Source organism: Phyllobates terribilis, unplaced genomic scaffold (genome assembly GCF_046119375.1).
Source record: "Phyllobates terribilis strain yellow unplaced genomic scaffold, ASM4611937v1 Scaffold_11__3_contigs__length_659146591, whole genome shotgun sequence".
NCBI lineage: Eukaryota > Metazoa > Chordata > Amphibia > Anura > Dendrobatidae > Phyllobates > Phyllobates terribilis.
The window spans coordinates 490,988,223-492,131,173 of record NW_027362771.1 but is presented as its reverse complement, the minus strand read 5'-3'; the positions used below and the strand labels follow the sequence as shown (position 1 = coordinate 492,131,173).

General features: G+C 45.9%; 2 protein-coding genes across 10 annotated transcripts; one reads left to right on the top strand and one right to left on the bottom strand.

Annotated features, from left to right (window-relative positions):
• Positions 1 to 203,449: 203,449 nt before the first annotated feature.
• LOC141166648 (prolactin-releasing peptide receptor-like) lies at positions 203,450 to 934,645 on the bottom strand. 2 transcript variants are annotated; one of them, XM_073653548.1, is made up of 5 exons: positions 934,336 to 934,645; positions 521,995 to 522,143; positions 512,099 to 512,154; positions 400,115 to 400,990; positions 203,450 to 207,867 (listed from the first exon to the last, which is right to left on the bottom strand). In XM_073653548.1, the coding sequence occupies exons 4-5, from the start codon at positions 400,528 to 400,530 to the stop codon at positions 207,246 to 207,248; spliced, it is 1,038 nt and encodes a 345-aa protein (XP_073509649.1). In that variant the 5' UTR covers positions 400,531 to 400,990; positions 512,099 to 512,154; positions 521,995 to 522,143; positions 934,336 to 934,645; the 3' UTR covers positions 203,450 to 207,245. The 2 variants fall into 2 exon arrangements, with proteins under 2 accessions (XP_073509649.1, XP_073509648.1); XM_073653547.1 differs by lacking the exons at positions 512,099 to 512,154; positions 521,995 to 522,143; positions 934,336 to 934,645 and adding an exon at positions 511,686 to 512,032.
• Positions 934,646 to 1,121,545: 186,900 nt separating this feature from the next.
• Positions 1,121,546 to 1,131,614, top strand: LOC141166647 (uncharacterized). 8 transcript variants are annotated; one of them, XM_073653540.1, is made up of 4 exons: positions 1,123,394 to 1,123,525; positions 1,125,810 to 1,126,522; positions 1,127,123 to 1,128,129; positions 1,130,424 to 1,131,614. In XM_073653540.1, the coding sequence occupies exons 3-4, from the start codon at positions 1,127,140 to 1,127,142 to the stop codon at positions 1,130,523 to 1,130,525; spliced, it is 1,092 nt and encodes a 363-aa protein (XP_073509641.1). In that variant the 5' UTR covers positions 1,123,394 to 1,123,525; positions 1,125,810 to 1,126,522; positions 1,127,123 to 1,127,139; the 3' UTR covers positions 1,130,526 to 1,131,614. The 8 variants fall into 8 exon arrangements, with proteins under 8 accessions (XP_073509639.1, XP_073509642.1, XP_073509645.1 ...); XM_073653543.1 differs by having other exon boundaries at positions 1,127,123 to 1,128,139; XM_073653545.1 differs by lacking the exon at positions 1,130,424 to 1,131,614 and adding an exon at positions 1,129,922 to 1,130,304.
• Positions 1,131,615 to 1,142,951: the final 11,337 nt, after the last annotated feature.

The following is a 1,142,951-nucleotide window of genomic DNA, read 5'->3' as shown; positions in this document are numbered from 1 at the left end:
GGGGTACTCTGAAAACAGCCTCTCTGGGGGGTACTCTGCAAAAGAGCCTTGTTCGGGGTACTCTGAAAACAGGCTCTGTGGGCGCACTCTACATACAGGCAGTGTGATAATCTACTGGCCACTCTCTCTCTGTATACAGGCCGTGTAATATTTTGCACTTTTTTTGAGGTGCACAGAATGAGGAGAGCATCAAATAGGGGACGTGGCTGTGGTGCTGGTGGTGGTGTAGCTGCTACAGGGAGAGGACATGGTTTATCTGTACTTGCTATGCGCCCAAATGAAACACCTTCCCCTGGTGCACGCAAGCGACTGGATGTTCTGTGTAATTTCGTAGGTCTGAATACCACTGGACGAATGGTGAGGCAAGAACAAGTACAGGTGGTTTTAGATTTGATGGCTGAGTGTGCCTCCAGTTCCTTCGCTTTGTTTTCCACCCGGTCCCCTGCTGAAAGAGCCGAGTTTGCACCTGAAGGCCCATGGGCATCTGTTTTTCACCTCACCACCTAGCAAATCAGGCAAGTAGTCTGAGCCCTAAGTCATGCAGCGGGCACTGCTGCTTTTTGATGCCTCCGTTGACTGTGGGTCATCCACCTGACCCTGCCCCACAAGTGGAAGAGATTGAGTGCACTGATGCCCAACCACTTGTAATGGGATATTATTATGGTGATGTACACTATATAAGGTGTTAGAGAATAATGTGAGGACAACATAGGATATAGAATAAGGGTGATAGGTTAGCAAGTAGATACGGATTAGTTAAGGGTAGGATTAGCCCAGTAGGTGGGCACTATTGCTGATAAGATGGAGGGCACTTCCAGGTCAGAGGGAGTTCAGTGTCAGCCAGTGAAGTGTGGAGTGGGGTGGTGGGTTGCTAGGGACAGCTTGTGCCAAACGTTCAGGGCAGTGGGCGGCCAAATGGAGATCGCTGATGGACATTCCAATGACGTCTGGAGCCCAGGACTCAGGCCAGGTACCATGGATCGGGCCTGGTCTTCCGACATCACGAGGTCGGTGAACAAGGAGCTACATGAGAGGCAGCTGGTCGGACCCGGGTGCACTTGCAGAGTGGACAATGAATACCTGGGGCTGGAGAAGTCACTGGGCTTGGGGGTAGTCCAGAATCAATGTGTGGCATAACAGAAGAGGAATTGTGCTAAGGAGGAAGAAAGTCTCCATTGCTGTGCACTATCCCATCTGTACTCACCTGACGAACTTGCACTGTTTAGTAAATGTTTGACTGTTTCAAAAAACCTGGTGTTCCATGCATTGTGTGAGGCGGCTCCTGAGGATGGAGGCCTGGAGGCAGTGGAGGCTGTGGCCTGCACGTGAGTCTGATGCTCTCCACACCCTACAGCACACTAGGACTGGGACACCCATTGTCTGTAAAGTACCAGAGTGCAACCAGACAGCAGCTCGCTCGCGACTACCGCTCTGAAGCACTTTACACTCTTCTCAGAGAGGGATTCTGGCTAGTCTCTCTCTTTATTTCCAATACAATCCACTCGGGTCAGCTTCCCCCAGCTGACAGCCAGGTGTACCTAATCAGAGCATGTTCGGCTAGGATTTGACCGTAGCCTACATTCTATACTAGTAGAGACAATGGCATCTCATATTGGTTATACACAGGTATTATAAAGAGTTGTAAATGTAATAAAAGATCACCAAAGGAGATATGTCTACAGATTACTTGGCGGCAGTGTCTTCAAGTAACCTTATCCCGTTCCTTGTGCTTTTAACCTGACAGCTTCATCTACAATTGCTGTATAGTTAGAGCATTTAAAATCTTCATTTATCATCTGAGGAGCGCCCCCTAGTGTTCTTACGTTTTTGTAACTGTGATATTTGCAGTTCATCAAGTCACAGCTGTTTTTGTGATAAAAGAGTCTTACATAGACATCACCTTATGTATTGTCCTTGTAGTTTGATGATGTATTTATTACCTTTGAGTGAATTAAGTTAATTTTCTCTCTACTGTGTGCACTATTCCTTTGATTTATTATACCTGTACTGTGACATCTCTGTGGTCCTTTTAGCTGTGACATCACATATATTTATTAGCCTTGTGCTCACATAATATTGTGGACTTGCTAAACCATAAGTCAGGGTGAGCAACACGGACCAGAGGCGCTGGTGCAGCAGAACAGGACATTACATTGTGCTGTTATCTCTGGGTAACTACTTTTGTCTCTGTGACTCTAAATTATATTTCATGCCTCACTGGAGTATTATCTTCAGTGTCCTCTTGTATTATATTATATTATTCTTTATTATTGATCATAAATGCTTTAGTTGCTATTTCATACTATGAAGCACTTGCACTTTATTTATTTTTGTATAGAGCCGTATGCATGTTTGGTAATTTACTAACCTATGTTACTGAGTGTAATGTCCATCAATTGGTGTGGTTCCTACAGAAATACCCCTTTGCATATAAGCTCACCACTATATTTTCCTTAATATTAAATACTACTTGGATCACTGTATTAGGAAAAACATGCTTGCCTGTGATCCTTAACATTAAGTTATGCCTAGTATTAAAGGGGTTACCATAAAAAGCTTATAGGAAGATATTGCATGTCTATGATATAATGTAATAGCCAAATGCTAAGAGTAACATGCACTACATGGGACCAAACTCATTAGTATTATCAGGACAGATCACTGAAAAGGCATAACAAAAAAGAACTTCAAATATCCCAAGTAGTAGTAAAAATACAAAACTTTATTCAAAAGATCAGATAAAAGGAGAGGGGAGGGAATAATGAATGCACACATGCAAACAATAGGTCCATGTCAAACACAGGTGATAGTCAAGAAGCTCAGTGTATCTAGGTGTAAACATTACAACATTGCTCAAGAAATAATTGCACAACCCCACATGGCCTATTAAATGATATATGGAACATGATCAAGGTATAATAGAAAGTAGTTATGTTCCTTAATAAGATATGTATAATTACCTCGAGTAATAAGACCAAGGGGGCAGAGTTCCTGGTTTGACGTGCACCCATCCTGACGCGCGTTTTGGCAGAACCTTCGTCAGGGGCCCAAATGATGATCAAAGGCTCTGCTGAAATGCGCGTCGGATTGGTACCCTCCTGTTATTTGACCCCGGACTGCTACCTGACTACGTCTTTGTACTACGAGCCCTTCCGTTATCTGACCTCGGACCCCCTGACTACCCTGTCTTATGGTTTGCCCATGAGCAGTGACTCAGCGTCATATGCAGTACCTGTTTTTATAGTACCTGTGTTCATCGTGGCTGCCATTAACTGTACTCTAAGGTAATACCTTCTATCTAGTGTTACGGTTTGTAATCAGCCACTATGTCACAGCATTATGTAGACTGGGGAATCAATGGGTTTAAACACGGATAATGAATTGTCACCAGTGTTTCTTTAAAAAAAATTCTTTTTGCTTTTGAAATTTTAAAGGGATCAAATAAATATATATTTTTTAACTTTTTCAATTGTGATTACCTCCCGTGGGGCTCATCTCCCATCTGGCCCTATTGCCAGCAGATCCTTTCTAGCGTGCTGTGTGGCTGTGGCTGCTCTATTGTGATGTAGCCATGCCAGCATGCCCAAACATGGACCCTAACAGCTTTTGCTTTTCTTCCACAGTCCACCTCTGGTTGTGTGCTTGAGAATCCTGTTATAGATTTTGTTTCATGGGATAGAGAATTTCAAACTACTTCTCTCATTCCAAAAATCTAATTACTAGATAACAAAGGTGGTGATTTTTTTTCCCCGTTTCTCTCAATCAGCCTCTTAAATGAAAAATTGTAAATCCAATTTTGTCATCTATTTACAAACAATTGAAGTTATTTATTCTATAAATACAAATGAAGCTACCGTAAATGTAAGTCAGAATGGTTGTCTTTGCACAGTACCATATCTGCATGGGATCTATAGGTGGCAGTGTTGCTCCTTGTTCCATTCACTCACGCTATGAGAGAGCATCGTCTTGTGCATTTAATAGTAGGATAAAAAAAGATTTTTCTTTATTTTGGTTTGTTGGAAGTTTCAAGGACTCTCTTTTCTGGCAACATCTTTCAATTACCAATTGTATAAGGGGGTATATTTACTATTTATATAGCATATAAGATTGATGTGCACATGTATCATGACATTGGCATGTCAGAGTTAGGAGAGTCTACTGGGCACTGGTGCCTTCTGACCCAGCCAGCAACTTTGTGCGCTCCGAAGAGAAAGCCCTAAACCATTGTTCATAATGAGCGGCGCCTCAGACTTCACCATCGCTGCTCAGCGGCACCCAGCTCTGGCCATTTCTTGACCTGTGATATACCTTCCATATTATACTCTGGCTTTGATGTCATTCATTTGCATCATTCACTCATTCATTCATTTGCATTTTACATAAATTGCTGCACATTTGTTGCCTTTCTGCCACAGCTCACTCACAGCATCCACATAATAAATAGCAATATTATACGTGACATTACAGTGTACTGTAATGAAAGAGGCATAATACTACCGAGCAGTAACACATATTCCTAGCAGGTATAACATACAATCGTGTAGAACATGCTTAGTAATAATATAACTTAGGTAAAGAGTGATATCTACACCTTAACAGTAAGGTATTCTAATAAATATACACTCACCCTAAAAATTACAGATTACAGAACTAGGTTGGCTTCTTTAGATGTTTTTTTTTTTTGGCAAAGTCTATTTTTTTGGCTTTCTATTTTTAAGGCTGATTAATGGTTTGCACCTCGTGGTGAACTCTCTGTATTTGCTCTCATGAAGTCTTCTATTTATGGTAGACTTAGATACTAAAACACCTACCTCCTGGAGAGTGTTCTTCACTTGGGTGGATGTTATGAAGGATTCCACAATCATCAACCACTGTTGTCTTCCAGTAGATGTCCAGGTCTTTTAAAGTTCCCAAGTTCACCAGTGTCCCTTTTTTTCTTTGCAGAATCCCGGCCAGAGGAGGAAGCATGAGCGAATATACTGATTATGCAAACTGTCCCTTCCTTTCTGAAGAAGTGAAAGATAGATAATATTTTTAAACTGGTTCTAAAGCGAATGATTTATGTTTATGGATTTCAAATTTATGGAAAATTAATAAAAAAATTTTTCCTAAATTTTGTGGAACTGTATTAATCAAATATTTGGAACATGTAAAGGATTTTCAAAAGTTTACAGTTAATACTTAAAGGTGTTATCTAGGACTATATAATTTTTTTTATTATGATTGTAAGATGGCTGCCGGACATGTCCTTAACGGGAGATATGTATCGCTGAGGTTGGCAGCTTCAGTGATGTAAAACCGGGAAAGAATGCTCCCCCACACATAGTGCTGAGAGGGTTAATTGGGCGTATCAGGGACAGTTTTTACAAGCAGTCATAAGAGACAGGTGGGATTGGCTGCTCACATATCCCCTCCCCCAGGGCATGTGTATAAAATGGAGACCGAGTATCTCATTCAGTGTCTGTGGCTGGAGGTGTGGAGACCTCCAGCGTGTCTGTGCTACAGGACACTGACTGGTAGCGGGCGAACCCGCAGCACTGTTTTACTTGTTTTGTTACTTTGTGCCGGACAAGGCTATTTTTCATTTATCTGGAGAGCGCGGTTTATGAAGTCCTAATAAACCCACCTTGGACATTTGTAAAGAAACTGACTCCTGTGATTACCTTGAAAGCGGCTGAGTGAGTAGCAACCCCTTTACATGATCCAATGATTAAGAGGCAGGTAATTGCTACCTGGAGCATGACTGACGACATGATGCTGATTGACAGGCAGCAGTCACAGGCAACTATGTGTCTGTTAGTTCTTCAGCTCACAGTTAAAAAATAATGTAGTCCTGGATAACCCTTTCTCATTTTTTTTTTATCCTTTTCAGTTTGGTAAAAAACCTATTGCCAATACAGCTTGATAACATAATATTCATATGAATTCTGAGTATAATTTCTGTATTGTAAAGTGTCTGGGTAAGGCCACCGCCCCACTATCAGTATTTGGTCACTTTTTTTTCTCAGGAATGGGAGCCAAAACCAGGATTGGGTGATAAATTCAGAATTGGTGACTTGTTTCTATTATACCTTTTCTCTGATGGAGCCAAAACCTAGTGAGGAACAATACAAGAAAAGGTATAATAGAAACAAGTCACCAATTCTGAATTTATCACCCAATCCTGGTTTTGGCTCCCACTCCTGAGAAAAAATACTGACCGAATACTGATAGTGGGGCGGTGGCCTAAGGCTATGTTCATGAAAAAAACAGAATCATCTGCCATTCTGATAAATAATTTTTTGAGGTCATTTCTCATAAAGGAGGTGGATAAATAGTTTGAAAACTGAAGAAACTGCTTCTATTGCACTTGTCTGAAAGTGAATTGAAACAAACAAGATTGTTTTCATCTTTTTTTAAGCTACAATGGAGAACATTTGGGAAAATGTGCTAAATAACTAAAACAAAGAAACTTTTACTCAGGCCAAGTAAAATATACATTTGATGTTATACCTTGTTCTTTGCCATACTTCTCATTGTCTCTCTATATATATTACTAGCTATTGAACCCGTTCTACGCCCGGGTGGCGAGCATTTTTATTGGTATATGGTCTCCTATGCTGGTATGTGCTGCCCCCATCCTGGTATTTGTGCTGCCCCCCTCCTGTCCCCACCATCCTATCCTGGTATGCATGGCACCCCTCCTCCCCAATCCTGGTATGCATGGCACCCCTCCTCCCCAATCCTGGTATGCATGGTACCCCTCCTCCCCAATCCTGGTATGCATGGCACTCCTCATCCCTATTCTGGTATGCATGGCACCCCTCGCCCCCAATCCTGGTATGCATGATCCCCTCATCCCCAATCCTGGCATGCATGGTACCCCTCATCCCCAATTCTGGTATGCATGGCTCCCTCATCCCCAATCCTGGTATGCATGGCACTCCTCATCCCTATTCTGGTATGCATGATACCCCTCACCCCCCAATAATGGTATGTGTGGTATGCATGATCCCCTCATCCCCAATTCTGGTATGCTTGGTACCCCTCATCCCCAATTCTGGTATACATGGTACCCCTCATCCCCAATCCTGGTATGTATGGTACCCCTCATCACTATCCTGGTATGTATGGTACCCCTCATCCCTATTCTAGTACTGTATGTATGGTACCCCTCAGCTTGGAATGCATGGCACCCCATCCCTCATCCTGGTATGCATGGTACCCCGCATTCCTATCCTGGTATGTATGGTACTCTTCATCCCTATCTTGGTATACATGGTACCCCTCATTCCCAATCCTGGTATACATGGTCCCCTCACCCCCCAATCCTGGTATGCATTGTCCCCTCACCCCCCAATCCTGGTATGCGTGGCCCCCTCAACTCCCAATCCTGGTATGTGTGGCCCCCTCATCCCTTTCACGCTGTACACACATACAAAAAATAAACAGTTATACTCACCTTTCTTCTCTGTGCGCCAGCACTTCTGTGTCCTGTTCTGCCGGAGGCCGGGGAGGAGTGCGGCGCTGGAGCACCTTGCTGTCCGGCGCCATTTTGCTGAAGGCACACTGCAAATGTGTCTTCAGTAAAATGGCGCTGGATAGCGCTATGCGCATGCGCCAATCCAACGCCTCACTCCTGCCCCGGTCTCCGGCGAAGAGAGAGGCGCTGCGACAACGCTCCTCCCGGTCAGGTAAGTATGGCGCCGGAGATCACGGTATGCATTCAGTGTCTACTCATACCTCGATCTCCGGCGCCATACACTCCTCTTACCTGTAACGGCTGGATGCGGTCTTCTGTCTGGAGCCAGACTGCACGTCACACATGCGCAGTCTATAAAGGCTTCAGACAGACACGCTTAGCCGATTATATTATAGATACCATGCCATTTCTTTAGATAGTTATTAATGTATACTATAGATGATCTTATGAATTACCATATCTATCATTGATCTGCTGGATTTAGTATGTCATACCTATTACAATTTGTCAAAACCATGTGAGGCAGTGATGGGGATCATATACGAGGGACAGTATATATCCCCCAGAATATGTACAGAGGCCTATTAAACCCATTGGAGTGCATTGCAGTCACAGACACACCTGCGGATGCAATGCAGGAATGAAGGTGAGCATTGACCTGGTCAGGCTATCTGGCTAAGGCAGATTAGTAAAACCCGGCAGGGCCTTCATTTCTTGGGGGAGGTTACAGGAAGGCAGTGGGGCGGCCTCCTCCCTCCAACCAGGGTATTCCAGTGGCTCTTGCCACAGGTCCTTTAAAAACCCTGTATTAAGGATTAGTGTTGTTCAGTGTTGGGACCTGCTAGTAGTATAGCAGGAAAGCTCGGCGGGCCTGTGTGTAGCTGAACCCACGCCTGGGAAGGCTCTGCACCTGTCAGGCTCTAAGCGGCCAGGCACGGCCGTTGTCCATGGCAACCGTTATTTATGGACTTATGTAAACCCGGCTGTGAACCGGAGGACTTTCTATTTACCCGTAAGTTGCTGAATAAAAGCTGTTTATGTTGGACTTGCTTGGGTCACTGCCTCAGTTACTGCATGGTGTGAACACTGCCGCCTTACAGCTTGGTGGAGAATACGGGCATTGTGACTGAAGCATGCCCCACCGGCATGACCGCAATCAGGCCTGCCACCCTTCAGCCCCACCCCGTGGACAAAATGGAGGAGCTGTTAAAGCAGCTGGTACTCACCCAGCAGCAGCACCAGAATCTACAACGGCAACAGCAGGAGCAGCACCAGAATCTACAACGGCAACAGCAGGAGCAGCACCTGAGTCTCCAGCGGCAACAGCAGGAGCAGCGGCATAATCAGCTTCAACAACTACTTTACCAGCAGCAGCAAAAAACAAATGAACTGTTGCTACAATAGATTGCTGCCCTGCGGGAAACGGCCACAAGACCGATTCCGGAACGTCGAGAGGCCCGGGACAAGGTTCGCTCAGCGTTGAGGAAGATGGGACCGGAGGACGACGTGGAAGCCTTCCTGACCATCTACGAACGCACAGCAGAGCGGGAAAACCTACCAGCCGGCCAGTGGGTGGAAGTGGTGGCTCCGTTTTTGGTCGGCGATGCCCAGAAGGCCTGCTTCGACCACAGTCGGCAGGACGCCCAGGATTACGAGAGGCTCAAAAGGTGAGATCCTTGCCCGGCTGGTTGTCAATACGTACGTGAGGGCTCAGCGCGTGTTTTCATGGGCCTTTGTGGAGACCCGACCCACCCAGTCTCAGGCTTATGACCTTTTGCATCTGGTCAAGAGGTGGCCCCAGCCTGAGTGTTTGACTCTAGCCCAGATGGTAGGGAGGGTGATGGTCGACCGGCTGGTGAGGACTCTGCCGGCCGCTATCCAACGTTGGGTGAGGCAAGGGGACCCCGGCACCCTCGACCATGTGGTCAGCCTGATCGAGCGCTACTCGGCCACTCAGAACTTTATCAGGGACTCTGCCCCCTTGTGGCTGTCACGCATATCCCTGCCAACCCAGGGAGGGGGTCGCGTCCCTCTACTGAGGACAGTCAGCACCGTACCCGTGCTGAAGGGGTACCCCGGAGTGAGAGTAGCAGGAGGCCGGTTCCCTCCCAAACGGTCATGAGAACTAACAGTACCCCCACCATTAGGTGCTGGCAGTGTCATTGGCCGGGGCATGTGGTTGCTAACTGCCCCCTGACTACGGAGCCCATGGACTGCGGGTATAACCGCTGGGTGTCAATGTACGCCCAGACCGTCTGCACTGAGAGTGCCAACCCCTCGGACAGTGAACCCCAACTGTGCCAGGTACTGGTTAATGGGTACCCCACGGAGGCCCTCCTAGACTAGGGGAGGCTAGTGACTTTGGTACATGGGTCGCTGGTGGTAGGAGACAACCCCAGTGGACGGACAGTCAGGGTTGTGTGTATCCTTGGGGACCTCCGAGAGTACCCAATCGCGGAGGTAGTTTTGTCCACACCATGTGGCGACATAAAACGTGGTGGGGGTGGTAAAAACTTACCTATGGGACTGTGTTGGGAAGAGACTTGCCCCTGTTCTGGACTCTGTAGAAAAACAAAATCCACTCTCCCCCGGTAAAATTTATTACAGGCGCTGTACCCGACGAACCCGAGTCAGGGGTACCTGCCATAGGGGTGTCCAACCAAGGGACAGAGTGTGACCCCGATAGGTCTCCCCTAGAGATGCTGGCAGCAGAGGTTGAGGAGACCGCATCGATCCCCGAGCTGGAAGTGTCCCGGGGCATGTTTGAGACAGCTCAGCTACAGGATCCCACCCTGACTCGGGCGCAAAAAAGGGTGTTAGAGGTAAATGGCGTAGCTCAACAGCCCGGTGCAGATACTGTATTTCCACGCATGGTAGTCAATGGTGAGTTGCTCTATAGGGTAGACAAAATCAGGGACGAGGTCGTGGAACTGTTAGTGGTACCTCAGTCGTACCGTTGGGCGGTTCTGGAGATGGCACACACACACCTGCTGGGTGGACACTTAGGGGTTAAAAGACACAGGAACGTATCTTGCAGCGGTTCTTTTGGCCTGGGATTTACGCGGAGGTCCAAAAGTACTGCGAATCCTGCCCCGAATGTCAACTGACCACACCCACCGCCAGTTTCCGTAGCCAATTGGTACCTCTGCCAGTGATAGAGGTACCTTTTTTTTGAGCGGATTGCAATGGACTTGGTAGGACCCATTGTAAAATCCACCCGTTGGCCACCAACATATACTTGTGGTCGTCAACTATGCTATCCGGTACCCGGAGGCTATACCGCTACGCCACACCTCGGCGAAACTGATTGCACCGGAGCTGTTTGCCATGTTCTGTCGCCTTAGGCTGCCTAAGGAGATCCTGACGGATCAAGGGACCCCTTTTATGTCCAAGGTAACGTGGGAACTGTGTAAACTGCTAAAAATAAAACAATTGTGTACCACCCTCAAACCGACGAGCTAGTAGAACCCAGCAGGGCCTTTATTTCTTGGGGGAGGTTACAGGAAGGCAGTGGGGCGGCCTCCTCCCTCCAACGCGGGTTTTCCAGTGGCTCTTGCCACAAGTCCTTTAAAAACCCTGCATTAAGGATTAGTGTTGTTCAGTGTTGGGACCTGCTAGTAGCATAGCAGGAAAGCTTGGCGGGCCTGTGTGTAGCTGAACCCACGCCTGGGAAGGCTCTGCACCCGTCAGGCTCTGAGCGGATCGGGGCGGCTGTTGCCCACGGCAAACGTTATTTATTGACTTATGTAGACCCGGCTGCGAACCGGAGGACTTTCTGTTTACCCGTAAGTTTCTGAATAAAAGCTGTTTATGTTGGACTTGCTTGGGTCACTGCCTCAGTTACTGCACGGTGTGCTTATGTACAGTTCGGAAAATAAGTGATACACTTCCAATTTTGCCATTTTCTCCATCTACAAAGAATGGATACATTTGTAATTTTTATCGCAGGTACACTTTACCTGTAAGAGGCCGAATCTAAAAATAAAAACCAGAAAATCACATTGTACGATTTTTAAATAATTAAATTGCATCTTATTGCATAAAATAAGTATTTGATCACCTACCAACCAGAAAGAACTCTGGCTTTCACAGACCTGTTAGTTTTTCTTTAAGAAGCCCACCTACTCTGTACTCATTACCTGTATTAATTGTACCTGTTTGAACCTGTTACCTGCATAAAAGACACCTGTCCACACACTCAATCAATCATACTGCAACCTCTCCACCATGGCCAAGACCAAACAGCTGTCTAAGGACACCAGGGATAAAATTGTAGACCTGCACAAGGTTGGAATGGGCTAAAGGACAACAAGCAAGCAGCTTGGAGAGAAGGCAACAACTGTGGGCACACTTATTAGAAAATGGAAGAAACACAAATGTCAGTCTTCCACGGTCTGGTGCTCCATGCAAGATCTCGCCTCGTGGGGTAAGGATGATTCTGAGAAAGGTCAGGAATCAGCCCAGAACTACACGGGAGGACCTGGTCAATGTCCTCAAGAGAGCTGGGACCACAGTCCCAAACATTACCACTATTAACACACTATACCGTCATCGTTTAAAATCCTACAGTGCACGCAAGGTCCTCCTGGTCACGCCAGCACATGTCCAGGCCCATTTGAAGTTCGCCAATCACCATCTGGATGATCCAGAAGAGGCATGGGAGAAGGCCATGTGGTCAGATGAGACCAAAATAGAAGTTTTTGGTATCAACTCCACTTGCCGTGTTTGGAGGAAGAAGAGGGATGAGTACAACCCCAAGAACACCGTCCCAAATGTAAAGCATGGTGGGGGAAACATCATACTTTTGTGGTGCATTTCTGCAAAGAGGACAGGACGACTGCACCGTATTGAAAGCAAGATGGATGGGGTCATGTATCGTGAGATTTTGGCCAACAACCTCCTTCCCTCAGTAAGAGCATTGAAAATGGGTTGTGGCTGGGTCTTCCGGCATGACAATGACCCAAAACACACAGCCAGGGCAAATAAGGAGTGGCTCTGCAAGAAGCATTTCAAGGCCCTGGAGTGGCCTAGCCAGTCTCCAGACCTGAACCCAATAGAAAATCTTTGGAGGGAGCTGAAACTCAGTGTTGCCCAGCGACAGCCCCAAAACCTGAAAGATCTGTATGAAGAAGTGGGCCAAAATTCTTGCTGCAGTGTGTGCAAACTTGGTGAAGAACTGCAGGAAACATCTGACCTTTGTAATTGCAAACAAAGTTTCTGTACTAAATATTAAGTTCTGTTTTTTTATTGTATCAAATACTTATTTCATGCAATAAAATGCAAATTATTTATGTAAAAATCATACAATGTGATTTTCTAGACACAGTACGTACGATAAAAATTACAGACCTCTCCATTCTTTGTATTTGGGAAATCTTGCAAAAGCGGCAATGTATCAAATGCTTAATTTCCCCACTATACATTACTTATATAAAAAAAAATCATTGCATATTGTACTTGGCCTGAGTAAAAGTTTCTTTATTAGAGTTATTTATAATTATGGTTTTGGCTCATTTACATGTGTGACGATACAACTTAAAATCTTAATTAGCCAGACTATTAGATTTGTTAATCCAAGAGAAATACCTTATTGTGTTTTATTAGAGATTGCTGGCTGTGTTTTATTAATGTTCTGCTTGCTGGTCAGTTTATGTACACTAATTTAACTTGTAAAGTGTCCAGCATTCCACTAATCTCATTAGTATCTCAGGAGCCTCTAACCATTGTTCAAAAATCATCTAGACCCATTGTGTAAGTGTTGAAAGAAGATCTGGCAGAGCCTTCACCACAGGGTGTCTCACATGTAGACCCAGTTGATGTGGTCGACCTGAGAAAGATACCTCCACTAATGTACACTTAACTTTGGGGGAGGTGGGGAAGGGTGAACGCAGTTCTGCCATTCAGGGGGCTGAGCACGGAGAAGCAGAATGGACATGTGTTTTTGTAGCAGTCAGACTTGAAGCAGAATCAAGGAGCATCTGAAAGACTTTACAAGGAGAATGAGAGACATCATTCAGGACAGTAGACGGATTGCATGGCATTACCCAGAGAGACACAGATTTGTATTCTAAATGATTCTAGTCTAAGGGTACGGCCCTGACTGGAAAGATTCGTATTTGCTCCATTGACCATCAGGGAGACCATGGATACATTTTGGGGAGGCCGGGTTGGAACGAAGAAGTCACCTGGCCCCATGGATATGTTGTTTGAGGTTGCCAGGAGGGGCCCACCGGTCGCCTGCAACCCACGGAGGCATTCGGAGAAGCCATATTGTGACCCGCTGGTCATCTGGTCACACGAAAACTCTCGGAGAGGCCAGGTTGGGTCCCTCAGGTCTCCTGGCCTTGTACCTCGATGGACTGCTAGGTTCCTAAGCTTGCCACTACCTCCTCTCTGTGGGGGCCCGCTAGAAGCAGGGGGGGCACTGGTTGAGGTAGTTGGCACTGGAAGTCTCAAGTCGCAGCTGTTCTATCCCAGGCGGTGGGAGAATGAAGGGTGAGACTGTGTAATGTTGTACCATCTTGGGTATTTGCTGGGACTGTTCTGTGTGTTTATTGTCCACTTTGTGGTTCAATAAAGTATTGCCACGCTGTTTTACCCTCACCCTGTGTTGTCTGAGTAGTATTACGCCCACAGAAGACAACATGGGTTGTGGGTTTAGGTTTTTCTTCAAATGTGAAAAGACAATTTTTGTGAATGCTACAATACACTGATTCAAGCCACTCAGGCAGGTTCAGAATGCTATAAACCTGCAGATTAACGCCATATCTGCAGATTAACAGCATTTATTCACATGACAGGTTCCCTTTAAGTATAGAATTTGTGTCAGAACAATCAGCGAGGGATGTTGAATTATCACAGTTGTTATTGAAATTGGTTTCATTAGGCCGATCAGATTATGCAGACTTCCTTTTCAAGAAAGTCTGATAATTAGGAATTTTAGAAATCTCTTTATTTGTTTTCTCTTGCTATGGGCTAACCTGATGAGGTGGGTACTCTAAGCCGTAGGTTAGCAATGGTGTAATGGAACGGAAGGCACATGGATAAGTGAGGACCAGGACAGCAGGATATGTAGGATGGTAGACAGATAAGCGAATCAGAAAGCACTAGATTTTTATTTTTTTTTCTACAGACAGGAGCAGTAGAGGTATAAATAGTCATGGACTTGCAGTTGTCGAATGGTTAATAACAGATGTAAGCAATCAGGAAATTTGGAACATGGATTTGATTAACCACAGGATAGCAATGATGTATTGAGAAACTAGTGTCTTGCTTGCAGAGGTGCGTTACCTTGATAGCAGAGGCTAAGGTGATGATACTTGTGGCCTGACAAAGCATAACTTTGAAAGAAAAGATTGCAGCATGAAGCTTAATAATAGCAGAATCATATATGCAAACAGGAACTTGCAGCAAAAATCTGATACTGTAATAGCAGAAAAGGGGGTGTGAACAACCCACAGACGTTAGACTGTTTTACTTTTGTCAGTAGTGTTCATGGTTGCTTTATGTTTGCGGGCATTAGCACATTAGTTATTCATAAATGATGCTTAATCTTTCTTGTTGGTACTAGTACCTTATCACTTTTTGTGACTTGAGACACTATTTTGATTCTCTTCACCCAATCCCTAGAAGAAAATGTATTCTATATCATTTGGGACAATTTAGAACCACATGGTACTTAAGGGAGTCTGTCATTCCCAAAATGTAAATTAAACTACTTATACAGTTATATAGGGGACATAATCCCTATAAGAATCATACCTGCACCTTGTGGTGAACCTTCTGTATTTCTTCTCATGAAGTGTTGTGGTACACTTAGATACTGAAACACCTACTTCTTGAAGAGTGTTCTTCACTTGGTTAGATGTTGTGAAGGTTTTTTTTTTTTCACCATGGAAAGGATTCTGCGATCATCCACCACTGTTGTCTTCCGTGGACGTCCAGGCCTTTTTGAGTTCCCTAGCTCACCAGGGCGCTTTTTTTTGCAGAATGTACCTAACAGTTGATTTGGCCATTCCTAACATTTCTGCTATCCCTGATGGATTTCTTTTTTTTTTTTTCATCCTAATGATGGCCTGATTCGTTCCATTGAGAGTTCCTTTGACCGCATGTTGTGGGTTCACAGCAACAGTTTCCAAATGCAAATGCCACACCTGGAGTCAGCTACAGACATTTTACCTGCTTAATTGATGATGTATTAATGAGAGATAGCCTATTGTAAGGCGGCGGTGTTCACACCGTGCAGTAACTGAGGCCGTGACCCAAGCAAGTCCAACATAAGTTCTCTGGTTCGCAGCCGGGTTAGCACAAATCCATAAACAACGTTTGCTGGGGGCAACGGCCTCGCCGGGCTGCTCAGAGCCTGACTGGCGCAGTGCCTTCCCAGGAGTGGGTTCAACTACACACAGTCCCGCTGCGCTTTCCTGCTATGCTCCTAGCAGGTCCCAACACTGAACAACACTAACCCTTAATACAGGGTTTTTAAAGGACTTGTGGCAAGAGCCACTGGAAAACCCGATTTGGAGGGAGGAGGCCACCCTACTGCCTTCCTGTAGCCTCCTCCAAGAAATGAAGGCCCTGCCGGATTTTACTTAATTGGATGAGTACGGATTTTACTTAATCTGCCTTAGCCAGATAGCCTGACCAGGTCAATGCTCACCTTCATTCCTGCATTGCAGCCGCAGCTATGTCTGTGACTGCAATGCACTCCAATGGGTTTAAGGCTATGTGCCCACGATGCAGAAATGCATATTTTTTACGCTTCTCCCTGGCAGGAAAAACGCATGCGGTTTTTACATGCAGTTTTCCCGCCAGGTAGAAGCGTTTGTGAAGCGTCTTTGCATGCATTTCTGCTTGCGGGTTATCAAGCGCTTTTCCAAGCGATTTTAGCATCACTTGGAAAAGTGCTTGACAACTTGTTCACACTATATAAATCCATGCAAACAGACGTCACCGCAGGTCCTTCAGTCCTGCCCGCAAGCACAGGGAATGAGACCGGGGGCCGTCTTTATTTTTTATTTTATTCTTTTTTTTACAGGTACAATGGTACCCAGGTCTGGATGAGAGTCTCCTCTCCTCCAGGACTGGGTACCATCCGCACATTGAAACGCATATAATCCGTGAGTACAAATGTACTGACACGGATCATGTGCGTCTCAATGCAAGTCAATGGCGGTGATTACGCCGCGCTTCCGCAAAATTAATGGACATGCTGCGGATTTTTGAACGCAGCATAAACGATGCGGAAAAATCCGCAGCATGTGCATAGAACTTGCAGAATCCCCTTGGGGACCATGGGGGGCGGATTACCTAGCGTTTAACAAGCGTTTACGCTGCGGAAATTCCGCAGCATATACGCTTGAAAAACGCTACATGGGCACTTAGCCTAATAGGTCTCTGTACACATTCTGGGAGATATATAACGTCCCTCGTATACGATCCCAGTCACTGCCTCACACTATGTAACCCATTAAAGAGCTTTTGAGATACAGTAATTGTCCAGTACTTTTGGTCCCTTTAAAAAGAGGCTGCTACATATTAAACAGCTGTAATTCCTAAACCCTTACTCCAATTAGGATATGAATAGTCTCAAATTAAAGCTGAGAGTCTGCACCTTAAACCCATATTATATTCAAGATACTGTTATATATGTTTTGGAAACAGCTAAAAGGCCAAAACTTGTGTCACTGTCCAAATATTTCTGGACCTAACTGTGTATATAACAACCTATAAATTCCTCATATATAATAGATAATTGCTCCCCCTCCACAACATAGAAAAGTATAGATGCTCAGCAGAGCCATAAAGTGCAGGTAGTGCTAGATGTTAGAAAATCTAATTCAGTCAATGAATACCTGTGCACACAATGTAACGTATGTCTATGCCAAGGAGAGACATTAGAGGGAACCCAATGCACCTTGACGTGTGTTTCACCCTCTGGGCTTCGTCAGGAGGCGTCCTATAACTATTGTTGCCAGGGTATAAACTTTAAATTGTACTCGGAATTATATGGATAGGTAATCAAGTGGGGTGATCTTTAGTCTTTGTATTCTTTTAGTAGACTGTCCATGATGTATATAGTATTTATGTTAAAATTTGAACAAAGTAATTATTTTTATGCCACAAATATTTTTTTCCTGACTGTATATATGTTTATATTGTACATATTCTAATACAACAGAATCTTATGCACATTACCAGTTAAATTCGGAACCATGGGAGTAAGCATGCAATGTCACAAGTCCACTAGATGGTGCTATTGTACCCCATATTTGACTCCTGCCACACACAGTAGGTGACATCTGAATGAGAAATATTAAAAGATTAGTTTTTACTGCAAAACTATTCAGTTCCTTACAGATTTTCCCCATCTCACCACAGCCAATTTCATTTTTTCAGTTTTGTTTTTTCTTCCATTTTTTCCAAGAGCCATAACTTTTTTTATTGACATTTGAGGGGTTGCTTTTTGTGGGACAAGTTCTAGATTTGAATAACACCTTCACTTTTCCATACAATGTACTGGATAAAAACTCGTTTATTGGGTTATGTTTTTTATGTTCTTTTTGCCGTAAAAATGACCTGGCAACATGATTCTCCAGGCCAGTACATCATACCCAACTTGTATAGTTTATTTTGATAAGAGGTGAAAAAAATATTTGGTTTGTGTTGCTGTTTCCTGAGACCTGAAACGTTTTTTTTTTATTATTTTTCCATCACTGAAGCTGTGTTAGTGTTTGTTTTCTTTTGGGTGGCGATCTAACGTTTTCATTGTACCATTTTGATGTTTTGACTCTTTTTGTCCTATTTGTGATGGAGATGTAGCGAATAGCGATCAATAAGGGCAATTCTGATGTTTTGATTCTTTTTGCTTTAGGGCATTTACCCTTGGTGGTTAAAAAATGTAAGATTTTGATAGATCAGACTTTTGAATGAGGCGTTATCAATTATGTTTATTTTTTAATGTTTATTTTTAATGATGGATATAACAGGCGATTCCAATTTTTATGTTTTTTTAATTTGTAACACTTTTTTTAGTGATAAAAATGTGATTGTCTGATTGCTTGTTCTATATACTGCAATATCTCAGCATTGAAAGATATAGCAAAGATCGTGCCTAGGATGTTGAACCCCCAGCTGCCATTGCAACCCATTGGAAATCTGTGAGAGGTTGTCCAGTTTCTCTCTGTAGACTTGTGAATCATCATATCATAAGCTGTGAGGATTCTCCGGTGCTGGCCCGGTGGGCCGCAGTCATGTGACCTCAAGTATGTGATTTGCATACTAGACTAGACTGCTTCAGGCCTCGCTCAATAAACTTGCATTGAGTGAGGCCCCACCCATCTAGTCGGCCCGGAGTATGCAAATCATATTCTTGTCAAATGATCGTGGCCCCTGGGGTCGGCACAGGAGAATCCTCACAGTGAGCAGTGCGCGCGAGGTGAGGATTCACAAGTCAGCAGTCACATAGAGTAGAATGGAACTGATTCTCAGTTGCAGACATTTCTGCAACAAAGTCTGCAAAGTGGGAATTCACCCTAACAGTTTTTTTCAGAAGTAAATGCCATACTTTTATAGTAAGGCCACTGCCCCACTATCAGTATTCTGTCAGTATTTTTTCTCAGGAGTGGGAGTCAAAACCAGGTGAGGGACAATCAGAGAAAAGGTATAATAGAAACAAGTCACCAATTCTGCATTAATCACCCACTCCTGGTTTTGGCTCCCACTCCTGATAAAAAATATTGACAGAATACTGACCAAATACTGATAGTGGGGCCCTGGCCTAAAAGTCCTTATCCTACTCCCTGGCATCTAATCTTGTAATCCTGTAGTCCCATATAAGCATTCTAGTTTGAGAAATTTTTCCTTTTTTTTATTTTTGCAGGGGTGGACACTGACAGTGAAGGGCCCCTGCGCAGGTCTTGTGTTTGGCTACTCCATCCTTGAGGCCGCACCGGTGTAAACACACACACATTTACATGTATTTTTATATTAGGCACAATAGAATACATTATGCACGTTCTAATACATTATAAACACGCGCTTACACATTACACAAGCACAATTAGGGAGAAAAATGGAGGGCACCACAATAGCAATAATAGTAATACTATACTATGGTGTCCAACCCGTCACATACCAGACAATTGCAGTTACATCATATGAGAAAGAAAAGAAGAAGTATGTATAGACAGGGATCACCAACTTTTAATCATAAATTTTTATTGGACAAGTAACTAGACAAACAAACCCAGTTAAAAACATTTAAAAAGCGCAAGGCTTCAATATAACAAGCCCCATCACAATATTAGGTGGGCTAAACCTCAAACATAGAGTTATGATAGACACAAAATGGCACAATCCAAGAAGTTGTTATACCAATAAATATAATCCCTGCTTACAATACAGGATAAAGCAAGGAAACATGTGAAATGATACTCACATAGGTAATTACTATTCTGCTGTAGGTACAACCATAAAGAGGTGAAAAAAAAGGGGAAGAAAACCCCTTCAACCACACGCGTATCGCCACTACCAGGGTGGTTTCATCAGGGGAAAAGTAATAGTTGGGGGGGTTTTCTTCCCCTTTTTTTTCACCTCTTTATGCATTTTTACACACATCACATGCATGGCACTTTAGGTATTTTCCCTAGATAAAAGTCCTATATTTTTTTCTTGATATGGTGATGGGGCTTGTTATATTGAAGCCTTGTGCTTTTTAAATGTTTTTAACTGGGTTTGTTTGTCTAGTTACTTGTCCAATAAAAATTTATGATTAAAAGTTGGTGATCCCTGTCTATACATACTTCTTCTTTTCTTGCTCTTATGATGTAACCACATTACACAAGCATTCACACAGTACAAACGTACACAGGCATTTATGGTATACGTAAATACATATGAATATGCACAATGACATTTTTGTGAAGCACTCATCCCATGAACAGATGATTGATTATTTGTTCATTCGTAGTTGTGTAATAAAAAGCAGTGGATTCCCAAACAGTCCGGGCGTGAGCGTAACAGTTTGCTCAGGCAATGGTCCCCGTTGAGTCCCACGGCCCTTCACTCTCGGAGACATTTGAATCCTTGTTTGGCGAAGCTGAGGTCCAGGCGATTTACGCACCAGCCCAAATGGAGCTATCCGTACTTGTTCCTGTGGATCCACCACGGTACTATGGGGATCCAAAACAAAGCCATGTGTTTGTGGAGCAATGCATGCTGCATTTCAAATTCTATGCTCACTATTTTCCCACCGATCGGGTTAAAGTAGCATTTCTGATGTCCTACCTAGCGGGTGATGCCTTGAATTGGATCACCCCCCTATTGGAAGCAAGGGATCCTATCATCTCAGACCTACAGGCCTTCCTGGTGGCCTTTCTCATGGTCTTCCATGACCCTGACCCTTCTGCGAATACTTCCTCTCCCACTATCCTGGAGCAGTCTAGATGGGTGACCTGTGAAGTAAGCCCACCTGTTCCCCAGCCTGAAAAGGCAGCTACCCACGCAATATCCACGGAGGATAACAGTGTTCAGTAGACAAAGCAGAATACTTCCCTTCTAGTGTTGAGCGAGTATGTTCTGTTAACCCTTTCGCCGAGTATGCTCGGACTGAGCTCCGAGTATTTACAGCTGCTCGGTGATATGTTTGAATCGCTCCCGTGTGCATGATTTGCGACTGTTTGACAGTTTTAATACATGTGAGGAATGTCTATTTCTTACACATTCTTCACATGTAATAAAGCTGTCAAACAGTTGCAAATCATGCACACGGGAGCGATTCAAACACATCACAGAGCAGCTGTAAATACTCGGAGCTCGGCCCGAGCATACTCGGACAGAACATACTCGCTCAACACTATTCCCTTCCCAACTCTAAGAGGCAGTCTAGACAAGCAAGACGTAGAGGAAAGCCGTCACATCAGGTACTGTACTCTCAAAGACCCCCTGTTTCCCAGCCTGTAGAGGCAGCTTCCCGGGCAGAATCCATGAAGGTTGACCATGTTCGTCAGGCAAAGCAGAAGCCGGAACTCAGTCATGAAATCGGATTGGGGTATCGCTGCAGTTGTATTGGACACCCTAAAGGTCTTTGTTCTGCGAAGTTTGGGGACTCCCAAAGCCTCGGGCCAGTAGGAGAGGCTGCCCTTGGCGTTAGTGTTTCCTCTCCACAGATGACTGTGACTGTCTCCGTGGCAAGTGAAGGCCTCGAATTAACCGGACGTTTCGGGCTGAAAGCCGTGAAGAGTCTGATCCCCGTCCGACAACTCCAGAATCCGGTTTGGGCATTGTCAGGGGTAGGACGAGCCCTACTCAGAAACAGTCAAAATATGTCTGTATAAATTAAGCTCCAGATTGGAGCATTACACATGAAGAAGATCACATTCCAGGTGCTGTCTAGTTTATCCACAGGTCATCCAGAGCCGAGAGCTCTAGTGCCCGCTCAGGTCTGGAGATTCTGCATGGTGTTTCCTGGGGGACTGCTGAGGTACAAGGGGTGTCCGGTCCCCATACCTTCAGGATAGTTAGCAATGTCTTCTTCTTCACCAGATCTGCTAGTCACTGACACACTGTGCGCTGAAGTCTCCGAAGGAAGGGAAGCGGAGGCGATGTCCCCACACAGTCTCGACGATTATACCAATGATCTGTCTTCAGGTACCGCCCCGCCTCGTAGACGTGTCATCTCAGAGACCAGACTGAAGATGGTCCCGTAGCAAGGATCTTCCATCTCTAATAAGTCTGGCAATAAGTCCATCAAGGCGGTGGCTACCCCCAAGTCTCTGCACCCCTCATACCAGGCAGAGGACCCCCAGTTGTCTCTTGAATCCTCCGGGGTGCTACCTGATGTTAAAAAATGGAGAGAGACTTTCCTACAGCCTGTTCCTGGTACTTCGCCCACTTCATACAGTAAGCTTGGCAAAGTGTACGTCAAGGCAGTGGTTACCCCCGAGTCTCTGCACCCCTCCAACCCGGTTGAGGATCTCCAGTTGTCCCTTGAATCCTTTGGGGTGCTACCTGATAATAACAAATGGAGAGAGACTTTTCTATGTCCTGTTCCTAGTACTTCGTCCACTTCATCTGATGCTGAGGATGGCTCGATGGGAGGAATCATCCTAGTCACCAAGATGGTGATACCTGCCTCGTTCCCTCTAGTTGACAGAAGAGGTAGTCTTCTTGAAGAGAAGTCTTGGAAGTCCATTGAGAAGGATCGGCCTCCAACTTCTCTGCAGAAAATCCTTGTGGGCTTGAAGAAGAGGGAGTGTAAAGGGGGGGGTACTGTAACATCCCTGGCAGCATGCTGGCATGGCTTACCATCTCCCACCATGCAAGACCGCCAACTTACCTACCAATCCAGGCTGTGCACTATACTCCTCTACTTGCTGTGTGCATGTCTCTTGTCTGCTGGCTTAGGGCGGCGGTGCTGGTACTTCTTGATTCTTAAAGTTACAGTGTGCGCAGTCCTAATGCGTCCCCAGCCTATTGCTGTGAGTCACTGGATACTTAAACCTCCTCCACCCAGTGGGAGGTGCCTGAGCAACACTTTCTTACACTGTGTTCTGTGCAACAGTGAGTTGCCAGGTCCTGTCCTGAATCTAATCTGTTTCCGCCACCCTGGGGGCTGAGTACCCAGGCCCGTTACCTGTATCTGTGACTTCTAGTCTATTTCCACCACCCTGGGGCCGTAATGCCCAGGCTCGTTCCTGTATCTCGTTCCTGTGTCAGTTCCTGTCTGAACTGTGTCCTAGCCTGTTACCTGTTTGTCTCTATGTCCGATCCTTCCCATTTCCTGCAGTGTCTGAACCAGTACCTAACTCCTACTTGTTGTCTCTGTACTTCTGTTTGTGAGTTTTGTGTCCACTCGCTACTCCATACCAAGTACCTTGTGTGTATCTGGTTTTGCTTGTCCCGTTACCCTGCCTCCGTATCTACCTGCTGTGTTCTGGCTATCTTCCTGTGTTTCCCGGTCCCTGTCTGTTCCATGTGAACAGAGCCCTGTCCTGTCTGTCCGCTCATGCGGCACTGCTCTGCCCTGCTCCGCTTGCCCTCCGCACCCGCAGCTCTGCTCTGTCCTGCTCTGCTTGCCCTCTGCACCTGCGGCTCTTCTCTGCTCTGCCCTACTCCCCTTGCCCTCCGCACCTGTGGCTCTTCTCTGCTCTGCCTTTCTCCGCTTGCCCTCCGCACCTGCGGCTCTTCTCTGCTCGGCCCTGCTCCGCTTGCCCTCTGCACCTGCAGCTCTGCCCTGCTCCGTTTGCCGTCCGCACCTGCGGCTCTGCTCTGCTCTGCCCTGCTCCACTTACCCTCGGCACCTGCAGCTCTGCTCTGCTCTGCCCTGCTCTGCTTGCCCTCCGCACCTGCGGCTCTGCTCTGCCCTGCTCTGCTTTCCCTCCGCACCTGCGGTTCTGCTCTGCTCTACCCTGCTCCACTTGTCCTCCGCACCTGCGGCTCTGCTCTGCTCCGCTTGCCCTCCGCACCTGCGGCTCTGTCCTGCTCCGCTTGCCCTCCGCACCTGCAGCTCTTCTCTGCCCTGCTCTACTTGCCCTCCGCACCTGCGGTTCTGCTCTGCTCTGCCCTGCTCCGCTTGCCCTCCACACCTGCGGATCAGCTCTGCTCTGCTCCGCTTGCCCTCCGCACCTGCAGCTCTGCTCTGCCCTGCTTGCCCTCCACACCTGCGGTTCTGCTCTGCTCTGCCCTGCTCCGCTTGCCCTCCACACCTGCGGATCGACTCTGCTCTGCTTGCCCTCCGCACCTGCGGCTCTGCTCTGCTTTTTCCTACTCCGCTTCCCCTCCGCACCTACATCTCTGTTACTGTATCGCAGTCTGTTCTGGTCCCTATCCGGCCTGTTTACCTACCTGCCAGTACCCGCCTGTCTGCATACCAGCTGTACCTGCCAGTACCCACCTGTCTGCATACCAGCCGTACCTGCCAGTACCCGCCTGTCTGCATACCAGCCGTGCCTGCCAGTACTCGCCTTTCTGCATACCAGCCAAACCTGCCCGTTCCTGCATTCCCCGGTGTGGGTCAACAGCTGAGACCGGGGTCTGACCTGGAGTAGCACCTGAGCCACCTCCCACATCCCTCCTCGGACCACAGAGTCGATTAAGCCGCCGTGCATCCTTGGTCTTATCTGGCGAGGTCCCTAGTCACACCCCTCCAGGCACTCCTCGGTTCGTGGCCCAGTGGGACCAATAACCACGCTCATGCCAAACACTCCAGGCGTGAACGTAACAACTGGTACTGTACTGTGTGAGGGTGTAGCTCAGTTTTTCTCTTTATTTAGGACACTGTAGCACCGTGGCCCTATTAGCGGAAAAGCCAGATAGTGAATTAGCCGAGAGTAGTTTGTAAACCTGATTTATACTGTTTGTATTGAACTGTCATTGCCATAGCTGGAGCATATTCTGTGACACGTTTCAACTATTCCTCCTTATATTCATGTTATTAATATCATCGTTATAAAAACTGTTATTCTTATCTTCCGGCATATGTCCTCTTTTTACTTAATAAAGCCGGTGTTTTCTTTCTGTTGCCCGTACTTGAATCCTGCCTTGCAGGGTGCTGGTAGGTTAGTAATAAAATCCGTGGACAAGTGTGTCCATGGCCTGCTAGGGATAGGTAGAGGGAGCCCAGACACTAGGGAAAGGGGAAGTGGTGACCTCCTAAACTGGACTAGCGTCACCCTGTCTTCCCCTACTGTCACTATACAGCCTCCGCTGCTGTCGCCAATCACGTGCCTCGCCCTACTATCCCTGGCATAAGGCTACAACTGGGGATGGAAGGAGATGAGCACTAGTCAACCTCCGCTAGCACTCTAAAGACAAACAGGGAAAACAACACAGGGGAATTACAACTTAGCTTTAGAAGAAACTCCAACAGGGCACATGGCCTCAAGACTCCAAAGAGGATGTGATGCTACTTCAGTCAAGTTCCAAGTAGGAATGAATATAACCGGTGTCGCCCACCTGGTTTATACCCAGACTAAAGGGAGGTAATTGCTGGGTCCTAAACACAGCCTCCTATCTAGCCAGCTGTCTGCATTGCCAAACGTGGAGATCTCCTGTAAACCACTGCAGGGCGGCTGTATGTCACCTCTGATACACCCGTGACAGTACCCCCCCCCCCTACGAGTGGCCTCAGGACCGGGTTTCTCAGGAAAAGAGGTGTGAAAAGAGCGAAACAATCTGGGAGCTTTCACCTCTGACACTGAAACCCACGTCCTCTCCTCCAGACCATAGCCTTTCCAGTGCACCAAGAATTGCAGAGAACGACGTTGGAGACAAGAATCTACTATCTTCGAAATCTTGAACTCCAAATTACCATCAACCATTACTGGGGGCGGTGGTAGAGGTGAGGGCTCAAGGGGTTCTACGTACCTTTTGAGTAAGGACCTGTGGAACACATTGTGAACCTTAAGGGCCCGAGGAAGTTCAAGACGAAACGCTGCTGGGTTTATGACGGCGATAATTTTGTAGGGACCAATAAACCTAGGTCCCAGCTTCCAAGAAGGAACTTTCAACCTTATACTCTTGGTAGACAACCACACAAAGTCATTCACATTCAGGTCTGGACCTGGCAAGCATTTTCTATCAGCCATACGTTTATACCTGTCACCCATGGTATTCAAATTACACAGAACACCCTGCCACACCGAGGAGAGCGACAAAGAAAACCGTTCCTCCTCAGGAACTCCTGAAGTTCCTCCCCCACTGAAAGTATAAAACTGTGGATGATAACCTTATGCACCAAAAACCAGTGACCTGCCAGTGGATTCTTGACGATGGTTATTCTGTCAGCGGTAAGGAGGATGCCTTCAGATTTTCGGAGACAAAACACCTGAGGTATGTCTCCAAGTTCTGATTGACCCGCTCGGTCTGACCATTCGACTGAGGCAAAGGAAGGCAAAGGAAAAGGACAGCTGCACCCCCAGTCAAGAACAGAATGCCTTCCAGAACTTGGAAACAAACTGGGTCCCATGATCTGACACCACATCGGTGGGAACCCCGTGAAGCTTCACAATCTCATTTATGAACACCTAAGCAAGTGTCATAGCATTGGGAAGTGCAGGTAAAGCGACGAAGTAAACCATTTTACTGAACTTATCTACTACTACCAAAACCACCGCTTTGCCTGCAGAAACCGGTAAGTCAGTAATAAAATCCATGGACAAGTGTGTCCATGTCCTGTTGGGATAGGTAGGAGCTCAGACACCAGGGAAAGGGGAAGTGGTGACCTCCTAAACTGGACTAGCATCACCCTGTCTTCCCCTACCGTCCCTATACAGCCTCCGCAGCTGTCGCCAATCACGTGCCTTGCCCTACTATCCCTGGTGTAAGGCTACAACTGGGGATGGAAAGAGATGAGCACTAGTCAACCTCGGATAGCACTCTAAAGACAAACGGGGAAAACAAAACAGGGGAATTACAACTTAGCTTTAGAAGAAACTCCAACAGAGCACACGGCCTCAAGACTCCAAAGAGGACGTGATGCTACTTCAGCCAAGTTCCAAGTAACATAGTAGCATAGTAACATAGTTTTTAAGGTTGAAGGAAGACTAAGTCCATCTAGTTCAACCCATAGCCTAACATGTTGATCCAGAGGAAGGGAAAAAAAACCATGTGGCAAACACTAAGCTCCTCATTGGGGAAAAAAATTCCTTCTTGACTCCACATTTGGCAATCAGACTAGTTCCCTGGATCAACGTCCTATCAAGGAATCTAGGATATATAACCTGTAATATTATACTTTTCAAGAAAGGCATCCATGCCCTTCTTAAATTTTAGTAGTGAATCACTCATTACAACATCATGCGGCAAAGAGTTCCATAGTTTCACTGCTCTTACAGTAAAGAATCCACGTCTGTGATTATGATTAAACCTTCTTTCCTCCAGACGTAGAAGATGCCTCCTTGTCCCCGTCTCAGGCCTCAGAATAAAAAGATCAGTAGAAAGGTCTTTGTACTGTCCCCTCATATACTTGTACATAGTAATAAGATCACCCCTAAGCCTACGTTTTTACAAACTAAATAACCCCAAGTGTAATAACATGTCTTGGTATTGCAGACCCCCCAGTCCTCTAATAACCTTGGTTGCTCTTCTCTGCACCCGCTCTAGTTCAGCTATGTCTTTCTTATACACCGGAGACCAGAACTGTACACAGTATTCTAAGTTAGGTCGCACTAGTGACTTGTATAGAGGTAAAATTATGTTCTCCTCATGAGCATCTATGCCTCTTTTAATGCATCCTATTATTTTATTTGCCTTTGCAGCAGCTGCCTGTTTTGCCCAGTGTTTTACAATTAAGCATATAATTGTACATTTTATTTCCTCTGCCCAAGTGCATTACCTTACATTTATCCCCATTAAAGCTCATTTGCCATTTATGAGCCCAAGCTTCTAGTTTACATAGATCCTCCTGTAATATAAAATTGTCCTCCTCTGTATTGATTACCCTGCAGAGTTTAGTGTCATCTGCAAATATTGAAATACTACTCTGTATGCCCCCTACAAGGTCATTAATAAATATGTTAAAAAGAAGCGGCCCAATACTGACCCCTGTGGTTACCCCACTGTTAACTGAGACCCTGCTTGAGTGCGTTCCATTAATAACCACCCTTTGTTTCCTATCATTGAGCCAGTTCTTAACCCACATACATATATTTTCCCCTATCCCCATTGTTCTCATTTTATGTATCAACCTTTTGTGTGGAACCATATCATAATCTTTTGAAAAGTCCATATACACAACATCCACTGCATTTCCTTGGTCCAGTCCGGAACTAACATCTTCATAAAAGCTGATCAGATTAGTTTGACAGGAATGGTCCCTCGTAAACCCATGTTGATATTGGGTCATGAGGTTATCCCTCTTCAGATACTCTAGTATAGCATCTCTTAGGAAACCCTCCAGGATTTTACCCACAGTAGAGGTTAAGCTTACTGGCCTATAATTTCCAAGTTCGGTTTTTGTCCCCTTTTTGAATATTGGCACCACATTTGCTATACGCCAGTCCTGTGGTACAGACTCTGTTATTATGGAATCTTTAAAGATTAAAAATAATGGTCTATCTATGACGTTACTTAATTCCTGCAGTACTCGCGGGTGTATCCCATCCGGGCCCGGGGATTTGTCAACTTTAGTGATTTTTAGACGCCGCCGTACTTCCTGCTGGGTTAAGAAAGTGACATTTAATGGAGAATTTTTGTTTTCACTGATCATGTTTTCTGTCATGCGATTTTGTTGTGTAAATACTCTTGGAAAAAAATCATTTAGCATATTGGCTTTTTCCTCATCCTCATCCACCATTTCACCCAGATTATTTTTAAGGGGGCCAACACTATCATTTTTTAGTTTTTACTATTTATGTAGTTAAAGAATATTTTGGGATTATTTTTACTTTCTCTGGCAATGAGTCTCTCTGTCTCAATCTTTGCTACCTTGATTTGTTTTTTACAGAATTTATTTAATTTTCTGTATTTATTAAATGCCTCATCACTACCTACTTGCTTTAGTTCTCTAAATGCTTTCTTTTTGTCACTTATTGCGCCCCTTACAGCTCTATTTAGCCATAGTGGTTTCCTGCTATTTCTAGCATGTTTATTCCTATAGGGTATATATTGTGCACAGGTCCTATTCAGGATGCTAATAAATGTCTCCCATTTGCTTTGTGTAGTTTTATGTCTCAGGATATTGTCCCAGTTTATTGCACTAAGATCATCTCTCAACCTTTGGAAACTTGCCTTCCTGAAGTTTAGTGTCCTTGTAACCCCTCTACTACACATCTTATTAAAGGATACATGAAAACTTAATATTTTGCGATCACTATTACCCAAGTGACCCCCAACTCGTATATTTGATATGCAGTCTGGCCTGTTGGTTAATATTAGGTCTAGCAGTGCCCCCCTTTTTGTTGGGTCCTGAACCAGTTGTGAAAGGTAATTGTCTCTCATAGTTGTCAAAAACCTATTACTTTTGCTTGAACTACATGTTTCTGTTCCCCAATGTATTTCAGGGTAGTTAAAGTCTCTCATAATAATGACTTCTCCTTGAGTCGCTGCTTCATCTAATTGCTTTATGAGGATATTCTCCGATGCTTCCATTATTTTTGGAGACTTATAACAAACCCCTATCAGTAATTTATTATTTTTTCCCCCTCCCCTTCTCTCCACCCACAGGAACTGTACACTTTCATTAGATTCACATATATTCTCCATCAAGATGGGTTTTAAGGATGATTTTACATATAAACACCCCCCCCTTCGCTTGTTTGTACTGTCATTTATGAACAGACTATAGCCCTGTAAATTATCTGCCTAGTCATGGCTCTCGTCCAGCCATGTATCAGATAGCCCCACCATGTCATAATTATTTTCCAACAATATTAATTCTAATTCCTCCATTTTGTTAGTGAGGCTTCTGGCAATAGTGTACATGCATTTTATGTATCCCTCTGTACCTTTATTCCTTCTTGCTATATTGACTGTTCTAACCCCACCCCCATTTTCTTTATTTGTGCCAAGGTCACTATCTGCTCTATCTTCCCCACCTATAAATGAATGCTCCCCCCCCAATCCCTAGTTTAAACACTCTTCCAACCTTCTAGCCATTTTCTCCCCAAGCACAGCTGCACCCTCCCCATTGAGGTGCAGCCCGTCCCTACCGAAGAACCTGTAGCCAACTGAGAAGTCGGCCCAGTTCTCCAGGAACCCAAACCCCTCCTTCCTACACCAATTCCTGAGCCACTTATTTATCTCCCTAATCTCCCGTTGCCTCTCTGACGTGGCACGTGGTACAGGCAGTATTTCAGAGAATACCACCTTGGAGGTCCTTGCTTTAAGCTTGCCGCCTAATTCCCTGAAATCATCTTTAAGGACCTTCCACCTACCTCTAACTTTGTCATTTGTGCCAATGTGTACCATGACCACCCTTTTGCCCCATTCAAAATAAATCAATTAAAAAAAGATAAAAATACACATTTGGTATCGTCGCGATCAGAAACTCCCGATCTATTAATATGTAAAAAGAATTAATCCGATTGGTAAAATGGTAAAAAATCAAAACGCCAGAATTACGTTTTTTTGGTTGTCACAACATTGCAAAAAAAATGCAATAATGGGCGATCAAAACATTGTATCTATACCCAAATGGTTTCACTAAAAATATCAGCTTGTCACGCAAAAAATAAGCCCTCACCCGGCCCCAGATCACGAAAAATGGAGACGCTACGGGTCTCAGAAAATGGCAGCATTATTTTTTTTTTCAAATTTTTGATTTTTTTTTCACCACTTAAATAAAAAAGAACCTATACATGTTTGGTATCTACGAACTCAGAATGACCTGTACAATTATAATGGAAGGTCAATTTTAGCATTTAGTGAACATGGTAAAAAAGACAAAAAAAACAGTTGTGGAATTGCACTTTTTTTGTAATTTCACCGTACTTGGATTTTTTTTTCCTGTTTTCCAGTACAGTGTATGGTAAAATCAATGGTGTCGTTCAAAAGTACAACTCGTCCCGCAAGAAGGTATTCCTTACATGGCCAAAAATGGAAAAATAAAAAAGTTATGGTTCTGGGAAGAAGGGGAGCAAAAAACAAAAACACAAGAACCCAAGGTGGTGAATGGGTTAAGCAATTTTGTAGTAGAAAAAAATCACTTGACTTTTATATTACCCTTAAAGGGGTTTTCCCATGAACAAAGTACATTTTAATCAATAGATCTTGGACTAACAATAAGTTTCACAATTGGATGTCTTTAAATAAAATGTTCCTGTGCTGAGATAATCTTATACATGTGCTCCTGCTGTGTACTGTGTAATGGCTGTGTCTGACCGTACAGGAACATGGTCTGATCATATCACAGCTACTGGGCAGGGGAGGAAGCAAAAGAGTATAAAGACAGGACAGCAGGGGATCACAGCTGATTCTTTCTGTGAGGTAAAACATTTCACTGCCTGTTTGAAAACAACAGAAAATGTTTTGCCTCTCACAAAGAGTCAGCTGTAATCCCGTGCTGTCCTGTCTGTATACTCTTTTGCTTCCCCCCCTGCCCAGGAGCTGTGATATGATCAGACCATGTTCCTGCAGTCAGACACAGACACAGCCATTGTCAGACATTTAATTGTTTACAATGAAAAAATCTAAATGTAATACATGCAAATATTGCTGTAGTTTATCCATCTGTACATACTGAAAAAAGTGCGTTCTTATAATTGGTCTTCATTCTATAAGCAGCACTTGATTATTTATTATTGTGTTTATTAGGATTTGTTAGCTTAGTTAATATTCAGAATCTTTTATTAGTTTTGCTTGCTGGCTGCCTCTAATAGTAATGATCTGAGGACCCCTGAATACTCTGGAGCACTTCTCAGCTGCACAAGCTAACACACTGTGCTTGTTTTTCTGTTTCTGGAAAAGAAATGGCAAAAGACAAACTGCAGGATTCCAGACAGAACTTCTGTGCTGCCCTGATGACTACAGCTCTTTATGGTGAGAGCGGCAGGACACACAAGTGCGGCTGAGAGATGTATGAAATGTATATAAACAAGCACAGCCTGGTATAAAGGACTAAGCATCCTCAGGGAAGATTACTTCTTGTACCAATCCTTCAGCCTTATATGAAATGTACCCTCTTCTGCAGAAGTACGCTACGTTCTCTGCTAACTGTGCTGCATTGTCATTATATCTGATACTTTCTGTAACGGGTCTGGGAGGCGAAACCTCTGAGCAACTTATACAAGGGGGTGGTCCTTGTAAGGAAGCGGGTGGCGACCAGGGAAGACAGGCAGGCAGGCAGTCACAGCAGGTGACCGGGACAGTCTCTGGGTAAACGGGCAGGAGGTCACGGCAAGTGACCGTGACAGTCTCTGGGTAAACGGGCAGGAGGTCACAGCAAGTGACCGGGACAGTCTCTGGGTAAACGGGCAGGAGGTCACGGCAAGTGACTGGGGCAGTCTCTGGGTAAACGGGCAGGAGGTCACAGCAAGTGACCGGGACAGTCTCTGGGTAAACGGGCAGGAGGTCACAGCAAGTGACCGGGACAGTCTCTGGGTAAACGGGCAGGTACGACCTGTGACGGCTGAGCCTCCAGGTAGGCTAGCAGGCAGATGGCAGATGAGTGCTCCCAGGTGAGCAGGCGAGAGTCTCAGGATAAGCAGGTGGTCACAGCATGTGACGGCGGAGCCTCCAGGTAGGCTAACAGGCAGGTAGCAGATGAGCGCTCCCAGGTGAGCGGGCAAGAGTCTCTGGACTGGCAGGTGGTCACGGCACGTGACGGCGGAGCCTTCAGGTAGGCTAACAGGCAGGTAGCAGATGAGCGCTCCCAGGTGAGCGGGCAAGAGTCTCTGGACTGGCAGGTGGTCACAGCACGTGACGGCGGAGCCTCCAGGTAGGCTAACAGGCAGGTAGCAGATGAGCGCTCCCAGGTGAGCAGGCAAGAGTCTCTGTACTGGCAGGTGGTCACAGCACGTGACGGCGGAGCCTCCAGGTAGGCTAGCAGACAGGTAGCAGGTGAGCGCTCCCAGGTGAGCGGGCAAGCTGGTCCATAGACAAACTGACAGGTGTCGGAAGGCAGACCGTCGGACCTCAGGCTAGCAAGCAGGAAAGCGGATGACAGGCAGGAATCAGGCAGCAAACTGGCAGGCAACTGGCAGGCGACTGGCAGGCAACAGGCAGGTAACAGGCAGGTAACAGGCAGGTAACAGGCAACGGGACCTGAGGGCTGAAGCAGAGTAGTGAACAGTGCAACAACATTGCTCGGGCCCCTCCATTTTGGAGGAGGTGCCTTATATATGGAGGGATCCTCCGGCCATTGGCCGAGGACTCCTTAGGGCGACGCGCGCGGCCCCTTTAAGAGAGGGGGAGCGCGCGCGCGCGCGCCCTAAGCACAGTGACCGGGGGAGAGCGGGCGCTGCAAGCAGAGCGGGAGGAAGCCGCCGGGCACGGAGCAGAGAGGTGAGGGGAACAGCGTCCCTGCCTAGCAGGAGGCAGGGACGCCGACGCTACAGTACCCCCCCCCTTTAGCCCCCCCCTTTTTTAGGCCAGACAGAAATTTAGCAAGGATGAGAGGGGCATGGATGTTCTCCCGGGGCTCCCATGTTCTCTCCTCAGGACCAAACCCCCTCCAATCCACTAGAAAAAAGGTCTTTCCTCTTACCCTTTTGGTGGCCAGAATGTTCTCTACCTCAAACTCGTCTTCAGCAGAAACCGGAGCAGGAGGCGAACCTGTAGACTTGGAAAAGGAGTTAAGTACCACGGGTTTGAGAAGAGATACATGGAAGGAGTTAGGGATCCGTAAGTTGGCCGGGAGTTTCAATTTATAGGCCACCGGGTTGATCTGTTTGATAACCTCCAGTGGGCCGATGAACCGAGGCCCTAACTTATAGGAAGGAATCTTGAGCCGGACATATTTGGATGAGAGCCAGACTTTATCTCCGGGACGAAATTGTGGGGAATCCAGGCGTTTTTTGTCGGCGTTTCGGGTACTCTCCCAAATGGAGGAAAATTTGCTAACGAGAGATTCCGCGGCCGGGTTGTCCACAGAAGTGGAGACAGGAAAAGGGATCCGAGGATGCTGACCGAAGACTACAAAAAACGGGGATTTAGAAGAAGATTCGCTCTCGTGATTGTTGTAAGAGAACTCGGCCCATGGTAGGAGATCCACCCAGTCTGAATGGTGGGCATTAACGAAGTGCCGGAGGTAACTGGTCAAATTCTGATTGATCCGCTCCACTTGACCATTGGACTGTGGGTGGTAAGCGGAGGAGAAGTCCAGGGTGACGTCGAGCAGTTTACATCTGGCTCTCCAGAAGCGTGAGGTGAACTGAACCCCACGATCCGACATGATGTGGAGAGGCAGACCATGGAGACGGAAGATGTGGCGGATAAAGTCTTTAGCTAGCTCGGGAGCAGACGGGAGGCCTGGCAGGGGAATAAAATGAGCCATTTTGGAAAAGCGGTCAGCGACCACCCAAATGACCGTACAACCGGCAGAGACGGGGAGATCTGTTATGAAGTCCATAGCTATATGTTGCCACGGGGCAGCAGGCACAGGCAGAGGAAGAAGGCGGCCGGCAGGCAGGTGTCTCGGAACTTTGTTGCGGGCGCAGGACACACAGGCAGAAACAAAGTCAATTACATCCTTGTGCAGGGTAGGCCACCAGTAGTGCCGGGTAATAAGCTGGAGGGTCTTTTTCTGACCAGCGTGCCCAGCTAGCTTAGACGAGTGACCCCAGTGTAGAATCTTCTCCCGATCGGACTCCGTTACGAACGTCTTACCGGGAGGGAGACGATTTAGGCCCACGGGGGCTACCTGCATTACTCTGGCGGGATCGATGATGTGTTTAGGCTCCTCCTCAAGATCAGACACCAGAAAGGATCGGGACAGGGCGTCAGCTTTGATGTTTTTGTCAGCCGGACGAAAATGAAGAATGAAATCAAAGCGGGCAAAAAACAAAGACCACCGGGCTTGGCGCGGGTTAAGTCTCTGGGCGCTCTGGAGATATGCCAAGTTCTTGTGGTCAGTGTAAATTATTACCGGGTGGAGAGCCCCCTCGAGCAGGTAACGCCACTCCTCCAGTGCCATCTTAATGGCCAACAATTCTCGGTCTACTATAGAATAATTGCGCTCAGAAGAGGAGAAAAGTTTGGAGAAAAAGCCGCAGGTTACCTTTCTTCCGGAAGAAGATTTTTGGGTAAGTACCGCCCCAGCTCCGGAGGAGGAGGCGTCAACTTCTAGGAAGAATTGTTTGTTGCCGTCCGGACGATGCAGCACCGAGGCGGAGAGGAAGGCCTGTTTTAAGGAAAGAAATGCCTCCTCTGCTTCGGGCGGCCATTCTCTGGGGTTCGTACCTTTACGGGTGAGAGCAGAGATAGGGGCGGTCCGGGAAGAGAAGTGCGGTATGAACAGGCGGTAATAGTTGGCGAAGCCCAGGAACCGCTGAATAGCCTTCAACCCCTCTGGTCGGGGCCACTTCTGGATGGCAGACAGTTTCTCAGGATCCATTTGTAGACCTGTCTGAGAGATTATGTAGCCCAGAAATGGAAGAGAGGTCTGCTCAAAGATGCACTTCTCATATTTAGCGTAGAGGTGGTTCTGCCTGAGCCTGAGCAGGACCTGACGAACGTCCCTCCGGTGAGTAGGAAGATCCAGAGAGAAGACCAAGATATCGTCCAGGTACACCACCACGCAGGAGTAGAGAAGATCACGGAAGATGTCATTGACCAACTCTTGAAAGACGGCAGGAGCGTTACAGAGACCGAAGGGCATCACAAGGTACTCATAGTGGCCGTCCCGGGTATTGAATGCCGTCTTCCACTCATCCCCCTGACGGATACGGACCAGGTTATACGCCCCACGGAGATCCAGTTTGGTGAAGATTGTAGCCCCCCTCAGACGGTCAAATAATTCAGGAATAAGCGGAAGGGGGTATTTATTCTTCACAGTAATCTGGTTAAGGCCTCTATAGTCTATACATGGACGGAGTGAGCCGTCCTTCTTTTTGACAAAGAAGAAGCCTGCTCCCGCCGGGGAGGTAGATTTCCGGATAAATCCCCGGGCCAGGTTCTCCTCAATATATTCAGACATGGACCGGGTTTCAGCAGCGGACAAAGGGTAGATTCGCCCACGGGGAGGAGTAGAGCTGGGCATCAGGTCGATTGGGCAGTCGTATGGTCTATGAGGAGGTAAAGTCTCTGCCTCTTTTTTATTGAAGACATCCGCATAAGACCAATAGGGAACCGGAAGACCGGGCAGATTGGCTGGGGTAGGAGAAGGACGGGCAGGACGAACGGGAACTAGACAAGTCTTATGGCAGTCCTGTCCCCAGCGAAGGACCTCTCCGGTCTGCCAGTCAAGCACGGGTGCATGTTTCTGGAGCCAAGGCAGGCCAAGCAATAGTGCGTGAGAGAGTCCAGGCAGAACATGAAAGGAGATGCTCTCAGAATGCAGCATTCCCACCTGTAGAGTCAGAGATTCGGTGATGAGTTGGATGGGATGTGGTAAGAGACCCCCATCCACGGCGGCGACAGATAAAGGTACGGCCAGAGGTTTGGTGGGAATGTGGTATTTTTCTACCAGGGATTGAGAGATGAGATTTCCAGCAGCTCCAGAGTCAAGTTGAGCCAGTTCAAAATAGCGGTTCTCTCCGCAGAAGATAGAAACAGACAGCATCAGGGATGGAGAGGGTTTACTTTTGTCTAGGGTGACCTCTCTGAGCGATCCTAGACACAGGCGTTTCCCGACCTCTCAGGGCAGGAATGGATCCGGTGCTCCTTACTGCCACAGTAGAAACAGCTCCCCTCGGCACGACGTAAGTCTTGACGGGTCTTGACCATCTTGGTCTGGTCGACCTGCATAGGCTCAGGTGAGTGTGCCTGGGAAGTAACAGAGGGAGTGACTGGTCTCTGGAAGGTAGGGACTAGACGTGGAATCCTCCTCTCACGGGTGACCTCCCTAGCGCGCTCCTGGAACCGGATGTCAATCCGGGTGGCAAGTGAAATCAAGTCGTCGAGAGTGGTAGGAATGTCCCGACCGGCGAGTTCATCTTTAATACGGCCGGACAGACCCTCCCAGAAGACAGACACCAGGGCGTCGTTATCCCAGGCCAGCTCCGATGCAAGGGTACGGAACCGTATGGCATATTGTCCCACGGTGAGACTCCCTTGACGGAGGCATAGCAGAGATGAGGCGGATGAGGTCTTCCGTCCGGGTTCGTCGAAGACCTTCCGGAAGGCCGTGAGAAAGGCTGGCAGGTCGGACACCAGAGGGTCTCCTCTCTCCCATAGAGGATTTAGCCAAGCCAGTGCCTCTCCCGTGAGATGGGACATGATGAAGGCTACTTTGGCCCGGTCGGAATTAAACTGGTGGGACTGGTGTTCAAAGTGCAGGGTGCACTGGTTAATGAAGCCCCGAGCTTGAGCGGAGTCGCCTCTGAAGCGAGGAGGTGCAGAAAGCCGGATTCCAGAGCAGGATACTATGGTATTGGTGGGCAGCGGAGCAGCCGGGCTGCGAGTCATGACACTAGCGGTGGTTGCTGGTGGGGCAGTCAAAGTGTCCAGGCGAGTATTGACATTCCGCAGGTGACCCAGGATGGACTCCTGTTGGAACCTCTGTCGGGACAGTTCATGACAAAGGTCCGAGAGCGAGGGAGCTTGGGTGCCACCGGGTTCCATGGCCCGAGCAAACTGTAACGGGTCTGGGAGGCGGAACCTCTGAGCAACTTATACAAGGGGGTGGTCCTTGTAAGGAAGCGGGTGGCGACCAGGGAAGACAGGCAGGCAGTCACAGCAGGTGACCGGGACAGTCTCTGGGTAAACGGGCAGGAGGTCACGGCAAGTGACCGGGACAGACTCTGGGTAAACGGGCAGGAGGTCACAGCAAGTGACCGGGACAGTCCCTGGGTAAACGGGCAGGAGGTCACGGCAAGTGACTGGGGCAGTCTCTGGGTAAACGGGCAGGAGGTCACAGCAAGTGACCGGGACAGTCTCTGGGTAAACGGGCAGGAGGTCACAGCAAGTAACCGGGACAGTCTCTGGGTAAACGGGCAGGTACGACCTGTGACGGCTGAGCCTCCAGGTAGGCTAGCAGGCAGATGGCAGATGAGTGCTCCCAGGTGAGCAGGCGAGAGTCTCAGGATAAGCAGGTGGTCACAGCATGTGACGGCGGAGCCTCCAGGTAGGCTAACAGGCAGGTAGCAGATGAGCGCTCCCAGGTGAGCGGGCAAGAGTCTCTGGACTGGCAGGTGGTCACGGCACGTGACGCGGAGCCTCCAGGTAGGCTAACAGGCAGGTAGCAGGTGAGCGCTCCCAGGTGAGCAGGCAAGAGTCTCTGGACTGGCAGGTGGTCACAGCACATGACGGCGGAGCCTCCAGGTAGGCTAGCAGACAGGTAGCAGGTGAGCGCTCCCAGGTGAGCGTGCAAGCTGGTCCATAGACAGACTGACAGGTGTCGGATGGCAGACCGTCGGACCTCAGGCTAGCAAGCAGGAAAGCGGATGACAGGCAGGAATCAGGCAGCAAACTGGCAGGCAACTGGCAGGCGACTGGCAGGTAACAGGCAGGTAACAGGCAACGGGACCTGAGGGCTGAAGCAGAGTAGTGAACAGTGCAACAACATTGCTCGGGCCCCTCCATTTTGGAGGAGGTGCCTTATATATGGAGAGATCCTCCGGCCATTGGCCGAGGACTCCTTAGGGCGACGCGCGCGGCCCCTTTAAGAGAGGGGGAGCGCGCGCGCCCTAAGCACAGTGACCGGGGGAGAGCGGGCGCTGCAAGCAGAGCGGGAGGAAGCCGCCGGGCACGGAGCAGAGAGGTGAGGGGAACAGCGTCCCTGCCTAGCAGGAGGCAGGGACGCCGACGCTACACTTTCCAGTTGTTAATCACACTTTCTGACAGCAAAAAAAAGTCACATCTGAGTTGACTTCTAATAATAATGCTGAATAGGTTCTACACATGAATGGCAAGTAGCATCATCCATTGGGGTCTCCGAACAGTGGAAGCTTTGAGCAGAAGCAATGCTATTGGGGCTCCAACAATGGATTGGAAAATTCTTTTAAAGGGAATCTGATCTGTCAGCAGGTTTTGGTATGTAATCTGAGAGCAGCATGTGTCACTTACTGAGCTGCTTCCTGTCACTTTGATAGAATCTCTGTTTTCTCTGCTGCAGATCTAGCAGTGCTCTGAATGCTGAGTTTTGTACAACCCTGCTGCCTACACCCCTGATCTGTGTACACTGTACATTGATAAAAAAAAAATGCTAATCAGGAGCAGGATTACACAGCGCAGTTGACTAGGAGACATGAGACACCTAGTCCTGTACTGATAATCTCCTGCTGATAAAACACTGCTTTTTTTGAAACACCAACAGACCACCTCATAAGTGACAGCCCCGACATCAGGCTGCCCTTGGATTACATGGTAAATACATGCTGACGGATTCCCTTTAAATACTTGGGTACTGGATGCTTCTTAACTTTCCGATTTTCGGTTGTGAACTTTCTCTGACTTTAAACACTGGGTGTACTAATAATCTAAAGGTGAGGGAAATGCTCAGAGTGAGCTTTATAGGTCATGTGAAAAGTGACTATGACTTTATCTTCAAATCAGCTATCAGGGACCAAATGTATACAGTTATTTGTTTTTTTAGAAAAATGTCGTTTATTACTCAGTTATTTTTATGATATGTATATATATCTTTACAACCATCGATTCCTAAAATGTTTCTATGTAATTACTATGCATATAGAAAATGTGGTTTTGTTTGTACAGCTCTTATGCAGACCAATGCGTCCTCGGTTCCACACTACAAACAATCTGTAGACTGATTCTGAAATTACCGTCTTCCATGTACCCTGTACTTCTGCCTAACTTACAGTACATTTGGAATATTAGCAAGAAGTGAGTGAGCTGGACAGGAGCGTACACAGGAATCATGGGGCCCCATAGCAGAAGTTCTAATTGCACGCCCCCAAAAAACTTTTTAATTATTATTAAATTATTGTCGGGATCACAGAAGAGCAAATCTCACAACTTTCCAGCCTTTACATAGTAATTCGCCTCCCGCTGAAGTCCTAGATTCCTCTTCCATTGCCCCTATAAAGTAATATATAAACAAAAGTGGTGGAGGCGGAGCCTGCCGTGTGCTGCAAGAGTTGTGCTGTGTGTGGAGAGAGCTCCTGGGAAGGGAGGAGAGCCAGGCGGAGGTGACCGAGCGGACCGGGAGGACCAGTAGGAGGCGACCGGAGGGACGAGCGCAAGAGAGCGCTGTGGCAGCGTGCAGTGCCGGCCAGTGGAGGGTGACAGGTGGTGGTGACCAGGAGGTGATCAGGAGGACCGGTAAGAGGCGACCGGAGGGACAAGCGCGCTGTGATAGCGTGCAGCGTCCCTAGAGGAGGTGAGTGAGGGGCAGGAGGCCGCGATAAGTGGCCCTACTGAACCCAAGTGTGTACTGTACTGTATTGTATTTGTATCTGTATTGTAATTGTATTGTATTTCCTAGTCCATATTTAATTGATTACCCCCCGTCCATATTTAATTGATCACCCCCGTCCATATTTGAATTGATTCCCCTGAACACCCCCGTCCATATTTAACTGATCCCTCTGACCACATTAAATTGACCCCCCCGTCCTCATTTAATTGATCCCCGACCACCCCCCGTCCATATTAAAGTGATCCCCCTGACCACATTTAAATGATTGACCCCCCCAGCCCATAATTGATTGATCCCCCTTGTCCTATTTAATAGATTCCCCTTGTCCACTTTTACTCATCCCCAGTCCCTATCTATTTGCCTTATCCCCCACCATATTTAATTAACCCCTGTCCATAATTAATTGATTGATTCCCCAGACCACAATTAATTATTTCCCCAGTCCATATTTATTGATATTATTGATACTTATTGATCCCCAGTCCTTAGTTAATTGACCCACCGTCCATACCTATTTATTTGCTTTACCCCCATCCTATTTAATTATTGTCCATAATTAATTGATTGATTCCCTAGTCCACAATTAATTATTTCCCCAGTCCATACTTATTGATCCCAGTCCATAGTTAATTGACACACCGTCCATACTTAATTAATCCACCTGACCCACTCAGCTGATCCCCCGTCCATACTTAATTGATACTTAATTGATCCCCCGTCCATACTTAACTGATCCCGTGCCAATATCTAATCGATACACTTGCACATCCCTAATTGATCCCCATCCATACACCTATATATAAATAATTGTGTTTTGTACTTGTACATATATACTGACTGTATCCCCATATTTAGAATGACGTCCATGTTGGCCGGAGCCGTGCAGTGTACATCTTGCGCAATGTATGCATTCCCTGAGCTACCGCTCAGGGATCCATACTGCTGCGAGAGATGTGAGCATATCGTGCACTTGGAAGCCCAAATCCTGGATCTAAGTGCTCAGATAGCGGTACTGAGGAGCATCGACAACATGGAACGGAGTTTGCTGCTCACCGAGCAGACACTCAATGGGTCAACACTGGGGGTGGAGCTTAGTGGGGAAGCGCAGGCTGAACAGGCAGGGAGCTGGGTAACAGTTAGAAGGGATAGAGGGAAGAAGTATAGGAAGGCTGGTTCAGAACCGGCATTATTGGAGCACGACAGATCCTCTGACCGCCGGGGGAGTATATGCTCCAGTAATGAGGGGGAGGGGGGAAGTGTAGGGCAGGCTAGACAGGTCCTGGTAGTGGGTGACTCTATTATAAGGGGGACAGACAGGGCAATCTGTCACAAAGACCGGGATCGCCGAACGGTGTGCTGCCTCCCTGGCGCTCGAGTCCGGCACATCGCGGATCGGGTTGACAGGTTACTGGGTGGGGCTGGCGAAGACCCAGCGGTCATGGTCCACATTGGCACCAATGACAAAGTGAGTGGTAGATGGAGGGTCCTTAAAAATGATTTCAGGGATCTAGGTAGGAAGCTTAGGGCAAGGACCTCCAAGGTAGTTTTCTCAGAAATACTACCAATCCCGCGAGCCACACAGGAGCGCCAACGGGAGGTTAGGGAGGTGAATAAGTGGCTAAAGAGTTGGTGCAAGGCAGAAGGGTTTGGGTTCATGGAGAACTGGGCCGACTTCGCTGTCGGCTACAGGCTCTACCGTAGGGACGGGCTGCACCTCAATGGGGAGGGTGCAGCGGTGCTGGGGAAGAAGATGGCTAATAGGTTGGAGGAGTTTTTAAACTAGAGACGGGGGGGGAACCAAGGAAATAGGTGGGATGTGAGGCAAGCAAAGGGGAAGGGGAGAAGTGAATATAATGAGGGTGGAGAGGGGGGTGGGGATAGTATAGTTAGATCGTTAGAGAAGAATAGGATGCTAAATAACCCCAAAGTTTTATCTTGCATGCTGACCAACGCAAGAAGCCTGACCAATAAGGCGGATGAGCTGCGGGCGCTTATATCGGAGGAGAGGTATGACATCGTAGGTATAACAGAGACTTGGCTAGACGATAGCTACGACTGGGCGGTAAATTTAACAGATTATAGTTTATTTAGAAGGGACCGGAAACAGGGGAAGGGCGGAGGAGTCTGCTTATATGTAAGATCACGTCTAAAGCCCAGACTAAGGGAAGATATAGGAGAGGGAGAAGAGGGGGTCGAGTCCATGTGGGTAGAGATAGAGGGGGCAAAAAATAATAATAAAATATTACTGGGGGTCTGCTATAAGCCACCTAATATAACAGAGGAGAATGAGAAACTGCTATTAGGACAAATAGACAAAGTAGCAAAACATAATGAGGTGATTGTAATGGGGGACTTCAACTACCCGGATATTGACTGGGAAACAGAAACCTGTAGATCGCAGAAAGGAAAAAGGTTCTTGACAAATATCAAGGATAATTATCTCTCCCAACTAGTGCAGGAACCAACGAGCGGGAAGGCCGTGTTGGACTTAATATTGACTAATAGGCCTGATAGAATAACTGAGGTACAGATAGGGGGGTACCTAGGTAATAGCGATCATAATATTATCAATTTCAAAATGCCCTTCAGTAGGGTTATCAATAAGGGAACAACAAAAACATTAAACTTTAGGAGGGCGAAGTTTGATCAGCTGAAAGAAAACCTTCAACTTATAGACTGGGACAAAGTTCTTAATCAAGGAAATACGAATAGTAAATGGGAAACCTTCAAAAGAATTCTGAATACTCAGTGCGAGAGGTATATACCGTATGGGAATAAAAGGGCCAGAAATAAGAGGAAACCAATATGGTTGAACAAGAACGTAAAAGGGGCGTTAAATAGCAAAAAAGAGGCATTCAAGAGATTAAAACAGGAAAACAGTAAGGAGGCACTAATGTGTTACAAGGAAAAAACGAGAACCTGCAAAAAACAAATAAAAATAGCAAAGGAGGAAACAGAGAGACGTATTGCTAGGGAAAGTAGATCAAATCCCAAACTGTTCTTTACGTATATAAATAGTAAAAGGATTAAATCGAATAATATTGGACCGATAAAAAGTGATGAAGGCAAAATCATAGAGAAAGATGAGGATAAAGCTAATCTATTAAATACATTTTTTTTCGTCAACTTTCACAAAGGAAAAAGAACTAACAGGCGAAATGAGAAGTGACAAACTTAATCCTCCACTAAGTATGACAAATCTAACCCAAGCTGGGGTACAGAAACGCCTCAGTAACATTAAAATAAACAAATCACCAGGACCTGATGGCATACACCCACGGGTACTAAGGGAACTAAGTAATGTGATAGACAGACCGTTATATCTTATATTTAAGGACTCTGTTGAGACTGGGTCTGTACCACTTGATTGGCGACAGGCGAATGTAGTGCCAATATTCAAAAAGGGAGCAAAAAGTAACACCGGAAACTATCGGCCGGTGAGTCTGACGTCCGTTGTGGGCAAAATTTTTGAAGGCTTTATTAATGAGGCAATCATGGAGCATCTTGATGCTAATAATCTATTAACCCCGAACCAACATGGATTCATGAGGAATCGCTCCTGCCAAACAAACCTGATTGACTTCTACGAGGAGGTTAGCTCTCGAGTAGATCAGGGGGAACCAGTGGATGTCGTGTATCTCGACTTCTCAAAAGCGTTCGATAGCGTGCCACATAATAGGTTGGTATACAAAATGAGAATGATGGGGCTGGGGGAAAATGTCTGCAAGTGGGTAGCTAACTGGCTAAAGGATAGAAGGCAGAGGGTGGTTATAAATGGAATATACTCAGATTGGGTAAGCGTCACTAGTGGGGTACCACAGGGGTCTGTACTAGGCCCAATGTTATTTAATATCTTTATTAACGACATAGTCAACGGGATAAATAGTAAAAAATCAATATTTGCAGATGACACAAAGTTATGTAAAACAATTAATACAAAAGAGGACAGTGCAGACCTACAGAGGGATTTGGATAAGCTGGGTAGGTGGAGCATTAAATGGCAAATGAGGTTTAACGAGGAGAAATGTAAGGTCATACATATGGGAAGGAAAAATGGAAGTCACCAGTACTCACTGAATGGGAAATCATTGGGGAATTCAGAGATGGAGAAGGACTTGGGCATCTTGATTGATAGCAAACTAAATTGGAGTGCCCAAAGTCAGGCGGCTGCTGTAAGGGCAAACAGGGTAATGGGATGTATCAGAAGAGGTATAGCTGCAAAGGATGAGAACATTGTTCTTCCACTGTACAAAGCACTGGTCTGACCACACTTGGAATACTGTGCTCAGTTATGGGCCCCAATATATAGAAAGGATATAAATGAGCTTGAAAAGGTACAAAGGAGGGCAACAAAATTAATAAGGGGAATGGAGGGACTGCAATACCCAGAGAGGTTGGCAAAACTAGGACTATTCAGCCTGGAAAAGAGAAGGTTGAGGGGGGACATAATAAATGTGTACAAATATGTTAGGGGACAGTATAGAGACCTTGCCCGCGATTTGTTCAAAAGGAGGGATATTACGGTAACAAGAGGGCATTCACTAAGACTGGAAGAGAAAAGGTTTCAGCACCAGCATAGGAAGGGGTTCTTTACGGTAAGAGCAGTGACAATATGGAATTCACTGAGTGAGGAGACGGTAATGTCGGATTCACTAAACCAGTTCAAGCGGGGACTGGATGCTTTTCTAGATACCAGGCAGATTTCTGCATATACTTAAAAATAGAATAAAATAGTAGGTTGATACAGGGATTTATTCTGACTGCTGGTTTCAGAGTCGGGAGGGAATTTTTCCTCAGGTGAAGATTGGCTAAATCATTTGGGGTTTTTGCCCTCCTCTGGATCAACTTTAGCAATTACAGAACTAACAGGTCGAACTTGATGGACGCAAGTCTTTATTTGGCTTTACTAACTATGTAACTATGTAAAGTGCCCCCAAACACAGTATGATATCCCCATGGAGAACTGCTTCACATGCACAGTATAATGATCCTACTGTACCCACCTCAACTCGCGAGGAAAAGTATGATGACCCCAGCACAGTATGATCCCCCAATTGTGACCCCCACACAGCTCTCCATGCACTATAATGGGCCTACAAACAGTATAATGGCCCTCAAACAGTATGATGGACCCACATAAATCTTCACACTGTATATTTGCTTGCATACAGTATAATGGACCCCCATATATTATAATCGCCCCACATAGCCTTTCATATGTATGTCACCTGACAAATGGTAAGGTTTTAATATTAGAGTTCGGACTGTCCCATAAGGGTTACCGTGACGTGGTGGGATGGCTTTTACATTATTTTGATCAAAATTATGTTAACTAAATACCCTTTATTATTTATCATTATTTTTGCACTGTGCGATTTATCCATTTACTTCCAGTTATTTGGGTATTTTGCTTGTTTTTGGTTTTTCTCTGTCTAGTGGCCTTGTGTGAACATGCATTTACATTTTGCATGCACATCAATTTACGTTTCAGTTCAGACTTCCAGGTTTTTTCATAGCCTTTCATATAGTATAATGCACCCACCATAATCCTCCATATAGTATAATGCACTCCCCATGGTCCTCCTTATAATAAAATGCTCTCCACATGGTCATCCATACCATATAATGCACACTCCACTGTCTCCATACAATATAATGCAACCCTCATGGTCGTCCATACAAAATAATGCACACCCAATGGTCCTCCATACAATATAATGCATCCCCAAGGTTTTCCATACAGTATAATGCACCCCCATGGTCCTCCACACAGTATAATGCACCCCATGGGTCAATACTGGGGGTGGAGCATAGAGGGGAAGTGCAGGCTGAACAGGCAGGGAGCTGGATAACAGTTAGGAGGGATAGAGGGAAGAAGTATAGGAAGGCTGGTTCAGAACCGGCATTATTGGAGCACGACAGATCCTCTGACCGCCGGGGCAGTGTATGCTCCAGTAATGAGGGGGAGGGGGGAAATGTAGGGCAGGCAAGACAGGTTCTGGTAGTGGGTGACTCTATTATTAGGGGGACAGACAGGGCAATCTGTCACAAAGACCGGGATCGCCGAACGGTGTGCTGCCTCCCTGGCGCTCGAGTCCAGCACATCGCGGATCGGGTTGACAGGTTACTGGGTGGGGCTGGCGAAGACCCAGCGGTCATGGTCCACATCGGAACCAATGACAAAGTGAGTGGTAGATGGACGGTCCTTAAAAATGATTTCAGGGACCTAGGTAGGAAGCTTAGGGCAAGGACCTCCATGGTAGTTTTCTCAGAAATACTACCAATCCCGCGAGCCACACAGGAGCGCCAACGGGAAGTTAGGGAGGTGAATAAGTGGCTAAAGAGTTGGTGCAAGGCAGAAGGGTTTGGGTTCATGGAGAACTGGGCCGACTTCGCGGTCGGCTACAGGCTCTACCGTAGGGACGGGCTGCACCTCAATGGGGAGGGTGCAGCGGTGCTGGGGAAGAAGATGGCTAATAGGTTGGATGAGTTTTTAAACTAGAGACGGGGGGGGAAACCAAGGAAATAGGTGGGATGTGAGGCAAGCAAGGGGGAAGGGGAGAAGTGAATATAATGAGGGTGGAGAGGGGGGTTGGGATAGTACAGTTAGATCGTTAGAGAAGAATAGGATGCTAAATAACCCCAAAGTTTTATCTTGCATGCTGACCAACGCAAGAAGCCTGACCAATAAGGCGGATGAGCTGCAGGCGCTTATATCGGAGGAGAGGTATGACATCGTAGGTATAACAGAGACTTGGCTAGACGATAGCTACGACTGGGCGGTAAATTTATTAGATTATAGTTTATTTAGAAGGGACCGGAAACAGGGGAAAGGCGGAGGAGTCTGCTTATATGTAAAGTCATGTCTAAAACCCAGACTAAGGGAAGATATAGGAGAGGGAGAAGAGGGGGTCGAGTCCATGTGGGTAGAGATAGAGGGGGCAAAAAATAATAATAAAATATTACTGGGGGTCTGCTATAAGCCACCAAATATAACAGAGGAGAATGAGAATCTGCTATTAGGACAAATAGATAAAGTAGCAAAACATAATGAAGTGATTGTAATGGGGGATTTCAACTACCCGGATATTGACTGGGAAACAGAAACCTGTAGATCTCAGAAAGGAAAAAGGTTCTTGACAAATATTAAGGATAATTATCTCTCCCAACTAGTGCAGGAACCAACGAGAGGGAAGGCCGTGTTGGACTTAATATTGACTAATAGGCCTGATAGAATAACTGAGGTACAGATACGGGGGCACCTAGGTAATAGCGATCAGAATATTATCGACTTCAAAATGCCCTTCAGTAGGGTTATCAATAAGGGAACAACAAAAACATTAAACTTTAGGAGGGCGAAGTTTGATCAGCTGATAGAAAACCTTCAACTTATTGACTGGGACAAAGTACTTAATCAATGGAATACGAATAGTAAATGGGAAACCTTCAAAAGAATTCTGAATACTCAGTGCGAGAGGTATATACCGTATGGGAATAAAAGGGCCAGAAATAAGAGGAAACCAATATGGTTGAACAAGAACGTAAAAGGGGCGTTAAATAGCAAAAAAGAGGCATTCAAGAGATTAAAACAGGAAAACAGCAAGGAGGCACTAATGTGTTACAAGGAAAAAACGAGAACCTGTAAAAAACAAATAAAAATAGCAAAGGAGGAAACAGAGAGACGTATTGCTAGGGAAAGTAGATCAAATCCCAAACTGTTCTTTACGTATATAAATAGTAAAAGGATTAAATCGGATAATATTGGACTGATAAAAAGTGAGGAAGGCAAAATCATAGAGAAAGATGAGGATAAAGCTAATCTATTAAATAATTTTTTTTTCGACAACTTTCACAAAGGAAATAGAACTAACAGGAGAAATGAGAAGTGACAAACTTAATCCTCCACTAAGAATGACAAATCTAACCCAAGTTGAGGTACAGAAACGCCTCAGTAACATTAAAATAAACAAATCACCAGGACCTGATGGCATACACCCACGGGTACTAAGGGAACTAAGTAATGTGATAGACAGACCGTTATATCTTATATTTAAGGACTCTGTTGAGACTGGGTCTGTGCCACTTGATTGGCGACAGGCGAATGTAGTGGCAATATTCAAAAAGGGAGCAAAAAGTAACACCGGAAACTATCGGCCGGTGAGTCTGACGTCCGTTGTGGGCAAAATTTTTGAAAGCTTCATTAAAGAGGCAATTACGGAGCATCTTGATGCTAATAATCTTTTAATCCCGAACCAACATGGATTCATGAGGAATCGCTCCTGCCAAACAAACCTGATTGACTTCTACGAGGAGGTTAGCTCTCGAGTAGATCAGGGGGAACCAGTGGATGTCGTGTATCTCGACTTCTCAAAAGCGTTCGATAGCGTGCCACATAATAGGTTGGTATGCAAAATGAGAATGATGGGGCTGGGGGAAAATGTCTGCAAGTGGGTAGCTAACTGGCTAAAGGATAGAAGGCAGAGGGTGGTTATAAATGGAATATACTCAGATTGGGTAAGCGTCACTAGTGGGGTACCACAGGGGTCTGTACTAGGCCCAATGTTATTTAATATCTTTATTAACGACATAGTCAACGGGATAAATAGTAAAATATCAATATTTGCAGATGACACAAAGTTATGTAAAACAATTAATACAAAAGAGGACAGTGCAGACCTACAGAGGGATTTGGATAAGCTGGGTAGGTGGAGCATTAAATGGCAAATGAGGTTTAACGAGGAGAAATGTAAGGTCATACATATGGGAAGGAAAAATGGAAGTCACCAGTACTCACTGAATGGGAAATCATTGGGGAATTCAGAGATGGAGAAGGACTTGGGCATCTTGATTGATAGCAAACTAAATTGGAGTGCCCAGAGTCAGGCCGCTGCTGTAAGGGCAAACAGGGTAATGGGATGTATCAGAAGAGGTATAGCTGCAAAGGATGAGAACATTGTTCTTCCACTGTACAAAGCACTGGTCAGACCACACTTGGAATACTGTGCTCAGTTATGGGCCCCAATATATAGAAAGGATATAAATGAGCTTGAAAAGGTACAAAGGAGGGCAACAAAATTAATAAAGGGAATGGAGGGACTGCAATACCCAGAGAGGTTGGCAAAACTAGGACTATTCAGCCTGGAAAAGAGAAGGTTGAGGGGGGACATAATAAATGTGTACAAATATGTTAGGGGACAGTATAGAGATCTTGCCCGGGATTTGTTCAAAAGGAGGGATATTACGGTAACAAGAGGGCACTCACTAAGACTGGAAGAGAAAAGGTTTCAGCACCAGCATAGAAAGGGGTTCTTTACGGTAAGAGCAGTGAGAATATGGAATTCACTGAGTGAGGAGACGGTAATGTCGGATTCACTACACCAGTTCAAGCGGGGACTGGATGCATTTCTAGATACCAGGCAGATTTCAGCATATACTTAAAAATAAAATAAAATAGTAGGTTGATACAGGGATTTATTCTGACTGCTGGTTTCAGAGTCGGGAGGGAATTTTTCCTCAGGTGAAGATTGGCTAAATCATTTGGGGTTTTTGCCCTCCTCTGGATCAACTTTAGCAATTACAGAACTAACAGGTCGAACTTGATGGACGCAAGTCTTTATTCAGCTTTCCAAACTATGTTACTATGTTACTATATAATGCACCCCCATGGTCCTCCACACAATGTAATGCACTCCCCCCATGGTCCTCCACAAAATATAATGCAACCCCCATGGTCATCAATACAATATAATGCGCCCCCCCACGGTCCTCCATACAGTATAATGCAGCCCCCATACTGTATTGTACCCACCGGTCACTGATTTTTAAAAAATAAATACAGTACTCATCTCTCCTGGTTCCACCTGATGCTCCAATCTCCTCGGCATACGGTGTGAAGCAGCAGGCGCCCTGTAATGACGTCAGACGCAGAGGAAGAATGATGGGGTTGGAAGCGTCTGCTGACGCTCCCTCCTCCATCATCATTGCTCGCACTGGGTCCCCCTCCGTCCGTAAGCTCGAGCAATGATGATGGAGGAGGGAGCGTCAGCAGACTTTTCCACCCCCATCATTTTGTGCGGGTGGCCGGGCAGTGCGGTTGCTGACAGGCAAAGGAAGGGCCCGGTGTGGGTCCCCCCGGCTTGCGAACCCGGTACGCCACAGCTGGACAGCTTAACAGCGAAAGCAAATGCGACAGAGTATAAAACCATGAATAAATAGAGTATAAAGATATAGCTATAGTAGGTGAAGAGGTATTAGTTGAACCTGGGTACTGCTATTCGGGAGGACGTAGAAGACAACACATCAGTATGATGTACAGTAAATCACAAATAGGGCTCGCTCACACGAGCGATGATTCTCTCTTTTGAGAGAATCGGATCGATTATGGTAATGACACTTAGTACTCTGATCAGAGTTTGAGCAGAGTGTTAGTTTACTGTGAATTTCTCCATCTTCTCCATTGTCTGTGTAAATCGGACTGCACTCTGATGACATCTAAATGCAGTCCGATATTTTACATGCACCCAAAGACTTGAATGGGTGTGCGTGATCCACTTTGTGGAGCCACTTGCAGCATGCTGCGATTGTTCTCTCATGCCGAATCTGCATGAGAAAAAAATTGCAGATCTGCACTGCCCCATAGTATAACATTGGCCCGAGTGCTGTCCGATAAAATGCTTGGACTGGAGAACAACAAAGTTGCTGGAATCTTATTTTGTGGGTGGGAGAGTCGTTCAGATTTCTATTGTGCAAGAGGTAGTTTTCTCCTTTTTTGTATGCTGTTGGTACATAATAACACGTGCTACTTGTCTTCATCTGTGCGTGGTTCTGGTGGCAACATCATATTTGTGCTATTATTAATCAAGCAGCAACAATTAATGAGTCTGAAGAAAGTTCCTTTTTATGTACAGTACAGACCAAAAGTTTGGACACACCTTCTCATTTAAAGATTTTTCTGTATTTTCATGACTTTGAAAATTGTACATTCACACTGAAGGCATCAAAACTATGAATTAACACATGTGGAATTATATACTTAACAAAAAAGTGTGAAACAAAAGAAAATATGTCTTATATTCTAGGTTCTTCAAAGTAGCCACCTTTTGCTTTGATGACTGCTTTGCACACTCTTGGCATTCTCTTGATGAGCTTCAGGATGGAGGAGGAGGTGTGATGGTGTGGGGGTGCTTTGCTGGTGACACTGTTGGGGATTTATTTATTCAAAATTGAAGGCATACTGAACCAGCATGGCTACCACAGCATCTTGCAGCGGCATGCTATTCCATCCGGTTTGCGTTAAGGTGGACCATCATTTATTTTTCAACAGGACAATGACCCCAATCACACCTCCAGGCTGTGTAAGGGCTATTTGACCAAGAGGGAGAGTGATGGGGTGCTACGCCAGATGACCTGGCCTCCACAGTCACCAGACCTGAACCCAATCGAGATGGTTTGGGGTGAGCTGGACCGCAGAGTGAAGGCAAAAGGGCCAACAAGTGCTAAGCATCTCTGGGAACTCCTTCAAGATTGTTGGAAGACCATTTCCGGTGACTACCTCTTGAAGCTCATCAAGAGAATGCCAAGAGTGTGCAAAGCAGTCATCAAAGCAAAAGGTGGCTACTTTGAAGAACCAAGAATATAAGACATATTTTCAGTTGTTTCACACTTTTTTGTTAAGTATATAATTCCACATGTGTTAATTCATAGTTTTGATGCCTTCAGTGTGAATGTACAATTTTCAAGGTCATGAAAATACAGAAAAATCTTTAAATGAGAAGGTGTGACCAAACTTTTGGTCTGTACTGTATGTAAAACCAGGGGCGGACACAGACTGTAGTGGGCCCCTGTGCAAGAAATTTTTGGGGGCCCCCCCCCCTGCGCTTCATAAGGCAACAAAGTTATGTAAACATAACCCCCCCATGTGCAGCTCTCATCCCCCCCATGTGCAGCTCACCCCCCCGATGCATCTCTCATCCCCCCCCGTGCATCTCTCATCCCCCCCCGTGCATCTCTCACCCCCCCCATGTGCATCTCTCACCCCCCCATGTGCGTCTCTCACCCCCCCATGTGCATCTCTCACCCCCCCATGTGCATCTCTCATCCCCCCCATGTGCATCTCTCATCCCCCCCATGTGCATCTCTCATCCCCCCCATGTGCATCTCTCATCCCCCCCATGTGCATCTCTCATCCCCCCCATGTGCATCTCTCATCCCCCCCATGTGCATCTCTCATCCCCCCTCATGTGCATCTCTCATCCCCCCCACTCCTAGTTAATTAATTGTATTTAAGAAAAATAAAACTTGTTATACTTACCCCCATGCGATCCCTGCAGAATCCTGGCGCTCGTCCACGTCGCTGCCACCAGGCTCTCCTGACGTTCGGCCATGTGACGGTGCCACATACATAGCCAACAGCTTTTGTTTTGGCCAAAAGATTTTTAAAGCTGCCACTACGATAAGGTAGACTCTTCTGGCCGGGCCCTACTCTAACCTATTAAAATTTTCTTAAAATATCCAATACTCTTTTTAGATATATTTTTATTTAGTTTTCTTTAAGGGAATGTGTCATATACATTTTTTTTTTAAATGACCAATAATACCACATACAGGGAATACCGCCACACCATGACCAGACCACATATTACCACAACATAGTGACCGAATAATACCACACAGAAGGGAGAAAAACTGCCACACCATGACCAGACCACATATTACCACCACATTACTAATATTACCACCACATTACTAATATTACCATAAGTGTCATTATACACAGGAGCTCTATACATGGTATGTATAATGTAAGTGTCCAGGTAATCTAGTGATCACCAGTGACATTATACACAGGAGCTCTGTATATAGTGTCAGTGTACAGGTAATACAGTGATCACCAGTGACATTATACACAGGAGCTCTGTATATAGTGTACAGGTAATACAGGGATCACCAGTGACATTATACACAGGAGCTCTGTATATAGTGTACAGGTAATACATGGATCACCAGTGACATTATACACAGGAGCTCTGTATATATTGTCAGTGTACAGGTAATACAGTGATCACCAGTGACATTATACACAGGAGCTCTGTATATAGTGTCAGTGTACAGGTAATACAGTGATCACCAGTGACATTATACACAGGAGCTCTGTATATAGTGTACAGGTAATACAGGGATCACCAGTGACATTATACACAGGAGCTCTGTATATAGTGTACAGGTAATACAGGGATCACCAGTGACATTATACACAGGAGCTCTGTATATATTGTCAGTGTACAGGTAATACAGTGATCACCAGTGACATTATACACAGGAGCTCTGTATATAGTGTCAGTGTACAGGTAATACAGTGATCACCAGTGACATTATACACAGGAGCTCTGTATATAGTGTACAGGTAATACAGGGATCACCAGTGACATTATACACAGGAGCTCTGTATATAGTGTACAGGTAATACATGGATCACCAGTGACATTATACACAGGAGCTCTGTATATATTGTCAGTGTACAGGTAATACAGTGATCACCAGTGACATTATACACAGGAGCTCTGTATATAGTGTCAGTGTACAGGTAATACAGTGATCACCAGTGACATTATACACAGGAGCTCTGTATATAGTGTACAGGTAATACAGGGATCACCAGTGACATTATACACAGGAGCTCTGTATATAGTGTACAGGTAATACAGGGATCACCAGTGACATTATACACAGGAGCTCTGTATATATTGTCAGTGTACAGGTAATACAGTGATCACCAGTGACATTATACACAGGAGCTCTGTATATAGTGTCAGTGTACAGGTAATACAGTGATCACCAGTGACATTATACACAGGAGCTCTGTATATAGTGTCAGTGTACAGGTAATACAGTGATCACCAGTGACATTATACACAGGAGCCCGGTACATAGTATATAGTGTAAGTGTACATGTAATGCACTGACTCACTGGTGACGTCTCTAGGTGAAGTCCTTCAGCTACGCTTTCCTCCTTCATCCAGCACAGACCGCCATCACGTCTTCCAGCCAGGACTCGTCTCTGCATAAAATAACACAGTTATCTAGAGCACATTCCCCAACTTCTACATTACGCAGCTGAATACAGACGTGCATCCACCATCAATATATGGTTAGTTATTATGCAACCTACCATTCCAAATATAAATTGTAATCCACCAAGGTGCCCCCATTAACTGTAAATAGGCACTTAATATATAATTTAATTAGAACCTCTACTCTATACTTCCTGCTCCCCGCATTCATTATTTACATGCACCCCCTGCCCCAATTCATTATATCATGTCCGTGCTCTCCCCACCCCATCGTCATTTATCATTTACTCTCCCCCACCCCACATTCATTATGTGCAGCTCATTATCCCCCTACTCCTAATTCCCCCATGTGCAGCTCATTTTCTCCCAATTCCCCCATGTGCAGCTCTCACCCCCCCATGAGCAGCTCTCACCACCCCCCCATGTGCCCCTCTCTCATCCCCCTCCCCCACATGTGCCCCTCTCTCATCCCCCTCCCCCACATGTGCCCCTCTCTCATCCCCCTCCCCCACATGTGCCCCTCTCTCATCCCCCCCATGTGCATCTCTCATCCCCCCCATGTGCATCTCTCATCCCCCCCATGTGCATCTCTCACCCCCCCCACATGTGCACATCTCTCATCCCCCGCCATGTGCATCTCTTATCTCCCCCCCATGTGCATCTCTTATCTCCCCCCATGTGCATCTCTTATCTCCCCCCCATGTGCATCTCTTATCTCCCCCCCATGTGCATCTCTTATCCCCCCCCACATGTGCACCTCTCTCATTCCCCCCACCCCATGTGCATCTTTTATCATCTCCCCCCCTCCCCCCACGTGCACCTCTCTCATCCCCCTCCCCCCACGTGCACCTCTCTCATCCCCCTCCCCCCACATGTGCACCTCTCTCATCCCCCCCACCCCATGTGCATCTTTTATCATCTCCCCCCACCCCATGTGCATCTTTTATCATCCCCCCCCATGTGCATCTCTTATCTCACACACACACACACACACACACACACACACACACACACACACACACACCTCCCATTCCCCCCACTCCTAGTAAATTGTATTTTGAAAAAAACAAAACTTGTTATACTTACCCCCATGCGATCCCTGCAGAATCCTGGCGCTCGTCCAAATCGCTGACACTAGGTTCTCCTGACTTCCGGCCATGTGACGGCGCCGTCACATGACCGGAAATCAGGGGAATCATGAAGGCGCTGCCGCAGGAGCGCAGCGCAGCGCTGAGATGTCCCGGACCCGGCGCTTAGCATGGGGCCGGGGGCCCCATGAGGAGAGAGACTCACAAGAGGGGGCCCCTACCGGCTGGGCCCCACACTGGAGTCAGGGCAGATATGCCCTGATGGCGGCCCTGCTGGAGGCTGGAGGGGCCCCCTCTCCCTCGGGGCCCCCGTTCAATGAACCGGCTGCACGGGCGGTAGTTCCGCCCCTGTGTAAAACACTTCTATCTGACAGATACACAATATTACACTTTTTTTTTCTTTTCTTAATTGACTCTTCTGGTCTCAAGAGATAAAAGATAAAATTCAAAGAATTTATAAAGCAAAGATAATATAAGCCAAATATGTTCTCTTAACAGCTTTGATGTTGATATCTTGTGCCCTGGGAGAATGTACAGCTGAGAATTTTCTGTAAAGTTTCAACAAATTTGATGTCTTTGCAGTAACTTTAATTCCTACGAGGTAGCCATTGATTTTTTATTAGTTGTAGAGTATGGAATGGGGAAGTTGGTTCTGGGTATGATAAATGAAAGGTAAGTATGAGCACTGATCTTATTATATTCCCTTAAAGGGGTCGTCCTGTCAAAAGTGATAAGTCTGCTGTAACTCTGTCTGACTGCAGACTTATGATTCCCCCCAGCACACGCACGGTGCTCTGCGGGCATTCTCTGGTTTCAGACCCGTTAACGGAGGGTATGTATGAGTTATACACTTGTATTTAGCGAGGCCTCGCCTACTGGCCATCTGTGTCACTAGACGGGCTGTGACCTCGCTCTATACAAGTGTATGGAGTGAGACGGCACCGACTGGCCGGGAGTATGTATAATTCATACATACCCTCCGTTACCAGGTCTGAAACCGGCGAATCCCCACAGTGCACAGTGCGTGCGCTGGGGGGATTCATAAGTCTGCAGTCACACAAACGGATTGCAGACTTATCACTTTTGACTGGACAACATCTTTAAAATACCGTTCCGGTTTGGTCTTAAAGAAGAAATATTTGCCTTGAGATAGAAATTGTTTAATACCTGTTGTGACAAAGTCACTGGCAAAGTACTGGAGGGGGAGGTATGTTTCACTGAGGCTATTAGCTTCAGTGATTTGAAACCCAGAAATTTTGCTCCAGCACACTAAGTGTTGAGAGGGGTTAAGCATCCATTTTAAGGGATGGGTTTTTGAGAACAACCATAGAGTGGGTGGGAGGTTGTTCTCTATATCTCCATCCCAAGGTGTGGTCTGGGGTTTAAATAGACAGCCTGCTGAGGCATTCAGTGTTCAGTGTATCTGGAGAGGCTAGCTCCAGAGAGAGGAGCTTGTGTTTTTGCTAACCTGAGCTGTGTGTTTTTGCTAACCCTGAGCGGCTGGCCGCCGACAGATGTAAGTACTGTGCTATACATTTTCTTTTACTTTGCTGTTATGCCAGAAGGGCCGTGTTTATTTTGATGAACTTTGTATTGGTTTATGCTGCACTTTAATAAACCAATAAGAAATTTAAAGAGACAGCGTTCCTGTGTCTACCTCCGTGTACAGCCAAGTGAGCCAATCTACTACACTGTCTATTATATAGTAAAGTCAAGGCTTATAAGCTTTTTTATATGTTTAACGGGGATGTATGGTATAGGTGATTTTGGGTTGAATGTTCATGATATTTGAAGTTCAAAAGATGTGTCTACTCAGTGATATCTGATGTAGTAAAACCAACTGGAGATGTGGACCCACTACCTCACTTAAAGATTTGATTTGGGTGCTAAGTCATGGACTGGAGTCTAAGGGATTGTGCTTTCTCTACCTTTAATCTTCCCACAGGATGTATGAACTTTCCAACCGATATTTCCTAGGTCACTAAATCTGCAATAAATGATCTGAAAACAGAAGGATGCTCCCAATACCCAGTACCAGGTCAGCAGCCAGGAATAGAAGTCAGATGGATGAAGAAGAGTTGAGGTCAGCACATTCATTTGTAAGCGGGGGTCAAGCATATGTCAAGACATGCAGCAGACAGAAGAATGTGCTCAAGAAAGATGAGCTGAGTTGTAACTAACACTAAACAGCAGGAACAAACCAACACCGACGCAGTCTGGGACCAAATCGGCTTTATTGGTCAAGCACAGAAATACTGTGGGATAAATCTGTAAAAAGCCCGGTGCACATTGGCATTAGGCAGATTTAAAAGCAATTGGTGCACCCTGGCCTTTTAAGAGATTGTGAACTGGACCATATATGAACCACATGTAGAGCAGAGTAAAGCAGGTGAGAGTAGGACACCTAGAGCGGTGAGCCGGCAAGTTGGTAAAGGACTCTGGTTGTAATATTTGGTTGATCACAGTGCACCAAGTAAACCATCCATCGTAACAACCATGATAAGTATCGCTCTATTTAACCTGCCTTCTCACTATGCTCTTCTCAATGTATACTCTCCATATTTCTGCACTTCTTCCCATCTCTAAATCCACTGATTACTACCCTAACTGTGTTTTACATTCTGCCAATGATCTATGAACTGATGTGTAAAGGCAGCCTGTTAGGTGATTCATGCTGCGTAAACCATGGGCAGCATGAATTGCGACTTCATGATTGCAGACAGGTATATTATTCTCTTATTTGTTTCTGATTTCAGAGAAAATATACTTTGAAGATCTGGCAGGTGACTATAGACAGAGACCAGACTAGTCCGGCTCTGCCCTTGGCTTCTTCAAGTGCTGCTGCATCTGATTGGACGGCCTCTCCCTACGTACATGCAAGGGAGAAACCTGTCTAAGACTACATGGCTACGTATAAGTTAATTGTCAACATGAGGATAAATCCATTTATATTACATATCCAGCATTAGGGCAATAACACTAACGGTGCTAGAACAGACCACGATGTCTAGACCAGCTGCAGGTCTCCTCACCTAAACTCAACTCCCTCATCGGTATACATGAAGCTGTTGGATTTGGGTCAGGAAACTCATTGCAGGTTTGGACGTTGTGGTCTGTACTTGTACTGTGAATGTCAGACTTGTCACATCAGCCTTAGGGCAGGTGCAGATGGCTGTAGGCTGTCTCATCCGAGAGAATAGGGCTGATTATGCAAATGACACTCTGATCAAACTCTGCTCAGAGTGTGTCACGCAAGGTGTGGGAAAGACAGTGCAACACAAAGGGAAGAGGGAAAGGAAGCCCAGACTCTAGGGTAAGGGAGGAGTGGAGTCCTCCCGGCTGATAAAATATCACCCTGTCTCCCCTAACGTCCCTATATTGGCTCTTCACCAATCGCCGCATGTGTTCCTCAACCTGCCTTTCCATGGCATTTGGCGAAGGCTAGGGAAGGGAGGAGATGCCCACTGACACTAAAGACAACAAGGGGGGACAAACAAAAGGGAATTGCTTAGCTTTAGACGACTCCAGACAACTGCGCACACGTCCTCAACACCAGAGAGGAAGAAGTACTGCTCTTGCTCAATCCTTCACAAGGAGTAATGAATATTGCCGGCACCTCCCTCTGGAACACAACAGCTATTTATACACCCAGGCCAGGGTGTTAATTAGCCAGAGGAAGGTAGCCGCTGGGTCCTAGAAACAGCCTCTAAGAAGGTGTCTGTAATGCCAAAAGTAGAGATCTCCTGCAACCAACTGCAGGGAGACTGTCTGTCACTTCTGACACACCCGTGAAAGTACCCTCCCCTCTATGAGTGGCCACTGGACACTCAGGACCGGATTTCTCAGGATAAGAGGTATGGAATGAGCGAACCAACCAGCCAGCGTTCACTTCTGCCTTTCCAGTGCACCAAGTATTGAAGAGAACGACGTTGGAGAGGAGAATCTACAGTCCTCGAAATATAGAACTCCAGGTTACCATCAACCATTACTGGGGGCGGTGGCCGAGGTGAGGGTCAAGAGGTTGTGCGACGCCTCTTCTCGGAAAAAGCCCTTTATTTTACCCTGGGTGATGGGGGACTCGGAGTCGGGTCCTGTGATGGAGAGATGGAGTGCAGCCGTGGCCCGGACCCGACCCGTGCTCAGGGCCATCACATTAAAAAGGATGGTGTGGGCTTGTCCAGGTTGAGTGGCTGATTAACGACTACGCCACCTGTGGCACCTGGTGAAGGCCGCCGCAGTCTGCTGAGGCATGGTGTTATGGCGGCCAAAGTTATTACTACTCCCCACAGGCGGAGCAGGGCCTCAGGGCAGAAGGACAGGATGGAAGGGGTAGTAGTAGAGGAGAATGGGCGCCGCGTTGTGCGGTGTAGCTCAGAATAAACAGTCCGGAGGCCATAGGGGTGAACTTCCAAGGCTTTACTCACTTTAGAGATGGCAGAAGGAAGGCGAATCTCTGCTCCCCGACGGGTCCTGCGGTCACCAGGGACGGGGGTCCGACAACCTCCGAGTAAGTCCAGTGTTCAACCGGGACCCTACACAAGAGTGTTCCTGAACTTCAGACCGAATCCTTTCCTGTCCGTGTGTGTGCAAATAGGCCGGGACTCCCTCTGAGCTCCTCTCAGAATAAGGGCACAGGTGGCAGCTCCGCTCCATCCGATACCCGGTGGGATCCTCTGGGCCTACCGGGCTATCCCAACCAGGACATAGAGTAGCAAGGTCGGGTGTCGGGGGCCGGTACCCCTCTTGCAGCCGGACTCCCTCTGAATATATCAGCATGGCGAGGACAGGTGGCGTACACCACTCCGTCTGCATCCTGCCTGGGATCCATTTGCTGTGGAGCCACACTCTTAAGCTCGGGGCCTTCTTGATCCTGGTCATTGGCCGGGTTGAGACATTCCCCGTCTGCAACCTGCCTCTCGTCCCAAGGCCGGGGTACGAGGGCTGCGTCTCCCTCCCCTGCAGGTCCACACAGGATCCACGCTCAGGGTGGGAGGACACAGTAACACACAGTAATTTAACAGCACAAAGACCAAGAACCAAGATGGCTTTTTATTAAATATGAAATTTAAAGTGTAACTAACTTGTAAGTCCTCCACCCTCACCCACTAACTGGTTCCCCTAACTCTTGGTTCCCCAGTCTCCCTGTAACCAGGGGAGCAGCACCTAGTGCATACTAGCTCCCTCTGGTGGAGAAATGTGGTGCTGGATGCAAAGGCTGGGTCACGACTATCACACTGTTCTTACCTCAGAGGAGGAACACTACACTCCATTAAAGAAGTGCAGCATCCCTGTGGCAGTCGAAACCTCAGGGACGCCACAGTTGCACATACTTTTTGAGTAAGGATCTGTGGAACATGTTGTGGACCTTAAGTGCCTGAGGAAGTTCAAGATGAAACGCTGTTGGGTTAATCATGGCGGTTATTTTATAGGGACCAATAAACCTAGGTCCCAGCTTCCAATATGGAACTTTCAATCTTATATTCTTGTTAGATGATCACACAAAGTCATTCATATTCAGGTCCAGACCTGGCAAGCGTTTTCTGTCAGCCATACGTTTATACCTGTCTCCCATGATCTTTAAAGTACTCAGAACACCCTGCCATACCAAGGAGAGTGACAAAGCAAACCGTTCCTCCTCAGGAACTCCTGAAGCTCCTCCCCAACTCCTGAAGCTCCTCCCCCACTAAAGGTACCAAACTGTGGGTGATAACCGTATGCACCGAAGAATGATGACCTGCCAGTGGATTCTTAACGATGATTATTAATGGCAAATTCTGCCAGCGGTAAGTAGGATGCCCAATCCTCCTGATTTTCTGAGACAAAACACCTGAGGTAGGTCTCCAAATTCTGATTGACACGCTTGGGCTGTCCATTCGACTGAGGGTAGAAGGCAGAGGAAAAGGACACCTGCACCCCCAGTTGAGAACAGAATGCTTTCCAGAACTTGGAAACAAACTGGGTCCCCTGATCTGACACCACATCGGAGGGAACCCTCTGAAGCTTCACAATCTCATTTATGAACACCTGAGCAAGTGTTTTGGCATTTGGAAGTGCAGGTAATGCGACAAAGTGAACCATTTTACTGAACCTATCTACAACCACCAAAACCACCGTTTTGCCTGCAGAAACCGGTAGGTCAGTAATAAAGTCCATAGACTAATGTATCCATGGCCTACTAGGGATCGGTAGCAGAAGAAGAGTACCAGACGGATGGGTATGCGAAACCTTAGAACGCGTGCACATCCTCAACACCAGAGAGGAAGAAGTACTGCTCCTGCTCAAGCCTTCACAAGGAGTAATGAATATCGCCAACACCACCCTCTGGAACACAGCAGATATTTATACACCCAGGCCAGGGGGTTAATTAGCCAGAGGTAGGTAGCTGCTGGTTCCTAGTGACAGCCTCTAAGAAGGCGTCTGTAATGCCAAATGTAGAGATCTCCTGCAACTAACTGCAGGGCAACTGTCTGTCACTTCTGTCTCACCCGTGCTAGAGTGAGCATAGTGTGATCTGATTTTCTCGGATGAGGAAAAGATGGAGAAAAAATGTCTCCATCTTCTCCATTGTGTCAGTGCATAGAAATCGAACTGCAGTCAGATATCAACCGAGTGCAATCTGATGATTTCCACGGACTCATTGACTTGCATATCAGATCAAACTCGGGCATGCAGCAATTTTTTTTCCTCAGACAAACTCTGTCCGAAGAAAAAATTGGACATGGGCACTACCCCATAGACTAACATTGGTCCGGGTGCGATCCCATGTTTTGTCAGATCGTACTTTGGCCGATAATATGGTCGTCTGCACGAGTCCATAGTATTACATTTGTCACATAATGATGTATTATTCTAAGGTATTCTTTAAAAACATGCCACTAAAAAATCTAGAGGCATTTAATTTTTAATTAAATCAACAGATTCAAGTCCCATCTGTTCATGGTGTATGTTATCAGTGGTTCACTGAAAAACAACAGCTGTGAGGTAACTCTTATTAACCAACTCATCCATTTTCATTTACCAGAACAGTGCTATTGACTGTCTGCTGCCATTCAGGTCACCTTGACCCACTCCCAGAGGGCCCTGAATCGATAGTGAGATATGAGTGGAAAAGTCTGTGAGGTACTTGGAGGGAGTTGTAAAACATTTTCTGTTCATTTGGGGCTTTAAATAACCAGCAGAACATGAATATCTTCTTCCAAGCTCTTTCAATAAAGATATTCACTGCTACATGTCATGCTACTCCAGCTGATACTTATCTGACTGGTACATTGTCTGCTGCAGCCTGTGAAATCAACACATGAGCTCTACTCTTCAAAGAAGATGAAAACATTTTCTGTTTGCCATTGATCTATAAAAATACTACTCAAATAGGTTGTAAAGTTTTAAGAAATAATGTAGGTTTGATGGATGAAAAAAGAGAGAGAAGCGCCCCCTGTGTGAATCGGCAAACGCATAGGACAAGGTCCAAGTAAGTATTTCTCACCTTCACTTGCTGTGCTGGACAGGTACAGCACTGCTATAGGGCACAAAATGGAGAATTCTCCTGATCAGCTGCCACATTGACCGTCAGCTTCCCACTCTCACCAGGCCGGAGCTGCACCGCTGTACAGAATAGGCACACTCTTGGAGGAGGCGTATGACGGATGGCTTCCCCGATCAGCTGCCGCACCAACCTCCGACTCCACACCTTCCTGGGCAGAAGCTGGTGATACAATTCAGGAGGAAAAAGGAAAATGAAGGGGCGGATATGTTCCGGAAGCTGCAATGGAGACCAGCCTATTCACAAAATGAGACATTTAATGACACTACGCGTTTCAGGGACGGTCCATCCCCTTCATCAGGTGTATACAAATTAGAGACACTCACAGCCTTTTTATAGCTGTGACATAGACAGTAATTTAAAAAACATGTTATACATTATAGGCTGTGAGTGTCTCTACTTTGTATGCACCTGATGAAGGGGACGGACTGTGCCTGAAACGCGTAGTGCCATTAAACATCTCATCTTGTGAATAGGCTGGTCTTCTTGATCGCAGTGCCCGGAACATAGCTGCCCAATTTTTTTTCTTTTTTCCCCAATGGGTTTGGACAGATTGTAAAATAAATATGGTGAAAGAAATGAAAGACGAGTTAAGCCGCATTTCACTTGATAAATATGCCTCTGTGTTTCTCCAATGGTTATGAACACACTTGAAAAGGCCATCTGATAACTTATTTAAACCTTGCACACAATCTTCCTAATAAGCAATATGGACATAAATGGAACAACCCTAGTTGAGGCCCAAAGAATGAACCAGAGTGCGCTCCCATGTAACTATGTATTGCACGGTTGGCCAATTTGAATAGGCACTGTGTAATACTAATACTTTTACAAATGAGCAGCGACAAAGAGCTTCTCCCACATCTTGCTGGTATATTACGTTACCTCTCTATTTAGACCATACATAGAGTTTGTCTATAGTCTATAACCTATTACCTATCCCAGCTTCAGCGCCGGGCCTTGCTCCCTTCTCCTATAGCCGGCTCTCTCTTTACTAGTGCATGGTATTCTACTCTGGTAATATGGCAAACACCCATAGCATCATCATCACCCTAGCCTTTTATGGCTAGCTCAGGCAGATGTCAGCTTTCTGAGTATTAATAAAACATTTCTCTCAACTACCGTATATTTATCAGGAATTTTTTCACCTTCCACATACTGTAGCTCAGCTCCAGCCAGGTGTCTATGTATTTCCTGCTGTTCCTGACTTCCATTCAACTTCCATCATTAATTTACAAGGTCAATCTAGCTTCTGTAGGTGTAATTCGCTCCAATTATTCAACAATAAAGGTAACACATCTCTGCTGAAAGTGTATGATTGCATAAATCTTTAATATTAAACATATGCCTGCTTGAAGTTCCTGACTGAAGACCTCTTTGCTATTAATCATATGCTTCCTGCAAGTTCATGACTGCATATGTCTCAGCTTTTAACCAGTTTCCTGCTGCAAGTTCCAAAATTGCCTATGCATCTACTGTTCCTGTATTTTTATGCACACCTGACTCTGCTTCATCTGGTACTTTCTGTTCCACTTCTCTGTCTGCCATCCTGAATACCGTGCTGTCCTGGTCCCTGTTGATCCATGTGCTGTCCATGGAGACCTACTCAGCTCTTTGCTGCTCACCTTGACCTATGGCTTAGAAAATCCACATCACCAAGTGAGCCCTTGACATATCCATGGTGACATATAGTTATGCAAACAAGCTATATATATACACAATATGTGTGCTGAGGGCGAAACGCGCGTTGAGGCATCCCCTTCCACGGAACTCTTTTTATTTCCAGCGTTACCGCATATTTTATGTAAAGCACCTTTCATTGTCTCTATGGGCGCTTACTATTCCAGGTAGACACTATGTCTTGGATTGTTCACTATTATAGCCCCTGATTGATTTATTTTGTTGGTGCTTGTCTTTGCCTTTTCCCTTTTTTTCCCTCCCCCTATATCTGTTTTATTATTCATTCCAAACATGTATGATATAGAGATGTGTGGGGAGGTCTTTTTTGAGGTACGCTGGACACTCCTGACCATATACACCTGATCATCCATGCTGAGATTCTATCTATTTATGTATTTATTGTGTGCTATTTAAGTGTCTATTTACTAGGCGATATTTATCGAGAACAAACAATTACTTAATAAACTTATATATATTTTGCTGTTACCTTTATGTCCCTTATCTCTCCTCCTATATTAATCATGTATTTGGGGCTGGTATGTACATGCTGATGCTGGCATGGTTCTGGCTTATCAGCAAAAAAATCTTTGTTTTGCTTGTTGCAAATTATAGGGCTGACATGTTTATGATATACACAAAATAGTAGGAGATTTTCAGTTAAGATTATTAATTGAGATTGTTAAAGTAGTGTTTAAGGAGCTTCACCTTAACACCCCTTACCAATGTTATTGGTCTGACTATATACATATGTTCACAACTGTCGCTCTGAAATTGTCTGTAGGTATTTCAATGTTCTAGTGTTGCAATATTGACTACTGTCACTAGAGGTGGCTTGTTGAGGCTGAAACCAGAGCAATACAGTGGGGAAAAAAAGTATGTAGTCAGCCACCACTTGTGCAAGTTCTCCCACTTGAAAATATGAGAGAAGCCTGTAACTGACATCATAGGTAGATCTCAACTATGAGAGACAAAACGAGAACACAAATCCTGAAAATCCCATTGTCTGATTTGGATAGAATTTTTTTTCAAATTTTGGTGGAAAATAAGTATTTGGTCAATTACAAACATGCAAGATTTCTGGCTCTCACAGACCTGTAACTTCTTCTTTAAGAGGCTCCTCTGTCCTCCACTCATTACCTGTAGTACTGGCTCCTCTGTCCTCCACTCATTACCTGTAGTACTGGCACCTGTTTGAACTTGTTATCAGTATAAAAGACACGTGTCCGCAACCTCAAACAGTCACACTCCAAACTCCACTATGGTGAAGACCAGGGGTCCTCAAAGTACGGCCCACGGGCCACATGCGGCCCGCGGAGGATTTTTATCCGGCCCGCCGGGCTGTGGGCTGAGGAGAGCGGTGTCAGCGCCCGCCCTTCTCCCCCGCTTGCTCAGGGCCCCGGCAGCCGGATACTTACCTCTCCCCGTGCCTCTGCAGATCTGCTGTCTTCCTGCTGTGCGCTCCCTGTGACGTCTCAGGTCAGAGGGTGTGGTGACGTCTTTCCACCGCGCCCTCCCCTGAGCCATCACAGGCAGCGCAGAGCGGGAAGATGCCGGCGACGCTGGAGTCCGGACCCGAGCAGCGGCAGCAGGTGAGAAGTGAGGTGAATATATATATTTTTTTAATGTATGGAGGCATGGGGCATAATATTAGGGGTGACATCCTGCATGGGGCATAATATGGGGGGGTTTACATCCTGCATGGGGCATTATGTGGGGGAGTGACATGCTGCATGGGGCATTATATGGGGGGGTGACATCCTGCATGGGGCATTATTTGGGGGGGTGACATGCTGCATGGGGCTTTATATGGGGGAGTGACATGCTGCATGGGGCATTATATGGGGGGGTGACATCCTGAATGGGGCATTATATGGGGGGGTGACATCCTGAATGGGGCATTATAACGACAGGGGAGTGATATCCTGCATGGGGCATTATATGGGGGGGTGACATCCTGAATGGGGCATTATATGGGGGGGTGACATCCTGAATGGGGCATTATAACGACAGGGGAGTGATATCCTGCATGGGGCATTATATGGGGGGGTGACATCCTGAATGGGGCATTATATGGGGGGGTGACATGCTGCATGGGGCATTATATGGGGGGGTGACATCCATCATGGGGCATTATATAAAGGGGTGACATCCTGAATGGGGCATTATAAAGACAGGGGAGTGATATCCTGCATGGGGCATTATATGGGGAGGTGACATCCAGCATGGGGCATTATATGGGGGGGTGACATCCTGAATGGGGCATTATATGGGGGGGTGACATGCTGCATGGGGCATTATATGGCGGGGTGACATCCTGAATGGGGCATTATATGGGGGGGGTGACATCCTGAATGGGGCATTATAACGACAGGGGAGTGATATCCTGCATGGGGCATTATATGGGGGGGTGACATCCAGCATGGGGCATTATATGGGGGGGTGACATGCTGAATGGGGCATTATATGGGGGATGACATCCAGCATGGGGCATTATATGGGGGGGTGACATCCTGAATGGGGCATTATAAAGACAGGGAAGTGATATCCTGCATGGGGCATTATATGGGGGGGTGACATCCAGCATGGGGCATTATATGGGGGGGTGACATCCTGAATGGGGCATTATATGGGGGGGTGACATGCTGCATGGGGAATTATATGGGGGGTGACATCCAGCATGGGGCATTATATGGGGGGGTGACATCCTGAATGGGGCATTATAAAGACAGAGGAGTGATATCCTGCATGGGGCATTATATGGGGGGGTGACATCCAGCATGGGGCATTATATGGGGGGGTGACATCCTGAATGGGGCATTATATGGGGGGGTGACATGCTGCATGGGGCATTATATGGGGGGGTGACATGCTGCATGGGGCATTATATGGGGGGTGACATCCAGCATGGGGCATTATATGGGGGGTGACATCCTGAATGGGGCATTATAAAGACAGGGGAGTAATATCCTGCTTGGGGCATTATATGGGGGGGTGACATCCTGCATGGGGCATTATATGGGGGTGACATCCTGCATGGGGCATTATAAAGACAGGGGAGTGATATCTTGCATGGGGCATTATATGGTGGGAGAAAGGGACATCCTGCATGGGGCATTATATGGGGGGGTGACATCCTGAATCGGGCATTATAAAGACAGGGGAGTGATATCCTGCATGGGGCATTATATGGGGAGTGACATCCTGCATGGGGCATTATATGGGGGATGACATCCTGCATGGGGCATTATAAAGACAGGGGAGTGATATCTTGCATGGGGCATTATATGGTGGGAGAAAGGGACATCCTGCATGGGGCATTATATGGGGGGGTGACATCCAGCATGGGGCATTATATAGGGGGGTGACATCCTGAATGGGGCATTATATGGGGGGGTGACATGCTGCATGGGGCATTATATGGGGGGGTGACATCCTGAATGTGGCATTATATGGGGCGGTGACATCCTGAATGGGGCATTATAATGACAGGGGAGTGATATCCTGCATGGGGCATTATATGGGGGGGTGACATCCTGAATGGGGCATTATATGGGGGGGTGACAAGGCTGCATGGGGCATTTTATGGGGGGTGACATCCAGCATGGGACATTATATGGGGGGGTGACATCCTGAATGGGGCATTATAAAGACAGGGGAGTGATATCCTGCATGGGGCATTATATGGGGGGTGACATCCTGCATGGGGCATTATATGGGGGTGATATCCTGCATGGGGCATTATAAAGACAGGGAAGTGATATCTTGCATGGGGCATTATATGGTGGGAGAAAGGGACATCCTGCATGGGGCATTATATGGAGGGGTGACATCCTGAATGGGGCATTATAAAGACAGGGGAGTGATATCCTGCATGGGGCATTATATGGGGGGGTGACATCCAGCATGGGGCATTATATGGGGGGGGGGTGACATCCTGAATGGGACATTATATGGGGGGGTGACATGCTGCATGGGGCATTATATGGGGGGTGACATCCAGCATGGGGCATTATATGGGGGGGTGATATCCTGAATGGGGCATTATAAAGACAGGGGAGTGATATCCTGCATGGGGCATTATATGGGGGGGGTGACATCCTGAATGGGGCATTATATGGGGGGGTGACATGCTGCATGGGGCATTATATGGGGGGTGAAATCCAGCATGGGGCATTATATGGGGGGGGGGGTGACATCCTGAATGGGGCATTATAAAGACAGGGGAGTGATATCCTGCATGGGGCATTATATGGGGGGGGGTGACATCCTGCTTGGGGCATTATATGGGGGGGTGACATCCTGCATGGGGCATTATAAAGACAGGGGAGTGATATCTTGCATGGGGCATTATATGGTGGGAGAAAGGGACATCCTGCATGGGGCATTATATGGGGGGGTGACATCCTGAATGGGGCATTATAAAGACAGGGGAGTGATATCCTGCATGGGGCATTATAAGGGGGAACAGCCTTCATAGGGCATTATAAGGGGGAAACAGCCTGCCTATTGAGGACCTATGCTGCCTATTGGGGACATTTACCTGCCTATTGAGGACCTATGCTGCCTATTGGGGACATTTACCTCCCCATTGAGAACCTATGCTGCCTATTGGGGACATTTACCTGCCTTTTGGGGACATTTACCTGCCTATTGGGGACATTTACCTGCCTATTGGGGACCTATGCTGCCTATTGGGGACATTTACCTGCCCATTGAGGACCTATGCTGCCTATTGGGGACATTTACCTGCCTATTGGGGACATTTACATGCATATTGGGGATATTTCCCTGCCTATTGGGGACCTATGCTGCCTATTGAAATACCGGTTGATTTAACTTTACTTGTTCTTCATTTTAAATACTGTATTTGTTCCTGTATTGTTTTTCTTACTTCAAAATAAGATATGTGCAGTGTGCATAGGAATTTGTACATAGTTTTTTTAAAAAAAAAAATTATATTCCAGCCCTACAATGGTCTGAGGGACAGTGAACTGGCCCCCTGTTTAAAAAGTTTGAGGACCCCTGGTGAAGACCAAAGAGCCGTCGAAGGACACCAGAAACAAAATTGTAGCCCTGCACCAGGCTGGGAAGACTGAATCTGCAATAGGCAAACAGATTGGTGTGAAGAAATCAACTGTGGGAGCAATAATTAGAAAATGGAAGACATACAAGACCACTGATAATTTACCTCGATCTGGGTCTCCACACAAGATCTCACACCGTGGGGTCAAAATGATCTCAAGAATGGTGAGCAAAAATCCCAGAACCACATGGGGGGACCTAGTGAATGACCTGCAGAGAGCTGGGACCAACGTTACACAGGCTACCATCAGTAACACACTACGCCGCTAGGGATTCAGATCCTTCAGTGCCAGACATGTCCCCCTGCTTAAGCCATTACATGTCCGGGCCCGTCTGAAGTTTGCTAGAGAGCATTTGGATGATCCAGAAGAGTATTGGGAGAATTTCATATGGTCATATGAAACCAAAGTAGAACTGTTTGGTAGAAACACAACTCATCCTGTTTGGAGGAGAAAGAATGTTGAGTTGCATCCAAAGAACACCATACCTACTGTGAAGCATGGGGGTGGCAACATCATGCTTTGGGGCTGTTTCTCTGCCAAGGGACCAGGACGACTGATCCGTGTACATGAAAGACTGAATGGGGCCATGTATAGTGAGATTTTGAGTGCAAACCTCCTTCCATCAGCAAGGCAGCAGAGGATGAAATGTGGCTGGGTCTTTCAGCATGACAAGGATACCAAGCACACCGCCATGGCAACGAAGTAGTGGCTTCGTAAGAAGCATTTCAAGGTCCTGCAGTGGCCTAGCCAGTCTCCCGATCTAAACCCTATAGAAAACCTTTGGAGGGAGTTGAAAGTCCGTGTTGCCCAGCGAAAGCCCCAAAATATCACTGCTCTAGACGAGATCTGCATGGAGGAATAGGCCAACATACCAGCAACAGTGTGGGGCAAAAAGATGACATCTGTTATGATAGCAGGTTGCTTTCAGCAAACATAGGGTTAGCTGACATAGCGAACAGCTTCTGGTATAGGATAGTTGGCGGAGAGTGCCATTTAGTCCTTTGGAGGTGGATTATTAGAGTGGCTCTATGTTCTGTGTGACTATTGCTGTAGAGTGTTGCTGTGAGTGAGCTCTCAGTCTTGCTCTAGTTGTGCAAGAGATTTCAGCTAGGAGGTAGACACCATAGTTTTGTTAATTGAAATCGGCAACCCTAGGAAGACTATGTATGGTGGGACCTGTGTGGTACATCAGACTGGGAGGAGTTAGTGACCAATGTGCAGTGGGAAGTTTTTTACCTTGAGGCATGTGAGGTGACATGATTGGTCAGTTAAGAAGGGCTTATGGTAATAAAGCGAAGTGCATGGGGAACAGAATTTCGTCTGAAAGAATTGTGTTTAGTGTTATACATTAGGAGCTCAAATAAACTATGTCAAAGAAGCACTTCCTCCCATTAAAATTTTTATCCTCTTGATATATTGCAATCATCATATTATATAGCACTGTGTACTTTCAATTGCTCATTTTGCCCTTCTACACAAATACTTTTTCTGCTTTTCATTAGGTCTATGACATCATGTGATTAAAAACTGACTAGCTGAATACTTCTAGACTCTATGTAGAAACAGGAGGTCAATTTTCCCTGTTCCACTGCAAAGTCCCTGGCAGGGGGAGGAGGAAGCAGCTGGGTCAGAAGTTGAAGAGGGGAATCATTTATGTAGGGAGAAGAGACTTCCTGTTTCTACATAGAGCAGAGAAAAGAGAAGAATTAACTGAGTAGAAAGGCAAAATGAGCAATTGTAAGTACACAGTGCTATATAATATAATGATTGCAATATATTAAGAGGATAATAACTTTAATCAGTGACAGAATATATGAAAGTAACACTGTAGTTGAATTGTTGGGGTTCCAAAGTTCATTTTGTGAATATGTAAAGGGGTTGATCTACTAAAGAAAACCCTCTTTTTTGTCATATGTAAGTTAATGCATTTATTTTCAATTTCACAAAAATGGAGTTGCTTTTTAAGTGATTGTGTCATCAAGTTAAGTGGGTAAAAGTGCAGAAGTGCTTGTAAAAGCAAGCAACTTTGCAATTTTCCCCTTATTTAAAATCCTTTCTGCTCTTTAGAATGGAAGGATTTTAAAACCTACATTATACTGCTCATTGCTAAGGTTGTTGACCACCTCTGCAGTGTATCAGTGGGCATTTTGGTAAGCTAGGACAGGAGTGCTCTCTAGCAAGCTCTTTGGTTTAGAGCTTGCAAGCGCTGCTGTGATTTCGGATAGATTTCTTGATCCAGTCAGCTTCAGTGCTTTTGTGCTCTTCTCATGCTCTAGAAGATGGCCTCTGTTTGCCGCATTGGAGAACACAAAGTTTGGACCAGCGTTGTGACCATGCCCCTGGTCTGAACTTTCAATCTTCAGTAGCGTACTAAACCCCAGCAAGCAGGATGCTGAGAGTCTAGGGAGTAGTACGCTCCTCAAGACAGAAGATGAGCAAACCCTTTTAAGTCAGACAACTACTTTAAATTTCAATTGCCAGCCTAACTGTGCCACCTCAATTGTACTGTAACCACCAAGCTTGGTGCACCAAGTGCGATTTGCAATCACTAAACATTATAGACCATTTATTGAGAATTGTAACGACTGTGCATATTGTTCCTTCTTGAAATAAAATGTACCACTGTTATGTGAAGAAAGGAAAAATCAAATTTACTGTTCTAATACTATGGTCTGGAATAAGTTCTTTAATGGGAATCCCACCACAAAAGCCAACCTTCTAGTAATGGAACTGCTTTGATGCCATGTTGACCAATATCGGTCGGATGTGCTGTAAATTTCCTCCGTGTGGTCACCTTTCCATTTCTGATAGCAAGTGACAAGGATCTGATCTTAAGATAGATGAGGGTCCCAGTGGTTCTAAACATTAAAGAACGTGTATGGCATGTCCTATCGGTATGGCATAAATGTTGCAGATGAGAGAATCTCTTTAAGCTTTTTTACACAACTTATGATATTTCTTCTTGTTAAATAAAGGCACTGCCCTGTGATGATATTCATTAGGAGCAGTTACAAGTCCAATTGATCTCTCCTTCATCTAGAAGTGTACCATTCTGGCCATTAGTCTCTTCTGCAAGTTACAATTTGCCTACATTGAATAGCTGCTCCGGCTAGGCTGTGACAGGCTGATTATTATTATCTCAACATAACCCATCAAATGTCTGTTTGACTTATGTTACATCAATGTGTCTCTATTGCTGAGTTATTTCACCAACAATATTATAAAAATTCCCGCCTAACGTTGAAATTATAATGACAAGAAGGAAATGATTATACTAGGAAGCTTTCAAACTGAATTTTACATATAATGCCCGGAATTCTTGCAACAACCTTGAATTACTCAGATTACACTGATCCTGGATTACGATTACGTCTTCTTCATCTTTCATCCCTTGCAGCTATATTACAAATTCTGTAGACTATCACTTCAAATTTGTAAACTTTATGCTAAAACACAGTCCTATCAATGCAATAGAAATCTTACAATACGTGGCACAGCGTCTCATCACTATGGTACATTTTGTTCACACACTGGATGCAGGAAATTTTTCAGTAATGTTCTTGCAGCTCTACATGGAACCTTTATTGCCCCCCACCATCTTTCCACTACTCTATCCCTCTCCAATTTTTAATCAGTACCTAATCCCTGCAGTGTAGCCCAATTTGATGTGTCATTTTGCAGAACATAAAGTTTAATGCACCTTACACCATAAACTAATTAAACTTATCCAGTCAAGAAGGTGGATTTTGTTTTTATTCATCTTTCCTGCTCCCATCACCATACACTCCCTCCTCATTCCTCTTCGGCTGCGGTCTCTTTGCTCCTCTGCATGTCAGGTTGCCAGAGCAGCCCTGCGTGCTTCTGTAATGTCATTTTATTAGGTTACTAAACCTAACTCAGTATTCAGACAGTTGGGGTCCTGCTGCTACATTGTGCTAGATTTCTCCTCCTCCACTCTGTAACATTGTGATTCTACTCCGCTACATCTCGGTTTCACTCTGTTACATCATTGTGCTGACTCTGCTACATCATGGTTCCAATTCTGGTACATTGCTATTCCAACATTGCTACTCACTCCGCATACAGCCTTGCTACATCAGTCATTGCTTTTCCAGCTCTGCTACAGCAGTCATCACTGGGACAGCTCTGCTGCAATAGTCATCACTATTCTAGCTCTGCTACACTAAATTTGCTTTCTCCTCCAGCTACACCAACCTGTTACATATTTGAAGCCACTTTACCCCCACTCAGCCATTCACTTGCAACAGGATCCTACTCTCTATTTGCATTAAAATTACACATATGGACCAGGGACCTAGAGGATCAACCTCACAAGGTGTTGCATAACAGCTGTCAAGTAAAGTCAAGCTTTCTTCACATGCCCCATTTGGCTGGATTCGTGCTTCTAAAGACAGGGCTTTGCCTCTCCCCAAGATTATTAAGGACACTTATGGAGACTGCAGGAGCCGAATTTCAAGACAGCTTTGGTATCTCTTGCATCTAATTGGAAGAGAACTTGTCTGGATGCTAATACTGCAAAAACTAGTGTTAGCACAGCAATAAAAATCAAGCTTTAAACCCACATGCAAATTAGCCTGGAATTGCATTTCCAGACAATTTGGTATGCAGTAGAAAAGAGCTGATCTGACCAGGGGCGTACATAGAAATCACAAGGCCCTATAGCAGAAGTTCTAATTGCCCCCCCCCCCCCCCAAAAAAAAATTAAAATTAAAATTAAATAATTGTTGGGGTCACAGAATGGCATACAAGTATCTCACAATATACAGATTTGCTACCATTAATAACAACACACTTAAATTCTCAAAGAAATGGGACATTTGGTCAACTAAATTTCCTCGTACTTCTTATATCATTGGTAAACCATAATATGTGTATCGCACTTACTGCTTATTCAATGTGTATAATCTCAAACTGTTAATTTGATATTACGTTGCTATCACTGTTACTAGTTCATGTTGATATAGACATTTTTCTTGTTCTCTTCTTCTTTATTTGACGAATCAATCTCTTCCCCTTTCCCTTGTTTATCCCAATTCCGCTTGGCCCTTTCCCTTCTTCCTGTTCTTTCCCTCAGCTCTTTGCCCATTTTATCCCTGATTATCCCTTTTCAACCACTTCAATTATGCTACTGTTTGCTATTTTCCCTGTTAATGTGTTTGTTAAAAATAAAAAAACTATTGTAAAACAAGTATCTCACAATTTTTCAGCCTTTACATAGTAATTTTCCTCCTGCTGTAGTCCTAGATCCCTCTTTCATTGCCGTCATAAAGTCTGATGCCAACAAAAGTGTCCCCCAAACACAGTATGATACCCCCATGGTGAATTCCTCCACATGTGCAGTTTAATGACCCAACTGTACCCCAATATCACAACCAAAGAGGAAAAGGATAGCCTTGGAGGAATGTATATACTAATAATGAACCAAATAGGAAAACCCATATAATTATCCCTCTCTTAAACAGGCTATAAAATTTAACTTTTAATCTTTATATTAAAATGTGAATGTAGAGGGTATTAAAATATTATCCCTAATCAGCCAAAATGCTAAACAGACTAAAATCTATGATGTTCTGATGGTACCGTGGGGTGTCATCCTAGAGCTAAATGGGATAAATAAATGTCAGCACATGTCCCCCCAACATGTTTCACCGCACTAGCGTTGTCATCATGTTAGTGTCCCATCCCCTGATGACGCCGCTAGTGCGGTTTCCATTTTACTGCATCAGCGTGAAAGCAAATTACAAAAAAAATCTGCATTTTGGCTAATGCAGATTTTTGTAATATTTGAGTAGAATTCATTTCCACTAGAATATATTCGCTCTTCTATGATACATAGCTTAAAAGCTTGATTTCTCACGGCTGGCACATAGAATTACTACAAAACAGGTATCATTTTCTGATGTGTCCTTTAATCTTATCTTCAAGAACATTCAGAATGTGTATGACCCTTCTAGCTTTTGTACTACTTCATAACAAGGCTGAGGATCGGTGTGTCTGCATTATATGAACGTTCTTCCGCCTGTCAGACCAAGTCTGGATCTTCATTCCCACCTTGATCTGGCTTCATATATTGTCATGACAACACTCAATAGTATTTTACTAACTGGGTCTTTTTATGTCATTTTTGATTCTCACTTCGTGAAGAAGCCAAGGGCTCAGCGGTAATTGCCCTATTTTTTTCTTTCCATTACCTGCTATAAATCACATGTCTGTTGGTTATTCCTCTCCATTTCAGTGTACCTGTGTGAGCTGTTCTAGTATGGAAAACATTAACCTAACGTGTAAAGTTTAGAAAACATTCCTAAATATTTAGCCTTTACATTGTCACTCAACTAGGAAATCGAAGGGATGTAACACTGGACCTATAGATCTAAGTGAGGTACAAGTGACCGTGAATAATTTAGTATTTCCCAATAACGTGGGTCAAATTGAAAGGCAACTTATGGCCACATTAAAGTTGTAAATCGGAGGATGATCCTAATGCATACCTCTGATGTTTGCAAAAGCAAAAGAAGAGCCTTGCCTACAAGTTCTCCATTGCTGTCTTTTATCGTAAGTTAGATACAGGCAGTCCTCAGGTTACAAACTAGATGCATTCTGTAGGTTTTGTCATAACCCAAATATGTATGTAAGTTGGAACAGAGCTGAGAAAAGAAAAATTATACTCACCTCACTGCTGATCGCTATGGCCTCCATGCTGCTCTCTGCCCTCCATCTGGTCCTCTTCTTTCCACCATCGTGCCGCATATCCAGTCTCTTCCATTCAAACCAGGTCTTCCTGCCTCGTCGAGGCCTTGGAGGCTACTGAGCATCATAAGGTCATGATCTTATCACGTGCAGTGTCCTCTGGGGCCTTGATGTGGCTGGAAGTCTTGTAGATGTGGCAAACGACGGCAGAAAGAAGATGACCAGACAGCCAGCTACGGGGTAGCCTGAGAGGTGAGTACAATTTTTTTTAACCAATACTCTCCTCTCTGGCTGCCCCGCTGCTCATTGTCTCGTTCTATTCTTCCTGTTGTCAGGAGTGCTGCATTTCTGGTCTCTTCACTGTAGGCCAGGACATTCACCCACGTCCAGGCCTAAGCTTACTGTGCATCACAAGGTGTAAGAGATGACGTAACCTTATGGCAACCAGTGAGCTCTAGCCTGCACGCAGCCTGATGGCCTGGCCTGAAGATGTGGAGCTCAGTGGCATAAACAAGTGCACTAGACGGTGAGTTCAGGGGTGAGGTGAGTATTAGTTCATAGCTAGGTGTCATACGAAAGTTAGATGTTTGTAAGCTTGGGACTGCCTGTACGCTACAAAATTGTTAAAGGGATCCTGCTATCAGAATTTATTCACTACACCGCAATAACAGTTCGGGGCTATAACGACATTTCAAAATATATCCATGTATAATATTGGTAATAAAGTATATCTTGGAAAGATGTTTTAACATTCACTGTATGCAAAATACTTGTGAAATGTCCACTGGGAGTTTCTTTAGCTGGAAGTGTACTGTGATCTTAGCTGCAAGACCTCCAATCTAGAGTAAGCTTAATTGTCATGTGTCTTGTGTGATGTATTTATCCATCATGAAGCGAGTGAGCCTGTATAGAGCAGGCTCAGGAGCTGAGCCCACTCCACATGATGTAGGTGTTGGCTGTGTTGTACAGCCAGCATCTGCCTACAACTGCAGCGATTAGAATGATCCCTGATTCCTTTTGTTTAAGCATGTAAATGCTGCCTTAAATCTCTAATAACAGCATTTAATTTGTGCAATCCTGCTGGGACATCCATTCAGGTACTCATAGGCCTCCCTGTGAAGTAATTGTAGGGTGCTGATGGGTTGCCAAGGAGCCAGGGTGCTCATGTGAAGCCTAGCCAAAGGCTATTCTTGATACAAGACTATGCTTTTTACTCTATTTACTATATACTACAATATTGAAGTGCTGCATCAGAAAATTGCAGGTTCAAGTCACTTGGAGGGGCTAAAAAAATGTAAAAACATTTAAAAATTAAAAAACAAGTCAACATTTAAATCTAACTCCATCTACCTCAATATCAGAAAGGTGTTGTAACATACCTGGCGGCGTCCTTGCATAGTGGTCCATCTCCCACTGTGCAAGAGCGCGCACTTGATCTCCTGTCCAGAATGTCTCTCTGGCTTCCCTCCATGCTGTCTGTTTGTGTCTGTTTCTGCTGCTTAAGGGCGGCGCCCGATCACTTCCTGCTTTTTTGTACCTGCTGTGGGTCACACCTCTTGTGCGTCCTCAGCCTATTGCTGTCTGTCACCTGGTATATAGCTCAGCTGCGCCCATCTATCCCTGCCTGAGCATAGTGTTTCTTTCAGTGTGTGCTTGCACTCTGAAGGTGCCAGGTCCCGTTCTGTGTTCTCTTTTCTGCCTATCCTGGAGGCTGTATTTCCAGGTCTGTCTGAACACGCTCCTAGCCTGTTCCTCCTGCCTTCTAGGGGCCGATTACCTAGACCTGTTCCTGTATCTTGTCTGACCTGTCTGAACACGCTCCTAGCCTGTTCCTCCTGCCTTCTAGGGGCCGATTACCTAGACCTGTTCCTGTATCTTGTCTGACCTGTCTGAACACGCTCCTAGCCTGTTCCTCTCGCCTTCTAGGGGCTGATTTCCTAGACCCGCTTCTGTATCTTGTCTGTCCTGTCTGTACACGCTCCTTGCCTGTTCGTCCTGCCTCTCTGGGGGCCGTATTCCCAGACCCGCTCCTGTATCCCGCTGCAGTGTCGGTCTCCTCCGTACACTCAGTTCCAGTCTGAACTCTCTCCTATCCTTTACCTGTTTTGCCTCTATGTCCGTTCCCTTCCTTTTTCTGCAGAGTCTGAACTCGTACCTAACTCCTGCTTGTTGTCTCTGTACTCCCGTTTGTGAGTTTGTGGTCCACTCGCTACTTCACTGCAAGTACCCTGTGGGTGTCTGGCTCTGCCTTTCCCTTCCTGTCTGTTCCGTGTGAACAGAGCCCTGTCCCCCCTACTCAGCCTAGCCTGCTCTGACTCCTTTGCTCACCGCTCCGGCGGTTCTAGCCTGCTCTGACTCCTTTGCTCACCGCTCCGGCGGTTCTAGCCTGCTCTTACTCCTTTGCTCACCGCTCCGGCGGTTCTAGTCTGCTCTGACTCCTTTGCTTACCGCTCCGGCGGTTCTAGCCTGCTCTGACTCCTTGCTCACTGCTCCGGCAGTCCTGTCCTGCCCTGCTTCTGCCCACTGCTCCGGCAGTCCTGTCCTGCCCTGCTTCTGCCCGCTGCTCCAGCAGTCCTGTCCTGCCCTGCTTCTGCCCGCTGCTCCGGCAGTCCTGTCCTGCCCTGCTTCTGCCCGCTGCTCCGGCAGTCCTGTCCTGCCCTGCTTCTGCCCGCTGCTCCGGCAGTCCTGTCCTGCCCTGCTTCTGCCCGCTGCTCCGGCAGTCCTGTCCTGCCCTGCTTCTGCCCGCTGCTCCGGCAGTCCTGTCCTGCCCTGCTTGTGCCCGCTGCTCCGGCAGTCCTGTCCTGCCCTGCTTGTGCCCGCTGCTCCGGCAGTCCTGTCCTGCCCTGCTTGTGCTCGCTGCTCCGGCAGTCCTGTCCTGCCCTGCTTGTGCTCGCTGCTCCGGCAGTCCTGTCCTGCCCTGCTTGTGCTCGCTGCTCCTGCAGCCCCGTCCTGCTCTGTTCTTGCCCACCGCTTCGGGCGTTCCCTCTCTGCTGTGGTTGTCTACCGCATCTGCGGTTCTGTGACCCAGTCTGTACTGGGTCTTAACCTTTCTGTGCTCCAGCCCGTCCTTTCGGCCAGTACCTCCCTGCCTGCATACTCGCCTGTATCCACCCATCTGCATACCTGCCGTGTTTGCCTATACCCTCCAGTCTGTGCGCCAGCCTAACCAGCCTGATCCAGTAATCCCTGTGTGGGTCAACCCCCGTGTCCGGAGTTTGACCTGGAGTAGCACCTGGTCCCTCTGCCCGGTTTCTCCCTGGTGCACTGGCGTCGTATGCCGTCGTGCCATCTTGGTCGGATCGGCCAGATACTTAGTCACGCCCCTCCAGGCACTCTCCGGTTCATGGTCCAGTGGAATCACTACAATCACACGCACACGCCGCTCAGCCCGGGCGTGTGCATAACAGCATGCTCAGGCCATGGTTCCCGTTGAGCCCCACGGCCTTCGCTCTCTGAGAAGTTTTCCAGCGAATACATGCATTAAAATAAATAAATAAATATTTTTTTTTCCCTTAGCTGAGTTCCAGGCGAATTACGCACCGTCCAGATGGATCTATCAGCTCTCGTTCCTGCGGATCCGCCACGTTACTATGGGGATCCAAGACAGTGTCGTGCATTTGTGGAGCAATGCATGCTACACTTTAAGGCCTACCCTCTCTATTTTCCTTCCGATTGGGCTAAAGTGGCCTTTATGATTGACTACCTAGCGGGTGATGCCTTGAAATGGGTCACCCCCCTATGGGAAGCATGGGATCCTGTCGTCCTTGACCTGCAGGCCTTCCTGGTGGCCTTTCGTATGGTCTTCGAGGACCCTAACCCTGAAGCCCCTGCTGAAGCTTCACTTCCCAATATCCCGGAGCAGCCCCGACGGGTAATGTGTGTGGGTAGCGCAATAGTCCTCCAGCCCAATGAGACTACTGCCCACCCAGAATCCTCACAGGGTGACTACGCTTTCCGGAATACTTCTCCCAACCTCAAGAGGCAGTCCAGACGTGCTAGACATAGAGGCAAGCCGTCACGCCAGGGTCTGTCCTCCCTGAGACCTCCTGACCCCAACCTTGAAGTCCCTACTGAAGCTTCATCTCCCTGTATCCCGGAGAAGCCCCAATGGGTAATGTGCGTGGGTAGTGCACCAGTTCTCCTGCCCGAAGAGACTTCTGCCCATCCAGACTCCACACAGGAGAACTTCCTGCACCCGGCATCAGATGCTTCACCCACTTTAACCGGTGTGCATGTCCAAGGATGCTCCAAAGCTGTGGTTACCTCAGAGTCTGTGCACCTCTACTACCTGGTGGAGGACCCCCTGTTGCCTCCTGAATCCTCCGGGATACCACTCGATGACAAATGGAGAGAGACTTCTCTACACCCGGTACTCGATACTTTGTCCGCTTCGTCCTGTGAGCCTGACAATGGGTACCCCAAAGTGGTAGTTACCCCCGAGTCTCTACACCCCTCCGACCAGGCGGAGGACCTCCAGTTGTCTCCCGAACCCTTCGGGGTGCTACCTGGTAGCGAAAGGACAGAGACTCTCCTATACTCTGTACCTGATACCTCGCTCGCTTCGTCCAGTGAGTCCAACCTAGTGTACTCCGAAGCAGAGGTTACTCCCGAGTCTCTACACCCCTCCGACCAGGCGGAGGACCTCCTGTTGTCTCCAGAACCCTTCTGGGTGCCACCTGGTGGTGAATGGACAGAGACTCTCCTATATCCTAGATCTGATACCTCGCTTGCTTCGTCCAGTGAGTCCGACCTAGTGTACTCTGAAGCAGAGGTTACCCGTGAGTCTCTACACCCCTCTGACCAGGCGGAGGACCGCCAGTTGTCTCCAGAACCCTTCGGGGTGCCACCTGGTGGTGAATGGACAGAGACTTTCCTATACTCGGTACCCGATACCTCGCCTGCTTCGTCCAGTGAGTCCGACCTAGTGTACTCTGAAGCAGATGTTTTCTCTGAGCCTCTGCACTCTTCTGACCCGGCGGAGGACCTCCAGTTGTTTCCTGAATCCTCCGGGGTACCACCAGATAACAAAGAGACAGTGACTTTTCCTCATTATGTACCTGATAACCCGTCTATTTCTTCCTGTGAGCTTGACAAGATGTACCTCGAAGCAGAGATTACCCCCAAGTCTCTGTCCCCCTCCAACCCGGTGAAGGACTTCCAGTTGTCTCCTGTACCCTCTGGGGTGCCACCTGAAAATATGTGGAGAGAGACTATCTTGTGTGCTGTTCCTGGTACTCCACCCGTTTCGTCTGTTGCTGAGGATGGCTGGATAGGAGGTAGCATCCTAGCTAACCAGATGAGATCAGTTTTTCCTGTGGACAGTGGAAGTGATCTCCTTGAAGTGAACGACTGGTCCTCGAATTCCCTGCGGAAGATTCTGGCAGGCCTGAAGAAGAGGGGGCGTAAGGGGGGGGGTACTGTAACATACCTGGCGGCGTCCTTGCATAGTGGTCCATCTCCCACTGTGCAAGAGTGCGCACTTGATCTCCTGTCCAGAATGTCTCTCTGGCTTCCCTCCATGCTGTCTGTTTGTGTCTGTTTCTGCTGCTTAAGGGCGGCGCCCGATCACTTCCTGCTTTTTTGTACCTGCTGTGGGTCACACCTCTTGTGCGTCCTCAGCCTATTGCTGTCTGTCACCTGGTATATAGCTCAGCTGCGCCCATCTATCCCCGCCTGAGCATAGTGTTTCTTTCAGTGTGTGCTTGCACTCTGAAGGTGCCAGGTCCCGTTCTGTGTTCTCTTTTCTGCCTATCCTGGAGGCTGTATTTCCAGGTCTGTCTGAACATGCTCCTAGCCTGTTCCTCCTGCCTTCTAGGGGCCGATTACCTAGACCTGTTCCTGTATCTTGTCTGACCTGTCTGAACACGCTCCTAGCCTGTTCCTCCTGCCTTCTAGGGGCCGATTACCTAGACCTGTTCCTGTATCTTGTCTGACCTGTCTGAACACGCTCCTAGCCTGTTCCTCTCGCCTTCTAGGGGCTGATTTCCTAGACCCGCTTCTGTATCTTGTCTGTCCTGTCTGTACACGCTCCTTGCCTGTTCGTCCTGCCTCTCTGGGGGCCGTATTCCCAGACCCGCTCCTGTATCCCGCTGCAGTGTCGGTCTCCTCCGTACACTCAGTTCCAGTCTGAACTCTCTCCTATCCTTTACCTGTTTTGCCTCTATGTCCGTTCCCTTCCTTTTTCTGCAGAGTCTGAACTCGTACCTAACTCCTGCTTGTTGTCTCTGTACTCCCGTTTGTGAGTTTGTGGTCCACTCGCTACTTCACTGCAAGTACCCTGTGGGTGTCTGGCTCTGCCTTTCCCTTCCTGTCTGTTCCGTGTGAACAGAGCCCTGTCCCCCCTACTCAGCCTAGCCTGCTCTGACTCCTTTGCTCACCGCTCCGGCGGTTCTAGCCTGCCCTGACTCCTTTGCTCACCGCTCCGGCGGTTCTAGCCTGCTCTTACTCCTTTGCTCACCGCTCCGGCGGTTCTAGTCTGCTCTGACTCCTTTGCTTACCGCTCCGGCGGTTCTAGCCTGCTCTGACTCCTTGCTCACTGCTCCGGCAGTCCTGTCCTGCCCTGCTTCTGCCCACTGCTCCGGCAGTCCTGTCCTGCCCTGCTTCTGCCCGCTGCTCCGGCAGTCCTGTCCTGCCCTGCTTCTGCCCGCTGCTCCGGCAGTCCTGTCCTGCCCTGCTTCTGCCCGCTGCTCCGGCAGTCCTGTCCTGCCCTGCTTCTGCCCGCTGCTCCGGCAGTCCTGTCCTGCCCTGCTTCTGCCCGCTGCTCCGGCAGTCCTGTCCTGCCCTGCTTGTGCCCGCTGCTCCGGCAGTCCTGTCCTGCCCTGCTTGTGCCCGCTGCTCCGGCAGTCCTGTCCTGCCCTGCTTGTGCTCACTGCTCCGGCAGTCCTGTCCTGCCCTGCTTGTGCTCGCTGCTCCGGCAGTCCTGTCCTGCCCTGCTTGTGCTCGCTGCTCCTGCAGCCCCGTCCTGCTCTGTTCTTGCCCACCGCTTCGGGCGTTCCCTCTCTGCTGTGGTTGTCTACCGCATCTGCGGTTCTGTGACCCAGTCTGTACTGGGTCTTAACCTTTCTGTGCTCCAGCCCGTCCTTTCGGCCAGTACCTCCCTGCCTGCATACTCGCCTGTATCCACCCATCTGCATACCTGCCGTGTTTGCCTATACCCTCCAGTCTGTGCGCCAGCCTAACCAGCCTGATCCAGTAATCCCTGTGTGGGTCAACCCCCGTGTCCGGAGTTTGACCTGGAGTAGCACCTGGTCCCTCTGCCCGGTTTCTCCCTGGTGCACTGGCGTCGTATGCCGTCGTGCCATCTTGGTCGGATCGGCCAGATACTTAGTCACGCCCCTCCAGGCACTCTCCAGTTCATGGTCCAGTGGAATCACTACAATCACACGCACACGCCGCTCAGCCCGGGCGTGTGCATAACAGGTGTCTCCTGATTCTAATTTTTAAAGAGCAGGAGGTGCATCCCTCGTATTGAATCCGGCAACTGGTGCCTATAGCTAAATAAACCACATATTTTGTGTTTCAGTTTTTGTATTGCTTTGTGTTGTATTTAATTTTAGTAGCAGAAGGTTAAAATGATTGAGGAACTAACATCACTTGACAGCATTTTACATTGCAAGTGGCCGCACTTGTAAGAGCCATAACAGCCTGTATAATGCAGCCATGTTGGAAGAGTTTTTTTTAGAATCTGTAAATAAGCTTGGTGATAATAGCTGGCCAATGTCACGGGTGTGTCAGGTGTGACAGACAGTCGTTCTGGATCCAACTGTAGAAGGTCATTGCGCTTGGCTCTGCAGGCACCTTCTGAATCTTTTCATCTCTGTAGTGTAGTGATATCCTTCTCCCTCTAGGACCTAGCAGTGACCTCCACCTTCTGCTGCTAATTGACACACCCTTGCTGGATGTTTAAATATCTTCAGTCTCTTGCCGGTGATAGCTCTATTTTCCTCAGTCCCGGCTTGAAGTACTAGTAGTCGGCTATTGTCTTCTTGGAGTTCCCTTGGAGGAGAGTTGGCGTGATCTCTCTGGTGTCTTCTCAAGTTAAGTGTTTCCCTTGTCTGCTTACCTTTTTGTCTTTAGTTGCAGTGGTGGCTGACTAGTGCTCACCCCGTCCCCTCCCTATCTAGGGTCTATTGCTAGGGGCAGTCAGGGATAAGGTTTCCTGCTCGGCGATAGGTGAGGAACCTATTTAGGGATGTTAGGGGAGCCAGGGTGTTGTCAGATCTGCCTAGGGGTCTCCACTCCCCCTTTCCCTAGTGTTTGGGCTTCCTCCCCCTCTTCCTGTTGTGCACTTAGTCTTCCCCTCACCTTGCATGACGTACACATATGTAAAAAAACAAAAAAAAACAAACAAACTGACACGTTTTTTTTTGTATGTGTTTTTTGGTGTGTTTTTTTCTTCCTCTTCCTTGGTTCATGGATCCCTTTTCCATGCTGGCAGAGTAGCTGCGGAGGATGTCACTAGAGGTTCAGTAGCAACGACAGCGGCTGCAGATTACTATTGTTGGGGACTCTGCGGGTAGGCCGGTCCAGCCTTGAACCCAAAGTTTCCCTCCTGGACTGGTTTTCGGGAGGTAGGGACAAGTTTTTTGTATTCAAGGAAGCATGTAAATTGTATTTCAAACTTCGACCTTACTCCTCTGGAGATGAGGAGCAATGAGTGGGGATTGTGATCTCACTGTTGCAAGAAGATCCTCAATCCTGGGCTTTTTCTTTGCCACAGGGTTCTATTTGTCTCCAGTCAGTAGAAGGATTCTTTGGGGCTTTAGCGCTCATCTATGATGATTCTGACAGAATTTCCTTGGCTGAATCCAGGCTGCGCCGCCTTCAGCAGGGGAAACGGTCAGTGGAGACTTACAGCTCTGAATTCCATAGGTGGGCAACTGATACCAAATGTAATGATCCGGCTCTTAGAAGCCAATTTTGTCAGGGCCTTACAGAAAGGTTGAAAGATGCTTTGGCAGTGTTAGAAACTCCGGAATCCTTGGAGGCTGCCATGTCCATTGGCTATACGTGTTGATAGACGCCTTCGGGATAGGTGGGTAAGACCACCTTCTCCTGAGCCCTCTTTCTGGGGACTCGATTAACCCTTGGGAGTCTGGAGTTAGATGATCAAGGGGTATGTTTGTCTTCAACCTGCAGTTCTCAGTTTGTCCTGACGGCAGAGGTGGTGCTAGAGAGCAGGACTGAGAAAATTTCAGTGTTTGTAGACCATGGAGCTGGAGTCAGCATGTTGATGCTGAGTTTACGAGAACTCATGGGCTTGCTTGCTGTACTTTAGTTAAGCCCATTCCTATTTATGCCATCGACACAGCTTGCAAAGAAAGCTTTGACTCAGATTGTACATAGTATAAGACTGGGGGTGGGGTCTTTTCATTATGAGGTAATTCCTTGTTATGTTCTGGAGGGTCTTCCTACTCCAATAATACTGGGTTTACCCTGTTTGGTGAAACATAATCCGATAGTGGATTGGAAATCTAGAGAGATTGTTGGGTGGGGAGATTACTACCATGAGAGCTGCTTAAACATTTCCCTTTCTGCAGTCTCTACGGCGACCTTACCTGTGTTTTTGTCTGGTTTTGAGGATGTATTTTCTGAGAAGGGGTGTCAGGATTTGCCTCCTCATCATGTATATGACTGTCCTATTAACCTGACCCCCGGAGCTAAACTACCAAAGTCCAGACTGTACACAATCTTTCTGGCCCTGAGAGACAAGCCATGAAAGATTTTATTGCTGAGAGTCTGGAGGAGAGATATATCAGACCCTCATTTTTGCCCGTGGCGGCAGGGTTCTTCTTCGTTAAGAAGAAAGATGGCGGTCTCCTTCCTTGTTTAGATTTCCAGAAATTGAATCAAATTACCATCCTAGATCCATACCGTCTTCCTCTGATTCCAGATTTATTCAACCAGGTTGTGGAAGCTAAGGTGTTCTCCAAGTTAGATTTAAGAGGGGCCTACAACCTGGTTAGAATCAGAGAAGGGGATGAATGGAAAACAGCATTCAATACCCCTGAGGGACATTTCGAGAGTCTCATTATGCCTTTCGGTCTGACCAATGCACCTGCAGTGTTTCAGCATTTCATAAATTAGATTTTTCATAATTTGGTGGGCAAGTTTGTGGTGGTCTATCTGGATGATATTTTGGTTTACTCGCCTGATTTTGAGACACATCGGGGGCATGTTAAACAGATATTAAGGGATAACAAACTATATGCCAAACTAGAGGAATGTGTTTTTCGCCATTCAGGAGGTGCATTTTTTGGGGTACCTGTTGTCATCTTCGGGTTTTTGGATGGATCCCGAGAAGGTCCGTGCTGTACTTGATTGGGACCGTCCCGAGAACCTGAAGGCATTACAGCACTTTCTGGGTTTTACTAATTTTTACCTGAAATGTATTCTAAATTATTCGGTAATTGTAGAAGTTGATGCGTCGGAGGTGGGGGTTGGGGCTGTGTTGTCTCAGGGTCCGTCCCCTGGTAAATGGCGTCCATGCTCTTTCTTTTCCAAAAAATTATCTTCGGCTGAGAGAATTTATTACATGGGTAATGGAGAGCTTTTGGCGGTTAAATTGGCCTCCGAAGAAAGGCGACATTGGTTGGAGAGGGCAGTCCATCCTATTACTGTTATCATGGACCATAAGAACCTGTTATATCTTCAGTCTGCTAAATGTCTCAACCTTAGGCAAGCTAGGTGGTCCCTGTATTTTACTAGGTTTAATTTTGTTGTCACTTTCCGTCCAGGGGTTAAAAACATCAAGGCTGATGCTTGGACCCTGAGCTTCCCTGGTGGCGGTGACTATGAGAACCCTGCCCCTATTTTGCAGAAGGGGGTAGTCATTTCGGTGTTTTACCCTGACCTGGAGGGTGAGGTGTTGGAGGCTCAGGGGGACGCCCCTGGCACCTGCCCTTTGGGGAGATTATTTGTACCATCTAATTTGCTCCGTAAAGTAATTAGGGAACATCATAACTCGGTGCTTGTGGGTCATCCAGGCGGTAAGGCAACCACGGACCTCCTTTCTGGTCATTTTTGGTGGCCGGGGTTGCATCGGGATGTGGTTGAACAGGTGTCTGCTTGCAGTATTTGTGCACATTCTAAAGTATCGCATACCCGTCTGTCTGGTCCTCTTCTTCCACTGCCTATTCCTAGCAGGCCACGGACACACTTGTCCATGGATTTTATTACTGACTTACCGATATCTGCAGACAAAACTGTGGTTCTGGTGGTTGTAGATAGGTTCAGTAAACTGGTTCACTTCATTGCAATACTGGCACTTCCGAATGCCCAGACTCTTGCTCAGGTATTTATAAATGAGATCGTGAAGCTTCAAGGGGTTCCCTCCGATGTGGTGTCAGATAGGACACAGATTATGTCTAAGTTCTGGAAAGCTTTCTGCACTCCACTGGGGGAGCAGCTGTCCTTTTCCTCTGCCTTCCATCATCAGCTGAATGGACAGTCCGAGTGCATTAATCAGAATTTAGAGACTTACCTCAGGTGTTTTGTCTCCGAAAAGGAAAACCAGGAGGATTGGGCATCTTACTTACCGTTGGCTGAGTTTGCTATTAATAATCATTGCCAAGAATCTACCGGCAGGTCACTGTTCTTTGGTGCATACGGTTTCCATCCACAGTTTGGTACTTTTAGTGGGGAGGGGCTTCGGGAGTACCTGAGGAGAAACGTTTTGCTTCATTGCTCTATTCTATGTGGCGGGAGGTTCAGAGTAATTTGAAGATCATGGGAGAGGGGTACAAATGTATGACTGACAGGAGACGCTCGCCAGGTCCGGTACTAAGAGTGAATGACTTTGTGTGGTTGTCTACCAGGAACATCAAGTTGAAAATTCCTTCCTGGAAGCTGTGACCTTGGTTTATTGTCCCCTATAAAATAACCACCGTCATTAACCCTGCAGTGTTTCATCTTCAGTTACCTAGGGCTCTTAAAAACCACAATGTGTTCCACAGGTCTCTGCTCAAGAAATATATAGAACCTCTTTAGTCCTCTCCCCTGCCGCCGCCCCCAATCATGGTTGATGGTAATTTGGAGTTCCAAATTTCGAGGATTGTTGATTCCCGTCTCCAGCGTTGTTCCCTACAGTACTTGCTGCACTGGAAGGGTTATTGTCCAGAGGGAAGGATGTGGGTTTCAGCATCAGAGGTGAATGCCCCTAGGCTGGTTCGTTCGTTCCATGCCTTTCATCCTGAGAAACATGGTCCTAAGTGTCTGTAGGCCACTTGTAGAAGGAGAGTATTGTCACGGGTGTGTCAGGTGTGACAGACAGTCATTCTGCATCAAACTGTAGAAGGTCATTGCACTTGGCTCTGCAGGTACCTTCTGAATCTTTTCATCTCTGTAGTGTGGTGATATTCTTCTCTCTCTAGGACTAGCAGTGACCTCCACCTTCTGTTGCTAATTGACACACCCTTGCTGGATGGTTAAATACCTTCAGTCTCTCCAGAGAGTCGCCGGTGATACCTCTATTTTCCTAAGTCCAGGCCTGAAGTACTAGTAGTTGGCTAGTGTCTTCTTGGAGTTTCCTTGGAGGATAGTTGATGTGATCTCTCTGGTGTCTTCTTAAGCTAAGTGTTTCCCTTGTCTGTTTGCCTTTTTGTCTTTAGTTGCAGTAGGGGCTGACTAGTGCTCTCCCCATCCACTCCCGATCTAGGGCTTATCGCTAGAGGCAGTTAGGAATTAGGTTTCCTGCACTGCGATAGGTGCGGAACCTATTTAGGGACATTAGGGGAGCCAGGGTGTTGTCAGATCTGCCTCGGGGTCTCCACTCCCCCTTTCCCTATTGTTTGGGCTTCCTCCCCCTCTTTCCATTTCAATCCTCATAGAATCATAGAATCATAGAATGGTAGAGTTGGAAGGGACCTCCTGGGTCATCTGGTCCAACACCCTGCTCAAAGTAGGATTTACTAAATCATCTCAGACAGATGTCTGTCCAGTCTCTCTTTGAAGACGTCCATTGAAGGAGAACTCACCACCTCTCGTGGCAGCCTGTTCCACTCATTGATCACCCTAACTGTCAAAAAGTTTTTTCTAATATCTAATCTGTGTCTCCTCCCATTCAGTTTCATCCCATTGCTTCTAGTCTTTCCTTGTGCAAATGAGAATAAAGATGATCCCTCTACAATGTGACAGCCCTTGAGATATTTGTAGACAGCTATTAAGTCTCCTCTCAGTCTTCTTTTTTGCAAGCTAAACATTCCCAAATCCTGTAACCGTTCCTCATAGGATATGGTTTGCAGACCGGTCACCATTCTGCTCTTCTCTGAACTTGCTCCAGTTTGTCAATGTATTTTTTAAAATGTGGTGCCCAAAACTGGACACAGTATTCCAGATGAGGTCTGACCAAAGAGGAGTAAAGTGCTATAATGACTTCACGTGATCTAGACTGTATGCTTCTGTTAATACATCCCAGAATTGTATTTGCCTTTTTTTGCTGCTGCATCACACTGTTGACTCATGTTCAGTCTATGATCTATTAGTATACCTAAGTCTTTTTCACATGTGCTGTTGCTTAGCTCTATTCCTCCCATTCTGTATATGCTTTTTTCATTTTTATTGCCCAGATGTAGTACTTTGCATTTTTCCCTGTTAAAAACCATTCTGTTAGTTGCTGCCGACTGCTCCAGTTTATTTAAGTATTTTTGAATCCTCTCTCTCTCTTTTCTAGTGTTAGCTATCCCTCCTAGCTTTGTGTCATCAGCAAATTTAATCAGTTTACCCTCAATTCCTTCATCTAAATCACTGATAAAGATGTTGAACAATACATGACCCAGGACAGAGCCCTGTGGTACCCTACTTGAGACATTCATCCAACTGGATGTGAAGCCATTTACGACCACTCTTTGAGTCCGATCAATAAACCAGTTATGAATCCACCTAACAGTTGCCTTGTCCATTCCATACTTGGTCATTTTTTCAATAAGGATGGTGTGAGACTCTTTGTCAAATGCTTTGCTGAAGTCAAGATATACTATATCTACAGCATTTCCCTGATCCACCCAGTCAGTGATTCTGTAATTGAAGGAAATTAAGTTAGTTAATCCTGCTATTAAGACAGTTACCCCTACATAATAAATCCAAAAATTAAATAATAGTTTGATGGGTGTCATAAGTACATTTCAGATTTGAATTATTATTGCTGAAATAATGAAGACGGTCCGGCATGGTCGCCATCCCAGACAAACACATGATAGGTAAGTCATCTGTATAATGACGGTACCAGACTGTGGAGTGAATAAAGGGATTGATAGCCATAAAGATAAATTTAGATGACCACAATGCAACATTTTGTGTAGAGAAATAAGCTCCCATTGATACGCTTGTAAATTTGAAAAAAAAATCAACCTTTCTTCAAACATAAAAAATGATGTTGTAGTAGCTAAAACACCACTTGTTGTAGGTAGTTAATTAAGTCCTGGGTGTATGAACGATATAATTCCAATCAACAATATAAAGCCAAGATATTGTGGTTGTATGGGATGATTATACACAGGGATACAATATCAGCTCTAATTGAAGTACACTGGTCACACCACACAATCCGATCTAGTTCCTGTACTACCTGTTTAATACCTTGTAAATAACCTGGAAGATGGGTTAATAGTGGTTGCAACAGTCTATCCACTCAGGAGAAAAGGTTTTGTGTAGGTAACCTGGCAGCTGTTGGATGAAACAGGTGAGGAAAAGCTTCCTTGTGGATTTTTAATAGAGAGAGAAAATCAGGGATTATAGGACATTCGGCTAGTACAGTGGGGAAAATAAGTATTTGATGCACTGCCGATTTTGCAAGTTTTTCCCACCTACAAAGAATGGAGAGGTGTGTAATTTTTATCGTAAGTACACTTCACCTGTGAGAGACAGAATCTTAAAAAAACAGAAAATCACATTGTATGATTTTTACATAATTAGTTTGCATTTTATTGCATGAAATAAGTATTTGATACAATAGAAAAACAGAACTTAATATTTGAACATAAGGCTGTGTGCCCACGTAGCATTTTTCAAGCGTTTATGCTGCGTAATTTCCGCAGCGGAAACGCTTGTAAAACGCTTGGTAACCCGCACCCCATGGTCCCCAAGGGGATTCCGCATGTTCTATGCACATGCTGCGGATTTTTCCGCAGCGTTTATGCTGCGTACAAAAATCCGCAGCATGTAATTTAATTTTGCGGAAGCGCAGCGGAACTCCCGCCATTGACTTGCATTGAGACGCATAGAAACCGCGACTGTACATTTTTACAAGCGGCTTCTATGCGTCTCTATGTGCAGATGGTACCCAGTTCTGGAGGAGAGAAGACTCTCATCCAGACCTGGGTACCATTGTACCTGTAAAAAAAGAATAAAATAACAAATAAAGTTTATACTCACCTGTCTTCTCTCTGAATGCCAGCAGTGCTGAAGGACCTTCGGTGACGTCACAGTCATGTGACCGCAGGCCCTTCACCGCTCTGTCTCGCGATATGCCGGCAGCCGGGAACCAGCCAGGAAGCAGCGCTGCAGCCACGCCGGGGCCTCGGGGGTGAGTATAGCTTTATTTGTTTTAATTTTTACGGTTCACACTGTATAAATCCATGCTGTTTGCATGGATTTATACAGTGTGACCTAGTTGTCAAGCACTTTCCAAGTGATGCTATCGCCTGGAAAGTGCTTGTCAATCTGCATGCGGAAACGCATGTGAACCCGCATGTGGATCCGCATGTATTCTGCAGGAAAACCGCATGCACAATCTGCATGCGTTTTTTTCTGCCAGGGAGATGCAGAAATGCTGCAGAAATTTTCTGCTTCATTTCTGCATTGTGGGCACATAGCCTAAAGGCTTGTCTCAGCTTTGCCAGAAAACATCTTGATGATCGCCAAGACTTTTGGGAGAAAACTCTGTGGATCTGTGGACTGACAATACAAAAGTTGAACTTTTTGGTGTATGTCCCATTACATCTGGCGTAGAAGTAACACAGCATTTCAGAAAAGGAACATGATTCCAGCAGTAAAATATGATGGTGGTAGTGTGATGGTCTGGGGCTGTTTTGCTGCTTCAACACCTGGAAGACTTGCTTTGGTAAATGGAAACATGAATTCTGTTGTTTTCCAAAAAATCCTGAAGAAGAATGTCCAGCCATCTGTTCGTCACCTCAAGCTAAAGCAAATTTGGGTTATGCAACTGGAAATTGATCCAAAACACACCAACTAGTCCACCTCTGAGTGGCTTAAGATAAACAAATTTAAGACTTTGGAGTGGCCTAGTCAAAGTCCTGGCCATAATTCGATTGAGAGGCTGTGGCATGACCTCAAAAAGGCTGTTCATGCTTGGAAATCCTCCAATGTGACTGAATTACAACAATTTTGCAAAGATGAGTGGGCCAAAATTCCTCCAGAGCATTGTAAAAGACTCATTGCCAGTTATCGCAAACACTTGATTGCAGTTGTTGCTGCTTAGGGTGGCCCAGCCAGTTATTAGGTTTAGGGGGCAATCACTTTTTCACACAGGGCCCTGTAGGTTTGGATTTTGTTTTCCTTTAAAAATAAAGACCTTCATTTAGAAACTGCATTTTGTGTTTACTTGTGTTATCTTTGTTTAATATTTAAACTTGATTTGTGATCTGAAACATTTAAATGTGAAAAACATGCAAAAGAATAAGAAATCAGGAAGGGGGCAAACACTTTTTCCCGCCACTGTATATACCAGGATGGGGCCCAGGATAAGGGACATATATACCAGGATAGCCTGCATTTCATTAGAAATATGTTTTTAATCTGTCAAAATAAATTCAAGATTTTATCAATTATCGGATGCTGGCTTGGGTTTCCCATATTTCATTGCCTAGCAAGTAGCCATGAGACCAACCAGGTACAGGTGAGCAAAATACCTTCTATGCCTCCATGAAGGTGCGGTATGTGACAAATGGTTTCAAGAAAGTTAAAAAGAGAATCCCTCTCTGGCTAGCTAGTAGTTAGCTTGACCCTTTGACCAAGATAACATTTACCATCCTTATATCAATGTATAATGCCAAGGTATCAAATAATCCCAAAAAAGTATGAGGTGAAGATGTGGGAACCTGTTTTACTTGGAAACCATTGGAAAGTTATTCATAAAGTATACAATATAGAGTTTTATTAGTTACTTCACATAGATATCTGCAGTTGCCATTTCTCATGACTTGTCGTACAGTCTTACCTGACGCTCCTTTCTTATACAGGAAATATGATGGGCTGACATGAGGATATAATGGGATGAATGCATTCGTTCTCATGAATACAGGTTCAGAACATTATGTAACTTCCTGCAGCGTGGAGAAAGCTGGTGATCTTCAAGATTGTGTCACATATAAATAAGATGTGTGGGAGGTGAATGTGTGATATATTATTCTTCACACTCCTTTACACTTTTCTGTTTTCTAGCTCGCCATTGTTATCAACTTCATAAGCATCCCATATTTAATCAGTAGAACCGAGTTCACTGACCTCCGTATGTTAACTAGATGACGTCTCACATTGAGTTATAGGAGGTTATGGGTCATTAAAGGGGAAGGTTTTGCACTCTCAATAACAGAATTATTTATACTTTTTATCAGCCTGGAGAATTATAAGATAGGAGAAAAGTTCTCTATTTAAAGCATTTGCTTTTCTGCAGTCAGTGTCAAAAATAATTTAATGTTAGCAGAGTTTAATTTGGCCTTTCTATTCTTGAGTGCTACTAGAGGTTTATATCTCAAGATAAACCCTCTTAATTTTCTTGAAGACATAAAAGCTTGTCTTCTTTCTAGACTTAGATATTGATACACTCTACCTCCTTATGAGGGTTTTGAATTTAGATAGATATTGTAACGCCATTTTCAAGTTTCCTTGTTTCTCCTATAGGAGGGCGGAAAATACTCGCCATCCTCTTACAAAAATTACAGCACCACTCCAGTGTTTTTATTTTTAATTTCAACGCTGAAGTGGTGCTACTAATTAGTGTTGAGCCACCCCCGTAGTGTTCGAGTTCGGTTCGGTTCGTCGAACACCCGTGTGTTCGCCGAACTGTTCGTCGAACTGTTCGTCGAACACCTTCGAACACCGTTAAAATCAATGGCAGGCAAACAAAAACACATAGAAACACATAGAAAACACCTTCAAAGGTGTCCAAAAGCTGACAAACTGCTCTGAAGACACAACTAACACATGGAAAAGTGACAAGTACATATAGTCATGCGAAAAGAAAAGAGGTGGAGGAGTAAAAGGAGGGGGAGACACAGATATAGGCATGTCATGCCCTTCTAAAATCCAAAAAGTGAGAAGCCGACACGTTCAGTCCGCTCCTGCCCGTGCCACCTCCGTGTCGCCGGGTTTGTGCCAGAGCCGCGGTGAACCCTGACGGCCAGCCCCCCTCTCCCAATACTGGTGCCTGTCCGCTGGTGGGTCGAGTGAGCCCCCCTGTGATGGAGGCAGCTCTAAGCTTTTAATTTAAATTGTCTCTCTAATTTGAATGAATACACTTTAAATCCATTTACAAGGATCTATTGGAGGGCAAGTCTCATGCCAGCAGCCGCGTAATTCCAGCTCCAGTAGCGTCCACTAAAGCTGCTGCAGTTAAAAAGCTTTTATAAGGATCGAGCTCGGCTGTCCACCGCAAGGCATCCTACTGCCAGTCCCAGCCCCTATGCCTTGGGGTGCCTCCTGATGCTCTTCACTGAGTATCCCGTGGTCCCGAAGCATTTCCTTTGAAAAAATTAAGTGTCAAAACTACAGGTGGTGTAGCTTGCTTAACAGCCAGGATAATCCGCTGACTAGCAGACACTGCTACTAGGCACAAAGTATTTCCTGGGCTAGATGCAGTTAAAAATTTGTAATTAGATACTCTCGTTGGATGCTGAGAAAGCATTCCATAGAGTCTCCTGGCACGCCATATATGATTCTCTTAAAAAGCTTGGGGTAGGGGTCTAGGGGACCCTTTTATAGCCAAAATCACGGCCCTGTATCGCAATACGTCACCTAGGCTGAAGATAAATGGAACTGTAGCACCCTGAGGGCTCGGTTGCTACAGACGTATTGCACCTCACCCAGAGGTGTGATATCTCACTCTCAGGTAAGGATGGAGTGTGGATCAGGACCCGACACCTGCATGCATTACACCACATTGCCGTGGGGCAGGGCGACCAATATGCCCCTGAGATGGGCACGACAGTCCCTGTCCCTGGCTGGAGTGGGGGGAGGGAACACTGAGGAAGGGGAACCCTGTAGTGCAGGAGCAGGGAGGAAGCAGTTCCTGGGTGCATTGAGAAGGGAGTATAAAAGGTGGGCACCATCTTAGTTCAGTGCAGAGAAGTCTGAGCAGAAGTGGCAGGGAGCAGGGGCTCTGCATGAGCTCTGCTCCGGAGGCGGGCCTAGTAACAGAGGCCCAGGCCTGGAAGAGGGAGAAGGAAGGAAGAGGAGCGGAGAAGGCTCCAGGAACTAGGAATGAAGGGATCCCAGGGGTGCGGATGGGCGAGTCGCCACCGCACGCCCGAATCCACCTGCGTGGAGGGGTCAGGCCAAAGGGGGAGACCGGTCCCCGAAACTAGTGGAGGCAGGAAACGACCCTCAGCTAGAAACCGGAGGCTGTGACATTTTATGTGGCGCAGCCCCTCGCTACACCCGCTAGGAAGGCACCACATAGGGTCAGGGCAACTGGCGCCAAGTTTACCAAGAGGAGGCCCGAGGCAGCCGGACAGAAGGGTTGGTAAGAAAGGCCAGACAAAGGACACACAAAGGGGGTCCTGTGAAGCGCTCCAAAGTTATCTGGGAGTTGTCTGAGCCCCTCACCTGGTGAGCACAGTACGACGTGGGCAGCCGTTACCTGCAGACGTGGTCTGGATAATAAGAACTGTGAGTAAAGGCCCTGGACTGCATCACTGACTCCGTGTCGTTACTGCTGCTGCCCTGCACCATCACCCCCATCCTCCGCATACACTGCCTTGAGGCTATACTCCTCCCGTGGGGAGTTATGCTACGCTCTGCTGCACCCACAACACCAGCCTCAGCGGTCTGCCCTGGAGCGGCGGTTCACTCTGACCGCAATCCACGGGTGGCGTAGTCGGACATTTAAACATCAAAACCACATAAATAGTTCCGCCACTGGTTTGACCGCCCTGAGCCACGGAAGCGGCTCGCCGCCACGGAGACTACAACCACCAGCATCCACCAAAAAGGGTCCGGCTCCGGGTGTCCCAAGGCCCAGGGGGCGCGTCAGAACATTTTCATCACCTTTCACAATCACCAATGGGACAAGGCAGGGATGTTCTCTGTCCCCTCTCTTATACATCCTAGTGACGGAGCACCTGCTCTCATCAATTCGCCATAACCCCAATATTAGGTGGATTGAGGTGGGAGGCACCGAGTACAAGTGCTCTCTATTTGCTGATGATGTCCTAGTATATATCACTCAATCACATATATCCATCCATGCTGTTATGGCTGAAATAGATCACTTTGTTACATGGTCAAATTTTAAAATCAATGCAGCGAAGTCTGAGGCCCTCGATGTCTCCCTCCCCAAATCCATATAGGATTCCATCCAGTCCAACTTTCCCTTTGCCTGGCCCTCACAGGTATCAAATACTTAGGAATTCCTATTCATAGAGACCTCTCCCATCTATGTTATCTTAATTTTGGGCCCTTTATTGAACAACTCCATACAGACCACGGTTGGCAAGTTAGAACTGTAAGATTCACTACGTGAACCACTGGTGTTTTGTGGAAAAGCACATGTACACTGTGTTCCAAATTATTATGCAAAAAGTGTTTAGGAGTGATAAGGGAAGAATTTGTTTGTTTGGCAGTTAAACTCATTGATGGTGATGTGTGTCAGGGCTCTTTATATCACTGTAAGCAATTGCAGACACCTGTGCTAATTAGTTTGGCAGGTGTGTCCAATGAAAGGCAAGACTACTTAAGAAGGCTGTCTCACATTATTAAGCAGCCTACATTTTCTGCCAAAATGGGAAAGAAAAAGGATGTGTCGGCTGCTGAGAAGCAACAAATTGTGGAGTGTTTAGGTCAAGGCATGACTACAATCAACATTGTGCGATGATCAGGATGAAGTGTCTTGGCAATCAAGAAGTATGTAGCTGATTCACAGTACATACGTGTGCGTGCTGATAAGGGCAAATTGAGGACTCTTTCCTACAAGCAATTACGTCAGGTTAAAAGAGCAGCGGCAAAAAAGCCTTGTCATAGCAGCAGACAAGTTTTTGAAGCTGCTGGTGCCTCCAACGTCCCCCGAACAACAAGATGCAGGGTCCTTCAGAGGTTTGCAGCTGTGCATACGCCATCCTGTCGACCTCCTCTATCCACTTCGCACAAGCAGAAACGGCTCCAGTGGGCCAAACATTACATGAAGACTGATTTCAAAACTGTTTTGTTCACGGATGAGTGCCGTGCAGCGCTCGATGGTCCAGATGGATGGAGTGGAGGATGGCTGGTTGATGGACACCCCACGCAAACACGGCTACAGCGCCAACAAGGAGGAGGTGGAGTAATGTTTTGGGCTGGAATCATGGGGAGAGAGATTGTCGGCCCCTTTAGGATCCCTGAAGGCGCTAAAGATGAACTCCATAATGTATGTGGATTTTCTCAAACAGCACTTCCTGCCGTGGTTCAAGAAGAAGAACCGTGTATTTCACAGCAAGATCATTTGTTTGCATGATAATGCACCATCTCATGCTGCACATAAAACATCTGCATCTCTGGCTGATATGGGCATAAAAGGGGAGAAACTTATGGTGTGACCCCCATGCTTCCCTGACCTCTACCCCATTCAGAACCTCTGGAGCATCATCAAAAGGAGTGTCTATGATGGCGGGAGGCAGTTCACATCTAAGCAACAGCTCTGGGAGGGTATTCTGTCCTCATGCAAAACAATTGAAGCAGAAACCATCCAAAACCTGACAAATTCAATGGACGAGAGAGTTCAGAAGCTCCTTTCGAACAAGGGGTCCTATTTGAAAATGTAACATCACCTAGAATAAAGTTTTGAGTTGAAAACTGTTTGATTTCAGTTTCTAATAACCTGCTAATGCTTATAATTTCAAAAATGACCATTTTTTTGGTCTTTATTAAAATGAAAAGGTTGATCGAAAAGTTTGGCGGATCTAAGAGTGTGGCAACCCAGTAGTCATGATTACTTTGAATTCTGACAATATGAGGGTTATGTTGCAGGTAGTGCAGCAAGAAGGCACTTATGTGTCTTGCGCATCTCGGAGCCCCAAAATTATTTTCCGGGCTAGATGCAGCTAAAAATTATTATTAATTTTAAATCTGGTGGAGCTTAGTATAGATGGCCTAATAGGATCAGTGCTGCACACTGGTACAAAGCCCAAATTATTTTCCAGCCAAGATACAGATAAACACGATTAGTAATTTGAAAGCTTAAAACGGTTGGTAGGGTGATTTTAACCAATCATCCATCTTTTACTCTCCCCAGGATGACACAGGGGTAAAAAAGTCGTTTCGGATCCATGATTTGTTCATCTTTATGAACGTGAGTCTGTCTACATTATCAGTGGAGAGCCGCGTGCGCTTATCTGTCAGCACACCACCAGCAGCGCTGAACACACGTTCAGACAGAACGCTGGGTGCGGGGCATGACAAGATCTCCAAGGCGTAAGTGGCTAGCTCCGGCCATTTATCCAGATTGGAAGCCCAAAAAGAGCAAGGGTCCAGTGACACAGTCATGGCTTCAATGTTTACTTGGAGATACTCCTGTACCATCGTCTCTAGGCGTTGACTATGTGTTAGACTTCTTGTCTCCTGTGGCCTTGCAAAGGATGGGCTAAAAAAGTGGTGAAATGATTGCGCAAAATTGATGTTACCAGCAGATACTGTGGTTCTGTTATGGTTTGAGTGCTGAACACTTGACGGTCCCACGGTTGGCAAGTTGGAACTGTGAGATTCACTACGTGCACCACTGGTGTTTTGTGGAAAAGCACATGTAAGATTCTGCAACAGTCTCTGCTGATACTCCTGCATGCGTGCATCCCTTTCTATGGCAGGAATAATTTCTGCAAATTTACTTTTGTACCGGGGATCTAACAGTGTGGCAACCCAGTAGTCAGGATTATTTCTAATTCTCCCAATTCGAGGGTCATGTTGCAGGTAGTGCAGCAAGAAGGCACTCATGTGTGTTGCGCATCCAGGAGCACCAAGTCCCTGTTGTGTTGGTGGCGAGGTAACAATCATGCTTCCTTCCTCTGTCCTCTCCCCCCAACCTCGCACAACAGAAATGTGGTCAAGGTCTCCCTCATCTGATGAGTCTTCCATCAGTTCGTCCTCCACTTCTTCCTGGGCTCCTGCACCTTCCTCACTAGTTTGGCTGCTACCATGTGCCCTGGTAAAACCATCTCCCCCACCCTCACATGCCTGCCGCCTTGGTGCTGCCGACCGTCTGGACCTTGCAGATGTTAGCCCTTCCGCATACAACTCCTCCTCCTCTACTTCCTCCACCTCCTCTTGTGCCACCACCTGACTCCGAATTCTGTTTAACATGTGCTCCAGCATGTAAATCACCGGAATAGTCATGCTGATAATGGCATAGTCAGCACTAAACATCTTCGTCGCCATTTCAAAACTGTGCAGAAGGGTGCATAGGTCCCTGATCTGAGACCACTCCTCCAGCGTGATTTGCCCCACGTCTGGATCTCGTTGGCCCAGGCTATATGTCAGAACGTATTGCACCAGGGCTTGTCGGTGCTGCCACAGTCGCTGCAACATGTGCAGAGTTGAATTCCACCGGGTAGGCACATCGCATTTTAGCCGGTGAAGTGGCAGGCCCAACGACTTCTGTAGAGATGTAAGTCGCTGAGCTGCGGGATGCGAACGGCGGAAGTGAGCACACAGCGACCGTGCCCTCTGCAGAAGGCCATCTAGTCTGGGATAGTGGGCTAAAAATTGCTGGACAACCAGGTTCAACACGTGAGCCATACAAGGCACGTGTGTGACATTGCCCCGGCGAAGGGCCGCACCCAGGTTTGCAGCATTGTCGCACACGGCCTTCCCTGGTTTCAGGTCCAGTGGAGACAACCATTCATGAAATTGGTTCTCCAGAGCTGACCACAACTCCTCAGCTGTGTGACTCACATTTCCCAGACATTTCAAAGTAAAAACCGCCTGATGACGTTGAGCCCTACTGCCAGCATAGTAAGGAGGTGTGCAGGATCCCTTCTGCGCAGTTAGAAAGCTTGTGGCATGACCAGACAGGCTTTGGGTGCAGGTGGAAGACCGAGAGGAGGTTGAGGAGGCAGAAGCAGTGGAGGAACTTTGACATAAAGAGGATTGACGCACAACTCGTGGGGACGGCAAGACTTGGACAGCAGCCCCTTGTCCTGCTGTCACCATAGTTACCCAGTGGCCAGTCAGCGACATGTAACGCCCCTGTCCATGCCTACTCGTCCAAGTGTCTGTGGTGAAATGCACCCTGTCACACACAGAGTTTCTCAAAGAAGCGGTGATGTTGTGTGCGACATGCTGGTGGAGCGCAGGCACACCTTTCTTTGAGAAGTAGTGCCGACTGGGCATCTGGTACTGGGGCACTGCGACGGACATAAGGTCTCGAAAATCCTCTGTGTCCACCAGGCGGAAAGGCAGCATTTCTGTAGCCAAGAGCTTGCAGATGGTGAAATTCAACCTCTTAGCTTTCTCATGGCTAGGAGGAAATGGTCTTTTACTTGTCCACATCTGAGGGACCGAGGGCTGGCTATTGTGCTTAGACGGGGTTGATAAGGGTGTCCCCGGCAAACTGCCGGTCTGTGAGGAAGATGCAGGCGGACATGTTAGGTTGCCTTGATCCAAAGGTGGTGCTATCGATGTCGGACAGCGCTCAACACCAGCTGGTGTTACCACCTCCATAGAAAATGATGACCTGCCAATCACGCTGGCTGTTGCGGGTAAAGAGGTGGCAGGTCTGCGCCCCAAAACAGGTGTGACTGCTGTCCCCCCAGTCACAGAGGATGAAGAGGCCACGGATGCACAAGATATGGCAGACGGTGGTTGGCCCGGCCGGCTAGGCCGCATTGTAGCACACTGAGCTTCCCACTGCAACTTATGCTTCATGTCCATGTGCCGGTTCATGCATGAAGTACTCAAACTATGTATTTTTTGGCCTCTACTTAGCTTTTGCTGACAAATGTTACAGATAACACGAGTTGGGTCATCTTTATCGATCTGAAAAAATGCCCAGGCTATGCAAGGCTTAGCACCCATGCGACCTGAAGAGCCACCACGACTTGTGGTGAGAGGCAGAGTTGTGTTTGAGGATGCAGTTGTTGACGTGCTTCCAGTACTACGTCTCTGTCCAGGAAGGCGCAACCTGACCTCGTCGTCACTAGCATCTTCCTCCACCTCCTCTGCTGACCTCATCTCTTGGCTGACTGTGGGTTGACAGTAAGTGGGATCTCCAACCTCATCATCATCACCCTGTGCGTTATCACACCCGTCGTCCTCAGAGCCAACCTGTTCCTGCCCTGACAAAAAACTAAAGTTGTCGCTCCAATCAGGTATTTGAGTCTCATCATCGTCTTCCTCATTGTCTCCACCAACAGGAGTTACAGTTTGGGAATGAGGGTCTACATTATGGTCAGAACCTTCTGCGTCTGGTCCTGGATCCGACTCATAAAGATTCTGGGCATTAGTGCAGATCATTTCCTCGTCTGGATTCACAGAAGCGCTGGAGTCGACCTCTGATTCCCAGGCTATAGTATGAGTAAACAGCTCTGCAGACTCAACCATCTGTTCTACCTCATACTCAGACGGGCAGCTGGAGATTTGGGAGCTGTGAGGAAGCAAGTGCGATTGGGGTGACACCTTTGAGGACTGGAGTATTTGTGATGTTGAAGTTGATGTGGAGGAGAGCCCACTTAAAGGAGCACTTGATATCCGTTGAAGCACCTGCTGTTTTTGTGCCTCATCTGGAATTTGTAGCGATTGGCGTGGCCGTAAGAAAGGGATCTTATCACATTGTCCGCTAAAAGAAGTAGACATTTTAGTTTGGCTGGAAGATGGTCTTTCTTCTGCAGATGTTACTGTTGCTTTAACACCTACCCCACGGACACAACCTTTTTTCCCCTTCCCAACACGCCTATTCCCCTTTCCACCAGCAGCAGGCCTTTTTCCACTCATTTTGGTGGTTAACTAATTCACAACTCTGGAGTTGTTTGCACAAAAAAACAATGGATGGGAACCGAGCAGAGCTGAGTGGCCAAACTGTGGTATTAGGCCAAAACTATTGGCTGGGTTAGATGCAGAAAAAAATTATATTCAATTTGCAACCTGATGGAGGTCAGTATAGATGGACTAATAGAACAAGTCCCACACACAGCTAGAAGCCCAAATATTTTTTCAGAGGTAGATGCAGAAAAAAAAAAATTCAGTTTGCAACCTGATGGAGGTCAGTATAGATGGACTAATAGAGAAAGTCCCACACACTGCTAGAAGGCCAAATATTTTTTCAGAGCTAGATGCAGCCAAAAAATTATTTTGAATTTGCAACCTGATGGAGGTCAGTATAGGTGGACTAATAGAACAAGTCCCACACACTGCTAGAAGGCCAAATATTTTTTCAGAGCTAGATGCAGACAAAAAATTATTTTGAATTTGCAACCTGATGGAGGTCAGTATAGGTGGACTAATAGAACAAGTCCCACACACTGCTAGAAGGCCAAATATTTTTTCAGAGCTAGATGCAGAAAAAAATTATATTCAGTTTGCAACCTGATGGAGGTCAGTATAGATGGACTAATAGAGAAAGTCCCACACACTGCTAGAAGGCCAAATATTTTTTCAGAGCTAGATGCAGAAAAAAATTATATTTAGTTTGCAACCTGATGGAGGTCAGTATAGATGGACTAATAGAGAAAGTCCCACACTGCTAGAAGGCCAAATATTTTTTCAGAGCTAGATGCAGAAAAAAATTATATTCAGTTTGCAACCTGATGGGGGTCTGTATAGATGGATTAATAGAACAAGTCCCACACACAGCTAGAAGCCCAATATTTTTTCAGAGGTAGATGCAGAAAAAAATATATTCAGTTTGCAACCTGATGGAGGTCAGTATAGATGGACTAATACAACAAGTCCCACACACAGCTAGAAGTCCAATATTTTTTCAGAGCTAGATGCAGAAAAAAATTATATTCAATTTGCAACCTGATGGAGGTCAGTATAGATGGAGTAATAGAACAAGTCCCACACACAGCTAGAAGCCCAAATATTTTTTCAGAGATAGATGCAGATAAAAATTATTTTTAATTTGCAACCTGATGGAGGTCAGTATAGATGGACTAATAGAGAAAGTCCCACACACTGCTAGAAGGCCAAATATTTTTTCAGAGCTAGATGCAGAAAAAAATTATATTCAGTTTGCAACCTGCTGGAGGTCTGTATAGATGGATTAATAGAACAAGTCCCACACACAGCTAGAAGCCCAATATTTTTTCAGAGGTAGATGCAGAAAAAATATATTCAGTTTGCAACCTGATGGAGGTCAGTATAGATGGACTAATACAACAAGTCCCACACACAGCTAGAAGCCCAATATTTTTTCAGAGCTAGATGCAGAAAAAAATTATATTCAATTTGCAACCTGATGGAGGTCAGTATAGATGGAGTAATAGAACAAGTCCCACACACAGCTAGAAGCCCAAATATTTTTTCAGAGCTAGATGCAGATAAAAATTATTTTTAATTTGCAACCTGATGGAGGTCAGTATAGATGGACTAATAGAGAAAGTCCCACACACTGCTAGAAGGCCAAATATTTTTTCAGAGCTAGATGCAGAAAAAAATTATATTCAGTTTGCAACCTGATGGAGGTCTGTATAGATGGATTAATAGAACAAGTCCCACACACAGCTAGAAGCCCAATATTTTTTCAGAGGTAGATGCAGAAAAAAATATATTCAGTTTGCAACCTGATGGAGGTCAGTATAGATGGACTAATACAACAAGTCCCACACACAGCTAGAAGCCCAATATTTTTTCATAGCTAGATGCAGAAAAAAATTATATTCAATTTGCAACCTGATGGAGGTCAGTATAGATGGAGTAATAGAACAAGTCCCACACACAGCTAGAAGCCCAAATATTTTTTCAGAGCTAGATGCAGATAAAAATTATTTTTAATTTGCAACCTGATGGAGGTCAGTATAGATGGACTAATAGAGAAAGTCCCACACACTGCTAGAAGGCCAAATATTTTTTCAGAGCTAGATGCAGAAAAAAATTATATTCAGTTTGCAACCTGATGGAGGTCAGTATAGATGGACTAATAGAGAAAGTCCCACACACTGCTAGAAGGCCAAATATTTTTTCAGAGCTAGATGCAGAAAAAAATTATATTCAGTTTGCAACCTGATGGAGGTCAGTATAGATGGATTAATAGAACAAGTCCTACACCCAGCTAGAAGCCCAATATTTTTTCAGAGGTAGATGCAGAAAAAAATATATTCAGTTTGCAACCTGATGGAGGTCAGTATAGATGGAGTAATAGAACAAGTCCTACACACAGCTAGAAGCCCAAATATTTTTTCAGAGGTAGATGCAGATAAAAATTATTTTTAATTTGCAACCTGATGGAGGTCAGTATAGATGGACTAATAGAGAAAGTCCCACACACTTGTAGAAGGCCAAATATTTTTTCAGAGCTAGATGCAGAAAAAAATTATATTCAGTTTGCAACCTGATGGAGGTCTGTATAGATGGATTAATAGAACAAGTCCCACACACAGCTAGAAGCCCAATAGTTTTTCAGAGGTAGATGCAGAAAAAAATATATTCAGTTTGCAACCTGATGGAGGTCAGTATAGATGGACTAATACAACAAGTCCCACACACAGCTAGAAGCCCAATATTTTTTCAGAGCTAGATGCAGAAAAAAATTATATTCAATTTGCAACCTGATGGAGGTCAGTATAGATGGAGTAATAGAACAAGTCCCACACACAGCTGGAAGCCCAAATATTTTTTCAGAGGTAGATGCAGAAAAAAATTATTTTCAGTTTGCAACCTGATGGAGGTCTGTATAGATGGATTAATAGAACAAGTCCCACACACAGCTACAAGCCCAATATTTTTTCAGAGGTAGATGCAGAAAAAAATATATTCAGTTTGCAACCTGATGGAGGTCAGTATAGATGGACTAATAGAGAAAGTCCCACACACTGCTAGAAGGCCAAATATTTTTTCAGAGCTAGATGCAGAAAAAAATTATATTCAATTTGCAACCTGATGGAGGTCAGTATAGATGGACTAATAGAATGATGCTATGCCCAAAAGATTTTACTTCACTAGGTGCAGTAAAAAAATTGGTATTCTATACACAGGTGGTATATCTTGCAACACAGATAGGCTACTCCACTGACTAACACACTCTGCAATAGGCCAAAAAGGATTAGCTTTGCTAGATTCAGCCAAATGCTGTGAAAAAAACTTGCACAGCACTGGCACAGACCTGCCTGGCAAAAACTGATAGGAACTGATGTAACCTAGTCCTGAAAAGGACTGCAATTACAATTAGTCTTTACTCCCAACCTATCTATTTAAGAGCACAGACCTGCCTGATAAAAGTCGTAGGAAATGCTGTAACCTAGTCCTTAAAAGGACTGCAATCACAACTATTCCCTACTCCCAAGCTATCTGTAGATTTGTGCAAAAATTGGCTTGAAATTAACAAGGTATAGCGCACACAGCAACAGCGGTGCCGTCTAACACGCAGCTGCAGCAGTGAGAAAATGGTGGCGACGGGGAAAATGGCTTGGTCTTATAGGGCAAGGACATGTGACATACACTGCCAATGACACATGCCCTTGCTTGTGTGAAAAAAAGCACTTCGCTCCGTGTGTGCGCTGCTGATAGGCTGACAGATTGCACCTCCCCACTGCAAATGCGGGAAAGAGAAAAAAAAATGGAGATCTTCATTATTCCTGCAGAGATCCATCCCCTGCCCCTCCCCCCACCCCGCTGTACACTCAAACTGCGTATTAACATTAATTTTCATCATTACTGAGAAAAAATCCAGTTATGATTTTGGTGCACGAACAGTTATCGAACATAACCTCTAACAGCCAAATTTTTCTCAAATCGTTCGTGTTCGCCGAACGCCCAAAACAGCTCGAATTTGAGATTGGCGAACAGTTCGAGTAGAACAACGCTCATCTCTACTACTAATCTATGTTCTCTGAGCCCAGTCTTATACTTAACAACATCTCTCTTAAAGGGGTTTTCCCACGAACAAAAGTTCATTTTAATCAATATATCTTGGAATAATAATCATTTCCACAATTGGATGTGTTTAAATAAAATGTTCCTGTGCTGAGATAATCTTATAAATGTGCCCCTGCTGTGTACTGTGTAATGGCTGTGTCTGACCATGCAAGAACATGGTCTGATCATACCACAGCTCCTGGGCAGGGGAGGACGCAAAAGAAATTATACAAATATTACAGCAGGGGATCACAGCTGATTCTTTCTTTGAAGTAAAACATTGTTTAAAAACAGTCAGGGAAATGTTTTACCTCACAGAAGGAATCAGCTGCGATCCCGTGCTGTAATGTCTGTATACTCTTTTGTTCCCCTTCTGCCCAGGAGATGTGGTATGATCAGACCATGTTCCTGTACGGTCAGACACAGCCATTACACAGTACACAGCAGGGGCACATTTCTAACATTATCTCAGCACAGGAACATTTTATTTAAATACATCCAATTGTGGAAGTTATTGTCATTCCAAAATTTATTGATTAAAATGAACTTTCGTTCGAGGGAAAACCCCTTTAAGCTCTTCCCGGCACCAGTCTTGTCCTCATCTGCCATCTTGCAACCACAACTTCTAACTGATTGGAAGTCAGAGGTAACGGTCACAAGATCTCAGTGTGAGGGCTCGCTCACACGAGCATATAAATCGGACAAGTGCAATCCGATTTCAAGTCAGATTGCACTCAGAACAATGTTATACTATGGGGCAGTGCAGATCTGAGATTTTTTTCTTATGCCGAATCAGCCTGAGGAAAAAATTACAGCATGCTGCGTGTGCATGCGAGAATTGGATTCATATAAGTCTATGGGTGCATGTGAAACATCGGACTGCACTCGGATGTCATTTGAGCTCAAACTCTGACAGAGTTTGAGATGAGTGAGATTTGCATAACCGGTCTGATGTTCTCGCATGGAAGAATCGACGACTGTGTGACCCCGGCCTATGTCTAAAAGAGCAAGGCTCTCATAGACTTACATTGAGTTGTGACTTTTGGATCGCTCCAACAAACACTGGAGCAATCTAGCAGGTCACAAACTGCTGAAGACTGACAGGAGTGGCATCGGAAAGAGCGGTGGCTAGTGAGTATACACTAGGTGCAAGGAACCACTTCAGCACTGCAATAAAATAACCCGATGGTGTGGTGCTTTAAGGACCTGAAGCACCTGTCCCCCACTGCTATTTTCCTGACCGTCAAGAACTGTCATATACTTGGCTGATGCCATTGGTTACCCTGTTGTGGTGGAGATACTGACTAATTATTATGCTAATGCCATGTATTTCTGCTACGCCTTATCCAATCTTATACAGTTATATGAAAAAGTTTGGGCACCCCTATTAATCCTAAGCTTAATGTTTTATAAAAATTGGTGTTTTTGCAACAGCTATTTCAGTTTGATATATGTAATAACTGTTGGACACAGTAATGTTTCTGCCTTGAAATGAGGTTTATTGTACTAACAGAAAATGTTCAATCTGCATTCAAACAAAATTTGACAGGTGCATAAGTATGGGCACCACACCAGAAAAGTGACATTAATATTTAGTAGATCCTCCTTTTGCAAAAATAACAGCCTCTAGTCGCTTCCTGTAGCTTTTAATGAGTTCCTGGATCCTGGATGAAGGTATTTTTGACCATTCCTCTTTACAAAACAATTCCAGTTCAGTTAAGTTTGATGGTCGCCGAGCATGGACAGCCCTCTTCAAATGATCCCACAGATGTTCAATGATATTCAGGTCTGGGGACTGGGATGGCCATTCCAGAACATTGTAATTGTTCCTCTGCACGAATGTCTGAGTAGATTTGGAGCGGTGGCGAAGGTCAATCTACTACATATTAACATAGTAACGGAGGTTGAATAAAGACCTAGGTCCATCAAGTTCAACCTTTCTCCCCCAGTTGTACTCCCTACACTAACACTACACTAACTTACTGGGACTTGGCCTCACAAATGTATGATTACCATTTTTATTATTACTACACTAATACAATTAAAATTGAACTCGTTTATAATTTTTTAAATTAGTTTCATATTTTGTATTACTCTTGTGATTCTAATAATGGTATTACTAAAATCCCTATGCCTAAATCTGTTGATCCAGAAGAAGACAAAAACCCCAGGACACATTCAGCCAATTTGCGTCATGGGGAAGAATTCCTTCTTGACCCCCAGAAAAGGCGATCAGTCCTAGAACCCTGGAGCACACCTAATTATATTACTAGTTATGTAATTATTACCGTACTAAATGTACTACTATAGATGTAACATTTTGTAACATTTTGTCTAATTTAACTGTAACCCACAATGTTATTAGTATTGAGGAAATCATCCAGCCCTTTTTTGAAAGTTGTTATACTGTAGTGTTGGCCATCACTACCTCTTGTGGTAGGAAATTCCACAGTCTGACTGCTCTAACTGTGAAGAACCCTTTCCTATTAAACTGCCGGAATCGCCTTTCTTCCACCTGTAATGAGTGCCCCTTGGTCCTTAGTATGGTCTTTGGAAGAAATAAGCCATGTGCTAGTCCTTTGAACCGAACACACATATCTATTATACATATAAATGAGATTTCCTCTGAGGCATTGTTTTTCTAAGCTAAACAAACTCAACTTTTCCAACCTCTCATCATATGAGAGGCCTTCCGTCCCTTGTAATAATCTAGTTGCCCACCATTGAACTGACTCTAACTTCTGAATATCCTTTTTAAAATGTGGAGCCCAAAACTGGTTCCCATATTCTAGACGTGGCTTCACCAGTGATTTATAAAGGGGCAACAGTACGATGGGATTGCGGGATTTTATTTCTCTTTTTATACATCCTACTCACCTGACAAAGGCTCCGGCTCGGAGCTGAAAACCGGTTTGTGTCTGAAAAATCTTCTAATAAAGGTATTACTTCTTACAACTCCTACTGACCCTTTTTTCTATTATATTGACATGTGGACAATTGGGACATTCTGACAAAAGGAAGGAGACTTGTGGAGCCCAGCAGAGGGTTTCTATGTCTTAGTAACTAGTAGTCGGGGTAAGTAGAATTTGCCATCTTTGGTGAGCTACCACAGAGAGTACCATTATTCCTCAGAGGATGGGTGAGAATTACCACTACAGAGGTGTCAGAGAGACTTATTTCTGGGCACGAAGAATGCATCTGCCAAATAGGTGAACATTAGTCTCTCACCCAACGGTGTCTGTATGCCGATTCCTGTGAGTGAGTGAAGAGGTTTCACCACCACATGTGACTGTGAGGAGACTGATGCCAGTGTTAGGGAATGATAAAATTTAACTGTGTGACTAGGCCCCAAAAGTATACAAGATTGCCAGACATGCTGCAACAGGGCTTTGCTGTCAAGATAGGTGACCAAGATAGCAGTCTAACATACAATTAAAAGCTGTTTAAAAAGTCAGTGTAGTGTAAATCATAATTATCTACATATTGCCAAAGGCAAATAATCCCTAACTAAAGACTATAAAATATAACTTTTATTTTAATTTTTAATAGGAATTTTAGTGCAAGTTTAAAATTACAAAGAATAGTAGGTATTTTTATTTTTTTTTAATGAAGGCTTACCGTATTTTACAAATAACCATGGCAATGAGGAAGTGATATGGCATAAAATGCAAATTTTTATTCAGAAATAGTATAAAATCAAATAAAACAGAAGGGTGCTGAAAAAGAGAATACAAGAGGAGGGACGCAAACCATTTGGTATACATGCGATCCAGGTAAGGCAGAATCTAAGCATGCGAATAAGTTCATCATTTATTACCCTAAATATTATCCAGATCTGCCAGTCACCAGTCATTGGTCCTTAATAAATAATGGTATATGAGAAGTAACGTTCTGATCAGCAATGTAATGTTACTTATCATATGCCATTATTTATTAATAATATACCTATATTCTCATATACCATTATTTTTACGCTTTCCTGTAGAGTGTAAGTTCTTATGGTCATTGGGATTCGCTCTCTTTCTCGCTTGCAAAATGTCAATTCTTATGGTCAGTGAGGTTCACTCTCTCTCCTATGTGTTTCTTCTTCAACACCCCTTAAAGCCGCCTCCATGGGCAGGGTGTTTGGTAGTTCTCACCTCAATATGGCGCAGTGCCTCCACCCAAATCTTGCTGGGAGCTGTAGTGGGATGCAGGAGGGTCTTCCTGTATTGCTAGGGGTCGACTCTGAAAACCCCTGTCCACACTCCGTATACACTCGCAGGAGATGAGGTTGGAACAATTACCAGGTTTATTTATAAAGTAGGTAAGTGGTGAATATAGTAATGGGAATAGCAAGTAACAATAAAAGAAATAGTTTTACACAATCTACAAGTACAAATACAATATAGGGCTTTGCAGTTAATCTGAATATTAGGGATTTCATTTCCCTTTTAAATCACAAAAAGCACACTCCAAAACTAATATTGATTAAACTATAAATGTCAGCAGCAATGAAAACAACACAGTTCAATGTTGGGGCCCAGTTGCCGCGGGTGATGACGCTCTTGCAGAGTCTGTTGGTGCACGTCATGCCATAGGAACAAGATTCCCTCCACATCTGGTCCTATTATAATTCCAAGTGTATTGAACCACACGTCCCAGCAGTGCTCCCTTATAGATAGCTCTTATATAATTGTCCCCAGTCTGACTACAAATCCTAGTAAGTTACTCACTCCTTGATGTGGCGGTTCCAGCCTGGATCTTCAGGATTCAGCTGCCTAGGGATGCATGGCAAAGTTCTTCTCCTTGATGGGATGCCAGGAGGAGGTGAGCAACCCCCGGGCAACCTGGCTGGCCAGTAGTTTGGGTGCAGCTACAAGTCTCCCTGCCCTCTCACATGGAGTTGCAGAACTATCAGTCCGCACACTGTTCTCTCCGTATGGATCATTCCTCTCAGTAATGGCTGACTGCCCTCATGTTCTCTGGTACTGTCTCCTCCTCCCTTCTTCTCCAGCCTGCTCAGCTAATCAGTCCTGTCCTCTGATGCCACTCCTCCTCTTCCAGGTTGCCAAGGCAATGCAGCTAAGTAGGGACTAATGTCTCTTACTGCGAAACACTGTCTGCTCCTATCAGACTCAGTCTCTGTACACCTGTCTCCCCTCACAGGGGTTACACATTCAAGCAATTACAAGCTTTCCAGTATAGAAATTTGTGCTAATTTATTTGCTGCAAATCAAATTTGTGGGGAAAATTTGGGTAAATTGGCGAATTTGAATTTCAAAAGATCCGTTCATCTCTAGTTCTTATAGTGTAAGACCTGCATAAAACAGAATGTACTCAAATGGTGCTGTGCTGCTATGGATGAATGAGTCAGAAGGCCACATACCCTCAGAATTACTTTTAATTCAGCATATTCTGCTGTAAATGGCAGAAATGAGCATTGTGCTAATGGTTTGAATGTTTATAGAGATGCACTGTAATTATCCATTTATGACATATAATAAAGTAAGAGCACTAATAGCCGGAGACCGCAGCAGATGGGAAAGCTTTATTACATGTTTAGCAATGTATTCAGCTTGGAAGTGGAACAGTCTTGCTGATGTTCAAAATGATAGCCGATGTTGGACATGAATCACCTGCTAATTAAAAGATAAAATCAGTTTTAACATGTCTCTGTGTTTTTTACATGCTAGCCCCTGGTTTTGCCCTCTGTGACTTGTATGCAGTTTCATGTATTCTGGTAAGTAAGCACCCAATCTGTTGTCTTTGACCAACTCGGATGAAATATCTGATACCCTGCTGAACTTGAGCATTAAAATTCCTTGCATGGCTTGTATAATCAGGTTCCAGCTGAAGACGAAATTTGGTCTAGTGCCTAATATTGTGCTGGATGGTTTGTATTACCGCAGTAATAAAATTCTATGTACTGAACAGATGTAAGGTCGACTTGAGATAGTAGATCTCAAAATTGCTGTAACGCATAACTCGTGGTGATGAGGATGAGCTTTTGCGAAGTGTGTCGTGTAGTGATGAGCGAACGTGCTCGTTTAACGCTTTAACCGAGCATGCTCGGGTGCTTTTCGAGTATCTTTGGCGTGCTCGTATATTATGTTCGAATCAGTGCGTCTGCATGATTTATGGCTGTTAGACAGCTTTAACACATGCAGGGATTGCTTGTTTGTTAGGGAATCTGTACATGTGTTGAAGCTGTCAAACAGCTATAAATCATGCAGACGCAGGGACTCGAACACAATATACGAGCACGCCGAAGATACTCGGAGAGCACCCGAGCATGCTAGGTTAAAGGGTTAAACGAGCACACTCGCTCATCACTTGTGTCCTGTGCTTGTGTGTCACCCTGGCCTGGATGCCACAAATGTTTAATAAAGCTGTGTCTGAGAGCAAGGGGGAGGTTCCCTGGTTAGGGACCATTAGCTTGCAGCACCTCCTGTCCCAGGCCAGTAGGGGGAGCAGGCTGCCCCTAAAAAAGCTGGAACTGGGGCCAATGTTAGAGAGAACTGGACGACCTGTCTCTGAAGTGAGAGGCGTCCCAGAGAAGGGAGAGTCAGTTCAGCTGTAGCTGAGGAGGTCGTGTGGCAGTAGAGGAGCCACGAGCCAGGGACGGAAGGCGAGGTGAGCCTGTCCTGGCTGAGAGAGAAACTGATCTACCGGACTTTGGTGTCCGAGGCTGTTAGGATTCCAAGTCCTACAGCAAATAACCAGCCCGCAGGGGATTGTATGTCCCTTGGCCTAAGAAGCCCGGAGGTTCCGCCACAGCAGAAGGGACCAGCAAAGCTGCACCAGGCCAAGAGTAGAAAGGGACCCAAGTTGCAAGCCATACGGGCGAGAAGACACTGCGAGCTCAGGAACGTGGGCTGTTACACCACGAGGAGGGAAATAGGCAGAAAGAGCACAGAGAGCAAGGTAGGCCTTCACCCTCACCCTGACTAGGAGGGCTTCCCACTTGTTCTCAGACATCCAGGCCCCCTCCTAGCCGGGACTGTTTTTGGGTCGTCTCACCTGTTCCAATAAAGACCCTGAACTGTTCAAGAGACCTCCGTTTCCTGGCTATTGCGATCGGAATAATCCCCTCCATCATCCACTTACACTGCCCTGGGGCTACACTCCTCCCGTGGGGAGTTATACTACTCAGTGCTGCACACTTACATCTGCCCCAGCGGTCTGCACTGCAGCGGCGGTTATCCCTGACCGCGATCCACGGGTGGCATAGTCGGAACTTCCCATACATATATCAAAAGACGGTTCCCCTTTAAGGCTGACACCCTGAGCACGGGGCCGGGTCGCCACTACCACTCCCCATCCGCATCCAGAGGCCCGGCCCTGAGTACGCCACGGCCCAGGGGGCGAGTCACTTGTGCAATGTGTGCATTGCTGTGCTTGTCAGTGTTTCTGGGATGTGTTTGCGGCAATTTTCTTTTGCATGTACTGTGTTGTTCATATGTGTGTACAACATGTTTTTGTTATTTGACGTGTTATTTAAGGGCAGGGGGGACATACATTATTTTTGCACAGGGACGCTTTGATCTTTGTGTTGGCCTCTGATCAGTTGCCCTTTATACAATAAGTATATTCACAATCCATAATTTTAAAAAGAAGCTGTCACCAGGTTTTCCCAATATAAAGTACAATGACCAGTCCACCTTGAAGGCCTCTTTTACAGTATTCTAGTAAGTTGTATGTAAATCCCCAATACACAAATTACTTTTATTATACCCTCATACGATGCTGTTTGGTCACTAAAGGTATCAATTTAATCTGTATATCAGCCATGTCTTCAAAACTGGCAGATGTGACGCAGTGCCATCAGCTCAGAACTGGCTGCGGGACTCAGTTACACCATTTACTGTTTGGAATAGTCTGGCCAAAAGTAGTCTTCATGGAACAATTGTGGCCAAAACCACACCTTAGACATGCAAACAAGACCAAGTAACTCAATTATGCACGGAACCATAGTAACTGGGTGCAGAAAAATGACAGCAAGTGTTCTGGAGTCAAAATTTCAAATATTTGACTGTAACAAAAGGCAGTTTTGTTTGCCGAAGGGCTGGCAAGCAGTGCAATTATAAGAGTCTGCAAGCAACAATGAAGCCTGTACTATCTGACGCTTAAGGCTATGTGCACACGATGCAGTTTTAATGCGTTTCCGCTGCGGTTTTTCCACCACGGAAATGCATTAAAACTGCTTGTTAATACAGGTGCATCTCACTAAATTAGAATATCATCAAAAAGTTAATTTATTTCAGTTCTTCAATACAAAAAGTGAAACTCATATATTATATAGAGTCATTACAAACAGAGTGACCTATTTCAAGTGTTTATTTCTGTTAATGTTGATGATTATGGATTACAGCCAATGAAAACACAATAATCATTATCTCAGTAAATTACAATAATTAACCAAAAATACCTGCAAAGGCTTCCTAAGCATTTAAAAAGGTCCCTTAGTCTGTTTCAATAGGCTCCACAATCACGGAGAAGACTGCTGACTTGACAGATGTCCAGAAGGCAGTCATTGACACACTCCACAAGGTCCTAAAGTTGCAATTTTCAATGGGAAATCAAGGTCCCAAAGTCTGGAAGAAGAGTGGAGAGGCACACAATCCAATCTGCTTGAGGTCTAGTGTGAAGTATCCACAATCAGTGATGGTTTGGGGAGCTATGTCATCTGCTGGTGTAGGTCCACTGTGTTTTATCAAGACCAAAGTCAGCGCACCCGTCTACCAGGAAATTTTGGAGCACTTCATGCTTCCCCCTGCCGACAAGCTTTTTGGAAATTGAAATTTCATTCTCCAGCAGGACTTGGCACCTGTCCACACTGCAAAAAGTACCAATACCTGGTTTAAAAACAACAGTATCACTCTGCTTGATTGGCCAGCAAACTCGCCTGTCAAGAGGAAGATGAGAGACACCAGACCCAACAATGCAGACGAGCTGAAGGCTGGTATCAAAGCAACCTGGGCTTCCATAACACCTCAGCAGTGCCACAGGCTGATCGCCTCCATGCCACGCCGCATTGATGCAGTAATTGATGCAAAAGGAGCCTCGACCAAGTATTGAGGTCATTTACTGAACATACATTTCAGTAGGCCAACATTTCGGATTTTAAAAACATTTTTCAAGCTGTTATAAAGTATTCTAATTTACTGAGATAATGACTTTTGTGTTTTCATTGGCTGTAAGCCATAATCATCAACATTAACAGAAATAAACACTTGAAATAGATCACTCTGTTTGTAATGACTCTATATAATATATAAGTTTCACTTTTTGTATTGAAGAATTTAAATAAATTACCTTTTTCATGATAATTCTAATTTAGTGAGATGCACCTGTAGGTCTGCCATGTATAGCAGTGCTAATCCAGATGTGCTGTGCACATGATGCGGAAATTTCTGCTCCAGATTCGCATTGCGGCTAAAACCGCAGCAGGATAATTTATTGCACGATTCCGTGCAAATTTCGCGCCCATTGATTTGCATTGAATCGCAGCAAACTGACATGTATAATATCTATACATGCGGATTTGCTGCGTTTCAATGAAAATCAATAGGCGCGAAATCATGCTGGATTCGCGCTGCGGGTGGTACCCGGGTCGGGAGATGAGGCTGCTACTCCTCTCATCCGACCACTGCTCTGGCTGATAACAGCAAGAGCAGCGTGGATGGGAGGAGCAGCAGTCTGCTCTTCCCAGCCTGCGTGCCCGCGGTAGTAAAAAGAGAAAAGAAAAAGTAAAAATAAAAAAAAAACCTGTATACTCACCTGTCCAGTGGCCCCCGGTGTCCTCCTGGTCCCCGGTGGCGATCCGATGTTCCCGGCGGCCAGCTCGCTCCCAGCAGTGTACTTCGCTGCCAGGACCTTTGCTGACGTCACCGATCACCTGATGGTCATGTGACCATCAGCTGATCGGTGACGTCAGCAATCACCTGATGGTCACGTGACCATGAGCTGATCAGTGCCGATGCAATCAGCTGATGGTCACGTGATCATCAGTTGATCGCTGACGCTGGCAATCAGTTGATCACGTGACCATCAGCTGATTGCTGACGCCGGTAATCAGCTGATCGGTCTCATGACAGATCAGCTGATGCTCACCCTGGGAACATTCGCAAGAATGTTCATACGGTAGTTAGCTCACCGGGGCTCATCAGCTGATCTTCAGCTGATGAACCCCAGTGACCTCCTGCAACCTGTATACTGACAGGGGGTGATTTTACACCCCTGTCAGTATACAGTGCTGTATTCTACACCTGTGACATCAGTGATTTCTGATGTCACAGCAGTAGAAGTCACCTGGATCGTCACACTCAGCGGTGATCGTGGACTGCGTTGTTGACGGCGGACAGGTGAGGGATATGGTTGTTTGTTATTTTACATTTTTTTCAGAAGATCGAGGGCTTCGCAGAGGCGTGCAATAATTAAAAAAAAAAAAACGTGTGTTTTTTATTTCATTAAAATACTTTATTCTGGCCGTGATTTTATTGAAAAACTGCCGGCTACTTTACTACGCGGTTAGTAATGGGGGCATCTTATAGACGCCCTCCATTACTAATCTGGGCTTCACGTCAGCCGCAAATACAAGGCTGCCATAAACCCCAACCCCATTACCCCACTACCACCGCTACAGGGCAGTGGGAAGAGTGCCATTTTTGGGACTGTTGAAGGGTGATATTAATAGCCGTGGAGGGTGATAGTTTTCATGGCCCCTTCCCTGGCTATAAATATCAGCCCCCAGCCGTCTAGTTTAGCCTTTGCTGGTTAGATTTTATAGGGGGACCCCACGTCAATTTTTTTCTGGAGTCCCCCTGTAATCTAGCCAGTAAAGGCTAAACAAACAGCTGTGGGCTGATATTAATACCCAGGGAACATTGTTGGCTATTGGACACTTCTGCGGCTACTAATATCCGCCCCCAGCGGCCGGCTTTCCCTCTGTTGGTTATAAAAATGACCCAGGAGCACACGCAATTTTTTTTAAAAATTTTAGGCTCTGTGCCCATAATTCAAACATAGCACCGCTTCGGCTGCAAATTTTTACTGCGTCCAAAACGCTGCATTCTATTGAACGCATGGTTCTATTCTCTGAACCATACGGATTTACCACATTCAATTCATTCTAGTGGTCAAATTTCTGTTGTGGAGACTAGCGACTCCTCAAGAGAATTTGACATGCTGCGGTCATGAAAGAAGCGCCGCATGTCAGTGTCCATGAGTGATTCTCAGTCTCTGATGCACGCATAGTGGACGTGTGATTTTTAGAGATCTCATCCACTATAACGTAACATCTGGATGCTGCGGGTTTCACGCTGCATAAACACGCAGCGTCAAACCTTACCGTGGCCACGTACCCAAACTCACCCGCAGCGTCTCAATTTCTGTACCAGACATGCTAGTCTCTGCTGCCGATTTTGACTGATTGAAGTGTCATTATATGTGGTGGATTCACATGTACCAACAACAAAAGTGCGGCATTAGAACACCGCGCTTTGGACGTAACATAAATATGTTGTGTCCAAAGCGCTGCTGAGTGCTGATCGGGGGGACATAGTGGCTAACGAACCAGCTGTGAGATGTTATTTAATGGCCAGAGACCTTGTTTGCCTGATGGCACCTTCTCAGGCTAAAATTAACAGCTCACAGCAGTCGGATAAATTACATGAATAGAAATGCTAATGAAGATTGGGTGAATGGGACTAGCTGACACCCAGCTCTTTTGTTTGGTGATGTCAAGGAGTCAATCAGATCTTTCCATGGCCAAACTTTAATTATCGTAAATAAACACCCAGACATAATGTAAACACTTTATTTAAAATTCAAAAGACCCATTCTTTAATCAAATAAATGAACCAATATACTCACCCCAGTTCTTATGGTAATCCAAGGGCTTAAGCAATGTCCTACCAAATAACTTTATTTACCTCCAAAAAGAATTCATTGTTGTACAAAAACGCTTAAAAAATCGCATGTAAAAACGTGTCAAAAACGCATGTAAATCCGCATGCATCTTTTTCTGCCAGGGAGAGGCAAAAACGCTCAGGAAATTTCTGTGTGCACATACCCTAAAGAAGAACAAGGACTCCTGGAAGTAATAATATGGCTAACTGATCTCAACATCATTGAGTCTGTGTGGAATTGTATGAAGAGACAGAAGCATTTATGCAAGCATACATCCACAGAAGATCTGTGATTAGTTCTCCAAGATGTTTAGAGCAACCTCCCTGCCGAGTGCCTTCAAAAACTGTGTGCAAGTGTACCTAGAAGAACTGATGCTTTGATGATGTTTTGAAAGCAAAGAGCGGTCACACCAAATATTGAGTTGATTTAGATTTCTTTTTTATTCATTCACTTTGCGTTTTATTAATTGATAAAAATAAACTATTAACACTTTTATTTTTTAAAGCAATCTCACTTTTCAGAATTTCTTCAACAGTTACCTAAAACTTTTGCACAGTTACAAATATATGCATACAGTGGGGAAAATAAGTAATTGATATACTGCCGATTTTGCAAGTTTTCCCACCTACAAAGAATGGAGAGGTCTGTAATTTTTATCGTAGGTAGACTTCAACTGAAAGAGACGGAATCTAAAAATAAAAAACAAAAAATCACATTGTATGAGTTTTACACAATTAATTTGCATTTTATTGCATGTAATAAGTATTTGATACAATAGAAAAACAGAACTTAATATTTGGTACAGAAATCTTTGTTTGCAATTAAAGAGGTCAGACGTTTCCTGTAGTTACTGACCAAGTTTGCACGCACTGCAGCAGGGATTTTGGCCCACTTCTCCTGATCTTTCACATTTCGGGGCTGTCTCTGGGGAACTATAACATCCCTGGCGGCGTGCTGGCATGGCTTACCATCTCCCACCATGTAAGACCGCCAACTTACCTACCAGTCTAGGCTGCGCACTGTGCTCCTTTGCATGCTGTGTGCATGTCTCCTGTCTGCTGGCTTAGGGCGGCGGTGCTGTTACTTCTTGATTCTTAAAGTTACAGTGTGCGCAGTCTTAATGCGTCCCCAGCCTATTGCTGTGAGTCACTGGATACTTAAACCCCCTCCACCCAGTAGGAGGTGCCTGAGCAACACATTCTTTCAGTGTGTGCTGTGCAACTGAGTTGCCAGTTCCTGTCCTGATTCTTGTCTGTTTCCGCCACCCTGGGGGCTGAGTACCCAGGCCCGTTACCTGTATCTGTGACTTCTAGTCTATTTCCGCCACCCTGGGGGCTGTATGCCCAGGCTCGTTCCTGTATCTCGTTCCTGTTTGAACTGTGTCCTAGCCCATTACCTGTTTGTCTCTATGTCCGATCCTTCTCTTTTCCTGCAGTGTCTGAACCAGTACCTAACTCCTACTTGTTGTCTCTATACTTCTGTTTGTGAGTTTTGTGTCCACTTGCTACTTCATAGCAAGTACCTTGTGTGTATCTGGTTCTGCTTGTCCCGTTTCCCTGCCTTAGTATCTACCTTCTGTGTTCTAGCTATCTTCCTGTGTGAACAGAGCCCTGTCTTGTCTGTCCGCACCTGCGGCTTTGCTCTGCTCTGCCCCGCTCTGCTTGCCCTCCGCACCTGCAGCTTTGCTCTGCTCTGCCCCGCTCCGCTTGCCCTCCACACCTGCGGCCTCGCTCTGCTCTGTCCCACTCCGCTTGCCCTCCGCACCTGCGGCTCTGTTCCTTCATCCCAGTCTGTACTGGTCCCTATCCAGCCTGTTTACCTACCTGCCAGTACCCGCTGGTCTGCATACCAGCCGTGCCAGCCAGTACCCGCCTGTCTGCATACCAGTCGTGACACCCAGTACCCGCCTGTCTGCATGCCAGCCGTGCCTGCCAGTACCTGCCTGTCTTCATACCAGCCAAACCTGCCCATTCCTGCATTTCCCGGTGTGGGTCAACAGCTGTGACCGGGGTCTGACTTGGAGTAGCACCTGGGCCACCTCCCACATCTCTCCTCGGACCACAGAGTCGATTAAGCCCCCGTGCATCCGTGGTCGGATCTGGCGAGGCCCCTAGTCACGCCCCTCCAGGCACTCCTCAGTTCATGGTCCAGTGGGACCACTAACCGCGCTCACTCCAAACAGTCCGGGCGTGAGCGTAACAGTTAGCTCAGGCCATGGTCCCCGTTGAGTCCCACGGTCCTTCGCTCTCGGAGACATTTGAATCCTTGTCTGGCAAATACATGCACCAAGAATTTTTTTTTTCTTAAGCTGAGGTCCAGGCGATTTACGCACCAGCCCAAATGGAGCTATCAGCACTTGTACCTGCCGATCCACCATGGTACTATGGGGATCCAAAACAAAGCCGTACGTTTGTGGAGTAATGCATGCTGCATTTCAAATTCTATGCTCACTATTTTCCCACCAATCGGGTTAAAGTAGCATTTCTGATGTCCTACCTAGCGGGTGATGCCTTGAATTGGATCACCCCCCTATGGGAAACAAGGGATCCTATTGTCTCTGACCTGCAGGCCTTCCTGGTGGCCTTTGTAATGGTCTTTGATGACCCTAACCCTGAATCTTCTGCTAAAGCTTCCCTTCCCAATATCCGGGAGCAGTCCAGATGGGTGATGCGTGTAGGTAGCCCACTGTAGCATCGGCAACTCTGCCCCCTGCTAGGCAGAGACGCCGTCCCTCTCACCTTCCTGTTCCTGGCGCGGCGTCCTCCAGCGCTCCTTCCCTCGCTGCTGCCGGCGCGCGCTCCTTCCCGGGCACTGTGCTTAGGGCGCGCGCTTCCCCTCTCTTACAGGGACGGCGCGCGCCGTTCTAAGGAGTCCCTGGCCAATAGCCGGAGGACCTTCCATATATAAGGCACCTCCTCCAAAATGGAGGTGCCCGAGCAAAGATTTTGCAAAGCATACTCACCTCTGCTTCAGTCCTCATGTCCCGTTGCCAGCCTGACTACCAGTCCAGTCTGCCTGCTTGTCTGCTCTTCAGCCCAACAGTCGGTCTCAAGCATCCACCAGTCTGTCTATGGGCAAGTCCACCTACGGACCAGGAAGCACCTGCCAGTTACCTGCCTGCTACCTGCCGTACTTGCTAGCCCACTCACCTGCTACCCGCCTGCTAGCCTACCTGGAGGCTCTGCTGTCACTTGCCGTGACCACCTACCTGCCAGCCAAGAGACTCTTACCTACTCTGCCGTCACTTTCCGTGACCACCTGCCTGCCAGCCAAGAAACTCTTACCTGCTCTGCCGTCACTTGCCGTGACCACCTGCCTGCCTGCCAAGAGACTCTTACCCGTTCTGCCGTCACTTGCAGTGACCACCCGCCTGCTCACCCAGAGACTGCTACCCTCCTGTTGTGTCCACCCGCTACACTGGTCAGTCCCCGCTATCTGACCCGTGGGAGCCACCTGCTCAAATACAAGGTCGTCCCCAGACTAACACCTGCCCCTCGGGGTCCCTCCTTGTTCCAAGGCACAGAGGTTCCACCACCCGGCCCCGTTACACCCACAAGTTCCCCAGCCTGAAGAGGCTGCTGCCCACGCAGAATCCACAAAGGATGACAATGCTCCACAGAATTCTTCTCTTCCCAACCTCAAGAGGCAGTCCAGATGAGCAAGGCGTAGAGCTAAACTGTCACGTCAGGTTCTGTCCTCCCAAAGACCTCCGGTTCCCCAGCCTGTAGAGGCAGCTACCTGCACAGAATCCATGAAGGTTGACCATGTTCGTCAGGCAAAGCAGAGGCCGGAACTCAGTCATAAGATCGGATTGCGGACCCACTGCGGTTGTTTGGGACACCCTGACGATCCTTGTCGAGTGAAAGTTGGAGAGTCCCAAGACATTAGGCCTGTAGGAGAGGCTGTCCTTGGCGTTAGTGTTTCCTCTCCACAGATGACCGTAACTGTCTCCGTTGCAAGAGAAGGCCTCGGATTAACCGGATGTTTCGGGCTGAAAGCCGTGAAGAGTCGGTGTCTGATCCCCGTCCAACAACTCCAGAATCCGGTTTGGGCATTGTCAGGGGTAGGACGAGCCCTACTTAGAAACAGTCAAAATATGTCTGTACAAATTAAGCTCCAGATTGGAGCATTACACATGAAGAAGTTCACATTCCAGGTGCTGTCTGGTTTACCCACTGGTCGTCCAGAGCCGAGAGCTCCAGTGCCCGCTCAGCTCTGGAGATCCTGCATGGTGTTTCCTGGGGGACTGCTGAGGTACAAGTGGTGTCCAGTCCCCATACCTTCAGGACAGTCAGCAATATCTTCTTCTTCACCAGATCTGCTAGTCGCTGACTTGCTGTGTGCTGAAGTCTCTGAAGGAAGGGAAGTGGAGGCGATGTCCCCACACAGTCTCGACGATTATACCAATGATCTGGCTTCAGGTACCACCCCGCCTCGTAGACGCATCATCTCAGAGACCAGACTGAAGATGTTCCCGAAGCAAGAATCTTCCTTCTCTATTAAGTCTGGCAATAAGTTCGTCAAGGCGGTGGCTACCCCCAAGTCTCTGCACCCCTCCAACCAGGTAGAGGACCTCCTGCTGTCTCTTGAATCCTCCGGGGTGCTACCTGATGTTAAAAAATGGAGACTTTCCTACACCCTGTACCTGGTACTTCACCCACTTCATCCAGTAAGCTTGGCAAAATGTACGTCAAGGCGGTGGTTACCCCCGAGTCTCTGCACCCCTCCAACCCATTGGAGGATCTCCAGTTGTCCCGTGAATCCTTTGTGGTGCTACCCGATATTAACAAATGGAGAGAGACTTTCTTGTATCTTGTTACTGGTACTTCGTCCACTTCATCTGATGCCGAGGATGGCTCGATGGGAGGAAGCATCCTAGTCACCAAGATGGTGAGACCAGTCTCGTTCCCTCTAGTGGACAGAAGAGGTAGTCTTCTTGAAGAGAATTCTTGGGAGTCCATTGAGAAGGATCGGCCTCCAACTTCTCTGCAGAAAATCCTTGCAATCTTGAAGAAGAGGGGGCGTAAAGGGGGGTATTATAACATCCCTAGTGGCTTGCTGGCATGGTTTAACATCTCCCACCATGCAAGACCGCCAACTTACCTACCAGTCTAGGCTGCGCACTGTGCTCCTTTGCATGATGCTGTGTGCATGTCTCCTGTCTGCTGGCTTAGGGCAGCGGCGCTGTTACTTCCTGATTCTTAAAGTTACAGTGTGCGCAGTCTTAATGCGTCCCCAGCCTATTGCTGTGAGTCACTGGATACTTAAACCCCCTCCACCCAGTAGGAGGTGCCTGAGCAACACATTTCAGTGTGTGCTGTGCAACTGAGTTGCCAGGTCCTGTACTGATTCTTGTCTGTTTCCGCCACCCTGGGGGCTGAGTACCCAGGCCCGTTACCTGTATCTGTGACTTCTAGTCTATTTCTGCCACCCTGGGGGCTGTATGCCCAGGCTCGTTCCTGAATCTCGTTACTGTCTGAACTGTGTCCTAGCACATTACCTGTTTGTCTCTATGTCCGATCCTTCCCTTTTCCTGCAGTGTCTGAACCAGTACCTAACTCCTACTTGTTGTCTCTATACTTCTGTTTGTGAGTTTTGTGTCCACTCACTACTTCATAGCAAGTACCTTGTGTGTATCTGGTTCTGCTTGTCCCGTTTCCCTGCCTTAGTATCTACCTCCTGTGTTCTAGCTATCTTCCTGTGCTTCCCTGTCTGTTCCGTGTGAACAGAGCCCTGTCTTGTCTGTCCGCACCTGCGGCTTTGCTCTGCTCTGCCCCGCTCAGCTTGCCCTCCGCACCTGTGGCTTTGCTCTGCCCTGCCCCGCTCCGCTTGCACTCCGCACCTGCGGCTTTGCTCTGCTCTGCCCCGCTCCGCTTGCCCTCCGCACCTGCTGCTTTGCTCTGCTCTGCCCCGCTCCGCTTGCCCTCCGCACCTGTGGCTTTGCTCTGCTCTGCCCCGCTCCGCTTGCCCTCCGCACCTGCGGCTTTGCTCTGCTCTGACCCGCTCCGCTTGCCCTCCGCACCTGCGGCTTTGCTCTGCTCTGCCCCGCTCCGCTTGCCCTCCGCACCTGCGGCTCTGTTCTGCTCTGCCCCGCCCCGCTTGCCCTCCGCACCTGCGGCTCTGGTCCTTTATCCCAGTCTGTACTGGTCCTTATTCAGCCTGTTTACCTACCTGCCAGTACCCGCCGGTCTGCATACCAGCCGTGCCAGCCAGTACCCGCCTGTCTGCATACCAGCCGTGCCAGCCAGTACCCGCCTGTCTGCATGCCAGCCATGCCTGCCAGTACCCGCCTGTCTGCATACCAGCCAAACCTGCCCGTTCCTGCATTCCCTGGTGTAGATCAACAGCTGTGACTGGGGTCTGACCTGGAGTAGCACCTGGGCCACCTCCCACGTCCCTCCCGGACCACGGAGTCGATTAAGCCGCCGTGCATCTGTGGTCAGATCTGGCGAGGCCCCTAGTCACACCCCTCCAGGCACTCCTCGGTTCATGGTCCAGTGGGACCACTAACCGCGCTCACGCCAAACAGTCCGGGCGTGAGCGTAACAGGAACATTGAGTTTCAGCTCCATTCAAAGATTTTCTATTGAGTTCAGGTCTGAAGACTGCCTTGGCCACTCCAGGACATTGAAATGCTTCTTACGGAGCCACTCTTTAGTTGCCCTGGCTGTGTTTTTCGCTTCATTGTCATGCTGGAAGACCCAGCCAAAACCCATCTTCAATGCTCTTACTGAGGGAAGGAGGTTGTTGACCAAAACGATGCAGTCATCCTGTCCCCTTTGCAGAAAAGCACCACCAAAGTATGATGTTTCCCCCTCCATGCTTCACTGTTGGAACGGTGTTCTTGAGGTTGTACTCAACTTTCTTCTTCCTCCAAACACGGCAAGTGGAGTCGATACCAAAATGTTCTATTTTGGTCTCATCTGACCACATGACCTTCTCCCATGCCTCCTCTGAATCATCCAGATGGTCATTGGCAAACTTCACCTTGCATGCCCTCCAGGATTTTAATCCATGACTGTGCGTGTTTCTAACGGTAATGTTTGAGACTGTAGTCCCAGCTCTCTTCAGGTCATTGACCAGGTCCTCCTGTGTAGTTCTGATTCCTGACCTTTCTCAGAATCATCCTTACCCCACGAGGCGAGATCTTGTGAAGTATGGACTGTCTCTCCATGGTGATAACGATATTTTTATCTATGTAGGACCTCCTCCTCCCTTAAGCATTATATATTTCCGCCTAAACCATTTTAACAGATACAGAATCCACTTTGTATAGGAATGCCACTTCATATAGGAATGTGTCCAGGAATGTGTCCACGCATGATGGCGACAAGACAACACCAGAGCCAGATGAACTGCTTCATTGTTGCTCCTAATATGGGCAAAGTAAATTAAAAACAGAAATGAGGTATCTACGCTGGTCTAGGTGATTAAAGATGAACTGTGACCAAAATAATTTAAAATATAAATATTTATTGATTAATAGTAAAAAAGGTCTGAAAAATTAAAACTGGTATTATTTCAGGTATGATCAATGGGGGTAACTGGCCTCCTAGGAGCACTATAAGAGCACAGTAAAGGATAAAAATAGATTGGTGATAATCTTGCTTGGAGTAGGCTCCAGGGAATGACAGAGATAATGACTGGAACTAAATGATAGGAACCTAGGAGGGAAGGAGAGGGAAAGGGTTAAAATAGGCCTGTAGTCTGGGAGTAAAGTAGCCTAATTAAAATGAGGAGAGAGAAAAATATATATATATATATATAATTACCTAGTGGGGTATAGATGTAGATGTGGCGTTTAGTAAAACTACGAATTTTTCAGACCTTTTTTACTATTAACCAATAAATATTTATATTTTATATTTTAAATTATTTTGGTCACAGTTCATCTTTAATCACCTAGACCAGCGCAGATACCTCATTTCTGTTTTTAATTTACTTAGGCAGCCTTTTTGGTTCACTGCAAGTATCAGCTGCAGGTCGAAGGAAAGAGTCCACTAGCGCCCCCTACCAATACTTTATCCTAATATGGGCAAAGGACTGAACTCTGGGTTGTGATTGGGTGATGGGAACTAGGAAGGAATGCCTGTAAACCTATATAACCTGCCTATGCAATACAAGGGTTAGGGATTTCCACGGAGATTTTAGATTCTGTCTCTCACAGTTGAAATGTACGTACAATAAAAATTACAAACCTCTTCATTCTTTGTAGGTGGGAAAACTTACAAAATCGGCAGTGTATCAAATACTTATTTTCCCCACTGTATATATTGTAATGCAGCGGCTTGCTGCATTGCTAAAATGTCCAGGGGGTGTGTTCTGGCTGACCATTTACCTCCCCCTCAGGTGACTGATCACCTGACTGTGACATCATCATAGGTCCTGTGTGCACAAAAGAATATATAAATCCTGGTGGTTTTTGAAATAGTGAGAGAGAGGCCTGGAAGGCAAGAGGCTGCATCCCTGTGTCTAGGATACCAGTAGCCTTGGAAGGCAAGAGGCCCGGTGAGGCAAGAGGCCTGGTGAGGCCTAGTGAGGCAAGAAGCCTGGTCCCTGTGTCTGGGACTCCACTAGCCTGGAAGGCAGAGGCTGGATCCCTGTGTCTGAGATACCAGTAGCCTTGGAAGGCACGTGGCCTGGAGACTACGTCTGGGAGCCTTAAAGCCATATATGTGTGTGTATGTGTTTGTAAGTTTGTAATATGTTTATATGTGCAAGTATATATGTGTGCAATGTGTGTAATATGTGGAACAAAAAGATTTTTTTTCCCTTTAGCTTATTTAATGACTCCCTCTTTAAACCTGGCTTACAAGTAAGCTGCCTGGGTGTAATCTTTGATTCTGCTCAGTCCAAAAAGCACAAGTCCGGACCTTACCACTTTCTGGTGCCTTTAACCCAAAACATTTCCAACAGCAGTCCTTTCATCAACCCCGAGTCAACAAAAACATTATCCTAAGCTCCTTCCTAGATCACTTCAACATCCTCCTCTGTGGCCTTCCATCAAACGCTTTGACCTAATTTCCTGATACCTCCCCACACAGAATCTCAGATCATCCTGTCGCAGAGTGCATCTTCTTACAGTCACCACTGTACTTACGAGCGCTTCAGTCAGCAAGATATCTTGAGTAAACAGTATTCACTTCATACTGGTTAAACATGAGATACAATTCTGTGTCACACAGTCTGTGTGCTGCTGACATAACACATTCAGGAAAGAAAGAAAACACAGGAAGTAAAAAACAACCAACAATTGAGAGCTTTTCTCCCACCATAACAGCAAGCATATAACTTTACACACTATCGCCATCTGCTGTCTGGTTAGTATAAAGTCCTCCTTTCACTTATAATAAGTTCTAATCTGTTGTATATGCTAACACCCTTTCTCAGCAGTAAGGACTTATTCAATCAAACCCAACTTTTTTATTAGTCTCTGGTGTTTATCAGCATTCAACGCCTTCGTGAAGATGTCTGCTGTCATTTCTTCAGTAGGACAATACTCTAACTTCAAGACTCCTTGTTCCTGATGATCTCTCAAGAAATGATATTTCACATCAATATGCTTGGTTCTTGGATTGACTCTTTCCATCTGAGCAAGAACAAGACATCCTTGATTGTCCTCTTTCAGTTTTGTTGGTTCCAACTGTGGTTGTCCTAATTCTGTCAACAATTGTCTTAACCACAGTACTTCTTGACTTGCATGTGCTGCGGCAACATATTCTGCTTCTGTTGAAGACAGTGTCACAATTGACTGTTTCTTACTTGTCCAACTTATAGGTCCACCTGAGAGAAAAAAAATATGTCCACTGGTAGATATTCTGTCAGTTGGATCTCCAGACCAATCTACATCAACATATCCTGTTAAAATGCAATTATCACTTGTGGGTAATTTCAGCTTCAGCTAGTTCCTTTCAAATAACGCATTACTCTCTTCACGGCATTCCAATCAGCTTTATTTGGTTTTGATACCTTTCTACTCAGGATTCCTACTGCTGCTGCGATATCTGGTCTTGTAACGGTCGCTAGATACAATAGTTTTCCTATTGCTGTTCTGTATTCTTCATTATTTGGTAGCATATTTTTTTCACTGTTCATCTCTTTGAGATAATTAGTTTCCATTGGAGACTTTACTGTTTTTGCATCCTTTAATCCAAATTTTTCTGTTATGTCTTGAATCATGTGATTTTGATTCAGTAGGAAACTTCCGTCTTCTTCTTCTCTTTCTACTTGTATTCCAAGGTACTGTTTCACATTTCCCAAGTCTTTGATTTCGAAATGTTGCTTCAGGATTTTTAGAATGTTTTCTTTATCCCTTTCTTGTTTAAAACAAATCAAAATGTCGTCTACATATATGAGTACATAAATCCATCTATTAATAAGCCTTTTGTGTACAAGCATGGATCAGCTTTGCTTCTTTGACATTTTTCATTTGTAAGTACTTCCGTGATTTTGTCATTCCACGCTTTAGCTGCTTGCTTTAAACCATATATGCTTTTCTGTAGTTTGCAAACTTTGTTTGGATTTCTTTCATCTTTGAATCCTGGAGGTTGTTCCATGTAAATGTCTTCTGTTAAATCTCCATTCAAAAAAGCTGTCTTTACATCCAGATGTCTCAGTTCCATCTGTTTCATTGATGCAACTGTAAGTAAAGTTCTTATTGTAGTGTGTTTGACAACTGGAGCAAATGTCTCATCATAGTCTTCTCCATATTTTTGAGAATACCCTTTAGCTACGAGTCTTGCTCGGTATCTTTCAGCTGTGCCATTTACATCCTATGGCTTTTCTTCCTTCTGGCAAATCTGTTAGTGTCCATGTATTTGAATCATGCATGCATTTAATTTCTGTTTCTGTTACTTCTATCCATTTATTAGCTTCTTCTTCAGGAAGTTTAAACATGTCTTCTCAAGAGGTAGGCTCATAGATTTTTCTTATGCTTGTCTTGTATGAGAGACGTTTTGGTGGTTTTCCTTTGTTCTCTCTCATTGAACGTCTTGGTTCTGTGTCTGTTTGTAGTTGTGATTCTTCACTTTCAGGATTTTGTTCTTCATTGATTTCTACTTCTTTCTCATCAGATATTTCTTCAGTTATGTCACTATTGTTTTTCTCATTTTTTGTTTCAACTGAAATCATAATGTCTTCATTTAAATCTTCAATGAATGTCATACTGTTACTCACCGTAACTCTGTCTGTTTTGGGATCTAGGATTCTATATCCTTTGCAATTTTCACTATATCCAACGAATATTCCTTCCATGGATCTGTTTTGAAGTTTGAAACATTTTTCTGTTGGAATGAATATAAAAACTTTACATCCAAAAACTTTTAAATGATTGACACTTGGTTTCATACCTTGCCACAGTTCATATGGAGTTTTCGTCAGTTTTCTGGAAAAAAGTCGGTTCTGTAAATATGTAGCTGTCATTGCTGCCTCACCCCAATATTCTCTGGTAGTTTGGAATCCGTCAGCATACATCTTATCATTTCTGTTAGAGTTCTGTTTTTCCTTTCTGCTACTCCATTTTGTTCAGGTGTGTATGGAACAGTTTTCTGGTGTTCTATTCCATTTTGTCTTAAGTAGTCTTCTATTCTGTGACCTGTAAATTCACCTCCATTATCACTTCTGATGACAATTGGCTTCCTTTGAAATTTGTTACTTGATCTTGTTACATAGTCTACAAGTTTATCAAAAACTTCACTTTTGTTCTTAAGTAAGTATGTGACTGTGTATCTTGAGTAGTCATCTATAAAAGTCAACATGTATCTATTGCCTCCTGATGTAGTCACTTTCATGGGTCCACATACGTCAGTATGCACCAAATCAAGTGGTGTTTCGCTTTTCATCTCACTTTCTTTTGGAATAGATATCCTTGTGGCTTTGGATTTTATACAACATTCACATCTTACGGTAATTGAGCAATCTGATATCTTTAAATATTTTGTCAATTCTTTTCTCTGTAGTTCCCTTATACTGTCAGGGTGTCTATGTCCTAGACGTCTATTCCACATGTGAATACAGTTTTTGTGATCATGTGTACATACCTTCATCTGTTTCTTTGGTGTGTCAAAATGATATAATTGTTCATCTGCCTTGACTTTGGTGATCACCTTGTTTCCTGCAATAATTGCACACTCATTGTCTTTGAATTTTACTGTAAGTCCTTTTGCTGTTAAACGTTTCACAGATAATAATCCGCCTTCCAATTTTGGAACATACAACACATCCTGTACAAGTATCTTTGAATCTTGTCCAAACTTGTTTGAACAATTTAGCATACCTTGTCCGATACCTTCTGTGGTTATTTTGCTTCCATCTGCAAGATAAATGGCTTCTTTCTTATCTAAATCAAGATCAGTAAAGAAATTCTTGTCACTTGTCATATGACTCGTTGCTCCTTAATCAATAAACCAACCAAGTGATGATTTCTTGTCTGTTACTTTAAATGTGCCATTCCAATTATTCTCACATGAATCGGAAATTGTGTTTTTTACTTTCTGTACATGCTTTTTATGTTGTAATTTTTGTTGTTCTGCTTTCCATATGGTACAGTCTTTCTTTAAATGACCTTTTTTTCTTACATCTGAAGCATTCTCTTGTCTCTTTATTATAGGGTTTTTTAAATTCTGTAGCTTTAAGAGCGTTTTCACTGTCCTTTTGAGTAGAAGAATCATTTCTTTGTTCTTTTCTTCTCTGATATTCATCTATTAGTCTTGTTTTCACAAAATCTAATGTAATGTCAGTTTCTGGTCTCATCTCAAGGGCATTTATCAAGGCTGTATACGAATCTGGTAAACTGCACAATAATATAGTTGCTACATGACTTTCTTTATTGTCTTCACCAATAGATCTTAGCTGTGATATCACTTCCATCATTGAGAATATGTGCTTCTGCATGTCGTCATTTGCACTCAATCTCATACTGTAAAGCTTTCTTAATAAAAATAACTTGTGATTCAAGCTAGGTCTTTCATACAGTTTTCTTAATTCTTCCCACATTCCTTTAGCTGTTTCTTCATTTCTTATATGTATTAATTGAGCATCATCCACTAATAAGCTAATGGTGGCTCCCGCTTGTCTATTCTTCTTATCCCATGTCTGATTATCTTGATCTGGTCTTTCTGTAACAATTACTTCCCATAAATCATCCTTAGATACCAACATCTCTACTTTGAATTTCCATAACTGATAATTTTCACTATTCAGTTTAGCTACTGTGAATTTCAGTTCTTTGTTACTCATCATCTTTATATAGTCTTACTTGTTTAGAGAGTTGTACTGAAGACATTCTCCTGTTTTTCTTGCTGATAGTTCCTGTATGTCCTGCTTATGTTGAATTCTCTGTAATTATATCCAGCTCCTGGGATCATGAATTCCTCTGTCACTCTGTATCTGGATTTATTTCCTTCTGTTTACAGAGCTTATCTGTGTGCTCCGTTATCTGGGGTTATAAACCAGGATCCTCTTGTAGTGCGGGCCTGTAGTGTCTGGGCTTTAGTGTCTGGGTTCTGGCCTGGGCCCATAACCTGTCGCAGATTGCATCTTCTTACAGTCACCACTGTAATTACGAGAGCTTCAATCAGCAAGATATCTTGAGTAGTGTTGAGCGATACCTTCCGATATCAGGAAATATCGTATCGGATTGGATCGGGCCGATACCCAAAAAGTATCGGATATCGCCGATTCCGATACCGGAAACCAATGCAAGTCAATGGGACACAAATATCGGAATGAAAATAAACCCTTTCTTTCCTTGTAGGTTAATTCTACATGAAGTAAAACAACTAAGAATAATGTAGAATGACATGAAAAGCCGGCAATTCATCAGCGGCATACACCGGTACCCGACAATTTACAACAGAAAGAATAGAGCTTCACACATAGATTAGATAGATAGAAACATGTCAGTCACATATATATGAAGTACAGTGACAGTGTTGCTTACTGTACTTGTCATTTAGTGTAAAGGATTTATTAAAAAAAATATTAGTGTTTTCGTGCACCGTCTCTTTAAAAAAGCCGGCCGGCAATTCAGCAGCGGTACCCGACAATTTATAACAGACAGAATAGAGCTTCACACATAGATTAGATAGATAGAAACATGTCAGTCACATATATAAGAAGTACAGTGACAGTGTTGCTTACAGAACTTGTCATTTAGTGTAAAGGATTTATTAAAAAAAATATTAGTGTTTTCGTGCACCATCTCTTTAAAAAAGCCGGCCGGCAATTCAGCATCTGTACCCGACAATTTATAACAGACAGAATAGAGAATCACACATAGATTAGATAGATAGAAACATGTCAGTCACATATATATGAAGTACAGTGACAGTGTTGCTTACTGTACTTGTCATTTAGTGTAAAGGATTTATTAAAAAAAATATTAGTGTTTTCGTGCACCGTCTCTTTAAAAAAGCCGGCCGGCAATTCAGCATCTGTACCCGACAATTTATAACAGACAGAATAGAGAATCACACATAGATTAGATAGATAGAAACATGTCAGTCACATATATATGAAGTACAGTGACAGTGTTGCTTACTGTACTTGTCATTTAGTGTAAAGGATTTATTAAAAAAAATATTAGTGTTTTCGTGCACCGTCTCTTTAAAAAAGCCGGCCGGCAATTCAGCAGCGGTACCCGACAATTTATAACAGACAGAATAGAGAATCACACATAGATTAGATAGATAGAAACATGTCAGTCACATATATATGAAGTACAGTGACAGTGTTGCTTACTGTACTTGTCATTTAGTGTAAAGGATTTATTAAAAAAAATATTAGTGTTTTCGTGCACCGTCTCTTTAAAAAAGCCGGCCGGCAATTCAGCAGCGGTACCCGACAATTTATAACAGAAAGAATAGAGCTTCACACATAGATTAGATAGATAGAAACATGTCAGTCACATATATATGAAGTACAGTGACAGTGTTGCTTACTGTACTTGTCATTTAGTGTAAAGGATTTATTTAAAAAAATAATAGTGTTTTCATGCACCGTCTCTTTAAGAAAGCCGGCCAGCAATTCAGCAGCGGTACCCGACAATTTAGAATAGAAGGAATAGAGAATCACACATAGATTAGATAGATAGAAACATGTCAGTCACATATATATGAAGTACAGTGACAGTGTTGATTACTGTACTTGTCATTTAGTGTTAAAATAAAAGATTTATTTAAAAAAAAATTGGCGTGGGGTTCCCCTTAATTTTAGGCTCTAGCGGAGGTTAAGCAGACAGCTGGGGCAAATGTTTGAAGCCTGGGAAGGGGGTAATACCCACGGAGCTTCCCAGGCTACTAATATCAGCCCCCAGCTGAATACCTAGCCTTTACTAGCTATTAAAATGGGGGAATCCCCCCAAAAAAATAACGTGGGGTCCCCCCTAATTTAATAGCTAGCACAGGCTAGGCAGACAGCTGGGGGCTGATATTAATAGCCCAGGAAGGGTGCCATGAATATTGGCCCCCTCCCAGGCTAGAAACACCAGCCGTCAGCCGCCCCAGAAATGGCGCATCCATAGGATGCGCCAATTCTGGCACTTAGCCTCGCTCTTCCACGCTGCCCTGGTGCGGTGGCAGGGGGTAATAGGGTTGGGGTTGATGTCAGCTTATAATGCCAGCTGACATCAAGCCCAGGTTAGTAATGGAGAGGCGTCTATAAGACACCCCCATTACTAACCCCATAGTCAAAGTTAAAAGAAAACACAAACACCCAGAGTAAAGTCCTTTAATTGAAATAAAGACACAATCCTTTATTGTTCTAAATTAAACCATACTTACCATCACGCCCATTCCAGCTGAAGCCAACGATCTCCTGCAATAAAAGAAAAATAATAAAGCAACCTCATCCTTACCTTTCGATGGTTCCCAGGACAGCTCCAGTTCTGCTACATCGAGATGACAGGCTGGACCGCAGCAGAACGCTGCCATCCAGCCTGTCATCCTGCAGACACTGAGAAGCGCAGGCATGCTTGCGCTCCTCAGTGTCTCTCTGTGACGTCATCCAGATGAGCCGAGTTCATGTCCAATGAACTCAGCTCACCTCATGCACGTCACTGACAGCGTGGGAAAATTCTCCTGCACTCAGCGCTTCAGCGTGAGAATTCTCCCACGCTGTCAGTGACATACATGAGGTGAGGTCATGTCCAATGAACTCAGCTCACCTCATGCACGTCACTGACAGCGTGGGAAAATTCTCACGCTGAAGTGCTGAGTGCAGGAGAATTTTCCCACGCTGTCAGTGACGTACATGAGGTGAGCTGAGTTCATTGGACATGACCTCGGCTCATCTGGATGCCGTCACAGCCAGACACTGAGGAGTGGAAGTATGCCTGCGCTTCTCAGTGTCTGTGGGATGACAGGCTGGATGGCAGCGTTCTGCTGCGGTGCAGCCTGTCATCTCGATGTAGCAGAGCTGAAGCTGTCGTGGGAGCCATGGAAAGGTAAGGATGATGTTGCTTTATTATTTTACTTTTATTGCAGGAGATCGTTGGCTTCAGCTGGAATGGGCGTGGTGGTAAGTATGGTTTAATTTAGAACAATAAAGAATTGTGTGTTTATTTCAATTAAAGGACTTTTTTCTGGGTGTTGTGTTTTTTTAAATACTTTACTAGAAATTCATGGTGGTCATGTCTAATATTGGCGTGACCCCATGAATTTTGGGCTTAGGGCCAGCTGATAATGCCAAGCTGGCCTTAACCCCTTTATTACCCAGTGAGCCACCGCACCAGGGCCCTGGATGAGTTGGGTACAGCGCCAGAAGATGGCGCTTCTATGAACGCGCCATTTTCTGGGGTGGCTGCGGACTGCAATTTGCAGCGGGGGTGGCCCAGAAAGCTTGGGTCTCCCTGCGCTGCGGATTCCAGCCCCCAGCTGCCTAGTTGTATCTGGCTGGGCACAAAAATAGGGCGAAGCCCCACGCATTTTTTTTTTAAAATTATTTCATGAAATTCATGGAATAATTAAGAAAAAAAGGGCTTCCCTATATTGTTGTGTCCAACCAGGTACAAATAGGCAGCTGGTGGTTGGGGGCAGCCCATTCCTGCCTGCTGTACCTGGCTGGACACAAATATAGTGCGAAGCCCCACGTCAATTTTTTTTTAAATAAATCCTTTATTTTAACACTAAATGACATTTGAGGAGTTAATAAAGATGCAGTCCCTAAATTATTATTTATTTTTTAATTAATTTTTCCCAAAACTTTTGACGTGGGCTTCGCCATATTTTTGTATGCCAGCCAGGTACAGCATCCAGCTTCTATGAACGCGCCATTTTCCGTGGTGGCTGCGGACTGCAATTTTCAGCGGGGGGGGGGGGGCAGAAAGCTTGGGCCTCCCTGCGCTGCAGATTCCATCCCCCAGCTGCCTAGTTGTACCTGGCTGGACACAAAAATAGGGAGAAGCTTCACGTATTTTTTTTTTTTAATTATTTCATGAAATTCATGAAATAATTAAGAAAAAAAGGGCTTCCCTATATTGTTGTGTCCAACCAGGTACAAATAGGCAGCTGGTGGTTGGGGGCAGCCCGTTCCTGCCTGCTGTACCTGGCTGGACACAAATATAGTGCGAAGCCCCACGTCAATTTTTTTTAAATCATTTCAGGAAATTCATGAAATAATTAAAAAAAATTAATGTGGGGCTTCGCCCTATATTTGTGTCCAGTCAGGTACAGCAGGCAGGAACGGGCTGCCCCCAACCACCAGCTGCCTATTTGTACCTAGCCGGACACAACAATATAGGGAAGCCCTTTTTTTCTTAATTATTCCATGAATTTCATGAATTTAAAAAAAAAAAACGTGGAGCTTCGCCCTATTTTTGTGTCCAGCCAGGTACAACTAGGCAGCTGGGGGCTGGAATCTGCAGCGCAGGGAGGCCCAAGCTTTCTGGGCCCCACCCGCTGCAAATTGCAGGCCGCAGCCGCCCCGGAAAATGGCGCGTTCATAGAAGCGCCATCTTCTGGCGCTGTACCCAACTCATCCAGGGCCCTGGTGCGGTGGCTCACTGGGTAATAAAGGGGTTAAGGCCAGCTTGGCATTATCAGCTGGCCCTAAGCCCGAAATTCATGGGGTCACGCCAATATTAGACATGACCACCATGAATTTCTAGTAAAGTATTTAAAAAAAACACAAACACCCAGAAAAAAGTCCTTTAATTGAAATAAACACACAATTCTTTATTGTTCTAAATTAAACCATACTTACCATCACGCCCATTCCAGCTGAAGCCAACGATCTCCTGCAATAAAAGAAAAATAATAAAGCAACCTCATCCTTACCTTTCCATGGCTCCCACGACGGCTCCAGCTCTGCTACATCGAGATGACAGGCTGGACCGCAGCAGAACGCTGCCATCCAACCTGTCATCCCGCAGACACTGAGAAGCGCAGGCATACTTCCACTCCTCAGTGTCTGGCTGTGACGGCATCCAGATGAGCCGACAATGAACTCGGCTCACCTCATGTACGTCACTGACAGCGTGGGAGAATTCTCCTGCACTCAGCGCTTCAGCGTGAGAATTTTCCCACGCTGTCAGTGACGTGCATGAGGTGAGGTCATGTCCAATGAACTCGGCGCACCTCATGCACGTCACTGACAGCGTGGGAGAATTCTCACGCTGAAGCGCTGAGTGCAGGAGAATTTTCCCACGCTGTCAGTGACGTGCATGAGGTGAGCTGAGTTCATTGGACATGACCTCGGCTCATCTGGATGATGTCACAGAGAGACACTGAGGAGCGCAAGCATGCCTGCGCTTCTCAGTGTCCGCGGGATGACAGGCTGGATGGCAGCGTTCTGCTGCGGTCCAGCCTGTCATCTCGATGTAGCAGAGCTGAAGCTGTCCTGGGAACCATGGAAAGGTAAGGATGAGGTTGCTTTATTATTTTTCTTTTATTGCAGGAGATTGTTGGCTTCAGCTGGAATGGGCGTGATGGTAAGTATGGTTTAATTTAGAACAATAAAGAATTGTGTCTTTATTTCAATTAAAGGACTTTTTTCTGGGTGTTTGTGTTTTTTTTAAATACTTTACTAGAAATTCATGGCGGTCATGTCTAATATTGGCGTGACCCCATGAATTTCGGGCTTAGGGCCAGCTGATAATGCCAAGCTGGCCTTAACCCCTTTATTACCCAGTGAGCCACCGCACCAGGGCCCTGGATGAGTTGGGTACAGCGCCAGAAGATGGCGCTTCTATGAACGCGCCATTTTCCGGGGTGGCTGCGGACTGCAATTTGCAGCGGGTGGGGCCCAGAAAGCTTGGGTCTCCCTGCGCTGCAGATTCCAGCCCCCAGCTGCCTAGTTGTACCTGGCTGGACACAAAAATAGGGCGAAGCGCCACACATTTTTTTTTTTAATTATTTCATGAAATTCATGGAATAATTAAGAAAAAAAGGGCTTCCCTATATTGTTGTGTCCGGCTAGGTACAAATAGGCAGCTGGTGGTTGGGGGCAGCCCGTTCCTGCCTGCTGTACCTGGCTGGACACAAATATAGGGCGAAGCCCCACATAATTTTTTTTTAATTATTTCATGAATTTCCTGAAATAATTAAAAAAAAATTGACGTGGGGCTTCACACTATATTTGTGTCCAGCCAGGTACAGCAGGCAGGAACGGGCTGCCCCCAACCACCAGCTGCCTATTTGTACCTGGCCAGACACAACAATATAGGGAAGCCCTTTTTTTCTTAATTATTCCATGAATTTCATGAAATAATTAAAAAAAAAAAAACGTGGAGCTTCTCCCTATTTTTGTGTCCAGCCAGGTACAACTAGGCAGCTGGGGGATGGAATCTGCAGCGCAGGGAGGCCCAAGCTTTCTGCCCCCCCCCCCCCCTGCTGAAAATTGCAGTCCGCGGCCGCCCCGGAAAATGGCGCGTTCATAGAAGCTGGATGCTGTACCTGGCTGGCATACAAAAATATGGCGAAGCCCACGTCAAAAGTTTTGGGAAAAATTTATTAAAAAATAAATAATAATTTAGGGACTGCATCTTTATTAAGTCCTCAAATGTCATTTAGTGTTAAAATAAAGGATTTATTTAAAAAAAAAATGGCGTGGGATCCCCCATAATTTTAGTCTCTAGCGGAGGTTAAGCAGACGGCTGGGGCAGATGTTTGAAGCCTGGGAAGGGGGTAAAACCCACGGAGCTTCCCAGGCTACTAATATCAGCCCCCAGCTGAATACCTAGCCTTTACTAGCTATTAAAATGGGGGACCCCCCCAAAAAAAATGACGTGGGGTCCCCCCTATTTTAATAGCTAGCAAAGGCTAGGCAGACAGCTGGGGGCTGATATTAATAGCTCAGGAAGGGTGCCATAAATATTGGCCCCCTCCCAGGCTAGAAACACCAGCCGTCAGCCGCCCCAGAAATGGCGCATCCATAGGATGCGCCAATTCTGGCACTTAGCCTCGCTCTTCCACGCTGCCCTGGTGCGGTGGCAGGGGGTAATAGTGGTGGGGTTCATGTCAGCGCCAGCTGCCATGAAGCCCAGGTTAGTAATGATGGCCGTCTATATGACACCCCCATTACTAACCTACAAAGTGTTAAAAAGAAAAAACACACTACACCCAGAAAAAAATAATTTATTTGAAATAAAACACCATTTTATTTAATTCTTAGTTTACTAAAAAAAAAATAGTTACCTGTCCACGTTCCTGCGCTGATCTCCCATGCACAGCTGTCACATCTGGAGAAGGTGACAGCTGTGCATGGCTGCTGTAAGCTCACGCTGCCGGGAACACGTCCGCTCCCGGCAGCGGGAGCCACTGACTGAGGTCACCGGAGTGCATTCAGGCAGCGCAGCTCCGGAGACCTCCTTTACGGCAGTGCTGTACCGTGGGAATTTCTCACGATACAGCAGTGCCGTAAAGGAGCTAACCGGAGCAGCGCTGCCTGAACTCCGGTGAACCCTTACGGCCCCGTCATTCTAGCGGCGGCAGCGGTTCAGAGCGGTCACATTCTATGTGGCTGCTCTGAACTGGAGATCTTCGTGGGACACTCGTGGACTGCTACGGAGGGGTAAGGATAAGGTTGTGGTTTATTATTTTATATTTTATTACAGGAGATCGATGGCTTCGGGGAATTAGGTGTCTTGGTGAGTATAGGTGTAGTTTTTTATTTTTTACTTTATTTTAGGTGGCGATCGGCGGGGACAGGTAATGTATGAACTAATTTCTTTTAGGTAACCACTGGCCACCAATGACGTGTATTTAACATTTATTGGGGACACAGTAGGGCAATTTATATAGCAGGATCAGGCTGATGGGAACTACTGCTCCCATCGAGCTGATCCTGCTGGCAGGAGTGGACGGGGGACAGACATAGGCCGATGGGAGTAGTAGTGTCACATCGGCCTATGTCTGCCTGCACGCACAGACACCCCGCACACACACCCGCACACACACACCCCGCACACACACACACCCCGCACACACACACACCCCGCACACACACCCCGCACACACTAATCATGACGGGTCTGGGAGGAGTGGCTGACCTGTGCGGCCGTGGGAAAGTTCATGTGAGTTCATGCAGTCAAGCATGAACTCACATGAACCCTCTGAGGGCACCGCGGCTACTTCAAATGAACAGCTGATCGGCATCACCTGATACCTCAGCTGTTCATTTGAAATAACCGGCGGGAAAGCGCAGCACAGAACGGGAAAGCCGGCGGTGAAGTCTTTTCACTGCCGGCTTCCCCGCCTGGGTCCTTCGCTCCTTGGTGCTGCGCTCCCCGCCCGGTCCTAATTTACGATTGGGATTGGAGGTGGCGAGGGGAGCGGAGGATCGGGGTGGGAGGCTGCGGGGAAGCAGTATGGGGCTGCGTGATTGTTTAAAAGCCGGCGGCTTTTTACCGCGCGCCGGCTTTTAAACAATCAGGAGAATTCTCCCACGCTGGGATGGCATTCTGATGACAAGCTGGATCGCAGCTGAGCGCTGCCATCCAGCTTGTCATCCTTCACAGACACTGCAGAGCGCAGGCATTATGGGAACTTCCGATTCCGGTATTCGATATTATAAAAGTATCGGAATTAAGTATCGGAATTCCGATACAGTGAATATCGGCCGATACCCGATATTTCAGTATCGGAATGCTCAACACTAATCTTGAGTAAACAGTATTTACTTCATACTGGTTAAACATGAGATACAATTCAGTGTCACACAGTCCGTGTGCTGCTGACATAACACATTGAGGAAACAAAGAAAACACAGGAAGTAAAAAGCAACCAACAATTGAGAGCTTTTCTCCCACCATAACAGCAAGCATATAACTTTACACACTATCGCCATCTGCTGTCTGGTTAGTATAAAGTCCTCCTTTCACTTATAATAAGCTCTAATCTGTTGTATATGCCAACACATCATTAGATTTGCATCTTTTCTCTGCTCTTCTATGTTTTTCATACTACCATCTCCAAGATTTTTTCTCAGCATCCCGTATACCAGTGTTTCCCAGACTCCAGCCCTCATGGGCCCCCTAACAGATCATGTTTTCAGGATTTTCTTAGTATTGCATAAATTCTGGAATTATTATCAAAGCATCAGATATTCCCACAGGCTCTCTCAGCTGTACAATACTAAGGAAATCCTGAAAACATGATCAATTGGGGGTACATGAGAGCTGGAGTTTGGGAAAACCTACTCTTTTCAATGAAATTCATTTCTTCAGCACATCAGATTGTCTTATGCGATTTGAAGCCTGCAAACTCAACCTGAAAACTCATCTCTTCAAGAAAGCCTACAACTTGCAATAACCCACTGCCACCTAATTACCACATGAGCTATTACAACTTCTTATCCTACTGTCTCCTTCCACAATACCCAGTATATGGTAATCCCGTGAGGGCAGAGTACTCTCCCCCTGTACCAACCTGTCACTGTTAGTTTATTAATAGTACCGGTACGTACAGCACCTTGGAGTTAATGGCACTTTAAAATAAATAGTAATAATGTTTTGTCTACCCCATGCCAAACATCTGTAAAGGAGCTGATGTTCAACATACCACTGCTTGCCTTTAAAGATAACCTGGAAGCCAATACATGATGTGGTTTTTAAGTATGTTTTTCTCTGAAATGCAGCAGTGTTTCAGGCTATGTGCCCACGATCAGGAATAGCAGCATTTTGGATGCAGCGTATTTTCGCTGTGTCCAAAAAGCTGTGTTCTACATTACAAGCGCAGAGGATGGGATTTATAGAAATTCAGTTCCCACTGTGCTTCTTTTTAACACTACGTAAACTGATCTGCAGATTTCCAAGCCGCAGCATGTCAATTTCTGTAGCAGAGACGCTTAGTCTCCTATGCGTATTTTCCCCAATAGACTGTCATTACATACGGTAAATCCACACCGTTCCAAAACACATGGGTTTTAAAGTGTGTAATGTAGAACACAGCATTTTGGATGCAGCAAAAGTATGCTGCGTCCAAAACCCTACTATTCCTGATCGTGTGCATGCAGTCTTAGAGTCAAACATACCTGACTGAGATAATATAGCCGGTGCCTGATATATGCTGCCCATGGTTTAGGCAGTATGTATCTGCTGTCAAGTTTACTCTAAAGTGATGCTTATATCCAAGGGTTCCCTAACAGGGTTTCAGGGATTGCCAGGGTTCCAACATTGTAAACACAGTTCCAGGGATCACAGTTCCAACTTGGTAAACTCCACCATATTTTCCATTTTTTTTGGAAAATTGAATATTGTATGCAGTACGTCACAGGAGTATATACAAAGAAAAGCATAGGAGTTGGGACTGTTGCTTCAAAAAAGGATTTTGCTACTACTATAGTTAATAATACCCTAGAGTTTTCTATGACTTCTCCACCTTTTGAAACCATTTGCTAAAATGGTGGGTCCATGTAGAAATGATTTTGAGCAAGCAGTCGTATCTGTAATTGAATGCATTAGATGCTATTTGACTTTGAGTAGTCACTATGCGTGTTTCTTTAAAAGCTGAATTTTAAGACATTTATTAAATATCCTGAGTGCGAGTACTTGAAGGATGCTGCGGCAATAGCGGAAAGGGGTTTTATTGCTGAGAATGATTCAGCTTTTCTAGATTGCTGGACAAGTATGCTGAACACTTGCAACACAATGACAAGCATGGACTGATCAGAGAGCCCTGGCTTATAACAATGTGCTACATGATACAAAACACTCATCATATTTTGAAACAACTTCACAATTATAGAGAGTTCTTATATTTCTTAAACACAATGCACTATGTGTCCATGACAAATAAAACACTAGTCTTCTTGTTCCACGTTGCTGTAGTTTTGCAGATGAAATGTTGCCACATACACTCTAGACATGGAGAGCTGCTTCATTGCTGTCAGTATACAGTGCTCTGATATTAGCATTTTATTCTTTTTAGTAGCTGCAATAGAACAGACACCATCTTTATCTCCCAAAAGGTTTCTCAAGCTTAGACCGGGTTCACACGAGAATATTTTTTTTCATCCAGAAAAATGGGTGGTTTTCATCTGTCTTGTCATCAGTCTGCCATCCATATGCCATCCGTGTGTTATCTGTATGTCCACTTTTTACATCTGTATGGAACTTGTTTTTACACATCAACTTTTAAATACAACTTATAAGACCAAATAAGGTTTCCTTAATAATAAGGTTTCCTTTAATAGTTGCAATATATTAGTAAAAAACTGATGCAATATGGATGATCTTTATAGGATCCGTTATTGTTTTTGTGCACTCGTAGTCTTGAAAAATAGAAGAAACTAGTGCACTCTGCAATTTTTCTAACATGTAGACTTGGTTCGAGTGAACAAAAACTCTCATCTGAATAACCTTATTCAATAATATTGGTCCGATTTTACAACGGACAGTACACTTATGTAAAATATGCTCGTCTGATCAAGGTCTTAATCAGCGAGAATCCTATTGAATTTATAGACTCTTGTCTCCAGCCGAATGGCCTCTATGATATGGTTTAGTCTTCCTTTTAGCTGTATCCCTGTGCTTTTAATGTTCATTGTCTTGTACACTGTGTAATGTGTTGCTACTTGAGTTTTTTAGGTCGCATGCTCAGCCTATTAATGTGCTTTGGTTTGCATTTATGTTTAAATATACAATACATTATTTATATTCTCTTTATCCCCTTATTTTCTCTTTCATATTTCTCTCTCCCAACTCTTTAGCTCCTTTCACTCAACAGCATACCCTTCCATTATCCATCTTTCACTCACTCCTTTTCCCATCCATAATTTTCTTAGATATCTCCACTGTTTTAGCCATGCCCTCCCCTTACATTGTGCCCTTTCCTTCCCCTACACTCACTCTCTTTTTGCAATCTGTTATGGGGCTCAACTTGTGAGTTGGATCCTCTAAGCCCAGGTCTGGGTGGGCACACGGATCCTGGGCATTAAAGGGGTATTCCCATCTCCAAGATCTTATCCCAATATGTAGTAGGAGTAATAATAATAATATTAGCAAATACCTCCAATTAGAAATGTAGTATAGTATTTTTGATTCGCTCTGTTTCTTTCCTCATGTGCAGGCATAGCAGTACCTTAGGTATCCATGGCTACGACCACTAGCAACTAGCTAACTAACTGTCACTAATCAGTGGTATATCACTCGGATCTGGTTCCTTCACTCGGATCTGGTCTCTCCGCTCCTTTTGCTTAGTCACTTGGCAGCTATAAGACAACTCCGCTGACTCACACATCTGTCCTATTACAGGTCCTGGCGTTGACTCCTCCTATTCCACCACCCTCCTGAGCCTTTTATAATTTTTAACTGCGCCACAGCTACCACCCGACCTGATGTCACCTCCAACCACTTCCCCTCAGGAACCATGTATGTCGTCTTAAAGTTCTTGCTGATGCGGCTCTCGCTACTTTCTTTCGTCCAACAACATTTAACCAATAGATGGCGGCGCTTGCTTGCAGATACTCCACCAGGCCTCACACTGTGGGAATCTCTCTTTTTGTCCACCTACTTACACTGCAAATAACACAACACTGTTATAAGATGTAAATGAATAACACTGCCCGTACTCTGATCCCTTTAGAATTTGAATGCCAACCTCATCAGGGAAGTAAAGCAGAGGAGATGGTCACTAAGTTTGGAAACTCCAAACAAAGAAGAACCTCTGTTTCACAGTCATCCAAAAGTAGCAGAAATCTTCCTGTCTTGTCTAGCCATTTATTGTTTAACCGGTTCAGGACCGCCCACTGTACATAAACGTCGGCGCTGCCTGGGCTCTGTGCAGCGCCGACGTTTAAAAACGGTGGGTGGTCCCGCAGCGCTCAGGACCCCCAGGGTCCTGCTAGCGCTGCGGTACCGGTTCAGAGCGATAGCTCTGACATGTGGCATCATGGGGACCTGATTGGATCAGGTCCCCATGATGTTAACCTGTTCCTATCTTCTAGATGCCGCGATCCATAGCGATCGCGGCATTTTAAAGATAGGGACAGCCGGTGGTCGGCGATCGGGACCCCCCACATACCTGTCAGCGGCGGGGATCCCGGTGCTGTGACCTCTGACATCATCGAGACCTGATTGGCTCAGGTCTCGATGATGTCAGCGTCACACCAGCCAATCAGAGAGATCACCAGGGAAGTTTGTTTTAGCAACAAACTTTCCCGGGCGATCTGCCTGATAAATGCAGTTTCTCCTCCGATCTCAGTGAGAGAGCAGAGGAGAAACAGTGTGACAAGAGCTGTCAGCCTTGCCACTGTGAAAGTAAAAAAAAAAAAAAATAAAAAATAAAGTAAGAGTTAGGGTTAGTGAGTCTGTCAGATCAGTCAGTCCTGTCAGATCAGTCCAGTCAGATCTGTCAGTCCTGTCAGATCTGTCAGTCAGATCTGTCAGTCCTGTCAGATCTGTCAGTCAGTCAGTCCTGTCAGATCTGTCAGTCAGTCCTGTCAGATCTGTCAGTCAGTCAGTCCTGTCAGATCTGTCAGTCAGTCCTGTCAGATCTGTCAGTCAGTCAGTCCTGTCAGATCTGTCAGTCAGTCAGTCCTGTCAGATCTGTCAGTCAGTCAGTCCTGTCAGATCTGTCAGTCAGTCAGTCCTGTCAGATCTGTCAGTCAGTCAGTCCTGTCAGTCAGTCAGTCCTGTCAGATCTGTCAGTCCTGTCAGATCTGTCAGTCAGTCAGTCCTGTCAGATCTGTCAGTCAGTCAGATCTGTCAGTCAGTCAGATCTGTCAGTCAGTCAGTCCTGTCAGATCTGTCAGTAAGTCAGTCCTGTCAGATCAGTCAGTCAGTCCTGTCACATCAGTCTGTCAGTCCTGTCAGATCAGTCCGGTCAGTCCAGTCCGGTCCCGTCCTTTCAGTCCGGTCCGTTCAGTCCAGTCAAAAAATATAAAAATAAAATGGCCCGTCAGACTTATACCGCAGAGGAGGTGTATGCCCTGCTGTGTTCTGACACTGATGACAGCGCAATCTCAGATGGAGATGTGGATTTTGAGGGCTTTAGTAGCGGCGACACTGAGAGCCCAGAAATGAGCAGTGATTCTGTTCCATCCTCAAGCCCAAGGACCAGTACAGCAATAGGGGCAAATAGCGCTACTGGAGAAACGTCTCCAAATTAGGGAACACTGCCCAGTACAAGCGCTGTCCCTGCTACTAGTGAATTGGCGCACCCCAGTGTACAAGGGGCGTTGCCACATGATCTAGCATTTCCCAGATGGGAGGCTTCAGATTCGGCTGCTCCATTCAGCCCTGATTTCAACGCCATTCCTGGTATAAATGTGGAGGTGGAAGATTTTGGACCAATTCATTTTTTTAATTTGTTTTTTACAGACAGCTTGCTAGAGCATATTGTCGTGCAAACAAATTTATACGCGTCCCAATTCATAAGCCAGAATCCCCGATCTTACTATGCTAGGGCAAATTTATGGACACCAACTAATGTCCCGGAAATAAAAAAATTTTTAGGACTTACATTTGCCATGGGGCTTGTTAAAAAACCGAGCATTCGATCCTACTGGTCCAACCACCCTGTTCAAGCCACCCCTATGTTTTCAGTCATTCTGCCTAGGACCCGTTATGAAATGCTCATGCGGTTTTGGCATTTTAACGACAATAGTCAATGCCTGCCCAGAAATGCCCCAGAACATGACAGGTTATATAAAATTAGACCCATCATTGAAAATTTGTCAGAAAAATTCTTAAGCCTCTACACCCCAACATAAAATATTTCTATAGACGAGTCCCTTGTAAAATTCAAAGGAAGACTGCACCTCAAGCAATTTATCCCATCTAAAAGGGCAAGGTTTGGAATAAAGCTCTATAAAATGTGCGAAAGTTCAACCGGATACACATCCGCTTTTCGCATATATGAGGGGAAAGATAGCCAACTAAACCCACCAGGATGCCCTACTTATCTGGGGACATCTGGAAAAATTGTTTGGGAGCTGATAAGTCCATTTTTTCAAAAAGGCTACAGTCTATATGTGGACAATTATTACACCAGCATACCCCTATTTAAAAGTCTGGTTGAACACAACATCGGGGCTTGTGGGACCATCCGTAAAAACCGTCAGGGGTTTCCACAACCATTGGTCAACCAAAAGTTTCAAAAGGGGCAGTCAGGGGCTGTACGCAACGGAGAGCTGCTTGCCCTGAAATATAGGGATAAGAGGGATATTTTTGTCCTCAGCTCGATCCACACAGATGCCACAAGGGCCACTGTAGAACTAGGATCCACCACTCCGAAGCAAAAACCTGTGTCAGTCATTGACTACAACAAACACATAGGGGGTGTGGACCTTGCAGACCAGGTTCTACAGCCATACCAGGTATCAAGAAAGTCCTATACCTGGTATAAAAAGTTGGCTATTTATTTGTTTCAGGTGGCCACATACAATTCTTTTGTGTTGTACAAAAAAGCAGGAAATTCAGATCCTTTTCTTGATTATCAAGAAAAGGTAATTGAAAATCTTGTCTTTCAAAGTGTTAGCCCCGCTCATCCATTAGAATCTGAGGATGTGAAAAGACTCACTGAGCGACATTTTATTGCACTTATTCCAGCAACGGAAACAAGAAGGAACCCCCAGAAAAGATGTCGTGTATGTACTAAGAGAGGAATGAGGCGTGATACCCGCTACTATTGCCCACAATGCCCATCATTGCCAGCCTTATGCGTCACTGACTGCTTTAAAATCTTCCACACAGAACCACATTTTTAAACTGTAAAAATGTATCCCAATTTGTCATTCAAACATTTGGTTCATTTAGTGAATGACACATTCGAGTAGAGCTCACTTAATTTCCAGGGGGGGTTCTCCAGAATCTAAACCTTCCATTGCGTGCTTGTTTCTGGAAATCATCCATTGAGTTAAAATGGTCACTAAACCCATAGATGAATTCCCAGAGGGGTTTCATTTCCAAAATGGGGTCACTTCAGGGGGGATTCTTTAGCTCTGGTACTCTGAAAAGTGCCAGAACAGCATAATCCCCCCTGAAGTGACCCCATTATAGAAATGACACCTCTGTGGGAATTCATCTATGGGTTTAGTGACCATTTACCTATCTACTTATTTTCCCACCACTAGATTAATTTATACAGAGGAGTAGATTGTAAAGTTCGGTCACTTGTTGTGGGTTTCCTCTGTTTAGGCACCTCAGGGGCTCTCCAAATGCAACATGGCGTCCGCTATCCATTCCAGTCAAATTTCCATTCCAAAAGTCAAATGGCGCTCCTTACCTTCCAAGCCATGCCGTGCGCCCAAACAGTGGCTTTGCACCACATATGGGGTATCAGCGTGCTCAGGAGAAATTGCACAACACATTTTGGGGTCCATTTTTTCTGGCTGCCCTTGTGAAAATTAAAAATTTGAGGCTAAAGTAGCAGTTTTGTGTTAAAAATGTGTTTTTTTATTTTCACACTTCAACATTATAAAATTCTGTGAAGCCCCTGGGGGCTCAAGGTGCTCACCACACATCTAGATAAGTTCCTTGAGGGGTCTAGTTTCCAAAATGGGGTCACTTGTTGGGGGTTTCCTCTGTTTAGGCACCTCAGGGGCTCTCCAAATGCAACATGGCGTCCGCTATCCATTCCAGTCAAATTTCCATTCCAAAAGTCAAATGGCGCTCCTTACCTTCCAAGCCATGCCGTGCGCCCAAACAGTGGCTTTGCACCACATATGGGGTATCAGCGTGCTCAGGAGAAATTGCACAACACATTTTGGGGTCCATTTTTTCTGGCTGCCCTTGTGAAAATTAAAAATTTGAGGCTAAAGTAGCAGTTTTGTGTTAAAAATGTGTTTTTTTATTTTCACACTTCAACATTATAAAATTCTGTGAAGCCCCTGGGGGTTCAAGGTGCTCACCACACATCTAGATAAGTTCCTTGAGGGGTCTAGTTTCCAAAATGGGGTCACTTGTTGGGGGTTTCCTCTGTTTAGGCACCTCAGGGGCTCTCCAAATGCAACATGGCGTCCGCTATCCATTCCAGTCAAATTTCCATTCCAAAAGTCAAATGGCGCTCCTTACCTTCCAAGCCATGCCGTGCGCCCAAACAGTGGCTTTGCACCACATATGGGGTATCAGCGTGCTCAGGAGAAATTGCACAACACATTTTGGGGTCCATTTTTTCTGGCTGCCCTTGTGAAAATTAAAAATTTGAGGCTAAAGTAGCAGTTTTGTGTTAAAAATGTGTTTTTTTATTTTCACACTTCAACATTATAAAATTCTGTGAAGCCCCTGGGGGCTCAAGGTGCTCACCACACATCTAGATAAGTTCCTTGAGGGGTCTAGTTTCCAAAATGGGGTCACTTGTTGGGGGTTTCCTCTGTTTAGGCACCTCAGGGGCTCTCCAAATGCAACATGGCGTCCGCTATCCATTCCAGTCAAATTTCCATTCCAAAAGTCAAATGGCGCTCCTTACCTTCCAAGCCATGCCGTGCGCCCAAACAGTGGCTTTGCACCACATATGGGGTATCAGCGTGCTCAGGAGAAATTGCACAACACATTTTGGGGTCCATTTTTTCTGGCTGCCCTTGTGAAAATTTAAAATTTGAGGCTAAAGTACCAGTTTTGTGTTAAAAATGTGTTTTTTTATTTTCACACTTCAACATTATAAAATTCTGTGAAGCCCCTGGGGGTTCAAGGTGCTCACCACACATCTAGATAAGTTCCTTGAGGGGTCTAGTTTCCAAAATGGGGTCACTTGTTGGGGGTTTCCTCTGTTTAGGCACCTCAGGGGCTCTCCAAATGCAACATGGCGTCCGCTATCCATTCCAGTCAAATTTCCATTCCAAAAGTCAAATGGCGCTCCTTACCTTCCAAGCCATGCCGTGCGCCCAAACAGTGGCTTTGCACCACATATGGGGTATCAGCGTGCTCAGGAGAAATTGCACAACACATTTTGGGGTCCATTTTTTCTGGCTGCCCTTGTGAAAATTTAAAATTTGAGGCTAAAGTAGCAGTTTTGTGTTAAAAATGTGTTTTTTTATTTTCACACTTCAACATTATAAAATTCTGTGAAGCCCCTGGGGGTTCAAGGTGCTCACCACACATCTAGATAAGTTCCTTGAGGGGTCTAGTTTCCAAAATGGGGTCACTTGTTGGGGGTTTCCTCTGTTTAGGCACCTCAGGGGCTCTCCAAATGCAACATGGCGTCCGCTATCCATTCCAGTCAAATTTCCATTCCAAAAGTCAAATGGCGCTCCTTACCTTCCAAGCCATGCCGTGCGCCCAAACAGTGGCTTTGCACCACATATGGGGTATCAGCGTGCTCAGGAGAAATTGCACAACACATTTTGGGGTCCATTTTTTCTGGCTGCCCTTGTGAAAATTAAAAATTTGAGGTTAAAGTAGCAGTTTTGTGTTAAAAATGTGTTTTTTTATTTTCACACTTCAACATTATAAAATTCTGTGAAGCCCCTGGGGGTTCAAGGTGCTCACCACACATCTAGATAAGTTCCTTGAGGGGTCTAGTTTCCAAAATGGGGTCACTTGTTGGGGGTTTCCTCTGTTTAGGCACCTCAGGGGCTCTCCAAATGCAACATGGCGTCCGCTATCCATTCCAGTCAAATTTCCATTCCAAAAGTCAAATGGCGCTCCTTACCTTCCAAGCCATGCCGTGCGCCCAAACAGTGGCTTTGCACCACATATGGGGTATCAGCGTGCTCAGGAGAAATTGCACAACACATTTTGGGGTCCATTTTTTCTGGCTGCCCTTGTGAAAATTTAAAATTTGAGGCTAAAGTAGCAGTTTTGTGTTAAAAATGTGTTTTTTTATTTTCACACTTCAACATTATAAAATTCTGTGAAGCCCCTGGGGGTTCAAGGTGCTCACCACACATCTAGATAAGTTCCTTGAGGGGTCTAGTTTCCAAAATGGGGTCACTTGTTGGGGGTTTCCTCTGTTTAGGCACCTCAGGGGCTCTCCAAATGCAACATGGCGTCCGCTATCCATTCCAGTCAAATTTCCATTCCAAAAGTCAAATGGCGCTCCTTACCTTCCAAGCCATGCCGTGCGCCCAAACAGTGGCTTTGCACCACATATGGGGTATCAGCGTGCTCAGGAGAAATTGCACAACACATTTTGGGGTCCATTTTTTCTGGCTGCCCTTGTGAAAATTAAAAATTTGAGGTTAAAGTAGCAGTTTTGTGTTAAAAATTTGTTTTTTTATTTTCACACTTCAACATTATAAAATTCTGTGAAGCCCCTGGGGGTTCAAGGTGCTCACCACACATCTAGATAAGTTCCTTGAGGGGTCTAGTTTCCAAAATGGGGTCACTTGTTGGGGGTTTCCTCTGTTTAGGCACCTCAGGGGCTCTCCAAATGCAACATGGCGTCCGCTATCCATTCCAGTCAAATTTCCATTCCAAAAGTCAAATGGCGCTCCTTACCTTCCAAGCCATGCCGTGCGCCCAAACAGTGGCTTTGCACCACATATGGGGTATCAGCGTGCTCAGGAGAAATTGCACAACACATTTTGGGGTCCATTTTTTCTGGCTGCCCTTGTGAAAATTAAAAATTTGAGGCTAAAGTAGCAGTTTTGTGTTAAAAATGTGTTTTTTTATTTTCACACTTCAACATTATAAAATTCTGTGAAGCCCCTGGGGGCTCAAGGTGCTCACCACACATCTAGATAAGTTCCTTGAGGGGTCTAGTTTCCAAAATGGGGTCACTTGTTGGGGGTTTCCTCTGTTTAGGCACCTCAGGGGCTCTCCAAATGCAACATGGCGTCCGCTATCCATTCCAGTCAAATTTCCATTCCAAAAGTCAAATGGCGCTCCTTACCTTCCAAGCCATGCCGTGCGCCCAAACAGTGGCTTTGCACCACATATGGGGTATCAGCGTGCTCAGGAGAAATTGCACAACACATTTTGGGGTCCATTTTTTCTGGCTGCCCTTGTGAAAATTAAAAATTTGAGGCTAAAGTAGCAGTTTTGTGTTAAAAATGTGTTTTTTTATTTTCACACTTCAACATTATAAAATTCTGTGATGCCCCTGGGGGTTCAAGGTGCTCACCACACATCTAGATAAGTTCCTTGAGGGGTCTAGTTTCCAAAATGGGGTCACTTGTTGGGGGTTTCCTCTGTTTAGGCACCTCAGGGGCTCTCCAAATGCAACATGGCGTCCGCTATCCATTCCAGTCAAATTTCCATTCCAAAAGTCAAATGGCGCTCCTTACCTTCCAAGCCATGCCGTGCGCCCAAACAGTGGCTTTGCACCACATATGGGGTATCAGCGTGCTCAGGAGAAATTGCACAACACATTTTGGGGTCCATTTTTTCTGGCTGCCCTTGTGAAAATTTAAAATTTGAGGCTAAAGTAGCAGTTTTGTGTTAAAAATGTGTTTTTTTATTTTCACACTTCAACATTATAAAATTCTGTGAAGCCCCTGGGGGCTCAAGGTGCTCACCACACATCTAGATAAGTTCCTTGAGGGGTCTAGTTTCCAAAATGGGGTCACTTGTTGGGGGTTTCCTCTGTTTAGGCACCTCAGGGGCTCTCCAAATGCAACATGGCGTCCGCTATCCATTCCAGTCAAATTTCCATTCCAAAAGTCAAATGGCGCTCCTTACCTTCCAAGCCATGCCGTGCGCCCAAACAGTGGCTTTGCACCACATATGGGGTATCAGCGTGCTCAGGAGAAATTGCACAACACATTTTGGGGTCCATTTTTTCTGGCTGCCCTTGTGAAAATTTAAAATTTGAGGCTAAAGTAGCAGTTTTGTGTTAAAAATGTGTTTTTTTATTTTCACACTTCAACATTATAAAATTCTGTGAAGCCCCTGGGGGTTCAAGGTGCTCACCACACATCTAGATAAGTTCCTTGAGGGGTCTAGTTTCCAAAATGGGGTCACTTGTTGGGGGTTTCCTCTGTTTAGGCACCTCAGGGGCTCTCCAAATGCAACATGGCGTCCGCTATCCATTCCAGTCAAATTTCCATTCCAAAAGTCAAATGGCGCTCCTTACCTTCCAAGCCATGCCGTGCGCCCAAACAGTGGCTTTGCACCACATATGGGGTATCAGCGTGCTCAGGAGAAATTGCACAACACATTTTGGGGTCCATTTTTTCTGGCTGCCCTTGTGAAAATTAAAAATTTGAGGTTAAAGTAGCAGTTTTGTGTTAAAAATGTGTTTTTTTATTTTCACACTTCAACATTATAAAATTCTGTGAAGCCCCTGGGGGTTCAAGGTGCTCACCACACATCTAGATAAGTTCCTTGAGGGGTCTAGTTTCCAAAATGGGGTCACTTGTTGGGGGTTTCCTCTGTTTAGGCACCTCAGGGGCTCTCCAAATGCAACATGGCGTCCGCTATCCATTCCAGTCAAATTTCCATTCCAAAAGTCAAATGGCGCTCCTTACCTTCCAAGCCATGCCGTGCGCCCAAACAGTGGCTTTGCACCACATATGGGGTATCAGCGTGCTCAGGAGAAATTGCACAACACATTTTGGGGTCCATTTTTTCTGGCTGCCCTTGTGAAAATTAAAAATTTGAGGCTAAAGTAGCAGTTTTGTGTTAAAAATGTGTTTTTTTATTTTCACACTTCAACATTATAAAATTCTGTGAAGCCCCTGGGGGTTCAAGGTGCTCACCACACATCTAGATAAGTTCCTTGAGGGGTCTAGTTTCCAAAATGGGGTCACTTGTTGGGGGTTTCCTCTGTTTAGGCACCTCAGGGGCTCTCCAAATGCAACATGGCGTCCGCTATCCATTCCAGTCAAATTTCCATTCCAAAAGTCAAATGGCGCTCCTTACCTTCCAAGCCATGCCGTGCGCCCAAACAGTGGCTTTGCACCACATATGGGGTATCAGCGTGCTCAGGAGAAATTGCACAACACATTTTGGGGTCCATTTTTTCTGGCTGCCCTTGTGAAAATTAAAAATTTGAGGCTAAAGTAGCAGTTTTGTGTTAAAAATGTGTTTTTTTATTTTCACACTTCAACATTATAAAATTCTGTGAAGCCCCTGGGGGTTCAAGGTGCTCACCACACATCTAGATAAGTTCCTTGAGGGGTCTAGTTTCCAAAATGGGGTCACTTGTTGGGGGTTTCCTCTGTTTAGGCACCTCAGGGGCTCTCCAAATGCAACATGGCGTCCGCTATCCATTCCAGTCAAATTTCCATTCCAAAAGTCAAATGGCGCTCCTTACCTTCCAAGCCATGCCGTGCGCCCAAACAGTGGCTTTGCACCACATATGGGGTATCAGCGTGCTCAGGAGAAATTGCACAACACATTTTGGGGTCCATTTTTTCTGGCTGCCCTTGTGAAAATTAAAAATTTGAGGCTAAAGTAGCAGTTTTGTGTTAAAAATGTGTTTTTTTATTTTCACACTTCAACATTATAAAATTCTGTGAAGCCCCTGGGGGTTCAAGGTGCTCACCACACATCTAGATAAGTTCCTTGAGGGGTCTAGTTTCCAAAATGGGGTCACTTGTTGGGGGTTTCCTCTGTTTAGGCACCTCAGGGGCTCTCCAAATGCAACATGGCGTCCGCTATCCATTCCAGTCAAATTTCCATTCCAAAAGTCAAATGGCGCTCCTTACCTTCCAAGCCATGCCGTGCGCCCAAACAGTGGCTTTGCACCACATATGGGGTATCAGCGTGCTCAGGAGAAATTGCACAACACATTTTGGGGTCCATTTTTTCTGGCTGCCCTTGTGAAAATTTAAAATTTGAGGCTAAAGTAGCAGTTTTGTGTTAAAAATGTGTTTTTTTATTTTCACACTTCAACATTATAAAATTCTGTGAAGCCCCTGGGGGTTCAAGGTGCTCACCACACATCTAGATAAGTTCCTTGAGGGGTCTAGTTTCCAAAATGGGGTCACTTGTTGGGGGTTTCCTCTGTTTAGGCACCTCAGGGGCTCTCCAAATGCAACATGGCGTCCGCTATCCATTCCAGTCAAATTTCCATTCCAAAAGTCAAATGGCGCTCCTTACCTTCCAAGCCATGCCGTGCGCCCAAACAGTGGCTTTGCACCACATATGGGGTATCAGCGTGCTCAGGAGAAATTGCACAACACATTTTGGGGTCCATTTTTTCTGGCTGCCCTTGTGAAAATTAAAAATTTGAGGCTAAAGTAGCAGTTTTGTGTTAAAAATGTGTTTTTTTATTTTCACACTTCAACATTATAAAATTTTGTGAAGCCCCTGGGGGTTCAAGGTGCTCACCACACATCTAGATAAGTTCCTTGAGGGGTCTAGTTTCCAAAATGGGGTCATTTGTTGGGGGTTTCCTCTGTTTAGGCACCTCAGGGGCTCTCCAAATGCAACATGGCGTCTGCTATCCATTCCAGTCAAATTTCCATTCCAAAAGTCAAATGGCGCTCCTTACCTTCCAAGCCATGCCGTGCGCCCAAACAGTGGCTTTGCACCACATATGGGGTATCAGCGTGCTCAGGAGAAATTGCACAACACATTTTGGGGTCCATTTTTTCTGGCTGCCCTTGTGAAAATTTAAAATTTGAGGCTAAAGTAGCAGTTTTGTGCTAAAAATGTGTTTTTTTATTTTCACACTTCAACATTATAAAATTCTGTGAAGCCCCTGGGGGTTCAAGGTGCTCACCACACATCTAGATAAGTTCCTTGAGGGGTCTAGTTTCCAAAATGGGGTCACTTGTTGGGGGTTTCCTCTGTTTAGACACCTCTGGGGCTCTCCAAATGCAACATGGCGTCCGCTATCCATTCCAGTCAAATTTCCATTCCAAAAGTCAAATGGCGCTCCTTACCTTCCAAGCCATGCCGTGCACCCAAACAGTGGCTTTGCACCACATATGGGGTATCAGCGTGCTCAGGAGAAATTACACAACACATTTTGGGGTCCATTTTTTCTGGCTGCCCTTGTGAAAATTAAAAATTTGAGGTTAAAGTAGCAGTTTTGTGAAAAAAAGTTAAATGTTCATTGTTTTCTTCCACATTTCAAAAATTCCTGTGAAGCACCTGAAGGGTTAATAAACTTCTTGAATGTGGTTTTGAGCACCTTGAGGGGTGCAGTTTTTAGAATGGTATCACTTTTGGGTATTTTCTGTCATAAAGGCTCCTCAAAGTCACTTCAAATAAGATGTGGTCCCTAAAAAAAATGTTTTTGTAAATTTTGTTGTAAAAATGAGAAATCGCTGGTCAACTTTTAACCCTTATAGCTTCCTAACAAAAAAAAAATTTGGTTCCAAAATTGTGCTGATGTGAAGTAGACATGTGGGCAATGTTATTTATTAACTATTTTGTGTGATATATCTCTCTGATTAAAGGGCATGAAAATTCAAAGTTTGAAAATTGCAAAATTTTCAAAATTTTCGCCAAATTTCCAATTTTTTCACAATCAAACGCAAGTGATATCAAAGAAATTTTACCACTATCATGAAGTACAATATGTCACAAAAAAACTATCTCAAAATCAGGGGGATCCGTTGAAGCGTTCCAGAGTAATTACCTCATAAAGTGACAGTGGTCAGAATTGAAAAAATTGGCCCGGTCACGAAGGCAAAAACAGGCTCTGGCGCGAAGTGGTTAAAAACTGTTCAATAAATTAGCACATTTCCCGAAATTCACTTAAATGAATATTATTTGTAGCTATAAATCATTTTTGCTATTGGGTTTCATTCAAAAATTTGCACCTTTTCCCTTCTGTAGCCTCCATGTTGCACTCTCTATTCCTGGCTGCAGAATGAGTTAACTGAGAATCAGTCAGACAGCTTATGGGGAGTTTGAAACTCTTTCATCTGTCTTTTTCTGATCTCCTTCAGCTGATTTATGACCACAGACCATGTCAAAGTTAAATGTGCAGAGAAACAAAGAGCCTTTTAAAACAAAACAACATTTTTAATGAAATTGAATTGCAAAAAATGATTTATACCTGGAAATACATGTATTGAAGTAAAAAGAAAATTGTCCCCAAAAGTAAACAACCCCTCTAAAAGTAATAAGGATTCACAAAATATGCCCCTTCTGGAACCCACCCATTAAGGCAGTGTCTTATCATACATATGAGAATGTACATACAGGCAGCCAAACATAAAATAATACCTCCCAACTTTGAAGAATAGAAAGAGTGACAAATCATGTGGAGGCAAATTTTGACCACACCCCATGATGTATTATCTGGAGCGCAGGGGGGACCATCCAGTACTGCGGGCATAGGGCGGATCCTCTTCTTTCTGTCACACGGTCGATGGTGTCTAGAAGTGTTCACAGACATGACGGTAAATAACATACTCAGGTCATACAGCATTATAGAGAGGTAGATAGCAACGGATCAGAAAACAGTCACATATGGGGCGTGATGACAGCATGTGTAACAGAGCCTAACCTGTTATCCAGACTGACACAGATAGAGCTTGATTTACTCTCCCCCACTGAAGTGGTGTTCTCCAGCAGACCCCATGTTTCAGTTTTCCCTGACCTTTATAGTGTTGTAGGCTCTGTGTGCCCATTTCCCTTATGGGAGACCCATCTCCAGGCCCGTCCTCCTCCTGCTTCCAACAACATTAAGTTTCGGTAGGCTGAGTTGCTGAACAGGGCATTCCAGCTACCTGTGACGAACAAAAAGTGCTCCATACAGTATAATGGGCCCTACAGAATCTTCCATACAGTATAACGGGGGCCTTGCATTGCCTTCCATCCAGTGTAATGGCCCCACATAGTCCTCCATACAGTAGAAATGGGCCCAAAATAGTCCTCCATACAGTGTAATGGCCCCACATAGTCCTCCATACAGTAGAAATGGGCCCCAAATAGTCCTCCATACAGTATGATGGCCCCACATAGTGCTCCATACAGTATAATGGGTCCCATATAGTGCGCCATACAGTATAATGATCTCACATAGTGTTCCATACAGTATAATGACCCCCACATAGTGCTCCATACAGTATGATGCGCCCCTCATAGTGTTCCATACAGTATAATGGCAATGATAGAGATTGTGGGTTTGATGTCTTGGGAAACCAGAGGAAAAGAGAATTGTTTATTTAATTAATTGTAAGTATGTGCAGAACAGAGACATGCCAGCCCTGCCCCCGAGGAGCTACATCATTTGTGTGAAGATATCACACAGAGTGAGTGGAAGTTGGGACACAGCCCTGACCAGTCGGGACTGACCCCTCAAATCGGGACAGTCCTGCTGAATCCGGATGATTAGGAGCTGTGAGACAGTGATATTGAAGATGAAATGACTGAGTTAGATAATGGTCCAGAGAACCTACAAGTGACAAGTTAAACAAGAGAGAAGGGAGGGGGGTTCATTCTAGGCATTTCCTTGCTAAAGTTTCTATAATAGCAGTTTTAAAGATTCCCCATAGTTATGGAGTGACCACCAAAAACATGACATTTTAGCTAACTGACAATCCCTCTAAAGCAGCTGTCATAGAGGTCCCCCCAGTAAGACTTGCCATCATAGAAAGAGCTGGTGCTCCAGTGCATCTTTTGTTCAGCCAGTAAACTAAGGGACATAATGAAAGAAACTCATCCTTGACAAAACCCATATGGTTTTGCTTAGCACCTAAAATTTGTATGCGCCCGCCACAACCCAAACTAGACAGACCTGACTGTAGTACTTAAAACACTTTGTGGCACGATCCATGTATGAGGTTATCCAGGGACCAATGGACCGACAACAGCCATGTTTGCAGCAGCATACATGACTGGGTTGACTACTAGCAACAATGAGACTGTGATTGCAGCCCAATTATTTGAAGCATCCCTTGAACCACTGTTGAGGGAGGGCAGCAATGACCCTTCACAGTTGACCAAGTGAGTGTAAAATTATTATGTTACAAGGTTGATTGCAATCAGGAAACCTGACGGAGACAAAGCTCTGTATGGGAGGATTCGAGAATCTCTAACCCCGTTTATTTCTACTTAGCATTATATATTGTTTTGAGTATATCAATGGCCAATCACCTACAGCCATACTACAGGCTTGAACCAATGTTAGTACAATTATTATGGAAACACACATATGGTCATATTATTGTTAGTTCAGTGCATGATGGAAAGTTACAAGGTTACACATCCCGGCTCAGACTAGTTAGATAACAGGAGCAGGGTGTCTCATAGAATGTTCTTGAGAGAAAAAGTTCTTGTGAGAAAATTGCATGTGAAGCAGGATAAAAGAATGAAAGAATGTATATACAGTGGTGGCCAAAAGTATTGGCACCCCTGCAATTCTGTGAGATAATACTCAGTTTCTTCCTGAAAATGATTGCAATCACAAATTCTTTGGTATTATTATCTTCATTTAATTTGTCTTCAATGAAAAAACACAAAAATAATTGTCCTAAAGCCAAATTGGATACAATTCCACACCAAACCTAAAAAAGGGGGTGGACAAAAGTATTGGCACTGTTTGAAAAATCATGTGATGCTTCTCTAATTCGTGTAATTAACAGCACCTGTAACTTACCTGTGGCACCTAACAGGTGTTGGCAATAACTAAATCACACTTGCAGCCAGTTAACATGGATTAAAGTTGACTCAACCTCTGTCCTGTGTCCTTGTGTGTACCACATTGAGCATGGAGAAAAGAAAGAAGACCAAAGAACTGTCTGAGGACTTGAGAAACCAAATTGTGAGGAAGCATGAGCAATCTCAAGGCTACAAGTCCATCTCCAAAGACCTGAATGTTCCTGTGTCTTCCGTGCGCAGTGTCATCAAGAAGTTTAAAGCCCATGGCACTGTGGCTAACCTCCCTAGATGTGGATGGAAAAGAAAAATTGATGAAAGATTTCAACGCAAGATTGTGCGGATGGTGGATAAAGAACCTCGACTAACATCCAAACAAGTTCAAGCTGCCCTGCACTTCAGACGTGAGGTTGGTCGGGGCAAGCGGGTAAAGATCATCATTCCATTGTCGTCCAGGTCCCCAATGCTGGATACAACTGGGAGGTCTGTGTATAGTAGCACTGGATGTTGGTTGACAGCGTTCTCCTTGCTCTCTGATGACTGGCAGGTTTTCCTCATGCAAATTGGGATACAATAAAAGACTAGTTTTAGTAAGACATATATTAACAAAATGCAAACAGCAATATGCAACACTCCTTGTAATATTCCAGCAATCCCTTTAAACCAATTAGCAGGATTTAAAAAGGAGAACGTATCAGACCACCAACTGTCTTTGGTCAATTCTTTATGTGTAACATACCTGGCGGCGTCTTTGCATAGTGGTCCATCTCCCACTGTGCAAGAGAGCGCACTTGATCTCCAGTCCAGTCTGCTAGCCTGGCTTCCCTCCATGCTGTCTGCTTGCCTCTGTTTCTGCTGCTTATGTTAGAACTCTCCTGTTAGGTTTTTTTCTATCTTGCTGGTCACATGACCTTTTTTGCCTATTTAGTCCTGCTCCGCCCTCCTGGCCTTGCTGGACTTCATTGTAATTTCTACTCTTAAGCTAGCCTGGTGCTTAGTTACCTTTCTCAGTCAGTTTAGCTAGGTCTTCGGACCTTTATGTTCTATGTTGTGTGTTTGTCTTTTACTGCTACAATTTCTGCTAGGAGGTGTCCAACTTTATCCCAGTCCCTAGTTCTTGTAGGGATCCCTCCCTTGCATCTATAGGTCTTCGTACAGACTAGCCGAGGACTTTAGCGGGTCTGATCGCAGGATCAGGTTCCCCGTTACATCGTAGGGATCTAGCTTAGTTCTATTGTAGGGACAGATCTCCTTTCTTTCCTTAGTGCTTGTAGCAGATCATAACAGTAAGTCCAGCCCAAAAATATCTCTAAGGAAAGACTTCTAGTTTCCATCATGGTGTCGGTTCAGGATTTGGCTCAACGTCTGCAGGGACTCTCTCTGGAGGTGGCCGAGCTCCAACAACACGTGAGTAGCTGTTCTGGAGCACATTTTGTGGAGCCAAAGGTACGTTTGCCTGATTTATTTTTTGGTGATCAACACAATTTTTTTTCCTTTAAAAATGCTTGTTTGCTGTATTTTCGTTTGAGACCCAGATCCTCTGGTGATGAATCACAGCGCATAGGGTTCATAATGTCACTTTTGCGCAAAGAACCTCAGGGATGGGCCTTTTCTCTCCAACCTAGTGATCCATGCTTTAGATCAGTGGATAGTTTTTTTTCTGCTTTGGGATTGTTGTATGATGATCCTGATCGTGTCTCATCAGCTGAGACTGAATTGAGACGTTTGAGACAGGGATCAGGTAATGTGGAAAAATGTTCTCACTTCTGTCGGTGGTCTGCCCAGGTGGGGTGGAACGATTCAGCTTTGAAAAGTTTGTTTCTTGTGGGGCTAGGTGAAAGGGTTAAGGATTTGCTGATTGCTTATCCCACACCTGAAAACTTGCAGGAGGCAATGCAATTAGCTATACGGGTGGACAGGAGACTGCGTGCAAGGGTTAATGAGAGTAAATCCTCTGCCATGTCAGCTCCGAGTCTTGAGAGGGTCTGTACTGACATTGAAGAGCCGATGGAGATTGGGGCGATGGCACCGCACTCCCAGGAAAAAGACCGCAGGTCTTCTGAAGGTTTGTGCTTTTATTGCGGGAAATCTGACCATTTTATTAAGAACTGTGTGCTTCGTATGAACAAAGAAAAAAAAAGGTCAGTTACGTCCGTATAGCCTGTTTAAATACTAAGGGTGTATTTCTTTCTGCTACTACTGCTGCTGATGAAGAATTAATTGAATTCCGGGTTTTTTTTTTTATTGTGGTTCTACTCTGAATGTGATTGATGGGGGATTCTTGGAAAAACTTAAATTAAAACCCAAACCTTTGTCATCCCCTATTGCTGTGGTTTCTGTCGATGGCTCTCCCTTGAAGAGTGTTGCTCACAAGGTCTGTGAATTTCCCCTCACTATTAATGGTGTTCACCAAGAGAATTTGGATTTGGTAGTATTAAATAATTTGCCTTCTCCAGTAGTTTTGGGGTTGCCCTGGTTAAAACTGCACAATCCTGTACTGGATTGGTCTACCAATGAAATTAAGTCCTGGAGCCCTAAGTGTTATGACAAGTGTTGTAATGGACGTATTGCTGCGGTGGAAAAAGGGGAATTACCTGTACCTATTCAGGATTTTTGGAGAGTTTTTTCTGAAGAGGAGTCACAAATTTTGCCTCCCCATAGAGACTATGATTGTACCATTGAATTTGTCCCTGGAGCGACTCTTCCTAAAAGTCGTTTATTTAATCTTACTATTCCTGAGAAAAAGGCTTTGGAGGAATACATACAGACAAGCTTGGCCGCCGGTCACATTAGGCCTTCCAAGTCTCCTGTGGCTGTTGGATTTTTTTTTGTTACTAAAAAGGACGGCGGTTTACGTCCTTGTCTGGATTTTCGTGAGATTAGTAAAATTACTGTACGCAATCCTTACCCACTGCCATTGATTCCTGATTTGTTTAACCAGTTAGTGGGGGCCAAGTGGTTCTCTAAAATTGATCTCCGGGTGCTTACAATTTGTTGCGCATGAAGGAGGGTGATGAATGGAAGACTGCTTTTAACACTCCTGTGGGTCATTTTGAGAATCTGGTTATGCCTTTTGGTCTTACCAATGCGCCAGCATTTTTTCAGAATCTTATTAGTGACATCCTTAGACCTTTGATCGGCAAAAATGTGGTTGTGTATTTGGATGACATTTTGATTTATTCACCGGATCTGGAGTCTCATTGGCGGAGCGTACGTGAGGTATTACAGTTATTAATTGACAATTCGCTTTTTGCTAAGCTGGAGAAATGTGAGTTTGCTGTACAGAGAATTAGTTTTTTGGGCTACATTATCTCCAGCGAGGGCTTTGAGATGGACCCGGTGAAAGTTGAAGCTATGCAGGAATGGCCTAGGCCTATTAGTTTGAAATCGATACAGAGGTTTTTGGGTTTCGCCAATTATTACAGAAAATTCATTAAAAATGTTTCTATTATTGTCAAACCACTGACCGATCTCACCAAGAAAGGTGCTAATGCGGTTCAGTGGACTACTGAGGCCATTGAAGCTTTTGTGTTTCTAAAGGAGAGGTTCAGCTCTGCTCCCATCCTTATGCAGCCTGATGTGACTAAGCCGTTTTTGGTTGAGGTTGATGCTTCTTCGGTAGGGGTCGGTGCGGTGTTGTCTCAGAAAAACAAGGATGGAGTACATCCCTGTGCTTTTTTTTCAAAAAAATTTTCTGAGACTGAACTTAATTACGATATTGGTAATCGGGAATTGCTGGCTATTAAACTCGCATTTGAACACTGGCGTCATCTCTTGGAAGGTGCTGGATTTCCCATTCAGGTTTTCACTGATCATAAAAATCTGATCTATCTTGGTGCTGCCAAGCGCTTTAATGCCCGTCAGGCTAGGTAGGCACTTTTTTTCTCGCGGTTTAATTTTTCCGTTACTTACATCCCGGGTACCAAGAATGTTAAAGCTGATGCTTTGTCTCACAGCTTTTCTCCCATGGTCGGTGCTGAGGAGGAGGAGAGCATTTTACAAGAAGGTGTTGTGCTTGCTGCTTTGGACTCCGTTTTGGAAGATGAGATTCTTAAAGCACAGGAGATTGCCCCATCTAACACTCCCCATGTGAGGTTGTTTGTGCCTAGGACCTTTAGGAGAGATTTGTTTGTCGAGTGTCATGAGTCTCGGTTGGCAGGTCATCCAGGAATTTCTGAGACCAAGAGACTTGTGGGTCGCAGTTTTTGGTGGCCTGGATGGCAGAAGGAAGTCATTAAGTGGATGCGTCAATGTACGGTGTGTGCTAGATCTAAGTCTTCACATACTCCTGCAGCGGGGTTGCTTTGCCCTCTGGAGGTTCCTAGTGCACCTTGGACACATCGGCTATGGACTTTATTACTGACCCTCTGAGGGTTTCACGGTCATCTGGGTGGTCGTGGACCGCTTTAGAAAGATGTGTCACTTGGTTCCTTTCATCAAACTGCCCTGCGCTAAGACACTCGCTAAGGCTTTTGTCAAGGAAATTGTCAGACTCCATGGCGTTCCTACTGACATTGTTTCGGACAGGGGACCTCAGTTCGTGGCTCGTTTTTGGTGTGCTTTTTGTGACAGGTTGGGAGTTCATTTTTCGTTTTAACCCGGATATCATCCTGAGTCTAATGGCCAGGCAGAAAGGAAGAATCAGGATGTTGAGCAGTTCTTGTGTTGTTTTGTGGCAGACAATTAGGAGGGGTAGTCTGAGTTTCTGCCACTTGCTGAGTTTGCTCTTAACAACCATACATCCTCCTCTGCTGGTTGTTCGCCTTTTTTTTGTTGTTCTGGGAGACATACGTCTTTTGGGTCATTCTCCAAATTGGTATCGGCTGTGCCTGAGGAGGACAGTTTTTCCGGTGATTTGGAGAGAGTTGGACGGATGTGCGTGGTAATCTTCAAGAGGCTAACAAAAAATCTAAGAGGTACTTTGATAGGAAACGGCAAGAGGTTTTGTTTGCTATAGGTGACATGGTTTGGTTGTCCTCTAAGAATCTGCGGTTGAGGATTCCTTCTAAAAAATTGGGTCCCAAGTTTGTAGGGCCCTTTAAGGTGCTTCAGGTAGTTAACCAATCTGCTGTTAGGTTGGAGGTTCCTACCTCCTGGAAGATTAATCCGGTGTTTCATGTTTCTCTGTTGAAAAGAGCTTATGTGTCGGATGGAGACGCCTCTGCCACTGTTCCTTCGGTGGTGGAGGACAGGGAATACGAAATTTCCTGCATCCTAAATTCTAGACTCTATAGAGGGAGTTTGCAGTATTTCGTCGCTTGGAAGGGTTTCGGACCCGAGGATAACTCATGGGTGAGGGCGGATGATGTTTCTGCTTCCAGATTTGTCAGAGCGTTTCACAAGTGGTTTCCTGATAAGCCTGGGCCTAGGGGATCCGGAGGATCCTCATAGAAGAGGGGGTACTGTTAGAACTCTCCTGTTAGGTTTTTCTATCTTGCTGGTCACATGACCTTTTTTGCCTATTTAGTCCTGCTCCGCCCTCCTGGCCTTGCTGGACTTCATTGTAATTTCTACTCTTAAGCTAGCCTGGTGCTTAGTTACCTTTCTCAGTCAGTTTAGCTAGGTCTTCGGACCTTTATGTTCTATGTTGTGTGTTTGTCTTTTACTGCTACAATTTCTGCTAGAAGGTGTCCAACTTTATCCCAGTCCCTAGTTCTTGTAGGGATCCCTCCCTTGCATCTATAGGTCTTCGTACAGACTAGCCGAGGACTTTAGCGGGTCTGATCGCAGGATCAGGTTCCCCGTTATATCGTAGGGATCTAGCTTAGTTCTATTGTAGGGACAGATCTCCTTTCTTTCCTTAGTGCTTGTAGCAGATCATAACAGCTTAAGGGCGGCGCCCGATCACTTCCTGCTTCTTGTAGCTGCGGCGGACACACCCCTAATGCGCCATCAGCCTATTGCTGTCTGTCACCTGGTATTTAACCCAGCTCCTCCCTGGAATCCATGCCTGAGCATTGTGTTCTGTCAGTTGGCTTCCTGTCACTGATGTGCCAGGTCCTGTCTATGCTTCCTGCCTTGCGGTATCAGTTCCCGTGTCTGAACTGTGTCCTGTCTGAACTATCTTCTAGCCTGTTGTCTTCTGCCTATCCTGGAGGCTGTATTTCCAGGCCAGTGTGAACACGCTCCTAGCCTGTTCTTTCCGCCTTCTAGGGGCTGCATACCTAGACCCGTCCCTGTATCTTGCCTGTTCCTGTCTGAACACGCTCCTAGCCTTTTCGTTCCGCCTTCTAGGGGCCGCATACCTAGACCCACTCCTGTATCTTGCTGCTGTGTCTGTTCTTGTCTGAATACTCTCCTAGCCTGTTACCTGTTTTTCTCTATGACCGTACCTTCCCTTTTCCTGCAGGATCTGATCCCGTACCTAACTCCTACTCGTTGTCCCTGTACTCCCGTTTGTGAGTTTAGAGTCCACTCGCTACTTCATTGCAAGTATCCTGTGTGTACCTGGTTCTGCCTTTCCCTTCCAGTCTGTTCCGTGTGAACAGAGCCCTGTTCCGCTCTGCTTTGCTCACCGCTCCTGAGGTTTCCGCTCTGCTCTGACCCTTCGCTCGCTGCTCCGGCAGTCTCGCTCTGCTCTGACCCTTTGCTCGCTGCTTCGGCAGTCTCGCTCTGCTCTGACCCTTTGCTCGCTGCTCCAGCAGTCTCGCTCTGCTCTGACCCTTTGCTCGCTGCTCCGGCAGTCTCGTTCTGCTCTGACCCTTTGCTCGCTGCTCCGGCAGTCTCGCTCTGCTCTGACCCTTTGCTCGCTGCTCCGGCAGTCTCGCTCTGCTCTGACACTTTGCTCGCTGCTCCGGCAGTCTGGCTCTGCTCTGACCCTTTGCTCGCTGCTCCAGCAGTCTCGCTCTGCTCTGACCCTTTGCTCGCTGCTCCGGCAGTCTCGCTCTGCTCTGACCCTTTGCTCGCTGCTCCGGCAGTCTCACTCTGCTCTGACCCTTTGCTCGCTGCTCCGGCAGTCTCGCTCTGCTCTGACCCTTTGCTCGCTGCTTCGGCAGTCTCGTCCTGCTCCTCTCTCGCTCACCGCTCCAGGCGGCCTTGTCCTGCTCTTCTCTCGCTCACCGCTCCAGGCGGTCTCGTCTTGTTCTGCTCTTGCTCGCCGCTCTGGGCGACCTCACTCTGCTGTTTGTCCACCGCATCTGCGGTTCTGTTCCTGAGTCCCAGTCTGTACTGGGTCCTATCCACTCGGTGGTCCAACCTGTCGTACCTGCCAGTACCTCCCTGCCTGCATACCAGTCGTGCTTTCCAGCATCCGCCAGTTTGCATACCAGCCGTGTCTGCCTATACCCAGCAGTCTGTGTGCCAGCCTAACCTGCCTGTTCCTGTATTCCCCCGTGTGGGTCAACAGCCGTGTCCGTGGTCTGTCCTGGAGTAGCACCTGGTCCCTCTGCTCGGTTCCTCTTTGGTGCACTGGCGTCGTATGCCGTCGTGCGACCCTGGTCGGATCGGGTGGATACTTAGTTACGCCCCTCCAGGCATTCACTCTCCGGCTCGGTCCAGTGGAATCACTACATATACACGCACACGCCACTCAGCCCGGGCGTGTGCATTACATTATGTTTGTTATATTCTTTCCTGAGTTTCCTAATGTCTTCCATTTTAGTCTTTAACCGTATGGTAGAGTCAGGGTCAATATAGTGACAACAGGCTGGGCCTATAACCTGACACATCCCTCCTTGAGCTGCCGTCAAATAGTCCAGCACTAAAGTATGTTGATTAGCTACTATAATAAGTTGATTCTGCACCGCAATAGTAGTATGAATTACTTCCAATACGCTCCAAATCTGGTCATCTAAGTTGTCAGTGACTTCCATTAATTTGTCCCACTTTTGTGTTACCATAGGATAGAGGAAGACGGTACTGGCTATCTTATTGGGTATACTCATTTGTACTAAATTAGGTCTTCCTGATGGGCGTGGGGTGTTGTCCTTGGCACGTTTATAGATGGTATGAAGAGGGATGGCTCTCAAATCTACTTTACTATGGGGAATAAGATAAGTGGCTGGAGTTAGCCGGGCCAACGTACAAGTCCCCCCTACTCCGACTGGGAGCCATTTGTACGCATTATTCCCATAGACCCAATATGTGGCTGATGGCAGATCCCATAAAGCAGAGTGCTGTAATACTAATTTATGTACCAAATCTATTAAAACGGTGTTATTTGATAACATACACCATGAAGGCATTTGTCCCAGGGGGATACAATATCCAACAACCGGATTGCCACATGTTGGATCACTAGACTTATATTCAGAAAATTCATTGCAAGGGATGTTACCAGATATTTTATAACATGTGTCATTGGTACCTTTTATAAACAGATTTGCATGTACCCATGAGTGATTATGAATGTATCTTTCCAACAATGACGGTTTAAAAGAATCTGCCGTACTAGAGGTAGCATTAAAACTAATTTGTAGACCTTCAGTTGGTATGAAGCCTAAATTAGTCAAGGAGGACTTGTTTCTGGGCACCCACTTGTTTCCGTTATGGTCAAGAAATTGTAGGTGTTTACTAGTGGCAGTAAGATTTCCTTGCCACAAGGGGAGATCCACCCACCCAACTACTGGTATACCTACAGTGGTGTTCCATAATCTACTAAACTTAGTAGCGTTATTAGCAAGGGCATCGCTACAATTGGGCCAGTTTAGTAATTCTTCCAGAGTGACTGGGACCGCCAGAAAAGGCATACTAGCGGCTGAAACTGGTGAGTGAGTACATATCCAAAAGTCACTGATCTGGTTGTTCTCTAATTGACTCAAGTCTTGTACCAAAATCTGGTGGTGAGTAATGAACTTGTTATTAAAAGGGTCAGTACTCTGCTGTAGGCTATTCCAGGTATTGACTAGTCTAACCATACATATTATCATAAAACATCTCAGGATGGTTGACGTTTGCAGTGTGAAGCATGGATCCATGTTGACTTCCCTTCAAGTTTTACTGCTGTTGGGGATGTAAGGAGCACTTGGTATGGTCCGTCATACAATGGTTCTAGTCCGTGTTTTTGAACATGCCTCTTCACATACACACAATCTCCGGGCTTGAGGGTATGACAACCTTCTGCATCAGCTGGATCTGGAATAGAAGATGATACTAACGCATGGGTGTTAGTTAAGGCTTTGGCAAGCTGAGTCACATACTGCACAACATGATCTGTTTCTTCTGATAATTGTTGTGGGGTAAATCGATCTATAGCTGGTTGTGACCCAAATAGTATCTCATAGGGTGACAGTTTATGTTTCCCTTTGGGGGTGGTGCGTATGTGATATAGTGCAATGGGAAGGATCTCAGGCCACTGGGCCGTAGTCTCCTGCATCATTTTGGTCAATTGCCTTTTCAGTGTGCCATTCAATCTCTCTACCTTGCCACTTGACTGTGGATGGTAAGGAGTATGTAACGCCACTGTTGATTCAATCATGGTAAGTATTTCTTGATATACGGATGAGGAAAAAGCTGGTCCTTGATCACTTTTGATAACTTCTGGGACTCCATACCGGCAAACAACTTCAGAGACCAACTTCTTGGCGGTAGTCTTGGCAGTCATGTTTGGAATGGCGAATGCTTCTGGCCAGCTGGAAAACATATTCACTACCACTAAGCAGTATTCATATCGTCCTGCTTTAGAGAGAGTGATATGATCAACTTGCAATCGTTGAAACGGATACTCTGGTTTAGCAAGGTGTTTTGTCGGTACATTCTGTAATCTGCCTGGGTTGCAGGCTTGGCATATTGTGCAACCTTTGTTCGGTGCGCTCAACACGGTGGAAAATCCTGGGGCCCAATAGAGTTTCTGTACCAGTAGCAAAGCTTGATTCTTCCCTCGATGCACCGGTCCATGGGCCCAGGCTGCGACGGCCGGATATAGAAGTCGAGCCAAACAATACAGTTGTTCCTTTTTCCATAGCCCATCTATCAATTTAGCACCCGCCTCCTTCCATGACTGGCATTCTTCTTTAGAGACTTTTTGCTGTGTGGAGCGTAGCTTTGTGATTGGAGGGACCGGTTGATACTCTTCTGCAGGTTGATCCTGGGTTGGCATGGAATTTAGCTGTTTGGTCTGCTGCCGCGTAACAGCCATGGACATGGATGTCGGAAGAAGAGTCGCTTGCTTAGCATGGAGATCAGCAAGTGCATTACCTCTTGCTTCTGGGGCATCTTGTCGGGTATGAGCTTTCACCTTTACAACAGCCAACTGTCTTGGTAGTTGTACCGCTTCCATCAATTGTCTGACGCTTTTTAGCATTTTTCACAGGAGAACCTGCAGTCGTGACAAAGCCTCTCTTTGCCCAGATCTCCCCAAAGTCGTGTGCAATCCCGAAGGCGTATCTCGAGTCAGTAAATATATTCACACGTTTTCCTTCGGATTGTTGACAAGCAGCAATCAGAGCTTTGAGCTATGCTCCCTGTGCTGACATACTGGGAGATAAGGCTGCAGCCTCTACCAATGTATCTTCAGTTGTGACAGCATATCCAGTATGAAACCTGCCAGAGGTGTCAGCATATCTGGATCCATCCGTATATAACGTAAGTTCTGGATCATCCAAGGGTACTTCCCCCACTAAAACAAGTGAAGTTGACTCCGCAGTAATTTGTTCCAGACAGTCATGTGGTGGAGCCTCTTTCCCCTCTCCTTCAGGTGCTGGTAGCAGGGTGGCCGGGTTGATGGTGGTGCACCAATGTAATTTCACATTTTCTGGCAAAATCAACGAACACTGCAGCCGCAGGTGTCTCTGTGTGGACAGATGTTTAAGTTGCTGTAAAGCCAAAACAGCCGCAATATCGTGTGGAGCATAAAAGTGAGTCTCATGTCCAAGGATGATGTCCGCCATCTTCTCAAGTAACTGCTATGTGGCGTGAACCGCTCGTAGACAGCTGGGGGAGGCCCTAGCTACCGGGTCCAAATGCGCTGAGTAATAACCGACTGCGCCCTGCTTTGTACAGTGTTTCTGCGTGAGTACCCCGGCTGCATGCCCTCCTGTCTCGGAGACATACAAATGGAAAGGTTGAGCATAATCCAGGTTTCCATGGGCAGGGGCTGTCATTATCCTTGATTTTAATTGCTCAAAGGCTTGTTGCAGCTGTTCTTGGTGGTCCATGTTGTTTACATCAGCCAGAGTGTCTTCTTTTAGTGCATCATATAAGGGTTGCATCAGACATGAGGCGTCTGGGATCCATTATCTGCAATATGTACATAGTCTGAGGAACCTTTGCAGCTTTATGGGATCTTTTGGGAATGGTAGAAGTTAGATGGCCGTCTTTCTTTCTTCTGTGAGATGTCTGGCACCCTGTCTTAGGCAGTGGCCTAAGAAAACCACTTGACCGAGGCAAAACTGAAGTTTCGAGGCTGAGACTTGACAATACAGTTTTGCTAGATGCTTGAAGAGGCTAACACTGGCTCTGATGGACATTTGCTCCTTGGGGGCACACAAGAGAAGATCATCCACGTATTGTAATAGTACTACCTCAGAGTTGTCCAGCTGCCAAGGCAGCAGACAGCTAGACATGTTCTTTGCAAACTGATTAGGGCTATTCTGCGCTCCCTGCGGCATCTCCGTCCAAGTCAATTGCCTGCCCTGATATGTAAATGTAAACAGAAACTGACAGTCTTTGTGTAGTGGAATGCTGAAAAAGGCGTTTGCTAGATCAATTACTGTAAACCAGGCTGCGGTAGTTGGTATTTGTGAGAGAAGTGTATGTGGGTTAGGCACCACAGGAGTTTCCAAGACTGTCGCTGCATTTACTGCCCTCAAATCCTGCATCAATCGGTAAGCGGGCGGCTGCCCCGATTGGGATTTTTTCTTTACGGGGAACAACGGCGTATTGCACGGGGAGATGCAGGGGATTAGTGCCTCTTTCTCTAACAAGGTCTGAATTTGCTGGTGTAGACCTTGCTCTTGTGCATGTGTGAGCGGATACTGGTGAACCTTGGGAAAGGGCGCTCCGGACTTGAGGTACACCTGTATTGGTTCTACCAGCAATCTCGCAATGTCGTCTGGGCCTTGTGACCTGGGTACATCTAGGGGATCATATTTTGGTCCCACCGCATGTATAACATACTGACATGATAGCTGTCCGGCTCTTGTAGACATCACCTCTCCTTCTCTTAACGGACCATAGTCACGGCTGTGATCGTTGGATGCAATTTGTATTGTAGGTCCCCCAATACGACATATTTCTGCAGCTAGCCCTCCCCATGCTGTAGTTTTGCATTTGCTGCATTTGCACTGATCCCACCTTGCTGTTGGGGTATACTCCCCATGCCTATTCTCAGTATAGTGGAAAATTCTGAAGGACCATTCAGTAAAACAGACGCCACCTCCTGGTACTCGTGTCCATGTTCTATTTCCCCAGTTCGGGAGAGGGTGAATAGGGTAGAGTTTGGAGAACCCTGGGTCTCCCCGAATGGAGTGTGTACCATGGCGGGAGCAGGTGGGAGCAATGGTTTATAATACCCGCCGTCAGCGTTAAGTAATGGGAAGGCTGGTGCTGCAGCACCGGGTCTGCGTGCTCCACAATTATAGCACGTCTCGCGCCATCCCGGATTAGTGACCCAACACACATTACAGAGCCAGCCATCTGGGTTATATGGTGGTGGCTGGCCACCAGTGGGAAGTGCAGGGTATTTAATCTCCTTAGGTATAAATTGCTCAGTTTCCGGATTCAGGGGCTGGGGTACGGCTATATTTGTGGGGGTAGGGGATGCTTCTTTAGGGGCTTCAGATTCGATTTGTGGACACATAAGTTGGGAAGGGGAATCTACTTCCTCCTCTACCTTTTCCCCATCAGCTTCATTTTGTAGCACAAAACAGCCAGTCTTTGTTACAGCGCTAGATAATTTTCCCTTCTTGACATAAAGATAATTGGAATAGCCAGGCTTCATCTCCTTCTCTATTTCAACATATCCTTCATCACAAATCTCATGTGCAACTTTCCTAAACTTTTCAGCGTCTTCCAACAATCTACAGTCAACTAGTCTACCCCTTTTCTGCCGGATTCCTTTGTCCCACAATGTAGGCTGAAGTCTCCCCTCCACGGGAAAGTTTAGCACCTTAAACACTTTTGGTGCGTTCTTAAATGATCTCTTCCCTTCTCGACTGACCATGATAGTCATCACATCCTCTCCCTCCTGAGGGGGAGACACTTTCTTTCTGCTCCACGGAAACATTGATTAATCACTACAGCCTTCCAACTGACAAAGATCCTTGATTTGTGCACAGTACGAGTTCGGCCGGCCTCAGCTGCTGTTCCACTGACTCACCCCTCCCGTCGGGGGAGTCACGTACGGCACTAGGTGAAAGGAGGAGAGCTCTCATCTGCAGCTCTCCGGACACTCGATATACAGTACTTATATCTGTGTGCGTGTCCTACCCAATCTTCGATCACCTGCCGCGACTGAAACTAATAGTGTTCAGTCTCCTAAGAATCTTTGTCAGAAGTTAAGGAAGATTCATACAATATTCACTTGTCAATCTGAGGTGGTATTGTTTTAAAAGTTATCAATATCAGACCCCTAATGGGACTACACCCCTATAGTCTCACCTCTGACTATATCCAACCAGAACGTCCGGAGATACTGCAAACAACCACGCACCACATGGAAACCAAGCCAAACGGTCAGTATCACTAGTAAAGAACTCGTGCACTTACCGTGGCTTTTGTGGGGGATGATCAATCCCAATTCCAGTGGGGGAGGCCAAAAGCAAGTCTCTCTTTGTGGACGTCCAGGGGTGGTGGGGTTGATTACAATCAGGAAACCAGATGGAGACAAAGCTCTGTATGGGAGGATTCGAGAATCTCTAACCCCATTTATTTCTACTTAGCATTATATATTGTTTTGAGTATATCAATAGCCAATCACCTACAGCCATACTACAGGCTTGAACCAATGTTAGTACAATTATTATGGAAACACACATATGATCATATTATCGTTAGTTCGGTGCATGATGGAAAGTTACAAGGTTACACATCCCGGCTCAGACTAGTTAGATAACAGGAGCAGGGTGTCTCACAGAATGTTCTTGAGAGAAAAAGTTCTTGTGAGAAAATTGCATGTGAAGCAGGATAAAAGAATGAAAGAATGTATATAGTAATAATAACATGATTTTAGGAGCAAGCTCCAAAAATGGAGTAGCTATAGCATGAATATCAATATGTCCTTCTCAGGATAAGACCCATGTGACCCACTGTTTAGTTTTTCATAAATGAGTGAGCAGAGGAGCAGCATGAAAAGGATTACAAAGTGACCTAGCCTCTATACTACTCATATTAGGTACCCAAGTGCCTGTGGTCAACTCAGATGGCAATGTAAATTTGCTTACAGAAGCAGACCAGCTTCCTGTAAAGACAGAGGCTGGATTTTGTAATGGACTAGTTGGTTGAACCACTTGCCATGATCCGAGGAAAGCCAGTAGGATGCACGGCGGTTGTCGATACCGCAATCCGAGGAGAGATGAAGGAGGCGGAACCAGGTGCTACACCAAAACTGACCTCATGAGGATGGCAGCTGACCTCCAAGGGACAGGAGACAGGAACGATCAGGAATGGTAGACTTGGCAAGCACAGGCGGACATGGCTGATAGACAGGCAGGTGGGCAGGCATGGCTGATAGGCAGGCGGGCAAGGCTGATAGGCAGGGGGTATGGCTGATAGACAGGCAGGCTGGCAAGGCTGATAGACAGGCAGGTATACTGGATATGAACACTGGGACCTGAGAACTAGCAAGCGTGTTAGTAACAGACATACAATGTTGCTCAGGCACCTCCATACTAGAGGAGGTGCCTTAAATAGTAAGTGTTCTACAGCTATTGGCTGGGGACACTTAAGGAGGATGTGCCGCGGCCCCTCTGGGAGAGCGTGCACACCCTAAGCACAGTGCCAAGGGATCGGTGTGCCATGTGCGCACCCCAGGCAGCTGCCGACCCGAAGAGGGAAGACGTATGGGACGGAGGTCGCAGCAGTAAGTGAGCTGGCGTTTCTGCCGGGGGAGGGAGGCAGAAGGCAGAGATGCAGGCACTACATATTTCTTCTCAATGATATGTAAGGATGGTGGACTGTACTGCAGTGTTCCTACCCCTGAAGAAACCAATCACGTCATGTGTATTATGTAATGTGTATTATGTCATACATCTTTGTATATATTGTGTTATGTGAAATGTGTTGTAATGTATAATGTAAGATAAGTAATGTACAGTGTAGGGCACAGTGTATAAGATAGGTACCATAGGGATAGATAGTTGACTGTAGCATAGGTAATGACTAGTGTTGAGCGAGCACTAAAATGCTCAGGTGCTCGAAGCTCGGGCCGAGCTCACTGTGATGCTCGCGTGCTCGACCCGAGCAACGAGCCCAATGTTAGTCTATGGGAGACCCGAGCATTTTACAACCTTATCTGTCCATGTGCTGTGTGACATATGCATACAGTGCTGAAAAGACATGTGAACAGCATGGGGAAGACCCCTTGAAGCATCTCTGACACCCAGGTCACTGCCTAAAAGTGTGCCCATCAGAAGTGATCCTTGCCGCATCAGAAGATGCAGACTTGCAACTATCCTCGTGCAAGTTCTTGTCCCAGGGCAGTGTTCAATTGCACATCCCCCATTCCTTGCAATGCAAGCGCAAGTATGCAACCTGCCACCCACCCCCAGGTTGCAATACCATACTGCTTGCTTGCTTGCACTTGAAATTGGGCCTTTTAGGCATATGGAGACGGAATCTGGCCACCACGTCATGACTGCGTTGGCGGCCTGGTATCCATACTCAGTCCCCAGCCGCCTGGCGGCCGGGTGTCCACGCTTGGTCCCCAGCCGCCAGGGGGCGGCCGGGTGTCCATACTCGGTCCCCAGCCTCCCCTATTTGTCCCGGTAACCTTCCCCACACTTTTCTTAGCCTGGCCTGCTTTAGGTCAGCATTGGACGAGCCCACCAGACAACCAGACTCCTCCGGTGGGCCCAGGCTTCTCCATCAGGGGAGTTGAGAGTGCCAAGGTGAGGAGCCTGATGATGATGATAGAAGTTAGCATCTGCTTTGTTTTCTTGGAATGCAAGCGTAAGTGTGCAGCCTGTCACCCACCTACCCCCAGGCTGCAATACCATACTGCTAGCTTGCTTGCACTTGAAATGAGGCCTTTTAGGCTTGTGGAGGCAGACGCCGGCCACCATGTCATGGCTGCGTCGGTGGCCTGGTATCCATACTCAGTCTCCAGCCACCCAGCGGCCGGGTGTCCATACTCGGTCCCCAGCCGCCCCATGGCCGGATGCCCACACACGGTCCCCAGCCGCCTGGGGGCGGCCGGGTGTCCATAAACGGTCCCCAGCCGCCCCTATTTGTCCCGGTGCGCCTTATACACAAGCGCGCATACCAAAACATTACCTGTGCCCTCCCCAGTACATTTAGTGGGAAGGACAGCCTAACCACAAACACGTGGACAAGTGAATGTGGCCAGGGATGGTCCATCTCACTGACGCCTTCACACTGGGTTAATATTGTGGAATCCGGGACACAGTTGGACACTGGAATGCAACACGTCCTCCAGACATAGAGGATTGCGGGTCCTGGGTCAATCAGGCTTCAACACAAAGTTCAGAAGGTAGACAGCAGCAGTGGTCAGCCTCCTACACAACGAGTAAATTATTTATGATCATGAGGCCATCCATCTCCTTAGCTTTCTGTTTCTTGGAATGCAAGCGCATGTATGTAGTAGCGGCTAGGCCTGAGGTGGTCAGCGTTTTGGCGCATATCCTACCTCCTCCGAGGATTGCTAGATGTTTTCCTGCTATTATCCCAGTTCTATGACTCCCGTTAAAACAAAACTTCAGGTGATGAATCATGGATGAGGTGGTGGCTAAGGAGAAAGAGAAGGAGGAACAGGCACCATTCACATCAATATCAGGCCAGTCAACCACACATGTCTTGTAGGATATGTTTCTGTACCAAAAGGAGCGGTTCGGCTACACAGTTATAGGGCATACAGTGAGTGCAATGCCTACCAAAAATTTCGAAGCACTCCAATGCCCCTTGGAAGTGACATGGAGGTCAGAGGGCCTTAACTAAACTGTTTTTTCCATTTATAGCAACTGGGTCTCCTGTACACTGTTGGCCTAAGCAGTGATTGGAAGGCTTTCCAAAAATTATGAGGAACTGCAATGTCCCTTGAAACAGACGTGGATTACACCGTACTAAAAACCTTCTACCCATTATTGGTGAGTGGGTCTACCTTAGTGTTCGCCTATGCACTGAAAAGAAAAAGCTGACTAAAATTAGAAGGAAATGCAATGCCCGTTGGAAGAGTCGTGGAGGTTAGAGGTAATTAAAAACAACATTTCAATGCCCCTTGGAAGAGCTGTGGAGTTCAGAGTGGTTTAACAAGACGGTTTTAATGCCCCTTGGAAGAGACGTGGAGGTCACAGTAGCTTAACAAGACCGTTTTAATGCCCCTTGGAAGAGTGGTGGAGGTCGCAGTGGAATAAAAAGACAATATCAATGCCCCTTGTAAGAGTGGTGGAGGTCGCAGTGGAATAAAACAACAATATCAATGCCCCTTGGAAGAGTGGTGGAGGTCGCAGTGGAATAAAAAGACAATATCAATTCCCCGTGGAAGAGACGTGGAGGTCACAGTAGCTTAACAAGACGGTTTTAATGCTCCTTGGAAGAGTGGTGGAGGTCGCAGTGGAATAAAAAGACAATATCAATGCCCCTTGGAAGAGTGGTGGAGGTCGCAGTGGAATAAAAAGACAATATCAATGCCCCGTGGAAGAGACGTGGAGGTCACAGTAGCTTAACTTGATGGTTTTAATGCCCCTTGGAAGAGTGGTGGAGGTCGCAGTGAAATAAAAAGACAATATCAATGCCCTTGGAAGTGTGGTGGAGGTCGCAGTGGAATAAAAAGACAATATCAATGCCCCGTGGAAGAGACGTGGAGGTCACAGTAGCTTAACAAGACGGTTTTAATGCTCCTTGGAAGAGTGGTGGAGGTCGCAGTGGAATAAAAAGACAATATCAATGCCCCTTGGAAGAGTGGTGGAGGTCGCAGTGGAATAAAAAGACAATATCAATGCCGCGTGGAAGAGACGTGGAGGTCACTGTAGCTTAACAAGACGGTTTTTATGCCCCTTGGAAGAGTGGTGGAGGTCGCAGTGGAATAAAAAGACAATATCAATGCCCCTTGGAAGAGTGGTGGAGGTCGCAGTGGAATAAAAAGACAATATCAATGCCCCATGGAAGAGACGTGGAGGTCACAGTAGCTTAACAAAACGATTTTAATGCCCCTCACAAGAGCCATGCAGTACAGCATATTAAAAACATTATTTCCATTATTGGGGAGTGGGTCTCCCATAGTCTTTGCCTATGCCTTCCAAGCAAAAGCTGCCAAAAATTAGGACGGAGGAACTTGCAATGCCCCGTACAAAAGCCATGCAGTACAGCATATTAAAAACATTATTCCCATTATGGGGGAGTGGGTCTCCCATAGTCTTTGCCTAAACCTTCCAAGCAAAAGCTGCCAAAAATTAGGACGGAGGAACTTGCAATGCTGGCAACACGGACCACGGTCACCCTGGTGGTGTAGTGGTGGTGGAGGCTCAGGATAAGGAGAAGAGCAAAAAACAGCCGAAATGAGGAAGCGTATACCCATGTGTGAGTGTGAAGCGGTGCATGGGATTACACCTCCCGAAACAACACAGTGGATTTGGATTTATGTTACTCTGCTGTCATTTGGTGGTGATGAGAAGTCTGGCCCAATCCAGCCCTTGTTCATTTTGATAAAGGTCAGCTTGTCAGCATTGTCAGTTGACAGGCGAGTGCGCTTATCAGTTCTAATTCCCCCAGTGGCACTAAAAACACGCTCCGATAGCACGCTAGTGGCAGGGCAGGCCAGGACCTCCAAAGCGTACAGAGCGAGTTCATTCCAAGTGTCCAGCTTGGATACCCAATAATTAAAAGGCACAGAGGAATCACGGAGGACACTGGTACGGTCGGCAAGGTACTCACTCACCATCTTTTGAAACTTTCCACTCCTTGTGAGAGTACCCCGCGCCTCAGGGCCTGTAAGCTGGGCGGGTCTCAGAAAACTGTCCCAGAACGTTGACAGTGTTCCCCTGCTTCTGCTGGATAGGAGTTGCATCTCTCTCGCCTGTACGCCTTGGTTGGTCAACGAACTGTGACCTCTGCCGCTAGCGTGTTCAGATGGGAATTATTTTAACAGTTCTGCAGCAAGGTCCTTCTGGTACTGCCCCATTTTTGTAGACCTCTCCACCTCAGGAATAAGAGAGTGAAAGTTGTCCTTGTAGCGGGGGTCTAAAAGTGTCACCAACCAGTAAAGACTGTCACCCAACATTTTGACAACGCGAGGGTCACGGTTAAGGCAGCGTAACATAAAGTCAGCCATGCGTGCCAGACTGGCAACGGGAAGACTTCCGTGTCCTCACCAAGATGACGACTGACCATGCTCTCCTCCTCCTCCTCCTCCTCCCCCCTGTCCTCAGGCCACCCACGCTGAACCGACGGTATGACAGTTGTACAGGTTCTACCATCTACAGTGCATGTTACCAGCTCCTGTTCTTACTCCTCCTCCTCTTCCTCTCCCTCATTGTCCCCTAATGCACGTTGGGATGAGATGAGGCTGGGCTGTGTGTAATCACCCGCTACGGCTTCTTGATCCATCTCATCATACTCTGGCTGCAATGCCTCCTCTTTAATTCTCTGCAGAGAGCGTTGCAAAAGACAGACAAGTGGGATGCTGACGCTAATGATGGCATCATCGCCACTCACCATCTTGGTGGACTCCTCAAAGTTTGTCAGGATGGTACATATGTCAGACATCCAGGTCCACTCCTGAGGTCTTATGTGTGGAGTCTGACCTGAATATCGACGGCCTTGTTGCAGCTGGTACTCCACAACTGCTCTCTTCTGCTCACAAATACTTTGCAACATGTGGAGGGTAGAGTTCCAACGTGTGGGAACATCACACACCAGTCGGTGTGCCGGAAGCTGCAAACGCTGGTGCAACACAGCAAAGGCGGCGGAAGCTGTATCCGACTTCCGAAAGTGAGCTGACAGGCGGCGTACTTTGACGAGCAGATCTGGCAACTCAGGGTACGATTTAAGAAACCAATGAAACCACGAGGTTAAGCACATGAGCCAGGCATGGTACGTGTGTGATCTCGCCTCGCCTCAGAGCCGCCACCAGGTTACGGCCATTGTCACACACTACCATGCCTGGATGTAGGTTCAGCGGTCTCAGCCACAGATCTGCCTGCTCTTTCACAGCTGTCCACAACTCACAAGTAGTGTGAGGTTTATCACCTAAGCTTATGAGTTTCAGCACAGCCTGTTGCCGTTGGCTGAGGCAGTACTGCAGTGCTTCCAGCTTGTAACTGATGTGGTGATATCTGAGATGGAGGCTGAACATGAGGAGGAGGAGGAGGATGATGCGCAGGAACTGTACACTGTGGGGGCAACTCTGACTAACATAGGGCCCGCAATCCTCGGTGTGGGGAGGATGTGTTCCATCCCAAGGTCCGACTGGATCCCGGCTTCCACTATGTTTACCCAGTGTGCCGTCAGGGAGATGTACCGTCCCTGGCCACAAGCACTTGTCCAAGTGTCCGTTGTCAGGTGGACTCTCCCAGTAACTGCGTTGTTGAGGGCACGGCAGATGTTTTGGGACACGTGCTTGTGTAGTGCGGGGATGGCACACCGGGCAAAATAGTGTCGGCTGGGGACCGAGTACCGAGGGACGGCCACCGCCATAAGGTTGTGGAAGGATTCCATCTCCACCAGCCTAAAAGGCAGCATTTCCAACGCAAGCAGTCGTGAAATGTGCAAATTTAGGAATGTGGCCTGTGGGGCGTTGGCTGCGAATTTGCGCTTTCGTTCAAAGTTCTGGGATATGGACAATTGAACGCTGCATTGGGACGTGGACGTTGATGCTGTTTCTTGAGAAACTGCCATAACAAGTGAAGACTGAGAGGAGGGGGCATCTTTGCATGCAGTATGGACAAGGGATTGCCTTGCACGCACAACAGGGGGTTCTCTTACACGCACAACAGCGGAAGAAGCAGTGGTGACCCTCGCTGACACTTGTCGTGGACCCTGGGGTTCGCCCCACAAATGGCCTTTTTGGGGTTATCAGCAGAGTCTTTAAAAAATTCCAGACTCTGGAAGACCTACCGGTTGTACTGGCAACGTCCCTCGTGTTGGTGTTGCGAGGAACGGTTGCCCGCCTTCTGTCTGCGGTCACCACACTGCTTCTTTCTGCCTGTTGGGGTACCCTACCTCCCTCCCCCTTTGTGCTGCTGGCCTTGCTCTGCATGTCCTCCTGCCACGTTGGGTCAGTTACTAGATCATCAACCACCTCCTCCTCTTCCACTTCCGCACCATGGTCCTCCTCCTCACTTTGTGGCAATTGTGTCTCGTCATCGTCCACCTCTTGTGACAAATTGCCAGCGTCGCTTTCCTGTGGCCGTGGCTGTTCAAATATTTGGCCATCACTACATGGGATCTCCTCTTCCACCACTTCAAGTGGAGCAGGCGAGGGGCCCAAATATGGAAATGGACCAGTGAACAGCTCTTCAGAGTGTCCAACTGTGGGATCAATTGCTGTCTGACGACACTCGGCATGGTGGGAGGAAGGAGCATCAGGGTGAGGAGGAGTATGCAGTCGAGAATCACGGCTACTAACACTTGACCGTGTGGAAGACAGACCGGAGGTGGTGGTGCCCAGGTGACTGGAAGTATTATCTGCTATCCAATTAATAACCTGTTCACACTGATCAGTTCGCAATAGTGGTCTTGTTGTTGTGTGCTTCCCTAGTAATTCGGTCAAGAACTGGGAGCGAGAAGATGTGGCTGTTGGTTGTGGCACATTTTCACCTTGGCCACGGCCCTGTCCTCTGCACGCACCATCACCAGAACGTCCAGTTCCACGTCCATTGCCACGCACCTTGCCCATTGTAAATGAAGTAAAATAGCTTACACTCGCACTATCATTGGCAAAAGGGTAATAAAAAGGAGATTAGAACCGTGGAAGAGGAAAACCACAGTTCTATTTCTCTGGCCTACACCAGAATCTTTTAAACAGATATATTTGTGTCTGACCAGTCAGCGAGACACTGAAAATGCTTTTTTTTAAGGAAAAAAGACAAAAAAGTGGATAATACAGAGATTTGAACCGTGGAACTGCAAAACCACAGTTATAATTTCCTGGTGTATACCAGACTCGTTAAAATAGATATATTTGTGTCTGAACAGTCAGCGACACACTCAAACTGTTTTTTTTATTGAAAAAAGGCAAGCAGGTTGATAACACCCAGATTTGAACCCTGGAAGGGGAAAAACACAGTTCTATTTCTCTGGCCTACACCAGACTCTTTTAAACAGATATATTTGTGTCTGAACACTCACAGACACACTCAATTTTTTTTTTGGGGGGGAAAAAATACCAAAAGGTTAATAAGGCGCGTATTTGTACAGTCTGACTGAGGAAAAACAAAACAAAACAGGATTTAGATGAAAAAAAAAGGATTTTTCCTGGCCCCTGAGACCTGGGGATAAGTCTAGTAATTTGACCAGCAGGAGCACACAGGACTGTAATGCAGTGTTTGTTGGTATAACCACTGCGTCTCCTATACAGCCTGCCTGCCTGCCTGATATCTGGGATGGATATTAGTCCTGAGACTGTTTGTTTGATTTTGCAGGCTTTAGAGACCCTACACTACCTATTTCGCAGTATAAATCTCTCCCTAGCTCAGCAGCACTCTCCCTACACTGTCTGATCCGGAGCGACTGTGTCCAAGATGGCGGTGCCCGGCTTTAAATACTCGAGGTGATGCTGTGCGGCCAGCCAATCACTGTAATGCCCACAAACAACATGGCTGCGGCATTACAGTGACTGGTTGACAATCCCTGCATGTTCATTGGCTCTATAAAGAGTGTCAAACATGCAAGGCGGAGACCCCAGCTCCCACCCGAGTAACCCGGAAATGCTCGGTGCTCGCCGAACATCCCGAGTAGTGAGATGCTCGGGCGAGTACCGAGCAGTGTCGAGCATGCTCGCTCAACACTAGTAATGACATTAGGGTAAGATAGAGGTAATGTTTTGGAATAGCCCATAGTGGGAGGGGCTTAGTAGTAGGATACTTAAGGACAGTGATAGCAAAATCCTAAAGAAGAGGTGACTGATTAGTCACAGTGGCCTTCCGGAGGAGCCATCCATGGAAAGGATGCCGAGTCACAAAGCCCCAAGCTTGCAATACTGAAGGTAATGGGCCTAAACAGGACTTAGTTCGTGGACTGGTCTGTGTTCTGAGTGGGAGATCAAGGGCACCAGATAGGACACGGAATCGCTGAGTGAGTAGACAGACTTGCTGATCAGGACTGTGGCATTCAGGTTGGGTTGATGAAACAGTGTTTCTGCAGAGTCCTGGAGTAGACTACAGGGAAAGGATACAGTGTGAGGGAGAATGCTCTATGCCTTACAGGAAATGACCATAAGACTTTGTGACTGCTATCCCTTCTATATATACTTTGTCAAGTTATCTTTCAGTAAAGACTCTATGTTTGAACGATGGTCTCCTTTATTGAACTGTGGAACCTATGGTCCTTGCTAGTCCACACCACTGGCTACATGCATCCTGTGTAGGGGGTCAGCCCCTGCCAAGAACTGAATTACACAGTGACTTTAAGAGACAATGCTCCCCTCTGATTTGTGTCCACTTGGACTAGTCCTTTTCCCCTGAAGCTTCCTGTGTGTTAGTTTGAGCAATAAGCAGGAAGGGTCAGGTCCAGAAGTGGAGACAGAATGAGACTCGTACCTGGGTCTGGGAGAACAGACCAATAAGGGTGTCTGAATATTGAGAGACTGTTAAATGAATTAGCGGTTTTAAGGGAGAAGATAGTGCCCGGTTATGGCAGGATCGGCTTGCAGGACCATGTGAGAAGGAAAGAGTCACATGACACATCCGAGGTGGTTTTCCCAACGCACCTGTAACTTGGAGAGAGAAAGCAATGCCGTGGTACCAGTGACCCCTTAGTATTGAAAGTGAGATGATACCCAGAAGAAGATGGAAGCGTTAACCTGAAGGAAGAGTACAACACATCAAATTCGGCTCCACTACATCAGGACCAAGCAGAAGCTAGCAGACTTTCTTCTCACCGCTGCAGAACTGTGAGTGTGACACTGGTGTACAACTGCGTTAGGGTATAGAGTAGATTTCTCTAGTTAGGGCGCTGTAGCAGCGCGGCCCGATTATCAAACGCCAGGTAGAAATTTAGAAGAGAGTAGTCTGCAGAAATTGTTTATACTGTTTGCATTGTTCTTTGCGTTGCAATTGCTAGAGTGGAGATTGTGTGGCATGTTCCAGCTATCTCTCCTTGTATCTGTTATTGCTGTTATCATTATAATAACTTTTAAAATTCTCTGTCTTTTAATAAAGCTGGTGTTTTGTTTCTGCCCAGCGATGTCATTTTGTCACGGCTTCAGCTGCACGGGCATGAGGCCCTCACAGCACGCCAGGACATAAAGGAGACGAATGCCTCGCTCCGCGGCTACCGCCCCTCTCTGCGCTACAGATATAGTGCATTGTAATTTATTGGGATGAAAATTTCTCAGCAAATTATCCCCTTTCTGACATATGTGGTAATAGTATGTCCTTGTGCCTTGGCCCTATTGGGCTAGGGATGTATTATTACTGCATACTATGATCGCGCCCGCTCACAAGTGGTGCGGGGTGATCGCCGCCGGGTGTCAGCTGATTGTCACAGCTGACATCCGGTGCTATGTGCAGGGAGCGGTCCCCCGAAATGCCCCGGCGTCCAGCGATGTCTGAGCCGGGTCCCGGTGGTTGTCATGGTGACTTGGATGTCATCATGAAAACATCCTGAGCACCAGACAGCAAGAAGTTACTTTGATCATGCGCAGTGGTCGATCAAAGTAACTTCTTCCTCTGCAGCATTGACAGCCTGTGTAGCATAGGGATGGTGCTGCATCCCTATGCTATACAGGCGATCAGACTGAAAAAACTGAAAGTCCCATACTGGGACAAAGTATAGAAGTTTCAAAGTGTCAGAAAGTGAAAAAAAAATTAAAATTGTAAAAATAAAAAATGAAAATATAATCCAAAAAAATAAAAATATATTGTACCCATAAATAAATATTATTATGAAAAAACAAACAAACAAAACAATAAAAGGACACATATGTGGTACAACCTGACCTATAAAACTGTCCCACTGGTTAACCCCTTTAGTGAGCACGGTAATCATCATTCCTCCAAACAAAAATTGGAATAAAACGAGATCAAAAAGACGAATGTAAATAAAAATGGTACCGCTTAAAACGTTATCTTGTCCCGCAAAAAACAAGTTATAGCTCTCAGAATAAGGAGATGCAAAAAAATTATTTTTTCTATAAAATAGTTTTCATTGTGTAAAAGTGCCAAAACATAAAAAAACAATATAAATGTGATACCGCTGTAAAAGTACTGACCCGAAGAATAAAGCTGCCTTATAAATTTTACCACACGTGGAACGGCATAAAAAAAAAAATTCTGGAATTGTTGGTTTTTGTTTATCCTGCCTCCCAAAAATCAGAATAGAAAGCGATCAAGAAGTGTCACGTGCCCGAAAATGGTACCAATAAAAACATCAACTTGTCCCGCAAAAAACAAGCCATCACATGACTCTGTCGGATGAAATATGGAAAAATTATAGCTCTCAAAATATGGCTTGTCTTTGCAAAAAAAAATCGCCTTTTAGTGTGTGACACCTGTCAATGATAACAAAAATATGATTCTGTAATCGCACCGACCCGACGAATAAAGTCGTCTAATCACTTTTACCACACAAGGAACGGCGTAAAAAATAAACTCTAGGGTTAGGGTTGTGCTAGGGTTAGGGTTAGGGATGTGCTAGGATTAGGATTAGGGTTGTGCTAGGGTTAGGGTTGTGCTAGGGTTAGGGTTGGGCTAGCGTTAGGGTTGTGCTAGGGTTAGGCTTGGGCTAGGGTTAGGGTTGGGCTAGGGTTGGGGTTAGGGTTGGACTAGGGTTAGGGTTGGACTAGGGTTGTGGTTGGGGTTGGGATTTTTTCAAAAGAAAAGAAAAAAATGACGACGATATGGCGACTAGTGTTGAGCGCAAGTGCTCGCTATTTGAGTTTGCATCGGGTGCTCGGGTATGCACCGAGTATCGCGGGTGCTCAAGTGACATGCTCGAGTCTCTGCCCCATATGTTTTGCAGCTGTTATACAGCCAAAAATACCTCACAGGGATTGCCTGCCATGCACGAGCGATCCCCGCATGTTTTTTTTGGGGTGTCTAATAACTGTGAAACATGCGGGTGGGGACTTGAGCATCCGCGATACTTGGTGCATACCCAAGTACCCGATGCAAACTCAAGTAGCGAGCACATGTGCTCAAGACTAATGATAACTTATTCAATATGATGACATAATGTTATCAAATTCTGTGTCGTACCTCTCGATTCAAAATGTTCACTATACCCCTTGATCAAATCCTTGAGGGGTGTAGTTTCCAAAATGGTGTCACTTGTGGGTGGTTTCCACTGTTTAGGTGCATCAGGGGCTCTCCAAACGCAACATAGCGTCCGCTAATTATTCAAGCAAATTTTACATTCAAAAAGTCAAATGGCGCTCCTTCCCTTCCGAACCCTGCCGTGCGCCCAAAAAGTGGTTTTCCCCCACATATGGGGTATCGGCTTACTCAGGAGAAGTTGCAAAACAAAATGCACAGTGCAATTTCTCCAGTTACCCTTCTGAAGATGCAAAATTGGAGGCTGAAAAACATTTTTGCTGGAAAAATATGAAAATTTTATTTTTACGGCTCAATGTTATAAATTTCTGTGAAGCACCTAGGGGTTCAAGGTGCTCACCACACATCTAAATAAGTACCCTGAGGGGTCTAGTTTCCAAAATGGTGTCACTTGTGGGGGGTTTCCACTGTTTAGGTGCATCAGGGGCTCTCCATACGCTTCCAAACCCTGCCGTGCGCCCAAACAGTGGTTTTCCCCCACATATGGGGTATCAGCATGCTCAGGAGGATTTGAACAACAAATTTTGTGGTCCATTTTTTCCTGATAGCCTTGCAAAAGTAAAAAAATTGGGGTCTAAAGTAACATTTTTGTGAAAAAAGTTAAATGCTAATTTTTTTCTTCCATATTCTAAAAATTCCTGTGAAGCACCTGAAGGGTCAATAAACTTCTTACGTAGTTTTGAGCACCTTGAGGGGTGAAGTTTTTAGAATGGTGTCACTTTGGGGTATTTTCTGTCATAGAGGCCCCTCAAAGTCACTTCAAATGTGATGTGGTCCCTAAAAAAATGGTTTTGCAAATTTTGTTGGAAAAATGAGAAATCGCTGGTCAACTTTTAACCCTTATAATTTCCTAACAAAAAAAATTTTGGTTCCAAAATACTGCTGATGTAAAGTAGACATGCGGGAAATGTTATTTATTAACTATTTTGTGACATATCTCTCGGATTTAAGGGCATGAAAATTCAAAGTTTGAAAATTGCAAAATTTTCAAAATTTTCACCAAATATCCGATTTTTTCACAAATAAATGCTAGTGATATCGAAGAAATTTTACCACTATCATGAACCACAATATGTCACGAAAAAACAGTCTCTGAATCGGTGGGATCCGTTGAAGCGTTCCAGACTTATTACCTCATAAAATTACAGTGGTCAGAATTGTAAAAATTGGCCTGGTTATTAACGTGCAAACCACCCTGGGGGGTAAAGGGGTTAAATTGTCACATTGCTTGCACTCCAGAAGGTATGCAATTTGAAACTCCCCAGAAATGTGTAAAGAAATTTGAGATTTTTCACTCAATTGTCTGCCTCATAGTTCCTCCTGATTTTTGGCACTCTTGGCAATCTTGTTAGACGCAGTAGCAGAATGTGCTAGAGACTTGCTAATCAGACTTAGGACCACTGACAATATTTTTGCTGGTAGCAATCTGAATTGAGATGATACTATGGGAATATATGTTTTGTCTTCTCCTTGCTGTATAGGATGTAACCCAGAATGCCTTCTCCTTTGAAGTTCTTTCAGGTCTGTGGTCATCCGCATCGGCAATTGAACACAGATCTCAGGAGAAGGAGGTACCACTCAGACTCATTCGGGGTACCCAAAAGAGATATGCTCATGCCTGTCCAGTGGCTCCCATGACTTTATTTCCTTACCTTGCTGCTATTTCACATGGTATAATGAATGTCTCAAATTGAGGAATGATTGAATTAATAAAGTGTTATTGGTATGCTCCTAGCTTCACCTCAGTTGCAACTAACAAATATCAGTCCTATCTCATATGTTGAAACTTGTAAAATCTTAAATCACATGAGTATGTGTGTTTGGATGTCTTTTCAGGGTGGGTAAAAGATAGAGAAGTACAACGCAAACCACTGCAAAAGTTACTGCCTGAAAATAATTTCTCCATCTTCTCCATTGTGTCATTCCGTGGAAATCGGACTGCATTCAGATGTCATCCGGGTGCAGTCCGATGGTTTCCACGCACTCACTGACTTGCATGGCCGAATGAGATTCATATATTGGATGCAAATCGTGCATGCAGTGATTTTTTTCCGCGGACTGGCTCTGACCAAGGAAAAAAATAGACATGTGCACAGCCACATAGCATAACATTGGTCCGAGTGCACTCTGAAGTTTGGTCAGATCGCCCTCGGACCAAAAATACGCTTGTCAGCACCTGACCTGAGAGACATAAACATGTCTGACGTGTGTGTGTAGCCATATGCCAAACGTTGCTGTTCACGGCCTTCTTTCAGCAGGGTTTCACTTAAGCTATGTTGAAACGCTTGTTTATTTTATCTAATACAGTAATACTCTTTTTATTAGAAATTTTACAAGATAAAGATGCTAGTTTATAGATACCTGGCTTATTGCATGCAGCTGATTTTTGAGTTGTGTTCCAACATCCGGTGTCAAAGTAATTGTAAAGGTACAGATGAATTTCCAGATATGTGTTGCACTATAATCACCTACTAGAATTAGGTGAGACTGTTTTCATCACTTTGGCAACATGTCCTTTAGAATGTCATTAATAATACTATAGGTACATCCTATGCACAGAGATAGTAACCTAGAATAGTTTCATAGTTCTAAGGTTGAAGGTAAACTTAAGTCCATCGAGTTTCACATATAACTTAACATGTTGATCCAGAGAAAGGCAAAAAGTAGTGATGAGCGAGCATGCTCGCTACTGCTCGGTGCTCGCTCACTGCTCGAGATGCTCGGCGCTCGCTGAGTATTTCCGGGTTGCTCGGGTGGGAACTCGGGTCCCCTTCCTGCATGTTTGGCGCTCTTTAGAGAGCCAATGAACATGCAGGGATTGCCTGCCATGCACTGTAATGTCGTAGCCATGTTGGTTGTGGGCATTACAGTGATTGGCTGGCCGCACAGCGTCATCAGGTCTATATCAGACCTGGCACCGCCATGCTCGTCACAGTCACTCTGGATCAGACAGTGTAGGGAGAGCTGCTGCTGTGTCAGGGAGAGATTTGATTGTGTATTAGGTAGTGTAGGGAGAAAAAACGTACATTACACATATCCATCTTAACATACAGTCCTTCTGAGGACTAAACCATCTGCAGAGATATCAGGCAGGCAGGGTGTATAGCAGGCAGTGTATATAGCAGACTGCAGTGCATATAGCACAAGAGGCTCCATTCCAATTCTGCCTTCTGCTGCTGTTACATATTTCTAGACAAAGGCCCAGGTCTCAGGGGCCAGGAATACTTTTCTTTGGATCTTAATCCTCATTATTTGCTTAAAAAGCAATCCAGAGAACACCGTTTTTTCTGCGCCATTTGCTTGTTGGCACTGCAGAATACAGCCAGGTCCTTTCCATATTAGAGCGCTAGAAATACAGCTATTTTAAACCGTGTTTTCTCCGTCAAACGGATCACATACACGTTGTCAGAAAATACTGCCATTTCTGGCCTCCATTAAAAATTTCCTTTAGTGTGTAATTGAAGCAATTCACTGCAGTTTGCTGTTCATTGGTCAGCCGTTGGACTCACTGCATACCCTATAACTGTATAGCAGACTCTATCCTTTCTAATGGAAACATGTCGTACTTGTTACTGTGGCCCTGCTCTGTGTGTCTTTAAATTCTTAGTGGGGTTTTTCCTAAAATTGGTCAGCCGTTGGACTCACTGCATACCCTATAACTGTATAGCAGACCCTCTCCTTTCTAATGGGATCATGTTGTACCTTGTTACTGTGGCCCTGCTCCGTGTGTCTTTAAATTCTTAGTGGGGTTTTTCCCAAATTTTGGCAGCCCTTGCAGTCACAGCATGGGCATTAGCACTATAGGAGACCCGCTTCTTTATAATGGGAACATTTTTTTTACTGAGACCCTCCTCTATGTCTCTTCAAAGGGGTATTGGGTTGCGTCCAAATTTTTGGCAGCCCTTGCAGTCACTGGATACGCAATAACAGTATAGAAGACCCATTTGTTAATAATGGGAACAACAAAGCAGAGCCGGCTGATGGCTCTCTAACATTACCTTTTAAGAATAGTAAGGGCCGTCTGATGTCCCTGTAAAAATAGGCTTTATGACTTTCAGAGTCCCTCCATCATAAATAAAAAAGGATGTGTCTGATGATGTGTCACACACCACATTGCCAGATAAGGTTGTAAAATGTTAAAATGACATTTCCCGGTGAATGCATTTGTCTTAAAAAATAACGTAAAAAACCCCAAAACAATAGGATCTTTCTTTAGTATAAAAAAACAGTGTCACCAATTTAACCTCAATGTAATCACATTGTTCAGCTCATGCACCTCCTCCTCCATCTCCGAAATGATCACATCAGTCACAAGCTGACAGCACTGCTGCACTGCCTTGGCCAAGCGGCAACAGGCTGTGCTGAAGATAACATGCTTAATTGACAAACCGCCCAGCGCTGAAGAGTTGTTGAAAGCTGTAACACAGCAGCCTGATCTATGGCTCTCACCGCTGAACATACAGCCAGGCATGGTCGTGTGTGACAATGGGCGGAACCTGGTGACGGAGAAATGACAGCCGGGGTAGATACGGTTTCCCTCTATGCCAGTCCTTTCACCGAGCTAAAGAATATGGCTGTGGTGAAATACAACTCCCACTGAGAGGCTGTTAGAGGTTGAAAAACATTGTGCCCACCAGAGGATTTGATTCTGAGGGCTAACCTTTCTCACCCGCTCAAGAGCCCCATAGCAGCTGCAAAGTTAGCGCTATCATGAACTCTCCTGAGGTAGAAGCCAAGGCACACCAGAGTATTCTCTGGTGGGACCGTCCAACCCTGCTGAGAAGCAGCCCTGGCTAAGAAAAGTGTGTGGGAAGGTTCCCGGACACTCTATGGCTGCTTTTTTACTGAGGAGGAAACACACGCAAACATGGGGAGAACATACAAAGTCCTTGCAGATGTTGTCCTTGCTGGGATTTGAACCCAGGATCCCAGCGCTGCAAGGCTTCAGTGCTAACCACTGATCCAATGTGCTGCCATTTACCCTCTAATATCTAACAGGCTGGAGAAACTTGCACCTGCTGCCACTCTATCTTCAGCTTCTTTGTGAGAAAATGTATTTGGGCAGCCACTCAGTCTACCAATTAAAATTCCTGAGAAGGAAATTGGGGATGGCTTGCTACTGGTACTGGGGGCAGTGCTAATACCATGCTGTCATACCATAGTTTGCTGGAAATATTCCAGGCTGGTAGGAGGCAAGCAAATTCCCACAGAAAAGTACCAGCAGTAATGTTCAGGCCACATTTCAAGTGCAAGCAGCTATAGAGGACTTCCTGGGAGAAATGTCACTCAGGGTAGATACGGTTTCCCTCTATGCCAGTCCTTTCACCAAGGTAAATACAACTCTCAGCCAAAAAAGTTGTGGACTGGCTCCATACCGTCCTTGGCCACATTCACCTGTCCACGTGTTTGTGGTTAGGCGGTCCTTTCCAGTAAGTGCATTGTGGAGGGCACGGGTAATGTTGTCGGACCTGTGCTTGTGGAAGGCGGAGGCGATACCGGAAAATATAGTGGCGGCTGGGGACTGAGTATGGACACCCGGCCGCCGCTGGCATGAGGTTGTGAAAAGCTTCCGCCTCCACGAGCATAAAAGGCCATATTTCAAATGCAAAGAGCTGCCCAGAAATCTGGCAGTTTAGTGTTGCGGCCTGTGGGTGGGTGGCTGGCTGCATACTTGCACTTGCATTCCAAGTAACAGAAAACTAAGCAGATGGTGGCCTCTATCATCATCATAGCCTCACCTTGGCAGTATGAACTCTCCTGAAGGAGAAGCCAGGGCCCGCTGGAGGAGTCTCCGGTTCTCTGGTGAGCCCGTCCAACCCTGCCGAAAAGCAGCCCTGGCTAAGAAAAGTGTGGTGGAAGGTTCCTGGACACTCTATGGCTGCTTTTTTAATGGGGATCGGCCATGCTTATGCATGTTATTTCTCAAAACGCATTACAGATCAGGCCATTGTCCAACTCTGTATTCAAGAAATTAAGTGCGCAAAGAAAGATGTGTGTGTGTGTCAAAGCACCACTGACAAGTGCGAGTTGATGTTGGACTGGCTGCCATTGCTTCTGCAACAAGCTCAATTACAGGACTTCCTGGGAGAAATGACACGCAGGGTAGATATGGTTTCCCTCTTTGCCAATCCTTTCACCGAGCTAAATACAACTCTTAGCAAAAAAAGTTGTGGACTGGCTCCGTACCGTCCCTAGCCACATTCACCTGTCCACGTGTTTGTGGTTAGGCGGTCCTTCCCAGTAAGTGCACTGGGGAGGGCACAGGTAATGTTGTGGGACCCGTGCTTGTGGAAGGCGGAGGCGATACCGGGAAATATAGTGACGGCTGGGGACCGAGTATGAACACTCGGCCGCTGCCGTCATGAGGTTGTGAAAAGCTTCCACCTCCACGAGCCTAAAAGGCCACATTTCAAGTGCAAGCAGCTGTCAAAAATTTGGCAGTATAGTGTTTCAGCCTGTGGGTGGGTGGGTGGCTGCCTGCATACTTGCACTTGCATTCCAAGGAATGGGGTAGGTACAACTGAAAACTGCAGTGGGACAAGGACGTGGACAGTGATTGTTGCAAGTCTGCAACGACAGGTGCATGGCGGGAGGCATCTTCGCATGCGCCAAGGATCACTTATGATGGGCACACTTTTAGGCAGTGACCTGGGAGTCAGAGATGCTTCCAGAGGTCTTCCCCATGCTGTTCCCATGTCTTTTCAGCATTGTATGCATGTGTCTGATGATGTGTCACACACCACATGGCCAGATAAGGTTGTAAAATGTTAAAATGACATTTGCTGGTGAATGCGTTTGTCTTGGTTGAAAGCAATTCAAAAGTGCAAAAAAGGATCAAAAACGCTACGTGTGAACATAGCCCAAGTTGTGGAGGAGTATTTTTGTTTTTGGTTATTTATTTTGCCTTATATACAAGTCATTACCCTGGAAAGGATGTTACTTAACATATTTCCCAGGAAAATCCATTTTGGTTTCGTTTTTGTATGTTTTATTGTGAGTCTGTAAAAGTGGTGTAATACTCTGACCACGTTGCTGACAGCAGTGATCTGGGAGTCAGAGATGCTTCCAGGGGTCTTCCCCATGCTGTTCCCATGTCATTTGAGCACTGACCCCTTCGATTTGGGCAATTTTTAGGCCCTCTGCAGACCGCCGGGGGGGGGCCGCCTGAAAAATGCTCGAGTTTCCCATAGACTTACATTGGGCTCGTTGCTCGGGTCGAGCACCCGAGTATTCCAATTTGCTCGACCCGAGCAACGAGTACCCGAGCATCTAAGTTTTCGCTCATTACTTGCAAAAAGCCAATAGGGCAGACACTAATAGCTCCATATTAGGGGAAAAATTCCTTCCCAACTCCATTAGACTGGTTACCTGGATGATCGCCCCATCACAAAATCTAATGTCCATCCTGTAATATTATATTTATCAACTAAAGCATTCAGAGCCTTCATGAATTTTAGTAGTGAATCAACCATTACAACATCATGCAGGAAAGAGTTCCATAGTCTCACTGCTCTTACAGTAAAGAATCCGCGTCTGTGATTATGATTAAATCTTCTTTCCTCTAGACGTAGACAATGCCCCCTTGTCCTCGTCGCAGGCCAAGGTATAAAAAAATCATTAGGTCTTTGTTCTGTCCCCTTATATATTTGTACATTGTATACGATTGCCAAGCATTAGTTTTTCCAAACTGAATAACCCCAAATTTAATAATCTATCTTGGTATTGTAGTCCACCCATTCCTTTAACCCCTTCACTACACAACAATTTTCTGTTTTTTCATTTTCGTTTTTTCCTCCTCTACTTCCAAGAGCCATATCTTTTTTTATTTTTCTGGCCATAAAGCCATAAGAGGACTTGTTTTTTGTGGGACAAGTTGTACTTTTGAAAATAGTGTACTGAAAAACATATAGTGTACCAAATAACGGGAAAAAATTCCAAGTGCATCGAAATTGTAAAAAAAATGCAATTCCACATTTTTTTTTTTTTTTTATATTATTTACCTTGTTCACTCTATTGTAAAAGTGACCTTACAAAATGATTCACCATGTGAGTATGAGTACACAGATACCAAACATGTATAGTTTTTTTTTATTTAGGTAGTGCAAAAAAATTCGGAAATCTGTAAAAAAAAATTTTTTTGTTTTTGTCACCATTTTTTGAGATCTGTAACACCTCCATTTTTCAGGATTTGGGGCTGTGGGATGGCTTATTTTTTTGCGCCCTGAGCTGACGTTTTTATTTATACCATTTGGGGGTAGATACGATGTTTTGATTGCCTTTTATTGCTTTTTTTGCAAGGAGGGCAAAAAAACCCTTAATTCTGCCTTTTTGATTGTTTTCTTATTACGCTTCAGCATTGCTATGTATAGTAGAAATCAAGGTCTCCTATGAATGCCGGCCAGAGCTGGCGTTCATAGGAGTATCATAATGACAGGCATGGGGGTCTTCTGCAGACCCCTGGCTGTCATGACAACCCATCGGTGCACCGGGATCACGTGACAGGGGCGCCAATAGGCGGGATTTGTGACGCGCTTCCATCAGGCGAGTGATAATTCCGTTGTCAGTGATTGACCTCAGGATTTAACTGGTTAACAGCTGTGGGTGAAGCTCCGCTCCATCTGATGCTGTTAAAGGCAATAGATACTGATTAAATCAGCCATCAAGTGTGAGGTAAGATGTGGGCTCGGTGTTCAAGCCCACATCAAAGGCAGGGACACTACCTTTGACCTACATGTACATCAAAGTAGTGAAGGGGTTAATAACCTTGGCTTTTCATCTCTGCACCCTGTCTAATTCAGCTATGTCTTTCTTATACACTGGAGACCAAAAATGTACACAGTATTTTAAGTGTGGTCGCACTAGTGACTTGTATATTGGCAAAATATGTTCTCATCATGTGCATCTATGCCTCTTTTAATTAATCATTTTATTTGCCTTGACAGCAGCTGCCTGACACTGATCACTAAAGAGATTAAAAGTCTTTTTCAGTGACTGTTTTACCCAGTGTTTTATAATTTAGTACATAATTAAACATTTTATTTCCTTTGCCCAAGTGCATTACCTTACATTTATCCACAATAAATTTCAATTGCTATTTCTCAGCTCAAGCCTCCAGCTTACATAAATCCTTCTGTAATATTAAATTATCCACCTCTGTGTTGATTACCCTGAAAAGTTTAGTATAATGGGCAAATACTGTAATTCTACTCTGTATGCACCCTTCAAGATCATTAATAAATATGTTAAAAAGAAGAGGGTCCAATACTGACCCCTGTGGCACCCCACTGTTAAAGGGAATCTGTCACCAGGTGTTTGCTACCCCATCTGAGAGCAGCATAATGCATAGACAGAAACCCTGATGCCAGAGATGTATCACTTTTTGGGCTTATTGCTTGTATTTTGATAAAATCTTTGTTTTCACTGCTGATCTACCAGTTATTTGAATGTGAAACTCTATAACCCGCCCCACCATGGATTGGCAGCTTTCTGCCCATGTACAGTGTACACAGAAAGCTGCCAATCTGTGGTGTGGGCGGGGTTATTCTGAGCTCATGAATATGCTTGACTACCTGGCAGCAGGCCAAGTAGCCTTTAATCTCCTACTGATTAAACAGTAATTTTATCAAAGCTACATGATGACACATCACTGGAATCAGGATCTCTGTCTCTACATTGTGCTGCACTCACATTAGGTGGCAAAAACCTGGTGACAGATTCCCTTTAACTGTGACCCAATCCGAGTATGTTCTATTAATAACCACCCTTTCTTTCCTATCACTGAGCTAATTGTTAACTCAGTTACACATATTTTCCCTTAGTTCCATTTTTCTCATTTTATGTACCAACCATCCCATCTCAATATGTAGTAGGTGTAATAATAATAATAATAGCAAATACCAGAAATTAGAAATGTAGTATAGCTTTTCTGATTTGCTCTGTCTCTTTTTTCATGTGCAGACATTGCAGGACCTTAGGATAACTAAGGTCCTGCAATGTCTGCACATGAGGAAAGAGACATAGTGAATCAGAAACACTATACTACATTTCTAATTGGAGGTATTTGCTAATATTGTTATTATTACACCTACTACATACTGGGATGGCATCTTGGAGATGGGAATACCCCTTTAAGTAAATACTAAAAAGAAAAGGAGTTTAGCAGATTGGCCTTTCCCTCATCCTGTTCCCCCTTTTCACCCAGACTATTTTTGAGGGGGGCGACACTATCATTTTTCAGTTTCTTACTGTTTATATAGTTGAAGAATATTTTTGAATTATTTTTACTTTCTGATCCTATAGCCGGAGAATTGATTTATTCCTGCAGATAGCAACAAAAGTTTCTCTACCTCATTATATAAATCAATCTCTGATTCTGTCTGTAAATCTGTATTCCCTTAGTGGCCACCGAGCCTGTTAATTCTATAAGTAATTGCATTTGTGTGGGTTAGACTAGTACAGATACATACAGTATTTTTACAGAGTTGATTAGCAGGTGATTTTTTGGCATTGTAGGGTGGTGTGTGTGTTGGTGAGGGATGAATGTGGTATTGATATCTCAGATAGCTCTGACTTTCTGGCAGGGCATCTCAAAAAGGTAAAAGAGCTCCACCTAAACTGGGTGAATGGGACTCATTTCTAGGGATCGGATACATAGGAGCTTGTTTAGGTGAGTTCTTTGACTCATTCCTTAAACCAATTGTTGAAATTCTTGTTTATGACTCAGTTTTTGTATTGTCATGTGTGTTTGCAATCAACGCTCGTAGAAGCTGCTATTGATTATTATTGATTTGTAATTGATACAAGTTTTTATGTGTCTATGAGTTGCCAATAATGCTTAGCTTACATACTGTAATAATTATGTCCGTAATTGGTATATACTGTATGTATTCTGCATCACACAATTCTATGTTCAAGTGTGCAAAATCTTTTAAAAAACAAAGATTTACCACCGAGACCTCTAGTCTATAACTGAAGGACAAATGATGATGAATGGTATGTTGATCTTTTGGGCACAAAAATGATCCTTGAAATTTTGGAAATTACATTTTCTCCTGATTTAGATCACCTGGGAAGACCAGAACTTTGCTAGGAAATACAGATTTCCATATCATTAGAAACACCCGTGTCCTGCATTTTCTTCTATAGTCTTGTACACCCAGGCACAGATTTTTCAAGGGAGATGTAAGAAACTAAGGAGGAGAAAAAAAGTGGAGATTTGCAAAGAAAAGTATATTAGCGGTTTAATAAAATGAGAGGGAATTGGTTAATGTCAAGAAAGGAGGGGGGGTGAGTTGGCACTACCCATTAAAGGGAATCTGTCAGCAGGTTTTCGCTATCTCATTTGAGAGCAGCATGATGTAGGGACAGAGACCCTGAATCCAACCATGTATCAATTAGTTTACTGGGTGCAGCTGTTCTGACATAATTAGAGTTTTTAAATTTAGCAAATGCAGCAGAGCTGAGAAAGCTAACCCTGCCCACACCAGGCTCTGTATGTACATTGTCTATAGACACTGAGCTGCTTATCATAGAAGGGGTTGTGGTCAGATCAGCATGCACCCGCTGCTGTAGTCTGGATAATGATAATCACCAGGTGATAAAACCTTCTGTGTAAGTAAACAACAGCATACAACTTGATATTTCACACATCATTGAATTCAGTGTTTTAACCCCTACCTCATTCTGTCCTCAGATTATGTTAAGGATATATATGTATATATGTTGGTTATATGTATATATAACTTCATACCTACATATGTATTAAGAATTGCAGATATCCAAAATGGCTTTTACATGTTGTATCACACTATACCAGTCTCGGTCCAAAGTCTATATGCTATGTGACATGACCAGATGGGAAATTCATATACTTCTGCTTTCACGGACAAATTAATCTGTTTTATCTGGGATTTGCTAATAGATTTAATTACTTGGATACGAATAACATGACAAGAAAGATAATAAAGATGCTGGCCACACTGATTGAACCTTGAACTAAACAAGCAATACTTGTAACATCCCACTATAATCATGATCACAAGGCATATTGGAAACCCCCTGAATCATTGCTATATAAGTTTGTGTAATATGCGCAATAAACATAATTCATGTTTGACTCCATCTGGTAGTCATCTGTTTAATTGCCAGTCTGAACATACAACTTATATCTAATTTAGCAGCAGACAATTAAGAGGATCACACACCCATCGAATGTGCACTAACAATTACATAGCAAAAACCAATATTACAGATTCTCTTTAAGCAATTAGAAGACAAAGCCAAGCAGCACTGCTGACAGCCACAGCTGAAGCAACCTGCCCATCTGACTTTGATTGGAGTACCTTTAGTTAGTGGTCTGATATCTTTTTCTAATGGCTATTTATTGCTGTATCCAGTGGTGAGGAATTATTGGGAGGCCCTTATTGTGGTAGTTATGGTCTACCAAAGGTATGGGAATGCAGCGGCCGTAAGGGCCTAGGGTTCTCAGTAGCCTGGTCAGCAGTCTTCCAGGGAGGTCACAGGCCCAGCTCCGTTGCCCTGGCCAAGCAGATGAAGGGAGTATTTACAGGGGAGTCGTAGTCTTTATGTGACGCCACCTGTGGTGCTTGGTCAGGGATGACCAGCGCTGCATGTAGACCCTGGGGGATAGATGGTATAGCAGCTGGGATGAAACACTTCCCACTGGTGAAGCGGGCCCCCAGGGATTGAGAAAGCTTATATGAAGGATGGCGGCGGGGGAAACAGAGTGCAGAGAGCAGGGCGGCAGCAGTGATGATCGTCGAGGTGGTAGCACAGCTGCGGGGAGGTGCAGAAGAAGAAGACAGACACAAGGAATGCAGTCCGGTTACCTTTACTGCAGAAAAAGCTGTTTAGCCTGGGGCACTGGTCATTAGGTCCAGGAGGGTCCGGTCAGCCTGGAAGCAATCGGAGTCCACCCTGTCAGGTGAATTTGGAGGCCTGCCTGCTGTGCTTCTCCGTTGCAGGCCCCGCTGCCTGTGAGCTATCATGCGGTCCCTTTTCTTCACTCCTGCCCTAAGTTCCGTACTAGCAGGTGGTGCGTACCTATAACGGATATTGCCGTCTTGGGGGCAGGTCCGGGCTCTAGTTATACCGCTGTGCTGCCGGGCCTCTGCTTGTGGCCAGGAAACTTGCAATCTCCTGTCCCCCAGATTTGGTTGCTGGGACGTGCAATGCCCGTACAACCCAGGACTCTGGCATCCTCTGCTCCGCTGCCTGGGGTGAGCTCTTCACTTGCTCTGCTCCCCAGAACTTTCTTCTTCTCCCTCTGCTGCTTTCTCCCCCTCTGCCTTCCTTCTCACACTCACTGACTAACTCCTCTCCCCAGCCGGAAAAGGCAGCTCCCCAAAATAGGGTGTAGAGCTCCCCCTTCAGGTCAGGGATCAGAACCTGTGTGTGCATGTGGGGTTTACCTGACGTGTCGAGCTCCTCCTGCTTTCAAGCATAATATCACCTCCGGTGAAGGAGGCAACACTACTGTGGCAACCGGCCCATGGGGCTCCACTGTAACACTCACGCTTACTTTGAATTAAGGTTGGTGTCATTCTATTAAACAAGTTATAAAGCAATCACAGGTTGTAGAATTGTGATATGTGTTCATGTTCTCATCATTATTTATCACATTGTCAATTCAATGTTCTCTTTAGGTTCATCATCTAAAACCAAAATACTGTTCCCTCTACTACTAATACTATTACTCCTGCTAATAATACTACAAATAACACTACCTACTGCTTTGCACAGTTATAGCCAAAAGGATGGCTGTAATACTTTTCAGTGGGATTACTAGTCAGTTCATAAAAAATGACCTCATGATCACTACTTTATTAATCTCAGAGAATGCACATGCCTCTATCTATCTATCTATCTATCTATCTATCTATCTATCTATCTATCTATCTATCTATCTATCTATCTATCTATCTATCTATCTATCTATCTATCACATCTGGTGCACTTGTATACGCTCAAGTGCATGTTCATGCTTTCTTATTAAATATGGATGCCAGTATTTTACTCCCTTTCTTGCATTCCTACAGGTACCTCATCTATTCTGATCAGTAATTACACGCTTAGCAGTAATCCACCCCTATAACATCTGCTACTTTGGCTCAATGTTACTTAAATACGGCATTTTTTCCCACAGGGAAACATCATCTCTTTATGTTGTAGGACAAACTACTTCTAATATAACTGTAAAATCTGTCAAATCCATTTAGATACAATTTGATGTCATTTAAAATGGGGACATGCGATGGATTTCAGTTGGCGATGTCAATTATGATCGTTACGTGGAAGTGGAGGCAAGGTCAGATGTGATTATGAACAAAAAAAGGAAGCTGACAGGTTTCAGGTGAAGCATTACTTGTTAATGGGTTTTGTGAGCTCTTTTACAGATAGTGATAATGTCTAAGCTTAGAGCTTTTAATTCATTGCTGGTGCAGCCGTTTATCTCCAGCTTGAATAGTCAATGTTATCTGGCAGCTCACACGGTCCTGGCATGTGGACTTTATTTCCTACACGCTTTGTCATTCCCTTATATAAACCATGTAGTGGACCCAAAAGAGTCAATAATGTGGAAGTAAACCATGCAACTGCAATGGGATCCATAAATGAGGGCTTCAGTTCTTCAGAGGAACTGCAAGGTAAGCAAATAAATTGGATAGTGAAGAACCAGGCAAAAGTTCTTGCCTCTCTTTTCTCCTACGATAGAGTTGGAAGAAGGAAGGATATCATTTTTTGGAAACTCCTGTACTAGTATGGACAGTATTTTTGTCTTAGGGATTTTTGCTCATCATTATAAACCTGGTTGTTGGGAATGTAGGATGTCTTAATTTGTCTCTGATCATGTTTCCTTCACTTAAACATTTTTCTTTAAGTCTCAGAGTTCACCATTTCACACAATTGGTAGGTTTATTTCCAAAAAAAGGAGTTTCACATTATTGTACACTTTGCATAAATTATGAAGGATGTTATAATTATTTCTGTTCAAATTAATCTTCTCATTCCCATAGGTACATAAAATATTACTTTTATGGATTACTTTCATCAAAAAGAATCTAAAGCAAATTGAGATTTTGAAATAAAGTTATAGACAGAATGATAAAGAACAGAAGACTGAAGAACATAATTAATTCAAGAGCTCTTTATTGAGGTGAGGATCAACCACAAGCTAATAGAAGATTAATGGTCTTTTTACATGTGAAGATCAATTTATAAAAATGAGCTAAAACTGATGATGTAAGTAGTTGTAACTCTTGAAAGACATGCACTTACAAGTAATAATTGTTTGATTTTTTGCAATTTTGATATGGCCTCTCTTTCCTCCTTTCCTTCTATTTCCTCCACTAATGAGTTTGAAGATGTCTTTTTACAGGCCGGACCACCACTGAGACAAACAAACAAGTAAATTACACTAATGACACTAATTAGGAACCTCTGTTCCGTCTGATGATTTGTTTTACACAATGATAGCCCTTGTAAGGGCTTCTGTTTTTGAAGCTTTTGCTTATAATGTCTTAAAATTGAAAGCATAATGTACAGTACTGTGCAAAAGTTTTAGGCAAGTGTGTAAAAAATGCTGCAAAGTAAGAATTGTTTCAAAAATAGAAGTGTTAATAATGCAAATCGAATGAACAAAAGACCTCATCTGGAATACTGTGTACAGTTTTGGGCACCACATTTTAAAAAAGACATCGACAAACTGGAGCAAGTTCAGAGAAGAGCGACCAGAATGGTGACTGGTCTGCAAACCATGTCCTATGAGGAACGGTTGCAGGATTTGGGAATGTTTAGCTTGCAAAAAAGAAGACTGAGAGGAGACTTAATAGCTGTCTACAAATATGTCAAGGGCTGTCACATTGTAGAAGGATCATCTTTATTCTCATTTGCACAAGGAAAGACTAGAAGCAATGGGATGAAACTAAATGGGAGGAGACACAGATTAGATATTAGAAAAAACTTTTTGACAGTTAGGGTGATTAATGAGTGGAACAGGCTGCCACGAGAGGTGGTGAGTTCCCCTTCAATGGACGTCTTCAAACAGAGGCTGGACAGACATCTGTCTGAGATGATCTAGTGAATCCTGCTTTGAGCAGGGGGTTGGACCAGATGACCCAGGAGGTCCCTTCCAACTCTACCATTCTATGATTCTATGATTCTATGGTATCTAAATGAAGTCAATATTTTGTGTGACCATCATTTGCCTTGAAAAAAGGCATCAAAGCATCAATTCCCCTAGGTACGGTACTCTTGCCACATTTTTTACAGGACCTTGGCAGGGGGATTGTTCCAAACATATAGGAGAACTGACCGAAAATCTTCTGTGTATGTAGACTTGTGCAAATCCTTCTGTTATTTCATGTAATCCGAGACAGACTTAATAATGTTGAGATCAGGCATTTGTAAGAGCCATATCATCACTTCCAGGACTCCTTTTTATTGGCTACATGTTTGGAGGTCATTGTCCTGCTGCAGATATGCAGGGCCAGTTAGATGCCTCCTAGATAGAATTGCATTATCAATAAGTATCTGCCTGTATTTCTCAGCATTGAGAACACCAAGAAGTATGTTGAGGACCGTAGACACAGTAATTTGCCAAGAGAACTTAATACAGCAGATGAAAAACACATCATGATTATTTCCTTTGAAATTGGAAGTTGTCCAATGGTGCCATCAGCTAAAACCATCTATTGTTCATAATGGAAGAATTGTGTCCAAAAACCATGCCTTGGACATGGAAACAAAATTAAGCTACTCAACTATGGATGATAACATAGGAGCTGGGGTGGAGAAAAATGGCAACAAGTGCTCTTGACTGATGAGTCAAAATGTGAAATATTTGTCTGTAAGAGGAAGGCAGTTTGTTTGCGAAAGGCTGGAGAACAATAATGAATGTCTTGGAGGCAACAGTGAAGCATGGTGGAGGTTCCTTGCAAGGTTGAGGCGGCAGGTCAGCAAATGGTGTTGGATATTTGGTAAGGATTAATAATGTCCTCAATGTTGAGAAATGGAGTCACATAGTTATCCACCATGCAATAACATCAGGGAGGAATCTGATTGGCTCCTAATTTATTCTGCAGTAGGACAGGAACTCCAAACAAACAGCCAATGTCATTAAGAATAGTGATGAGCGAATGTGCTCAGTTAACCCTTTCACTAAGCATGCTCAGGTGGTGCCCAAGTATTTTCGGCGTGCTCGACAACTATGTTCGAGCCATCGCAGCTGCATGTGTCGAGGCTGTTAGACAGCTGCGACACATGCAGGGATTGGCTGTTTGTTAGGCAATCCCTGCATGTGTCGCAGCTGCCTAACAGTCGCGACACATGCAGCAGCGGCAGCTCGAACATAGTTGTCGAGCACACCAAAAATACTTGGGCACCACCTGAGCATGCTCGGTGAAAGGGTTCACCGAGCACGCTTGCTCATCACTAATTAAGAACTATCTTCAGTTTAAAGATGAACAAGGTAGTTGAAGTGATGATATGGCCCCCAAAGCCTGATGTCAACATCATCGAGTCTGTCTGGCATTACATGAAGAGACAGAAGGACTTGCATAAGCGACATCTACAGAAGATCTGTGGTTAGTTCTCCAAGATGTTTGGAACTGCCTCCCTGCCTTCAAATCTGTGTGCAAGTGTACCTAGAAGAATTGATGCTTTGATGCTGTTTTGAAGGCAAAGGGTGGTCACACCAAATATTGATTTGATTTAGATTTCTCTTTTGTTCATTAAATTTGCAGTTTGACCATGGATAAAAATAACCTATTAACACTTCTATTTTTTAAAGCATTCTTACTTTGCTACAGTTTTACATACCTGCCTAAAAACTTTTGCACAGTACGGTATATTGTAGATTTTAATAGGAATACTGCATTTTTGTCTTTTTATATTTAGCAAAGTAGGAACAGAAAAGCAAATTATATATTTTGAACCACCAAAAAATAATGGTATGATGACTCAGTGGTGCATTTTCCATCTGAGAGATTCCATTGAAATGAAAGTTTCCTCGTGATCTCTTAGAATAGCTTTGTACTGAGTATAATGTTAGAGCCCAAAGTAAACTAAATTGCCATTGTAACCTGCAAAGGAATAGCCACTATAAAAATGCTTGAAATTGATGGAGTATTCTGAGACTGCAGTGAATCATTCCCCTTCAGGCCATTGTTACACTTTTCAATTTTGTTCAGTATTTTGCATCAGTATTTGCAAGCCAAAGAAGAGAAAAACTACAATGGAAAGATAAAAGTGCAGGTTAGTAGGAGGCCCTGGTGACGAAGGGCAAGAAGTATATTTTACATTTGGTATCAATACTTATAATATAGATTTGCTCTCAGATTCCCCAGTCTCTAAATATCCCTTTATTCAATAGATAAGAGCACATAGAAAATGGCAAAATCATTTTAACTATCCGATGCATTTAGACATAGTGAGTGCACTTCTATGTCTCTCATTCTTAGCTTCTTAACCACCTTTGTACTTGTCCAAAAAGTCATCAACACATTCAGCATTGTGCAGATAAAAGTCTCCTGGATAAAGATTCTCAGTGAATAAGGGTAAATTAGATTTCAGGGAATTTATGGAAAAGAACATTTTTAAAGATTGTGTTATCTCTGATGTCTTTTTGCAAGTAAAATGTGAAAGAAAGTTGTCATTTGAAAGAGGCTGTCCACTACTTTATAGGCCATCATTGTCTGATCATTGGGGGTGTGACGCCCGACATCACCGCGGATCAGTTGTTCCTGGTGGCGGCAGTGGCTGGAGCTGATCAGTTACATAGCTGCATAACGCAGCTCCATAAACAGAATAGTGGCCGTAGCTGGGTACTGCACATCCGTCCTCTTTTGATTTGAATAGGAGGCGGATGTGCCATACCCAGCCGCGACCACTATATAGTTGACGGAGCTGCATTGTCCAGCTTTGTTACTGACACCAGGAACAGCTTATCGGCGGGGTCACCAGGTGTCGTACCCCTACTGACCAGACATTGATGACTTATCCTAAGGAACTCCCATCAATGTTAAAGTAGTGGACAACCTACTGAAGGGAACATATTATAGTGCTCACATTATTTTTTTTTAGGTGGCATGGTAGTGGATTCACTTATATTAAGCAAAGTAGATGTATCCACCCAGGATACAAGAGACATTACTGCAGACAATGTCTCTTGTAATGTTTTTTTATTACACTACATGCTTTTAAGTGGGTATCTCACTGTCGGTTATGTGATTCAAAATGTTTCTACACTGTTTTCTTCTGGTGACTTTCCTTCTGATCCACCCTTATTTAGAGCTCTAGGTTCAGATGGATTATCACCAATAATCCTCTGAAGGAGAAAATGTAACAGCTTGGTGATGACTTCCCAAATCCAGATCCCTTCTAGTCTGCAGCTGTTAGGACAGTTTGTATAATAGAGGACAATCAATTTAAGTAAGTAGCACTATGTGAGTGGAATGCAGATACAGTGGTAAGTTCTGATGCTCCCTTGCGAAAGCAAGGAAGCCTCCACGCGAAACGCGCGTCGGGAAGCTCACCAACCCATCCCCAAATAGCCTGTCTGCTTTATCTAGGGGTAAGTAGTGCATATATACCAACCCTATTCTTCTGGCAGAATATCATTTTTCCTATGCACTACTGCACTTTCTTGGAGTTGGAGACATATTTAGTGGTCTAGGTGTCACATGTGTACTGCCTTACCTAATGGCTCACATTTCGTGACTGACTGCATATCTCTCCCACCCACATGGTACTAACCCCGTCCCTTATTGGTCCCAACTTATATACCTCACTAGAGCATTTGTTAGTACATTAACCATTAGGGTGATACTATTAAGTGGCTTGCTTTTTTGGGGGGAGGCCCATTTTTCCTTTCAAACATCCTTTTTATCCATTTGTATTTGTGATGTCCTTGTATGTATTTGACTTTTTGCATTGAATAAAATCGTTATATATTTATACCAAAACTCCTTCTTTCTCCTGTATTACAGTGGTAAGTACTGATGCTTTGTAATTCCAGGAATATAGCTTTGTGAATCCAGGAAACACTGGTTTGGTGATAGCAAGTCTTCATCAATTTCCATATCGGTTTCTTCTAGGGACTTCTGGTTATCTCTCAGGTCAAAGAGATGGAGATTCCACCAAGTGGCAAAGTATGAAAGAGTATGACCTGTGGACAAGATTAGTGTTTCTCAATGCCAGTCCTCAAAGTACCCTCAATTAGTTACAATCTGAGTATCTATTGTAGAGAAAGAAGTCCTGTGCAATTTTACAGAATATACCTGTGGAGGTTTTTGCAGACTAGCGTTGAGATACACAACTAGAAAACCATATTTCTTTAAGGTTGAAAACTACAATTTCGGTATGACTCACCCACACAACAAATCCTTGGATTGTTCTCATTTTCTATAAAATTAGACTGCTTTCGATTACATCATTTAATTTATCAAAAATTATGCTAAATTGATAACAAAAATGAAATATTAACTTCTTAAATTTTATTTTTGTTTTCTGATTATTAAAGAAATGTATTTTCCATTTTTTGACTCTTATATTCATTTATCAGGAATGGATATATAATTGGTTTACATTTACAGCAAGAAAAGCAATAGATCGAATGTTTCAGATGAGAGTTTGTTTAACGAATTAACTTTTAACACAATCAAGCTCAGGAAAGTTTGCAGTGCAGCATCTTTGTACAAGTTTACCAGGCAGCAATATGTCTACAATAAGGATCAGCCCTTAGGATGTAAGTAATATTCACTTAGAAGGCACATTATTATCAATGTTATTCTCCTGTATTCTGAAGTGTTTTCTATAATAATAACAGCGCTGTTCCTTGGTGAATGGTTCACTGTAGTTGAAGGGGAACTGACCAGCCACAACGGTCCAATATACCAAAATCACACCATTACTGGAGTTAATTGTTGTCATATGTAGAGAAATCCAACTACTCCCCAGTAATTTATCTATGATTTTTAAAGAACTACAAGCCTCCTCTGTCAAAATTGGAGAAGTATCCAAAGTTTCGGTGGCTGTCTATTTGGAGATGTTGCCAAAGAACCACAGAACACTTGTTTTCTATTTATGGATCATGGCATGCCTATCGGAAAAGCATTTAGTGACTTCAAGAACATAGAAAAGACATAAGAACATAGCCTGATGGTTTACTTTAAGTTGGGCTTTAAAGCCTTAGGTTGTTTCCACCAGGAACCATTGGTTAGGCAACTTTTAGAGCTTCACACAGTTGTTGGTTGGGATAATTTTACGCTTAAAGGTGAACATCTTCTTTAGCTCACTGCGAAATCGGTCATGGAGCCAGGCATATAAGAATGGGTTGCAGCAAGAGGAACTCATGGCAAACCAATGACAGAGAAGCTGAATGAGAAGGAAATAGTGCTTGTTGATGAGATTGATGTCAATGTCCCGGATAATATTGAAAACATGGATAGGAAGCCAACATATTCCAAAAGCTGTTACCACCAAAACAATGAGCCTGAATATCTTCCTCTTGCGGAGTCTATCAAACTCTGCTTGGCTTTGTGTGGGGTGGCCCGGGACCACTCTATTCTTCAGCTTAACCGTGATACAAAAATAGGATAATGACACTGCAGACAAAGGGAGGATGTAGGTGATGATCAGAGTGCTGTAGGCGTAGGCCAACCTTTCTGTCTCTTTATCAAGCCAAAATTCCTCACAGATAGTAAAGCCTTGTTGTTGAAACTCTATATGATAAGTATGAGCAATAGCAGGTCCAACCAAAGCGAAGGACAGGAGCCAGATCCCTCCCAGCACGTAGACACATGTGGTGACAGTTATTCTTTTCTTCAAAGGATGTACAGTTGCATAGTACCTTGTGAGAGACAGAAAAAGGACAAATAATTAGAGCTTCTCGTAACTGCTGTCAAATTGCAATTAGTTGGGTTTTCAAACATCTCTCAACATTAATTACTTCTTACAGTAATCTGGATAGTTACGCTGTAGCTTTGTGCCATTTGGCATAAAAGTCATTTTATGTCTAATTAATGTGTTATTCTAATGAGTCTCAGAATGAGGATTATTTTGTATTGTGGGTGAAAACTTCACAAACCTTCTAAGGGCTGGGATATTGTGATATTTTTATAAGTACATTGATAACAGCTTTTTGCTGTGGCTCATGGATGGGGTTTTGAGTTCTGGAATACACACTATGATTTCATTATGCCTTAATAAGACAATTGCTTTAATGGCAGAAGAATATATCTTATCATTGCAATAACCCATAATTCAGTCAAGATGGTGTCAACAGTGTGAACTGCAATATCATGCATGTCATGCCGTAAGGGACTTGTTCGCTCTAGTAAATATTCCCATTTAGGCTATGTTCACACACGTTGGGTTTTTCAGCGTTTTTTGCTGCAGATTTTTATGCAAATTTTCAGCTGCGTTTTGCAGTTCCAGCAAAGTCTATGAGAAACCAGAATTCTCTGTTCACACATCTTGTTTTTTTTTGTTGTGCATTTTGTGCCTTGGTTGGGTTTTTGTAAAATAGAGCATGTCACCTTCAGTGTTTTTTCAGCATTTTTTCACCCATAGGAAGTAATGGGTTTTTTCACAGAATTTTATGTACATGCATGAATAGAGACAGAAGGACAGTGAAAAAATGCACAAACAACGCATCAAAAAACGCAGCAAAACCTGCATTTTTGACACTGCTGATTTCCTGCCAGAGTTCAGTTTTGCTGCAGATTTGTGACATAAAAAAAACCAACATGTGTGAACATAGCCTTAGCCTGCTGCCTGTGCCTCCAGTTTGAGAGATGCCTTTACATTTCAGAGAAATAAAGTGTATGACAAGAGCTACATGGCGACTTTGGCTGCGACAGCTGTTACGTGACTGAAGCTCACTCAGTGCTGTTGGCCATCGTGATGCTATAGAAGAGAATGGGGTCGTATTGTTCTAAAAACAATACAGTGACCGTGACATGCAAGTGGCTAAAAATCTGGCTTAGTTGGACTTGTTGCAACTTGCTTGATGAGGCTGTGGTAGTGTAAGTGTCACAACGCGACTTCATTCACTTCTATAACTCCATGATGTAGCAGCAACACTGAGCAAACTTTAATTGCAGTCCAAGTCGCTGTGTAACCCAGTAGCCTAACTCTGACAACCTTGCCATCTTCTACCTTCTCAGCTTTAAATTCTGCCTAGTAGGGGCATTGGTTTATCTGCTTTTCTGTGGTGGCTAGAAAATGTTTGGTACATTGCATGAAATTTAAAGGGAAACTGTCACCATTTTTTTGCCTTATAAACCCTGCCCATCACCTTTAAAATCATGGAGATGGGGTTCCTACAACCTCTTTATATCCTCAGGGGTGCCCCTGCATATCTCTGAAAAAGTGCTTTATTCATATCCCTCGCTGCATGCAAATTGTGTGGTCCGATCCGATATGCAAATCCAGATTGCCCTAAGTGTGCCCCGGTCTCTTTAAACGCCGCCTCTTCTATCTGGATGGAATGGATATCATCTCCTTCTTCATCCACACTGTGCTCAAAGTCTTGCTTCGGCTACGCTTGTACATCACCAGCTCCCTGGATGTTCAGTAGGGCAGAGTGAGGCGCACCTGTGCAGGTCTCTGGTTCCTCTGTACAGGTGTGAGACTTCGATCACTGTGTGGATGATGTAGGAGATGTCATCCACTTCCTTCCGGATAGAAGAGGAGGCGTTTCAAGGAACCGAGGTGGCGCTGAGCTTGATCTGCATTCACTCATCGAACCGGTCCGAACAATTTGCATGCAGTGCGGGACATGAATAAAACACTTTTTGGAGGTATGAAGGGGCACCTCTGAGGGCATAAAGGGGTTGTAGGAACTCCATGTATATGATTTTAAAGGTGATAAGGCAAGACAACTGGTGACAGGTTCCATTTAAGCCCAGTTTAAAGCAAGCTTGGAGGAACCCCAAACAGACAACATATAAACTCAGTGTAGAAATTGACTTTGGTCAGACCCAAACCCAGGACCCCACTGCTGCAATCGAGAGTGCTGACGAGTGAGCTACTGCTATCCACAGACACTACACACTCTCATCTCTCAACACGGAATTGTGCACTGTTGTGGTTCATAGATAATTGTAATGTGATATTGCTGCTTGCTAATTATGAACTTGATCAGATTTTGACATGTAAAGTTACAAGAAAAGTAAGTAATTACCTTTGGAATGACTCATATTTCTACATTGATTACTGATAAATTGTGTTTTCATCGTTAGCTAAGTCACATTTATAGACCAACACAAAATAACTTAACTAGTAACACACAAACAGTTGTACTGTAATATCTTTTATTAGGCACAGTGAGTAGTGTTGACCCACCCCCGTAGTGTTCGAGTTCGTCGAACACCTTCGAACACCGTTAAAACCAATGGCAGGCATACAAAAACACATAGAAACACATAGAAAACACCTTCAAAGGTGTCCAAAAGCTGACAAACTGCTCAGAAGACGTAACTAACACATGGAAAAGTGACAAGTACATATAGTCATGCGATAAGAAAAGAGGTGGAGGAGTAAAAGGAGGTGGAGACACAGATATAGGCATGTCATGCCCTTCTAAAATCCAAAAAGTGAGAAGCCGACACGGCCAGTCCGCTCCTGCCCGTGCCACCTCCGTGTCGCCGGGTTTGTGCCAGAGCCGCGGTGAACCCTGACGGCCAGCCCCCCTCTCCCAATACTGGTGCCTGTTCGCTGGTGGGTCGAGCGAGCCCCCCTGTGGTGGAGGCAGCTCTAAGCTTTTTAATTTAAATTGTCTCTCTAATTTGAATGAATACACTTTAAATCCATTTACAAGGATCTATTGGAGGGCAAGTCTCATGCCAGCAGCTGCGTAATTCCAGCTCCAGTAGCGTCCACTAAAGCTGCTGCAGTTAAAAAGCTTTTATAAGGATCGAGCTCGGCTGTCCACCGCAAGGCATCCTACTGCCAGTCCCAGCCCCTATGCCTTGGGGTGCCTCCTGATGCTCTTCACTGAGTATCCCGTGGTCCCGAAGCATTTCCTTTGAAAAAATTAAGTGTCCAAACTACAGGTGGTGTAGCTTGCTTAACAGCCGGGATAATCCGCTGACTAGCAGACACTGCTACTAGGCACAAAGTATTTCCTGGGCTAGATGCAGTTAAAAATTTGTAATTAGATACTCTCGTTGGATGCTGAGAAAGCATTCCATAGAGTCTCCTGGCACGTCATATATTATTCTCTTAAAAAGTTTGGGGTAGGGGTCTAGGGGACCCTTTTATAGCCAAAATCACGGCCCTGTATCGCAATACGTCACCTAGGCTGAAGATAAATGGAACTGTAGCACCCTGAGGGCTCGGTTGCTACAGAGGTATTGCACCTCACCCAGAGGTGTGATATCTCACTCTCAGGTAAGGATGGAGTGTGGATCAGGACCCGACACCTGCATGCATTACACCACATTGCCGTGGGGCAGGGCGACCAATATGCCCCTGAGATGGGCACGACAGTCCCTGTCCCTGGCTGGAGTGGGGGGAGGGAACACTGAGGAAGGGGAACCCTGTAGTGCAGGAGCAGGGAGGAAGCAGTTCCTGGATGCATTGAGAAGGGAGTATAAAAGGTGGGCACCATCTTAGTTCAGTGCAGAGAAGTCTGAGCAGAAGTGACAGGGAGCAGGGGCTCTGCATGAGCTCTGCTCCGGAGGTGGGCCTAGTAACAGAGGCCCAGGCCTGGAAGAGGGAGAAGGAAGGAAGAGGAGCGGAGAAGGCTCCAGGAACGAGGAACGAAGGGATCCCAGGGGTGCGGACGGGCAAGTCGCCACCGCACGCCCGAATCCTCCTGCGTGGAGGGGTCAGGCCAAAGGGGGAGACCGGTCCCCGAAACTAGTGGAGGCGGGAAACGACCCTCAGCTAGAAACCGGAGGCTGTGACATTTTATGTGGCGCAGCCCCTCGCTACACCCGCTAGGAAGGCACCACATAGGGTCAGGGAAACTGGCGCCAAGTTTACCAAGAGGAGGCCCGAGGCAGCCGGACAGAAGGGTTGGTAAGAAAGGCCAGACAAAGAACACACAAAGGGGGTCCTGAAGCGCTCCAAAGTTATCTGGGAGTTGTCTGAGCCCCTCACCTGGTGAGCACAGTACGACGTGGGCAGCCGTTACCTGCAGACGTGGTCTGAATAATAAGAACTGTGAGTAAAGGCCCTGAACTGCATCACTGACTCCGTGTCGTTACTGCTGCTGCCCTGCACCATCACCCCCATCCTCCGCATACACTGCCCTGAGGCTATACTCCTCCCGTGGGGAGTTATGCTACGCTCTGCTGCACCCACAACACCAGCCTCAGCGGTCTGCCCTGCAGCGGCGGTTCACTCTGACCGCAATCCACGGGTGGCGTAGTCGGACATTTAAACATCAAAACCACATAAATAGTTCCGCCACTGGTTTGACCGCCCTGAGCCACGGAACCGGGTTGCCGCCATGGAGACTACAACTACCAGCATCCACCAAAAAGGGTCCGGCTCCGGGTGTCCCAAGGCCCAGGGGGCGCGTCAGAACATTTTCATCACCTTTCGTAATCACCAATGGGACAAGGCAGGGATGTCCTCTGTCCCCTCTCTTATACATCCTAGTGACCGAGCACCTGCTCTCATCAATTCGCCATAACCCCAATATTAGGTGGATTGAGGTGGGAGGCACCGAGTACAAGTGCTCTGTATTTGCTGATGATGTCCTAGTATATATCACTCAATCACATATATCCAGCCCTGCTGTTATGGCTGAAATAGATCACTTTGTTACATGGTCAAATTTTAAAATCAATGCAGCGAAGTCTGAGGCCCTCGATGTCTCCCTCCCCAAATCCATACAGGATTCTATCCAGTCCAACTTTCCCTTTGCCTGGCCCTCACAGGGTATCAAATACTTAGGAATTCCTATTCATAGAGACCTCTCCCATCTATGTTATCTTAATTTTGGGCCCTTTATTGAACAACTCCATACAGACCACGGTTGGCAAGTTAGAACTGTAAGATTCACTACGTGAACCACTGGTGTTTTGTGGAAAAGCACATGTACACTGTGTTCCAAATTATTATGCAAAAAGTGTTTAGGAGTGATAAGGGAAGAATTTGTTTGTTTGTCAGTTAAACTCATTGATGGTGATGTGTGTCAGGGCTCTTTATATCACTGTAAGCAATTGCAGACACCTGTGCTAATTAGTTTGGCAGGTGTGTCCAATGAAAGGCAAGACTACTTAAGAAGGCTGTCCCACATTATTAAGCAGCCTACATTTTCTGCCAAAATGGGAAAGAAAAAGGATGTGTCGGCTGCTGAGAAGCAACAAATTGTGGAGTGTTTAGGTCAAGGCATGACTACAATCAACGTTGTGCGATGATCAGGATGAAGTGTCTTGGCAATCAAGAAGTATGTAGCTGATTCACAGTACACACGTGTGCGTGCTGATAAGGGCAAATTGAGGACTCTTTCCTACAGGCAATTACGTCAGGTTAAAAGAGCAGCGGCAAAAAAGCCTTGTCATAGCAGCAGACAAGTTTTTGAAGCTGCTGTTGCCTCTAACGTCCCCCGAACAACAAGATGCAGGGTCCTTCAGAGGTTTGCAGCTGTGCATACGCCATCCTGTCGACCTCCTCTATCCACTTCACACAAGCAGAAACGGCTCCAGTGGGCCAAACATTACATGAAGACTGATTTCAAAACTGTTTTGTTCACGGATGAGTGCCGTGCAATGCTCGATGGTCCAGATGGATGGAGTGGAGGATGGCTGGTTGATGGACACCCCACGCAAACACGGCTACAGCGCCAACAAGGAGGAGGTGGAGTAATGTTTTGGGCTGGAATCATGGGGAGAGAGATTGTTGGCCCCTTTAGGATCCCTGAAGAGGTAAAGATGAACTCCATAATGTATGTGGAGTTTCTCAAACAGCACTTCCTGCCATGGTTCAAGAAGAAGAACCGTGTATTCCACAGCAAGATCATTTTTATGCATGATAATGCACCGTCTCATGCTGCACATAACACATCTGCATCTCTGGCTGATATGGGCATAAAAGGGGACAAACTTATGGTGTGACCCCCATGCTCCCCTGACCTCTACCCCATTCAGAACCTCTGGAGCATCATCAAAAGGAGTGTCTATGATGGCGGGAGGCAGTTCACATTTAAGCAACAGCTCTGGGAGGGTATTCTGTCCTCATGCAAAACAATTGAAGCAGAAACCATCCAAAACCTGACAAATTCAATGGACGAGAGAGTTCAGAAGCTCCTTTCGAACAAGGGGTCCTATGTGCAAATGTAACATCACCTAGAATAAAGTTTTGAGTTGAAAACTGTTTGATTTCAGTTTCTAATAACCTGCTAATGCTTATAATTTCAAAAATGACCATTTTTTTGGTCTTTATTAAAATGAAAAGGTTGATCGAAGAGTGTGGGGGATCTAAGAGTGTGGCAACCCAGTAGTCAGGATTACTTCGAATTCTGACAATCTGAGGGTCATGTTGCAGGTAGTGCAGCAAGAAGGCACTTATGTGTCTTGCGCATCTCGGAGCCCCAAAATTATTTTCCGGGCTAGATGCAGCTAAAAATTATTATTAATTTTAAATCTGGTGGAGCTTAGTATAGATAGCCTAATAGAATCAGTACTGCACACTGCTACAAAGCCCAAATTATTTTCCAGCCAAGATACAGATAAACATGATTAGTAATTTTAAATCCGGTGGAGCTTAGTATAGATGGCCTAATAGAATCAGTACTGCACACTGCTACAAAGCCCAAATAATTTTCCAGCCAAGATACAGATAAACATGATTAGTAATTTGAAAGCTTAAAATGGTTGGTGAGGTGATTTTAACCAATCATCAAGCTTTTACTCTCCCCAGGATGACACAGGGGTAGAAAAGTCGTTTCGGATCCATGATTTGTTCATCTTTATAAACGTGAGTCTGTCGACATTATCAGTGGAGAGCCGTGTGCGCTTATCTGTCAGCACACCACCAGCAGCGCTGAACACACGTTCAGACAGAACGCTGGCTGCGGGGCATGACAAGATCTCCAAGGCGTAAGTGGCTAGCTCCGGCCATTTATCCAGATTGGAAGCCCAAAAAGAGCAACTGTCCAGTGACACAGTCATGGCTTCAATGTTTACTTGGAGATACTCCTGTACCATCGTCTCTAGGCGTTGACTATGTGTCAGACTTCTTGTCTCCTGTGGCCTTGCAAAGGATGGGCTAAAAAAGTGGTGAAATGATTGCGCAAAATTGATGTTACCAGCAGATACTGTGTTTCTGTTACGGTTTGAGTGCTGAACACTCGACGGTCCCACGGTTGGCAAGTTGGAACTGTGAGATTCAGTACGTGCACCACTGGTGTTTTGTGGAAAAGCACATGTAAGATTCTGCAACAGTCTCTGCTGATACTCCTGCATGCGTGCATCCCTTTCTATGGCAGGAATAATTTGTGAAAATTTACTTTTGTACCGGGGATCTAACAGTGTGGCAACCCAGTAGTCAGGATTATTTCTAATTCTCACAATTCGAGGGTCATGTTGCAGGTAGTGCAGCAAGAAGGCACTCATGTGTGTTGCGCATCCAGGAGCACCAAGTCCCTGTTGTGTTGGTGGCGAGGTAACAATCATGCTTCCTTCTTCTGTCCTCTCCCCCCAACCTCGCACAACAGAAATGTGATCAAGGTCTCCCTCATCTGATGAGTCTTCCATCAGTTCGTCCTCCACTTCTTCCTGGGCTCCTGCACCTTCCTCACTAGTTTGGCTGCTACCATGCGCCCTGGTAAAACCATCTCCCTCACCCTCACATGCCTGCCGCCTTGGTGCTGCCGACCGTCTGGACCTTGCAGATGTTAGCTCTTCCGCATACAACTCCTCCTCCTCTACTTCCTCCACCTCCTCTTGTGCCACCACCTGACTCCGAATTCTGTTTAACATGTGCTCGAGCATGTAAATCACTGGAATAGTCATGCTGATAATGGCATCGTCAGCACTAAACATCTTCGTCGCCATTTCAAAACTGTGCAGAAGGGTGCATAGGTCCCTGATCTGAGACCACTCCTCCAGCGTGATTTACCCCACCTCTGGATCTCGTTGGCCCAGGCTATACGTCAGAACGTATTGCACCAGGGCTTGGCGGTGCTGCCACAGTCACTGCAACATGTGCAGAGTTGAATTCCACCGGGTAGGCACATCGCATTTTAGCCGGTGAAGTGGCAGGCCCAACGACTTCTGTAGAGATGTAAGTCGCTGAGCTGCGGGATGCGAACGGCGGAAGTGAGCACACAGCGACCGTGCCCTCTGCAGAAGGCCATCTAGTCCGGGATAGTGGGCTAAAAATTGCTGGACAACCAGGTTCAACACGTCAGCCATACAAGGCACGTGTATGACATTGCCCCGGCGAAGGGCCACACCCAGGTTTGCAGTATCGTCGCACACGGCCTTCCCTGGTTTCAGGTCCAGTGGAGACAACCATTCATGAAATTGGTTCTCCAGAGCTGACCACAACTCCTCAGCTGTGTGACTCACATTTCCCAGACATTTCAAAGTAAAAACCGCCTGATGACGTTGAGCCCTACTGCCAGCATAGTAAGGAGGTGTGCAGGATCCCTTCTGCGCAGTTAGAAAGCTTGTGGCATGACCAGACAGGCTTTGGGTGCAGGTGGAGGACCGAGAGGAGGTTGAGGAGGCTGAAGCAGTGGAGGAACTTTGAGATAAAGAGGATTGACGCACAACTCGTGGGGACGGCAAGACTTGGACAGCAGCCCCTTGTCCTGCTGTCACCATAGTTACCCAGTGCCCAGTCAGCGACATGTAACGCCCCTGTCCATGCCTACTCGTCCAAGTGTCTGTGGTGAAATGCACCCTGTCACACACAGAGTTTCTCAAAGAAGCGGTGATGTTGTGTGCGACATGCTGGTAGAGCGCAGGCACACCTTTCTTTGAGAAGTAGTGCCGACTGGGCATCTGGTACTGGGGCACTGCGACGGACATAAGGTCTCAAAAATCCTCTGTGTCCACCAGGCGGAAAGGCAGCATTTCTGTAGCCAAGAGCTTGTGACGCGCCCCCTGGGCCAGTGCTGTTAGGGATACCCGGAGCCGGATCAGATGGGGGTTGTAGTCTCCGAGTGGCTGTGACCCGGTCCGTGCCCAGGGTGTCAAACTCAGTGTGTGGCAGTCCTTATAGATGTTACTAGATGTTCTTTTATGTCGACTACGCCACCCGTTGATTTGCGGTCAAAAGGCCGCCGCTGCAGCAGGGTCCGCTGAGGCTGTTGGTATGTGTGCAGCTTTGGTAGTATAACCCCCAACGGGAGGGGTATAGCCTCAGGGGGTCAGCCGTGGAGGATGGTGGTTGTGAAGGTGCAGCAAAGAGACTCAGAGGCATAAAATGCAGTTCCAGGGTTTTACTTACTGGTGTTGCTCGGGTCACTGTGTACAGCAGTGACCACCCGAGCCGTGCTGCGTCCACCAGGTCCTGGACTCGGTCAACTCCCAGGCAACTCCGGAGTGTGGTCCTGAGCTCCTTTCTGACTCTCCCTTCTTCTGGCCGTTCCCACCAGGGATCCACCTAAGTCCGGCTCCCTCGGGCCTCTTGTTGGTAAACCCTTGTCTCTGGGTTCCCTGACCCTATTCTTGGTCTGCCTTCCGGGTGGATTTAGTGGGTGGTCGTGGCAGATCCTGCCCACGACCTCCGGTCTCTGGCTGAGGATTAGTGCTGTAGCCTCCACCAGCTTGGGATCCGGTACCCTGTTGCCGACCCTTCACCCTATTAGCTCTCTTATGGGCTCTTGGGGTCCCCTCTTCCTGCGCCTCTGGGTCCCTCTTCCTTCTCCTCTGCTCTGCTTCTCAGGCTCTCAGACAGACTGTCTGACTGACTGACTGTGGCTGACTGACTGACTGACCCTGATCTAAGATGGTGCCCACCTTATATACTCCCTCTATGTGTGAGCTCAGGTGACCAGCACCCAATGAGCTCCTAGCTTTACCCAGGCTGCTCCCCCTATCTGCCCCTACACTACTGGGATGTTCCACCCCCCTCCCACTCCAGCCAGGAACAGACACTGTCGTACCTGCACATTTATTAAGTGGGAGTACCGTCGGTCTGTCCCCCGGAAATGGGATGTGTGTAGTGCATGCAGCCTACTAGCTCAGTTCCACACTCCATCCTTACCCGGGAGTGGAATACCACACCTCTGGGTTGAGGTGCAATACCCCTGTAGCAGCCGAATCCTCAGGGTGCTACATTCCCCCCTGGTAAATCACAGCACGTCCTCGGGCTGTAAAAGAATAAACATCCAAAAACATACAAATTTTTTTTTTTCCATAAACATCAACATATAAAACATCATATATATTATCATCAGTAATAAACTTTTCATATAAAACTTTTCATAAATAACATTCTTGCTTCTGGTTCCTCCGGTCACTGTGCAACTTGTGACCGGGTAAAGTGCGACAGTCTCTCTTGGAAGAAAACAGTTTCCTATAAAACCGGTAGAGGGCGCCTTAGGAAGCGCAACTATATACAAATGGGATATGGCCGCTCTCAGTCCTCGACCAGTGGGATTAAGGACGGCTGTTCACAGTCCTCAGCCTGTTAAGGGATGGGGACACACGGGTACAGTTCACTCTTTTGTCCCAATGGGGAACATATTTTAAGCAGCAACAGTTTTTTTTGGTACCCCTACGGGCAACTATATACAGTCTCTTCTCTACCGTACTCAACGACGGCGTCCTCCTGCTCTTTCTTTGGATTCAGTTTCTGTTTCAGACCCGTCCGGGTCCTCTTGCTCCTCCTCACACCACAGCTCCTCCTCCGTCAGGCGATGCACATGGAGGGCGTAGGGTCCTTTGGCACACTTGTGCCGGGTGAAGGTGACCTCGTCCCCTAGATACAGGTCACGACCTCTGTGTCCCTCCGGCAGATGGCTTTCTACGTCTCTGCGGGTCACAAAGACGTCGCCGGGGGTATGATGGTCTCTAATGAAGCCCCACCCATGCTGCAGGTTGAACTTAATCACAGTCCCGATGGTGCGGGGACCATGAGCTGCACGGGGGTTCCTCCGGGTCCGGCTCTTCTGTTCAGCGCTCTGTATTTGCAGCCGCTGCTCACGGACCCGCCTCTCTCTCCTTTCCCTGTCAAAGACTTCCAACTGCTGGCGGCAGCACTCCGCACGCTCAGCTGCGGCTGCCCTTGTTTCCTGAGTGAACCCCATGAGGTCTCCTCCGATGGGGTCCCACTCGAACTGCGCTTCTTCCAGCGGGAGCGGGGTCATCTTGACAGGCGCCGGAGGCGGTATCAGGGGCTCATCCAGAGGCCGTTCCCTCCGGAGTCGGGGATTGACGAACTCCGGAGGCCACACAAAGGGCTGCCCATCCGGGCACGTATGCTGGGCGAACAGGTCTTCACCCAGGTGCGGCGCTCTAGAGGTTGAGGGCGCTGTGGTGGTAGCGGCGCCCAGGTTTACCAGGCCTTGCGACCAGGCTTGGGGCACCCTGAATGTGAAGGGCACCGTGAAGACGGCGGCGCCCGGGTGTTCCTGGCCTTTCGACCAGGCCGGCGGCTCGGCAGAGGTGGAGGGCGCTGTTGGTACTGCGGCGCCCGGGGGCACTCGGCCTTGCGACCAGGCCGGTGGCTTCTCCTGCTTGGCCGCGCTCTGGATTGAGGCACGTGACATAGCAGGGGGCGTGGCCGCGGCTCCGGCCGCTTGAGGCCTAGCTTGGAGCGATGACGCAGCGGCTACGGGAACGGTGAGTGGGGCTTCGGGCTCTGCGACGGGGAGCTGGGGCAGGTTTACGGCTTTTGGGAACGGGATGCTGTCGTCCCCATTACCTGCCTTCATCTCTTCGGCTCCCTCCGCGGCGCCGTCTCCGGCCGTCGTCCCTCCTTCGCCGTCCTCAGAGGTGGACTTGCTCCCCGCTGCGGGTGGCATGCTTCGCTGGCGGGCTCCGGCTTGCTGGGCCATCTCTCGAGTCCACTCCGCCAGTGTTTCCTGCTGCACCCGGGCCATCCTCCGTGCTAGGCCCTCCAGCACGGTCTGTGCACGCTCCCGATCTCCGGGGAGCTGCGCCAGGATCTCCAGCAGGCCTTCTGGAGTGGCGACCTGCAACAGGCTCCTGACCACTGGGTTGGTGCTGCCTGCCTCTCCCTCCATCTCCGGGTGTGTTCTCTCTGGACTCTCCTCCAGACTTCTTGTCTCCGGGTGCGCTCTCTCCAGACTGCTCCAGGCGACACCCATCTTTGTTCTCTTGTTCTGTCTCCGCCCACATTGAGGGTGGTCCCGGGGCAACTTAGTGATTGTCAGTTCCAGGGGCAGTTCTCTTACGCTGATGGACACTTCCAGCATCACAGTCTCTGTTGGTGGGCGCGGTTTCCGCTTTTGGCGCCATTCTTCAACCTGGCCCACGATGGGAGGTGGCCTCTTGCCACCCTCTGGCACGCCCAAAATGGCGTCCGCTCTTCCAAGGCGGGAAATCCTTGGAAATGGCGGGAATCGTCTCCCAGTGGCGGGAAACTCCATGGATGGCGGGAAAAAGCTGCAAATGGCGGACAATCGGCGGGAAACGACCTGTGATGGGGTCCGTTGGCGGGGACCCTCCGGAACCGGCGGGAGACTTCTTTTTGAGGTAACGATGAACTTTTCTTCAGGCACGCAGTACCCGGTTGTTGCGGGCACGTTATCCTGCCGACTACACCAAAGTTGACGCGCCCCCTGGGCCAGTGCTGTTAGGGATACCCGGAGCCGGATCAGATGGGGGTTGTAGTCTCCGAGTGGCTGTGACCCGGTCCGTGCCCAGGGTGTCAAACTCAGTGTGTGGCAGTCCTTATAGATGTTACTAGATGTTCTTTTATGTCGACTACGCCACCCGTTGATTTGCGGTCAAAAGGCCGCCGCTGCAGCAGGGTCCGCTGAGGCTGTTGGTATGTGTGCAGCTTTGGTAGTATAACCTCCAACGGGAGGGGTATAGCCTCAGGGGGTCAGCCGTGGAGGATGGTGGTTGTGAAGGTGCAGCAAAGAGACTCAGAGGCATAAAATGCATTTCCAGGGTTTTACTTACTGGTGTTGCTCGGGTCACTGTGTACAGCAGTGAACACCCGAGCCGTGCTGCGTCCACCAGGTCCTGGACTCGGTCAACTCCCAGGCAACTCCGGAGTGTGGTCCTGAGCTCCTTTCTGACTCTCCCTTCTTCTGGCCGTTCCCACCAGGGATCCACCTAAGTCCGGCTCCCTCGGGCCTCTTGTTGGTAAACCCTTGTCTCTGGGTTCCCTGACCCTATTCTTGGTCTGCCTTCCGGGTGGATTTAGTGGGTGGTCATGGCAGATCCTGCCCACGACCTCCGGTCTCTGGCTGAGGATTAGTGCTGTAGCCTCCACCAGCTTGGGATCCGGTACCCTGTTGCCGACCCTTCACCCTATTAGCTCTCTTATGGGCTCTTGGGGTCCCCTCTTCCTGCGCCTCTGGGTCCCTCTTCCTTCTCCTCTGCTCTGCTTCTCAGGCTCTCAGACAGACTGTCTGACTGACTGACTGTGGCTGACTGACTGACTGACCCTGATCTAAGATGGTGCCCACCTTATATACTCCCTCTATGTGTGAGCTCAGGTGACCAGCACCCAATGAGCTCCTAGCTTTACCCAGGCTGCTCCCCCTATCTGCCCCTACACTACTGGGATGTTCCACCCCCCTCCCACTCCAGCCAGGAACAGACACTGTCGTACCTGCACATTTATTAAGTGGGAGTACCGTCGGTCTGTCCCCCGGAAATGGGATGTGTGTAGTGCATGCAGCCTACTAGCTCAGTTCCACACTCCATCCTTACCCGGGAGTGGAATACCACACCTCTGGGTTGAGGTGCAATACCCCTGTAGCAGCCGAATCCTCAGGGTGCTACACTTGCAGATGGTGAAATTCAACCTCTTAGCTTTCTCATGGCTAGGAGGAAATGGTCTTTTACTTGTCCACATCTGAGGGACCGAGGGCTGGCTATTGTGCTTAGACGGGGTTGATAAGGGTGTCCCCGGCAAACTGCCGGTCTGTGAGGAAGATGCAGGCGGACATGTTAGATTGCCTTGATCCAAAGGTGGTGCTATCGATGTCGGACAGCGCTCAACACCAGCTGGTGATACCACCTCCAAAGAAAATGATGACCTGCCAATCACGCTGGCTGTTGCGGGTAAAGAGGTGGCAGGTCTGCGCCCCAAAACAGGTGTGACCGCTGTCTCCCCAGTCACAGAGGATGAAGAGGCCGCGGATGCACAAGATATGGCAGATGGTGGTTGGCCCGGCCGGCTAGGCCGCATTGTAGCACAGTGAGCTTCCCACTGCAACTTATGCATCATGTCCATGTGCCGGTTCATGCATGAAGCACTCAAACTATGTATTTTTTGGCCTCTACTTAGCTTTTGCTGATAAATGTTACAGATAACACGAGTTGGGTCATCTTTATCGATCTGAAAAAATGCCCAGGCTATGCAAGGCTTAGCACCCATGCGACCTGAAGAGCCACCACGACTTGTGGTGAGAGGCAGAGTTGTGTTTGAGGATGCAGTTGTTGACGTGCTTCCAGTACTACGTCTCTGTCCAGGAAGGCGCAACCTGACCTCGTCGTCACTAGCATTCTCCTCCACCTCCTCTGCTGACCTCATCTCTTGGCTGACTGTGGGTTGACAGTAAGTGGGATCTCCAACCTCATCATCATCACCCTGTGCGTTATCACACCCGTCGTCCTCAGAGCCAACCTGTTCCTGCCCTGACAAAAAACTAAAGTTGTCGCTCCAATCAGGTATTTGAGTCTCATCATCGTCTTCCTCATTGTCTCCACCAACAGGAGTTACAGTTTGGGAACGAGGGTCTACATTATGGTCAGAACCTTCAGCGTCTGGTCCTGGATCCGACTCATAAAGATTCTGGGCATCAGTGCAGATCATTTCCTCATCTGGATTCACAGAAGCGCTGGAGCCGACCTCTGATTCCCAGGCTATAGTATGAGTAAACAGCTCTGTAGACTCAACCATCTGTTCTACCTCATACTCAGACGGGCAGCTGGAGATTTGGGAGCTGTGAGGAAGCAAGCGCGATTGGGGTGACACCTTTGAGGACTGGAGTATTTGTGATGTTGAAGTTGATGTGGAGGAGAGCCCACTTAAAGGAACACTTGATATCCATTGAAGCACCTGCTGTTTTTGTGCCTCATCTGGAATTTGTAGCGATTGGCGTGGCCGTAAGAAAGGGATATTATCACATTGTCCGCTAAAAGAAGTAGACATTTTAGTTTGGCTGAAAGATGGTCTTTCTTCTGCAGATGTTACTGTTGCTTTAACACCTACCCCACGGACACAACCTTTTTTCCCCTTCCCAACACGCCTATTCCCCTTTCCACCAGCAGCAGGCCTTTTTCCATATATTTTGGTGGTTAACTAATTCACAACTCTGGAGTTGTTTGCACAAAAAAACAATGGATGGGAACCGAGCAGAGCTGAGTGGCCAAACTGTGGTATTAGGCCAAAACTATTGGCTGGGTTAGATGCAGAAAAATATTATATTCAATTTGCAACCTGATGGAGGTCAGTATAGATGGACTAATAGAACAAGTCCCACACACAGCTAGAAGCCCAAATATTTTTTCAGAGGTAGATGCAGAAAAAAATTATATTCAGTTTGCAACCTGATGGAGGTCAGTATAGATGGACTAATAGAACAAGTCCCACACACTGCTAGAAGGCCAAATATTTTTTCAGAGCTAGATGCAGAAAAATATTATATTCAATTTGCAACCTGATGGAGGTCAGTATAGATGGACTAATAGACAAAGTCCCACACACTGCTAGAAGCCCAAATATTTTTTCAGAGCTAGATGCAGAAAAAAATTATATTCAATTTGCAACCTGATGGAGGTCAGTATAGATGGACTAATAGAACAAGTCCCACACACAGCTAGAAGCCCAAATATTTTTTCAGAGGTAGATGCAGAAAAAAATTATATTCAGTTTGCAACCTGATGTAGGTCAGTATAGATGGACTAATAGAACAAGTCCCACACACTGCTAGAAGGCCAAATATTTTTTCAGAGCTAGATGCAGACAAAAAATTATTTTGAATTTGCAACCTGATGGAGGTCAGTATAGATGGATTAATAGACCAAGTCCCACACACTGCTAGAAGCCCAAATATTTTTTCAAAGGTAGATGCAGAAAAAAATTATATTCAGTTTGCAACCTGATGGAGGTCAGTATAGATGGACTAGTAGAACAAGTCCCACACACTGCTAGAAGGACAAATAATTTTACAGAGCTAGATGCAGATAAAAATTATTTTTAATTTGCAACCTGATGGAAGTCAGCATAGATGGACTAGTAGAACAAGTCCCACACACTGCTAGAAGGACAAATATTTTTTCAGAGCTAGATGCAGAAAAAAAATTATTTTGAATTTGCAACCTGATGGAGGTCAGTATAGATGGACTAGTAGAACAAGTCCCACACACTGCTAGAAGGACAAATATTTTTTCAGAGCTAGATGCAGAAAAAAATTATATTCAATTTGCAACCTGATGGAGGTCAGTATAGATGGACTAATAGAACAAGTCCCACACACTGCTAGAAGGCCAAATATTTTTTCAGAGCTAGATGCAGCTAAAAATTATTTTTAATTTGCAACCTGATGGAGGTCAGTATAGATGGACTAATAGAACAAGTCCCACACACTGCTAGAAGCCCAAATATTTTTTCAGAGCTAGATGCAGATAAAAATTATTTTTAATTTGCAACCTGATGGAGGACAGTATAGGTGGACTAATAGAACAAGTCCCACACACTGCTAGAAGGCCAAATATTTTTTCAGAGCTAGATGCAGACAAAAAATATTTTTAATTTGCAACCTGATGGAGGCCAGTATAGATGGACTAATAGACCAAGTCCCACACACTGCTAGAAGGCCATATATTTTTTCAGAGCTAGATGCAGGCAAAAAATTATTTTGAATTTGCAACCTGATGGAGGTCAGTATAGATGGACTAGTAGAACAAGTCCCACACACTGCTAGAAGGACAAATATTTTTTGAGAGCTAGATGCAGAAAAAAATTATATTCAATTTGCAACCTGATGTAGGTCAGTATAGATGGACTAATAGACCAAGTCCCACACACTGCTAGAAGCCCAAATATTTTTTCAGAGCTAGATGCAGAAAAAAATTATATTCAATTTGCAACCTGATGGGGGTCAGTATAGATGGACTAATAGAACAAGTCCCACACACAGTTAGAAGCCCAAATATTTTTTCAGAGGTAGATGCAGAAAAAAATTATATTCAGTTTGCAACCTGATGTAGGTCAGTATAGATGGACTAATAGAACAAGTCCCACACACTGCTAGAAGGCCAAATATTTTTTCAGAGCTAGATGCAGACAAAAAATTATTTTGAATTTGCAACCTGATGGAGGTCAGTATAGATTGACTAATAGAACAAGTCCCACACACTGCTAGAAGCCCAAATATTTTTTCAGAGCTAGATGCAGACAAAAAATTATTTTGAATTTGCAACCTGATGGAGGTCAGAATAGATGGACTAGTAGAACAAGTCCCACACACTGCTAGAAGGACAAATATTTTTTGAGAGCTAGATGCAGAAAAAAATTATATTCAATTTGCAACCTGATGTAGGTCAGTATAGATGGACTAATAGACCAAGTCCCACACACTGCTAGAAGCCCAAATATTTTTTCAGAGGTAGATGCAGAAAAAAATTATATTCAGTTTGCAACCTGATGTAGGTCAGTATAGATGGACTAATAGAACAAGTCCCACACACTGCTAGAAGGCCAAATATTTTTTCAGAGCTAGATGCAGACAAAAAATTATTTTGAATTTGCAACCTGATGGAGGTCAGTATAGATGGATTAATAGACCAAGTCCCACACACTGCTAGAAGCCCAAATATTTTTTCAAAGGTAGATGCAGAAAAAAATTATATTCAGTTTGCAACCTGATGGAGGTCAGTATAGATGGACTAGTAGAACAAGTCCCACACACTGCTAGAAGGACAAATAATTTTACAGAGCTAGATGCAGATAAAAATTATTTTTAATTTGCAACCTGATGGAAGTCAGCATAGATGGACTAGTAGAACAAGTCCCACACACTGCTAGAAGGACAAATATTTTTTCAGAGCTAGATGCAGAAAAAAAATTATTTTGAATTTGCAACCTGATGGAGGTCAGTATAGATGGACTAGTAGAACAAGTCCCACACACTGCTAGAAGGACAAATATTTTTTCAGAGCTAGATGCAGAAAAAAATTATATTCAATTTGCAACCTGATGGAGGTCAGTATAGATGGACTAATAGAACAAGTCCCACACACTGCTAGAAGGCCAAATATTTTTTCAGAGCTAGATGCAGCTAAAAATTATTTTTAATTTGCAACCTGATGGAGGTCAGTATAGATGGACTAATAGAACAAGTCCCACACACTGCTAGAAGCCCAAATATTTTTTCAGAGCTAGATGCAGATAAAAATTATTTTTAATTTGCAACCTGATGGAGGACAGTATAGGTGGACTAATAGAACAAGTCCCACACACTGCTAGAAGGCCAAATATTTTTTCAGAGCTAGATGCAGACAAAAAATATTTTTAATTTGCAACCTGATGGAGGCCAGTATAGATGGACTAATAGACCAAGTCCCACACACTGCTAGAAGGCCATATATTTTTTCAGAGCTAGATGCAGGCAAAAAATTATTTTGAATTTGCAACCTGATGGAGGTCAGTATAGATGGACTAGTAGAACAAGTCCCACACACTGCTAGAAGGACAAATATTTTTTGAGAGCTAGATGCAGAAAAAAATTATATTCAATTTGCAACCTGATGTAGGTCAGTATAGATGGACTAATAGACCAAGTCCCACACACTGCTAGAAGCCCAAATATTTTTTCAGAGCTAGATGCAGAAAAAAATTATATTCAATTTGCAACCTGATGGGGGTCAGTATAGATGGACTAATAGAACAAGTCCCACACACAGTTAGAAGCCCAAATATTTTTTCAGAGGTAGATGCAGAAAAAAATTATATTCAGTTTGCAACCTGATGTAGGTCAGTATAGATGGACTAATAGAACAAGTCCCACACACTGCTAGAAGGCCAAATATTTTTTCAGAGCTAGATGCAGACAAAAAATTATTTTGAATTTGCAACCTGATGGAGGTCAGTATAGATTGACTAATAGAACAAGTCCCACACACTGCTAGAAGCCCAAATATTTTTTCAGAGCTAGATGCAGACAAAAAATTATTTTGAATTTGCAACCTGATGGAGGTCAGAATAGATGGACTAGTAGAACAAGTCCCACACACTGCTAGAAGGACAAATATTTTTTGAGAGCTAGATGCAGAAAAAAATTATATTCAATTTGCAACCTGATGTAGGTCAGTATAGATGGACTAATAGACCAAGTCCCACACACTGCTAGAAGCCCAAATATTTTTTCAGAGCTAGATGCAGAAAAAAATTATATTCAATTTGCAACCTGATGGAGGTCAGTATAGATGGACTAATAGAACAAGTCCCACACACAGCTAGAAGCCCAAATATTTTTTCAGAGGTAGATGCAGAAAAAAATTATATTCAGTTTGCAACCTGATGTAGGTCAGTATAGATGGACTAATAGAACAAGTCCCACACACTGCTAGAAGACCAAATATTTTTTCAGAGCTAGATGCAGCCAAAAAATTATTTTGAATTTGCAACCTGATGGAGGTCAGTATAGATGGACTAATAGAACAAGTCCCACACACTGCTAGAAGCCCAAATATTTTTTCAGAGGTAGATGCAGAAAAAAATTATATTCAGTTTGCAACCTGATGGAGGTCAGTATAGATGGACTAATAGAACAAGTCCCACACACTGCTAGAAGGACAAATATTTTTTCAGAGCTAGATGCAGAAAAAAAATTATTTTGAATTTGCAACCTCATGGAGGTCAGTATAGATGGACTAGTAGAACAAGTCCCACACACTGCTAGAAGGACAAATATTTTTTCAGAGCTAGATGCAGAAATAAAATTATTTTGAATTTGCAACCTGATGGAGGTCAGTATAAATGGACTAGTAGAACAAGTCCCACACACTGCTAGAAGGCCAAATATTTTTTCAGAGCTAGATGCAGACAAAAAATTATTTTTAATTTGCAACCTGATGGAGGTCAGTATAGATGGACTAATAGAACAAGTCCCACACACTGCTAGAAGGCCAAATATTGTTTCAGAGCTAGATGCAGATAAAAATTATTTTTAATTTGCAACCTGATGGAGGTCAGTATAGATGGACTAATAGAACAAGTCCCACACACTGCTAGAAGCCCAAATATTTTTTCAGAGCTAGATGCAGATAAAAATGATTTTTAATTTGCAACCTGATGTAGGTCAGTATAGATGGACTAATAGAACAAGTCCCACACACTGCTAGAAGCCCAAATATTTTTTCAGAGGTAGATGCAGAAAAAAATTATATTCAGTTTGCATCCTGATGGAGGTCAGTATAGATGGACTAAGAGAACAAGTCCCACACACTGCTAGAAGGACAAATATTTTTTCAGAGCTAGATGCAGATAAAAATGATTTTTAATTTGCAACCTGATGGAGGTCAGTATAGATGGACTAGTAGAACAAGTCCCACACACTGCTAGAAGGCCAAATATTTTTTCAGAGCTAGATGCAGAAAAAAAATTATTTTGAATTTGCAACCTGATGGAGTTCAGTATAGATGGACTAGTAGAACAAGTCCCACACACTGCTAGAAGGACAAATATTTTTTCAGAGCTAGATGCAGAAAAAAAATTATTTTGAATTTGCAACCTGATGGAGGTCAGTATAAATGGACTAGTAGAACAAGTCCCACACACTGCTAGAAGGCCAAATATTTTTTCAGAGCTAGATGCAGACAAAAAATTATTTTTAATTTGCAACCTGATGGAGGTCAGTATATATGGACTAATAGAACAAGTCCCACACACTGCTAGAAGGCCAAATATTTTTTCAGAGCTAGATGCAGATAAAAATTATATTTAATTTTCAACCTGATGGAGGTCAGTATAGATGGGCTAATAGAACAAGTCCCACACACTGCTAGAAGCCCAAATATTTTTTCAGAGCTAGATGCAGATAAAAATTATTTTTAATTTGCAACCTGATGTAGGTCAGTATAGATGGACTAATAGAACAAGTCCCACACACTGCTAGAAGGCCAAATATTTTTTCAGAGCTAGATGCAGACAAAAAATATTTTTAATTTGCAACCTGATGGAGGTCAGTATAGATGGACTAATAGAACAAGTCCCACACACTGCTGGAAGGCCAAATATTTTTTCAGAGCTAGATGCAGACAAAAAATTATTTTGAATTTGCAACCTGATGGAGGCCAGTATAGATGGACTAATAGACCAAGTCCCACACACTGCTAGAAGCCCAAATATTTTTTCAGAGCTAGATGCAGAAAAAAATTATATTCAATTTGCAACCTGATGGAGGTCAGTATAGATGGACTAATAGACCAAGTCCCACACACTGCTAGAAGCCCAAATATTTTTTCAGAGCTAGATGCAGAAAAAAATTATATTCAATTTGCAACCTGATGGAGGTAAGTATAGATGGACTAATAGAACAAGTCCCACACACAGCTAGAAGCCCAAATATTTTTTCAGAGGTAGATGCAGAAAAAAATTATATTCAGTTTGCAACCTGATGTAGGTCAGTATAGATGGACTAATAGAACAAGTCCCACACACAGCTAGAAGCCCAAATATTTTTTCAGAGGTAGATGCAGAAAAAAATTATATTCAGTTTGTAACCTGATGGAGGTCAGTATAGATGGACTAGTAGAACAAGTCCCACACACTGCTAGAAGGACAAATATTTTTTCAGAGCTAGATGCAGATAAAAATTATTTTTAATTTGCAACCTGATGGAGGTCAGTATAGATGGACTAATAGAACAAGTCCCACACACTGCTAGAAGGCCAAATATTTTTTCAGAGCTAGATGCAGAAAAAAAATTATTTTGAATTTGCAACCTGATGGAGGTCAGTATAGATGGACTAGTAGAACAAGTCCCACACACTGCTAGAAGGACAAATATTTTTTCAGAGCTAGATGCAGAAAAAAAATTATTTTGAATTTGCAACCTGATGGAGGTCAGTATAGATGGACTAATAGAACAAGTCCCACACACTGGTAGAAGGCCAAATATTTTTTCAGAGCTAGATGCAGACAAAAAAATATTTTTAATTTGCAACCTGATGGAGGTCAGTATAGATGGACTAATAGAACAAGTCCCACACACTGCTAGAAGGACAAATATTTTTTGAGAGCTAGATGCAGAAAAAAATTATATTCAATTTGCAACCTTATGGAGGTCAGTATAGATGGACTAATAGAATGATGCTATGCCCAAAAGTTTTTACTTCACTAGGTGCAGTAAAAAAATTGGTATTCTAGACACAGGTGGTGTATCTTGCAACACAGATAGGCTACTCCACTGACTAACACACTCTGCAATAGGCCAAAAAGGATTAGCTTTGCTAGATTTAGCCAAATGCTGTGAAAAAAACTTGCACAGCTCTGGCACAGACCTGCCTGTTAAAACTGATAGGAACTGATGTAACTTAGTCCTGAAAAGGACTGCAATTACAATTATTCTTTACTCCCACAACCTATCTATTTAAGAGCACAGTCCTGCCTGATAAAAGTCGTAGGAAATGCTGTAACCTAGTCCTTAAAAGGACTGCAATCACAACTATTCCCTACTCCCAAGCTATCTGTAGATTTGTGCGAAAATTGGCTTGAAATTAACAAGGTATAGCTCACACAGCAACAGCGGTGCCGTCTAACACGCAGCTGCAGCAGTGAGATAATGGTGGCGACGGGGAAAATGGCTTGGTCTTATAGGGCAAGGACATGTGACATACACTGCCAATGACACATGCCCTTGCTTGTGTGAAAAAAGCACTTCGCTCCGTGTGTGAGCTGCTGATAGGCTGACAGATTGCACCTCCCCACTGTAAATGCGGCAAAGAGAAAAAAAAATGGAGATCTTCATTATTCCTGCAGAGATCCATCCCCTGCCCCTTCCCCCACCCCGCTGTACACTCAAACTGCGTATTAACATTAATTTTCATCATTACGGAGAAAAAATCCAGTTATGATTTTGGTGCACGAACAGTTATCGAACATAACCTCGAACAGCCGAATTTTTCTCAAATTGTTCGTGTTCGCCGAACGGCTCGAACACCGCCCAAAACAGCTCGAATTTGAGATTGGCGAACAGTTCGAGTCGAACAACGCTCATCTCTAACAGTGAGCAATGCAAGGAGAAATGGAAGACAACCTCTAATTAGTTTTTACTGGAGAGCTAATTCGCAAAAGGTGATTTAATTAAGAAGATAAGAATCAACTGACAAATCTGTTTTGTCAAGAAAGATTGGGTAGTGTGAACCGTGCCTAAATCAAAAGAATTTACAGAAAATCCCAGAAAATGTATTATAGCGATGCATAAGGCTGAGAAAGGCTACAAAAGCATTAGTAAATGCTTGTAATATATGAGAAGACAAATTTTGTACTAATGGAGAAAATTTATGCTTTTAGGGTATGTGCCCACGATGCAGAATTGAAGCAGAAAATTTCTGCAGCGTTTCTGCATGTTCTTGGCAGTAAAAACGCTTGCGGATTTTACACGCGTTTTTGACGCGTTTTTACATGCGGATTTGACTTGCGTTTTTCAAATGCATTGGGACCTCAAATCCGCATGCAGAAACGCACAAATAATGGACATGCTGCGGATTTTTCCGCAAGGAAAATCCTCTGCGGAAAATTCCGCAAGCATGGCCACAGAACATGCAGATTTTCATTGGGCATCATGGGGCACGGATTACCAAGCGTTTTGCAAGCGTTTACGCTGCGGAAAATCCGCATCAAAAACGCTTGAAAAACGCATAGTGGGCACACAGCCTTATTTTGTGGAGGTCCTGTTAAAGTTTTTTTTCATTTTTTTTCAGGAGTGTCCTCCCCAGCCACCCAATTTCCTGGTTGCCAAGGGATAACTGACAATTTGCGTCAGAGGTACAGTATTATCATGCCACTAGGTTGAATTTTGCGCTCCCTCATGTTGCAGAGGCACACATACAGTAGCTTTGCCGCTACAGCACAGGGGCACTGAGGTTGGCTGGATCCAGCGATCTGACCTGCTTCACATTACAGGCTCTAAAGCATAAAGCATGCAAATGGTGTGTGCTCCTTGCCGTGGTAACAGACCACTCTGAGACTACAAAGGTGGCCGGTAAACTAAGCACTGAGCACTAAATTATAGAATTAAAAATCCCTCAGATTTTGTGAATGAAAAGGATTTTGAAAAGAACTCCTGAAAGAGGTAAGAAAAAAGTGTGAGAGCAAAGCAACACCTACTGTAAACTAACACTATACAAGAATGATCTTTAGAGTAAGGTCACACAACCGTTTTCTTCCTGGTTTTGGCTTATGAATACTGATGTAAAATACTGACCAAATACTGAACGTGTGAACTTGGCCTAAAGCATAATTTACGTCTGGATAATTAAGATTAAATGCTGTGTCATCACATTGCTCCCCCATCTTAATTAACCAGATGTGATAGGATTCTAATAATCCTTCTCCACTTATTGGAGACAGTCCATCAGCATGTCTTTAAGCACAGACACTAATGTAAGAGGTCTCACCTTCATGAGAACAAAATATTGTATCATCTAGTTTCCTCAGAGCATATTCTATGTCTTCCTTGTGAGTAAAGTCCACAAGTAATTGACTAGAACCGACTCGTATCCATTGCGTTTACACATGGCATCCTACACATCCCGTGGTTCATGGATTAAATCCGATGAAGTGTCGGTGGCCTGCTCTTCAATTCGTTGAAGTTGGCACAGCTCCTGTAGTTTAAGTTTCATGTTGCGGTTATACATCCACCGTGGTCCTCTTTTCAAGGCAGATATGGTGGGGTTGGACATGGTAGCGTCCGAAACCTTCTGTGTATGGCTCACCTATGGTCTGCTGGGTCTGTCTATATGCCTCCCTGGTTGTGAAGCCCTTGGACGATGTCTGCAAACACCAGTCCCCTGCAGCTCCCCTGGATTCGCTGAGCTGAGTAGAATACCATCACTACCACCGAAATGTGAAGACATGGGGGTCTCTCATTGGCATAATACTACTCAGACAACACAGAGTGAGGGTAAAACAGTGTGGCAATACTTTATTGAACCAACAGACAATAAACATATAGAACAGTCCCAGAAAATACCGAAGATGGTGCAAAATTACACAGTCTCACCCTTCTGCAGCGACTTTGAGGGATTAGAGCAACTGCGACATTGGGGCTTCCAGGGCCAACTACCCCCACCACTGGCAATCTGATTTTGGCACGGCACCCACAGAGAGGAGGTAATGACAAGCTTAGGAAGCTGACAGTCCATTGTGGTGCATGGCCAGGAGACCCGAGGGTTCCAACCTGGCTTCTCTGAACATATCCATGGAACTAGGTGACCGGATGGTCCCAACCTGGCTTTTTCCAAGCATATCCATGGGACCAGGTGACCGGAGGGTCGCAATCCTGCCTTCCCCAAACGTCTTCATAGGGTCAGTGATGGTCAATGGAGCACATCTGTATTCCTCCAGCCAGGATGTGGTTCATTAAGCTGGCATCCTGTAGAATCCAAATTCCGGGTCGATGGCAAGTTTCCCAACATGAACTTACAGCCTGATAGACACTTGTAAGGCTGTATAATATCTATCAGAAGCTAAAAAAGGCTACTTCGGACAAACTTGGTGCTAGTCACTCCGTTTGGCAGTTTCCAGAGTAACCTTGGCCTTCACCCTTTAACCCTGGTACAAGGATCTGGTCTTACAGCAAAGTCCACTGGATTGCTTCCATTGGTCGGAAGAGCGAACAAGAGGCAAGAGAAGTCAAAGTAGCCAAGTCAGAATTAGAAGGGCAGAAAGGGTTCAAAATCAACAGGCAAAGAGTGGTCAAGAAACAGACCACGGTCATACAACAAGCTGGGAACCCATCTGAAAGACTGGGCTTTACGGTCCATTTATGCTCATCTGTATATGTCTGTATATGGTCCCAGATCAAAATAAATTTTGTTAGTAATCAATGCTAGGTAAACCAAAGGGGTTCACTTACTTTTTCTTGCAACTCAACGTGAAACACTGGAGTACAACACATTGCAGGAATTGATCATTCATTGCCTAAATAACATTATGTGAATTGCTCTTTTAGCTTTGTAAAAATACAAGTTTAAAATAAATTGTCACTTACAACATATCTATTTGGGAATATTTTTGGTGGAACACATGACACAATGAAGCAGTATTGATAAATCGAAACAGCTTACTATAGTATCATAATATTGGATATGTTGTCTTTTTATAAAACTTGTAAAAAGACCCCAGTATCGTAAAGACTCTTGAATTGTACTCAAGTATTTCCCATCCTGAGTTTTCTGCCATTTACAGTTGCAAAAAAGAGTAAGCAAACCCTTTGGCATTACATATATTTCTGCACTCTATTGTATTGCATTGTACTGAGTTGTAAGAAGAAAACATACCCTATATTATATGTTAATAGCACAGGTGTAGACGACCGTATATTCTCTCATCTGAGAGAATCCGTCTGATTATGTAAATCCCACTCCTATAAAATGCTAATCAAAGTTTGATTCGAGTGTCAGCAAAATGTGATCCAATTCTGTCGAATGAGGAGAAGATGGAGAAAAAAAATTCTCCATCTTCTCTATTTTGTCAGTCCGTGAAAATCGGACTGCACTCAGATATCATCCAAGTGCAGTCTGATGCTTTCTACGCATTCATTGACTTGCATGGCTGAGTGAGATCTGAATATCTGATCAAACTCAGGCATGCAGTGATTTTTGAAAAATCTGACTTGTGCACGGGAGAATTTTATATTCTGTCTCAGTTTCATTCCCACATTAAGTTATGAATAAGAAGTATCACTTCGAAACGCGTCAACCAGGACTTAGAGTATTTCTCTTGGGACTTTCTCTTCGGATGATACATTTATCCACTTGATGATGTGTATATACCCTTGAGCTATGATTTTACTGATGGAATACTAATGGAATACAATTTTTCATTTTATCTGAAGTGCTGGCTCAATTCCCCTCTTTTACTGGACTTTATTCTATCATGTGTTCCTCCAGATATATACCCAAAGTGGTATAAATAAGACACAATTTATTTTGAACCAGGATTTTTACAAGGTTAAAAAAGCAATTTATATAATGATATTTAGGCCCTGATTCATCAATACTGGCATGTTGTATACGACTTGTCTTGATGAATCGTGCACTGGAGTCAGATGTGCCAAATTCATTAAGAGGCGGTCACCTCTTATGGTAGTTGATCATAGATTGGAATACATGTCTATAGGAATTTATGCCACTTATTTTAAGTCTATATGATGATTTTGTTGGCCGTGCTCACACATGCCCCATCCCGAAAAAGTTTCACTCACTTATCAAAAAGCTGACAGAGCTGACCTGGACTGACAAAAAATAACAAAAGCAGCAACATTTTTGTGCAACTATGAGTTTTGCAAAAATTTTGTGAAGGCTCATGTACAGTGGTGGCCAAAAGTATTGGCACCCCTGCAATTCTGTCAGATAATACTCAGTTTCTTCCTGAAAATGATTGCAATCACAAATTCTTTGGTATTATTATCTTCATTTAATTTGTCTTCAATGAAAAAACACAAAAAGAATTGTCCTAAAGCCAAATTGGATACAATTCCACACCAAACCTAAAAAAGTGGGTGGACAAAAGTATTGGCACTGTTTGAAAAATCATGTGATGCTTCTCTAATTCGTGTAATTAACAGCACCTGTAACTTACCTGTGGCACCTAACAGGTGTTGGCAATAACTAAATCACACTTGCAGCCAGTTAACATGGATTAAAGTTGACTCAACCTCTGTCCTGTGTCCTTGTGTGTACCACATTGAGCATGGAGAAAAGAAAGAAGACCAAAGAACTGTCTGAGGACTTGAGAAACCAAATTGTGAGGAAGCATGAGCAATTTCAAGGCTACAAGTCCATCTCCAAAGACCTGAATGTTCCTGTGTCTTCCGTGCGCAGTGTCATCAAGAAGTTTAAAGCCCATGGCACTGTGGCTAACCTCCCTAGATGTGGACGGAAAAGAAAAATTGACGAGAGATTTCAACGCAAGATTGTGCGGATGGTGGATAAAGAACCTCGTCTAACATCCAAACAAATTCAAGCTGCCCTGCAGTCCGAGGGTACAACAGTGTCAACCCGTACTATCTGTCGGCGTCTGAATGAAATGGGACTGTATGGTAGGATACCCAGGAAGACCCCACTTCTTATCCCGAGACATAAAAAAGCCAGGCTGGAGTTTGCCAAAACTTACCTGAGAAAGCCTAAAACGTTTTGGAACAATGTTCTCTGGTCAGATGAGACAAAAGTAGAGCTTTTTGGCAAAAAGCATCAACATAGAGTGTACAGGAAAAAAAAAGAGGCATTCAAAGAAAAGAACACGGTCCCTACAGTCAAACATGGCGGAGGTTCCCTGATGTTTTGGGGTTGCTTTGCTGCCTCTGGCACTGGACTGCTTGACCGTGTGCATGGCATTATGAAGTCTGAAGACTACCAACAAATTTTGCAGCATAATGTAGGGCCCAGTGTGAGAAAGCTGGGTCTCCCTCAGAGGTCATGGGTCTTCCAGCAGGACAATGGCCCAAAACACACTTCCAAAAGCACTATAAAATGGTTTGAGAGAAAGCACTGGAGACTTCTAAGGTGGCCAGCAATGAGTCCAGACCTGAATCCCATAGAACACCTGTGGAGAGATCTCAAAATGGCAGTTTGGAGAAGGCACCCTTCAAATATCAGGGACCTGGAGCAGTTTGCCAAAGAAGAATGGTCTACAATTCCAGCAGAGCATTGTAAGAAACTCATTGATGGTTACCGGAAGCGGTTGTTCGCAGTTATTTTGGCTAAAGGTTGTGCAACCAAGTATTAGGCTGAGGGTGCCAATACTTTTGTCTGGCCCATTTTTGGAGTTTTGTGCGAAATGATTAATGATTTGATTTTTGCTTCATTCTCTTTTGTGTTTTTTCCTTGCAAGCAAATTAAATGAAGATAATAATACCAAAGAATTTGTGATTGCAATCATTTTCAGGAAGAAACTGAGTATTATCTGACAGAATTGCAGGGGTGCCAATACTTTTGGCCACCACTGTAGTTTTATTCCAGAACACTGCCAAAAACTGCTTGATGAATCGGGGAATTAGAGTACATTCTGACGTTTGAGTAGAAGAGTACAAGTTAGAGGCCTTAGGGTCCAAGTTGTAGAGTTACTAAGAACTGGAAACATTCAGCTCTTAAAGCAATAAAAAAGAAATCACGAGCTAAAACTGATTATGACTTTGTGCACATTTTTGTTTTATGGCTATGTCACGAGTTAAAGTCAGGAGTTTTTCCCAAAGAATATCTCAAATGAAAGCCTCTGACTTAAACGAAACCATCTAGAGACTTTTGTAAGTGGTTTCACTATGGGAGAAAAAGAGACTCCTGACAATACATATAGTTATAACAACTTGATAAAGGGACACCAGGATCAGACTTCCCCAACTACTTACTCCTCTAGTTGTCCAGTTTTGATACAATTAACTCCAAATCTCCAGCAGAAGACAACCCTGTTTGAAGATGTAACTAGAGTCTATTTTATATTCACGAATAACTTTTTTCTTATGGTTGATATATTGTTCCTGTGTCTGCCAACAATCAAGATGGAGGGTTGTGGATTGCGCACTACAAAGTCTGGATGGAGATCATTTCGGAGCTACACAGACTCAAGTCAGTGGAGCCCTCCAATATTGATGTCATCAGCCTCAGCTCAATGTGTATGACGGCCTCTGGACTGTCCTCTAACAGATGATGTTGGAGTGATATCGATCTGGACATTGGAATTCCAGCAGCAGATCATTTTATTCTCTTGGAGATATGCCACTGTCCTAGGAGCCTGGCAGTGACTTTTTCATACAGCATGGAAGTGCTCTGGCAAGCCTAGTCCGAGGAGATTATGGGTTTATGCACTTAGTTGAGTTGATTGCACGGCTGTCTAGAATGCAGAGATTGTATGGAAATGCAATTTGGCCATGTGCATCGGCCTAATCTGAGGTTAAAACATTAACATTTATTTCCATTCTAGGGGGAAACAAGTAACATTAATCTGTTGGGTTCTTTTCAGCAGCATAAAAATTTTGTACAAAATCCCTGACTCAGCCGTTCCTTGCAGGACAGTAGCTCTCTTTTATATAATCTTCTTAATTCAATAATGCTGGCACGGTAGGGCAAAATGGAGCTGTTATAAATTAATAACACCTTGCTTTAATGTCAGTCCAGAATCAGTGTAATTACAATTTAGAAACCCACAGAATTCACTCCAAGCAAAATTTGTTTCTGACTGTGTCGACTTGTCGCATTGAAAGGACATTACTCAAGAAGGATGGGGGCCACTATCACCGTCATTATACTGAGCATGAGTCCCCTGTGAGAAAAGCAATTTACAAATTTCTGTTGTTCATTCTTCTCGCCCATTGAATGTGGATGCTGTGGTTGAATATGATTACATTTATCCAAAGCTGGCCATAGTGCTTTGTGTTGAAAGCACCCGATGAATGATTATATTTTCCAGTAGCATAAAATGGCTTCTAGGAAACAATCAGACTTCATAATTTTAGTTACCAGGCTACTAAAAGCTCTATGACATGACACAAGGCAAGTGGAAATATGTAGCTCTCGTCCCTGACACTCTCTCATCACTAAAACATGCACAGCGACATGAAAGACCCGTCCTCGCGTTCAGTATGATCAGATAGAGATACTATGTCTGCTGTCTCATTGTACAGATATTTGTAATAAGAAGCAGAATAAACATCACCATCAGACAAGGGCAAAAACAAGGACGTATTCATGTGATCCTCACTTAGTTGTATCATCATCTAAGACTAGGTGCAGGCGACCGTGTATTCTCTCATCTTAGAGAATCGGGACGATTATGCACAGTGTGATCCGATTCTACCGGATGAGGAGAAGATGGAAAAAAGTTTTTCCATCTTTTCCATTCTATCAGTCAAATCGGACTGCATTCAGATGTCATCGGAGTGCAGTCCGATGGTTTCCACGGAACTCATTGACTTACATGGCAGAGTGCGATCCAAATATCAGATCAAACTTGGGCATGCTGCGATTTTTTTTCCTTGGACAGACTCTGTCCGAGGAAAAAATCAGACGTACACGGCCCCATAGAATAACATTGGTCCGAGTGCGATCCGACAAAACATAAGATCGCACTGATAATACGGTCATGTGCACGAGGCCTAAGGCTGGAATCAGACGAATGAATGCAAGATCGTCTGTTTTACGTCCAGAAAAAAATGACGATTCTTCATCTGCATTGTTATTCGTGTGTCCATTTTTCACATCCATATGCAATTTGCATGTCCATTTTTTTGTCCACCCCTATGGCATCCATTCTTTACATCAACAATTTAATAAACAATAAGGAACAAATACAGTTTTCCATCTTTAGAATTGAAAATGTATCTGTAAAAAAAACATGACGTACGGTTGGTAGCCTGTATGTGATACGTTTTTTTCTGAACTCACTGACCTATAATGGGCGACTCTGATCCAGAATCTGGATCAAAGTAGTGCACACTGAACTTCTTTACATGCAGCCCATCGGTCCTTGGGTAAAAACGTTTGTCCATGTGAACTACCATATTGACTTGCACAGGTCTGCGTGGTGTCCGTATGCTATCAGTTTTGCATAAGGACCATAAATGGATATTTAATACATCTGTGTGAACTGTGAACCAACACTTAGGTCTGGGTGAGATGAGTGTATGAAAAATCTTCTGATTTTCATCCTGAAAACCTGGACTATTTTCATTCGTATTGTCATCCGTGTGCCACTAGTGTGTCTGCATTTTACATCTGTGTGACATCCGTGTGGCATCTGTATTTATACTGTTAGGTCCATATATATTTGGACAGAGACAACATTTTTCTAATTTTGGTTCTAGACATTACCACAATGAATTTTAAACAAAACAATTCAGATGCAGTTGAAGTTCAGACTTTCAGCTTTCATTTGAGGGTATTCACATTAAAATTGGATGAAGGGTTTAGGAGTTTCACCTCCTTAACATGTGCCACCATGTTTTTAAAGGGACCAAAAGTAATTGGACAGATTAAATAATTGTAAATAAAATGTTCATTTCTAGTACTTGGTTGAAAACCCTTTGTTGGCAATGACTGCCTGAAGTCTTGAACTCATGGACACCACCAGACGCTGTGTTTCCTCCTTTTTGATGCTCTGCCAGGCCTTCACTGTGGTGGTTTTCAGTTGCTGTTTGTTTGTGGGCCTTTCTGTCTGAAGTTTAGTCTTTAACAAGTGAAATGCATGCTCAATTGGGTTGAGATCAGGTGACTGACTTGGCCATTCAAGAATATTCCACTTCTTTGCTTTAATAAACTCCTGGGTTGCTTTGGCTTTATGTTTTGGGTCATTGTCCACCTGTAGTATGAAACGACGACCAATCAGTTTGGCTGCATTTGGCTGGATCTGAGCACACAGTATGGCTCTGAAGACATCAGAATTCATTCGGCTGCTTCTGTCCTGTGTCACATCATCAATAAACACTAGTGATCCAGTGCCACTGGCAGCCATGCATGCCCAAGCCATCACACTGCCTCTGCCGTGTTTTACAGATGATGTGGTATGCTTTGGATCATGAGCTGTACCACGCCTTTGCCATACTTTTCTCTTTCCATCATTCTGGTAGAGGTTGATCTTGGTTTCATCTGTCCAAAGAATGTTCTTCCAGAACTGTGCTGGCTTTTTTAGATGTTTTTTAGCAAAGTCCAGTCTAGCCTTTTTATTCTTGATGCTTATGACCGTGCAGTGAACCCTCTGTATTTACTTTCATGCAGTCTTCTCTTTATGGTAGATTTGGATATTGATACGCCTACCTCCTGGAGAGTGTTGTTCACTTGGTTGGCTGTTGTGAAGCGGTTTCTCTTCACCATGGAGATTATTCTGCGATCATCCACCACTGGACGCCCAGGTCTTTTTGCATTGATGAGTTCACCAGTGCTTTCCTTCTTTCTCAGGATGTACCAAACTGTAGATTTTGCCACTCCTAATATTGTAGCAATTCCTCGGATGGGTTTTTTCTGTTTTTGCAGCTTAAGGATGGCTTGTTTCACCTGCATGAAGAGCTCCTTTGACCGCATGTTTACTTCAAACTAAAACCTTCCAAATGCAAGCACCAACCTCAAATCAACTCCAGGCCTTTTATCTGCTTAATTGAGAATGGCATAACGAAGGGATTGCCCACGCCTGTCCATGAAATAGCCTTGGAGTCAATTGTCCAATTACTTTTGGTCCCTTTAAAAACAGGGTGGCACATGTTAAGGAGCTGAAACTCCTAAACCCTTCATCCAATTTTAATGTGGATACCCTTAAATGAAAGCTGAAAGTCTGAACTTCAATTGCATCTGAATTGTTTTGTTTAAAATTCATTGTGGTAATGTCTAGAACCAAAATTAGAAAAATGTTGTCTCTGTCCAAATATATATGGACCTAACTGTATATCGAGATTTTAAAATGTTCATAATCAAATAAAGTTTCCTATATTAATAATGGCAATATATGCATAAAAATGAGATGTTACATGGATGATCTGTATGGGATCTGATTTTTTTGCGCACCCATAGACTTGAATCTCTCATCTAAATGAGCCCTAAAATAAAGTTAATAATTCAATAACCATAAAATATCTTGTCCTACACCCTTATCTCTCTTTCTTCATACGGAGGATCAGCTGTTAATGACTTCTGACAGAAATAGTGAGTTATCATATTGACAACTGTAGCATTTCCTATGTGGATATTGACTGGCAGCAAAACTCCTTGAGGGCAGCTAGAAGTTTTACTAATAGCTAGATTTCCATTTTTCATGTAGAGTAACACTTTAAAGAGTAACTACTTTCAGAAAACTTTTTACATATGTTCAGTTGATGGATGGTTCAGGTGCAGAGACCTACAGTATGGTGATGGCCAAGCACAACTGTATCCCGAGTCAACAGATAAACTTAATGGAAAGTCTATAAGTCTGTTTCCAGTATCAGAGAAGAGCAGAAATCGCCCAAGTGCTCCTTTCCTTTTTTTATATCGATCATTGGTGGTCTCAGCACTTGGATCGCCAATGATCAGAACTTTTGACTTATTCCTTTGATACATCAAAACTTTTCTGAAAGTGAAGTTCCATCTCAATTGCTCCTCCATATGGTCATATTACAGTTCCATTTTGTACTAACACATTAATAACGTCCAATGAAACCTTTTATTTCAGCCAAAAAAGCATCAATAGTAATGTTCTCTGGCATGTTCCTGGCACATCAAGTGATCAAGTGATCCACAGTGGTATTTACTGTATCCAGCAATTCTAATCCTTGCAAATGTGCGTGCTTCATTAATTAGTGAATGTCATATGTGATGTGAAGAAACGTAGGGGACGTATGATAATTGCCTTGCAATTGATTTCCTTTTTGTAGTTGTCATCTAAGGCTGGTTCAAACTTCTCTGGAGACTCTTGCTGACCTTTTAGCTAAATGTCTTGACCAGCTTCAACAGCACAATGACTGCAAGCAATCGATTTCTATGACTCTCAATGAGACTTCTGCACCTATCCACCGGTATTTTGGCTCACTCCTCGTGAAGAGTAGAGCAACCTATATGACCTGTAATAGATGCATACATTTTTTAAGGTGAGAGTATGCACGGTTTTACTTGGGACACACAAACAAGAACTGGGAGGTCAATACACAATAAGCAAACTCGAACACTTCACACAACTCCATCTGCTTTCTGCTCAACATGGTCCTTCCAGGAGAAGTCTGCTATTACTCCAACACAGTCAATGAAATGGAGACCCATGTGTGTAATAAAAGGTTACCCGGCTTCATCTAGGGCTTAAGCTACAATTTGCAAAAAAATTGGTCTTACCACACCCAGGTAAAAGTGGATTGTGCCTCATGTCCATTAGTCCAGACGCATGACTAATAGTTTTTGACGTGGCGCAGAGCCCCATACAACAGCATACAGTGGTGGGCAAAAGTATTGGCACCCCTGCAATTTTTTTTTTTTTTTTTTTTTTTTTTTAGTTTTTAAGGTTGAAGGAAGACTAAGTCCATCTAGTTCAACCCATAGCCTAACATGTTGATCCAGAGGAAGGCAAAAAAAAACCATGTGGCAAACACTAAGCTCCACATTGGGGAAAAAAATCCTTCCCGACTCCATACGACAATCAGACTAGTTCCTTGGATCAACGCCCTATCAAGGAATCTAGTATATATAACCTGTAATATTATACTTTTCAAGAAAGGCATCCATGCCCTTCTTAAATTTTAACAGTGAATCACTCATTACAGCATCATGCGGCAGAGAGTTCCATAGTCTCACTGCTCTTACAGTAAAGAATCCGCGTCTGTGATTATGATTAAACCTTCTTTCCTCCTGACGTAGAAGATGCCCCCTTGTCCCCGTCTCAGGCCTCAGAGTAAAAAGATCAGTAGACAGGTCTTTGTACTGTCCCCTCATATACTTGTACATAGTAATAAGATCGCCCCTAAGCCTTCTTTTTTCCACACTAAATAACCCCAAGTGTAATAAACTGACTTGGTATTGCAGACCCCCCAGTCCTCTAATAACCTTGGTCGCTCTTCTCTGCATCCGCTCTAGTTTAGCTATGTCTTTCTTATACACCAGAGACCAGAACTGTACACAGTATTCTAAGTGTGGTCGCACTAGTGACTTGTATAGAGGTAAAATTATGTTCTCCTCATGAGCATCTATGCCTCTTTTAATGCATCCCATTATTTTATTTGCCTTTGCAGCAGCTGCCTGACACTGGCCACTAAACGTGAGCTTGTCGTCCACCAATACACCCAGGTCTTTTTCAGTTACTGTTTTGCCCAGTGTTTTACAATTAAGCATATAATTAAACATTTTATTTCCTCCGCCCAAGTGCATTACCTTACATTTATCCCCATTAAAGCTCATTTGCCATTTATCAGCCCAAGCTTCTAGTTTACATAGATCCTCCTGTAATATAAAATGGTCCTCCTCTGTATTCATTACCCTGCAGAGTTTAGTGTCATCTGCAAATATTGAAATATTACACTGTATGCCCTCTACAAGGTCATTAATAAATATGTTAAAAAGAAGGGGGCCCAATACTGACCCCTGTGGTACCCCATTGTTAACTGAGACCCAGTCTGAGTGCATTCCATTAATAACCACCCTTTGTTTCCTATCACTGAGCCAATTCTTAACCCACATACATATATTTTCCCCTATCCCCATTGTTCTCATTTTATGTATTAACCTTTTGTGTGGAACCGTATCAAAAGCTTTTGAAAAGTCCATATACACAACATCCGCTGCATTTCCTTGGTCCAGTCCCGAACTTACCTCTTCATAAAAGCTGATCAGATTAGTTTGACAGGAACGGTCCCTCGTAAACCCATGTTGATATTGGGTCATGAGGTTATTCTTCTTCAGATACTCTAGTATAGCATCTCTTAGGAAACCCTCCAGGATTTTACCCACAGTAGAGGCTAAGCTTACTGGCCTATAATTTCCAAGTTCGGTTTTTGTCCCCTTTTTGAATATTGGCACCACATTTGCTATACGCCAGTCCTGTGGTACAGACCCTGTTATTATGGAATCTTTAAAGATTAAAAACAATGGTCTATCTATGATGTTACTTAATTCCTGCAGTACTCGCGGGTGTATCCCATCCGGGCCCAGGGATTTGTCAACTTTAGTGATTTTTAGACGCCGCCGTACTTCCTGCTGGGTTAAGCAAGTGACATTTAATGGAGAATTTTTGTTATCACTAATCATGTTTTCTGTCATGCAATTTTCTTGTGTAAATACGGTTGAAAAAAAATCATTTAGCATATTAGCTTTTTCCTCATCCTCATCCTCCATTTCACCCAGACTATTTTTAAGGGGGCCAACACTATCATTTTTTAGTTTTTTACTATTTATGTAGTTAAAGAATATTTTGGGGTTATTTTTACTTTCTCTGGCAATGATTCTCTCTGCCTCAATCTTTGCTGCCTTGATTTGTTTTTTACATAATTTATTTAATTTTCTATATTTATTTAATGCCTCATCACTACCTACTTGCCTTAGTTCTCTAAATGCTTTCTTTTTGTCACTTATTGCGCCCCTTACAGCTCTATTTAGCCATAGTGGTTTCCTCCTATTTCTAGCATGTTTTTTCCCATAGGGTATATATTGTGCACAGGTACTATTCAGGATGTTAATAAATGTCTCCAATTTGCTTTGTGTAGCTTTATGTCTCAGGATATCGTCCCAGTTTATTGCACTAAGATCATCTCTCAACCGTTGGAAATTAGCCTTCCTGAAGTTTAGTGTCCTTGTAACCCCTCTACTACACATCTTATGAAAGGTTACATGAAAACGTATTATTTTGTGATCACTATTACCCAAGTGACCCTCAACTCGCATATTTGATATGCGGTCTGGCCTATTGGTTAATATTAAGTCTAGCAGTGCCCCCCTTCTTGTTGGGTCCTGAACCAGTTGTGAAAGGTAATTGTCTCTCATAGTTGTCAAAAACCTATTACCTTTGCTTGAACTACATGTTTCTGTCCCCCAATGTATTTCAGGGTAGTTGAAGTCTCCCATAATAATGACTTCTCCTTGAGTCGCTGCTTCATCTATTTGCTTTACGAGGATATTCTCCGCTACTTCCATTATTTTTGGAGACTTATAACAAACCCCTATCTGTAATTTATTATTTTTTCCCCCTCCCCTTATGTCCACCCACAGGGACTCTACATTTTCATTAGATTCACATACATCCTCCCGCAAGACAGGTTTTAAGGATGATTTTACATATAAACACACCCCCCCCCCCTCGCTTGTTTGTATGGTCATTTCTGAACAGACTATAGCCCTGTAAATTAACTGCCCAGTCATGGCTCTCGTCCAGCCACGTCTCAGATATCCCTACCATGTCATAATTATTTTCCAACAAAATTAATTCTAATTGCTCCATTTTGTTGGTGAGGCTTCTGGCATTAGTGTACATGCATTTTATGTATCTCTCTGTACCTCTATTCCTTCTTACTTTATTGACTGTTCTAACCCCACCCCCAATTTCTTTATTTGTGCCCAGGTCACTATCTGCACTATCTTCCCCACCTATAAAATGAATACCTTCCCCCCAAATCCCTAGTTTAAACACTCCTCCAACCTTCTAGCCATTTTCTCCCCCAGCACAGCTGCACCCTCCCCATTAAGGTGCAGCCGGTCCCTAGCGTAGAGTCTGTAGCCAACTGAGAAGTTGGCCCAGTTCTCCAGGAACCCAAATCCCTCCTTCCTACACCAGTTCTTGAGACACTTATTTATCTCCCTAATCTCCCGTTGCCTCTCTGGCGTGGCACGTGGTACCGGTAGCATTTCAGAGAATACCACCTTGGAGGTCCTTGCTTTCAGCTTGCAGCCTAATTCCCTGAAATCATCTTTAACCCCTTAACAACATTTGCCGTACTAATACGCGTCTGTGTCCTGGGACTTAAGAGCCAGACTCGTATTAGTACGTCATGGCGATCGCGCGCGCACACAGGCTGTGCGGGCGCGATCGCCGCCGGGTGTCAGCTGATTGTCACAGCTGACACCCGGTACTATGTGCAGGGAGCGGTCCTGCACCGCTCCCAGCACATTAACCCCCGCGATGCTGCGATCAAAGTCGATCGAAGTCGATCGCGGCATTGCGGGGGCAAGGGGAGGTGATCGCCGATACTCACCTCCTCTTCCGGCTTCCAATGCAGTCTGCAAAGGCTTCCCGGGTGTTGCCATGACGACCCGATGTCGTCATGACAACATCTGGGTCACCAGACAGCAGGAAGATTGCTTGGACATGCGCAGTGCATCTCCAAGCAATCTTCACACTGTGCATTTCTGACAACTTGCATGGCATAGGGATGGTGCTGCATTCCTGTGCCATGCAGGCGATCAGAGACAAAAAAGTGAAAGTCCCAGAGTGGGACAAAGTAATAAAGTGTATAAACTGTGTGAAAGTGGAAAAAAAAAAAAAAAAAAATTTGCAAAAATATAAAAAAAAAATAAAAAAAATAATCCACCAAAAATAAAAATATAATGTACCCATCAATAAATATTATTATAAAAAAAAAACAAAAAAAAACAATAAAAGTACACATATTTGGTATCGCCGCGTCCGGAACAACCTGACCTATAAAACTGTCCCACTAGTTAACCCCTTCAGTGAACACGGTAAAAAAAAAAGCAAAAAAACGAAGCAAAAAACAATGCTTTATCACCATACCGCCAAACAAAAAGTGGAATAACACGCGATCAAAAAGACGCATATAAATGAAAATGATACCGCTGAAAACTTCATCTCGTCCCGCAATTAACAAGCCGCGATACAGCTCCATCAGCCGAAAAATAAAAAAGTTATAGCTCTCAGAATAAAGCGATGCTAAAAAATATTTTTTTCTATAAAATAGCTTTTATTGTATATAAGCGCCAAAACATAGAAAAATGATACAAATGTGGTACCACTGTAAACGTACTGACCCGAAGAATAAAGCTACCTCATCAATTTTACCACACGCGGAACAGAATTAAAAAAAAAAAACAATTCCTGAATTGTTGGTTTTTGTTTATTCTGCCTCCCAAAAATCGGAATAGAAAGCGATCAAAAAATGTCACGTGCCTGAAAATGGCACCAATAACAACGTCAAGTCATCCCGCAAAAAACGAGCCATCACATGACTGTCTGCCAAAATCTGGAAAAATTATAGCTCTCAAAATATGGCGATGCAAAAAATAGATTTTACAAAAAATGCGTCTTTTAGTGTATGACAGCTGTCAGTCATAAAAACCCCATATGATTCTGGCATTGCTGTAATCACACCGACCCGAAGAATAAAGTCGTCTAATCACTTATACCGCACAAGGAACAGCGTCAAAAATAAACTCTTGGGTTAGGATTGGGCTAGGGTTAGGGCTGGGTTTGGGGCTAGGGCTGTGCTGGGGCTAGGGTTGTGCTGGGGCTAGGGTTGTGCTGGGGCTAGGGTTGTGCTGGGGCTAGAGTTGTGCTGGGGCTAGAGTTGTGCTAGGGCTAGGGTTGTGCTAGGGTTAGGGCTGGGGTTGGGATTTTTTTCAAAAGTAAGAAAAAAAGATGACGATATGGCGACTAGTGTTGAGAGCAAGTGCTCGCTACTTGAGTTTGCATCGGGTGCTCTGGTATGCATTGAGTATCGTGGGTATTTGAGTGACATGCTCGAGTCTCTGCCCCATATGCTTCGTGGCCAAAAAACTTTACGGGGATTGCCTGCCATGCACGAGCGATCCCCGCATGTTTTTTTGGGTGTCTAATAACCGTGAAACATGCGGAGCAGGGACTCGAGCATGTCACTCGAGCACACGCTGTACATGGTGCATACCTGAGTATCCGATGCAAACTCAAGTAACGAGCACTTGCGCTCAAGAATAATGACAACTTATTCAATATGATGACCTAATGTAAACAAATTCTGTGCCGTACCTCTGGGTTCAAAATATTAATAAAATCCTTGAGGGGTATAGTTTCCAAAATGGGGACACTTGTGGGGGAGCTCCACTGTTTAGGCACATCACTGGCTCTCCAAACGCGACATGGTGTCCGCTAACAAATTGAATGGAAAATCGGCTCAAATTGTTAGCGGACGCCATGTTGCGTTTGGAGAGCCCCTGTGTGCCCAAACATTGGAGCTCCCCCACAAGTGACCACATTTTGGAAACTAGACCCCCCAAGGCACCTATCTAGATGCATAGTGAGCACTTGGAACCCCCAGGTGCTTCACAAATTGATTCGTAAAAATGAAAAAGTGAAAAAAAAAACATTTTTTAATTTTTATGAATCAATTTGTGAAGCACTTGGGGTTCCAAGTGCTCACTATGCATCTAGATAGGTGCCTTGGGGGGTCTAGTTTCCAAAATGGGGTCACTTGTGGGGGAGCTCCAATGTTTGGGCACACAGGAACTCTCCAAATGCAACATGATATCCGCTAACAAATTGAATGGAAAATCAGCTCAAATTGTTAGCGGACACCACATTGGGTTTGGAGAGCCCCTCTGTGCCCAAACTTTGGAGCTCCCCCACAAGTGACCCCATTTTGGAAACTAGACCCCCCAAGGCACCTTTCTAGATGCATAGTGAGCACTTGGAACCCCCAGGTGCTTCACAAATTGATTCGTAAAAATGAAAAAGTGTTTTTTTTTTCACTTTTTCATTTTTACAAATCAATTTGTGAAGCACCTGGGGGTTCCAAGTGCTCACTATGCATCTAGAAAGGTGCCTTGGGGGGTCTAGTTTCCAAAATGGGGTCACTTGTGGGGGAGCTCCAAAGTTTGGGCACAGAGGGGCTCTCCAAACGCAACGTGGTGTCCGCTAACAATTTGAGCCGATTTTCCATTCAATTTGTTAGCGGATATCATGTTGCATTTGGAGAGTCCCTGTGTGCCCAAAAATTGGAGCTCCCCCACAAGTGACCCCATTTTGGAAACTAGACCCCCCAAGGCACCTATCTAGATGCATAGTGAGCACTTGGAACCCCTAGGTGCTTCACAAATTGATTCGTAAAAATGAAAAAGTGTTTTTTTTTTCACTTTTTCATTTTTACGAATCAATTTGTGAAGCACCTTGGGGTTCCAAGTGCTCACTATGCATCTAGAAAGGTGCCTTGGGGGGTCTAGTTTCCAAAATGGGGTCACTTGTGGGGGAGCTCCAAAGTTTGGGCACACAGGGGCTCTCCAAACACAACATGGCGTCCGCTAATTATTCAAGCAAATTTTACAATCAAAAAGTCAAATGGCGCTCCTTCCCTTCCGAGCCCTGCCGTGCGCCCAAACAGTGTTTTTTCCCCAAATATTGGGTATCTGCGTGCCCAGGGGAAATTGCACAACAAATTTTGGGGTCCATTTTTTCTTGTTACCCCTGTGAAAATAAAAAAAATTGGGTCTAAAGTAACATTTTTGTGAAAAAAGTTAAATGTTCATTTTTTTCTTCCACATTCAAAAAATTCCTGTGAAGCACCTGAAGGGTTAATAAAGTTCTTGAATGTGGTTTTGAGCACCTTGAGGGGTGCAGTTTTTAGAATGGTGTCACTTTTGGGTATTTTCTGTCATAAAGACCTCTCCAAGTGACTTCAAATGTGATGTGGTCCCTAAAAAAATGGTTTTGTAAATTTTGTTGGAAAAATGAGAAATCGCTGGTCAACTTTTAACCCTTATAGCTCCCTAACAAAAAAAAATTTTGGTTCCAAAATTGTGCTGATGTAAAGTAGACATGTGGGAAATGTTATTTATTAACTCTTTTGTGTGACATATCGCTCTGATTTCAGGGCTTAAAAATTCAAATTTTGAAAATTGCAAAATTTCCAAAATTTTCGCCAAATTTCCGTTTTTTTCACAAATAAATGCAAGTGATATCGAAGAAATGTTTCCACAATCATGAAGTACAATATGTCACGAAAAAAATATCTCAGAATCAGGGGGATCCGTTGAAGCGTTCCAGAGTAATTACCTCATAAAGTGACAGTGGTCAGAATTGTAAAAATTGGCCCGGTCATTAACGTGCAAACCACCCGCGGGGCTTAAGGGGTTAAGGACCTTCCACCTACCTTTAACTTTGTCATTTGTGCCAATGTGCACCATGATCGCTGGATCCTCATTAGCCCCTCCCAGTAATCAGTCAACCCGATCAGCGATGTGCCGGACTCGAGCACCAGGTAGGCAGCACACTGTTCGACGATCCCTGTCTTTGTGACAGATTGCCCTATCTGTTCCCCTAATAATTGAGTTCCCCACTACCAGCACCTGCCTAGCCTGCCCTACTCTCCTATTTCCCTCTTTACTGCAGCTGACACTCCTCCGGCTTTCAGGGGACATGCCTTGCTGTAGCAGTGCTACCCCTGTACCGTCACTCCCCTCATCTGCCAACTTTGCAAACTTATTGGGGTGTGCCAGATCAGGACTAGCCTCCCTGGCACTCTTCCCTCTACCCCCCCTTCTAACTGTCACCCAACTAACGGCCTCACTGTCCTGCAGCTCCCGACTACCACCCTCCCCCACATCTACTCCAGTGAGCTGCTGCTCAGTGAGCAGCAGACTCCTTTCCATGTTGTCAATGGATCTCAGTGTTACCAGCTGCTCATTTAGATCCAGTATCTGGGCTTCCAAACGCACAACGTGCACAAATCTCGCGCAGCAGTAAGCAATCTCGACCGGCTGTTCCAGGATTGCATACATGCGGCAAGATGTACACTGGATAGCATTGTCAATAATGGAGCTCATTTCCTAATGGGGATTGCAATAGACAGAATGTTAAGTAAAAAGAAAAGTAAAGAATTAATGAAATACACACAGCAATTCAGTCCAAAGTCCTCCCTTCCAAACTCCCTGAATCCAAAGTCACTGAAAAACAAGTCACACACTTACTTTCGTTCGCACTTACTCTCTGGTCACACTCAAATCGTTCACACTCGCAAACTAAGAGATTTAAAGAGTTTTTTTTTTTTTCTTCCCCTTTTCCAGCAATGCACCCTTCACCTAAATGCACTTCCAAAGGACTGGATGCCCAACCAGCTGCCCCTTATAAATCCTTAATTATGACCCCTTCCCCTTAATTAACCCCTTGTGAGTAAAGCTACACCTCAGGATTTTAGTGCAATGTAGTTAACCCTTAAATACACAGGTAGTAAACTAAGAAACTAAAACTGTAGTGAGAAAATTAGTTTTATTGGGCTTTTTAAAACCTAACAGGTAGAAAAGCACTCAGCAGGTCACAATGCAGCCACTCACCGCAATTCACACAGGTATTTTCTGCAGGATTCCCAAATACCTCTTCACTGAAAAACAAGTCACACACTTACTTTCGTTCACACTTACGCTCCGGTCACACTCAGCTCGTTCACACTCACAAACTAAGAGATTTAAAGAGATTTTTTTTTTTTCTTCCCCTTTTCCAGCAATGCACCCTTCACCTCCATGCACTTCCATTATCAATTCCATTGTCAGATAATACTCAGTTTCTTCCTGAAAATGATTGCAATCACAAATTCTTTGGTCTTATTATCTTCATTTAATTTGCTTGCAAGGAAAAACACAAAGGAGAATGAAGCAAAAATCAAATCATTGATCAGTTCACACAAAACTCCAAAAATGGGCCAGACAAAAGTATTGCCACCCTCAGCCTAATACTTGGTTGCACAACCTTTAGCCAAAATAACTGCGAACAACCGCTTCCGGTAACCATCAATGAGTTTCTTACAATGCTCTGCTGGAATTGTAGACCATTCTTCTTTGGCAAACTGCTGCAGGTCCCTGATATTTGAAGGGTGCCTTCTCCAAACTGCCATTTTGAGATCTCTCCACAGGTGTTCTATGGGATTCAGGTCTGGACTCATTGCTGGCCACCTTAGAAGTCTCCAGTGCTTTCTCTCAAACTATTTTATAGTGCTTTTGGAAGTGTGTTTTGGGTCATTGTCCTGCTGGAAGACCCATGACCTCTGAGGGAGACCCAGCTTTCTCACACTGGGCCCTACATTATGCTGAAAAATTTGTTGGTAGTGTTCAGACTTCATAATGCCATGCACACGGTCAAGCAGTCCAGTGCCAGAGGCAGCAAAGCAACCCGAAAACATCAGGGAACCTCCGCCATGTTTGACTGTAGGGACCGTGTTCTTTTCTTTGAATGCCTCTTTTTTTTCCTGTACACTCTATGCTGATGCTTTTTCCCAAAAAGCTCTACTTTTGTCTCATCTGACCAGAGAACATTCTTCCAAAATGTTTTAGGCTTTCTCAGGTAAGTTTTGGCAAACTCCAGCCTGGCTTTTTTATGTCTCGGGATAAGAAGTGGGGTCTTCCTGGGTATCCTACCATACAGTCCCTTTTCATTCAGACGCCGACGGATGGTACGGGTTGACACTGTTGTACCCTCGGACTGCAGGGCAGCTTGGACTTGTTTGGATGTTAGTCGAGGTTCTTTATCCACCATCCGCACAATCTTGCGTTGAAATCTCTCGTCAATTTTTCTTTTCCGTCCACATCTAGGGAGGTTAGCCACAGTGCCATGGGCTTTAAACTTCTTGATGACACTGCGCACGGAAGACACAGGAACATTCAGGTCTTTGGAGATGGACTTGTAGCCTTGAGATTGCTCATGCTTCCTCACAATTTGGTTTCTCAAGTCCTCAGACAGTTCTTTGGTCTTTCTTTTCTCCATGCTCAATGCGGTACACACAAGGACACAGGACAGAGGTTGAGTCAACTTTAATCCATGTTAACTGGCTGCAAGTGTGATTTAGTTATTGCCAACACCTGTTGGTGCCACAGGTAATTTACAGGTGCTGTTAATTACACGAATTAGAGAAGCATCACATGATTTTTCAAACAGTGCCAATACTTTTGTCCACCCCCTTTTTTAGGTTTGGTGTGGAATTATATCCAATTTGGCTTTAGGACAATTCTATTTGTGTTTTTTCATTGAAGACAAATTAAATGAAGATGATAATACCAAAGAATTTGTGATTGCAATCATTTTCAGGAAGAAACTGAGTATTATCTGACAGAATTGCAGGGGTGCCAATACTTTTGGCCACCACTGTATACCGTGTTTCTCCAAAAAAAGACAAGGTCTTATATTATTTGTTGCTCTGAAATATCGAAATATCTTTTTTTTTCCATGAACATCAATCCAAATTCATTCTTGAACCAAGAAAAAAATCAACAATTATTCAAATATCATGTCATCACACACACACTGCACACACATGTATATACACACACTGCACATATGGTACATACCAGCCTGTCTCCTCTTTAGTTTCCGTGATGTCACCAAAGGTCCGATCGCAGTTTTAATCTCAAAATAGAAGTGCTGAGGGCCCCTAAGAGAATGTGGGTCCTGAGAAATTACTCAGTTCCCCTCCTCTTCACCCTAATGCCAGCCCTGCATACCAGCCTGTCTCATCTTTAGTTCCTCTAGACTCCTGCAGTTAAAAGATTTTACAGGGTTTGTATATACAGTATAAATATATATTCAGACCGGTATGGCTTTAACTGTGAAGAAGAAAAGCTTTCTCAAACCAGAGCTTTAACGACTAGGTATCATTTCACTTACGGCTCATTCACATGTCATTTTTTTCATGTCTGGGAAAAACTGACATCATTTCATCAGTGATTTTGGTCAGACTTTCATCAGAGTTTATTAGAGTTAAGTCCGAGTTTCATCAGTTTTTCTCTTGTGTGAAAAAAAAGTTTCTCTATCTTTTCCTATTTATCAGTTTGTGAAAAACGGTCAGCACACGGAAGGCATCTGAGTATTGGCTAATTTCTTCACGGACACATAGACTTTCATTGCCGAGTGTGATCTGACACTCGGATCAATCTTGGACATGTATGATTTTGCACTGACCATTCGGTTCACAAAAAATCATGAACATGTGAATAGTCCCATAGACTGTCATAGGTACAAGTGCTATCTGTGAAAAATACGGATAGCACTAATACACAAAAAATGAATGTGTGAATGAGCCCTTATCACTTTATCTAAATCCACTGGTCAAGGCCAAGAAGCTTGTGGGCACCACATGGACCCTTCCACCCAGGACTCATGACCTACATTCTTATTTTTGGCACAGAATATGGACCCCAGTTGCACATTGATAAACAAAGATAAGATTATAAATATCTTTATTTATTGTATATTTCTGATGTAAATTAGATTTTTATATGGGTCCCTGTCTGCATCTCTGATTATAAAGTTGCAGAACTTTTCATTATAAAGTGACTAATGTCATAGTCCTGGATCAGTTTTATTATTTATGTCAGGTTAGTGCCGAGTTTGCTGGCACCATATAAAAGCCTGCTCATAAAATCAGTAATACAGATTTGTTTACCGGTTATTAATAATTCTGGAATAATAACTTTATTAATTAGCATGGTTGAGGCCACGAAGGCTACATAATATCCACTAATGAATGATGGATGGCACAGTGAGCTGTGGCTTTCTGGATAGCGGCAGGCGGCATAGATTGACAGCTGGAGAAGTAATACTTATAGACATGTAACACTATTTAAAAGCAAAATCATGAGTAAATATTACATTGGAGTCCAGAAATATTTTGGCCGCTAACTTAATTTTCATCATTTCTTCTATGCAAACAAGTAAAATGTGATTCTAACAAAGCAATAAAAAAGCTTTCAGCTTCAGTTCAAGTGTGTTAAGACAAATATTAAAGTATCCCCTTCCTGATATGGCCAATTTCCATTTTTTGCATTTTCGCTTTTTCCCTCCCCTTCTTCCCAACGACATAACTTTTTTTTATTTTGTTATCCACTGTAAGGCGGCGGTGTTCACACCGTGCAGTAACTGAGGCAGTGACCCAAGCAAGTCCAACATAAACAGCTTTTATTTCAGCAACTCACGGGTTAACAGAAAGTCCTCCGGTTTGCAGCCGGGTTACCAGAAAGTCCATACACAATGGTTGCCGGGGACAACGGCCACACCGGGCCGCTCAGAGCCTGACAGGTGCAGAGCCTTCCCAGGCAGTGGTTCAGCCTTCCTCAATACTGCTGAGGTTTCCTGTGCAATCAGTTTTGCCGAGGTGTGGCCTAGTGCTATAGCTTCCGGGTACCGAGTGGCATAGTCGACGACTACCAGTATATGTTGGTGTCCACGGGCGGATTTTACAATGAGTCCAACCAAGTCCATTGCAATCCGTTCAAAAGGTACCTCTATCGCCGGCAGGGGTACCAATGGGCTACGGAAACTTGCAGTGGGTGTGGTCAACTGACATTCAGGGCAGGATTTGCAGTACCTTTTGACCTCTGCGTAAACCCCAGGCCAAAAGAACCGCTGCAAGATACGTTCTAGCGTCTTTTTTACCCCTAAGTGTCCACCCAGCAGGTGTGAGTGTGCCATCTCGAGAATCGCCCGACGGTATGACTGAGGTGCCACTAACTGATCCACAACCTCGTCCCTGATCTTATTTATCCTATAGAGCAACTCACTGTTGATTACCATGCGTGGAAATACAGTATCGGCACCGGTCTGTTGAGCTACGCCATTTACCTCTAACACCCTTTCCCGCGCCTGAGCCAGGGTGGGATCCTGTAGCTGAGCCGTCCCAAACGTGGCCCGGGACACTTCCAGCTCGGGGATCGATGGGATCTCCTCGACCTCTCCTGCCAGCACCTCTAAGGGAAACCTATCGGGGTCACACTCTGTCCCTAAGTTGGACACCCCTACGGCAGGTTCCCCTGACTCCGGTTCATCGGGTACAACGCCTGTAATACATTTTACCGGGGGGAGAGTGGATTTTGTTTTTCCACAGAGTCCAGAACAGGGGCAAGTCTCTTCCCAACACAGTCCCATAGAGAAGAGTTTTTACTACCCCTACCACATGTTTTATTTCTCCACACGGCATGGACAGGACTACCTCCTCAGTTGGGTACTCTCGGAGGTCCCCATGGATACACACAACCCCAACGGGCCGTTCACCGGGGTTGTCTCCTGCCACCAACGACCCATGTACCAAAGTCACAAGGCTCCCTGAGTCCAGGAGGGCCTCCGTGGGGTACCCATTAACCAGTACCTGGCATAATTGGAGTTCACTGTCCCGGGAGTCGGCGCTCGCCGTGCAGACGGTCTGGGCATTCATTGAGACCCGGCGACTATATCCACAGTCCATGGGTTCCGTAGTCAGGGTCAATTAGCAATCACATGTCCCGGCCGCTGACACCGCCAGCACCTAAGGGTGAAGGTACTGTTAGGTCTTATGGCAGTTTGGGAGGGAATCAGTCTCCTGCCGCTCTCACTCCGGCGTTCCCCTTCAGCACGGGCACGGTGCTGACTGTCCCCAGCAGAGGGACGCGACCCCTTTCCCGACTCCTGGGTTGGCAGGGATCGGCGTGACAGCCGAGAGGGGGCGGAGTCTCGAATGAAGTCCTGAGTAGCCGAGTAGCGCTCGACCAAACTGACCACCTGGTCGAGGGTGCCGGGGTCCCCTTGCCCCACCCAACGTTGGATAGCGACTGGCAGAGTCCTCACCAGCCGATCAACCACCACTCTCTCCACTATCTGGGCTGGGGACAAAGTCTCAGGTTGGAGCCACCTCTTTACCAGCTGCAGGAGGTCATAAGCCTGAGACCGGGCAGGTCAGGTCTCCACATAGGCCCATGAAAACACACGCTGAGCCCTCACGTATGTATTGACCCCCAGCCGGGCAGGGATCTCACCTTTGAGCCTCTGGTAGTCCCGGGCGTCCTCCTGACTGAGGTCGAAACAGGCCTTATGGGCATCGCCAATCAAAAACGGAGCCACAACTTCCGCCCACTGGTCAGCTGGTAGGTTTTCCTGCTCTGCTGTGCGTTCGTAGATGGTAAGGAAGGCTTCCACGTCGTCCTCCGGTCCCATCTTCCTCAACGCTGATCGAACCTTGTCCCGGGCGTCTCGACGTTCCAGGGCTGATGCCGTCGGTGTCTCCCGCAGGGCAGCAATTTGTTGCATCATCAGTTCATTTGTTTTTTGCTGCTGCCGTTGGAGATCCTGGTACTTCTCCTGCTGTTGCCGCTGAGACTGCATCTGTTGCTGCTGGGTGAGTACCAGCTGCTTAAACAGCTCCTCCATTTTGTCCATGGGGTGGAACTGGAAGGTGGCAGGCCGAATTGTGGTCATGCAGCTGCCGGTGGGGTATGCCTCAGTCACACTGCCCGCATTCTCCACCAAACTGTAAGGCGGCGGTGTTCACACCGTGCAGTAACTGAGGCAGTGACCCAAGCAAGTCCAACATAAACAGCTTTTATTTCAGCAACTCACGGGTTAACAGAAAGTCCTCCGGTTCGCAGCAGGGTTACCCGAAAGTCCATACACAATGGTTGCCGGGGACAACGGCCACACCGGGCCGCTCAGAGCCTGACAGGTGCAGAGCCTTCCCAGGCGTGGGTTCAGCCTTCCTCAATACTGCTGAGGTTTCCTGCTGTGCTCCCAGCAGGTTGCAACATAGAACAACACTAATCCTTAATGCAGGGTTTTAAAGGACCTGTGGCAAGAGCCACTGGAAAACCCGGGTTGGAGGGAGGAGGCCGCCCCACTGCCTCCTGTGACCTCCTACAAGAAATGAAGGCCCTGCAGGGTTTTACTAATCTGCCTTAGCCAGGTAGTCTGACCAGGTCAATGCTCACCTTCGTTCCTGCATTGCAGCCGCAGCTGTGTGTGTGACTGCAATGCACTCCAATGGATTTAATAGGTCTCTGTACACATTCTGGGGGATATATAACGTCCCTCGTATACGATCCCGGTCACTGCCTCACACCACATAGACATATAAGGGCTGTTTTTTGCGGAATGAGTTGTGCTTGTGAATGACCACATAGTGAACTAGAAAATGGAAAAAAATTCCAAGCGCGGTGAAATTGCAAAACAAAAAAAGTTAATTCTGACATTGTTTTCTAGGGATTTCTGTTACAGTGTACATTGTTTAGAAAAAAAAATTACCTGACAATATGATTCTCCTTGTTGATTATATATGTACTATGATTATGGTGATACCAAACTTATCCAGTTTTTTTCTTAATTTATTGGTGATATAAAATAATTTTGTGAAAAAAAAAAAAAATTGGGGGCATTATGTTGCCATTTTCCAAGATCTGTAATATTTACATTTATTGGTTGATGGAACTTTGTGAAGGCATAGTTTTTGCAGGACGAGACAATGGTTTTATTGATACAACTTTGCGATATATATGTGACATTTTGATCGGTTCTCACAGAATTATTGCAACGACTAAAAAACCCATAATTTTGGCCTTTTGAATTTTTTTCTGTTTATGACGTTTACCAATTGGGTTCATTAACTTATATTTTGATAGATTAGACTGTTCCCACATATGTGTGTTTTTAATTTTTTTTAATATCTTTATATTTTATTTTTCATTTTCTTTAATTTTTTTAAAATTAATTTTTAATAGCAGCTTATGCATGATGCCATTTGAGGCCATAGGTGCCCAGGATGCCAGGCCAAGGTTACCAACCTTTGCAGAAGCAAAGGTACTTTTTTACCAAAGGATCGCAACATCTAACCAAGACTGGAACAGTTTAGACATGGTATTGGTATCAATTCCATAGTCTACAATCAAGGGACGTCTTAAAGGGAATCAGATGTCACTAGATTTGTGCTACTTTATCTGAGGGCAGCATGATGTAGGGGCAAATACCCTGATTCCAGCAATGATTTTTTTTTTTTACCAAGTTCACTAAATACTAAAACTGTCCAGCCATTATGATTCCCCAGGTCATTACGAGTTCGTAGATACCAAACACGTATAAGTTCTATTTTATTTCAAGCGCACCTGTCAGCGGGATTGTGCTCAGTAAACTACATACACTGTCAGGTGGGCGACATTACACTGATTAAAATGATACCTTGGTTGATGAAATCTTTCCTGTGGTTCTTGTGTAATCTTCACTTTCAGTTTGGAGATAATGATATGCTCGTGCTCCGGGGGCGGCCTGTGGGGGGCGCTCTATCTGGTGCTCTGCTTACATATTTATCTGTATGCTCTTATGACAGCTCACTGATCGTTCACTGACCTGCCTTCTATTTTACCTAGCCCCACACTGCTAGATGCATTATGTAAAATAGGAGGCAGGTCAGTGAAGATACAGTGAGCTGTCATAAGAGCATACAGATAAATATGTAAGCAGAGCACCAGATAGAGCGCCCCCACAGGCTGCCCCGAAGCAAGAGCATATCATTACCTCAAAACTGAAAGTGAAGAGTACACAAGAATCACAGGATGGATTTCATCTACCAAGGTATCATTTTAATCTGTGTAATGTAGCCCACCAGACAGTGTATGTAGTTTACTGAGCACAATCCTGCTGACAGGTGTGCTTTAAGTGGTGAAAAAAAAATCCAAAGTTTGTTAAAAAAATTGCGCCATTTTCCAAGACCCGTAGTGTCTCCATTTTTCGGGATCTGGGGCCGGGTGAGTGCTTATTTTATGCTCGCCGAGCTGACGTTTTATTGACACCATTTTGGTATATATCCGATGTTTTGATCGCCCATTATTGCATTTTATTGCAATGTTGCGGTGATCAAAAAAACGTAATTCTGTCGTTTTGAATTTTTTTCTTGTTACGCCATTTACCGATCGGATTAATTATTTTTATATATTGATAGATTGGGCGATTCTTAATGTGGCGATATCAAATATGTGTATATTTGATTTTTTTAAATTTTTTATTTTGAATAGGGCTAAAGAGGGGCTAAATATTTTTAAAAACTTTTTTTTACACTTTTTTCATGCTTCAACAGTCTCTATGGGAGACTACAAGCTGCAATTACCTGATCGCCTCTGCTACACACAGGCGATGGGTTTTCTTTTATGGTCTTCATTTTGCAGTTACAGTTATCTTGCAACATTATTCTTCAGGTTAGTATGATTACAGAGATATCAAACTTCTACATTTATTTTATTATTTAAGTGGGGGAAAAAAAACAAGAAGTTTGAATAAAATTTTGGTTTGTGTTGCCATTTTCCTAAACACTTAACTATTTTATTCTGTCAATGATAGAGCTGACTGATGGCTTTTCTTTTGTGTCACAAGATGACATTTTTGGTAACATTCTGCGGTACATATGTGATTTTGATCACTTTTCATTGCATTTTTCGTGCTTTGACCAGAAAATGGAAATTTTGGATTTTGTTTTTTTTTTTCTTTATGGCATATACTCATATACTTATTTATATGTTAAATAATGTTATATTTTATAGTTATGGCTTTTACATATGCAACAACAATGAATATGCTTATCTTTATTTCTTCATTTTTAAATGGGGGAAAAAAGAGTTGATTAGAATTTTTATGTTTTTTTTTTCAATAATTTAAAGACTGTTTTTATTGTATTTTTTAGTGAAAAGCAAATTCTCCTATACATTCCAACCTGAAGCCAAATGTGTCAGGGAAGTGTACAAGTAGGAGTCCCAGTAGTAGGGTGTCTTATTTCAATATGACCCCCACCGCTTTAGTCTATCACTGTACAGTCGTACAGTCCCCTGATGAGTAGTGTTGAGCGATACCTTCCGATATCAGGAAATATCGTATCGGATTGGATCGGACGGATACTCAAAAAGTATCGGATATCGCCAATTCCGATACCGGAAACCAATGCAAGTCAATGGGACACTAATATCGGAATGAAAATAAACCCTTTCTTTCCTTGTAGGTTAATTCTACATGAAGTAAAACAACTAAGAATAATGTAGAATGTATTATGCGAAAAGCCGGCAATTCATCAGCGCATACACCGGTACCCGACAATTTATAACAGAAAGAATAGAGCTTCACACATAGATTAGATAGATAGAAACATGACAGTCACATATATATGAAGTACAGTGACAGTGTTGCTTACTGTACTTGTCATTTAGTGTAAAGGATTTATTAAAAAAAATAATAGTGTTTTCATGCACCGTCTCTTTAAAAAAGCCGTCCGGGAATTCAGCAGCGGTACCCGACAATTTATAACAGACAGAATAGAGCTTCACACATAGATTAGATAGATAGAAACATGTCAGTCACATATATATGAAGTACAGTGACAGTGTTGCTTACTGTACTTGTCATTTAGTGTTAAAATAAAGGATTTATTTAAAAAAAAATTGGCGTGGGGTTCCCCTTAATTTTAGTCTCTAGCGGAGGTTAAGCAGACGGCTGGGGCAGATGTTTGAAGCCTGGGAAGGGGGTAATACCCACGGAGCTTCCCAGGCTACTAATATGAGCCCCCAGCTGAATACCTAGCCTTTACTAGCTATTAAAATGGGGGACCCCCCCAAAAAAATGACGTGGGGTCCCCCCTAATTTAATAGCTAGCAAAGGCTAGGCAGACAGCTGGGGGCTGATATTAATAGCCCAGGAAGGGAGCCATGAATATTGGCCCCCTCCCAGGCTAGAAACACCAGCCGTCAGCCGCCTCAGAAATGGCGCATCCATAGGATGCGCCAATTCTGGCACTTAGCCTCGCTCTTCCCACTGCCCTGTAGCGGTGGCAGTGGGGTAATAGGGCTGGGGTTGATGTCAGCTTATAATGCCAGCTGACATCAAGCCCAGGTTAGTAATGGAGAGGCGTCTATAAGACACCCCCATTACTAACCCCATAGTCAAAGTTAAAAAAAAACACAAACACCCAGAATAAACTCCTTTAATTGAAATAAAGACACAATTCTTTATTGTTCTAAATTAAACCATACTTACCATCACACCCATTCCAGCTGAAGCCAACGATCTCCTGCAATAAAAGTAAAATAATAAAACAACCTCATCCTTACCTTTCCATGGTTCCCACGATGGCTCCAGCTCTGCTACATCGAGATGACAGGCTGGACCGCAGCAGAACGCTGCCATCCAGCCTGTCATCCCGCAGACACTGAGAAGCGCAGGCATGCTTGCGCTCCTCAGTGTCTCTCTGTGACGGCATCCAGATGAGCCGACAATGAACTCGGCTCCCCTCATGCACGTCACTGACAGCGTGGGAGAATTCTCCTGCACTCAGCGATTCAGCGTGAGAATTTTCCCACGCTGTCAGTGACGTGCATGAGGTGAGGTCATGTCCAATGAACTCATCTCACCTCATGCACGTCACTGACAGCGTGGGAGAATTCTCACGCTGAAGCGCTGAGTGCAGGAGAATTTTCCCACGCTGTCAGTGACGTGCATGATGTGAGCTGAGTTCATTGGACATGACCTCGGCTCATCTTTATGCCGTCACAGAGAGACACTGAGGAGCGCAAGCATGCCTGCGCTTCTCAGTGTCTGCGGGATGACAGGCTGGATGGCAGCGTTCTGCTGCGGTCCAACCTGTCATCTCGATGTAGCAGAGCTGAAGCTGTCGTGGGAACCATGGGAAGGTAAGGATGAGGTTGGTTTATTATTTTTCTTTTATTGCAGGAGATCGTTGGCTTCAGCTGGAATGGACGTGATGGTAAGTATAGTTTAATTTAGAACAATAAAGAATTGTGTCTTTATTTCAATTAAAGGACTTTATTCTGGGTGTTGTGTTTTTTTTAAATACTTTACTAGAAATTCATGGTGGTCATGTCTAATATTGGCGTGACCCCATGAATTTCGGGCTTAGGGCCAGCTGATAATGCCAAGCTGGCCCTAACCCCTTTATTACCCAGTGAGCCACCGCACCAGGGCCCTGGATGAGTTGGGTACAGCGCCAGAAGATGGCGCTTCTATGAACGCTCCATTTTCCGGGGCGGCTGCGGACTGCAATTTGCAGCGGGTGGGGCCCAGAAAGCTTGGGTCTCCCTGCGCTGCAGATTCCAGCCCCCAGCTGCCTAGTTGTACTTGGCTGGACACAAAAATAGGGAGAAGCCCCACGTATTTTTTTTTTTAATTATTTCATGAAATTCATGAAATAATTAAGAAAAAAGGGCTTCCCTATATTGTTGTGTCCGGCCAGGTACAAATAGTCAGCTGGTGGTTGGGGGCAGCCCGTTCCTGCCTGCTGTACCTGGCTGGACACAAATATAGTGCGAAGCCCCACGTCAATTTTTTTTTAATTATTTCAGGAAATTCATGAAATAATTAAAAAAAAATTGATGTGGGGCTTCGCCCTATATTTGTGTCCAGTCAGGTACAGCAGGCAGGAACGGGCTGCCCCCAACCACCAGCTGCCTATTTGTACCTGGCCGGACACAACAATATAGAGAAGGCCTTTTTTTCTTAATTATTTCATGAATTTCCTGAAATAATTTAAAAAAAATTGACGTGGGGCTTCGCACTATATTTGTGTCCAGCCAGGTACAGCAGGCAGGAACGGGCTGCCCCCAACCACCAGCTGACTATTTGTACCTGGCCGGACACAACAATATAGGGAAGCCCTTTTTTCTTAATTATTTCATGAATTTCATGAAATAATTTAAAAAAAAAGTACGTGGGGCTTCTCCCTATTTTTGTGTCCAGCCAGGTACAACTAGGCAGCTGGGGGATGGAATCTGCAGCGCAGGGAGACCCAAGCTTTCTGGGCCCCCCCCCGCTGCAAATTGCAGTCCGCAGCCACCCCGGAAAATGGCGCGTTCATAGAAGCTGGATGCTGTACCTGGCTGGCATACAAAAATATGGCAAAGCCCACGTCAAAATTTTTGGGAAAAATTAATTAAAAAATAAATAATAATTTAGGGACTGCATCTTTATTAACTCCTCAAATGTCATTTAGTGTTAAAATAAAGGATTTATTTAAAAAAAAAATTGGCGTGGGATCCCCCATAATTTTAGTCTCTAGCGGAGGTTAAGCAGACGGCTGGGGCAGATGTTTGAAGCCTTGGAAGGGGGTAATACCCACGGAGCTTCCCAGACTACTAATATCAGCCCCCAGCTGAATACCTAGCCTTTACTAGCTATTAAAATGGGGGACCCCCCAAAAAAATGACGTGGGGTCCCCCCTATTTTAATAGCTAGCAAAGGCTAGGCAGACAGCTGGGGGCTGATATTAATAGCCCAGGAAGGGTGCCATGAATATTGGCCCCCTCCCAGGCTAGAAACACCAGCCGTCAGCCGCCCCAGAAATGGCGCATCCATAGGATGCGCCAACTCTGGCACTTAGCCTCGCTCTTCCACGCTGCCCTGGTGCGGTGGCAGGGGGTAATAGGGCTGGGGTTCATGTCAGCGCCAGCTGCCATGAAGCCCAGATTAGTAATGATGGGCGTCTATAAGACACCCCCATTACTAACCTACAAAGTGTTAAAAAGAAAAAACACACACTACACCCAGAAAAAAATAATTTATTTGAAATAAAACACACCATTTTATTTAATTCTTAGTTTACTAAAAAAAAATAGTTACCTGTCCACGTTCCTGCGCTGATCTCCCATGCACAGCTGTCACATCTGGAGATGGTGACAGCTGTGCATGGCTGCTGTAAGCTCACACTGCCGGGAACACGTCCGCTCCCGGCAGCGGGAGCCACTGACTGAGGTCACCGGAGTGCATTCAGTCAGCGCAGCTCCAGAGACCTCCTTTACGGCACTGCTGTACCGTGGGAATTTCTCACGATACAGCAGGGCCGTAAAGGAGCTGACCGGAGCAGCGCTGCCTGAACTCCAGCGAACCCGCTTATGCAATGACGGGGCTGCTTTACGGCCCCGTCATTCTAGCGGCGGCAGCGGTTCAGAGCGGTCACATTCTATGTGGCTGCTCTAAACTGGAGATCTTCGTGGGACACTCGTGGACTACTACGGAGGGGTAAGGATAAGGTTGTGGTTTATTATTTTACATTTTATTACAGGAGATCGATGGCTTCGGGGAATTAGGTGTCTAGGTGAGTATAGGTGTCGTTTTTTATTTTTTACTTTATTTTAGGTGGCGATCGGCGGGGACAGGTAATGTATAAACTAATTTATTGTAGGCAACCACTGGCCACCAATGACATATATTTAAAATTTATTGGGGACACAGTAGGGCAATTTAAATAGCAGGATCAGGCTGATGGGAACTACTGCTCCCATCGAGCTGATCCTGCTGGCACGAGTGGACGGGGGACAGACATAGGCCGATGGGAGTAGTAGTGTCACATCGGCCTATGTCTGCCTGCACGCACACACCCGCAGACATCGCACAGACACCGCACACACCCGCAGACATCGCACAGACACCGCGCACACCCGCAGACATCGCACAGACACCCCGCACACACCAATCATGACGGGCTGATGGTCTGGGGGGTGTGGCTGACCTGTGCGACCGTGGGAAAGTTCATGTGAGTTCATGCAATGCAGTCAAGCATGAACTCACATGAACCCTCCGAGGGCACCGTGGCGACTTCAAATGAACAGCTGATCGGCATCACCTGATACCTCAGCTGTTCATTTGAAATAACCGGCGGGAAAGCGCAGCACAGAACGGGAAAGCTGGCGGTGAAGTCTTTTCACCGCCGGCTTCCCCGCCCGGGTCCTTCGCTCCCCGCTCCTTGGTGCTGCGCTCCCCGCCCGGTCCTAACTTACGATCAGGATGGGAGGTGGCGGGGGGAGCGGAGGATTGGGGTGGGAGGCTGCGGGGAAGCAGTATGGGGCTGTGTGATTGTTTAAAAGCCGGCGGCTTTTTACCGCCCGCCGGCTTTTAAACGATCAGGAGAATTCTCCCACGCTGGGATGGCATTCTGATGACAGGCTGGATCTCAGCTGAGCGCTGCCACCCAGCTTGTCATCGTTCAGAGACACTGCAGAGCGCAGGCATTATGGGAACTTCCGATTCCGGTATTCGATATTGTAAAAGTATCGGAATTAAGTATCGGAATTCCGATACCGCGAATATCGGCCGATACCCGATATTTCAGTATCGGAATGCTCAACACTACTGATGAGTCTTCATAATAAAAGACAAAACACAGAGGGAGAATTTATAAAATGGCAGTGACACACTTGGGTACTACCCTTGTTAGGGTGGGAGCTACTACGCAAGGCATGACAAGGCTAGTAGAGTAAAACTAAGGACCACTTAACTATTTAATCTTTGCCCCAAAGAAGCTATCCTGACCATCTTCGTCCTTAATGATCAGAGGACGTGGTGACATCTAACCTTGTTATATAAGCACTGGCAACTTTGGGCACTTTCCATGTTATAGTGGGATTTGATACTGGACTATGACTGACACATTCTGATCTTCTAAGTTTTCACAACTGGAATGTAACTTCAGGTCCCCAAAGAGCTTCTCACTGGATTACGTCACAAACTTTTTATCATGTTGAGGTTTTTTTTTTATAAGACATGTCATCTTTTAAAATCTTCAATTAAAATCCATGTTTTTAATACAAATCTCTTCTTGCTTTAGTGATAATTTGTCAATTTGAGAATTCTGACACCTCTTTGATACTAGAGAGATGTAATTTATCTTGTTCATTAACCTAGCTGTAAAATATAGCCAGAACCTGCCCTGTATGGAGCAGGCTCAGGCCCTGAACCTGCTACATACACTCGTACCATGACATAATAATACATTGTGCGGGATAGTCTCCCAGGACTTACCTGCATACAACCTCCGATCCTTACATGATCTCCTTCTCTACTTCCCTCTTATCTCCTCTTCCCACAATCGCATACAAGATTTGTCCCTCCCCTACTCTGGAACTCTCTACCCCAACATATCAGACTCTCGCCTACCATTGAAACCTTCAAAAGGCACCTGAAGACCCACCTCTTCCGACAAACCTACAACCTGCAGTAACCACCGCTCCACCATACCGCTGCACGACCAGCTCTACCCTCACCTACTGTATCCTCACCCGTCCCTTGTAGACTGTGAGCCCTCGCGGGCAGGGTCCTCTCTCCTCCTGGACCAGTCGCTGACTCATTTTTGTTCAAATTACTGTACTTGTTGTTTGCTATGTATACTGCCTTTTCACATTTAAAGCGCCATGGAATTAATGGCGCTATAATAATAAATAATAATAATAAGAAATAGAGTTAATGAGCTTGCTCTCATCAGTGTAAAGGCCATTTATAAGGGAGGGGGAGGAGGTGATTTGTGGCATCACCTATTGTGAATAGTGGATCCTTTGTTATCTTCTGTATATTAAGGTGCTACCATTCATTGGAATCCTGTCTGTGACGATAATAAAACTGCAGAAACGTTTTCTGTAGAGTGGAAGAATTGTGAGTCTGAGGTCTAAGGACCAGTGTGAAAATTGCAAGATGCCCGATTTTTTTATTTTAAATATAAATAGTAATATAAAAAATTAAGAAAAACATTATCAAAAATATTTTAGAATATACTGAGCATAAAATCCTGATTTAAATAACAGGATATTTTCTGATGAAGCGTTCCCTTAAAGCAAAAGACTTTGCCAAGGGCAGAAAGAAGTGGAGTGGCCAAATGTAATCAGTGCTACTGGTTGGAGATAGGGGATATACATCCTTAGTTTCAGTTTTATAGAACTTACAGTATTAGGAATCCAATATTCCATTTTCTGTCATTTATCAGGATTCTGTTATTTTGAAAGGCTGAAAATAGTGCAGACATCTAATCTCACAGCTAGAAGCAAATCATCAGAACTGTTACCTCTCAATAAATCATCCTTGAAATGGATAAAATTAGATCTGATCAAATACTTGGGTGAAGTTTGCCAATAATTACTAGTCCAGAAACACTCTTCAATATAGTGGAATAACATTCTCCTGTTCGAGCCTGTTTTTTTTTAAAGTGTTCATGTAAGATGTTTCTTACCAGTGGTGAGTCCAGATATAGCTTGAGACAACTCATTAGTCAAGCGCATTCCATCTCCGCCCAACCAGTCTGATTGACAGCTGCAGCATGTACTGAGCAGCTTGCACTGTGCTTGGGTACTGTTCTTGAATTGGTCAAATGAGCAGGACTGGCCAATCCAAAAGCTCAAGAATTGTCTCAAACTGCCCATACACAGTATGCATCAGGTAGTCCGAGAAGTGCTATGGCCATTATAAGAGGGGACCCGAAAATGACAGGTCTATGGCTGAAGAACATGTATTAAAGGGAATCTGTCACCCCCTGGGCGATATCAGACCTCTACTATGGCCATGCAGGGTATAGAAGAGTAAATCTATACTTACCTGTATGGCCCATAGCAGAGGTCTGATTGCAGAGAAAAGCGCTTTAATCAATTATTTTTTCCACAGGCTTGGCGTCTGGGGGACGCCAAGTAATCCTTGGCTATGTGCTTATTATTCCCCCAAATTCCCACCTCTCTGCTTAATTACAATATCCCCCCTCCTCTGCACATCACAGGGCCCTATGGCGTGCACTGTGGTCCCTGACTTCCCGGGCCTGCGCAAAGCACCGCTCACATAGAGCGCACTTTGCTTCATCCCCGCCCTGTCTCTCCCTGCTCCGCGCCGCAGGTTTCTATTGCGCAGGCGCTGGGGGGTCACTGTCACTTTTCGGCGCCTGCGCAATAGAAACCTGTGGCGCAGGGCATAGGTAGACGGGGCCGGGATGAAGCAAAGCGCGCTCTATGTGCTTATTATTCCCCTAAATTCCCGCCTCTCTGCTTAATTATCATATCTCCCTCTCCCCTGCACGTCACACGGCCCTGTGACGTGCACTGTGCTCCCTGACCTCCGGGCATGCGCAAAGCACGTGAGGTGCAGGTGAGGAGGGGATATGATAATTAAGCAGAGAGGCGGGGATTTAGGGGAATAATAAGCACAAAGGCGGGGATTGCTTGGCGTCCCCCAGACGCCAAGCCTGTAGATAAAAGAATTGATTAAAGTGCTTTTCTCTGCAATCACACCTCTACTATGGGTCATACAGGTATGTATAGATTTACTTTTCTATATGCTGTATGGCCATAGTAGAGGTGTGATATCGCCCAGGGGGTGACAGATTCCCTTTAAAGGGGTTATCCACTACTAGGACAACCCCTTCTCGATATGAACGTTTTCCCCTGTGAAAATAAAAACACCTACATTCACCTCCTGTGCCGGCGCCGTTGCGGTGGTGTCGGCACTAGCATCCCGACGCTCATATGCGGTTGTTATGACACGTGAGCCCTGTGCCCAATGATTGCTGGTGTCCCCGTCTACGGATGTATAAGTAATCAAATGGGTGTGAGCATCCAGCCGCTGCTCTCACTTCCTTCGAAGGCGGGGACAATGACCCCAGCGCTGACAGGGTGCAGGGCTCACATGTCATAACAATCGCACATGAGACCCGGGAACGTGAGTGCTGAAACAGCTGGAAGGGCGCTTGCACGGGAAGGGAGTATAAGTGTTTTTATTTTCACGGGGCAAACATTTAAAGTGAGAAGGGGTTGTCCTAGTAGACGACAACCCCTTTAATTTTCGCTTCTGAACTGAGGGGTTGATTTAAGGCCTCAGTTTCTAATTGGGTACACCTTGTCGCAGTGGGATGGCGTTTATGCTTTTTTTGAACAAACTAATGATAATTATGTTCCCTATGTTATTTGCAAGCACTGTTGCTCTTTACTTATTTACTTACTGCAGGTTATTTGCTCATTTTGTTCTTATCTTAGGTTTTGTCTGTTAAATTGCCACATATACCAATATATATTCAGGCTCATTTCTTTGGTTTTGCTTTAGATTTTTGTACTTTGTGTAAACAGGAGTCTAGCTCCCCCTTTTTGGTATGGGCATTTTATTTATATAGCTTTCTACTGGCAGGTGTCTGAACAGTCACTTCTGGGTCCTACTCTGCCTCTGGTTAATTTGATGTCTGTTGACACATAGTGATGTGGAATACAAGAGTTAGTGAGTTAGGGACTGTCCTGATTGGGTACATCTTGTCGCACTGGTATGGCTTTTACGCTTTTTTGATCAAACTAGGTACCCTATGTTATTTACATTTACTATTACTATTTACTTATATACTTAATTCAGGGCATTTTCTCATTTTGTTTTTATCTTAGTTTTTGTCTGTTAAATGGCCACAGTGTGAATGAGTACCTACATTGCATTTATTCCTAAGAAATTTTCAGGCTCATTTCTATGGTTTCATCTTAATATATTATTGTAAACATATACAGTGGCATGTAATAGTTTGGGCACCTCTGGTCAAAATTACTGTTATTATGAACAGTTAAGTAAGTTGAAGATGAAATGATCTCTAAAAGGCCTAAAGTTAAAGACACATTTCCTTTGTATTTTAGGCAAAATATATATATTTTCACCTTTTACATTTTAAAAATTACAAAAAGGAAACTGGGCCAATGCAAAAGTTTGGGCACCTTTGGAGATTTGTGTGCTCAGATAACTTTGAACAAGGTTTTATATCTAAAAACCTGTTAAGATTATGGCTTGTTCACTATCATTGTCGGGAAAGGCCAGGTGATGCAAATTTCCCAGCTTTATAAATACCCAGCCTCTTTGTGCTGAAAAACAGCAGCCATGGGTTCTTCTAAGATGCTGTCTAGCACTCTGAAAATGAAAATGGTGGATGCTCACAAAGCAGGAGAAGACTATAAGAAGATAGCAAAGCATTTTCAAGTTGCCCTTTCCTCAGTTCGAAATGTAGTTAAGAAATGGCAGTTAACAGGAACAGTAGAGGTCAAAATAAGATCTGGAAGACCAAGCAGCAAACCCTTCAGTGAGAGTTGCTCTTAGGATTGCTAGAGAGGCGAATTAGAACCCCCACTTGACTGAAAAAGCCTTCAGAAAGATTTAGCAGACTCTGGAGTTGTGGTACATTGTTGTACTGTTCAGAGACACCTGCACAGATATGGTCTTCTTGGAAGAGTCTTCAGAAGAAAACCTCTTCTGCATACTCACAATAAAATTCAGTGTCAGAAGTATGCAAAAGAACATCTAAAAAAGCCTGATGCATTTTGAAAACAAGTCCTGTGGTTAAAATAGAACTCTTTGGCCATAATGATCAAAGATATGTGTGGATAAAAAAGGGCACAGAATTTTGGGAAAAGAACATCTCGCCAACCATTACGCATGGGGGTGGATAAATCATGCTTTGGGGTTATGTTGCAGCCAATGGCATGTGAAACATTTTATGGATAGAGGGAAGAATGTATTCAATGAAATCTCAACAAATTTTTGATGCAAACAAAACATCATCTGTAAAAAAGCTGAAGTTGAAAAGAGGATGGCTTCTACAAATGGATAATGACCCTAAACACACGTCAAAATCCACAATAGACTACCTCAAAAAGCACAAGCTGAAGGTTTTACAATGGCCCTCACAGTCCTCTGATCTGAACATTTTTGAAAATCTGTGGCTAGACCTCAAAAGAGCAGTGCATGCAAGAAGACCCAGGAATGTCACAGAACGGGAAGAATTTTCCAAGATTGAATGGATGAAAATCCCTCAAACAAGATTTGAAAGACTCTTGGCTGGCTACAAAAAGCGTTTACAAGCTGTGATACTTTCAAAAGGGGGTGCTACTAGGTACTAAACATGCAGGGTGCCAAAACTTTTGCATCTGCCCATTTTCCTTTTTGTAATTTTTAAATTATATAAGATGAAAATATATATATATTTTTTTCCTAAAATACAAAGGAAATGTGTCATCTTTAACTTTAGGCCTTTAAGAGATCATTTCATCTTCAACTTGCTTAACTGTTCACAATAACAGTAATTTTGACCAGGGGTGCTCAAACTTTTACATGCCACTGTATGTATATTTTTTCACAAGTTGTTTCAGCCTTTTATTAATAATACATTCTTTCAACACTAAAATGTAAATTTATCTAAAAGACTAAGCTGATAATGAAGGTTTTAATTGCCTGGCATGTGAAAATGAAATCCAACTCACTGTGAAACCTCCATGTGATCCCAAGAGTACATATCAAATGAGGGAGTAAAATTCCTGAGTGTGAAAGGATGAGATGTAAAAGAGGTTAATGAGGAGATTCAAGCTGGTTGACCTCTTTTTTTCAGAAAAACTTGTATGACTCCTCATTCATTAACTTAAAGATCTGGTCTAAAATGAAAAGTCTGCAGTCACTCTGTAAGACAGCAGACTTTTGAATCCCCCCAGTGCAGGCATTGAGCGCTTCGAGGATTCACCACTTTCTCAGCCAGGAACAGAGGTGATGTATGTGATATGCATAATCCCGGGCAGAAGCCGTCTAGTAGGTGAGGCCTCACTCCATGCAAGTGTATTGAGCGAGGCCACGCCCACTAGGCAGCCGTGCCCACTAGACGACCGCGCCATCGCTCCATACACTTGTATGGAGCGAGGCCTCACCTACTAGACGGCTTCTGCCCGGGATTATGCATATCACATACATCACCTCTGTTCCTGGCTGAGAAAGTGGTGAATCCTCGAAGCGCTCAATGCCTGCACTGGGGGGATTCAAAAGTCTGCTGTCTTACAGAGTGAGTGCAGATTTTTCATTTTAGACCGGACAATTCCTTTAAGCAAATAAATATTGGACCATGTACGGTATTGGGAAATGTCTTGTCAGATAATTTTTAGGTTGTTTTTGATATTTGAAGCCTATTGAAGAGAGCAGATTGATTTCATGACGTGAGCAGAAAATTCATTGGAGTCCTCAAACTAAACACTTCTGCGCTTACTTGGAAGCTGCTATGAGTTCAGCTATCCTTTATCATCCAGTCAAGTAACACCTATTACATTCTTATATAAATGACTCACAGCAATTGAGGGTCTATTTCCAGTACCTAGTATTGAATAGCAGATGAATATGACGCGCCCCCTGGGCCGTGGGGTACTCGGCAGCAGAACCTCTGGTTGCTGGGGGATATCACGGTGGCGGGCCCGGTCCGTGACCCTGGGCGGTCAGTAAAAAGGGCAATAGTTTATAGGGGATTTGGGAAAGTGTTTGTGACGCCACCTGTGGAATGCGGCTAAGGGGTGCCGCCGCTGCGGAGCAGTCCTCTGGAGCTGGTGTTACAGCAGCAGGGATGGTGTGGCTCTCCACAGGTAGAGCTAGCTCCAGGGCAGCGTGGGGTGTAATGGATGGTGGTGCAGGGGAGAGATGGCAGGACCGTCCCGTAGGAAAGACGGACACTCACACAGGGGTAAGCTTCAGTACCTTTTCTGGTGATGTTGCAGGCACGGTCCAGGGTACTCCAGGTGAAGGGCACACTTTTGGACTCTCCCCAGTAAGCGGGTATAGAGCCTCCTGATCCGTGGCTTTCCTCGCTAAGCTTCTGACCTGCCTGGAGCTAGGCCTAGCTTGGTTACTGTCTCTCTTTGCACCTGCTGACCTGGTGGTAGGGCCTTCTCTTTGGAGATCACTCTCCTTGGATGCTGGGACCTCCGTGACTCCTAGCCCTGGAACTGTAATCAGAGTTTGGTGAACCTGGGACCAGTAGTACTCCAGGGGTTCCGGTGGTTCCTACTGGGTATAAGGAGTCCCTGTAGGCGCGGACCCGGTGTCCGGTATATATATCGGGGTGAGCCTGGTATGCTCCTCTGCCCCCTCGCTACTTCTTCCTTCTCCTCTCGCTTTCGACCCACTCAAGGCCCTCACTAGGCTTTCACACGTGCTTTAGGCCTTGGCTCGCCTAAGCACAGCCGCCAGCGTGCTGCTCTCTGAGCGTCAGCACGCTCTCTGCTCACTCTCAGCTCTGTCCCTCTCTGTCCCTAAGCAGGAACTAATCTGATCTAAACTGAGCTGCCTGCCTCCACCCTCCCTTTATATATTCCTATCAGGGCTCCCTCTGGTGGTCTGAGGTGGTAGGGTGGAGGTGTGTGAATGTGTGAGGGCCTCTTGTGGAAAAGTCCATCCATGCACCCTTCTGGGTTCTGTGGCACCAATGTGCAGCAGGGCGCCACAAATACATATTGCACCTTGCATACAGATGTGAATGCCAGGTTTACCATGACCCTATTAGAGGTCTGATGATAATACAATGAACGCAGTTGACAGTATAGCTAATATTAGTCTGCTATATCTATAGTGATGTAGAACCAACATCTTTTTGACTATTCCAGGATGCTAACTCAGTACCACTACACATTGACTCTAAGATTAATAAGATGTCCTATTATATTAGGCTTTGTTCACACTAGCAGCATGGCTTCTAGTTATAGTTGCTATTCCTGCTCCTTCACTCATGTGCGCTGGCTGTATTACCCAGTTGCTACCCTGCTGTTACCCTGCTGTAATGTTAGCAACTCTGATCAAGAATATTTAAATTCATAGAAGCTGCAGTCATTCGTGACCACAGCATTTAAGTGGTCAGACAGTGGGAGGCATGTCCATTTGTCATCCCATTGGCGCCACCATGATCCGATATAGGGTGTACCGCTGGGCTACAATAGCAATGGGGCCTAACAATGATCTCTAGGTTTTCCATAGAGGAAAGCCTATCATGGCCTGCTAAAGACTTCTATAATGTTGATGCAATATTAGGCGGTTCACATATCTTTCATGGCTTCATTCTGGAGGCCTGTGAAGGTTTTTGTCCCTTTGAACAAAACATATAACACAGCTTCCATCGCTAGTCTTGACAATGACCAAACAGTCAGCATTAAAGATCCACGGATCCTAGTGTGATGCTTGTATCCATCATCATGATAGATCCATCACACTTGCCTCCCATTCATTAATTAGACTGCATGACAATATTAAGATTCAGATTGGTAAATATTTGGACAATATTAATAAATTCAATCTGTAAAATAATAGTTTAAGATGCTCTGTAGAAGTTCATAGTTCAGGTAAACAAGAGGCCAGATTGGAACTTCAGCATTGTTTGGCTGGGTGAGAGGCGTCAGACCGGTATCCAAGGGGTAACATTTCTCCTTGCACAGAGTGACTTCCTCTCTGAAGAGATAATTTGCATATTTCCCAGAGAAGCATTGCGGCTTTAAAAGTCTTCTCACCGTGACATGCTTAACATGTCACTCTGGATACCGATCTGACGCCTCTCACTCAGCCAAACCAGAACTCACACTTTGCACTGACAAGATCCAGTACCCTGAAACACAGTGTCTGCAAATTGAGTTTCTGGTTCTCGCTTATATCCTAAGTCATGTGATAAGGCTCGTTAAAGGGTCACTATTGACTTTCAGGATTGCTACTTCCTGTAGGTGGCACTAGAGTTCTGCACCTGTGAATTGAGAATTTTGAGAATGAAAGATCAGTCCTGGGAGAGAAAGAAGCAGATTTCTCTAATAAAATATATTACAAAGTTGCTTATTATCATCTGTATAAATGATTTATGAAATAAAAATGAAAACAAAGGTTACTCTTTAAGGTGTTAATGGCAGAATTCTGCTGTAAAACACTTTAAAAAGTCATAACATTTTTTGCGAAACACAGAAGTTGCCCCCCAAAATTGCAACTTTTGATGTTTTATCGTCAGTTCTATTAAGCTTTGCCAAAATTGGTTTAGCATGGGCAGGACGGGGCATAGCTATGTCCACCAGTCTAATTCATGAAAAGTTACTCCATTCTAATGGCGCAACTTACACCAGAATTGTACTTCAGTCAGTGAGGCGCACGACACTTGTAAGATTCAACTAGTTCATTAAGTGGCACGCGCTTCTTAATAAATTATTGCATCTTACTCCACTATGTCCTTTCATTAAGACAGATGTGTACAACGCCAGTCTTAAAGAATTGCCCCCATAGATTTATGGGATTAGATTCAATAGATTCAATATAACTTCTTTTTCATTTATCTAAATCTCTACTATTTTGGGCTGAGTAGTCCAGTATATGGTGCTATCACTAATTAATAGTTATCTCTACATACTGCATTTACTAATACACACAGAAAAGTATAACCACAAAACGGCAGAGGCAAAAATTCAATTAAAATATCAATCTTTATTAAAGGATAGACAATAAAATGAATACACACTAGGAGGCGACAAACCACAGGAGGAGGTAGAAATATACATAAATTTGAAATTATTTTATCAATAGAGAGTAATAAATTCATATGGGGCTAATTGCTGTAATAAAGCGCAAAGTGCGATAAAAAAAGAAGGAATTCATTCAATAATCATATAATAGGAATGTCCCTATATAACATGAACTATGCACTAAAAAGTGTAGATCAATATCACACAGGCTAGCCATACAATTTGGAGTGTCACCTCTCAATCACCCATATGCTCAGGCCATATATAGTATTACAGCATGTAAACCGGCAACATATACATTGAACTGAAGGCAGACGCTGAAACGCGCAGGGACGTTTGGTGATGCCGGTTTATATACTATTTAATGATTTCCTTTTTTTTTTCTAGTTATCGCACTTTGCACTTTATTACAGCAATTAGCCCCATGTGAATTTATTACTCTCTATTTATATAATAATCTCAAATTTATGTATATTTCTACCTCCTCCTGCGGTTTGTTGCCTCCTGATGTGTATTCATTTTATTGTCCATCCTTTAATAAAGATTGATGTTTTAATTGAATTATAGCCTCTACCATTTTGTGGTTATATTTTTCTGTGTGTTTTGTGATATATTGTCTACAAGTATGGCCACACTCAGTTATTGCCAATATGGGGAGCTAAATAGATATAGGTATCACTTGATGAAACATATGATAGTAAATTTTTGAATTGACTTATGCGAACCAATAGTAGCTGATTCTTGGTATTATACTACATTTACAGTATACAGGAAAGGCTATCAATTACAGATAAGACGCCCAGTGGATTCTTAGCCCAAAAATGAGCAAAGATTTTGATTAATGAAATAATAGTTCTATTAAATCCTTCCGACAAAAATACTGTTAATGTAAATTTTCTTAGCCACTGCTGATTGGAATGTGTTTTTTTACTTTTACATATCCCCTTTAACATTTTATACTGTTTTATATATGTAATATTTGAGAACTTCTCCAGAAAGAGTATAAAAAAACTTTTTCTCCAACTGCATGAAGATTAGTGACAGCCACAAGCCATTTATAAGCTGCTGACAGCTGACGCTGGTGTTTAAATTACCTTTGTACAGGGCAATCAATATATTTATGTCATTGCTGAGAAAACATCTACTAGTGGTGGCAGAGCTGGCTGACTGAAGCAGATCAATAGACAGAACTCTGTGAGCCCAATGTTCCAGACATGAGAACAAGACAAATAGCATCCTGCTAATTTAAAAAGTACAGTAACCTATGGAAACTAATCAACTTTTATTGACCAAGTGCAGGCAGGGCCGGCCTTTGGGGCGTGCCAGCTGTGCAACTGCACAGGGCGCCTCAAACTTGAGAGTGAAGGGGGGCGCTGCGCTGGCTCCCTCCCCGTCGGTATTTTTCTTATGGAAGAGCAGAGAGGGAGCGCCCAGCGTTTCTTCTGTGCTCAGGCGCCGGCGCCCCCTCTCTGCTCTGAAATGTCCGGCCGGGACCCGGGCGCGCTGCACTCTCTCCTCCTCACACACAGGGGCGGAACTACCGCCCGTGCAGCCGGTTCATTGAACGGGGGCCCCGAGGGAGAGGGGGCCCCTTCAGCCTCCAGCAGGGCCGCCATCAGGGCATGACTGCCCTGACTCCAGTATGGGGCCCGGCCGGTAGGGGCCCCCTTGGGGGCCCCCCTCTTGTGTGTCTCTCTCCTCATGGGGCCCCCGGCCCCATGCTAAGCGCCGGGGCCGGAACATCTCTGTCATGATTTCTCTGACTTCCGGTCATGTGACGGCACCGTCACATGACCGGAAGTCAGGAGAACCTGGTGTCATCGATTTGGACGAGGATTCTGCAGGGATCGCATGGGGGTAAGTATAACAAGTTTTTTTTTTTTTTTAAATACAATTTACTAGGAGTGGGGGGAATGGGAGGTGCACATGTGGGGGAGGGGAATGAGAGAGGTGCACATGTGGGGGAGGGGGATGAGAGAGGTGCACATGTGGGGGAGGGGGATGAGAGGTGTGCACATGTGGGGGAGGGGGATGAGAGAGGTGCACATGTGGGGGAGGGGGATGAGAGAGGTGCACATGTGGGGGAGGGGGATGAGAGATGTGCACATGGGGGGGATGAGAGAGGTGCACATGTGGGGGAGGGGGATGAGAGAGGTGCACATGTGGGGGAGGGGGATGAGAGAGGTGCACATGTGGGGGAGTGGGATGAGAGAGGTGCACATGTGGGGGAGGGGGATGAGAGAGGGGCACATGTGGGGGAGGGGGATGAGAGATGTGCACATGGGGGGGTGAGAGCTGCACATGGGGGAATTGGGAGAAAATGAGCTGCACATGGGGGAATTGGGAGTAGGGGGATAATGAGCTGCACATAATGAATGTGGGGTGGGGGACAGTAAATGATGATGGGGTGGGGAGAGCAGGACATGATATAATGAATTGGGGCAGGGGGTGCATGTAAATAATGAATGCGGGGAGCAGGAAGTATAGAGTAGGGGGCGTTGCGGATGCAGGAGTGTAACTGGTAACAAATTGGCGGAAAGAGTAGAGGTTCTAATTAAATTATATATTAAGTGCCTATTTACAGTTAATGGGGGCACCGTGGTGGATTACAATTTATATTTGGAATGGTAGGTTGTATAATAACTAACCATATATTGATGGTGGATACACGTCTGTATTCAGCTGCGTAATGTAGAAGTTGGGGAATGTGCTCTAGATAACTGTGTTATTTTATGCAGAGACGAGTCCTGGCTGGAAGACGTAATGGCGGTCTGTGCTGGATGAAGGAGAAAAGCGTAGCTGAAGGACTTCACCTAGAGACGTCACCAGTGAGTCAGTGTATTACATGTACACTTACACTATATACTATGTACCGGGCTCCTGTGTATAATGTCACTGGTGATCACTGTATTACCTGTACACTGACACTATATACAGAGCTCCTGTGTATAATGTCACTGATGATCACTGTATTACCTGTACACTGACACTATATACAGAGCTCCTGTGTATAATGTCACTGGTGATCACTAGATTACCTGGACACTTACATTATACATACCATGTATAGAGCTCCCGTGCATAATGACACTTATGGTAATATTAGTAATGTGGTGGTAATATTAGTAATGTGGTGGTAATATGTGGTCTGGTCATGGTGTGGCAGTTTTTCCCCCTTCTGTGTGGTATTATTCGGTCACTATGTTGTGGTAATATGTGGTCTGGTCATGGTGTGGCAGTATTCCCTGTATGTGGTATTATTGGTCATTTTTAAAAAAAAATGTATATGACACATTCCCTTAAAGAAAACTAAATAAAAATATATCTAAAAAGAGTATTGGATATTTTAAGAAAATTTTAATAGGTTAGAGTAGGGCCCTGCCAGAAGAGTCTACCTTATCGTGGTGGCGGCTTTAAAACTTTTCAACTTTTGTTGCTTGTTATTACTTGATCATTTGATTAATAAAAAATGCACTTGTTGTTTTCACCTACATGAGTTTAATTTTTTTTCTTTGGGGGGGGGCGCCAAGAGGGATTTCGCACAGGGCGCCATATACCCTAAGGCCGGCCCTGAGTGCAGGTTGCGTTGGCCATACACGCGACTATCCTGCTGCTCAACCCAAGAAGCAAAGAAATGGATCACTCTTCAATTTTTTCATGCACATGGATAGACTTATACGCTTATACCAGCACAATGATTGACCAGGTGTTTAACTCTCCATATAAAACAATGCATGTGCCATTGACCTTGGGATTTTGAAAGATGATACATAAAACATATTCCGACCCTATGTATCAACATATTCTATTCATGGGGCATTTATTCTTGAGCTTACACAATTTTGCTGCAAAGACGTCCTGTTGGAAATGTCAATTGGATTGTAAGAGGATTGAAAATGGATTTGCCACCCTCTTACAAATGTAATCGACTGTTACATTGTGAACCCTCATTGCTACCTCTTGACTTAGTTACAACTGTGTAAATTCCATGTTGATGTTATGATATATCATATATAATGCAATGCTTATGCTATGAAATATAAACAGTATATACTGTATATGCGACAACTGTGTGACAGGTCCAGTAGAGCATCACATGAGTGATGCAAGAGATTGATGTTATGTGCTACTATTTTTTTTGCAGGAGAAATATGTCAAACGTGCCCAGACATTAAGAATTTGAGCTGTAAGAGTAAAGTCTGAAAAGATGAATACAGGGCATAAAGAGTTAAAACACAGATTTGCCTGTGTGAAGTGTTTGGGAGTGTGGGGTTAGCATGAGGATGTCTGCCCATGCCCCCTTGATGTTTGTACAGTGTATTGCCTGAGCTCAGAGAAGGATTGCAGACAGAAGCAGGCAGATGCAAGAAGCCCAAATTGCAATCCAGCAAATAAAAGGGTGAGCAACATACACCTATTGGTGTACTACCCAGGGGGACTAATTTGGGCTGCATAGGGAGAACGTATAGGGAGTGCCATCCTGCACTGCAGAGGTTGTAGTTCTCTCCGGGAGGAAGAGATAGGCCCTCCTAAAACAGAGCCACCATTTTAGAGAAAGTGAGAAGATGACTACCATGAAAAGGTACAAAGAAGCTTATTCCCTTAAGTGAGCAATGTATTCACTGACAGGGTGAAGTTAGCCACCATAAGAGTGAAAATTAGACACAGCAGAGGGGAGCATAGAGGTTTATTTCAGACTGTGGGGATTGCCACACAAGGAGTGTCTGAAGTCTGATTGTGAAAAGAATTACCACTTCAGAGAGGACCAGAAAAGTATCTGCGTTTGAGGAACTGTGCTGTGGTAAGTGAGTAGGCTGCAATTATTCAAGTTGACAAACAAGTTACTGTAGGGTACTGCTGTCAAGCGAGATAGCTGAGAAGGGGCTGTCATTAGCACTGTGAATCTGTGGCTGCGCTGCAGGAAGGAAACAAAGAAATTGTGTCTATGTCAAGGAAGTTCTGCTGAAGTGTTTGCCAGCAGATTGTCACAACTACAGGCAAAGTGTTGCCAGTGTAAGCTCATTGCTGTAAACAAACTTTCCACCTTCGATCAAGCCATTTTTTGTAGAGAAGTTATAATTAGTGTTGAGCATTCCGATACTGAAATATCGGGTATCGGCCGATATTCGCGGTATCGGAATTCCGATACTTAATTCCGATACTTTTACAATATCGAATACCGGAATTGGAAGTTCCCATAATGCCTGCACTCTGCAGTGTCTCTGAAGTATGACAAGCTGGATGGCAGCGCTCAGCTGAGATCCAGCCTGTCATCAGAATGCCATCCCAGCGTGGGAGAATTCTCCTGATCGTTTAAAAGCCGGCGGGCGGTAAAAAGCCGCCGGCTTTTAAACAATCACACAGCCCCATACTGCTTCCCCGCAGCCTCCCACCCCGATCCTCCGCTCCCCTCGCCACCTCCCATCCCGATCGTAAGTTAGGACCGGGCGGGGAGCGCAGCACCAAGGAGCGGGGAGCGAAGGACCCGGGTGGGGAAGCCGGCAGTGAAAAGACTTCACCGCCGGCTTTCCCGTTCTGTGCTGCACTTTCCCGCCGGTTATTTCAAATGAACAGCTGAGGTATCAGGTGATGCTGATCAGCTGTTCATTTGAAGTTGCCACGGTGCCCTCAGAGGGTTCACGTGAGTTCATGCTTGACTGCATTGCATGAACTCACATGAACTTTCCCACGGCCGCACAGGTCAGCCTCACCTCCCAGACGATCAGCCCGTCATGATTAGTGTGTGTGGGTGTCTGTGCGTGTGTCTGCGGGTGTGTGCGATGTCTGCGGGTGTGTGCGGTGTCTGTGCGATGTGTGCGAGTGTGTGCGTGCAGGCAGACATAGGCCGATGTGACACTACTACTCCCATCGGCCTATGTCTGTCCCCCGTCCACTCGTGCCAGCAGGATCAGCTCGATGGGAGCAGTAGTTCCCATCAGCCTGATCCTGCTACTTAAATTGCCCTACTGTGTCCCCAATAAATTTTAAATACATGTCATTGGTGGCCAGTGGTTGCCTACAATAAATTAGTTCATACATTACCTGTCCCCGCCGATCGCCACCTAAAATAAAAAACTACACCTATACTCACCTAGACACCTAATTCCCCGAAGCCATCGATCTCCTGTAATAAAATATAAAATAATAAACCACAACCTTATCCTTACCCCTCCGTAGTAGTCCACGAGTGTCCCACGAAGATCTCCAGTTTAGAGCAGCCACATAGAATGTGACCGCTCTGAACCGCTGCCGCCGCTAGAATGATGGGGCCGTAAAGCAGCCCCGTCATTGCATAAGCGGGTTCGCCGGAGTTCAGGCAGCGCTGCACCGGTTAGCTCCTTTACAGCCCTGCTGTATCGTGAGAAATTCCCACGGTACAGCAGTGCCGTAAAGGAGGTCTCCGGAGCTGCGCTGCCTGAATGCACTCCGGTGACCTCAGTCAGTAGCTCCCGCTGCCGGGAGCGGACGTGTTCCCGGCAGCGTGAGCTTACAGCAGCCATGCACAGCTGTCACCATCTCCAGATGTGACAGCTGTGCATGGGAGATCAGCGCAGGAACGTGGACAGGTAACTATTTTTTTTTAGTAAACTAAGAATTAAATAAAATTGTGTGTTTTATTTCAAATAAATTATTTTTTTCTGGGTGTAGTGTGTTTTTTCTTTTTAACACTTTGTAGGTTAGTAATGGGGGTGTCTTATAGACGCCCATCATTACTAATCTGGGCTTCATGGCAGCTGGCGCTGACATGAACCCCAACCCTATTACCCCCTGCCACCGCACCAGGGCAGCGTGGAAGAGCGAGGCTAAGTGCCAGAGTGGGCGCATCCTATGGATGCGCCATTTCTGGGGTGGCTGACGGCTGGTGTTTCTAGCCTGGGAGGGGGCCAATATTCATGGCACCTTTCCTGGGCTATTAATATCAGCCCCCAGCTGTCTGCCTAGCCTTTGCTAGCTATTAAATTAGGGGGGACCCCACGTCATTTTTTTGAGGGGGTCCCCCATTTTAATAGCTAGTAAAGGCTAGGTATTCAGCTGGGGGCTCATATTAGTAGCCCGGGAAGCTCCGTGGGTATTACCCCCTTCCCAGGCTTCAAACATCTGCCCCAGCCGTCGGCTTAACCTCCGCTAGAGACTAAAATTAAGGGGAACCCCACGCCAATTTTTTTTAAAATAAATCCTTTATTTTAGCACTAAATGACAAGTACAGTAATCAACACTGTCACTGTACTTCATATATATGTGACTGACATGTTTCTATCTATCTAATCTATGTATGATTCTCTATTCCTTCTATTCTAAATTGTCGGGTACAGATGCTGAATTGCCGGCCGGCTTTTTTAAAGAGACGGTGCATGAAAACACTATTATATTTTTAAATAAATCCTTTACACTAAATGACAAGTACAGTAAGCAACACTGTCACTGTACTTCATATATATGTGACTGACATGTTTCTATCTATCTAATCTATGTGTGAAGCTCTATTCTGTCTGTTATAAATTGTCGGGTACCGCTGCTGAATTGCCGGCCGGCTTTTTTAAAGAGACGGTGCATGAAAACACAATTATTTTTTTAAATAAATCCTTTACACTAAATGACAAGTACAGTAAGCAACACTGTCACTGTACTTCATATATATGTGACTGACATGTTTCTATCTATCTAATCTATGTGTGAAGCTCTATTATTTCTGTTGTAAATTGTCGGGTACCGGTGTATGCCGCTGATGAATTGCCGGCTTTTCGCGTAATACATTCTACATTATACTTAGTTGTTTTACTTCATGTAGAATTAACCTACAAGGAAAGAAAAGGTTTATTTTCATTCCGATATTTGTGTCCCATTGACTTGCATTGGTTTCCGGTATCGGAATCGGCGATATCCGATACTTTTTGGGTATCGGTCCGATCCAATCCGATACGATATTTCCTGATATCGGAAGGTATCGCTCAACACTAGTTATAATTATCAAGTTCATTGCCTCCTAGTGATTGACATTTACTTGGACTGTTGCTGGTGTCCATCTATATTATCTTCATCATCCCCGAACGGAGGAACTCAATGAATGCCAACCAGAGCCAGTATATCCATGCTATTCAAAGGGGCCTCCAGACACAGTCGGTAGCACATCTTACAAAATCTTTGCTCGTTAATTTTGTTACTATTTTATGTGGTCTGTTGGAGTGTATAGGAGCCATTTGGTAAAGAGCAGATGGAAGTGTTCTTATAGGAAGACATTTAGGTGTAGACAGTTACATCTAAAACAGTATCTGTCATGTTTATTTTTTTCAAACATCAATAGCACATGTGAAAATAAGAAACTTTGTAAGGTATTAGTGATGAGCGAGCACTAAAATGCTCGGGTACTCGTTGTTCGAGTTGAGCAAATTGGAATGCTCGAGTGCTCGGTCTGAGTAATGAGCCCAATGTAAGTCTATGGGAAACTCGAGCATTTTTCCTCCGGCTCCCCCTGGCAGTCTGTATAGGGCCTAAAAATTGCCCAAATTGATGGGAACAGTGCTCAAATGACATGGGAACAGCATGGGGAAGACCCCTGGAAGCATTTCTGACTCCCAGGTCACTGCTGTCAACAACGTTGTCAGAGGTATTATGCCACTTTTATGGACTCAGAATAAAACATGCAAAAACAAAACCAAAATGGATTTTCCTGGGAAATATGTTAAAGAACATCTTTTCCAGGGTAATGACTTGTATATAAGGCACAATAAATAACCAAAAGCAAAAATGCTCCTCCTTACCTTGGGCTATGTTCACATTTAGCGTTTTTGGACTTTTGCATTGCTTTCAACCAAGACAAATGCATTCACTGGGAAATGTCATTTTAACATTTTACAACCTTATCTGTCCATGTGTTGTGTGAGACATCATCAGACACATCCTGCTTAATTTATGATGGAGGGACTCTGAAAGGCACAAAGCTTATTTTTATATGGCCAAGAGGCGGCCCATACTATTCTTAAAAGGCCAGCAGTCAGCCCTCGCTATTGGTAGAGAGCCATCAGCCGGATATGCTTTATTGTTCCCATTATTAACGAGTGGGTCCCCTATACTGTTATTGTGCATGCAGTGACTGCAGGGGCTGCCAAAAATTTAGAGGAACTCCAATGCCCCTTGCAAGAGACGTAGTGGTCAGAGAGCCTCCTAAAAACAATGCTCCCATTATTAGGAAGTGGGTCTCCCATAGTGTTTGCCTATGCAGTGAAGCAACGCCTGCCAAAAATTTAAAGGAACTCCAATGCCTCTTCCAAAAGATGTAAAGGTCAGAGAGCCTCCTAAAAACAATGTTCCCATTATTAGGAAGTGGGTCTCCCATAGTGTTTGCCTATGCAGTGAAGCAACGGCTGCCAAAAATTTGGAGGAACTCCAATGCCCCTTGCAAGAGACATAGATATGTTGATATGGTACATATGGTGGTGATATGGTGTTGGAGGATGCGGAGAAGGAGGAGGACAAGAGCAAATAGACAAAATCAGGAAGCGTATACCCATGTCTGGGTGTGAAGACAGAGGTTCATGGGAATAGAGTTAGACACTGTATTTGAGGTTATGTTACGCTGCTATCATTCGGTGGTGTTGAGAAGCCTGGCCCAATCCAGCCCTTGTTCATTTTTATAAGAGTAAGCCTGTCAGCATTTTCAGTTGACAGATGGATGCGCCTATCAGTTATAATTCCACCGGCGGCACTAAAAACCCGCTCTGACAAAATGCAAGCGGCAGGGCAGGCCAGGACCTCCAAGGCATAGAGAGCCAGTTCATGCCACGTGTCCAGCTTGGATACACAATAATTATAAGGCACAGAGGAATCACAGAGGATATTGGTACGGTCGGCAAGGTACTCCCTCACCATCTTCCGAAACTTTGCAGTCCTTGTGAGAGTGTGATGGAAGGGTCTGAGAAAACTGTCCCAGAATTTTGACAGTGTTCCCCTGCCTCTGCAGGATTGCATTTGTGGCCCTCTCACCTGTACTCTTTGGTTGTCCAACGAACTGTGACCTTTGCCGCCAGCATTTTCAGATGGGATTTTTTTTAAAATTCCGCAATAAGGGCCTTCTCGTACTGCACTATTTTATTAGGCATGTCTTGCAAGGGAATAAGAGACAGAAAGTTCTCCCTGTAGCATGAGTCTACAAGCGTCATCAACCAGTAATGACTGTCACCCAAAATTTGGACGACGCGAGGGTCACGGGAAAGGCAGTGTAACATAAACTCAGCCATGTGTGCCAGACTGCAAAGAGGCAAGACTTCCGTGTCCTCACCAAGAGGACGACTGACCATGCTCTCCTCCTCATCCTCCTCCTCTTCCTCCTCCTCCCTGTCCTCAGGCCATCCACGCTGAACAGACGGTATGACAGTTGTGCAGGTAGTACCGTATATAATTCAGGAAACTAGCTCCTGTTCTTCCTCCTCCTCTTCCTCATTCTCACCCAATCCATGTTGGGATGAGATGAGACTGGTCTGTGTGTAATCACCCTGTATGGTTCCTTGCTCCATCTCATCGTGTTCCGCCTGCAATGCATCCTCTTTAATTGAGAGCAGAGAACATTTCAGAAGACAGAGAAGTGGGATGGTGATGCTAATTATGGCATCATCGCTGCTCACCATCTTGGTGGAGTTCTCAAAGTTTTGGAGGATGGTACAGATGTCTGACATCCATGTCCACTCCTGAGGTTTTATGTGTGGAGTCTGACCTGAATACCGACGGCCTTGTTGATGCAGGTAGTCAACAACTGCCCTCTTCTGCTCACAAATCCTTCCCAACATCTGCAATGTAGAGTTCCAATGCATAACCTCAGAACCGCCACCAGATTCCGGCCATTGTCACACACAACCATACCTGGCTGTAGGGTCAGCGGTGTGAGCCACAGATCTGCCTGCTCTTTCAGAGCTGTCCACAACTCTTCAGCATTGTGTGGTTTGTCACCTAAGCATATTAGCTTCAGCACATCCTATTACTGCTTGGCCGAGGCTCTGTAGAATGTCCCTGATTGACCCAGTGTAACGGGTCTGGGAGTTGGAACCTCTGAGCTACTATACAAAGGGGCAGTCCTTGTAAGGAAGCGGGTGGCTCCCTGGGAAGGCGGGCAGGTAGACACGGCAAGTGACAGGAACAGTCTCTGGGTAGAAGGGCAGGTGGACGCGGCAAGTGACGGGGAAAGTCTCTTGAAAGGCGGGTGGTCACGGCAAGTGACAGCAGGGTAAGAGTCTCTAGACAGGTAGATGGTCACGGCAAGTGACCGCAAAGCCTCCAGGTAGGTTAGCAGGCGGGTAGCAGGTGAGCGCTCCCAGGTGAGCGGGTAAGAGTCTCTTGGCTGGCTGGCAGGTGGTCATGGCAAGTGACGGCAGAGCCTCCAGGTAGGCTAGCTGGCGGGTAGCAGGTGAGCGCTCCCAGGTGAGCGGGTAAGAGTCTCTCGGCTGGCTGGCAGGTGGTCTCAGGCAGGTATCAGGCAGGTATCAGGGAGGTGCTTCCTGACCCGCAGGCGGACTGGTCCATAGACAGACTGGTGGATGCTGGTAGACAGACTGTCGGACCGCAGGGAATGCAAGCAGGTAGACAGAGCTGGAAAACAGACTGGCAACGGGACATGAGGGCTGAAGCAGAGGTGAAAGGCTTTGCAGCAACTTTGCTCGGGCACCTCCATTTTGGGGGAGGTGCCTTATATATGGGAGCTCCACCGGCAATTGGCCGGGGACTCCTTAGGACAGCGCGCGCGGCCCCTTTAAAAGAGAGGGAGCGCGCGCGCCCTAAGCACAGTGCCCGGGAAGCAGGGAGCGCTGCCAGCAGCGCGGGAAGAGGACGCCAAGGACGGAGCAGGGAGGTGAGGGGAACGGCGTCTCTGCCTAGCAGGAGGCAGGGACGCCGACGCTACAGTACCCCCCCCTTTAGGCCCCCCCTTTTTTAGGACGGAGAGAAATTTATCAAGGATGAGCCGGGCATGGATGTTCTCCCGGGGTTCCCACGTTCTCTTCTCAGGACCAAACCCCTTCCAATCCAATAGAAAAAAGGTCTTTCCTCTTACCCTTTTGGTGGCCAGAATGCTCTCTACCTCAAACTCGTCTTCAGCGCAAACCGGAGCAGGAGGCGTGCCTGTAGACTTGGAAAAAGAGTTAAGTACCACAGGTTTGAGGAGAGATACATGGAAGGAGTTAGGGATCCGCAAGTTGGCCGGGAGTTTCAATTTATAGGCCACCGGGTTGATTTGTTTGATAACTTCCAGTAGGCCGATGAACCGAGGCCCTAACTTGTAGGAAGGAATCTTGAGCCTGACATATTTGGACGAGAGCCAGACTTTATCTCCAGGACGGAATTGGGGCGGATCCAGACGTCTTTTGTCAGCCTGTTTCTTCATCCGCTCGGAGGACAGAAGAAGTGCGGATCTGGTACTTTCCCAAATAGAGAAGAATTTGCTAACAAGAGATTCCATGGCCGGATTATCCACCGAGGCGGAGACGGGAAACGGGATCCGAGGATGTTGACCGAGGAAGACTCGCTCTCGTGATTATTATAGGAAAATTCGGCCCACGGTAAAAGATCCACCCAGTCAGAATGGTGGGCATTAATAAAGTGCCGGAGGTAACTGGTTAAAATTTGGTTGATTCGCTCTACTTGACCATTGGACTGTGGGTGATAAGCAGAGGAGAAGTCCAAGGTGACCCCCAGCAGTTTACACATGGCTCTCCAGAAGCGAGAGGTGAACTGAACTCCTCGGTCGGATACGATGTGGAGAGGGAGACCATGAAGACGGAAAATATGATGGATAAAGTCTTTAGCCAATTCAGATGCAGACGGAAGACCCGGCAGGGGAATGAAGTGAGCCATCTTAGAGAAGCGGTCAGCGACCACCCAAATGACAACCAGCAGAGACAGGGAGATCCGTTATAAAGTCCATGGCTATATGCTGCCACGGGGCAGCAGGTATGGGAAGAGGCAGAAGGCGGCCGGCTGGCAGATGTCTAGGAACCTTGTTGCGGGCACAGGACCCACAGGCTGAGACAAAGTCTATTACATCCTTGTGCAGGGTAGGCCACCAGTAATGCTGGGTAATAAGCAGGAGGGTCTTTTTCTGGCCAGCATGGCCAGCCAGCTTAGACGAATGTCCCCAGTGTAGGACTTTCTCACGATCAGGTACTGTTACGAACGTCTTACCGGGTGGAAGACGATTTAGATCCACGGGAGCCACCAGCATTACCTTGGCGGGGTCAATGATGTGCTTTGGCTCCTCCTCTAGATCGGAGAACAAAAAGGATTGGGACAAGGCATCAGCTTTGATATTTTTGTCTGCCGGGCGAAAATGAAGAATGAAATCAAAGCGGGCGAAGAACAAGGACCACCGGGCTTGGCGCGGGTTAAGTCTTTGGGCACTCTGGAGATAAGCCAAGTTTTTGTGATCCGTGTAGATAATTACCGGGTGAAGAGCCCCCTCGAGCAGGTAACGCCACTCCTCCAGTGCCAACTTAATGGCTAACAATTCTCGGTCTCCTATAGAATAATTGCGCTCAGATGAGGAGAAGAGTTTGGAGAAGAAGCCGCAGGTTACCATTCTTCCGGATGACGACTTTTGGGTGAGCACCGCTCCGGCTCTGGAGGAGGAAGCGTCTACTTCTAAGAAGAATTGTTTGTTGCTGTCCGGACGGTGCAGCACAGGAGCGGAGGAGAAAGCTCGTTTCAAAGACAGGAAGGCCTCCTCTGCCTCGGGCGTCCATTCTTTTGGATTAGCGCCCTTAAGGGTGAGCGCAGAGATAGGGGCATTCCGGGAAGAGAAGTGCGGAATGAAGAGGCGGTAGTAGTTGGCGAAGCCCAGGAACCGCTGGATAGCCTTCAACCCCTCCGGTCGGGGCCACTTCTGGATGGCAGAAAGTTTCTCAGGATCCATTCGTAGACAGGTCTGAGAGATGATGTAGCCCAGAAATGGAAGCGAGGTCTGCTCAAAGAGGCACTTCTCAAATTTTGCGTAGAGGTGGTTTTGCCTGAACCTGAGCAGGACCTGACAAACGTCCCTCCGGTGTGTAGGGAGATCCGGAGAGAAGACCAAGATGTCGTCCAGGTATACCACCACGCAGGAGTAGAGAAGGTCACGGAAGATATCATTGACCAACTCTTGAAAGACGGCGGGAGCAATACAGAGACCGAAGGGCATTACGAGGTATTCATAGTGGCCGTCCCGGGTGTTGAATGCCGTCGTCCATTCAGCCACCTGACGGATACGAACCAGGTTATAGGCCCCACGGAGATCCAGCTTGGTGAAGATTCGAGCACCCCTCAGACGGTCAAATAATTCAGGAATGAGCGGAAGGGGGTATTTATTCTTCACCGTGATCTGGTTAAGGCCTCTATAGTCTATGCAGGGACGGAGTGAGCCGTCCTTCTTTTTAACGAAGAAGTAGCCTGCTCCCGCCGGGGAGGTAGATTTCCGGATAAATCCCCGGGCCAGGTTCTCCTCGATATATTCAGACATGGACCGGGTCTCAGCAGCGGACAAACGGTAGATTTGCCCTCGGGGCGGAGTAGCGCCAGGTACCAAGTCGATAGGGCAATCGTATGGTCTATGAGGAGGTAATGTCTCTGCTTCCTTTTTATTAAAGACATCAGCATAAGACCAATAGGGTACTGGCAGGCCGGGTAGATTGGCTGGGGGAGGAGAAGGACGGGCAGGACGAACGGGAACTAAACAAGTCTTATGGCAGTCCTGTCCCCAGCGAAGGACTTCTCCGGTCTGCCAATCAAGCACGGGTGCATGTCTCTGGAGCCAAGGTAGGCCAAGCAAAAGAGCATGAGAGAGTCCAGGTAGAACATGGAAGAAGATGCTCTCAGAGTGCAGCATTCCCACCTGCAGAGTTATGGGTTCGGTGATAAGTTGAATGGGATGCGGTAAGAGACCCCCGTCCACGGAGGCGACAGATAAGAATTCGGCCAGAGGTTTGGTGGGAATGCGGTATTTCTCTACCAAGAACTGGGAAATGAGATTTCCGGCAGCTCCAGAATCAAGTTGAGCTAGTTCAAAGTAACGGTTCTCCCCGCAGATGATAGAGACTGACAGCATCAGAGATGGAGAGGGTTTATTCTTGTCTAGGACAACCTCTCTGAGCGATCCTAGACACAGGCGTTTCCCGACCTCTCTGGGCAGGAACGGATCCGGTACTCCTTACTGCCACAGTAGAAGCAGCTCCCCTCGGCACGGCGTGACTCTTGACGGGTTTTGACCATCTTGGTCTGGTCGACCTGCATTGGCTCAGGTGAGTGCGCCTGGGGAGTAACAGAGGAAGTGACGGGATTCTGGAAGGTAGGAGCAAGGCGAGGAAACCTCCTCTCACGGGTGACCTCTTTGGTATGCTCCTGGAACCGCATGTCAATCCGGTTGGCAAGTGTTATTAAGTCGTCGAGAGTGGTAGGAATGTCCCGACCGGCAAGTTCATCTTTATCCGGCCGGATAGACCCTCCCAGAAGACAGACACCAGGGCGTGGTTATCCCAGGCAAGCTCCGAAGCAAGGGTATGAAACCGTATGGCATATTGGCCCACGGTGAGACTCCCTTGACGGAGGCGTAGCAGAGATGAGGCGGAAGAGGTCTTTCGTCCTGGTTTGTTGAAGACTTTCCGGAAGGCCGCGAGAAAGGCTGGCAGGTTGGACACCAGGGGGTCTCCTCTCTCCCATAGAGGATTTAGCCAAGCCAGCGCCTCCCCAGTGAGATGGGACATGATGAAGGCCACTTTGGCTTGGTCGGTGGAAAACTGGTGTGACAAAAGTTCGAAGTGCAGGGTGCACTGGTTAATGAAGCCCCGTGCCTGACCGGGATCTCCACCAAAACGAGGCGGGGCGGAAAGGCGGGGACCGGGAAGGGATGCCATGGTATTGATGGGGTAGTAGTTGTGCGAGTAGAAGCAGCTCCCGACGAGGCAGTCAGTGTGTCCAGGCGGGAGTGAACACTACGCAGGTGGCCCAAGATGGAGTCCTGTTGGGACCTCTGACGGGAAAGTTCATGACATAGGTCCGAGAGCGAGGGAGCTTGGGTGCCACCGGGTTCCATGGCCCGAGCAAACTGTAACGGGTCTGGGAGGTGGAACCTCTGAGCTACTATACAAAGGGGCAGTCCTTGTAAGGAAGCGGGTTTCTCCCAGGGAAGGCGGGTAGGTAGACACGGCAAGTGACAGGAACAGTCTCTGGGTAGAAGGGCAGGTGGACGCGGCAAGTGACGGGGAAAGTCTCTTGACAGGCGGGTGGTCACGACAAGTGACAGCAGGGTAAGAGTCTCTAGACAGGCAGGTGGTCACGGCAAGTGGAGGCAGAGCCTCCAGGTAGGCTAGCTGGCGGGTAGCAGGTGAGCGCTCCTAGGTGAGCGGGTAAGAGTCTCTCGGCTGGCTGGCAGGTGGTCTCAGGCAGGTATCAGGCAGGTGCTTCCTGATCCGCAGGCGGACTGGTCCATAGACAGACTGGCGGATGCTGGTAGACAGACTGTCGGACCGCAGGGAATGCAAGCAGGTAGACAGAGCTGGAAAACAGACTGGCAACAGGACCTGAGGGCTGAAGCAGAGGTGAAAGGCTTTGCAACAAGTTTGCTCGGGCACCTCCATTTTGGGGGAGGTGCCTTATATATGGGAGCTCCACCGGCAATTGGCCGGGGACTCCTTAGGACGGCGCGCGCGGCCCCTTTAAGAGAGAGGGAGCGTGCGCGCGCCCTAAGCACAGTGCCCAGGAAGCAGCGAGCGCTGCCAGCAGCGCGGGAAGAGGACGCCGAGGACGGAGCAGGGAGGTGAGGGGAACAGCGTCTCTGCCTAGCAGGAGGCAGGGACGCCGACGCTACACCCAGGGCACGCAATCCTCAGCATCGGGAGAACGTGTTCCATCTTAAGGTCCGACTGGGTCCCAGCTTCCAATATGTTAACCCAGTGTGTCGTCAGCGAGATGTACCGTCCCTGCCCACAAGCACTTGTCCACGTATCCTTGGTTAGGTGAACTTTCCAAGTAACTGCATTGTTAAGAGGACATGGCTAATGTTATGGGACACGTGCTTGTGTAATGCGGGGATGGCACACCGGGAGAAATAGAGGCGACTGGGGACTGAGTACCAAGGGACGGCCGCCGCCATCAGGTTGCAGAAAGTGTGAATTTAGTAGTGTGGCCTGTGGGGCTTTAGCTGCGTATTTACGCTTGCATTTCAAGGACTGGGGTAGTGACAACTGAACACTGTGCTGGGACAAGGACGTGCTTGCTGATGGTGCTAGTTGAGAGTGTTCAACGACAGGTGCAGGGTGGGAGGCATCTTGACATGCGCCATGGACAGGGGATTGGTGTGCATGCACAACAGCGGAATAAGCAGTGGTGTCACCCGCAGACACTGTTGCTGAACCGTGGGGTTCGGCCCATTTAGTCGGGTGCTTTGATGCCATGTGCCTGATCATGCTGGTGGTGGTCAGGCTGGTCGTTTTGCCACCCCTGCTGATGCTGGCCTGGCAGGTGTTGCAAATAGCCTTTGTGGGGTTATCGGCAGAGTCTTTAAAAAATAACCAGACTCGGGAAGACCTAACAGTTGTAGTGGCAACTTCCATCGTGTTGATGTTACGGGGAGTGGTTGCCCGCCTTCTATCTGTGGCCACCACACAGCTTGTTCTTGCCTGTTGTGGTGCTATGCCTCGCTTTCCCTGGCATAGCACCTTCGTGTGACCGTGGCTGCTCAAATATTTGGATATCGCTACATGCAATCTCCTCTTGCCCAGCTTCAAGTGGACTGTGCGAGAGGCCCGAATCTATAAATGGAAAAGTGAACCATCTCTTCGGAGTGTCCAAGTGTGGGATCAGTTGTCTCCGGGTACTTGGCATGGTGGGAGGAAGGAGGATCAGGGTGAGGAATATGCAGTCCAGACTCACAACTACTGAGACTTGACCGTGTGGAAGACAGGGTGGTGGTGGTGGTGGCTAAGTGACTGGAAGCATTATCTGCTGTCCAAACAATAACCTTTTCACACTGTTCTGTGTTCAATAGTGGTGTTTTGCCCCTACTAATTGGGACAGGAAGGTTGAGCGACAAGATGTGGGTGTTCGTTGTGGCACAATTTCAGCTTGCCCACGGTCTTGGCCTCATCCTCTGAATACACCATCACCATTACGTCCACATCCCCATCCTTTGCCACGTGCCTTGCCCATTTTAATTGGAGGACAATATTTTCCACATTCACTACAAATGGCTGGATTTGAACCGCAGTTATATGTGATATGTGTAACGGAAAACCACAGTTTTAAATAGCTGGCCTGTAGGTTACTATTTTTCACAGCGACCTGGTGTCAATAAATTCACTAACACACTGCAACAAAATTTAAATGGAGGCCAGAAATGGCTGAATTTGGAGCGAACTTGTGTGTGATACATGTGACGGAAAACCACAGTTTTAAATAGCTGGCCTGTAGGTTCCTTTTTTTTTACAGCGACCTGGTGTCAATAACTTCACTAACACACTGCAACAAAATTGAAATGGAGGCCAGAAATGCCTGAATTTGGAGCAAACTTGTATGTGATACGTGTGACGGAAAACCACAGTTTTAAAGAGCTGGCCTGTAGTTTACTATTTTTCACAGCGATCTGGTGTCAATAACTTCACTAACACACTGCAACAAAATTTAAATGGAGGCCAATATTTTCCACATTCACTACAAATTTCTGGATTTTTATCGCTGTAATATGGAAAGGACTTGGCTGTATTCTGCAGTGGCAACAAGCAAATGGAGCAGAAAAATGGCGTTCTCTGGATTGCTTTTTAATCAAATAATCAGGATTAAGATAAAAAAAAAATTATCCCTGGCCCCTGATACCCGGGGCTATTTCTAGAAATATCTAACAGCAACAGCAGACAGAACTGGAATGGAGGCTCTTGTGCTGTATGAACTGCAGTCTGCCACATACACTGTCTACCTGCCTAGCTCTGATATATATATATATATATATATATATATATATATATATTATATATACACTGCTCAAAAAAATAAAGGGAACACTTACTTAAACAAAAAGGAGTGGTTCTGCAGGTGGGGACCACAGACCACATCTCAGTACCATTGCTTTCTGGCTGATGTTTTGGTCACTTTTGAATGTTGGTTGAGCTTTCACACTCGTGGTAGCATGAGACGGACTTTCACAGAAGTTGCTCAGGTAGTGCAGATCATCCAGAATGGCACATCAATGCGAGCTGTGGCAAGAAGGTTTGCTGTGTCTGTCAGCGTAGTGTCCAGAGGCTGGAGGCGCTACAAGAGACAGGCCAGTACACGAGGAGACTTGGAGGGGGCCATAGGAGGGAAACAACTGGGCAGCAGGACCGCTACCTCCTCCTTTGTGCTAGGAGGAACAAGAGGAGCACTGCCAGAGTCCTGCAAAATGACCTCCAGCAGGCCACAAATGTGCATGTGTCTGCACAAACGGTTAGAAACTGACTCCATGACGGTGGTATGAGGGCTCAACGTCCACAGATGGGGGTTGCACTCACAGCCCAACACCGTGCAGGACGCTTGGCATTTGCCACAGAACACCAGGATTGGCAAAGTCGCCACTGGCGCCCTGTGCTCTTCACAGATGAAAGCAGGTTTACAGTGAGCACATGTGACAGACGTGACAGAGTCTGGAGACACCATGGAGAGCGATCTGCTACCTGCAACATCCTTTAGCATGGCCGCACAGCCCTCCATGTGCTCGCCACAGGTAGCCTGAATGCCATTAGGTACCAAGATGAGATGCTCAGACCCCTTGTGAGACCATATGCTGGTGCGGTTGGCCCTGGGTTCCTCCTAATGCAGGACCTCATGTGGCTGGAGTGTGTCAGCAGTTCCTGCAAGATGAAGGCATTGAAGCTATGGACTGGCCCATCCGTTCCCCAGACCTGAATCCGATTGAGCACATCTGGGACATCATGTCTCGCTCCATCCACCAACGTCACTTTGCACCACAGACTGTCCAGGAGTTGGTGGATGCTTTAGTCCAGATCTGGGAGGAGATCCCACTGGAGACTATCCGCAACCTCATCAGGAGCATGCCCAGGCGTTGTAGGGAGGTCAAACAGGCACGTGGAGGCCACACACAGTACTGAGCCTCATTTTGACTTGTTTTAAGGACATTACAACAAAGTTGGATCAACCTGTAGTGTGTTTTTCCACTTTAATTTTGGGGGTGACTCCAAATCCAGGCCTCCATTGGTTAATAAATTTGATTTCCATTGATGATTTTTGTGTGATTTTGTTGTCAGCACATTCAACTTTGTACAGAACAAAGTATTCAATGAGAATATTTCATTCATTCAGATCTAGGATGTGTTATTTGAGTGTTCCTTTTATTTTTTTGAGCAGTGTATATAGTTGAATACCTAGATTAACAGGACGTTCAATGGACCCTCTTGCTATATGCACTGCAGTCTGCCACATACACTGCCTGCCTGCCTAACTCCTGCTGTCACCACTGAATAGATGCAGTTGGATTAGTCCTCAGAAGGACTGTTAGTTCAGATGGATATATATAGATGTTGTGGTATACCTACTCTAACTAATAAAGAAGCAAGTCTCTCCCTGACTGAGCAGCAGCTCTCCCTACACTACCTGATTCTGAGGTAGACTGTGACGAGCATGGCAGCGCCAGGTCTTATATAGACCTGATGACGCTGTGCAGCCAGCCAATCACTGTAATGCCACAACCAACATGGCTACAGCATTACAGTGTGTGGCAGGCAATCCCTGCATGTTCTTTTGCTCTCTAAAGAGCGCCAAACATGTAAGGAGGGGACCTGAGCTCCCACCCGAGCATCCAGGAAATACTCGCAGAGCGCCGAGCAGCTTGAGCAGTGAGATGCTTGGACAAGCACCGAGCAGTAGCGAGCACGTTTTCTCATCACTATAAGGTATCTTATTAGAGAAATTCACTTCTTTCTCGTCCTGAACTGATCTTTCATTCTCAATATTTTCAATTCATGGGTAAAATCTGTTTTCAGTAAACAAACTTTCCCGTTACCAAGATAAGAGATGGCAGGTATTGCTCATTAGAAATTAGAGAATTTAAGTCATATTGAATTCTTCTCAAATTCTGCTCAAAAGAATCGTCAAAATGCTAATTTTTGTAATTTGGTTCCAAGTGTTTTCAGCAAAATGGTGGCCGACTGGATTCTATGCTGCAGAACAGTATAAGACCATCAAAAGTTGAAATATAAAAAAAACTTATACTCACCTTAGTGCTCACCTCTCCAGCTCCCACCGCTTCTCACAGTTTCCCGTCTAGTCCTTTTGCGACAAGAAGCGGACTGGAGGCAGTAAGGAGCAGAGCTGCTGGAGAGTTGAGCTGTTAAAGTGAGTATAATGATTTTTGTTATTAATTAAATATTACATGTATTATGCTCTGAGGTCTGGAGAGACCCCAAAGCATAATAAGGGACATTTAATTTGTGGAGAATAATTTCTTTGCAATTCTAATTTCCCAGGTAAATCTGTGCGATTTGGTGAATTTGAATATTGCAGATCTGCTCATTTCTAGTGCTCATTCTTTGGGGATCTTGCAGTAGACCTTGCAGTCACAGACCGCTCCTCCCGGCGATTCTGCTCCTTTATTTGAGCTTATATCAGCACAGCAGCTCTTCCTCTTCTGGGCTGCTCTGTTGACAGGGCGTGACTTCCAACATCATGCTCATTGACAGCTGCTATCCCAAAGGAGCTGGCTGTAAATCAGCATGACATTTTCAGTAACACTCCATCGACAGAGCAAAGCAGAAAAGAAGCTGCTGATCTGTTGATTGTAGCATCAGCGTCTCTGCCTCCTGATAGGCAGAGACACCGTCCCCCTTACCGCCACGCTCCTGGCCCGGCGTCTTCCGGCTCTCCTGCTGCTGCCGATGCGCGCAGCTTCCCGGGCATTGTGCTTAGGACACGCTCGCGCTCCCTCCCTCTTAAAGGGGCCGTGCGCGCCATCCTAAGGAGTCCCCGGCCAATGGCCAGAGGACTTCTCATATAAAAGGCACCTCCTCCAAAATGGAGGTGCCCGTGCAAGGTTGTAGCTCTGTGTACTTACTCTGCTTCAGCCCTCAGGTCCCGCTGCCAGCCTGACTACCAGTCCAGCCCGCCAGCCTCACTACCAGTCCAGCCCACCAGCCTGACTACCAGTGCAGCTCGCCAGCCTGACTACCAGTCCAGACCTCCACCCTGACTACCAGTGTAGCCCGCCAGCCTGACTACCAGTCCAGACCACCACCCTGACTACCAGTCCAGCCCGCCAGCCTGACTACCTGTCCAGCCCACCAGCCTGACTACCAGTCTGCCTGCCTGACTACCAGTCCGCCAGCCTGACTACCAGTCCAGTCCGCCAGCCTGACTACCAGTTCAGCCCGTCAGTCCGAGTTGATACCTAGTTATGCCCCTCTGGTCCCTCCCTGCACCGCAGCACAGAAGTTCCACCACCTGGATCCATAACATTGATGTAACGTCACTGGAAATCGTAGAATCGCAGGAGCGGTCTGTGACTGCTCGGAGTCAGCAGAGATTGGTGCCAGGCACAATAGGCACGAAGTTAGCAACTACCTGCCTTTAAGTTCTTAGGTCCATTAGGAAAAATAAAATAGTCCCATATAACCCTTTAAAGGGAACCGGTCAGCAGATTTTTGCTTCCGATGTAGACATAAACCCTGAATCCATTGATGTATCTCTTAATTTACTGAGTGCAGCCATTCTGAAACAATTTTCGATTAAGCAATGCAGCAGAGCTGAGAAAGCTAACCCCGCCCACACCAGGCTCTATATATACAATGTCTATAGATAGTGAGCTGCTTATAATAGAAGGGGCGGAGTTGGACTTGGGCTAACACCTGTTGTTGTGTCCAGCAATGATAAGCCCCAGGTGCTAAAACAGTAATTGCAAGCAAACAACAGGACAGAGCTTGATAAGAGAGGCATCACTGAAATCTGTGTTTTAACCTCTACACCATGCTGTCTTCAGCTAACATAGCAAAAACCTGCTGACCGATTCCCTTTAAACCCTTTAAAGGATAGGCCATCAGTAACATAATACTAGATGAGAGGGAACATGCCTATAACATTATATCTGTAGTGTGATGCCTTCACAAAAATCAATGTACACATTGCATTCATATATACTGTCGCATGGATGTTGATGATACATAAAGCACATCCTCTATGCAGCCACAGTGATCCAAGAAGCCAATCCCAAGGGCCTATTTTGAATGCATATAATTTAGTAAAGTTATAACAAACTGGTCTTGTATGTAGGCTTAACTCATTTCTTATTTTTCTGTGAATGTACTATCTCCTCTCTACTATAACATAATCATTCTCTTGCTGCATACTATTGAGAGATTAATGACAAAAGTTATACAACAAATTGTAAAGATAAAAAAGAAATAAAAATTCATGTTAACAATCATGGCACAATATGCCCGGTACTGCACATTTTATTTTTGGAATTTCTTTACAGCATTCAAAGAAAGACATGGTCGTTATAGCTACAAATCTGATTTGTTGTTATGGAAACTTATATTGTGGGAATAAAACACATGGCTGCGGAAGCTGAAATTAATGTCTGAAGCTGGCACTGCCTTCAGTAAGTTCCAAGAGCCGACGCTTCAGTTCCCGTGATATCTTGTGTTTCTCACTGTAAATTGAAATCAATACTTTATCCTTTCATATCACAGATGATGATTACATAATATCCCCATATAATTTCCATCTTATATCAGAGCACCATTCTGTATCCTCAGCCAACAGCCAGGGGGCTACATAGATTGAATTTTGTTATGGAGGATCCAGTACATTCATACATTAGAAAGTCAATTCCTTTCAATAAGAACTGTTTAATGCTTCTATTTCTCTCTGTGGAGGCGCTGTACATGCTCGATGTTCACATAGCTTTCTCTCCAACGTGCAGTGGCTGCAACGCGGCTTATGTCTGAACCGCGGCAAATTGGAATTTTGGCATATGTGCTGACTGGGCCATTGACAGTAATGATGCAGATGGAGTCATTATGTGCTCTGTCATACAGCATTTTTGTCTCTATACACCTAGTTGAGGCTGGCAGCAAGATGTAATTGTTTTGCCAAGTATTTAAAGGGCTTGGATATGGCTTTAAAGGAGATTAATTTTTATTATAATTAAATGATTGCAGAAAATAGGAAATGGTGTGATATTGTGTACACTTCTGCATAATATAAATCACAAAGGTAAAGTACTTACAGCGCACACTATACAGGAAAATCTTCTCCAGGAGCAACATACATCATCTGTCTGAGAAACATCAGCCGTGAGAAGCAAAACAGCGAAGGCAGAGAAAAGTCCTGGGGTGAATCCACACTGCGACGTCAGGGCATCCCCTTTTAGTCCACAGGTCAACAGGGTCCTGTCTTAGCTGAAAACTTCACTAGCTTATATCTTGTTTGAAAACACATGCTTGCGTAACCAAATGTTACACAAATTCTGACAGGTTCTATTTGTTCGATATAGTATCTTTCTTCTGAGTGGCCAGCTCTTCAGATGTCAATTAACACCAAACAAATATATCAAATATATGGCCGGAGATGAAACATGCCAAAGGCTCCTGGTACCAGATGTTTTACCTTTCTATAAACACAGCATATTCTCACCAAATATTGCTAACGAATATAAACATGCATCGTTCTCACTAAACATTGATAAAAGAGCTATGTGGTACTGGGTGATGCTATAAACTAAACATTGATAATAGAGCTATGCGGTCCAGGTGTTGGGAAAATTACAGAAAGTACAAGGCTAACAAGCTGAACTGTTACTGTGAAATATCTTAAAGGGTTCTTTAAAAACTGGCTACCAATATGGATCCCTGATGGCCATTAATATCTTAGCACTACAGTAGTCTACTACATGTTGGAACCGCCTCCAACAGGCATACATGAATGAAAATGATGTATTTCAGTGCACTTTCTTACTCTGTCGGCATTATTATAGTTAATGCTGCTGTCAGTACATACACCTGAATGCCGTTCTTTAGGGGTACAGACTTAAAGAGGTTGTCTGGTCTTAAGCTACAAGTCTGAAGTCACTCTGGTGCCGGCATGACAGCAAATATGCGATTTGCATACATGTCGACTAGACTGTATCTAATGTTACTCAATGCAAGTGTATTGAGCGAGGCCGGATACAGTCTGGTTGGAATGCGGCTGAAAGTAAGCAAATCGCATAACCACCCTGTCCTGGATTTACAAGTTTGCAATCACATAGAGTGACTGCAGACTTGTAGCTTAAGGCCACGGCCCCACTATCAGCATTCGGTCAGTGTTCGGTCAGTATTTTTCTCAGGAGTGGGAGCCAAAACCAGGTGAGGAACAATCAGAGAAAAGGTACAATAGAAACAAGTCACCAATTCTGCATTTATCATCCACTCCTGGTTTTGGCTCCCACTCCTGAGAAAAAATACTGACCAAATACTGACCGAATACTGATCAAATAATGATAGTGGGGCCGTGTCCTAAGACCGGACAACCCCTTTAAGCCTTGATGGAGCCACCGAACATAAGGTAAAACATGATGTAAAAATTGCTTAACACTTGCTTTTGAGTTCCTCCAATGACCATTTTGCAGAAGCTTTTTAACTATATTTTTATTTTATCCTCAAAAGTGTAATATTACAATTTTCACTTTACTTGTAGGGTAATATTATATGATAGTTAAATCTGTTTTCGGTGCTACATTGGTTATATCTTACATAAACTTTTTATAAAAATATTTTTATAATATAAATTAATATTTATAACAATATAATTTAGGATCAGTTCATCTTCAACCCAAGGGGTGATTGCTCATTTGTGCATTATGACTGTGATCAAAGACTGACCAAAAGAAGTCTGTAGACCTGGAGATGTTTTTACATCTTGAACACACAGCCAATTTTCATTTTTTTTCTTTTTGTCATTCCTACTTTCTTAGATCCTTGATCTGATTACTTTTCTTTCAACATATCCATATGAATGCTTGTTTTTGTTTTTTTGCGGGACATGTTTTATTTTTCAATTGAACCATTTAATTTGCCATATGTATATTAAAAATGTAAAAATAAAACAATTGTTTGTGGAATGAAAAAATATCAAATTTTCCATTATTTTTATAATTATTCTTTTTGTTAGGTTCATCAAGTGGAAGAAATGGCAAGTTAAAGGAGTTGTCTCGTGTTCAAGAATGGCTAAATTATAAAGTGTTTGTAAAAACAGGCAACTTTACAATTTATTTCTTACATATCCTCTCCATGCTCAAGAATAGTGGAATTCTATGTTATAATTTACAGCTTATTGCTTAGGTTACAGGCCACCTCTCGTGCACTTACAAGCTCTATTCTATAGGGCTTGCAAGCGCTGCTCTGAATATTGAGCAGGATTTCTGCATCTGCCCAGCTTCAGTGTCCCTGATTTGCAGAGGCAAAGCTGACTTTGCCAACAGCATTGACAAGTTAAGGCCGGCAGGCTTTTGCCAGACTGGAGTGTCAATATTTAAGAGTGCACCTCCCTAGGCAAGCAGGAAGCCAGGAGGAAGAGGAGCCGTATACTCCTCAAGAACAAACATTAAAAAAACCTAACACTTACTAAATGTACTTATTTTGACTACACAAAAATATATATTTTTTAATGTTTGCTAATATACAAAATGAAAAAAATATTAAAAAAATAAATTGCTTTTTTGTCACCTTATTGTGAATTCCATAACTTATTTTTATGATGACTTTTTTGTATATTTTTAGCATTTATACAACTTTTGGATCAAGGTGACTGCAAAGCAGCAAATCTGGCAATTTTATTTGTTATATTTTTTATATAAATCATGTGATATTTTATAGTTCAGATTGTTATTGTTACACACCTGTCCAGGATCCAGGCTTTGCTCCCCTCACTCCGCTGATCTCATGTTGTGATCCACGTCGGGCTTTGCAGGTGGACCAGCTTGCTCCCATGTGATTGTCTGCCTGGGCCTATATAAAGCCTACCAAGACAAACACCTGTGTTTTGGTATTACGATTTTTAGTGTTCTTTAGTCTTGTCTGCCTGAGACCTCCAATCCCTCTGCTACCTGCTTCCCAGTCTCCTGTTTGCCTGCAGCCTCCAGTACCTCTGCTACCTGCTTCCCGGTCTCCTGTCTGCCTTCAGCCTCCTGTACCTCTGCTACCTGTTTCCTGGTCTCCTGTCTGCCTGCAGCCTCCTGTACCTCTGCTACCTGCTTCCCGGTCTCCTGTCTGCCTGCAGCTCCCGTACCTCTGCTACCTGCTTCCCGGTCTCCTTTCTGCCTGCAGCCTCCAGTACCTCTGCTACCTTCTTCCCTGTCTCCTGTCTGCCTGCAGCCTCCTGTACCTCTGCTACTTGCTTCTCGGTCTCCTGTTTGCCTGCAGCCTCCAGTACCTCTGCTACCTGCTTCCCGGTCTCCTGTCTGCCTTCAGCCTCCCACACCTCTGCTACCTGCTTACCGGTCTCCTGTCTGCCTGCAGCCTCCAGTACCTCTGCTACCTTCTTCCCTGTCTCCTATCTGCCTGCAACCTCCTGTACTTCTGCTACCTGCTTCCCAGTCTCCTGTTTACCTGCAGCCTCCAGTACCTCTGCAATCTGCTTCCTGGTCTCCTGTTTGCCTGCTGCCTCCAGTACCTCTGCTACCTGCTTCCCGGTCTCCTGTCTGCCTGCAGCCTCCAGTACCTCTGCTACCTGCTTCATGGTCTCCTTTCTGCCTGCAGCCTCCTATACCTCTACTACCTGCTTCCCAGTCTCCTGTCTGCCTGCAGCCTCCAGTACCTCTGCTACCTGTTTCCCAATCTCCTGTCTGCCTGTGGCCTCCAGTGCTTCTACAACCTATTTCCCATGTGCCTAATTTACCTGCTGCACCAATGCCCATGGCCCATGTGCCCACCTGGACCTTGGGCTTGGATGATCCACCTCACCTGGTGAGCCAGAACAGTTAAGGATGCGTAGTAGTGGTGGAGGTGATAGTCTGCCCCTGATATTAGAAAGGGTTAAAATCACGTTCCCGAAGTTAGAACCCACTGCGGCTGCAGTTTGGCCTAAGTAGGGTTAACTGTGACAGCCAGCCCAGTAGAGGGAGGAGGAACTCAATTCTAGTGTCTAGTGCAGGAAGTGAGCACAGTCAGTAGTGTGCAGTACTGCAGAAAGTTAGCAGGCTCTGCAAGGGCTGCTAGCGCAGACGTGGGCCTAGTGTCCCGGACAGTGTCTCACCAGAGAATCCCTCCACAAGAGTAACCTTAGCCGGCCTGTAAACTTCGAGGAAGTCATTGGGGGCCTGGGGGCTTATTCTGTCTGCGAGGATGCAGAAGAAGTCAGGACTCAAGCTCAGGGAGGTGAAGTGAATTGGGATCCTGATATACTGTCATTGGTGAGGAAGAGTCTCTAGGGCTAGAGAATACAGCTACAGAGATGCTTCACCTAGATCGGGAACCAGGGCTGAAGTTGTATCCGGTACCTGTGGGAAAGATGACAACCCGTTGGGCCTTATCCTTTATACCTGTCTGTAAATACTATAAATACTGCTAGTTACCAAGTAAAGTTCTGTTTTTTTTATGAACTCTGTGTCCTCTGAATTGATTGCTACCCTGGTTCCAGTAGAGGAATTCCTGGAGTCAGAAGAGGCTGGCTGGCCAGAAGTAACAGGGGAACACCACATACACAGCAGCACACCAGAGCGACAACACACTTTGTAGGGTGCCAAAGAGAGCAGGGGCTACAGCTCGCCCACGACTACCTCATTTCGGCACCTTACAGATGTGATCATATTAAATATGTTTATTTTTTATTGTTTCGATTATATTTAACAAACAGAAAAAGATGAGTAGTTAAAGGGTAAGCTATCACGAACTTTAGCATCACTAAACTGATTACATTGCTTGGTAGGCTTAAAAAGACAGACTTAAAAATACCTTCTTGGCAGCAAATAGATTTTCTATCCTTTAAGTATAGGAAGCATATCATCTTCTACATACCACAGACTACTCATCATTTCATAAAGATAAAATATTGGTTTATCATAGTTTATCAGTAGATTTGATAATTATTCAGTACACATACATACAGAAGATTGTTCTATGTTTGTAACTTTCAGGAAATATGAAGTTTGAATAAAGCAATGACTAGGCACCGATGGCTCAGATCCCCTGCTGCATGTGTGAATTGGATCATCATATTACAGGATATACTTTTTACTGTCTGCAGCTGTTTCTGTTCATTAGAAGCATTTTATAGTAACACAATATATTAACTTTCTTCTCGGGAGGTCTTTGATTGATGTTGTGGTTCATTTGTGTCGTAAATTATTACCTGGTCTGCCGTATCTGAAATAAATGGTTTCACACTTGTAATTTTTCCTACAGAAGACATTTTATTTAATACTTTAATGCAGGTACTATTATGCTTCTAGTCAAGTGGCTAGAACTTTTTTCATTTTATATTAATAAAACGAGCTTTGGGTTTTTACAATTTATGTTGTGCCACCTTTTCATACATAATTTGTAAACTCATTAATTTTTTTTCAATATTAGCATTTTGAAAATCAAAATATTTCTATTCTTTTTATAATGAATTGAATATTTAATAAAAATGGAATTAATTTCATGTGATTGCAGAGACCAATAAATGCAAGTATGACAAAGTTAGACGTTCATGAATGACAATTTTACCCATAATAACTCAATCCTCAATTTTTACTCTAAAGCTTTGAAAAAAAAATCAACTAATTTTTGTGCAAAACTTTAAAAAAAGTGCACAAGGGGGTGGAGTTTGTTGAGTGTTTTCGTACACCTTTAAATGTATAGTTTACAGTGTGTCTTAGTGGTAAAGTAGTTCCTAACTGAGGGGTGGCAAAAGGAATAAAAGAGGCAAAAGAGGTACATACTAGAGAAGATTAAGATCAGCTTTACTCATGAACAGGCAATTAGCTTAGTGGTTACAGAGTTTTACAAGAATCAACAAGCTTGATGGTTTGATCAATATCACAAAAGTCAATGGTTTGGTATCAACAAAGGTAGACAGTTGGTAATGGTGGACTGGCACTTGCAAGACTTTACAGGCTGCAACAATTTACGCATCTTGCACTTTTAATACAGCACAACATGCTCTCTTCGTTTGTATCTCAAGCCCTCTCTTTATAACCTCTCACTGAAAGCAATGCACTGCTATAACTTGTGCACTCCGGCGGCTTTCTTACACAGTTACAGCAGATCAGTCCCTCCCCTTTTTGGCGGATACACTCTAGCCTTCACTAAAATGAATAATCCTTATTTGCTCCCTTCTGTGGTGGCAATCTACATCCTCTCTTTCAGCAGAATTACACTGACAGCAGTGCGGGATGGAGCTTTTCTGTTGCTCTTCTGTTGCTCTCTCTAAGCCCTTGGGCTAGCGCACCGGATATAGCAAGTAATACTCACCCCTACTTGTTAGCTAACTAAAATGTAGACACTTTCTGCTGAGAATCACAAGTTTTCCTCCTTCTGCCAGGCAGGGCCTTTTAATGGACTTTGTATCACAATCAGGAATGTGCTTATGGCACTGACCCCACGCCAACCTCTGACACAACTTTGTTATCAATAACACATCTGTTGTAACTCAATTGCAGCACCCACATATAAATGACAGCAATAAGCAGAAACATATACATGGCTGTGAGTACCTAACTGGAATAGCAAAATACTACCTGGAAATAGCCTGCTGCTGGTTGTATGCTGCAGGCATAATAATAAAACTCAATATAGCACATGGCTTGGGTTTATGGTAACTCATAATAGTTACCTGCAAAGGGCAAAAGATATATTAGTCCTTGGAATTTCAATTCACTGGGGTTTAGGTGGCAGCAGTCCTTAAATGGTTGTTCTTGACTTGTCCTTAGGGGTGTACTGCTCCCATGCCTTCCAGCTTCCAGTTGATGGGCGTGGGAGTGACCTCAACTGTGTACTCTGCGAAACTACAAGCAGAGGCAGTTTTGCAAGTGATCTGCCTTGCAACAGAGCAGAGCTTGTAAGCTCTAAAGCAAATATCTAGTAAGTGCTGTGCTTCTCACCTAGGAAACTGGGCAGCACTCACAGACTGCTTACAATAGGTGGTTGGTAACCTAATCACCGAGCCGTAAACAATAAAAGGGAAACTGTTCTGTTGACTAAAGCTATTGACCTACAGACATAAGGTTAATCTGCAGGCAAATAGCATTAGAAAAGTGCCTAGTCGAGGGTTCAAGGAGAAAATGACCTTTATTTCTATCAGGAGCTGACAGTTTCCATTCATACAGGGGTGTCGGCGCGGCTCACGGCATTAGTGCAGAGGCGGCTGTCAATCCAAATGCAGTGGCTTGCTTACAGCTGTCATTCACAGTGTTGTGAATGGCAACTGGAGCTGCATTGGCCTGTATGACTGAAAGTCGGCGGTTCCCGGGAGGAATGAAGTTCGTCTTCTCCTGACGTGACATATTCCCATTAAACTCTTAAAATTACATGAAAAGTCTTTAAGGTTTTTAGAACAGAGAGGATTTTTAATGTCAAGTAAATTATAAAATTGCTTGTTTTTATAAGCAAATTTTCTCTTCAGAGAGGAAGAGAACTAGAACTCTTGTGCCACCTATTAAGTTACTCCTTGTTTTTATAAGCACTTTGTAACTTTACCCATTTATGAAGATGAGACTAGTACTACCTCCTTAACTTTGTAATATGTGGTGGTCCCATTTTCCACCCTCTTACAGGTGTATTGGTGGTCAAATTACATTAGCCGATAAACAGAAGGCAAAAGGTTTTCTATTAGACACTGCTATTCATCACAAGAACATGTTGAATTTTTGACAGTCTGTTATTTGTACCTGCTTCTAACTCAAATTCATCTATTAATTGACCTAAGAGTTCCTGTTTATCTACTGCTGTGTGTCAATGAATGTTCATTTTGTAGGTAGAAGCATCCATAGATTTATACAATACCAAGGCTAGCCAACAGGAAAAGTGCACTGCCGTGATTTCGGGGACAGGCTGTATTATATTTTGTAAATTATTGCGTCTATTCTTCTAAACACTTAATACATTTTTAAGGAGCATAATCATAATTATAAGCCCCTTTGACTAATCAAACAAAATTGCTGACATTATTTTTGCTTTATTATGAATAGACAGTACTTGCACAGCTTTGCATTTACCAGGATATCTTAATTGAATTACACATCTTATCTATTCAATCCACAATAAATAGGAGCCGGTGACCAAGATCAGCCCAAAAAAAATGACCTATTTATAATACAAAGAACATAGACATATACGGTAATAGGCCTATAATTATACTTCATTTGGTTGTTTATAGAGGGATCTAAGCCTATTAATGTGACACTGTAGAAGACCATGAATTTTGGTTCATTTTAATGGGTGAAGTGAAGGAATAAGTGATGGCTAATTTGCTGATTGACTATATTTGAAATGTAATGTGCAACTATCTCCCATGTGTGACAGTAATGGTGCATTATGACCTGCTTATTTCAGCAGATCAATGCACCTTAACGAGCGTTGATTGGCTATACACAAGTCGATCAGAGCTTGTTTACTGAACTGTTTACACAAGCCAACAAACAATGATGGGGGTGGAACGATAGGTAATGTTAATAATAATAATATAATAATAATCTTTTTATTTATATAGCGCCAACATATTCTGCAGCACTTTACAATTCAGACAATTTACAGACATTATCGGCACTGTCCCCAATGCGGCTCACAATCTAGATTCCCTATCTATGTATGTTTTAGGAGTGTGGGAAGAAACCGGAGAACCCAGAGGAAACCCACGCAAACACGGGGACAACTTACAAACTCGTTCACTTCACTTGCTATTGGAGGAGTTGTTATAAGAAAGCACAGTCCAAGTAATGCTTCACTGATGGAGGGACCTTCACGAGTTGGCTCCCTGTGGTGCTACACTAGTAGTATGGAGTTACTCACGGTTTGGGATGCTACAGTTCCCTATGGCAGAGGGTAGGGTGGACAAAGTATGTGGCGTGGATGTCACGTAGCACTGGTTCTGTCAGGAAGCGCATAGAAAAACCAGTATGTAGGAGAGCACTTGTTCAGTATTATCTCTCCCGACTGTATGAAGTTTCACCCCTTCGTGGAGGCAACTATGTGAACAAAGATCCCTCTCTTTTCTTTGAGCTGGACATTACAATCATGTATTTCTCCATGGCTGGGTGTCCATTACCTGCGTCTCAGTCCTTCTTAACCCTTATCCTTACATCACTTGGCAAATGGTAAGGTTTTAATACTAGAGGTTAGGACCATCCCGAATAAGGTCACTGTAACCTGGTGGGATGGCTTTAACATTTTTTTTATCAAAATTAACTAAGCACCCTATATTATTTTCATGCACTATTGATATTTATTTATATACTGCTGTGTATTTGCTTATTATGTTTTTATCTTGGGTTTTGTTTTTTTATGTGAACAAAGATGTCCTCCCAGCATGGACTGGAATAGAGATCCTATGAGCAGTGGTGCTTCCTTCCTCTCCCAGGTAAAGACTAGACAGGAGTTGACAGGTTTGTACCAGCTTACATGAAGTGTGTCAGCACTGAGGTAGGAGGCTCCTCCCAAGTGTATCTATGGTAGCTTCTAGTAAGAAGATTGAAAACCTAACTTTCGAGCAGATACATCAGCCAGCTGATGTCACCAAAATACACACGATGCCCATTTATCAGTTCTCAGTGTACGCAAATTTCAACACTCAATGTATTATATATCTCCTAACTCACAGTGCCCAAAGTAATTCTGGCACACTGGAACAGATCTACTACCACATGACAACTGTTTCACACTAGAGCAGTAGAATGGGTACCGAGATACCACACAATCACCTGATGAATGAGCGATTTTCTTGTTCATCAGGTGATTGTTGGCATGTTTACATGGACAGTAAGTTGGAATAAGCGTTCTTATAAATGCTCGCTCACCAATTATAAGTACGACTAAATGTGCCATAGACAAAACCATGTTATTATTGAGAAGGTATAGCACTAAAGTAGTAGATGGGTGAATGTTGTACTTTTTCGGTACATACACATTATCTGCTTTGGATTTTGATGTGGACCTGCCACAAATTTTAATTTGCATTTGCTGGTGATTAGAGATTAGTGAACATATTCGGTAAACGTTCGTTTTTTTTCAAATTCGGCACTAACATTGCTCATTCGAATTCGTGTTCGGGTTACAGAGCCTTTTGCTAAAAAAAGCAACATCCCTGGTTTCGCACGCAGGGGCTGTGATCGGCGGTAACATCGTTCTGGATCAGGTGTCAGCATGATCCCGCAGCTGTGACAGTGACCTGCGGTAAAAAGCTTACCGCAGGTCATAGGCGCCGGCTGATGGGACTACTACCCTCAACAGACCGTGCCTGCTGTCATTGTAAATAGCGAGCGCAGGCGCCAAAGAGATTAGCGCAGAGGGAAGGCCTACAACTTCACCTGGCGAGGTGGATTTCCAACTTGCTTCCTAGCCACCCGGACCTCTACTACCAGCTAGTACCCGTGCTCCGGTCTGCTTAACAAACCGCAAGTAAAGATAAGAGGAAACCACCATTAAGCTGTGGACTGGTCATTATCTGCACCATCACCTGCACTACACCGCACCAACAACATCTACCTCATAGCATCACTATATCCTGCCCTGGAGCTAAGCTCTGCCTGTGGAGAGCTGAACCAACTCTGCTGCATCACCATCAGCTCCAGAGGATCTGCACCTCAGCGGCGGCCCCATATAGCCGCATACCACAGGTGGCTTCATGAACATTATCTCTATAAAAACTTTATTCCCCTTTTAGTTTTTCCCTTCTATTGACTGCTCCAGGTCACGTACCGGGTCACTGCCACTGTGACATCCCCCAGCATCGACCGGCCCGGCTACCGAGTACCCCACGGCCCAGGGGGAGCGTCAAACTTGGCGTCACGAACAGGATTCACGAAGCCCGGTATAACCGGGTACTGTGTGCCATAGACTTTGCTGAACTATGTCATCACGTCATTTGCCGTCAGCCAAGGGGAAGCAGGAGGCCCCGATCCGGAACCACCGGGTAAGAGATCCCTCTCGCCTGCAGGGCAGCATACTGGTACGTCAGCAGAAACCGAGGACCTGGTTGAGGTTCACTAGGGGGGAGGAAGATGCCCAACCTGGGAGAGGATTCAGCCGCTTGCGCGGCCGCAGCCACTGTAATGCCGTTATCAATGCCATATATACCAGGGGCGGCGTGGTTGCCTCAGTACTCAGGGGAGTCGCACACCCTCAGCGACTTTGGGGAGAGACTGCACAGTTTGTTCCAAGTGTACCCCCGTCTGAGGAGCAGAAAGTCAGCATTTTTATAGGCCAGCCAATCGGTGCAGCCCAGAGGGAGGTGAAGTCCTGGCCGGGCAGGGACAAAAGCACTGTTAAGGAAATACTGGCCCAGTTGAAGGATACCTTTGACACCCGCACAGCAGCAGAAATTAAAATGAAGTTCTAAGGGTGCAAACAAAGGGTGCAGGACAGTGTGCGGGACTATGCTCTAAACCTGCAAGAGGCTCTGCGGGCCATTAAACAGGTAGACCCCGACAGTGTGCGAGACGAAGACAGATTGCTAACTGAGCAGTTTATTGAGGGGCTCCTGTCTAATGCTCACCGGACACAGCTGCGCATTATGGCTCTGCAAAACCCTGATCTGGACTTTGTGCACTTTAAAGACCAGGCCATCCGGGTGCTGCGAGAATCAACCCCAAGTGGCACTGCATCCCTCCAACGCCCAGCTATCACATACCACAAGGAGGTGGCGTCCTTTTCCCCGGCACCTGTGGAGGCTGACGTGCAGACCCTAGATAATGACCCCTCTGCAGACCTACGCCTTCAGGTCCAGGAGCTGATCAAAAGTGTGGCTACGCTGACCAAAACCGTGCAGGCCATGCAAGTGTCTCCAAAGGAAAAAATCCAGCTGGCTTCCAGTCCAGATGACGTCCCGTGGCGACGGCAAAGAAGAATTCCACCGACCAGAGGGAGGAACAGTGATCGCTACGACCAGGACAGACAACCCATCTGCCGCCGCTGTCAAAAGGCGGGGCACTTCGCAAGATTCTGTAATTTAAACGAGCAACCCCTGGGGCAGAGAGCCAACCCCCAGGAGTAAGACGACCAAGCCCACAAAGCTGGCGAGACAAGTACGTGGGAGGACGACCAGTCCTACAGGTCGTGCTTGATGGCATCCCGATGAACGCATTGCTGGACACTGGTTCCCAGGTGACAACGATGCCATATATCTTTTTCAAATGATACTGGACTGATTCAGACATTACCCGCAGTCCAGATGAACATCTTAACATCTATGCCAGCAATGGTCAGCCCTTGCCTCAGGTGGGGTATAAAGAGGTGACCATAAAAGTTGGCCAAGTAGAATTTCCATCACAAGGAATGATTATTGTTGATATTGATCGCCGAGAAAGTCATCCTATGATAACTATAGGCACCAATGTGATAGAGAATTGTCTTGGGGAAATTATTGTTTTGTTGCAACAGGTCGCAGAGACTGCCAGTTCCAGTCAGCAGCGAGTTCTGCAGAAGGAGATCAGAGCCCTGATGCAAAGTCAACAGGTAGAGCTGTCTGGAGGAGAAGTCAGCAGTGTTAGAATCAGTGATCCATTCCCCATTGCAATGCCCCCTAGGAGTGAAATGTTAATATGGTGTCGGGCAGCAATAGGTCTCAGGGGTCAAGATTATCAGGCCCTGGTAGTACCCGTGTACTCTGATAGTAGGCCCACCATCTTGACGGTCAGGGGTGTAGTCGATGTCCGTAAGTGGAGAGTACCGATACGCATCCTGAATTGTGGGGAGAAAGAGGTCCATTTACCCCAGCATGCCACCCTTGGTAAGCTGTTCACTGTCAGTAACAATGCAATAAAGGCAGTTTAACCCTTGCCTCCGTCCAAACCGGCGGAAGATAATGGCTCCAAGGGGCAGATGGAGGATTGGTGTCATAAGCTACAAGTAGGCACTGACTCCACCCATTTGCACCAAAAGCATGGGGTGTACCTGTGTCACCCTGGCCTGGATGCCACAAGTGTAATTAAAGCTGTGTCTGAGAGCAAGGGGGAGGTTCTCTAGTCAGGGGAACATTAGCATGCAATGCCTCCTGTCTCAGGCCAGTAGGGGGAGCAGGCTGCCCCTATAAAAGCTGGTGCTGGGGGCAGGGTTAGGGAGAAACCAGATGACCTGTCTCAGGACTGAGACGTGTCTCAGCAGAGCAGGGACAAAGAGTTGCACTGCACCTAAGAGGAAGTGTGGCAGGAGGAGAGCCACAAGCCAGAGACAAGAGGCGGAGAGAGCCTGTCTTGGCAGATAAGAAACTGACTTTACCAGACTTTGGTGTCTGAGGCTGGGAGGATTCTACATCCTCCAGCAGATAACCAGTTCGCAAGGGACTGTATATTCCTTGGCCTAAGAAGCCTGGAGGCCCTGCCACAACCGAAGGGACCAGTAAAGCCATACAAGGCTGGGAGCAGAAAGGAACCCACGTCGCAGGCCATACAGGTGAGAATACACGGAAAGCTCGGAAACGTGGGCTGTTACCCTATAACGAGGAGATAGCCAGAAGGAGCGCAGAAAGCACGGTAGGCCTACACCCTCACCCTGACCAGGGCCAATTTCCCCGTTGCTCTCAGACATCCAGGTCCCCTCCTAGCTGGGACCGTTTGTGGGTCAATTTACCTGTTCTAGTAAAGACCCTGGACTGCAACCTGTTGTCTGCGTGCTCCTTGCTCCTCCAGCACTATCAGCACTGTGACTCTCACTACCATCACTCCCACCATCCATTATACTGCCCTGGGGCCGCACTCTTCCCGTGGGGAGTCATACTACCCTAGCTGCACACCTCATCAGCCCCAGCGGTCTGCATGCAGCGGCGGTTACTAATAACCGCAATCCACGGGTGGCGTAGTCGGACATAATCATCAGCACATAACGGACTACCACTGGCCTGACCACCCTGAGCCACGGAACCGGGTTGCCACTACTACTCCCATCGTTCCCCTACTGCCCGGATCCGAGTGCCCCACGGCCCAGGGGGCGAGACAGCTTTGGCGTAGTCGGCAGGATTTCGTGCCCGCAACCACCGGGTACTGTGTGCCTGAAAAAGACTTTCGTAACTTACCTGTGGCAAAGTTTCCCGCCGTCCGGAGTCGTTTCCCGCCATCCGGAGCCGATTCCCGCCATCAGACGCCATCTTGGACCGTTTCCCGCCGTCTTCTGCCGTCTTCCCGCCATCTGCAGCTGTTTCCCGCCATCGGACGCCATCTCCAGGACGCCGCGCGGGAAGAAGAGGGGCGTGGACGTCAAAACCGCGCGAGATCCGAAGCTCCGCCCCACGCACCGACGCTGCGCAAGGTCCTGGAAGGGAGAGAGAGCGACGCTGACGTCATCAGGACGCGACGCCAGGTCCTCGTCCATAGCAGCAGCAGCGGAGCCGCGGCCTACAGAAGAGGATCGTCGGAAGGTAGGCCATGCTTAACTAGGGGGGAGGAAGTTGTCGGATACAGAGGCGCCCACTACCACCAACGCAGCTGCAGCAGCGGTGATGCCCTTTTCCCTGCCCTACATCCCTGGAGCGGCCTGGCTGCCCAAGTACTCAGGGGAGCCCCATGCCCTAACAGACTTTAAGGAAAGGCTGTACAGTTTGTTCCAGGTTTACCCCCTGACAGAGGAACAGAAGGTCAGCATACTAACAGGGCAGTTAACTGGCGCAGCCCAAAGGGAGGTAAAATCATGGCCCACTGAGGAGAAAAGGACTGTGAAGGGTATTCTGGCCCGGCTGCGGGGTACCTTTGACACACGTACCTCCGCTGAGATTAAAATGAGGTTCTATGGATGTAAGCAGCGGGCACAGGACAGCATTAGAGACTATGCCCTAAATCTGCAGGAAGCCTTGAGGGCTATTCAACAAACTGACCCTGGCAGCGTGCAGGAAACGGATAAGCTGCTAACAGAACAATTCATAGAAGGTCTGCTGTCCAGCGCCCACAGGGCCCAGCTGCGCCTCATGTTCTTTCAGAACCCCGACCTGACCTTTGCCCAATTTAAGGACAGGGCCATAAGGGTGCTCCGTGAATCTGCAACCAGTGGCGCTATAAACCCCCGGCGCCCTGCTCTCACCTACCACCAGGAGGCGGCGCCCTCCTCTATGGACCCCGTGGGGGCTGATGCACAGGCCCTGAACCAAGCCCCGTCGAAAGACCTGCACCACCAAGTCCAGGAGCTGACCAGGAGCGTCGCGGCGTTGACCAGGACCGTCCAGGCGTTGCAAGTGGACCCGTCAAGACCCATCGAGCGTCGACAGAGGAGGATCCCGTCGTTCCGAGGGAGGCCCACAGACCGCTACGCAGAGGATGGACAGCCCATTTGCCGTCGATGCAACCAGCCCGGACACATTTCCAGGTACTGTAATTTAAACGGGTCCAACCTGGGGCAGAGGGCCAACCCCCAGGCATAAGATCACCAGGCCCTTATAATTGGCATGATAAATACGTTGGGGGGCGCCCGGTTTTACCCGTGGGGCTGGACGGTATCCCCATGAGCGCCTTGCTGGATACTGGGTCACAAGTAACCACTATCCCTTATGTACTTTTTAAGCAGTATTGGACTGATGCTGATATCACACGGTATCCAGACAGTAACTTGAGCATCATCGCCAGTAATGGCTTACCCGTGCCGCAGATGGGGTTCAAGGAGATGACCATTAAAATTGGTAAAGTTGAACTGCCGGCACAGGGAGTGATTATTGTGGACATTGACCGTCGTGAAAGTCACCCTAAAATAACTGTGGGTACTAACGTAATTGAAAATTGTCTTTCAGAGGTAATTGTAATCTTACAACAGATGGCGGTGAATGCTAGTTCCAGCCAACAGAGAGTCCTCAACAAGGAGATAAAAGCCCTGATGAGACGGCAGCAGGTAGAACTGTCTGGTGGTGAGATCGGTAGCGTAAGACTGAGTGACCCATTCCCCATTTCCATGCCTCCCAAAAGTGAAATGATGATCTGGTGTCGGACTGCAATCGGGTTGAGAGGTAGAGACTACCAAGCCATGGTAGAACCCGTGTACTCAGACAGCAGGCCCACCATTTTGACAGCCCGGGGGGTGGTTGATGTCTGTCATGGGAGGGTGCCTGTCCGCATCCTCAACATTGGGGAGAGGGAAGTACACTTACCCAGGTACGCTACACTTGCCAAACTGTTTGTTGTCGAACACAAAGCTATCAGGGCCGTGGAACCCTTGCCTCCATCTCCACAGGCGGAGGGTAATGGCTTCCAGAAACAAAAGGAGGACTGATGCCAGAAACTCCATGTGGGTGCTGACTCCACTCCCCTGCACCAAAAACAAGGAGTCTACCGGGTGGTACAGGAGTACGAGAGAGTCTTTAGTAAGCACCCGCTAGACTTTGGCAGAGTAAAAAGGATAGAACACCACATCCCCACAGGGAGCCACCCACCGATAAAAGAAAGACACCGACCTGTACCCCCTGCACATTATCAGAACGCAAAGGGCATGCTAAGAGAGATGAAGGAAGCTGGGGTCATTAGAGACAGCTTTAGCCCCTGGGCAGCCCCCTTGGTTCTGGTCAAAAAGAAAGACGGCACCATGAGAATGTGTGTAGACTATAGACAAATCAACCGTATCACCCACAAAGACGCATATCCGCTGCCTAGAATAGAGGAGTCTTTAGCTGCACTAAAATCTGCTAACTTCTTTTCTACTTTGGACCTTACTAGCGGGTACTGGCAGGTTCCTGTGGCAGAGGCTGACAAGGAGAAGACCGCCTTCACCACCCCGATGGGACTGAGCGAATTCAACTGTATGCCTTTCGGGCTCTGCAACGCACCAAGGACCTTCCAGCGGCTGATGGAATGCTGTCTAGGGCACCGAAACTCCGAGACGGTCCTCCTTTACCTGGACGACGTGATCGTCTATTCGAAGACCAACGAGGACCATCTCAAGCACCTGGCCGAGGTGTTCGAAGCCCTGGCAGGCTATGGCCTGAAGGTGAAACCATCGAAGTGTCACCTGCTGAAACCAAAGGTCCAGTACCTAGGACACGTGGTAAGCGCGGAAGGAGTGGCCCCCGACCCTGACAAGGTCACGGCAATCAAGAGCTGGCCAAGCCCCTCGAACATTAAAGAGGTGAGACAGTTTCTCGGGTTGGTAGGCTACTACTGTAGGTTCATCCCCGGGTTCACTAAGATGGCAGCTCCTATGCAGGACCTCCTGATCGGACAGTCCAAGTCCCGAAGTCAAAAGCCACCTTTCAAGTGGGATAAACCGGAAGAGGAGTCCTTCCGCCAGATAAAGATGGCCCTCACAGGGGACGAGATCCTGGCCTACCCTGATTATGGCCAGCCTTTCATTCTCCACACAGATGCCAGTAATGTGGGACTGGGAGCCGTACTGTCCCAAAACCAACAGGGCAGAGAACGGGTGATCGCATACGCCAGCCGGAAGCTGAGGCCCACCGAGAGGAACCCGGAGAATTACAGCTCCTTCAAGCTTGAATTCTTGGCGGTGGTATGGGCTGTGACGGAACGCTTCAAGCATTACCTGGCCTCCGCGAAGTTCACCGTGTACACGGACAACAACCCGTTGACACACCTGGACAATGCAAGACTGGGTGCCCTAGAACAGCGGTGGATGGCCCGTCTCTCCAACTATGACTTCGTGATCAAGTACCGGGCAGGCAAAACCAATGCCAACGCGGACGCCCTATCGAGAATGCCTCATTTACCTGAAGGTGACGAAGACCCAGAAGAGCTGGAGGAGGTAGAACTCCCCGCGTTTCACCGGTATGGAGCCGCTCAATACTCCCACCACGTGAAGGAGGAGGATTTAACAACCGTGATGATCAATCCCCTACCTCACCACAGCTGGGCCGAGACCCAAGATAGTGACCCTGCCATCCGCCTGGTGAAAGATCTGCTGACCCAGGAAGATGCCCGCATAGATCCAGATGCTCCAGAGGAAGCCAAGCAGCTATGGAAAGAGAAGAGCAAGCTGTTCCTCTACGAAGGCAAGTTGTGCAGAAGGATTGTCAACCACCGGACGCACGAGCTGACCTGGCAAGTCGTGGTCCCAAGACGGGATGCAGCCATGGTCCTGGGGGCTTACCATGACAGAGCGGGACACTTCGGTTGGAAGAAACTGGAGTTCCTGCTAAGAGGAAGGTTCTTTTGGGTCGGCATGAGAGGAGCTGTAGAAAAGTGGTGCAGAGATTGTGGCCCTTGTCACCTGAGGAGGAAGGACCGCACCAGCCAGAAGACACCCTTGAGGCCCATCGTCACCACGCAGCCTCTTGAGCTGGTAGCTCTAGACCACGTCAAGTTGGCTCCAAGCCAGTCAGGGTACATCTACGCCCTGACAATCGTGGACCACTATTCCCGTTTTCTCGTGGTGGTCCCGGTAAAAGACTTGACAGCCCAAACAGCGGCCAGAGCCTTCCAGCAATATTTCTGCCGTTCACACGGGTATCCGGAACAGGTCCTGACAGACCAGGGTCCAGCGTTTGAGGCTGAAATCTTCCAGGAGTTCTGCAACCTCTATGACTGTAAGAAGATTCGTACAACGCCTTACCACCCCCAAACCAACGGGATGTGTGAGAAGATGAACAATATAGTCATTGATCTCCTGAAGACGTTGCCCCTGGAGGAACGCAGCCTGTGGCCAGAAAAACTGCCGGACCTGATAGACCTATACAACAATATCCCGGTGAATGCTACAAATTGCACCCCGGCTTACCTGATGCGAGCTAGACCAGGTAAGCTGCCCGTAGACCTGGAGATGGGAGTCCTAATACCTGAGGACACCTCCCCGGATGCGGACTGGGATACGGAAAGGCAACTGCAGTACAAGAAGGTACAGGAGAGTGTGGAGAAGAGCCTGGCCCAGGTGAGAGAGAAGCAAGAAAGACTCTTCAATCAACACGCCCCTGCTGGTCCCCTAGAACCTGGTGAGCAAGTCCTAAAGCGAAAAAGAAGGCTACATAAGTTGGACGACCAGTGGGAAAGGGAACCCTACACCGTACTGCAGTCTGACCATGACAACCCAAAGGTGTGCGTAATCACCAAGGACGGAGGAGAAACCACTAGTGTCGTCTCCAGAGACCACCTCAAAAGGTGCCCCGAGCAACTCCGTAGTGCAGAAGAGGATCAGAGTGACCTTGAACCCGCAGAGGACAAGGAAGAAATGATCAGCACCGTTCTCGGAGAGTTCCCTCAGTCCTGGACTCGCATAAATGATGCCATAGTGGTACCTGTCCTGCATTTCCTGCAACCGGCACAGCAACAACCAACACCAGAGCCGGAAGGTGAAGAGGAGCAAGCGGTTCCAGAGGCAGAAGAGCCTGTACCAGCAGCCCAGGAGAGTCAACCCTCTGCTGACAGTGAGTCTGCCATGCCTGCGGTAAGCCAAAGAACCCGCAGACAGCTGCCTGCCCTACCTGTACACCCAGCTGGTAGCTGTACCCCTAACGTTAGTGGGGAAAGCCAAGTTGGTCCACCACCAGACAGTGGGCTACGTAGGTCAACCAGGAGCACAAAGGGACAGATACCCGCTCGCTGGAGAATATAGAGTGTACTAAAATTGTAAATAACCCTGTTGCAAAATGTTGACATGTTTGCCAAGTTACCTGCATGTCTATTAATAGTGTGTTTCAGTTTCTTGCAGCTACCGTAAGGACTCACAGGTTATGGACTTTTTATAACCGGGACCTTGTATGGACTGCGTTCGGAGCTTAACCCAGGAATGAACTAAGACTGTGAAGGACTTGGGGTAGGACAGTTAAGGCTCCCCGTTGTGTTGGTGATATGGACACCCGGTCACAGGCCACACTGTGACCTTAAGAACTCAATTTGTGCGTCGTCTGTCTATTAATGTTTTATTGTTATGCATATTGTCTTTGTTTACTGTTTAGTCCCGGAGTACTAAATTTCACTAGGGGGGAATGTGTCACCCTGGCCTGGATGCCACAAGTGTAATTAAAGCTGTGTCTGAGAGCAAGGGGGAGGTTCTCTAGTCAGGGGAACATTAGCATGCAGTGCCTCCTGTCTCAGGCCAGTAGGGGGAGCAGGCTGCCCCTATAAAAGCTTGTGCTGGGAGCAGGGTTAGGGAGAAACCAGATGACCTGTCTCAGGACTGAGACGTGTCTCAGCAGAGCAGGGACAGAGAGTTGCACTGCACCTAAGAGGAAGTGTGGCAGGAGGAGAGCCACAAGCCAGAGACAAGAGGCGAAGAGCGCCTGTCTTGGCAGATAAGAGACTGACTTTACCAGACTTTGGTGTCTGAGGCTGGGAGGATTCTACATCCTCCAGCAGATAACCAGTTCGCAAGGGACTGTATATTCCTTGGCCTATGAGGCCTGGAGGCCCTGCCACAACCGAAGGGACCAGTAAAGCCGTACAAGGCTGGGAGCAGAAAGGAACCCACGCCGCAGGCCATACAGGCGAGAATACACGGAAAGCTCGGAAACGTGGGCTGTTACCCTATAACGAGGAGATAGCAGAAGGAGCGCAGAAAGCACGGTAGGCCTACACCCTCACCCTGACCAGGGCCAATTTCCCCGTTGCTCTCAGACATCCAGGTCCCCTCCTAGCTGGGACCGTTTTTGGCTCAATTTACCTGTTCTAGTAAAGACCCTGGACTGCAACCTGTTGTCTGCGTGCTCCTTGCTCCTCCAGCACTATCAGCACTGTGACTCTCACTACCATCACTCCCACCATCCATTATACTGCCCTGGGGCCGCACTCTTCCCGTGGGGAGTCATACTACCCTAGCTGCACACCTCATCAGCCCCAGCGGTCTGCATGCAGCGGCGGTTCCTAATAACCGCAATCCACGGGTGGCGTAGTCGAACATAATCATCAGCACATAACGGACTACCACTGGCCTGACCACCCTGAGCCACGGAACTGGGTTGCCACTACTACTCCCATCGTTCCCCTACTGCCCGGATCCGAGTGCCCCACGGCCCAGGGGGCGAGACATACCGGGTGGTCCAAGAATATGAGCGAGTTTTTTGCAAATACCCACTAGACATTGGGTAGGTAAAAGGGGTCCAACATCATATCCCCACAGGAGATCATCCGCCCTTTAAAGAGAGGTACCGGCCTGTACCCCCAGCTCACTATCAATGTGCCAAAGGAATGTTACGGGAGATGAAGGAGGCTGGGGTGATCAGAGATAGTTGTAGCCCCTCCATTAGTCCTCGTTAGAAAGAAAGATTGTGCAAAGAGGATGTGTGTTGATTATAGGCAGATTAACCGCATTACACATAAGGACGCCTACCCATTACTCAGAATTGAGGAATCATTAGCTGCACTATGATCCGCTAACTATTTCTCCACTTTGGATCTCACCAGTGGGCATTGGCAGTTTCCTGTGGCAGAGGCGGACAGAGAGAAAACCGCATTTACAACACCAATGGGCCTCAGCGAGTTTAACTGCTTGCCATTCGGGCTCTGCAACGCCCCAGGAACTTTCCAGCGGTTAATGAAGTGTTGCCTAGGACACAAAAACTTTGAAACCATTCTGCTGTACCTAGATGATGTAATTGTCTACTCAAAGACATACGAAGACCACCTGGAGCACCTGGCCGAGGTGTTCGAAGCCCTATCTGGTTATGGCCTGAAAGTAAAGCAGTCCAAGTGCCACCTGTTGAAGCTCAAGACCCTCCACTATCAAGGAAGTGCGGCTACTACAGGAGATTCATCAAGGGTTTCACCAAGATAGCGGCACCCATGCAGGACCTCCTAGTGGGCCAGTCCAAGAAGGCCAAGAACCCGAATCCTCCGTTCAAGTGGAGTAAAACAGAAGAAGAATCTTTCACTTGACTGAGACTGAAAGTGGCTCTTACGGGAAATGAAGTCCTGGCCTACCCCAACTATGGCCAACCCTTTGTACTCTATACGCATGCCAGCAACGTGGGATTGGGAGTGTTGCTGTCCCAGGTACAGCAGGGCAGAGAGAGAGTGCTTGCCTACGCCAGCAGGAAGCTCTGTCTTACGGAAAGGAACCCCGACAACTATAGTTCCTTTAAGTTGGAGTTTTTACCCATAGTCTGGGCTGTAACAGAGCTCTTCAAACACTACCTCGCCTCCTCCAGATTTACAGTCTTCATTGATAATAACCCGCAGACGCACCTGGAGACTGCAAAGCTTGGTGCCCTAGAACAACGATGGATGGCTCGACTGTCCAACTACGAGTTTACCATCAAGTATCGGGCGGGGCATAAAAACACTAATGCTGATGCGCTGTCCAGGATGCCCAAGTTGCCAGATGGGGGAGAAGACCCGGAAGAGCTGGAGGAGATAGAGATACCCGCTTTCCATCATCACAGGGTGACCCAGTGCTCCCACTGTGTGAGGAACAAGCGCACTGCCAACAGGGAGGCCATGTTTAACCCATTGCCCCACCATGGATGGGCAGAGATGCAGGATAGCGACCCAGCTGTCCACCAAGTAAAGGAGTTGCTGACACAAGCTGACTCGCACCCTGGTCCCGATGCTCCACAGGAGACCCAACAATTGTGGAAGGAGAAGGGTAAGCTGTTCATCTATGAGGGAAAGCTATGTCGAAGAAGCATCAACTCCCGGACACACAAACTGGTCTGGCAAGTGGTAGTCCCAAGGCGGGATGCGCCAATGGTCTTAGAAGCGTACCACGATGGAGCAGGACACTTCGGGAGGAAGAAGTTGGAAGCCCTGCTACGTGAGCGATTCTACTGGGCTGGCATGAGGAAAGCGATCGAGAGATGGTGTCGAGAATGTGGTCCATGCAACCTGAGACGGAAAGACTGTGATAGCCAGAGGGCTCCCCTGCAGCCCATAATCACCAAACAACCACTTGAACTGGTAGCCTTGGACCACGTGAAGCTAGCCCCAAGTCGGTCAGGCTATGTATATGCTCTCAACATAGTAGACCACTACTCCGGAGATGTGACTGTGCTATCTGGCAGCTGGTGATAAAATGACATGGGCGTGATCGCTCCCGTAGAGTATCGCAATGAGCTGCCATGAGAAAGTTCATCAACTGAGAGTTCGTGTGACCTCACTTACTGCACTGTCATGTGAGAAAATTCCCACACAGCAATGCTGCTGTAAGTGAAGTCAAGGGAGCTCTCAGCTAATGAACTCCAGTGACCTCTCTCCCGGAAGCTCAGCTCTGTACGCTGACAGCAGTGATTACACTCCTGTGTCAGTGTATAGCAGGCTGTCTTGTAGAGCAGTCACATCAGTGACTGTTGATGTGACTGTCCTACAAATGTTCGCCGTGGGACACTCGGGATTATGTCATCACAGCAGACAGGTGAGGGATATGGTTGTTTCTTATTTTTGGTTTCTTACAGGAGACGAGGGCATCGGGAATTAGGAGTTAGGTGAGTATACATTGTTTTTTATTTTTAAATAAATTATTAATACCATGTGGACTTTTATTTCAAAAAGGGATTTTTACATGCCATGTGTTTATTTCAAACCTTGACTATAGGGTTAGTAATGGGGACATCTTATAGATGCCTCTCCATTGCTAACCTGGGCTTCATGTCAGCGACCAATACAATGCTGACATGAACCCCACTTGCCATCGCACCAGGGCAAGTGGGAAGATCGGAGGCTAAGTGCCAGAATTGGCGCATCATATGGGGCCGCTGAGGGCTGATATTATTTGCCTCGGAGGGGGCGAGGATCCAAGGATCCACATTAACATCAGCTCACAGATGTCTGTTTAGCCTTTGCTAGTTAGATTTTATAGGGGGACTCTACGTCAATTTTTTCTGGGGTCCCCCTGTAATCTAGCCAGTAAAGGCTAAGGAAACAGCTGTGGGCTGTTATTAATAGCCAGGGAAAATCTTTGGCTACTGGCTCCTTCCCAGGCTAGTAATATCAGCAAACAGTGGTCATATTTCCCTCTGCTGGTTATGAAAATGAAGCAGGAGCAAGTCTCCGCTGCAGATTTTGACTGATTGAAAAGTCATTACATGCGGTGGATCCGCATGTACTGACAAAACAAGTGCGGCATTGGAACGTAGTTCTTTGGACGCAGTGAAAATACTCACCCCGGGTCCGACGATAATCCAAGGGTTAAAGCGATGTCCCACGTTTCTTTTTTTAAATATATTTATTTAGCTCCAAAAACCATTCATTGCTGTACAAAAACGCATGCAAAAAATGCACGTAAAAGCACACCAAAAATGCATTTTTTCTGCAGCAAAGTGAATGAGAAACGTGAAGTGTCATGCGCACTTTGAGTATTTTTTGACTTGCAGATTTGGTGCAGAGTATAATCATCAGCATGTCAATTCTCTGTGCGTTTTTTGCCGCATGTAATGACATTTCAATAGGTCAAAATCTGCAGTGGAGACTGACGTCTTTGCTACAGAAATTGACATGCTGCGGGTGAGTTTATGAAGTTTCAAAAACAAGCACAATGCGCATGAGATTTCTTATAAATGAAATAAAATGAAGAATTAAATTAAAAAAATGGCATGGACTCCAGCGTCATTTTCATAATCAGCAGAGGGAATGCCAACTGCTGGGGCTAATATTACTAGCCAGGGAAGCGGCCATTAGCCAAAGATATTCACTGGCTATTAATACCAGCCCACAGCTGTTTGCTTAGTCTTTACTGGCTAGAATACAGGGGGACCCCAGAAAAAAAATTATGTAGGGTCACCCTATAAAATCTAACCAGGAAAGGCTAAACAGACATCTGTGAGCTGATATTAATAGCCAGGGAAGGGGCCATGGATCCTGGCCTCCTCCGAGGCTAATAATCTCAGCCCTCAGTGGCCCCAGACATGGCACATCCATAAGGTGCGCCAAATCTGGCACTTAGCCTCACTCTTCCCACTTGCCCTAGTGCAGTGGCAAGTGGGGTAATATGGTTGGGGCTCATGTCAGCCTTGTATTGATGGCTGACATGAAGTCCAGGTTAGTAATGGAGAGGAGTCAATAAGACGCCCCCATTACTAACCCCATAGTAAAATTTGAGAAATAAAGACACTGCCAGAAAAAATCCTTTATTTGAAATAACGAAACTTTTTTTATTATTACTTCTTAATTTACAAAAAAAATACTTACCTAACACTTAATCTGCTGAAGCTCTCGTCGCCTGTAACAAACCAAAAATAAAAAACCCATATCCCTCATCTGTCCGACACGATGACAATCCAGAGTTTCCCACGACGATCTGGGTCACCGCTAGAGCAGTCACATCAGCAGTCACTGATGTGACTGTACTAGAGGACAGCAGGCTATACACTGACACAGGAGTGTAATCACTTCTGTGTCAGTGTATAGGCTGAGCTGCTGGCAGAGAAGTCATCGGAGTACAATCAGCTGATGCGCTCCGGTGACCTCACTTACGGCAGCACTGCTGCGTGAGAATTTTGTCACGCAGCAGTGCTGCCTTCAGTGAGGTCACACAAGCTCTCAGCTGAAGAATTTGTGTAACCTCTATGCTGGCAGCTCCTTGCGATACACTGTGGGAGCGATGACGCTCCTGTCAGTGTATCGCGGCTGCTAAATAGAGCGGTCACATTTCACAATGTGGCCTTTCTATTCATGAGATCGACGTGGGAAACTCGATGTTAATGGACTCCTGTAACTTTATTACAGGAGACGAGGGCATCGGGGATTAGGTATTAAGGTGAGTATATGTTTTTTTTAATTTTTTTCAGGGGACGAGGGCATTGGGGACAATGTGTAGGTGAGTATAATGTGTTTATTATTTTTATTTAAATAATTATTTATTAATTTTAACTTTTTTTTACTTTCATTTTCACTGCACTAGCACAGCTGATGAGAGACTACTGCTCCCATCCAGCAGCACCTGCGCTCGCTATTTACAATAACAGCAGGCACTGGCTGACGGGGGTAGTAGTCCCATCAGCCGGCACCTATGACCCACGGTAAACTTTTACTGTCACAGCTGCGGGATCATGCTGACACCTGATCCCGCAGTGGTGTGACCCGCGGTAACGATGTTACCACCGATCACAGCCATTGTTTCCCACGCTGTCACGCAGATGACAGCGTGGGAAACTACTGATGTTCGGGGCCCCGTTTGGGTTTGTGTTCGGGCTCGGGTGCCTGAACATGAACATTTTTTTGATGTTCGGGTTTAGCGGCCGAACCCGAACATCAAAAGGTTCGCTCATCTCTACTGATGATTTCACCCTATGTACTGAAAAGGGTGAAATTCGCAGTTAAAATCTACTGTATAAATTGAGATGCTGAGAATATGAAATCTGCACCCATTTAATTTCTATTTTCCATTTGGAAAATATCTCATCCACTTTGCTGTTATATGATAGCTGATTTTCTGATTTGCAAATTTGGACAGAAAATACACAAGGTGTGAACATGCCTTTATAATTTTGAAAAGTGAACCTGTTCAAATCTTTTTTCAGTATCTCCCCAATGAGATGTATTACTGTTGCATGTCTTATATGAAATGTGATGGTAGAACTGGGCTTAGCTTTCTGGTGTGTACTTTGTGAATGCAATATTCAGGTTTCAGTGTGATAACCATCTAGTACAGCACTCCAAAATCCATATTTGGGACCCAATAATATATGCCACAAGGAAGAGCCACTATTCAAGACAAGCAGTCGAAATCTTGGGGCCCCTCCTGCAAATTATTTCCTAATACCTTTGAAATGAACTACCAACAATTGTAATACACCAATTAAATTGTATTAAACAGTACAAAATCATATTAATCAAACTTGCTACTACTTACCTCTCCTCAACTCCCACTCCTCATCCTGGCCAATCACTCAGTTGTCATGCCTAATCACTTAGATGTCCCTCATATTCTCAAATATACCTGACAACAGCCGAAACATCATTTCATTACCGCTTGCAGTAATGTTCACATCTGAGCTCTGTTGCTCCTGCTGCCTTCCAATGTCAATCGGCGGGGCCAGCATACTGATTGTAATTTTCTTTCATTATTATTTTTAATCAGTTGTGCGGGTCACCCAAAAGATGCAGGGACCATTGGCCGGTCCCTACTATGCCTGATTGGTACTCCAGCACTGAAGCTCCTGCTCTAGTGGATCTAACATGGCTATATATTATATGGGTGACTATTTCTTTGCGTTACCACTGCACAGGAAACACAGTATGTGCTTGGCCACGCCATTACAACTGATCAATGGGGTGGGAAAAGCTGGACCCACGGCAATCAGTTGATCATCACATCAGCTTTTTGAAAAGCAATTGTCTTCCTGAGACAACCCTATTAAGCTAAAAGTTTGGGTTGGTGTTAGATTTCATAAAGCAAGAATTTAACCCTTTAACCTCCAAGCCTGTTTTCACCTTTATGACCAGGCTAAATTTTACAATTCTGTCCAGTGTCATTTTATGTGGTAATAACTCTGGAACTCTTCAACGGATCACACTGATTCTGAGATTGTTTTTTCATGATGGTGTTAAAATTTTCTTGATATGACTTGTGTTTATTTGTGAAAAAAATGGGAAATTTGGTGAAAATTTTGAAAATTTCACAATTTTTATACTTTTAATATTTATGTCCTTAAACCAAAGAGTTATGTCACACAAAATAGTTAATAAATAACATTTCCCACATGCCTACTTTACATCAGCACAATTTTTGAAACATAATTTTTTTGTTAGGAAGTTAGAAGAGTTAAAAGTTGATCAGCAATTTCTCATTTTTTTAACAACATTTCCAAAACATTTTTTAGGGACCACATCACATTTCCGTGACATTGAGGGGCCCATATGACAGAAAATACCCAAAAGTGGCACCATTCAACACCCCTCAAAGTACTCAAAATCACATTCAAGAAGTTTATTAACCCTTCAAGTGTTTCACAGGAATTAATGAAATGTAGAAGGAAAAAATTAACATTTAACTTTTTTTCACAAACATTTTAATTTAGACCCAAATTTTTTCATTTTCACAAGGGTAACAGGAGAAAATGGACCCCACAATACGTTGTGCAATTTATCCTTAGTACGTTGATACCTCATATGTGGGGGAGACTATTATTTGGGTGCACGGCAGGGCTCGGAAGGGAAGGAGCGCCATTAGACTTTTAGAGCTGGAATAATGAGCAGACACCATATCGTGTTTGGAGATCCCCGATAACCCTAATCAGTTGAAACTCCCCACAAGTGGCTCCATTTTGGAAACTAGACCCCTAAATGAATGTATCTAGATGTGTAGTGAGCACCTTAAACCCCCGGATGCTTCACAGAAGTTTATAACATAGAGCCATGAAAATCAAAAAATCAAAATTTTCCCACAAAAATGTTTTTAGCCCCAATTTTTTTACTTTCACAAGGGTAACAGGAGAAAATGGACCCCAAAATACATTTTTAAATTTTTGGAATGGTCTGCGGATGTCATGTTGCGTTTGGAGAGCCCCAGATGTGCCTAAACAGTGGAAACGCCCCACAAGTGACCCCATTTTGGAAACTAGTCCTCCAAAGGAACTTATATAGATATGTGGTGAGCACCGTGAATCCACAGGTACTTCACAGAATTTTTATGTTGATCTGTGAAAATGAAAAAAATATATTTTTCCTGCAAAAATGTTGTTTTAACCCCAAATTTTCTCTTTTTCACAAGGATAGCAGGAGAAAATAGAGCCCAAAATTTGTTGTGCAATTTCTCCTGAGTATACCAATACCCCATATGTGGTCTAAAACTACTTTTGAGGCACAGTGCAAAGCTCAGAAGGGAAGAAGTGCCATATGGCAATTCAGATTTTGCTGGATTGGTTTGAGGTTGCCATGTCACATTGGCAGAGCCCCTGAGGTGCAAGAACAGCAGAAACGCCCATATCTGACCTCATTTTACAAAGTACACCACCCAATTAATTAATATAGGTGTGCAGTAATCATATTGACACCACGTGTGCCTCACAGAATTTTATACCATTGGGTGATGAAGAAAGAATAATTACATTTTTACCACTAAAATGTTGTTTTAGCCCCAAGTTTTTAATTTTTTGAAGGGATAATAGGAAAAAATGGACCTCAGTTTGTTGGAAAAATTACTCTTGAGTGCGCGAATTCCCTCCATGTAATCAGGAAATACTTCTGAGGCACAGTGCAAAGCTCAGAAGGCAAGGAGCACCATATTGTAATGCAAAGTTTACTGTTATGGTTTGCTGGTGCCATGACTAACTGGGAGAGCCCCTGAGGTGCCAGAACAGCAGAACCCCCATTTTACAAACTACACCACTCAATGAATTCATCTATGGGTGCAGCGATCATATTGACACCACAGGTGTGTCACAGCATTTTATGCCATTGGGCAGTGAAGAAAAAATAATTACATTTTTACCACCAAAATTTTATTTTAGCCCCAAATTTTACATTTTCACACTGGGAAATGGGTAAAAATGGAACCACACTTTGTCCCTCAATTTCTGCAGAATGTAGAAATACCCTATATGTGGCTGTACAGTACTGCTTAGCTATACGGCGAGACTCGGGAGGGACGGAGCGCTATTTGCCTCCTGGAGCCCAGATTTTCCTAGAACAGTTTGCGGACTCCATATACAGAGCCCTTAAGTGCTAGAAGAGCAGAATCCCCCTTTAAATGAGCCCATTTTGGAAATTATGCCCCTTTGTGAATTTAACTACAGGTGTAGTGAAGATTTTGACTCCATGGGTGTTTTCCAGAAACAAGCAGCAGTGGATGTTGTGGAGTGAAAATTGCAAACTGCCATTGTAGTGCCCAGTACATTATAGTCATCAGTACGTTGTAGTGCCCAGATCATGCTTCTGGAGACATGCACCCGTAAATTAGGCGAGCTCTCATCGCTACAGAAATGCCAAATATGTGGATGCTTAATGTGGTTTAGGCACACTGGGGCTCAGAAGGGGGGGGGATTTGAATTTGGGAGCACAAAATTTACTGAACTTCTTTTGGGGGGAGAGGAGCCATTTCGCCTTTCCAGAGGCTTTGTACTACCAGTAACGTAGAAGCCCCCTGTATTTCCATTAACTGATGACAGACCTGAGTGGGAACTTTTTTTGTGGATTGATTTGAAGCTTTTGTTGGGAACACTTTACATAACATTTGGGGTCACATTTATCTGGAGCTCTATGCTGAGCACTTACTTTGAGGTTTCCATCTAAATCTTCAGAGGGACGTGATTCAGATGAAATCCCTGAGGGATCCATTCACTATAATGAGGCACCAGAGTTACTCTGGTCTCCGTCTCGCCTCTGTTCAGCGGTGTACTTCTTTTCGGAAGTGCACAAAACTGTGGCAGACCGCGCTTTTATGCACGCCTAAAAAGACAGACACCGCTGGATCACACATCAGACAGAGTCCACAGTGTCTCCATCTGCCTCATTACAGGGAAACTTCCACCCAGGGTTCCGTCTGAATCATGTATTTCAGAGATTTACACGGAGACCCCGGTGTAAGCACTCAGTATAGAGGGTAGGATAAATGTGTGCAGAGCCATGCTGCGATCTCTGGGAGGCAGAATGGACAAATCAACAGCAGGTGAAGAATCGGTTTTATTTATTTTTACGCCATTCCTTGTGAGGTATAAGTGATTAGACAACTTAATTCTTCTGGTCGGTGCAATTACAGTGATACTAGATTTATATCATTTGTTTCTGTTTGGCTGCTGTTACACACTAAAAGACACTTTTTATTGTAAAAACAAGTTTATGCATTGCCATATTTTGTGAGCTAGAATTTTCCTATATTTCTGCTGACATAGTCATGTTAGGGCTTCTTTTTTGCGGGATGAGTTGACGTTTGTACTGGTACCATTTTTGGGCACATGACATTTTTTGATCGCTTTCTATTCTGATTTTTGTGAAGCAGAATGAACAAAAAACAGCAATTCAGGAATTGTTCTTTCACTTTTTTTTTAATGTCGCGCCACGTGTTGTAAAATTGATGAGACAACTTTATTCTTTGGGTCAATATGATTACAGCGATACCACATTTATATCATTTTTTTAGGTTTTGATGCGTTTACACAAAAAAAAATACTTTATAGAAAAAATAATTATTTTTTCATCGCTTTATTCTGAGAGCTATAGCTTTTTTTAATTTTTTGCTTATGGAGCTGTATGGCGGCTTTTCAGATATATCATTTTTATTTATATTTGTATTTTTGATCGCATTTTATTTTACTTTTTGTTTGGCGGTATGATGATGAAGCATTGTTATTTGCTTAGTTTTTTTCTTTTTTATGGTGCTCACTGAACGGGTTCACTGGTGGGACAGCTTTATAGGTCAGGTTGTTCCGGACGCGGTGATACCAAATAGGTGTACTTTTTTTGTTTGTTTGTTTTTTTAACATATTTTTACAACTTTTGTTTTAGTTTTACTTTTTTATTTAGTCCCTATATGGCACTTTCACTTTTTTCACGCTGATCACTTATAAAGCATAGCAATGCACGAGCATTGCTATGCTTTATAAACTGGCAGTGCTGCACTGACATACAAGCTTGATACACCATGCTCTGAGCATGATGTAACAAGCTTGCTAGCTCTTGTGACCCAGATGTCATGACGACACCAGGTCACCATGGCAACAATTGCAAAATTGCCTGGACGTATTCATATGGCCAAGGTCGGTAAGTACCTACCAACTTGGATGTATGGCTATGTCCAAGGTCAAGAACGAGTTAATATCTTTTTTTTACAAGACTTAATGTTTACCAAATGAAGAGAGGCTCATCTATATTCTTTTATGGAAAGTTACATTAATTAGTCTTTAATTTAATTTTATGCATGAATAATTTTAAACTCTTTTCTTGCATTTATTTTAAGCAATCCCCAAAGTCATTCTTATTCAAGAGCTTTTTTTAGCATGCACAATGAACAGTTGGACCTTGGCCCTCTTAATATGCTTGTCTCCTGTGCCAGGTACCTGTACATTACGAGAAATATAAATTTGCAATAAATATTCTTTGTCCTTAGCTAAGCAGGAAATGTTTTATTTTTACTTTTTATTTTTCCTTAAGCTTTTTAGAGGACAAAATATGATTGAACAACGGAAAATGATGTGCCTTTTATAGTCGAGATTCCATTCACATTAGAGGACATCTATTAAAATACAGTACAATGCAAATACCACTTTATACTCTCAGCATTTATAATAAAAATATATATATCAATCTCAAAATGGATTTGCTCTTGGACAATGAGATTTTATTAGTTACCGATTTGGAACATTCAGATATCAACGTTATGACAAAGTTATTAAAGATCAAAGTATAATACTTTGCAAAAGTTTTATAAAAGCATTCTGATTTTGCAGCATTTTTCCTCACCTGCCTAAAACTTTTTCACAGGATTGTATATAGATAATTATATTGTTTCTAACTAACTGTAAAAGTAATTTGATTTGTGGTTTGCAAAAACACTTTCCCAGCACTATTTCCCATACTTCTGAAGCATCAGAGAGTGAGCTAATATCATTTTTTTCAGTGTCCATGTCCTGCAGTTATGACATCTTGCGAATACCTTTCACCTAGGTGGTCAGTACCTGGGCTATCACAAATCAGAGGTTCTCAGCGGAGCACAGTTTGCACGGCAGCATCGTTTTCCTTCTCAAGAGTCATTGGGGAAGCACTGTAGAAGACCTCTCTTTCTCCTGTACTATGTAAGCCCTTATGGTCAGCGGGGTCCACTCTCTCTTCTGTAGAGTGTAAGTGCTTATGATCAGTGGGGTCCTCTCTCTATCTTGTAGCGTGTGAGCTCTTATGGTCAGCATGGTCCTGTCTCTCCTTTAGAGAGTAAGCTCCTATGGTCAGCGTGGTCCTCTCACTCCTGTAGAGTGTGAGCTCTTATGGTCAGCGGGGCCCTCTCTCTCCTGTAGAGTATAAGCTCTTATAGTCAGCAGGGTCCTCTCTCTCTCCTGTAGAGTGTAAGCTCTTCTGGTCAGTGGGGTCCTCTCTCTCCAGTAGAGTGTACGCTCTTATGGTCAGCGGGGTCCTCTCTCTCCTGTATAGTGTAAGCTCTTATGATCAGCTGGGTCCTCTCTCTTCTGTATAGTGTAAGCTCTTATGGTCAGCGGGGTCCTCTTTCTATTGTATAGTGTAAGCTCTTATGATCAGCGGGGTCCTCTCTCTCCTGTAGAGTGTTAGCTCTTATGATCAGCGAGTTTGTCGCTCTCCTGTAGAGTGTAAGCTCTTATGATAAGCGAGGTCCTCTCTCTCCTGTAGAGTGTAAGCTCTTATGGTCAGCGAGGTCCTCTCTCTCCTGTAGAGTGTCAGCTCTTATGGTCAACGGGGTCCTCTCTTTCTCCTTTATAATGTAAGCTCTTATGATCAGCAGGGTCCCCTCTTTCCTGTATAGTGTAAGCTCTTATGGTCAGCGGGGTCCTCTCTCTCCTGTAGAGTGTTAGCTCTTATGATCAGCGAGGTCCTCTCTCTCCTGTAGAGTGTAAGTTCTTATGGTCAGTGGGGTCCTCTCTCTATCCTGTAGAGTGTAAGCCCTTATGGTCAGCGGGGTCCTCTTGCTCCTGTACAGTGTAAGCACTTATGGTCAGCGGGGCCCTCTCCAGTAGAGTGTACGCTCTTATGGTCAGTGGGGTCCTCTCTCTCCTGTACAGTATAAGCTCTTATAGTCAGCGGAGTCCTCTCTCTCCTGTAGAGTGTAAGCTCTTATGGTCAGCGGGGTCCTCTCTCTCCTGTAGAGTGTAAGCTCTTATGGTCAGTGGGGTCTTCTCTCTCCTGTATAGTGTAAGTTCTTATGGTCAGCTGGGTCCTCTTTCTCCTGTAGAGTGTAAGTTCTTATGGTCAGTGGGGTCCTCTCTCTCTCCTGTAGAGTGTAAGCTCTTATGGTCAGCGGGGCCCTCTCTCTCCTGTAGAGTGTAAGTTCTTATGGTCAGTGGGATCCTCTCTCTCTCCTGTATAGTGTAAGTTCTTATGGTCAGCTGGGTCCTCTTTCTCCTGTATAGTGTAAGTTCTTATGGTCAGCTGGGTCCTCTTTCTCCTGTAGAGTGTAAGTTCTTATGGTCAGCAAGGTCCTCTCTTTCCTGTAGAGTTTAAGCTCTTGTGGTCAGTGGGGTCCTCTTTCTCTCTTTCTTCTGTAGTGTGTAAGCTCTTATAGTCAGTGAGGCATCACTAACAAGCTTTTTTCATTAAAATCGATGGCAGTATAATGATTTTATAACTTTATATACACTTTGGCCTACCTGCTCGTATTCAGTCATAGGGGTGTGATTCTTTCATTCAGTCATGGGCAGCCCCGGATTCAGTCACTGCTGCGCCGCCCATGTATTTAAATATTGCTCCCGGCAAGGTTGTGTCTAGATCGGAGGTGATTTTTGTGCTCCTCACTTTAGCCTCCGATCTACACGCTTCACTGCTAAGGAGACTAGATCGGCATTGCTGGAGTGAGGGTCTTAGTAATCCCCTCCGATGTAGACAGTTCAGCACTGACACCACTAGATCGGAGTTGATTCCAGGATCCTCATATTCACTGCTGTCTAGTCGCCTCTTCTGGCATTTTAATGTTTTTCTTATGCTTTTTTATGCAATGGCTCATGTTTTTGTGGCACCCCAGGGGTCTGGTTACCACAGTAATAGAAATATTGCGTCTGAGAGCAGGTGGGAGGTTTCTCTGGTCAGAAGCCCTAAGCATGCAACACCGCCCGCCCAGACCTGGGAGGGGAGGAATCTGCCCTTATAAACTGGGTCTGGGGCGGGATTAGGGAAGAGAGTCCCAGACAGAGAGGACTCTGGATGACAGCAGACACAGGGAAAGGAAGAACCAGGAGCTCTGTAGGAGCAGGAGTGAGTGCCAGGGGCTGGAAGCCAGATAGCTCGCCCTGGCTGGAGACACTAATACCGGACACGGAGTCCGAAGCTGTGGGGACATCCAGGTCCAGCAGCAGAATCCAACCGGCAGGGGATTCCAGGTCCTCTGGCCATAGAAGCCCGGTGGCACGGTCACAAGCAAGGGACCAGCACCGCCGTCGTGGAGCGGAGGCAAACAGAAGGCCCCTGTTGCGTCGGCGTCCCTGCCTCCTGCTAGGCAGGGACGCTGTTCCCCTCACCTCTCCGCTCCGTGCCCGGCGTCTTCCTCCCGCTCTGCTAGCAGCGCGCGCTCCTTCCCGGCCATAGTGCTTAGGGCGCGCGCGCGCTCCCCCTCTCTTAAAGGGGCCGCGCGCGCCGTCCTAAGGAGTCCCCGGCCAATGGCCGGAGGACTTCACCATATATAAGGCACCTCCTCCAAGATGGAGGTGCCCGAGCAATGTTGTAGCACAGTTCATCACTCTGCTTCAGCCCTCAGGTCCCGTTTCCAGTTACCTGCCAGTTACCTGCCAGTTTCCTGCCAGTTTCCTGTCTGATACCTGCCTGTCTCGTGTCAACCTGCTTCTATTCCTGCGGTCCGACAGTCTGCCTACCAGCCCTGCCAGTCTGTCTATGGATCCGTCTGCCCGCTCACCTGGGAGCGCACATCTGCTGCCTGCCTGCTAGCCTACCTGGAGGCTCCGCTGTCACGTGCTGTGACCACCAGCCTGTCCAGTGACTCTTGCCCGCTCACCTGGGAGCGCTCATCTGCTACCTGCCTGTTAGCCTACCTGGAGGCCCTGCCGTCACGTGCTGTGACCACCTGCCTGTCCAGAGACTCTTGCCCGCTCACCTGGGAGCGTCCACCTGCTACCAGCCTGCTTGCCTACCTGGAGGCTCTGCCGTCACTTGCCGTGATCACCCGCCTGTCAAGAGACTGTCCCGGTCATTTGTCGTGACCACCTGCCCGTTTACCCAGAGACTGTCCCGGTCACTTGCCGTGACCACCTACCCGTTTACCCAGAGACTGTCCCGGTCACTTGCCGTGACCACCTGCCCGTTTACCCAGAGACTGTCCCTGTCACCTGCTGTGACTACCTGCCCGTCTTCCCTGGGCACCACCCGCTTCCTTACAAGGGCCGCCCCCTTGTATAGTTGCTCAGAGGTTCCGCCTCCCAGACCCGTTACAGCCCCAAGTCACCGGCCATACGGGTGAGCACCACACGGTATACTCAGGGACGTGGGCTACTTCTACCCGCATACAGCAAGGTAGCCAGGAAAGAGTGCAGATAGTCGGGGAGGCCTACAACTCCACCTGGCCAGGGGAGATCCTACTTGCTCACAAACTGACCAGGCACCTACTGCTAGCCAGTACTCCCGGGAGGGTCTGCCTTATAACACCAGTAAAGACCCTGAACTGCACTGCACGGACTCTGAGTTATTCCTGCTGCGTTCGTGCACCATCACTCCCATCATTCACACTAACTGCCCTGAGGCTGTACTCCTCCCGTGGGGAGTCATCCCATTCTTAGCTGCACACATAACACCGGCCTCAGCGGTCTGCCTTGCAGCGGCGGTCCCCACTGACCGCAATCCACGGGTGGCGTAGTCGGACTATTATCTCACTAATAAGACTGCCTCTGATTTGACCACCCTGGGCACGGACCGGGTCAGTGCCACGGAGACTACAACCCCCAGCGATCCGGCTCCGGGTATTCCCTGCACAACACAGGCCCAGTCGGCAGGATTCAGACCAACCCGCCACCAACAGGTATTGCGTGCCTGAAAAAAGACTTTTGCACTTACCTGGGAGAAGTTTCCCGCCGTCCTGAGTTGTTTCCCGCCATCGGACGCCATCTTGGGTCGTTTCCCGCCATCTTCTGCCGTCTTCCCGCCATCCGCAGCCGCTTCCCGCCATCGGACGCCATCTTCAGGACGCCGCGCAGGAAGAAGAGGGGCGTGGACGCCTAAAGCGCGCGAGATCCGAAGCTCCGCCCCACGCTCCGACGCTGCGTAAGGTCCTGGAAGGGAGGAAGAGCGACGCTGACGTCACAGGAGCGCGACGCAAGGTCCTCAACCCCGACGATCGACTGCGAAGCCGCGGCCTATGGAAGAAGAGCATCGCAAGGTAGGCCACGGTCCACTAGGGGGGAAGGAGGATGTCGGACACCGAGGGGAGCTCCACCGCCACACCGGCCGCCAGCGCAACCGCTACTGCGGTCATGCCATTCACCATGCCCTATATCCCGGGGGCAACCTGGCTACCTCAGTACTCAGGGGAGGCACATACCCTAAGTGACTTTAGGGAAAGACTGGATAGCCTCTTCCAGGTATACCCCCTCACGGAAGAGCAAAAAGTGAGCATCCTGGTGGCCCAGTTAATCGGGGCAGCCCAAAGGGAGGTAAAGTCCTGGCCACCTAGGAAGAAGAGGACTGTCAGAGAAATACTAGCCCGGCTGAAAGACACATTTGATACCCGAACCTCAGCCGAAATAAAGCTCAGATTTTACGGGTGCAAACAACGGGCACATGAAAGTATAAGAGACTATGCTCTAAACCTACAAGAGGCCCTGAGAGCCATTAAGCAGGCAGACCCTGACAGCGTGGGGAATGAAGACAAGCTGTTGACCGAACAATTTATTGAGGGTCTACTGTGCAATGCCCACCGAACCCAGTTGCGGGCAATGGCCTTACAGGACCCTGACCTGGACTTTGCACAGTTCAAGGACAGAGCCATCCCGGTGCTCCGAGAACCGGCACCAGGTGGCACTGTGACCCACAGGCGCCCTGCTATCACTTATCACCAGGACGCGGCGCCCTTGTCTGCAGGGCCTGTGGGAGCTGATGCACAGGCTTTGAACAACAACCCAGCTACAGACCTGCACCATCAGGTCCAAGAGCTGACTAAGAGCGTTGCCGCGCTAACCAGAACTGTGCAGTCTTTACAGGTCTCTTCTCCAGGAAAGATCCAGCTGGCATCTGGACCGGAGGACGTCCCGTGGCGCCGACTGAGGAGGACCCCACCGGCCAGAGGAAGACCCAGCGACAGATACAACGAGGACGGACGACCCATCTGCCGTCGCTGCAATCAACCCGGACATATGGCAAGGTACTGTCATTTAAACGGGCACAACCTGGGGTAGAGGGCCAACCCCCAGGCATAAGATCATCAGGCCCATCGAACTGGCGTGATAAATACGTAGGGGGATGTCCGGTCTTGCCTGTGGTACTGGATGGCATTCCTATGAGTGCCCTACTAGACACTGGGTCACAGGTGACTACCATCCCGTACGTGCTCTTCAAGCGGTACTGGAATGACTCGGACATAACCCGCTACCCAGATGATGACCTGAGTATTATCGCCAGCAATGGTCAGCCCGTGCCACAGATAGGATTTAAAGAGGCAACCTTCATGGTCGGTAAGGTTGAACTGCCGGCACAAGGACTGATCATTGTGGACATTGACCGTCGCGAGAGTCACCCAAAAATAACCCTAGGTACTAACGTAATCGAAAACTGTCTTGCAGAGGTGATTCTTATTTTGCAACAGGTTGCCAAGAACTCCAGTTCCAGCCAGCAGCGTGTCCTCCAAAAAGAGATCCGGGCACTGATGAAAGGCAACAGGTGGAGCTATCTGGTGGTGAGATTGGTAGCGTAAGAATGTGTGACCCGTTCCCTATTGCCATGCCCCCGAAAAGTGAGATGATGATTTGGTGCCAGGCAGCTATTGGTCTAAGAGGTAGAGACTACCAAGCAATGGTAGAACCCGTCTACTCAGACAGTAGGCCCACCATTTTGACAGCACGGGGGGTGGTCGATGTACGCCATGGGAGGGTGCCCGTCCGCATCATAAATATCGGGGAGAGAGAAGTATACCTGCCTCGTATGCCACGCTAGCCAGATTGTTCACCATCAACCAGAACTCTGTACAGGCCGTGGAACCCTTGCCTCCATCTCAACCAGAGGAAGGTAACGGCTCTAAGAAACCAATGGAGGACAGGTGTCAGCAGCTGCATTTGGGTACTGACTCCACTCCCTCACACCAAAAACAGGGAGTCTATCGGGTGGTTCAAGAGTACGAGAGAGTGTTTAGTAAACACCCGCTGGACTTCGGGCGAGTAAAGGGGGTAGAACATCACATCCCCATGGGAGACCATCCTCCCATAAAGGAGAGATACCGACTCGTACCCCCTGCACACTATCAACACGCCAAGGGGATGCTAAAAGACATGAAGGAGGCTGGGGTAATTAGGGACAGCTGTAGCCCCTGGGCAGCTCCACTAGTCCTAGTGAAAAAGAAAGACAACACCATGAGAATATGTGTAGACTACAGGAAGGACAACCGTATCACACACAAAGATGCGTACCCGTTACCAAGGATAGAAGAGTCCTTAGCTGCATTAAAATCTGCTAACTTCTTCTCTACTTTGGATCTCACTAGCGGGTACTGGCAGGTTCCTGTAGCAGAGGCGGACCGGGAGAAGACCGCATTCACCACCCCGATGGGACTCAGCGAATTTAACTGTATGCCGTTCGGGCTCTGCAACGCACCAGGAACCTTCCAACGGTTGATGTACTGCTGTCTGGGACACCGGAACTTCGAGACTGTCCTATTATACCTGGACGATGTCATCGTCTATTCCAAGACCTATGAGGACCATCTGGAACACCTGGCAGAAGTGTTTGAAGCCCTGGCAAACTATGGCCTAAAGGTAAAACCCTCAAAGTGTCATCTACTGAAGCCAAAGGTACAGTACCTGGGACACGTGGTGAGTGCTGACTGAGTAGCCCCCGACCCTGACAAGATCACCGTGATTAAGGACTGGCCAAGAACTTCCAGCATAAAGGAAGTGCGGCAGTTCCTCGGGTTGGTAGGCTACTACCGAAGATTCATTCTCGGTTTTACCAAGAAGGCAGCTCCTATGCAGGACCTCCTGATAGGCCAGTCCAGGAAGGCCAAAAACCAGAAGCCACCCTTCAGATGGGAAAAGCTGGAAGAGGAGTCATTCCGCCAGCTGAAGTCAGCCCTCACGGGGGATGAAATCCTGGCGTACCCTGATTACAGCCAGCCCTTTATCCTCCACATGGACGCAAGCAACATCGGGCTAGGAGCCATACTGTCCCAGATCCAGCAGGGGAGAGAACGGGTAATTGCTTACGCCAGCCGAAAACTGCGACGCACAGAAAGAAACCCTGAGAATTGCAGCTCGTTCAGGCTGGAGTTCCTGGCAGTGGTGTGGGCGGTGGCCGAACGTTTTAAGCATTACCTTGCCTCTTCCAGGTTCACCGTGTACACGGACAACAACCCGTTGACACACCTGGACACTGCAAGACTGGGTGCCCTGGAGCAGAGATGGATGGCCCGCCTGTCCAATTATGAGTTCACGATCAAATACCGGGCAGGACGCTCCAATACCAACGCGGACGCCCTGTCCAGGATGCCAAACCTACCGGACGGAGGGGAAGATCCAGAAGAACTGGAAGAGGTCGAGCTCCCTGCGTTCCACCGTTATGGGATTACCCAGTATTCCCACCGTGTGAGGGGCCAGTGATCCGCTACGTTCAACCCTTTACCCCACTACAACTGGGCGGAGACGCAAGACAGTGACCCCGCAGTCCGTCTGGTGAAGGAGATGCTGACCCAGGCTGACGCCCGCCTGGATCCAGAGGCTCTGGAAGAGACCAAGCAACTGTGGACGGAGAAAAGCAGACTGTTTCTCTACAAGGAGAAGTTGTGCCGCAGAATGGTCAATTCCCGGACACATGAACTGATCTGGCAGGTTGTGGTACCGAGACGGGACGCAGCTATGGTGCTGGAGGCTTACCACAATGGGGCAGGGCACTTCGGATGGAAGAAGCTGGAGTTCCTGCTGCGTGAACGGTTCTACTGAATAGGCATGAGAGGAGCCATTGAGAGATGGTGTAGAGACTGTGGCCCGTGCAATCTAAGAAGAAGGGACCGTGCCAGCCAGAGGACTCCCCTGCAGCCCATCCTCACCAGGCAGCCGCTGGAACTGGTCGCTCTGGACCATGTTAAACTGGCTCCAAGCAGAAGCGGGTATGTCTACGCCCTAACCATCGTGGATCACTACTCCCGGTTCCTGGTGGTGGTCCCTGTCAAAGACTTGACGGCTCAGACAGCAGCCAGAGCCTTCCAGCTGCACTTCTGCCGCCAACACGGGTACCCGGACCAAGTGCTGACGGACCAAGGACCAGCCTTCGAAGCAGAGGTCTTCCAGGAGTTCTGCAACCTGTATGGCTGCAAGAAGATAAGAACAACGCCCTATCACCCCCAAACCAATGGACTCTGCGAGAAGATGAACCAGGTGGTGATAGATCTGCTAAAAACATTGCCCCTGGAAGAACACAGTCTGTGGCCTGAGAAACTGCCCGATCTGGTGGACCTGTATAACCACATCCCGGTAGGTTCCACCAACTGTACCCCGGCTTACCTAATGTGAGCAAGACCTGGTAAGCTGCCTGTTGACCTGGATATGGGAGTCCTGACACCCGAGGACACCTCGCCAGAGGCAGACTGGGATACAGAATGGCAGCAGCAGTACCGGAAAGTACAGGAGAGTGTCGAGCGAAGTCTCTGTCAATCAAGAGAAAGGCAGGAGAGGACTTATAACCAACATGCTCCCGCTGTTCCCCTGGTACCTGGAGAGCAAGTCTTGAAAAGAAAAAGGCATCTCCATAACTTGGATGACCAGTGGGAAAAGGACCCGTACACCGTACTGCCCTCAAGCCACAATAATCCAAAGGTGTACGTCATCAGCAAGGATGGAGGAGAGACCACAGCCACTGTCTCCAGAGACCACCTGAAAAAGTGCCCCGAGAAGTTGCAAAGCACGGATGAAGATCAGGAAGACCCTCAACCCATAGAGGAAAAGGAGGAAATGATCAGCACCGTACTCGGAGACTTTCCCCGGTCCTGGACACAAGTAAACAATGCTATCGTGGTGCCCGTCCTCACCTTTCTCCAGCCAGCCCCTCAAGTGCCTACAGAAGACCAGTAGAGCTGGAAGAGCAGCCGGCCCAGGAGGCAGAAGAGTCCACACCAGCAGCGCAGGAGGATCAACCCTCTGCTAGTAGTGAGCCTGCCGTGCCCCTAGTGAGCCAAAGAGTACGCAGACAGCTGCCCAGCTTACCCATAACACCTCCTACACCCTGTAGTGCAGGACCAGTTAGTGAGCTCCGTAGGTCCACTAGAGTCACTAGAGGTCAGATGCCCGCTCGCTGGAGAATATAAAGTGATGCACTGTAAATGTACCTGTTTCTTGAAAATGTTGATGGTTTTTGTTGTTCCCTGTTATTAATTATGTTTCTCAGTTACCCTGCAGGGTTCTTTGGACTAACAGGTTATGGACGCTGGATAACCGGAACAATTTTGTAGATAGTTGCACATTGTGCCTCTTGCGAAGACGGCCGCGGAAGAGAAAACCTGTCTGGCGTGGCCTCCTTGCGGTCCAAAGTAACTAGCTTCAGCCTTGCAGCCACGCCCAAGGCCAACGCAAGGGGTTTTCTTTGGACAGGTCCCCTACCTCGCTTAAGACTTCACCTTGGGTGACATGGACGCCCTCTTATTTCACAAACTTCACCTTGGGTGATATGGACACCCGGTTACGGAAACTCCGTGACCACAAAATGTACTTTTTCATGTTGACTTGTTATTGTTATACCCTGCATTTATGTTTCTTTAAAAATGTGTTTAGTCCCGGAGTACTAAAATTTTACTAGGGGGGGAATGTGGCACCCCAGGGGTCTGGTTACCACAGTAATAGAAATATTACGTCTGAGAGCAGGTGGGAGGTTTCTCTGGTCAGGAGCCCTAAGCATGCAACACCGCCCGCCCAGACCTGGGAGGGGAGGAATCTGCCCTTATAAACTGGGTCTGGGGCGGGATTAGGGAAGAGAGTCCCAGACAGAGACGCAGTCTGGTCTGGAGGACAGCAGACACAGGGAAAGGAAGAACCAGGAGCTCTGTAGGAGCAGGAGTGAGTGCCAGGGGCTGGAAGCCAGATAGCTCGCCCTGGCTGGAGACACTAATACCGGACACGGAGTCCGAAGCTGTGGGGACATCCAGGTCCAGCAGCAGAATCCAACCGGCAGGGGATTCCAGATCCTCTGGCCATAGAAGCCCGGAGGCACGGTCACAAGCAAGGGACCAGCACCGCCGTCGTGGAGCGGAGGCAAACAGAAGGCCCCAAGTCACCGGCCATACGGGTGAGCACCACACGGTATACTCAGGGACGTGGGCTACTTCTACCCGCATACAGCAAGGTAGCCAGGAAAGAGTGCAGATAGTCGGGGAGGCCTACAACTCCACCTGGCCAGGGGAGATCCTACTTGCACACAGACTGACCAGGCACCTACTGCTAGCCAGTACTCCTGGGAGGGTCTGCCTTATAACACCAGTAAAGACCCTGAACTGCACTGCACGGACTCTGAGTTATTCCTGCTGCGTTCGTGCACCATCACTCCCATCATTCACACTAACTGCCCTGAGGCTGTACTCCTCCCGTGGGGAGTCATCCCATTCTTAGCTGCACACGTAACACCGGCCTCAGCGGTCTGCCTTGCAGCGGCGGTCCCCACTGACCGCAATCCACAGGTGGCGTAGTCGGACTATTATCTCACTAATAAGACTGCCTCTGATTTGACCACCCTGGGCACGGACCGGGTCAGCGCCACGGAGACTACAACCCCCAGAAATCCGGCTCCGGGTATTCCCTGCACAACACAGGCCCAGGGGGTGCGTCATTTTTAATGGAGCAAACATCACAAGTCAAAAATGATTTTTTACACTGTTATATAATTTATGTATTTTTACACTGTTATATATTTTATGGATTTGGGCAAAATTCTTTTTTTCTTGATTAATGGGACTTACATTTTTATTGTCGCTTTATGTAATATAAAATCTTCCTCTTATCGCTGATTGTTCAGTTTTGCAGAATGTGACTCTTCCTATTTGTCCACAGTAATGTCCGCAGCACCGACATTGTGAAGAGTGGGTGGATCTCCGCCAGGAGAGGTGTAAAAGAGCGACCCCGACAGTCACCATAGCGTACAACACAGAAGTGACAAATTATTACAGGAATGTCTAAGGTCACTGGAGAATACTGCTGTTATCATTTACGCCACTTTTGTGCTATACATTCTGATGATTCTGTCGGCTGCTCCGTTACTGTCACCACCCTCCCCGCAAGTCTCCACTGTGAAGCAGTGTCCGGGATCGTATACGAGGGACGATATATCTCCCCCAGAATGTGTACACAGACCTATTAAATCCATTGGAGTGCATTGCAGTCACAAACTCACCTGTGCCTGCAATGCAGGAATGAAGGTGAGCATTGACCTGGTCAGGCTATCCGGCTAAGGCAGATTAAGTAAAACCCGGCAGGGTCTTCATTTCTTGGAGGAGATTACAGGAAGGCAGTGGGGCGGCCTCCTCCCTCCAACCCGGGTTTTCCAGTGGCTCTTGCCACAGGTCCTTTAACCGGTTCCCGACCGCCCACTGTACATAAACGTTGGCGCTGCCTGGGCTCTGTGCAGCGCCGACGTTTAAAAACGGTGGGTGGTCCCGCAGCGCTCAGGACCCCCAGGGTCCTGCAAGCGCTGCGGTTCCGGTGCAGAGCGATAGCTCTGTCATGTGGCATCATGGGGACCCCATGATGTTAACCTGTTCCTATCTTCTAGATGCCGCGATCCATAGCGATCGCGGCATTTAAAAGATAGTGACAGCCGGTGGCCGGTGTTCGGGACCCCCACATACCTTAGCAGCGAGGGGAGCCCGGTGCTGTGACCTCTGACATCATCAAGACCTGATTGGCTCAGGTTTCGATTATGTCAGCGTCACACCAGCCAATCAGAGAGATCACTAGGGAAGTTTGTTTTAGCAACAAACTTTCCCGGGCGATCTGCCTGATAAATACACTGTTTCTCCTCGGATCTCAGTGAGAGAGCAGAGGAGAAACAGTGTGACAAGAGCTGTCAGCCTTGCCACTGTGAAAGTGAAAAAAAAAAAAGAAAGAAAATAAGAGTTAGGTTAGGGTTAGTCAGTCCTGTCAGGTCAGTCAGTCCTGTCAGGTCAGTCAGTCCTGTCAGATCAGCCAATCCTGTCAGTCAGTCCTGTCAGATCATTCAGTCCTGTCAGTCAGTCAGTCCTGTCAGATCAGTCAGTCCTGTCAGTCAGTCAGTCCTGTCAGATCAGTCAGTCCTGTCAGTCAGTCAGTCCTGTCAGATTAGTCAGTCCTGTCAGTCAGTCAGTCCTGTCAGATAAGTCAGTCCTGTCAGTCAGTCCTGTCAGATCAGTCAGTCCTGTCAGGTCAGTCAGTCCTGTCAGATCAGTCAGTCCTGTCAGTCAGTCAGTCCTGTCAGGTCAGTCAGTCCTGTAAGTCCAGTCAGTCCGGTCAGTCCAGTCCAGTCAGTCCGGTCAGTCCAGTCCGGTCAGTCCAGTCTGGTCAGTCCAGTCCGGTCCGTTCAGTCCAGTCAAAAAATATAAAAACAAATAAAATAGCCCGTCAGACTTATACCGCAGAGGAGGTGTATGCCCTGCTATGTTCTGACAGTGATGACAGTGCAATGTCAGATGGAGATGTGGATTTTGAGGGCTTTAGCAGCGGCGACACTGAGAGCTCAGAAATGAGCAGTGATTCTGGTCCATCCTCAAGCCCAAGGACCAGTACAACAATAGGGGCAAATAGCGCTACTGGAGAAACGTCTCCAAATCAGGGAACATTGCCCAGTACAAGCGCTGTCCCTGCTACTAGTGAATTGGTGCACGCCAGTGTACAAGGGGCTTTGCCACATGATCTAGCATTTCCCAGATGGGGGGCTTCGGATTCGGCTGCTCCATTCAGCCCTGATTTCAACGCCATTCCTGGTATAAATGTGGAGGTGGAAGATTTTGGACCAATTCATTTTTTAAATTTGTTTTTTACAGACAGCTTGCTAGAGCATATTGTCGTGCAAACAAATTTATACGCATCCCAGTTCATAAGCCAGAATCCCCGATGTTACTATGCTAGGGCAAATTTATGGACACCAACTAATGTCCCGGAAATAAAAAAAATTTTGGGACTTACATTTGCCATGGGGCTTGTTAAAAAACCGAGCATTCGATCCTACTGGTCCAACCACCCTGTTCAAGCCATCCCTATGTTTTCAGTCATTCTTACTAGGACCCGTTATGAAATGCTCATGCGGTTTTGGCATTTTAACGACAATAGTCAATGCCTGCCCAGAAATGCCCCAGAACATGACAGGTTATATAAAATTAGACCCATCATTGAAAATTTGTCAGAAAAATTCTTAAGGCTCTACACCCCAACACAAAATATTTCTATAGATGAGTCCCTTGTAAAATTCAAAGGAAGACTGCACCTCAAGCAATTTATCCCATCTAAAAGGGCAAGGTTTGGAATAAAGATCTATAAAATGTGCGAAAGTTCAACCGGATACACATCCGCTTTTCGCATATATGAGGGGAGAGATAGCCAACTAAACCCACCAGGATGCCCTACTTATCTGGGGACATCTGGAAAAATTGTTTGGGAGCTGATAAGTCCATTTTTTCAAAAAGGCTACAATCTATATGTGGACAATTATTACACCAGCATACCCCTATTTAAAAGTCTGGTTGAACACAACATCGGGGCTTGTGGGACCATCCGTAAAAACCGTCAGGGGTTTCCACAACCATTGGTCAACCAAAAGTTTCAAAAGGGGCAGTTAGGAGCTGTACGCAACGGAGAGCTGCTTGCCCTGAAATATAGGGATAAGAGGGATATTTTTGTCCTCAGCTCGATCCACACAGATGCTACAAGGGCCACTGTGGAACTAGGATCCACCACTCCGAAGCAAAAACCTGTGTCAGTCATTAACTACAACAAACACATGGGGGGTGTGGACCTTGCAGACCAGGTTCTACAGCCATAACAGGTATCAAGAAAGTCCTATACCTGGTATAAAAAGTTGGTTATTTATTTGTTTCAGGTGTCCACATACAATTCTTTTGTGATGTACAAAAAAGCAGGAAATTCAGATCCTTTTCTTGATTATCAAGAAAAGGTAATTGAAAATCTTGTTTTTCAAAGTGTTAGCCCCGCTCATCCATTGGAATCTGAGGATGTGAAAAGACTCACTGAGCGACATTTTATTGCACTTATTCCAGCAACGGAAACGAGAAGGAACCCCCAGAAAAGATGTCGTGTATGTACTAAGAGAGGAATGAGGCGTGATACCCGCTGCTATTGCCCACAATTCCCATCATTGCCAGCCTTATGCGTCACTGACTGCTTTAAAATCTTCCACACAGAACCACGTTTTTAAACTGTAAAAATATTTCTCATTTTGTCATTCAAACATTTGGTTCATTTAGTGAATGACACATTCGAGTAGAGCTCATTTAATTTCCAGGGGTGGGGGGGTTCTCCAGAATCGAAACCTTCCATTGCATGCTTGTTTCTGGAAATCATCCATTGAGTTAAAATGGTCACTAAACCCATAGATGAATTCCCAGAGGGGTGTCATTTCCAAAATGGGGTCACTTCAGGGGGGATTCTTTAGTTCTGGTACTTAGCGCCTCTGAAAAGTGCCAGAACAGCAGAATCCCCCCTGAAGTGACCCCATTTTGGAAATGACACCTCTCTGGGAATTCATCTATGGGTTTAGTGACCATTTACCGATCTACTTATTTTCCCACCACTAGATTAATTTATACAGAGGAGTAGATTGTAAAATTCGGTCACTTGTTGGGGGTTTCCTCTGTTTAGGCACCTCAGGGGCTCTCCAAATGCAACAAGGCGTCCGCTATCGATTCCAGCCAAATTTCCATTCCAAAAGTCAAATGGCGCTCCTTACCTTCCAAGCCATGCCGTGCACCCAAACAGTGGCATTGCACCACATATGGGGTATCAGCGTGCTCAGGAGAAATTGCACAACACATTTTGGGGTCCATTTTTTCTGGCTGCCCTTGTAAAAATTAAAACTTTGAGGCTAAAGTAGCAGTTTTGTGAAAAAAAGTTAAATGTTCATTGTTTTCTTCCACATTCCAAAAATTCCCGTGAAGCACCTGAAGGGTTAATAAACTTCTTGAATGTGGTTTTGAGCACCTTGAGGGGTGCAGTTTTTAGAATGGTATCACTTTAAGGTATTTTCTGTCATAAAGGCCCGTCAAAGTCACTTCAAATAAGATGTGGTCCCTAAAAAAATGTTTTTGTAAATTTTGTTGTAAAAATGAGAAATCGCTGGTCAATTTTTAACCCTTATAGCTTCCTAACAATAAAAAATGTTGGTTCCAAAATTGTGCTGATGTAAAGTAGACATGTGGGAAATGTTATTTAATAACTATTTTGTGTGACATATCTCTATGATTTAATGGCATGAAAATTAAAAGTTTGAAAATTGCAAAATTTTCAAAATTTTCACCAAATTTAAGATTTTTTCACAAATAAACGCAAGTGATATCGAAGAAATTTTACCACTATCATGAAGTACAATATGTCACGAAAAAACAATCTCAGAATCAGGGGAATCCGTTGAAGCGTTCCAGGGTAATTACTTCATAAAGTGACAGTGGTCAGAATTGAAAAAATTGGCCCTGTCACGAAGGCAAAAACAGGCTCTGGTGCGAAGTGGTTAAAAACCTTGCATTAAGGATTAGCGTTGTTCAGTGTTGGGACCTGCTAGTAGTATAGCAGGAAAGCTCGGCGGGCCTGTGTGTAGCTGAACCCACGCCTGGGAAGGCTCTGCACCTGTCAGGCTCTGAGCGGCCCGACGCGCCCGTTGCCCACGGACTTATTTTAACCCGGCTGCGAACCGGAGGACTTTCTGTTTACCCATAAGTTGCTGAATAAAAGCTGCTTATGTTGGACTTGCTTGGGTCACTGCCTCAGTTACTGCACGGTGTGAACACGGCCGCCTTATACCACCCAATCTTAATTTTAAGCTGATTTTTTGAGGACCTCACTCCAGCATCTCCATTCTAGTCACCTTGGTACTAGAGTGGAGGCTACGGCCAGGTCCTCAAAAAATCACCTCCGCTCTACTCACCTCACTAGTGAGCCACCTACAGTAGAGGCTGAAATGAGGTCCTCAAATAATCATCTCCAGTCTAGACGGCTCCTTATAGAAGTGGCTAGAATGCAGTTACTGCAGTGCGGGGGATACGAGGCCCCGGAATAAATGAGATTACAGGTGGTTTGTTTTATTGAATAGTAATAACGTCATTATATATATATATATATATATATATATATGCAGTATATAGATATTATAAATTATCGATGGAGAACTGTAATAATTTATGCCTCTTTTGTGCTGAACATGCTGAGGATTCTGTCGGCTGCTCTGTCACTGGCTGAGACTTGTGGACATACAGGAAAATTTGAATTCTATCAAAACTGAACAATCAGAGCTATGTGTAATTTTTAATATTACAGAAAGCGATAATAAAAAAACTCACTTTATTAAGTAAAAAAAAAATTCACAAGTGGCCGAGCTTTCTCCCTCTCACCCTTCATTAAAGGGGATATCCGTTCATGTCATTCAGCTGCCTCTGCTGACGTCACGTCGACAGAGCGGAGGCCTCTTTTCCGCTCCACTGTGTTGACAGGGCGAGATTGACGACGTCATTCTGATTGACAGCTGGATTCCCACTGTCTAACTGGGGGAGAAGGCTGTCAATCAGAATGAGTCGGACATCACGCTCTGACCCGTCAGCAGAGGCAGCTGAATCCCCGACAAGAACAGTCTGTGACTGCCCTGTGCCGGGGAAGAACGCCGCCGGGCACAACAGGCAGGTAAGTAGCAATTACCTGCCTGTTAGTGCTTAGGCACATTTTTTGTTTTTCATAAAGTCCCGGATATCCCCTTTAACCCCTTCATGACCTGAGCATCTTCAGTTTTTGCGTTTTCGTTTTTTGCTCCCCTTCTTCCCAGAGCCATAGCCTTTTTATTTTTCTGTCAATATGTCCATGTGAGGGCTTATTTTTTGTGGGACGAGTTGTACTTTTAAATGCCATCACTGGTTTTACATATCGTGTACTAGAAAATGGGAAAAAAATCCAAGTGCGGTGAAATTGCAAAAAAAATGCAATTAAACAGTTGTTTTTTTTTACCACGTTCACTGAATGCTAAAACTGACCTGCCATTATTATTCTCCAGGTTATTATGAGTTTGTAGACACCAAACATGTATAGGTTCTTTTTTATTTAAGTGGTGAAAAAAAATTCAATATGCAAATTGCCTCTTCAGAGAAAAAGAGGACTTGTACTCTATAGCGCCACCTATTGGAAGTAGCAATCCTACAAGTCACAATCAACCCTTGAACGAGTCGTGCAATATGACTTAGGATAAAAGCCAAATCAGAATCTCAATTTGCAGACACGGTGTTTTGGGCTGTTGGCCCTCATCAGTGCAAAGTATGAGAACTGATTTGTGTAGGTGAGAGGATCTGGACTGAGGTCTAAGGGGTAGCGTTTCTCCTTATGGAGAGTGACACACCAGCTCTGGCACATCAAGGTAAGGAGGCTTATTCACCATGCAATGCTCCTCTGGGAAATGTAATATGTCACTCTCCATAAGGAGAAACGCTACCCCTTAGAAAAAAAATTCCAAAGTTTACTAAAAAAAAAAAGACGTCATTTTCAGAGACCTGTAGCGACTCCATTTTTCGGGATCTGGGGCCGGGTGAGGGCTTATTTTTTGCGCGCCGGACTGAAGTTTTTATTGATACCATTTTGGGGTAGATCCGATGTTTTGATCGCCTGTTATTGCATTTTATTGCAATGTTATGGCGACCAAAAAAACGTAATTCTGGCTTTTGGAATTTTTTTTTCGTTACGCAATTTACCGATCAGATTAATTATTTTTTATTTTGATAGATCGGGCGATTCTGAACGCGGCAATACCAAATATGTGTATGTGGGGTTTATTTTTTATTATTTTATTTTGAATGGGGCAAAAGGGGGGTGATTTAAACTTTTATATTTTTTTGATTTTTTAAATATTTTTAAAAACATTTATTTTAAAGTTTTTGCTTGCTTCTATAGTCTCCATAGGAGACTAGAAGCAGCAACTGTCTGATCGCCTCTGCTACATAGAGACGATGAGCAGATCTCCTCTATGTAGCAGAAATGCTCCTGTGCTATGGGCGCCGACCACTAGGTGGCGCTCATAGCAATCTTTACATGACACCCACAGGGGTCTGCTGCAGACCCCGGGTTGTCATGCCCATGCAACGGTTACCTGCGATCACGTGACGGGGTCACTGATGGGCGGGGTAAGTGACGCTCTTCCGGCGCAGCGCTGTTAAATGCCGCTGTCAGAGATTGACAGCGGCATTTAACTAGTTTACAGCCATGGATGGCTCGCGATTCCACCCGCATCTGTTACGGGCACATGCCAGCTGTATAAATCAGCTGAATTGTGCCCGGTTAAGTGCGGGCTCAGGGCCAGAGCCGACTTGAACAGGGGGTGCCGACGTGGTGCATACTATTATGTACCACGTCGGAAAGGGGTTAATGAAGGGTGAGAGGGAGAAAGCTCGGCCACCTTGTGAATTTTTTTTTAATTAATAAAGTGAGTTTTTTTTATTATCGCTTTCTGTAATATAAAAAATTACACATAGCTCTGATTGTTCAGTTTTGATAGAATTCAAATTTTCCTGTATGTCCACAAGTCTCAGCCAGTGACAGAGCAGCCGACAGAATCCTCAGCATGTTCAGCACAAAAGTGACATAAATTATAACAGTTCTTCAGTGACCTTAGACATTCCTGTAATAATTTGTCACTTCTGTGTTGTACACTATGGTGACTGTCGGGGGCGCTCTTTTACGCCTCTCCCCGCGGAGCACCGCCCACTCTTCACAATGTCCGTGCTGCTGAAAGGACTGTGGACAAATGGGAAGAGTCACATTCTGGCAAAACTGAACAATCAGCGATAAGGGGAATTTTTTATATTACATAAAGCAACAATAAAAATGTAAGTTTCATTAATCGGGAAAAAAAATAATTTTGCCCAAATCCATAAATTATATAACAGTGTAAAAAAAATCCTTTTTGACTTGTGATGTTTGCGCCATTAAAAACATGAGCAATTGCATAAAATAACATTAAGGCTATGTGCCCACGATGCAGAAATGCTCCGGATTTTTCCTGAGCGTCTCTGCATCTCCCTGGCAAAAAAAACGCATGCGGATTGTACATGCGGATTGTACATGCGTTTTTTCAGCCAGGAACAAGCGTTTGTCATGTCACGCGTTTTGCACATGTGATTTCGCATGCGGGTTGTCAAGCACTTTCCAAACGATTTTAGCATCACTTGGAAAGTGCTTGACAGCTTGGTCACACTATATAGATCCATGCAACCGTCATGGATTTTATATAATGTGACCAAGTTAGTTCAAAAAAAGAATAAAAATGGTAAATCAAAAAAAACATTATACTCACCTTCCGATGGCCCCCGGTCCCCTTCTCCGGTCTCCCTGGTAGCTTGCGATGGTGTAAAAGGATCTTTCATGACGTCATTTAGTCATTTGACAGGTCACGCTACCGCCGATGTCAGCGGTTGTGTGACTTGTCACATGACTAAATGACGTCATGGAAGGTCCTTTTAGACCATCTAGAGCTGCCGGGAAGCCAGGACGCATCACTAAGGAGACTGGGGACCATCAGAAGGTAAGTATAATGTTATTTTTTTATTTAAATTCTTTTTCTTTTTACAGGTTCTATGGTACCCGGGTCTGGATGAGAGTCTCCTCTTCTCCAGACCCGGGTACCATCCGCACATTGAATCGCTTAATATCCGCATGTGCACATGTAGTCATTCGGATATTATGCGATTCAATGCAAATCAATGGCGGCAAAAACGACGCGCTTACACAAAATAATTGGTAGTGCTGCGGATTTTTTCCGCAATGATAATCCGCAGCGGAAATTTCTGGGGAACATAGCAGACCTTCTTCCAAGTGTTTTTAAGCGCTTCTGCGGCGGAATTGCAGCTGCGGAAACTCTTAAAAAACGCATAGTTGGCACACAGCCTAAAAAGCCAGAAGAGGTGACTAGACAGCAGCGAATATCGGGATCCTGGAATCTACTCTGATCTAGTGGTGTCAGTGCTGAACTGTCTACATTGTAGCCAATTACTGAGACCCTCACTCCAGCAACTCCGATCTAGTCTCCTCAGCAGTGAAGCGTGTAGATCGGAGTGGCTAAAGTGAGGAGCACAAAAATCACCTCCGATCTAGACGCAACCTTGCCGGGAGCAGTATTCAAATACATGGGCAGCAGTGACTGAATCCGGGGCTGCCCATCACTGAATAGCAGGATCACACCCCTATGACTGAATACAGGAGGTAGGACAAAGTGTATATAAATATATAAAATCATTATTCCACCACCGATTTTAATGAAAAAAGCTTGCACATTGCATCACTAACAACGCTATGGGGGCAGTGTACATAGCAACTAGAACCTGACTGGTTCCCTTTAAAGAAATCTATTTTAGCATGTAGTATTTCGAAATCTGGTGACAAATTCTCTTTAAAGGAGTTGACTGGCCTTATGATGTTGATGATTTATCCTTAGGTCACCTGTTTCCAAAGATTTTATTTATTTCTTGGCTTTCCTCTGGGCTGAAAATGAGATATACCAGGTAGGATTTTTTAAACTTCCTATGTAACTTTGGAGAAATGCTGTTAGAAATATAGTTTAATATACAATAAAATGTATCTAAAAGTTATAGTTTAATGTTGGAGTTTAAAAATAAAATGGAGTTTTTATCACATTATGTCATAGACTTAACGGAAAAGAGAAGAATTACCTGAGACAAAATGAGCAATTGTAAGTACACCGTGCTATATAATATGATGACTGCAATTTGTTAAGAGGATAACAATTTGGATGGGAGTGATTCTTTGATGCAAAGTTAAGAAACTTTCTAGACAGTCATTATTTGTTTTTAAGTCTCCTGCTGTAGAGTTTCTAATAGGCTAGGTTCACATGCTGCTTCTTTTTTTCCATTAAAATGATGGCCTCCTAAATGGAAAGCATATGGATCCCATTGTAGTGAATGTAGTAGATGGAACTGTAGTGGGTCTGTCTGGCACCATTAGTATCCATGATATGAAGATTGCAATTTTTGCAAAAGTTCCTATAATAAAACCATAATGCCAAACTCTAGTGTGAACCTAGTGTAAAGCTATGTTCACACATCATGGTTTTTGATTTTGATTTTCAGCTGTGTTTTGCAGTACCAGCAAAGTCTATGAGATTCCAGAATTCTTAGTTCACACATCATGTTTTTTTTTTTTTTTCTTCAGGATTTTGTGCTTTGCATAGTTTGTTGAAAGATAGATCATGTCACTTCTTTCTGAGTTTTTTCAGTGTTTTCTCACCCTTTGGAAGTAATGGGTGATGAAAAAAATGCTAAAAAAATCACACCAAAAATGCAGGTGTCAAGTTTTCAGCGTTTTTTTGTGCAGGAACCAGAATGAGATTTTTTTTCTCACTGAACTTTATGTACACGCATATAAGAGACAAAAGGACAGTGAAAAAAACGCACCTAAAAAAAAGCAAAAATGTAAGAAAACAGCAGCAAAAATCCTGAACAACCTCCTGGCAAGAGATCAGGTTTTGCTGCAGAAAATCAACGGACAAAAAACCAAGATGTGTGGACATAGCCTAACTCATTTATCAACTGAGTGACCTGCAAAAATGTTACCATTCCACAAGAACGCGAGGTACTGGTTCTGATGGTTCTCTTTGCTCTCCTCATCCTTTTACTCAGATATAACAGCAGGTAGGGGAAGGGACTTGTACATAGATCTCCACAGAGTAGAGATTAGAAAGCGGCAATAGTCTAATGGAGGGAAAGGAAACAGGCTATAGACAAGGAAAGCAAATGAATAAAAAATAAGTGCAGGATAGAGGCTGTGCTGATACATAAGCTAATTAATAGAGCATCATTATGGAAACATAAAGACCTCACATCTAAAGTTCATTACAAAGTGAAACGAACAAGAGAAAAATCTGAAACTCAGATCAGTCTGCAAATGAAGGATTGCAGACTCAAAGTTAGTACAATGTTATTTACTAAAGGTAATTTTTCCATGCCAAAGGTGTTCATAGTCTCTAAAGGAGATCTGTCACCAGGTTTTTGCTACCCCATCTGAGAGCAGCATGATGTAGTGACAGAGCTCATAATTCCAGTAATATTCCACTTACTGGGCTGCTGGCTGCAGTTTTGCTAAAGTTATAATTTTATCTACTGAAAATCTACCAGTTCTCTGAATGCTGAGCTCTGTGTAGCCCCGCCCACACCACTGATTGGCAGCTTTCTGTGTACACTGTGCAGAGGCAGAAAGCTGCCAATCAGTAGTGGGGGCGGAGTTATACAGAGCTCATAAATATGGAGGGCTACATGGCAGCAGGTTTACTAATCCTATAGTGATGATCTCCTGATAAAACATTGAGTTTTTCACAACTACAGCAAGCAGCTCAGTAAGTGACACATCTCAAGAATCAGGGTCTCTGTATCTAGAATATGCTGCTTTCAGAATAGATTGCAAAAACCTGATAACAGATTCCCTTTAAGACTCCATTGGGTTGCATTCTAGTGCCCCTGTCTCCTTAATCATAGAATCATAGAATCATAGAATGGTAGAGTTGGAAGGGACCTCCTGGGTCATCTGGTCCAACCCCCTGCTCAAAGCAGGATTCACTAGATCATCTCAGACAGATGTCTGTCCAGCCTCTGTTTGAAGACGTCCATTGAAGGGGAGCTCACCACCTCTCGTGGCAGCCTGTTCCACTCATTAATCACCCTAACTGTCAAAAAGTTTTTTCTAATATCTAATCTGTGTCTCCTCCCATTTAGTTTCATCCCATTGCTTCTAGTCTTTCCTTGTGCAAATGAGAATAAAGATGATCCTTCTACAATGTGACAGCCCTTGACATATTTGTAGACAGCTATTAAGTCTCCTCTCAGTCTTCTTTTTTGCAAGCTAAACATTCCCAAATCCTGCAACCGTTCCTCATAGGACATGGTTTGCAGACCAGTCACCATTCTGGTCGCTCTTCTCTGAACTTGCTCCAGTTTGTCTATGTCTTTTTTAAAATGTGGTGCCCAAAACTGTACACAGTATTCCAGATGAGGTCTGACCAAAGAGGAGTAAAGACCGATAATGACTTCACGTGATCTAGACTGTATGCTTCTGTTAATACATCCCAGAATTGTATTTGCCTTTTTTGCTGCTGCATCACACTGTTGACTCATGTTCAGTCTATGATCTATTAGTATACCTAAGTCTTTTTCACATGTACTGTTGCTTAGCTCTATTCCTCCCATTCTGTATATGCTTTTTTCATTTTTATTGCCCAGATGTAGTACTTTGCATTTTTCCCTGTTAAAAACCATTCTGTTGGTTGCTGCCCACTGCTCCAGTTTATTTAGGTCTTTTTGAATCCTCTCTCTCTCTTCTCTAGTATTAGCTATCCCTCCTAGCTTTGTGTCATCAGCAAATTTAATCAGTTTACCCTCAATTCCTTCATCTAAATCATTGATAAAGATGTTGAACAATACAGGTCCCAGGACGGAGCCCTGTGGTACCCCACTTGAGACATTCATCCAGCTGGATGTGAAGCCATTTACAACCACCCTTTGAGTCCGATCACTAAGCCAGTTATGAATCCACCTAACAGTTGCCTGGTCCATTGCATACTTGGTCATTTTTTCAATAAGGATGGTGTGAGATACTTTGTCAAATGCTTTGCTGAAGTCAAGATATACTATATCTACAGCATTTCCCTGATCCACCCAGTCAGTGATTCTGTCATAGAAGGAAATTAAGTTAGTCTGACATGACTTGTTAGTTACAAACCCATGCTGACTCTGGTTAATCACTTCATTCTTATCCATGTACTTACATACATGTTGTTTAATAATTTGTTCAAAGATCTTTCCTGGTATAGAAGTCAGACTCACCGGCCTATAGTTCCCTGGGTCCACCTTCTTCCCCTTTTTGAAGATAGGAACAACATTTGCTCTTCTCCAGTCTTCTGGGACTTCTCCTGTTCTCCAAGAATTTTCAAAGATTATGGAGAGTGGTTCTACAATTTCTTCTACGATCTCCTTCAGTACTCTGGGGTGTAATTCATCTGGACCTGGAGACTTGAACTCATTTATGTTAGCTAAATATTCCCTCACAATCTTTCTGTTTACAGATAACTTGGATTCCTCTATTCCTTTAAAAGGACAGTGAAGATCAGTTGATGTTACATTTTCTTTCTGAGAGAAAACAGATGCAAAATAGGAATTAAAAAGTTCGGCCTTCTCAACATCCTCTCTTACCATTTCTCCATTTTCATCCTGTAAAAATCCTATAGCATCTTTGACTTTTCTTTTACTTTTGACATACCCCCAAAATCCTTTTTTATTGCTTTTGACATCTCTTGCAAGCCTTAATTCATTGTCAGCTTTAGCTAACCTGATACGTGCCCTACAGGATCTGCAGACTGCATTATAATCTTCTTTAGATATGCCTCCCTCTTTCCATTTAATAAACATTTCTTTCTTTCTTTTTAGCATGTGTTTAAGTTCTGTGTTCATCCATCCTGGTTTCCTTAAATGCTTCCCATTCTTCCTACTTTTCGGGATTGTTAACGATTGTGCTTTGAGAATCTCATTTTTAAAAATTTCCCATCCTTTCTGGACATTTTTGTCCTTAAGGACATTCAGCCATTGGATCCCTCCTATTCTCTTTCTGAGTCTCTTAAAATCTGCCTTTCTAAAATCTAACCTTGAAGTTTGAGTCTTCACATGTCTTCCTCCTCTAGTTATCCAAAATTCTATAATAGCATGATCACTGCCTCCTAGGGTCCCAGCCACCTTTACCTCCTCAACCATTTCCTCCCTGTTTATAAGGATTAGATCCAAAGTAGCAGATCCCCTTGTTTTCTCCCCTACCTTTTGGAAGATAAAGTTGTCAGCAAGAGAGGATAAGAATTTGCTTGACCTGTTAGTTTTACTTGAGAGAGATTCCCAACAAATGTCTGGATAGTTGAAATCTCCCATGACTAGTGTTGAGCATTCCGATACTGAAATATCGGGTATCGGCCGATATTCGCGGTATCGGAATTCCGATACTTAATTCCGATACTATTGCAATATCGTATACCGGAATCGGAAGTTCCCATAATGCAATGAGACATTTTCATTTTATTCAGCCAATGAGGATCCTAAGAAGTGTGGGCACATCCTGTTAGGCATGTAGGCATCTTAACTAATGGCATGGCTGTGATTGGCTGCTGAAATGATGTCATGATGCACTATAAAAGCCACCGCCGCCATTTTGAGCTCACTCTGCTGTGAATTCAGTTAGGGATAGGACGCTGTTGTTCTGAGGGACAGTTTTAGCTACCTATTTGCTCTATACTGCTTTACCCAAGCTACTTTCTAAATCACTGTGCCTTGCAGTGCTAGTGCACAGTTCCCTGTGCTGTTCACCGCTATCTGCAAGGTCTGTGTGTGTGAGTGCAGCTCACCCTGTAGTGTGTGCTTCAGCCAAGTCTGGTTGTAGTGCACTCAGTGTGTGTCACTGCCTCATACATTGTCCTTTTTTGCCAATTCATAATTTTTCCTGATATCTCCTATTAGTGTGGTGGTTCCATCTGTATTCAGCTAAATTGGTTCCAAACACACTATATAGGAGTAGATAGAGAAATTTTTTTCCGTCTTGCAGCACTAGTGCACAGTGCTCTGCATCTGTACTGTTCACCGCTGTCTGCAAGGTCTGGTGTGTGAGTGCAGCTCACCCTGTAGTGTGTGCTTCAACCCCGTCTGGTTGTAGTGCACTCAGTGTGTGTCACTGCCTCATACATTGTCCTTTATTGCCAATTCATAATTTTTCCTGATATCTCCTATTAGTGTGGTGGTTCCATCTGTATTCAGCTAAATTGGTTCCAAACACACTATATAGGAGTAGATAGAGAAATTTTTTTCCGTCTTGCAGCACTAGTGCACAGTGCTCTGCATCTGTACTGTTCACCGCTGTCTGCAAGGTCTGGTGTGTGAGTGCAGCTCACCCTGTAGTGTGTGCTTCAACCCCGTCTGGTTGTAGTGCACTCAGTGTGTGTCACTGCCTCATACATTGTCCTTTATTGCCAATTCATAATTTTTCCTGATATCTCCTATTAGTGTGGTGGTTCCATCTGTATTCAGCTAAATTGGTTCCAAACACACTATATAGGAGTAGATAGAGAATTTTTTTTCCGTCTTGCAGCACTAGTGCACAGTGCTCTGCATCTGTACTGTTCACCGCTGTCTGCAAGGTCTGGTGTGTGAGTGCAGCTCACCCTGTAGTGTGTGCTTCAACCCCGTCTGGTTGTAGTGCACTCAGTGTGTGTCACTGCCTCATACATTGTCCTTTATTGCCAATTCATAATTTTTCCTGATATCTCCTATTAGTGTGGTGGTTCCATCCATATTCAGCTAAATTGATTCCAAACACACTATATAGGAGTAGATAGAGGAGCCTTTCTGCAGCATTGGGCCCTGCAGCCCCAGCCAGATTAGTATTAGCCTATTTTTTGCAGCCTCATCTATTGCATTGTAGGTTACCTTCCTACATTGTAATAGCTACAAAAAGTTTGTGATACTATCGTTATTACATCTTTAGGCACATCCAGTGTCTTTTTGTGACAAAAAAAACCTAAATAAAGTTCACCAAACACTCCACTTTACAGTTGTGTAGGCCACATTAGCTCATATTAAAGTCTAGTCCACACTTTATAAAATTAGTGTTTCTTATACCTGTTAGCAGCTGTTCAGGAATAAGCACACTAAGCCCTTAGTACTTTTCTGCCTATCTTTATCAGTCTACCAAGATGAAGAAGGCAGGGAGTAAGGCATGTGGTCGTGGTCGTGGGCGTGGGCGTGGAGTTTCTGCAGGGAGAGGACGTGAGGATTCTGTGCCTGCAGGGAGAGGACGTGGGGATTCTGTGCCTGCTGCGGGCACCAGTGACTCAGCATCCCCCAGTTTTACCAGGGAACAGTCCTTTATGCGCAGCTTTGTAGGAGCTAGCCGTACCCCACTGCTGCGCGAGGACCAAATTGAAGCCGTTGTCGGATGGATGGCAGCTAACGCATCGACTTCAATTAGTTCCAGATCCTCTCAGGTCCTGAGCACTGAAGAGCACCCATCTGTCTCTTCACCACCTGCCAAATTGCCCAGGCAGTCAGAGAGCCCTGGACAGGAGCCATCTCTACTTCTGTTCTCTGAATCTCTTGGCTTGGAAAGAGGGGGCCAGCCAAGCAGAATTCGAGAATTTGAAGAAGAGGTAGTATGCAGTGATGCGCAACCGTTTTGTCTCTCTGAATCTGAAGAGGCGGGTGGGCCAGTGCCTATGGTCAGCAGCACACCTCAGTACGCATCTGATGATGAGACTCAGGTGCCACTTTCTGGTGCGTACTGTGCTGTCGAGACTACCCAGGAGAAGCAGTTGTTTGAAGAGGGTGGTGTAGATGATGAGGTCCTTGACCCATCATGGCGTGAGGGACAGGAAGGTGGTGGGAGCAGCTCTGAGGAAGAGATTCCCCGAACGGCCCAAAAAGGAGGGAGAGGGAGGGGGCAGACTTGGTTGCCTGTAGCCTCCACTTCGGCACCCATTAGGAGCATGGCTCTTCCAAAATCCAAAGCGGGCGCTCCCAAGACTTGCAGTGCCTGGTCCTTTTTTGACACAGTTGCAGATGACATTTGCTTTGTCAAATGCAAGCTGTGTAATCAGAAGGTGAAAAGAGGGAAAAGTGTCAGCAACCTCAATACCACAAATATGTGGAAACATGTGCGGACCAAGCACGTGGTGGAGTTACACAAACACACTGAAGACCTAGGCCAACCTACAGCGCCACCTACCACCTCTTCAGCTCGTGTTGTAGCCTCTTCCTCCAGCTCACACACAGCTGGTTCGGCTTCCTCACAGGATCGCCATGGAAGAATCTCTGGCACTGTTGTACAGAGACACAGTGTAATTCCACCCACAGCACCACTTTCCCAGTCATCCTCACACTCCCAGGCCAGTCTACAGCCATCGTTAGCACAGGCATGGGAGAAAAGGCGCCCATACTCGGCAAACCACCCCCGAGCACAGGCTCTGAATGCTGGCATTGCTAAACTACTGGCCCTTGAAATGCTATCATTCAGGCTGGTGGAGACTGACACATTCCGTAACTTTATGGCATTGGCAGTCCCACAATACAACGTGCCCAGCCGCTTTTATTTCAGCAGGCAAGCCGTCCCTGCCCTGCAACATCATGTGGAGGGAAAAATTAAACATGCGCTACAAAACGCCGTCAGTAGCAAGGTCCACCTGACCACTGATGCGTGGACCAGTAAGCATGGACAGGGACGATACCTTTCCCTCACTGCCCATTGGGTAAATGTTGTGGAGCCGGGTACAGATCTTGAGAGTGGCGCTGTACGTGTTCTGCCAACTCCAAGGATTGCAGGAATCCAGTCTGTACACATTGACTCCTCCTCATACTCCAGTTCCTCTGAATCAGCGCTGCAGGAGCCGTCACGGTCTACCTCCACATCGACCCGTGAACGGTTACCTGTTATGATGACCGATATGAGCACAGCCGTGGCCAAACGTCAACAGGCCGTATTAAAATTAATTTCTTTGGGGAATCGAAGCCACACAGCGCAGGAGCTCTGGAATGCCATCAAGCAGCAGAGTGACGTGTGGTTTGTGCCAGCGAATCTCCAGCCAGGCATGGTAGTGTGTGACAATGGCCGAAATCTGGTGGCAGCTCTGGGCCTAGGCAACCTCACTCACATCCCATGTCTGGCACATGTGCTCAACTTGGTCGTGCAGAGTTTTTTGAGGGACTATCCGGATCTTGATGCACTGCTTCACAAGGTCCGCATAGAGTGCGCTCACTTGCGGCGTTCCAGCAATGCAAGATCACGCATTGCAGCTCTGCAGCGCCGATTATGTCTTCCGGAACATCGCATCATATGTGACCTACCCACCAGGTGGAATTCAACGTTACATATGTTGGAGAGGTTGTGTGAGCAGCAGGCAGCAGTAATGGAGTACCAGCTGCAGCAGGCGCAAACAAGTCGCAGTGCGCGCCGTTCACACTTCACCACCACTGAGTGGGCCTCTATGAAGGACATTTGCCACGTTTTGCGTGCCTTCGATTATTCCACGCGGATGGCGAGTGCAGATGATGCACTAGTCAGCATGACTATCCCCCTTATCTGCCTGCTTGAAAAAACACTGCAAGCACTAAGGGACGAGGTTTTGGAAGAGGTGGAGGATGAGGAGTCACAAATGCCATCTGCTTCTCTACAGTCTGCGCAACGTGGTTCCTCACAAAGGCCTAGGCAGGGGACACTTTGTGAGGAGGATGAGGAGGAGTCAATGGATGAGGAAGACATCTGTCCAGAGGAGGGAGGTACACAATGCTCTAGTAGTCAGTATCTAGAGCGAGGGTGGGGTGATGCAGAGCAGGCAGAGATCACGCCTCAAGCAGGGGACAGCGTTTCTTGGCCAGTTGGCAGTCTGCAGCACATGGTTGATTTCATGCTGCAGTGCCTCAGAAACGACCGCCGCATCGCCCACATTCTCAACACGGCTGATTATTGGGTGTCCACCCTCCTAGATCCTCGCTACCGGGACAACTTACAAAGCCTCATAACACCATTGAACCGGGAGCGTAAAATGCGGGAGTACCAAGACGCACTGGTGCATTCCATCATGTTCTCCATTCCAACCGAGAGCAGTGCTGCTAGTGCTTTACAAAGCAGCTCAGTGCGTCGAGGCAGTGGAGGAAGCTCTGCACAAAGAGGGAGCAGAAGCAGCGCCTCAGCACAAGGCAAGACCAGTATGGCCGAAATGTGGCAAAGTTTTGTGTCCCCGCCGCCACAAATGTCTACACCATCACAGACAGCTCCAGTCAGCAGGAGGCAACGTTTCCGTCAGATGGTGACAGACTACATGTCTTGCCCTCTTAGTGTACTCCCAGACGGCTCTTCTCCCTTCAAGTTTTGGGTCTGTAAGCTGGATACATGGCCAGAGCTCAGTCAGTATGCACTGGAGGTGCTAGCTTGCCCTGCTGCTAGTGTATTATCGGAACGCGTCTTTAGTGCCGCAGGTGGTGTACTAACAGACCGTCGCATGCGACTATCCTCCGATAACGTTGACCGGCTTACTTTTCTCAAAATGAACAAGGCCTGGATCTCTCATGAATTTGCCAGTCCTCTTCCAGAATAAATAATTGGTTGGCAACAGTATCCAGGTCTCCTGTTCTGTTCATGTTTCTACCACCTGAACTGTAATCCCTGAGCTCCAACACCGCCAGTTGGCGCTCGGAAGTGCCGTCTGCACAGTCAACACTTGCTGCCGTGTTATTGGGGTTCAGTAACGTCAGCTGTTCTCCTGCTGTGCGGACGGTAATTTCTCCTGATTTGTCCACATCCACTGTACTACACATTTTAAAGTTGCTCCAATTACTCCTCTGGCTCCTCTGTTTTCATTCTTATCCCTGGGCTCCAGCACCGCCAGTTGGCGCTCGGAAGTGCTGTCTGCACAGTCAACACTTGCTACCATGTTATTGGGGTTCAGTAACGTCAGCTGTTCCCCTGCTGTGCGGACGGCAATTTCTCCTGCTCTGTCCACATTCTCACTACTACAGATTTTAAAGTTGCTCCAATTACACCTCTGGCTCCTCTGTTTTCAGTATTATCCCTGAGCTCCAACACCGCCAGTTGGCGCACGGAAGTGCCGTCTGCACAGTCAACACTTGCTGCCGTGTTATTGGGGTTCAGTAACGTCAGCTGTTCTCCTGCTGTGCGGACGGCAATTTCTCCTGCTTTGTCCAAATCCACTGTACTACACATTTTAAAGTTGCTCGAATTACACCTCTGGCTCCTCTGTTTTCATTCTTATCCCTGGGCTCCAGCACCGCCAGTTGGCGCTCGGAAGTGCCGTCTGCACAGTCAACACTTGCTGCCGTGTTATTGGGGTTCAGTAACGTCAGCTGTTCTCCTGCTGTGCGGACGGCAATTTCTCCTGATTTGTCCACATCCACTGTACTACACATTTTAAAGTTGCTCCAATTACTCCTCTGGCTCCTCTGTTTTCATTCTTATCCCTGGGCTCCAGCACCGCCAGTTGGCGCTCGGAAGTGCTGTCTGCACAGTCAACACTTGCTACCATGTTATTGGGGTTCAGTAACGTCAGCTGTTCCCCTGCTGTGCGGACGGCAATTTCTCCTGCTCTGTCCACATTCTCACTACTACAGATTTTAAAGTTGCTCCAATTACACCTCTGGCTCCTCTGTTTTCAGTATTATCCCTGAGCTCCAACACCGCCAGTTGGCGCACGGAAGTGCCGTCTGCACAGTCAACACTTGCTGCCGTGTTATTGGGGTTCAGTAACGTCAGCTGTTCTCCTGCTGTGCGGACGGCAATTTCTCCTGATTTGTCCACATCCACTGTACTACACATTTTAAAGTTGCTCCAATTACTCCTCTGGCTCCTCTGTTTTCATTCTTATCCCTGGGCTCCAGCACCGCCAGTTGGCGCTCGGAAGTGCTGTCTGCACAGTCAACACTTGCTACCATGTTATTGGGGTTCAGTAACGTCAGCTGTTCCCCTGCTGTGCGGACGGCAATTTCTCCTGCTCTGTCCACATTCTCACTACTACAGATTTTAAAGTTGCTCCAATTACACCTCTGGCTCCTCTGTTTTCAGTATTATCCCTGAGCTCCAACACCGCCAGTTGGCGCACGGAAGTGCCGTCTGCACAGTCAACACTTGCTGCCGTGTTATTGGGGTTCAGTAACGTCAGCTGTTCTCCTGCTGTGCGGACGGCAATTTCTCCTGCTTTGTCCAAATCCACTGTACTACACATTTTAAAGTTGCTCGAATTACACCTCTGGCTCCTCTGTTTTCATTCTTATCCCTGGGCTCCAGCACCGCCAGTTGGCGCTCGGAAGTGCCGTCTGCACAGTCAACACTTGCTGCCGTGTTATTGGGGTTCAGTAACGTCAGCTGTTCTCCTGCTGTGCGGACGGCAATTTCTCCTGATTTGTCCACATCCACTGTACTACACATTTTAAAGTTGCTCCAATTACTCCTCTGGCTCCTCTGTTTTCATTCTTATCCCTGGGCTCCAGCACCGCCAGTTGGCGCTCGGAAGTGCTGTCTGCACAGTCAACACTTGCTACCATGTTATTGGGGTTCAGTAACGTCAGCTGTTCCCCTGCTGTGCGGACGGCAATTTCTCCTGCTCTGTCCACATTCTCACTACTACAGATTTTAAAGTTGCTCCAATTACACCTCTGGCTCCTCTGTTTTCAGTATTATCCCTGAGCTCCAACACCGCCAGTTGGCGCACGGAAGTGCCGTCTGCACAGTCAACACTTGCTGCCGTGTTATTGGGGTTCAGTAACGTCAGCTGTTCTCCTGCTGTGCGGACGGCAATTTCTCCTGCTTTGTCCAAATCCACTGTACTACACATTTTAAAGTTGCTCGAATTACACCTCTGGCTCCTCTGTTTTCATTCTTATCCCTGGGCTCCAGCACCGCCAGTTGGCGCTCGGAAGTGCCGTCTGCACAGTCAACACTTGCTGCCGTGTTATTGGGGTTCAGTAACGTCAGCTGTTCTCCTGCTGTGCGGACGGCAATTTCTCCTGCTTTGTCCACATCCACTGTACTACACATTTTAAAGTTGCTCGAATTACACCTCTGGCTCCTCTGTTTTCATTCTTATCCCTGGGCTCCAGCACCGCCAGTTGGCGCTCGGAAGTGCCGTCTGCACAGTCAACACTTGCTACCATGTTATTGGGGTTCAGTAACGTCAGCTGTTCCCCTGCTGTGTTCACGGCAATTTCTCCTGCTCTGTCCATATTCACTGTGCTACTTATTTAAAACTTGCTCCAATTACACCTCTGGCTCCTCCGTTTTTAGTATTTACCCTGGGCTCCAACACCGCCAGTTGGCGCTCGGAAGTGCTGTCTGCACAGTCAACACTTGCTGCCGTGTTATTGGGGTTCAGTAACGTCAGCTGTTCCCCTGCTGTGCGGACGGCAATTTCTCCTGCTCTGTCCACATTCTCACTACTACAGATTTTAAAGTTGCTCGAATTACACCTCTGGCTCCTCTGTTTTCATTCTTATCCCTGGGCTCCAGCACCGCCAGTTGGCGCTCGGAAGTGCTGTCTGCACAGTCAACACTTGCTACCATGTTATTGGGGTTCAGTAACGTCAGCTGTTCCCCTGCTGTGCGGACGGCAATTTCTCCTGCTCTGTCCACATTCTCACTACTACAGATTTTAAAGTTGCTCCAATTACACCTCTGGCTCCTCTGTTTTCATTCTTATCCCTGGGCTCCAGCACCGCCAGTTGGCGCTCGGAAGTGCCGTCTGCACAGTCAACACTTGCTGCGGTGTTATTGGGGTTCGGTAACGTCAGCTGTTCCCCTGCTGTGTTCACGGCAATTTCTCCTGCTCTGTCCATATTCACTGTGCTACTTATTTAAAACTTGCTCCAATTACACCTCTGGCTCCTCCGTTTTTAGTATTTACCCTGGGCTCCAACACCGCCAGTTGGCGCTCGGAAGTGCTGTCTGCACAGTCAACACTTGCTGCCGTGTTATTGGGGTTCAGTAACGTCAGCTGTTCCCCTGCTGTGCGGACGGCAATTTCTCCTGCTCTGTCCACATTCTCACTACTACAGATTTTAAAGTTGCTCGAATTACACCTATGGCTCCTCTGTTTTCATTCTTATCCCTGGGCTCCAGCACCGCCAGTTGGCGCTCGGAAGTGCTGTCTGCACAGTCAACACTTGCTACCATGTTATTGGGGTTCAGTAACGTCAGCTGTTCCCCTGCTGTGCGGACGGCAATTTCTCCTGCTCTGTCCACATTCTCACTACTACAGATTTTAAAGTTGCTCCAATTACACCTCTGGCTCCTCTGTTTTCATTCTTATCCCTGGGCTCCAGCACCGCCAGTTGGCGCTCGGAAGTGCCGTCTGCACAGTCAACACTTGCTGCGGTGTTATTGGGGTTCGGTAACGTCAGCTGTTCCCCTGCTGTGTTCACGGCAATTTCTCCTGCTCTGTCCATATTCACTGTGCTACTTATTTAAAACTTGCTCCAATTACACCTCTGGCTCCTCCGTTTTTAGTATTTACCCTGGGCTCCAATACCGCTAGTTGCTGCTCAGAAGTGCCGTCTGCACAGTCAACGCTTGCTCCAGTGTTATTGGGATTCAGTAACGTCAGCTGATCCCCAGCTGTGTGTCCGGCAAATTCTCCTGCTTTGTCCACATCCACTGTAGTACGGATTTAAAACCTCCTCCAAATACACCTCTGGCTCTTCTGTTTTTAGTATTTACCCTGGGCTCCAGCACCGCCAGCTGGTTCTCGGCAGTTCCATTGGCTCTTGTACCTTCTGCTACCCATCCGGGTTCCAGTACCGTCAGCTGGTTCTCGGCAGTGTCTTTGGCACGGGTACTCCCTCCTGCCCAGCCTGGTTCCAGCACGCCAGCTGTTTCCGGGTAGTGTCAACGTCACTTTGCCTCCAATGCGTTGTCCTGTCGTGTTGCGGTCGGGTTAGCCGACTCTATGGTGCCTGCAGTTTAGGTGACTCCTATGTGGGCTGCGGGATCTGGCAATGAAGGCTGGTTCCATAGTGCCAATAGGACAAGCACCCTCTGTAGGACTGTGGGTTTTGGTAACTGCGGCCGGCTCGCGGCCTTGAACTTTTTTTTTACATGGGTACCTTCTGCTACCCATCCGGGTTCCAGTACCGTCAGCTGGTTCTCGGCAGTGCCTTTGGATTAGGTGCCTCCTTCTCGGTATCCAAGTTCCACCAACGTCTGCTGGTCCTTGGTAGTGCTTTCTGGCACAGGTACCTCCTGCTTAGTAACCGAGTTCCAGTAACATCAGCTGGTCCTCGGTAGTTCCATTGGCTCTTGTACCTTCTGCTACCCATCCGGGTTCCAGTACCGTCAGCTGGTCCTCGGTAGTTCCATTTGCTCTTGTATCTTCTGCTACCCATCCGGGTTCCAGTACCGTCAGCTGGTCCTCGGCAGTGTCTTTGGCACGGGTACTCCCTCCTGCCCAGCCTGGTTCCAGCACGCCAGCTGTTTCCGGGTAGTGTCAACGTCACTTTGCCTCCAATGCGTTGTCCTGTCGTGTTGCGGTCGGGTTAGCCGACTCTATGGTGCCTGCAGTTTAGGTGACTCCTATGTGGGCTGCGGGATCTGGCAATGAAGGCTGGTTCCATAGTGCCAATAGGACAAGCACCCTCTGTAGGACTGTGGGTTTTGGTAACTGCGGCCGGCTCGCGGCCTTGAACTTTTTTTTTACATGGGTACCTTCTGCTACCCATCCGGGTTCCAGTACCGTCAGCTGGTTCTCGGCAGTGCCTTTGGATTAGGTGCCTCCTTCTCGGTATCCAAGTTCCACCAACGTCTGCTGGTCCTTGGTAGTGCTTTCTGGCACAGGTACCTCCTGCTTAGTAACCGAGTTCCAGTAACATCAGCTGGTCCTCGGTAGTTCCATTGGCTCTTGTACCTTCTGCTACCCATCCGGGTTCCAGTACCGTCAGCTGGTCCTCGGTAGTTCCATTTGCTCTTGTATCTTCTGCTACCCATCCGGGTTCCAGTACCGTCAGCTGGTCCTCGGCAGTGTCTTTGGCACGGGTACTCCCTCCTGCCCAGCCTGGTTCCAGCACGCCAGCTGTTTCCGGGTAGTGTCAACGTCACTTTGCCTCCAATGCGTTGTCCTGTCGTGTTGCGGTCGGGTTAGCCGACTCTATGGTGCCTGCAGTTTAGGTGACTCCTATGTGGGCTGCGGGATCTGGCAATGAAGGCTGGTTCCATAGTGCCAATAGGACAAGCACCCTCTGTAGGACTGTGGGTTTTGGTAACTGCGGCCGGCTCGCGGCCTTGAACTTTTTTTTTACATGGGTACCTTCTGCTACCCATCCGGGTTCCAGTACCGTCAGCTGGTTCTCGGCAGTGCCTTTGGATTAGGTGCCTCCTTCTCGGTATCCAAGTTCCACCAACGTCTGCTGGTCCTTGGTAGTGCTTTCTGGCACAGGTACCTCCTGCTTAGTAACCGAGTTCCAGTAACATCAGCTGGTCCTCGGTAGTTCCATTGGCTCTTGTACCTTCTGCTACCCATCCGGGTTCCAGTAACATCAGCTGGTCCTCGGTAGTTCCATTGGCTCTTGTACCTTCTGCTACCCATCCGGGTTCCAGTACCGTCAGCTGGTTCTCGGCAGTGCCTTTGGATTAGGTGCCTCCTTCTCGGTATCCAAGTTCCACCAACGTCTGCTGGTCCTTGGTAGTGCTTTCTGGCACAGGTACCTCCTGCTTAGTAACCGAGTTCCAGTAACATCAGCTGGTCCTCGGTAGTTCCATTGGCTCTTGTACCTTCTGCTATCCATCCGGGTTCCAGTACCGTCAGCTGGTCCTCGGTAGTTCCTCAGCTTTCTTGTACCTTCTGCTACATTTCCAAGTTCAAGCTTTTTGAAATGGTTCTTGGTAATCACTCTGGATCTCCCTGACGAGGACCCTGAAGACGAGGACCCTGAAGACCAACCCTAAGAAGACGAGGACCCCGAAGACAATGACCCTGAAGACGAGGACCCTGAAGACCACCCCGAAGAAGACGAGGACCCTGAAGACCACCCCGAAGAAGACGAGGACCCTGAAGACCACCCCGAAGAAGACGAGGACCCCGAAGACGAGGACCCAGAAGACCAACCCGAAGAAGACGAGGACCCCGAAGACGAGGACCCCCGAAGACGACGACCCTGAAGACCACCCCGAAGAAGACCAAGAAGATGACCCTGAAGAAGTTGACCAAGAAGACAAAGAAGAGAAGACAAGCACCAAGATACAGAAAAACAAGAGACAGAAAACCAAGAAGCAGAAATACAAGAAGCTGCAGAACAAAAAGCGGAAGAACATTAAGCATAAGACTAAAAATCAGAGCAAAAGATAATATCTAAATTATAAGCAGAAGATGACTAAGCAGTGTATGGGGGTGAGTCCGTTCCTCCTCGTGGTGCCCCTGGAAAAGACCTGCTGCTGCAGGCCAAACTGAACGCGGACAAATCCTGTTGTAAATCTTTTGTGACGGGCAGAACGAAAGGTGTAATGTCCAACCTTTTATAGATAACAACTACAGGAATGCCTGTCACAAATAAGAATATGATGAAGAAGAAGAATATGAAGAAGATGAAGAAGTAGAATATGAAGAATGTAAAAAAAAGAATAATACGAAGAAGGTGAAGAAGAAGAAGGTGAAGAAGAAGTGGATGAAAAAGATGCTGAGGATGATGAAGGAGAAAGTGTGGGAGAAGTAAAAAAGAAGGTGAAGAGCATGGAAGTAGTGAAACATAAATATCTGACAAAATATAAAAATACTTAACATAGTTAATATTTCCGTAACTCAGAACATAATAAAAAAATATTAATTCCTGCTATTCCATTTGACTGGGCTAAACCTCTATGCCTTTATTGTCTCCCCCACCTCCCCCAATACATTCTACATTATTCTTAGTTGTTTTCCTTCATGTAGAAATAACCTACAAGGAAAGAAAGGGTTTATTTTAATTCCGATATTTATGTCCCATTGACTTGCATTGGTTTCCGGTATCGGAATCGGCGATATCCGATACTTTTTCGGTATCGGTCCGATCCAATCCGATCCGATATTTCCCGATATCGGAAGGTATCGCTCAACACTACCCATGACCACTACGTCATATTTTTTGGAGAACTTGGTCATTTGATACATAAAGAGTTCATCCATATCTTCAGCTTGCCCAGGTGGCCTGTAGTAAATGCCTACAATGGTGTCCTTTCCGTTGTTCTCTCCTTGTATTCTTACCCAAACAGTTTCCACAGAACTCCCAGTCTCTGAAGCTTCAATCTCTGTGCAATCTCTTCTAACATACAATGCAACACCTCCTCCTCGTTTATCAAGTCTGTTTCTTGCAAATAAGTTGTATCTTTTAGCCTTTTATTCCAATCATGTGTATCGTCCCACCAAGTTTCAGTGATTCTTCTCAGATTATAACCCAGCTATCCCTCCTCTTTCTCTTTTGCTTGTCAGTCAGTGTGTGTAACCACACTTTGCAAGAAATTTTCACAACTACACACCAAAAAGGGCAAAAAATAGCTCAGTGGTGATGCACTGAGCAGTAAGGTTCATTAATTTTACTCATTCATATAGCGCTATTAATTCCACAGCGCTTTACTTAGCTATCAACTATTATTATTATTTTTTTTTAGAAATTAATAGAGGTAATTAAAGATAACCCCCATACACTTTTAACAAAAAGTGTCAACTCGGGTGGATAGAGGACAAAAACTTGTGACATCCATACTCTGAATGATACTGGCAAATTTGCAGCCAAATTTACATTTGAAATCTTTCCATTTCCATGGTATTATTCTGTAATTTTCTATTTATTTTATGATTTACGTCGCTTGGAACGTATTACACAGCTGGAGGTTTAGAGCAGTAGTGAGTGATAATTATTGTGATCTTACAATGCAATGCGTAAGAGGCCACTACTTACAATTGCCGCAATTTCGTCAAGTGTCTATGATTCGCAACTCAGCAGAGGGCATATTTTTGACTTTTATTTTCGATAGTTTGTGATAAAGGCAAAAAACTAAATGTATGTGATTTACAGTGTTGAGTCCCCTGACTCACAGCGAAACATCTTCTCTCTGGCTCATTTTTCATTTTATAGTTAATGTTTCTCTCCTTCTCACCTTAGAATAGCCCTTGTATAATGACTGTAATTTTCAAGAAAAACCTTCAACAGGAAATAAGGATTACGAAGACAACTTTGCCCTCTATCATAAAAAAGTAGCTCCTAGATCAAAAAGTCACTCATGATCTGGTAAACCTTGATGTTAAGCCACTATGCTCCTGCTGGCTTCAGCAAAAAACTTATAAAACTGCCTCCTTGTAGGTTCAGGCTTCATTGTGGGTATCATTAATATTTTTCTAAAATCTTCAATCATACAGTATGTAAAAACTGTGCAAAAATATAGGACTATTATGTGGACACCAAACATCTAAAAAAAGGAATAAAAAAAGAAAAGATACAGTAAAGGCAACCTTCATGCTTATGAAAGAAATAGCACACTAAAAGATGTCATCACTGAAAGGGAATAGGTGTAAATGCAACAGTATAGTGTCCAAGAATCCTTTATGGGCCTTTAACTTACACAGAGCTCAGAAGGTATCAAGAATCATCCATACACAAGTGCGAGAAAATCCAAATAATCTTTATTAATACTTTTTATTAATAATTTCTCCACATGTTCCTTCCCCTATTGCTCGATAGTTCACACAATTCAAGCTTAACACAACGTAGATTTCATACTGAAACAGTATGATTCCTGCCCTAGATTCTCTGTTTCATTATCTTTTGTAAGATTGGCTGTATTTATTAGACTTTACATTGTGTTCTGGCATCTGATACCTGAATACAGGACCTATTTCATTATATGTTCCAAGTCTGATGTCTGTAGCCTACAGCGGTGACTATTTGATCTGTGTTTTGCAGATCTTACATACACCACTTGCATCATTACAATGGAGTCTCAATTCACCTCAATTTAATATTTAAATATATTTAAAAATTATACCTATGCCTAATTTCCCATCATCACATTATATTTATAGGGTTGGTGATTCATAAAGCCAGGAGTCAATAAGCAAAACAAGACTGTAAAAAAAAACCCAATAAACAACTTGATCATTTAGGCCCCGTGCACATGTTGTGTGACGCTCGCAAGCCCTGCCCTGGGAAAAGATGGGGGATACTCGGAGCCGGGTCAGATGTTGAGGGGGATGCAGCCGTGGCCTAGACCCGTTCCGTGCCCAGGGCCGTCACATTAAAAATGATGTTAGGGCTTTCCGGGTTGAGTGGTAATTTGTCGACTATGCCACCTGTGGTGTCTGGTGATGCGCCACCAGCGCCGCTACAGTCCGCTGAGGCCCGGTGTCATGGCGGCTAGAGTTCTCGCTGCTCCCCACAGGCGGAACGCGGCCTCAGGGCAGGCAAGACAGGATAGAGGGGGGTTAGTAGTGCCGGGAGTACGGGCACCGCGTCGCGTGGTATGGCGCATAATGAACAGTCCGGAGGCCATAGGGATGAACTTCCAAGGCTTTACTTACAGTTCTCTCAAGCAGCGCAAGGCTTCTCCCTGCTCCTCGCGGAGTCCTGCGGCCACCAGGGACGGGGGTCCGACTATCTCCGAGGAAGTCCAGTGTGAGGTAGCATCCCTACACCAGAGTGTTCCTGCACTACAGACTTTACCCTTTCCTGTTTGTGGGTGTGTAGATAGGCCGGGTCTCCCTCTGAACTCCTCTCAGGTGTAGGGCTCGGGTGGCAATTCCTCTCCATCCGAAGCCCGGCGGGATCCTCAGGGCCTAACCGGGCTTTCCCGTCCTGGACGTAGAGTATGAGGTCGGGTGTCGGGGGCCGGTACCCCTCTTGCAGCCGGAATCCCTCTGAATAGATCAGGTAGGCGAGGACAGGTGGCGTGCTCCGCTCCGTCTGCATCCTCCCCGGGACCCATTTGCTAGGGAGCCACACTTTAAAGCTCCCGAGCCTTCTTGATCCTGGTCCTTGGCCGGGTTGATACATTCCTTGTCTGCAACCTTCCTCTCGTCCCATAGATCGGGGTACGAGGGCTGTGTCCCATACCGGTGCAGGCCCACACAGGATCTGCGCTCCCGGAGGGAAGTCACATTACACACAGTAGTTTAGACCGCTTGACAGCCCAAGAACCAGAGGACTGGACTCTGCTCTAGGCAGACAGGAACCACCAGAAGACCAAGATCAAAGATGGCATACTACTAAATATGAAATTAGAAGTGTCACTAACTAACTGTTCCTCCACCCACACCCACTAACTGGTTCCTACCACTTTGTGTTCCCCAGTCTCCCTGTAACCAGGGGAGCAGCACTAGTGCATACTAGCTCCCTCTGGTGGAATGTGGTGTTGGATGCAAAAGGCTAGGTCACTACCATCACACCGGCCTTACCTCTGAGGAGGAACACCACAGTCCATTAAAGAAGTGCAGCATTCTTGTGGCGGTCGAACCCTCAGGGGCGCCACATTCCCCCCTGGTAAAACACAGCACGTCTGCGGGCTGCAAAGGAAGTAACACCCAGGAAAATTTCTTTTTATATAACAAGTAAAACTATCATCCCTTTATGGGAGGCACATTTCTTGTAACGTTGCATAACAGTTATAAGAGTACAAAAGTGCAAAGTATAAAATTATAAAAGTATAAAGATATAAAAGTGAAAAATTAAAATTAAGACAAGAAACTTTTTGATCAAGGCAGCGGACTGGTTAAAGGTGACGAGGGTCAGTTCAGTAGCAAGAGGGACCTGCCCTAAACCGTCTATGTGGGCCCTGGGGTGGCTGCAGGGCATGAAGATCCGGAGCTGGACCCCCACACAAGCCACTCCAGACAGGTTTTGCTTCTGAGGTCTGAGGTAGAAAGAAGACACGGTTTTGTATAAAACCAATAGCGAGCACCTAAATAGATGCATAACTATTTACAATGCAGTCCACCGCCTGCCATAGTCCACAGGGACCAAAGTCTCTATATAAAGGAAAAGCACAAAAATAGCAGCAATTGTTTGAACCTGAAACAACAACAACAGCAGCCGGGGGCTGCTCTAGACTTAGGGGCTCACGTGGAGGGAAAGGCTCATTCCTCCCGACAGAGGCTAGCCGGTCACCTGAGGCTGAGGGAGGGGTGGCGTCACTCCCAGACACTTTGCGGACGTCCAGGGCGTACCACCCACGCTCCCCCTGGTGGCGAGTGAAAGTCACAGTATCGCCCGGGAAGAGGTTCCGGCCGGGGTGTCCCTTCTTAAGGCGCGGCTCGACGTCCCATCTGCTGACGAACACATAGTCCTGGAGCATGGGACTCCGGATAAACCCCCACCCCGCCTCATGGTGAAAACGCACAACCTGGCCTTCATACCGGGGACTGGGATGGGTGGCCTCCTCCTGTCGCGCCCGAGTCTTTGCAGCCTTGGTCCTGACTTCGAGGCGCTTGCAGCGTTGCTCCCGCCGACGTTGTTCCCGTGCTAGCTGGAAGATTTGATTGCTGCACCAATGGCTCCTCCTTCGCGCTTCCACTCGGGTCTCCCGCGGGAAGCCCATTAGGTCGCCCCCCTGGTTTTCCCAGGCCCACTCCTCGGCCTCGGGCCAGGTCACCGCTGGTGCAGGTAGCGGGGCGAGGACGGGTTGCTGCAAGTCCTCGGAAGATGCGGACCAGTCCGGGTTGGAGCCGGTAGCCTCCTCCGCAGCTCCAGGCACCTCCGTTTCCGAGCTTGGGCGGCACCGCAGGTCCCCACCGACGGCAGCCGATTGCAGCTCAGGAGCTAGCGCTTGCTCCCAGGTGACCGCGTGGGGGGCTATGTACTCCGCCATGAGGTCCAGGATAGTCTCTGTTGGCTGTGCAGCCGGGGCAGGGGTTGCAGACTCACCCGCCGCTAGGTCACTCTCGACTTCGACCTCCGGGTCGACTGGTCCTGGAACCTCCACTCTTTGGCGGCAGTCTCGGATACGTTGCAGCATCTCCGCTTTCCACGCTGCCATTGCCGCCTCCTGGGCCTCCTTCTGCCTCCTAGCACGTCCCGGAGCCTCCATGTGGAGAAACTCAATATCTCCCGGAGTCAATACGCTGCCGCCTTGCTCTCTTCCGGGTGAAGGGCCTGAACCGGGTTCAGTGGTCGCGTGGTCTTGCTCCCCGGAGACATCCATGTCTGCCTCCGTTGACTGCCAAGCTCCGACTGACATGGCCGCACCTTGTTGCTTTTCTTCTTCTTCCTCCTCTTTCGGGGCGGTTCCTGGGCGGGATGCTGACAAGCCCGCCTTCTTTCAGCCCATCCAGTTTGACGGGCATTATCCCGTGGACAGTCTCTGATGGAAGGGGCAGTCCACATTTTTGGTGCCAAGGGGGAGCCCAGCCCACGATGGGAGGTGTACAAAGACAGTCTTTTCACAGCATCATGACGCCTGTTCTTCTTGAGCGGGTGCCATTTTAAGTGTAAAACAACAGTCCAAGGTGTAAGGCACACAGTACCCGATAGCAATGGGCACTTTTCCCCGCGCAGGTTCGAATCCTGCCGACTACGCCAGTGATGTGACGCTCGCAAGCCCTGCCCTGGGAAAAGATGGGGGATACTCGGAGCCGGGTCAGATGTTGAGGGGGATGCAGCCGTGGCCTAGACCCGTTCCGTGGCCAGGGCCGTCACATTAAAAATGATGTTAGGGCTTTCCGGGTTGAGTGGTAATTTGTCGACTACGCCACCTGTGGTGTCTGGTGATGCGCCACCAGCGCCGCTACAGTCCGCTGAGGCCCGGTGTCATGGCTGCTAGAGTTCTCGCTGCTCCCCACAGGCGGAGCGCGGCCTCAGGGCAGGCAAGACAGGATAGAGGGGGGTTAGTAGTGCCGGGAGTACGGGCACCGCGTCGCGTGGTATGGCGCATAATGAACAGTCCGGAGGCCATAGGGATGAACTTCCAAAGCTTTACTCACAGTTCTCTCAAGAAGCGCAAGGCTTCTCCCTGCTCCTCGCGGAGTCCTGCGGCCACCAGGGACGGGGGTCCGACTACCTCCGAGGAAGTCCAGTGTGAGGTAGCATCCCTACACCAGAGTGTTCCTGCACTACAGACTTTACCCTTTCCCGTCTGTGCGTGTGTAGATAGGCCGGGTCTCCCTCTGAGCTCCTCTCAGGTGTAGGTCTCGGGTGGCAATTCCTCTCCATCCGAAGCCCGGCGGGATCCTCAGAGCCTAACCGGGCTTTCCCGTCCTGGACGTAGAGTGCGAGGTCGGGTGTCGGGGGCTGGTACCCCTCTTGCAGCCGGAATCCCTCTGAATAGATCAGGTAGGCGAGGACAGGTGGCGTGCTCCGCTCCGTCTGCATCCTCCCCGGGACCCATTTGCTAGGGAGCCACACTCTAAAGCTCCCGGGCCTTCTTGATCCTGGTCCTTGGCCGGGTTGAGACATTCCTTGTCTGCAACCTTCCTCTCGTCCCATAGATCGGGGTACGAGGGCTGTGTCCCATACCGGTGCAGGCCCACACAGGATCTGCGCTCCCGGAGGGAAGTCACATTACACACAGTAGTTTAGACCGCTTGACAGCCCAAGAACCAGAGGCCTGGACTCTGCTCTAGGCAGACAGGAACCACCAGAAGACCAAGATCAAAGATGGCATACTACTAAATATGAAATTAGAAGTGTCACTAACTAACTGTTCCTCCACCCACACCCACTAACTGGTTCCTACCACTTTGTGTTCCCCAGTCTCCCTGTAACCAGGGGAGCAGCACTAGTGCATACTAGCTCCCTCTGGTGGAATGTGGTGTTGGATGCAAAAGGCTAGGTCACTACCATTACACCGGCCTTACCTCAGAGGAGGAACACCACAGTCCATTAAAGAAGTGCAGCATTCTTGTGGCGGTCGAACCCTCAGGGGCGCCACATTCCCCCCTGGTAAAACACAGCACGTCTGCGGGCTGCAAAGGAAGTAACACCCAGGAAAATTTCTTTTTAAATAACAAGTAAAACTATCATCCCTTTATGGGAGGCACATTTCTTGTAACGTTGCATAACAGTTATAAGAGTACAAAAGTGCAAAGTATAAAATTATAAAAGTATAAAGATATAAAAGTGCAAAATTAAAATTAAGACAAGAGACTTTTTGATCAAGGCAGCGGACTGGTTAAAGGTGACGAGGGTCAGTTCAGTAGCAAGAGGGACCTGCCCTAAACCGTCTACATGGGCCCTGGGGTGGCTGCAGGGCATGAAGATCCGGAGCTGGACCCCCACACAAGCCACTCCAGACAGGTTTTGCTTCTGAGGTCTGAGGTAGAAAGAAGACACGGTTTTGTATAAAACCAATAGCGAGCACCTAAATAGATGCATAACTATTTACAATGCAGTCCACCGCCTGCCATAGTCCACAGGGACCAAAGTCTCTATATAAAGGAAAAACACAAAAATAGCAGCAATTGTTTGAACCTGAAACAACAACAACAGCAGCCGGGGGCTGCTCTAGACTTGGGGCTCACGTGGAGGGAAAGGCTCATTCCTCCCGACAGAGGCTAGCCGGTCACCTGAGGCTGAGGGCGGGGTGGCGTCACTCCCAGACACTTTGCGGACGTCCAGGGCGTACCACCCACGCTGCCCCTGGTGGCGAGTGAAAGTCACAGTATCGCCCGGGAAGAGGCTCCGGCCGGGGTGTCCCTTCTTAAGGCGCGGCTCGACGTCCCGTCTGCTGACGAACACATAGTCCTGGAGCATGGGACTCCGGATAAACCCCACCCCGCCTCATGGTGAAAACGCACAACCTGGCCTTCATACCGGGGACTGGGATGGGTGGCCTCCTCCTGTCGCGCCCGAGTCTTTGCAGCCTTGGTCCTGACTTCGAGGCGCTCGCAGCGTTGCTCCCGCCGACGTTGTTCCCGTGCTAGCTGGAAGATTTGATTGCTGCACCAATGGCTCCTCCTTCGCGCTTCCACTCGGGTCTCCCGCGGGAAGCCCATTAGGTCGCCCCCCTGGTTTTCCCAGGCTCACTCCTCGGCCTCGGGCCAGGTCACCGCTGGTGCAGGTAGTGGGGCGAGGACGGGTTGCTGCAAGTCCTCGGAAGATGCGGACCAGTCCGGGTTGGAGCCGGTAGCCTCCTCCGCAGCTCCAGGCACCTCCGTTTCCGAGCTTGGGCGGCACCGCAGGTCCCCACCGACGGCAGCCGATGGCAGCTCAGGAGCTAGCGCTTGCTCCCAGGTGACTGCGTGGGGGGCCATGTACTCCGCCATGAGGTCCAGGGTAGTCTCTGTTGGCTGTGCAGCCGGGGCAGGGGTTGCAGACTCACCCGCCGCTAGGTCACTCTCGACTTCGACCTCCGGGTCGACAGGTCCTGGAACCTCCACTCCTTGGCGGCAGTCTCGGATACGTTGCAGCATCTCCGCTTTCCACGCTGCCATTGCCGCCTCCTGGGCCTCCTTCTGCCTCCTAGCACGTCCCGGAGCCTCCATGTGGAGAAACTCAATATCTCCCGGAGTCAATACGCTGCTGCCTTGCTCTCTTCTGGGTGAAGGGCCTGAACCGGGTTCAGTGGTCGCGTGGTCTTGCTCCCCGGAGACATCCATGTCTGCCTCCATTGACTGCTAAGCTCCGACTGACATGGCCGCACCTTGTTGCTTTTCTTCTTCTTCCTCCTCTTTCGGGGCGGTTCCTGGGCGGGATGCTGACAAGCCCGCCTTCTTTCAGCCCATCCAGTTTGACGGGCATTATCCCGCGGACAGTCTCTGATGGAAGGGGCAGTCCACATTTTTGGTGCCAATGGGGAGCCCAGCCCACGATGGGAGGTGTACAAAGACAGTCTTTTCACAGCATCATGACGCCTGTTCTTCTTGGGCGGGTGCCATTTTAAGTGTAAAACAACAGTCCAAGGTGTAAGGCACACAGTACCCGATAGCAATGGGCACTTTTCCCCGCGCAGGTTCGAATCCTGCCGACTACGCCAGTGATGTGACGCTCGCAAGCCCTGCCCTGGGAAAAGATGGGGGATACTCGGAGCCGGGTCAGATGTTGAGGGGGATGCAGCCGTGGCCTAGACCCGTTCCGTGGGCAGGGCCGTCACATTAAAAATGATGTTAGGGTTTTCCGGGTTGAGTGGTAATTTGTCGACTACGCCACCTGTGGTGTCTGGTGATGCGCCACCGGCGCCGCTACAGTCCGCTGAGGCCCGGTGTCATGGCTGCTAGAGTTCTCGCTGCTCCCCACAGGCGGAGCGCGGCCTCAGGGCAGGCAAGACTGGATAGAGGGGGGTTAGTAGTGCCGGGAGTACGGGCACTGCTTCGCGTGGTATGGCGCATAATGAACAGTCCGGAGGCCATAGGGATGAACTTCCAAGGCTTTACTCACAGTTCTCTCAAGCAGCGCAAGGCTTCTCCCTGCTCCTCGCGGAGTCCTGTGGCCACCAGGGACGGGGGTCCGACTACCTCCGAGGAAGTCCAGTGTGAGGTAGCATCCCTACACCAGAGTGTTCCTGCACTACAGACTTTACCCTTTCCCGTCTGTGCGTGTGTAGATAGGCCGGGTCTCCCTCTGAGCTCCTCTCAGGTGTAGGGCTCGGGTGGCAATTCCTCTCCATCCGAAGCCCGGCGGGATCCTCAGGGCCTAACCGGGCTTTCCCGTCCTGGACGTAGAGTGCGAGGTCGGGTGTCGGGGGCCGGTACCCCTCTTCCAGCCGGAATCCCTCTGAATAGATCAGGTAGGCGAGGACAGGTGGCGTGCTCCGCTCCGTCTGCATCCTCCCCGGGACCCATTTGCTAGGGAGCCACACTCTAAAGCTCCCGGGCCTTCTTGATCCTGGTCCTTGGCCGGGTTGAGACATTCCTTGTCTGCAACCTTCCTCTCGTCCCATAGATCGGGGTACGAGGGCTGTGTCCCATACCGGTGCAGGCCCACACAGGATCTGCGCTCCCGGAGGGAAGTCACATTACACACAGTAGTTTAGACCGCTTGACAGCCCAAGAACCAGAGGACTGGACTCTGCTCTAGGCAGACAGGAACCACCAGAAGACCAAGATCAAAGATGGCATACTACTAAATATGAAATTAGAAGTGTCACTAACTAACTGTTCCTCCACCCACACCCACTAACTGGTTCCTACCACTTTGTGTTCCCCAGTCTCCCTGTAACCAGGGGAGCAGCACTAGTGCATACTAGCTCCCTCTGGTGGAATGTGGTGTTGGATGCAAAAGGCTAGGTCACTACCATCACACCGGCCTTACCTCAGAGGAGGAACACCACAGTCCATTAAAGAAGTGCAGCATTCTTGTGGCGGTCGAACCCTCAGGGGCGCCACATTCCCCGCTGGTAAAACACAGCACGTCTGCGGGCTGCAAAGGAAGTAACACCCAGGAAAATTTCTTTTTATATAACAAGTAAAACTATCATCCCTTTATGGGAGGCACATTTCTTGTAACGTTGCATAACAGTTATAAGAGTACAAAAGTGCAAAGTATAAAATTATAAAAGTATAAAGATATAAAAGTGCAAAATTAAAATTAAGACAAGAGACTTTTTGATCAAGGCAGCGGACTGGTTAAAGGTGACGAGGGTCAGTTCAGTAGCAAGAGGGACCTGCCCTAAACCGTCTACATGGGCCCTGGGGTGGCTGCAGGGCATGAAGATCCGGAGCTGGACCCCCACACAAGCCACTCCAGACAGGTTTTGCTTCTGAGGTCTGAGGTAGAAAGAAGACACGGTTTTGTATAAAACCAATAGCGAGCACCTAAATAGATGCATAACTATTTACAATGCAGTCCACCGCCTGCCATAGTCCACAGGGATCAAAGTCTCTATATAAAGGAAAAACACAAAAATAGCAGCAATTGTTTGAACCTGAAACAACAACAACAGCAGCCGGGGGCTGCTCTAGACTTGGGGCTCATGTAGAGGGAAAGGCTCATTCCTCCCGACAGAGGCTAGCCGGTCACCTGAGGCTGAGGGCGGGGTGGCGTCACTCCCAGACACTTTGCGGACGTCCAGGGCGTACCACCCACGCTCCCCCTGGTGGCAAGTGAAAGTCACAGTATCGCCCGGGAAGAGGTTCCGGCCGGGGTGTCCCTTCTTAAGGCGCGGCTCGACGTCCCGTCTGCTGATGAACACATAGTCCTGGAGCATGGGACTCCGGATAAACCCCACCCCGCCTCATGGTGAAAACGCACAACCTGGCCTTCATACCGGGGACTGGGATGGGTGGCCTCCTCCTGTCGCGCCCGAGTCTTTACAGCCTTGGTCCTGACTTCGAGGCGCTCGCAGCGTTGCTCCCGCCGATGTTGTTCCCGTGCTAGCTGGAAGATTTGATTGCTGCACCAATGGCTCCTCCTTCGCGCTTCCACTCGGGTCTCCCGCGGGAAGCCCATTAGGTCGCCCCCCTGGTTTTCCCAGGCCCAGTCCTCGGCCTCGGGCCAGGTCACCGCTGGTGCAGGTAGCGGGGCGAGGACGGGTTGCTGCAAGTCCTCGGAAGATGCGGACCAGTCCGGGTTGGATCCGGTAGCCTCCTCCGCAGCTCCAGGCACCTCCGTTTCCGAGCTTGGGCGGCACCGCAGGTCCCCACCGACGGCAGCCGATTGCAGCTCAGGAGCTAGCGCTTGCTCCCAGGTGACCGCGTGGGGGGCTATGTACTCTGCCATGAGGTCCAGGATAGTCTCTGTTGGCTGTGCAGCCGGGGCAGGGGTTGCAGACTCACCCGCCGCTAGGTCACTCTCGACTTCGACCTCCGGGTCGACTGGTCCTGGAACCTCTACTCCTTGGTGGCAGTCTCGGATACGTTGCAGCATCTCCGCTTTCCACGCTGCCATTGCCGCCTCCTGGGCCTCCTTCTGCCTCCTAGCACGTCCCGGAGCCTCCATGTGGAGAAACTCAATATCTCCCGGAGTCAATACGCTGCCGCCTTGCTCTCTTCCGGGTGAAGGGCCTGAACCGGGTTCAGTGGTCGCGTGGTCTTGCTCCCCGGAGACATCCATGTCTGCCTCCGTTGACTGCCAAGCTCCGACTGACATGGCCGCACCTTGTTGCTTTTCTTCTTCTTCCTCCTCTTTCGGGGCGGTTCCTGGGCGGGATGCTGACAAGCCCGCCTTCTTTCAGCCCATCCAGTTTGACGGGCATTACCCCACGGACAGTCTCTGATGGAAGGGGCAGTCCACATTTTTGGTGCCAAGGGGGAGCCCAGCCCACGATGGGAGGTGTACAAAGACAGTCTTTTCACAGCATCATGACGCCTGTTCTTCTTGGGCGGGTGCCATTTTAAGTGTAAAACAACAGTCCAAGGTGTAAGGCACACAGTACCCGATAGCAATGGGCACTTTTCCCCGCGCAGGTTCGAATCCTGCCGACTACGCCAGTGATGTGACGCTCGCAAGCCCTGCCCTGGGAAAAGATGGGGGATACTCGGAGCCGGGTCAGATGTTGAGGGGGATGCAGCCGTGGCCTAGACCCGTTTCGTGGGCAGGGCCGTCACATTAAAAATGATGTTAGGGCTTTCCGGGTTGAGTGGTAATCTGTCGACTACGCCACCTGTGGTGTCTGGTGATGCGCCATCAGCGCCGCTACAGTCCGCTGAGGCCCGGTGTCATGGCTGCTAGAGTTCTCGCTGCTCCCCACAGGCGGAGCGCGGCCTCAGGGCAGGCAAGACAGGATAGAGGGGGGTTAGTAGTGCCGGGAGTACGGGCACCGCGTCGTGTGGTATGGCGCATAATGAACAGTCCGGAGGCCATAGGGATGAACTTCCAAGGCTTTACTCACAGTTCTCTCAAGCAGCGCAAGGCTTCTCCCTGCTCCTCGCGGAGTCCTGCGGCCACCAGGGACGGGGGTCCGACTACCTCCGAGGAAGTCCAGTGTGAGGTAGCATCCCTACACCAGAGTGTTCCTGCACTACAGACTTTACCCTTTCCCGTCTGTGCGTGTGTAGATAGGCCGGGTCTCCCTCTGAGCTCCTCTCAGGTGTAGGGCTCGGGTGGCAATTCCTCTCCATCCGAAGCCCGGCGGGATCCTCAGGGCCTAACCGGGCTTTCCCGTCCTGGACGTAGAGTGCGAGGTCGGGTGTCGGGGGCCGGTACCCCTCTTGCAGCCGGAATCCCTCTGAATAGATCAGGTAGGCGAGGACAGGTGGCGTGCTCCGCTCCGTCTGCATCCTCCCCGGGACCCATTTGCTAGGGAGCCACACTCTAAAGCTCCCGGGCCTTCTTGATCCTGGTCCTTGGCCGGGTTGAGACATTCCTTGTCTGCAACCTTCCTCTCGTCCCATAGATCGGGGTACGAGGGCTGTGTCCCATACCGGTGCAGGCCCACACAGGATCTGCGCTCCCGGAGGGAAGTCACATTACACACAGTAGTTTAGACCGCTTGACAGCCCAAGAACCAGAGGACTGGACTCTGCTCTAGGCAGACAGGAACCACCAGAAGACCAAGATCAAAGATGGCATACTACTAAATATGAAATTAGAAGTGTCACTAACTAACTGTTCCTCCACCCACACCCACTAACTGGTTCCTACCACTTTGTGTTCCCCAGTCTCCCTGTAACCAGGGGAGCAGCACTAGTGCATACTAGCTCCCTCTGGTGGAATGTGGTGTTGGATGCAAAAGGCTAGGTCACTACCATCACACCGGCCTTACCTCAGAGGAGGAACACCACACTCCATTAAAGAAGTGCAGCATTCCTGTGGCGGTCGAACCCTCAGGGGCGCCACATTTGCGTATTTGGTCAGTATTTTACATCAGGATTTGTAAGCCAAAACCAGGAGTGGAACAGTAAGAGGAAAAGTAAACGCATCACCACTTCTGTAGTTATCACCCACTCCTGATTTTATCTACAAATGTGTAAAATACTGACCAAATACTGAACGTGTGAATGTAGCCTTAGGCCACGGCCTCACTATCAGGATTTGGTCAGTATTCGGTCAGTATTTTTTCTCAGGAGTGGGAGCCAAAACCAGGAGTGGGTGATAAAGGCAGAATTGGTGACTTGTTTCTATTATACCTTTTCTCTGATTGTTCCTCACTTGGTTTTGGCTCCCACTCCTGAGAAAAAATACTGACCGAATACTGACCAAATACTGATAGTGGGGCGGCCGTGGCTTTCGGGTGAGGATGTCAATACATTTACTTACAATGTACTGATATAAAGACTCACCTTGAGAACTTGTGCTGTGGACACAACACCAATGAAGGCGTTTTGGGGCTGCAAAGACAAAGGAAGTCACTGCCAGTGTCCTAGAACCGTACTTGGGTGTACCAAACCTCACTGGGGAATGAGTGGTGCTTCTGTGTGATGGGAGGACTCTCGATTTGGTGCTCATGACCAGTTGATGATCTTACCTGTGATGTTACGCACAAGTCGCGGTCCATTTGATTTTCTGGTGCTCAACATTGGGCTTTGCAAGTAGCCCGGCGTGATCCATGTGCTGTATTTCCAAGGCCTATATAAAGGCTCCCCAGAGACAGACACACCTGTGTCTTGGTATTTCTCTAAGACTTGTAGTAACTCTCTTAGTTTGCTGTGCAATTTCAGTCCTCATTGAGCAGGACGTCTCCTGCTTGTCTGCGGTTTCCAGTAACCTTGCTACCTACCCGCCTGCGGTTTCCAGTATTGCTGCCTACCTGCCTGCGGTTTCCAGTGTTGTTACCTACTTGTCTATGGTTTACAGTAACCTTGCTACCTGTCTGTGGAGAACTTCACCTACTTCCCTGAGGTTTCCATTATTGCTATTCACCTGCTTGCGGTTTCCAGTATCGCTACATACTTGCCTGCGGTTTCCAGTATCGCTACCTATTTTTCTACAGTTTTCAGGATGTCTTCCTGGCAATCTATGGCTTCCAGTTCCAGTTACCTATCTGCCTGCGGTTTCCAGTATCAATACCTTCTGCCTGCGGCTTACAGGATGTCCTGGCTGTCTGAGACTTCCAAGGTCTTAGACTTTATCACTCCGGAGTTTTGTTTGCTACCTGTCCCTGGTCTTCCAGGACATCTTCTATGTGCCCACCTGCGGTTTTCAGGACGTCTTCCTGGCTGTGTGCAGCTGCCATAGTATTAGACTTTCTTGTCACTCCGGAGTTTTGTCTTCTACCTGTCTGCGTCCCCATGATGCCTCCTGTTTGCCTACATTCTTCAAAAACTCTATCTGCCCGAAGATTTCAGTATCACTGCAATCTGTCTGTGGTATCCAGGACTTTATTAAACTTTTAGTTTTCATTCTACGTGTCCGTGTTCTTCGTGCTCCATCAGCTGCACCTATGCCCGTGGCCCGTGTGTCCACCCGGACCTTGGGCTTAAAGGATCTACCTCACCGTGTGAGCTGCTGTACGTAACTGTTGATATCTCAATGAAGAACTTGCATGGTCTTCTGAGCCAAATTGAGTGTCTTCCCATGACACAGAAGCTCCACTCATTCCCCAGTGAGGTTGGCACACCAGACTGATGTTCTAGGTCACTGGCTGAGATTTCCTTTGGCTTTGCACCCCCAACATGCCTTCATTTTTTTCTTAATTATATCAGATTTCTGGCTCCTTTTCTACAGATCATTACTTTTTATATGACTTTTTTTTTACAGATGCACTGTGCAATGTATTCTAACAGAGTCTATGAAAGAAATGCTGAGTGATGGTACAATTTATTCCATCTTTGCGAAGTATTATTGCGATCTCGTTTAAAAAAGCAGAACATCTAATCTGATGAGAGGGCCTGGAAAATCCAAGTTATCTAGAAAAGAAACGTATTCATCAGAACAGTTACCCATGGAAGGATAGGGGCCATTTCTACAAATATGTAAATGGCCTATGCAAAAATTACTGTCAGCTACTGGATTGTTATCTATAAGGACATGATGACCTCTCAGGCTTGAGCATAAAAGGTTTAATCTCCAGTTTCTTTTAAGAACTATGAATCTGTAGAAAAACCTGCCGAAGAAACTGGTTCCGGTAGATGCACTTAATCACTTTGGGTGAGGTTAAGATGCTTTCTTGAGGCAAAGTAACATAAATGCTTATATGAAAATGACTTGAATGTTTATCCATTCTCCTCATTACATGAGGCTAGGAAGGAGTTTCTGTACAAAATATTGAGAAGACTTTGCTGGCAGAATAAACTTGTGATTACAAATGATTATGCTCTGTAACATCCACCTATATTGTACATGTGCTGATTACCTATTATATGTCAGTAAGTTCACCGTAGAAAAACGGACTATTACTCAGTGTAACTGGACTAGCATGATCTCTATGAGATTTTCAACATTCAACTCAAAATGACGGGCAGATATTTTCTATTTTTGCCTCTCCACTTTAAGCATCCATAACTTTTATTTTTTCACTGGTGTGGCTGTAGAATACTTTATGCTTTTTGTAAAAATTTTTTATATATAAATATATTTTATATAATTTGTCCCCAAGAGATAATAAAATATATCTGGGGAACATATTTTGTTTAATTTATTATTAAATTTTTCCACTGTGACTGGGGCATCCCTAGTTATAGGGAAAACAGCTCCCTGTTAGGCTAAGTGCCCACGATGCAGAAATGCTGCGGATTTTTCCTGGGCGTTTCTGCATCTCCCTGGCAGAAAAAACGCATGCGGATTGTACATGCGTATTTTCTGCCAGGTAGAAGCATTTTGAACATGCGATTTCGCATGCGGGTTGTCAAGCGCTTTTCCAAGCGAGTTTAGCATCACTTGGAAAAGTGCTTGACAACTTGGTCACACTATATAAATCCATGCAACCGGCTGGATTTATAGTGTGACCAAGTCAATAGTAAAAAAAAGAATAAAAATGGTGAAAAATAAAAAAACCCATTATACTCACCTTCCGATGGCCCCCGGTCTCCTTCTCCGGTGCGTCCGGTGTCTTCAGCGGCTCACGGTGGTGTAAAAGGACCTTCCATGACGTCATTTAGTCATATGACATGTCACGCAACCGCCGACGTCAATAGTCGCGTGACCTGTCACATGACTAAATGACATCATGGAATGTCCTTTTACCAGCGCGAGCAGCTGAAGAGCCAGCAGCACCACCGAGAGCAGACAGGGGGCCATCAGAAGGTAAGTATATGTTTATTTTTTATTTTCATTCTTTTTTAACTACAGGTACTATGGTACCCGGGTCTGGAGGAGAGTCTCCTCTTCTCCAGACCCGGGTACCATCCGTGCATTGAATCGCATAATATCCGCATGGGTACGAGTAGTCATGAGGATGTTATGCTGTCAGTGCAAGTGAATGGCGGCTAAAACGCCACGATTTCGCAAAATTAATGGACGTGCTGCGGATTTTTCCGCAATGATAATCCGCAGCAGAAATTTCCGCAGCATGTGCACAGCAAATGCGGATTATCATTGGGGACCATTGCAGACCTATTACCAAGCGTTTTTTAAGCATTTCCGCGGTGGAAATTACACTGCGGAAACGCTTAAAAAACGCATACTGTGCACGCAGCTTTATAGCTAACCTAATTTTTCTATTCCAGTAGATGCCTGCAAATCATAAGATTGCCAGGTCCAGTGTGGTGCTGATGCTTTTTGCCCTACATAGCACTCATTAAGTACTAGATAGTCAGAAAAATAGAATATATGAGTGGAGGTAAATCGCTTATGTCTTCTTCTCAGGGTCCCCAGTTATATCTTAATAGGATGCCTACAGGCTAAAGCTTGTAGGCCATTACTAAATTACATTAAAGAAGAAAGAAAATAAAAGTGTAATGCATCATAGTCAAGAATTCACGGGTTTGAAGGGACTAGGGGTAAACGTTAGTGAAAACAATATAACAGCAAAGGGCTTTTGAAGATTTCATAACGCTAAGAAATGACACTAAACTGTGGATGCAGAAGTCAACAAGAGCAAATCCAAGACAGAAAAGAACATGGCTCGGTTCTCATTTGTATTGAGACCTTCCATTAAAAGCTTCTATCAGCTATCCTGATATTGTTATTAGCAATATCTTAACTCTTAAAAGATAGTGATGAGCGAGTATGCCTCATTAACCCTTTCGGCAAGCATGCTCAGGTGCTCGCCGAGTATTTTGGCGTGCTCGGCATTTCATTCATTGTCGCCGCACCTGCAAGTGTCATGTCTGTTAGACAGCTGTGACACATGCAGAGATAGCCTGCTCACCAAAATACTCAGCAAGCACCTGAGCATGCTCGCTGAATGGATTAATGAGGCATACTCGCTCATCACTAATAAAAGGTTCTTTTTTAAATGCTATGAACACTTTTGACATGCAAAACAAAATAATTTTACATATTAGTGTTTTCTGTTTATTAAAAAGACTTCAGTCTGCATTCTTTGTGATTACATTTATCCGTAGCCCCTCATTACCCTAATATACAGTTTGCAGCCTGCTTCTAATTTAAGACTTTTCTCTCGTAGACATGTTCCTCTCATTAATCTTCAATTCCATTGAAGTCGTCTTCATGTCATCCATTTGGTATTCATGCTTCCCTAGGCACTTTAAGTGGTCTTGCCCCCACAGTGTCTCTTTCACGCAAATCCCCTCTGTAACCTACCTGAAAAAGTGCTAAATATATGCTAAAAACAGTGAACTGATACAATGCAATGTAAAGTTGACTTGGTGTTCCTATGTTCAGTCGTTTGAGTTTTTTTAACCGCTGCAGGTTTCCTAAGACATGAAGAGGCTAAAAGAAGTGACTGCTCCATTACACCAGCGGCTTCCATTCCATACTAGTTTATAAAAAAAAAAAAAAGAAAAAAAATCAACAAAAACTGAAGACTAAAAGATGTCAGAAAAGATGACCAAAAAGAAAATGCTTCAGGACAAAATGACAACTGTAATAAGAAGCAGCGGCTGACAGCAATGACGACTGTGTCCTGAATAGTGTTCTCTCTGAAAAACTCCAGGGATTCGCAGACATCTAAAAGAAGTTGTATGCACATACCCTGACAGTGCCCATAACCTTCAGATAGTAGTTAAAACTCCCATACACATTAGACTAAATTTGGCCAAACTTGCTGATATGAACAGGTTCAGCTGACAGTCCAATGTGTGTGGGTGGCTCTGATTTTGGACTGTAGAGTGTTTTGTTCTCTAAGTGATCAGCTGTTGCCAGTGATGTCTAACAGCTGCTCTCATAGAGGACACAGGAATGCTTGGCGATCCTGTGTATGGGAGAGCCAGGCGAGATACATTAGCTACCGGTGAAACAATCGGACAGCTGTCTATAGTGTATAGGGGGCTTTAGTCAATGTCTTGTTCAGCTGACAGACATTCAGACAGCTATATTTTTAGTCCAGCACACTCATCTTATAATATTTTAGTATCAAGTCTGATAAATTAAAGATTACATAATCTACATATCTACATCACCAGAACCACCGCCAGTACAGTAAATCACCAGAACCATCGGGAATAGAGTAAAATATCACCAGAACCACCTTCAGTGCAGTAAAATATCACCACAACCACCATCAGAACAGTAATACATCACTAAAACCACAGTCAATACAGTAATACATTACCAGAACCACCATCTGTACATTAATACACTGTCAAGCTTAGTACAACAATAAATTGCAGTGTCAGGTCTGCTCCATATACAATTGTATCGCATTAACCTACAACTCCCGATATGTCTTTAAGAATGGTAAGGAGATGCTTAAAGTTGTTGTTACCAGCCATCATCAGACTGCAGACCATACATGAACCACAGTACTGCTTAGTCCTAGGCAGGAGCTTTATTAAACATTTAAAGAGTAACTTAACTTTTGGAAGATATCTTATATGTTTTAGGTCCATTAATTCTCAGCAGACTGGTGTGAGTCTCAAGTTGCCTCGGTATGGAGAAGAGGCATCATGGGCTGGGACCTGAGACCCCCACCTATTGTTCAAAAGAACTCTTAGAAGTGCACAGCTCAGGAGGCAGGACTAGGGTTTTTTACTCAGTTGATCCACTCTGCATGTGACGCACCCAGGGGGATACGGGGGTTACTCGGTACCCGGGCCTTGACCTTCTGTGGGATGTCACGGCAGTCGTCTCCTGGGCCCGTACCCTGGGGTCACTCTTTAAAAGGGGTTTTGTTAACAGTTTTGTTTCGTGACGCCACCTGTGGCTCCTGGTAATGGGTACCGGCGCTGCTGCAGACCTCCGGGGGTGATGGGATGGCAGCTGGGATGTTTCTGCTCCCCACAGGTGGAGCGGGCCCCCAGGGCAGGGTTGATGAAAGGAATGCAGGTGAGAGGTGGCCCAGCCAGGCCAGGGAAGAATAACAGACACGCACACAGGGGGTTCGCTTCAGTACCTTTACTGGTGCAGACAGCAGGTACAGTCCAGGGTACTTGATAGGAAGGGTGCACTTCTGAACTCTCCCCAGTGAGCGGGTATAAGACCACCTGATCTGTTTCTTCCTCTCTCTCTGAAGCTTCTGACCAGCCTGAAACTAGGCCTAGCTTCTGTACTCTTTCACTCTCCTCACCTGCATGCTTGGTGGTAAGAACTTTCTTCTGGCTACCACTATCCCTGGATGCTGGGGCCTTCGTGGTTCTTAGTTCTTTAAATGATTGTAGCTACAGGTTGACCGGGGGATTAGAATCCTCCTGGTATACCGGTTATTCCTATTGGGCGAAGAGGACCCCGGTGTCTGGCTTGTGTTCTGTGGTGAGCCTAAGATGCTCCTCTGGCCCCATAACTCCTCTCACTCTTCTCCTTGCCTCCGGCCCCACTCTAGGCCCCCAGGGCTTCAGCACGTGCTTTAGGCCCTGGCTGGCCCTCAGCACAGCAGCTCACATGCTGCTTCTTCACTGATCTCAGTCCAGCACACCTACCCTACCTAACTCCACCCTCCAGTATATATATCCCTAACAGGGCTCCCTCTGCTGGTATGAGGTGGAAGGGTGGAGGTGTCTGTTATGTAGTGAGGGCCTCTTGTGGAGAAGTCCGTCCATGCACCCTTTTGGGTCCTGTGGTACCTGTGGTACCAGGGTGCCACACATGCTCTCCTCTCTCATGAGCTGCAGTCATCTAGGAGGTCTTTGTTTAGAGACTGGTAGGGGACTCAGAACTGGGTGACCCATTGATATGCTCAGAATGGTCTTAAAACATATCCCAAAAGTTTAGATACTCTTTAAAGCTGATATCTCAAATTTGAAAGTTTTTCCTTATCCACGGGATCAGGAATAACTTTCCGATCACTGGGGATCCAACCACTGTGGCTCCCAATGATCCTGAGAACCAGGGATCTGAAGAACCCAGGTTGAATGGAGCAGAGGTATACACAATACTGCTCCATTCATTCTAATGGAAACGCCAAACATTAGCCGAGCGCTGCGCTCAGTAATCTCCAGCACTCCCTTTAAGAATGAATGGAGTGGCAGTGTGGATGATTGACCTTTGCTCCAGTTCTCGGAAACGCTGGGGGTCCGACCACCTGCAGATAGGGGATAACTTTCCAACCTGAAAAAAACCCTTTAAGGAGCATTAAAGGGGTTGTCCTGTCTAAAACTACAAATCTGTAGTCACTCTATGTGACTGCAGAGTTGTGAATCCTCCCAGCGCACGCACTGCTCACTGTGAGGATTTTCCGCTGTCAGTGCAGGAAACGGTGGTCATATAACTGCAAGTGTGCAATATGCATGCTCCTGGCCACAATTAGACTAGATGGATGCGGCCTTGCTCGATTGTGGCTGGAAATATGCAAATCCCACATCAGTGTCAGGAAACAAGCACAAAAATTCAAAGTTGTTTTACACAGCACTTTCTCTTACCAAAGGACCTCTATCGATTATATTATAGGAATGGCTTTAATATGAAAATAGGAGGGTGTAACAGTACACCAAGGCAAAGGCCACGCCAAGGGTACACAGAAGCACCCTCATTTGCATATGAAAAATAAAATATTACGGTAAGTGAAAACTGTATATGCCGGGGCTATGTCCCCTTTATAAATGTGTATGTACTGTAGATTAATTGGTATTTTGAGGGTGAAAGATTCTTTTTATATATCAACGTTCTCAGCAACACACTGTCCTGTATACACATGTGCTGCTCAGAACAATGCTTTTCTATGTGCACAAGACGATCATGTTAACGATCGTTCTGTGCACATGAAAGTAAGGCCACATCCTGTCTACACAGGCTATTAAGCGACTGCTGATCGTCTTCTTATAGCCGATCAGCGGTCGTTTAAAGGCTGCAACTGGCCAATGTAAATGCATCTGAGATGCATTTACATAAGGCTAATAACATGGCCTTAGATCTAAGTACCAAACTCAATGATGACTTTTCACATCCACAGTTTGTCTTTGTAGACTTCCCTTTCTTCTGGTTTTCTGCAGCTCATTCCAACCCGGTGCCTTTAAAAATAACAGTATCATTATAATGTTCCTGAATAAAAATAAACACCCTCACAGTGCCCTAAATAAGCCCTACGCTGTGCCCCTAAATAAATTATTGACCCTCACTGTGCTCCTTGTACAAAAATTGACCCCACACTGTCTAATATATCCACCACACATCCTCACTTATGAACTATGATCTCCACAATATCCCCACTCTATGCAGCCCCCTCTTCACTGTCCCCTTTATGTTGTCCCCACTTCACACTGAGTCCCCCATGCTACCCATTCTCATTACTGAGCCCCCGATTGTCCATACTGAGCTCCCCCATGCAACCCATTCTCCATTTCAAACCCCCTATTCTCCATACCGAGCTCCTCCATGCTATGCCTATAGTTCATACCGAGCCCCTATGCTAGCCTAGTTTCCATACCAAACCCCATATGCCTCCCCTTCTCAATACCGAGTCCCCCCATGCTACCCCATACTCTATACCGAGCCACTCCCATGCGACTCCATTTTCCTTACCTAGCCCCTCATGACACCCCTTATCCATACCGAATTCCTCTCATGCTTTCCCATTCTCCATACCGAGCCCCTCCCATGCTTCCCCATTCTCCATACTGAGTCTCTCCCATGATACCCCATTCTCTTTACTGAGCCCCACCATGTTCTCCATACCAAGATCACCATGTTAACCATACAGAGCACCTCATATTCTCCATACCGAGTCCCCCCATGTTCTCCATAGAGAGCCTACCCCCAGGTTCTTCATATCGAGCCCCACCATATTTTCTTTACCAGGTGCCCCCCAATGTTCTCAATACCGAGCTCCCCCATGTTTTTCATACAAAGACCCCTCATGTTCTCCATACTGGGTTCCCCCCATATTCTTCATACAGAATACCAATGTTCTCTATCCTGAGTTCTCCCCCATGTTCTCCATATCGAGCTCCTCTCATACTCTTAATACAGAGTCCTCATGTTCTCCATACAAAGCCCCCTAGGTTCTCCCCGTGTCCCCCCATGTTCTCCATACCAAGCCCCCCCAATTTCTCTATATAGAACCCCCCTCATGTTCTCCATACCAGGTCCTCCCATGTTCTCCATACTGGGTCCCCCCATGTTCTCCATACAGTGCCACCCCATGTTCTCCATACCGAGCTCCCACCATATTCTCCACACTGAGCCCCCCTCATGTGCTCAATACCGAGCTTCCCCCCAGGCTGAACCCTCCTCCCTCCTGTATCTTGTGAGTTCTTACCTGCTCCAGGCTCCGGTTTGTCCTTCTCCTCGGTGCTCTGCATTGATGTCAGCATCATGTGCACACTGCCGCACGTCGGGTCAGGGAGCTGATTGGAGCTCCACTGATCCTGGAAGTGCGGCACACAGAGGTTCATTTGTATTTGCATCTTAAAGACGCAAATACAAATGAATACAGCGCTCCCCCTCCCTGGTCCAGAAAGACGTCAGTTTTCTTATAGAATCTGGAGGAGGGAAATTAAAAAAAAATAAAAGAGAAATTTTAAATCTTGACTGAGGCGTCGCCCCATGCAACCACCCGCTCTAGGCACTGGACCTCCGATGCCTTAGTGGCAAATACGGGTCAGTCTATTGGCAAGACCATAGTAAAAGCATTCTGTGCTCTTCAGCATTACTACTTGAGGTAAACTTGTCGCCAAGCTCATCCTAGTTTCGCCGTGCTAAAAGTCAACAGCTAGTTCGTATGATGCGTGTGTGAGAATGGACTCTCCCGTGTTGCTCTGGGGCTGAAAAGTGCTTGTTTGGCTGAGATGGCTTACTGGGAGAAGACACTTGAAGATGTTTTGTGCCCACTAGTTGGTGGTCCATGCTGGAGAGGCCACAGGTCAGCATGTCAGTGCTCTACAGATGAAGGTATTGGTGCCCAAGAACCCTTAGACCCTACAAGAGGATGTGACATCTATGGATTGTGTTCCATAAGATGCTGCTTGTGCTTGGAATGAAGTGTGGTGTGGGAATTCTAAATATCGACCATAGTGGCAGGCACAAAGTTAAGAATGGTGGTTTGTTAAGTGGCATACCTCGTGATGACAAATAGGCTTAGTGGCACAGGAAGTTTTACATTTTATGCTATTCAAGTACTGCACAAATAAAGGTTTATCTTTACACTGTGGGTCAGTATGATCATGGTGATACTAAATTTATAGTTTTATTTATTTAGTATTTTTGTACAGAAAATGCCGTGCTTAAAGAGAGTTCTGAGAGTCATATCAATGGAGCTGTATGAGGGCTCATATTCTACATAAGAAGATGTAGTTTTTAGTGGTACTATTCTCTGTGATATACCACAGTTTGATCACCTTTTATTACACTTTTTGTCAGGTAGAATATACAAAAGAAACAGCAATTCTAGCTTAGCTTATTTTCTTCATTTTGTTAACACTGTTCACTATACAATTTAATTAACGTGTTAACTATATTCTGCAGATTGATACAATGACAATACCCAATGTCTAGAGTTTTGTATGTTTTTCTACTTTTACACAAAAAAATAATTAAAAACATTTTTTTTGAGGGGTTAGGGTTATTCTACAATATTCTGAGACCTATAGCTTTTTAATTTTCTGTAGACATAGTTTTGCGAGGGCTTATTTTTTGAGGGACAAGCTTTAGTCTTCAGTGGTTCCATTTTTGGTTACCAAAGATTTTTTGATCACTTTTATTTAACTTTTTGTAAGGCTGGATGAGCAAATCAAATATTTGTATCATATTGTTTTTCTTACAGCATTGATGATACAAAGAAAATTATATAATTTTACATAGTATGGGTCAATATGACTACAGTGAAACTAAGGATATATCTTTTTTCTTACATTTTACTTCTTTTTAAAAAAACAAAACTTTTTTTAATAAAAACATTTCTTTTCTGAGTCGTAACTTTTTATTTTGTTACAGAGATCTATCAGGGATTTTGTTCCCGTAGTAAGTTGTAGTATTTATTAGTGCCACTTTGCGCGATGTACAACATTTTGGTCACTTTTTATTTCATTTTTTTGTGAGGCGGGATTCTGACATTGTTTTTCCCTCTAATTTTTTTACTGTGTTTAAATAATGATATAATGTTATAGTACACGTTGATACAGATGCAGCAGTGCCAAATATATGACATATTTAAGGTACATTCATTTTTTTCTTGTATTAAACATTTTTGTTTTACTGGGAAAACTGAGATTTTGGAAAAGGTGTTTTTACTTTTTTTATTTAGAGTTAAAAACATTTTTTAAAAATGTTTTATTAGTTCCCCAGGGAACATGAATATACAGTATGTACAGGAAATGTACCTTGTGATCAGCATGATGTAAATATCTGACATGGAGCACAAAATGACATGTGTTCATGAAGGATGTATATTATCAAAAATCATTAAGGGGTTAGAAGAGAGTAATAATGGGCATAGTGGGGTGGGAGAAAAACTATACTTACCTACCAGACCCAAGCTTCTCCTATGAAATATGTATTGTGTGCTCTGATGGTCACCTGGCTTCCTTTTCTGGATCAGTCGAAATATAACTGCCACTGATTGGTAGCAGTGGACACTTGACGCTTCTGCCAGAAGAGAAAGCCAGGAGACTGGCAGGGGACATATTGCAGAATACTTACGTGCGCCTGGGGACGAGTAGGTAAATATATATTTTTCTTTTGAATGTTAGACCGCCCAGGGTCCATTAATAATCTCTTTTAAAGCACCATTCCAGCGTTTTTTTTAATTGCAGCACTGGAGTGGTGCTACTAATTTAAGTTCCCGGTCCCAATTCTCTACGTCTTTGTCTTTTATCAGCGCCACTCCCAATCTCCGCAAGTTTGTGCTGGATTGCTCCTGTGTTTACTGGATGATTGGGAGGTCACTTTTCAATGAAAGTCTATGAGAGCCTTTTTCTGGCTCTCATAGACTTGCATTAAGAGCTTGTGACCGTTATCTCTGACTTCCGGTCAGTCAGAAGTTCCAGTTACAAGACGGCAGCGCAGGATCGGAGCAGTGCCGGGAAGAGCTGAAGACTGTGGGTGGTAAGTATAATATAAGGTGAAGGGATCTTACAGTACATTAGAAGCATAAAAAAACTTGCTGGAGTGGTGCTTTAAAGTAGTGGACCACCCCTTTCAATTTCACCAATTAATACATTAACCAGAATATGAGTTGAACATTTTCCTTTGGGGCCTCAAAGGGGTCTCATAAAGACATCTACTGTGTTTATAGAGTATATGGAAGTCATAGAATTTCTGGCTAAGGAGTGGCTTATGTTCTTGTCTACCCAACTCATCTATAAATCACATGGACGGCTCTCTATTTAAATGGTCACGTTGTAATGCTACATGAGTGACAAGTTTTCCCCAACTAATTGCCCGAGTGAGAGAAGCCGGACCATTGGCTTCATATTGAAGATGGGTTGTATTAGTGAATCTATCCATTTGATTCAAGTTCTCTTCTACATTATTACACTTCTATTATTATGATATATTATTACATCTTTGTATTGATTTCCCATTTATACAGAACTGTGTATCTAAATATCAAGCAAAGAAATCAAAATGGTGCCTATCCTAGTTAGGTTATTGGGTCACTACCAGCTCAGCATTAAGTGAAAACTTCAAACAGCCAAGCTTCTCATCATGTAACGTTTGTCTGTGGTTGAAGTCATCAAGAATTCAAGATGATCGTCAATCATAAATTGAGCAAAATGTCTCTTTGACTGCAGCTTGTCTGTCTAATGGTTCTTTACCCAAAGGCTGACATCAGGTTATAGACAATATTGAGACTGAATATAAATGTTGGGACATGACATCTGCATGACAAATGGAAATAATCAACTGCTTCTCTACTTAATTATATACAGTCACTTTTCATTCAGCCATATTCATAAAGTACTGACTATACTTGAAGCCATAACATTGCATAAAAAGAGTCAATTAAGATAATTCAACACAATTGATTTTCTAAATATTCTCCATTTTAGTTTGCATGACCATTGCATTGCCATAAAAGTCAGTATAAATCTCAGTTGACTCCAGAGGTTACGTAAGATTGAATTTGTATTCAATATAAATATGAATGAGAAAAAAAGGCACAAGGTAAAAAAAACAAGAGTAGATTATAAAAAGGGCAATTTTTTTCACCGTCCTGTTTCCTCAACCAGATCCCAGACAAGGCACCATGGTTTGAAAAGTGGTTGAGTTCCCCCAACAATTTTAAAGATTTCATACATGCCAGGCATGCAGCCTTTACTATTTTCTCCCTGTAGCTCTGATGCCCCATTTGCCTTTACTGGAAGAAATCTGATGGTGAGCATTCCATGCATTGTTCTAAGGCCTCTTCACATTGCGTTCCTGTCCACGTTCAGTGGTGCCATCTTGGCTTGAGTCTGAAGACCCGCAAAATGGGATTCGGGGTGTATGCGCCTATGGGGTCGCAGACTATAATGGTGCTGACAGAGTCAATGTGTGCTCTGTCGTGCATCTTTTTTGAGTGTATACGCCTACTGGAGGTGGACACTCAGATGTAGGGGGTTTGGACGTAAGCACTGATGGCATCAGTAAACGTAGGCAAGAACGCAATGTGAAAGCACCCTAAGGAGAAGTGGTGGACAGAAGATACTGGTGGCCAGGGAAACATTGGAAGCATATGGCTTGGCTTTCATGTTGTGGACCCAGTGTGGATTTTATGCACGTAAAATACGCAGCACTTTACAATACGAGCAAAAGTCGAAGCACCACTCCAGCGTTTTTTTTATTGCATCGCTGGAGTGGTGCTTTAAATGTAAGTCCCCTACCACCTGTCACTCACTTTCCAGTGTTTTCGCCGCTGCTGCCATCGGTCTCCGGCGAAAAGTGACCTGTCTGCATCTCCAGTGTTTCATAGAGCATCATGGAGGTCACGTGTCAATAAAAGTTTATGTAAGCCTTATTCTGGCTCTCATAGACTTGTATTGAGAGTTTGTGATGTAGCTTCTGACTTACGGCCAGTCAGAATCTACCATCACAGGATGGCGCCGCGGGACCGGAGTGGCGGCAAAAAACTGTGAAGATGCCGGAGGGTGAGCATATGACCAGGGGTAGACAGCTTACATTTAAGGCACCACTCCAGCACTGAAAAAAAGAAACCGTTGGAGTGGTGCTTTAACTTAAATCTCACCTCATGTTGCATATTTTGCAGAGCAGAATCCATGTGAAAATTGACTTTTGTTTTTTAAATCCGCCTGCCTCTGGTCTAAGACTAACAGGTCATTGCTGAAATTTAAAACAGAGGAGGCAGGTCATATATAGAGACTGGAGGCAGGCGGTGGGGCTGAGGGATCACAGACAGGGAGGAGAAGCCCCAGTGCACAGTCCGGCCTCTGTGCATCGAAATCTAATTAGCATAAAACTTCAAATCGAAATTAATGAAGAACCACAAAAGTGGATGTCTTCACCAAAGGTATCAATGTAATCAGTATTACAGCGCCATTACAATCATGTCTTTACTTTAATTTACAAAATTGTGCAGACAGGTTCTCTTTAAGATCTGCAAAATATTTGTATATATAGTAAAATGTCTTGTTAAAATATCTTGCGATGCAGATTTCTATTTTCTTTTTGTTTCTCAGTAAAATATATTTGAACTAAGCAGTCAGGAAAATATAAGAACCAGATACAATAAATTGAGCGCACATAGGTCATTTATGTTGCTAAAGAAATCATCATTGTGAAACTTTCTGAGGTAGTAATTACATGACATTAAATTTATCTGACATTTCAAACTAATGCTTAAAACAGATTAGGAAGAGACGGAAGGGTTTGTTACCTGTCCACAGCAATGGCTGTCAAGGTGAAGACGGAGACGTACACTGTTACTGGCTGTATCAGGAACACAAAGTAACACATAAACTTGCCAAAAACCCAGCCTTGGGAGTTGAAGGCATAAGCAAGAGTGAAGGGCACACATGTGGCACACATAAGCATGTCTGAAAAAGCAAGATTTCCAATGAAGAAATTGGTGACATTGTGCATTTTCTTTGTTCTCCAGATAACATACAGAAGCAGGTAATTCCCAAATATTCCAATCAGTACTACTAAAGTGTAGCATGGTATGATGAGTGGCTTGTAGGACTGTATGAGTTGGACACCAGTAAACTCTGAGCTGGAGTTGGAGCTGTTGAGTTTTCCCCAATAAATTGTAAGATTGGCAGGTCCATAACTCCTGCTACTGGTGCTTTCCATATCTGCAGACAGTTTCTATAGTAAATCCATATCACCGTTTCACAGCATATTTAGATAGATCAATTATTTAGGGTAATTCCACATTTGATCATGTTGACTCTTTAGTATTGACTATACTGGTCTCAATCACAGTATTCTTCAGATTCCACAATGCCTTTATAAGTCAGTCAAGTGACAGCTAAATATGCCCTAAATCCTTGGCACTTGCATGGTAAGACACCAATATTATTTCACTTAACTATAGTATGGAGGGTTTCTTCCAAACATTATAGATTTAAAAAAGGAAGTTTACAGAATACGTTTTTAGAACATGCAAAGATTTGTGAAGAATGTTAGCCCTACGAGATAGTAAAAGACCACTTCAGTTGTTCCTTGATAGGTTTCCTTCACAGAATATTCATTGTATTCCTTCACAGAACTGAATTCAGTCCTTATGTTTGTCTTGACATCATTTCCAAATCTAAAAAGGACATAAAGAAAATGAAATATTTTAGGAATTAGCAACAGTAACAAGATTTGCATTTAAACATTATGCAGCATCCAGATGTATGTTCAAGGCAAAACATCTACTGAGATAGTATGCAAAAAACTTAAATTTTCTTATAAGATGAACCAATTTACATGCTGTTTATTGCTTGAAAGAGAACAATGACCCCTTCAGTGTTAGGTCTACCTGTCGCGAGGCTGTTATCTGGCAACCCGGTAGCAGGGGCTCCTACCCTTTCCCTAACACTAGGGGCATCCTATCTATCCCTGTTCCCCAGGTTACTTCTGATGGTGAAGATGCTGGGGCCACATTCCTTGCTGTTCTCCTGAATCAGACTTTATCTGTCCCCTTCCCCACCCAGGGAAATTGGGAGGAATAGTGTTTGTAAATACTTCCTTAAATTTTTTAAGACAGATTGTGATCTGAACAAAAAGCCAGATTTATTTTTGAAAAACACATATAACACAAAAACCTCATTAAACAATAGGTCATATTCTGATAATATATTCCCTCTAACAGGATTGTGCTGTCTATCACACAGGTCCTCATCACTTGCAAGAAAATGTTTAGGGATTTCTTGACCTTTTCCAAGGGTTAAAATGCAGAAGAAAAATCACTTGTCTTTGATTTACTGACCAATAATTGACATTTCTATCTCTGTGTTTACATGTCGTATTGATTTGATGTAAGATTTCATTAGATATATATAACACAGATGAACATGGGCTGGATCAATTCTGGATGATTAGATATTGTGTGATTCTTTCAATACAAAAATCTTTTGTATTCCTCAATCTGGGGTCACGTCCAGTTCTTGAAGAAAATACTCATTAATTCAGGGAAGTATAGATTTTTAAAACCTGCAAATTCACTTTTAACTAATTCTCCCATCACTGCTATTGGTAAACTAAGCACAGTCTATTCTCCCACAAGGACAAGGATTGCTGTCTGATTTCCCTGTAGGCTTGTGTAGAAGAGTAATGAGCAGCAAAAAAGATCTAAGAAAAGTTAATGACATTTCAGAGAAAATGCTTTAATGTTGTGCATCCATGTAAGATCAGAGCAGCTCCAACATTGTACCTAATTGGATGAATAGGTAGATTAAAAGATAAAATTAGATGAGTCTTGAGTAAATGGGAAGATATGGAAGGGGGTCAACAAATTTTATACTTCATAACCATAACAATTTTTAATTTTTTTTTCTTAAAATAAAATTCTTTACAATATGTTAATCAGATCTAGCCATATACTTTAGATAATAGCTATCACTCGCTCAGTCAACAGCTTTTGCTCCAACCCCATTCATGCTATACACATGCATGTGCTCTGTATGGAGAGAGGAGAGTAAGACTCTGCCATGCACCCCTGGTGAAAGAATAATTCCACCCAAAAACAGAAAAACCGAGCATGTTTAAACCATAATTACCAACTTTTATGAATTGTTGTCGGGGAGAATCACGCCTTTTAGTTAAGACATACTTTCTTTTTGTAAACTACATCCCCTTTAAAGGCCATATCCATTCTCACCCTCTTCCTGCCCTATGAATGTATGTCTTTTTGCTTGGTGCTATGGTGAATGAAACATCTTTGAAAAGTTAACTTCTTGGAAGTTTGTGTGAGAAGGAGACTTGCAAACTCTATTGCGTTTGGGAGGTCTTCCCTTTTTCTGGGAGCCTCTTCGATGTTCCCAGGAGAGTTGGTAAGTATGGTTCAACTCCACTATGCCTAAACCTTCTTTTCCCCGCAACTAAGCTCAGACACATTAGATAGTCATCTGGTCCTTGTGAACTCAGCAGGTTCGGCTCACTCAAGATCAAGATTTAGCACAGAATGGCTACTGCATTCCCTGCTTTTGCTTTTATACAGGCAATGATTGTCCCTCCTGTTTGGCTGTGCTATGCCATGTGATGCGATAGCTGCAAGGTATTAAGAAGATGCCTGGCCGAGGTCATATGGCTAATGCAATCTTCTGCAATGTGTAAAATGGAGCTTACCATTTTAGCAATTCGCGCAAAGCAAATCGCAAACTGTTAAAATTCGCCTGGTTTAGCGAATTCCTAAAAATTATACTCATGAATTTGCTCATATCTATTATTTACCCTTTCTTTTTTTCCCACTTACTATTTAATAAGATTGTTCTTTCTCACAGTACAGAGTTTAGAACATTTTTTACAGGAAAAAAACATAGAAGTTTAAGGTCGGGAAAACACATTGTCTCTTTTCGTACACTGTTGGTGAAAATGTTAATTATGTTGTTGACAAGCTTTATCTGAGGTTTTATATCTCTCTGTTGCCATGTTTACAAGATAATATTATTGTCACTGTCATTTTTTAATGTGTGCAGAGGTGATGATTTCCCTTTCAATGCTGGTACAGATACTTGTCTATTAGATGGGTAAAAATGTGCCTGGGAAAAACACCAAAGACACCTTGTTGCTTTAGACTACTATCAAGAGTCTTTTGCTAAGAAGGGGCCTGGTGTGAGTTCCAGAAAGTAGGGCTTGTTGATAAATGTCTATTCAAGGAGGAGGATTTTGGCAAACTTTAGGAGTTTGAGTAAGAGCTGGACATATAAGTAAATCTGACCCTTGTATCAATTGAGAGGCAGAGATTGCACTTGAAAGTTTTGAAGAACAGCTTTGGAGTGAGATGCTCCTTGCATTAGAAGTTTAGGGTAGGTGAGGAAAGGATTTTCCTCAATGCTGATGTGAGGCTGGTAGGTGAAAAACAGAGTCTCCCAACATCACGTTGAGTGGAGTCAAGAGAGATATGATTAAAAAATTGTTCTGAAGATCAGAATAGAAATGCAGAAAACCCACAACATACGTAAAGGAAAAAGGCACCACTGCACAGCTCACCCATGTTATACTCTTCCAGCCAAATATTGTGCCTCTCTATGACCAAAAAATAAAATACCAGTGATTCTGTCCACTGTCTTTAAGATCAACTCCTCCTTGTATCTGAAACTGAATCTGTCAACAACTAAACTTCTTGCATTTACTCCCTCTGACCCATCTAAAGTTGAATTTGCCATTATCATGTGTGGTTCTACATACTGTAACTCCCAAGCAGCATGCTTGCTGTCTTAGGGTTATATTTCATTCAGGTCTTACTCACTCGCTCATGTCGCATGTGCATCTAAAACACGTCTAGAATTTGACCTTTCCTTCTCTTTGACAGCAAAAACTCTTACTGTTGCTCTTATTAATATTCATCTGGACTATTGCAAATCTCTATTAATCGGTCTTTTTATTAAACTCTCCCATCTCCAATTTATCCTGAATACAGCAGCCAGGATCATATATTTCTGTCCAACCGCTACACTGATGCTAACACTCTGTGCCAGTCTTTGCACTGGTTGCCCATCTGCTACACAGTCCAATATAAGCTTAGAGTTGAGAGTCCTCAGTGGTTGAAAGTACTCAGGTTTCTTCATCAGGCATAGTATAACACAAAATCTGAAGAGTCACATATTTATACACAGCAAGACACAGAAATAATGCAATAGATGAGACAAGTGACGTAAAGCAGAAATATTACTATAGGAGAGGGATAAACAGTTGCGGCCGTAAATATTGGAATAGTTCGTAGATAAGGAGTGTGAAAGTTTTATTATCCTGTGATTGAGGTCTGGTCCAGGGTTGTGATGACCCCACAAGTCTGAGGAGCACATTCCTTAGTTGATGTAGAATGACATAAATCCATGCGACACATTCATTCCTGCCCTGAAGGTGTCAAAGGTCATCATGAGTTTGAGTTTATATTCCCAAACTTTTCTATCTCTCTGAGATTTGAAATTACCTTTTAATACCAGTAATTTCATATCCATAATCCTGTGATCAGGGAAACAAAATTGTTTGGCCACAGGTAGAACTATTATTTTTTATTGTGTGGCGATGAGAATTAATCCTTGTTCTAAGTTTTTGCCCTGTCTCCCCTACATACAGACCCCCAGCTGGACATTTGGTACATATAATTAAGTACACCACATTAGATGTGATGCAGCTGAAAGTACCTGGGATCTTGTAGACCTGATGTAAGTTGGGTATCTTCATCTTGTCTGTGGTTATTATAAATTGACAGGTTTTAAATTTTTTTCTGGTTGCAGGGAAAGGTTCCTGTAGCTGGTGGAGATGACAGGGAGCTTCTGACAATGTTGCCTCTTAGATTTGGGGGTTGCCTGAAACACAGAAGTGAGGGGTCTGGAAATATGGATTGTAATCGGGCATCTTTTTGCAGTAAAGGTTGTAGTTTCCATGCAGCTCCACTTAGCACCTCCAGATTTAGATTGTAGGTGGCTACTAGAGACACCCGGTTTCTTTCTTGTTTGGTTTTGTAATGTAGGTGGTGATTCCTTGATATTGTGGTGGCTCTTATAATCTGGTTCTCAATTGTTCTTGGATGGTAACCCTGATTCAAAAAGGTCTTTCTGAGGCCACCAAGGTGTTTGTCTCTATAGAGTTGGAACATATTCGATTATATCTGATGACTTGGCTGTAGACAATAGAGTTTTTTGTGTGTTTTTGATGGAAACTGTCCCATTTAAGGTATGTTGGACAGTCGATTGGCTTCCATTACAGGGATGTCTATTTCATTGACATTCATTTATTTATGAACTGTTTATCCCTCTCCTATAGTAATACTTCTGCTTAACGTCACTTGTCTCATCTATTGTATTATTTCTGTGTCTTTTGTGTATAAATATGTGACTCTTCAGATTTTGTGGTATACTATGCCTGATGAAGAAACCTGAGTAGTTTTGAAAACTTGCAATTTGTTACCATCTTTTCACTTAGCTATTAAAAGGTATCAACCTTTGAGGACTCTCAAATCTAAATATTTTTCTATCTACTGGCTAGCACGGTACAAAGATATATATTTTCCCTGTATTAATATAAAATTATCACTCTTACTCACAAAGCTCTCCACAGTTCTGCACTGCCCTGTAACTCCTCCCTCATCTTTGTCTACCAGCCTATCCATTCTCTCCGTTCCACTAACGACCTAAGATCAATCTTATATACCTAGAATCTGAACCTCCCACTTCTGTCTTCTCTTGTTCTGCACCAGTTTTCTGGAATGCACTACCAGAGACAATCTGGTTAATTCCCAGTATCCACTGTTATGTTCTGCTACCAAAGCTAAGGAAAGAGAGGAGATCTGTCCCTACTATAGGACTCAGCTGAATCCCTACGATGTAACAGGGAACCTGATCCTGCGATCAGACCTGCTAAAGTCCTAATCTAGTCTGTACGGAGACCTATAGATGTGGGGAGGGAATCCCTACAAGTACTAAGGACTGGGAGGAATATGGGACACCTCCTAACAGAAATAGTAGCAGACAGACGAACAAACAAAATAGATAGAACATAGAGGTCCGTAGACCAAGCAAACTAACAGAGCTAGATACAGAGCACAGGCTAGCTAGAAAGTAGATATACAATGAAGTCCAGCAAAGCCAGAAGGGCGGAGCAGGATTAAATAGGCCAACAAGGTCATGTGACCAGCAAAGGAAAAAAAACCTAACAGCAAGGTTCTAACATCCACAGTATCCACATATTTAGACTATGAGCTCACCTCACTAATCTAACTAACTATTCCCTGTTCTCCCTTCAATTTATTCAATAGCACTTTGTATCTGTACTTATACAGAATGCCCTTATTTATTATATTGATGGCAGGACCCTACACAACAAGTACTGCAGACCAATGTTATTCAGTGAGGCCATGCAGATGTCCGATTTTTTTCCTTGGACCTAGTGGTTAGAGGAAAAAAAATTCAACATGCACAATTTGCCTCTGAATCAGATTGCATTGACTATTCAAGTCTTATGGATCCATGAAAAAAATGGGACAACAGTCGGATGATATCCAAGAGCGGTGCGATTTTCATGAACTGCCAGAATGGAGAAGATGGAGAATTTTTTTTTTATTCTCATTATCTGAGAAAAACGGATCCTACTCTGATCATAATCGTGTCAAACTCTGATCAGTGTCTGATTAGCATAATCGGACCATTTTTCTAGGATGGAGAACATACAGTCATGTGACCCTAGCCTAATAGAAAGTTCAATATGACTGAATACACCATGATTCACTCCTTTTCCACTTCTGATGAACAGCAGCACTATCTGCTCAGGGAAAGCTTTTCCTACACAATCTTTTGCCATCCAAATCATGTGATTTGATTCTGCACCAAGAAATGCTGACTGCCTCCGGCCTACAGAGAAACAGTCACAAAGGAGTTGAAAACTCAAGACATTGAAATTCAAGCATTTGAAACATCTAAACAGCACTATCAGACATGTCCATGGTGGCATCATAGTCCCAGAAGGAGAATAATAAATATTGTTATATATGAAAGAATTATTCAGGTATAGAATAGAAAAATAAGCCAAGGGGAAATATCTTCTATTCTATATATTCTAAAAGAAAGGTGGAGGAGAGGTAATTCTTCAATAAGATCCACCAGAAACAAAGAATAAAGAATGTGTGCATTATAGATAGCATTATCACAGTTTTAGGGTTAATTCACATATCATTTTTTTTCTTGTACGAGGAAAACTCAGTCAGAGTTTCATTAGAGTTTTTTTTTATCAGAGTTTAGTTCAAGTTTGATCTGAGTTTTATCAGGGGCATTACCAGTGTGAGACCAGGAGAGCAGCCTGTCAGTCATTACATGTCTCACTCTAGTAACGCCCCCTTTTATTTAACGTAGGTTATAGAGGCAGATTCTCAGGGAGATCAGTGTCCGGTCCATAGATCTTAACAGCTCATTGACATTAATAAGAAAAACAGGGATTTCTCAGGAGCAAGACATCGGATCACAGATATCAAGGAATCATTTTATTGCAGCTTCCTATGATTTACTTGCCCATCTAGTCGGCTTAGGAGGCTGATCCTACTGACAAATTACATTTAAAAATCATTCCAGTGAGGGACTTGAATACATTTGCACTGAATTTTTTGCAACTTTTTCAAAAATCACAGTTGATTAATTAGATGAAAACATCGGGAAATCCCAACCTCCACCATAGTGGGGAATGTAAGAAAAAATAGGAGAGCACATTTAAAATAGACTTTAAAAAAGGCAGGAACTACAAGAACACTTAGACACAAAATACCAAAAACTAGACAAAAGCAATAATGAATCAGGGCCTTAAACTATTTCAACTTAGAAAATGATATCTATGTCAGCTATGAGCAGGTTTAGATTTCTAAAATAACTTTGTGAACAATCTATTATCAAATACACCTTGCATCAAATTGTATAATTTATTTTTACATTTTAGAAGCCAATGTGTGAAGTGGATGGGAAAAAAGAGCTGAATTATATAGGAAAGTTTGTTCTTATTTCAATTTTTTTAAATTCATTCCTTTTTTTACCTTCGAAAACTGCATAAAAAAATCTCCATCAAAGCGGCACATGTCAAGCATAATGGATCACAACTTCCTACCAAAATATATTTAATTGACCTAGCTAAATTTAATTAGCTGTAATTAGCAGTATTAACTAATATTAATGAACCTAATAAAATCCCTATAAGATCACACTCAACAATACCAGAACAAAATGTTTACCAAAATATGTACATGACAGTATATCTTAACAGCTTATGTTAACGGCTCTACTTAGCCTTATTAGATATAATTAGATAAAATTACCAGCTTTCATTATTGCTAATTTAATTAAATCCCTTCCTACCTTTCAATAATGACTCATTCAGAGATCATTGATTTTTCTCATACACAATAATCAGTCCGAGATTCATCAGTGTTATTGATCAGAGAGTCATCGGCATTTGGTCAGTGTCAGTTTTTACCATTAGATTGTGCAGAGTATCATCAGTTTTTCGCGGATAAAAAAAAAAAACCTATGGAGGTTTCTCAAGTTCCTCCTACAAACAGTCCATAAAAATGGACAGCACATGCAGTGCTGTCCAATTTTTTGACGGACCCATAGATATGCATTAGCAAATTTGATCCCACACTAGGATCAAAATCCGACAAGACTCCGTTCTCTTGTGTGGACTTGTGGCACCCCAGGGGTCTGGTTTCCACAGTAACAGCAATGTTATGTCTGAGAGCAGGTGGGAGGTCTCTTGGTCAGGAATCCCATGCATGCCACACCTCCTGCCCAGTCCTGGGAGGGGAAGGACTTCCCCTATATAAACCTGGGGCTGAGGCAGGGTTAGTGAGTAGAGAAGAAGTAGAGACAGAGAAAAGAAGCAAATATAGGAACAGAACATCAGGAGCTCTGTGGGAGCAGTGTTACAAGGAGTCAGGGGCTGGCAGCTGCAAAGCTCGCCCTGACTGAGAAGATTTCTTACCGGACCCGGAGTCCGAGGCTGTGGGGACTAACACCTACCCAGCAGCAGAATCCGTCAGGCAGGGGATTCCAGGTCCTCTGGCCAAGAAACCCGAAGGCACGGTCACACGCATGGGACCAGCACCGCCGTCGTGGAGCGGAAGCTACTAGAAGGCCCCGAGTCACCGGCCATACGGGTGAGCACCACACGGCACACTCAGGGACGTGGGCTACTTTTACCCGCCTCTAGCAAGGTAGCCAGAAGAGTACAGTTAGGTTGGGAGGCCTACAACTCCGCCTGGCCAGGGGAGATCCCATCTGCTCAAGGACTGACCAGGCCCCAATCGCTAGCCAGTACTCCGGGAGGGTCTATCTTTGTCACCAGTAAAGACCCTGAACTACACCGCATCGTCTCTGAGTGATTCCTGCTACCCCCATCGTCCACGTCGGCTGCCCTGAGGCCATACCCCTCCCGTTGGGGGTTATACTATCACGCTGCACAATCCTACCACCGGCCTCAGCGGTCTGCCCTGCAGCGGCAGCTCCATAGCTGCATTCAACGGGTGGCGTAGTCGTCCAACATCTACCGCTAATACAGCGCCACTTAGTCTGACTCCCTGGGCACGGACCGGGTCACCGCCACGAGACTACTACCCTCAACAGATCCGGCTCCGGGTAAGCTCCCGCGTGCGCAACGCTGCGCGACACAGGCCCAGGGGTGCGTCAACTTTTGGCGTAGTCGGCAGGATCTCGAGGATCTCGTGCCCGCAACCACCAGGTACTGCGTGCCTGAAAAAGACTGTTCAAACTTACCAGTGGTGAAGATTCCCGCCATCCGGCGCCATCTTCTACATTCTTCCCGCCATCCGCGAAGTTTTCCCGCCATCCGGCGCCATCTTCGGCCTTCTTCCCGCCATCCGTGGAGGTTTCCCGCCATTGGACGCCATCTTGAGGACGCCGCGTGGGAAGAAGAGGGGCGTGGACTCCGAAAGCGCGCGAGAACTGAAGCCCCGCCTCACGTCCGGACGTTGCGTAAGGTCCTGGAAGGAGCCCAGCAGACGCCGACGTCACAGGAGCGCGACGGAAGGTCCTCAACCCTGACGATCCACTGCGGAGCCGTGGCCTACGGAAGAGGATCATCGCAAGGTAGGCCACGGTCCACTAGGGGGGAGAAGGATGTCTGATACAGAGGAGAGCTTCACCGCTTCAACCCCCGCCAGCGCCACCGCTGTTGCAGTCATGCCTTTCACCATGCCCTATATCCCGGGAGCGGCCTGGCTACCCCAGTACTCAGGGGAGTCACATACCCTGCATGACTTTAGAGAAAAGCTGGATAGCCTCTTCCAGGTGTACCCCCTTACAGAAGAGCAAAAAGTGAGCATCCTGGTGGCCCAATTAACCGGGGCAGCCCAAAGGGAGGTAAAGTCCTGGCCACCTGGGGGGAGGACTGTCGCAGGGATACTGGCCCGGCTGAGGGACACCTTTGATACCCGCACCTCAGCCGAGATCAAGCTCAGATTCTACGGGTGCAAACAGCGGGCACATGGGACTATGCATTAAACCTGCAAGAAGCCCTGGAAGCCATTAAGCAGACCGACCCTGACGGCGTGGGAGACGAGGACAGGCTGTTGACTGAACAATTTATAGAGGGTTTATATTGCAATGCCCACCGAACCCAGTTGCGGGCAATGGCCTTACAGGACCCTCATCTGGGATTTGCACAGTTCAAGGACAGAGCCATCCGGGTGCTCCGAGAACCGGCACCAGGTGGCGTTGTGACCCACAGACGCCCCACTACTACTTACCACCAGGAGGCAGCGCCCTTGTCGGCAGGGCCTGTGGGAGCTGATGCGCAGGCTTTGAGCAATGACCCGGCTCCAGACCTGCACCATCAGGTCCAAGAGCTAGCTAAAAGCGTTGCTGCGCTAACCCGAACTGTGCAGTCTTTACAGGTTTCTACTCCAGGGAAGATCCAGCTGGCATCCGGACCGGAGGACATCCCGTGGCGTCGACCAAGGAGGACCCCACCGGCCAGAGGAAGACCCAGCGACCGATACAACGAGGACGGACGACCCATCTGCCGCCGCTGTAATCAACCCGGACATATGGCAAGGTACTGTCCTTTAAACTGGCACAACCTAGGGTAGAGGGCCAACCCCTAGGAAAAAGATCATCAGGCCCATCGAACTGGCACGACAAATATGTGGGAGGACGTCCAGTCTTGCCTGTGGTACTGGATGGCATTCCTATGAGTGCCCTACTGGACACCGGGTCACAGGTCACCACCATCCCGTACGTGCTCTTCAAGCAGTACTGGAATGACTCGGATATTACCCGCTACCCTGACGACGACTTGAGTATCATCGCCAGCAATGGTCAGCCCGTGCCACAGATCGGATTTAAAGAGGTGACCATTAAAATTGGTAGAGTTGAACTGGCAGCACAGGGACTGATCATTGTAGACATTGACAAACACGAGAGTCACCCAAAGATAACTCTAGGAACTAATGTAATTGAAAATTGTCTTGCAGAGGTGATTTTCCTTTTACAGCAGGTTGCCAAGAACGCCAGCTCCGGCGAGCAGCGACTGCTCCAAAAAGAGATCCGGGCACTGATGCGACGGCAACAGGTGGAACTCTCCGGCGGTGAGATTGGTAGCGTGAGAATGTGTGACCCTTTCCCTATTGCCATGCCCCCAAAAAGTGAAATGATGATTTGGTGCCGGGCAGCTATTGGTCTGAGAGGTAGAGATTACCAGGCAATGGTAGAACCAGTTTACTCAGACAGTAGGCCCACCATCTTGACAGCACGGGGGGTGGTTAATGTACGCCATGGGAGGGTGCCCGTTCGCATAATCAATATCGGGAAGAGGGAAGTGTACCTGCCCCGGTATGCCACGCTAGCCAAATTATATACCATTAACCAAAATGCTATACAATCTGTGGAACCCTTGCCTCCATCTCACCCGGAGGAAGGTAACGGCTCTAAGAAAACAATGGAGGACTGGTGTCAGCAACTACATTTGGGTACTGACTCCACTCCCTCACACCAGAAACAGGGAGTCTATCGGGTGGTTCAAGAGTACGAGAGAGTGTTTAGTAAACACCCGTTAGACTTCGGGCGAGTCAAGGGGGTAGAACACCACATCCCCACGGGAGACCATCCTCCCATAAAAGAGAGGTATCGACCCGTACCCCCTGCACACTACCAACACGCCAAGGGGATGCTTAGAGACATGAAGGAGGCTGGGGTGATCAGGGATAGCTGTAGCCCCTGGGCAGCTCCACTAGTCTTAGTCAAAAAGAAAGACAACACCATGAGGATGTGTTTAGATTACCGGAAAATCAACCGTATCACACACAAGGATGCGTACCCCTTACCAAGGATAGAGGAGTCTTTGGCTGCTTTAAGATCTGCTAACTTCTTCTCTACCTTGGATCTCACTAGTGGGTACTGGCAGGTTCCTGTAGCAGAGGCGGACCGGGAGAAGACCACATTCACCACCCCGATGGGACTTAGCGAGTTTACCTGTATGCCGTTCGGACTCTGCAACGCACCAGGAACCTTCCAACGATTAATGGAGTGCTGTCTGGGCCACAGAAACTTCGAGACGGTCCTGTTGTACCTGGACGATGTCATCGTATATTCTAAGACTTATGAGGACCACCTGAAACACCTGGCGGAAGTGTTCGAAGCTCTGGCAAGCTACGGCCTAAAGGTGAAACCCTCCAAGTGTCACCTCCTGAAACCAAAGGTGCAGTACCTGGGACACGTGGTGAGCGCTGACGGAGTGGCTCCCGACCCTGATAAGATCACCGCAATTAAGGAATGGCCAAGTCCCTCCAGTGTAAAGGAAGTGCGGCAGTTCCTCGGGTTGGTAGGCTACTACCGCAGGTTCATCCCCGGTTTCACCAAAAAGGCAGCTCCTATGCAGGACCTCCTGATAGGCCAGTCCCGGAAGGCCAAGAACCAGAAGCCGCCCTTCAGATGGGAGAAGTTGGAAGAAGAGTCCTTCCGCCAGCTGAAGATGGCCCTCACGGGGGATGAAATCCTGGCGTACCCGGATTACAGCCAGCCCTTTATCCTCTACACCGACGCAAGTAACATCGGGCTAGGAGCCGTGCTGTCCCAGATCCAGCAGGGGAAAGAGCGAGTAATCGCTTACGCCAGCCGAAAACTGCGACCCACCGAAAGAAACCCTGAGAATTACAGCTCATTTAAGCTAGAGTTCCTGGCAGTGGTGTGGGCAGTCACCGAACGCTTTAAGCACTACCTCGCTTCTTCCCGGTTCGTCGTGTACACGGATAACAACCCGTTGACACACCTGGACACGGCAAGACTCGGTGCCCTAGAGCAGAGATGGATGGCCCGCCTGTCCAACTACGAGTTCACCATCAAATACCGGGCAGGACGCTCCAATACCAACGCGGACGCCCTGTCCAGGATGCCAAACCTACCGGACGTAGGAGAAGATCCAGAGGGACTGGAAGAAGTCAAACTCCCCGCGTTCCACCGTCATGGGACTATCCAGTATTCCCATCGGGTAAGGAGTAAGCAAGGCGCTACGCTTAACCCCTTACCTCACTACAACTGGGCGGAAACGCAAGACAGTGACCCTGCCGTCCGGCTGGTGAAGGAGATGCTGACTCGGCCAGAGGCTCGCCTTGACCCAGACGCTCCGGAGGAAGCCAAGCAACTGTGGGCAGAAAAGAGTAGACTGTTCCTTTACAAGGGGAAGTTGTGCCGCAGGATGGTTAACTCCCGGACGCATGAACTAATCTGGCAAGTAGTGGTGCCACGACGAGACGCAGCCATGGTGATGGAGGCATACCACGATGGAGCTGGGCATTTCGGATGGAAGAAGCTGGAGTTTCTGCTGCGCGGGCGGTTCCATTGGGTAGGCATGAGGGGAACCATCGAGAGGTGGTGCAGAGACTGTGGCCCGTGCAACCTGAGGAGGAAGGACCGTGCCAGCCAGAAGACTCCCCTGCAGTCCATCGTCACCCGGCAGCCGTTGGAACTGGTAGCCTTGGATCATGTAAAACTGACCCCAAGCAGAAGTGGCTACGTCTACGCGTTAACCATCGTGGATCATTACTCCCGCTTCTTGGTTGTCGTCCCCGTCAAGGACTTAACGGCTCAAACAGCAGCTAGAGCCTTCCAGCAGCACTTCTGCCGTCCACACGGGTACCCGGACCAAGTGCTGACGGACCAGGGACCTGCCTTTGAAGCGGAGGTCTTCCAGGAATTCTGCAATCTGTATGGCTGCCGGAAGATAAGGACGACACCCTATCATCCGCAAACTAATGGACTTTGTGAGAAAATGAACCAGGTGGTAATGGATCTTCTGAAAACGTTGCCCCTGGAAGAACGCAGTCTGTGGCCTGAGAAGCTGCCCGATCTGGTGGACCTATACAACCACATCCCGGTAGGTTCCACCAACTGTACCCCGGCTTACCTAATGAGGGCGAGACCTGGTAAGTTACCTGTTGACCTGGAAATGGGAGTCCTGACACCCGAGGACACTTCACCAGAAGCAGACTGGGACACAGAGAGGCAGCAGCAGTACCGGAAAGTACAGGAGAGCGTGGAGCGAAGTCTCTGTCAGGCTAGGGAGAGACAAGAGAAAACTTACAACCAGTATGCTCCCGCTGTTCCCCTGGTGCCCGGAGAGCAGGTCTTGAAGAGGAAAAGACGGCTCCACAAGTTGGACGACCAGTGGGAGAAGGACCCGTACACCGTACTGCGCTCAAGCCACGAGAACCCGAAGGTCGGTACCATCAGTAAAGACGAAGGGGAGACCCCAGCCATTGTATCCCGGGATCACCTGAAGAAGTGTCCTGAACAGCTACGGAACCCTGAAGAGGAACAAGAAGACCATTGACCCGTAGAGGAAAGGGAAGATATGGTTAGTACTGTGCTCGGAGACTTCCCTCGGTCTTGGACTCAAGTCAATGGTGCAGTTGTGGTACCCGTACTCACCTTCCTCCAACCAGCATCCCAAGCACCTACGGAGCAACAGGTAGAGCTGGAAGAACAGCCGGTCCAGGAGGCAGAAGACCCCACACCAGCAGATCAGGAGGATCAACCCTCTGCTTGCAGTGAGCCTGCCATATCCCTAGTGAGCCAAAGGGCCCATAGACAGCTGCCCAGTTTACCCTTGACAGCTCCTACACCCTGTAGTTCAGGGCCAGACAGTCAGCTCCGTAGGTCCACTAGGGCCACTAGAGGCCAGTTACCCGCACGTTGGAGGATTTGAAGTGTATAAATTGTTTTATTTGTGGTTACCTGTTTTTCTTGTTGCTTGTGTATAATTATGTGTTTCTAGTTGTTTATAGGAGTCTTTGGTGGATTTACCGGGAATCCTGTGTACATAGTTGGAGCGTAACCCAGGACGGACTAAAGACTGTTAAGGACTCGGGGCAGGACAGACCCCTACCTGGTTACGTCTCCCTGTTTTGGTGAAATGGACACCTTGCTTTCTTCAAAGACTGCACCCGGTTACGGACATGCCGTGACCACCTTTATGTGTTTCTTTATTGTATTGTTATTGTTATATCTTGTTATGTTTTTCTAAAATATGTTTAGTCCCGAAGTACTAAATTTCACTAGGGGGGAATGTGGCACCCCAGGGGTCTGGTTTCCACAGTAACAGCAATGTTATGTCTGAGAGCAGGTGGGAGGTCTCTTGGTCAGGAATCCTATGCATGCCACACCTCCTGCCCAGTCCTGGGAGGGGAAGGACTTCCCCTATATAAACCTGGGGCTGAGGCAGGGTTAGTGAGTAGAGAAGAAGTAGAGACAGAGAAAAGAAGCAAATATAGGAACAGAACATCAGGAGCTCTGTGGGAGCAGTGTTACAAGGAGTCAGGGGCTGGCAGCTGCAAAGCTCGCCCTGACTGAGAAGATTTCTTACCGGACCCGGAGTCCGAGGCTGTGGGGACTAACTCCTACCCAGCAGCAGAATCCGTCAGGCAGGGGATTCCAGGTCCTCTGGCCAAGAAACCCGAAGGCACGGTCACACGCATGGGACCAGCACCGCCGTCGTGGAGCGGAAGCTACGAGAAGGCCCCGAGTCACCGGCCATACGGGTGAGCACCACACGGCACACTCAGGGACGTGGGCTACTTTTACCCGCCTCTAGCAAGGTAGCCAGAAGAGTACAGTTAGGTTGGGAGGCCTACAACTCCGCCTGGCCAGGGGAGATCCCATCTGCTCAAGGACTGACCAGGCCCCAATCGCTAGCCAGTACTCCGGTAGGGTCTATCTTTGTCACCAGTAAAGACCCTGAACTACACCGCATCGTCTCTGAGTGATTCCTGCTACCCCCATCGTCCACGTCGGCTTCCCTGAGGCCATACCCCTCCCGTTGGGGGTTATACTATCACGCTGCAGAATCCTACCACCGGCCTCAGCGGTCTGCCCTGCAGCGGCAGCTCCATAGCTGCATTCAACGGGTGGCGTAGTCGTCCAACATCTACCGCTAATACAGCGCCACTTAGTCTGACTCCCTGGGCACGGACCGGGTCACCGCCACGAGACTACTACCCTCAACAGATCCGGCTCCGGGTAAGCTCCCGCGTGCGCAACGCTGCGCGACACAGGCCCAGGGGTGCGTCAGACTCATCAGTCTGCAAAAAAAACCCACGAACATGTGAACAATTCAATAGACAATAATAGGCACAAGATCTATAACACTGATATACGGTGATTTTGGTGCCAACAATGTTTGAACAGTTTTATATTAAGATTATGGTGCTGATTAAGAAAATGACTTCTGTTTTGCCAGATTGGCTCTAGTTTCTGAGATAATTAATTATAAAAATAAAATAATTAATAAAATAAATAATTAATAATTTATTAATAAATTATTTTAAATTAATAAAATAAAATAATTATCTCAGAATTAATTAATTAATTACAGTAGAATTCTGGCTTCAAAAAGTCGTCTTTATAGCATTGTAGGCCTACAAATTGAATACAAAATAATTATATGGGATATTTCATTACCTAAGACACTGTTAAAGAGTCAAAAGACCGACCAAAAGACCATTTGTTATCACATACAAGCAGTGTCGGACTGGGGTGTCTCGGGATCACAGGAGGAATTGATCCTCAGGGCCCACCCTACAGTTATATGCAAATACCTGTTAGCTGTTATCCTTGTTAGGCTGTGTGCCCACGATGCCTTTTTATTGCGTTTCTGCAACGTTTTTGCAGCTGCGGAAACGCATTAAAAACGCATTAAAAACGCATGGTAGAAGGTCTGCCATGTTCCCCAATGATAATCCGCATGTGCTGTGCACATGCTGCGGAAATTTCCGCTGCGGATTATCATTGCGGAAAAAAACGCAGCACTACCAATTATTTTGCGGAAGTGCAGCGTCTTCGCCGCCATTGACTTGCATTAGATCGCATGGATTACGTATCACTGTATATGTAGATGCGTAATCCAAGCGTTCTAATGTGCGGATGGTACCCGGGTGTAGATGAGAGGAGAGCCTCATCCACACCCAGGTACCATTAAAAGAATAATTAAAATAAAAAATAAATGTATATTTACCTTCTGGCGGCCCGCGCAGCGCTCCTCCTTGCTTCCCGGCACTTTGCAGTGGATTGAAGGACCTGCGCTGACGTCAGAGTCATGTGACGGGTCACGGGACGCTGACGTCGGCAGGTCTTTTCAATTCACTGCTGCCGGCAGCCGGGACCGAGTGAAACAAGCCAGCGCGGGCAATCGGAGGGTAAGTATATATTTATTTTTTTATTTTTACCACTCTCTCGGGTCACACTCGATGCTGTTTGCATGGATTTATATAGTGTGACCTAGTTGTCACAAGCACTTTCCAAGTGATGCTAATCGCTTGGAAAGCGCTTGTAAATCCACATGCGGAAATGGCAGTGAATAACGCTCCATTTCTGCATGTCCCTGGCAGGAAAACGCATGTACAATCCGCATGCATTTTTTCTGCCAGGGAGATGCAGAAACAAACGCTCAGGAAAAAATCCTGAGCATTTTTGCATCGTGGGCACATAGCCTTATAGTGGAGCGTCGACTGTAAATCACAGGCGGCTCCTGCACATCTTCTGTGCACATGCTATAACTGGGATGTAGAATTATGGTAGATTACATTAAAGGGTTCTTTGGTTAAAACAAGTTATCACGGATCCATGCGCTCCACATGATAGGTGATCACTTATTGATCGTTTGGGTCCAAACATTTGAAAACGCACCTATTGGAAGAATGGGGAAGTTTTATCCCTGTCAGGACACTTATCCTCATTTTAAAATGCAGCAGCAGGTGGGACGTCTGACCGCAGCTCCACTCATTCTCTTTGGGGCTTCCAGAAAAAATCAAGAACAGCCACTGAGGGAATGAATGGATCAGTGGTCAAGTCGCACATGCGCTCCAGTCTAATGGGGATAAAAGCTCCATATTCTACCAATCGGTGCGGGTCCCAAAAGTCAGACCCCCACTAATCAATAATTTATAATCTCCCTCCACCTTCTCCATCACCATTGCTCTCCCTCATCTTCCCCACCTCCTCCATCACCATTGCTCTCCCTCATCTCCCCCCACCTCCTCCATCACCATTGCTCTCCCTCATCTCCCCCTTTGCTCAAACACTCATATTTAAGTCACATACTGTCCATTTCCTTGTGATCCTCCTTGAGATGGTTCTGCTCCTTCATTGGAGTCCAGCTGTGTTTAATTAAACTGATAGGACTTAACTTGGAAAGGCACACACCTGTCTGTATAAGACCTCACAGCTCACAGTGCATGTCAGACCAAATGAGAATCATGAGCTCAAAGGAACTGCCCAAAGAGCTCAGAGACAGAATTGTAGCAAGGCACAGATCTGGTCAAGGTTACAAAATAATTTTTGCATTACTCAAGGTTCCTAAGAGCACAGTGGCCTCCATAATCCTTAAATGGAAGAAGTTTGGGACCACCAGAAGTCTTCCTAGACCTGGCCGTCCAGCCAAACTGAGCAATCGTGGGAGAAGAGCCTTGGTGAGAGAGGTAAAGAAGAACCCCAAGATCACTGTGGCTGAGCTCCAGAGATGCAGTAGGGAGATGAGAGAAAGTTCCACAAAGTCAATTATCACTGCAGCCCTCCACCAGTCAGGCCTTTATGGCAGAGTGGCGCAATGGAAGCCTCTCCTCAGTGCAAGATATATGAAAGCCAGCATAGAGTTTGCTGAAAAACACATGAAGGACTCCCAGACTATGAGAAATAAGATTCTCTGGTGATAATTCTAAGCGGTATGTGTGGAGAAAACCAGGCACTGCTGATGCCAAATACAATCCCAACAGTGAAACATGGTGGTGGCAGCATCATGCTATGGGGGTGTTTTTCAGCTGCAGGGACAGGACGACTGGTTGAAATTGAAGGAAACATGAATGCGGCCAAGTACAGAGATATCCTGGATGAAAACCTCTTCCAGAGTGCTCTGGACCTCAGACTTGGCCGAGGGTTCACCTTCCAACAAGACAATGACCCTAAGCACACAGCTAAAATAACAAAGGAGTGGCTTCAGAATAACTCTGTGACCATTCTTGACTGGCCCAGCCAGAGCCCTGACCTAAACCCAATTGAGCATCTCTGGAGAGACCTGAAAATGGCTATCCACCAACGTTCACCATCCAACCTGATGGAACTGGAGAGGATCTGCAAGGAAGAATGGCAGAGGATCCCCAAATTCAGGTGTGAAAAACTTGTTGCATCATTCCCAAGAAAACTCATGGCTGTACTAGCTCAAAAGGGTGCTTCTACTCAATACTGAGCAAAGGGTCTGAATACTTATGACCATGTGATATTTCAGTTTTTCTTTTTTAATAAATTTGCAAAACTTTCTACATTTCTGTTTTTTTTCAGTCAAGATGGGGTGCAGAGTGCACTTTATTGAGAAAAAAAATGAACTTTTTAGAATTTACCAAATGGCAGCAATGAAACAAAGAGTGAAAAATTTAAAGGGGTCTGAATACTTTCCGTACCCACTGCACAAGATCTATCCGTGAAAACCACAGATCACAATTGTATGAGAAAAACTGATGTCTGAATGTATCCTTAGGCTGCATTCACACGTTGCAGCCGTGATGTGTCTTTTTTTGCATTGCAAAACTATAACAAAGATTCTGACAAAACATGATGCGGTTGATCCCAAAAAAAAATTCACCGCTGCCATAACATGTGAACTCAGCGTAACGGTCTATTTTTTTTATTTTTATTGATTAAAGATTTTCAGTACAAGCAAATGAAATCATGTAAAAAAAACATCAACTGGAGTGCAATATGTGCAATAACATAACAGAGATGGCAAATTATACAGCAACTTATAGTCTTGTTCTTATACATATACTGAACATTTTGTAAATGCACATATACAAAGGATAGATGATAACTTATGGATTGCTGGTGGACTGACCACTGAGACCCACAGCAATCCTGAGAATGGTGGTGCTTTGGATCCCGGTTCTGCAGAGCTCCATCTTGAATGTAGCAAAGGTGCGAATGCTCGACTTTCGCTTCACTCATTGTCTATGGTACTGCAGTAGTGGGGACCACCAGATAGATGGGGCAAGGAGTAAGTAATTCTTATTTCTTTATTTTACAACATTTCCTACTCAGTCGTGATGTGACCAAGCACTATAGTCATTTCACATTGGAACAGACATCCAAATCCAATGCCACTACCACTCCGCCACCTTGCTTTACAATGTTGAGTGTCATTTATTAGGAGATCCCTAATGTGGTGATGGGAGCCTAATGACCCTCATGACTTTTGAGCCTTGATGCAACTGTGAGCCCTGCAACCCCTATAGTTATGACTAGTGATAAGCGAACGCGCTCGCCACTACTCGGTACTCGCCTGAGCATCATGGTGCTTGACAAGCTCGGCGAGTATTTCCGGGTTGCTCGGGCGGGAACTCAGGTCCCCTCCCTGCATGTTTGGCGCTCTTTAGAGAGCCAATGAACATGCAGGGATTGCCTGCCATGCACTGTAATGCCGTAGCCATGTTGGTTGTGGGCATTACAGTGATTGGCTGGCCGCGTAGCGTCATCAGGTCTATATCAGACCTGGCGCCATGCTCGACACAGTCACTCTGGATCAGACAGTGTAGGGAGAGCTGCTGCTGTGTCAGGGAGAGATTTGCTTGTGTATTAGGTAGCGCAGGGAGAAAAACCGTACATTACACATATCCATCTTAACAAACAGTCCTTTTGAGCACTAACTAATCCATCTGCAGAGATATCAGGCAGGCAGTGTATATAGGCAGGCAGGCAGGGTATATAGCAGACTGCAGTGCACATAGCACAAGAGGCTCCATTCCAGTCCTGCCTTCTGCTGCTGTTAGATATTTCTATACAAAGGCCCAGGTCTCGGGCCAGGAATAATTTTTTTTGCATCTTAATCCTCATTATTTGCTTAAAAAGCAATCCAGAGAACACGTTTTTTCTGCGCCATTTACTTGTTGGCACTGCAGAATACAGCCAGGTCCTTTCCATATTACAGCGCTAAAAATCCATCTATTTAAAACTGTGTTTTCTCTGTCACAAAGATCACATATACGTTGTCAGAAAATGTTGCCATTTCTGGCCTCCATTAAAAAAATTTTTCAGTGTGTCAGCAAAGTTTTTGACACTGGTTTGCTGTTCAAAACAGTTACCTACAGGCCAGGTATTTAAAACTGTGTTTTCTCCGTCATACGGATTACATATACGTTTTTAAAAAATACTGCCATTTCTGGCCTCCATTAACAATTTCTTTCAGTGTGTCAGTGAAGCAATTCACAGCAGTTTGCTGGTCAAACTACTTACCTACAAGCCAGGTATTTAAAACTCTGTTTTCTCCGTCACACGGATCACATATAAATTCACTCAGTAATAAACTCAGTCATTTGTAATGAGCATGGAAGATACTGTCCTCCATTTAAAATGGGCAAGGCACGTGGCAAGGGACGGGGAACTAGACATGATGGTAATGGTGCATGCAGAGGCCGAGGACAAGGCCATGAGCAAGCCGAAATTGTGCCACAACGAACACCCACATCTTCTCCCCCGACCTTCCTGTCCCAATTTCTAGGGGACCGCAGCATACCACTATTGAACCCAGAGCAGTGTCAAAAGGTTGTTGGTTGGATAGCAGATAATTCTTTCAGTCACTTAGCCACCACCACCACCCTGTCTTCAACACGGTCAAGTCTCAGTAGCCGTGAGTCTGGACCGCATATTCCTCACCCTGATACTCCTTCCTCCCACCATGCCGAGTATCCAGAGACAACTGATCCCACACTTGGACACTCTGAAGAGCTGTTCACTTTCCATTTATAGATTCGGGCCTCTCACCCGGTCCACTTGAAGCGGGGCAAGAGGAGATCGCATGTAGCGATGCCCAAATATTTGAGCAGCAACGGTCACACGAAGGCGACGGTGGGAAGGTGTCACAAGAGGTGGACGATGATGAGACACAATTGCCAGAATGTCAGGAGGAGGACCAGAGTGCGGAAGTGGAAGACAAGGTGGTGGATGATATAGTAACTGACCCAACCTGGCAGGAGGACATGCAGAGCGAGGACAGCAGCACACAGGGGGAGGAAGGCAGAGCACCCCAACAGGCAGGAAGAAGCAGTGTGGTGGCCGCAGACAGAAGGCAGGCAACCGTTCCCCGTAACACCAACACGAAGGAAGTTGCCAGTACAACGGTTAGGTCTTCCCGAGTCTGGTTGTTTTTTAAAGACTCTGCCGATAACCCCAAAAAGGCCATTTGCAACACCTGCCAGGCCAGCATCAGCAGGGGTGGCAAAACGACCAGCCTGACCACCACCAGCATGATCAGGAACATGGCAGCAAAGCACCCGACTTTGTGGGCCGAACCCCAAGGTCCAGGAACAGTGTCTGCGGGTGGCACCATTGCTTCTTCCGCTGTTGTGCATGCAAGCCAATCTCATGTCCATGGTGCATGCGAAGATGCCTCCTGCCCTGCACCTGTCATTGCACACTCTCAAGTAGCAGCATTAGGAAGCATGTCCATGTCCTAGTCCCAGCGCAGAGTTCAGTTGTCCATACCCCAGTCCTTGGAACGCAAGCGCAAATATGCAGCCAACGCCCCACAGGCCACACTACTAAATTCTCACATTTCACGACTGCTTGAGCTCGAAATGTTGCCTTTTAGGCTCGTGGAGATGGAAGCTTTCCCCAACCTGATGGCGGCGGCCGTCCCTCGGCACTCGGTCCCCAGCCACCACTATTTCTCCCGGTGTTCCATCCCCGCATTACACAAGCACATGTCCCAAAACATTAGCCGTGCTCTCAACAAAGCAGTTACCGGTAAAGTCCACCTAACCACGGACACGTGGACAAGTGCTTGTGGGCAGGGACGGTACATCTCGCTGACGGCACACTGGGTTATCATAGTGGAAGCTGGGACCCAGTCGGACCTTGGGACGGAACACGTCCTCCCGACGCCAAGGATTGCGTGCCCTAGGTCAATCAGGGTTGCCCCCACGGTCTACAGCTTCTGCACCTCATCCTCCTCAGCCTCCTCCTCCTCTTCAGCCTCCATCTCCGAAATGACCACATCAGTCACAAGCTGGAAGCACTGCAGCACTGCCTCGACTAAGCGGCAACAGGCTTTGCTGAAGCTAATATGCTTAGGTGAAAAACTGCACAATGATGAAGAGTTGTGGACAGCTCTGAAAGAGCAGGCAGATCTGTGGCTCACACCGTTGAACCTACAGCCAGGCATGGTTGTGTGTGACAATGGCCGGAACCTGGTGGTGGCTCTGAGGCAAGTCGAGCTCACACACGTACCATGCCTGGCCCATGTGCTTAACCTCATTTTTCAGCGGTTTCTCAAATCCTACCCGGAGCTGCCGGATCTGCTTGTCAAAGTACGCTTCCTGTGTGCTCATTTTAGAAAGTTAGCTACGACTTCCGCCATCCTTGCAGTGTTTCATCAGTGTTTGCAGCTTCCGGCTCACAGACTGGTGTGTGATGTCCCCACGCGTTGGAACTCTACACTACAGATGTTGGGAAGGATTTGTGGGCAGAAGAGGGCAGTTGTTGAGTACCAGCATCAACAAGGCCGTCGGTATTCAGTTCAGATTCCACACATAAGACCTCAGGAGTGGACATGGATGTCAGACATATGTACCATCCTCCAAAACTTTGAGGACTCCACCAAGATGGTGAGCGGTGATGACACCATAATTAGCATCACTATCCCTCTTCTCTGTCTTCTGAAAAGCTCTCTGCTCACAATCAAAGGGGATGCATTGCAGGCGGAGCACGATGAGATGGAGAAAGGAACCATACAGGGTGATTACACACAGCCAAGCCTCATCTCATCCCAACATGGATTGGGTGACAATGAGGAAGAGGCGGAGGAGGAGGAAGGACAGGAGCTAGTTTCATGCACTATAGACGGTACTACCTGCACAGCTGTCATACCGTCTGTTCAGCGTGGATGGCCAGAGGACAGAGAGGAGAAGGAGAAGGAGGAAGAGAAGAGCATAGTCAGTCATCCTCTTGGTGAGGACACGGAAGTCTTGCCTGTTAGTAGTCTGGTACGCATGGCCGAGTTTATGTTACACTGCCTTTCCCATGACCTTCGCGTTCTCAAAATTTTGGGTGACAGTCATTACTGGTTGGAGACACTTCTAGACCCATGCTACAAGGAGAACTTTATATCTCTTATTCCTGAGGCGGACAGGTCTACAAAAATGGGGCTGTACCAGAAGGCCCTTGTTGCGGAACTATTAAAAAAATTCCCATCTGAAAACGCTGGCGGCAGAGGGCACACTTCATTGGACAACCAAGGAGTACAGGCGAGAGAGACACAACTTCAATCCAGCAGAGGCAGGGGAACACTGTCAAAGTTCTGGGAGAGTTTTCTCAGACCCTCCCATCGGACAGGCCCTGAGGGGCGGGGTACTCTCACAAAGAGTGCAAAGTTTGGGAAGATGCTGAGAGAGTACCTTGCCGACCGTACCAACGTCCTCCGTGATTCCGCTGTGCCTTATAATTATTGGGTATCCAAGCTGGATACGTGGAATGAACTGGCTCTCTATGCCTTAGAGGTCCTGGCCTGCCCTGCCGCCAGCGTTTTATCACAGCGGGTTTTTAGTGTCGCTGGTGGAATTATAACTGATAACCGCATCCGCCTGTCAACTGAAAATGCTGACAGCATGACTCTTATAGAAATGAACAAGGGCTGGATTGGGCCAGACTTCTCAACACCACCGAATTATATCAGCGTAACATAAACTCCAATCCAGTGTCTCTTCTTTGGAGGTGTATTCCCATGCACCTTTTCACACCCACACATGGGTATACGCCTCCTTATTTTGGCTATTTGCTCTTGTCCTCCTCCTTCTCTTCATCCTCCAACACCATATCACCAGCGTGACCGTGGTCCGTGATGCAACACCCACCTAATTTTTTTATACAGTATGTTCATGTATACCCCCCAGGGGTAAATGTTTGTCAGCCCATACACTTAGTTAATGGGCATTACAAGTATAGGAGGCCCTCTCCTTTCTAATGGGAACATTTTTTTATGAGTCCCTCCTCCACGTCTCTTCCAAGGGGCATTGAAGTGCCACCAAATTTTTGGCAGCCCTTGCATTCACTGCATAGGTTAACACTATGGGAGACTCTCTCCTTTCTAATGGGAATTTGTCGTTACTGTGGTCCTGCTCTGTGTGTCTTTAAATTCTTAGTGGTGTTTTTACTAGAATTGGTCAGCCATTGGACTCACTGCATACCCTATAACTGTATAGCAGACCCTCTCCTTTCTAATGGGAACATGTCGTACCTTGTTACTGTGGCCCTGCTCCATGTGTCTTTAAATTCTTAGTGGGGTTTTTCCAAATTTTGGCAGCCCTTGCAGTCACAACATGGGCATTACCACTATAGGAGACCCGCTCCTTTATAATGGGAACAATTTTTTTACTGAGTCCCTCCTCTATGTCTCTTCAAAGGGGTATTGGGTTGTGTCCAAATTTTTGGCAGCCCTTGCTGTCACTTGATACGCAATAACAGTATAGGAGACCCACTTGTTAATAATGGGAACAACAAAGCATAGCCAGCTGATGGCTCTCTAGCAATAGCTAGGGCCGACTGCTGGCCTTTTAAGAATAGTAAGGGCCGTCTGATGTCCCTATAAAAATAGGCTTTATGACTTTCAGAGTCACTCCATCATAAATAAAACATGATGTGTCTGATGATGTGTCACACACCACATTGCCAGATAAGGTTGTAAAATGTTAAAATGACATTTCCCAGTGAATGCAGCTGTCTTAAAAAAAAACGTAAAAAAAACAAAACAATAGGATCTTTCTTTAGTATAAAAAACAGCGTCACCAATTTAACAACAATGTAATCACATTGTTCAGCTCATGCACCTCCTCCTCCATCTCCGAAATGACCACATCAGTCACAAGCTGACAGCACTGCAGCACTGCCTTGGTCAAGCGGCAACAGGCTGTGCTGAAGATAACATGCTTAATGCTTAATTGACAAACCGCCCAGCGCTGCAGAGTTGTTGAAAGCTATAACACAGCAGCCTGATCTGTGCCTCTCACTGCTGAACATACATGGTCGTGTGTGACAATGGGCGGAACCTGGTGACGGAGGAATGACAGCCAGGGTAGATACGGTTTCCCTCTATGCCAGTCCTTTCACTGAGCTAAAGAATATGGCTGTGGTGAAATACAACTCCCACTGAGAAGCTGTTTCAGATTGAAAAACATTGTGCCCACCTGAGGATTTGATTCTGATGGCTAAACTTTCTTCCCTGCTCAAGTGCCCCATAGCAGCTGCAAAGTTAGCGCTATCATGAACTTTCCTGAGGAAGAAGCCAAGGCACACCAGAGGATTCTCTGGTGGGACCGTGCAACCCTGCCAAGAAGCAGTCCTGGCTAAGAAAAGTGTGTGGAAAGGTTCCCGGACACTCTCTGGCTGCTTTTTTACTGAGGAGGAAACACATGCAAACACGGGGAGAACATACAAAGTTTTTGCAGATGTTGTCCTTGCTGGGATTTGAACCCAGGATCCCAGCGCTGCAAGTCTTCAGTGCTAACCACTGATCCAATGTGCTGCCGTTCACCCTCTAATATCTAACAGGCTGGAGAAACTTGCACCTACTGCCACTCTATCTTCAGCTCCTTTGTGAGAAAATGTATTTGGGCAGCCACTCAGTCTACCAAATAAAATTCCTGAGAAGGAAATTGGGGATAGATTTGCTTCTGGTACTGGGGGCAGTGCTAATACCATGGCGTCATACCAGCAGTAATGTTCAGGGACCCGCGCTTGTAGAAGACGGAGACAACACCGGGAGAAATAGTTAGGGCTGAGGACCGAGTATGGACACGAGGCATGAGGCATGGGGTTGTGAAAAGCTTCTGCCTCCACGAGCCTAAAAGGCCACATTTTAAGTGAACTCAATATGTAAAGAGAGGAGAGAACAAGGCGCAATGAGTGACTCAGTATTGCAATTGTTAGAGGGGTGTGGGATGGCTACTAACCTTATGAAGTTGTGCACCTCTGCACAACCCCAGTGTAAAGCTCCACAAGCTCCGCTCGCTGTCATCTATTTCCAGCGGCGTTCACAGATCCTGATCTCTCGGTGGTGGATCACGTGGTCAGGTAAGTAGCATGTAACGCCGAGATGGACGCCCAGCTTCACCAACACCCCCGGCAGCGTTCCGGAGGGGTTAGGGCAGCGCAGCTTGGAAAACCAGGGTAGTAATTCTAATTAAATTCCTCCCACAGGTGAAAGAACAATAGATTAAATGCAGCTCTACCGCACCCCAACAGGGGGAAAGGGACAATCAGTGAATATGAATAGCGGTACCAGAGCGCCAATAACAGGGTAAAAATATTAAAAGGACTGGTTTATTAATACACACAATGCGTTTCGGTGGACACAGCCACCTTCATCAGGTGTAACAAGCAGCAAACAATTGATCCTTATATACATTTGACTAGGTATGCAATTACTTAAAAGGGGCGGGGCCAGATACAGAGTAATACCTCTATATTAACCCCTTTCAAGTGATAGCAGCTTTACAGGACTTCCTGTGAGAAATGACACGCAGGGTAGATAGGGTTTCCCTCTATGCCTTTCCTTTCACCGAGCTAAATACAACTGTCAGCACCTTTAACCGAGCTAAATACAACTGTCAGCAAAAAAAGTTGTGGACTGGCTCCGTACCGTCCCTGGCCACATTCACCTGTCCACGTGTTTGTGGTTAGGCGGTCCATCCCAGTAAGTGCACTGGGGAGGGCATGGGTAATGTTGTGGGACCCCTGTTTGTGGAAGGTGGAGGCGATACCGGGAAATATAGTGGCGGCTGGAGACACCCGGCTGCCGCCGGCATGAGGTTATGAAAAGCTTTCACCTCCACGAGCCTAAAAGGCCATATTTCACGTGCAAGCAGCTGTCAAAAATTTGGCAGTATAGTATTGCAGCCTGTGGGTGGGTGGGTGGCTGCCTGCCTGCATACTTGCGCTTGCATTCCAAGGAATGGGGTAGGGACAACTGAACGCTGCAGTGGGACAAGGATGTGGATGGTGATTGTTGCAAGTCTGCAACGACAGGTTCATGGCGGGAGGCATCTTCGCATGCGCCAAGGATCACTTATGATGGGCACACTTTTAGGCAGTGACCTAGGAGTCAGAGAGCTTCCAGAGGTTTTCCCCATGCTGTTCCCATGACTTTTCAGCACTGTATGCATGTGTCTGATGATGTGTCACACACCACATGGCCAGATAAGGTTGTAAAATGTTAAAATGAAATTTCCTGGTGAATGCATTTGTCTTGGTTGAAAACAATGCAAAAGTGCAAAAACGCATCAAAAACGCTACGTGTGAACATAGCCCAAGGTGTGGAGGAGTATTTTTGTTTTTGGTTATTTATTTTGTTTTATATACATTGTACAAGTCATGGAAAGGATGTTCCTTAGCATATTTCCCTGGAAAATCCATTTTGGTTTAGTTTTGGTATGCTTTATTGTGAGTCCATAAAAGTGGCGTAATACCTCTGACAACGTTGTTAACAGCAGTGACCTGGGAGTCAGAAATGCTTCCAAGGGTCTTCCCCATGCTGTCCCCATGTCATTTGAGCACTGTTCCCATCGATTTGGGCAATTTTTAGGTCTTCTGCAGACCGCCGGGGGGAGCCGCCTGAAAAATGCTCGAGTTTCCCATAGACTTACATTGGGCTCGTTGATCGGGTCGAGCATCCGAGTATTCCAATTTGCTCGACCCAAGCAACTATTACCCGAGCATTTTAGTGCTCGCTCATCACTAGTTATGACCACATGCCTGATAACCTAGGCAGTCAAATGACCATGTGAGGAATCAGTATATACTGTATAGTTAAAATATATGCTATAATATGCCTTAATAATGCTACAAGGGAGAGTGCCACATTCTGTTAGTATGTGAAAAAATGTACAAGAATCTCCAAAGACGCAAAAATGTACAACGCTTCCCTATAGATTACTACAGGCGACGACATGATATACTCATATTATTATTATTTATTTAAATAGCACCATTAATTCCATGGTGTTGTACATGAGAAGGGGTTACATACCAAATACAGATATCATTTACATTAAAAGAACTAACAATGATAGACTGGTACAGAGGGAAGAGGGCCCTGCCCTTTACGCTTACATTCTACTGGATGATAGGGAAGGAGACAGTGGGTTGGGGGGTTGCAGCAGCTCTGATGTTTCTGAGGCGGCAGCGTGGTCATTACAGGTTCTAAGCTTTCTTGAAGAGATGGGTTTTCAGGTTCCGTCTGAAGGATTTGAATGTGGCGGATAATCGGACGTGTTGAGGCACAGAATTCCAGGGGATGGGGGATATTCAGGAGAAGTGTTGGAGGCGATTGGGTGAGGAACGAATAAGTGTGGAGGAGAGGAGGTGCTCTTGGGAGGACCGGAGATTACGTGAGGAAATATATCGGGAGATTAGTTCAGAGATGTACAGAGGAAAAAGGTTATGGATGGCTTTGTAGGTCAGTGTTAGTAGTTTGAACTGGATACGCTGGGCAATTGGGAGCCAGTGAAGGGATTTGCAAATGGGGGTAGCAGAGGAATAGCGAAGAGAGAGATGAACTAGTCAGGCAGCAGAGTTAAGGATAGACTGGAGAAATGCAAGAGTGTTAGCAGGTAGGCCACACAGGAGGAAGTTGCAGTAGTCGAGGTGGGAGATGATGAGGGCATGCATAAACAGTTTAGTAGATTGAACGTTAGGGAAAGGACAGATTCTGGAAATACTTTTGAGCTGGGGGCGACAGAAGGTGGCGAGAGCTTTGATGTGTGATTTGAAGGACAGAGCATAGTCGAGGGTTACACCGAGGCAGCGGATTTCTGGTACAGGGGAAAGAGTGATCTTATTTATTGTGATAGACAGATCAGATGGGGAAGATACGTGAGATGGAGGAAAGATGATGAGTTCAGGCCAGAGAGGTGACGTCTGGGACAGAGAGGTAGATCTGAGTGTCATCAGCGTACAGATGGTACTGGAAGCCATGGGACTTTATGAGTTGTCCCAGGCCAAGGGTATAGATGGATAAGAGTAGGGGTCCTATGACAGAGCCTTGAGGGACTCCAACAGACAGAGGATGGGATGAGGAGGTAGTGTGGGAGTGGGAGAGGCTAAATGTGCAGTTGGAAACGTATGAGAAGATCCAGGACAGGGCAAGCTCTTTGACACCAAAGGAGGAGAGAATCTGTAGTAGGAGGCAGTTGTCAACTGTGTCGAAGGCAGAGGACAGGTCTAGAAGGAGGAGTGTAGAGAATTGTCTATTAGCTTTGGCTGTAAGCAAGTCATTAGTAATATTGGTCAGGGCAGTTTCGGTGGAATGGTAGGGACGGAAGCCAGATTGTTGGTTGTCAAAGAGAGAGTTAGATGAGAGGTGAGAGGAAAGTTCAGCGTGAACATGTTGCTCAAGGAGTTTGGAGGCAAATGGCACCAGCGATATAGGGCGATAGCTGGACAAAGCGGTTGGGTCGAGGGATGGCTTTTTGAGGATGGGCGTGATTGTGGCATGTTTGAAAGCAGAGGGGAAGGTACCAGAAGTTAGTGATAGGTTGAAGAGATGGGTTAGGGATGGGATGAGTGTGTGGGTGAGTTTGGCGAGGAGGTGGGATGGGGTCGAGTGCACAAGTGGTGAAGTGTGATTTGGAGAGGAGGCGAGTAGCTCTCCTTCAGTGATGTTGGAGAGGGAGGTTATGGGGGAAGGGCAATGGTCTGGAAAACAAAGGGGTTGTGGTGGTCGAACAATAAAGGTTTGCCTTGTTTGGTCAATCTTGTTTTTGTAGTGTGTGGCAAAGTCCTGAGCAGCGATGAGGGAGGTCGGAGGGGGAAGTGGAGGGCAGAGGAGGGAGTTAAAAGTGTTGAATAATTGTTTGGGGTTGTAGGATAAGGAAGATATGAGGGTTGTGAAGTAGGCCTGTTTAACAGAGGTGAGGGCTGATTTGAATGCGACCGTTGCTTGTTTGAATGCAATGAAGTCATCCTGCGAATGTGTTTTCTTCCAACGCTGCTCCGCTACTCATAATTCAATAATAATAGCCATTCTGCGTTATGGAGGTGTTCTACCTTAAAATAGAAAAATAAATAAAACAGTTCCATACAGAAGCTACATACAATGACACAGAAGTGTCCACAGGTCTGTGATACAGAGCTTTAGGTACTAGGTGTACCTTGTGCTGGGCATGAGGCCTTATTGATCGTGCTAATGGATCCAATATCTCCTTTTACATTTACAAACTTGGTTACTGAATGTCAAAAGAAATACCTATAATAAAGGATTATATATATATCCGTTGATATGTTTTTATCAGGATTTTAGCATACCAAAGCATGCAGAGGTAAAATGTACACCTTGACCATGGTGTTAGGGGGATTGGAGATGGGTAAGGATTAAAGACACCGGTGGGTCCCCTGTGTCAAATAAAATGTAGTAAACATGGCACATAATATTTGGAGGCCTCGATTATTAGATTTTAGAACCAGCTGTTTATAAACTTTTTTTCATAGCACAATGCAGGATTTTAAAGTGTAAAACTTTACTTTATATGGAATATTCTGTGATTTCCCATATTAAAAAAAAATATTTATTGGTTGACTATACAGAAGTTTATTTGGAACTCAAAAATGAAGATATGAACATTTGTTCTTACGAAAATGTAGGAGTTCTGTTGCGAATGGTTCAAATACAATACAATGCATGATTGACATGACATTAGTTTGTACATCTAGTTCTGTTTCTGCGGGTAGTACAATACATCAAAATATAGAAACATAATTTGCTCTTCATGTTCCTGAGGAGATCCGGAAATAACAGAATAAAGAGCACAAGGGAATTCAATAGGATTGTTAGATCACCCACCATCTGCCATATAACTGCAAGCACAATGAATCTCGCTTGCCCATTAACTTTTAAAGTTTAGTAATAATGAAAGGTCGACTTGTCATGGCTGGAAGGCACTCATGAACTGGCAAAATTTGGCATTATGTGCCTTAATTTTATTAGTATATTCTATACAGCAGTAATGCAGTTTACATTTCACATATTCAATGTTTGCATATATCTTGGCACATTGTGTGCTGCTGCACCTTTTGGTTTGTGTATAATGCAATCACAGTAATTTACACCTGTTCACATGTGCATCATTCTGTTAGGAGTGGCATCTACAGATGAACGAGGCACCTTCAGGTATATTGAAATTGCACCCAAGGATGAGCCAGACTTGAGCATGTCCACAATTCTCTTCCTGATATCTTGGCTGATTTCTTTAGACTTTCCCATGATGCTACACAAAGAAGCAGTGTGTTTCAGGTGTGCATTAAAATATATATAATGTGTCTCTAATTAACTCAATGTTGCCAAAAAACCTATCAGAAGCTTCCAAACACATGACACCATCTTAGTGTATGCAAACTTTTGACTTTGCAGTAAGTAATAAAAATGCCTTAAAACATTCTCTCTCTCTCATTATTCTGGCATTTGGCAAATATTAAAAATTATGGTAATCCTAATTGACCTAAAACGGGAAAGGTTTATTCTGATTTCATGTCAGATATTGAGAAAAACATGCATATGTGTCTTTTTATATAATATATGTAAACTTCTGGTTTCAACTGTACTAGTCACTAGATGGATGCACTGATAGAGAAAGATCCTGAAACCACCAAATAATGTCAAAAAAGAACTATGAAAGTATATTTCACATGACTAAATTCTAACAAAATTGATCTGTGAAAAATAAGGACCAAAAGACAGTAAATCATAAATAGAATGGAAATATGTGCAAATACTCAACCTATATGTGCAAGAGCAAAATAAGAATAGGATGTACAGAACTGTAAAGTAAGAATGCTTTCAAAAATAGAAGTGTTAATAGTTTAATTTTTATCAATTAACAAAATGGAAAGTGAATGAACAAAAGAAAAATCTAACTCAACTCAATATTTGGTGTGACCATCCCTTGCCTTTACAACAGCAACAAAGCATCAATTCTTCTAGGTATACTTCCACACATTTTTTTGAAGGTACTTAGCAAGGAGGTTGCTCCAAACATCTCAGAGAAATAACCATAGACTTTCTGTGGGTGTCGCTAGTGAAAAAACATCTATCTTTTAATTTAATCCCAGACAGACTCAATGATGTTGAGATCAGGGCTTTGAGGGAGCCATATCATCACTTCAAGAATTCCTTAATTTTCTTTATGCTGAAGACCTTTCTTAATGACATTGACTGTACGTTTGAAATGTTGCCCTGTTGCAGAATATAATTGGAGCCAATTAGACGCCTCTTTTATGATATTACATGATGGATAAGTATCTGCCTATATTTCTCAGCATTGAGAATAGCAAGAAATGGGCAACGTTGAAGATCGTAAATTAGGCGATTGGCCATGGAAACTTAGTGACACAGATAAAAAACAGATCATGTTTACTTCCCTTTGAAATCAAAAGATCTCCAGCAATGCCATCCTTCCAGAGCTGACAGCGTCCAGTTATATCCAGCTACACCCAACTATTGTTTGAAAACGTCTGTCCAGTGGTCTTCATGCTGTCTAACCCATGCCAAGTGTGAACATTTCTTATCCTTATTGCAATATTTCATTTTTGGTATATAGTAATTTTTCTGGAGTCTGTTTCTAAATGTTCAAAGTTATCTCAATCACTTGATCGCTTGGTCTTTTCTGTCCAGCATGGGTGTTTGTTTATCATTGCATAGTATTGCCTGCACTGGTCTCTAGTAAGTAGATTAATTGTTTAACATGTTAAAATGGGCCTAGATCTTATGAGATACTTCCTCTATCACCCTACCCATTCTCTCTGTTCTGCAACTGATCTAAGACTAACATCCTCCATAATCTGAACCTCCCACTTCCGTCTCCAAGATTTCTCTTGTGCTGCAAGAGTTTTCTGGAATGCATTACCTCTGAGAATCAGAATATTACCTATCACCTCACTTCACTAATCTAACTCTTCCCTATTCTCCTTTCTCAATTTTCCTCAGAATCTGGTCCCTCCTATTCATCTGTCTCCACATCCTCCATGCATCCAATAGCACCCAATAGCACTTGGTAACTATACTTAGACAGATACTGGCTGATGACCGTATCATGCAGCTTATTTGAAATGCCCTATTAAAATGATGGCTGGACCATACATGACAGGCACTTTCTACCTACTGTGTCCCCCCCCCATTTCCTTATAGATTGTAAGCTTGCGAGCAGGACCCTCACTCCTCCTGTAACTGTTGAATTATGTGTTACTTTATGATGTCTTTATTGTTTGCACATGTCCCCATTTAATTGTAAAGTGCTGCGGAATATGTTGGTGCTATAGATATAAAATTATTTGTAATTATGGAAGAATTGCAGCCAAAACCCATACCATTAACATGGAAACAAGGCCACATGACTCAACAATGAATGAAATCATATGAACTGAGGTATAGAAAAATGTCAGCGGGTGCTCTAGACTGCTGAGTCAAAATGTGAAACTTGGCTGCAACAGAAGGCAATTTGCTTGCCACGGGGCTGGAGAGAGGTACAATAATGAGTGTCTGCTGGCTACAGTGAAGCATGGTGGAAATTCCCTGCAAATTTGTGGCTGCATTTCAGCAAGTGGAGTTGAGAATGTGATAAAGATTAATGGTGTCCTTAATTCTGAGAAATACAGTCAGATACTCATCCATTATGTAATGCCATCAGGGAGGAGTCTGACTACAAATTTATTCTGCAACCGGATAACTGTGGTTAGTTCTCTAAGATATTTGTAACAACCTTCCTGCAGAGTTCCTCAAAAAACTGAGGTGAGGGCTCGCTCACACTGGCGTAGATTCTCTCTTACTAGAGAATCGGCCTGAATGTGCTAATGACACTTGGATCAAACCCTGCGTTTATCGGACTGCACTCGGATGACATCCGACTGCTGACCGATGTTTCAAACGCACTCATAGATTTGTCTGTGTGGAAGTGATCCAAATATTGGAGCCACTTGCAGCATGCTGACATGTTTTTCTCATGCCAAATCAGCATGCAATAATAATCGCTGATCTGCACTGCCCCGTAGTATAACATTAGGCCGAGTGCTATCTGATAAAACATTGCATAGCACTCGTCCGAATTATACACTCATGTGAGTGAGCCCTGAGGGTACCTAGAAGATTTGATGCTGTTTTGAAGACAAAGGAGGATCACACCAAATATTGATTTGATTTAGATTTCTCTTTTGTTTATTCATTTTGAATTCTTTTAATTGATAAAAAATAACCAATTAAATTATGTATTGTTAACACTTCTATTTTACTTTACAGCATTTTTTCCATATCTGCCTAGTACTATATTGTGTAAAAGAGATTTCGATAAATAGGGGAGGTTGAGAGAAAGTAGATAGGGGAGATAGAAGAGATGAAAGAGAGAGATTTGGCTTGGGGGGCAAGCACAAAGCAGGGACCAATGTGAAGTGGCCTTATTCTGTTCACCTCTAGCTGCTCCACAATTTGTGGACAAAAGCTAACTAGGTTCTCATCCACTTCTCCCAGTGTACTGAGTGAGGCGGTTGAGACTCTAGTCAGCACGTGACTGCAACTATGCAAATGACATACTTTCGGTTACTGCAATTGTAATACAGAGGAATAGTGACAGTGTGCAAATAGAATACTATCATTATTCAGCAAGCGTTTTTTAAGCGTTTCTGCAGTGGAGTTGCCGCTGCGGAAACGCTTAAAAAATGCATCGTGGGCACATAGCCTAAGGCCTAAGGCCCTGTGCACATGCTGCGGAAATTTCCGCTGCAGGTTATCATTGCGGAAAAAAATGCAGCACTAGCAATTATTTTGCGGAAGCGCTGCGTTTTCGCCGCCATTGACTTGCATTGGAACGCATGTAATCCGCATCACTGCATCTGTAGATGCAAAATCCATGCGTTTAAATGTGCGGATGGTACTCGGGTCTAGAGGACAGGAGACTCTCCTCCGGACCCGGGTACCATAGAACCTGTAAAAAAAAGAATAAAATAAAAAATAAATATTATACTTACCTTCTGATGGCCCGCGGTGTGCTTGTCTTGGCTTGCCGGCAGATCGCGGTGGACTGAAAGACCTGCGCTGATGTCATTTAGTCATGTGACGGGTCACACGACCGCTGACGTCGGCAGGTCCATTCAGTGTACCGCGAGCTGCCGGTAAGCCGAGACGCATCCGATAAAGACTCCTGAGGCCATCAGAAGGTAAGTATAATATTTATTTTTTATTTTTTAACATTCTTTCGGACACACTATATAAATCCATGCAGGTTGCATGCTGTTTGCATGGATTTATATAGCGTGACCAAGTTGTCAAGCACTTTCCAAGTGATGCTAAAATCGTTTGGAAAGCGCTTGTCAACCCGCATGCGGAAATGCAAGTGAAGACCGCTTCACATCCGCATGTCCCTGGCAAGAAAACGCATGTACAATCCACATGTACAATCCGCATGTACAATCCGCATGTACAATCCGCATGTACAATCCGCATGCGTTTTTTCTGCCAGGGGAGATGCAGAAACGCTCAGGAAAAAATCCGGAGCATTTCTGCATCGTGGGCACATTGCCTCTAAGACTTGAAATAATTGGTGGCCCCATTGGACCTTCTGAATTGGGGCCCACAAGCGTGAAGTTACACCACTAAAGGGGGCCCTTGTTCTCTTGTGTGATATGCCATACATTTCTATGGTGGAAAAACCGGTACTTGTAAAAGACAGAAGAATTAACAGCCCTAGGTAACAAGACACAAGACATTCTGGTGCCACTATCAGCTAACAATATATCAGTAAATGGCTGACTTAATCACATTTATCTTCCAGGCACTTAACAGCGTTAATGATCATTTAAGTCCTTCTGCATCATCCTGTCAATTTTAAGCACATTTGCAGCCTGCTTGAATTAATCACATTGCGCTCTCTATTACTCATTGACCTATGTGCTAATATGCTATTGAGATCAATGTGCGATCTAGCAGAGTTATTCTAGCTGAAAATGTTTTCCCAAATGTATACAATAATGCAATTAAACAACCCACTGGTAAACAGATGAATCATGAAACTGGCAACTATATACTGACAACATGTTCTCCAATGTATAGAGCTATACAATTACACAGCCCACAGATAAACAGGAGAGGGAGAATACATCGCCCTCCTATTGATTATACTTTGTCACATTTTCTAAAGAACCATTATATTTAGGCTCTGTTCATATCTATGACATCAGTTTATATGGAAAACCCTGTTGCCTAATGGATCCCATCATCTTATAATAGACTCTGTTAGGGTTCAGGACAATGCACGCTGCACTATTAATGCAGTCAAAAGTGAATGAAACTTTCAAGGAAAGGCAACTGTGCTTTCAAATTGGCTCTGCTGAGAAAAATACAGATACAAGAGAGACGGGACAGGTGTCAGCAGCAGCGCCAGACTGAGTGTGATTGATCGGTCATATGGTGTCGCTGGCATCTGTCCGGCTGCACATTTTTAATTCTTTATTCTTAATGCAATCAAAAGAAGAAGCAAGACAACACACTAGTTTTATACAAAAGTGTCAGATGGTGTACTTTCTTGTTGCAGTTTTTGCATTTCTTGTACAATCGTTTTTGTGAAGGGAGGAAAAATTAGTTTTTTAAAAATACAAATGAAAATTCTCAAACATCCAGACATTTAACTGTAACTGTCTACCAGGGCCGGCTCCAGTTTTTTTTGGGCCCTGGGCGAAAGAGTCTCAGTGGGCCCCTTTAACACATACCACCATTCATGATGCAAAGATACCGCAGAGAAATATATATATAGTACAATACCGAAGATTTCACTTCTTACATTACATGAGTGATATCTATTGTAAATTCCACAGTAGCTCAAAAACCAGCGAATCACTCCACTCAGTATACTGGCCCCCATAAAATGCTCCATACAGGATACTGGCCCCCATATAACGCTCCATACGGAATACTGGCCACCATATAATGCTCCATATGGAATACTGGACCCCATAAAACGCTCCGTACAGGATACTGGCCCCCATATAACGCTCCGTATAGGATACTAGTCCCCTTATAATGCTCCATACAGGATACTGGCCCCCATATAATGCTCCATGCAGGCTGTTCCCCCCCACATAATGCCCTATGCAGGCTGTCCCCCCCCTTATAATGCCCCATGCAGGCTGTTCCCCCCTTATAATGCCCCATGCAGAATGTCACCCCCCATAAAATGCCGCATTCAGGATGTCACTCCCCCCCTTATAATGCCCCATTCAGGATATCACTTCTCTCCCCCATATAATGCCCCATGGCGGATGTCACCCCCATATAATGCCCCATGCAGGATGTCACTTCTCCCCCCCATATAATGCCCTATGCAGGATGTTCCTTCCCTCCCCATATAATGCCCCATGCAGGATGTCCCTTCCCCACCATATAACGCCCCATGCAGGATGTCACCCCTCATATAATGCCCCATGCAAGATGTCACCTCTCTCCCCATATAATGCCCCATGCAGGATGTCACTCCCCCCCATATAATGCGCCATACAGGATGTCCCGCCCCATATAATGCCCCATGCAGGATGTCACCCCCCCATATAATGCCCTATGCAGGATGTCCCTTTCTCCCAACATATAATGCCCCATGCAAGATATCACCCCCCTCTCTTTAAAATGGCCCCATGCAGGATGTCACCCCATCTTTATAATGCCCCATGCAGGATATCACCCCCCCATCTTTATAATGCCCCATGCAGGATGTCACCCCCCCTCTTTATAATGCACCATGCAGGATGTCACCCCCCATATAATGCCCTATGCAGGATGTCACCCCCCCATATAATGCCCCATGCAGGATGTCACCCCCCCATTTTATGCCATATGCAGAATGTCACCCCCTCCATATTATGCCCCATGCTGGATGTCACCCCCCATATAATGCCCCATGCAGGATGTCACCCCAGAATATAATGCCCCATGCCTCCATACATTTAAAAAAAAAAATCAAATACTCACCTCACTCCTCCTCACCTGCTGCTGCTGCTGCTCAGGTTCGGACTCCAGCATCGCCGATGTCTTCCCGCTCTGCGCTGCCTGTGATGGCTCAGGGGAGGGCGCGGTGGAAAGACGTCACCGCGCCCTCTGACCTGAGACATCACAGGGAGCGCACAGCAGGAAGACAGCGGATCTGCGAAGGCACGGGGAGAGGTAAGTATCCGGCTGCCGGGGCCGTGAGCGAGCGGGGGGAAGGGTGGGCGCTGGCACAGCCCGGTTGGGTGCCCGACCGCTAGTGGGCCCCTTGCCTGTTCAGGGCCCCGGCACTTGCCCGGGTGCGCAGGATGCTGACGCCGGCCCTGCTGTCTACCTCACCATGAAAAGTTCCCTGTTCAAGGTGCTGATATTTTGCACATGAACCTACCTAGAACATCTTTTTATGGTATTTCTGAGAAGAGGGTTGAATTTTGTTGAAATTTTTTTTTTTTAATGTAGGCAATTAACTGTTTCTGTATGTTTTTACAAATTGTCTCTTCAGAGAAGAAGAGAACTAGAAATCTAGTGCCACATATAGGAAGTAGCAATCCTAATAATAGCCAAAACCAAAATCTCAAGTTGCAGAAACTGTGTTTCAGGGTAAAGCCCCTTGTCAGTGCAAAGTGTGAGATATGGTTTGGCTGGGTGAGAGGCATCTGAGCGGTATCCAAGGGGGTAACGTTTCTCCTTGTGGAGAGTAACATGTTCAGCATGTCAAGGTGAGGAGACTTTTAAACTGCAATGCTCGTCTTGTAAATATGCAAGTAATGATTTGAGCTGATATCGTTGCTAAGACATATATTGTATGCAATAATCATGTACCCTTGATATCTTTATGCACTTTAATTACGTTGGATTATAATTTGAACAACAAGAGAGTCAGCAGTGTCCTCTTTATGCAGCACCATGATGTTTCTTAACTATGTAATAACGTTTAAATAAAGTAGTAATTTTCCTTAAAAAAAACTCTGGTCGTATAAAGCTCTCCACTCCCCCTTTCCCTAGTGTCTGGGCTCCCTTCCCCTCATGTTGCCCTCTGCCTTTCCTACACTGTGCGTGGTAATGGCTTAGGATTATAGCCAAAACCAAAATCTCAATTTGCAGACACTGTGCTTCAGGGTAAAGCCCCCTGTCAGTGCAAAGTGTGAGATCTGGTTTTGCTGTGTGAGAGGCATCTGACCGGTATCCAAGGGATTACATTTCTCCTTGTGGAGAATGACATGTTCAGCATATCAAGGTGAGGAGACTTTTAAACTGCAATGCTCCTCTTGTAAATATGCAAATTGTCTCTTCAAAGAGGAAGAGAACTAGAACTCTAGTGCCACCTATAAGAAGTAGCAATCATAATAGTCAATATCGACCCTTTAACGAGCCTTGCCACATGACTTAGGATAATAGCCAAAACCAAAATCTCAATTTGCAGACACTGTATTTCGGGGTATTGCCCCTCGTCAGGGCAAAGTGTGAGGTATGGTTTGGCTTTGTATGTTTTTGCACACCTATTTGACACCTGTACATACTCCACCTATATGGCTGCCTGCTGCCACATTTTGCTTTCTAAACATGTACCTATTGGAGATGAGCGGATCGATTCACGGGACTTCAGTCCAGCATTAAGGTCAGTGGTACCACAGATGACCACGACATGGTCAGAGGCACCTGACACGCCTCTCAACACAAGGTTTTACCTATTACCTCACCCCAGCAGGGGCTACAAGTGCTTCACAACTTCTTAAAAGACAAGCTTCATATACCCAGAGTAACTGTGTGAATAAGACCCGGGACTGGGTCGAAACGTTGCTTATGTCGCTTTGATATCCAGCACCTTAGGTTTTTCTGAACATATGTCTGTTTACCTGCACGTGTTTTGAAATAAAAGAAATTGCATTTGAAATAAGAGTGTGCAGTGAATATTCCTGATTAGTTGCGCCAGCCCTGACAAATCAAATTCCACGCAGGAGACACTGTAAGGTAAGAAATTCACGGGCCTCTCATCTAGCTGCCAGTTATCACTGACCTGGACGCTGGACTGGATCCGAAAATCGATCCTTTCAACTCTAGTACCTACCTTCCCTCCCACCATTTCTTATTATGTCCTTTTTGGCAAGGGTCCAATCAATTCACTCATCTATAGTAACTACCTTACCACCATTTCTTAATATGTCCATTTTAGCAAGAGTTGAATAACTGGGGTTGAAAATATTGTCAAAAGTTAACTGTAAAATGTTGTAAAAAAACTATGGTAAAATAAAAAGTGGCAATGGCAATGCACAGGGTACTGTTAAAAGAAAACAAAAACTTATACCATGGCTAAGAGTGTGTGAGCCACTAGCAGCAGCATAAGCACTATCATCAACACTGACAACGGCTGTCCAGGCAGTAGTACTACCAAGTGCACATCTCCTTTGCCTCTGCCAAGCCTATTAGTGTAGAGGAAATGGAGGGCATTATGGAATATATTGCATATCACTCAACTCAGTCGCAGCAGGGTGATGTTACCTCTGACAACGACACTGTCAGGTTGAATCAGTTTTCTGCACAGAACAGTCTTCCTGACCATAAATTACTATGAGGGATAATTTTTGAATGTTTTTTTATGTTTTCACATCTAGTGCCACCTATTGGATATATCAATCTTAAAAGTCAATATTTACCCTATTAGTGTAGTTTTTATAAAATTACTGTTTTATCAGCTAGATATTATTAGAGGACTAGTAGACCTGCTGCCAAGTATTAAGCTTTTTCATAAGCTCTGTATAACCCCTGTATAACCCCACCTCCACTACTGATTATCAATTTTCTGTGTACACTGTGCATAGGCAGAAATCTGCCAATCAGTGTTATGGGCAGGGTTACACAGAACTCTATACTCAGACAACTGCTAGACCTGCAGAATATAAAACAGTGATTTTATCAAAATGACAGTAAGAAGATCAGTTAGTGATACATCGCTATTTGCATATTTACATTCAAAGAGTAACACTCCATGGGCTATAAGTCTCCTTATGTCATATTGGCAAACTCCACAAGGAGAAACATTCCCTCTTAGACCCTCTATCACTGTCCAAATAAGACCTCCATCTTTGCACTGATGAGGGACAAATGTCCTAATACACATGTCTGCAAATCAAGTATCTGGTTTGGTTTTTTATCCTCATATGGTAAGGTTTGTTAAAGAGTCAATACTGACTTGTAGAATTGCTACATCCAATAGGTGACACTAGAGTTTCTGTCATCTTTCTCTCTGAAGGTGCTATTTGCATATTTAAATTCCCAGAGGAGCATTGCATGACTTGTAAGTCTCCTTATGCCATCTTTATACTCTCCATAAAGAGAAACATTATCATTCAGACCACTTAATTTTAAAAAATATTAAAAAATCTGTCAGCGCACCGTGTTATTAAATGGGCTATCAGGTACTACTACCATGTTAACATCTGTTTCTATCATGAGGTCAGTTTCTCATTACTAAGGTTGTGTTTGTGTTAAAGAGATTGAAAGGGGTTGGATACTGTTCTAGGAGACCTCAGAGTGTTATAGACATCTTTTCAGGGCAATTGGAGTACCTGGTGAATTCAAATTTTAAAAGATTCAATCACCTCTACAACTAACTATAGGGTAGCCGAGTGTCGGACCACCACAGATCTGATATTAATGAAGCATCCTATTCTGTAGGTCATTCGTATTATACTACCATGCAACCCTTAAAGTTTTAATAATTATTGTTTTTAAGCTGGTGGTCAGAGGAAAAAGAAAAAAATAATAACTTGACTAGATACTAAATATACTAGTTACAAAATATGTCTCATTTTCTTCATGTTTTACTACTTTTCACACATTAAAAATATGTTTTATGAAAAAAAATATATTGTTTGCCATTACATAAGCTAACAGAATGTGGCTCAGTAAGTAGACGCAACAAAAGAACCAATCTCAGTACTATGAAATGCACAGAATTATTAACAAAACCAATCTTAGTACTAAGAATCAACAACAAACCAGGTTCAGTACTAGAATTTTGTAATACAAATAAGCTCAGTACTAACATTCATCAACAGAACCAAGCTCAGTACTAAGATATACTAACAGATGGTAGTAGAATTAAGCCATCTACATAGATACAGTAGCAGAACAAATCTCATTTAGGTCGGTTTCACACATCCTGATTTTTCCAGTACTGGAAAAACCCGTAACGGAGATGTCCATGTGTGGCACATATGTGGCAACTGACTGTGTGCCACTGACGCCAAGGAGCCGGGGAGAATGAGCTGCTCCAGCGAGCAGGGCCCTGCACTGAGCTCAGGAGCGGCGTCCTGTTACTCAGTGAGCACTGCTCACTGATAAATAAAATATTTATTTTATTGTAAAGAAGGGTGATTTGAACTTTTATATATACAGTACAGACCAAAAGTTTGGACACACCTTCTCATTTAAAGATTTTTCTATATTTTCATAACTATGAAAATTGTACATTCACACTGAAGGCATCAAAACTATGAATTAACACATGTGGAATTATATACTTAACAAAAAAGTGTGAAACAACTGAAAATACGTCTTATATTCTAGGTTCTTCAAAGTAGCCACCTTCTGCTTTTGATGACTGCTTTGCACACTCTTAGCATTCTCTTGATGAGCTTCAAGCGGTAGCCACCGGAAATGGTTTTCCAACAATCTTGAAGGAGTTTCCAGAGATGCTTAGCACTTGTTGGCCCTTTTGCCTTCACTCTGTGGTCCAGGTCACCCCAAACCATCTCGATTGGTTCACGTCTCGTGACTGTGGAGGCCAGGTCATCTGGCGTAGCACCCCATCACTCTCCCTCTTGGTCAAATAGCCCTTACACAGCCTGGAGGTGTGTTTGGGGTCATTGTCCTGTTGAAACATAAATGATGGTCCAACTAAGCGCAAACCTGATGGTATAGCTTGCCGCTGCAAGATGCTGTGGTAGCCATGCTGGTTCAGTATGCCTTTAATTTTGAATAAATCCCCAACCGTGTCACCAGCAAAGAACCCCCACACCATCACACCTCCTCCTCCATGCTTGACGGTGGGAACCAGGCATGTAGAGTCCATCCGTTCACCTTTTCTGCGTTGCACAAAGACACGGTGGTTGGAAACAAAGATCTCAAATTTGGACTCCTCAGACCAAAGCACAGATTTCCACGGGTCTAATGTCCATTCCTTGTGTTCTTTAGCCCAAATAAGTGTCTTTTGCTTGTTGTCTGTCCTTAGCAGTGGTTTCCTAGCAGCTATTTTACCATGAAGGCCTGCTGCACAAAGTCTCCTCTTAACAGTTGTTGAAGAGATGTGTCTGCTGCTAGAACTCTGTGTGGCATTGACCTGGTCTCTAATCTGCGCTGCTGTTAACCTGCGATTTCTGAGGCTGGTGACTCGGATAAACTTATCCTCAGAAGCAGAGGTGACTCTTGGTCTTCTTTTCCTGGGGCGGTCCTCATGTGAGCCAGTTTCTTTGTAGCGCTTGATGGTTTTTGCAACTGCATTTGGGGACACTTTCAAAGTTTTCCCATTTTTTTGGACTGACTGACCTTTATTTCTTAAAGTAATGATGGCCACTCGTTTTTCTTTACTTAGCTGCTTTTTTCTTGCCATAATACAAATTCTAACAGTCTATTCAGTAGGACTATCAGCTGTGTATCCACCAGACTTCTGCACAACACAACTGATGGTCCCAACGCCATTTATAAGGCAAGAAATCCCACTTATTAAACCTGACAGGGCACACCTGTGAAGTGAAAACCATTTCCGGTGACTACCTCTTGAAGCTCATCAAGAGAATGCCAAGAGTGTGTAAAGCAGTCATCAAAGCAAAAGGTGGCTACTTTGAAGAACCTAGAATATAAGACATATTTTCAGTTGTTTCACACTTTTTTGTTAAGTATATAATTCCACATGTGTTAATTCATAGTTTTGATGCCTTCAGTGTGAATGTACAATTTTCATAGTCAAGAAAATAAAGAGAAATATTTAAATGAGAAGGTGTGTCCAAACTTTTGGTCTGTACTGTATATATATTTTTTATATTTTTAAAAACATTTCTTTATACTGTCCACTGGCTTCAATAGTCTCCATGGGAGACTAGAAGCTGCGTCATGGGTTTTCCCATGAATAAAGTTAATTTTAATCAACATTTTAATAAATAAATCTTTGAATAATAATAACTTCCACAATTGGATGTGTTTAAATAAAATGTTCCTGAGCTGAGATAATCTTATAAATGTGCCCCTGCTGTGTACTGTGTAATGGCTGTGTCTGACCGTACAGGAACATGGTCTGATCATATCACAGCTACTGGGCAGGGGGGGAAGGAAAAGAGTATACAGACAGGACAGCAGGGGATCACAGCTGATTCTTTCTTTCTGAGGTAAAACATTGATTAAAACTGGCAGTAAAACGTTTTGCCTCACAGAAAGAATCAACTGTGATCCCGTGCTGTCCTAAATACTGGTCTAAAAGATCATTGGGGAGTCAGTGTTGTGATCATAATACAGGCACTAAGATCTGTTTACAGCCATGTAAAAGTGGCTTTATGATGTTTTGTCTTGTGATCTAAAAAGAGGGAATCCATAACGCAAAAACTCCAGTTAGAAACTCAGAGATAATGCTGTAATCTGACAGTTTTTAGTTTTGTATGAACTTAGTGGATGGTCAAACTTGAAATTCCAGATTTAGCTTTTTATTATACAATTCCTATATATATATTTTTTCTTATTTATGTATTTTTTCTAATTCATCTATTTCTTTTACAATGATTGGGCTGCAGTAATATTATTATGATACTAGAAAATCTATCTTCTACTTTTTATATAGTGTAATATTATCTTACCAGTTATTACTCGTCACTGGATATGTGCATTTTACCAGCCAATAAACAATATGACTTATGTAATAAAACCTCATGCTTCATAGTGTAATCTCATCAGGTACTGCGCAGCAGTCATTAAACATGATAAATGTAAATTACATGCAGACATCATCTTGAATTCTTGACACATTTATGTGTCTTTTTTTTCTTTTTCATATATTAAAAGCCTTGCGATCCTCCGGCATATAACTGCAAACCTACAGCTGTACAGACAAGAACAAGTCTAGCATCCACACTCTTCACTAATTAGACCAGACTTCTGGCTGATGATCTGTCTGGAAACACTTCTCAATTAGAATACAAACTGCGCGATGGACTTTTTATTAGACTACTTCTCATTTACAAATTATGTCATGCGGGATATTTCTTTTTTTCATAGGGAAAAGCATATATGTTTTTTTTTAAATACCCTACAAAACAGAAGTTTCAACTAAGGGGACACGGTTAGCAGCAGGATCGTAGCCATGGAAGAGGTCTGTGGAGTATGTGAAGGAAGGGGGCACCGACAAGCCACTTTACACGTATTTATTTTACTTATATAATGACGTCATATTTACAGACATTCTGTAGGAAGGGATTCACCGCACACTCTTGGTCGTTGATTTTCAATGCAGCAAAGTTTATTTATACAAGTAGTGATTGCACTACTTGTATAAATATTAGAAGGTGCGCAAATATAAGAAGGTGCAGAAATTGCGACTGTAACAAATTAACGTTTCTTATTCATATAGAGACGCTTGTATGGCTATAGTGGTGCCGTGGCCTCTAAATTGTGCAAATTCAGGGCTGGATACAATTTTCATAGATCGTGGCCTGGAAAAGTTTTGCTGGAGGGGCGCTACCACGCCTGTATGGAAAGCATCAGTGTACAGGCGCGGGAGCGCCCCTCCAGCACACGTATTCCAGGCCACGCTCTATGAAAATTGTATCCAGCCCTGAATTTGCACAATTTAGAGGCCACGGCACCACTATAGCTATACACGCGACTCTATATGAATAAGACCCTGGTGGGTTGAAACGTTAATTTGTTACAGTAGCAATTTCTGCACCTTCTTATATTTATGCTAATGTGCAATCACTACTTGTATAAATAAACTTTGTTGCATTGAAAAACAGCGACCAAGAGTGTGCGGTGAATCCCTTCATACAGATCGTGTGGCTATACCCCACCTCAGTAGCACCTCGCTCACTCTGCAGAGTGCACGCCAGTTTTCTCTATATTTACAGACATTATCATTGCTGTCCCTACTGGGGCTCACAGTCTAGATTCCCTATCAGTATGTCTTTGGAGTGTGGGAGGATACCGGACAACCTGGAGAAAACCCACACAAACACGGAGAGAGCATACAAACTTCTTGTAGATTTTGTCCTTGGTGGGATTTGAACCCAGGACCGTAGTGCTGCAAAGTAAGGCTGGTTTCACATGTCCTGATTTTTCCGGTACTGGAAAAACAAGTACCGGAGATATCTGTGTCTGTGTGTCTGTCTGCACCTGTGTGGCACACGTGTGCCGCCCGTGTGTCACATCATGATCACACGGACCGACGCCTGGGAATCAGTGTACGGTTAGCGCTGTTCCCAAGCTCTGGGTGCTGAATGTTGCTCTCATCATTGTTACTTGCTCGCGCTGTGATCAGCACGGGCAAGGGACAATGTTGGGAGTAGTAGTCTGCTCCCACAGTGTCCATGTATAAAAATAAGAATTAATAATAAAATCCTTATACTCACCTGTCCAGAGATGTCCCTCACTGTAATCCTCTGACCGCTGATGCCGAAGAGCAGGGCCGAATGAGCCGCTCCAGTGAGTGGGCCCCGGAGCTGCGCTAAGCTCAGGAGCGGTGTCCTGTCACTCAGTGAGCTCCGCTCAGTGCACGGCCCTGCTCGCTGGAGCAGCTCATTCTCCCTGACTCCTGGGCATCAGCGGTAAGAGGATTACAGCGGGGGACATCTCCAGACAGGTGAGTATAAGGATTTTATTATTTTTACACATGGACACTGCGGGAGCAGAATACTACTCCCAACATTGTCCCTTGCTCGTGCTGATCACAGCGCAAGCAAGGGACAATGATGAGGGCAGCATTCAGCACTTGGCACTTGGGAGCAGCGCTAACTGTACTGCTGATTCCCAGGTATTGGTACGTGTCACACTGATGACACACGAATGTCATCTATGTTTGTTCAGCTTGCGACATTTTGCGAGCCATACACCGTGTAAAAAATGGACATGTCTACATGTGGAGCACACGAACACATGGTCCGTGGAAACACACTGACATGTACACAGACCCATATATTTGAATGGGTCTGTGGGAGTCAGTGTCTCCAGTACATGTGGAAACTGTCACCACACGTACCGGACACACTGACGTGTGAAAGAGCCCTAACAGTGCTAACCACTGAGCTGCTTTGTTTAAGTGCTCTTTCACACGTCAGTGTGTCCAGTACATGTGGTGACAGTTTCCACATCTACCGGAGACACTGACACACGTAGACCCATTCAAATTTACTGGTCTGCGCACATGTCCGTGTGTTTCCACGGACCGTGTGGTCCACAAGTAAACATGTTCATTTTTGGGTGGCAGCACGGATCACACAGACCCATTCAAGTCAATGGGTCCGTATAAACACGTACTGCACACGGATGCCATCCGCATGATACATACTGGCGCCTGGGAATCAGCGGTACAGTTTGTGCTGTTCCCAATCACCAGGTGCTGGATGCTGACCTCATCATAGTCCCCTGCTGGTGCTGATCGCAGCGCCAGTAGAGGACTATGATGAGGGCAGCGTTCAGCAATGATGAGAGTAGTAGTCTGCTACCGCTGTGTCCACCTGTAACAATAAGAATAAAATAAAAAAATCCTTATACTCACCTGTCCTAAGTGTTCCCCATTGTACTCCATGTGACTGCTCACGCCGAGGAGCCGGGGAGAATGACTCGCTGCAGTGAGCAGGCACCGAGCTGTGCTCAGTGAGTTGATACAAAGGGCTGTGAGAAGTCATCAGTGCAATCGTGACACCGACTTCTGCTCTTTACAAACATAGTAACGAGCTCTTCCTAGTGCTCTAGCAATGTTGTGAAGTGCCCATGGCATAGAGTATTTTCAGCTCCCAGTACGTCCCCCTGCATAGCAGATACGGTTTGACACCATGCTTATTCTCCCATGCTCTTTTGTGTATCATACGGCATCTGTACACGAGTAGTACAGCCACACAGTAGATATATAGTACATATATATATTGCAGCCCCAGGCGTACACAGGTATAAATGTGACACATTTTCTTTAAGAAGCCATTAATCAATGGAAGTTGCTTCTGGACATATTATATTTTATGACTATTTGTCCAGTTGATAGGAACTTTGTAGGATTTTCATGTCTGCCATCTGAGAGCAGAGCACTTATACTTCTATATCAAAGCTTGTCTGTAGGAGGAAGATTCTTATTATCTTTGGATGACCTCTGGGAATCTTTCAGACAAAGCACCTTTATATTGAAAGTCATCTTTGTGAAAATGAAGTTGTTTTATGGTGCAGACTTTACTAGTAGCTTAGATGTTGGCATCACATATAGAGTGAGGGGTGTTACTCCTATAGGGACCTAGCAGCTTCAGTTTTGGAAACTGTCACAAATGTTATGTGTAAGGTCTCATGCAGACGTCTATTTTTCTCGTACGTGATTGATTTTTTTGATCAGAGTTTGATCAGACTGTGGTTCGAGTGTCATCCGTTTTTTCGTTGTTCTCCACCTTCTCCTTTGTTACAGTCTGTGAAAATGAGACCAAGGATAGCACTCATACATGAAAAACGGACGACCAAAAGAGCCTTAATGGAGGAGTGGGTGTAACACAGAAGATTGAGGTTTAAGGGAATCTGTCACCAGGTTATGTAATCCGAGAGCAGTATGATATAGTGGCAAAGATCCTGATTCTAGCAATGTATTAAGCTGCTTGCTGTAGTGTTTATAAAATCACAATTTTCTCTAATGTGGATCTAGCAGTTCTCTGAATGGTGAGCTCTGTATAACTCAGCCCACATCACTCATTTGCAGCTTTCTGTGTACGCTGTGCATAGCCAGAAAGCTACTAATAAGTGCCGGAGGCAGGTTTATACAGAGCAAGAGGACTACGTGTTACAAGACATCTAGTCCTCTAATGATAATCTCCTGCTGATAAAACACTGATTTTATTAAAACTACAACAAGCAGACCAGTAAGTGACACCTGACTGGAATCAGGGTCTTTGCCCCTACATCATGCTGTTCTCAGATGAAGTAGCAAAAACCTGCTGACAGATTCCCCTTTAAACTAAGTACTTTATTTTTTTGTATAACAATAGCTCAGCTGCCTTATAAACAGTCTTTGAATGGGGCTAGAAACCATGGAATAATCCAATGAGTCCAGCAAAGTCAGTGAATGATGGCTTTCTCCCACTCTACAGTGCAGCTCTAAGTCTCTGGAAAGATTCTTGCTGCCACAGTCTTCCCTATCTAATTGTCACTCTTGGGCTTGCACCAGGCACTTGCTATTGATGCTGCTATGTGCCTCAGTATTTTTTTGTGATCACTACTAGGGATGAGCAGAACCGTGGAGGTTCGGGTTTATTCCAAAGTTCGGTTTGGGTACCAAAATTATTCGCAAACTTGAACCAGAATCCGAACCTCATTGAAAACAATGGACACTTTGGGTCTGAGTAAGAAAAATCTCTCACGGACTTTCCATATAATATACGGTTTGTGTCCTGAGGAAGAAGTCTGGAATGACTTTGAAACGCGTTGACTAAAGAACATGAAATAAAAAATCCTTTATTGTACTTCAATTTGGATCTTCATTGCCTATCAGCAGCGCGGATAAACCACATTTGGCTCCTTTTTCTTTCTCTCTCCTGGTCGGAAGACCCGTGGATCTGCAGCAGCTGTTTTCATGCGTATTCATGGTTGTGTCTCACACAACCTTATCAGGTTATCATATCCTTTATTTGCATAATTGTTGTTTTCAGATAAGACCCTATTTGGGTATTTTTTTTGCTCCTAGTTTCTACTACAAAACTAAAAGTCACTGAAGTCTTAATACCAAGACACTGATGCGCTGTATAGGCTGAGCAGGTGGGCACATGGGATCATGACGGGCCATCTGCAAAGACCGACGTGGTGCACGAGATTAGCGGACCGGGGTGAAGGAAGCAAAGCATGGATCTGGGACAGGTGCGTAACAATTTCCTCCATAGAGTAAGAAACTAGATTAGAAATCTTTTGAAAGTCTCATGTTTAAGGTTTGGAATGGTTTAAAGAAAAAAAGTCTTACTACTACCGCAAGTCTAGATGTATCCCTAACCTGAAAATAATCCTAAAAATAATAATCAGTCTGTCATAATAAATAGTTACATCCAATGTGAAGAATAAAAAAAACATATGGGTGTTTCAGAACACACGGAATATATAGCTGTCACTTTCATTACATGAACTTGACGTAACTCCCAATTATGTTATTTTTGCCATTTTAGAATGATTTCTGGCCTCTCATCATTATGATTGCAGCAATTTTTGTGAAGCTCTACATTTTCTTTCCTTTAACAATAACAAAAGTACAGAAGCATCTAACAACGTATGAAGAGGACAATCACGAGGATTGTAATTCCACGAACTTTAAAGAAAGAGAGCTAATTACCGACACTTTGCAATAAAAGGTATTTACTTGAAACTACATAACATATCATGGGACAACGTCAAGAAATCTCGTTTTACGTAAACCATTAAATTCCTTGTAACGTATGTTGGAGAATGTATCTTTCATCTTCTACAGAACATTAAGAATAAGAAATTGTCAATGAAAGTATGTCAGATGATATTATAAAGGCAATCACTGGTCAGTCATATCACAATGAACAGAATTTAGAGAGTTATTGTAAGGGTCGTGCAAGACGGTGGCTGGAGAGAAAGCAAGCTTCTTGGCAAAATACTGACAGGCACTGGAGGCAATAAAACTTGGAACGTGGCAGAACTGGAAAGGGAACAACAACGACACCTGACATAAATTCCTTTGCTCAGTTGTGAAATGTGTTGCTCCTAGGCCTGAACCACAGTTTGCATCCTGAAACCTTCTATATCTGTATCATTGAGGTCCAATTTTGCTACGCATGATATCCTCAGCAGTCACTGTTACTCTTCATCATGAAACATGGCCACTACACCACTGGTGTTCCACGGAAGTCCTGAGATGCGCCCAACTTACTTGGTCTAAGGATGGCCCTACCGTGTTTACTGTCTTGCCAGATCTTGGCCTGACTTCAATGGGTGTCCTCTCTCTGCTGGCTATTCAATGCTGACCTCTGGGTCCGTGCAGTAGTCACTGGGCTGTGACTAATATCCCGCTCTTCGGGACTTAGGGTCACTGGCCTGCTTCACTTACGAACTGGCTCTTATCATGAGCATTTCTCTGTCTCTCATACCTGGTGTGTAATTCTGCATTTCAAATTTAAGTAGAAATTGGTGATGTCAGCTCTTCCTGACTCTACAGCACACACACTTCCACACTTCTTGTTCACAACTTGTCCACTCTCCCACTTGGCTGTGGGTGGACTCCCACTTTGTGAGTCAGATGACCTCTCAATTTTCCGCCGCACACAATGTCATACACACTCCCACCTCAATGAATCCCCTGCATACCCAAGTGTGAATGTGGTTACATAGTTACGTAGGTTGAATAAAGACCTAGGTCCATCAAGTTCAACTTTCCTCCCCCAATTGTACATTTTGTCTAATTTAACTGTAACCGGTTGTGATGCCAAACATTCTCTTATCACATTTATTATAATGCAATTACATTTCACAGCACAATAAAGGACAACATGATTAATTTAACTTTAGCCAACATGGCCAACTTGGCATTTACGTGGCATGAACCAAGCCCCAAGCACATAAAACAGTAACAGGAGATTTTGAACCAGCCCCACATACAGGATGTAACACAAATAGTTTGTGGAACCACTGTGCTACAGGACGGGGTTTTCACTAGTGCACCTGATAGTGTGGTTAGACATGTGCCACAGGTGGACACCAGGTGCTACTCCAGGACAGACCCCGATACCGCAGCAGCTGACCCCAAGGGTCAGGACAGAAGACACAAACTTGGAGACCAATGTCGTACTGGATACTGGTGTACTGCGCATGTACTGTTTAACGTACCACCGGAGCGGTTTTGCGTTCGGGTACCGTCGGAGCGGTTTCAGATTCAGGTACCGTTGGAGCGGTTTCGGGTTCATGCACCGCTGGAGCGGTCTCAGATTCAGGTACTGCCGGAGCGGTTTCGAGATTGTCTCAGACAAGGCGGATACTGGAAAGCAGAACTGGTACTGGTACAGGTTTAACAGGATTGGTACAGGTACCTGATAACAAGCTAGCAGCTTACAGACAGACAAACTAAAATTTTTGCTCAGGCACCTCCCAACAGATGGCAGTGCCTTAAGTATTAAGTGTCTCCCAGCTATAGGCTCAGGACACAATAGGAGTGCGCACAATGTCTCTTTAAAATGCAGGAAGTGCACATGCACGCGCCCTAAGCATGTTGCTAGAGGACCTGTAAGGCGTGCGCCGACCCTGTTGCCTAGGAGCCGCAGCAGAAACAGGAGAGCAGCCGGGGCAGTGAGCATCTTGACGTTTCTACAGAGACGTCGACACAGGTGTTACACAGGGTTGCCAACTTGTATTTTTATTTTTTCTGGACAGTCTATCAAAAAATCACAGACAGACAATTTTTTTTATGGACATATTGGAAAACCATAATAACTCACTATGATTAGTAGTGATCTAGGTATACAGCTCATAATCCTGATATTAAGACATCAGCTGCAGAAACTGAAATGATGATAATTACAGACAAAATGATCTGTATAAGTTTCTTCAGCTTCAAAAAAATCATGGACGCCTTACATCTTTTTTTACAGACAGGTAAAAAAACTTATATGTAGCAGTTCTACACAATGCCTTAGTAAATTTGATCACCATATGATGGCATAATAGCAATGCATAATAATACAGTGACTAAATTCCAGCTTCATACTCAAAGTCATCTAATGATAGTACTATTCAATGTCTAAAGATGCTGATATCAATAATATAACTCCAACAGGGCACCTATCTATCACAAGTTTTTAATAGTATTTGTCGGCTCATAAGGGCCAAAGGGTCCTCTAATTTTCCGGGCCTAGTCAGCAGCTGCTCACTATATACTGAGTGGTGAATGAAACCGCCATGGCTAAAAGTCTGAGGCTGCCGGGAGGAATAAAGTTAATTTCCTCCTGATAGCTGGTCTTCCAGTGTGGTGGCTGCACAGCTTCAGAACACTATTAAAGAGGTGGTCTGGAATCAAAATTCATTTTCATCCTAAATCCCCATCTATTTAATGCCATAATCTAAACTATTTTCGAATATATTTGAATTACAAATTCCCTATACTTTCCTAACAACACTATCTAACTGCTAACTTCTCTAACTTGCTGCCCCCACCCCCCCAAAATCATGTCACTGGTCTCTGCATGCCAGGTATTTTGACACCACACCCTGACAGTGCACTCTCCTGTCGGCTCATTACTGCTGATCTGAACCAGCAACAGAGTGTGCACTGTTATCGTGCACATTGCGGAGTGCACATCACACAGGGAATTGACCAGCCACTGACACATCGTAACGTTTTAATACTAGAGGTTACGACCATCTCGAATTTGCATGCACCCTGACGCTAGTGGGATGGCTTTTATGCTTTTTTTGATCGAAAACTGTGTTTACTAAGCACCCAATGTTATTTATATGCACTACTGCTTTTACTTATTTACTTACAGCAGGGTATACAGTACAGACCAAAAGTTTGGACACACCTTCTCATTTAAAGATTTTTCTGTATTTTCATGACTATGAAAATTGTACATTCACACTGAAGGCATCAAAACTATGAATTAACACATGTGGAATTATATACTTAACAAAAAAGTGTGAAACAACTGAAAATATGTCTTATATTCTAGGTTCTTCGAAGTAGCCACCTTTTGCTTTGATGACTGCTTTGCACACTCTTGGCATTCTCTTGATGAGCTTCAAGAGGGAGTCACCGGAAATGGTCTTCCAACAATCTTGAAGGAGTTCCCAGAGATGCTTAGCACTTGTTGGCCCTTTTGCCTTCACTCTGCGGTCCAGCTCACCCCAAACCATCTCGATTGAGTTCAGGTCTGGTGACTGTGGAGGCAAGGTCATCTGGCGTAGCACCCCATCACTCTCCTTCTTGGTCAAATAGCCCTTACACAGCCTGGAGGTGTGTTTGGGGTCATTGTACTGTTGAAAAATAAATGATGGTCCAACTAAACGCAAACCGGATGGAATAGCATGCCGCTGCAAGATGCTGTGGTAGCAATGCTGGTTCAGTATGCCTTCAATTTTGAATAAATCCCCAACAGTGTCACCAGCAAAGCACCCCCACACCATCACACCTCCTCCTCCATGCTTCACGGTGGGAACCAGGCATGTAGAGTCCATCCATTCACCTTTTCCGCATCGCACAAAGACACGGTGGTTGGAACCAAAGATCTCAAATTTGGACTCATCAGACCAAAGCACAGATTTCCACTGGTCTGATGTCCATTCCTTGTGTTCTTTAGCCCAAACAAGTCTCTTCTGCTTGTTGCCTGTCCTTAGCAGTGGTTTCCTAGCAGCTATTTTACCATGAAGGCCTGCTGCACAAAGTCTCTTCTTAACAGCTGCTGAAGAGATGTGTCTGCTGCTAGAACTCTGTGTGGCATTGACCTACTCTCTAATCTGAGCTGCTGTTAACCTGCGATTTCTGAGGCTGGTGACTCGGATAAACTTATCCGTAGAAGCAGAAGTGACTCTTGGTCTTCCTTTCCTGGGGCGGTCCTCATGTGAGCCAGTTTCTTTGTAGCGCTTGATGGTTTTTGCAACTGCACTTGGGGACACTTTCAAAGTTTTCCCAATTTTTCGGAGTGACTGACCTTCATTTCTTAAAGTAATGATGGCCACTCGGTTTTCTTTACTTAGCTGCTTTTTTCTTGCAAAATACAAATTCTAACAGTCTATTCAGTAGGACTATCAGCTGTGTATCCACCAGACTTCTGCACAACACAACTGATGGTCCCAACCCCATTTATAAGGCAAGAAATCCCACTTATTAAACCTGACAGGGCACACCTGTGAAGTGAAAACCATTTCCGGTGACTACCTCTTGAAGCTCATCAAAAGAATGCCAAGAGTGTGCAAAGCAGTCATCAAAGCAAAAGGTGGCTACTTTGAAGAACCTAGAATATAAGACATATTTTCAGTTGTTTCACACTTTTTTCTTAAGTATATAATTCCACATGTGTTAATTCATAGTTTTTATGCCTTCAGTGTGAATGTACAATTTTCATAGTCATGAAAATACAGAAAAATCTTTAAATGAGAAGGTGTGTCCAAACTTTTGGTCTGTACTGTATGTTCATTTTCTTTCTGTCTTAGGTTATGTCTGTCTAATGGCCTGTGTGAACATGCTGCTATTTTGCATGTGACTTGCCCCCTGGGCCGTGTGTGGGGGAATACCCGGAGCCGGGTCTCTGTGTAATGCTGGGAGTTTGTAGTCTCCGTGGCGGCGACCCGTTCCCGTGACTCAGGGTGGTCAAACCAGTGGCGGATCTGTTTATGTGGTTTTTATGATTAAATGTCCGACTACGCCACCCGTGGATTGCGGTCACTGAGAACCGCCGCTGCGGGCAGACCGCTGAGGCTGATGTTGTGTGCGCAGCAGGGGGTAGTATAACTCCCCACGGGAGGAGTATAGCCTCAGGGCAGTGCGTGCAGATGGTGGGGGTGATGGTGCGCGGGAGCAACAGTAATGACTCAGAGTCCAGTGATGCAGTCCAGGGTCTTTACTCACAGTTTTACACTCCAAGCCACTTCTGCAGGTAATGGCTGCCCACGTCGTGCTGTGCTCACCAGGTGAGGGGCTCGGCCAACTCCCAGGTATCTTTGGAATGCTTTTCAGCACCCCCTTCGTGTGTCCTTTCTCTGGCCTGTCATACCCCACAATTGACCACGTTTCTGTCCGGCTGCCTCGGGCCTTGGCGGGCAAACGTATGTTCCGTTTCCCTGGGTCCTATGTGGTGCCTTCCTAACGGGTGTAGTGAGGTGCTGTGCACGAACAATGCCACGGCCTCCGGTTACTAGCTGAGGGTAGTTGCCCTCCTCCACTAGATGAGGAATCCGGTTCCCTTTTCTTGGCCTGACCCCCCTACTCTGGTAGCGGCGGGCGTGCGGTGGCGGCTGGCCGGTCCGCACCCCTGGGGTCCCTTCAGTCTTCTCCTAGAGCTTCCTCCATTCTTCTCCCTTCCTTCCTTCTCCTCCAGGCCCAGGCCTTAAGGCTTGGCCTGCCTGCGGAGCAGAGCCCATGCAGAGCCCCAGCTCCCAGCCTCCTTCTCTCTCTGCTCTCTCTGACTGAACTGAACTGACTGAACTCTAAGATGGTGCCCACTATATATACTCCTCTATACAGTGCACCTGGGATCTACTCTCCCCACCCACACACTACCGGGTTCCCCCTTTCTAGGTGTTCCCTCCCCCCACTCCAGCCAGGGACAGGGACAGTTGTGCTCACACCCGGGAGCATTGTCGCCCTGTCCCCCGGAAATGTGGTGTAGTGCATGTGGGTGTTAGGGTCCTGAGCCATACTCCATCCTTACCTGGAAGTGAGATATCACACCTCTGGGTGAGATGCAACACCTCTGTAGCGACAGAACCCTCGGGGAGCTACACATGCATACCAACTTATACTCCAGTTTATTTTTTCAGTTTATAATGGTAAATAGTTTTGATTATGGCTCTAAATACATTGGGATTTAGGATGAAAATTAATTTGGATTTCGGATCACCCCTTTAATCAGCTGATTAACCCCCCACTTGAAGTTTAATGGTGTTTTTTGACATGACAGGTTCCCTTTCAAATTTTTAGCCACTGTGGTCTTACTGGCCCCATAGGATGTGGAACCTTTGTAAAAAAATCTAGTATTGCTAAAAATATTTCAATACCTTGGTAGATTGAAACATGGTTAAAGGAAACTATACCCATTTGTTCGGCTAACAGCTATTACTTCTGACATTGCCATACACATGCATGCTCAGTTCAAGTGTGCATGTCTTTTCATAAGGAGAGTGGGGTAAGCCGGCAGACATGTTTGGAGGAAGCTTATGTTCTCTGAACGTAAAAGGATTGGCGTATTGTAATTTATCATGCCTTCTTTCCACTAACATCATGTTCGGGGCTCCCCATAAACATAAGATATTTGGCCCATCCTGTCAAATTCTGAGGGTTATGATGACACGGTGGTCTTAAGGTAGACAGTGATTGGAGTTCCCATATGGTTTTTATAGTCTCTGATTCGCATTTGTTTGTTTACTTGTATCAATGAAAGCAGCAGCTGGTTTATCCAATATTATTGGTGTCATTCCAAAAATGCCTTGTCAGTGACACATGCAGCATGCACAGACTTAATATCTGCCGAATGGCTACAGATTGTTTCTCTCTAAATAACACTCTAGGGTACCACATTAACATCCTCTTGTAATATTACTTTTGTGTATTCTGACGTCCGGAGGTAATAATAGCAGAGGAGCTAAAATGTACCAACTTATAAACACAATGGAGACCTTTCTGGCAAGCAAGAAATGGAGAATTTATTTAGCAAATTGTTCATATATTGGTTCATTCATAACAGTATATTAAAGAAAATTGCAGAAAGTAATGCTAACGTAATATGCATCCTTACCAGAGCCATAAACATAATGGATCATTAAGCTATTTCTCCGCAGAAGACTCACAAGAACACAATTAGAGTAAATCAAAGGATAAATATAGTAAATGTGCTTAACATTTAAGCTACAAGAATAATGTTTATGCCCTCGCCAGCCAAAATGCTGTTTAGGAGATGAATAGGAGATGTAGAAAGTGACATACTATCTACAAGTGCCAATCGACCATACACAAATCATTCGGGGCTCGTTTCCCGGACTGTTTGCACGGGCCGACAAACAATGATGGAGACAAAACAATCGGTAATACGATCTTTCTCTCCTGTTTGCATGGGGCGCTGTGCTGACAATAATAATGATTTGTTGCTGGTATAAATGATCGGATCGGGATCATGATCCGACAAACTAGCGTTTTGCCCGTTCATTGGGTGATCATCACCAGCATTTGTACACCGGTAAGTAATTGGTAAAGAGCGTAACTAGGAATGCTCGTTTGCGGATTATCTACTGGTGTAAATGCATTATTGAGAAATCTAGTATTCTGCTGCATATTCAGAAGAATGATACATCTGGAGGAAAGAAGGTTTAATCATAATCACAGATGCGGATTCTTTACTGTAAGAGCAGTGAGACTATGGAGCTCTCTGCCGCATGATGTTGTAATGATGGATTCACTACAAAAGTACAAGGAGGCTTTTCTTGAAAAATAGAATATTACAGGTTATGGGTGCTAGATTGTGTGATGGGGCGATGATCCAGGTAACTTGTCTGATTGCTGTATGTGGAGTTGGAAAGGGATTTTTCCCCATAATATGGCACAATTAGCATCTGCCTCATGGGGTTTTTGCCTTCCTCTGGATCAACATCTTAAGCCCCCATCTCACATAGCGAGATTGCTAGCGAGATCGCTGCTGAGTCACGGTTTTGGTGACGCAACAGCGACCTCACCAGCGATGTCGCTATGTGTGACACTTTGCAGCGATCAGGCCCCTGCTGTGAGGTCGCTGATCGCTGCAGAATGTCCTGGACCATTTTTTGGTCGTTGCTCTCCCGCTGGTCAGCACACATCGCTGTGTGTGACCAGCGGGAGCAGCGATCAGGCTGGTAACCATGATAAACATCGGGTTACTAGGGCCACACGCGCACCTAGTAACCCGTTGTTTATCATGGTTACGAGCCTGCTAAAGTGAGCGGTAACCTCCCGCTCACTGTAGCAGAGTGGTAACCATGATAAACAACGGGTTACTAGGTGCGCGTGTGCCCCTAGTAACCCGATGTTTATCATAGTTACCAGCCTGCACCTGCTTCAGCAGGCTCGTAACCAGGAGCAGGACATCGTGGAAAGATTCTTTCCACGATGTCGCTGCTCCCCTGATCGTTGGTGAGCCTGCCTGTTTGACAGCTCACCAGCGACCACATAGCGACGCAGCAACGATCCCTGACAGGTCGTATCGTTGTCGGGATCACTGCAGCGTCGCTAAGTGTGACGGGGCCTTTAGGCTATGGAGTCAACCAAGAACCCAATGTTATTTACATGTTCTATTACTGTTTACTTATCTACTTACTTACTGCAGGGTATTTGCTCATTGTTTTTATCCTAAGTTTTGTCCATTAATGGCCAAGGTGTGAATGTACAGCTACACATTGCACTTATACCAATAGGTGTGCTGGTCCATTTCTTCAGTTTTGCTTTAGTTCCTTGTACCCTGCACATATATGGGCGTGCCCCCCCCTTTTTTGGACTGTCAATCTTGTCTATACAGCTTTCCATGGGCAGGTGCAAAACAGTCAGACCTGGGTCCTGCTCTGCCCTGTTTATTCAGGCCTTCTGGTGCATAGAAATGTGAAATACTAGAGATAGAACAAATCTGATTGGGTACACCTAGTCACGGTGGGGTGGATTTTTTGATCAAAATTATGCTTAATAAGTACCCTATGTCATTTACATGTGCTATTACTATTTACAGCACTTACTTACCTACTTACTTACTGCAGGGTATTTGCTCATTGTTTCTGTCCTAGGTTTTATCTTAGGCTATAGGTAGAACTCGATGGACTTATGTCTACCTTCAACCTTAAAAACGATGAAACTACTTTGGTGATAAAGCAGGCTGCTTGATATTGCTTGGGTTATGTTCTACAATCAAGACCTACTCACTATCCCTTAAAAGAATAAGGGACAACTTACTGATCACTTGGCATCTAACCATTGGCATCCCCAACAATCAAAAGAATGGGGCTCTGGAACCCAAGACCCGAGCTCTATAGATCCTCATCTTCAAGGAGCAGAACTGCCCACTCTCAACCTCAGCCCCATTTATTGTCTATGGGACTTCCAGAAATAGCCAAACACTGTGCTCAGCTTTCTCTGAGAGTACCGTAAACAATAAATGGAGTGGACGTTGATCATGTGCACTTCAGCTCCATTAACTATGGTGCTTGAGCGTTTTGGAGCCCAATTTTGGGATTGCTGGGGTTCCAGTGATTGGCGCTCCATAAATCATTAAGTTATCCCCTATTTGTGAATAGGTGACAACTTACTACTTTGGGAATAACCTTTTAACATTAGTGTTAATGTCACCAACTTCTTCCAGTGGTGGAAACACAGCATCTGCTGAGCAGATGGCATAGCAGATGGATCCCTCCTTATAATAAGCAGTACATGCTGATTTTAGACCTTCTTTAAATTGTTGTTTTTACTAACCCAGACAAATATGTTAATGACATGGAAAAATGTGTATTGGGCACTAAGAGTACACAACTTATATTGGAACAACTCCCAGAAAAGTTTATTCTTCTCCTGTACAGATCTAGTGGTGCTCAATTTGTCAATGCAGCATAGCAGGATATGTTATTTGGTACAATTCGTCATTATTGAGTTGTGTGCACTAGCGGAAAATATAAATATCTTATGTCTTCTGGGCATGAAGAAGGTAAAACCAATACAAATGTAGAATGCTATTATGGTGATCCCAAGTAATATGAACAAATTCACAATTATTCTTTTCCACTTTGAGTTCCTCTAATTGCAGTCTTGTCCTCAGTCAATTCTTTAATTATAGCTTTGACTATGTTCATTTCTGAGTCATGGCTTCAGTTCATAATGAAAGCCATGATGCTTTACCAGGTCCAACATAAGATGTATGCCACAGATGCCTGACATACTCATTGACTTACAATGGCCCCATCAGAACTGTTTTGTGGTGTTCTTCATTTTGAGGGACTTTGAATGGAGTCTCTCATGGAAATGTGAATAGTCACAATTGTGTAAAATGATCAAGTATTAGATGATTACCTTTTAAATCCCTTTGGTTGATGTATGAGAGATATGCTGATTCTCAAGCAATGCTCTTATAAGAATAATTTATAGAAATATTGGAGTAAGTAGGCACATCACTTTGATTATTCGGCACTAGATATCCGAACATCTGGCTTTTTTCCTTCCGGGGTAGCATCATTATGTTTTTTTAAACCAGGTAGCCAGTTGTGCTGTAGAACAGGTGAAAAAGGTTGGTGTCAACATTTCTGGCATCAGTTGTCCTCAATTGAGGTACAAAAAAAATTGATACTGATGGTCAAATATATGAAAACTCAGCCTAAGTTTTAGTCTTCGACTAAAAATGGGTCTTCAATAAGAAGAATTTCAAGTGGAAAAGAACCATTGCCAATTTACTGATATTACAATGTTCATCATAAAATACTTTTACAGATTCTATATACTGGGAAGATACAATGCAGTACCGAATTGACTTTAAAGAGGTTGGCCACAAACTGTGGAAGTTTCTAAAATACCAGAAAAAGGAGTGTACTGGCATAAAAACCATATTCCCCTTCTTTTCTTGTCACAACCCCACTGTTTTATGAAGCATGATAACATGCTCATTCAGTGGTTGAAATGATCTTTTGCACAGTGTAGAAGATCATCATCCTGTGTAAAAAGGACTTGTGCTGCCGAGAAACAAGGCAGCCTATGTGAACTGAGTGATCTAATTTAGATCGCTCAGTGCGCATTGTTTGCTTTGGTCTGCCTGTATAAATAGGCAAATGACCACTGATCGGTAAAATTTTACCATTCGGTGGTTGTATAATGCCAACAGTCGATCCATGTAAAGTGATCTGTGCAGACTTTCTTTGGGTCCCCTGAACAATTTGAGGGATGTCCAAAGTGGTTCTGAGTCTGTTGAATCCTTGCAGTCTACAAAGCCTTGGGGCAGATTTCTGGACTGATGCATGATCCCTCAAGGTAGTTAGACTTGGCCAATCCAGTTAAGTATATTATTTGCAAACTTCTGAACATACAGTGGATACGGAAAGTATTCAGACCCCTTTAAATTTTTCACTCTTTGTTTCATTGCAGCCATTTGGTAAATTCTAAAAAGTTAATTTTTTTTCTCATTAAAGTACACTCTGCACCCAATCTTGACTGAAAAAAAAACAGAAATGTAGAATTTTTTGCAAATTTATTAAAAAAGGAAAACTGAAATATCACATGGTTATAAGTATTCAGACCCTTTTCTCAGTATTGAGTAGAAGCACCCTTTTGAGCTAGTACAGCTATGAGTCTTCTTGGGAATGATGCAACAAGTTTTTCACATCTGGATTTGGGGATCCTCTGCCATTCTTCCTTGCAGATCCTCTCCAGTTCCATCAGGTTGGATGGTGAACATTGGTGGACAGCCTTTTTCAGGTCTCTCCAGAGATGCTCAGAATGGTCACAGAGTTGTTCTGAAACCACTCCTTTGTTATTTTAGCTGTGTGCTTAGGGTCATTGTCTTGTTGGAAGGTGAACCTTCGGCCAAGTCTGAGGTCCAGAGCACTCTGGAAGAGGTTTTCATCCAGGATATCTCTGTACTTGGCCGCATTCATGTTTCCTTCAACTGCAACCAGTCGTCCTGTCCCTGCAGCTGAAAAACACCCCCATAGCATGATGCTGCCACCACCATGTTTCACTGTTGGGATTGTATTGGGCAGGTGATGAGCAGTGCCTGGTTTTCTCCACACATACCGCTTAGAATTATCACTAAAAAGTTCTATCTTCATCTCATCAGACCAGAGAATCTTATTTCTCATAGTCTGGGAGTCCTTCATTTGTTTTTGAGCAAACTCTATGTGGGCTTTCATATGTCTTGCACTGAGGAGAGGCTTCTGTCAGGCCAATCTGCCATAAAGGCCCGACTGGTAGAGGGCTGCAGTGATAGTTGACTTTGTGGAACTTTCTTCCATCTCCCTACTGCATCTCTGGAGCTCAGCCACAGTGATCTTGGGGTTCTTCTTTACCTCTCTCACCAAGGCTCTTCTCCCACGATTGCTCAGTTTGGCTGGATGGCCAGATCTAGGAAGACTTCTGGTAGTCTTAAACATCTTCCATTTAAGGATTATGAAGGCCACTGTGCTCTTAGGAGCCTTGAGTAATGCAGAAGTTCTTTTGTAACCTTGGCCAGATCTGTGCCTTGCCACAATTCTGTTTCTGAGCTCCTTGGGCAGTTCCTTGAGCTCATGATTCTCATTTGGTCTGACATGCACTGTGAGCTGTGAGGTCTTATATAGACAGGTGTGTGCCTTTCCAAATCATGTCCTATCAGTTTAATTAAACACAGCTGGACTCCAATGAAGGAGCAGAATCATCTCAAGGAGGATTACAAGGAAATGGACAGCATGTGACTTAAATATGAGTGTCTGAGCAAAGGGTCTGAATACTTATGACCATGTGATATTTCAGTTTTTCTTTTTTAATAAATTTGCAAAAATTTCTACATTTCTGTTTTTTTCAGTCAAGATGGGGTGCAGAGTGTACTTTACTGAGAAAAAAAAAGAACTTTTTAGAATTTACCAAATGGCTGCAATGAAACAAAGAGTGAAAAATTTAAAGGAGTCTGAATACTTTCTGTACCCACTGTATATATATACAATTGCGTTCCCGTATGCCTTTTTTAATGTAACATCCAGGGGATTATATTCAAATTAGCAAGTGAAGCTTCTGTGTAATACTGATAGGTAAGTCACCGTTACTTGGAAGAAGATCTATTAAAGATGTGCCAGACTGTGTCTGAAGGATGAGTGAGATGATCTGTCATGCATACTGCTATTTATGTATTTTTTCTCAGCTTCGTACTGTGATCTGCTTTCATGTTCATGTTTCTCCATTTCTTTTATTCCCTCATGTTTATAGACTAAAGTGGATTGTATCAAGGCTACGTATAACAGACACACAATTGGATTCTGATAAATCATGTACAATATTTATCTTTTCTATTACTCGGTCGTGAATTATATGAACAGCATGTAGCATTTGTTCTATGGTTGCCTTCATTTTTCTTGCAATACACTAGCCGCACTTTCATTCCTAATCTTCATGCCGTCTGCCAGTTACAAATGATGTGATATTGCTAATCTTGTATTTTAGTCCCAATATAGTGATTACCTCATAGAATATCTGATTACTTACAGACAGGCTGCTATATTCAGGTTGGAAATGACTTTTTATTGTAGATTTCAATTAATAAGGCCCTAATGTAAATTAAACTTACCAAAAATTATAAGTAAAGTAGACCATTCAATAGACTGAGATTTTTGGCCACGGGAAAGTGGGATACACAGAAGAAAGGGGCCCAATGTCATTGAATCAAAAATAAAACCTCCTATTCATGGAACTTGGTAATGTGAATTAGTAATGATGACTTTGGTGGTTGTTTTCCCTCTTCATTCCTTTTCCATGACTGTTGAACCGATCGCCCTCCCTTAAAGGGAATCTGTCACCCCCTGGGAGATATCAGACTGCTAATATGGGCATGCAGGTTATAGAAATGTAAATCTATACTTACCTGTATGGCCCATATTAGCGGTCTGATTTCAGAGAAATGTGTTTTTATAAAATCTGTTTTCACGTGCTTGGTGCCCGAGGGACGCCAATAAATGCCTGCCTATCTACTTAGGAAGACCAGAAATCCCCGCCTATCATCTTATTTTGCATATTCCCCCCCTCCTCTGCATGTCACAGGGCCCTGTGACGTGCACTCGTCTCACTTCCCGCGCATGCGCAAAGAGCAGCTGACATCAGGAGCGCTTTTTTTCCTTCCGGCCCAGGTATTCTCTGCAGTGTTCTAGTGCGCAGGCGCCGGGGAGTCACTGGAGCAGAAGTCACAGTGACTCCCCGGCGCCTGCGCACTAGAACACTGCAGAGAAAAATGGGTCCGGAAGGAAAAAAAAGCGCTCTTGATGTTAGCGGCGCTTTGCGCATGCGCGGGACGTGAGTGAGGCGAGTGCACGTCACAGGGTCCTGTGACGTGCAGGGGAGGGGGAGAGTATGCAAAATAAGTTGATAGTCGGGGATTTCTGGGCTTCCTAAGTAGATAGACGGGCATTTATTGGCATCCCCCGGGCACCAAGCATGTAAAAACCGATTTTATAAAAGCACATTTCTCTGCAAGCAGACCTCTACTATGCACCATACAGGTATGTATAGATTTACATTTCTATAACCTGTATGCCCATATTAGCGGTCTGATATCTACCAGGGGGGTGACAGATTCCCTTTAATTACTAACGCTGTAGAAAAGCAAATTATAAACCAATGATCACCAAATATCAACCAATGGCAAAAAGAATAAAATCAGTTAGGCCCTCTCTCTTTAGGGGCCACAAGGCAACTACATGAGGTGTTTCTATGTCACCTACATCTTTGCCTGGGAGACCAACAATTTACTGGAATCTGCTATCCTTGGTGACCCACAGGTCATCAGCTCACAAGTGTTACTAAGAAGAACAAAGGCAGCACAGGTCGAATTTCAATCTACCCAATTCTTTGTTTTCTCGTTGATAATCGAAGGAGAGAACAACTGCTTTAAAGTTGTTTTCTGGTTTTGGAAAACCCCTGTCCCGCTGCTGCAGTTTGTTTTAAAAAAAACACTGCTTGACTCTCCTGGGTCCAACACTGAGTCTCCACCGCTGCTCCCAGTGTCTGTTATTGACCGCAACGCTGATGTCAAATCGATAAGGCTGCAGCCATTAACTGAGCTCAACGGTTCTGCCTAGCTGACAGCGCTAGCCACTGAGCTTACTGATTGGCTGCAGAGCTGTTGAAATAACATCAGTTCTTCAGACAGTAACAGAGACCAGGAGCAGCGGTGGAGACTCAATGCCGGACCTCAGAAGAGTGAGTGAAACATAGTTTTTTGTTTTTAAACAAACTGCAGCAATGGAAGGGAGCAGCTCTGTGTCTTCCTTCACAGAAAAAGACTGGTTGAGGCTGATTGAATAATCTTCTAAGTAGAAGGAGAGGTGTTGCTTTGTATATTGCTGAGTGCTTTGGTTGATTAGCGAATTGTTGATTTTGGGGCCACATTTTATCTCCTCTTGAGCACAAGGTCTTTTTGCTTTCAAATAAGAGAGACCATGTAACGGACGTTCCATTCGGTAAAAACAACTGTTTCTGCAAGATTTGAATATTATGTCGTGAGACTCGTGACGCTTCTACTACACTAAACTGAAGAAGCAACTTCTGTTTGGAGCTGTACCTTTTAGTGAACTTGTTATCTGATTCATGCTGCCCGAATAACAGCCAGCATGAATCAGACACTGTCTGAGGAAATTGCACTGTATATTTTACTCTGAAAATGCAATATAGCAGTATATAGTATTAGTAATTTCACTGCACTTAGAATTTTCCCTCATTTTTCTGTACAGTTAATGGTAAAATGAATACTTAAAAACTATAAATCGTCCCACAAAAAACAAGCCTTAAAGGGAATTTATCAGTTGGATCCACCCTTATAAGCTGTCTATATGGGCATGTAGGTCATAGGAAGCTGAATAAAATGAAACCTTGATATCTGTGTTACTGTGATTTATTCTAGAGAAATCTAAATTTTTATTATACAGTATGCAAATGAGCTATTAAGATCTTTGGGCCGAACACTGATCTGTATGAGTTCCCAGTCCAGACTGTACACTGGGTCTTCTCCTGCCTGTCTGTGATTCCTCAACCCCTCTGCCTGCCTCCAGATGCTAGTTAAGGATCTTGCTAACCACAGCCCATGCAGAAGATCAGCAGCAGGTAATTTACACTTAGGGCAGGCTATTAATCTCCTGGTCGTTAGATCATTGTTGGGTAAGTCAATTATTAATGGCCCTATGTATAATCTTAGACTGGATTTGCCTCCAGGTTTTATTTAAAATCATCCACCGCATTTTAGCTTAGCCCTCCCTTATTTTTCCTCAGGTCTCATAATCACCTAGTTGTTAGCTCCACTTTTTAAAAAAGGTATATGGATGGTGTGCAGAAAGGGGATCCTATTATAAAGTTGAGCTTATTTTGGATGATCTCCTGTGAAACATCCTTTAACTGGCTCATGAGGCACTGTTGTTCCTGTTCAAATTGAAGGAAGTGTGAAGAATGTAGCTTGTATTGTTTCAATAGTTTCTCCATAGTTAGCCACTTAGGATGGATCAACTGAGAGATCATTCACTCCCCTTTTGTCCTCGAAAAGCATCTAATTAAACCACTGGCTGCACTCTGTTTTAACCCATATGGACAAATATTTTGATTCTCTAAATGAGTTTGTATTTCTTTCTTAATGACTTCCAAGTGGAAACGGTGTCCCTTAAAATCACTGTGTATGATTAATGGAGGAAGGATTATTATTTGGTATGTAGAAGAGCCACTGGATCCAAAGAAGAAGAAAAATCAGGTTCAAGCTATGTGCGAATGATCTGTATTTGAAGCAGAAATTTCCTGAACATTTCTGCATCTCCTTGGCAGAATAAATACATGTGGATTTTACATGCGTTTTTGATGCGTTTTTGGACATCAATGAATGCTTTTTAGAGCTAAATAAAGTTATTTGGTGGGACATTGCTTAAACCTTAGATTGCCATCCGAACCGGGGTGATTATATTGGTTAATTTGAATGATTAAAGAATGTGTCTGTTGTATTTCAAATAAAGTGTTTACTCTGTGTCTGTGTGTTTATTTAACTCTTTACTTTACTTTAATTAAGTTTGGTTATAAAAAGGTCTGATTGACACCTTGTCATAACCAAACAAAAGAGCTAGGTGTCAGCTAGTCCAATTCGCCCAATCTTCATTAGCATTTCTATTCATGTAATTTATGCTGCTGCTGTGAGCTGGTATTTTTAGCCTGGGAAGGTGCAATTTGCAAACATGGTCCCTGGCCATAATTAACATCTCACAGATGGTTTGTTAGCCATTAAGTCCCCACGATCAGCACTCAGCGCTGCTTTGGACACAGCATATTTTTGTTGCTTCCAAAATGCGGTGTTCTAATGCCGTACTTTTGTTGTCGGTACATGTGAATCCACCGCATATAATGACACTTCAATTGGTCAAAATCTGCAGCAGAAACTAGCGTATCCGCTATAGAAATTGACATGCTGTGGGTGAGTTTGGATACGTGGCTATGATCAGGAGCTGCTGCAGGTTTCACGCTGCATGTTTATACAGCGTCAAACTCGCAGCGTCCAGTTGTTACGGTATATGGTATGGTGGATGGGATCTCTAGAAATCCCATGTCCACTATGCGTGCATCAGAGGCTGCGAATCATCCGTGGACACTGACATGCGGTGCGTCTTTCAGGACCACACCTTGTCAAATTATCTTGTCTGCGCAACAGAAATTTGATCACTAGAATGTATTGAATGCGGTAAATATGCATGGTTCAGTGAACACATGTGGATTACCTACATTCAATAGAATGCAACATTTTGGATGCAGCAAAAAATATGCGTCCAAAGCACTGCTACGTCCGGATCATGGGCACAGAGCTTAAAATTAAAAAAAAAATGGCGTGGGCTCCCGCGTCATTTTTATAACCAGCATAGGGAAAGCCGACCGCTGGGGGCTGATATTAGTAGCTGGGAAAGGGGCCATTAGCCAACAATGTTCCCTGGCAATTAATATCAGGTCACAGCTGTTTGTTTAGCTTTTACTGGCTAGATTACAGGGGGGCCCCAGAAACAACTTGACGTGGGGTCCCCCTATAAAATCTAACGAGAAAAGGCTAAACTAGACACCTACAGGCTGATATTAATAGCCAGGGAAGGGGCCATGGATACTAGCCTCCTCCACGGCTATTAATATCACCCCTCAACAGTCCCAGAAATGGCACATCCATAAGATGCGCCAAATCTGGCGCTTAGCCTCCACTCTTCCCACTACCCTGTAGCAGTGGAAAGTGGGGTAATGGGGTTGGGGTTCACGTCAGCCTTGTACTGGCAGCTGATGTGAAGCCCAGGTTAGTAATGGAGGGCATTTATAAGACGCCCCCATTACTAACTGTGTAGTAAAATGGTCGCCGGCTTTTCAATAAAAACATGGCCAGAATGAAGTATTTTTATGAAATAAAAAACACTTTTTTTTTAAATAAAAACTTATTGTACGCCTTGTCCCTGAACCCAAACAACCATATCTCTCATCTGTCTGACGTCAACGACGTAGTCCACGATCACCGCCAACGAATGTCCCACGACGATCCTTGTCACTTCTACAGCAGTGACATCAGCAATCACTGATGTCACTGCTGTAGAACATAGTAACATAGTTTTTAAGGTTGAAGGAAGACTAAGTCCAACTAGTTCAACCCATAGCCTAACATGTTGATCCAGAAGAAGGCAAAAAAAAACCATGTGGCAAACACTAAGCTCCACATTGGGGAAAAAAATTCCTTCCTGACTCCATACTACAATCAGACTAGTTCCCTGGATCAACGCCCTATCAAGGAATCTAGTATATATAACATGTAATATTATCACCCCTGTCAGTATACATGCTGCTGCAGGAGGTTACTGGGGTTCATCAGATGAAATCAGCTGATGAGCTCCGGTGAGCTTTCACCGCCATCACCCTGGGAACTTTCTTCTGAAGGTTCGCACGGTGAAGTCACGTGAGCAATCAGCTGATCGCTGACGTCACCGCAGGTCATGGTAGCTCAGTACACTGCAGGGAGCGAGCCCGCTCCCCGCAGTGTACCGCTGGCCTTCAGGAGCATTGGATCGCCGCCTGGGACCAGTAGGACACCGGGGAGCATAAAGTTTTTTTTTTATTTTTACTTTTTTTTTAATTTTTTTTATACCGCGTTGTAGCCGGCTTAGCTGGGAAGACAACTGCTCCTCCCAGCCACGCCGCTCCCGCTGTTAACAGCGGTCGAATGAGAGGAGTTGTAGTCCTCCTCTCCAACCTGGGTACCACCCGCACTGCGTTTCTGCCGTGAATTCGCGGCCATTGGCTTTAATTGAAATGGAGCAAATCCGCAAGTATAGATATTATACCTGCGGGTTTGCTACGATTCAATGCAAGTCAATGGGCGCGAATTTGCGGTTTTTACCACAATGCGAATCCGGAGTGGAAATTTCCGCATCATGTGCACAGCACATCCGGAATAGCATTGCTATACCTAGCAGACCTATTAACAAGTGTTTTCACAGTGTTTCCGCGGTGGGAAAACCGAGGCGAAACGCATCAAAAGCACTTCGTGAGCACATAGCCTCGAGCAAATAGTCTGAATATGAAGTTCTTTTGTGTACCCAATGTATTCGATGTCGTGTCCTATTTGGAAAGTTAATACCTCTGTCTAATTTAGCTGCAATTAAAAAGGTTTTCCCATGAACAAAGTACATGTTAATCGCTAGATCTGTTACCAGGTACACGGATGCAACAGCACAGACAATGAGGAGAAAGTGGTACTTAAACAAGCAACTATTTAATTAGCTAACAAGAATATCTATATATATAGTGGGGAAAATAAGTATTTGATACACTGAATATTTTGCAAGTTTTCCCACCAACAAATAATGGAGAGGTCTGTAACTTTTATCGTAGGTAGTGGTACACTTCAACTGTGAGAGACAGAATCTAAAAAAAAAATTCTGAAAATTACATTGCATGATTCTTACATAATTAATTTCCATTTTATCGCATGAAATAATTATTTGATACAATAGAAAAACAGAACTTAATATTTGGTACAGAAACATTTGTTTGCAATTACAGAGATCAGACGTTTCCTGTAGTTCTTGACCAAGTTTGCACACACTGCAGCAGGGATTTTGGTTCACTCCTCCACACAGATCTTCTCCAGATCTTTCAGGTTTCAGGGCTGTCGCTGGGCAACATGGAATTTCAGCACCCTCTAAAGATTTTCTATTGGGTTCAGGTCTGGAGACTGGCTAGGTCACTCTAGGACCTTGAAATGGTTCTTACAGAGCCACTGCTTAGTTGCCCTGGATGTGTGTTTTAGGTCATTGTCATGCTGGGAGACCCAGCCACGACCCATCTTTAATGCTCTTACTGAAGTAAGGAGGTTGTTGGCCAAAATATCGCAATACATGACCCCATCTATCCTTCCTTCAATATGGTTAAGTTGTCCTGTCCCCTTTTCAGAAAAGCACCACAAAGTAAAATGTTTCCCCCACCATGCTTCACGGTTGGGATGGTGTTCTTAGGGTTGTACTCATCGTTCTTCTTCCTCCAAATATGGAGAGTGGAGTTGATACCAAAAAGTTCTATTTTGGTCTTATCTGACCACATTACCTTCCATCATGCTTCCTCTGGATCATCCAGATGGTTATTGGTGAACTTTAAATGGACTTGGACATGTGCTGGTGTGAGCAGGGGGACCTTCCATGATCTGCAGGACTTTAATCCATGACGGCATAGTGTGTTACTAAGGGTAATGTTTGAGACTGTGGTCGCAGCTTTCTTTAGGTCATTGACCAGGTCCTCCCGTGTAGTTCTGGGTTGATTCTTGACCTTTCTCAGAATCATCCTTACCCCACGAGGCGAGATCTTGCACGGAGCCCCAGACCGAAGAAGATTGACAGTCATCTTGTGTTTCTTCTATTTACTAATAATTGCACCAACAGTTGTTGCCTTTTCAACAAACTGCTTGTCTATTGTCATGTAGCCCATCCCAACCTTGTGCAGGTCTACAATTTTGTCCCTGGTGTCCTTAGACAGCTCTTTGGTTTTGGTCATGGTGGAGAGATTGGAGGGTGATTGATAGAGTGTGTGGACAGGTGTCTTTTATACAGGTAACGAGTTCAAACAGGTGCAATTAATACAGGTAAATAATGCAGAGAAGGAGGGCTTTTAAAAGAAAAACTAACAGGTCTGTGAGAGCCAGAGTTCTTGTTGGTTGGTAAGTGACCAAATACTTATTTCATGCAATAAAATGCAATTAAATTATTTAAAAATCATACAATGTGATTTTTTAGGTTTTTATTGTTAGATTCTGCCATTCACCGTTGAAGTGTACCTACGATAAAAATGATAGACTTCTCCATTTTTTGTAGGTGGGAAAACTTGCAAAATCGGCAGTTTATCAAATACTTATTTTCCCCACTTTGTATAAGTAGGCACGGTGTTATGGGTAACAGTAAACAACAACAGTATAATGAATTATGACACACGGCAATGCAACAAAGCAGACTATACAACATTTTATATATATATATGGTGGGTACGGAAAGTATTGAGACCCCTTTAAATTTTTCACTCTTTGTTTCATTGCAGCCATTTGGTAAATTCTAAAAAGTTCATTTTTTTCTCATTAAAGTACACTCTGCACCCAATCTTGACTGAAAAAAACAGAAATGTAGAAATTTTTGCAAATTTATTAAAAAAGAAAAACTGAAATATCACATGGTCATAAGTATTCAGTATATATATATATATATATATATATATATATATATATAAATATATATATATATATATATATATATATATATATATATATATATATATATATATATATATATATATATATACGTGGTCAAAATTGTTGGTACCCCTCGTTTAATGAACGAAAAACCCACAATGGTCACAGAAGTAACTTGAATCTGACAAAAGTAAAAATAAATTAAAAATCTATGAAAATGAACAAATGAAAGTCAGACATTGCTTTTCAACCCTACTTCACATAATTTTAAAAGAAATTAAACTCATGAAATAGGCCTGGACAGAAATGATGGTACCCCTGAAAATAATGTGACAAAAGGGACATGTTTAATCAAGTTGTGTCCACTAATTAGCATCACAGGTGTCTATAATCTTGTAATCAGTCAGTGGACCTATACTGTATATAGGGCTACAGATACTCACTGTGCTGTTTGGTGACATGGTGTGTACCACACTCAACATGGACCAGAGGAAGCAAAGGAAAGAGTTGTCTCAGGAAATTAGAAAGAAAATTATAGACAAGCATGTTAAAGGTAAAGGTTATAAGACCATCTCAAAGCAGCTTGATGTTCCCGTTTTGTTGAGTCTTCTTGGGAATGGTGCATGAGATTTTTGGTACACAGAATACATGTCACACTGCTCTCATCGTTCCCTGAAGCACGGCCCCCAATCACCACTCTGTACCATATGCCTACGCTGGAAGTAACGGCTCACACAAATTTCCTTCATCCACTGCCAAATCTCTCTCTCAGCCCTGGATTGGCTCACTCGTCTCGGATCTCCCAGATCTGGTCTCTCGTCTCTGGCCTCGGATCACCTGGATTTAGTTCCTCATTTCTCCACTTGCATCTGACAACTTGGGTCGGCTCTTTACTCACATATGCTCTCTCATAATGGAAGCTATAAGCCAGCTATCTGTACTGCATATCAGTCCTGCTACAGGTTTGGGCACCAACTCCTCCCCTTCACTGCCCTCCTGGGCCTTTTCTAATTCCTAACTGTGCCACAGGTGCCACCTGACCTGGTGTCTTCTTCAATCTCTTCACCAAGGGCACATGCACTTCACTCTTAGGTTCATACTAATGCAATTCTCTCTGCTTACACTTCCTCTATCGTCTTTGACCAGCAGATGGCGGTGTTCACTTGCAACCACAGTGTTAGGCATTAACTGTATGTGTGTCTCTTCACTCCTTCATCTCCTTACAGATTTTGTAATAAAAATAAGTTCCTCAATTGGATGTGTTAAAAAATGTTCCTGTGCTGAGATAATCTTGTAAATGTGCCCCTGCCATATACTGTAGTGGCTGTGACTGACCATGCAGGAACATGTTCGGCACATACCACATCTCCTGGGCAGGGTAGGACACAAAAAAGGGTATATAGACAGGGGTGTAACGACAGAGGTCGCAGCGGACAGGGGCCCGCCAATGCTAGCAGAAACTTTAGCTGGATGTGCATCCGAGGACGCATATCCAGTTGAAGTATATTGTTGCACACTGACACATTGGGCCCGTGCATGATAATACACGCTGTCGGCTAATCAGAGGCCAGCAGCTGATGTTGGCATGCAAGTGACTGGATGCATGGAATTGTTGTAGTACGCTCCTGTCGCATGCTGATGTGAGCTGCCGGCTTCACAAGACAATGCCGCGCGACAGAAAATGAAGGGAAGGTGAGTATTTATTTATTTATTTTCTAAATCAGTGGCCATACTAGTACATGGATGACTATGGGGTGCAGTGCATTATACTTTATGGATGACTATGGTAGTGCATTGTACTTCATGGATAACTATGGGGTGCATTATAATTTATGGATGACTATGGGGTGCATTATACTCTATGGATGACTATGGGGGTGCATTATAGTAGATGGATGACTATGGGCTGTGCATTATAATTTATGGATGACTGTCACGGGTGTGTCAGATGTGACAGTCTCCCTGCAGTTGGTTGCAGAAGATCTTTGTTTGGCTTTACAGACACCTTCTTAGCTGTTTCACTCTAGGACCCAGCGGCTACCTCCTTCCTGCTAATTGACACCCTGGCCTGGGTGTTTAAATAGTTTCACTTTGCAGCAGGAAGGAGCCGGTCATACTCACATGTTTCTTTGTGAATGCTTGGAGCTCTCAGACTGAAATCTTCCTCTGTGATGCTAGGAGGACGCTTGGAGTTATCTCTCTGAAGTCGGCTAAAGCTAAGTTACTTTCCCTGGTGTTTGTTTCCCTTGTTGTCTTTAGTCGTTAGTGGGAATCGACTAGTGCTCACTCCCCTTTCCCTATCCAGGGCCAAGCTCTAGGGAAATACAGGGTTTAGATTCGCGTGCGGCGACTAGTGAGGAACCAATATAGTGACGTCCGTGGAGGCAGGGTGATATCAGATCAGCTTAGAAGGTCTCCACCCCCCACTTTCCCAAGAGTCTAGGCTCCCTTTCCCCCTTCCCTTTGTGTTGCATTTAGTCTTTCACACACCTTGCGTGACATTGACTATGGACTGTGCATTATACTTCATAGTGGACTATGAGCGGTGCATTATACTACATGGATGACTACTGGGTGTGCATTATACTATATGGAGGACTATGGGCTATGCATTATATTATATGAAGGATATAGGCTGTCTATTATACTGTATGGAGAGCTATGACATTCAATATAATACATGGATGACTATGGGCTGTTTAGTATATTACATTATATGGAGGACTATGGGATGCATTATACTATATGGAGGACTATGGGGGGATGCATTATACTTCTCCTATGAAACTCCATGACTTCAATGTACGTCCCTGATGAGTAAAGTGCTTTCTTTTTTTCTATACGTTAAAGATCTGCGACAGAAGGGGGGACATATACCAGGATGGGGTATATATGTACCAGGATGGGGCCCAGGATAAGGTACATATACTAAAATGGGCGATATATATACAAGGATGGGGGCCAGGATGAGGGACATATATACCAGGATGGAGGATGGATACATACCAGGATGAAGGGCACATATACTGTATATACTTTATATGTATATAATAAAAAAAGAAAAGATCCACTTGGCAAAGTTATAAAAGTGCAAAAGCAAAGATGTACTTCACAGATTAGAACAATATATAGTACTAAAAATCTATTTTTATAGTTTACAAGTATATAGCAGCAGAGAGCGAAAATTAAAATATAACCTTTACTTCAATGATTAAAATACAATTAACAACCTTTTTAAATCGCCCGCCTGTTCTTCAAAGGCCTTCTCGGTAGAACAGTTGCTGCGAGCCCGCAGATGCTGGCCAGTTGGAATGCCCCTTTTTAGGGGAGCACGATGTCCACTCTCCCATCGGAGCAACGACTTAGTTGCAGTGGGCTTCCTATATGTTCGTGTCTCCAAGAGACCATCATCCATCCTGCTGATAAGAACATCTAGAAAGGGTAGAAATGTGGGATCGGCCTCACAAGTGAATCTAAGGCTGATGGGATTGATGTTAAGCGCTTCCACGAATGATCTGAACTCATCCGTGGTACCCCTCCAGATGACAAACAGGTTCCAACTGAGACTGTTCCAATTTTTTCTTTTTGTCAAAAGGATTTATACTGCCTTGCACTTTATTGTTCAGTTATGAGGGGTGAATACTAACTCGATTTAATAACTGTTGTGCAATACTGAAATTATTATATAACTTAGCCCAGTAGCTCTAATCAATTGACTACGATTTTTGCGTATCCTATACTGGGGCAAGGGCACTTTTTGTATGGTTTTGTATTTTATAATGCGTCTAGGTTGTTAATCAAAGTTATAATAGGTATAATCTTTATTCCATGTGATTTAAGCAGTAGGATATCCAAGACAGTTAAAAAATCGTGCCTATTCTCTAAGACTAAGAACTTCGGCCAGAAACATGTCATAGAATGGGTACAGTTTTATACTCTCTTTTACCTATTCCCCTGCCCAGGAGATGTGGCATGATCAGACCATGTTCCTGCACAGTCAGACACAGCCATTACACAGTACATAGCAGGGGCACATTTATCAGATTATTTCAGCACAGGAACATTTTTTCTAGCACATCCAATTGTGGAACTAATTTTTATTCCAAGATCTATTAATTAAAATGTACTTTGTTCATGGGAAACACACCTTTAAAGAAACTCTAAGCTATATCCTGGTGCTCTTCCTTATTAAGAATGTTAGTACCTGAGTGACTGAGCAATAAATGAAGAGTTTGTAACTGATACATCAATTTACACATGCTCATCATTTTAATTAGATGACCTCTCCCCAACAGCGACAGAGGAAATTAGCTTTCGGAATAATGGAGGATAATTAAGAGCGTATAATGAGGGAGAAGTTCGCCCTATTCTTATAACCAATTGTGTGATACGTGATGACAGTGTAGAAATGCCACCCAGGGTCTCGCTTCCAAGAAGACTCCCTCCAGCTTCCTTCATGGCCAACAACTCACATTTAGTAGTGTTTATCTTAAACTTGGAGTACACTCTAAAGGATATCAAGAAAGATATGACCCCAGAAAAATTGTTCTTTGTGTTTGTACATAAAAAAAATAAAGTTGTTTGCAAATTTTGCAGCATTTTTTTATTCATTAACACCCCTGGAAATGTCTCAAGATAGGACAGGTGCTGAGGACTCAATGACCAAATTGAGTAGTTATGAGGACAGGGGGCATCCCTTACAGTTTCCCTTCTCCAGTGGGAATTATTTATCTAAAAAACAGGGCTGTACACTTGGTCCTTGGGAGCTGTATATAGGATTTCCAGATAAGTATAAAAGAGCCTGACAAGGCTATCTGAATCTGCTCCTTGTACAACCAGTCCAACATGATGTCACCTTTTTGGAGTCAATGGTTATAAATGCAGGTGTATCATTCTCCCGGGGACTCAGATGCACCCTATCCAGCACAATCAAGCTTTTTTTTATATGTAAGGTGGCTGAATAACCTCTTGCATACTTTGCCTGCGCCGGGAAAATCATGTCCAATCAATCAGCCATTAATTTGTACATCATTTTGACATCCAAGTTATTAAGAGTAGTGTTGAGCGAGCATGCTCGAGACTGCTCGGTACTCGCCCGAGCATCTCACTACTCGGGATGTTTGGCGAGCACCGAGCATTTCCGGGTTACTCAGGCGGGAGCTCGGGTCTCCGCCCTGCACGTTTGGCGCTCTTTACAGAGCCAATGAACATGCAGGGATTACCAGCCAGTCACTGTAATGCCACAGACATGTTGGTTGTGGGCATTACAGTGATTGGCTGGCCGCACAGCGTCACCTCGAGTATTTATGGCGCCACCATCTTGGACACAGTCGCTCCGGATCAGACAGTTTAGGGAGAGTGCTGCTGAGCAAGGGAGAGATTTATACTGCGAAATAGGTAGTGTAGGGTCTCTAAAGCCTGGAAAATCAAACAAACAGTCCTTCTGAGGACTAATATCCATCCCAGATATCAGGCAGGCAGGCTGTATAGGAGATGCAGTGGTTATACCAACACACTGCATTACAGTCCTGTGTGCTGCTGCTGCTCAAATAGCTACACTTAGCCCCAGGTCTCAGGGGCCAGGAAAAATCCTTTTTTTTTCATCTAAATCCTCTTTTTTTTCCCTCAGTCAGACTGTACAAATACCCGTCTTATTAATCTTTTGGTATTCCCCCCCCCCAAAAAAAAAATAAAAAATTGAGTGTGTCTGTGAGTGTTCAAACACAAATATATCTGTTTAAAAGAGTCTGGTTTTGGCCAGATAACTAGAACTGTGGTTTTGCAGTTTCACGGTTCAAATCTCTGTATTATCCACTTTTTTGCCTTTTTTCCATAAAAAAAAAACAGTTTGAGTGTCTCGCTGACTGTTCAGACACAACAGGCAGAGTACCCCAACAGGCAGGAAGAAGCAGTGTGGTGGCCGCCCACAGAAGGCGAGCAACAGTTCCCCTAACACCATCACGAGGGACGTTGCCAGTACAACCGGTAGGGTTTTTTTTAAAGACTCTGCTGATAACCCCAAAAAGGCCATTTGTACCACCTGCCAGGCCAGCATCAGCAGGGGTGACAAAACTACCAGCCTGAACACCACCAGCATGATCAGGCACATGTCAGCAAAGCACCAGACTTTGTGGGGCGAACCCCAGGGTCCACGACTAGTGTCAGCGGGTGTCACCACTGCTTCTTCCGCTGTTGTGTGTGTAAGAGAACCCCCTGTTGTGCGTGCAAGGCAATCCCCTGTCCATACTGCATGCAAAGATGCCCCTCCTCTAAATCTTCACTTGTCATGGCAGTTTCTCAAGAAACAGCATCAACGTCCACGTCCACATCCCACTGCAGCGTTCAATTGTCCATATCCCAGATCTTTGAACAAAAGCGCAAATTCGCAGCCAACGCCCCACAGGCCACAGTCCTAAATTCGCACATTTCACGACAGCTTGCGTTGGAAATGCTGCCTTTTAGGCTGGTGGAGACGGAATCCTTCCGCAACCTTATGGCGGTGGCCGTCCCTTGGTATTCGGTCCCCAGCAGACACTATTTTGCCCGGTGTGCCATCCCCGCACTACACAAGCACGTGTCCCAAAACATCTGCCGTGCCCTCAACAACGCAGTTACTGGGAGAGTCCACCTGACAACGGACACGTGGGCAAGTGCTTGTGGCCAGGGATGGTACATCTCCCTGACCGCACACTGGGTAAACATAGTGGAAGCCGGGACCCTGTCGGACCTTGGGACGGAACACATCCTCGCCACACCGAGGATTGCGGGCCCTATGTCAGTCAGAGTTGCCCCCACAGTGTACAGCTCCTGCGCATCATCCTCCTCCTCCTCCTCATGTTCAGCCTCCATCTCAGATATCACCACATCAGTTACAAGCTGGAAGCACTGCAGTACTGCCTCAGCCAAGCAGCAATAGACTGTGCTGAAACTCATAAGCTTAGGTGATAAACCTCACACTGCTTGTGAGTTGTGGACATCTGTGAAAGAGCAGGCAGATCTGTGGCTGAGACCGCTGAACCTACATCCAGGCATGGTTGTGTGTGACAATGGCCGTAACCTGGTGGCGGCTCTGAGGCGAGGCGAGATCACACACATACCATGCCTGGCTCATGTGCTTAACCTCGTGGTTCAGCGGTTTCTTAAATCGTACCCCGAGTTGCCATATCTGCTCGTCAAAGTACGCCACCTGTCAGCTCATTTTCGGAAGTTGGCTACAGCTTCCGCCGCCCTTGCTGTGTTGCAGCAGCGTTTGGAGCTTCTGGCACACCGACTGGTGTGTGATGTCCCCACACGTTGGAACTCTACCCTCTACATGTTGCAAAGGATTTGTGAGCAGAAGAGAGCAGTTGTGGAGTACCAGCTGCAACAAGGCCGTCGATATTCAGGTCAGACTCCACACATAAGACCTCAGGAGTGGACTTGGATGTCTGACATATGTACTATCTTGACAAACTTTGAGGAGTCCACCAAGATGGTGAGTGGCGATGACGCCATCATTGGCATCAGCATCCCACTTGTCTGTGGTCAATCCTTCTCACTGTTTTTTGGCTTTCATCCCCGCTATTCATGTCATCACCTCTGGCCAGCATCAGTATGCATACGCTGGGTCCGCATCCTCCCTGATTTCCGGAAGTGCTCAATCACGTGACCGCTGTGCGTTCCACATGCGGTTCACGGAGCGTGATTCCGGAAGTCCCCTTAGTCTGGAGGAGGGACCCGGCCGCATTGACGTCACTGATGACGCTTGCCAACGCGATCGCATTCCTGCCCCTCACATGACCCCATAGGCTGTTTAGCTGGGCTTTCCCGGGTCTCTATTGGCCAGACTCGGTATTTATACCCCCTGTAGACCCTCCCCTAGAATGACACGCCCCGGAAGAAGCGACTGAGCGAAAGGAGCGTCCGTCGGGTGTGGGGAGGACATCTCTGGTCTCCTGCGCTCCAGGATCCACCTCCAATACCAGGAAGTAGCGTTCCCATCCCATCGGCCTTGCCCACATTAGCGCACAATGTATCAGAGCTTTGATCCATAGCCTTTACAGCTGCCTTGGCCTTTGATATTTTGGGTTACTTTGATTGTGTATATACGGAGAATATGCTCTTTGTCGCACTGGCGCTATACTGGAGTACAGTATTCCTCTGATTAGTATACTTATCATCTGTTGTGGGTGCTACCCTTTACTATATTGAGGTACATTATCATACAAGCACCATCAGTCATATTATATGTATGCAGTGGACCAGCATTGTGTTTCCATTCCCCGGATTTTTGGAGGTTTTCCCTTGCGTAATTTTAATGTATTGTTTTAAAATTTCCTATTGAATAAAATTGTCTTATTTTATATATAGTGTTAGAATCTCTTCTTGTCTGGTGGTTACAGGCCGTGGCGGACCTTTTTTGTGTTACTAGATCTGTGGCTGTGACCGCTGAACCTACATCCAGGCATGGTCGTGTGTGACAATGGCCGTAACCTGGTGGCGGCTTTGAGGCGAGGCGAGATCACACACGTACCATGCCTGGCTCATGTGCTTAACCTCGTGGTTCAGCGGTTTCTTAAATCGTACCCCGAGTTGCCAGATCTGCTCATCAAAGTACGCCGCCTGTCAGCTCATTTTTGGAAGTCGGCTACAGCTTCTGCCGCCCTTGCTGTGTTGCAGCAGCATTTGCAGCTTCTGGCACACCGACTGGTGTGTGATGTTCCCACACGTTGGAACTCTACCCTCCACATGTTGCAAAGGATTTGTGAGCAGAAGAGAGCAATTGTGGAGTACCAGCTGCAACAAGGCCGTCGATATTCAGGTCAGACTCCACACATAAGACCTCAGGAGTGGACCTGGATGTCTGACATATGTACAATCCTGACAGACTTTGAGGAGTCCACCAAGCTGGTGAGTGGCGATGACGCCATCATTAGCATCAGCATCCCACTTGTCTGTCTTTTGCAATGCTCTCTGCAGAGAATTAAAGAGGAGGCATTGCAGCCAGAGTATGATGAGATGGATCAAGAAGCCGTAGCGGGCGATTACACACAGTCCAGCCTCATTTCATCCCAACGTGCATTGGGGGACAATGAGGGAGAGGAGGAGGAGGAAGAACAGGAGCTGGTATCATGCGCTGTAGATGGTAGTACCTGTACAACTGTCCTACCATTGGTTCAGCGTGGGTGGCCTGAGGACAGGGGGGAGGAGGAGGAGGAGGAGAGCATGGTCAGTCATCATCTTGGTGAGGACACGGAAGTCTTGCTCGTTACCAGTCTGGCACGCATGGCTTACTTTATGTTACGTTGCCTTAACCGTGACCCTCGCGTTGTCAAAATGTTGGGTGACAGTCATTACTGGTTGGTGACACTTTTAGACCCCCGCTACAAGGAGAACATACACTCTCTTATTCCTGATGTGGAGAGGTCTAAAAAAATGGGGCAGTACCATAAGGCCCTTGCTGCAGAACTGTTAAAAAAAATTCCCATCTGAACACTCTAGCGGCAGAGGTCACAGTTCGTTGCCCAACCAAGGCGTACAGGCGAGAGAGACGCAACTCCAATCCAGCAGAAGCAGGGGAACACTGTCAAAGCTCTGGGACAGTTTTCTGAGACCCGCCCAGCTTACAGGCACTAAGGCGCAGGGTACTCTCACAAGGAGTGGAAAGTTTCAAAAGAGGGTGAGGGAGTACCTTGCCGACCGTACCAGCGTCCTCCGTGATTCCTCTGTGCCTTTTAATTATTGGGTATCCAAGCTGGACACTTGGAATGAACTCGCTCTGTACGCCTTGGAGGTCCTGGCCTGCCCTGCCGCTAAAGTGTTATCGGAGCGAGTTTTTAGTGCCGCTGGGGGAATTATAACTGATAAGCGCACTCGCCTGTCAACTGACAATGCTGACGAGCTGACCCTTATCAAAATGAACAAGGGCTGGATTGGGCCAGACTTCTCATCACCACCAAATGACAGCTGAGTAACATAAAGTCAAATCCACTGTGTTATTTCGGGAGGTGTATTCCCATGCACCGCTTCACACCCACACATGGGTATACGCTTCCTCATTTCGGCTGTTTTTTGCTCTTCTCCTTATCCTCAGCCTCCACTATACCACCAGGGTGACCGTGGTCCGTGTTGCCAGCATTGCAAGTTCCTCCGTCCTAATTTTTGGCAGCTTTTGCTTGGAAGGCATAGGCAAAGACTATGGGAGATCCATTACCCAATAATGGGAATAATGTTTTTAATATGCTGTACTGCATGGCTCTTGTAAGGGGCATTAAAATCATATTGTTAAGCTACTGTGACCTCCACGTCTCTTCCAAGGGTCATTGATATTGTCTTTTTATTCCACTGGGACCTCCACGTCTCTTCCAAGGGGCATTAAAATCATCTTGTTAAGCTACTGTGACCTTCACGTCTCTTCCAAGGGTCATTGATATTGTCATTTTATTCCACTGGGACCTCCACCACTCTTCCAAGGGGCATTGATATTGTCTTTTTATTCCACTGCGACCTCCACCACTCTTCCAAGGGGCATTGATATTGTCTTTTTATTCCACTGCAACGTCCACCACTCTTCCAAGGGGCATTGATATTGTCTTTTTATTCCACTGGGACCTCCACCACTTTTCCAAGGGGCATTGATATTGTCTTTTTATTCCACTGGGACCTCCACGTCTCTTCCAAGGGACATTAAAACCGTCTTGTTAAGCTACTGTGATCTCCACGTCTCTTCCAAGGGGCATTAAAATCGTCTTGTTAAACCACTCTGAACTCCACAGCTCTTCCAAGGGGCATTGAAATGTTGCTTTTAATTACCTCTAACCTCCATGACTCTTCCAACGGGCATTGTATTTCCACCTAATTTTTAGTCAGCTTTTGCTTTTCAATGCATAGGCGAACACTAAGGGAGACCCACTCCCCAATAATGGGTAGAAGGTTTTTAGTACACTGTAATCCACGTCTGTTTCAAGGGGCATTGCAGTTCCTCATAATTTTTGGAAAGCCTTCCATTCGCTGCTTAGGCCAACAGTGCACAGGAGACCCAGTTGCTATAAATGGAAAAAACGGTTTAGTTAAGGCCCTCTGACCTCCATGTCACTTGCAAGGGGCATTGGAGTGCCTTGAAATTTTTGGTAGGCATTGCACTCACTGTATGCCCTATAACTGTGTAGCCAAACCGCTCCTTTTGGTACAGAAACATATCCTACAAGACATGAGTGGTTGACTGGCCTGATATTGATGTGAATGGTCCCTGTTCCTCCTGCTCTTTCTCCTTTTCCATCACCTCATCCATCATTCATCACCTGAAGCTTTGTTTTAACGGGAGTCATAGAACTGGGATAGTAGCAGGAAAACATCCAGCAATCCTCGGAGGAGGTAGGATATGCGCCAAAACGCTGACCACATCAGGCCTAGCCGCTACTACATACATGCGCTTGCATTCCAATTTAACAGAAAGCTAAGGAGATGGATGGCCTCATGATCATGAATAATTTACTCGTTGTGTAGGAGGCCGACTGCTGCTGCTGTCTACCTTCTGATCTTTGTGTTGAAGCCTGATTGACCCAGGATCCGCAATCCTCTATGTCTGGAGGACGTGTTGCATCCCAGTGTCCAACTGTGTCCCGGCTTCCACAATACTAACCCAGTGTGAAGGCATCAGTGAGATGGACCATCCCTGGCCACATTCACTTGTCCACGTGTTTGTGGTTAGGCTGTCCTTCCCACTAAATGCACTGGGGAGGGCACAGGTAATGTTTTGGTATGTGCGCTTGTGTATAAGGTGCACTGGGACAAATAGGGGCGGCTGGTAATCGTTTATGGACACCCTGGAGACCGAGTATGGATACCAGGTCGCCGACGCAGCCATGACGTGGTGGCCAGATTCCGCCTCCACATGCCTAAGAGGCCCAATTTCAAGTGCAAGCAAGCAAGCAGTATGGTATAGCAGCCTGGGGGTGGGTGGGTGGCAGGCTGCATACTTGCGCTTGCATTGCAATGAATGGGGGAGGTACAATTGAACACTGCCCTGGGACAAGGACTTGAATGGGGATAGTTGCAAGTCTTCCACGACAGGTGCAGGGTGGGAGGCATCTTCGCATATGCCATGAACAGGGGGTTGGCGTGCACACACTACAGCGGAATAGGCTGTCCTTCCCACTAAATGCACTGGGGAGGGCACAGGTAATGTTTTGGTATGCGCGCTTGTGTATAAGGCGCACCGGGACAACAAGGGGTGGCTGGGGACCGAGTGTGGACACCCAGCCGCCGGGCGGCTGGGGACTGAGTATGGATACCAGGCCGCCGACACAACCATGACATGGTGGCCGGCGTCTAGCTCCACAAGCCTAAAAGGCCTCATTTCAAGTGCAAGCAAGCTAGCTGTATGGTATTGCAGCCTGGGGGTGGGTGTGTGGTAGGCTGCACACTTACGCTTGCATTCCAAGAAAACAAAGCAGATGCTAACTTCTATCATCATCATCATGCTCCTCACCTTGGCACTCTCAACTCCCCTGATGGAGAAGCCAGGGCCCACCGGAGAAGTCTCTGGTTGTCTGGTGGGCTCGTCCAATGCTGCCCTAAAGCAGACCAGGCAAAGAAAAGTGTGGGGAAGGTTCCCGGGACAAATAGTGGCGGCTGGGGACTGAGTATGGAGACCTCGCCGCCGACGCAGCCATGAGGTAGTGACCAGCTTCAGCCTCCTCCAAACTAAAAGGCCCCATTTCAATTGCAACCTAGCAGTATAGTATTGCAGCCAGCGGGTGGGTGGGTGGTTGGCTGCATATTTGCGCTTGCATTGAAAGGAATGGGGGAGGTACAATTGAACACTGCCCTGGGACAAGGACTTGCACGGGGATAGTTGCACTCTGCATCTTCTGATGCGGCAAGGATCACTTCTGATGGGCACACTTTTAGGCAGTGACCTGGGTGTCAGAGATGCTTCCAGGGGTCTTCCCCATGCTGTTCCCATGTCTTTTCAGCACTGTATGCATTTGTCACACAGCACATGGCCAGATAAGGTTGTAAAATGTTAAAATGACATTTCCCGGTGAATGCATTTGTCACGGTTGAAAGCAATACAAAAGTGCAAAAACGCATAAAAAATGCTACTTGTGAACATAGTCCAAGGTGTGGAGGAGTATTTTTGTTTTTGGTTATTTATTTTACCTAATACACAAGTCTTTACCCTGGAAAGGATGTTCCTTAACATATTTCACAGGAAAACAGTTTCAGCTTCGTTTTTGAACGTTTTATTGTGAGACCGTAAAAGTGGCTTAATACCTCTGACCACGTTGTTGACAGCAGTGACCTGGGGGTCATAAATGCTTCCAGGGGCGATCCCCATGCTGTCCCCATGTCATTTGAGCACTGTCACTATCGTTTTGGGCAGTTTTTAGGCTTTCTACAGACTGCCGAGGGTGCCGTCGCAAAAATGCTCGGGTCTCCCATAGACGAACAATGGGCTCGTTACTCGGGTCGAGCACCCGAGTATAACGGTGAGCTCGGCCCGAGCTTCGAGCACCCGAGCATTTTAGTGCTCGCTCAACACTAATTAAGAGATATATGTCTATACAAGCTAGAGGAGAAGGCTGATTGACAGGTGTGGTCACGTGTTCCTCCACCAGCTGCCATTGTATGGATAGAAGAGCTGTGCAGTTTGTGGGGAAAGCTGCACTAACAATACCTTTGGGTAAATTATCCATCACCCTCCCTGTCTTTTGTATTATATGACTCGCCCAGGGGGATATGGGGGACTCGGTACCCGGGCCTTTACCTTCTTTGTAGGATGTCACGGCAGTCGGCTCCCGGGCCCGTCCTCTGGGGTCACTCTTTAAAAGGGAGATTTTGTTAACTGTTTATCTCGTGACGCCACCTGTGGTTCCCGGTAATGAATACTGGCGCTGCTGCAGACCTCCGGGGTGATGGGATGCCAGCTGGGATGTTTCTGCTCTCCACAGGCGGAAGGGGCCCCCAGGGCAGGGTTGATGAAAGGGATGCAGGGCGTTGTAGTGTAGGAGGGAGGATGGCGCAGCGGCAATAACCGACAGAGACAGTGAAGTGCAGTCCTCTGATTTTACTCACAGTTGACAAGTTCCTCAGGTTACACTGCACAGGTTACCGCTTCCCACGTCGCGCTGCGTTCACCAAGCAGGGGTTCAGAAGTCCCTCTGGCAATTCTAGAGTACTTATCGGGACCCTCCTTCTAAATGTTCCTTTCCTCAGCAGACTTCTCGCGCTGGGTCTCTCCCTCCTGCCCTGTGCCTCACAAACTGAGTCCCAAGATGGCGTCCTCAGATCCTTCAGGGTAACCTGGAATTCCTTGATCCTACATGGCTACCTTTCTTGGCTACTCGAATGCAAGTATGGCAACTGCACCATAGAGGTCAGTAGCCTCCGGTTTCCTAGCCGAGACTTGAAGTAACACGACTAGCCCAGGGACCGGTTCCCTTCTTGCGGCCTCGTCCCTCTGACACTTGGCAGATTAGGGTGTACGAGTGGCTTCCTGCTCCTTCCGTACCTCTGGGACCCCTTCCGTTTCCGGAGCCTTCCTCCTCTGCTCCCCTCCTCTTCTCTCCTCTGCTGGGCCTCATTCACTAGGCCCTCTCTGGAGCGGAGCTCCTGCAGAGCCCCTGACCCTCTCACTAGACTCCAAACTCCGAACTCTCCACAACAACTACTCCCCTTCTTCCAAAAATGGCTTCCCTTTTTATACTCCTAAAAAAATGCTCCCCTAAATTCCTTCCTCCACCCACACCCACTACTTGGTTCTCCCTCACTCTGGTTCCCCCCACTCCAGCCAGGGACAGGGCTCAGCAGAACACAGTGCATCTTGCCCTTCCAGCCAGCCTGGAGCAGTGTAGTGTTGGATGCAGGTGTTGGCATCCCGGGCTGTACCCTTTCCTTACCAGAGAGTGAGGCACCACCAGATGTAGTACCTCTGTGGCGACTGAACCCTCAGGGGTGCCACACTCCCCCTTGGCAAAACACAGTACGTCCGCGGGCTGGAACAAAGTAAAAACAGGGTGTTTTAGACATGCAAAAAATTTTTGAATGCATTCTCATAGAAGATTATAAACAAACTTGTCCCTTTATGGCAGGCACATTTTCTTAAACGTTACTGGTTACTTTTATCAAACACTATAAAACTTTTCCTTCAAGTACATAAAACATTTCTTGTATAAAACATTTCCAGCCGGCTACAGCGCTATCTGCAACCTGGTGTCCATTCTTTTACAACAAGATGCAATATCAGCAGCATGAGGGACCTGTCCGAAAACCCTCAACGTAGGCCCTGGGCGTGGCTGCAGGGCATAGATGATCCAGGTCCTGGACCACGTCTTCGGCCACGCTAAACGGGTTTTTATTCTGAGGTCTATGGTTGTATATATAAAACCAGTAAGGAGCACTTTAAGAAACGCAAACTATTTACAGGTGTAAGTCTTTGGCTGCTCACAGTCCTCAGCCTGTCAGTCTTTATACCCTGACGGGTAACTGGGTAAACGCATAAAACTTGTCCACACATGTACCCTCCCGGGTAACTATTTACAATTCAAGTTCAGTTCCATCTACTGCGCTCAACAGTGGTGCTCCCTCCGGGGAAGTTCCTGTCCATCATAGACTGGCCCAGCCGGGTCGTCAGCACTATAGAGTGAGGGATTGCTTTGCTTCCCCACCCTGTGGACACCTAGGGCATACCAGCCCCTCTCTCCTCGATGCCTGGTGTAGGATACGTAGTCACCAGGGTATAGGTCCCGATCCGGGTGTCCTTCTTTTAGGTGAGACTCCACGTCTCTCCTATTGACGAACAGGTCCGTCTCGGCCTGGGAATCCCGGATGAACCCCCATCCTGCATCCAAGTTGAACTTTACCACGGTACCTTCAACTCTGGGACCGTGGGTCTGTCTGTCCTTGCGGGCCCGGGCCTTTTCCTCCATGTTCCGAGCCTCTAGCCGCTCCCAGCACACCCGCCGGATGTGCCGCTCCTTCTCTAGCTGCGCCAGCTCTCTCCTGCAGTATTCCACTCTACGTGCAGCTTCTACTCTCGTCTCCTGGGAGAACCCCATGAGGTCTCCCCCAAGGTTTTCCCACACATTCTGGTCTTCATCGCTTCGTGAGATGGCGGAGAGTTCAGGAGCGGGTAATAGTGGGGGCCTTTGGTCCTCCACCTCTGCAGATCAATCCCATGGTCGGCGACCGTACAGCCACTCGGGGAAGGCGGCTCCTTTAAGGTGCTACTGGCGCCCGGAGCTGATGGTTCCGGACTCTGGAGTGCATCTAGGGAGTACGCGCACGGGGATGGGTAACTGGGAAGGAGGGCCCGGAATGGGTCCAGGTCTTCCACGTCCAGGGGCGGAGGGCCTTGCAGGGATGTCAGGAGCGGGCCTGCGTCAGTAGCGCCCTTGGTTGACGGTTCTGCCAGGGGGTCCAGGAGTAGGTCAGCGCCTTCAGCGCCCAGGACAGGGAGACTGCTCCTACCTGCTCCCGCGGCCACTCCTGTGCTGCTTCCTACCTCCTGGCGCTGGTCCAGCTCCGCAAAGGCTGGGGCACTGCCTGAACCTTGCAGCGCGGGCTGCCACCTGACCGCCAGCCTCTCCATCATCTCCTTCTTCCAGCCGGCAATGGCGTCTTGCTGGGCCCTCTCCATTCTCCGGTCCTCCATCCCGGTATAGAGGAACTCTGAATCCTCCCGGGACAGCTAGGAGACCATCTCCTCTAGGGTGAGGGATGCCTCATGTCGCAGCAGGCCGCTGGCAGGGACTCCTGGTGCACTTCCCTCCATGTTGCCTGCCGGGTGTGGTCTGTCTAGACTGGTTAAGACCACACCTTGACTCCACTGTTTTTCTCCTCCTCCTCTCCCCTTTCTGGGGCGGTCCCATGTCGGCTTGCTGTCGGTCACACCTAGGGGCGTCTTCCCCACCTTGATTGACACATCTATGTGTATGGCCACAGTTGCAGGGGGCAGGTTGCGCTTTTGGCTCCACTCTGGGACCCGGCCCACGATGGGAGGCTCTGTATTGTTGTCCTTAATCACGCCCATAATGGCGCCCGTTCTTCTGGGGCGGGCGCCACATTCAGTATTAAACACAGTTCAATTACGGCACACAGTACCCGGTGGCAACGGGCACGAAATCCTGTTCGTGACGCCAGGAAGAGCTGACTCACCCAGGGGGATATGGGGGACTCTGTACCCGGGCCTTTACCTTCTTTGTAGGATGTCACGGCAGTCGGCTCCCGGGCCCGTCCTCTGGGGTCAATCTTTAAAAGGGGGTTCTTGTTAAAAGTTTGTCTCATGACGCCACCTGTGGTTCCCGGTAATGAATACAGGCGTTGCTGCAGACCTCCGAGGGTGATGAGATGGCAGCTGGGATGTTTCTGCACCCCTCAGGTGGAGCGGGCCCCCAGGGCAGGGTTGATGGAAGGGATGCAGGGCGTTGCAGTGTAGGAGGGAGGATGGCGCAGCGGCAATAACCGACAGAGACAGTGAAGTGCAGTCCTCTGATTTTACTCACAGTTGACAAGTTCCTCAGGTTACACTGCACAGGTTACCGCTTCCCACATTGCGCAGTGTTCACCAAGCAGGGGTTCAGAAGTCCCTCTGGCAATTCGAGAGTACTTATCGGGACCCTCCTTCTAAATGTTCCTTTCCTCAGCAGACTTCTCGCGCTGGGTCTCCCCCTCCTGCCCTGGGCCTCACAAACTGAGTCCCAAGATGGCGCCCTCAGATCCTTCAGGGCAACCTGGAATTCCTTGATCCTACACGGCTACCTTTCTTGGCTACTCAAATGCAAGTATGACAACTGCACCATAGAGGTCAGTAGCCTCCGGTTTCCTAGCCGAGACTTGAAGTAACACGACTAGCCCAGGGACCAGTTCCCTTCTTGCGGCCTGGTCGCTCTGACACTTGGCAGATTAGGGTGTACGGGTGGCTTCCTGCTCCTTCCATACCTCTGGGACCCCTTCAGTTTCCGGAGCCTTCCTCCTCTGCTCCCCTCCTCTTCTCTCCTCTGCTGGGCCTCATTCACTAGGCCCACTCTGGAGCGGAGCTCCTGCAGAGCCCCTGCCCCTCTCACTAGACTCCAAACTCCGAACTCTCCACAACAACTACTCCCCTTCTTCCAAAAATGGCTTCCCTTTTTATACTCCTAACAAATGCTCCCCTAAACTCCTTCCTCCACCCACACCCACTACTTGGTTCCCCCTCACTCTGGTTCCCCACACTCCAGCCAGGGACAGGGCTCAGCAGAACACAGTGCATCTTGCCCTTCCAGCCAGCCTGGAGCAGTGTAGTGTTGGATGCAGGTGTTGGGGTCCCGGGCTGTACCCTTTCCTTACCAGAGAGTGAGGTACCACCAGATGTAGTACCTCTGTGGCGACTGAACCCTCAGGGGCGCCACATATACTTGTATAGATTTACTTCCAAAATAGTGTGATAAAAATGTCACATCCGCCAAAAGGTTAAACTCAAATTGTTCTCAAGCCCACGCCTCTTAGTTGACGGATTATTTAAGTACTTGGTACAGGCCTTTCTTAGTTTATGAGTGGATTCATTACAGTGCTTAAAGAGAACCTGTCATGTAAAATAACACTATTAACCTGCAGATATTGGGTTAATCGGCACATTCATAGCATTCTGACATTGTGCGGCACCGGCACTGACAGCCCCGCTGCCAGGAGGAAATTAACTTTATTCTCCCCGGCAGCGTTCTACTTCCAGTCATAGGGGTGATACTGGCATGGTTTCTGTCACTGTTCTGTGTTTAGAGAGCGGCGGCTGTAACTATGTCCCCGGCACTGACTGACAGCCAGCTCTAATTCTGATTCTGCTGTCTGTCAGTGCCGGATCACGGTTACAGCCACTGCTCTCTATACATTGAGTAGTGACTGAAATCGTGCTAGTACAACTCCTATGACTGGAAGCCCAATGCAACCGGGGGGTATAAAGTTAATTTCCTCCCGGCAGTGGAGCTCTCAATGCCGGCCTAGCAGGGCGTCAGCACAAAATTAATCTGCAGATTATCTCCATATCTGCAGGTTAATGGCATTATTTTACATGACAGGTACCCTTTAAAAGTAGCTTTTTTTTAAGAGAAAAGAAATGGGACATCAGTCTTCTGGGTAACACTGCCTTTGCAGTCTCCGAGAACTAACCACCAGCTCTTGAGCAAGGTTACAAAACACTCATCTTTACGTTGATAGGTACTATATTTCCAAAGGAAATTTGTCCCTTTAGGATGGGAATATGTTAAATCTAGCACTATTGGGGCATAATACGAGAAAAAATTCTGAGCATTTCTGCATCGTGGCACATAGCCTAAATGTTGCAATACTTTCATGCGTTTTGTGGGTAATGCAGACTCCTTATATTCAATGATATAATACACATACTCAGCTACCATAGGGCGCCCTCTGACCTGGCTTCATTTCTCAATACAGATCTCTGCTAATGGAGGCAAGTAAAGAAAAAAAAAGATTGTACAGGAAGCTTAGTAGTTCCAAAAACAGAGAACAAAGTGATAAGAGCTGGACATCTTATGAGTCCAACAGGGACTTGAAAACTATGTAAACCGAACGTATAGTAACATAAGCACAAGAAGAACTTATTGGCAAACAGATGGTTTTGCGGACCTGTAATACCTAAGTACATTACAGTCAGGGATTTAAATTTTATGTGACCACATCTCAGGGTCCCCTCCCACTTCTCCAACCTTCTAACACAGATACATGTACATTAACCCCTTAATAACATTTGACGTTCTAATACGCGTCTGTGCCCTGGGACTTAAGAGCCAGACCCGTATTAGTACGTTATGGCGATCGCGCGCGCACACAGGCTGTGCGGACGCGATCGCCGCCAGGTGTCAGCTGATTGTCACAGCTGACACCCGATACTATGTGCAGGGAGCGGTCCTGCACCGCTCCCAGCACATTAACCCCCGCGATGCTGCGATCGAAGTCGATCGAAGTCGATCGCAGCATTGCGGGGGCAAGGGGAGGTGATCGCAGATACTCACCTCCTCTTCCGGCTTCCAGCGCTGTCTGCAAAGGCTTCCCGGGTGTTGCCATGACGACCCGATGTCGTCATGACAACATCCGGGTCACCAGACAGCAGGAAGATTGTTTGGACATGCGCAGTGCATCTCCAAACAATCTTCTCCCTGTCCAGCGCTGACAGCCTGCATAGCACAGGGATGGTGCTGCATTCCTGTGCCATGTAGGCGATCAGATAAAAAAAAGTGAAATTCCCAGAGTGGGACAAAGTAATAAAGTATATAAACTTTCAGAAAGTGAAAAAAAAAAAAAAAAAATTGCAAAAATAAAAAAAATAAATAAAAAAAATAATCCGCCAAAAATAAAAATATAATGTACCCATCAATAAATATTATTATAAAAAAAAAACAAAAAACAATAAAAGTACACATATTTGGTATCGCCGCGTCCGGAACAACCTGACCTATAAAACTGTCCCACTAGTTAACCCCTTCAGTGAACACGGTAAAAAAAAAAAAAAAAAAAACGAAGCAAAAAACAATGCTTTATCATCATACCGCCAAACAAAAAATGGAATAACACGCGATCAAAAAGACAAATATAAATAAAAATGGTACCGCTGAAAATGTCATCTCGTCCCGCAAAAAACAAGCCTCCATACAGCTCCATCAGCCGAAAAATAAAAAAGTTATAGCTCTCAGAATAAAGCTATGCTAAAAAATTATTTTTTCTATAAAATTGCTTTTATTATGTAAAAGTGTAAAACATAGAAAAACGATATAAATGTGGTACCGCTGTAAATGTACTGACCCGAAGAATAAAGCTACCTTATCAATTTTACCACACGTGGAACAGAATTAAAAAAAAAACAAAAAAAAACAATTCCTGAATTGTTGGTTTTTGTTTATTTTGCCTCCAAAAAATCGGAATAGAAAGCGATCAAAAAATGTCACGTGCCTGAAAATGGCACCAATAAAAACGTCAGCTCATCCCGCAAAAAACAAACCGTCACATGACTGTCTGCCAAAATCTGGAAAAATTATAGCTCTCAAAATATGGCGATGCAAAAACTAGATTTTACAAAAAATGTGTCTTTTAGTGTGTGACAGCTGTCAGTCATAAAAACCCCATATGATTCTGGTATTGCTGTAATCACACCGACCCGAAGAATAAAGTCGTCTAATCACTTATACCGCACGAGGAACGGCATCAAAAATAAACTCTTGGGTTAGGATTGGGCTAGGGTTAGGGCTGGGTTTGGGGTTAGGGTTGTGCTAGGGTTAGGGTTGTGCTAGGGTTAGGGTTGTGCTACAGTTAGGGTTGGGGTTAGGGTTGTGATGGGGTTGGGATTTTTTTCAAAGGTAAGAAAAAAAGATGACGATATGGCGACTAGTGTTGAGCGCAAGTGCTCGCTACTTGAGTTTGCATCGGGTGCTCTGGTATGCATTGAGTATCGTGGGTATTTGAGTGACATGCTCGAGTCTCTGCCCCATATGCTTCGCGGCCAAAAAAACTTTACAGGGATTGCCTGCCATGCACGAGCGATCCCCGCATGTTTTTTTTTGGGTGTCTAATTACCGTGAAACATGCGGAGCAGGGACTCGAGCATGTCACTCGAGCACACGCTGTACATGGTGCATACCTGAGTACCCAATGCAAACTCAAGTAGTGAGCACTTGCGCTCAAGACTAATGATAACTTATTCAATATGATGACCTAATGTAAACAAATTCTGTGTCGTACCTCTGGGTTCAAAATGTTCACTATACACCTTAATAAAATCCTTGAGGGGTATAGTTTCCAAAATGGGGTCACTTGTGGGGGAGCTCCACTGTTTAGGCACATCACGGGCTCTCCAAACGCGACATGGTGTCCGCTAACAAATTGAATGGAAAATCGGCTCAAATTGTTAGCGGACGCCATGTTGCGTTTGGAGAGCCCCTGCATGCCCAAACATTGGAGCTCCCCCACAAGTGACCCCATTTTGGAAACTAGACCCCCCAAGGCACATATCTAGATGCATAGTGAGCACTTGGAACCCCCAGGTGCTTCACAAATTGATTCATAAAAATGAAAAAGTGTTTTTTTTTTCACTTTTTCATTTTTACTAATCAATTTGTGAAGCACCTGGGGGTTCCAAGTGCTCACTATGCATCTAGATAGGTGCCTTGGGGGGTCTAGTTTCCAAAATGGGGTCACTTGTGGGGGAGCTCCAATGTTTGGGCACACAGGGGCTCTCCAAACGCAACATGGTGTCCGCTAACAATTTGAGCCGATTTTCCATTCAATTTGTTAGCGGATACCATGTTGCATTTGGAGAATCCCTGTGTGCCCAAACATTGGAGCTCCCCCACAAGTGATGCCATTTTGGAAACTAGACCCCTCAAGGCACCTATCTAGATGCATAGTGAGCACTTGGAACCCCTAGGTGCTTCACAAATTGATTCGTAAAAATTAAAAAGTGAAAAAAAAAACACTTTTTCATTTTTACGAATCAATTTGTGAAGCACCTGGGGGTTCCAAGTGCTCACTATGCATCTATATAGGTGCCTTGGGGGGTTTAGTTTCCAAAATGGGGTCACTTGTGGGGGAGCTCCAATGTTTGGGCACACAAGGGTTCTCCAAACACAACATGGCGTCCGCTAATTATTCAAGCAAATTTTACAATCAAAAAGTCAAATGGCGCTCCTTCCCTTCCGAGCCCTGTCGTGCGCCCAAACAGTGTTTTTTCCCCAAATATTGGGTATCTGCGTGCCAAGGGGAAATTGCACAACAAATTTTGGGGTCCATTTTTTCTTGTTACCCCTGTGAAAATAAAAAAAATTGGGTCTAAAGTAACATTTTTGTGAAAAAAGTTAAATGTTCATTTTTTTCTTCCACATTCCAAAAATTCCTGTGAAGCACCTGAAGGGTTAATAAAGTTCTTGAATGTGGTTTTGAGCACCTCGAGGGGTGCAGTTTTTAGAATGGTGTCACTTTTGGGTATTTTCTGTCATAAAGACCTCTCAAAGTGACTTCAAATGTGATGTGGTCCCTAAAAAAATGGCTTTGTAAATTTTGCTGGAAAAATGAGAAATCGCTGGTCAACTTTTAACCCTTATAGCTCCCTAACAAAAAAAAATTTGGGTTCCAAAATTGTGCTGATGTAAAGTAGACATGTGGGAAATGTTATTTATTAACTCTTTTGTGTGACATATCTCTCTGATTTAAGGGCATAAAAATTCAAATTTTGAAAATTGAAAAATTTTCACAATTTTCGCCAAATTTCCATTTTTTTCACAAATAAACGCAAGTGATATCGAAGAAATTTTACCACAATCATGAAGTACAATATGTCACGAAAAAACAGTCTCAGAATCAGGGAGATCCATTGAAGCGTTCCAGAGTAATTACCTCATAAAGTGACAGTGGTCAGAATTGTAAAAATTGGCCTGGTCATTAACGTGCAAACCACCCTCGGGGCTTAAGGGGTTAATCTACCCCTTAGAGAGACACATAGTTGTGTCTACAGGGATAGCCTTAAATCACATCTCAAAAGGTCCTTAGAAAATTCCCTTTTAGCTAATAACACTGCACAATGTTAGCCAACCCAAACAACATGTGAGTTGATTGTGAAGAAAAAAATATCAAGTCAGTACACAGAATAAAAAAAATTGAATAAAAAAAAAAAAATTCACATAAGCCATTTGCTCACACAACTCCTAAAACACTTCAGCTAGCGAGATATCTTTGATTCCCAAACCAACAACCTCTGATGTTCTATGGAATTGCACCAACAACTGGGTATTCTCATTTGTGAAGTGACCATTCAGGTGTCACGCAAGGTGTGGGAAAGACTTAGTGCAAGACAAAGGGAAGAGGGAAAGGGAGCCCAGACTCTAGGGAAAGGGAGGAAGTGGAGACCTCCTAGGTTGATCTAGCGTCACCCTGTCTCCCCTAACGTCCCTGTATTGGCTCTTCACCAATCGCCGCACGCGTGCCTCGCCCTGCCTTTCCCTGGCATATGACTATGGCTAGGGAAGGGATGAGATGAGCACTAGTCGATCTCCACTAAACACTACAGACAACAAGGGTACACAAACAGGGGGAAATGGCTTAGCTTTAGACGACTCCAGACAAATGCGCACAAGTCCTCAAGCTCCGGAGAGGACGAAGTACTGCTCTTGCTAAAGCCTTCACCAGTAGTAATGAATATCGCTGGCACCTCCCTCTGAAACACAGCAGGTATTTATACACCCAGGCAGGGTGTTAATTAGCTAGAGGAAGGTAGCCGCTGGGTCCTAGAGACAGCCTCTAAGAAGATGTTTGTAATGCCAAACGTAGAGATCTCCTGCAACCAACTTCAGGGCGACTGTCTGTAACTTCTGACACACTTGTGACAGCAGGATCCTCACTCGTAACATGGCTTGGGGTTGGAGAAGCAACTTTGCTTCAGGAAGATATTGGCCTCGTCCAGTGAAGTAAAAGCATGGTAAGGGCTATCTGCATTCCTGACTCATACAATAACAGAAAACCATAGATGGAAATGTATGTTTCTTCTGAGTCGCATTGAACATATTGAGCCCTGTGGTTCTTTGGAGTAGAGATGAGTGGCTCTTTTGAAATCCAAATTCACAGACTTCACCTAATTATTCCCAAACCTTTGATTTGCGGTGAAAAAAATTATCTCAAATGGCAATACTGGAAAGCTTGCAATTGCTTGGAAAATTACCATGGTGGGAGAGAAGAGAGAGCGAGATCCCTTCTGATCATAAGAGATTACACTCTTATAGAAGAGATAGACTTACCCAGTGACCCTGGAGATGGAAAACGAATCTACCGTATAAACAGTGCTCCACTGGAAACTGCTGATTTGTGATGGTCCAGGTACTGAACACCACTGTACAAGGTATGATAATCCGTAAGATGTCATAGCTGCAGAGTATTATGGGGAGGCCTGTACGGTAATGGAAAATTACATAAACCTGCTCGTTGATGCTTCAGAAGTGTAGGAAATGGTGCTGGGAAAGTATTTTTTGCGAACTGCGAATTGATTCTCAAAATGTTCAAATTTGTATGAACCGAAAAATTTCAGGAAATTTGATCCCTCACGGATTATTCCACTCCTCTTTACTTGGCACTTCTCTACGTGGCACTTTAGAGGAGTAGTCTTCAAAGAGAAGGAGCTTATGACTACATATTGAGGCTGCCGCAGTCGGTGATAAGTCAAAATATTGCTTTGTCATTGAAATTCAGATAATTAATTATAATTTGCGGGGGGTGAGTAACTCCTGTATTGTTTGGCTAACGGTCCACTCTGTCAACCCACCATGAGAGTTATTTTTTAAGATAGACATGCGAGTCTCCAGCTTGGTGAAATGTTTTGCCTGTTTATCCTGCCTGTCTTGTAGGCTTTGCAAAGGCCAACATGTTGTAAATAACTGCAATAATTTGGGGTATAATCTTTGTTGCCACCTCAGTAGCCAGGGAGCTATAGTCTATCCCAGTCCCACAATCTCATCACTTTATCTTGAGTGGCTCTGTTGCTTGTTGTCTCTTCCACAGCCTACAGGAGCAGCAGGACCTGAGATTCGGTAGAAGTAGTCATCATAAGGCAGTACTGAGTGTGCTTTTAGGGGAATAGTGTGCAAATCTTAACAACCTAACTGTAGGCTGACATGAAGATACCTACGTCATTCCTGAATTGTGCTAATGGATGTAGTGGGGTGTGTAAACTTTGTCAGCTGCAATAAATGGGAATCTAATCTCATTTTTTAAATGTACAGTGCAAAATGTGGTTATCATGTCTCATCTTGGCCTTCAGAAGTACAATAGAGCTGTCATCAGTCATTAATTTCCCTCCTCTGCTTACCATGACCCAGTCTATACAGCAAAGTGGAATATTTTCTGATGCTATTTTCCCTGTGACTAATGTCCTCATGGCATAGGGTATTTAAATTGTGGATGCAAATAATTTTCTTGGTACTTAACTGTGGTCAATTATGATCATTACATTTGAAATGCCAGTAATCTGTGGAAAGTAAAATACAAAGAAAACATCAAGTACTGCCATCACTCCCCATCTCTGTGTGACGCGCCCCTGGGCCTGTGTCGCGCAGTGTTGCGCACGCGGGAGCTTACCCGGAGCCGGATCTGTTGAGGGTTGTAGTCTCGTGGCGGTGATCCGGTCCGTGCCCAGGGAGTCAGACTAAGTGGCGCTTTATCAGCGGTAGATGTTGGACGACTACGCCACCCGTTGAGTACAGCTAAGGAGCTGCTGCTGCAGGGCAGACCGCTGAGGCCGGTGGTAGGATTGTGCAGCGTGATAGTATAACCCCCAACGGGAGGGGTATGGCCTCAGGGCAGCCGACGTGGATGATGGAGGTAGCAGGAACCACTCGGAGACGGTACGGTGTAGTTCAGGGTCTTTACTGGTGACAAAGATAGACCCTCCCGGAGTACTGGCTAGTGATTGGGGCCTGGTCAGTCCTTGAGCAGATGGGATCTCCCCTGGCCAGGCGGAGTTGTAGGCCTCCCAAACTAACGATACTCTTCTGGCTACCTTGCTAGAGGCGGGTATAAGTAGCCCACGTCCCTGAGTGTACCGTGTGGTGCTCACCCGTATGGCCGGTGACTCGGGGCCTTCTAGTAGCTTTCGCTTCACGATGGCGGTGCTGGTCCCACGCGTGTGACCGTGCCTTCGGGTTTCTGGGCCAGAGGACCTGCAATCCCCTGCCGGTCGGTTTCTGCTGCTGGATAGGAGTTAGTCCCCACAGCCTCGGACTCCGGGTCCGGTGATAACTTCTTAGTCAGGGCGAGCTCTGCAGCTGCCAGCCCCTGACTCCTTGTAGCACTGCTCCCACAGAGCTCCTGTTGTTTCTTCCTATGCTGCTTCTCTTCTCTACTTCTTCTCTACTCACTAACCCTGCCTCAGCCCTAGGTTTATATAGGGGAAGTTCTTCCCCTCCCAGGACTGGGCAGGAGGTGTGGCATGCATAGGATCCCTGACCAAGAGACCTCCCACCTGCTCTCAGACGTAATATCTCTATCACTGTGGCAACCAGACCCCTGGGGTGTCACATTCCCCCCTAGTGAAATTTAGTACTCCGGGACTAAACATATTTTTAGAAAAACATAACAAGGTATAAACAATAATAATACAATAAGAAAAACACATAAAGATGGTTACGGCGTGTCCGCAACCGGGTGCAGTTTTGAAGAAAACAAAGGTGTCCATTTCACCAAAACAGGGAGACGTAACCAGGTAGGGGTCTGTCCTGCCCCGAGTCCTTATCAGTCTTTTAGTCCATCCTGGGTTACGCTCCAACTAATTGTACAAGGATTCCCGGTAAATCCACCAAGGACTCCTAAAAATAACTAGAAACACATAATTATTTACAAGCAACAAGAAAAACAGGTAACCACAAATAAAACAATTTATACATTTCAAATCCTCCAACGTGCGGGTAACTGGCCTCTAGTGGCCCTAGTGGACCTACGGAGCTGACTGTCTAGCCCTGAACTACAGGGTGTAGGAGCTGTCAAAGGTAAACTGGGCAGCTGTCTACCGGCTCTTTGGCTCACTAGGGGTACGGCAGGCTCACTATAAGCAGAGGGTTGATCCTCCTGTTCTGCTTGTGTGGAGTCTTCTGCCTCCTGGACCGGCTGTTCTTCCAGCTCTACCTGTCGCTCCGTAGGTGCTTGGGATGCTGGTTGGAGGAAGGTGAGTACGGGTACCACAACTGCGCCATTGATTTGAGTCCAAGACCGAGGGAAGTCTCCGAGCACAGTACTAACCATGTCTTCCCTTTCCTCTACGGGTCGAGGGTCTTCTTGTTCCTCTTCAGGGTTCCGTAGCTGTTCGGGACACTTCTTCAGGTGATCCCGGGATACAATGGTTGTGGTTTCCCCTCCGTCTTTACTGATGGTACAGACCTTTGGGTTGTCGTGGCTTGAGGGCAGTACGATGTACGGGTCCTTCTCCCACTGGTCGTCCAACTTGTGGAGCCGCCTTTTCCTCTTCAAGACCTGCTCTCCGGGTATCAGGGGAACAGCGGGAGCATACTGGTTGTAAGTTTTCTCTTGTCTTTCCCTAGCTTGACAGAGACTTCGCTCCACGCTCTCCTGTACTTTCCGGTACTGCTGCTGCCTCTCTGTATCCCAGTCTGCTTCTGGTGAAGTGTCCTCGGGTGTCAGGACTCCCATCTCCAGGTCAACAGGTAGCTTACCAGGCCTTGCCCTCATCAGGTAAGCCGGGGTACAGTTGGTGGAACCTACCGGGATGTGGTTGTATAGGTCCACCAGATCGGGCAGCTTCTCAGGCCACAGACTGCGTTCTTCCAGGGGCAACGTTTTCAGAAGATCCATTACCACCTGGTTCATTTTCTCACAAAGTCCATTAGTTTGCGGATGATAGGGTGTCGTCCTTATCTTCCGGCAGCCATACAGATTGCAGAATTCCTGGAAGACCTCCGCTTCAAAGGCAGGTCCCTGGTCCGTCAGCACTTGGTCCGGGTACCCGTGTGGACGGCAGAAGTGCTGCTGGAAGGCTCTAGCTGCTGTTCGAGCTGTTAAGTCCTTGACGGGGACGACAACCAAGAACCGGGAGTAGTGATCCACGATGGTTAGTGCGTAAACGTAGCCACTTCTGCTTGGGGTCAGTTTTACATGATCCAAGGCTACCAGTTCCAACGGCTGCCGGGTGACGATGGACTGCAGGGGAGTCTTCTGGCTGGCACGGTCCTTCCTTCTTAGGTTGCACGGGCCACAGTCTCTGCACCACCTCTCGATGGTTCCCCTCATGCCTACCCAGTGGAACCGCCCGCGCAGCAGGAACTCCAGCTTCTTCCATCCGAAGTGTCCAGCCCCGTCGTGGTATGCCTCCATCACCATGGCTGCGTCTCTCCGTGGCACCACTACTTGCCAGATTAGTTCATGCGTCCGGGAGTTAACCATTCTGCGGCACAACTTCCCCTTGTAACAGTCGACTCTTCTCAGCCCACAGTTGCTTGGCTTCCTCCGGAGCGTCTGGGTCAAGGCGAGCCTCTGGCCGAGTCAGCATCTCCTTCACCAGTCGGACGGCAGGGTCACTGTCTTGCGTTTCCTCCCAGTTGTAGTGAGGCAAGGGGTTAAACGTAGCGGCTTGCTTACTCCTTACCCGATGGGAATACTGGATAGTCCCATGACGGTGGAACGCGGGGAGTTCAACTTCTTCCAGTCCCTCTGGATCTTCTCCTACGTCCGGTAGGTTTGGCATCCTGGACAGGGCGTCCGCGTTGGTATTGGAGCGTCCTGCCCGGTATTTGATTGTGAACTCGTAGTTGGACAGACGGGCCATCCATCTCTGCTCTAGGGCACCGAGTCTTGCCGTGTCCAGGTTTGTCAACGGGTTGTTATCCGTGTACACGGTGAACCGGGAAGAAGCGAGGTAGTGCTTAAAGCGTTCGGTGACTGCCCACACCACTGCCAGGAACTCTAGCTTAAATGAGCTGTAATTCTCAGGGTTTCTCTCGGTGGGTCGCAGTTTTCGGCTGGCGTAAGCGATTACTCGTTCTTTCCCCTGCTGGATCTGGGACAGCACGGCTCCTAGCCTGATGTTACTTGCGTCGGTGTAGAGGATAAAGGGCTGGCTGTAATCAGGGTACGCCAGGATTTCATCCCCCATGAGGGCCATCTTCAGCTGGCGGAAGGACTCTTCTTCTAACTTCTCCCATCTGAAGGGTGGCTTCTGGTTCTTGGCCTTCCGGGACTGGCCTATCAGGAGGTCCTGCATAGGAGCTGCTTTTTTGGTGAAACCGGGGATGAATCTGCGGTATTAGCCTACCAACCCGAGGAACTGCCGCACTTCCTTTACACTGGAGGGACTTGGCCATTCCTTAATTGCGGTGATCTTATCAGGGTCGGGAGCCACTCCATCAGCGCTCACCACGTGTCCCAGGTACTGCACCTTTGGTTTCAGGAGGTGACACTTGGAGGGTTTCACCTTTAGGCCGTAGCTTGCCAGAGCTTCGAACACTTCCGCCAGGTGTTTCAGGTGGTCCTCATACGTCTTGGAATATACGATGACATCGTCCAGGTACAACAAGACCGTCTCGAAGTTTCTGTGGCCCAGACAGCACTCCATTAATCGTTGGAAGGTTCCTGGTGCGTTGCAGAGTCCGAACGGCATGCAGGTAAACTCGCTAAGTCCCATCGGGGTGGTGAATGCGGTCTTCTCCCGGTCCGCCTCTGCTACAGGAACCTGCCAGTACCCACTAGTGAGATCCAAGGTAGAGAAGAAGTTAGCAGATCTTAAAGCAGCCAAAGACTCCTCTATCCTTGGTAAGGGGTACGCATCCTTGTGTGTGATACGGTTGATTTTCCGGTAATCTACACACATCCTCATGGTGTTGTCTTTCTTTTTGACTAAGACTAGTGGAGCTGCCCAGGGGCTACAGCTATCCCTGATCACCCCAGCCTCCTTCATGTCTCTAAGCATCCCCTTGGCGTGTTGGTAGTGTGCAGGGGGTACGGGTCGATACCTCTCTTTTATGGGAGGATGGTCTCCCGTGGGGATGTGGTGTTCTACCCCCTTGACTCGCCCGAAGTCTAACGGGTGTTTACTAAACACTCTCTCGTACTCTTGAACCACCCGATAGACTCCCTGTTTCTGGTGTGAGGGAGTGGAGTCAGTACCCAAATGTAGTTGCTGACACCAGTCCTCCATTGTTTTCTTAGAGCCGTTACCTTCCTCCGGGGAAGATGGAGGCAAGGGTTCTACGGACTGTATGGAATCTTGATTGATGGTATACAATTTGGCTAGCGTGGTATACCGGGGCAGGTACACTTCCCTCTTCCCGATATTTATTATGCGAACGGGCACCCTCCCATGGCGTACATTGACCACCCCCCGTGCTGTCAAAATGGTGGGCCTACTGTCTGAGTAAACTGGTTCTACCATTGCCTGGTAATCTCTACCTCTCAGACCAATAGCTGCCCGGCACCAAATCATCATTTCACTTTTCGGGGGCATGGCAATAGGGAAAGGGTCACACATTCGCACGCTACCAATCTCACCACCGGAGAGTTCTAGCTGTTGCCGTCGCATCAGTGCCCGGATCTCTTTCTGGAGCACTTGCTGCTGGCTGGAGCTGGCGTTCTTGGCAACCTGCTGTAAAAGGAAAATCACCTCTGCAAGACAATTTTCAATTACATTAGTTCCTAGAGTTATCTTTGGGTGACTCTCGTGTTTGTCAATGTCTACAATGATCAGTCCCTGTGCTGCCAATTTGACTCTACCGATTTTAATGGTCACCTCTTTAAATCCAATCTGTGGCACGGGCTGACCATTGCTGGCGATGATACTCAAGTCGTCGTCAGGGTAGCGGGTGATATCCGAGTCATTCCAGTACTGCTTGAAGAGCACGTACGGGATGGTGGTGACCTGTGACCCGGTGTCCAGTAGGGCACTCATAGGAATGCCATCCAGTACCACGGGTAAGACTGGACGTCCTCCCACATATTTGTCGCGCCAGTTCGATGGGCCTGGTGATCTTTTTCCTGGGGGTTGGCCCTCTACCCCAGGTTTTGCCAGTTTAAAGGACAGTACCTTGCCATATGTCCGGGTTGATTGCAGCGGCGGCAGATGGGTCGTCCGTCCTCGTTGTATCGGTCGCTGGGTCTTCCTCTGGCCGGTGGGGTCCTCCTTGGTCGACGCCACGGGATGTCCTCCGGTCCGGATGCCAGCTGGATCTTCCCTGGAGTGGAAACCTGTAAAGACTGCACAGTTCGGGTTAGCGCAGCAACGCTTTTAGCTAGCTCTTGGACCTGATGGTGCAGGTCTGGAGCCGGGTCATTGTTCAAAGCCTGCGCATCAGCTCCCACAGGCCCTGCCGACAAGGGCGCCGCCTCCTGGTGGTAAGTGGTAGTGGGGCGTCTGTGGGTCACAACGCCACCTGGTGCCGGTTCTCGAAGCACCCGGATGGCTCTGTCCTTGAACTGTGCAAATCCCAGATGAGGGTCCTGTAAGGCCATTGCCCGCAACTGGGTTCGGTGGGCATTGCAATATAAACCCTCTATAAATTGTTCAGTCAACAGCCTGTCCTCGTCTCCCACGCCGTCAGGGTCGGTCTGCTTAATGGCTCTCAGGGCCTCTTGTAGGTTCAGGGCATAGTCCCTTATACTCTCATGTGCCCGCTGTTTGCACCCGTAGAATCTAAGCTTGATCTCGGCTGAGGTGCGGGTATCAAAGGTGTCCCTCAGCCGGGTTAGTATCCCTGCGACAGTCCTCCCCCCAGGTGGCCAGGACTTTACCTCCCTTTGGGCTGCCCCGGTTAATTGGGCCACCAGGATGCTCACTTTTTGCTCCTCTGTGAGGGGGTACACCTGGAAGAGGCTATCCAGCTTTTCTCTAAAGTCATGCAGGGTATGTGACTCCCCTGAGTACTGGGGTAGCCAGGCTGCCCCCGGGATATAGGGCATGGTGAAAGGCATGACCACAACAGCGGTGGCGCTGGCGGGGGTTGAAGCGGTGAAGCTCTCCTCCGTATCCGACATCCTTCTCCCCCCTAGTGGACCGTGGCCTACCTTGCGATGATCCTCTTCCATAGGCCGCGGCTCCGCAGTGGATCGTCAGGGTTGAGGACCTTCCGTCGCGCTCCTGTGACGTCGGCGTCTGCTGGGCTCCTTCCAGGACCTTACGCAACGTCCGGACGTGAGGCGGGGCTTCAGTTCTCGCGCGCTTTCGGAGTCCACGCCCCTCTTCTTCCCGCGCGGCGTCCTCAAGATGGCGTCCAATGGCGGGAAAACTCCACGTGTGGCGGGAAGAAGGCTGAAGATGGCGCCGGATGGCGGGAAAACTCCACCGATGGCGGGAAGGAAGCGGAAGATGGCGCCGGATGGCGGGAATCTTCACCACAGGTAAGTTTGAACAGTCTTTTTCAGGCACGCAGTACCTGGTGGTTGCGGGCACGAGATCCTGCCGACTACGCCAAAAGTTGACGCGCCCCTGGGCCTGTGTCGCGCAGCGTTGCGCACGCGGGAGCTTACCCGGAGCCGGATCTGTTGAGGGTTGTAGTCTCGTGGCGGTGATCCGGTCCGTGCCCAGGGAGTCAGACTAAGTGGCGCTTTATCAGCGGTAGATGTTGGACGACTACGCCACCCGTTGAGTACAGCTAAGGAGCTGCTGCTGCAGGGCAGACCGCTGAGGCCGGTGGTAGGATTGTGCAGCGTGATAGTATAACCCCCAACGAGAGGGGTATGGCCTCAGGGCAGCCGACGTGGATGATGGAGGTAGCAGGAACCACTCGGAGACGGTACGGTGTAGTTCAGGGTCTTTACTGGTGACAAAGATAGACCCTCCCCGAGTACTGGCTAGTGATTGGGGCCTGGTCAGTCCTTGAGCAGATGGGATCTCCCCTGGCCAGGCGGAGTTGTAGGCCTCCCAAACTAACGATACTCTTCTGGCTACCTTGCTAGAGGCGGGTATAAGTAGCCCACGTCCCTGAGTGTACCGTGTGGTGCTCACCCGTATGGCCGGTGACTCGGGGCCTTCTAGTAGCTTTCGCTCCACGACGGCGGTGCTGGTCCCACGCGTGTGACCGTGCCTTCGGGTTTCTGGGCCAGAGGACCTGCAATCCCCTGCCGGTCGGTTTCTGCTGCTGGATAGGAGTTAGTCCCCACAGCCTCGGACTCCGGGTCCGGTGATAACTTCTTAGTCAGGGCGAGCTCTGCAGCTGCCAGCCCCTGACTCCTTGTAGCACTGCTCCCACAGAGCTCCTGTTGTTTCTTCCTATGCTGCTTCTCTTCTCTACTTCTTCTCTACTCACTAACCCTGCCTCAGCCCTAGGTTTATATAGGGGAAGTTCTTCCCCTCCCAGGACTGGGCAGGAGGTGTGGCATGCATAGGATCCCTGACCAAGAGACCTTCCACCTGCTCTCAGACGTAATATCTCTATCACTGTGGCAACCAGACCCCTGGGGTGTCACATGTGCATAATGTCTTTCTGGCTGGGTCTATGAGATTATGTTTTCTCCAGAAAATAACACTGATTACAATCAGAGGTTGAAAACCCATCTAGACCTAATACTTCTCTCAACAACTGAACTGTAACAGCCCAATTGCATTCTTCAGGAGTATAAATCTTTCTTTCGCGATCTTCAGTGTATCAGGTAAAGTACATCTGGACTTTAATTTAGAAGAAATTGCTTAGACTATGTTCAGTTGTGCAGGACCAGGTATGTAAAGTTTATCAGCCTCTGGATGTAAACCACATGTATGGGGGTCAGCTCTGCGAGTGGGCCTATAACCCTTGACTCAGTTCCCTATTCATGGACGGCAAAGTGACTCACATGGACTCAGAAAGGTTCAGATGTCTACTCAACAAGAGCACAATATTGGTGGAAAAATGTAGAAATCCAGCGAGGGGTCCTTAAAATAACAACTTTAATGAAGATCCATTAAAAATCCAATGTGGAATAGCATACGCGTTCTGACTCAGTGTCCTTAATCATTGCATACCCTCGGCGCTATCTTGTGCCCCGTAACTTCTGACTGGCTGGCAGTCAGAAATTTCATCACAGGCTCTCAAGATAAGTGTATGAGAGCCAGAACAAGGCTCTCATAGACTTGTATTGAACAGTGACCTCTGACACACTCCAGCAGGCACTGGAGTGCACCACGCGGCAGGTCACTTTTCACTGGAGAGGAACTGGAGCAGAGCTAGAAAAGAATGAATGGGATGACAGGTGAGTATGATACAGGGGGAAGGGGACTTACATTTAAAGCACTACTCCAGCGGTGCAATAAAGAAAATGCTGGAGTGGTGCTTTAATAAAGAAGTTTACCTGTTTCTGTCAATTCCTGGTGAATTTTTGCCACTTTTGGATTCATTTGTGTCAAACAAATAGATGTCCATACCAGCATTGTCGTCAACACAGTTTTGCTGTCCACCCACTTCACACAGTATTGAGACACAGAGCCTTTCAGGTACCAACAGCAACAGAACAGCCCCTTAGCGCATTTCACAATTTAATGGAGTTGCAGAACCTAACAGGCTGTGTAAGTCACTGTCTCAGGACACACCTTTAAACCAGGGTGACTGATGCAGTGCAGTATTGCAGTTTACACTTAAGTGACCAGCGACAAAGCTGACTTGCATGCCTAACACTAGACATGTATTTCAGCTTTAAAAGACACTATGCATGCATTGAAGGGGAGTGACTTAGCATAACATAAGATTACAATGGAATGGTGACTAATTCCTTTACTGGCGATACACACTTGAAGGAAACACTAAAGGGAACCTGTTTGCAGGTTTTTAGCTCCAAAGCTAACATAATTTATGTGAAGTCCTTGCAATATTGATAACGTCCATGCCTTTGTTTTATAAATCTGAGCATCTGTTTTATAGAAAGCCATCAGTAAATTTTCATGCAAATGAACTGCAAGTGCTTGACTTGCAACCTGGGAATGATGGACATTGGGCAAGATGTTGGGCAGAGGAGCAGGTCACAGAAAGGAGTGACCTATCAGTCACTGACAAGAGGCCGGCGGTGGGTGGGGAAAGAGGGAGAGAGCCAGTAGAGCTGAAAATGCAAGGTCATGCCCCCTGCACTTGTGGCTCATCAAAATTTGCCCATTTATTTCTATAAAACAGAGGCACGGACTTAAAAAACAAAGGTATGGCTGCAATCAATATTACAGGGACTTTACATAAATGATGTTAGTTTGGGGTCTAAAAACCTGCTGACATGCTCTCTTTAAAGAAGTGCTCTTAAGTTTAAAAGTTATCCCCTATCCATGGGATAGAGGATCATTTTCTGATCACTGGAAGTCTAACCACTACTGTCCCCTCCAATCCTCTGAAAAGCCCTGGCTGAATGAAGCAGAGGTTGATTATGCACACTACCACTCCATTCATTCTTATTAGCAGTGCCAGAGATTGTCAAGCGCACTACTCGGCTGACCTGGAGAGGAAGTGCGCAAGATTGACCTCCACTCTGAAGAGCTCCGAATTTCGGGATCATGGGGGCCATGGCAGTCGGACCCAATGCAATCTAAAAATTAATCCTCTATCCAATGGATGGGGGATAACTTTTAAACTTGAGAACACCTCTTTAAGTCAGAAGAGAGTGGTCCATTACTCCCACAATCCACTTGGAGTACCCTCTAAAAACTGGGTAATGCTGACCATAGATTTCTAATAGATATTGATTGCCCAGAGTTAGAAGCAAATCTGCCCTTGTCCATAGTCAGTGTCTTGTATCGCACCTCAGTCCACTACTTGAATGAACCTAAACTGCAATACAACATATTGCTGACCAATATTATAATATATTTATACCCTTCTTCATGAATACCAAAGAAGGGAATACAGAGTTCCCAGGATATGTTTGTAAGCCCTGACATGCACCATTCGAGCAGCAGCATAAAATATTTAATGCTATTGAGCAACTTTGAATTGTACTTCTAGTTATACAGATAAAAGTGCGCAATCATTTTCATTTCCCCTTGCAATTTTTCAGTTATTGGCAGCATGGACGAAAGTCGTGCCGATAGTAACACCCACAGGCTGCCACTCTCAATAAAGGATGGACATCTTTGCCCCCCGATCGATGCGATGTGTACTAAAAAAATACTTAATATTAAAATAATAATGATAATAAAAATATTCAGGATTAGTTCTGTATGTAGCTCACGAATACAATCTTTTTAATTTGGTGTCTTCGTTTAAACAGGATTTACATCCAGGTGACACGGGAAAGATGAAAAGTGAAGAGGAAAAGTAAACCTATCCATTAATTGCCTTGCTATTATCAATGTCTCTCAGCCTTTTTCACACTCCTCATAACTGTAATTGGGTTTCCTCTTTACTTTGCACTTACTATTGGATCAGGATGCCACTGGGCATACAGGACACAACCTGGGCACATACTTGTGGCAAACACCGGTACATGTACGCCATGTAGAAATCTCCATACAATAATACATATAGTGTATACAGAGTCATACATATGCTTTTCTTCACTTGGCGCAATAATTCAATGAAATACCCCATAGCCGAATCCCCCTGGCACCCAATGCCCAGTGCACAAGTCCTGCCAGTCTACTCTGATCCTGTCTCTCTGTTCATTTCACATGTGGACATTATCATTACATACTAATGAATTTACTAAATTACCTTGAATAGCTTCGAGTTATGAATAACTAATAAGAAGGGACAGAAGATAGTGAATAGCTATGAATGAATCACTGGGATAAAACACAAGTTACATCTGACGGGTATCATACAATCACTGCCATCTTCATAGGATACAATGGAATATTTGTGACCGTCAATGAGAGACATTCAGGAAGCAATTAACTTCTCTGTATATAATAATGACAGGCTGACACATGCTGGCAATTACGGATCAGCACAGAACACATAAACTGCATCTCCGCACTATGTAGCTGGTAAAGCTGCTGCATAAGAAAATGTGCCAAGAAAATGAAGACAGATGAATACTTACATGTCTATGAAATTCTCATGTTCTGCAGAAGGAAAGCAACAGATTTGTGTTTGCTGAATTCTTGGAAATCCACACAACAGGTCAATAGACCTCCCTAACCTCTAAGTTGGTTCTATGACCTGTGAATCCTAATATTGGATATGTGATAATAACCCCTATGTAACATCCAGGCAGAGTAAGCTGATGGTATAGGGGGCTGCCAGTAACTGACAATGCTGGCTTCTGTGCTCAGTAAAGGGCTTGCACTAGCCCCTCTATTGGTCCTGTGCTGGTTGCTACATTCAACAGTTTCCCCATACAGAAGCGGTCTGAATATTCCCACTTTCTGTCCGACACTCTGCTTTATTCTCCCTGTAAATCCCTCCCAGAGATCTGATGGGAGAACCTAACAGAAGAAGAGTTAATGCTTTTACCTTGAGAGGAGAACGCACTGATCCCATTATTCCTCCTGCTTCTTGGTCCATTAATGCTGGTGAGATGGAGAAGAGGTGTTACATATATGTAGCAGTGCTGGATTTATCAGATAACCATTTGCAGCTCCATTCTTGAAACATTGTGATGCAGTATATATCCAATATATAATATACACACTGCCCTAAGATTGCAAATTGTGACAACATAATAAGAAAGGACAAATTCATAATATCTCACTTTATTTTGGCAGTTGAAGAAGCATACTTTTATTTGATTTTATCCTTAAAGTATTGCGGAGGGAAGAGAGAGAGAGGTGTTTTGCATCTTTTCTTGAAAGCAGGCAATTACATCCATTTGGTAAGTGGTTAGAAGGCTGCACTTATATACAGTTTATGAGAAGATGAGTTAATGCTGTGCTTGTCAGATGAAGCAGAGCTGATTTTGTCATTAACGCTACGGCCACGAGTGTATATTCTCTCCTCCGAGAGAATCGGATCGATGGTAGTTACACTCCGATCAAACTCTGATCCGAGTGTCAGCTTCGTGTGATCCGATTCTCTCGGATGAGAGAACAATTGCACACTGTGAGGAAAAGATGGAGAACAAACTTTCTCCATTCTGCGAGTCCACGGAAATCAGACTGCACTCAACTGTCATCCAAGAGCAGCGCATGATTTCCTTGCACCCATAGACTTGAATGGGCTTCTGATTTCAGAGTGAAATCGTGGCATGCTGCGATTTTTTTCACAGATTCGGTCAGTTAAAAAAAATCACTGATCGGCACTGCCCAATAGAATAACATTCGTCCGACTGCTATGCGATAAAACATTGCATAGCAGTTGTCCGATAATACGGTAGTGTGAGCGAGCCCCAGAGCAACGTATGTTTCCCTTGTTTTATAACTAAGAGAGGAAAGATTTTTAAATCCACATTAATTGATGGGGGTAGAGAAGGAATATTTTTGCATTTATCATTCATGACATATTAGCCCCCTAATTTCTTTGCTTCGGTCATTTTTACTCCCCCTGCAATTTTACACATATCTATACCCCACAAGTGAAAATGCAAAATGAGCCATGAGACTGTCACATTATAGTCTTGTAGTCAAGCTGCATTCACACAGTGTTTTTACATTTTTAGTTGCATTTTCAATGTTGTTTTTGACAGATATTTTTTTTTTCTTTTGCATGTGATGCAGATTTCCAGTATAAATCTTCATACAGATCGTGCTGCAGATATTTGAAAATCTCCAGGACGAGATGATCAGGTAAGAGTTGGCAGATAAGTAGTGGATTCATTTTGAGCTCCTGGGCCAAAATACAAAAGCTCTAACAGGTTCTCCATATATCACAATTTCTAAATAGTATTTATCCTCTTATACGGGCCAAAAAAACCTTTTGGGCTCCCATAGGCTTTAGGGTCCTGGTGCGACTGAAACCGCTACATCATACCCCTATAGTAACTGCCCTGAATATATATGGTACTGTACAACATAGGAGCGCAAATCTGACTTCAACATCTCAACCTTCAAAGGGTCTGTCCGATCTTCATTTTTCAGGAGCACACAGCTCCCCTTCCTGCTTACCGGGAGGCAGTGAACTCTAGATGATTGACTGTTCATGGCTGAGCAGCTGGTGAAAAACTGTGCACTTTCCAGTGCTGCAAGTAGAGGAAGCTTTTCTTCTGCAGCTTCAGAGGAGAGCGGGGACACTGAAGCTGACCAGGTGCAGTGTTCCTGCCAGCTTCAGAGCAGCTCTTGCAAGCTCTATAGTACACATGTCAAACTCTGGCACGCGAGCCAAATCTGGCCCTCAGGGTGACAACATGGTGTCCGCTAACAATTTGAGCCAATTTTCCATTCAATTTGTTAGCAGACACCATGTCGCGTTTGGAGAGCCCCTGTGTGCCTAAACATTGGAGCTCCCCCACAAGTGACCCCATTTTGGAAACTAGACCCCCCAAGGCACCTATCTAGATGCATAGTGAGCACTTGGAACCCCCAGGTGCTTCACAAATTGATTCGTAAAAATGAAAAAGTGGAAAAAAAAACACTTTTTTATTTTTACGGATTAATTTGTGGTAGCTGTGTAGTGTTCGTCAGGTTGTCATACGTCAGAAATTAATTCAATAGTCCAAGGAAGTATGGTATCTTTTGAAGCAGTCTTTCATGCAGAGGCCAGGTTTGTCGGGGCAGGTGTCACAATGGTAAATGGTGTCCTTGCGTATTCCCCTTCGGTAACACACTCGGCACTTCTTTTGTGACTTACCTTTTTATCCGCTGTGAGGGATCTGCCCCGGGAAATGCTGGTCCGGTACAATTCGAGGTCCTTCAGTTCCAGAAGTAGTGGGGCCCGCTCCGCCACCACTGCCAAATATCAGGGCCTTGATAACTGTCTCCTGAAAGTGAAGATACGATGCAGAAGTCTGGCCTGCACATTTTGACAGAAGGAAAGCGTTGTGCATTGCCATCTGAACAATGTGCACGGCCAGCTTCTTATACCATACCTTGGCCTTTTTCAAAGCACTGTACGGCTGGAGGACTTGATCGGAGAGATCAACTCCCCCCATGTACTTGTTGTACCCCACTACACAGTCTGGTTTGGCGACCTGTGTAGTGGAACCTCTTACAGTGCTGAGGGTGCTGCCATCACCATGTATGGTGGTCAAGAGAAGGACATCCCTCTTGTCCTTGTACTTTACCACCAACAGGTGGTCGCTACATTGGGCTCTGCTCTCACCCCTTCGGAGCAGCTGCCCAATTAGCGTCTTTGGGAGGCCTTTCTGATTTTTGCGGACAGTACCGCAAGCTGCGGTATGTCGCGCAGAGAGGGACTTGAAGAGCGGGATACTTGTATAAAAGTTATCCACGTACAGGTGATAACCTTTATCCAGCAGTGGGTGCACCAAGTCCCACACAATTTTCCCACTCACTCCCAGAACAGGGGGGCATTCAGGGGGTTCAATCCGGGAGTCCTTCCCTTCATAAACTCTAAACTTGTGAGTGTACCCTGAGGTACTCTCACAAAGTTTATACAGCTTGATCCCATACCTGGACCTTTTACTGTGCAGGTACTGCCGGAATCCAAGCCGCCCCTTAAAAGAAATGAAGGACTCATCCACGCAGATGTCCCTTTGGGGCACGTACACTTCACCAAACTTGTTGTTGAAGTGCTCGATGACCGGCCGAACTTTGAAAAGATGATCAAAGTTCGGGTCATCGTGTGCAGGACACCTTGCATTATCTTGGTAATGCAAGAACTTTCGGATGGCCTCAAAACGTGTCCGGGTCATGACCATTCGGAACACTGGAGTGTTATACAAAACGTCAACACTCCAGTATTGCCGAATCTCAGTTTTTTTCAGGATCCCCATATGAAGGACCAGGCCCCAAAACTTCATCATTTCTTCTGCGTCTACAGGAGACCAGTTAGAAAATGATGAAGAGAGGTTTTGTTCCAAAAATTGATGAGCATACAAATTAGTTTGGCCCACCATGAGGTTTATAAAATCCTCAGAGAAAAAGACTTTGAAAAAGTCTATTTCTGTGAGGCCGGTGGTGTCAAACTTGATTCCTGATTCCGCCACGAAATCAGGAATCAGTGGCTCAAAATTTTCGGGGGGCAAGGTCCATACGGGATCAGTAGTGGGGGGCGCTGGTACATCTTCTCTCCTGTGACAAATGCGGGGCAGTCCACCTGAGGAGGAAGAGGAGGAAGAAGAGGAGGAAGAGGAGGACTATGAGGCGTCGGAAAAGTAAAGAAATGTGGGATCCTCACCCTCGCTGTCAGTCTCAGTGTCGGAGGCAACAATAGCGTATGCCTCCTCCACTGAATAGCGAGTTTGGGATGAGCCGGACATTTTTTTTTTCTCACGCATGTGGTGCGTGTGTGTCAGTACTTTATTTAGAGTGTGTGTGTGTCAGTGTGCTTGGTGTGAACTTTTTTTTCTGAAAAAAAAAGAGAAAAAAAAAATGGGGGGGGGGGGAGGATTGGGGGTAAAAGGAGGGGGGGAGAGGGGTTGATGAGGGGAGAACAGAGATGGACTTACCAAAGTCTTCTCTGTTCTTCTTTCAGCAGGATCAGCAGCAGGTTCTGGAAGAGGCTCTGGAGCAGGATCCGCAGCAGCAGGATAAGGAGCTGGAGACCCAGGACCCTGGAGACAGCAGCAGGACGCCGAAGCTGGAGACCCAGCAACCTGGAGACAGCAGCAGGACGCCGGAGCAGGAGATCCAGGACCCTGGAGAACGCAGCAGGATGCCGGAGCAGCAGCAGCGACTGGAGCAGGTAGGAGAAAGGTCTTGTAGTGTAACAGAAGATTCTGTGGCACTACAAGGCCCAGCACAGCGCAGATCAGACGTGACTGCTCTGTAGAAATCCTCACCAAGTGTGAGGATCTGCCGGGCGGTCACAGGGGGCTGACAGGGTGGTGACAGGCAGGTCACAGGCCGGTAACCACCCGGTCACCTCCCGGTCAGGTACTCTGATTGGTGCGATCGATGATGACATCGATCGCACCAATTAGAGATGGCTGGGGCCTGGGTACGCACCACAGGGGGTCACAGGGAGGTGACAGGCAGGTCACAAGCCGGTCACCGCCCTGTGACCGCCCTGTCACCTGTGTTCAGGTACTCTGATTGGAGCGATCGCTGTCATCATGGCTGGCTGGGGGCTGGCTGGGGGATCTATGACATCACAGGGGTCATGGGGAGGTGACAGGCAGGTCTCAAGCCAGTCACCGCCCTGTGACCGCCCTGTTACTGCGCGGTCCCGCTGTGATCGGTGCGATCGATTTGATCGGCGATCGCACCGATCCTAGCAGTTTGGGGAGAGGGCTGGGGTTACTAGGCAACAGCCTAGGATCGGTGCTCTTAGGAGCACCGATCCTAGGCTGCACATCACTGTTTCCGGCAATCTGATTTCCGGAAACAGTGAGAAATGCTGCGATTGGCTGTTCAGAATTGAACAGCCAATCACAGCGATCGTTGGCGTGAAGGGGCGGCGACACCCCCGATATGCCGGCGCCATCTACCCTAAGGTAAGATGGCACCGGAATTTTAATGCTATCACCGCGACTTCGGTCGCGGTGCCGCATTAAAGATAGGGCGTATAAATACGTATCTGGTCCATATGGCCCAGGGCACAGATACGTATTAATACGCTCTATGTCGTAAAGGGGTTAAACAATTGGATGTGTTTAAAAAAAATGTTCCTGTGCTGAGATAATCTTATAAATGTGCCCCTGCTGTGTACTGTGTAATGGCTGTGTCTGACCGTGCAAGAACATGGTCTGATTATACCACAGCTCCTGGGCAGGGGAGGGAGCAAAAGACAGTATACAGACAGGACAGCATGGGATCGGAGCTGCTGCTTTTTGTGAGGCAAAACATTTCCCTGCCTGTTTTTAATCAATGTTTTACCTCAAAAGAGAGAACCAGTTGTGATCCCCTGCTGTAATGTCTGTATACTCTTTTGTGTCCTCTCCTCCCCAGGAGCTGTGGTATGATCAGACATGTTCCTGCAGGAAAAATTTTTTTAAACACATTGTAGTAAACCACATACACTGTCAGGTGGGCGTCGTTATGCTGAGTAAAATGATACCTTTGTTGATTAAAGTGGAGGTTCCTTAAATAATAAGTGTCTCCCAGCCATTGGCTGGGGACACTTTAGGATGGTGCGCGCTGTCCCTTTAAGGGGGCGGGACCACATGCTTGCGCCATAAACACAGTGCCCAGCTGTGCGCAGACCCCGGGCAGCAACAGCAGGAGAAGGAGGAGGGAAGGCGGGATCACGGTGGTGAGTGAGTCGGTGTCCCTGCCGGGGGAGAGAGGCAGCGTGCAAGGACGCCGGCGCTGCAATAAGACAATGCTTGTAAATATAAAATGGGTTGATTTGTAGAGAAGGTAATTGTTTTCCAAAAATATTTTAATTAAAAATTTTTATTTGAATTAAAGGTACAGGTAAATATACATATGTGCACTTACTGGACCTAATAACTAATTTGCAACACATTCAGAGAAGAAGTTTTATACCAGGGTTTAGCTCAAAGTAAATGACTCGCCCCCTGGGCCGAGGGGCACCCGGAACCGGGCTTCTGGGGGTTGTAGTATCCGTGGCGGTGACCCGGTCCCGTGGCTCAGGGTGGCCAGGCCAATGGCAGCATTTTTGGGGTTTTAGGTTAATTGTCCGACTACGCCACCCGTGGATTGCGGTCAGTGTGGACCGCCGCTGCAAAGCAGACCGCTGGGGCTGATGGGGTATGCAGCTGAGGTAGTGTGACTCCCCACGGGAAGAGTGCAGCCCCAGGGCAGAGAATGTGGATGATGGGAGTGATGGTGCGCTGGCGTCCCAGCACTAGTAGTGCTGGTGCGGCAATGAAGCACAGAGACGTGGGGTTGCAGTTCAAGTTCTTTACTCACAGTTCTTTATGTCCCAAGTCATTCCGCGGGCAATGACTGCCCGAGCCGTGCTGTGTCCACCAGGCAGGGGACTCGGTCAACTCCCAGGCAATTCCGGAGTGTGGCCCAGGACTCCCTTCTACTCCTTTCTCTGGCTGTGCCCCACCAGTGACACTTCGTCTGTCCAGCTCCCGCGGGCCTTCTCTTGGGAGGGCTTCGTGCTCACCTCCCTGACCCTATGTGGTATGCCTTTCTAGTAGGTGTAGTGAGGGGGTCGCACCAAGATATGATCGCGACCGCCGGTCCTTGGCTGAGGATTAGTCGCCTCCGCCAACTTGGGATCCGGTACCCTGTTCTGCCAACCCATCACCCGCAATCTCCTGGGCCTTTGGGGTTCCTTCTGCCTTCGTGTCTCTGGGCCTCTCTTGGTGTTCTGTTCCTTTCTTCCTTTCCTTTCTGTTCCTGTCTTTTCTGCTGGCTCAGGCCTCACAGGCTAGGCCCACCTCCGGAGCAGAGCTCCACAGAGGCCCTGCTCTGTCACTTCCTCTCTCAGACTGAACTGACTACTGATCTAAGATGGTGCCCACTTTATATACCTCCCTCTCTGTGTATGAGCCCAGGTGACTTGCAACCAATGTGTTCCTACCTATGCCCAGAGACCCAACCCCTATCTGCTTCTACATCACTGGGTTTTCCTCCCCCCTCCCCACTCCAGCCAGGGACAGATTCTGTCGTGCCTGCATTTCTGTCTAATGGGAGCACCGTTGAACTGTCCCTCGGAAATGGGGTGTGTGTGATGCATGCAGCTAAACGAGCCCTGGTCCACACTCTATCCTTACCCGGGAGTGGGATATCACACCTCTGGTTTGAGGTGCAATACCCCTGTAGCGGCCTAACCCTCGGGGCGCTACATAAACATAGGATATTAGAGGTTGACATAGTGTAAGAGTGATGGACTGTTCTGCTGTGTTCTTACCCCTGAAGACAACAATCGCGCTATGTGTACTGTGTTATGTGGTTTTATATGAAATGTGAATAGTGATGAATGTGTTTTATATTGTATGATGGTAATACACAGCATAAAAGAATATAAAGTATTAATGTATAATGTGAGTAGTGCATAGTGCAGGGTAAGCACAGGTTAGACTTGGGATAGTATGAGTACTGTTCATATAGTTAAGTGGCTTAGCACCAGCATAGCACATAAGATAAGGACAATAGGTTTAGTTTATAGGATAGAATGTGGTTAATAGAGAGAACTAGTCCAGTGGGTGGGGACTAGTGTTAGTGAAGAGTGGGCACTTCCTGTTAGTGGGTCAGATAGGGAAGTACCGTGACAAGGTCAAGTTCAGATGCCGTAGACTGCTAGGGCCTGCATGTGCCAGTCGTTCAAAGCAGTGGGAAGCCCTACTGGAATCTCGATCGGATGTCCAGAGCCCAAGGTCTGGTATAGGGGCTGCCGGGCACATTATGTCCTCTGGAGTACAGTGGAAGATGGATAGGGACCCATGTAGACAGAAGGTGGAGGATCCTGGGTGCGCTGCTGAAGTGCACAGGAAATCCCTGAGGCTGGCAGAGTCAGTGGGCTTAGGGAAAGTCCAGGAAGAACAAGTGGTAGGGCTGAAGATGCATTGTGGTAAGAAAGTAACAAATATCAAGTGCTGTGCCCTATCCCACATGTTACACCCTGATGAACTTGAACTGACCAGTAAACATTTGCTTGTTGCAATAAACTTGGTGTCCCCTGAATTGTGTGCGGTGGCTCCTGAGGATGGGGGCCTGGAGACAGCAGAGGCAGGTAGCCTTCAAGTGAGTGTAATGCACCCCATACCTGACAGCACACCAGGGCTGGGACACTGTTTTCCTGAAAAGTGCCAGAGCATAACTGTACAGTAGCTCGGTCATGACTGCAGCTCTCGGTCACTTTACAATAGTACACAGTGAAGGCACTGCCCAGGAGACTGTTCTGGCTCCAAATGATGGGTGGGAAAAACAAAGAAGAAAGAAAAAGCAAGGGGGAGCACAGCAGCTGCTGGGTGAGGAGTTGAAAAGGAGTTTGAGCTTGGCTGGCCAGGGACTTTGCAGTGATGTAGAATTGTAGTTCTAAGGCTATGTGCCCACGTTGCGGAACTGAAGCATATTTTTTACGCTTCTCCCTGGCGGGAAAATCGCATGCGGATTTTACATGCGGTTTTCCCGCCAGGTAGAAGCGTTTGTGAGGCGTCTTTGCAGCGTCTTCACATGCATTTCCGCATGCGGGTTATCAAGCACTTCTCCAAGTGATTGTTAAGCATCACTTGGAAAAGTGCTTGACAACTTGTTCACACTATATAAATCCATGCAACCGGCATGGATTTATATAGTGTGACCAAGTAATAGTTAAAAAAAAAGAATCAGAATGGTAAAAAATAAAAAAAAAAGTTTATACTCACCTTCCGATGCATTCTCTGCCCCATCCGGAGTCTTGAGTGGCTCACGCTGTTGTGTGCAGGACCTTCGGTGACATCATTGAGTCATGTGATGGGTCACATGACTCAATGACGTGGCAGGTCCTTCACACAACAGCGCGACGGAGGGAAAACATCAGAAGATAAGTATAAACTTTATTTTATTCTTTTTTTTACAGGTTCTTTGGTACCCAGGTCTGGATGAGAGTCTCCTCTCATCCAGACTTGGGTACCATCCGCACATTGATTCCGCATGCGGAAACGCAAAATTAATGAACATGCTGCGGATTTTTGACCGCAGTATATACGCTGCGGAAAAATCCACAGCATGGGCATTGACGTTGCGGAATGCCATTGGGGACCATGGGGTGCGGACATACATGCGTTTTACAAGCGTTTACGCTGCGGAAATTCCGCAGCATATATGCTTGTAATACGCAACGTGGGCACGCAGCCTTAGACTTGATATGTAATTATTCTCCAGGTGGAATGCGCTCCCAGAACACAGTACGATCCTGGGCACTTGTGAAAGCACTCAAGGTGTTTCAATAGGATTGCGCTGCAAACCGTGAACAGGAGGAACCTACAATTAACCCACCCAGTGGAATTATTTACAAGTTTATTATGACATCAAAAAGGTCAGTGCAACCAGCACTAATTTACTATATATTCGAATATTGATAATGCACTTAGATTCTGCGCTCTCTCCCCTCTCTCCACTTTTCTTATTTTAAGTTCTAAGACTTGGTCACACCACCATACTTTTTCTCATCCAATAGAATCAGGCCTTTTGATCAGAGTTTGATCATAGTGTGATCTGATTTTCTAGGATGTGGAGAATATAGGCAAACAAAATTTCTCCATTTTCTTCATTGTGTCAGTCCATGAAAATCGTACCTCACTCAGATGTCATCAAAGTGCAGTCTGATGTTTTCCACGGACCCATTAACTTGCTTGGCTATGTGCGATCCGATAATCGGATGCAAATCAAGCATTCTGTGATTTTTATCCTTGGACAGACTGCCCATTAGAATAATATTAGTTGGAGTGCTACCTGATGTTTTGTCGGATCGCACTTGGATCGAAAATACGGCTGTCTGCAGGAGACATAATGTTGAGGCACGCAGGGAGAAAAGACTTCCGGTTTCTACATAGAGCTTAAGGATTCAGCTAGTCAGTATTTAATCATGTGATGCCATAGACCTAATGGAAAAGAGAAGGATTAACTGGGAAAAACGCAAAATGAGCAATTGTAAATACACAGTGCTATATAATATGATGACTGCAATATATTAAGAGGATAAAACCTTTGATGGGAGGAGGAGTGCTTCTTTAATGAGCAGGGTACTGTATCTGTATACTGTATATAATAGCATTACATTATTATGTACATGCACTGATTGGTGATACAACGCTTGTGCTTCATCAATGCTTCACTGAACTGACTTCAAGGATATTGGTTGAGAAATGTCTGAAAATCCAATCAGAGGCCATTGTTCATGGTCTCTTCCTGAACAACACCTTATTCTATATATTTTCAGCAAAAGTGTTCCTGTGACTTGCATTGATGATTTGCTTTGTACTCAGGTTTTCTTTTTACCTCTTTGTTGGTGGCACAAGTATTGTGTACATCTGAGCCATTATAGAAAGCACTGAAATAAGTACTTGATCCTAGGTTCAAGGTTAGGTATGCAGTACTTAAGGTATATGTAGGGAAGAGGTGAGATCAACACCCTACTGAATATTATTAAGGTATTTCAAAATCACATAATAAATATGAATGTGGCAAATGAAAAGCATTTATTGTATAGTGATAATAATAAAGAGTTTGACTTTTGAACAATACAATTCACATTACCATATAATGTATTAAAAAACTGGAAACAAACAAATGGGTGAAATGCTATAAAAAGTCCATCACTGTTTCTTTGGGGTTTTGTTTTTATGGTATTTATTGTCCTGTAAATATGGCAGAATGACTGAGCAGGTATGTATGATTGCGGCAATACGAAACTTGTATATTTTTAGTGACAATTAGTGGATAATTCTTTTTGTTTATGTCGCCATTTTCTGGTAGGGGTAACTTTTTAATTTTATTTTATATTTATGTTGATGCACCTGTGTTCAGGCTTGTTTTCTGTATGTTAAGCTGACTTTTTTACTAGTATCATTTTGGGGCACATCTAATATTTTCATTTCTTTATATTACCTCTTTTGGAAAAGTGAGGCGACTAAAAAGAAACAATTCAAATTTTTTCCCTTTAACGTGTATGCCACACAAGTAAATCATTCTACATTCTGATAGATCAAAATCTTATGAATACCAAAAATGTTTATTTTTTAATAATTTTTATTTCTTTATTTTTGAACTGGGAAACAATATTTTTTTAAGCACTTTTTTACTTTATTTTCTTTAGTCCCTTAGTAGACTTGTGAATGGTATTGCAGTTTATGCTACTCGATCGAGGCCTGAAATAGGCTCCAGCTGCCATGGTAATCCATCGCAACCTGTGTCACTTATATGACACTGTCAGATATTGACAGCAGCATTTAAGTGAAGTAGGTTAATAGCAGCGATTACAGCTACAGTTAGGTCCATATATATTTGGACAGAGACAACATTTTTCTAATTTTGGTTCTAGACATTACCACAATGAATTTTAAACAAAACAATTCAGATGCAGTTGAAGTTCAGACTTTCAGCTTTCATTTGAGGGTATCCACATTAAAATTGGATGAAGGGTTTAGGAGTTTCAGCTCCTTAACATGTGCCATCATGTTTTTAAAGGGACCAAAAGTAATTGGACAATTGACTCCAAGGCTATTTCATGGACAGGTGTGGGCAATCCCTTCGTTATATCATTCTCAATTAAGCAGATAAAAGGCCTGGAGTTGATTTGAGGTTTGGTGCTTGCATTTGGAAGGTTTTGCTTCGAAGTAAACATGCGGTCAAACGAGCTCTCCATGCCGGTGAAACAAGCCATCCTTAAGCTGCAAAAACAGAAAAAACCCATCTGAGAAATTGCTACAATATTAGGAGTGGCAAAATCTACAGTTTGGTACATCCTGAGAAAGAAAGCAAGCACTGGTGAACTCATCAATGCAAAAAGACCTGGGCGCCCACGGAAGACAACAGTGGTGGATGATCGCAGAATAATCTTCATGGTGAAGAGAAACCCCTTCACAACAGCCAACCAAGTGAACAACACTCTCCAGGAGGTAGGTGTATCAATATCCAAATCTACCATAAAGAGAAGACTGCATAAAAGTACATACAGAGGGTTCACTGTACGGTGCGAGCCACTCATAAGCATCAAGAATAAAAAGGCTAGACTGGACTTTGCTCAAAAACATCTAAAAAAGCCAGCACAGTTCTGGAAGAACATTATTTGGACAGATGAAACCAAGATCAACCTCTACCAGAATGATGGAAAGAGAAAAGTATCGCGAAGGCGTGGTACAGCTCATGATCCAAAGCATACCACATCATCTGTAAAACACGGCGGAGGCAGTGTGATGGCTTGGGCATGCATGGCTGCCAGTGGCACTGGGTCACTAGTGTTTATTGATGATGTGACACAGGACAGAAGCAGCCAAATGAATTCTGATGTATTCAGAGCCATACTGTGTGCTCAGATCCAGCCAAATGCAACCAAACTGATTGGTCGTCGTTTAATACTACAGATGGACAGTGACCCAAAACATAAAGCCAAAGCAACCCAGGAGTTTATTAAAGCAAAGAAGTGGTATATTCTTGAATGGTCAAGGCAGTCACCTGATGTCAACCCAATTGAGCATGCATTTCACTTGTTAAAGACTAAACTTCAGACAGAAAGGCCCACAAACAAACAGCAACTGAAACGCCCACAGTGAAGGCCTGGCAGAGCATCAAAAAGGAGGAAACACAGTGTCTGGTGATGTCCATGAGTTCAAGACTTCAGGCAGTCATTGCCAACAAAGGGTTTCCAACCAAGTACTAGAAATGAACATTTTATTTACAATTATTTAATCTGTCCAATTACTTTTGGTCCCTTTAAAAACAGGGTGGCACATGTTAAGGAGCTGAAACTCCTAAACCCTTCATCCAATTTTAATGTGGATACCCTCAAATGAAAGCTGAAAGTCTGAACTTCAACTGCATCTGAATTGTTTTGTTTAAAATTCATTGTGGTAATGTCTAGAACCAAAATTAGAAAAATGTTGTCTCTGTCCAAATATATATGGACCTAACTGTAGCTCCGATTGCTGCTGTTAGAGGCAGACACTGACTTCAATTTTATAAAAAAAACACATTCACCAAAATGCGGACTTTTTGTAATTTGCTTCCGCACAGATTCAGCAGAACGGTGGCCACTGGCTGCCATTTTTCTGGACCGTAAACGGCCATCAAAAGGATTAAAAATCCTTATACTCACCACTTGCCTCTCCAGCCCTTCTGGTACTTACCATCACCCGTCTGGTCTTCGACCATCTACTGATTCCCGCCGCTCACATTGAAATCCTCAGTACTCTTACAGTTAGAAGCTGTGGTGGCGGAGATAGGCTCAGAGCGTTGGTAGTGCACTCACCTACCCCGCAGAGTCTATCACCTTGGATCCAGGACATCTTCAGAGAGGATGGCGATGTAAGAAACTGTAGTAAGTAACTGCAGCGCTGCCCCCTGATGACATCCTGTTCCAGGAGGGATGATGGATGCTGCAGGGAAGTGAGTGCAGCCCCAGCTTTCTGAGATGTCCTGTTTGATACTCCTCTCAAACATAATGTCACAGGAAGTGAAGTAAAAAAACACATTTAAGGATTTGCAGGATAGGGAGAAGTGTAGAGTGTTGTATAATAAATCTAATTACAAAAGTGATTATTTTGAAAAAATAATTATTTATAAAGGGCATATTAAATACTGGGCCAACCCTTTAACTTGTAAATTAAATGTTTTAACGCAAAAAAATGCTAGAATTGCCATTTTTACATCTCCACACCTCCCCCAAAAATGAAATGAAAAATTATCAAATCATTACACGTAGCCTACATTAGCACTAATAAAAATGCCACACAAGTATCAAACCCTCACACAGCTTCATCAATGGAAAAAGGAAGCTGTTATGTTACACAAACCAATATTAGATTTTTTTCACAAAATTGAGTTTTTTTTCACCATTTAAAAATCTGTAGTCAGTATTTTATGCCCCAACCTAATGGCAAAAATAGAGGCGGTTTAATGCCGAGTAAATCCTTACCGTTCTTGTAGAAAGCTGTTGAGAAATCCGTAATTGAAATAATATTCTAAGGAGTTGCAGGTGCAATGGGTGGACACTGCACTTACACCTCTCCTGCCTCTCTCCCTGTTCCCCACCCACTGGCTGCCTCCTGTCACTAACCGTCAGGTTGCTGGAACATGAATGACCTGTCAGTCCGAGACAGGAGGCATGCAGCAGGTGGGGAACAGGGAGAGAGGCAGGAGAGCTGTAAGTGCAGCGCCCGCCCAATGCCCTTGCAACTCATTAGCATAAAATGTAAACTATATATTTCTTTAAAACACGAAAACAAATTTCTACAAGAATGGTAAGGATTTAATTGACATTAAAGGGCCTTTACATACAGTACATTAGTTTGGGGTATAAAATACTGATGAAAGGCTCTCCTTATAAAACAAGTTTCGAATCACTGTAATCATAGTCACCTGGAGAATCATGTTGCCAGCTCATTTTTCATGCACAATGATCGCTGTAAAAGCAAAACTCAAAAAACAATAATCGTACAAAAACAAGCCTATATAGGGCTCTGTTGATGGAAAATAAAAAGCTACAGCCCTTAACACAGGGAGGAAAAGGAGAATGCAAAAGTGGAAAACGGCTGTGGCAGGAAAGGGGTTGAAATCGTAACATAAAAGGTTCAGTTGCACTGACCAGTTATACAGTATATTAGTAGTTATGTGCTATACTATTCCAGACATGTAATTCACAGTGCATCGATTCGCAGCTAAAATGTATATTTATGTCACAGTGAGTTGCGGCAAACAGCAAACTCAGCTCTGTTTTGCTTGATCAGTTTCTTTATGAAATGCGTGTTTTCTTCTAGCGCTGTCAGTTTTCCAGGCACCCACACAAAATGACTTTCCTGCTGCCTTGTATGAAGGCAGATAGAGCTTTTTATTTCCTGACTTAAGCACATTACCTGCTCACTATCATATATAGTTATGTATTGCAATAATGTCTAACGATCCTTCCTCAGTAAACATTTCACAATTTCTCATGAAATAAAAATTAAAGGCATGTTTATAATGAGGAATAAAGTAATTTGAGGATTTTATTGTCGACTGTAAAACTTATGTAAGAGTCAGTACCTCTAGGCAGAGGTCCCCAACCTTTTTTGCACCAGGGACCGGCTTTAAGCAAGACCAGTTTTCCATGGCCCGGTAGGGGTGGGGGCGGGGCTTTGGTCATATGGGGGTGGGGTTATGGAGGGGTGGAGCTGTATGGGGAGGATGCTGGCGGGACCTCGGTGTACAGCGCTGCTAAGTAGCAGCATTGTACATTGAGCGTCAGTGTATACAGCGCTGCTGCTTAGCAGCGCTACACACTGAACACCGGTACCGGGAGCCGCGTCACTGAAGCCAGTCTGCTGCCCCAGCACGCCCCACATAACATGTTCTGCCGGGGGCGTGTCAGTGAGGAGAGCCTGCCGCCCCACCCCGTCAGGAACACACCATGCTGTGCAGGAGGGCCGCGTCACTAAGACCCGCCCCGTGACGTACAACAGGTACCATGCTGTGCTGTGGAGGGCTGCGTCACTAAGACCCGCCCGACGCCCCACCCCGTCCTGCATAATGTTCTCTGCCGGGAGCTGCGAGCTGTCACGGCTATGGCAGAAAACATTATAAATCCACACAGAGCGAGCTCTGACCAGGAGCAGGGCCGCGGAGCTAGCTGTCAGCGGCGCCGCGGACCGGCTGAAAAACCCCAACGGCCCGGTCCTGGTCCGCGGACCGGCGGTTGGGGACCTCTGCTCTAGGCGATACTCCCCCACGCTTTCTTGTGTTTGTTCCTTGGCTGCTTTTCTTCTCTACTTCGTTACAGGACAGCAAGGATCAGTGACTACAGTTTAATAGCAATGTCCAATAGGAGGGTTAAAAGGTCATTCCCCCAAAAAACTACTTATTCCCTATCCCAAATTCCTGGGACTTCCAGGGATCCTAAGATCAGGGCTTTGAAACCTGAGAACAGGGATCTGCAGGCTTATCCTGTATGAAGAAGTGGAGGTGTGCATGATCGGGCGCTGCTCCATTAATTGTCAATGGGGCTGCTGAGCATAGTTCTCGGATTTCTCCTGTAGTTCCATAGATAATGAATGGAGCGGCCATTAAGTATGCGCACCCCCATCCCATTCAAAGCAGGGCTGCGGAGTCCCATTCTCGGGGTTCCAAAGCCTTGAACTTTGGATAACTGGGAGATTCAGTGGTTGGACCCCTGGCAATAAGCATTTACGCCAAACCCTAAGGATATCGCTAACGATAGGGGATAGCTTGTGTTTTTGGGGAATAACTTTTTAATCTGTTTTTGCCCCAGGATTTACACTGCAGCCAAGTATAAAGTGGAAATTGGCTGTGGTGTACAAACATAAGCCTGAAACAAGTTAACCAGATCAGGTAATCAGAACTGATGCATAAAAAGACATAAATAGTGGGAAACAGCATTGTAGAAAAATCCAGTTTGGATGGGTGCAGGCATCCTGATGATTAACTGAAATCCATAAGAGAAGTAGGAAAAAATTAGGAACAGAGCAGCACTCCAAAAATTCCACTAATTAAGAGATTTATTTTTTCTAAAACATGTGAGACACGGATAGCAAATACAGTAGAAGACAATCAGAACTGACACACATATGTACAAGTGTCAGTAGGAGAAAGCCTGGGTATCCAATTATTTTGCTGTGTATGGCAAGTAAAAATATATTTTTTTCCAATACTTTTTAGAATATCTGCTTGCTGACAGAAAATTGAATAATTCAATGTTTGCATTCCAGATCTGAAAACTATTGACCAGGTCCAGCTTACACCGGTTGTGAACTTTTTACAGTGTCAGTTTCTATCATCGAAGGTAAGATGGCTCACAGTCCTGAAAGTCAATATTGCATTGATTTGTTTTACTATAATGCAATTACAGAACCCTCTGCAATCCATTTGGTGGTCTCATTTTTGAGAAGCTAAATTGTAGGCAGTCATGAGCTTCCATCTTTGCATGTACTGTAATCTCGTTTGGAATAAGGGGCAAAACAAAACAGAGCCTCTTCATCAGTAGAGGTATGCTGTAGCATTGTGGCGCTTTCACTGTCGTACCCAAAATAGCTCTCTGAATGGATACATATAACCCATGTACAGTAGGTAGCAAGAATTGGATTTGCCATTCACGTCTTCTGCACAGTACGAAGATTAAGCTTTATGATTTCAAGTGGCTGCATATAGCTTGTGAGCAAAGTTACAGTGATGCAACAGACATCAATAGGTCCCTCCATCTTTAGCTCTCCACTCTCTCAGCTTACTCCCCTGCAATACCCGTGCTCCAGCCTGGCAGGCTCAGTATTCATTTACTAAAGCTCCCAGGTCTGGCCTACATGCCAGCTTCAGTTTCTCTATTCCACTGTGCCATCTCAGGGTACTCACTACTGATGAGCGAGTATATTCTGTTAACCCTTTCGGCGAGCATGCTCGTCGGGTGCTCGCCGAGTATCTTCAGCGTGCTCGGGTGTTATGTTTTAGACACTCCGTGTGCATGATTTGCGAGTGTTTGACAGCTTTAATACATGTGAGGAATGCCTAAGAAACAAGCATTCCTCACATGTATTAAAGCTGTCAAACAGTCGCAAATCATGAGCACCGAGTGACTAAAACATAACACCCGAGCACGCCGAAGATACACGGAAAACACCCGAGCATGCTCGTAAATGTTGAGTAACGAGCATGCTCACTCATCACTAGTTCTCACTAAACCACGGCTTCCTCCTTAAGACTTCCTACTCTGTATTCCAGAATCTGAATTCGCCAGTCTATCTTCCACACTAACAGACAAGGTTGCCTTCTGTTCTCTGGTCTCTCTTTCTGCCACCTCTTGCTACAGGTAGTTTTGGGACTTGCCAGTTCTCCTTCCCAAACACACATCGGTATGATAATCTGCTGGAATGTCACCTTCTACTTTCCTAATTACAACTTTAACTGGCTAGAACCAGGAACTAACTTCCTCCTAGCTCCCTTGTAACGCCTCACATCTGGTCCTGCTCCACAGTCTTGTGTTCGCTAATTCTGACTGCCCAGAAGTCAGAGGTAAAGGTCTCAAGCTCTCAATGTAAGTCTATGCGGGGCTCTTTATGGCACTTACAATAAGTTGTGACTTCCGGATCATTCAGCAAACATTGGAGCACTCCAGGAGGTCACAAACTGCTGAAGACCATAAGGAGTGGCGCTGATAAAAGCTGAAAATGGCAGCTGGTTAGTATAAACCTAGGGGCAGGGAACTTACCACCACTCCAGCAATGCAATAGAAAAAAAATGTTGGAGTGGTTCTTTACCCCTGGCATCCCCAACTATCTTCCTGCTACAGCCCACATGGGAGATAAACACACACAATTCCAACATTTTGAAAATTGCATCACACAAAGGACCTGATGCATCGAGACCAGCGTTGTTCATGCTGGTCTTGTTGAGGAGGGGTGCTGGAGTCAGATGCTCCTGATTTATGAAGAGGTGTATGCATTGGGCCCAAAGTATTCAGAGAGGGTGTTAGACAGCTTTTCTTTTACAGAAGCATAAATTAGTGACAGAAACCCAGATTCCAATGCTGGATCACTTACTGGACTTCTTGCTATTGTTTTGATAAAATGCTGCTTTATCTGCTGTAGGTCCACAAGTTGTTTGCATTAATGAGCAGCCTCAGAGGCAGTAAATGTGTTAAAAAAAACAAGACGTATTTTAATTAATTTCTCTGCATAAGTTTTGAAATTGCCATATTATTAATAACAGATCAATACAAGTCTCCATAGGCAGAGGCACATCTAGAGGGGAGCAGGTGGGGCATTTGCCCTGAGCGCAGCTGGCAGGGGGTCTCCATCGGAGTGCCTGATTTGGCAGTCCGTGGTGTCTCCCCTGTGGCTGCATTTTGCCGCTCCCCGGACTGGAAACCGGCCGCTCCCTGAGCCAGGCCACATGTCAATATGACAGCTGACTCAGAGAAGGTGCAGCTCGCCGCCTTCCAGTGATCAATTGTACTCGCGTCTGAAAGATGTCTCTGACATCCTTGACAATCAAGGGCCACCAAAAGTGGCGAGCAATCAGCTTTTTTGCACGTACATTTTTGGTGTATATAATACACATATACCTTTATTTTTACCAGCTGGAGCCTGATTTTATCCTCACCTCTGAATCCTAAGATCTTATGTCTAGTTTTTGGTTGTTTTTTTCTTATGTATTTTGTATTCTCTCCACTGTTTTGTGCAACAGCTTTTCACAACTAACCCTTCCCCCCTTTTTTCCTGGAAATTGCTTGAATGTGCATGTGACTCGCCCCCTGGGCCGTGAGGTACTCGGAACCGGGCCTTCCAGTGTACGGTGCTGATGGGGGTAGTAGTGGCAACCTGGTCCCGTGGCTCAGGGTGGTCAGACCAGTGGCAGTCTTCTATATGTTTTGCAATGTCCGACTACGCCACCCGTGGATTGCGGTCAGAGTGAACCGCCGCTGCAGGGCAGACCGCTGAGGCTGGTGTTGTGGGTGCAGCAGTGAATAGTATAACTCCCCATGGGAGGAGTGTAGCCTCAGGGTAGTGAGCGTAGATGGTGGGGGTTGTGGTGCAGGGCGTCCCAGTACCGTTAGTGCTGACGAGGTAAGAAACACAAAGACAACGTGTTGCAGTCCAGGTTCTTTTACTCACAGTTCGTATACTCCAAGCCACTTCTGTACAGGTAGTGACTGCCCAAGCCGTGCTGCGTTCACCAGGTGAGGGGCTCGGTCAACCCCCAGGCAATTCAGGAGCAAGGCACAGAACTCCCTTCTATCCTTCCTCTGGCCGTGCCCCACCAGTGACCAAACTTCTGTCCGGCTGCCTCGGGCCTTCTCTGGGAGAACTTGGCGCCAGCCTCCCTGGCCCTATGTGGTGCCTTCCTAGTAGGTTTAGCGAGGGGTCACACCAATAAATGATCACAACCTCCGGTTCTTGGCTGAGGATTATTTACCTCCACCAACTTGGGATTCGGTACCCTTTTCTTGCCTGACCCGTCACCCGTATTCTCCTGGGTCCTTAGGATACCTTCTACCTTCGTGTTCCTGAGCATTTCTATTCTTTGGTTCCTTCACTTTCTGTTCTGTTCCTTTCTCTTTCTGGTCTGTTCCTTTTTCTTCTCTCCCTCTCGCCCTGCCCGTGTCCCTGGGCCTGGCCCTGGAGCAGAACTCCAGCGGAGCCTCTGCTCCCTTTCTCCTCCACTCTCACTTTCTCCTCACAGACTGAACACTATTCTAAGATGGTGCCCACCTTTTATACCTCCTCCTCCGTGTCTGAGCCCAGGTGACCTGCATCCAATGAGCTCCTTCCTATGCTCAGAACCCAACCCCTATCTGCTCCTACACCACTGGGTTTTCCTCCCCCCTCCCCACTCCAGCCAGGGACATAGTCAGTTGTGCCTGCATATATATATACTAGATGGTGGCCCGATTCTAACGCATCGGGTATTCTAGCATATGTCTCCCGACCCTCCTTTATAATGCCCCATGCAGGAAGTCACATCCCCCGCATATAATGCCCCATGCAGGAAGTCACATCCCCCGTATATAATACCCCATGCAGGAAGTCACATCCCTCGTATATAATACCCCATGCAGGAAGTCACATCCCCCGCATATAATGCCCCATGCAAGAAGTCATATCCCCCGTATATAATACCCCATGCAGGAAGTCACATCCCCCGCATATAATGCCCCATGCAGGAAGTCACATCCCCCGTATATAATACCCCATGCAGGAAGTCACATCCCCCGTATATAATGCCCCATGCAGGATGTCACCTCTCCCCCATATAATGCCCCATGTAGGATGTCACCTCTCCCCCATATAATGCCCCATGTAGGATGTCACCTCTCCCCCCCATATAATGCCCCATGTAGGATGTCACCTCTCCCCCCCATATAATGCCCCATGCAGGAAGTCATATCCCCTGTATATCCATCCCCCCATAGTGCCCCATGCAGGTCCCCTATGGCCCCATACAAAAAAAAAAAATCCAATACTCACCTCCCTTCTCAGCTGCTTCTCTGGACTCCAGCGTAGCCGGCATGTTGACGCTGTGCGCTGTGACCGGTCAGGAGAGAGCGCGGTGTAAAGACGTCACCGCACCCTCTGACCTGAGACGTCACAGAGCATCAGCGGAAGACACAGGAGCTGCTGCGGAGGCATGGGGAGGAGTAAGTATGACGCCGGTGCCAGGGTCCTGATCGAGCGGAGGGAGGGACGGGAGGAGAGGGGAGGGACGGGAAGAGAGGAGAGGGGAGGGGAGAGGAGGGGAGGGGTAAGTATGACACCCGGTGCCGGGGTCCGGATCGAGCGGAGGGAGGGACGGGAGGAGAGGGGAGGGACGGGAAGAGAGGAGAGGGGAGGGGAGAGGAGGGGAGGGGTAAGTATGACACCGGGTGCCGGGGTCCTGATCGAGCGGGGGGAGGGACGGGAGGAGAGGGGAGGGGAGAGGAGAGGAGAGGAGAGGAGAGGAGAGGAGGGGAGAGGAGGGGAGGGGAGGGGTAAGTATGACGCCGGGTGCCGGGGTCCTGATCGAGCGGGGGGAGGGACGGGAGGAGAGGGGAGGGGAGAGGAGAGGAGAGGAGGGGAGAGGAGGGGAGAGGAGGGGAGGGGAGAGGAGGGGAGGGGAGGGGCGTCACACTTGTCCTCGGGAGATAAGCGGTCGTAGCCGCTGATCTCCCGACGATAGCCGCATGTAGGTCAGCAGCGCCTGCAGTCGGGGGACTTATGCTGCGAGTAGCCGGCTGCATCTCCCGGTTGCATCTCCCTGCTGCCGCTGACCTCCGTGCCGCACATGAGCCGCTAACGGCCGCCATGTTTTTCAGAAATACCGCATCGCTGATTGGCCGCAGCCGGACCAATCAGCGACCCGGGATTTCCAGGACAGACAGACAGACAGACAGATGGGATAAGACAATTATATAGTAGATAAATGGGAGCACCGTAGAGCTGTCCACCGGAAATGGGGTGTGTGTGGTGTATGCAGCTAACTGAGCCCTGGTCCACACTCCAACCTTACCCGGGAGTGGAATACCACACCTCTGGATGAGGTGCAATACCCCTGTAGCGGCCGAACCCTCGGGGCGCTACACATGCTGTGCTCAAATAGTCCCTTGGATGTTTTATTTGTGGGTCTCCCTTAGTGCATAGGTATACTATATAGTTTATCCTTGTCCCAGAAGAGTGCAGGGTTTTGATATTTTTTTTCTTTTTTCATGCTGACCGCTGTTTACACCAATGAACATGCCAATAAATAAAAAAAACAAACAACAACTATAAACTACTAAAATGGCACATATCTGTGGAAGTTATAGTGAGATCTGTGACTACAGTGTTCTTTTTTTTTCTCAACCATGTATTATTAATACACATTACTGATGAGTGATGACTTATTTTTTTCTTCAACACTTTCCCATATCTCTTTTCCTTTTAATTGTTCTAACCCCTCACCTGGTCACTATCTACACCATCTTCCCCTCCTCTACAGTAATTGTACTACCCACCAGTTCTTAGTTTAAACACTTCTTCCAGCTTCTAGCAATTCTTTTTCCCCAACACAGCTGCTCTCTACTAGTGTGGAGCATTCCGATACTGAAATATTGGGTATCGACCGATATTCGCTGTATCGGAGCTCCGATACTGAGTTCCAATACTTTTAGAATATCGAATACCGGAATTGGAAGTTCCCATAATGCTATGAACCAGTTTGATTTTATTCAGCCAATGAGGATCCTAAGAAGTGTGGGCACATCCTGTTAGGCATGTTAGGCATGTTAACTAATGGCATGGCTGTGATTGGCTGCTGAAATGATGTCATCATGCACTATAAAAGCCGCCGCCGCCATTTTGGGTTCACTCTGCTGTGAATTCAGTTAGGGACAGGATGCTGCTGTTCTGAGGGACAGTTTGAGCTAGCGATTTGCTTTATTGTGCTTTACCCAGGCTACTTTATAAACCGCTGTGCGAGAAGCTTTCTTTTGCCTTGCAGCGCTAGTGCACAGTTCTCTGCACTGTTCACGGCTGTCTGCGAGGTCTCTGTGTGTGAGTGCAGCTCATGCTGTAGTGTGTTCTGCAGCCATGTCCGGTTGTAGTCCGCTCAGCGTGCGTCACTGCCTCATACATTGTCCTTTTTTGCATTAGTGCTGCTCATTTTTCCTGATTTCTCCTATTAGTGTGGTTCCACCCGTATCCAGCTAGATTGCTTCCAAACACACTATATAGGAGTGTAATGCACATGCCCGGGCTGAGTGGCGTGTGCGTGTATATGTAGTGATTCCACTGGACCGTGCCGGAGAGTGAATGCCTGGAGGGGCGTAACTAAGTATCCACCCAATCCGACCAGGGTCGCACGACGGCATACGACGCCAGTGCACCAAGGAGGAACCGAGCAGAGGGACCAGGTGCTACTCCAGGAAAGACCCCGGACACGGCTGTTGACCCACACAGGGGAATACAGGAACAGGCAGGTTAGGCTGGCACACAGACTGCTGGGTATAGGCAGACACGGCTGGTATGCAGACTGGCGGATGCTGGTAAGCACGACTGGTATGCAGGCAGGGAGGTACTGGCAGGTACGACAGGTTGGAGCACCGAGTGGATAGGACCCAGTACAGACTGAGACTCAGGAACAGAACCGCAGATGCGGTGGACAAACACAGCAGAGTGAGGCCGCCCAGAGCGGCGAGCAAGAGCAGAACAAGACGAGACCGCCTGGAGCGGTGAGCGAGAGAAGAGCAGGACAAGGCCGCCTGGAGCAGTGAGGGAGAGAAGCAGGACGAGACTGCCGGAGCAGCGAGCAAAGGGTCAGAGCAGAGCGAGACTGCCGGAGCAGCGAGCAAAGGGTCAGAGCAGAGCGAGACTGCCGGAGCAGCGAGCAAAGGGTCAGAGCAGAGCGAGACTGCCGGAGCAGTGAGCAAAGGGTCAGAGCAGAGCGAGACTGCCGGAGCAGCGAGCAAAGGGTCAGAGCAGAGCGAGACTGCCGGAGCAGCGAGCAAAGGGTCAGAGCAGAACGAGACTGCCGGAGCAGCGAGCAAAGGGTCAGAGCAGAGCGAGACTGCCGGAGCAGCGAGCAAAGGGTCAGAGCAGAGCGAGACTGCCGGAGCAGCGAGCAAAGGGTCAGAGCAGAGCGAGACTGCCGGAGCAGCGAGCAAAGGGTCAGAGCAGAGCGAGACTGCCGGAGCAGCGAGCAAAGGGTCAGAGCAGAGCGAGACTGCCGGAGCAGCGAGCAAAGGGTCAGAGCAGAGTGAGACTGCCGGAGCAGCGAGAAAAGGGTCAGAGCAGAGCGGAAACTGCAGGAGCGGTGAGCAAGGCAGAGCAGAGCGGAAACCGCAGGAGCGGTGAGCAAGGCAGAGCAGAGCGGAAACCGCAGGAACGGTGAGCAAGGCAGAGCAGAGCGGAAACCGCAGGAGCGGTGAGCAAGGCAGAGCAGAGCGGAAACCGCAGGAGCAGTGAGCAAGGCAGGGCAGGCAAGAACCGCCGTAGCGGTGAGCAAGGCAGAGCAGAGGGGACAGGGCTCTGTTCACACGGAACAGACTGGAAGGGAGAGGCAGAACCAGGTACACACAAGATACTTGCAATGAAGTAGCGAGTGGACTCTAAACTCACAAACGGGAGTACAGGGACAACGAGTAGGAGTTAGGTACGGGATCAGATTCTGCAGGAAAAGGGAAGGTACGGACATAGAGAAAAACAGGTAACAGGCTAGGAGAGTATTCAGACAAGAACAGACACAGCAGCAAGATATAGGAGCGGTTCTAGGTATGCGGCCCCTAGAAGGCGGAAAAAACAGGCTAGGAGCGTGTTCAGACAGGAACAGGCAAGATACAGAAACGGGTCTAGGTATGCGGCCCCTAGAAGGCGGAAAGAACAGGCTAGGAGTGTGTTCACACTGGCCTGGAAATACAGCCTCCAGGATACGCAGAAGACAGCAGGCTAGAAGATAGTTCAGACAGGACACAGTTCAGACACGGGAACTGATACCGCAAGGCAGGAAACATAGACAGGACCTGGCACATCAGTGACTAGAAGCCAACTGACAACACAATGCTCAGGCAAGGATTCCAGGAAAGAGCTGGGTTATATACCAGGTGACAGACAGCAATAGGCTGAGGAAGCACAAGGGGTGTGCCCGCAGCAGCTACAAGAAGCAGGAAGTGATCGGGCGCCGCCCTTAAGCAGAGAAACAGAGGCAAGCAGACAGCATGGAGGAAAGCCAGAGTGATAGTCTGGACTGGAAATCAAGTGCACGCTCTTGCACAGTGGGAGATGGACCACTATGCAAGGACGCGGCCAGGTATGTTACAATGAGTAGATAGAGAAGCTTTCTTTTGCCTTGCAGCGCTAGTGCACAGTTCTCTGCACTGTTCACGGCTGTCTGCGAGGTCTCTGTGTGTGAGTGCAGCTCACGCTGTAGTGTGTTCTGCAGTCATGTCCGGTTGTAGTCCGCTCAGCGTGCGTCACTGCCTCATACATTGTTCTTTTTTGCATTAGTGCTGCTCATTTTTCCTGATTTCTCCTATTAGTGTGGCTCCACCCGTATCCAGCTAGATTGCTTCCAGACACACTATATAGGAGTAGATAGAGAAGCTTTCTTTTGCCTTGCAGCGCTAGTGCACAGTTCTCTGCACTGTTCATGGCTGTCTGCGAGGTCTCTGTGTGTGAGTGCAGCTCATGCTGTAGTGTGTTCTGCAGCCACGTTGGGTTGTAGTCCGCTCAGCGTGCGTCACAGCCTCATACATTGTCCTTTTTTGCATTAGTGCTGCTCATTTTTCCTGATTTCTCCTATTAGTATTGTTCCATCCGTATCCAGCTAGATTGCTTCCAAACACACTATATAGGAGTAGATAGAGAAGCTTTCTTTTGCCTTGCAGCGCTAGTGCACAGTTCTCTGCACTGTTCATGGCTGTCTGCGAGGTCTCTGTGTGTGAGTGCAGCTCATGCTGTAGTGTGTTCTGCAGCCACGTCCGGTTGTAGTCTGCTCAGCTGCGTCACTGCCTCATACATTGTCCTTTTTTGCATTAGTGCTGCTCATTTTTCCTGATTTCTCCTATTAGTGTGGTTCCATCCGTATCCAGCTAGATTGCTTACAAACACACTATATAGGAGTAGATAGAGAAGCTTTCTTTTGCCTTGCAGCGCTAGTGCAGAGTTCTCTGCACTGTTCATGGCTGTCTGCGAGGTCTCTGTGTGTGAGTGCAGCTCATGCTGTAGTGTGTTCTGCAGCCACGTCCGGTTGTAGTCTGCTCAGCGTGCGTCACTGCATCATACATTGTCCTTTTTTGCATTAGTGCTGCTCATTTTTCCTGATTTCTCCTATTAGTGTGGTTTCATCCGTATCCAGCTAGATTGCTTGCAAACTATATAGGAGTAGATAGAGGAGCCTTTCTGCAGCCTTGTGCCCTGCAGCCCCAGCCAGATTAGTATTAGCCTATTTTTTGCAGCCTCATCTATTGCATTGTAGGTTACCTTCCTGCATTGTAATGGCTACAAAAAGTTTGTGATACTATCGGTTTTACATCTTTGTGCACATCCAGTGTCTTTTTGTGAAAAAAAAAACGTAAATAAAGTTCACCAAACACTCCACTTTACAGTTGTGTAGGCCACATTAGCTCATATTAAAGTCTAGTCCACACTTTATAAAATTAGTGTTTCTTATACCTGTTAGCAGCTGTTCAGGAATAAGCACACTAAGCCCTTAGTACTTTTCTGCCTATCTTTATCAGTCTACCAAGATGAAGAAGGCAGGGAGTAAGGCATGTGGTCGTGGGCCTGGAGTTTCTGCAGGGAGAGGACATGGGGATTCTGTGCCTGCTGCGGGCACCAGTGACTCAGCATCCCCCAGTTTTACCAAGGAACAGTCCTTTATGCGCAGCTTTGTAGGAGCTCGCCGTACCCCACTGCTGCGGGTGGACCAAATTGAAGCCGTTGTCGGATGGATGGCAGCTATCGCATCGACTTCAATTAGTTCCAGATCCTCTCAGGTCCTGTGCACTGAAGAGCACCCATCTGTCTCTTCACCACCTGCCAAATTGCCCAGGCAGTCAGAGAGCCCTGGACAGGAGCCATCTCTACTTCTGTTCTCTGAATCTCTTGGCTTGGAAAGAGGGGGCCAGCCAAGCAGAATTCTAGAATTTGAAGAAGAGGTAGTATGCAGTGATGTGCAACCGCTTTGTCTCTCTGAATCTGAAGAGGCGGGTGGGCCAGTGCCTATGGTCAGCACACCTCAGTACGCATCTGATGATGAGACTCAGGTGCCACTTTCTGGTGCGTACTGTGCTCTCGAGACTACCCTGGAGAAGCAGTTGTTTGAAGAGGGTAGTGTAGATGATGAGGTCCTTGACCCATCATGGCGTGAGGTACAGGAAGGTGGTGGGAGCAGCTCTGAGGAAGAGATTCCCCGAACGGCCCAAAAAGGAGGGAGAGGGAGGGGGCAGACTTGGTTGCCTGTAGCCTCCACTTCGGCACCCATTAGGAGCATGCATCTTCCAAAACCCAAAACAGGTGCTCCCAAGACTTGCAGTGCCTGGTCCTTTTTTGACACAGTTGCAGATGACATTTGCTTTGTCAAATGCAAGCTGTGTAATCAGAAAGTGAAAAGAGTGAAAAGTGTCAGCAACCTCAATACCACAAATATGTGGAAACATGTGCGGACCAAGCACGTGGTGGAGTTACAAAAACACACTGAAGACCTAGGCCAACCTACAGCGCCACCTACCACCTCTTCAGCTCGTGTTGTAGCCTCTTCCTCCAGCTCAAACACAGCTGGTTCGGCTTCCTCACAGGATCGCCATGGAAGAACCTCTGGCACTGTTGTACAGAGACACAGTGTCATTCCACCCACAGCACCACGTTCCCTGTCATCCTCACACTCTCAGGCCAGTCTACAGCCATCGCTAGCACAGGCATGGGAGAAAAGGCGCCCATACTCGGCAAACCACCCCCGAGCACAGGCTCTGAATGCTGGCATTGCAAAACTACTGTCCCTTGAAATGCTATCATTCAGGCTGGTGGAGACTGACACCTTCCGTAACTTGATGGCATTGGCAGTCCAACAATACAACGTGCCCAGCCGCTTTTATTTCAGCAGGCAAGCCGTCCCTGCCCTGCAACAGCATGTGGAGGGAAAAATTAAACATGCGCTACAAAACGCCGTCAGTAGCAAGGTCCACCTGACCACCAATGCGTGGACCAGTAAGCATGGACAGGGACGATACCTTTCCCTCACTGCCCATTGGGTAAATGTTGTGGAGCCGGGTACAGATCTTGAGAGTGGCGTTGTACGTGTTCTGCCAACTCCAAGGATTGCAGGAATCCAGTCTGTACACATTGACTCCTCCTCATACTCCAGTTCCTCTGAATCAGTGCTGCAGGAGCCGTCACGGTCTACCTCCACATCGACCCGTGAACGTTACCTGTTACTACCGATATGAGCACATCCATGGCCAAACGTCAACAGGCCGTATTGAAATTAATTTCATTGGGGAATCGAAGCCACACAGCGCAGGAGCTCTGGAAAGCCATGAAGCAGCAGAGCGACGTGTGGTTTGTGCCAGCGAATCTCCAGCCTGGCATGGTAGTGTGTGACAATGGCCGAAATCTGGTGGCAGCTCTGGGCCTAGGCAACCTCACTCACATCCCATGTCTGGCACATGTGCTCAACTTGGTCGTGCAGAGTTTTTTGAGGGACTATCCGGATCTTGATGCACTGCTGCACAAGGTCTGCATAGAGTGCGCTCACTTTCGGCGTTCCAGCATCGCAAGCTCTGCTGCGCCGATTACGCCTTCCGGAACATCGCATCATATGTGACCTACCCACCAGGAATTCAACGTTACATTTGTTGGTGAGGTTGTGTGAGCAGCAGGCAGCAGTAATCGAGTACCAGCTGCAGCAGACGCAAAGAAGTCGCACTGCGCGCCGTTCACACTTCACCACCACTGAGTGGGCCTCTATGAAGGACATCTGCCACGTTTTGCGTGCCTTCGATTATTCCACACGGATGGCGAGTGCAGATGATGCACTAGTCAGCATGACTATCCCCCTTATCTGTCTGCTTGAAAAAACACTGCAAGCACTAAGGGAGGAGGTTTTGGAAGAGGTGGAGGATGAGGAGTCACAAATGCCATCTGCTTCTGTACAGTCTGGCAACGTGGTTCCTCATAAAGGCCTAGGCAGGGGACACTTTGTGAGGAGGATGAGGAGGAGTCAATGGAGGAGCAAGACATCTGTCCAGAGGAGGGAGGTACACAATGCTCTAGTAGTCAGTATCTAGAGCGAGGGTGGGGTGATGCAGAGCTGGCAGAGTTCACGCCTCAAGCAGGGGACAGCGCTTCTTGGCCAGTTGGCAGTCTGCAGCACATGGTTGATTTCATGCTGCAGTGCCTGAGAAACGACCACCGCATCGCCCACATTCTCAACATGGCTGATTATTGGGTGTCCACCCTCCTAGATCCTCGCTACCGGGACAACTTACCAAGCCTCATAACACCGTTGAACCGGGAGCGTAAAATGCGGGAGTACCAAGACACACTGGTGCATTCCATCATGTTCTCCATTCCAACCGAGAGCAGTGCTGCTAGTGCTTTACAAAGCAGCTCAGTACATCGAGGCAGTGGAGGAAGCTCTGCACAAAGAGGGAGCAGAAGCTGCGCCTCAGCACAAGGCAAGACTAGTATGGCCCAAATGTGGCAAAGTTTTGTGTCCCCGCCACAAATGTCTACACCATCACAGACGGCTCCAGTCAGCAGGAGGCAACGTTTCCGTCAGATGGTGACAGACTACATGTCTTGCCCTCTCAGTGTACTCCCAGACGGCTCTTTCCCCTTCAAGTTTTGGGTCTCTAAGCTGGATACATGGCCAGAGCTTAGCCAGTATGCATTGGAGGTGCTGGCTTGCCCTGCTGCTAGTGTATTATCGGAACGCGTCTTTAGTGCCGCAGGTGGTGTACTAACAGACCGTCGCATGCGACTATCCTCCGATAACGTTGACCGGCTTACTTTTCTCAAAATGAACAAGGCCTGAATCTCTCATGAATTTGCCAGTCCTCTTCCAGAATAAATAATTGGTTGGCAACAGTATCCAGGTCTCCTGTTGTGTTCATGTTTCTACCACCTGAACTGTAATCCCTGGGCTCCAACACCGCCAGTTGCTGCTCAGAAGTGCCGTCTGCACAGTCAACACTTGCTCCAGTGTTATTGGGGTTCAGTAACGTCAGCTGATCCCCTCCTGTGTGTCCGGCAATTTCTCCTGCTCTGTCCACATTGACACTACTACTGATTTTAAACTTGCTCCAATTAGGCCTCTGGCTCCTCTCTGTTTTTAGTATTTACCCTGGGTTCCAGCACAGCCAGCTGTTTCCCAGCAGTGTCTTTGGCACGGGTACGCCCTCCTGCCCAGCCTGGTTCCAGCACGCCAGCTGTTTCCGGGTAGTATCAACGTCACTTTGCCTTCAATACGTTGTCCTGTCGTGTTGCGGTCGGGTTAGCCGACTCTATGGTGGCTGCAGTTTAGGTGACTCCTATGTGGGCTGTGGGATCTGGCAATGAAGGCTGGTTCCATAGTGCCAATAGGACAAGCACCCCTTGTAGGACTGTGGGTTTCGGTAACTCCGGCCAGCTCGCGGCCTTGCAACTTTTTTTTTCATGTGTACCTTCTGCTGCCTATCTGAGTTCCAGTACCATTAGCTGGTTCTTTGGAAGTCAATCTTGAATATGTCCCCCTGGGTTCTAGTAACATCAGCTGGTTCCAGGCAGTGCCTTTGGCTTAGGTGCCTCCTTCTCGGTATCCGAGTTCCACCAACGTCTGCTGGTCCTTGGTAGTGCTTTCTGGCACAGGTACCTCCTGCTTAGTAACCGGGTTCCAGTACCATCAGCTGGTCCTTGGTAGTTCCATTGGTTCTTGTACCTTCTGCTACCCATCCGGGTTCCAGTACCGTCAGCTTGTTCTCGACAGTTCCTCAGCCTTCTTGTACCTTCTGCTACATTTCCAAGTTCAAGCTTTTTGAAATGGTTTTTGGTAATCACTCTGGATCTCCCTGACGACGACCCTGAAGACCACCCCAAAGAAGACCAAGAAGATGACCACCAGAAAACCAAGAAGCAGAAGAACATTATCTTAGGCGTCAGTCTGGTGCAGGATTCGAAATGGGTCCAGGAACTTCTGTTGTCTCCCATTTCAGTCCAGCCATGGCTGATGCTGCTCAGCATCATCATCAGCCTCAACGCCTAGCTGGTCCACGAGCACTGTTTATCTCCCAGGTAGTTGTGCCTAGCAATCTAAAGCCTGGGTTGCAGAGGGAGACAGGGCTTGTGGAATCTAAGTCCAGGATTTGCCGCACTGAGCATGTCCGTGACCTGGCGGATCATGATTGGAGGGTTGGCACCCACCTGACCCGGTGACCTGGCACCGCCTGATTGGTCCACGGGTAACGTCACCAATGGTGCGTCGGTGGGTGGGGCTTAGTCTTTAAAAGGCCCACCCACAAACATGGCGACGCGCTCAGATCATTTGAGCATGATGCTGTTGTGTGGATGTCCTTGGTCCACGTGTAGTTTCCTCAGGCAGGTCTATTGAAAGTAGGCAGGTAGCTTCGCCTTGCAGTCTGGCTCTGTCAGTAGGGGTTGCCTTACACCCCGAGCAGCCTGCAGACGTCCTACTCCCTGTAGACACCTGTGGACCACGTGGAGAAATACTCCTCTGTCCGGTAGCACGCCGGCAGAGGGCACGTACCCGTCGGCGTGAGTCACACACGCATCTTAGTGCCAACTCCTACTGCGTAGCGCCTGTATCGCAGACAGGGCTACTGCTTTTCCCTCCCTCGCACGTCTCCTTGCGGTTCTTGGAGATTGTGTGAACCGCTGTAACACGCTCCGTGTGCTTTAACACGGAGTGGTTTATCAGTTAAGTAGGTGCATTCTCGGATGCTCTTCTCCCGTGCAGTTAACGGAGATAGAGCGTACCGCTATACCCGTTCCTGTGTGCAGAAACACGGAAGGGTTTAATATTTAAGTTTGTCGCTTTCCTTTCCACCCGGAAAGTGTTCGGCAGCAGTCCACCAGGCTGCATTGCGGACCCCGGGGTCGGTTGCGTTCCATTAAATTAAAGTTGTTTGCAAACGCCCTCCTAACACATTAAGCATAAGACTAAAAATCAGAGCAAAAGATATGATCTAAATTATAAGCAGAAGAAGACTAAGCAGTGTATGGGGGTGAGTCCGTTCCTCCTCGTGGTGCCCCTGGAAAATACCTGCTGCTGCAGGCCAAACTGAACGTGGACAAATCTTGTTGTAAATCTTTTGTGACAGGTAGAACGGAAGGTGTAATCTTCAAACTTTTATAGATAACAACTTCAGGAATGCCTGTCACAAATAAGAATATGATGAAGAAGAAGAATATGAAGAAGATGAAGAAGTAGAATATGAAGAATAATAATAGTTGAATAAGAAGAATATGAAGAATGCAAAAAAAAGAATAATAGGAAGAAGGTGAAGAAGAAGAAGATGAATAAGGTGAAGAAGAAGTTGATGAAAAAGATGCTGCTGCTGAGGATGATGAAGGAGAAAGTGTGGGAGAAGTAAAAAAGAAGGTGAAGAGCATGTAAGTAGTGAAACATAAATATCTGACAAAATATAAAAAAGCTTAACATAGTCAATATTTCCGTAACTCCGAACATCTTAAAAAAAATATTAATTCCTGCTATTCCATTTGATTGGGCTAAACCTCTATGCCTTTATTGTCTCCTCCATCTCCCCCAATACATTCTACATTATTCTTACTTGTTTTCCTTCATGTAGAATTAACCTACAAGGAAAGAAAGGGTTTATTTTCATTCCGATATTTGTGTCCCGTTGACTTGCATTGGTTTCTGGTATCGGAATCGGCGATATCCGTTACTTTTTGGGTATCGGTCCGATCCAATCCGATCCGATATTTCCCGATATCGGAAGGTATCGCTCAACACTACTCGCTACCCATTGAGGTGCAACCTTTCCCTAGCATAGAGCCTATAGCCAACAACAAAGTCAGCCCAGTCCCCTAGGAATCCAAAACCCTTACTCCTTCATCAATTGATGAGCCACTTATTTACCTCCCTAATTTTCTGCTGCCTTCCTTGTATGGCACATGATACAGTTAGTATTTTCAGAAAATACTAAATTTGAGGTCATTGTTAGTAAAATAATTTTAAGGCTTCTATATTAGTGAAAGAAAGAAAAAAAATGATCCAAGATCCAGCTAAGGAGTCTTAGGGTATGTGCCCACGATGCAGAAATGAAGCAGAAAATTTCTGCAGCGTTTCTGCATGTTCTTGGCAGGCAAAAACGCTTGCGGATTTTACACACGTTTTTGACGCGTTTTTACATGCGAATTTGACTTGCGTTTTACAAATGCATTGGGACCTCAAATCCGCATGCAGAAACTCACAAATAATGGACATGCTGCGGATTTTTCTGCAAGGAATATACGCTGTGGAAAATTCCGCATGTGCACAGAACATGCGGATTTTCATTGGGGATCATGGGGCACGGATTACCAAGCATTTTGCAAGCGTTTACGCTACGGAAAAGCCGCATCAAAAACGCTTGAAAAACGCATAGTGGGCACACAGCCTTAAGATAAACATGCAAATCTTTATTTCATTAATGAAGTTCCAGTATAATTACAAGATGGATCTAATCTGCAGAAAAACAAACATGGAAGCCCTATGCATATTGGTGGAATGCCTTAGTGTCATGCCTTCAGCATTGAATTTCATGCTTTCATTGCTGAGTTTTGTTCACAGCATATACGCTCCCTCTAGTGGCTGAATTTGCTTATTGGCACTAGCTTTTTGTCCCTCTGCTCTTCCCATCTCCTTGCTCTGAAGTGGTGCTTTGTGGGAAGAAGGAGCTCATTCCCTCACAGACTGAAGTACACAGGACATCCACCATTTTATCCCCTTTGTGATTGCATCACTGGTAAAATAGATTATGTGGCATTTGTTTGTAGCCACCAGCTACACAAGACTCTCACTCCTGCATTAGTCAGCTGCGTTTATAAGACTGGTTAGCAAGCTGGTTTGACACATGTTGTTTATATACTATTTAGCCATTTTGTTTCATGTGTTTCTGTGTTGCCTTTATGCATATACTAATTCCTTGTTATTTTGCTGCTTCTAGTTTCACCGAATATATTTACTAACATTCAATAAACTGCATAGACTTCTGGAAACAGTCTTCTTATTGGACTATAGTAGATTGGTGTAATGGCATGTCAAACTACGCGGACACCTCAGGGTAGCGTGTAGCTGTAAAGGCATCCTGAGTAAGGACTGCTGGGTGCCATCTAGTGGTGTGTTCTGGTTGCCATCTAGTGGTGTGTTCTATAATTGCTCGGCGACCCACACCATCCACCTTTCAATTTGGTCATTATGCTTATTACATCCCTCACCCCCTACTTGTTCGTGCTAGTTGGTTCAGCCGGCCTATATAAAAAAACCCTGACAGACCTTCCCCTTCCTCTTTGTACTGGAGATGTGTGGTCGTGTGTCACTCACTGTGAGGTGTACCCTATGTCATCATACTCAGAGACCATGGCTGGAGTCTATGAGACCTTAATTTCCTTCCTCAGGGAGTTGAAGAAGTTGAAAAACGAGGGTGAAGGTTGGCTGAGCCAGGTTTTGCTTAACCTTGGCTCCCCTTCAGCTCTTACTACTGTATCAGTCCTATCTGTGGAGGTTCCTGTTGTCGGAGGCCAGAGGACTGCTCAGCGTACATGCCCCCCGGCTAGACTGAGACACAGCCCTTCTCCTCCCTCCTTTTCATGCAGCTAATAGACTTAGTTCATGTCTCTTGCCTCAAGCACTGCTCCCAGATTTAGCCCCGCCCCTTCCTCATCTGTCCTAGCATCCCTGCCGCTGCCATTATGGGAGCACATGCTAGCAGCTCATCTTCCTCAGAGCAGTCTGTAGCCCCTTCTTCCCCCTCCTGTCCTGCTCCCACTGTGGCCACAGTTATTGTGGAATCAAATAATTACAGGCAACATCCTGTCCTCGAACTATGATGCCCAATTATTTGATGGTGCTGGTCCTCCTGTACAGGCAGCTGCTGCAGCAGCTTTATTACTTTGCATCCAGTCAAATAGTGCCTTAAACTCCTCCCTACCTGCTGCAGCTACCAGCGAGGTGAGGCATCGGTCCCGCTCCTCTTCATCTTCCCATGACGATGGTCACAGACGCTGCCACCGTTTCAGGAATCATTGCAGGCACCACTTCCAATGACACTCCAGGGACACAGGGCAAATTTGGCGCTCCAGATCTTCAAGATGGAATAAAGGTAGAATGTCCTCCAGCGATTGCAAACAGTAAAATATTCGTCTTTATTATAGAAAAATTAAAACATAGATACACAAGTCACCATAGGACATCCAAGAACACAGACCAACGTGTTTCAGCTAGAAGCCTTAATTATAGTAACATGTTACCACTTACCTCCAGGTTTTCAAGACATGGAGGTTCTCTGGCGCGGTATACATGGTCTAAAGTGGTCAATAGAAAGGGTCAAAAGAATTGATAACTTTCCTAAAATATCTAACAAAGACCTTCAGAAGCTTAGAAAACTAAGTGACCTGCTAATGGAAGTCCAGGTTGCTAAATGTGAAGAGGACTTGCAGGGACTTGCATTCATTGACACAGCCAGAGGTGTTAACTTTATCATCAAATTATTGCTGTACAATCTGCAGTTGAGGTGGCTTACACATGGTTTCACCCACAAATATAAGAGCAGTGTTCCATTCCCTCCCTTCTCTGTTTTCGTAGAATTTATGCACCAACAAGCAAGGAATAGGAATGATCTTAGCTTTGACTTTATACTGTAGTATGCCACGCCGGCACCAACTCTTTATGTGTAGGACATAGGTATAGTATAGGGTTCGTAGTTTAGGTTAGTAATGGGAAAGGGCACTATAGTCCAGGAAGTTAGTTAAGTTCAGTATAGAAGTAGTTAAGCATTACACCACAGCACAAGGAAAATTCCCAGTTGGAAGGAGTTACAGCATTAGAGCAGTTTTATAGAAAAGCATTTCCTGATTACAGACAGTCTAGTCTAGGAGGGGAGAGTGAGTAGTGAGGATCATTAGGCAGTGTACGCCTACCATTAGGGGAGGCCTGTGTCAGGCCACCTCATTCCTGGGTACAAGACCCGACCATAGTAGGTTCTGTTCCCATACACTGAGAGAGATGGAGTGTGGAGGACGACTGAGCAGATAGGAAAGCAGACTCCATCAGCAGTGTCAGCAGTGAAGAAGTGTTTTACTAGTGCAAGTTATCAGAGCAGCATGAGGACACATTAGAGACAGAATCTGGGCGCTGGCACAGTCATAGGCTCATGGCCTGTTAGAGGTGTTCAAGGCAAGGCCTCTGTTTCCCTATAGGGCGGAGTTTCTCTCCTGGTTCCCAGAAGATGTGGAAGATGTTGAGTCTCAGGAAGGGACGCTAGCAAATACTGGAAACGCACATTACCAAGGGTACTTCACTAACTAAAGAACTTGTCTTGATCTGTATACTGCAGCCATGTATGGAACAATCACACAGTAAAAATGAGTCTGTTAACCCGGATCTACGATCTGCTGTCTTGCTTGAAGTTGGTGTCGGTTCCATGAACGGTATTACAGTGAGTACAGCAAATCCTCCATTGCAGCATACACTCCGCTCTCAGTCCTTAATAGTAGAGGAGGCATTGGGCGAAGAAAAGATAGTTCCGGCACACAGTGTGATGGTAGCGGCCCCGTGTGCTCCTATCTACAAGTGGCGCTGCAAGCAGGGTACGAGGCCCTGGAAAGTAAAGAAACAGAAGAAAATAAAGAAAGTGGGGAAACCAAGAAAGAAGAAAGAAACAAGTACCGTGCAGGTGAAGAAAACGATGAAAAATGACAGAATGGTGGATGGCGATGCCAAAATGGTGGATGGCGGGAAGTTAAGCAACAGAAACGTCAGTGTTCACTTTTAAGGTACTGAATTCTTCTTAAGTGCCAGAATGGTGTATGGCGGTGTGTTTCCCAAAATGGCGGACAGCAACATGGTTTCCAAGATGGCGATGACTGCATGTTCGAGGAGAAGAAGTTCGGTCCATAGTGGGCGTGGTAAAAGACCAAAGGCGCGAAAATGGCGAGTACGGCCCACCAGACGACCATCCTTCACGGGGTGATCCAGAACCAAGTCCTAGCTCAAGAGAAGTGAGGCCGTACAGCAGAACGGGCATACCAGGAGGAGAGAGGCCTCACCTGGTAAGAGACGACGAGATCAGTGGGCGCGGCAAGAGGCGGAGTCGAATACGTTTGCAAAGGGACAATAGAGAGTAGGTTCAATTAGAACACCGACAACAGTGCATACCATGTATTTCCCTGAGACCGGGTGCTAAACTTCTATATAAAAGTTCAAGTGTCCATGTAATGAAAAAAAGGTAGAAGGCACTCACCGGTCTGAGTAAAAGTTGCTTCTTTATTTTTTCATGAATAAAAACACAAGCTGGAAAGTGTACGTGCTACACCTGCTTTGACGACGGCCGTTTCGCGTGAATGCGCTTTGACGTGTCAGACAAGTCATATTTCAAACAATTCATAGAGAAGGACTTTTATGTCGATGATTGTTTGAAAGCCATGCCTTCAAATGAGATTGCCATTAGTCTTCTCAGGAGAGCCCAGGAGATGCTTGCCTGCTCAAACCTCAGGTTTCACAAAATGGCCTCAAACAGCCAAGAACTGATGGAAGCATTTCCTTTTCAGGACTTATGCGAAAGTCTGAGAGACTTGGACTTAGGGTCAGACCCTGTACTGATGCAATACAGCCTTGGACTTCTCTCAAATTTAAAGTCATATGCTTTCACCTTTCAAGCCAGCCAGGAAGAAAAACCTTTCACATGTAGAGACGTTCTATCCACCATCAACAGCTTGCACGATCCTTTAGGATTTGCAGCTCCCAATATAACACAAGGCAAGGCCCTGTTAAGAGATTTAACTTGGGAAACATCTGACTGGGATGCACCTCTACCACCTGATAAGAGGATCATCTGAGAGGGCTGGAGGAACTCTCAAGCAGCCTTATCGAAACTGAGTGTGTCAAGACCATACACCTCCGTGCCTTCTACAGACATATAAAGCAAAAAACTCTACATGTTCTCAGATGCTTCTGTCAAGGCAATTGCTGCAATTGCCTACATTAAGACTGTGGATTCTAAAGGTCAGAGTCACATCGGGTTCATCATGGGGAGAGCAAAACTTGCACCGCACCCAGAGCACACTATACTCAGGTGCTTTGTGCTGCAGTATTAGCTATCTGAGATGGACATTGATCTGAAAGAGACTAGGTTCTATACTGACAGCAAAGTGGTCCTAAGTAGAGATGAGCGAACCTTTTTCGGTTCAGTTTGGGATCAGCGAACATTCCGATATTTGTCGAACAGTTGGTCGAACATGTCCGAACCCCATTGAATACAATGTGAGGCAAAACCAAACGCATAGACGACACCTTCAAGGGGGCCCAGAAGCTGCCAAAACAGCTTGAATTAGGGGCAGCCACCAGGAAATGTGGCATCAATTGGCCCACAGTACAAATTTTATAATGGCACTGCAGCAGTCAGACATTGGCTGTGCATGAGGTATCGGGGTCTGGGCCAGTATTTACAGCTTTGAATTTGATTTCAAATTAAGATGAGGTGAGGGACCAGTGAAGCCCTGCTGTGCTGAGAGCCCTGATACCTCATGCAATAGCTCAAACTGCTTTTCTGCTCAGCCACACTCAGTTCTATAGACTACTATTGCTAGAAAAAATGAAGGACGGTAACATAGGTAGTTGCCTAAAAGTAAGTGCAGGCCTGCCGATCTGGGAGCCCTACTGCTACAGGCAACCCACCACATGGAGACCCAACCTCAACTTGGAGTCTCCACATTTAAAAAAATGATTGCCACACACCACTAAAGTCGAATCAATTTCACCAAAGTACAAATAGGATAATGGGGCTCTGACAACCCTCCCTCTACAGGCAACCCACCAGATGGAGACACAACTTGGAGTCTCCACATTTCAAAAAGTTATTGCCACACACCGCTAAAGTCGCATCAATTTCACCAGAGTAGAAATAGGATAATGGGGCTCTGACAACCCTCCCTCTACAGGCAACCCACCAGATGGAGACATAACTTGGAGTCTCCACATTTCAAAAAATTATTGCCACACACCACTAAAGTCGCATTAATTTCACCAGAGTAGAAATAGGATAATGGGGCTCTGACAACCCGTCCCTCTACAGGCATCACACTAGATGGGGACCCAACCAGGAGTCTCCATATTTCAAAATATTATTGCCACACACCACAAAAGTGGCATCAATTTCCCCAGAGTAGAAATAGGATAATGGGCCACTGACACCCCTTGCACTACAGGTAACACACCAGATGGAGACCGAACAGGAGTCTCCACATTTCAAAAAATTGATAACATCAGCAGCAGTAGCAACAGCAGGCACAGAAGCCATGACAAAGGTGTCACAGACTGCAATAACACAAGATAAATGCAGCACACTAAAAACTACACCATTGCCTAGTCTGCACAGTCTGCGCTTGGGGTGCAAAAGTCCTTGGAGATCCATAACTTGTTTATCTTGATAAAAGTTAGGTGGTCTACACTTTCAGGGGACAGCCAGATGCGCTTATCCGTCAGGACACCACCAGCAGCGCTGAAGACACATTCTGAGAGAACGCTGGCTGTGATGCATACTGTGTGCCTCACGGCTGTCTTGGGGAGAATCACTCTTAAGATTATCTACAAGCGTGTTTCAATACTCCAGCATGCGTGCATCCTTTTCAGGGCATGAAGCATCTGCCAAAATTTGCTTTTGTACCATGGATCAAACAGAGTGGCAACCCAGTAGTAAGCACTATTTTGAATTCTAACAATACGGACATCATGTTGCAGATAGTGCAGCAAGAAGGCGCTCATGTGTTGAGCTCTTCCATGAGATCCAAGTCTATAGTGTGTTGGTGGCGGGGTAACTGAAGTTTGCTTCCTCCATCCCCTCCAGCCAACCACGGACAACAGAGAGGGGATCATTATCCTTTTTGTCTCCCGACTGTTGCGTGCACATGACCTCTTCCTCCTTGTCCTTCTCCATTTGTTGCTCAGCTCCTGCACCTTCACTAACAGTTTGTCTGGTACCATGAACCCCCCTCCATCATTGTAATCCACCCTCGGCACCCGCCTGTGCGACGACATCCCTTCCGCATCCTCCTCTACTTCCCCCTCTTCCCCTGGGACCACCACCTCCTCCCGCAGACTATTCAAAGTCTGCTCCAGCATGTAGATGACCGAAATAGTGATGCTGATGATGGCATCGTCAGAGCTAACCATCTTACTAGCCATTTTGAAACTGTGCAGAAGGTTGCAGAGGTCCTTAATCTGTGCCCACTCTGCAAACTTGATTTGCACCACATCCGTACTGCATTGGTCCAGGCTATGCATAATGAGATAACTGCACCAAAGCTCGTTGCTGCTGCCACAGTCACTTCAACATGTGCAGAGTGGAATTCTACCATGTTGGCACATCACATATCAACCGGTAGGGCCAAAGACCTCTGTAGCGCTGCAAGTCGATGAACCACTGGCTGCGAACGGCAGAATTGACCCAGCAACTGTGCTTTCTGCAGCAGCACATGCAGGGTGGGATAGAGGCGGAGAAATTGCTGTACCACCAGGTTGAGGATGTGAGCCATGTAAGGCACATGTGTGAGGTTGCCCTGGCGTAGGGCCTCCGCCAGGTTCACACCGTTATCGCACACGGCCTTCCCTGGCTCAAGGTTCAGTGGAGACAGCCATTGCTCAAACTCGGCCTGGGTAGTTGTCCACAACTCTTGAGCTGTGTGAATGCAATCTCCAATGCATATTAATTTTAACACTGCCTTATTGTGATCCCTGGCTGCGCAGTATGGAGTTGGGGGGATTCTCTCTGCACTGTCCGAACTCGTGTCTCATTAAGGTTGAGAGTGGAGGTGAAGGCCCTAGAGGAGGTGGAGGAGGCAGAAGCAGTGGAATAAGTGTTAGATACAGAGGTTTGTCCTGCAAGCCTTGGAGATTCCAAGACTTGTGGAGCAGCCCCTTCCCCACCTGCCCCCACAGCCACCAGAGTCACCCAGTGCCCAGTCAGCAAGATGTAACGCCCCTGGCCATGCTTGCTCGTCCAGGTGTCTGAGGTGAAATGCACCCTGGCAAATATAGATTTTTTTCAAGGAACGGGTGATGTTGTCTGTGACATGCTGGTGTAGCGCAGGCACAGCTTTCTTAGAGAAGTAATGGCAACTGGGCAACTGGTATTGGGGGACTGCGACGGCCATCTGCTTTTGGAAACCGTCTGTATCCACCAGGCGGAAAGGCAGCATTTCGGTGGCCAACCGATTGCAGATGCTGGAGTTCAAGCTCTTAGCTTTGGCATCTGTAGGAGGAAACAATCTTTTATGTGACAACAACTGCAGGACCGAGGGCTCGCTGCTGTGCTAAGAAATAGTCCAGCAGTTTGTCGTGTTCATCCTACTCCACTGTGAATGAGGTGCAGGCGGACATATTATTGGATTGAGAAAGATGTGGTGTACTAGGTTAAGCAAAAACAGCAGGCATGTCCACTTCCGTAACAGCTGACAGGCTCTCACTCACCCCGACTGTAGCGGGTAAACAAGTGGAGGTTCTGCGAGCGGAGACCTGTGTGAGAGCACTTGCCACGCTTACAGAGGAGGAAGAAGCAGCAGATGCTGTTGATGGGGTGGCCGGTGGTTGGCAAGGCCCACTAGTCCGTAGTTGGAGAGTTGTGACGCGGGGGGAAATGAGAGTAATTGGGGTGTCACCTCTGAGGAATGTACTGTGTGTGATGTTGAGGTGGAGGAAGAGGAGGAGAGGCCACTTGATGCAGCGCTTGCCATCCACTGGAGCACATGCTCTTTCTGGACCTCCTCTACAAGGTGTATCACTGTGCAGCTGCCAAAGAAAGGGAGTGAAGTAGCCTGTACAGTAAAAGAAGTTGTCAGTTGTATTTGGATAGGATGAGAAGGTGTTTGTTCAGCAGAACTTTCACTAACATTACCACCCCTTCCACCACTACCTCGCTTTTTCCCACTCATGTTAGATGTACCCTTCCCCTCTTTTAACAAGCTGTTTCACAACCCTAGGCCCAGACCTGTCAGTCACCTGTCACTAAATTACCAATCAGTATTTATTTGCTGAGATAGTGTGGCTGGAGCATGCTATTTAGCACCAAAAACTTTGATTCAGAAATGTGGACTCCAGGCTAAAGCAAAACTAGTAGCACAAAATATTTATATGCAAGAATGTGGCCTGCTTTCTGTAGCACGCTATTTAGCACCAAAAATTTAGATTTTGAAATCTGGACTCCTGGCTGAAGCAAAACTAGTAGCACAAAATATTTATATGCAGGAATGTGGCCTGCTTTCTATAGTACGCTATTTAGCACCAAAAGATTAGATTCAGAAATGTGGACTCCTGCCTGGCCAAAAATATTAGCAGCACAAAATATTTCTATGCACAAATGTGCCTTGTTTCAGGACTTCAGAGTTAGCAGAAAGAATTTAGAGTTTCAAATGTGGACTACTGCGTGGAGCACAATATTAGCAGCACAAAAGAGTTTTATGCTGAAATGTGGCCTGGTGTCTCTGGGCCACATTATTAGCAAAAAAGATTGATCTACTGGAAGGTCGATTTCCTAGCCACACAGGATCCTATCTTTCCAAACTAGCTGACTGACAATCAACCACCTATCTAACTATCTCACTATACAGTAGCAGCAGCAGGAGCAGCCTCTCTGCGCTGTTACACTGACAAAATGGTGCCAAAACAACATGTCCGCTCTTTATATGGAGAGGGACAAGTGACTTCAGCATCCAATGACACAAGCCCTTGTGTATGGACATTGTGGATGGTTTCTGCGCCCTGGCTGGCTGCAGGAATCTCCATCCATTAAGTTAAGAAAAAAAAAAAACAACAGTCTGCCACTCCTCTGCCCTCTCCCCACCCCCTCCCCTCATGAAAAACAACCCCCTGCTAATAATACAGCACCACTATTCTAGCCAAAGTCCTAACAAAAGCATTATTGAAAATGCGATCATTTACCGAACTTTGGCTGAATTTTGCAGATTTTGAGGAAAATGCTCGAGGATCCGAACATGAATCCGAATGTGCAATGTTTGTGCCAACTTTGAGATTGACAAATGTTTTCCAAATGAGTTTGCTCATCTCTAGTCCTAAGTTACATCCACAACGAAAGTAGGTGGTTCTATGACTATGTTAACAACATGGTGATAGGAATTTGACGATCTGTTTTTCCAAAGCAGTGGCATGCCCCCCCAAGATACAGCAGGAGGCCGCACGGCACCCCCCAGATACAGCGGGAGGCCGCACGGCACCCCCCAGATACAGTGGGAGGCCGCACGCAATCATGCACGCACAAAAACATACAGAGACATATACAAAGACATATACATACACACATAAACACATTTGAAACACAAAAATACATATAAACAGACATCACACAATGATATCTGCACACACAGACACGCACTGTGCCACACACACACACACACGTCACTCATCATCCCCCGGCTCGGCTCCAGTCGTCCAGTTCATCTCTGGTGGTAAGTAGCAGTGCATGGCACAACTGCCTGACGTCACGTTAGCAGACACGGCTGCGCACAGGGTCGTCTCTCCTAGCTGTGAAGCGACCGGGCCAGCACACAAGCAAGTTTATAGATGCAGTGCTGGCCCGGCCGAAGAAGAAGCAGGGGCCCTGCGCAGCTGCTGGGGGAGCGGTTCGGGGCCCCCCCGCCTCTGCCTGCTGGGATATGTGCTCCGCATTGGCGCCGCACACATTATAATGAGGGCAATCTGGCCATGGGCCCCCACGGAGCCTCAGGCCCCGGGCGGTGGCCCAGATTGCCCTCATTATAATCCGCCTATGGCTACAACCACAGACAAAGTGGCAATGCACTAGGTCCGATCCGAGCAGTGGTGACCTTGTTCTTGTCAAAGACTGTCAAATTCACACAATTAAATGGCCACTTGGTCTAGCCACTGCTTGGTCTAATCACAGTAACATCTGCAAAGGAGATAAACCCAATACATTCCTCTGACCAGTATCCAAGCTAATTCTATGCCTACCCTTTGAGCACTGGGATGGTGCCTTCCGTTGATGTCAGGCGTGAGTGTCATGCCTTCAGCATTGAACTTGATATTTCCCTGAGTTTTTGTTCACAGCATATAGGCTCCCTCTAGTGGTTGAATTTGCTTATTGGCACTAGCTTTTTGTCCCTCTGCTCTTCCCATCTCCTTGTTCTGAATGGTGCATTGTGGGAAAAATGAGCACATTCCCTCACAGACTGAAGTACAGAGGACATCCACCATTTTATCCCCTTTGTGATTACATCACTGGTAAGATAGATTATGTGGCATTTGTTTGTAACCACCAGAAAGACTCTCACTCCTGCATTAGTCAGCTGCATTTATAAGACTGTGTAACGGGTCTGGGAGGCGGAACCTCTGAGCTACTATACAAGGGGGCGGTCCTTGTAAGGGAGCGGGTGGCGACCAGGGTAGACGGGCAGGCAGTCACAGCAGGTGACTGGGACAGTCTCTGAATGAACGGACAGGAGGTCACGGCAAGTGACCGGGGCAGTTTCTGGATGAACGGGCAGGAGGTCACGGCAAGTGACCGGGGCAGTCTCTGGATGAACGGGCAGGAGGTCACGGCAAGTGACCGGGGCAGTCTCTGGATGAACGGGCAGGAGTTCACGGCAAGTGACCGGGGCAGTCTCTGGATGAACGGGCAGGAGGTCACGGCAAGTGACCGGGGCAGTCTCTGGATGAACGGGCAGGAGGTCACGGCAAATGACCGGGGCAGTCTCTGGGTAAAGGGTTGGTACGACCTGTGGCGGCAGATGGTAGACGTGAGCTCCCAGGTGAGCAGGCGAGAGTCTCTGGATAAACGGGTGGTCACAGCATGTGACGGCGGAGCCTCCAGGAAGACCAACAGACAGGCGGCAGATGAGCGCTCCCAGGTGAGCGGGCAGAAGTCTCTGGACAGGCGGGTGGTCACAGCACGTGACGGCAGAGCCTCCAGGTAGGCTAGCAGACAGGCAGCAGATGAGCGCTCCCAGGTGAGCGGGCAGGAGTCACTGGACGGCAGGTGGTCACAGCATGTGACGGCAGAGCCTCCAGGTAGGCTAGCAGGCAGGTAGCAGATGTGCGCTCCCAGGTGAGCGGGCAAGCTGGTCAATAGACAGACTGACAAGAGTTGGAAGGCAGACCGTCGGACCTCAGGCAAGCAGGCAGGTAGTTGATGTGCGCTCCCAGGTGAGCGGGCAAGCTGGTACTTAGACAGACTGACAGGAGTAGTAAGGCAGACCGTCGGACCTCAGGCTAGCAGGCAGGTAGCAGGAATATCAGGCAGGAAACAGACAGCGAACTGGCAGGACTCTGGCAGTAATCAGGCAGGTAACTGGCAACGGGACCTGAGGGCTGAAGCAGAGTAGTGAACAGTGCAACAACATTGCTCGGGCACCTCCATTTTGGAGGAGGTGCCTTATATATGGTGAAGTCCTCCGGCCATTGGCCGGGGACTCCTTAGGACGGCGCGCGCGGCCCCTTTAAGAGGGAGGAAGCGCGCGCGCCCTAAGCACAGTGGCCGGGGAGGAGCGCGTGCTGCCAGCAGAGCGGGAGGAGGACGCCAGGCTCGGAGCAGAGAGGTGAGGGGAACAGCGTCCCTGCCTAGCAGAGGGCAGGGACGCCGACGCTACAGTACCCCCCCCCTTAGGCCCCCCCTTTTTTAGGCCAGACAGAAATTTAGCTAGAATGAGAGGGGCATGGATGTTCTCCCGGGGCTCCCACGTTCTCTCCTCAGGACCAAACCCCTTCCAATCTACTAGAAAAAAGGTCTTTCCTCTTACCCTTTTGGTGGCAAGAATGTTCTCTACCTCAAACTCGTCCTCAGCAGAAACCGGAGCAGGAGGCGTACCTGTAGACTTGGAAAAAGAGTTAAGTACCACAGGTTTGAGGAGAGATACATGGAAGGAGTTAGGGATCCGTAAGTTGGCCGGGAGTTTCAATTTATAGGCCACCGGGTTGATCTGACTGATGACCTCCAGAGGACCGATGAACCGAGGCCCTAACTTATAGGAAGGAATCTTGAGCCGGACATACTTGGACGAGAGCCAGACCTTATCCCCTGGACGGAATTGAGGAGGATCCAGACGTTTTTTGTCGGCATGTCTTTTCATACGCTCGGATGACAGAAGGAGTGCGGACCGGGTACTTTCCCATGTGGAGGAAAATTTGTTAACAAGAGATTCCGCAGCCGGATTGTCCACCGAGGTGGAGACGGGAAACGGGATCCGAGGATGCTGACAGAAGACTACAAAAAACGGGGATTTGGAGGAAGATTCGCTCTCGTGATTGTTGTACGAGAATTTGGCCCATGGCAGGAGATCCACCCAGTCAGAATGGTGGGCATTAACGAAGTGCCGGAGGTAACAGGTCAGGATCTGATTGATCCGCTCCACTTGACCATTAGACTGTGGATGGTAAGCGGAGGAGAAGTCCAGGGTGACGTCTAGCAATTTACAAGTGGCTCTCCAGAAACGAGAAGTGAACTGTACCCCACGATCCGACACGATGTGACGGGGCAGGCCATGAAGACGGAAGATGTGGCAGATAAAGTCTTTAGCCAGCTCGGGTGCAGACGGGAGGCCTGGCAGGGGAATGAAGTGAGCCATCTTGGAAAAGCGGTCAGCGACCACCCAAATGACCGTACAACCGGCAGAGACGGGAAGATCAGTTATGAAGTCCATCGCTATATGCTGCCAGGGGGCAGCAGGTACTGGCAGAGGAAGAAGGCGACCGGCTGGCAGGTGTCTCGGAACTTTGTTGCGGGCACAGGACACACAGGCAGAAACAAAGTCTATTACATCCTTGCGCAGGTTAGGCCACCAGTAGTGCCGGGAAATAAGCTGTAGGGTCTTTTTCTGACCGGCGTGGCCAGCTAGTTTAGACGAATGACCCCAGTGTAGGATCTTCTCCCGATCAGGTACCGATACGAACGTCTTACCGGGAGGGAGACGATTTAGACTCACGGGAGCCACCTGCATTACTCTGGCGGGATCGATGATATGTTTAGGTTCTTCCTCGAGATCAGATACCAGAAAGGATCGGGACAAGGCGTCTGCTTTGATGTTCTTGTCAGCCGGGCGAAAATGTAGAACAAAATCAAAGCGAGCAAAAAACAAGGACCACCGGGCTTGGCGCGGATTAAGTCTCTGGGCATGCTGGAGATAAGCCAAGTTCTTGTGGTCAGTGTAAATTATTACCGGATGAAGAGCCCCCTCGAGTAGGTAACGCCACTCCTCCAATGCCAGCTTGATGGCCAATAACTCTCGGTCTCCTATGGAATAATTGCGCTCAGAAGAGGAGAAGAGTTTGGAGAAGAAGCCGCAAGTTACCATCCTCCCGGAAGAAGATTTTTGAGTAAGTACAGCTCCGGCTCCAGAGGAGGAGGCGTCAACCTCCAGAAAGAACTGCTTGTTGCCGTCCGAACGATGCAGCACCGGGGCGGAAGAGAAGGCCTGTTTTAAGGAAAGAAAGGCCTCCTCTGCTTCGGGCGGCCACTCTTTGGGATTAGTACCCTTACGAGTGAGCGCGGAAATTGGGGCAGTCCGGGAAGAGAAGTGCGGTATGAAGAGGCGGTAGTAGTTGGCGAAGCCCAGGAACCGCTGAATGGCCTTCAACCCCTCCGGTCGGGGCCATTTCTCGATGGCAGACAGTTTCTCTGGATCCATTCGTAGGCCGGTCTGAGAAATAATGTAGCCCAAAAACGGAAGCGAGGTCTGCTCAAAGAGGCACTTCTCATATTTAGCGAAGAGGTGGTTCTGCCTGAGCCTGAGCAGGACCTGACGAACGTCCCTCCGGTGAGTCTGGAGATCCGGAGAGAAGACCAAGATGTCGTCCAGGTACACCACAACGCAGGAGTAGAGAAGGTCCCGGAAGATGTCATTGACCAACTCTTGAAAGACGGCAGGAGCGTTACAGAGACCAAAGGGCATAACCAGATATTCATAGTGGCCGTCCCGGGTGTTGAATGCAGTCTTCCATTCATCCCCTTGACGGATACGGACCAGGTTGTACGCCCCACGGAGGTCCAGTTTGGTGAAGATTCTAGCCCCCCTCAGGCGATCAAATAATTCTGGAATGAGCGGAAGGGGATACTTATTCTTCACCGTGATCTGGTTAAGGCCTCTATAGTCTATACAGGGACGGAGAGAGCCGTCCTTCTTTTTTACGAAGAAGAAGCCTGCTCCCGCCGGGGAGGTAGATTTCCGGATGAATCCCCTGGCCAAATTCTCCTCAATATATTCGGACATCGACCGGGTCTCAGCAGCGGACAATGGGTAAATACGCCCACGGGGAGGAGTTGTACCGGGTAACAGGTTGATAGGACAGTCGTATGGTCTATGAGGGGGTAATGTCTCTGCCTCTTTTTTATTAAAGACATCAGCAAATGACCAATAGGGAATCGGAAGTCCAGGTAGATTAGTTGGGGTAGGAGAAGGACGGACGGGATGAACAGGAACCAAACAAGTCTTATGACAGTCCTGTCCCCAGCGAAGGACTTCTCCAGTCTGCCAGTCAAGCACGGGTGCATGTCTCTGGAGCCAAGGTAGACCTAGTAAGAGGGCGTGAGAGAGTCCAGGCAGAACATGAAAAGAGATGCTCTCAGAATGCAGCATTCCCACCTGCAGAGTTACGGATTCGGTGATGAGTTGGATGGGATGTGGTAAGAGGCCCTCATCCACAGCAGCGACAGATAATGGTACAGCCAGAGGTTTGGTGGGAATGCGGTATTTTTCTACCAGGGACTGTGAGATAAGATTCCCGGCCGCTCCAGAGTCAAGTTGGGCTAGTTCGAAATAACGATTCTCCCCGCAGATAATAGAGACTGACAGTAGCAGAGATGGAGAGGATTTATTCTTGTCTAGGTTGACCTCTCTGAGCGAACCTAGACACAGGCGTTTCCCGACCTCTCCGGACAGGTACGGATCCGGTGCTCCTTACTGCCACAGTAGAAGCAGCTCCCTTCGGCACGGCGTAAGTCCTGACGGGTTTTGACCATCTTGGTCTGGTCAACCTGCATAGGCTCAGAAGAGTGTATCTGGGAAGAGACGGATTTCTGAAAAGTAGGAGCTAGACGTGGAAACCTCCTCTCACGGGTGACCTCTTTGGCACGCTCCTGGAACCGTAGATCAATCTGGGTGGCAAGAGTTATTAGGTCATCGAGAGTGGTAGGAATGTCCCGACTGGCAAGTTCATCCTTAATACGGCCGGACAGACCCTCCCAGAAGACGGATACCAGAGCGTTGTTATCCCAAGCCAGCTCCGAGGCAAGGGTACGGAACCATATGGCATATTGGCTCACGGTGAGACTTCCCTGACGGAGGCGTAGCAGAGATGATGCGGATGAGGTCTTCCGTCCGGGTTTGTCGAAGATTTTCCGGAAAGCCATGAGAAAGGCAGGCAAGTCGGACACCAGGGGGTCTCCTCTCTCCCATAGAGGATTTAGCTAGGCCAGGGCCTCCCCGGTGAGATGGGACATGATGAAGGCAATTTTGGCCCGGTCGGAGTTAAACTGGTAGGACAGGAGTTCAAAGTGCAGGGTGCACTGATTTATGAAGCCCCGAGCCTGGGCGGAGTCGCCTCCGAAGCGAGGAGGTGCAGAAAGCCGGGGTCCGGGGTAGGATACCATGGTATTGGTGGGCAGCGGAGCTGCCGGGTTGCGAGTCAGGGCACTGGCGGTGGTTGCTGGTGGAGCAGTTAGAGTGTCCAGGCGAGAATTGACATTCCGCAGGTGACCCAGGATGGACTCCAGTTGGGACCTCTGACGGGACAGTTCATGACAGAGGTCCGAGAGTGAGGGAGCTTGGGTGCCACCGGGTTCCATGGCCCGAGCAAACTGTAACGGGTCTGGGAGGCGGAACCTCTGAGCTACTATACAAGGGGGCGGTCCTTGTAAGGGAGCGGGTGGCGACCAGGGTAGACGGGCAGGCAGTCACAGCAGGTGACTGGGACAGTCTCTGAATGAACGGACAGGAGGTCACGGCAAGTGACCGGGGCAGTCTCTGGATGAACGGGCAGGAGGTCACGGCAAGTGACCGGGGCAGTCTCTGGATGAACGGGCAGGAGGTCACGGCAAGTGACCGGGGCAGTCTCTGGATGAACGGGCAGGAGGTCACGGCAAGTGACCGGGGCAGTCTCTGGATGAACGGGCAGGAGGTCACGGCAAGTGACCGGGGCAGTCTCTGGGTAAAGGGTTGGTACGACCTGTGGCGGCAGATGGTAGACGTGAGCTCCCAGGTGAGCAGGCGAGAGTCTCTGGATAAACGGGTGGTCACAGCATGTGACGGCGGAGCCTCCAGGAAGACCAACAGACAGGCGGCAGATGAGCGCTCCCAGGTGAGCGGGCAGAAGTCTCTGGACAGGCGGGTGGTCACAGCACGTGACGGCAGAGCCTCCAGGTAGGCTAGCAGACAGGCAGCAGATGAGCGCTCCCAGGTGAGCGGGCAGGAGTCACTGGACGGCAGGTGGTCACAGCACGTGACGGCAGAGCCTCCAGGTAGGCTAGCAGGCAGGTAGCAGATGTGCGCTCCCAGGTGAGCGGGCAAGCTGGTCCATAGACAGACTGACAAGAGTTGGAAGGCAGACCGTCGGACCTCAGGCAAGCAGGCAGGTAGTTGATGTGCACTCCCAGGTGAGCGGGCAAGCTGGTCCTTAGACAGACTGACAGGAGTAGTAAGGCAGACCGTCGGACCTCAGGCTAGCAGGCAGGTAGCAGGAATATCAGGCAGGAAACAGACAGCGAACTGGCAGGACTCTGGCAGGAATCAGGCAGGTAACTGGCAACGGGACCTGAGGGCTGAAGCAGAGTAGTGAACAGTGCAACAACATTGCTCGGGCACCTCCATTTTGGAGGAGATGCCTTATATATGGTGAAGTCCTCCGGCCATTGGCCGGGGACTCCTTAGGACGGCGCGCGTGGCCCCTTTAAGAGGGAGGAAGCGCGCGCCCTAAGCACAGTGGCCGGGGAGGAGCGCGCGCTGCCAGCAGAGCGGGAGGAGGACGCCAGGCTCGGAGCAGAGAGGTGAGGGGAACAGCGTCCCTGCCTAGCAGAGGGCAGGGATGCCGACGCTACAGACTGGTTAGCAAGCTGGTTTGACACATGTTGTTTATACACTATTTAACCATTTTGTCTCATGTGTTTCTGTGTTGCCTTTATGCATATACTAATTCCTTGTTATTTTACTGCTACTAGTTTCACCGAAAATATTTACTAACGTTCAATAAACTGCATAGACTTCTGGAAACAGTCGTCTTATTGGATTATAGTAGGACGTTGTAACGGCATGTCAGACCACTCACACATCAGGGTAGCATGCAGCAAGGACAGAACTTTTAGTCATGACTTACCACGCATAGGTGTGTTGGTCAGCTGTGCTTTTTTTCTGCTCTGCAGGTTAGATCCATTTTGGAATTAAACTGGATTTTAAATAATTAAATATTCATATTTTTATCCTCTGGACTTCATAGCTGGTGCTTCAGTCTTGTGTCCATTCCTTCAATAATTTCCTGAGGTGTTGCTCTGATAATTCTTTCTGGAGATATATGTGCAACAGCAAACACTACTTACCAGTAAACTGACTCTCTCTATTTTTCATTAGTGCTAATGATCACATTGATCAGATTCCACACCATGCCTTTCAAATAATCTGTCAACCTAATCTGCATTATGTCAAATACAAGCACCTGGAAGACAAAAAAAACTATTCATTATTTATAGTATGTGTGACAGATTGCCCTAAATAAAGTCCCTGACTACTAAGGTCTGTCAGGTCATTGCTATGCACCACTTTTCTTTCCTACAGTGGGAGTCATTACTCTGGTTGTCAGAAGGAAGTGACCTGCTGCACCAGTTCTAGCCAACCCTACCGCCTTTTTCCCCAGTCAGTCCCTGTTCAATGAACAAACTCTTCCTCATGTTGTTTATGATTCGCAGTGTGGACAGTTGCTCAATTAGGTCCAAGTTATAGGCTTTCAGATGAGCAATTCACAGAGGTGCACATGGACGGACACTGACAGCTTAGGGTTCCTGTGCAACAAGTGTGTCTTTCTCCCTTTATGGTGACAAAGACAGAGATTATATATATATGTATATACTGTATATATATATATATTGCAAGATGGCCGCCAGACATGTCCTTGAGAGGAGATATGTATCACTGAGGTTGGTAGCTTCAGTGATGTAAAACCGGGAAAGCATGCTCCAGCACACATAGTGCTGAGAGGGTTAATAGGGCGTATCAGGGCCGGTTTTTAAGAGCAGTCATAAGAGACGGGAGGGATTGGTTGCTCACATATCCCCACCCCGGGCCATGTGCATAAAATGGAAACCGAGTGTCTCATTCAGTGTCTGTGGCTGGAGGTGTGGAGACCTACAGTGTGTCTGGGCTACAGGACACTGACTGTGAGCGGGCAAACCCGCAGTATTGTATGGACTAGTTATTTTCCTGTTTTGTTACTTTGTGCTGGACAAGGCTGTCTCTTGTTTACCTTGCAAGTGCGGTTTATGAGGCCTGAATAAACCTGCCTTGGACATTCTTTAAGAAACTGACTCCTGTGCCTACCTCAAAAGCAGCTGAGTGAGTACCAAACCCTACAATATATATATATATATATGAGATTTATCTAACTATGCTTTTCCATCAGCAGTCATTTTATTTTATTATTTTATATGTTGTGGTAAAACGACTTGCTCAGCTCTCTGGAGGCAGACACAGGACACACTGGTTGGGTAAACTTCCTGCGGGGTTTATTGTGCGACATAAACTCCAGCTTCCCATTAAAATAAACAGTCCCTCTCGGGGTTAACGGGAAAACAAAAGATGAAATACAGTGCATTGTGAAAGTATTTGGCCCCCTCAAACTTTTCTACCTTTTGCCACATTTCTGGCTTCAAACATAAAGATCTAAAATTCTAATTTTTGGTTAAGAATCAACAAGTGGGACACAATCGTGAAGTGGAACGAAATTTATTGAATATTTTAAACTTTTTTAACAAATTAAAAACTGCAATATTATTCAGCCCCATTGAGTTAATACTTTGTAGCGCCACCTTTTGCTGCGATTACAGCTGCAAGTCGCTTGGGGTATGTCTCTATCAGTTTTGCACATTGAAAGGCTGAAATTCTTGCCCATTCTTCCTTGCAAAACAGCTCGAGCTCATTGAGGTTGAATGGAGGGCGTTTGTGAACAGCAGTTTTCAGCTCTTTCCACAGATTCTCGATTGGATTCAGGTCTGGACTTTGACTTGGCCATTGTAACACCTGGATATGTTTATTTTTGAACCATTCCATTGTAGATTTTGCTTTATGTTTGGGATCATTGTCTTGTTGGAAGATAAATATCCGTCCCAGTCTCAGGTCTTTTGCAGACTCTGACAGGTTTTCTTCCAGAATGGTCCTGTATTTGGCTCCGTCCATATTCCCATCAATTTTAACCATCTTCCCTGTCCCTGCTGAAGAAAAGCAGGCCCAAACCATGATTCTGCCACCACCATGTTTGACAGTGGGGATGGTGTTTTGAGGATGATGAGCTGTGTTGCTTTTACGCCAAACATATCGTTTTGCATTGTGGCCAAAAAGTTCGATTTTGGTTTCATCTGACCAGAGCACCTTATTCCACATGTTTGGTGTGTCTCCCAGGTGGCTTGTGGCAAACTTCAAATGAGACGTTTTATGGATATCTTTGAGAAATGGCTTTCTTCTTGTCACTCTTCCATAAAGGCCAGATTTGTGCAGTGTACGACTGATTGTTGTCCTATGGACAGACTCTCCCACCTCAGCTGTAGATCTCTGCAGTTCATCCAGAGTGATCATGGGCCTTTTGGCTGCATCTCTGATCAGTCTTCTCCTTGTTCGAGATGAAAGTTTAGAGGGACGGCCGGGTCTTGCTAGATTTACAGTGGTCTGATACTCCTTCCATTTCAATATGATCGCTTGCACAGAGCTCATTGAGATGTTTAACACTTGGGAAATCTTTTTGTATCCAAATCCGGCTTTAAACTTCGCCACAACAGTATCTCGGACCTGCCTGGTGTGTTCCTTGGTCTTCATGATGCTCTCTGCACTTGAAACAGAACCCTGAGACTATCACAGAGCAGGTGCATTTATACGGAGACTTGATTACACACAGGTGGATTCTATTTATCATTACTAGTCATTTAAGACAACATTGGATCATTCAGAGATCCTCACTGAACTTCTGGAGTGAGTTTGCTGCACTGAAAGTAAAGGGGCCGAATAATATTGCACGCCCCACTTTTCAGTTTTTAATTTGCTAAAAAGTTTAAAATATCCAATAAATTTCGTTCCACTTCACGATTGTGTCCCACTTGTTGTTGATTCTTCCCAAAACAATTTGAATTTTATATCTTTATGTTTGAAGCCAGAAATGTGGCAAAAGGTAGAAAAGTTCAAGGGGGCCAAATACTTTCACAATGCACTGTATAACAGAGTCCTCTAGCCAGCAAGGCCTTTGCCGGCTGCAGATAGTCCTGTGAAGTTTCAGCAACACCAGTCCTCCGGTGTTGCTCTCTGGGGTCAGCCACACACAGCCTGGAGACTTCAATCTCCAGACCACACACTCCACCCAGGAAAACCCTGTTCAGTCACACCCTGAGGTGGAGGTATGGGGAATGACTTCCCTCCCATCTCTACGTCATTCCCATAAAACCACACCTAAAAAAAGTTAACCTCCAGCATATAACATGCTGGCAAAAATTCAGTAGGTCTTAGTTCACACAGGAGAGCATCCTGAGTGACATATACCTCCCCTCGCATATAATACCAGTGACTCTGTCACAATATATAACAATAGACGACATTATGAATAAATGACAGCACTATACATAACAAGAGTGGCCACAATATAATATAAGGACAGCAATATAAATAATATGGGAGGACACTATGTATAAAAGGACTGCACTATGTATAAAATGACAGGGCGCTATGTAATGCAGAACAGCACTATACAAAATAAGAGAGGATGTTATTTAAAAAGGGACAGCACTATACATCACAAGAGAGGACACTATATAATAAGAGACAGCAATATACGTAATAAGGGGCGGCACTATAAATAATAAGGGAAAAGTCTATCTAATAAAGGATGACACTGTACATAATAAGAATGGATGCTATGCAATAAGGGATGGTGATCTAGATCTACATAATAAGAGATTACAGAATTTACTAAGGAATGGCACTATAAATAGCAAGAGAGTATACTGCATATTAAAGGATGGAACTATACATAATAAGGGAGGTTGTTTTTCAAACAAGAGCATTACTCCATCATCTATTTGCAAGTCATAAAGTATAGATACAGAATAAATATTTACACCAAGTGACTGATGTCTCATGTGATTACAGCTTTTTTCTGTTGTTTCTTCTCCATCTGGTCAGACCTTCATGTCAACATCTCCCAGACACTGCTCATCTTACCAGACTTATCACTGTGGCCCTGAAAATATCATATATTGTACATATACAATTCCCTCCTTAATAAAAAAAAATCCCCCACACTGTGCCCCTGGATAGAAATATGTACAACACTATTAATATGCAATTATACAATTACCCAGGGACCATTCAAAATATAAATTGATAAGCCAGCACTATGCCCCCCATTAATTATAATTAGCCACTTTTCAATATAAATTAGTCTCTGTGACTCTCCTCCAAAATCATTTCCAGTCCCTGTTCTGTGTCCTCTATCCCACACCCCCAATTCATTACAATTTCCTGTATTAAACTTTCCCCCTTTCCCCTATTGTGATCTCCCCCACTGTGTAAAGTGTAAATCACTCTACAGATGATCCCTTGTGGCGCTGCTGCCATACTTTTCTGGCTGTACACCTGCCAGAGGACGCAGATAGTGCAATGATATAATTGCATCACTGGCAGTGCCTGACAGGAAGGACAGGAAGCTGAGGACAACTTGCTGCAGCTCCGAAGCTACCTCTTATTGCAGACAGCAGAGCTACAGGAATAGCTCCTAGCCCGGAGCACTGCAGATGCCGATATAGATTATAATAAGGGCAATCTTGTTATGGGCCACCCAGAGCCTCTAGCCCAGATTTTAGGCCAGAATTCCCTTATTATAATCTTCTCCTGTGCAGGCCCCCCTCTACCTCTGGGCTCCTGTGCAGTGGAGCTAGCTGCATCGGCAGTATGTCCAACCTTAGAGGTACACTTCATCAAAAGTTATTCAAGCATTTTTAAAGCCTAAACATATTTTAGGCCTTAATGCTAAACCTGCTTGTGAACACAGACAAAACAGCAAAGAATGACCATTGCCAGAAAATATCCATTAGCCATAACTACATTACAAGCCGTCTTGCAAAACTATCCATGTAAAAATGGAACAGTTTTGGGCTGTGGTTCCCGGAAAACAAACATGGTGCAGGATGTACACCTAAAAGCTGTTCATGATCTTAAATTTATGGCATCAATTCAAAAGTATAAATAAAGTAAAAACGTGTTATTTCTTATCTAACATTATCCTGAATGCAACAACTAGTCCTGGAGTATATGCTGGGACCTGCTTTCTAAGAGACCCAGCTGAGAGCCCAGTGCTAATATACTGCCTAAATTGGTTCCACCAAGCACCTACTGGGCAATGTGCAAATAGGCTCAGCAGTGCTTACAGTGACTTCAAGTAAAATCTTGTTTGGTGTCTAAAGATAGGAGGTGATTCCTGAAAGTAAAAAAAAAAAATCTATACGATTTTAGGTGTAAGCTTTGAGCTAGATATCAAAAGAGAGTGTTACCGCCAGTACTGGGGAAAAACATGAGGCTACAGGATGTAGATGCAAAAAGATGAGAGAATATCTGTGTACATGCACCATTTTCACCTAGTTCAAGCATCCTGTGACACTATTGATAAATTTATAGTTGCCTGGAAATAATTAATAATGTCTAATATTCACTAGGTTTTCCATCTAATTGAATTTATAGTAAAAGACTGGTTAAACATAAAATCTCACCCTCAGCGATCCCTGCAGGTCCTGTCATTACTTGCAATCGGTTTGCCTGACTATGTTAACAATACATTTTATTGGCCGCAAAAACAGTTTAAAGAGTACCTGCCGTTTTAATTTTATTTCAGTCAATAGTTTGCATGAAATTAAGCAACTTTGTAATATATTTTAACACAGAAATCTGCTTCTTTCTCCTCCTGATCTTTCATTCTCAACTCATGGGTAACATCTGTATTGAGTGAAGACAGATTTTCCCATTAATAAGATAGGAGATGACAGTGGGTGAGTATTATATTCTATGTGTACTATTGATTTATGGAAAAAAATAAAGATGACAATTATTCTTGAAGCAATTGAACAAATTGATTAATGCATTTTTCTCCAACACATATAAGGATATTGAGATACATAAATAAACATATTTATGTCAATGACGCACTAGTCCAATGTGACAACATACTCAACTCCTTTTATATGATTTCAAGTGCAATTTTAAATCCCTTTTTTTCTCCGTAATGCAGGTTTTTCATGGGTACAACATTAAATGCTGTTCTTCAGCAATTAACGTTCTTAAATATCCATTAATCTGTCAATTATATGTGCAGGCAAAGTAAATCTTCAAAGAAAGTTTTTAGAAAAAAAAGGTTTTGTAAAGTTATAATATAAATGGATTAAGAGTTTTTGTAAATGATCATGTTTTTCTCAATTCAGGAATAACATAGCAAGGATAACTGCAAACTCTTGATATATGGAAATTGATTTATTGTATTGCTATCTTGAAATTAAGAAATTGAGACAAGTAATAGCATATTACAGTGGGTACGAAAAGTATTCAGACCCCCTCAAATTCTCCACTCTTTGTTTCATTGCAGCCATTTGGTAAATTCTAAAAAGGTCATTTTTTTTCTTATTAAAGTACACTCTGCACCCCATCTTGATTGAAAAAAACAGAAATGTAGACATTTTTGCAAATTTATTACAAAAGAAAAACTGAAATATCACATGGTCATAAGTATTCAGACCCTTTGATCAGACACTCATATTTAAGTTACATGCTGTCCATTTCCTTGTGATACTCCTTGAGATGGTTCTACTCCTTCCTTGGAGTCCAGCTGTATTTAATTAAACTGATAGGACTTGATTTGGAAAGGCACACACCTGTCTATATAAGACCTCACAGCTCACAGTGCATGCCAGAACAAATGAGAATCATGAGCTCAAAGGAACTGCCCAAGGAGCTCAGAGACAGAATTGTGGCAAGGCACAGATCTGGCCGAAGTTACAAAAGAATTTCTGCATTACTCAAGGTTCCTAAGAGCACAGTGGCCTCCATAATCCTTAAATGGAAAAAGTTTGGGACCACCAGAAGTCTTCCTAGACCTGGCCGTCCAGCCAAACTGAGCAATCGTGGAAGAAGAGTCTTGGTGAGAGAGGTAAAGAAGAACCCCAAGATCACCTTGGCTGAGCTCCAGAGATGCAGTAGAGAGATGGGAGAAAGTTCCGCAAAGTTAACTATCACTGCAGCCCTCCACCAGTCGGGCCTTTATGGCAGATTGGCCTGACAGAAGCGTCTCCTCAGTGCAAGACATATGAAAGCCCGCATAGTGTTTGCTCAAAAACAGATGAAGGACTCCCAGACTATGAGAAATAAGATTCCCTGGTCTCATGAGATGAAGACAGAACTTTTTGGCAATAATTCAAAGCGGTATGTGTGGAGAAAACCAGGCACTGCTCATCACCTGCCCAATACAATCCCAACCGTGAAACATGGTGGTGGTAGCATCATGCTATGGGGTGTTTTTCAGCTGCAGGGAAAGGACGAATGGTTGCAATTGAAGGAAACATGAATGTTGCCAAGTACAGAAATATCCTGGATGAAAACCTCTTCCAGAGTGCTCTGGATCTCAGACTTGGCCGAAGGTTCACATTCCAATAAGTCAATGACCCTAAGCACATAGCTAAAATAACATAGGAGTGGCTTCAGAACAACTCTGTGACCATTCTTGACTGGCCCAGCCAGAGCCCTGACCTAAACCAAATTGAGCATCTCTGGAGAGACCTGAAAATGACTGTCCACCAACATTCACCATCAAACCTGACGGAACTGGAGAGGATCTGCAAGTAAGAATGGCAGAGGATCCCAAAATCCAGGTGTGAAAAACTTGCTACATCATTCCCAAGAAGACGCATGGCTGTACTAGCTCTAAAAGATGCTTCTACTCAATACTGACACAGGGTCTGAATACTTATGACCATGTGATATTTCAGTTTTTCTTTTTTAATAAATTTGCAAAAAGGTCTACATATCTGTTTTTTTTCAGTCAAGATGGGGTGCAGAGTGTACGTTATTGAGAAAAAAAATGAACTTTTTAGAATTTACCAAATGGCTGCAATCAAACAAAGAGTGAAAAATTTAAAGGGGTCTGAATACTTTCCGTACCCACTGTATATTGTAGGTTCATTCTGGCGAGTTCAGCTGCTATGATTACTTTTACACATATGTAAACGTTTGCAAATTCTCAACATTTGGGATAAAGTATTAATGGGAAGAAGTAGTTTTCAAATGGGACTTTGTTAGTCATCACATGGACAGTATTCAAATTTTACAAATGTTAAAATGTTTTTGGCACTTTAACATTGTCGTCCAATTACTTAAACCTTTTATTTATCATTTAATATTTAGGATCAACCAGTAGCAGAATGGGAAGTTGGCATTCCAGTCAGTGCAATGGCAGTGGACCAGTCAGTCAACAGAAGTAACCTTAATGAGTTTTCTACTAACCACAGCTCTCTCTTCACTGTTGGGATGCAGCAACACTACAGGAATGGAATATCTATTTATCTTCCTATCTATCTATCTATCTATCTATCTATCTATCTATCTATCTATCTGTTGTTGCAGTTGCAGTAGCCCCTTCCAAAGAGAGCTTATTTGGCTTGAGATACAAATGATCTCCAAATCTGCCATTGTTGGTCCAATTAAATAAAAACGATGCATAAGAGACAAGAAAACACACACAGCCAGTGTCTGTCAATGTACAATTCTTGTCTGCCCTCAAATCCCAAGCAACAAATATTTTATTACACTCACAAAAGAAAGGGGAATGTCTAAGTACATTACCTAAGGAAAAAGATATGTAAGTTGAGAAAAAGAATCTCATCAATATGGATTCTGCTAAATTCTTTCAAATTAGTTTACTCAGTTTAGTATGCATTCTGTAATAAAGAAAATTTTACACAAAGACACCTCTATATCAGAGACAAAGCCCTGTGTTATTGCTTTTATGAATAACACTTATAAATCTGATAAACACACAAAAATATCAAAGATATATAGATACAGGTGCTTCTCACAAAATTAGAATATCATCAAAAAGTTAATTTATTTCAGTTCTTCAATACAAAAAGTGAAACTCATATATTATATAGAGTCATTACACACAGAGTGATCTATTTCAAGTGTTTATTTCTGTTAATGTTGATGATTTTGGCTTACAGCCAATGAAAACACAAAAGTCGTTATCTCAGTAAATTAGAATACTTTATAACAACAGCTTGAAAAGTGATTTTAAAATCCGAAATGTTGGCCTACTGAAATGTATGTTTAGTAAATGCACTCAATACTTGGTCGGGGCTCCTTTTTTCATCAATTACTGCATCAATGCGGCATGGCATGAAGGCGATCAGCCTGTGGCACTGCTGCGGTGTTATGGAAGCCCAGGTTGCTTTGATAGCAGCCTTCAGCTCGTCTGCATTGTTGGGTCTGGTGTCTCTCATCTTCCTCTAGAAAATACCTACGGGGTTAAGGTCAGGCGAGTTTGCTGGCCAATCAAGCACAGTGATACTGTTGTTTTTAAACCAGGTATTGGTACTTTTGGTAGTGTGGACAGGTGTCAAGTCCTGCTGGAGAATGAAATTTACATCTCCAAAAAGCTAGTCGGCAGAGTAAAGCATGAAGTGCTCTAAAATTTCCTGGTAGACGGCTGCGCTGACTTTGGTCTTGATAAAACACAGTGGACCTACACCAGGAGATTACATGGCTCCCCAAACCATCACTGATTGTGGAAACTTCACACTAGACCTCAAGCAGTTTGGATTGTGTGCCTCACCACTCTTCCTCCAGACTCTGGGACCTTGATTTCCAAATGAAATGCAAAATTTACTTTTATCTGAAAACAACACCTTGGACCTCTGAGCCTCCGTCCAGGTCTTTTTCTCCTTGGCCCAGTCAAGATGCTGTTACGGGTCCGGGTGGTGGAACCTCTGTGCTGTGGTGCAAGGAGGGACCCAGAGGGGCGTGACTAAGTATCAACCCGGACCGACCCTGGTCGTACGGCGGCTAACGACTCCGTGACCAGGGAGGGACCGAGCAGAGGGACCAGGTGCTACTCTGGGGACGACCTTGTAAGAGAGCAGGTGACTCCCACGGGTCAGAAGGCAGGGACTGACCGGTATAGCAGGTGACACAGCAGGCAGGCTGACGAGTGGTACTGGAGGATGGACTGGTAGGCACGGCATGTGACAGGCGGGAGCCTCCGGGTAGGCTGTCAGGTGGTCACGGTAAGTGACAGGCAGAAGTCTCTAGATGGACGGTCTGGTAACAGGCAGGTAACAGGCGAGCGCTCCCAGGTGAGCGGGCTGACAGACACGGCAGGTAACAGGTGAGCGCTCCCAGGTGAGCGGGTTGATGGACACGGCAGGTAACAGGCGGGTGCTCCCAGGTGAGCGGGCTGACAGACAAGGCAGGTAGCAGGCAGGTAACAGGTGAGCGCTCCCAGGTGAGCGGGCTGACGGACACGGCAGGTAACAGGCGTGTGCTCTCAGGTGAGTGGGCTGACAGACTAGGCAGGTAGCAGGCAGGTAACAGGTGAGCGCTCCAGGTGAGCTGGCTGGCAGACTCGGCAGGTAACGGGCAGATAACAGGCTGGCAGGCAGGACGAGGAGTCAGGCTAGCAGCGGAACCTGAGGGCTGAAGCAGAGTTAAGTAACTGTGCAACAACTTTGCTCGGGCACCTCCATTTTGGAGGAGGTGCCCTATATATGGGAGGAGCCTCGGCTATTGGCCGGGGACTCCTTAGGACGTCGCGCGCGGCCCCTTTAAGAGGGAGGGAGCGCGCGCACGCCCTAAGCACAGTGCCCGGGGGACTGCACGCGCCGACAGCAGGAAGAGAAGGAGAGCGGGGAGCGCGGGGAGAAAGGAGGTGAGAGGGACAGCGTCTCTGCCTGGGAGGAGGCAGAGACGCCAATGCTACAGATGCTTCTTGCGCTGTCTATTGGTCATGAGTGGCTTGACACAAGGAATGTGACACTTGTAGGCCATGTCCTGGATACGTCTGTGTGTGGTGGCTCTTGAAGCAATGACTCCAGCAGCAGTTCACTCCTTGTGATTCTCCCCCAAATTTTTGAATGGCCTTTTCTTAACAATCCTTTGAAGACTTTTTCCTTCCACTCAACTTTCCATTAATATGCTTGGATACTGCACTCTGTGAGCAGCCAACTTCTCTAGCAATGACCTTTTGTGGCTTAACCTCCTTGTGGAGTGTGTCAATGACTGCCTTCTGGACATCTGTCAAGTCAGCAGCCTTCCCCATGGTTGTGGAGCCTACTGAAACTGACTACGGGACCTTTTTAAACACTTAGGAAGCCTTTGCAGGTGATTTTTGTTAATTATTCTAATTTACTAAGATAATGAGTTTTGTGTTTTCATTGGCTGTAAGCCATAATCATCAACATTAACAGAACTAAACATTTGAAATAGATCACTCTGTTTGTAATGACTCTATATAATATATGAGTTTCACTGTTCGGATTGAAGAACTAAAATAAATTTATTTCTTGATGATACTCTAATTTTGTGAGAAGCACTTGTATATACAATGTATAAGTGATAAAGCAAAGTAGATTTTTTTTCAATAACACTATATAAGTTGGCAACATATTGCCACATCTATCTTTTCCATTTTTCAACAAAGACCTCTTTTAGGGCCTGGATGCTGGATGGAGACTGATGCTCAACTTGTCTCTTCAGAATTCCTCATAGGTGTTTGATTGGGGTCAGATTAGGAGACACTTGGCCACTGAATAACTTTCACCCTGGTCTTCTTCTGAAATGCAACAGTGGCCTTATCCGCGTGTTTTGGACCATTGTCATGTTGTAAAAGTGCACGTCTACCAAGAGCACACAGTGATGGGAGCATCTTCTCTTTCAATATAGAGCAGTACATCTGTGAATTCATGTTACCATTAATTAATTGTTGCTCCTCGAAACCAACAGCACTCATGCAGCCCCACATAAGAAAACTGCCACCACCATTATATATATTATAATTAGTGTTGAGCGAGCATGCTCGACACTGCTCGGTACTCGCCCGCTACTCGGGATGTTCGGCGAGCACCGAGCATTTCCGGGTTACTCGGGCGGGAGATCGGGTCTCTGCCCTGCATGTTTGGCGCTCTTTACAGAGCCAATGAACATGCAGGGATTGCCAGCCAGTCACTGTAATTCCGCAGCCATGTTGTTTGTGGGCATTACAGTGATTGGCTGGCCGCACAGCGTCACCTCGAGTATTTAAAACCGGGCGCCGCCATCTTGGACACAGTCGCTCCGGATCAGACAGTGTAGGGACAGCGCTGCTGATTTAGGGAGAGATATATCCTGCGAAATAGGTAGTGTAGGGTCTCTAAAGCCTGCCAAATCAAACAAACAGTCCTTCTCAGGACTAATATCCATCCCAGATATCAGGCAGGCAGGCAGGCAGGCTGTATAGGAGACACTGTGGTTATACCAGCAAACGCTGCATTACAGTCCTGTGTGCTCCTGTTGCTGAAATTGCTGGACTTAGCTCCAGGTCTCGGTGGCCAGGAAAAATCCTTTTTTTTTCATCTAAATTCTCTTTTTTTCCCTCCTCCTTCACACTGTACAAATACCTGTCTTATTAACCTTTTGGTGTCCCCCCCCCCCAAAAAAAAAAGTGTCTCTGATTTTTCAGACACAAATATATCTGTTGAAAATAGTCTGGTGTAGGCTAGAGAAATACAAGTGTGGTTTTGCAGTTCCACGGTTCAAACCTCTGTATTATCCAGTTTTGGGCCATTTGTATCTAAAAAAAACAGTTTTAGTGTGTCGCTCACTGTTCAGCCGCAAATATATATATTTAAAAAGGTCTGGTATACACCAGTAAATTATTACTGTGGTTTTGCTGTTCCACGGTAAAAATCTATATTATCCTGCTTTTGGCATTTTTTGCCGTAAAAAAAACTAATAGTGTCTCCCTGATTTTTCAGACACAAATATATCTGTTGAAAATAGTCTGGTGTAGGCCAGAGAAATACAAGTGTGGTTTTGCAGTTCCACGGGTCAAATCTCTGTATTATCCTGCTTTTTTGCATTTTTTGCCGTAAAGAAAAACAGTAGTGTCTCCTAATTGTTCAGACACAAATATATCTGTTGAAAATAGTCTGGTGTAGGCCCGAGAAATACAAGTGTGGTTTTGCAGTTCCACGGGTCAAATCTCTGTATTATCCTGCTTTTTTGCATTTTTTGCCGTAAAGAAAAACAGTAGTGTCTCCTGATTGTTCAGACACAAATATATCTGTTGAAAATAGTCTGGTATAGGCCCGAGAAATACAAGTGTGGTTTTGCAGTTCCACGGTTCAAATCTCTGTATTATCCTGCTTTTTTGCATTTTTTGCTGTAAAGAAAAACAGCAGTGTCTACTGATTTTTCAGACACAAATATATCTGTTGAAAATAGTCAGGTGTAGGCCTGAGAAATACAAGTGTGGTTTTGCAGTTCCATGGTTCAAACCTCTGTGTTATCCACTTTTGGGCATTTTTACCTAAAAAAAACAGTTTGAGTGTGTCGCTCACTGTTCAGCCGCAAACATATCTATTTAAAATTTTCTGTTATACCCCAGTAAACAATAACTGTGATTTTGCCATTCCACGGTAAAAAATCTCTATTATTCAGCTTTTGGTATTTTTTCCGTAAAGAAAAACAGTAATGGTTTCTCCCTGATTGTTCAGATTGTTTAAAAGAGTCGGGTGTAGGCCAGAGAAATAGAACTGTGGTTTTCTTCTTCCACGGTTCTAATCTACTTTTTATTACCCTTTTTCCATTGATAGTGCGAGTGTAAGCTATTTTACTTCCTTTACAATGGGCAAGGCGCGTGGCAAGGGACGTGGAAGTGGACGTTCTGGTAATGGTGCGTGCAGAGGACGGGGCTGTGGCCAAGGTGAAAATGTGCCACTACCAACAGCCACATCTTCTCGCTCCCACTTCTTGACCGCATTACTAGGGAGGCACAGTACAACACCAGTATTGCGAACTGATCAGTGTGAACAGGTTATTAATTGGATAGCAGATAATACTTCCAGTTACCTGGCCACCACCACCTCCGGTCTGTCTTCCACACGGTCAACTCTTAGTAGCCGTGAGTCTTGACCTCATACTCCTCCTCACCCTGATGCTCCTTCCTCCCACCATGCCCAGTGTCGTCAGACAGCAACTGATCCCACACTTGGACACTGTGAAGAGCTGTTCACCGGTCCATTTCCAGATTTGTGCCCCTCACCTTCTCCGCTTGAAGTGGTGGAAGAGGAGATCCCATATAGCGATGGCCAAATATTTGAACAGCCACGGTCACAGGAAGTCGACGCTGGCAATTTGTCACAAGAGGTGGACGATGACGAGACACAATTGCCAGGAAGTGAGGAGGAGGATCGTGGTGCGCAAGTGGAAGAGGAGGAGGTGGTGGATGATCTAGAAACTGATCCAACGTGGCAGGAGGACATGCAGAGTGAGGCCAGCAGCACACAGGGTGAGGGAGGCAGAGTACCCCAACAGGCAGGAAGAAGCAGTGTGGTGGCCGCACACAGAAGGCGGGCAACAGTTCCCTGTAACACCAACATGAGGGACGTTGCCAGTACAACCTGTAGGTCTTCCAGAGTCTGGAATTTTTTTAAAGACTCTGCTGATAACCCCAAAAAGGCCATTTGTACCACCTGCCATGCCAGCATCAGCAGGGGTGACAAAACTACCAGCCTGACCACCACCAGCATGATCAGGCACATGGCAGCAAAGCACCCGACTTTGTAGGGCGAACCCCAGGGTCCACGACCAGTGTCAGCGAGTGTCACCACTGCTTCTTCCGCTGTTGTGCGTGCAATAGAACCCCCTGTTATGTGTACAAGGCAATCCCCTGTCCATACTACATGCAAAGATGCCGCCTCCTCTCAGTCTTCACTTGTTATGGCAGTTTCTCAAGAAACAGCATCAACGTCCACGTCCCACCGCAGCGTTCAATTGTCCATATCCTTTGAACGAAAGCGGAAATTCGCAGCTAGCGCCCTACAGGTCACAGTCATAAATTCGCACAATTCACGACTGCTTGCGTTGGAAATGCTGCCTTTTAGGCTGGTGGAGACGGAATCCTTCCGCAAATTATTGCGGTGGCCGTCTCTCGGTACTCGGTCCCCAGCCGACACTATTTTGCCGGGTGTGCCATCCCCGCGCTACACAAGCACGTGTCCCAAAACATCTGCCATGCCCTCAACAATGCAGTTACTGGGAGAGTCCACCTGACAACGGACACGTGGACAAGTGCTTGTGGCCAGGGACGGTACATCTCCCTGACGTCACTCTGGGTAAACATAGTAGAAGTCGGGACCCAGTCGGAACTTGGAACGGAACACATCCTCCCCACACCGAGGATTGCGGGCCCTATGTCAGTCAGAGTTGCCCCACAGTGTACAGCTCCTGCGCATCATCCTCCTCCTCCTCCTCCTCATGTTCAGCTTCCATCTCAGATATCACCACATCAGTTACAAGCTGGAAGCACTGCAGTACCGCCTCCGCCAAGCGGCAACAGGCTGTGCTGAAACTCATAAACTTAGGTGAGAAACCTCACACTACTTGTGAGTTGTAGACTGCTGTGAAAGAGCAGGCAGATCTGTGGCTGAGACCGCTGAGCCTACATCCAGGCATGGTCGTGTGTGACAATGGCCGTAACCTGGTGGCGGCTCTGAGGTGAGCCGAGATCACACACGTACCATGCCTGGCTCATGTGCTCAACCTCGTGGTTCAGAGGTTTCTTAAATCTTACCCCGAGTTGCCAGATCTGCTCGTCAAAGTACGCCAACTGTCAGCTCATTTTCGCAAGTCGGCTACAGCTTCCGCCGCCCTTGCTGTGTTGCAGCAGCGTTTGCAGCTTCCGTCACACCGACTGGTGTGTGATGTCAAATCCACTGTGTTATTTCGGGAGGTGTATTCACATGCACTGCTTCACACCCACACATGGGTATACGCTTCTTCATTTCAGCTGTTTTATGTTCTTCTCCTTATCCTCAGCCTCCACCACCACTATACCACCAGGGTGACCGTGGTCCGTGTTGCCATTATTGAAAGTTCCTCCGTCCTTATTTTTGTCAGCTTTTGATTGGAAGGCATAAGCAAATACTGTGGGAGACCCACTCCCCAATAATGGGAATAATATATTTAAGATGCTGTACTGTATGGCTCTTGTAAGGGGCATTAAATCGTCTTGTTAAGCTACTGCGACCGCCACAACTCTTCCGAGGGGCATTAAAAGCATCTTGTTAAGCTACTGTGACCTCCACCACTTTTCCGAGGGGCATTAAAAGCGTTTTGTTAAGCTACTGGGACCTCCATCACTTTTCCGAGGGGCATTAAAACCGTCTTGTTAAGCTACTGAGACCTCCATGTCTCTTCTGAGGGGCATTAAAAGCATCTCGTTAAGCTACTGGGACCTCCACCACTTTTCCGAGGGGCATTAAAACCGTCTTGTTAAGCTACTGGGACCTCCACGTCTCTTCTGAGGGGCATTAAAAGCATCTTGTTAAACCACTCTGAACTCCACAGCTGTTCCAAGGGGCATTGAAATGTTGTTTTTAATTAACTCTAACCTTCACTACTCTTCGAACGGGCATTGCATTTCCTCCTAATTTTTGTCAGCTTTTGCTTAAAAGGCATAAGCAAAGACTATGGGAGACACACTCCCCAATAATGGGAATAATGTTTGTAATATGCTGTACTGCATGGCTCTTGTAAGGGGCATTGCAAGTTCCTCCATCCTAATTTTTGGCAGCTTTTGCTTGGAAGGCATAAGCAAAGACTATGGGAGACACACTCCCCAATAATGGGAATAATGTTTGTAATATGCTGTACTGCATGGCTCTTGTAAGGGACATTGCAAGTTCCTCCGTCCTAATTTGTGGCAGCTTTTGCTTGGAAGGCATAAGCAAAGACTATGGGAGACACACTCCCCAATAATGGAAATAATGTTTTTAAGATGCTGTACTGTATGGCTCTTGTAAGGGGCATTAAAACCGTCTTGTTAAGCTACTGCGACCTCCACCACTTTTCCGAGGGGCATTAAAACCATCTTGTTAAGCTACTGTGACCTCCACGTCTCTTCCAAGGGGCATTCAAACCGTCTTGTTAAGCTACTGGGATCTCCACATCTTTTCCGAGGGGCATTAAAGCCGTCTTGTTAAGCTACTGTGACCTCCACGTCTCTTCAAAGGGGCATTAAAAGCGTCTTCTTAAGCCACTCTGAACTCCACAGCTCTTCAAAGGGGCATTGAAATGTTGTTTTTAATTACCTCTAACCTCCACGACTCTTCCAACAGGCATTGTATTTCCTCCTAATTTTAGTCAGCTTTTGCTTTTCAATGCAAAGGATGAAAACTAAGGGAGACCCACTCCTCAATAATGGGTAGAAGGTTTTTAGTACGCTGTAATCCACGTCTGTTTCAAGGGGCATTGCAGTTCCTCATAATTTTTGGAAAGCCTTCCATTGACTGCTTAGGCCAACAGTGTACAGGAGACCCAGTTGCTATAAATGGAAAAAACGGTTTAGTTAAGGCCCTCTGACCTCCATGTCATTTCCAAGGGGCATTGGAGTGCCTCAAAATTTTTGGAAGGCATTGCACTCACTGTATGCCCTATAACTGTGTAGCCGAACCGCTCCTTTTGTTACAGAAACATATCCTACAAGACATATGTGGTTGACTGGCCTGATATTGATGTGAATGGTCCCTGTTCCTCCTGCTCTTTCTCCTTTGCCACTACCTCATCCATAATTTATCACCTGAAGCTTTGTTTTAACGGGAGTCATAGAACTGGGATAGTAGCAGGAAAACATCCAGCAATCCTCGGAGGAGGTAGTATATGCGCCAAAATGCTGACCACCTCAGGCCTAGCCGCTACTACATACATGCGCTTGCATTCCATGAAAACAAAGCAGATGCTAACTTCTATCATCATCATCATGCTCCTCACCTTGGCACTCTCAACTCCCCTGATGGAGAAGCCACGGCCCACCGGAGGAGTCTGATTCTCTGATGGGCTCGTTCAATGCTGCCCTAAAGCAGGCCGGGCTAAGAAAAGTGTGAGGGGGGAAGTTGACAGGAGAAATAGGGGCGGCTGGGGACCGTTTATGGACACCCGGCCGCCCCCAGGCGGCTGGGGACCGAGTGTGGACACCCGGCCACCGAGCGTCTGGGGACTGAGTATGGATACCAGGCTGCCAATGCAGCCATGACGTGGTGGTCAGATTCCGCCTCCACATGCCTAAAAGGCCCAATTTCAAGTGCAAGCAAGCAAGCAGTATGGTATTGCAGCCTGGAAGTGGGTGGGTGGCAGGCTGCACACTTACGCTTGCATTCCAAGAAAACAAAGCAGATGCTAACTTCTATCATCATCATCATGGTCCTCACCTTGGCACTCTCAACTCCCCTGATGGAGAAGCCAGGGCCCACCAGAGGAGTCTGGTTCTCTAGTGGGCTCGTCCAATGCTGCCCTAAAGCAGGCCGGGCTAAGAAAAGTGTGTGTGGGGAAGTTGACAGGAGAAACAGGGGCGGCTGAGGACTGTTTATGGACACCCGGCTGCCCCCAGGCGGCTGGAGACCATGTGTGGACAACCGGCCGCGTGGCGGCTGGGGACTGAGTATGGACACCCGGCCGCCCCCTGGCGGCTGGGGACAGAGTGTGGACACCCGGCCGCCGGGCGGCTGGGGACTGAGTATGGATTCCAGGCCACCAACGCAGTCATGACGTGGTGGCCAGATTCCTCCTCCACATGCCTAAAAGGCACAATTTCAAGTGCAAGCAAGCAGTATGGTATTGCAGCCTGGGGGTGGGTGGGTGGCAGGCTGCACACTTACGCTTGCATTCCAAGAAAACAAAGCAGATGCTAACTTCTATCATCATCATCATGGTCCTCACCTTGGCACTCTCAACTCCCCTGATGGAGAAGCCAGGGCCCACCAGAGGAGTCTGGTTCTCTAGTGGGCTCGTCCAATGCTGCCCTAAAGCAGGCCGGGCTAAGAAAAGTGTGTGTGGGGAAGTTGACAGGAGAAACAGGGGCGGCTGAGGACTGTTTATGGACACCCGGCTGCCCCCAGGCGGCTGGAGACCATGTGTGGACAACCGGCCGCGTGGCGGCTGGGGACTGAGTATGGACACCCGGCCGCCCCCTGGCGGCTGGGGACAGAGTGTGGACACCCGGCCGCCGGGCGGCTGGGGACTGAGTATGGATTCCAGGCCACCAACGCAGTCATGACGTGGTGGCCAGATTCCTCCTCCACATGCCTAAAAGGCACAATTTCAAGTGCAAGCAAGCAGTATGGTATTGCAGCCTGGGGGTGGGTGGGTGGCAGGCTGCACACTTACGCTTGCATTCCAAGAAAACAAAGCAGATGCTAACTTCTATCATCATCATCATGGTCCTCACCTTGGCACTCTCAACTCCCCTGATGGAGAAACCAGGGCCCACCGGAGGAGTCTGGTTCTCTGGTGGGCTCGTCCAATGCTGCCCTAAAGCAGGCCGGGCTAAGAAAAGTGTGTGGGGGGAAGTTGACAGGAGAAATAGGGGCGGCTGGGGACCGTTTATGGACACCCGGCTGCCCCCAGGCGGCTGGGGACCGTGTGTGGACACCGGGCCGCCGGGCTGCTGGGGACTGAGTATGGATTCCAGGCCGCCAACGCAGCCATGACGTGGTGGCCAGATTCCGCCTCCACATGCCTAAAAGGCCCAATTTCAAGTGCAAACAAGCAGTATGGTATTGCAGCCTGGGGTGGTTGGCTGCATATTTGCGCTTGCATTGCAAGGAATGGGGGAGGTACCATTGAACAGTGCCCTGGGACAAGAACTTGCACGGGAATAGTTGCAAGTCTGCATCTTCTGATGCGGCAAGGATGACTTCTGAAGGGCACACTTTTAGGCAGTGATCTGGGTGTCAGAGATGCTTCCAGGGGTCTTCCCCATGTTGTTCCCATGTCTTTTCAGCACTGTATGCATGTGTCACATAGCACATGGCCAGATAAGGTTGTAAAATGGAAAAATGACATTTCCCGGTGAATGCATTTGTCATGGTTGAAAGCAATACAAAAGTGCAAAAACGCATAAAAAATGCTACTTGTGAACATAGCCCAAGGTGTGGAGGAGTATTTTTTTTTTGGGTTATTTATTTTACCTTATACACAAGTTTTTACCCCGGAAAGGAACTTCCTTAACATATTTTTCACAGGAAACCAGTTTCAGTTTCGTTTTTGAACATTTTATTGTGAGCCCTTAAAAGTGGCTTAATACCTCTGACCACGTTGTTGACAGCAGTGACCTGGGGGTCAGAAATGCTTCCTGGGGCGATCCCCATGCTGTCCCCATGTCATTTGAGCACTGTCACTATCGTTTTGGGCACTTGTTAGGCTTTTAAAAGACTGCCGGGGGTGCCGCCGCAAAAATGCTCGGGTCTCCCATAGACTAACATTGGGCTCGTTGCTCAGGTTGAGCACCCGAGTATCACGGCGAGCTCGGCCCGAGCTTCGAGCACCCTTGCATTTTAGTGCTCGCTCAACACTAATTATAATATATACACTACCGTTCAAAAGTTTGGGGTCACCCAGACAATTTTGTGTTTTTCATGAAAACTCATACTTTTATTTATCAAATGAGTTGCAAAATGATTAGCAAATATAGTCCAGACATTGACAAGGTTAGAAATAATGATTTTTATTAGAAAGAATAATTTTCTCCTTCAAACTTTTCTTTCGTCAAAGAATGCTCCCTTTGCAGCAATTACAGCATTGCAGACCTTTGGCATTCTAGCTGTTAATTTGCTGAGGTAATCTTGAGAAATTTCACCCCATGCTTCCTGAAGCCCTTCCCACAAGTTGGATTCACTTGATTGGCACTTTTTGAGTACCATACGGTCAAGCTGCTCCCACATCAGCTCAATGGGGTTGAGATCTGGTGACTGCGCTGGCCACTCCATTACAGATAGAATACCTGCTGCCTGCTTCTTCCCTAAATAGTTCATGCATAATTTGGAGGTGTGCTTTGGGTCACTGTCCTGTTGTAGGATGAAATTAGCTCCAATCAAGCGCTGTCCACAGGGTATGGCATGGCATTGCAAAATGGAGTGATAGCCTTCCTTATTCAAAATCCCATTTACCTTGTACAAATCTCCCACTTTACCAGCACCAAAGCAACCCCAGACCATCACATTACCTCCACCATGCTTGACAGATGGCATCAGGCACTCTTCCAGCATCTTTTCAGTTGTTCTGCATCTCACAAATGTTCTTCTGTGTGATCCAAACACCTCAAACTTTGATTCGTCTGTCCATAAAACTTTTTTCCAATCTTCCTCTGTCCAATGTCTGTGATCTTTTGCCCATATAAGTCTTTTCTTTTTATTAGTCAGTCTCAGATATGGCTTTTTGTTTGCCACTTTGCCCTGAAGGCCAGCATCCCGGAGTCGCCTCTTCACTGTAGACGTTGACACTGGCGTTTTGCGTGTACTATTTAATGAACCTGGCAGTTGAGGAGCTGTGAGGCGTTCATTTCTCAAACTAGAGACTCTAATGTACTTGTCTTGTTGCTCAGTTGTGCAGCGGGGCCTCCCACTTCTCTTTCTACTCTGGTTAGAGCCTGTTTGTGCTCTCCTCTGAAGGGAGTAGCACACACCGTTGTAGGAAATCTTCAGTTTCTTGGCAATTTCTCGCATGGAATAGCCTTCATTTCTAAGAACAACAATTAGCCTGTTAGGGATATGGCTAGTTCACTATCATCGTTAGGAAAGGCCAGGGGATGCAAATTTCCCAGCTTTATAGAAACCCAACCTCCTTTAACGTTGCCCCAAAAAACAGCAGCCATGGGTTCTTCTAAGCAGCTGCCTAGCACTCTGAAAGTGAAAATGGTGGTGGCCAACAAAGCAGGAGAAGGCTATAAGAAGATAGCAAAACGTTTTCAAGTTGCCCTTTCCTCAGTTTGAAATGTAATTAACAAATAGTAGATAAAACACAGAAATAGTGGAGGTCAAAACGTCTGGAAGACCAAGCAAAATTTCAGTGAGAGCAGTTCATAAGATTTCTACAGAGGCAAATCAGAACCCCCGCTTGACTGCAAAAGACCTTCAGAAAGATTTAGCAGACTCTGGAGTTGTGGTACATTGTTCTACTGTTCAGAGACAGCTGCACACATATGGCCTTCATGGAAGAGTCATCAGAAGAAAAACTCTCCTGCATCCTCACCATAAAATTCAGTGTCAGAAGTATGCAAAAGAACATCTAAACAAGCCTGATGCATTTTGGAAACAAGTCCTGTGGACCAATGAAGATAAAATAGAATTCTTTGGCCACAATGATCAAAGGTATGTCTGGAGAAAAAAGAGCAGAGAATTTCAGGAAAAGAACATCTCGCCAACCATTAAGCATGGGGGTAAATCAATCATGCTTTAGGGTTGTGTTGCAGCCAATGGCACAGGGAACATTTCACGGGTAGAGGGAAAAATGGATTCAATGAAATTAAAAAAATTCTTCATGCAAATATAATACCATCTGTAAAAAAGCTGAAGTTGAAAAGAGGATGGCTTCTACAAATGGATAATGATTAGTACTCGTCCGAGCATCACCCTGCTCGACATGCTCGGCACTCGGCGAGTATTTCCGGGTTGCTCGTGCGGGAGTTCGGGTCTCCGCCTGCATGTTTGGCACTCTTTAGAGAGCCAATGAACTTGCAGGGATTGTCTCCCACTCACTAATGCCGTAGCCATGTTGGTTGTGGTATTACAGTGATTGGCTGGCCGCATAGTGTCATCGGATTTATATATAACCTGGTGACACTAGGCTCGTCACAGTCTATCCCGGAAACAGGCAGAGTAGGGAGAGGTGCGGCTGTATGAGGAACTGAATTGGCGGTGTAATAGTTAGTGTTAAATATAGGTAGTGGTATTCCAGGAGTATATAGATATCCAATCTGAACTAACAGTCCTTCTGTTTATTTGCATAAAAAGCAATCCAGTGTACACCATTTTACTGCTGCATTTGCTTGTTAGCACTGCAGAATACAGCTAGATCTTTTCCATCATCAGACGTGATCCCATATTACAGCGATAAAAATCCAGAAACTTGTAGTGAACGTGCAAAATATTATCCTTCATTTACAGTTTGTAGCAGTGTGTCAGTGAAGCTATTCACACGTGGTCACTGGCAATAATAGGAAACTACAATCCCACTAATTAAAACCGTGGGCGTCCCTCAGACATATGACATATAACTGCCGTACAAATCCAGCCATTTGTAGCGACTGTGGAAAATATTGTCTTTCATTTACAGTTTGTAGCAGTGTGTCATTGATGCTATTCACATGTGTTCGTTGTCAATAATAGGGAACTACAAGCCCACTATTTAAAACCGTGGGCGTCTCTCAGACATATCACATATAACTGTGGTACAAATCCGGCCATTTGTAGTGACCGTGGAAAATATTGTCCTCCATTTACAGTTTGTAGCAGTGTGTCAGTGAAGCTATGCACACGTGGTCACTGGCAATAATAGGAAACTACAAGCCTGCTATTTAAAAGCATGGGCGTCCCTTAGACGTATCACATATAACTGCGGTACAAATCCAGCCATTTGTAGCGACCGTGCAAAATATTGTCCTCCATTTAAAATGGGCAAGGCGCATGCCAAGGGACAGAGAAGTGGACGTGATGGTGATCGTGCAAGCCGAGGCCGAGGCCGTGGGCAAGATGAAATTGTGCCACAACAAACACCCACATCTTGTCACCCGACCTTACTGTCCCAATTACTAGGGGTGCTGCACACCACTATTGAACCCATAGCAGTGTCAAAAGGTTGTTGGTTGGATAGCAGATAATGCTACAAGTCACTTTGCCACCACCACCACCACCACCCTGTCTTCCACACAGTCAAGTCTCAGTAGCCCTGAGTATGTACCGCATATTCCTCACCCTGATCCTCCTTCCTCCCACCATGCCGAGTGCCCGGAGACAACTGGTCCCACACTTGGACACTCCGAAGAGCTGTTCACTTTTTCATTTATAGATTCGGGTCTCTCGCCTGGCCAGCTTCAAGCGGGGAAGAGGAGATCGCATGTAGCGATGCCCAAATATTTGTTCAGGCACGGTCACACGAAGTCGATGGTGGGAAAGTGCAATTACTGTTACCAGAGGTGGATGATGATGAGACAATTGCCAGAAAATCAGGAGGAGGACCAGGGTGCGGAAGTGGAAGACTAAGCGGTGGACGATGAAGTCACTGACCCAACCTGGCAAGATGACAACGACATGCAGAGCGAGTACAGCAGCACACAGGGGGAGGGAGGCCTAGCACCACAACAGGCAGGGACAAGCAGTGTGGTGGCCACAGACAGAAGGCGGGCAACTGTTCTCCGGAACGCTAAACGACCAAAGTTGCCAGTACAACTGTTAGGTCTTTACGAGTCTGGTTCTTTTTTAAAGACTCTGCAGATAACGCAAAAAGGCCATTTGCACCACCTGCCAGGCCAGCATCAGCAGGGGTAGCAAAACTAGCAATCTGACCAACACCAGCATGATCAGGCACATAACAGCAAAGCACCAGACTAAGTGGGCCAAATGCCAGGGTCCAGAAGCAGTGTCTGCGGGTGACACCACTGCTTGTTCCGCTGTTGAACATGCACGCCAATCCCCTGTCCATGGCGCATGTGAAGACGCCTCCTGCCCTTCACCTGTCATTGCACACTCTCAATTTGCACCACGTCCACGTTGTTATCCCAGTGAAGTGTTCAGTTGTCCCTACTAGGGTTGAGCGAGTATGTTCTGTCCAAGTATGCTCGGGCCGAGCTCCGAGTATTTATAGCTGCTCGGTGATAAGGTTAAATCGCTCCCGTGTGTATGATTTGCAACTGTTTGACAGCTTTATTACATGGGAGGAATGTGTAAGAAATCGACATTCCTCACATGTAATAAAACTGTCAGTCGCAAATCATGCACACGGGAGCGATTTAACCTTATCACCGAGCAGCTATAAATACTCGGAGCTCGGCCTGAGCATACTCGGCGAAAGGGTTAAGAGAACATACTGGCTCAACACTAGTCCCTACCCCAGTCCTTGGAAAACTCAAGAGCAAATATGCACCCAATGCCTCACAGGCCACACTACTAAATTCACACATGCTTATGCTGGAAATGTTGCCTTTTAGGCTCATGGAGACGGAAGCTTTCTGCAACCTGATGGCGACGGCCATCCCTCGGTACTCAGTCCCCAGACGCTACAATTTCTCTTGATGTGCCATCCCCGCATTACACAAGCACGTGTCCCAGAACATTAGCCGTGGCCTCTACAACGCAGTTAATATAATGGAAGCTGGTACACAGTCGGACCTTGCGACGGAACATGTCCTCCCGATGCCGAGGATTGCGGTCCCTGGGACAATCAGGGTTGCCCCCACTTTCTACAGCTCCTGTACCTCCTCCTCCTCCTCTTCAGCCTTCATTTCTGAAATTCCCACATCAGTCAGAAGCTGGAAGCACTGCAGTACTGCCTCGGTCAAGCGGCAACAGGCTGTGCTGAAGCTAATATGCTTAAGTGACAAACCGCACACCGATGAAGAGTTGTGGGTAGCACTGAAAGAGCAGACATATCTGTGACTGTCACCGCTGTATAAGCAATAACAGTATGGGAGACCCACTTCCTAATAATGGGAAACATTTTTTCATAAGGCCCTCCTCTACGTCTCTTCCAAGGGGCATTGGAGTGCGTCCAAATTTTTGGCAGTCGTTTCAGTCACTGCATACGCAAGAACAGTATGGGAGACCCGCTCCTATATAATGAGAACATTTTGTTACGGAGGCCCTCCTCTATGTGTCTTTAAATTCGTATTGGGGTATTTCCCACATTTAAGCAGCTGTTGTACTCACTGCATATGCAATAACTGTATAGCAGAACCGCTCCTTTCTAATGAGAACATGTCGTTACTAAGGCCCACCTCTATGTGTCTTCAGATTGGCATTGGGTTATTTCCCAAATTTAGAAAGCCATTGTACTCCCTGCATACGCAATAACTGTATAGCAGAACCACTCCTTTTTAATGGGAACATGTTGTTACTGAGGCCCACCTCTATGTGTCTTTAAATTGGTATTGGGGTTTTTCCTAAATTTAGGCAGCCGTAGTACTCACTGCATACGCAATAACTGTATAGCAAAACTTCTCCTTTCTAATGGGAACATGTCGTTACTGATGCCCAACCTCTATGTGTCTTCAAGTTGGTATTGGGGTATTTCCCAAATTTAGGTAGCCCTTGTACTTACTGCATACGCAATAACTGCAGAACCGCTCCTTTCTAATGGGAACATGTCATTACTGAGGCCCACAGTCATGGGTGTGTCAGAGGTGACAGACAGTCACCCTGCAATTGGTTGAGGAGATCTCTACGTTTGGCATTACAGACTTCTTCTTAGAGGCTGGCTGTCTCTAGGACCCAGCGGCTACCTCCCTCTGGCTAATTAGCTCCTTGGCCTGGGTGTATAAATACCTAGTGTGTCTGAGAGGGATGTGGCGGCGATATTCATTACTACTTGTGAGGCTTTAGCAAGAGCCATACTTCATTCTCTCTGGAGCTTGAGCCTGTGTGCGCATTTGTCTGGAGTAATCTAAAGCTCAGCAATCCCCCCCTGTTTGTCTACCATTGTTGTCTATAGAGTTTAGTGGAGCTCGACAAGTGCTCATCTCCTCCCTTCCCTAGCTTTAGCCATATGCCAGGGAAAGTCAGGCAAGGCATGTGTGCGTCGATTTGTGAAGAGCCATTATAGGGACGGTAGTTGAGGCAGGGTGACACTAGACCAGTCTAGGAGGTCTCGACTCCCCCTTTTGCCTAGTGTCTGGGCTCCCTTTCCCTCTTCCCTCTGTGTTGCACTAAGTCTTTCCTACACCTTGCGTGACAACTACCTCTATGTTTCTTCAAATTGGTATTGGGGTATTTCCAAAATTTACGCAGCCGTTGTACTCATTGCATATGCAATAACTGTATAGCAGAACCGCTCCTTTCTAATTGCAATATGTCATTAGTGAGGCTCACCTCTATGTGTCTTTAAATTTGTATTGTGTTTTTCCCAAATTTAGGCTGTCCTTGTACTCACTGCATACACAATAACTGTATAGCAGAACCGCTCCTTTCTAATGGGAACATGTCCTCACTGAGGTTCACGTCTAAGTGTCTTTAAATTTGCATTGGGGTTTTTCCCAAATTTAGGCAGCCATTGTACTCATTACATACGCAATAACTATATGGCAGAACCGCTCCTTTCTAATGGGAACATTTTGTTACTGAGGCCCACTTCTATGTGTCTTTAAATTGGTATTGGGGTTTTTCCCAAATTTAGGCAGCCCTTGTGCTCACTGCATACGCAATTACTATATAACAGAACTGCTCCTTTCTAATGGGAACATTTTGTTACTGAGGCCCACCTCCATGTGTCTTCAAATTGGTATTGGGGTATTTCCAAAATTTAGGCAGTCGTTGTACTCACTGCTTATGCAATAACTGTATAGCAGAACCACTCCTTTCTAATTGCAATATGTCATTACTGAGGCTCACCTCTATGTGTCTTTAAATTGGTATTGGGGTATTTCCCAAATTTAGACAGCCGTTGTACTCACTGCATACGCAATGGCTGTATAGCAGAACCGCTCCTTTCTAATGGGAATATGTCGTTTCTGAGGCCCAGCTCTATGTGTCTTTAAATTGGTATTGGGGTTTTTCCCAAATTTAGGCAGCCGTTGTACTCACTGCATACGTAATAACTGTATAGCAGAACTGCTCCTTTCTAATGGGAACATGTTGTTACTGAGGCCCACCTCTATGTGTTTTTAAATTGGTATTGGGGTTTTCCCAAGTTTAAGCAGCCCTTGTAGTAATGGCAGTCAGGCAACCTCTGGCGAGCACATGGGAGGGCTGTGCGGCCCTCCAAAGAAATGCCACCCCACACCATTACTGACCCACTGCCAAACCGGTCATGCTGAAGGATGTTACAGGCAGCAGATCGCTCTCCACGGTGTCTCCAGACTCTGTCACATCTTTCACATGTGCTCAGTGTGAACCTGCTTTCATCTGTGAAGAGCACAGGGCGCCAGTAGCGACTTTGCCAATCCTGGTGTTCTGTGGCAAATGCCAAGCGTCCTGCATGGTGTTGGGCTGTGAGCTCAACCCCCATCTGTGGACATAGGGCCCTCATACCACCCTCATGGAGTCAGTTTCTAACCGTTTGTGCAGACACATGCACATTTGTGGCCTGCTGGAGGTAATTTTGCAGGGCTCTGGCAGTGCTCCTCCTGTTCCTCCTTGCACAAATGCGGAGGTAGCGGTCCTGCTGCTGGGTTGTTGCAATCCTATGGCCCCCTCCAAGTCTCCTAGTGTACTGGCCTGACTCCTGGTAGCACCTCCAGCCCCTGGACACTACGCTGACAGACACAGCAAACCTTCTTGCCACAGCTTGCATTGATGTGCCATCCTGGATGAGCTGCACTACCTGAGCAACTTCTGTGGGTTGTAGAGTTTGTCCCATGCTACCACGAGTGTGAAAGCACAACCAACATTCAAAAGTGACCAAAACATCAGCCAGAAAGCATTGGTACTGAGATGAGGTCTGTGGTCCCCACCTGCAGAACCACTCCTTTATTGAGTGTGTCTTTCAGTGTCTACGCATACCGTGATCTTCAGCGCCATATACTCCTCTTACCTGTAATGGCTGGATGTGTTCTTCTGTCAGGAGCCAGACTGCACAGGAGCTTCCCGTATGCTCAGTCTATAGAGGCTTCGGACAAAAGGACACATCCCTGATTATCTTATAGATGTCCCCCAATTCTGTTAATATCCTCCATCCTGGTATATATGCCCCCCTTCTTATTATAGGTGGCCCCCATCACATCCTGGTATGCATGGCATCCCTGATCCCCATCCCGGTATGCATGGCACCCCTCCATCGTGGTATGCATGGCCCCCGCATCGCCAATCCTGGTATGCATGGCACCCCTGATCCCCATCCTGGGACGCATTGCACCCCTGATCCCTATTATTGTATGCATGGCATCCCTCATCTCAATCCTGGTATGCATGGCTCCCCTCATCCCAATCCTGGTATGCATGGCACCCCTCATTCCAATCCTGGTATGTATGGCGCGCCTCATCTTTATCCTGGTATGCATGGCACCCCTCATCCTTATACTGGTATGTATGGTACCCCTCATCCCTATCCTGGTATGCATGGTACCCCTCATCCCTACCTGGTATGCATGGTACCCCCTCATCCCTATTCTGGAATGCATGGTACCCCTCATCCCTATTCTAGTATGCATGGTACCCCCTCATCCCTATCCTGGTATGCATTATACCCCTCATGCCTATGCTGGTATGCATGGTACCAACTCAACCCTATCCTGGTATGCATGGCACCCCATTCCTCATCCCTGATATGCATGGTACCCCCTCATCCCTATCCTGGTATTCATGGTACCCTCTCATCGCTATCCTGGTATGCATGGCACTCCTTTTCCTGGTATGCATGGCACCCCTCATTCCTATCCGGGTATGCATGGTACACCCTCATCCCTATCATGCTATGCATAGTACCCCATCACTCATCCCTTGTATGCATGGCACCCCTCATCCCTATCCTGGTATGAATGGCACCCCTCATCCCTATCCTGCTATGCATGGTACCCCATCACTCGTCTCTTGTATGCATGGCACCCCTCATCCCTATCCTGGTATGCATGGCACTCCTCATCCCTATCATGGTATGCATGGTACCCCTCATGCCTATCCTGTTATGCATGGTACCCCCTCATCCCTATCCTGGTATGCATGTTACCCCCTCATCTCTATCCTGGTATTAATGGTACCCCCTCATCCCTATCTTGCTATGCATGGTACCCCATCCCTCATCCCTTGTATGCATGGCACCCCTCATCCCTATCCTGGTATGCATGGTACCCCCTCATCCCTATCCTGCTATGCATGGTATCCCATCCCTCATCCCTTGTATGCATGGCACCCCCTCATCCCTATCCTGGTATACATTATACCCCTCATGCCTATGCTGGTATGCATGGCACTCCATTCTTCATCCCTGGTATGCATGGTACCCCCTCATCCCTATCCTGGTATTCATGGTACCCTCTCATCCCTATCCTGGTATGCATGGCACCCCTTTTCCTGGTATGCATGGAACCCTTCATCCCTATCCCGGTATACATGGTACCCCCTTATCCCTATCCTGCTATGCATGGTATCCCATCCCTCACCCCTTGTATGCATGGCACCCCCTCATCCCTATCCTGGTATGCATTATACCCCTCATGCCTATGCTGGTATGCATGGCACCCGATTTCCTATCTATGGTATGCATGGTACCCCCTCATCCCTATCCTGGTATTCATGGTACCCTCTCATCCCTATCTTGATATGCATGGCACCCCTTTTCCTGGTATGCATGGCACCCCTCATCCCTATCCTGGTATGCATGGTACCCCCTCATCCCTATCCTGCTATGCATGGTACCCCATCCCTCATCCCTTGTGTGCATGACACCCCTCATCCCTATCCTGGTATGCATGGTACCCCCTCATCCCTATCATGGTATGCATGGTACCCCTCATGCCTATCCTGGCATGCATGGTACCTCTTCATCCCTATCCTGGTATGCATGGTACCCCTCATCTCTATCCTGGTATGCATGGCACCCTATCTCTCATCCCTGGAATGCATGGTACCCCCTTATCCCTATCCTGGTATGTATGGCACCCCATCCCTCATCCCTGGAATGCATGGTACCCCCTCATTCCTATCCTGGTATGCATGGTACCCCTCATCCCTATTCTGGTATGCATGGTACCCTCTCATCCCTATCCTGGTATGCATGGCACCCCCTCATCCCTATCCTTGTATGCATAGTACCCCTCATCGCTATCACGCTGCACATACAAAAAAAATAAACACTTATACTCACGTTTCTTCCTTGTGCTCCAGCGCTACATCCTGTTCTGCCAGAGGCAGGGGAAGGAGTGTGGGGCCTGAGTACACTCCGCAAATGTGTCTTCAGTAAAATGGCGTCGGACAGCGCGCCATGTGCATGCACCGATTCTGACGCCGCACTCCTGCCCCGGGCTCTGGCCAGAAGAGAGGCACCACTGCAACGCTCCTCCCAGTCAGGTAAGTGTGTCCTTATGGCGCCGTAGATCGCGGTATGCGTTCAGTGTTTACGCATACCGCGATCTCCGGCGCCATACACTCCTCTTACCTGTAACGGCTGGATGCGTTCTTCTGTCTGGAAGCAGACTGCGCAGGCGTGTCACGCGTGCGCAGTCTATAGAGGCTTCGGACAGAGGGACACATTTAGTGTTATATTATAAATATATGTGTATATATATATATATATATATATATATATATATATATATATTTGCCTAAAATAAAAAGGAAATGTGTCTTTAACTTTAGTTCTTTAAGAAATCATTTCATCTTCAACTTGCTTAACTGTTCACAATAACAATAATTTTGACCAAGGGTGCCCAAGCTTCTACATGCCACTGTATTTCAGAATAAATGCTAAACTTATGATTGCTGCGGGGTTCTCCATTGGGACCGCACACTACTGGGTTCCTGAGCCCCAAATTCCAGAATACAGAGTAGTTTGAGCTGGATCTGTAGAAATGCCAGCGCGCAATGCTCCACTCCCCATGGATACAGCATCTGGCCAGCCCCCCTGACATTGTTTGGAGTCATGCACATGTTTTACATATTTGCTGCAATATAAACAATGGATGGAAATAACCTCTATAAAATACTGCCTCGTTTTCCTCAAGTCTGTATAGCCTTGTCTTCTCCCTTCCTCCTATCTCTGTTGCTGCACTTACTGTATTATATTTGCTAATTACAGAAGTCAGACAGCACTGAAGAAGACAAATAACCATTACATACACTTTTCAGGTCTGATAAGGCTGATTAATTCACTTCAAGCCTGGAGCACAAGTGAAAGTTCATAATGAAATCTTTCCAACAGGATGAAGCAAATCACAATACGCACCGATATCTGTAGAATTTGTGGTTACATCATAAAAGAAGAGTCAGCAGCTACTGTATATACACAGGTTACATTTACACTGCATGAGTATTGTGAACAATCACCACTTAGAATAAATGATATTCTATGTGCACAGAACGATCTATTACTGATTGTTCTGTGCGCAAAGCAAATGTGCTCGGCCTGTATAAATGGGCTATTATATGATTTCTGCTGTCATTTAAGACTGGATTTACATCAGTCATTCTGTTGTGTTAAACGACCAGAAATCAGTAACACATTTGTCATGACGTGTTTGGGACTCTTAGTTCATATTAATCGGGCAGATTAAATGCACTTTGACCCTGTAAATTGGGTGTTATAAACCCTCCCTATCAAGTCTACTGTTGCCCGCTTGGTTTTGTGCACAGTGTAAATGTCAAGAACCTTTACAGACATATAATGTTACAGTGTAGACATGATGATACCTTAGCCTTGTACTTATTATTATTCTTGTTTCACTGACGATAGAAGTATTCTATTGAGGTCCAAATCATGTGAATGATGACCTTTTTTGTTGGACTGACCTCAAGATCAATGGCTCCATAAAGGAGTTTGATAGACCTGTCTTCCATTATGAAGATTCTTTTTCAGCTTTTACCTGTAGTATTTTGGCTGTAGCTGTCACTTTGTGACAAATGGCCACTGAACATATTGCAAGCACTGATAAAAATAGAATTGTTTTAAAGTACTTTGCAAGAATAAATATTTTCTACAATGCAAATTATATGATTCAATGATGTTGAGATGCATGTATTTATATACTCAACTTTGGTTATCTAATTCTCTAAAAAAACCTTAGGTAGCACTGGCACTTTTTGGCTTCTGAAAGATAGATGGAGAAGTAGTCCAGTTTTCTCTCCAGACCATAAGTCATTCCAAAAAATAGTAAAATCCACCAGAATCCATGTGAGTTTTTTATGGTCAAATTGTGATGGCGCGATGACTGGGTAATAACATCAGTTGTTTTAGGGTGTTCCTGGTCAGCAATAGTTAGTATGTAAGGTGGGTGAACACATCTGAGCTTCTCTCCTGATATGCTAGACATTAGTACTGAAGGTTGGAAGATTAGTTAGGCCAGGATCTTGGTCATCTGGAGATGGAGGTTTGTCCCTTTGAAATGTGGCAGGGGAGATTGAAAGGCTTTGACAGTGAAAATCATGGACTGGTGAATGGGAGATGTGATGGGGAGACCTGTAAGGAGCTGAGATGAAGGGTTACCTACCTGGAGTGGAGGGAAATATCCCAATTAGGGACCCAGTGGTGGGTAAGGGTATAAACCTGGCAGATATTGTAGTTGGGTCTTGTAGAATGGTAAGGGGGATGACCCTGTGGGCCACTAGAAACAACAATGGGTCTGGTTTTCCTGTAGTTCTGATATGTTGTCTGAGTCCTGAATTAGGCTGCAAATAATAGAATAGAAATAAACAGATACTGGAAGATTGGCGTGCACTTGGACGTTCGGCAAGGTGCTGGTGGAATGGGGTATGTGACCCCTCGACTAAGGCCAGGGAAATTCACCATACACTCTTAGATCGGATGATGCAAGGTTTTTATTATTCATGAAAGCAGACATATAAACAAGTTGCTGTGAATTGTAAGACAAAGTTACGATGTTTCGACTCCTTCAGGGTCTTTATCAAAATGTCATTGATTGCTGACATTTAAGGTAACCCTTTCAGATAATGTCGCAAAATCAGTGGGATTTATAGTACACCAGAAGCAGCACACATAGGCGCGGGAGCACCACGTGGAGCCCAAACAACACAGTACCCACTGCAAATCTCACTGATTTTGCAACTTTATCTGACAGGGTTACCTTAAATCTCAGCAATCAACCACATTGTGATAAAGACCCTGGAAGGGTCGAAATGTCGCAACCTCATCACACAATTCACAGCAAATGGTTTATTATATGTCTGCTTTCACGAATAATAAAAGCCTAGCATAACCCGAACTAAGAGTGTGCGGTGAATCTCTTGCCTTAGAAATAAACAGAGACAGTGTCAGATTTCCAGGGACCCTTTAGTGACATTGTCTCTGGGGGCCCACTCTTCAGCTACATGCAGGGGCGGACTGGCCCACTGGAGGATCGGGAAAACCCCGGTGGGCCCCGGGTCCCGAGGGCCATGCCCCCAAGCCCCGCCCCCTACCACCCGTGGGCCTGTACAGAGAACAGAGGGCCCCCCGGTTCGCTAATTATATAGTCAGCACTGCCGATATGATTAGTGATGGGCCCTCTGCAGCGGCAAAGCTGGGAGAGCGATCTCCCTGCTCTGCCTGCTGCCGCAGTGCCCCTCTGCCTCCTCTGCGCAGTGCTACACTGCCGGCGCAAGGTCCTGGAAGAAGACCGTCGCCCGCGGAGCTGCGGCCTACCTGTTAAAGAAAGTGAAGAAGGTAGGCTCCGGTTCACCAGGGGGCGCAACCACGGCCAATGACCAGCAAGCCGCCGGAGCACCGGGTAGTGCTCCTGATGCCCAACTTGCGCCCGGCGCTGCACTGGCCGGAGCGGCCGGTCCACCAGCAGGGTTTGTGACCCCGTTATTACCTATGGCCCTGCCATATATCCCGGGAGTGAAGTGGCTCCCCCAGTATAACGGCAAACCGGACACTCTGTCCGGATTCAAGACAAGAATATGCGGTGTGCTAGATATGTATTCTTTGACTGGCAAACAGAGCTGCTGTCGTGTTGGGACAATTTACTGGTGCCGCAGAGCGGGAAGTTGAAACCTGGCCAGCCGCAGACCAGGAATCGGTATCCATCATCTTTAAGAGACTGCAAACTGTGTTTGAAAACCGCACTGAGACAGATCTCTGGATGAGGTTCTACCACTGTGTCCAGCAAACTGAGGACAGTGTCTGGGACTACGCCTGACGCTTACAGGAAGCCCTGCGGGCTCTAAAACAGGTTAGTCCAGCCAGCATACAGAATGAAAATAAAATGCTGAACGAACAGTTCATCCCGGGGTTGAGGTCCCAGGAAGAGAGCAGAACTGTACGGTGGTGGGCCCTAGATCATCCAGATGCCACCTTTGACCCTTAAGGACATGGCTATAAAGGGTCTGCAACCCCTGGAAACATCAGATACTGCTATCCAGCGTTACCAGGGTGGGGCCACCCCAGTGCCTGCAGCACCCACTGCTCCTTCAATAATGGCCGAAACAAAGATGCAAACAGTGTCTCCTAGCGAGCTGGACAGCCTACGCTCTGAAGTGCGCCAGTTAAGTAAAACCCTGTCCACTGTCCTGAGCACCCTGCAACTACAGGAGGAGCCCGAGCCGGAAGGAAGGATACTACTTGCCGACAGCCCTGAGGATGTCCCCTGGATGAGAAGAAGAAGGAGAACAACTCCACCCCGTAGGAGAACAACGCTGCCCCGGAGGAGGACAACGCCCCCCGTGGGAGGACCAACGACCACCGTCACCCTCCAGGAGAATTCATCTGCTACCACTGCCAGAAGGCAGGCCACACAGTGCGGAACTGTCCTTTAAACGAGCAAACTCTGGGGCCGAGTACCGACACCTAGGAGTAAATCAAGCAGGCCCATCAAACTGGTACCATCGGTTCGTGGGAGGAAGACCTTTCCTGTCCTTTGTGCTGGACGGCATCACGGCACCTGCCCTGCTGGACACTAGATCTCAGGTAACCATCATGCCAGATGTCCTCTACAAAAGGTTCTGGTCCATAGACGAACTTCGCCCGCCAGCTCCAAACCTTTCCGTGTATGCCTCGAATGGCTTTCCCATTAACCTAGTCGGGGTTAAGGATGTGGCAGTAAAGGTGGGAAGAGTGGAACTGAAGGACCAGGGACTAATTGTAGTAGAGACTAATCCTGATGATACAGACTTGTATATGGTACTTAGCACAAATATTGTCGGTAACTGTTTGGGAGAAGTGTTGTTTTTGCTTCAACAGATGGCTGACACTGCCAGACCAGGGCAGAGGAGGGTGCTCCAGAAAGAGATCCGAGCCCTTATGTACCAGCAACAGGTAAAGTTATCAGGTGGTGAAATTGGTAATGTACGGGTGACAGACCCGATACCCATTGTGATCCCCCCGATGAATGAGATGCTGATTTGGTGTAGAGCAGCAATAGGTCTCAAAGGATGGAGCTACCAGGCGGTAGTAGAGCCCCTTAGCTCGGAGCATAGACCTACACTCTTGACAGCCAGAGGGGTAGTGGATGTACGCAATGGGAGGGTGCCCGTACGCCTCCTAAACTATGGGGAGGACGAGGTTAGATTACCACGCTACGCCACTGTTGCCAAACTGTACACAGTAGATAACAACTCCATACTCACGGCGGAGTCCTTAGCCTCACCAGACGAAGTGGAGGATAATGACCCGGGAACCCAGGTGGAGGATTGGTGTCAATAGCTCCATGTTGGGACAGACACCACTTCTGCCCATCAGAAACAGGGTGTACACTGGGTGGTTCAGGAATACGAGCAGGTATTCAGTAAACACCCACTTGACTTTGGGAGGATTAAAGGGGTACAACACCATATACCCACAGGTGACCATCCACCCATCAAAGAACGTTACAGGCCCATACCACCAGCACACTACCAGAAGGCGGAGATGTTGCACGACATGAAGAAGGCAGGGGTAGTAAGGGATAGCTGTAGTCCCTGGGCCGCTCCCCTGGTCCTAGTCAGGAAAAAGGATGGAAGCATGAGAATGTGTGTAGATTACAGACAGGTAAATCGCATAACACACAAAGATGCATACCCTTTGCCCCATATAGAGGAATCCCTGGCTGCATTAAAGTCTGCAAATTACTTCTCCACCCTTGACCTCACTAGTGGGTACTGGCAAGTAGCTGTTGCTGAGGAGGATCGGGAGAAGACGGCCTTTACTTCCCCAATGGGACTCTGCGAGTTCAACAGTATGCCGTTCGGACTCTGCAACTGTCCCCGGAACGTTCCAGAGATTGATGGAGTGCTGCCTGGGACACTGCAACTTCGAGACTGTACTGCTATACCTGGATGACGTGATAGTGTACTCAAAAACGTACGAGGACCATTTGAAGCACCTGGCAGAGGTATTTGAGTCGCTGTCCCGGTATGGGATGAAACTGAAGCCCTCCAAGTGCCACCTGCTCAAGCAAAAGGTACAGTACCTGGGGCACATCGTCAGTCCAGAAGGAGTAGCAGCGGACCCAGAGAAGGTCACTGCCATCCAGAAATGGCCGGAGCCGAAGAGCCTCAAAGAGGTACGTCAGTTCCTGGGGCTAGTCGGGTATTACCTGAGGTTTGTGAAGGACTATACAAAGAAAGCCGCGCCTTTCCAAGATCTCCTGGTAGGACAGTCCGGGAGAGGCAGAAACCCCCCGTTCCATTGGGGTAAGGAGCAAGCTGAATCCTTTGAGGTGATGAAGGAGATCCTGTCCGGCAAAGAGATCTTAGCCTACCCTGACTACAGCCAACCATTCCTGCTGTACACTGATGCCAGCAACGAGGGATTAGGAGCTGTGTTAAGTCAGAAGCAGAATGGCCGAGAGAAGGTGATCGCCTATGCAAGCAGGAAGCTCCACCCGACCGAGAGGAACCCAGAGAACTATAGCAGCTTCAAGTTGGAGTTCCTGGCCCTGGTCTGGGCCATCACCGAGCGGTTCAAGCACTACCTAGCCTCCAGTAAGTTCACTGCCTACACTGATAATAACCCCTTGACTCATCTGGAAACAGCCAAGTTAGGAGCCACGGAACAACGGTGGATGGCTTGGCTGTCAAACTACCAGTTCACCATCAAGTACCGGGCAGGCCACAAGAACGCCAACACCGATGCCCTATCCAGAATGCCTCACCAGTCGGACACTGAAGAAGAAGTGGATGACCTGGGAGCTACCTGCCTTCCATAGAAATGGGATGGTCCATGAGCAACGCACCTCCAGGAGGTATCATGGTAAGACACTAAACCCTTTACCACACCACAGTTGGAAGGAGACCCAGGACAGCGACCCGGTTGTCAGCCGTATCAAAGAACTGATAACCCAGGAAGGTTCCTCCCTGGAGAAGGACGCGTCTCCACAAGCCAAGCAACTATGGAATGAGAGAAGCCGGCTGTTCATCTATAGAGAGAAGCTGTGCCGAAGGTACGTCAACCCGAGGACCCATGAAAGGGTATGGCAGATCGTAGTGCCTAGGACTGACATCCAGATGGTGTTGGAGGCCTACCACGATCAAGCAGGGCAATTTGGCTAGAAGAAGCTGGAAACTCTCCTGAAGAGTCGGTTTTATTGGGTTGGAATGCCGAGTTCCATAGTAACATAGTTTGTAAAGCCGAATAAAGACTTGCGTCCATCAAGTTCGACCTGTTAGTTCTGTAATTGCTAAAGTTGATCCAGAGGAGGGCAAAAACCCCAAATGATTTAGCCAATCTTCACCTGAGGAAAAATTCCCTCCCGACTCTGAAACCAGCAGTCAGAATAAATCCCTGTATCAACCTACTATTTTATTTTATTTTTAAGTATATGCTGAAATCTGCCTGGTATCTAGAAATGCATCCAGTCCCCGCTTGAACTGGTGTAGTGAATCCGACATTACCGTCTCCTCACTCAGTGAATTCCATATTCTCACTGCTCTTACCGTAAAGAACCCCTTCCTATGCTGGTGCTGAAACCTTTTCTCTTCCAGTCTTAGTGAGTGCCCTCTTGTTACCGTAATATCCCTCCTTTTGAACAAATCCCGGGCAAGATTTCTATACTGTCCCCTAACATATTTGTACACATTTATTATGTCCCCCCTCAACCTTCTCTTTTCCAGGCTGAATAGTCCTAGTTTTGCCAACCTCTCTGGGTATTGCAGTCCCTTCATTCCCTTTATTAATTTTGTTGCCCTCCTTTGTACCTTTTCAAGCTCATTTATATCCTTTCTATATATTGGGGCCCATAACTGAGCACAGTATTCCAAGTGTGGTCTGACCAGTGCTTTGTACAGTGGAAGAACAATGTTCTCATCTTTTGCAGCTATACCTCTTCTGATACATCCCATTACCCTGTTTGCCCTTACAGCAGCGGCCTGACTTTGGGCACTCCAATTTAGTTTGCTATCAATCAAGATGCCCAAGTCCTTCTCCATCTCTGAATTCCCCAATGATTTCCCATTCAGTGAGTACTGGTGACTTCCATTTTTCCTTCCCATATGTATGACCTTACATTTCTCCTCGTTAAACCTCATTTGCCATTTAATGCTCCACCTACCCAGCTTATCCAAATCCCTCTGTAGGTCTGCACTGTCCTCTTTTGTATTAATTGTTTTACATAACTTTGTGTCATCTGCAAATATTGATATTTTACTATTTATCCCGTTGACTATGTCGTTAATAAAGATATTAAATAACATTGGGCCTAGTACAGACCCCTGTGGTACCCCACTAGTGACGCTTACCCAATCTGAGTATATTCCATTTATAACCACCCTCTGCCTTCTATCCTTTAGCCAGTTAGCTACCCACTTGCAGACATTTTCCCCCAGCCCCATCATTCTCATTTTGTATACCAACCTATTATGTGGCACGCTATCGAACGCTTTTGAGAAGTCGAGATACACGACATCCACTGGTTCCCCCTGATCTACTCGAGAGCTAACCTCCTCGTAGAAGTCAATCAGGTTTGTTTGGCAGGAGCGATTCCTCATGAATCCATGTTGGTTCGGGATTAAAAGATTATTAGCATCAAGATGCTCCGTAATTGCCTCTTTAATGAAGCTTTCAAAAATTTTGCCCACAACGGACGTCAGACTCACCGGCCGATAGTTTCCGGCGTCACTTTTCGCTCCCTTTTTGAATATTGGCACTACATTCGCCTGTCGCCAATCAAGTGGTACAGACCCAGTCTCAACAGAGTCCTTAAATATAAGATATAACGGTCTGTCTATCACATTACTTAGTTCCCTTAGTACCCGTGGGTGTATGCCATCAGGTCCTGGTGATTTGTTTATTTTAATGTTACTGAGGCGTTTCTGTACCCCAGCTTGGGTTAGATTTGTCATACTTAGTGGAGGATTAAGTTTGTCACTTCTCATTTCTCCTGTTAGTTCGATTTCCTTTGTGAAAGTTGTCGAAAAAAAATTATTTAATAGATTAGCTTTATCCTCATCTTTCTCTATGATTTTGCCTTCCTAGAGAGGTGGTGCCGGGACTGTGGACCCTGTAGCCTCAGTAGAAAAGACTACAGCAGCCAGAAGGCACCCCTGCAACCCATCAAGACAACTCGACCCTTGGAAATCGTGGCCCTGGATCATGTCAAGCTGTCACCCAGCAGGTCAGGATATTCCTATGCCCTGACCATGGTGAATCACTACTCCCGGTTCCTGGTGGTCACCCCCGTCAAGGATCTGACGGCAGAAGCTGCGACAAAGACGTTTCAGGCGTATTTCTGCAGGCCCCATGGATACCCGGAGCAGGTGCTGACAGATCAAGGCACTGTCTGCGAAGCCGAATTGTTCAAGAGTTCTGCCATCCGTACGAGTGTAAGAAGATCCGGACTACACCGTACCACCCCCAAACCAATGGGTTATGTGAAAAGATGAATAACATCGTCATCGACCTGTTGAAGACCTTACTGCTAGAAGAAAGAAACCAGTGGTCAGACAAACTACCTGACCTGGTAGATCTGTACAATCACATACCTGTGAGTTCCACCAATTGTACTCCAGAGTACCTCATGAGAGCAAGACCCAGAAAGTTGCCCATGGACCTGGAGCTTGGTGTAGTATAACCCGAAGCAGATATGTCCACTGAAGACTGGGACACGACGCGACAGGAACAGTACAGGAGAGTACAAACCTGTGTCGAAGACAGTCTGAATAGGGTAAGAGACAAGCAGGAAGCACAGTACAACAAGAGTGCACCAGCAGAACCCTTTACACCTGGAGAAGTTGTGCTAAAGAGAAAAAGAAGAAGCCACAAACTTGATGACCAGTGGGAGAGGGAACCCTACACTGTGTTAAATTCAAGATTTGATAAGAGGAAGACCTGTTTAATTACCAAGGACGGAGGAAGAACGACTGCAACAGTATCTAGAGACCATCTGAAGTTGTTTCCAGGTCTGCTAAAGCCCCAGGAAGAAGTACCTCTCATCATACCGGAGGAGCCTAAAGAAGCAGTAATACATACTGAATTAGGAAATTTCCCGGCAGATTGGCCCCAACTAGGAGGAGCATTGATAATACCTGTGATCCACTTCTACCAACAGCCAGAAGACCATCCACAGCAAGTAGAACCTGTAGGTGCCCCAGAAGAGCCTGCTCGGGAAGAATCCCAGGAAGAAGGATCCCCGGTTGGAGCAGAGCAAGAAGGCCCAGCCAATGGTACACTTGCTAGTCCCATAGAGTGGTTAAGGCAGTCTTGCAGTCCCTCCACACCTAGAACTGACAGAATGGGAGGTAGTACAAACACCAGTACCACACGCATCCCAGTCCTATGTAGGTCAACACGTAACACGCAAGGTCAGACCCCTTTCAGATACAGAGAGTAGGAAGAGAAACTCTGACAGTATAAATAGTTGCCCCTTGGGGTATGTTATTCTTGTGTAATTTTCATGTATGTATTGACATATTTTTGCCTTACAATGGACAATTTAGGTAACATGGACACTTTTCTTGTTGCATTTAGTCACCCGTAAGGGTATATATAAAGGACTCGGTGGCTGAGGACTGTGAGCAGCCCAAAAAATGTTTACTTGTACATAATTGCACTCCCCGGAGTGCCCCTTTTAGGTAATCACTGAACAAAAACCTGTTTGGCATTGCGGAAGATGTGGTCCAACTCTGGATCACCTATGCCCTGCAGCCACGCACAGGGCCTACGTGGAGGGTTTACGGACAGGTCCCTCAAGCTACCATGTACTTTGCAGTGAAATGGACACCCTGTTAGGGGACTCACTGACTATTGCTCAAATACTTTAACTATTGCACATATATTTATTCTGTTTTTGTTATCTGTAACGTTCAAGCAAAGTGCCTTCCGTAAGGGGAAGAAAAGTTGTTATTGTTAACCTGTTTTTGAAAAATGCTTCAGTCCAGGAGTACTGATTTTTACTAGGGGGGAATGTGGCACCCTGCTGTGCATTGGTGCCACAGAACCCAGAAGGGTGCATGGATGGACTTCTCCACAAGAGGCCCTCACACATTCACACACCTCCACCCTACCACCTCAGACCAGCAGAGGGAGCACGTTAGGGATATATATAGGGAGGGTGGAGGCAGGCAGCTCAGTGAAGTCAGTGTTCAGAGACAGAGAGGAACACAGCTCAGAGTTGAGCAGAGAGCATGCTGACGCTCAGAGAGCAGTGAAGAGGCAGCGAGCTGGCTGCTGTGCTTAGGCAAGCCAAGGCCTACAGCACGTGTGAAGGCCTAGTGAGGGCCTTGAGTGGGCCGAAGGCGAGAGGAGAAGTAAGAAGTAGTAAGGGGGCAGAGGAGCATACCAGGCTCACCCCGACATATATACTGGACACTGGGTCCGCGCCTACAGGGACATTTATACCCAGTAGGAACCATCGGAACCCCTGGAGGACTACAGGTCCCAGGTTCATCAAACGCTGATTACAGTACCAGGGCTAGGAGTCACAGAGTTCCCAGCGTCCAGGGAGAGTGATCTCCAAGAGAAGGCCCTACCACCAGGTCAGCAGGTGCCAAGAGAGACAGTAACCAAGCTAGGCCTAGCTCCAGGCAGGTCAGAAGCTTAGAGAAGAAAGCAACAGATCAGGAGGACCTATACCCGCTCACTGGGGAGAGTCCAAAAGTGCGCCCTTCAACTGGAGTACCCTGGACCGTGCCTGCAACACCACCAGTAAAGGTACTAAAGCTTACCCCCGTGTGAGTGACCGTCCTGCCATCTCTCCCCTGCACCACCATCCATTACACCCCATGCTGCCCTGGAGCTAGCTCTACCTGTGGAGAGCCACACCATCCCTGCTGCCGTAACACCAGCTCCAGAGGACTGCTCCACAGCGGCGGCACCCCTTAGCCGCATTCCACAGGTGGCGTCACAAACTGTCCATATCCCCCATATCTATCCCCCTTTTACTGACCGCCCTGGGTCACGGACCGGGCCAGCTACCGTGATATCCCCCAGCAACCAGAGGCCCGGCTGCCGAGTACCACATGGCCCAGGGGGTGCATCATTCACAAGGAACAGACAGCCCGCTACATAGTAGGGATTCAGCTTAGTCTTACTGTAGGGACAGCTTTCCCCTATCTTTCCTTAGTACTTGTTGCAGATCATAACAGTAAGTCCAGCCCAAAAAAACTAATAGGAAAGAAATCCGGGGTTTCCATCCAGGATCTGGCTCAACGCCTGCAGGGATTGTCTCTGGAGGTGACCGAGCTTCAGCAACACGTGAGTAGCTGTCCTGGAGCGCATTTTGTCGAACCCAAGGTAGGACTGCCTGATGTTTTTTATGGTAAACAGCAAGTTTTTTTTTCCTTTAAAAATGCTTGTTTGTTATATTTTCGTTTAAGACCAAGGTCCTCTGGGAATGAATCACAGCGCATTGGTTTTATTATGTCACTTTTGCGCAATGAACCACAGGGGTGGGCCTTTTCTCTCCAGCCTAATGATCCGTGGTTAAGGTCTGTTGAAGAATTTTTTTCCGCTATGGGGCTATTATATGACGATCCTGATCGAATCTCATCTGCTGAATCAGATGAAATTTATTGCACACACTTTAGAAGGTAGACTTCAGAAGTTAAGTGGAATGATCCGGCGCTGAGATGTTTATTTTTTGCTGGTCTGAGTGAAAGGGTTAAGGATTTGCTAATTGCATTCCCTGCACCTGAGACTCTGCAGGATGCTATGCAGTTAGCTGTTCGTATTGACAGGAGACTGAGGTGCAGGCTCAATGAAGTAAAAACTCCTGTAATATCAGGTCCTAGTCCCCAGAAAATCTGCTCTGACGGCGGAGAACCGATGGAGGTTGGGGCAATGTCAGTCCACTCTCAGGAAAGAGACCGAAGGTTTATCGAGGGTTTGTGTCTTTATTGTGGTAAAGCTGACCATTTGATTAAGTACTGTGAGCGTCGTTTAAAGAAAAAAAAATGGTCAGTTACACCCGTATAGCTTGTTTACTCTCTGCAGGAGTATTTCTTTCTGGGAGTACTACTCTGCAGGGAAATTTGATTGAATTTCAGGTATTTGTGGATTGTGGTTCAACACTTAATGTGATTGATAAAAGGTTTTTGCAAAACCTTAAATTGAAAGCCAAACCTTTATCATCACCTATTTCTGTGATTGCAATCGATAACACTCCTTTGAAATGTATTACTCACAAGACTGCTGCATTTCCCCTCACTATCAATGGAGTACATCAAGAAATTCTGGATTTGGTTGTTTTGGACAATTTGCCCTCTCCAGTTGTTTTAGGTTTGCCTTGGTTAAAACTGCACAATCCTTTACTGGACTGGTCTACTGATGTGATTAAGTCTTGGAGCCCGAAGTGCTATGATAAATGTTGTAATGGTCGCATTGCGGCTGTGGAAAAAGGGGAATTACCGGAACCTATTCAAGATTTTTGGAGGGTTTTTTCGGAGGAGTTGCAAGTTTTACCTCCTCATAGGGATTATGATTGCGCCATTGAGTTTGTTCCTGGAGCTACTCTTCCCAAGAGTCTCTTGTTTAATCTGACTATCCCTGAAAGAAAGGCCTTGGAGGAGTACATACAGACAAGCTTGGCTGCTGGTCACATTAGACCTTCTAAGTCGCCTGTGGCAGTTGGATTTTTCTTTGTTAAAAAAAAGGACGGCGGTTTACGTCCATGTCTGGATTTTCGTGAAATTAATAAGATTACCGTACATAATTCCTACCCATTGCCGTTAATTCCTGACTTGTTTAACCAGTTAGTGGGGGCCAAGTGGTTCTCCAAAATTGATCTCCGGGGGGCATACAATTTGTTACGAGTGAAGGAGGGTGATGAATGGAAAACTGCTTTTAACACTCCGGTAGATCATTTTGAGAATCTGGTGATGCCTTTTGGTCTTACCAATGCACCTGCATTTTTTCAGAACCTGATTAATGACATCCTGAGACCTTTGACTGGTAAGAATATGGTTGTGTATTTGGATGACATTTTGATTTACTCACCAGATCTAGAGTCCCATTGGCAGAGTGTACGTGAAGTTTTGCAGTTATTGAGTGATAATTCACTCTTTGCTAAGCTGGAGAAATGTGAGTTCGCTGTGCAGAAAATTATTTTTTTGGGCTACATTGTCTCCAGCGAGGGCTTTGAGATGGACCCTGTGAAGGTTCAGGCTGTGCAGGAATGGCCTAGGCCTGTTGGTTTGAAATCTATACAGAGATTTTTGGGTTTTGCCAATTATTACAGGGAATTCATTAAGAATTTTTCTCTAATTGTTAAACCTCTAACCGATCTCACCAGGAAAGGTGCGAATATGGCCCAGTGGACTACTGAGGCCATTGAAGCGTTTGAGTATCTCAAAGAGAGGTTCAGTTCTGCCCCTATCCTTATGCAGCCTAATGAGACCAAGCCTTTTTTGGTCAAGGTCGATGCTTCATCGGTGGGGGTCAGAGCAGTTTTGTCTCAGGAGAACAAGGGTGGAGTACATCCTTGTGCCTTCTTTTCGAAAAAATTTTCGGAAACCAAACTGAATTATGATGTTGGAAATCGTGAGTTGCTGGCTATTAAACTTGCGTTTGAACATTGGCGTCATTTTTTGGAAGGCGCTAGATTTCCTATGCAGGTTTTCACAGATCATAAGAATTTGATCTATATGGATGCTGCCAAGCGCTTGAATGCCCGTCAAGCTAGGTGGGCACTTTTTTTTTCTCGGTTTCATTTTTCTGTTACCTATATCCCTGGTACTAAGAATGTTAAAGCCGATGCTTTATCTCGCAGCTTCTCTCCTACTTTCGGTGCCGAGGAGGGGGAGAGCATTTTACAGAAAGGAGTTGTGGTGGCGGCATTGGACTCCGTTTTGGAGAATGGGATTCTGAAAGCTCAAGATGATGCTCCATCTAACACTCCCAATGGGAGGTTGTTCGTGCCTAGAGCCTTTAGGAGAGATTTGTTTGTGGAGTGTCATGAGTCTCGATTGGCAGGTCATCCAGGAATTTCAGAGACTAAGAGACTTATCAGTCACAGTTTTTGGTGGCCTGGATGGCAGAAGGAAGTCATCAAGTGGGTGCATCAGTGTACTGTGTGTGCTAGGTCAAAGGCTTCACATACTCCTGCTGCGGGGTTGCTTTGCCCTCTGGAGGTTCCTAATGCGCCTTGGACGCATCTCACAATGGATTTTATTACTGATCTTCCTGTGTCCGAGGGTTTTACTGTCATCTGGGTGGTCGTGGACCATTTTAGTAAGATGTGTCATTTGGTTCCATTCATTAAGTTGCCCTGCGCCAAAACACTCGCTAAGGCGTTTGTTAAGGAGATTGTCAAGCTCCATGGCTTTCCCACGGATATTGTTTCTGATAGAGGACCTCAGTTTGTGGCTCGCTTTTGGCATGCTTTTTGTGACAGGTTGGGAGTCCATTTGTCATTTTCATCTGTTTATCATCCTGAGTCTAATGGACAGACTGAAAGAAAGAACCAGGATGTTGAACAGTTTTTGCGTTGTTGTGTGGCTGACAATCAAGAGGTGTGGTCTGAGTTTCTGCCTCTCGCAGAATTTGCTCTTAACAATCATACATCCTCCTCTGCTGGGTGTTCTCCTTTTTTTGTTGTACTGGGAGACATCCATCTTTTGGTTCGTTCTCCAAATTGGGGTCGGCGGTGCCGGAGGAGGAGAATTTTTCTGGTGATTTGGAGAGTTTGGACTAATGTACGTTGCAACCTTCAAGAGGCTAAGAAGAAGTCCAAGAAGTATTTTGACAGGAAACGTAAAGAGGTTTTGTTTACTGTGGGTGACATGGTTTGGTTGTCCTCGAAGAACCTGCGGTTGATGATTCCCTCTTAAAAACTGTGTCCTAAGTTTGTGGGTCCATTTAAAGTGCTTCAGGTTGTTAACCCGTCTGCTGTTAAGTTGGATGTCCCTACTTCCTGGAAGATTAATCCTGTGTTTCATGTTTCCTTGTTGAAAAAGGCTGACGTATCTCATAGGGACGCCACTGTCACAGTTCCTCCTGTGGTGGAAGACGACGAATTTGAAATTTCGCGTATCTTGAATTCTAGATGGCATAGAGGGAGATTACAGTATCTTGTCTCCTGGAAGGGTTTCGGTCCCGAAGACAACTCCTGGGTAAGGACGGATGATGTCTCTGCTCTTAGGCTTGTTAAAGCTTTCCACAGGAGGTTTCCGGATAGGCCCGGGCCTGGAGGATCCGGAGGATCCTCATAAAAGAGGGGGTACTGTTAGAACCCTCCTGTTAGTTTTTTCTATCTTGTGTTTTGCGGTCATGTGACCATCTGCCTTTATATTCCAGCTCTGCCCTTCTGGCTGTGCTGGACTTCAGTGTTGTTTGACTGTTTTTCTAGCCTGGTGCTTCGGTGCCTATCTCTGTCAGTTCGCTTGGTCCTCTTGGACCTCTAGTACTTTTTGTCAATTTGTCTCTTGTGTTCTGCAACAACTTCTGTTTAGGAGGTGTCCCATTTTTGTCCCAGTCCTTAGTAATTTTAGGGATCCCTCCCTTATTTCTATAGGTCTTCGTTCAGAGTAGCCGAGGACTAAGGCGGGTCTGTTCACAAGGAACAGGCAGCCCGCTACATCGTAGGGATTCAGCTTAGTCTTACTGCAGGGACAGCTTTCCCCTATCTTTCCTTAGTACTTGTTGCAGATCATAACACTATAGGCTTCTACCAGGTATATATTAATGGAGGCAGGAGAATGTATGGGATCCTGTCACGTATATATTATTGGAGCCAGCAGAATATATGGGCTCCTGTCAGGTATATATTATTGGAGGCAGCAGAATATATGGACTCCTGTCAGTTATATATTATTGGAGGCAGCAAAATCTATGGGCTTCTGTCACGTATATATTATTGTAGGCAGCAGAATCTATGGACTCCTGTCAGGTATATATTATTGGAGGCAGCAGAATCTATGGGCTCCTGTCTGGTATTTATTATTGGAGGCAGCAGAATCTATGGGCTCCTGTCAGGTATATATTATTGGAGGCACCAGAATGTATGGGCTCCTGTCAGGTATATATCATTGGAGCTAGCAGAACGTATGGGCTCCTGTCAGGTATATATTATTGGAGCCAGCAGAATGTATGGGCTCCTGTCAGGTATATATTATTGAAGCCAGCAGAATGTATGGGCTCCTGTCACGTATATATTATTGGAGCCAGCAGAATGTATGGGCTCCTGTCAGGTTTATATTATTAGAGCCAGCAGAATGTATGAGCTCCTGTCAGGTATATATTATTGGAGCCAGCAGAATCTATGAACTCCTGTCAGGTATGTATTATTGGAGCCAGCAGAATGTATGGGCTCCTGTCAGGTATATATTATTGGAGCCAGCAGAATCTATGGACTCCTGTCAGGTATATATTATTGGAGCCAGCAGAATATATGGGCTCCTGTCAGGTATATGTTATTGGAGGCACCAGAATATATAGGGACTCCTGTCAGTTATATATTATTGGAGGCAGCAGAATCTATGGGCTCCTGTCAGGTATATATTATTGGAGGCAGGAGAATCTATAGGCTCCTGTCAGGTATATATTATTGGAGGCAGCAGAATCTATGGGCTCCTGTCAGGTATATATTATTGGAGCCAGCAGAATGTATGGGCTCCTGTCAGGTATATATTATTGGAGGCAGCAGAATGTATGGGCTCCTGTCAGGTATATATTATTGGAGGCAGCAGAATCTATGGACTCCTGTCAGGTATATATTATTGGAGGCAGCAGAATCTATGGGCTCCTGTCAGGTATTTATTATTGGAGGCAGCAGAATCTATGGGCTCCTGTCAGGTATATATTATTGGAGGCACCAGAATGTATGGGCTCCTGTCAGGTATATATTATTGGAGCTAGCAGAATGTATAGGCTCCTGTCAGGTATATGTTATTGGAGCCAGGAGAATGCATGGGCTCATGTCAGGTATATATTATTGGAGCTAGCAGAATGTATGGGCTCCTGTCAGGTATATATTATTGGAGCCAGCAGAATGTATGGGCTCCTGTCAGGTATATATTATTGGAGGCAGCAGAATGTATGGGCTCCTGTCAGGTATATATTATTGGAGGCAGCAGAATCTATGGACTCCTGTCAGGTATATATTATTGGAGGCAGCAGAATCTATGGGCTCCTGTCTGGTATTTATTATTGGAGGCAGCAGAATCTATGGGCTCCTGTCAGGTATATATTATTGGAGGCACCAGAATGTATGGGCTCCTGTCAGGTATGTATTATTGGAGCTAGCAGAATGTATAGGCTCCTGTCAGGTATATATTATTGGAGCCAGGAGAATGTATGGGCTCCTGTCAGGTATATATTATTGGAGCTAGCAGAATGTATGGGCTCCTGTCAGGTATATATTATTGGAGCCAGCAGAATGTATGGGCTCATGTCAGGTATATATTATTGGAGGCAGCAGAATGTATGGGCTCCTGTCAGGTATATATTATTGGAGGCAGCAGAATGTATGGGCTCCTGTCAGGTATATATTATTGGAGGCAGCAGAATCTATGGACTCCTGTCAGGTATATATTATTGGAGGCAGCAGAATCTATGGGTTCCTGTCAGGTGTTTATTATTGGAGGCAGCAGAATCTATGGGCTCCTGTCAGGTATATATTATTGGAGGCACCAGAATGTATGGGCTCCTGTCAGGTATATATTATTGGAGCTAGCAGAATGTATAGGCTCCTGTCAGGTATATATTATTGGAGCCAGGAGAATGTATGGGCTCCTGTCAGGTATATATTATTGGAGCTAGCAGAATGTATGGGCTCCTGTCAGGTATATATTATTGGAGCCAGCAGAATGTATGGGCTCATGTCAGGTATATATTATTGGAGCCAGCAGAATGTATGGGCTCATGTCAGGTATATATTATTGAAGCCAGCAGAATGTATGGGCTCCTGTCAGGTATATATTATTGGAGGCAGCAGAATCTATGGGCTCCTGTCAGGTATATATTATTGGAGGCAGCAGAATCTATGGACTCCTGTCAGGTATATATTATTGGAGGCAGCAGAATCTATGGGCTCCTGTCAGGTATTTATTATTGGAGGCAGCAGAATCTGTGGGCTCCTGTCAGGTATATATTATTGGAGGCACCAGAATGTATGGGCTCCTGTCAGGTATATATTATTGGAGCCAGCAGAATGTATGAGCTCCTGTCAGGTATATATTATTGGAGCCAGCAGAATCTATGGACTCCTGTCAGGTATATATTATTGGAGCCAGCAGAATCTATGGGCTCCTGTCAGGTATATATTATTGGAGGCAGGAGAATGTATTCGCTCCTACCAGGTATATATTATTGGAGGCAGCAGAATATATAGGGACTCCTGTCAGTTATATATTATTGGAGGCAGCAGAATCTATGGGCTCCTGTCAGGTATATATTATTGGAGGCAGCAGAATCTATGGACTCCTGTCAGGTATATATTATTGGAGGCAGCAGAATCTATAGGCTCCTGTCAGGTATATATTACTGGAGGCAGGAGAATGTATGGGATCCTGTCACGTATATATTATTGGAGCCAGCAGAAGATATGGGCTCCTACCAGGAATATATTATTGGAGGCAGCAGAATATATGGACTCCTGTCAGTTATAAATTATTGGAGGCAGCAGAATCTATGGGCTTCTGTCAGGTATATATTATTGGAGGCAGCAGAATCTATGGACTCCTGTCAGGTATATATTATTGGAGGCAGCAGAATCTATGGGCTCCTGTCTGGTATATATTATTGGAGGCAGCAGAATCTATGGGCTCCTGTCTGGTATTTATTATTGGAGGCAGCAGAATCTATGGGCCCCTGTCAGGTATATATTATTGGAGGCACCACAATGTATGGGCTCCTGTCAGGTATATATCATTGGAGCTAGCAGAATGTATGGGCTCCTGTCAGGTATATATTATTGGAGCCAGCAGAATATATGGGCTCCTGTCAGGTATATATTATTGATGCCAGCAGAATGTATGGGCTCCTGTCACGTATATATTATTGGAGCCAGCAGAATGTATGGGCACCTGTCTGGTTTAAATTATTAGAGCCAGCAGAATGTATGGGCTCCTGTCAGGTATATATTATTGGAGCCAGCAGAATGTATGGGCTCCTGTCAGGTATATATTATTGGAGGCAGCAGAATCTATGGGCTTCTGTCAGGTATATATTATTGGAGCCAGTAGAATCTATGAACTCCTGTCAGGTATATATTATTGGAGCCAGCGGAATTTATTGGCTCCTGTCAGGTATATATTATTGGAGCCAGCAGAATCTATGGACTCCTGTCAGGTATATATTATTGGAGGAAGTAGAATCTATGGTCTCCTTTCAGGTATATATTATTGGAGCCAGCAGAATATATGGGCTCCTGTCAGGTATATATTATTGGAGGCAGGAGAATGTATTCGCTCCTACCAGGTATATATTATTGGAGGCAGCAGAATATATAGGGACTCCTGTCAGGTATATATTATTGGAGGCAGCAGAATCTATGGGCTCCTGTCAGGTATATATTATTGGAGGCAGCAGAGTTTATGGACTCCTGTCAGGTTTATATTATTGGAGGCAGCAGAATCTATGGGCTCCTGTCAGGTATTTATTATTGGAGGCAGCAGAATCTATGGGCTCCTGTCAGGTATATATTATTGGAGGCACCAGAATGTATGGGCTCCTGTCAGGTATATATTATTGGAGCTAGCAGAATGTATGGGCTCCTGTCAGGTATATATTATTGGAGCCAGCAGAATGTATGGGCTCATGTCAGGTATATATTATTGAAGCCAGCAGAATGTATGGGCTCCTGTCAGGTTTATATTATTAGAGCCAGCAGAACGTATGAGCTCCAGTCAGGTATATATTATTGGAGGCAGCAGAATCTATGGGCTCCTGTCAGGTATATATTATTGGAGGCAGCAGAATGTATGGGCTCCTGTCAGGTATTTATTATTGGAGGCAGCAGAATCTATGGGCTCCTGTCAGGTATATATTACTGGAGGTAGCAGAATGTATGGGCTCCTGTCAGGTATATATTATTGGAGGCAGGAGAATGTATGGGCTCCTACCAGGAATATATTATTGGAGGCAGCAGAATATATGGACTCCTATCAGTTATATATTATTGGAGGCATGAGAATGTATGGGCTTCTACCAGGAATATATTATTGGAGGCAGCAGAATATATGGACTCCTATCAGTTATATATTATTGGAGGCAGCAGAATCTATGGGCTTCTGTCAGGTATATATTATTGGAGGCAGCAGAATCTATGGACTCCTTTCAGGTATATATTATTGGAGGCAGCAGAATCTATGGGCTCCTGTCTGGTATTTATTATTAGAGATGAGCGTTGTTCTACTCGAACTGTTCGCCAATCTCAAATTCGAGCTGTTTTGGGCGGTGTTCGAGCCGTTCGGCGAACACGAACAATTTGAGAAAAATTCGGCTGTTCGAGGTTATGTTCGATAACTGTTCGTGCACCAAAATCATAACTGGATTTTTTCTCAGTAATGATGAAAGTTAATGTTAATACGCAGTTTGAGTGTACAGCGGGGTGGGGGGAGGGGCAGGGGATGGATCTCTGCAGGAACAATGAAGATCTCCATTTTTTTTTTCTCTTTCCCGCATTTACAGTGGGGAGGTGCAATCTGTCAGCCTATCAGCAGCGCACACACGGAGCGAAGTGCTTTTTTTCACACAAGCAAGGGCATGTGTCATTGGCAGTGTATGTCACATGTCCTTGCCCTATAAGACCAAGCCATTTTCCCCGTCGCCACCATTTTCTCACTGCTGCAGCTGCGTGTTAGACGGCACCGCTGTTGCTGTGTGCGCTATACCTTGTTAATTTCAAGCCAATTTTCGCACAAATCTACAGATAGCTTGGGAGTAGGGAATAGTTGTGATTGCAGTCCTTTTAAGGACTAGGTTACAGCATTTCCTACGACTTTTATCAGGCAGGTCTGTGCTCTTAAATAGATAGGTTGTGGGAGTAAAGACTAATTGTAATTGGAGTCCTTTTCAGGACTAGGTTACATCAGTTCCTATCAGTTTTTGCCAGGCAGGTCTGTGCCAGTGCTGTGCAAGTTTTTTTCACAGCATTTGGCTGAATCTAGCAAAGCTAATCCTTTTTGGCCTATTGCAGAGTGTGTTAGTCAGTGGAGTAGCCTATCTGTGTTGCAAGATATACCACCTGTGTATAGAATACCAATTTTTTTACTGCACCTAGTGAAGTAAAATCTTTTAGGCATAGCATCATTCTATTAGTCCATCTATACTGACCTCCATCAGGTTGCAAATTAAAAAAAATTTTTATCTGCATCTACAGTACCTCTGAAAAAATATTTGGGCTTCTAGCTGTGTGTGGGACTTGTTGTATTAGTCCATCTATACTGACCTCCATCAGGTTGCAAACTGAATATATTTTTTTCTGCATCTACCTCTGAAAAAATATTGGGCTTCTAGCTGTGTGTGGGACTTGTTGTATTAGTCCATCTATACTGACCTCCATCAGGTTGCAAATTAAAAATAATTTTTATCTGCATCTACAGTACCTCTGAAAAAATATTTGGGCTTCTAGCTGTGTGTGGGACTTGTTGTATTAGTCCATCTATACTGACCTCCATCAGGTTGCAAACTGAATATATTTTTTTCTGCATCTACCTCTGAAAAAATATTGGGCTTCTAGCTGTGTGTGGGACTTGTTGTATTAGTCCATCTATACAGACCTCCATCAGGTTGCAAACTGAATAAATTTTTTTCTGCATTTACCTCTGAAAAAATATTGGGCTTCTAGCTGTGTGTGGGACTTGTTCTATTAATCTATCTATACAGACCTCCATCAGGTTGCAAACTGAATATAATTTTTTTCTGCATCTAGCTCTGAAAAAATATTGGGCTTCTAGCTGTGTGTGGGACTTGTTGTATTAGTCCATCTATACTGACCTCCTTCAGGTTGCAAACTGCATATATTTTTTTCTTCATCTACCTCTGAAAAAATATTGGGCTTCTAGCTGTGTGTGGGACTTGTTCTATTAATCCATCTATACAGACCTTCATCAGGTTGCAAACTGAATATATTGTTTTCTGCATCTACCTCTGAAAAAATATTGGGCTTCTAGCTGTGTGTGGGACTTGTTCTATTAATCCATCTATACAGACCTCCATCAGGTTGCAAACTGAATATATTTTTTCTGCATCTACCTCTGAAAAAATATTGGGCTTCTAGCTGTGTGTGGGACTTGTTCTATTAATCCATCTATACAGACCTCCATCAGGTTGCAAACTGAATATATTTTTTTCTGCATCTACCTCTGAAAAAATATTGGGCTTCTAGCTGTGTGTGGGACTTGTTGTATTAGTCCATCTATACTGACCTCCATCAGGTTGCAAACTGAATATATTTTTTTCTGCATCTACCTCTGAAAAAATATTGGGCTTCTAGCTGTGTGTGGGACTTGTTGTATTAGTCCATCTATACTGACCTCCATCAGGTTGCAAACTGAATATATTTTTTTCTGCATCTACCTCTGAAAAAATATTGGGCTTCTAGCTGTGTGTGGGACTTGTTCTATTAATCCATCTATACAGACCTCCATCAGGTTGCAAACTGAATATATTTTTTTCTGCATCTACCTCTGAAAAAATATTGGGCTTCTAGCTGTGTGTGGGACTTGTTGTATTAGTCCATCTATACTGACCTCCATCAGGTTGCAAACTGAATATATTTTTTTCTGCATCTAGCTCTGAAAAAATATTTGGCCTTCTAGCAGTGTGTGGGACTTTCTCTATTAGTCCATCTATACTGACCTCCATCAGGTTGCAAATTGAATATAATTTTTTTCTGCATCTAACCCAGCCAATAGTTTTGGCCTAATACCACAGTTTGGCCACTCAGCTCTGCTCGGTTCCCATCCATTGTTTTTTTGTGCAAACAACTCCAGAGTTGTTAATTAGTTAACCACCAAAATGAGTGGAAAAAGGCCTGCTGCTGGTGGAAAGGGGAATAGGCGTGTTGGGAAGGGGAAAAAAGGTTGTGTCCGTGGGGTAGGTGTTAAAGCAACAGTAACATCTGCAGAAGAAAGACCATCTTCCAGCCAAACTAAAATGTCTACTTCTTTTAGCGGAGAATGTGATAAGATCCCTTTCTTACGGCCACGCCAATCGCTACAAATTCCAGATGAGGCACAAAAACAGCAGGTGCTTCAACGGATATCAAGTGCTCCTTTAAGTGGGCTCTCCTCCACATCAACTTCAACATCACAAATACTCCAGTCCTCAAAGGTGTCACCCCAATCGCACTTGCTTCCTCACAGCTCCCAAATCTCCAGCTGCCCGTCTGAGTATGAGGTAGAACAGATGGTTGAGTCTGCAGAGCTGTTTACTCATACTATAGCCTGGGAATCAGAGGTCGACTCCAGCGCTTCTGTGAATCCAGACGAGGAAATGATCTGCACTGATGCCCAGAATCTTTATGAGTCGGATCCAGGACCAGACGCAGAAGGTTCTGACCATAATGTAGACCCTCATTCCCAAACTGTAACTCCTGTTGGTGGAGACAATGAGGAAGACGATGATAAGACTCAAATACCTGATTGGAGCGACAACTTTAGTTTTTTGTCAGGGCAGGAACAGGTTGGCTCTGAGGACGACGGGTGTGATAACGCACAGGGTGATGATGATGAGGTTGGAGATCCCAATTACTGTCAACCCAGAGTCAGCCAAGAGATGAGGTCAGCAGAGGAGGTGGAGGAAGATGCTAGTGACGACGAGGTCAGGTTGCGCCTTCCTGGACAGAGACGTAGTACTGGAAGCACGTCAACAACTGCATCCTCAAACACAACTCTGCCTCTCACCACAAGTCGTGGTGGCTCTTCAGGTCGCATGGGTGCTAAGCCTTGCATAGCCTGGGCATTTTTTCAGATCGATAAAGATGACCCAACTCGTGTTATCTGTAACATTTGTCAGCAAAAGCTAAGTAGAGGCCAAAAAATACATAGTTTGAGTACTTCATGCATGAACCGGCACATGGACATGAAGCATAAGTTGCAGTGGGAAGCTCAGTGTGCTACAATGCGGCCTAGCCGGCCGGGCCAACCACCGTCTGCCATATCTTGTGCATCCGCGGCCTCTTCATCCTCTGTGACTGGGGGGACAGCAGTCACACCTGTTTTGGGGCGCAGACCTGCCACCTCTTTACCCGCAACAGCCAGCGTGATTGGCAGGTCATCATTTTCTTTGGAGGTGGTAACACCAGCTGGTGTTGAGCGCTGTCCGACATCGATAGCACCACCTTTGGATCAAGGCAACCTAACATGTCCGCCTGCATCTTCCTCACAGACCGGCAGTTTGCCGGGGACACCCTTATCAACCCCGTCTAAGCACAATAGCCAGCCCTCGGTCCCTCAGATGTGGACAAGTAAAAGACCATTTCCTCCTAGCCATGAGAAAGCTAAGAGGTTGAATTTCACCATCTGTAAGTTCTTGGCTACAGAAATGCTGCCTTTCCGCCTGGTGGACACAGAGGATTTTCGAGACCTTATGTCCGTCGCAGTGCCCCAGTACCAGATGCCCAGTCGGCACTACTTCTCAAAGAAAGGTGTGCCTGCGCTCCACCAGCATGTCGCACACAACATCACCGCTTCTTTGAGAAACTCTGTGTGTGACAGGGTGCATTTCACCACAGACACTTGGACGAGTAGGCATGGACAGGTGCGTTACATGTCGCTGACTGGGCACTGGGTAACTATGGTGACAGCAGGACAAGGGGCTGCTGTCCAAGTCTTGCCGTCCCCACGAGTTGTGCGTCAATCCTCTTTATGTCAAAGTTCCTCCACTGCTTCTGCCTCCTCAACCTCCTCTCGGTCTTCCACCTGCACCCAAAGCCTGTCTGGTCATGCCACAAGCTTTCTAACTGCGCAGAAGGGATCCTGCACACCTCCTTACTATGCTGGCAGTAGGGCTCAACGTCATCAGGCGGTTTTTACATTGAAATGTCTGGGAAATGTGAGTCACACAGCTGAGGAGTTGTGGTCAGCTCTGGAGAACCAATTTCATGAATGGTTGTCTCCACTGGACCTGAAACCAGGGAAGGCCGTGTGCGACAATGCTGCAAACCTGGGTGCAGCCCTTCGCCGGGGCAATGTCACACACGTGCCTTGTATGGCTCACGTGTTGAACCTGGTTGTCCAGCAATTTTTAGCCCACTATCCCAGACTAGATGGCCTTCTGCAGAGGGCACGGTCGCTGTGTGCTCACTTTCGCCGTTCGCATCCCGCAGCTCAGCGACTTACATCTCTACAGAAGTCGTTGGGCCTGCCACTTCACCGGCTAAAATGCGATGTGCCTACCCGGTGGAATTCAACTCTGCACATGTTGCAGCGACTGTGGCAGCACCGACAAGCCCTGGTGCAATACGTTCTGACGTATAGCCTGGGCCAACGAGATCCAGAGGTGGGGCAAATCACGCTGGAGGAGTGGTCTCAGATCAGGGACCTATGCACCCTTCTGCACAGTTTTGAAATGGCGACGAAGATGTTTAGTGCTGACGATGCCATTATCAGCATGACTATTCCGGTGATTTACATGCTGGAGCACATGTTAAACAGAATTCGGAGTCAGGTGGTGGCACAAGAGGAGGTGGAGGAAGTAGAGGAGGAGGAGTTGTATGCGGAAGGGCTAACATCTGCAAGGTCCAGACGGTCGGCAGCACCAAGGCGGCAGGCATTTGAGGGTGGGGGAGATGGTTTTACCAGGGCGCATGGTAGCAGCCAAACTAGTGAGGAAGGTGCAGGAGCCCAGGAAGAAGTGGAGGACGAACTGATGGAAGACTCATCAGATGAGGGAGACCTTGATCACATTTCTGTTGTGCGAGGTTGGGGGGAGAGGACAGAGGAAGGAAGCATGATTGTTACCTCGCCACCAACACAACAGGGACTTAGTGCTCCTGGATGCGCAACACACATGAGTGCCTTCTTGCTGCACTACCTGCAACATGACCCTCGAATTGTGAGAATTAGAAATAATCCTGACTACTAGGTTGCCACACTGTTAGATCCCCGGTACAAAAGTAAATTTGCAGAAATTATTCCTGCCATAGAAAGGGATGCACGCATGCAGGAGTATCAGCAGAGACTGTTGCAGAATCTTACATGTGCTTCCACAAAATACCAGTGGTGCACGTAGCGAATCTCACAGTTCCAACTTGCCAACCGTGGGACCGTCAAGTGTTCAGCACTCAAACCGTAACAGAACCACAGTATCTGCTGGTAACATCAATTTTGCGGAATCATTTCACCTCTTTTTTAGCCCATAATTTGCAAGGCCACAGGAGACAAGAAGTCTGACACATAGTCAACACCTAGAGACGATGGTACAGGAGTATCTCCAAGTAAACATTGAAGCCATGACTGTGTCACTGGACCCTTGCTCTTTTTGGGCTTCCAATCTGGATAAATGGCCGGAGCTAGCCACTTACGCCTTGGAGATCTTGTCATGCCCCGCAGCCAGCGTTCTGTCTGAACGTGTGTTCAGCGCTGCTGGTGGTGTGCTGACAGATAAGCGCACGCGGCTCTCCACTGATAATGTAGACAGACTCACGTTCATAAAGATGAACAAATCATGGATCCGAAACGACTTTTCTACCCCTGTGTCATCCTGGGGAGAGTAAAAGCTTGATGATTGGTTAAAATCACCCTACCAACCGTTTTAAGCTTTCAAATTACTAATCATGTTTATCTGTATCTTGGCTGGAAAATAATTTGGGCTTTCTAGCAGTGTGCAGCACTGATTCTATTAGGCCATCTATAATAAGCTCCACCAGATTTAAAATTACTAATCATGTTTATCTGTATCTTGACTGGAAAATAATTTGGGCTTTGTAGCAGTGTGCAGCACTAATTCTATTAGGCCATCTATAATAAGCTCCACCAGATTTAAAATTACTAATCATGTTTATCTGTATCTTGACTGGAAAATAATTTGGGCTTTGTAGCAGTGTGCAGCACTGATTCTATTAGGCCATCTATAATAAGCTCCACCAGATTTAAAATTACTAATCATGTTTATCTGTATCTTGACTGGAAAATAATTTGGGCTTTGTAGCAGTGTGCAGCACTGATCCTATTAGGCCATCTATACTAAAGCTTCACCAGATTTAAAATTAATAATAATTTTTAGCTGCATCTAGCCCGGAAAATAATTTTGGGGCTCCGAGATGCGCAAGACACATAAGTGCCTTCTTGCTGCACTACCTGCAGCATGACCCTCATATTGTCAGAATTCGAAGTAATCATGACTACTGGGTTGCCACACTCTTAGATCCCCCAAACTTTTCGATCAACCTTTTCATTTTAATAAAGACCAAAAAAATGGTCATTTTTGAAATTATAAGCATTAGCAGGTTGTTAGAAACTGAAATCAAACAGTTTTCAACTCAAAACTTTATTCTAGGTGATGTTACATTTTCACATAGGACCCCTTGTTCGAAAGGAGCTTCTGAACTCTCTCGTCCATTGAATTTGTCAGGTTTTGGATGGTTTCTGCTTCAATTGTTTTGCATGAGGACAGAATACCCTCCCAGAGCTGTTGCTTAGATGTGAACTGCCTCCCGCCATCATAGACACTCCTTTTAATGATGCTCCAAAGGTTCTGAATGGGGTAGAGGTCAGGGGAGCATGGGGGTCACACCATAAGTTTGTCCCCTTTTATGCCCATATCAGCCAGAGATGCAGATGTTTTATGTGCAGCATGAGATGGTGCATTATCATGCAGAAAAATGATCTTGCTGTGAAATACACGGTTCTTCTTCTTGAACCATGGCAGGAAGTGCTGTTTGAGAAAATCCACATACATTATGGAGTTCATCTTTAGCGCCTTCAGGGATCCTAAAGGGGCCGACAATCTCTCTCCCCATGATTCCAGCCCAAAACATTACTCCACCTCCTCCTTGTTGGCGCTGTAGCCGTGTTTGCGTGGGGTGTCCATCAACCAGCCATCCTCCACTCCATCCATCTGGACCATCGAGCGCTGCACGGCACTCATCCGTGAACAAAACAGTTTTGAAATCAGTCTTCATGTAATGTTTGGCCCACTGGAGCCGTTTCTGCTTGTGTGAAGTGGATAGAGGAGGTCGACAGGATGGCGTATGCACAGCTGCAAACCTCTGAAGGACCCTGCATCTTGTTGTTCGGGGGACGTTGGAGGCACAAGCAGCTTCAAAAACTTGTCTGCTGCTATGACAAGGCTTTTTTGCCGCTGCTCTTTCAACCTGACGTAATTACCTGTAGGAAAGAGTCCTTAATTTGCCCTTATCAGCACGCACACGTGTGTACTGTGAATCAGCTACATACTTCTTGATTGCCAAGACACTTCATCCTGATCATCGCACAATGTTGATTGTAGTCATGCCTTGACCTAAACACTCCACAATTTGTTGCTTCTCAGCAGCCGACACATCCTTTTTCTTTCCCATTTTGGCAGAAAATGTAGGCTGCTTAATAATGTGAGACAGCCTTCTTAAGTAGTCTTGCCTTTCATTGGACACACCTGCCAAACTAATTAGCACAGGTGTCTGCAATTGCTTACAGTGATATAAAGAGCCCTGACACACATCACCATCAATGAGTTTAACTGACAAACAAACAAATTCTTCCCTTATCACTCCTAAACACTATTTGCATAATAATTTGGAACACAGTGTACATGTGATTTTCCACAAAACACCAGTGGTTCACGTAGTGAATCTTACAGTTCTAACTTGCCAACCGTGGTCTGTATGGAGTTGTTCAAAAAAGGGCCCAAAATTAAGATAACATAGATGGGAGAGGTCTCTATGAATAGGAATTCCTAAGTATTTGATACCCTGTGAGGGCCAGGCAAAGGCAAAGTTGGACTGGATGGAATCCTATATGGATTTGGGGAGGGAGACATCGAGGGCCTCAGACTTCGCTGCATTGATTTTAAAATTTGACCATGTAACAAAGTGATCTATTTCAGCCATAACAGCATGGATGGATATATGTGATTGAGTGATATATACTAGGACATCATCAGCAAATAGAGAGCACTTGTACTCGGTGCCTCCCACCTCAATCCACCTAATATTGGGGTTATGGCGAATTGATGAGAGCAGGTGCTCCGTCACTAGGATGTATAAGAGAGGGGACAGAGAACATCCCTGCCTTGTCCCATTGGTGATTGTGAAAGGTGATGAAAATGTTCTGACGCGCCCCCTGGGCCTTGGGGCACCCGGAGCCGGACCCTTTTTGGTGGATGCTGGTGGTTGTAGTCTCCGTGGCGGCAACCCGGTTCCGTGGCTCAGGGCGGTCAAACCAGTGGCGGAACTATTTATGTGGTTTTGATGTTTAAATGTCCGACTACGCCACCCGTGGATTGCGGTCAGAGTGAACCGCCGCTCCAGGGCAGACCGCTGAGGCTGGTGTTGTGGGTGCAGCAGAGCGTAGCATAACTCCCCACGGGAGGAGTATAGCCTCAGGGCAGTGTATGCGGAGGATGGGGGTGATGGTGCAGGGCAGCAGCAGTAATGACACGGAGTCAATGATGCAGTCCAGGGCCTTTACTCACAGTTCTTATTATCCAGACCACGTCTGCAGGTAACGGCTGCCCACGTCGTACTGTGCTCACCAGGTGAGGGGCTCAGACAACTCCCAGATAACTTTGGAGTGCTTCACAGGACCCCCTTTGTGTGTCCTTTGTCTGGCCTTTCTTACCAACCCTTCTGTCCGGCTGCCTCGGGCCTCCTCTTGGTAAACTTGGCGCCAGTTTCCCTGACCCTATGTGGTGCCTTCCTAGCGGGTGTAGCGAGGGGCTGTGCCACATAAAATGTCACAGCCTCCTGTTTCTAGCTGAGGGTCGTTTCCTGCCTCCACTAGTTTCGGGGACCGGTCTCCCCCTTTGGCCTGACCCCTCCACGCAGGTGGATTCGGGCGTGCGGTGGCGACTCGCCCGTCCGCACCCCTGAGATCCCTTCGTTCCTCGTTCCTGGAGCCTTCTCCGCTCCTCTTCCTTCCTTCTCCCTCTTCCAGGCCTGGGCCTCTGTTAGTAGGCCCGCCTCCGGAGCAGAGCTCATGCAGAGCCCCTGCTCCCTGCCACTTCTGCTCAGACTTCTCTGCACTGAACTAAGATGGTGCCCACCTTTTATACTCCCTTCTCAATGCACCCAGGAACTGCTTCCTCCCTGCTCCTGCACTACAGGGTTCCCCTTCCTCAGTGTTCCCTCCCCCCACTCCAGCCAGGGACAGGGACTGTCGTGCCCATCTCAGGGGCATATTGGTCGCCCTGCCCCACGGCAATGTGGTGTAATGCATGCAGGTGTCAGGTCCTGATCCACACTACATCCTTACCTGAGAGTGAGATATCACACCTCTGGGTGAGGTGCAATACCTCTGTAGCAACCGAGCCCTCAGGGTGCTACAGTTCCATTTATCTTCAGCCTAGGTGATGTATTGCGATACAGGGCCGTGATTTTGGCTATAAAAGGGTCCCCTAGACCCCTACCCCAAGCTTTTTAAGAGAATCATATATGGCGTGCCAGGAGACTCTATGGAATGCTTTCTCAGCATCCAACGAGAGTATCTAATTACAAATTTTTAACTGCATCTAGCCCAGGAAATACTTTGTGCCTAGTAGCAGTGTCTGCTAGTCAGCGGATTATCCCGGCTGTTAAGCAAGCTACACCACCTGTAGTTTGGACACTTCATTTTTTCAAAGGAAATGCTTCGGGACCACGGGATACTCAGTGAAGAGCATCAGGAGGCACCCCAAGGCATAGGGGCTCGGACTGGCAGTAGGATGCCTTGCGGTGGACAGCCGAGCTCGATCCTTATAAAAGCTTTTTAACTGCAGCAGCTTTAGTGGACGCTACTGGAGCTGGAATTACGCGGCTGCTGGCATGAGACTTGCCCTCCAATAGATCCTTGTAAATGGATTTAAAGTGTATTTATTCAAATTAGAGAGACAATTTAAATTAAAAAGCTTAGAGCTGCCTCCACCACAGGGGGGCTCGCTCGACCCACCAGCGGACAGGCACCAGTATTGGGAGAGGGGGGCTGGCCGTCAGGGTTCACCGCGGCTCTGGCACAAACCCGGCGACACGGAGGTGGCACGGGCAGGAGCGGACTGAACGTGTCGGCTTCTCACTTTTTGGATTTTAGAAGGGCATGACATGCCTATATCTGTGTCTCCCCCTCCTTTTACTTCTCCACCTCTTTTCTTTTCGCATGACTATATGTACTTGCCACTTTTCCATGTGTTAGTTGTGTCTTCTGAGCAGTTTGTCAGCTTTTGGACACCTTTGAAGGTGTTTTCTATGTGTTTCTATGTGTTTTTGTTTGCCTGCCATTGGTTTTAACGGTGTTCGAAGGTGTTCGACGAACAGTTCGACGAACAGTTCGGCGAACACACGGGTGTTCGACGAACCGAACCGAACTCGAACACTACGGGGGTGGCTCAACACTATTTATTTTTGGAGGCAGCAGAATCTATGGGCTCCTGTCAGGTATATATTATTGGAGGCACCAGAATGTATGGGCTCCTGTCAGGTATATATCATTGGAGCTAGCAGAATGTATGGGCTCCTGTCAGGTATATATTATTGGAGCTAGCAGAATGTATGGGCTCCTGTCAGGTATATATTATTGGAGCCAGCAGAATGTATGGGCTCCTGTCAGGTATATATTATTGAAGCCAGCAGAATGTATGGGCTCCTGTCACGTATATATTATTGGAGCCAGCAGAATGTATGGGCTCCTGTCAGGTTTATATTATTAGAGCCAGCAGAATGTATGAGCTCCTGTCAGGTATATATTATTGGAGCCAGCAGAATCTATGAACTCCTGTCAGGTATATATTATTGGAGCCAGCAGAATGTATGGGCTCCTGTCAGTTATATATTATTGGAGCCAGCAGAATCTGTGGACTCCTGTCAGGTATATATTATTGGAGCCAGCAGAATATATGGGCTCCTGTCAGGTATATATTATTGGAGGCAGGAGAATGTATTCACTCCTACCAGGTATATATTATTGGAGGCAGCAGAATATATAGGGACTCCTGTCAGTTATATATTATTGGAAGCAGCAGAATCTATGGGCTCCTGTCAGGCATATATTATTGGAGGCAGCAGAATCTATGGGCTCCTGTCAGGTATATATTATTGGAGGCAGCAGAATCTATGGACTCCTGTCAGGTATATATTATTGGAGGCAGTAGAATCTATGGGCTCCTGTCAGGTATGTATTATTGGAGGCAGCAGAATCTATTGGCTCCTGTCAGGTATATATTATTGGAGTACAACAAAATAACAATGACCAATAGGACCTTGAATGTAATAAGGGGCATACCACTAAACATTATATGAAGCAGAGAGACCATAGGTATTTTCAAAACCTCAAAGTAACATAATCAAAACACCATATGTTAGACTAAAAAAGATCAATGCTTTATTTATATATTTTTTTTATTTAATTTAAATTATAATTTGGGATAGATCGGGCCCTGAGCTGGAGGGGTTTATCTCCTCCCTTAATGTGAATGATTTTAAAATCAGCCTCACCTTTAAACATCATCCGAAGGTTATTGATTTCCTGGACATTAGGATTTCGATTCATGAGGATGGTGGGGTGGGCACGACCATATTCAGGAAGGAGACCTCGGTCAACTCTCTCCTGCATGCTTCATCTGCGCACACAATATCCACAATTAATGCAGTACCGACAGTACAGTTTTTACATCTTAGACGTATCTGTTCTGATGATATGGATTTTAATGAGTGTGGACATGCGGGAGAGGTTTGTCTCAAGAGGCTACTGTAATCGTAGCATTAAGAGGGTTATCAGAGAACGAAGCGAGCCTCCAGACAAGAGCGGCTTGCACCTAAGCTGCCTTTGGGGTCCACCGGCCAACCCGTGGTGAGGTTCATATCTACATTTAATAATCAGTGGACATCCTTGATAGACACTGGCGGATCCTAAAAACTGACCCAAGTCTCCGGGAGTTTTTGCCGGATAGTCCTCTTATGACAGCAAGGAGGGGCAGGAGTCTCAGGGATACTCTGGTGCATAGTCACTATGTATGCCAGAGTGTCTTGCCTTTCAATGTTGGCAACCCTAAATGGGGCTGCTATCCCTGTGGCTCTTGCCTCTCCTGCAGAAACATAGTCAGGACTAAAACATTTTCTAATGCAGATGGCACGAGAGTTTTTGACATCAGGCAATATATTTCTTGTAGCAGCGTTGGCGTCATTTATCATGCCACCTGTGGATGTGGGCTCATCTACGTGGGGCTCACGTCTGGGGAATTGAGGAGATGCGTGAGGGAGCACTTTTTGGATATTTTGGGGGCTGGGGAGGTGGAGGATATATCATCACTTCGGACCCTGCCAAGACATTTTAACAATAACATCATTGCGACCCTAAGAGTCTGCAGATCTGCGGCATTGACCAGGTCCATTTGGGCCTAAGAGATGGTGATGTAAAGAAGGCATTGGCCAAATTAGAATGCCACTGTATCTATAGACTGGGAACTATGTCACCAGCAGGCCTAAACAAATGATTGAGTTTTTCCCCCTTCCTGTAGCCATTGGTGTTTTTTTGCCCCCCTCCGTGTCTCCTCTTCCTTGGACGTGAGCGTCCTCGTGGTATGATCCATGCTCTCTTGGCTACTTTATTATCTATGGGTTCTACCTATTAGATTTAGCATGTTTTTTGACTCCTCTTGTGATTGCCCTCGACATGATTTTTATAAGTCCTCCTACCTGGATGCCTCCCCCTGGTGTACTTTGAGGGGGGCAATTAAAAAATCCCCCCCCCCCCCTATATTTCTCTATTTTCAGTCTGTCTTTTAGTAAGTGTGTGCTTTTATCTTATTTTTTTAGCTCACTTATTTCTCCCGGCCTCTCTCTATATCTGGAGCCCCATATGACCATTGGAAGAGAACATGATGGTTTCTGATGACAAATTGGTTGGATCTAAATAGAACTCTTTCCCTTTCAGGATAAGGAGCGGACATGGACAGATGTTTAGTATGGACATTTACTGTAATATCATCTGTTATGTATTACATGGATGACCTGTTGTTGCAGGGTGAATGGGGCGACACTTGTCACTCCACCGATATGATGTATCTCTTCCTTTGTTGTTAAGTAGTCTGTTCTGCTCCATATTTATTCCTTATATGCTCACAATCGATTCCTGTGGTTCGACCTTGTGCGCATACGGATGCTGCGGTCATGTGGCCGCGACGCGGTCTCGGGTGGGTGGCGCCCCAGAATATGTGACATCAGTGGGGAAGTTCCCCTCTTCCTGGGCGCCGCCTGAGACCGCGCCGCTGTGTTAAATATTAATTATGGATATTCATTTTATTCTTAATTCTGAGTTCTGTACATAAGATTGCATCAGCCATCGTTTCTAGCTGACATGCGCTGTTTGTGTATTTTTGGTTCAGCACCATAATTAGAAGAACAGGTGCCATATGACCGGGCTATAAAAGGCCATGCTGCAGAAAGGCGGGGCTCTTGCCATTCCACAGGACACAGGATGAGGGTCCATGTGCAAACCAACAGCTGAGGTAGGCCCAGGAAACACGTTCTTTTTCCGGACACACATGCAGGATCCAAGGGAAAGATGGGTGAATCTCAACAATTGAGCTAATTATGGACAAATGGACAATCACTCTGTAACTATCTAATTATCTAATTATTTTATGTACCTGCTGCAATCTGATTCTTTTTAATGGACAATCCAAGAATAAATCAATGTATTTTTTTATAAGAAAATCTTGATATTGATACTTTGCGAAGTCCTCGATAGAGAAATATAATGCAGAAAGAAGTATTTATTTAACATTGGCGAGCCTTAGCCAGTCCTGATTTTTCATGTTTTTAAGTGAATTTCCTTCTTGAACAAAGGGGGGAGAGAAGAGAAGAGACGAGCTGAACAGCTGTTATTCACGTGTCAGGAAATCCACTAACTTGTCACAAGAATCAGAAAGAGCCTACAGATTGAGGACTAATCTATTTTACAGACAGACTGACAGGAACCAGTGGTACTACAAGGATCAGATCAGACGAACTGAGAATAAGACGTGCTGATCATCAGAAGCTAAGAAATCTGAAGGTAAGAAAAATATGGATATAATTTCTTCTTTTGCTAAACAAAGTAATATTAATTTCAAAGTTAATGAAGGAAATGACTTAGATGTTTTGTGGCTTAGTCTATATAGAGAATGTGAATTGCAGAATTTACAGTTAACTTCTAAATTGGTAAATAGAGAGAAACACAAATTGCGGAATATTCTACATCTTGTACATGTATTTCATCATCTGGTACTTGACAGGACTAAGCAGGACAATTGTGTAGAAATAGTGTCAAATGGTGATACTGATTTTGACTGTAATGTTTAAATTGAGCAAGATTTGAGACACGTGTCTGTAACTGAAGGTGACCTTTTGTCTGACCAAGAGACGGACATACAAAAAACTGACATGGGAGGAGACATGATTGACATACGAGAAACTGACATATTAGGTGATGTGGGTGGAGACATGAGTGACGTAGGAGGGACGGACGTACAAGGGCCACTAAAAATAGCAGAAAATTCAGAAACTACTGAGGCCCAATTTCAAAGTAAAATGAGGAAAAATTTGCTAAAATTATACAAAATCATGCCAAAATATGATGTCAAAATCCATGTCTGTAGAAATTCAGAGACATTTGAGAGCTTCTCTGATAAGTTTGATTTATCCAATGAGGAGAGGAATCAATTATTTAAAATGTGGATTCCTGTGACATTTTCCAGACTTTAAATTTTAATGCCCTGTGAAAATGACTCTCCTAATGAATGGGAAAATGATTCAGACAGATTAAGGTATTTGATTTACTGTGCCACAAAGAATTTTCCCAACATTAATGACCTCATCAAGAGAATGCCAAGAGTGTGCAAAGCAGTCATCAAAGCAAAAGGTGACTACTTTGAAGAACCTAGAATATAAAACATATTTTCAGTTGTTTCACACTTTTTTGTTAAGTATACAATTCCACATGTGTTAATTCATAGTTTTGATGCCTTCAGTGTGAATGTACAATTTTCATAGTCATGAAAATACAGAAAAATCTTTAAATAAGAAGGTGTGTCCAAACTTTTGGTCTGTGCTGTATATATTTCTATATTTCTTTAGTAATTATTATTTCTTGACTTAGCTAATAGTGGATAAGGGCAACCTCACATCAATATGGTTTATAAAACAAATTTACATTTAGAATAATTTTTCCATATGATAATTTTATAGTATTCAAAGTTATTATTTTTTAATGGTTACCTAAATAGGTACACACCTCTTTAGACAAATATATGCTACACGTTGATATGAAATTTATGCAAAATATTTATAGAAGAATAATTATTTTTAATTTGGTTCTGATATATACATAAATTATTTTATAAAATAATATTTTTTGATATTAAAGGGGGAAAGTGTGTTTTTGATCCTGATTACATTATCACTTTTGATCAATACTTATTTTTCACACATTTTAATAAAGAAGAAATATTAATAAGGTACAATGGTATAATTAAGAAGGGTATTACATGCAAAGTTGAATCATTTAATAATTTTTGGTAATACAAGGTTATGACAAATATGAAATCATCCAGATAATAGAAAATAAGGGTATTTTTATGAAGAATATAATTACTCTACATTTGCCATCAACATATAAAGGCCTTATTTTTATTTTTATTCTTATTTTTACTTTTAATTTTATTTTTCATTTTTTAAATTTTATTCTTATTTATTTTCTTATTTTTCCATTTTTCATTTTTAATTCTCAATTTTTGATTTTGGTTCAGTTCAATATCTCAATTGAGGAAACACATTCATATTTAATGGGGTAATGTCAAGTACAAGAATATTGCTTAATTAAATATAATGATATGAATTAATATAAGAAAAAAAATGTTTACATTTTCTGAGTAAACACAACAATTCATTCATTCATTCATTCATATATTTATTCATTTTGGTTCATGAGTATACATTCTTTGGTATTATTGGTTTAATAAAGATATAAACACTTGTTGTTTCAAAACACACTGACACCTATGGGTTTGAAAAGGTAATTACACCTATGACATAAAAATATATCTATCACATGGAGAACTTGATTAATAATGAATTACTATCTATTATTGTTTATTATTCCAAACATAATTTATTTAAATATTTTGATAATAATTATGTGGATATTATTGAATGCTATGGTACGCTGTGATATTACAGGATAGGAAAATTGCCAGATTTGGTATCAGATTAGGGAATGAAGACTTCAATCAAGACATCGCAATTATGGATTCTATCTTAATAAAGACTTTTAATATTTCTAAATCAAAGAGATTCTCAAAAGTTACAAGAAGAAGCAACCGATATCCGGAAGTCGCAGAAGGTAAAGATGTTGTGAATGCTGAGTGTTATAATAGACTGTGTCAAATACAATACAATACATTCACACCACTGATAACCAGGACTACAGAGGACGATGATCCTATATGAACTGTGTTGTGTTCAAGTTTCATCACGTTCCAGTGGTTTCCTATCACTGCAACGCTTCAATGAAAGCTGGTGAACAGGTAATACCTGACATATGTGTCCTGTACATTAAGGACTGAGTACTGGTTATGGTGCTATATAAAGCAGGGAAGTGTCAAGTTAATCCTTGCTTTGCTGACCAAAGACGTCACATCTGTTTCAAAAGTGACACGAGACCAGTGCGGATGACACAGAGGATTCCAGAATTATCCAATGACAATCCAACGTAAGTCCAGGTGACACTGCACAGATATTAAAGCTATATTTCATCCATGGACTTTGTTTTCTTATCAATTGACACACATGATCTTTCTAATAAAGAGTACAGTTTATGGACTGAACAATAATGAATGCAATTATGGACTGTACAATATCTACACGCTGTAATTTATTTCAAAGGAGTTTTCATCTAAAGACTGTGTTATAAAAGAACCAAGAAGAAGATGAGATGAAGACCCGATGACATCAGATGATGACGATTGGACCCACGATTACTTCGATTTAGATTTAGGGAAGTATAATTATACATGTTAAATGAATATTAGTCACGGCTTACCATAACATGAATTCACATCATTATATAACAATAATCCGATATTATTATTATTTTTATTTTTATTATGGAGATTAAATGATATTACCAAGGAAGAAGAAGAAAAAAATGATTGTTATCCTAATGATGAACCTATCTTCTTTTGTGGATTTTCAGTTGAAGTCTGTCATTCTCAAAAAAGGGGGAATTGTTAAATATTAATTATGGATATTTATATTATTCTAAATTCTGAGTTCTGTACATAAAATTGCATCAGCCATCGTTTCTAGCTGACATGCGCTGTTTGTGTATTTTTGGTTCAGCACCATAATTAGAAGAACAGGTGCCATATGACCGGCCTATAAAAGCCCATGCTGCAGAAAGGGGGGGCTCTTGCCATTCCACAGGACACAGGATGAGGGTCCATGTGCAAACCAGCAGCTGATGTAGGCCCAGGAAACACGTTCTTTATCCGGACACACGTGCAGGATCCAAGGGAAAGATGGGTGAATCTCAACAATTAAGCTAATTATGGACAAATGGACAATCACTCTGTAACTATCTAATTATCTAATTATTTTATGTACCTGCTGCAATCTGATTCTTTTTAATGGACAATCCAAAAATAAATCAATACATTTTTTATAAGAAAATCTTGATATTGATACTTTGCAAAGTCCTCGATAGAGAAAAATAATACAGAAAGAAGTATTTATTTAACACGCTGCCACCAATGTCTGCTGCTATGCGGCGACATGCGCCTTTATTGGTCAGTAACTGATTGCTTCACATGGGACCCATCTACTATATAATCGTCTTATCCCGTCTGTCTGTTTGTCTGTGTGTCTGTCTGTCTGTCCAGGAAATACCGCGTCGCTCTTTGGTCCGGCAGCGGCCAATCAGCGCCGCGGGATTTCTGAAAAAAGATGGCGGCCGTTAGCGGCTCATCTGCGGGACGGAGCTCAGCGGCGATGCAGCCGGGAGATGACCGGCGCGAGGCGCTCATCTCCCGGCCGGCAACAGCAGAAGGAACCCGACCGCCGGACCCATCTGCGGGACGGAGATGCAGCCGGGAGATGAGTGGCGTGAGGCGCTCATCTCCCTGCCGGTAGCAGCGGATGGACCGCCGGCGCCGCTGACCTCCATGCGGAACGGAGGACCGGGGAGCGGCGCTGCGGGTCGGGATACTTCTGCTGCGAGCGCCCGCTATGTCCCGGGTTCTCGCAGCGGAAGTAGCCGCACAGGCAGCGCCGCTCCCCGGTCCTCACCAAGACGATTCGATGATTGGTCGCGGTCTTCGGACCCGACCAATCACTGATCTTAGCGCAAAACTTAAGCACCGCTGTGCTGATTGGTCGCGGGCGCTGACCGCGACCAATCACCGATTTGGGCGCCAAATTTAAATATCGGCCGCGATCAATCAGCACAGCGGTGTTTAAATCTGAAGCCAAGATTGGTGATTGGTCGCGGCCGATATTTAAATTTGGCGGCAAAATCGGTGATTGGTCGCGGGCAGCGTCCGCGACCAATCAGCACAATAGTGTTTAACTTTGGCGCCAAGATCAGTGATTGGTCGCGGGCCAAGACAGCGACCAATCACCGATTTGTGCGGCAGATTTAAATAGCGGCCGCGACCAATTGGATGTCAGCGCCGCTCCCCGGTCCTCCCTTCACACCCTAGCCGCATGGATGTCAGCGGCGCTGCCTGTGCGGGTACTTCCACTCCGAGAACCCGGGACATGAGCGGGCGCTCGGAGCAGAAGTATCCCTACCCGCAGCGCCGCTCCCCGGTCCTCCCTTGACACCCTAGCCGCTGATGTCCCCACAGTATCCGCATGGTGTTACAAAGGTCCGGACATTTGTGTTAAAAATCGCTGATTGGTCGCTGGCGCTGCCCGCGACCAATCACCGATTTGGGCGCCACATTCAAATATCAGCCACGAACAATCACCGATCTTGGTTCCACATTTAAACACCGCTGTGCGGATTGGTCGCGGACGCTATTAAAATGTGGCGCCAAATTAGGTGATTGGTCGCGCCCAGCGTCGGCGACCAATCAGCACAGCGGTGTTTAAATGTGGAGCCAAGATCGGTGATTGGTCGCGGCCGATATTTAAATTTGGCGCCCAAATCGGTGATTGGTCGCGGGCAGCGTCAGCGACCAATCAGCGATTTTTAACACAAATGTCCGGACCTTTGTAACACCATGCGGATACTGTGGGGACATCAGCGGCTAGGGTGTCAAGGGAGGACCGGGGAGCGGCGCTGCGGGTTGGGATACTTCTGCTCCGAGCGCCCGCTCATGTCCCGGGTTCTCGGAGCGGAAGTACCCGCACAGGCAGCGGCGCTCCCCGGTCCTCACTAATACGATTCCGCTCCCTGCTCCTCACCAATACGATTCGCTGATTGGTGGCGTGCGGAGAGTGCGACCAATCAGTGATCTTGGCGCTAAAGTTAAACACCGCTCTGCTGATTGGTCGCGGCCGTTGCCCGAGACCAATCACCGATTTGGGCGCCACATTTAAATAGCGGCCGCGACCAATCACCGATCTTGCCGCCACATTTAAACACTGCTGTGCTAATTGGTCGTGGACGCCAGCCGCGACCAATCAGCGAGCTTGGCGCCAAATTTAACCAATGCTCTGCTCATTGGTCGCGGACGCCAGACGCATCCAATCAGCGAGATTGGCGCCAAATTTAAACAACGCTCTGCTGATTGGTCGCGGACTCCAGCCGCGTCCAATCAGCGAGATTGGCGCCAAATTTAAACACCGCTCTGCTGATTGGTCGAGGCCGCCAGCCGCTACCAATCAGCGAGATTGGCATCAAATTTAAACAGCGCTCTGCTGATTGGTCGCGGTTGTCGGCCGTGACCAATCAGCAGTATTGGTGCCAAATTTAAACCCCGCTCTGCTGATTGGTCACAGCCGCCAGCCGCGACCAATCAGCGAGATTGGCGCCAAATTTAAGCAACGCTCTGCTGATTGGTCGAGGCCGCCGGCTGCGACCAATCAGCGATTTTGGCGCCAAATTTAAACACCGCTCTGCTGATTGATCGCGGTCGCTGGCCGAGATCAATCAGCAGTATTGGCGCAAAATTTCAACACCGCTCTGCTGATTGGTCGCGGTTGTCGGCCGTGACCAATCAGCAGTATTGGCGCCAAATTTAAACCTCACTCTGCTGATTGGTCGCAACCACTGGCCGCGACCAATCTGCGTTTTTAGTGTCAAATTTAAACAACGCTCTGCTGATTGGTCGCGGTCGCCGGCCGCGACAAATCAGCAGTTTTGGGGCCAAATTTAAACCCCGCTCTGCTAATTGTTCGCACCCGCGGACGCGCCAATCAGCAATTTTGGCGCCAAATGTAAACCCCGCTCTGCTGATTGGTTGCGGTCGCCGGCCACGACCAATCAGCAGTATTGGCACAAAATTTAAACCCCGCTCTGCTGATTGGTGGCGGTCGACGGCCGCGACCAATCAGCAATATTGGCGCCAAATTTAAACACCGCTCTGCTGATTCGTCGCGGTCGCCGGCCGCGACCAATCAGCAGTATTGGCGCCAAATTTAAATCTCGCTCTGCTAATTAGTCGCAACCACCGGCCGTGACCAATCAGCCATATTGGCGCCAAATTTAAACACCGCTTCGCTGATTGGTCGCAGTGGCCGGCCGCGACCAAGCCGAGAAATTGGCGCCAAATTTAAACACCGCTCTGCTGATTGGTCGCGGTTACCGGTCGCGAATAATCAGCATTACTAGTGCCAAATTTAAACACCGCTCTGCTGATTGGTCGCTGCCGCGACCAATCAGCATTATTGGCGCCAAATTTAAACCCCGCTCTGCTGATTAGTCGCGACCGCCGGCCGTGACCAATCTGCGATTTAGGCGCCAAATTTTAACACCGCTTTGTTGATTGGTCACGGTTGCCGGCCTCGACCAATCAGCGATTTTGGCGCAAAATTTAAACACAGCTCTGCTGATTGCGCCCGGTCGGCCGCATACCTATTCTAGAATACCCGATGCATTAGAATCGGGCCACCATCTAGTGTATATATAAGAGGCCCTGTATCCACACACATCCCACCACGCCCCCTGAGGAAGTACGGAAACACGTGTGGGGGCCTCCCCTGACACTGCTGGTTATCTGTTTACTCTCACTAAGTATGCCTTACTTAACCCTTTCCATGTGATGCTTGTACTTTTTATGTGTTGCTGAATAAACTTCTGATGGTTGTCTATATTGTGACTTGTTACAGGTTACTTGATCTACAGTACAGACCAAAAGTTTGGACACACCTTCTAATTTAAAGATTTTTCTGTTTGTTCATGACTTTGAAAATTGTACATTCACACTGAAGGCATCAAAAAACTATGAATTAACACATGTGGAATTATATACTTAACAAAAAAGTGTGAAACAACTGAAAATATGTCTTACATTCTAGGTTCTTCAAAGTAGCCACCTTTTGCTTTGATGACTGCTTTGCACACTGTTGGCATTCTCTTGATGAGCATCAAGAGGTAGTCACCGGAAATGGTTTTCACTTCACAGGTGTGCCCTGTCAGGTTTAATAAGTGGGATTTCTTGCCTTATAAATGGGGTTGGGACCATCAGTTGTGTTGTGCAGAAGTCCGGTGGATACACAGCTGATAGTCCTACTGAATAGACTGTTAGAATTTGTATTATGGCAAGAAAAAAGCAGCTAAGTAAAGAAAAACGAGTGGCCATCATTACTTTAAGAAATGAAGATCAGTCAGTCCAAAAAATTGGGCAAACTTTGAATGTTTCCCCAAGTGCAGTTGCAAAAACCATCAAGCGCTACAAAGAAACTGGCTCACATGAGGACCGCCCCAGGAAAGGAAGACCAAGAGTCACCTCAGCTTCTGAGGATAAGTTTATCCGAGTCACCAGTCTCAGAAATCGCAGGTTAACAGCAGCTTAGATTACAAACCAGGTCAATGCCACACAGAGTTCTAGCAGCAGACACATCTCTTCAACAACTGTTAAGAGGAGACTTTGTGCAGCAGGCCTTCATGGTAAAATAGCTGCTAGGAAACCCCTGCTAAGGACAGGCAACAAGCAGAAGAGACTTGTTTGGGCTAAAGAACACAAGGAATGTACATTAGACAAGTGGAAATCTGTGCTTTGGTTTGATGAGTCCAAATTTGAGATCTTTGGTTCCAACCACCGTGTATTTGTGCGACGCAGAAAAGGTGAACGGATGGATTCTACATGCCTGGTTCCCACCGTAAAGCATGGAGGAGGAGGTGTGATGGTGTGGGGGTGCTTTGCTGGTGCCACTGTTGGGGATTTATTCAAAATTGAAGGCATACTGAACCAGCATAGCTACCACAGCATCTTGCAGCGGCATGCTATTCTATCCGGTTTGCGTTTAGTTGGACCATCATTTATTTTTCAACAGGACAATGACCACAAACACATCTCCTGGCTGTGTAAGGGCTATTTGACCAAGAAGGAGAGTGATGGGGTGCTACGCCAGATGACCTGGCCTCCACAGTCACCAGACCTGAACCCAATCAAGATGGTTTGGGTGAGCTGGAGCGCAGAGTGAAGGAAAAAGGGCCAACAAGTGCTAAGCATCTCTGGGAACTCCTCTTCAAGATTGTTCAAGACCATTTCCGGTGACTACCACTTGAAGCTCATCAAGAGAATGCCAAGAGTGTGCAAAGCAGTCATCAAAGCAAAAGGTGGCTACTTTGAAGAACCTAGATTATAAGACATATTTTCAGTTGTTTCACACTTTTTTGTTAAGTATATAATTCTACATGTGTTAATTCATAGTTTTGATGCCTTCAGTGTGAATGTACAATTTTCATAGTCATGAAAATACAGAAAAATCTTTAAATGAGAAGGTATGTCATTATAACTTTTTCTATAACTTTCTCTGCACACATTGTTTGTGACTTGTGGATTGTATGGGTTGGACTATGAGACCTATTATAGGTCCAATGTGAATTTGATACCAGCTGTGTCTTTATCTACCCCCTGCTGCCTCACATGCCCATGCTATGTCTAGTGTTGAGCCACCCCCGTAGTGTTCGAGTTCGGTTCGGTTCGTCGAACACCCGTGTGTTCGCCGAACTGTTCGTCGAACTGTTCGTCGAACACCTTCGAACACCGTTAAAACCAATGGCAGGCAAACAAAAACACATAGAAACACATAGAAAACACCTTCAAAGGTGTCCAAAAGCTGACAAACTGCTCTGAAGACACAACTAACACATGGAAAAGTGACAAGTACATATAGTCATGCGAAAAGAAAAGAGGTGGAGGAGTAAAAGGAGGGGGAGACACAGATATAGGCATGTCATGCCCTTCTAAAATCCAAAAAGTGAGAAGCCGACACGTTCAGTCCGCTCCTGCCCGTGCCATATCCGTGTCGCCGGGTTTGTGCCAGAGCCGCGGTGAACCCTGACGGCCAGCCCCCCTCTCCCAATACTGGTGCCTGTCCGCTGGTGGGTCGAGCGAGCCCCCCTGTGGTGGAGGCAGCTCTAAGCTTTTTAATTTAAATTGTCTCTCTAATTTGAATGAATACAATTTAAATCCATTTACAAGGATCTATTGGAGGGCAAGTCTCATGCCAGCAGCCGCGTAATTCCAGCTCCAGTAGCGTCCACTAAAGCTGCTGCAGTTAAAAAGCTTTTATAAGGATCGAGCTCGGCTGTCCACCGCAAGGCATCCTACTGCCAGTCCCAGCCCCTATGCCTTGGGGTGCCTCCTGATGCTCTTCACTGAGTATCCCGTGGTCCCGAAGCATTTCCTTTGAAAAAATTAAGTGTCAAAACTACAGGTGGTGTAGCTTGCTTAACAGCCGGGATAATCCGCTGACTAGCAGACACTGCTACTAGGCACAAAGTATTTCCTGGGCTAGATGCAGTTAAAAATTTGTAATTAGATACTCTCGTTGGATGCTGAGAAAGCATTCCATAGAGTCTCCTGGCACGCCATATATGATTCTCTTAAAAAGCTTGGGGTAGGGGTCTAGGGGACCCTTTTATAGCCAAAATCACGGCCCTGTATCGCAATACGTCACCTAGGCTGAAGATAAATGGAACTGTATTACCCCGAGGGCTCGGTTGCTACAGAGGTATTGCACCTCACCCAGAGGTGTGATATCTCACTCTCAGGTAAGGATGGAGTGTGGATCAGGACCCGACACCTGCATGCATTACACCACATTGCCGTGGGGCAGGGCGACCAATATGCCCCTGAGATGGGCACGACAGTCCCTGTCCCTGGCTGGAGTGGGGGGAGGGAACACTGAGGAAGGGGAACCCTGTAGTGCAGGAGCAGGGAGGAAGCAGTTCCTGGGTGCATTGAGAAGGGAGTATAAAAGGTGGGCACCATCTTAGTTCAGTGCAGAGAAGTCTGAGCAGAAGTGGCAGGGAGCAGGGGCTCTGCTCCGGAGGCGGGCCTAGTAACAGAGGCCCAGGCCTGGAAGAGGGAGAAGGAAGGAAGAGGAGTGGAGAAGGCAGGGATCCCAGGGGTGCGGACGGGCGAGTCGCCACCGCACGCCCGAATCCACCTGCGTGGAGGGGTCAGGCCAAAGGGGGAGACCGGTCCCCGAAACTAGTGGAGGCAGGAAACGACCCTCAGCTAGAAACCGGAGGCTGTGACATTTTATGTGGCGCAGCCCCTCGCTACACCCGCTAGGAAGGCACCACATAGGGTCAGGGAAACTGGCGCCAATTTACCAAGAGGAGGCCCGAGGCAGCCGGACAGAAGGGTTGGTAAGAAAGGCCAGACAAAGGACACACAAAGGGGGTCCTGTGAAGCGCTCCAAAGTTATCTGGGAGTTGTCTGAGCCCCTCACCTGGTGAGCACAGTACGACGTGGGCAGCCGTTACCTGCAGACATGGTCTGGATAATAAGAACTGTGAGTAAAGGCCCTGGACTGCATCACTGACTCCGTGTCGTTACTGCTGCTGCCCTGCACCATCACCCCCATCCTCCGCATACACTGCCCTGAGGCTATACTCCTCCCGTGGGGAGTTATGCTACGCTCTGCAGCACCCACAACACCAGCCTCAGCGGTCTGCCCTGGAGCGGCGGTTCACTCTGACCGCAATCCACGGGTGGCGTAGTCGGACATTTAAACATCAAAACCACATAAATAGTTCCGCCACTGGTTTGACCGCCCTGAGCCACGGAACCGGGTCGCCGCCACGGAGACTACAACCACCAGCATCCACCAAAAAGGGTCCGGCTCCGGGTGTCCCAAGGCCCAGGGGGCGCGTCAGAACATTTTCATCACCTTTCACAATCACCAATGGGACAAGGCAGGGATGTTCTCTGTCCCCTCTCTTATACATCCTAGTGATGGAGCACCTGCTCTCATCAATTCGCCATAACCCCAATATTAGGTGGATTGAGGTGGGAGGCACCGAGTACAAGTGCTCTCTATTTGCTGATGATGTCCTAGTATATATCACTCAATCACATATATCCATCCATGCTGTTATGGCTGAAATAGATCACTTTGTTACATGGTCAAATTTTAAAATCAATGCAGCGAAGTCTGAGGCCCTCGATGTCTCCCTCCCCAAATCCATATAGGATTCCATCCAGTCCAACTTTCCCTTTGCCTGGCCCTCACAGGGTATCAAATACTTAGGAATTCCTATTCATAGAGACCTCTCCCATCTATGTTATCTTAATTTTGGGCCCTTTATTGAACAACTCCATACAGACCACGGTTGGCAAGTTAGAACTGTAAGATTCACTACGTGAACCACTGGTGTTTTGTGTAAAAGCACATGTACACTGTGTTCCAAATTATTATGCAAAAAGTGTTTAGGAGTGATAAGGGAAGAATTTGTTTGTTTGTCAGTTAAACTCATTGATGGTGATGTGTGTCAGGGCTCTTTATATCACTGTAAGCAATTGTAGACACCTGTGCTAATTAGTTTGGCAGGTGTGTACAATGAAAGGCAAGACTACTTAAGAAGGCTGTCTCACATTATTAAGCAGCCTACATTTTCTGCCAAAATGTGAAAGAAAAAGGATGTGTCGGCTGCTGAGAAGCAACAAATTGTGGAGTGTTTAGGTCAAGGCATGACTACAATCAACATTGTGCGATGATCAGGATGAAGTGTCTTGGCAATCAAGAAGTATGTAGCTGATTCACAGTATACACGTGTGCGTGCTGATAAGGGCAAATTGAGGACTCTTTCCTACAAGCAATTACGTCAGGTTAAAAGAGCAGCGGCAAAAAAGCCTTGTCATAGCAGCAGACAAGTTTTTGAAGCTGCTGGTGCCTCCAACGTCCCCCGAACAACAAGATGCAGGGTCCTTCAGAGGTTTGCAGCTGTGCATACGCCATCCTGTCGACCTCCTCTATCCACTTCACACAAGCAGAAACAGCTCCACTGGGCCAAACATTACATGAAGACTGATTTCAAAACTGTTTTGTTCACGGATGAGTGCCGTGCAGCGCTCGATGGTCCAGATGGATGGAGTGGAGGATGGCTGGTTGATGGACACCCCACGCAAACACGGCTACAGCGCCAACAAGGAGGAGGTGGAGTAATGTTTTGGGCTGGAATCATGGGGAGAGAGATTGTCGGCTCCTTTAGGATCCCTGAAGGCGCTAAAGATGAACTCCATAATGTATGTGGATTTTCTCAAACAGCACTTCCTGCCATGGTTCAAGAAGAAGAACCGTGTATTTCACAGCAAGATCATTTTTTTGCATGATAATGCACCATCTCATGCTGTACATAAAACATCTGCATCTCTGGCTGATATGGGCATAAAAGGGGACAAACTTATGGTGTGACCCCCATGCTCCCCTGACCTCTACCCCATTCAGAACCTCTGGAGCATCATCAAAAGGAATGTCTATGATGGCGGGAGGCAGTTCACATCTAAGCAACAGCTCTGGGAGGGTATTCTGTCCTCATGCAAAACAATTGAAGCAGAAACCATCCAAAACCTGACAAATTCAATGGACGAGAGAGTTCAGAAGCTCCTTTCGAACAAGGGGTCCTATGTGAAAATGTAACATCACCTAGAATAAAGTTTTGAGTTGAAAACTGTTTGATTTCAGTTTCTAATAACCTGCTAATGCTTATAATTTCAAAAATGACCATTTTTTTGGTCTTTATTAAAATGAAAAGGTTGATCGAAAAGTTTGGCGGATCTAAGAGTGTGGCAACCCAGTAGTCATGATTACTTCGAATTCTGACAATATGAGGGTCATGTTGCAGGTAGTGCAGCAAGAAGGCACTTATGTGTCTTGCGCATCTCGGAGCCCCAAAATTATTTTCCGGGCTAGATGCAGCTAAAAATTATTATTAATTTTAAATCTGGTGGAGCTTAGTATAGATGGCCTAATAGGATCAGTGCTGCACACTGCTACAAAGCCCAAATTATTTTCCAGCCAAGATACAGATAAACATGATTAGTAATTTTAAATCTGGTGGAGCTTATTATAGATGGCCTAATAGAATCAGTGCTGCACACTGCTACAAAGCCCAAATTATTTTCCAGCCAAGATACAGATAAACATGATTAGTAATTTGAAAGCTTAAAACGGTTGGTAGGGTGATTTTAACCAATCATCCATCTTTTACTCTCCCCAGGATGACACAGGGGTAGAAAAGTCGTTTCGGATCCGTGATTTGTTCATCTTTATGAACGTGAGTCTGTCTACATTATCAGTGGAGAGCCGCGTGCGCTTATCTGTCAGCACACCACCAGCAGCGCTGAACACACGTTCAGACAGAACGCTGGCTGCGGGGCATGACAAGATCTCCAAGGTGTAAGTGGCTAGCTCCGGCCATTTATCCAGATTGGAAGCCCAAAAAGAGCAAGGGTCCAGTGACACAGTCATGGCTTCAATGTTTACTTGGAGATACTCCTGTACCATCGTCTCTAGGCGTTGACTATGTGTCAGACTTCTTGTCTCCTGTGGCCTTGCAAAGGATGGGCTAAAAAAGTGGTGAAATGATTGCGCAAAATTGATGTTACCAGCAGATACTGTGGTTCTGTTATGGTTTGAGTGCTGAACACTTGACGGTCCCACGGTTGGCAAGTTGGAACTGTGAGATTCACTACGTGCACCACTGGTGTTTTGTGGAAAAGCACATGTAAGATTCTGCAACAGTCTCTGCTGATACTCCTGCATGCGTGCATCCCTTTCTATGGCAGGAATAATTTCTGCAAATTTACTTTTGTACCAGGGATCTAACAGTGTGGCAACCCAGTAGTCAGGATTATTTCTAATTCTCCCAATTCGAGGGTCATGTTGCTGGTAGTGCAGCAAGAAGGCACTCATGTGTGTTGCGCATCCAGGAGCACCAAGTCCCTGTTGTGTTGGTGGCGAGGTAACAATCATGCTTCCTTCCTCTGTCCTCTCCCCCCAACCTCGCACAACAGAAATGTGATCAAGGTCTCCCTCATCTGATGAGTCTTCCATCAGTTCGTCCTCCACTTCTTCCTGGGCTCCTGCACCTTCCTCACTAGTTTGGCTGCTACCATGCGCCCTGGTAAAACCATCTCCCCCACCCTCACATGCCTGCCGCCTTGGTGCTGCCGACCGTCTGGACCTTGCAGATGTTAGCCCTTCCGCATACAACTCCTCCTCCTCTACTTCCTCCACCTCCTCTTGTGCCACCACCTGACTCCGAATTCTGTTTAACATGTGCTCCAGCATGTAAATCACCGGAATAGTCATGCTGATAATGGCATCGTCAGCACTAAACATCTTCGTCGCCATTTCAAAACTGTGCAGAAGGGTGCATAGGTCTCTGATCTGAGACCACTCCTCCAGCGTGATTTGCCCCACGTCTGGATCTCGTTGGCCCAGGCTATACGTCAGAACGTATTGCACCAGGGCTTGTCGGTGCTGCCACAGTCGCTGCAACATGTGCAGAGTTGAATTCCACCGGATAGGCACATCGCATTTTAGCCGGTGAAGTGGCAGGCCCAACGACTTCTGTAGAGATGTAAGTCGCTAAGCTGCGGGATGCGACCGGCGGAAGTGAGCACACAGCGACCGTGCCCTCTGCAGAAGGCCATCTAGTCTGGGATAGTGGGCTAAAAATTGCTGGACAACCAGGTTCAACACGTGAGCCATACAAGGCACGTGTGTGACATTGCCCCGGCGAAGGGCCGCACCCAGGTTTGCAGCATTGTCGCACACAGCCTTCCCTGGTTTCAGGTCCAGTGGAGACAACCATTCATGAAATTGGTTCTCCAGAGCTGACCACAACTCCTCAGCTGTGTGACTCACATTTCCCAGACATTTCAAAGTAAAAACCGCCTGATGACGTTGAGCCCTACTGCCAGCATAGTAAGGAGGTGTGCAGGATCCCTTCTGCGCAGTTAGAAAGCTTGTGGCATGACCAGACAGGCTTTGGGTGCAGGTGGAAGACCGAGAGGAGGTTGAGGAGGCAGAAGCAGTGGAGGAACTTTGACATAAAGAGGATTGACGCACAACTCGTGGGGACGGCAAGACTTGGACAGCAACCCCTTGTCCTGCTGTCACCATAGTTACCCAGTAGAGATGAGCGTTGTTCTACTCGAACTGTTCGCCAATCTCAAATTCGAGCTGTTTTGGGCGGTGTTCGAGCCTTTCGGCGAACACGAACGATTTGAGAATAATTCGGCTGTTCGAGGTTATGTTCGATAACTGTTCGTGCACCAAAATCATAACTGGATTTTTTCTCAGTAATGATGAAAATTAATGTTAATACGCAGTTTGAGTGTACAGCGGGGTCGGGGGAGGGGCAGGGGATGGATCTCTGCAGGAATAATGAAGATCTCCATTTTTTTTTCTCTTTCCCGCATTTACAGTGGGGAGGTGCAATCTGTCAGCCTATCAGCAGCGCACACACGGAGCGAAGTGCTTTTTTTCACACAAGCAAGGGCATGTGTCATTGGCAGTGTATGTCACATGTCCTTGCCCTATAAGACCAAGCCATTTTACCCGTCGCCACCATTTTCTCACTGTTGCAGCTGCGTGTTAGACGGCACCGCTGTTGCTGTGTGCGCTATACCTTGTTAATTTCAAGCCAATTTTCGCACAAATCTACAGATAGCTTGGGAGTAGGGAATAGTTGTGATTGCAGTCCTTTTAAGGACTAGGTTACAGCATTTCCTACGACTTTTATCAGGCAGGTCTGTGCTCTTAAATAGATAGGTTGTGGGAGTAAAGACTAATTGTAATTGGAGTCCTTTTCAGGACTAGGTTACATCAGTTCCTATCAGTTTTTGCCAGGCAGGTCTGTGCCAGTGCTGTGCAAGTTTTTTTCACAGCATTTGGCTGAATCTAGCAAAGCTAATCCTTTTTGGCCTATTGCAGAGTGTGTTAGTCAGTGGAGTAGCCTATCTGTGTTGCAAGATATACCACATGTGTATAGAATACCAATTTTTTTACTGCACCTAGTGAAGTAAAATCTTTTGGGCATAGCATCATTCTATTAGTCCATCTATACTGACCTCCATCAGGTTGCAAATTGAATATAATTTTTTTCTGCATCTAGCTCTGAAAAAATATTTGGCCTTCTAGCAGTGTGTGGGACTTTCTCTATTAGTCCATCTATACTGACCTCCATCAGGTTGCAAACTGAATATATTTTTTTCTGCATCTACCTCTGAAAAAATATTGGGCTTGTAGCTGTGTGTGGGACTTGTTCTATTAATCCATCTATACAGACCTCCATCAGGTTGCAAACTGAATATAATTTTTTTCTGCATCTACCTCTGAAAAAATATTTGGGCTTCTAGCTGTGTGTGGGACTTGTTCTATTACTCCATCTATACTGACCTCCATCAGGTTGCAAATTGAATATAATTTTTTTCTGCATCTAGCTCTGAAAAAATATTGGGCTTCTAGCTGTGTGTGGGACTTGTTGTATTAGTCCATCTATACTGACCTCCATCAGGTTGCAAACTGAATATATTTTTTTCTGCATCTACCTCTGAAAAAATATTGGGCTTCTAGCTGTGTGTGGGACTTGTTCTATTAATCCATCTATACAGACCTCCATCAGGTTGCAAACTGAATATAATTTTTTTCTGCATCTAGCTCTGAAAAAATATTTGGCCTTCTAGCAGTGTGTGGGACTTTCTCTATTAGTCCATCTATACTGACCTCCATCAGGTTGCAAATTAAAAATAATTTTTATCTGCATCTAGGTCTGAAAAAATATTTGGGTTTCTAGCAGTGTGTGGGACTTGTTCTATTACTCCATCTATACTGACCTCCATCAGGTTGCAAATTGAATATAATTTTTTTCTGCATCTAGCTCTGAAAAAATATTGGGCTTCTAGCTGTGTGTGGGACTTGTTGTATTAGTCCATCTATACTGACCTCCATCAGGTTGCAAACTGAATATACTTTTTTCTGCATCTACCTCTGAAAAAATATTGGGCTTCTAGCTGTGTGTGGGACTTGTTCTATTAATCCATCTATACAGACCTCCATCAGGTTGCAAACTGAATATAATTTTTTTCTGCATCTAGCTCTGGAAAAATATTTGGCCTTCTAGCAGTGTGTGGGACTTTCTCTATTAGTCCATCTATACTGACCTCCATCAGGTTGCAAACTGAATATAATTTTTTTCTGCATCTAGCTCTGAAAAAATATTTGGCCTTCTAGCAGTGTGTGGGACTTTCTCTATTCGTCCATCTATACTGACCTCCATCAGGTTGCAAACTGAATATAATTATTTTCTGCATCTAGCTCTGAAAAAATATTTGGCCTTCTAGCAGTGTGTGGGACTTGTTCTATTACTCCATCTATACTGACCTCCATCAGGTTGCAAATTGAATATAATTTTTTTCTGCATCTAGCTCTGAAAAAATATTGGGCTTCTAGCTGTGTGTGGGACTTGTTGTATTAGTCCATCTATACTGACCTCCATCAGGTTGCAAACTGAATATATTTTTTTCTGCATCTACCTCTGAAAAAATATTGGGCTTTTAGCTGTGTGTGGGACTTGTTCTATTAATCCATCTATACAGACCTCCATCAGGTTGCAAACTGAATATAATTTTTTTCTGCATCTAGCTCTGAAAAAATATTTGGCCTTCTAGCAGTGTGTGGGACTTTCTCTATTAGTCCATCTATACTGACCTCCATCAGGTTGCAAATTAAAAATAATTTTTATCTGCATCTAGGTCTGAAAAAATATTTGGGTTTCTAGCTGTGTGTGGGACTTGTTCTATTACTCCATCTATACTGACCTCCATCAGGTTGCAAATTGAATATAATTTTTTTCTGCATCTAGCTCTGAAAAAATATTGGGCTTCTAGCTGTGTGTGGGACTTGTTGTATTAGTCCATCTATACTGACCTCCATCAGGTTGCAAACTGAATATACTTTTTTCTGCATCTACCTCTGAAAAAATATTGGGCTTCTAGCTGTGTGTGGGACTTGTTCTATTAATCCATCTATACAGACCTCCATCAGGTTGCAAACTGAATATAATTTTTTTCTGCATCTAGCTCTGAAAAAATATTTGGCCTTCTAGCAGTGTGTGGGACTTTCTCTATTAGTCCATCTATACTGACCTCCATCAGGTTGCAAACTGAATATAATTTTTTTCTGCATCTAGCTCTGAAAAAATATTTGGCCTTCTAGCAGTGTGTGGGACTTTCTCTATTCGTCCATCTATACTGACCTCCATCAGGTTGCAAACTGAATATAATTATTTTCTGCATCTAGCTCTGAAAAAATATTTGGCCTTCTAGCAGTGTGTGGGACTTGTTCTATTACTCCATCTATACTGACCTCAATCAGGTTGCAAATTGAATATAATTTTTTTCTGTATCTAGCTCTGAAAAAATATTGGGTTTCTAGCTGTGTGTGGGACTTGTTGTATTAGTCCATCTATACTGACCTAAATCAGGTTGCAAACTGAATATATTTTTTTCTGCATCTACCTCTGAAAACATATTGGGCTTCTAGCTGTGTGTGGGACTTGTTGTATTAGTCCATCTATACTGACCTCCATCAGATTGCAAACTGAATATATTTTTTTCTGCATCTACCTCTGAAAAAATATTGGGCTTCTAGCTGTGTGTGGGACTTGTTCTATTAATCCATCTATACAGACCTCCATCAGGTTGCAAACTGAATATAATTTTTTTCTGCATCTAGCTCTGAAAAAATATTTGGCCTTCTAGCAGTGTGTGGGACTTTCTCTATTAGTCCATCTATACTGACCTCCATCAGGTTGCAAACTGAATATTTTTTTTTCTGCATCTACCTCTGAAAAAATATTTGGGCTTCTAGCTGTGTGTGGGACTTGTTCTATTAGTCCATCTATACTGACCTCCATCAGGTTGCAAATTGAATATAATTTTTTTCTGCATCTAACCCAGCCAATAGTTTTGGCCTAATACCACAGTTTGGCCACTCAGCTCTGCTCTTTTCCTATCCATTGTTTTTTTGTGCAAACAACTCCAGAGTTGTGAATTAGTTAACCACCAAAATGAGTGGAAAAAGGCCTGCTGCTGGTGGAAAGGGGAATAGGCGTGTTGGGAAGGGGAAAAAAGGTTGTGTCCGTGGGGTAGGTGTTAAAGCAACAGTAACATCTGCAGAGGAAAGACCATCTTCCAGCCAAACTAAAATGTCTACTTCTTTTAGCGGACAATGTGATAAGATCCCTTTCTTACAGCCACGCCAATCGCTACAAATTCCAGATGAGGCACAAAAACAGCAGGTGCTTCAACGGATATCAAGTGCTCCTTTAAGTGGGCTCTCCTCCACATCAACTTCAACATCACAAATACTCCAGTCCTCAAAGGTGTCACCCCAATCGCACTTGCTTCCTCACAGCTCCCAAATCTCCAGCTGCCCGTCTGAGTATGAGGTAGAACAGATGGTTGAGTCTGCAGAGCTGTTTACTCATACTATAGCCTGGGAATCAGAGGTCGACTCCAGCGCTTCTGTGAATCCAGACGAGGAAATGATCTGCACTGATGCCCAGAATCTTTATGAGTCGGATCCAGGACCAGACGCAGAAGGTTCTGACCATAATGTAGACCCTCATTCCCAAACTGTAACTCCTGTTGGTGGAGACAATGAGGAAGACGATGATGAGACTCAAATACCTGATTGGAGCGACAACTTTAGTTTTTTGTCAGGGCAGGAACAGGTTGGCTCTGAGGACGACGGGTGTGATAACGCACAGGGTGATGATGATGAGGTTGGAGATAGCACTTACTGTCAACCCACAGTCAGCCAAGAGATGAGGTCAGCAGAGGAGGTGGAGGAAGATGCTAGTGACGACAAGGTGAGGTTGCGCCTTCCTGGACAGAGACGTAGTACTGGAAGCACGTCAACAACTGCATCCTCAAACACAACTCTGCCTCTCACCACAAGTCGTGGTGGCTCTTCAGGTCGCATGGGTGCTAAGCCTTGCATAGCCTGGGCATTTTTTCAGATCGATAAAGATGACCCAACTCGTGTTATCTGTAACATTTGTCAGCAAAAGCTAAGTAGAGGCCAAAAAATACATAGTTTGAGTACTTCATGCATGAACCGGCACATGGACATGAAGCATAAGTTGCAGTGGGAAGCTCAGTGTGCTACAATGCGGCCTAGCCGGCCGGGCCAACCACCGTCTGCCATATCTTGTGCATCCGCGGCCTCTTCATCCTCTGTGACTGGGGGGACAGCAGTCACACCTGTTTTGGGGCGCAGACCTGCCACCTCTTTACCCGCAACAGCCAGCGTGATTGGCAGGTCATCATTTTCTTTGGAGGTGGTAACACCAGCTGGTGTTGAGCGCTGTCCGACATCGATAGCACCACCTTTGGATCAAGGCAACCTAACATGTCCGCCTGCATCTTCCTCACAGACCGGCAGTTTGCCGGGGACACCCTTATCAACCCCGTCTAAGCACAATAGCCAGCCCTCGGTCCCTCAGATGTGGACAAGTAAAAGACCATTTCCTCCTAGCCATGAGAAAGCTAAGAGGTTGAATTTCACCATCTGCAAGCTCTTGGCTACAGAAATGCTGCCTTTCCGCCTGGTGGACACAGAGGATTTTCGAGACCTTATGTCCGTCGCAGTGCCCCAGTACCAGATGCCCAGTTGGCACTACTTCTCAAAGAAAGGTGTGCCTGCGCTCCACCAGCATGTCGCACACAACATCACCGCTTCTTTGAGAAACTCTGTGTGTGACAGGGTGCATTTCACCACAGACACTTGGACGAGTAGGCATGGACAGGGGCGTTACATGTCGCTGACTGGGCACTGGGTAACTATGGTGACAGCAGTACAAGGGGCTGCTGTCCAAGTCTTGCCGTCCCCACGAGTTGTGCGTCAATCCTCTTTATGTCAAAGTTCCTCCACTGCTTCTGCCTCCTCAACCTCCTCTCGGTCTTCCACCTGCACCCAAAGCCTGTCTGGTCATGCCACAAGCTTTCTAACTGCGCAGAAGGGATCCTGCACACCTCCTTACTATGCTGGCAGTAGGGCTCAACGTCATCAGGCGGTTTTTACTTTGAAATGTCTGGGAAATGTGAGTCACACAGCTGAGGAGTTGTGGTCAGCTCTGGAGAACCAATTTCATGAATGGTTGTCTCCACTGGACCTGAAACCAGGGAAGGCCGTGTGCGACAATGCTGCAAACCTGGGTGCGGCCCTTCGCCGGGGCAATGTCACACACGTGCCTTGTATGGCTCACGTGTTGAACCTAGTTGTCCAGCAATTTTTAGCCCACTATCCCAGACTAGATGGCCTTCTGCAGAGGGCACGGTCGCTGTGTGCTCACTTCCGCCGTTCGCAACCCACAGCTCAGCGACTTACATCTCTACAGAAGTCGTTGGGCCTGCCACTTCACCGGCTAAAATGCGATGTGCCTACCCGGTGGAATTCAACTCTGCACATGTTGCAGCGACTGTGGCAGCACCGACAAGCCCTGGTGCAATACGTTCTGACGTATAGCCTGGGCCAACGAGATACAGACGTGGGGAAAATCACGCTGGAGGAGTGGTCTCAGATCAGGGACCTATGCACCCTTCTGCACAGTTTTGAAATGGCGACGAAGATGTTTAGTGCTGACGATGCCATTATCAGCATGACTATTCCGGTGATTTACATGCTGGAGCACATGTTAAACAGAATTCGGAGTCAGGTGGTGGCACAAGAGGAGGTGGAGGAAGTAGAGGAGGAGGAGTTGTATGCGGAAGGGCTAACATCTGCAAGGTCCAGACGGTCGGCAGCACCAAGGCGGCAGGCATGTGAGGGTGGGGGAGATGGTTTTACCAGGGCGCATGGTAGCAGCCAAACTAGTGAGGAAGGTGCAGGAGCCCAGGAAGAAGTGGAGGACGAACTGATGGAAGACTCATCAGATGAGGGAGACCTTGATCACATTTCTGTTGTGCGAGGTTGGGGGGAGAGGACAGAGGAAGGAAGCATGATTGTTACCTCGCCACCAACACAACAGGGACTTGGTGCTCCTGGATGCGCAACACACATGAGTGCCTTCTTGCTGCACTACCTGCAACATGACCCTCGAATTGGGAGAATTAGAAATAATCCTGACTACTGGGTTGCCACACTGTTAGTTCCCCGGTACAAAAGTAAATTTGCAGAAATTATTCCTGCCATAGAAAGGGATGCACGCATGCAGGAGTATCAGCAGAGACTGTTGCAGAATCTTATATGTGCTTTTCCACAAAACACCAGTGGTGCACGTAGTGAATCTCACAGTTCCAACTTGCCAACCGTGGGACCGTCAAGTGTTCAGCACTCAAACCATAACAGAACCACAGTATCTGCTGGTAACATCAATTTTGCGCAATCATTTCACCACTTTTTTAGCCCATCCTTTGCAAGACCACAGGAGACAAGAAGTCTGACACATAGTCAACGCCTAGAGACGATGGTACAGGAGTATCTCCAAGTAAACATTGAAGCCATGACTGTGTCACTGGACCCTTGCTCTTTTTGGGCTTCCAATCTGGATAAATGGCCGGAGCTAGCCACTTACACCTTGGAGATCTTGTCATGCCCCGCAGCCAGCGTTCTGTCTGAACGTGTGTTCAGCGCTGCTGGTGGTGTGCTGACAGATAAGCGCACGCGGATCTCCACTGATAATGTAGACAGACTCACGTTCATAAAGATGAACAAATCATGGATCCGAAACGACTTTTCTACCTCTGTGTCATCCTGGGGAGAGTAAAAGATGGATGATTGGTTAAAATCACCCTACCAACCGTTTTAAGCTTTCAAATTACTAATCATGTTTATCTGTATCTTGGCTGGAAAATAATTTGGGCTTTGTAGCAGTGTGCAGCACTGATTCTATTAGGCCATCTATAATAAGCTCCACCAGATTTAAAATTACTAATCATGTTTATCTGTATCTTGGCTGGAAAATAATTTGGGCTTTGTAGCAGTGTGCAGCACTGATCCTATTAGGCCATCTATACTAAGCTCCACCAGATTTAAAATTAATAATAATTTTTAGCTGCATCTAGCCCGGAAAATAATTTTGGGGCTCCGAGATGCGCAAGACACATAAGTGCCTTCTTGCTGCACTACCTGCAACATGACCCTCATATTGTCAGAATTCGAAGTAATCATGACTACTGGGTTGCCACACTCTTAGATCCGCCAAACTTTTCGATCAACCTTTTCATTTTAATAAAGACCAAAAAAATGGTCATTTTTGAAATTATAAGCATTAGCAGGTTATTAGAAACTGAAATCAAACAGTTTTCAACTCAAAACTTTATTCTAGGTGATGTTACATTTTCACATAGGACCCCTTGTTCGAAAGGAGCTTCTGAACTCTCTCGTCCATTGAATTTGTCAGGTTTTGGATGGTTTCTGCTTCAATTGTTTTGCATGAGGACAGAATACCCTCCCAGAGCTGTTGCTTAGATGTGAACTGCCTCCCGCCATCATAGACATTCCTTTTGATGATGCTCCAGAGGTTCTGAATGGGGTAGAGGTCAGGGGAGCATGGGGGTCACACCATAAGTTTGTCCCCTTTTATGCCCATATCAGCCAGAGATGCAGATGTTTTATGTGCAGCATGAGATGGTGCATTATCATGCAAAAAAATGATCTTGCTGTGAAATACACGGTTCTTCTTCTTGAACCATGGCAGGAAGTGCTGTTTGAGAAAATCCACATACATTATGGAGTTCATCTTTAGCGCCTTCAGGGATCCTAAAGGGGCCGACAATCTCTCTCCCCATGATTCCAGCCCAAAACATTACTCCACCTCCTCCTTGTTGGCGCTGTAGCCGTGTTTGCGTGGGGTGTCCATCAACCAGCCATCCTCCACTCCATCCATCTGGACCATCGAGCGCTGCACGGCACTCATCCGTGAACAAAACAGTTTTGAAATCAGTCTTCATGTAATGTTTGGCCCACTGGAGCCGTTTCTGCTTGTGTGAAGTGGATAGAGGAGGTCGACAGGATGGCGTATGCACAGCTGCAAACCTCTGAAGGACCCTGCATCTTGTTGTTCGGGGGACGTTGGAGGCACCAGCAGCTTCAAAAACTTGTCTGCTGCTATGACAAGGCTTTTTTGCCGCTGCTCTTTTAACCTGACGTAATTGCTTGTAGGAAAGAGTCCTCAATTTGCCCTTATCAGCACGCACACGTGTGTACTGTGAATCAGCTACATACTTCTTGATTGCCAAGACACTTCATCCTGATCATCGCACAATGTTGATTGTAGTCATGCCTTGACCTAAACACTCCACAATTTGTTGCTTCTCAGCAGCCGACACATCCTTTTTCTTTCCCATTTTGGCAGAAAATGTAGGCTGCTTAATAATGTGAGACAGCCTTCTTAAGTAGTCTTGCCTTTCATTGGACACACCTGCCAAACTAATTAGCACAGGTGTCTACAATTGCTTACAGTGATATAAAGAGCCCTGACACACATCACCATCAATGAGTTTAACTGACAAACAAACAAATTCTTCCCTTATCACTCCTAAACACTTTTTGCATAATAATTTGGAACACAGTGTACATGTGCTTTTCCACAAAACACCAGTGGTTCACGTAGTGAATCTTACAGTTCTAACTTGCCAACCGTGGTCTGTATGGAGTTGTTCAATAAAGGGCCCAAAATTAAGATAACATAGATGGGAGAGGTCTCTATGAATAGGAATTCCTAAGTATTTGATACCCTGTGAGGGCCAGGCAAAGGGAAAGTTGGACTGGATGGAATCCTATATGGATTTGGGGAGGGAGACATCGAGGGCCTCAGACTTCGCTGCATTGATTTTAAAATTTGACCATGTAACAAAGTGATCTATTTCAGCCATAACAGCATGGATGGATATATGTGATTGAGTGATATATACTAGGACATCATCAGCAAATAGAGAGCACTTGTACTCGGTGCCTCCCACCTCAATCCACCTAATATTGGGGTTATGGCGAATTGATGAGAGCAGGTGCTCCGTCACTAGGATGTATAAGAGAGGGGACAGAGAACATCCCTGCCTTGTCCCATTGGTGATTGTGAAAGGTGATGAAAATGTTCTGACGCGCCCCCTGGGCCTTGGGACACCCAGAGCCGGACCCTTTTTGGTGGATGCTGGTGGTTGTAGTCTCGGTGGCGGCGACCCGGTTCCGTGGCTCAGGGCGGTCAAACCAGTGGCGGAACTATTTATGTGGTTTTGATGTTTAAATGTCCGACTACGCCACCCGTGGATTGCGGTCAGAGTGAACCGCCGCTCCAGGGCAGACCGCTGAGGCTGGTGTTGTGGGTGCAGCAGAGCGTAGCATAACTCCCCACGGGAGGAGTATAGCCTCAGGGCAGTGTATGCGGAGGATGGGGGTGATGGTGCAGGGCAGCAGCAGTAACGACACGGAGTCAGTGATGCAGTCCAGGGCCTTTACTCACAGTTCTTATTATCCAGACCACGTCTGCAGGTAACGGCTGCCCACGTCGTACTGTGCTCACCAGGTGAGGGGCTCAGACAACTCCCAGATAACTTTGGAGCGCTTCACAGGACCCCCTTTGTGTGTCCTTTGTCTGGCCTTTCTTACCAACCCTTCTGTCCGGCTGCCTCGGGCCTCCTCTTGGTAAACTTGGCGCCAGTTTCCCTGACCCTATGTGGTGCCTTCCTAGCGGGTGTAGCGAGGGGCTGCGCCACATAAAATGTCACAGCCTCCGGTTTCTAGCTGAGGGTCGTTTCCTGCCTCCACTAGTTTCGGGGACCGGTCTCCCCCTTTGGCCTGACCCCTCCACGCAGGTGGATTCGGGCGTGCGGTGGCGACTCGCCCGTCCGCACCCCTGGGATCCCTTCATTCCTCTTTCCTGGAGCCTTCTCCGCTCCTCTTCCTTCCTTCTCCCTCTTCCAGGCCTGGGCCTCTGTTACTAGGCCCGCCTCCGGAGCAGAGCTCATGCAGAGCCCCTGCTCCCTGCCACTTCTGCTCAGACTTCTCTGCACTGAACTAAGATGGTGCCCACCTTTTATACTCCCTTCTCAATGCACCCAGGAACTGCTTCCTCCCTGCTCCTGCACTACAGGGTTCCCCTTCCTCAGTGTTCCCTCCCCCCACTCCAGCCATGGACAGGGACTGTCGTGCCCATCTCAGGGGCATATTGGTCGCCCTGCCCCACGGCAATGTGGTGTAATGCATGCAGGTGTCGGGTCCTGATCCACACTCCATCCTTACCTGAGAGTGAGATATCACACCTCTGGGTGAGGTGCAATACCTCTGTAGCAACCGAGCCCTCAGGGTAATACAGTTCCATTTATCTTCAGCCTAGGTGACGTATTGCGATACAGGGCCATGATTTTGGCTATAAAAGGGTCCCCTAGACCCCTACCCCAAGGTTTTTAAGAGAATCATATATGGCGTGCCAGGAGACTCTATGGAATGCTTTCTCAGCATCCAACGAGAGTATCTAATTACAAATTTTTAACTGCATCTAGCCCAGGAAATACTTTGTGCCTAGTAGCAGTGTCTGCTAGTCAGCGGATTATCCCGTCTGTTAAGCAAGCTACACCACCTGTAGTTTTGACACTTAATTTTTTCAAAGGAAATGCTTCGGGACCACGGGATACTCAGTGAAGAGCATCAGGAGGCACCCCAAGGCATAGGGGCTGGGACTGGCAGTAGGATGCCTTGCGGTGGACAGCCGAGCTCGATCCTTATAAAAGCTTTTTAACTGCAGCAGCTTTAGTGGACGCTACTGGAGCTGGAATTACGCGGCTGCTGGCATGAGACTTGCCCTCCAATAGATCCTTGTAAATGGATTTAAAGTGTATTCATTCAAATTAGAGAGACAATTTAAATTAAAAAGCTTAGAGCTGCCTCCACCACAGGGGGGCTCGCTCGACCCAACAGCGGACAGGCACCAGTATTGGGAGAGGGGGGCTGGCCGTCAGGGTTCACCGCGGCTCTGGCACAAACCCGGCGACACGGAGGTGGCACGGGCAGGAGCGGACTGAACGTGTCGGCTTCTCACTTTTTGGATTTTAGAAGGGCATGACATGCCTATATCTGTGTCTCCCCCTCCTTTTACTCCTCCACCTCTTTTCTTTTCGCATGACTATATGTACTTGTCACTTTTCCATTTGTTAGTTGTGTCTTCAGAGCAGTTTGTCAGCTTTTGGACACCTTTGAAGGTGTTTTCTATGTGTTTCTATGTGTTTTTGTTTGCCTGCCATTGGTTTTAACGGTGTTCGAAGGTGTTCGACGAACAGTTCGGCGAACACACGGGTGTTCGACGAACCGAACCGAACTCGAACACTACGGGGGTGGCTCAACACTATTACCCAGTGCCCAGTCAGCGACATGTAACGCCCCTGTCCATGCCTACTCGTCCAAGTGTCTGTGGTGAAATGCACCCTGTCACACACAGAGTTTCTCAAAGAAGCGGTGATGTTGTGTGCGACATGCTGGTGGAGCGCAGGCACACCTTTCTTTGAGAAGTAGTGCCGACTGGGCATCTGGTACTGGGGCACTGCGACGGACATAAGGTCTCGAAAATCCTCTGTGTCCACCAGGCGGAAAGGCAGCATTTCTGTAGCCAAGAGCTTGCAGATGGTGAAATTCAACCTCTTAGCTTTCTCATGGCTAGGAGGAAATGGTCTTTTACTTGTCCACATCTGAGGGACCGAGGGCTGGCTATTGTGCTTAGACGGGGTTGATAAGGGTGTCCCCGGCAAACTGCCGGTCTGTGAGGAAGATGCAGGCGGACATGTTAGGTTGCCTTGATCCAAAGGTGGTGCTATCGATGTCGGACAGCGCTCAACACCAGCTGGTGTTACCACCTCCAAAGAAAATGATGACCTGCCAATCACGCTGGCTGTTGCGGGTAAAGAGGTGGCAGGTCTGCGCCCCAAAACAGGTGTGACTGCTGTCCCCCCAGTCACAGAGGATGAAGAGGCCGCGGATGCACAAGATATGGCAGACGGTGGTTGGCCCGGCCGGCTAGGCCGCATTGTAGCACACTGAGCTTCCCACTGCAACTTATGCTTCATGTCCATGTGCCGGTTCATGCATGAAGTACTCAAACTATGTATTTTTTGGCCTCTACTTAGCTTTTGCTGACAAATGTTACAGATAACACGAGTTGGGTCATCTTTATCGATCTGAAAAAATGCCCAGGCTATGCAAGGCTTAGCACCCATGCGACCTGAAGAGCCACCACGACTTGTGGTGAGAGGCAGAGTTGTGTTTGAGGATGCAGTTGTTGACGTGCTTCCAGTACTACGTCTCTGTCCAGGAAGGCGCAACCTGACCTCGTCGTCACTAGCATCTTCCTCCACCTCCTCTGCTGACTGTTAGAACCTTGCTCTTAGGTTTTTTCCTTTGCTGGTCACATGACCTTGTTGGCCTATTTAATCCTGCTCCGCCCTTCTGGCTTTGCTGGACTTCATTGTATAACTACTTTCTAGCTAGCCTGTGCTCTGTATCTAACTCTGTTAGTTTGCTTGGTCTACGGACCTCAGTGTTCTATATATTTTGTTTGTTTGTCTGTCTGCTACTATTTCTGTTAGGAGGTGTCCCATTTTCCTCCCAGTCCTTAGTACTTGTAGGGATTCCTTCCCCACATCTATAGGTCTCCGTACAGACTAGCTTAGGACTTTAGCAGGTCTGATCGCAGGATCAGGTTCCCTGTTACATCGTAGGGATTCAGCGGAGTTCTATCGTAGGGACAGATTTCCTCTCTTTCCTTAGCTCTGGTAGCAGAACATAACACTGACCTCATCTCTTGGCTGACTGTGGGTTGACAGTAAGTGGGATCTCCAACCTCATCATCATCACCCTGTGCGTTATCACACCCGTCGTCCTCAGAGCCAACCTGTTCCTGCCCTGACAAAAAAGTAAAGTTGTCGCTCCAATCAGGTATTTGAGTCTCATCATCGTCTTCCTCATTGTCTCCACCAACAGGAGTTACAGTTTGGGAATGAGGGTCTACATTATGGTCAGAACTTTCTGCGTCTGGTCCTGAATCCGACTCATAAAGATTCTGGGCATCAGTGCAGATCATTTCCTCGTCTGGATTCACAGAAGCGCTGGAGTCGACCTCTGATTCCCAGGCTATAGTATGAGTAAACAGCTCTGCAGACTCAACCATCTGTTCTACCTCATACTCAGACGGACAGCTGGAGATTTGGGAGCTGTGAGGAAGCAAGTGCGATTGGGGTGACACCTTTGAGGACTGGAGTATTTGTGATGTTGAAGTTGATGTGGAGGAGAGCCCACTTAAAGGAGCACTTGATATCCGTTGAAGCACCTGCTGTTTTTGTGCCTCATCTGGAATTTGTAGCGATTGGCGTGGCTGTAAGAAAGGGATCTTATCACATTGTCCGCTAAAAGAAGTAGACATTTTAGTTTGGCTGGAAGATGGTCTTTCTTCTGCAGATGTTACTGTTGCTTTAACAACTACCCCACGGACACAACCTTTTTTCCCCTTCCCAACACGCCTATTCCCCTTTCCACCAGCAGCAGGCCTTTTTCCACTCATTTTGGTGGTTAACTAATTCACAACTCTGGAGTTGTTTGCACAAAAAAACAATGGATGGGAACCGAGCAGAGCTGAGTGGCCAAACTGTGGTATTAGGCCAAAACTATTGGCTGGGTTAGATGCAGAAAAAAATTATATTCAATTTGCAACCTGATGGAGGTCAGTATAGATGGACTAATAGAACAAGTCCCACACACAGCTAGAAGCCCAAATATTTTTTCAGAGGTAGATGCAGAAAAAAAAATATTCAGTTTGCAACCTGATGGAGGTCAGTATAGATGGACTAATAGAGAAAGTCCCACACACTGCTAGAAGGCCAAATATTTTTACAGAGCTAGATGCAGAAAAAAATTATATTCAGTTTGCAACCTGATGGAGGTCTGTATAGATGGATTAATAGAACAAGTCCCACACACAGCTAGAAGCCCAATATTTTTTCAGAGGTAGATGCAGAAAAAAATATATTCAGTTTGCAACCTGATGGAGGTCAGTATAGATGGACTAATTCAACAAGTCCCACACACAGCTAGAAGCCCAATATTTTTTCAGAGCTAGATGCAGAAAAAAATTATATTCAATTTGCAACCTGATGGAGGTCAGTATAGATGGAGTAATAGAACAAGTCCCACACACAGCTAGAAGCCCAAATATTTTTCAGAGATAGATGCAGATAAAAATTATTTTTAATTTGCAACCTGATGGAGGTCAGTATAGCTGGACTAATAGAGAAAGTCCCACACACTGCTAGAAGGCCAAATATTTTTTCAGAGCTAGATGCAGAAAAAAATTATATTCAGTTTGCAACCTGATGGGGGCCTGTACAGATGGATTAATAGAACAAGTCCCACACACAGCTAGAAGCCCAATATTTTTTCAGAGGTAGATGCAGAAAAAAATATATTCAGTTTGCAACCTGATGGAGGTCAGTATAGATGGACTAATACAACAAGTCCCACACACAGCTAGAAGCCCAATATTTTTTCAGAGCTAGATGCAGAAAAAAATTATATTCAGTTTGCAACCTGATGGAGGTCAGTATAGATGGACTAATAGAGAAAGTCCCACACACTGCTAGAAGGCCAGATATTTTTTCAGAGCTAGATGCAGAAAAAAATTATATTCAGTTTGCAACCTGATGGAGGTCAGTATAGATGGACTAATAGAGAAAGTCCCACACACTGCTAGAAGGCCAAATATTTTTTCAGAGCTAGATGCAGAAAAAAATTATATTCAGTTTGCAACCTGATGGAGGTCTGTATAGATGGATTAATAGAACAAGTCCCACACACAGCTAGAAGCCCAATATTTTTTCAGAGGTAGATGCAGAAAAAAATATATTAAGTTTGCAACCTGATGGAGGTCAGTATAGATGGACTAATACAACAAGTCCCACACACAGCTAGAAGCCCAATATTTTTTCAGAGCTAGATGCAGAAAAAAATTATATTCAATTTGCAACCTGATGGAGGTCAGTATAGATGGAGTAATAGAACAAGTCCCACACACAGTTAGAAGCCCAAATATTTTTTCAGAGCTAGATGCAGATAAAAATTATTTTTAATTTGCAACCTGATGGAGGTCAGTATAGATGGACTAATAGAGAAAGTCCCACACACTGCTAGAAGGCCAAATATTTTTTCAGAGCTAGATGCAGAAAAAAATTATATTCAGTTTGCAACCTGATGGAGGTCAGTATAGATGGACTAATAGAGAAAGTCCCACACACTGCTAGAAGGCCAAATATTTTTTCAGAGCAAGATGCAGAAAAAAATTATATTCAGTTTGCAACCTGATGGAGGTCAGTATAGATGGACTAATAGAGAAAGTCCCACACACTGCTAGAAGGCCAAATATTTTTTAAGAGCTAGATGCAGATAAAAATTATTTTTAATTTGCAACCTGATGGAGGTCAATATAGATGGACTAATAGAGAAAGTCCCACACACTGCTAGAAGGCCAAATATTTTTTCAGAGCTAGATGCAGAAAAAAATTATATTCAGTTTGCAACCTGATGGAGGTCTGTATAGATGGATTAATAGAACAAGTCCCACACACAGCTAGAAGCCCAATATTTTTTCAGAGGTAGATGCAGAAAAAAATATATTCAGTTTGCAACCTGATGGAGGTCAGTATAGATGGACTAATACAACAAGTCCCACACACAGCTAGAAGCCCAATATTTTTTCAGAGCTAGATGCAGAAAAAAATTATATTCAATTTGCAACCTGATGGAGGTCAGTATAGATGGAGTAATAGAACAAGTCCCACACACAGCTAGAAGCCCAAATATTTTTTCAGAGGTAGATGCAGATAAAAATTATTTTTAATTTGCAACCTGATGGAGGTCAGTATAGATGGACTAATAGAGAAAGTCCCACACACTGCTAGAAGGCCAAATATTTTTTCAGAGCTAGATGCAGAAAAAAATTATATTCAGTTTGCAACCTGATGGAGGTCTGTATAGATGGATTAATAGAACAAGTCCCACACACAGCTAGAAGCCCAATATTTTTTCAGAGGTAGATGCAGAAAAAAATATATTAAGTTTGCAACCTGATGGAGGTCAGTATAGATGGACTAATACAACAAGTCCCACACACAGATAGAAGCCCAATATTTTTTCAGAGCTAGATGCAGAAAAAAATTATATTCAATTTGCAACCTGATGGAGGTCAGTATAGATGGAGTAATAGAACAAGTCCCACACACAGCTAGAAGCCCAAATATTTTTTCAGAGGTAGATGCAGATAAAAATTATTTTTACCTTGCAACCTGATGGAGGTCAGTATAGATGGACTAATAGAGAAAGTCCCACACACTGCTAGAAGGCCAAATATTTTTTCAGAGCTAGATGCAGAAAAAAATTATATTCAGTTTGCAACCTGATGGAGGTCTGTATAGATGGATTAATAGAACAAGTCCCACACACAGCTAGAAGCCCAATATTTTTTCAGAGGTAGATGCAGAAAAAAATATATTCAGTTTGCAACCTGATGGAGGTCAGTATAGATGGACTAATACAACAAGTCCCACACACAGCTAGAAGCCCAATATTTTTTCAGAGCTAGATGCAGAAAAAAATTATATTCAATTTGCAACCTGATGGAGGTCAGTATAGATGGAGTAATAGAACAAGTCCCACACACAGCTAGAAGCCCAAATATTTTTTCAGAGCTAGATGCAGATAAAAATTATTTTTAATTTGCAACCTGATGGAGGTCAGTATAGATGGACTAATAGAGAAAGTCCCACACACTGCTAGAAGGCCAAATATTTTTTCAGAGCTAGATGCAGAAAAAAATTATATTCAGTTTGCAACCTGATGGAGGTCAGTATAGATGGACTAATAGAGAAAGTCCCACACACTGCTAGAAGGCCAAATATTTTTTCAGAGCTAGATGCAGAAAAAAATTATATTCAGTTTGCAACCTGATGGAGGTCAGTATAGATGGACTAATAGAGAAAGTCCCACACACTGCTAGAAGGCCAAATATTTTTTCAGAGCAAGATGCAGAAAAAAATTATATTCAGTTTGCAACCTGATGGAGGTCAGTATAGATGGACTAATAGAGAAAGTCCCACACACTGCTAGAAGGCCAAATATTTTTTAAGAGCTAGATGCAGAAAAAAATTATATTCAGTTTGCAAACTGATGGAGGTCTGTATAGATGGATTAATAGAACAAGTCCCACACACAGCTAGAAGCCCAATATTTTTTCAGAGGTAGATGCAGAAAAAAATATATTCAGTTTGCAACCTGATGGAGGTCAGTATAGATGGACTAATACAACAAGTCCCACACACAGCTAGAAGCCCAATATTTTTTCAGAGCTAGATGCAGAAAAAAATTATATTCAGTTTGCAACCTGATGGAGGTCAGTATAGATGGACTAATAGAGAAAGTCCCACACACTGCTAGAAGGCCAAATATTTTTTCAGAGCTAGATGCAGAAAAAAATTATATTCAGTTTGCAACCTGATGGAGGTCAGTATAGATGGACTAATAGAGAAAGTTCCACACACTGCGAGAAGGCCAAATATTTTTTCAGAGCTAGATGCAGAAAAAAATTATATTCAGTTTGCAACCTGATGGAGGTCTGTATAGATGGATTAATAGAACAAGTCCCACACACAGCTAGAAGCCCAATATTTTTTCAGAGGTAGATGCAGAAAAAAATATATTCAGTTTGCAACCTGATGGAGGTCAGTATAGATGGACTAATACAACAAGTCCCACACACAGCTAGAAGCCCAATATTTTTTCCAGAGCTAGATGCAGAAAAAAATTATATTCAATTTGCAACCTGATGGAGGTCAGTATAGATGGAGTAATAGAACAAGTCCCACACACAGCTAGAAGCCCAAATATTTTTTCAGAGCTAGATGCAGATAAAAATTATTTTTAATTTGCAACCTGATGGAGGTCAATATAGATGGACTAATAGAGAAAGTCCCACACACTGCTAGAAGGCCAAATATTTTTTCAGAGCTAGATGCAGAAAAAAATTATATTCAGTTTGCAACCTGATGGAGGTCTGTATAGATGGATTAATAGAACAAGTCCCACACACAGCTAGAAGCCCAATATTTTTTCAGAGGTAGATGCAGAAAAAAATATATTCAGTTTGCAACCTGATGGAGGTCAGTATAGATGGACTAATACAACAAGTCCCACACACAGCTAGAAGCCCAATATTTTTTCAGAGCTAGATGCAGAAAAAAATTATATTCAATTTGCAACCTGATGGAGGTCAGTATAGATGGAGTAATAGAACAAGTCCCACACACAGCTAGAAGCCCAAATATTTTTTCAGAGGTAGATGCAGATAAAAATTATTTTTAATTTGCAACCTGATGGAGGTCAGTATAGATGGACTAATAGAGAAAGTCCCACACACTGCTAGAAGGCCAAATATTTTTTCAGAGCTAGATGCAGAAAAAAATTATATTCAGTTTGCAACCTGATGGAGGTCTGTATAGATGGATTAATAGAACAAGTCCCACACACAGCTAGAAGCCCAATATTTTTTCAGAGGTAGATGCAGAAAAAAATATATTAAGTTTGCAACCTGATGGAGGTCAGTATAGATGGACTAATACAACAAGTCCCACACACAGCTAGAAGCCCAATATTTTTTCAGAGCTAGATGCAGAAAAAAATTATATTCAATTTGCAACCCGATGGAGGTCAGTATAGATGGAGTAATAGAACAAGTCCCACACACAGCTAGAAGCCCAAATATTTTTTCAGAGGTAGATGCAGATAAAAATTATTTTTAACTTGCAACCTGATGGAGGTCAGTATAGATGGACTAATAGAGAAAGTCCCACACACTGCTAGAAGGCCAAATATTTTTTCAGAGCTAGATGCAGAAAAAAATTATATTCAGTTTGCAACCTGATGGAGGTCTGTATAGATGGATTAATAGAACAAGTCCCACACACAGCTAGAAGCCCAATATTTTTTCAGAGGTAGATGCAGAAAAAAATATATTCAGTTTGCAACCTGATGGAGGTCAGTATAGATGGACTAATACAACAAGTCCCACACACAGCTAGAAGCCCAATATTTTTTCAGAGCTAGATGCAGAAAAAAATTATATTCAATTTGCAACCTGATGGAGGTCAGTATAGATGGAGTAATAGAACAAGTCCCACACACAGCTAGAAGCCCAAATATTTTTTCAGAGCTAGATGCAGATAAAAATTATTTTTAATTTGCAACCTGATGGAGGTCAGTATAGATGGACTAATAGAGAAAGTCCCACACACTGCTAGAAGGCCAAATATTTTTTCAGAGCTAGATGCAGAAAAAAATTATATTCAGTTTGCAACCTGATGGAGGTCAGTATAGATGGACTAATAGAGAAAGTCCCACACACTGCTAGAAGGCCAAATATTTTTTCAGAGCTAGATGCAGAAAAAAATTATATTCAGTTTGCAACCTGATGGAGGTCAGTATAGATGGACTAATAGAGAAAGTCCCACACACTGCTAGAAGGCCAAATATTTTTTCAGAGCAAGATGCAGAAAAAAATTATATTCAGTTTGCAACCTGATGGAGGTCAGTATAGATGGACTAATAGAGAAAGTCCCACACACTGCTAGAAGGCCAAATATTTTTTAAGAGCTAGATGCAGAAAAAAATTATATTCAGTTTGCAAACTGATGGAGGTCTGTATAGATGGATTAATAGAACAAGTCCCACACACAGCTAGAAGCCCAATATTTTTTCAGAGGTAGAGGAAGAAAAAAATATATTCAGTTTGCAACCTGATGGAGGTCAGTATAGATGGACTAATACAACAAGTCCCACACACAGCTAGAAGCCCAATATTTTTTCAGAGCTAGATGCAGAAAAAAATTATATTCAGTTTGCAACCTGATGGAGGTCAGTATAGATGGACTAATAGAGAAAGTCCCACACACTGCTAGAAGGCCAAATATTTTTTCAGAGCTAGATGCAGAAAAAAATTATATTCAGTTTGCAACCTGATGGAGGTCAGTATAGATGGACTAATAGAGAAAGTTCCACACACTGCTAGAAGGCCAAATATTTTTTCAGAGCTAGATGCAGAAAAAAATTATATTCAGTTTGCAACCTGATGGAGGTCTGTATAGATGGATTAATAGAACAAGTCCCACACACAGCTAGAAGCCCAATATTTTTTCAGAGGTAGATGCAGAAAAAAATATATTCAGTTTGCAACCTGATGGAGGTCAGTATAGATGGACTAATACAACAAGTCCCACACACAGCTAGAAGCCCAATATTTTTTTCAGAGCTAGATGCAGAAAAAAATTATATTCAATTTGCAACCTGATGGAGGTCAGTATAGATGGAGTAATAGAACAAGTCCCACACACAGCTAGAAGCCCAAATATTTTTTCAGAGCTAGATGCAGATAAAAATTATTTTTAATTTGCAACCTGATTTAGGTCAATATAGATGGACTAATAGAGAAAGTCCCACACACTGCTAGAAGGCCAAATATTTTTTCAGAGCTAGATGCAGAAAAAAATTATATTCAGTTTGCAACCTGATGGAGGTCTGTATAGATGGATTAATAGAACAAGTCCCACACACAGCTAGAAGCCCAATATTTTTTCAGAGGTAGATGCAGAAAAAAATATATTCAGTTTGCAACCTGATGGAGGTCAGTATAGATGGACTAATACAACAAGTCCCACACACAGCTAGAAGCCCAATATTTTTTCAGAGCTAGATGCAGAAAAAAATTATATTCAATTTGCAACCTGATGGAGGTCAGTATAGATGGAGTAATAGAACAAGTCCCACACACAGCTAGAAGCCCAAATATTTTTTCAGAGCTAGATGCAGATAAAAATTATTTTTAATTTGCAACCTGATGGAGGTCAATATAGATGGACTAATAGAGAAAGTCCCACACACTGCTAGAAGGCCAAATATTTTTTCAGAGCTAGATGCAGAAAAAAATTATATTCAGTTTGCAACCTGATGGAGGTCTGTATAGATGGATTAATAGAACAAGTCCCACACACAGCTAGAAGCCCAATATTTTTTCAGAGGTAGATGCAGAAAAAAATATATTCAGTTTGCAACCTGATGGAGGTCAGTATAGATGGACTAATACAACAAGTCCCACACACAGCTAGAAGCCCAATATTTTTTCAGAGCTAGATGCAGAAAAAAATTATATTCAATTTGCAACCCGATGGAGGTCAGTATAGATGGAGTAATAGAACAAGTCCCACACACAGCTAGAAGCCCAAATATTTTTTCAGAGGTAGATGCAGATAAAAATTATTTTTAACTTGCAACCTGATGGAGGTCAGTATAGATGGACTAATAGAGAAAGTCCCACACACTGCTAGAAGGCCAAATATTTTTTCAGAGCTAGATGCAGAAAAAAATTATATTCAGTTTGCAACCTGATGGAGGTCTGTATAGATGGATTAATAGAACAAGTCCCACACACAGCTAGAAGCCCAATATTTTTTCAGAGGTAGATGCAGAAAAAAATATATTCAGTTTGCAACCTGATGGAGGTCAGTATAGATGGACTAATACAACAAGTCCCACACACAGCTAGAAGCCCAATATTTTTTCAGAGCTAGATGCAGAAAAAAATTATATTCAATTTGCAACCTGATGGAGGTCAGTATAGATGGAGTAATAGAACAAGTCCCACACACAGCTAGAAGCCCAAATATTTTTTCAGAGCTAGATGCAGATAAAAATTATTTTTAATTTGCAACCTGATGGAGGTCAGTATAGATGGACTAATAGAGAAAGTCCCACACACTGCTAGAAGGCCAAATATTTTTTCAGAGCTAGATGCAGAAAAAAATTATATTCAGTTTGCAACCTGATGGAGGTCAGTATAGATGGACTAATAGAGAAAGTCCCACACACTGCTAGAAGGCCAAATATTTTTTCAGAGCTAGATGCAGAAAAAAATTATATTCAGTTTGCAACCTGATGGAGGTCAGTATAGATGGACTAATAGAGAAAGTCCCACACACTGCTAGAAGGCCAAATATTTTTTAAGAGCTAGATGCAGAAAAAAATTATATTCAGTTTGCAAACTGATGGAGGTCTGTATAGATGGATTAATAGAACAAGTCCCACACACAGCTAGAAGCCCAATATTTTTTCAGAGGTAGATGCAGAAAAAAATATATTCAGTTTGCAACCTGATGGAGGTCAGTATAGATGGACTAATACAACAAGTCCCACACACAGCTAGAAGCCCAATATTTTTTCAGAGCTAGATGCAGAAAAAAATTATATTCAGTTTGCAACCTGATGGAGGTCAGTATAGATGGACTAATAGAGAAAGTCCCACACACTGCTAGAAGGCCAAATATTTTTTCAGAGCTAGATGCAGAAAAAAATTATATTCAGTTTGCAACCTGATGGAGGTCAGTATAGATGGACTAATAGAGAAAGTTCCACACACTGCTAGAAGGCCAAATATTTTTTCAGAGCTAGATGCAGAAAAAAATTATATTCAGTTTGCAACCTGATGGAGGTCTGTATAGATGGATTAATAGAACAAGTCCCACACACAGCTAGAAGCCCAATATTTTTTCAGAGGTAGATGCAGAAAAAAATATATTCAGTTTGCAACCTGATGGAGGTCAGTATAGATGGACTAATACAACAAGTCCCACACACAGCTAGAAGCCCAATATTTTTTTCAGAGCTAGATGCAGAAAAAAATTATATTCAATTTGCAACCTGATGGAGGTCAGTATAGATGGAGTAATAGAACAAGTCCCACACACAGCTAGAAGCCCAAATATTTTTTCAGAGCTAGATGCAGATAAAAATTATTTTTAATTTGCAACCTGATTTAGGTCAATATAGATGGACTAATAGAGAAAGTCCCACACACTGCTAGAAGGCCAAATATTTTTTCAGAGCTAGATGCAGAAAAAAATTATATTCAGTTTGCAACCTGATGGAGGTCTGTATAGATGGATTAATAGAACAAGTCCCACACACAGCTAGAAGCCCAATATTTTTTCAGAGGTAGATGCAGAAAAAAATATATTCAGTTTGCAACCTGATGGAGGTCAGTATAGATGGACTAATACAACAAGTCCCACACACAGCTAGAAGCCCAATATTTTTTCAGAGCTAGATGCAGAAAAAAATTATATTCAATTTGCAACCTGATGGAGGTCAGTATAGATGGAGTAATAGAACAAGTCCCACACACAGCTAGAAGCCCAAATATTTTTTCAGAGGTAGATGCAGATAAAAATTATTTTTAATTTGCAACCTGATGGAGGTCAGTATAGATGGACTAATAGAGAAAGTCCCACACACTGCTAGAAGGCCAAATATTTTTTCAGAGCTAGATGCAGAAAAAAATTATATTCAGTTTGCAACCTGATGGAGGTCTGTATAGATGGATTAATAGAACAAGTCCCACACACAGCTAGAAGCCCAATATTTTTTCAGAGGTAGATGCAGAAAAAAATATATTAAGTTTGCAACCTGATGGAGGTCAGTATAGATGGACTAATACAACAAGTCCCACACACAGCTAGAAGCCCAATATTTTTTCAGAGCTAGATGCAGAAAAAAATTATATTCAATTTGCAACCTGATGGAGGTCAGTATAGATGGAGTAATAGAACAAGTCCCACACACAGCTAGAAGCCCAAATATTTTTTCAGAGGTAGATGCAGATAAAAATTATTTTTAACTTGCAACCTGATGGAGGTCAGTATAGATGGACTAATAGAGAAAGTCCCACACACTGCTAGAAGGCCAAATATTTTTTCAGAGCTAGATGCAGAAAAAAATTATATTCAGTTTGCAACCTGATGGAGGTCTGTATAGATGGATTAATAGAACAAGTCCCACACACAGCTAGAAGCCCAATATTTTTTCAGAGGTAGATGCAGAAAAAAATATATTCAGTTTGCAACCTGATGGAGGTCAGTATAGATGGACTAATACAACAAGTCCCACACACAGCTAGAAGCCCAATATTTTTTCAGAGCTAGATGCAGAAAAAAATTATATTCAATTTGCAACCTGATGGAGGTCAGTATAGATGGAGTAATAGAACAAGTCCCACACACAGCTAGAAGCCCAAATATTTTTTCAGCGCTAGATGCAGATAAAAATTATTTTTAATTTACAACATGATGGAGGTCAGTATAGATGGACTAATAGAGAAAGTCCCACACACTGCTAGAAGGCCAAATATTTTTTCAGAGCTAGATGCAGAAAAAAATTATATTCAGTTTGCAACCTGATGGAGGTCAGTATAGATGGACTAATAGAGAAAGTCCCACACACTGCTAGAAGGCCAAATATTTTTTCAGAGCTAGATGCAGAAAAAAATTATATTCAGTTTGCAACCTGATGGAGGTCAGTATAGATGGACTAATAGAGAAAGTCCCACACACTGCTAGAAGGCCAAGTATTTTTTCAGAGCTAGATGCAGAAAAAAATTATATTCAGTTTGCAACCTGATGGAGGTCTGTATAGATGGATTAATAGAACAAGTCCCACACACAGCTAGAAGCCTAATATTTTTTCAGAGGTAGATGCAGAAAAAAATATATTCAGTTTGCAACCTGATGGAGGTCAGTATAGATGGACTAATACAACAAGTCCCACACACAGCTAGAAGCCCAATATTTTTTCAGAGCTAGATGCAGAAAAAAATTATATTCAATTTGCAACCTGATGGAGGTCAGTATAGATGGAGTAATAGAACAAGTCCCACACACAGCTAGAAGCCCAAATATTTTTTCAGAGCTAGATGCAGATAAAAATTATTTTTAATTTGCAACCTGATGGAGGTCAGTATAGATGGACTAATAGAGAAAGTCCCACACACTGCTAGAAGGCCAAATATTTTTTCAGAGCTAGATGCAGAAAAAAATTATATTCAGTTTGCAACCTGATGGAGGTCTGTATAGATGGATTAATAGAACAAGTCCCACACACAGCTAGAAGCCCAATATTTTTTCAGAGGTAGATGCAGAAAAAAATATATTCAGTTTGCAACCTGATGGAGGTCAGTATAGATGGACTAATACAACAAGTCCCACACACAGCTAGAAGCCCAATATTTTTTCAGAGCTAGATGCAGAAAAAAATATATTCAATTTGCAACCTGATGGAGGTCAGTATAGATGGAGTAATAGAACAAGTCCCACACACAGCTAGAAGTCCAAATATTTTTTCAGAGGTAGATGCAGAAAAAAATTATATTCAGTTTGCAACCTGATGGAGGTCTGTATAGATGGATTAATAGAACAAGTCCCACACACAGCTACAAGCCCATTATTTTTTCAGAGGTAGATGCAGAAAAAAATATATTCAGTTTGCAACCTGATGGAGGTCAGTATAGATGGACTAATAGAGAAAGTCCCACACACTGCTAGAAGGCCAAATATTTTTTCAGAGCTAGATGCAGAAAAAAATTATATTCAATTTGCAACCTGATGGAGGTCAGTATAGATGGACTAATAGAATGATGCTATGCCCAAAAGATTTTACTTCACTAGGTGCAGTAAAAAAATTGGTATTCTATACACAGGTGGTATATCTTGCAACACAGATAGGCTACTCCACTGACTAACACACTCTGCCATAGGCCAAAAAGGATTAGCTTTGCTAGATTCAGCCAAATGCTGTGAAAAAAACTTGCACAGCACTGGCACAGACCTGCCTGGCAAAAACTGATAGGAACTGATGTAACCTAGTCCTGAAAAGGACTCCAATTACAATTAGTCTTTACTCCCACAACCTATCTATTTAAGAGCACAGACCTGCCTGATAAAAGTCGTAGGAAATGCTGTAACCTAGTCCTTAAAAGGACTGCAATCACAACTATTCCCTACTCCCAAGCTATCTGTAGATTTGTGCGAAAATTGGCTTGAAATTAACAAGGTATAGCGCCCACAGCAACAGCGGTGCCGTCTAACACGCAGCTGCAGCAGTGAGAAAATGGTGGCGACGGGGAAAATGGCTTGGTCTTATAGGGCAAGGACATGTGACATACACTGCCAATGACACATGCCCTTGCTTGTGTGAAAAAAAGCACTTCGCTCCGTGTGTGCGCTGCTGATAGGCTGACAGATTGCACCTCCCCACTGTAAATGCGGGAAAGAGAAAAAAAAAATGGAGATCTTCATTATTCCTGCAGAGATCCATCCCCTGCCCCTCCCCCCGCCCCGCTGTACACTCAAACTGCGTATTAACATTCATTTTCATCATTACTGAGAAAAAATCCAGTTATGATTTTGGTGCACGAACAGTTATCGAACATAACCTCGAACAGCCGAATTTTTCTCAAATCGTTCGTGTTCGCCGAACGGCTCGAACACCGCCCAAAACAGCTCGAATTTGAGATTGGCGAACAGTTCGAGTAGAACAACGCTCATCTCTAGTTATGTCCTTTCACACATATTATTTATACCTCTGTGTTATCTTTTTAAAAAAAAAATATATATAAAGAAAGCATTGATCTTTTTTAGTCTAACATATGGTGTTTTGATTATATATTATTGGAGGCAGCAGAATGTATGGACTCCTGTCAGGTATATATTATTGGAGGCAGCAGAATCTATGGGATCCTGTCAGGTATATATTATTTGATAATCATGCCCATTGCCCAGCTCCCGGCATATGTTGATCGCCAGACAGATAAAACTAGGCAGCTGGGGGCTGGGATTCGCAGCACGGTAAGGCCCAAGCGTTCTTGGCCCCACACGCTGAAAATCGCAGCCACCCCTGAAAATGGCGCATTCATTATAGCACCTTTTCCAGGTGCTTTACCCGGCTTTTCCAGGGGCCCTGGTAGTGAGTGGCACCCTGGGTAATAATAGGGTTAGTATCAGGCCAGCTTTTTATTATCAGCTGGTATTAAGCCCGAAATTCATGGTGTCACGCCAAATTAGACATAGCCACCATGAATTTCTAGTAAACAGAAAAAAAAAGACAGAACATTTTTTTTTTATTAAAAATAAAACACATTTAGGGACTCCATCTTTAATAAAGAAAAATCCTCACTGCAACGTAATCCATAGGTCTTCTGTCTTCAGCTCTGCTACATCTTTGCCATCAGACAAATATGTCTGCTGACAGAGATGAGCAGGCACAGAATGACACTGGAGCACTGTTACTGTGTAGTGCAGTGCTATGTTTCTTTTTTTGTCATTTCATGCAGTGTAGAAATCTTGGGAAAAGTGTGGATTGTGCTCTGGAAGTGATCAGTTATAGCTAACTATGTTATTTTCTGCAGAGATAAGTCCTGCATAGAAGATGTGATATATTGGTCTGCGGCAGATAAAGAACTTCACCTAGAGACATCATTGGTGAGTATGTGTATTACCTATACACACACACTGGCACTATATACAGAGCTCCTGTGTGTAATGTCACTGGTGATCACTGTATTACCTGTACACTGACACTATATACAGAGCTCCTGTGCATAATGTCACTGGTGATCGCTGTATTACCTCTACACTGACACTATACACAGAGCTCCTGTATATAATGTCACTGATAATCTCTACATTATCTGTACACTGACTCTATATACAGAGCTTTTTTACATTTTCATTATCAGTCACTATCTAGTGCCATTATGTGCCATGGTCATGGCGTGGCGGTATTTGCCCTTTGTATGTGGTATTATTCGGACAGTCACTATGTGGTGGTAATATGTGGTCTTCTCATGGTGTGGCAGTATATATACCTTGTACTTGGTAGTATTTGAATTTGATCACCATGTGGTGGTATGTGTTCTGGTCATGGTGTGGCGGTACTTCTCAGTCATTTGTTTTTTTGGATATTAAGAATGGGAACATTCTTTATTTGAAATACATATTAAATACTTGAATGTTTAACCTCTCCCTCTGTTGTGACTACTACACTGCAGCAGAGATGCACGTCAGCTCAAGACGCAAAAAATAAGCCATCACACAGCCCCAGATCCCAAAAAATGAGAACACTACGGTGCGCATAACATGGCGCGAAAAGTGTGATTTTTTTTTTCAAACTTGTGAATTTGTTTTCACCACTTAATACCAGTAAAGGTATACATGTTTGGTATCTACAAACTCATACTGACCGAAGGCATCACACTGTCACGTCGGTTTTACCATATAGTGAACATGATGACTAAAAAACCCAATAAACAAACGTGTAATTGCACTTTTTTTTGCAATTTTACTGCACTTGGAATTTTTGTTGCCATTTCCCTGTACACTATATGGTAAAATAAATGATTGCATCTGAAAGTACAACTCGTCCCACAAAAAAACTGTCTTTCCTGCTGCTACAGACTTTTATATGACTACAATTTACATTCTGCTGCTTATACAAACATTTTTGCAGTTTACAAGACACTTCTTACACTTGCTTGCACCCAGGTTTCATGTGGAAGAGTGTTCTCAAAGATGAAAATTGTAAAAAATCGTCTGAGGTCTTTGATTGGACAGGAGCTTTTAGAGTCACTCCTTCTGCTGAACATTGAGTATGACATTTCAAGGAACTTAGACTATGATGACATTATTAATATGTATGCAATGTCATCTTCTGTTCTGAAAAAAAACTTTTGTAATTTTGCTGCTGAATGACTGTTAGTGTGTGTTTATTTGTTGGTTTAGGACTTTCACTTACAATTGAATGGTACTGTATTATAGAGGAGAGGAAAACATGCAATACAAACTTCCAAAATGCTTACAGAATTCTTTAAGTTTTCTCAGTGGGTCAAGTTTGTTGCTGCTACAATGATGCTGGCTGCTGGGATGCTAGATAGATGCAGGTTCAATTTGTGGCACTTATACTTTAAGAGAATGTACCTTGAAAGTATTTATTGTTATTGTTCTGTTATGGCACTTTATCACACACTGGTGTGAATAAGATAACAGTGTTCCTCTTTTGGCAGGAGTGTTTCTTTAGTTTGTTATTTATTCATTATATTGGTTATTTATTAGTTAATAAAGTTGATTCATTTTGAAAGAGTTTGTGGACTTATGTTATTCCTATATACGGTAACTGCATGGTGCTGGTGGGCCCCAATATTGATTTATTCCTGGTGGGCCCCAGGTACTCCAGTCTGGAGCTGGCTACATGCAATATTACCTGACCCTTGTTCATAACTTTGTCTATGCTTCTATATAATAATTAACTGGGTAGTTTGTTAAATGAACAATGAGATGCTTCTCTTGCCTCTACAAAACAAATGTTAAGGTTTTTATATTAGAGGTTAGGACCATCCCAAATAGGGTCACCGTGACATGGTGGGATGGCTTTTACATTTTTTTGACCAAAATTATGTTAACTAAGCACCCTATATTATTTTCATGCACTATTGCTGTTTATTTACTTACTGCAGGGTATTTGCTTATTATATCTTTCATCTTGGGTTTTTTAAGATGTGGAAGATGCATTAGGTGTACTGTGCCAAGCACTACTTATTTAGATGATGATGGTGGGGCACTCCTGAATGTGGGCCCTTTGGTAGATTTGCCTGTTCCTCTGTGGGACAGTCTGAGCCTGGACAGTGGGAATGTATATAGGAAATCCTTCAGATTCATGAAAGAGGGCATAGGCTGCCCTACTGATGGTGTGAGTGTGGAGAGGGCAGAACCTTGGAGTGAATGAATGTGTGCATGGGCCCTTGAATGAAGGGTCTAGGTTCAAGAAAAAAAGCCATTCACCGCAAGGTCTGTATCAAATAACCAGAACTCTTAGGAAAATGAGTCCTCGGTTACAGAGAGAGTGAGAGAGCCCTAGAAAGTATGGTCTGTATGAGAGATTGTTAACTGTCATATGGTTTTGACTGAGAGATTACACTTTGGAGCACAGGCTAGCTCATGATCTCACAAAAAGACTATAGCAGCAATAAATATTAGAAAGGTTTTAAAACAGAAAATACATGGCAGATTACTGCTTATAGAAGTGTATAGCCACATACAAATACTGGATGTGGGCCACATACTAATGCCGCATACTATTCGGAGTGCCAAAACTGAGACTGTACAACGTCAAAAGCAATTACAATGGAAGTGTAAGCATTAGAACTAGACCATGGAGCAATGGTCTAAAAAGAGCCTTGGTCTTATAAATTATGCTTTCTCCTTATGAAGACGATGAAGTATAGTGTACTTGCGGTATGTATTATGGTGTATCCACATTATTCATGTATTTTCCAGATCTTGGAGACCAGCCATTCTATTACAAGATGTCAAAAACATGATGTGTCCCTCAAAGTCATGGCTGACTGACAGCATATTAAATCCCACTTCAAATATGTCTTCACAGACAGATAACCACAGTTTTCTATGATGTGTGTCCGAATAATACTGAAAATCTTTATATTAGTCATAGAGATTGAATGGAGTTCAACTTCTACCTTGACTGATTTCCTTTATTATTGAATATCTTCTGCTCATAACCAGAGCCACTTGGGAATTAGGAATATTGTACGAAGGAAAACTGTTGCAGTTGTTAAAGGAATTTCCGAATATTAGAAAATATACCATGTTGCTGACATATACCATCCCTTACTTATCATTAGTGCAGGTGCAGACAAGTGCATTTTTGGCCCGAGTGTGATCCAGCAAAACGTCGGATCGCACTCAGACCAATGTTATGCAATGGGGCCGTGCACATGTCCTATATTTTCCTTGGACAGAGCCGGTCCAAGGAAAAAAATCACTGTATGTCTATGTCTGAGTTTGGTCCAATTCGTATCACACTTGATCATGCAAGTCAATGAGTGCGTGACAGAATGGAGAAGATGAAGAATTTTTTTTCTCCATCCTCTCCTCATCCGAAAGAATCGGAGGACACTATCCTGACACTCTGATCAGAGTTTGATCAAAGTGTCATTTGCATAATTGGAACAATTCTGTCGGAAGAAAGAATCTATGGTTGTTTGCTCTGCAATTAGGGATATGAACTCCCAATCATCAGAATGCACAATGATGCTGTCCAGGAAAATACAGCATAGCTTTATTCACTTCAGTAGAGCTCTCTTAGTTTCCTAAACAGCACATGGATTGGACCTATCTGTGGACCTAAGCAGTGAACCCTTATTCTAGTGGAATGTCATCACTTCTTATGATGTTGCACATGCAACTTCCTAAGTCCAACTCTATAGTCTATGTGCCATTTGCATGCCATTATGAAGCATAGCAAACTATTAAGGAACCTGTCACCAGAAATAATGCTATTAACTTGCAGATATGCGATTAATCCACAGGTTAATAGCGGTATTATGCTTGCTGCCACCTGCACGCAGCCAAATGCAGTGGGGAGAAAATTAACTTTATTCTTCCCAGCAGTATTACGGTTTCAGTCATAGGGGTGGGTCTGGCTGTCAGTCAGGGCTGGGGGCGCTTTTACAGTGGATGCTCTGTATTCTCAGAGTGGTGACTGAACCAGCGGCGCCACCCCGCCGCCATGACTGGAGACAAAAGCTGCCGGGGTGAATAAAGTTCATTTTCTGCCCACCGCATTCGTCTGCGTGCAGGGGCCGGGCAGGATAATAACATTATTAACCTGCAGATTAACCCTATATCTGCAGGATAATAGTGTTATTTCTGGTGACAGGTTCCCTTTAACATGATTCCATAACTAATAAAAAAAGAACACATGACTGAGTGACAGACATTAATTGCAGTTCAAAGTTAAAGGCACTGACATAATCCACATAGTAAGTGACTCTATCCAAACGTCTAACAAAGTGTCTATTATGGGAGGGGAGAGAGACCCCTTAAAGGGGTTTCCAGGATTAAAGAAATATGTCAGATTTATTTTAAAAACAGTGCCATTCTTACCCTTAGGTTGTGTGTGGTATTACAGCTCACTCTATTGAAGAGAATGGGGATGACCTGCAATATCACACACAACCTGTTGACATGTCTGGCTTTGTCTTTGTAAGATAGCAGCCATGTTTTTGTAGTTATATTTAACTCTTTAAAGGGCTAGATGAGCTGCCAAACGGTAAAAATTGAACATATAGTCCTGGTAGAGCCCAAGGAATTGTTGTTGCTGGAAAAAGAGAATATTCTTTCACTGGAACCGGGAAAAGAAAGGTCCAGGGTTCTAATCTTACTGTCTTTCCAAAAGGAAACTGTGCAAAAACATAGACACATTTCAGAGCGTTTCCATTGTCAAGAGATGTTGATAATCCCAATTGGATGCTTTATACAGTATCTGTCTGGGATCCTCATAAGCTGTGAATGTAAAGTATTTCTAAAGGTGGAAGAATTATCATAGCACTGTATTAATGCATTTTCTAGTTTACCCATTGTAGTTTTATGATGAGATCAAGCCTACAAGAAGCTGCCTACATAAAGTTCTGTTCCAGCACTCTCTCTTTTCATGCTTCAAAAATAAAGTTTTTACTTAAGGGCAGCCATGCAAACAGTGGCTATCAAACTATAAAAAGAATAAAATAAGAGCTTGAGTGGAAGTGTGCACAAAACAGCATATAAAACCTAGTGCTAGAGAAGCATTGATTTTACTAGTTCCAGTACAATGCCACAAAAAACTGAAATACGTGCCATTTGTTACTGCATCAAGCTTAATAAAATGAACATATCTCTGTAGCATTTTGCTTTGATTTAAAGTAGTAGGTGTAGGTTCATATCCAGACATGACTGTGTGACAAATGCTCAGCTCTGTATCCCTAGTGTTACTGACACAAGTGATTTATTTTACTATTATACAGAGCACATTAGATTACATTGATGGAGAACTTCAATATTCCAGCTAGAGAAGTCGAGAACTGGTGTCATCATTTATGTGTCACCAGAAAATGTATATGTGCTAGTTTAGGTTTTCTCCACACCACGTTCAGGCTAGACATTTGGCACATACATTTGTAAACTGCAAACATGCCCCAAATATATGGTAATGCAATCGCATACATCTGCATTGACGAGATGTATGCAGTCTGCATATGCTGTGTCACCCAGAGGTATAGTCAGCCACGGTCTTCAATACATTTAAATCAAGATTCATGCATGTGACTCGTCCCCTGGGCCGTGGGGCACTCGGATCCGGGCAATAGGGGGAAACGATGGGAGTAGTAGTGGCAACCCGGTTCCGTGGCTCAGGGTGGTCAGGCCAGTGGTAGTCCGTTATGTGTTATTAATTATGTCCGACTACGCCACCCGTGGATTTGCGGTTATTAGGAACCGCCGCTGCATGCAGGCCGCTGGGGCTGATGAGGTGTGCAGCTAGGGTAGTGTGACTCCCCACGGGAAGAGTGCGGCCCCAGGGCAGTATAGTGGATGGTGGGGGTGATGGTAGTGAGAGTCCCAGTGATGATAGTGCTGGAGGAGCAAGGAGCACACAGACAATAGGTTGTAGTCCAGGGTCTTTACTGAAACAGGTAAACTGACCCATAAACAGTCCCGGCTAGGAGGGGACCTGGATGTCTGAGAGCAACGGGGAAATTGGCCCTGGTCAGGGTGAGGGTGTAGGCCTACCGTGCTTTCTGCGCTCCTTCTGGCTATCTCCTCCTCATAGGATAACAGCCCACGTTTCCGAGCTTTCCGTGCTTTCTCGCCTGTATGGCTTGCGACGTGGGTTCCTTTCTGCTCCCAGCCTTGTACGGCTTTACTGGTCCCTTCGGTTGTGGCAGGGCCTCCAGGCTTCTTAGGCCAAGGAATGTACAGTCCCTTGCGGACTGGTTCTCTGCTGGGGGATGTGGAATCCTTCCAGCCTCAGACACCAAAGTCTGGTAAAGTTAAGTCTTTTCTCTGCCAAGACAGGCTCTCTTCGCCTCTTGTCTCTGGCTTGTGGCTCTCCTACTGCCACACTTCCTCTTAGGTTACAATGCAACTTTCTGTCCCTGCTCCACTCTGGGACACGTCTCAGTGCTGAGACAGGCTTTCCAGTTCTCTCTAACCCTGCCCTCAGTACCAGCTTTTATAGGGGCAGCCAGCTCCCCCTACTGGCCTGAGACAGGAGGCATTGCATGCTAATGTTCCCCTGACCAGAGAACCTCCCCCTTGCTCTCAGACACAGCTTTAATTACACTTGTGGCATCCAGGTCAGGGTGACACATTCCCCCCTAGTGAAATTTAGTACTCCGGGACTAAACAATAAAGACAATATGCATAACTATAAAACATTAATAGACAGACGACGCACAAATTGAGTTCTTAAGGTCACAGTGTGGCCTGTGACCGGGTGTCCATATCACCAACACAACGGGGAGCCTTAACCAGGTGGGGGTCTGTCCTACCCCAAGTCCTTTACAGTCTTAGTTCATTCCTGGGTTAGGCTCAGAATGCAGTCCACACAAGGTCCCGGTTATAAAAAGTCCATAACCTGTGAGTCCTTACGGTAGCTGCAAGAAACTGAAACACACTATTAATAAACATGCAGGTAACTTTGGCAAACATTTTAACATTTGGCAACAAGGTTATTTACAATTTTAGTACACTCTATATTTTCCAGCGAGCGGGTATCTGCCCCTTTGTGCTCCTGGTTGACCTACGTAGCCTACTCTCTGGTGGTGGACCAACCTGGCTTTCCCCACTAGCGTTAGGGGTACAGCTACCAGCTGGGTGTACAGGTAGGGCAGGCAGCTGTCTGCGGGTCCTTTGGCTTACCGCAGGCATGGCAGGCTCACTGTCAGCAGAGGGTTGACTCTCCTGGGCTGCTGGAACAGGCTCTTCTGCCTCTGGAACCGCTTGCTCCTCTTCACCTTCCGGCTCTGGTGTTGGTTGTTGCTGTGCCGGTTGCAGGAAATGCAGGACGGGTACCACTATGGCATCATTTATGCGAGTCCAGGACTGAGGGAACTCTCCGAGAACGGTGCTGATCATTTCTTCCTTGTCCTCTGCGGGTTCAAGGTCACTCTGATCCTCTTCTGCACTACGGAGTTGCTCGGGGCATCTTTTGAGGTGGTCTCTGGAGACGACACTAGTGGTTTCTCCTCCGTCCTTGGTGATTATGCACACCTTTGGGTTGTCGTGGTCAGACTGCAGTACGGTGTAGGGTTCCCTTTCCCACTGGTCATCCAACTTATGTAGCCTTCTTTTTCGCTTTAGGACTTGCTCACCAGGTTCTAGGGGACCAGCAGGGGCGTGTTGATTGAAGAGTCTTTCTTGCTTCTCTCTCACCTGGGCCAGGCTCTTCTCCACACTCTCCTGTACCTTCTTGTACTGCAGTTGCCTTTCCGTATCCCAGTTCGCATCCGGGGAGGTGTCCTCAGGTATTAGGACTCCCATCTCCAGGTCTACGGGCAGCTTACCTGGTCTAGCTCGCATCAGGTAAGCCGGGGTGCAGTTTGTAGCTTTCACCGGGATGTTGTTGTACATGTCTACCAGGTCCGGCAATTTTTCTGGCCATAGGCTGCGTTCCTCCAGGGGCAACGTCTTCAGGAGATCAATGACTATATTGTTCATCTTCTCACACATCCCGTTGGTTTGGGGGTGGTAAGGCGTCGTCCGAATCTTCTTACAGCCATAGAGGTTGCAGAACTCCTGGAAGATTTCAGCCTCGAACGCTGGACCCTGGTCTGTCAGGACCTGTTCCGGATACCCGTGTGGACGGCAGAAATATTGCTGGAAGGCTCTGGCCGCTGTTTGGGCTGTCAAGTCCTTTACCGGGACCACCACTAGAAAACGGGAATAGTGGTCCATGATTGTCAGGGCATAGATGTATCCTGACCGGCTGGGAGCCAATTTGACATGGTCCAGAGCTACCAGCTCAAGAGGCTGCGTGGTGACGATGGGCCTCAAGGGTGTCTTCTGGCTGGTACGGTCCTTCCTCCTTAGGTGACAAGGGCCACAGTCTCTGCACCATTTTTCCACAGCTCCTCTCATGCCGACCCAAAAGAACCATCCTCTTAGTAGGAACTCCAGTTTCTTCCAACCAAAGTGTCCCGCTCTGTCATGGTAAGCCCCCAGGACCATAGCTGCATCTCGCCTTGGGACCACGACTTGCCAGGTCAGCTCATGCGTCCAGTGGTTAGCAATCCTTCTGCACAACTTGCCTTCGTAGAGGAACAGCTTGCTCTTCTCCTTCCATAGCTGCTTGGCTTCCTCTGGGGCATCTGGATCTAGGCGGGCGTCTTCCCGGGTCAGCAGATCTTTCACCAGGCGGACTGCAGGGTCACTATCTTGGGTCTCGGCCCAGCTGTGGTGAGGTAGGGGATTCATCATCGCAGTTGTTAGATCCTCCTCCTTCACGCGGTGAGAGTGTTGAGCGGCTCCATACCGGTGAAACGCGGGGAGTTCTACCTCCTCCAGCTCTTCTGGGTCTTCGTCGCCTTCAGGTAAGTGAGGCATCCTTGATAGGGCGTCCGCGTTGGCGTTGGTTTTGCCTGCCCGGTACTTGATCACGAAGTCATAGTTGGAGAGACGGGCCATCCACCGCTGTTCCAGGGCACCCAGTCTTGCATTGTCCAGGTGTGTCAACGGGTTGTTGTCCGTGTACACGGTGAACTTTGCGGAGGCCAGGTAATGCTTGAAGCGTTCCGTCACGGCCCACACCACCGCCAAGAATTCTAGCTTGAAGGAGCTGTAATTCTCCGGGTTCCTCTCGGTGGGCCTCAGCTTCCGGCTGGCGTATGCGATCACCCGTTCTCTGCCCTGTTGGTTTTGGGACAGTACGGCTCCCAGTCCCACATTACTGGCATCTGTGTGGAGAATGAAAGGCTGGCCGTAATCAGGGTAGGCCAGGATCTCATCCCCCGTGAGGGCCATCTTTAGCTGGCGGAAGGACTCCTCTTCCGGTTTATCCCACTTGAAAGGTGGCTTTTTACTCCTGGACTTAGACTGTCCGATCAGAAGGTCCTGCATAGGAGCTGCCATTTTAGTGAACCCGGGGATGAACCTTCGGTAGTAGCCTACCAACCCGAGAAACTGTCTCACCTCTTTGATGTTCGAGGGGCTTGGCCAGCTCTTGATTGCCGTGACCTTGTCAGGGTCGGGGGCCACTCCTTCCGCGCTTACCACGTGCCCTAGGTACTGGACCTTTGGTTTCAGCAGGTGGCACTTCGATGGTTTCACCTTCAGGCCATAGCCTGCCAGGGCTTCGAACACCTCGGCCAGGTGCTTTAGATGGTCCTCGTAGGTCTTCGAATAGACGATCACGTCGTCCAGGTAAAGGAGAACCGTCTCGAAGTTTCGGTGCCCTAGACAGCATTCCATCAGCCGCTGGAAGGTCCCTGGTGCGTTGCAGAGTCCGAAAGGCATGCAGTTGAATTCACACAGTCCCATCGGGGTGGTGAAGGCGGTCTTCTCCTTGTCAGCCTCTGCCACAGGAACCTGCCAGTACCTGCTAGTAAGGTCCAAAGTAGAAAAGAAGTTAGCTGATTTTAGTGCGGCTAAAGACTCTTCTATTCTAGGCAGCGGATATGCGTCTTTGTGAGTGATACGGTTGATTTGTCTATAGTCCACGCACATTCTCATGGTGCCGTCTTTCTTTTTGACCAGAACCAAAGGGGCTGCCCAGGGGCTACAGCTGTCTCTAATAACCCCAGCTTCTTTCATCTCTCTTAGCATGCCCTTTGCGTTCTGATAATGTGCAGGGGGTACAGGTCTGTGCCTCTCTTTTATTGGTGGGTGGCTCCCGGTGGGGATGTGGTGTTCTATCCCCCTTACTCTGCCGACGTCTAGCGGGTGCTTACTAAAGACTCTCTCGTACTCCTGTACCACCCGGTAGACTCCTTGTTTTTGGTGCAGGGGAGTGGAGTCAGCACCCACATGGAGTTTCTGGCACCAGTCCTCCTTTTGTTTCTGGGAGCCATTACCCTCCGCCTGAGAAGATGAAGGCAAGGGTTCCACGGCCCTGATAGCTTTGTGTTCGACGACAAACAGTTTGGCGAGTGTAGCGTACCTGGGTAAGTGTACTTCCCTCTCCCCAATGTTGAGGATGCGGACGGGCACCCTCCCATGACGGACATCAACCACCCCCCGGGCTGTCAAAATGGTGGGCCTGCTGTCTGAGTACACGGGTTCTACCATGGCTTGGTAGTCTCTACCTCTCAACCCGATTGCAGTCCGACACCAGATCATCATTTCACTTTTGGGAGGCATGGAAATGGGGAATTGATCACTGAGTCTTACGCTACCGATCTCACCACCAGACAGTTCTACCTGCTGCCGTCTCATCAGGGCTTTTATCTCCTTGTTGAGGACCCTCTGTTGGCTGGAACTAGCATTCACCGCCACCTGTTGTAGAATTACAATTACCTCTGAAAGACAATTTTCAATTATGTTAGTACCCACAGTTATTTTAGGGTGACTTTCATGACGGTCAATGTCCACAATAATCACTCCCTGTGCCGGCAGTTCAACTTTACCAATTTTAATGGTCATCTCCTTGAATCCCATCTGCGGCACGGGTAAGCCATTACTGGCGATGATGCTCAAGTTACTGTCTGTATACCGTGTGATATCAGCATCAGTCCAATACTGCTTAAAAAGTACATAAGGGATAGTGGTTACTTGCGACCCAGTATCCAGCAAGGCGCTCATGGGGATACCGTCCAGCACCACGGGTAAAACCGGGCGCCCCCCAACGTACTTATTACGCCAATTGTAAGGGCCTGGTGATCTTATGCCTGGGGGTTGGGCCTCTGCCCCAGGTTGGACCCGTTTAAATTACAGTACCTGGAAATGTGTCCGGGCTGGTTGCATCGACGGCAAATGGGCTGTCCATCCTCTGCGTAGCGGTCTGTGGGCCTCCCTCGGAACGACGGGATCCTCCTCTGTCGACGCCACGGGACATCCTCCGGACTTGAAGCCAGCTCGATGGGTCTTGACGGGTCCACTTGCAACGCCTGGACGGTCCTGGTCAACGCCGCGACGCTCCTGGTTAGCTCCTGGACTTGGTGGTGCAGGCCTTTCGACGGGGCTTGGTTCAGGGCCTGTGCATCAGCCTCCACGGAGTCCATAGAGGAGGGCGCCGCCTCCTGGTGGTAGGTGATAGCAGGGCGCCGGGGGTTTATAGCGCCACTGGTTGCAGATTCACGGAGCACCCTTATGGCCCTGTCCTTAAATTGGGCAAAGGTCAGGTCGGGGTTCTGAAAGAACATGAGGCGCAGCTGAGCCCTGTGGGCACTGGACAGCAGACCTTCTATGAATTGTTCTGTTAGCAGCTTATCGGTTTCCTGCACACTGCCAGGGTCAGTTTGTTGAATAGCCCTCAAGGCTTCCTGCAGATTTAGGGCATAGTCTCTGATGCTGTCCTGTGCCCGCTGCTTACATCCATAGAACCTCATTCTAATTTCAGCGGAGGTACATGTGTCAAAGGTACCCCGCAGCCGGGCCAGAATACCCTTCACAGTCCTTTTCTCCTCAGTGGGCCATGATTTTACCTCCCTTTGGGCAGCGCCAGTTAACTGCCCTGTTAGTATGCTGACCTTCTGTTCCTCTGTCAGGGGGTAAACGTGGAACAAACTGTATAGCCTTTCCTTGAAGTCAGTTAGGGCATGGGGCTCCCCTGAGTATTTGGGCAGCCAGGCCGCTCCAGGGATGTAGGGCAGGGAAAAGGGCATCACCGCTGCTGCAGCTGCGTTGGTGGTAGTGGGCGCCTCTGTGTCCGACATCTTCCTCCCCCCTAGTTAAGCGTGGCCTACCTTCCGACGATCCTCTTCTGTAGGCCGCGGCTCCGCTGCTGCTGCTATGGACGAGGACCTGGCGTCGCGTCCTGATGACGTCAGCGTCGCTCTCTCTCCCTTCCAGGACCTTGCGCAGCGTCGGTGCGTGGGGCGGAGCTTCGGATCTCGCGCGGTTTTGACGTCCACGCCCCTCTTCTTCCTGCGCGGCGTCCTGAAGATGGCGTCCGATGGCGGGAAACAGCTGCGGATGGCGGGAAGACAGCAGAAGACGGCGGGAAACGGTCCAAGATGGCGTCTGATGGCGGGAATCGGCTCCGGATGGCGGGAAACGACTCCGGACGGCGGGAAACTTTGCCACAGGTAAGTTACAAAAGTCTTTTTCAGGCACGCAGTACCCGGTGGTTGCGGGCACGAAATCCTGCCGACTACGCCAAAGCTGACTCGCCCCCTGGGCCGTGGGGCACTCGGATCCGGGCAATAGGGGGAAACGATGGGAGTAGTAGTGGCAACCCGGTTCCGTGGCTCAGGGTGGTCAGGCCAGTGGTAGTCCGTTATGTGTTATTAATTATGTCCGACTACGCCACCCGTGGATTTGCGGTTATTAGGAACCGCCGCTGCATGCAGGCCGCTGGGGCTGATGAGGTGTGCAGCTAGGGTAGTGTGACTCCCCACGGGAAGAGTGCGGCCCCAGGGCAGTATAGTGGATGGTGGGGGTGATGGTAGTGAGAGTCCCAGTGATGATAGTGCTGGAGGAGCAAGGAGCACACAGACAATAGGTTGTAGTCCAGGGTCTTTACTGAAACAGGTAAACTGACCCATAAACAGTCCCGGCTAGGAGGGGACCTGGATGTCTGAGAGCAACGGGGAAATTGGCCCTGGTCAGGGTGAGGGTGTAGGCCTACCGTGCTTTCTGCGCTCCTTCTGGCTATCTCCTCCTCATAGGATAACAGCCCACGTTTCCAAGCTTTCCGTGCTTTCTCGCCTGTATGGCCTGCGACGTGGGTTCCTTTCTGCTCCCAGCCTTGTACGGCTTTACTGGTCCCTTCGGTTGTGGCAGGGCCTCCAGGCTTCTTAGGCCAAGGAATGTACAGTCCCTTGCGGACTGGTTCTCTGCTGGGGGATGTGGAATCCTTCCAGCCTCAGACACCAAAGTCTGGTAAAGTTAAGTCTTTTCTCTGCCAAGACAGGCTCTCTTCGCCTCTTGTCTCTGGCTTGTGGCTCTCCTACTGCCACACTTCCTCTTAGGTTACAATGCAACTTTCTGTCCCTGCTCCACTCTGGGACACGTCTCAGTGCTGAGACAGGCTTTCCAGTTCTCTCTAACCCTGCCCTCAGTACCAGCTTTTATAGGGGCAGCCAGCTCCCCCTACTGGCCTGAGACAGGAGGCATTGCATGCTAATGTTCCCCTGACCAGAGAACCTCCCCCTTGCTCTCAGACAGGGCCGGCGTCAGCACCCGGCGCACCCGGGCAAATGCCGGGGCCCTGAGCAGGCAGAGGGGCCCACTGGCGGTCGCGCACCCCGCTGGGCTATGGGCGGAGGAGAGCGGTGTCAGCGCCCCCTCCCCTCTCCCCTCCGCTTGCTCAGGGCCCCGGCAGCTGGATACTTACCTCTCCCCGTGCCTCCGCAGATCAGCTGTCTTCCTGCTCTGCGCTCCCTGTGACGTGTGAGGTCAGAGGGCGCGGTGACGTCTTTACACCGCGCCCTCCCCTGAGCCGTCACAGGGAGCGCTGAGCGGGAAGATGCCGACAACGCTGGAGTTCGGACCCGGGTAGCGGGCAGCAGGCAGCAGGCAGCGGGCAGCAGGCAGCAGGTGAGGAGAAGGGAGGTGAGTATTTGATTTTTTTTTTTAATGTATGGAGGCATGGGGCATTATAAGGAGAGGGGGGGGACATCCTGCATGGGGCATTATAAAGAGAGGGGGGGGGGACATCCTGCATGGGGCATTATAAAGAGGGGGGGTGACATCCTGCATGGGGCATTATAAGGTGGGGAACAGCCTGCATGGGGCATTATAAAGGGGGGGGCAGACTGCATAGTGCATTATGTGGGGGGGAACAGCCTGCATGGAGCATTATAAGGGGGGGGCTGTATGGGGCATTATGTGGGGGGGTAACAGCCTGCATGGAGCATTATAAGGGGGGGACAGCCTGTATGGGGCATTATGTGGGGGGTAACAGCCTGCATGGAGCATTATAAGGGGGGGACAGCCTGTATGGGGCATTATGTGGGGGGTAACAGCCTGCATGCAGCATTATATGGGGACCAGTATCCTGTATGGAGCGTTATAAGGGGACCAGTATCCTGTATGGAGCGTTATATGGGGGCCAGTATCCTGTATGGAGCTTTATATGGGGGCCAGTATTCCGTATGGAGCCTTATATGGGGGCCAGTATTCCGTATGGAGCCTTATATGGGGGCCAGTATTCCGTATGGAGCCTTATATGGGGGCCAGTATTCCGTATGGAGCCTTATATGGGGGCCAGTATTCCGTATGGAGCCTTATATGGGGGCCAGTATTCCGTATGGAGCCTTATATGGGGGCCAGTATTCCGTATGGAGCCTTATATGGGGGCCAGTATTCCGTATGGAGCCTTATATGGGGGCCAGTATTCCGTATGGAGCCTTATATGGGGGCCAGTATTCCGTATGGAGCCTTATATGGGGGCCAGTATTCCGTATGGAGCCTTATATGGGGGCCAGTATTCCGTATGGAGCCTTATATGGGGGCCAGTATTCCGTATGGAGCCTTATATGGGGGCCAGTATTCCGTATGGAGCCTTATATGGGGGTCAGTATTCCGTATGGAGCCTTATATGGGGGCCAGTATTCCGTATGGAGCCTTATATGGGGGCCAGTATTCTGTATGGAGCCTTATATGGGGGCCAGTATTCTGTATGGAGCCTTATATGGGGGCCAGTATTCCGTATGGGGCCTTATATGGGGGCCAGTATTCCGTATGGGGCCTTATATGGGGGCCAGTATTCCGTATGGAGCCTTATATGGGGGCCAGTATTCTGTATGGAGCCTTATATGGGGGCCAGTATTCTGTATGGAGCCTTATATGGGGGCCAGTATTCTGTATGGAGCCTTATATGGGGGCCAGTATTCCGTATGGGGCCTTATATGGGGGCCAGTATTCCTTATATGGGGGCCAGTATTCCGTATGGGGCCTTATATGGGGGCCAGTATTCCGTATGGAGCCTTATATGGGGGCCAGTATTCCTTATATGGGGGCCAGTATTCCGTATGGGGCCTTATATGGGGGCCAGTATTCCGTATGGAGCCTTATATGGGGGCCAGTATTCTGTGTGGAGTGATTCACCGGTTTCTGAGCTATTGTGGAATTTACAATAGATATCACTCATGTAATGTAAGAAGTGAAATCTTTGCATTGTACTATATATATATATATATATATATATATATATATTTATTTCTCCGCCGTATCTCTGCATCATGAATCGTGGTATGTGTTAAAGGGGCCACTGAGACTCTTTCACCCGGGGCCCAGAAAAACCTGGAGCCGGCCCTGCTCTCAGACACAGCTTTAATTACACTTGTGGCATCCAGGTCAGGGTGACACAAATGGTCCACTGGTGTCACTAACGTCAAAGATCTTCGATGCCCCTAAACGCTAACATATTGCACCATCACACTCAAACATTTAGGTTGCATTTACATGGGCTGATTTCAGACCGTTAATTGAGTGCGATTGACAATATTGAAGTCGTCCCCATACATATCATGTTATCAGCAGCACATCTGCAGTTTGCACCAGGCCGATATGCTGTCGAGAAAAATGATTTTTATTCTGCCATAAACAATCTAATCACCCACTGAATTTTGCTAATTAGTCGGGCCATTGCTTACATTTTTACACCTACAAACGCTTGTTTGCACTTCCAGGATATATAAATGTAGATACTACATACACACTCCATATATGACACACACACTGTATGTTACACACATACACATGTATACACTGACCACATAAACATGTTACACACATAAACATGTATACAGAGCACATAAATACACATGTATGTCTTCATATATACCACCAAGAATCTATACAGTCTAAGCTCAACGTCACACACAGAGACACACAAAGACACATCCATTCACATCATTGGGCTGTCTGTGTGCTGTATCCACTTATACTCTGACCTAGAAATGAGGATTCTGAACAAATTACCACTTATTTAATTAAGAGTTACCTAAAAATGTTAAATTAAATAGGTTTCACAAACTGGAGAGGAGAGTCAGTCAGAAGAACATTGTTGCTGTTGCTTCCAAAGCATCCATCAACTGTTACAAATAACACAAGCACAGGAGACAGGAAGTGTTGTCCTTCAGAAGCATGCAGCAACTAGAGGGGTTAACACAGTCACAAGGATCAGGGAGTGTTTTTAGCAGAGCCCCAGGGGGATTGTGGGGAACTTGTTATTGTAGTCTGGCTGAAGCTGAAGAGAAAGGTGGTGTGTTATCTGGATCTGACAGAAGGCAACTGAACATGGTTCAGATCAGGAGAGAAACTAAACACAGGTCAGATAAACTCCCTGAACTAACAGTGCAGAGTATTATCGGGTAGGAAGATATGGACTGGAGGATGTCGAATCGAGAAGGGAGGAGGCCCGTGATGCTGACGTATGAGACGCTTGTAGAACTGAGTCTAGTGCCAAGGACTGTCGACTGGAAACAGGTATCTCTGTCTACGGACCAGGTAAGCCCACTTGAGTGGTATTCACCACCAAGAGACAGTATGGACAATGTTACCTGGTGGAAAGACTTGTTTTGGCCTAGTGAGAGAGAGCTGGTTGAAGACGAATGAAAAGCTCCAGCAGAAGAGATGCTGATTGTTTTAATTGTATTAACTGTTTATTTCTTACAGGAGTCCTACAAGTAAAAGGTCATAAGAATAGGTTGTTATCAATGTTTGTAAATGTTATACCAATTTGACAATGACAAATTTATATATATAATTAGTAAGGTTTCACCACTGTCTCAGAATTTGTCAGATTGACTAATTAAGACGAATGTCATGGACGACATTCAAAAAGGAGGAAAGAGTGTGGCATGCAGAAGTAGTGCTGTTGCTTCCAAAGCATCCATCAACTGTTACAAATAACACAAGCACAGGAGACAGGAAGTGTTGTCCTTCAGAAGCATGCAGCAACTTGAGGGGTTAACACAGTCACAAGAATCAGGGAGTGTTTTTAGCAGAGCCCCAGGGAGATTGTGGGGAACTTGTTATTGTAGTCTGGCTGAAGCCGAAGAGAAAGGTGGTGTGTTATCTGAATCTGACAGAAGGCAACTGAACAGGATTCAGATCAGGAGAGAAACTAATCACAGGTCAGATAAACTCCATGAACTAACAGTGCAGAGTATTATTGGTCAGGAAGATAAGGACTGGAAGGAATTGTGTTACAGGGATCATCTCCCTCATGAAACCCTCCCTCCCTCCATCTCCATGCAGGATAAAGCATGCTGTGCACTATTGAGTCCTTGTGAAGGAAAAGCCTGTGGTTGTGTATGCATAGAAGTGTGCTGCTAAGAAATCTAATATATGCAGAATTATGCTACTGAAGAGACTGTAATACTGGGCCTTGTGAAGAAACTATTTGTTACTGGAGCCGGTTGCTCAAGAAACTCGGACTGTACTGTAAAGAAGATTGTTGCTGTAATATCCCTGAATTGCACTGACCGTGCTTCAGATTAAATTCCACTGTTAAACTGTTGAAAAAGACTCTTGTCAGATGTGTCTGGTTAGCAATTGAATCTATCGTGTGTGTAACAATAAGCTTTTTTATTTTATTGGGCCCAAACATTTAGATAAAGAAGAGGTTGTCCTAGTAATGGACAACCCCTTTAACAGTCATTTTTAACAAAGAGCTCCTATATACTTCATACTAAAGTCTATTTTACACACAAAAAAGTTAATTTTGAATTCTATTAAATATTAACACTTCCTGTCTTATGTTTTTATGGGGTCACTAGGGTGGTTACTAGTGGAAATGTTGAACCTAATGCTTTGTAATTTCTGCCTGATAACTATCTACACATTTGGGAATTAAGGAGTTACCTAATTACATTTTATAGATATGATTATTTTTTCAGTCTGTTAGTAAACTCATCATGAACATCCAAAGAATGAAGCCAGCATGGTGTGCTCATGCTGCTATTATATGGCTATTAGAAGGATTTTAACCCCTTCATCACCGGGCAATTTTCCATTTTTTTTTTTTTCTCTGATTTAAGGGCATAAAAATTCAAAGTTTGAAAATTGCGAAATTTTCTAAAGTTTCGCCAAATTTCCGATTTTTTCACAAAGTAACGCTAGTCATACCGAAGAAATTTTACCACTATCATGAAGTACAATATGTCATGAAGAAACATTCTCAGAATCACTGGGATCCGTTGAAGCATTCCAGAGTTTGAGTTATTACCTGATAAAGTGACACTGGTCATGTGACGCCTCTCAAGCCCTGCCCTGGGAAGATGGGGGTACTCGGAGCCGGGTCAGATGTTGAGGAGGGGGATGCAGTCGTGGCCTTGACCCGTTCCGTGCCCAGGGCCGTCACATTGAAAATGATGTTAGGGCTATCCGGGTTGAGTGGTAGTTTATCGACTACACCACCTGTGGTGTCTGGTGATGCGCCACCAGCGCCGCTACAGTCCGCTGAGGCCCGGTGTCATGGTGGCTAAAGTTCTCGCTGCTCCCCAGAGGCAGAGCGCGGCCTCAGGGCAGGCAAGGCAGGATGAAGGGGGGTAGTACGGGCACCGTGTCGCGTGGTATGGCGCGTAATGAACAGTCCGGAGGCCATAGGGGTGAATTTCCAAGGCTTTACTCACAGTTCTCATAAGCAGCGCAAGGCTTCTCCCTGCTCCTCGCGGAGTCCTGCGGCCACCAGGGACGGGGTCCGACTACCTCCGAGGAAGTCCAGTGTTTGGTAGCATCTCTACACCAGAGTGTTCCTGCACTACAGACTTTACCCCTTCCCATCTGTGCGTGTGTAGATAGGCCGGGTCTCCCTCTGAGCTCCTCTCAGGCGTATGGCTCGGGTGGCAATTTCTCTCCATCCCAAGCCCGGCGCGATCCTCAGGGCCTAACCGGGCTTTCCCGTCCTGGACATAGAGTACGAGGTCGGGTGTCGGGGGGCCGGTACCCCTCTCGCAGCCGGAATCCCTCTGAATAGATCAGGTAGGAGATGACAGGTGGCGAACACTGCTCCGTCTGCATCCTCCCCGGGACCCATTTGCTAGGGAGCCACACTCTAAAGCTCCCGGGCCTTCTTGATCCTGGTCCTTGGCCGGATTGAGACATTCCTTGTCTGCAACCTCCCTCTCGTCCCATGGATCTGGGTACGAGGGCTGTGTCCCATGCCGGTGCAGGCCCACACAGGATCTGCGCTCCCGGAGGGAAGTCACTTTACACACAGTATTTTGACAGCACAGTACGACCACTTGACAGACACACTGTCAGAGACCACACAGGTCTGAAGGGCTGGACAGGTCCACACAGGACCAGAGCAGAACCAGCAGAAAGACCAAAAAGAACCAAGATCAAAGATGGCATTCTATTAAATATGAAATTAGAAGTGTCACTAACTAACTGTTCCTCCACCCACACCCACTAACTGGTTCCTACCACTTTGTGTTCCCCAGTCTCCCTGTAACTACGGGAGCAGCACCTAGTGCATAATAGCTCCCTCTGGTGGAAATGTGGTGTTGGATGCAAAACAAGGTAACTACCATCGCACCGGACTTACCTCAGAGGAGGAACACCACACTCCAATAAAGAAGTGCAGCATTCCTGTGGCGGCCGAACCCTCAGGGGCGCCACAGTCAGAATTGTAAAAATTGGCCTGGTCATTAACGTACAATCAGTATTCGGGGGTAAAGGGGTTAAAATACTTACCAAATGTCATCTTCTCTAGTTTTCAACACTGCTCCAAACCTCTTCTGACTCGCTGGGTCACACTGGGGTGTATGACCGACCCAAAAGTCACTTTTACAATGTAAGTCTCCGAAGCCTCCATAGGTTTACTCTGCAAAAGCAAATTCTTGTTCACAGATAAACCACAATGTGATCGGTGAATCTGCATTGGAGTCACGTGAAGCAGAAGAGTACCAGAAACACCAGTTTTTGGCCTCTTTACTGTGAATCTTAGCCCATTTCTCATCAGCAATGGCCACCAGTTTGTTTATATTATTGGGTTTTCAAAAGAATTGTCCAAAAAGTTAACACATTATTGCAATGCACAAACAAGGAACGGATGTAAAAAGATAACAAAGGCACTGCGAACTCCAACTACATAGAAAATCTTAGGTGGAATGTGAAGAAGACGGATGGAGCATGCAGCGGTATATTTTTTTTTTATCTTCATCTTGTGGTAAGATTTGGAAGCAAAATTGACAGAATCTGTCAAACATCTGTACCAAAATGATTTGGCCCTGTATTTTACTAGTGAGATCCAAACAGAGAGGATCACTTTCTTTGACATCTCTCTACCTGTAAAACCTTGACAGGTGGTTGTTCAAACAACTTTGCACCATAAACTCACTGCGATGAACGGTCTCTGCTTGAGAGTCAGTTAGGGGGATGGTTCCTAAAGGTCAATATATGAGGCTCAGGAAAACTGTTTGAACATTGGCAAATATAAGTAGAAATCAATAGAGTTGCAGGCTATATACTGGGTATATATAATATATTACCTATAGATGGCCTACTGTAAAACAGGGTACTTCTAGTACGTATAAAAATCCGAAAACAAAAGAGAACATGGAATAGGTACTAATGATGAAGGAGGAGTTGGGACAGCTTGGCTAGGTGAGATACAAACACCAACACGCGTTTCGCATTAGCTTCTTCTGGGGGTGTCAATATTTCAATAAAGAGTATTATTATGATTTTGGGTTTTTTCGCTTCCATTGTTTGTGGATATGTATATTATATTTATATACGCTCCAAGAAGACTTCAGGAAGGTTCTATGGCCACATTTGGACATTGAATATTTGGTCAGTATTTTGCATCAGTATTTGTAAGCCAAAATCAGTAGTAGAAGAATCAGAGGAAAAGTATAATAGAAACACGTCACCACTTCTGTATTTATCACCCACTTCTGGTTTTGGCTTACAAATACTGAGGAAAAATACTGACCAAATACTGAACATGTGAATGTGGCCTAACACAAAAGATCAAGAAGGACTATCAGGCTGACAGGAATAACAAGGGGACTTGTTTTTTTTTTTATATAAAAATGTGGCCAGCAACCTTACCATCATTTTCATACACCAGTGCACAAACATTTTGTCAGTTTGACATTTCTGTACCACACTGCCAGCCCCTGATGAATCAAGGCAATTTCATATTGATGAAACTCGTAGGGCTGTGTGTGTAGTCAGCTGATCAAATGAGATACATTTTTCTATCCTTTTTCTACTAGTCCTTTCTTCTTTTCCAGCCCTAAGGTGAGCAAATAATGTATATCATTTGTTTGAGCAGCTAATTAGCGTGTGTTGAATTAGAGGGATAGGAAAAAGTAAAATACAATACATGACCTAGGCAGAGCACACCAATCACCGCAGTGCTGATATCTCTCCTACTTCTATTTATTAACTTGACCTTGTGCTACTCATTTATTTTAAATAAACAACATAAAAGTTATATTTTACTCAGTCATACCCTAACCATTATGTTCTGTGAAATGTAGTTTTCATCTGGTTGGGAAAATTCATGTTTATTGTAAATTAGTGAAGCAGAAGCTGATTATATCATATAATGATTTATTGTGCTGACAATATATGTATAATATATGTATTCATGAAATTGCAACCCATCAATTATGTTATTGGATTCCAGCAATAGCTCTGCAGTCCTAGAGTCTGAGTTTCAGATCACTTACTAATCATTAGTGATGGGCGAGCACTAAAATGCTTGGGTACTCGTTGCTCGGGTCGAGCGCATTGGAATACTCGGGTGCTCAACCCGAGCAACGAGCCCAATGTAAGTCTATGGGAAACTCAAGCATTTTTCAGGCGGCTCCCCCCGGCGGTCTGCAGAAGGTCAAAAATTGCCCAAATCGATGGGAACAGTGCTCAAATGACATGGGAACAGCATGCGGCCCCCTGGAAGCATCTCTGACTCCCAGGTCACTGCTGTCAGCAACGTGGTCAGAGTATTACACCACTTTTACGGACTCACAATAAAACATCCTTTCCAGGGTAATGACTTGTATATAAAGCAAAATAAATAACCAAAACCAAAAATACTCCTCCACACCTTGGGCTATGTTCACATGTAACGTTTTTGATGCGTTTTTGCACTTTTGCATTGCTTTCAACCAAGACAAATGCATTCACCAGGAAATGTCATTTTAACATTTTACAACCTTACCTGGCCATGTGGTGTGTGACACTTCATCAGACACATGCATACAGTGCTGAAAAGACATGGAAAAAGCATGGGAAAGACCCCTGCAAGCATCTCTGACTCCCAGGTCACTGCCTAAAAGTGTGCCCATCATAAGTGATCCTTGGCGCATGCGAAGATGCCTCCCGCCATGCACCTGTCATTGCAGACTTGCAACAATCACCGTCCATGTCCTTGTCCCAGTGCAGCATTCAGTTGTCCCTACCCCATTCCTTGGAATGCAAGAGCAAGTATGCAGCCAGCCACCCACCCACAGGCTGCAATACTATACTGCCAAATTTTTGACAGCTGCTGGCACTTGAAATGTGGCCTTTTAGGCTCGTGGAGGCGGAATCTGTTCACAGTCTTATGGCGGCGGTGACCAGGTATCCATACTCGGCCCCCAGCCGCCACTATTTGTCCCGGTGTCGTCTCCGCCTTCCACACGCATGGGTCCCACAACATTACCCGTGCCCTCGCCAGTGAACTTTCTGGGAAGGACCGCCTACCCACAAACACGTGGTCAAGTGAATGTGGCCAGGTAGGGTCCGGAGCCAGTCCACATCTTTTTTTGCTGAGTTGTATTTCACCACAGCCATATTGTTTAGCTTGGTGAAAGGATTTGGGAAACCATATCTACTCCAGCTGTCATTTCTCCCAGGAAGTCCTCTAAAGCTGCTTTCACTTGAAATGTGGCCTTTTAGACTCGTGGAGGCGGAAGCTTTTCATAACCTCATGCCGGCGGCGACCGGGTGTCCATACTTGGTCCCCAGCTACCACTATTTCTCCCGGTATCGTCTCCGCCTTCCTCAAGCACGGGTCCCACAACATTACCCGTGCCCTCCCCAGTGCACTTACTGGGAAGGACTCCCTACCCACAAACACGTGGATAGGTGAATGTGGCCAAGGACGGTATGGAGCCAGTCCACAGCTTTTTTTGCTGAGAGTTGTATTTCACCACAGCCATATTCTTTAGCTCGGTGAAAGGACTGGCATAGAGGGAAACCATATCTACTCTGGGTGTCATTTCTCCCAGGAAGTCCTCTAATGCAGCTTGTTGCAGAAGCAATGGCAGCTCGTCCAACATCAATTCTCACTTGTCGGTGGTGCTTTGACACACAAACATCTTTCTTTGCGCATTTAATGACTACAGAGTTGGGCAATGGCCTGATCTGCAATGCAGTTTGAGAAATAACATGCATAAACATGTCTGATCCACATTAAAAAAGCAGCCATAGAGTGTCCAGGAACCTTCCCCCACACTTTTCTTAGCCAGGGCTGCTTCTCAGCAGGGTTGGACGGGCCCACCAGAAAACCGGAGACTCCTCTAGTGGGCCCTGGCTTCTCCTTCAGGAGAGTTCATAGTGCCAAGGTGAGGCCATGATGATGATAGAGGCCACCATCTGCTTAGATTTCTGTTACTTGGAATGCAAGCGCAAGTATGCTGCCAGCCACCCACTTACCCACAGGCAGCAATACTAAACTGCCAGATTTCTGAGCAGCTGCTTGCACTTAAAATGTGGCCATTTAGGCTCATGGAGGCAGAAGCTTTTCACAACCTCATGCCTCATGCCTTGTGTCCATACTTAGTCCCCAGCCGCCACTATTTTGCCTGGTGTTGTCTCCGCCTTCTACAAGCGCGGGTCCCTGAACATTACTGCTGGTACTTTTCTGTGGGAATCTGCTTGTCTCTTACCAGCCTGGAATATTTCCAGTAAACTATGGTACGACGCCATGGTATTAGCACTGCCCCCAGTACCAGTAGCGAAGCCATCCCCAATTTCCTTCTCAGGAATTCTATTCGGCAGACTGAGTGGCTGCCCAAATACATTAGTTTCTCACAAAGGAGCTGAAGATAGAGTGGCAGTAGGTGCAAGTTTCTCCAGCCTGTTAGATATCAGAGGGTGAACAGCAGCACATTGGATCAGTAGTTAGCACTGAAGCCTTGCAGCGCTGGGATCCTTGGTTCAAATACCAGCAAGGACAACATTTGCAAGGATTTTGTATGTTCTCCCCGTGTTTGCGTGGGTTTCCACCTCAGTAAAAAAGCAGCCAGGGTTGGACGGTCCCACCAGAGAATCCTCTGGGGTGCCTTGGCTTCTTCCTCAGGAAAGTTCATGATAGCGCTAACTTTGCAGCTGCTATGGGGCACTTGAGCAGGGAAGAAAGTTTAGCCATCAGAATCAAATCCTCAGGTGGGCACAATGTTTTTCAATCTGAAACAGCTTCTCAGTGGGAGTTGTATTTCACCACAGCCATATTCTTTAGCTCGGTGAAAGGACTGGCATAGAGGGAAACCGTATCTACCCCGTCTGTCATTTCTCCGTCACCAGGTTCCACCCATTGCACACACCACCATGCATGGCTGTATGTTCAGCGGTGAGAGCCACAGATCAGTCTGCTGTGTTACAGCTTTCAACAACTCTGCAGCGCTGGGCGGTTTGTCACCTAAACATTAAGCATGTTATCTTCAGCACAGCCTGTTGCCGCTTAGCCAAGGCAGTGCTGCAGTGCTTTCAGCTTGTGACTGATGTGGTCATTTTGGAGATGGAGGAGGAGGAGGTGCAGGAGCTGAACAATGTGATTTCATTGAGGTTACATTGGCGACTCTGTTTTTCATACTAAAGAAAGATCCTACTGTTTGTTTTCTTTTTACGTTATTTTTTAAGACAAATGCATTCCCGGGAAAAGTCATTTTAATTTTAACATTTTACAACCTTATCTGGCCATGTGGTGTGTGACACATCATCACACACATCATGTTTCATTTATGATGGAGGGACTCTGAAAGTCACAAAGCCTATTTTTATAGGGCCATCAGGCGGCCTTTACTATTCTTAAAAGGCCAGCAGTCGGCCCTCACTATTAGAGAGCCATCAGCCGGCTATGCTTTGTTGTTCCATTATTAACAAGTGGGTCTCCTATACTGTTATTGTGTATGCAGTGACTGCAAGGGCTGGCAAAAATTTGGACGCAACCCAATATCCCTTTGAAGAGACATAGAGGAGGGTCTCAGTAAAAAAAATGTTCCCATTATAAAGGAGCGGGTCTCCTATAGTGGTAATGCCCATGCTATGACTGCAAGGTCTCACCAAAATTTGGGAAAAAACCCACTAAGAAATTAAAGACACATAGAGCAGGGCCACAGTAATGACATGTTTCCATTACAAAGGAGCAGGTGTGCTATGTTATAGGGTATGCAGTGAGAGTGAGTCCAATGGCTGACCAATTTTAAAGACACATAGAGCAGGGCCACAGTAACGAGTACGACATGTTCCCATTAGAAAGGAGAGGGTCTGCTATACAGTTATAGGGTATGCAGTGAGTCCAACGGCTGACCAAATTTAGGAAAAATCCCACTAAGAATTTAAAGGCACATAGAGCAGGGCCACAGTAGCGACAAATTCCCATTAGAAAGGAGAGGGTCTCCTATAGTGTTGGCCTATGCAGTGAATGCAAGGGTTGCCAAAAATTGGGAGGCACTCCAATGCCCCTTGGAAGAGACTTAAAGGGCCTCATAAAACTTTTTTCCCATTAGAAAGGAGCGGGTCTCCTATACTTGTAATGCCCATGCACTAAGTGTATGGCATGACAAACATTTACCCCTGGGGGGTATACATAAACATACTGTAGGGAGGCGTGGCCTGCAGCCTAATGTAAGAGACACAAGATTTGTGTGCTCCTGTGCTGTATACCAAGCAACTGGGGAAATTGTCTTTTTGAAGGCAAAAGTACCCTATCAAAGCTACTTGACCAATCTAGGAAACCTCAGGGATCATTTTGATCCACTTCTGAACTATCTTGGAGAGATATTCATAACAAAACAGCTCCTCTGAAGCTCAAGCCTGCTGCGGGACAAGACCCACAGATGCCATTATAGGCTGCAACATCTCCCTGTCTCCCTCTCTTCTCCTAACAAGAGAGGCAGAAAAGAACTTCTTACAAGCACAGGACTCCCAAGCATATCCAGCTCCAGAAACACTTAACAAGAAGTGCTGGCGGAGGGATCTACAGCGACAAAGAAGTCCTGCAGCTAGCTGACGTCTGCACTGGTGATGTCAGCAGAGGTCTCTATGGAACAGCTCCTACAGCAACTTCCATAGAAAATAGACCTGGGAGTCTGCACCATACACAAGCCACACAGACCGGGATCTGAGCTCTCTGTACATATATCATCAGTGTAGCACTTCAGCACACAAGCAGGAGAGCACAGTAATTTTAACTAAGTGCAGGGTGAGCTCAAACAGCTTCCCAGGGAGCAGACTCTGCAATTAATTCCCTCAGTGCTGGCCAAAAGCACGGGTAACATTGAAGACCACAAGTGCTGGATCCTGCAGACAGGCTTAGTTTCTGTTGGGTCATGCAGCTGATCCGTCGTCCAGATTAGATCGACTCTACTAGCAAGTGAGGCTGACGGGCCTCCTTCGTGCCCAAGCTACGCAGACAGAAGAGACCATCGGACACCCCAACATTTCCTTTATTATATTAATGATGGTAACTTTGCCTCTTACAGGTCTGCTTCACTAGCGGTTTATAGCTACTGTCAAATCTCTGGACAACAATACTAACTATTGATCCAGCTACTAAGTTTGACTTGCACTTTTATGTTTATGTGTATTATTTGCTGATTGTATATCCTACTTCTACTACTACTACTTGTATAAGTGCCATTCCTCTTCTTTACATTGTTACTGAAATAACTATTATTGTAAAGTAAACTGTACTGTTAAATACCTATTACTGCTACTGAGAGCTCTGCCACCTCTACAGAGCCAAGACACCCAGCGCAAACCCAAAACCTCACATATATAAACTACGACAATTACAAACCCTCCCTACTACTGTCCACCTTCACCTCTCCTTCCTCCCATCCTCCCCACACAAAAAACCTTACATATTACAACCTAGCCATCATCTAACGCTACTTCCTTGTAATAAGCTACTCAATATTACACACATATTTCTATAACTAGACATAACGTACTCTTGATCTCCTTCTCATTCAACTGTTTCTCACTGCTTCCGGTCCAAGATCTGAAACTCCAAATATCGAGCCCGATTAAAGAGATCTCCCTAACACTAACACTAATCCAAATAAATGCCTCCAAAACCAAAATCCAATCTTAATGATAAACCAGCTAATAACGACCAAACAACCGATTCAGGTAAAGATCAACAAAAACTCAAATCAACCTCTTCAGTTCAAACTACCACTGACCTAAAACCTGAAGGCAACTCAGAAATAATTGAAACTCATCCAGAAAATCAAAGATCATCCCCTGAAGACTTGATGGCATACGAAAATTCACAACTCATCACTAAACATAAAGAAAGAGAAACACAGACCAAACCTCACCGAAATTACAATCTTCCAGACGATACTGACTCTGAAGATGACGCTAAATTCAAAAGCCCAGTTCGAAGAAGATCAAGACAGGATAACTCTGAAGACGACCCTTTACTGAACTTCAATGTGGGTCAACCTATGGATAGAGACTTTTTTCACAAACTCTTCTCTGCTTTCAAGCAGTCTCTAAAGGAAGACCTCACAGAACAGTTTGATGACGTGCGATACTCACTAGCGACAGTTGTCTCCAGAACAGAAAACAATGAGAGAGCAGTACTTGACCTGAAGAAGGAAAGTAAAAAATTCAAAAAAGGACAAGACTAGATGAGAGAAGAAATAAAGTTTCTGAAAGATAAACTAGCGGATAGAGAGGATCGAGACCGCCGCAACAACCCGGAAATTCCAGAAATGGTCAAAAACCCCGAACTCATGTCCTTCATGAAAAACCTGATTAAAACAACAATTCCCACCTTATCGGATATCCAATATTCATTGGAAAGAGCACATAGACTACCCAAGCCATCCCATCTACCCAATGATATCCCTAGAGATGTCATAGTAAAATTTTCATTTATCAGACGAGGGACTAGATCACCAACTTCTTAAGGATCAATAAAACATTGCCCTCTCCATTCGAGAAAATTAAAGTCTTCACAGACATATCAAAAGAGACTATGACTGAAACCAATCACTGATATCCTCCAAGAGAAAAAAATTCCGTACAGATGGGGACGACCAACCATTAATGTCATCTTCTCCTTTAAACAAAAGATGATTACAATTGACGAGACAGCAGCGGGATTAAAACTCTTAAGGATCTCCATATATCCAATACATGAAGCTTCATATCATACCTAAGCACTTAACCCATTTCTCTCTAACTAAGGTCCAGCCTAGGCACAAAGGCTAAAACTTTAGTCTCCTCGGAAGTTTTACATTTGCTTTGACCCTTCCGCTCTACCAGCTCTTTAGTGACCTACGAGTCTCTTAAAATTTACGGGTGCCTCTGAACCCAGTTGTTCATTCACCGTTCATTTACGGTTAACCCCTCTTGAAAATGGAAGTCACAGAATTACTTTCTCAAAATGTTACCCCTATGCCCCTATGCACTCTATCTTACCAAAAATTCGACATTGCTACCCAAGCACCTGACTCAGACTATGGCTAACAAATTCTTATCCTACAACGTTAAAGGTCTAAATTCACCCCAGAAACGATTCCTAATATGGAAAGAACTTACAAAATTAAATATTGACATTGCAGGCATACGGGAAACTACGTTTTCAATTGATAATCCACCTAAATTCATGAACAAAAACTACCCAAATATTTTTTTATCTTCTAATAAAAAGAAAAGGGCAGGGGTAGCTATCATTGTCAAAGACACTGTTAATTTTGAAAAAATCAACTTAATTAAAGATGAAGATGGCCGCTTTCTAATTCTCATCTGCAAAATAACTGATACATGCTACACCCTAGTCAACGTGTATGCCCCTAACAAGGGACAAATTACTTTCCTAAAAAGACTAATTAAAATTATGCATGAATCACAAAAAGGACAATTACTCATATTCGGAGACTTTAATGCAGTACCCAGGGTCGGATTGGGGTGCCTAGGGCCCACCAGGGGAACTGACTCTAGGGGCCCACACTACAGCCCACCTAAACGGTTTTATTACTTGTTATGTTTTTCTATAATGTACTATAATTACATGTTTGGCCGCGCTGTGGAGCACCAAGCGGCAGGACTTTCTTCGAACAGTCATTCCGTACTGCCAGAGTCCCTTTAATGGTAACTTGTCACCTTGAAAAATGCTATTTATCTGCAGATATAGGGGTAATCTGCAGGTAAATAGGGTGTAAAGCCTGGTTAGATGGCTTATTGGAAAAGCATTGGCTACACGGAGAAAATTACATTTTATTCTCCCTGCCGCCACTCGCTTCCTGTCATAGGGTCGGTGAGGGTGCTGCAATAACGTCCGGCACCTTGATTGTGACATCTTCCATGGAGGCCAACCTCAGGCTGAGCTTCATTGAATGACTAACATGGCAGCAGCACCTGGCAACTAGTGCTGAGCGAACGTGGTTGGATAAGGTGTGATCCCAGCATGCTCAGGTGTTATCCAAGTATCTTGTAGTGCTCTGCTACTATGCTCGAGTCCTCGGGGTAGCATGTTTTACGGAGGTAGACAGACGCAACACATACAGGAATTGCCGGTTTCTTAGGTAATCCCTGCATGTGTTGCTTCTGTCTATCACCGCAAAACATGCTACCCCGGGGACTCGAGCATATTAGCAGAGCACTACAAGATACTCGGATAACACCCGAGCATGCTGGGATCACACCTTATCCGACCAAACTCACTCACCACTAGTTGCCAGGTGCAGCTACCATGTTAGTCATTCAATGAAGCTCAGCCTGAGGTTGGGCTCCATGGAAGTGTCACAATCAAGGTGCCGGAAGTTATTGCAGCATGCTCACTTTGTAGTTCGCGGTGACTGTAATGTCTCTTATCCGACCACGCTCACTCAGCACTACTGGCAACCGAACAGCAACCTGCAACTGCGTCACAGGGGGCTGCATGCACCGGCCATTGTGCTATCTAAATGCCGCTGTCAGTGATTAAAAAGGGCACTTAAATACTCAAAACAGCAGCAATCAAGGCAAGCTCTGATCACTGCTGTTACAGGCAGATGCTGGCTATGTAACACAGCCGACATCTGCCTGGTATGGAGCAGGCTCAGCTCCTGAACCCGCTCCATACAAGCACATCCCAATGGTGACAGTTATGACAAGGTTAGCAAATTTCACTTGTCTGTTCCTAAATGTGGAAAGACAAATGGAATTCCCTAACACATGTGAAAGAGACCTAATAGATGTAGTAAAGGTGCCTCAAGCATATGAATGTTATTACACACCACAATGCACAGTTACATACACGCATCTTACAAAAATACATATTATTCCAGATACGCAGACACATACAAACACGCAGACACGCACAAACACGCAGACGTGCACAAACACATGAGTACATGAATACATCATCTGAACCACCATCATTTGTAATGTCAGGTCAGACCCATATATCTTTGTATCGCATAAACCTACAACTCCCAGTATGTAATTAACAATAGAGATACTGGGAGTTATCAGTCATCATCAGACTGCGGACCATACAGGAACCACAGTACTGATGAGACACAGGCAGGATCACAAATGAACATTTACATCCAGGTACCTTACCTGAGAAGTCTTCTCTGATTAGAGTCGTTCTCCTTCTTTTCGTCTCCATCTTGTCCAGACCCCTTGAGGACTTTTCTCAACCACAGCTCGTCTCTGCAGACTTCCATCTTCTCCGGTCTTCTGCAGCACATCCCCACACGATGCCCTTAAAGATAGCAGTGTCATTATAATGCTCCTGAATAAAAATATCTACACTGAGCCCCTGAATAAACCTAACTCTTACAATGCTCCCTGCACAAAATATGACATACACTCTACCCCTCTTATGGTACCTGCTCTCCACACTGTCCTCTCCTTACCATACTGGGCCCCCTCTTCACACTGTCCTCTCACACTGTGTCCCCCCTATACTGCCCAGTCTCTATACTGTGCCCCTTCATCACACTCCCCCTCCTCAGCATACGGTTCCCCCCTTTCTGTGCCCTCACACTGTTTCCCCCATACTGCCGCATCTCCATACCTTCCCCCACACTACCTAGTCTCTGTGCTGTGTCACCTCACACTTTTCTCCCTTCATACTGTCTCCTCACACTATTCCCCCACTCTCCGTACTGTTTCCTCATACATCCCCCTTCTGTTCCCGCACCCATTCCCACACCTCCCCTAGTTATTTCACACATCTCCCCATTCTGTCTCCTAAAATTTCTCTCCCATCTCTCCGCAAATATAATAAATCTTCGGAAGAGCACACAGACATGCAGAAGCGCGCTTACACACACACATACTAAGGGCTCTTTCACACGTCAGTACATGCGATGACAGTTTCCACAAGTACCAGAGACATTGGTACACGCAGACCCATTCAAATGAATGTTTTTACCAGCTGCACCTCCTGCAAAACGTCCCACACACTGATGACACCGCTCTTCCCAAGCACCGGGTGCTGAACGCTGCTCTCATCATAGATCCCTGCCGGCGCTGCGATCACCAGCAGCAGGGTCAATGATGAGTGTAGTAGTCTACTCCCGCCGTGTCCAACTGTAAAAATAGGAATAAAATAAAAAAATCCTTATACTCACCTCTCCTAAGTGTCACCCGCTGTAATCCGTGCGAGCGCTCACGCCGAGGAGAATGACTCATGCAGCGAGCGGGTCCCGGAGCTGCGCTCAACAAGGGATGCCCTGTCAATCACTGAGCACAGCTCTGGGGCCCGCTCGCTGCAGGAGTTGTTCTCCTCGGCGTGAGTGCTCGCACGGATTACAGCGGGTGACACTTAGGAGAGGTGAGTATAAGGATTTTTTTAATTTTATTCCTATTTTTACAGTTGGACACGGCGGGAGTAGACTACTACTCTCATCATTGACCCTGCTGCTGCTGATCGCAGCAGGCAGGGATCTATGATGAGGGCAGCACCCAGCTCTTGGGTACATTGATTCCCAAGCGCTGGTATGTGTCACACGGATGACACACAGGTGTACACGGATATCTCCAGTCCCGTAAATATCAGGACATGTGAAAGAGCCCTAATATACACAAGCAGATACACATACTCACAGAAATGGGGACACGTACACACGCAGGCAAGCACTCACAGAAATGCACACACAGTCATGCACAGACACAATCAACCAATCACATACAAAAATGCAGACACGCAGGGAAGCATGCACACATGTGTGAAGACACATATACACATGTAGACATGCAGGTACTCAAATACACACACACACACACACGCATGCAGGCATATACACACACATGCAGGCAGGCATATACACACACACTGTACACACAGCCATATACACAAACTGTACACACATGCATATACACACAGGCAGGCATATACACACACACATGCAAGCATATATACACACGCATCGCAGGTATATACACACACACACACACACTGTACACACACAGGCATTTTCACACACACTGTACACACACACGCAGGCATATACACACATGAACTGCAGGCATATACACGCACCAGCAGGCATATACAAAGTAACACACACACAGGCATATACACGCACCAGCAGGCATATACAAAGTAACACACACACAGGCATATGACTCACCCATAAAAACGTTATTGAATATTTGGCACGGTGCTCTTGATATGAAATTGAAGCAGTGAGAGCTGTAGGCCTGCAGCCTTGTTTCCAATTCCAGGCCAGGCCAGGTTGGAGAGTTGAACTGTAGAGTGCTGCAGGTCACCGTCCACATATCCAGCCCCGGAACCGGTATAAAAAAAACCAGAGTCAGAGCAGGAGAGAAGGGGGCGGTGCCACCACCCGGGAGCCAGTATTACTACAGGGGAGCAGGCCAGGGCAGATATGGAGCCGGGATAGGACGTATCAGAAGCCCGGGAGCAGGGAGAGCAGAGCGAGACGTCGGCTTCGGTGGCGCCGGCGTCTCAGAGGCCGGCCCTGGAGCAGAGAGAAAGCACTGCAGAGCGCGGGCGCGCGTATCAGAGGCCAGAAGAGAGCGGCGTCAGCGTCAGTGTCACCTGACACCACAGTCTGCCAGCCAGCGGGAAAGCAGAGCGCGGTGCGTGTCACCGCCCAGAAAGAATCCGTCCTCTCAGTGTCAGAGACTCACGTGGTAAGTATGCTGCATGCACGTCACTGCAGGCCCGCTGTCACCAATGAATGTGCCGTGCGCGCGACACTACATTTGATTCAGCCGCACTTTTAAATGGCCCCCGCCACCAATTTTCTCACTCTCATATCGGGGCCCACCGGGAAATTTCCCGATTTCCCGCCAGGCCAGACCGACCCTGGCAGTACCTAACCTTTCCTTGGAAAGGGAAGGGTTTATTGGAATCATCTTCCAATAAATCTAGGAATTTAAACACTTCACTCGATCCCTGGTTAAATAGAGAGGAACTTTTTGACGCCTTTCGCTGCATTAATTCTTCCTCAATTGAGTACACCCACTACTCTGATAGCCATAAATCATTTTCCCGAATTGACCTACTCTTAACTGATATCTGTACACTTCAAAACATTAAATCTGGTAATATCCTTTCCAGGTCGTGGTCTGACCACTCGCCGATCATTTTCGAAGTCACCCATGGCCCCACCCACTCTGTAAAAAAGCTCTGGCGAGCAAACTCTTACCTATTCCAACACCTACAATATAAAGAAAAGCAATACAAAATTCTATAAATCTTTATTTTCAGGAGAATGATTTAGAAAACATCGCAATTTCAACCCTCTAGGCCGCTCATAAAGCGGTAATAAGAGGCCACCTAATTCAACTCAACTCTAGACTAAAATGCGACAACATTAAAAATTCTGAAAACATTATTAAAAAAATCAAAAACTTAGAGATCCAACTAGAAATGTCCCCTAATGATAAAACTCACACAGAAATCCTTCAACTGCGAGTTCAACTAAAGAATCTGCTAACATCTGAATATGACAAATATATCCGTACTACCAAAAGCAATTTCCACAACTGCATGCACAAACCATCTAAACTCTTTGCCAACAAAATTAAGATTCATAGACACATAAGTAGAATCCTCAAAATCAAAAATAAGCAAAACTCAATACATAAAAACCCGAAAGACATCTCGAATGTTTTTGCCAGTTTCTATAGAAAGCTCTATAATCTGAAAGAAGACCCAACAGAAATCTCTCCCTCAAAGTCTGACATAGACAAATTCCTAGACTCTATCCAACTCCCCTCTCTTTCAAATGAAGACTTGAACTTACTCAATTCCCCCTTTACTGATGCAGAAATTTTGGCGACAATCAATTCATTAGCAAAATGCAAATCTCCCAGCCCAGACGGCCTACAGAACAAATATTACCTAAACTTTAAAAACTCTCTTGCTCCCTTCCTTACTAAACTTATCAACTCCTCCACTACATGCCAAGACGCCCAGCAGAAATGCAGGAGGCAATAATCACGGTGATATCCAAAAACAATGGTGACACCGAGAATGTCAGCAACTACCGCCCAATCTCACTTCTAAATACAGACCTAAAAATCATCGTCAAAACTATTACCTCAAGACTTCAAAAAATCTCCCCTAGGCTTCTTCAAAAAGATCAAGTGGGATTTATCCCTGGAAGGGGAACGTCTGATGCTACTAGACGTGCCATTAATCTGCTATCCTATATTGAAAAAACTAGAACTCCCGCCCTGGTGGTCGCTGTCGACGCAGAAAAAATGTTCGACAGAGTCCACTGGGGCTTCCTCTTTCAAACTCTAAAAAAATTTGGATTTGAGGGAAACATCTTAAATGCTATCACATCTCTCTATTCTTGCCCCTCAGCAAAAATTCTGACCAACAATGTTCTGTCTGATGGAATTGAACTTACGAATGGCACGAGGCAAGGTTGTCCTCTTTCTCCCACCCTTTTCGATCTCTATATATAACCTCTTCCTGAGAAAATTCGAGCAAATCCCCTAATAAGTGGAATCCAGATACATCAGAGACAATACAAAATTTCATTGTTCGCAGATGATATTCTTAGGCTATGTGCCCACGATGCAGAAATGAAGCAGAAAATTTCTGCATCATTTCTGCATCTCCCTGGCAGAAAAAACGCATGCAGATTGTGCATGTGTTTTTCCTGCAGAATACATGCGGATCCACATGCGGATTCACATGCATTTCCGCATGCAGATTGACAAGCGCTTTCCAGGCGATAGCATCACTTGGAAAGTGCTTGACAACTAGGTCACACTGTATAAATCCATGCAAACAGCATGGATTTATATAGTGTGAACCGTAAAAATGAAAACAAATAAAGCTATACTCACCCCCGAGGCCCCGGCGTGGCTGCAGCGCTCGTTCCTGTCTGGTTCCCGGCTGCCGGCATATCGCGAGATAGAGCGGTGAAGGGCCTGCGGTCACATGACTGTGACGTCACCGCAGGTCCTCAAGCGCTGCCAGCATTCAGAGAGAAGCCGCCGGACAGGTGAATATAAACTTTATTTGTTATTTTATTCTTTTTTTACAGGTAGAATGGTACCCAGGTCTGGATGAGAGTCTCCTCTCCTCCAGAACTGGGTACCATCCGCACATAGAGACGCATAGAAGCCGCTTGTAAAAATGTACAGTCGCGGTTTCTATGCGTCTCAATGCAAGTCAATGGCGGGAGTTCCGCTGCGCTTCCGCAAAATTAAATGACATGCTGCATGTGCATAGAACATGCGGAATCCCCTTGGGGACCATGGGGTGCGGATTAACAAGCGTTTTACAAGCGTTTACGCTGCGGAAAATCCGCATCAATAACGCTTGTAATCCGCAACGTGGGCACGCAGCCTTATAACTCTTTCAAACCCACTTAACTCAATTAGAAATCTACTGGACACAATTAAACACTTCTCCAAAATTTCATGTTACAAAATAAATTTGACTAAAACCCAGTCCTCCACCTAAACCTTGATCCACAAATCTTGGAAACTCTTAAAATGGAGTTTGAACTGTCCTGGGAAAATAATAATATCAGCTGTCTTGGAATAAAACTCACCAAACCATTAACATCAATCATAGACACAAATTTAAATGATATTTACAAAACCATACAGATTGACATTATGCACATAGCTAAACTAGAAGTCTCCTGGCTTGGCAAAATTAATGCCTACAAAATGAGCCTTTTGCCAAAACTCCTATACATCTTTAGATCTATCCCATTATTAATCCCGAAGAAGTGGTTACAAAAATTTCATACACAGTTGGTCACCTTTACCTGGGCTAAAAAGAAACCTAGGGTAGCTAGGTCTGTCCTAGAAAAGAACAAAAAAAGAGGTGGACTCGCCTTGCCCAACTTAACTGCCTACTACCACGCCACCTTAGTCAAACTTAGCCAGAATTGGTGGGCAGAAAAAGAAAAGCCGACCTGGATAGCCCTAGAAGAACCTTTGAAACCCAGTGGCAGACTTAGCCTAATCACCCTCTCCTACTTATGCGACAAAACTAAGAGACTTCCAGAAGAAATCATAGTTAAATCTGCAATTCTCTCTTGGAGATTACTACTAAAACTATCTCACAAAAGCTACCCCACGGTTTCTCCAACCTGGATATTTGTAGATATTCTTGAACTGTTATCCTCAAGAATCAAACTAGATTCATGGAAGAAGTCAGGCATTATATTTATCTCAGATATAATGGATGACAAGAAACAACTCATACCTTTTCAATCTCTTAGAGATAAATTCAAACTCAACATTCTAGAAGAAAAGACATGGAAGAAGATTCAAAACATCCTCAACTCTCACAACCTAAACTTTTTTCTCCCTCAAAATCTAGCTCAGATGTTCAAATATCCACAAACTCCCCTTTTCTGGAAAACTGGTCACATATATCATAACTTCAACCAAGACACTCACTTTCCACATACAACAAATATAGAAGCATGGAAAAAAGAATTAAGTATAGAAATTATGACCGATCTTCTGCACAAATTCTTCGAATCTATCTATACTGACATTCCCTGCTCATCCCTTGTAGAAACCCACTACAAGATCTACACACGCTGGTATTTTACTCCGCTTAAACCTCATAAAATTCAGAACACTAACTCCCCCCTTTGCTGGAGGAATTGTAATGCTACTGGCAGTCTGACTCACATCTTTTGTAGCTGTAAAGCTCTCAAATCATACTGGTCTGGAATTGAATCCTTAATTAACAACATCACAGGTTTAAACATACATCTTTCACAGAACTGGTGCTTCTCCTTTTGGGCCTTGAAACCCTCCCATGCAGATACAGACCTATCATCACTCATATACTCCTTACAGCAAAAAGCAATATTGCCGCCCTTTGAAAAGACCCTCTTCCCCCACCTGTGGAAAAAACTATAGAAAAATCAGCATGCCACAACACGTATGAATATACATACGCCCTTAGAAACAATCTTTTAAAAAAATACTTCAGAAAATGGAAGGATTGGAACTCTATTATGATTCCAAAACATTCACCGTAGAGACCTTAGCGTTGTTTAAGACTATATTAGTCTTCTCAATCTAACTCGACTCATCATCCTCATTCATCTAATTGTATCTAACTTACAGGATAGTCATAGGGGGCATATCGTGTCTTAATATCACCATCCGATTTTCCCTTCCCCCTTGTTTTCCTGAAACATTTCTGTGTACTTCCAAATATGTAAATAGTTATCTTTGTTTACCTTGGCAACTTATGTTATGAACAATCAACCAAGTTACCCGTCTATAAAATGCACCTATAAGATATAGCTTACGTATCTAAAGCTATGAATCATATCACCAAGCAAATAATTTCAGGTTTACGACGGTATTCACCTTGTTTACTTGTGTAACTCTATTTCACTATATATGTACTGTTTGTATGAAATATATATATATATATATATATATATTTTTTTTTTTCATTCTACTTGAAACTTTAATAAAAAAATATTTGAATACATAAACATACTGTATAAACATTTTTTTTTACGGGCATCATAATCACCTTTTAAAAAAATGATGTGGGTGTTGCATTGTGGCGCCCCTGGGGGTTCGGCCGCCACAGGAATGCTGCACTTCTTTAATGGAGTGTGGTGTTCCTCCTCTGAGGTAAGTCCGGTGTGATGGTAGTTACCTAGCTTTGCATCCAACACCACATTTCCACCAGAGGGAGCTAGTATGCACTAGGTGCTGCTCCCCTGGTTACAGGGAGACTGGGGAACACAAAGTGGTAGGAACCAGTTAGTGGGTGTGGGTGGAGGAACAGTTAGTTGGTGACACTTCTAATTTCATATTTAATAGAATGTCATCTTTGATCTTGGTCCTTTTTGGTTCTTTTGTGGGTCCTGTCTGCTTAGTGCAGAGTCCAGGTCATCTGACCTGTGTGGTCTCTGACAGTGTGTCTGTCAAGTAGTCGTACTGTGCAGTCAAAATACTGTGTGTAAAATGACTTCCCTCCGGGAGCGCAGATCCTGTGTGGGCCTGCACTGGTATGGGACACAGCCCTCGTACCCCAATCCATGGGACGAGAGGGAGGTTGTAGACAAGGAATGTCTCAACCTGGCCAAGGACCAGGATCAAGAAGGCCCGGGAGCTTTAGAGTGTGGCTCCCTAGCAAATGGATCCCGGGGAGGATGCAGACGGAGCGGAGTTCACCACCTGTCATCTCCTACCTGATCTATTCAGAGGGATTCCGGCTGCAAGAGGGGTACCGGCCCCCGACACCCGACCTCGTACTCTACGTCCTGGACGGGAAAGCCCGGTTAGGCCCTGAGGATCCCGGCGGGCTTGGGATGGAGAGGAATTGCCACCCGAGCCATACACCTGAGAGGAGCTCAGAGGGAGACCCGGCCTATCCACACACGCACAGACGGGAAGGGGTAAAGTCTGTAGTGCAGGAACACTCTGGTGTAGGAACGCTGCCGGACACTGGACTTCCTCGGAGGTAGTCGGACCCCCGTCCCAGGTGGAAGCCTTGCGCTGCTTATGAGAACTGTGAGTAAAGCCTTGGAAATTCATCCCTATGGCCTCCGGACTGTTCATTACGCGCCATACCACGCGACACGGTGCCCTACTCCCGCACTACTACCCCCCTTTATCCCGCCTTGCCTGCCCTGAGGCCGCGCTCCGCCTGTGGGGAGCAGCAAGAACTTTAGCCGCCATGACACCGGGCCTCGGCGGACTGTAGCGGCGCTGGTGGCGCATCACCAGACACCACAGGTGGCGTAGTCGATAAATCACCACTCAACCCGGATAGCCCTAACATCATTTTCAATGTGACGGCCCTGGGCACGGAACGGGTCAAGGCCACGACTGCATCCCCCTTCTCAACATCTGACCCGGCTCCGAGTACCCCATCTTCCCAGGGCAGGGCTTGAGAGGCGTCACAGCATCACGGACCACGGTCACTCTGATGATGGGGTGGTGCAGGATGAGGATATAAAGAAGGAGGAGGACAAGAGCAAATAGCCAAAATCAATAAGCGTATACCCATATATGGGTGTGAAGAGGTGCATGGGAATACATCTCCCAAAAAAAGAGACTGGTTTTGAGTTTGTGTTACGCTGCTATCATTTGTTGGTGTTGAGAAGTCTGGCCCAATCCAGCCCTTGATCATTTTTATAAGAGTCAGCCTGTCAGCATTTTCAGTTGACAGGCGGATGCGCCAGCGGCACTAAAAACCCGCTCTGATAAAATGCTGGTGGCAGGGCAGGCCAGGACCTCCAAGGTGTAGAGAGCTAGTTCATACCCAATAATTATAGGGCACAGAGGACATTGGTACGGTCGGCGAGGTACTCCCTCACCATCTTCCCAAACTTTGCACTCCTTGTGAGAGTACCCCGCACCACAGGGCTTGTGCGATGGGAGGGGCTGAGAAAATTCTCCCAGAACTTTGACAGTGTTGCCCTGACTCTGCTGCATTGGAGTTGTGTCTCTCACGCCTGTAACTGAATACTGACAGCCTTGTTGATGCTGGTACTCAACAACTGCCCTCTTCTGCCCACAAATCCTTCCCAAAATCTGCAGTGTAGAGTTCAAACGCGTGCGAACATCACTTACCAGTCTGTGAGCTGGAAGCTGCAAATGCTGCTGAAACACGGCAAGGGCGGCGGAAGCTGTAGGTGACTTTCTAAAATGGGCTCACAGGCGGCGTACTTTAACAAGCAGATCCGGCAGCTCCGGGTAGGATTTGAGAAACCGCAGAACCACGAGGTTAAGCACATGGGCCAGGCATGATACGTGTGTGAGCTCGTCTCGCCTCAGAGCCGCCACCAGGTTCCGGCCATTGTCACACACGACCAAGCCTGGCTGTAGTTTCAGCAGTGTGAGCCACAGATCTGCCTGCTCTTTCAGAGCTGTCCACAACTCTTCAGCATTGTGCTGTTTGTCACCTAAGCATATTAGCTTCAGTACAGCCTGTTGCCGCTTGGCCGAGGCTGTGCTTCCAGCTTGTGACTGATGTGGTCATTTCGGAGATGGAGACTGAAAGGAGGAGGAGGCTGAGGAGGATGAGGTGCAAGAGCTGTAGACTGTGTGTTACGCACACGCCCAGACTGACTGGCATGAGTGTGGTTAGTGATCCCACAGGACCATGAACCAAGGAGTGCCTTGAGGGGCATGACTAAGTATCAACTCGTTCCGACCAAGGTCGCACTGTGGCTCAGTTGACTCCGTGAACCAGGGAGGAACCGAGCAGAGGGAACAGGTGCTACTCCAGGTCAGACCCCGGTCACAGCTGTTGACCCACACCGGGGAATGCAGGAACGGGCAGGCACAGCAGGTATGCGGACAGGTGGGTACTGGCAGGCATGGCTGGCATGCAGAAAGGCGGGCACTGGCAGGCACGGCCGGTATGCAGACTGGTAGATACTGGCAGGTAGGAACGCAGGCTGGATAGGAACCAGTACAGACTGGGACACAGGAACAGAGCCGCAGGTGCAGTGGACTAGCAGAGCAGAACCGCAGGTGCGGAGGATAAGCGGAGCAGAGCGAAACCGCAGGTGAGGTGGACAAGCAGAGCAGAGCGAAATCGCAGGTGCGGTGGACAAGCAGACCAGAGCGAAACGGCAGGTGCGGTGGACAAGCAGAGCAGAGCGAAACCGCAGGTGCGGTGGACAAGCGGAGCAGAGCGAAACCGCAGGTGCGGTGGACAAGCAGAGCAGAGCGATACCGCAGGTGTGGTGGACAAGCAGAGCGAAACCGCCGGTGCGGTGGACAAGCAGAGCAGAGCGGAACCTGCAAGTGCGGTGGACAAGCAGAGCAGAGCGAAACCGCAGGTGCAGTGGACAAGCAGAGCAGAGCAAAACCGCAGGTGCGGTGGATAAGCAGAGCAGAGCAAAACCGCAGGTGCGGTGGACAAGCAGAGCAGAGCGAAACCGCAGGTCCGGTGGGCAATCAGAGCAGAACAGAGCAGAAGGTGCAGGCAGACAGGACAGGGCTCTGTTCACATGGAACAGACTGGAAAATACAGGAAGATAGTTAGAACACAGGAGGTAGATACGGAGGCAGGGAAACGGGACAAGCAGAACCAGATACACACAAGGTACTTAAAATGAAGTAGCGAGTGGACGCAAAACTCACAAACAGAAGTACAGAGACAATGAGTTGGAGTTATGTGCATGTTCAGACACTGCAGGAAAAGGACAGGTACGGACATAGAGACAAACAGGTAATGGGCTAGGACACAGTTCAGACAGGAACTGAACAAGATACAGGAACGAGCCTGGGAACTCAGCCCCCAGGGTGGCAGAAACAGACTAGAAGTCACAGATACAGATAACGGGCCTGGGTGTACAGCCCCCAGGGTGGCGGAACAGACTAGAAGTCACAGATACAGATAACGGGCCTGAGTATACAGCCCCCAGGGTGGCGGAACAGACTAGATACAGGACAGGACCTGGCAACTCAGTTGCACAGAACACACTGAAAGAAAGTGTTGCTCAGGCACCTCCTACTGGGTGGAGGGGGTTTAAGTATCCAGTGACTCACAACAATAGGCTTTGGACGCATTAGGAGTGCGCACACAGAAACTATAAGAATCAGGCAGTAACCGTGCCGCCGCCCTAAGCAATCAGACAAGAGACATGCACACAGCAGGTACTGGAGCAAAGTGTGCAGCCTGGACTGATAGGTAAGATGGCGGCCTTGCATGGTGGGAGGTGGTAAGCCATGCCAGCATGCCGCCAGGGATGTTACACTGTGGGGGCAACCCTGATTGACCTAGTGCCTGCAATCCTTGGCATCGGGAGGACGTGTTCCGTCCCAAGTTCCAACTGGGTCCCGGCTTCCACTATGTTAACCCAGTGTGCTGTCAGCGAGATGTACCATCCCTGCCCACAAGCACTTGTCCACGTGTCCGTTGTTAGGTGGACTTTCCCGGTAACTGCGTTGTTGAGGGCACGGCTAATATTTTGGGACATGTGCTTGTGTAATGCGGGGATGGCACACCGGGAGAAATAGTGGTGGCTGGGGACCGAGTACCGAGGAACGCCCGCCGCCATCAGGTTGCGGAATGCTTCCGTCTCCACGAGCCTAAAAAGCAACATTTCTAGCGCAAGCAGTCGCAAAATGTGGGAATTTAGTAGTGCGGCCTGTGGGTCGTTGGCTGCGCATTTGCACTTGTGTTCCAAGGACTGAGGTATGGACAACACTGCGATGAGCTGGGACAAGGACGTGGACGTGCTTCCTGATGCTGCTACTTGAGAGTGTGCAATGACAGGTGCAAGGCAAGAGGCATCTTCACATGCACCATGGACTGGGGATTGGCTTGCATGCACAACAGTGGAAGAAGCAGTGGTGCCACCCGCAGACACTGTTCCTGGACCCTGGGGTTTGGCCCACAAAGTCGGGTACTTTGCTGCTACAGTATGTGCCTGATCATGCTGGTGGTGGTCAGGCTGGTCATTTTGCCACCCCTGCTGATGCTGGCCTGGCAGGTGGTGCAAAGGGCCTTTTTGGGGTTATCGGCAGAGTCTTTAAAAAACAACCAGACTCAGGAAGACCTAACAGTTGTACTGGCAACTTCCTTCATGTTGGTATTATGGAGAACGACTGCCTGCCTTCTTTCTGCGGCCACCACACTGCTTCTTCCTGCCTGTTGCGGTGCTCTGCCTCCCGCCCCCTGTGTATCCAACCAATAACCTTTTCACACTGCTGTGTGTTCAATAGTGGTGTTCTGCGGTCCCATATTAATTGGAACAGGAAGGTCGAGCAAAAAGATGTGGGTTTTTGTTGTGGCGCAATTTCAGCTTGCCCACGGCCTCAGCCTCTGCATGCACCATCATCACCATCACGTCCATGTCCCCGTCCCTTTCCACGTGCCTTGCCCATTTTAAATGGAGGACAGTATCTTCCACACTCACTACAAATGACTGAATTTGGAGCGAACTTATATGTGATCCGTGTGACGGAGAAAACGCAGTTTTAAATACCTGGCCTGTAGGTAACTATTTTGAACAGCAATCTGGTGTCAATTGCTTTACTGACACACTGAAACAAATTTTTAATCAAAGTCAGAAATGGCAGTATTTTCTGAAAACGTACAGTATATGTGATCCGTGTGACGGAGAAAACACAGTTTTAAATAGCTGGATTTTTAGCGCTGTAATATGGAAAGGACCTGGCTGTATTCTGCAGTGCCAACAAGCAAATAGAGCAGAAAAACTATGTTCTCTGGATTGCTTTTTAAGCAAATAATGAGGATTAAGATGCAAAAAAAAAATTATTCCTGGCCCCTGAGACCTGGGCCTATTTCTAGAAATATCTAACAGCAGCAGACAAAACGGGAATGGAGCCTCTTGTGTTATGTGCACTGCAGTCTGCTATATACCCTGCCTGCCTGCCTATATACACTGCCTGCCTGATATCTCTGCAGATGGTTTAGTCCTCAGAAGGACTGTTTGTTGAGATGGATATGTGTCTCTATTATAGTTTGGTATACCTACACTAACTAGAAACAACCAAATCTCTCCCTAGCTCAGCAGCAGCTCTCCCTACACTGTCTGATTCCGGAATGACTGTGACGAGCATGGTGGCGCCAGGTCTGATATAGACCTGATGACGCTACGCGGCCAGCCAATCACTGTAATGCCCACAACCAACATGGCTACGGCATTACAGTGAGTGGCAGGCAATCCCAGCATGTTCATTGGCACTCTAAAGAGCGCCAAACATGCAGGGAGGAGACCCAAGCTCCCGCTGAGCAACCCCGGAAAAACTCAGCGAGTGCCAAGCATCTCGAGCAGTGAGATGCTCGGACGAGCACCGAGCAGTAGCGAGCATGCTCGCTCATCACTACTAATCATTAGTGTTGAGCGAACATGCTCGACACTGCTCGGTACTCGCCCGAGCATCATGCTACTCGGGATGTTCGGCGAGCACCGAGCATTTCCGGGTTACTCGGGCGGGAGCTCGGGTCTCCGCCCTGCATGTTTGGCGCTCTTTACAGAGCCAATGAACATGCAGGGATTGCCAGCCAGTCACTGTAATGCCGCAGCCATGTTGTTTGTGGGCATTACAGTGATTGGCTGGCCGCACAGCGTCACCTCGAGCATTTAAAACCGGGCGCCGCCATCTTGGACACAGTCGCTCTGGATCAGACAGTGTAGGGACAGCGCTGCTGATTTAGGGAGAGATATATCCTACAAAATAGTTAGTGTAGGGTCTGTAAAGGCTGCCAGATCAAACAAACAGTCCTTCTCAGGACTAATATCCATCCCAGGTATGTCAGGCAGGCAGGCAGGCTGTATAGGAGACGCAGTGGTTATACCAGCAAACGCTGCATTACAGTCCTGTGTGCTGCTCCTGTTGCTGAAATTGCTGGACTTAGCTCCAGGTCCCGGGGGCCAGGAAAAATCCTTTTTTTTAATCTAAATCCTCTTTTTTTTTCCTCCTTCACAATGTACAAATACCCATCTTATTAACCTTTTGGTGTCCCCCCCCAAAAAAAAAAAGTGTGCCTCTGATTTTTCAGACACAAATATATCTGTTGAAAATAGTCTGGTGTAGGCCAGAGAAATAGAAGTGTGGTTTTGCAGTTCTATGCGCCATTTGTATCTAAAAAAAACAGTTTGAGTGTGTCGCTCACTGTTCAGCCGCAAATATATATATATTTTAAAAAGCCTGGTATACACCAGTAAATTATTACTGTGGTTTTGATGTTCCACGGTAAAACATCTCTATTATCCTGTTTTTGGCATTTTTTGCTGTATAAAAATAATAATAGTGTCTCCCTCATTTTTAAGACACAAATATATCTGTTGAAAATAGTCTGGTGTAGGCCAGAGAGACAGAAGTGTGCTTTTGCTGTTCCACGGTAAAAAATCTCTATTATCCTGCTTTTTGCATTTTTTGCTGTAAAAAAAAAAAAAAAATAGTGTCTCCCTGATTTTTCAGACACAAATATATCTGTTGAAAATAGTCTGGTGTAGGCCCGAGAAATACAAGTGTGGTTTTGCAGTTCCACGGTACAAACCTCTGTATTATCCACTTTTTGGCCATTTGTATCTAAAAACAACAGTTTGAGTGTGTCGCTCACTGTTCAGCCGCAAATATATATTTATTTTAAAAAGCCTGGCATACACCAGTAAATTATTACTGTGGTTTTGATGTTCCATGGTAAAACATCTCTATTATCCTGTTTTTGGCATTTTTGCTGTATAAAAATAATAATAGTGTCTCCCTGATTTTTCAGACACAAATATATCTGTTGAAAATAGTCTGGTGTAGGCCAGAGAGACAGAAGTGTGCTTTTGCTGTTCCACGGTAAAAAATCTCTATTATCCTGCTTTTTGTATTTTTTGCTGTAAAAAAAAAAAAAAATAGTGTCTCCCTGATTTTTCAGACACAAATATATCTGTTGAAAATAGTCTGGTGTAGGCCCGAGAAATACAAGTGTGGTTTTGCAGTTGCACGGTACAAACCTCTGTATTATCCACTTTTGGGCCATTTGTATCTAAAAAAAACAGTTTGAGTGTGTCGCTCACTGTTCAGCCGCAAATATATATATATTTTAAAAAGCCTGGTATACACCAGTAAATTATTACTGTGGTTTTGATGTTCCACGGTAAAACATCTCTATTATCCTGTTTTTGGCATTTTTTGCTGTATAAAAATAATAATAGTGTCTCCTTGATTTTTCAGACACAAATATATCTGTTGAAAATAGTCTGGTGTAGGCCAGAGAGAAAGAAGTGTGCTTTTGCTGTTCCACGGTAAAAAATCTCTATTATCCTGCTTTTTGCATTTTTTGCTGTAAAAAAAAAAAAAAAAATAGTGTCTCCCTGATTTTTCAGACACAAATATATCTGTTGAAAATAGTCTGGTGTAGGCCCGAGAAATACAAGTGTGGTTTTGCAGTTCCATGGTACAAACCTCTGTATTATCCACTTTTGGGCCATTTGTATCTAAAAAAAAACAGTTTGAGTGTGTCGCTCACTGTTCAGCCGCAAATATATATATATTTTAAAAAGCCTGGTATACACCAGTAAATTATAACTGTGGTTTTGCTGTTCCACGGTAAAAAATCTCTATTATTCAAGTTTTGGTAGTTTTTTCTGTAAAGAAAAACAGTAGTGTCTCCTGAGTGTTGTGACACAAAAATATATCTGTTGGAAATAGTCTTGTGTAGGCCCGACATCCCAGTGTGGTTTCGCAGTTCCACGGGTCAAATCGCTGTACTATCCAGTTTTGGGCCTTTGGTATCTAAAAAAAAGCAGTTTGAGTGTGTCGCTCACTGTTCAGCCGCAAATATCTCTATTTAAAAAAGTGTGGTATACCCCAGTAAACAATAACTGTGGTTTTCCTCTTCCACTGTTCTAATCTACTCTTTATTACCCTTTTTCCATTGATAGTGCAAGTGTAAGCTATTTTACTTCCTTTACAATGGGCAAGGCGCGTGGCAAGGGACGTGGAAGTGGACGTTCTGGTGATGGTTCGTGCAGAGGACGGGGCCGTGGCCAAGGGGAAAATGTGCCACAACCAACAGCCACATCTTCTCGCTCCCACTTCTTGACCGAATTACTAGGGAAGCACAGAACAACACCAGTATTGAGAACTGATCAGTGTGAACAGGTTATTAATTGGATAGCAGACAATACTTCCAGTTACCTGGGCACCACCACCTCCGGTCTGTCTTCCACACGGTCAACTCTTAGTAGCCGTGAGTCTCAACCGCATTCTCCTCCTCACCCTGATGCTCCTTCCTCCCACCATGCCGAGTGTCGTCAGACAGCAAGTGATCCCACACTTGGACACTCTGAAGAGCTGTTCACTGGTCCATTTCCATATTTGGGCCCCTCGCCTGATACGCTTGAAGTGGTGGAAGAGGAGATCCCATGTTGCGATGCCCAAATATTTGAACAGCTATGGCCACAGGAAGTCGACGTTGGCAATCTGTCACAAGAGGTGGACGATGACGAGACACAATTGCCAGGAAGTGAGGAGGAGGATCGTGGTGCGCAAGTGGAAGAGGAGGAGGTGGTGGATGATCTAGTAACTGACCCAACATGAAAGGAGGACATGCAGAGTGAGACCAGCAGCACACAGGGGGAGGGAGGCAGAGTACCCCAACAGGCAGGAAGAAGCAGTGTGGTGGCCGCAGATAGAAGGCAGGCAACCGTTCCCCGTAACACCAACACGAGGGACGTTGCCAGTACAAGCGGTAGGTCTTCCAGAGTCTGGAATTTTTTTAAAGACTCTGCTGATAACCCCAAAAAGGCCATATGTTCCACCTGCCATGCCAGCATCAGCAGGGGTGACAAAACTACCAGCCTGACCACCACCAGCATGATCAGGCACATGGCAGCAAAGCACCCGACTTTGTGGGGCGAAACTCAGGGTCCACGACCAGTGTCAGCGGGTGTCACCACTGCTTCTTCCACTGTTGTGCGTGCAATAGAACCCCCTGTTGTGTGTGCAAGGCAATCCCCTGTCCATACTGCATGTAAAGATGCCCCCTCCTCTCAGTCTTCACTTGTTATGGCAGTTTCTCAAGAAACAGCATCAACGTCCACGTCCACGTCCCACCGCAGCGTTCAATTGTCCATATCCCAGAACTTTGAACGAAAGCGGAAATTCGCAGCTAACGCCCCACAGGCCACAGTCCTAAATTCGCACATTTCACGACTGCTTGCATTGGAAATGCTGCCTTTTAGGCTGGTGGAGACTAGTGTTGAGCCACCCCCGTAGTGTTCGGGTTCGGTTCGGTTCGTCGAACACCGGGATGTTCGAGGAACTGTTCGTCGAACTGTTCGTCGAACACCTTAGAACACCGTCGAACACCGTTAAAACCAATGGCAGGCAAACAAAAACACATAGAAACACATAGAAAACACCTGCAAAGGTGTCCAAAAGCTGACAAACTGCTCAGAAGACACTCTCTTTAAAAAAGCCGGCCGGCAAATTCAGCAGCGGCATACACCGGTACCCGACAATTTAGACAAGAAGGAATAGAGCATCACACATAGATTAGATAGATAGAAACATGTCAGTCACACATATAAGAAGCACAGTGACAGTGTTGGTTACTGCACTTGTCATTTAGTGTAAAGGATTTATTAAAAAAAATATTAGTGTTTTCGTGCACCGTCTCTTTAAAAAAGCCGGCCGGCAATTCAGCATCTGTACCCGACAATTTAGAACAGAAAGAATAGAGCTTCACACATAGATTAGATAGATAGAAACATGTCAGTCACATATATAATAAGTACAGTGATAGTGTTGCTTACTGTACTTGTCATTTAGTGTAAAGGATTTATTTAAAAAAATAATAGTGTTTTCATGCACTGTCTCTTTAAAAAAGCCGGCCGGCAATTCAGCAGCGGTACCCGACAATTTAGAACAGAAAGATAGAGCATCACACATAGATTAGATAGATAGAAACATGTCAGTCACATATATATGAAGTACAGTGATAGTGTTGGTTACTGTACTTGTCATTTAGTATTAAAATAAAGGATTTATTATTAAAAAAATTGGCGTGGGGTTCCCCTTAATTTTAGGCTCTAGCGGAGGTTAAGCAGACGGCTGGGGCAGATGTTTGAAGCCTGGGAAGGGGGTAATACCCACGGAGCTTCCCAGGCTACTAATATCAGCCCCCAGCTGAATACATAGCCTTTACTAGCTATTAAAATGGGGGACCCCCCAAAAAAAATGACGTGGGGTCCCCCCTAATTTAATAGCTAGCAAAGGCTAGGCAGACAGCTGGGGGCTGATATTAATAGCCCAGGAAGGGAGCCATGAATATTGGCCCCCTCCCAGGCTAGAAACACCAGCCGTCAGCCGCCCCAGAAATGGCGCAATCATAGGATGCGCCAATTCTGGCACTTAGCCTCGCTCTTCCACGCTGCCCTGGTGCGGTGGCAGGGGGTAATAGGGTTGGGGTTGATGTCAGCTTATAATGCCAGCTGACATCAAGCCCAGGTTAGTAATGGAGAGGCGTCTATAAGACACCCCCATTACTAACCCCATAGTCAAAGTTAAAAAAAACACAAACACCCAGAATAAAGTCCTTTAATTGAAATAAAGACACAATCCTTTATTGTTCTAAATTAAACCATACTTACCATCACGCCCATTCCAGCTGAAGCCAACGATCTCCTGCAATAAAAGAAAAATAATAAAGCAACCTCATCCTTACCTTTCCATGGTTCCCACGACAGCTTCAGCTCTGCTACATCGAGATGACAGGCTGGACCGCAGCAGAACGCTGCCATCCAGCCTGTCATCCCGCAGACACTGAGAAGCGCAGGCTTGCTTGCGCTGCTCAGCGTCTCTCTGTGACGACATCCAGATGAGCCGAGTTCATGTCCAATGAACTCGGCTCACCTCATGCACGTCACTGACAGCGTGGGAAAATTCTCACGCTGAAGCGCTGATTGCAGGAGAATTTTCCCACGCTGTCAGTGACGTGCATGAGGTGAGCCGAGTTCATTGGACATGACCTCGGCTCATCTGGATGCTGTCACAGCGAGACAGTGAGGAGCGCAAGCATGCCTGCGCTTCTCAGTGTCTGCGGGATGACAGACTGGATGGCAGCGTTCTGCTGCGGTCCAGCCAGTCATCTCGATGTAGCAGAGCTGAAGCTGTCGTGGGAACCATGGAAAGGTAAGGATGAGGTTGGTCTATTATTTTTCTTTTATTGCAGGAGATCGTTGGCTTCAGCTGGAATGGGTGTGATGGTAAGTATGGTTTAATTTAGAACAATAAAGAATTGTGTCTTTATTTCAATTAAAGGACTTTATTCTGGGTGTTGTGTTTTTTTTAAATACTTTACTAGAAATTCATGGCGGTCATGTCTAATACTGGCGTGACCCCATGAATTTTGGGCTTGGGGCCAGCTGATAATACCAAGCTGGCCCTAACCCCTTTATTACCCAGTGAGCCACCGCACCAGGGCCCTGGATGAGTTGGGTACAGCGCCAGAAGATGGCGCTTCTATGAACGCGCCATTTTCCGGGGTGGCTGCGGACTGCAATTTGTAGCGGGGGGGGGGCCCAGAAAGCTTGGGCCTCCCTGCGCTGCAGATTCCAGCCCCCAGCTGCCTAGTTGTACCTGGCTGGACACAAAAATAGGGCGAAGCCCCACGTACTTTTTTTTTAATTATTTCATGAAATTCATGAAATAATTAAGAAAAAAAGGCCTTCCCTATATTGTTGTGTCCGGCCAGGTACAAATAGGCAGCTGGTGGTTGGGGGCAGCCCGTTGCTGCCTGCTGTACCTGGCTGGACACAAATATAGTGCGAAGCCCCACTTCAATTTTTTTTAATTATTTCATGAAATTCATGAAATAATTAAGAAAAAAAGGGCTTCCCTATATTGTTGTGTCCGGCCAGGTACAAATAGGCAGCTGGTGGATGGGGGCAGCCCGTTCCTGCCTGCTGTACCTGGCTGGACACAAATATAGTGCGAAGCCCCACTTCAATTTTTTTAAATTATTTCAGGAAATTCATGAAATAATTTAAAAAAAATTGACGTGGGGCTTCGCACTATATTTGTGTCCAGCCAGGTACAGCAGGCAGGAACGGGCTGCCCCCAACCACCAGCTGCCTATTTGTACCTGGCCGGACACAACAATATAGGGAAGCCCTTTTTTTCTTAATTATTTCATGAAATAATTTAAAGAAAATTGACGTGGGGCTTCGCCCTGTTTTTGTGTCCAGCCAGGTACAGCTAGGCAGCTGGGGGCTGGAATCCGCAGCGCAGGGAGGCCCAAGCTTTCTGGGCCACCCCCGCTGCAAATTGCAGTCCGCAGCCACCCCGGAAAATGGCGCGTTCATAGAAGCGCCATCTTCTGGCGCTGTACCCAACTCATCCAGGGCCCTGATGCGGTGGCTCACTGGGTAATAAAGGGGTTAGGGCCAGCTTGGCATTATCAGCTGGCCCTAAGCCCGAAATTCATGGGGTCACGCCAATATTAGACATGACCACCATGAATTTCTAGTAAAGTATTTAAAAAAAACACAACACCCAGAAAAAAGTCCTTTAATTGAAATAAACACACAATTCTTTATTGTTCTAAATTAAACCATACTTACCATCACGCCCATTCCAGCTGAAGCCAACGATCTCCTGAAATAAAAGAAAAATAATAAAGCAACATCATCCTTACCTTTCCATGGTTCCCATGACAGCTTCAGCTCTGCTACATCGAGATGACAGGCTGGACCGCAGCAGAACGCTGCCATCCAGCCTCTCATCCCGCAGACACTGAGAAGCGCAGGCTTGCTTGCGCTCCACAGTGTCTCTCTGTGAGGGCATCCAGATGAGCCGAGTTAATGTCCAATGAACTCGGCTCACCTCATGCACGTCACTGACAGCGTGGGAAAATTCTCCTGCACTCAGCGCTTCAGCGTGGGAGAATTCTCACACTGAAGCGCTGAGTGCAGGAGAATTCTCCCACGCTGTCAGTGACGTGCAGGAGGTGAGCTGAGTTCATTGGACATGAGCTCACCTTATGCACGTCACTGACAGCGTGGGAAAATTCTCCTGCACTCAGCGCTTCAGCGTGGGAGAATTCTCACGCTGAAGCGCTGAGTGCAGGAGAATTCTCCCACGCTGTCAGTGACGTGCAGGAGGTGAGCTGAGTTCATTGGACATGAGCTCACCTTATGCACGTCACTGACAGCGTGGGAAAATTCTCCTGCACTCAGCGCTTCAGCGTGGGAGAATTCTCACGCTGAAGCGCTGAGTGCAGGAGAATTCTCCCACGCTGTCAGTGACGTGCAGGAGGTGAGCTGAGTTCATTGGACATGAGCTCACCTTATGCACGTCACTGACAGCGTGGGAGAATTCTCCTGCACTCACCGCTTCAGCGTGAGAATTTTCCCACGTTGTCAGTGACGTGCATGAGGTGAGCCGAGTTCATTGGACATGAACTCGGCTCATCTGGATGTCGTCACAGAGAGACGCTGAGCAGCGCAAGCAAGCCTGCGCTTCTCAGTGTCTGCGGGATGAGAGGCTGGATGGCAGCGTTCTGCTGCGGTCCAGCCTGTCATCTCGATGTAGCAGAGCTGAAGCTGTCGTGGGAACCATGGAAAGGTAAGGATGAGGTTGCTTTATTATTTTTCTTTTATTGCAGGAGATCGTTGGCTTCAGCTGGAATGGGCGTGACGGTAAGTATGGTTTAATTTAGAACAATAAAGGATTGTGTCTTTATTTCAATTAAAGGACTTTATTCTGGGTGTTTGTGTTTTTTTTAACTTTGACTATGGGGTTAGTAATGGGGGTGTCTTATAGACGCCTCTCCATTACTAACCTGGGCTTGATGTCAGCTGGCATTATAAGCTGACATCAACCCCAACCCTATTACCCCCTGCCACCGCACCAGGGCAGCGTGGAAGAGCGAGGCTAAGTGCCAGAATTGGCGCATCCTATGAATGCGCCATTTCTGGGGCGGCTGACGGCTGGTGTTTCTAGCCTGGGAGGGGGCCAATATTCATGGCTCCCTTCCTGGGCTATTAATATCAGCCCCCAGCTGTCTGCCTAGCCTTTGCTAGCTATTAAATTAGGGGGGACCCCACGTCATTTTTTTTGGGGTGTCCCCCATTTTAATAGCTAGTAAAGGCTATGTATTCAGCTGGGGGCTGATATTAGTAGCCTGGGAAGCTCCGTGGGTATTACCCCCTTCCCAGGCTTCAAACATCTGCCCCAGCCGTCTGCTTAACCTCCGCTAGAGCCTAAAATTAAGGGGAACCCCACGCCAATTTTTTTAAAAATAAATCCTTTATTTTAATACTAAATGACAAGTACAGTAACCAACACTGTCACTGTACTTCGTATATATATGTGGTTGACATGTTTCTATCTATCTAATCTATGTGTGAAGCTCTATTCTGTCTGTTATAAATTGTCGGGTACCGCTGCTGAATTGCCGGCCGGCTTTTTTAAAGAGACGGTGCATGAAAACACTATTATTTTTTTTGATAAATCCTTTACGCTAAATGACAAGTACAGTAAGCAGCACTTTCACTGTACTTCGTATATATGTGGCTGACATGTTTATATCTATCTAATCTTTGTGTGAAGCTCTATTCTTTCGGTTCTAAATTGTCGGGTACAGGTGTATGCCGCTGCTGAATTGCCGGCTTTTCATGTTTCACTGTTGGCACTGTTCCCATCGATTTGGGCAATCACTGTAATGCCACAACCACCATGGCTGTGGCATTACAGTGAGTGGCAGACAATCCCTGCATGATTGGTGCTCTAAATAGCGCCAGACATGCAGGACACGCTTTTGGTGCACGAACAGTTATCGAACATAACCTCGAACAGCCGAATTTTTTGCAAATCGTTCGGGTTCGTCGAACAACTCGAACACCGCCCAAAACAGCTCGAATTTGAGATTGGCGAACAGTTCTAGTCGAACACCGCTCATCTCTAGTGGAGACAGAATCCTTCCGCAATCTTATGGCGGTGGCCGTCCCTCGGTACTCGGTCCCCAGCCGACACTATTTTGCCCGGTGTGCCATCCCCGCACTACACAAGCACGTGTCCCAAAGCATCTGCCGTGCCCTCAACAACGCAGTTACTGGGAGAGTCCACCTGACAACGGACACTTGGACAAGTGCTTGTGGCCAGGGACGGTACATCTCTCTGACGGCACACCCGGTAAACATAGTGGAAGCCGGGACCCAGTCGGACCTTGAGACGGAACACATCCTCCCCACACCGAGGATTGCGGGCCCTATGTCAGTCAGAGTTGCCCCCACAGTGTACAGCTCCTGCGAATCCTCCTCCTCCTCCTCATGTTCAGCCTCCATCTCAGATATCACCACATCAGTTACAAGCTGGAAGCATTGCAGTACTGCCTCCGCCAAGCGGCAACAGGCTGTGCTGAAACTCATAAGCTTAGGTGATAAACCTCACACTGCTTGTGAGTTGTGGACAGCTGTGAAAGAGCAGGCAGATCTGTGGCTGAGACCGCTGAACCTACATCCCGGCATGGTCGTATGTGACAATGGCCGTAACCTGGTGGCAGCTCTGAGGCGAGGTGAGATCACACACGTACCATGCCTGGCTCATGTGCTAAACCTCGTGGTTCAGCGGTTTCTTAAATCGTACCCCGAGTTGCCAGATCTGCTCGTGAAAGTACGCCGCCTGTCAGCTCATTTTCGCAAGTCGGCTACAGCTTCCGCCGCCCTTGCTGTGTTGCAGCAGCGTTTGCAGCTTCCGGCACACCGACTGGTGTGTGATGTCCCCACACGTTGGAACTCTACCCTCCACATGTTGCAAAGGATTTGTGAGCAGAAGAGAGCAGTTGTGGAGTACCAGCTGCAACAAGGCCGTCGATATTCAGGTCAGACTCCACACATAAGACCTCAGGAGTGGACCTGGATGTCTGACATATGTACCATCCTGACAAACTTTGAGGAGGCCACCAAGATGGTGAGTGGCAATGACGCCATCATTAGTGTCAGCATCCCACTTGTCTGTCTTTTGCAACGCTCTCTGCAGAGAATTAAAGAGGAGGCATTGCAGCCAGAGTATGATGAGATGGATCAAGAAGCCGTAGCGGGCGATTACACACAGCCCAGCCTCATCTCTTCTCAATGTGCATTGGGGGACAATGAGGGAGAGGAGGAGGAGGAAGAACAGTAGCTGCTATCATGCGTTGTAGACGGTAGTACCTGTACAAGTGTGTTCGGTTCAGCGTGGGTGGCCTGAGGACAGGGGGGAGGAGGAAGAGGAGGAGGAGAGCATGGTCAGTCGTCATCTTGGTGAGGACACGGAAATCTTACCCGTTACCAGTCTGGCACGCATGGCTGACTTTATGTTACGCTGCCTTAACCGTGACCCTCGCGTTGTCAAAATGTTGGGTGACAGTCATTACCGGTTGGTGACACTTGTAGACCCCCGCTACAAGGAGAACTTTCACTCTCTTATTCCTGAGGTCGAGAGGTCTACAAAAATGGGGCAATACCAGAAGGCCCTTGCTGCAGAACTCTTAAAAAAATTCCCATCTGAACACGCTAGAGGCAGAGGTCACAGTTCGTTGCCCAACCAAGGCGTACAGGCGAGAGAGATGCAACTCCAATCCAGCAGAGGCAGGGGAACACTGTCAACGTTCTGGGACAATTTTCTGACACCCGCCCAGCTTACAGGCCCTGAGGCGTGGGGTACTCTCACAAGGTGTGGAAAGTTTCAAAAGATGGTGAGGGAGTACCTTGCCGATCGCACCAGCGTCCTCCGTGATTCCTCTGTGCCTTTTAATTATTGGGTATCCAAGCTGGACACTTGGAATGATCTCGCTCTGTACGCCTTGGAGGTCCTGGCCTGCCCTGCCGCTAGCGTGTTATCGGAGCGTGTTTTTAGTGCCGCTGGGGGAATTATAACTGATAACCGTACTCGCCTGTCAACTGACAATGCTGACAAGCTGACCTTTATAAAAATGAACAAGGCCTGGATTGGGCCAGACTTCTCATCACCACCAAATGACAGCAGAGTAACATAAAGTCAAATCCACTGTGTTATTTCGGGAGGTGTATTCACATGCACCGCTTCACACCCACACATGGGTATACGCTTCCTCATTTCAGCTGTTTAATCTTCTTCTCCTTATCCTCAGCCTCCACCACCACTATACCACCAGGGTGCCAGCATTGCAAGTTCCTCCGTCCTTATTTTTGGCAGCTTTTGCTTGCAAGGCATAAGCAAATACTATGGGACACCCACTCCCCAATAATGGGACTTAAGTTTGTAATATGCTGTACTGCATGGCTCTTGTAAGGGGCATTGCAAGTTGCTCCGTCCTAATTTTTGCCAGCTTTTGCTGGGAAAGCATAAGCAAATACTATGGGAGACCCACTCCCCAATAATGGGACTTATGTTTGTAATATGCTGTACTGCATGGCTCTTGTAAGGGGCATTGCAAGTTGCTCCGTCCTAATTTTTGGCAGCTTTTGCTTGCAAGGCATAAGCAAATACTATGGGACACCCACTCCCCAATAATGGGACTTAAGTTTGTAATATGCTGTACTGCATGGCTCTTGTAAGGGGCATTGCAAGTTGCTCCATCCTAATTTTTGGCAGCTTTTGCTGGGAAAGCATAAGCAAATACTATGGGACACCCACTCCCCAATAATGGGACTTATGTTTGTAATATGCTGTACTGCATGTGACGCGCCCCCTGGGCCGTGTGTACACGTGTGTGGGATACCCGGTGCCGGGTCTCTGGGGTCTGTAGTCTCCGTGGCGGTGGCCCGGTCCCGTGGCTCAGGCTGGTCAAACCAGTGGCAGTCTTTCTTAGGTTTTGAGGTTAATTGTCCGACTGCGCCACCCGTGGATTGCGGTCAGGGAGTACCACCGCTGTGAGGCAGACCGCTGAGGCTGGTGTTGTATGCGCAGCATAGAATGGGATAACTCCCCTCGGGAGGCGTATAGCCTCAGGGCAGTGAGTGTGGATGATGGGGGTGATGGTGCACGAGCGCAGCGGGAACGACTCAGAGTCTTTGCAGTGCAGTTCAGGGTCTTTACTGATGATTATAAGGTAGACCCGGGAGTACTGGCTAGCATAAGAGGCCTGGTCAGTCTGTGAGCAAGCAGGAGTTCCCCTGGCCAGGTGGAGTTGTAGGCCTCCCCGTCTGTCTGCACTCTTCCTGGCTACCTTGCTGTAAGCGGGTAGAAGTAGCCCACGTCCCTGAGTGTACCGTGTAGTGCTCACCCGTATGGCTGGTGACTTGGGGCCTTCTGTTAGCCTCCGCTCCACGACGGCGGTGCTGGTCCCTTGATTGTGACTGAGCCTCTGGGCTTCTATGGCCAGAGGACCTGAAATCCCCTGCCGGCTGGTTTCTGCTGCTGGATATATAAGTCCTCACAGCTTCGGACTCCTGTGTCCGGTTCCTATTGTCTTCTGCCAGGGCGAGCTGTGCTCAGTTTCCAGCCCCTGGTCTTTAGCTCCTAGCTCCTACAGAGCTCCTTGCTGTTACTTTCCCTTGCTCTCACTCTGACTGTTCTCTGACTCACTCAACCCCGCCCCAGATCCAGTTTATAAGGGCAGAATTCTCCCCTCCCAGGACTGGGGCAGGAGGATGTTGCATGTTTAAGGGATCCTGACCAGGAAACCTCCCACTTGCTCTCCGACGTAATATCTCTATTACTGTGGTGACCAGACCCCTGGGGTGCCACACATGGCTCTTGTAAGGGGCATTGCAGTTCCTCATAATTTTTGGAAAGCCTTCCATTCACTGCTTAGGCCAACAGTGCACGGGAGACCCAGTTGCTATAAATCGAAAAAAAGGTTTAGTTAACGCCCTCTGACCTCCATGTCACTTCCAAGGGGCATTGGAGTGCCTCGAAATTTTTGGAAGGCATTGCATTCACTGTATGCCTTGTAACTGTGTAGCTGAACCGCTCCTTTTGGTACAGAAACATATCCTACAAGACATATCTGGTTGACTGGCCTGATATTGATGTGAATGGTCCCTGTTCCTCCTGCTCTTTCTCCTTTGCCACCACCTCATCCATCATTTATCACCTGAAGCTTTGTTTTAACGGGAGTCATAGAACTGGAATAGTAGCAGGAAAACATCCAGCAATCCTCGGAGGAGGTAGGATATGCGCCAAAACGCGGACCACCTCAGGCCTAGCCGCTACTACATACATGCGCTTGCATTCCAAGAAAACAAAGCAGATGCTAACTTATATCATCATCATCATGCTCCTCACCTAGGCACTCTCAACTCCCCTGATGGAGAAGCCAGGGCCCACCGGAGGAGTCTGGTTCTCTGGTGGGCTCGTCCAATGCTGCCCTAAAGCAGGCCAGGCTAAGAAAAGTGTGGGGGAAGGTGACAGGAGAAATCAGGGTGGCTGGGGACCGAGTATGGACACCTGGCTGCCACCTGGCGGCTGGGGACCGAGCGTGGACACCCTGCCGCCGGGCGGCTGGGAACTGAGTATGGATACCTCGCTGCCGAAGCGGCCATGAGGTAGTGGCCAGCTTCGGCCTCCTCCAAACTAAAAGGCCCCATTTCAAGTGAAAGCTAGCAGTATGGTATTGCAGCCTGCGGGTGGGTGGGTGGTTGGCTGCATATTTTCGCTTGCATTGCAAGGAATGGGGGAGGTACAATTGAACACTGCCCTGGGACAAGGACTTGCACGGGGATAGTTGCAAGTCTGCATCTTCTGATGCGGCAAGGATCACCTCTGATGGGCACACTTTTAGACATGCTTCCAGGGGTCTTCCCCATGCTGATCCCTTGTCTTTTCAGCACTGTATGCATGTGTCACACAGCACATGACCAGATAAGGTTGTAAAATGTTAAAATGACATTTCCCGGTGAACGCATTTGTCACGGTTGAAAGCAATACAAAAGTGCAAAAACGCACGAAAAATGCTACTTGTGAACATAGCCCAAGGTGTGGAGGAGTATTTTTGTTTTTGGTTATTTATTTTACCTTATACACAAGTTTTTACCCTGGAAAGGAAATTCCTTAACATATTTCGCAGGAAAACCGTTTCAGTTTCGTTTTTGAACGTTTTATTGTGAGCCCGTAAAAGTGGCTTAATACCTCTGACCACGTTGTTGACAGCAGTGACCTGGGGGTCAGAAATTCTTCCAGGGGCGATCCCCATGCTGCCCCCATGTCTTTTGAGCACTGTCACTATCGTTTTGGGCACTTTTTAGGCTTTCTACAGACTGCCGGGGGTGCTGCCGCAAAAATGCTCGGGTCTCTCATAGACTAACATTGGGCTCATTGCTCGGGTCGAGCACCCGAGAATCACGGTAAGCTCGGCCTGAGCTTCGAGCACCCGAGCATTTTAGTGATCGCTCAACACTATCAGTCGTCATCTTGGTGAGGACACGGAAGTCTTGCCCGTTACCAGTCTGACACCCATGGCTGACTTTATGTTACGCTGCCTTAACCGTGACCCTCGCATTGTCAAAATGTTGGGTGACAGTCATTACTGGTTGATGACACTTTTAGACCCCCTCTACAAGGAGAACTTTCACTCTTTTATTCCTGAGTTGGAGAGGTCTACAAAAATGGGGCAGTACCAGAAGGCCCTTGCTGCAGAACTATTAAAAAAATTCCCATCTGAACACGGTAGCGGCAGAGGTCACAGTTCGCTGCCCAACTAAGGCATACAGGCGAGAGAGACGCAACTCCAATCCAGCAGAGGCAGGGGAACACTGTCAATGTTCTAGGACAGTTTTCTGAGACCTGCCCAGCTTACAGGCCCTGAGGCGCAGGGTACTCTCACAAGGAGTGGAAAGTTTCAAAAGATGGTGAGGGAGTACCAGCGTCCTCTGTGATTCCTCTGTGCCTTTTAATTATTGGGTATCCAAGCTGGACACTTGGAATGAACTCACTCTGTATGCCTTGGAGGTCCTGGCCTGCCCTGCCGCTAGCGTGTTATCGGAGCGTGTTTTTAGTGCCGCTGGGAGAATTATAACTGATAAGCGCACTCGCCTGTCAACTGACAATGCTGACAAGCTGACACTTATCAAAATGAACAAGGGCTGGATTAGGCCAGACTTCTCATCACCACCAAATGACAGCAGAGTAACATAAAGTCAAATCCACTGTGTTATTTTGGGAGGTGTATTCCCATGCATCGCTTCACACCTACACATGGGTATACGCTTCCTCATTTTGGCTGTTTTTTGCTCTTCTCCTTATCCTCAGCCTCCACGACCACTATACCACCAGGGTGACCGTGGTCCATGTTGCCAGCATTGCAAGTTCCTCTGTCCTAATTTTTGGCAGCTTTTGCTTGGAAGGCATAGGCAAAGACTATGGGAGACCCACTCCCCAATAATGGGAATAATGTTTTTAATATGCTGTACTGCATGGCTCTTGTAAGGGACATTGCAAGTTCCCCCTTCCTAATTTTTGGCAGCTTTTGCTTGGAAGGCATAGGCAAAGACTATGGGAGACCCACTCCCCAATAATGGGAATAATGTTTTTAATATGCTGTACTGCATGGCTCTTGTAAGGGGCATTAAAATCGTCTTGTTAAGCTACTGTGACCTCCACGTCTCTTCCAAGTGTCGTCAATATTGTCTTTTTATTCCACTGCGACCTCCACCACTCTTCCAAGGGGCATTAAAAGCGTCTTGTTAAGCTACTGTGACCTCCACGTCTCTTCCACAGGGCGTTGATATTGTCTTTTTATTCCACTGTAACCTCCACCACTCTTCCAAGGGGCATTGATATTGTCTTTTTATTCCACTGTAACCTCCACCACTCTTCCAAGGGGCATTAAAACTGTCTTATTAAACCACTCTGAACTCCACGTCTCTTCCAAGGGGCATTAAAACCATCTTGTTAAGCTACTGTGACCTCCACATCTCTTCCAAGGGGCATTAAAACTGTCTTGTTAAACCACTCTGAACTCCACGTCTCTTCTAAGGGGCATTAAAACTGTCTTGTTAAACCACTCTGAACTCCACAGCTCTTCCAAGGGGCATTGACATGTTGTTTTTAATTACCTCTAACCTCCACGACTCTTGCAACGGGCATTGCATTTCCTCCTAATTTTTGTCAGCTTTTGCTTTTCAATGCATAGGCGAACACTAAGGGAGACCCACTCCCCAATAATGGGTAGAAGGTTTTTAATACGCTGTAATCCCCGTCTGTTTCAAGGGGCATTGCAGTGCCTAATAATTTTTGGAAAGCCTTCCATTCCCTGCTTAGGCCCACAGTGTACAGGAGACCCAGTTGCTATAAATGGAAAAAACGGTTTAGTTAAGGCCCTCTGACCTCCATGTCACTTCCAAGGGGCATTGGAGTGCCTCGAAATTTTTGGTAGGCTTTGCATTCACTGTATGCCTTATAACTGTGTAGCTGAACCGCTCCTTTTGGTACAGAAACATATCCTACAAGACATGTGTGGTTGGCTGGCCTGATATTGATGTGGTCCCTGTTCCTTCTGCTCTTTCTCCTTTGCCACCACCTCATCCATCATTCATCATTCATCACCTGAAGCTTTGTTTTAACGGGAGTCATAGAACTGGGATAGTAGCAGGAAAACATCCAGCAATCCTCGAAGGAGGTAGAATATGCGCCAAAACGCTGACCACCTCAGGCCTAGCTGCTACTACATATATGCGCTTGCATTCCAAGGAACAGAAAGCTAAGGAGGTGGATGGCCTCATGATCATGAATAATTTACTCGTTGTATAGGAGGCCGACCACTGCTGCTGTCTACCTTCTGAACTTTGTGTTGAAGCCTGATTGACCCAGGACCCGCAATCCTCTATGTCTGGAGGACGTGTTGCATTCCAGTGTCCAACTGTGTCCCGGCTTCCACAATATTAACCCAGTGTGACGGCGTCAGTGAGATGGACCATTCCTGGCCACATTCACTTGTCCACGTGTTTGTGGTTAGGCTGTCCTTCCCACTAAATGCACTGGGGAGGGCACAGGTAATGTTTTGGTATGCTCGCTTGTGTATAAGGCGCACCGGGACAAATAGGGGCGGCTGGGGACCGTTTATGGACACCCAGCCACCCCCACGCGGCTGGGGACTGTGTGTGGGCACCCGGCCGCGGGGCGGCTGGGGACTGAGTATGGACACCCGGCCGCCCCCTGGCGGCTGGGGACCAAGCGTGGACACCCGGCCGCCGGGCGGCTGAGGACTGAGTATGAATACCAGGCTACCGACGCAGCCATGACGTGGTGCCAGATTCCACCTCCACATGCCTAAAAGGCCCAATTTCAAGTGCAAGCAAGCTAGCAGTATGGTATTGGAGCCCGGGGGTGGGTGGGTGGCAGGCTGCATACTTGCGCTTGTATTGCAAGTTATGGGGGAGGTACAATTGAACACTGCCCTGGGACAAGGACTTGCACGGGGATAGTTGCAAGTCTGCATCTTCTGATGTGGCAAGGATGACTTCTGATGGGCACACTTTTAGGCAGTGACCTGGGTGTCAGAGATGCTTCCAGTGGTCTTCCCCATGCTGTTCCCATGTCTTTTTAGCACTGTATGCATGTGTCACACAGCACATGGCCAGATAAGGTTGTAAAATGTTAAAATGACATTTCCCGGTGAATGCATTTGTCACGGTTGAAAGCAATACAAACGTGCAAAAACGCATAAAACATGCTACTTGTGAACATAGCCCAAGGTGTAGAGGAGTATTTTTGTTTTTGGTTATTTATTTTACCTTATACACAAGTCTTTACCCTGGATAGGATGTTTCTTAACCCCTTTCCGACCTGGTCAGTAATAGTACGCACCAGGTCGGGAAGGCCGGTTCAGCGGGGGCTCCGGCGGTGAGCCCGCACTGAAGCGAGCACATGTCAGCTGATTATTGGAATCGCAATCCACCCGCGGCTGTTAACATGTTAAATCTCTGACAGTGGCATTTAACTCGCGCTTCTGGGAGTCCTAAGCCCCGCCCATCAGTGACCCCGTCACGTGATCGCGGGTCACCAATGGGTGGGCATGACAACTCAGGGTCTGCAGCAGACGCCTGTGGTTGTCATGTCTCAATTGCTATGAGCGCCACCTAGTGGTCAGCGCTCATAGCAAGTGAGCATTTCTCCTGCATACAAGCGATCTGCTCATCGCTTGTATGCAGTAGAAGCAATCAGACAACTGCTGCTTCTAGTCTCCTCTGGAGACTATAGAAGCAAGCAGAAAGTGTAAAAAAAAAGTTTTTAAAAATATTAAAAAAAATAAAAAATATATAAAAGTTTAAGTCACCCCCCTTTCGCCCCATTCAAAATAAAATATATATATATAAAAAAAAAAACCACATACACATATTTGGCATCGCCGCGTTCAGAATCGCCCGATCTATCAATATAAAAGAAGAATTAATACAATCAGTAAACAGCGTAACGAGAAAAAAAATTTAAACGCCAGAATTACGTTTTTTTGGTCGCTACAACTTTGCAATAAAATGCAATAACGGGCGATGAAAACATCGGATCTACCCCAAAATGGTATCAATAAAAACGTCAGCCCGTCACGCAAAAAATAAGCCCTCACCTGGCCCCAGATCCCGAAAAATGGAGAAGCTAAGGGTCTCGGAAAATGGCGTCATTTTTTTTTGTTTTTTTAGCAAGCTTTGGATTTTTTTTTCACCACTTAAATAAAAAAGAACTTATACATGTTTGGTGTCTATGAACTCGTAACGACCTGGAAAATAATGATGGCAGGTCAGTTTTAGCAATCTGTGAACATGGTAAAAAAGGACCCAAAAAACAACTGTGGAATTGCATTTTTTTGCAGTTTCACTGCACTTGGAATTTTTTTCCCATTTTCCAGCACACGATATGGTAAAACCAGTGATGGTGTTTAAAAGTACAACTCGTCCCACAAAAAATAAGCCCTCACATGGCCATATTGAACGAAAATTAAAAAAGTTCTGGCTCTGGGAAGAAGGGGAGCAAAAAAGGAAAACACAAAAACAGAAAGACCCATGGTCGTTAAGGGGTTAACATATTTCACAGGAAAGCACTTTCACTTTCGTTTTTGAACGTTTTATTGTGAGCCTGTAAAAGTGGCTTAATACCTCTGACCACGTTGTTGACAGCAGTGTCAGAAATGCTTCCAGGGGCGATGCCCATGCTGTCCCCATGTCATTTGAGCACTGTCTATCGTTTTGGGCACTTTTTAGGCTTTCTACAGACTGCCGGGGGAGCCGCCGCAAAAATGTTCGGGTCTCCCATAGACTAACATTGGGCTCCTTGCTCGGGTCGATCACCCGAGTATCACAGTGAGCTCGGCCCGAGCTTCGAGCACCCGAGCATTTTAGTGCTCGCTCAACACTACTAATCATCTATTGTGGAGACATAAAGTTGGTTTACAATCTTTTCTCTAACTCGACATATGGCCCCACTATGTTAAATATTAGAAATAGCATATACTCATCTTTCAATCTCTTGGCCTTTCCTCCATCACACAGTATGAATCCCCTGCTGGTCTCTTCTTCTTCTATTCCAATATGGTTGTCACTTGACAGTTTCATTGAATGGCTGCATTGGTCAAAAGCTGACCATGCGTGAAAAATAGGGTAGTAGACCAATGGAGGTATGTAGCCAGCAGGGGATCGGAAAGTGAGTATATGGTATTTCTTAATTTCTTAAACACACTTGGGCCATATGTGAAAGTAAAAGAAAGGGAGGAAAAGTACTTTGAAGCCCCAGTACATCTGCCACAGGGCCACCACCTAGCATTTGCCATTTATGATGCTGATAATTTTTTTTCATAGCAGTGGAGCTTTTATGGATCCTCAGGCACCTGGACATAATGTGACTGCTCCTTGTGTGAGGGGCTGGTTATATGTATGCTACTGTAATCATACAATGTGTTATTCTGAATATGGCCATTAGGTGGAAGTTAACATGTTAGTGCTGGTGGTATCCAGTTAGGACAGGACAGAGTTAACCAGAGTGGGCCGGCCTCAGTGACAGTTTGAGACTGAGGGATTTCTGGGAGTTAGATTGGCCATCTTGAGTAGTTAGTAAGAGTCAGTGAGTAGTGGCAGACATGTGAGCAGGAGAGGAGAGAAAAAACAGTAGAAGGGTGTGTGTGTGTCACATACTGGGAGATACCGGACAGCCTTATCATGAAGGTGGATCCGAGCAGTCCAAACAGTGGGGACAACAAGGCAGATGTACATGAATAGGTAGATTTGGGAGCTTCACCTTATGTGCCCTGACAGGATAGCCTCATCAGGGAGGTGGATCCAAGCAGGTCAGGCAGTGGGACAGAAAATTGAGTTACCCCTAGGGCTGGCGAATTCTGCATTAATCTTCATATCCAAATCTGTATATGTGTCTATCATCACTGGTAAAGTGCCACTGGAGTTGGCTGTTGCTGTAAGTAAAGAAGTTTTTAAGTTTTTAAGCTGGTCTGGTTTCCCCCTTCAGAAGACTAGAAGAGTCGGCACCTGGGACGGCAGATCAGAAGTGAGTATGGAGGTCTCCTCCACAGAAGCACCACAACACACACACAGGGATTCTCAGAGTCCCCTATTTCTGTAGCGGGCCGGGTGAAGAATTAGTAACAGATCTAGTAAACTTCGCCCATGATTACCACCCTGCCCCCCCGCACATTCTTTGTAGCTACACTCCTGAACATCCATAAAGAGAACCTGTCTGCATGATTTTGCATGGTGAAGTAAAGGCATAGCCAAAATGGTGCTGTTATATAGATTTAATTGATACCTGTAGTGAAAAAATCTGCATGATGGCTGTTCTTTAATCCACATTTGAAGTTTTGGTGTAATAAGCTTTGCCCCTTCGCCTGCCTCTGTTATCTGTATGACAGGTGACTGCTTGGTGAGTGACCTGCCTCCTGTTTCAAAGTTTGCACCAGTACCACCATTGGAGCAGGCGGTGCTTGCACAGATTATTCGCCCATCCGTCTTCAATAAAATAGTGCAGGTGGCTGCGCATGTGCAGCTTGAGCTCCTAGCTGTTTTAAGTAAAATGACGCCAGTGGCAGCGCATGCATAGATTGAGATCTTGGCATGATGACATCCATAAGAGATTTAATTGAGCTGAGGTCTTAATGTGCACATCACCATCGCCAGCACCATGTTACTGAAGATTGCCGGGAGATCAATCTGCGCAGATTCATTCACAAAGTAGTGACCTGTCATACAGACAATAGAGTAGGTGGAGGGGCTGGGGCCAGAGCTAAAGACCCTACCCACAATCCTGCCCCGATACACCTAAAGCTTATTACACCAACATTTCAAATACTGATTAAAGAACAGCCACCATGCAGATTTCTTCACAAAAGGTATCAATTTATTATGGCCATGCCTTTACTTTAAAATTTAACCGAAAAAAATGAACTGGAGTATAAGTTGGTATTCTTGCAAAATAAGAGCATATTCACACTTGGCCATCAAACAGACAAACCCCAAGCCAGAAACAAAATAAACAAATACCCTGCTGTAAGAAAAGAAGTAAAAGCAATAATGCATATAAATAACATAGAGTACTTAGTAAACACTTTTTGATTAAAAAAATAAGAGTAAAAGCCATCCCACGAGCGTCAAGGTGTACCACAATCAGGATGGTCCTAACCACTAGTATTAAAACCTAACCATTTGTCAAAGTGACATTTTACTTTAAAATGCAAAATTATGTTGACCAGTTCTCTTTAATGATGTCCCTGTTTTGTGCAGAGGGGTCAACTACATACATTAAAGAAAACCTGCGGCAATAAATGAAAGCAACCGAACCATGTGTCAATTGCTTATCTAGTACAATAGTCTCATATAGAAAAGTAATTATTGTACATAAGAATGTTATTTCAGAAATCACAAGTAGTCAGCAGAGAGCTGGTATTAATGACTGAGCCACAATATAAGAAGCGTTTTCCTTCCAGCCATAGAATACACAGAGCATTATAGTGATAATAACGTGCTGTTCAGAAGCTTCTCCACTTCCCCCTGAGAGTTACACAGACCTTCAGGCATTTATTAATGATTTATATGAACAGATAGGATTCCAGTGACTAACACATGTACTATGGAATGTCCATTAGTTAGCAATATATGACAATAAAAATATGAAAAAAGACACTAAGCATAAAAGACATGATTGTAATGTTGGAGAGAGTGCTAGAAATAATAAATAATAATAATATAATAATAATAATAGAAATCTATATAGAAAGTATAAATCACAAATGCAGGAAAAGTATTATTACAAGAACTACATGTGAATGGTGTGCTAGTCTTTCCTCCAGGATAGTTACACAGATTTGCCAATCAGGTGCAAAGATGTGTGGAACAAGATGGGAATTTTGAAATGCACCTCCTTACCCCACCTTCATCACTTGCTTTCTTCAGTCGACTCTCTTTATAAGGAAATGTTAGGTCTCTGTTCACACACACACTGTTGCATCAATGCAAAATAGAAGTAATACAATTGCATCACTAGTTTCATTATATTATGTATCCAGTTATATTTTAGCAGTCAGAGGACTATTTTTCTCATACAGGATTAAAAATCCCCAGCAGAGATATAAAGTTAAAGGTTTTTGCTACCTCATCTGAAAGCTGCATATGTAGGAAGTGAGACCCTGATTGCAGAGACGTATCACTTAGATTACTGGGTGCAGCAGTTGTGACTAGTGTTGAGCATTCCGATACTGAAATATCGGGTATCGGCCGATATTCGCGGTATCGGAATTCCGATACTTAATTCCGATACTTTTACAATATCGAATACCGGAATCGGAAGTTCCCATAATGCCTGCGCTCTACAGTGTCTCTGAAGGATGACAAGCTTGATGGCAGCGCTCAGCTGCGATCCAGTCTGTCATCAGAATGCCATCCCAGCGTGAGAGAATTCTCCTGTTTAAAAGCCGGCGGGTGGTAAAAAGCCGGCGGGCGGTAAAAAGCCGCCGGCTTTTAAACAATCACACAGCCCCATACTGCTTCCCCGCAGCCTCCCACCCCGATCGTAAGTTAGGACCGGGCGGGGAGCGAAGGACCCGGGTGGGGAAGCCGGCAGTGAAAAGACTTCACCGCCGGCTTTCCCGTTCTGTGCTGCGCTTTCCCGCCGGTTATTTCAAACGAACAGCTGAGGTATCAGGTGATGCCGATCAGCTGTTCATTTGAAGTAGCCGCGGTGCCCTCAGAGGGTTCATGTGAGTTCATGCTTGACTGCATTGCATGAACTCACATGAACTTTCCCACGGCCGCACAGGTCAGCCTCACCTCCCAGACGATCAGACCCATCATGATTGGTGTGTGTGGGTGTCTGTGCGATTTGTGCGGGTGTGCGTGGTGTCTGCGCGGTGTCTGTGCGATGTCTGCGGATGTGTGCGGGTGTGCGCGGTGTCTGTGCGATGTCTGTTAGTGTGCGCGGTGTCTGTGCGATGTCTGCGGGTGTGCGCGGTGTCTGTGCGATGTCTGCGGGTGTGTGCGTGCAGGCAAACATAGGCCGATGGGACACTACTACTCCCATCGGCCTATGTCTGTCCCCCGTCCACTCGTGCCAGCAGGATCAGCTCGATGGGAGCAGTAGTTCCCATCAGCCTGATCCTGCTATTTAAATTGCCCTACTGTGTCCCCAATAAATTTTAAATACATGTCATTGGTGGCCAGTGGTTACCTAAAATAAATTAGTTTATACATTACCTGTCCCCGCCGATCGCCACCTAAAATAAAGTAAAAAATAAAAAACGACACCTATACTCACCTAGACACCTAATTCCCCGAAGCCATCGATCTCCTGTAATAAAATATAAAATAATAAACCACAACCTTATCCTTACCCCTCCGTAGTAGTCCACGAGTGTCCCACGAAGATCTCCAGTTTAGAGCAGCCACATAGAATGTGACCGCTCTGAACCGCTGCCGCCGCTAGAATGATGGGGCCGTAAAGCAGCCCCGTCATTGCATAAGCGGGTTCGCCGGAGTTCAGGCAGCGCTGCTCCGGTTAGCTCCTTTACAGCCCTGCTGTACCGTGAGAAATTCCCACGGTACAGCAGTGCCGTAAAGGAGGTCTCCGGAGCTGCGCTGCCTGAATGCACTCCGGTGACCTCAGTCAGTGGCTCCCGCTGCCGGGAGCGGACGTGTTCCCGGCAGCGTGAGCTTACAGCAGCCATGCACAGCTGTCACCATCTCCAGATGTGACAGCTGTGCATGGGAGATCAGCGCAGGAACGTGGACAGGTAACTATTTTTTTTTAGCAAACTAAGAATTAAATAAAATTGTGTGTTTTATTTCAAATAAATTATTTTATTTTTTTCTGGGTGTAGTGTGTGTTTTTTCTTTTTAACACTTTGTAGGTTAGTAATGGGGGTGTCTTATAGACGCCCATCATTACTAACCTGGGCTTCATGGCAGCTGGCGCTGACATGAACCCCACCACTATTACCCCCTGCCGCCGCACCAGGGCAGCGTGGAAGAGCGAGGCTAAGTGCCAGAATTGGCGCATCCTATGGATGCGCCATTTCTGGGGCGGCTGACGGCTGGTGTTTCTAGCTTGGGAGGGGGCCAATATTCATGGCACCCTTCCTGGGCTATTAATATCAGCCCCCAGCTGTCTGCCTAGCCTTTGCTAGCTATTAAATTAGGGGGGGACCCCACGTCATTTTTTTGGGGGGTCCCCCATTTTAATAGCTAGTAAAGGCTAGGTATTCAGCTGGGGGCTGATATTAGTAGCCTGGGAAGCTCCGTGGGTATTACCCCCTTCCCAGGCTTCAAACATCTGCCCCAGCCGTCTGTTTAACCTCGGCTAGAGACTAAAATTATGGGGAACCCCACGCCAATTTTTTTTTAAATAAATCCTTTATTTTAACACTAAATGACAAGTACAGTAATCAACACTGTCACTGTACTTCATATATATGTGACTGACATGTTTCTATCTATCTAATCTATGTGTGATTCTCTATTCCTTCTATTCCAAATTGTCGGGTACCGCTGCTGAATTGCCGGCCGGCTTTTTTAAAGAGACAGTGCATGAAAACACTATTATTTTTTTTTATAAATCCTTTATACTAAATGACAAGTACAGTAATCAACACTGTCACTGTACTTCATATATATGTGACTGACATGTTTCTATCTATCTAATCTATGTGTGAAGCTCTATTCTTTCTGTTCTAAATTGTCGGGTACCGGTGTATGCCGCTGATGAATTGCCGGCTTTTTGCGTAATACATTCTACATTATTCTTAGTTGTTTTACTTCATGTAGAATTAACCTACAAGGAAAGAAAGGGTTTATTTTCATTCCGATATTTGTGTCCCATTGACTTGCATTGGTTTCCGGTATCGGAATCGGCGATATCCGATACTTTTTGGGTATCGGTCCGATCCAATCCGATACGATATTTCCTGATATCGGAAGGTATCGCTCAACACTAGTTGTGACGCAATCAGAGTTTATAAATGTAGCAAAGCTTAGAAAACTGCCCCTGCCCACACCAGGCTCTCTGTGTACATTGTATATTGGCAGTAAGCTGCTAATCAGTGTTAATCTTCTGCTGATAAAACATTTATTGTATTGAAACAACAGCACACACAGAGCATTGGAAGTGCATTGAGGTGAAGGGTACATTGCTGGAAAAGGAAAAAAAAAAAAAAAAACTCTTTAAATCTCTTAGTTTGCGAGTGTGAACGAGCTGCGTGTGTCCGGAGCGTAAGTGCGAACGAAAGTAAGTGTGTGACTTGTTTTTCAGTGAAGAGGCATTGGGAATCCTGCAGAAAATACCTGTGTGAATTGCGGTGAGTGCTGCATTGTGACCTGCTGAGTGCTTTTCTACCTGTTTAGATTTATTGGGCTTTTTAAAACCTATTTTCTCACTAGAGTTTTAGTTTCTTAGTTTACTACCTGTGTATTTAAGGTTTAACTACATTGTATTAAAATCCTGAGGTGTAGATTTATTCACAAGGGGTTAATTAAGGGGAAGGGGTCATAATTAAGGGTTTATAAGGGGCAGCTGGTTGGGCATCAAGTCCTTTGGAAGTGCATTGAGGTGAAGGGTACATTGCTGGAAAAGGAATAAGAAAAAAAAAAAAAAAAAAACCTCTTTAAATCTCTTAGTTTGCGAGTGTGAACGAGCTGCATGTGTCCGGAGCGTAAGTGCGAACGAAAGTAAGTGTGTGTCTTGTTTATGAGTGACTTTGGATTCAGGGAGTTTGGAAGGGAGGACTTAGGACTGAATTGCTGACTGTATTTCATTCTTTCTTTACTTTACTTTTTACTTAATTAATCCACCTGACCTACTTAGCTGATTCCCCCGTCCATACTTGATACTTAATTGATCCCCCGTCCATACTTAACTGATCCCCCGCCGATATCTAATTGATACACTTGCACATCCCTAATTGATCCCCGTCCATACACCTATATATAAATAATTGTGTTTTGTACTTATATATATATACTGACTGTATCCCCATATTTAGAATGACGTCCATGTTGGCCGGAGCCGTGCAGTGTACATCTTGCGCAATGTATGCATTCTGTGAGCAACCGCTCGAGGATCCATACTGCTGCGAGAGATGTGAGCATATCGTGCACTTGGAAGCCCAAATTCTGGATCTAAGTGCTCAGATAGCGATACTGAGGAGCATCGACAACATGGAACGGAGTTTGCTGCTCACCGAGCAGACACTCAATGAGTCAATACTGGGGGTGGAGCATAGAGGGGAAGTGCAGGCTCAACAGGCAGGGAGCTGGATAATAGTTAGGAGGGATAGAGGGAAGAAGTATAGGAAGGCTGGTTCAGAACCGGCATTATTGGAGCACGACAAATCCTCTGACCGCTGGGGGAGTGTATGCTCCAGTAATGAGGGGGAGGGGGGAAGTGTAGGGCAGGCAAGACATCTTCTGGTAGTGGGTGACTCTATTATTAGGGGGACAGACAGGGCAATCTGTCACAAAGACCGGGATCGCCGAACGGTGTGCTGCCTCCCTGGCGCTCGAGTCCGGCACATCGCGGATCGGGTTGACAGGTTACTGGGTGGGGCTGGCGAAGACCCAGCGGTCATGGTCCACATCGGCACCAATGACAAAGTGAGTGGTAGATGGAGGGTCCTTAAAAATGATTTCAGGGACCTAGGTAGGAAGCTTAGGGCAAGGACCTCCAAGGTAGTTTTCTCAGAAATACTACCAATCCCGCGAGCGCCAACGGGAAGTTAGGGAGGTGAATAAGTGGCTAAAGAGTTGGGGCAAGGAAGAAGGGTTTGGGTTCATGGAGAACTGGGCCGACTTCGCGGTCGGCTACAGGCTCTACCGTAGGGACGGGCTGCACCTAAATGGGGAGGGTGCAGCGGTGCTGGGGAAGAAGATGGCTAATAGGTTGGAGGAGTTTTTAAACTAGAGACGGGGGGGGAAACCAAGGAAATAGGTGGGATGTGAGGCAAGCAAGGGGGAAGGGGAGAAGTGAATATAATGAGGGTGGAGAGGGGGGTGGGGATAGTACAGTTAGATCGTTAGAGAAGAATAGGATGCTAAATAACCCCAAAGTTTTATCTTGCATGCTGACCAACGCAAGAAGCCTGACCAATAAGGCGGATGAGCTGCGGGCGCTTATATCGGAGGAGAGGTATAACATCGTAGGTATAACAGAGACTTGGCTAGACGATAGCTATGACTGGGCGGTAAATTTATTAGATTATAGTTTATTTAGAAGGGACCGGAAATAGGGGAAAGGCGGAGGAGTCTGCTTATATGTAAAGTCATGTCTAAAACCCAGACTAAGGGAAGATATAGGAGAGGGAGAAGAGGGGGTCGAGTCCATGTGGGTAGAGATAGAGGGGGCAAAAAATAATAATAAAATATTACTGGGGGTCTGCTATAAGCCACCAAATATAACAGAGGAGAATGAGAATCTGCTATTAGGACAAATAGACAAAGTAGCAAAACATAATGAAGTGATTGTAATGGGGGATTTCAACTACCCGGATATTGACTGGGAAACAGAAACCTGTAGATCTCAGAAAGGATAAAGGTTCTTGACAAATATTAAGGATAATTATCTCTCCCAACTAGTGCAGGAACCAACGAGAGGGAAGGCCGTGTTGGACTTAATATTGACTAATAGGCCTGATAGAATAACTGAGGTACAGATAGGGGGGCACCTAGGTAATAGCGATCATAATATTATCGACTTCAAAATGCCCTTCAGTAGGGTTATCAATAAGGGAACAACAAAAACGTTAAACTTTAGGAGGGCGAAGTTTGATCAGCTGATAGAAAACCTTCAACTTATTGACTGGGACAAAGTACTTAATCAATGGAATACGAATAGTAAATGGGAAACCTTCAAAAGAATTCTGAATACTCAGTGCGAGAGGTATATACCGTATGGGAATAAAAGGGCCAGAAATAAGAGGAAACCAATATGGTTGAACAAGAACGTAAAAGGGGCGTTAAATAGCAAAAAAGAGGCATTCAAGAGATTAAAACAGGAAAACAGTAAGGAGGCACTAAAGTGTTACAAGGAAAAAACGAGAACCTGTAAAAAACAAATAAAAATAGCGAAGGAGGAAACAGAGAGACGTATTGCTAGGGAAAGTAGATCAAATCCCAAACTGTTCTTTACGTATATAAATAGTAAAAGGATTAAATTGGATAATATTGGACCGATAAAAAGTGAGGAAGGCAAAATCATAGAGAAAGATGAGGATAAAGCTAATCTATTAAATAATTTTTTTTCGACAACTTTCACAAAGGAAATAGAACTAACAGGAGAAATGAGAAGTGACAAGCTTAATCCTCCACTAAGTATGACAAATCTAACCCAAGTTGAGGTACAGAAACACCTCAGTAACATTAAAATAAACAAATCACCAGGACCTGATGGCATACACCCACGGGTACTAAGGGAACTAAGTAATGTGATAGACAGACCGTTATATCTTATATTTAAGGACTCTGTTGAGACTGGGTCTGTACCACTTGATTGGCGACAGGCGAATGTAGTGCCAATATTCAAAAAGGGAGCGAAAAGTGACGCCGGAAACGATCGGCCGGTGAGTCTGACGTCCGTTGTGGGCAAAATTTTTGAAAGCTTCATTAAAGAGGCAATTACGGAGCATCTTGATGCTAATAATCTTTTAATCCCGAACCAACATGGATTCATGAGGAATCGCTCCTGCCAAACAAACCTGATTGACTGCTACGAGGAGGTTAGCTCTCGAGTAGATCAGGGGGAACCAGTGGATGTCGTGTATCTCGACTAGTGTTGAGCCACCCCCGTAGTGTTCGAGTTCGGTTCGGTTCGTTGAACACCCGTGTGTTCGCCGAACTGTTCGTCGAACTGTACGTCGAACACCTTCGAACACCGTTAAAACCAATGGCAGGCAAACAAAAACACATAGAAACACATAGAAAACACCTTCAAAGGTGTCCAAAAGCTGACAAACTGCTCAGAAGACACAACTAACACATGGAAAAGTGACAAGTACATATAGTCATGCGAAAAGAAAAGAGGTGGAGGAGTAAAAGGAGGGGGAGACACAGATATAGGCATGTCATGCCCTTCTAAAATCCAAAAAGTGAGAAGCCGAGACGGCCAGTCCGCTCCTGCCCGTGCCACCTCCGTGTCGCCGGGTTTGTGCCAGAGCCGCGGTGAACCCTGACGGCCAGCCCCCCTCTCCCAATACTGGTGCCTGTCCGCTGGTGGGTCGAGAGAGCCCCCCTGTGGTGGAGGCAGCTCTAAGCTTTTTAATTTAAATTGTCCCTCTAATTTGAATGAATACACTTTAAATCCATTTACAAGGATCTATTGGAGGGCAAGTCTCATGCCAGCAGCCGCGTAATTCCAGCTCCAGTAGCGTCCACTAAAGCTGCTGCAGTTAAAAAGCTTTTATAAGGATCGAGCTCGGCTGTCCACCGCAAGGCATCCTAGTGCCAGTCCCAGCCCCTATGCCTTGGGGTGCCTCCTGATGCTCTTCACTAAGTATCCCGTGGTCCCAAAGCATTTCCTTTGAAAAAATTAAGTGTCCAAACTACAGGTGGTGTAGCTTGCTTAACAGCCGGGATAATCCGCTGACTAGCAGACACTGCTACTAGGCACAAAGTATTTCCTGGGCTAGATGCAGTTAAAAATTTGTAAGTAGATACTCTCGTTGGATGCTGAGAAAGCATTCCATAGAGTCTCCTGGCACGCCATATATGATTCTCTTAAAAAGCTTGGGGTAGGGGTCTAGGGGACCCTTTTATAGCCAAAATCACGGCCCTGTATCAAAATACGTCACCTAGGCTGAAGATAAATGGAACTGTTGCTACAGAGGAATTGCACCTCACCCAGAGGTGTGATATCTCACTCTCAGATAAGGATGGAGTGTGGATCAGGACCCGACACCTGCATGCATTACACCACATTGCCGTGGGGCAGGGCGACCAATATGCCCCTGAGATGGGCACGACAGTCCCTGTCCCTGGCTGGAGTGGGGGGAGGGAACACTGAGGAAGGGGAACCCTGCAGTGCAGGAGCAGGGAGGAAGCAGTTCCTGGGTGCATTGAGAAGGGAGTATAAAAGGTGGGCACCATCTTAGTTCAGTGCAGAGAAGTCTGAGCAGAAGTGGCAGGGAGCAGGGGCTCTGCATGAGCTCTGCTCCGGAGGCGGGCCTAGTAACAGAGGCCCAGGCCTGCAAGAGGGAGAAGGAAGGAAGAGGAGCGGAGAAGGCTCCAGGAACGAGGAATGAAGGGATCCCAGGGGTGCGGACGGGCGAGTCGCCACCGCACGCCCGAATCCACCTGCGTGGAGGGGTCAGGCCAAAGGGGGAGACCGGTCCCCGAACTAGTGGAGGCAGGAAACGACCCTCAGCTAGAAACCGGAGGTTCTGACATTTTATGTGGCGCAGCCCCTTGCTCCACCCGCTAGGAAGGCACCACATAGGGTCAGGGAAACTGGCGCCAAGTTTACCAAGAGGAGGCCCGAGGCAGCCGGACAGAAGTGTTGATAAGAAAGGCCAGACAAAGGACACACAAAGGGGGTCCTGTGAAGCGCTCCAAAGTTATCTGGGAGTTGTCGGAGCCCCTCACCTGGTGAGCACAGTACGACGTGGGCAGCCGTTACCTGCAGACGTGGTCTGGATAATAAGAACTGTGAGTAAAGGCCCTGAACTGCATCACTGACTCCGTGTCGTTACTGCTGCTGCCCTGCACCATCACCCCCATCCTCCGCATACACTGCCCTGAGGCTATACTCCTCCCGTCGGGAGTTATGCTACGCTCTGCTGCACCCACAACACCAGCCTTAGCGGTCTGCCCTGTAGCGGCGGTTCACTCTGACCGCAATCCACGGGTGGCGTAGTCGGACATTTAAACATCAAAACCACATAAATAGTTCCGCCACTGGTTTGACCGCCCTGAGCCACGGAACCGGATCGCCGCCACGAAGACTACAACCACCAGCATCCACCAAAAAGGGTCCGGCTCCGGGTGTCCCAAGGCCCAGGGGGTGCGTCAGAACATTTTCATCACCTTTCACAATCACCAATGGGACAAGGCAGGGATGTCCTCTGTCCCCTCTCTTATACATCCTAGTGACGGAGCACCTGCTCTCATCAATTCGCCATAACCCCAATATTAGGTGGATTGAGGTGGGAGGCACCGAGTACAAGTGCTCTCTATTTGCTGATGATGTCCTAGTATATATCACTCAATCACATATATCCATCCCTGCTGTTATGGCTGAAATAGATCACTTTGTTACATGGTAAAATTTTAAAATCAATGCAGCGAAGTCTGAGGCCCTCGATGTCTCCCTCCCTAAATCCATATAGGATTCCATCCAGTCCAACTTTCCCTTTGCCTGGCCCTCACAGGGTATCAAATACTTAGGAATTCCTATTCATAGAGACCTCTCCCATCTATGTTATCTTAATTTTGGGCCCTTTATTGAACAATTCCATACAGACCACGGTTGGCAAGTTAGAACTGTAAGATTCACTACGTGAACCACTGGTGTTTTGTGGAAAAGCACATGTACACCGCGTTCCAAATTATTATGCAAAAAGTGTTTAGGAGTGATAAGGGAAGAATTTGTTTGTTTGTCAGTTAAACTCATTGATGGTGATGTGTGTCAGGGCTCTTTATATCACTGTAAGCAATTGCAGACACCTGTGCTAATTAGTTTGGCAGGTGTGTCCAATGAAAGGCAAGACTACTTAAGAAGGCTCTCTCACATTATTAAGCAGCCTACATTTTCTGCCAAAATGGGAAAGAAAAAGGATGTGTCGGCTGCTGAGAAGCAACAAATTGTGGAGTGTTTAGGTCAAGGCATGACTACAATCAACATTGTGCGATGATCAGGATGAAGTGTCTTGGCAATCAAGAAGTATGTAGCTGATTCACAGTACACACGTGTGCGTGCTGATAAGGGCAAATTGAGGACTCTTTCCTACAGGCAATTACGTCAGGTTGAAAGAGCAGCGGCAAAAAAGCCTTGTCATAGCAGCAGACAAGTTTTTGAAGCTGCTTGTGCCTCCAACGTCCCCCGAACAACAAGATGCAGGGTCCTTCAGAGGTTTGCAGCTGTGCATACGCCATCCTGTCGACCTCCTCTATCCACTTCACACAAGCAGAAACGGCTCCAGTGGGCCAAACATTACATGAAGACTGATTTCAAAACTGTTTTGTTCACGGATGAGTGCCGTGCAGCGCTCGATGGTCCAGATGAATGGAGTGGAGGATGGCTGGTTGATGGACACCCCACGCAAACACGGCTACAGCGCCAACAAGGAGGAGGTGGAGTAATGTTTTGGGCTGGAATCATGGGGAGAGAGATTGTCGGCCCCTTTAGGATCCCTAAAGGCGCTAAAGATGAACTCCATAATGTATGTGGATTTTCTCAAACAGCACTTCCTGCCATGGTTCAAGAAGAAGAACCGTGTATTTCACAGCAAGATCATTTTTCTGCATGATAATGCACCATCTCATGCTGCACATAAAACATCTGCATCTCTGGCTGATATGGGCATAAAAGGGGACAAACTTATGGTGTGACCCCCATGCTCCCCTGACCTCTACCCCATTCAGAACCTTTGGAGCATCATTAAAAGGAGTGTCTATGATGGCGGGAGGCAGTTCACATCTAAGCAACAGCTCTGGGAGGGTATTCTGTCCTCATGCAAAACAATTGAAGCAGAAACCATCCAAAACCTGACAAATTCAATGGACGAGAGAGTTCAGAAGCTCCTTTCGAACAAGGGGTCCTATGTGAAAATGTAACATCACCTAGAATAAAGTTTTGAGTTGAAAACTGTTTGATTTCAGTTTCTAACAACCTGCTAATGCTTATAATTTCAAAAATGACCATTTTTTTGGTCTTTATTAAAATGAAAAGGTTGATCGAAAAGTTTGGGGGATCTAAGAGTGTGGCAACCCAGTAGTCATGATTACTTCGAATTCTGACAATATGAGGGTCATGCTGCAGGTAGTGCAGCAAGAAGGCACTTATGTGTCTTGCGCATCTCGGAGCCCCAAAATTATTTTCCGGGCTAGATGCAGCTAAAAATTATTTTTAATTTTAAATCTGGTGAAGCTTATTATAGATGGCCTAATAGGATCAGTGCTGCACACTGCTACAAAGCCCAAATTATTTTCCAGTCAAGATACAGATAAACATGATTAGTAATTTGAAAGCTTAAAACGGTTGGTAGGGTGATTTTAACCAATCATCAAGCTTTTACTCTCCCCAGGATGACACAGGGGTAGAAAAGTCGTTTCGGATCCATGATTTGTTCATCTTTATGAACGTGAGTCTGTCTACATTATCAGTGGAGAGCCGCGTGCGCTTATCTGTCATCACACCACCAGCAGCGCTGAACACACGTTCAGACAGAACGCTGGCTGCGGGGCATGACAAGATCTCCAAGGCGTAAGTGGCTAGCTCCGGCCATTTATCCAGATTGGAAGCCCAAAAAGAGCAAGGGTCCAGTGACACAGTCGTGGCTTCAATGTTTACTTGGAGATACTCCTGTACCATCGTCTCTAGGCGTTGACTATGTGTCAGACTTCTTGTCTCCTGTGGCCTTGCAAAGGATGGGCTAAAAAAGTGGTGAAATGATTCCGCAAAATTGATGTTACCAGCAGATACTGTGGTTCTGTTACGGTTTGAGTGCTGAACACTTGACGGTCCCACGGTTGGCAAGTTGGAACTGTGAGATTCACTACGTGCACCACTGGTATTTTGTGGAAAAGCACATGTAAGATTCTGCAACAGTCTCTGCTGATACTCCTGCATGCGTGCATCCCTTTCTATGGCAGGAATAATTTCTGCAAATTTACTTTTGTACCGGGGATCTAACAGTGTGGCAACCCAGTAGTCAGGATTATTTCTAATTCTCACAATTCGAGGGTCATGTTGCAGGTAGTGCAGCATGAAGGCACTCATGTGTGTTGCGCATCCAGGAGCACCAAGTCCCTGTTGTGTTGGTGGCGAGGTAACAATCATGCTTCCTTCCTCTGTCCTCTCCCCCCAACCTCGCACAACAGAAATGTGATCAAGGTCTCCCTCATCTGATGAGTCTTCCATCAGTTCGTCCTCCACTTCTTCCTGGGCTCCTGCACCTTCCTCACTAGTTTGGCTGCTACCATGCGCCCTGGTAAAATCATCTCCCCCACCCTCACATGCCTGCCGCCCTGGTGCTGCCGACCGTCTGGACCTTGCAGATGTTAGCCCTTCCGCATACAACTCCTCCTCCTCTACTTCCTCCACCTCCTCTTGTGCCACCACCTGACTCCGAATTCTGTTTAACATGTGCTCCAGCATGTAAATCACCGGAATAGTCATGCTGATAATGGCATCGTCAGCACTAAACATCTTCGTCGCCATTTCAAAACTGTGCAGAAGGGTGCATAGGTCCCTGATCTGAGACCACTCCTCCAGCGTGATTTGCCCCACCTCTGAATCTCGTTGGCCCAGGCTATACGTCAGAACGTATTGCACCAGGGCTTGTCGGTGCTGCCACAGTCGCTGCAACATGTGCAGAGTTGAATTCCACCGGGTAGGCACATCGCATTTTAGCCGGTGAAGTGGCAGGCCCAACGACTTCTGTAGAGATGTAAGTCGCTGAGCTGCGGGATGCGAACGGCGGAAGTGAGCACACAGCGACCGTGCCCTCTGCAGAAGGCCATCTAGTCTGGGATAGTGGGCTAAAAATTGCTGGACAACCAGGTTCAACACGTGAGCCATACAAGGCACGTGTGTGACATTGCCCCGGCGAAGGGCCGCACCCAGGTTTGCAGCATTGTCGCACACGGCCTTCCCTGGTTTCAGGTCCAGTGGAGACAACCATTCATGAAATTGGTTCTCCAGAGCTGACCACAACTCCTCAGCTGTGTGACTCACATTTCCCAGACATTTCAATGTAAAAACCGCCTGATGACGTTGAGCCCTACTGCCAGCATAGTAAGGAGGTGTGCAGGATCCCTTCTGCGCAGTTAGAAAGCTTGTGGCATGACCAGACAGGCTTTGGGTGCAGGTGGAAGACCGAGAGGAGGTTGAGGAGGCAGAAGCAGTGGAGGAAAAATGACATAAAGAGGATTGACGCACAACTCGTGGGGACGGCAAGACTTGGACAGCAGCCCCTTGTCCTGCTGTCACCATAGTTACCCAGTGCCCAGTCAGCGACATGTAACGCCCCTGTCCATGCCTACTCGTCCAAGTGTCTGTGGTGAAATGCACCCTGTCACACACAGAGTTTCTCAAAGAAGCGGTGATGTTGTGTGCGACATGCTGGTGGAGCGCAGGCACACCTTTCTTTGAGAAGTAGTGCCGACTGGGCATGTGGTACTGGGGCACTGCGACGGACATAAGGTCTCGAAAATCCTCTGTGTCCACCAGGCGGAAAGGCAGCATTTCTGTAGCCAAGAGCTTGCAGATGGTGAAATTCGACCTCTTAGCTTTCTCATGGCTAGGAGGAAATGGTCTTTTACTTGTCCACATCTGAGGGACCGAGGGCTGGCTATTGTGCTTAGACGGGGTTGATAAGGGTGTCCCCGGCAAACTGCCGGTCTGTGAGGAAGATGCAGGCGGACATGTTAGGTTGCCTTGATCCAAAGGTGGTGCTATCGATGTCGGACAGCGCTCAAGACCAGCTGGTGTTACCACCTCCAAAGAAAATGATGACCTGCCAATCACGCTGGCTGTTGCGGGTAAAGAGGTGGCAGGTCTGCGCCCCAAAACAGGTGTGACTGCTGTCCCCCCAGTCACAGAGGATGAAGAGGCCGCGGATGCACAAGATATGGCAGATGGTGGTTGGCCCGGCCGGCTAGACCGCATTGTAGCACACTGAGCTTCCCACTGCAACTTATGCTTCATGTCCATGTGCCGGTTCATGCATGAAGTACTCAAACTATGTATTTTTTGGCCTCTACTTAGCTTTTGCTGACAAATGTTACAGATAACACGAGTTGGGTCATCTTTATCGATCTGAAAAAATGCCCAGGCTATGCAAGGCTTAGCACCCATGCGACCTGAAGAGCCACCACGACTTGTGGTGAGAGGCAGAGTTGTGTTTGAGGATGCAGTTGTTGACGTGCTTCCAGTACTACGTCTCTGTCCAGGAAGGCGCAACCTGACCTCGTCGTCACTAGCATCTTCCTCCACCTCCTCTGCTGACCTCATCTCTTGGCTGACTGTGGGTTGACAGTAAGTGGGATCTCCGACCTCATCATCATCACCCTGTGCGTTATCACACCCGTCGTCCTCAGAGCCAACCTGTTCCTGCCCTGACAAAAAACTAAAGTTGTCGCTCCAATCAGGTATTTGAGTCTTATCATCGTCTTCCTCATTGTCTCCACCAACAGGAGTTACAGTTTGGGAATGAGGGTCTAAATTATGGTCAGAACCTTCTGCGTCTGGTCCTGGATCCGACTCATAAAGATTCTGGGCATCAGTGCAGATCATTTCCTCGTCTGGATTCACAGAAGCGCTGGAGTCGACCTCTGATTCCCAGGCTATAGTATGAGTAAACAGCTCTGCAGACTCAACCATCTGTTCTACCTCATACTCAGACGGGCAGCTGGAGATTTGGGAGCTGTGAGGAAGCAAGTGCAATTTGGGTGACACCTTTGAGGACTGGAGTATTTGTGATGTTGAAGTTGATGTGGAGGAGAGCCCATTTAAAGGAGCACTTGATATCCGTTGAAGCACCTGCTGTTTTTGTGCCTCATCTGGAATTTGTAGCGATTGGCGTGGCCGTAAGAAAGGGATCTTATCACATTGTCCGCTAAAAGAAGTAGACATTTTAGTTTGGCTGGAAGATGGTCTTTCTTCTGCACCTACCCCACGGACACAACCTTTTTTCCCCTTCCCAACACGCCTATTTCCCTTTCCACCAGCAGCAGGCCTTTTTCCACTCATTTTGGTAGTTAACTAATTCACAACTCTGGAGTTGTTTGCACAAAAAAACAATGGATGGTAACCGAGCAGAGCTGAGTGGCCAAACTGTGGTATTAGGCCAAAACTATTGGCTGGGTTAGATGCAGAAAAAAATTATTTTTAATTTGCAACCTGATGGAGGTCAGTATAGATGGACTAATAGACCAAGTCCCACACACCGCTAGAAGCCCAAATATTTTTTCAGAGCTAGATGCAGAAAATTTTTTTATTCAATTTGCAACCTGATGGAGGTCAGTATAGATGGATTAATAGACGAAGTCCCACACACTGCTAGAAGCCCAAATATTTTTTCAGAGCTAGATGCAGAAAAAAATTATTTTTAATTTGCAACCTGATGGAGGTCAGTATAGATGGACTAATAGACCAAGTCCCACACACCGCTAGAAGCCCAAATATTTTTTCAGAGCTAGATGCAGAAAAAAATTATTTTTAATTTGCAACCTGATGGAGGTCAGTATAGATGGACTAATAGACCAAGTCCCACACACCGCTAGAAGCCCAAATATTTTTTCAGAGCTAGATGCAGAAAAAAATTATTTTTAATTTGCAACCTGATGGAGGTCAGTATAGATGGACTAATAGACCAAGTCCCACACACCGCTAGAAGCCCAAATATTTTTTCAGAGCTAGATGCAGAAAAAAATTATATTCAATTTGCAACCTGCTGGAGGTCAGTATAGAAGGACTAATAGAACAAGTCCCACACACTGCTAGAAGCCCAAATATTTTTTCAGAGCTAAATGAAGAAAAAAATTATTTTTAATTTGCAACCTGATGGAGGTCAGTATAGATGGACTAATAGACCAAGTCCCACACACTGCTAGAAGCCCAAATATTTTTTCAGAGCTAGATGCAGAAAAAAATTATATTCAATTTGCAACCTGCTGGAGGTCAGTATAGAAGGACTAATAGAACAAGTCCCACACACTGCTAGAAGCCCAAATATTTTTTCAGAGCTAGATGCAGAAAAAAATTATTTTTAATTTGCAACCTGATGGAGGTCAGTATAGATGGACTAATAGACCAAGTCCCACACACTGCTAGAAGCCCAAATATTTTTTCAGAGCTAGATGCAGAAAAAAATTATTTTTAATTTGCAACCTGATGGAGGTCAGTATAGATGGACTAATAGACCAAGTCCCACACACCGCTAGAAGCCCAAATATTTTTTCAGAGCTAGATGCAGAAAAAAATTATATTCAATTTGCAACCTGCTGGACGTCAGTATAGAAGGACTAATAGAACAAGTCCCACACACTGCTAGAAGCCCAAATATTTTTTCAGAGCTAAATGAAGAAAAAAATTATTTTTAATTTGCAACCTGATGGAGGTCAGTATAGATGGACTAATAGACCAAGTCCCACACACTGCTAGAAGCCCAAATATTTTTTCAGAGCTAGATGCAGAAAAAAATTATATTCAGTTTGCAACCTGATGGAGGTCAGTATAGATGGACTAATAGAATGATGCTATGCCCAAAAGATTTTACTTCACTAGGTGCAGTAAAAAAATTGGTATTCTATACACAGGTGGTATATCTTGCAACACAGATAGGCTACTCCACTGACTAACACACTCTGCAATAGGCCAAAAAGGATTAGCTTTGCTAGATTCAGCCAAATGCTGTGAAAAAAACTTGCACAGCACTGGCACAGACCTGCCTGGCAAAAACTGATAGGAACTGATGTAACCTAGTCCTGAAAAGGACTCCAATTACAATTAGTCTTTACTCCCACAATCTATCTATTTAAGAGCACAGACCTGCCTGATAAAAGTCGTAGGAAATGCTGTAACCTAGTCCTTAAAAGGACTGCAATCACAACTATTCCCTACTCCCAAGCTATCTGTATATTTGTGCGAAAATTGGCTTGAAATTAACAAGGTATAGCGCACACAGCAACAGCGGTGCCGTCTAACACGCAGCTGCAGCAGTGAGAAAATGGTGGCGACGGGGAAAATGGCTTGGTCTTATAGGGCAAGGACATGTGACATACACTGCCAATGACACATGCCCTTGCTTGTGTGAAAAAAAGCACTTCGCTCCGTGTGTGCGCTGCTGATAGGCTGACAGATTGCACCTCCCCACTGCAAATGCGGGAAAGAGAAAAAAAAATGGAGATCTTCATTGTTCCTGCAGAGATCCATCCCCTGCCCCTCCCCCCGCCCCGCTGTACACTCAAACTGCGTATTAACATTAATTTTCATCATTACTGAGAAAAAATCCAGTTATGATTTTGGTGCACGAACAGTTATCGAACATAACCTCGAACAGCCGAATTTTTCTCAAATTGTTCGTGTTCGCCGACCGGCTCGAACACCGCCCAAAACAGCTCGAATTTGAGATTGGCGAACAGTTCGAGTAGAACAACGCTCATCTCTAATCTCGACTTCTCAAAAGCGTTCGATAGCGTGCCACATAATAGGTTGGTATACAAAATGAGAATGATGGGGCTGGGGGAAAATGTCTGCAAGTGGGTAGCTAACTGGCTAAAGGATAGAAGGCAGAGGGTGGTTATAAATGGAATATACTCAGATTGGGTAAGCGTCACTAGTGGGGTACCACAGGGATCTGTACTAGGCCCAATGTTATTTAATATCTTTATTAACGACATAGTCAACGGGATAAATAGTAAAATGTCAATATTTGCAGATGACACAAAGTTATGTAAAACAATTAATACAAAAGAGGACAGTGCAGACCTACAGAGGGATTTGGATAAGCTGGGTAGGTGGAGCATTAAATGGCAAATGAGGTTTAATGAGGAGAAATGTAAGGTCATACATATGGGAAGGAAAAATGGAAGTCACCAGTACTCACTGAATGGGAAATCATTGGGGAATTCAGAGATGGAGAAGGACTTGGGCATCTTGATTGATAGCAAACTAAATTGGAGTGCCCAAAGTCAGGCCGCTGCTGTAAGGGCAAACAGGGTAATGGGATGTATCAGAAGAGGTATAGCGGCAAAGGATGAGAACATTGTTCTTCCACTGTACAAAGCACTGGTCAGACCACACTTGGAATACTGTGCTCAGTTATGGGCCCCAATATATAGAAAGGATATAAATGAGCTTGAAAAGGTACAAAGGAGGGCAACAAAATTAATAAGGGGAATGGAGGGACTGCAATACCCAGAGAGGTTGGCAAAACTAGGACTATTCAGCCTGGAAAAGAGAAGGTTGAGGGGGGACATAATAAATGTGTACAAATATGTTAGGGGACAGTATAGAGATCTTGCCCGGGATTTGTTCAAAAGGAGGGATATTACGGTAACAAGAGGGCATTCACTAAGACTGGAAGAGAAAAGGTTTCAGCACCAGCATAGGAAGGGGTTCTTTACGGTAAGAGCAGTGAGAATATGGAATTCACTGAGTGAGGAGACGGTAATGTCGGATTCACTACACCAGTTCAAGCGGGGACTGGATGCATTTCTAGATACCAGGCAGATTTCAGCATATACTTAAAAATAAAATAAAATAGTAGGTTGATACAGGGATTTATTCTGACTGCTGGTTTCAGAGTCAGGAGGGAATTTTTCCTCAGGTGAAGATTGGCTAAATCATTTGTGGTTTTTGCCCTCCTCTGGATCAACTTTAGCAATTACAGAACTAGCAGGTCGCACTTGATGGACACAAGTCTTTATTCGGCTTTACAAACTATGTTACTATGTTAATAAGTGACACTCAGTGTCTCATCCCCTACCTCATGCTGCCATCTGATTACATAGCAAAACCTGCTGACAGATTCCCTTTAATTTTTAAATTTATAGATGACTACAGCCACTACTCCAGAAGGCTTAGGAGCATGCTGCTTACTGTGCTAGTGATGAGTTCAATGTACATGTATGCAGTAGGCTCCTAGCACCCTCCTGTGGTGGCTGTAGACAATTGGAACTTATAGTTTTATTTCTATGCAGGAGATTTGGAGCTTTGTGTGAAAAAAATAAAACTTCAATTAATATAAATTTTGGGCCTTCCAACAGGACAATATTACTAAGCATACCTCAAAGTTCACTAAGCCATGGCTCTTGGAAGATTCTGGAGGGGTCTTCACAGTTTCCTTGATTTGAACCCCCATAGAAAATCAGTAATCATTTGAAGAAGGCGGTTGCATCATTTAAATCCTTAGTCCTAGAATAATAGTGAACTAGGGGTCATTGCTTATGAGGAATGGGCAAAGATTCCTCAGGAACGCTGAAAGAAGTCGGTATCTGGCTTTGCATCCCATTTGTAGCAGATCATAAAAGCCAAAGATGATCTAGTAAGTACTAAAGACACTTGTCATGAAGGGAGTGAATAATTCTGAGACTGAAGTAGTCAGTAAAAGTGGCATTTTGTGTAGAATTCACAAACCACTTGTTATATTAGTTGAGTCTTGCTATTTAAATTGTTCTTGTGTGATTAGCTTACTGTAAATACACAAAGTTGCTAAGTTTTGCTAATAAACCTGCACATATATATATATATATATATATATATATATATATATATATATATATATATACGTGGTCAAAATTGTAGGTACTCTTTGTTTAATGAAAGAAAAACCCACAATGGTCACTGAAATAACTTGAATCTGACAAAAGTAATAATAAATTAAAAAAACTATGAAAATGAACAAATGAAAGTCAGACATTGCTTTTCATCCCTGCTTCGACAGAATTAAAAAAAAAAAATTAAACTCCTGAAATAGTAGGCCTGGACAGAAATGATGGTTCTTCTTAACTTAATATTTTGTTGAACAACCTTTTGAGGCAATCACTGCAATCAAACGATTCCTGTAACTGTCAATGAGACTTCTGCACCTCTCGACAGGTATTTTGGCCCACTCCTCATGAGCAAACTTCTCCGGTTGTCTCGTGTTTGAAGGTTGCCTTTTCCAGACGGCAGGTTTCAGCTCTTTCCAAAGATGCTCAATAGGTTTTAGGTCAGGGCTTATAGAAGGCCACTTCAGAATAGTCCAATGTTTTCCTCGTAGCCATTCTTGGGTGTTTTTAGCTGTGTGTTTTGGGTCATTATCCTGTTGCTAGACCTGCGACTGAGACCAAGCTGTCTGACCCTGGGCACCACATTTCTCTCTAGAATCCCTTGATAGTCTTGAGATTTCATTGTACCCTGCACAGATTCAAGACAACTTGTGCCAGATGCAGTAAAGCAGCCCCAGAACATAACAGAGCCTCCTCCGTGTTTAACAGTAGGACAGTGTTCTTTTCTTGATATGCTTAATTTTTTCGTCTGTGAACATAGAGCTGATGTGCCTTGCCAAAAACTTCCATTTTTGTCTCATCTGTCCATACCACATTCTCTCAGAAGCTTTGTGGCTTGTTAATGACGCGCCCCCTGGGCCATATTCAGGGGATACCCGGAGCCGGATCTGGATAGGGGTAGTAGTCCTTGTGGCGGTGACCCGGTCCGTGCCCAGGGTGTCAAACTAAGTGGCAGTCTATGGCAGTAGATGTTAACTTGATCGACTACGCCACCCGTTGAGTGCGGCTTTGAAGCCGCCGCTGCAGAACAGTCCACTGAGGCCAGGTGTATAAGGATGTGCAGCGTGGTGGTATAACCCCCAACGGGAGGGGTATGGCCTCAGGGCAGCAGGGATAGATGATGGGGGTGATGGTGGTACACGAGCGCAACAAAGACAACTCGGAGTCTTGGTGGTGCAGTTCAGGGTCTTTACTCACGGTTACTTGGTTACTGCTCCAGGCCACCGCTGCAGAGGTGGCCGCCTGCGTCGCGCTGTGCTCACCAGGTGAGGGGCTCGGTTAACTCCCAGGTCTTTCTGGAGTGCTTTGCAGGACCCCCTTTATGTCCCCTGTTTCTGGTCTTCAACCCCACTAGTGACCACGCTTATGTCCAGCTGCCTCGGACCTTCTTGGTGGGCAAACGTTGGCCTGCGTTTCCCAGGTCCTATGTGGTGCCTTTCTAGCGGGTGTGGCGAGGGGCTGCTCCACATGTAATGTCGCAGCCTCCGGTTCTTAGTTGAGGGTAGTTTCTCTCCTCCACTAATTTGGGATCCGGTTCCCATCTTCTTGACCTGACCCCCCTACTCAGGTAGCGGCGGGCGTGTGGTGGCTACCAGCCAGTCCACACCCCTGGGGTCCCCTCTGTCCTTCCTGGAGCCCAGTCTGCTCCTCTTCCTCCTTCTTCCCTCCTCCAGGCTCAGGCCTCCTGACAGGGCCTGCCTGTGGAGCAGAGCCCATAAAGCAGCTCTGCTCCCTGTCTTCTCCTCTCTCAACTCCCTCCCTTTCCAAGATGGTGCCTCCCTTTATACTCCTGTACAGAGTGCACCCAGGATCTACTTCCCCCACGCACACACTACCGGGTTCCCTTCTCTAGGTGTTCCCTCCCCCCACTCCAGCCAGGGACATGCTCACTCGTGCCTGCATAACTAATGGGAGCACCGTCGAGCTGTCCCCCGGAAATGTGGTGTAGTGCATGTGGGTGTTAGGGTCCTGAGCCACACTCCATCCTTACCTGGAAGTGAGATATCGCACATCTGGGTGAGATGCAATACCTCTGTAGCAACCGAACCCTCGGGGTGCTACATTAACATGTAGGTTGGCAAATTCCAGTTTGGCTTTTTTATGATTTTTTTTCAACAATGGTGTTCTCCTTGGTCGTGTTATGATCTGCAACAAGAACTAAGGAAAGATAGGGGAAAAAAGTGTCCCTACAGTAAGACTAAGCAGAATCCCTATGATGTAGCGGGCTGCCTGTTCCTAGCGAACAGACCCGCCTAAGTCCTCGGCTAGTCTGAACGAAGACCTATACCATAAGGGGAGTCGTCCCTAAAAGAAATAAGGACTGGAACAAAAATGAGATGTGGTATCGGTGTCTCTGGCCCCTGAAAGGCAGAGACGCCGTCCCACTTACCTCTGCGCTCCCTGTCCGGCGTCGTCCGGCGCTCCTGCCTCTGTTGCTGCCGGCACGCGCAGCTTCCCGGGCACTGTGCTTAGGGCGCGAGCTCCCTCCCTCTTAAAGGGGCCGCGCACGCCGTCCTAAAGAGTCCGGAGGACCTCTCATTTAAAAGGCACCTCCTCCAAAATGGAGGTGCCCGTGCAAGGTTGTAGCTTTGTGTGTTATACTCTGCTTCAGCCCTTAGGTCCCACTGCTAGCCCGTCTACAAGTCCAGCCCGCCAGCCTGACTACCAGTCCAGCCCGCCAGCCTGACTACAAGTCCAGCCCGCCAGCCTGACTACAAGTCCAGCCAGCCTGACTACAAGTCCAGCCCACAAGCCTGACTACAAGTCCAGTCCGCCAGCTTGTTTACTCTCCAGCCCGACAGTCTGTCTACAGTCCAGTCTGCCAGTCTGTCTATGGGCTCTGCCCGCCTGCTTACCTGGAAGCTCCTGCCCGTTACCTGCCGTGCCTGCCAGCCCGCTTATCTGGAAGCACCTGCCTGTTGCTGCTGGCATGCGCAGCTTCCTGGGCACTGTACTTAGGGCGCACGCTCCCTCCCTCTTAAAGGGGCAGCGCACACCGTCCTAAGGAGTCCCCGGCCAATGGCCGGAGGACCTCTCATATAAAAGGCACCTCCTCCAAAATGGAGGTGCCCGTGCAAGGTTGTAGCTTTGTGTGTTATACTCTGTTTCAGCCCTCAGGTCCCGCTGCTAGCCTGTCTACCAGTCCAGTCCACCAGCCTGACTACCAGTCCAGCCCGCCGGCCTGACTACAAGTCCAGCCCGCCGGCCTGACTACAAGTCCAGTCCGCCGGCCTGACTACAAGTCCAGTCCGCCAGCCTGACTACAAGTCCAGTCCGCCAGCCTGACTACAAGTCCAGTCCACCAGCCTGACTACAAGTCCAGTCCGCCAGCTTGTCTACTCTCCAGCCCGACAGTCTGTCTACAGTCCAGTCCGACAGTCTGTCTATGGGCTCTGCCCGCCTGCTTACCTGGAAGCACCTGCCCGTTACCCGCCGTGCCTGCCAGCCCGCTTACCTGGAAGCACCTGCCTGTTACCTGCTGTGCCTGCCAGCCCGCTTACCTAGAAGCACCTGCCTGTTACCTGCCGTGCCTGCCAGCCTGCTTACGTAGAAGCACCTGCCTGTTACCTGCCATGCCTACCAGCCAGCCTACCTGGAGGCTCCTGCTTGTTACCTGCTGTGCCTGCCAGTCCGTCTGCCCGGATCACCCGTCAGCCTGCCTGCCGTGCTCATCTGCTGTACCGGTCAGTCCCTGCCTTCTGACCCGTGGGAGTCACCTGCTCTCATACAAGGTCAGTCCCAGAGTAGCACCTGGTCCCTCTGCTCGGTCCTTCCCTGGTCACGGAGTCGATTGAGCCGCCGTACGACCTTGGTCGGTCCTAGTTGATACCTAGTTAAGCCCCTCTGGTCCCTCCCTGCACCGCAGCACAGAGGTTCCACCACCCGGATCCGTAACATGGGACACCTCCTAAACAGAGAAGTTGTTGCAGAAGACAAAAAGACAAACTGACAAAAAGGTACCTAGAGGTCCCAAAAGAACCAAACGAACTGACAGAGAAAAGCACCGAAGCACCTGGCTAGCAAAACAGTCAAACAACACTGAAGTACAGCATAACCAAAAGGGCAGAGCTGGAATATAAAGGCAGGTGGTCACGTGACCACAAAACACAAGATAGAAAAAACAAACAGGAGGGTTCTAACAGTACCCCCTCTTTTATGAGGATCCTCCGGATCCTTCAGGCCCAGGCCTTTCCAGAAACCTCCTGTGGAAAGCTCTAACAAGCCTAGGAGCAGAGACATCATCCGCCCTAACCCAGGAGTTACCTTCGGGACCGAAACCCTTCCAGGAGACGAGATACTGTAATCTCCCTCTATGCCATCTAGAACTGAAGATACGAGAAATTTCATATTCGCCGTCTTCCACCACAGGAGGAACTGCGACAATGGAATCCCTATATGATACATCATCCTTTTTAAACAAGGAAACATGAAACACAGGATTAATCTTCCAGGAAGTAGGGATATCCAACCTAACCGCAGATGGGTTAACAACCTGAAGCACTTTAAATGGACCCACAAATTTAGGACCCAGTTTTTTAGAGGGAATCCTCAACCGCAGGTTTTTTGAGGACAACCGAACCATGTCACCCACAGTAAACAAAACCTCCTTACTTTTCCTGTCAAAATACCTCTTGGACTTCTTGTTAGCCTCTTGAAGGTTGCAACGTACATTAGTCCAAACTGTCTCCAAATCACTGGAAAAGTTCCCCTCCTCCGGCACCACCGACACCAATTTGGAGAACAAACCAAAAGACGGATGTCTCCCAGTGCAACAAAAAAAAGGAGAACACCCAGCAGAGGAGGATGTATGATTGTTAAGAGCAAATTCTGCGAGAGGCAGAAACTCAGACCACACCTCTTGATTGTCCGCCACAAAACAACACAAAAACTGTTCAACATCCTCGTTCTTTCTTTCAGTCTGTCCATTAAACTCAGGATGATACCCAGACGAAAATGACAAATGGACTCCCAACCTCTCATAAAAAGCACGCCAAAAGCGAGCCACAAACTGAGGTCCTCTATCAGAAACAATATCTGTGGGAATCCCATGAAGCTTGACAATCTCCTTAACAAACGCCTTAGCGAGTGTCTTGGCGCAGGGCAACTTAATGAATGGAACCAAATGACACATCTTACTAAAACGGTCCACGACCACCCAGATGACAGTAAAACACTCGGACACAGGCAGATCAGTAATAAAATCCATTGTGAGATGCGTCCAAGGCGCACTAGGAACCTCCAGAGAGCAAAGCAACCCCGCAGCAGGAGTATGTGAAGCCTTTGACCTAGCACACACCGTACATTGATGCACCCACTTGATGACTTCCTTCTGCCATCCAGGCAACCAAAAACTGCGACTGATAAGTCTCTTAGTCTCCGAAATTCCTGGATGACCTGCCAACCGAGACTCATGACACTCCACAAGCAAATCTCTCCTAAAGGTTCTAGGCACGAACAACCGCCCATGGGGAGTGTTAGATGGAGCATCATCTTGAGCTTTCAGAATCCAAATCTCCAAAACGGAGTCCAAAGCCGCCACCACAACTCCTTTCTGTAAAATGCTCTCCTCCTCCTCGGCACCGACCATAGGAGAGAAGCTATGAGATAAAGCATCGGCTTTAACATTCTTAGTACCAGGGATATAGGTAACAGAAAAATGAAACCGAGAAAAAAAAAGTGCCCACCTAGCTTGACGGGCATTCAAGCGCTTGGCAGCATCCAGATAGATCAAATTCTTATGATCTGTGAAAACCTGAATAGAAAATCTAGCGTCTTCCAAAAAATGACGCCAATGTTCAAACGCGAGTTTAATAGCCAGCAACTCCTGATTTCCAACATCATAATTCAGTTCGGTTTCCAAAAATTTTATCGAAAAGAAGGTACAAGGATGTACTCCGTCCCTGTTCTCCTGAGACAAAACTGCTCCGACCCCCACCGATGAAGCATCGACCTCGACCAAAAAAGGCTTGGTCTCATCAGGCTGCCTAAGATTAGGGGCAGAACTGAAGCTCTTTTTGAGATATTTAAATGCTTCATTGGCCTCAGTAGTCCACTGGACCGTATTCATACCTTTCCTGATGAGACCGGTTAGAGGCTTAACAATTACAGAAAAATTGTTAATGAATTTCCTGTAATAATTGGCAAAACCCCAAAATCTCTGTATAGATTTCAAACTAATAGGCCTAGGCCATTCCTGAACAGCCTGAACCTTCACCGGGTCCATCTCAAAGCCCTCGCTGGAGATAATGTAGCCCAAAAAACTAATTTTCTACACAGCGAACTCACTTTCTCCAGCTTAGCAAAGAGTGAATTATCACTCAAGAACTGCAAAACTTCACGTACACTCTGCCAATGAGACTCTAGATCTGGTGAATAAATCAAAATGTCATCCAAATACACAACCACATTCTTTCCAATCAAAGGTCTCAGGATGTCATTAATAAGGTTCTGAAAAAATGCAGGTGCATTGATAAGACCAAAAGGCATCATCAGATTCTCAAAATGACCTACCGGAGTGTTAAAAGCAGTTTTCCATTCATCACCCTCCTTCACTCATAACAATTTGTATGCCCCTTGGAGATCAATTTTAGAGAACCACTTGGCCCCCACCAACTGGTTAAACAAGTCAGGAATTAACAGCAATGGGTATGAATTGTGTACAGTAATCTTATTAATTTCACGAAAATCCAGACATGGACGTAAACCCCCGTCCTTTTTTTTAACAAAAAAAAATCCAACTGCCACAGGCAACTCAGAAGGTCTAATGTGACCAGCAGACAGGCTAGTCTGTATGTCCCCTCCAAGGTCTTTCTTTCAGGGATATTCAGATTAAACAAGCGACTCTTGGGCACAATCATAATCCCTATGAGGAGGTAAAACTTGGGACTCCTCCTCGGAAAAACCCTCCAAAAATCTTGAATAGGTATCGGTAATTCCCCTTTTTCCACAGCTACAATGCGACCATTACAACATTTATCATAGCACTTCAGACTCCAAGACTTAATCACATTAGTAGACCAGTCCAGTACAGGATTGTGCACTTTTAACCAAGGCAATCCTAGAACGACCGGAGAGGGTAAATTATCTAATACAACCAAGTCCAAAATTTCTTGGTGAACTCCATTGATAGTGAGGGGAAATGCAGCAAGCTTGTGAGTAATACATTTCAAGGGAGTGTTATCAATAGCAATCACAGAAATAGGTTATGACAAAGGTTTGGATTTCAATTTAAGTTTTTCCAAAAACCATTTATCAATCACATTAAGTGTTGAACCACAATCCACAAATACCTGAAATTCAATCAAATTTTCCTGCAAAGTAGTACACCCTGAAAGAAATACTCCTGCAGATCGTAAACAAGCTATACGGGTGTACCTGACCTTTTTTTTTTTCTTTATTTAAACAGAGCTCGCAATACTTGATCAAAAATGGTCAGCTTTACCAAAACAAAGACACAATCCCTCGGCGAACCTCCGGTCTCTTTCCTGAGAGAAGAGCGACTTCGCCCCAACCTCCATCGGTACTCCGCCTTCAGAGCAGATTTTCTGGGGACTAGGACATGGCATTACAGGAGTCTTTACCTCATTCTGCCTAAATCTCAGCCTCCTATCCACATGAACAGCTAATTGCATGGCATCCTGCAGAGTCTCAGGTGCGGGGAATGCAATTAGCAAGTCCTTAACCCCTTCACTCAGACCTGCAAGAAATAGACATTTCAGAGCAGGATCATTCCATTTGACTTCTGAAGCCCATCTTCTAAAGTGTGTGCAATAATTTTCAACATCACCTAACCCCTGATTCAAACGCCTGAGTTCTGCCTCAGCAGATAAGATTCGTTCAGGATCATCATATAGTAGACCCATAGCCGAAAAAAATTCTTCTACAGACCTTAAGCATGGATCATTAGGTTGGAGAGAAAAGGCCCACCCCTGTGGTTCTTTGCGCAAAAGTGACATAATAAAACTAATGCGCTGTGATTCATTCCCAGAGGACCTTGGTCTCAAATGAAAATATAACAAACAAGCATTTTTAAAGGAAAAAAAATCTTGCTGTTTACCATAAAAACATCAGGCAGTCCTACCTTGTGTTCCATAAAATGCGCTCCAGAACAGCTACTCACGTGTTGCTGGAGCTCGGCCACCTCCAGAGACAATCCCCGCAAGCGTTGAGCCAAAACTTGGACGGAAGCCATACTGATCCCTGAATTTCTTTCCTTTAGTTTTTTTTTGGGCTGGACTTACTGTTATGATCTGCCAGAAGAACTAAGGAAAGATAGGGGAAAACTGTCCCTACAGTAAGACTAAGCTGAATCCCTCTGATGTAGCGGGCTGCCTGTTCCTAGCGAACAGACCCACGTAAGTCCTCGGCTAGTCTGAACGAAGACCTATAGCATAAGGGGAGGGGTCCCTAAAAGAACTAATGACTGGAACAAAAATGGGACACCTCCTAAACAGAGAAGTTGTTGCAGAACACAAAAAGACAAACTGACAAAAAGGTACTAGAGGTCCCAGAAGAACCAAGCGAACTGACAGAGAAAGGCACAGAGCACTTGGCTAGCAAAACAGTCAAACAACACTAAAGTCCAGCGCAGCCAAAAGGGCGGAGCTGGAATATAAAGGCAGGTGGTCACGTGACCGCAAAACACAAGATGGAAAAAACAAACAGGAGGATTCTAACAGGTCATCTCCCATGAAGTTCGCTTTGGATCAAACAACGACGGATGGTACGATCTGACACTGATGTTCCTTGAACTTGAAGTTCGCCTTTAATCTCTTTAGAAGTTATCCTGGGCTCTTTTGTTACCATTCGTATTATCCGTCTCTTTGATTTATCATCAATTTTCCTCCTGCGGCCACGTCCAGGGAGGTTGGCTACAGTCCCATGGATCTTAAATTTCTGAAAAATATGTGCAACTGTAGTCACAGGAACATCAAGCTGCTTGTATAACCTTTACCTTTAACATGCTTGTCTATAATTTTCTTTCTAATCTCCTGAGACAACTCTTTCCGTTGCTTCCTCTGGTCCATGTTGAGTGTGGTACACACCATGTCACCAAACAGCACAGTGAGTATCTGTAGCCCACTATAGTGGCCCACTGACTGATTACAAGATTGTAGACACCTGTTATGCTAATTAGGGGACACAACTTGATTTAACATGTCCCTTTTGTCACATTATTTTCAGGGGTACCATCATTTCTGTTCAGACCTATTTCATAAGTTTATTTATTTATTTTTTTATTTAAATTCTGTGGAAGCAGGGTTGAAAAGCAATGTCTGACTTTCATTTGTTCATTTTTATAGATTTTTAATTTATTATTACTTTTGTCAGATTCAAGTTATTTCTGTGACCATTGTGGGTTTTACTTTCATTAAACGAGGGGCACCAACAATTTTGACCCCGTGTGTATATACATATATATATATGTATATATATATATATATATATATATATATATATATATATATATATATATATATATATATATATATATATATATATATGTATAAAGCAGGTGAAATAAATATTGAGCACATAACAAATTTTCTGTTGTGACATGAAATTCTCACCAGATGTTGGTAACAACCTATCCAATCCACACAGGCAATGAAATCAAATCATAGATGGCCGTATATTAAGTTATGTGTAATAATGAGAAGTGAGACAGGCAAAAATAATGAACATGCTTACTACTGAAATGTATTTAATACCTCATACAGAGGCCCTTGTTGATGATGATAGCTTCAAGATGCCTCCTGTATTGAGAAACTAGTTGCATGAAGTAGTGTTGAGCGAGTATGTCTCATTAACCCTTTTGGCGAGCACACTTGGGCGTTCGCTGAGTATTTTGGCGTGCTCTGCATTTCTTTTACTGTCGCCATGGCTGGAAGTGTCACGGCTGTTAGACAGCTGTGACGCATGCAGCTGCAGCGACAGTACACCAAAATACTTGGCGAGCACCCGAGCGTGCTTGTCGAATGGGTTAATGAGACATACTCGCTCAACAATAGTTAAAAGTCAACGCCTTTCAAAGTCACACAGGACTTCTTCCTCAGTACATAACTTCCCTGGCAAAAAAACAATTCATCCAGATAAAAAGTAATGAATGAAGGCAGCACACCAAGTAATATGGCAAAAAAAACAGTGGTTTATTAGCCCATAGTGTCAACGTCTCGTTCTGATGGTTCTGAGGTATAAACCTTTCTCAAGCTTGAGAAATGTTCATACCTTAGAACCGAAATGTTGCGACTATGGGCTAATAAATCACTGTTTTTTTTTGCCATATTGCTTGATGTGTTGCCTCAATTCGTCACTAGGTATACTGTATTTATATACATTTTTTTTTAACATTAAGGGTAGGAGCATATGTCAAGTATTTGCAACAGATATTTATGCAGAAAAAACGCCACATAAAATTCACACATTTTTGCAGCATTCACTCCACGTTTTTGATGCTTTTTTCCCCCCATTCATTAGAATGGGTAAAAAATATCGGAAAAAAACATTGAAAGAATTGAGATGCTGCAGATGTGAAATTGCTTCACATCTGCAAGAAATATATAATCAACATGTGCACGAGATTTCAGAAACCTCATTCACTTTGCTGGTACAGTAAAATGCTGCATTTTTTGCTGCAAAAACGAGGGACAAATGAGCCAAAACCACAATGTGTGAAAAGGTTGCCTTTAGTAATTCCATGGATGATCATTTTAACTCTAGTACAAGTGTTAAAATGAAGGTTTTTTTCAAATGTATAGTCATATACTGGGAATAATAGCTGAAAACAATTCTATTTTGGAATAAATTGTGAAGATTCAAGGACATTTAGTTTATTTCTATTTGCTATAAAACAAATATTTCAAGCAATGCAGTCTGTCGTCTTTCTTATATGCAAAGCTTTGTTTTGTCATCTTATTTTTACCTGTACTGAAAACATTGCCACTTTGCGAGGTATTATCCAAGTCAATTTTTCAGTAATTGCCTTGGCCTTCACTGGCTGTTCCACTGGATTCAGTGCATTCCCTTTCATAGCTCTGATGATGTACACAATATTTCCTTTATGACATTATTCTATAGGCAGAGTTCTATCACCATTCTGATTCATTTCTTATGTCCTGTGAAATAGCTACAGCATATACTGTGATTTGATACATTTCTCTCTAATGATACATAAAAATCTATATCATGTAGCAGAGAAAAGATACAATTTAATTTAGAAGAAGAAACCATCTCTGAAGCTACTTTTAAGGAACTGAATTCTTTTGCCTTTTATAATAACATCCAATAGTATACAATTGTGGTGCCCCTGAGGGTTCAGTCGCCACAGGGGTACTGCATCTCAGATAGAGGTGTGGTATCTCCTCTTCCAGGTAAGGATGGAGCATCTCACAGGACCCCACTTCACCACTCAACACTACACCACTCCTGTTCTGTAGGGGGCCTAAATGCACCAGGGTGCTGCCCCGGCCCGGGATAGAGGAGATGGGGGGAACCAAAAGATAGGGGGAACCATGTAGTGGGTGAGGGTTGAGGACACACTTTTAGGAAACACTTATAGATTCATATTTAATCTACGGCGATCTTAGGTTCAAGGTCTTTGATTGAGGGTCTTCTGTCAGGGTCCAGCAAGAGGCTGTAGCTGGCTGAAGGTTCGCGGTCCTCGTACTCTGGCCTTCAGACGAGGAGCGGGTCAGAATTAACCACTACCCGGTCAAGGTCCTGTCCTAAGAAGGCCTGGGAGGGGAGCAGAGGAGATAGGCTCCACAGGCAAAAGGATCCCAGGGGGATACGGACGGAGTGGAGTCGCCACCTGTATTCTTTATTCTGGCCTAGCCAGAGGGATTCCTGCTGCAAGAGGGGTAACCGGCCCCCGATATCTGACTTTGTGACTTCACGTCTCAGTCGGAAAAGCCCGGAGGCTTAGTGGATCCCAGGGGGATACGGACGGAGCGGAGTCGCCACCTGTATCCCTCACACTGCGTTTATCCAGTGGGACCCGGCCTTACACCACGTTCGTACCACACACAGTCAGGAGAAAACTCAGTGGGAGAACCTACCAAGGAGAGGAACACACACCAGCGGGGTCTCGACAGGTGCTCCTGATCTACCTGGGAAGTGCTGAACCCCCTTTCCCGCAGTACGCCGTGTGTAGCAGAGAGAAGCTTTGCGGCTGAAAGTTCATCTAAAGTGAGTAAAGACCCGGATGACTTCATAGACCGTCTCAGCTTGTTCATTCCTGCGCGGCACTGCACCCACCATACTTCCACATAGTCCTCCTTCTCTCTGCCCTGAGGCCTACTCCGCCTGTGGGGAGCAGTACCATCTGAGCTGCAAGAACACCGGCCTCAGAGGACTGACGCAGCGCTGGTGGCCGTCACCAGGAACCGCAGGTGGCGTAATCGAAATACCACTCATCCTTGAAAGCCCAATATTTTTATGTGACAGCCCTGGGCACGGAACGGGTCCAGGCCACGACTGCATCCCCGCGACACCTACACTGACCCAGCTCCGAGTAACCCCAAAGCTCAGGGAGGGCGTCGCACAATACATTCTCAATTGGTCTTCAACTTGAAATCCACCTTTGGCAAATAAAGACAAGGTTATGGAGCCTTCAGGATATTACATATTTAACTGTTACAGTTTTTGAACATCTTAGAGGGAATCTGTCACCAAGATTTTTCTACCTAACCTGAGAGTAGTGTAATGTAGAGGCAGAGATCCTGATTCCAGTGATGTGTCATTTACTGGGCTGCTTCCTGTAGTTTTTATAAAATTATTGTTTTATTAGCAGGAGATTATCATCACTAGAGGACTATTTGACTTACTGCCATGTAGTCCAACCACACCACCCACCACTGATTGGCAGCTTTCTGCCTATGCACAGTGTACACAGAAAGCTGCCAATCAGTGAACTGGTAAATCTGCTGCAGATAAAACTGTTTTTCATCAAAACCAAAGCACCCAGTAATGTAAGTGATACATTGCTAAAATCAGAGTCTTTGCCACTAAATCATGCTGCTCTCATCTGGGTTTGCAAAAATCAGCTGACAGATTCCCCTTAACCTATTCCCGACATATGACTTACATTAACGTCATAGATTGGGTCCCTGAGTTTGATGTGGGCTCGCAAGCCAAGCCCGCATTTTTCTCTGCAGATGATAACTAGATTATTTAGCCATCATCTGTCTCTAACAGCCGCAGGTGGCATGAAGCACCGCCTGCGGCTCTTAACTTGTTAGATGCCGCTGTCAATCTCTGACAGCCGTATTTACAGAGTGCCGGCAGGGGGTGCATCCATTAGCATGCCCGAGATATAATTGTGGGGTGCTGATAAATTATGATAACAGTGAGGGGTCTGTTGAAGACCCCCGTGCCTGTCATTACCGTATGCCTGTGAAAGTCTGCTGTAGTACTGCTGTGTATAGTACAAGTGATTACATGATCGCAGGTTCACGTCCCCTATGGGAACTAACAGATAAAGTGAAAAAAACAATATTTTGGAAAAAAATTAAAAAATCTATAAAAGTTCAAACCACCCCTTTTGCCCCATTAAAATGAAGTAATTAAAAAAAAATTAAAAATACACATATTTGGTATTGCTGAATTAAAAAAATATGATCTATCAAAATATAAAATAAATTAAACCGAACGGTAAATGATGTAAAGAAAAGAGATATTGAAACAACAGAGTTACATTTTTTTTCTGCCACAAAATTGCAATAAAATGCAATAAGAGGCAATAAAAACATCGTATCTAACCCAAAATGGTATCAGTAAAAACTTCAGCTCAAGGCACAAAAATAAGCCCTCACACAGACCCATATCCCGAAAACTGAAAAAGTTACAGGTCTCAGAAAATGACGACACAAGCAAAATTCTGTTTTTTTTTACGAATTTACAAATTTTTTTCACCTCTTAATTAAAAAAAAAACTATACATGTTTGGTATCACCGTAATAGTTCTGACCTGGAGAATCATATTGCCTGTCAGTTTTACTGTATTTTGAACATGGTAAATAAAAAACCCAGAAAACAATTATGGAATAACACTTTTTTGCAATTTCAACGCCCTTGGAAATTTTTGTCCGCTTTTCAGTGCACCACATGATAAAATGAATGGTTTCATTGAACAGTACAATTCATCCCACAAAAAATAGCCCTCATACGGCTATGTGATAGAAATAAGTGCTGTTTTCCTGACTGGTGAGGTTATTTGTATACTAAAAAAATATAATTAGCTCATATTACCTGATACTCACAGGAATCCTAGGCTCACGGATTAGTGTCCAGCATACACTTGCAAGGATATATAAAGAAGGTAATATCCGGTGCCACATGCAATAAATCCTTTTATTCCAAAATTAAAAATCACAACATGTCCCTAGGAGGGTAACAACTGGACGTGTTTCGAGGACACAGCCCCTTATTCGTCAGTATCCCCTCCCTGCATGAAGAGCGCCAATCAACATGCAGGGATTGCCTGCCACTCACTGTAATGCTTCAGCCATCTTGGTTGTGGCATTACAGTGATTGGCTGGCCGCACAGTGTCATCAGGTCTATATCAGACCTGGCGCCGCGGTGCTCGTCAGTCTACTCCGCAATGAAACAGTGTAGGGAGAGGTGCTGCTGAGCTAGGGAGAGATTTGGTTGTGTATTAGGTAGTGTAGGGAGAAAAACCGTACATTACACATATCCATCTCAACAAACAGTCCTTCTGAGGACTAATCCATCTGCAGAGATATCAGGCAGGCAGTGTATATAGGCAGGCAGTGTATATAGCAGACTGCAGTGCATATAGCACAAGAGGCTCCATTCCAGTTCTGCCTTCTGCTGCTGTTAGATATTTCTAGACAAAGGCCCAGGTCTCAGGGGCCAGGAATAATTTTTTTGGATCTTAATCCTCATTATTTGCTTAAAAAGCAATCCAGAATACAGGCAGATCCTTTCCATATTACAGAGCTAAAAATCTACCTATTTAAAACTGTGGTTTGTCTGTCACACGGATCACATATAATTGCGCTGAAAATACTGCCATTTTTGGCCTCCATTCAAATTTATTTTCAGTGTATCAGCAAAGATTTTGACACCGGTTTGCTGATCAAAATAGTTATCTACAGGCCAGGTATTTAAAACTGGGGTTTCTCCATCACACGGATTACATATAACTTCACTCCAAATCCAGCTATTTGTAGTGAGCGTGGAAGATATTGTCCTCCATTTAAAATAGGGAAGGCGCGTGGCAAGGGACGGGGAACTGGACATGATGGTGATGGTGAATGCAGAGGCCGAAGCCCTAGGCAAGTTTATGTTACGCTGCCTTTCCCATGACCCTCGCGTTCCCAAAATTTTGGGTGACAGTCATTACTGGTTGATGACACTTCTAGACCCACGTTACAAGGAGTACTTTATATCTCCTATTCCTGAGGCGGACAGGTCTACAAAAATGGGGCAGTACCAGAAGGCCCTTTTTGCAGAACTATTAAAAAAAATTCCCATCTGAAAACGCTGGCAGCAGAGGTCACAGTTCGTTGGACAACCAAGGAGTACAGGCAAGAGAGACACAGCTTCAATCCAGCAGAGGCAGGAGAACACTGTCAAAGTTCTGGGAGAATTTTCTCAGCCCCTCCCTGAGGCGCAGGGTACTCTCACAAGGAGTGCAAAGTTTGGGAAGATGCTGAGGGAGTACCTTGCTGACCGTGTCAACGTCCTCAGTGATTCCTCTGTGCCTTATAATTATTGGGTATCCAAGCTGGATACTTGGAATGAACTGGCTCTCTACGCCTTGGATGTCCTGGCCTGCCCTACCGCCAGCGTTTTATCAGAGCGGGTTTTTAGTGCCGCTGGTGGAATTATAACTTATAAGCGCATCCGCCTGTCAACTGAAAATGCTAAAAATGAACAAGGGCTGGATTGGGCCAAACTTTTCAACACCACCGAATGATAGCAGCATAACATAAACTCAAATCCAGTGTCTTTTTTTGGGAGGTGTATTCCTATGCACCTCTTCACACCCACACATGGGTATACGATTCCTGATTTTGGCTATTTGCTCTTATCCTCCTCCTCCTCATCCTCCACCACCATATCACCAGGGTCACCGTGGTCCGTGGTCCGTGATGCAACACCTACATAATTTTTTTAAAGGGTGTTTATGATGGCCATAAAAAAAAAATTTCATACAGTATGTTCATGTATACCCCCCCAGGGGTAAATGTTTGTCAGCCCATACACCTAGTGCATGGGCATTACAAGTATAGGAGACCCGCTCCTTTGTAATAGAAACATTTTTTTATGAGGCCCTCCTCCACGTCTCTTCCAAGGGGCATTGGAGTGCCTCTCAATTTTTGGCAACCCTTGCAGTCACTGCATAGGCAAACACAATGGGAGACCCAATTCCTAATAATGGGAACATTGCTTTCAGGAGGCCCTCCTCTAAGTCTCTTCAAAGTGTATTGGGGTGCGTCCAAATTTTCAAAGGGCTATTGGGGTGCGTCCAAATTTTAGGCAGTCCTGCCACTCAGTGCATACGTAATAACAGTATAGGAGACCCACTCTTTAGTAATGGGAATAATAAAACTTAGCCAGCTGATGGCTCTCTAAGAATAGTGTGGGCCGACTGCTGGCCCTTTAAGAATAGTAAAGGCCGCCTGATGGCCTTATAACAATAGGCTTTGTGACTTTCAGAGTCCCTCCTTAATAAATTAAACACGATGTGTCTGATATCTCACACACCACATGTTAAAATGACACATTTCCCAGTGAATGCATTTGTCACTGTGGAAAGTGTAATGCACACGCCCGGGCTGAGCGGCGTGTGCGTGTGATTCCACTGGACCGTGCCGGAGAGTGAATGCCTGGAGGGGCGTAACTAGGTATTCACCCGATCCGACGAGGGTCGCACGATGGCATACGACGCCAGTGCACCAAGGAGGAACCGAGCAGAGGGACCAGACACGGCTGTTGACCCACACAGGGGAATACAGGAACAGACTGGTTAGGCTGGCACACAGACTGGTGGGAATAGGCAGGCACGACTGATATGCAGGCAGGTGGGTATGCAGGCAGGGGGGTACAGGCAAGCACGGCTAGAGTGCAGACAGGAAGGCACTAGCAGGTAGGAACACAGGCGGGATAGGACCCAGTACACACTGGGACTCTGGAACAGAACCACAGATGTGGCGGACAAACACATCAGAGTGAGGCCGCCCAGAGAGGTGAGCGAGAGCAGGGCAGGACGAGACCGCCAGGAGCGGTGAGCAAGAGCAGGGCAGGACGAGACCGCCTGGAGCGGTGAGCAAGAGCAGAGCAGGACGAGACCGCCTGGAGCGGTGAGCAAGAGCAGAGCAGACGAGACCGCCTGGAGTGGTGAGCAAGAGCAGAGCAGGACGAGACCGCCTGGAGCGGTGAGCAAGAACAGAGCAGGACGAGACCGCCTGGAGCGGTGAGCAAGAGCAGAGCAGGACGAGACCGCCAGGAGCGGTGAGCAAAGGGTCAGAGCTGAGAGAGACTGCTGGAGCAGTGAGCAAGGAGTCAGAGCAGGATGAGGCCGCCTGGAGCAGTGAGCAAGGAGTCAGAGCAAGACTGCCGGAGCAGTGAGCGAAAGGATAAGAGCGGAGCGAGACTGCTGGAGCAGTGAGCAAAAGGGTCAGAGCGGAGCAAGGCTGCCGGAGCAGTGAGCAAAAGGGTCAGAGCGGAGCAAGGCTGCCGGAGCAGTGAGCAAAAGGGTCAGAGCAGGACGGACAGGGCTCTGTTCACACGGAACAGACAGGAAGGGAAAGGCAGAGCCAGACACCCACAGAGCACCCGCAGTGAAGCAGCGAGTGGACCACAAACTCACAAACGGGAGTACAGAGACAACAAGCAGGAGTTAGGTACGAGTTCAGACTCTGCAGAAAAAGGAAAGGAACGGACATAGAGGCAAAACAGGTAAAGGATAGGAGAGAGTTCAGACTGGAACTGAGTGTACGGAAGAGACCGACACTGCAGCGGGATACAGGAGCGGGTCTGGGAATATGGCCCCCAGAGAGGCGGGACGAACAGGCAAGGAGCGTGTTCAGACAGGACAGACAAGATACAGGAGCGGGACTAGGTAATCGGCCCCTAGAAGGCGGGAGGAACAGGCTAGGAGCGTGTTCAGACAGGACAGGCAAGATACAGGAGCGGGTCTAGGTAATCGGCCCCTAGAAGGCGGGGGGAACAGGCTAGGAGCGTGTTCAGACAGGACAGACAAGATACAGGAGCGGGTCTAGGTAATCGGCCCCTAGAAGGCAGGAGGAACAGGCTAGGAGCATGTTCAGACAAGACAGACAAGATACAGGAGCGGGTCTAGGTAATCGGCCCCTAGAAGGCGGGGGGAACAGGCTAGGAGCGTGTTCAGACAGGACAGACAAGATACAGGAGCGGGTCTAGGTAATCGGCCCCTAGAAGGCGGGAGGAACAGGCTAGGAGCGTGTTCAGACAGGACAGACAAGATACAGGAGCGGGTCTAGGTAATCGGCCCCTAGAAGGCGGGGGGAACAGGCTAGGAGCGTGTTCAGACAGGACAGACAAGATACAGGAGCGGGTCTAGGTAATCGGCCCCTAGAAGGCGGGAGGAACAGGCTAGGAGCGTGTTCAGACAGGACAGACAAGATACAGGAGCGGGTCTAGGTAATCGGCCCCTAGAAGGCGGGAGGAACAGGCTAGGAGCGTGTTCAGACAGGACAGACAAGATACAGGAACGGGTCTAGGTAATCGGCCCCTAGAAGGCGGGGGGAACAGGCTAGGAGCGTGTTCAGACAGGACAGACAAGATACAGGAGCGGGTCTAGGTAATCGGCCCCTAGAAGGCGGGAGGAACAGGCTAGGAGCGTGTTCAGACAGGCCTGGAAATACAGCCTCCAGGATAGGCAGACAAGAGAAACACAGAACGGGACCTGGCACCTTCAGAGTGCAAGCACGCACTGAATGAAGCACAATGCTCAGGCAGGGATTGATTGGAGCAGCTGGGTTATATATCAGGTGACAGACAGCAATAGGCTGAGGACGCACAAGGGGTGTGACCCACAGCAGGTACAAAAAGCAGGAAGCGATCGGGCGCTGTCCTTAAGCAGCAGAAACAGACACAAACAGACAGCATGGAGGGAAGCCAGAGAGACACCCCGGACCGGAGATCAAGTGCGCGCTCCTGCACAGTGGGAGATGGACCACCATGCAAGGGCGCCGCCAGGTATGTTACAGAAAGCAATGCAAAAGTTCAAAATGCATCAAAAACGCTACATGTGAATATAGCCCAAGTTGTGGAAGAGCATTTTTGTTTTTGGTTATTTATTTTGCTTTATATACAAGTTATTACCCTGGAAAGGATGTTCCTTAACATATTTCCCAGGAAATTCGATTTTGGTTTCATTTTTGTATGTTTTATTGTGAGTCCGTAAAAGTGTCGTAATAACTCTGACAACGTTGTTGACAGCAGTGACCTGGGAGTCAGAAATGCTTCCAGGGGTCTTCCCCATGCTGTTCCCATGTCATTTGAGCACTGTTCCCATCGATTTGGGCAAATTCTAGGCCGCCGAGGGGAGCTGCCTGAAAACTGCTCGAGTTTCCCATAAGCTTACATTGGGCTCGTTCCTCAGGTCGAGCACCCGAGTATTCCAATGTGCTCGACCTGAGCATCGAGCACCCGAGCATTTTAGTGCTTGCCCATCACTACGTATTATTATTAATCTTTTTTTTTTGTTTTGTTTGTAACCCGATTGGTTACATCACCACTGGCCCCTATAAAGATCAGAAGTGACCTCCTGCTTAAATATTCCTGATGAAGGAGTTGGATCAACACCGAAATGCGTTGTTTCAATAAAACCTCGATTTCACTCTGTCTCTGGATACTTCACATCCACTGGCAGTGCCCGGTATATGCCGCATGTTTTTATTGCCACTCCATGATATACAGTATGTATGTGGCCTGGTTGAATGATTGTCACATAAGTACAGACAAAGGGGCTGATTCATCAAAGTTTTTACATCAGAAAACTGTCTTAAAATTCTTTGAAAAGGTGCAAATTTTTTGCACGAAAAATTTACGACTATGTCGTCTTTTTGCAGTTTTGAAGTAGCTCTTCCAGAATTGGTGGAGCTGGGAGGAGCCGGGGTGGGATGGAGCATGGCATCTCCCACCCATCAAAAGTGCCAGTGTTTGTTAAGCCAAAAATATTGCTCCAGTGAAAAGATGTCTGGCACTATGTGAGTGGACTAAAATCTTCACATTTATTTCAGTAACATAAATATGGACAGTACAATTCAGTCAGAAAAACCAACGAGTTTCAACCACAAGGTCTTAATCATGGCACCCTATTCTGTCACTGAGAAGATGTGCTGAATTCATTAGATGGTATGCACCTCTTCAATTTGGTGCATTGTACTCTAGAGAGCCAGTCTTAATGAATCGACCCCTTAGTTTATTAAAACTGTTTAAAACTGTTTTTGTTAAATCTGCCTCCAGTTTTATACAAAATATTGTGTATATATCAAGACTAGTGTTGAGCATTCCGATACTGAAATATCGGGTATCGGCCGATATTCGCGGTATCGGAATTCCGATACTTAATTCCGATACTTTTGCAATATCGAATACCGGAATCGGAAGTTTCCATAATGCCTGCGCTCTGCAGTGTCTCTGAAGTATGACAAGCTGGATGGGAGCGCTCAGCTGAGATCCAGCCTGTCATCAGAATGCCATCCCAGCGTGGGAGAATTCTCCTGATCGTTTAAAAGCCGGCAGGCGGTAAAAAGCCGCCGGCTTTTAAACAATCACACAGCCCCATACTGCTTCCCCGCAGCCTCCCACCCCGATCCTCCGCTCCCCTCGCCACCTCCCATCCCGATCGTAAGTTAGGACCGGGCGGGGAGCCCAGCAACAAGGAGCGGGGAGCGAAGGACCCGGGCGGGGAAGCCGGCAGTGAAAAGAATTCACCGCCGGCTTTCCCGTTCTGTGCTGCGCTTTCCCGCCGGTTATTTCAAATGAACAGCAGAGTTATCAGGTGATGCTGATCAGCTGTTCATTTGAAGTAGCCGCGGTGCCCTCGGAGGGTTCATGTGAGTTCATGCTTGACTGCATTGCATGAACTCACATGAACTTTCCCACGGCTGCACAGGTCAGCCTCACCTCCCAGACGATCAGCCCGTCATGATTGGTGTGTGTGGGTGTCTGTGCGAGTGTGTGCGGGGTGTCTGTGTGTGTGTCTGCGAGTGTGTGCGGGGTGTCTGTGCAATGTCTGTGGGTGTTTGCGATGTCTGCGGGTGTGTGCGGGTGTGCGTGGTGTCTGTGCGATGTCTGCGGTGTCTGTGCGATGTCTGCGAGTGTGTGCGGTGTCTGTGCGATGTCTGCGAGTGTGTGCGGTGTCTGTGCGATGTCTGCGAGTGTGTGCGGTGTCTGTGCGATGTCTGCGGGTGTGTGCGTGCAGGCAGACATAGGCCGATGTGACACTACTACTCCCATCGGCCTATGTCTGTCCCCCGTCCACTCGTGCCAGCAGGATCAGCTTGATGGGAGCAGTAGTTCCCATCAGCCTGATCCTGCTATTTAAACTGCCCATGGTCCCCAATAAATTTTAAATACATGTCATTGGTGGCCAGTGGTTACCTACAATAAATTAGTTTATACATTACCTGTCCCTGCCGATCGCCACCTAAAATAAAGTAAAAAATAAAAAACTACACCTATACTCACCTAGACACCTAATTCCCCGAAGCCATCGATCTCCTGTAATAAAATATAAAATAATAAACCACAACCTTATCCTTACCCCTCTGTAGTAGTCCACGAGTGTCCCACGATGATCTCCAGTTCAGAGCAGCCACATAGAATGTGACCGCTCTGAACCGCTGCCGCCGCTAGAATGACGGGGCCGTAAAGCAGCCCCGTCATTGCATAAGCGGGTTCGCCGGAGTTCAGGCAGCGCTGCTCCGGTTAGCTGCGTTACGGCCCCGCTGTACCGTGAGAAATTCCCACGGTACAGCAGTGCCGTAAAGGAGGTCTCCGGAGCTGCGCTGCCTGAATGCACTCCGGTGACCTCAGTCAGTGGCTCCCGCTGCCGGGAGCGGACGTGTTCCCGGCAGCGTGAGCTTACAGCAGCCATGCACAGCTGTCACCATCTCCAGATGTGACAGCTGTGCATGGGAGATCAGCGCAGGAATTTGGACAGGTAACTATTTTTTTTTAGTAAACTAAGAATTAAATAAAATTGTGTGTTTTATTTCAAATAAATTATTTTTTTCTGGGTGTAGTGTGTTTTTTCTTTTTAACACTTTGTAGGTTAGTAATGGGGGTGCCTTATAGATGCCCATCATTACTAACCTGGACTTCATGGCAGCTGGCGCTGACATGAACCCCAACCCTATTACCCCCTGCCACCGCACCAGGGCAGCGTGGAAGATCGAGGCTAAGTGCCAGAATTGGCGCATCCTATAGATGCGCCATTTCTGGGGCGGCTGACGGCTGGTGTTTCTAGCCTGGGAGGGGGCCAATATTCATGGCACCCTTCCTGGGCTATTAATATCAGCCCCAGCTGTCTGCCTAGCCTTTGCTAGCTATTAAATTAGGGGGGACCCCACGTCATTTGTTTGAGGGGGTCCCCCATTTTAATAGCTAGTAAAGGCTAGGTATTCAGCTGGGGGCTCATATTAGTAGCCTGGGAAGCTCCGTGGGTATTACCCACTTCCCAGGCTTCAAACATCTGCCCCAGCCGTCTGCTTAACCTCCGCTAAAGACTAAAATTAGGGGAACTCCACGCCAATTTTTTTTTAAATAAATCCTTTATTTTAACACTAAATGACAAGTACAGTAAGCAACACTGTCACTGTACTTCATATATATGTGACTGACATGTTTCTATCTATCTAATCTATGTGTGAAGCTCTATTCTATCTGTTATAAATTGTCGGGTACCGCTGCTGAATTGCCGGCCGGCTTTTTTTAAAGAGACAGTGCATGAAACCACAATTATTTTTTTAAATAAATCCTTTTCACTAAATGACAAGTACAGTAAGCAACACTGTCACTGTACTTCATATATATGTGACTGACATGTTTCTATCTATCTAATCTATGTGTGAAGCTCTATTCTTTCTGTTGTAAATTGTTGGGTACCGGTGTATGCCGCTGATGAATTGCCGGCTTTTCGCGTAATACATTCTACATTATTCTTAGTTGTTTTACTTCATGTAGAATTAACCTACAAGGAAAGAAAGGGTTTATTTTCATTCCGATATTTGTGTCCCATTGACTTGCATTGGTTTCCGGTATCGGAATCGGCGATATCCGATACTTTTTGGGTATCAGTCCGATCCAATCCGATCCGATATTTCCCGATATCGGAAGGTACCGCTCAACACTAATCACCACCTGTCTTTTCTTTATAGCAGTGTTTGTCTTTCCATTAGGTGCTCACATTGTATAGTCTTTAAAAATCTGATTTTATCCTGTAAAGGAAGGCTAGTCCCACTAAAATGAAAAACATTCAGAGTACAGTTTTACTAACAGAAACATGACTGGGTGGAAATGAATTACAGCATCAATCACAGTCATGCAATGGAGCAGTATATGAAAAGAAGAAAGCAGTACTGTCACCTTAGTTGTTCAAGCATAAAACCTACTTGAATAAAAATGAATAGCTCCAAGATAGGAAATAAAAGGGGATTTCTGTTACACAGGCTTATTTAATAGTAACGTAAGATGTAAAAATCATAACAATAGGAAAAAAATGTTGTCACCACAACTACATAAAAAAATAGTAGTAATATTGTTCAAGGGAATATAGTGGTGGAAAGAAGCAGAACATTGAATTCAAGGAATTGTATTGAAAACTGGCTCTAAGACCGCACCTAGAGTGTTGTGGTGAATGACTGCTACTCTTCATAGTTTTTAAAGTTGAAGGTAGACTTAAAGAAGTTGTCCACTATTAGGACAACACCTTCTCATACCCCAAGCTTGGCCCCGATAAAATAAAACCGCTTATACTCAACTACCGTGCTGACGCCATTACCGTGGTGTTGGCACTCGCTCTCCATGGGCCTCCGTGCTGTTGTTGTGACACATCAGCGCTGGCGTTACTGTCCTCACTCCTGTCGAATTGAACATGAAGAGGAAGTCAGAGATCAGCTGCAGCCCCGACTTCCTCTTCATGTTTGATTTGTCCGAAGGCGGGGATAGTGACACCAGCGCTGATTGGGCACCGGGGTGATGTGTCACAAGAACAGCACGGAAGCCCCGACACCACGAGTGCTGACACTACTGGAATGGTGCCAGCACGGAAGGTGAGTATAAGCTTTTTTATTTTACCAGGGTCAAATATTTAGATCAAAAAGTGGTTGTCCAAGTAGTGGACAGCCCCTTTAAGTTCATCAAATTCAACCTATAGCCTAACATGTTGATCATGAGGAAGGCAAAAACCCCATTGGGCAGACATCTATAGCTCCATATTAGGTGAAAAATTCCTTCTTGACTCCATATGGCAATCAGACTATTTCCCTGGATCAACACAGAATCTAGTGCCCATAACCTGTAATATTATATTATTTTAAGAAAGGCATCCAGGCCTCTCTTGAATTTTAGTAGTGAATGCACCATTACAACATCATGTGGCAGAGAGTTCTATAGTCTCAGAATGGTCCTCAATAGAGTTCACGTCAGACCAGAATGCTGTCAGGTATCGTCCTGTCAGGTTAACTGAACAGAGGAATGCACATTTACGATGCCTGACAGGACGCTGCTCTGACGTGACTGCTGTCTCCTGCTTCATGCAGCCCGTCTTGACATCTAGGAAGGGTTGTGATTGATGGTAGCTTCCATCTTTGAATCCTGGCAGAGTTCATTAAATAAACCATACATTTTTGCTAAATGTTTAATATTTAAATGTGTATTATTTATTCTATTTATTTCACATTTCTAAGCGATCCCATTTAATCTAGCAGAGAAAAAGTCTCTTAAATATCCCCAAACAGGGATCATTTTTATTCTACTTCATGTGAAAAAGCCACTGCTTCTTCCTTTTGCACTGCCTGCGTATAAACACCAGCAAGACAGGTATCTGCTCTCAAAAAGGGATTATTTTTTTACCTTTTCTACAATTTAAGGAGACAAACAAGTCTGATATTGCAGTTTGCTGTTAATCAGCCTGTTATTTCCCCATGATTACCATCCATTTTCACTTAGCCAGATAGGTTAAAGTCACTTGGTCATTAATAAGGTTGTGTTTGCATAAAGAGTTCAAAAGGGGTTCAATACAGTCCTAGGAGTTCTCAGGGTGTTATACTATTTTCAATTCAGCTAGAGGCTTTGGAGTATTGAAGTTCAATAAATTTGTGACAAATTTAATTTGTTTAGAAAATTTGGTGAAGCCATTGAATTCAAGTTTCAAAATATTTAATTATTTCTGACAGCAATTCATGCTCTATGTAGTTCTAGACCTTATGGGTAGACCAACCATTGAGCTTCTTTCAAATAATCACACCTTCATTGATTCAAGGAGAGATTTCATTAACTGAACATTCTTTTTATGGAGGAATCAGATTAGTAGAATGCTGAAAATATCTTCATCATTGATTTCTATGTATGTTAGGTTTTGCAAATGATGTATAGAGCCTTTAAAGACTCAATGCCAGCTGATTTATGTCCAAACCACTGTCCAAACCAGATCAGAGGACAACTGTGTTACTTCCAAGAAAAGCATTGTTGAAGTCATGGTGGTGACAAGGTGACTAGTCCAAGCTGCAGGTGCCCACTTTCTAGTCCCTGCCGACTCAGCCAGACTGATAGGGAGAGACCTGTCAGCTTAGCTGAGCAGGTAAAAGTCAAAGGGTTCATGCCACTTTGACTAGTCATCTTGCCTTTGGCCACACTTTTGTTTTTTCTGAAATACCATGATGTTTCAGAGGAAAACATAGATGTTTATACTGTATGAGATGGTCTCTGATTGGCACAAATAATTATAATGGCACATGCTACCTGTGATTTTACATAGTTTGTGCAGGGGCTATGGAGGTCTAGAAATTGGTGAATGGGAGGCCCAAAGTCCTATATGCCACCTAAGAATACACCAGTAAGATAAATGGCATGAGATAGGTGGAAGAGCTGTTACATTATTATTATTATTTATTATTATAGCGCCATTTATTCCATGGCACTTTACATGTGAAAAAGGGGTATACATACAAGAACAATTACAATAATCTTGAACACAATGTGACAGCGACTGGTACAGGAGGAGCGAGGACCCTGCCCGTGAGGGCTCACAATCTACAAGGGATGGGTGAGGATACAGTAGGTGAGGGTACAGCTGGTCGTGCAGTGGTATGGTGGAGCGGTGGTTACTGCAGTTTGTAGGCTTGTCGGAAGAGGTAGGTCTTCAGGCTCCTTTTGAAGGTTTCCACGGTCGACGAGAGTCTGATGTGTTGGGGTAGAGAATTCCAGAGTAGAGGGGAAGCACAGGAGAAATCCTGTATGCGATTATGGGAGGAGGAGATAAGAGGGGAGTAGAGAAAGAGATCTTGTGAGGATAGGAGGTTGCGTGTGGGTATGTAACGGGAGACATATTACATATTTTTAATTGGTACTCAGGAGTTACAAGTGTTGCCTCTAGATTTGTGGAGATATAATAGATTATAATTCAGCTGCAAACAAATAGAACCCTCATAAAAATATTCATCCCTTATAATTGATTTGTCAGCTAGAAGATTTTTATGTCAATAGGTTATTTTATGTAATATACTTTTTATCCTTTATTTCTGTGAGCCGCAATGATTGCTGTATTTCAATATGCAGCAGCACGTTCTAATACTTGGATTCTCAAGTGATTCTGCTGTCAAGCTTTGGAGATATGTTAGAGAAAAAGCTTGTGAAAATAAAAAATGTCACAATCAGATAAAATCAAGTGTACACAAAACATGAATTGGTGGAGCATCTGCTAATGAGGGATAAGTGGTAACGATTTCCAGAGTACATACTTATCCAAAAATTTATATTTATTTGTCTATAACTACTGCATGAGAAAAGTTTAAAAACATTAATGAAAATTTGGAAGTGAATTTATAGCAAAGCATACTCGTTAATTTACTCGAAATGTACACACTCCCCTATTAACCCTTAAAGAGAGTCTGTCATCACAGTTAGGCATGTTAAAGTAAAGGTATGGCCATAATAGTGCTGCTATACAGATTCAAGAGATGCCTTCAGTGAAGAAATCCGCTTTCTGGTTGCTGTTTAATCAGCAATTCAAGTTTGGGTTTGATAAGTTTTCAGTCTACTGGGGCGGGACTATGGGCAGGGTCTTAAGCTCTGCCCCGGACCCTCCGCCTGTCTTTGGTGTCTGTATCTTTTTCCTGTTTTCCTGCGTCCTTGCTTCATGCAGCACTTGCGCAGATTGATCTCTTGAAAGTCTTCAAGTAAATGGTACTGATGAGCCGAGATCTCCATCTGCACATGAGCCGCCACTGGCGCAATTTTATTGAAAAACGATATAAGGTCAATGTGCGCATGCGTCGCCATCTGTGCCATTTTACTGAAGCCCGCTGGGAGATCAATCTGCGCAAGCATCGCCAGCTGCAACTGACGCGCCCCTGGGCCTGTGTCGCGCTGCGTTGCGCACGCGGGAGCTTACCCGGAGCCGGATCTGTTGAGGGTTGTAGTCTCGTGGCGGTGACCCGGTCCGTGCCCAGGGAGTCAAACTGAGCGGCGATGTATCAGCGGTAGATGTTGGACGACTACGCCACCCGTTGAGTACAGCTAAGGAGCTGCTGCTGCAGGGCAGACCGCTGAGGCCGGTGGTAGGATTGTGCAGCGTGATAGTATAACCCCCAACGGGAGGGGTATGGCCTCAGGGCAGCCGACGTGGATGATGGGGGTAGCAGGAACCACTCGGAGACGGTACTGTGTAGTTCAGGGTCTTTACTGGTGACAAAGATAGACCCTCCCGGAGTACTGGCTAGCGATTGGGGCCTGGTCAGTCCTTGAGCAGATGGGATCTCCCCTGGCCAGGCGGAGTTGTAGGCCTCCCAAACTAACTGTACTCTTCTGGCTACCTTGCTAGAGGCGGGTATAAGTAGCCCACGTCCCTCAGTGTACCGTGTGGTGCTCACCCGTATGGCCGGTGACTCGGGGCCTTCTAGTAGCTTCCGCTCCACGACGGCGGTGCTGGTCCCACGCGTGTGACCGTGCCTTCAGGTTTCTTGGCCAGAGGACCTGGAATCCCCTGCCCGACGGATTCTGCTGCTGGGTAGGAGTTAGTCCCCACAGCCTCGGACTCCGGGTCCGGTAAGAAATCTTCTCAGTCAGGGCGAGCTCTGCAGCTGCCAGCCCCTGACTCCTTGTAACACTGCTCCACAGAGCTCCTGATGTTCTGTTCCTATATTTGCTTCTTTTCTCTGTCTCTACTTCTTCTCTACTCACTAACCCTGCCTCAGCCCTAGGTTTATATAGGGGAAGTTCTTCCCCTCCCAGGACTGGGCAGGAGGTGTGGCATGCATAGGATTCCTGACCAAGAGACCTCCCACCTGCTCTCAGACGTAATATCTCTATCACTGTGGCAACCAGACCCCTGGGGTGTCACATTCCCCCCTAGTGAAATTTAGTACTCCGGGACTAAACATATTTTTAGAAAAAACATAACAAGGTATAAACAATAATAATACAATAAGAAAAACACATAAAGATGGTTACGGCGTGTCCGCAACCGGGTGCAGTTTTGAAAAAAACAAAGGTGTCCATTTCACCAGAACAGGGAGACGTAACCAGGTAGGGGTCTGTCCTGCCCCGAGTCCTTATCAGTCTTTTAGTCCATCCTGGGTTACGCTCCAACTAATTGTACAAGGATTCCCGGTAAATCCACCAAGGACTCCTAAAAATAACTAGAAACACATAATTATTTACAAGCAACAAGAAAAACAGGTAACCATAAATAAAACATCTTATACACTTCAAATCCTCCATCGTGTGGGTAACTGGCCTCTAGTGGCCCTAGTGGACCTACGGAGCTGACTGTCTAGCCCCGAACTACAGGGTGTAGGAACTGTCAAGGGTAAACTGGGCAGCTGTCCACGGGCCCTTTGGCTCACTAGAGGCATGGCAGGTCCACTATAAGCAGAGGGTTGATCCTCCTGGTCTGCTGGTGTGTGGTCTTCTGCCTCCTGGACCGGCTGTTCTTCCAGCTCTAGCTGTTGCTCCGTAGGTGCTTGGGATGCTGGTTGGAGGAAGGTGAGTACGGGTACCACAACTGCGCCATTGACTTGAGTCCAAGACCGAGGGAAGTCTCCGAGCACAGTACTAACCATATCTTCCCTTTCCTCTACGGGTCGATGGTCTTCTTGTTCCTCTTCAGGGTTCCGTAGCTGTTCAGGACACTTCTTCAGGTGATCCCGGGATACAATGGCTTGGTCTCCCCTCCGTCTTTACTGATGGTACAGACCTTCGGGTTCTCGTGGCTTGAGGGCAGTACGGTGTACGGGTCCTTCTCCCACTGGTCGTCCAACTTGTGGAGCCGTCTTTTCCTCTTCAAGACCTGCTCTCCGGGCACCAGGGGAACAGCGGGAGCATACTGGTTGTAAGTTTTCTCTTGTCTCTCCCTAGCCTGACAGAGACTTCGCTCCACGCTCTCCTGTACTTTCCGGTACTGCTGCTGCCTCTCTGTGTCCCAGTCTGCTTCTGGTGAAGTGTCCTCGGGTGTCAGGACTCCCATTTCCAGGTCAACAGGTAACTTACCAGGTCTCGCCCTCATTAGGTAAGCCGGGGTACAGTTGGTGGAACCTACCGGGATGTGGTTGTATAGGTCCACCAGATCGGGCAGCTTCTCAGGCCACAGACTGCGTTCTTCCAGGGGCAACGTTTTCAGAAGATCCATTACCACCTGGTTCATTTTCTCACAAAGTCCATTAGTTTGCGGATGATAGGGTGTCGTCCTTATCTTCCGGCAGCCATACAGATTGCAGAATTCCTGGAAGACCTCCGCTTCAAAGGCAGGTCCCTGGTCCGTCAGCACTTGGTCCGGGTACCCGTGTGGACGGCAGAAGTGCTGCTGGAAGGCTCTAGCTGCTGTTTGAGCCGTTAAGTCCTTGACGGGGACGACAACCAAGAACCGGGAGTAATGATCCACGATGGTTAACGCGTAGACGTAGCCACTTCTGCTTGGGGTCAGTTTTACATGATCCAAGGCTACCAGTTCCAACGGCTGCCGGGTGATGATGGACTGCAGGGGAGTCTTCTGGCTGGCACGGTCCTTCCTTCTTAGGTTGCACGGGCCACAGTCTCTGCACCACCTCTCGATGGTTCCCCTCATGCCTACCCAGTGGAACCGCCCGCGCAGCAGGAACTCCAACTTCTTCCATCCGAAGTGTCCAGCCCCGTCGTGGTATGCCTCCATCACCATGGCTGCGTCTCTTCGTGGCACCACTACTTACCAGATTAGTTCATGCGTCCGGGAGTTAACCATTCTGAGGCACAACTTCCCCTTGTAATGGAACAGTCGACTCTTCTCAGCCCACAGTTGTTTGGCTTCCTCCGGAGCGTCTGGGTCAAGGCGAGCCTCTGGCCGAGTCAGCATCTCCTTCACCAGTCGGACGGCAGGGTCACTGTCTTGCGTTTCCTCCCAGTTGTAGTGAGGCAAGGGGTTAAACGTAGCGGCTTGCTTACTCTTTACCCGATGGGAATACTGGATAGTCCCATGATGGTGGAACGCGGGGAGTTCGACTTCTTCCAGTCCCTCTGGATCTTCTCCTACGTCCGGTAGGTTTGGCATCCTGGACAGGGCGTCCGCGTTGGTATTGGAGCGTCCTGCCCGGTATTTGATTGTGAACTCGTAGTTGGACAGACGGGCCATCCATCTCTGCTCTAGGGCACCGAGTCTTGCTGTGTCCAGGTGTGTCAACGGGTTGTTATCCGTGTACACGACGAACCGGGAAGAAGCGAGGTAGTGCTTAAAGCGTTCGGTGACTGCCCACACCACTGCCAGGAACTCAAGCTTAAATGAGCTGTAATTCTCAGGGTTTCTTTCGGTGGGTCGCAGTTTTCGGCTGGCGTAAGCGATTACTCGCTCTTTCCCCTGCTGGATTTGGGACAGCACGGCTCCTAGCCCGATGTTACTTGCGTCGGTGTAGAGGATAAAGGGCTGGCTGTAATCCGGGTACGCCAGGATTTCATCCCCCGTGAGGGCCATCTTCAGCTGGCGGAAGGACTCTTCTTCCAACTTCTCCCATCTGAAGGGCGGCTTCTGGTTCTTGGCCTTCCGGGACTGGCCTATCAGGAGGTCCTGCATAGGAGCTGCCTTTTTGGTGAAACCGGGGATGAACCTGCGGTAGTAGCCTACCAACCCGAGGAACTGCCGCACTTCCTTTACACTGGAGGGACTTGGCCATTCCTTAATTGCGGTGATCTTATCAGGGTCGGGAGCCACTCCGTCAGCGCTCACCACGTGTCCCAGGTACTGCACCTTTGGTTTCAGGAGGTGACACTTGGAGGGTTTCACCTTTAGGCCGTAGCTTGCCAGAGCTTCGAACACTTCCGCCAGGTGTTTCAGGTGGTCCTCATAAGTCTTAGAATATACGATGACATCGTCCAGGTACAACAGGACCGTCTCGAAGTTTCTGTGGCCCAGACAGCACTCCATTAATCGTTGGAAGGTTCCTGGTGCGTTGCAGAGTCCGAACGGCATACAGGTAAACTCGCTAAGTCCCATCGGGGTGGTGAATGCGGTCTTCTCCCGGTCCGCCTCTGCTACAGGAACCTGCCAGTACCCACTAGTGAGATCCAAGGTAGAGAAGAAGTTAGCAGATCTTAAAGCAGCCAAAGACTCCTTTATCCTTGGTAAGGGGTACGCATCCTTGTGTGTGATACGGTTGATTTTCCGGTAATCTACACACATCCTCATGGTGTTGTCTTTCTTTTTGACTAAGACTAGTGGAGCTGCCCAGGGGCTACAGCTATCCCTGATCACCCCAGCCTCCTTCATGTCTCTAAGCATCCCCTTGGCGTGTTGGTAGTGTGCAGGGGGTACGGGTCGATACCTCTCTTTTATGGGAGGATGGTCTCCCGTGGGGATGTGGTGTTCTACCCCCTTGACTCACCCGAAGTCTAACGGGTGTTTACTAAACACTCTCTCGTACTCTTGAACCACCCGATAGACTCCCTGTTTCTGGTGTGAGGGAGTGGAGTCAGTACCCAAATGTAGTTGCTGACACCAGTCCTCCATTGTTTTCTTAGAGCCGTTACCTTCCTCCGGGTGAGATGGAGGCAAGGGTTCCACAGATTGTATAGCATTTTGGTTAATGGTATATAATTTGGCTAGCGTGGCATACCGGGGCAGGTACACTTCCCTCTTCCCGATATTGATTATGCGAACGGGCACCCTCCCATGGCGTACATTAACCACCCCCCGTGCTGTCAAGATGGTGGGCCTACTGTCTGAGTAAACTGGTTCTACCATTGCCTGGTAATCTCTACCTCTCAGACCAATAGCTGCCCGGCACCAAATCATCATTTCACTTTTTGGGGGCATGGCAATAGGGAAAGGGTCACACATTCTCACGCTACCAATCTCACCGCCGGAGAGTTCCACCTGTTGCCGTCGCATCAGTGCCCGGATCTCTTTTTGGAGCACTCGCTGCTCGCCGGAGCTGGCGTTCTTGGCAACCTGCTGTAAAAGGAAAATCACCTCTGCAAGACAATTTTCAATTACATTAGTTCCTAGAGTTATCTTTGGGTGACTCTCGTGTTTGTCAATGTCTACAATGATCAGTCCCTGTGCTGCCAGTTCGACTCTACCGATTTTAATGGTCACCTCTTTAAATTCAATCTGTGGCACGGGCTGACCATTGCTGGCGATGATACTCAAGTCATCGTCAGGGTAGCGGGTGATATCCGAGTCATTCCAGTACTGCTTGAAGAGCACGTACGGGATGGTGGTGACCTGTGACCCGGTGTCCAGTAGGGCACTCATAGGAATGCCATCCAGTACCACGGGTAAGACTGGACGTCCTCCCACATATTTGTCGCACCAGTTCGATGGGCCTGGTGATCTTTTTCCTGGGGGTTGGCCCTCTACCCCAGGTTGTGCCAGTTTAAAGGACAGTACCTTGCCATATGTCCGGGTTGATTGCAGCGGCGGCAGATGGGTCGTCCGTCCTCGTTGTATCGGTCGCTGGGTCTCCCTCTGGCCGGTGGGGTCCTCCTTGGTCGACGCCACGGGATGTCCTCCGGTCCGGATGCCAGCTGGATCTTCCCTGGAGTGGAAACCTGTAAAGACTGCACAGTTCAGGTTAGCGCAGCAACGCTTTTAGCTAGCTCTTGGACCTGATGGTGCAGGTCTGGAGCCGGGTCATTGTTCAAAGCCTGCGCATCAGCTCCCACAGGCCCTGCCGACAAGGGTGCCGCCTCCTGGTGGTAAGTGGTAGTGGGGCGTCTGTGGGTCACAACGCCACCTGGTGCCGGTTCTCGGAGCACTCGGATGGCTCTGTCCTTGAACTGTGCAAATCCCAGATGAGGGTCCTGTAAGGCCATTGCCCGCAACTGGGTTCGGTGGGCATTGCAATATAAACCCTCTATAAATTGTTCAGTCAACAGCCTGTCCTCGTCTCCCACGCCGTCAGGGTCGGTCTGCTTAATGGCTCTCAGGGCCTCTTGTAGGTTCAGGGCATAGTCCCTTATACTCTCGTATGCTCGCTGCTTGCACCTGTAGAATCTAAGCTTGATCTCGGCTGAGGTGCGGGTATCAAAGGTGTCCCTCAGCCGGGTTAGTATCCCTGCGACAGTCCTCCCCCCAGGTGGCCAGGACTTTACCTCCCTTCGGGCTGCCCCAGTTAATTGGGCCACCAGGATGCTCACTTTTTGCTCTTCTGTGCGGGGGTACACCTGGAAGAGGCTATCCAGCTTTTCTCTAAAGTCATGCAGGGTATGTGACTCCCCTGAGTACTGGGGTAGCCAGGCCGCTCCCGGGATATAGGGCATGGTGAAAGGCATGACTGCAGCAGCGGTGGCGCTGGCGGGGGTTGAGGCAGTGAAGCTCTCCTCCGTATCCGACATCCTCCTCCCCCCTAGTGGACCGTGGCCTACCTTGCGATGATCCTCTTCCGTAGGCCGCGGCTCCACAGTAGATCGTCAGGGTTGAGGACCTTCCGTCGCGCTCCTGTGACGTCGGCGTCTGCTGGGCTCCTTCCAGGACCTTACGCGACGTCCGGACGTGAGGCGGGGCTTCAGTTCTCGCGCGCTTTCGGACTCCACGCCCCTCTTCTTCCCGCGCGACGTCTTCAAGATGGCGTCCAACGGCGGGAAAACTCCACGGAAGGCGGGAAGAAGGCTGGAAATGACGCCGGATGGCGGGAATCTTCACCGATGGCGGGAAGAAGGCTGAAGATGGCGCCGGATGGCGGGAATCTTCACCACAGGTAAGTTTGAACAGTCTTTTTCAGGCACGCAGTACCCGGTGGTTGCGGGCACGAAATCCTGCCGACTACGCCAAAAGTTGACGCGCCCCTGGGCCTGTGTCGCGCTGCGTTGCGCACGCGGGAGCTTACCCGGAGCCGGATCTGTTGAGGGTTGTAGTCTCGTGGCGGTGACCCGGTCCGTGCCCAGGGAGTCAAACTGAGCGGCGATGTATCAGCGGTAGATGTTGGACGACTACGCCACCCGTTGAGTACAGCTAAGGAGCTGCTGCTGCAGGGCAGACCGCTGAGGCCGGTGGTAGGATTGTGCAGCGTGATAGTATAACCCCCAACGGGAGGGGTATGGCCTCAGGGCAGCCGACGTGGATGATGGGGGTAGCAGGAACCACTCGGAGACGGTACGGTGTAGTTCAGGGTCTTTACTGGTGACAAAGATAGACCCTCCCGGAGTACTGGCTAGCGATTGGGGCCTGGTCAGTCCTTGAGCAGATGGGATCTCCCCTGGCCAGGCGGAGTTGTAGGCCTCCCAAACTAACTGTACTCTTCTGGCTACCTTGCTAGAGGCGGGTATAAGTAGCCCACGTCCCTCAGTGTACCGTGTGGTGCTCACCCGTATGGCCGGTGACTCGGGGCCTTCTAGTAGCTTCCGCTCCACGACGGCGGTGCTGGTCCCATGCGTGTGACCGTGCTTTCGGGTTTCTTGGCCAGAGGACCTGGAATCCCCTGCCCGACGGATTCTGCTGCTGGGTAGGAGTTAGTCCCCACAGCCTCGGACTCCGGGTCCGGTAAGAAATCTTCTCAGTCAGGGCGAGCTCTGCAGCTGCCAGCCCCTGACTCCTTGTAACACTGCTCCCACAGAGCTCCTGATGTTCTGTTCCTATATTTGCTTCTTTTCTCTGTCTCTACTTCTTCTCTACTCACTAACCCTGCCTCAGCCCTAGGTTTATATAGGGGAAGTTCTTCCCCTCCCAGGACTGGGCAGAAGGTGTGGCATGCATAGGATTCCTGACCAAGAGACCTCCCACCTGCTCTCAGACGTAATATCTCTATCACTGTGGCAACCAGACCCCTGGGGTGTCACACAATGGCGGTGCCAGTGTGAACTTAAAAAAAAGAAAAAGATATAGACACCAGAAGCAGGTGGAGGGGCTGGGGAAAAGTCAAAGACCCTGCCCACAGTACCGCCCCAATGCACCAAATGCTTATGGAACCCAAACATGAAATACTGATTAAACAACAACCAGGAAGCATATTTCTTCACTGAAGGCATTTATTGAATCTGTATAACCGCGCCATTATGGCCATACCTTTACTTTAACACGCAAAGGTTTGATGACAGGTACTCTTTAAATGCTAAATGGTCATTGTTATTTCAACAAATGTTGCACAAACCTATAGTACAAGTGAATATATAAAAGAAATCTTGGTAATAAATCTTATCAGAAAAATGTGATTCTTTTTCCATGTATGAGCCACTTCTTTCCCCATGCCGTATAAACTACTTCTTTCCCCATGCCATATGAACTACTTCTTTCCCCTGAACTCATCATTTACTCAGAAAACTTCTAAAATATATCTTCATTGATAAGATGGATTATTAGCTCATGGAGAAATGATCTTTAAAGCAAATCTGTCATCAGGATTTCACCACCATACTATTTATATGCACATGTAGCTCTTTCAAAGACAAGTCCAGCATTTATCCAGCATTTACCTAGACGGTCCTTTCCTCTATTACAGAGAATTCAGTCTTTGAATTAATATACAAATTTAGCTCTTGATCTGAAGCCTCTGTCACTACAGCTCTATTCCCTACCCAGCACAACTTCCTCCTACTTGACATGCATCTCCTTTGCCTGAAGTCATACAGCATAGAGTCTGTCAGTTAAGCAGAAGGTGACGGTGCTGCATGGGGTGTAAAGCTGGAGTGACAGAGGCTTCAGATCTACAAATCGCTCTTCAGCTTCATTTTCATATCAATTCAAACACTGATTTCTCAGTAACTGTCTAGGCAAAGGTATTGCTTGACTTGTGCTGGAAAGAGCTACTTGTGCATATAAATATGTTGCCCATATAAGTCTTTAGAGTGGGGAAGAAGAGGGAGAGGTGAAATCAGCCATATATAGAGAAAGAGAAACACACAGACATGTTGCTGCTTTCTAGTAAGTGTTTATGCCACCGTAGTACTGGAATTAAGTTGCACTGTTCAATGTTGCCATATAATGTTCTCTATGCTGCTTTTAAATATGTTCGAAAGAAAAAGGAGAGCAGAAATCCTTAGTGTCTATGAACGATGTATATGAGACAACATACAACCCCTGGCAAAAATTATGGAATTTGTTTAATGTTGTTGAAAAAAAGCAGATCACAGACATGGCACAAAACTAGTCATTTCAAATGGAAACTTTAGGGCTTTAAGAAACACTAAAATAAATCAAGCTAAAAAATGTGGTACTCAGTAAGGATAATTTTTTTCAGACCAAGCAGAGGGAAAAATTATGGAATCACTGAATTCTGAGGAAAAAATTATAGAATCACCCTGTAAATTTTAATTTCCAAAACTAAAACCTGCTTCAAATTAGATCTGCTCGTTAGTCTGCATCTAAAAAGGAGTGATCACACCTTGGAGAGCTGTTGCACCAGGTGGACTGACATGAATCATGGCTCCAACATGAGAGATGTCAATTGAAACAAAGGAGAGGATTATCAAACTCTTAAAAGAAGGTAAATCATCACACAATGTTGCTAAAGATGTTGGTTGTTCACAGTCAGCTGTGTCTAAAATCTGGACCAAATACATGGGAAGGTTGTTAAAGGCAAACATACTGGTAGACCAAGGAAGACATCAAAGCATCAAGACCGGAAACTTAAAGCAATATGTCTCCAAAACAGGAAATGCACAACAAAACAAATGAGGAACGAATGGGCGGAAACTGGAAGCAATGTCTGTGACCGAACTGTAAGAAACTGCCTAAAGGAAAAGGGATTCACATACAAAAAAGCTAAACAAAAGCCATCATTAACACCTAAACAGAAAAAAACAAGGTTACAATGGGCTAAGGAAAAGCAATCATGGACTGTGGATGACTGGATGAAAGTCATATTCAGTGATGTATCGTGAATCTGCATTGGGCAAGGTGATGATGCTGGAACTTTTGTTTGGTGCCATTCCAATGAGATTTATAAAGATGACTGCATGAAGAGAACATGCAAATTTCCACAGTCATTGATGATATGGGGCTGCATATCAGGTAAAGGCGCTGGGGAGATGGCTGTCATTACATCTTCAATAAATGCCCAAGTTTACATTGATATTTTGGACAGTTTTCTTATCCCATCAATTGAAAGGATGTTTGGGGATGATGACATCATTTTTCAAGATGATAATGCATCCTGCCATAGAGCAAAAACTGTGAAAACATTCCTTGAAAGAAGACACATAAGGTCAATGTCATGGCCTGCAAATAGTCCAGATCTCAATCCAATTGAAAATCTTTGGTGGAAGTTGAAGAAAATGGTCCATGACAAGGCTCCAACCTGCAAAGCTGATCTGGCAACAGCAATCAGAGAAAATTGGAGACAGATTGATGAAGAGTACTGTTTGTCACTCATTAAGACCATGCCTCAGAGACTGCAAGCTGTTATTAAACCAGAGGTGGTGCAACAAAATACTAGTGATGTATTGGAGTGTTCTTTTGTGCGTTTATTTTTCACGATTCCATAATTTTTTCCTCAGAATTGAGTGATTCCATAATTATTTCCCCCTGCCTGGTCTGAAAAAATTACCCTTACTGAGTACCACATTTTTTATCTTGATTTCTTTTAGTGTTTCTTAAAGCCCTAAAGTTGCCATTTGAAATGACTTTAGTTTTGTGCCATGTCTGATCTGCTTTATTTCAACAACATTAAACAACTGAATGAACATCCTCCGAGCCCGGTGATTCCATAATTTTTGCCAGGGGTTGTAGCAGCTTGTCCCCATCTGCTAGAACTGAGACATCTGAAAGTAACAGATAGAGACTGTTGAAGGGAAAAGTGGTGAAAAATCCAGGCTGCAAGTCATAAAATGACCAGAAATGGTGTTAGTACTTTATACACTTGTCAGCTTATTCTGAAAAGTCTTCTGAACCGCCAGGTACAATTTATTACCAATGTCAGTATGACACAAGTCCGAATATACAAGTGATTTCTTATCCAGTATATTCAGTGTAAAAAAAAGAACATTTCTCAGCTAAACCTACAGTCAGCTGTAAAGTGGAATAGAAAAGGTTCCCATTCTAAGCAATTGGCATACGTTCATGAACGTAGTTTTTCTCATTGTTTCTGGTACAAAGAATTGTGCCTGTCAATCAAATATAATGAATATGTAGGGGGCAGAGTTGAACGATGGACTACAAGTGAACAGATGATAGAGGAAAATATAAGGGCTATAATTAAGAAAACTGTAAAAACACAATTAAGTATGTTGGGGGTTGTCACTGGCGCCTGTAATCGTTATACAATCAAGTATAATGCAATATACACAGATTAATCTAGTGTTATACAGTTCACGTGATTCGCTTTACTGTTCAGCGTTAATCATTTAAAGCAAACTGGAAGTTCCCAATTTATTTAAAACAAAAGTAATCCCAAACCTTCATGGTTTCCTTTGAATTATTTTTTACACCAGGCTTAGCTATAATTTACTGCCAATTTTCTCAATGCAGCTTCTCAGAAAGTGGAATTGTTCTACCTGATATCTTCGCTAAATACACTTAGTCACAGTAACAGATTAGGCATAATCCTTCAAAATTAATGTCAGAAAAAAACACTATCTGAGATATTTGATCTCTGGTTAAGAAGGCACAAATGCTATATATATTCCTAAAATATTGATTCTTTATTATAAATTCATAAAAAATTGGAGAAGTTTAAAAACAAGCAGTGGTTACCCAATTGTAGCATACAGATATCATGCAGTGATTTAATTAGTAGTATATACACAGTAGATAACTGCAGATATGCACAGAAATAGACTTCAATATAAAGATATCAACTGGTGATGAGAATAAAGTACTCAATGCAGAGTTTTGTCTGGTAATAAAGTGCAAGTGTCCATGTACCCAAAATGTTCTGCTGTCTAGAGTTAGTTTTTATCAGTCAATCACATTGAGGTAGATACAAATATCTGAAGGGATGTCATACAGTAGATGGTTCAGCTTTATTCTCATTTACACAAAGAAAGACTAGAAGCAATGGAACGAATCTGAATGGAAGAAGATACAGAGTAGATATTAGAAAAAACTTTTTGACATTTAGGGTGATCAATGAGTGGAACAGGCGGCCACGAGAGGTGGTGAGTAGAGATGAGCGGTGTTCGACTAGAACTGTTCGCCAATCTCAAATTCGAGCTGTTTTGGGCGGTGTTCGAGTTGTTCGACGAACCCGAACGATTTGCAAAAAATTCGGCTGTTCGAGGTTATGTTCGATAACTGTTCGTGCACCAAAAGCGTGTCCTGCATGTCTGGCGGTATTTAGAGCACCAATCATGCAGGAATTGTCTGCCACTCACTGTAATGCCACAGCCATGGTGGTTGTGGCATTAGAGTGATTGCCCAAATCGATGGGAACTGTGCTCACAGTAAAACATGAAAAGCCGGCAATTCAGCAGCGGTACACCGGTACCCGACAATTTAGAACCGAAAGAATAGAGCATCACACATAGATTAGATAGATAGAAACATGTCAGTCACATATATAAGAAGTACAGTGACAGTGTTGATTACTGTACTTGTCATTTAGTGTAAAGGATTTATAAAAAAAAATATTAGTGTTTTCATGCACCGTCTCTTTAAAAAAGCCGGCCGGCAATTCAGCAGCGGTACCCGACAATTTAGAATAGAAGGAATAGAGAATCACACATAGATTAGATAGATAGAAACATGTCAGTCACATATATAAGAAGTACAGTGACAGTGTTGATTACTGTACTTGCCATTTAGTGTAAAGGATTTATTAAAAAAAATAATAGTGTTTTCATGCACCGTCTCTTTAAAAAAGCCGGCCGGCATTTCAGCATCTGTACCCGACAATTTAGAATGGAAGCAATAGAGCATCACACATAGATTAGATAGATAGAAACATGTCAGTCACATATATATGAAGTACAGTGACAGTGTTGATTACTGTACTTGTCATTTAGTGTTAAAATAAAGGATTTATTTAAAAAAAAATTGGCGTGGGATCCCCCATAATTTTAGTCTCTAGCGGAGGTTAAGCAGACGGCTGGGGCAGATGTTTGAAGCCTGGGAAGGGGTAATACCCACGGAGCTTCCCAGGCTACTAATATCAGCCCCCAGCTGAATGCCTAGCCTTTACTAGCTATTAAAATGGGGGACCCCCCAAAAAATTGACGTGGGGTCCCCCCTATTTTAATAGCTAGCAAAGGCTAGGCAGACAGCTGGGGGCTGATATTAATAGCCCAGGAAGGGTGCCATGAATATTGGCCCCCTCCCAGGCTAGAAACACCAGCCGTCAGCCGCCCCAGAAATGGCACATCCATAGGATGCGCCAATTCTGGCACTTAGCCTCGCTCTTCCCACTGCCCTGTAGCGGTGGCAGTGGGGTAATAGGGCTGGGGTTGATGTCAGCTTATAATGCCAGCTGACATCAAGCCCAGGTTAGTAATAGAGAGGCGTCTATAAGACACCCCCATTACTAACCCCATAGTCAAAGTTAAAAAAAAACACAAACACCCAGAATAAAGTCCTTTAATTGAAATAAAGACACAATTCTTTATTGTTCTAAATTAAACCATACTTACAATCACGCCCATTCCAGCTGAAGCCAACGATCCCCTGCAATAAAAGAAAAATAATAAAGCAACATAATCCTTACCTTCCCATGGTTCCCACGACAGCTTCAGCTCTGCTACATCGAGATGACAGGCTGGACCGCAGCAGAAATCTGCCATCCAGCCTGTCATCCCGCAGACACTGAGAAGCGCAGGCTTGCTTGCGCTGCTCAGCGTCTCTCTGTGACGGCATCCAGATGAGCCGAGTTCATGTCCAATGAACTCGGCTCACCTCATGCACGTCACTGACAGCGTGGGAAAATTCTCACGCTGAAGCGGTGAGTGCAGGAGAATTCTCCCACGCTGTCAGTGACGTGCATAAGGTGAGCTCATGTCCAATGAACTCAGCTCACCTCCTGCACGTCACTGACAGCGTGGGAGAATTCTCCTGCACTCAGCGCTTCAGCGTGAGAATTCTCCCACGCTGAAGCGCTGAGTGCAGGAGAATTTTCCCACGCTGTCAGTGACGTGCATAAGGTGAGCTCATGTCCAATGAACTCAGCTCACCTCCTGCACGTCACTGACAGCTTGGGAGAATTCTCCTGCACTCAGCGCTTCAGTGTGAGAATTCTCCCACGCTGAAGCGCTGAGTGCAGGAGAATTTTCCCACGCTGTCAGTGACGTGCATGAGGTGAGCCGAGTTCATTGGACATTAACTCGGCTCATCTGGATGCCCTCACAGAGAGACACTGTGGAGCGCAAGCAAGCCTGCGCTTCTCAGTGTCTGCGGGATGACAGGCTGGATGGCAGCGTTCTGCTGCGGTCCAGCCTGTCATCTCGATGTAGCAGAGCTGAAGCTGTCATGGGAACCATGGAAAGGTAAGGATGATGTTGCTTTATTATTTTTCTTTTATTTCAGGAGATCGTTGGCTTCAGCTGGAATGGGCGTGATGGTAAGTATGGTTTAATTTAGAACAATAAAGAATTGTGTGTTTATTTCAATTAAAGGACTTTTTTCTGGGTGTTGTGTTTTTTTTAAATACTTTATTAGAAATTCATGGTGGTCATGTCTAATATTGGCGTGACCCCATGAATTTCGGGCTTAGGGCCAGCTGATAATGCCAAGCTGGCCCTAACCCCTTTATTACCCAGTGAGCCACCGCATCAGGGCCCTGGATGAGTTGGGTACAGCGCCAGAAGATGGCGCTTCTATGAACGCGCCATTTTCCGGGGTGGCTGCGGACTGCAATTTGCAGCGGGGGTGGCCCAGAAAGCTTGGGCCTCCCTGCGCTGCGGATTCCAGCCCCCAGCTGCCTAGTTGTACCTGGCTGGACACAAAAACAGGGCGAAGCCCCACGTCAATTTTCTTTAAATTATTTCATGAAATAATTAAGAAAAAAAGGGCTTCCCTATATTGTTGTGTCCGGCCAGGTACAAATAGGCAGCTGGTGGTTGGGGGCAGCCCGTTCCTGCCTGCTGCACCTGACTGGACACAAATATAGTGCGAAGCCCCACGTCAATTTTTTTTAATTATTTCATGAAATTCATGAAATAATTAAGAAAAAAAGGCCTTCTCTATATTGTTGCGTCCGGCCAGGTACAAATAGGCAGCTGGTGGTTGGGGGCAGCCCGTTCCTGCCTGCTGTACCTGACTGGACACAAATATAGTGCGAAGCCCCACGTCAATTTTTTTTTAAATTATTTCATGAATTTCATGAAATAATTAAAAAAAATTGAAGTGGGGCTTCGCACTATATTTGTGTCCGGCCAGGTACAGCAGGCAGGAACGGGCTGCCCCCAACCACCAGCTGACTATTTGTACCTGGCCGGACACAACAATATAGGGAAGGCCTTTTTTTCTTAATTATTTCATGAATTTCATGAAATAATTAAAAAAAATTGAAGCGGGGCTTCGCACTATATTTGTGTCCAGCCAGGTACAGCAGGCAGGAACGGGCTGCCCCCAACCACCAGCTGACTATTTGTACCTGGCCGGACACAACAATATAGGGAAGGCCTTTTTTTCTTAATTATTTCATGAATTTCATGAAATAATTAAAAAAAAAATATGTGGGGCTTCGCCCTATTTTTGTGTCCAGCCAGGTACAACTAGGCAGCTGGGGGCTGGAATCTGCAGCACAGGGAGGCCCAAGCTTTCTGGGCCCCCCCCCCCGCTGCAAATTGCAGTCCGCAGCCACCCCGGAAAATGGCGCGTTCATAGAAGCGCCATCTTCTGGCGCTGTACCCAATTCATCCAGAGCCCTGGTGCGGTGGCTCACTGGGTAATAAAGGGGTTAGGGCCAGCTTGGTATTATCAGCTGGCCCCAAGCCCAAAATTCATGGGGTCACGCCAGTATTAGACATGACCGCCATGAATTTCTAGTAAAGTATTTAAAAAAAACACAACACCCAGAATAAAGTCCTTTAATTGAAATAAACACACAATTCTTTATTGTTCTAAATTAAACCATACTTACCATCACACCCATTCCAGCTGAAGCCAACGATCTCCTGCAATAAAAGAAAAATAATAAACCAACCTCATCCTTACCTTTCCATGGTTCCCACGACAGCTTCAGCTCTGCTACATCGAGATGACTGGCTGGACCGCAGCAGAACGCTGCCATCCAGCCTGTCATCCCGCGGACACTGAGAAGCGCAGGCATGCTTGCGCTCCTCACTGTCTCGCTGTGACGGCATCCAGATGAGCCGAGGTCATGTCCAATGAACTCGGCTCACCTCATGCACGTCACTGACAGCGTGGGAAAATTCTCACACTGAAGTGCTGAGTGCAGGAGAATTTTCCCACGCTGTCAGTGACGTGCATGAGGTGAGCCGAGTTCATTGGACATGACCTCGGCTCATCTGGATGCCGTCACAGCGAGACAGTGAGGAGCGCAAGCATGCCTGCGCTTCTCAGTGTCTGCGGGATGACAGGCTGGATGGCAGCGTTCTGCTGCGGTCCAGCCAGTCATCTCGATGTAGCAGAGCTGAAGCTGTCCTGGAAACCATGGAAAGGTAAGGATGATGTTGGTTTGTTATTTTATTTTTATTACAGGAGATCGTTGGCTTCAGCTGGAATGGGCGTGATTGTAAGTATGGTTTAATTTAGAACAATAAAGAATTGTGTGTTTATTTCAATTAAAGGACTTTATTCTGGGTGTTTGTGTTTTTTTTTAACTTTGACTATGGGGTTAGTAATGGGGGTGTCTTATAGACGCCTCTCCATTACTAACCTGGGCTTGATGTCAGCTGACATTATAAGCTGACATCAACCCCAACCCTATTACCCCCTGCCACCGCACCAGGGCAGTGGGAAGAGCGAGGCTAAGTGCCAGAATTGGCGCATCCTATGGATGCGCCATTTCTGGGGCGGCTGACGGCTGGTGTTTCTAGCCTGGGAGGGGGCCAATATTCATGGCACCCTTCCTGAGCTATTAATATCAGCCCCCAGCTGTCTGCCTAGCCTTTGCTAGCTATTAATATAGGGGGGACCCCACGTCATTTTTTTGGGGGGTCCCCCATTTTAATAGCTAGTAAAGGCTAAGTATTCAGCTGGGGGCTGATATTAGTAGCCTGGTAAGCTCCGTGGGTATTACCCCCTTCCGAGGCTTCAAACATCTGCCCCAGCCATCTGCTTAACCTCCGCTAGAGCCTAAAATTATGGGGGATCCCACGCCAATTTTTATTTTAATAAATCCTTTATTTTAACACTAAATGACAAGTACAGTAACCAACACTGTCACTGTACTTATTATAAATGTGACTGACATGTTTCTATCTATCTAATCTATGTGTGATGCTCTATCTTTCTGTTCTAAATTGTCGGGTACCGCTGCTGAATTGCCGGCCGGCTTTTTTAAAGAGACAGTGCATGAAAACACTATTATTTTTTTAAATAAATCCTTTACACTAAATGACAAGTACAGTAAGCAACACTGTCACTGTACTTATTATATATGTGACTGACATGTTTCTATCTATCTAATCTATGTGTGATGCTCTATCTTTCTGTTCTAAATTGTCGGGTACCGCTGCTGAATTGCCGGCCGGCTTTTTTAAAGAGACAGTGCGTTGAAAACACTATTATTTTTTTAAATAAATCCTTTACACTAAATGACAAGTACAGTAAGCAACACTGTCACTGTACTTATTATATATGTGACTGACATGTTTCTATCTATCTAATCTATGTGTGAAGCTCTATTCTTTCTGTTCTAAATTGTCGGGTACAGATGCTGAATTGCCGGCCGGCTTTTTTAAAGAGACGGTGCATGAAAACACTAATATTTTTTTTAATAAATCCTTTACACTAAATGACAAGTGCAGTAACCAACACTGTCACTGTGCTTCTTATATGTGTGACTGACATGTTTCTATCTATCTAATCTATGTGTGATGCTCTATTCCTTCTTGTCTAAATTGTCGGGTACCGGTGTATGCCGCTGCTGAATTTGCCGGCCGGCTTTTTTAAAGAGAGTGTCTTCTGAGCAGTTTGTCAGCTTTCGGACACCTTTGCAGGTGTTTTCTATGTGTTTCTATGTGTTTTTGTTTGCCTGCCATTGGTTTTAACGGTGTTCGATGGTGTTCTAAGGTGTTCGACGAACAGTTCGACGAACAGTTCCTCGAACATCCCGGTGTTCGACGAACCGAACCGAACCCGAACACTACGGGGGTGGCTCAACACTAGTGGTGAGTTCCCCTTCAATGGAAGTCTTCAAATAGAGGCTGGATGGACATCTGTCTGAGATGGTTTAGTGAATCCTGCATTGAGCAGGGGGTTGGACTCGTTGACTCTGGAGGTCCTTTCCAACTCTACCTTTCTATGTTTCTATGTCTGTTTAAAGTGCCATATGTTTCTACTTACAGTTGTATAATGTGAAGTCTGCATGTATCGAGACTACCACCACAATGATGCCGTTTCGCCACGCTTCTTCCTTTTAACCAAAAGGTGGATGGGTGCTCTTTAAATATCAGTCCTAACTACTGACCAATCAGAGGCAGTATATGCCCCAGTAACCTGGGGTGTGTCAGTGCATGTAACGTTTGCTGGCCTCTCGTTGGTGGTAAAGTGACTTCCGGTTTCAGCACGGTGGAACGCTTGACGCACCTAATGCGCAGGACCAGAAGTCAAGTCTGGATAGCGGTGTCTCACTGGGAGGGAGCGGTTTACAAAAGTGGCGGAACTGTGCATATGTTACACCAAGTGTATAGCAATGTATTAAGGGAGTACAACCGCTTTGTTATTTACTGCTGAATAGCTATAATTAAAGTAAAATAAAACTTTTTATACGTCTCCAATTTTTTAGGAGTTTATAATAAAGAATGAATATTTTAAAAATATATAGAACATTTGTACCTTCTTAACCAGAGATCAAATATCTTTGCTAGCTTGTCAATCAATCCATTGATGTTCAGACAGATTGAGCAATTTTCATATAAAAGGTGGGGCTTAAATGCAATATGTCACCGGGTTTTTGCCACCTTGTCTGAGAGCCACATATTGTAGGGGCAGAGAGGCTAATTCCAGCAATGTGCCACTTACTGGTCTACTTGCTGAATTACAGTTTCATCTATTGCAGATCTAGCAGTTCTCTGAATGCTGAGCTCTGTATAACCCACCCACACCACTGATTGGCAGTTTTCTGTGGATACTGTGCATAGGCAGAAAACTGCCAATCAGTGGTGGGGGTGGGGTTTTACAGAGCATATGAATATGGAGAACTCCATGGCAGCAGGTTTACTAGTTCTTTAGTGATAATCTCCTGCTGATAAAACATGCAGTTTATCAAAACTACAGCAAACAGCCCAGTAAGTGACATAACTGGAATCATGGTCTCTGTCTCTACATTATACTGCCCTTAGATTAGGTGACAAAATTCTGGTGGCAGATTAAATGCATCTCCCCTCATGCAGAAGGGAAACATGTTGTCAACCTCAGAAAACTATGAGGACTGCTGTTGTGTAATGCACTGATGTTGATTCTTCACCGCCCCTACTGTAGTGTCCTCTGTAGTCAGTGGACTAGCGACTGGTGGTCCATTATCTTCAAAGGGAGAAAGAAATATTTAATTTTACACACTTTGGGGTGCATGTAAGAAACACCCCAAGACACTCTTGTGTGCCGATAAGGAAGTCACAACTAGTTATATACAGCAATGAGACAGTGGGCAATTTTTTACAAAGTAAGTTAAAATGATTCACTTGTAATGAATGATTCATCTGACTGACTTATTATCTTCTTACTTTCTCGTGCTGTAGATTGGGTTATAAGAACCTAAGAAATTCACAATAATCCTTAATTATACCGGACGATGACAATTCTCTTATGAGTTGTGACATTTCATATATTTGCTGAGACAGTAAAGGGCATGAAAAAAAACAGAGGTGGGTTGGGAAGGCACGGCATTGAGAATGCTGTTTGTTTTTTCTACTATGGATAAAGGTGTCATTATTTCTCTGAGTATGACTCTATGAAAGCACAGACCCACTGAAATCTCTTAGTCTTACATGTTTACTTTTATTTAGAAATGGACTCCACTTTCTGATATGTTTCTCAGTTTCTTTTGGCCACAAGTTTACCAAGAAAACAAATGTTAAAGCATATATGACTGACTATGAATGCTGACTATAGACTATTTATCTCAGGTTTTCATCTCATCTTGTGTGGTCTACTAACTATTGGCAAAAAAACAGCTTGAATTACCTGTTTGTTGATTAATTCCATTTGAAGAGAAATGGCAGAAGACAGATTAGGATCCACGGTTCATAGTTTTATCAGGGTGTAAAATAGCTCTCACTAATATTCTGCATGAACGTACTCCACCACCGTGATTGTGCAGACATAAATTGGGCAATTAGTTTCCGACGTCAGCGTTAAATTGAAAATCATCTGTCGTAATTATGGAGTTTCCCTCTTGATACCCACAAAAATTGTTTTCTTAAATGTATTGAAAAGCTTTTATTAATCACTTTTTCCATACAAAATTCTTACTTAAATGGGACTGTACGGTCCAAATCAATAAGTCTGTGGTGACTCTGTGTGACAGCAGACTTATGAATCCCCCAGCACATGCAACATGCCTTGTGCGCTGTGGGGATTGGCCGGTTTCAGACCCGGGGCCGAAGCACATGTATGAGTTATACATACTCCCGGTCAGCGGGCATGGCCTCGCTCCATACTCTAGTATTGAGTGAGCCCATGTCCTCTAGTCGGATACGCCTACTGGTCAGCCGCATCACCTGACGTTGTGCGGCCTAACTGTATACAAGTGTATGGAGCAAGGTCATGACCACTGGCCGGGAGTATGTGACGCGCCCCCTAGGCCATATTCTTTAGGGGGAATATCCGGAGCCGGATCAGATGGGAGTTGTAGTCTTCCGAGTGGCTGTGACCCGGTCCGTGCCCAGGGTGTCAAACTCAGTTGTATGTGGCAGTCCTACAGATGTTAATAAGTTCTTAATGTCGACTACGCCACCCGTTGTATTGCGGTCACTATGGCCGCCGCTGCAGCAGGGTCCGCTGAGGCTGATGGTGTTGGTGCAGCTATTGATAGTATAACCCCCAACGGGTGGGGTATAGCCTCAGGGGGATCAGGTGCAGAGGATGGGGGTTGTGGTGATGCAGTGTAGACGGCAATCAGAGACAGAGTCGGGTTATGCAGTTTAGGATGTTTACTCACTGCTGATGTTCTGGTCACTCCAGCTTCGAGTGACCTCCCGAGCCGTGCTGCGTCCACCAGGTTCTGGATCCAGCCAACCCCCAAATAAGTCCGGAGCGTGACCCTGAGCTCTCCTTCTGTCCTTTCTCTGGCCGTCCCCACTATTGATCCACCTAGGTCCAGCTCCCTCGGGCCTTCTGTTGGGAAACCCTTGGCCTTGGGTTCCCTGACCCTCCACGTGGTATGCCTTCGTGGTGGATGTGGTGGGTGACCGTGACAAACGCTGCCCACGGTCTCCGGTCTCTGGCTGGGGAGTGTTTTTGCCCCCACCAGCTTGGGTTCCGGTACCCTGTGCCGACTCTTCACCCGGGGATTTAAGTTGGGTTCTTGGAGTCCTTTTCTTCTGTTTCCCCCCCCTGGGTCTCTCTCTCTTCTCCTCTCTCACTCTGGGTCTCTCTTCTCCTCTGCTCGCTGACTTTCTCTCTGCAACTGACCCTGTTCTTAGTTGGTGCCCACCTTATATACACCCTCTATGTGTGAGCTCAGGTGACCAGCACCCAATGAGCTCCTATCTTTACCCAGGCTGCTCCCCCTATCTGCCCCTACACTACTTGGGATGTACCACCCCCCTCCCACTCCAGCCAGGAACAGACTCGGTCGTACCTGCACATTTCTAAGTGGGAGTACCGTCGGTCTGCTCCTCGGAAATGGGATGTATGTAGTGCATGCAGCCTACCGAGCTCAGTTCCACACTCCATCCTTACCCGGGAGTGGAATATCACACCTCTGGGTTGAGGTGCAATACCCCTGTAGCAGCCGAATCCTCAGGGTGCTACATTCCCCCCTGGTAAATCACAGCACGTCCTCGGGCTGTAAGACATAACACCAAAACATACAAATTTTTGCATAAACATATAAAACATATAAAACAATATATATATATATCAACATAAAACATTCTCGTCGCCTCTGGCTCCTCCTCCGGTCACTGTGCAACGCGTGACCGGGTAAAATGCGACAGTCTCTCTGGAAAACTGGTTTTCCTATAAAACCGGTAGGGGGCGCTTTAGGACGCGCAACTATATACAGGGAATATGGCCGCTCTCAGTCCTCGGCCAGCTAAGGAGGGAAAGGGAATGGCTGCTCACAGTCCTCAGCCTGTGGGATTAAGGGTAAACGGGTAAACAGTTCACTCAGCTGGTCCCAACGGGGACTATATTTGCAGTAACAGTTTCTTTATACCCCGATCGGGTAACTATTTACAGCACCTGCTCCGCTGTACTCAACAACGTCTTCCTCCTGCTCTTTCTTTGGGGATCTCAGCTTCAGACCCGTCCGGATCCTCTTGCTCTTCCTCCTCACATCGCAGCTCCTCCTCCGTCAGGCGATGCACATGGAGGGCGTAAGGTCCTTTGGCACACTTGTGCCGGGTAAAGGTGACCTCGTCCCCGATATAAAGGTCACGACCTCTGTGCCCCTCCGGCAGATGGGACTCCACATCTCTGCGCGTGACAAAGACGTCGCCGGGGGTGTTGTGGTCTCTGATGAAGCCCCACCCGTGCTGCAGGTTAAACTTTATTACAGTCCCGGTGGTGCGGGGACTGTGCGCTGCACGGGGGTCCCTCCTGGTTCGGCTCTTCTGCTCGGCGCTCCTTATTTGGGCCTGTTGTTCCCGGACCCGCCTCTCTCTCCGCTCCCTCGCAAACTCCTCGAGCTGCTGTCGGCAGCACTCAGCACGCTCCGCTGCAGCTGCCCTGGTTTCTTGAGTGAACCCCATTAGGTCTTCTCCGGTGGGGTCCCACTCAAATTGGGTCTCTTCAAGCGGGGGCGAGATCCTTATCACGGGCTTCGGAGCCGGAATCAGGGGTGCACACATGGCCCCAACTCTCCTCTGGTGCTCCAGTCCATAATATTCCTGGGGCCAGATGAAAGGCTGCCCGTCCGGCCACGTGTGCTGGGCAAACAAGTCCTCTCCCAGACGCGGCACCCTTGGTTTTACGGGTGCGGGCGCGGTGGTGGTGGCGCCCGGGTTGCCCAGGCCTTGCGGCCAGGCCTGGGGCACCTGGAAGGTGAAGGGCACCGTTAGGACGGCGGCGCCCTGGGCTACCTGGCCTTGCGGCCAGGCCGGAGGCTCCGCGGAGGTAGGGGGCGCTGTTGGTGATGCGACGCCCGGGAATTCTAGGCCCTGCGACCAGGCTGGTGTTACTTCCTGTTTTGCCACGCTCGGGGTCGGTGCGCATGGCGTCACAGGGGTCGCGGCGGCGGCTTCCGGTTGGGGCCTAGTCTGCGTCGGTGACATGGCGTTTTCGGGCACAGCAGGGGGACTTTCGGGCTCTGCGACGGGGAGCTGGGGCAGGTAAGCGGTGTCCCGGTTTGGGGTATAGACGTCCCCTTTACCTGCCTCCATGCGTTCGGCTCCCTTCTCGGCGCCGTCTCCGGCCTTGGGTCCTCCCGCGCCATCCTCAGAGGCGGTCTGTCTCCTCATCTTGGCTGGCGTGCTCCGGGTCTTGGTTTGCTGGGCCATCTCTCGGCTCCACTCCGCCAATGTCTCTCGCTGTACCCGGGCCATCCTCCGTGCGAGGCCCTCCAGGGCCGTCTGTGCACACTCCCGGTCTCGGGGGAGCTGTGCAAGGACCTCCACTAGGCCTAGTGGGGTCGTGGTTTCCAGCAGGCTCCTGACCAACGGGTCGGTGCTGCTCTGCTCTTCTTCCAGCAGGCTCCTGGCCAGCGGGCCGGTGCTGCTCTGCTCTCTCGCCATCTCCGGGTGAGCTTCTCTGCTACTCTTCTCCAGGCTTCCTGCCTCCGGGTGCGCTCGCTCCAGACTGCTCCAAGCGACACCCATCTTCGCTCTTTCCTTTCGTCTCCTCCCACTCTGAGGGCGGTCCCGGGGCCACTTGGTGACTGTCAGCTCCAGGGGCAGTTCTTTTACGCTGACAGACACCTCTAGCATCACAGTCTCTGTTGGTGGGGGCGGTTTCCACTTTTGGCGCCATTTTCGGTCCTGGCCCACGATGGGAGGTGGCCTCTTGCCACCCTCTGGCACGCCCATAATGGCGTCCGCTCTTCCAAGGCGGGAAACCTTTGGAAATGGCGGGAATCGCTTCCCAGTGGCGGGAAACTCTGCAGATGGCGGGAAAACGCTGTTAATGGCGGACAACCGGCTGGAATCGACTGGTGATGGGGTCCGATGGCGGGGACCCTCCGGAACCGGCAGGAGACTTCTTTTTGAGGTAAACTCGTTCTTTTCTTCAGGCACGCAGTACCCGGGTGTTGCGGGCACGTAATCCTGCCGACTACGCCAAAGTTGACGCGCCCCCTGGGCCATATTCTTTAGGGGGAATATCCGGAGCCGGATCAGATGGGAGTTGTAGTCTTCCGAGTGGCTGTGACCCGGTCCGTGCCCAGGGTGTCAAACTCAGTTGTATGTGGCAGTCCTACAGATGTTAATAAGTTCTTAATGTCGACTACGCCACCCGTTGTATTGCGGTCACTATGGCCGCCGCTGCAGCAGGGTCCGCTGAGGCTGATGGTGTTGGTGCAGCTATTGATAGTATAACCCCCAACGGGTGGGGTATAGCCTCAGGGGGATCAGGTGCAGAGGATGGGGGTTGTGGTGATGCAGTGTAGACGGCAATCAGAGACAGAGTCGGGTTATGCAGTTTAGGATGTTTACTCACTGCTGATGTTCTGGTCACTCCAGCTTCGAGTGACCTCCCGAGCCGTGCTGCGTCCACCAGGTTCTGGATCCAGCCAACCCCCAAATAAGTCCGGAGCGTGACCCTGAGCTCTCCTTCTGTCCTTTCTCTGGCCGTCCCCACTATTGATCCACCTAGGTCCAGCTCCCTCGGGCCTTCTGTTGGGAAACCCTTGGCCTTGGGTTCCCTGACCCTCCACGTGGTATGCCTTCGTGGTGGATGTGGTGGGTGACCGTGACAAACGCTGCCCACGGTCTCCGGTCTCTGGCTGGGGAGTGTTTTTGCCCCCACCAGCTTGGGTTCCGGTACCCTGTGCCGACTCTTCACCCGGGGATTTAAGTTGGGTTCTTGGAGTCCTTTTCTTCTGTTTCCCCCCCCTGGGTCTCTCTCTCTTCTCCTCTCTCACTCTGGGTCTCTCTTCTCCTCTGCTCGCTGACTTTCTCTCTGCAACTGACCCTGTTCTTAGTTGGTGCCCACCTTATATACACCCTCTATGTGTGAGCTCAGGTGACCAGCACCCAATGAGCTCCTATCTTTACCCAGGCTGCTCCCCCTATCTGCCCCTACACTACTTGGGATGTACCACCCCCCTCCCACTCCAGCCAGGAACAGACTCGGTCGTACCTGCACATTTCTAAGTGGGAGTACCGTCGGTCTGCTCCTCTGAAATGGGATGTATGTAGTGCATGCAGCCTACCGAGCTCAGTTCCACACTCCATCCTTACCCGGGAGTGGAATATCACACCTCTGGGTTGAGGTGCAATACCCCTGTAGCAGCCGAATCCTCAGGGTGCTACATATGTATAACTCATACATACCCTCTGGTCCCACATCTGAAACTGGCGAATCCCCCCAGCGCACATACTGTAACACACCCCTTCTGAAGAAGATTGGCCAAAACGTGCATCAGGTGGTGATATGAAAGTGACTTGTGTCCTGGATAACTTCATGATATTTATTGTTAAAATGTGCTTAAGTGATTCATGTATTATCTTGTAGGTATTGCACTGGTGACCTACATGTGAAGGATTGATCGTTTTTCTCAATGGGATCATTCAGACCCTATATTTAATTCCTTCACTCTTCACATGCAGGTGTTGTCCATAAGGTACTCCAACACCTTCTAACACCTGACCTTGTACTGTTCACACTATATTTACCTCATTTTTTGCCTCTGTAACAAGTGGACTATAATAGTCCCACTTGCACTTCGCACTTTTGCAGCGTGCACTTTCTATACCTACCTCATTACATCTAGTTGTATATTGTTCACTCTATCAGAATTGGTTGTGGTTCACTTATTTGTTTATACCTCCTGTAATATATTTGTTTAGATTATCGGTACTACTTGAATATTACTTATAACAAATTAACCTATCGAGGTGTATTTATCAAATCATGTTGTATCATTTTGATTGTTCAATCATGAATGAGGCATGAAGGTACTAGCACTTTAAGATCTAGCTACACCAAAGAGGACTTTATCAATAATCATGATTGTTCCATTGCAATATACTTGCGTTCTGTAACAATTGCTGAATAATTATTTTTTGTACATGAATATTGTGGATCACATTTTGTTACTCTGGATACAAATCCATTCATTTTTTTCTTTTTTGTCTCAATATAGCTGTGGCGCCTGTTAAGGGAACGGTAGCAAACAACTTTATTAAATAATGGAAAGCAACCGAACCCGGGGTCCGCGATGCAGCCTGGTGGACTGCGGCCAAACACCTTCCGGGTGAGAAGGTTAAACAACCAACTTAAATAACAATCCCCTCCGTGTTACAGCACACCGGAGCGGGAACTATCTCCGTTAACTGCACGAGAGATGTGCGATAAATAATGTATCTGTAGTCCTGTTGCAGCACAGGGACTACACAGTTGACGCTAGGATGTGTGTGTGACTCACGCCGGCGAATACTTGCTCCCAGCCAGCGTGCTACCGGACTGAGGAGAATCTCTCCACGTGGCTTACAGGTGGTACCGGGAATAGGGTGTCTGCATACTGCTCGGGGTGTAAGGCAACCCCTTTGTCGGAGCCAGGCTGTCAGATGAAGCTACCTGCCTATTTCATCTAAGCCTGCCTATTTCCACTAACCCTGCCTGCCAGAAATTAAAGCACACGTGGAGCCCAAGAGACCAATCGTCCACACAAAACCATCACAGTTCAATGATCAGAGCGCGCTGCCATGTTTGTGGGCGGGCTTTTTAAAGATTAAGCCCTGCCCACCGTCGCACCATTGGTGACGTCACCCGCGACCAATCAGGCAGTGCCAGGTCACCGGATCAGCTGACTCCCAAACCACCAATCACGGTCCGCCATGTCACGGGCATGCTCAGTACAGAGAATCCTGGACTTAGGCTTTAACAGCCCTGTCTCCCTCCGCAACCTATCCTTCATGTTGCTTGGAACAAAGACCCGAGAGACAACCTGTACCTCTTCGGGACCAGCTAGGCGTTGGGACTGATGACGATGCTGAGCAGCATCAGCCCCAGCTAGACCAGAATGGGAGACCACAGAAGGTTGTGGACCCATTTTGAATCAAGCAAATGCCTGACGCCTAACAGCGCCCCTGAGGGTTCAATCACCACAGAAGTACTACACCTCACCCAGAGGTGTGATGTCTCCTTCTCTCAGGTAAGGAGGGAGTGCTGCCCGGAACCCCAACACCTACATCCAACTCTACACTGCTCCAGACCAGCTGGAGGGGCAACATGCATGTGCGCAGCTGCTGAGCCCTGTCCCTGGCATGGGCGTGGGCGTTGGCGTGGGTGTGGGAAGCAGTTAAGAGGAGCACCATAGTAGTAGGTATATAATGGGAAGCCATCTTAGGGTGGCAGGTCAGTAAGTGGAAGAAGTCAGTCTGGGAGCAGAGTCTCTTTAGGAGCTCTGCTCCACAAATAGGGCCTAGTCCTAGAGACCCAGGAGGGGAGCAGAGGAGTAGGCTCCAATGTAAAGAAGGGATCCCAGGGGGTACGGCGAGTGTGGGATGGCACCCTTACGCCCTGAATCTGTCAGAAGACAAAGGGATTGTAGGCTGCAAGAAGGGGACCGGCCCCTGGACCAGTCGTGTAACTCCAAATCTTGGCTGGAAAAACCGGTGGCTTCTGGCTTTCAGAGTCCAGTTGCTGAAGCCTTATTCTAATCTCTGTGAGGGTCAAGCAGGTCTGGGAACTCCAGTGAGAAAGGAGGGACCTCAGAGCACCTGAGCCGGATTGAGAGTGGGAAGTCCAGGGCAGGAGGGAGAAAGACTCAGCGTGAAGACGGTCTAGCTAGGAACACAAGAAAGTGGGGTTACATCAGGTACTACTGATCTGCCTGAGGAAGAGCTGAACCCCTGTTCTGGTGAATGCAGCGCGATGTGGGAGGCTGGCACCCGTACAGTGCACCAGTGGAACTGTCATAAGAACTGTGAGTAAAAACTTGGATGACTGCACTGCCTCTGTCCATTCTTTCATCTGCGCCTTCTTGCCTCCCGGCACTACAACACCCAGCGCAACTCACACTACCTACACTGCCCTGGAGCTAGGTCTACCTGTGGAGAGCCACACCATCCCTGCTGCTGTAAAACCAGCTCCAGAGGACCGCAGCGGCGGCTCCCTTTAGCCGCATTCCACAGGTGGCGTCACGAAAACTTTATAAATCCCCTATAAATAATACTATATACTATACTATACTATATAATATAATTATAAATAATAAATAACCTTTTGGGTGACCGCCCTGGGCCACGGACCGGGCCAGCCACCGTGATATCCTCCACCCGCATCCATAGGCCCGGCTGCCGAGTACCCCATGGGGGTCTGGGGGCGCGTCATAGCCATTCCCCAATTTTATACATTTTATCTTTTTTATCAATAAAGAAATTTCTCCTTTAAACTAAATGTATGAGTGAGGACTAGTGTTGAGCATTCCGATACTGAAATATCGGGTATCGGCCGATATTCGCGGTATCGGAATTCCGATACTTAATTCCGATACTTTTGCAATGTCGTATACCGGAATCGGAAGTTCCCATAATGCAATGAGCCAGTTTCATTTTATTCAGCCAATGAGGATCCTAAGAAGTGTGGGCATATCCTGTTAGGCATGTAGGCATCTTAACTAATGGCATGGCTGTGATTGGCTGCTGAAATGATGTCATGATGCACTATAAAAGCCGCCGCCGCAATTTTGAGCTCACTCTGCTGTGAATTCAGTTAGGGATAGGACGCTGTTGTTCTGAGGGACAGTTTTAGCTACCTATTTGGTCTATTCTGCTTTACCCAAGCTACTTTATAAATCGCTGTGCCTTGCAACGCTAATGCACAGTTCTCTGTGCTGTTCACCGCTGTCTGCAAGGTCTGGTGTGTGAGTGCAGCTCACCCTGTAGTGTGTGCTTCAGCCCCGTCTGGTTGTAGTGCACTCAGTGTGTGTCACTGCCTCATACATTGTCCTTTTTTGCCAATTCATAATTTTTCCTGATATCTCCTATTAGTGTGGTGGTTCCATCCGTATTCAGCTAAATTGGTTCCAAACACACTATATAGGAGTAGATAGAGAAATTTTTTTGGTCTTGCAGCGCTAGTGCACAGTACTCTGCATCTGTACTGTTCACCGCTGTCTGCAAGGTCTGTGAGTGTGAGTGCAGCTCACCCTGTAGTGTGTACTTCAGCCATGTCTTGTTGTAGCGCACTCAGTGTGTGTCACTGCCTCATACATTGTCCTTTTTTGCCAATTCATAATTTTTCCTGATATCTCCTATTAGTGTGGTGGTTCCATCCGTATTCAGCTAAATTGGTTCCAAACACACTATATAGGAGTAGATAGAGAATTTTTTTTTGTCTTCCAGCGCTAGTGCACAGTGCTCTGCATCTGCACTGTTCACCGCTGTCTGCAAGGTCTGTGTGTATGAGTGCAGCTCACCCTGTAGTGTGTGCTTCAACCACGTCTGGTTGTAGTGCACTCAGTGTGTGTCACTGCCTCATACATTGTCCTTTATTGCCAATTCATAATTTTTCCTGATTTCTCCTATTAGTGTGGTGGTTCCATCCATATTCAGCTAAATTGGTTCCAAACACACTATATAGGAGTAGTTAGAGGAGCCTTTCTGCAGCATTGTGCCCTGCAGCCCCAGCCAGATTAGTATTAGCCTATTTTTTGCAGCCTCATCTATTGCATTGTAGGTTACCTTCCTACATTGTAATAGCTACAAAAAGTTTGTGATACTATCGGTATTACATCTTTGGGCACATCCAGTGTCTTTTTGTGACAATAAAAACCTAAATAAAGTTCACCAAACACTCCACTTTACAGTTGTGTAGGCCACATTAGCTCATATTAAAGTCTAGTCCACACTTTATAAAATTTGTGTTTCTTATACCTGTTAGCAGCTGTTCAGGAATAAGCACACTAAGCCCTTATCAGTCTACCAAGATGAAGAAGGCAGGGAGTAAGGCATGTGGTCGTGGTCGTGGTCGTGGGCGTGGGCATGGAGTTTCTGCAGGGAGAGGACGTGAGGATTCTGTGTCTGCAGGGAGAGGACATGGGGATTCTGTGCCTGCTGCGGGCACCAGTGACTCAGCATCCCCCAGTTTTACCAGGGAACAGTCCTTTATGCGCAGCTTTGTTGGAGCTAGCCGTACCCCACTGCTGCGGGAGGACCAAATTGAAGCCGTTGTCGGATGGATGGCAGCTAACGCATCAACTTCAATTAGTTCCAGATCCTCTCAGGTCCTGAGCACTGAAGAGCACCCATCTGTCTCTTCACCACCTGCCAAATTGCCCAGGCAGTCAGAGAGCCCTGGACAGGAGCCATATCTACTTCTGTTCTCTGAATCTCTTGGCTTGAAAAGAGGGGGCCAGCCAAGCAGAATTCGAGAATTTGAAGAAGAAGTAGTATGCAGTGATGCGCAACCGTTTTGTCTCTCTGAATCTGAAGAGGCGCGTGGGCCAGTGCCTATGGTCAGCAGCACACCTCAGTACGCATCTGATGATGAGACTCAGGTGCCACTTTCTGGTGCGTACTGTGCTGTCGAGACTACTCAGGAGAAGCAGTTGTTTGAAGAGGGTGGTGTAGATGATGAGGTCCTTGACCCATCATGGCGTGAGGGACAGGAAGGTGGTGGGAGCAGCTCTGAGGAAGAGTTTCCCCGAACAGCCCAAAAAGGAGGGAGAGGGAGGGGGCAGACTTGGTTGCCTGTAGCCTCCATTTCGGCACCCATTAGGACCATGGCTCTTCCAAAATCCAAAGCGGGCACTCCCAAGACTTGCAGTGCCTGGTCCTTTTTTGACACAGTTGCAGATGACATTTGCCTTCTCAAAAGCAAGCTGTGTAATCAGAAGGTGAAAAGAGGGAAAAGTGTCAGCCACCTCAATACCACAAAAATGTGGAAACATGTGCGGACCAAGCACGTGGTGGAGTTACAAAAACACACTGAAGACCTAGGCCAACCTACAGCGCCACCTACCACCTCTTCAGCTCGTGTTGTAGTCTCTTCCTCCAGCTCACACACAGCTGGTTCGGCTTCCTCACAGGATCGCCATGGAAGAATCTCTGGCACTGTTGTACAGAGACACAGTGTAATTCCACCCACAGCACCACTTTCCCAGTCATCCTCACACTCCCAGGCCAGTCTACAGCCATCGTTAGCACAGGCATGGGAGAAAAGGCGCCCATACTCGGCAAACCACCCCCGAGCATAGGCTCTGAATGCTGGCATTGCTAAACTACTGGCCCTTGAAATGCTATCATTCAGGCTGGTGGAGACTGACACCTTCCGTAACTTTATGGCATTGGCAGTCCCACAATACAACGTGCCCAGCCGCTTTTATTTCAGCAGGCAAGCCGTCCCTGCCCTGCAACATCATGTGGAGGGAAAAATTAAACAAGCGCTACAAAACGCCGTCAGTAGCAAGGTCCACCTGACCACCGATGCGTGGACCTGTAAGCATGGACAGGGACGATACCTTTCCCTCACTGCCCATTGGGTAAATGTTGTGGAGCCGGGTACAGATCTTGAGAGTGGCGTTGTACGTGTTCTGCCAACTCCAAGGATTGGAGGAATCCAGTCTGTACACATTGACTCCTCCTCATACTCCAGTTCCTCTGAATCAGCGCTGCAGGAGCCGTCACGGTCTACCTCCACATCGACCCGTGAACGGTTACCTGTTATGATGACCGATATGAGCACAGCCATGGCCAAACGTCAACAGGCCGTATTAAAATTTATTTCTTTGGGGAATCGAAGCCACACAGTGCAGGAGCTCTGGAATGCCATCAAGCAGCAGAGCGACGTGTGGTTTGTGCCAGCGAATCTCCAGCCAGGCATGGTAGTGTGCAGAGATGAGCGTTGTTCTACTCGAACTGTTCGCCAATCTCAAATTCGAGCTGTTTTGGGCGGTGTTCGAGCCGTTCGGCGAACACGAACAATTTGAGAAAAATTCGGCTGTTCGAGGTTATGTTCGATAACTGTTCGTGCACCAAAATCATAACTGGATTTTTTCTCAGTAATGATGAAAATTAATGTTAATACGCAGTTTGAGTGTACAGCGGGGTGGGGGGAGGGGCAGGGGATGGATCTCTGCAGGAACAAAGAAGATCTCCATGTTTTTTTCTCTTTCCCGCATTTGCAGTGGGGAGGTGCAATCTGTCAGCCTATCAGCAGCGCACACACGGAGCGAAGTGCTTTTTTTCACACAAGCAAGGGCATGTGTCATTGGCAGTGTATGTCACATGTCCTTGCCCTATAAGACCAAACCATTTTCCCCGTCGCCACCATTTTCTCACTGCTGCAGCTGCGTGTTAGACGGCACCGCTGTTGCTGTGTGCGCTATACCTTGTTAATTTCAAGCCAATTTTCGCACAAATCTACAGATAGCTTGGGAGTAGGGAATAGTTGTGATTGCAGTCCTTTTAAGGACTAGGTTACAGCATTTCCTACGACTTTTATCAGGCAGGTCTGTGCTCTTAAATAGATAGGTTGTGGGAGTAAAGACTAATTGTAATTGGAGTCCTTTTCAGGACTAGGTTACATCAGTTCCTATCAGTTTTTGCCAGGCAGGTCTGTGCCAGTGCTGTGCAAGTTTTTTTCACAGCATTTGGCTGAATCTAGCAAAGCTAATCCTTTTTGGCCTATTGCAGAGTGTGTTAGTCAGTGGAGTAGCCTATCTGTGTTGCAAGATATACCACCTGTGTATAGAATACCAATTTTTTTACTGCACCTAGTGAAGTAAAATCTTTTGGGCATAGCATCATTCTATTAGTCCATCTATACTGACCTCCATCAGGTTGCAAACTGAATCTAATTTTTTTCTGCATCTAGCTCTGAAAAAATATTTGGCCTTCTAGCAGTGTGTGGGACTTTTTCTATTAGTCCATCTATACAGACCTCCATCAGGTTGCAAACTGAATATATTTTTTTCTGCATCTAGCTCTGAAAAAATATTGGGCTTCTAGCTGTGTGTGGGACTTGTTCTATTAATCCATCTATACAGACCTCCATCAGGTTGCAAACTGAATATATTTTTTTTCTGCATCTACCTCTGAAAAAATATTGGGCTTCTAGCTGTGTGTGGGACTTGTTGTATTAGTCCATCTATACTGACCTCCATCAGGTTGCAAACTGAATATATTTTTTTCTGCATCTACCTCTGAAAAAATATTGGGTTTCTAGCTGTGTGTGGGACTTGTTCTATTAATCCATCTATACAGACCTCCATCAGGTTGCAAATTGAATATAATTTTTTTCTGCATCTAACCCAGCCAATAGTTTTGGCCTAATACCACAGTTTGGCCACTCAGCTCTGCTCGGTTCCCATCCATTGTTTTTTTGTGCAAACAACTCCAGAGTTGTGAATTAGTTAACCACCAAAATGAGTGGAAAAAGGCCTGCTGCTGGTGGAAAGGGGAATAGGCGTGTTGGGAAGGGGAAAAAAGGTTGTGTCCGTGGGGTAGGTGCAGAAGAAAGACCATCTTCCAGCCAAACTAAAATGTCTACTTCTTTTAGCGGACAATGTGATAAGATCCCTTTCTTACGGCCACGCCAATCGCTACAAATTCCAGATGAGGCACAAAAACAGCAGGTGCTTCAACGGATATCAAGTGCTCCTTTAAGTGGGCTCTCCTCCACATCAACTTCAACATCACAAATACTCCAGTCCTCAAAGGTGTCACCCCAATCGCACTTGCTTCCTCACAGCTCCCAAATCTCCAGCTGCCCGTCTGAGTATGAGGTAGAACAGATGGTTGAGTCTGCAGAGCTGTTTACTCATACTATAGCCTGGGAATCAGAGGTCGACTCCAGCGCTTCTGTGAATCCAGACGAGGAAATGATCTGCACTGATGCCCAGAATCTTTATGAGTCGGATCCAGGACCAGACGCAGAAGGTTCTGACCATAATGTAGACCCTCATTCCCAAACTGTAACTCCTGTTGGTGGAGACAATGAGGAAGACGATGATAAGACTCAAATACCTGATTGGAGCGACAACTTTAGTTTTTTGTCAGGGCAGGAACAGGTTGGCTCTGAGGACGATGGGTGTGATAACGCACAGGGTGATGATGATGAGGTTGGAGATCCCACTTACTGTCAACCCACAGTCAGCCAAGAGATGAGGTCAGCAGAGGAGGTGGAGGAAGATGCTAGTGATGACGAGGTCAGGTTGCGCCTTCCTGGACAGAGACGTAGTACTGGAAGCACGTCAACAACTGCATCCTCAAACACAACTCTGCCTCTCACCACAAGTCGTGGTGGCTCTTCAGGTCGCATGGGTGCTAAGCCTTGCATAGCCTGGGCATTTTTTCAGATCGATAAAGATGACCCAACTCGTGTTATCTGTAACATTTGTCAGCAAAAGCTAAGTAGAGGCCAAAAAATACATAGTTTGAGTACTTCATGCATGAACCGGCACATGGACATGAAGCATAAGTTGCAGTGGGAAGCTCAGTGTGCTACAATGCGGCCTAGCCGGCCGGGCCAACCACCGTCTGCCATATCTTGTGCATCCGCTGCCTCTTCATCCTCTGTGACTGGGGGGACAGCAGTCACACCTGTTTTGGGGCACAGACCTGCCACCTCTTTACCCGCAACAGCCAGCGTGATTGGCAGGTCATCATTTTCTTTGGAGGTGGTAACACCAGCTGGTGTTGAGCGCTGTCCGACATCGATAGCACCACCTTTGGATCAAGGCAACCTAACATGTCCGCCTGCATCTTCCTCACAGACCGGCAGTTTGCCGGGGACACCCTTATCAACCCCATCTAAGCACAATAGCCAGCCCTCGGTCCCTCAGATGTGGACAAGTAAAAGACCATTTCCTCCTAGCCATGAGAAAGCTAAGAGGTTGAATTTCACCATCTGCAAGCTCTTGGTGTTAGAACCTTGCTCTTAGTTTTTTTTTCCTTTGCTGGTCACATGACCTTGTTGGCCTATTTAATCCTGCTCCGCCCTTCTGGCTTTGCTGGACTTCATTGTATATCTACTTTCTAGCTAGCCTGTGCTCTGTGTCTTGCTCGGTTAGTTTGCTTGGTCTACTGACCTCTATGTTCTATATATTTTGTTTGTTCGTCTGTCTGCTACTATTTCTGTTAGGAGGTGTCCCATATTCCTCCCAGTCCTTAGTACTTGTAGGGATTCCTTCCCCACATCTATAGGTCTCCGTACAGACTAGCTTAGGACTTTAGCAGGTCTGATCGCAGGATCAGGTTCCCTGTTACATCGTAGGGATTAAGCTGAGTTCTATCGTAGGGACAGATCTCCTCTCTTTCCTTAGCTCTGGTAGCAGAACATAACAGTAAGTCCAGCGAGCAAATTCTCTAAGGAAAGATTTTTCTGTTCCATCATGGTGTCGGTTCAGGATTTGGTTCATCGCCTGCAGGGACTCTCTCTGGAGGTGGCCGAGCTCCGTCAGCACGTGAGTAACTGTCCTGGAGCACATTTCTTGGAGCCTAAGGTATGTTTGCCGGATTTATTTTTTGGTGAACACCGAGAATTTTTTTCATTCAAAAATGCTTGCTTATTGTATTTTCGTTTGAGACCTAAGTCCTCTGGGGATGAATCCCAGCGCGTAGGGTTCATAATGTCACTTTTGCGCAAAGAGCCTCAGGAGTGGGCCTTTTCTTTGCAACCTAGTGATACATGCTTCAGATCAGTGGATAGTTTTTTTTCTGCTTTGGTACTATTATATGATGATCCTGACCGTGTCGCATCAGCTGAGACTGAGTTGAGACGTTTAAAACAAGGATCAGGTAATGTGGAAAAATATTGTACTCATTTCCGTCGTTGGTCTACTCAAACAGGGTGGAACGATTCTGCTCTGAAAAGTCTATTTCTTGCTGGGCTCAGTGAAAGGGTTAAAGACCTGCTAATTGCTTATCCTACACCTGAAGATTTGCAACAGGCTATGCAATTAGCTATACGGGTGGATAAAAGACTGCGTGCAAGGGTTAATGAGAGCAAATCCTCTGATATGTCAGTTTCTGGTTATGAGAATGTATGTACTAACAGTGGTGAACCGATGGAGATTGGATCGGTGGCACCTCGCTCTCAAGAAAAAGACCGTCGATTTTTTGAAGGCTTGTGTTTCTATTGCGGAAAATCTGGTCATTTGATTAAAGGCTGTGAGCTTCGTATGAAGAAAGAAAAAAAAATGGTCAGTCATGCCCGTATTGCCTGTTTAAATTCTAAGGGTGTATTTTTAGCTGCTTCCACGATTGCTCAGGAAAAATTAATGGAATTTCGGGTGTTTGTCGATTGTGGGTCTACTCTGAATGTTATTGATGGGGGATTCGTGGAAAGACTCAATTTAAAACCTGAACCTTTATCATCCCCCATTGCGGTGGTTTCTGTGGATGGTTCCCCTTTGAAGAATATTACTCTCAAGGTCTTTGAATTTCCTCTCACTATTAATGGTGTTCACCATGAGAAATTGGATTTGGTAGTGTTGAATAACTTGCCTTCTCCAGTAATATTGGGATTGCCCTGGTTAAAATTTCACAATCCTGTACTGGATTGGTCTACCAGTGAAATTAAATCCTGGAGCCATAAATGTTATGACAAGTGTTGTAATGGGCGTATTGCAGCTTTGGATAGGGGAGAATTGCCTGTTCCTATTCAGGATTTTTGGAGAGTTTTTTCTGAGAAGGAATCGCAGGTTTTGCCTCCCCATAGAGACTATGATTGTTCTATTGAATTTGTCCCTGGAGCGACTCTTCCTAAAAGTCGTTTATTTAACCTTACTATTCCTGAGAGGAAGGCTTTGGAGGAATACATACAGACAAGTTTGGCCGCCGGTCACATTAGGCCCTCTAAGTCTCCTGTGGCGGTTGGATTTTTTTTTGTAAAAAAAAAGGACGGCGGTTTACGTCCTTGTCTGGATTTTCGTGAGATTAACAAAAATACTGTACGCAATCCTTACCCACTGCCATTGATTCCTGATCTGTTTAACCAGTTAATGGGGGCCAAGTGGTTCTCTAAAATTGACCTTAAGGGGGCATACAATCTGTTGCGCATGAAGGAGGGTGACGAATGGAAGACTGCTTTTAACACTCCTGTGGGTCATTTTGAGAATCTGGTTATGCCTTTTGGTCTTACTAATGCTCCTGCATTTTTTCAGAATCTGATTAATGACATCCTTAGACCTTTGATCGGTAAAAATGTGGTTGTGTATTTGGATGACATTTTGATTTATTCGCCGGATCTGGAGTCTCATTGGCGGAGTGTGCGTGAGGTATTACAGTTATTAATGGACAATTCGCTTTTTGCTAAGCTGGAGACATGTGAGTTCGCTGTACAGAGAATTAGTTTTTTGGGCTACATTATCTCCAGCAAAGGTTTTGAGATGGATCCGGTTAAGGTTCAGGCTGTGCAGGAATGGCCTAGGCCTATTGGTTTGAAATCGATACAGAGGTTTTTGGGTTTCGCCAATTACTATAGAAAATTCATAAAAAATTTTTCTAGTATTGTCAGACCTCTGACTGATCTCACCAGGAAAGGTGCTGATGCGGTTCAGTGGTCTTCTGAGGCCATTGAAGCTTTTGTGTATCTCAAGGAGAAGTTCACCTCTGCTCCCATCCTTATGCAGCCTGATGTTACTAGGCCGTTTTTGGTTGAGGTTGATGCTTCCTCTGTGGGGGTTGGCGCAGTATTGTCTCAGGATAACGGGGATGGATTACATTCCTGTGCCTTTTTTTCAAAAAAATTTTCGGAGACTGAACTGAATTACGATATTGGTAATCGGGAATTATTGGCTGTTAAACTCGCATTTGAACACTGGCGCCACTTCTTGGAAGATGCGGAATTTCCCGTTCAGGTTCTTACGGATCATAAAAATCTGATATATCTTGATGCTGCCAAGCGCCTGAATGCCCGTCAGGCTAGGTGGGCACTGTTTTTCTCGCGGTTTAATTTCTCCGTTACTTACATCCCTGGTACTAAGAATGTTAAGGCGGATGCCTTGTCTCGCAGTTTTTCTCCCATAGTTGGTGCTGAGAAAGAGGAGAACATTTTACAAGAAGGTGTTGTGATAGCTGCTTTGGACTCCGTTTTGGAAAATGAGATTCTTAAAGCACAGGAGAATGCCCCTTCTAATACTCCTCATGGGAGGTTGTTTGTGCCTGGGACCTTTAGGAGAGATTTGTTTGTTGAGTGTCACGAATCTCGGTTGGCAGGTCATCCCGGAATCTCTGAGACCAAGAGACTGGTGGGTCGCAGTTTTTGGTGGCCTGGATGGCAGAAGGAAGTCATTAAGTGGGTGCGTCAATGTACTATATGTGCTAGATCTAAGTCCTCACATACTCCTGCTGCGGGGTTGCTTTGTCCTTTGGAGGTTCCCAGTGCTCCTTGGACACATTTGGCTATGGACTTTATAACTGACCTTCCCCCCTCTGAGGGTTTTACTGTCATCTGGGTGGTCGTGGACCGTTTTAGCAAGATGTGTCACTTGGTTCCTTTCGTCAAACTGCCCTGCGCTAAAACTCTCGCTAAGGCCTTTGTCAAGGAAATTGTCAGACTTCATGGCGTTCCTACTGACATTGTTTCTGATAGGGGTCCTCAGTTCATGGCTCGTTTTTGGCGTGCCTTTTGTGATAGGTTGGGAGTTCATTTGTCGTTCTCGTCCGGATATCATCCTGAATCTAATGGCCAGACAGAAAGGAAAAACCAGGATGTTGAGCAGTTCTTGCGTTGTTTTGTGGCAGACAATCAAGAGGGGTGGTCTGAGTTTCTGCCACTTGCTGAATTTGCTCTGAACAATCATACATCTTCTTCTGCTGGTTGTTCGCCTTTTTTTTGTTGTTCTGGGAGACATCCGTCGTTTGGGTCGTTCTCCAAGTTGGGATCTGCCGTGCCTGAGGAGGAGAATTTTTCCGGTGATTTGGAGAGAGTTTGGACGGATGTGCGTGGTAATCTTCAGGAGGCCAACAGAAAATCTAAAGACTACTTTGATAGGAAACGACAGGAGGTTTTGTTCGCTGTTGGTAACATGGTTTGGTTGTCCTCTAGGAATCTGCGGTTGAGGATTCCTTCAAAGAAATTGGGTCCCAAGTTTGTAGGGCCCTTTAAGGTGCTTCAGGTTGTCAACCAATCTGCTGTTAGGTTGGAGGTTCCTACCTCCTGGAGAATTAATCCGGTATTTCATGTCTCTCTGTTGAAAAAAGCTGTTGTATCGGATTGTGACGCCTCTGCCTCTGTTCCTCCGGTGGTGGAGGACGGGGAATATGAAATTTCTCGCTTCCTTAACTCTAGACGGTATAGAGGTAGTTTGCAGTATCTTGTGGCCTGGAAAGGTTTCGGTCCCGAGGATAACTCTTGGGTGAGGTCGGATGATGTTTCCACGTCCAGACTTATCAGAGCGTTTCACAGGAGATTTCCTGATAAGCCTGGTCCTAGGGGATCCGGAGGATCCTCTTAGAAGGGGGGGTACTGTTAGAACCTTGCTCTTAGTTTTTTTTTCCTTTGCTGGTCACATGACCTTGTTGGACTATTTAATCCTGCTCCGCCCTTCTGGCTTTGCTGGACTTCATTGTGTATCTACTTTCTAGCTAGCCTGTGCTCTGTGTCTTGCTCTGTTAGTTTGCTTGGTCTACTGACCTCTATGTTCTATATATTTTGTTTGTTCGTCTGTCTGCTACTATTTCTGTTAGGAGGTGTCCCATATTCCTCCCAGTCCTTAGTACTTGTAGGGATTCCTTCCCCACATCTATAGGTCTCCGTACAGACTAGCTTAGGACTTTAGCAGGTCTGATCGCAGGATCAGGTTCCCTGTTACATCGTAGGGATTAAGCTGAGTTCTATCGTAGGGACAGATCTCCTCTCTTTCCTTAGCTCTGGTAGCAGAACATAACACTTGGCTACAGAAATGCTGCCTTTCTGCCTGGTGGACACAGAGGATTTTCGAGACCTTATGTCCGTCGCAGTGCCCCAGTACCAGATGCCCAGTCGGCACTACTTCTCAAAGAAAGGTGTGCCTGCGCTCCACCAGCATGTCGCACACAACATCACCGCTTCTTTGAGAAACTCTGTGTGTGACAGGGTGCATTTCACCACAGACACTTGGACGAGTAGTCATGGACAGGGGCGTTACATGTCGCTGACTGGGCACTGGGTAACTATGGTGACAGCAGGACAAGGGGCTGCTGTCCAAGTCTTGTCGTCCCCATGAGTTGTGCGTCAATCCTCTTTATGTCAAAGTTCCTCCACTGCTTCTGCCTCCTCAACCTCCTCTCGGTCTTCCACCTGCACCCAAAGCCTGTCTGGTCATGCCACAAGCTTTCTAACTGCGCAGAAGGGATCGTGCACACCTCCTTACTATGCTGGCAGTAGGGCTCAACGTCATCAGGCGGTTTTTACATTGAAATGTCTGGGAAATGTGAGTTACACAGCTGAGGAGTTGTGGTCAGCTCTGGAGAACCAATTTCATGAATGGTTGTCTCCACTGGACCTGAAACCAGGGAAGGCCGTGTGCGACAATGCTGCAAACCTGGGTGCGGCCCTTCGCCGGGGCAATGTCACACACATGCCTTGTATGGCTCACGTGTTGAACCTGGTTGTCCAGCAATTTTTAGCCCACTATCCCAGACTAGATGGCCTTCTGCAGAGGGCACGGTCGCTGTGTGCTCACTTCCGCCGTTCGCATCCCGCAGCTCAGCGACTTACATCTCTACAGAAGTCGTTGGGCCTGCCACTTCACCGGCTAAAATGCGATGTGCCTACCCGGTGGAATTCAACTCTGCACATGTTGCAGCGACTGTGGCAGCACCGACAAGCCCTGGTGCAATACGTTCTGACGTATAGCCTGGGCCAACGAGATTCAGAGGTGGGGCAAATCACGCTGGAGGAGTGGTCTCAGATCAGGGACCTATGCACCCTTCTGCACAGTTTTGAAATGGCGACGAAGATGTTTAGTGCTGACGATGCCATTATCAGCATGACTATTCCGGTGATTTACATGCTGGAGCACATGTTAAACAGAATTCGGAGTCAGGTGGTGGCACAAGAGGAGGTGGAGGAAGTAGAGGAGGAGGAGTTGTATGCGGAAGGGCTAACATCTGCAAGGTCCAGACGGTCGGCAGCACCAAGGCGGCAGGCATGTGAGGGTGGGGGAGATGGTTTTACCAGGGCGCATGGTAGCAGCCAAACTAGTGAAGAAGGTGCAGGAGCCCAGGAAGAAGTGGAGGACGAACTGATGGAAGACTCATCAGATGAGGGAGACCTTGATCACATTTCTGTTGTGCGAGGTTGGGGGGAGAGGACAGAGGAAGGAAGCATGATTGTTACCTCGCCACCAACACAACAGGGACTTGGTGCTCCTGGATGCGCAACACACATGAGTGCCTTCTTGCTGCACTACCTGCAACATGACCCTCGAATTGTGAGAATTAGAAATAATCCTGACTACTGGGTTGCCACACTGTTAGATCCCCGGTACAAAAGTAAATTTGCAGAAATTATTCCTGCCATAGAAAGGGATGCACGCATGCAGGAGTATCAGCAGAGACTGTTGCAGAATCTTACATGTGCTTTTCCACAAAATACCAGTGGTGCACGTAGTGAATCTCACAGTTCCAACTTGCCAACCGTGGGACCGTCAAGTGTTCAGCACTCAAACCGTAACAGAACCACAGTATCTGCTGGTAACATCAATTTTGCGGAATCATTTCACCACTTTTTTAGCCCATCCTTTGCAAGGCCACAGGAGACAAGAAGTCTGACACATAGTCAACGCCTAGAGACGATGGTACAGGAGTATCTCCAAGTAAACATTGAAGCCACGACTGTGTCACTGGACCCTTGCTCTTTTTGGGCTTCCAATCTGGATAAATGGCCGGAGCTAGCCACTTACGCCTTGGAGATCTTGTCATGCCCCGCAGCCAGCGTTCTGTCTGAACGTGTGTTCAGCGCTGCTGGTGGTGTGCTGACAGATAAGCGCACGCGGCTCTCCACTGATAATTTAGACAGACTCACGTTCATAAAGATGAACAAATCATGGATCCGAAACGACTTTTCTACCCCTGTGTCATCCTGGGGAGAGTAAAAGCTTGATGATTGGTTAAAATCACCCTACCAACCGTTTTAAGCTTTCAAATTACTAATCATGTTTATCTGTATCTTGGCTGGAAAATAATTTGGGCTTTGTAGCAGTGTGCAGCACTGATTCTATTAGGCCATCTATAATAAGCTCCACCAGATTTAAAATTACTAATCATGTTTATCTGTATCTTGACTGGAAAATAATTTGGGCTTTGTAGCAGTGTGCAGCACTGATCCTATTAGGCCATCTATACTAAAGCTTCACCAGATTTAAAATTAATAATAATTTTTAGCTGCATCTAGCCCGGAAAATAATTTTGGGGCTCCGAGATGCGCAAGACACATAAGTGCCTTCTTGCTGCACTACCTGCAGCATGACCCTCATATTGTCAGAATTCGAAGTAATCATGACTACTGGGTTGCCACACTCTTAGATCCCCCAAACTTTTCGATCAACCTTTTCATTTTAATAAACACCAAAAAAATGGTCATTTTTGAAATTATAAGCATTAGCAGGTTGTTAGAAACTGAAATCAAACAGTTTTCAACTCAAAACTTTATTCTAGGTGATGTTACATTTTCACATAGGACCCCTTGTTCGAAAGGAGCTTCTGAACTCTCTCGTCCATTGAATTTGTCAGGTTTTGGATGGTTTCTGCTTCAATTGTTTTGCATGAGGACAGAATACCCTCCCAGAGCTGTTGCTTAGATGTGAACTGCCTCCCGCCATCATAGACACTCCTTTTAATGATGCTCCAAAGGTTCTGAATGGGGTACAGGTCAGGGGAGCATGGGGGTCACACCATAAGTTTGTCCCCTTTTATGCCCATATCAGCCAGAGATGCAGATGTTTTATGTGCAGCATGAGATGGTGCATTATCATGCAGAAAAATGATCTTGCTGTGAAATACACGGTTCTTCTTCTTGAACCATGGCAGGAAGTGCTGTTTGAGAAAATCCACATACATTATGGAGTTCATCTTTAGCGCCTTCAGGGATCCTAAAGGGGCCGACAATCTCTCTCCCCATGATTCCAGCCCAAAACATTACTCCACCTCCTCCTTGTTGGCTCTGTAGCCGTGTATGCGTGGGGTGTCCATCAACCAGCCATCCTCCACTCCATCCATCTGGACCATCGAGCGCTGCACGGCACTCATCCGTGAACAAAACAGTTTTGAAATCAGTCTTCATGCAATGTTTGGCCCACTGGAGCCGTTTCTGCTTGTGTGAAGTGGATAGAGGAGGTCGACAGGATGGCATATGCACAGCTGCAAACCTCTGAAGGACCCTGCATCTTGTTGTTCGGGGGACGTTGGAGGCACAAGCAGCTTCAAAAACTTGTCTGCTGCTATGACAAGGCTTTTTTGCCGCTGCTCTTTCAACCTGACGTAATTGCCTGTAGGAAAGAGTCCTCAATTTGCCCTTATCAGCACGCACACGTGTGTACTGTGAATCAGCTACATACTTCTTGATTGCCAAGACACTTCATCCTGATCATCGCACAATGTTGATTGTAGTCATGCCTTGACCTAAACACTCCACAATTTGTTGCTTCTCAGCAGCCGACACATCCTTTTTCTTTCCCATTTTGGCAGAAAATGTAGGCTGCTTAATAATGTGAGACAACCTTCTTAAGTAGTCTTGCCTTTCATTGGACACACCTGCCAAACTAATTAGCACAGGTGTCTGCAATTGCTTACAGTGATATAAAGAGCCCTGACACACATCACCATCAATGAGTTTAACTGACAAACAAACAAATTCTTCCCTTATTACTCCTAAACACTTTTTGCATAATAATTTGGAACGCAGTGTACATGTGCTTTTCCACAAAACACCAGTGGTTCACGTAGTGAATCTTACAGTTCTAACTTGCCAACCGTGGTCTGTATGGAGTTGTTCAATAAAGGGCCCAAAATTAAGATAACATAGATGGGAGAGGTCTCTATGAATAGGAATTCCTAAGTATTTGATACCCTGTGAGGGCCAGGCAAAGGGAAAGTTGGACTGGATGGAATCCTATATGGATTTGGGGAGGGAGACATCAAGGGCCTCAGACTTCGCTGCATTGATTTTAAAATTTGACCATGTAACAAAGTGATCTATTTCAGCCATAACAGCATGGATGGATATATGTGATTGAGTGATATATACTAGGACATCATCAGCAAATAGAGAGCACTTGTACTCGGTGCCTCCCACCTCAATCCACCTAATATTGGGGTTATGGCAAATTGATGAGAGCAGGTGCTCCGTCACTAGGATGTATAAGAGAGGGGACAAAGGACATCCCTGCCTTGTCCCATTGGTGATTGTGAAAGGTGATGAAAATGTTCTGATGCACCCCCTGGGCCTTGGGACACCCGGAGCCGGACCCTTTTTGGTGGATGCTGGTGGTTGTAGTCTACGTGGCGGCGACCCGGTTCCGTGGCTCAGGGTGGTCAAACCAGTGGCGGAACTATTTATGTGGTTTTGATGTTTAAATGTCCGACTACGCCACCCGTGGATTGCAGTCAGAGTGAACCGCCGCTGCAAGGCAGACCGCTGAGGCTGGTGTTGTGGGTGCAGCAGAGCGTAGCATAACTCCCCACGGGAGGAGTATAGCCTCAGGGCAGTGTATGCGGAGGATGGGGGTGATGGTGCAGGGCAGCAGCAGTAACGACACGGAGTCAGTGATGCAGTCCAGGGTCTTTACTCACAGTTCTTATTATCCAGACCACGTCTGCAGGTAACGGCTGCCCACGTCGTACTGTGCTCACCAGGTGAGGGGCTCAGACAACTCCCAGATAACTTTTGAGCGCTTCACAGGACCCTCTTTGTGTGTCCTTTGTCTGGCCTTTCTTACCAACCCTTCTGTCCGGCTGCCTCGGGCCTCCTCTTGGTAAACTTGGCGCCAGTTTCCCTGACCCTATGTGGTGCCTTCCTAGCGGGTGTAGCGAGGGGCTGCGCCACATAAAATGTCACAGCCTCCGGTTTCTAGCTGAGGGTCGTTTCCTGCCTCCACTAGTTTCGGGGACCGGTCTCCCCCTTTGGCCTGACCCCTCCACGTAGGTGGATTCGGGCGTGCGGTGGCGACTCGCCCGTCCGCACCCCTGGGATCCCTTCATTCCTCGTTCCTGGAGCCTTCTCCGCTCCTCTTCCTTCCTTCTCCCTCTTCCAGGCCTGGGCCTCTGTTACTAGGCCCGCCTCCGGAGCAGAGCTCATGCAGAGCCCCTGCTCCCTGCCACTTCTGCTCAGACTTCTCTGCACTGAACTAAGAATGTGCCCACCTTTTATACTCCCTTCTCAATGCACCCAGGAACTGCTTCCTCCCTGCTCCTGCACTACAGGGTTCCCCTTCCTCAGTGTTCCCTCCCCCCACTCCAGCCAGGGACAGGGACTGTCGTGCCCATCTCAGAGGCATATTGGTCGCCCTGCCCCACGGCAATGTGGTGTAATGCATGCAGGTGTCGGGTCCTGATCCACACTCCATCCTTACCTGAGAGTGAGATATCACACCTCTGGGTGAGGTGCAATACCTCTGTAGCAACCGAGCCCTCAGGGTGCTACAGTTCCATTTATCTTCAGCCTAGGTGACGTATTGTGATACAGGGCCGTGATTTTGGCTATAAAAGGGTCCCCTAGACCCCTACCCCAAGCTTTTTAAGAGAATCATATATGGCGTGCCAGGAGACTCTATGGAATGCTTTCTCAGCATCCAACGAGAGTATCTAATTACAAATTTTTAACTGCATCTAGCCCAGGAAATACTTTGTGCCTAGTAGCAGTGTCTGCTAGTCAGCGGATTATCCCGGCTGTTAAGCAAGCTACACCACCTGTAGTTTAGACACTTAATTTTTTCAAAGGAAATGCTTCGGGACCATGGGATACTCAGTGAAGAGCATCAGGAGGCACCCCAAGGCATAGGGGCTGGGACTGGCAGTAGGATGCCTTGCGGTGGACAGCCGAGCTCGATCCTTATAAAAGCTTTTTAACTGCAGCAGCTTTAGTGGACGCTACTGGAGCTGGAATTACGCGGCTGCTGGCATGAGACTTGCCCTCCAATAGATCCTTGTAAATGGATTTAAAGTGTATTCATTCAAATTAGAGAGACAATTTAAATTAAAAAGCTTAGAGCTGCCTCCACCACAGGGGGGCTCGCTCGACCCACCAGCGGACAGGCACCAGTATTGGGAGAGGGGGGCTGGCCATCAGGGTTCACCGCGGCTCTGGCACAAACCCATCGACACGGAGGTGGCACGGGCAGGAGCGGACTGGCCGTGTCGGCTTCTCACTTTTTGGATTTCAGAAGGGCATGACATGCCTATATCTGTGTCTCCCCCTCCTTTTACTCCTCCACCTCTTTTATTTTCGCATGACTATATGTACTTGTCACTTTTCCATGTGTTAGTTATGTCTTCTGAGCAGTTTGTCAGCTTTTGGACACCTTTGAAGGTGTTTTCTATGTGTTTCTATGTGTTTTTGTTTGCCTGCCATTGGTTTTAACGGTGTTCGAAGGTGTTCGACGAACAGTTCGACGAACAGTTCGACGAACAGTTCGGCGAACACACGGGTGTTCGACGAACCGAACCGAACTCGAACACTACGGGGGTGGCTCAACACTAGTAGTGTGTGACAATGACCGAAATCTGGTGGCAGCTCTGGGCCTAGGCAACCTCACTTACATCCCATGTCTGGTACATGTGCTCAACTTGGTTGTGCAGAGTTTTTTGAGGGACTATCCGGATCTTGATGCACTGCTTCACATGATCCGCATAGAGTGCGATCACTTGCGGCGTTCCAACAACGCAAGATCACGCATTGCAGCTCTGCAGCGCCGATTACGTCTTCCGGAACATCGCATCATATGTGACCTACCCACCAGGTGGAATTCAACGTTACATATGTTGGAGAGGTTGTGTGAGCAGCAGGCAGCAGTAATGGAGTACCAGCTGCAGCAGGCGCAAACAAGTCGCAGTGCGCGCCGTTCACACTTCACCACCACTGAGTGGGCCTCTATGAAGGACATTTGCCACGTTTTGCGTGCCTTCGATTATTCCACGCGGATGGCGAGTGCAGATGATGCACTAGTCAGCATGACTATCCCCCTTATCTGCCTGCTTGAAAAAACACTGCAAGCACTAAGGGACGAGGTTTTGGAAGAGGTGGAGGATGAGGAGTCACAAATGCCATCTGCTTCTCTACAGTCTGCGCAACATGGTTCCTCACAAAGGCCTAGGCAGGGGACACTTTGTGAGGAGGATGAGGAGGAGTCAGTGGATGAGGAAGACATCTGTCCAGAGGAGGGAGGTACACAATGCTCTAGTAGTCAGTATCTAGAGCGAGGGTGGGGTGATGCAGAGCAGGCAGAGATCACGCCTCAAGCAGGGGACAGCGTTTCTTGGCCAGCTGGCAGTCTGCAGCACATGGTTGATTTCATGCTGCAGTGCCTGAGAAACGACCGCCGCATCGCCCACATACTCAACACGGCTGATTATTGGGTGTCCACCCTCCTAGATCCTCGCTACCGGGACAACTTACAAAGCCTCATAACACCGTTGAACCGGGAGCATAAAATGTGGGAGTACCAAGACGCACTGGTGCATTCCATCATGTTCTCCATTCCAACCGAGAGCAGTGCTGCTAGTGCTTTACAAAGCAGCTCAGTGCGTCGAGGCAGTGGAGGAAGCTCTGCACAAAGAGGGAGGAGAAGCCGCGCCTCAGCACAAGGCAAGACCAGTATGGCCGAAATGTGGCAAAGTTTTGTGTCCCCGCGGCCACAAATGTCTACACCATCACAGACGGCTCCAGTCAGCAGGAGGCAACGTTTCCGTCAGATGGTGACAGACAACATGTCTTGCCCTCTTAGTGTACTCCCAGACGGCTCTTCTCCCTTCAAGTTTTGGGTCTGTAAGCTGGATACATGGCCAGAGCTTAGTCAGTATGCATTGGAGGTGCTAGCTTGCCCTGCTGCTAGTGTATTATCGGAACGCGTCTTTAGTGCCGCAGATGGTGTACTAACAGACCGTCGCATGCGACTATCCTCCGATAACGTTGACCGGCTTACTTTTCTCAAAATGAACAAGGCCTGGATCTCTCATGAATTTGCCAGTCCTCTTCCAGAATAAATAATTGGTTGGCAACAGTATCCAGGTCTCCTGTTGTGTTCATGTTTCTACCACCTGAACTGTAATCCCTGAGCTCCAACACCGCCAGTTGGCGCTCGGAAGTGCCGTCTGCACAGTCAACACTTGCTGCCATGTTATTGGGGTTCAGTAACGTCAGCTGTTCCCCTGCTGTGCGGACGACAATTTCTCCTGCTCTGTCCACATTCTCACTACTACAGATTTTAAAGTTGCTCCAATTACACCTCTGGCTCCTCTGTTTTCAGTATTATCCCTGAGCTCCAACACCACCAGTTGGCGCTCGGAAGTGCCGTCTGCACAGTCAACACTTGCTGCCGTGTTATTGGGGTTCAGTAACATCAGCTGTTCCCCTGCTGTGCGGATGGCAATTTCTCCTGCTCTGTTCACATTCTCACTACTACAGATTTTAAAGTTGCTCCAATTACACCTCTGGCTCCTCTGTTTTCAGTATTATCCCTGAGCTCCAACACCGCCAGTTGGCGCTCGGAAGTGCCGTCTGCACAGTCAACACTTGCTGCCGTGTTATTGGGGTTCAGTAACGTCAGCTGTTCCCCTGCTGTACGGATGGCAATTTCTCCTGCTCTGTCCACATTCTCACTACTACAGATTTTAAAGTTGCTCCAATTACACATCTGGCTCATCTGTTTTCAGTATTATCCCTGGGCTCCAATACCGCTAGTTGCTGCTCAGAAGTGCCGTCTGCACAGTCAACGCTTGCTCCAGTGTTATTGGGGTTCAGTAACGTCAGCTGTTCCCCAGCTGTGTGTCCGGCAAATTCTCCTGCTTTGTCCACATCCACTGTACTACTGATTTAAAACTTGCTCCAATTACACCTCTGGCTCCTCTGTTTTTAGTATTTACCCTGGGCTCCAATACCGCTAGTTGCTGCTCAGAAGTGCCGTCTGCACAGTCAACGCTTGCTCCAGTGTTATTGGGGTTCAGTAACGTCAGCTGTTCCCCTGCTGTGCGGACGACAATTTCTCCTGCTCTGTCCACATTCTCACTACTACAGATTTTAAAGTTGCTCCAATTACACCTCTGGCTCCTTTGTTTTCAGTATTATCCCTGAGCTCCAACACCACCAGTTGGCGCTCGGAAGTGCCGTCTGCACAGTCAACACTTGCTGCCGTGTTATTGGGGTTCAGTAACGTCAGCTGTTCCCCTGCTGTGCGGATGGCAATTTCTCCTGCTCTGTCCACATTCTCACTACTACAGATTTTAAAGTTGCTCCAATTACACCTCTGGCTCCTCTGTTTTCAGTATTATCCCTGAGCTCCAACACCGCCAGTTGGCGCTCGGAAGTGCCGTCTGCACAGTCAACACTTGCTGCCATGTTATTGGGGTTCAGTAACGTCAGCTGTTCCCCTGCTGTGCGGACGGCAATTTCTCCTGCTCTGTCCACATTCTCACTACTACAGATTTTAAAGTTGCTCCAATTGCACATCTAGCTCATCTGTTTTCAGTATTATCCCTGGGCTCCAATACCGCTAGTTGCTGCTCAGAAGTGCCGTCTGCACAGTCAACGCTTGCTCCAGTGTTATTGGGGTTCAGTAACGTCAGCTGTTCCCCAGCTGTGTGTCCGGCAAATTCTCCTGCTTTGTCCACATCCACTGTACTACTGATTTAAAACTTGCTCCAATTACACCTCCGGCTCCTCTGTTTTTAGTATTTACCCTGGGCTCCAATACCGCTAGTTGCTGCTCAGAAGTGCCGTCTGCACAGTCAACGCTTGCTCCAGTGTTATTGGGGTTCAGTAACGTCAGCTGTTCCCCAGCTGTGTGTCCGGCAAATTCTCCTGCTTTGTCCACATCCACTGTACTACTGATTTAAAACTTGCTCCAATTACACCTCTGGCTCCTCTGTTTTTAGTATTTACCCTGGGCTCCAATACCGCTAGTTGCTGCTCAGAAGTGCCGTCTGCACAGTCAACGCTTGCTCCAGTGTTATTGGGGTTCAGTAACGTCAGCTGTTCCCCAGCTGTGTGTCCGGCAAATTCTCCTGCTCTGTCCATATTCACACTACTACAGATTTTAAAGTTGCTCCAATTACGCCTCTGGCTCCACTCTGTTTTTAGTATTTACCCTGGGTTCCAGCACCGCCAGCTGTTCCCCAGCAGTGTCTTTGGCATGAGTACTCCCTCCTGCCCAGCCTGGTTCCAGCACGCCAGCTGTTTCCGGGTAGTGTCAACGTCACTTTGCCTCCAATGCGTTGTCCTGTCGTGTTGCGGTCGGGTTAGCCAACTCTATGGTGCCTGCAGTTTAGGTGACTCCTATGTGGGCTGCGGGATCTGGCAATGAAGGCTGGTTCCATAGTGCCAATAGGACAAGCACCCCCTGTAGGACTGTGGGTTTTGGTAACTGTGGCCGCCTCGTGGCCTTGAAACTTTTTTTTACATGGGTACCTTCTGCTACCCATCCGGGTTCCAGTACCGTCAGCTGGTTCTTGGCAGTGCCTTTGGATTAGGTGCCTCCTTCTCGGTATCCAAGTTCCACCAACGTCTGCTGGTCCTTGGTAGTGCTTTCTGGCACAGGTACCTCCTGCTTAGTAACCGAGTTCCAGTACCGTCAGCTGGTCTTCAGTAGTTCCATTGGCTCTTGTACCTTCTGCTACCCATCCAGGTTCCAGTACCGTCAGCTGGTTCTCGGCAGTGTCTTTGGCACGGGTACCCCCTCCTGCCCAGCCTGGTTCCAGCACGCCAGCCATTTCCAGGTAGTGTCAACGTCACTTTGCCTCCAATGCGTTGTCCTGTCGCGTTGCGGTCGGGTTAGCCGACTCTATGGTGCCTGCAGTTTAGGTGACTCCTATGTGGGCTGCGGGATCTGGCAATGAAGGCTGGTTCCATAGTGCCAATAGGACAAGCAACCCCTGTAGGACTGTGGGTTTTGGTAACTGCGGCCGGCTCGCGACCTTGAAACTTTTTTTTACATGGGTACCTTCTGATACCCATCTGGGTTCCAGTACCGTCAGCTGGTCCTCGGTAGTTCCTCGTCAGCCTTCTTGTACCTTCTGCTACATTTCTAAGTTCAAGCTTTTTGAAATGGTTCTTGGTAATCACTCTGGATCTCCCTGACGAGGACCCTGAAGACGAGGACCCTGAAGACCACCCCGAAGAAGACGAGGACCCCGAAGACGAGGACCCCGAAGACGACGACCCTGAAGACGACGACCCCGAAGACGACGACCCTGAAGACCACCCCGAAGAAGACCAAGAAGATGACCCTGAAGAATTTGACCAAGAGGACAAAGAAGAGAAGACAACCACTAAGATACAGAAGAACAAGAGACAGAAAACCAAGAAGCAGAAGTACAAGAAGCTGCAGAACAAAAAGCGGAAGAACATTAAGCATAAGACTAAAAATCAGAGCAAAAGATAATATCTAAATTATAAGCAGAATATGACTAAGCAGTGTATGGGGGTGAGTCCGTTCCTTCTCGTGGTGCCCCTGGAAAAGACCTGCTGCTGCAGGCCAAACTGAACGCGGACAAATCCTGTTGTAAATCTTTTGTGACGGGCAGAACGAAAGGTGTAATGTTTAAACTCTTATAGATAGCAACTACAGGAATGCCTGTCACAAATAAGAATATGAAGAAGAAGAATATGAAGATGATGAAGAAGTAGAATATGAAGAAGAATAGTTGAATAAGAAGAATATGAAGAATGTAAAAAAAAAGAATAATACGAAGAAGGTGAAGAAGAAGTTGATGAAAAAGATGCTGATGCTGAGGATGATGAAGGCGAAAGTATGGGAGAAGTCAAAAAGAAGGTGAAGAGCATGGAAGTAGTGAAACATAAATATCTGACAAAATATAAAAATACCTAACATAGTCAATATTTCCGTAACTCAGAACATCTTAAAAAAAATATTAATTCCTGCTATTCCATTTGATTGGGCAAAACCTCTATGCCTTTATTGTCTCCCCCACCTCCCCCAATACATTCTACATTATTCTTAGTTGTTTTCCTTCATGTGGAATTAACCTACAAGGAAAGAAAGGGTTTATTTTCATTCCGATATTTCTGTCCCATTGACTTGCATTGGTTTCCGGTATCGGAATCGGCGATATCCGATACTTTTTGGGTATCGGTCCGATCCAATCCGATCCGATATTTCCCGATATCGGAAGGTATCGCTCAACACTAGTGAGGACCCTTTTTGTTCTTTGTATGTTATTAGTTCATAGTGATGTTTCATCAATAGTACTATTATGTCACCAGTCCATTAATTGCTATTCTGGAATGGTTGTTAACATTAGATATTGGGGAAAAGTTATACATTTTGATGATAAGAATATAAAATCATTTTATTCATTTTTTTGCAGATTGCTAATTTGTATGCTTTCTTTAATATGTGATCAAAATTTCATTCCTTTCACATTGCCAAGCATTATATATTCAATTTTGGACCAGGTACAGACTATACTACCACCATTATGTATGGATTTATAAAGTTCTCATTGAACTCATTTATGGCATACAAGTTGAATAAAGGCACGTGACAGCAATGCATAACTTTATGACTGTGAAATCTTTAGAGAGTACTTTTTGTTTGATTTTTCATTTACTGTACTACCTAGACTTTTCCTAACATGTGCAGCAGATTGAGGGAGATCTAAATCATGAGACCTCCACGATCATTCGTACAACTGCACGGCATCGTGCTGTGGTGCAGGCAGAAGCACTGAGCTCCTGCTGGAGTGTATGCACAGAACTTGGTATGGGTTTAATTGAAAGTCAATTGGAGCTGGATGTTTTGCTAAAGGAAACTGCAACCAGTCAGAAATTAAAGAGGTTGTCTGGGAATTAAAAGATCATGGTTATAATATAGGAATGCACCCCAACCAACCACCTGAAATCTGCTCCGTGGAACACAGCAGCTACATTTTGCTCAGTGGTCACTTCTAAGAATTCCACCTTATCTCGCATTCAAGTGGAAAAATGGAATATAAACTGCTGCTGGTTAATTTATGGCTGGTTGAAGTTTCCTACGGTAAAATGATCAGCTTCAAAATTTTAGTATGCCAAAGTCGGACCTGATTATACAGAGCAGCTACCAACTAAGTGGGTATTTTGCTTGAGATTGACTTGTTAGCGGCTTTATATTATATGTCATCTGTCTCAAAATGGTAAACAGAAATTGAGGCTTCTTACTAGTTTTCATTAGTGATGAGCGAGCACTAAAATGCTCGGGTGCTCGAAGCTCGGGTCGAGCACATTGGAATACTCGGGTGCTCGACCCGAGCAACGAGCCCAATGTAAGTCTATGGGAAACTCGAGCATTTTCCTGGCGGTCCCCCCCGGCGGTTTGCAGAAGGTCAAAAATTGCTCAAATCGATGGGAACAGTGCTCAATTAAACGTTAGGCAGGCGGAATATATAGGCAAACAGGCAGGCAGGGTATATAGGAGTGTGCATGAAAAACATAGCAGGGCACTCAGAACACATTAGTGCCCTCCGATTTTCACGCACCCGTCTCTTTAAAAAAGCCGGCCGGCAATTCATTAGCGGCATAAATCGGTACCCGACAATTTAGAACAGAAAGAATAGAGCATTACACATAGATTAGATAGATAGAAACATGTCAGTCACATATATAATAAGTACAGTGACAGTGTTGGTTACTGTACTTGTCATTTAGTGTTAAAATAAAAGATTTATTAAAAAAAAATTGGCGTGGGGTTCCCCGTAATTTTAGTCTCTAGCGGAGGTTAATCAGACGGCTGGGGCAGATGTTTGAAGCCTGGGAAGGGGGTAATACCCATGGAGCTTCCCAGGCTACTAATATCAGCCCCCAGCTGAATACCTAGCCATTACTAGCTATTAAAATGGGGTACCCCCCAAAAAAATGACGTGGGGTCCCCCCTTTTTTAATAGCCAGCAAAGGCTAGGCAGACAGCTGGGTGCTGATATTAATAGCCCAGGAAAGGTGACATGAATATTGGCCCCCTCCCAGGCTAGAAACACCAGCCGTCAGCCGCCCCAGAAATGGCGCATCCATAGGATGCGCCAATTCTGGCACTTAGCCTCGTTCTTCCCACTGCCCTGTAGCGGTGGCAGGGGGTAATAGGGTTGGGGTTGATGTCTGCTTATAATGCCAGCTGACATCAAGCCCAGGTTAGTAATGGAGAGGCGTCTATAAGACACCCCCATTACTAACCCCATAGTGAAAGTTAAAAAATACACCAACACCCAGAATAAAATCCTTTAATTGAAATAAAGACACAATACTTTAATGTTCTAAATTAAACTCTACTTACCGTATCGCCAATGTCAGCTGAAGCCAACGATCTCCTGCAATAAAAGTAAAATAATAAACCAACCTCATCCTTACCTTTCCATGGTTCCCAGGACGGCTTCAGCTCTGCTACATTGACATGACAGGATGGATCACAGTAGAACGCTGCCATCCAGCTTGCCATGCCGCAGACACTGAGAAGCTCCTCAGTGAAGCTCCTCAGTGTCTGGCTGTGACGGCATCCAGATGAGCCGAGTTCATGTCCAATGAACTCAGCTCACCTCATACACGTCACTGACAGCGTGGGAGAATTCTCCTGCTCAAGTGGTGCCGGAAAATGACGTCACCGCTTGAGCAGGAGAATTCTCCCACACTGGGATGGCATTGAGATGGCAGGCTGGATGATAGCAGAACGCTACCACCCGGCTTTTTTAAAGAGACGGGTGCATGAAAACACTATTATTTTTTTTTAATAAATCCTTTATTTTAACACTAAATGACAAGTACAGTAACCAACACTGTCACTGAACTTATTATATATATGACTGACATGTTTCTATCTAATCTATGTGTGATGCTCTATTCTTTCTGTTCTAAATTGTCGGGTACCGATGTATGCTGCTGATGAATTGCCGGCTTTTCAAGTTTCACTGTGAGCACTGTTCCCATCGATTTGGGCAATCACTATAATTCCACAACTACCATGGCTGTGACACTACAGTGAGTGGCAGACAATCCCTGCATGATTGGTGCTCTAAATAGCGCCAAACATGCAGGTCGGGGACCCAAGCTCCCGCCCGAGCATCGCGCTAGTACTTGGTACTTTTTTTGGACCAATACTAGACCTGTACATGCCACCCGAACACAGCTCTTGCTTACCACTGGCAGGGCTGGTTTTAGGTAAAGTGGGACCCTGGGCTAAAAATAAAAGTGAGGTTCCGAATTCTGCACTCAAATAATGATATTATTAGTACGGCCACTAACCCATAGCCTGTCTAATAAGACATGCGACTGATACCTGGCAATCATGTGTGCCACCAGGTATGTGTAGATGTGACGTCATCCGCTCAGGTCACCTCCTGATGCAACAGTGAATGATGCCGGACAAGCACTTTAACCCCTTCGCAACCTTGGGTTTTGTCGTTTTTGCTTTTTCGTTTTTTGCTCCCCTTGTTCCCAGAGCCATAGCGTTTTTATTTTTTGGACAATATGGCCATGTGAGGGCTTATTTTTTGCGGGACAAGTTGTACTTTTCAACGTCATTACTAGTTTTACAATATCATGTACGGGAAAACGGGAAAAAAATTCCAAGTGCGGTAAAATTGCAAAAAAAGTGCAATACCACAGTGGTTTTTTATTTTTTTTTTTTACCACGTTCACTGAATGCTAAAACTGACCTGCCATTCTTATTCTCCAGGTCATTACGAGTTCGTAGACACCAAACATGTATAGGTTATTTTATATTTAAGTGGTGAAACAAAATTCCAAAATTTGGTAAAAAAAACGAAAAAAAAATAGTGCAATTTTCCGAGACCTGTAGCGTCTCCATTTTTCGTGATCCGGGGCTGGATGAAAGCTTATTTTTTGCAAACCGGGCTGACGTTTTTAATGATAACATTTTGGGGTAGATCCGATGTTTTGATCGCCCGTTATTGCATTTTATTGCAATTTTGTGGCGACCAAAAAACGTAATTCTGGCGTTTAGAATTTTTTTCTCGTTACACCGTTTACCGATCGGATTAATTCTTTTTTTATATTGATAGATCGGGCGATTCTGAATGCGGCGATACCAAATATGTGTATGCAGGGTTTTTTTTTTTATATTTTATTTTGAATGGGGCGAAAGGGGGGTGATTTAAACTTTTATATTTTTATTTTTTTTATATTTTTAAAAACATTTTTTTTCACTTACTGCATGCTTCAACAGTCTCCATAGGATACTAAAAGCAGCAGTTGTCTGATCGTCTCTGCTACATAGAGGGGACGAGCAGATCCCCTGCATGCAGCAGAAATGGTCCTGTGCTATGAGCGCCGACCACTAGGTGGCGCTCATAGCGACCAGATCATGACAACCACAGGCGTCTGCTGCAGACCCTGGGTTGTCATGCACGCCCATCGGCGACCCGCGATAACGTGACGAGGTCGCCGATGGGCGGGGCTTATGACGCGCAACCCGGAAGCGGGCGTTAAATGCCGCTGTCGGAGATTGACAGCGGCATTTAACATGTTAACAGCCGCGGGTGGATCGCGATTCCATCCGCGGCTGTTGCGGGCACATGTCAGCTGTAAGAATCAGCTGACATGTGCTCGGTTCAGTGAGGGCTCAGCGTAGCAGCCCTCACTGAACCGGGGGTACGCAAATGTGCGTACTAATACGGCAAGGGTTGGAAAGGGGTTAAGTTTAAGTCAAAAGATTCACTTAAAGGAGTTGTCTGGTGAAAACAAATTGTCATCTATCCACAGGATAGGTGATAAGTTATTGATCAATGGAGGTCTGACCACTGGGACCCACATTGATCGGCAGGATAGGGAACTTTTATCCCCATTAGAATGAAGCGGCAGTGCGCATAAGCGAACTGCGCTCCATTAATTTCCTATGGGGCTGCCGACCTCTGCCCTCAGCTTCTTCAGGCAGCCTTAGAAAGGATGAAAGGATCATCAGTCAGGCCTTCTCTATTCTGATGATTGGTGAGGGTTCCAGAAGTCGAACACCCACCGATCCGTAACTTATCACCTATCCCGTGGATATTTATATCTTGTTTTCACTGGACTACCCCATTAACCTCCTAATACCGCATGTGTTTTAGACCTTACCTCCTTAAAGACACTGGTATCTTGGGCCTTAAGGACACAGTAATTGTTTTCATGTTTTTCTACTGTGTTTCAGCCAGTCGACAAAGCCATACGTGGGTTGTTTTTCCCAGGATGAGTTGTCATTTAATGGTAACATTTTGGATTACATATGGCTTGAAAAACTTTTAGTATCTTTTTTTTGGTCTTATTCACATGTTCGTGATTAAACACGTAAGTAAAAAAATGGTACCGATGTCATAAGTGTTGTGAATCAGTGTGTCATCTGTGTGTCCATTTTTACCATCAGTGTATCATCAGTGTTTTACTCGGATAGATAACTGGGTAGAAAGGCAAAATGAGCAATTGTAAGTACACGGTGCTATGTACTGTAATATGATGACTGCAATATATTAAGAGGATGAAAAAGTGTTGATGGGAGGAGAAGTGCTTCTTTAAATGTATCATTTAGAAACACAAACATTTAAACTTTAGATATATTAAAAAAACAAAGTTTCTATTCCACTCTAAAGTGATTATGAGCTAGGCTTCTAAAAAGCCCATTAGAATTTTACAGTAAAGTAACATTTTCAGTAAAAAGCTGCATTAAATCCCACAGGGATCGTTACTACACGGCACCGCCACAAATTGGAAACACTAATAAGTGCAGTGTAGGTATTTCATATGCACTTGAATGTAAAGTTATTCCCAAACCATCAGGTAACAGGCATCAAATATTATGATGTCCAGATGGAGAGGCTTGGCTATGGAACTTTGTAGTGGAAGAGAGCTGATTGACAGATTGGAGCTATCCATGGTCCTGAATTAACACCAGATTTTGGATAGCAGCAGAATACAATACACTATGAAAGTGCTTGTTTTCTGTAGTTATAAAATATAATACCGGCTGTGCTTCCAGGTTTTTGCCTTTTCTCTGCTTGTATAATATAGGCATTGTGGAGCTTGCATTGTTATGTTATGATTTCAGCCATGTTTTTTGTATTTTTGTTAAACTGGCAATAAGAGGGCACAATGCAAGCTCTGAACTACCCATGTCCTTGAGAGGTACATATGGGTGCATTATTGCTAAGAGGTTTTAATATATATCAATGACTTAACCATCTAATACCTGGTAGGGTCACCATCCATTGTAAATTCATATGCATTTATAAATGCAGGATCCCTGGTGTCTAGACGTTCAATATATTTCTCAAGTTTTTAAATTGATCATGGTATAATGTCTGTGATGGTCTTTGGAACTTTTATACAGTTGATATACAATAATGCCAGTGCTCACCTTCCTTATCTGATGTGTTACAGTAGATTTTTTAGTTAGGACACTGACCAAGCTGTGATCACAAGGTATCCTAATGCTGGAAACCCCAGCCATCAGCTATAATCTGTGATGTGACCTGGCTGCAAGTATTTAACTATCCTGCAGGACCTACAGATGAGCCAATTTAATCTTAACAACTGCAGAGAATTTCACCATTACCATACCGCGTCTTTGCTGTTTGCATAAATGGCCACTTATTCTATTTGAATCAGCCATAGCTGCTCTGCACACATAATGTAGGTACTCTGTCCCAAAATTTAAATGATGTTGCACTACATTTGTAATTAAAGCATTACACAATGTTATTGAATCGAAAGTTAAATGCATGGGCGAGCCAAGTCCTCAAGAATAAAGACCCTGTTAAATTACAGCTTTGCAGCTGTGGATACTAAATATGTAACCACTAATCACATTATGATCATGGAAACCTTACCTCTGGGTCCACCATCAATCATCACACTACATATTACATACCTGTCCAGCTGCTATTCAAAAAAGTATAGAACAGCTCAATTAAGGTACGGCAGTATTGCAGTCTCTTATATAGCTGATGTATGCAGCAGCCCCATGATAAAGGCGAAGGCAGCATAGGTGTAAAAAAAAAGGTGAAAAAAACACTCACATGTCTACCAATCATGAAGGCAGAAGTAGCCTAGTATTATAAATGCGCACAGATGAGGCTTGCATAGGGCGCCAGTCACACAGATACGTGTGATGCACAGTATTTAGCTTACAAACAATTAGAGATGCCCATAATATTTGATCAGGCAGGCCGCCCAGCACTATATAAGTACACCCACAAGAACAGACACTGCAATTTATCCAACCAACACTAAAGGGCCTGGCTGCATTCTGCAGAAAAAATGGAAAAACGTGCAATAAAAAGATCAAACATATGCAGAAAATACATGAGGTATGGTCAATATTTTGGCCAAATATGAAAGCTTGCAACTCGTGTCAGGGGTCCTCATTGCCTTTCGAGTCCCTACACTAAAATTAAAAATAACTCACTGAGAAAGGACATACCGTATCTTGCGGATTATAACACGCACTGGATTATAAGATGCTCCCCAAATTTTGGGGAGGAAAATAGGAAAACATTTTTTTTTAATAAAATGGTGTTGCCTATAATAATCAGCTTTTATGGTAGCTTACTTGGAGGATGGCGGTGGTGGAGCTGGGTCCCAGGTGGCAGGGTCGCTGCTGCAGGAAGCTGGCGGCGGCAGAGGCAGGAGATGCTGCAGGCCTCAGGCTGGTAGAAGGTGGTGGACGGTGGTGCAGGAGCTCCGTCGACATTTTGTGAAAGCCTGGAGCCCCCGCACTTTCCATGATTTTAAATGCGGTGGACTCTGGGAAAATGGACGGTGGTAAAATGGCTGGTGGAAATATCTCAATCTGCACATATACTGCCTCCGACACCCATTTTCCAACAGTCCACCGCATTGAAAAGCATGGAAAGTGTGGGGGCTCTGGGCTCTTACAATATGTTGGCAGAGTCCCCACATGGCTGAACACCCCCTCCTACCAGCCTGGGACCCGCAGCATCGCTCCAGTCCTGCTGCTGCTGCCACAGCCAGAAGCTTCCAGATGCACCCCCACTTCCCCCCCAAATTTTGGGGAAAAAAAGAGCGTCTTACAATCTGAAAAATACGGTATATAAAAAAACAACATTACAGAAAAATGCATTTTTTTTTGCAGGCTGCCCACTACTGTATAAGTGAACCACATTCCTTAGGACAAATATTCAGCTGAAAATGGCCCTGACATCAGCAGACCCATGAATCCAAGGGCCTGTTCATGGTTACACTTTGCCACCGCAATCGTTATGCCCCTTTTAATGGGTTTATTGACAGTTATACACCCACCAATAAAGAAGTGATGTAATACACTATTCCTCCCCACTTCCCTAGGTGGGCGAGGGAACAGATAAGGGCTGATTCAGGAGAACAGCAAGGTATGAGGCCCCAGCATTTTCACCATCAGAAGTAACCTGGGGAGCAGTGATAGCTAGGATGCCCCTAGCCTTAGCGAGTAGGAGCCCCCAGTCTTGGGTTATCAGACAACAGTATTGTGACAAAGGCCCTGTTCATGGTCGCACTCTCTGCCACCGCGATCGTAATTCTCCCGTTAATGGGTTTTTTGGCAGTTATACATCCACCAATCAAGAATAATAGCCTTACCATTCTAAGTCACAATTTCCTAACAATCTCTTTAAAATTACCTATTTTAAACCAAGCAAGAGTTCATTCTTCAGTAGTTTAAAAATGTTCAGCACATGAGAAAATCCTACTAATCGGGCACTACAACACCACTCCAAACAAGACTGTTATAACTACAGCATGACATCAATATGTGTTTTGGTTTCTGAACCTGTACCGATTTGGTGAAACACTGGCACTTCTTGTTTTTTGGTGACACATTGGTGATGTTATTGTGGTTGTACAGGACTAAGATAATAATGACCGATCCTCGGGTTAAGTTATTAATATCAGATTGGTCTGGATGTGACACTGGTCACCCCCAATGCTTAGGTGTTTCCTGGAGCCATGGTTGCAAGAAGTTCACAGTGTTTGGAACCAGAACTCCACAGCCCATTACATTGTACAGTTGTTAGGGCGTAGAGAATAAAAAAAGGAGCCAAATGTGGTTTATCCACACTACTGGAAGGCAATGAAAATCCAATTGGAAGTATATTAAAGGATTTTTTTATTTCAGGTTCTTTAGTCAACGCGTTTAAAAGTCATTCCAGACTTCTTCCTCAGGACACAAACCGGACACATGGATAAAAAAAATCCTTTATTAAACTTCCAATTGGATCTTCATTGCCTACCAGCAGCGTGAATAAACCACATTTGGCTTCTTTTTTTCTCCTTTCTGGTGGAAAGATCCCTGGATCTGCAGCAGCTGTTTTCATGCGTATTCATTGTTGTGGGTCACACAACCTTATTAAGTTAGCATATCATTTATTTGCATAATTGTTATTCTCAGATAAGACCCTATTTGCGCTTTTTTGCTCCTAGTTTCTATTATAGGGTGTAGAGGATGTCGTTCCACCTTTATGACAACTCCTGATGTATTATTTGTGTAAAATGTACTGTATTTTACTGTTATCCTCCTGTAGGCTGCAGTTCCTGTTAGGTATGACAGGGTTAATTGTAGGGCAGCCCATAGTGGAGAGAAGGATTGGGGATCTGTGGTTTAGTTGGACAAGGATTAATCCAGTTAAGGTTTAGAAAGAGAGAAGAAAAGACACCCTCAGATATAGGTGATCATCACCGGGTGTGTGTGGTGTGGCGAAGACAGTAAAAATCAGAGAGAAAGCTATCAAGGAAAATTTCCATTGGTGACAGCGAAATTCTGTTTAGCAGGCAAGTTGGGGGGAATGTACAGCCAGGAACTTCATCACAGTACCTAAGAGCCTCTAGGCAGGGCGGCTACAAGTTTTCAGGGGCCCCGGTCGAAAGAGTCTCAGTTTGCTGCTTTAACACGTACCACAATTCATGATGCAAAGATACAGCAGAGAAATATATATATATATAGTACAATGCCAAAGATTTCACTGACTTCTTACATTACATGAGTGATATCTATTGTAAATTCTACAATAGCTCAGAAACCGGCGAATCCTCGCAGTGCACAGAGCAGACCAGACAGTATAGTCCTCCATACAGTATTATGGGCACCACATACCCTCCATACAGTATTATGGGCACCACATACCCCTCCATACAGTATTATGGGCAGTACATAGTCCTCCTTCCTGTATTATGGGCACCACATAGTGCTCCATACAGTATTATGGGCACCACATAGTCCTCCATACAGAATAATGGACCCCATATAATGCTCCAAGCAGAATACTGGCCCCCAGCATGCAGAATACTGCTATATGCTGTATGGGCCCCATATAAATGTTCCATGCAGGAAGGGCCCCATATAAATATTCCATGTTGTATTGGCCCCATATAAATGTTCCATGTAGGATGGCCCCGTATAAATGTTCCATGCAGAATGGCCCCATATAAATGCTCCCTACTAGAGATGAGCGGTGTTCGACTCGAACTGTTCGCCAATCTCAAATTCGAGCTGTTTTGGGCGGTGTTCGAGCCGTTCGGCGAACACGAACAATTTGAAAAAAATTTGGCTGTTCGAGGTTATGTTCGATAACTGTTCGTGCACCTAAATCATAACTGGATTTTTTCTCAGTAAAGCTGAAAATTAATGTTAATACGCAGTTTGAGTGTACAGCGGGGCGGGGGGAGGGGCAGGGGATGGATCTCTGCAGAAATAATGAAGATCTCCATTTTTTTTTCTCTTTCCCGCATTTACAGTGGGGAGGTGCAATCTGTCAGCCTATCAGCAGCGCACACACGGAGCGAACTGATTTTTTTCACACAAGCAAGGGCATGTGTCATTGGCAGTGTATGTCACATGTCCTTGCCCTATAAGACCCAGCCATTTTCCCCGTCACCACCATTTTCTCACTGCTGCAGCTGCGTGTTAGACGGCACCGCTGTTGCTGTGTGCGCTATACTTTGTTAATTTCAAGCCATTTTTCGCACAAATCTACAGATAGCTTGGGAGTAGGGAAGAGTTGTGATTGCAGTCCTTTTAAGGACTAGGTTACATCATTTCCTACGACTTTTATCAGGCCGGTCTGTGCTCTTAAATAGATAGGTTGGGAGTAAAGACTAATTGTAATTGCAGTCCTTTTCAGGGCTAGGTTACATCAGTTCCTATCACTTTTTGCCAGGCAGGTCTGTGCCAGTGCTGTGCAAGTTTTTTTCACAGCATTTGGCTAAATCTAGCAAAGCAAATCCTTTTTGTCCTCTTGGAGTGTGTGTTAGTCAGTGGAGAAGCCTATCTGTGTTGCAAGCTACACACCTGTGTATAGAATACAATTTTTTTTACTGCACCTAGTGAAGTAAAACCTTTTGGGCATAGCATCATTCTATTAGTCCATCTATACTAACCTCCACCAGGTTGCAAATTCAATATAATTTTTTTCTGCATCTAGCTCTGAAAAAATATTTCGGCTTGTAGCAGTGTGTGGGACTTGTTCTATTAGTCCATCTATACTAAACTCCACCAGGTTGCAAATTCAATATAATTTTTTCTGCATCTAGCTCTGAAAAAATATTTCGGCTTGTAGCAGTGTGTGAGACTTGTTCTATTAGTCCATCTATACTAACCTACACCAGGTTGCAAATTCAATATAATTTTTATCTGCATCTAGCTCTGAAAAAATATTTGGGCTTCGGCTTGTAGCAGTGTGTGGGACTTGTTCTATTAGTCCATCTATACTAACCTTCACCAGGTTGCAAAGTCAATATAATTTTTTTCTGCATCTAGCTCTGAAAAAATATTTAGGCTTGTAGCTGCGTGTGAGCCTTGTTCTATTAGTCCATCTATACTAACCTCCACCAGGTTGCAAATTCAATATAATTTTTATCTGCATCTAGCTCTAAAAAAATATTTGGGCTTCGGCTTGTAGCAGTGTGTGGGACTTGTTCTATTAGTCCATCTATACTAACCTCCACCAGGTTGCAAATTCAATATAACTTTTTTCCGCATCTAGCTCTGAAAAAATATTTGGGCTTGTAGCAGTGTGTGAGACTTGTTATATTAGTCCATCTATACTAACCTCCACCAGGTTGCAAATTCAATATAATTTTTATCTGCATCTAGCTCTGAAAAAATATTTGGGCTTCGGCTGGTAGCAGTGTGTGGGACTTGTTCTATTAGTTTATCTATACTAACCTCCACCAGGTTGCAAATTAAATATAATTTTTATCTGCATCTAGCTCTGAAAAAATATTTCGGCTTGTAGCAGTGTGTGAGACTTGTTCTATTAGTCCATCTATACTAACCTCCACCAGGTTGCAAATTCAACATAATTTTTTTCTGCATCTAGCTCTGAAAAAATATTTCGGCTTGCAGCAGTGTGTGAGACTTGTTCTATTAGTCCATCTATACTAACCTCAACCAGGTTGCAAATTCAATATAATTTTTATCTGCATCTAGATCTGAAAAAATATTTGGGCTTCGGCTTGTAGCAGTGTGTGGGACTTGTTCTATTAGTCCATCTATACTAACCTCTACCAGGTCGCAAATTCAATATAATTTTTTTCTGCATCTAGGTCTGAAAAAAAATTTCGGCTTGTAGCAGTGTGTGAGACTTGTTCTATTAGTCCATCTATACTAACCTCCACCAGGTTGCAAATTCAATATAATTTTTATCTGCATCTTGCTCTGAAAAAATATTTGGACTTGTAGCAGTGTGTGGGACTTGTTCTATTAGTCCATCTATACTAACCTCCACCAGGTTGCAAATTCAATATAATTTTTATCTGCATCTAGCTCTGAAAAAATATTTTGGCTTCGGCTTGTAGCAGTGTGTGGGACTTGTTCTATTAGTCCATCTATAATAACCTCCACCAGGTTGCAAATTCAATATAATTTTTTTCTGCATCTAGCTCTGGAAAAATATTTCGGCTTGTAGCAGCGTGTGAGACTTGTTCTATTAGTCCATCTATACAAACCTCCACCAGGTTGCAAATTCAATATAATTTTTATCTGCATATAGCTCTAAAAAAATATTTGGGCTTCGGCTTGTAGCAGTGTGTGGGACTTGTTCTATTAGTCCATCTATACTAACCTCCACCAGGTTGCAAATTCAATAAAATTTTTATCTGCATCTAGCTCTGAAAAAATATTTGGGCTTCGGCTTGTAGCAGTGTGTGGGACTTGTTCTATTAGACCATCTATACTAACCTCCACCAGGTTACAAATTCAATATAATTTTTATCTGCATCTAGCTCTGAAAAAATATTTCGGCTTGTAGCAGTGTGTGAGACTTGTTCTATTAGTCCATCTATGCTAGCCTCCACCAGGTTGCAAATTCAATATAATTTTTATCTGCATCTAGCTCTGAAAAAATATTTGGGCTTCGGCTTGTAGCAGTTTGTGGGACTTGTTCTATTAGTCCATCTATACTAACCTCCACCAGGTTGCAAATTCAATATAATTTTTATCTGCAGCTGGCTCTGAAAAAATATTTCGGCTTGTAGCAATGTGTGTGACTTGTTCAATTAGTCCATCTATACTAACCTCCACCAGGTTGCAAATTCAATATAATTTTTATTTGCATCTAGCTCTGAAAAAATATTTGGGCTTTGGCTTGTAGCAGTGTGTGTGACTTGTTCTATTAGTCCATCTATACTAACCTCCACCAGGTTGCAAATTCAATATAATTTTTTTCTGCATCTAGCTCTGAAAAAATATTTCGGCTTGTAGCAGTGTGTGAGACTTGTTCTATTAGTCCATCTATACTAACCTCCACTAGGTTGCAAATTCAATATAATTTTTATATGCATCTAGCTCTGAAAAAATATTTTGGCTTCGGCTTGTAGCAGTGTGTGGGACTTGTTCTATTAGTCCATCTATACTAACCTCCACCAGGTTGCAAATTCAATATCATTTTTTTCTGCATCTACCTCTGAAAAAATATTTGGGCTTCGGCTTGTAGCAGTGTGTGGGACTTGTTCTATTAGTCCATCTATACAAACCTCCACCAGGTTGCAAATTCAATATAATTTTTTTCTGCATCTAGCTCTGAAAAAATATTTCGGCTTGTAGCAGTGTTTGAGACTTGTTCTATTAGTCCATCTATACTAACCTCCACCAGGTGGCAAATCCAATATAATTTTTATCTGCATCTAGCTCTGAAAAAATATTTGGGCTTGTAGCAGTGTGTGGTACTCATTGTATTAGGCCATCTATACCAAGCTCCACCAGCTTTGAAATTAATAATAATTTTTAGCTGCATCTAGCCCTGAAAATAATTTTTCTTCCCAATAGTGGTAGCAATAGAAATATGGGGCACGCGCCTGGCTGACAAAAATATACGCTTCATAACAAAAAACACCAGCCTAGCGCACTGCATTAATAAGATGGCATCATCGCCTCTCCCAGTGCTAGGCCTACTAAGCCGGCTAGCATTCCTGTGCCTAAAACACAATGTATGGATCCGCGCTAGCCACAATGCTGAGGGGTTTAAAGCTGTTGCTAACGCTTTATCACAATTCAATTGGCAGATTTTCACAGAGCTCTTCCCCAACGCCCACCCATTGGGCAACAGTTGCCCACCCTCCCTATGGGATCTAGTGGCGAATAGTTGATGCCATTAATCTGAGAGTCAGTTGCCCCGTCGACGTTACAAGCATACGGTAAGGCATGGGAAGAGTGGACTCGATTAGTAGCAGGCAGACGGGTTGACCAATGTGAACAAGCCAGATCACAAGTCACCATAGAATTTCTCCACCAGCTAATGATGAGGGGCATATCTGGGGTGTCAGCGCAGTGGTGTCTGACCGGAGTAGCATTTCACTTCCAACTACTGAATTGGGGAGATGTGACAAAGATTCAGCATCAGACAATCCATAAAAGGGTGGAAAAGGGGTCAGCCAAGTCAGGAGTGTAGATGTCCCGTCCCGTGTCACTAAAACTGATTTCTCACATCATATCCCTAACACCATTAACATGACACTCACAATTTGATGCAACACTACTGTCTACTGCATTTGCGATCGCCTTCTTCGGGGCGCTATGCATAAGCGAATTAGTCCCTCAATCCAAAATTACCACCAGTGGAGGCTTATTACACCAGGACGTAGTCATAGCCAATAATGCAATACGTCTACGCATACGCCAATCGAAAACGGCTCCAGCGGGCAGGGACACTTGGGTACTTCTACAACCCACAAACGGTACACTGAGTCGGGTAACAATAGTAAAAACATATATAACCATCAGATCACAAAGTAAATTCTTCCTATCACACATTGATGGAACGCCATTATCAAGATACCAGTTCCAAACTATGTTTAATAAATGCATAACATCGGCAGGGAACCACCCCAAAGATTACGGGACACACTCATTCCGCATAGGTGTGGCCATGGAAGCAGCAAGAGCAGGACTGTCAGAAACGGAAGTTCAGAGGATAGGGAGATGGCGATCCACGTGTTTGGTGAGATACATAAGACCGCACTTGTTATCCTAACGTGGTTTGTTTCTTTTACAGGTGACGCTAAGCCAACAGTGTGGGTGATAGGCCACTCGTATATATATTGGGCAGAAAAAAGGGCGAAAGTCCGCCCAGGCGGGAGGAAATTAGAGTTTCATAACTAGAGATGAGCGGTGTTCGACTAGAACTGTTCGCCAATCTCAAATTCGAGCTGTTTTGGGCGGTGTTCGAGTTGTTCGACGAACCCGAACGATTTGCAAAAAATTCGGCTGTTCGAGGTTATGTTCGATAACTGTTCGTGCACCAAAAGCGTGTCCTGCATGTCTGGCGCTATTTAGAGCACCAATCATGCAGGGATTGTCTGCCACTCACTGTAATGCCACAGCCATGGTGGTTGTGGCATTACAGTGATTGCCCAAATCGATGGGAACAGTGCCAACAGTGAAACATGAAAAGCCGGCAATTCAGCAGCGGCATACACCTGTACCCGACAATTTAGAACCGAAAGAATAGAGCTTCACACATAGATTAGATAGATATAAACATGTCAGCCACATATATACGAAGTACAGTGAAAGTGCTGCTTACTGTACTTGTCATTTAGCGTAAAGGATTTATCAAAAAAAATAATAGTGTTTTCATGCACCGTCTCTTTAAAAAAGCCGGCCGGCAATTCAGCAGCGGTACCCGACAATTTAGAATAGAAAGAATAGAGAATCACACATAGATTAGATAGATAGAAACATGTCAGTCACATATATATGAAGTACAGTGACAGTGCTGCTTACTGTACTTGTCATTTAGCGTAAAGGATTTATCAAAAAAAATAATAGTGTTTTCATGCACCGTCTCTTTAAAAAAGCCGGCCGGCAATTCAGCAGCGGTACCCGACAATTTAGAATAGAAAGAATAGAGAATCACACATAGATTAGATAGATAGAAACATGTCAGTCACATATATATGAAGTACAGTGACAGTGCTGCTTACTGTACTTGTCATTTAGCGTAAAGGATTTATCAAAAAAAATAATAGTGTTTTCATGCACCGTCTCTTTAAAAAAGCCGGCCGGCAATTCAGCAGCGGTACCCGACAATTTATAACAGACAGAATAGAGCTTCACACATAGATTAGATAGATAGAAACATGTCAGTCACATATATATGAAGTACAGTGATAGTGTTGGTTACTGTACTTGTCATTTAGTATTAAAACAAAGGATTTATTATTAAAAAAATTGGCGTGGGGTTCCCCTTAATTTTAGGCTCTAGCGGAGGTTAAGCAGACGGCTGGGGCAGATGTTTGAAGCCTGGGAAGGGGGTAATACCCACGGAGCTTCCCAGGCTACTAATATCAGCCTCCAGCTGAATACATAGCCTTTACTAGCTATTAAAATGGGGGACCCCCCCAAAAAAATGACGTAGGGTCCCCCCTAATTTAATAGCTAGCAAAGGCTAGGCAGACAGCTGGGGGCTGATATTAATAGCCCAGGAAGGGAGCCATGAATATTGGCCCCCTCCCAGGCTAGAAACACCAGCCGTCAGCCGCCCCAGAAATGGCGCATTCATAGGATGCGCCAATTCTGGCACTTAGCCTCGCTCTTCCACGCTGCCCTGGTGCGGTGGCAGGGGGTAATAGGGTTGGGGTTGATGTCAGCTTATAATGCCAGCTGACATCAAGCCCAGGTTAGTAATGGAGAGGCGTCTATAAGACACCCCCATTACTAACCCCATAGTCAAAGTTAAAAAAAACACAAACACCCAGAATAAAGTCCTTTAATTGAAATAAAGACACAATCCTTTATTGTTCTAAATTAAACCATACTTACCATCACGCCCATTCCAGCTGAAGCCAATGATCTCCTGCAATAAAAGAAAAATAATAAAGCAACCTCATCCTTACCTTTCCATGGTTCCCACGACAGCTTCAGCTCTGCTACATCGAGATGACAGGCTGGACCGCAGCAGAACGCTGCCATCCAGCCTCTCATCCCGCAGACACTGAGAAGCGCAGGCTTGCTTGCACTGCTCAGCGTCTCTCTGTGACGACATCCAGATGAGCCGAGTTCATGTCCAATGAAGTCGGCTCACCTCATGCACGTCACTGACAGCGTGGGAAAATTCTCACGCTGAAGCGGTGAGTGCAGGAGAATTCTCCCACGCTGTCAGTGACTTGCATAAGGTGAGCTCATGTCCAATGAACTCAGCTCACCTCCTGCACGTCACTGACAGCGTGGGAGAATTCTCCTGCACTCAGCGCTTCAGCGTGAGAATTCTCCCACGCTGAAGCGCTGAGTGCAGGAGAATTTTCCCACGCTGTCAGTGACGTGCATAAGGTGAGCTCATGTCCAATGAACTCAGCTCACCTCCTGCACGTCACTGACAGCGTGGGAGAATTCTCCTGCACTCAGCGCTTCAGTGTGAGAATTCTCCCACGCTGAAGCGCTGAGTGCAGGAGAATTTTCCCACGCTGTCAGTGACGTGCATGAGGTGAGCCGAGTTCATTGGACATTAACTCGGCTCATCTGGATGCCCTCACAGAGAGACACTGTGGAGCGCAAGCAAGCCTGCGCTTCTCAGTGTCTGCGGGATGACAGGCTGGATGGCAGCGTTCTGCTGCGGTCCAGCCTGTCATCTCGATGTAGCAGAGCTGAAGCTGTCATGGGAACCATGGAAAGGTAAGGATGATGTTGCTTTATTATTTTTCTTTTATTTCAGGAGATCGTTGGCTTCAGCTGGAATGGGCGTGACGGTAAGTATGGTTTAATTTAGAACAATAAAGAATTGTGTGTTTATTTCAATTAAAGGACTTTTTTCTGGGTGTTGTGTTTTTTTTAAATACTTTACTAGAAATTCATGGTGGTCATGTCTAATATTGGCGTGACCCCATGAATTTCGGGCTTAGGGCCAGCTGATAATGCCAAGCTGGCCCTAACCCCTTTATTACCCAGTGAGCCACCGCATCAGGGCCCTGGATGAGTTGGGTACAGCGCCAGAAGATGGCGCTTCTATGAACGCGCCATTTTCCGGGGTGGCTGCGGACTGCAATTTGCAGCGGGGGTGGCCCAGAAAGCTTGGGCCTCCCTGCGCTGCGGATTCCAGCCCCCAGCTGCCTAGTTGTACCTGGCTGGACACAAAAACAGGGCGAAGCCCCACGTCAATTTTCTTTAAATTATTTCATGAAATAATTAAGAAAAAAAGGGCTTCCCTATATTGTTGTGTCCGGCCAGGTACAAATAGGCAGCTGGTGGTTGGGGGCAGCCCGTTCCTGCCTGCTGTACCTGGCTGGACACAAATATAGTGCGAAGCCCCACGTCAATTTTTTTTAAATTATTTCATGAATTTCCTGAAATAATTTAAAAAAATTGAAGTGGGGCTTCGCACTATATTTGTGTCCAGCCAGGTACAGCAGGCAGGAACGGGCTGCCCCCATCCACCAGCTGCCTATTTGTACCTGGCCGGACACAACAATATAGGGAAGCCCTTTTTTTCTTAATTATTTCATGAATTTCATGAAATAATTAAAAAAAATTGAAGTGGGGCTTCGCACTATATTTGTGTCCAGCCAGGTACAGCAGGCAGGAACGGGCTGCCCCCAACCACCAGCTGCCTATTTGTACCTGGCCGGACACAACAATATAGGGAAGGCCTTTTTTTCTTAATTATTTCATGAATTTCATGAAATAATTAAAAAAAAAGTACGTGGGGCTTCGCCCTATTTTTGTGTCCAGCCAGGTACAACTAGGCAGCTGGGGGCTGGAATCTGCAGCGCAGGGAGGCCCAAGCTTTCTGGGCCCCCCCCCGCTACAAATTGCAGTCCGCTGCCACCCCGGAAAATGGCGCGTTCATAGAAGCGCCATCTTCTGGCGCTGTACCCAACTCATCCAGGGCCCTGGTGCGGTGGCTCACTGGGTAATAAAGGGGTTAGGGCCAGCTTGGTATTATCAGCTGGCCCCAAGCCCAAAATTCATGGGGTCACGCCAGTATTAGACATGACCGCCATGAATTTCTAGTAAAGTATTTAAAAAAAACACAACACCCAGAATAAAGTCCTTTAATTGAAATAAAGACACAATTCTTTATTGTTCTAAATTAAACCATACTTACCATCACACCCATTCCAGCTGAAGCCAACGATCTCCTGCAATAAAAGAAAAATAATAAACCAACCTCATCCTTACCTTTCCATGGTTCCCACGACAGCTTCAGCTCTGCTACATCGAGAGGACTGGCTGGACCGCAGCAGAACGCTGCCATCCAGTCTGTCATCCCGCAGACACTGAGAAGCGCAGGCATGCTTGCGCTCCTCACTGTCTCGCTGTGACGGCATCCAGATGAGCCGAGGTCATGTCCAATGAACTCGGCTCACCTCATGCACGTCACTGACAGCGTGGGAAAATTCTCACGCTGAAGTGCTGAGTGCAGGAGAATTCTCCCACGCTGTCAGTGATGTGCATGAGGTGAGCTCATGTCCAATGAACTCAGCTCACCTCCTGCACGTCACTGACAGCGTGGGAAAATTCTCCTGCAATCAGCGCTTCAGCGAGAATTTTCCCACGCTGTCAGTGACGTGCATGAGGTGAGCCGAGTTCATTGGACATGAACTCGGCTCATCTGGATGTCGTCACAGAGAGACGCTGAGCAGCGCAAGCAAGCCTGCGCTTCTCAGTGTCTGCGGGATGAGAGGCTGGATGGCGGCGTTCTGCTGCGGTCCAGCCTGTCATCTCGATGTAGCAGAGCTGAAGCTGTCGTGGGAACCATGGAAAGGTAAGGATGAGGTTGCTTTATTATTTTTCTTTTATTGCAGGAGATCGTTGGCTTCAGCTGGAATGGGCGTGATGGTAAGTATGGTTTAATTTAGAACAATAAAGGATTGTGTCTTTATTTCAATTAAAGGACTTTATTCTGGGTGTTTGTGTTTTTTTTAACTTTGACTATGGGGTTAGTAATGGGGGTGTCTTATAGACGCCTCTCCATTACTAACCTGGGCTTGATGTCAGCTGGCATTATAAGCTGACATCAACCCCAACCCTATTACCCCCTGCCACCGCACCAGGGCAGCGTGGAAGAGCGAGGCTAAGTGCCAGAATTGGCGCATCCTATGAATGCGCCATTTCTGGGGTGGCTGACGGCTGGTGTTTCTAGCCTGGGAGGGGGCCAATATTCATGGCTCCCTTCCTGGGCTATTAATATCAGCCCCCAGCTGTCTGCCTAGCCTTTGCTAGCTATTAAATTAGGGGGGACCCCACGTCATTTTTTTTTGGGGGTCCACCATTTTAATAGCTAGTAAAGGCTAGGTATTCAGCTGGGGGCTCATATTAGTAGCCTGGGAAGCTCCGTGGGTATTACCCCCTTCCCAGGCTTCAAACATCTGCCCCAGCCGTCTGCTTAACCTCCGCTAGAGCCTAAAATTAAGGGGAACCCCACGCCAATTTTTTTAATAATAAATCCTTTATTTTAATACTAAATGACAAGTACAGTAACCAACACTATCACTGTACTTCATATATATGTGACTGACATGTTTCTATCTATCTAATCTATGTGTGATGCTCTATCTTTCTGTTCTAAATTGTCGGGTACCGCTGCTGAATTGCCGGCCGGCTTTTTTAAAGAGACAGTGCATGAAAACACTATTATTTTTTTAAATAAATCCTTTACACTAAATGACAAGTACAGTAAGCAACACTATCACTGTACTTATTATATATGTGACTGACATGTTTCTATCTATCTAATCTATGTGTGAAGCTCTATTCTTTCTGTTCTAAATTGTCGGGTACAGATGCTGAATTGCCGGCCGGCTTTTTTAAAGAGACGGTGCATGAAAACACTAATATTTTTTTTAATAAATCCTTTACACTAAATGACAAGTGCAGTAACCAACACTGTCACTGTGCTTCTTATATGTGTGACTGACATGTTTCTATCTATCTAATCTATGTGTGATGCACTATTCCTTCTTGTCTAAATTGTCGGGTACCGGTGCATGCCGCTGCTGAATTTGCCGGCCGGCTTTTTTAAACAGAGTGTCTTCTGAGCAGTTTGTCAGCTTTTGGACACCTTTGCAGGTGTTTTCTATGTGTTTCTATGTGTTTTTGTTTGCCTGCCATTGGTTTTAACGGTGTTCGACGGTGTTCTAAGGTGTTCGACGAACAGTTCGACGGACAGTTCCTCGAACATCCCGGTGTTCGACGAACCGAACCGAACCCGAACACTACGGGGGTGGCTCAACACTATTCATAACACATATTTCAACTGGAGAGGTATTAGAGGCCTGCTATGGCCACAGGTACTAATGGAGGTAATCAAGGTAGGGAGAGAGGCAAGAGGTCTGGTCATCTTAGTTATACAGGCCGGGGGCAACAACCTAGGTCATCACAAGAGCGCATAACTAATGGCAATAATGAAACTAGACACTGAGCGCTTCAGAGAATTTTTCACAAAACTAACTATAGTATGGTCAGAGATTGTGCCGATAGCGGTATGGCAAGGTGCGCGAGACATCACGGCCATCGAACGGACAAGGCGGCTAAAAAATATTCGGATGGCAAAATTTAGAAGAGACAGAGGCACTGTAGTGATACGACACCGACAACTGGAAGGAGATAAAGCAGGCCTCATACGGCCCGACGGTGTTCACTTAATTGATATTGGACTGGACATATTCCTGTCAGGACTCCAGGATGGAGTGGAACAAGTGTTAAGAGTGATGGGTGGGGGTCAGAGTCCTGCATATGAGTACGCAGGATCCTCCGTGGCCTGAAAATAGAAAGGACATGTTGGAGAGTTACACTTGTTGGCAAACTTGCCAGAGTGGAGACCCGGGGCATGCTGCAACAAGCTGAATTTTTTTAGAAATAAAATGCCTTTCTAATGGAATGAGTATAAAGAGTTAATAAAGCTGTGACCGATCCTAACCCATCCAGTTGTAAGAGTTACATTATTGTATTGTCAAGGAAAGGGTGGCGGTAGGGGGGCTGAGCGTCTGTGTTTGGTTGGGGGTCCCCACAGTCTGCCTAGGCTAGATGCATTTAAAAATTCTTATTAGATACACAGGCGGTGCAGCTTGCTTCGCAGCTGGGCTACTACGCCCAAAGTTTTGCCTAGGCTAGATGCAGTTAAAAATTGTACGCTGACTAGCAGACACTGAAGCTTTGGGGCAGACCTCTGAGTAAACAGCTCTTCAGACTCAACCATCTGTGTTACCCCTTGCCATAGTGTATGTAGTTTCTTACAGTTAAAAGGGGGGGGGAGCGACCCAACCCACCTGAAATTGACGATGCCAACGTAACGTAAGACACAGCAAGGGGACTCCAAAAAGAGTCTCCATTTTTTCCCAATTATTGGGGCACAGACACCACTTAACCCTAGAACGCATACCTGGGGCCTCGCAGGCCTGCCCTGTTAATTGTTTTCTATTTTCTACAAGATTACTTTAGTTAGAATTTTGAAACTCTAGGTATTCTTCATGTATATAGTTGTTTGTCATTTGAGTTTGAGTTATTCCATGTTATTTGCACACGGGCCTAAAAGGCCCCAGGTATGTGAAAGTGTAGATTTTTATGGTCATGCGTTCTAGGGTTAAGTTGCATCAATTGCCCCACAGTTGCTTAAAACGGTTGGTGAGGTGATTTTACCAAATCCTCAAGCTTTTAGTCTCCCCAGGATGACACAGGGGTAGAAAAGTCCTTGCGAATCCATGATTTGTTCATCTTTATGAACGTGAGTCTGTCTATATTCTCAGTGGACAGCCGCGTGCGCTTATCTGTCAGCACACCACCAGCAGCGCTGAACACACGTTCACAGAGAACGCTGGCTGCAGGGCATGACAAGATCTCCAAGGCGTGAGTGGCGAGCTCTGGCCATTTTTCTAGATTGGAGTCCCAAAATGAGCAAGGGTCCAGTGACACAGTCATGGCTTCGATGTTCACTTGGAGATACTCCTGTACCATCCTCTCTAGGCGTTGACTATGTGTCAGACTTCTTGTCTCCTGTGGCCTTGCAAAGGATGGTCTAAAAAAGTGGTGAAACGATTCCACAAAATTGCTGTTACCAGCAGATACTGTGTTACTGTTACGGTTTGAGTGATGAAGACTCGACAGTCCCACGGTTGGCAAGCTAGAACTGTGAGATTCACTACGTGCACCACTGGTGTTTTGTGGAAAAGCACATGTAAGATTCTGCAACAGCGCCTGCAGATACTCCTGCATGCGTGAATCCCTTTCTATGGCAGGAATTATTTTGGCAAATTTACTTTTGTACTGGGGATCTAAGAGTGTGGCAACCCAGTAGTCGGGATTACTTCGAATTCTGACAATCCGAGGGTCATGTTGCTGGTAGTGCAGCAAGAAGGCACTCATGTGTCTTGCGCATCCAGGAGGACCAAGTCCTTGTTGTGTTGGTAGCGAGGTAAGAATCATGCTTCCTTCCTCTGCCCTCTCCCCCCAACCTTGCACAACAGAAATGTGATCAAGGTCTCCCTCATCTGATGAGTCTTACATGCCCATCGCCAGTTCGTCCTCCACTTCTTCCTGGGCTCCTGCACCTTCCTCAACAGTTTGGCTGCTACCATGCACCCTGGTTAATCCCTCTCCCCCACCCTCCCATGCCTGCCGCCTTGGTGCTGCCGACTGTCTGGACCTTGGAGATGTTATCCCTTCCACATACGACTCCTCCTCTACTTCCTCCTCCTCCTCTTGTCCCACCACCTGACTCTGAATTCTGTTTAATGTGTGCTCCAGCATGTAAATCACCGGAATAGTCATGCTGATAATGGCATCGTCGTCAGCACTAAACATCTTCGTCGCCATTTCAAAACTGTGCAAAAGGGTGTGTGGCGCCCCTGAGGGTTCAGTCGCCACAGAGTTACTGCATCTCACCCAGAGGTGTGGTATCTCACCCTCAGGTAAGGAAGGAGTATGGCTCGGGACCCTAACACCTGCATCCAACACATACCCGCAGTGGGGGTAGGGCGAGATTGCTCCTAAGGGAGAGCACAGCCCCAGGTCCCTAGCTGGCGGGAGGGTCCTATGTAGTGGGTGCTTAGGGGAGCAGCTTAGGGGAGCACATGACAGGGAGAGTATAAATAGGAAGCCATCTTATAAAGAGCAAGCCAGTCAGAGGAGGAGAAGTGACAGGAGCAGAGGCTCTGCATGAGCTCTGCTCCGGAGGCGGGCCTAGCCTGGGAGGCCCAGGACTGAAGGAGAGAAGAGAGGAGTGGGAGCAGGAAGGCTCCAGGAACCGAAGGGACCCTAGGGGTATGGGCCGTGCAGAAGGCCACCCGTACGCCCGCTGCTACCAGGAGGTAGAGGGATCAGGCCAGATAAGGGGAACCGGTCCCTCAACTAGCGGAGAAACAGCAAGGCTCAACTAGAAACTGGAGGCTGCAGCATTTCATGTACTGCAGGCCAAAGTCCACACCAGTCTCACTAAGAAGCTAGCCACATAGGACCCAGGGGACGGAACACACGTCGCCCGCCAAGGCCCGAGGATACCGGATAGAAGTGTCACTGGGTGTGAGGTGCAGGGAGAAGGCCAGAGAAAGGACACACAGAAAGGGGTCCTGCTAAGTACTATGGAGCTATCTGGGGGTGGACTGAGCCCCTCACTGAGTACGCACAGCACGACGGGGGAGATTGCTCTGGTACCTGTAATCTGGACTGCAACTACTGTGAGTAAAGATCTTGGGACTGCATCACACGGACTCTGTGTTCATTACTGACTCCCTGCACCACAACCACCATCATCCGCCCACACTGCCCTGAAGCTACACTGTTCCTGTGGGGAGTAATAATACCATTGCTGCTAAACAACCAGCTTCAGAGGACAGTTCCGCAGCGGCGGCCCCTTTGGCCGTAGTCCACAGGTGGCGTAGTCGGACATTATAAAACCCATATATACAAATTACCCTTGGATTGACTGCCCTGGGTCACGGACCGGGTCACCGCCACAGTGACTACAACCCCCAGCGTCTACCGGCCCGGCTCCGGGTACCCCACGGCCCAGGGGGCACGTCAACTTCATAGGTCCCTGATCTGAGACCACTCCTGCTGCGTGATTTGCCCCACCTCTGGATCTCATTGGCCCAGGCTATACGTCAGAACGTATTGCACCAGGGCTTGTCGGTGCTGCCACAGTCGCTGCAACATGTGCAGAGTTGAATTCCACCGTGTCGGCACATCGCATTTCAGACGGTGAACTGGCAGGCCCAACGACTTCTGTAGAGATGTAAGTCGTTGAGCTGCGGGATGCGAACGGCGGAAGTGAGCACACAGCGACCGTGCCCTCTACAGAAGGCCATGTAGTCCGGGATAGTGGGCTAAAAATTGCTGGACAACCAGGTTCAACACGTGAGCCATACAAGGCACGTGTGTGACATTGCCCCGGCAGGTTTGCAGCATTGTCGCACACAGCCTTCCCTGGTTGCAGGTCCAGTGGAGACAACAATTCATGAAACTGGGTCTCCAGAGCTGACCACAACTTCTCAGCTGTGTGACTCACATTTCCCAGACATTTCAAAGTAAACACCGCCTGATGCCGTTGAGCCCTGCTGCCAGCATAGTAAGGAGGTGTGCAGGATTCTTTCTGCGCAGTTAGAAAGCGGGTGGCATTACCAGACAGGCTTTGGGTGCAGGTGGAGGACCGAGAGGAGGTTGAGGAGGCAGAAGCAGTGGAGGAACTTCTAGATAAAGAGGATTGATGTACAACTCGTGGGGACAGCAAGACTTGAACAGCAGCCCCTTGTCCTGCTGTCACCATAGTTACCCAGTGCCCAGTCAGCGACATGTAACGCCCCTGTCCATGCCTACTCATCCAAGTGTCTGTGGTGAAATGCACCCTGTCACACACAGAGTTTCTCAAAGAAGCGGTGATGTTGTGTGTGACATGCTGGTGGAGCGCAGGCACACCTTTCTTTGAGAAGTATTGCCGACTGGGCATCTGGTACTGGGGCACTGCGACGGACATAAGGTCTCGAAAAACCTCTGTGTCCACCAGGCGGAAATGCAGCATTTCTGTAGCCAACAGCTTGCAGATGGTGAAATTCAACCTCTTAGCTTTGTCATGGCTAGGAGGAAATGGTCTTTTACTTGTCCACATCTGAGGGACCGAGGGCTGGCTGTTGTGCTTAGACGGGGTTGAGTAGGGTGTCCCCAGCAAACTGCCGGTCTGTGAGGAAGATGCAGGCGGACATGTTAGGTTGCCTGGATCCAAAGGTGGTGCTCTCGATGTCGAAGAGCGGTCAACACCAGCAGGTGTTTCCACTTCCAAATGAACTGACAATCTGCCAATCAAACTTGCTGTTGCGGGTAAAGAGGTGGCAGGTCTGCGTCCAAAAACAAGTGTGACTGCTGCCGATGCACAAGATGGGGCAGACGGTGGTTGGCCTGGCCCGCTAGGCCGCATTGTAGCACAGTGAGCTTCCCATATCCATGTGACGGTTCATGCATGAAGTACTCAAACTATGGATTTTTTGGCCTCTACTTAGCTTTTGGTGACAAATATTACAGATAACATGAGTTGGGTCATCCTTATCGATCTGAAAAAATGCCCAGGCTATGCAAGGCTTAGAGCCCATGCGACCTGAAGAGCCACTACGACTTGTGGTCAGAGGCAGAGTTGTGGTTGAGGATGCAGTTGTTGACGTGCTTCCAGTACTCCGTCTCTGTCCCGGAAGGCGCAACCTAACCTCGTCGTCAATAGCATCTGTGACGCCCCGCTGCACTTGGTATCACAGATCCTAGAAGAGTGCATTGATGTAATCCTCCACAAGAGGCCCCCATAAACATTCACACATCTCCACCTTCCACCTCAGACCAGCAGAGGGAGCCCGTTAGGGATATAAATAGGGAAGGTGGAGCTAGGCAGTTCAGTTCCTCTGAAGAGTTCCTGCAGTAGAGAAGCCTAAGAGAGGTCAGTCTGCAGTGGAGCTCAGTCTAGTCTAGAGTACTCAGTTAATAGTTCAGCAGTGGAGCACGAGGCTCCTGCTAGCTAGATTCAGGGAGCCCAGTTAGAGCTTAAGGTGTGCCGGCGCCATAAGATCGGTGAAGCGCTGCAAGCTGCCGTAAGTGTGTATAGCCTAGTGAGGGCCCGAGTAGGCCGAAGGCGAATGGCGAGTTAGTACATAAGGGGCAGAGGAGCTTAACCAGCTCACCCCGAAGCATTTACCGGACACCGGATCCGAGCTTACCGGGATCTCTATGACCCAGTAAGGCATAACCGGAATCCCTGGAGATACGTAACAGAGCCAGGAGACGCTTAGGCCCCGCATACTGGGAGCGTGAACTCCAATACAAGGCCCTACCATAAGGTCAGCCAGCTCAGGACAGAGACAAAGTTAGGCCTAGCTCCAGGCAGGTCAGAAACTTATGCAGAGGCAAGAAACAGGAGGCCCTATACCCGCTCATTGGGGAGGATCCTGATATGCACCCTTCACCCTACAGTGCTCCGGGATGTGCCTGAATTTCCACCAGTAAAAGGTACTGAAGTGACTGCCGAGTCCGTTCCCATTCTTGCTCTGACCCAGCTGGGTCTCGCCTGTCCTGCATTCCCCCTGCATACACTTTTCTGAGGCCTAGCTCCACCTGTGGGGAGCTATACCATCGAGCTGCCTTACCACTGGCCTCAGTGGACTGCTGCAGCGCTGGTGCTTCTCACCAGATACCACAGGTGGCGTCACGAACTCTTATAAAATTAACAATTATCCACCCTATTAAAGAGTGACCCCAGGGTACGGGCCCGGGTGCCGACCACCGCGACATACCCATGGCCAGGCAAAGGCCCGGGTACTGAGTCATCCCCGTCCCCTGGGCTAGTCACATCCTCCTCCACCTCCTCTGCTGACCTCATCGACTGGCTGACTGTGGGTTGACAGTAAGTGGGATCTCCAACCTCGTCATCATCACCCTGTGTGTTCTCACACCCGTCGTCCTCAGAGCCAACCTCTTCCTGCCCTGACCGAAAAGTCAAGTTGTCGCTCCAATCAGGTATTTGAGTCTCATCATCGTCTTCATCATTGTCTCCACCAACAGGAGTTACAGTTTGGGAACGAGGGTCTACATTATGCTCAGAACCTTCTTCATCTGGTCCTGAATCCGACTTATAAAGATTCTGGGCATCAGTGCAGATCATTTCCTCGTCTGGATTAACAGAAGCTCTGGAGCAGACCTCCATTTCCCAGGCTATTGTATGAGTAAACAGCTGTGCAGACTCAACCATCTGTGTTACCTCATACTCAGATGGGCAGCTGGAGACTTGGGAGCTGTGAGGAAGCAAGTGTGATTGGGGTGACACCTCTGAGGACTGGAGTATTTGTGATGTTGAAGTTGAGGTGGAGGAGAGCCCACTTGAAGGAGCACTTGATATCCGTTGAAGCACCTGCTGTTTTTGTGCCTCATCTGGAATTTGTATCGATGGGCGTGTCTGTAAGAAAGGGATCGTATCACATTGTCCACGAAAAGAAGTAGACATCTTAGTTTGGCTGGAAGATGGTCTTTCTTCTGTAGATGTTACTCCCCCCCCCACAGTGGGGGGCTCGACCCACCAGCGGACTGGCACCAGTATTGGGAGAGGGGAGCTGGCCGTCAGGGTCCACCGCGGCTCTGGCACAAACCCGGCGACATGGAGGTGGCACGGGCAGGAACGGACTGGCCGTGTCAGCTTCGCACTTTTTTGGTTTTAGAAGGGCATGACATGCCTATATCTGTGTCTCCCCCTCCTTTTACTCCTCCACCTCTTTTCTTTTCGCATGACTATATGTACTTGTCACTTTTCCATGTGTTAGTTGTGTCTTCTGAGCAGTTTGTCAGCTTTTGGACACCTTTGAAGGTGTTTTCTATGTGTTTCTATGTGTTTTGTTTGCCTGCCATTGGTTTTAACGGTGTTCGAAGGTGTTCGACGAACAGTTCGACGAACAGTTCAACGAACATACGGGTGTTAGACGAACCGAACCCAACTCGAACACTACAGGGGTGGCGCAACACTACTCCCTACATAATGTGTCCCATATAAATGCTCCCTACATAATGAGCTTATATAATGCCCCATGCCTCCATACATAAAAAAAAAAAAAAACGCTCTCTGCGCTATGATTGCTCAGCAGAGGGCGCACTGGAAAGACTTCATCTCGCCCTCTGACCTGAGATGACGTCACAGTCAGGAGACGCGGAAGAGACAGAAGTTGGGGAGGCACGTGGTGAGGTAAGTATTGTGACGGGGCCCTGAGCAAGCGGGGGTGGCCCAATCATGGGCGCTAGCACCGCACTCCTCCACTCTTGGGCCCCATAGCGCACCGGGGTGCCTGACGGTGAGTGGGATTCCCCGCCTGCTCAGGGCCCTGGCACTTTCCCGGGTGCTGATGTTGGCCCTGTGTGGCGCCCTTGAGGGTTTGACTGCCACAGATATGCTGCACCTCTTCAATGGGGTGTGGTATCCCTCCTCTTCAAGGTAAGATCGGTGCAATGGTCAGGACCCCACCTCTACATCCAACACCACACTTCTCCCACCATTAGGGGGGGCTAATAGGCACCAGTGTGCTGCCCCTCCCGGGATAATGGGAGACTGGGAAACAAAAGATAGGGGGAACCATGTAGTGGGTGAGGGTGGAGGACGCACATTTAGGTTACACTTAATAATTCATATTTAATAAACAGCCATCTTGGGCTCATGGTTCTTTGGTTGTGATCTCCATCACTGAACGTGGCTTTCTGTGTGAACCTGCAGATGATGGAGACACGGTACTCGTACTCTGGCCTTGAGTCGAGGGGCGGGTTTGAGTTTATGGCTGTCTCATCCCAGTCAAGGTCCCTGCCCAAGAAGGCCTGGAGCTTAGGAGTGTAGCTCCATCGCAAAAGGATCCCAGGGGGATGCAGACGGAGCGGTATACGCCACCTGTCCTCGCTGTTCTGATCTAGTCAGAGGGATTCCGGCTGCAAGAGGGGTACCGGCCCCCGACACCTGACATTGCCACTCTATGTCTTAGTCAGGGAAGCCCGGCAGGCACAGAGGATCCCACCGGGTAACGGAAGGATCGGAGCCACCACCCGTACCCTTTTTCTTAGCGCAGTCCAGAGGGAGACCCGGCCTATCTACACACATAGACAGGAGAGGACTCAGTCTGAAGTCTAGGAACACTCTGGTGCGGGGTCCTGATTAAGCACTTGAATTACTCGGAGGTTGTCGGACCCCCGTTTCTGGTGACCGCAGAACTCCGTGAGGAGCAGGGAGAAGCCTTGTAGCTGCATGCTCTACCGTGAGTAAAAACTCTGGAAGTCAACCCCTATGGCCTCTGGACTCTTTGTTTCTGCACCGCACAGCACCTGAAACCCCCTTCACTACGACTTCCTCCATCCTCGTCTCTGCCCTGAGGCCCTGCTCCGCCTGTGGGGAGTAGTGTCAACGTCGGCCGCCACAACATCCCGCCTCAGAGGTCTGCAGCAGTGCTGGTGGCCTTCACTAGGTACCACAGGTGGCGTAGTCGATAAGAACCACTCAACCTTGTAAGCCCATTACTTTTATGTGACGGCCCTGGGCAAGGAACCGGGTCCAGGCCACGACTGCTCCCCCAACATCTGACCCGGCTCCGAGTTCCCCATCACCCAGGGAGGGCTGCGAGCGTCACACCTGCCTCTAGTGAACAGACTAGTGTTGGCCAGGCCTTGGAAGCTACGGGTCCGAGAGAGACAGAGCCAGCAAGGCTGGGGACACACTCAGTAAGGTGACAGCCAGAGAAGTATCCTTACGTTGTTCCCAAGAAGTGGAAGGAAGGGTAGCAGTCACTGAAGAAAGCACATCTTAAAGTGGCACTATACACTGAAAGGATGAAGGTCACCGTCTCACTCTGCCATGTACCAACTGTGATACCGAACATGTCTATCAAAAGTGCGTCACTGTGCTGTACAAAGGAAAGTGACAATGCGTACAGGACGAATTGTTAGTAAAAAGGATTTTGTTTTTATGGACTGGTCTCCTTATCGTGGGGTCAATGGGAACCAGAGTTGTGCAACTCGTGGCAGACCAGGGCTGGGAGGTGTCCATTTCAGAAACATGGCCGCACACACACCGAATCAAGACCCTGTTTTTCTGTAGCGGGCCGGGGCGTGGAAGATGAATACCTCACCCACAGCTACAGCCCTGAGCTCTGTTACACAGTGACTATTCTTGGGTAATGCAGCTCAGCTTTTTTAAATGGACTCTGTTAGCACAGGATGACTGTTCAAACTAAGTACCGCCACGGCGGGCCAATCATTTAAATACACCTTCCCACCTCCTTGTTTACCCTTTATCTCCACCCTTCCCTCTTGTTTCATTGACAGCTTGTCTTCATAGGGCCAGAGAAGGGTGGAGATAGTTGCAAACCGAGCAGGTGTGAAGGTGTATTTAAATAATGTGCTAAGCCATGAAGCACCGAGAACCTGTACTTGGTTTTAACAGTCATTCTCTGCTGACAGAGTTGTCCCTTTAAAGCAAGATCTCAAACTCAAACCCACAAAGGGCCAAAATGAAAAACTTGGACAAAGTAATGGGCCAACCAGTATACAGAATAATGGGCCCCACATAACCCTCCATACAGAATAATGTCCCCATATAATCCTCCTTATCGTGGGGTCAATGGGAACCGGAGTTGTGCAACTCATGGCAGACCAGGGCTGGGAGGTGTCCATTTCAGAAACATGGCCGCACACACACCGAATCAAGACCCTGTTTTTCTGTAGCGGGCCAGGGCGTGGAAGATGAATACCTCACCCACAGCTACCGCCCTGAGCTCTGTTACACAGTGACTATTCTTGGGTAATGCAGCTCAGCTTTTTTAAATGGACTCTGTCAGCACAGGATGACTGTTCAAACAAAGTACCGCCACGGCGGGCCAATCATTTAAATACACCTTCCCACCTCCTTGTTTTCCCTTTATCTCCACCCTTCCCTCTTGTTTCATTGACAGCTCGGGCTTCATAGAGCCCCAGAAGGGTGGAGATAGATGCAAACCGAGCAGGTGTGAAGGTGTATTTAAATAATGTGCCAAGCCATGAAGCACCGAGAAGCTGTACTTGGTTTTAACAGTCATTCTCTGCTGACAGAGTTGTCCCTTTAAAGCAAGATCTCAAACTCAAACCCACAAAGGGCCAAAATGAAAAACTTGGACAAATTAACGGGCCAACCAGTATACAGAATAATGGGCCCCACATAACCCTCCATACAGAATAATGTCCCCATATAATCCTCCTTATCGTGGGGTCAATGGGAACCGGAGTTGTGCAACTCGTGGCAGACCAGGGCTGGGAGGTGTCCATTTCAGAAACATGGCCGCACACACACCGAATCAAGACCCTGTTTTTCTGTAGCGGGCCGGGGCGTGGAAGATGAATACCTCACCCACAGCTACCGCCCTGAGCTCTGTTACACAGTGACTATTCTTGGGTAATGCAGCTCAGCTTTTTTAAATGGACTCTGTCAGCACAGGATGACTGTTCAAACAAAGTACCGCCACGGCGGGCCAATCATTTAAATACACCTTCCCACCTCCTTGTTTTCCCTTTATCTCCACCCTTCCCTCTTGTTTCATTGACAGCTCGGGCTTCATAGGGCCACAGAAGGGTGGAGATAGTTGCAAACCGAGCAGGTGTGAAGGTGTATTTAAATAATGTGCCAAGCCATGAAGCACCGAGAACCTGTACTTGGTTTTAACAGTCATTCTCTGCTGACAGAGTTGTCCCTTTAAAGCAAGATCTCAAACTCAAACCCACAAAGGGCCAAAATGAAAAACTTGGACAAATTAACGGGCCAACCAGTATACAGAATAATGGGCCCCACATAATCCTCCATACAGAATAATGTCCCCATATAATCCTCCATACAGAATAATGGGCCCCACATAGTCCTCCATACAGTATTATGGGCCCCACATAGGGGTGGTGGTTCTGGTGTCGGGGGCCAAATATAACCACCCTGCGGGCCAGATTTGTCATGTATGCTTTAAAGTGAATGTGATCTGAGTATCCAAGAACAATCCCTACATAGTGTATGGAGCTGCGGTGATCCAGCTCTGTGTGCTGTAAATCTCCGTCTGTCGTGACTCCAGGTTTCAGCTTAGTAGTTGAGGTTCTGGCTGAGAGATCCTGATCTGATATTTATGAACTTTTATCATTTGGTAGGTGATAAACTCTTTAAGTGAATAGAAAAAAATCACAGAAATTGCAAAATACTGTTAGAAGTTACGAAACAGCTGAATCCGTTTTGGGCGATAAATGTTTATTGATTGAGATATGTGGCTATCATGAAGGCTTCCTCTGCATAGACTTCAGATTGTAGAAAAAGAAATCTGAGTCAAGCAGAATTGAACAAAGCCAAGTGTTAGCTCACTGCAGTCCCTGGCAAAGTTGTTGTTTGCTACACAATTGGTCCCAGCTGTTGTAACCTCTAATCGACCAGTTTATAATTACCGCATTATTAAACTTTAGAGCTGTAGTCAGGGTTTATTACTTACTACAGGGCAATGCACTTCTGTACAGGCGTCATTGCTTCCAGCATATAAGCACATTAGTTCTTTGACCGCTGCTACAATAATGATTACTGGAGGCCAAGGAGCATATAGTAAAACTAGGTTTCTCGAACAATCCTTAGGAAAAGACTAGTTTGGCACTACAGCTATTAATTGAGCGAGTCTTCTTTGTTTTTCATTTGCAGAGCAAAGTTAATTATTTAAATAGCGGCTGCGAAGAAATAAATGGATGTATTGAACACTTTTAATCAACTGCTGGCTGGACCTTTGATGTAAAAAGCAGCATTGGATGCAGGTGGGCCGTGCGCTGTTACAAGATAAATGTAGTGTATGTCAGAAAATTGCTGTAGAGAGAATTAAACTAGCGGCCAACTGTGACAAAAACGCAATAACTAAATATAAAATTGACAATGTGGACAAATAGAGTGATTTTCTTTTTATTATAAATCTATGTTTTCATGGTTTATCCTTTATCCCTTTGTACAACCTGAGGCACACGGAGATACAATACTGAAAATGGATTTCTTTAATTTGTTCTAAGGATCTGAAAAATATCTGTTGTCGCTATTCACTATTTGGGTATGTGTGTAGCAAAGGCGAGAGAGCTTGTAAGGGAACTCCTACATGATGTTTCAAAGATGGAGAGAGGCTGCCATCTGCTGGCCAGACACAGTCAAGCGGAACCAAGATATGCAAGGGAAGTTGAAGGGAGAGCAAATTTAGACGCTGGACCCGATCAGGTGACTTCCAGGAAGGAGTTCCGGGAGATAAGAGGCCAGCGCGCCAAACCTGAGGGGTGTTTGGCGCCAAGCAGTAGAAAGGAGCAGACGTATTCCCTGTGTGCTGAGAAGCCCAGCGTGACAGGCCTAAGCCAGAGGCCTGTGAGGTGCCACAGCCGGGTACCGGTAGAAGAGCTCCGGATCCCTCACAGATGTGACCCGAGTACTGTGCCTGCTGAGGAGACTCGGAACCTGCTTGCCGTGCTGAGTGAGTTCGCGGAACCCAACGTCGTCCGCCGACAGAAGAGGTCTGGACCCCCCTACCCAAGGCTCGAGAGATTGCCTCCAACGGCCAAGCAGAGAGGACTTGAGAGACGGCTGCCCCAGGAAAGTCACGCCAGCGGAAGCAGAGGAGCTGCATACGTGAACAGGGCCGTCACTTCTACTGTTCACTCACGGTATCGGGGCCAATTGGGTTTAGGTACTCAGGTTGGGAGGGGAACGGTTGGAGTTAAAGAACTTCAACGTGATCTAATTGAATTTGTCCGGAAAAGACTTTCGGCCTAGCGGGAATAACCGATGACCCCCACTAGGGCCATATTCACAGTTAAGGAACTCATGTGGTGTCTCCCATGATCGAGGGCACCACATTACCTTGAGAGACTTCGCATTTTGCTAATACTTCAAATTACTGTTTATTACCCTTGTTGCAATCCCTTGTTCAGCGTACCTGTTATATATATATAAACTGTTTATATTCAACTTTTACTGTTCTCGCCTTGTGTCTCTGTGCATTGCATTCCGGCACCTGCATTACATTTGGCGTAGTCGGCAGGATGCAACATTCATACGCAGAGATGGTGGAGCAGCCTGTGACTGGGTCCGGCCGGAGCCATATACCTTTGGGGGCTATGCTCAGCCATCTACCCAAGTTTACGGGGGATGGCATGTCACTGTGGGACTGGGTAGAAAGACTGAGAAGTATGCTACGTATGTATCCCCTCGATCCCCTAGCCCAGGCGGAGCTGGCCCTCCTAACCCTTGATGGAGAGGCCCGGCAGACTGTGATGTACCACCCACCTGGGGACCGTGACACCGTGGACAAAGTGATAAAAATTCTAGAGGACATGCATGGTGACACTACAGATTTGGGACACTTGCGCTTACTGTTGTTTCAGCGGGTCCAAAGGGAAAATGAGACAGTAAATCAGTATGTAATGCATTACAGGAAGTGACGGCCCATATCACTAAGAAAGCTCGAGATGGGAACCGAGGACCATTGGATGAGGTGTTGCATGACTAACTGATTGCTGGCTTGAAAGACCCTTCCCTGAGGCAGATCCTGAAGGAGCGGCTGCGATTGAGCCCTGATCTGGGCTTCCTGGAGGTAGGGGCTGAAGCTAGAGTCCTGGAGAGAGAAGTTCCTGTTCTCAAAGCCACAGTTAGAAGTCATGAGGCAATTGCCCCTGAATTCACCAACAAAGAGCCTGATTGGGTATGGTAAATACGTCAGGAAATTCGAGACATTCGGGGTGAGTTGAATTCTATTAGAAAGACCCCTACTGCCCCCTTGCCGACGGACCGTACTGCCCAACGCGGACGGAGACCAGAGCGAGAAAGACGTTCCTACCCGGCCCCAGCACGGCATGTACCCGACCTATCGGTAGAACGACGACCAGAGTGCTGGACCTGCGGAGGTAGGGGGCATATCTCCAAAGACTGTCCCAACCGAGAAAGGAGGAGGAGGAGACAGCCGTTAAACTAAAATGCCCCACGGTTGTGGAGCATACCGTGGGGTCTCGAGCTTCGGAGAGTGGAAGAGGGAGCTCTGAAGACATTGTCTCCGAGAGGCCCATTATCTGGGCTGAATTCAATGGGCAGCGGATCCGCTGTTTAATGGACACCGGGTCTCAAGTGACCACTATGCCTGAGACGTATTTCCACAGTCACTTTCCTGAAGTCGCTCGTTCCTGCCTGGAACCCATTGTCAAACAGGTGGTGGCTAATCAACTACCTATCCCAGTAGCGGGAGTAGTATGGATGTCCGTTCGGGCATGTGGAAAGGACCTCGGTCGGAAAGGGATCGTACTTACCACAGGGACCAGAGGCGATGGGCCCATTGTAACCCTGGGAATGAATGTGCTGAAAGAGGTCGGACAGTTCCTGGCTGAGGGCTGTAACAAAAACAACTGGACCCGTGCCACTCGAGACCCAGCTAACAAGAGAGTATTCCAGCATCTCGTGCGGGTCAGTCAGATTCAAAAATTGCCCACTACCTCTCAGTACCTTGGCAAGGTATCGATACCACCCGAAGCCACAATGACACTGCCAGTGAGACAGACTGTACTCACTCTACCAGTGCTGGCACATGTGTCATTAGAGGGCGTGGACATTCAAATTGAACCAATGGAGGGAGAGGAAGCACCCTCTGGACTCCTGGTTGCTCGGACCCTGGCCACCGTGCGGCATGGTCGAGTACCCATGCGTTGCATCAATTTAAGTGGCACAAGTTTACAGTTGTTGCCCCGACAAGAGGTGGCGCGAGTGTGTATAATGCCAGAAGCCCTTACTAGAGCTGACGCTATAGGGCTGGCACCTGTGGAAGGAAAGCGATGGACCCTGGAGGTGTCCCTCAATAGCCAAGAGAATGGAAGAGAACCGTTGGCTGGGCGCCACCTCTTGGAGAAAATGGAGGCTAATCTGACTGAGTTTTCTGCTGGACAAGTAAGGCAGATCGAACAACTTCTACAGCGATATCAGGAAGTGTTTGCACAACATGAAGATGATTTCGGGTGCACTCGGGACATTCAGCACGAAATACCCACCGGAAATACTGCTCCCATCAGAGAGAGATATCGGCAGATCCCGCCACAAATGTACCAGGAGGCGAAAGAGCTGTTGGCCCACATGTTGCGGAATGGTGTGATCCGTGAAAGTCAGAGTCCTTGGGCAGCGCCAATTGTGCTGGTCCGGAAGAAGGATGGTACCCTGAGATTCTGCGTAGACTATCGAAAGCTGAATGCCTGTACAGTACGGGACTCCTATCCACTCCCCCGAATTGAAGAGTCTCTATCTGCACTAGGGAGCGCCGAATTCTTCTCTTCCCTCGACCTGGCCTGTGGCTATTGGCAGGTCGCAGTAGCTGAGAAGGATCGTCCGGAGACAGCTTTTGTTCTCCCTATGGGCCTGTTTGAGTTCAATCGGATGCCGTTCGGGCGAGCAGATTTAGACGCTGGACCCGATCAGGTGACTTCCAGGAAGGAGTTCCGGGAGATAAGAGGCCAGCGTGCCAAACCTGAGGAGTCTTTGGCGCCAAGCAGCAGAAAGGAGCAGACGTATTCCCTGTGTGCTGAGAAGCCCCGCGTGACAGGCCTAAGCCAGAGGCCTGTGAGGTGCAACAGCCGGGCACCGGTAGAAGAGCTCCAGATCCCTCACAGATGTGACCCGAGTGCTGTGCCTGCTGAGGAGACTCGGAACCTGCTTGCGGTGCTGAGTGAGTTCGCGGAACCCAACGTCGCCCGCCGACAGACGAGATCTGGACCCCCCTACCCAAAGGCTCGAGAGATTGCCTCCAACGGCCAAGCAGAGAGGACTTGAGAGACGGCTGCCCCAGGAAAGTCACGCCAGCGGAAGCAGAGGAGCTGCATACGTGAACAGGGCCGTCACTTCTACTGTTCACTCACGGTACCGGGGCCAATTGGGTTTAGGTACTCAGGTTGGGAGGGGAACGGTTGGAGTTAAAGAACTTCAACGTGATCTAATTGAATTTGTCCGAAAAAGACTTTCGGCCGAGCGGGAATAACCGGTGACCCCCGCTAGGGCCATATTCACAGTTAAGGAACTCACGTGGTGTCTCCCATGATCGAGGGCACCACATTACCTTGAGAGTAGTGTTGAGCCACCCCTGTAGTGTTCGAGTTCGGTTCGGTTCGTCGAACACCCGTATGTTCGCCGAACTGTTCGTCGAACTGTTCGTCGAACACCGTCGAACACCGTTAAAACCAATAGCAGGCAAACACATAGAAAACACCTTCAAAGGTGTCCAAAAGCTGACAAACTGCTCAGAAGACACAACTAACACAGGGAAAAGTGACAAGTACATATAGTCATGCGAAAAGAAAAGCAGAAAAAATAAGGTACAAGAAAGTCCCTGCTAGGCAGAGAAAAAATGGCCACTCAAGTTTTAACAAAAAATATATATCTTTATTGAAATATAAATACCACATAAACAAATTCATATCTGTACACAAACGAATCACATCATGGGAACACGATGCTGGAGACCAAAAGACCATAAAATAAAAAATAAAAAAATAAATAAAAATAGCACCATAAAACCATGTGACGCAGCGGCCACAATTGGTAAGCCTATATCTAATGTAGATGAATGAAAGGAGGCAAATACTTCTATCACCAATCCATGTGTCCAATTATATGTAAATTTATAGCTATAGATATTTGATCCTCACAATCAATTAAAAGCTTACTGTGACATACAGAGTACTAACAAATGATAGCTGTTGAAGAACAAACACCATAGTAATATAATTGGCATTGCTCAACGATATATGTACCTGGATAGTCACTAGGCCACCAAATGAACCGCTGTTAGCGTCACCCCGACGCACATTTCTGTAAAGAACCTTTCAAGCACCCCTTGAAAAAGGTTCTTTACCGAAACGTGCGTCGGGGTGACGCTAACAGCGGTTCGTTTGGTGGCCTAATGACTATCCAGGTACATATATCTTTGAGCAATGGCAATTATATTACTATGGTGTATCTTCTTCAACAGCTATCAATTGCTAGTACTCTGTATGTCACAGTTAGCTTTTAATTGATTGTGAGGATCAAATATCTATAGCTATAAATTTACATATAATTGGACACATGGATTTGTGATAGAAGTATTTGCCTCCTTTCATTCATCTACATTAAATATAGGCTTACCAATTGTGGCCGCTGCGTCACATGGTTTTATGGTGCTATTTTTATTTATTTTTTATTTTTTTTATTTTATGGTCTTTTGGTCTCCAGCATCGTGTTCCCATGATGTGATTCGTTTGTGTACAGATATGAATTTGTTTATGTGGTATTTATATTTCAATAAAGATATATATTTTTTTGTTAGAACTTGAGTGACCATTTTTTCTCTGCCTAGCAGGGACTTTCTTGTATATTATATGATGGTCCTTTCTGATTTAAAGTCCTATATGCAATAACATGGGTCCACATGGATTGTATGCATTTCAACCCTGTTTATTGATTTGGTTCTTCAGTCTTTCAATTATAGAAAAAATAAGGTGCAATAGAGAACTGCAGTATTTCCGCACTTACTCCTAAAGGCCATATTGTCAGGTCTAATAATATAAGCAGATAAATTATACAGTGATATAAAGTTAATGCATAAAGTTACCTGCACAGACTTTTGATAGAAGATCAAATTAACCTTTTTCCATGTCTCATTTTAGTGGTGTGACTTTATACTGAGGGCTGTCAAGTATGCATATTGCGTGCAAGAGAATCCTCTTATCTCTAATAGCCTAGCTTCTAAAAGACCATTTCAATTACATTGAACATTGAAGTATGTAATGCTATTCTTTTCCTCATTTACCTGCTTGTTTTGTGGTGTTAATATAACGGTGAATTCATTGTTTTATCTTAAAGGGGTTGTCCCATAAATAACTTGTTTACAGAAAATCTGACAAATAGCTGCTTGATCCTGAGACCAGGGGACTCAATGTCTTCTATGTGAATGAAGAATTACTGTGCATGTGAGACCACTGGATGGAGCATTGGTTGCACATGCTCACTACTACGACTACATCCAAACAGTGAACTTTTGGACCATTGTCTTCATGATTTCTCTACTCCAGTTATCCTGCATTAGATCAGTGCTTAAAAGCTCTTGTGGTAGATCCCTCACTCGGCTGCACACGGAGGTAGACGCAGGCACGCCGTCTCTTTAAATCTTTGGTTGATTTATTATAATGCTGCATAAACCAACCTTTAGTCCATAAAAATAAACACAGCCCGCTGGGCAAAACAGGAAAACAAAGCAAAAATGGTAACACATAGAACAGAGTCCTTGGAGTAGCAGGGGTTCACCTGCTGAGAGTTCAGCACCTCCACATGGTTCAAACACAAGCTCCCTTCTGGAGCTTACTTCTCCAGGCCTTGAACTCTGAATGCCTCAGCTGGCCGAGTATTTAACTCCCCCAGACCACACCCTGAGGCTGAGAGATATGGTGAATGACCTCCCACACTTCACAATAGTCATTTACAAAAACCACTCCCTTTTACTATAGAGTTAACCCCTCTCAACAAATAACATGCTGGAGGAAACTTAATGGGTTTAGTTCACTGATGCCAACAGCCAACAGGGAAACATATCTCCCCTCCAGCACTTTACCAGTGACTTTGTCACACTCTATAGCAGAAAACTTGCAGCGCTGCACTTATTACCTAGGACACAGGCCACTGTTGATAGACTATAGAGGTTCCCATTAACCTTGGCCTTAAGACGTAAACTATATAATTTAAAAACTCTGTATTCTAGAGAACAAAGAGGATTTTTTTTGCAAAACTTTCTTTTTTTTCCATAAACTGTTTGCTATTTTCCTGCAATATGATGAGAAAAAAAATAATTATTTTTATACCTAAGAACTACTGTAGTTTTAATGTATTTAAAACAGCCTTGGACATGTAGAATTAGTGCACAACTAAGATCCCCACCCCATATGTACATGAACCTTGCTTCTTCTATCAGAGATATTGGCCCAATAATTAGAGCGAGCCATTAGGCATGACTGCAGGGCTGTGTCCCGTTAAGGGATCTTACCCTTAAGGTCTATGGGACTGGGAGTATCTACTCATTGACTGGGAACAGCTCAAAAGAGGAGGTATTGAGCACATAAAATCTGAGCTTGTCCTACCCTCCCTCCTCCTCTTTGGACCTCTCCCCAACTTCTTAATTGGTAAAGTGCTGTGGAATATGTTGACACTGTAGAAATAAAATTATTATTATCAGTATTATTAAGCTTCATAAACATAAATCCCATGCTGTTTAAGCATCCTCTGACGGTTGGGCTGTTTTCCCTTAACCTATTTAGGAACAGCAAGTTTTCATTTTTGCATTTTCTTTTTTTGTCTACTACTTCCAAGAGCTATAACTTTTTTTTGTGTGGCAAGTAGTTTTGAATGACATTATTCATTTTACTATATCATGCACCGAATAACAGGAAAACAATTCTACTGAGGTGAAAAATATGCAATTCTGCCATTGTTTTTTGGGTTTAATTTATACAGTGTTCATTATATGGTAAAAAATTACCTAGAAACAAGATTGTCCAGGTGAGCATAATTAGGACAATAACAAACTTGAAAACTTTTTTTAAGTGGTGACACAAAATTCAGAAGTTTGCAAAAAAAAAATCATGTTGGTCACCATTTTCTTAGACCTATAATGTACTTTTCCTGCTAAAGAGATGTTTGAAGGCTTTTTTTTTGCGTGATGAGCAGTCATTTTTATTTATATAATTTTTGGCTTTTTTTGTTTGATGAGCTGTCATTTTTGGGTCAATATGACATTTTTCTCTCTTTATTGTATTTATTTAGGCAGATGTGGTGGCTGAAAGAACAGAATTCTGGCTTTTTGATTTTTTTTCAGTAAAGGTAAAGGTACTAATCAGTTTAATCAATTTTACATTTTGATAGATCAGACTTTCTAGATGTGGCAATACCAGACATTTTTATTTTTTTTAATTTCTTTATTTTAATGGGGAAAAAGAGGAGCAGGTTCAATTTCTTTTATTGTTTATGTTTTTTTTTTACACATTTATATAAAGATTTCTTTTTACTTTATTTTAGTCCCTTAACAGTATTGCAGTATGTAATGAAGATCATGGTTTCATTTGAAGCTCAGCATATAGCTGAGCTTCAAATGAGTACCAATATGGCATTGACTGGGGCCTTTAGCAGACTCCCGACTGTCATAGTAACCCATCAGCACCCTGCGATCACGTCACGTGTGGGGCGATGGGAGTTGTAGTACCTGCACCAGCTGTGACATCATTTATATACCGCTGTCAGAGATTGACAATGGCATTTGAATATACTGTATAACAGCAGTGGCTGGAACTCAGCTCCAGCCGCGGCTGTTAGAGACAGATGCCGGCTATTTAATGTAGCCGGTATCTGACATGTATATGTGACACCCCAGGGGTCTGGTTGCCACAGTGATAGAGATATTACGTCTGAGAGCAGGTGGGAGGTCTCTTGGTCAGGGATCCTATGCATGCCACACCTCCTGCCCAGTCCTGGGAGGGGAAGAACTTCCCCTATATAAACCTAGGGCTGAGGCAGGGTTAGTGAGTAGAGAAGAAGTAGAGACAGAGAAAAGAAGCAAATATAGGAACAGAACATCAGGAGCTCTGTGGGAGCAGTGTTACAAGGAGTCAGGGGCTGGCAGCTGCAGAGCTCGCCCTGACTGAGAAGATTTCTTACCGGACCCGGAGTCCGAGGCTGTGGGGACTAACTCCTACCCAGCAGCAGAATCCGTCAGGCAGGGGATTCCAGGTCCTCTGGCCAAGAAACCCGAAGGCACGGTCACACGCGTGGGACCAGCACCGCCGTCGTGGAGCGGAAGCTACTAGAAGGCCCCGAGTCACCGGCCATACGGGTGAGCACCACACGGTACACTGAGGGACGTGGGCTACTTATACCCGCCTCTAGCAAGGTAGCCAGAAGAGTACAGTTAGTTTGGGAGGCCTACAACTCCGCCTGGCCAGGGGAGATCCCATCTGCTCAAGGACTGACCAGGCCCCAATCGCTAGCCAGTACTCCGGGAGGGTCTATCTTTGTCACCAGTAAAGACCCTGAACTACACCGTACCGTCTCCGAGTGGTTCCTGCTACCCCCATCATCCACGTCGGCTGCCCTGAGGCCATACCCCTCCCGTTGGGGGTTATACTATCACGCTGCACAATCCTACCACCGGCCTCAGCGGTCTGCCCTGCAGCAGCAGCTCCTTAGCTGTACTCAACGGGTGGCGTAGTCGTCCAACATCTACCGCTGATACATTGCCGCTCAGTTTGACTCCCTGGGCACGGACCGGGTCACCGCCCCGAGACTACAACCCTCAACAGATCCGGCTCCGGGTAAGCTCCCGCGTGCGCAACGCAGCGCGACACAGGCCCAGGGGCGCGTCATATAGAGAAAGCTCAGCTCCTGACCCCCTTCCACATATGGCACCCCAGCACAGGACATAGAATTACAACATGCATATGTGCTAAGGGGTTAAGAGACATAACCTGTATTGCCTATGGGGCCGGCAGAATGTTCTCATTAGCTGGGAACATCTGAGGAAGGGAGGGATTGAGCACATAATATAATCTGAGAACATCCTACCCTTCTCCTCTTTGGATCTCTCCCCAGACTCATAGTGAGTTGTCTCTCCCACCCACCCTAATTGGCTTTGTTGTTTGGAACTAAGTTAACACCATTGCTTGGTTACAATTATTGATATTGTAGAAATAATACAATACTGTAATAACATCCCCTGTCCAGGCCCCTTTCTGTAATAATGTCTCTATCCTGGCTCCTTCCTGTAATAATATCTCCTGTTCAGGCCTCTGTAATAATGTCCCCCGTGATGAACCCTTTCAGTAACAATGTCTCCCGTCCTGGACCCTTTCTGTATGTCTCCCTTCCAGTTCCTTTTCTGTAATAATATACCCATCCTGGGCACTTTTGTGTAATAATATCTCCATCCTGGCTCCTTCTTGAAATAATATTCCCTGTCCAGGCCTCCTGGGAAAATGTCCGTTATGCAGCTCTTTTCCAACATATAAAAAAAAAAATATTCAAATCTTCCTCCACTGCCCTGAGGCATGGCATCCTCTCCGGCATGCTAGCACACACAGCACATGACGTCACTGCCATGCGCTGCTCGTGATGTGCTGGTCAAAGTCAGCTGCTGGCCTCTGGCTGGCCAACGGAGTGCATTGCAGTGCAGGGAACCGGTGAGTCTCTGCGCTGTAATACATTTCAGCTGAATATGCATCTGAGGATGCACATCCAGGTGAAATAGGCGCTAAGGCCGGTGGGCACCACTCCTGCAGGGGCCCCATCTGGCTCTCAGCAACTGTGTTCATTACACCCCTGCCATCTGAGCTGCAATGGCAAAGGCATAGAAGATGCTTTATCTAGTCAAATTGATTAAGGTTCCACACCTGAAATGTTATTAAAGCTGTGGCCTTTACACATGTCTTTTTATCTGTGTATTTGGCCACATTCCTTGGTTTGGTTAGCTGTCACTGTAGTCAATAGACCTCACTGGTTGCAAAGAAGATGAGCAAACCGAAGAGCAAAGGATGCACCAAGGCTGGAAACTACTGACAAAATTACGAGAATACAAGCCAAACTACATTTCATTCTTCACTCTGATCATATGACTATGCTGACAAAATTAGGGCTTTGGGTGACCTGCATTCAGTGCCCAAATCATATTACTATAGAATGGTTCACGTGGCATCAAAATAATACTACAATAAAGTGCATATATATTATGCTGTTCAATGCCCACTGCCATCCATTGTGCAAATGATAATGCAATACAAGTAAATGCTATTGTGTTCGATAATAAAGTCCTTGGTGTTTAAAAGAAATCTGTAAGCACATTTTTGCTATGTAATTTGAGGACAGTCTGAGATAGGGTTTAATTCACATAACTCAGAGATGTGTCACATATCAGGCTGTGTGCTGTTGTTTACTTAGACTGAAGGTTTTATCACCTGGTGATTATCATTTCTGAGACTAGCTGGCACCAGTGCTCTTGTCCATCTCTGCCCCCTCCTGTGATAAGCACCTCACTGTCTATAGACTATGTACATACAGAGCTTGGTGTGGGCGGGGGCAAATTTCTCAGCTCTGCTACACTGCTAAATCTAAAAACTCTGATTGTGTCAAAATTGCTGCACCCAGTAAACAAAGTGACACATCACTGGAATCAGGGAGTCTTTTTCTACATCAGACTGCTCTCAGATGAGGTAGCAAAAACCTGCTCACATATTCCCTATAAGGGCACAGAAGGTTTGTATGCTTTATTTACATGTTGCTTTGGGTCCCAGTCCTTGGGCATACTACGACACAAAGGTCTTGGCCATTTGCCCAGTTTGCCACACTAAAAATCTAGAAAATTATCCTTAACAAGGGCTATCTGCTTTTTATGTCCATTCCAGTCTTTTGCTCTGATTTTGTGAGCTTTTCGAAAAATTTGTTTTTATGGAAAATATAGAGTTGTTTTGTTGACAAAAAAATCCTATTATCTTCATTGATGGGAACCTTATTCATAATGCTATTAATGGGGTATACTAAATATATGTTGCCTTAATATTAAAATATTTTTCTCCCTGGTGAATGGAATAATACAAGCTATGAATGCATAACATAAGGTATATTGTTCGCTATAGGATGCATGCTGAAAATTCCATATCAAAGAATTATCTGAAAGGCAAAACCATTTAAATATGTATGAAGAATAGAATAAGAATAGATTTAAAGGAAATTATATGTGAAGCTATTCTGAATTCTAGCAGCACCCCGGCATTTCTCAGCTCAGGTTCTTTTCTAATATAACAGTGAGAATTATTTACTAACGCTGCATTATCTGAGGAGAATATTTGCATGAACAATTACTTATTATTTTCCTGGAGCAGTTTGTAGAATAAGGGTCATTTACAAGCCACAAAATCTGCAGATTCGCATTGCTATTTTATACTTGTAAATTTGCCTGTCACGTTTTAATGCTCATTTTAGTGTGTGAGCAAGTAACTATTGTAATCTTAACAGCGGGAATTGGACATTTCATACGCTCCTTGCATTCTCTTTATGCACTGATACTTTAGTCTTATAAAATTTAACAACTTTCATACTGTCCCCAATAGCTGAGTCATCACCGCACACAAAGATCAACATAAAAAAAAACGTATCCAAAGTACCATGAGTGGATACAGACCAAATAGAGTCCCTGTGCAAGAACAATATATCGGCACTTTCCAATGTAATAGCTCATCATAATGCACAATTCCATCTGCTTTGGAGGTGGAAGTGGCCCCTTACCTTGTGGACACCTACAGGTTTCACCAATGTATGTGCTCACCTGCAAAGTACAAAGTGAAACAATGACCACAACTGAAACAATACACCAATTGTATCAAACAATATCGAATCACATCCCAAATACACATACTGATGGCTCAATGTATTAGACTTATTAAACTAAAAAAACAAAACAAAATGAGCATATACCCTGTAGTAAGTAAATAGTAACAGTACATGTAAATAACATAGGGTACTTAGTTAACACCACCACGACAAGGTGTACCCAATCGGGACAGTCATATTTTGTTTCTAGTATTAAAATCTTACCTTGTGTTAGTCAACCTCAATTTAGATAAGGGCAGAGCAGGACAGGAACCTGACTGTTCAGACACCCGTCCATGGGAAGTTATAGAGATGAAATAGTAAGTTACTGACTGTGGTGGACTGTCTATGTTAAAATTAAACTTTTACTAGGATATTTAAAAAATATATAATTTTTTTTATCCACCATACTCTTTGTGCAGTCTATCCTCCCTGACCTTTATTAGGGTCAGAGCTGTATACTAATAATAAACCAAATATGTTAAGACACCATGTGCAATATTTCATTTAATATTTCATTTATTTCAGTAGATAGCAGCACTATTGTTATGGAGACGGTTGCAAACAAATTTATTAATAAGCAACTGAACCCGGGGTCCGTGATGCAGCCTGGAAGACTGCGGCCGAACACCTTCCGGGTAAGAAGGTAAAAGAACCAACAGAAATAACAATCCCTTCCATGTTACTGCACACCGGAACGGGAATAGGGATTTGCACTATCTCCGTTAACTGCACGAGAGATGTGTGACAAATAATGTATCCGTAGCCCTGTTTACTGCACAGGGACTACGCAGCTGGCGCTAGGATGCGTGTGTGATTCACGCCGGCGTATACGTGCTCCCAGCCGGCGTGCTACCGGACTGAGGAATATCTCTCCACGTGGCTTACAGGCGGTGCCGGGAATACGGCGTCTGCAGACTGCTCGGGGTGTATGACGACCCCTTTGTTGGAGCCAGACTGTCAGACGAAGCTACCTGCCTCCCTCTATCTAAGGCTGCCTATCCCCCGCTAAACCTGCCTGACAAGAAGCTAAAGCACACGTGGAGCCCAAACGACCAAGCGTCCACACCATTACACCATCATAGCTCAATGATCAGAGTGCGCTGCCTTGTTTGTGGGCGGGCTATTTAAAGATTAAGCCCTGCCCACTGTCGCATTATTGGTGACGTCACCCGCGACCAATCAGGCGGTGCCAGGTCACCGGATCAGCTGACTCCCAAACCACCAATCATGGTCCGCCATGTAACGGGCATGCTCAGTGCAATGAATCCTGGACTTAGGCTGTAGCAGCCCTGTCTCCCTCCGCAACCTATCCTTCATGTTGCTAGGAACAAAGACCCAAGAGACAACCTGTACATCTCGTGCACCAGCTAGGCGTTGGGACCGATGACAATGCTGAGCAGCATCTGCCCTGGCTGGACTGGAATGGGAGACCACAGAATCCACTGATGATTCTGAACCCATTTCAGATCCAGCAAACACCCAACGCCTTACATTATCCCCCCTTCTAACATCTCCTTCAACTTGATGCTCATATTCCTCAATGAGCAGGGGAGCATGAATGTGGTCCACTGGTTCCAAGGAACAATCCTCAGATCCATGGCCCATCCAGTGTACCAGGTAATATTTTTTGCCACGCACCATCTTGGACCACATGATCGCCTGTATCTCAAGATCATCACCCCTGGAGTCTGAAGCGGATTGGGGTTCCAAGAATTTTGTCAGGCGAACCGGCTTAAGGAGCAACACATGAAAAGTGTTGTGAATCCTCATGTGTCGTGGTAATTGTAACCGGTACACTACGGGGTTGATTTGGGCCAAAATTTTGAAAGGACCAATAAAACGGGGGGCAAACTTAGCAGATTCCCGCGTACTCTGATATTGCGAGCCACACCCTGTCGCCCGGAGAGAATACGGGGGCTGGACGGCGTTGAGTGTCAGCCGACTCTCTCATCCGATTCTTGGAGGCCAATATAGCATCCTGGGTATGATCCCAAACCTCCCGCGCCTCCAGAGCCCAATCTCTGACCCCAGGATCCACTGAGGAAACTGGCATAGGAACCGGGACTCGCGGATGTTGGCCATTATTTAGAAGAAACGGAGTCTGACCTGTGGAATCCGCCACTGCGTTGTTTAGAGCAAATTCTGCCCAGGGAAGCAATATCGCCCAATCATTATGATTGGCTGAAACGAAATGGGGTAAGTATGTCACAAGCGTCTGGTTAGTGCGTTCCACCAGACCATTGGTTCGGGTGATAGGCAGTAGTGTTGAGCCACCCCCGTAGTGTTCGAGTTCGGTTCGGTTCGTCGAACACCCGTGTGTTCGTCGAACTGTTCGTCGAACACCTTCGAACACCGTTAAAACCAATGGCAGGCAAACAAAAACACATAGAAACACATAGAAAACACCTTCAAAGGTGTCCAGAAGCTGACAAACTGCTCAGAAGACATAACTAACACATGGAAAAGTGACAAGTACATATAGTCATGCGAAAAGAAAAGAGGTGGAGGAGGAAAAGGAGGGGGAGACACAGATATAGGCATGTCATGCCCTTCTAAAATCCAAAAAGTGAGAAGCCGACACGGCCAGTCCGTTCCTGCCCGTGCCACCTCCGTGTCGCCGGGTTTGTGCCAGAGCCGCGGTGGACCCTGACGGCCAGCCCCCCTCTCCCAATACTGGTGCCTGTCCGCTGGTGGGTCGAGCGAGCCCCCCTGTGGTGGAGGCAGCTCTAAGCTTTTTAATTTAAATTGTCTCTCTAATTTGAATGAATACACTTTAAATCCATTTACAAGGATCTATTGGAGGGCAAGTCTCATGCCAGCAGCCGCGTAATTCCAGCTCCAGTAGCGTCCACTAAAGCTGCTGCAGTTAAAAAGCTTTTATAAGGATCGAGCTCGGCTGTCCACCGCAAGGCATCCTACTGCCAGTCCCAGCCCCTATGCCTTGGGGTGCCTCCTGATGCTCTTCACTGAGTATCCCGTGGTCCCGAAGCATTTCCTTTGAAAAAATGAAGTGTCCAAACTACAGGTGGTGTAGCTTGCTTAACAGCCGGGATAATCCGCTGACTAGCAGACCCTGCTACTAGGCACAAAGTATTTCCTGGGCTAGATGCAGTTAAAAATTTGTAATTAGATACTCTCGTTGGATGCTGAGAAAGCATTCCATAGAGTCTCCTGGCACGCCATATATGATTCTCTTAAAAAGCTTGGGGTAGGGGTCTAGGGGACCCTTTTATAGCCAAAATCACGACCCTGTATCGCAATACGTCACCTAGGCTGAAGATAAATGGAACTGTAGCACCCTGAGGGCTCGGTTGCTACAGAGGTATTGCACCTCACCCAGAGGTGTGATATCTCACTCTCAGGTAAGGATGTAGTGTGGATCAGGACCCGACACCTGCATGCATTACACCACATTGCCGTGGGGCAGGGCGACCAATATGCCCCTGAGATGGGCACGACAGTCCCTGTCCCTGGCTGGAGTGGGGGGAGGGAACACTGAGGAAGGGGAACCCTGTAGTGCAGGAGCAGGGAGGAAGCAGTTCCTGGGTGCATTGAGAATGGAGTATAAAAGGTGGACACCATCTTAGTTCAGTGCAGAGAAGTCTGAGCAGAAGTGGCAGGGAGCAGGGGCTCTGCATGAGCTCTGCTCCGGAGGCGGGCCTAGTAACAGAGGCCCAGGCCTGGAAGAGGGAGAAGGAAGGAAGAGGAGCGGAGAAGGCTCCAGGAACGAGGAACAAAGGGATCTCAGGGGTGCGGACGGGCGAGTCGCCACCGCACGCCAGAATCCACCTGCATGGAGGGGTCAGGCCAAAGGGGGAGACCGGTCCCCGAAACTAGTGGAGGCAGGAAACGACCCTCAGCTAGAAACAGGAGGCTGTGACATTTTATGTGGCGCAGCCCCTCGCTACACCCGCTAGGAAGGCACCACATAGGGTCAGGGAAACTGGCGCCAAGTTTACCAAGAGGAGGCCCGAGGCAGCCGGACAGAAGGGTTGGTAAGAAAGGCCAGACAAAGAACACACAAAGGGGGTCCTGTGAAGCGCTCCAAAGTTATCTGGGAGTTGTCTGAGCCCCTCACCTGGTGAGCACAGTACGACGTGGGCAGCCGTTACCTGCAGACGTGGTCTGGATAATAAGAACTGTGAGTAAAGGCCCTGGACTGCATCACTGACTCCGTGTCATTACTGCTGCTGCCCTGCACCATCACCCCCATCCTCCGCATACACTGCCCTGAGGCTATACTCCTCCCGTGGGGAGTTATGCTACGCTCTGCTGCACCCACAACACCAGCCTCAGCGGTCTGCCCTGGAGCGGCGGTTCACTCTGACCGCAATCCACGGGTGGCGTAGTCGGACATTTAAACATCAAAACCACATAAATAGTTCCGCCACTGGTTTGACCGCCCTGAGCCACGGAACCGGGTTGCCGCCACGGAGACTACAACCACCAGCATCCACCACAAAAGGGTCCGGCTCCGGGTGTCCCAAGGCCCAGGGGGCGCGTCATAACATTTTCATCACCTTTCACAATCACCAATGGGACAAGGCAGGGATGTTCTCTGTCCCCTCTCTTATACATCCTAGTGACGGAGCACCTGCTCTCATCAATTCGCCATAACCCCAATATTAGGTGGATTGAGGTGGGAGGCACCGAGTACAAGTGCTCTCTATTTGCTGATGATGTCCTAGTATATATCACTCAATCACATATATCCATCCATGCTGTTATGGCTGAAATAGATCACTTTGTTACATGGTCAAATTTTAAAATCAATGCAGCGAAGTCTGAGGCCCTCGATGTCTCCCTCCCCAAATCCATATAGGATTCCATCCAGTCCAACTTTCCCTTTGCCTGGCCCTCACAGGGTATCAAATACTTAGGAATTCCTATTCATAGAGACCTCTCCCATCTATGTTATCTTAATTTTGGGCCCTTTATTGAACAACTCCATACAGACCACGGTTGGCAAGTTAGAACTGTAAGATTCACTACGTGAACCACTGGTGTTTTGTGGAAAAGCACATGTACACTGTGTTCCAAATTATTATGCAAAAAGTGTTTAGGAGTGATAAGGGAAGAATTTGTTTGTTTGTCAGTTAAACTCATTGATGGTGATGTGTGTCAGGGCTCTTTATATCACTGTAAGCAATTGCAGACACCAGTGCTAATTAGTTTGGCAGGTGTGTCCAATGAAAGGCAAGACTACTTAAGAAGGCTCTCTCACATTATTCAGCAGCCTACATTTTCTGCCAAAATGGGAAAGAAAAAGGATGTGTCGGCTGCTGAGAAGCAACAAATTGTGGAGTGTTTAGGTCAAGGCATGACTACAATCAACATTGTGCGATGATCAGGATGAAGTGTCTTGGCAATCAAGAAGTATGTAGCTGATTCACAGTACACACGTGTGCGTGCTGATAAGGGCAAATTGAGGACTCTTTCCTACAGGCAATTACGTCAGGTTGAAAGAGCAGCGGCAAAAAAGCCTTGTCATAGCAGCAGACAAGTTTTTGAAGCTGCTTGTGCCTCCAACGTCCCCCGAACAACAAGATGCAGGGTCCTTCAGAGGTTTGCAGCTGTGCATACGCCATCCTGTCGACCTCCTCTATCCACTTCACACAAGCAGAAACGGCTCCAGTGGGCCAAACATTACATGAAGACTGATTTCAAAACTGTTTTGTTCACGGATGAGTGCCGTGCAGCGCTCGATGGTCCAGATGGATGGAGTGGAGGATGGCTGGTTGATGGACACCCCACGCAAACACGGCTACAGCGCCAACAAGGAGGAGGTGGAGTAATGTTTTGGGCTGGAATCATGGGGAGAGAGATTGTCGGCCCCTTTAGGATCCCTGAAGGCGCTAAAGATGAACTCCATAATGTATGTGGATTTTCTCAAACAGCACTTCCTGCCATGGTTCAAGAAGAAGAACCGTGTATTTCACAGCAAGATCATTTTTCTGCATGATAATGCACCATCTCATGCTGCACATAAAACATCTGCATCTCTGGCTGATATGGGCATAAAAGGGGACAAACTTATGGAGTGACCCCCATGCTCCCCTGACCTCTACCCCATTCAGAACCTTTGGAGCATCATTAAAAGGAGTGTCTATGATGGCGGGAGGCAGTTCACATCTAAGCAACAGCTCTGGGAGGGTATTCTGTCCTCATGCAAAACAATTGAAGCAGAAACCATCCAAAACCTGACAAATTCAATGGATGAGAGAGTTCAGAAGCTCCTTTCGAACAAGGGGTCCTATGTGAAAATGTAACATCACCTAGAATAAAGTTTTGAGTTGAAAACTGTTTGATTTCAGTTTCTAACAACCTGCTAATGCTTATAATTTCAAAAATGACCATTTTTTTGGTGTTTATTAAAATGAAAAGGTTGATCGAAAAGTTTGGGGGATCTAAGAGTGTGGCAACCCAGTAGTCATGATTACTTCGAATTCTGACAATATGAGGGTCATGCTGCAGGTAGTGCAGCAAGAAGGCACTTATGTGTCTTGCGCATCTCGGAGCCCCAAAATTATTTTCCGGGCTAGATGCAGCTAAAAATTATTTTTAATTTTAAATCTGGTGGAGCTTATTATAGATGGCCTAATAGGATCAGTGCTGCACACTGCTACAAAGCCCAAATTATTTTCCAGTCAAGATACAGATAAACATGATTAGTAATTTGAAAGCTTAAAACGTTTGGTAGGGTGATTTTAACCAATCATCAAGCTTTTACTCTCCCCAGGATGACACAGGGGTAGAAAAGTCATTTCGGATCCATGATTTGTTCATCTTTATGAACGTGAGTCTGTCTACATTATCAGTGGAGAGCCGCGTGCGCTTATCTGTCAGCACACCACCAGCAGCGCTGAACACACGTTCAGACAGAACGCTGGCTGCGGGGCATGACAAGATCTCCAAGGCGTAAGTGGCTAGCTCCGGCCATTTATCCAGATTGGAAGCCCAAAAAGAGCAAGGGTCCAGTGACACAGTCGTGGCTTCAATGTTTACTTGGAGATACTCCTGTACCATCGTCTCTAGGCGTTGACTATGTGTCAGACTTCTTGTCTCCTGTGGCCTTGCAAAGGATGGGCTAAAAAAGTGGTGAAATGATTCCGCAAAATTGATGTTACCACCAGATACTGTGGTTCTGTTACGGTTTGAGTGCTGAACACTTGACGGTCCCATGGTTGGCAAGTTGGAACTGTGAGATTCACTACGTGCACCACTGGTATTTTGTGGAAAAGCACATGTAAGATTCTGCAACAGTCTCTGCTGATACTCCTGCATGCGTGCATCCCTTTCTATGGCAGGAATAATTTCTGCAAATTTACTTTTGTACCGGGGATCTAACAGTGTGGCAACCCAGTAGTCAGGATTATTTCTAATTCTCACAATTCGAGGGTCATGTTGCAGGTAGTGCAGCAAGAAGGCACTCATGTGTGTTGCGCATCCAGGAGCACCAAGTCCCTGTTGTGTTGGTGGCGAGGTAACAATCATGCTTCCTTCCTCTGTCCTCTCCCCCCAACCTCGCACAACAGAAATGTGATCAAGGTCTCCCTCATCTGATGAGTCTTCCATCAGTTCGTCCTCCACTTCTTCCTGGGCTCCTGCACCTTCTTCACTAGTTTGGCTGCTACCATGCGCCCTGGTAAAACCATCTCCCCCACCCTCACATGCCTGCCGCCTTGGTGCTGCCGACCGTCTGGACCTTGCAGATGTTAGCCCTTCCGCATACAACTCCTCCTCCTCTACTTCCTCCACCTCCTCTTGTGCCACCACCTGACTCCGAATTCTGTTTAACATGTGCTCCAGCATGTAAATCACCGGAATAGTCATGCTGATAATGGCATCGTCAGCACTAAACATCTTCGTCGCCATTTCAAAACTGTGCAGAAGGGTGCATAGGTCCCTGATCTGAGACCACTCCTCCAGCGTGATTTGCCCCACCTCTGAATCTCGTTGGCCCAGGCTATACGTCAGAACGTATTGCACCAGGGCTTGTCGGTGCTGCCACAGTCACTGCAACATGTGCAGAGTTGAATTCCACCGGGTAGGCACATCGCATTTTAGCCGGTGAAGTGGCAGGCCCAACGACTTCTGTAGAGATGTAAATCGCTGAGCTGCGGGATGCGAACGGCGGAAGTGAGCACACAGCGACCGTGCCCTCTGCAGAAGGCCATCTAGTCTGGGATAGTGGGCTAAAAATTGCTGGACAACCAGGTTCAACACGTGAGCCATACAAGGCACGTGTGTGACATTGCCCCGGCGAAGGGCCGCACCCAGGTTTCCAGCATTGTCGCACACGGCCTTCCCTGGTTTCAGGTCCAGTGGAGACAACCATTCATGAAATTGGTTCTCCAGAGCTGACCACAACTCCTCAGCTGTGTGACTCACATTTCCCAGACATTTCAATGTAAAAACCGCCTGATGACGTTGAGCCCTACTGCCAGCATAGTAAGGAGGTGTGCAGGATCCCTTCTGCGCAGTTAGAAAGCTTGTGGCATGACCAGACAGGCTTTGGGTGCAGGTGGAAAACCGAGAGGAGGTTGAGGAGGCAGAAGCAGTGGAGGAACTTTGACATAAAGAGGATTGACGCACAACTCGTGGGGACGGCAAGACTTGGACAGCAGCCCCTTGTCCTGCTGTCACCATAGTTACCCAGTGCCCAGTCAGCGACATGTAACGCCCCTGTCCATGCCTACTCGTCCAAGTGTCTGTGGTGAAATGCACCCTGTCACACACAGAGTTTCTCAAAGAAGCGGTGATGTTGTGTGCGACATGCTGGTGGAGCGCAGGCACACCTTTCTTTGAGAAGTAGTGCCGACTGGGCATCTGGTACTGGGGCACTGCGACGGACATAAGGTCTCGAAAATTCTCTGTGTCCACCAGGCGGAAAGGCAGCATTTCTGTAGCCAAGAGCTTGCAGATGGTGAAATTCAACCTCTTAGCTTTCTCATGGCTAGGAGGAAATGGTCTTTTACTTGTCCACATCTGAGGGACCGAGGGCTGGCTATTGTGCTTAGACGGGGTTGATAAGGGTGTACCCGGCAAACTGCCGGTCTGTGAGGAAGATGCAGACGGACATGTTAGGTTGCCTTGATCCAAAGGTGGTGCTATCGATGTCGGACAGCGCTCAACACCAGCTGGTGTTACCACCTCCAAAGAAAATGATGACCTGCCAATCACGCTGGCTGTTGCGGGTAAAGAGGTGGCAGGTCTGCGCCCCAAAACAGGTGTGACTGCTGTCCCCCCAGTCACAGAGGATGAAGAGGCCGCGGATGCACAAGATATGGCAGATGGTGGTTGGCCCGGCCGGCTAGGCCGCATTGTAGCACACTGAGCTTCCCACTGCAACTTATGCTTCATGTCCATGTGCCGGTTCATGCATGAAGTACTCAAACTATGTATTTTTTGGCCTCTACTTAGCTTTTGCTGACAAATGTTACAGATAACACGAGTTGGGTCATCTTTATCGATCTGAAAAAATGCCCAGGCTATGCAAGGCTTAGCACCCATGCGACCTGAAGAGCCACCACGACTTGTGGTGAGAGGCAGAGTTGTGTTTGAGGATGCAGTTGTTGACGTGCTTCCAGTACTACGTCTCTGTCCAGGAAGGCGCAACCTGACCTCGTCGTCACTAGCATCTTCCTCCACCTCGTCTGCTGACCTCATCTCTTGGCTGACTGTGGGTTGACAGTAAGTGGGATCTCCAACCTCATCATCATCACCCTGTGTGTTATCACACCCGTCGTCCTCAGAGCCAACCTGTTCCTGCCCTGACAAAAAACGAAAGTTGTCGCTCCAATCAGGTATTTGAGTCTTATCATCGTCTTCCTCATTGTCTCCACCAACAGGAGTTACAGTTTGGGAATGAGGGTCTACATTATGGTCAGAACCTTCTGCGTCTGGTCCTGGATCCGACTCATAAAGATTCTGGGCATCAGTGCAGATCATTTCCTCGTCTGGATTCACAGAAGCGCTGGAGTCGACCTCTGATTCCCAGGCTATAGTATGAGTGAACAGCTCTGCAGACTCAACCATCTGTTCTACCTCATACTCAGACGGGCAGCTGGAGATTTGGGAGCTGTGAGGAAGCAAGTGCGATTTGGGTGACACCTTTGAGGACTGGAGTATTTGTGATGTTGAAGTTGATGTGGAGGAGAGCCCACTTAAAGGAGCACTTGATATCCGTTGAAGCACCTGCTGTTTTTGTGCCTCATCTGGAATTTGTAGCGATTGGCGTGGCCGTAAGAAAGGGATCTTATCACATTGTCCGCTAAAAGAAGTAGACATTTTAGTTTGGCTGGAAGATGGTCTTTCTTCTGCAGATGTTACTGTTGCTTTAACACCTACCCCACGGACACAACCTTTTTTCCCCTTCCCAACACGCCTATTCCCCTTTCCACCAGCAGCAGGCCTTTTTACACTCATTTTGGTGGTTAACTAATTCACAACTCTGGAGTTGTTTGCACAAAAAAACAATGGATGGTAACCGAGCAGAGCTGAGTGGCCAAACTGTGGTATTAGGCCAAAACTATTGGCTGGGTTAGATGCAGAAAAAAATATATTCAGTTTGCAACCTGATGGAGGTCAGTATAGATGGACTAATAGAGAAAGTCCGACACACTGCTACAAGGCCAAATATTTTTTCAGAGGTAGATGCAGAAAAAAATTATATTCAGTTTGCAACCTGATGGAGGTCTGTATAGATGGATTAATAGAACAAGACCCACACACAGCTAGAAGCCCAATATTTTTTCAGAGGTAGATGCAGAAAAAAATATATTCAGTTTGCAACCTGATGGAGGTCAGTATAGATGGACTAATACAACAAGTCCCACACACAGCTAGAAGCCCAAATATTTTTTCAGAGGTACTGTAGATGCAGATAAAAATTATTTTTAATTTGCAACCTGATGGAGGTCAGTATAGATGGACTAATAGAGAAATTCCGACACACTGCTAGAAGGCCAAATATTTTTTCAGAGCTAGATGCAGAAAAAAATTATATTCAGTTTGCAACCTGATGGAGGTCAGTATAGATGGATTAATAGAACAAGACCCACACACAGCTAGAAGCCCAATATTTTTTCAGAGGTAGATGCAGAAAAAAATATATTCAGTTTGCAACCTAATGGAGGTCAGTATAGATGGACTAATACAACAAGTCCCACACACAGCTAGAAGCCCAAATATTTTTCAGAGGTACTGTAGATGCAGATACAAATTATTTTTAATTTGCAACCTGATGGAGGTCAGTATAGATGGACTAATACAACAAGTCCCACACACAGCTAGAAGCCCAAATATTTTTTCAGAGGTACTGTAGATGCAGATAAAAATTATTTTTAATTTGCAACCTGATGGAGGTCAGTATAGATGGACTAATACAACAAGTCCCACACACAGCTAGAAGCCCAAATATTTTTTCAGAGGTACTGTAGATGCAGATAAAAATTATTTTTAATTTGCAACCTGATGGAGGTCAGTATAGATGGACTAATACAACAAGTCCCACACACAGCTAGAAGCCCAAATATTTTTTCAGAGGTACTGTAGATGCAGATAAAAATTATTTTTAATTTGCAACCTGATGGAGGTCAGTATAGATGGACTAATAGAGAAAGTCCGACACACTGCTAGAAGCCCAAATATTTTTTCAGAGCTAGATGCAGAAAAAAATTATATTCAGTTTGCAACCTGATGGAGGTCAGTATAGATGGATTAATAGAACAAGACCCACACACAGCTAGAAGCCCAATATTTTTTCAGAGGTAGATGCAGAAAAAAATATATTCAGTTTGCAACCTGGAGGTCAGTATAGATGGACTAATACAACAAGTCCCACACACAGCTAGAAGCCCAAATATTTTTTCAGAGGTACTGTAGATGCAGATAAAAATTATTTTTAATTTGCAACCTGATGGAGGTCAGTATAGATGGACTAATACAACAAGTCCCACACACAGCTAGAAGCCCAAATATTTTTTCAGAGGTACTGTAGATGCAGATAAAAATTATTTTTAATTTGCAACCTGATGGAGGTCAGTATAGATGGACTAATAGAGAAAGTCCGACACACTGCTAGAAGGCCAAATATTTTTTTCAGAGCTAGATGCAGAAAAAAATTATATTCAGTTTGCAACCTGATGGAGGTCAGTATAGATGGATTAATAGAACAAGACCCACACACAGCTAGAAGCCCAATATTTTTTCAGAGGTAGATGCAGAAAAAATATATTCAGTTTGCAACCTGATGGAGGTCAGGATAGATGGACTAATACAACAAGTCCCACACACAGCTAGAAGCCCAAATATTTTTTGAGAGGTACTGTAGATGCAGATAAAAATTAGTTTTAATTTGCAACCTGATGGAGGTCAGTATAGATGGACTAATAGAATGATGCTATGCCCAAAAGATTTTACTTCACTAGGTGCAGTAAAAAAATTGGTATTCTATACACAGGTGGTATATCTTGCAGCACAGATAGGCTACTCCACTGACTAACACACTCTGCAATAGGCCAAAAAGGATTAGCTTTGCTAGATTCAGCCAAATGCTGTGAAAAAAACTTGCACAGCACTGGCACAGACCTGCCTGGCAAAAACTGATAGGAACTGATGTAACCTAGTCCTGAAAAGGACTCCAATTACAATTAGTCTTTACTCCCACAACCTATCTATTTAAGAGCACAGACCTCCCTGATAAAAGTCGTAGGAAATGCTGTAACCTAGTCCTTAAAAGGACTGCAATCACAACTATTCCCTACTCCCAAGCTATCTGTAGATTTGTGCGAAAATTGGCTTGAAATTAACAAGGTATAGCGCACACAGCAACAGCGGTGCCGTCTAACACGCAGCTGCAGCAGTGAGAAAATGGTGGCGACGGGGAAAATGGCTTGGTCTTATAGGGCAAAGACATGTGACATACACTGCCAATGACACATGCCCTTGCTTGTGTGAAAAAAAGCACTTCGCTCCGTGTGTGCGCTGCTGATAGGCTGACAGATTGCACCTCCCCACTGCAAATGCGGGAAAGAGAAAAAAAAATGGAGATCTTCATTGTTCCTGCAGAGATCCATCCCCTGCCCCTCCCCCCACCCCGCTGTACACTCAAACTGCGTATTAACATTAATTTTCATCATTACTGAGAAAAAATCCAGTTATGATTTTGGTGCACGAACAGTTATCGAACATAACCTCGAACAGCCGAATTTTTATCAAATTGTTCGTGTTCGCCGAACGGCTCGAACACCGCCCAAAACAGCTCGAATTTGAGATTGGCGAACAGTTCGAGTAGAACAACGCTCATCTCTAATAGGCAGTAGAAAGATTCAGTTCAATGCTAAGCAAATTGCACAATTCTTTCCAGAACCGGGAGGAAAACTGTGGACCCCGGTCACAGACAATCCTATCAGGCATTCCGTGGAGACGGAAAACGTGGCGAATGAACAGTGATGCCAGAACCCGGGAAGAAGGTACCCTAGGCAAAGGAACCGGGTGGACCATCTTAGAAAAATTGTCAGAAACCACCCATATTGTCGTGTTTCCCCGGGATTTAGGTAACTCGACAATGAAATCCATCCCAATCAGCTCCCAAGGTCTATCCGCCACGGGCAACGGATGAAGAAGACATACACTTGAACATATTCCTTAACGTCCTGGGGTAACCGAGGCCACCAATACGACCATTGGAGAAACTCCGTGGTACGTTTGACCCCAAAATGACCTCCGATCTTAGAGGCATGTGCCCAGGAGAGCACCTCATTTTGTAAATTAGGAGGAATGAGCGTACTCCCGGGGGGAACCTGGTTTAGGGACACTGGAGCCACCGTCCGCATACACTCCAGGGGGACAATAAGCCTTGGCTCGTCATCGTCCTCAGCCATATCCATGGACCGGGACAAAGCGTCCGCCCGAGGGTTCTTCTCCCCTTTTAAAAAGTGAATGGAAAAATTGAATCGGGAAAGGAAAAGAGACCACCTGGCCTGCCTCGGGTTAAGATGCTGCTCCATCTGTAGGTACGAAAGATTTTTATGATCGGAATATACCACGAAAGGATGTTTAGCTCCCTCCAAGAGGTACCTCCATGCCAAAAAAGCCATCTTAATGGCAAGTAATTCTTTGTCACCAATCGTATAATTCTTCTCTGCTGGAGAGAAGGTCTTGGAGAAGAAAAAACATGGTCTTGTCCAACCCTGTTCATTCTTTTGAGAGAGAACCGCTCCTGCTCCGACAGAGGAAGCGTCGACCTCCAGGAAGAATGGCTTGTCCACATCCGGGCGACGGAGAATGGGAGCTCTAGAAAAATAGGATTTAATCTCCTGGAACGCCTCGGATGGCTCCTTAGACCAATTCTTGGGATTTTCACCTTTCCTGGTTAAAGCGGCCAAAGGAGCCACCAGTGTGGAAAAATGTGGTATGAACTGCCGGTAGTAGTTGACAAAGCCCATGAAGCGATGTACCGCTTTAAGGGAATGGGGCTCCTGCCAGTTCTGTACCGCCACCAACTTTTGTGGGTCCATGGCCAATCCCTTACTGGATATGATGTAGCCCAGGAACAGTAGGGACTCTTGTTCGAACTGACATTTCTCCAGTTTACAATACAGAGAATTTGCACGCAATCGTTCAAAAACTCTGCGAACATCCTCTTTGCGTGTGGAGAGTTCCGGGGAAAAAATAAGGATATCATCAAGATAGACTACCACAGATGATAGCAGCAAATCCCGAAAGATATCATTGACAAAATCTTGAAAAACAGCAGGGGCATTGCATAACCCGAAATGCATGACGAGATACTCGTAATGACCATCACGAGTGTTAAAGGCTGTTTTCCACTCGTCACCTTCACGGATTCGCACAAGATTATATGCCCCTCGCAGGTCCAATGTAGTGAAGATGTTAGCCCCTCTCAATCTGTCAAATAGTTCAGAATTAAGGGGCAGAGGGTATTTATTTTTGATGGTAATGGCATTTAGTCCTCTGTAATCAATGCAGGGACGTAAATCACCCTCTTTCTTCTGGACGAAGAAAAACCCCGCTCCAGCAGGAGAGACCGATTTTCTGATAAACCCCCGGGCCAGGTTCTCTTTGATATAATCTGACATGGCCTGGGTCTCTGGGACAGACAGGGGGTAAACCCTACCGCGAGGAGGCTCCGTGCCAGGGACCAAATCAATAGGACAGTCATACGGTCGGTGGGGAGGTAAAGTTTCTGCAGCCTTTTCAGAAAAGATGTCCGCAAAACTCTGATATTGCACAGGCAGAGCGGACAAGTCGGTAGAAGGCTCTGAGACTACCCTCCGGGCGGCTGTAACCATACATTGAGAATCACAATTCTCACCCCAGGAAGAAATTCTCCCCGTATTCCAGTCAATGTGTGGAGAGTGACGACGTAGCCATGAAAGACCCAATAGCTCCTCATCTAATCCCGCGGGGATAATAAGGAAGAAGATAACCTCCCGGTGACCCTGAAGAAACGACATGGTGAGAGGGACTGACTGGTGAGTGATTTGCGTGTCCAGCAGTGAACTGTTGACCACCCTAATGTTCATTGGTTTTGGCAGTAACTCCATAGGAATGGCGTGCCTCTGGGAAAATGTTGATGACAAAAAATTGCCATCGGCACTAGAATCCACCCACACCCTGGCAGTAACCATGGTTGTTCCGAAGGATAACGTCACCTCATACAATAATTTGGAGGAAGAAGCCCCTGAATCTAACACACCCCCTCCAACGGTGGTTAGACACCTTCGTTTCCAGACCGCTTGGAATCCTTTATTAATGGGGTACTCCAAGAGATGTGCAGGTCGGAAACGAGGGGACTTCGACTTAGTCCGGGATATATCCATAGCCTCAGACTCCGGGTCGGGAGCCGCGGATTTGGAGATAGGTCTAGAGAATGAAGGTGCCAACCGAAACCGAGGTCTGGAAACCTCCAGCTCTAACTTGCGTTCTGCATGACGCAGATCTATTCGGTTAGCGAGAGTGATTAACTCTTCCAGAGAGGTTGGGATCTCTCTGGTAGCTAGAGCCCAGCCAGCCCCCCTCCAAAGCACCGGGATTAGCGGCCGCTCAGACCAATCCAGTTCAGCCGCTGAGGTTCTGAACTGGATGGCATAGTGGCTGGCGGTGGCCGAACCCTGGACCAACGCAAGAAGCTTAAGAGCCATATCATGCGTGACCTGAGGACCTAGGAAAACACTCTTTAGGGCACTAAGAAAGAGACCCGCATTAGCCACTACCGGGTCATTCCACTCCCACAGAGGGGTAGCCCACTCCAGAGCCCTGTGGGAGAGTAACGATATGACATAACCCACTTTGGCCCTTTCGGACTGGAACCGTGTCTCCATGATCTCTAACTGAATGGAGCACAGATTAATAAAACCTCTGCAGGATTTGCTGTCACCAGAAAATTTTTCCGGGAGAGCAAAACGGGGTAATGGGGCAATTGCAGCTGCCGCAGCATTCACTGCTGCCGTGTTGACTAGATTGGCCGCCTGAGAAGCTGCCTGGGTAGCTACTGCAGTGATATCAGTGACAGGGGCAGCTTGTTCCAGAGTCCTAAGTCTGGCCTCAAGTTGCTGTATATAGCGCTGCAGTTGCTGGTTGTCAGCCATGTTCGGCAAGACCCTGGCGCTCTGATACTGTTATGGGGACGGTTGCAAACAACTTTATTAATAATGGAAAGCAACCGAACCCGGGATCCGCGATGCATCCTGGAAGACTGCGGCTGAACACCTTCCCGGTAAGAAGGTAAAACAACCAACAGAAATAACAATCCCTTCCATGTTACTGCACACCGGAACGGGAATAGGGATTCTCCGTTAACTGCACGAGAGATGTGCGACAAATAATGTATCCGTAACCCTGTTTACTGGGACTATGCAGCAGGTGCTAGGATGCGTATGTGATTCACGCTGGTGTATACGTGCTCTCAGTCGGCGTGCTACCGGACTGAGGAATATCTCTCCACGTGGTTTACAGGCGGTGGCGGGAATACGGCGTCTGCAGACTGCTAGGGGAGTATGACGACCCCTTTGTCGGAGCCAGACTGTCAGACGAAGCTGATATTAGACACTATTAATTTAATTCAACTATACTTCATTCTATCCTATATATAGGCACTTATTGATATACTTTGCCTTCAATTTGATGGGCGCTTTAACTGTTTATATAGCCGCTTATTATTGCACTTTGCCCTCATCCTAGTGAACATTAGATGACCCTTGAGGCTGCTGATATCATCTTATATACGCATATTCTGATAATATCTCACCAATGAAATATTACTAATCCCTTTTTACTGGGAGGACGCACTCCCCCCCCTCCCCAAAAAGTATTAATTCTTATTTATTCAAGGAATATTTACGTACAATGTACCTTGTTTAGACACATGGTTGATGTGTTATACTGCTTGCACCATAGCTCCTGTAATAGACAACTTTTATTACACCATATATACACAGCTGATAATATGTATGGTCCCTTTAATCTTGGAATACTGGTCCCTTTAATTTTGGAATACTGGTCCAATAATGTGTGATACCCATGTCATTTAACCAGTTATCTCAGTATTATCTCATTGTCCCATATGAGATAATACTCATCATGCACTCTGCCCTGAACACAGTCTCAATTTTTGGTTTATTCAATCATTGTTTGTTGTTTTTTATATGTTTTTTGGTCTTGTGGACATATACGTGTATTTGGATTAGTATCTTGTTTGATATAATTTGTGCATTGTTTGAATCTTATGTGGCACCCCAGGGGTCTGGTTTTCCACAGTAATGTAATGTTCTGTCTGAGAGCAGGTGGGAGGTCCTTTGGTCAGGGATCCTGTGCATGCCACACCTCCTGCCCAGTCTTGGGAGGGGAAGAACTTCCCCTGTATAAACCCTGGGCTGAGGCAGGGTTAGTCAGTCAAGGAGAGTAGAGACAGAGAAGCAGCATAGGAGAAAACAGCAGAAGCTCAGTGGAGCAATACTACTACGAGTCAGGGGCTGGCAGCTGCAGAGCTCGCCCTGACTGAGAAGCTTTCTTACCGGACCCGGCGTCCGAGGCTGTGGGGACTAACTCTTACCCAGCAGCAGAAGCCGACCGGCAGGGGATTTCAGGTCCTCAGGCCCAGAAACCCGAAGGCACGGTCACACGCGTGGGACCAGCACCGCCATCGTGGAGCGGAAGCCATTAGAAGGCCCCGAGTCACCGGCCATACGGGTGAGCACCACACGGTACACTCAGGGACGTGGGCTACTTATATCCGCTTCTAGCAAGGTAGCCAGAAGAGTACAGTCAGTTTGGGAGGCCTACAACTCCGCCTGGCCAGGGGAGATCCCATCTGCTCAAGGACTGACCAGGCCCCGTTCACTAGCAAGTACTCCGGGAGGGTCTATCGTTGTTACCAGTAAAGACCCTGAATTACACCGCACCGTCTCTGAGTGGTTCCTGCTACCCCCATCATCCACATCTGCTGCCCTGAGGCCATACCCCTCCCGTTGGGGGTTATACCATCTACGCTGCACCATCCATCCACCGGCCTCAGCGGACTGTCCTGCAGCGGCAGCTCCATAGCTGCATTCAACGGGTGGCGTAGTCACCAACCATCTACTGCTAGCACATCGCCGCTCAGTTTGACTCCCTGGGCACGGACCGGGTCGCCGCCACGAGACTACAACCCACAAGAGATCCGGCTCCGGGTAAGCTCCCGCGTGCGCATCGCAGCGCGACACAGGCCCAGGGGCGCGTCACTTACATGTCAAGATATGTTGGGAACAAAATGTTCAAAGGTTATGCTTGTTTTCTCAAACTTTTGTTTTGACAAAGGAAGAAAATACATTTTAACCCCTTAGTGACCAAGCCAATTATGTCCTTAATGACCAAGCCAAATTTTACAATTCTGACCAGTGTCACTTTATGAGGTAATAACTCTGGAATGCTTCAACATATCCCAGTGAGTTTTTTCATGACATATTGTACTTCCTGATAGTGGTAAAATTTCTTCGATATCACTTGCGTTTATTTGTGAAAAAAATGTAAATTTGGGGAAAATTTTGAAAATTTAGCAATTTTCAATTGAATTGTTATGCCCTTAAATCAGAGAGATATGTCAAACAAAACAGTTAATAAATAACATTTCCCACATGTCTACTTTACATCAGCACAATTTTTGAAACTTTTTTTTTTTTTGCAAGGAAGTTATAAGAGGTAAAAATTGACCAGCGATTTCTCATTTTTCCAACAAAAATTACAAAACCATTTTTTAGGGACCACATGACATTTGAAGCGACTTTGAGGTGTCTATGTGACAGAAAATACCCAAAAGTGACACCACTCTAAAAACTGCACCCCTCAAGGTGCTCAAAACCGCATTTAAGATGTTTATTAACCCTTCATGTGCTTCACAGGAACTGAAGCAACGTAGAAAGAAAAAAAAACATGCCACTTTTTTTTCACAAAATTTTTTACTTTAGACCCACATTTTTTTATTTTCACAAGTGTAACAAGAGAAAATGGACTGCAAAATTTGTTGTGCAATTTATCCTGAGCATGCCGATACTCCATATGCTTGGAAGGGAAGGAGCACCGTTTCCCTTTTTGAACGCAAAATTTTCTGGAATCAAGAGCGGATGTCATGTCGGGTTTGGAGGGGCCCTGATGTGCCTATACAGAGGGAAACACCCACAAGTGACCCTATTTTGGAAACTACACCCCTCAGAGATTTTATCTATAGGCATAGTGAGCATTTTGAACCCATAGGTACAACACAGAACTTGATAACATTATGTCATCATATTGAAAAAGTTCATTTTTTTCACAAAAATCTTGCTTTAGCCACAAATTTCTCACTTTTTCCAGAGGTAACACCGAAAAGTGTTCCCCACAATTTGTTACTGACAGCGTGGTGATACCCCACATGTAATCAAAAAATTCTGTTTGGTCTACGCCTGCTCCCCACTGCATGTTCTGCGGGCCATTAGTATTTTCTATATGCCTGCCTAACAAAAAAGCCTAAACCTAATTTAACACTACTGGATCTAAACCTAAATTAACACTAGTATTTTTTTTTATACATTTTTTTAACTTTTGAAAAAAATGTAAGCCTAACCCTAACAAGACTAGCCGTAATAAGCCTAACCCTAACAGAAGGGGGGTGATTAATGAGGTTTAGGAGATTTAGTGAAACTGTTATTGGACTTTTTTTTTAATGTGATTACCGTTATTTGGTGAATAACAGCGATCATGTGACAGGGGACCGTAAAATCGGCCCTGGTCATGTTCTCCAGGGTCTCAGTTACTGGAGATTTTCCGACGGTAGGCGATGGTACACTGTTATTCCTCAGCGGCGCTGAGGAATACAGTGGGTATGGAAAGTATTCAGACCCCTTTAATTTTTCACTCTTTGTTTCATTGCAGCCATTTGGTAAATTCTAAAAAGTTCATTTTTTTTCTCATTAAAGTACATTCTGCACCCCATCTTGACTGAAAAAAAGCAGAAATGTAGAAATTTTTGCAAATTTATTAAAAAAGAAAAACTGAAATATCACATGGTCATAAGTATTCAGACCCTTTGCTCAGTATTGAGTAGAAGCACCCTTTTGAGCTTGTACAGCAATGAGTCTTCTTGGGAATGATGCAACAAGTTTTTCACACCTGGATTTGGGGATCCTCTGCCATTCTTCCTTGCAGATCCTCTCCAGTTCCGTCAGGTTGGATGGTGAACGTTGGTGGACAGACATTTTCAGGTCTCTCCAGAGATGCTCAATTGGGTTTGGGTCAGGGCTCTGTCTGGGCCAGTCAAGAATGGTCACAGAGTTGTTCTAAAGCTACTCCTTTGTTATCTTAGCTGTGTGCTTAGGGTCATTGTCTTGTTGGAAGGTGAACCTTCGGCCAAGTCTGAGGACCAGAGCACTCTGGAAGAGGTTTTCATCCAGGATATCTCTGTACTTGGCTGCATTCATGTTTCCTTCAATTGCAACCCGTCATCCTGTCCCTGCAGCTGAAAAACACCCCCATAGCATGATGCTGCCACCACCATGTTTCACTGTTGGGATTGTATTGGGCAGGTGATGAGCAGTGCCTGATTTTCTCCACACATACCGCTTAGAATTATCACCAAAAAGTTCTATCTTCATCTCATCAGACCAGAGAATCTTATTTCTTATAGTCTGGTAGTCCTTCATGTGTTTTTGAGCAAAATCTATGCGAGCTTTCATATGTCTTGCACTGAGGAGAGGCCACTCTGCCATAAAGGCCCAACTGGTTGAGGGCTGCTGTGATAGTTGACATTGTGGAACTTTCTCCCATCACCCTACTGCATCTCTGGAGCTCAGCCAGAGTGATCTTGGGGTTCTTCTTTACCTCTCTCACCAAGGCTCTTCTCCCACAATTGCTCAGTTTGGTTGGACGGCCAGGTCTAGGAAGTCTTCTGGTGGTCCCTAACTTCTTCCATTTAAGGATTATGGAGGCCACTGTGTTCTTAGGAACCTTGAGTAACGCAGAAATTATTTTATAACCTTGGCCAGATCTGTGCCTTGCCACAATTCTGTCTCTGAGCTCCTTGGGCAGTTCCTTTGAGCTCAAGATTCTCATTTGGTCTGACATGCACTGTGAGCTGTGAGGTCTTATATAGACAGGTGTGTGCCTTTCCAAATCAAGTCCTATCAGTTTAATTAAACACAGCTGGACACCAATAAAGGAGTAGAACCATCTCAAGGAGGATCACAAGGAAATGGACAGCATGTGACTTAAATATGAGTGTCTGAGCAAAGGGTCTGAATACTTATGATCATGTGATATTTCAGCTTTTCTTTTTTAATAAATTTGCAAAAATTTCTACATTTCTGCTTTTTTTCAATCAAGATGGGGTGCAGAGTTTACTTTAATGAGAAAAAAATGAACTTTTTAGAATTTAATAAATGGCTGCAATGAAACAAAGAGTAAAAAATTTAAAGGGGTCTGAATACTTTCCGTACCCATTGTAAGCACCCTTAACTGCCGCTGTGAAAAGGCATATTGGCTGTCATTAAGGGATTAAACTTAACTGTACCCATGGTTTGGACTGATCAGAATGGCCACAAACCAGAATAGGGAAACAGGGAAGCTAGATTGAAGAATTTATCTCAAAAAGTTATCATTGATATCCTCAGAATAGTTGATAACTTTCTGATCGCTGCAAGTTAATCCAACCCAAGTAATCCCATAAATAGTGCTTTGAAATAAAGCATTTCTTTGTTACAGTACTGCTGGAGAAGGATGAGCACTTTACTCGGCTATCTCTCGCTGTCCCATAAATAATAATAAATAGTCAAACAGCATCTCAGAGTCCCAGTCTAACAAAGCCATCCTTTGCCAGCAATAATGCAGGCTCAGCTCCTGCATCAACGAAAGGGAGCCGACATATGACATACCAGAATGTCATGGAAAGGGTTAAATGGGTTTTTCACCTATAGGAACTTTTTTTTTACTTTAATGCATTTCAGGCTAAAAATAATTTTTGCAATTGACTATCATTAAAAAAATTCAATGTTTGCCTTTCATAGTCTCTGTGTTGTACTGTCTATTGCTGGCTTCAAAATGAAAACTGAGAATCAGCCAGCCCGCCATAACGAACTGATAGGCATTTTGTAACTCTTTCATCTGACTTTTATGGAGCTATCAGCTGATTTATGTTCACAGACCACATCATAGTTGAATGTGCAGGGAAACAAAGACCTATGAAAGTAAATTGGTACAAAATATTTACTGAAAGTCAAATGGAGATTTTTTATTGCCCCAAATACACGATTTAAATTAAAAAGTAATTGTCCCCAAAAGCGGTTTCATTTTGATTGATATTATACATTCAGCATTGAGGGAGTTAACTAACAATTTTTCTAAAATGCAGCAAAACAGGTTCTTCCTAAAGTGGAATAAGATACATTTAACAGAGACATTTCATGAAAATGATAGATAAACAATAAGAGCTGAGTGATCTGACATTTTTAATCATAAGCATTAGGAGTCGGACCTGAAGCCAAATCCAACAATCCAATGCAAGGTCGGTGTCTCAAAATACTTCAATTTGGAAATGTAATACCTAGTTCTGTCATATAACACTACAATTACACCTGAAAGCTTACCTCTGCAAACCATTTATTTTCTTATGCAGCATAGTCTAACACTTCACATTAAGTTGACTGAAAGGTTACAAACCCACTGTGCAAAAGCTGTATGACTGAGCCAAATGAAAGGGCACATATAAAGAAACCACCTACCAGCTATTAATGGTAGACTGAGGCATTGCTAGAGGCTTAGCTGTGTGTGTGTGTGTTTGGGGGGGGGGGTGATACTTCTGAGTGGGCCCCTAATTAGGTAACCAGTAGTCACCACACTATATAATGGCCCCCTTAGTAGACCCTACACTGTAAGATGGCCCACTTAGTAATCCCTACACACTGTATGATGGCCTCATAGTAGCACTCACACTGTATGATGGCCCCTTTGTAGACCCCACAGAGTATGATGACTCCCACACTGTATGATGGCCCTCACAGTAGTTAACACACTATATGATGACCCCATAGTAGTCCCCACACTGATTGATAGCTCCTTTAGTAGCCACTCTCTTCTATGATAGCCAACTTTGTAGCCCCAAAACTGTATCATGCCCCTTTAGTACCTCCACTCTGTATGAGAGCCCCCTCAATAGCCCCAGCTGTAAATGATTACCCCTTTAGTAGCCTCCACTCTGTATAAGTCCCCCTTAGTAGCCCCCACTATACATGATGACCCCTTAGTAGGCCCCACTCTGTATGAAGTTCCCCTTAGTAGGCTCCAGTCTGTCTGAATGCCCACTTAGTAGCCACCACTATAAATGAGGAACACCATAGTATCCCCCATTCTGTATAAGGGCCACCTTAGTATCACCCACTCAGTATGAAGGTACCCTTAGTAGCACCTACCCTGTATCATGACCCCCTTAGTAGTCCCCGTGCTGTATGAAGACCCTCTTAGTAGTCCCCACACTGTATCATGGCCCTTATACAATATTAAAATAAAAAACAAACATATATTCACCTAACCAAGACTAGTCCACTGGCAGAAAGCAGTAAGGTGTGGTCTGACTGAAGCGGTGATATCATCACACTATGACAGGAACAGGACGTCAGAGTCTTGGTGCGATGATGTGATCACGTTGATCTGCTCGGGACTTGTTGTTCTGCAGGCCATAGACCTAAAGTGACCTACAGCCTACAGAATGGAGAGCAGTAGTGCAGGGAGACTGTATTCCTGCTCTACTGCAGAGCTTAACAGTATGGGTATGTAGGTGTATCTGCAGAAAACAGTGCTGAGTCGACGGCCTGAGGGCAGGGAGAAGCGCCAAGAAGACAGCTTGAGGGCAGAAATGAACGCGGAGAAAACAGTTGGTATGCATGCAATGTGTAGGCTCATGTTCACACTGGCCACTAAACAGACAAAGTCTAATATAAAAACAAAAAGGAGCAATTACCTTGCAGTTAATAAATAGCAATAGTACATGAAAATAACATAGGGTAATTGTTTAACATTATTTTGATAAAAAAATGTAAAAGCCATTCCACCACGTCAAGGTGCCCTATTCAGAATGGTCCTAACCTCTAGCATTAAAACCTTACCATACAGTCATAGCCAAAATTTTTGACACCCTTGAAATTGTTCCAGAAAATGAAGAATTTCTCCCAGAAAATTATTGCAATTACACATATTTTGTTATACACATGTTTATTTCCTTTGTTTGAATTGGAACAACACATAAAAACAGATAAAATATGGAAAATTGGACATAATTTCAGACAAAACCCCAAAAATGGGCCAGACAAAATTGTTGGTATCTTCAGCTTAATATTTGTTTCACACCCTTTGTAATAAATAACTGCAATCAATCGCTTCCTATAACGATCAACAAGCTTCTTACACCTCTCAACTGGAATTTTGGACCACTCTTCTTTTGCAAACTGCTCCATGTCTCTCACATTTGAAGGGTGCCTTTTAAGATCTCTCCACAGGTGTTCAATGGGATTCAGTGGGACTCATTGCCGGCCACTTCAGAACTCTTCAGTGCTTTGTTTCCATCCATTTCTGGGTGCTTCTTGACGTATGTTTGGAGTCATTGTCCTGCTGAAACATGTATGACCTAAGACGCAAACCCAGCTTTCTGACACTGGGCACTACATTGTGACCCCAAATCCTTTCAAATTTCATGATGCCTTGCACACAGTCAAGGCACCCAGTACCAGAGGCAGCAAACAACCCCAAAACATCTTTGAACTTCCACCATATTTAACTGTATGTACTGTGTTCTTTTCTTTTTAGGCCTCATTCCATTTTTGGCAAACTGTAGACTGATGTGTTTTACCATATGTCCAGGGACTTTAGCTACAGTGCCATGGGTTGTAAATTTCTTGATTATGTTGCGCACCGTTGACAAAAGAACATCAAGATCTCTGGAGATAGACTTGTAACCTTGAGAATGTTGAAATTTTTCAACAATTTTGGTTCTCAAGTCTTTTTACACTTCTCTTTTCCTCTTTCTATTCTTCATGCTTAGTGAGGCACACACAAGCACACAATTATTGAGTCAGCTTCTCCCCTTTTTATCTGGTTTCAGGTATGATTATCATATTGCCCACACCTGTTACTTGCCAAAGGTAAGTTTGAACAAGCATCACATACTTAAAATAAAGTTGTTTACCCACTTTTTTGGAAAGGTGCCAACAATTTTGTTTGGCCCATTTTGGCGGCTTTATGTAAAATTATGTCCAATTTGCCTTTTTTCCCTTTGTTTTTCTGTGTTGTTCCAATACACACAAAGGAAACAAGCATGTGTATAACAAAACATTGTTAATTGTAATAATTTTCTGTGAGAAATACTTCATTTTCTGGAGCAATTTCAAAGGTGCCAACACTTTTGGCCATGACTGTATGTGAAATGATGTAATTATGAATAAGGGCCGAGCAGGACTGAGGCCATCACTAATGGACACCCAGCCATGGAGATCTATATAATTGTAATGTCCAGCTCAAAGAAAAGGGAGGCCACGTGAGGCTGCATCAAAGACGGGGAGCCGACATTTGACATATCAGAACTTTATATGTCAGGAAAGGTTTAAGTAAGTTTTCCACCTAAGGGAAAAACATTTTTTACTTGAATTCATTTTGGTTTAAAAATAATTTTTGCAAATGAGTTACATTAAAAAATGTAATTGTTTGCTTTCTTTGGTATTTGTATTGTACTGTATTTTGCTCGCTGCAAAATGAAAACTGAGAACCAGTCTGTCAGCCCACCATGATGGACTGATGGGGAGTTTGTAACTATTGTAACTATTTTATCTGACTTTCATGGGCTACCAGCTGATTTATGTTTACAGACCACATCAAACTCGAATGTGCAGGGAAACAAAGAACTGTAAAAGCCAAATGGTACAAAATATATATTGGAAGTGATCTTTTGTGGCTCCAAATATATAATTTAAAGTAAACAAAATTGTCCCCAAAGGTAGTTTCATTTTGTTATTATAGATTCAGCATTAAAGAAGTTAACTGACAATTTTCCTAAAAGGCAGCAAAAACCTGTTCTTCCTAAAGTGGAATAATATACATTTAACAGAGTTATTTCATGAAAACTATAGAGAAACACTAAGACCTGAGTGATCTGTCAATTTAATCATAAGCATTAGGACCTGAAGCCAAATGTAACAATCCAATCAGAGGTCTAACCAGGTAGCCAGTAGTACTGAGGACAAAATGCTCCCCTGAACCTCTGCTGAAGAGGTCATCTTTAAACCAAAGGATGGTCTTGACTCCATAATGAACTGGGTGAGATGTTTCCATTTTATTAATACGGCATATAAATGTTGGATACCCTTATATACTGAATATCCATGTTATACAGTATGATCTGGGAAATGAATCCTTTCATATTTTTGGCAATACTTCACACCATAGAGGAGGGTATTTTTGGGTGCATTCCCTGTCTGTTTGTTCGTCTTGTCGACTATTTTATGTCATATATGTGGCTCAGTTTTAATGAACAATTAAAAGTTATATTTTAATAATTGTAAAAAATCCTTCAATTTGATGCTTATTGTACTATTAATAAGGTGTTGTAACCAGAGATTGGACAGATCTCTGTGATCAAATGCTTTATTTTGTTTCTAAGTCTGACTCCACCATGTACACATTCGAATAAGAACAAGGAAAAACTTTGTATGAACAAGTGTGTCCAAACTATTGATTGGTACTGTACTTTCTCCCTGTATATCCGGTTTCTTTTAGTATACTCTTATCTCATGCAACATATGGAGGGATGGTGAATAACGCGCTCCCAGGGCCGTGGGGTACTCTGGTTGCCGGTATAGGGGAATATCACGGTGGCTGGCCCGGTCCGTGGCACAGGGCGGTCACTCAAAAGGGGGCTTATTATATATATGGGGGATTTGGGAAAGTTCGTGACGCCACCTGTGGTGTCTGGTGAGGACCACCAGCACTGCAACAGTCCTCTGAGGCAGATGTTAGGCCAGCTTGAGATGGAACGGCTCCCCACAGGTGGAGCAGGCCTCAGGGCAGTGAAGTAATGGAGAGTGGGTCGCGCTGGGCGTTGTAGTGCAGGGGGGAACAATAGTGCTGATGAAGAATGGACAGAGGCAGTGCAGTGCAGTCATCCAAGATTTTACTCACAGTTCTTTAGACACTTCACAGGTGCACTTTACAGCTAAAGGCCTCCCTCGTCATGCTGCGTTCACCGGGCAGGTGTTCAGTCCTTCCTCAGACAGCTTGAGAGTACCTGGCAGAACCCCACTTTCTCGTGTTCCTATTTTGACTGTCTTTACTCTGGTCCTTCTCCCTCCTGGTCTGCGCTGCCCACTCTCAATCCCGCTCGGGTGCTCTGGAGTCCTTCCTGTACCTCGGATCCGGGATCCACTTGACCCTCCTGGGGGATTAGAATGCAGCAGCGATCCCTCTGTCTTCTAACAGATGCGGGGTGTAAGGGTGCCGTCCTGCATGCGCGTACCCCTGGGATCCTTCCTTAGAATGGAGCCTACTCCCTGCTCTCCTCCGGGGCCTTCTGACCTGGCCCTAACTGTGGAGCAGATCTCCTAATGAGACTCTGCTCCCGGACTGTTCCTCTGAACAGTCCCGAGCTGTTCTTCTGAACAGCTCCCTAGAACTGACACGACTACTCCACTACTGAACTTCACTGCCACCCTAAGATGGCTTCCCTATTTATACTCCTACTAAAGTGCTCCCTCTAACTACTTCCTCCACCCACTCCCACTACTGGTTCCCCCTACCTTTGGGTTCCCCCCACTCCAGCCAGGGTCAGGGCTCAGCAGAAGCATACATTGCGTCTTGCCCCTCCAGCCGGCCTGGAGTAGTGTAGTGTTGGATGCAGGTGTGTTGGGGTTCCATGCAGCACTCCCATCTTACCTGAGTAAAGGGAGACACCACACCTCTGGGTGAGGTGCAGTACCTCTGTGGCGACTGAACCCTCAGGGGCGCCACATGAAGATTTGGTAGACATGAATTTGAACGCCAGCATGTCAGTTGCTTTGTTTCTTAGCATTCCATTTCATGTCTTTATGCCCTTTATCATGGACTACATAGGACAGACTCGTTTCCATATTCTTCACCTCCTGAGAAAGCCTTCTAGGACCGGCGATACACATGGGGGTTATCTTTACTACCTGGAATTTCCTGCCATTCCCACTGGATTGGTATTTATAACATCATTTATCTTTTATCTCTCACTTTAAATGCCTGGTTATTGCATTACTTAGTCTCACATCTCTTTCTGCTTTTTTATCATGATCAATTTTTCCTGGCATCTATTAGAATTTGTCAGAATAATTTTTTAACTCTTTTATATATACTTTCCTTCCTCAGATAAATCGGCTCCTGGAGGGATGTGTTTTTGACTTTATTTCAGTTAGACACCACTGTGCATATTTTATTCCAATGTGGTATATTATATATCTTTTTAGCCTGTATACACTTATTTTAAAGATTTTTCTTATATTGTATATATTAGTTATGGCGAGTATCTAATAACCAATTGCATTCCAATCTGCATTTTTATTGTTTTTCTCATTTTGAGATAAGAACAAAGGTAAGGAAGGTCTTATTTTTAAGGAGACAAAGCAAGCACAATCTGCACGGCTAGAGCCATTCGCTATTTAAATATTGCACAGCGGTGCCCAAGCTATTTGTGTAGCATGGTCGCATTTAAAATTAATGAGCTGGCGCCTCTGCAAATAATGTACGAGGTCTTTGATAATGGCATAGAATACTTTGTGGATTGTTTGTAGTCACCTGTTAGGAGGCTGTGTGTGTGGCGGTGTATTCAGTCAGTATTCTTTCTCAGGAGTGGGAGACAAAACCAGGAGTGGATGATAAATGCAGAATCGGTGACTTGTTTCTATTGTACCTTTTCTCTGATTGTTCCTCACCTGGTTTTGGCTCCCACTCCTGAGAAAAAATACTGACGGAATACAGACCAAATACTGATAGTGGGGCCATGGCCTTATACTGTAGCTGGTTTAATAGAAATCAATATAGCTGACAATCTGGGACACAACCTCATAAATGTAATACAACATTAACAAATGTAAAAGTTTTCCCGAACACTCTGAAGCACATACCCTAAGCAGATTTTGTTCCGATCTCTGGGAATACATTATGTCTTTTACATTATATTCCACAGTTTAATCCAGCGAGCTCTGAGAAATAAAACCAATTATTTTCCTAGAAGCTTGTTCACTTTATTACAGCATTATACACACCTAAGGGGAAGGATAGATATAATTTTCCAAAGGAGGATTAAGCAGCACGGTGACTGCAAAAAAATGAAATGTAGCATGAAAACAAGCAGATATCATTAACAGCAACACTATTGCAATCAATTATATTTGCCACACTCTAGATGAGGTTACTCTGAAATCAATGACACAAGCGACATGAAATATCTTTCACACCGATTGCTGCCGCTGGAACTGTAGTTCCGGAAATAATTAAAATAGCGTAGTAAGTTTCCAAACCTGCTCTTTAAACATTACTCATTAGGCAGTATTTAACCAATTTTGTGAACCTGCACCAGATACTGTATGTACTGATTTGAGATCTCCACCTATATGATCATAGCATCATAAATCATTGCTGCTAACTTACGGTAACCTTAATTAAAAAAAATAATTACATTTTTTCCTAATTGAGCTCTGAGGGTTTGCTTTGAGATCTAAGTGCTATGTTAATGTAAAGGTAAAAGGTTTGTCTGGTCTAAAACTATTGTACAAGTCTGCAATCACTCTATGTAAAAGGGGCAGCCCGCGCGCATGGTAAATGCCCCCAGCTAGCTGGAAGGCATCTTGTATAAAAGGCATCCACCCCAATAGAGAGGTGCCTTAGCAACCTCTATAGTTGTGTTAGGTGGTTTGGTGTGTGCAACTGTATATCGCCAGGTCCCCCATCCCTAGGCTGTTAAAGATATTCCCGTATCCTGTGTCCCAGTAGTCCAGTATAGTTTGCCCTTTTTACTGTGACTGCTTCTGCTGTGTCCGAATCCTGAAACCGCATTGGTGGTACTTGTCTGCTATCCTGAGACCAGTGTGTCTGAACCACTGGAGGACACAAAAAGAAGAGGGCCCCTGTTCAGGAGCAATATATGGCCCTTTACAGTCCAGTAGCTAATCATAATGCTTAATTCCCCATGTTTTGGAGGTGGAAATGGGCCCCCTTACCTCGTGGGTCCCTGTGTGACTGCACAGGTTGCACCAATGGTATGTCCGCCCCTGGTCTGAACCTGTTCCAGTGGCCGTCCTGTCTGCACAGTCTGAACCAGTCCCAGTGGTCATCCTGTCTGTACAGTCTGAACCTGTCCCAGTGGCCATCCTGTCTGCCCAGTCTAAACCTGTCCCAGTGACTGTCCTGTCTGCACAGTCTGGATCTGTCCCAGTGTCCATCCTGTCTGCACAGTCTGTACTTGTTCCAGTTGCTGTCCTGTCTGCACAGTCTAAATCTGCCCAGGTGGCCATCCTGTTTGCACAGTCTGCACTTGTCTCAAATGGCCATCCTGCCCTGTCTAAGAATCTGAATAAACTTTGTTGTCCTTTGGGGTCAGCTGCTTCTGCCGGATGCTGCCCTGGAGTGGCACCTTGCAGCTACCTGCCGCGCAAGCCTGACCTCACCACTAGAGGCTCCAGTGAACATGGTAGCTGCTTAGTCACACTCCTCCAGGGTAAGTCCAATCTGCGGCACAGTGGGTCCATGGACTACGTGCGCCACCTAGGAGCGTAACAGTAATCAGAACAATTATCAAAATTAGGATTAGTTTACCAAAAAAAAGCTCAGGGGTAATCTCATAACTATGAGCATATCAAAGGTCAATGCAGAGATCTCTCTCATGATCTTTTTATACCCAGGGCAAACTATATGGCTGGAGTAATGTATGTTCGTGCAAAACTGTAAGATCAATAACACTGTGTAACCGTCAGCCGTGGTGATTTTATTAAAAGGGCTCTGGATGCCTTTCTAGAGTGTAGTAATATGTTGAATATTACTTGAGATTGGTTATTAGTCCATGAATGGAGACTCAATGAAATTCACTTAAGGGCTTTTGCTTTGCTGTGGATCAACCTTGCAGACAAAGAAGCTGAACAATGTGATTCTGAGTCACTTCTCACAGACAAGTCATGAGTTGGGAAAGTCAAGGAGTCTGAAGTGAAGAGCCAAGAGGGTATGTCATAAACTTAGGAAAAAGTCAGGTCACAGTCCAGGGTCAGAATTCCAAGGTCAGAATTCCAAGGTCAGAATGCGTCAAGGCAAAAGGGGTAATACAAAAGGGTAGTCAAAAGGCAAATCTAAGGTTCGGCAACAAAGATCAAAATAACAGAGCACAGAGAAAAAACACCACTGAGCTGAAAGCTATGACTGGCAGGGATCTGGGACTGACAGCTTAGCTAAGTAGCTGGTTATCACTCAGAACAGGGACCACCTGAAGGAAGCTCAGCACCTCCCAGTCTCAGATTGAACGGCTGAGCTGTCTATCAAAATTCTGACAGCTCAGCACGCCCCTGAACTAGATTGGACGACTGAGCTGTCATTCACCAAACTGACAGCTCAGCACGACCCTGATTCCATATGGCAACAAAACTGTGCAAGACACACTGAATGGAGGAATCGTGACAAATTTGATCAACAGATGTATTTTTTAGCCTTAGAAAGTATGTTACTATTTACATAAGCGATAATGAAATTCTTGGCACTTCAGTTGCAGGCATGATATTATATTTTTCTCAGCAGGTGACACACATAAATCGATAATACATTAATACACACAGTTCTGAAATGTTGTTTTGTGGAGATACTTCTTACAGATCTATAAAAAATATTGGACTCGGGTTACACTTTTCTTGTAGTTACAATAGATAAAGTTCACAGGTATTAATGAATATCAAATGTATTGGTCTGAAATGAGAACACATTTTGAAGTATAAAACCCCTTCATCATGTATAATGAGATACGTCAGATGTCACATTTTGTCTTATGTAGGAGTTTTATGCCTCATGTGTTTTCATTCAATTTGATATTCAGTAATACTTGTGAACTTTATCTACTGTCACTATAAGAAATAAATGCAGGACAGACATACAGTATCTTCATTGATTAGCTGCCATTCATCGACGATGTTCCTTTTTCATGGTCCGTGTATGGACCATACTATCTGAAACAACCATGTGTCTCCTCACCCTAAAAGTCTCATAGGCATTTGTTAGTAATTACTTTGGGTTAGAAAAACTCCGATCAGATCAGTGATTGGAGTCCAAGCACAGGCCCTATATTTCTGATTGGTGAATGTATCCTAAGGTGGCTGTACCGCGAAGAATCGCACTATATTCATGATTGGTTGTTGCATTCAGTATACAACCAACATAGACGAGTGAGATTCCAGCAAGTCTCCATCTCTTCCTCTGATTGTTGTTACATACTATCCTGTGAGAATCCCGGAAGCAGTGGTGTACTGACAATGGTGGCAGGCCAAGCGGCTGCTATGGTGCCCGTGAGTTGGGAGTCCTGGTGCCAGTGCCGGCATCAGGCCTCCCACCCGTCATCGAACGATCAACTGTATCAGCATCCTGGATGCCAATACAGTTGAAACCAATGCAAGAAAGGAGAGCATGGACCGCACCTCCAAAAAATCATACAATTCATCTAATGTCTCTCGGCAAAAATATATATAACTGAACATGAGGTTCTTAGTTTAACTTTCTGATCAGATTGTATGAAGCCTACTGCAACGTCAGGGCAAACCTCATAGTGGGTCCTAATGTTTTCTGCCTAAAAGGAGCAGTGCCGTGCGCCAACCACTATCGCAGCTACAATGCACCAGCAGGGTGGGCGGCCTGGTGCCTTACAGCACCCATGCTGCAAGACAGTCTTGCGCTGTGAGGCACCAGGCCACCCGCCCTGCTGGTGCATTGTTGCTGCGGAGGTGGTTGGAGCACGGCACCACTCCTTTAAGGCAAGAAACGTTAGGACCTACTTAAAGGTTTGCCATGACGTGGCAATGGGCTTCATACAGTCTGATCATAATGTTAAACTAAGAACTCATGTTCAGTTTTATATATTTTGCCTAGAGGTATTAGATCAATGTATGTTTTTGGAGGTGCTGTCCATTCTCTTTTTTTCAGCGTATTGCACAGTTGAAAGAATGATGGGAGAGGGAGAGTCAGCTGATGCTTCCTCCTCCATCATTTTCCCTCAGCATCTGACGTCTCAGCCCAACAGGTGAATGATGTGGAGATGTAAGTATTGTATTTTATTTTTAAATCAGTGAGTACATTGTGGTGGCCATAATGCTGTATGGAAAACTATGGGGTTGCATTATACTGTATGGAGGACTATGGGGAGCATTATACTGTATGGAGAACCATTGGGAGTGCATTATACTATATAGAGGTTTATATGGAGTGCATTATACCATATAGAGGACTATGGGGCGCATTATACTGTATGGAGGACTATGGGGCATGCATTATACTATATAGAGGACTATGAGGGTGCATTATACTGTATGGAGGACTATGGGGAGTGCATTATACTATATGGAGAGCTATGGATTGAATTATACTATATGGAGGACTATGGCGGTGCATTATACTGTATGGAGGACTATGGGGAGTGCATTATACTATATGGAGAACTATGGATTGCATTATACTATGTGAAGGACTATGGGGGTGCATTATACTGTATGGAGGATTATGGGGAGTGCATTATACTATATGGAGGACTATGGGGAGTGCATAGTACTATATGGAGGACTATGGGGAGTGAATTGTACTAGATAGAAGACTAGGGGAGTGCATTATACTATATGTAGGACTATGGGGAGTGCAGTATACTGTATGGATGACTATGAGGTGCATTATACTATATGGAGGACTATGGAGTGCATTATACTATATGTAGGACTAATGGGAGTGTATTATACTGTATGGAGGACTATAAGGAGTGCATTATACTGTATGGAGGAGTATGGGATGCATTGTACTGTATGGAGGACTATGGGGAGTGCATTATACTATTTGGAGGACTATGAGGAGTGCATTATACTATATGGAGGACCATGGGGGGCATTATACTATATGGAGGACTACTGGGAGTGCATTATACTATATGGAGGACTATGAAGCTGCATTATGCAGTATGGAGGACTATGGGGTGCATTATACTATATGGAGGACTATGGGTCCCTTTATACTTTATAGAGGGCTATGTGGTTGTCATTATACAGTATGCAAGCAATTATACAGTGTGAAGGCTTGTGTGGGGGCTATTATAAAGTGTAGTGAAGTGTGGGGCCATTATTCTGTATGTAGGCCCTTATACTACATGGATGGCTGTGTGGGAGTCATAGTTGGGATGATCATACTGTGTTGGGGTCACCCACTGTTGGGGGTATCATACAGTGTTTGTGTGGTACTTTTGTTGGCATCATACTTTATGGGTGCAATCAAAGGGGAATCTAGGGCTTCAGTAGGAGAAATATCACTTTTTAAGGAAGGCCGAATATTTTTTTTTTGCTGTTAGAACTTCTGCTATGGGGCTCCATGATTTCTATGTACGCCCCTGCCTCCATTTATACCTCTGGACATTGTTACTACATACTATCCTGTCAGGTGCTCTGCCTGTTTTCTATTTTTTCTAGTTTCTCTCTGGTATACCATATGTACTAGCAATTTAATCCTTCTAAGAGAAGAGATAAGGAAATCTGGTAAGATTCAAATTTGCCAAATTGAATTGCATTTTCCGTAAATTCTGATGGCATTGAAGTTATTCTCTGTTATCTCAGAGCATAATAAAGATAGCGTGAAAAAAAAATATATATATTACTTGCCTCACTACATGTTCTGTCTTCCTCGCTGCCTTCATTAACCCCTACCCTCCCATCCGGTCCTCAAGGCTCTTCGCACTTTGAGTCCATTGTGAGAAAGCGCAATACAAATGTTTGTTGTTATTTTGTTCTTTTTGTAGTGTCTTCACTCCAGAGCTGCGCTTCCGGCCTGGAACAGACTTTGATGAATATGGATTTTTATAATATTTCAGTAGAATTCTAGTTCACCCTAATAAATTTTCACATCTTTAACTGTGACGTATACTGGGTGGTATAATTTATTTTCTATACATTATATGACTATGTTTTCAATATGTTATCCCTATAAAAATGTGTCTTATTTAAATTGATAAAATATTATATTATCAGGCAAAATAAAGAAAGTATATTTACCCAAAGACCATAAGGAAATCCGCAACCCGACTCACATTTCGCCTACTCCTTTCTCGAGTAAATATACTTTCTTTATTATGCCTGTTATTATGCCTTTAGTCCAATTATATTTCTATATGTGGCACCCCAGGGGTCTGGTTTCCACAGTAATAGCAGTATTACGTCTGTGAGCAGGTGGGAGGTCTCCTGGGCAGGAATCCTAAGCATACCACACCTCCTGCCCAGTCCTGGGAGGGGAAGAACTTCCCCTACATAAACTGGGGCTGAGGCAGGGTTAGAGAGAGGAGTTCCAGACAGAGACGGAGTCTGGTCTGGACACGCAGAAACAGGGACAGATAGACATCAGGAGCTCTGTAGGAGCCAAGGAGAAGCGCCAGGGGCTGGAGCTGTGCAGAGCTCGCCCTGGGAGAAGGTACTAAAACCGGACACAGGAGTCCGAGGCTGTGGGGACTAAGATATACCCAGCAGCAGAATCCATCCGGCAGGGGATTCCAGGTCCTCTGGCCATAAAAGCCCGGAGGCTCAGTCACAACGAAGGGACCAGCACCGCCATCCCGGAGCGGAGGCTAACAGGAGGCCCCAGGTCACCAGCCATACGGGTGAGCACCACACGGTATACCCAGGGACGTGGGCTACTTGTAACCGCCGAAAGCAGGGTAGCCAGGAAGGGTACAGACTAACGGGAAGGCCTACAACTCCACCTGGCCAGGGGAACTCCGGCTTACTCGCAGACTAACCAGGCCCCAACTACTAGCCAGTACTCCCGGGGGGAATTTGCCTTGTACCATCAGTAAAGGCCCTGAACTGTACCCTCGCGTTTCCGTGCTTCCTTGTCGCACCATTAGTGCTGGGACATCCACACCATCACTCCCAACATCATCCACATCCGCTGCCCTGAGACCATACCTCTCCCGTTGGGGGTTATATCAACATTGCTGCACACCTATACCACCGGCCTCAGCGGTCTGCCCTGCAGCGGCGGTTTCATAACCGCATTCAACGGGTGGCGTAGTCGGACACTAATACCATCATACCAATAACCGCCACTTAGTTTGACCACCCTGGGCGCGGACCGGGTCACCGCCACACGAAGACTACTACCCCCATCGGATCCGGCTCCGGGTATCCCCCGCGCGCACGCGCGCCGCACTACAGCACTGGCCCAGGGGGCGAGTCAATTTTGGCGTAGTCGGCAGGATTTCGTGCCCGCAACCACGGGTACTGCGTGCCTGAAAAAGACTGTTAAACTTACCTGTGGTGAAGATTCCCGCCATCCGACGCCATCTTTTGCCTTCTTCCCGCCATCCGTGGAGTTTTCCCGCCATCCGACGCCATCTTTTGCCTTCTTCCCGCCATCCGTGGAGTCTTCCCGCCATTGGACGCCATCTTGAGGACGCCGCGCGGGAAGAAGAGGGGCGTGGACTCCGAAAGCGCGCGAGAACTGAAGCCCCGCCTCACGTCCGGACGTTGTGTAAGGTCCTGGAAGGAACCCAGCAGACGCCGACGTCACAGGAGCGCGACGGAAGGTCCTCAACCCTGACGATCCACTGCGGAGCCGCGGCCTACGGAAGAGGATCATCGCAAGGTAGGCCACGGTCCACTAGGGGGGAGGAGGATGTCGGATACGGAGGAGAGCTTCACTGCCACAGCCGCCGCCAGCACCACCGCTGCTGCGGTCATGCCTTTCACCATGCCCTACATCCCGGGGGCAGCCTGGCTACCCCGGTACTCAGGGGAGTCCCATACCCTAAATGACTTCAGAGAAAGGCTGGATAGCCTCTTCCAGGTGTACCCCCTCACAGAAGAGCAAAAAGTGAGCATCCTGGTGGCTCAATTAACAGGGGCAGCCAAAAGGGAGGTAAAGTCCTGGCCACTTGGGAGGAGGAGGACTGTCGCAGAGATACTAGCCCGGCTGAAGGACACCTTTGATACCCGTACCTCAGCCGAGATCAAGCTTAGATTCTACGGGTGCAAGCAGCGAGCACATGAGAATATAAGGGACTATGCGCTAAACCTACAAGAGGCCCTGAGAGCCATTAAGCAGGCCGACCCTGACGGCGTGGGAAACGAAGACAAGCTGTTGACTGAACAATTTATAGAGGGTCTACATTGCAATGCCCACCGAACCCAGTTGCGGGCAATGGCCTTACAGGACCCTCATCTGGACTTTGCACAGTTCAAGGACAGAGCCATCCGGGTGCTCCGAGAACTGGCACCAGGTGGCGCTGTGACCCACAAACGCCCTGCTACCACTTACCACCAGGAGGCGGTGCCCTTGTCGGCAGGGCCTGTGGGAGCTGATGCGCAGGCTTTAAACAATGACCCGGCTACAGACCTGCACCATCAGGTCCAAGAGCTAACTAAAAGCGTTGCCGCGCTAACCCGAACTGTGCAGTCTTTACAGGTTTCTACTCCAGTGAAGATCCAGCTGGCATCCGGACCGGAGGATATCCCGTGGCGCCGACCAAGGAGGACCCCACCGGCCAGAGGAAGACCCAGCGACCGATACAACGAGGACGGACAACCCATCTGCCGCCGCTGCAATCAACCCGGACATATGGCAAGGTACTGTCCTTTAAACGGTCACAACCTGGGGTAGAGGGCCAACCCCCAGGCATAAGACCATCAGGTCCATCAAACTGGCGTGATAAATACGTAGGGGGACGTCCAATCTTGCCTGTGGTACTGGATAGCATTCCTATGAGTGCCCTACTAGACACTGGGTCACAGGTCACCACCATCCCGTACGTGCTCTTCAAGCAGTACTGGAATGATTCGGACATAACCCGCTACCCAGACGACGACCTGAGTATCATCGCCAGCAATGGTCAGCCCGTGCCGCAGGTGGGATTCAAGGAGGTGACCATTAAAATCGGTAAAGTCGAACTGGCGGCACAAGGACTGATTATAGTGGACATAGACCGTCATGAGAGTCACCCTAGAATCACCCTGGGAACCAATGTAATTGAAAATTGTCTTGCAGAGGTGATTCTCATTTTACAGCAGGTTGCCAAGAACGCCAGTTCCGGCCAGCAGCGTGTGCTCCAAAAAGAGATCCGGGCACTGATGAAGCGGCAACAGGTGGAACTATCTGGTGGTGAGATAGGTAGCGTGAGAATGTGTGACCCGTTCCCTATTGCCATGCCCCCAAAAAGTGAGATGATGATTTGGTGCCAGGCAGCTATTGGTCTAAGAGGTAGAGACTACCAAGCAATGGTAGAACCCGTCTACTCAGACAGTAGGCCCACCATTTTGACAGCACGGGGGGTGGTCGATGTACGCCATGGGAGGGTGCCCGTTCGCATCATAAATATCGGTGAGAGAGAAGTACACCTGCCCCGGTATGCCACGCTAGCTAAATTGTTCACCATAAACCAGAATTCTGTACAGGCCGTGGAACCCTTGCCTCCATCTCAACCAGAGGAAGGTAACGGCTCTAAGAAACCAGTGGAGGACTGGTGTCAGCAACTACATCTGGGTACTGACTCCACTCCCTCACACCAGAAACAAGGAGTCTATCGGGTGGTCCAGGAGTACGAGAGAGTGTTTAGTAAACACCCGTTGGACTTCGGGCGAGTAAAGGGGGTAGAACACCACATCCCCACGGGAGACCATCCTCCCATAAAGGAGAGGTACCGACCCGTACCCCCTGCACACTACCAACACGCCAAGGGGATGCTTAGAGACATGAAGGAGGCTGGGGTAATCAGGGACAGCTGTAGCCCCTGGGCAGCTCCACTAGTCTTAGTGAAAAAGAAGGACAACACTATGAGAATGTGTGTAGACTACAGGAAGGTCAACCGTATCACACACAAAGATGCGTACCCGTTACCAAGGATAGAAGAGTACTTAGCTGCATTAAAATCAGCTAACTTCTTCTCTACTTTGGATCTCACTAGCGGGTACTGGCAGGTTCCTGTAGCAGAGGCAGACCGGGAGAAGACCGCATTCACCACCCCGATGGGTCTCAGCGAATTTAACTGCATGCCGTTCGGGCTCTGCAACGCACCAGGAACCTTCCAACGGTTGATGGAATGCTGTCTGGGACACCGGAACTTCGAGACGGTCCTGTTATACCTGGACGATGTCATCGTCTATTCCAAGACCTACGAGGACCACCTGAAACACCTGGCAGAAGTGTTCGAAGCTCTGGCAAACTACGGCCTAAAGGTGAAACCCTCCAAGTGTCACCTCCTGAAACCAAAGGTGCAATACCTGGGACACGTGGTGAGTGCTGACGGAGTGGCTCCTGACCCTGATAAGATCACCGTGATTAAGGACTGGCCAAGACCCTCCAGCATAAAGGAAGTGCGGCAGTTCCTCGGGTTGGTAGGCTACTACCGAAGATTCATTCCCGGTTTCACCAAAATGGCAGCCCCTATGCAGGACCTCCTGATAGGTCAATCTCGAAAAGCCAAAAACCAGAAGCCGCCCTTCAGGTGGGAAAAGCTGGAAGAGGAGTCCTTTTGCCAGCTAAAGATGGCCCTCACGGGGGAAGAAATCCTGGCATATCCAGACTACAGCCAGCCCTTTATCCTCCACACGGACGCAAGTAACATCGGGCTAGGAGCCGTGCTGTCCCAGATCCAGCAAGGAAAAGAACGGGTAATCGCTTACGCTAGCCGAAAGCTACGACCCACCGAGAGGAACCCTGAGAATTATAGCTCATTCAAGCTGGAGTTCCTGGCAGTAGTGTGGGCAGTGACCGAACGTTTCAAGCATTACCTTGCCTCCTCCAAATTCATCGTGTACACGGATAACAACCCGTTGACACACCTGGACACTGCAAGGCTTGGTGCTCTGGAACAGAGATGGATGGCTCGCCTGTCCAACTTTGAATTCACCATCAAATACCGGGCAGGACGCTCAAATGCCAACGCGGATGCCCTGTCTAGAATGCCGAACTTACCGGACGTAGGGGAAGACCCAGAAGATCTGGAAGAAGTTGAACTCCCTGCGTTCCACCGTCATGGGATTACCCTGTATTCCCACCGTGTGAAGGACAGGCGCTCCGCGACGTTCAATCCCTTGCCCCACTACAACTGGGCGGAGACGCAAGACAGTGATCCTGCAGTCCGTCTGGTGAAGGAAATGCTGACCCAAGCCGATGCCAGTCTGGACCCAGACGCCCCAGAGGAGACTAAGCAACTGTGGAAGGAGAAAAGTAGGCTGTTCCTCTACAGGGAGAAGTTGTGCCGGAGAATGGTTAACTCTCGAACACATGAGTTGACCTGGCAGGTAGTGGTCCCCAGACGAGACGCGGCTATGATTCTGGAGGCGTACCACAACGGAGCAGGACATTTCGGGTGGAAGAAGCTGGAGTTCTTATTGCGTGAGCGGTTCTACTGGGTAGGCATGAGAGGAGCCATCGAGAGGTGGTGCAGAGACTGTGGACCGTGCCACCTAAGAAGGAAGGACCGTGCCAGCCAGAAGACTCCCTTGCAGCCCATCATCACCCGACAGCCACTGGAACTGGTAGCCCTGGACCATGTGAAACTGGCTCCAAGCAGATCTGGGTATGTCTACGCCCTCACAATCGTAGATCATTACTCCCGGTTCCTGGTGGTGGTCCCGGTCAAGGACTTAGCGGCTCAAACAGCAGCTAGAGCCTTCCAGCAGCACTTCTGCCGTCCACACGGGTACCCGGACCAAGTGCTGACAGACCAAGGGCCAGCCTTCGAAGCGGAAGTCTTCCAGGAGTTCTGCAACCTGTATGGCTGCACGAAGATAAGAACAACGCCCTATCACCCACAAACTAATGGACTCTGCGAGAAGATGAACCAGGTGGTAATAGACCTCCTGAAAACATTGCCCCTGGAAGAACGCAGTATGTGGCCTGAGAAGCTGCCTGATCTGGTGGACCTATACAACCACATCCCTGTAGGTTCTACCAACTGTACCCCGGCTTACCTAATGAGAGCGAGACCTGGTAAGCTGCCTATCGACCTGGATATGGGAGTCCTGATGCCCGAGGACACCTCGCCAGAGGCAGACTGGGATACAGGATGGCAGCAGCAGTATCGGAAAGTGCAGGAGAGCGTGGAGCGAAGTCTGTCTCAAGCTAGAGAAAGGCAAGAGAGGGCTTATAATCAGTATGCTCCCGCTGTTCCCCTGGTACCTGGAGAGCAGGTCTTGAAGAGGAAAAGACGGCTCCACAAATTGGACGACCAGTGGGAGAGGGACCCGTACACCGTACTGCCATCAAGCCATGAGAACCCAAAGATTTGCGTGATCAGTAAGGATGGAGGAGAAACCACAGCCGTTGTCTCCAGAGACCACCTGAAGAAGTGTTCCGAGCAGCTGCAAAACCCTGAAGAAGAAGATCAAGAAAACCCTCGACCCGCAGAGGAAAGGGAAGAAATGATCAGGACTGTACTCGGAGACTTCCCCCGGTCTTGGACACAAGTAAACGGTGCTGTCGTGGTACCCGTCCTCACCTTTCTCCAGCCAGCCCCGCAAGTGCCTACAGAGGAACCAGTAGAGCTGGAAGAGCAGCCGGCCCAAGAGGCAGAAGAGTCCACACCAGCAGTACAGGAGGATCAACCCTCTGCTAGTAGTGAGCCTGCCGTGCCCCCAGTGAGCCAAAGAGTGCGCAGAAAGCTGCCCAGCCTGCCCATAACACCTCCTACACCCTGTAGTGCAGGACCAGTTAGTGAGCTCCGTAGGTCCACTAGGGTTACCAGAGGCCAGATGCCCGTACGTTGGAGAATCTAAGTTGGCTAGTTGCTTTAACTATTTTATGTTTACCTGTTTTTGTTGTAGCCGTTGCTAATTATGTTTTTCAGTTACAGATTTCTTTATATGGACTGACAGGTTATGGACAGTGAGTAACCGGAACTCTGTTGTAAATATGTTTGGAGAGTGACCCAGGAATGGACTAAAGACTGTTAAAGACTCGGGGCAGGACAGACCCCTACCTGGTTATGGCTCCCTGTTCTTTGGTGAAATGGACACCCTTATTGCTTCCCGGTTACGGACACGCCGTGACCATCTCATGTATTTAATTGTTATTGTTTATACCCTGTTATGTTTAGTCCGGGAGTACTAAATTTCACTAGGGGGGAATGTGGCACCCCAGGGGTCTGGTTTCCACAGTAATAGCAGTATTACGTCTGTGAGCAGGTGGGAGGTCTCCTGGGCAGGAATCCTAAGCATACCACACCTCCTGCCCAGTCCTGGGAGGGGAAGAACTTCCCCTACATAAACTGGGGCTGAGGCAGGGTTAGAGAGAGGAGTTCCAGACAGAGACGGAGTCTGGTCTGGACACGCAGAAACAGGGACAGATAGACATCAGGAGCTCTGTAGGAGCCAAGGAGAAGCGCCAGGGGCTGGAGCTGTGCAGAGCTCGCCCTGGGAGAAGGTACTAAAACCGGACACAGGAGTCTGAGGCTGTGGGGACTAAGATATACCCAGCAGCAGAATCCATCCGGCAGGGGATTCCAGGTCCTCTGGCCATAAAAGCCCGGAGGCTCAGTCACAACGAAGGGACCAGCACCGCCATCCCGGAGCGGAGGCTAACAGGAGGCCCCAGGTCACCAGCCATACGGGTGAGCACCACACGGTATACCCAGGGACGTGGGCTACTTGTAACCGCCGAAAGCAGGGTAGCCAGGAAGGGTACAGACTAACGGGAAGGCCTACAACTCCACCTGGCCAGGGGAACTCCGGCTTACTCGCAGACTAACCAGGCCCCAACTACTAGCCAGTACTCCCGGGGGGAATTTGCCTTGTACCATCAGTAAAGGCCCTGAACTGTACCCTCGCGTTTCCGTGCTTCCTTGTCGCACCGTTAGTGCTGGGACATCCACACCATCACTCCCAACATCATCCACATCCGCTGCCCTGAGGCCATACCTCTCCCGTTGGGGGTTATATCAACATTGCTGCACACCTATACCACCGGCCTCAGCGGTCTGCCCTGCAGCGGCGGTTTCATAACCGCATTCAACGGGTGGCGTAGTCGGACACTAATACCATCATACCAATAACCGCCACTTAGTTTGACCACCCTGGGCGCGGACCGGGTCACCGCCACACGAAGACTACTACCCCCATCGGATCCGGCTCCGGGTATCCCCCGCGCGCACGCGCGCCGCACTACAGCACTGGCCCAGGGGGCGAGTCATATACATAGGGTACACCTATGCAGCAGTTATAAAAATGATTTTTTACATGTATTTATGCATACTGAATACAATATTGACAACAATCTATGCTATTATTTTAATACCCTCATCTACGTACAGTGCGGAAAATAAGTATTTGATACACTTCCAATTTTGCAAGTTTTCCCTCCTACAAAGAATGGAGAGTTCTGTAAATTTTATCGTAGGTACACTTCACCTGTGAGAGATAGAATCTAACAATAAAATCCAGAAAATCACGTTGTATGATTTTTAAATAATTAATTTGCATTTTATTGCATTAAAGGCCGGATTGCCCTCATCGTGTGTGGCGGGCAGGGAGTGATGCCTCCCGCTCCGCTGCTGACAGGAGGAAAATGGCAGCGGAGCTGAGGGATCCATTCTCTGCTTCCTGCCCGAAACTTCCTCACTGACATCATCATGCAGCACGCGCCTGTGTCAGGGAGAAAGTTGCAGACAACGACGATGCTGCGGGGAGCAAGCTGAGAGGGAAGTGTTGTTGTTTTTTTGTTTTTTAACTAATACACTGGGGATGACGGAGAGCAATGATGATGGAGGAGGTGGGGGGAAATATGTTAATGACGGAGGAGGTGGGGGGAGATGTGGCAATGATGATGGAGGAGATGGGGGGAGATATGGCAATGATGATGATGGAGGAAGTGGGGGGGAGATATGGCAATTATGATGATGGAGGAGGTGGGGGGAGATATTGTAGACCGTGTACCGGGAGGTCTCTCTCAGAGTACAGTGGGCCGAGGACAAAGCATACTAGCAGACACTTTGGTAGGGAACCACTTTCACTAAGAACAAAAACTGGGTTGCCCCGGTAATGCAAGAAAAGAACACAAACTTCACACACACCCAGCTATGACAGCTGGGACTCCTGCGCTGCCCAACTGACAGGACCAGGATGTACTACAAGATGAACTATAATTTGCCTAACCAGTGGTTCCGCCTAGTGCGGTAACCGAGTGTTACCTAGAGAAATGATGTAATCAGATGGGTGCACTAGGCAGTCCCTGCAGTGGTTGCAGTGCAAAAGTTCACAAATTTAACAACACTCTACATTTACAATACTGTTAATCTATCTATACACAAGCTCACCACAGGGAGGAGTCTCTAGTTAAGGTTCACCCAGAACTGCTAGCAAACAATGTCTCTGAGAACCTGTGTTTGGCGTCAAACTCTTCCTGCTATTTGCGTGCACCACCCTGTGGTGGGGCCTGAGCTCAGGACTTACCGGCCTTTAAATGATCTTTGGAGAAGTTGTTTGATCGTCCGACCGGTCACTTAGCTGGGAGACCGAGGAGAGGATCCTGGAGATGTCACAGAAGCACACTTTCAGTCTGTCAGGCTGGCAGGTGGTCCTTCACGTCACACAGATACCTTGGGGAGAATCCAACTCTGCATCCAACCGTACTCATCCCCCCAACGCGATTCTTCCTCTCTATCAGGAGTCACAGGCATAATTTCACCTTTACTCAAAGCCCTGTTCAGCTCCCAGCACACTGCACACACAGAGCTCTCCACATAGCAGCACGATCTGCCTCCTCTCCTTCCTTATTCCTCTTTTCTCACACAAGCACCATAAAGTTCACCATAGAGTCCCTTTTCAGAGGCCACAGAGACCACTTGTGGCTGGAGGCGGTTACCGCAGCAATGTCCACATATCTCCTTCTTACATACCACACCACGAGAAGTTGGCGTCCTCGACACACCTTCCCCGATGAAGTCGTCCTGCATTGTGGGGGTATGCCTGCGGTAGTCCGAGTGGTCCTTCGTAGGACTGGAGCTGTCGACTCCATTAATGCTGGGGCAGATATTCCTTCCTGCATGTTGTCTCTGGGGGGAACCACAGGTTGTGAAACAGTCTCTCTGGGGGGCACAATCACAACAGAAGGGGCTCCCGTTTGCAAGGGAGCAGGTACAGCCCACCAATCTGCATCTATGGGCGGCTCCCCTTTCTTCAGCTCAGGTTCAGGAGTTGCATTTGCGATAGTTGGTTCTCTAAACTGACACCGTTGGAACATGTTGGAGATTTCTCGCAGACCCTCCCATTCCCACTGATTCCACCTCATACACAGGGATATTGGTACCTACTCTCCTTTTTATCACATACGGCACCGCCTCCAACCGATCATCTAACTTTCGGGACTGTTTTTTCACTGGGACAAGCACTCTTTCCCCTGGGGCAAACACTTCCTGCTGCACCGGTCTCAGATCACGATGGGTCGCCTATCTCAACCATTCACCCACTACACTGTCTACCGTTCTCAGGTGCCGCCAATGCTTCTGGGCCCAAGCGGTAGTGGACCGAGGAGGGTCCGTCATGGGATCAGGCATGTGTAGATCTTCAATCTTCCTTCCTGCCATCTCGAACATCAGCATATGGGCGCGGGTACCCTGTCGTGTTGTGGACCCGATTATTATAGACCCACATCAGTTCCGATAGGTACTCAGGCCAGCGCGCTTTTTGATCATTCTCCAGGGTCTGCAGCATTTGCAGGAGGGTGCGGTTGAAACGTTCACATGTTCAAAGGCGATAAAGTTCCGTTATTAAGGCGCCCTGGAAGCATGCTCCCTGATCAGAATGAATCTGCCTTGGACACCTGAACACTTGAATGAAGTGGCGACATAGTGCCTCTGCGGCTGATTCTGCGTTCTGGTCTCCGGTATGTACCGTCACTGCGTATTTAGTGAAATGATCCGTCATCACCAAACAATATGAGGGTCACGAACTAGAGTACCCTATTTGTACATAGTCTATCATGAGTATCTCCAGCGGAGCGGATGTACAGATGGTCTGAACGGGAGCTCACTCTTCCAGACTCTTGCTCAGCCCACACGCTCCGCATTTTCGACACGCTTCAACTACCATCTTCTCTAGGTCCGGGCAATATACGATTCTCTGTAGCCACTTTTAAGTCTTCTCGCTCTCAAAATGAGCACCTCTCTCATGGGCTTTTTGAGTGGCAACTGGACCCAACGACATGGGAATCACCACCTGTTGGCAATGCTGCAACTCTGAGGGTAGGTAAATCTGACGACATAAGAGACCTTGCACCACATTCAGCTTATCCCATTGACGCAGCAGTTTTTCACCTTCCGGGGACAATCTCTTCCGCTCCTCTGGCCGGGGCCATACATTAGCCTTGACCCAGCGTTTCACACATCTCACATCTCTGTTCTCATCCTGGGCCTGCTCCCAATCTGCACTAGTTTTTCCGAGCACTGTAGGCATTCCAGGGGCCACCCCACTTGAATATACCACACTCCAGGAGACAGGCAGTCAGCCCAGTTCAGGAGGCTCAGTGTCCTCCAGTTCATCATCGATACTCCCTGCTGGTGGCCCCATTGGAACTCAAGATAATGCGTCTGCATTTCCATTCTCCCTTCCTGATCGGAACTTGATATGGTAGTTGAACTTAGTCAGCCGTACCAACCACCTCTGCTCTAGCGCTCCCAGTTTGGCATTCTCCAGGTGGGTCAGTAGATTGTTATCCGTCATGACTACCACTTCAGCCACCCGTTAAGTACTCCGCAAATCATTCGGTCATCACCCAAACTAAGGCCAGCAGCTCTAGCCTGAAAGAACTATAATTCACGGAGTTACGTTCTTTCTCTCTTAGGGAATGGCTTACATATGCGATCACTCTCTCCCGGCCATCTTGTACCTGCAACAACACTGCTCCCAAACCATACAGGTTCCCATCAGTGTAGAGCAGGAACGGAGCATCAAATCGGGCATAAGCCAGGATCAGTGCGCTGGTTAGGGCGGGTTTCACCTCATCAAATGCCTTCTGCTGCTGAGATCTCCACTGAATGGGGCGATTCTTGGGTTCTCGAGTTGTGCCTCTCAGGAGTTCGTTCAAGAGACCAACCAGATGAGCGAACTTGGGGTCAAACCGTTGGTAATATCCCGCTAGTCGCAAAAAGCCTCTCACCTCTCGCAACATTCTCGGCTGAGTCCACTTCTGGACAGCCTCAACCTTACTGGCAGCTGGTTGTACTCCTTTGGGAGTCACCACATGACCTAGGTATTCTATACGGTCTTGAAACAATTGGCATTCTTGAGGCTTGATCTTCCACACATGGTCACGAAGTAGCTGTAGGACCAGCCGCAGCTTCTGAAGATGATCCTCAAACGATGTCCTGAACACCACCACATCGTCCAGATAGATAAACACGGACTCGAAGTTGAGGTTGCCCAAGCAATGTTCCATTAATCGCTGAAAGGTTCCAGGCGCATTGGAAAGACCAAATAGCATTCTGTTAAATTCATAGTGTCCCATGGGTAGGATGAATGCCGTCTTCTCCTCATCGCTGGCTAAATCGAGAGCAGAAACACATTTAGCCCAACCCAGGGCTGATAGCAATTCTTCAATCCGGGGGAGAGGGTAGGCGTCCCATACAGTGTGGGCATTCAGTTTTCGGTAATCGACGCAGAATCGAATTGACCCGTCTTTTTTTCGTACCAAGACCACTAGCGCTGCCCATGGACACTGGCTCTCTCATATGATCTGGTTGTCCAGCATGCTGGCTACCATATTCTTTACTTCTTGATACACCTTCGGAGGGATCTGTCGATAATGTTCCCGAATTGGGGGCGTGTCCCAGGTGGAATATCATGCTCGATGGTAGAGGAACACCCAAAATCTTCTCCATGACGGGAGAAAGCCTCCTGGAATTCCCATAGGGTATCCTCCAGGAGCCTCTGTTGGGCAAGGGTCAGGGCCCTCCGATCCACTCCCATCCAATTCATTATGATTTGGCCGTACCACTCAGCCGTCTGGTCTTCCTTCCTGGTCAGCTCAATGGCATAAGTCCAGGCTGACTTCCTATCGGACTGAAGGTTAAACCCTGTTGGTTGGAGTATCTCTCCATCAGACGCACAGAATTCGGCCAGCAACGTACCCCCGGGTATAGTAACTTCGCTATCCAGCACATTAATGAAACGGATAGGCACACAGCCATCTCTCACTGTCGCTAGTGCACGGGCCACCAAGGGTTTCGTCTGGGTCGATTCCTCGAACATTGGCTCAATCAGCACTTCCAGACCATTCAGCATCCGCGAGGCTCCCACAGGCTACATCAGAAGTTGTTCTCTATTCGGTGTAATCACAACTGGAATACGGGAGGAAACCTTGATTAGGCCTATGGGTCGACCAGACGTGGCACTTTTGTGAAAGCTACAACTTCTCACCATCCGCTGAAGGACCCTCTGAGTTGGCCGGTGGGTTGTAGTCTATTGCCAGTACCGCGGTCCTTCCTTAGCGATCAGTTGGTGATCCAAATCTCGTAATTCGTTAATCCCCAAGGTTACGTCCATTTCTCTCCTAGGGGGATAATCCACCAGAACCACTTCTTTCGTACCATTGTCTTGACCACATACCTTCACTCTCATCCACATGATTCCCTTCACTAGCAGCTGGCCATTGTTTTCTGCTGTAAGAGGAATAACACTCCCGTCTTCTGGTTCCATCATATGGACGAAATTAGCTCTCGAAGATCTCTAGGGGCATAATGGTGCATTCAGACCTGGTATCCACCAAACACTTCACCTTCTGTCCTTCAAAATCAGCCTTTAGCATCGGACAGCATGAATACAAATCGGGTTCTCTACGTTGTGGGCTTTGCAAATCGGGGACCGCTGCAGGGAGCCCAGCTACTGAAGCGATTGGTAGTTTAAAGCTGGTGCCGTCATCTTGAGGTCAGTACATCACCGCAATCCCTGGTAAGGTGGCCAAAACTATGACAATTTCTGCAGAAAGGCCTCCTGAGTCTCTGTGCACCAGACATGTTTCCTCCGTTTGGCCTCTGCACCCGAGTCGGGACAGACGGATTATCTCGGGGAGCTGGAGCTGTCTTCAGAGGTTGGACCGACCTCATTTGCATCTGGGACACTTTGAGTCATAGATCTTTTATTTCTGCCCGCAGAGCCTTGACCACATTCTTCAGAGTCTCCGCATCTTCAGACCTTGTCCGGATATCCATCACTTGAGCGCTACTCAATGCTTCCTCGACCGCACCCGTAGACTGCTCTTCCCTATCTATTGCAGCAAGGTAAACATTGTAAAATGTCAGATCAGCCGTCATCCGGGTCATCTCTTGTAATTTGTCCCGCAGGAATTTGTTGGCTACCCCAGCAATGAGCTGATCCCGCAACAGCCTATCCACCTCCTGGAAAGCTCCCATTGCCTTGGGATCCTGCCACTGTACTTCATTCAAAGTTTCTTGCAAGGCATTGGAGTATTGCATTAGAGTCTCGCCTTCCCGCTGTGGCCGGTTGAAAAAGAAACTTCGCAGTTGAGTCAATTTGGCATGCTCTCCATGGGTTCCTTCCAGCAGCGTGAGTATTTTGTTTAAGGTGTCCCTTTCGGACTCGGGCGGTACCATTACTGTCCACCTGGCATCACCCTCTAGTGCATTCAATGCTATCTCTGCTCGCAACACCGGTATCAGATTGAACATTTTAATCATACTCCGCACCCTTTCGATCCAATCTTGCAGCAACATGGTTTTACCGTCATATTTTGGCAAATGCTGTATAGCGCTCCAGCCGGAAGGTATCCGGCTGAAGCTGAGGCAGGGGGAGGCGGGTTCTGTACCTGGGCCGGGACCACTGCTAATGAGGGGTTGTCTCCCTCCATGTCCCCGTCCAAGGCAATCGTTGTATCCTGCTGACTACGCCAAGTTGTAGACCGTGTACCGGGAGGTCCCTCTCAGAATGCAGCAGGCCGAGGACAAAGGTTACTAGCAGACACTTTGTTAAAATACTGGGTTGCCCCCGCAACGCAAGGAAGAACACAAACTTCACACACACCCAGCTCTGACAGCTGGGACCCCTGCGCTGCACAATTGACAGGACCAGGATGTATTACAAGTTGAACTATAATTTGCCTAACCAGTGGTTCTGCCTAGTGCGGAAACCGAGTGTTAACCAGAGAAATGATGTAATCAGATGGGTGCACTAGGCGGTCCCTGCAGTGGTTGCAGCGCAAAAGTTCACAAACTTAAGAACACTCTACGTTTACAATACTGTTATTTTATGTATACACAAGCTCACCACAGGGGGGAGTCTCTAGCTAAGGTTCACCCAGAACTGCTAGCAAACAATGTCTCTGAGAACCTTTGTTTTTGGCGTCAAACTCGTCCTGCTATTTGCGTGCACCACCCTGTGATGGGGCCTGAGTTCAGATTTTACCGGCCTTTAAATGATCTCTGGAGAAGTTGTTTGATCGTCCGACTGGTCACTTAGCTGGGAGACCGAGGAGAGGATCCTGGAGATGTCACAGAAGCGCACTTTCAGCCTGTCAGGCTGGCAGGTGGTCCTTCATGTCACACAGATACCTTGGGGGGAATCCAACTCTGCATCTGACGCGCCTCCTGGGCCGTGTGTGCACATGTGTGGGTTACCCAGAGCCGGGTCTCTGGGGGTTGTAATCTCTGTGGAGGCGATCCGGTCCCGTGGCTCAGGGTTTTTGTGGTTTAATGTCCGACTACGCCACCCGTGGATTGCGGTCAGGGTGTACCGCCGCTGCGAGGCAGACCGCTGAGGCTGGTGTGGTGTGCGCAGCAAAGGATGGGATAACTCCCCACGGGAAGAGTATAGCCTCAGGGCAGGGAACGTGGATGATGGGAGTGATGGTGCACGGGCGCAGCAGGAATGACTCAGAGTCTTTGCAGTGCAGTTCAGGGTCTTTACTGATGATAATAAGGCAGACCCTCCCGGGAGTACTGGCTAGCATAAGAGGCCTGGTCAGTCTGTGAGCAAACAGGAGTTCCCCTGACCAGGTGGAGTTGTAGGCCTCCCCGTCTGTCTGCACTCTTCCTGGCTACCTTGCTGTAAGCGAGTGGAAGTAGCCCACATCCCTGAGTGTACCGTGTAGTGCTCACCCGTATGGCTGGTGACTTGGGGCCTTCTGATAGCCTCCGTTCCTCGATGGTGGTGCTGGTCCCTTGCTCGTGACTGAGCCTCCGGGCTTCTACGGCCAGAGGACCTGGAATCCCCTGCCGGCTGATTTCTGCTGCTGGACTTAAAGATCCTTGCAGCCTCGGACTCCGGTGTCCGGTTCTTAGATTTTTCTGCCAGTACGAACTCCGCTTAGCTCAAGTCCCTGGTCTTCAGCTCCTGCTCCTACAGAGCTCCTCGCTGTTACTTTCCCTGTGTCTGGAATAAACTCCAGGCTCTGACTGAACTAACCCCGCCCCAGATCCAGTTTATATAGGGCAGATTCCTCCCCCATCTGGTCTGGGACAGGAGGTGTTGCATGTTTAAGGGCTCCTGACCAGGAAACCTCCCACTTGCTCTCAGATGTAATATTTCTATTACTGTGGTAACCAGACCCCTGGGGTGCCACACATCCAACTGTACTTGTCCCCCAAAGTGATTCTTCCTCTCTATCAGGAGTCACAGGCATAATTTCACCTTTACTCAAAGCCCTGTTCAGCTCCCAGCATGCTGCACACACAGAGCTCTCCACATAGCAACACAATCTGCCTCCTCTCCTTCCTTCTTCCTCTTTTCTCACACAAACACCATCAAGTTTACCATAGAGTCCCTTTTCAGAGCAGAAGGCTCTTACCGCAGCAATGTTCACATATCTCCCTCTCACAATATGGCAATAATGATGATGGAGGAGGTGGGTGGAAATATGGCAATGATGATGATGGAGGAGTTGGGGCGAAGATATGGCAATGATGATGATGGAGGAGGCGGGGGGGAGATATGACAATGATAATGATGGAGGATGTGGGGGGGAAATATGGCAATGAGGATGGAGGAGGTGGGGGATATGGCAAAGATGATGATGGAGGAGGTGGGGGGGAGATATGGTAATGATGATGATGGAGGAGGTGGGGAAGATATGGCAATGATGATGGAGGAGGTGGGGAAGATATGACAATGATGATGGAGGAGGTTGTGGAGATATGTCAATGATGATAGTGGGGGAGATATGGCAATGATGATGGTGAGGTAGAGTAATTATGGAGAAGGTGGTAGAGAGCAATGATGGGGATGGTAGAGAGCAATGATGGAGGTGGGCAGAGAGCAATGATGGAGAATTATTTGGATGCTATATATTGTTAATATCTGGTCTGGTCGCGGTGTGTTGGTATTTCTTCCTTGTACAGTATGTGGTATTTGGTCACTATGTGGTGGTAATATGTGGTCTGGTCACGGTGTGGTGGTATTTCTCCCTTGTACAGTATGTTGTATTATTCGGTCACTACGTGGAGGTAATATGTGGTCTGGTCACGGTGTGGCGGTATTTGTCTATAGTATGTGGAATTATTTGGTCGCTTATGCTGGTAATATGTGATCTGGTCATGGTGTGGCGGTATTTGGTATTTCTCCCTTGTATGAGGTACTATTGGTGTTGGTATAGTGGATTGTGTTGTGTATGGCGGTCATTTGTTCTCTCTGATATTAATTAGGAGAAGATTCTTTATTTTCATTAGTGATTAAATATTTGGAACAAGATGCACTTACACAGGTTCTGTGGGGAAAACAAGTAATCACCTCTCCACAGGATAAGTGATAAATTATTGATTAGTGGGGGTCTTAATGCTGGGACCTGCACCGATGGGTAGAATGTGGAGTTTTTATCCCCATTAGACTGGAGCTCATGTGCGACTTGACCATTCATTCCTTCAGTGGCTGTGAGCGCTGTTCTTGTTTTTTTCTGGAAGCCCCAAAGAGAATGAATGAGGCTGAGGTCAGACATCTCACCTGTTGCTGCATTTAAAAATGGGGATAAGTGTCCTGACAGGGATAAAACATCCGCATTCTTCCGATAGGTGCGTTTTCCAATGTTCGGACCCAAACAATCAATAAGTTATCACCTATTTTGTGGAGCCCGTGGATCGGTGATAACTTGTTTTAACCAAAGAACCCCTTTAATGTAGAATACCATAATTGTACATCCCAGTTATAGTATGTGCACACAGTAGATGTGGAGGAGCTGCCTGTGATTTACAGTTGACGCTCCACAATAATAGGGATAACGACTAACAGGTATTTGCATATAGCTGTAGGGTGGGCCCCAAGGATCAATTCCTCCTATGGGCCCCAGACACCCCAGTCCGACACTGACTGTAGGTGAGTGGATCTTTTGAAATTCGAATTTGTCGACTTTGCCAAATTTTGTCAAACAATTAGATTAATGCCAAATAAATTTGTGCGAATCTCAATCCTGCAGTACTCAATACTTAATACTTGTAATTCCTCAGAAAATACACGTGGGGGAGATGAGAGAGAACTCAGCTGACCATAAACAGCTTTCTCACTACATGCAAGAGAGACAGAGGACCCCATTGATCATAACAGCTTACACTCTACTAGCGAATGAGAGAGAGGACCCCACTGGCCATAAGAGTTTATATTCTAAGGGCAAGAGAGAAAGAAGACCTCACTGACCAAAGGAGCTTACACTGTACTGGAGAGGGAGACTTATCCAGTGACTCTGGAGATGGAAAAAGACTCTGCCGTACAAACTGTTCTCCTCTGGAAACCGCTCCTCAGGTACTGACCACCACTATACAAAGTGTGATAATCCGTAAGATGTCATAGCTGTAGGGAATTGTGAGGACACAGTTTCTAATCTTAATTACCCAGACGTCTAGATTTGTTAAGCCAGGAGAAATACACTACTATTTTTGAGTTGACTTTTCAATTTATGTGTGTTTCTTTGGTGGGTCAAGAAGGACAGACTAGTTTTTGTATAAACCTGAATGTTGACTTCTCTTGGTCTGTGTACAATGAATGTTTGCTAAATATGCTGATTAACCATTGTGTGGATCCTGTGGCTTGTTGACTCAGTGAACAGAGAAGTATAAGTTATGCAAATTGATTGAATGCTCAAACAACGAGACATGAGCCCTGCACCTTTCCTCCTGACCTGGGAATGATGACCTTAGCCACAGATGTACATATATACAGGGATTTCTATCGTGCAGAAAAGAGAATCAAAGAGAATCAGAGAGAGACTCTTCAGGACAGTAGTTTGGTTGAATGACTCCATGCAGAGAGACACAAATTTGGATTCTACAGGATTCCAGCCTAAGGGTACACAGCCCTGGCTGGAAGGATACAGATCTGCTCCATTGACCATCAGAGAACCCATGGAAACATTTGGGAAAACCAGGTTGGGACGATGAGATCACCTGGCCCAATACATATGTTGTTTGGGGTTGCCAGGTTGGGACCATCTGGCCACCTGGAACCCATGGAGATACTCAGAGAAAGCCAGCTTGGGGCAATGAGGTCACCTGGAATCCATGGAGTTGTTCAGAGAGGCCAGGGTGGGACACTCGGGTCTCCTGGCTATGTACCTCGATGGACTGTCAGCTTCCTAAGCTTGCCACTACCTCGTCTCTGAGGGTGCCCTCCAAAAGCGGGGGGGCCACTGTTTGAGGTAGTTGGCCCTGGAGATCCCTAATTCACAGTTGATCTATTCCGGGCAGGCCAGCGGATGGGTGAGACTGTATAATTTTGCATCATCTTGGGTATTTGCTGGGACTGTTCTATATGTTTATTATATGTTTGGTGGTTCAATAAAATATTGCCACACTGAGTAGTGTTATGCCCACGGAAGATCCTAAGTCTTCACAGGCATTATGGGGAAGCCTTGCACGGCAATGCAAAATGACGTTACTCCACTCTCTGACGTTTCATTAGTGTAGGAAAATCCCAGAATAGTTGAATTCGTGTGGAAGCACACCTTACACTGATTAAAATGATACATTGGTTGATGAAATCTGTCCTGTGATTCTTGTTTAATCTTTACTTTCAGTTTGGAGATAATGATATGTTCGTGCTTCGGGCAGCCTGTGGGGTGGGCTCTATCTGGTGCTCTGCTTACATATTCATCTGTATGCTCTTATGACACCTCACTGTGCCTTCATTGACATGCCTTCTATTTTACCTAGCCCCGCACTACTAGATGCATTAGGTAAAATAAGAGGTAGGTCAATGAATGATCAGTGAGGTGTCATAAGAGTATACAGATGAATATGTAAGCAGAGCACGAGATTGAGCCCACCCCACAGGCCGCCCCGAAGCACGAGCATATCATTATCTCCAAACTGAAAGTAAAGATTACACAAGAACAACAGGACCGATTTTATCAACCAAGGTATCATTTTAATCAGTGTAACGGTGCCCACCTGACAGTGTATGTAGTTTACTAAGAACAATCCTGCTGACAGGTGCCCTTTAAGGAAATTGAAATGAAATTTGATCTTCCACGGATCGATCCAATCATCTCTCGTTAGCAGAGAAGGGGGTTAAAAAATTGGTCAAGATGTTTAAAAACCAGAACATAACGAAGGGAGCCTTTTGATCAGTGCTATGAAAATGCTTTATTTTATCTATTTCATAACAATCATAGCACAGTAATATTATTATATACATCCTGATTTTATACAGTGTATATAAAGAATAAAACTAGTGATGAAACTTAATGTGTTTTTATGTCTCTATTATTATAAAATAATACGGAAAATATTAATAATAACAAGACTGAAGTTGTTTACCTCAGCAGGGGAGGATTTACTGTACAATACACCGCTGATTACAGAAAGCCATGGTATTAAATGAGTGACACTCTAACAATGCCATGTAAACAGCATGACCTTTTTTATCCAGTAAGGTTTGATGTCAGTGGTAGATTTAACGTGCATACAAATTTGGCAGCTTGAAAATCAAAACAGAGCCTAGAATAATATTCAATATGACTGGGAAAGATTGCAAAATGTTACTGTAGTGTTTGAGCTAAAGAATGTCCTGGATCATAAGACACTCTGTTATTCTGTTTTTGAGATTTATGAACTTGGAACACGGTTGCCCTTAGCCCCTTCACCCTCAGCCTGTTTTCACCTTCCAGACCAGGACAAATGTTACAATTCTGACCAGTGTCACCTTATGAGGTAATAACTATTGAACACTTCAATGTATCTCAGTGATTTTGAGACTTTTTTTTGTGACACATGGTAATTTATGTTAGTGGTAAATTTATTTGTAAAAACATAATTGTTCCTAAAATGTAAAATAAATTGTAATTTTCAAAAATTTGATTTTTATGACCTTAAACCAGGCAGTTAAATCAGACAACATAGTTAATAAATAACATTTATCACATGTCTACTTTGAAACAGCATCATTTTTGAAACATAATTTATTTTTGTAAGGAAGTTGATTAATTTTCCAACAAAATTTGCAAAACCAATTTTTTTTTTATCAACCACATCACATTTAAAGTGACTTTGAGGGGCCTATATTACAGATAATACCCAAAAGTGACACCATTGCAAAAACTGCACCCCTCAAAGTGCTCAAAGCCACATTCAAGAAGTTTATTAAAACTTCAGGTGCTTCACAGGAATTAAAGTAATGTGGAAGGAAAAAAATAAAATTTTACTTTTTAAACACAAAAATGTTGATTTAGCCCCAAATTTTTCATTTTCACATGGGGGAATAGAAGAAAATGGACCATACAATTTGTTGTACAATTTCTCCTGAGTAGGCCGATAACACATATTTGGTGGAAAACTAATATTTAGGGGTAAGGCAGGGCTTGGAAGGGAAGGAACACTACTTGACTTTTGAAATGTAAAATTGGCTGGAATCAATAGCAGATGTCATGTTGTGTTTGCAGAGCCCCTGATGTGCCAAAACAGTGAAAGCCCCACACAAATGACCATATTTTAAAAACAACACCTCATTAGGAATTCATCTAGGGGTGTAATAACCTTCAGACGATTCACAGAATTGCATAATATTAGGCTGAGTAAATGGAAAATTTCTTCCACTAAAATGTTACTTTGGCCCCAAGTTTTTAATTTTCAAAAGGGATAATAGGAGAAAATGAATGGTATAATTTGTTATGCAATTTCTCATGAGTACACATATACCCCATATGTGGTCAAAAACAATTTTTAAGGCACAGTGCAAAGCTTAAAAGGCAAGTAACGCCAAATTAGAGTTCAGATTTTGCTAGAATGGTTTGAGGGTGACAAGTCACATTGGCAGAGTCCCTGATGTGCCAGAATAGCAGGAACACCCCATAAGTGATCCTATTTACAAATTACATCTCTTAATGAATTCATCTAGAGGTGCAGTGATCATATTGACACTACAGATGTGTCACAAAATGTTATACTATTGGGCAGTGAAGAAAAAATAATTCCTTTTTTTGCCACAAAAATTTTGTTTTAGCTCAAAATTTTACATTTTCACGTGGGAAAATAGGTAAAAATGGCAGCAAAATTTGTCACATAATTTCTGCTGAATGTGGCAATACTCCGTATCTGGCTGTACAGTACTGCTTAGCCACATGACGAAACACGTGAGTAAAGGAGTGCTATTTGAATCTTGGAGAACAAATTTTCATAGTATAGTTTGCGGACTCCATATACAGAGACCTTAAGAGCCAGAAGAGCAGGATTCCCTGTCAAGTGACCCAATTTTGGAAATTACACCCCTCTAGTAATTTATCTTCAGGTGTAGTGATGATTTATCTCCATGGGTGTTTTTCAGAAATATGCAGCAGTGGATGTTGTGGAGTGAAAATTGCAAATCTGCCATTGTAGTGCCCATACATTGTAATGACTGTATATTATGCCCAGCTCGTACTTCTGGAGACACGCACCCTGTAACTTAAGCGGGCTCTCATTGCTACAAAAATGCCAAACATGGGAACTCTAAATGCGGTTCAGAAGAGAGAGGGGAATTTGGATTTGGGAGTGCAGAATTTGCTGGATTTGTTTTGGGGGGTGAGGAGACATATTACTTTTCCAGAGTCTTCGTAATAGCAGTAACGTGGAAGCCCCCTATATTTCCATTGACGGATGATGGACCTGAGTGGGCACTTGCTTTTTTTGTGGATTGAGTTGAAGCTTTTATTGGGAACATTTTACTTAACATTTGGAATCACATTTATCCTGTGCTCTACGCTGATCACTTAAATAGGGGTTTCCATCTAAATCTCTAAATATTTTAAATAGGGTCTGTCACAAGGTCAAAAGTGTCCTGTTTTTGTTCTTATTTAATTTCCGCTATTCCTGGGAGTATTCAGCTTTTTTTTTAATTTGCCATATGGTTCCAGAGATTTGGGCACTTTTATTTGGTGCTAATTTTTGTGGTCTCTACTAAGGGAGCGTTGTTCATAGGATTCTCTGGGGTCATGTCTTTAGGCTGCTCTGCATTGTTACCCTGTGAGCACCAAATCCCTGGTATAGACCATACAACATAGCACTAATTAGAAAGTTATGACTAAGAGTTACTAACCTGAAACACGTAATTATGGATTCTAATCTTTTTTAATGTTTTTCTCATAATATCTTTTTTTAAATTCACAGTAAAAGTTACGTTTTAATCTTGTCCTGTTGATGCTGGAATCTATTCCATGGACTTCTTTATCCACTAAGTAAAAAGGCCAATATCTCTGGAACCGTTCGGTGGAAATAAAAAAAAAGAAAAAAGCGGAATACTCAGGGGAGCAGCAGGAATAAAATAGCTCTACACTTTTGATCTGGTCTGGACAGGACAGGTCCTCATTAAATCTGTGCCATAATAATATCTAATTAAAGCAGACAATTTCCTAACCTTTTCTCAAGAGCTAGACATACAGAAATGGCTGAATGTCATACATGTAATTGTAAAATCTACAAGCTGTTTCATAGTGAATTTTGAAGCAAGGTTATGTCACTCCAGATGACCTCGGTGCAGCCGGAACCCCCTTGCTGTGAAGTGGTAATTAAAGTAGATTATCTGATGGATCACAGACCATGCATGGCTGACAGAGGAATTTGGTATACAAAAGATTTATGGCCAGTGGAGATAATGTATCACCTTTAGCCTCAGCGTGACCAGAAAGGCAAGCAGATTACTTTGAGCTCCTTTATCCTGCTTTGTAAATTATGAATATTGGGTTTTTATGAACAGCATAGATATGAAAGAAATGAGACACATATTTTCTGCATTGTGACGAAGTGGTAAACGTAATACATTATCTTACATCATTGGGCTGTTGCGGTAACACCTCCTAATTAAAATTGATCAGATGGATGACAATATCCATGACATGTTTCTTATCTATAGAAAGAGAAAATCGTGATAGGAAGCATGATATTACTATCTCCCACTGGGACCTCGGGGGCTGAAGATATTGTGAAAGTTGGAGATCTCATAATTTTTTAAAGACCTATTCACATCCCATGTAATGTATTACGTTTACCACTTTGTCACAATGCAGAAAATATGTGTCTCATATCTGTCATATTTATGCTGTTCATAAAAACCCAATATTCATAATTTACAAAGCAGGACAAAGGAGCTCAAAGTAATCTGCTTGCCTTTCTGGTCACGCTGAGGCTAAAGGTGATACATTATCTCCACTGGCCATAAATCTTTTGTATACCAAATTCCTCTGTCAGCCATGCATGGTCTGCGATCCATCAGATAATCTACTTTAATTACCAGATCACAGCAAGGGGGTTCCGGCTGCACCGAGGTCATCTGGAGTGACCTAGCCTTGCTTCAATATTCACTATGAAACGGCTTGTAGATTTTACAATTGCATCTATGACATATAATATATATAAAGTACAGACCAGAAGTTTGGACACCCCTTCTCATTTAAAGATTTTTCTGTATTTTCATGACTGTGAAAATTGTACATTCACACTGAAGGCATCAAAACTATGAATTAACACATGTGGAATTATATACTTAACAAAAAAGTGTGAAACAACTGAAAATATGTCTTATATTCTAGGTTCTTCAAAGTAGCCACCTTTTGCTTTGATGACTGCTTTGCACACTCTTAGCATTCTCTTGATGAGCTTCAAGTGTTATCACTGGAAATGGTCTTCCAACAATCTTGAAGGAGTTCCCAGAGATGCTTAGCATTTGTTTGCCCTTTTGCCTTCACTCTGTGGTCCAGCTCACCAAAACCATCTCGATTGGGTTCAGGTCTGGTGACTGTGGAGGCCAGGTCATCTGGCGTAGCACCCCATCACTCTCTTTCTTGGTCAAATAGCCATTACACAGCCTGGAGGTGTGTTTGGGGTCATTGTCCTGTTGAAAAATAAATGATGGTCCAACTAAACGCAAACCGGATGGAATAGTATGCCGCTGCAAGATGCTGTGGTAGCCCTGCTGGTTCAGTATGCCTTAAATTTTGAATAAATCCCCAACAGTGTCACCAGCAAAGCACCCCCACACCATCACACCTCCTCCTCCATGCTTCACGGTGGGAACCAGGCATATAGAGTCCATCCGTTCACCTTTTCTGCGTCGCACAAAGACACGGTGGTTGGAACCAAAGATCTCAAATTTGGACTCCTCAGACCAAAGCACAGATTTCCACTGGTCTAATGTCAATTCCTTGTGTTCTTTAGCCCAAACAAGTCTCTTCTGCTTGTTGCCTCTCCTTAGCAGTGGTTTCCTAGCCGCTATTTTACCATGAAGGCCTGCTGCACAAAGTCTCCGCTTAACAGTTGTTGAAGAGATCTGTCTGCTGCTAGAACTCTGTGTGGCATTGACCTGGTCTCTAATCTGAGCTGCTGTTAACCTGCGATTTCTGAGGCTGGTGACTCAGATAAACTTATGCTCAGAAGCAGAGGTGACTCTTGGTCTTCCTTTCCTGGGGCGGTCCTCATGTGATCCAGTTTTTTTGTAGCGCTTCATGGTTTTTGCAACTGCACTTGGGGACACTTTCAAAGTTTTCCCAATTTTTCGGACTGACTGACCTTCATTTCTTAAAGTAATGATGGCCACTCGTTTTTCTTTACTTAGCTGCTTTTTTCTTGCCGTAATACAAATTCTAACAGTCTATTCAGTAGGACTATCAGCTGTGTATCCACCTGGCTTCTCCACAACACAACTGATGGTTCGAACCCCATTTATAAGGCAAGAAATCCCACTTATTAAACCTGACAGGGCACACCTGTGAAGTGAAAACCATTCACCAAGCCACCTTTTGCTTTGATGACTGCTTTGCACACTCTTGGCATTCTCTTGATGAGCTTTCAATAGGTAGTCACCGTAAATGGTTTTCAATTCACAGGTGTGCCCTGTCAGGTTTAATAAGTGGTTTTTCTTGCCTTATAAATGGGGTTGGGATCATCAGTTGTGTTGTGCAGAAGTCTGGTGGATACACAGCTGATAGTCCTACTGAATAGATTGCTAGAATTTGTATTACGGCAAGAATGGACTCTACATGCCTGGTTCCCACCGTGAAGCATGGAGGAGGAGGTGTGATGGTATGGGGGTGCTTTGCTGGTGACACTGTTGGGGATTTATTCAAAATTTAAGGCATACTGAACCTGCAGGGCTACCACAGCATCTTGCAGCGGCATGCTATTCCATCCGGTTTGCGTTTAGTTGGACCATCATTTATTTTTCAACAGGACAATAACCCCAAACACATCTCCAGGCTGTGTAAAGGCTATTTGACCAAGAAGGAGAGTGATGGGGTGCTACGCCAGATAACCTGGCCTCCACAGTCACCAGACCTGAACTCAATCGAGATGGTTTGGGGTGAGCTGGACTGCAGAGTGAAGGCAAAAGGGCCAACAAGTGCTAAGCATCTCTTGGAACTCCTTCAAAATTGTTGGAAGACCATTTCCGGTGATACCTCTTGAAGCTCATCAAGAGAATGCCAAGAGTGTGCAAAGCAGTCATCAAAGAAAATGTGGCTACTTTGAAGAACCTAGAACATAAGACATATTTTCAGTTGCTTCACACTTTTTTGCTAAGTACCGTATTTTTCGGACTATAAGACGCACCGGATCATAAGACGCACCTAGGTTTTAGAGGAGGAAAAAAAAAAAAGCAAAAAATGTGGTCCTGATGCACTTTTAAGGGGGAGTGGGTCTTCTGCTGACACTGGTATAGGGGTAATGTCCCCCAATTCTGACAATATCCCCCATCCTGGTATATATGCCCCCACTTCCTTTTATACGTGGTCCCCATCCCCATCCTGGTCTGCCTGGCATCCCTCCATTCTGGTATGCATGGAACCCCTCCATCCTGGTATGCATGGCACCCCTCATCCATATCCTGGCATGCATGGCACCCCTAATCTCTATCCTGGTATGCATGGAACCCCTAATCCCTATCCTGGTATGCATGGCACCCCTAATCCCTATCCTGGTATGCATGACACCTCTAATCCCTATCCTGGTATGCATGGCACCCCTAATCCCTATCCTGGTATGCATGATACCCCTCATCCCTGTCCTGGTATGCATGGCACCCCTCATCCCTATCCTGGTATGCATAGCACCCCTAATCCCTATCCTGGTATGCAAGGCACCTCTAATCCCTATCCTAGTATGAATGGCACCCCTCATCCCTATCCTCGTATGTATGGCCCCCTCATCCTTACCCTGGTATGTATGGCCCCCTCATCCTTACCCTAGTATGTATGGCCCCCTCAGCAATATCCTGATATGTATGCCCCCTCATCCTTATCCTACTATGCATGGTCCCCCTAATCCCCATCATGCTGCACATAAAAAAATAAATAAAAACTCCTAGTCACCTCTTTTCTCTCCTCCAGCGCTGCGTCCTGTCTGCCCTCACTGATCTCTCCATGTGAGCCGCGCATGACGTCACTGCCATGCGCGGCTCACATGGAGAGATCAACTGCCGGAAGTCACTGCTCCCCACGCCGGGACTGTGTGCGCGGGGAGCAGTGACTTCACTCTCCTTCATAGCCGGCACACAGCGGAGCCGTGCTGCGGGTCCTGCTGCTGCCGGCTATCGCGTGTGCCCGCTCATTAAAGGGCATGAATATTCACCCCCTCCCCACGCCCATGGGCGTGGAGAGAGGTTGAATATTCATACCGTTTAACAGCGGGCACAGGCGATACCGGCAGCAGCAGGAGCAGCAGCGCGGCTACACTGTGTGCTGCTATTAAGGACCATGAATATTCATTTTCTTTAGCAGTTGGGACAGTGTAGGCTGCAGCGGGCGGCTGCTGCCTCCTGTGCCCCGCTCCTCCACCGATACCGCTCCGCCCCACACCCCATATATATATATATATATACACCCCCCCAACATTCGGACTATAAGACGCACCCCCCATTTTCCTCCAAAATTTTGGAGGAAAAAAGTGCGTCTTATAGTCCGAAAAATACGGTATATAATTCCACATGTGTTAATTGATAGTTTTGATGCCTTCAGTGTCAATGTACAATTTTCATAGTCATGAAAATACAGAAAAATCTTTAAATGAGAAGGTGTGTCCAAACTTTTGGTCTGTACTGTACATACTATATGTTTACTGGCAGTTCCCCAATAACTGGCATAGTAGTGGAAACTGCCGTAGCCTTGTTCATCACTCGTCAGTCAATTGCGTAATTGTCTTGACGATTGGAGGCAGCAGAGGGTTGTTTCCCTGACAAATTGATGGCAGCAGGGGGATCTACGTGATCTTCCGGTTGTTCCCCTGACACTGAGCATCTCATTCATCTGTTTCCATGTCTCACATACTATTCTAGAAGTCACTGTGTATGTGATACCAAATCAGAGCTGCCAACAAGAGATGTGAGCACTGATTATAATGTGAGTAATTGACAACCAGTAAACTGGAGTCTCCTGTATGTAAACCAGACACTTGATTTAGATTTTGATGGTAATTAGTGGTAAGTGATGTAAGAACCCATTATATATAAACCATAGTGTAAGCCGCATATTAGTAACATTTATAATTAACTACAGGCAATATAAACTTTGGAATTACTATCAGAAGGATAAAAGGTTCTTCAATTCATGAATATTTTTCTCTGCATATTAGACTGGGAAAATATATTGTAATACCATCAATTTTCAAAGCTGCAGAGTATTTGGGTCAGAAGATAGAAGATTCATCTCTACTAAAATATTTATAGTATTCGATGCACATATATTTATTGCACAAATGTCTGAGTAATTGGAGGGTTCTGACCAGGGGGATGTGTACTGATTTGCCCTTTTTCTGCCCTAAAGCTAAACAACAGAAAGAAGATAGCAATTACATCACTGAAACAGTGTGTATAAGACTCTTCTGGGAGGTTTTCTTTGGTGAATATTCCTGATCTATACCTCTGTCAGAAGCCAAAAACTGAAGTATAAGCAAAGCCTTTAACGAAAATACAGTATATAGTATGAATATAGTTTCATGCATACACTTTTTTTTAATAATCATTTGCATTAGCCTTTTGAAAAGCAAAGAACCTTCCTGTAAAGATAAGATAGTTGACTTCATTATTCCACTGTGCAGGACCTCCACTTTCTCATACATACACACTGTACAGGACCTCCACTTTCTCATACATACAATGTATGGCCCATTTTGTCTATTGAGACTTATTGTACCATTATTTTGGTATGGTGGAATTATTTGGTTACTATATGGCACTGTTGTATTTTTTATTTTTTTTTTACATGGCGAATTCCCTTTACTTAACAGGCATGAGTCATCTAATAATTTTGGTACATCTTACTGGTACTTATAAAGATTTTGGTGCACTTTACTGGTGCATCTTACAGGTACTTAGTGGGTGCATCTGACTTCAAAATAATTACAGTCTTAATGAATTGGCCAATAAATATATCAGCACTAAATGATTTCTAAATTGATAAAGGACAAAATTCTGTCCTAACGATGTCATACTTCTACCCTACATCTGACGCGCCCCCTGGGACATATTCCTTTTTGAGGGGAATACCCGGCACCGGATCAGATGGGGGGTTTGTAGTCTCCGAGCGGCTGTGACCCGGCCCGTGCCCAGGGCGTCAAGCTCAGTGTTATGTGGCAGTCCTACAGATGTTATTAAGAGTTCTTTTGTGTCGACTACGCCACCCGTTGAGATGCGGTCACTGTGGCCGCCGCTGCAGCAGGGTCCACTGAGGCTGATGGTGGGTGCGCAGCTTGGTGGGATAACCCCCATCGGGAGGGGTATAGCCTCAGAGGGGACAGGTGCAGAGGATGGGGGTTGTGGTGGTGTAGTGCAGACGGCAGTGAAGACAGAGTCGGGTTGTGCAGTTAAGGGTGTTTACTTACTGCAGATGTTGTACTGGTCACTCCAGCTGCTAGTGACCACCCGAGCCGTGCTGCGTCCACCAGGTCCTGGATCCAGCCAACCCCCAAACAAGTCCGGAGCGTGGCCCTGAGCTCTCTTTCTGTCCCGTTCTCTGGCCGTCCCCACCAGTAATCCACCTAGGTCCAGCTCCCTCGGGCCTTCTGTTGGGACACCCTTGGCCCTGGGTTCCCTGACCCTTCATGTGGTGTGCCTTCGGGGTGGATGTGGTGGGTGACCGTGGCAAACGCTGCCCACGGTCTCCGGTCTCTGGCTGGGGAATGTTTTTACCCCCACCAGCTTGGGTTCCGGTACCCTGATGCCGACTCTTCACCCGGAGATTTTAGTTGGGATCTCAGAGTCCTTTTCTTCTGTGCCTCTGGGTCTCTCTCTTTTCTCCTCTCTCACTCTGGGGTTTTTCTTCTCTCCTCTGCTCCTGACTTGTTCTCTGCAGCTGACTGACTCTCTGCATCTGACCCTGATCTTAGTTGGTGCCCACCTTATATACACCCTCTATGTGTGAGCTCAGGTGACCAGCACCCAATGAGCTCCTATCTTTACCCAGGCTGCTCCCCCTATCTGCCCCTACACTACATGGGATGTACCACCCCCCTCCCACTCCAGCCAGGAACAGACTCGGTCGTACCTGCACATTTCTAAGTGGGAGTACCGTCGGCCTGTTCCCCGGAAATGGGATGTGTGTAGTGCATGCAGCCTACCGAGCTCAGTTCCACACTCCTTCCTTACCCGGGAGTGGAATATCACACCTCTGGGTTGAGGTGCAATACTCCTGTAGCAGCCGAATCCTCAGGGTGCTACATTCCCCCCTGGTAAATCACAGCACGTCCTCGGGCTGTAAGACATAAATAACACCAAAAACATACATTTTTTTTTTTTCATAAACATATTAAAACATATAAAACATTATATATATAAAACTTTTCATATAAACATTCTCGTCGTCTCTTGTTTCAGGTTCCTCCTCCGGACACTGTGCAACGTGTGTCCGGGAAAAGTGCGACAGTCTCTTAGAAAAACTGGTTTTCCTATAAAACCGGTAGGGGGCGCTTTAGGAAGCGCAACTATATACAGGGGAAGTTGGCCGCTCTCAGTCCTCGGCCAGGTAAAGGGAAGGGAATGGGCCTGCGGGATTAAGGGGTTAACGGGTAAACAGTTCACTCAGCTGGTCCCAACGGGGACTATATATATGTATCAACAGTTTCTTTGGTACCCGGATCGGGTAACTATTTACATCACTTCTCTGCCGCACTCAACGGCGTCTTCCTCCTGCTCTTTGCTTATAGCTGGTTGTTACTTCAGACCCGTCCGGGTCCTCTTGCTCCTCCTCCTCGCACCGCAACTCCTCCTCCGTCAGGCGGTGTACGTGGAGGGGGTAAGGTCCTTTGGCACACTTGTGCCGGGTAAAGGTGACCTCGTCTCCGACGTAGAGGTCACGACCTCTGTGCCCCTCCGGCAGATGGGACTCCACGTCTCTGCGCGTGACAAAGACGTCGCCGGGGGTGTTGTTGTCTCGAATGAAGCCCCACCCATGCTGCAGGTTAAACTTTATTACAGTCCCGGTGGTGCGGGGACTGTGCGCTGCACGGGGGTCCCTCCTGGTCCGGCTCTTCTGCTCGGCGCTCCTTATTTGGGCCTGTTGTTCCCGGACCCGCCTCTCTCTCCGCTCCCTCGCAAACTCCTCGAGCTGTTGGCGGCAGCACTCAGCACGCTCCGCTGCAGCTGCCCTGGTTTCCTGAGTGAACCCCATTAGATCTTCTCCGGTGGGGTCCCACTCAAACTGTGCTTCCTCTAGCGGGGGCGAGATCCTTCTTACGGGCTTCGGAGCCGGAATCAGGGGTGCACACATGGCCCCAACCCTCCTCTGGTGCTCCAGTTCGTAATACTTCTGGGGCCAGATGAAAGGCTGCCCGTCCGGCCACGTGTGCTGGGCAAACAAGTCCTCTCCCAGACGCGGCACCCTTGGTTTTACGGGTGCGGGCGCGGTGGTGGTGGCGCCCGGGCTGCCCAGGCCTTGCGGCCAGGCCTGGGGCACCTGGAAGGTGAAGGGCACCGTTAATACGGCGGCGCCCTGGGCTACCTGGCCTTGCGACCAGGCCGGAGGCTCCGCGGAGGTAGGGGGCGCTGTTGGTGATGCGACGCCCGGGAATTCTAGGCCCTGCGACCAGGCTGGTGGTACTTCCTGCTTGGTCACGCTCGGGGTCGGTGCGTGTGACGTCACAGGGGTCGCGGCGGCGGCTTCCGGTTGGGGCCTAGTCTGCGTCGATGACATGGCGTTTTCGGGCACAGCAGGGGGACTTTCGGGCTCTGCGACGGGGAGCTGGGGCAGGTAAGTGGTGTCACGGCTTGGGGTATAGGCGTCCCCTTTACCTGCCTCCATGCGTTCGGCTCCCTCCTCGGCGCCGTCTCCGGCCTTGGGTCCTCCCGCGCCATCCTCAGAGGCGGTCTCCTTCCTCATCTCGGCTGGCGTGCTCCGGGTCTTGGTTTGCTGGGCCATCTCCCGGCTCCACTCCGCCAATGTCTCGCGCTGTACCCGGGCCATCCTCCGTGCGAGGCCCTCCAGGGCAGTCTGTGCACACTCCCGGTCTCGGGGGAGCTGTGCAAGGACCTCCACTAAGCCTAGTGGGGTCGTGGTGTCCAGCAGGCTCCTGACCAACGGGTCGGTGCTGCTCTGCTCTTCTTCCAGCAGGCTCCTGGCCAGCGGGCCGGTGCTGCTCTGCTCTCTGGACATCTCCGGGTAAGCTTCACTGCTACTCCTCTCCAGACTTCTTGCCTCCGGGTGCGCTCGCTCCAGACTGCACCAGGCGGCACCCATCTTTGCTCTTTTCTTTCGTCTCCTCCCACTTCGAGGGCGGTCCCGGGGCAACTCGGTGACTGTCAGCTCCAGGGGCAGTTCTTTCACGCTGACAGACACCTCCAGCATCACAGTCTCTGTTGGTGGGGGCGGTTTCCACTTTTGGCGCCATTTTCTGTCCCGGCCCACGATGGGAGGTGGCCTCTTGCCCTCCTTTGGCACGCCCATAATGGCGTCCGCTGCTCTTCCAAGGCGGGAAAAAGCTGGAAATGGCGGGAATCGCTTCCCAGTGGCGGGAAACTCGGCAGATGGCGGGAACAAGCTGGAAATGGCGGACAATCGGCGGGAAACGACCTGTGATGGGGTCCGATGGCGTGGACCCTCCGGAACCGGCGGGAGACTTCTTTCTGAGGTAAACTTGCACTTTTCTTCAGGCACGCAGTACCCGGGTGTTGCGGGCACGTAATCCTGCCGACTAAGCCAAAGTTGACGCGCCCCCTGGGACATATTCCTTTTTGAGGGGAATACCCGGCACCGGATCAGATGGGGGGTTTGTAGTCTCCGAGCGGCTGTGACCCGGCCCGTGCCCAGGGCGTCAAGCTCAGTGTTATGTGGCAGTCCTACAGATGTTATTAAGAGTTCTTTTGTGTCGACTACGCCACCCGTTGAGATGCGGTCACTGTGGCCGCCGCTGCAGCAGGGTCCACTGAGGCTGATGGTGGGTGCGCAGCTTGGTGGGATAACCCCCAACGGGAGGGGTATAGCCTCAGAGGGGACAGGTGCAGAGGATGGGGGTTGTGGTGGTGTAGTGCAGATGGCAGTGAAGACAGAGTCGGGTTGTGCAGTTAAGGGTGTTTACTTACTGCAGATGTTGTACTGGTCACTCCAGCTGCTAGTGACCACCCGAGCCGTGCTGCGTCCACCAGGTCCTGGATCCAGCCAACCCCCAAACAAGTCCGGAGCGTGGCCCTGAGCTCTCTTTCTGTCCCATTCTCTGGCCGTCCCCACCAGTAATCCACCTAGGTCCAGCTCCCTCGGGCCTTCTGTTGGGACACCCTTGGCCCTGGGTTCCCTGACCCTTCATGTGGTGTGCCTTCGGGGTGGATGTGGTGGGTGACCGTGGCAAACGCTGCCCACGGTCTCCGGTCTCTGGCTGGGGAATGTTTTTACCCCCACCAGCTTGGGTTCCGGTACCCTGATGCCGACTCTTCACCCGGGGATTTTAGTTGGGATCTCAGAGTCCTTTTCTTCTGTGCCTCTGGGTCTCTCTCTTTTCTCCTCTCTCACTCTGGGGTTTTTCTTCTCTCCTCTGCTCCTGACTTGTTCTCTGCAGCTGACTGACTCTCTGCATCTGACCCTGATCTTAGTTGGTGCCCACCTTATATACACCCTCTATGTGTGAGCTCAGGTGACCAGCACCCAATGAGCTCCTATCTTTACCCAGGCTGCTCCCCCTATCTGCCCCTACACTACATGGGATGTACCACCCCCCTCCCACTCCAGCCAGGAACAGACTCGGTCGTACCTGCACATTTCTAAGTGGGAGTACCGTCGGCCTGTTCCCCGGAAATGGGATGTGTGTAGTGCATGCAGCCTACCGAGCTCAGTTCCACACTCCTTCCTTACCCGGGAGTGGAATATCACACCTCTGGGTTGAGGTGCAATACTCCTGTAGCAGCCGAATCCTCAGGGTGCTACACATCTCTTACCACTGCAGAGCTGTGAATATCTCTAGTATTTTCCTACCCGGACTAAACATAATACACTTGTATAGTTAAATTAAATCTGTCTTTGTACAGATTTTATGCTCAGGCCCCAGTAACAGCTGACAGCTAATGGAAAGACAATAATTCAAGATTAAACCTTTAAATGTAATCAGGATTTAAGAGGCCAAACACCAAGCAACAAGCACGCCATTACAATATGAATAATATGCTTTCAACTGTCCTACCTTGGACACGACTGCCATGTGTTTTTTTCCTGATTGACAAAAGTGACTTGTCAAAACTACAGTTCAGAATATTATAAGAAGCCATGCTACAAATGTTGTAGGTTTGTGTTTTTATGAAACACTGTTATGACCTTTGCTTAGAAAAATGATTTTAAAGAAGCACTCCTCCTCCCATGAAAGTATTTATCCTCTTAATATATTGCAATCCTCATATTATATAGCACTGTGTACTTACAATTCTCATTTTGTCCTTCTACCCAGTAAATTCTTCTATTTTTCATTGAGTCTATGACATCACATGATAAAAGCTGAATCCTGACTGAAGCGTTGTGTAGAAACAAGAGGTAAATTTTCCCTGTACGAGTGTAAATCACTGCAAAAGTCCCTGGCAGGGGGAGGAGAGAGCAGCTGGTACAGGAGTTAAAAGGAACCTGTCAGGTCCCCTGTGCCCCCAGAACCACCATCAGTTGTCTCTACATAGTTAATACCCTGCCTAACAATCACTTTATTATATTACACACATAAACAGCTCTTTAGAAAAAGTATTCCTAAAGTCCATTTGCAAATGAGGCCTCTTACTAGTCGATGTAGCGTTAGTGTCCCCAGACTAGTCGCTCCAAATGTTATCATGCCCCTGTGGGCGTGATAACATGACTTACCAGCACCAATGTCATCGCCAGCGCTATACATACCTCATGTGTGGCTTCTTTCCCTCACTGCACTGATCCTCTGAAGCCAGGTGTACGCATGCCGGCTTCAGAGAGGCCCACTGCACGTGATCGGAAGTTTTCTTCACTTCCAATTATGTGCAGTGCACCTCTCTGAAGCCGGCATGCGTACACCTGGCTTCAGAGGATCAGTGCACTGAGGGAAAGAAGCCGCTCTCATGCGCAAGGTATATATTGCGCTGGTGATAACACTGGCACTTGTAAGTCATGTTATGATAATCTAATTCACCGCACAATCTGGGCTTGGGTGATACGAATAGTTTATTTACACTCCGTAAAGAAAACAAGATAGAGTATTACTAGTAGACATGCGACAAAATAACAACAAACGCTTTGACCCTACCAGGGTCTTTTTCATAATGTCACTGCAAGAGAAAGACAAGACATTGTATGAGATAGATAGGTTCATGCAGAGTTATAGGTACTGTTACAAGACATGTATAAAGGTCTCTATTGATTAGTTATGGGCAGATCATTTGGCGTCATTATGTCACAATAAATACAATAAAGTATGTACAAGTTATAGATACAGAAATTATATACAAAAGCAGTCATATATATATATATAAATACAAGCATATAGTATTGTGCCCTTCCTATTGTGGCACTAGATGGTCAATTTAAAAGGCATGAATAGCTTGAATAAGTCCCTGAACCGGGATACGAGAGGTTACCTCATGGTCCAAAGTTAGATATACAATAGCTTACTTGTTGGCAGAATAAAATCACTTATAAGGATTAGTGATGGGCGAGCACTAAAATGCTCGGGTGCTGGAGTGTTGACCTATGTTGACCTATGCAGTGAATGCAAGGGCTGCCAAAAATTGGGAGGCACTCCAATGCCCCTTGGAAGAGACGTAAAGGCCTCATGAAAAAATGTTCCCATTAATAGGAAGTGGGTCTCCCATAGTGAAGGCCTATGCAGTGAATTCAAGGGCTGCCAAAAATTGGGAGGCACTCAAATTCCCCTTGGAAGAGATGTGGAAGAGGGCCTCATTAAAAATGTTCCCATTAGAAAAGAGCGGGTCTCCTATACTTGTAATGCCCATGCACTAAGTGTATGGGCTGACAAACATTTACCCCTGGGGGGTATACATGAACATGCTGTATAAAAAAAAATTTTGGACGGGCATCATAAACATTCTTTAAAAAAATTATGTGGGTGTTGCATCTCAGACCACGGTCACCCTGGTGATATGGTGGTGGAGGATTAGGAGAAGGAGGAGGACAAGAGCAAATAGCCAAAATCAGGCCGCGTATACCCATGTATGGGTGTGAAAAGGTGCATGGGAATCCACCTCCCAAAAAAAAACACTGGAGTGGAAAAGGCAAGCTCAATCCAGCCCTTGTTCATTTTTATAAGAGTCAGCCTGTCAGCATTTTCAGTTGACAGGCGGATGCACTTATCAGTTATAATTCCACCAGCGGCACTTAAAACCCGCTCTGATAAAATGGTAGCGGCAGTGCAGGCCAGGACCTCTAAGGCATAGCGAGCCAGTTAATTCCACGTATCCAGCTTGGATACCCAATATTTATAAGGCACAGAGGAATCACGGAGGACATTGGTACAGTCGGCAAGGTACTCCCTTAGCATCTTCCCAAACTTTGCACTCCTTGTGAGAGTACCCTGCGCCTCAGGACCTCTGCGATGGGAGGGGCTGAGAAAATTCTCCCAGAAATTTGACAGTGTTCCCCTGCCTCTGCTGGATTGGAGTTGTGTCTCTCTCGCCTGTAGTCCTTGGTTATCCAGCGAACTGTGACCTCTGCCACCAGCGTTTTCAGATGGGAATTTTTTAATAGTTCCGCAACAAATGCCTTCTGGTACTGCCCCATTTTTGTAGACCTGTCCGCCTCAGGAATAAGAGATATAAAGTTCTCCTTGTAGAGTGGGTCTAGAAGTGTCACCAACCAGTAATGACTGTCACCCAAAATTTAGAGAACATGAGGGTTACGGGAAAGGCAGCGTAACATAAACTCAGCCATGCGTGCCAGACTGCTAGCAGGCAAGACTTCCGTGTCCTCAACAAGAGGACGACTGACCATGATCTCCTCCTCCTCTCTGTCCTCAGGCCATCCACACTGAACAGACAATATGACAGTTGGGCAGGTAGTACCGTCTATAGCGCATGAAACTAGCTCCTGTTCTTCCTCCTTCTCCTCTTCCTCATTGTCACCCAATCCACGGTGGGATGAGATGAGGCTGGGCTGTGTGTAATCATCCTGTATGGTTCCTTGCTCCATCTCATCATGCTCTGCCTGCAATGCATCCTCTTTGATTGTGAACAGAGAGCATTTCAGAAGACAGAGAAGTGGGATGGTGACGCTAATTATGGCGTCATTGCCGCTCACCATCTTGGTGGAGTCCTCAAAGTTTTGGAGGATGGTACACATGTCTGACATCCATGTCCACTCCTGAGGTCTTATGTGTGGAGTCTGAACTGAATACCGACGGCCTTGTTGATGCTGGTACTCAACTGCCCTCTTCTGCTCACAAATCCTTCCCAACATCTGCAGTGTAGAGTTCCAATGTGTGGGGACATCAAACATCAGTCTGTGAGACGGAAGCTGCAAACGCTGCTGAAACATGGCAAGGGCGGCAGAAGCTGTAGGTGACTTTCTAAAATGGGCACACAGGTGGCGTACTTTAAAAAGCAGATCCGGCAGCTCCGGGTAGGATTTGAAAAACCGCTGAACCACGAGGTTAAGAACATGGGCCAGGCATGGTACATGTGTGAGCTCGCCTCGCCTCAGAGCTGCCACCAGGTTCAGTAGTGTGAGCCACAGATCTGCCTGCTCTTTCAGAGCTGTCACAATTCTTCAGCATTGTGCGGTTTGTCACCTAAGCATATTAGCTTCAGCACAGCCTATTGCTGCTTGGCTGACGCAGTGCTGCAGTGCCTGTATCTTGTGACTGATGTGGTCATTTCGGAGATGGAGGCTGAAGAGGAGGAGGAGGCTGAGGAGTATGAGGTGCAGGAGCTGTAGACCGTGGGGGCAACCCTGATTGACCTAGGGCCTACAATCCTCGGCGTCGGGAGGACGTGTTCCGTCCCAAGGTCTGACTGGGTCCCAGCTTTTGCTATGTTAACCCAGTGTGCCGTCAGCGAGCTGTACCATCCCTGCCCATAAGCACTTGTCCATGTGTCCGTGGTTAGGTGGACTTTCCTGGTAACTGCGTTGTTGAGGGTACGGCTAATATTTTGGGACACGTGCTTGTGTAGTGCAGGGACGGCACACTGGGAGAAATAGTGTCGGGTGGGGACCAAGTACCGAGGGACGGCCGCCACCATCAGGTTGCGGAATGCTTCCATCTCCATGAGCCTAAAAGGCAACATTTCGAGCGCAAGCAGTCAAGAAATGTGGGAATTTAGTAGAGTAGCTTGTGGGGCGTTGGCTGCATATTTGAGCTTGCGTTCCAAGGACTGGGGTATGGACAACTGAACGCTGCGCTGGGATAAGGACGTGGACGTGCTTTTCTGATGCTGCTACTTGAGAGTGTGCAATGACAGGTGCAGGGCAGGTGGCAACTTTGCATGCACCATGGACAGGGGATTGGCTTGCATGCACAACAGTGGAAGAAGCAGTGGTGCCACCCGCAGACACTGTTCCTTGACCCTGGGGTTCGGCCCACAAAGTCAGGTGCTTTGCTGCCATGTGCCTATCATGCTGGTGTTGGTCAGGCTGGTCATTTTGCCACCCATGCTGATGCTGGCCTGGCAGGTGGTGCAAATGGCCTATTTGGGGTTATCGGCAGAGTCTTTAAAAAACAACCAGACTCGGGAAGACCTAACAGTTGTACTGGCAACTTCCTTCTTGTTGATGTTACGGGGAACAGTTGCCCGCCTTCTGTCTGCGGCCACCACACTGCTTCTTCCTGCCTGTTGGGGTGCTCTGCCTCTGTCCCCCTGTGTACTGCTGTCCTCACTCTGCTTGTCCTCCTGCCAGGTTGGGTCAGTTACTATATCATCCACCACCTCGTCTTCCACTTCCGCACTCTGGTCTTCCATCCTGACTTTTTGGCAATTGTGTTGTCTCATCATTGTCCACCTCTTGAGGCACTTTCCCACCGTCGCCTTCGTGTGATCGTGAGTGCTCAAATATTTGGGCATCGCTAATCTCCTCTTGCTCCGCTTCAAGTGGACCGGGCGAGAGGCCCGAATCTATAAATGGAAAAGTGAACAGCTCTCTGGAGTGTGGGATCAGTTGTCTCTGGGCACTCGGCATGGTGGGAGGAAGGAGGATCAAGGTGAGGAATATGCGGTCCAGACTCACGGCTACTGAGACTTGACCGCGTGGACGACAGGGTGGTGGTGGCAAAGTGACTGGAAGCATTATCTGCTATCCAACCAACAACTTTTTGACACTGCTCTGGGTTCAATACTGGTGTGCTGCAGTCCCCTAGGAATTGGGACAGGAAGGCCGGGCGAGAAGATGTGGATGTTTGTTGTGGAACAATTTCATCTTGCCCACGGCCTCAGCCTCTGCATGCACCATCACCATCACGTTCAGTTCCTCATCCCTTGTCCATTTTAAATGGAGGACAATATCTTCCACGCTCACTACAATTGGCTGAATTTGGAGCGAAGTTATATGTGATCCGTGTGACAGACAAACTACAGTTTTAAATACCTGGCCTGTAGGTAACTATTTTGAACAGCAAACTTGTGTCAAAAACTTTGCTGGCACACTGAAATTTTTTTTTAATGGAGGCCAGAAATGGCAGAGTTTTCTGAAAATGTATATGTGATCCGTGTAATGGAGAAACCACAGTTTTAAATACCTGGCCTGTAGGTAACTAGTTTTAACAGCAAACTGGTGTCAATAGCTTCACTGACACACTGCTACAAAATTTTAATGGAGGCCAGAAATGGCAATATTTTCAATTATATGTGATCCGTGTGACGGACAAACCACAGTTTTAAATAGATGGATTTTTAGCTCTGTAATATGGAAAGGACCTGGCTGTATTCTGCAGTGCCAACAAGCAAATGGCGCAGATAAATGGTGTTCTCTGGATTGCTTTTTAAGCAAATAATGAGGATTAAAAAAAATGATTCCTGGCCCCTGAGACCTGAGCCTATTTCTAGAAATGTCTAACAGCAGCAGCAGCCAGAACTGGAATGGAGCCCCTTGTGCTATATGCACTGCAGTCTGCTATATACACTGCCTGCCTGATATATACACTGCCTGCGTGATATCTCTGTAGATGGATTAGTCCTCAGAAGGACTGTTTGTTGAGATGGATATGTGTAATATACTTCTGTTCTTCCTACACTACCTAATAAACAAGCAAATCTCTCCCTAGCTCAGCAGCACCCCTCCATACACTGTCTGATTGCGGAGTAGACTGACGAGCACGGCGGCGCCAGGTCTGATATAGACCTGATGACACTGTGCGGCCAGCCAATCACTGTATTGCCACAACCAACATGGCTGCGGTATTACAGTGAGTGGCAAGCAATCCCTGCATGTTCATTGGCTCTGTAAAAAGCACCAAACATGCAGGGAAGGGACCCGAGCATCCGCCTGAGCATCTTGCAAGTACTCGGCGAGCTCGGATCATCTCGAATACTGAGATGCTCTGGCGAGTACCGAGTACTTGCGAGTATGCTCGCTCATCACTAATAAGGATCTATGGAACAAGGTCCAATGAATGAAGTATGTAAGCTGCTGTAAAGGTAAAGGTAGATGGATAGGTATACAATCAGGTAAAAGGACAGCAAAGAAATCGTTTAAAGTACAAAGACTACCTTGTCTTGTCGCTGTGGTGTGAAAGATGCTGTAAAAGAAAATGGTAATCCTAAGGGTTTAGCCTGATGGAGGTAGTAGTTCTCTGAGGAATATAAGTAAGCACAGTGGTCTAGTAACTGTGTTTCACGATCTTCTCATGATGCTCCTGAGCCCGTGTTGGCGTCCTGTATGTGGGGATGTGTGAGGATGCAAGCTTAAAAAGCCAGCAAGTAACTCCTGATCGGAAGTGCTTCATCGGGGAGCACCCCTGGAAGTCGCGTCACCATGGCGTCCCCACCATAGTGATTGCTAGTGTACAAGTTGCTATGGGAGTGGGGACGCTGCCTAATATGTTGCTCGTGTATGGGCACTTTGTGAGATTGATGAAAAGAAAGCTCATATAAACTTCAGAGGAGCAATGTAAATGGGAGCAGAAGTATGAAAGGAGGTTCACAAAGTATTAAACATGGCTCAATGTGTGTGCTAGCAGGTGTGCGTGACCTTATTCAGACAGTGTGCGCTATGTCAATGCAAACAGAAGCATGAACAGAGGTCCATACAGTGTATAACCTGGCTTTATGTATAAATTGACAGGTATGTGCAACCAGGCAGTATGGCATCAGTGCCCCAATGTCCGTATAGGTGTAAAATAAAATAAAATGGTACCATGATATCTATGTTAGAGTGTCACATGTGGTTGATCTGATTTATTGGGATTTTAGTTAAGGGACTATCTTTGAGGGGCTGGCTATAGTATATATAATGATGGCCAGTCACTTGCCCAAGGGGTTATACACATAACTGGTATGTTAAAAGCCTAGTAGACTCTGTGGTATTTATGCTAGGGTAGGAGTAGCACATATAGTGCTGTACACTCAGTTGCACAAGGCATTTATACATACAGTGGAGGAAATAAGTATTTGATCCCTTGCTGTTTTTGTAAGTTTGGCCACTGATAAAGACATGAACAGTCTATAATTTTAAGGCTAGGTTAATTGTAACATTGAGAGATAGAATATCCAAAAAAATCAAGAAAATTACATTGTCTAAATTATATATATTTTTTTACATTTTGCAGTGAGAAAAAAGTATTTGATCCCTCTGGCAAACAACACTTCATACTTGGTGGCAAAACCCTTGTTGGCATGCACAGCAGTCAGACGTTTTTTGTAGTTGATGATGAGGTTTGCGCACATGTCGGGAGGAATTTTGGTCCACTCCTCTTTGCAGATCACCTCTAAATCATTAAGATTTTGAGGCTGTCGCTTGGCAACTCAGAGCTTCAACTCCCTCCATAAGTTTTCTATGGGATTAAGGTCTGGAGACTGGCTAGGCCACTCCATGACCTTACTGTGCTTCTTTTTGAGCCACTCCTTTGTTGCCTTGGCTGTATGTTTTGGGTCATTGTCTTGCTTAAAGACCTAGCCACGACCCATCTTCAATACTCTTACTGAGTGAAGGAGGTTGTTGGCCAAAATCCCGCGATACATGACCCCATCCATCTTCTCTTCAGTATGGTGCAATCATCATGTCCCCTTTGCAGAAAAGCACCTCCAAAGTATAATGTTTCCCCCACCATGCTTCACGGTTGGGACGATGTTCTTAGGGTTATACTCATCCTTCTTCTTCGTCCAAACACGGCGAGTTGAGTTAATGCCCAAGAGCTCAATTTTTGTTTCATCTGACCACAGTACCTACTTCCAATGGTTTTCTTGGTGACTGTGGTCCCAGCTGCCTTGAGATCATTAACAAGTTTCCCCTGTGTAGTTTTAGGCTGATCTCTCACCTTCCTCATGATTAAGGATACCCCAAGAGGTGAGATTTTGCATGGTGCCCCAGATCGATGTCGATTGACAGTCATCTTGTATTTCTTCCATTTTCTTACTATTGCAGCAACAGTTGTCTCCTTCTCGCCCAGCGTCTTACTTATGGTTTTTTAGCCCATTCCAGCTCTTTGGTCTTGCCCATGTTGTAGAGGTTAGAGTCTGACTGATTGATTGAGTCTGTTTACAGGAGTCTTTTATACAGGTCTGTTGGAGCCAGAACTCATAATGGTTTGTAGGGGATCAAATACTAATTTCTCACTGCAAAATGCAAAAAAATGTATCTAATTTATACAATGTGATTTTCTTGATTTTTTTTGGGGGATATTCTATCTCTCAATGTTAAAATTAACCTACCCTTGAAATTATAGACTGTTCATGTCTTTGTCAGTGGGCAAATTTACAAAAACAGCAAGGGATCAAATACTTATTTACTTCACTGTATATTCTGGGCCTAATGCACCACGTGGTAGTTATGCTAGGGTGAAAGTAACCAAAATGGGGTATGTAACCATATCATAGAAATTTATCAGTGCCGGAGTATGGTTAGGGTCAAATTGTTATGCAGGTACTCAAATAGATGGGTTGGCATATTTGCCTGGTGGGTTGAAATAGATCAGCGTGTATGTGTGGAAAGAAGTGAGACAAAGTTAAGTTAACCAGTCAATTTCTCTGTTTAATCCCTTTGGGATTAATGTTTGCAGGGTATGTATTCAGTAGGATTCCCTTTGCTTCAGCAGTTGAATGTGATTGCCTCCTCGTCTTGGTCTCGATGCTTGTTCTATTACCTGAAATCGTAATTGGGTAACAGAGTGTCACGCCTTGGAAAAATGGTCCGGTAAGGGTAGCCATGTTCTTTTGCACGGTATGATCGATTTATGGCTAGCTATTCAGTCTCTGACATGTTGGGTCATTTCCACTATGCATAACTGACCACAAGGGTACTTGACAGCATAAATTACAAAATTGGAGTAACATGTAAAATACCCCCTGATAGGGTATGTCTTGCCTGTTCAGGGGTAATACTGTCCGATTTGATGATATTAGAGCATGCTGCACAGCTTAAACAAGGAAATGTGCTATGTTTACAGGGGCCAAGAAAGCATTGTGTGGTAACTTTCTGTGTACTTCTACAGTCAGTTCTCACTAACTTATCTCCGATGTTTGAGGCCCTTTTTGTGCACATCAGGGCCAGTGCTGTGAAGGCTTTGATGTTAGGATATGCCTTGTGAGGAGGCACCAATGTCTCCTAATGATTGTATGTATTCTCGGCATCAGTGGATGATGTACATGCATGAATGGTACTCACTCTTCGTTCATTGTAGTTGAAGGGGGGAAGAGGTGGTGTAAGTACCCTCACTTCTTCTTGTTGTAGTAAAGTTGTAGGATAGTTCCTTTCTCTGAATTTAAGAGACATCTCTGACAAACGGGTTAGTATGAGATTGTTGTCAGTTAAATTATAAACTTGGTAGACTATCCTTTGTGGTTTTGGGATGACAGCTGGAATAGTGAGTTGTGGAATAAACCAACTAATTATCAACACGTGAGTGCCGGGATTTTCTTTTCCTATAGACATTGTTTTCCACGTGCACCACCCTAGCTACACGGAGTGCCGACTATTTTCTTTTGATACGGAATAGTGAATCAGACTGTTGCAATCAGTGGGTTTTGAAAAGATGTCAGTGGAAAGTGTCCCCTCTACGCTTTTAATGACCATAGTGTCTAAGAAGGAGATTTGACTGGTATTATGGTTAAGAGTGAACTGAAGTTCCGGTCTTATGGAATTGAGATAATTAAAGAAAGTATCAAGTGAATTGGGGGTGCCTTGCCAGATACAGAAGATGTCATCAATGTACCTAAAATAGCTCATGGCATTTTGCTGGAACAGGTTGTGAGTGTAGACGTATTGTTCTTCGAATAGACTCATACACGCGTTAGCGTACGCCGGTGCCATGTTTGAACCCATGGCGGACCCACAGGTTTCGACATAATACTTATCGTTAAATAAATAGAAATTCTCATAAAGAATTATTTTGAGGAGTCAGTCATCTTTATTCAGTCTATGGAGCTGCGTTCAGAGAACGCAGCTCCATAGACTTGAGCAGCAGTCACTGCCAGGTCTGATGCTGTACAACGCTAGACCCGGCTGCTGTGAACTGAGGTGGCGTCAGTAAGGTTACCTCAGTTCTCAAAATACACAGCGCCGATGTGAACTGATGTAACCTTACTGACATCACCTCAGTTCACAGCACCTAGTTCTCATGAGGGCAGCGCGAGTGCTGCACTGGTGAGTGACTGTGAGTCTGGCACTTGTCACTCTGGCCAACATAAAGGTTACCAGAGTTCACAGCCACTGGGTCTCCCGGCAGCTATGATACCCGGAAACCTTAAGGGAGCCTTTAAGGGAGACTTTAAGGTTACTGGAGATTCCAGCTGCTGGAACACCTGGCGGCTGTGAACTAAGGTTACCTTTCATGTGTATTTTTCTGTACTTGTTAATAAATAAATGAAAAAAATAAAAAACAACGTGGGATCCCCCTCTATTTTTAATAACCAGCCAAGGGAAAGTAGACAGCTGTGAGCTGGCCTTATTATTCTGTAAAGGGGCCAATATCCATGGACCTTCCCAACCTATTAATATCAGCCCCCAGATGTCTGCTTTGTCTTTGCTGGTTATTAAAAATGGGGGACCCTAAAAAAATGACATGGGGTCCCCCCTATTTTTAATAACCAGCTAAGGTAAAGCAGACAGCATGGCACTGATATTAATAGACTGGAAAGAGCCATGGAAATTGGCCCCTTCCCAGCCTAATAAGACCAGCACTCAGTCCCACAAAAATGGCGCATCCATTAGATACACCAATTCTGGTGCTTAGCCTTGGCTCTTTGAGCTTGTTTGGTGGCAATTGGGGTAATGGGATTGTGGGGTTGATGTCAGCTGTGTAATGTTTATCAGACACCCCATTACTAACCCAGTAAGTAAAAAGAGAAGAAAACACACCAAAAAAAAATCTTTATTTGAAAAAAAACACCGAAAAAATCTTTATTTGAAAAAAGTCCCCAACAATGTAGAGCCAGTGTCAGTCAGTGCCAAGGGCGCAGTTACAGCGACTGCTCTGTATACTCAGAGTGATGACTGAACCGGCGCCGCCCCCGCTCCCATGACTCAAACCGAATGCTGGTGAAGAGAATAAAGCTCATTTATTCCCACTGCATTCGACTGCGTGCAGGCGCCGGGCAGCATAATAACGCTGTTAACCTGCAGATTAATCTGCAGGTTAATAGTGTTATTTCTGGTGACAGGTGCCCTTTAATTTTGTAGTACAATACTTTAATAAAATAGTGCCAGAGTCACGCACTGACTCCGGTGCCATTTTCTTGAAGTAAAGTAGTGTAGTGTGAATGCACTGCCCATCGCCATTAGCCATAAGGCCGACGCGTGCGCACTGCTATGTTGACGTAGAAGTACTTTAGTACATTACTTCAATAAAGTGGTGTTGGAGTCAGCGCGTGTGCATACCGCAATTTCCAGTGCCATTTTATTGAAGACACTGTATATGCAAATTTACAGACACAGTGTCTTAAAAAAAAATTACTAACATCCAGATTTGCACTTACCTCCTCATAGAAACCCAACATGTTAGTTAGACATGACTTATTATTCATAAATCTTTGCTGGTTGTCAGTTTTATATTATTCTCTGCAATATATTTCTGCAGGCCATTTCATATAATAGCACACAGCTGGAGTGAGGGATAGTGTTGAGCCACCCCCGTAGTGTTCGAGTTCGGTTCGGTTCGTCGAACACCCGTGTGTTCGCCGAACTGTTCGTCGAACTGTTCGTCGAACACCTTCGAACACCGTTAAAACCAATGGCAGGCAAACAAAAACACATAGAAACACATAGAAAACACCTTCAAAGGTGTCCAAAAGCTGACAAACTGCTCAGAAGACATAACTAACACATGGAAAAGTGACAAGTACATATAGTCATGCGAAAATAAAAGAGGTGGAGGAGTAAAAGGAGGGGGAGACACAGATATAGGCATGTCATGCCCTTCTAAAATCCAAAGAGTGAGAATCCGACACGGCCAGTCCGCTCCTGCCCGTGCCACCTCCGTGTCGCCGGGTTTGTGCCAGAGCCGCGGTGAACCCTGATGGCCAGCCCCCCTCTCCCAATACTGGTGCCTGTCCGCTGGTGGGTCGAGCGAGCCCCCCTGTGGTGGAGGCAGCTCTAAGCTTTTTAATTTAAATTGTCTCTCTAATTTGAATGAATACACTTTAAATCCATTTACAAGGATCTATTGGAGGGCAAGTCTCATGCCACCAGCCGCGTAATTCCAGCTCCAGTAGCGTCCACTAAAGCTGCTGCAGTTAAAAAGCTTTTATAAGGATCGAGCTTGGCTGTCCACCGCAAGGCATCCTACTGCCAGTCCCAGCCCCTATGCCTTGGGGTGCCTCCTGATGCTCTTCACTGAGTATCCCGTGGTCCCGAAGCATTTCCTTTGAAAAAATGAAGTGTCCAAACTACAGGTGGTGTAGCTTGCTTAACAGCCGGGATAATCCGCTGACTAGCAGACCCTGCTACTAGGCACAAAGTATTTCCTGGGCTAGATGCAGTTAAAAATTTGTAATTAGATACTCTCGTTGGATGCTGAGAAAGCATTCCATAGAGTCTCCTGGCACGCCATATATGATTCTCTTAAAAAGCTTGGGGTAGGGGTCTAGGGGACCCTTTTATAGCCAAAATCACGGCCCTGTATCGCAATACGTCACCTAGGCTGAAGATAAATGGAACTGTAGCACCCTGAGGGCTCAGTTGCTACAGAGGTATTGCACCTCACCCAGAGGTGTGATATCTCACTCTCAGGTAAGGATGTAGTGTGGATCAGCACCCGACACCTGCATGCATTACACCACATTGCCGTGGGGCAGGGCGACCAATATGCCCCTGAGATGGGCACGACAGTCCCTGTCCCTGGCTGGAGTGGGGGGAGGGAACACTGAGGAAGGGGAACCCTGTAGTGCAGGAGCAGGGAGGAAGCAGTTCCTGGGTGCATTGAGAAGGGAGTATAAAAGGTGGGCACCATCTTAGTTCAGTGCAGAGAAGTCTGAGCAGAAGTGGCAGGGAGCAGGGGCTCTGCATGAGCTCTGCTCCGGAGGCGGGCCTAGTAACAGAGGCCCAGGCCTGGAAGAGGGAGAAGGAAGGAAGAGGAGCGGAGAAGGCTCCAGGAACGAGGAACGAAGGGATCTCAGGGGTGCGGACGGGCGAGTCGCCACCGCACGCCAGAATCCACCTGCGTGGAGGGGTCAGGCCAAAGGGGGAGACCGGTCCCCGAAACTAGTGGAGGCAGGAAACGACCCTCAGCTAGAAACAGGAGGCTGTGACATTTTATGTGGCGCAGCCCCTCGCTACACCCGCTAGGAAGGCACCACATAGGGTCAGGGAAACTGGCGCCAAGTTTACCAAGAGGAGGCCCGAGGCAGCCGGACAGAAGGGTTGGTAAGAAAGGCCAAAGGACACACAAAGGGGGTCCTGTGAAGCGCTCCAAAGTTATCTGGGAGTTGTCTGAGCCCCTCACCTGGTGAGCACAGTACGACGTGGGCAGCCGTTACCTGCAGACGTGGTCTGGATAATAAGAACTGTGAGTAAAGGCCCTGGACTGCATCACTGACTCCGTGTCATTACTGCTGCTGCCCTGCACCATCACCCCCATCCTCCGCATACACTGCCCTGAGGCTATACTCCTCCCGTGGGGAGTTATGCTACGCTCTGCTGCACCCACAACACCAGCCTCAGCGGTCTGCCCTGGAGCGGCGGTTCACTCTGACCGCAATCCACGGGTGGCGTAGTTGGACATTTAAACATCAAAACCACATAAATAGTTCCGCCACTGGTTTGACCGCCCTGAGCCACGGAACCAGGTTGCCGCCACGGAGACTACAACCACCAGCATCCACCAAAAAGGGTCCGGCTCCGGGTGTCCCAAGGCCCAGGGGGCGCGTCAGAACATTTTCATCACCTTTCACAATCACCAATGGGACAAGGCAGGGATGTTCTCTGTCCCCTCTCTTATACATCCTAGTGACGGAGCACCTGCTCTCATCAATTCGCCATAACCCCAATATTAGGTGGATTGAGGTGGGAGGCACCGAGTACAAGTGCTCTCTATTTGCTGATGATGTCCTAGTATATATCACTCAATCACATATATCCATCCATGCTGTTATGGCTGAAATAGATCACTTTGAAACATGGTCAAATTTTAAAATCAATGCAGCGAAGTCTGAGGCCCTCGATGTCACCAGTGCTAATTAGTTTGGCAGGTGTGTCCAATGAAAGGCAAGACTACTTAAGAAGGCTCTCTCACATTATTCAGCAGCCTACATTTTCTGCCAAAATGGGAAAGAAAAGGGATGTGTCGGCTGCTGAGAAGCAACAAATTGTGGAGTGTTTAGGTCAAGGCATGACTACAATCAACATTGTGCGATGATCAGGATGAAGTGTCTTGGCAATCAAGAAGTATGTAGCTGATTCACAGTACACATGTGTGCGTGCTGATAAGGGCAAATTGAGGACTCTTTCCTACAGGCAATTACGTCAGGTTGAAAGAGCAGGGGCAAAAAAGCCTTGTCATAGCAGCAGACAAGTTTTTGAAGCTGCTTGTGCCTCCAACGTCCCCCGAACAACAAGATGCAGGGTCCTTCAGAGGTTTGCAGCTGTGCATACGCCATCCTGTCGACCTCCTCTATCCGCTTCACACAAGCAGAAACGGCTCCAGTGGGCCAAACATTACATGAAGACTGATTTCAAAACTGTTTTGTTCACGGATGAGTGCCGTGCAGCGCTCGATGGTCCAGATGGATGGAGTGGAGGATGGCTGGTTGATGGACACCCCACGCAAACACGGCTACAGCGCCAACAAGGAGGAGGTGGAGTAATGTTTTGGGCTGGAATCATGTGGAGAGAGATTGTCGGCCCCTTTAGGATCCCTGAAGGCGCTAAAGATGAACTCCATAATGTATGTGGATTTTCTCAAACAGCACTTCCTGCCATGGTTCAAGAAGAAGAACCGTGTATTTCACAGCAAGATCATTTTTCTGCATGATAATGCACCATCTCATGCTGCACATAAAACATCTGCATCTCTGGCTGATATGGGCATAAAAGGGGACAAACTTATGGTGTGACCCCCATGCTCCCCTGACCTCTACCGCATTCAGAACCTTTGGAGCATCATTAAAAGGAGTGTCTATGATGGCGGGAGGCAGTTCACATCTAAGCAACAGCTCTGGGAGGGTATTCTGTCCTCATGCAAAAGAATTGAAGCAGAAACCATCCAAAACCTGACTAATTCAATGGACGAGAGAGTTCAGAAGCTCCTTTCGAACAAGGGGTCCTATGTGAAAATGTAACATCACCTAGAATAAAGTTTTGAGTTGAAAACTGTTTGATTTCAGTTTCTAACAACCTGCTAATGCTTATAATTTCAAAAATGACCATCTTTTTGGTCTTTATTAAAATGAAAAGGTTGATCGAAAAGTTTGGGGGATCTAAGAGTGTGGCAACCCAGTAGTCATGATTACTTCGAATTCTGACAATATGAGGGTCATGCTGCAGGTAGTGCAGCAAGAAGGCACTTATGTGTCTTGCGCATCTCGGAGCCCCAAAATTATTTTCCGGGCTAGATGCAGCTAAAAATTATTTTTAATTTTAAATCTGGTGGAGCTTATTATAGATGGACTAATAGGATCAGTGCTGCACATTGCTACAAAGCCCAAATTAATTTCCAGTCAAGATAAAGATAAACATGATTAGTAATTTGAAAGCTTAAAACGGTTGGTAGGGTGATTTTAAACAATCATCAAGCTTTTACTCTCCCCAGGATGACACAGGGGTAGAAAAGTCGTTTCGGATCCATGATTTGTTCATCTTTATGAACGTGAGTCTGTCTACATTATCAGTGGAGAGCCGCGTGCGCTTATCTGTCAGCACACCACCAGCAGCGCTGAACACACGTTCAGACAGAACGCTGGCTGCGGGGCATGACAAGATCTCCAAGGCGTAAGTGGCTAGCTCCGGCCATTTATCCAGATTGGAAGCCCAAAAAGAGCAAGGGTCCAGTGACACAGTCGTGGCTTCAATGTTTACTTGGAGATACTCCTGTACCATCGTCTCTAGGCGTTGACTATGTGTCAGACTTCTTGTCTCCTGTGGCCTTGCAAAGGATGGGCTAAAAAGTGGTGAAAAGATTCCGCAAAATTGATGTTACCACCAGATACTGTGGCTCTGTTACGGTTTGAGTGCTGAACACTTGACGGTCCCACGGTTGGCAAGTTGGAACTGTGAGATTCACTACGTGCACCACTGGTATTTTGTGGAAAAGCACATGTAAGATTCTGCAACAGTCTCTGCTGATACTCCTGCATGCGTGCATCCCTTTCTATGGCAGGAATAATTTCTGCAAATTTACTTTTGTACCGGGGATCTAACAGTGTGGCAACCCAGTAGTCAGGATTATTTCTAATTCTCACAATTCGAGGGTCATGTTGCAGGTAGTGCAGCAAGAAGGCACTCATGTGTGTTGCGCATCCAGGAGCAACAAGTCCCTGTTGTGTTGGTGACGAGTTAACAATCATGCTTCCTTCCTCTGTCCTCTCCCCCCAACCTCGCACAACAGAAATGTGATCAAGGTCTCCCTCATCTGATGAGTCTTCCATCAGTTCGTCCTCCACTTCTTCCTGGGCTCCTGCACCTTCCTCACTAGTTTGGCTGCTACCATGCGCCCTGGTAAAACCATCTCCCCCACCCTCACATGCCTGCCGCCTTGGTGCTGCCGACCGTCTGGACCTTGCAGATGTTAGCCCTTCCGCATACAACTCCTCCTCCTCTACTTCCTCCACCTCCTCTTGTGCCACCACCTGACTCCGAATTCTGTTTAACATGTGCTCCAGCATGTAAATCACCGGAATAGTCATGCTGATAATGGCATCGTCAGCACTAAACATCTTCGTCGCCATTTCAAAACTGTGCAGAAGGGTGCATAGGTCCCTGATCTGAGACCAATCCTCCAGCGTGATTTGCCCCACCTCTGAATCTCATTGGCCCAGGCTATACGTCAGAACGTATTGCACCAGGGCTTGTCGGTGCTGCCACAGTTGCTGCAACATGTGCAGAGTTGAATTCCACCGGGTAGGCACATCGCATTTTAGCCGGTGAAGTGGCAGGCCCAACGACTTCTGTAGAGATGTAAGTCGCTGAGCTGCGGGATGCGAACGGCGGAAGTGAGCACACAGCGTCCGTGCCCTCTGCAGAAGGCCATCTAGTCTGGGATAGTGGGCTAAAAATTGCTGGACAACCAGGTTCAACACGTGAGCCATACAAGGCACGTGTGTGACATTGCCCCGGCGAAGGGCCGCACCCAGGTTTGCAGCATTGTCGCACACGGCCTTCCCTGGTTTCAGGTCCAGTGGAGACAACCATTCATGAAATTGGTTCTCCAGAGCTGACCACAACTCCTCACCTGTGTGACTCACATTTCCCAGACATTTCAATGTAAAAACCGCCTGATGACGTTGAGCCCTACTGCCAGCATAGTAAGGAGGTGTGCAGGATCCCTTCTGCGCAGTTAGAAAGCTTGTGGCATGACCAGACAGGCTTTGGGTGCAGGTGGAAGACCGAGAGGAGGTTGAGGAGGCAGAAGCAGTGGAGGAACTTTGACATAAAGAGGATTGACGCACAACTCGTGGGGACGGCAAGACTTGGACAGCAGCCCCTTGTCCTGCTGTCACCATAGTTACCCAGTGCCCAGTCAGCGACATGTAACGCCCCTGTCCATGCCTACTCGTCCAAGTGTCTGTGGTGAAATGCACCCTGTCACACACAGAGTTTCTCAAAGAAGCGGTGATGTTGTGTGCGACATGCTGGTGGAGCGCAGGCACACCTTTCTTTGAGAAGTAGTGCCGACTGGGCATCTGGTACTGGGGCACTGCGACAGACATAAGGTCTCGAAAATCCTCTGTGTCCACCAGGCGGAAAGGCAGCATTTCTGTAACCAAGAGCTTGCAGATGGTGAAATTCAACCTCTTAGCTTTCTCATGGCTAGGAGGAAATGGTCTTTTACTTGTCCACATCTGAGGGACCGAGGGCTGGCTATTGTGCTTAGACGGGGTTGATAAGGGTGTCCCCGGCAAACTGCCGGTCTGTGAGGAAGATGCAGGCGGACATGTTAGGTTGCCTTGATCCAAAGGTGGTGCTATCGATGTCGGACAGCGCTCAACACCAGCTGCTGTTACCACCTCCAAAGAAAATGATGACCTGCCAATCACGCTGGCTGTTGCGGGTAAAGAGGTGGCAGGTCTGCGCCCCAAAACAGGTGTGACTGCTGTCCCCCCAGTCACAGAGGATGAAGAGGCCGCGGATGCACAAGATATGGCAGACGATGGTTGGCCCGGCCGGCTAGGCCGCATTGTAGCACACTGAGCTTCCCACTGCAACTTATGCTTCATGTCCATGTGCCGGTTCATGCATGAAGTAATCAAACTATGTATTTTTTGGCCTCTACTTAGCTTTTGCTGACAAATGTTACAGATAACACGAGTTGGGTCATCTTTATCGATCTGAAAAAATGCCCAGGCTATGCAAGGCTTAGCACCCATGCGACCTGAAGAGCCACCACGACTTGTGGTGAGAGGCAGAGTTGTGTTTGAGGATGCAGTTGTTGACGTGCTTCCAGTACTACGTCTCTGTCCAGGAAGGCACAACCTGACCTCGTCGTCACTAGCATCTTCCTCCACCTCCTCTGCTGACCTCATCTCTTGGCTGACTGTGGGTTGACAGTAAGTGGGATCTCCAACCTCATCATCATCACCCTGTGTGTTATCACACCCGTCGTCCTCAGAGCCAACCTGTTCCTGCCCTGACAAAAAACTAAAGTTGTCGCTCCAATCAGGTATTTGAGTCTTATCATCGTCTTCCTCATTGTCTCCACCAACAGGAGTTACAGTTTGGGAATGAGGGTCTACATTATGGTCAGAACCTTCTGCGTCTGGTCCTGGATCCGACTCATAAAGATTCTGGGCATCAGTGCAGATCATTTCCTCGTCTGGATTCACAGAAGCGCTGGAGTCGACCTCTGATTCCCAGGCTATAGTATGAGTAAACAGCTCTGCAGACTCAACCATCTGTTCTACCTCATACTCAGACGGGCAGCTGGAGATTTGGGAGCTGTGAGGAAGCAAGTGCGATTTGGGTGACACCTTTGAGGACTGGAGTATTTGTGATGTTGAAGTTGATGTGGAGGAGAGCCCACTTAAAGGAGCACTTGATATCCGTTGAAGCACCTGCTGTTTTTGTGCCTCATTTGGAATTTGTAGCGATTGGCGTGGCCGTAAGAAAGGGATCTTATCACATTGTCCGCTAAAAGAAGTAGACATTTTAGTTTGGCTGGAAGATGGTCTTTCTTCTGCAGATGTTACTGTTGCTTTAACACCTACCCCACGGACACAAATTTTTTTCCCCTTCCCAACACGCCTATTCCCCTTTCCACCAGCAGCAGGCCTTTTTCCACTCATTTTGGTGGTTAACTAATTCACAACTCTGGAGTTGTTTGCACAAAAAAACAATGGATGGTAACCGAGCAGAGCTGAGTGGCCAAACTGTGGTATTAGGCCAAAACTATTGGCTGGGTTAGATGCAGAAAAAAATATATTCAGTTTGCAACCTGATGGAGGTCAGTATAGATGGACTAATAGAGAAAGTCCGACACACTGCTACAAGGCCAAATATTTTTTCAGAGGTAGATGCAGAAAAAAATTATATTCAGTTTGCAACCTGATGGAGGTCTGTATAGATGGATTAATAGAACAAGACCCACACACAGCTAGAAGCCCAATATTTTTTCAGAGGTAGATGCAGAAAAAAATATATTCAGTTTGCAACCTGATGGAGGTCAGTATAGATGGACTAATACAACAAGTCCCACACACAGCTAGAAGCCCAATATTTTTTCAGAGGTAGCTGCAGAAAAAAATATATTCAGTTTGCAACCTGATGGAGGTCAGTATAGATGGACTAATACAACAAGTCCCACACACAGCTAGAAGCCCAAATATTTTTTCAGAGGTACTGTAGATGCAGATAAAAATTATTTTTAATTTGCAACCTGATGGAGGTCAGTATAGATGGACTAATACAACAAGTCCCACACACAGCTAGAAGCCCAAATATTTTTTCAGAGGTAGATGCAGAAAAAAATATATTCAGTTTGCAACCTGATGGAGGTCAGTATAGATGGACTAATACAACAAGTCCCACACACAGCTAGAAGCCCAAATATTTTTTCAGAGGTACTGTAGATGCAGATACAAATTATTTTTTATTTGCAACCTGATGGAGGTCAGTATAGATGGACTAATACAACAAGTCCCACACACAGCTAGAAGCCCAAATATTTTTTCAGAGGTACTGTAGATGCAGATAAAAATTATTTTTAATTTGCAACCTGATGGAGGTCAGTGTAGATGGACTAATAGAGAAAGTCCGACACACTGCTAGAAGGCCAAATATTTTTTCAGAGGTAGATGCAGAAAAAAATATATTCAGTTTGCAACCTGATGGAGGTCAGTATAGATGGACTAATACAACAAGTCCCACATACAGCTAGAAGCCTAATATTTTTTCAGAGGTAGATGCAGAAAAAAATATATTCAGTTTGCAACCTGATGGAGGTCAGTATAGATGGACTAATACAACAAGTCCCACACACAGCTAGAAGCCCAAATATTTTTTCAGAGGTACTGTAGATGCAGATAAAAATTATTTTTAATTTGCAACCTGATGGAGGTCAGTATAGATGGACTAATACAACAAGTCCCACACACAGCTAGAAGCCCAAATATTTTTTCAGAGTTACTGTAGATGCAGATAAAAATTATTTTTAATTTTCAACCTGATGGAGGTCAGTATAGATGGACTAATAGAGAAAGTCCGACACACTACTAGAAGGCCAAATATTTTTTCAGAGGTAGATGCAGAAAAAAATTATATTCAGTTTGCAACCTGATGGAGGTCTGTATAGATGGATTAATAGAACAAGACCCACACACAGCTAGAAGCCCAATATTTTTTCAGAGGTAGATGCAGAAAAAAATATATTCAGTTTGCAACCTGATGGAGGTCAGTATAGATGGACTAATACAACAAGTCCCACACACAGCTAGAAGCCCAATATTTTTTCAGAGGTACTGTAGATGCAGATAAAAATTATTTTTAATTTTCAACCTGATGGAGGTCAGTATAGATGGACTAATAGAGAAAGTCCGACACACTACTAGAAGGCCAAATATTTTTTCAGAGGTAGATGCAGAAAAAAATTATATTCAGTTTGCAACCTGATGGAGGTCAGTATAGATGGACTAATACAACAAGTCCCACACACAGCTAGAAGCCCAATATTTTTTCAGAGGTAGTTGCAGAAAAAAATATATTCAATTTGCAACCTGATGGAGGTCAGTATAGATGGACTAATACAACAAGTCCCACACACAGCTAGAAGCCCAAATATTTTTTCAGAGGTACTGTAGATGCAGATACAAATTATTTTTAATTTGCAACCTGATGGAGGTCAGTATAGATGGACTAATAGAGAAAGTCCGACACACTGCTAGAAGGCCAAATATTTTTTCAGAGCTAGATGCAGAAAAAAATTATATTCAGTTTGCAACCTGATGGAGGTCAGTATAGATGGATTAATAGAACAAGACCCACACACAGCTAGAAGCCCAAATATTTTTTCAGAGGTAGATGCAGAAAAAAATATATTCAGTTTGCAACCTGATGGAGGTCAGTATAGATGGACTAATACAACAAGTCCCACACACAGCTAGAAGCCCAAATATTTTTTCAGAGGTACTGTAGATGCAGATAAAAATTAGTTTTAATTTGCAACCTGATGGAGGTCAGTATAGATGGACTAATAGAATGATGCTATGCCCAAAAGATTTTACTTCACTAGGTGCAGTAAAAAAATTGGTATTCTATACACAGGTGGTATATCTTGCAGCACAGATAGGCTACTCCACTGACTAACACACTCTGCAATAGGCCAAAAAGGATTAGCTTTGCTAGATTCAGCCAAATGCTGTGAAAAAAACTTGCACAGCACTGGCACAGACCTGCCTGGCAAAAACTGATAGGAACTGATGTAACCTAGTCCTGAAAAGGACTCCAATTACAATTAGTCTTTACTCCCACAACCTATCTATTTAAGAGCACAGACCTCCCTGATAAAAGTCGTAGGAAATGCTGTAACCTAGTCCTTAAAAGGACTGCAATCACAACTATTCCCTACTCCCAAGCTATCTGTATATTTGTGCGAAAATTGGCTTGAAATTAACAAGGTATAGCGCACACAGCAACAGCGGTGCCGTCTAACACGCAGCTGCAGCAGTGAGAAAATGGTGGCGACGGGGAAAATGGCTTGGTCTTATAGGGCAAGGACATGTGACATACACTGCCAATGACACATGCCCTTGCTTGTGTGAAAAAAAGCACTTCGCTCCGTGTGTGCGCTGCTGATAGGCTGACAGATTGCACCTCCCCACTGCAAATGAGGGAAAGAGAAAAAAAAATGGAGATCTTCATTGTTCCTGCAGAGATCCATCCCCTGCCCCTCCCCCCACCCCGCTGTACACTCAAACTGCGTATTAACATTAATTTTCATCATTACTGAGAAAAAATCCAGTTATGATTTTGGTGCACGAACAGTTATCGAACATAACCTCGAACAGCCGAATTTTTATCAAATTGTTCGTGTTCGCCGAACGGCTCGAACACCGCCCAAAACAGCTCGAATTTGAGATTGGCGAACAGTTCGAGTAGAACAACGCTCATCTCTAGTGAGGGACAGATTCTTACTGTGCACTCTGCAAAAAATGCGTTATGTGTACTCTGCAGCCCATTTCTGTGTGTTTACTGTGCCAAAAGCTGCTGTGTGTACTCTGGTACCTCGCCTGTGGGAGTACTGTGCCTTTAAGCCACTGTGTCTACTCTGCACCCCACCTCTAAAAATAATGTGCCTTTAAGATGCTCTGTGTACTCTGCACTCCCCCCCCCGCCTGTGGGAGTACTGTTCCTTTAAGCCTCTGTGTGTTTTACAGTAGTGTTGCAAATAAATAATTGTCATTCGCCTTCTCATTGCAATTTGTAGGCCAAAGAAATCATTTTTCAGGAACGTTGTGTGTTTTCTAGTGGTCTGAGAAATAAATAATTGGCATCAGTCATCTTGCTGTCATTTGTAGACCAAAGAAATCATTTTTCAAGACCACTGTGTGTTTTCTAGTAGTGTTGGAAATAATTAATTGTCATCAGCCGTCTCATTTGCAGTTGAAACAAATAATTTTTTGGAACGTTGTGTGTTTTCCAGTGGTGTGGCAAATAAATAAATCTACTCTTCCGCCTTCTCTTTGCGAGTAGTGTGCAGAAAAAACAATTCCAAAAATGAGGTGATCATCAAATAGGGGATGTGAACGTGGACGTTATTGTTCTGGTGTAGCTACTGATGGTGGTGTAGCTGATGTAGGGAGAGGACATGATTATTCTGTACCTGCTATGTGCCCAAATACAACACCTTCCTCTGGTGCATGAAGACGACAGGACGTTATGCGTCCTTTCATGGGCCCGAAAGCCGCTTCACAAATAATGAGTCGACAAGATGTTAAAAAGGTGTTAGATTGGATGGCTGAGAGCGACTCCAGTTCCTTTGCATTATATTCCACCTTGTCCACTGCAAAAAGTGCACAGCTGGCACATGAGGACCATGGTCATCCGGCTTCCACCTCACCCCCTTGCAAATCAGTCAAGCAGTTTGAGCCCCAAGTCATGCAGCAGTCTCTTCTGCATTTTGATTAGTCCACTGGCTGGGGTTGCATGGCCCATCCACCTGACCCTGCCCCAGAAGTGGAAGAGACTGAGTCCACTGATGCCCAACCACGTGTTACTGTATGTTGGAGGATGTGTATGTGGGAGGGCTAGCTTTCTCTTTGTTTATTCATAATGAAAGAAAAGCAGGAGGAGCAGGGCCAATTCACATCATTATCAGGCCTGCTCTCCACACATGGCTTGGTGGGTGAGTTACTATCCCAACAGTGACCAGGTACACAACTGTACAGCAAGGGGACAGTTTGAGAGGAAGATGAAGAGGAGGAGGAACAATCGTGTTCACAGCAGGATGGCACTCAGATTAGCTCACGGGCATCACTGGAGCATGGCTGGCAGGATACAGAGTACATAGACGATACACCTCCCACCAAGCACAGTTTTTTGTTGCCTCTGGGCAGCCTGGCACATATGCACCAATACATGCTGCAAGGCCTGGACAATGACCACAGAGTTGCCTGTATTGTTACCAGTGCAGAATACTGTGTGGCCAACCTGCTGGATCCCCGCTACAAGGACAACGTACCATTAGTAATTCCGTCACTGGAAAGGGATCGCAAAATGCGTGAATACAAGCACGTGTTGGTAGAGAAACTGTTAATTGCTTTTCCACCTAATAGCGGGGGCTCAATGGAACAGCAAAGCAGAGGAGGAAGTCAACACAGCTGCGGCATCGCCAGCACCTTGGAAGGCAGGTGTTAGAATGGCCAAAGTGTGGCAAAACTTTATGAGCACGCCACAACATCCAGCAGCACCATGTAATAGGGTCCGTATTAGCAGGAGCCACCGTTACAACAACATGTGGTGGAAGAGTACCTGGCTACATGTTTCCACATACTAACTAATGGATCTACCCCATTTAACTTCTGGGTCTCCAAATTGGACACATGGCCTTAGCTTGCCATTTATGCCTTGGAGGTGCTGTCCTGCCCTGCGGCAAGTGTCATGTTGGAACATATGTTTAGCACAGCAGGTGGTGTCATCACAGAACGATACATCCGCTTATCCACATCCAGCGTGAGGAAGGTAACTTTCCTTAAAATTAACCAAGAAGGGATCCCACAGATCTTGTCCATACCTTTGGATGACTAGACAACAGTCGCACCCAGCCAGTATTCAATTCTATTAGACATTCATTTAATTTGGGTGTCTCCTCCCCAAATAAAAAAAACAATTAAACAGTATTGGCTACCTACTCCTCAGCCTCTTCCACCTACACTGCCATGTCCACCTCCTCCAGTTGGACCTCTGCCCCCTAGTTGTAGCTTGTTAGTTTATTTTGGGTTCATTCTATGTAGTGTTGAGCCACCCCCGTAGTGTTCGAGTTCGGTTCGGTTCGTCGAACACCCGTGTGTTCGCCGAACTGTTCGTCGAGCTGTTTGTCGAACACCTTCGAACACCGTTAAAACCAATGGCAGGCAAACAAAAACACATAGAAACACATAGAAAACACCTTCAAAGGTGTCCAAAAGCTGACAAACTGCTCAGAAGACACAACTAACACATGGAAAAGTGACAAGTACATATAGTCATGCGAAAAGAAAAGAGGTGGAGGAGTAAAAGGAGGGGGAGACACAGATATAGGCATGTCATGCCCTTCTAAAATCCAAAAAGTGAGAAGCCGACACGTTCAGTCCGCTCCTGCCCGTGCCACCTCCGTGTCGCCGGGTTTGTGCCACAGCCGCGGTGAACCCTGACGGCCAGCCCCCCTCTCCCAATACTGGTGCCTGTCCGCTGGTGGGTCGAGCGAGCCCCCCTGTGGTGGAGGCAGCTCTAAGCTTTTTAATTTAAATTGTCTCTCTAATTTGAATGAATACACTTTAAATCCATTTACAAGGATCTATTGGAGGGCAAGTCTCATGCCAGCAGCCGCGTAATTCCAGCTCCAGTAGCGTCCACTAAAGCTGCTGCAGTTAAAAAGCTTTTATAAGGATCGAGCTCGGCTGTCCACCGCAAGGCATCCTACTGCCAGTCCCAGCCCCTATGCCTTGGGGTGCCTCCTGATGCTCTTCACTGAGTATCCCGTGGTCCCGAAGCATTTCCTTTGAAAAAATTAAGTGTCCAAACTACAGGTGGTGTAGCTTGCTTAACAGCCGGGATAATCCGCTGACTAGCAGACACTGCTACTAGGCACAAAGTATTTCCTGGGCTAGATGCAGTTAAAAATTTGTAATTAGATACTCTCGTTGGATGCTGAGAAAGCATTCCATAGAGTCTCCTGGCACGCCATATATGATTCTCTTAAAAAGCTTGGGGTAGGGATCTAGGGGACCCTTTTATAGCCAAAATCACGGCCCTGTATCACAATACGTCACCTAGGCTGAAGATAAATGGAACTGTAGCACCCTGAGGGCTCGGTTGCTACAGAGGTATTGCACCTCACCCAGAGGTGTGATATCTCACTCTCAGGTAAGGATGGAGTGTGGATCAGGACCCGACACCTGCATGCATTACACCACATTGCCATGGGGCAGGGCGACCAATATGCCTCTGAGATGGGCACGACAGTCCCTGTCCCTGGCTGGAGTGGGGGGAGGGAACACTGAGGAAGGGGAACCATGTAGTGCAGGAGCAGGGAGGGAGCAGTTCCTGGGTGCATTGAGAAGGGAGTATAAAAGGTGGGCACCATCTTAGTTCAGTGCAGAGAAGTCTGAGCAGAAGTGGCAGGGAGCAGGGGCTCTGCATGAGCTCTGCTCCGGAGGCGGGCCTAGTAACAGAGGCCCAGGCCTGGAAGAGGGAGAAGGAAGGAAGAGGAGCGGAGAAGGCTCCAGGAACGAGGAATGAAGGGATCCCAGGGGTGCGGACGGGTGAGTCGCCACCGCACGCCCGAATCCACCTGCGTGGAGGGGTCAGGCCAAAGGGGGAGACCGGTCCCCGAAACTAGTGGAGGCAGGAAACGACCCTCAGCTAGAAACCGGAGGCTGTGACATTTTATGTGGCGCAGCCCCTCGCTACACCCGCTAGGAAGGCACCACATAGGGTCAGGGAAACTGGCGCCAAGTTTACCAAGAGGAGGCCCGAGGCAGCCGGACAGAAGGGTTGGTAAGAAAGGCCAGACAAAGGACACACAAAGGGGGTCCTGTGAAGCGCTCCAAAGTTATCTGGGAGTTGTCTGAGCCCCTCACCTGGTGAGCACAGTACGACGTGGGCAGCCGTTACCTGCAGACGTAGTCTGGATAATAAGAACTGTGAGTAAAGGCCATGGACTGCATCACTGACTCCGTGTCGTTACTGCTGCTGCCCTGCACCATCACCCCCATCCTCCGCATACACTGCCCTGAGGCTATACTCCTCCCGTGGGGAGTTATGCTACGCTCTGCTGCACCCACAACACCAGCCTCAGCGGTCTGCCCTGCAGCGGCGGTTCACTCTGACCGCAATCCACGGGTGGCGTAGTCGGACATTTAAACATCAAAACCACATAAATAGTTCCGCCACTGGTTTGACCACCCTGAGCCACGGAACCGGGTCGCCGCCACGAAGACTACAACCACCAGCATCCACCAAAAAGGGTCCGGCTCCGGGTGTCCCAAGGCCCAGGGGGTGCATCAGAACATTTTCATCACCTTTCACAATCACCAATGGGACAAGGCAGGGATGTCCTCTGTCCCCTCTCTTATACATCCTAGTGATGGAGCACCTGCTCTCATCAATTCGCCATAGCCCCAATATTAGGTGGATTGAGGTGGGAGGCACCGAGTACAAGTGCTCTCTATTTGCTGATGATGTCCTAGTATATATCACTCAATCACATATATCCATCCATGCTGTTATGGCTGAAATAGATCACTTTGTTACATGGTCAAATTTTAAAATCAATGCAGCGAAGTCTGAGGCCCTCGATGTCTCCCTCCCCAAATCCATATAGGATTCCATCCAGTCCAACTTTCCCTTTGCCTGGCCCTCACAGGGTATCAAATACTTAGGAATCCCTATTCATAGATACCTCTCCCATCTATGTTATCTTAATTTTGGGCCCTTTATTGATCAACTCCATACAGACCACGGTTGGCAAGTTAGAACTGTAAGATTCACTACGTGAACCACTGGTGTTTTGTGGAAAAGCACATGTACACTGTGTTCCAAATTATTATGCAAAAAGTGTTTAGGAGTGATAAGGGAAGAATTTGTTTGTTTGTCAGTTAAACTCATTGATGGTGATGTGTGTCAGGGCTCTTTATATCACTGTAAGCAATTGCAGACACCTGTGCTAATTAGTTTGGCAGGTGTGTCCAATGAAAGGCAAGACTACTTAAGAAGGCTGTCTCACATTATTAAGCAGCCTACATTTTCTGCCAAAATGGGAAAGAAAAAGGATGTGTCGGCTGCTGAGAAGCAACAAATTGTGGAGTGTTTAGGTCAAGGCATGACTACAATCAACATTGTGCGATGATCAGGATGAAGTGTCTTGGCAATCAAGAAGTATGTAGCTGATTCACAGTACACACGTGTGCGTGCTGATAAGGGCAAATTGAGGACTCTTTCCTACAGGCAATTACGTCAGGTTAAAAGAGCAGCGGCAAAAAAGCCTTGTCATAGCAGCAGACAAGTTTTTGAAGCAGCTGGTGCCTCCAACGTCCCCCGAACAACAAGATGCAGGGTCCTTCAGAGGTTTGCAGCTGTGCATACGCCATCCTGTCGACCTCCTCTATCCACTTCACACAAACAGAAACGGCTCCAGTGGGCCAAACATTACATGAAGACTGATTTCAAAACTGTTTTGTTCACGGATGAGTGCCGTGCAGCGCTCGATGGTCCAGATGGATGGAGTGGAGGATGGCTGGTTGATGGACACCCCACGCAAACACGGCTACAGCGCCAACAAGGAGGAGGTGGAGTAATGTTTTGGGCTGGAATCATGTGGAGAGAGATTGTCGGCCCCTTTAGGATCCCTGAAGGTGCTAAAGATGAACTCCATAATGTATGTGGATTTTCTCAAACAGCACTTCCTGCCATGGTTCAAGAAGAAGAACCGTGTATTTCCCAGCAAGATCATTTTTTTGCATGATAATGCACCATCTCATGCTGCACATAAAACATCTGCATCTCTGGCTGATATGGGCATAAAAGGGGACAAACTTATGGTGTGACCCCCATGCTCCCCTGACCTCTACCCCATTCAGAACCTCTGGAGCATCATCAAAAGGAGTGTCTATGATGGCGGGAGGCAGTTCACATCTAAGCAACAGCTCTGGGAGGGTATTCTGTCCTCATGCAAAACAACTGAAGCAGAAACCATCCAAAACCTAACAAATTCAATGGACGAGAGAGTTCAGAAGCTCCTTTCGAACAAGGGGTCCTATGTGAAAATGTAACATCACCTAGAATAAAGTTTTGAGTTGAAAACTGTTTGATTTCAGTTTCTAATAACCTGCTAATGCTTATAATTTCAAAAATGACCATTTTTTTGGTCTTTATTAAAATGAAAAGGTTGATCGAAAAGTTTGGGGGATCTAAGAGTGTGGCAACCCAGTAGTCATGATTACTTCGAATTCTGACAATATGAGGGTCATGTTGCAGGTAGTGCAGCAAGAAGGCACTTATGTGTCTTGCGCATCTCGGAGCCCCAAAATTATTTTCCGGGCTAGATGCAGCTAAAAATTATTATTAATTTTAAATCTGGTGGAGCTTAGTATAGATGGCCTAATAGGATCAGTGCTGCACACTGCTACAAAGCCCAAATTATTTTCCAGTCAAAATACAGATAAATGTGATTAGTAATTTTAAATCTGGTGGAGCTTTTTATAGATGGCCTAATAGAATCAGTGCTGCACACTGCTACAAAACCCAAATTATTTTCCAGCCAAGATACAGATAAACATGATTAGTAATTTGAAAGCTTAAAACGGTTGGTAGGGTGATTTTAACCAATCATCAAGCTTTTACTCTCCCCAGGATGACACAGGGGTAGAAAAGTCGTTTCGGATCCATGATTTGTTCATCTTTATGAACGTGAGTCTGTCTACATTATCAGTGGAGAGCCGCGTGCGCTTATCTATCAGCACACCACCAGCAGCGCTGAACACACGTTCAGACAGAACGCTGGCTGCAGGGCATGACAAGATCTCCAAGGCGTAAGTGGCTAGCTCCGGCCATTTATCCAGATTGGAAGCCCAAAAAGAGCAAGGGTCCAGTGACACAGTCATGGCTTCAATGTTTACTTGGAGATACTCCTGTACCATCGTCTCTAGGCGTTGACTATGTGTCAGACTTCTTGTCTCCTGTGGCCGTGCAAAGGATGGGCTAAAAAAGTGGTGAAATGATTCCGCAAAATTGATGTTACCAGCAGATACTGTGGTTCTGTTACGGTTTGAGTGCTGAACACTTGACGGTCCCACGGTTGGCAAGTTGGAACTGTGAGATTCACTACGTGCACCACTGGTGTTTTGTGGAAAAGCACATGTAAGATTCTGCAACAGTCTCTGCTGATACTCCTGCATGCGTGCATCCCTTTCTATGGCAGGAATAATTTCTGCAAATTTACTTTTGTACCGGGGATCTAACAGTGTGGCAACCCAGTAGTCAGGATTATTTCTAATTCTCACAATTCGAGGGTCATGTTGCAGGTAGTGCAGCAAGAAGGCACTCATGTGTGTTGCGCATCCAGGAGCACCAAGTCCCTGTTGTGTTGGTGGCGAGGTAACAATCATGCTTCCTTCCTCTGTCCTCTCCCCCCAACATCGCACAACAGAAATGTGATCAAGGTCTCCCTCATCTGATGAGTCTTCCATCAGTTCGTCCTCCACTTCTTCCTGGGCTCCTGCACCTTCCTCACTAGTTTGGCTGCTACCATGCGCCCTGGTAAAACCATCTCCCCCATCCTCACATGCCTGCCGCCTTTGTGCTGCCGACCGTCTGGACCTTGCAGATGTTAGCCCTTCCGCAAACAACTCTTCCTCCTCTACTTCCTCCACCTCCTCTTGTGCCACCACCTGACTCCGAATTCTGTTTAACATGTGCTCCAGCATGTAAATCACCGGAATAGTCATGCTGATAATAATGGCATCGTCAGCACTAAACATCTTCGTCGCCATTTCAAAACTGTGCACAAGGGTGCATAGGTCCCTGATCTGAGACCACTCCTCCAGCGTGATTTGCCCCACCTCTGGATCTCGTTGGCCCAGGCTATACGTCAGAACGTATTGCACCAGGGCTTGTCGGTGCTGCCACAGTCGCTGCAACATGTGCAGAGTTGAATTCCACCGGGTAGGCACATCGCATTTTAGCCGGTGAAGTGGCAGGCCCAATGACTTCTGTAGAGATGTAAGTCGCTGAGCTGCGGGATGCGAACGGCGGAAGTGAGCACACAGCGTCCGTGCCCTCTGCAGAAGGCCATCTAGTCTGGGATAGTGGGCTAAAAATTGCTGGACAACCAGGTTCAACACGCGAGCCATACAAGGCACGTGTGTGACATTGCCCCGGCGAAGGGCCGCACCCAGGTTTGCAGCATTGTCGCACGCGGCCTTCCCTGGTTTCAGGTCCAGTGGGGACAACCATTCATGAAATTGGTTCTCCAGAGCTGACCACAACTCCTCAGCTGTGTGACTCACATTTCCCAGACATTTCAAAGTAAAAACCGCCTGATGACGTTGAGCCCTACTGCCAGCATAGTAAGGAGGTGTGCAGGATCCCTTCTGCGCAGTTAGAAAGCTTGTGGCATGATCAGACAGGCTTTGGGTGCAGGTGGAAGACCGAGAGGAGGTTGAGGAGGCAGAAGCAGTGGAGGAACTTTGACATAAAGAGGATTGACGCACAACTCGTGGGGACGGCAAGACTTGGACAGCAGCCCCTTGTCCTGCTGTCACCATAGTTACCCAGTGCCCAGTCAGCGACATGTAATGCCCCTGTCCATGCCTACTCGTCCAAGTGTCTGTGGTGAAATTCACCCTGTCACACACAGAGTTTCTCAAAGAAGCGGTGAAGTTGTGTGCGACATGCTGGTGGAGCGCAGGCACACCTTTCTTTGAGAAGTAGTGCCGACTGGGCATCTGGTACTGGGGCACTGCGACGGACATAAGGTCTCGAAAATCCTCTGTGTCCACCAGGCGGAAAGGCAGCATTTCTGTAGCCAAGAGCTTGCAGATGGTGAAATTCAACCTCTTAGCTTTCTCATGGCTAGGAGGAAATGGTCTTTTACTTGTCCACATCTGAGGGACCGAGGGCTGGCTATTGTGCTTAGACGGGGTTGATAAGGGTGTCCCCGTCACACTGCCGGTCTGTGAGGAAGATGCAGGCGGACATGTTAGGTTGCCTTGATCCAAAGGTGGTGCTATCGATGTCGGACAGCGCTCAACACCAGCTGGTGTTACCACCTCCAAAGAAAATGATGACCTGCCAATCACGCTGGCTGTTGCGGGTAAAGAGGTGGCAGGTCTGCGCCCCAAAACAGGTGTGACTGCTGTCCCCCCAGTCACAGAGGATGAAGAGGCCGCGGATGCACAAGATATGGCAGACGGTGGTTGGCCCGGCCGGCTAGGCTGCATTGTAGCACACTGAGCTTCCCACTGCAACTTATGCTTCATGTCCATGTGCCGGTTCATGCATGAAGTACTCAAACTATGTATTTTTTGGCCTCTACTTAGCTTTTGCTGACAAATGTTACAGATAACACGAGTTGGGTCATCTTTATCGATCTGAAAAAATGCCCAGGCTAGGCAAGGCTTAGCACCCATGCGACCTGAAGAGCCACCACGACTTGTGGTGAGAGGCAGAGTTGTGTTTGAGGATGCAGTTGTTGACGTGCTTCCAGTACTACGTCTCTGTCCAGGAAGGCGCAACCTGACCTCGTCGTCACTAGCATCTTCCTCCACCTCCTCTGCTGACCTCATCTCTTGGCTGACTGTGGGTTGACAGTAAGTGGGATCTCCAACCTCATCATCATCACCCTGTGCGTTATCACACCCGTCGTCCACAGAGCCAACCTGTTCCTGCCCTGACAAAAAACTAAAGTTGTCGCTCCAATCAGGTATTTGAGTCTCATCATCGTCTTCCTCATTGTCTCCACCAACAGGAGTTACAGTTTGGGAATGAGGGTCTACATTATGGTCAGAACCTTCTGCGTCTGGTCCTGGATCCGACTCATAAAGATTCTGGGCATCAGTGCAGATCATTTCCTCGTCTGGATTCACAGAAGCGCTGGAGTCGACCTCTGATTCCCAGGCTATAGTATGAGTAAACAGCTCTGCAGACTCAACCATCTGTTCTACCTCATATTCAGACGGGCAGCTGGAGATTTGGGAGCTGTGAGGAAGCAAGTGCGATTGGGGTGACACCTTTGAGGACTGGAGTATTTGTGATGTTGAAGTTGATGTGGAGGAGAGCCCACTTAAAGGAGCACTTGATATCCGTTGAAGCACCTGCTGTTTTTGTGCCTCATCTGGAATTTGTAGCGATTGGCGTGGCCGTAAGAAAGGGATCTTATCACATTGTCCGCTAAAAGAAGTAGACATTTTAGTTTGGCTGGAAGATGGTCTTTCTTCTGCAGATGTTACTGTTGCTTTAACACCTACCCCACAGACACAACCTTTTTTCCCCTTCCCAACACGCCTATTCCCCTTTCCACCAGCAGCAGGCCTTTTTCCACTCATTTTGGTGGTTAACTAATTCACAACTCTGGAGTTGTTTGCACAAAAAAACAATGGATGGGAACCGAGCAGAGCTGAGTGGCCAAACTGTGGTATTAGGCCAAAACTATTGGCTGGGTTAGATGCAGAAAAAAATTATATTCAATTTGCAACCTGATGGAGGTCAGTATAGATGGACTAATAGAATAAGTCCCACACACAGCTAGAAGCCCAAATATTTTTTCAGAAGTAGATGCAGAAAAAAATTGTATTCAGTTTGCAACCTGATGGAGGTCAGTATAGATGGACTAATAGAACAAGTCCTACACACAGCTAGAAGCCCAAATATTTTTTCAGAGGTAGATGCAGAAAAAAATATATATTCAGTTTGCAACCTGATGGAGGTCAGTATAGATGGACTAATAGAGAAAGTCCCACACACTGCAAGAAGGCCAAATATTTTTTCAGAGCTAGATGCAGACAAAAAATTATTTTTAATTTGCAACCTGATGGAGGTCAGTATAGATGGACTAATAGAGAAAGTCCCACACACTGCTAGAAGGCCAAATATATTTTCAGAGCTAGATGCAGAAAAAAATTATATTCAGTTTGCAACCTGATGGAGGTCAGTATAGATGGACTAATAGAACAAGTCCCACACACAGCTAGAATCCAAATATTTTTTCAGAGGTAGATGCAGAAAAAAATTATATTCAGTTTGCAACCTGATGGAGGTCTGTATAGATGGATTAATAGAACAAGTCCCACACACAGCTAGAAGCCCAATATTTTTTCAGAGGTAGATGCAGAAAAAAAATATTTTCAGTTTGCAACCTGATGGAGGTCAGTATAGATGGCCTAATAGAGAAAGTCCCACACACTGCTAGAAGGCCAAATATTTTTTCAGAGCTAGATGCAGACAAAAAATTATTTTTAATTTGCAACCTGATGGAGGTCAGTATAGATGGACTAATAGAGAAAGTCCCACACACTGCTAGAAGGCCAAATATTTTTTCAGAGCTAGATGCAGATATAAATTATTTTGAATTTGCAGCGTGATGGAGGTCAGTATAGATGGACTAATAGAACAAGTCTCACACACTGCTAGAAGGCCAAATATTTTTTCAGAGCTAGATGCAGAAAAAAAATTATATTCAGTTTGCAACCTGATGGAGGTCAGTATAGATGGACTAATAGAACAAGTCCCACACACTGTTAGAAGCCCAAATATTTTTTCAGAGCTAGATGCAGAAAAAAATTATATTCAATTTGCAACCTGATGGAGGTCAGTATAGATGGACTAATAGAATGATGCTATGCCCAAAAGATTTTACTTCACTAGGTGCAGTAAAAAAATTGGTATTCTATACACAGGTGGTATATCTTGCAACACAGATAGGCTACTCCACTGACTAACACACTCTGCAATAGGCCAAAAAGGATTAGCTTTGCTAGATTCAGCCAAATGCTGTGAAAAAAACTTGCACAGCACTGGCACAGACCTGCCTGGCAAAAACTGATAGGAACTGATGTAACCTAGTCCTGAAAAGGACTGCAATTACAATTAGTCTTTACTCCCACAATCTATCTATTTAAGAGCACAGACCTGCCTGATAAAAGTCGTAGGAAATGCTGTAACCTAGTCCTTAAAAGGACTGCAATCACAACTATTCCCTACTCCCAAGCTATCTGTAGATTTGTGCGAAAATTGTCTTGAAATTAACAAGGTATAGAGCACACAGCAACAGCGGTGCCGTCTAACACGCAGCTGCAGCAGTGAGAAAATGGTGGCGACTGGGAAAATGGCTTGGTCTTATAGGGCAAGGACATGTGACATACACTGCCAATGACACATGCCCTTGCTTGTGTGAAAAAAAGCACTTCGCTCCGTGTGTGCGCTGCTGATAGGCTGACAGATTGCACCTCCCCACTGTAAATGCGGGAAAGAGAAAAAAAAATGGAGATCTTCATTATTCCTGCAGAGATCCATCCCCTGCCCCTCCCCCCACCCCGCTGTACACTCAAACTGCGTATTAACATTAATTTTCATCATTACTGAGAAAAAATCCAGTTATGATTTTGGTGCACGAACAGTTATCGAACATAACCTCGAACAGCCGAATTTTTCTCAAATCGTTCGTGTTCGCCGAACGGCTCGAACACCGCCCAAAACAGCTCCAATTTGAGATTGGCGAACAGTTCGAGTCGAACAACGCTCATCTCTAATTCTATGTTCTTTGAAGTCATTTCGCTTAAAAAACAGTGTTGGATTATTCCTCCCTTGCCTCTTCCATCCATACAGCCACGTCCACCTCTTCCTCCATTTGGACCTACGTCTTGTGATACCAGATGGCTAGTTTTATTTTTGTTAAATCTAGATTGTTTTAGGTCAGTTCCATTAAAAAAATATCCATATCCAACATTTAACAAAAATAAATAAATACCCCTCTCCATCCCAAAATGTTCACTCACCTCTGCCTCTTCCACCTCCTCCTACACTTGGACCTCTCAAGATTATTATTTTTTATTTGACTTATGGCTTAGGGACAGGATGCAGCTGTAGTGAGGGACAGTATTAGGTTTTGTGTGTGCGCAGTTGCAAAAACACTTTCTATCTGTACTCTGCACCTGTGTCTGTGATAGCACTGTGTGTGCCCAAAAGTTTTTCTAATCTTCAAACATGCCTGTGGGACTCATGTGCATTTAAACCAATTTTTCTACTCTTATGCACCCTTGTCTCTGATAGTACTGTGTGTAGAAACAAATTTTTATAATCTGCAACTGTGTTTGTGTGAGTACTTTGCCTAAAAAAAATAAAAAAATGAGTATAGAATCAAATAAGGGACATGGATGTGGCCGTCAAGTTTTTGATTTTGCCATCTTGTTACCCATCTTGTTGTTTCATATTGGTATCATCTGCTAGAAATGAGTGTTCATTCTGGTCACATACTTCTCTTTCACAGTCCATAACTTGATATAATTTTTCTATACATTAATTTACAGATTGATGTTTTTTTGTAGTCAGATATTAATCAAAGCAGGCAAATTTACTAATTTAATGACTATTCGCAGTTTCACTGTACCATCCATGTGTGTGCGGTAGTGATCTGAGACTTTATTGTACACTACCGGAGCTGTCATTACCATGGTTGCTGGCACCAGATTTGCCTTCCAGTAGATGCTCTTTAAAGGATTTAACTACTCAGAACCATGATTCTCCATTACTTGTGTGTACTGTTCACCCCTGCCTGTGGGAGTACTGTGCCCAAAAGCTGCTGTATTCTCTGCAGCAGTGTCTGTTCTAGTAGTGGGTATACAATACATTTTACTCTACCATTGTGGCCAGGCCTAATGCTCATTAAAGGATTTAACTACTCATTCCAATTAAAAAGCCTCTAAATTGTCATGGATGGCTATTTTGTCTTGCAATATCAACTTTTGACTCAGTTGAGGAGTGGTTAATTTGCTTGACTGCTTCCTTACTTGTATGTAGTACCTCCTGTTTATCAGGCTGCCTCTCCAGATTAGAACACTGATTTTCCGTTGCCATGTGTGCTCTGCGACTCCACCTATGTAGGTACCGTGCTCCATGCTCTGTGGGTGAAATTTGCTATTAGGTCCTGTGGGGGTATGGTACTCCACGCTCTGTGAGTGAAATTCGTTAGCAGCTTCTGTGGAGGTACTTTGCCCCATGCTCTGTGAGTGAAATTTGCTATCAGCTTTTGGTGAGTACTGTGCCCCATGCTCTGTGAGTGAAATTTATCAGCTTCTGGGGTGGTACTGTGCTCCATGCTCTGTATGTGAAATGTGCTATCAGCTTCTTGAGGGGGTACTGTGCCACATGCTCTGTGGGTGAAATTTGTTATCAGCTTCTGTGGAGGTACTGTGCCCCATGCTCTGTGGGTGAAATTTGTTATCAGTTTTTGTGGGGATACTGTGCCCTCTGCTCTGTGGGTGAAATTTTTATCTAGATTGCCGGTAGCAAGCCTCAGTCTCTGTGAGGGATCTGTTAAAATTTTTATGCCATTAATTTACTTTTCTTACTATTTTACCATGATTGCTATGGTGACAGAACCCCTTTGTCATTTCCCTCTCCAGCGCTTACCCCCATTTTGTTTACTTTTGCAGCCCCCTAGCCTTTACTCTGACCATTTTATAGCCATAGCACTGAAATTCAGGTCCCCATTGACTTATATGGGTACCGGGGTCAAGTTTGGGTCCTGAACTGGACCTTTTAAAAAGTCCGACCAAACCGGGTGAACCCGAACATCCACAGGTTCGCTCATAACTAATTAGGAGGCTTGTAGCAAACTCCAATTAGTAGCTTTCCATTATTGCCATCCCCATGTACATCTACCCATCCAGACTCTACATTGTCCTCCCAATGCCGTCATTGAGCACAGGTCTTAAATCCAACTTACCAAAAATACACACCGCTCTACCTTTTTTGTCTTTCCTGTCCTTTCAGAATGTAGTATAACCCTCTACGTTTGTCACTGTTAGGATCATCTTAACAACTATTGTATTATTGGAACTATGTTTAGAAAGGGCTGATTTCTGAGAGTGGGTAACACTGGTGCAGACTAATTAAACAGTTTTATTGTGTTGCAGTTTGATTTGTTTTAGTGGTTTTTTTTTCAAGATGACCTCTAACCAGGTCTAATGTGACAAGTTTTATCTTTTGTTTCATTACTGCTGTTCCCCTAAGTCTTTTTTTTTTACTTTAAGAATCCATCATACGGTCCCAGAGATAATGGCCTTTTTATTGGACACTAATTTTTACAGTCTGAACCAAGGGTGGGTGGCTCAATGATTCTCTGGGGGTAGGGTGTCTTGAAGCTGCTCTGCAAAGCATCACCCCTTTGTAAAGACCATAAGCAATTGCACTAAGCGAGCAGATTTTTTTTTTTAAAGAAAAGGAAATATTCTGGGGATGAGTAAAAATGAAATAAGAGCCCAAACTGACCAATTTTGACCTGCTGACAGGTCCTCTTAAAACCATGTTCACTTGTAAGAGGAAACTATTCTATGACTAAGAATGCAGAAGTGTCAAAAACATGTCAGCGAATTCAATGTAAATTGCAAGCACTTTTACTGGAATGTTAATAAAGGATGTTATGAATGTACTGGAGATGCTGAACTTTCAAGTATCATTTGAATCTTATACAGGAGGGTGCAAAAGTAGGTATACATTTTAAATAATAGTTGAATCATGTTAATAACTGTGCACAGTTTTCTTGTATATACCTAATCTTTGATAACTCCCCAAAAGAAAAAGTCCATCTGGGTAAGATCTGGTCATAGTTATGCCTATTCAACCAGCCAGACCTCATCTATCGATCCATTTATAATATTAATAAAAATAATATGAATGCCCTGGAGTGGTTCCTACACTGTTAGTCCACGTTTATAGAAAACACTTTGGCCAACATATTGAAATCAACGGATAGGTGGTGTGGAGGAGATACCACTCACACCCCATAACCACAAAATAACGCCTACTCAAAAATAGATGTAAAAACGCAGAGGACAAATGAGTATACTGGCATAAATAAGTTTTATTGTTTAAAAATTACTTTTAACAGTATCAAAGATATAAAGACAGTATATAGACTTGCGGATCATAAACCCCACCATATCCTTAAACCCATGGGAAGGTAAAAGACTAGATACCAAGGCAGTACATAAAAGGTTTTGAGATGAAAAAAAAAAATAAGCACAAAGGAAGTAACCATGAATAGCATTAATTCCCCCGGGGGATAAAACCCTAGAGGGAACCATGAAGATACGTTGTCATCACAGGATAGACTCAGGTAAGTGACTATCGTATGTCTCAAAGAAGGTCCTAAATGGAAAAATGAGACACTTCACCTAGAGGTACCGTCCAGATTACACTGGATAGAGAGAGAATGAAAAGAGGAATATGAGGAAAGGAGAAGGCAGGAAAGGTGGTACAAGCAAACATTAAAAGTACTGAGCAGTACATTGGGGATCAGGTCAATTAGGTTAGCAGTGTATTAGTGAATCATCATACAACATATCGCCAATATGACCAAAATGACTCACCCACAAGGTACAAAATGTTGCTCATAAAGGGGGACAGAGGAGGGCTGGTTGCTCCCGTCATAATGGGCCTCGACGCGCGTTTCGCGACAACTTTATCAAGAGGCCCTGTGTTGCCTGCCCTGACCTCGCAGCAATTGACCATGTCTTGTCTTAGCCCTCCTGTACTGCATACCCATGCCTCTTACATTCCGGTCAGCTGCTGAAATCCCAGAGACTGCCCTGGAGTGGTACCTGGTGACTACCTGCTGCCAAGCTTAACCTAACCACTAGAGACTGTAGCGAAAACCAGGTAGCTGCTTAGTCACACCAGTCCAGGGTAAGCTCGGCTCGTGGCGCAGCGGGTCCACACCCACCATCGTCACAGTGTGTAACAATATGAATTGTATAATTAGTAAATTCGCATACTGAAACATAGTAATATATATTAATATATGTTTAAAGGAAGCTATATCAACAGAGTAAAATGGACACACTCTAAGGCTATGTGCCCACGTTGCATTTATGAAGCAGAAAATTTCTGCTGCATAAATGCAAGTCCTCTCCCGGAAAAACGCATGCGGAATTCCGCACGCGTTTATCGCGCATTTTTCGCGCGTTTATCACGCGTTTTCCACATGCGGAATTGCCTTGCGTTTTTTATGCATTGGACAAAGGCAATTCCGCTTGCGGAAACGCAAAATTAAATGACATGCTGCGGATTTTTGAACGCGGCATAAACGCTGCGGAAAAATCCGCAGCATGTGGATAGAACTTGCGGAATCCCATTGGGGACCATGGGGTGCGGATATACATGCGTTTTTCAAGCGTTTACGCTGCGGAAATTCCGCAGCATATACGCTTGAAAAATGCTACGTGGGCACACAGCCTAAATCATCTGAGATGTTCTCCTTTTTGTGATTTGTTACTGAATGGTTCTTCATTTTCCAGACAATGAACTATGTGATTTTCTTTGAACAATGATTGCTTACAATGCAATGCAAATGTTTTTTTCAAACTAATACACTGATAATAAAAGATGCAATTAAACTTTTCTAAAATTATACAATACCAATAATTACTACTTTAATGGGCTGATGATGAATGAAGAATTTGCCTTGAAACATCCCACCTATCTGACATGAACTCTTACATCAGCCTCAAAGTCTCAGAAATCGTCCAAATGAAAATGATAAGCAACACCACAAAGGAAATAATACACTTCAGCTCCTGAGAAAATCTTCTGCACGATGCTTAAAACACTTTAATTACACTGCAGTAATAAGAACGATCATATTAATAATATTAATAGCCTGTTTTCAACTTTCTAAGTAGAATGTAAGAAAATATCATGTGTGACTGAGGACAGAGCACCATTAATGCTATTTAATATGTTCCAAATGAAGCTAGTTTGCTATCAATCAGTTGAAAGATAATAAAATAAACTCGTTGGAAGTACCGTAACTGTTAGATTCAGCAATCAATGTCATTAGTTATCTAAAAAATGTTCAATGAAAGCTGAGCTAAGAGTAATATTAATGCTATTGGTTTGAAACTGCTGTGCTAAGAGTCATATTAAAACAATTTCCAGGCTATAGGAAAATCATGCAACAAAAAATAGGATAATTCCTAAACAAACCGGGGGCTGAAATGTAAATGCCCCAAGTTTTCGATTCTAAATGTATGTAAGGACAATACTCTGTTCTATACAGAAATGTTTCTAATATGACTATAAAGTTTGTCTTGTTTAACTTGTCACGTGTAGACAAATGAGGAGCAATTCGCTAGCTTGAAATATCAATAAATTCATGCACCTTTTACCACTATGCATAAATCACCCCTACTATCTTATTATATTATCCAAGGATGCCTGCGCACTTGTGGTAATTGTACATTTAAGCTAATTATCTCTGCTTCATCCTATTTTCCAACTTAGGGTAAAAAAATCACATCAGCTGAATATCTGGCTTCATCATTAGGTCATATGTCAAAGGTCATAGGTCTAGATCTATGGGCAAAAAGATTTGCCACTTTGTGACTCAGTGGCAGCTGGACAAAGGAAGTTCAAACTCCCACAGCTGGTTCTTGAATAGCAGCATCCTGGGTGCCTCTTGTGATAACTAGAAACCCGCAATCTCATGATGATTGCTCCATGATGCACTAGTTCTAGACCTGATGCAACATCATGATGTCACGGGGTGGGGAGGTTAGAAATTTCAAGATACACCTAGAGTGGTAGCAATCGAGTACCAGCCAAGAAAGTTTGCACTGTCCTGGTCTGCCTGCCACAGACTAGCAAAGTGGGTAGTGTAAATTCTTTTGTTCATTTCTAGTTGGAGACTGATTCCCAAGCAAAATAATACCAACCCAAGATATGAAATAAATGTAACCGAACACTATTATTGTTATTGGACTGATGAGATGAAATGAGTGACTCTGACAGACCAGCTGGATGGTCCCATGGTTGGTTCAGTAATGGGCACAGATTTCCACTACGACTCAGACATCAGTAAAGTGGAGGTGGGGTACTGCTATAGGCTGGTATTATTAAATATGAGCCAATTGGACCTTTTTACATTGAAGATTGATACAAAATCAACTCCCAAACTTACTGCCACTTTTTAGAAAACACTTTCTATAAGCCAAAACAGGAAGAAGTCTGCATTATTCAAGAAAATCATGATTTTGAGGGGGGCGTGACCTGGCAGGTGACTAACATGGCTGTGTGAGTACTGAGCTCCCTCTCACCCAGAGCCTGTTCTGCAACATATGCAGCGTTCATTCTACTTTTTATAGCTCTTCCCTCTCACCTAACACCTAGCATGATGATCCGAGGTAAAAGAAATCAGAAGAACCATGGAAAATTGGAGTTTTACTTCATAGAAGACCGAAGAAAAGATGGCACCGAGACCTTCATTCACAGCCGTGTCTCTGCTGATGGAATGTTGCCCCCTGTCACCCGGACACCTCCAGCGAAGTTGTACCCCCAACCTCAGTGAGTACAGGATCCCTGACTCCCTCCCCGCAGTAAAATCATTCACCGGGTTCAAGATATAGTTCCCTGGTAGACATAGAGGAGGATGTAGTCTCGTTTTGGAGGAAGAGGGATATTTCCTCTCCCACAGTTATCCCAGCTACACAGAGACAGAGGCTGAAGGAGGAGCTGCAAGTGTCAGCAGGGGAGCCATCCAGCTCTGCTAGATCTACTACTTCAATAGTACTGGCTGTTACGGGTCAGGGAGGTGGAACCTCTGTGCTGCGGTGCAAGGAGGGACCCAGAGGGGCGTAACTAAGTATCAGCCCGGACCGACCCTGGTCGTACGGCGGCTAACGACTCCGTGACCAGGGAGGGACCGAGCCGAGGGACCAGGTGTTTCTCTGGGGACGACCTTGTAAGGGAGCAGGTGACTCCCACGGTACAGATGGCAGGGACTGACCGGAATAGCAGGTAGGCACAGCAGGCAGGCTAGCGAGCAGAAGCCTCCAGGTAGGCTATCAGGTAGACACGGCAAGTGATGGCAGGAGTCTCTAGGTGGGCTGGCAGGTGGTCATGGCAAGTGACGGCAGGAGTCTCTAGGTGGGCTGGCAGGTGGTCACAGCAAGTGACGGCAGAAGCCTCTGGGTAGGCACGGCAGGTAACAAGCGGGTAACAGGCAGGTAACAGGCAAGTGCTCCCAGGTGAGCAGACTGGCAGGCATGGCAGGTAACAGGCAGGCAACAGGCAAGTGCTCCCAGGTGAGCGGGCTGGCAGGCATGGCAGGTAACAGGCAGGCAGCAGGCAAGTGCTCCCAGGTGAGCGGGCTGGCAGGCACGGCAGGTAACAGGCAGGCAACAGGCAAGTGCTCCCAGGTGAGCGGACTGGCAGGTAACAGGCTGGCGGGCAAGACTGGTAGTCAGGCTAGCAGCGGGACCTGAGGGCTGAAGCAGAGGTCAGAAACACTGTGCAACAACTTTTGCTCGGGCACCTCAATTTTGGAGGAGGTGCCTTATACATGGGAGGACCCTCGGCTATTGGCCGGGGACTCCTTAGGACGGCGCACGCGGCCCCTTTAAGAGGGAGGGAGCGCGCGCCCTAAGTACAGTGCCCGGGGAGCTGCGCGCACTGGCAGCAGGAAGAGGAGCGCTGGTGAATGCAGAGCTGGGAGCGTGGGGAGCGAGGAGGAGAGTGGGACAGCGTCTCTGCCTGGCAGGGGGCAGAGACGCCGATGCTACAGTACGCCCCCCCTTTACGCCCCCTCTTTTTTAGGCCGGAAAGGAATTTTTCAAGGAGAAGCGGGGCATGAATGTTCTCCCTGGGTTCCCAAGTTCTCTCCTCTGGGCCAAACCCTTTCCAATCCACTAGAAAAAGGGTCTTTCCTCTTACCCTCTTAGTGGCCAGAATGTTCTCTACCTCAAAAACGTCCTCAGCGGAAACCGAAGCAGGGGGAGTACCTTGATTGGAAAAAGAGTTAAACACAACTGGTTTGAGGAGAGATACATGGAAGGAGTTGGGAATTTGTAAGGTGGCGGGGAGTTTTAACTTGCAGGCCACTGGGTTGATTTGTTTGAGAACTTCAAATGGACCGATAAACCGAGGACCCAACTTATAGGAGGGTATTTTGAGTCAGACATGTTTGGAAGAGAGCCAGACTTTATCTCCCGGGCGGAATTGAGGCAGATCCAGACGTCTCTTGTCAGCATGTTTCTTCATCCGCTCGGAGGACTGAAGAAGTGGGGACCTAGTATTTTCCAAAATGGTGGAGAATTCGCTGACAAGAGCCTCCGCAGGAGGGTTGTCCACCGAGGCGGAGATGGGAAACAGAATCTGGGGATGTTGACCGTAGACCACGAAGAACGGGGATTTAGAAGTAGATTCGCTCTCATGGTTGTTGTAGGGGAATTCGGCCCATGGTAGGAGCTCCACCCAATCGGTATGGTGAGCGTTAACAAAGTGCCGGTGGTAGCCGGTAAGGATTTGGTTGATACGCTCCACTTGGCCATTGGACTGTGGATGGTAGGCGGAGGAGAAATCCAGGGTGACATCCAGCAGCTTACAGGTAGCTCTCCGGAAACGTGAGGTGAACTGAACCCCTCGATCCGACACAATGTGGAGGGCTAGGCCATGGAGACGGAAGATATGACGGAAAAAATCCTTGGCCAGCTCTGATGCAGATGGGAGACCAGGCAGAGGAATGAAAAGGGCCATCTTAGAGAAGCGGTCGGCGACCACCCAAATGACTGTACAACCGGCAGAAACAGGGAGATCAGTAAGAAAGTCCTTGACAATGTGCTGCCATGGGGCAGCAGGTACGGGAAGAGGCAGGAGGCGACCGGCTGGAAGATGTCTGGGAACTTTGTTGCGGGCACAGGACGAACAGGCCGAGATGAAGTTTACCACATCCTTGCACAGAGTAGGCCACCAGTAATGCCGGGTAATGAGTAGGAAGATCTTCTTTTGGCTAGCATGGCCGGCTAGTTTAGATGAATGACCCCAGTGAAGAATCTTCTCACGATCTGGTACCGCTACAAACGTCTCACCGGGTGGAAGACGAATCAAATCCAAGGGGGCCACATTCATCACTTTGGAGGGGTCGATGATGTGCATAGGCTCCTCCTCTTGATCGGATGACTGGAAGGATCGGGACAAGGCGTCGGCTTTGACATTGTCAGCCGGGCGGAAATGTAGGACGAAGTAGAAGTGGGCGAAGAACAAAGACCACCGGGCCTGACGCAGATTGAGTCTTTGGGCATTCTGGAGATATGCCAGGTTTTTGTGATCCGTATTGATGATCACCGGGTATAGAGCCCCTTCAAGCAGGTAACGCCACTACTTCAGCGCCAATTTAACGGCTAACAGTTCTCGGTCTCCTATGGAGTAGTTGTGCTCAGACAAGGAGAAGAGTTTGGAGAAGAAGCTGCAGGTTACCATTCTCCCGGATGAAGACTTTTGGGTGAGCACCGCTCTGGCTCCAGAGGAGGAAGCATCAACCTCCAGGTAGAACTGTTTGTTGCAGTCCGGACGGTGCAGCTCTGGGGCAGAGGAGATAGCTTGCTTTAAGGAAAGGAAGGCCTCCTCAGCTTCGGGCGACCATTCCTTGGGATTTGCTCCCTTACGGGTGAGCGCAGATATGGGAGCAGTCCGGTAAGATAAGTGCAGGATGAAGAGACGATAGTAGTTGGCGAAGCCCAGGAATCGCTGAATCGCCTTCAACCCCTCCGGACGGGGCCACTTTAGGACAGCAGAGATCTTCTCGGGATGAATTCGTAGGCCTGTCTGGGAGATAACATAGCCCAGGAAAGGAAGAGAGGTCTGCTCGAAGAGGCACTTCTCGAAATTTGCATAGAGGTGATTCTGCCTGAGCCTAAGGAGGACCTGACGAACATCCCTCTGGTGTGTGGGAAGATCCGGAGAGAAGACGAAGATATCGTCCAGGTACACCACCACGCAAGAGTAAAGTAGATCACGTAAGATATCGTTGACCAATTCTTGGAAGACGGCGGGAGCATTGCAGAGACCGAAGGGCATCACACGGTACTCATAGTGACCGTCCCGGGTATTGAATGCCGTCTTCCACTCGTCTCCTTGACAGATTCGGACCAGGTTATACGCCCCACGTAGATCTAGCTTGGTAAAGATCCTAGCTCCCTTAAGACGGTCAAACAACTCGGAGATGAGCGGCTGGGGGTCTTTGTTTTTTACCGTGATTTGGTTGAGTCCTCTATAGTCAATACAGGGGCGTAATGAACCATCTTTCTTCTTGACAAAGAAGAATCCGGCTCCAGCTGGGGAGGTAGCTTTCCGGATGAATCCTCTGGCCAGATTCTCCTCGATGTACTCCGACATGGCCCGGGTCTCGGCCGACGACAACTGGTAAATACGCCCATGGGGTGGAGTGGCGCTGGGTACCAGGTCTATCGGGCAATCATATGGCCTATGAGGTGGCAGTGTCTCAGCTTCCTTTTTACTGAAGACATCTGCATAGGGCCAGTAAGGTGCCGGTAGACCGGGTAAATTAGCTGGGGTAGGTGGAGGATGAACCGGGCGAACCGGAACCAGGCAGGTCCTATGGCAATCCTGCCCCCACCGGAGTACTTCACCGGATTGCCAGTTCAGCATGGGTTCATGTGTCTGGAACCAGGGAAGACCTATTAATAGGGAGTGAGAGAGTCCGGACAGCACATGGAAGGAGATCTTCTCAGAGTGCAGCATTCCCACCTGCAGGGTTATGGGTTCAGTGACGAGCAGGATGGTCACCGGAAGGAGTCTTCCATCCATGGAGGCGACTGACAATGGTTCAGCCAGAGATTTGGTGGGAATCCGGTATCTCTCTACCAGGAACTGGGAAATGAGGTTTCCAGCAGCTCCAGAATCCAGGTGAGCAATTTCAAAGAGACGGTTCTCTCCCCAGGAGATAGAGACAGACAAAGTCAGGGACGGAGAGGGCTTACTTTTGCCTAGGATTACCTCTCCGAGTGGTCCTAGAAACTGGAGTTTCCTGGCTTCTCCGGGCAGGAACGGATGAAGTGCTCCTTACTGCCACAATAGAAACAGGCGTGACTCTTGGCGAGATTTGACCATCTTGGTCTGGTCGATCTGCATAGGTTCGGGCGAGTGCGCCTGGGGAGTGACTGGTTGAGAGGCAGGTCTCTGAAAAGTAGGAGCAAGGTGAGGAAACTCTCCCGGGTAGTCTCTTTGGTACGTTCTTGGAAACGGATGTCAATCCATGTAGCTAGTGACACCAGGTCATCCAGGGTGGTAGGAATGTCCCGACCGGCTAACTCATCCTTAATACGACCGGAAAGACCCTCCCAGAAGATGGACACCAGAGCTTCGTTGTCCCAGGCAAGCTCGGAAGCGAGGGTACGGAACCGAATGGCATATTGGCCCACGGTGAGACTCTCTTGGCGGAGACGTAGCAGAGAGGAGGCTGAAGAGAATTTTTGTCCTGGTTCATCGAAGACTTTCCAGAAAGCAGCGAGGAAAGATGATAGGTCGGACACCAGGGGATCCCCTCTCTCCCACAGGGGATTTAGCCATGCCAGTGCTTCCCCAGTGAGATAGGACATGAAGAATGCCTCCTTGGCCCGGTCGGAGATGAACTGATGTGCCAAGAGTTCAAAGTGCAGGGTGCACTGGTTTATGAAACCTCGAGCTAAGGCGGGGTTGCCAGCAAAATGTGGAGGTGCCGAGAGCCGGGGTCCATAGCCGGACGCCATAATAGGACTAGGTTGTGGTGCCGCGAAGCAGGCGCTGCCTGACCAGAGATGGACACAGACGGATCGGACAATGCGCCTAGGCGAGAGTTAACAGACCGCAGGAAGGACAGGACCAACTCCTGTTGAGCCCTCTGACGTAAGACCTCCTGGTGCAGGTCGGAGATTGCGGGGGTCTGGGGGCCACTGAGTTCCATGGCCCGAGCAAACTGTTATGGGTCAGGGAGGTGGAACCTCTGTGCTACGGTGCATGGAGGGACCCAGAGGGGCGTAACTAAGTATCAACCCGGACCGACCCTGGTCGTACGGCGGCTAACGTGACCAGGGAGGGACCGAGCCGAGGGACCAGGTGCTACTCTGGGGATGACCTTGTAAAGGAGCAGGTGACTCCCATGGTACAGATGGCAGGGACTGACCGGAATAGCAGGTAGGCACAGCAGGCAGGCTGGCAAGCAGAAGCCTCCAGGTAGGCTATCAGGTAGACACGGCAAGTGACGGCAGGAGTCTCTGGGTAGGCACGGCAGGTAACAAGCGGGTAACAGGCAGGTAACGGGCAAGTGCTCCCAGGTGAGCGGGCTGGCAGGCACGGCCGGTAACAGGCAGGCAGCAGGCAAGTGCTCCCAGGTGAGCGGGCTGGCAGGCACGGCAGGTAACAGGCAGGCAACAGGCAAGTGCTCCCAGGTGAGCGGGCTGGCAGGCACGGCAGGTAACAGGCAGGCAACAGGCAAGTGCTCCCAGGTGAGCAGACTGGCAGGTAACAGGCTGGCGGGCAAGACTGGTAGTCAGGCTAGCAGCGGGACCAGAGGGCTGAAGCTGAGGTCAGAAACACTGTGCAACAACTTTTGCTCGGGCACCTCCATTTTGGAGGAGGTGCCTTATATATGGGAGGACCCTCGGCTATTGGCCGGGGACTCCTTAGGACGGCGTGCGCGGCCCCTTTAAGAGGGAGGGAGCGCGCGCCCTAAGCACAGTGCCCGGGGAGCTGCGCGCGCTGGCAGCAGGAAGAGGAGCGCTGGTGAACGCAGAGCTGGGAGCGTGGGGAGCGAGGAGGTGAGTGGGACGGCGTCTCTGCCTGGCAGGGGGCAGAGACGCCGATGCTACACTGGCACAGTTCAGCAACAGCAGATGAACCAGCATCAGGCAACTTACTTACTTACTTAGAGATATGCAGGTGGCTTTCAGCAGTTCTTTGCAAAAGGACTTTATTATTGCCTATACAAACTCTAACTAAGGAACTGGATAAGAGAGTAGCTCAAATGGAAAATAAAATGGAAGACTTTGCCAAATCACAAAACAAGCTGATAGATGCACATAATGAACTCTCAAACTAATTGGAAGCCATACAAACAAAACTAGTGCATTTAGAGGATTGCTTTCGGCGAAACAATGTAAAATTGTGTAAAATTGCGAGGGATACCAGAAGATGTGCCTCCTCAAGAACTGAGGGGATTTCTTCAAGATCTGATTAAGGCAGCTATCCCTAACTGCTCCCCAATTGACACTATCATTGACAGAATTCACAAGGTACAACGCCCAAATCATCTACCTGAATCAGAGATATCTTGGCCCACATCCATTTCTTTCATATTAAAGAAGACCTACTACTCTTTTCTAAAAAAAAGGGAGAACTCCCACACCCTTATCAACAAATTATAATCTTTAGAAAAAAACAGAACACAGAGTTAGAACTAAAAATGTTTACTTTATCTCATTCGTTAAAAATTATATTACATGATTACATACATCATTATTAGAATCAAATTATTTTATAAGGCAGAACAGTGTTGAAACCCAATGGTGGACCTAGAAAAAAACCCTCTGTACACCAGACCAACAATAAGGGATCATATCAAGATGCATACAACTGGATAAATCCTCTTTATCTAAATATCATGGTGGTCTATACCTATAAGCAAGTAATGAAGTAAGCCTACTATGGCCAAATGGGACCAGAGGCTATCTCACATAGTATTGTCAAGTGCCTCCTCCACCTTGACCCAACGCCACTTATGATGACATATGCCAGATAACACGGGGGAGGGGGAATAAATCCCCAATAAATATGTATTGCCAGATCCATGATCATGTACCTAACCTCACACAGTCTTTATATGTGGACAAAATGTGTCTAAAAAGTTTCATACCCATGGTCTAATACAAAGGTGGATCCCCAGCTCGAACTCCAAATGCACGCTTTCTCCACTTGCTTCCTCAGGGGGCGTTAACTCAGATCTATGCTGGTCCCATTATATGTGCAAGGACCTTCCGATCACATGGTTGGTAAGGTCCTATAAGCTGGGTGTATCCGGCGCATGCGCACACACTTGCCGGGGCCACCACCGACCCACCCATCAACCACCACAGTGGTCACATGGCACATAATCATGTAATCTCATGATTTTAAGAGTTAGCTACAAATTGGGGCAGTAGCACTTGAACTATAAACTGAGGATGATATTCTGGAAGCGGTTCTATAACTTAAAATCTTCGCAGATGTTTCGGCAGCAACTCTCCGTTTCAGCAGATTATTGACTCCCATCACTTTGACTCTGAGAGAAAGGGAAGTGGCATATAGATGGGGATTCCCCCTGATGCTTCTCATAAATTACAGAGAAGAGTGGCACACGGTTACCTCCTTTGAAGAGGGAGAAAATCTCATGCGTAACTGGAACGTTACACTAATAGAACCCACTCGTCCTAACAGACCCCACCCACAATTTGTGGAAACCAGCTGGCAACTTTCTTCAACTAAAAACAAGTGTAAGCGCTGAATGATAGAATCTTGTTTGTCTGAGTAGAGAGGGAACCATGTACCTTTTGCGCCCAAACCGGCTGAACTTTTCCGCCCTTCTTGGTTACTGACTAGTCAGTCACACAGCATAAGTAGATCCTTTTAGTTGATCTGCTACTTAATTGATAATGTTGGTCAAATTAATGTTTTGTATTTTTATGTTCTCTTTTACATGCTAATTCTGAAAGAAGATGGAGTTGATGTTGCACATTTGTATATGGTTGGTAACAGATTTTATCTGACTTCAGCATTTTCCTAATTATAAAAATGGTGATTAAGATATGTTTGATGAACGTTAATGGTCTTAACAGTCCACAGAAAAGATCTTTTATGTGGAAGGAGGCAGTTTCCTCTAAATGTGACATCTTTTGTGCTCAGTAAACTCATATTATCCATAGAGATGCTAGTAGACTGTGACATACTTTTTATCCACATGTGTTACAGGCCAATTATAAGAAAAAAACAGAGAGGTGTAATGCTAGCTATCAGAAACTCTGTGGCTCTCTCTCCAATATGCTTTGTTTCTGACTCTCAAGGAAGATATATAATTCAAGTATGTTCCATTAATAATGTAATATATACCATTGTAGTAGTTTATGCGCCTAATATTTCTCAGTTAAATTTTCTAAATAAGTTAATGAAAAAAAGTAAACAAATTAAAACAAGGCCATGTCATCTACTGCGGAGATTTCAATTTAACACAAGATTGTGAATTGGACTCTTCATCAATATCCAAAAGACACTCCCCCAATTTAGCATCTTTAATTAACAAAGAAGATCTATATGATATTTGGAGAATCCATCACATGAATGAAAGAGATTATTCCTTCTTCTCGTCTGTCCATAACACATACTCACGCATAGATTTATTTTTGGTGAGCAGATCCGCTTCTAGATGATATTGTACTCTCGTCCATAGGCCTCATTACATGGTCGGCTCATACTCCATTAATGTTACATGTGGAGGAGAGACACTCATCACCTCCCACTTATGTTTGGATAGCTAATTCGTATCTTTTATCTTCTTCACAAAACATAGAGTACCTTCAAAATGGTTTGCAAGAATTTTTGCAAATAAACGCCAAATCAGTGGATAGCCCTTTCCCCCTATGGAACGCACACAAGGCATACATGCGAGGGATTTTTATTAAACTAGGCCATAAAATTAAACGAGAAAGTGATAAAAAATTCAATGAAATCCTCTCTGAAATCCAGAATCTAGAAGTCTTAAACAAACATTCTTTCAATAGAGAAAGAGCTGGTAAACTATGTAATCTTCAAATTCAATTGAGAGACTGTTTGTTGTATAAATATGAGAGAAATCTTCAAAAATTAAAGCACATTATTATTCTCAAGAAAACAAGGCAGGGAAATTATTAGCGAATAGACTAAAATCCAGAGAAATTAAAGCAAAAATACCCTATCTCAAAAATGGCCCTCAACAACAGAAATTATACAGCCCTAAAGATATTGCAAACAAATTTAAGGAATATTATTCCTCACTTTATAACTTATCTCCTGTCCCTGACCATTCTCCTCCCAGTTTGTTGGACATTGAGTCCTTCCTATCTAATTTTAGTCTACTTTCTCTGTCTAAGGATCAGTTGGAGCCCCTCTTACTAATGCTGAAATAAAGATCTTATCTCTACCATCACATAAGGCGCAGGACCCTGACGTTTTTTTAAATATGTATTGTAAAGTCTTTATAGATCAGTTAACTCATATCTGACAGAGGCCCTTCAATATGCGGTATCTCATTGTTAATTTCCCAAAGAGATGTTATCAGCCACAATAATAACATTACCAAAACCCAGCAAACAGCCGGACATCCCACAAAATTTTAGACCCATATCCTTATTAAATACTGACCTTAAGATCTACGCTAAATGCCTAGAGACATGCCTAGCCCCTATTCTCCCATCATTAATATCATTAGATTAAACTGGCTTTATAAAAGTTAGACAAGCGGCAGTTAACACAAAGAGGGTCATAGACTTGATTGATGTCATAAATTGTAATGGCTAAACCTGTGACTGTTCGGGTTCGGCTAATTGTGACGAACGCCGAACAGTTAATTAAAAGTTCGGGTTCGGGTACCAGAACAGTACCCGAATCCGAACACAGACCCCATTCATGTGAATGGGGGAGCCAAAGATATCTGGTTTCCCACGCTGTCATCGGCGTGACAGTGCAGGAAAAACAGGCTCTGATCGGCAGTAATAGCGTTGCTGTGGTCAGAGCGCAGTGGGATCATGCTGACAGATGTCAGCATGATCCCACAGCTGTGACAGTGACCCACGGTAAATAGCTTAGCACGGGTCATAGGCGCCGGCTGATGGTACTAGTATCACCATCAGCTGGCACCTACTGCCATAGGAAATAGTGAGCGCAGGCACTGCTGGATGGGAGCAGTATTTTCTCATCTGCCTGCGCCTGTGCTGAAAGTAAAAAAAAAATGTTAAAATTAATAAAAAAATATCCAAATAAAAATAAAGCACATTATACTCACCTACACCTTGCCCCCGATGTTCTCCGCCCCTGCAAAAAAAAAAAAAAAAAACACCATATACTCACCTTACACCTAATCCCTGAAGCCCATGATCACCTGTAATAAAGGTAAAATAATAAACCAACCTCATCCTCACCTGCCTGCAGCAGTCCAAATATCAAGGGTCCCATGATGATCCCATGAATAGAATGGCCACATTGTGAAATGTGACCACTCTATTCAGCAGCCGGCAATACACTGACGCTCAGTGCCAGCAAATGATTTCAGAGCATGGACGGTAAGAATTTTCCCACGCTCACGCTGACGTCAATGAGTTGAACTGAGTTCCTGTAACATGAACTCAGCTCAGCTCATTGACGGCACTGCGAGTCACTGAGAAGCGCAAGTAGGCTTGCGCTCCTCAGTGTCTCTGCAGGATGGCAGGCTGGATGGTCACTTTCCGCTACTATCCAGCCTGCCATCTAGATGTAGCAGAGCTGGACACATCGTGGGACACTTGGAGTCTGTTCTTCACGTTGGAAAGGTAAGGATGAGGTTGGTTTATTATTTTATTTTTATTGCAGGTGACATTGGCTTCAGGTGGAATGGGAGTGTAATGCACACGCCCGGGCTGAGTGGCGTGTGCGTGTATATGTAGTGATTCCACTGGACCGTGCCGGAGAGTGAATCCCTGGAGGGGCGTAATTAAGTATCCACCCTATCCGACCAGGGTCGCACGATGGCATACGACGCCAGTGCACCAAGGAGGAACCGAGCAGAGGGACCAGGTGCTACTCCAGGACAGACCCCGGACACGGCTGTTGACCCACACAGGGGAATACAGGAACAGGCAGGTTAGGCTGGCACACAGACTGCTGGGTATAGGCAGACACGGCTGGTATGCAGACTGGCGGATGCTGGTAAGCACGACTGGTATGCAGGCAGGGAGGTACTGGCAGGTACGACAGGTTGGAGCACCGAGTGGATAGGACCCAGTACAGACTGGGACTCAGGAACAGAACCGCAGACACGGTGGACAAACAGCAGAGTGAGGACGCCCAGAGCGGCGAGCAAGAGCAGAACAAGACGAGACCGCCTAGAGCGGTGAGCGAGAGAAGAGCAGGATGAGACTGCCGAAGCAGCGAGCAAAGGGTCAGAGCAGAGCGAGACTGCCGGAGCAGCGAGCAAAGGGTCAGAGCAGAGCGAGACTGCCGGAGCAGCGAGCAAAGGGTCAGAGCAGAGCGAGACTGCCGGAGCAGCGAGCAAAGGGTCAGAGCAGAGCGAGACTGCCGGAGCAGCGAGCAAAGGGTCAGAGCAGAGCGAGACTGCCGGAGCAGCGAGCAAAGGGTCAGAGCAGAGCGAGACTGCCGGAGCAGCGAGCAAAGGGTCAGAGCAGAGCGAGACTGCCGGAGCAGCGAGCAAAGGGTCAGAGCAGAGCGAGACTGCCGGAGCAGCGAGCAAGGCAGAGAAGAGTGGAAACCGCAAGAGCGGTGAGCAAGGCAGAGCAGAGCGTAAACCGCAAGAGCGGTGAGTAAAGCAGCACAGGCTAGAACCGCCGGAGCGGTGAGCAAGGCAGAGCAGGCTAGAACTGCCGGAGCGGTGAGCAAGGCAGAGCAGAGGGGACAGGGCTCTGTTCACACAGAACAGATTGGAAGGGAAAGGCAGAACCAGGTACACACAGGATACTTGCAATGAAGTAGCGAGTGGACTCTAAACTCACAAACGGGAGTACAGGGACAATGAGTAGGCGTTAGGTACGGGATCAGATACAGCAGGAAAAGGGAAGGTACGGACATAGAGAAAAACAGGTAACAGGCTAGGAGAGTATTCAGACAAGAACAGACACAGCAGCAAGATACAGGAGCGGTTCTAGGTATGCGGCCCCTAGAAGGCGGAACGAACAGGCTAGGAGCGTGTTCAGACAGGAACAGGCAAGATACAGGAACGGGTCTAGGTAAGCAGCCCCTAGAAGGCAGAAAGAACAGGCTAGGAGCGTGTTCACACTGGCCTGGAAATACAGCCTCCAGGATAGGCAGAAGTCAACAGGCTAGAAGATAGTTCAGACAGGACACAGTTCAGACACGGGAACTGATACCGCAAGGAAACATAGACAGGACCTGGCACATCAGTGACAGGAAGCCAACTGACAGAACACAATGCTCAGGCATGTATTCCAGGGAGGAGCTGGGTTAAATACCAGGTGACAGACAGCAATAGGCTGAGGACGCACAAGGGGTGTGCCCGCAGCAGCTACAAGAAGCAGGAAGTGATCGGGCGCCGCCCTTAAGCAGCAGAAACAGAGGCAAGCAGACAGCATGGAGGGAAGCCAGGCTAGCAGACTGGACTGGAGATCAAGTGCGCGCTCTTGCACAGTGGGAGATGGACCCCTATGCAAGGACGCCGCCAGGTATGTTACAGGGAGTAATGGTAAGTAGAGTTTAATTTAGAATATTAAGAGGTGTCTGTGTTTATTTCAAATAAAATATTTTATTCAAGGTGTGGGTGTCTTTGTTTTACATTTCACTTACAATATGGGGTTAGTAATGGGGGCGTCTTACAGATGCCTCTCCATTACTAACCTAGGCGTGATGTCAACTGGCATTATAAGCTGATGTAACATCCCTGGCGGCGTGCTGGCATGGTTTACCACCTCCCACCATGCAAGACCGCCATCTTACGCATCAGTCCAGGCTGCACACTTTGCTCCAGCACCTGCTTTGTGCATGTCTCTTGTCTGATTGCTTAGGACTGCGGCGGAGTTACTGCCTGATTCTTATAGTTACTGTGTGCGCACTCCTAATGCATCCCCAGCCTATCTTGTTCCTGGTTCAGTTCCTGTCTGAACAGTGTCCTAGCCCGTTACTTGTTTGTCCCTATGTTCGTATCTTTCCTTTTCCTGCAGTGTCTGAACCTGCACCTAACTCCAATTCGTTGTCTCTGTACATCTGTTTGTGAGTTTAATGTCCACTCGCTACTTCATTGGAAGTACCTTGTGTGTATCTGCTCCTCTTGTCTACCGCACCTGCGCATTTTGCTCTGCTCTGCTTGTCTACTGCACCTGCGAGTTTTGCTCTGCTATGCTTGTCTAACGCACCTGCGGGTTTTGCTCTGCTCTGCTTGTCTGCCGCACCTGCGGGTCTTGCTCTGCTCTGCTTGTCTACCGCACCTGCGGGTTTTGCTCTGCTCTGCTTGTCTACCGCAACTGTGGGTCTTGCTCTGCTCTGCTTGTCTACCACACATGCGGGTTTTGCTCTGTTCTGCTTGTCTAACGCACCTGTGGGTTTTGCTCTGCTCTGCTTATCTTTTCCCACACCTGCGGGTTTTGCTCTGCTCTGCTCGTCTACCGCACCTGCGGGTTTTGCTCTGCTCTGCTTGTCTGCCGCTCTTGCGGCTCTGTTCCTGTATCCCAGTCTGTACTGGTCCTTATCCTGCCTGCGTTCCTACCTGCCAGTACCCACCTGTTTGTATATCAGCCGTGCCTGCCAGTATCCACCTGTCTGCATACCACCTGTGCCTGCCAGTACCCACCTGTCTGCATACCAGCCGTGCCTGCCAGTACCCACCTGTTAGTTTGCCAGCCTAACCTACCTGTTCCTGCATTCCCCGGTGTGGGTCAACAGCTGTGACCGGGGTCTGACCTGGAGTAGCTCCGGGTCCCTCTGCTCGGTTCCTCTCAGGTTCACGGAGTCGATTGAGCCGCCGTGCAACCTTGGTCGGACTGAGTTGATACTTAGTCACGCCCCTCCAGGGACTCCTTGGTTCATGGTCTAGAGGGATCACTAACCACGCTCACGCCAGTCAGTCCAGGCGTGAGCGTAATAGTTTGCTCAGGCCATGGTCCCCGTTGAGCCCCATGGCCCTTCGCTCTCGGAGACAGTTGAATCCTTGTCTGGAAAATAAGTGCACAAAGGAAAATTTTTTTCTCATGCTGAGGTCCAGGCGATTTACGCACCAGCCCAAATGGAGCTATCAGCACTCGTTCCTGCGGATACACCACGGTACTATGGGGATCCAAAACAAAGCCATGCGTTTATGGAGCAATGCATGCTGCATTTCAAATTCTATGCTCACTATTTTCCCACTGATTGGGTTAAAGTAGCATTTCGGATGTCCTACCTAGCGGTTGATGCCTTGAATTGGATCACCCCCCTATGGGAAGCATGGGATTCTATCGTCTCTGACCTGCAGGCCTTCCTGGTGGCCTTTCTAATGGTCTTTGATGTCCCTAACCCTGAAGCTTCTGCTAAAGCTTCCCTACCCAATATCCTGGAGCAGTTACGATGGGTGATGTGTGTAGGTAGCCCACCAGTTCCCCAGCCTGAAGAGGCTGCTGCCCACCCAGAATCCACACATGATGACAATGCTCCACAGAATACTTCTCTTCCCAACCTCAAGAGGCAGTCCAGACGTGCAAGGCGTAGAGGTAAACCGTCACGCTAGGTTCTGTCTTCTCAAAGACCTCCTGTTCCCCAGCCTGTAGAGGCAGCTATCCGCATAGAATCCATGAAGGATGACCATGTTCGTCAGACAAAGCAGAGGCCGGAACTCAGTCACAAAATCGGATTGCGGTTCCGCTGCGATTGTTTGGGACACCCTGACGGTCTTTGTCCAGCAAAGGTTGGAGAATCACAAGACAATAGGCCTGTAGGAGAGGCTGCCCTTGGCGTTAGTGTTTCCTCTCCACAGATAACCGTGACTGTCTCCGTGGCAAGTGAAGGCCTCGGATTAACCGGAAGTTTCAGGCGTAAAGCCTTGAAGAGTTGGTGTCTGATTCCCGTCCAACAACTCCAGAATCCGGTTTGGGCATTGTCAGCGGAAGGACGAGCCATACTCAGAAACAGTCAAAATATGTCTGTACAAATTAAGCTCCAGATTGGAGCATTACACATGAAGAAGTTCACATTCCTGGTGCTGTCTGGTTTACCCACAGGTCGTCTACAGCTGAGAGATCTAGTGCCCGCTCAGGTCTGGAGATCCTGCATGGTGTTTCCTGGGGGACTGCTGAAGTACAAGGGGTGTCCAGTCCCCATATCTTCAGGACAGTCAGCAGTGTCTTCTTCCTCTTCACCAGATCTGCTAGTCGCTGACTCGATGTGCGCTGAAATCTCCGAAGGAAGGGAAGCGGAGGCATTGTCCCCACACAGTCTCGACAATTGTACCAATGATCTGACTTCAGGTACTGCCGCCGACTTGCAGACGTGTCATCTCAGAAACCAGACTGAAGTTGGTCCCTAAGCAAGGATCCTCCATCTCTAATAAATCTGGCAATAAGTCCATTAAGGCGGTGGCTACCTCCAAGTCTCTGTACCCCTCCAATCAGGCGGAGGACTTCCAGTTGTCTCCTGAATCCTCCGGGGTGCTACCTGATAACAAATGGAGAGAGACTTTTCTGCACCCTGTACCTGGTACTTCGCCCACTTCATCCAGTAAGCTTGGCAAAGTGTACGTCAAGGCGGTGGTTACCCCCGAGTCTCTGCACCCCTCCAACCCGGTGGAGGATCTCCAGTTGATACGTGAATCCTTTGGGGTGCTACCCAATATTAACAAATGGAGAGAGAGATACCTGTGTCTTGTTCCTGGTACTTCACTCACTTCATCTGTTGCTGAGGATGGCTCGATGGGAGGAAGCATGCTAGTCACCAAGATGGTGAGACCAGTTTTGTTCCCTCTAGTGGACAGAAGAGGTAATCTTCTTGAAGAGAAGGATCGGCCTCCAAATTCTCTGCAGAAAATCCTTGCAGGCTTGAAGAAGAGGGGGCGTAAAGGGGGGGTACTGTAACATCCCTGGCGGCGTGCTGGCATGGTTTACCACCTCCCACCATGCAAGACCGCCATCTTACCTATCAGTCCAGGCTGCACACTTTGCTCCAGTACTTGCTGTGTGCATGTCTCTTGTCTGATTGCTTAGGGCGGAGGCGCGGTTACTGCCTGATTCTTATAGTTACTGTGTGCGCACTCCTAATGCGTCCCCAGCCTATTGTTATGAGTCACTGGATACTTAAACGCCCTCCACCCTGTAGGAGGGGCCTGAGCAACACTTTATTTCTGTGTGTTCTGTGCAACAGAGTTGCCAGGTCCTGTTCTGTATCTTGTCTGTTTCTGCCACACTGGGGGCTGTATACCCAGGCCCGTTGCCTGTATCTGTGACTTCTAGTCTGTTTCCGCCACCCTGGGGGCTGAGTTGCCAGGCTCGTTCCTGTATCTTGTTCCTGGTTCAGTTCCTGTCTGAACAGTGCCCTAGCCCGATACTTGTTTGTCTCTATGTTCGTATCTTTCCTTTTCCTGCAGTGTCTGAACCTGCACCTAACTCCAATTCGTTGTCTCTGTACTTCTGTTTGTGAGTTTAGTGTCCACTCGCTACTTCATTTGAAGTACCTTGTGTGTATCTGCTCTTCTTGTCTACCGCACCTGCGGGTTTTTCTCTGCTCTGCTTGTCTACCGCACCTGCGGGTTTTGCTCTGCTCTGCTTGTCTACCACACCTGCGAGTTTTGCTCTGCTCATCTACTGCACCTGCGGGTTTTGCTCTGCTCTGCTTGTCTGCCGCACTTGCGGCTCTGTTCCTGTATCCCAGTCTGTACTGGTCCCTATCCTGCCTGCATTCCTACCTGCCAGTACCCACCTGTTTGTATACCTGCCGTGCCTGCCAGTATCCACCTGTCTGCATACCACCTGTGCCTGCCAGTACCCACCTGTCTGCATACCAGCCGTGCCTGCCAGTACCCACTTGTCACTATGCCAGCCTAACCTGCCAGTTCCTGCATTCCCCAGTGTGGGTCAACAGCTGTGACCGTGATCTGACCTTGAGTAGCACCTGGTCCCTCTGTTCGGTTCCTCCCTGGTTCACAGAGTCGATTGAGCCGCCGTGCGACCTTGGTCGGACCGAGTTGATACTTAGTCACGCCCCTCCAGGCACTCCTCGGTTCATGGTCTAATGGGATCACTAACCACGCTCACACCAGTCAGTCCGGGCGTGAGCATAACAGCTGACATTAACCCCAACCCTATAACCCTACTGCCACTGCTACAGGGCAATGGGCAAATGAGGCTAAGTGCAAGAATTGGCGCATCCTATGTATGCACCATTTTTGGGGCAGCTGAGGGCTGCTGTTTGTAGCCTCAGAGGGGGACAATATTCATGGCCCCTTCCTAGGCTATTAATATCAGCCCCCACCTGTCTGCCTAGCCTTTGCTGGCTGTTAAAATAGGGGGACCCCACGTCAAATTTTTTTGGGGGTCCCCCATTTTAATAGCCAGTAAAGGCTAAGTATACAGCTGGGGGTTTATATTAGTAGCCTGGGAAGCTCCATGGGTATTACCCCCTTCCCAGGCTTAAAACATCCGCCCCAGCTGTCCGCTTTTCCTCTGCTGGTTAATAAAATTACGGGGGACCCTACACCATTTTTTTTTCCAGAAATGTAATCCTTTATTAATAAATTATATGAACAGTAAGGTACACACGCAAAGCATGGATTATATATATCACATATTTATACATATATATGTATATCCATTATCTATCTATCTATCGACATATTATGTATTTATCTATCTATATATCCATATATCTATCCATATATCTATTATCTATCCATTTATCTATCTATCTATCTATCTATCTATCTATCTATCTATCTATCCGATACGAGATTTCATGGATGGGAAGTGTTGCTGCCTTTCAGATGTTCTCACTACCCAAATTATTATACATGTTTCACACTGTTCCAATTTCCCTCCCAAAAAACTTTTTTCCACCAGGTACACAGAATCTTAAACACTTTTGTTTGGAGGAACAAAAGACCTTGTTTATCTAATCACCTTATGAAAAGACCTAAGAAATTTGGGGGGCTCAACTTTCCTAATATCAAAGATTACTATCTAGCTACCCACTTAGATCAAGTTAGAGCATGGTGGAATGGGAATAAAACTTGTAATTGGGTTCAAATTGAATCACAATGTGCAACCACTAAAAATCTAAAAACTCTATTTAGTGCGTCTTTGATTGCACTAATTGAACTAATAAGATAGATGCTCTTCCTCTGACAGTTTCATCCATCTCCAGCTGAAAAGCATTCCATAAAAAAGATTCTAACCCCCCAGCCCCTGTTATGTCCATAACTCCATTGGAAACCTTACAACTGTTAATACCATATTTTAATATTAAATACTGGACAAAACGAGGCATTGTACTAATGAAAAATTTGTATGAAGGTCCCAACCTCCTCTCTTTTTGCGTCTTTACATTCTCATTTCAAAATTCCCAATAAAGAGTTCTACAAATATCTTAAAATTCGGCAGCCATTACAGCAATTTCCGATCTCAGAGGGAATGGTTAACTCAGGATTAATATTAACTTTTCAAATGTTTCATCCATTAAAGGGGGCCTAAAACCTATATACAATGGGTATGGAAAGTATTCAGACCCCTTTAAATTTTTCACTCTTTGTTCATTGCAGCCATTTGGTAAATTCTAAAAAGGTCCTTTTTTTCTCATTAAAGTACACTCTGCACCCCATCTTGACTGAAAAAAACAGAAATATAGAAATTTTTGCAAATTTATTGAAAAAGAAAAACTGAAATATCACATGGTCATAAATATTCAGACCCTTTGTTCAGACACTCATATTTAAGTCACATGCTGTCTATTTCCTTGTGATCCTCCTTGAGATGGTTCTACTCCTTCATTGGAGTCCAGCTGTGTTTAATTAAACTGATAGGACTTGATTTGGAAAGGCACACACCTGTCTATATAAGACCTTACAGCTCACAGTGCATGTCAGACCAAATGAGAATTAGGAGCTCAAAGGAACTGCCCAAGAGACAGAATTGTGGCAAGGCACATATCTGGCCAAGGTTACAAAAGAATTTCTGCATTACTCAAGGTTCCTAAGAGCACAGTGGCCTCCATAATCCATAAATGGAAGAAGTTTGGGACCACCAGAAGTCTTCCTAGACCTGGCCGTCCAGCCAAACTAAGCAATCGTGGGAGAAGAGCTTTGGTGAGAGAGGTAAAGAAGAACCCCAAGATCACTGTGGCTGAGCTCCAGAGATGCAGTAGGGAGATGGGAGAAAGTATCACAAAGTCAACTATTACTGCAGACCTCCATCAGTCGTGCCTTTATGGCAGAGTGGCCCGACAGAAGCCACTCCTCAGTGCAAGACATATGAAAGCCCACATAAAGTTTGATCAAAAACACATGAAGGACGCCCAGACTATGAGAAATAAGATTCTCTGGTCTGATGAGACGAAGATAGAAGTTTTTGATGATAATTCTAAGCGGTATGTGTGGAGAAAACCAGGCACTGCTCATCACCTGCCCAATACAATCCCAACAGTGAAACATGGTGGTGGTAGCATCATGCTATCGGGGTGTTTTTCAGCTGCAGGGACAGGACGACTGTTTGAAATTGAAGGAAACATGAATGCGGCCAAGTACAGAGATATCCTGGATGAAAATCTCTTCCAGAGTGCTCTGGACCTCAGACATGGCTGAAGGTTCACCTTCCAACAAAACAATGACCCTAAGCACACAGCTAAAATAACAAAGGAGTGGCTTCAGAACAACTCTGTGACCATTCTTGACTGGCCCAGCCAGAGCCTTGACCTAAACCCAATTAAGCATCTCTGGAGAGACCTGAAAATGGCTGTCCACCAATGTTCACCATCCAACCTGATGGAACTGGAGAGGATCTGCAAGGAAAAATGGCAGAGGATCCCCAAATCCTGGTGTGAAAAACTTGTTGCATCATTCCCAAGAAGACTCATGGCTGTACTAGCTCAAAAGGGTGCTTCTACTCAATACTGAGCAAAGGGTCTGAATACTTATGACCATGTGAAATTTCAATTTTTCTTTTTTAATAAATTGGCAAAAATGTCAACATTTCTTTTTTTTCAGTCAAGATGGGGTGCAGAGTGTACTTTAATGAGAAAAAAAATGAACTTTTTAGAATTTACCAAATGGCTGCAATGAAATAAAGAGTGAAAATTTTAAAGAGGTCTGAATACTTTCTGTACCCACTGTATAATTTAATAGACGTGAAAAATATTTTTATAAAGTCGACTCCCTTTTTATCATGGGAAAAAGAATTGAATAAGACATTCTCGAGTATTGAATGGACAAGCTCACTAGTTTTACCAGCTCACACCTTCAAATGTGCCTCTTATCTTGAGTCCTATATGAAAATAATTGTAAGATGGTATTACACCCCAATGAAGCTTCACTCTTTGTTCCCCTCCTCTACTCAGCTCTGTTGGCATAATTGTGGCCAAAAAGTTTCTTTAATCCACACATTATGGAGCTATCCAGTAATCACTTCCACCTGGTCATTAGTGTTGAGCCACCCCCGTAGTGTTCGAGTTCGGTTCGGTTCGTCGAACACCCGTGTGTTCGCCAAACTGTTCGTCGAACTGTTCGTCGAACACCTTCGAACACCGTTAAAACCAATGGCAGGCAAACAAAAACACATAGAAACGCATAGAAAACACCTTCAAAGGTGTCCAAAAGCTGACAAACTGCTCAGAAGACACAACTAACACATGGAAAAGTGACAAGTACATATAGTCATGCGAAAAGAAAAGAGGTGGAGGAGTAAAAGGAGGGGGAGACACAGATATAGGCATGTCATGCCCTTCTAAAATCCAAAAAGTGAGAAGCCGAGACGGCCAGTCCGCTTCTGCCCGTGCCACCTCCGTGTCGCCGGGTTTGTGCCAGAGCCGCGGTGAACCCTGATGGCCAGCCCTCCTCTCCCAATACTGGTGCCTGTCCGCTGGTGGGTCGAGAGAGCCCCCCTGTGGTGGAGGCAGCTCTAAGCTTTTTAATTTAAATTGTCCCTCTAATTTGAATGAATACACTTTAAATCCATTTACAAGGATCTATTGGAGGGCAAGTCTCATGCCAGCAGCCGCGTAATTCCAGCTCCAGTAGCGTCCACTAAAGCTGCTGCAGTTAAAAAGCTTTTATAAGGATCGAGCTCGGCTGTCCACCGCAAGGCATCCTAGTGCCAGTCCCAGCCCCTATGCCTTGGGGTGCCTCCTGATGCTCTTCACTAAGTATCCCGTGGTCCCGAAGCATTTCCTTTGAAAAAATTAAGTGTCCAAACTACAGGTGGTGTAGCTTGCTTAACAGCCGGGATAATCCGCTGACTAGCAGACACTGCTACTAGGCACAAAGTATTTCCTGGGCTAGATGCAGTTAAAAATTTGTAAGTAGATACTCTCGTTGGATGCTGAGAAAGCATTCCATAGAGTCTCCTGGCACGCCATATATGATTCTCTTAAAAAGCTTGGGGTAGGGGTCTAGGGGACCCTTTTATAGCCAAAATCACGGCCCTGTATCACAATACGTCACCTAGGCTGAAGATAAATGGAACTGTAGCACCGAGGGCTCGGTTGCTACAGACGTATTGCACCTCACCCAGAGGTGTGATATCTCACTCTCAGATAAGGATGGAGTGTGGATCAGGACCCGACACCTGCATGCATTACACCACATTGCCGTGGGGCAGGGCGACCAATATGCCCCTGAGATGGGCACGACAGTCCCTGTCCCTGGCTGGAGTGGGGGGAGGGAACACTGAGGAAGGGGAACCCTGCAGTGCAGGAGCAGGGAGGAAGCAGTTCCTGGGTGCATTGAGAAGGGAGTATAAAAGGTGGGCACCATCTTAGTTCAGTGCAGAGAAGTCTGGCAGAAGTGGCAGGGAGCAGGGGCTCTGCATGAGCTCTGCTCCGGAGGCGGGCCTAGTAACAGAGGCCCAGGCCTGCAAGAGGGAGAAGGAAGGAAGAGGAGCGGAGAAGGCTCCAGGAACGAGGAATGAAGGGATCCCAGGGGTGCGGACGGGCGAGTCGCCACCGCACGCCCGAATCCACCTGCGTGGAGGGGTCAGGCCAAAGGGGGAGACCGGTCCCCGAACTAGTGGAGGCAGGAAACGACCCTCAGCTAGAAACCGGAGGCTCTGACATTTTATGTGGCGCAGCCCCTTGCTCCACCCTCTAGGAAGGCACCACATAGGGTCAGGGAAACTGGCGCCAAGTTTACCAAGAGGAGGCCCGAGGCAGCCGGACAGAAGTGTTGGTAAGAAAGGCCAGACAAAGGACACACAAAGGGGGTCCTGTGAAGCGCTCCAAAGTTATCTGGGAGTTGTCTGAGCCCCTCACCTGGTGAGCACAGTACGACGTGGGCAGCCGTTACCTGCAGACGTGGTCTGGATAATAAGAACTGTGAGTAAAGGCCCTGAACTGCATCACTGACTCCGTGTCGTTACTGCTGCTGCCCTGCACCATCACCCCCATCCTCCGCATACACTGCCCTGAGGCTATACTCCTCCCGTGGGGAGTTATGCTATGCTCTGCTGCACCCACAACACCAGCCTTAGCGGTCTGCCCTGTAGCGGCGGTTCACTCTGACCGCAATCCACGGGTGGCGTAGTCGGACATTTAAACATCAAAACCACATAAATAGTTCCGCCACTGGTTTGACCGCCCTGAGCCACGGAACCGGATCGCCGCCACGAAGACTACAACCACCAGCATCCACCAAAAAGGGTCCGGCTCCGGGTGTCCCAAGGCCCAGGGGGTGCGTCAAAACATTTTCATCACCTTTCACAATCACCAATGGGACAAGGCAGGGATGTCCTCTGTCCCCTCTCTTATACATCCTAGTGACGGAGCACCTGCTCTCATCAATTCGCCATAACCCCAATATTAGGTGGATTGAGGTGGGAGGCACCGAGTACAAGTGCTCTCTATTTGCTGATGATGTCCTAGTATATATCACTCAATCACATATATCCATCCCTGCTGTTATGGCTGAAATAGATCACTTTGTTACATGGTAAAATTTTAAAATCAATGCAGCGAAGTCTGAGGCCCTCGATGTCTCCCTCCCTAAATCCATATAGGATTCCATCCAGTCCAACTTTCCCTTTGCCTGGCCCTCACAGGGTATCAAATACTTAGGAATTCCTATTCATAGAGACCTCTCCCATCTATGTTATCTTAATTTTGGGCCCTTTATTGAACAATTCCATACAGACCACGGTTGGCAAGTTAGAACTGTAAGATTCACTACGTGAACCACTGGTGTTTTGTGGAAAAGCACATGTACACCGCGTTCCAAATTATTATGCAAAAAGTGTTTAGGAGTGATAAGGGAAGAATTTGTTTGTTTGTCAGTTAAACTCATTGATGGTGATGTGTGTCAGGGCTCTTTATATCACTGTAAGCAATTGCAGACACCTGTGCTAATTAGTTTGGCAGGTGTGTCCAATGAAAGGCAAGACTACTTAAGAAGGCTCTCTCACATTATTAAGCAGCCTACATTTTCTGCCAAAATGGGAAAGAAAAAGGATGTGTCGGCTGCTGAGAAGCAACAAATTGTGGAGTGTTTAGGTCAAGGCATGACTACATTCAACATTGTGCGATGATCAGGATGAAGTGTCTTGGCAATCAAGAAGTATGTAGCTGATTCACAGTACACACGTGTGCGTGCTGATAAGGGCAAATTGAGGACTCTTTCCTACAGGCAATTACGTCAGGTTGAAACAGCAGCGGCAAAAAAGCCTGGTCATAGCAGCAGACAAGTTTTTGAAGCTGCTTGTGCCTCCAACGTCCCCCGAACAACAAGATGCAGGGTCCTTCAGAGGTTTGCAGCTGTGCATACGCCATCCTGTCGACCTCCTCTATCCACTTCACACAAGCAGAAACGGCTCCAGTGGGCCAAACATTACATGAAGACTGATTTCAAAACTGTTTTGTTCACGGATGAGTGCCGTGCAGCGCTCGATGGTCCAGATGAATGGAGTGGAGGATGGCTGGTTGATGGACACCCCACGCAAACACGGCTACAGCGCCAACAAGGAGGAGGTGGAGTAATGTTTTGGGCTGGAATCATGGGGAGAGAGATTGTCGGCCCCTTTAGGATCCCTGAAGGCGCTAAAGATGAACTCCATAATGTATGTGGATTTTCTCAAACAGCACTTCCTGCCATGGTTCAAGAAGAAGAACCGTGTATTTCACAGCAAGATCATTTTTCTGCATGATAATGCACCATCTCATGCTGCACATAAAACATCTGCATCTCTGGCTGATATGGGCATAAAAGGGGACAAACTTATGGTGTGACCCCCATGCTCCCCTGACCTCTACCCCATTCAGAACCTTTGGAGCATCATTAAAAGGAGTGTCTATGATGGCGGGAGGCAGTTCACATCTAAGCAACAGCTCTGGGAGGGTATTCTGTCCTCATGCAAAACAATTGAAGCAGAAACCATCCAAAACCTGACAAATTCAATGGACGAGAGAGTTCAGAAGCTCCTTTCGAACAAGGGGTCCTATGTGAAAATGTAACATCACCTAGAATAAAGTTTTGAGTTGAAAACTGTTTGATTTCAGTTTCTAACAACCTGCTAATGCTTATAATTTCAAAAATGACCATTTTTTTGGTCTTTATTAAAATGAAAAGGTTGATCGAAAAGTTTGGGGGATCTAAGAGTGTGGCAACCCAGTAGTCATGATTACTTCGAATTCTGACAATATGAGGGTCATGCTGCAGGTAGTGCAGCAAGAAGGCACTTATGTGTCTTGCGCATCTCGGAGCCAAAAAATTATTTTCCGGGCTAGATGCAGCTAAAAATTATTTTTAATTTTAAATCTGGTGAAGCTTATTATAGATGGCCTAATAGGATCAGTGCTGCACACTGCTACAAAGCCCAAATTATTTTCCAGTCAAGATACAGATAAACATGATTAGTAATTTGAAAGCTTAAAACGGTTGGTAGGGTGATTTTAACCAATCATCAAGCTTTTACTCTCCCCAGGATGACACAGGGGTAGAAAAGTCGTTTCGGATCCATGATTTGTTCATCTTTATGAACGTGAGTCTGTCTACATTATCAGTGGAGAGCCGCGTGCGCTTATCTGTCAGCACACCACCAGCAGCGCTGAACACACGTTCAGACAGAACGCTGGCTGCGGGGCATGACAAGATCTCCAAGGCGTAAGTGGCTAGCTCCGGCCATTTATCCAGATTGGAAGCCCAAAAAGAGCAAGGGTCCAGTGACACAGTCGTGGCTTCAATGTTTACTTGGAGATACTCCTGTACCATCGTCTCTAGGCGTTGACTATGTGTCAGACTTCTTGTCTCCTGTGGCCTTGCAAAGGATGGGCTAAAAAAGTGGTGAAATGATTCCGCAAAATTGATGTTACCAGCAGATACTGTGGTTCTGTTACGGTTTGAGTGCTGAACACTTGACGGTCCCACGGTTGGCAAGTTGGAACTGTGAGATTCACTACGTGCACCACTGGTATTTTGTGGAAAAGCACATGTAAGATTCTGCAACAGTCTCTGCTGATACTCCTGCATGCGTGCATCCCTTTCTATGGCAGGAATAATTTCTGCAAATTTACTTTTGTACCGGGGATCTAACAGTGTGGCAACCCAGTAGTCAGGATTATTTCTAATTCTCACAATTCGAGGGTCATGTTGCAGGTAGTGCAGCAAGAAGGCACTCATGTGTGTTGCGCATCCAGGAGCACCAAGTCCCTGTTGTGTTGGTGACGAGTTAACAATCATGCTTCCTTCCTCTGTCCTCTCCCCCCAACCTCGCACAACAGAAATGTGATCAAGGTCTCCCTCATCTGATGAGTCTTCCATCAGTTCGTCCTCCACTTCTTCCTGGGCTCCTGCACCTTCCTCACTAGTTTGGCTGCTACCATGCGCCCTGGTAAAACCATCTCCCCCACCCTCACATGCCTGCCGCCTTGGTGCTGCCGACCGTCTGGACCTTGCAGATGTTAGCCCTTCCGCATACAACTCCTCCTCCTCTACTTCCTCCACCTCCTCTTGTGCCACCACCTGACTCCGAATTCTGTTTAACATGTGCTCCAGCATGTAAATCACCGGAATAGTCATGCTGATAATGGCATCGTCAGCACTAAACATCTTCGTCGCCATTTCAAAACTGTGCAGAAGGGTGCATAGGTTCCTGATCTGAGACCACTCCTCCAGCGTGATTTGCCCCACCTCTGAATCTCGTTGGCCCAGGCTATACGTCAGAACGTATTGCACCAGGGCTTGTCGGTGCTGCCACAGTCGCTGCAACATGTGCAGAGTTGAATTCCACCGGGTAGGCACATCGCATTTTAGCCGGTGAAGTGGCAGGCCCAACGACTTCTGTAGAGATGTAAGTCGCTGAGCTGCGGGATGCGAACGGCGGAAGTGAGCACACAGCGACCGTGCCCTCTGCAGAAGGCCATCTAGTCTGGGATAGTGGGCTAAAAATTGCTGGACAACCAGGTTCAACACGTGAGCCATACAAGGCACGTGTGTGACATTGCCCCGGCGAAGTGCCGCACCCAGGTTTGCAGCATTGTCGCACACGGCCTTCCCTGGTTTCAGGTCCAGTGGAGACAACCATTCATGAAATTAGTTCTCCAGAGCTGACCACAACTCCTCAGCTGTGTGACTCACATTTCCCAGACATTTCAATGTAAAAACAGCCTGATGACGTTGAGCCCTACTGCCAGCATAGTAAGGAGGTGTGCAGGATCCCTTCTGCGCAGTTAGAAAGCTTGTGGCATGACCAGACAGGCTTTGGGTGCAGGTGGAAGACCGAGAGGAGGTTGAGGAGGCAGAAGCAGTGGAGGAACTTTGACATAAAGAGGATTGACGCACAACTCGTGGGGACGGCAAGACTTGGACAGCAGCCCCTTGTCCTGCTGTCACCATAGTTACCCAGTGCCCAGTCAGCGACATGTAACGCCCCTGTCCATGCCTACTCGTCCAAGTGTCTGTGGTGAAATGCACCCTGTCACACACAGAGTTTCTCAAAGAAGCGGTGATGTTGTGTGCGACATGCTGGTGGAGCGCAGGCACACCTTTCTTTGAGAAGTAGTGCCGACTGGGCATCTGGTACTGGGGCACTGCGACGGACATAAGGTCTCGAAAATCCTCTGTGTCCACCAGGCGGAAAGGCAGCATTTCTGTAGCCAAGAGCTTGCAGATGGTGAAATTCAACCTCTTAGCTTTCTCATGGCTAGGAGGAAATGGTCTTTTACTTGTCCACATCTGAGGGACCGAGGGCTGGCTATTGTGCTTAGACGGGGTTGATAAGGGTGTCCCCGGCAAACTGCCGGTCTGTGAGGAAGATGCAGGCGGACATGTTAGGTTGCCTTGATCCAAAGGTGGTGCTATCGATGTCGGACAGCGCTCAACACCAGCTGGTGTTACCACCTCCAAAGAAAATGATGACCTGCCAATCACGCTGGCTGTTGCGGGTAAAGAGGTGGCAGGTCTGCGCCCCAAAACAGGTGTGACTGCTGTCCCCCCAGTCACAGAGGATGAAGAGGCCGCGGATGCACAAGATATGGCAGACGGTGATTGGCCCGGCCGGCTAGGCCGCATTGTAGCACACTGAGCTTCCCACTGCAACTTATGCTTCATGTCCATGTGCCGGTTCATGCATGAAGTACTCAAACTATGTATTTTTTGGCCTCTACTTAGCTTTTGCTGACAAATGTTACAGATAACACGAGTTGGGTCATCTTTATCGATCTGAAAAAATGCCCAGGCTATGCAAGGCTTAGCACCCATGCGACCTGAAGAGCCACCACGACTTGTGGTGAGAGGCAGAGTTGTGTTTGAGGATGCAGTTGTTGACGTGCTTCCAGTACTACGTCTCTGTCCAGGAAGGCGCAACCTGACCTCGTCGTCACTAGCATCTTCCTCCACCTCCTCTGCTGACCTCATCTCTTGGCTGACTGTGGGTTGACAGTAAGTGGGATCTCCGACCTCATCATCATCACCCTGTGCGTTATCACACCCGTCGTCCTCAGAGCCAACCTGTTCCTGCCCTGACAAAAAACTAAAGTTGTCGCTCCAATCAGGTATTTGAGTCTTATCGTCGTCTTCCTCATTGTCTCCACCAACAGGAGTTACAGTTTGGGAATGAGGGTCTACATTATGGTCAGAACCTTCTGCGTCTGGTCCTGGATCCGACTCATAAAGATTCTGGGCATCAGTGCAGATCATTTCCTCGTCTGGATTCACAGAAGCGCTGGAGTCGACCTCTGATTCCCAGGTTATAGTATGAGTAAACAGCTCTGCAGACTCAACCATCTGTTCTACCTCATACTCAGACGGGCAGCTGGAGATTTGGGAGCTGTGAGGAAACAAGTGCGATTTGGGTGACACCTTTGAGGACTGGAGTATTTGTGATGTTGAAGTTGATGTGGAGGAGAGCCCACTTAAAGGAGCACTTGATATCCATTGAAGCACCTGCTGTTTTTGTGCCTCATCTGGAATTTGTAGCGATTGGCGTGGCCGTAAGAAAGGGATCTTATCACATTGTCCGCTAAAAGAAGTAGACATTTTAGTTTGGCTGGAAGATGGTCTTTCTTCTGCACCTACCCCACGGACACAACCTTTTTTCCCCTTCCCAACACGCCTATTCCCCTTTCCACCAGCAGCAGGCCTTTTTCCACTCATTTTGGTGGTTAACTAATTCACAACTCTGGAGTTGTTTGCACAAAAAAACAATGGATGGTAACCGAGCAGAGCTGAGTGGCCAAACTGTGGTATTAGGCCAAAACTATTGGCTGGGCTAGATGCAGAAAAAAATTATTTTTAATTTGCAACCTGATGGAGGTCAGTATAGATGGACTAATAGAACAAGTCCCACACGCTGCTAGAAGCCCAAATATTTTTTCAGAGATAAATGAAGAAAAAAATTATTTTTAATTTGCAACCTGATGGAGGTCAGTATAGATGGACTAATAGACCAAGTCCCACACACTGCTAGAAGCCCAAATATTTTTTCAGAGCTAGATGCAGAAAAAAATTATTTTTAATTTGCAACCTGATGGAGGTCAGTATAGATGGACTAATAGACCAAGTCCCACACACTGCTAGAAGCCCAAATATTTTTTCAGAGCTAGATGCAGAAATTTTTTTTATTCAATTTGCAACCTGATGGAGGTCAGTATAGATGGACTAATAGACCAAGTCCCACACACTGCTAGAAGCCCAAATATTTTTTCAGAGCTAGATGCAGAAAAAAATTATTTTTAATTTGCAACCTGATGGAGGTCAGTATAGTTGGACTAATAGACCAAGTCCCACACACTGCTAGAAGCCCAAATATTTTTTCAGAGCTAGATGCAGAAAAAAATTATTTTTAATTTGCAACCTGATGGAGGTCAGTATAGATGGACTAATAGAACAAGTCCCACACGCTGCTAGAAGCCCAAATATTTTTTCAGAGATAAATGAAGAAAAAAATTATTTTTAATTTGCAACCTGATGGAGGTCAGTATAGATGGACTAATAGACCAAGTCCCACACACTGCTAGAAGCCCAAATATTTTTTCAGAGCTAGATGCAGAAAAAAATTATTTTTAATTTGCAACCTGATGGAGGTCAGTATAGATGGACTAATAGACCAAGTCCCACACACTGCTAGAAGCCCAAATATTTTTTCAGAGCTAGATGCAGAAAAAAATTATTTTTAATTTGCAACCTGATGGAGGTCAGTATAGATGAACTAATAGACCAAGTCCCACACACCGCTAGAAGCCCAAATATTTTTTCAGAGCTAGATGCAGAAAAAAATTATATTCAGTTTGCAACCTGATGGAGGTCAGTATAGATGGACTAATAGAATGATGCTATGCCCAAAAGATTTTACTTCACTAGGTGCAGTAAAAAAATTGGTATTCTATACACAGGTGGTATATCTTGCAACACAGATAGGCTACTCCACTGACTAACACACTCTGCAATAGGCCAAAAAGGATTAGCTTTGCTAGATTCAGCCAAATGCTGTGAAAAAAACTTGCACAGCACTGGCACAGACCTGCCTGGCAAAAACTGATAGGAACTGATGTAACCTAGTCCTGAAAAGGACTCCAATTACAATTAGTCTTTACTCCCACAATCTATCTATTTAAGAGCACAGACCTGCCTGATAAAAGTCGTAGGAAATGCTGTAACCTAGTCCTTAAAAGGACTGCAATCACAACTATTCCCTACTCCCAAGCTATCTGTATATTTGTGCGAAAATTGGCTTGAAATTAACAAGGTATAGCGCACACAGCAACAGCGGTGCCGTCTAACACGCAGCTGCAGCAGTGAGAAAATGGTGGCGACGGGGAAAATGGCTTGGTCTTATAGGGCAAGGACATGTGACATACACTGCCAATCACACATGCCCTTGCTTGTGTGAAAAAAAGCACTTCGCTCCGTGTGTGCGCTGCTGATAGGCTGACAGATTGCACCTCCCCACTGCAAATGCGGGAAAGAGAAAAAAAAATGGAGATCTTCATTGTTCCTGCAGAGATCCATCCCTTGCCCCTCCCCCCGCCCCGCTGTACACTCAAACTGCGTATTAACATTAATTTTCATCATTACTGAGAAAAAATCCAGTTATGATTTTGGTGCACGAACAGTTATCGAACATAACCTCGAACAGCCGAATTTTTCTCAAATTGTTCGTGTTGGCCGACCGGCTCGAACACCGCCCAAAACAGCTCGAATTTGAGATTGGCGAACAGTTCGAGTAGAACAACGCTCATCTCTACTGGTCATTCACTTTTCACCTGATCTCTTCTGTACTCCACCATAATATAAAACCATCCCCATTACTTTTGTTAGACATACATTCTATTCCAATGGCAGAGTAATTGCCTCACATATTCTTCTAGCCACAAAAATAACAATTAAAAGATATTGGGAATCCCCAGTTATTCCTGCCATCGAAGTGATAATACAATCGATAAATAAAACTTGTGCTTTTGAAAAAATGATAGCACACAAAAATAATACGTTACAAGTTTTCAATGTTAATTGGAAGGTTTGATTGAATCATCCAGAAAATATTGTTCTAATTCAATAGTAGTCATTAATGAATGTAAACCTTGAAATCTGTTGAAACCAGCCCTGTATATTATGTTGTACTTTGTTTTCTGTAGGTTTAATTCCTATGTAGACTTCAATGTTTGTCAGTCTAAAGAATTGTATACACTGTTTATTGTTATTTTCTTAAAACCAAATAAAAAGATATTGTTTAAAAAAAAAAAGAACATAATTTTTATGCAGGACAATTCTCCATCATAGCATCAAAGTCTCCACTGCTTGGATTGCCATGTATTGGTCAAATCTTGACATTTCGACTTTGGCATCTTGTTCAGTGGTGATTGGGTTTGAGCCTTCCTTATCTTGGCCATGCCTTTGAGCACTGAACACCTTGTATTTCTGGGCTTTCCAGGGAGGTTGCAGTTCTGCAATATGATTGCACTGGAGGATAATGGCTTTCTCTTCACTTTGATTCTTCTGAAACCTTTGGCAGTAAATCTGCATATTTTTTCTTAACGCTTTTTGAGGCCCTGTTGACAATTTGCAACAAAACTTTTGATGGTTCTGCGATCACGCCCCAATATCTTAGTAATTTCAGGAGTGCTGCATCCCACTGTAAGACTTGTAACAATTTCTGACTTCTCAGAGTCAAGTAAATCTCCTTTTGTCCCATTTTGCCTGAAGAAAACAAGCTGCCTAATAATTCTGCCCACCTTGGTAAATGGGGTTGTATTTTTAGGTCTCTCTATCTCTCATTACACAAATACACATCACCTGATCTGCTTCATTCAATAAACATTCATGTTTATGCAGATTAAAGTTGAAAATCTGCATAAAAATTATGATATGGTCAAAATAGTCACTTGCCTAATAATTCTGCACACAGTGTATGGTACATCTTTCCAACTTAAGGCTATGTGCCCACGATGCAGAAATGAAGCAGAAAATTTCTGCAGCATTTCTGCATCTCCCTGGCAGAAAAAACACATGCGGATTGTACATGCGTTTTTCCTGCGAAATACATACGGATTCACATGCGTTTCCGCATGCGGATTGACAAGTGCTTTCAAAGTGATTTTAGCATCACTTTGAAAGTGCTTGACAACTAGGTCACACTATATAAATCCATGCAAACAGCATGGATTCATATAGTGTGACCTTTAGAATGGTTAAAAATAAAAAAATAAACCTATACTTACCTTCCGATGGCCCGGCGTGTGTTGCTGCTCTCCTTCCTGGCTGCCAGCTGATCGCGGGACACTGCACTGAAAGACCTGCCGTCACATGACTGTGATGTCAGCGCAGGTCCTTCAGTCCTGCCCGCAAGCACAGGGAAGGAGACCGGGGGCCGTCGGAAGGTGAATATAATCTTTATTTTTTATTTTATTCTTTTTTTTACAGTTTCTGTGGTACCTGGGTGTGAATGAGAGTCTTCTCTTCTCCACACTCGGGTACCATCCACACATTAGAACGCGCCAATTATGCAAGTACAGATGCAGTCTTGCGTAATTGGCGCATTCCAATGCAAGTCAATGGCGGCGAAAACGCAGCGCTTCCGCAAAATTAATGGACATGCTGCGGATTTTTGAGCGCATCATAAACGCTGGGGAAAAATCCGCAGCATGGGCATTGAAAGTGCAGAATTGCATAGGGGACCATGGCAAAAGGCTTTACATGTGTTTCCCAAGCGTTTACACTGCGGAAAATTCCGCAGCAAAAACGCTTGAAAAACGCATCGTGGGCACATACCCTAACAGTTTTTTTTTTCAATTCAAATAAAATACAGGACATGTCACATGCTAAGAACTACAAATAGTATACAAGAATTTAATAACAACAAAGGGAATTTTTTAAAATTGAGGAATATGTAACACGCAGCACCAAAAGAGTAATATATTGCAATACATGACTGTGTCAAGAGAAATATGTGGGGAGAACAAAACATATATATCCATTTTTACACTATTAGACTGACCACTAGATTTGAATTTATTTGCAGTTCCTTATATGCCAATAGTAATTTCTTTATACTATCATCCCAATGCATTCTGTTAGATATTGTGCATGTATATAATTTACAGATGAAAGTAGAGGCGTAGCTAGGGTTTTGGTTCAGGGGGGAGCGAAACTTCTGAGTGGGCGCCTCTAACCAAGTAACCATGATTACAACTATTGTGGCGCACCCAGATAGTGGATGTAGGAGAACCTCAGCAGATGACGGCACTTATATTACCGCCATGTGGTGACCATATATTGATAGATGCCAGTCCTGCAGAACATATAAGAGATCACAGCACAGTTATATATATATTGACTTACAGATGATGTTCTTTCTGATTAAATTGTTCACTTTTCCCGTCTTTTCCATCTGCCCAGACCAACACGACAACTTCTCTATCCAGGACTCAGAGTCTCAGGTCTGCAGAGATCACAAGAAAGACACATTTGACTCATTACATTTCAGGCACCGTCCCCATCTATTCTCAACCTGCATAAACGCCTCATCCTGCTGACACCCCAATACTAAGCCTCTGTTACTAATGTGTCCCTATTACTGCATCTACTGTGTGCCCTCTAGATGGTAAAATAAACCTCTAGATTATAGTAATGCCATGTTTAAGTGTCCTAGAAAACACTGCCCACATTTTTCCCCCTAGAAAGTAATAATGTCCTCTGTGTACACCTTTGACAGTCATAATAACCTGAGCTCCCCTATAGCGATAAGTGCCCACTTAACATTTAATAATGTCCTGAGTCTCCCCCCAGGTACAGCTCCCCTGTACAGAGTAATTCACACCCATAGGCAGAGTCTATAGTATAATGCTCCCCCATAGGCAGTCTGTAGTATAATGCTCCCCCATAGGAAGAGTCTGTAGTATAATGCTCCCCCATAGGAAGAGTCTGTAGTATAACGCACACCTATAGGCAGTCTGTAGTATAATGCTCCCCCTTAGGCAGTCTGTAGTATAATGCTCCCCCATAAGCAGAGTCTGAAGTATAATGCACCCTCATAGGCAGAGTCTGTAGTATAATGCTCCCCCATAGGCATTCTGTAGTTTAATGCTCCCCTAGGCACAGTCTGTAGTATAATGCTCCCCCATAGGCAGTCTGTAGTATAATGCACCACGATAGGCAGTCTGTACTATAATGCTCCCCCATAGGCAGTCTGTAGTATATTGCTTCCCCATAGGCAGAGTCTGTAGTATAATGCTCCCCCATAGGCAGAGTCTGTAGTATAATGCTCCCCCATAGGCAGAGTCTGTAGTATAATGCTCCCCCATAGGCAGTCTGTAGTATAATGCTCCCCCATAGGCAGTCTGTAGTATAATGCTACCCTATAAGCAGTCTGTAGTATAATGCTCCCCCATAGGCAGAGTCTGAAGTATAATGCTCCCTAATAGGCAGAGTCTCTAGTATAATGCTCCCCCATAGGCAGAGTCTGTAGTATAATGCTCCCCCATAGGCAGAGTCTGAAGTATAATGCACCCTCATAGGCAGAGTCTGTAGTATAATGCTCCCCAATAGGCAGTCTGTAGTATATTGCTTCCCCATAGGCAGAGTCTGTAGTATAATGCTCCCCCATAGGCAGAGTCTGTAGTATAATGCTCCCCCATAGGCAGTCTGTAGTATAATGCTACCCTATAAGCAGTCTGTAGTATGATGCTCCGCCACAGGCAGAGCCTGTAGTATAATGCTCCCACATAGGCAGTCTTTAGCATAATGCTCCCCCATAGGCAGTCTATAGTATAATGCACCCCCATACTCAGTCAGTAGTATAATGCTCCCCCATAGGCAGACTGCAGTGTAATGCTCCCCCATAGGCAGAGTCTGAAGTATAATGCTCCCTCATAGGCAGAGTCTATAGTATAATGCTCCCCCATAGGCAGAGTCTGTAGTATAATGCTCACCCATAGGCAGTCTGTACTATAATGCTCCCCCATAGGCAGTCTGTATTATATTGCTCCCCCATAGGCAGAGTCTGTAGTAAAATGCTCCCAATAGGCAGAGTCTGTAGTATAATGCTCACACATAGGCTGAGTCTGTAGTATAATGCTCCCCTATATTTAGAGTCTGTAGTAGAATGCTCCCCCATAGGCAGTCTGTAGTATAATGCACCCCCATAGACAGTCTGTAGTATAATGCTCCCCCATAGGCAGTCTATGGTATAATGCTCACCTATAGGCAGTCTGTAGTATAATGCACACCCTTAGGCAGTCTGTTGTATAATGCACACCCATAGGCAGTCTGTAGTATAATGCACCCCCATAGGCAGTGTGTAGTATAATGCACCCCCATAGGCAGAGTCTATAGTATAATGCACCCCCATAGGCAGTCTGCAGTTTAATGCCTTCCCGTAGGCAGTCTGTAGTATAATGTAACCCATAGGCAGTCTGTAGTATAATGCTACCCCATAGGCAGTCTGTAGTATAATGCACCCCCATAGGCAGTCTGTAGTATAATGCTTCCCCATAGGCAGTCTGTAGTATAATGCTCCCCCAAAGGCAGTCTGTAGTATAATGCACCCCCATAGGCAGTGTGTAGTATAATGCTCCCCCATAGGCAGAGTATATAGTATAATGCAACCCCATAGGTAGTCTGTAGTATAATGCTCCCACATAGGCAGAGTCTGTAGTATAATGTTCCCCCATAGACAGTCTGTAGTATAATATGCCCCCATAGGCAGAGTATATAGTATAATACATCCTCATATGCAGTGTGTAGTATAATGAACGCCCATATGCAGTCTGTAATATAATGCACTCCCAGAGGCAGTCTGTAGTATAATGCACCACCATAGGCAGTCTGTACTATAATGCTCCTTCATAGGCAGTCTGTGGTATAATGCTACCCCATAGGAAGAGTCTGCAGTATAATGCTCCCCCATAAGCAGTCTGTAGTATAATGCTCCCCCATAGGCAGAGTCTGAAGTATAATGCACCCTCATAGGCAGAGTCTGTAGTATAATGCTCCCCAATAGGCAGTCTGTAGTATATTGCTTCCCCATAGGCAGAGTCTGTAGTATAATGCTCCCCCATAGGCAGAGTCTGTAGTATAATGCTCCCTCATAGGCAGTCTGTAGTATAATGCTCCCCCATAGTCAGTCTGTAGTATAATGCTACCCTATAAGCAGTCTGTAGTATGATGCTCCGCCACAGGCAGAGCCTGTAGTATAATGCTCCCCCATAGGCAGTCTTTAGCATAATGCTCCCCCATAGGCAGTCTATAGTATAATGCACCCCCATAGGCAGTCAGTAGTATAATGCTCCCCCATAGGCAGACTGTAGTGTAATGCTCCCCCATAGGCAGAATCTGAAGTATAATGCTCCCTCATAGGCAGAGTCTCTAGTATAATGCTCCCCCATAGGCAGAGTCTGTAGTATAATGCTCCCGCATAGGCAGAGTCTATAGTATAATGCTCCCCCATAGGCAGAGTCTGTAGTATAATGCTCACCCATAGGCAGTCTGTACTATAATGCTCCCCCATAGGCAGTCTGTATTATATTGCTCCCCCATAGGCAGATTCTGTAGTAAAATGCTCCCAATAGGCAGAGTCTGTAGTATAATGCTCACACATAGGCTGAGTCTGTAGTATAATGCTCCCCTATATTTAGAGTCTGTAGTAGAATGCTCCCCCATAGGCAGTCTGTAGTATAATGCACCCCCATAGACAGTCTGTAGTATAATGCTCCCCCATAGGCAGTCTATGGTATAATGCTCACCTATAGGCAGTCTGTAGTATAATGCACACCCTTAGGCAGTCTGTTATATAATGCACACCCATAGGCAGTCTGTAGTATAATGCACCCCCATAGGCAGTGTGTAGTATAATGCACCCCCATAGGCAGAGTCTATAGTATAATGCACCCCCATAGGCAGTCTGCAGTTTAATGCCTTCCCGTAGGCAGTCTGTAGTATAATGTAACCCATGGGCAGTCTGTAGTATAATGCTACCCCATAGGCAGTCTGTAGTATAATGCACCCCCATAGGCAGTCTGTAGTATAATGCTTCCCCATAGGCAGTCTGTAGTATAATGCTCCCCCAAAGGCAGTCTGTAGTATAATGCACCCCCATAGGCAGTGTGTAGTATAATGCTCCCCCATAGGCAGAGTATATAGTATAATGCAACCCCATAGGTAGTCTGTAGTATAATGCTCCCACATAGGCAGAGTCTGTAGTATAATGTTCCCCCATAGACAGTCTGTAGTATAATATGCCCCCATAGGCAGAGTATATAGTATAATACATCCTCATATGCAGTGTGTAGTATAATGAACGCCCATATGCAGTCTGTAATATAATGCACTCCCAGAGGCAGTCTGTAGTATAATGCACCACCATAGGCAGTCTGTACTATAATGCTCCTTCATAGGCAGTCTGTGGTATAATGCTACCCCATAGGCAGAGTCTGCAGTATAATGCTCCCCCATAAGCAGTCTGTAGTATAATGCTCCCCCATAGGCAGAGTCTGAAGTATAATGCACCCTCATAGGCAGAGTCTGTAGTATAATGCTCCCCAATAGGCAGTCTGTAGTATATTGCTTCCCCATAGGCAGAGTCTGTAGTATAATGCTCCCCCATAGGCAGAGTCTGTAGTATAATGCTCCCCCATAGGCAGTCTGTAGTATAATGCTCCCCCATAGTCAGTCTGTAGTATAATGCTACCCTATAAGCAGTCTGTAGTATGATGCTCCGCCACAGGCAGAGCCTGTAGTATAATGCTCCCCCATAGGCAGTCTTTAGCATAATGCTCCCCCATAGGCAGTCTATAGTATAATGCACCCCCATAGGCAGTCAGTAGTATAATGCTCCCCCATAGGCAGACTGTAGTGTAATGCTCCCCCATAGGCAGAATCTGAAGTATAATGCTCCCTCATAGGCAGAGTCTCTAGTATAATGCTCCCCCATAGGCAGAGTCTGTAGTATAATGCTCCCGCATAGGCAGAGTCTATAGTATAATGCTCCCCCATAGGCAGAGTCTGTAGTATAATGCTCACCCATAGGCAGTCTGTACTATAATGCTCCCCCATAGGCAGTCTGTATTATATTGCTCCCCCATAGGCAGAGTCTGTAGTAAAATGCTCCCAATAGGCAGAGTCTGTAGTATAATGCTCACACATAGGCTGAGTCTGTAGTATAATGCTCCCCTATATTCAGAGTCTGTAGTAGAATGCTCCCCCATAGGCAGTCTGTAGTATAATGCACCCCCATAGACAGTCTGTAGTATAATGCTCCCCCATAGGCAGTCTATGGTATAATGCTCACCTATAGGCAGTCTGTAGTATAATGCACACCATTAGGCAGTCTGTTATATAATGCACACCCATAGGCAGTCTGTAGTATAATGCACCCCCATAGGCAGTGTGTAATATAATGCACCCCCATAGGCAGAGTCTATAGTATAATGCACCCCCATAGGCAGTCTGCAGTTTAATGCCTTCCCGTAGGCAGTCTGTAGTATAATGTAACCCATAGGCAGTCTGTAGTATAATGCTACCCCATAGGCAGTCTGTAGTATAATGCTACCCCATAGGCAGTCTGTAGTATAATGAACCCCCATAGGCAGTCTGTAGTATAATGCTTCCCCATAGGCAGTCTGTAGTATAATGCTCCCCCAAAGGCAGTCTGTAGTATAATGCTCCCCCAAAGGCAGTGTGTAGTATAATGCTCCCCCATAGGCAGAGTATATAGTATAATGCAACCCCATAGGTAGTCTGTAGTATAATGCTCCCCCATAGGCAGAGTCTGTAGTATAATGTTCCCCCATAGACAGTCTGTAGTATAATATGCCCCCATAGGCAGAGTATATAGTATAATACATCCTCATATGCAGTGTGTAGTATAATGAACCCCCATATGCAGTCTGTAGTATAATGCACTCCCAGAGGCAGTCTGTAGTATAATGCACCACCATAGGCAGTCTGTAGTATAATGCTCCTTCATAGGCTGTCTGTGGTATAATGCTACCCCATAGGCAGAGTCTGCAGTATAATGCTCCCCCATAAGCAGTCTGTAGTATAATGCTCCCCCATAGGTAGAGTCTGTAGTATAATGCTCCCCCATAGACAGTCTGTAGTATAATGAATCCCCATAGACAGTCTGTAGTATAATACTCCCCTATAAGCAGTCTGTAGTATAATGTACACCCATAGGCAGTCTGTAGTATAATAGTCCCCCATAGGCAGTCTGTAGTATAATGCACACCTATAGGCAGTCTGTAGTATAATGCTTCTCCATAGGCAGTCTGTAGTATAATGCACCCCCATAGTTAGACTGCCTATGGGGGAGCATTATACTACAGACTGCCTATGGGGGAGCATTTAACTACAGACTGCCTATGGGTGAGCATTATACTACAGACTGCCTATGGGGGAGCATTAAACTACAGACTGCCTATGGTGGTGCATTATGCTACAGACTGCCTATTGGGGAGCATTATACTACAGATTGCCTATGGGGGAGCATTATACTACAGACTGCATAAGGTGGTGCATTATACTACAGACTGCCTATGGGGGAGCATTATGCTACAGACTCTGCCTATGGGGGAGCATTATACTACAAACTGCCTATGGGGGAGTATTATACTACAGACTCTGCCTATGGGGGAGCATTATACTATAGACTGCCTATGAGGGAGCATTATACTATAGACTCTGCCTATGGGGGAGCATTATACTACAGACGGCCTATGGGGCAGCATTATACTACAGACTGCCTATGGTGTTGCATTATACTATATACTCTGCCTATGGGGGAGCATTATACTACAGACTGCCTATGGTGTTGCATTATACTATATACTCTGCCTATGGGGGAGCATTACACTACAGACTGCCTATGGGGGTGCGTTATACTACAGACTGCCTATGGGGGTGCATTAAACTACAGACTGCCTATGGGGAACCATTATACTACAGACTGCCTATGGTGGTGCATTATGCTACAGACTGCCTATTGGGGAGCATTATACTACAGATTGCCTATGGGGGAGCATTATACTACAGAGTGCATACGGTGGTGCATTATACTACAGACTGCTTATGGAGGAGCATTATACTACAGACTCAGCCTTTGGGGGTGCATTATACTACAGACTGCCTATGGGGTAGCATTATGCTACAGACTCTGCCTATAGGGGAACATTATACTACAAACTGCCTATGGGGGAGTATTATTCTACAGACTCTGCCTATGGGGGAGCATTATACTACAGATGGCCTATGGGGGAGCATTATACTACAGACTGCGTATGGTGTTGCATTATACTATATACTCTGCCTATGGGGGAACATTATACTACAGACTGCCTATGAGGGAGCATTACACTACAGACTGCCTATGGGGGAGCATTATAGTACAGCCTGATTATGGGGGAGCATTATACTACAGACTGCCTATGGGGGTGCATTATACTGTAGACTGCCTATGGGGAAGCATTATACTACAGACTGCCTATTGGTCTGCATTATACTACAGACAGCCTATGGGGGTGCATTATACTACAGACTGCCTCTGGGGGTGCAGTATATTATAAACTCTGCCTATAGGGGATAAGCAGTCTGTAGTATAATGCACCCCCATAGACAGTCTGTAGTATAATGCTCCGCCATAGGCAGTCTGTAGTATAATGCTCCCCCATAGGCAGTCTGTAGAATAATGCTCACCCATAGGCAATCTGTAATATAATGCACCCCCATATGCAGTCTGTAGTATAATGCACACCCATAGGCAGTCTATAGTATAATGCTTCCCCATAGCCAGTTTGTAGTATAATGTACCCCCATAGGCAGAGTCTATAGTATAATGCACCCCCATAGGCAGTCTTTAGTATAATGCTCCTCCATAGGAAGTCTGTAGTATAATGCTTCCCCATAGGAAAATAATTAAATAAGCACAATACTCACCTCTCCTCCTCGTTCCCCTGCTTCTCCATGCTCCCGCACATCTTCAGAACAGCGGGCGCCAGGTGATGACGTCAGTGTGTGCATCAGTGACGTCAGACGCAGAGGGGGACTAATGGGAGAGGGAGCATCGCACTCCCGCTCTCATCACTGAACATGGGGTGACGGGCGGAGGGCCCGATGCTGGCACCAGGGACCCCCGCCCTCCTGCTCAAGGGCCTCATAGTGGCCACTTGGCAGTGCAGGGATATCGAGTCTCCCTGCTCTGCCCCAGAGTGTAACTGTATGGGCGTGCTGCGCACACTTATAGCGTTACACTAGCGTAGCTCCGGTGGGCCCCCTCAGAGCACGGGGCCCGGGGCCACTGCCCCCTCTGTCTCCCGGTAGCTACTCAAAGATAGAAGTGTAGAAGTGTTGAGTTTAATTTTATCAACCATCAAAATGCTGTGAGAATGGACAATAGAGAAATCAAAATCAAATGAATATTTGGTGTGACCGCCCTTTGCCTTCAAAACAGCATCAATTCTTTTAGGTATACTTGGATTTAGTTTTTGAATTAACTCGGCAGAGTGGTTGTTCCAAACATGGAGAACCGATCACAGATCTTCTGTGGATGTCGCTTGTGCAAATCCTTCTGTCTCTAATCCCAGTCAGACATGATGATGTTGAGATCAGTGCTTTGTTGTGGCCGTGTCATCCCTTCCATATATACTGTATATCCCAGATCTTTTTATACTGAAGCTGCTTAAGGGGTGCACCTGTGGGGTGCATGCTCATGTCTTCTTTCACCAAGTGTCATCGGCGCCAAGTGTGGGCAGTTATTTCATTTGGCAATTGGACTAACACCCATCTTCTTTCTTCACACAGGTACAATATCTCTGCTTACTGTCTGTGATTTACTGCAGCTTCCCTTGAAACAATGTAAATGGTACAATATCTCTGTTTGCTGTCTGTCATTTACTGCAACTTCCCTTGAAACAATCTAAATTCCCCTTCACACTAAGCGAGATCGCTAGCGAGATCACTGCTGAGTCACAAGTTTTGTGACGCAACAGCGACCTCAGTAGCGATCTCGTTACGTTTGACACTTAGCAGCGACCAGGCCCCTGCTGTGAGATCGCTGGTCGTGTCGAAATGGTCTGGACATTTATTTGATCGTTGAAGCCCCGCTGGGTAGCATGCATCGGTGTGTTTGACACCTTACCAACGACCTTGTTAACGACTCAGACACAGAAACACATAGACGTGCATCGTTATACAGATCGTTACGGGTCGCCGCATCGTTGCTGCGTCGTTGGGAAGATCTGACTGTTTGACATCTCACCAGCGACCACATAGCGACGCAGCAACGATCCCTGACAGATCGTATCGTTGTCGGGATCGCTGTAGCGTCGCTTAGTGTGACGGGGCCTTAAGGCTATGTGCCCACGTAGCAGATTTGATGCAGAGCGCTTTTGCCTCTCTCTGGCAGAAAAAAACGCATGCAAATTTACATGCATTTCTTCTGCCAGAGAGAAGCGTTTTTTGGCTATGTGCCCACGTTGCATTTATGAAGCAGAAAATTTCTGCTTCATTTCTGCAAGTCCTCTCCCGGAAAAACGCATGCGGAATTCCGCACGCGTTTATCACGCGTTTTCCACATGCGGAATTGCCTTGCGTTTTTTATGCATTGGACAAAGGCAATTCTGCTTGCGGAAACGCAAAATTAAATGACATGCTGCGGATTTTTGAACGCAGCATAAACGCTGCGGAAAAATCCGCAGCATGTGCATAGAACTTGCGGAATCCCATTGGGGACCATGGGGTGCGGGTTACCAAGCGTTTTACAAGCGTTTCCGCTGCGGAAATTCCGCATCAAAAACGCTTGAAAAACGCTACGTGGGCACACAGCCTTTCAGCGTTTTTACATGCGTTTTCGCATGAGTTTTTTCAAGCACTTTTCCAAGCGATTTTGAGCATCACTTGGAAAAGTGCTTGACAAGTTGGTCACACAATATAAATCCATGCAACCAGCATGGATTTATATTGTGTGACCAACTTAGATGCTTTAAATGCTGCATCTATAGTAAAAAAAAAAAAAGAATTAAAAAGTTAAAAATAAAAAAAAACCTGTACACTCACCTCTCTGGTCTCCTCCCGGCGGCGATCCTCTCGCCTCGGCATCCCGCGGTGTACTTGCAGGACCTGCGGTGACGTCATTTAGTCAGCTGATGGTCACGCGACCATCACCTGACCGCTGTCGTCAGCGGTCGCGTGACCATCAGCTGACTAAATGACGTCACCACAGGTCCTGCAAGTACACTGCGGGATGCCGAGGAGAGAGGACGCCGCCGGGAGCAGACCGGAGAGGTGAGTATACAGTTTTTTTTTATTTTTAACTTTTTTATTTCTTTTTTCACCGCGTGGTAGCCGGGATGAAGAGAAGTTGTAGTCTCCTCTTCATCCTGGGTACTACACGCTGCAAATTCGGGGCCATTGAATTTAATTGAAATGCAGCAAATCCACATGTACCTGCGGATTTGCTGCATTTCAATGTTCCTCAATGGCCGCGAATTTGCAGCGTAATCGCGGTAGAAATGGTCATGCTGCGTTTTGCAAAGCAATGCGAATTCAGCACGCTAATTAGTGCATCATGTGCACAGCACATCCGAATTCACATTGCTTTGCATGGCAGACGGTTTTACAAGCGTTTTCGTAAAAACGCCGCAAAGACGCTACAAAAAAGCTATGTGGGCACATGGCATTACATTCCATTTAATACTCACTGATACATGTCCGTCCCGCCCCTCAGTGCAGACACTATCTGATGGTGGAGGGTATTATATTGTATAGCCAGGCATGGTGTTAGTTCTGTCTTTGATCAACTGGCCATCTCCTGGTGATCTGACCAGATGCTAATTTATCCACAAGCAGCTCTCACAATGCCCCTCACCTGATGATTTAGTCTCTCCTATAAATTTAGAAGCTGCTTAAGGAGTGCACGTGTGTAGGGTTCATGCACGTGTCTTCTTGCGCTAAGTGTCATTGGCGCCAAGTGTTGTCAGTTATTTCATTTGGCAGTTAATCATTGCAGGAGTCAGGTAACCACACTTTATACCCTCTTTAACCCCTTTACCCCCGAGGGTTTTTTGCACGCTGATTCTGAGATTGTTTTTTCGTGACATATTGTACTTCATGAATGTAGTAAAATTTCTTCAACATCACTTGTGTTTATTTGTGAAAAAAAAAAGAAACTTGGTGAAAATTTAGAAAATTTTGCAATTTTCAAACTTTGAATTTCCATGCCCTTAAATCAGAGAGATATGTAACACAAAATAGTTAATAATTAACTTTTCCCACATGTCTACTTTACATCAGCACAATTTTGGAACAAACATTTTTTTGTTAGGGATCTATAAAGGTTAAAAATTGACCAGCGATTTCTCATTTTTACAACAAAATTTACAAAACCATTTTTTTAGGGACCACATCACATTTGAAGTGACTTTGAGGGGCCTATATGACAGAAAATACCAAAAAGTGACACAATTCTAAAAACTGCACCCCTCAAGGTGCTCAAAACCACATTTAATAAGTTTATTAACCCTTCACAGGAATTTTTGAAATGTGGAAGAAAAAAATGAACATTTATTTTTTTTCTCAAAAATATTACTTTAGACCCTAATTTTTTTATTTTCGCAAGGGTATCTATAAAAAATGAACCCCAAAATTTGTTGTGCAATTCCTCCTGAGCACGCTGATACCCAATATGGGGGGGAAAACCACTGTTTGGGCGCATGGCAGGGTTCGGAAGGGAAGGAGCGCCATTTGACTTTTTGAATGTAAAATTTGATTGAATAATTAGCGGATACCATGTTGCGTTTGGGGAGTCCCTGACGTGCCTAAGCAGTGGTAACACCCCCAAGTGACTCCATTTTAGAAACTACACCACTTAAGGATTTTATCAAGGGGTATATGGAACATTTTGAACCCAGAGGTAATACACAGAATTTGATAACAATAGGTCATCATATTGAATAAGTTGTCATTAGTCTTGAGTGCAAGTGCTCGCTACTTGAGTTTGCATCGGGTACTTGAGTGTGCACCAAGTATTGCGGGTGCTCAAGTGATATGCTCGAGTCCCCGCCCACATGTTTCACGGTTATTAGACACCCCAAAAAAACATGCGGGGATCGCTCGTGCATGGCAGACAATCCCCGCAAGTTTTTTCTGGCTGTATAGCAGCTGCAAAACAAATGGGGCGGAGACTCAAGCATGTCACTCGAGCACCTGCTATAATCGGTGCATATCCGAGCACCCGATGCAAACTGAAGTAGCGAGCACTTTCGCTTAACATTAGTCGCCATATCGTCATTTTTTTCTTTACTTCTGAAAAAATCCCAACCCCAACACAAGCCTAACCCCAACCCTAGCACAATCCCAACCCTAACCCAACCCTAACCAGACCATAACCTTAGCCCAACCCTAACCCTAGCCCAGCCCTAACCCTAGCCCAATTCTAACCCAAGCCCAACCCTAACTCTAACCCTAGCACAACACTAGCCCTAACCATAGCACAACCCTAACCCTAGTACAGCCCTAACCCAGAATACAAGTCTGACATGACTGGAGAGGATGGTGCACTCCTGATTGAGTCTCCATCTCCTGGGTTGGCTGTAGTGGAAGAGGTTTTGGTTCCTAATTCTACAATTTCTACTGTAATGAAATGAATGTCACTTTGCTGGTGTCTGCCACAAATTTTTGGAAATGTGAAGAATCCTGATTGGGTCTCCATCTATTGGGTTTGGCTGTAGTGGAAGAGGTTTCTATTTCCAATAAACTACTTCTACTCTGGTGAAATTGATGCCACTTTGCTGGTGTCTGCCACTAATTTTTGGAAATGTGGGGAATCCTGATTGGGTCTCCATCTATTGGGTTGGCTGTAGTGGAAGCGGTGTCAGTCCCCATTATACTACTTAAACTCTAGTAAAATTCATGCCACTTTGGTGGTTTTAGGCCCTAATTTTTTTAAATGTGAACACTCTTGATTGGGTCTCCATCTATTAGGTTTGGCTGTAGTGGAAGAGGTTTCTGACTCCATTAAACTACTTCTACTCTGGTGAAATTCATGCTACTTTGGTGGTGTTAGGCCCTAATTTAGGGAAATGTAAACACTTCTGATTGAGTCTCCTTCTACTGGGTTGTCTTTAGGGGAAGACGTGTCGTTCCTAATTCTACATTTTCTACTGTAGTGAAGTTGATGCCACTTTTCTGGTGTCTGCCTCTAATTTTTCTGGTGTCTGCCACTAAAATGTGGGGAATCCTGATAGGGTCTCCATCTACTAGGTTGGCTTGTAGGGGAGAAGGTATTGTTCCTAATAGTAAAATTTGTGCTGCACTGAAATTTATGACACTTTGGTGGGTTTAGGCTCTAATTTTTGGAAATGTGGAGAATCCTGATTGGTTTTCTCCATCTATTGGGTTGGCTGTATTGGAGGAGGTTTCTATCTCCATTAAACCACTTCTACTCTGGTGAAATTGATGCCACTTTACTGGTGTCTGCCACAAATTTTTGGAAATGTGGGGAATCCTGATTGGGTCTCCATCTATTGGGTTGGCTGTAGTGGAAGAGGTTTCTGTCTCCATTACACTACTTCTACTCTAGTTAAATTGATGCCACTTTGTTGGTGTTATGCCCTAATTTAGGGAAGTGTGAACACTCCTGGTTAGGTCTCCATCTCCTGGGTTTGTTGTAGTGGAAGAGGTTTTGGTCTCCGTCTATTTGTATAGTTATACTGTAGTGAAATTAATTATTTGGTGCAGATATTGTTCTCCAAAAAGGGGTACACAAACATGATTAACTCAAAATTGGTTTTCAATAAACAACTAAACAACCATCAGCCACCCCATCAAACGCATCTGCTGCTTCTTCCTCCTCCTCTGTTACCGTGGCAAGTATTGTCACGCAGGTCTCCTATCGCAGAACCTACGGTTGTATACTCACTCCAGTCAGGCCCATCAGCTGTAACAGAAGCTGACATTCATGCTGTGTTTGTTTCACTGAACACACCACTTGTTTCTCAATCCTTCGTAACATCTCCACCTGCACCTCACTCACGGTCTAGCAGTTTGTCTGTTTCACCGTACTCCGCCCTCTCTCAGCACTGCAGCCAGCCCTCGGTCCCACAGTTGTGGTCACGTAAAAGATTGTTCAGTCCTACACATGACAAAGCTAAGAGGTTGAACTCCACCATCTCCAATCTGTAGGCCACTGAAATGGTGGTTTTAGGCCCTAATTTTTTTAAATGTGAACAGTTCTGCTTGTGTCTCCATCTGCTGGGTTGGCTGTAGTAGAAGTGGTGTCTGTCCCCATTACACGACTTAAATTCTAGTCAAATTGATGCCACTTTGCTGGTATCAGCCACTAATTTTTGGAAATGTGGAGAATCAAGATTGGGTCTCAATCTATTGGGTTTGGTTGTAGTGTAAGAGGTTTCTGTCTCCATTAAACTACTTCTACTCTGGTGAAATTGATGCCACTTTGGTGGTGTCTGGCACTAATTTTTGTAAATGTGGGGAATCCTGATTGCGTCTCCATTAGTGATGAGCGAGCATACTCGCCACTGCTCGAGATGCTCGGAGCTTGCCGAGTACTTGCGCGATGCTCGGGCGGGAGCTCGGGTCCCCGTCCTGCATGTCTGGCGCTATTTAGAGCACCAATCATGCAGGGATTGTCTGCCACTCACTGTAATGCCACAGCCATGGTGGTTGTGACATTACAGTGATTGCCCAAATCGATGGGAACAGTGCTCACAGTGAAACATGAAAAGCCGGCAATTCAGCAGCGGCATACACCGGTACCTGACAATTTAGAACAGAAAGAATAGAGCATCACACATAGATTAGATAGATAGAAACATGTCAGTCACAAATATAATAAGTACAGTGACATTGTTGGTTACTGTACTTGTTATTTAGTGTTAAAATAAAGGATTTATTAAAAAAAAATAAAAAATAGTGTTTTTGTCTCTTTAAAAAAGCCGGCCGGCAATTCATCAGCGGCAGACATCGGTACCCGACAATTAAGAACAGAAATAATAGAGCATCACACATAGATTAGATAGATAGAAACATGTCAGTCACATATATAATGAGTACAGTGACAGTGTTGGTTACTGTACTTTTCATTTAGTGCTAAAATAAAGGATTTATTAAAAAAAAAATTGGAGTGCGGTTCCCCGTAATTTTAGTCTCTAGCGGAGGTTAAGCAGACGGCTGAGGCAGATGTTTGAAGCCTGGGGAGGGGGTAATACCCACTGAGCTTCCCAGGCTACTAATATCAGCCCCCAGCTGAATACCTAGCCTTTACTAGCTATTAAAATGGCGGACCCCCCAAAAAAATGACGTGGGGTCCCCCCTATTTTAATAGCTAGCAAAGACTAGGCACACAGCTGGGGGCTGATATTAATAGCCCAGGAATGGTGCCATGAATATTGGCCCCCTCCCAGGCTAGAAACACCAGTCGTCAGCCGCCCCAGAAATAGCACATCCATAGGATGCGCCAATTCTGGCACTTAGCCTCGCTCTTCCCACTGCCCTGTAGTGGTGGCAGTGGGGTAATAGGGTTGGGGTTGATGTCAGCTTATAATGCCAGCTAACATCAAGCCCAGGTTAGTAATGGAGAGGCGTCTGTAAGACGCCCCCATTACTAACCCCATAGTGAAAGTTAAAAAAAACACCAACACCCAGAATAAAATCCTTTAATTTAAATAAAGACACAATACTTTAATGTTCTAAATTAAACTCTACTTACTGTCACGCCCATTCCAGCTGAAGCCAACGATCGCCTGCAATAAAAGTAAAATAATAAACCAACCTCATCCTTACCTTTCCATGGTTCCCAGGACGGCTCCAGCACTGCTACATTGACATGACAGGCTGGATCGCAGCATAGCGCTTCCACGGTTCAAATCTGGGTGTTATCCACCTTTTTGCCTTTTTTCCATAAAAAAAAAAGTTTGAGCGTCTCGCTGACTGTTCAGACACAAATATATCTCTTTAAAAGATTCTGGTGCAGGCCAGAGAAATAGAACTGTGGTTTTCCTCTTCCACGGTTCTAATCTCCTTTTTATTACCCTTTTGCCATTGATAGTTCAAGTGTAAGCCGTGGCCAAGGTGAAAGTGTGCCACGACCAACAGCCACATCTTCTCACTCCCAGTTCAAAACCGAATTACTAGGGAAGCACACAACAACACCACTATTGCGAACTGATCAGTGTGAACAGGTTATTAATTGGATAGCAGATAATACTTCCAATCACCTGGGCACCACCACCTCCGGTCTGTCTTCCACACGGTCAAGTCTTAGTAGCCATGAGTCTCGACTGCATACTCCTCCTCACCCTAATGCTCCTTCCTCCCACCATGCAGAGTGTCGTCAGACAGCAACTGATCCCACAGTTGGACACTCTGAAGAGCTGTTCACTGTTCCATTTCCATATTTTGGCCCCTCGCCTGCTCCGCTTGAAGTGGTGGAAGGCATAGGCAAAGACTATGGGAGACCCACTCCCCAATAATGGCAATAATGTTTTTAATATGCTGTACTGCATGGCTCTTGTAAGGGGCATTAAAATCATCTTGTTAAGCTACTGTGACCTCCACGTCTCTTCCAAGAGTCATTGATATTGTCTTTTTATTCCACTGGGACCTCCACGTCTCTTCAAAGGGGCATTGATATTGTCTTTTTATTCCACTGTGACCTCCATCACTCTTCCAAGGGGCATTAAAACCGACTTGTTAAGCTACTGTGACCTCCACGTCTCTTCCACGGGGCATTGATATTGTCTTTTTATTCCGCTGTAACCTCCACCACTCTTCCAAGGGGCATTGATATTGTCTTTTTATTCCACTGCGACCTCCACCACTCTTCCAAGGGGCATTAAAACAGTCTTGTTAAGCTACTGTGACCTCCACGTCTCTTCGACGGGGCATTGATATTGTCTTTTTATTCCACTATAACCTCCACCACTCTTCCAAGGGGCATTAAAACTGTCTTGTTAAGCTACTGTGACCTCCACGTCTCTTCCAAGGGGCATTAAAACCATCTTGTTAAACCACTCTGTACTCCACAGCTCTTCCAAGGGGCATTGAAATGTTGCTTTTAATTACCTCTAACCTCCACGACTCTTCCAACAGGCATTGCATTTCCTCTTAATTTTAGTCAGCTTTTGCTTTTCAATGCATAGGCGAACACCAAGGGAGACCCACTCCCCAATAATGGGTATAAGGTTTTTAGTACGCTGTAATCCACGTCTGTTTCAAGGGGCATTGCAGTTCCTCATAATTTTTGGAAAGCCTTCCATTCACTGCTTAGGCCAAGAGTGTACAAGAGACCCAGTTGCTATAAATGGAAAAAACGGTTTAGTTAAGGCCCTCTGACCTCCATGTCACTTCCAAGGGGCATTGAAGTGCCTCGGAACTTTTGGTAGGCATTGCACTCACCGTATGCCCTATAACTGTGTAGCCGAACCGCTCCTTTTGGTAGAGAAACATATCCTACAAGACATGTGTGGTTGACTGGCCTGATATTGATGTGAATGGTCCCTGTTCCTCCTGCTCTTTCTCCTTTGCCACCACCTCATCCATCATTCATCACCTGAAGCTTTGTTTTAACGGGAGTCATAGAACTGGGATAGTAGCAGAAAAACATCCAGCAGGTAGGATGTGCGCCAAAACGCTGACCACCTCAGGCCTAGCCGCTACTACATACATGCACTTGCATTCCAAGGAACAGAAAGCTAAGGAGATGGATGGCCTCCTGATAATGAGTAATTTACTCATTGTGTAGGAGGCCGACCACTGCTACTGTCTACCTTCTGAACTTTGTGTTGAAGCCTGATTGACCCAGGATCCGCAATCCTCTCCTCTATGTCTGGAGGACGTGTTGCATCCCAGTGTCCAACTGTGTTCCGGCTTCCACAATATTAACCCAGTGTGAAGGCGCAGGGAGATGGACCATCCCTGGCCACATTCACTTGTCCACGTGTTTGTGGTTAGGCTGTCCTTCCCACTAAATGCACTGGGGAGGGCAAAGGTAATGTTTTGGTATGAGCTCTTGTTTATAAGCGCGCCGGGACAAATAGGGGTGGCTGGGGATCGTTTATGGACACCCGGCCGCCCCCAGGCAGCTGGGTCCCATGTGTGGGCACCCGGCCGCAGGGCGGCTGGGGACCGAGTATGGACACCCGGCTGCCCCCTGGAGGCTGGGGACCAAGCGTGGACACCCGGCCGCAGGGCGGCTGGGGACTGAGTATGGATACCAGGCCGCCGACGCAGACATGATGTGGTGGCCAGATTCCGCCTTCACATGCCTAAAAGGCCCAATTTCAAGTGCAAGCAAGAAAGCAGTATGGTATTGCAGCCTGGGGGTGGGTGGGTGGCAGGCTGCATACTTGCACTTGCATTGCAAGGAATGGGGGAGGTACACTGCCCTGGGACAAGGACTTGAACGGGGATAGTTGCAAGTCTGCAATGACAGGTGCATGGCGGGAGTAATCTTCGAATGTGCCATGAACAGGGGGTTGGCGTGCACACACTACAGCGGAATAGGCTGTCCTTCCCACTAAATGCACTGGGGAGGGCACAGGTAATGTTTTTGTTTGAGTGATTGTGTATAAGGCGCACCAGGACAAATAGGGGCGGCTGGGGACCGAGTATGGACACCTGGCCGCCCCCTGGCGGCTGGGGACCGAGTGTGACGCTGATGCAGCCATGACATGGTGGCCGGCGTCTGCCTCCACAAGCCTAAAAGGCCTCATTTCAAGTGCAAGCAAGCTAGCAGTATGGTATTGCTGCCTGGGGGTGGGTGGGTGGCAGGCTGCACACTTACGCTTGCATTCCAAGAAAACGAAGCAGATGCTAACTTCTATCATCATCATGCTCCTCACCTTGGCACTCTCAATTCCCCTGATGGAGAAGCCAGGGCCCACCGGAGAAGTCTGGTTCTCTGGTGGGCTCGTCCAATGCAGCCCTAAAGCAGGACAGGTTAAGAAAAGTGTGGGTAAGGTTACCAGGACAAATAGTGGCGACTGGGGACTGAGTATGGAGACCTCGCTGCCGAAGCAGCCATGAGGTAGTGGCCAGCTTCGGCTTCGGCCTCCTCCAAACTAAATAGGATAGGATACCGAAGCTCATCAGTTCCAAGGATGTCCACCCATTTCTTCTGATACATGTTGGCATCAATGACACGGCAAAGAAGGACCTACCGACAATCTGCAAGGACTTTGAAGCATTGGGGAAGAAAGTAAAAGAACTGGATGCGCAGGTAGTTTTTTCTTCTATCCTTCCAGTAGACGGGCATGGCGTCAGGAGATGGAACAGGATCCTTGATGTGAACAACTGGCTGAGAAGATGGTGCAGACAACAAGGATTTGGATTACTGGACCACGGTGTGAATTACCTCTATGACGGACTCCTTGCCAGAGACGGACTACACCTCAACAAACCCGGGAAACACACATTCGCCAGGAGACTCGCAACACTCATCAGGAGGGCGTTAAACTAGAAGAAGAGGGGATGGGAAGAAAAACGCCGGACACGAACATGCAACCAGAGAACATACTAATGAAAGATATGAAGTGCGACAAAGAAGGTCCAAGACAAGAAACTTGGAAGGGAGGTAAGAAAATTTCTAATACAATCCACAGGGAGAAGATTGGAACAAAACAAAATCGTGTCAACTGCGTGCTAGCAAATGCCAGGAGCCTGACAAACAAGATAGATGAACTGGAAGCAGAAATATCTACAGGTAACTATGACATAGTGGGAATAACCGAGACATGGTTAGATTAAAGCTATGACTGGGCAGTTAACTTACAGGGTTACAGTCTGTTTAGAAGGGATCGAAGAAGTCGGAAAGGGGGTGGAGTCTGTCTATATGTAAAGACGTGTCTAAAGCCTACAATACGGGAGGATGTATGGGAGGGAAATGAGGAGGTCGAGTCCTTATGGGTGGAGATACATGGGGCAAAAAACAATAATAAAATTATCATAGGAGTCTGTTATAAACCACCAAATATAGCAGAAGCCACGGAAAGTCTATTAATGAGACAAATAGACGAAGTAGCAAAAAATAACGAGGTGATTATTATGGGGGACTTCAACTACCCCGATATAGACTGGGAAACCGAAAACTGTAGATCTCAGAAAGGAAACAGGTTTCTGTCAATTATCAAAGACAATTATTTGTCACAACTTGTGCAGGAACCAACTAGAGGGACGGCCCTTTTAGACTTAATATTAACTAACAGGCCAGACAGAATAACTGAGGTGCAGGTCGGGGGGCACCTGGGAAATAGTGACCACAACATTATACAATTCCACTTGTGCTTCAGTAGGGTGCCCAGCAAGGGAGTCACAAAAACACTGAACTTCAGGAGGGCAAAGTTTGATCAGCTAAGAGATGCCCTTCACCTTATAGACTGGGATAGTATCTTTAGTAATAGGAGCACGGATAGAAAATGGGAAATTTTCAAAACAGTCCTACATAGTCACTGTAGAAGGTACATACCTTATGGGAATAAAAGGGCTAGGAATAGGAGGAAGCCAATGTGGCTAAATAAGGAAGTCAAGAGGGCAATGAAAAACAAAAAAAGGGCTTTCGGTAAACTTAAACAAGAAGGCAGCAAGGAAGCGCTAATATCTTATAGGGAAAAAAACAAAATCTGTAAGAAACAAATAAGAATAGCAAAAGAGGAGACAGAGAGACTAATTGCCAAGGAAAGTAAAACAAATCCCAAACTGTTCTTTAACTATATAAACAGTAAAAGGATTAAAACTGATGGAGTTGGCCCATTGAAAAATAACATGGGAAAAATCATAGAGGGCGATGAGGGTAAAGCAAACCTACTCAATAGCTTCTTCTCCACTGTTTTCACAAAAGAAAACAATTTATCGGAGGAAATGCAGAGTGATAAAGTAAACCCTCCGCTAAATATCACCCACCTAACCCAGGAGGAAGTTCAGAAACGCCTAAATAATATCAAAATAGACAAGTCACCAGGCCCAGATGGCATACACCCCCAGGTACTAAAAGAATTAAGTAATGTGATAGACAGACCGCTGTATCTTATATTCAAGCACTCTTTATGGACAGGGACTGTCCCACTAGACTGGCGTCAAGCAAATGTGGTACCAATATTCAAAAAGGGGTCTAAAAGTGACCCTGGGAACTATAGACCAGTAAGCTTAACGTCTGTTGTGGGTAAATTGTTTGAAGGATTTCTTAGAGATGCTATTGTAGAATATCTTAATGATAATAACTCTCTAACTCCATATCAACATGGATTCATGAGGGATCGCTCCTGCCAAACAAACCTGATCGCCTTCCACGAGGAGGTGAGCTCACAGCTGGACCGGGGAGAGTCAGTGGATGTTGTATACCTTGACTTCTCCAAAGCGTTTGATACCGTGCCACACAAAAGGTTGGTATATAAAATGAGAATGCTTGGTCTGGGGGATAATGTGTGCAAGTGGGTAAATAGCTGGCTGAGTGATAGAAAGCAGAGGGTGGTTATCAATGGAGTAAGCTCAGGGTGTGTCAGGGTTACTAGCGGGGTGCCTCAAGGGTCTGTCTTGGGCCCTATATTATTTAATATATTTATTAATGATCTAGTGGAAGGGTTGCATAGTAAAACAGCAATATTTGCAGATGATACTAAACTTTGTAAAGTAGTTAATACAGATGAGGATAGGGCACAGCTACAAGAGGATTTAGATAAATTGGGGAGTTGGGCCAAAAAATGGCAAATGGGATTCAATGCCGATAAATGTAAGGTCATGCACATGGGAAAGAAAAACAGCAGTCACCCATACATATTAAATGGGAAACCGTTGGGGAAATCTGACATGGAGAAGGACCTGGGCGTCTTGGTTAATAGCAAATTAAATTGGAGTGCCCAGTGTCAGGCAGCAGCTGCGAAGACAAATAGAGTCATGGCATGCATCAGAAGAGGAATAGGGGCATATGATGAGAACATTGTTCTTCCTCTGCATAAAGCGCTGGTAAGGCCGCACTTAGAATATTGTGCACAGTTCTGGGCTCCGGTGCTCAGGAAAGACATATTGGAGCTAGAGAGGGTACAAAGGAGGGCGACTAAGGTAATAAAGGGAATGGAAGGACTAGAATACCCAGAAAGGTTGTCAAAATTAGGCCTATTTACGTTGGAAAAGAGAAGGCTTAGGGGAGACCTCATAAACATGTATAAATACATCAGGGGGCAGTACAGAGATCTCTCCCATGACCTGTTTATACCAAGAATGGTGACAAAGACGAGGGGACACACTATGCGTCTGGAGGAAAGGAGGTTCCTGCACTAGCATAGAAGGGGATTCTTTACGGTCAGAGCCGTGAGACTCTGGAACTCTCTGGGAGAGGAAGTGGTGATGTCCAACTCACTTAATGAGTTCAAGAGAGGCCTGGACGCCTTTCTTGAGAACAATAAAATTACATCTTATGCTTAGTTAATTAATCCAGGGATTTAATCTGACTGGTGTCGGGAAGTGAATTTTTCCTCAATGATGTAAATTGGCCTATACCGCATGGTTTTTTTTTGCCTTCCCCTGGATCAACGCTGCGGAATAGCTGCAGTGCACAAGAAATAGGCTGAACTGGATGGACGCTTGTCTTTTTTCGGCCTTATAAACTATGTAAACTATGTAAAAGGCCCCATTTCAAGTGCAAGTTAGCAGTATAGTATTGCAGCCTGCAGGTGGGTGGGTGGTTGGCTGCATATTTGCGCTTGCATTGCAAGGAATGGGGGAAGAACAATTGAACACTGCCTTGGGACAAGGACTTGCACGGGGATAGTTGCAAGTCTGTATCTTCTGATGCGGCAAGAATCACTTCTGATGGGCAAACTTTTAGGCAGTGACCTGGGTGTCAGAGATGCTTCCAGGGGTCTTCCCCATGCTGTTCCCATGTCTTTACAGCACTGTACAGCACTGTATGCATGTGTCACACAGCACATGGCCAGATAAGATTTTAAAATGTTAAAATGACATTTCCCGGTGAATGCATTTGTCACGGTTGAAAGCAATACAAAAGTGCAAAAACGCATAAAAAATGCTACTTGTGAACATAGCCCAAGGTGTGGAGGAGTATTTTTGTTTTTGGTTATTTATTTTACCTTATACACAAGTCTTTACTCTGGAAAGGTTGTTCCTTAACCACTTCGCGCCAGAGCCTGTTTTTGCTTTCGTGACCAGGCCAATTTTTTTAATTCTGACCACTGTCACTTTATGAAGTAATTACTCTGGAACGCTTCAACGGATTCCCCTGATTCTGAGAATATTTTTTCATGACATATTGTACTTAATGATAGTGGTAAAATTTCTTCGATATCACTTGCGTTTATTTGTGAAAAAATCAGAAATTTGGCGAAAATGTTGAAAATTTTGCAATTTTCAAACTTTGAATTTTCATGCCCTTAAATAAGAGAGATATGTCACACAAAATAGTTAATAAATAACATTTCCCACATGTCTCCTTTACATCAGCACAATTTTGGAACCAAAATTTTTTTTTGTTAGGGAGCTATAAGGGTGAAAAGTTGACCAGCGATTTCTCATTTTTCCAACAAAATTTACAAAAACATTATTTTAGGGACCACATCTTATTTGAAGTGACTTTGAGGGGCCTTTATGACAGAAAATACCCAAAAGTGACACCATTCTAAAAACTGCACACCTCAAGGTGCTCAAAACCACATTCAAAAAGTTTATTAACCCTTCAGGTGTTTCACGGGAATTTTTGGAATATGGAAGAAAACAATGAACATTTAACTTTTTTTCACAAAAATGTTACTTTAGACCCAATTTTTTATTTTTACAAGGGTAACAGGAAAAAATGGAATTCACAATTTGTAGTGCAATTTCTCATTAGCGTGCTGATACCCCATATGTGAGGGAAAACCACTGTTTGGGCGCCCTGCAGGGTTCGGAAGGGAAGGAGCGCCATTAGACTTTTTGAATGTAAAATTTGTTTGAATAATTAGCAGACGCCATGTTGCGTTTGGAGAGCTCCTGATGTGCCTAAACAGTGGAAACCCCCACAATTGACACCTTTTTGGAAACTAGACCCCTTAGGGAACTTATCTAGAAGTGTGGTGAGCACCTTGAACCCCAAGGTGCTTCACAGAAGTTTATAATATTGAACTGTAAAAATAAAATTTTCAAATTTTTCCCACAAAAATGTATTTCATCCCTTAATTTTACATTATAATAAGGGTAATAGGATAAATTGCACCATGCAATTTGTTGTGCAATTTTTCCTGAACATGCCGATATCCCATATGTGGAGGAAAACCACTGTTTGGGCGCACGGCAGGGTTTGGAAGGGAAGGAGCGCCATTTGACTTTTTGAATGTAAAATTTGCTTGAATAATTAGCGGACACCATGTTGCATTTGGGGAGCCCCTGATGTGCCTAAACAGTGGAAACCCCCCACACATGACACCATTTTTGAAACTAGACCCCTTAGGGAACTTATCTAGATGTGTGGTGAGCACCTTGCACCCCCAGGTGCTTCACAGAAGTTTATAATATTGAGCCGTAAAAATAAAATTTTCACATTTTTCCCACAAAAAATGTTTTTCATCCCCTAATTTTGCATAATCATAAGGATAACAGGGGAAATTGCACGATGAAATTTGTTGTGCAATTTCTCCTGAGTACACCGATACCCCATATGTGGGGGAAAACCACTGCTTTGGTGTACGACAGAGTTCGGGAGAGAAAGGAGCGCTATGTTGGCTGGGATAGGTTGCAGACACCATGTCACATTTGAAGAGTCGCTGACATGCCGAAACAGCAGAAACCCCCACAAGTGACCCCATTTTGTAAACTACACCTCTCAAGGAATTCATCTAGGGAAGTAGTGAGTATTTTTTAATTTTTAAATTTATACCATTGGGCAGTGAATAAAACATAATTGGATTTTTACCACAAAAAAATGTTTTACCCTCAGATTTTACATTTTCACACAGGGCAATGGGTAAAAATGGTACCGAAATGTGTCACACAATTTCTTCTAAAAGTGGCAATACCCCATATGTGGCTGTATCATACCGCTTAGCCATACGGCGAGATCTGGGAGGGACGGAGCGCTATTTGACAATTGGAGAACAAATTAATAGATTAGGCATTTGGATTTGGGAGCACAAAATTTTCTGAATTTCTTTTGGGGGGCAACGGCCATATCGCTTTTCCAGAGCCTTTCTGCTACCAGTAACTTGGAAGTCCCTTATATTTTTAACAGATGACGGACCTGAGTGGGGACTAGCTTTTTTTGAGGACCGAGTTGAAGCTTTTATTGGGAACATTTTATGTAACATTTATCCGGCGCTCTAGGCTGAGCACTTTCATCGGGGTTTCCATCAAAATTTCCAAGTGATCTAATTCAGATGAAACCCCTGCAGGATCCATTCACTATAATGAGGCAGCAGAGTTACTCTGGACTCCGTCTGGCCTCTGTTTAGCGGTGTCCTTTTTTTCAGAAGTGCACAAAACTGTGGCCAACCACACTTTTATGCACGCCTAAAAAAAATGACACCTTGGGATCACAGGCCAGATGGCATCCACAGTGGCCTATATCTGCCTCATTACAGGGAATCTTCCATCATGGGTTCCGTCTGAATCACGTATTTCAGAGATTTACACGGAAACTCAGTTGTAAGTGCTCAGCGCAGAGCGCAGGATAAATGTGAGCTGAGCCTTACTGCGATCTTTGGGAGACATAATAAACAAATCAGTAGCTGGTGAAGAATTGGTTTTATTTACCTCGTGCGGTATAAGTGATGAGATTACTTTATTCTTCGGGTCGGTGCGATTACAGAGATACCAGATTTATATCGGGTTTTTATGACTGACAGCTGTCACACACTAAGAGACGCTTTTTTTGCAAAATCTAGTTTTTGCATCGCCATATTTTGAGAGCTATAATTTTTCCATATTTCGGCCAACAGAGTCATGTGATGGCTTGTTTCTTGCGGGACGAGTTGACATTTTTATTGGTACCATTTTTCAGTACGTGTCATTTTTTAATCGCTTTCTATTCCGTTTTTTTGGGAGGTAAAATTAACAAAATAAAAACAATTCAGGAATTGTTTTTTGAGTTTTTTTTATGCCTTTCTGCGTGTGGTAAAAGTGATAAGGCAGCATTATTCTTCGGGTCAGTACGTGTACAGCGATACTACACTTACTGTATTTTTTTTTATGTTTTGGCGCTTTTACACAATAAAACAATTTTATAGAAAAAATATTTTTTTTGCATCTCTTTATTCTGAGAGCTATAACTTTTTTATATTTTGGCTGATGGAGCTGTATGGCAGCTTTTTTTTTGCGGAACAAGATGACGTTTTCAGTGGTACCATTTTTATTTCCATTTTGCTTTTTAATCTCATTTTTTTCCACTTTTTGTTTGGCGATATGTTGAAAAAGCATAGTTTTTTGCTCCGTTTTTTATTTATTTTTATTACGGTGTGCACAGAAGGAGTTAATTAGTGTGACAGTTTTATAGATCGGGTTGTTTCGGACGTGGCGATACCAAATATGTATGCTCTTTTTGTTTTTGCATAAATATACGGATTTATTGGTTTAATATTTTATTTATTTTTTTTTTTTTTATTTTGTGATTTTTTTAACAGTTTGAAAACATCTTTTAGACTTTTTTTTTTACATTTTTATTTAGTCCCTGATTGGGACATTAATTTTTATTTTTCTAATCACTGTTCTCATGCAATGTAATAGACATGTATTACATTGCATGAGAACTTTGCTGACAGTTTCACACTGTCTGTCTCCTGCTGGACTTCAGCTGCAGCCTGAGCTCAGAAGGACACCATATATGGCAGATCTGGAGGCAGTCATGTGACCTCCAGCTGCCATAACAATGGCAGGTCCTGGAAGGCATCAGGGGGCCGTCGGAGAGATAAGTGGACGACCCCCTCTCCTCTCACTATCTTCTATATGCCGCGATCACTATAGATCGCAGCATATAGAAGATAGCAAAGGGTTAACATCATTGGGACCTGATCCAATCAGGTTCCGATGATGTCCCCTGTCAGAGCTGTCGCTCTGAACCGCAACCGCAGCACTTGCAGGACCCTGGGGGTCCTGAGGGCTGCGGGACCACCGACCATTCATAAACGTCGGCGCTGCACAGAGCCCAGGCAGCGCCGACGTTTATGTACAGTGGGCGGTCGGGAAGCGGTTAACATATTTCACAGGAAAACAGTTTCAGTTTCGTTTTTGAACTTTTTATTGTGAGCCAGTAAAAGTGGCTTAATACCTCTGACCACGTTGTTGACAGCAGTGACCTGGGGGTCAGAAATGCTTCCTGGGGTGATCCCCATGCTGTCCCATGTCATTTGAGCACTGTCACTATCGTTTTGGGCACTTTTTAGGCTTTCTACAGACTGCCTGAGGTGCCCCGCAAAAATGCTCGGGTCTCCCATAGACTAACATTGGGCTCGTTGCTCGGGTCGAGCACCTGAGTATCACGGTGAGCTCGGCCCGAGCTTTGAGCACCCGAGCATTTTAGTGCCCGCTCAACACTAGTCTCCATCTATTGGGTTGGCTGTAGTGGAAGAGGTTTTTGTCACCATTAAATTACTTCTACTCTGGTGAAATTGATGCCACTTTGCTGGTGTCTGGCACTAATTTTTGGAAATGTGGGGAATCCTGATTTGGTCTCCATCTATTGGATTGGCTGTAGTAGAAGAGGTTTTTGTCTCCATTAAACTGCTTCTGCTCTGGTGAAATTGATGCCACTTTGGTGGTGCTAGGCCCTAATTTAGGGAAATGTAAACACTTCTGATTGAGTCTCTATTTACTGGGTTGGCTTTAGGGAAAGACGTGTCATTCCTAATTATACAATTTCGACTGTACTGAAATTGATGCCACTTTACTGGTGTCTGGCACTAATTTTTGGAAATGTGGGGAATCCTGATTGGGTCTCCATCTATTGGATTGGCTGTAGTGGAAGAGTTTTCTGTCTCCATTACACTACTTCTACTCTGGTGAAATTGATGCCACTTTGGTGGTGTTAGATCCTAATTTAGGGAAATGTAAGCACTTTTGATTGAGTCTCCATCTAATGGGTTGGCTTTAGGGGAAGACGTGTGATTCCTAATTCTACAATTTCTACAGTACTGAAATTGATGCCACTTTGCTGGTGTCTGGTGGTGTTGAGCGAATTTGTTTGGCATTTCAAATTCGGGTTCGTGTTTGCGCGAAAAAATCGGCTCCGCCCTTGAACATCCTTGATTTGCCACGCTGTCACGCAGATGTCTGGCACAAATTTTTTGAAATGTGGAGAATCCTGATTGGGTCTCTCCATCTATCGGGTTGGCTGTAGTGGAAGAGTTGTTGGTCACCATTATACTAGTTCTACTGTAGTGAAATTAATTCTTTGGTGCAGATATTTTTGTCACAGGGGTACACAAGATATAATCGAAATTTGTTTTCTTAGTACCATGGTATATAAAGCAGGCTATATTTCATCTTTTAATTTTTCGATGCTGATATTGTTCTCCATACAGGGGTACACATTAGTAATGAGAGAACACTAAATGTGCTCAACTTAGTGGTTCAGCGGTTTCTCAAAACCTACCCAGATCTGCCAGAGATGCTTGTGAAAGTACAACACGTGTGTGCCCATTTCAGAAAGTCAGCTATAGCTTCCGCTACCCTGGCAGTTCTTCAGTAGCATATGCCACTTCCAGTTCACCGACTGTTGTGCAATGTCACCACATGTTGGAAATCAATGTTGCAGATGTTGGGAAGGATTTGTGAGCAGCAGAAGGCAGTTGTTAAGTAGCAACTTCAACACGTCCATCGGCATTCAGGTCAGCCTCCGCACATAAGAACTGATGAGTGGGCATGGATGTCAGACATCTGTGCCATCCTCCAAAACTTTGAGGACTCCACCAAGATGGTGAGCGACGATGACACCATAATTAGCATCACCATCCTGCTTCTCTGTCTACTGAAAAGCTTGGTGCTCACAGTTAAAGAGGAGGCATGGCAGGCGGAGCAAGGAACTATGAAGCCTAGCCTCATCTCATCTCAGTGCGGATAGGGTGATAATGAGGAGGTGGATGAGGAGTAGAATATGGACAGTCGTCATCTGGGGAGGACAAGGAAGTCTTGGCTGTCTTGGAAGTCTTGATACCCCTCTTTCAGTCTGTGGGAAAGCAGTATGAGTGTCGCTTAATGACCTTCAGTGACCTAAACCGTGGCTTTGCTTATGCACGTTATTTCTCTAAACGCATTGCAGAGCAGGCCATTGTCCAACTCTGTAGTGATTAAATTCAAGGCGTAAAGAAAGATGTTTGTCTGTGACTAAGCATCACCGAGAAGTGTGAGCTGATGTTGGACTGTCTGCCAATGCTTATGCAACAAGCTGCATTAGAGGACTTTCTGGGAGAAATGACAGCCGGAGTAGATACGGTTTCCCTCTATGCCAGTCCTTTCACCGAGCTAAAGAATATGGCTGTAGTGAAATACAACTCTCATCGAGAAACAGTATCAGACTGAAGAACATTGGGCCCACCAGAGGATTTGATTGTAAGGGACCACCTTTCTCCCCACTAAAGAGCCCCATAGCAGCTGCAAGGTTTGCGCTATGAACTCTCCTGAAGGAGAAGCTAGAACCCACCAGATGATTCTCCGGTTCTCTAGTGGGCCCGTCCAACCCTGCCGAGAAGCATCCCTGGCTAAGAAAAGTGTGTGGGAAGGTTCCTGGACACTCCATGGCTGTTTTTTTGCTGTGGCCTGGCTCCATTGATATGTACCATCCCTGGCCACATTCACTTGTCCACGTGTTTGTGGTTAGGCAGTCCTTCCCACTAAGTGCACTGGGGAGGGCGCAGGTAATGTTCTGGGACCCGTGCTTGTGGGAGGCGGGGACCACACCGGGGAAAATAGTGGTGACTGGGGACCGAGTATGGAGACCCGGCCGCCGCCATGAGGTTGTTAAAAGCGTCCGCCTTCACAAACCTAAAAGGCAACATTTCAAGTGCAAGCATCTATCCAGAAATGTGGCAGTTTAGTATTGCAGCCTGTGGGTGGGAGGGTGGCTGGCTGCATACTTGCGCTTGCATTCCAAGTAATAGAAAACTAAGGAGATGGATGGCCTCATCATCATCACAACCTGCAAGGTTTGCGCTATAAACTCTCCTGATGGAGAAGCCAGGGCCCACCGGAGGAGTATCCGGTTCTCTGGTGGGCCAGTCCAACCCTGCCGAGAAGCATCCCTGGCTAAGAAAAGTGTGTGGGAAGGTTCCCGGACACTCTATGGCTGCTTTTTTACTGTGGACTGGCTCCAGCAATCCATAAGATTGCAATCTATAAGATCCCTTCACTGGCTCCCAATTGCCCAGCATATCCAGTTCAAACTACTAACACTGACGTACAAAGCCATCCCTAACCTTTCTTCTCCATACATCTCTGAACTAATCTCCCGATATATTCCCTTCCGTAATCTCCGGTCTTCCCAAGACCTCCTTCTTTCACACTTATTTCTTCCTCACACAATCACCTCCAATTCTTCTACCAAATATCCCCCATCCTCTGGAATTCTGTGCCTCAACACGTCCGATTAGCCCGCACATTCGGATCCTTCAGACAGAACCTGAAAACCCATCTCTTCAAGACTGCCTACAGCCTGCCATTGTCTCGCTGACACTTCACCTCAACACCACCAGAGCTAATGCAACTCCACGACCTACTTTCTCCTTCCCCACCGTCCTGTAGAATGTAAGGCCGCAAGTGCAGGGTCTATAAGACTTAAGATGCAATATGGCAACTTGGCAAAGCCCAGTTATGTTCTCCCTCTGATATCTAACAATAAGAAACAGGTCATGCTGGAGAAACTTGTACCCACTCAGCGTCTTCAGCTCCTTTGTGAGAAACTAATGTTTGCTCAGCCAGTTTACCAAATAAAACTCCTGAGGTATGGAAATTGTGGATGGCTTTGCTTCTGGTAGTGGGTGCTAATACCAAACTGTGGCGTGCCATTCACTGGATATTCCTGGCTGGTTGGAGACAAGCTCATTCCACAGAAAAGTACCAGCAAGCTAAGGAGATAGTGACCTCTATCATCATGAAAGCGTTTGCTCGTTGTCTAGTAGTCTGACTTTTATACTAAAAATCCTGCTCATTTTTATAGTTTTAAGGTAGCACGCAGAGACCGTGGATTCTGCAGCAACGTACCCAGGCCAAGATAGTGGTGGAGAAATTGCTGTACCATCACGTTGAGGATGAGAGACATGCAAGACACATGTCTGAGTTTGCCCCGACGTAGGGCTGCCATCAGGTTTGCACCGTTATCGCACACGGCCTTCCCTTGCTCCAGGTTCAGTGGAGACAGCCATTGCTCAAACTCGGCCTTGCGAGCTGTCCACAACTCTTCAGCTGTATGACTGCGATCTCCAAGGCATATTAATTTTAACACTGCCTGATTGCGGTGAGACCTGGCTGCGCAGTACGGAGGTGGTGGGGGATTCTCTCTGCACTTTTGGAACGTGAGTCTCAGTAAGACAGAGGTTGAGGGCACAGGTGGAGACCCTAGAGGAGGTGGAGGATGCAGAAGCACTGGAGGAAGTGTTAGATGCAGAGGTTTGTCTCGCAAGCCTTGGGGATTCCAACAATTGCTGTGTAGTGACACCTTGGTGTCTAGTGGTTTAGTTCTTCAACCCGAGTTGTTTAGTAGGTTAGTTTTCCAATCCCTGTTGTATTATTAGTTTAGTTCTCCAACGCCTGTTTTCTATTAGTTTAGTTCTCCATGTTCTGGTGTGTATTTGTTTCAACCTCCAACCTTAGCTGTTTAATAGTTTAGTTCTTCAACCCCTGTTATATATTAGTTTAGTTCTCCATGTTCTGGTGTGTATTTATTTCTTTCTCCAACCCATCCATGCTCACCCTCAGAGGTTAATGTCTTGTGACGAGGATTTGGATTTTTCTTGGACCCTACTTCGTCCGGGCCCGGATCAACTGAAAAAAATGTTGGGCTTCGCTACACATGCTTTCCCCCTCTTGAGTCTGTGAAGCTTTGGATCAGACCTCTGATACCCCGGAATAGAATGTGTGAACAGCTCTGCAGACTCGCCCATCTGTGCTTCTCCACAGTCAGTGGAGCCGAACCCTCCCCTTCTACTTGTCACTAACTGCTGGCGTCTTCCCCTCATGATTCAAACATACCTCAATTGCACCCATCCTCCAAAAGCCCTCCCTTGACCCATCTATTGCCCCATCTCACTTCTCCCCTATGCTTCCAAACTACTGGATCAACACGTCTATTTTGTACTGTCCTCCAACCTCTCCTCCTGGTCCCTCTTTGACAGCTTACAATCAGGCTTCCGACCTCACAATTCCACTGAAACTGCCCTGACTAAACTCACCAATGACCTACTAGCTGCCAAATCCAAGCCAGACTACTCTGTCTTCTAGACCTGTCATCTGCCTTTAACACAGTAGACCATACCCTCTTACTACAGACTCTCATCTCTCAGCATCATAGACTTGGCCCTGTCTTGGGTCTTCTCATACCTAACCGACAGGACATTCAGTGTCTCCCACTCACACACCACCTCCTCATCTCACCCCCTATGTGTCGGTGTGCCCCTAAGGTTCAGTTGTAGGACCCAGGCTCTTCTCCATCTACACCTTCGGCCTGGGACAGCTCATGGTCTCACGGCTTTCAGTATCACTTCTATGCTGATGACACACAGATCTACCTCTCTGGACCTGATATCACCTCCTTACTAACCAGAATCCCACAATATGTGTCCTATATTTCATCTTTCTTTTCTGCTATATTTGTAAAAATTAACGTGAATAAAACAGAATGCATCATCTTTGCACCATCTCATTCACCCCCCCCAACTGACCTATCTATCAAAGTGAAATGCTGCCCAATCTCCATAGTCCCGCAAGCTTGACTTTGATCTGTCCTTTAAACGTCAGATCCAAGCCCTTTCCACTTGCTGCTGACTCCAACTCCAAAGTATCTGCAGGGTTCGCATATTCCTCAACCATGAATGTAGAAAAACACCAGTGCACGCCCTCATCATCTCCCTCCTGGACTACTACAAGCTCCTGTTCTGTGGCCTCCCTTCTACCACTCTCGCACCCCTCCAATCTATCCTAAACTGTGCTGGCCAATTAATCCACCTGTCAATCCGCTATTCCCACGAACAATTTGAAAAAAATTTGGCTGTTCGAGGTTATGTTCGATAACTGTTCGTGCACCAAAATCATAACTGGATTTTTTCTCAGTAATGCTGAAAATTAATGTTAATACGCAGTTTGAGTGTACAGCGGGGCGGAGCGAGGGGCAGGGGATGGATCTCTGCAGGAATAATGAAGATCTCCATTTTTTTTTCTCTTTCCCGCATTTACAGTGGGGAGGTGCAATCTGTCAGCCTATCAGCAGCACACGCACGGAGCGAAGAGCTTTTTTTCACACAAGCAAGGGCATGTGTCATTGGCAGTGTATGTCACATTTCCTTGCCCTATAAGACCCAGCCATTTTCCCCATTGCCACCATTTTCTCACTGCTGCAGCTGCGTGTTAGACGGCACCGCTGTAGCTGTGTGCGCTATACCTTGTTAATTTCAAGCCAATTTTCGCACAAATCTACAGATAGCTTGGGAGTAGGGAAGAGTTGTGATTGCAGTGCTTTTAAGGACTAGGTTACATCATTTCCTGCGACTTTTATCAGGCAGGTCTGTGCTCTTAAATAGATAGGTTGGGAGGAAAGACTAATTGTAATTGCAGTCCTTTTCAGGACTAGGTTACATCAGTTCCTATCAGTTTTTGCCAGGCAGGTCTGTGCCAGTGCTGTGCAAGTTTTTTTCACAGCATTTGGCTAAATCTAGCAAAGCAAATCCTTTTTGGCCTATTGCAGAGTGTGTTAGTCAGTGGAGTAGCCTATCTGTGTTGCAAGCTACACTACCTATGTATAGAATACCAATTTTTTTACTGCACCTAGTGAAGTAAAACCTTTTGGGCATAGCATCATTCTATTAGTCCATCTACACTAACCTCCACCAGGTTGCAAATTCAATATAATATTTTTCTGCATCTAGCTCTGAAAAAATATTTCGGGTTCTAGGAGTGTGTTGGACTTGTTCTATTAGTCCATCTATACTAACCTCCATCAGGTTACAAATTCAATATAATTTTTTTCTGCGTCTAGCTCTGAAAAAATATTTCGACTTCTAGCAGTGTGTGGGACTTGGTCTATTAGTCCATCTATACTAACCTCCACCAGGTGGCAAATTAAAAATAATTTGTATCTGCATCTAGCTCTGAAAAAATATTTGGGCTTCTAGCAGTGTGTGGGACTTGGTCTATTAGTCCATCTATACTGACCTCCATCAGGTTGCAAATTCAATATAATTTTTTTCTGCATCTAGCTCTGAAAAAATATTTTGGCTTCTAGCAGTGTGTGGGACTTGGTCTATTAGTCCATCTATACTAACCTCCACTAGGTTGCAAATTAAAAATAATTTTTATCTGCATCTATCTCTGAAAAAATATTTGGGCTTCTAGCAGTGTGTGGGACTTGGTCTATTAGTCCATCTATACTAACCTCCATCAGGTTGCAAATTCAGTATAATTTTTTTCTGCATCTAGCTCTGAAAAAATATTTCGGCTTCTAGCAGTGTGTGGCACTTGTTCAATTAGTCCATCTATACTAACCTCCATCAGGTTGCAAATTCAATATAATTTTTTTCTGCATCTAGCTCTGAAAAAATATTTGGGCTTCTAGCAGTGTGTGGGACTTGGTCTATTAGTCCATCTATACTGACCTTCATCAGGTTGCAAATTCAATGTAGTTTTTTTCTGCATCTAGCTCTGAAAAAATATTTCGGCTTCTAGCAGTGTGTGGGACTTGGTCTATTTGTCCATCTATACTGACCTCCATCAGGATGCAAATTCAATATATTTTTTTTCTGCATCTAGCTCTGAAAAATATTTCGGCTTCTAGCAGTGTGTGAGACTTGGTCTATTAGTCCATCTATACTAACCTCCACCAGGTTGCAAATTAAAAATATTTTTTATCTGCATCTATCTCTGAAAAAATATTTGGGCTTCTAGCAGTGTGTGAGACTTGGTCTATTAGTCCATCTATACTAACCTCCATCAGGGTGCAAATTCAATATAATTTTTTTCTGCATCTAGCTCTGAAAAAATATTTCGGCTTCTAGCAGTGTGTGGGACTTGGTCTATTAGTCCATCTATACTAACCTCCATCAGGTTGCAAATTCAATATAATTTTTTTCTGCATCTAGCTCTGAAAAAATATTTCGGCTTCTAGCAGTGTGTGGGACTTGGTCTATTAGTCCATCTATACTGACCTCCTTCAAGTTGCAAATTCAATATATTTTTTTTACTGCATCTAGCTCTGAAAAAATATTTCGGCTTCTAGTAGTGTGTGGGACTTGTTCTATTAGTCCATCTATACTGACCTCCATCAGGTTGCAAATTCAATATAATTTTTTTCGGCATCTAGCTCTGAAAAAATATTTGGGCTTCTAGCAGTGTGTTTGACTTGGTCTATTAGTCCATCTATACTGACCTCCATCAGTTTGCAAATTCAATATAATTTTTATCTGCATCTAGCTCTGAAAAAATATTTTGGCTTCTAGCAGTGTGTGGGACTTGGTATATTAGTCCATCTATACTAACCTCCATCAGGTTGCAAATTCAATATAATTTTTTTCTGCATCTAGCTCTGAAAAAATATTTCGGCTTCTAGCAGTGTGTGGGACGTGGTCTATTAGTCCATCTATACTGACCTTCATCAGGTTAAAAATTCAATATAATTTTTTTCTGCATCTAGCTCTGAAAAAATATTTTGGCTTCTAGCAGTGTGTTTGACTTGGTCTATTAGTCCATCTATACTGACCTCCATCAGGTTGCAAATTCAATATAATTTTTTTCTGCATCTAGCTCTGAAAAAATATTTCGGCTTCTAGCAGTGTGTGGGACTTGTTCTATTAGTCCATCTATACTAACCTCCATCAGGTTGCAAATTAAAAATAATTTTTATCTGCATCTAGCTCTGAAAAAATATTTGGGCTTCTAGCAGTGTGTGGGACTTGTTCTATTAGTCCATCTATACTGACCTCCATCAGGTTGCAAATTCAATATAATTTTTTTCTGCATCTAGCTCTGAAAAAATATTTGGGCTTCTAGCAGTGTGAGGGACTTGTTCTATTAGTCCATCTATACTGACCTCCATCAGGTTGCAAATTCAATATAATTTTTTTCTGCATCTAGCTCTGAAAAAATATTTCGGCTTGTAGCAGTGTGTGGTACTCATTGTATTAGGCCATCTATACCAAGCTCCACCAGCTTTGAAATTAATAATAATTTTTAGCTGCATCTAGCCCTGAAAATAATTTTTCTTCCCAATAGTGGTAGCAATAGAAATATGGGGCGCGCGCCTGGCTAACAAAAATATATGCTTCATAACAAAAAACACCAGCCTAGCGCATTGCATTAATAATATGGCATCATCGTCTCTCCCAGTGCTAGGCCTACTACGCCGGTTAGCATTCCTGTGCCTAAAACACAATGTATGGGTCCGCGCTAGCCACTATGCTGAGGGGTGTAAAGCTGCAGCTAACGCTTTATAACAATTCAATTGGCAGATTTTCACAGAGCTCTACCCCAACACCCACCCATCGGGCAGCAGCTGCCCACCCTCCCTATGGGATCTAGTGGCGAATAGTTGATGCCATTAATCAGAGCGTCAGTTGCCCCGTCGACGTGGCAAGTGTACGGTAAGGCATGGGAAGAGTGGACACGACTAGTAGCAGGCAGACGGGTTGACCAATGTGAACAAGCCAGATCACAAGTCACCATAGAATTTCTCCACCAGCTAATGATGAGGGGCATATCAGGGGCATCAGCGCAGCGTTGTCTGACCAGAGTATCATTTCACTTCCAACTACTGAATTGGGGAGATGTGACAAAGATTCATCATCAGACAATCCATAAAAGGGTGGAAAAGGGGTCAGCCAAGTCAGGAGTGTAGACGTCCCGTCCCATGTCACTAAAACTGATTTCTCACATCATATCCCTAACACCATTAACATGACACTCACAATTTGAAGCAACACTACTGTCTACTCCATTTGTGATCGCCTTCTTCGTGGCGCTATGCATAAGCGAATTAGTCCCTCAATCCAAAATTACCACCAGTGGAGGCTTATTACACCAGGACATAGTCATAGCCAATAATGCAATACGTCTACGCATACACCAATCGAAAACGGTTCCAGCGGGCAGGGGCACTTGGGTACTTCTACAACCCACAAACGGTACACTGAGTCGGGTAACAATAGTAAAAACATATATAACCATCAGATCTCAAAGTAATTTCTCCCTATCACACATTGATGGAACGCCATTATCAAGATACCAGTTCCAAGCTATATTTAATAAATGCCTAACATCGGCAGGGAACCACCCCAAAGATTACGGGACACACTCATTCCGCATAGGCGCGGCCATGGAAGCAGCAAGAGCAGGACTGTCAGAAACGGAAGTTCAGAGGATAGGGAGATGGCGATCCACGTGTTTGGCGAGATACATAAGACCGGACTTGTTATCCTAACGTGGTTTGTTTCTTTTACAGGTGACGCTAAGCCATAAGTGTGGGTGATAGGCCACTCGTATATATATTGGGCAGAAAAAAGGGCGAAAGTCCCCCCAGGCGGGAGGAAATTAGAGTTTCATAACACATATTTCAACTGGAGAGGTATTAGAGGCCTGCTATGGCCACAGGTACTAATGGAGGTAATCAAGTTAGGGAGAGAGGCAAGAGCATCTTAGTTATACAGGCCGGGGAAACAACCTAGGTCATCACAAGAGCGCATAACTAATGGCAATAATGAAACTAGACACTGAGCGCTTCAGAGAATTTTTCACAAAACTAGCTATAGTATGGTCAGAGATTGTGCCGATAGCGGTATGGCAAGGTGCGCGAGACATCACGGCCATCGAACGGACAAGGCGGGTAATAAATATTTGGATGGCAAAATTTAGAAGAGACAGAGGCGGTGTAGTGATACGACACCGACAACTGGAAGGAGATAAAGCAGGCCTCATACGGCCCGACGGTGTTCACTTAATGGATCTTGGACCGGACATATTCCTGTCAGGACTCCAGGACGGAGTGGAACAAGCGTTAAGAGTGATGGGTGGGGGTCAGAGTCCTGCATACGAGTACGCAGGATCCTCCGTGTCCTGGAAATAGAAAGGACATGTTGGAGAGTTACACTTGTTGGCCAACTTTCCGGAGGGGAGACCCAGGGCATGCTGCAACAAGCTGAATTATTTTAGAAATAAAATGCCTTTCTAATGGAATGAGTATAAAGAGTTAATAAAGCTGTGACCGATTCTCACCCATCCAGTTGTAAGAGTTACATTATTGTATTGTCAAGGAAAGGGGGGCGGTAGGGGGGCTGAGCATCTGGGTTTGGTTGGGAGTCCCCACAGTCTGCCTAGGCTAGATGCATTTAAAAATTCTTATTAGATACACAGGCAGTGCAGCTTGCTTCACAGCTGGGCTACTACGCCCTAAGTATTGCCTAGGCTAGATACAGTTAAAAATTCTACGCTGACTAGCAGACACTGAAGCTTTGGAGCAGACCTCTGAGTAAACAGCTCTTCACACTCAACCATCTGTGTTACCCCAAGCCATAGTGTATGTAGTTTCTTACAGTTAAAAGGGGGGGAGCGACCCAAACCACCTGGAATTGACGATGCCAACGTCACGTAAGACACAGCAAGGGGACTCGAAAAAGAGTCTCCATTTTTTCCCAAAATTGTGGCACAGACACCACTTAACCCAAGAACGCATACCTGGGGCCTCGCAGGCCCGCCCTGTTAATTGTTTTCTTTTTGAAACTCTAGGTATTCTTCATGTATATAGTTGTTTGTCATTTGAGTTTGAGTTATTCCATGTTATTTGCACACGGGCCTAAAAGGTCCCATGTATGTGAAAGTGTAGATTTTTATGGTCATGCTTTCTAGGGTTAAGTGGCATCAATTGCCCCACAGTTGCTTAAAACGGTTGGTGAGGTCATTTTACGAAATCCTCAAGCTTTTAGTCTCCCCAGGATGACACAGGGGTAGAAAAGTCCTTGCGAATTCATGATTTGTTCATCTTTATGAACGTGAGTCTGTCTATATTCTCAGTGGACAGCCGCGTGCGCTTATCTGTCAGCACACCACCAGCAGCGCTGAACACACGTTCACAGAGAACGCTGGCTGCAGGGCATGACAAGATCTCCAAGGCGTGAGTGGCGAGCTCTGGCCATTTTTCCAGATTGGAGTCCCAAAATGAGCAAGGGTCCAGTGACACAGTCATTGCTTCGATGTTCACTTGGAGATACTCCTGTACCATCCTCTCTAGGCGTTGACTATGTGTCAGACTTCTTGTCTCCTGTGGCCTTGCAAAGGATGGTCTAAAAAAGTCATAGAATCATAGAATCATAGAATGGTAGAGTTGGAAGGTACCTCCTGGGTCATCTGGTCCAACCCCCTGCTCAAAGCAGGATTCACTAGATCATCTCAGACAGATGTCTGTCCAGCCTCTGTTTGAAGACGTCCATTGAAGGGGAACTCACCACCTCTCGTGGCAGCCTGTTCCACTCATTAATCACCCTAACTGTCAAAAAGTTTTTTCTAATATCTAATCTGTGTCTCCTCCCATTTAGTTTCATCCCATTGCTTCTAGTCTTTCCTTGTGCAAATGAGAATAAAGATGATCCTTCTACAATGTGACAGCCCTTGACATATTTGTAGACAGCTATTAAGTCTCCTCTCAGTCTTCTTTTTTGTAAGCTAAACATTCCCAAATCCTGCAACCGTTCCTCATAGGACATGGTTTGCAGACCAGTCACCATTCTGGTCGCTCTTCTCTGAACTTGCTCCAGTTTGTCTATGTCTTTTTTAAAATGTGGTGCCCAAAACTGTACACAGTATTCCAGATGAGGTCTGACCAAAGAGGAGTAAAGACCGATAATGACTTCACGTGATCTAGACTGTATGCTTCTGTTAATACATCCCAGAATTGTATTTGCCTTTTTTGCTGCTGCATCACACTGTTGACTCATGTTCAGTCTATGATCTATTAGTATACCTAAGTCTTTTTCACATGTACTGTTGCTTAGCTCTATTCCTCCCATTCTGTATATGCTTTTTTTATTTTTATTGCCCAGATGTAGTACTTTGCATTTTTCCCTGTTAAAAACCATTCTGTTGGTTGCTGCCCACTGCTCCAGTTTATTTAGGTCTTTTTGAATCCTCTCTCTCTCTTCTCTAGTATTAGCTATCCCTCCTAGCTTTGTGTCATCAGCAAATTTAATCAGTTTACCCTCAATTCCTTCATCTAAATCATTGATAAAGATGTTGAACAATACAGGTCCCAGGACGGAGCCCTGTGGTACCCCACTTGAGACATTCATCCAGCTGGATGTGAAGCCATTTACAACCACCCTTTGAGTCCGATCACTAAGCCAGTTATGAATCCACCTAACAGTTGCCTGGTCCATTGCATACTTGGTCATTTTTTCAATAAGGATGGTGTGAGATACTTTGTCAAATGCTTTGCTGAAGTCAAGATATACTATATCTACAGCATTTCCCTGATCCACCCAGTCAGTGATTCTGTCATAGAAGGAAATTAAGTTAGTCTGACATGACTTGTTAGTTACAAACCCATGCTGACTCTGGTTAATCACTTCATTCTTATCCATGAACTTACATACATGTTGTTTAATAATTTGTTCAAAGATCTTTCCTGGTATAGAAGTCAGACTCACCGGCCTATAGTTCCCTGGGTCCACCTTCTTCCCCTTTTTGAAGATAGGAACAACATTTGCTCTTCTCCAGTCTTCTGGGACTTCTCCTGTTCTCCAAGAATTTTCAAAGATTATGGAGAGTGGTTCTAAAATTTCTTCTACGATCTCCTTCAGTACTCTGGGGTGTAATTCATCTGGACCTGGAGACTTGAACTCATTTAGTGGTGAAACGATTCCACAAAATTGCTGTTACCAGCAGATACTGTGTTACTGTTACGGTTTGAGTGATGAAGACTCGACAGTCCCACGGTTGGCAAGTTAGAACTGTGAGATTCACTACGTGCACCACTGGTGTTTTGTGGAAAAGCACATGTACGATTCTGCAACAGCGTCTGCAGATACTCCTGCATGCGTAAATCCCTTTTTATGGCAGGAATTATTTCGGCAAATTTACTTTTGTACCGGGGATCTAAGAGTGTGGCAACCCAGTAGTCGGGATTACTTCGAATTCTGACAATCCGAGGGTCATGTTGCAGGTAGTGCAGCAAGAAGGCACTCATGTGTCTTGCGCATCCAGGAGGACCAAGTCCTTGTTGTGTTGGTAGCGAGGTAAGAATCATGCCTCCTTCCTCTGCCCTCTCCCCCCAAACTCGCACAACAGAAATGTGATCAAGGTCTCCCTCATCTGATGAGTCTTCCATGCCCATCGCCAGTTCGTCCTACACTTCTTCCTCGGCTCCTGCACCTTCCTCAACAGTTTGGCTGCTACCATGCGCCCTGGTTAATCCCTCTCCCCCACCCTCCCATGCCTGCCACCTTGGTGCTGCCGTCCGTCTGGACCTTGGAGATGTTATCCCTTCCGCATACGACTCCTCCTCTACTTCCTCCACCTCCTCTTGTCCCACCACCTGACTCTGAATTCTGTTTAATGTGTGCTCCAGCATGTAATTCACCGGAATAGTCATGCTGATAATGGCATCGTCGTCAGCACTAAACATCTTCATCACCATTTCAAAACTGTGCAGAAGGGTGTGTGGCACCCCTGAGGGTTCAGTCGGCACAGAGTTACTGCATCTCACCCAGAGGTGTGGTATCTCACCCTCAGGTAAGGAAGGCGTATGGCTCGGGACCCTAACACCTGCATCCAACACATACCCGCAGTGGGGGTAGGGCGAGATTACTCCTAAGGGAGAGCACAGTCCCAGGTCCCTAGCTGGCGAGGGTCCTATGTAGTGGGTGCTTAGGGGAGCAGGCTAGGGGAGCACATGACAGGGAGAGTATAAGTAGGAAGCCATCTTAGAAAGAGCAAGCCAGTCAGAGGAAGAAAAGTTACAGGAGCAGAGGCTCTGCATGAGCTCTGCTCCGGAGGCGGGCCTAGCCTGGGAGGCCCAGGACTGAAGGAGAGAAGAGAGGAGTGGGAGCAGGAAGGCTCCAGGAACCGAAGGGACCCTAGGGGTACGGGCCGTGCAGAAGGCCACCCGTTCCCCCGCTGCTACCAGGAGGTAGAGGGGTCAGGCCAGATAAGGGGAACCGGTCCCTCAACTAGCGGAGAAACAGCAAGGCTCAACTAGAAACCGGAGGCTGCAGCATTTCATGTACTGCAGGCCAAAGTCCACACCAGTCTCACTAAGAAGGTAGCCACATAGGACCCAGGGGACGGAACACACGTCGCCCGCCAAGGCCCGAGGATACCGGATAGAAGTGTCACTGGGTGTGAGGTGCAGGGAGAAGGCCAGAGAAAGGACACACAGAAGGGGGTCCTGCTAAGTACTCCAGAGCTATCTGGGGGTGGACTGAGCCCCTCACTGAGTACGCACAGCACGACGGGGGAGATTGCTCTGGTACCTGTAATCTGGACTGCAACAACAGTGAGTAAAGATCTTGGGACTGCATCACACGGACTCTGTGTTCATTACTGACTCCCTACAATAAAACCACCATCATCCACCCACACTGCCCTGAAGCTACACTCTTCCTGTGGGGAGTAATAATACCATTGCAGCAAAACCACCAGCTTCAGAGGACTGTTCTGCAGCGGCGGCCCCTTTTGCCGCACTCCAGAGGTGGCGTAGTCGGACATTATAAAACCCATATATACAAATTACCCTTGGATTGACCGCCCTGGGTCACGGACCGGGTCACCGCCACAGTGACTACAACCCCCAGCATTTACCGGCCCGGCTCCGGGTACCTCACGGCCCAGGGGGCGCGTCAACTTCATAGGTCCCTGATCTGAGACCACTCCTGCAGCGTGATTTGCCCCACCTCTGGATCTCGTTGGCCCAGGCTATAAGTCAGAACGTATTGCACCAGGGCTTGTCGGTACTGCCACAGTCGCTGCAACATGTGCAGAGTTGAATTCCACCATGTTGGCACATCGCATTTCAGCCGGTGAACTGGCATGCCCAACGACTTCTGTAGAGATGTAAGTCGTTGAGCTGCGGGATGAGAACGGCGGAAGTGAGCACACAGCGACCATGTCGTCTGCAGAAGGCCATCTAGTCCAGGATAGTGGGCTAAAAATTGATGGACAACCAGGTTCAACACGTGAGCCATACAAGGCACGTGTGTGACATTGCCCCGGCGAAGGGCCACACCCAGGTTTGCAGCATTGTCGCACACGGCCTTCCCTGGCTGCAGGTCCAGTGGAGACAACCATTCATGAAACTGGGTCTCCAGAGCTGACCACAACTCCTCAGCTGTGTGACTCACATTTCCCAGACATTTCAAAGTAAACACTGATGCCGTTGAGCTCTGCTGCCAGCATAGTAAGGAGGTGTGCAGGATTCTTTCTGCGCAGTTAGAAAGCAGGTGGCATTACCAGACAGGCTTTGGGTGCAGGTGGAGGACCGAGAGGAGGTTGAGGAGGCAGAAGCAGTGGAGTAACTTCGAGATAAAGAGGATTGACGCGCAACTCGTGGGGACGGTAAGACTTGGACAGCAGCCCCTTGTCTTGCTGTCACCATAGTTACCCAGTGCCCAGTCAGCGACATGTAACGCCCCTGTCCATGCCTACTCGTCCAAGTGTCTGTGGTGAAATGCACCCTGTCACACACAGAGTTTCTCAAAGAAGCGGTGATGTTGTGTGCGACATGCTGGTTTAGTGTAGGCACACCTTTCTTTGAGAAGTAGTGCCGACTGGGCATCTGGTACTGGGGCACTGCGATGGACATAAGGTCTCGAAAATCCTATGTGTCCTCCAGGCGGAAAGGCAGCATTTCTGTAGCCAACAGCTTGCAGATGGTGAAATTCAACCTCTTAGCTTTGTCATGGCTAGGAGGAAATGGTCTTTTACTTTTCCACATCTGAGGGACCGAGGGCTGGCTGTTGTGCTTAGACGGGGTTGAATAGGGTGTCCCTGGCAAACTGCCGGTCTGTGAGGAAGATGCAGGCGGACATGTTAGGTTGCCTTGATCCAAAGGTGGTGCTCTCGATGTCGGAGAGCGCTCAACACCAGCAGGTGTTTCCACTTCCCAATGAACTGACGACCTTCCAATCACACTGGCTGTTACGGGTAAAGAGGTGGCAGGTCTGCGTCCAAAAACATGTGTGACTTCTGTCCCCCCAGTCACAGAAGATGAAGAGGCTGTGGATGCACAAGATTGGGCAGACAGTGGTCGGCCCGGCCCGCTAGGCCGCATTGTAGCACAGTGAGCTTCCCACTGCAACTTATGCTTAATATCCATGTGACGGTACATGCATGAAGTACTCAAACTATGGATTTTTTGGCCTCTACTTAGCTTTTGGTGACAAATATTACAGATAACACGAGTTGGGTCATCCTCATCGATCTGAAAAAATGCCCAGGCTATGCAAGGCTTAGAGCCCATGCGACCTGAAGAGCCACTACGACTTGTGGTCAGAGGCAGAGTTGTGGTTGAGGATGCAGTTGTTGATGTGCTTCCAGTACTCCGTCTCTGTCCAGGAAGGCGCAACCTAACCTCATCATCAATAGCATCTGTGACGCCCCGCTGCGCTTGGTATCACAGATCCTAGAAGAGTGCATTGATGGAACCCTCCACAAGAGGCCCCCATAAACATTCACACATCTCCACCTTTCACCTCAGACCAGCAGAGGGAGCCCGTTAGGGATATAAATAGGGAAGGTGGAGCTAGGCAGTTCAGTTCCTCTGAAGAGTTCCTGCAGTAGAGAAGCCTAAGAGAGGTCAGTCTGCAGTGGAGCTCAGTCTAGTCTAGAGAACTCAGTTAATAGTTCAGCAGTGGAGCACGAGGCTCCTGCCAGCTAGATTCAGGGAGCCCAGTTAGAGCTTAAGGTGTGCCGGCGCCATAAGATCGGTGAAGCGCGGCATGCTGCCGCTAGTGTGTATAACCTAGTGAGGGCCCGAATAGGCAGAAGGCGAGTGGCGAGTTAGTACATAAGGGGCAGAGGAGCTTAACCAGCTCACCCCGAAGCATTTACCGGACACCGGATCCGAGCTTACCGGGATCTCTATGACCCAGTAAGGCATAACCGGAATCCCCGGAGAACTACAAGTCCCAGGATCGCTAGGGTGCTAATACGTAACAGAGCCAGGAGACGCTTAGGCCCCGCATACTGGGAGCGTGAACTCCAAGAGAAGGCCCTACCACAAGGTCAGCAAGCGCAGGACAGAGACAAAGTTAGGCCTAGCTCCAGGCAGGTCAGAAACTTACTACGCAGAGGCAAGAAACAGGAGGCCCTACACCGGCTCATTGGGGAGGATCCTGATATGCACCCTTCACCCTACAGTGCTCCCGGATGTGCCATAATTTCCACCAGTAAAAGGTACTGAAGTGACTACCGTGTCCGTTCCCGTTCTTGCTCTGACCCAGCTGGGTCTTGCCTGTCCTGCATTCCCCCTGCATACGCTGCCCTGAGACCTAGCTCCACCTGTGGGGAGCTATACCATCGAGCTGCCTTATCACCGGCCTCAGTGGACTGCTGCAGCGCTGGTGCTTCTCACCAGATACCACAGGTGGCGTCACGAACTCTTATAAAATTAACAATTATCCACCCTTTTAAAGAGTGACACCAGGGTACGGGCCAGGGAGCCGACCACCGTGACATCCCCAAGGCCAGGCAAAGGCCCGGGTACCGAGTTATCCCCATCCCCTGGGCTAGTCACATCCTCCTCCACCTCCTCTGCTGATCTCATCGACTAGCGGACTGTGGGTTGACAGTAAGTGGGATCTCCAACCTCATCATCATCACCCTGTGTGTTCTCACACCCGTCGTCCTCAGAGCCAACCTCTTCCTTCCCGGACCGAAAAGTCAAGTTGTCGCTCCAATCAGGTATTTGAGTCTCATCATCGTCTTCATCATTGTCTCCACCAACAGGAGTTACAGTTTGGGAACGAGGGTCTACATTAAGCTCAGAACCTTCTTCATCTGGTCCTGGATCCGACTTATAAAGATTCTGGGCATCAGTGCAGATCATTTCATCGTCTGGATTAACAGAAGCTCTGGAGCAGACCTCCGTTTCCCAGGCTATAGCATGAGTAAACAGCTGTGCAGACTCAACCATCTGTTTTACCCCATACTCAGGCGGGCAGCTGGAGACTTGGGAGCTGTGAGGAAGCAAGTGCGATTGGGGTGACACCTCTGAGGACTGGAGTATTTGTGATGTTGAAGTTGAGGTGGAGGAGAGCCCACTTGAAGGAGCACTTGATGGGCGTGTCTGTAAGAAAGGGATCGTATCACATTGTCCACGAAAAGAAGTCAACATCTTAGATTGGCTGGAAGATGATCTTTCTTCTGCAGATGTTACTCCCCCCCCACCACGGGGGGGCTCGACCCACCAGCGGACAGGCACCAGTATTGGGAGAGGGGGGCTGGCCGTCAGGGTCCACCGCTACTCTGGCACAAACCCGGCGACACAGAGGTGGCACGGGCAGGAACGGACTGGCCGTGTCTGCTTCTCACTTTTTTGGTTTTAGAAGGGCATGACATGCCTATATCTGTGTCTCCCCCTCCTTTTACTCCTCCACCTCTTTTCTTTTCTTTTCGCATGACTATATGTACTTGTCACTTTTCCATGTGTTAGTTATGTCTTCTGAGCCATTTGTCAGCTTTTGGACACCTTTGAAGGTGTTTTCTATGTGTTTTTGTCTGCCTGCCACTGGTTTTAACGGTGTTCGAAGGTGTTCGACGAACAGTTCGACGAACAGTTCGGCGAACATACGGGTGTTCGACGAACCAAACCGAACTCGAACACTACGGGGGTGGCTCAACACTAATACCAAGCCATCGAAAACTTGTCTCCTCCATACATGTGTGACCTAGTCTTCCTGTTCTAGTTATCTGCACACAACTTCCCATCCTTCCAAGATCTCCTTCTCTACTTCCCTCTTATCTCTTCTTGTCACGATTGCGTACAAGATTTGTCCCGTTCATCTTCGCTACTGTGTATTGCTGTACCCCAACACATCAGACTCTAGCCTACCGTGCAAACCTTGAAAAGAAAGCTGAAGACCCACTTCTTGTGACAAGCGTACAATCTGCGGTAAGCCTCGCTCCAGCATGCTGCTGCACAACTAGCTGTACCCTGACCTACTGTATCCTCACCCATCCCTTGTAGATTGTTTGTGCGCCCTGGCGGGCAGAGTCTTCTCTCCTCTTGTATCAATCGGTGACCCCTTTTGACATGTAACTCGCCACGGAATAAATGTAACTGTAATAGGAATAATAATTATAGTACTTGTACTCTGGGTCAATTGATGGCACTTTCCAGGTCTCTACTCCTAATTTGATGTGTTTTGGCAGCTTTTGGGCCAGTTTTTAGGTGTTGCGCATGCGTTTTTTTTGGTCCCCCTATTGGATCTCATGGCGTTCAGTAGCGTTCGACGAACATTCAACGAATAAATCGGTGAATATCGCAAATTCGGCAATCGTAATCCGACTTGAATATTGAAACATTCCCTCATCTCTTTTAGTGATGAGTTTGGGGAAGACCCCTGAAAGCATCTCTGCATCCCAGGTCCCTGCCTAAAACCGTGGTCATCAGACGTGATCCTATATTACTGCAGCAATAATACAGACATTTTTGGCAACATGACAAATAGTAAACTCCATTTAAAATGGGTATGGTGTGTGGTAAGGGATGGGGAAGTGGGCGCAATAGTGATGGTGCACGCAGAGGCCGAGGCCATGGGCAAGATGAAACTGTGCCTGCTGAGGGCACAAGTACCCACATCATGTCGACCTAGCTTCCTGTACCACTTTCTAGGGGGCCATGGAATACCACTCTTGAATCCAGACCAGTGTGAAGAGGGTGTTGGTTGGATAGCAGATAAATAGATAATGCTTCCAGTCAGTTTGCAACCACCACCCTGTCTTCCACACAGTCCAGTCTCAGTAGCCATGAGTCTGGGCCACATTATTATTATAATTATTATTATTATAGAGCCATTTATCCCATGGCGCTTTACATGTGAAAAAGGGGTATACATAGCAAAAACAATTACAATAATCTTGACCAATAATCTTGACGGCGACTGGTGCAGGAGGAGAGAGGACCCTTCCCAAGAGGGTACACAGTCTATGAGGGATGTGTGAGGATACAGTAGGTGATAGTAGATCTGCAGCGTGCAGCGGTATGGTGGAGTGGTGGTTACTGCAGGTTGTAGGCTTGTTGGAAGTGGTAGGTCTTCAGGTTCCTTTTGAAGGTTTCCACGGTAGGAGAGAGCCTGATATGTTGCGGTAGAGAGTTCCAGAGTAGGAGGTATGCACGGGAGAAATCTTGTATGCGATTGTGGGAAGAGGAGATAAGAGGGGAGTAGAGAAGGAGATATTGTGAGGATCGGAGGTTGCATGCAGGTAAGTTCCGGGAGACTAGGTCACAGATGTATGGAGGAGACAGGTTGTGAATGACTTTGCATGCCAAGGTTAGGGTTTTGAACTTGAGTTTCTAGGCAATGGGGAGCCACTGAAGGGATTGACAGAGAGGAGAGGCCGGGGAATAGCGGGGGGACAGGTGGATTAGTCAGGCAGCAGAGTTTAGGATAGATTGGAGGGGTGCGAGAGCGTTAGAAGGGAGGCCACAGAGCAGGAGGTTGCAGTAGTCGAGGCAGAAGATGATGAGGGCATGCACTAGTGTTTTTGCAGATTCTTGTTTGAGGAATTTGTGGATCTGGGAGATTTTTTTTTTACTTGGAGTCGGCATATTCCTCACCCTGATTCTCATCCTCCCACCATGTTGAGTGCTTGGACATAACTCATCCCACACTTGAACACTCCGAAGAGCTGTTCTGTTCATCTTTCCATTTACAGATTCTGGCCTCTGGCTCAGTCCGCTTCAAGCAGGGCAACAGAAGATCGCATGTAGCGATGCCCAAGTATTTGATCAGCCATGGTCACCCAAAGGTGACAGTGGGAAATTGCAATTACTGTCGCAAGAGGTGTATGATGATGAGACACAATGGACAGAAAGTCAGGTGCAGGACCAGGGTGTGGAAAATCTGCCTGCCCTGTTACAGCTTTCAACAACTCTGCAGCTATGTGCGGTTTGTCACCTAAGCATATTATCTTCAGCACAGTTTGTTGCCGCTTGGCCAAAGCAGTTCTGCAGTGCTTCCAGCTTGCTGCTGATGTGGTAATTTCAGAGATGGAGACTGAAGAGGAGGAGGTGCAGGAGCTGTACAATGTGATTACATTGAGGTTACATTGGCGAGTCTGGTTTTTATACTAAAGATCCTTCTGTGTTTTTATAGTTTTTTTTTTTTTACGTCTCTTCAAATGTGTATTGAAGGGTGTTCTAATTTTTGTCAGCCCTTAAAATTGCTGCATACGCAATAACAGTATAGGAGACCCACTCCTTAATAATGGGAAGGACAGCTCAAATAGTGGCCTATTAGTATGATATTGGTCAGCGACCAAGTCTGAATAGGTTTGAACAACACACAAGTGGCAGACTTTAAATGGAGTGTAATATCTGGCACGCTCTAAAAAATTCTGGATTATTAGCGCAGTAATATCTGATCCTGTCTGATGACCATGGTTTTAGGCAGTGGCATTAGAGATATGGTATTGGTCAGCGACCAAGTGTGAATAGGTTGAACAAAACACAACTGGCAGACTTTAACTGGAGTGTAATATTTGTCACGCTCCAAAAAATGTGGCAATTATTTCCGCAGTAATATCGGATCACTTCTGATGATCACGGTTTTAGGCACTGGCCTTGTAGTATGGTATTGGCAATGGTCAGAGACCAAATGTGAATAGTTTTGACCAACACACAACTGGCAGACTTTAAATGGAGACACGCTCCCAAAAATTTCAGGATTATTACCTCAGTAATATGGGATCACGTCTGATGACCACGGTTTTAGGCAGTGGCCTTGTAATATGCTATTGGTCAGTGACCAAGTGTGAATAGGTTGAACAACACACAGCTGGCAGACTTTAAATAAATTATAATATTTGGCAAGCTCGACAAAATGTCACTGATGATGGACAAGTTTCTCTGCTTCCACAATACAGCAATGCAAATAAAATCAAACAAATCTGGCTGTATTCTGATAACAAGCAAAAGGAGGAGTTAAAATGGTGTATTATATTGCTTTTTAAGCAAATAATCAGGATTAAGAGAAAAAAGAATATTAGCCATTGATATCTAGGGCTATGGATATCTGTAACAGAACAGCAGCAGCAGACAGAACGTGCAAAGGATCCTATTCTGCTGTATACGCTGTCCACAAACTCTGCCTGCCTAACTCCTGCTATCACCAGGATTAATATATGCAGCTCGATTAGTCCTCAGAAGGACTGTTAGTACAGATGCTGTGGAATACCTATATGTAACTAAAAAAACACCAATTCCCCCCCTCACTCAGCTGCAGCTCTCCCTACTCTGCCTGTTTCCGGAGTAGACTGTGATGAACATAGGGTCACCGGGTCTTATATAGACCCGATGACGCTATGCGGCCAGCCAATCAACTGTAATGCCACAACCAACATGGCTATGGCATTACAGTGAGTGGTAGGCAATCCACACATGTTTATTTGCTGTCTAAAGAGCTCCAAACATGCGGGGCGGGGACCAGAACTCCCGCCTGAGCATCCTGGAAGTACTCGCCGAGCATCTCAAACAGTGAGATGCTCGGGTGAGTATCGAGCGGTTGCGAGCATGCTCGCTGTATATTAAATGGGTTTTCCTATGATAGACATTAGCATGGGTCCTGAGCCTCTCACTGTATCTCTGCAGTTAAAGAATTTGATATGAACGGCAAGGTGTGTGCTTGACTGCCACTCTATTTAATTTCTTCCTCACTGTGGTGATGATGAGGTTCCTAGAAGTAAGGTCCCCCTTGAAAAAATATTTATCAATAATTCTGTGGATGGGTGATAAATGTCCACTTTGAAACTAGTAGACCATTTTCAACCTATTCAGAATAAAAAAAGAAAGAAAAGAAAGTTCATTATCCTTCACATACACAAATATAGTATTCAGAATGCTGGAGAAGAATTTCTTAGCATTTCATGGAACTAAAAAATCTTTTAAATTTTAATGAAGAACTAGTCTCAGTTAATAGAAAGAACTTCAGGCGTTTTCATATGCCAAGAGCTCCCTTTGATCTACATAAATAAAGAAAATAAGTATGCAGATGCCATAGTGCCCCTTCCAAGTAATTTGTATGAATTTTGTGCTTTAATGACCATCCTCATCCACTACGACTTATTCACCCTTTAAAAACTGGCAACACAAAGCTGAAACAGTTGGATTCCAGGAAACAGAATCAATGTTATGTGCTGTCTCTGTTTCGAGTAATTGCATTTGTGTAGCTCTTAATATAGCGATTTATCTAAATGTTCCATGAATAAGACACTGATTTAGAGGATTTGTATTTCACAAATTAGACTATGCTATATACTGTAAACTCAGTGAAAATCTCTTGTTATCGTGTAATTCAATTTTGTTAGCGATCAGAATGCAGCTCTGCTCTTCTTAATGTGCGTTCACTTGAGATTTTATATTCACAGTCACTACCATTTGTTAAAAGTGAAACCTCTTTCATGCAAAGTGTATGACTACAAACTTGGTGTAACATCCCTGGCGGCGTGCTGGAATGGCTTACCATCTCCCACCATGCAAGACAGCAAACTGACCTACCAGTCCAGGCTGTGCACTGTGCTTGCTGTGTGCATGTCTCTAGTTTGCAGGCTTAGTGCGGCAGCGCTGGAACTTCCTGAGTCTTAAAGGGACAGTGCGTGCAGTTTCCTAATGCGTCCCCAGCATATTGCTGTGAGGCACTGGATACTTAAGGCACCCCCGCCCAGTGGGGGGTGCCTGAGCAGCACTTTCTCTCAGTGTGTTCTGGGCAACTGTGAGTTGCCAGGTCCTGTCCTGTATCTTGCCTGTTTCTGCCACTCTGGGGGCTGAGTACCCAGGCCTGTACCTGTGTTCCAGTATCTATCCTGTTCTGCCACCCTGGGGGCTGAGTACCCAGGCCCGTTACCTGTACCTGTGACTTTTAGTTTATTTACGCCACTCTGGGGGGCGGAATTCCCAAGCTCGTACCTGTATCTCGCTCCTGTGTCAGTTCCTGTCTGAACTGTGTCCTAGACCATTACCTGTTTGTCTCTATGTCCAATCCTTTCCTTTGCCTGCAGTGTCTGAACCAGTATCTAAGTCCTACTCATTTTCTCTGTACTTCTGTTTGTGAGTGTGTCCACTCACTACTTCATAGCAAGTACCTTGTGTGTATCTGGCTCTGCTTGTCCCATTTCCCTGCCCTTGTATCTGTCTTCTGTGTTCTAGCTGCCTTCCTGAACTTTCCAGACCCTGTATGTTCCATGTGAACAGAGCCCTATCAAACCTTGCCGCTCCTGCGGTATTCCCGCCTGGCCACACCTACATCTCTGCTCTGCCCTGCTCTGTTTCCCATCCGCAACTGCAGCTCTGCTCTGTTTCCCATCCGCACCTGCGGCTCTGCTCCATTTCTCGTCCGCACCTGCGGCTCTGCTCTGCTCTGCTCTGCTCCACTTCCCATCCGCACCTGTGACTCTGCTTTGCTCCGTTTCCCGTCCGCACCTGCAGCTCTTCTCCATTTCCCATCCGCACCTGCGGCTCTGCTCCGTTTCCCGTCCGCACCGGAGGCTCTGCTCCGCTTCCCGTCCGCACCGGCGGCTCTGCTCCGCTTCCTGTCCACACCGGTCCCTATCCAGCTTGCCTGCCTGTATACCAGCCATGCCCACCAGTACCCGCCTGCCTGTATACCAGCCGTGCCCACCAGTACCTGCACGTTCTTGCATACCCCGGTGTGGATCAACAGCTGTGTGGCCGGAGTCTGCCCTGGTTTAGCACCTGGGCCACCTCCCTCATACGTCCTTGGTTCTCGGAGTCGACTAAGCCACCGTATGAGCCAGGGTCGGATCTGGCGAGGCCCCTAGTCAAGCACCTCCAGGCACTCCTTGGTTCGTGGCCCAGTGGGACCTCTAACTATGCTAATGCCAGAAGATCCAGGCGTGAGCATAACATTTGGCACAGGATTTGTAAGCAAAGTTTTCTCAGAAGTTTTTGGAGCTGATCCACTTAAAAAAACACCTGAATAATAGATCTTTATCAAGCATGAAACAAGTTTGCCCACTCTCTTCTTTGACATATAACCTCTTCATTAATCTATTGTCAAGACATATTAATGCTCTACACTCTACCCAGGAAGAGGGGAGGGAGGTTGCGAATTAAAGATCACAGCGTTTGCCAATGATATGATCTCAAATGCCAGGCAGATGAGATCCAAGCTTATCAGGGATCTCGAATGCAAGGGAGAGCTTTTGAGAAATACTGAACCCTGAATAATGACAAATGGTGAGACATTAACCCTAGTGATGGTCGAGCACTAAAATGCTCTGGGGCTCGCTGCTCGGGTCGAGCAAATTGGAATGCTTAGGTGCTCGACCCGAGCAACGAGCCCAATGTAAGTCTATGGGAAACTCAAGCATTTTTCAGGTGGCTCCCCCCGGCGGTCTGCAGAGGGCCTAAAAATTGCCCAAATCGATGGGAACAGTGCTCAAATGACATGGGAACAGCATGGGGAAGACCACTGGAAGCATTTCTGACTCCCAGGTCACTGCTGTCATCAACGTTGTCAGAGGTATTATGCCACTTTTACGGACTCACAATAAAACATACAAAAAGGAAACCAAAATGGATTTCCCTGGGAAATATGTTAATGAACATCCTTTCCAGGGTAATGACTTGTATATAAGGAAAAATAAATAACCAAAAATAAAAATACTCCTCCACACCTTAGGCTATGTTCACACGTAGCATTTTTGATGCGTTTTTGCACTTTTGCATTGCTTTCATCCGTGACAAATGCATTCACCGGGAAATGTCATTTTAACATTTTACAACCTTATCTGGCCATGTGGTGTGCGAGACATGATCAGAAATCCTGTTTCATTTTTGAAGGAGGGACTCTGAAAATCACAAAGCCTATTTTTATAGGGCCATCAGGCGGCCTTTACTATACTTAAAGGGCCAGCAGTCGGCCCTCGCTATTCTTAGAGAGCCATCAGCCGGCTATGCTTTGTTGTTCCCATTACTAAAGAGTGGGTGTCCTATACTGTTATTGTGTAAGCAGTGAGTGGCAGGTCTGCCCATATTTGGACGCACCCCAATAGCCCTTTGAAAATTTGGACACACCCCAATACCCCTTTGAAGAGATTTAGAGGAGGGCCTCCTGAAAACAATGTTCCCATTATTAGGAAGTGGGTCTCCCATACTGTTTGCCTATGCAGTGAATGCAAGGACTGCCAAAAATTTGGACCTACTCCAATGCCCCTTGGAAGAGACGTAGAGGAGGGCCTTCTGAAAAAAAATGTTCCCATTATTAGGAAGTGGGTCTCCCATTGTGTTTGCCTATGCAGTGAATGCAAGGTTTGCCAAAAATTAGGAGGCACTCCAATGCACCTTGGAAAAGACGTGGATGAGGGCCTCATAAAAAATGTTCCCATTATTAGGAAGTGGGTCTCCCATAGTGTTGGCCTATGCAGTGAATGCAAGGGCTGCCAAAAATTGGGAGGCACTCCAATGCACCTTGGAAAAGACATGGAGGAGGGCCTTTTTTCCCATTAGAAAGGAGCGGGTCTCCTATACTTGTAATGCCCATGCACTAAGTGTATGGCCTGACAAACATTTACCCCTGGAGGGGTATGCATGTACATACTGTATAAAAAAAATTTATTTTACGGCATCATTAACACCCTTAAAAAAAATTCTGTGGGTGTTGCATCACAGACCACGGTCACTCTGGTGATATGCTGGTGGAGGATGAGGAGAAGGAGGAGGACAAGAGCAAATAGCCAAAATCAGGAAGCGTATACCCATGTGTGGGTGTGAAAAGGTGCATAGGAATACACCTCTCCAAAAAAGACACTGGATTTAAGTTTGTGGTATGCTGCTATAATTCGGTGGTGTTGAGAAGTCTGGCCCAATCCAGCCCTTGTTCATTTTTATAAGAGTCAGCCTGTCAGCATTTTCAGCTGACAGGCGAATGCTCTTACAAGTTATAATTCCACCAGCCAAACTAAAAACCCACTCTGATAAAACGCTAGTGGCAGGGCAGGCCAGGACCTCCAAGGCATAGAGAGCCAGTTCATTCCACGTGTCCAGCTTGGATACCCAATAATTATAAGGCACAGAGGAATCACGGAGGACATTAGTACGGTCAGCAAGGTATTCCCTCAGCATCTTCCCAAACTTTACACTCCTTGTGAGAGTACCCCGTGCCTCAGGGCCTGTGCGATGGGAGGGGCTGAGAAAACTCTCCCAGAACTTTGACAGTGTTCCCCTGCCTCTGCTGGATTGAAGTTGTGTCTCTCTCCTGTACTCCTTGGTTGTCCAACGAAGTGTGCCCTCTGCCGCCAGCGTTTTCAGATGGGAATTTTTTTAATAGTTCCGCAACAAGGGCATTCTGGTACTGCCCTGTTTTTGCAGACCTGTCCGCCTTAGGAATAAGAGATATAAAGTTCTCCTTGTAGCGTGGGTCTAGAAGTGTCACCAACCAGTAATGACTGTCACCAAAAATTTTGAGAACGCGAGGGTCAAGGGAAAGGCAGCGTAACATAAACTCAGCCATGCGTGCCAGACTACTAACAGGAAAGACTTCCGAGTCCTCACTAGAGATGAGCGTTGTTCTACTCGAACTGTTCGCCAATCTCAAATTCGAGCTGTTTTGGGCGGTGTTCGAGCCGTTCGGTGAACGAACAATTTGAGAAAAATTCGGCTGTTCGAGGTTATGTTCGATAACTGTTCGTGCACCAAAATCATAACTGGATTTTTTCTCAGTAATGATGAAAATTAATGTTAATACGCAGTTTGAGTGTACAGCGGGGTGGGGGGAGGGGCAGGGGATGGATCTCTGCAGGAACAATGAAGATCTCCATTTTTTTTTCTCTTTCCCGCATTTACAGTGGGGAGGTGCAATCTGTCAGCCTATCAGCAGCGCACACACGGAGCGAAGTGCTTTTTTTCACACAAGCAAGGGCATGTGTCATTGGCAGTGTATGTCACATGTCCTTGCCCTATAAGACCAAGCCATTTTCCCCGTCGCCACCATTTTCTCACTGCTGCAGCTGCGTGATAGACGGCACCGCTGTTGCTGTGTGCGCTATACCTTGTTAATTTCAAGCCAATTTTCGCACAAATATACAGATAGCTTGGGAGTAGGGAATAGTTGTGATTGCAGTCCTTTTAAGGACTAGGTTACAGCATTTCCTACGACTTTTATCAGGCAGGTCTGTGCTCTTAAATAGATAGGTTGTGGGAGTAAAGACTAATTGTAATTGGAGTCTTTTTCAGGACTAGGTTACATCAGTTCCTATCAGTTTTTGCCAGGCAGGTCTGTGCCAGTGCTGTGCAAGTTTTTTTCACAGCATTTGGCTGAATCTAGCAAAGCTAATCCTTTTTGGCCTATTGCAGAGTGTGTTAGTCAGTGGAGTAGCCTATCTGTGTTGCAAGATATACCACCTGTGTATAGAATACCAATTTTTTTACTGCACCTAGTGAAGTAAAATCTTTTGGGCATAGCATCATTCTATTAGTCCATCTATACTGACCTCCATCAGGTTGCAAACTGAATATAATTTTTTTCTGCATCTAGCTCTGAAAAAATATTTGGCCTTCTAGTAGTGTGTCGGACTTTCTCTATTAGTCCATCTATACTGACCTCCATCAGGTTGCAAATTAAAAATAATTTTTATCTGCATCTACAGTACCTCTGAAAAAATATTTGGCCTTCTAGCAGTGTGTCGGACTTTCTCTATTAGTCCATCTATACTGACCTCCATCAGGTTGCAAATTCAAAATAATTTTTATCTGCATCTACAGTACCTCTGAAAAAATATTTGGGCTTCTAGCTGTGTGTGGGACTTGTTGTATTAGTCCATCTATACTGACCTCCATCAGGTTGCAAACTGAATATATTTTTTTCTGCATCTACCTCTGAAAAAATATTGGGCTTCTAGCTGTGTGTGGGACTTGTTGTATTAGTCCATCTATACTGACCTCCATCAGGTTGCAAACTGAATATAATTTTTTTCTGCATCTAGCTCTGAAAAAATATTGGCCTTCTAGTAGTGTGTCGGACATTCTCTATTAGTCCATCTATACTGACCTCCATCAGGTTGCAAATTAAAAATAATTTTTATCTGCATCTACAGTACCTCTGAAAAAATATTTGGCCTTCTAGCAGTGTGTCGGACTTTCTCTATTAGTCCATCTATACTGACCTCCATCAAGTTGCAAATTCAAAATAATGTTTATCTGCATCTACAGTACCTCTGAAAAAATATTTGGGCTTCTAGCTGTGTGTGGGACTTGTTGTATTAGTCCATCTATACTGACCTCCATCAGGTTGCAAACTGAATATATTTTTTTCTGCATCTACCTCTGAAAAAATATTGGGCTTCTAGCTGTGTGTGGGTCTTGTTCTATTAATCCATCTATACAGACTTCCATCAGGTTGCAAACTGAATATAATTTTTTTCTGCATCTAGCTCTGAAAAAATATTTGGCCTTCTAGTAGTGTGTGGGACTTTCTCTGTTAGTCCATCTATACTGACCTCCATCAGGTTGCAAACTGAATATATTTTTTTCTGCATCTACCTCTGAAAAAATATTGGGCTTCTAGCTGTGTGTGGGTCTTGTTCTATTAATCCATCTATACAGACCTCCATCAGGTTGCAAACTGAATATAATTTTTTTCTGCATCTAGCTCTGAAAAAATATTTGGCCTTCTAGCAGTGTGTCAGACTTTCTCTATTAGTCCATCTATACTGACCTCCATCAGGTTGCAAATTCAAAATAATTTTTATCTGCATCTACAGTACCTCTGAAAAAATATTTGGGCTTCTAGCTGTGTGTGGAACTTGTTGTATTAGTCCATCTATACTGACCTCCATCAGGTTGCAAACTGAATATATTTTTTTCTGCATCTACCTCTGAAAAAATATTGGGCTTCTAGCTGTGTGTGGGTCTTGTTCTATTAATCCATCTATACAGACCTCCATCAGGTTGCAAACTGAATATAATTTTTTTCTGCATCTAGCTCTGAAAAAATATTTGGCCTTCTAGTAGTGTGTGGGACTTTCTCTGTTAGTCCATCTATACTGACCTCCATCAGGTTACAAACTGAATATATTTTTTTCTGCATCTACCTCTGAAAAAATATTGGGGCTTCTAGCTGTGTGTGGGTCTTGTTCTATTAATCCATCTATACTGACCTCCATCAGGTTGCAAACTGAATATAATTTTTTTCTGCATCTAGCTCTTAAAAAATATTTTGCCTTCTAGTAGTGTGTCGGACTTTCTCTATTAGTCCATCTATACTGACCTCCATCAGGTTGCAAATTAAAAATAATTTTTATCTGCATCTACAGTACCTCTGAAAAAATATTTGGGCTTCTAGCTGTGTGTGGGACTTGTTGTATTAGTCCATCTATACTGACCTCCATCAGGTTGCAAACTGAATATATTTTTTTCTGCATCTACCTCTGAAAAAATATTGGGCTTCTAGCTGTGTGTGGGACTTGTTGTATTAGTCCATCTATACTGACCTCCATCAGGTTGCAAACTGAATATATTTTTTTCTGCATCTACCTCTGAAAAAATATTGGGCTTCTAGCTGTGTGTGGGTCTTGTTCTATTAATCCATCTATACAGACCTCCATCAGGTTGCAAACTGAATATAATTTTTTTCTGCATCTAGCTCTGAAAAAATATTTGGCCTTCTAGCAGTGTGTCAGACTTTCTCTATTAGTCCATCTATACTGACCTCCATCAGGTTGCAAATTCAAAATAATTTTTATCTGCATCTACAGTACCTCTGAAAAAATATTTGGGCTTCTAGCTGTGTGTGGAACTTGTTGTATTAGTCCATCTATACTGACCTCCATCAGGTTGCAAACTGAATATATTTTTTTCTGCATCTACCTCTGAAAAAATATTGGGCTTCTAGCTGTGTGTGGGTCTTGTTCTATTAATCCATCTATACAGACCTCCATCAGGTTGCAAACTGAATATAATTTTTTTCTGCATCTAGCTCTGAAAAAATATTTGGCCTTCTAGTAGTGTGTGGGACTTTCTCTGTTAGTCCATCTATACTGACCTCCATCAGGTTACAAACTGAATATATTTTTTTCTGCATCTACCTCTGAAAAAATATTGGGCTTCTAGCTGTGTGTGGGTCTTGTTCTATTAATCCATCTATACTGACCTCCATCAGGTTGCAAACTGAATATAATTTTTTTCTGCATCTAGCTCTTAAAAAATATTTTGCCTTCTAGTAGTGTGTCGGACTTTCTCTATTAGTCCATCTATACTGACCTCCATCAGGTTGCAAATTAAAAATAATTTTTATCTGCATCTACAGTACCTCTGAAAAAATATTTGGGCTTCTAGCTGTGTGTGGGACTTGTTGTATTAGTCCATCTATACTGACCTCCATCAGGTTGCAAACTGAATATATTTTTTTCTGCATCTATCTCTGAAAAAATATTGGGCTTCTAGCTGTGTGTGGGACTTGTTGTATTAGTCCATCTATACTGACCTCCATCAGGTTGCAAACTGAATATATTTTTTTCTGCATCTACCTCTGAAAAAATGTTGGGCTTCTAGCTGTGTGTGGGACTTGTTGTATTAGTCCATCTATACTGACCTCCATCAGGTTGCAAACTGAATATATTTTTTTCTGCATCTACCTCTGAAAAAATATTGGGCTTCTAGCTGTGTGTGGGTCTTGTTCTATTAATCCATCTATACAGACCTCCATCAGGTTGCAAACTGAATCTAATTTTTTTCTGCATCTAGCTCTGAAAAAATATTTGGCCTTCTAGCAGTGTGTCGGACTTTCTCTATTAGTCCATCTATACTGACCTCCATCAGGTTGCAAATTCAAAATAATTTTTATCTGCATCTACAGTACCTCTGAAATAATATTTGGGCTTCTAGCTGTGTGTGGGACTTGTTGTATTAGTCCATCTATACTGACCTCCATCAGGTTGCAAACTGAATATATTTTTTTCTGCATCTACCTCTGAAAAAATATTGGGCTTCTAGCTGTGTGTGGGACTTGTTGTATTAGTCCATCTATACTGACCTCCATCAGGTTGCAAATTGAATATAATTTTTTTCTGCATCTAACCCAGCCAATAGTTTTGGCCTAATACCACAGTTTGGCCACTCAGCTCTGCTCGGTTACCATCCATTGTTTTTTTGTGCAAACAACTCCAGAGTTGTGAATTAGTTAACCACCAAAATGAGTGGAAAAAGGCCTGCTGCTGGTGGAAAGGGGAATAGGCGTGTTGGGAAGGGGAAAAAAGGTTGTGTCCGGGGGGTAGGTGTTAAAGCAACAGTAACATCTGCAGAAGAAAGACCATCTTCCAGCCAAACTAAAATGTCTACTTCTTTTAGCGGACAATGTGATAAGATCCCTTTCTTACGGCCACGCCAATCGCTACAAATTCCAGATGAGGCACAAAAACAGCAGGTGCTTCAACGGATATCAAGTACTCCTTTAAGTGGGCTCTCCTCCACATCAACTTCAACATCACAAATACTCCAGTCCTCAAAGGTGTCACCCAAATCGCACTTGCTTCCTCACAGCTCCCAAATCTCCAGCTGCCCGTCTGAGTATGATGTAGAACAGATGGTTGAGTCTGCAGAGCTGTTTACTCATACTATAGCCTGGGAATCAGAGGTCGACTCCAGCGCTTCTGTGAATCCAGACGAGGAAATGATCTGCACTGATGCCCAGAATCTTTATGAGTCGGATCCAGGACCAGACGCAGAAGGTTCTGACCATAATGTAGACCCTCATTCCCAAACTGTAACTCCTGTTGGTGGAGAAAATGAGGAAGACGATGATATGACTCAAATACCTGATTGGAGCGACAACGTTAGTTTTTTGTCAGGGCAGGAACAGGTTGGCTCTGAGGACGACGGGTGTGATAACACACAGGGTGATGATGATGAGGTTGGAGATCCCACTTACTGTCAACCCACAGTCAGCCAAGAGATGAGGTCAGCAGAGGAGGTGGAGGAAGATGCTAGTGACGACGAGGTCAGGTTGCGCCTTCCTGGACAGAGACGTAGTACTGGAAGCACGTCAACAACTGCATCCTCAAACACAACTCTGCCTCTCACCACAAGTCGTGGTGGCTCTTCAGGTCGCATGGGTGCTAAGCCTTGCATAGCCTGGGCATTTTTTCAGATCGATAAAGATGACCCAACTCGTGTTATCTGTAACATTTGTCAGCAAAAGCTAAGTAGAGGCCAAAAAATACATAGTTTGAGTACTTCATGCATGAACCGGCACATGGACATGAAGCATAAGTTGCAGTGGGAAGCTCAGTGTGCTACAATGCGGCCTAGCCGGCCGGGCCAACCACCGTCTGCCATATCTTGTGCATCCGCGGCCTCTTCATCCTCTGTGACTGGGGGGACAGCAGTCACACCTGTTTTGGGGCGCAGACCTGCCACCTCTTTACCCGCAACAGCCAGCGTGATTGGCAGGTCATCATTTTCTTTGGAGGTGGTAACACCAGCTGGTGTTGAGCGCTGTCCGACATCGATAGCACCACCTTTGGATCAAGTCAACCTAACATGTCCGCCTGCATCTTCCTCACAGACCGGCAGTTTGCTGGGGACACCCTTATCAACCCCGTCTAAGCACAATAGCCAGCCCTCGGTCCCTCAGATGTGGACAAGTAAAAGACCATTTCCTCCTAGCCATGAGAAAGCTAAGAGGTTGAATTTCACCATCTGCAAGCTCTTGGCTACAGAAATGCTGCCTTTCCGCCTGGTGGACACAGAGGATTTTCGAGACCTTATGTCCGTCGCAGTGCCCCAGTACCAGATGCCCAGTCGGCACTACTTCTCAAAGAAAGGTGTGCCTGCGCTCCACCAGCATGTCGCACACAACATCACCGCTTCTTTGAGAAACTCTGTGTGTGACAGGGTGCATTTCACCACAGACACTTGGACGAGTAGGCATGGACAGGGGCGTTACATGTCGCTGACTGGGCACTGGGTAACTATGGTGACAGCAGGACAAGGGGCTGCTGTCCAAGTCTTGCCGTCCCCACGAGTTGTGCGTCAATCCTCTTTATGTCAAAGTTCCTCCACTGCTTCTGCCTCCTCAACCTCCTCTCGGTCTTCCACCTGCACCCAAAGCCTGTCTGGTCATGCCACAAGCTTTCTAACTGCGCAGAAGGGATCCTGCACACCTCCTTACTATGCTGGCAGTAGGGCTCAACGTCATCAGGCGGTTTTTACTTTGAAATGTCTGGGAAATGTGAGTCACACAGCTGAGGAGTTGTGGTCAGCTCTGGAGAACCAATTTCATGAATGGTTGTCTCCACTGGACCTGAAACCAGGGAAGGCCGTGTGCGACAATGCTGCAAACCTGGGTGCGGCCCTTCGCCGGGGCAATGTCACACACGTGCCTTGTATGGCTCACGTGTTGAACCTGGTTGTCCAGCAATTTTTAGCCCACTATCCCAGACTAGATGGCCTTCTGCAGAGGGCACGGTCGCTGTGTGCTCACTTCCGCCGTTCGCATCCCGCAGCTCAGCGACTTACATCTCTACAGAAGTCGTTGGGCCTGCCACTTCACCGGCTAAAATGCGATGTGCCTACCCGGTGGAATTCAACTCTGCACATGTTGCAGCGACTGTGGCAGCACCGACAAGCCCTGGTGCAATAAGTTCTGACGTATAGCCTGGGCCAACGAGATTCAGAGGTGGGGCAAATCACGCTGGAGGAGTGGTCTCAGATCAGGGACCTATGCACCCTTCTGCACAGTTTTGAAATGGCGACGAAGATGTTTAGTGCTGACGATGCCATTATCAGCATGACTATTCCGGTGATTTACATGCTGGAGCACATGTTAAACAGAATTCGGAGTCAGGTGGTGGCACAAGATGAGGTGGAGGAAGTAGAGGAGGAGGAGTTGTATGCGGAAGGGCTAACATCTGCAAGGTCCAGACGGTCGGCAGCACCAAGGCGGCAGGCATGTGAGGGTGGGGGAGATGGTTTTACCAGGGCGCATGGTAGCAGCCAAACTAGTGAGGAAGGTGCAGGAGCCCAGGAAGAAGTGGAGGACGAACTGATGGAAGACTCATCAGATGAGGGAGACCTTGATCACATTTCTGTTGTGCGAGGTTGGGGGGAGAGGACAGAGGAAGGAAGCATGATTGTTACCTTGCCACCAACACAACAGGGACTTGGTGCTCCTGGATGCGCAACACACATGAGTGCCTTCTTGCTGCACTACCTGCAACATGACCCTCGAATTGTGAGAATTAGAAATGATCCTGACTACTGGGTTGCCACACTGTTAGATCCCCGGTACAAAAGTAAATTTGCAGAAATTATTCCTGCCATAGAAAGGGATGCACGCATGCAGGAGTATCAGCAGAGACTGTTGCAGAATCTTACATGTGCTTTTCCACAAAATACCAGTGGTGCACGTAGTGAATCTCACAGTTCCAACTTGCCAACCGTGGGACCGTCAAGTGTTCAGCACTCAAACCGTAACAGAACCACAGTATCTGCTGGTAACATCAATTTTGCGGAATCATTTCACCACTTTTTTAGCCCATCCTTTGCAAGGCCACAGGAGACAAGAAGTCTGACACATAGTCAACGCCTAGAGACGATGGTACAGGAGTATCTCCAAGTAAACATTGAAGCCACGACTGTGTCACTGGACCCTTGCTCTTTTTGGGCTTCCAATCTGGATAAATGGCCGGAGCTAGCCACTTACGCCTTGGAGATCTTGTCATGCCCCGCAGCCAGCGTTCTGTCTGAACGTGTGTTCAGCGCTGCTGGTGATGTGCTGACAGATAAGCGCACGCGGCTCTCCACTGATAATGTAGACAGACTCACGTTCATAAAGATGAACAAATCATGGATCCGAAACGACTTTTCTACCCCTGTGTCATCCTGGGGAGAGTAAAAGCTTGATGATTGGTTAAAATCACCCTACCAACCGTTTTAAGCTTTCAAATTACTAATCATGTTTATCTGTATCTTGACTGGAAAATAATTTGGGCTTTGTAGCAGTGTGCAGCACTGATCCTATTAGGCCATCTATAATAAGCTTCACCAGATTTAAAATTAAAAATAATTTTTAGCTGCATCTAGCCCGGAAAATAATTTTGGGGCTCCGAGATGCGCAAGACACATAAGTGCCTTCTTGCTGCACTACCTGCAGCATGACCCTCATATTGTCAGAATTCGAAGTAATCATGACTACTGGGTTGCCACACTCTTAGATCCCCCAAACTTTTCGATCAACCTTTTCATTTTAATAAAGACCAAAAAAATGGTCATTTTTGAAATTATAAGCATTAGCAGGTTGTTAGAAACTGAAATCAAACAGTTTTCAACTCAAAACTTTATTGTAGGTGATGTTACATTTTCACATAGGACCCCTTGTTCGAAAGGAGCTTCTGAACTCTCTCGTCCATTGAATTTGTCAGGTTTTGGATGGTTTCTGCTTCAATTGTTTTGCATGAGGACAGAATACCCTCCCAGAGCTGTTGCTTAGATGTGAACTGCCTCCCGCCATCATAGACACTCCTTTTAATGATGCTCCAAAGGTTCTGAATGGGGTAGAGGTCAGGGGAGCATGGGGGTCACACCATAAGTTTGTCCCCTTTTATGCCCATATCAGCCAGAGATGCAGATGTTTTATGTGCAGCATGAGATGGTGCATTATCATGCAGAAAAATGATCTTGCTGTGAAATACACGGTTCTTCTTCTTGAACCATGGCAGGAAGTGCTGTTTGAGAAAATCCACATACATTATGGAGTTCATCTTTAGCGCCTTCAGGGATCCTAAAGGGGCCGACAATCTCTCTCCCCATGATTCCAGCCCAAAACATTACTCCACCTCCTCCTTGTTGGCGCTGTAGCCGTGTTTGCGTGGGGTGTCCATCAACCAGCCATCCTCCACTCCATCCATCTGGACCATCGAGCGCTGCACGGCACTCATCCGTGAACAAAACAGTTTTGAAATCAGTCTTCATGTAATAGTTGGCCCACTGGAGCCGTTTCTGCTTGTGTGAAGTGGATAGAGGAGGTCGACAGGATGGCGTATGCACAGCTGCAAACCTCTGAAGGACCCTGCATCTTGTTGTTCGGGGGACGTTGGAGGCACCAGCAGCTTCAAAAACTTGTCTGCTGCTATGACAAGGCTTTCTTGCCGCTGCTCTTTTAACCTGACGTAATTGCCTGTAGGAAAGAGTCCTCAATTTGCCCTTATCAGCACGCACACGTGTGTACTGTGAATCAGCTACATACTTCTTGATTGCCAAGACACTTACATAGTTACATAGTTAGTAAAGCCGAATAAAGACTTGCGTCCATCAAGTTCGACCTGTTAGTTCTGTAATTGCTAAAGTTGATCCAGAGGAGGGCAAAAACCCCAAATGATTTAGCCAATCTTCACCTGAGGAAAAATTCCCTCCCGACTCTGAAACCAGCAGTCAGAATAAATCCCTGTATCAACCTACTATTTTATTCTATTTTTAAGTATATGCAGAAATCTGCCTGGTATCTAGAAAAGCATCCAGTCCCCGCTTGAACTGGTTTAGTGAATCCGACATTACCGTCTCCTCACTCAGTGAATTCCATATTCTCACTGCTCTTACCGTAAAGAACCCCTTCCTATGCTGGTGCTGAAACCTTTTCTCTTCCAGTCTTAGTGAGTGCCCTCTTGTTACCGTAATATCCCTCCTTTTGAACAAATCCCGGGCAAGGTCTCTATACTGTCCCCTAACATATTTGTACACATTTATTATGTCCCCCCTCAACCTTCTCTTTTCCAGGCTGAATAGTCCTAGTTTTGCCAACCTCTCTGGGTATTGCAGTCCCTCCATTCCCCTTATTAATTTTGTTGCCCTCCTTTGTACCTTTTCAAGCTCATTTATATCCTTTCTATATATTGGGGCCCATAACTGAGCACAGTATTCCAAGTGTGGTCTGACCAGTGCTTTGTACAGTGGAAGAACAATGTTCTCATCCTTTGCAGCTATACCTCTTCTGATACATCCCATTACCCTGTTTGCCCTTACAGCAGCGGCCTGACTTTGGCACTCCAATATAGTTTGCTATCAATCAAGATGCCCAAGTCCTTCTCCATCTCTGAATTCCCCAATGGTTTCCCATTCAGTGAGTACTGGTGACTTCCATTTTTCCTTCCCATATGTATGACCTTACATTTCTCCTCGTTAAACCTCATTTGCCATTTAATGCTCCACCTACCCAGCTTATCCAAATCCCTCTGTAGGTCTTCACTATCCTCTTTTGTATTAATTGTTTTACATAACTTTGTGTCATCTGCAAATATTGATATTTTACTATTTATCGCGTTGACTATGTCGTTAATAAAGATATTAAATAACATTGGGCCTAGTACAGACCCCTGTGGTACCCCACTAGTGACGCTTACCCAATCTGAGTATATTCCATTTATAACCACCCTCTGCCTTCTATCCTTTAGCCAGTTAGCTACCCACTTGCAGACATTTTCCCCCAGCCCCATCATTCTCATTTTGTATACCAACCTATTATGTGGCACGCTATCAAACGCTTTTGAGAAGTCGAGATACACGACATCCACTGGTTCCCCCTGATCTACTCGAGAGCTAACCTCCTCGTAGAAGTCAATCAGGTTTGTTTGGCAGGAGCGATTCCTCATGAATCCATGTTGGTTCGGGGTTAATAGATTATTAGCATCAAGATGCTCCATGATTGCCTCATTAATAAAGCCTTCAAAAATTTTGCCCACAACGGACGTCAGACTCACCGGCCGATAGTTTCCGGTGTTACTTTTTGCTCCCTTTTTGAATATTGGCACTACATTCGCCTGTCGCCAATCAAGTGGTACAGACCCAGTCTCAACAGAGTCCTTAAGTATAAGATATAACGGTCTGTCTATCACATTACTTAGTTCCCTTAGTACCCGTGGGTGTATGCCATCAGGTCCTGGTGATTTGTTTATTTTAATGTTACTGAGGCGTTTCTGTACCCCAGCTTGGGTTAGATTTGTCATACTTAGTGGAGGATTAAGTTTGTCACTTCTCATTTCGCCTGTTAGTTCTTTTTCCTTTGTGAAAGTTGACGAAAAAAATTTATTTAATAGATTAGCTTTATCCTCATCTTTCTCTATGATTTTGCCTTCATCACTTTTTATCGGTCCAATATTATCCGATTTAATCCTTTTACTATTTATATACGTAAAGAACAGTTTGGGATTTGATCTACTTTCCCTAGCAATACGTCTCTCTGTTTCCTCCTTTGCTATTTTTATTTGTTTTTTGCAGGTTCTCGTTTTTTCCTTGTAACACATTAGTGCCTCCTTGCTGTTTTCCTGTTTTAATCTCTTGAATGCCTCTTTTTTGCTATTTAACGCCCCTTTTACGTTCTTATTCAACCATATTGGTTTCCTCTTATTTCTGGCCCTTTTATTCCCATACGGTATATACCTCTCGCACTGAGTATTCAGAATTCTTTTGAAGGTTTCCCATTTACTATTCGTATTTCCTTGATTAAGAACTTTGTCCCAGTCAATAAGTTGAAGGTTTTCTTTCAGCTGATCAAACTTCGCCCTCCTAAAGTTTAATGTTTTAGTTGTTCCCTTATTGATAACCCTACTGAAGGGCATTTTGAAATTGATAATATTATGATCGCTATTACCTAGGTGCCCCCCTATCTGTACCTCAGTTATTCTATCAGGCCTATTAGTCAATATTAAGTCCAACACTGCCTTCCCTCTCGTTGGTTCCTGCACTAGTTGGGAGAGATAATTATCCTTGATATTTGTCAAGAACCTTTTTCCTTTCTGCGATCTACAGGTTTCTGTTTCCCAGTCAATATCCGGGTAGTTGAAGTCCCCCATTACAATCACCTCATTATGTTTTGCTACTTTGTCTATTTGTCCCAATAGCAGTTTCTCATTCTCCTCTGTTATATTAGGTGGCTTATAGCAGACCCCCAGTAATATTTTATTATTATTTTTTGCCCCCTCTATCTCTACCCACATGGACTCGACCCCCTCTTCTCCCTCTCCTATATCTTCCCTTAGTCTGGGCTTTAGACGTGACCTTACATATAAGCAGACTCCTCCGCCCTTCCCCTGTTTCCGGTCCCTTCTAAACTATAATCTGTTAAATTTACCGCCCAGTCGTAGCTATCGTCTAGCCAAGTCTCTGTTATACCTACGATGTCATACCTCTCCTCCGATATAAGCGCCCACAGCTCATCCGCCTTATTGGTCAGGCTTCTTGCGTTGGTCAGCATGCAAGATAAAACTTTGGGGTTATTTAGCATCCTATTCTTCTCTAACGATCTAACTGTACTATCCCCACCCCCCTCTCCACCCTCATTATATTCACTTCTCCCCTTCCCCCTTGCTTGCCTCACATCCCACCTATTTCCTTGGTTTTCCCCCCCGTCTCTAGTTTAAAAACTCCTCCAACCTATTAGCCATCTTCTTCCCCAGCACCGCTGCACCCTCGCCATTGAGGTGCAGCCCGTCCCTACGGTAGAGCCTGTAGCCGACAGCGAAGTCGGCCCAGTTCTCCATGAACCCAAACCCTTCTGCCTTGCACCAACTCTTTAGCCACTTATTCACCTCCCTAACCTCCCGTTGGCGCTCCTGTGTGGCTCGCGGGATTGGTAGTATTTCTGAGAAAACTACCTTGGAGGTCCTTGCCCTAAGCTTCCTACCTAGATCCCTGAAATCATTTTTAAGGACCCTCCATCTACCACTCACTTTGTCATTGGTGCCAATGTGGACCATGACCGCTGGGTCTTCGCCAGCCCCACCCAGTAACCTGTCAAGCCGATCCGCGATGTGCCGGACTCGAGCGCCAGGGAGGCAGCACACCGTTCGGCGATCCCGGTCTTTGTGACAGATTGCCCTGTCTGTCCCCCTAATAATAGAGTCACCCACTACCAGGACCTGTCTAGCCTGCCCTACACTTCCCCCCCTCCCCCTCATTACTGGAGCATACACTCCCCCGGCGGTCAGAGGATCTGTCGTTCTCCAATAATGCCGGTTCTGAACCAGCCTTCCTATACTTCTTCCCTCTATCCCTTCTAACTGTTACCCAGCTCCCTGCCTGTTCAGCCTGCGCTTCCCCACTAAGCTCCACCCCCAGTGTTGACCCATTGAGTGTCTGCTCGGTGAGCAGCAAACTCCGTTCCATGTTGTCGATGCTCCTCAGTACCGCTATCTGAGCACTTAGATCCAGGATTTGGGCTTCCAAGTGCACGATATGCTCACATCTCTCGCAGCAGTATGGATCCCTGAGCGGTAGCTCAGGGAATGCATACATTGCGCAAGATGTACACTGCACGGCTCCGGCCAACTTGGACGTCATTCTAAATATGGGGATACAGTCAGTATATATGTACAAGTACAAAACACAATTATTTATATACCATCCTGATCATCGCACAATGTTGATTGTAGTCATGCCTTGACCTAAACACTCCACAATTTGTTGCTTCTCAGCAGCCGACACATCCTTTTTCTTTCCCATTTTGGCAGAAAATGTAGGCTGCTTAATAATATGAGAGAGCCTTCTTAAGTAGTCTTGCCTTTCATTGGACACACCTGCCAAACTAATTAGCACAGGTGTCTGCAATTGCTTACAGTGATATAAAGAGCCCTGACACACATCACCATCAATGAGTTTAACTGACAAACAAACAAATTCTTCCCTTATCACTCCTAAACACTTTTTGCATAATAATTTGGAACGCAGTGTACATGTGCTTTTCCACAAAACACCAGTGGTTCACATAGTGAATCTTACAGTTCTAACTTGCCAACCGTGGTCTGTATGGAATTGTTCAATAAAGGGCCCAAAATTAAGATAACATAGATGGGAGAGGTCTCTATGAATAGGAATTCCTAAGTATTTGATACCCTGTGAGGGCCAGGCAAAGGGAAAGTTGGACTGGATGGAATCCTATATGGATTTGGGGAGGGAGACATCGAGGGCCTCAGACTTCGCTGCATTGATTTTAAAATTTTACCATGTAACAAAGTGATCTATTTCAGCCATAACAGCAGGGATGGATATATGTGATTGAGTGATATATACTAGGACATCATCAGCAAATAGAGAGCACTTGTACTCGGTGCCTCCCACCTCAATCCACCTAATATTGGGGTTATGGCGAATTGATGAGAGCAGGTGCTCCGTCACTAGGATGTATAAGAGAGGGGACAGAGGACATCCCTGCCTTGTCCCATTGGTGATTGTGAAAGGTGATGAAAATGTTCTGACGCACCCCCTGGGCCTTGGGACACCCGGAGCCGGACCCTTTTTGGTGGATGCTGGTGGTTGTAGTCTTCGTGGCGGCGACCCGGTTCCGTGGCTCAGGGCGGTCAAACCAGTGGCGGAACTATTTATGTGGTTTTGATGTTTAAATGTCCGACTACGCCACCCGTGGATTGCGGTCAGAGTGAACCGCCGCTACAGGGCAGACCGCTGAGGCTGGTGTTGTGGGTACAGCAGAGCGTAGCATAACTCCCCACGGGAGGAGTATAGCCTCAGGGCAGTGTATGCGGAGGATGGGGGTGATGGTGCAGGGCAGCAGCAGTAACGACACGGAGTCAGTGATGCAGTCCAGGGCCTTTACTCACAGTTCTTATTATCCAGACCACGTCTGCAGGTAACGGCAGCCCACGTCGTACTGTGCTCACCAGGTGAGGGGCTCAGACAACTCCCAGATAACTTTGGAGCACTTCACAGGACCCCCTTTGTCTGTCCTTTGTCTGGCCTTTCTTACCAACACTTCTGTCCGGCTGCCTCGGGCCTCCTCTTGGTAAACTTGGCGCCAGTTTCCCTGACCCTATGTGGTGCCTTCCTAGCGGGTGTAGCGAGGGGCTGCGCCACATAAAATGTCAGAGCCTCCGGTTTCTAGCTGAGGGTCGTTTCCTGCCTCCACTAGTTCGGGGACCGATCTCCCCCTTTGGCCTGACCCCTCCACGCAGGTGGATTCGGGCGTGCGGTGGCGACTCACCCGTCCGCACCCCTGGGATCCCTTCATTCCTCGTTCCTGGAGCCTTCTCCGCTCCTCTTCCTTCCTTCTCCCTCTTCCATGCCTGGGCCTCTGTTACTAGGCCCGCCTCCGGAGCAGAGCTCATGCAGAGCCCCTGCTCCCTGCCACTTCTGCTCAGACTTCTCTGCACTGAACTAAGATGGTGCCCACCTTTTATACTCCCTTCTCAATGCACCCAGGAACTGCTTCCTCCCTTCTCCTGCACTACAGGGTTCCCCTTCCTCAGTGTTCCCTCCCCCCACTCCAGCCAGGGACAGGGGCATATTGGTCGCCCTGCCCCACGGCAATGTGGTGTAATGCATGCAGGTGTCGGGTCCTGATCCACACTCCATCCTTACCTGAGAGTGAGATATCACACCTCTGGGTGAGGTGCAATACGTCTGTAGCAACCGAGCCCTCAGGGTGCTACAGTTCCATTTATCTTCAGCCTAGGTGACGTATTGCGATACAGGGCCGTGATTTTGGCTATAAAAGGGTCCCCTAGACCCCTACCCCAAGCTTTTTAAGAGAATCATATATGGCGTGCCAGGATACTCTATGGAATGCTTTCTCAGCATCCAACGAGAGTATCTAATTACAAATTTTTAACTGCATCTAGCCCAGGAAATACTTTGTGCCTAGTAGCAGTGTCTGCTAGTCAGCGGATTATCCCGGCTGTTAAGCAAGCTACACCACCTGTAGTTTAGACACTTAATTTTTTCAAAGGAAATGCTTCGGGACCATGGGATACTTAGTGAAGAGCATCAGGAGGCACCCCAAGGCATAGGGGCTGGGACTGGCAGTAGGATGCCTTGCGGTGGACAGCCGAGCTCGATCCTTATAAAAGCTTTTTAACTGCAGCAGCTTTAGTGGACGCTACTGGAGCTGGAATTACCGCGGCTGCTGGCATGAGACTTGCCCTCCAATAGATCCTTGTAAATGGATTTAAAGTGTATTCATTCAAATTAGAGAGACAATTTAAATTGAAAAGCTTAGAGCTGCCTCCACCACAGGGGGGCTCGCTCGACCCACCAGCGGACAGGCACCAGTATTGGGAGAGGGGGGCTGGCCGTCAGGGTTCACCGCGGCTCTGGCACAAACCCGGCGACACGGAGGTGGCACGGGCAGGAGCGGACTGGCCGTGTCGGCTTCTCACTTTTTGGATTTTAGAAGGGCATGACATGCCTATATCTGTGTCTCCCCCTCCTTTTACTCCTCCACCTCTTTTATTTTCGCATGACTATATGTACTTGTCACTTTTCCATGTGTTAGTTATGTCTTCTGAGCAGTTTGTCAGCTTTTGGACACCTTTGAAGGTGTTTTCTATGTGTTTCTATGTGTTTTTGTTTGCCTGCCATTGGTTTTAACGGTGTTCGAAGGTGTTCGACGAACAGTTCGACGAACAGTTTGGCGAACACATGGGTGTTCGACGAACCGAACCGAACTCGAACACTACGGGGGTGGCTCAACACTAGTCCTCACCAAGAGGAATACTGAACATGCTGTCTTTCTCCTCCTCCCTGTCCTCATGTCATCCACGCTGAACAGACGGTATGACAGTTGTGCAGGTAGTACCATCTATAGCGCATGAAACTAGCTCCTGTTCTTCCTCCTCCTCCTTTTCCTCATTGTCACCCAATCTACATTGGGATGAGATGAGGCTGGGCTGTGTGTAATCATCCTGTATGGTTCCTTACTACATCTCCGCCTGCAATGCATCCTCTTTGATTGTGAGCAGAGAGCATTTCAGAAGACAGAGAAGCGGGATGGTGATGCTAATTATGTCATCATCGCCTCTCACCATCTTGGTGGAGTCTTCAAAGTTTTGGAGGATGGTACAGATGTCTGACATCCATGTCCACTCCTGAGGTCTTATGTGTGGAGTCTGAACTGAATACCGACGACCTTGTTGATGCTGGTAGTCAACAACTGCCCTCTTCTGCTCACAAATCCTTCCCAACATCTGCAGTGTAGAGTTCCAATGCGTGGGGACATCACACACCAGTCGGTGAGCCGGAAGCTGCAAATGCTGCTGAAGCACGGCAAGGGCTGCTGAAGCTGTAGCTGACTTTCTAAAATGGCCACAGGTGGCGTACTTTGACAAGGAGATCTGGCAGCTTTGGGTAGCTTTTGAGAACCTGCTGAACCATGAGGTTAAGAACATGGGCCAGGCATGGTACATGTGTGAGCTCGCCTCAGAGCCGCCACCAGGTTCCGGCCATTGTCACACATGCCATGCCTGGCTGTAGGTTCAGTGGTGTGAGCCACAGATCTGCCTGCTCTTTCAAAGCTGTCCACAACTCTTCAGCATTGTGCGGTTTGTCACCTAAGCATATTAGCTTAAGGACAGCCTGTTGCTGCTTAGCCGAGGCAGTGCTTCAGTGCTTCCAGCTTGTGACTGATGTAGTCATTTCGGAGATGGAGGCTGAAGAGGAGGAGGAGGCTGCGGAGGATGAGGTGCAGGAGCTGTAGACAGTGGGGGCAACCCTGATTGACCTAGGGCCCACAATCCTCAGAGTCGGGAGCATGTGTTCCATCCCAAGGTCCGACTGGGTCCCAGCTTCCACTATGTTAACTCAATGTGCCATCAGTGAGATGTACCATCCCTGCCCACAAGCACTTGTCCACGTGTCCGTGGTTAGGTGGACTTTCCCTGTAACTGCATTGTTGAGGGCACGGCTAATGTTGTGGGACACATGCTTGTGTAATGCAGAAGAAATATTGGCGGCTGGGGACCAAGTACTGAGGGACTGCCGCCGTCATCAGGTTGCGGAAAGCTTCCGTCTCCACGAGCCTAAAAGGCAACATTTTGAGCGCAAGCAGTCGCAAAATGTTGGAATTTAGTAGTGTAGCCTGTGGGGCGTTGGCTGCGTATTTGCGCTTGTGTTCCAAGGACTGGGGTATGGACAACTGAACGCTGCGCTGGGACACGGACGCGCTTGCTGATGGTGCTAGTTGAGAGTGTGCAATGTCAGGTGTAGGGCAGGAGGCATCTTGGCATGCGCCATGGACAAGGGATTGGCTTGCATGCACAACAGCGGAAGAAGCAGTGGTGTCACCCCTGACACTGTTCCTGGACCCTGGGGTTCGGCCCACAAAGTCGGGTGCTTTGCTGCCATGTGCCTGATCATGCTAGTGGTGGTCAGGCTGGTAGTTTTGCTACCCCTGCTGATGTTGGCCTGGCAGTGGGTGCAAATGGCCTTTTTGGGATAATCAGTAGAGTCTTTAAAAAACAACCAGACTCGGGAAGACCTAACAGTTGTACTGGCAACTTTCGTCATGTTGGTGGTACGGGGAACGGTTGCCCGTCTTCTGTCTATGGCCACCACACTGCTTCTTCCTGCCTGTTGGGGTGCTCTGCCTCCCTCCCCCTGGGTGCTGCTGTCCTCGCCCTGCATGTCCTCCTGCCAGGTTGGGTCAGTTACTATATCATCCACCACCTCGTCTTCCACTTCCGCACCTTATCCTCCTCCTGACTTTCTGGCAATTGTGTCTCATCATTGTCCACCTCTTGTGACACTTTCCCACCATCGCCTTCGTATGACCGTGGCTGCTCAAATATTTGGGCATCGCTACATGCGATCTCTTCTTGCCCCGCTTCAAGTGGACCAGGCAAGAGGCCCGAATCTATACATGGAAAAGTGAACAGCTCTTTCGAGTGTCCAAGTGTGGGATCAGTTGTTTCTGGGCACTCGGCATGGGAGGAAGGAGGATCAGGGTTAGGAATATGCGGTCCAGACTCACGGCTACTAAGACTTAACCATGTGGAAGACAGGGTGGTGGTGGCTAAGTGACTGGAAGCTTTATCTGCTATCCAACCAATAACCTTTTCACACTGCTCTGTGTTCAATAGTGGTGTTCTGCGGTCCCCTATTAATGGGAACAGGAAGGTAGAGCGAGAAGATGTGGGTGTTTGTTGTGGCACAATTTCAGCTTGCCCACGCCACGGCCTCGGCCTCTGCATTCACCATCAGCATCACGTCAAGTTCCCCGTCCCTTGCCATGTGCATTTCCCATTTTAAATGGAGGACAATATCTTCCAAGCTCACTACAAATGGCTGAATTTGGAGCGAACTTATATGTGATCCGTGTGATGGACAAACCACAGTTTTAAATAGCTAGCCTGTAGGTAACTATTTTTAACGGCAAACTGGTGTCAATAGCTTCACTGACACACTGAAACAAAATTTTAATGGAGGACAGAAATGGCAGAATTTTCATCGCAATTATATGTGATTCGTGTGACGGACAAACCACAGTTTTAAATAGCTGGCCTGTAGGTAACTATTTTTAACAGCCCGACCTTGAGTCTATAAGTTCACTGACACACTGCAACAAAATTTAATTAGAGGCCAGAAATGGCAATATTTTCAGTGCAATTATATGTGATTAGCTGGATTTTTAGCGCTGTAATATGGTAAGGACCTGGCTGTATTCTGTAGTGCCAACAAGCAAATGGCACAGATAAACGGTGTTCTCTGGATTGCTTTTTAAGCAAATAGTCAGGATTAAGATAAAAAAAAATATTCCTGGCCCCTGATACCTGGGGCTATTTCTACAAATATCTGTAAAAGCCCCAGCTGACAACTGGAATGGACCCTCTTGCTATGTGCACTGCAGTCTGCTATATACCCTGCCTGCCTGGCACTGATCTCTCTGCAGCTCGACTCAGAAGGACTGTTAGTTGAGATGGATATGTGTCTCTAACATAGTCTGGTATACCTACACTAACTAGAAACAAGCAAATCTCTCCCTAGCTCAGCAGAAGCTCTCCCTACTGTTAGAACCCTTTTGTTAGTTTTGGCTATCTTGTGTTTTGCGGTCACGTGACCAGCTGCCTATATATTCCAGCTCCGCCCTTCTGGCTTTGCTGGACTCCAGTGTTGTTTTGACTGTCTCTCTAGCCTGGTGCTTTTGTGCCTATATCTCTCTAGTTTGCTTGGTCCTCTGGAACCTCTAGTACTTTTTGTCAGTTTATCTTTTGCTCTGCAACAACTTCTGTTAGGAGGTGTCCCATTTTGTCCCAGTCCTTAGTTCCTTTAGGGACCCCTCCCTTTCTCTATAGGTCTCCGTTCAGACTAGCCGAGGACGAAGGCGGGTCTGTTCACAAGGAACAGGTAGCCCGCTACAACGTAGGCGCTCAGCTTAGTCTTACTGTAGGGACAGCTCTCCCCATCTTTCCTTAGCCTATGTTGCAGATCATAACACCTACACTGTTTGATTCCGGAGTGACTGTGACGAGCATGGCGGTGCCAGGTCTGATATAGACCTGATGACGCTGTGCGGCCAGCCAATCACTGTAATGCCACAACCAACATGACTGTGGCATTACAGTGTGTGGCAGACAATCCCTACATGTTGATTGGCGCTTCAAAGAGCCCCAAACATGCAGGGAGGGGACACGAGCTCCCGCCGAGCAACCTCGGAAATACTCGGCGAGCGCCAAGCATCTCGAGCAGTGAGATGCTCGAGCGAGCACAGAGCAGTTGCGAGCATGCTCGCTCATCACTAATTAATCCCTTCATGAGAGTACAATTTTTCATTTTTGTTTTTTCCTCCCCTTCTTCCAAGACCAATAACTTTTTTTTATTTTTCTGTCCACATAACCATATGAGAGCTTGTTTTTTGTGGGACATATTGTATTTTTGAATGACACCATTCATTTTAACATGAATGCACTGGAAAGTGGGAAAATAAAATTTCACAATGAAATTGCAAAGAAAGTGCAATTCCACAATTGCAAGTTTTTTGCATTTTTTATTTACTATACGGAAAAACTCACCTGGCAATAGGATTCTCCAGGTCAGTATGATTATGCACATTTATAGTTGTTTTTTTTTTATTTAAGTGGTGAAAAAAAAATTGGAAATCTGTAAAAAAAAAAAACATATTGCTTTTGTCACCATTTTCAGAAAACCCCTAACGTTTTCAATTTTTGGGTTATGGGGCTGTGTGAGGACTTTTTTTTTCTTTTCCTGAGCTGACGTTTTCACTGATACCATTTTGGGGTAGATAAAATGTTTTGATTGACTCTTATTGCATTTTATTGCAATGTTGCAGCTGCCCAAAAAACTTAATTTTGGCATTTAGATTTTTTTTCTCATTGCACCACTTACCCATTGAATTTATTTATTTATATTTTGATATATTGGACTAAAGGTGCGGGCTCGGCGTACGTAAATGTTTGTCATATGTTGTTAAAAATTTAATGTTGAAGGACCTGGCAGTGCCTACTCTGTCTGTAAACTGTCCTATTCATTCAAACGTGAAGTAGTTTCCTCTGACTTTTTTAGGCAGATAGAATTCCCAAAACCATTGTATGTTTTACAGGTCCTTCCTTTGCATTTACGGCTCAAAGATGAATGAAGAATTTATTACTTTTATCGTATATACACTACCGTTCAAAAGTTTGGGGTCACCCAGACAATTTTGTGTTTTCTGTGAAAACTAATACTTTTATTTATCAAATGAGTTGCAAAATGAATAGAAAATAAAGTCCAGACATTGACAAGGTTAGAAATAATGATTTTTATTTGAAAGAATAATTTTCTCCTTCAAACTTTGCTTTCGTCAAAGAATGCTCCCTTTGCAGCAATTACAGCATTGCAGACCTTTGGCATTCTAGCTGTTAATTTGCTGAGGTAATCTTGAGAAATTTCACCCCATGCTTCCTGAAGCCCCTCCCACAAGTTGGATTGGCTTGATGGGCACTTTTTGTGTACCATACGGTCAAGCTGCTCCCACAACAGCTCAATGGGGTTGAGATCTGGTGACTGCGCTGGCCACTTGATTACAGATAGAATACGAGCTGCCTGCTTCTTCCCAAAATAGTTCTTGCATAATTTGGAGGTGTGCTTTGGGTCATTGTACTGTTGTAGGATGAAATTGGCTCCAATCAAGTGCTGTCCACAGGGTATGGCATGGCGTTGCAAAATGGAATGATAGCCTTCCTTATTCAAAATCCCATTTACCTTGTACAAATCTCCCACTTTATCAGCACCAAAACAACCCCAGACCATCACATTACCTCCACCATGCTTGACAGATGGCGTCAGGCACTCTTCCAGCATCTTTTCAGTTGTTCTGCATCTCATAAAGGTTCTTCTGTGTGATCCAAGCCCGTCAAACTTTAATTCGTCTATCCATAAAACTTTTCTCCAATCTTCCTCTGTCCAATGTTTGTGTTCTTTTGCCCATAGTAATCTTTTCCTTTTATTAGCCAGTCTCAGATATGGCTTTTTCTTTGCCACTTTGCCCTGAATGCCAGCATCCAGGAGTCGCCTCTTCACTGTAGACGTTGACACTGCCGTTTTGCGTGTACTATTTAATGAAGCTGCCAGTTGAGGAGCTGTGAGGCGTCGATTTCTCAAACTAGAGACTCTAATGTATTTGTCTTGTTGCTCAGTTGTGCAGCGGGGCCCCCCACTTCTCTTTCTACTCTATTTAGAGCCCGTTTGTGCTCTCCTCTGAAGGGAGCAGTACACACCGTTGTAGGAAATCTTCAGTTTCTTGTCAATCTCTCGCATGACATAGCCTTCATTTCTAAGAACAAGAATAGACTGTCGAGTTTCACATGAAAGTTCTCTTTTTCTGGCCATTTTGAATTTCATAGAACAAACAAATGTAATGCTCCAGATTCTCAACTAGCTCAAAGGAAGGTCAATTTTATAGCTTCTCAAATCAGCCAAACCGTTTTCAGCTGGGCTAACATACTTGTGCAAGGGTTTTCTAGAGTTTTCTAAACATCCATTAGCCTTCTTACACAGTTAGCAAGCACAATGTACCATTAAAACACTGGAGTGGTGGTTGTTGGAAATGGACCTCTATATACCTATGTAGATATTGCAATAAAAACAAGACGTTTGCAGCTAGAATAGTCATTTACCACATTAACAATGTATAGAGTGTATTCTGATTCATTTAATGTTAGCTTCATTGAAAAAAAAAGTGCTTTTCTTTAAAAAAAAAAAAGAAATTTCTAAATGACCCCAAACTTTTGAACGGTAGTGTATGTATGGGGAAATAACAGATCGAAAATTCCCTACAGGATATTTCAGCAAACAAAATGGCACGGCGAGTCGAGCTTTCTTAATATCTGTGCATTCAATCTGGTAACTTAATTGCAAATTCGGAACTGAACACTAAACTATTCATATCACACAGATACCAAACCGAGCCAAACTTTGTCCCCATCTCTATTGCTAATGAATCTTCACAAATTGTGCTTTCCTTCCACCATCTGTAAAAGAAAACTCTTTACTCTTTTCTGCCTCGAAGTCTTAGCATAAGATTTCATATTGTAAATTATTTAGCCTCATCTAATTCCTGCAAATTACTCTACTGGCAGCTAACTGTATCTCTCTAACAAATAAAAACACACTATAATCACATTCCCTCTTTTTGCTTATCTGCAGGCAAGAAGTTTCAGTACTTAACTTACTACACTACTTCAGTCAGCCTGGGGCACCACATTTCGAGTCCTCTTACGTCAACCCATCAACAGCAAGAACAAAATTTCCTTTCCCTACAAATAATTACACATTTGTTTAGATTATTGCGAGGTTACTGGTCTTCCAATGTGCTTACTTTTCCTGATTTAGATATTCCTGATGTTCTAAACATACTGGCGTTCTTTCTAAAAATGCTCCCCTTTACTCATTAAATGGAAGTGGTCTTTATATACAGTACAGACCAAAAGTTTGGACACATCTTCTCATCTAAAGATTTTTCTGTATTTTCATGACTTTGAAAATTGTACATTCACACTGAAGGCATCAAAACTATGAATTAACACATGTGGAATTATATACTTAACAAAAAAGTGTGAAACAACTGAAAATATGTCTTATATTCTAGGTTCTTCAAAGTAGCCACCTTTTGCTTTGGTGACTGCTTTGCACACTCTTGGCATTCTCTTGATGAGCTTCAAGAGGTAGTCACCGGAAATGGTTTTCACTTCACAGGTGTGCCCTGTCAGGTTTAATAAGTGGGATTTCTTGCCTTATAAATGGGGATGGGACCATCAGTTGTGTTGTGCAAAAGTCAGGTGGATACACAGCTGATAGTCCTACTGAATAGACTGTTAGCATATGTATTATGGCAAGAAAAAAGCAGCTAAGTAAAGAAAAACGAGTGGCCATCATTACTTTAAGAAATGAAGGTCAGTCAGTCCGAAAAATTGGGCAAACTTTGAAAGTGTCCCCAAGTGCAGCTGCAAAAACCATCAAGCGCTACAAAAACACTGGCTCACATGAGGACCACCCCTTGAAAGGAAGAAAAAGAGTCACCTCTGCTTCTAAGGATAAGTTTATCCGAGTCGCCAGCCTCAGAAATCGCAGGTTAATAGCAGCTCAGATTAGAGACCAGGTCAATGCCACACAGAGTTCTAGCAGCAGACACATCTCTTCAACAACTGTTAAGAGGAGACTTTGTGCAGCAGGCCTTCATGGTAAAATAGCTGCTAGGAAACCACTGCTAAGGACAGGCAACAAGCAGAAGAGACTTGTTTGGGCTAAAGAACACAAGGAATGGACATTAGACCAGTGGAAATCTGTGCTTTGGTCTGATGAGTCCAAATTTGAGATCTTTGGTTCCAACCACCGTGTCTTTGTGCGACGCAGAAAAGGTGAACGGATGGACTCTACATGCCTGGTTCCCACCGTGAAGCATGGAGGAGGAGGTGTGATGGTGTGGGGGTGCTTTGCTGGTGACACTGTTGGGGATTTATTCAAAATTGAAGGCATACTGAACCAGAAGGCTACCACAGCATCTTGCCGCGGCATGCTATTCCATCCGGTTTGCATTTAGTTGGACCATTATTTATTTTTCAACAGGGCAATGACCCCAAACACACCTCCAGGCTGTGTAAGGGCTATTTGACCAAGAACGAGAGTGATGGGGTGCTACGCCAGATGACCTGGCCTCCACAGTCACCGGACCTGAACCCAATCGAGATGGTTTGGGGTGAGCTGGACCGCAGAGTGAAGGCAAAAGGGCCAGCAAGTGCTAAGCATCTCTGGGAACTTCTTCAAGATTGTTGGAAGACCATTTCCGGTGACTAACTCTTGAAGCTCATCAAGAGAATGCCAAGAGTGTGCAAAGCAGTCATCAAAGCAAAAGGTGGCTACTTTGAAGAACCTAGAATATAAGACATATTTTCAGTTGTTTCACACATTTTTGTTAAGTATATTATTCCACATGTGTTAATTCATAGTTTTGATGCCTTCAGTGTGAATGTACAATTTTCAAAGTCATGAAAATACAGAAAAATCTTTAAATGAGAAGGTGTGTCCAAACTTTTGGTCTGTACTGTATATATGTCATCATCACAATAATTTAAGATGGTTATATACATCTATAATTCATTACTCTGTTGTGGGGATCCCAGGACAGATATAACTCATTGCCTATGGTCTTGGGAGATTCTCCAACCTTTATTGTCTAAAATCAGAGATTTCATCCCAATCCACTTAACTTTTTTTTCCCTTTTGATGGTCTATTAGGTATATTTGCTTGGGTGGACTCAAGTACAGAGGGATAGCACAGAGATATTTCTAATGATATTTTTAAACCAAGGTGTGCAACAGCGACAAAGGGACATCGCCTATGTCTAGAGGAAAGAGGATTCAGTCATAATCACAGACGGTGATTCTTTACTAGAGATGAGCGTTGTTCGACTCGAACTGTTTGCCAATCTCAAATTCGAGCTGTTTTGGGCGGTGTTCGAGCCGTTCGGCGAACACGAACGATTTGAAAAAAATTCGGCTGTTCGAGGTTATGTTCGATAACTGTTCGTGCACCAAAATCATAACTGGATTTTTTCTCAGTAATGATAAAAGTTAATGTTAATACACAGTTTGAGTGTACAGCGGGGCGGGGGGAGGGGCAGGGGATGGATCTCTGCAGGAATAATGAAGATCTCCATTTTTTTTCTCTTTCCCGCATTTACAGTGGGGAGGTGCAGTCTGTCAGCCTATCAGCAGCGCACACACGGAGCGAAGTGCTTTTTTTCACACAAGCAAGGGCATGTGTCATTGGCAGTGTATGTCACATGTCCTTGCCCTATAAGACCCAGCCATTTTCCCCGTCGCCACCATTTTCTCACTGCTGCAGCTGCGCGTTAGACGGCACAGCTGTTGCTGTGTGCGCTATACCTTGTTAATTTCAAGCCAATTTTCGCACAAATCTACAGATAGCTTGGGAGTAGGGAAGAGTTGTGATTGCAGTCCTTTTAAGGACTAGGTTACAGCATTTCCTACGACTTTTATCAGGCAGGTCTGTGCTCTTAAATAGATAGGTTGGGAGTAAAGACTAATTGTAATTGCAGTCCTTTTCAGGACTAAGTTACATCAGTTCCTATCAGTTTTTGCCAGGCAGGTCTGTGCCAGTGCTGTGCAAGTTTTTTTCACAGCATTTGGCTAAATCCAGCAAAGCTAATCCTTTTTGGCCTATTGCAGAGTGTGTTAGTCAGTGGAGTAGCCTATCTGTGTTGCAAGCTACACTACCTGTGTATAGAATACCAATTTTTTTACTGCGCCAAGTGAAGTAAAACCTTTTGGGCATAGCATCATTCTATTAGTCCATCTATACTAACCTCCACCAGGTTGCAAATTGAATATAATTTTTTTCTGCATCTAGCTCTGAAAAAATATTTTGGCTTCTAGCAGTGTGTTTGACTTGGTCTATTAGTCCATTTATACTGACCTCCATCAGTTTGCAAATTCAATATAATTTTTATCTGCATCTAGCTCTGAAAAAATATTTGGGCTTCTAGCAGTGTGTGCGACTTGTTCTATTAGTCCATTTATACTGACCTCCATCAGGTTGCAAATTCAATATAATTTTTTTCTGCATCTAGCTCTGAAAAAATATTTGGGCTTCTAGCAGTGTGTGGGACTTGTTCTATTAGTCCATCTATACTGACCTCCATCAGGTTGCAAATTGAATATAATTTTTTTCTGCATCTAGCTCAGAAAAAATATTTGGGCTTCTAGCAGTGTGTGGGACTCATTGTATTAGACCATCTATACCAAGCTCCACCAGCTTTGAAATTAATAATAATTTTTAGCTGCATCTAGCCCTGAAAATAATTTTTCTTCCCAATAGTGGTAGCAATAGAAATATGGGGCGCGCTCCTGGCTTACTAAAAGATACGCTTCATAACAAAAAACACCAGCCTAGCGCACTGCATTAATAAGATGGCATCATCGTCTCTCCCAGTGCTAGGCCTACTACGCAGGCTAGCATTCCTGTGCCTAAAACACAATGTATGGGTCCGCGCTAGCCACTATGCTGAGGGGTGTAAAGCTGCTGCTAACGCTTTATAACAATTCAATTGGCAGATTTTCACAGAGCTCTTCCACAACGCCCACCCATCGGGCAACAGTTGCCCACCTTCCCTATGGGATCTAGTGGCGAATAGTTGATGCCATTAATCAGAGCGTTAGTTGACCCGTCGACGCGGCAAGCATACGGTAATGCATGGGAAAAGTGGACACGACTAGTAGCAGGCAGATGGGTTGACCAATGTGAACAAGCCAGATCAAAAGTGACCATAGAATTTCTCCACCAGCTAATGATGAGGGGCATATCAGGGGCGTCAGCGCAGCGGTGTCTGACCGGAGTAGCATTTCACTTCCAACTACTGAATTGGGGAGATGTGACAAAGATTCATCATCAGACAATCCATAAAAGGGTGGAAAAGGGGTCAGCCAAGTCAGGAGTGTAGACGTCCCGTCCCGTGTCACTGAAACTGATTTCTCACATCATATCCCTAACACCATTAACATGACGCTCACAATTTGAAGCAACACTACTGTCTACTGCATTTGTGATCGCCTTCTTCGGGGCGCTATGCATAAGCGAATTAGTCCCTCAATCCAAAATTACCACCAGTAGAGGCTTATTACACCAGGACGCAGTCATAGCCAATAATGCAATACGTCTACGCATACACCAATCGAAAACGGTTCCAGCCGGTAGGGGCACTTGGGTACTTCTACAACCCACAAACGGTACACTGATTCGGGTAACAATAGTAAAAACATATCTAACCATCAGATCACAAAGTAATTTCTTCCTATCACACAATGATGGAACGCCATTATCAAGATACCAGTTCCAAGCTATATTTAATAAATGCATAACATTGGCAGGGAACCACCCCAAAGATTACGGGACACACTCATTCCGCATAGGCGCGGCCACGGAAGCAGCAAGAGCAGGACTGTCAGAAACGGAAGTTCAGAGGATAGGGAGATGGCGATCCACGTGTTTGGCTTGATACATAAGACCGGACTTGTTATCCTAACGTGGTTTGTTTCTTTTACAGGTGACGCTAAGCCAACAGTGTGGGTGATAGGCCACTCGTATATATATTGGGCAGAAAAAAGGGCAAAAGTCCGCCCAGGCGGGAGGAAATTAGAGTTTCATAACACATATTTCAACTGGAGAGGTATTAGAGGCCTGCTATGGCCACAGGTACTAATGGAGGTAATTAAGGTAGGGAGAGAGGCAAGAGGTCCGGTCATCTTGGTTATACAGGCCGGGGGAAACAACCTAGGTCATCAAAAGAGCGTATAACTAATGGCAATAATGAAACTAGACACTGAGCACTTCAGAGAATTTTTCACAAAACTAGTTATAGTATGGTCAGAGATTGTGCCAATAGCGGTATGGCAAGGTGTGCGAGACATCATGGACATCGAACGGACAAGGCGGGTAATAAATATTCGGATGGCAAAATTTAGAAGAGACAGAGGCGGTGTAGTGGTATGACTCATACGGCCCAACGGTGTTCACTTAATGGATATTGGACTGGACATATTCCTGTCAGGACTCCAGGACGGAGTGGAACAAGCGTTAAGAGTGATGGATGGGGGTCAGAGTCCTGCATAAGAGTACGCAGGATGCTCCGTGGCCTGGAAATAAAAAGGACATGTTGGAGAGTTACACTTGTTGGCCAACTTGCCGGAGTGGAGACCCAGGGCATGCTGCAACAAGCTGAAATATGTTAGAAATAAAATGCCTTTCTAATGGAATGAGTATAAAGAGTTAATAAAGCTGTGACCGATCCTCACCCATCCAGAGGAATGTTTTATAGAGATTCTCTGTGTGTTCTCCTTTAAGATCTGATTCTCTGGCACTCGGCCTCAAAACAGACTCTATAGGGTTAACCTTTGTTTACAGTGCTCTCTCTCCTGTTCCTGATTAGGTGCACGTGCCTTGTGCCCCCCTCCCTCTCCACAGTCCATGGCTGTCAGTATCCATGCTGGACGCAGGTGACTTAATCCTGATGTCCAGATACGCGTGGTTGAGGAGCGAGGGACGGTGGGGGGAGGGTAGGAGGGGCTGAATGCATGCGCCGCCTTCTAGTCGGCATTGGACAGATTGAAGCACGTGATCTCTTAGCCCGACATAAAAGAGTGATTGGCTGAGCCTGTAGCCACGCCCCCTTGAGGAAGCTAGTGCGAAATGCGCATTGGGGCCAGGGGTCACGTGGTAAGTGGGTCCTAACAGCCTTCCTGACTGGTAATAGCATGATTCAACACTGCTAACACCACAAAATGAGATATTCTTGCTTGATTCAGTGAGGTGACACTAACTGGGGTCTGAGATTTCAGCACAGGGTAACTGTGTACTGGGCACATGAGCATTGATAGTCTGCAGCCTGTATTTATGATTGCACCTGAGGCATAGACTGAGATATATATACACATAATGGTGTGCTGTTAAACTGTGACTTGTGTTTTCTCTGCTCTGTTTGCTACCTCCCGTGGAGAGGGGAAGATAAAGCCCTTCTGATTACTAAAAAGACTGGTGTTAAACTGTTTACTGCAATGTGATTTAACTGATGTTAATACCACTCAGGATATATATTTGTAAACCTGCAAACCACCCCAATTGATCGGTTCATTATTTACTATGGCTCACTGTCTGCTAAATAATTGTTTTTAATTGTTTGTCAGCATATATGTAAAATAAATGGATTTATACTTTTTCATAAAAATTGCTGCATGTGTAATTACTCTGTCTCTCTAAGTAAAATGCTTAATAATGGAGTTAGCATGATTTATATCAAAGTCTGGTCCTTTTTTTGGTACATTATAAGTTTTTCTGTGTTTTTCACAGCAACCAGCATTCCTAATATGGATTATAAGGCACGTGAAGTGACATGGCTATCTAAAGTCAATGGAATCATCTGTGATGAACCGACATTGGTTTTAAATAAAGGCAATAAAGACACACAGGAAATGATTGAGAGATTAAAGGGGTTGCTGCTGAAGCGGACACGTATCTGGTGGAATAGAGCGTTTTTGGGTAAATACCGGGAGAAAAATCTAATTCCAAGAGGACTCAGAGTCCAGGTGTTCCCATCTTTTGAAATACGAGATGAATGCTTTAGGCAAAAATGGGAGGAAGCAGCTACATCTTGCTCCTTGACCTTCTTAGGCTTACTATCTCAGCTCAACTCAGAGTGTATTACAGAGATGGATGGGGAAATTGAGGAACTACAGAAAAATCTGCAGGAAACTCTTGATAAGGATGCCTTAAGCAAGCTAAATCAAGAATTGGAGACTAGTTTCACAAAATGGGAGACAGAAATCTATGAGAGTAAGACCAACAAATTTCAGAGGGACATCAGGGATCTCAGCCAGAATAACATATATAGGTGGCGAAGAAGATCTCGAGGTGGCAAAAAAACTAAATACTCTGATCTAAAACCCAGGTCAAATTCTATAATATCACAGACCTCAGGGGAAGACCAAACAGAAGATGAAGGCGAAACATCAGGTCAGAGGGTACTAAGATCTGCAGTAAAAGTACCAAAAGGAAAGAATAACCCCTCCCAATCGAGCAACAAAAATAAAAGTAGGATGGAGGTAATAAACCTGTCTACCCATGTTCTCTCCCCGGCACAAATTCAGGTGTTGGAGAAGGGACTGACGTTCTCACCCACTAATACTTTTGATTTATTTTCAGTTGTAAAAGATCTAAATTTGTTTGCGAGAAAATTGGTTCTTCACAAAGTACATAATCGAGGGATGGATAGTAACAATCTGGAAGACAGGACCCCCAACCAAATAGAAGATGATGCCCTGATGTCTTTAGAAAGGCTGAGTGAAGAACAAACAGAGGTAGGACCAAGTAAGTTCCCTAAAAATATTATGCCTAGATCCGCAGCATTTCCCCCCTTGTCCGCCTGTCCGGCAGTGGAGATCTTTGTGAACTTGGTCACCAATGATTTCCAAAAGATCACCACAAGAAAACGATTAGACAACCTGTCCAGAGCAGAACGTCAAGCTCTGGACGATTTAAAATCATATGATGACATTGTGATCAAACCGGCGGACAAGGGGGGAAATGTGGTACTGTGGCCAAAAGAAAAGTATGAAAGAGAAGCATATAAACAACTAAAAGACAGGGATACATATTTAAAAGTTCAAAATAACCCACTCCCTAGTTTCTCAGCGGAACTGGAAATGATCCTCTATGAAGCCTTTTCACAAGGTATAATACCGAAGAAAGTATATGAGGGATTATTGGTGAAATTTCCCAAAATCCCTACAATATACTTCGTTCCAAAAGTACATAAGAACCCTCTGGAGCCCCCAGGACGCCCTATTGTGTCGGGCCTGGAGGGTCTTTGTCAACCCATTTGTATCTTCATAGATTACTATTTAAAACCTTTAGCTCAGACCTTACCCTCATATGTGAGGGACTCAACTGAGGTCCTCACCCGGATTAATAACATTACCCTAGAAACAGATATGATACTCGTAACCTCAGATGTAGAGGCTCTTTACACCTGTATAGATCATGGGCAGGGAATAGAAGCGGTCCGCTTTTTTCTCGGAATGAGCAACTGGGATGGTCGAACATGCGAGTTGGTGGTCGAGCTGCTGGAGTACATCCTCACACATAATTTTTTTGTTTTTAAAGATCAGTTCTATGTGCAGAAGCGAGGCACAGCAATGGGGGCGGCCTGCGCGCCCTCGTACGCAAACCTTTTTATGGGTTATTGGGAAAGAACAATTTTTGGCGACGAGGACGCGCAGATGATGTCATCCGTCCCCATGTGGCTTCGTTATATAGACGACATTTTGTTTATTTGGCAGGGTGATGGGGATGTGCTCCGGCAGTTCATGACCTCTCTCAACATGAATGAATTCAACATTAAACTGACCTATAAATGCAGCAGGGAGAAGATCGAATTCTTGGACATTTTGATAGAAGTGGATGAGAAATTACAAATACAAACAGATGTCTATAGAAAAGAGACTGCGGTCAACTCCCTGCTGCATGCAGGGTCAGGTCACCAATATTCAACAGTTAAAGCCATCCCAGTTGGTCAATTTCTGAGAATTAAGCGGATCTGCTCAACTAAAGAGGGATTTGAGAGGCAGGCTGAGGATCTGAGGGTGAGATTCTCAGAACATGGGTATAGTAAAAGAACAATAAAACACGGCTATAATAGAGCAAAAGGGGTGTCACGTGATGCGTTGTTGCGGCCGACCCAAGTAGGCGCCGGTAGGGGAGGCACCATAAGATTTATTTCAACGTATAACTCAGAATGGCAGACCATGAGATCTGTTCTGGAAAAACATTGGCCAGTTCTACAGACTGAACCATCTTTTTCCGGAGTGTTGTCTAAAAATCCACAGATGACCTCCAGGAGGAGTAAAAATTTGAGAGATATCCTGGTAAAGAGTCACTTTACTCCGGCAAAATGCAGTCTGTTTAACTTAGGACCACCGAGTAATGGCTGTTACCCATGCGGCGCCTGCGTGGCCTGTTGCAACATCGTAAGAACAAAGACTTTCTCAACATCTGATGGTAGTAGGGAATTTTTTATTAGACAGAGGATAACCTGCAATACGTCACAAGTGATCTACTACGCCACCTGTAACTGCAACAAAATTTTTATAGGCTTAACAACACGCCAACTTAAAATCAGAACCCGTGAACACGTGCTTGATATAATAGCCTCCAAGACACAGGATAACATTGAAGAATTAAAAACTATCCCACGACACTTCAAACTGGAACATGGGAGTAATCCCAAAAGTTTGAAAGTAAGAGGTATAGAACATGTCCAGTTGGGTATTAGAGGGGGTGATATTAGAAAAATCTTAGCACAACGGGAATGTAAATGGATCTACGTTCTGGGAACTAGAGCCCCCATGGGTTTGAATGAAGCTTTTAGCTTTTCTCCCTTTCTATAATAGTTTCCTCTAGGGCCCATGTTCTACTAAAATACTCCACATCAGCAGCACCCTTTGGTCAATTGAAATTTATGAAAATTGCCTTGGTTTTTAACAAAACCATTTTATTTTAAAAAAATATTTTTTAACCTGTTTGTCTTCTCTGAGCACATTCTCTCATTTTATGTATATTCGGGCTCTAATCAAATTGCCCTTATTATTTTCAGGCCGAATGTCAATTCATTCTGATGATTCCACATGTTGAATATGAAAGACAGAACACTAAAGAAACTGAAATCCCATATAAAGTCTGCATGACTCCTATCTGAAGGAACTATGTGAGTGCAGACTGGCAGACATTGTTTTGCAGAAGCCCAGTAGGTAATGTAATAATGAAGTTTACTAAAAAAGTGGTTAATTTATAAGGTTTTGGGTTCTGCAAGACTCATGTCATGCCGGTCTGCACATTGACATTTGAAAATGTAATAAGCAGATTGAGGAATGTTTTATAGAGATTCTCTGTGTGTTCTCCTTTAAGATCTGATTCTCTGGCACTCGGCCTCAAAACAGACTCTATAGGGTTAACCTTTGTTTACAGTGCTCTCTCTCCTGTTCCTGATTAGGTGCACGTGCCTTGTGCCCCCCTCCCTCTCCACAGTCCATGGCTGTCAGTATCCATGCTGGACGCAGGTGACTTAATCCTGATGTCCAGATACGCGTGGTTGAGGAGCGAGGGACGGTGGGGGGAGGGTAGGAGGGGCTGAATGCATGCGCCGCCTTCTAGTCGGCATTGGACAGATTGAAGCACGTGATCTCTTAGCCCGACATAAAAGAGTGATTGGCTGAGCCTGTAGCCACGCCCCCTTGAGGAAGCTAGTGCGAAATGCGCATTGGGGCCAGGGGTCACGTGGTAAGTGGGTCCTAACAGCCTTCCTGACTGGTAATAGCATGATTCAACACTGCTAACACCACAAAATGAGATATTCTTGCTTGATTCAGTGAGGTGACACTAACTGGGGTCTGAGATTTCAGCACAGGGTAACTGTGTACTGGGCACATGAGCATTGATAGTCTGCAGCCTGTATTTATGATTGCACCTGAGGCATAGACTGAGATATATATACACATAATGGTGTGCTGTTAAACTGTGACTTGTGTTTTCTCTGCTCTGTTTGCTACCTCCCGTGGAGAGGGGAAGATAAAGCCCTTCTGATTACTAAAAAGACTGGTGTTAAACTGTTTACTGCAATGTGATTTAACTGATGTTAATACCACTCAGGATATATATTTGTAAACCTGCAAACCACCCCAATTGATCGGTTCATTATTTACTATGGCTCACTGTCTGCTAAATAATTGTTTTTAATTGTTTGTCAGCATATATGTAAAATAAATGGATTTATACTTTTTCATAAAAATTGCTGCATGTGTAATTACTCTGTCTCTCTAAGTAAAATGCTTAATAATGGAGTTAGCATGATTTATATCAAAGTCTGGTCCTTTTTTTGGTACATTATAAGTTTTTCTGTGTTTTTCACAGCAACCAGCATTCCTAATATGGATTATAAGGCACGTGAAGTGACATGGCTATCTAAAGTCAATGGAATCATCTGTGATGAACCGACATTGGTTTTAAATAAAGGCAATAAAGACACACAGGAAATGATTGAGAGATTAAAGGGGTTGCTGCTGAAGCGGACACGTATCTGGTGGAATAGAGCGTTTTTGGGTAAATACCGGGAGAAAAATCTAATTCCAAGAGGACTCAGAGTCCAGGTGTTCCCATCTTTTGAAATACGAGATGAATGCTTTAGGCAAAAATGGGAGGAAGCAGCTACATCTTGCTCCTTGACCTTCTTAGGCTTACTATCTCAGCTCAACTCAGAGTGTATTACAGAGATGGATGGGGAAATTGAGGAACTACAGAAAAATCTGCAGGAAACTCTTGATAAGGATGCCTTAAGCAAGCTAAATCAAGAATTGGAGACTAGTTTCACAAAATGGGAGACAGAAATCTATGAGAGTAAGACCAACAAATTTCAGAGGGACATCAGGGATCTCAGCCAGAATAACATATATAGGTGGCGAAGAAGATCTCGAGGTGGCAAAAAAACTAAATACTCTGATCTAAAACCCAGGTCAAATTCTATAATATCACAGACCTCAGGGGAAGACCAAACAGAAGATGAAGGCGAAACATCAGGTCAGAGGGTACTAAGATCTGCAGTAAAAGTACCAAAAGGAAAGAATAACCCCTCCCAATCGAGCAACAAAAATAAAAGTAGGATGGAGGTAATAAACCTGTCTACCCATGTTCTCTCCCCGGCACAAATTCAGGTGTTGGAGAAGGGACTGACGTTCTCACCCACTAATACTTTTGATTTATTTTCAGTTGTAAAAGATCTAAATTTGTTTGCGAGAAAATTGGTTCTTCACAAAGTACATAATCGAGGGATGGATAGTAACAATCTGGAAGACAGGACCCCCAACCAAATAGAAGATGATGCCCTGATGTCTTTAGAAAGGCTGAGTGAAGAACAAACAGAGGTAGGACCAAGTAAGTTCCCTAAAAATATTATGCCTAGATCCGCAGCATTTCCCCCCTTGTCCGCCTGTCCGGCAGTGGAGATCTTTGTGAACTTGGTCACCAATGATTTCCAAAAGATCACCACAAGAAAACGATTAGACAACCTGTCCAGAGCAGAACGTCAAGCTCTGGACGATTTAAAATCATATGATGACATTGTGATCAAACCGGCGGACAAGGGGGGAAATGTGGTACTGTGGCCAAAAGAAAAGTATGAAAGAGAAGCATATAAACAACTAAAAGACAGGGATACATATTTAAAAGTTCAAAATAACCCACTCCCTAGTTTCTCAGCGGAACTGGAAATGATCCTCTATGAAGCCTTTTCACAAGGTATAATACCGAAGAAAGTATATGAGGGATTATTGGTGAAATTTCCCAAAATCCCTACAATATACTTCGTTCCAAAAGTACATAAGAACCCTCTGGAGCCCCCAGGACGCCCTATTGTGTCGGGCCTGGAGGGTCTTTGTCAACCCATTTGTATCTTCATAGATTACTATTTAAAACCTTTAGCTCAGACCTTACCCTCATATGTGAGGGACTCAACTGAGGTCCTCACCCGGATTAATAACATTACCCTAGAAACAGATATGATACTCGTAACCTCAGATGTAGAGGCTCTTTACACCTGTATAGATCATGGGCAGGGAATAGAAGCGGTCCGCTTTTTTCTCGGAATGAGCAACTGGGATGGTCGAACATGCGAGTTGGTGGTCGAGCTGCTGGAGTACATCCTCACACATAATTTTTTTGTTTTTAAAGATCAGTTCTATGTGCAGAAGCGAGGCACAGCAATGGGGGCGGCCTGCGCGCCCTCGTACGCAAACCTTTTTATGGGTTATTGGGAAAGAACAATTTTTGGCGACGAGGACGCGCAGATGATGTCATCCGTCCCCATGTGGCTTCGTTATATAGACGACATTTTGTTTATTTGGCAGGGTGATGGGGATGTGCTCCGGCAGTTCATGACCTCTCTCAACATGAATGAATTCAACATTAAACTGACCTATAAATGCAGCAGGGAGAAGATCGAATTCTTGGACATTTTGATAGAAGTGGATGAGAAATTACAAATACAAACAGATGTCTATAGAAAAGAGACTGCGGTCAACTCCCTGCTGCATGCAGGGTCAGGTCACCAATATTCAACAGTTAAAGCCATCCCAGTTGGTCAATTTCTGAGAATTAAGCGGATCTGCTCAACTAAAGAGGGATTTGAGAGGCAGGCTGAGGATCTGAGGGTGAGATTCTCAGAACATGGGTATAGTAAAAGAACAATAAAACACGGCTATAATAGAGCAAAAGGGGTGTCACGTGATGCGTTGTTGCGGCCGACCCAAGTAGGCGCCGGTAGGGGAGGCACCATAAGATTTATTTCAACGTATAACTCAGAATGGCAGACCATGAGATCTGTTCTGGAAAAACATTGGCCAGTTCTACAGACTGAACCATCTTTTTCCGGAGTGTTGTCTAAAAATCCACAGATGACCTCCAGGAGGAGTAAAAATTTGAGAGATATCCTGGTAAAGAGTCACTTTACTCCGGCAAAATGCAGTCTGTTTAACTTAGGACCACCGAGTAATGGCTGTTACCCATGCGGCGCCTGCGTGGCCTGTTGCAACATCGTAAGAACAAAGACTTTCTCAACATCTGATGGTAGTAGGGAATTTTTTATTAGACAGAGGATAACCTGCAATACGTCACAAGTGATCTACTACGCCACCTGTAACTGCAACAAAATTTATATAGGCTTAACAACACGCCAACTTAAAATCAGAACCCGTGAACACGTGCTTGATATAATAGCCTCCAAGACACAGGATAACATTGAAGAATTAAAAACTATCCCACGACACTTCAAACTGGAACATGGGAGTAATCCCTAAAGTTTGAAAGTAAGAGGTATAGAACATGTCCAGTTGGGTATTAGAGGGGGTGATATTAGAAAAATCTTAGCACAACGGGAATGTAAATGGATCTACGTTCTGGGAACTAGAGCCCCCATGGGTTTGAATGAAGCTTTTAGCTTTTCTCCCTTTCTATAATAGTTTCCTCTAGGGCCCATGTTCTACTAAAATACTCCACATCAGCAGCACCCTTTGGTCAATTGAAATTTATGAAAATTGCCTTGGTTTTTAACAAAACCATTTTATTTTAAAAAAATATTTTTTAACCTGTTTGTCTTCTCTGAGCACATTCTCTCATTTTATGTATATTCGGGCTCTAATCAAATTGCCCTTATTATTTTCAGGCCGAATGTCAATTCATTCTGATGATTCCACATGTTGAATATGAAAGACAGAACACTAAAGAAACTGAAATCCCATATAAAGTCTGCATGACTCCTATCTGAAGGAACTATGTGAGTGCAGACTGGCAGACATTGTTTTGCAGAAGCCCAGTAGGTAATGTAATAATGAAGTTTACTAAAAAAGTGGTTAATTTATAAGGTTTTGGGTTCTGCAAGACTCATGTCATGCCGGTCTGCACATTGACATTTGAAAATGTAATAAGCAGATTGAGGAATGTTTTATAGAGATTCTCTGTGTGTTCTCCTTTAAGATCTGATTCTCTGGCACTCGGCCTCAAAACAGACTCTATAGGGTTAACCTTTGTTTACAGTGCTCTCTCTCCTGTTCCTGATTAGGTGCACGTGCCTTGTGCCCCCCTCCCTCTCCACAGTCCATGGCTGTCAGTATCCATGCTGGACGCAGGTGACTTAATCCTGATGTCCAGATACGCGTGGTTGAGGAGCGAGGGACGGTGGGGGGAGGGTAGGAGGGGCTGAATGCATGCGCCGCCTTCTAGTCGGCATTGGACAGATTGAAGCACGTGATCTCTTAGCCCGACATAAAAGAGTGATTGGCTGAGCCTGTAGCCACGCCCCCTTGAGGAAGCTAGTGCGAAATGCGCATTGGGGCCAGGGGTCACGTGGTAAGTGGGTCCTAACAGCCTTCCTGACTGGTAATAGCATGATTCAACACTGCTAACACCACAAAATGAGATATTCTTGCTTGATTCAGTGAGGTGACACTAACTGGGGTCTGAGATTTCAGCACAGGGTAACTGTGTACTGGGCACATGAGCATTGATAGTCTGCAGCCTGTATTTATGATTGCACCTGAGGCATAGACTGAGATATATATACACATAATGGTGTGCTGTTAAACTGTGACTTGTGTTTTCTCTGCTCTGTTTGCTACCTCCCGTGGAGAGGGGAAGATAAAGCCCTTCTGATTACTAAAAAGACTGGTGTTAAACTGTTTACTGCAATGTGATTTAACTGATGTTAATACCACTCAGGATATATATTTGTAAACCTGCAAACCACCCCAATTGATCGGTTCATTATTTACTATGGCTCACTGTCTGCTAAATAATTGTTTTTAATTGTTTGTCAGCATATATGTAAAATAAATGGATTTATACTTTTTCATAAAAATTGCTGCATGTGTAATTACTCTGTCTCTCTAAGTAAAATCACCCATCCAGTTGTAAGAGTTACATTATTGTATTGTCAAGGAAAGGCAGGCTGTAGGGGTCTGAGCATCTGGGTTTGGTTGGGGGTCCCCACAGTCTGCCTAGGCTAGATGCATTTAAAAATTCTTATTAGATACACAGGCGGTGCAGCTTGCTTCGCAGCTGGGCTACTACGCCCAAAGTATTGCCTAGGCTAGATGCAGTTAAAAATTCTACGCTGACTATCAGACACTGAAGATTTGGAGCAGCCCTCTGAGTAAACAGCTCTTCAGACTCAACCATCTGTGTTACCCCAAGCCATAGTGTATGTAGTTTCTTACAGTTAAAAGTGGGGGGGAGCGACCCAACCCACCTGGAATTGACGATGCCAACGTCACGTAAGACACAGCAAGGGGACTCCAAAAAGAGTCTCCATTTTTTCCCAAAATTGTGGCACAGACACCACTTAACCCTAGAACGCATACCTGGGGCCTCGCAGGCCCGCCCTGTTAATTGTTTTCTATTTTCTGCAAGATCACTTTAGTTAGAATTTTGAAACTCTAGGTATTCTTCATGTATATAGTTGTTTGTCATTTGAGTTTGAGTTATTCCATGCTATTTGCACACGGGCCTAAAAGGTCCCAGGTATGTGAAAGTGTAGATTTTTATGGTCATGCGTTCTAGGGTTAAGTGGCATCAATTGCCCCACAGTTGCTTAAAACGGTTGGTGAGGTGATTTTACCAAATCCTCAATCTTTTAGTCTCCCAAGGATAACACAGGGGTAGAAAAGTCCTTGCGAATCCATGATTTGTTCATCTTTAAGAACGTGAGTCTGTCTACATTCTCAGTGGACAGCCCGCGTGCGCTTATCTGGCAGCACACCACCAGCAGCGCTGAACACACGTTCAGAGAGAACACTGGCTGCAGGGCATGACAAGATCTCCAAGGCGTGAATGGCGAGCTCCGGCCATTTTTCCAGATTGGAATACCAAAATGAGCAAGGGTCCAGTGACACAGTCATGGCTTTGATGTTCACTTGGAGATACTCCTGCACCATCCTCTCTAGGCATTGACTATGTGTCAGACTTCTTGTCTCCTGTGGCCTTGCAAAGTATGGTCTAAATAAGTGGTGAAACGATTCCACAAAATTGCTGTTACCAGCAGATACTGTGTTACTGTTACGGTTTGAGTGATGAAGACTCAACAGTCCCACGGTTGGCAAGTTAGAACTGTGAGATTCACTACGTGCACCACTGGTGTTTTGTGGAAAAGCACATGTAAGATTCTGAAGATACTCCTGTATGCGTCAATCCCTTTTTATGGCAGGAATTATTTCGGCAAATTTACTTTTGTAACGGGGATCTAAGAGTGTGGCAACCCAGTAGTCGGGATTACTTCGAATTCTGACAATCCGAGGGTTATGTTGCAGGTAGTGCAGCAAGAAGGCACTCATGTGTCTTGCGCATCCGGGAGGACCAAGTCCTTGTTTTGTTGGTAGCGAGGTAAGAATCATGCTTCCTTCCTCTGCCCTCTCCCCCCAACCTCGCACAACAGAAATGTGATCAAGGTCTCCCTCATCTGATGAGTCTTCCATGCTCATCGCCAGTTCGTCCTCCACTTCTTCCTCGGCTCCTGCACCTTCCTCAACAGTTTGGCTGCTACCATGCGCCCTGGTTAATCCCTCTCCCCCACCCTCCCATGCCTGCCGCCTTGGTGGTGCCGACCGTCTGGACCTTGGAGATGTTATCCCTTCCGCATACGACTCCTCCTCTACTTCCTCCACCTCCTCTTGTCCCACCACCTGACTCTGAATTCTGTTTAATGTGTGCTCCAGCATGTAAATCACCAAAAAAGTCATGCTGATAATGGCATCGTCGTCAGCACTAAACATCTTCGTCGCCATTTCAAAACTGTGCAGAAGGGTGTGTGGCGCCCCTGAGGGTTCAGTCGCCACAGAGTTACTGCATCTCACCCAGAGGTGTGGTATCTCACCCTCAGGTAAGGAAGGCGTATGGCTCAGGACCCTAACACCTGCATCCAACACATACCCGCAGTGGGGGTAGGGCGAGATTGCTCCTAAGGGAAATCACAGTCCTAGGTCCCTAGCTGGTGGGAGGGTCCTATGTAGTGGGTGCTTAGGGGAGCAGCTTAGGGGAGCACATGACAGGGAGAGTATAAATAGGAAGCCATCTTAGAATGAGCAAGCTAGTCAGAGGAGGAAAAGTGACAGGAGCAGAGGCTCGGCATGAGCTCTGCTCCGGAGGCGGGCCTAGCCTGGGAGGCCCAGGACTGAAGGAGAGAAGAGAGGAGTGGGAGCAGGAAGGCTCCAGGAACCGAAGGGACCCTAGGGCTACGGGCCGTGCATAAGGCCACCCGTACTCCCGCTGCTACCAGGAGGTAGAGGGGTCAGGCCAGATAAGGGGAACCGGTCTCTCAACTAGCGGAGAAACAGCAAGGCTCAACTAGAAACCGGAGGCTGCAGCATTTCATGTACTGCAGGCCAAAGTCCACACCAGTCTCACTAAGAAGGTAGCCACATAGGACCCAGGAGATGGAACACAAGTCGCCCGCCAAGGCCCGAGGATACCGGATAGAAGTGTCACTGGGTGTGAGGTGCAGGGAGAAGGCTAGAGAAAGGACACACAGAAGGGGGTCCTGCTAAGTACTCCGGAGCTATCTGGGGGTGGACTGAGCCCCTCACTGAGTACGCACAGCACGACGGGTGAGATTGCTCTGGTACCTGTAATCTGGACTGCAACAACTGTGAGTAAAGATCTTGGGACTGCATCACACGGACTCTGTGTTCATTACTGACTCCCTGCACTACAACCACCATCATCCACCCACACTGCCCTGAAGCTACACTCTTCCTGTGGGGAGTAATAATACCATTGCTGCAAAACCACCAGCTTCAGAGGACTGTTCCGCAGCGGCGGCCCCTTTTGCCGCACTCCACAGGTGGCGTAGTCAGACATTATAAAATCCATATATACAAATTACCCTTGGATTGACCGCCCTGGGTCACGGACCGGGTCACTGCCACAGTGACTACAACCCCCAGCGTCTACCGGCCCGGCTCAGGGTACCCCACGGCCCAGGGGACGCGTCAACTTCATAGGTCCCTGATCTGGACCACTCCTGCAGCGTGATTTGCCCCACCTCTGGATCTCGTTGGCCCAGGCTATACGTCAGAACGTATTGCACCAGGGCTTGTCGGTGCTGCCACAGTCGCTGCAACATGTGCAGAGTTGAATTCCACCGTTTCAGCACATCGCATTTCAGCTGGTGAACTGGCAGGCCCAACGACTTCTGTAGAGATGTAAGTCGTTGAGCTGCGGGATGCGAACGGCGAACGTGAGCACACAGCGACCGTGCCCTCTGCAGAAGGCCATCTAGTCCGGGATAGTGGGCTAAAAATTTATGGACAACCAGGTTCAACACGTGAGCCATACAAGGCACGTGTGTGACATTGCCCCGGCGAAGGGCCGCACCCAGGTTTGCAGCATTGTCGCACACGGCCTTCCCTGGTTGCAGGTCCAGTGGAGACAACCATTCATGAAACTGGGTCTCCAGAGCTGACCACAACTCCTCAGCTGTGTGACTCACATTTCCCAGACATTTCAAAGTAAACACTGATGCCGTTTAGCCCTGCTGTCAGCTTAGTAAGGAGGTGTGCAGGATTCCTTCTGCGCAGTTAGAAAGCAGGTGGCATTACCAGACAGGCTTTGGGTGCAGGTGGAGGACCGAGAGGAGGTTGAGGAGGCAGAAGCAGTGGAGGAACTTCGAGATAAAGAGGATTGACGCACAACTCATGGGGACGGTAAGACTTGGACAGCAGCCCCTTGTCCTGCTGTCACCATAGTTACCCAGTGCCCAGTCAGCGACATGTAACGCCCCTGTCCATGCCTACTCGTCCAAGTGTCTGTGGTGAAATGCACCCTGTCACACACAGAGTTTCTCAAAGAAGCGGTGATGTTGTGTGCGACATGCTGGTGTAGCGCAGGCACACCTTTCTTTGAGAAGTAGTGCCGACTGGGCATCTGGTACTGGGGCACTGCGACAGACATAAGGTCTCGAAAATCCACTGTGTCCTCCAGGCGGAAAGGCAGCATTTCTGTAGCCAACAGCTTGCAGATGGTGAAATTCAACCTCTTAGCTTTGTCATGGCTAGGAGGAAATGGTCTTTTACTTTTCCACATCTGAGGGACCGAGGGCTGGCTGTTGTGCTTAGACGGGGTTGAGTAGGGTGTCCCCGGCAAACTGCCGGTCTGTGAGGAAGATGCAGCGGGACATGTTAGGTTGCCTTGATCCAAAGGTGGTGCTCTCGATGTCGGAGAGCGCTCAACACCAGCAGGTGTTTCCACTTCCCAATGAACTGACAACTTGCCAATCACACTGGCTGTTGCAGGTAAGAGGTGGCAGGTCTGCGTCCAAAAATATGTGTGACTGCTGTCCCCCCAGTCACAGAGGATGAAGAGGCCGCGGATGCACAAGATGGGGCAGACGGTGGTTGGCCCAGCCTGCTAGGCCGCATTGTAGCACAGTGAGCTTCCCACTGCAACTTATGCTTCATATCCATGTGACGGTACATGCATGAAGTACTCAAACTATGGATTTTTTGGCCTCTACTTAGCTTTTGGTGACAAATATTACAGATAACACGAGTTGGGTCATCCTTATCGATCTGAATAAATGCCCAGGCTATGCAAGGCTTAGAGCCCTTGCGACCTGAAGAGCCACTACGACTTGTGGTCAGAGGCAGAGTTGTGGTTGAGGATGCAGTTGTTGACGTGCTTCCAGTACTCTGTCTCTGTCCAGGTAGGCGCAACCTAACCTCGTCGTCAATAGCATCTGTGACGCCCCGCTGTTATCACAGATCCTAGAAGAGTGTATTGATGGAATCCTCCACAAGAGTCCCCATAAACATTCACACATCTCCACCTTCCACCTCAGACCAGCAGAGGGAGCCCGTTAGGGATATAAATAGGGAAGGTGGAGCTAGGCAGTTCAGCTCCTCTGAAGAGTTCCTGCAGTAGAGAAGCCTAAGAGAGGTCAGTCTGCAGTGGAGCTCAGTCTAGTCTAGAGAACTCAGTTAATAGTTCAGCAGTGGAGCACGAGGCTACTGCTAGCTAGATTCAGGGAGCCCAGATAGAGCTTAAGGTGTGCCGGCGCCATAAAATCGGTGAAGCGCGGCAAGCTGCCGTTAATGTTTATAGCCTAGTGAAGGCCCGAGTAGGCTGAAGGCGAGTGGCGAGTTAGTTCATAAGGGGCAGAGGAGCTTAACCAGCTCAGCCCGAAGCATTTACCGGACACCGGATCCGAGCTTACCGGGATCTCTATGACCCAGTAAGGCATAACCGGAATCCCTGGAGAACTACAAGTCCCAGGATCGCTAAGGTGCTGATTCGTAACAGAGCCAGGAAACGCTTAGGCCCCGCATACTGGGAGCGTGAACTCCAAGAGAAGGCCCTACCACAAGGTCAGCAAGCGCAGGACAGAGACAAAGTTAGGCCTAGCTCCAGGCAGGTCAGAAAATTACTACGCAGAGGCAAGAAACAGGAGGCCCTACACCCGCTCATTGGGGGGGATCCTGATATGCACCCTTCACCCTACAGTGCTCCGGGATGTGCCTGAATTTCCTCCAGTAAAAGGTACTGAAGTGACTACCGTGTCCGTTCCCGTTCTTGCTCTGACCCAGCTGGGTCTCGCCTGTCCTGCATTCCCCCTGCATACGCTGCCCTGAGACCTAGCTCCACCTGTGGGGAGCTATACCATCGAGCTCCCTTATCACGGGCCTCAGTGGACTGCTGCAGCGCTGGTGCTTCTCACCAGATACCACAGGTGGCGTCACAAACTCTTATAAAATTAACAATTATCCACCCTTTTAAAGAGTGACCCCAGGGTACGGGCCAGGGAGCCGACCACCGCAACATCCCCAAGGCCAGGCAAAGGCCCGGGTACCGAGTCATCCCCATCCCCGGGCTAGTTACATCCTCCTCCACCTCCTCCTGGCTGACTGTGGGTTGACAGTAAGTGGGATCTCCAACCTCGTCATCATCACCCTGTGTGTTATCACACCCGTCGTCCTCAGAGCCAACCTCTTCCTGCCCCGACCGAAAAGTCAAGTTGTCGCTACAATCAGGTATTTGAGTCTCATCATCGTCTTCATCATTGTCTCCACCAACAGGAGTTACAGTTTGGGAACGAGGGTCTACATTATGCTCAGAACCTTCTTCATCTGGTCCTCGATCCGACTTATAAAGATTCTGGGCATCAGTGCAGATCATTTCCTCGTCTGGATTAACAGAAGCTCTGGAGCAGACCTCAGTTTCCCAGGCTATAGTATGAGTAAACAGCTGTGCAGACTCAACCATCTGTGTTACCCCATACTCAGACGGGCAGCTGGAGACTTGGGAGCTGTGAGGAAGCAAGTACGATTGGGGTGACACCTCTGAGGACTGGAGTATTTGTGATGTTGAAATTGAGGTGGAGGAGAGCCCACTTGAAGGAGCACTTGATATCCGTTGAAGCACCTGCGGTTTTTGTGCCTCATGTGGAATTTGTAGCGATGGGCGTGTCCGTAAGAAAGGGATCGTATCACATTGTCCACGAAAAGAAGTCGACATCTTAGTTTGGCTGGAAGATGGTCTTTCTTCTGCAGATGTTACTCCCCCCCCACCGCGGGGAGGCTCGACCCACCAGCGGACAGGCACCAGTATTGGGAGAGGGGGGCTGGCCGTCAGGGTCCACCGCGGCTCTGGCACAAACCCGGCGACACGGAGGTGGCACGGGCAGGAACGGACTGGCCGTGTCGGCTTCCCACTTTTTGGATTTTAGAAGGGCATGACATGCCTATATCTTTGTCTCCCCCTCCTTTTACTCCTCCACCTCTTTTCTTTTCGCATGACTATATGTACTTGTCACTTTTCCATGTGTTAGTTATGTCTTCTGAGCAGTTTGTCAGCTTTTGGACACCTTTGAAGGTGTTTTCTATGTGTTTCTATGTGTTTTTGTTTGCCTGCCATTGGTTTTAACAGTGTTCGAAGGTGTTCGACGAACAGTTCGGCGAACACACGGGTGTTCGACGAACCGAACCGAACTCGAACACTACGGGGGTGGCTCAACACTATTCTTTACTGTAAGAGCAGTGAGACTATAGAACTTTCCGCCCCATGATGCTGTAATGGTTTATTCACTAAAATAGTACAAGGAGGGCCAGGATGCCTTTCTTCATGAATATATTCTGTGATGGGGCGTTGATCCAGAGAACTAGTGTGATTGCTGTATGTGGAGTTAGGAAGGAATTTTTTCCCCAAGGTTGGGTAATTAGCATCTGCCTCATAGGGTTTTTGCCTTTCTTTGGATCAGTACGTTAGGTTATAGGTTGAGCTTGATGGACTTATGTCTACCTTCAACTTTAAAAGCTATTAAACTGTGAAACTGTGAAAGTAAATCGCGGTGTGATTGGTAAACCAAAAAAATATTTCACATGGTAGCTCATAAATCTATCCTAAAGATGTAGAGAGCTCTATACCTTCACCCTTAAAAATCATTTCTTAAAAAGCTTTCTTTCTTCCAATGAATTGGATAGAGACAACTACCCAAAAGAAGCTGAAAGTTCAGAAAAGTTTTCAAGTGTGGGAAAGTTTCATATTTACATAGCCCATCCAAATTTAATGTATACTCAAGGACCACTTCCAGTACACATCTTGGTATCTTAAATGTGAACTAGAAGGGGATCCACCTGTTGGTCTGCTTAAGCAGTTAATACTACTGAACATTAGCATAAAAGTGAAAGAGCTCTAAAGTCAGAGTGTCTGTCTCTACTTTATGCCGCCCTCAGAGAAGATAGCTTCACAAAGCTGACAGGTTCCCTTCAAGTTTTTTCTAATTTTGCCGTTGATACGGCAATCATCTTATTTACATAGCCTATTACTCCTAATTGGATTATCATAATATTTGTGGAAGCCGCTTAGAGAATTTTTTTCGACACTATAAAAAAAATTCCTCTCCCTTAGAGATTAGTAGCGTATCCTTCTAATATTCTCAGAACTCCCATGCCTGTTGTTCTGCTCTTTATAATCAGCATGCATTGTTCTACCGCAATAAAAGTTCTGATAAAATGTTTTGTTTTTAGGTTTATATTCTTAACAAATTAACAAGCGTGTTACGCCAAGCTGCACATATCACATTATATGCAATGTTCCCGTTATAAGCAGAGCCAGCAATTAAAATACACTACGTAGATTGTTCCCATCTTGAACAGCTCAAGTAACTGCAAACTGCGAGAATCAAGGTCCAATTAGTGAGAAACAATTAGGTTCTAAATGATCAGAACTCAATCCTAATATGAAATATTAATTTATTGTCAGTTGTTTATTTCTATACATTTATATTAGAGTTGATCAAGTCTACCGAAATTTGATTCAGGCAGATCCACTTAATTCAGGGGGTGAAAGAATTGATTTGCATCAAATAAAGTCAGTGTGATTCTAAGTGGTTAAAAAATAATAAACTCTAAGTCTGATTGACAGCTTTGTCCCTGTGCAGTGTGTGCACTATATTGAGAGAGCCTTGGCTCTTACTGCAGATAATAAACAGATTTTATGAGAATTGCTGTGATATCATAAGTAAGAGACCTCAGATAGGTCATAATATTTAAATAACCATATTTTCTTCAATGTAACACTTAAATCTAGGTGTCAGTGGAAAAGGGTTGTTGAGGTCCTATCAGATGGATTATGGTTTATTGCCCATAATTGTATTTATTAACCCTTGACTTGCTGTAACTTTAATATGATCCCCTTCATGATAATTCACATCCTGCATAGTTCCTCTTCTTTCATATACAGGATTGGTAATTTTAAAGAAGTTGTCCAGTACTTTATATTACTCCCCCAATGTATCCTCCCGGGATCCCTAAGGATTTTTGTAAATACCTTACGTTGCTGTTTCTGCCTGTGAGTGGCGCTATCCTTTGCCGTTCACATGCATCACGTGACCCCGTGCTGATGTCACAACAAGTGAGGCGTGACTCAGCGCTGGGGTCCCCGCTGTGGCTGCTGGGTTGTGGGCGGGGTTACCCCCAGTGTCACACCCGGCATCTACCGCGCGCTTTCCCAAAGAATGGGGAGAGGCAGAGCGCGGAGTGGATGCCGGGTGTGACGCGGGGGGGTAACCCCGCCCACAGCCTGGCATCCACTGTGGAACACCAAAGACAGAGACCCCCGGCTGCTTCCAGCATTCACGTGATGCCTGTGAGCGGCCAGTAAAGTACTGGACAACCCCTTTAAGTTTTCCTAAATGTACAGCAGTCAATGCAAATCTTCCTTATATGCATTTGATCTGTTCAGGATTTCACACTTTTCTTTGGAGGAGATTCTTGACTATGTCAATCTTAAATGGGGCTATGCTTTGACTCTGGACCCCTTTTTAGACGCATCCATGAAAAAACTCTTTTCTCATGGCCATTATTAACCTTTTCCTATTGAAAGAATGGTGGTGGCGAGAAATGTTTTTTATTTAGAAGAGTTACTTTTCATACCTTGTTTAAATTAGTAAAAGACATTTATGATTATGAGAAAAAAACTCCTTTGAGGTCCAGTAATAAAATTGATAAAAAATGGTCACAGACTTGTCTTGTTGTTGTGATTGTCCTTTCTTTTCCTTTTTCTCTAGTTCATATAGAAACTTTATCGTTTCGTGCTTGTACTGTAATCCATTTGATTATTTAATAAAGCAAACAAAAAAAAAGCAACTAAATTAAGATAGATCCGAGTAAACCTGATTACAGATTCCCTTTAAGGAACACTTGCCTAAAATTTTTGCACATCAATATATATACACGAGTATATATATATATAAATATAAACATATATATATATATATATATATATATATATATACATATACACAGTACAGACCAAAAGTTTGAACACACCTTCTCATTTAAAGATTTTTCTGTATTTTCATTACTATGAAAATTGTACATTCACAATGAAGGCATCAAAACTATAAATTAACACATGTGGAATTATATACTTAACAAAAAAGTGTGAAACAACTGAAAATATGTCTTATATTCTAGGTTCTTCAAATCTTCAAAGTAGCCATCTTTTGTTTTGATGACTGCTTTGCACTCTCTTGGCATTCTCTTGATGAGCTTCAAGAGGTAGTCACCGGCAATGGTCTTCCAACAATCTTGAAGGAGTTCCCAGGGATGCTTAGCACTTGTTGGCCCTTTTGCCTTCACTCTGCGGTCCAGCTCACCTCAAACCATCTCGATTGGGTTCAGGTCTGGTGACTGTGGATGCCAGGTCATCTGGCGTACCACCCCATCACTCTCCTTCTTGGTCAAATAGCCCTTACACAGCCTGGAGGTGGGTTTGGGGTCATTGTCCTGTTGAAAAATAAATGATGGTCCAACTAAACGCAAACCGGATGGAATAGCATGCCGCTGCAAGATGTTGTGGTAGCCATGCTGGTTCAGTATGCCTTCAATTTTGTAAAACACCCAACAGAGTCACCAGCAATGCACCCCCACACCATCACACCTCCTCCTCCATGCTCTCAAATTTGGACTCATCAGACCAAAGCACAGATTTCCACTGGTCTAATGTCCCTTCCTTGTGTTCTTTAGCCCAAACAAGTCTCTTCTGCTTGTTGCCTGTCTTTAGCAGTGGTTTCCTAGCAGCTATTTGACCATGATGGCCTGCTGCACAAAGTTTCCTCTGAACAGTTGTTGCATAGATGTGTCTGCTGCTAGAACTCTGTGTGGCATTGACCTGGTCTCTAATTTGAGCTGCTGTTAACCTGCGATTTCTGAGGCTGGTGACTTGGATAAACTTATCCTCAGAAGCAGAGGTGACTCTTGGTCTTCCTTTCCTGGGGCGGTCCTCATGTGAGCCAGTTTCTTTGTAGCGCTTGATGGTTTTTTCAACTGCACTTGGGGACACTTTCAAAGTTTGCCTAATTTTTCAGACTGACTAACCTTCATTTCTTAAAGTAATGATGGCCACTCGTTTTTCTTTACTTAGCTGCTTTTTCTTGCCATAATACAAATTCTAACAGTCTATTCAGTAGGACTATCAGCTGTGCATCCACCTGACTTCTGCACAACACAACTGATGGTCCCAATCCCATTTATAAGGCAAGAAATCCCACTTATTAAACCTGACAGGGCACACCTGTGAAGTGAAAACCATTTCCGGTGACTACCTCTTGAAGCTCATCAAGAGAATGCCAAGAGTGTGCAAAGCAGTCATCAAAGCAAAAGGTGGCTACTTTGAAGAACCTAGAATATAAGACATATTTTCAGTC

Bases quoted from the DNA above. Each gene is read 5' to 3' on its own strand.
- LOC141166648 (XM_073653548.1), bottom strand. From the start codon at position 400,530: ATGGAAAGCACCAGTAGCAGGAGTTATGGACCTGCCAATCTTACAATT. The intron at 207,868-400,114 runs GTAACAAACCCT...GTCTCTCACAAG, and splicing joins ACAGCCATTGCTGTGGACAG to GTACTATGCAACTGTACATC.
- LOC141166647 (XM_073653538.1), top strand. From the start codon at position 1,122,526: ATGGATTATAAGGCACGTGAAGTGACATGGCTATCTAAAGTCAATGGA. The intron at 1,123,526-1,125,307 runs GTAAGTTCCCTA...AAATTTTTATAG, and splicing joins ACAAACAGAGGTAGGACCAA to GCTTAACAACACGCCAACTT.